Source organism: Canis lupus, chromosome 28 (genome assembly GCF_003254725.2).
Source record: "Canis lupus dingo isolate Sandy chromosome 28, ASM325472v2, whole genome shotgun sequence".
NCBI classification, from domain to species: Eukaryota; Metazoa; Chordata; class Mammalia; order Carnivora; family Canidae; genus Canis; species Canis lupus.
Window position 1 is genome coordinate 16779616 of NC_064270.1, and position 1153433 is coordinate 17933048.

At 41.2% G+C, this 1153433-nt stretch overlaps 2 protein-coding genes, 12 long non-coding RNA genes and 1 other non-coding gene across 34 annotated transcripts; 8 read left to right on the top strand and 7 right to left on the bottom strand.

Annotated features, from left to right (window-relative positions):
- The first annotated feature begins 1521 nt into the window (after positions 1-1521).
- Positions 1522-100698, top strand: CFAP58 (cilia and flagella associated protein 58). Its single transcript, XM_025467138.3, has 18 exons — positions 1522-1709; positions 6627-6908; positions 9037-9185; positions 12882-13038; positions 14072-14266; positions 16559-16696; positions 18650-18809; positions 22927-23009; positions 26264-26455; positions 37113-37274; positions 38062-38208; positions 44673-44813; positions 45586-45809; positions 48775-48886; positions 50928-51032; positions 93025-93144; positions 95948-96081; positions 99962-100698. Exons 1-18 carry the CDS (start codon positions 1701-1703, stop codon positions 100071-100073), a joined length of 2622 nt encoding a protein of 873 aa, XP_025322923.1. The 5' UTR covers positions 1522-1700; the 3' UTR covers positions 100074-100698.
- Positions 94450-128909, bottom strand: LOC112672294 (uncharacterized). The gene is made up of 4 exons (XR_003144151.3): positions 128788-128909; positions 128116-128449; positions 120924-121047; positions 94450-94957 (listed from the first exon to the last, which is right to left on the bottom strand). It is a non-coding gene; the product is annotated as an uncharacterized LOC112672294 (long non-coding RNA).
- LOC112672293 (uncharacterized) lies at positions 126659-138289 on the top strand. 2 transcript variants are annotated; one of them, XR_007406874.1, is made up of 5 exons: positions 126659-126679; positions 134277-134426; positions 135545-135615; positions 136392-136533; positions 138069-138289. It is a non-coding gene; the product is annotated as an uncharacterized LOC112672293 (long non-coding RNA). The 2 variants fall into 2 exon arrangements; XR_003144150.3 differs by lacking the exon at positions 126659-126679 and adding an exon at positions 133325-133470.
- Positions 138290-176840: 38551 nt separating this feature from the next.
- LOC125753926 (uncharacterized) lies at positions 176841-186550 on the top strand. The gene is made up of 4 exons (XR_007406854.1): positions 176841-176951; positions 182313-182390; positions 185996-186074; positions 186222-186550. It is a non-coding gene; the product is annotated as an uncharacterized LOC125753926 (long non-coding RNA).
- Positions 180728-205045, bottom strand: LOC112672295 (uncharacterized). Of its 3 annotated transcripts, none has more exons than XR_007406853.1 (7): positions 204902-205045; positions 202733-202832; positions 186878-187016; positions 185489-185641; positions 184654-184694; positions 184122-184225; positions 180728-182267 (listed from the first exon to the last, which is right to left on the bottom strand). It is a non-coding gene; the product is annotated as an uncharacterized LOC112672295 (long non-coding RNA). The 3 variants fall into 3 exon arrangements; XR_004810149.2 differs by having other exon boundaries at positions 180729-182267; positions 184122-184245; XR_003144152.3 differs by lacking the exon at positions 186878-187016 and having other exon boundaries at positions 184122-184245.
- A 10158-nt stretch (positions 205046-215203) lies between these two features.
- LOC112672297 (uncharacterized) lies at positions 215204-241649 on the bottom strand. Of its 11 annotated transcripts, none has more exons than XR_003144157.3 (7): positions 241514-241649; positions 240622-240720; positions 236715-237014; positions 235012-235088; positions 234683-234853; positions 234124-234151; positions 231049-231309 (listed from the first exon to the last, which is right to left on the bottom strand). It is a non-coding gene; the product is annotated as an uncharacterized LOC112672297 (long non-coding RNA). The 11 variants fall into 11 exon arrangements; XR_003144155.3 differs by having other exon boundaries at positions 234683-234866; XR_007406809.1 differs by having other exon boundaries at positions 231038-231309; positions 234683-235088; positions 236715-237481.
- Positions 241650-241687: 38 nt separating this feature from the next.
- Positions 241688-244962, top strand: LOC112672594 (uncharacterized). The gene is made up of 3 exons (XR_003144371.2): positions 241688-241784; positions 243866-243972; positions 244683-244962. It is a non-coding gene; the product is annotated as an uncharacterized LOC112672594 (long non-coding RNA).
- Positions 244963-263659: 18697 nt separating this feature from the next.
- SORCS3 (sortilin related VPS10 domain containing receptor 3) lies at positions 263660-845241 on the top strand. Of its 2 annotated transcripts, none has more exons than XM_025467140.3 (27): positions 263660-264340; positions 435448-435515; positions 515911-516010; positions 569623-569781; positions 641185-641258; positions 689205-689269; positions 707436-707554; positions 737948-738037; positions 746142-746321; positions 755973-756119; positions 757567-757669; positions 761923-761999; positions 765099-765190; positions 775039-775146; positions 797756-797873; positions 798880-799013; positions 808130-808243; positions 811240-811411; positions 813767-813953; positions 819190-819323; positions 828919-829042; positions 830444-830556; positions 834100-834231; positions 835953-836052; positions 837040-837145; positions 842376-842536; positions 843281-845241. In XM_025467140.3, exons 1-27 carry the CDS (start codon positions 263675-263677, stop codon positions 843343-843345), a joined length of 3708 nt encoding a protein of 1235 aa, XP_025322925.3. In that variant the 5' UTR covers positions 263660-263674; the 3' UTR covers positions 843346-845241. The 2 variants fall into 2 exon arrangements, with proteins under 2 accessions (XP_025322925.3, XP_025322927.3); XM_025467142.3 differs by lacking the exon at positions 263660-264340 and adding an exon at positions 401460-401541.
- On the bottom strand, positions 271574-288383 carry LOC112672300 (uncharacterized). Its single transcript, XR_003144167.3, has 3 exons — positions 286760-288383; positions 278285-278396; positions 271574-271776 (listed from the first exon to the last, which is right to left on the bottom strand). It is a non-coding gene; the product is annotated as an uncharacterized LOC112672300 (long non-coding RNA).
- Positions 284658-363759, top strand: LOC112672301 (uncharacterized). 2 transcript variants are annotated; one of them, XR_007406759.1, is made up of 4 exons: positions 284658-286130; positions 314280-314526; positions 361709-361792; positions 363344-363759. It is a non-coding gene; the product is annotated as an uncharacterized LOC112672301 (long non-coding RNA). The 2 variants fall into 2 exon arrangements; XR_004810090.2 differs by lacking the exons at positions 361709-361792; positions 363344-363759 and adding an exon at positions 319158-319389.
- Positions 725172-739112, bottom strand: LOC112672299 (uncharacterized). 4 transcript variants are annotated; one of them, XR_007406758.1, is made up of 4 exons: positions 738861-739112; positions 738604-738736; positions 728041-728156; positions 725172-726215 (listed from the first exon to the last, which is right to left on the bottom strand). It is a non-coding gene; the product is annotated as an uncharacterized LOC112672299 (long non-coding RNA). The 4 variants fall into 4 exon arrangements; XR_003144166.2 differs by having other exon boundaries at positions 728041-728159; XR_003144165.2 differs by having other exon boundaries at positions 728041-728269.
- An 8531-nt stretch (positions 845242-853772) lies between the features above and the next one.
- LOC112672302 (uncharacterized) lies at positions 853773-915605 on the bottom strand. 2 transcript variants are annotated; one of them, XR_003144172.3, is made up of 5 exons: positions 915508-915588; positions 911596-911632; positions 908240-908389; positions 900647-900815; positions 853773-856680 (listed from the first exon to the last, which is right to left on the bottom strand). It is a non-coding gene; the product is annotated as an uncharacterized LOC112672302 (long non-coding RNA). The 2 variants fall into 2 exon arrangements; XR_003144169.3 differs by lacking the exon at positions 911596-911632 and having other exon boundaries at positions 915508-915605.
- A 68-nt stretch (positions 915606-915673) lies between these two features.
- Positions 915674-919202, top strand: LOC112672595 (uncharacterized). Its single transcript, XR_003144372.3, has 3 exons — positions 915674-915749; positions 917064-917122; positions 918181-919202. It is a non-coding gene; the product is annotated as an uncharacterized LOC112672595 (long non-coding RNA).
- Positions 919203-923027: 3825 nt separating this feature from the next.
- On the bottom strand, positions 923028-923192 carry LOC112672680 (U1 spliceosomal RNA). Its single transcript, XR_003144418.1, has one exon. It is a non-coding gene; the product is annotated as a U1 spliceosomal RNA (small nuclear RNA).
- An 18844-nt stretch (positions 923193-942036) lies between these two features.
- Positions 942037-1001730, top strand: LOC112672596 (uncharacterized). The gene is made up of 3 exons (XR_003144373.2): positions 942037-942167; positions 984075-984188; positions 1001498-1001730. It is a non-coding gene; the product is annotated as an uncharacterized LOC112672596 (long non-coding RNA).
- The last annotated feature ends 151703 nt before the right edge of the window (positions 1001731-1153433 follow it).

Genomic DNA, 1153433 nt, shown 5'->3' on the forward strand with positions numbered 1-1153433 from the left:
AGGCACTTAGAATAGTATCTGGTACTTAGTAAACACTATGTGAGTGTTTATGAATAAACAAACTACCATGTGCTGGCAAGGATGGGAGTGGAGGACAGAAACCCTTATATTATGCAGTGGAGCAGAGTATGGTGCAGCAATTCTGGTGTGCAATCTAGCAGTACTTGGTGAAGGTGAGTACATTGGAAAATAGTGTCCACCACTGGTCAGATGAATTTGAAAAAGGCATATATATCCTCTGGGTGGTTATAGCCTTCTTCTAGTTTCACGTCTTGTCCAAAGAACAGAGCTTTTGTGGGAAGAAAAGGGCACATCTTCCTTCAGCAGGGCACATGGCACAGGATAGAGTAGGGGCTGAGTTCCAGCCCCCACAGGTCCCTTGGCTGGATGTCTTTGTACTGGACAAATTGCATAACCCAATGTGATGGCCCTGTGCATCCCCTGCAACTTCACCAATCTCATTCCTAGGCATATATTTCCTCGGAATTGCACGTTGGTCCATAAAAGACCATGCCTCAAGGATGATTATCACTGCATTGTTTGTGGTATTGGAGAGGTGGTGGTAGCCTTGGTATCCATTTGGGGAATGGAAGTCACTTGGGTGGATGTCCAATATGGAAGGCTATGCAGCAATCAGAAGTGATGAACTAGGATTGCAACACCAACCACAGAAGGACAGATGCAGAAAAAGAATATTGAGTGAAAAAAAGAAGAGAATGAGATGATTCCTAAAGTCCAATAGCTTTATGAAACATTTAAAAATACACCAATAAAAAGGTCTACACTTTTCAAAAATCCATATCCATGCACAGCAGCATGAATGACTATGGGCCTGAGGAAGGGTGAGAGTAAGAATGAGGATAGAGGGAAAAGATAAAACAAGAGCCGGGTCTTGCACGTTTCATGAACCAAGTTTTTTAATCCACCTTTCAGTACCTGAAGTCTATAGGGGGTGGTGGAGGAGGGGGAGAGGGAGAAGAAACGGCCTTGGGAGCGGAGGCCCAGATGAAAGGTAGCTTTTCACAATGTGGCTCCACATTCGTTTTCCTAGGGTGCATCGAGCGCTGTACCCTATTTTTGTCACCACTGGTGACTAAACCTTTGGAAAGCAGGGTCTGTGTTTTCTCTATTTTACTTTCCCCTCCGTGTCTTGCATACATCAGCTGCTTCATTAGGGTTGAATTGACTTGAACTGAGATGATTTCCTGTTCTCGCGACCGAATGTCACAGAGAGCAGAGGGTGGCTGCCGGTCCTTCCCGAAGCCTTTGATCCACGTTTCCATTGTCTGGCCCTAGCGGCCTCCGGGATCTGCCCCTGCCCGCTCCCCCGGCGCCTCTGGCCCTCACCTTGGGGTGCGCGCAGCCTCTCGGAGGCCCCGCCCCGTCGCATCCTTGGTCCCGCCCACTCCGGGCAATTTGCATATGCGTCTAAGGAACGCCCCAGGCGCCCGCCCCGGAGGCCCCGCCCCTTCTCCGGAGGCCCCGCCCCTCCCCGGCCCCACGTTTCCCTAGGGGGCGTGGCGGTTGCCAGGCGACGGGAGGACGCGCCGAGCGCCGGGTTTCTGTCCCCCTGCGCGGGATACAAATAACGTGGCGCCCTTATAGACGCTGGGGGGAGTGCACAGCCCCTTCCTCAGACTCGGGCCCAGTTTCCGCGGTCACCACAGCAGGCTTTGAGGCCACCCCCAGAGAGCGTCAGGATGGCCGAGGTTAGGAGTCGTGCCTCTCTCTCTGTTGTCTCTCGCTCGACTCCTCCCCGACTCCTCCCCGTCGTCCCTCTCCCCCTGTCGGCTTATCCCCGGTCACATCCACGGATTCCCGCATTCCCGCCGTCCCGCATTCTATCCCCACCCGCAGCCTCACCCCACCCCTCCGTCTCGTTGGTTCTGGCCCCTCTACCTCCTGTCTCACCTCCCACCTCCACTCTTAAAGCTGGCGCTGTGTGAAATGTAGTCTGAAATCCGTGAATTCCTAGACGCACACCTGACAGGCACCCGCCCCTTTGACCCGTAAGGTGATACCACAGGAGAGAGACGCAGAAATGTTGATGTCTCACTGGCTGGGGGACCTGGAAGAAGGCTTCATAGATACCCACTGTCACCCTTATTCACTGACCTCTGTCTGCCTGTCACCCCACGATTCCCTATCATCTGATCACCTGCTGTGAACACATCTCCATTAAGCTCTTCTCCCATCGCGGATGCCCTGTGTCGTCATTGACCACTGTGTTAAAATCTTGTAGCATCCTTCACTCCCTCACTTTGTAGTATACTCCATCTTTAGCCTCACTAATGAGGGGTCGTTTCTGCAGCCCCTTTATTGACCCTTTGCCCATTAGCATCCTCGTTTGTGATTTGTACAACATCAAGTCCCTGTCATTTGCTGGTCACAGTCCCCATTCGTCATACCCTACCCTATTCCTCCACTGTCCCATCAAAGTCCTCCCTCATCTCCCCTGTCACAGGGTCAGTCTCAACCAGGGTCAGCTACATAAGTGGTGGGGCTCAGTGAAAAATGAAAATGCAGAGCTGCTTGTTAACAAATTATTAAGAATTTCAAAAAGAGATAGCAGAGCATTAAACCAAGGGTGGGGCTTATTGAGCAAAGGGTTCCTGTGCACCCTGGCAGGTTGTGTGCTCATGAAATCAGCATGGTCCCTCCATCATCGGTCATCACCGTCATGCCCTGACCCCTATTCTAGTTCCTTCTATCTCCTCTGCACCATTCACATCCTCATCATTCTGTCTCCTCCACATCAAGCCTCTCCTTATAAGCTCCTTCCTTCTGTGGACAGAGCTTCCTCCTTCTCTTAGCATCCAATCCCTCTCCCACCCTCCTCTTCTTCACTCCTGGGCTCCTTGATCTCTGTCCCTCTCACATCTTCATGGTGGTGGCCACCATATTCACCCCGTCCCTCGCTTAGTCATGTTCCTTTCCTCTCCATCTCCTGTTCCTTCATTTGCTTTTGAGCACTCCCATCCTTTCCCCCTCACAAGTCATCTTGGTTCATTTCATTCTTCTTCATAAGCCCCAGATACCCTCACCATGAACAAATGATTTCCCAGTCTCCCTTCCCCTTCATGATCTCCTCTCATTTCTTCCCTTCTTCTATTTTTTCTTCTCTCACTCGATGTCAGCCAGGTTTTCCTCACCTCTGCTTCCAAAGTTTCCATTAACACTCTGGCCTCATTTATCATTGCAGCTCTCCTGTCCTTTTTCCTTGTCGTTCTCCCACTAATTGGTATTCCCAGCACCCAGGACAGTACCTGGCAGATAGTAAACACTCGAAAGATAGGTGTTGAATGAAGGAACATCACAGTTCCTTTCTGACTAGTTCATGTTGAAATTGTGCTCCCAAAATAGAAACCATTATATGCTCTGACCGTGTAGACATCAACTGGTTATTGGTCACAGCTCAGAGGCTATTTTTGCTGTGCTTTTAGCATGGTACCTTTTAAAAAATGTCAATATGAACAAATCTGTTCATAAAAGTTCTTTTTAAAAACTTTTCTTTGTTTGATGTTTTTCCATTCCTGTGGTAAGTGCCAGATGTACAGGGAAAACCTCGTCTGCAAACAAATCATTAGGCTAGTGATCAAAGCCTGACATTAATACCATTTACAGGGATGGAATTGAGAACATTGCCATGATAAATTTTTTGTGTGTGCTCATGTTTAGCATCAACAAGGGGAGAAAACACAGGGCAGCAGCAGCACCATATTTTCTTAATACGATTTTCCTCTCCTTTGTGGAATGGTTATAATGTGATGTTTGCAATAAGCTGCTTTTAGTCAGGAAGAAAACCTCTGTTGAGTTTAACATTAGTACTAATGTTGTTATGCAAAAATGTTATAGATATGCTTGTTACTCTACATCTATTTTAAGATGTGGGTTCTTTTGCTTGGGTGTCATCTTTGGAAATCAACAGAAGTGTTTTTGGAAACCAAAAATATGTAGACTTTCTCTATATCGGGCAAGACAGGCTTGTCAAAGCAGAAGGTAAATGAGATTGCTTACCCTAAATCTGCAGGGCGAATTTAAATTTTACTTTTTTTGGGGGATTAGAGAAATAATCTCAGTTGATTTCTTTGATTAGCAATAGAGTGTTGATGTTGAAGCTCTTTTTAGGATTGAACATCAAAGCATAATGATGCATCCATAAATAAGGCCTTTCATACCTTATCAGTTCCAAAGTCTTGCATGGCCTGCGATTAATCCATTCCATATCCCTTAGAATTCCATTCAAGTCCTCCAATCTGCCCTTATTTCCTTGTCTAGTCTTCTCTTTCTTTCTCCCTATCATACCCCTTACACTTCAGCCGCTCTGAGCTTCTTAACCAACCTCAAATCCTGAATACTTGCTGGGCTCTGAGCATTTGTTCAAGCTTTGCCCTGGGCCAGACATATCTTTTTCTCTCCATATTTACCTGTGAAAAATTCACTCTCCCTTCTGGGCCTGCTCAAATACCACCTCCTTTAGGAAACTGGCTTTCATTCTTGCTACTGGGAATAATTCCATCTTGTAGAATTTTGAAACCATTTTATGGCAGATATCAAATTCCTTACTTCCATTCTCTGAAAACATATCCCATCAACTATTAATGTAGAAATTCCCTGTGGGAGAGCTGTTTATTCCTTACCTTTGTGCCTCCTACAGGCTTTATAAACTTACACAGAGCAAATGTTCAATAAACATTTGCTAAATAACTAAACAAATATATTAACCATTTATATTATAATAAATATATTAACCATCCCTATCTTTTTTATTTTTATTTTATTTTTGTGCTGTGTCTAACAAGAAGAAGGTGTATTAGTTTTCCAGGGCAGCCATAACAGAATACTGCAAACAGGGCGACTTTAAACAGTAGAGATTTATTGTCTCACAGTTCTGGAGGCTAGAAGTCTGCAATCAGGGTGTTGGCAGGACCTTCCTTGCCTCTTCTGGCTTCTGACAGTAGCTAGCCATCTTTAGCTTTCCTTGGCTTCCAGCTGCCTCAGCCTAATTCCTGTGTCTGTCTTCATGTGGTATTTTCTGTATTTGTATTTCTGTCCAAATCCCACCCCTATACTTTTGTTTTATTGAGATATAATTGACATGTGACATTGTATTAGTTTTAAGTGTACAACATAATGATTTGATATATATATATATATATATTATTATTACAACAACAAGTTTAGACATCAGTCACTACACATAGTTACAATTTTCCCTCTTTTTATAAGGACACCAGTCCTGGGCACCTGGGTGGCTCAGTGATTGAGTGTCTGCCTTTGGCTCAGGTCATGATCCTGGGGTCCTGGAATTGAGTCCCGCATGGGGCTCTCTTCAGGGAGCCTGCTTCTCGCTCTGCCTGTGTCTCTCTGCTTCTTTCTCTGTCTCTCTCATAAATAAATAAACAAAATCTTTTTCTTTTTTTAAAGGAAGCCAGTCCTATTGGATTAGGGCACACTGTATTCCAGTATGATCTCAAGTTAACTAATTATATATGTAATGACTCTACTTCCAAATAAGGTCACATTACAGTTACTGGAGGTTAGAACTTCAACATATATTTCTGGGGGACAAATTCAACTCTTAATACTAGAGAAATAAGAATTCTTATATAACTGACTTCTAGGTTCTCATCTAAGTTTCATCTCATAGCCAGATCTGCTTGAATTACACCTGTACGTCTGGACTCTCTCTCTCTTTTATTTTATTTATTTATTTATTTATTTTTAATTTTTATTTATTTATAATAGTCACAGAGAGAGAGAGAGAGAGAGAGAGAGAGAGAGAGGCAGAGACATAGGCAGAGGGAGAAGCAGGCTCCATGCACCGGGAGCCCGATGTGGGATTCGATCCCGGGTCTCCAGGATCGCGCCCTGGGCCTAAAGGCAGGAGCTAAACAGCTGCGCCACCCAGGGATTCCCGCCCTCCCCACCCTTTTTAAAATTCTTTTTAAATTTGTTGTCCAGTAAGCACAAAAAGCAAATCTGGAGAAGCCCTGTGAGCATGGCATAGGGGGCATCTCATAAACCTGTGGAGATAACCGTGCCTAATTATTTTAAGAAATAAAAATGATGGAATATCTTTTAGGATACTATTCCATATTTCAGATGGGGTTCATTGTATGTGTGATTTCATGATCTCAAATCAACACCAAAATCTCCTGATAGCTGACCATAACATGCCTTGGCTTTCCTCTGCAGTCCTGGGGCCAGTAAGAAGTGGAATGAAGTAAAATCAGGGCTTGGAATAATCCTAACAGCTATCAAAGTTTATGAGTGCCTCCTGTTTGCCAGGCACTTGGCCAAGTATTTAACATAAATGATCCTATTTAATCTGCTTGTTGATACCATGTGGTAGGAAATATATTATTATTATTATATAATGTATATAATAATTAATTATAATAATATTATAATAATATTATTATTAAAAATCTTATCCTAACACACATGTGTACATATATGCATGCATCGGGGTATGAACAAAATGTTTTTCCATCATGTAGTTTTGTCAATGACTTTTATTTTGCTTCTGTGAAGGCTTTGTGTTCATAGCTATTAACAGCAATTCCCAAATAGTAGCGATGTATATGTTGCAATACTCATTTCCCCCCTGCTCTTTTGTACAGGGTAAAAGTGAAAAACTCGCACTGGAAGAAACTGCATTTGAAGAAATCGAAAGGGATTTTCAGGAGGTTCTCAATGAACTTTCAGGAGACAAAAGTCTGGAGAAATTTAGAATTGAATATGAGAAGCTTCATGCTGTCATGAAAAAGTCTTATGACAATGAAAAGCGTCTGATGGCCAAATGCAGAGAGCTCAACGCAGAGATTGTGGTTAATTCTGCAAAGGTTGCCACTGCCCTGAAGGTCTCCCAGGATGATCAGACCACCATCGCATCCCTGAAGAAGGTCAGTGATCTTGTAGAAACAGAACCCAGGCAGAGCTGCCATAAATGCATCCTGTATTTAAAACATCCTTCTTTCTTTACATTGGCAGCTCTTGGCTGGTAGTAAATGAGTTACTAGGTGAAAATTTACGTGATTTATGTATTTCACTATGCAGGAAATAACGTAGAACCTTACTGGCTTAGTTTCTAGGAAATTCTGGGTTAGCAAAAAAGAATTAGAGGTAACTAAGTATAATACTAGGGACCTTGGTATGTCTTGTTTGATATAAGATGAGTAATTAAATATCTCATGATGATAGCTTGCTAAACATTTTTTAAACTATATTTTCATATTTTTGCTATTCCCCTTGTTTTAGGAGAAATTAACTTGAGAATTCCTAGATAGTGATTTTCACGATCGTGCTTCCTCCTTGATCCTCCCAGTTCCTCATAATGGGAGAGCAGGGATTCAGTCTGGGAGATATTTAGTAAATATGGTTCTGTTTTACCCTTTATTTATTTATTTTCTAATTTTCAAGTGTGTTGTATTATTTTGAGGGTAAAATGTAAATGTTCTGGGCGGCCTGGGTGGCTTAGCCGTTTAGCACCTGCCTTTGGCCCAGGGTGTGATCCTGGGGCCGGGATCGAGTCTCACGTCGGGTTCCCTGCATGGAGCCTTCTTCTCCCTCTGCCTGTGTCTCTGCCTCTCTCTCTCTCTCAAGAATAAATAAGTAAAATCTTAAAAAAAAATGTAAATGTTCCTTGTGATTTCAAGGTGATGAGAGATTAAGAGATTTTAATTTATAATTAAGGCCCTAGTGATGAGAAATAACTCATGAAGTTTTTAAACTCCTTGATATCATACAATGAAACATCACCCAGTTTAAGTGAATTTCCAACACCAACGCATATTATGACATCTGTTTTCTTAGAAAGGACCTTTTTAAAAGTGCCATTTTCTCCCTACTGCCATTTTCTCCTTTTGTCCAAAAAAACAATAAAAGAAGGCTTTAACTCATTCTATGATGATAAAAAAAACATTTTTTATTGTAAATTAAAAAATTGGAAATGGAAATCATGAACTGGTTAAAATATAATTGGTGATTGATTGAGACATAACGTCATATAATTGCATTTTCACTTAAATATCCTTCATTTGTTCTGCTGAAAATAGTACATATGGTTGCTACAAAAAATACCCTATAATTGTTTTGAATCACTAAATTATGTAAAGTTACCCAAGACTCATTTCTCTCTCTAATGTGAGTATGAATTTATGTAAATATTCTCTTCCAATTTTATGCCTTGTCAACACGAAAGTGGGTATTGTCACCTTCAGCTTATAGGTTCTTACACGTATAAAGGACTCACATTCCACTTGACAAAATTTTGCAAGAAAATTGAGTGGCAGGGTAAAACTCATGGCTGTTGCAACATTTGCTTTGTTCACTTATTTGAATGGCTGAAATTCCCTTTTAAGTATTTATGTTGGTATTCCACATTGCATTTCAGAACAGTAAGAAAACCCAAACTGCATGAGTTGTTTCCATTTCCAGCTAGGGGCTTTGTTTTTTCCCCTGTGAGCATTTGATGAGAAGGCCTGAGCATGGGCTTCTGGAATGGGAACCACCAAAGCTGTTGTATACAATTAGATGACAGTGAAGACTACCTTGCTATGAATTGTTCTAAAGTTGACATTGCCATCCAGGACCACTTACTTGGGACCTGAGGACAAAACAGATTTTTCTATTTGGAACTGTCAGGAGCTTCAAATTAAATTTGAAGCTTAGATCTAAGGTCAGTCCTTAATTTTTTTTTCCCAAAAATATCTGGACTTGGAAAGCACAAACTTTCATTTTTAATTTTGTAAACCTATATTAATATCTTTATTAAAAATATCCCCCTAGTTATAGCAGCCCTTGCAGGATGTGAGCCAGAACCCCTCCTAAAACTGCTGTTTAGTATTGACTAGCTCGTGTTGAGAAATTCAGTAAGTCAATATAAATGGAATGCATAATGTATAATATGTAACCTTCTTTCCCCACAAGTGATTACTATATTGGAGTTGTTTTATTATTCTGTTTACTCAGTTTATCTTGCATCTGGATCCTAGTTTGTTCTTTCTCACTGATGTCCCATGGCCCATATAGGAAATTGAAAAGGCCTGGAAGATGGTGGACACGGCCTATGACAAAGAGCAGAAGGCAAAGGAAACGATCCTTGCCCTGAAAGAGGAAATAGTGAACCTAACCAAACTAGTGGAGCAGGGGTCTGGATTGTCCATGGACCAGGATAGCAAGTAGGTCATGACTCTTGATGGATGTTGAACTTGCTTTTGGGAATAGCCTTGGGGCTTGCAGTGTCACCTTGAATGTTTTTTGTTTTACAGAGAGTTTCCTTCTGTGGTGGTTTCCTGGAGATTGTTTTCCATCTATTGCTATTTTTTACAAAAGAATTTATTTATTTATTTGAGAGAGAGAGAGAGAGAGAGCAAGCAAGCATGAGCAGGGGGAGGGGCAGAAAGAGAGGGAGAAGTTGACTTCCCGCTGAGCAGGGAGCTTGATGTAGGGCTCCATCCCGGGACCCTGAGACCATGATCTGAGCCAAAGGCAGACCTTTAACTGACTGAGCCACTCAGGTGCCCCTATTTTTTGTTTTTAATGCTCCCTTTCTCCATACCCAAGAACTCCTAATTTGTGTGTGTGTGTGTGTGTGTGTGTGTGTGTGTTTTGTTTTAAGATTTTATTTTTTTATTCATGAGAGACACAGAGAGAAAGAGAGGCAGAGACACAGGCAGAGGGAGAAGCAGGCTCCATGCAAGGAGCCCGACGTGGGACCTGATCCTGGGTCTCCAGGATCACACCCTGAGCTGAAGGCAGGTGCTAAACCGCTGAGCCACCCAGGGATCCCCTACAATTTCAAAATGAGTAAATGTTTTAGGTTTATTTCTTTCAAACCTGTGTGGAATGGAACTGGCTGCCTTTCTGCTCCAATTTCCAGCTGCTTCCTCCTCCCCCCAAACCCCATGATTATACCCATCACCATTCTTCCTACTTCTCAAATTCTAGGCCAGGAAATAGGTTCTAGGCTATCCCTTAAAGCTTCATCTTGTTGATTCTGTCTTCTAAGTATCACTTCTATTTTTCCCTGCTCCCTATCAGCAGTGCTAATGCCTGCTTCGGGCCTCTCATTTTCTGCTGGATCTAGTGATGGACTGCTAATTAGTCTCCTTCCTTCAAGGATCTTCACTATCTTCACTATCTTCCATAAATCAGATTTAGGCTTCTGAAATGTGTGCCTGTGTGCTTCCATCTCTAGCACATGTTCCAAACACCTTTAATAGCTTCCCATTCCCAAAGGATGCAGCCTTGTTATTTAAAAAAATATTTTATTTATTTATTCATGAGAGATGCACAAAGAGAGGCAGAGACATAGGTAGAGGGAGAAGCAGGCTCCCTGTGGGGAGCCTGATGTGGGACTTGATCCCAAGGTCCTGGGATCACGACCTGAGCCGAAGGCAGACGCTCAACTACTGAGCCATCCAGGCAACCCTGCATCCTAATCTTGAACATGTCTTTCAGGGCCTTACATAGATCTGCCTTGCTAGATTCATGCCCAGAAACACCATGCTTGCTTATGCCCCCACACCTTAGACCGTGCTGTTTTCTATGCCAGGAATGCTTTCTCTTTCTTTCTCCACAGAGTAAACCACTATGCACCCTTCAAGACCCATCTCAAATACCATCTAATTTCATCACTATCAGCATCTCTGTTTCAACCTCTTCCCCACCCCTAGAACCAATGACTAAGCACAAGAGTACTGTTTTCTCTGTTTCCATAGAACCCAACATTTATCTCCAGTATGGCACTGATCACGTTGTATTGAAAATATTTGTTGAGGGATGCCTGGGTGGCTCAGCGATTGAGCATCTGCCTTTGGCTCAGGGCATGATCCTGGAGTTCTAGGATCGAGTCCCACGTTGGGCTTCCTGCGTGGAGCCTGCTTCTCCCTCTGCCTGTGTCTCTGCCTCTCTCTCTGTGTCTCTCATGAATAAATAAATAAAAAATCTTCTTTTAAAAAAAGAAAACAATTGTCGATATGCTTTGCTACCCATTAGGCTGTGAATTCCTTGAAGGAAGACACCTTTACCTTCCCTTTAGGAGTCTAGCACTGTGCCGGGCATGCAAAGCCTTGCATTAATTAATTAGTCAGGAAAGAGCACACACTTCCTTAGCCATTTTTAGCTATATCTAACTGCTGTCTAGTTTTCTCATGCTTTCTAGGTGCATTTATCCAATATTGAGAGTTAATTCTAAGTGCAGGTGTTAGGGGAGGGAATAGGAAAAATAGAAGATGCAGTGTCTGTAATATTGGACTCTATTTTCTCATCAAAGAAGTCAAGCATCATCAGAGAAACTACTGAAGAGCAATGTAAGGGAACTGATCAGTTAGGAGAAGTTTTTTTTTTTTAAAGATTTTTATTTATTTATTTGAGACAGACAACAGGCACAAGTGGGGAGAGGGGCAGAGGGAGAAGAGATGCCTTGCAGAGTGTAGAGTCAAATGTGGGGCTTGATCCCAGGACCCCAAGATCATGACCTGAGCTGACGTCAGATGCTTAACCAGCTGAGCCACCTAGGTGCCCCAGTTAGGGCGAGTATTAATGAGAATTAGAACATGGTGAGGAGAAGAACTGAAGAAACTATCCAGACTAGAATTATATCTTTAATAATGTGCTTAAGCTGTCTTCATAGTAGTCTTAGAATTCGAACTTTTGTTTTTGGAGAAGTTGAATGTGGTCTTGAAGTGTCCTTATTAAATAGTTATATTCTATCAAAGTTATTGGTAAGTAAACATTGTCAGATTACTGTGCTTCCAATAGTCATTTGATGACTGCCAGTGGCAAGTGCCTCTAGTGCAAGTTCTCTGCTTTCTTGACTCTCACATAGCTGCCTTGCTTTAGACCTTAATTCTGCTGCACAGATCAGACCAGACATAGTCTTTCTACTTTCAAAATGTTGATTCTGTGGAAAGTCATGTCAAATCATATGTAGTGGTTTTTGAAATGTAGAAGTAACTGTTTATGATTAAATCAACAAATATTATCACATACTCTCCAATAACTGGCATTGTGAATGATTTTCCAAATTTTGTTCTTAGGAATGTCTTATCTGGGTTACATCTCTTTGGGAGAAACTAATCTCTATGGGTGAATGGAGAGAAAATTGGCAATGCATATTATTTGCTTATGTTTATGCTTCATTTTAGACTTTATGGCTGTGATCACAGTCCTCCACCGAACATAGTAAACAAATAATTTCTTAAATTAATATCTCCTTAGGGTTAATTACAAGAGTTGACAATAGCAATATAATTGGGACGCCTGGGTGGTTCAGTGGTTCAGCGTCTGCCTTTGGCCCAGGGTGTGATCCTGGAGTCCTGGGATCAAGTCCCACATTGGGCTCCCTGCTTCTCTCTCTGCCTATGTCTCTGCCTCTTTCTCTCTCTGCGTCTCTCATGAATAAATAAATAAAATCTTGAAAACAAGACAAAACAATAGCATATAATCTTACTGTAACAAATTCAAGTAATACAAAGGCATGGAAACTAAGGAGGAAAAATTATCTCTCCAACTCTTCCAACCCTATATTACACTTTTCAGAGATAACCAGTCACCAGTTTCAAATTTTTTTTTAGACTGCTACAAAAATGCCTACAAAACACATATACATGCATATACACAGACAGTGTAATTCTTTAAAGATAAGAAAATAGATCATATTATATATATTATTATTGGAACTTCTTTTTCAGTTAATAACTCATGAGCAGCTACTGTGTCCATGACAGGGCATAAAAATCTTTCTCTTTCACACCTGGATAGTGTTAGTCCTGGTCCCGGAGTCTTGCCTATGAACATGAGCTCAGAGGATAATATGAAGGACTCCTGAGCAGATGGCCTTTTAGTCTGAGTCCTGTGTTGTTCTTTTTCAGCATCCGAGATTTACTGAAGTTCAAAGAAGAAGTGACGAAGGAGCGAGACCAGCTCTTGTTAGAAGTGGTGAAATTACGAGAGTCTTTAGCTCAGACCACTGAACAGCAGCAGGAAACGGAGCGAGGCAGAGAAGAGGTGGAGCAGGTCATCAGTCAGGTCTGCTCTGCCAAGGAGGGCAAGATGAAAGAACCTTCTGGAAGCCCTTCTTGTGTTGTTCCTCTGTTCAATTTACTGCCTGGTGCCCAAATGAAGCATCCACGGTTCTGGTTGTTTCTCTGGTTTTACTTCTGCAAGAACAGTTATACTTGTGTATTTCCTCTCAACATTGTGTGTCTGAGAAGTCACTAAGACAGGGCACTGCTTACAATTTTGGCCCAAGAGAATATGCTTGGTAACAGCCAGGATGCCTTGCTTTTGGGAAGGGTGGAAATAGGCTCTTCTCCTTTTTAAGGACTCCTTTATTAAAAAAAATAATTTATTTATTCATGAGAGACACACAGAGAAAGGCAGAGACATAGGCAGAGAGAGAAGCAGGCTCCCTACAGGGAGCCTGATGTGGGACCCGATCCCAGGACCCTGGGATCACAACTTAAGCCAAAGGCAGACACTCAACCACTGAGCCACCCAGGTGGTCCTGTAAGGACTCCTTTTGAACACTTTTATATAAATTCAGAAGTCAAGTAGATGATTCACATGTGCAATCTCCAGAAGAAAAACATGAGATTCTTTTGAGCATAAGATAACAAATATTTTTTGTAGATTTTGGCCATAATGATAAAACTATAATGCTGTTTTTAGTAACATCCAGGACATGTGAACATAATTTCATGTTAAGGGTAGCAGGAAACATTTCATTTAGATCCTATTAATAGAGAATTGTATGAATTCTTTCCATGTTTAACTTCTCTAGAATTCTGGGCTTCCATATTTAATTGGATTTTATACCTTTCTTTGTGGATTTGTTCCCACCATCCAGGTGGTATTTGGTGTGAAGTGTCTGAAAAGCAATATAGAATATTCTTGGAAAGTTTTAACATTGAGGTTCAAAGATAACTGTCCTGCAGGGGAAAGGCTAATACAAGGGGACTATCCTGAAAATGTAAGATTTGAGAAAGGGAGAAGCTTGGCTGGGTGAGACCTGTCCTGGTGTGGGCTTCATCTCTTTCCTCTGTCCTTTCTGTGTCCCTAGTTCCAACAAGAAATCCAGCAACGTCAGAATGAAGCTTCACGGGAGTCCCGGAAGAAGGAGAAACTAGAGAAGGAGCTTAGGCAGATTCAGACAGACATGGACACCAGGCAGACAGAAATTAAGGCGCTACAACAGTACGTGCAGAAGAGCAAAGAGGAGCTTCAGAAGCTGGAGCAGCAGCTGAAGGAACAGAAGGTGCACTGGGTGTGGGCTGTACGGCGGTCCTTGCAACAAGAAGGGTGCCTTTGGAGCACTTGGAGTTTTCTTTGGAAAGCAGCAAACTCCCTTCCTTAGAGATGTGAGCAATACAGCACTTAGCACTGCATTGCTCTTTGGACAGCTCGTATAGGTAGATATGACCTATCTACACTCCCTCCCCCAGCTCCAATGGGTTAATTTCTTTTGAATCTTCTATGGATCTATAATATACATATAGGAAAGTGTGTAAGTCACAAGTGTATAGCTTGATGAATTTTCTCCACTTAAACACATGTTGGTCACCTGTATCCAGCCCAATATACACCACCCTAGATGTCCCCTTGTGCCCCCTCCCAGTCACATGCTCCCCCAAAGTTCACCTCTATGCTGAATTCTAAGCAGAGTTTAATTTTGGCTGTTTTTATACTTTACAGAAATGCAATGTGTACTCTTTTGTGTTTAACTTCTTTTGCTCAGTATTCTGTTTGAGGGATTCATTTATGTTGCCATGTAGTTATAGGGCGGCATTGTCCAGTATGGTAGCCACTGGCTACGTGTGGCTATTTAAATTTATTTAAAATTAAGTAAAATTAAAATTTTAACTCCTCAGCTGCATGAGTACCACTTCAAGGGTTCACCATACTGGACAGCACAGATAGAGTGTGCTGTATCCATATCACTGTTAAAACTTCTATTGGACAGAACTCAATGGGCCATTCACACTCATAGTAATCATTGTGTGACCATTACATGATTCATTTTTAACAGGCTTATTTTTAAGTTTCAATTTTAGGAAACCATACTCAGTCTTTATGCATTTTAAAATGGTACTACTTTTAACATTTCCCCTAAAATAGCTGTTTAAGGTAACATTTGAGTTACAGTAATAATTCTGGTCTGTCTTTTCTCTTTCCTTTCCTTTTTTAAAAGATTTTTGTATTTATTTTAGAGAGAGACACAGAGAGAACATGTGCGTGGGAGCTGGGGGAGTGGCAAAGGGAGGAGAGAAGCAGACTCCCTGCTGAGCCCAAGGCAGGCGGGGATCCATCCTACAACCCTGAGATCATGACCTGAGCCGAAATTGGATGCCCAACCGACTAAGCCACACAGGCGTTCCTCTTTTCTCATTTCTTAAAGAAGCAATTCGTGTAATTGAAAAAAGTCATTTCTTGAAAATATTTTCTCTTAGGAAGGTTCCAAAGAATTGCCAAACCATACAGTGTTTTATCACTTACAAAATAGATATTAGAAAACATTTCTTTGCCAATTGCCTCATTAGTTTTGTATAAAGCCAGAAATCATATAGGTAATATACAATGTGCAAGTATCCACAAGAAAAACATGAGACGTCTTTGAGCGTGAAATTTGAGAGGTTTTTGAACATCATGATCAAACTACAGTTCTTTGTTTAGCAATATACAGGACTCACGTAAAACACAATTTCATTTTTAGCGTAGCCGGCTATGTTTTATTTAATCCCTATTGACGGGAAATTGGATGGATTCTTTCTGTGTTTAACTTTTGCTTACATCAAATTATATTTTGGAATAATTGTCTAAACTATCGTCTCTCTTCTCCTTTCAGCACATTTGATATGTCTCCATCCTCCCACTAGTCTGCCAATAGAAATGACTCCCGGCTCCCCCAAATATAATCCTCTTTTTTTTTCCTTTTTTTTAAATAAAACCTTGTCTGCTCAGGATAGTCAAGGTAGGGTAGAGGAAATGACACTGACACTAAAGTCAGGTAGATTGAAATCATTGCACTGCTGTTCCACGGTTTTGAGTTCAGTTGGATTTAAGAGGAATTGTCTCTGTGTTGGTGTCAGTGAATTGTTCTGCTCACAAAAATGTTGTAGGCATGTTAATGTGGGATCTGCTTCTGAAGATGTAGCATCCCAGCCCCACAACTGATAAAACCCGTTTGAATCTCTGGCTCATTTGCAATGATTATAGCAATTGTTGCATATGCGAAGCTTGCCAAATGGCAAACAGGCATTAAAATATTTATCCGCCACCTGTGAACAAGACTTCCCAAGGCTCTCAGAAAAAAAAAAATGATGCTCTCTGTGTTATTCATTAGAAGACATTGTTTTCCTCAGCCATTTAACATTTATCATATTTGAGTGCATTAGTGCTTTCACCAGGGATAAAGAACAATTTCTACAAAGACAAAAAAGAAGTGTGGTTGCTATGATCATCCCAGGAGATTTGCAGGGCCTCCTGCGTGGATATGCAGATATTGTGATCAGATTAAAAAGCATTAACCAGCTCGTCATGCATCTTTCAGATATTGAACGAAAGAGCTGCAAAGGAACTGGAGCAGTTTCAGATGAGAAATTCTAAACTTCAGCAAGAGAATGAACAACACAGTCTGGTTTGTGAGCAGCTATCCCAGGAAAATCAGCAGAAGGCATCGGAGCTCAAAGTAAACACCGTGTGACCTATCTGTTCCCTAGCACTCCCTCCTTTATTCCCTATTAATAGAGGTTTACCACTGCGGTTGGACCCCTTGGTTGCGTAACCTGTATTAGCCTTGATATATTAGAGGCAGGCGCCAGTCTTAAGTGATGGTTTTCTGCCTGGAAGTAGATAATTTGATGACTTCCATTCTTCTAAAACCACAAACCTGAATGTCGATTATATGATTATGCAAATGTTTTTTTGAAAGCAAGCCCAGATGCTCATCTCTGTAACTTAGCCTTGGAAATAACTAGTTGCCCTGAGCTAGACATCATTTATATGAATGAGTAGCAAAGAAGTCAGATTATATTTTACTACTTGTATGGAGAAGGTGGAATGGCAGGGCTGGGGATGGACTGGTGTTATTGGGTATCTACTTCCAGGATTGTACAACCATGATTTTTACTTTCATCTACTGCAAATTTCAAGACAAGCTTCCCATTTTTCTCCCTGTCTTCAATGAAAAGTGCTTGAATCTTATGTTTGGATAACAGTTTTATACTTGGGTACATATTGTATACCTACACACTTAACAGAAGGGTTTTATGTTTATCACTGATTCTGAAAAAAAATCCATAAACCCTTCTCCAGTTATGTTAGGATACTAGGCACAAAATGAGTGACTGATCAAGAATGATATATAGATTTGATCAGTGAATCATAACAGTTTTTGCATTGTAAGCCCTTTTGACAATCTGATGAGAGCATGTACACACACACACACACCACACACACTTATTTGCACATCTTGCATCTTGTTTGGAATACAGTTTAAGATTTACAGGGTTTTTCTGTAGTCTAACCACAGGGTCTGGATTAGTAACTATTGAGTTAGAACATCCTATCGTTCTAATTGGAAAGGGCCTTAGTTCAGCTAATTTAGACCATATAAATCTGAGGTGGAGGAGCATTTAAAGCAGTCCAGAATGGTTTGACTTGAAACCATTCTTTATGAGAAAGTTATAAATTGAAGCAGAAATGAAATGACTACTTAAGGCAAAATAATATATTAGCCCCTAGGTGAAATTAAAATAAAAATACTTATGCCATTAATTCTCTTCTTTGATAACATGAATGGGGCACCTTGAAAGATGGAATATTTTTGTTATCAGATTCTGAACCTATAGGATTCTACTTCTAGCAATAATCCGAGAATAGCATGCCCAGCTAAGTGCAGTTTCTTCCTTGTCAAAAGCTAGAGATAATTGCTAATGTTTATTTGCGGAAGAATCACTGATTGCTTTTCCAGCAATGTCTAAGAATGGCAAATTAAAAAAAATGAATTTAATTTAAATTGAAAAAAGTCATAAAACTTGAAGTCCTTTGACAAAAATCTGGTGCTTTCTTTTGCTAGAATTATTATTTTGGTACCTTTTGCCATTATGTAGACTTGCTTATTCATGTCACCTTGTCTACCTATCTGTATGTACACCCACTGACTAACATCCTCTGAGGAGGGAGGGCCCTTTCTCTAGTATATGCTATTCTACTACAGTGGCCACGTGGGTTCAAAAGACTTTGAATATTTTATAGCATGTTAATAATCTTCTGAGACAGATTACTCTGTGAGTACATAAAAATTGCCAATCAAATACAGCATTTGTACATAAAACTCATACATTTATGATACTCAGCATTCTTATCCTATTTGATTCAACAATTCAGTGGTACCTTGGGACATCAGGTCTAATCAGTCTTTTTCATTATTTTTTAGCTTACATAGCCACATATTTTATTCAGAGAATAGTTTTTCAATTTCTCTCAAAATCAAACAGTCTGTGTTTTTATTTAACCCATAGAACAACTTTACACTGATATAGGAACAATTTCCTTTTATTGGTTCTGAGTTTATCATCATCTAGTCACTGGTTCTTTATCTACTGAGTGTCTCTGGTTAATTCTGTCTCATTAATTACAGGCCAAAGAGGAAGAAGTCCATCAGATGCGGCTTGACATCGGGAAGCTCAACAAAATCAGAGAACAAATCCATAAGAAATTGCACCAGATTGAAGATCAAAAGTCAGAAGTTGAACAGAACAAGGAAACTCTAAAAAATCAGATCTTGGGATTAGAGAGAGGTACAGCAAGAACCATTTTGCACTTTGTTTTATTCCTTTGCAAACATTTCATAGATGACTGAAGTCATTTGGTAACCCAGGGCTCTATGCATACAAACACAAACCATGCCAAATGTAATCAATAAAATAACTTTCAAGCTGGTAAGCAGCCAATATGCAGGGGACATAATTTTGCATATCTTAACTTTCTTACCTTAAAAAAATTCTTCAACAGACTATATTGGCACAATGTAAATTCAGCCAAAAGTATTGCTCAGTACTTGTCACTGGAATAAATAACATCTATACCCTCAGGTCCTAGTTCTACATGACCTTCTGCTTTAGCCCCCTTTCTCATGGAAGATGGGGAATAAATTAAAATGAATGTCCCCCACTAGCAGTATTTGGGACAATATTATACAAAGAATCAGTGGAACAAAAATAAAAGGCTCCTAACTTCTTTGTTAGTATTTTCCATGTGGTAAACATTTGTTTTACCAGCTATCACATTGCCCTGTGGAGGAAAAGTTTAAGAGCCATGGAAGGCCAATAGCACAGAAAAGTCATTAAAGATACAAACTATGGAGTCACTGTCTACCTGGGATCAGATCCCACCTTTAATGTATGTATTGTTGGAGGATGAGATGAGCTAATACACATAAAGCACTTGTGGATGGTACCTAACACATAGTAAGTGCTTACCAAATGGCATCTATTATTATCCAGGATATTACAGTTTATATAAGAAGTAAGATAGAAGACCATCTTATTCTGAAAAAGAATATGATTGAAAATAGGATATGCTAGTCAAATTTGGTTTGGCAGAAATAGCTCTGAACTTGGAGACAGAGGACCCAGGTTTGAATTTAATTATGCCAGAGTATGTGAGGCAGAAACATGTCATTGAACTTAAGTGGGCTACTATGAGTTGTAGGTCACTGAAGGAGGTAACATACCTAAGAGCATAAAAACATACATTGTCTCACTAAAAGTTAGGCAAAAGCTAAATCTCTAGGTAAGGTTATCCAGTTGACTATTGAAAATCCAGTTGACTATTGAAAAACATTGAACAACATGTGTTTGGACTGTGTGGGCCCACCTGGATGTGGATTTTTTTTTTTTTATAAATACAATTCATATAAATGTATTTTCTCTTCTCTATTATTTTCTTTTTATATATATATTTTTAAATTTTTATTTATTTATGATAGTCACAGAGAGAGAGAGAGAGAGAGAAGCAGAGACATAGGCAGAGGGAGAAGAGGGCTCCATGCACCGGGAGCCCGACGTGGGATTCGATCCAGGGTCTCCAGGACCACACCCTGGGCCAAAGGCAGGCGCCAAACCGCTGCGCCACCCAGGGATCCCTCTTCTCTATTATTTTCTTAACAACATTTTCTTTTCTCTAGCTTACTTTATTGTAAGAATATAGTGTAGAATACATATACAGAATATGTGTTGGTCTACTGTTTATGTTATCAGTAAGGCTTCTGGTAGACAGTAGGCTATTAGTAGTTAAATTTTGGGGGAGTCAGAGTTATATGTGGATTTTCAACTTCGTGGGGGATTGGCATCCCTAACTCCCATGTTGTTCAACAGTCAACTGTATTTGTTATGTAAGCCTTTGAAAAATGCAGATATTTTTCCTTCTAAGACATCAGGAAATAATCTTTTATTGAGGTATAGTTGCAGCTTATCTTGATAATTTCTCCATCATTCATTCAATGACTTGAGTGCCTACTATGTGTAGTGCACTAATGTTGGTTGAGTGCATGGAGGTCACTGCCCTTAGGGTGCTTATGATCTTGCATGAGTTTACAATCTAATGTCTTCAGTGACAGGAAGAAAAATAGAATTACTAGGTCATATTTTGTAATTGGTTTAGTGACTTTTAAAACACTCGCATATTTAAACTTCTATACTTTTGCCTGCTAAGTTTTGAAAAATAATTATTCATTCAGTGTTCAACCCAATTCTTCATCCTTAAGTAATGTTTACAGAAGTTATCATGCTCTCTCCTATGGTTATTTTATAACCATATAACCATATTTTATTTTATCTCATTAACATCATTATTTCTTCTTAGGTACCTCTTCCTTTTGATGTGTCCAATCAAAGAGTTACATTGGACATAATAGTTAGGAGAACGAGTCCTCCATGTGTTATGATTTTCTACCATAAAGCCCAAGGAACTAACTGATAAACTGCCAGAACTAATGAGAGTTCACTGAGGTGGCAGATTATAAAATAAATATATACATATCAATACTTTCCTTTCATACAAAGAATCAGTTAGTTAGAATATATGATGGAAAAACCCCCTCTCACAATAGTAACTAAAGTAATAAAATATCTATAAATAAAGTTACTAGGACACTGCAAGACATGTATATAAAACATGCTACAGAATTCTATTGAGAGGTATAAAGGAAGACTTGAAAAATGGAGAGATATATGAAGTTCCTGAATGAAAAAGAGCAATATGATAAAGATATAAATCTGCCTAAATTGATCTATACACTTAATATTTCCAATAAAAATTTCAGTAAGTTATGTTGTTGGGACTTGAAAACTGAGTCTAGAGTTCCTCCAGAAGAATAAACAGGTGACAATAGCCATAAAATTCTGGAAAAGAGAAGTGATGAAGGAGCATTTGCCTTACTAGGTGTTCAATATTATGAAACTTCGGTAATCAAAGAGTGTAGTGAAAATGCCTCATAAACGGATCAATGGAAGAGATTGGAAAAAACACAATAAGACTCAAGGTTATCATTAAAATAATGGTGTTGTTTCATACCAGTGCAGTATGGATGGTTAAGAAAATGGTAGCATGACATAAGTTACTTTTTGGGATTAAAAGTTTACATCAGATGTGGAAACCAGAAGGCCAAGATTGAGAGATTTAATGAAATAAAAGCTAAGGGTTTTTAATGTATCAAAATTTCTCTCTATAAAGGCAAATTGACCAAAACATTGCCAAAGAGCTAATGTTTTTATTATATAAAGAGTTCTTAAAAATCCACGAAAAGGACGAACAATTCATGAGAAGAATGGGCAAAGAGCAAGTGTGGGCAATTTTAAAAACAGAAACACAAATAAATTATCATTAAACATGAAAAAGTAGTCAACTTCATTACTAATCACAGAGCTATAAATAAATACAGATATATGGTTTTAATAATCTATTGGATTGTCAAAGATCAGAGAGCATAATATCCACAGGTGTTTTGGGTGTGGATTTAAACTACTATTAGAAAAAAAAATAAACTACTATTAGTTTTCTGGAAAGAAATTTGGTAGTAGGAGGAAATGCCTTTTTTTTTTTTTTTTTTTAAATCACCTTCAATCCAGGACTTCCTCTTCTAGAGTAACAAATGAACAAGAACTTTTACAGAATTATGGCTTATAATTGCAAATAAATAAGTAAAATGGAAGCAATTTAAATGTTAAGGTGGGGGATTGACTAAATATATTATGCATTTTCATATAGTGAATTATCACAGAGGCATTAAAATCTGTTGTAGATGCATATTTATAATATATAGAAGCATTTATTTTATGTTAGTTAATTATAAAAGCAAGCTACAAAACAGTATGTGAAGTATAATTCACTTTGGGTATATATATATATATGAATGTGTGTATATCTATATTTTTATTATGAATGTGTGTATATCTATATTTTTATGCACACATATATTTGCAAAGGAAAAAGTCTGGAAAGAGACCTATTAAAATCCTAAGTAGATTCTGGTTGACTTGAAATTTTTTCCCTCTAGTTTATTTGGATGTGTCATTTGTTTCTGTATCCCGAATTACTTGTATAATTAAAAAGATTTAAAAGAGCAAGGACTTTTGGCTTCAGAGAAACCATGCTCCCAGCCTTAGCCCTGTCACCTAGTTGCAGACGGTTGGCATGTGGCTTAATCCCACTAGTCTCAGTTTCCATCTGTTCAGTGGGATGGGAGACCTCCTTCACTAAATTATAGTGAAGATCATCTAAGACTCAATAAATAGTAGTTTTATAGCTGCAGATAAACACGTAAAGCAGTTTCTGTGTCACATCGGCTTTGGCTTTGGCAGATTCTTTCTTTGGTCAGCTCCATATTTCTTCTTCTCTTTCTACTTCGTCATTTAGAGGTGGAAGCTTCAAAGAAACAAGCAGAACTTGATAAGAAAGCAATGGATGAGCTTCTGAGAGAAAGGGACATATTAAATAAGGTGAGCTTGTACCCATAGCATGGTAAATAAATATCTTTCTTTAATGCTATGATATCTGCCTATAACCAGTTGTGCAGGGGAAGGAAGACTCTGAAACGAACAAAAGTGGATTAGAAATAAATAATTGTGCTCCGTTTTCTTCCAAGCTGCCACACACAGGCCACCATTCACAGGCTGAGAACTGAAACTGCATTATCACCCTTGAGCACAAAGGGACTTGGGGGGAATTACCATATAAAAGAGCAGGGGATTTAAGAGCATTGTGTGGATTCTGATTTTATTGCTAGTGTGTTATTTGGCATCCTAAACAGTTGATCAAAATTTCTGAATTTAATATCTATGATCTACAACTTTTACTAATCCAGAAGATACAAGTGAGTGCTAATACCATTTTACCTTTGAGTTTGGTTTAAGAAGGGCTGGTTGATGCCATAAACCTTCCCTCCGTCTTCTTTTCCTAGACTGTTGTAGGTTTTGTTTTTGTTTCCAGCCCTTTCGTCTCTTAGTCTTTGAGCTCAGTCTGGTCCAAAGTTGAGGGAGGGCTTGTGGGAGCTTGAGGACTGCAAAGCCTCCACTCAAGGGATGACCCCTACCCTCACCCCTTTCCTCTTCAAATGGGTCCAGAGAATTCCTTCAATTGACAATCACTCTTAGCAGGCTAACTACTTTCAAGGATTTAGGGTAAACTTTCCTGCCCTGGGATTTCCTCCAGGGAGAAAAAAATCCAAGGGCCAGGTATAGAGTGAGGAGGCTGCTTCCAGAACAGTCTATGGCCTTTGGCCAAGACAGCTTCATCTCATCAAGTAGAAACAGCATATATTTTTTCAACTTCCATTATTTCTTTAGGTTTCCCAGTGTTGAACAAATATTGACAAAATAGACCACTTTGGAAGCTAAAAAGAGACAAAGTAGGGATCTCAGGAAATAGTAGGAGATTACATATCTTTACATGCTGAGCACTTCTTAGAAAATTGTTGTTTTTTGCATAATCCTGGAAACTTTATTCAATAAATTCGCACATGCAAACAATTCGTTTGATTTAGAATTTTAAATGTATTTTTAACACATACATTGAATGCATTTATATTTTATGTATACCGGTAGACGACCAATAGATTTTCTGCTACAATAGGACATGTAGTACAACATTAATTTTACATTTATTTGTTTGATTTGACTAATGTCAGTTCCTCCTCTAGGGCAGGGTATACTTTTTTTCTTTTCTGGCCAGTGCATCCTTAGTGCCTAGCGCAGTGCCTGACCCTCTGCAGGTATGCAATTAACCTTCACTGATAATACATTCCTTCCCCACTGACTTGAAATGCCATCTTCACTGAGTGAATGAGCTGCATGGTTTCGACAAGCGGCAATGTTAATATATTTTCGTTCTTTCAGTGTCATGTTAAAGTGGCTTTGTCTTCTAGAGAGTGAATGTTTAATTCAATACTTGAAAATCAAGTTGACCTTTTCTATTTTCTGCATCACCACCCAAGTGAGGTGTAATGTGTTTATGTTCCAGTGGTTTCAGACCTGCCTGCAGGTATGTATTGCTTAGAGATTTGGGAAGGGACAACCAGGTACCTCATCAAACCCAAGGACACAGCTGGGCCTCATGAACTAATGGAAGCCTGACCTGACATTCTTGGGGACACATGAAAGCCCTCTGTTGCCACCACTAGATTTGCTTTCATTCCTTTCTTTCAGGGAAGATTGCCTCCCTGCTTCTCAGTCCAATAGGCATCACCAACAGCTCCCAGGTTTACATCCTGTATTGAGTTGCAAAGAGCGAAAGGCCCTGTTTCAAAAGTCCCTGGTCCATTCATACCTATGGTCAGAAAAGTGAGTCCTCTTGCATGAGCGTGGCTGCCAGAGTGGCCCTACTATTGAATCCATATTTTCAGGGGACAATCTGGCTTCTTGGGCAGGCAATCCAAAGGAATTTCCATTTCAGCATCAGAAATCACTAGTGCAGCTTTTTAAAAAAAAACAGTGTTGGTGCCTGGGTCCTACCCTAGATCCACTGAGTTGGAATCTCTGGGAGTTGAGACAGAGACATCTGCATTTTTTTAGAAACTGGGTTCATTATGTTATTGTGGTAAAATACACGTAAGGCAGGATAGACCATGAGTGACAGTGAGTCCCATCACAGTGTCACACAACCATCACCACTATCTAGCTACAGTTATTCCCCCACCCTCCGCCTCTCCCACCCTGACCAACTCTGACTTCTTCTGCTTTCTTCTTCTGTGGATTGGACTATTTGAGATATTTATGTAACTGGAATCATATGTAACTTTTATATACGGCATCTCTCACTTGGAATGTTTTCAAGGCTTCAACCATGCTGTAGCTTGTATCAGGACTTTGTTCCTTTTTTATGGCTGATTGATATTCCACTGTGTGGATAGACCACACTTTGATGACCTGTTCATCAGCTGATGGACATTTGGGTTGTTTTTCCCTCTTGGCTTTTGTGACTAGTGCTGCTGTGTGCATTCATATACAAATTATTGTTCGAACACCTGTTTTTTGGCTCTACCGGGTGCATATACCCAGGAGTGAAATTGTTGGATCATACATTTACTCTAGACATTTGTGTCTTTAAAAAAATATTTTATTTATTAGAGAGAGAGATAGAGAAAGAACAAGCAGTAGAGAGGAGCAGAGGGAGAGGGAGAAGCAGGCTCCCCGCTGAGCAGCTGCCTGATGCGGCTCTACCCCAGCACCCTGGGATCATGACATGAGCCCAAGGAAGATGCTAAACCGACTGAGCTGCCCAGACACTGATATTTGCATTTTTAACACATTGGTTTTATTCTACTTTGTAGTCAAAGCCCTGGTACATGATTCAGTTGTTCTAAGCTCACAGGAACAAAGCTAGAGCTGGGGTGGAGTTTACCTTTGGGGGGTCAGCCGGTCCTGACTCAGATTAGCCCATCAGACTCAAATCCTGGCTCTGCCACTCCCCCATTGTATGAACTTGTAGGCAAGCAGCTTAACTTCTAAATGTCAGTTTCCTACCCTTAAAATGGGAGCAAGACAATACTCACTTCCTAGTGACATTGTGGTCACTTAGTATATTTACGGATGGGTTTGCCTTATGCAAAATTAACATAATAGCTGTAGAGAATATGATTATTTTTATTCAACCAAAAAACAATGTTATCTAATTATTTTAGGGATGAAACAGGATAAATGTATCCCCAAATCCCCACACATTTTGAGTAATGTGGCTGCTCTTTTGTCATTTTTAGAACATGCTTAAGGCGATCAATGCGACCCAGAAACAGATAGACCTGGTAAAGCTCCATGAGCAAGCCAAGAGGAATCTGGAAGAAGAAATCCAGAACTACAAGGATGAGGCTCAGAAGCAGAGAAAGATCATCTTTCAGCTGGAAAAGGAGAGAGATCAGTACATCGATAAAGCCAGTGACCTTACCCAAAAGGTAAAGTCACTCCTTGAAGGTGTGGGTGGAGCACAAAGCACGTCCTTTCTGATTGTCACACACTGTAGCAAAGAGAATTGCTTCAGATTTGAGCCTGTGGTTTGCATGAGAATTTAAGAGGAATGATGTTGACAGAAGGGAAGCTGTCCCAGAGCTGATCTGGGCCAAATTGTGAAGTGGACAAAGCTTAGGGGATCCCTGTTTCCCCCTTTGAGGCTCTTCCTGTGCACTTTCCCTGGGTTGGATGCATAGGTTGGGAGGAGGTGCTGTCAGCATCACCATCTCCATACCCTTTGTTCTCACCCTCCACATCTGTCCCTGAAATCTTTGTCCCCTCTGACCAACTACTTCCAACTAGTTGTTAGGAGAAAGGCATCTAATTAAATGGTCTCAAATTAAGATGTAAGTGACTCCTGGCATCAGGTAAATGTTCACACATTCAAAGAACATTTCTATTTTGCAACTATTGTGAACCTGAAAGCTCACCAGTGGTAGAAATTCACACATCAAGTAGCTAAGTCCCAGATCTCTACTTCCTGTGAACAGCAGCATCTTGAAGAATGACTTCAGGGATTTGGTTCTACTTGAACCAGTTGTCTTAGTACGTTGCCAGCATTAAGCATGAGTGGTTAGACTCTGCTGTCTTCAGTGCATTCACAGATGGCATAGAGCAGGAGGTTTTATGAGAGGGGGTTTATGATGTCAGGAGGGGGCATTGGAGGAAAGCTTTTAAAAAAGATTTTATCCAGCTATTTGCAAGAGTGAGAGTGAGAATTAATGGGGTGGGGAGTGCAGAGAGCCGTCTGCTAGGCTCGATCCCAGGACCCTGAGATCACGACCCAGGCAAAGGCAACTGCTTAACTGACTGAGTCACCGAGGTGCCCCTGGAGGAAAGTTTTAAGTATGAGGCTTAGAAGAGGTTTTGGGAGAAAAGACTAGTTTAATGAGATTTTTTTTACCCCCTGGTAAAATGTTATCTACTTTACACCATAAGCCCTCTCCTTTATCTCCTCAGTGAAATCTACAGTGTTTACCAATGCTCTTGTATGTTATTTATTTATTTATTTATTTATGAGTGGAATCTCAGTGAAGATGACAAGGACAGCCACCATTTTTTTTTTTTTTTTTTTTGACAGCCACCATTTGAGTGATAAACATTAACAAAGTGGGGGACCAGCTTTCCTGTTAGAAAATCAGCTTCTTCCCGCTTAGGCTAAATAAATGCTGAGCAGATGTTTGTTGAACATAAGTTTGGAAGAACACAAATACATATGCTCAGTCTAGCCCTGGCTGGACGTGTCTTCCTTGTCAAAGATCCCCCAGTGATTCTCATAGCCCTAATTGAGGGCCATTGGAATACAGTGTGTTTCTCTTCTGACTTAATCATCTTACAAGCACCATTGATTGATTTCCTGATGCTGAGAAAACCATCAGTTGTCAGTTCAGGAACTCATATTCTACAGTCTGAGTTAGCCTAGCCCATCAGGCTCTGCATCCATTAGCTTAAGCTGTAAGAATTGACCCTTAAATTTCAGTGGTTGATAACAACAAAGATTTATTTTTGGCTGAAATTAATGGCCTTTGAGGGTCAGCTGCCACCCTGCTTCATGTCCCCTTTTACTCTAAGCTGATTCTGTTGGGATATGCTGGCCTCTTTCAGAGGGAAAACACTGTAATAGTGGACTCTGTGATGCTCTCAGAGCTTCTGCTGGTAAGGGAAGGGCACAAGGCAGGCTTGTCCACTCATATTCCCTTGGCCAAAGCAAGTCTAATGGCCAAACCCAACATCCCTGGGTAGGAGTATAATCCTCCTAAGGGAGTGGCACTGTATGGTGAGACGGTAAACATATCTGAACATATCATCTGTCGCAGCTCCTCCTTCACCCTCCTGGTACTCAGTCTTTCTCTACCCCTGGCTGCCATCACACTTTCAAAGTTCATGGTTAAAAATTCCAATGTGATCTTAGTATCACTCCCGGCCTTATAAACCTTGGTCACATCTCAGCAACCTGGGCCTGTGCTTTCTAACATTTTTTTTGTATCCTTAGTAAATGTAGAAAATAATATGTCTATATCTTGTGGGACGAAGGGAGAAGTGGTTCCGGGCTGGAGAGGACTACCCCAGGGAGGCCAGTTGCCCTGGTCCCACCACCTGGTATTTTGGTACATACCTCTAATCCATGCAAGACAAAGCAATTGGTCTACTGTGATTTATGGGACAGAGTCCAACCTTGTTGTTCTCTCTGCGAAGTCCTTCCTTCCCTTCTCTGCCTGGAAAACTCCTCTTTATCCTTCAATAATCCTCATCTCTGGGGTCAGGCCTGCTCCAACTCTCTCCTTTATGGGTTTGTTGGTAGCTCTGGAATGGCACTTATCATCCTGCAATTATTTTCTTTGCATATTTGTTTTTCCTACTTTACAGTGAGCTCATGGAACTAGGACTTCATCTCATTCATTTCTTCATTTCCAGTACGCTGGCAATAGTAGGCACCAATAAAGTTAAGCAAATGGATAGATGATGAGTTATAAAAAGGATGCTGTCATTTTTTAACATAGGATTATCTATTTTTTTGTTTCCTTGTCAAAGTGTAGAGGTACCAAGTTTTGCTGGTAACTGTTTTTCATAATCTCTGATGTTTAACTGCACAAGATCATATAATGTATTACTAAATTATTTAAGCACAAGTTCTTAACAAATTCTTTATCAACTACATTTTTTCTATTTCTTTCTTAACCCCTGATGGCATATATCAGCTGCTACAGCAACTTGCATCATCTTTGGACTTTTTTTCTTTTTTAAGGATTTTATTTATTTATTTTAGAAAGAAAGTGTGAGTGAGGTGTGGAAGGGCAGAAGGCAAGGGAGAGAGAGAATCTGAAGCAGGCTTTGCAGAGCCTGTCATGGGATAAAATCTCAGACCCTGAGATCATGACCTGAGCCAAAATTAAGAGTCTGATGCTTAACCAAGTGAGCCACCCAGGTTCCCTGGGGCTACTTATTCAGGACCTGCATATGCCCCTCCCCATATTTTTTCTTTTTTCTCTCTCTCTCTCTCTCTCTCTCTCTCACACACACACACACACACCCCTTATTCCCATAAAGAGAACATTCCTTTTCATGTATTCTGTTTATCGGGAGTTGACGACTGATACCAGGGGTTGGGGATAATGTCACAAAATTGTTGTTTTCATCTATCTCTGGGGTGAGTATATGTTGTCCCAAGTTTTGACTCAGCAATTTCTTTTGTAAGAACTCAATTTATGGAAAAATAAGAAATGCAAAGAGTTTTATAAAAGAATATTCTTTAACATAAATTGTGCCATACTTACCTGATAAAATATTAAGTATCATTAAAAACGTGTTTGAAAAATATTTTTTTTAAATGGGGAATACGTTCACAATATGAATCTGATAAAAACAGAATGCAAAATCATGTACATGGTTTGACCTAGTTTTATCAGTGTGCATAGGAGAAGGATTGGTATTTGATTTTGAGCTCTTCATATTACTTATTTTCTAGATAGGTACCAAATATTTTTTGAAGGAGTGAATGGAAAGTGTAATTAGAGATCTAACTTAACTACTCAAAGACTTACTTTTAAGTATTTATATTAAATTCTTCTTCAATAATATATTTATTATTATGGGACTTCCTTCACTTTAGATTCACTGGATGCATGTTGCCAGAATGGACAATCTTATCTGAATTATCCTTAGGAATTTTAGCTGTGAGTGACTTGCGGCCTGGTCTCTTCTGCCTTCTGGGCTGCAAACACAGTGTCAACATTTGCCTTCTGGTTCTTTCTGTTTAAAGAAAGAAAGGTGAAATCTTAGATACTGAAAGCCCAACATTATATTTTATTAATTTAACTTGGCATTTGCAAATGAGGAAGAAGATCCTTTTCTGTGCCAGAATTGGATGGCTCAGAATCCCAAACCTTTTCTTATGTGCTTATCTCAGTCAACACTTGCCATAATAATGCAGCATAATACACAACCACCAAATCTCACTGGCATGCAAAAATAAGCACTGCTTTATTTTTTTAAAATGATTTTATTTATTTATGAGAGAGAGAGAGAGAGAGAGAGGGAGAGAAGCCCGACTCAGGACTCAATCCGAGGACTCTGAGATCACAACCTGAGCCAAAGGCAGTCACTTAACCAGCTGAGCCACCCAGGCACCCCAATGCTTATTTCTCACACTTCTGCAGTTGAGAAGGAGTCGGGTGGTCTAGGTTAGGCTTGCCTGCACTTGGCTTGAAGCTGTGAGTTGGGTCTGGTTTTGTTCTACATGTTTCTGGTCTACCAAGATGCATGGTGTTCTCATGGGGAAAGGAAAGCAAAGGACAAACCCAATCACACGGGCACATTTCAGGGCTCTCTCCTTGCCTAATGTCCTCTGACATCCCATTGGCTTTGACAAATCACATGTCCAGGTCCAACAGCAAAGGGAAGACTCTTCCTGTGGAGATGGCAGGAACAGGGAGAGGGAGTGAATATTTGCAGAACCCTAAGATAATCTAGTACAGTAATTCAACACTTTTTATCCTCATGCTTTCTCCTCTGCTGCACTCTAAATTTTACTATTTAGTTAAATTACGAGGCACCAGGAATGGCATTATAAGTTGTGGTCCACCACATTTACTGAACTTTTATAAATTCTGGGTAAAACCATTCCTGGTTAATCATTACATCCATAGCACATTTTGCACATTATGCACTTGGCTCATTTTAGGACCCCTCCTTTCTCATCCTAAATATTAAACTGGCTATTTCCTTTCCAGACATTTTATACGCCAAAAAGCATCCTTTCACAATGAATCCTTACCTCTAGGTTCCTTATTTGCCTGTTACAGTGTCATGCAAAACTCTCCCAGGCAAAGGTTCTAAGAAACTAATCATAATGTGCTTTCAGGGGCTTAGAAGTAAGTGAGAAAAGCGAAAGTTGATAAAAAAAAATATTGTTGATTAAATAGGTACTTCATGATGAAAGAAAGCTCCTGTTTGGTATTAATTTGAAATTTTATACAGAGGATCTTTCATAGACAAAATATTAGCTTTATGTGTCATTCTAAAATTAGTATACTAGGGCTTACTATTTTCCTGAATTTGTTCCATGGAAAAATCAAATTGATTTGTTAAGTACTAATATTACATAACATGACAGAATATGAACACATCATGATAATTTTTATTTATTAAATTGTGATCTGCTAGGTACTTATAGGATGGAGCAAATATATGATCTTCTGACTTAAATTCTCATAATAGCCCTCTGAGGTAGATATGATTATGTCTCTTATTTAATAATATGATGTAATATGTTATTAAGAACAGAAACAGAGGTGCCTGGTTGGCTCAGTCAGTAGGATGTGTGACTCTTGATACCGGGGTTGTGATTTTGAGCGTCACGTTGGGTGGAGAGCTTACTTAAAAAACTAAAACCTTAAAAAAAAACCCCAGAAACAAAGACGTGCCTCTCTAAGGTGGAGAATAAAATAAAATAAGAAAACAAGAAAAATAGAGAAGTCTTAAAAAAATCTCACCTTGCCTGACCACATAGGGGTTTTTTTCCCCCAGAGAGTGGGTTTTTCAGTTTCATTATGAAGGTAAAGGCATCGTCAGCATTCAAACCATTGACATTGAGTCAGAAAAACTTATTGGAGGAGTTTATTATACTGATATTTCATCAAATGTAAGTTAAAGGGCTCCAAATTCAGTGACCTACTTTCTTATCCTGCCTTAGACTATGTGATGTTTTGACTATGCTGCAGATTTCCAGCATGCATTATTGATTTTTATCTCACTCTTCCTTCTATTGGCAGGTTGTTCTAACAGAAAAAGAAAAGGTAGTAGGTTATAAACTGGGACGGTACCGTCAGAGTGCACTGTAAGCATTTTCTGGGCTAGTCTGAAGTGGGCTTACAAAGGCTGGGATCTCCAAGTCTCCACCTGTAACAAAAGCTTTTTATTTTTAGGTGTGATTTCTCTCATGAGTTGTTTGGGGTACCTGAAGTGTAATCAATTAATTAAGCTCCAGTCCTATAGCTGGCATCCCATATTCTCTGATATGCCATTTGCAACAGGGGACATTCTGCTGACTAAAGGTTTTGCTCCTATTTAACAATCCACACATTTTATGAATTTTCAGGATTTGACATTGGTTTGAATCATTTCCATCGAAACAAATTGAGTTTCAACACTTAGAACTAAATTGCTTTGTAAATTGTCTTTTCCCTTAGTTTCAATATTTTTTCCCATTGTCATTTAACTAAAATACCTTTGATTTTCCTTGTATCATGATGAGTTCTTATTATTCCCAGCTTCAAGAAGCCAGAAGCAAGTGCCCTGTGATTTCCTGCACTGTTATGTGCAAAAAGATGAACCCTGCTACTGGATGCCCCCAAAAGAAATGCCCTTGGCCATATCCTTTCTCTGGAGCATTATTCTGTCTCTGAAAGGGATGATTCTTGTTATAACATCTCTTACAGTGATTGAAGGAGCAATTTTTTTCTTTTCTCTGATGTGTGCTGCTTGATATTCTGAATGCTGATGATACCGTTCAAAGTATTTTCAATCCAATCATTTCACTGGCCCCAAAGAGGATGATCATGTCCATAGAAAGGCTAAATTTAATTTTTAATTTTTATTTTTAAGATTTTATTTATTTATTTGAGACAGAGAGTGTGTGCATAAGCAGGGGGAGGGGCAGAGGCAGAAGGAGAAGCAGACTCCCCACTGAGCAGGGAGCCTGACCACTGGGAACTCTGGGAACTCCATACCAGGACCCTGGGATCATGACTTGAGCAGAAGGCAAATGCTTAACCAACTGAGCCACCCAGGCATCCTAGAAAGGCTAAATTTTAGTCCAAAATAGTGCCTTTCCCCCCCCTTTTTTTTTTTTAATCAAACGACAGATCCCCAGTAATGGATATCTTATTTAGGTTTTACAGTTATTTCTAAAACTTACACATTTTAGTTACCAGTGGTGGTACCTTAAAGACCACCTGCTACTCATTTTGAAGGAATCTACAGATAGGGATCAAAGAAATGATGGGAAAAGTAAAGAGGTTTCTTTTCATTTCAGATCAATCCACATACCTTTTCTCCAAATCTCCTTGTGTCGGATTTTTAAATTTTGTTCCTTCTAGGCCCTCAACCATTCTTACTCTTTGCTACTTTATTTACATACAAAGTGGACGATCACCTTTAATAACAATAAAACAGTGAAAGCATATAAAAATACTTGGTACGAATCTAGTGGCATACATTTAAAAAATGGGTTGAAATAGGTACTTCTCTCAAAAATACGTACATACATCAAGGTTTGACTTGAAGAGAAGTAGTAAATGTGAGAAGATCATTAACTATGGAAGCCACTAAAAAAGTTGAAGAATTTTCTCCAATACTCGCAGAGGGCCCAAAAACTTTAGAACTGAGGTTTTCAAACTTTGAAGAATCAAATAATTCTCTGGCTACATAACTTTAGAAAAGGTGCTGCTCAGGCACTTTGCATTCTTTTGGGAGTGATACCGATTGACCTTGCTTGCATTGATAGAGAACCCATGCCTTCCGTGGGGATAATGAGTAAAGACTCCAGGTCTGGGAGAGAGCTTGGGGTCTGATGTGAGTCCTTGGTTGGGATGGCTGAAGAATAAAAAGGAAGAGGTAGTTCCCACAAATTATGTAAATCCGAAATATTAACTGCTCAGATTATATGTGTACAACCATTCTCAGAAGAAACTATCCATTAACCTTCCAGTGTTTTTTTTTTTTAAAGATTTTATTTGTTTATTTGGATTTTATTCATTTATTCATGAGAGACATAGAGAGTTAGAGGTAGAGACATAGGCAGAGGGAGAAGCAGGCTCCATGCAGGGAGCCTGATAGGGGACTTGATCCTAGGACTCCAAGATCATGCCCTGAGCCCAAGGCAGATGCTCAACCACTGAGCCACCCAGGTGTCCCAACCTTCCAGTGTTTGATTCTCTCATAACACCTAATGCATGTCTTAGTTTCCTGGTTCTATTTATTCCTTGACTACACATTCTGTGGTGGAGTCATTCACTAGAGGTGAACTTGAGGATAGGGAATGTGTCTTATTGTTCTTTACGTCACTAGTGCTCTTACAGTGCCTGCCATTGAGAGATAAATCCTCTCAATACATGTTTATTGAGTAAATGAATAAATGGGTGAGTGAATGAATGGCTGAACAGAAAGATACTCTGTTCACTTTACCAAACTAGTAGAAACCTTGATATTAAAATAAAATGGAAAAGAAAGTTATAGACTTAGATCACTTGTGAATATGTACGCAGAATTCTAAATGAAACTCTAGCAAACCAAATTCAACAGTACATTAAAAGAATCATCCAGTATGACCAAAGAGGGTTTATCCTGAAACCGCAAGGATAGTTTTCTATTAAGAAAACTATTGCTGGCACTATGGAAATGTAAAGTGTTACAGCCATTTTGGAAAGCAATCTAGCAATATCTATTACAGTTAAAAATATATATGTCTTTTGAGCCAGATATTCCACTCCTGGGAATCCATCCCAACAGAATTGAAAACACAGTGCATAAGGACACATGTACAAAGATGTTTATTGCAGCAGGGTTCAGAGTGGCAAAAAAGTGGAAGCCAAGCTAATGCCCATTACAGAGGAAGAGCTAAGGAGATGATAGCTCAGCCACACTGTGGAGTGTTAAACCACCTTTAAAGAGAATGAATTAGACCTACTCTACAGGATTCTCCCAAGTATTATTGAGGGATTAAAAAGCATACAAATATATATTAGAAGATCACATTTTGCTAAAAAATAAAAACAAAACCTGAAAAGCAAGACAAAGGAAGATAAACAAATCCCTGTGTCTGAATATTTACTAGTTGAGTAGCTATGGATGATAATACTTTTTTTTAACTTTTTTTTGACTTAAATTTCCTTTGTAAAATGAGGGTGATAATAATGCACATCTCATAGGATTTTGTGAAGATTAAATGAGTTAATACATATAGAATGCCTGGTACGTAGAATGTGTCTGAGAACTATTAGCTATTACTGTGCTAGAAGGCCTGAGTAGAAGAATATGTAGAGTTCAAAGAAAAATGTGGATGAATACATACTAAATTGTTAATCATTGCTTTATATGTTGGTAAGGGGTTGATATGGGTAGAAGAGAGAAGGAAGGTCCAGATAAATAAGTAAAAGGAAAAAAATATTTCACACTGCTGAATTTATTTAAAATTATGGCACATGGGGCTCTGTACAAAGAAATAAAATTAAAATACTTGTAAAGGGAAGCATTTATTAGTAAGTGTATCAAATTAATAGACCCAATAAGAAAAAAATGGTACAAAATAATATATGCCAAAATGCATTTACTAAAATTTAATCCCATCCCTCCTTAAATATATCTAAGAAAACTTTGAAAGGTGTTTATTTAAAGATATAAAGGATAAATATATTAAACACTAGGCATCATTACCTCTGATGGGAAAACTTTAGAGTTTCTTGGAACGTATTTTCTGGCATACTAATTCCACAGATGGAACGAAAGGCTTATGTATAGCAGTGATTCGGGAGCATGTTGCTTGGAGGTAGCCCACACTTGAGTCCCACTGACTATGAACATGGCAAAAATCTAAGTACTTTTTGATCATTAGGTTCTAGATAAAATGCCTCCTCTTCAGAGGAAACTTCCCTGGCCATGTGACTGCAAGGACATGCCCTGCCCTCTATTATCTGTCACATTGCTGTTTATCTCCTTTAGCTGTAATCATTAATTAAGGGAATGCCACTGTGAGGCAGTAAAACTCTGGAGAATTTTCTCTTTGTATGTTCTAGCTTTTGTCCAGACCATAATTCCATTGATTCAATCAGTCCTCCTTGCTAAAGTTTTTCTTCTTAAGGAATTTTCGAAAAAGTTTGTCTTTAAAAAATCAATTTCTGTGGACACTGCAGCTGAGAGTCATGATTATGTAATTTCAACGGTATGGATTGCTTGTTGAGAAGTTATTGGCTCACGGTGGAATTCGGTGCCTGTGTTTTTCATACTTGCAAAAAACAGGCAGTTATTCTCACATCTCATCTTGCCTAGAAATGTTTTGAGCACAACAGAATGCATTTTTATGAAGTCCTTTGAGTTTCCCTGATGGAGCGAGTTTGACATTGGCAAGACAGCGTTTTGATTACTATCGATGTCCAAAGGCCACTTTTCTTTCTGGTGGTTAAATTTATAAAGCTGTGAGTGTGGCCAAACAGCTAAGTTATCTCTTATCTTTCTTAGTGCTCCATGGGAAGATCTGTTTAAACCCGTGCCTTTTCTTTTTCTTTTGTTTTTTGGTGGGTGGGTGTTCCCGAGAGGTTTTCAGAATTCAAAGAATTCCTTTATTTATTTTTTTTTCTTCTTGTGATCACAAAATAACTGTGCTAAGCCTTCATGCTTGAGCAGAACTCTAGTGTGATAAAATGTATGTTTGCCCCTAATCAGCTGGGCTGAATTTCTGTGTTGTACCGCAGTGATTATAGCCTCAGTCAGATTTTCTACCAGCTGTGAACATTTCTACCAGCTACCCTTAGATCAAAATCTGTTTGTCCCAAATTGATAACCACAGATTGGGTCTTTAACCCTTTCATATACTTCTTTCTTCTCCAGCTCCTCATGAACATGGAAGACATAAAAATCCGTGAAATGCAGATTTTTGACTACAAGAAAAAAATCGCTGAATCAGAGACTAAGTTAAAACAGCAACAGAACCTTTATGAAGCTGTGAGATCAGACAGGAATCTGTATAGCAAAAATCTGATTGAGGCTCAGGTAAAGAATATATTTATGTCTTTACATTTGACTCCTCCCCCCCTTCTGGGTTTAAAGCAGTTTCTGTTTTCCTGATGGCAGAATTTAGAACAGGGCAAGCAAGAAATCTCAGGGAATTCACCTGAAAGAGAAGATCAGTTTGTGCAGAATTATCAGGTTGTTTGAAGTGGAAATGATACAACTCGATGGGATGTGAAGATCATGGTCCTGCTTTTAATTATTATGTAGAATTGCCATTCTCCTGTTTCTAATTTTTAGAGCTGCTAATAGCTATCATGACTCAGAGGGGAGCAGCATGCTCTTGTCATTTAATTGCAGATCTTTGCTTTGTAATCTTTTAGTTATAATGTTTGTTGTGGGGCCAATTTCTTCCTTATAAAATGAGGAATAGATGTGCATATTGTGTGTGTGTGTTTGTCATGTGTTGTGTTTTTGTGTGTGCTGTATGTGTTGCGTGTTTGTTGTATGTGTTGCATGCAGTATGTAGTGTGTGTTGTGTGTGTGTTGTGTTTTGTGTGTTGTACGTATGTGTTTGTTGTATGTGTGTTGTGTATGGCATAGTCATTACGCATACTTTGTATATATCTCATGAGAATATTTTGAGAGTTAATGCTATGAAGTACTTGGTTGATGGGCACAAGATACAAAGGAACAGCCCAGTGGTAATTGTTCAGACCATTGTTTTGAGAGAACCTCCTTTAAAAGCTATTGAATATGTATTGAATTCTATACAGATGGTGATGTCTATTTAATTCACTTTCAAAGATTCCTTCTTTCATTTTGTTAGGATGAAATAACAGAGATGAAGAGAAAATTAAAGATTATGACCCATCAGGTAGATCAGCTGAAAGAAGAAATCTCAGCCAAAGAGTCAGCACTTGTGAAGCTACATCTGGAACAGCAGCGGATAGAGAAGGAGAAGGAAACTTTGAAGGTACAGAACTTAGAAGAAAAGTGATGGACCAGAAGAAGTCTGTCTGTTTGCCCCACTCGCGGCAGGCTTCATGCTCACTGAAGGAAAGGGGACAGGGACAGCAACCAGGGACCCAGGAGGATGAGCTCTACTACCTCTAGGTCAGGCTTCCTTATGGGGAGTGCTCCCAGGTGGAAGGGGGAGGAGGCCAGTGGAGATGCATAAGTACCTACTTCACCTGTGCTGCTACCATCACATCAGCAGAAGAGAACATAGCAGGTGGGCAGTGCCCAAGAAGTCCTGGAGGTTACAGACTTGCTATAGTCCCTTTGCATTTACAGCCTGAGTCCAACACCCACATCCCACTCTTCCAAACTCCTCCTAAGATGGTGCTGGCAAGACCTTTTGTCCCTCTGCTCCTAATAGTTGTTTGCTTTATGTGCACCTGACTTTTCTGCCCACACTATCCTTAGCCACTCTTCCAGGGAACCACCTCTGTCTTCAAATTTATTACTAAGACAAATCCTTTTAAATCTATGAACTTAGCATGTTGTATGTCTACTAAGATAATACAAAAACTTTTTCCAAGTATACATACCAAATAATTATACCATTATTTCAAATGGTATAATTTCAATCCTTGAACCAAAGTTGTTTTACTATACACATTCACTAAACCTAATGTATTTTTCTTTTCCTATCTAATCCAATAGATTTCCCTTCTAATCCATTTGACCAAGAATTAAAAAGGAACTTCTTAGAGTATGAAAGTATTACTTTCATCTTGAAAATGTATATACAGAATATTCATGCATGTTTATGAGCCACTTGGAGGAACTATCTATAGCAAATGAGAGACCTGGTGTCTTGGTTTCTGCACATAATAGTTTTCAAAAATAATTCTTTTTTTTGTGTGAAGATTTTATTTATTTATCCATGAGAGACACAGAGGGAGGCAGAGACATAGGCAGAGGGAGAAGCAGGCTTCTCTCAGGGAGCCCGATATGAGACTTGATCCCGGAACCCCAGGATCACGCCCTGAGCTGAATGCCGACGCTCAACTGCTGAGCCACCCAGGCATCCCTGAAAGATAGTTCTTATCTTGAAAATGTGCAGCTGGTGTTGGACACTTTAATACCAAATTTCCTTGATTCCAAAATGCCATAGATTGAAATGTGCACTCTCAATTTCCTAATAGGTTTTGTCAACTTAATGATAGGTCTTCATGGAAATAAAACTACTACAGGAAATCAAGGCACATTTGGTATAAGAAAGATCAAAATACAACAGAAAAGATGTGATAATTGATATTTATCTGAGACTTTCATCTCCCCACTCTAGCTTATGATAAAAAAGGAATAAAAAAATTCTGCATTAAAATTAATTTCCATATGAAGAAACATAAATATATATTTTTTTAAATTGGAAAATAGCCTGCATCTTTGCCCCTGTTCTCTTTGTTTGTAAAAATAATTTTGCAGATGGTAACTTGTTCCATCCCAAAGCCCGTAGTGGGATGTATTTATTTACCATTGAATGAATCAGAGGAATCTTATAAATATTGCTTCACCCATGGGCCTCATGGACCCTTTGTTAGCAAGGCTTCCATTTAACTCTATTTGGTACATCATATTTTTCTTTTTATAGGATGACATCAATCCTCATCTCTTACATCCCCAGCTAATGTTCTTTTCAAAAGATTATTACCCCATAATGGGGTCCAAGGTGGAACTAACTGCCTTCTACCAAATTCTGCTTTAGAAAAAACAATATCCTAGGTAACAGATCAATTATTCCTAATTCTCTAGAGTTTGACTTTGGTTAATATTTGTTTCAGTGATGTCCTCCATCATCATGCATGTGTAGCTCCAAATAAGCAACATAATAAAAGAAAATAAAGGGCAAGAGGGCTCTGTTTTTTGGTCCAGGACTAGCAGAGCTGGGAGTGGGTGAACATGGTAGATGAGTATAAAAGATTTCTGCCCTGGAGAGTCTGCTCTAAATGGGGAATCCAGGGTCTGGAGAGCTTGGAGCCGTCGATTATAGAAAGGTGATTGCTTTGGACTTATTGTGAAGCCACAATGACTTTTCTCCCTAGCATTTCCCATTGAGGTAAGAATGAGGAATAGAAAAAGGATGTCCGCTTACTTTATTCTTTGAGGTTATCCAAGGGTGACTTGCAATGGTGCTTCGACTGGATAATTTTGGCCTATCATGAAGCCTGTTTGACATTCTTTAGAAAAATATGACAGCTCAAATGTTGAGTTTCAGCCTCTTGACTTTTTTAGCCTCATATTTGAATCACGTTTCACACAGGTCTCTGGATTTCATGCATCTGAAGTTTGCAAACCAAAACCCCGGAGGGAAGGGCAGATTTTCAAGTAACCTTGCTCCAAGAGACATTTAGCTTATTATTATTGGGTTCTACAAAGCTTTGTGGGCACACAATCCCTCATGGAAGGGCAAGACCCCTATTCCCCCACCCTGTGTGGTAGACCATGAGACACCTTTTGATAGGACAACCTAATTTACTTCTCCAAGATGACAAACAGTTGTCCATAATAGATCATCTTTGTCCTCACTCATCCCCCTCAAAAGAAACATCTTGCTCCTTTCATGTTTCTTTTTCTTTCTCAGTTGCTACCCGGCCCTACTGACTCCTCAGTATTCTAGACATTGTCAGCACATTATGGTTATGACAGAATGTCAATAGTCCTCATAGACATCGCTGCATGTGTGTTCATCTGCCCATTCCGTCCCAGCCTTGTTTCATCAGTGCTGACGGAGCCATCTCATTTGGAGTGTCCTAACAAGCCCCTGATCTGCCTCATCACCTCCAAATCATCCCACATCATTCTGACAGCACTTTGATTCCTGGTGAATAATTCAGCAGCAGATTCTTTATGTCCAGAGCCCAGCATCACATTAGTGACTGGCTTCGGGACACCTTATCCTTTTACTGGGATGACCTGGATGGGAGAGAGAGGGAAAGCCTAATTATTCCCATGGCTGGAAAACTTTAGGTCTTAGATGTAAAGGGATGGTTTCTGTGAAATGCAGTGAATATTGGGATCATGTGCAAATGGGTGAAACACCTGTGAGTCTGATTCTTAAGATATGATTTATACCTGCAGCCAAAAAGGATGATATATGTTCTGTAAACACCTGCCACAAAACTAATTGTGGAGTCAGTGACTAACAAGTGTGTCCTGTGAGTGTATTACAACTTCATACCACTGGTAACACCTTGAGAATTGTGGATACCCAATGGTCCACCCAGAACATTGCTTGATGTGCTTTTGGGCACATAGCAGTTACCATCTTTCCTGGGTAAGACAGCTCAGATTTATAGCTGCTAAATGCATTAGATTCAAGGTATTTTGTTGATGTTAACATTTGCTGCCATAGTCTAATGCCACATCTTGTTTACAGCCCATAAATTTATGACATAAGGAGACCACTCAGAATTTTGATATATTATGAAAAAAAAAACACAGCAATGCCAAACGCGTGAATGGTTTTACATTTCAGACAGATACTTTTACACACCGTTGATTGCATTTTAATATAACAGGGGTTTCATTTTGTTCTGCTGATGGATTCTGATCAGCTTTTGGCACTTAGGAACAGGGAAGGGAATGTTGCACATCTGGGAAAATAAAAATTTTATTAAAGAAAACATGAGCCAAACAGGTATTTATGGCTGTCTTCATTGTCACCGTAACTGATGATAGAAAGAGAAATGCTGGTTCTTTGCTCTCTTTCCCAACAGGCAATCCCCCAAAGTGGTAAATACTAAGAAGATCTTTTCTCAATACTTATTTCCTTTTGCTTATCCCTGGACCAAAACATATTTTGTGAGTGAACAAACCAAATGTCACAAAAGAACCCTTTGGTTTCCCATTAGCCAGATACATTTCGTTTGTGACATTACATGTCTGATCCTAGGTGTGCTGTATCTTCTATTGTTGGAACAAAAGCTTGAGGTATGGAATTAATGGTTCTTGGTCTTCATGAGTCCAACTCAACTAGAGTTGGGTTGGGTCACAGGCACTTGCAAATATGAGGTTTTCTATCTCTTGGTGAACTTTCTGGGTGGGTGGGGGAGGGAGGTCCCAATGCTTCCTTGAAGGAAAAATGTATTACCTTTTTACTGTCATTTGCCAACCTGTTAGCCATTAAGAGTTGGGGACTTAATATCATTTTGTCATCTCCCTTATGTTTCCAGGCATGGGTGAAATCAGAGCTTTCTTCTCATTTGTTTCTTATTGTGCTGACCTGGTCTGTCCTTCCTATGTGGGCCTAGGACCTCTCAAGACATACTCTTCTTTCCTTTAGTGTGAATACCTCAGTGGCTCCCCACTGCATACTCTGTACAGTGTGTGGCACACAAAACCCTTCCCAGTCTGGCTCAGTTTTACCTCCTGCTATTCCCTACCTAACACTCTAATCCAGCCACACTGGATGCTTGGCTGTGTGGTGAACACACCAGGTACTTTACAGTTGCATGCATGGTGCATGTTTAACACCTTCCCCCAACACAAGCCTCTCCACTTAGGAAATATCTGTCAGTTGCCAAAGCTCTCACTAGTTCCTCCCTCTAATCCCTAGGCAGGCAGTAATTAGAAGCTAATTCCTGGGTACTCCCATGTCCTTTTTCACCCAGTAGATAGCATTTCCACTGTGATGTAGTTGGTTATATTTGTCATTTCTAATGGATGATGAGTCCTTCGGGTCTTACTTTTTTGTATTTCGCTTGGAATAATTGGGTAGTGATAGCTTCGGGAGCACAGGATTTGGAATCAAAAGATCTGGGTTGGAATAAACTCTGCTGTGTACTAGCTGTGTGACCTTGGGCAAGCTAATTTGTTTTTCTTTGTCAATTACACATTGCATTTATAAAATAAGATAAGAGTAGGGATAAGAGTAGCTTGCAAAATGCCTGGTATTATGCCTGAGGTATTTAGGTCACAAGCACTTGAGAATTGGAACGAATGTGTCCTTTAATGAGATGCATTTTCCTTCTGAAACTGACCAGTTCATGGTACCCTGTCCCCATGACTCTTACTATTTCCATATAACCTCAAGAGAGTCAAGATCTGAGCTCTCCAGAAAGCTTCCCTAACAACCATAGTACTTTGACCTCCTGTAGCATCAATTCACTGCGTGATACTGAAAAATCACTGCCTGGACTTGTTAATATTCACATAATACTTGTATATCTTATTTTCTCATCTAGATTGGAAACATCTTAGGAATAGGATCTATATATCTCTTTATACTGTGACATCTCTGCTGTTCCATCAAGACCTTTTATAAGGTAGATAGTTGGCTCCATCTTTGTTAATTTAATTTTTGCTTGCAACAGGCTTTATCTTTGTAGTTGATGTGCTGGTGGTGTTAGGACCATTACGGGAGCTGGTGCGTACAAAGGTCCTCCCCCATCTTCATCCCTACATCCTCCTTGGCACTATTCTTTGTGAATCCTCACCTTGTTTAGCTGGTAAGGGAAGAGCTGCTGAATACCAATGAAACCTCTGCTACACGTATATAGAAAAGTGATGGAAATCCCTCAAGGGCACAACTCATAGAATAAACATGATCATGGTAATGTGCACTGCTTTTTCTTTTCTTTTTATGAATTTATTTTTTATTGGTGTTCAATTTGCCAACATATAGAATAACACCCAGTGCTCATCCCATCAAGTGCCCCCCTCAGTGCCCGTCACCCAGTCACCGCCACCCCCCGCCCACCTCCCCTTCCCCCACCCCTAGTTCGTTTCCCAGAGTTAGGAGTCTCTCATGTTCTGTCTCCCTTTCTGATATTTCCCACTCATTTTTTATCCTTTCCCCTTTATTCCCTTTCACCATTTTTTATATTCCCCAAATGAATGAGACCATATAATGTTTGTCCTTCTCTGACTGACTTATTTCACTCAGCATAATACCCTCCAGTTCCATCCACGTCGAAGCAAATGGTGAGTATTTGTCGTTTCTAATGGCTGAGGAATATTCCATTGTATACATAGACCCACAGCTTCTTTATCCATTCATCTTTTGATGGACACTGAGGCTCCCTCCACAGTTTGGCTATTGTGGACATTGTTGCTATAAACATCGGGGTGCAGGTGTCCCGGCGTTTCACTGCATCTGTATCTTTGGGGTAAATCCCCAGCAGCGCAACTGCTGGGTCGTAGGGCAGATCTATTTTTAACTCTTTGAGGAACCTCCACACAGTTTTCCAGAGTGGCTGCACCAGTTCACATTCCCACCAACATGCACTGCTGTTTCTTTACAGGCTTGTGTGTGTGCATGTATGTGTGTGTGTGTGTGGAGCTTGTTTTGCTTGTGAGAGTGATCAAGCCAGGTTAAATGAAACATCAAAGGAGAATATAAGAACAACTGTGCCTCTAAATCTGGGCCATGAAGACCCAGGTCCTACTGCCCTAGAGCAAAAATTGTCTGTATCTTTCACTCTTTGTCAGGCCAAGCTGCAGAAACTAAGACAACAAGCTCTGGAGACCAAACACTTCATTGAAAAGCAGGAAGCGGAAGAGAGAAAACTCCTGCGAATCATTGCTGAGGCTGATGGGGAGAGGCTGAGACAGAAGAAGGAATTAGACCAGGTAGGAATATCTCCTCATTGGACCTGCAAACCTCATCAGCAGACATAACTGTTTGATTCAACTTTTCATGAATCCTCATTCTCCTCTAAGCTCTTGCATTCAATCTATTGGAAGAACAGTAATAGAAAGCCATCTTCTGTTGATTAATTATGAAACATTCACTCACTATTCAAGTCATATTGAGCACTTACTATCCCCGAGGCACCGGGGGATGCACTGGCCAACAGGAAAGTAAGGTCCCTGTCCTCAGGGAGCTTACATTCTAATACAAGACTAACTGCTCACATGTAATTGCAACTAATAATTACATAATTCTGGAGTTAGAAACTCAAAGGTATAATTAGGGGATTAGAAACTTAAATGCTTTCAGAGATTTGGCAGGTTGAAAAAAAGACAAATTGGCCAGTGTAAGACAGTAAGGAGTGGTGGAAACTGGCAAGAGCTAGCCCACCATAGAGTCATTCAAATTTAAACAATAAAATAATGGATTGGGAAAAAATCAAACACCCCAAACACCCATGGGCCAAGAAATAGTGGATGATGATGATGATGATGATGATGATGATGGATAATTTGTCGTACTCTTTCTCTTTCCAACGGGACAGCAAATATATGGGAGGAGCTCAGTGTTGACCGTGTAGCAGGATATTGCCCACTGGATGCCTGGCACACATAGGCCTTTGAGAAATCTTTGACAGAATGAAAGAGGCTGCCATAATGAAAAGTGAGACTTTTTGTTCCCTGATGACCATGCCTTTCCCTATTTTTCTAGGTCATCAACGAGAGAGATATCCTTGGGTCTCAGCTTGTTCGGCGCAATGACGAATTGGCTTTGCTCTATGAGAAGATCAAGATCCAACAATCTGTGTTGAATAAAGGCGAGAGCCAGTACAACCAGAGGGTGGAGGACATGAGAATTCTCAAACTCGAGATTAAGAAACTTCGCCGAGAAAAGGGAATTCTTGCCAGGAGTGTGGCTAATGTTGATGAACTCAGGTAATAGGAAGCCCTTCAGAGGTGAGGGCACTATGGTCTATGGGGAGCTTCTGAAATGACCTTATGTTCATTACTTGTTGGTCATGGAAAGTCTTTATCAAGTTGTATAAATTAACGTTTTATATGATGGAATTATTAGCAAATAATGAGAACAACTTTTCCGTAATTTAGAATCTACCTTGTACCCATTCTATGTCACACACACAAAATGGACTAGTTTCCTCTCAAGGGAATATAAGTGAGTGCAAAAAGATTTTTTATAAATGTCTTATGGATTTTATTTTACTTATTATTTTTAAAAAAGATTGTATTTATTTATTCATTCACGAGACACACACACATAGAGAGAGAGAAAGAGAGAGAGAGAGAGGCAGAGACATAGGCAGAGGCAGAAGCAGGATCCATGCAGGAAGCCCGATGTGGGCCGAAGTCAGGTGCTAAACTGCTGAGCCACCCAAGGATCCCTGTATTCTGGATTTTATTTTATTTGGTTTTTTAAAAAATATTTTATCTATTTATTCATGACACACACACACACACACACACACACACACACACACACAGGCAGAAACATAGGCAGAGGGAGAAGCAAACTCCATGCAGGGAGCCCAATGTGGGACTCAATCCTGGGACTCCAGGATCAGGCTCTGAGTGGAAGGCAAGTGCTCAATCACTGAGCCACCCAGGCGTCCTTGTATTCTGGATTTTAAAAAAGAAATTTCAAGACAAATCACAGACCCAACCTAGTTACAATTCAGAAAATCATTTCCCCCATGAGCTCTTTAGAATTTAAGAAGGCAGCATGTAAGCGATGGAGCAGCAATATTTAAATTTAATCCTGGTAACATTTGCACATCTTTTTCTTGGAATTATACACAGAATGAAAAGAAGGGAAAAATTTAATCACTATTTGAAAACTCTGTTTCCTTAGAAGGTGGCCAAATTTTATATCTCACTCTTGATTTATCTTCTGCAGCTTTCACTTTAGCTTAGTGCGCCTTCTCTTGCTTTAAATCTTGCATTATACAAGATCTACTTCCCCTTTGGGAAAACATCACCATGTTTTATATAGGCAATTGCAGGAAACCAAATAAGAGGCCTGGTGTTGTCTCTGTATCTAACCTTATTCCCCATGGATTTGTAGATGAACAGTATCCTTGACCACCTTGGGACAAGGACACGGTTTGCATCAGCTTTTTAAATAAATTGAATTAGAAGATAGTTTTGATATTTAGGTGCAGTGAATATATTCAGGAATAGCAAGGGAAGTTGTCATTATCAAAGATGGATCAATACTTTTTATTTTTTTAGAGTCACTCGTTTTTCAGATGATGAAAGTAGTACAAACTCATTGTAGAAAACATGGCAAATGGAGAAAAAATGTAAAGAGGAGCTTAAAAAATCACGCATAAGTTTACTATCCAGAGATGCCACCATTGACATTTTGAAGACAAACAGATTCATTCTAATGATCTCGAAGATCATCACTAAACTTGCCAGCCATGAGTTATTTTTATTATATACACAAAGGACCAAGTTCTACCCATTCCTAGTCAGTATCGCTGGCTTGTAGATAATAGATTTTATTTTTTCTTTTCAATGGAAAGATAACTTACTAAAGATATTGGAGGCAGGCAGGTATGAATTCCAATCTCAGCCTTGCCACCCACAAGCTGTGTGACCTTGGGCAAATCCCTTAACTTCTCTTAAACTTGTAGTTAAAATTAAACATGAAAACAAACACAATGTGCCGAGCAGAGTCTTGAACAAAATAAGCTGTCAGTAGCAGTAGCTAATACTCTGACCCTCCTCTTCTGACGATACTCTAGAAGATTGAAGTGTTAAAAATATGCTTTTAATTCTAAGCAGCTTGTGCTGAGCTCCCTGTTGAGTGAACATCATGCAGTTAATTCTAATGGTTTGTCTTGCTAATGAGGGGAAGTTGTATTATTGGTTTAAATGAAGCAATTAAGTAAAAGAGATGGCTTGGTATTAGTAATCTGCACACCCACAGCAGACGAGGACAGATAATAATATCCTTATTGCCCATGTCAATGTGAGTGTTTGCCTCTTCTCCACCCCTCAACAAAGCAGCTTGTTCCATAGGGTGGCAGCCAGCTCACAGAGCACTGCGAATGGCTCTAGCACGGTGCCTATTTGCTAGAAATTCCTGCAGATTGGAGAAGTAGTTTTGAGCCAGAGCTAGTTCTTCAGGACTTTTGCAGCCATCTGTGTAGTGGTGGAACAGCAAATATCACTTCTAACTTGATTTTTCTCAATCCTGGCTGCACATTAGAATTACCAGGAGGACTTTACAACCTATAAAGCCCAAGTGACATGCTTGACCAATTAAAGTGGAATCTCTGTGGGGATTGGGTCCAGGCAAAGGTAGGTCACACAGCTCCCCCCCAGGTGATTCCAATGTGAAGTCAGGGTGCAATGCACTGCCCTAATTGTTGTCAAGTTACCACAAGAGCTTCAATGTCCTGCAGTCAGGTGCCATATTTTGTGGTAAAACATAAAAGATAGATTGTTCTTTATATAGAGATATTTAGAGTATATTGAAATTCTTATAATTCACTTCCTCCCTGTTCTTTCCATTGACTTGTAAATTCCTCGGGCTTTTGGAATCATGGTTCTGAAGTTCTGGTACTTTCATTCAAGCTAATGCTGAAGTTTGTGCACTTTAAGGATTGATAATATCTATGTCTGGCCCAGGTTGGAAGCTGGTTTGTGTTCACAGAAGTCTCCCTGATGCCAACTTTTTATATAAGATGCTGTATGTCTATAGCCACATAAAGACATGCTTTTCAAATGGGTGGAGAATTTCTCCCATCCAAGTACTAACCAGGCCCAACCCTGCTTAGCTTCCAAGATCAGACAAGATCGGGTGCATTCAGGGTGGTATGGCTATAGACAATGGGTGGAGAATTTCTTAGCAAAAGACAGTTTGTCTTATATTCAGGCAGGAGCTTTTCCACATGCAAAGAGAATTCTTGAAGGAGAGGACACGATGTCGAGCCCTGGAGGAGGAACTGGAGAACCCCATGAATGTGCACAGGTGGAGGAAGCTTGAGGTAATGCCTGGCGGAGCCTTCCTCTCCTCCTCAGATCCATTCTCCTACCCTACACTGTCCCCTCTCTAATGCACAGGAAGGAGCTTGGTTTTATTTAATACTATGCAAATTGTCTATATCAAAGGTAAATTGGGTTGTTCCCAAACCAGATGGTTTACTTGGGTTTTGTTTAAAAAGTCTTGGACAAGATCCGTTCTGTTTAAAGAAGACCCAGGGGAAGTTGTGAACTGACTTCACCAATAGACATTTTTCCTGTTGAGAAGTTTTTGGTCAACCAATTATCCTCAGGCTGCCTGTCTCTGTTGCTGATCGTCTTCAGCCACATTGGCCACCAGCATCTATACCTTCTTTCAGTTTGTCTTTGCATTCTTTATGTTGCAGCAGGAAACAAGGCTCTTGTCAACTAGCTCTTTTTTTTTTTTTTTTTGGACTAGCATTGCGTTAGCCAAACCCTTTCTCTTAGGATCTGGGGACACTGCCAAAGTCTCACTGGTAGGTGATGGATAACAAACCTCATATTTTATTTTATGACTTCCTGATAGATATTACCATCAGCCCTGCAGATAACAGGTAAAGACAAGCCCTGCTTATTCAAGAAAAAAACAGATGGCCATCTCTCAGAGCTGTAGCCAGCCATGTGGGTGCCAGGAGGGGCTTTGACCACACTAACAATTAGGGTTTGGGAGGATAGACGTATATGACATAAGAAAGTACAACCAGCCAGGTCAGTTTTGGTTTTCATTCCTATTTTTTCCTTTTAATGAAGAAAACATTAAGGGTAATGCATTATAAATTGTTATGTAAACATGAGGCTTGAATTTTAACAACATCCAGTCTTGCCAGATGAATGTGCGCCAGATATACTCCCAGTATATGGATATCAGTTGGCACTGCTTAGTATTTTTAAGCAAAGTCACAGTCAGTGGAATGTTTTCTTCCCTTGATGTTGACCCTCATTTATTCCTCTTTAAATGCCAAGAGTGGTGTCAACTAACAATAATATGGATGTGTCTGGGGAAGTAGAGCTGAAGACTTAAAATTCATTTACTGTCTCATTCATTTATTCCATGTGTTTTCAAGCAAATCTTTACAGTTTCCAATTCCATGTCAATTTCTATTTAAAAATTAGAAAATTTCAGGGAAGCAGATGAAAATATTTAGCTGCTAGATTAATTCAAAATGTCAGTACAGTTGAAAGCAGAACTTTGGCTCAAAGTCGAGAGGACAGATTATCAATTTATAACTGTAGCGTTTGTTTGAATTGTACATAGATAGTTATTGAAAGTGCCTCAAAGCTTTCCGGATTGATAACCCCGTTTGAGAGCTAAATGCCATGGTCGTGTTTTGTTGCCCATTATTAGCAGAAGTCCACATCCTAGAAACCTTCTTCATCATAGGCTATAATGAATCTTCTTGTTGGCAATTACCAAAGGAGAATCCTGAGTTTGAATAAATTAGGGAAGCCTGTCTCATTCATTCGGAAACAGAGGGCATAGGAGGAAAAGCCTCAGAGCATAGTAATGAAGAACTGCAGGCTTTCGAGCCAGGCACATCTGGGCTTGAATCCAGCTCTGACCCTTACCAGTGTGGGTGGACAACTTAATCCTCTGACCCACGGTTGTCTTCTCTGTAAAAGGGGAAGACTAATACTGTCTTAAAGGAACTCGTGTGCCTAAAATTTGATGTTGTACGAAAAGCACTTAGCATTGTGTCTGGATGGTGGCAAAGAATTAGGTATAATGCATAGTAGCTCTCATTATTGTTATTATTAGTATAATCATTGTTTTCCCTGATGGAACAAACATATTCATTTTCCACTTATTGGCTAACTAGAGCCAGTAGGTAAGCTATTAGCCAAACTTCATTTCTTTTTTGATGGCCATTGCAATCTATTATGCTTTTTTTTTTGGTCCTAATTCTCTCTGTATGGGGTCTGCAGGTTTGCAATACACTTTAATAAGACAATAATTATTTTACATAGAAACTTCAGTGTTTTGAACTGGTGATATCTCAGCTGCTTTACTTTGTTGCCTCTGAACAGGCCAGTGACCCCAGTACCTTTGAGCTGATACAGAAGATTCACACCCTGCAGAAGCGTCTCATCAGCAAGACAGAAGAAGTGGTTGAGAAAGAGCTGCTTCTGCAGGTAGCATTTTCCTTTTCTGGACTCAGTGAGGAAGCATGTTTTCTGAGCATCACCTTCTCTAGGACTGCTTTTAGAATTAGCTATTTGGCAGCATTGCACGCCCCATCTTTAACTGTAGATGGCAACAGTGACTCACACACAGAGAACAAACAACATGATTAATTGGTCTTTTATGCTGCCATCACTGATATTTCAAGAATTCTGGAAAATTAAGTTGAAGGCTAGACTTAGTGCGTTGGGTGCTGTAAGCCTTTATCCCCCACTTCTCTACAGTTTTATTTGTCAGATTCTTTTAAATACTTTTCTTTAAATCTTTATAAAATGGGAAATGCTATGATTTTGATTTTGAAAATAAGCTTTCACATAGAGCACAGATGATCTGTCCTCTTGAAGATTTGTGAGATGAACTGGAAGGAAAGACTTCTTTTTGTGGGTTTTATGCATTCAGTTATTCTGGAGTAATCAGGACTGCTAACATCCTTTTAGGCCTGTGTCTTTGCAAGTATAGGCTGTTATCACCAGCCTATACTGTCCTGGTGGCTTTCCCTACGTGTCTCAGTTCTTTTTCACGGTTCTGGGTGGGGGTATTGTCACCTCCAATCAGTGGATGAGGAAGCTGGGCTCTAGGTGTGCAGTATGGATAAAAACGTAAGCTCCCATGTTAGGTGGGCTGGGTTGGAATCAATTTAGAGCTGCGTGAAGTTAACTTCTCTGCCCCTGAGTTTCTTAATCTGTACTATAGGTTAATAACAGAACTTGTGGAAAGGGATGTTGTGAAGATGGAAGGAGCTCAGTATTATGCTTGGCACACAGTGTTTAATAAATATTGCAGCTATCCTTATTATTTCTAATTCCAAAGCCCATGCTCTTAACTGCTGAGTTACCATTAATAAGAGCAGGAATTTCTATACATGAGCAAAAGGCATTTGCCTCTTCTCTTTCACTTTTTACTTTAAAAAGACATTGTCCGTGAGGTTGGAGATATATATATATATATATATATATATATATATATATATATATATATATATAGTAAGTTTCTTTCCAGAGCATGGCTATGCTGAATGGCCCATGGATGTATTCCTCTTCTCTTATAGATGAACATAGTGGTTAGGAGGGCAAACTGGAGTCAGAAAGATCTGGTCTTGAATCGGCTCCAATGCCTTATGTTACATGACTTGAGGGAGACTTACATAAATTCTCCAAACCTCAGTTTTTCCATCCGTTAAATGGGGGCATTAATACCCAGTTTCTTTATGGGAGAAAGATACTCCCACTGGAGTATACAACTTGGAAGTCCTGTGGTAAGGATAACCAATTAGTGCGTGGGCACCGGGGTGTGGTGGGTAGTTCAGGCTTCAGGCTATAACTCCATCAACCCAGCCACAAGTCACGTCCCACAGCCATGCAACTGGGAAGTGGCAGAGTGGCAGCTCAAACCAGACCGTCCCCTCCAGAGCCCACGCACTGTACCAGCGCATTACTTTGCCTCCCCAGTTGTTATTGCGTTGTTGGCTTTACAAAGGACATTTTGTGTTTGCCAAACCTCTCTGTGGTAAGTTTGTTTGGTATTTCATTGACTGCTTTAATTTTATTACTTCATTCCTTCCATAAGCTTTGGATTTATTCTGCTCTTTTTCTACCTTCTCAAGACTAGTGCTCAACTCATTAATGTTAAATCTGCTTTTCTATTAGAAGCATTTGTACCTATAAAACATACTTTAAATGATTTCTGGAGTTCCTCCCGACAGGGTTTGCAATATGGTATTTTCATTTTCATTTAGTTCTAAATATTTTCTGTTTTCAGAATTATTTATCCTTTGAGAGTAAGTAATACCTGCTATTCCTCTTATGGTAATCAAAAGTATAAGTTTAAATTCCCAAATATATATGCATTTAGGGAATCACTTAGTTACTGATCTCTCATTTTTTTCTTTTTTTTTGCATTGTGGTCTGTATTCTACTGATTCTTTGGAATTTGTTGAAACTTGCTTTGGGACCAACTGAAGTGGTCAGTTTTTCTAACAGATGCTTATGTGTTTGAAAGTGTTATGTTCTCTACATGTTCAAGCTTCATGAGTCTCTATGACGTTCATCAGATCAACCTTGTTAATTGTGTTGTTTAGATCTGTATCTTTCCTAATTTTGTCTACATAATCACTGAAAAAAAGTTTGGAGATTTATCTATTTCTCCTTGTAGATATGTCACTTTCTTTGCTTTAAGTACATTTTGGATTATGTTCGTAAGGTGAGTAAAATGTTGCAGTTGTTATTTGTTCCTGATGAATTGTGCCCTTAGTATTATATGAGAACCTTCCTTAATCCTTAATGCTTTTACTTACAAAATTGTTTGATATTAATATAACTCTACCTGGGGCTTTTGTGCATAAGTACTATATAATTTTAAACTTTTAGAGTCTTTAAATTTTAGGTGGGTATCTTGTAATTAAAAAATATCCAATCTAAAAAAAAAAATCCAATCTGACATATTTGTCTTTTGATTGGTATGTCTAGCCTACTTGTATTTATTGATAATTTTAGGTTTATTTCTACCTACTTATTTTCTATTATTTGCCCTGATTTTTTTAATACTTGAAAAAGGTCTGTTCCTATATTCTATTGGATTAAGTCTTCTTTATTCCCTCTTTTTGCACTCCACTGGTTACTTCTCTCTCCTCATTATTCCCTATTCTCCTTTTCCTGGTTTATCCATTTATTTTCTGAATAGCTACCACTGCTCAATGTAGTTCTCACTCTCTGCCTTATGGATTTCCTCAAAAATTGAACACACATAGTGGACATCAAGTCTAAACCAATCCATAGTTGATGTTGATCCATATGCTTATTCTTAATAACATGAGGACCTAGATGCTTTAACTCCAAATACCCACTGTAGTCCTGCCAGCATTAGTCAGCATCATGATTTTATGGAGTCAATGAATATTTATTCAGATTTATCAAGATGTTGACCAGTTCTTTTGTTTTCTTTTGTTCAACGTGGGGCTTGAATTCACAAGCCTGAGATCAAGAGTCACATGCTCCACCGACTGAGGCAGCCAGGTGCCCCACAGTTCTTCTGTTTTCTCTTTCTTCATATCCCCAATTCCTTACTTCTAGGTTCCATCTCCTTTTGAAAGTGCATCCTTTCATAGTTATTTCAGTGATAAAATTTTCAGAGGCTAATACTCTCTTTTGTATCTACAAATATTTTTATTTTGGCCATACTCATAAATAAGCTGAAATTGTATTTTCTGTTTATACTTTCAAGCTAAAAGGCCTTTGGGTTAGCTTCTAGTGATGCCATTGAGACTCATGATTTGTGTTCCTCCTCAGGCATCCTGCCTTTGCTTCTGTTTGGTTGCTAGAGCTGCCCATTGTCTTTGGTGTCCTGGAAAAGCACAATGCATTTGATAAGAACTTAGTTTTGCTGACTGTGCTTAGGATTTGCTGTTTCCTGAATCTGAATTTGAATAATCTTTGAATAGTATCTGCTTTATTGGAGTGCCTTAGTGGTACAGTCCAGTTAAGCATCTGACTCTTGTTTTTGGCTCAGGTCGTGATCTCATGATCATGAGATCAAGTCCCATATAGCTTGGAGTCTGCTTGAGTTTCTCTCTCCTTCTCTCTCTGCCCCTCCCTGGCTTCATGTACAAATTCTCTCTCTCTTTCTCTCAAATAAATAAATCTTAAAAAAAAATAGTGTTTCCTTTATCTCCTTTATTCACTCCTAGAACTCTTACCAGATATATGTTGGAATTTCTCATTTATTCTTCTTTATCTACTGGCCTCTTTGATATTTTTCTTCTCTTTATCTCTTATTTTACATTTTCACAGCTTTGTCCTCTTACTCACTAAGTCTCCCTTAAGGTGTGCTTATCTGCTAGTAGCCAATTGGACAGATTTTGTTTTCAATGATTTTATTTTTATTTTCTAGAGGGTTTTTTGTTTTCCTCCATATGACTGGTCTTTGTTGATAGTGTCTTGATTTTTTATTATGTTTTTATTCTTTCTCTATGTCTTCAATCAATTTAAACATTCTATAGTCTTCATCTGCTTGTTCTATTAGTTGAAGGTGTTGGTGGTCTTTCCTATTGTATACATGACTACTGAGTTTGATTTGTAGTGGATCTTTTTACTTTTGTATTGTAATTTTGGATTGTGGACTAATTTTCAGAAAAGCTTTGTTTACAGGACTTGGGAATGGTTCAGGTTAAGGCTATATCCTTTCATTTGTTTCTCCCAGGTGCCCTAGAAGATATCAATTGCTTAGGATAATTTTTAATGTTAAATTCTCACCTTGGGGCTTCTTGGACAACTTGGTTCATGTATATTAGAACCCCAAAGACTTGTGATGGAAGAGCCATGAATATAAATTCTCCACACAGCCAAAGTTTTTTCCTCACTCAAAGCCTAGGAGACATTGTTAGACTTCTTTGTGGTCTTCCTATCCCAGTGGGTAGATTTCCATCTATTGTCTCTTTCACCAAAGGTGTAACCCTGTTAAGTCTGTAACTTTATGTGGAGGAGTCTCAGTACCAGTTACCCACTTCACACAGGCCTAGCACCAACTTATCTTTTATCATTTTATGGCCATTAGAGCCCAAGCCCCTTGTTCAGTGAGTCCAGTCACTCTATTTTTTTTTTTTTTAATCAAAAGAATGTGTCGTTTTACTCAGCAGCTCTCATGCTTTGTGGACTTTCATTGTCAGGTTTTTGTTCTGCCATATGACCATTAATAGCCATTTTTCTGGTCTTCTCTAATCTCTAGTTTTCTCATTCATAAAATGGGGACAGTAGCAGTACTTACCTACAGAGTTGAATTTCTTTTTTTTTTTTTTTTTTTTTTTTAATTTTTATTTATTTATGATAGTCACAGAGAGAGGGAGAGGCAGAGACACAGGCAGAGGGAGAAGCAGGCTCCATGCACCGGGAGCCTGACGTGGGACTCGATCCTGGGTCTCCAGGATCACGCCCTGGGCCAAAGGCAGGCGCCAAACCGCTGCGCCACCCAGGGATCCCCCCAGAGTTGAATTTCTTAAGTACACATAAGATTTGCCAGTATGCTTGGTTATCTTTAACAATGTTCTCATTAACATAACTATTATTGTTAACATTATTAACCACAAAACAATTTTTTTTACAGTTCAAGGTTTAACACCCAGCCTCACTCTCCTTTATTCAGTCCCTCATGTAACCTTTCTTTTGGATGATTGGGTTGCTCTGTCCCTGCTGCATATTTCCTTCTGGGGCTTGCATATATCCCCAGACAACACACCTTGTAATTCTGGGGAAGCCCCAGGTGCTCCACAGGATTGGACAGTTTCTCAGTGTCATCTGCTTTTTAAAATTATTTGAGAAATTCTCTGCACTTAGAACATTTTGCAATTAGGAAGATTTTGGTTGAATTCCTCTGAGTATCAGAACATTTTTTAAATGACTAATTTGTTACATGGTAATGAAGAGACCCCATCATTTTCTAGCAGCAGATTAGATAGAAGCCTATTTACCCCAATAGACTTGAGTTATTTGAGGAAAGGCACTTGATAATTCATTTCTCTAACCCCAATGCCTGATATGGTAGCAGGGCACATGAGAAGCGCTCAATAATGAAGGACAGACTCTTTGCCTGGGCAACTCCTACACTCAACCTTTATGCCTTAGCTTGAGTGTTATTTTCTTCAGAGAGGTCCTTATTCCTAGGTTAGGTATCCTGGTACCTGTTCCTATGTCTTGACTTCTCTTTCATGCCATCCTTACACTTGTACTTAACAAAATAATTGTAACTCTGTGCTTAATGACTCTTGCTAGACCATAAGCTTCACAAAAGTGGTACCTGTGTCTGTCCTGATGATCATTTCATTCCTAGTTTCTTGCCCACAGATAGTTATTTGTTTAGTGACTGATTAAATGTTGGAAGAATGGTGGTCGTTCAGTAAGTGGTATGTCTCATAGCCATTTAAGTTCTGTCTTTGAGCTCTGAGACATTATGGTAATTATTCTTCTTGTTGCCTTTTCGTTTTTGTTACTAACTTCTAACTTTGTGGGAGTCTGGTATTTACTGTGACTTTATGGATCTATAAACTTGATGCAAACTGTCAGTGTCCTTTTAGTGTGCCTAAGCATGCTAATTCATGTGGTGCACTCAAAGTTCTCCCCTTGCTCAGAGTTAAGATGAAAATGGTTCTTGAGCTTGACTTTATAGCGTCAGTGGTAAGATGAAGAAGTCTGCATTCTTGTGAGAATTGGAATCTAAGGTGTGGATGGGAAAGATTTCTTTCTTTTGCCTACCAGTCCACTCTGCTATTCCCTTCAAAAGAGCAAGGGCAATGCAAGCATATCTGAGACATGCCTCCTGGTAGCCTCTTCTTTCTGTTTTTAATGCATTTAGTCTTCATGTCTTCTGAATCATTCTGTGTTAATGACTTCTTTAAAAAACAAAATAGCATCTGTAGGATTAGGCAGGCATATGTGCCATGAGTGACTGCTATCCATTACCTAAGTATCATTATATCATCATCATCATCATCATCATCATCATCATCATCATCATCATCAAGATGGGATTCCAAATAATGGCATAATAGCATGAGAGTAGGAAGCTCTAACCTTTTGCCAGAGGCACTTAAACATATAAGAAACATAAATAGCAGTTGGGACGTGTTTTTTCTAAGTGTTTAAATATGGAACAGCAAACTCAAATATACCCCCCCTTAGGACCAGGCAGGTAACAAGAAAGACCACATTAAACTTTGTGTATCATGATTAGAAATGGCAAACTAAAATGGACAGGGGCCTCAGAATCAGAGGCAAATGGCAATGCTGGGGACTACAGTACATAGGGGCTGCAGATCCCTTGTCTAGGAAGCAGCTAACCCTACCCTCCACTATGCTCTCATGTCATCAGATCTTTAACTTTTCAAGAATAGCTTGAAATGTGAATTTTTTTCTGTTCCCTATAATGAGTTTTAAATATTGGCAACTTTAGAACAGTGTATAGACTCCCCAGAAACATATCTTCCAACCACCCTTGACCCACAGGAGGCTTATTTGCTACCTCTGGCTTCAAGGCCTGATGGGAGAAAGAGATTTAAGAGAAAGCAGCAGCAAATCAGCTTTTACTTGTTATAATTTCTTTGATCTAGTCCTTTGTTGTGATTCCTTGATGGAAGTACAGAGCATAAAAATCATAAGAGAAAGAGGAGATAAGGAGGGAGGAGAAGGAAAGGCTGTAGGTGTCTTATGGGGATAGACGGTCAGAGGTGAATGAAGGTGGGTTATTTCTGAGGAGGCAAGCAAAAAGGTGGGCAAACCTGGGGTATGTTTTGTGGGACCAGGCATTGGTGGACATAATAGAAGATGAATCTTCTTAAAATATCTTTCCCCCTGCTGCTAATGTCTCTGTCTTAGTTTCATTTTTTAAGCTTTTCTAAAACAGAAAAGAATTCCCTGAATTCTTTTTTTTTTTTTTTTTTTTTTAATTCCCTGAATTCTTACAAAGACAAAGGTTTGCCTCCTGGCCCTCCAGGGCACAGGCAGCAGATGTATTGCTGGTATCCACTCAACTGATAGTTACTGAGTGCCATCTATGTGCCAGGGCACCTGGGATTACAGGATTCCACTTGATCTTGGCCTTGGAAGACCATGGAGCTCTACAGCCACAGTGCAGTGTAACAAAGGCTTTGATTCTGTACAGGATCCTATGGGACTCTGAGAAAACTTTGGTGTGGTCGGGGTCTCAGTGTGGATTCTCCAAATCAGAGAATGAGACTTGGCTTGGGTTCCAGTAGTTTGGGAGGTGGTCTTGGGAAGTTGGAATGAGAGAGTAGGAAAGTGAGACTGGGAAGGAGAAAAGCCAGTAGAAGGAGGGAGACAGCTGGTCACTCTGTGGATATCTGAGTTTCAGTTCTACTGGAATTTCTCTGAGGAGCCACACTGAAATGACTGAAGAGTTGTCTTGTCAAAGGAAGGTAGACTGGGATATTGTTCACTGATCCCCATTCCCCCCTGGTTAAAAATTGCCCCTGGGGGCATTGGGCTGCTTGTGAAAGCAGACTGAGATATTTTAGTTGTATCCATGCCTACATCTGAGGGAGCCCTGGCCTGAGGCAGAAAAGCCGACTCCACCTGCACTTGAGGCAGAAGCTGCCAGAGTGTTCTGGAAATGATGGCCATGCCAGTGTGCCAGGCATTTCATCCATAGCTGAAATTTTGAGGTGGGCTGAGAGGATGAGACTCAGGGCTGCAGTAGGAAATATGTCTTCTTGACAGGTCCTGAAGACTAGCAACCAGTAGACCCTGTTCCTCCCAGTTCCTTACTCACTTAGCTTCTCACCTGAATGGTAAATTGGCAATCCAACTTCAGAAAAGGCAGTGGCATTTTCCCAGCCACATTCCCATCTGGCCTTCCCCCATCCCATCAACAACCTGGCATTCCAGGTGATATCCAATAACCAGATGACATGGTAATACTGTGGTTTGTTTAAAAGATGGCACCCCAAGTTTGCTCTAATCACAGTCATCCATTATTGCATGGTTCCTCTGTGTTAGGCTCTGTGCTTTCCCCACACACAGACCTCAGGGATGTTGGTGAGCACACAGTGAACAACAGCTGGCCAGATGGGAGGGTGAAATAAAGTGTGATGCACCTGAGGAGGAGGTACAATTTGGGGGAAGGAAATAAGCTTGACCCCCACAACATGAATACTAGATTATCTTACTCAGAACATTCATCATATAGATGAAAACACTGAGGCATTTCCCTTAATATGTAGAATAGCGGCATATCACTGGAAGAGTTAATTACTTTAGGGGGTTATGATGCATGGGAGCCCACTACCTACCAAAGTGACACATTGAAATGACCCAAGCAAGAAAAGTACTTTGATAAAGTTCAGGTTTGTGTGGCTTAGGAAATTATCATATACATTCTCCATTATTTCTTTGTGCTACCAGTCTAGAGAATGGGCATGCCCCTCAGATAAATAAATAATGAACTGAACTGGAAACCACTGCTTCTTTGTTGGCATCTGGGTCCTGCCCTTTCAAGGTGAACTTTTCCCGTAAGTTAATTTTATGACTGACTGGCTGCAAGTCTAGTTTATTTAACTGTAAAAAAGCCTGAAAGATAGGAGAGTTTGAATGGATCAGCTCAAGTCATTAGCTGTACAGGGGAACAAACCTCTCATAGTACATTTTTGGATAATTCTTTCATAAGGCTTCTTAGGATCCTAAGGATCTTCTGATTATCCTACATTTATTGGACACTTAGAATGTGTTAGACATTCCTCTAAATGCTTTATATATGGATTATTTCATTTAATCATCCTTACACCCCAAGAGATGAGAGCTGTCACCTTTCCCCCTTACAGGTGGGAAACATTAGGCACAGAAAGGTTGAAAGACTTGCCCCCAATGCTACACATCTGGCACCTGGTGGAGGTATGAGTCTGACTTCAGAAGTCTGGCTCCAAAGGCTCTTCACCATGGAAAATCATGGCCACTGATTCATCTTGTATAGACTACTTTGGTCATTAACGGGCAAAATTCACATTTCTCACTGCATCTAGAGCCTGACTACTCTAAGCCTGGTTCTAGAACCAGTAGCACTGCGTCATCTGAGAACTTGTTAGAATGCAGAATCTCAGGACCTTGCCAGACCTAATGAATCAGAATCTGCATTTCAACAAGATTCCCAGGGCTATAGGATATTGGTTCAGATAGTCACCCTTTCTTTGCAAGAGCTATGGTTCAGGAAGGAGCCCCACAACACCTGGTTACTAGGCATGTGGTCTTACTTTCTGCATAACCTTCCAACACTTCAGATCTCCTCTGAAACCTGAAACACTTCTGTGAAACTTGGAGCTCATCACTTTATCGGCATCCTTCAGTTACTGTGAAGATGATAGGAAGGAACTGCATGAAGCCCTTCTTAGAGGAATGCCTGTGGTCATAAGAATTGGCCAGTGCTCAAAAAATATCATGATTTCTGGTTTAGGGCAAGATAACCTCACCCTCTGGTTCACAGCTCCTGAACTCCAGGGACCAAGACCTAGGAGGGAAACTGAAAAATGAATGCATCCAGGGTTTGAGGCATGTTTTAGGGCTCCATAAACTCTCAATGGCTAGTGTTGTTATTATGAAAAGTCTAGAATGTTTCTTTGTTGATAGAGACATGAAAAACCTTGATCTTGTTTTATGGCAGCCTGGATGAATTTGGCAGAAGCTGCAGAGAGTTTTGAAGAGTGGAGGGGAATGGCAGTCACAGCTCACATTTATAGCACACTGAGTACGTGCCCAGCCGCCTTGCGCTAAAGCATTTTGCTTTCACTGTATCCACAGGAAGCCCAGATGAGCCGGTGCTGTTATTGTTTCTGTTTTATAGGGGAGGGGACTGGGGCTTCACAACAAAACTTGCCTAAGAGTTTACAGCTAAGAAATGCCAGAGCTGCATTTAAACCAGGGTTTGGTAAACGATGACCCAACATGGCCCATACAAAGAATAATATTTATGCATGTAAATGGTTAGAAAAAAATCAAATGATCACATCTCATGACATGTAAAAATGAAATGAAATACACCTCAAAATTCTTTTTTTAAAAAGATTTAATTTATTTATTCATGAGATACACACACACACACACACACACACACAGAGGCAGAGACATAGGCAGAGAAAGAAGCAGGCTCCTCACAGGAAGCCCAGTGTGGGACTTGATCCCAGAACAGGGATCATGCCCCGAGCTAAAGGCAGACACTCAACCACTGAGCCACCCAGGCATCCCTACACCTCAAATTTCTGTGTCGGCAGATCAAGTTGTATTGGTGTATAGCCACACTCATCCATTTATGTATTGTCTATGGCTCCTTTTGTGCTAGGGCAGCAGAGCTGAGTAATTGTGGCAGAGACCATATGGCCCACGAAGTCCACAAAAGTTACCTTTGGCCTTTTGCAGAAAAGACTCACTGACCCCACTTCTAAACCTTAGTTATTGGAAGCCAGACCAGAACCATTCACCACTATTCTATGGTTAGTCCTAGTAAAGCCACTGAACATTTCATTTCTATGACTACTTCCCCCTTCTCCAATTCCAAATGAATGGGTCAATTATTAAAGAACTGCTTTGAGATATGGAAGGCAGCATTTTAATACTGCGTCCCATTGCTGGTGGTATAGTCTGTACCAGACATAATTCTTGTCCGCTCTGTTGTCAGATAACGTGTTCATCCTCCGCAAAGCTGAGCTGAAATTGTAGGAGATGCTCCCTCACCAGACAGACCGGGGGACAGAAAGGCAGAGCAAAAGCTGCTGGCTAGAAGGCCATCTGCAGATTTTTGTTCTGTTTCAAAATCAAAGGGAAGGAGAATGAGATGAGAGGGGGAGACACCATCAGCAAAGTCTTGCTGTCCCAAAGAGTATTGGAAGTGTCAGAAATCTTTGAGGAGGCCTCTTCCCCAGCATGCTCCTTGTGGGCTGCTTCTCCGCTGTTACCTCGTCCTCAGACTTCCTGGGGGATGTCTACTTTCCTGCACCTGCTCCTCATGTGTGAGGGAGGATGAGGAGCAACTGGAGACGGGTCGTTCAGAAAGCAGAGCGCTAATGCTGGCCATTAACAGAGATGTGCATACATCCATGTGGCCTGCCGGTGGGGCGCTGTATGCTGGTCCATATCTGGTTTGTGCAAGGGCCTTGATGTGAATTCTAAGAGGGTGGGCTCCAGGGCAGCTTGTTTGTGATCTTACAGCGCCTTGGCAACCGTTAATGTCTGATGGGCACGTTGTGAAGTGCTTTTTCTGCATCATATCTCAGTAGCTCCCGAGTGCTAATCTGGGGGCTGGGAGAATGTGTATGTTCCCAAACACGAGTGTTTCATTGATTTGAAATGTCATGAGCACAATGACTGGGTAGCATAAGGCCGATTTTACTTTTTAATTTTGGAGACTGCATTTATCCGCCCCCGCATTCTTCTTTCTTACCTTTGGAGATGTAAAATGTTATGTAGTTTTTTGAAATGGCCTTCTCTTTTATTTTTCGTGCATTCCTTTCCTTTATGAAAGGAAAGGATTGGTAAACACTCCTGACAATTTCCTATTTGTTGATAGTATGGATGTTATTGCTAGATTACTATAGTTGGAATGCGTGGCTCTGCCACGAGCTCTGAACCCCTGGGTGGGTTACTTAACCTGTCTGTGGTGACTTGATTTCTTCACTTGTCAAGTAGGGATAATCATGGTTGTCTCACGGGTTTGCTGGAGAGATTATATTAATATATGTAAAGCATTTAGAGCGGTCCCTGGACCAGAGCAAACCTACATCAGTATATCTGTTAGTCTTTTTCTATTTCATGTTAAAACTTAGCAGCAGAAGAAATTAGTAAGACCATGCTGGTGCTTTCAAGAGCTTGGCAGGGTGGGTGGGTGGGAGTTATTCACATCTAAGAAATCTAAAATGAAGGAGCTCTGGCTTAACCTCTTCATCTTTGCAACAGCCCCATTTAACAGATGAAGGAACTAAAGGCTGGAGAGGTTTGTGGGCCCTCAGAAAATGTATGGCAGCCTAAGAAAAAGGGTGACCCGCTTGTCTCCTTGGCGGGAGCAGGCTTTTAATATGCAGATGTTTGGTGGCATTAAGAAATCATGTTCAGCTTCATTTAAGATCAATACGCTTCTCAACCTGTGTCCCTTCACACTTGCTCAGTTATCACCCACCTTCTATTCCCTCTCACTGGTTCTCTATCAGTGTGCCAGGACTAACTTCCTGGGGTGTTAGAGTCCCACAAACATTAGGAGTTTCTTAAAAAAAGAGATAGTCTCTGGTAGGCTCCCTTAGGCAGACAGAGGTTAAAAACCAGTTTATACTTTCAGCCGTGAGTACCTTAAGCACTTGTAATTCCAGCCAACCCAAGGAGATGCTCAGCCACCTGGTGCACTGGATTTCTGATTTGCTTTAGGAAGGGTTTTGGTCATGTTCCTTCCTTTGAAACAAGTGGTTTCCAAGCGGGGTTATCTTGAAGGACTCACTTCTCCTCTGTCTTGTTTTCATCTCAGCAGTAAGAGAATTGAGGCTGTTTAAATTGTCAGGAATCCAAGAAACAGCAGGCCTGCTTCCAGAGGTTTCATTAACAAAGGACAGACAGATATTAAATGCACAGCAGACATCAAACCTCGTTCCTCTCCTCAAAGGAACTCTTTCTCTAACCGCAAGAAACAAGGACCTTCTTCCCAACTGTCCACTGATTTTTCTAGCTCTTTCATGACTCCTTTCTGCTCCACCCCCTTCCACATCCCCGCAAGACTGGAAAGGGAGGCGTTGCTACTTGGTTGGTACATATTCATGAGGCCTGGGCCACATACTGCTGGTGGGCCAGACCATTCTGTGTGGCATAGCCCGTGCCCATGTGCTGAAGCTCCCCAGTCTCTGTGTTGGAGGGCAGCGGGCCAGGGCAAAACCCAGCATGTCCACTGTCTGTTCCAACTCCTCTCTGATTTTGACTAGGTGGGTCAGCCTCATTGGGTCTATTCTATCTGGCTGTCTGGGATCCAGGAAGAAGAGAATAGGTCTCTTGGTGTAGACAATTTCTCAGCCCAGTGGACTGGAGAAGCCTTCTGTGGGGGATGGGGTGGGGAATTAGGTAGAAAACCTGGTGATTAAGAGCTTGGACTCTGGAGCAAATCAGGTTTGTGAGTTCAAGCTCACTCATAATACTGTGTGGCCCTGAGCAAGTTACTTAAGTTCCCTGAGCTGCAGAGTCTGATTTGTAAAATACAGATGATAATAATCCCTTTTGCATGAGGTTTTGTATGGATTAAATGAGATTATCTTTACCAAGCCCATAGCCCAGTGCTTGCGCTTAAGAGATGTGAGCTGCCAGTGTCATGGTATTGTACTTTGGATGTAGATTTTATTTATTTATTTCAAATATTTGTTTATTCATTTATGCCTCTCTTAGAGAGAGGCAGAGACACAGGCAGAGGGAGAAGCAGGCTCCTTGAGGGGAGCCCGATGTGGGACTCGATGTGGGACTTGATGTGGGACTCTATCCTGGGTCTCCGGGACCATGCCCTGAGCTGAAGGCAGACACTCAACCACAGAGCCACCCAGGCGTCCCTGGATGTAGCTTTTAGAAGGATCTCCACAACCATAGCTTATAAGTGGCTTAGTAGAACAATTGAGCATTTCATATGCAAACTCACTTTCAGGAATAACTGCTTGACCCATCTCTCCTTAGGGCAGCCTTTCACTTTACCTAGAGAGTAGGCCATAAATAGTTTCTGTGATGACCTCGGTAACAGTTAGCTTTTACCATATGACAAATCAGTCTAAAACTTAGCAGCTTAGGGCAGCCCTGGTGGTGCAGTTGTTTAGTGATGCCTGCAGCCTGGGGTGTGATCCTGGAGACCTTGGATGGAGTCCCATGTCGGGCTCCCTGCAAGGAGCCTGCTTCTCCCTCTGCCTGTGTCTCTGCCTCTCTCTCTCTCTGTGTCTCTCATGAATAAATAAATAAAATCTTAAAAAAAAAAAAAAAGAAAGAAAGCAATTCTTAAAAAAAAAAAAAACTTAGCAGCTTAAAACAGCAATCGTTTATTAGGCTGTGATTCTATGAGTTGACAATTTGGACTGGATGCACCTAGCCAGTTCTCTCGGGCTTGCCTGGACCCACTCATGTTTCTGCCGGCAGCAGGTTTTTGGGAGCTGGTTGATCTAAATGGCATCATTCACATGTACAGTGTCACACTTGCCCTGTTGGCCAAAGCAAATCACGTGGCCAAGATAAATGGAGGAGATGACTGTTTAAGATCATGGACAGGGCAGCCTAGGTGGTTTGGCGGTTTTGTGCCACCTTCATCCCAGGACATGATCCTGGAGACCTGGGATTGAGTCCCACGTCGGGCTCCCTGCATGGAGCCTGCTTCTCCCTCTGCTTGTGTCTCTGCCTCTCTCTCTCTTTCTCTCTCTCTGTCTCTCATGAATAAATAAAAAATTAAAAAAAAATATCATGGACACATCCAGCCATTACTGCAACAACATATCCCAATTTCTTATCTTTGGTGAGTTTGACTGGAAACACTTTGCATTTAAGCATTCAAGTGGTATAAGATTTCTTTTTTCAATCCTTTGTCAGATATGGTATTTTAATGTGCCTGGCATCTGGTTGCTATCCTTGGATTTTATTGCTGACATGCTTTTCTTTTCTTTAATCTTTTATTCCCTTTATTTGGGAAATTATAGTTTGCTGTAGGACATAGTTCTTTTTATAGGAGAAACAGCTGTGATGTCATAACTGAGCATTTTTCCTTAGGGAAATGCATTTATCCCCATGCATTTGGAAAAATGATCCACAATCCATTTGTTCATTTCTATTTTGGTGTCTGACTTCACATTGAATTGGAGCAAGTATGTGAGCCAAAAATGTATTAGTTGATAAATTAATATGTAAAAAATGTTATTTACTATTTTCTTTTGATTTCTAGTTATTGAGCTCTCAGATGAGGGGATGTTAAAAAAAAGAATTAATTTTCTTTCTTTTATAAGGGTCAGTTGGAAGTTTCACAAAACCAACTGAGAGGGCGAATCATAGGAGTTTCTGATAGAAACTATTCAATTCTTTTCATTAGAGAGGTGTTTAAGCAGGATTTTTTTTTTAGTAAAAACAAATGCAATAATATGACTAGTAACCTAAAATGGAAATAAATAGATTACTTAGAGTCCAAACAAAACATTTTCAATAAAGAATTTCTCAGTGGAACATTTAGATTCTTATTGAATCTGTATACAATTATATTTTACTCCTCAAACAAAACAGAGTTTCAGTGATAAATGTTTTTGGACAGCAGCAAGATTCAATTCAGTTTGTTTCAAGATGCAGATTTATTTGTGAAATTAGAGGAAAACAAACACCCACCTGGGGAGTCCTGTCTATCTTTAGCTACTCTGTTGGTTTCTCACCCAGAAATACCTCAGAGATAGAGGTGCTTCTTACAAGGATGAGAAAAATTGCAGCTGGAGCAGAAATTAATTTGTATTTATAGTCCAAACACCTACATGAATCCTTAATATGCTTTTTTATGATTTTAGGGGAATTTATAGAATCGTTTAGATTGGAAGAAATCTCCAGTGGGTTATCAAGTTTCCTCTCCTTATAATGGCAGCACTGATTTTATTATCCTTAAAGCAGCTCTGATAGATGGGTGTCAAGTCTGGCTCATGTTTCATGCATTAAAAAATGTATATTCCCTAGCCTGAATGTATTTAATCTGTAGGAGACAGAGTGAGAGCTGCCTATATGCCCAGGAGACCTTTGCTGAGTTCCTGAGACACAGTCTTCTCTGGAATAGATGCCAAATATGTAGCATATTAAGCATTATATTGATGCCTTCAAACTGAGTTTACTTTTGGCTTCTGACCATTAGAAATATTTTTCCCAGTGTGTATAGAGTCCGAGGGTGCTATCTGTTTTGAGATAATAATAGAAAATCATTCCCTCTTAAATCCTTTTTGTCCTGCATACATTCAGGGGTCTATCATCCCCACAATTAAGAGAGCCTGGTTGGAAGACAGGTTATGAACCAAAGGTATTTTGGGGGTGTTTCTAATGTCTGCAAGAATTTGTGAGACACAAAGGAATAGAAGACATGGTCCTTACGTGCAAGAAATTTATATTCTGTTTCAGAAGATTTCTGAGGTATATCTAGGAAAAAAATGAGATTGGTCTCTATGAGCAGTGTCTAAAAAATCCAGACTATCACTTTATGGTTCCACTTAGTGAACAATACCCAATTATGCATCATTACATTATACTGGATACTGACAATAGTGAGTGTCCAATTATGCAGAAGAGACACTGTCTAGGAGAGAATATAATATGGTGTTTGTTGTTTAAAACAGCTGTAAGTGCCAAAGGGGTAAGAGTAGGGGAGATGAATAAGAACTGGCTTCTTCACAGACAAAGAAGATGTGATTGGGCCAGATTTTGTCGCATTAAAATTACTTATCCAACCATTGCCTGAAAATACGTGTTGAAGAAGAATGGGGTAGCAAGGGGGCTCAGACCTAGTCTTGAGTCCTGGTTTTACCAATGCCCAACTTTGTGATATCCAGCAAGCAACTTACTCTCTCAGAGCCCAGCTGTAGAATGGTCAGAGTAATAATATCTGGTTCACAGTGTTGTTGTGAGGACTGAACAAGAAAACTCATTTGAACTGTCTAGGACAGGGGATCCCTGGGTGGCTCAGCGGTTTAGTGCCTGCCTTTGGCCCAGGGCACGATCCTGGAGTCCCGGGATCGAGTCCCACGTCGGGTTCCTGGCATGGAGCCTTCTTCTCTCTCTGCCTGTGTCTCTGTCTCTCTCTCTCTCTCCCTATGTCCATTATGAATAAATAAATAAAATCTTAAAAAAAAAAAAAGAACTGTCTAGGACAGCGCTAGTCACGTAGGGTAGTAAGAGCTAACTACACATGACATCGATGGCATTGATGTAGAAAGGGCTTGTAATGTAAAGTGTTCTTTTTTCTTCAAGATTTTATTTTTATTTATTCATGAGAGACACACAGAGAGAGAGGCAGAGACATAGGCAGAGAAAGAAGCAGGTTTCCTGCAGGGAGCCCGATATGGGACTCGATCCCAGAACCCCGGGTTCATTCCCTGAGCCAAAGGCAAATGCTCAACCACTGAGCCACCCAGGAAAAAGCCACCCTGGAAAGTATTCTTGAGGGAGGCATATTTGGAAACAAGGGAAAGGGACATTTTAGGTTGAGGGAAAATAAAGAGTCAAAGTTCTGAGATGGGTGATAATGCCTGCAGCTACCATGGCAGAAATTATAGATTTTGGATGCCTATTGTATAATTATGTGTCCAATCCTGTGACTGATCCTTTATGTTATTATGTATTATTTTTAATTCTCACAATGATTTTTACTGTTTATGTGGTAGGCCAGTTTTACAAATAAGGAAACTGAGGCTCAGAAAGATTAAGTAATATGGTGAAAGTCACAGAGTGACCCAGTGGTAGAACTAGGTTTCAAACCCATGCAGTCTCTGGTGAGAGGTGAATCCGTATTCTATCCCAGCTTGGTTAGCCTTCCAGGCCTATGTTCTGCAGGATATTAACTAGTCAGAGGAGTGACCAGGAGGAAAGACCGAAAGGGCAAGGGGTCAAGGATTGAGCTGAAGGAGCACCAAAGGACAGTTGTAATTTGGGCCCAAGTTACTGAGGATATTGGTAAGGGACAGGCACTGAAAATGAGGAGAAAGGAGTAAATCAATGAGATCTTTAAAAAGATGAACTTAAAGGACTTGACCATTGAATGTCTGTGAAGGTCAAGAGAGAAGAGTCAAAAATGGTTGTCAGTTTTTATCCTGATAACTCCCAGGATACTTCCGGTGACTCACTGCCTTGGGGCCCAGTAGCTACATCACATTGGTCCTCTTGTGCCTGTTCCTTACCCACCCACCCCACCAAGGTTGCCCAGGCTGAAACTTGGACCAGGAGATTCTTTGAATCTTGAACAGAAGATGAAAATAAAACAAAACAGGGAAGAACACCCATGTTACATGAAGGCTGCAAACAGTTACCATCTCAGAAAAACTATACAGACTTAAGGTAATCCCTTAATCCTGTGTCACTCATCTGGATTCTACTTCTGGTACAGATTGGCAGTTAAGGCAAAAAAAGTCTTTCTCCCATTACATGTTTCAGTTGCACAGTTCATGGCAGTTCATATTACTGCTGCCATATCAGAAAGCTATTGATTTTTCATACTTATTTGTATCTAGCTCATCCTGCTATGTAGTTTCTCAGTTGATTTTCTGGGGTTTCTAGTTATATAATCATGTCTTTTCTAAAAAGTGATAGTTTTCCTCCTCCTTTCCAATAAATATTCAATTTGTTTTTATTTCTTGGCTCATCACTTTGTTTATAATATTAGTTATTTTAAGAAATTAATTGGACTAATTTGGGTTGTTGCATACCCAAAGGAGGGATGGATTGGAAATCAGAGAGCTAATATAGAGAGAAAGGCCCAGAAACTACTGCAGTATAACCATAATGTTATGATGCCCAAGGAGATTGAAATGAAAAAAAAAATGGAAATAGTCACAAGAGAAAGAGCGTTGGCCTTCTTTCGGTGGGCAGGGCACAAAAGATGACTTTCAGGCCTCGACTCCAAAGTCCGTGGTCTAGCTAACAATCACCAGGAACTTTGACTCTGTTGTTAATAGAGTTTGAGGTTTATTGTAATCAGTTCATCTGAAAAGAGGTGAGAAAATGGAAATTAATTAGAATTCGCAGTTTATAAACAGCTTCAGGAAGGTGGATTTAAAAGAAATTAGCAGGTATTTTAATTTTCTTCAATATTGCCATGGTCAGACTCTTAATCTAGCCTGAGGCAAAGCATCACATAATAATTACAGTTTAAAAATTTTAAACTGCTTTTTCCAGTTGACAAAGCAATCTTACATACATTGTCTTATTTGGTCTTCAACAACTTCGAGATGGATGATGATGGAAGCATCTAACGTTTGTCTAGCAAGTTACGTTTTGCAAAGCACTCTCACCTATTCCACCTCATGCTTACACTCATTGATTTCTAACATATACTCAAAAGGTTTCTCTAATTGTCTCTACACACAGTTATTCTTTTCTGTTCCTGAAAATAAAATTCCCAGAGAATATCTGTCCTTGCTTTGTCCATGCAGCAAACCCCTCTTTGTTTTTTAAAAATCCTGTTCAGGGGGTCCCCGGTGTCTCCGTTGGTTAAACATCAGACTCTCGATTTCAGGGCTGTGGGATCAAGACCCGAGTCTGGCTCTGTGCTCAGTAGGGAGTCTGCTGGAGATTCTCTCCCTTTCCCTCTGCCCCGACCCTCATTCTCTCTCTCTCTCTCTCAAATAAGTAAATAAATCTTAAAAAAATAAAATATTGTTCAGGTAGGACGTGGTCTTTGCCCTCTCCTCAAAGAGTGGAGAAAAGCTGAGTGAATCAGCCTGGGAAAGGGGGACCCAGCTCCGTAGCCTGTGCAGTGGGGATGTATATAGAAGATGCCTGAAAGGAAGTCCCCTTGGCTGATTCTGAGGGTTATGAGAACTTTAGAGTGACTTTCTCATCTTTGGCTTTTCCCCAAAGTGAGGACAGTGGGGAAGGTGGCTGTGTGAGGGTATGTAGTATTTAGAGGATGATGTTTCTTAAGCAAACACACACACATTTAGAGCCTCCCCATTCCATAGTGCCTGTCATTTCCCTCAACTTTAGAAGAAAAAGAAGCTTGTTTGGCTGTTTGCAGAGCCTTTCAGGGAAATGTGTCCAATTTTGCAGCAGAACTCAGAGGGCAGTCTCACAGAAGCCAAGGAAGGAGAGAATTTCAAGAAGGGAGTAGGTTATCACTGTTGGCATCTCCTGAGAGAGGTGGAACTCAGGGAAGGATGTGGCACTCACTGGTGCCCTTTGAGTGTCCAGTTCTGAGAGGTTGTTGGATATGGAAGCCTGACTGCCAAGGGCTCAGAAGGAAGAGGTGGTGAGAGAGTGGAGGGAGTAGATTTAGGTTATTGATGTAAGACATGTGGCTCTGAAAGACTAGAGGTAAAACACTAAACACACACATTATATAAATACTTTTTTGTTATAAAAGATTCAAAATATAGAGAAATATAGAATAAACCAGGCAAGGCTTCTGTTCCTTTTTGTGGCAGCCCCACTCCCCGAGTGTAATGGAGTGACATGTGCTCTTCTAATCCTTGGTAAACATTTTAGAGATAGGGTGAAGTTCATGTTTATGTCAGGCATGAGTGTGAAGAGGAAGCACAGAAGGAGAGGAGGAGATTCAAGGTAGGCATGTGTGTTTGTGCGTGTGCAGGGTTATAGAATATGTGGATTTATGTGCATGGGTAGAGTCTACCTATGTTATTCACATGCACATACCAGGAAAGAAGATGGAGGCCACCAGCTCTTCATTTGATGTGGACAGGAAGGGAGTGAGAACTTACATAGCACTGGTGCCTTGTGATGAAGAATGAGGTCTCTCTCTTTTTTAAGTTTTATTTATTTATTCATGAGAGACACACAGAGAGGCAGAGACATAGGCAGAGGGAGAAGCAGGCTTTTCGCAGGGGGCCTGATGTGGGACTCCATCCCAGGATCCCAGGATCAAGCCCTGAGCCTAAGGCAGACGCTCAACCACTGAGCCACCCAGGTGCCCCAAGATTGAGGTCTCTTAAGATGCCTTCTGTCTGTTCAGATCAGGTCACCTGCTGAGAGTGAGTGTCCATGGTGAAATTGGGAGCCAGAGGAGAGAGGTCTGAAGAAGCTGCTGAGCAGATGGTATCTGGATGTTCACAAGAAATGAATATGAGAATTTCTGAGAGGAAGGAAGGAAGAAGTCAAAGTACCTAACTTGAACCTGTAATGGCCCTGCTCTGTACCCTGCACTGCCCTTTAGCAGCACTGGATGGCCTGGGAGCTGAGCAATGGTCAGCAAGAGAGAGGACCATACTCTCTGGGAACATACCTGCCAGGTGTAATAGAAGGTCAGGGAGGAGCGCTGAAAGTGTTGTGGAAGGCACTCAGGAGTATTTAACTCTAGGGCAGCGGTGGGGGGAAGCAGAACCATAAAGCCAGGAGGAGGCTAATGGGCTGAGCCAAGTGGGAGGGTTGAGTGATTTGCAGGTCCCAGTGATGGCAGTGAAGGAGGGAGAGCAATGGCGGGCAGGAGTCTGCATTCAGAGATGGGGAGCATGGATTTAGGGTGCGTTTTCAAGCCAGCTCTGGAATTAGTGGCATTCATATTAAACTGGTCATGGAATTTCAGGTAGACTATTTCAATCAGATAAAAGCCAAACCCAAACCAAAACCAAACAAAAAAACTCCCAGTGCTTGTTGCAATATATCTGACTCTATTTCCAAAATTTATAAAAAATTTCCTTCTTATTTACAGTCCCTTTGTAAGAGTCATTTCTGAAAATCAGTAAGTCTCCAAATGGCACCTATTTGAAGAAGAGACTTAATTCCTCTTTTATATAGGCTGTTAGTAATGCTCTCTGACTTGTGAAATCCTTCTATTCTGCGAGACCTGATCCCACTTGAATTACTCCTCAGTAAAACATGACTCAAGGTACATTTTTATACTTCCCCTCCCTTTCCCCCCTCCCTTTTCTTTTCTTTTCTTTTCTTTCTTTTCTTTTTTTAAAGATTTTATTTATCTAAGACACACACACACACACACACACACACACACACACACAGAGAGAGAGAGAGAGAGAGAGAGGCAGAGACTCAGGCAGAGGGAGAAGCAGGCTCCATGCAGGGAGCCCGATGTGGGACTCGATCCCGTATCTCCAGGATCACTCCGATGGCTGAAGGTGGCACTAAACCACTGACCCACCAGGGCTGCCCTCACTTTTCTTTTCTAAAATCTGATATTTTAATCAGTTGAGCTCCCCATGATGAACCTTCAATTAATGCATATATTTAGAACTTCTGGCTTTGCAAGTGATGCAGAGCATTTTCTCATGTGCATGTTGGCCATGTCTGTGTCTTCCTCTGTGAAATTCCTGTTCATGTCTTTTGCCCATTTCATGATTGGATTGTTTGTTTCTTTGAGTTTAATAATTTCTTTATAGATCTTGGATACTAACCCTTTCTCTGATATGTCATTTGCAAATATCTTCTCCCATTCTGTAGGTTGTCTTTTAGTTTTGTTGACTTTTTCTTTTGCTGTGCAGAAGCTTTTTATCTTAAGTCCCAATAATTCATTTTTGCTTTTGTTTCCCTTGCCTTCATGGATGTATCTTGCAAGAAGTTGCCGTGACCAAGTTCAAAAAGGGTGTTGCCTGTGTTGTCCTCTAGGGTTTTGATGGAATCTTGTCTCACATTTAGATCTTTCATCCATTTTGAGTTTATCTTTGTATATGGTGAAAGAGAGTGGTCTAGTTTCATTCTTTTGCATGTGGCTCTCCAATTTTCCCAGCACCATTTATTGAAGAGACTGTCCTTTTTCCAGTGGATAGTCTTTCCTGCTTTGTTGAATATTAGTTGACCATAGAGTTGAGGGCCCACTTCTGGGTTCTCTATTCTGTTCCATTGATCTATGTGTCTGTTTTCTGTGCCAATACCACACTGTCTTGATGATTAAAAAAAAAATAGAACTCCTAGCTTTGGCTGGTGTGGATAGGACACCAAATGTAAAAGTCAAAATTTTTTCACAGTTTTTCCCTCTTCTCTCACTAGACATAGCTCTGGCTTTCTGCTCTTTTCCTGGCAATCCTTCTTTCCCACTCAGGGGAGAGATCTATCCTTGTCAGAACAGTTCCCCTGGCTTTTGAGATATATAGTCATGATAACAATGAAGGAAGGAATATGTGGGCAGCACATGAAAGAAGTTTTCCTAGGAATTTTGGAGTTGAGGATGTGAGAACAGCTGCAGCTTATGGGAGAAGAGGGGTTTAAGTTTTGATGTGGATAATATACCCCCTTCATAGACATTGGTGCCAACACAGTCATTGGTGCCCCCTTCACAGTCATTGGCGCCCCCTTCACAGTCATTGGCGCATCTACAGAAGTTAGTCTGAAATTACTTTTTGGTTGCTTTCCTTGACCATGATTCTTCTCTGTGGCTGGTCCACATCCGGATCTTAGTGTCAATAAGGCTACATTTGATGTCACTGTCCAGACAAAAGGAGACCACGTTAAAAAGAAAGGGACCCCAGGATCACTGAGTAACATGGGCTGATTCAGCAGTTGTCCACGGGGCAGCAGAAACATTAGGAGACTGACAACAGAATGTCATTTCTTTCTGGTATTTCACATCACCTTCTCGCCTTATGGTCTACTTTTGGAAATGAGCCTATTTTGTATTACAGAACTTAATACAAAATTTTCCACTTCCCTAAAATTTTATTAAGTGCTTTATGGAACAATTTGTGTAAGGTCTAATTTTCCAAGTTGTCAGCTGTGCAGTGTAATGACCTCATACTTTTTCATCTAGTTTCATACCATTATTTATATAAAGAGGGGGCTGGTTTGCATTCAGATTAGGCAAATGTGAAACCTGGGCATGTTTTTTTCTTCTACAATTTTAGATCTAAAGCAATATTGTTGCTCTATTTTAGTGCTATCCAACAAGAAATAAATAAAAAGCCTTATCTGTAATTGTAAATGTCCTAGTTGTCACAACAAGGTAAAGAGAATCAGGTGAAATTAACTTTGATGATATAGATTGTTTAACCAAATATATCCAAGATAATTATCATTTTCACATGAAATGAATTTTAAGTTATTAATGTGATATTTTAGATTCTTTTTTTTTGTACTGAGTCTGTAATATCTGGTATGTATTTAACATGAGAGCATGTATCAATTCAGACTCTGCATGTCAAGTGCTTGGTAACCACATATGGCAAGTGGCTACCATACTGACTGGCATATATCTACTTTTTGGCCATAATTATTGAGTTTCAGTTTGGCTACTAAATTCTCTCTGATTTGCAGAGTATGTTTATATAATCTGAATGATGGTGCTCATAGAAGTGACAGAGAATTATTTAGTCGTTAAGAATCATTCATTTGCTTATTCACTCACTCATTTTCAGTTACTCATTAGAATTCTACTTCATACCTCATACTAAATTTTACATATATTGAGAAAGTTATAGAATAAAATAAAAGTGAATTTCTATATACTCTTGGAAGGTAGAGGAAATCCCCTATTTTTTCATTTGGGGGAAGATTATAATGCAGAAAAGTAAAGTATGAAAGAACAAATATACCTGCCACCCATCCAGAATGGTGAATATTAATGTTTTGCCACATTTGTTTTAGATTAAAAAAATAAATAGAGTAGCTTTTTCAGTTTGGGTGGACCCCCTTGAAGTCCTATTTCTTTCCTGACTTTTCTAGGGGCAACAACTATCAGGAATTTGATGTATATTCCTTCAGTGTATTTCTATGATTTTACTACAAATTGATGCATCTGCAAAATAGTTATTTGGTGTACTTTATATTTATGCACGTGGCATTACAGTATATGTATTATTATTCATTTTGTTCTTTTTTTCCACACTCAACATTATGTTTTTGAGAAATATCTATGGTGATATACATAGGTGCTATGGATGATTCTATTGTATATTTCTTTCTTTTTTTAATCAATACCGAGAAATCAGTAGCATTTCTATACACTAACAATGAGACTGAAGAAAGAGAAATTAAGGAGTCAATCCCATTTACAATTGCACCCAAAAGCATAAGATACCTAGGAATAAACCTCACCAAAGAGGTAAAGGATCTATACCCTAAAAACTATAGAACACTTCTGAAAGAAATTGAGGAAGACACAAAGAGATGGAAAAATATTCCATGCTCATGGATTGGCAGAATTAATATTGTAAAAATGTCAATGTTACCCAGGGCAATTTACACGCTTAATGCAATCTCTATCAAAATACCATGGACTTTCTTCAGAGAGTTAGAACAAATTATTTTAAGATTTGTGTGGAATCAGAAAAGACCCCGAATAGCCAGGGGGAATTTAAAAAAAGAAAACCTATCTGGGGGCATCACAATGCCAGATTTCAGGTTGTACTACAAAGCTGTGGTCGTCAAGACAGTGTGGTACTGGCACAAAAACAGACACATAAATCAATGGAACAGAATAGAGAACCCAGAAGTGGACCCTGAACTTTATGGTCAACTAATATTCGATAAAGGAGGAAAGACTATCCACTGGAAGAAAGACAGTCTCTTCAATAAATGGTGCTGGGAAAATTGGACATCCACATGCAGAAGAATGAAACTAGACCACTCTCTTGCACCATACACAAAGATAAACTCAAAATGGATGAAAGATCTAAATGTGAGACAAGATTCCATCAAAATCCTAGAGGAGAACACAGGCAACACCCTTTTTGAACTCGGCCACAGTAACTTCTAGCAAGATACATCCACGAAGGCAAAAGAAACAAAAGCAAAAATGAACTATTGGGACTTCATCAAGATAAGAAGCTTTTGCACAGCAAAGGATACAGTCAACAAAACTAAAAGACAACCTACAGAATGGGAGAAGATATTTGCAAATGACGTATCAGATAAAGGGCTAGTTTCCAAGATCTATAAAGAACTTTTTAAACTCAACACCAAAGAAACAAACAATCCAATCATGAAATGGGCAAAAGACATGAACAGAAATCTCACAGAGGAAGACATAGGCATGGCCAACATGCACATGAGAAAATGCTCTGTATCACTGGCCATCAGGGAAATACACATCAAAACCACAATAAGATAATTTTTTTTAATTTGTTTGAGAGAGAGTGAGTGAGAGAGAGCATGAATGGGCAGAAAGAAAGGAGAGGGAGAAGCAGGCTCCTCACTGAGTAGGGAGCCCGACTCAGGGCTTAATCCCTGGATTCCGGGATCATGACCTGAGCTGAAGGTAGACACTCAACTGACTGAGGCACCCAGCCACCCTTCTATTGTATATTTCTACTATATCTACCTATATTTTAAGTGATGGACATTTAGATATTTTCCTTCAACATTCACTACCATAAAAGTATTCCAGTGGGCACTCCTGTGCAAGTTTTTTTTGTACACGTGTATAAGCATGTCTCTAGGGTGTGTACCTAGGGGAAGGGCAAAGACTTTCTAAGTATTATACCAAAGGCAAAAATCACAAAGGAAAAGAAGAATAGCTTTACCTACATAAAAATTTGAGAACATCATCAGTCCAGAAGAAAATACTTTAAAAATGGAAAGGCAAAAAATTTGCAATGAATATGACAGAGAAAGGATTAATATCCTTAATATATAAAGAATTTTTGCAAGTCAATTTGCTTTTTGCTTTTTTAAGAAAAGATTTTATTTATTTATTCATGAGAGACGCAGAGCGAGAGCGAGAGCGAGAGACACAGGCAGAGGGAAAAGCAGGCTCCATGCAGGGAGCCCAACGTGGGACTCGATTCCAGGTCTCCAGGATCAGGCCTTGGACTGAAGGTGGCACTAAACCACTGAGCCACCAGGGCTGCCCTTGCAAACTGATTTGTAAAAGATAATCACTTCTGTGAATAAACTGCTGGAGGTCATAAGTAAATAATTCACAAAAGAAGAAACACAAATGGCTAATAAACATAAAAATATGATTGGCATTACTAGTAATCAAAAGAATGAAAATTAAAAGAATAATTATCTCTTGTTTTTTGCCTATCAAATTGGCAAAGATGAAAAATAGAGTGATGATACCTAGTACTGGTGAGAACATGCAGGCAATAAGCATTTTTATATACCACGGGTAGAGTTTGCATTGATGTTAGCTTTTTAAAAAAGATTTTTAAATTAATTAATTAATTAATTAATTAATTATTTATTTATGAGAGACAGAGAGCAGGCACAAGTTGGAGGAGGGACAGAGCGAGACGGGGAAGCACACTCCCTGCTGAGCAGGGAGCCCTACATGGGGCTTAATATCAGGACCCTGGGATCATGACCTAAGCAGATGGCAGATGCTTAACCAACTGAGCCACGCAGGCTCCCCTCAACTTTTCTTTTTAAAAATATTTTATTTACTTATTTAGTTGAGAGAGAGAGTGTGGAGGAGGGTATAGAGGGAGAGGGATAAACAGACTCCATGCTGAGTGTGTAGCCCAACATGGGGCTTGATCTCACAACCCTGAGATCATGACCTGAGCCAAAATCAAGAGTTGGACACTCAACTGACTGAGCCATCCAGGTGCCCCTGTGTTGATGCCAACTTTCTAGAACAGAATTTGGTACGATGTATTACAGGCCTTCTAATGTGGCTCAGAAATTCAACATTAGGAATTGATAAAAAAAAAAAACCCTCAGTTGTGCATAACTCAGCCACACTGAAATGCTTACTGTAGTATTATTTGTGCTATATATACAGTTAAAGAGGAACCAATGATGATAAGGCACCATAAACCGAAGAATACAATAGTTTCCCCTTATCTGCAATTATACTTTGCATGATTTCAGTTACTTGTGGTCAACCATTGTCTAGAAGCTGGTGTAGTTACCTAAGGTTAGGTCACAATGCCTACATCATTCATCTCACTTCATCTTATCACATAGGCATCGTCTCATCTCACATCATCACCAGAAGAGTGAGGACAGCACAATAAGATGTTTTGAGAGAGACCACATGCACCTACCTTTTATTACAGTATATTGCTGTAATTGTTCTTTTTTGTTGTTAATGTCTTACTCTACCTGATTTACAAACCAAGCTTTATCAGGGCTAGCCATGTATAGGAAAAAAAATAGGCTGTATAGAGTTTGGTATTTGCAATTTCAGGCATCCACTGGGGGGTCTTGGAACATATCCTCTACATGAAAGTGGGGACTACTCTATGACTAAATCCACCCAAGGTTAAAATACCTGACAACAGGTGGTAACATCAAAGATGCTGTTAATTTGAGGAAATTGGAAAAGCTCCCCAGTGGAAATTACTTTGAGCAGCATTTTGAAAGCTGAGATGTGTTGGACAAGGGCTAGAGCTGGAAGTGGGGGGAGGGCGGTAGAGAGGAGTGGGTGGCCAGTATAAAGGCCAGAAGGCTTGAGAGAACCTGGTGAATCAGGAAGGGAGAATGACTTAGTGTGATGGGGCACAGGGAACATGAAGGAGCAGAGCAAGGACAGAGCCCTCTCTGCTCTGAGCCCAATCTGTCAATGTCATGGTCCTCTGATTATTTGGAAGCTTTTTAGGATTTAATCACAAAATCCAAATTACTTGGAGTTATTTCAACTTGAGTATATAATTCCATCAGAGTATTTGTTTTAAAATTGAATTTGGCTTATTTAAAACTATGTACTACTCCCAGGAATTTTCCAAGTTAGCAAGATTTCCCTTAGGTGCCTTTCATTGGCCCCATTGCATGTTTTAATAACTTGACTATGTAAGGTCCTTTCTTTATGCACCTGTCATTGTCGATGTATAGTTATACAGCTGCTCTATTCTCTCCTGATTCCTCTCTACCTTGGCCATCCCTCTGTTTTGACTGGTGACTGAGAATAGTGGAGGCAAGGTGTTGATGGGTTGGAAGAAGCCAAGAGTGTGCTCGTCCAGGCTTGCAGTCATACTGGCATGGGTTAGAATCCTGGCTCTTTAATTTGTAGGTGTGTGATCTTGGACAAATTACTTAGCCTTGCTGAACCTCAGTTTCCTTAATACATGTTTGTCAAAAGGATGTCCTGTTGACTCCTTAAAATGGGGCTCACCATCTTTTTCCTGAAGCCAGCTCCTTCCCTGGCTTGGATATGCACATTCATGGTGTGGCAGCTTGTTCAGGCATCTAGAGGCTTGAAATGACAGAGCCATTTCTGACTCCCCCATCCACCTCCCACCAGGTCAGTTGCTGAGTCAAGTTAATTCCATCTTCCCATGCTCTTGCATCTATTTCTAACCTTATATGTTTGTTCCCTCAGCCACTCTTCTGATGTAAGTCTTCACTTCTGTTATCTCAGACCAGTGTTCTGCAATGTAGACGGCCTAAGACAATCTACTGAGTGTTGGAAGAAAATATCACAACATCTAAATATATGTGCTTTTTAATCTCAGTCTTTAATTCTATTTTACATATGTCTTATAAATTATTACAGTAATACATGTATATAATAACAAATAATATATTAATGTTATTAACATAATATATTATTCACCAAGAATCCCTCGGTGGTTTCCTACTGCCTATTATGTTGGAAACATACTCATCGATCTGTCATTCAAGACACATATAGTCTTCTTTGCTAGTTGAGTAATATATGGTTGCTTGCAACTTTTCTTGCATACACTGCAGGATTACTGGATGCTTTTATGTTCTCACCTCCTAACCTTTATACTTTTGTTTATATTTTTCCCTTCTTTTACTTCCCACTTCTTTTACTCCCCACTATAGGAAGCAGTGTGAGTAATGCTTAAGAACAAGAATGGAAGGCAGCCCCAGTGGCCCAGTGGTTTAGTGCTACCTTCAGCCTGGGGTGTGATCCTGGAGACCCAGGATCAAGTCCCATGTTGGGCTCCCTGCATGGAGCCTGCTTCTCCCTCTGCCTATGTATCTGCCTCTCTCTTTCTCTCTGTGTGTCTGTCATGAATAAATAAATACAATCTTAAAAAAATAACAAGGATGGAGATATATACATACATGCACACATATATACGTATACACACATATTTATATATATCTATATTTTTAAAAAGATTTTATTTATTTGACAGAGAGCACAAGCAGGGCGAACAGCAGAGGGAGAGGGAGAAGCATGATCTCTACTGAACAGGGAGCTCGATGTGGGGCTTGATGCCAGTACCCTGGGATCATGACCTGAGCTGAAGGCCTTTGCTCAACCTACTGAGCCACCCAGGTGCCCCTGTACACATCTATCTGTATCTATATCTGTATCTATGTATCTATACACACATCTAGTTATAAAATATGGTTTTCTCAATCTGTGACATGCTCTATTTTCTATAGGTTCAAATAGTGGTTCTGCCAGTTTCTAGTTGTTTTATTTAGATAAGTCACTGACACTTCTGAGCCTCAACTTTCTCATGTGGAAAATAGAGATAATAACAATCACTTCTTGGGTTTCCTGTGATGAGTTATTGAAATGCCACATTTGAGGGGCACCTGGGAGGCTCAGTAGGACTCCTCGATCAGCAGGGAGTCTGCTTATCTCTCTCCCTCTGCCCCTCCCTTCCGCTCATGCTCTCTCTCTCATGCTCTCTTTCTCAAATAAATAAATAAAATTTTAAAGAAGAAAAGAAATGCCACATTTGAACTGAGCACCATGCTTGGCATACCCATAGTACCTGTTCTGTAGATGAGAGCTGCTGTGACTGCTTCTATTACTCTTTTCTAGAATATTTTTGTCCAGTTCTACCAAATTCTGAGATTGCACAGAAAAGTTAATATTTTCATATCAATATATTCACTAATGAGCTTGCCATTTATATGACTGTTACCTACTCAGACATCCCTTCCAGCATCATGTGAGTGATTCCTGCACATCTTGGTATCATTGATCTCTCTTTTTTGGTAGAATTGTCCAGTGTTATTATCAGCCAACAAGAAATGCAAATATAATGCAAAGCAATTGTAAGCTTTGCAAAAGATTCCAGATCACTTGAAGTCAATGCAAGTGATACTAGATAAATTCTAGAATCATATCAAAGGCAATGGCAAGTCAGCATCTGGTAAAAGAGAAAATCAAGCAATTTTAAGTGTAGGTACCTCAAAACAATGTTTTAAATATCAAAGGATTAAGAGGGGATTTGGGAGAAATTAATGAAGGCTTTGAATATTTTTGCTAAGGGAAGTCTTTTAAAAATAATTGGTCTGAGTACTTAACTAAAATACAAAAAGCATTAACCATAAAAGAAATTATGGATAAATCTTACTACCTTATCAGTAAGAATGTCTGCTCTTCAAAAGAAGTCATAAAGAAAACAAGGCAAAAACTTTATATATCTTCATCCAGAATATATAGAGAATTACAAACCAGTAAGAAAAAGACAATGGTAGAAAACAGGAAAACAATGTGTGTGAAATAGACATTTCTCAGAAGAGGAAACACAAATTATGAATAAACTAAAAAAAATGCTCAACCTTATTTTTATAAGCAAGGAAATGAAATATATGACCACTTTGAGATATTTTTTTACTACTTCTAGAGGAACAAAAGTTAAGATGTCTGTATTAGTTATCTATTGCCTTGTTATAAATTACCACCAATTTGGCCACTTAATATACATTATTTCATAATTTCAGGGGATAGGACTCTAGGTATAGAGATTTAGTTAGGTCTTTTGTTTAGGGATGCCTGGTGACACTCAGCAATGGCAAAGATGCAGATCGTTGGGGGTTTTTATATAGCACTTTGGAAAATCATTTTACATTCTTTTATTTTTTGTATATTTTTATTGGAATTCAACTTGCCAACATATAACACCCAGTGCTCATCCCATCAAGTGCCCCCCTCAGTGCCCATCACCCAGTGACCTCAACCCCCAGCCCACCTCCCTTTCCACCACCCCTTGTCCATTTCCCAGAGTTAGGAGTCTCTCATGTTCTGTCTCCCTCACTGATATTTCTCACTCATTTTCTCTCCTTTCCCCTTTACTCCCTTTCACTATTTTTTATATTCCCCAAATGAATGAGACCATATAATGTTTGTCCTCTCCAACTGACTTACTTCACTCAGCATAATACCCTCTAGTTCCATCCATGTCGAAGCAAATGGTGGGTATTTGTCATTTCTAATGGCTGAGTAATATTCCATTGTATACATAGACCACATCTTCTTTAAAAAGTCATCTTTCGATGGACACTGAGGTGCCTTCCACAGTTTGGCTATTGTGGACATGGCTCCTATAAGCATTAGGGTGCAGGTGTCCCAGCGTTTCACTGCATCTATATCTTTGGGGTAAATCCCCAGCAGTGCAATTGCTGGGTCATAGGGTAGTTCTATTTTTAACTCTTTGAGGAACCTCCACACAGTTTTCCAGAGCGGCTGTACCAGTTCACATTCCACCAACAGTGCAAGAGGGTTCCTCTTTCTCCACATCCTCTCCAACATTTGTTGTTTCCTGTCTTGTTAATTTTCACCATTCTCACTGGTGTGAGGTGGTATCTCATTGTGGTTTTGATTTGTATTTCCCTGATGGCCAATGATGTGGAACATTTTCTCATATGCTTGTTGGCCATGTCTATGTCTTCCTCTGAAATTTCTGTTCATGTCTTTTGCCTATTTCAAGATTGGATTGTTTCTTTGCTGTTAAGTTTAAGAAGTTCTTTATAGATCTTGGACACTAGCCCTTTATCTGATTTATCATTTGCAAATATCTTCTCCCATTCTGTAGGTTGTCTTTTAGTTTTTTTGACTGTTTCTTTTGCTGTGTAGAAGCTTTTTATCTTGATGAAGTCCCGATAGTTCATTTTTGCTTTTGTTTCTCTTGCCTTCATGGATGTATCTTGCAGGAAGTTACTGTGGCTGAGTTCAAAAAGGGTGTTGCCTGTGTTCTCCTCTAGGATTTTGATGGATTCTTGTCTCACATTTAGATCTTTCATCCATTTGGAGTTTATCTTTGTGTATAGTGTAAGAGAATGGTCTAGTTTCATTCTTCTGCATGTGGATGTCCAATTTTCCCAGCACCATTTATTGAAGAGACTGTCTTCTTTCCAGTAGATGGTCTTTCCTGCTTTGTTGAATATTAGTTGACCATAGAGTTGGGGGCCCATTTCTGGATTATCTATTCTGTTCCATTGATCTATGTGTCTTTTTTTTTTTTTTGCCAGTACCACACTGTCTTGATGATCACAGCTTTGTAATACAACCTGAGATCTGCCATTGTGATGCCCTTGGCTCTGGTTTTCTTTTTCAATATTCTCCTGGCTATTCGGAGTCTTTTCTGATTCCACACAAATCTTAAAATGATTTGTTCCAACTCTCTGAAGAAAGTCCATGGTATTTTGATAGGGATTGCATTGAATGTGTAAATTGCCCTGGGTAGCATTGACATTTTCACAATATTAATTCTTCCAATCCATGAGCATGGAATATTTTTCCATCTCTTTGTGTCTTACTCAATTTCTTTCAGAAGTGTTCTGTAGCTTTTAGGGTATAGATCCATTACCTCTTCATTTTACATTCTTTTACAAAGTTGAACATTTATATATCTTTAAGATGCAGTAATCCCACTTATAGGTCTACATGGGGAAGCCTTGTAATTGAGGACATGCACAAGAATGTTCATGGCACCATTATTGATATAAACAAAACTCTGGAGACAACCCAAATGCTCACTTACAGGAGAATGGGTAAATTGTGGAATTTTCACCCAACAGAATATCAGACAAAATGCATGTATGGAAGACACACAACAACATCAATAAATATTTTACCAATTATTTTGAGTAAAACAAGCAAGTCAAAGGAACTAGGCATGCCAGGATGTATTTTTATGAAGCTCAAAGCAAAGCAAAATTAAAAAAATAGATGTATGATAAAACCAAATGGAAAAAACCAGGGAATGACAGTAACAAGATTCAGATGGTGCTTACCTTGGCTGATGGTGGCAGTTGTGTAGGCACAGGGATGGGATGGAGAAGGGTTTACACAAATGTTGGGTATTGATGATATTCTATTTCATAAGTTGTGTGATGGATTCATCAAGGATTTCATTTTATTATTATGCTTTATAGTCATATATACTGTATATTCTTTCGTATGGTTGTTACATAATAAAAAAATTAAAGAGTTGTACTGCAGAAGTAAGACATATGAAGGAAGTAAAATTGTACTATAATATTGTTAGCTATGTAAAAAAAAAAAATACCCAGGGGTACCTGGATGGCATAGTCGGTTAAGCATTCAACTTTTGGTTTTGGCTCAGGTGGAGATCTCAGGGTTGTGAGATTGAGCCCTGTGTCAGCTCAGCATGCATTCTGCTTGGGATCCTCTTCCTATCTCCTTCTGCCCCTCCCCTTTCCTCACCTCAAATAAATAAATCTTAAAAAAAACAATAATTTTAAAAAAGTTTATTTAAGTAATCTCTATACTCCATGTAGGGCTCAAACTCAGGACTCTGAGATCAAGAATTGTGTGTTCTTCTGACTGAGCCAGCCAGGTGCCCCCAAACCCAATAGTTTTAATTGATCCAGTACTTGTACATTATTACAATTAAAATGCAAATTTTAAAATTATAAGACAAAATACTCAAATAAAAAATTAAAGATATTCTTAAAATGACTTTTAGATCAATTTTTTGGGGGGAAAAAGTCTCAAACCTTTTTCTGTACTATTTATAATGAAAATTGATCACATTTTAGGTGGATCACCTTTAAGTGGCTTTATCAATTAAGTCTGTCCTTTGGTAATGAGTCCTTTCTCTAATTCATGAATGCAAATATTATTGCTATGACTACTACTCCCACTAAGATCCATCTGAAATATTTCCCTTTCTACAGTCCATCAAATGAATTTTGTCTCTATTTTTGGACATACCCACACACTGCACACTACTCCTAGCACCTCTTTGGAGACCTGGCAATACTCTGTCTTATTTTATAACTTAGTTATTTGTTTTTCTCCTGCTGAAAAGTGAGCTTCTTGAAGTTTGGACCTTATTTATCTTTGTATGAAACTAGCACAATCATATGTGTAGTGCTGTCACTAAATAAAAACTTAGTGGACTTGAATTTTTCTAGACCTGTTTCATTATAGGTTTTAAGAAAAGTCAACGCCATCATTACTTAATATGTGCAAATTCTTCACATATGTTAAGTTGTGAGGTAAGGTGCAAGGGTAAAACAAGCCAGCAGTCTTGGTAATGAAGTTCAGGCTGGTCTAGGCAATTCTATACCATCCAGGACTTCACAAACATATATTTGCATTTGGGACAAAACCCATTGAAAAAGATCTCTCAAGAAAGTTTGTGTTGTTTACATTAGAAAGCACCAGAAGCATTTTCCCTATTATTACAAAAACGGTGAAGGTTAGCATGTGCAGATTTCTCCTATGCCTCATAAAACACTTAATCATCTACATCCAGAGCCAAGAACCACTGTGTAACTAAATAGTTTCCTTCTCATGAGGAACTCAGCTGTGTAATTCTGTTTCATCCCCAAATCCAGCATCTCCCAGCCTCTCCAGGGGGCCTTACCACTTCATGACACCATAAACAAGATAGGTCCAGAGTTCAGGTTAGCTGACATTTTCGTTATAAAGCTAATAAACAAGAAAGCCCCAAGGTATCAGCCATTATTTTCCCTTTCCTAAAGCTAGATAGAAATGCAATATGTTTACAGAGTTTCTAATTTATTTTCCTACTAACGAAAAGAGACATTTCTAGATAAATTAGATGGTGTTCTGGAGTTGCCTTCATATAAAGGGGGAAGCAATTTTGCTTAAAATTTTAAATTTGGCTTTAGTCTTTTCTTAAGGATTATGGGTGGGGGGTAGGAAGGTGGAAAACAAACTAAAACCAAACAGGAAAAAGTGTAACACATTTTTTTTTTAATTGTAGAAGAAAGTTATGTGTGCAGTTAGGATTCTTGTGATTAAGGAGGCTGTTTAAAAAGTCCACACATTATTTGGTTTACATGCATTATTTAGTTTGCTTGCATTTTCATGTGTCTCTATGTACATACATATACAAGCAGAGCTTCAGAACCAGTTAATGTAAATACCTTTGCCAGTCTTATGAATTAGAAGAAACATTTGAAACCAGTTGCACTATCAGAAACCACTATAAACATTTTACTAAGAGATCAAGGCTGTATATCAATTGTTTTCATGAGTTATACACAGCATGCATGATGATAAGGTTTCACTCAAAGGTATATGATTTATAGGACCAACTAGCTCGTTAGGGTGAATTATATAAGCTCTGCTGACTGGGAGTTGTTACCCAATGTTCTAATTTAAGTAAAAGTTCTCAACATAAATATATCTCACCTCTGTTGATGTGTATTACTAAAATATGATAGGCATAGTTTGCTGACAATATAATTTCAAGCAACAAAATTATCAAACACCTAGAATGAGTAGAACACAATAGCAGGTATGAGGGACACACAGAAAAAGCCACCATTGTTCTGACCTTTAAGGCTCATAATGCAACGAGGAAGAATGGATTCATAAGTATTAAATACTGAAGTGATATAAATGGTATTTTGACATTTTGTAAAAAAGACTTTTTCTTATTTTTTAATATCAATGAATTATTTGTTTTATTAATTAACTAATTAATTAATATATTTCTTTATTGGAGTTCGATTTGCCAACATATAACACCCAGTGCTCCTCCCGTCAAGTGCCCCCCTCAGTGTGGAAAAAAGATTTTCTATATATTCTGTGGAGTTGGCTCTCCCACAAGTAGTGATTGAGGGATTTTTTTTTTTTAAACCAACTTCATCTTGAACCCATGGGTGAGCTAGAGTGAAGATAAGGTGATGTCTCTTTCTTTGGAGCACATGGTATCCAAGCATCTCAGTGAGTGGCTTTCACCCTGGTGGGTATAGATAAGCATGTGACTTGAGAGCAGGAGCAAGGTTGCCTGATTCACATGAATTAGCTAGTTCTCAGGGTGAAACAATTATTTGCAACGCTCACCCAAGCAAATTGATGAATCCAGGGTGAACAGAATCAATGCACTGGCATTTGCCAAGCACAGATTTAGATTAAAACAGAATAAATTAGTTCCTCTTAATCAGTTATTGCCTCAAGTAGGTGAGCTGAAGAAGAGACGTTAAGGTACACATTGAGTGCGAACTATCTTCTATTTTCAGATGAAGATGCCGAGCAAAAGACAGGGAATATAAACAGACAGTGGATATAAAATTGTAGCTCAGTGGGGAAAGAAGGTCTGTGAGAAACTCCATTTCTTCCTCTGAATTGTACCCAGAATAGCACTGACTCCTATTTGCATAGACTGTTCAGAATGTAGGCTTTTAATTTATTGTCAGATAAAATACAAACACCTGAAGTCTGAGTGACTTCGTGTTTGGAGTTTCCAATCTGGGGTTACAGACTGTCACCATGTAATGACAGCATTATTTGAGGCTAATACTGCAATTAATTTCTTACCACTATGCTCAGCCAATGTTAATAATGATCCATGCTGTTATCCAGCATAACTTGGCAGAGACTCTTGCAGCAAAAGAATCCATAACCATGTCTGACAGTCTGTCCAACTGAGAGGATGGGATGCCTAGCAAGGGAGCATCATTTCGAGGATGGACATAATATGTTTTATGCTTGCAAGTCGTGCTCAGCCAAAGTGAGAGCTAGTCTCCTGATGTTGAGAGTCTAGCTTTTTTCCAGTATAGCTGTTCACAAAATAATTTAGAGAGTAAGGCATGCTACGAAGTAATATTGATGTGCGTTGTGAACACACTCTGAATAAATAAAGAAATGCCAACCTGAAGATGCATTTTTTTTGTTGGTGGGGAAATAATAAACTATTTATGATTTTCTTATGATGTTTCATTGACATATGGTGCTTCTAACCCAGTGACAAATTAATTGACTTGGTTTAAAAAGAAATGAGTGCAGCTTAACGAAGAAGGACAGGATATGTATTACAAGGCAGCTGGTTCTGCCACTGCTGGCTTATGGAGACAATATACATCGGACAGCCTAATGAGTCTCTCTGTTGCATAAGATAGATTCTCTTTATAATAGAACTGCACGCTTTGTCTCTAAATGGGGTTATTATACACACCATTGCACAATGTTTGAAGAGCTTGGTTGGCCCTTGTAGAGGGTTAGGAGAGAAATAAATTGGAAAACAATCGTACTTAAGACCTTCAATCCATCAAACACTCCATATTTATCTAAATTACCAGAACGCTCTCCCAAAATACAAATCTGTATGATACACACAGCTAGAATGTTAATGCTGACCTGTCTTCACTTTGGTTTTATCAGTTAGGTTTTCTGTTGTAAACACAGACCAAAATTCGTGCACACTGAAGCCTGGTAATGCATTTCAGCCGCTGTCCCCCACTCCTTTCCCCTCTGCTCTCCTCGTTTCCACTGTCTTGGTATTCATTTGGTATTCTCTCCACCCACCGCCAACACACATGCATCACTTGGCCTGGATGATGTAACTTAGAACTTTTTGACTTTGAGTGCTGCAACAGTTTTAATGGTAATTCACTAAGCTTCTTCACTTTTCTCCACACTTATGAGTCCTCACTGTTCAGTCGCTCAGTTATTTTTTAGAATAAATCCATTTCAATTCCTTTTATGGCCTTGGGAAAAAACTGGGAAGCAGAGATAGGGGAAGACACGCTACATGGTGGCCTCATTCACCCTGTACATGAAGATTGCACGTCCTGTTAGAGGGCGTGGTGGAGCCCACTCAACTGGTCTAGGCCCTGGGTGCCAGGAGCTGAGTCATGCTCTTATCTCTATGTGCTCTCCTCTGGCTGCCCAAACAATTTCATCTTCTGTCTCCATCCTTCTGATAGTATCGTGTAGCCTTTAGGAATTAGGTAGCACGATTTCCTCCAGATTCTTTCAGGGTTATAATATTTCAAGCCCCAGAGGAGGCATTGCATGGGAAAAGTGATTCCCGAGTATATCATGACTGGGTTTTTGACTTGTCACACTTTGGGCTTTTGGATACACCATTCATTCCTATTGACCTTGGGATTCTCACTTATGAGACGAGGTAGCAATATTTGCTTCTTCTAGCCTCTCTCCTCTGTGTCTCTTTCCTTCCTGCCAAGAGTGGTTGAAAAGTGTTACGCCTGGGAAACATTCGAAGGTTCTTGGAGTAAGACGATCTTTTCAGTTTAAGACATTATTATATCCCAAACCAGATTGCTTCCTCCTCGTCTTCGTGGGGTTCTTTACTTTTCAAGCCCACCTGTGTTCTGGTATAGAGGAAGGGGAGCTGAAAGAAACGGACAAAACAGTTTCATGGGCTTCTCCACGTATTTATTACCTTCTCCAAATTGAATCTTGAAGCCTTGTCAGAAATGTTATTTCTCCAACAGAGCAGGCATTAAGTGGCTATAGAAAATAAACTCACCTCCTGACATCTTTCCCATTGCTTGCTACATCCATTTACTGGGAAGATTATATTATAAGGTGTGACGGGAGGTGTTGTACAACAAAGGAAAATCACCACTTTGTAATTCTATTTGTTCAAGTTTTCTTTTGCACGGGCTTTTGGATTTCCTTGTCATTTCTGGAATTATTTCTTAAATGGTGAGTATTATTTTTGGATACATGTTTCTCCAGAATCTTGTTCTATCCAACTAATTCTTAAGTTGCATGCATTCTTCTGAAAGTAGAGTCATGCTATTTGTGATAAAATTTCTATAATTCAGCCAGGGGGAAGGAAAATCTAAAACAAATGGTAACAATGAGTAGTTAATGAATTTTCTTCTACCGATTTTTTATTTTATTTTATTTTTTTACTGACTCTCATGTCCTCTGTCAAAAACAGATTATTTGATGACAGTGCTAAGAATACATAGCTCCAGGTAAAAATTAGTTTCCATTTGCTTGGATGTGTCACTTATTGAGAGAGGGCTTTTACTTATATTTTTTTCTCTAACATAATTACCTTAAGGAAATAAATATGTACAGAGACAAATGAGTAGACAGACTAGTCTTTATCAATGTTTGCTCAAATTATTGCAGTTTAGAGAAATGGGAATGCAGAACTGAGATGCCTAAGAAATAAATCTTCCTTTGTATGTAGTTTTTTTAGTTCAAGAATCTGAAAACACCTTACAAGCAATTAAACTTTAGGGTACAAATGGGAATTCTATATTGTTTGTTGGTTAAATTCAACTACAAAATTATGATTTGCTCTGGGTTCCTAGAAAGCCCTTTCTTGTAGTTCTACAAATGTGCACATCTTAGTTTTTTTTACCTATTCTCTCACACTACTTCTAGATCTCTGTTCTTCCTGTGTCATATTTCTTAAAAGACTAACTTTCTTTACTTCCTACTCCTGATTTGTTCTCCAGCTGTGTGACTTTTGCTTCCTTAGTGTTATTGCAAACTCTCTAAGGTCATGGTGTCATCCTAATAGGCCTCCCCAAGGCCATTTTCAACCCCTCTCCAGTTTTTTCTCATTGCCCATCTGGTATCACTGACCACTCATATCATGCCTCCCTTTTTGGTTCTTTTTTTATTTTTAAAGATTTTCTTTATTTACTTGACAGAAAGAGAGAGAGCACAGGCAGGGTGGGAAGGAGCAGAGGGAGAGGGAGAAGCAGATTCCTTGCTGAGCAGGGAACCCAATGCAGGGTTGAATCCCAGGATCCTGGGATCATGACCTGAGCCGAGCGCAGATGCTTAATGAACTGAGCCACCCAGGCGCCCTATGCCTCTTTTTTTAAACATTGCCATTTCCTGGCTGGGGGACATTCAGTTACTCTCTCTTGCCCCTTTTCTTTGGGTCATTCTTCTTTGCCTCCCCCTGATATGCTGACTCTCCCAAAGATCTTGTTGTCCTGGGAGATAGCCTCTTTGGGGGTTGATAGAGCCACTCTTGTGGTTCTAGCCATGACCAATCTCCAGTTCTAACTTCAGTTCAACTCCTCGATAGCCCACAACACCTCAAGCTCAGCATATCCAGACCCCACTGATAATCAGAAGAGAATGTGGGAAGAGTTTCTTCCCCCCTCTCCACACTCCTTCTTTCCTACATCCTGCATCCATTACCACCACCTTCCAGCCCCCAAGGTGTCCATATTAGAAGCCTTGGAGTCTTCTTGGCTCTGCTCCTTCTTTTCTCACTTGTCTGATCTTTCACCAAATCCCACTGATTCTACCTCAGGAATGTCATTATATCTACCTCCTTTCAATCCTAGTTGCCTTAGGTCTACCTGTTTTCATCTTCTGTTTATCCTGGTGCCCTGAGCAGTCCCCTTACTCTGTTGTCTGCCTTACTGCTGGAGCTATTTCCCAGGCATGCCTCATCCTTTCCTCCCAAACCCCTAGCCTGAAACCTACCTAGGAGCCCAACCTCTTCTCTCCACTGCTCCCTCCTTCAGCCCAGTGCACGTGCTGGACTAGACTCACTTCTCCCCTGTCCTGGCTCTGAACCTTTGCCTAAAAAGTTTTTCTTTCTTCTCTCTGCTTGGGGAAAACTCCTACTCATTCTTCAAGCAACAATTCAAATGACATCGTTGTGAAAATTCCCCTACTCCCTACCTTTACTGGCCACGACACTTGTGCAAACCTTCCATCGCTGCCCTGTCTCTCAGTCACATGATTGTAAGTTGAGGTAGAGAGAGACTTTCCCTTTCTCATTTGTCTTATTATTTGTATTCAAATGTCAGGCACATCCTAAGCCTTTAGCCAGAGTTGTTTTGAGGCACTTTTATAGAATCTATGGTGACTGTAATCAGCGTGGCACTCCAGAGTACCTTAGGATGGTCCCAAGTTCTCTTGACCATATGCTGGTACAGGCACTTTCCATGTTGTGATGGGGCTGTTTATCTCCCTTGTGGTTATGCTCTTCACCAGGAAAAGGAGAAACTCTATGTGGAACTAAAGCACATCCTGGCCCGGCAGCCTGGTCCCGAGGCTGCAGAGCAGCTGCAGATCTATCGCCACACGCTGCGGGAGAAGACCAAGCAGCTGAAAGTAAGTGGAAACCTCTGCCTTTTCCTGGCAGGTGGACAGCCTCACACCAGGGAGCTGGATGAGTCCACTGCCTCAGTTCAAGGAGCCAGTCTCCCAAATGCCGCATGCCACAGAGGTTGGCTTTAATTTTTTTTTTTTTTTTAAGAATTCCAGTCCCAGGAGAAACAACCACATCTCAGCCTTATTCCCCTGTGTCTAGACTAATAGACCCCACGGTTCTCTGTTTCTGAAAGAGGGAAGTCAGCAAATAGAGAAAAAGTTCGAGAGAGGATGATGGCAACAGAATGGAAGTTTGGGAGATGGGGTGTGTAGGGATGATCTCAAGATGAGTGAGAGATCTTGGACAGTGGGAAAGAACAGAGGAAATGTTTCAACACCATCATCCACTGAGGCGGACACTGTGCCGAAGGAGGTTTTTGCTCTTCCATTCCACCTGCAATAAATGTTCAGAAAGCACAGGCTAGTCCCTAGCCCCCAGGGCCTTCCTTCATGACCATCTCTCAAGTAAGTCGCTATGAAAGGAAGGTAAAATCATTTTAGAATTATGTTAGCATAAATTCCCTTCTAAGTGACTTCGGAACCTCAGCTGGGGAGATGGAATGTTTTATTATTACATGTGCCTTTTAAAAGTTTTCTCAAAAACTGTGTGTTCCCATCATATCTGGAGCTGTACCTCCTAAGCAAGTGGTTAAATATTCTTGGCATGTCAGGGAAGTCTTATACACACACACACACGCACACACACATACACACACATGCATGCACAGAATGTAGCACACACCAGCTGAGTTCTGGCACTTATCTGCTGCAAGGAGGGTAATAATGTTGCCTTTCTGCCTGAGGTAATGTAGATGCCCCCTATAGTACTAATCCTTTCACAAATAGGACATTGTAAAATCACCTCCTCCTACTTTAAAAAGGCAGATGAAACAAATGTGTAATTAGAACATTAATTTTCAACTTATCACTCACAGTGTTTATTGCATATGAGTATCCTGAGATGTAATTTGAGTTTTGCACGAGGCATAATCTTTTGATTATTTTTATCCTTTTAAACAATTGTATATTCTAAACAAAATAAAAGTTTATTTTCTCAGGAGTGGGTATAGATTAGAAAAGCACACGTCTGTCTTCACAGTGCTGTCAGAGAGCTACACTCAGCGCTAGATTGCATTATATGGCTCACAGGAGCCCTCTGGTATTTTAACCCCTTAACTCAAGAAATTCAGAATTTCACTCTGATGAAATGTGACTCCTGGTGGAAGAGGTTCAGAGGTGGTGGACCTGAGCCTGTCTGCTAGTTTGTCCTCATTTTCTGGGCTTTTTTAGGAAACACTATATTCATTGTTTGGAAACAGAGTCTTTGTTCCTAATTTTTTAATGATCAAGGCAGGTTTTCTCCCAACATGAAAGTCCTATTCTTCAGCTCATGATAGCATGGTCAGAATCGTTTTCACAGCCATTAAGGGAGAGAGTGCAGAAGCAGATGAACACTCAAAAGACAAAGACCCCCCTTTTGTGCAGATTTTTAAAATAGTGAGCAAGAGGAAAAACAAATTCGTCTATTGTGTGCCTCTTAGAATGGTAACTTTTCTTCTTTCTCTTTGGTTTCTGTGGGGTGCACCCCTAGCTTGGGCATGCTTTACACATCCTGTTCAGATGAGTAAATTCCCAGTCTTCTTGCTCAACTGAGACCAGTAGCATTTATTGGACAGTACAGTGGAAGAGGCAGAAAATCAGGGTTCCTATTACACGTGCTTTAGCTCCCTGCTTCTCTGAGGTGAATGTTGCCATGCTGGGAGAAAGAAGGAACCTGTGAAGAGTCCCAAAGAGCACAATAAAGAGGTGATAGACATTTAGCAGAACAGCAACCTAGGAAAGCATGTAAGCTGAATGCCTACTTAGCGGTGGTGGCAGCAGGATGATTCTGGAATAATTTTTACTATAATCTTCAAATGAATCACTCTCCCTGGTGAGGACTTCCCTGAATGCTCTTTAAAAAGGCTTTATTTGTTTGTTTGTTTATTTATTTACTTAAGATTTTATTTATTCATGAAAGACAGAGAGAGAGAAGAGAGAGAGAGAGAGAGAGAGAGAGAGAGAGAGAGAGAGGCAGAGACACAGGCAGAGGGAGAAGCAGGCTCCATGCAGGGAGCCCGAAGTGGGACTCCATCCAGGGACTCCAGGATCACTCCCTGGGCCAAAGGCAGGCGCTAAACTGAGCCACCCAGGGATCCCTAAAAAGGCTTTAAAAGCAATTTTATACTGCATGCTTGGGAGTTTTTCTGTCTCTGCTCACAATATACCTGAAACACATTATATCATTCGTGTGTGAGCCTGTTGAATGTAGCCCTAATAGTTCTTTTAAGCAGAGTTCTTTTCACCACGTTTGCCACTGGATTATGAGTCTTCAGACCTCAGTCAGATTTTTACCTCCATGCAGATCTTGGGAACTGACAACTGGCAGAAGGGATTGGATTAGCTCTTACACTTGGGCACGGGTTTGCATCTCTAGCTTCACTGAGGTAAATGGCAGCAGGATCTTGTCTCACTGCATATCTTCTGCTTTTTTTGGTTTTTAAAGATTTTATATATTTATTTGACACAACGAGAGAGCATACAAACAGGGGGAGCAGCAGAGGGAGAGGGAGAAGCAGGCTCTCTGCTGAGCAGGGAGCCCGATGTGGGGCTCGACCCAGGATCCTGGGATCATGACCTGAGCCAAAGGCAGACACTTAACCAGCTGAACCACCCAGGTGCCCCTGTGTATCTTCTGCTAATGCTGCTTTCTTTGTCACTTTAGGTTTTGTCTTCAGAGTTGAATATGTATGAATCACAGAGCCAAGAATACAAATACGAGATCGAGAAGCTTACCAATGAACTGATGAACTTAAAGAAGAAATACCTAGCTCAGAAACGTAAAGAATACATCCAGAGGTAAGAATTAACTAAATGTTCTTTTAATTTAGTTGTGCCTATTTCCTGCAGATAAGAAAAAAACCGGCAGACAGGCACAGAGTCAAAGAATCTGCTGGGGTAAACGAAGTCACAGGGTGAACAAATGACATTCTACAGGTCCCCACTGGTTTGCGTCAGAGCAAGATGCATGTCTCATCTGATACTAAGGCCTCTCCTTAGGACTCTAACCAGTATCTGTTATTCTCTACTCATCAGTGGACCTCACATGGAGCAGAAGATAGTGTGATTTTTTTCCCCCCACATTGTTCTCATGGTTTGGAGATGAACATGCCATAACAATGTTTGTAAATGAGGTTCTCAATCAGGCTTGTATGAATGAAAGCACATCTATGTTTAAAATCACAGGTACTTTTGCTAAGGGGTATAGGTTTGGTAAAGCTGTTCTTTCCAAGAATGCAGTGCAGCTGTGTCACTGTAATGATGAGTTGCTCACAGATAATTTTTACCTATGTTTTAGATGATCTGTCTCTGAACTGTCTTTATGTCTAGTAACTGATTTCAGTATCTGCTGAGGCATGACGTGAGCTCTGATTCTTCTAGGAGATGATAATTTGACTTGAGGTTATCATTTTGCATTTCAGGATGCCTACAGGTGGAAGGGTAGATGTCTCTTCATTTGGTTGTCATCATTTGCCTAATGCTAGGGTGAGAGAGTAGGCCTGAATGAATCATTGGGTTTGAACCTTGGCTTGCTGTATGGCATTACCCAACTCACCTAGTTAATTCTGTAGTGGCTCACATCGTGTGCTTAAGTCAAGTTGGGTATTTCATCCATGTGGGTATTGTGAGGACATGGTGAAAGGGATGCCTCTGCCTGTGATTTGTTCGTGGCAAACAACTATTTACAGTAACTAGATGCAAAGTGATTTGCTGGGAAAAAGTTGCCCTGCTTGTAAATCAGAATATCCCCCTATTCCACATTTAGATGCCAGCTTCTTGGTAGAATAAAATCCTGCTAATTTCACTGGGTCTGTCTTAACATGTGGGTCTGGCAACTATCTGATTCAGAATAGCTGGTGGGATTTGTTAAACATTCAGGCTCCCAGGCCCCATTTCCAGATGTTTGCATTCCATGGGCTCTGGATGAATTTACAGTTCAGTCACTCCTCAGGTGATCCCCACACATGCTACAGCTGGAGAACTAGTGTATTAATGGTGTGAATCAGTGCATGTTGGGTGGAGACACTGTGGTTTCTGTTAGGACACCAGGATCATGCTGAAGGCTAGTTCCTACGTAGGCCACATGCACAGCTCAGTGGTCTTTGAGAGTTTTGATCATACACTCTTATCAGTACAACACTTTTGAACTTGTAGTCTCCCATGTATGGGCATGTACATTAAATATATATATTTGTTTTCAATTTTAAATTGAAAATTTTATTTTAGGAGAGTTTTATATCTCCAATATATTTTAATTTGTAGAAATTGCAAGCAAAATACTATTGCCATTTTTTCAGTGATTTTTAGTAAACAATTTTTTTTAAATTTTTGAAAGACAAAATAGGAATAGAATCTTAAATATCTTTTTTGCACTTCCTGACAGGTCATCTTACTCATCTTTTAGAGTACATGCATCCATTTTGGAGACCAGCAATCTAGTTCATATAGTAATAAAAAGTCAGTTTAGGGGATCCCTGGGTGGCTCAGCAGTTTAGCGTCTGCCTTGCCCAGGGTGTGATCCTGGAGTCCCCGGATCGAGTGTCGCGTCAGGCTCCCTGCATGGAGCCTGCTTCTCCCTCTGCTGGTGTCTCTGCCTCTCTGTGTGTGTCTCTCATGAATAAATAAATAAAATCTTAAAAAAAGAGTAAGTTTAGCTAAGTAGTTATCTTTCCAGAGCTGACTAACTTCCCCACCTTGGCCCTAGAGTTTGGTCTGTTGACTGTATTGACTCCTCCCATACACTCGCCACACAGTTTTCTGGACACAGAAACACTGTTGAGCCAACAGAAATGCCCTTCTGTTGGTTTAGTCCCTCCCAGTGATGTATCCACTAGAACTGCAATGCCACCTGGCCTAGGCCACTCCTGGATATTTGAATTAAAATGAATTACGGTTAAATCAAATAAAAAATTCAGTGCTTGAGGTGCACTAGTCACATTTCAACTACTTAATAGTCACATGGAGGTAGTGGATGCAGCATTGGGCTCTAGATAGAGAGCTTTGCCATCATTACAGAAAGTTCTATTGGATAGCACAGTTATAGAATCCTTGCTTTTACCTAAAATGCTCATTACTTATAGCCATTCTGACCTGGTTAGGGCATCATTGGTGGTTCCATTTTGGTGGGGATCCATATACTGGAGGTAGACAGAGAGAGGAGTTCACAGGAGAAGGGCAAAAGGATTCCGGGGCTGAAGGAAAGTATGCTGAGGCAAGAACAGGGGTGCCCAGAGGGTGTGGACTGGAAGGCAGGAGGCTGAAGGGGGCCAATGTGATGGTCTAAAGATACATTACAAAGGCAGTGGGCCTCATCCCATCAGTCAACTTAGAGCAAGCCAGCAGCGGTTAGCAGAAGTTCCTTCAGAGAGGGAAAATTACTGAATTGAAGGCAAGAGAGGGCCAGACAAGGGGGCTGCCTGCATCCTCCAGCCATCAGGGATGCAAGTTGCCAAGTACTTGAAAGAATCCTCTTTACTGGATCCACTTAAGGCTAAAGCTTTTGTCCTACTTATGGAGGATGATTTTTTTTTATAATAATGAAATCAATCCTGCTAAGAGACTACTGGATTGATTAACTAATCATCTACAGGTTCTTTCCAAATGGAATAATTTAGAATAATCTCTGTGGATGTTCTCCCTACACTTGCTCTTTATAAAAGAGTAACTCATGCCATTTTTACCTCTAAGCCTTCTTTCATTTTTCTCAAACACCCTTTCATCATGTTTCCATCCTGACCTGCACCCTCACCCACCTGCCTCTGGTTCCCTTTGCCCAGGCTGGTCTAGAGTTTGCAGAACTAGATAGATTCTTTCCCCAAAGGTGGAATTCTCTCTCCTAAGGTAAATCATTTCTAGTTGTCAAGTCTAATTGGTTTTGGTCTTAGTCATTAGCTTAATTTTTATTTTTAAAGAGAGCCCAGAGATGTTTTCCATAAGACCCCTAAATACACAATAGGGAATTTGTGTAAATTTAAGCTACCTCTGCAGGAGACCTGAACGTGTGAGTGTGTGAATGTGTGTATATGTACGTGTGAATACCTGTGTATATGTGTGTGTATTTAAAGGAGATCTATGTAGGAGATACATTGTAGATTTTAGGATAGAACTTCCTTTATCTATTGCCAAATGTACTACCTTATTTGTCCTTCTTGTAACTTAAACTATTACTAATAATAACTGCTGCTTGTCTAAAGTTACAGGAAAATTTGTATTTTATGAATATCCAAGTTTGATGAAGATACCTTGTGTGTGTGTGGTAAATATTTATAAGTTTCCACTGAAACTTTGGAGTATAAAAGTTGGTAAATGATGAATTAGTCATTATAACTGAGCCAAGAGAAAGATTCTTCTGACTGATCTTTGGAACTAAACAAATGTTTTATAAAACAGGAAGATGATTACAAGTCGGAAGTCTCAAGTCCATAGTGATTGAGTTATAATGAGGTCTTATGTCCACATTTAGATCAACATTAGGAGGGCACATTTAATTGTGTCTTTCCCTAATTCTATGTGTTATCAATGAACAACTAATTAGGTTTAAACAACCACCTTGTCTAAAACTGGAAGCTTTAATCAAAGCAGTTTTTAGTGGCTAACTCACCCTAGGAATTTAGAGAACAACAAACTTATAAGCGGAAAAGGATGTTAAGGAAGTTAACTTTCCCCTCCTGTCTTTCAGAAATAAGGACAGAATATCCATGGATAACACCTTCTCAATGGCCAAGCCAACTGGCCCTCGTTTTACTGGGGGTGGATTTCCCCTCAGCAAGCCATCCAAAGTGAAGTCCTAACCTGATGAAGCTCCTGGCTTGGTGCATTGGAACAGCTCATGAAATTCGCTTCGAAACATTTTGGAGGAATCTCTTTCAAATCCCTTGGATCCCAAATATTTAGAGAAATCAGTGTTCAAATTCCAGGATGAAAAGAAATGTAAAAACTATCATCATCATGTACATTTAAGAGTGATGACATTCTACTCAGTCCTCATGGATATTAACAGACTATAATTATATCATTCAATTAGGCTGATGCATTGCATAAAGCAGATCTTTTGTTACTACCACATTGATTGATTTGAAATGCACCACATATCTAGACACTCTGTTATAGATGAAATTTTGGATCTGGATTTCTCTATTATAAACATTGGTGTGTAGGTTTTACATTTTAAAAATATTTTTGAAATGCAGTGTGTTCTTATTAATAAGAATCTATTTTAATTATTCCTCATTAACAAGTCATTGCATGAGGTAAGGGAAAAAAAGACAAACTCTCAAGTATTTACAAAGTATTTTGAGAATGATTTCTATATGGAATTTCTTTTCAGGCCTGGGGTATGAAAATCTTTTCCAAAGAGACATACTAATAAATACTTCATCATAAAAAATAAAAAAGAACCTTTGTAGAGATTTTGATCTTTGCTTTGGTAGAGTATGTAATTAAAGTTTAAAACTACTTTGAGAAATGTTTAACATAAAGATCTGATTCCGAGGAACCAAGACTTTAAAATGAGGGGCTTGGGCTGACATCCTCTGAAGGCCTGGTGTTTCTAAGACCTCCCACTTGGAGAACGGAGTTATGTAGGACAAAGATTTTTCAGGCTTCAGGCCAACATTAGAGTCATTGAATCCATTGTATTGTCTTTCTGTTGAAGCCACAATTATGTGGACCTCAGTTCAAAGTTCCCTCATTAAGAGGGTCCATTCAGGAATATTATGCGAGGAAAATCTGGTCATCTCTCTCACAAGAACTTGACCTCTGCAATTTTTTAAATTATAGAGGAGTAAGCAGCTCAGAGATAAGGACAATATAAGTGGATCATTCCATTTTGCTATGGGACCAAGTTTCCCACTGCAAGGAGCAGGAGACTTAATGACCCCAGAATGCTTGTTCAGATTATAGAGAGGTGAGATTTTAGAGGGATCATCTGCATATTTTGCCGTCTTTCTCAGTTCACCCCCAGAAACAGATCCATGGTAGTGATGGCTGTGAGGTCATTTATTATGAAGTGATCTCATGACTAACAATGGAGGAATAGATCAGAGAAGGGGAAGAAATCATCAAGGGTGCAATCTCAAGTCAAGTTCCATGGTGGAAGACTTCAGCTACATTTCTCAAGGGGGCTCTGGAGACAATGGAATCTCAGCTCAGAGTTGTCCCGGTGGGGGAAGAAAGTTATAAGGCAGCTGGGATATTTATAACCTCTATGCCATGCTGGCAATCATTGGTCAAGGACTGCTCTGAAGGAGTCCTTCTGTCTGCAGGCGAAGCAGGGTCTGGCTGCCTGGGGGCGGGCGTGAGACAGAAATGGCTTTACTGTCAGCAGTGAAAATGCTAAGGGCTGGGGGAAGGGGGTTAGGCAGTGCCATGCTCTGTTGCTTTTCCTGCATGGTTCCGGGAGAAGAAGGACAGATGGGAATCACCCTCCACTGTAGCTTATGACCCTGTGGTGAGGTGTGGTCGTCAAATTTTGTGTGTCATATAGGAGTGTGGAGGACAGGTGTGGACCCTGGAGAATTTGCCAAGGGAAGCTTAAACCTAAGAATCACAGTGGGACCATTTTCAGTTTTGAAAATCACTGGTGATATCTTACAACAGGGCCATCTTTTGTTTAGACAAAAGACTTGCAGGTAAGGTAAAGCAAGGTAGTTATTACACATGTACACCACTGGATGTTTTCCAGTCAATTCAAGGACATTTTGCAGTGTATCTATAGCCAACTTCCTTCTGAGTCCTTGGGTGGCTTTATAAGAAGTTCACTTCTTTACGGAAAAGAGGTCTATGAATCTTGATCTATCCTAGCATGGTGAAAACTTTGGAGGCAGATGCTGGGTTTGAGTTCTGGCATATCATAACAATGAGTTGTTTTGAGGATTAAATGAATTAATGCAGAGGTAAGATTAGAACAATATCAGGCACATAGTAACTTCAATGAATATCTGCCATTATTATTGCTATTACATAGAGATAACTTATGTTTTGAAATTAGAGAACAATGTTTGTGACAATATAATGTGGGGATGAAGTTGGATCTGGTAGTGTGATTTATAGTTGAATATCTTGCAGAAATGCCACATTGGGTACCTCATGAAAAATTCTGTATATATTTTTTGTAACTGTGATCTGGGGACAGACTCTTTACTTCAGAAATCAGAGCTTCCAGCCAGAGGGAAAGAGCTGGTGGCCTCTAGCTGCCATCTCTGTTTTTCTCCATGGGATAGAGAAGGGTGGTCAGCCTCTGTGGATGACAGAGGTCCCATGAGCCAAGATGGCACAATCCCCAGGAGATGACAGGGCAGCTCAATATGGCTCAGTCTCCTTATGTTCATGTAGAAGGAGTAAATTAAGGCTTGAAAAGGTGGAAGGTAATGCCACTGCTTCTCATTTACTGCACACCCTGATAGCCGAGGGTATTATAAGCAATAACTATTTAGGTGTAGGTGTTAACCACCATAGCCACCGTACAAAAATGAGTTGTTAAAAACACTGAGATTTGCAAATCATTAAAGATAACTGTGAACTCACATTGCGCTGAGGTGCTTTTAAAATCACAAATTTGAACTGCATTGTAAAGCAACATTAAGAGATCATATAGTAGCATCATTTTACCCTGGGATTTTCAGTTTCAGAGAGAAGTCATGTTGCTAAACTAGCCATTGACTCTCCACTGGGCTGATGGGGAAGCTGGTAGGGTTTCTCTGTGGATGGAGAGAGACATGATAAAGGGAACTTGCTGGTCATTATTTGCTGATCATAGCTTCTCAGCAACTGCTCTTATAGACAGGTTTTTATCGTGCTTACCTCTAAAGAAATTGCCTAGAGCAAAGGTTTGTTGCTGTGATAAGCCATAGAGACGGAGGTGGTTATACTGAGAGGAGGCAGTAGCAAATCTCTGGTCATGGGCTGTAATTTTGCTATAAAAATTTATCCGGGGTTGATAATTATCATTTGATCTCCTGGCTTGCTCAGTCAGATTCTGAAGTTTGACTTAGGCCAAGATACCCATCAGGTAATACTATATAATGAATTTTGAGCAATGTGGCATTTCAGGGCCTGGACTACTTGAGGAAAGATACTAGGTCTCTTAGTAAACATAATCAATTATATGGAGATCTAGTTGGAATAGGAGCAAAGGGGGGGCATTTTAAAATATTAAAATGGTAAAATAGTTTAAAAATATATCTCACTATTTTCTTTGTAGTGGATGGGAAATATTTTTATGGCATTATCCATTTTTAACTCCTAATTCAATGCTGTTTTAGTACACCATTTCTCATATCTATTATTTAAAAGTTCCATTAAGATTTTGAAACCCGTTAGAATTTTATAACAGTACGAAATGTGGTATCAACAGGGTGCCATTTTTCTTTTTTATAATTAAAGATTTTTCCCCTTTATTTTAAAGTGCCTGATTGAAAATATGGGTAGAAAGTTAGAAGATACAAATGAGCAAAAGGAAGAAAAGGGCATCATCAATCTCACCATCTATTGATAACTGGTGTTTTCTGGGGCCAATGCTCCTCTCATTCATATGGATTGGCAATTCCAATTGTTCATGCCCATCATTTGTTCTGACTGATTGATGGTTAAAATTCCCAACTGTTAAATGTTTTGAATGTTACATTTGAAATTCTACAGTTTCATAATCTTGAGTATATATTTCTGGACTTTTAAAATAAGCATATGTAAATATATTTTGTTTTTTTTAAATAAAAGATATAATTGAGATATAATTTACGTATAACAAAAGCACATATTTTAAGTATAAAGGCTACTAGGTTTTACCAAATGCATATACCCAATAATTACTGCCACAATCACCACCTTCCAGGAGTGTCCTTATGTCCTTTGGCATTAATATTCACAGTCCCCATCCAACCAAAGCAACAATGGATCAGTTTTTCATCATTATGTATTAGCTATATCTTTCTTAGAATTTCATGTAAGTGGAATCATACAGTATTTACTCTGTGCCTGTTTTTTTTTTTTTTCATGTAGTGTGCTTTTAAGATTCACCTATGTTGTTATGTGTATCAGGGGTTTACTCATTTTTATTGTTGAGTAATATCCCATTACATTGACATAATACAATTTGTCTATGGATTTACCTGTTGATGGGAATTCAGATGATTTCTAGTGTTTAGTTATTGTGAATCAAGTTGCTCTGAACATTTATGTACCAGTCTTTATGTGAGCAAATATTATCATTTCTCTTGGGTGAATGCTGAGGAATGAAATGGCTGGATCAAAAGGTAAGTGGACATTTATCATGGTAAGAAACTGCTGGACTATTTTCTTAACTGATTGGACCATTTTACCTTCTTACCAACAATGTGCGTCAACTGTGACTACTCCAGTCCTTGTGAATATTCAGTATTGTCAGTATTTTTAAGCCATTCTTTTAGATACATAGTGGTATCTGATATTTAAATTTGTGTTTCCTGATAATATCAAGCACTTTTCATGTGCTTTTGGTCGTTTGCATGTGAAGTGTCTTCAAATCTTTTGCCTATTTTTTTTATATTAGTTTGTAGAAGTTTTTTGTATACTCTGGTTACAAAGCCTTTGTCAGACAGATGGATTGCAAATATTTTTCACTCAGCTTGTGGATTACTTTTCCATTTTCTTACCAGTGTATTTTGAAGAGCAGACATTTAAAATTTTAATAAGGTCCAATTTGTTTTTTTTTTTAATGTGGTTTATACTTTTCTTGTCCTGAGTAATTTGTGCCTATTCCAAGACAGCAATAATTTTTTAATCTATGTTTTTCTCTAGAAGTTTTAGCTTTTATATTTTAATTTATGATCCATTTAGTTAATTTTATGTATGGTATGAAGTTAGAGTAGAGGTTCATTTTTGTTCCATATAGATATCTAGTTGTTCACCACCATTTGCTGACAAGACTGTCATTTTCTCATTGAATTGCCTTGGCACACTTGTAGAAAATCAGTTGACTATTTGACTAGTTCTGTTTATGAACTCTCTGTTCTGTTCTGTAGTCCCATATACCTATCTCTCTTGATAACAATAGCTTTATGGTAACTCTTAAAATTAGATGGTGTAAGATTTCAACTTTTTCTTTTTTAAAAAAATTATTTATTTATTTGAGACAGAGAGAGAGAGAGAGAGCATGGGCACAAGCAGGGGGAGTGACAGAGGGAGAGAGAGAAGCAGACTCCCTTGCTGAGCAGAGAATGTAATATGGGGCTCTATTCCAGGACTCCAAGATCATGACCTGAGCTGAAGCCAGATGCTTAGCCAACTGAGCCACTTAGGTGCCCCAACTTTTTTCTTCTTTAGAATTATTTTTTTATTCTAGATCCCTTACATATGTATGTACAGCTTAAAATCAGCTTGTCGATTTCTACAACAAAGTCTGCTGGGAATTTGGTTGGGATTGCACTGAATCTATAGATGAAGTTGGGGAGAATTGTCATTTTAACAATAGTGACACTTTCAATCAATGGTACATGTTCTCATTTATTTAGTTTTAAATTTCTTTCAGCAACTTCTTGTAGTTTTCAGTGTACAGACATTGCACATATTTTATTAAATTTATATCTAAGTATTTTGCATTTTCTGATATTACTATAAGTGGTATTTAAATTTTTACTTTCAGGGCAGCCCTGGTGGTGCAGCAGTTTAGCGCTGCCTGCAGCTCGGGGTGTGATCCTGGAGGCCTGAGATCGAGTCCCTTGTCAGGCTCCCTGCATGGAGCCTGCTTCTCCCTCTGCCTGTGTCTCTGCCTCTCTCTCTCCCTCTGAATAAATAGATAAACAAATAAATAAATAAATAAATAAATAAATAAATAAATAAATAAATCTTATTATTTTTTTACTTTCCATTTGTTATTAGTATGTAACAATGCAACTGTTTTATTTTTGTATGTTAGTTTGTATTCTAGGACATTGATTAATTTGTTTCATAGCTTTTTGGGATTATGTAAAATATTCTGTGAGCATAATCATGTTTTCTAAAAATAAAGACAGTTTCTCTTTGTTTTCAATCAGTATTCTTTCTTGTTCATAATTACTATACTTGTACTGGCTGGGAATTTTAGTACAATGTTAAATTGAAGTGTGAGACCAACATCTCTTCCTTGTTCTTGATGTTGGGGAGAGCACTTCATCATGAAGTACAATGTTAGCTGTAAGGATTTTCATAGATGCCTTTTATTGGGTTTGTTTGGAGAAATTCCCTTCTATTTCTTGTTTGCTAAGAGATTTTAATTGTACATGTATATTGAATTTCCTCAATGCTTCTTTTGCATGTGTTGAGATAATTATATGTTTTTTTTCATATTTTGTTAACATGGTGAATCACTTTGATTTTCAAATGTTAAACCAATTTTGCCTTTTCTTGGGTAAACCCTACTTTGTCATATTGTCATTTTAATGCATTTATAGGTTGTTGAATTAGACTTACTGATATTTTGTTAAGGATTTTTACAACTATATTTATGAGGTTTATTAGTCTATAGTTTTCTTATAGTATCTTTCTCTGGTTTTGTTATTAAGATTTTGCTAGCTTCATAAGCTGAATTGGGAGATGCTCCTTCTATTTCCTGAAATACTTTGTGTAGAATTGATATTATTTCTTCCTTAAATATGTAATATAATTTGCCAGTAAAGCCATTGTGAAATTATAATTTTTCTTGTTTGAAGGTTTTAAATAGATATAAAGCTATTCAGTTTTTCTGTTTTATCTTGTGTCACTTTTTATAATTTGTCTTTCAAGGAATTTGTGTATTTCATATAAGTTGTTGAATTTATTGACCTAAAATTGTTCAAAATGTTATTTTACATGGCTAAGATCTAAACAAAGGTTTCCTATTCCATCCTGGGCATGGGAATTTAAAAAAAAAGATTTTATTTATTTATTTATTCATGAGAGACACAGAGAGAAAGAGAGAGAGGCAGAGACACAGGCAGAGGGAGAAGCAGGCTCCATGCAGGGAGCCTGATGTGGACTCGAACACCAGACTCCAGGATCATGCCCTGGGCCAAAGGCAGGTGCTAAACCGCTGAGCCACCCAGGGATCCCCTAGAATCATGTTTTTATATTTGAAAACATTTAGGTGCTTTTCCAGATAGCTTTTTGTTACTGATTTTTAATTTAATTCTGTTGTCATCAAAGAACATGTCCTGTATACTTTATTTAATTGAATTATTTTATTTTAATTCCTATATAGTTAACATACAGTGTTATATTAATTTCAGGTGTACAATACAGTAATTCAACAATTTCATACATCACCCAGTGCTCATCATGACAAGTGCACTCCTTAATCCTATGACCTATTTTGACCAATCCCCTACCATCCTGTATACTTTGAATTATTTCATATTAATGGTCCAGAATATGGATTATCTTGGTTCTTGTTCTTTTTTTTTTTTTTTTTTTATAATTTTTTATTTATTTATTTATTTATTTATTTATGATAGTCACAGAGAGAGAGAGAGGCAGAGACACAGGCAGAGGGAGAAGCAGGCTCCATGCACCGGGAGCCCGACGTGGGAATCGATCTCAGGTCTCCAGGATCGCGCCCTGGGCCAAAGGCAGGCGCCAAACCGCTGCGCCACCCAGGGATCCCTTGGTTCTTGTTCTATGTGCACTAGAAAAGAATGTGTTTTGCTTCTGTTGGATGGAATGCTGTATAAATGTCAATTAGGTCAAGTTGTTGCTAGCCTAAATTTTTATTGATTTTCTTATTTGTTTTATTGATTACTCAGAGTGGAGTGTCAAATCTCCAAATGTGATTGTGGCTTTGTCTATCCTCTCACTGTTAGTTTTTGCTGACTGGATTCTGAAGCTTTAAACACTGCATAAATATTTAGGATTATGTCTTTTTTTTTTTAAAGGTTTTATTTGTTTGTGTGTGTGAGAGAGAGAGAGAAAGAGAGAGCACAAGAAAGAGGGAGAGGGAGAAGTAGCTCCCCACTGAGCAGGGAGCCTGACGTGGGACCCTATCCCAGGACCCCGAGATCATGCCCTGAGCCAAAGGCAGATGCTTAACCAACTGAGCCACCCAAGTGCCCCTAAGATTATGTCTTCTTGAAAAATTGACCTTTTTATTATGAAATATCTCTATTTATGGTAATATTGCTTGTCTAGAAGTCTACCTTGTCTAGTATTAATATAGTCACTCCAGCTTTATTATTCATAGTGTTTTCATATTATAGCTTTTCTATCATTTTCCTTTTTTAAAAAAGGAAAAAAAGGATTTAAAAATGATTTATTTATTTTAGAGAGAGAGAGAGAGAGAGCACAAGCAGGAGGGAGAGAGAGAAAGGGAGAGAGAATCTCAAGCAGATCCTGTGCTGAGTGCAGAGTGTGATGTGGGACTTGATCTCGCAACAATGAGATCACAACCTGAGCTGAAACCAAGTCAGATGCTCAAGTGACTGCACTACTCGGGCACCCCCATATCCTTTACTTTTAAGGTATTGCTATCCTTTTGGGAAATGGTCATTTTATTTTTTTTTTTTTTTTTTTTTTTTTTTTTTTTTTTTTTTTTTTTGTTTTTTTTTTTGGAAATGGTCATTTTAGATAAAATATAGTGGGATATTGTTTTTTTCAAGTTCAGTGTGGCAATCTTGCCCTTTTAATTGGAGGAATTAGACCTGTTAAATTTAATGCATTTATCAATATTGTTTAGGTCTATCATCTTACTATTCACTCTGTATTTGTCTCATCTGTTCATTGTTTCTCTTTTCCTGTTTGCTTTGTACTGAGGTTTTTTTTCAGCTTTATTGAGGTATAATTGACAAATAAAATTGTAAGATATTTAAAGTATGTAACATGGTGATTTGACATGTATACATTGTGAAGGGATTCCCCCCATTAAGTTAATTGACATATCTATCACCTAATATATTTGCCTTTTATTTTTTGGAGGGAATAAGAACATATAAGTTCTACTCTCAGTAAATTTCAATTATATAATACTTTGTTATCAATTACACTCACCATGTTATACATTAGATTCTTAGAACTTACTCACTTTATAAGTGAAAGTTTGTATCCTTTTGCCAACTTCCCCCTTTGCTTGTTGCTAAATTGTTTTCTGGTTTGTATTATTTTTTATTAGACTGCAAATATTTTTATCTTTGCTTCCCTGAATGTACTATGTCTTTTGATTTACAAAATTTGTCTTTATAATTGATTTTTAGGATTTGATTATGATGTGTTTTGCTGTGGTTTTCTTTATGTTTATCCTGCTTGGAGGCTATTGAGATTCTTGGATCTATAGGCTATAGTTTTCATAAAATTTGAAAAAAATTGGTCATTATTTCTCAGATATTTTTGGAAACACTCTATCTGGGATTATTATTATTTTTATATTAGTTTGATAGTATTGAGTAGGCATTAAATTCTCTATTTTCCCTCCTTTTTATTTTGTTATTCACTTTGGATAGTTTCCTTTGCAATGTCTTAAGTTTTACTAATATTTCCTTGTGCAGTTCTTATTCTGTGGTTAAACAATGTTTAATAAATTTATTGTTTTAGATATTGTATTTTTCAGCTTTAAAAGTTTCATTTGGTTATTTTTATATCTTCCCTCTCTCTCCTTTTTATGTTCATGCTTCCTTTACATCCGTGAGCATATTTATCATAACCATTTTGAAATTCTTGTCTATAATATATCATTGCTGTAATTTGTGACTTTTTCTATTGACTAAATTCTCTCCTGGTTTGGGTCACATTTTCCTGCATCTTTGCATATCAGATAATATTTTGAAGATTTTATTATTTATTTGTTTATTTGAGAGAGAGAAAGAGAGAGAGAGAGAGAGAGAGAGAGAATGAGCAGGATGGGGAGAAGCAGAGGGAGAGGGAGAAGCAGGCTCTCTGTGGAGGGGAGCCCAATGCAGGGCTTTATCTCAGGACCCTGGGATCATGACCTGAGCCAAAGGCAGACGCTTAACTGACTGAGCCACCCAGGTGCCCCTGCATATCTGGTAATTTTTTATTAGTTGCTACATAATGTGTTCCCCTATTGAGTGTCTAGAGTTTAGTGTCTTGCTTTTAAAAGTGGGCAAGATTGTTTTGGTAGGTAAATTGCATGTGGATTACTAGAGGGCTATTCAAACAATTTTTTATTTTATTTTATTTTATTTTATTTTAATTTTTATTTTTTTTCAATTTTTTATTTTAATACTTAGAGAAAAGTTGCGAGAATAGTGCAAAAAATTCATTGATATCATTCACCCAGATTATCCAATTTTTATTATACTCACTTTATTTATCTATTTATGTTTTTTTCTGAACCATTGAAGAGTAAACTGTAGAGATTATGTCTCTTTATTCCCAAATATGTCAGTGTATTTTCTAAAAATGAGGAACTCTATTACATAACTCCAATAAAAATCAAACTCAAAAATTAAACTGATATAACACTATTTTTTAATCCATAGACTTTATTGAGAGATTTTTGTAAGTTGCCTCATTTATATTCTTTATAGCAAATGAAAATTCAATATCATATCTCTTTAAACTCCTTTTAATGTAGAAGAGATCTTTAGTCTTTGTATTTCATGGCACTAACGATTATTTTTCAAACTCAATTTGATTTTGTTTAATGTTTTCTTTTTTTTTTAAGATTTATTTATTTAGTTGAGAGGAGAAGGGAGGAACAGAGGAAGAGGGAGAGAGAAACTCAAGCACTCTGTACTCTACCTGAGTGCAGAACCTGATGAGGGGCTTGATCTCATAACCCTGAGGTCATGACCTGACTCTCTTCTCAAGAGTCAGATGCCCAACTGACTGTGCCACTCAGATGCCCCATGTTTAATGTTTTCTTATGGCTACATTTAGGTCATATACTTTTGTCCAGAATGTCACAGAAGTTATGCTGAATTCTTCTCAATGTGACAGATCGGAAGGCAGATGATTGATCTCATTTCCGACCATATTAAGTTTGAGTTTGCTTTAAGATGGCATCACCATGTTTCTCCACTGTAAATTTACTCTTCAACTCTTATAACTAATAAATATCTAGTAGTAAATAATTTGAGACTATGTTAATATTCTATTCCTCTTTAAACTGTACCTACTAGTTTTAGCACCATTGATGATTCTTTCTTAATCAACAGCAATTATTAATATTGGCAAAATATTAATATTGCCAAATAGTGATATTCTTATTCTATTATTCCTTCTCCACTTATTAGCTGGCTTTTTATTGGTCAGAAGAATGATCCTTCCCTTCCTCATTCCCTGACTTCCTTCTTTCCTTCTAGTACTCATGTTTTCTAAGCTATTTGTACAAACAATATGATTGCAATAAATATGAAAATTTTTGAGATGGACAGAAGCTTTCACAATGTGGGCCCTTTGGCAAATCAACTATTTCCATTAAAATTTCTCATTTAGTGAAAAAATGACAATTTAAAGTATGTTGAGTCAACAGTATGTTTTAAGTTTCTATTGTATATAACTTATTGTGCCAAGTACTTTAGGAAATATAAAAGTGTCTGTGTAAACTTTAGAATTTTTGTGTTTTCTTTTTACTTCTCAATTCCTTTACATCCTTTCCCCCAGATACCTGTTCTCTCTTTTATTCTATCAAACAAGAGAACATGTCTACTTTTCTATAAGGTTGATTCCTCCATTTTTGGCCCATAACCTTGTTCCCTTTTATGTCTTATGGAATCTTGTAAGTAGACAAGATGGCATAGTGGTTAAAAGGGCACAGATTTTGGGACCAGACAGATTTTTAATTTGAATTCATATTCTTCCAAGTATAGGTTTTTGATCTTAGGCAGGTTAAGTAACCTCTGCAGCCTTTGAACTCTCATTTGCAAAATGGGGATAATAATCCATTTCAGAATTATTATGAGGATTACAGGAGACCACATGTGATATTTGCAAGGTGCCTGGCACATAGTAAGTGCTCAATAAATACCAGCTTTAATTTTTATTATCTGAAAATCATGTCCTTGCCCTAATAACAACTTGGAGAGTTTTAAAATATTGTTCTATGTGGTCAGGTGAATGGATAATAAACATTGTGAAAACTGCTTAACTACTGCCTGAATGGATATGGTCAAGAATCCTCCCTGGATTGTGAAGTCTTCTATTATGCTCTTTAAATAGGTATTAGAAGATTGAATGGCTATTAAAGTGTATTGTGCCAATTCTGTCTCTTTTACATAAGTGATTAGCCTTTCTTACACTTAATCTGAGACAGAATGCCAGGAGCTCTTTCCTCTAGTTCCATAATAACACTGTTCTATTTAAACAAAGACAATTTCTTTTCCTCCTTCCCATTGTGATGATGCATGGGAACTTATTAAGTGTAACAATAATTGTAATAGCTGCCATCACAAAGGCTTTTAAGAACCCAGGCCACACCCCAGTGTCTTTGGGAGAGGAACCCATATCCTCTCTCTCTCTGCTGCAATGGCCTGGCAAGGATCCTATCTATGTGTGCACCCATTGCCTTCTTTTTACTCCCTTCCCTTATTCCTTACCTTCTTACTTTAAACTCATGGATTGCCTACTTAACTGAGACTATAGAAGCCATAATCTTTCCACCAACAAACCTAGACATCTGCTTGGAATTTTACCTGCCATTAGTTCTCTCCTGTTAAGAGATAAGAAATATCTCCACTTCAACCAAGGCCAGCCTCTCTTCTTGTGCTCTGGATCCACCTCCTTACTTCCTCAAGGACTTGCTGTTTCAGGAAGTTTTATTACGTCTCTACTACATCATTGATCTGTTCTACTCTATAGGACATCTCAACAACTTATAGTTACCAGCATGGCCCATCAAAAACCAACAAACAGTTCTACTTGATTTTGCATCTTCCTTTAGCTTGTATCACAATTTCTCTTCTTTATTTTCCAGAAAATCTATCTGAACCTATTATCTATCCTTGGTTCCACTTACTCTTCAACCCTTCAATGCTTAAATCCAATCAAATTTCAGTCTCCAGCCACACCTCTGGAAACAGTCAAATCAGCAAACTTTTCCTGTCCTAATCTCAAATAGTCTCTCAACAACATTTGCTCTGACTACTTCCTCCTCTTTAATCACGATTCCATAGATGTCCTCCAATATGAAGTTATCTAATATTTTTCTTATGATTAGATGGGAATTATGGTTTTTGAAGAAGAGTACCATAGAGGTGCAGTGCCCTTCTAATCTCCTCATATCATGTGATACATGATAGCCACATGGCATCACTGGCAATGTTCACCTTTATCATTTGGTTAAGGTAGTGTTTGCCAGGTTTCTCTACCATGAAATTACCATTTTTCTCTTTCCACACTGTTCTTTGGAAGAGAGTCACTAATTCTAATGCAACCTCAACCTGTGAAGGGATGGTAATAATTAAATTCTACCAAGAAAAATACATTTGTCCCAGTTTTCAGATGAGGAAATTGAGGCACAGGGAGGTTAAATGAACATCCTAAGGCCACACATGAATGGATGATGAGTGATGTTGGCTAATTATCTAAATAACTTAAAGCCATCGAACTTGTATTTATGCAGACAGGCTTGCTTGAGGGATTAGTTTGTTTGAAATAGTTAAAAACAAACAAACAAACAAGCAAACAAACAACAAACCTCCAGGTAGCCGCAAATAAATGTGCTCAGCAAGACACTTAATCATTTCTGGAGGCCAGTGTGTACAACAAAAATAAAAAGGGATACCAGACGACATTTGCCATTGTCGTTCAAACCTCCATATGCTTAATTCGGAGAAGAGAACATTTTAGAGAAGTGATTGCAACTTGTGTTCTGTAGTTTGGATCTGGCTCTCATATGTGTTTCATTTGGCCTGCATGGTATTTGAAATAATTTCTTCTTTTGGTTGTCAACTTTTAAAAATTGGGAAAACTGGGAAATCTCACATAAAAATACAGATTTCATACTTCTCTTGGAAATTTGAAAGATTTGGTACCAGTAAATTTCATTTACTTATGCCAAAGGTCATGTGGTGCCAAGTCACTGCAGATCCCCTTGGATGATTTTCTTTCTGGTTCCCCAAGGTCCCACATAGCTACCTAGTGTGATTTTTGGCTTTTTCAGCTGTCTGAGCCAAACACCCTGCTATGAGAGACCAAGTTGCTGTCTCTAGTTGATTGAGGGGTTACCAGGATAGAAGAGGAGTTGACATAATCTATGGAGCTCCTGAGAATGGAACCAGAGTCAACCACCCAAGCTGTAGGAGACAGACTCCAGTGAATGTAAGGCAGCATAGGATGCAGGTGTTTGCAGTGTGGCAATGTAGCAGGTGGCCCCAAATGCACTGACTTTCTTTTCACCTGAAGTGTTTTAGCAAGGGGGAGAAGATCATGACTCAGGGCTATCAAAGAGAGGATTTGTGCACTGGAGAACATTTGGAGCAGGGACACTGGAAGAAGCACAACTCAAATATTATGCAACCCTGTTTTCCTGAAGAATTAATAAAGTTGATGGAATGGAAATTTTACTCATAAATAAGTATTCTACCTTATAACTGGTAATACAGGGAAGACCACGTTAAAACTCCTAATCATTAAAAAAAATATGGGCACCTGGCTTGGTCAGTTAGTAGAGCATGTGACTTGATCTCAGGATATAGAGCTTGCTTAAAAAATATGGGAAGCAAAAGCTACATGTATGAGCTACAGGGGATGGTGAGCAGGACAGAGACCTAGGGAGAAAATAGGGTAGTGGCACAAGGTAAAGGAACCAGCAGCAGATTGTGCTTTGTTGTAGATGGACAAAGAGGGTTGAGGACGTGATGAAATGATCCAGTTAAAGGAGCAGCATGCTTATCACTAGGCAAGCTGCATGCTGGATTTTATTTTCCGATTGAACAGCGTTGGCTTTCTTGAAATAAAAGGAAAGCCAGATGTAGTATAAATAATTTGCATAACCTCATCTAAACACAGCATGCCAAAGATAGTGTTTTAATCTTTTTTGTTGTTGTTGTACCGTCTTATGCAGTGTGACGGCAAGAGTGGCTTTGGTTTAGGTGGTTAAAGAGGGGGGTACTCACTAGTTTGTTATCATTAGAGATTGTTTTGGCTTTGCCCTGAATTGCAGTTACCCACGTTTATGTGGTTTGTTATAAGGCTGTTTATGTTTACAGATGTGAAGATTTGCCTGAGGAAGCGTTTTGCCTCTGTGACTCTTTTCATCTATGAAGAAATCACTCAGAAATTAATTTGGGACGTGGTGTTACTAAATCAAGAGAAGCAGAGCACACCTATCCATCAGGTGGGCTTATTACCCTAACGGTGATATAGACATTAATCTCCTTGGCATCGGTGGTATCTGAGACGAGAAAGAAATGCTTGTGGCAGCTAATTATACCTCCCTGTATTAATTACCATGTTAAGTGACAGTTTTGTTCACACCTTGTTGTTTTGCTAAGGAAAAAGGAAAAGAACAATTCTGTGTCATTCTCTGAAGATTTAGAACAGGAGTCTTGGCCCTTGTTCTTAACAGAATTCAGTTGAAAGAAGGAAAGGAGAGAACTATTCCACTTGTGCTTGGTGGCTTAATAGAAAAAAAATTAATGACTTTCATCTTATTTTGACTCAGACGCCTACCTGAGATATGATTTGAAATGAGTTTCCTATTCCTGACTCCCCTTGTTGAAGACCCAGGGATTTATCAATACCTCACGACAACAAAGAACATTGCTCAGTACGATTTGACACAGATGCTGCTTCCTGCTCCACGGAGCCACCACACATCTTCTTAACTTCTATAGATTTAAGCAGGATTTATACTTCATGAACCCAAGTGTGTATCCAAATCCTCTTGTTATTATAAAGAACGACAACAACAAAAAAAAGCCATCCTCGGAATAAGCCAGTCTTGTTTTCTATAAACCTCTAAAGAAAGATTTGTACTTTCCCCAGTCTTAGCTTTAGAAGAAATAAACCCAGTTTGGCTAGCACCCCTTCTGGAAGACAGTATCTGAGATCAGACCCTGGGGCCCTGTAACTTTGCAGGCACTAATAGCAAGGACCCCGCAAAGCAGCTAAAGTGAATTTGTCACTAGCACTTCTTTTTTAAAGTAGGCAGCAACTTATGTTTATGTTTGTCTTTCTGGAACATTGGCATGTCATGCTGTTATCTAGTCAGAGACATTTTTATTATTTCTTTATGGGATTTATGACCAGTAGGGTTATTTCCCTGCTGACATTTAGCATTACATTTTAGAATTATGCCCACCTGACACTTCAGGAAATTTCCTCTGAAGAGGTCGTATTTAAGCCAGAAATGGCCAAGCTTGTCCAGAACCCATTGCTCAGCTGCCACTTTCTATGCAATGGAAGAAGGACTCTTTAAGTTAAATTGATTTTACTCATTTAGAGTTAACTCTACCATCTATTTCCCTTTTTCATTTGAGTTATTCTCAGCTGGCATCCTTGCCTGCATATTAATATATAGTCAATGCAGGAATTACACGAGCATATCATGCACACAGTGCCCACAGATGTGCACGCTATGTGCAGGTATAGCTGGGGGTGGGGGGGTGCTGGAAAGGTCACATTGGTGTCACGGAAAGAAGAAGAGCACAGGACAGACTTGAGATAGGCTTGGATAAACTATGGTTCTTCCAATCACTAGTATTATTCACTGATTTCCCACCTTTAAAACCTTGTAGGGTGGTTGTAAGGTACTTCTTGAAAAATATGTATAAATCACGAGGGTGAATAGTAAATACTTATTTCTTTTTAAAAAATTTTATTTATTTATTCATGAGAGAGACAGAGACATAGGTAGAGGGAGAAGTAGGCTCCATGCAGGAAGCCCTATGTGGGACTCGATCCCAGGACTCTGGGATCATGCCCTGAGCCAAAGGCAGATGCTCAACCGCTGAGCCACCCAGGCATCCCTAAATATTTATTTCTGACAGTTGTTTTCCTTAGGAATTATGTCAGATTCAGAGCCCATGTGAATATTACATATGTAGCTTGGTGTTCAATCATTTAATGGTTTCACATCTGAGAAACACCAACATACTTTAAAAATTGTATTTCTTATTTGATCAGCAACCCTACTTCTTCTAAGATGGATCTGGGTATAAAAGTTTAAAATACTTTTGGCTGGCATATATGTGTATTTCCATACCTGTGTGACAAAGCACTCCATGAAAAGTACTGCACTGTACCAAGGCACTTTGATCCTATTCAAAATATTAAGATCTAAGCTTAAGCTATTTCAAAGGTCTGATAATTTCCACTTTTATTCCCAACACAGAGATGACTCTTAATGGAGCCCCCGACCCCAGTTAGAACATTTCTGCTGCTGTTCACAGGAAGGGCACATTCCTTTAATGCTCAGTGTGGACAATTGCTGATTGCATCAAAAGATTACCCCCTCATGAAGATGATAGGAAGTGCACTGTCTTTTACTTAGCTACTAATGAGTAATGGCTCTGTGGCCAGCAGCAAATGTGGCTGGCCACCACGGGGCTATTGTGAGAAGATAAACACTTTTATCCTCCAGGGTTTTGGATGCTGCCTTCAGATTTTGCCAAGAAGAGGCTGGATGTTGGGCCAGCATCTTGTGAACAGTCTGAGACTCAAGAAAGACTTGATAAATTAGCATGATGGAGTCCTATTATTATGGAAAGACATAGCTATTGAGCGCTCTGGATGGTTAGACTATTTTCTCTTCTGTAGCAAAGTTGACTTGGGAAACTCGTCTAAGCCTCAAAGGATTGCTTGGTGCACATAGAATCAGAGGAATGAGATTGAGAGGCTTTTAGCATTACCTTTTCCTTTTAAAAATTATATAAGCAATACATTTTCATTACGGAAAGCTTGGAAAACATGATAAACAAACTAAAAAAGGAGCCACACGCACACCACTTAGAGATAACCAATGTTAACATTTGGTTGTATAGTCTTCCATACTTTTTTGTGTATCCTTATTGAGTTTTGGACACTCTAAAGCTTGAGGATAATTCATCCTTTTGGAGACTTAGGCCCTCCCTGGAAATAGCAATTTTTAAAAAATTTTATTCTGAGCAGGGGCAAGAAGGAAAAGATCTTGTTCCTATGAAACTAACTCTTTTGCCAGATAAATGGATGGATGGGTGAGAGAAAGGAGAGATGAATAGAGTAATAGAGTAGTTGGAATGAAGATACCTTAAATTAACTGGTTGAGTACATTTCAAAGTTGGATAGTTTTCTTTGGGTGGGCAGGATTTTGTCTGCCAACATCTTGCCATCAGGGGAACCCCCCTTTTTTCTCTACTTGATGTGATCTGGTTAGTTGTCAAATATGTTGTTATGCCCTCTCTCTAGACCTCCTAGCCACAGGGGTGAGCATGTGACCCAACCTGAGAAATCATATTATTGCAACCTCATGGATTCAATGATTGGTTCAGGGGTGGGCATGTGATCCAAACAGGGCTAACCAGAGTTTTGTTTTGTTTTGTTTTCCTGGAATTGATATGTGAACGTTAGGAGGAAAAAAATCTCTTTATAGTGAAGTAGCTCACTGGGGAAAATGGACAACAAGGATACCTTCCTGCCTGCCATGTGGCAGAGAGCTTTTCTGAGAGTAGGAATTAGTAGTGCAGAGATAGGGAGAGATCATAGGTGATAGATAGATAGGCAGATGATAGATAGATAGATAGATAGATAGATAGATAGATAGATAGATGACTGATTAGTAGATGAGAGAGATAGAATAATGAGAACTTTCTGTCATCAATGAGTTGGCATTCTTTGAGCCCTTGGATGTAGCCATCCTTAAAATTCCGTTATGTAAGCTAACTAAATTTTCACTTTTACTGAAGCTAGTTTTAGTTGGTTTTGGTTAAATATAACTTAGAATCATGACTAACGTATTTCTTCAGCTCTTTGGGGACAGGGCCTTATCTCTAAGCACACTGCCTGGCACATACCTGCCTGACTCACTGAGTTACCTCTTCTTTTTTGTGTTCAGGGTATCATTTTTCCTCCCTTAAAAACTTCAGCTTCCAGCTCTGCTCTCAAAGTGGTGATGGGCCAATCTCATCTGGGGAGAAGAGGAGCCCAAAGCATCCTTTTGGCAATGAGCATAAGGTGGAACCTGTGACTTCTCTGACAGCTGATAGGGTCAGATGGGTAGGGCAGGCCCAGTTTTGATTAATATGCCTATAAAATGGAATTCTGGGACTGACCTCCATTCAACTCAAGCAACACAAAGATAATTGACCTTTGGAAACTGCCTTTGTCAGTCTTTTTATTATTTTTATAGGAAAGTCCTGCAAACCAATTACATCTCACAATGGGCCTTTTATGGTGCTATTAGTTTAATGCAGCTTTCAGAGAAATTAGTCCTCAGGGAGCCTGAAATTCTAGGGAAAAAAAAGTCCTCCATGGACTTATTTGACTTTTGGATTAGCAGGAAAGATGGATTGGTAGCATGATATCCCCTATAGTAACTTTTGACATTTGAGCCATCTGACCAAGGTACCAAATTCCCATTTTGGGCCCCTGGTGACTGCCCCAAGCAAAAGGAAAAAATAAATTTAAAATAGGATAAGCTGGCTATTTAAAGAATTCAGTCTACAAATCAAAAAGGGTTTATTCCCCCCTCAGTCTGAGGTTAAGGAGGAACAAAGTGAGAAAATTGAAGTAGAGCTTCTGCTTAAAGGTTTGCGTTTTTCCAAATGTGCAATTACAGATGTCTGTCTCAGATCCTTATGTTGGCTTTTGCCTCTCTTGCCCTGGCCACAGTTATTTGCAGAGTGACAGTTCTGGGGCCACTGTCACAGAGTCAGGTCATAGGTCTGGGCTGACAGAGAGGAGGTGTCACCTCAGCAAACTCACCTTGCCCTGGCCCAGGGATCAATACATGGGGGATGGAGGCTCTGAAAAGCTGAGCCGGGGTACAGAGAGAGCTAGAAGGTGGCAAGAGGACCAAGGACTTGTAAGGGATACTTTCATTTCTCAGGGTCTGATCTGGATGTTGGTTGCCCATTTCATCCCTTGTATAGGGAAGGGGCTGGTTGAGGGGTGGGGGGCAGGTCCACAGGGCCTGCTCAGCCCTTACCCATCAGCTCAGCCCTTACCCTTGTATCCGCAGCCTTGCCTGTCCCTGTGTCATCTGGTCATTAGCCAGGCTGCCCTCAGGAGCTCATAGGCCTTCTGTTCCCTATAGCATGAGGACTTTCACTGTGTTCTTATTCTCTTCCCCTCCCAGTTCCTATTTGTTCTGGCTCTAATCTTGTCATATGCTCCTGGCATACACAACCAGGGACAGGCTGAAAGGCTGGGACTCCTGTCACATGGAAGCAGCCCTCAACTCTTTCTCTGAATGTGTTGGTGGACTAATACCCCAGCTCTCTCGCCTCTTTGGTGGGATAGTTCTGAGGTATGTTCCACATCTTCTCCTGGAGTTCTCCAGTTCAACTGAGCCCCAATTGCCCCAAATGATAAACTTCTTATTAATGCCCTGTATTTGCTTCCCTCCTCTCCTTGTCTCAGTTCTCATTCCCCTACTACTGCTTCTCAGTCATTTCTCAAATTATGTTTAAATTCAGTCTTGTCTCAGCGCCTGGCACTGGGGCTCACACCCTAAGCCAGACCTCACACCTTGTTTCATGTCTGCACTGACTCTCTCCCTTTGGGGCCAAGATCTGAGGTGGCTTGTCCCATACTGTTTGGGGCTCTTCCTTATCCCTCCTTACCTTGAATTCATGTGACTTCTCAGATCATATCTGTCTTTGGTTCCTCTGATCCATGACCTGGCTTGACTGCCAGGATGCTCCCCTGGTCCCTGTAGCTGGTATTCCTGCTGGGTTTGACTCTGTCCTTGAGTGGAAAGAATGGAATCTCATTTTTAAGGGAGAAAGGAATAGAAACAAAGAAAGAAACCCTGAAGGACCACACCTTGGATATGAAATATAGGGATGTGTCTCTAGAGAAGAACTGGGTGGATGGAGAACTGTGTTCACCACCCACTGGTCATGTCAGTCTCTGGTCCTAACACTTGAAATGGGCAGATAGTTTGGCTTTGTTAGAAATGGGGCTGTGCGGGGTGCCTGAGTGGCTCAGTGGTTGAGTGTCTGCCTTTGGCTCAGGTCGTGATCCCAAGGGTCCTGGGATAGAGTCCTGCCATCGGGCTCCCCGTGGGGAGCAAGCCTGCTTCTCCCTCTGCCTATGTCTCTGCCTCTCTCTATCTCTCATGAATAAATAAATAAAATCTTAAAAAAAAAAAAAGAAATGGGGCTGTGCCCTCTCTCCTTTCTCATAACGCTACCTTTGGAAGCAGCAGCATCTTTCTTGTTCGCAAAGCAGCAAGCTTCAGCTGCAACCACTGCTTGTGTGACGTTGGGCAAGTTGTTTAATCTCACCACAGCTCAATGTCTTCATCTGAAAAATGAGGCTCATCATGCACACCTCATAGGATAGTTGCAAGGAGTAAATAAGAAAATGTGATGAAGTGTTTAGCAGAATGCCTGGCACGCAGTAAGAGCTCAGTAAGTGCTAGCTGTTCTTATTAACCTGGCATGTACTGCCTGGTTTTGTTCATTATCTTTTGATATTTTATCTCCCTGCAGGCAGGAGGCACGCAGTAGCATCTTTCTTCCTCTTGGCATCTATAGTATGTGTATATAGTAAATATGTAAAAAGATACACGTGTAGGGACCAGGTAGGGTAACATCCTGTCTGATCCTTGCTTTTTCCTCCTGATGTCTCAGGCACACCTCAGCTTTATCCACTGCAGACACTTCCAGTTGCATAGAAGACACTCTGGTGCTAGAGGATTAGGATACTGGCCTTGGCTGTAAGGCCAGCTGGGGATTAGGGAGCTCGGAGAAGCAATTTGAGCTGTGACAGGGGTTCAGTACCATCACTGCGCTCCTGAGGATGCAGCCCCATTATGATGAAACTCTTCCGTCAGCAGCCTCTCTTTATCATGCTTAAAACCCACTGACAGTGCAGGGGCTCATCCCTGGGGCAAGGCCAGTGCAGCAGTGGGGTATTTCACACTCTGAGGTGCAAAAGTATTTAAGCTGAACAAGTCACTTAAATGATGGTGTTATCTGCTGCTTCCCTTCAGTGTTCCGGACAGATAAAGATAAAATAGCCGAGGTAATTGTGGAGATGGAGTGTCGCTGGCAAATGATCTAAGCACAAAGACCATTTCCAGAGACAGATGGAGTGGAGGCTCCGGTAATTTTTCTTGAATCATGTTTAAAGTGGCACAGTCTGAAAACCAATTCAGCAGGAGGGCCGCTCAGGGGGTCCGAGGCCACCTGAACTTTGAAAATATGAAAGTCCAGTGAAGTTTTCCAGTAACAAAGAAAGCACACTTTTCCCCACGTAGCCTGGTATAGGGGTGGGTTGCTGAGGGCGGGTGGGGGGGGGGGCTTGACGGTCACTCCCTGGAGAAGTCCACCCACTCAGCCCTGGGAGCCAAGTGCCGATGTGTAATCACTGGTGAATCTGGCAACGTTGCCATCTGGGCTTGGCTTGGCTCCAGGGCCAGGAGATACGATTGCACAGAAACAGGTGGGATCAGCTGAGTGCCCTGGGAGGCTTCCTCCTTCGGTCTGTTCGGGGGCACTGAGGCAGTGGGTTCTAGGAGCCCGGCTCCGTGAATTCGAATGTGCTGGCACATCCTGCGGTGGAGGGGAAGCAGTAGAGGACTTCCCTCCACTCACTCTCAACCTGCTGATGAAGGAAGTAATGGGCTCTGAAGGTAAAACGACAACTTCCTATGGAACACTTTGCAGCCATGGAAAACCATGTTGTAGCAAACTAATGACTCGGGGGAATGTTCATGACATATTGCTAGGGAAAAAAAGTAGACGACAAAACAGCATGCAGGTGTGCTCTAGGTATTTGTTTTTAAAGTCACAGATATGCACACCTATGCAAAGAAAAGTGACTGCAGAGACAGCTAAGATGTGTTATTTACAATTTTCTTTTTGCCTTTGAATCTTTCTAGATTTCCCGATTTTTCTGTAATGGGTGTACATTTCTCCTGGAATGAGCCAAAAAGATACTAAAATATCTTACATTCATATGATATTTATAGTTTTCAAAGTTTTCTACATGCGTACTTTCACTTGACCCTCATAACAGTTCTGTGAATTAGGTAGAATTATCATTCCTGTTTTACAGATCAGGGAACTGAGGCTCAGAGGGCTTGAATAATGCATTGCCCAGTGTGTACGCCCCTGAGCCATGGCTAGATCTCAAATTTTTACAGCCACTGGCTGTAGTGTTCTTTCCACCACATACTAGGGGTTTTGAGACAGGACCATCAACACTATCTGTCACCTTGTAACTGAGGTCCTAAGTCATGTCACATCCCCAGGAATGCTCACCCTCCTCCCTACTTGAGACTAGCTCTTTTGTTATGAGCTCTCAGATCTGAGTTCATTTTTCTCTGTACCGTCCAATCCAGTAGCTGCTAGCTACCTATGGTTGTTTAAATTTGAATTTAAGATAATAAAAATTAAATAAAATGGGGGCACCTGGGAGGCTCAGTAGTTGAACATCTGCCTTTGGCTCAGAGCAGGATCCTGGGGCCCTGGGATCGAGTCTGTCATCGGGCTTCCTGCATGGAGCCTGCTTCTCCCTCTGCCTGTGTCTCTGCCTCTCTCTCTCTGTGTCTCTCATGAATAAATAAAATCCTTTAAAAAATTAAATAAAATGAAACATTTGGTTGCTCAATCACATTAGTGGCATCGTAAGTGCACACTAGCATATGTGGCCATGCTGTATTTATAGATATTCATAGTCGCAGGAAGATCTGGCAGGCTATTCTGGATTGTTTATTTCCCTTCATGATTACACGTTGGTTTATTCAGTTATTTTTGGATTCATATCTGTCCCTGCACTACACTGAAGTCCAAGAGGGCAAGGATCACCACTGATTTGCTTCCCTCCGAATCCCCAATGCCAACACCAGACTTGAAACATACACGTTGCTTAATAAATGTCTCTTGAAAGCTCTCCACTGCTTTAGGATGAAGTCTACATGCCATAGTGTGGCTTCTCAGTCCCTGTGTAAAGTGATCTGTTCCTCCTCACCTCCAAATATTCACCTCCTTGTCTCCGACCATCTGGTTGATCCAGGTCTCTTTCTGTTCCTTGGATATCTCATTCAGTCTTGTTACCGAGCCTCCAGAACACTCTTTCCTCTCCATGCAGCTGCCACTGCCCCCCGCCCCCCGCCCCCGGCACTTCTCCTGGATGACTCTTATCCTTCGTGTCTAAGGGTGAAAAATGGAATGCCCCCACATCCAGGAACCCTTCCCTACCTCCCTCAATCTGGGTTACATGCTCCTCCTATGCACATTCATAGCACTCGGAACTTCCCCCACTCCCCCAAACTTACCATGCTGTAGTGTAATGGTCTTTGAAGGTCTTTATCTATCCAGCCAGATTGTAAACCCCATGGGACAGAGGCTAAGCCTCTTTTACTCGCCATCATGTCCCCTTGTGCCTAGATCAGTGTGTGGCACAAAAATAATTAATTGGTTAACAAATGCTTACCAGCAACCCACTATGTGCCAGGACCATTTTGGGCACTGGACAGACATTAGTGGACAAAAGAGACATAGTTCTGACCTTGAGGGGCTTCCAGTCTTTAGAGCCCTCCAAATGTGCATTGAATGAATACAAGACTGAGGCTATGTCTGATGAGACTGGCCTAAGGCTCCAGCTGGGTTCCAGGCCAGGGCTGTTTGATGGGTTTTGTTGACAGGGGAGGTTCTGGTTGTGGGCATTCCTTTTTCTAGAGCCTGTCCTAGAGTTCAGGTGAGATATGGGGGTTTGAGAAGGATGCTCCAAAACCCACTTCTCTGTGCTGCTGTCTCTCTGTCTCTCTGTCATTCTCTCTCTCTGTATATCTATATCTATATCTATATCTATATCTATATCTATATCTATATCTATATCTATATCTATATCTATCTCTCTATATATATATCTGGAGCTTCTACTTTAAGTCCATGTTAAAGTACTCCTATTACCCTACGCTAGCCTATTAAAACTGCTTGGGCTTGGTTGCTTTTTCAAAGCATCTCAGGTCTTTTCTCTTGCTTGGTGAAATGAAAACAAAATTATTCTAGTGGAACATTTTGCGTTAGATGCAATCTAAGAAAACAGCTTACAGAACTGAGGGCTCATTTGGAAGCAGCCAGGGCTTGGAGGGGTGGGAGGGGAGAGGGAGCAGATAGCACAGGGCAGGGCAGGGAGGGCACAGCCAAGGATGCAAAAGTCTCCAGGAGCTAGGGTGGCACCAGAATAAGTCATGACACAAATTGATGACTCTTTTTAGTATTTTTATCCCCTTGGGATTTAATTTTTATTTTAGTACAGAATTATACAGCCCTTTACCCAGAGCCTCTCTCCCTCCTTTTATCTTCCCATCCACTTGCTTTTAATGTTTTTTTTTTTTTCTCTCTACTTCAAATTTTTACTGCTCGCCTAGCCCCAGCCAGGGCCTCCACTTCCTCTGACACCCACCCACCACGCGTCTTTGGTGGTAAATGAGCCGCCCCAGCAGGAGACAAAGATTTCTAGCTCTTCTCCTTCTTCCTGCGGAGGCTCTGTAGCTGGGAGTTTTCAGCTCAGCCTGTTCCTTTCTTTCTTTTTTTAAGTTTTTATTTAAATTCTGGTTAGTTAAGCTACAGTGTAGTATTGGTCTCAGGGGAACTACAATTTAGTTCAGCACTTCCGTACAACACCCAGTGCTTATCACAATAAGAGCACTCTTTAATCACCCTCCCATTTCACCCACCCTTCTCCCTCTGGTCACCATCATTTTGTTCTCTGTAGTTGAGAGTCTGTTTCTTGGTTTGCCTCTCTCTCTCTCTCTTTTTCCTCTTTTGCTTGTTTGTGTTGTTTCCTAAATTCCACAAATGAGTGAAATCATACGGTATTTGTCTTTCTCTGACTGACCCATTTCAGTTAGCAAAAATGTCATTGCAAGTGGCAAGATTTCGTGCTTTTTGATGGCTATGTAATATTCCACAGTGTGTGTGTGTGTGTGTGTGTGTACCAGTTCTTTACAGTTGATGGACACTTGGGCTGCTTCCATAGTTTAGCTATTGCAGATGATGCTGCTATAAACATTGGGGTGCACGTATCCCTTTGAGTTAGTATTTTTGTATTCTTTGGGTAGACGCCTAGTAGCGCAATTGCTAGATCATCGGGTAGTTCTATTTTTAACTTTTTGAGGAACCTCCATACTGCTTTCCAGAGTGGCTGCCCGAGTTTGCCCTCCCGCCATCAGCTCAGCCTCTTTCTGATAGGACTAACTCTGAATTTTGAGCCAGGTGCCAGGGTCATCATGCAGCTCTCTCCCAGATGAACCAGATGGTTGGTGACTCTGCATTATGATGAGGCAGTGCCAGAGCCAATCTCTGAGTCCCACTCCTCCAAGTGTCTTAAGTCACTGGAGGAGAAACTGAAGTCCAGAGAGGTGAGGGGGAGGATGAATTCACACACCCCAGGTGCCATAATCCCCACCCAGTGCTATTTTCTTATTGGGAAAGTCTGGTGGGCAAAACACTGTCCTTTTTCTTATGGCATCATGCTAGGGACTTCTTGGAATCCCATGCTGTTTGTCTTCTTACAGAATGTAAGGCTGAAGGAGGGTTAATTATGAGCTCTGGACCAGATGTTGCAGATGGCATGGGGCCAGGCAAGCAACGTAAAGCAACAGGGAATGGTGACGACTATGGTCGACTGGCGACTACTTGCCTCGACTAGCATAGGCAGCTGCCTCGGAATGCCAGCTGGCCTATTGTTGAGATGGAGGAAGGAGAACCCAGTGTGGCCTGATGTCTGACTTCTCAAGAGGCACCAGAATTCTGGACTTTTTAAAAAAAAATAGTCAATCTATTTGGCTGTATTAACATAGAAAACCTGGAGCTGGTTGGACAAAAATTCTTGTATGACCAGAGTTCAGGCTACTCTTATGTGGACCGAGTGCAGCCTTCATTCTAGACACATCAGCTGACCTGGGGGACCTGACAGTGGATGGGGCTGGGGAGGGAAGAGGCAAGGGAGGCAAAGTGTTGAGATGAATGTCTATGAACGTCATCCCGTTCCCTAGTGCTTCCTTTCCTGATGCTTTCCATGAACAACTTCCTTATTCAGGGAAAGAAATTGTAGCAGAAGTAGGCTGTGGAGTTTCTGTTTAAAGAGTGGAGAGCTAAGGTTAATGTGGGTGGAACTTTCTATCCTATGCAGACAGCAGGGAGTTGGCGGGGGTAGCGGGGTTGTGGTTGGAATTGAAGAATTCCCAAGTCCAGTTGAATTAAAAAATAGAAAAAGCTGCCAGTGAGTGCTTACTATGTGCCAGGCATTATACTTTGGTCAATTATTTAACCCTCATGATGACCATATGGGGTGATTTATCTCTCTCTTTTTTTAATGGATAAAGATTTTTTTAAAGAGGAAATTCCTTTTTTTAAAAGATTTTATTTATTCATGGGACACACACACACACACAGAGACAGAGAGAGAGGCAGAGACACAGGCAGAGGGAGAAGCAGGCTCCATGCAGGGAGACCGATGTGGGACTCGATCCCAGGACTCCAGGATCACGACCTGAGCTGAAGACAGGCACTTAACTGCTGAGCCACCCAGGCGTCCCAAATGGATAAAGATATTGAAGCTCAAAAGTTTAAGCAAATTCTCGAGGACACAGTAAGTGGCTTTCTCTAGCACTATGCTTTTCTTTCCAAAGAGTTACCCCCACCCAAAGCCCATGCACATGTGCACATAAGCACCCCGCACTCTAGATACAGATACATAAAATTTCGAAAGCCATCCTAAGGCTCCTATTTAAAAAGTGACTTTCATATCTTGCACAGTTCTTCATTAGTGAAAACTGTCTTTGGGTGAGCTTACCTTTCCCACGAACTGCGGTTTATTGGCTTGGCAAAGGTGTCAGCGAGAGTTTGGTTGTGGTTTATTTCCCAGCTCCCAGAGAAGTGCTCAGCCCAGAAAACGACCAGCTTGTCTTTGTGGCAGCCAGCAAGCTGGCAGCAGATGAGGAGCAAGCACTGAACAAAAGTTGGATCCCCTTTTTCCTTTCTTCCCATTCCTTTTGGGGCTAAGTTCTCACTTCCGTTCCCTCCTCCATGATGGAATAGGACCAGTCTGCTGCTCCCCAGCTCTCTGTCCCTTCTTCAGCCGTGGCCACAGAGCTTGGCCACATCCTGGGAACTCCATATCCACCTGCCTGTGAGTTTGATTATAGTCAGTGTATTATTTGAAGCTCAGAAGAGAATATCTGTTGTATTTTCATGAATTTGAGCATTTTATTTTTTTAAGCAAAATCAATTTATCTTAGACATCATATATTTGCTAAGAATAGAGTCCCTGGAGTAGGGACTCCTTAAGTCCCTTAAGTAGGGTAAGAATACACTAAGGCTATGCACCTGCTGGAATCCAAGTAAAATCTGGGGCCACAGGAGGGGTGGGAACCAGGCTATTCCCAGGCCAACGGTGGCAGCAGAATGCCCTGACCTTGCATTAATGCTTCACCATTAGTGTGATTCAGCTAAGCCCACTTCTGACCTGCTCTCATCTATGGCTCAGTCTCAAAGTTTCCATTTCAAATTCCCAGAAGTGACAAACCAAAGGTCATCACATGGGCGAGATGGCCACCGCTGATTGAATCAGCTGTGGACAGGGTGCCCCCAAAATGTTTTGTACCCCCTATCATTTTACTCCAATATTATTATTACAGCTAAGATGAGATCAGAATACCCAGAAGGGGTGAAGTCATCCTGCTCAATACTTATCCTCAAATGCCTCTGCTGTAAATTTTTAAAATTAAAGAACATTTAATTAAAAATATTACAATATGTACTTCCTGGTGCTAAAGCCAAATGATCCTTCCTCCATGGGGCAAGAAAAATAAAAAAGAACACAAGAGGGAATCAAAGGGCAGGAAGTCAGGTTTCTAACCTGTCAAGAATAGGTATTATCAGGGTGTAGATATCAAGTCAGACTCTGGACTGCCCTAATTTCTTCTGGAAAAAAATAATGAAAACAGTGTAGAATGATGGATATTTTTGCAGCCAATCACCGAAGCTGGAATAGTAACACCTCTGTACTGAAGTAGTCAAGAATGTCCAGGACAGTGACTAGTGCATAATAATAGATGTTCAATAAATGGTAACTGTGATCATCAACTCCTGAAGGCAGAGCTCAGCAATTACATAGGACTAAGTACAAAATAAAGTTGTTAACGGAATAACTGATAACCCACCATGGCCCATGGAGAGCAGAAGGTGGCTTGCTGGAATGGACTCAGTGAAGAACAGACAGTCTGGATTAGCAGAAAGAAAGCTGGACAGGAATGACCATGGTAGCTTTTCATAAACACTAGTGAGTGCACCTGATATACTAAGAAGAGAAAACGGAATCATATTAAATGCTCAGTTAAAATCACAAGAGTAAAAAAAAAAAAAAAGAATGGAAAACAAAAACAGGAACAAAGAATAGGGCAACAAATAGGAAACACTAACAAATGTGATGGATAGTAATCCACCTGTGTCAATAATCACTTTGGACATCGATGGCCTAAAAGAACCAACGAAAAGACAGAGATTGTAACAGTGGATAAAAAAACAATACCTGACTCTATGTCATCTACAAGCAACCCACTGTAAAAAAAAAAATAAAAAAGATGTGTAATGTGTATTGATTAAAAGTGGATAGAGGAAAACATAGCATGCCAACACTAACCAAAGGAAAGTGGGAGTAGCTACATTAATCTCAGAGCAGATCTCAAACTAAGGAAGGTTATCAATGGTGGGTAATGATGTTTGTGTGTTTGAAAACCCTCAATGTGTCTCCAAATTCAGAGCTTCTGAAGAGCCTTCTCAAAAAGTCCAAAGGAGCCATTTTACAAAAATCTGAAATCACAGACAGCATCCCCGAGAGGCAGGTGGGCCAACTTTATTGTCTCGTGGGGGGATAGGATAGGTGGGTTTGGGGACTGAGCAGGCTGGACAAGTTTCCATGGAAGACTCAGGGGTGTTTCAGGCCAGGAGGATCAGGTCCCTCCAGGCACCTGCCCACTCTCCTAGGAGCTTGGAGAAGACAGATGTCAGCAGGAAGACATGCTGCTGGGAACCCCAGCTCCCTGGTGGAGAAGGGCTGCACGGCAGGAGTCAGGGGCTGAGGCCAGGGTTCTGCTATACTCCCAGGAGAAGCCAAGGGGAGCCAAAGGTGGGCTTGACGGGGCAAGGGTCAAGTCTAGCTCTTCTGGCTCAGAGGTTTCTGTAGCACAGAACAGGGGTCCCGGGAGAGGTTCTCCCATTCTTGATGGGCCCCTGTACCTGAATGACTGTTGCCTTTGGAGACAGAGCTAGACTCCAGCCTCAGCTCTACCTTGAATTATCTGTATGACTTTGTGCATGTTCACCTCTGAGTCTGTTTCCCTCATCTGTAAAATGGAAATAGTAATATCAGGTTGGGGTGCTGGTAAGTGTGCACCAAACATGAGTCATTATTATTAATCAGTAAACCTTGCCAGAGCAGAATCGCATCTCTTTCCTCAGCAGATCTCTCTAGGGCAGCTTGGCTCCACATGGGCTCTCTGGCCTGATGGGCTGAATGACATCCATATGTTTGTCTTCAGACCTCTAATACATTCATCTATCTCTGCTTGCTGGTGAGCTCACCCGTCAAGTTTCTAGTGTCATGGTGAAGAACCCAGATTCTAGAGTTGGAATACTTGGGTCTTTTTTTTTTTAAAAAAGATTTTATTTATTTATTCGAGAGAGAAAGAGAGAGAGAGCAAGTAAGCACGAGAAAGCAGCAGAGGGAGAGGGAGAAGTGGAGTCCCCGCTGAGCAGGGAGCCCAATGTGTGGCTTGATCCCAGGATCCTGGGATCACGACCTGAGTTTAACTGACTGAGCCACCCAGGGGCCCCCAGAGTGCCTGGGTCTTTTTTTTTTTTAATTTTTATTTATTTATGATAGTCATACAGAGAGAGAGAGAGAGAGAGAGAGAGAGGCAGAGACATAGGCAGAGGGAGAAGCAGGCTCCATGCACCGGGAGCCCGATGTGGGATTTGACCCCCGATCTCCAGGATTGCGCCCTGGGCCAAAGGCAGGCGCCAAACTGCTGCACCACCCAGGGATCCCAGAATGCCTGGGTCTTAATCCCAGTTCTGCTACTTGGTAGCTGTATGACCTGAGGCATATTAATCTCTTTGTGCTTTTGTTCCTTCATCAGTTAAAAAAAAGCAATTTTAGCATTCTTGCCAGGAGGTAATGAATTCATACGTGTAAGATACTGATGCACCCAGTATTGTGAGATCCTGCTCTTCCCCTCCAAAGGAACAAGGACGGTGCAGTTTGGGTGCTGAGGGGTCAGCTAGAAGTAAGGGCCTTTCTTAAGAGCCTGCTTCCCTTTCAGACCTGCCCCTGCAATCAGTCCAGGGTCCCTTTATAGCCCAGAGACCTAGGAAAGGCAGCTGGCTCTTGGGGCCCTGAGGGAGTCTGGAGGACGGAGAGGGTGTGGACTGCCCTTCACCGGTGGCCCAGTGGGTGTTTGCTCAGCCTTCCAGTTTCCCATGCAGAAGCCCATCCAGATTCCCATCCAGGTGTGAGGGGAGCACAGTTGGCTAATTAAGCTGAAAGCAGCTTGAAGGTGCCAGGGAGAAAGTGGAGACATCTGTTCCCTTCTGATCATCAACTGGCTCCTTCGTGTTGCTTCTTTGTAAGAATGAGCCCCCTCCACCCAGCTGAAGACCAGTGGGAAGGACAGGAGGGCAGTCAGGGGGAGCTGTGATGAGAGATTTTCTCGTCCCCCTATGTGTGCTTTCCAGGCCTGGACTTTTACTTAACATCTACCTGGTGGATTTGGTCCATTACCATTTGAAGATAGCATGCAGAGCTGATTTTCTTTGAACTCAGTTGACACAATTTTACTGTCTCCCTCCTCCTCCCCTGGCTTCATTTATTTATTTGTATCATGTAAGGAGAGCTCCATCCACTGCCCCATCCAATGGGGAACTCAAGGTCATAGTCTGGATTATTAAGGGTGACAAGTGATACAAAATTTAAACGAAAGCTCTCATGTGCCTGGGTAACTGAGGCCAGCATAGTTCATTCAAGATGCAAGCACCACTCAGCTCTTCTCAGGGACAACGGATCCAAAAACCAAAGGTTGCTGGAAATCATCTGTTTCTTTGGTCTGTAGTGAAGCCAGAGATGGGACTCACAGCTTTATCAATGTTCAGTGTGCCCCCCACCCCGCTTCGATCACTCCTCCAGAAAGAGGAGGCAAGAGGAAAGGCAACTGAAGTTCATATATTGACTGTTTATGAAGTACCATTCAGTGAACAGTCAATTCTAGATCTTCCCGTGTGTCTTATTGTTCATAATAAGAGCTAATATCGATGGAGAGGTTATATGTGCCAGACGTTGTTCTAAGTACCTTTCTCTGCAATTCACAGGATAACTGACTTCAGAGTCACATCCTGAACCCAGGCCTCTGATCCAAGCCCATGTCATTATCACATGCTATTCTGTGTTTTTTATCGTATTGATTGATTGATTGTATTACTGATTTTAAGCTCCTTAGTTGTCCTAGCCCTATACTTAAGGCTGTTACTACCATCTTTACGGGCTGGGATACTTGGTAAGGCCCGAGAAGGTGAACTACATCAGTAGCAGGTGAAGAATACAGTTACTGGGTTCCTGTTGCTGTTACTAAGGTAATATTGATACTGGAGAGTGTGAATTTGCCTCAGTTTCTGTTACTCATTGAAAGCACCACTGTGACTGCTAGGTTTGAGTGCCAAGAGCAGTTGCTTGGCCCCATAAGTATCTGTTGAGAGCGTGAATTCCACAGCCGCCTACGTTCTGCTCCTCCTCATGGCACTAACCTGTGGGCAGGGCTGTTCGGGCAGGAAGGCTCTGGGCCCTCCAGGGATGCCCGCCCCAGCACGCCCGCAAGGTTCTCCTCACGGGGCAGCCTGCAGACCTGCCTTTCACTGCCCATGGCATATCATTCAGTTTAGAAGACATGCAAGGGAATAAGTAAAATAAAGATATGACAATAAAATAAAAACTGGCTCAAGCTTTATGAATTTTAACCTTCAGAAATGCTTGGCAACTACTATAATTTAATGTTTTTACCGAGGTCCAGAAAGTGTGTGACTATATCCAATGGAAATCAGTGTTTCACCTCTGGGGGGCTTCTGTGATGTCTTCAGTCCCAACCCTCTTAAAAGAAAGGTGTGTATTACCCAAAATGAAAGGGACACATTTTGTTCTCAGAATCAGCCAGTGTCCATCACACCCTACCTGTAAGGGAAGGGGCAACGGTTGCTTGTTTCAGGGTTTGCTGATGCTCTGTTTGTGGGGCTGTTTGGATTTGGGGGGGATGTGCTCCCTCTGGGCCTGTCCAGTTGTTTCTCCAGATAATCATCTCTCTCTCTCCCTGCCAGGGTATTCTCTGTGCTCTTGGTAAATCTGGGAAAGAATTCAAGAGCCTCAGTGCTCTCCTTGTGGTCTGAATAGGGTTTTAGATTCTCCCAACTGTCTTCTCGAATCAGGTGGTAAAATTAGACACACTGAGTTTGCACAGCTCAGTCATGAGCTGGGTGAGCTTGGGCAAGTCATTAATTTGAGAAGAAGATCCTGAAACATAACCCTAAGAATTGCTAAAGACAAGGAGTAAAAATATATTCTGCTTTTCCACTGTTGGATCCCAACTCTAGACCACATTGAGCATGTGCCCCGGGGCTGGGGGTGATGTCTGGGAGTGTAGCTCTAATCCTATAGCCTTCTGCTCTATTTTAAACATTCCTGGGGCACCTGGATGGCTTTGTTGGTTAAGCATCTGACTCTTGATCTCAGCTCAGGTCTTGATCTCAGGGTCATGAGTTCAAGCCCCACATTGGGCTCCATGCTGGGCATGAAGCCTACTTTAAAAAAAAAAAATTAAAACATTCCTGCAGAGCTTGCATTGTATTTTATAATATGCCCATGCTTGTTTTGATATAAAATAGTGCTCTCTCTGCTCCTCCATCATTGGATAGGAAATCAACATTCCAGGATGATATTGTATTGTGTGCATCCTGCAATGCTCTAGAACCTTTGGCATCATCTGCCTGTCACCAGTCACCACTCCTCCTCCGTTTCAAAGGCATAGGTGCCTGAGAAAGCATGACCACAGTGCCTGGTGCTTGGTAAGACCTCTTTATTTTTCAATTTGTTTTTAAATCATATAATTCAAGTTTTTAAGTTGCGTGTTTTTTTTTTTAAATTGAAGTATAGTTGATCCACAATGTTGCATTAGTTTCAGGTGTACAACATAATGACTGGACAATTCTGTATGTTATAGAATCCTATGCTCCCCACAGTGTGGCTACCATCTGTCCCCATCCAGCACTATTACAATATCATTGACTATATTCCTCATGCTGTACATTTCATCTCCCTGACTTATTCATTCTGTAACTGAAGGCCTGCAACTCCTACCTCCCTTCACTCCTTTTTGCCCATCCCTCCATTCCCTGCCTGCTGGCAACCACCAGTGTGTTCTCTGTAATTATGGGTCTGTTTCCAGGTAAGACCTCTTTAATGTTGCTTGAAAATAATGTCTGGAGTAAAGGCTGAAGAGGTCAGTAGGTAAAGGGATCCTTGGAGAACACCTGTTTGCCCTTCCTCCGCCCCCAGACCTGCTGCCCCTCTGTTTTGATGTGGTTCCACCCCCACCCCTGGGGGCCAGGCACTTGCTGCTTATTGAGTTTGTCAGCATTTCCCCCATGGATCTCAGACTGACTAATTAGCCTACCCTGCCTGATTGCTGAAGCCACAGGGCACTGCCAGACCAGCACTTTTCCACATGGCATCTGCTGAGACAAAGCAGGGCTGAGCCTTTAACCCTGTCTTGTCTACATTGTATGAGTAGGAATGAGCTCGCATGGAGGTGGATGTGGGTTCTGCTCCTAGAGACAGTAGATATTTCTCTGGATGGTCAGAGATGGTCAGAATGCTTGTAAAGACTTAAGCCAAAGATTCTCATCAATAGAGCAGATAATTTAGGGGGAGGGTGGCATCTGGTAATTGAAATTCTTATTCTCAGTTCAGTGCAAATTTTATCAATAATTTCTTACCATCTAGCTTGGTAAGTTTGAAGGAAATCAGTCAGTCAAAAAAAGTCCAAGCTGAGGATCAGAGCTCTCTCTTCCTCTCTCTTGGATTTTCTGTTTCCTCAGGCCGTCACAGCCTGGGGTTAACAGTGGGTCATGTCACCAGTAATCTCCTATGTTTTCTTAGCTCATGTCTCCTCTTCCTAATGCAGGACCCCAATCCTTGCCAGAGCCCCTCAAGTATTCTCGGGTGTACCCAGGAAGTTTCCCACGAAGCTCATCGGTGAGTCTGGTCAGCTGTTGTAGGTTTCCAGGGGACGCTGCTGCCCCTGGGCCAACTGTGTATGTCTACCTCTGCCGGACACTGCCATGGCCGCAGGGCACTCCGCCTCCCCACCGCCACCACCTTATGCCACAGAGCACCACAGTCTCCCTCCGTGAACACCTGCTTTCCCACGGAAGCATCAGTAAATGCTCCAGAACTTTTAAGGTGCTAAAGCATGGCAGTCCGTGGCACAGTTGGAGGGAAAAGCTATCTCTACTTGGTGCTTCCCAAGCAGCCCTGCCTGCAGCTGCTGCCTTAAAGAGCAGTCAGGCATAGGGCTCTTTTTTTTTTTTTTTTGGCTCTTTCATTTTTTATTGAGGGTCCTCTCTTCCCTGGGGATCAGGATAGTGTGAGGTTAGAATCTGGGGAATGGGTTCAAACTGATTAGGGTTAGAAGCCTCATTCTCCCATGCAGTAATTGTGCTGGAGAAAGTTCTTTACTTCTTTGAGCTTTAACACCTTTATTTGTGAAATAGGATTAAAGTAGTAGTACCTGATTCAGGATTGTTTAGAGGCTAAATGAACTAATGCACACAAAACTACGTGCATACCATAATGCTTTGTGATGTCAGCTGATGTTAATTAGCTAATTGGGCCCAAGGGATACAGCTCAGGGACCGGGCAAGGACAGGGCCAAGTGACAGATTCTGCACTATCAGCAAAATCACACTTCCTCTCTTACCTTGAGGACTTGACATTGGGTCAAGCTTTTCCTTATCTCCCTTTTCCCTCAGGAAGTTCACTGCCAAAAGCTCCTTAGATCTCATGATCTCCTAGAGGCATCACCAATTTGTCAGATATTCCAAAACATGAACGAATCCCACAGGTGATACAGCTTAAGCTCAACATGGGACCATGCTCCCCATTCATCTGATTGTATCCTTTTGTCTATGCATCTAAGCAAATGGGTATATATGTTGCCATTTGCTGTATTTATGTGTGTGTGTGTGTAGCTACTTGCTAATTGAAATTCTTATTCTCAGTTCAATGCAAATTTTATTAATAATTTCTTACCATCTAACTTGGCCTTTGGGTTTGAAAGAAATCAGTCAAAAAAAGTCCAAGCTGAGGATCTTGGACTTGCTACACACACACACACACACACACACACACACACACACACATTTAATTATAGTCACTCAGTTCTTTGATGTTGTGGTTTAAAAATCTCCCTGGTGAAAATTAACAAGGCAGGAAACCACAAATGTTGGAGAGGATGTGGAGAAAGGGGAACCCTCTTGCACTGTTGGTGGGAATGTGAACTGGTGCAGCCACTCTGGAAAACTGTGTGGAGGTTCCTCAAAGAGTTAAAAATATACCTGCCCTACGACCCAGCAATTGCACTGCTGGGGATTTACCCCAAAGATACAGATGCAATGAAACGCCGGGACACCTGCACCCCGATGTTTCTAGCAGCAATGTCCACAATAGCCAAACTGTGGAAGGAGACTTGGTGTCCATCAAAAGATGAATGGATAAAGAAGATGTGGTCTATGTATACAATGGAATATTCCTCAGCCATTAGAAACGACAAATACCCACCATTTGCTTCGACGTGGATGGAACTGAAAGGAATTATGCTGAATGAAGTAAGTCAATCGGAGAAGGACAAACATTATATGTTCTCATTCATTTGGGGAATATAAAAAATAGTGAAAGGGAATAAAGGGGAAAGGAGAAAAAAATGAGTGGGAAATATCAGAAAGGGAGACAGAACATGAGAGACTCCTAACTCTGGGAAACGAACTAGGGGTGGGGGAAGGGGAGGTGGGTGGGGGGTGGGGGTGACTGGGTGACGGGCACTGAGGGGAGCACTTGATGGGATGAGCACTGGGTGTTATTCTATATGTTGGCAAATTGAACACCAATAAAAAATAAATTAAAAAAAAATCTCCCCGGTGAGCAGAGTTGTGTAGTAGGCTCTGTGAGAAGATGCCAGTGAAGGAGTTGGTCCTTTATGCTCAAGAAGACTTATCTGAATGGGGCATCAGAGAACGTGGATTTGCCTCCTGGAAGGCCTAGTCTGGTAACAAAGGCATGATATTGCATCTTGGAAGAGAGAGGTTTTCCAGAACAATCTATGAGAGCCACTGTGGATACACTGATATTCTTTGAAATCAGGAATCTCCAGCAGACCTACTTGGCTCCAACTTTCCTGGCAATGAGTACGTATTCTATTTCCTTGCATCCCTCACCTCCTCTGCCATATGACAAGACTTTCTACCATCTTAGTACCCTGTGATGCTATTGAAGGAAGTCTGCTCAGGTTAATAATCCAGATGGGATAGAACTTGGTTTGGGGTATGGGATTTGGGTATCTGCTGGGGTTACTTGTGTTTCAAAGTCTTCAGCACTACTCTGGTATGGGAAGTAAATGCTCCCTTGAATCCCTTCCTATACCTTATGCTCAGTCCTTGCCTGAAGTTCAGATGCTATTTTACCTGCAGAAGCTGACGGTTCTCAGTGAGCTCTGATCTGAGTCACGACTGGTCCAGAGAAGCAATCGTGTCTTCTGAAGCACATTTCTAGCCCCCTTTCCACACCTGGTTTGTGATGTATGGGTGCTTGATACTCCCCTGTAGGCATTTTAGATTTGGTGGGCTATGGTGAATACTCAATTCCTTTGACAGTACATGTACTTCTATTTCTTCTTTCCTACTCAAGGAACTCATGGGTAGGTGTTATGAAGAATCTTTGGGAAAATCCTGTAAGGACTAGAAATTCCTGGCAATGACTGATGGATTTTTTCCTTTCTTTTCTTTTCTTTTTTTTTTTTTTAAGATGTTATTTATTTATTTATTTATGAGAGACACACAGAGAGAGGTAGAGACATAGGCAGAGGGAGAAGCAGGCTCCCTGCAGGGAGCCCAATGAAGGACTTGATCCTAGGACCCCAGGATCATGATCTGAGCCAAAGGCAGGTGCTCAACCACTGAGCCACCCAGGTGCCCCAGATTTTTTCCTTTCTAAAGGGTACAGAATATACTAATATATTATGGCCACTGTTCTTTTTTTTTCTTTCTTAATTTTTAATTTTTTTAAAATTTATTTATGATAGTCACAGAGAGAGAGAGAGAGAGAGAGAGGCAGAGACATACATAGGCAGAGGGAGAAGCAGGCTCCATGCACCGGGAGCCTGATGTGGGATTCGATCCTGGGTCTCCAGGATCGCACCCTGGGCCAAAGGCAGGCGCTAAACCGCTGCGCCACCCAGGGATCCCTATGGCCTCTGTTCTTAAGCAAGATATCCCAAGACCACTTTGTTCTCTAAGTTATATGCATATCTGCTTTGAGGGAAAATGGGGAACTTCTCCACATCCTCTGCTTGGGGCCTCATGTTAAGGCAGATTTTTACACAAGCACACACATGAGCATACACACACATCTTCAAATAGATTGAGGGAAAGGAATCCCTTTGAAGTTTTAAAATAAAGAAGAATGTTGTAATGTAAATTCACCATGGGGTTGAATTTTATCTGGGGGCCCATATCTTTTCTCAGCAACCTCAAAATGACGAGTAGAGCAAATCACTATTGTATAAATCAGACTGTGATCAGACACTAGGGATGGTACACATTCCACATGGAAAGGCAGTCAGAATCAAACCTTAAAAAACTGCCAGCCAAATGTGCAGGAGTTCTTCTGAGCCAGAAAGAGCCATGCTCCTGGACTCCCCACCCCCACCCCTACCCCCCACCGGCCTCATAGCAGGGAACCACTGGCTTCCCCGGCCTGTGCCCTCTCCCTCCTTTGCTCTATTCTTGCTGCTGTCTACATCTTCTGGTTCTTTCGCCCTATCACTCTGCACCCTTACCTCGTGGTTCAGTTAGGTTTTAAGACCTTCAAATGTTGGAGCGGGCAGCTGTGGCCTTAGATTTCAGCTCCACCGATTCCTATATGCTATATAGCCTAGCTGTTTAAATTCTCTGAACTTCAGTTTCCTGATTTGTAAAACTGGAATAATCATGTCTTCTTCATGGGATAAGGACAAAATGATAATATATGGCACTTAGCCCATAGCCTCGCTTATGACATGGGTTTAGTATATGCTAGTTATTACTAGTTTTATTATGAATATTTATTCACTCATTCATCTGACATTGCCTTCTCTGTACATCCCTGTTAGCTGACACAGAGTAGGAGCACAGCATGTGTTAGCTGAATGAATCAAGTCAAGAGGAATGAATTCCTCCTTAGGTCGTGGGACATAGCAGGAGTCAGTGCTATCCCTACTTAAGTCAAAGGTAGGACACAGGAAAACTTGGAGAGCCAAAGAAGGAGCCGGGATTTGGGGAGCAGACATCAGCTAGGGATTACTGCCTGGGGTCTGGGCTCATCTGGGTCCTTGGCTCCACTCTGAGTCTCGCCTTGACTACTGCTCAGATCACAGAGGACCCCTCATGTTCATGAATGGCGTGGAGAGGGTCAGGGTCACCTCTACAGACCTCTGTGCCCGCAGGCAGTGCTGCCACACAACCCTGAGCATACGTATGGAAGACAGAGACCATGGCCATTTAAATGCCTTGAACATTCCCACCTCTTGTGTTATTTTTGCGGAAAACCACAGATGCATGTGGGAGATGACCAGCTCTCTGCTCCTCCCTTGTGACCTGACCCACAGAACCTGCTCCAGCTGTGATCCCAGCCTCGTCCAGAATAGCCTTCCCTTGGCAGCTCAACACCTCTACTTTCAGCCCTCCCCTTCCTTCCTTCCTTTCTTCCTTCCTTCCTTCCTTCCTTCCTTCCTTCCTTCCTTCCTTCCTTCCTTCTTCCTTCTTCCTTCTTCCTTCTTCCTTCTTCCTTCTTCCTTCTTTCTTTCTTTCTTTCTTTCTTTCTTTCTTTCTTTCTTTCTTTCTTTCTTCTTTCTTTCTTTCTTTTCTCTCTTTCTTTCAATGATTTTTGCGGTTAATGAGGTCTCCCTTCCACCCTGCCCCTTGCCATTCTCTAGTTACGTGACTCTGGCTATCAATTTTAGTAACCATCCAGCTATCTATTTATACACCACTGGGCTTCTCAGCTCTTCCTGCCCAAATTCTTCCATGATCCCTTTCATTTTTCACAACCACAGCAAACAAGGTATGTCTCAGAGAAGATGGTTATTTCTCTAATAAAGAGTCTCAGAAAATGAAGAGACACTGCTGTCGAATAATTAACAAAAACTTTGTTGGGACCCGTGGCCTTAGACTGAGTGTTTGGCAGCTCAGTTAGTGCCCCTCTGGAGGCATCTTAATATACTATGGAGTTTTCTCACAATTAAAATAGAACCTAATCATAATGATGCCTGCAAGGAATAGTCCCTCCCTGTCAATCATATTGATCACAGAGCTCTGTATCTCCATCGATTGATTAAGTCCTTCTTGAACATTTGTTGAACTCTGTGTTGTGCTGTTTGCTCCAGGGAAGTGGCTGGGGAGCTTTTGAAGAATAGATCCTCGAGCCTCACTCTGGGATCTCTGGGCATCCAAAGCTCTCCACCAGACTCTCCTGTGCAGCCAAGCTTGAGAACTGGATGCCGGGGGAGCAGAAGAGAACAGGTGGTCCTCACTTTCTGGAAGCTCAGCAGTGTGTTCAGCGGGTAGCTGCCGTGTGCCTGAATAGGGCCGGGCACTCTTGCGTCCATAGTAACTCATCTTCTCAGTTCTTTACCTTAATTGCTTAGGTTTCTTAAATTCTAAGCATATAGATGCTGATTCCAAGACTCAGAATCAAAGCTATATGGCCTGCAGGTGCAGGGCTTATCTCCAACCTGAAGCTCTCTGGCTACAAAACCCTCAAATTTTGTACCCTACCAAGTAATTTATGCTAGGAAAAGACACAAGGCCATGTATAATTGAGGGCTGACTCCTTAATCTGGTTGGTCCAGTAGGCGTTTAGAAGGGAAAGGGTGAGATGCGTGGTGTTTGGAGAATGCAACCATTATTCTTCTGAGGAGGTTAAATTAAAGTGGGACCAGATTCCCTCAACAAGCTTGGAAAGCATAAACAGACAATGCTTCCTCCATTCCTGGGCAAAATGAGAGCTTTTCCTGTGTTTGACTTATACGTTCATTATAAACAGGTGTGTGTTGGGGGAAGGAGGTGGATGGACTTGATAATTTACTTGCCAGACTGGGCCTCCTGGAATCTGTGATCCTCTGGGGGATCATTTGCATCTTCCACTTTGTAGGTTTAGAACTTCAGTTTTTCAGTTGGCTTGGCATTGAAATTCTGGGGAACAGGTCTGCTGTGGCCAAATAGGACTTTGCTCCCAGGGGAATGGGGTGTGTAGGGGAGTGTGGAGTGCTGGTGTGGAAATTTACAACAGAAGCTCTCCCAGCCGCATGCACCTGTGGGAATATTGCATCCTGGGGGCTGGGGGTGAATGAGGGTGCTTGAGAAAGCCCCCACTGTAGATCAGATTATTGTCTGGGAGCCCAGAAAAGAAGCAAAGGGTGTTAGGTATTCACCAGGAATATTGCTTCCTATTTATGCTGAAGATATTTTTGCCTTATTCAGAATCAAACCACCCATAAATAAGGCAGGGATACCTCAAAACATTCTCTCATTTGTCTTGCTGCACTCCCTCCAACACATTATAACAACTTTATCAAGGTAATTTGTAATTAATCAGATACAACTTAGCTCATTGATTGCATGTTTGTCTCCTTGATGGGTCTTTATTTTTTTTTAATTGTGGTAAAGTATACATAATAGAAAATTTACAATTTTAACCATTTTCAAGGGTATAGTTCTGTGGCATGAAGTACATTAGTACTGTTCTGCATTCATCACCCCCATCCATCTCCAGAACTTTTTCATCTTCCCAAACAGAAATTCTGTCTACATTAAATACCAACTGTCCATTTGCCCTTTCCCTGGCCCTTGCGAATTAAGGACACTTGGGTCACCCTAAGAAGGAATTCCTTAAGTGTGTAGCAGTCTGACCTGGGGTTGTATGTAACCAGAGTCCTAGAGCTCCCCTTCACAGATCCCAATTCCATGGTCTGGAGGGAGGTCTGGGGGCCTGAGCTACTGTGGTTGTGATATAGGAAGTCCACAGATTATAGAACTGGAGGTTCTTTCAAACCTGGTGCACTAACTGTCCCCGGCTCCCAAAGCCCACCTCTGCCTTAAACTCCTCCCTGGCTAACAGATTCAGAAGATGTGTGATTCCTCTTCCTTTTCTCCAGACACTCCCTAGCTTCTTTCTGGACATATGAGGAACACCAATTTCTGGGCTTTTGAAATATTTATCCTCTACTCTCTGCTTCCTTTACAATCACTCTGCTGCAAGGCTGCTTTTCTGACAGCCCCTTGAGGGCTGTAAGAGGGATAGTGTAAAATGATTTATATATTTCTATTGACTAAAAATTGGGACAATTCCAGGGAAATCTGAGCTCTTTGTGTGTGTGTGTGTGTGTGTGTGTATAGATGTTCATGTTTATGTTTCTCCTATGTTAAATGAATGTTTCTCAAGGTGTGGTCCCTAAGCCAGCAGCATCAGTATCATCTGGAAACTTGTTAGAAATGGAAATTTGGGGGCCTCATTCCTGACTTACTGAAACTCTGGGATGAGCCCCAGAAACCTGTGACTTAGCAAGTCTTCCAAATGATTCTGATGTGCAGCAAGATGTGAGAATCGCTACTTTAAATACATTGCCTAATTCAACTTTCACAAAAGTGCTGAGAGGATCCCCATAAAGAGAAGACAAGGGAACTTAGAGATATTCAAAATTCAAGATAAGGGGGTGGCCCCCCCCAAATCCCATTGTCATCTGATTTAGGGGCTCTGAAGATCCTGACAGATGGCACTCTTGTTCACTCCCTTGCTTTTCTAGCAGCTAGTTGCTGCCTGTAGAGAAAATTTCCTCAGGCCCTCGCAAATGTAGACAGGGAGGGAAGGACAAAGAGACCAGAAGTGCATGCAGATGGGAATAAGGGGCTTGGTGTCAGGAGGCCATTTATGAAAAAAGCAGCCAGGAGGTGTCTTTCCACACTGTTTCCCTTTGTCCCATGTGCAGCCAGCTTGCCCACCCTGGAGGGGAACCCTGACTTCCTCTGGAATCAGCAGCTGGCTGTCCTCTGAGGGAGGTGGCAGTTGAGGGTCTGTTGGGGAAGTGTCATTACTCAGGGTGGGCGAGCTCTGAGCATGGTGAGCTAAAAGGGAGCACAGAAGGCCAGCTGTTGGCTCTGGAACTGTGCAGAGATTGGCGCCGGGGACATTTGGTCTCGGCTGCTGCATCCTGTGACCCCAGGAGCTGCAGCGCTTGCTGTTCACAAGCCAGCTGTTTCTGGCAACTCTGAACAAGCATAAAATTCCTCACTGTTTTTTTCTAGCCCTTAAAGTTTGTTCTGATTAGTGTGAAGTTTGTTAATGGAAAATCTACTTGTCTTTCTGATTCTCAGTCTGGTGCAGTCAGAGGCTCCTGGGCATTGGATTATTAGCTTACATTTCTCCCCTGGTCCAGCCTGAGATTCAGATGAGCGGTGGTGAATTCACTCAACCCATATTGGGGAGCTCTTGCTCTGGGCCAGGCAAGGTTCAGGTGGTGGGATACAGCATTGAGCAAACAGCACTTTCCCTCAGGGAGCTTGCCTTCTAGGGGAAGCAGTCAGAGACTTTTTGTTTCTTTGTAATAATGGTATGAAGAAGGTGAAACAAAGTGATATGGTGTCAGGTATCAATGGGTGCATAATTGATGCACCATCCTAAAATTCAGTGGTTTAAAACACCACACTTGGCACTATCGTGGCTCAGTTGGTTAAGCATCTGCCTTTCAGCTCAGGTCATGATCCCGGGGTCCACATCAGGCTCCCTGCTCAGGAACCTGTCTTTCCTTCTGCTCCTTCCCCTGCTTGTGTTTTCTCTCTCTCTCTCAAATAGGTAAATAAAACCTTTAAAAAGATAAAACACTACATTTATTAAATTCGCTTACAATTCTACAATTGGGGCTGGACTCAGCAGGATGGGTTCTTTGCAACTTTTGCTGATGGTCACCTGTGTGGCTGCATTGGGCTGGTGAGTTTACAGGGTCCCGGATCAGCCAGGTCAGCTGGGCCTCCCTCTCTCTCTTTTCTCATAGTCTTGGGGCCTCTCACTCTCCATGTGGCTCCTGCACTTACTCTCTCCAGGAGGGAAGCTGCACTTTCTAACTCAAGGCCCTAGGCTTGTGGAAGCCTAGGGTCCTGGAAGTGGAAACTTCCAGGACTTCCTAAGGCACAGGATCCCCTCTGCATATTCTGTGGTTAAAACAGGTCTCGGGAGCAGCCTAGAACCAAGGGGGTAAGACTCTGGGGAAGCATGAAGACCTAGAGGTGACAGATCGGGGTCACCACTTAAGGACCATCCCAAATATGCTGGACGAGGCTAGACTGACGAGGTGTGAGGTGGGCTAGTCAGGGGAGGCCTCTCAGAAGAAGTAACATCTGAGCTGAGGCCTGCCCGACAGTGCGGACCAACCAGGTGAAGACTGGGGGTGGACATTCTCTTTGGGACAGTCTGGGCCTTCTCTACCCAATGTCCTCCTCCCCTCTGCTTCCCAGGCAGGAGTTGGATGCAGACCCTCTATTGGATAGGGGTGAGAGAAACAGGGAACTGGAGGGAGGAACACTAGGTGCTCCAGGGAGCCAGTCAGCAGGGAGGGACCAGGTGAGTGGCTTAGGGACATTTTCCCAGATTGCCTCAGAGGCATCTCTGGAGGACAGATGCTGAGTCTCTGGCCCTTTGCACAGAACGAATGGACCATGGGGCTTCAACTCTAAAGAGGCTCTTTGTATGTTCTTGGTGGCACCACTATTGTGTCAGTAGCAATTAGTTTGCTTTTTGGGAGGGGAGACCTATATGGAAGTTTCAGGAGTTGTCAAATGTCAAGTGTTGTGCTGAGTATCTGGAAATAGCTCCTAGGACTTTTTTTTTTTTTTTTTTTTTTTTGTAGCAATACAGATAGAATCAAGACGGATTGAACCAGTCCTTTCTCAGAATGTGGTGCAAGGACCAACTGCCCCAGACTCACTGGTGAGCTTGCTAAAATGCAGATGCTCAGTCCCAGTCCCAGATGGGCTGATAGAAATCTATGAAAGACAGGCCCCAGGAATGGACATTTCATAGCTGTTCCCCAATGATTCATACATTTATACAAGCTCAAGAAGCACTGCCTTAAATTTTCTGTGAGTTAAAATTGAATTGCTTGGAAATGAAGTGTAGAATCATTCTCTGAGGTCCAGCTCAAATGTCACCTTCTCCAAGAAGCCTTCCAGATTCCTTTGGAATGAACCTATTCACATGTGACCTGGAGTACTTAGAATACATCACTAAGGTGACCTGGGTGGGGTGCCTGGGTGGTTGGGTGTCTGCCTTCGGCTCAGGTCATAATCCCAGGGTCCTAGGATAGAGCCCCATATTGGGCTCCCTGCTCAGCGGTGCATCTGCATCTCTCTCTCCCTCTGTCCCTCCCCCTGCTCGTGCTCTCTCGGTCTCTGTCTCTCTGTCATATAAATAAATAAATAAATAAATAAATAAATAAATAAAATCTTAAAAAAAAAAAAGATGATCTGCTTACACATCCTCTGCTCTAGGCAAACTGAGAGCTCCTGATGATAGGAACAAGTTTTATTTGGGTTTCTGTCCTTAGTACTTGGCACAGTGCCTGGCACACTGTAGGTAGAGTAAATGTTTGTGGTGAATGAATAAATGAAAGGAGGGAACCCTAAGTAATACCTGATTCAATCCTCTCCTTTTACCAAGTACCTACAGGGTGAAGCAACTGGCTCTAAGCCACGAGGCTGATAGTGCAGAGGTAGGACTAGTGCCTAAGCTTCCAGAATTCTCATCCAGTTCTCACCACACCCTTCCCCCACTGCCACCTGCTCCCTGAGGCCAACTTCTTCCTTCAGGTGACAGGCATATCAGTTCCACTCAGAAATGAATCCTGACAGCTTCCCCGCCTCTCTCCCAATCCTGCTGTACATATGATCCAGACTCTTCTTTGCTACTCCCACTCAGGCCCAACCTGGGGCAGGGGCAGAACTTTTGCTAGAAGAGCTCTGAGAGCATCCTTGGGCCCCACCTCCCAAACTTCCCCAGGACACAGATTTACTTTGTAGCCCCCCAAGTTCCTTCAGTTCACAGCCTGCACACTCCTTTAGTGTGTGGCCATCTGGGCCTCCTCCAGATGAATGCAAACCACTGCTTTCACTTCATCCCTACTTCCTTATGGGCAGCAAAGGGCTCAGGGTGGGATTTGCATATTGCTAATTACTGTTGATTCCACCGCTAGAGAAAATCATTGATCCATTTATAACTTACAGTAATTTGGAAAGCAATTACCTTCTGGCATCTCCTTTCTTGCTAAAAATGTGTCATTATTTTTTTTTTCTATGCTTTTTGAAAGAAAAATGATCTGGGCATTATCCATGAAGGACCAGCCTCTCTGTGTGCCTGAAAGAGGTACATCCATAAAATCGTGGAGGGCTAGAACTGCAACCAAAGAATCTAAATCTTATCCAGCGCCCGTGCACAGTAGGTGTGCAATCAGGCTTTGGCTGAATTGGAAACATCTTTGTGTGGCGTGTGTAATTAATACAGATGTCAGGCGTCTGCTGAATCTAGGACTTTTCTCCTCTTATGTGTGTTGTGGTGATGGTGGGTACAGCCTCTGGAAGCAAACTCTCCAAGTTGGAATCCGGAATCTCCCCTTTACTATCTTTGAGACTTTAGACAGACATGCCTTTTTGTACCTGGTGTTTCTCATGTGTGAACTGGAAAGGCTAGCAGTGCTTCCTTCCCCAGATTTGATACAAAGATCAAATGACACGATGATTGGTAGAGTGTGCCTCGAAATGGTAAATATTGAATTAATGTTAACGATTACCTTTCTTTGGTTCTAGGAGTTGTTGGTTATGATTCATCAACTTCTTCCAAACTCCTGTTAATGGTGATATTTTGACCTTCTCCTATAAATCATGGCATCTAGACTGGTAAATCCTTTCCAGAAGGTTTTCAATTGATTTTGCCAAAATCTATCAGGGGAATGACTATAAATGGCAGCTATAGTCTTACAAGATATTTCTTAAATAATAAAACTTGAAAGTCCAAATGACTCCTTGATCCACGGGCTGCAGAATGGATGCTGGGTTAGCAGGCATGAAAACAACATTAATTTTGTTGTATATCTCAGTCAGAGCTCTTGGGTGATCAGGTGCATTGTCAGTAAGCAGTAACACTTTGAAATAAATCTTTTCTGAGCAGTAGTTCTCAACAGTAGACTTAAAATATTTAGTAAACCATGTTGTAAGCAGATGTTCTGTAATCCAGGCTTTGTTGTTCCATTTATAGCATATAATATATAGTATAATATATAATATATAGTATAATCCTTAAGGACCGTAGGATTTTCAGAATGGTCAAAGACCATTGGCTTCAAATTATTTTAAAGTTGCATCTTTAGGGGGAGGAGCAAGATGGCGGAAGAGCAGGGTCTCCAAATCACCTGTCTCCACCAAACTACCTAGAAAACCTTCAAATTATCCTGAAAATCTATGAATTCGGCCTGAGATTTAAAGAGAGACCAGCTGGAATGCAACAGTGAGGAGAGTTCGCGCTTCTATCAAGGTAGGAAGACGGGGAAAAAGAAATAAAGGAACAAAGGCCTCCGAGGGGGAGGGGCCCCGCGAGGAGCCGGGCTGAGGCCGGGGCGAGCGTCCCCAGGACAGGAGAGCCCCGTCCCGGAGGAGCAGGAGCTGCACCGACCTTCCCGGGGGAAAGGGGCTCGCAGGGAGCTGGAGCAGGTCCCAGGAGGGCGGGGATGCCCTCGGGTTCCCTGGGACAGTAACAGACACCTGCGCGCCCAGGAGAGTGCGCCGAGCTCCCTAAGGGCTGCAGCGCGCACGGCGGGACCCGGCGGGACCCGGAGCAGCTGAAGGGGCTCGGGCGGCGGCTCCGCGGAGGGGGCTGCGCGGCCCCGGGAGCAGCTCGGGGGGCTCGGGCAGAGGAAGAGGCTCCGTGCGGAAGGGGCTGCGCGGTTCCAGGAGCAGCTCGGAGGGGCTTGGGCGGCGGCTCCGCGGAGGGGGCTGCGCGGCCCGGGAGCGCGAATCCACCAGCGCAGGCTCCGGAGCACAGGGCGCCGGGACACAGCCCAGGATCCCGCCTCCCCCGGGACAGGCAGAGGCCGGGAGGGCCCAGGACAGCAAGGACGCTCCTGCCCCAGCTGAGCAGATCAGCGGCCCCGCCCCGGAGCCTCCAGGCCCTGCAGACGGAGAGCTCAGGAGTTCCTGCCGGAGCTGAATCCAGGTTTCCAGAGCTGCCCCGCCACTGGGGCTGTTCCTCCTGCGGCCTCACGGGGTAAACAACCCCCACCGAGCCCTGCACCAGGCAGGGGCACAGCAGCTCCCCCAACTGCTAACACCTGAAAATCACAACAGGCCCCTCCCCCAGAACACCAGCTAGACTGACAACTTCCAGGAGAAGCCAAGGGACTTAAAGTACACAGAATCAGAAGATACTCCCCGGTGGTTCTTTTGTTTGTTTGTTTTTGTTTTTGTTTTGTTTTGCTTTTTGATTTGTTTCCTTCCCCCACCCCCTTTTTTTCTCCTTTCTTTTTCTTTCTCTTTTTCTTCTTTTTTTTTTTTTTTTCGTTTTTTTTTTCCTTTTTCTTCCCTTTTTTTTTCTCTTTCTCTTTTCTTTCCTTCTTTCTCTCCTCTCTTTTTCTCTTTTTCCCAATACAACTTGCTTTTGGCCACTCTGCACTGAGCAAAATGACTAGAAGGAAAACCTCACCTCAAAAGAAAGAATCAGAAACAGTCCTCTCTCCCACAGAGTTACAAAATCTGGATTACAATTCAATGTCAGAAAGCCAATTCAGAAGCACTATTATACAGCTACTGGTGGCTCTAGAAAAAAGTATAAAGGACTCAAGAGACTTCATGACTGCAGAATTTAGAGCTAATCAGGCAGAAATTAAAAACCAATTGAATGAGATGCAATCCAAACTAGAAGTCCTAACGACGAGGGTTAACGAGGTGGAAGAACGAGTGAGTGACCTAGAAGACAAGTTGACAGCAAAGAGGGAAACTGAGGAAAAAAGAGACAAACAATTAAAAGACCATGAAGATAGATTAAGGGAAATAAACGACAGCCTGAGGAAGAAAAACCTACGTTTAATTGGGGTTCCCGAGGGCGCCGAAAGGGACAGAGGGCCAGAATATGTATTTGAACAAATTCTAGCTGAAAACTTTCCTAATCTGGGAAGGGAAACAGGCATTCAGATCCAGGAAATAGAGAGATCCCCCCCTAAAATCAATAAAAACCGTTCAACACCTCGACATTTAATTGTGAAGCTTGCAAATTCCAAAGATAAAGAGAAGATCCTTAAAGCAGCAAGAGACAAGAAATCCCTGACTTTTATGGGGAGGAGTATTAGGGTAACAGCAGACCTCTCCACAGAGACCTGGCAGGCCAGAAAGGGCTGGCAGGATATATTCAGGGTCCTAAATGAAAAGAACATGCAACCAAGAATACTTTATCCAGCAAGGCTCTCATTCAAAATGGAAGGAGAGATAAAGAGCTTCCAAGACAGGCAGCAACTAAAAGAATATGTGACCTCCAAACCAGCTCTGCAAGAAATTTTAAGGGGGCCTCTTAAAATTCCCCTTTAAGAAGAAGTTCAGTGGAACAGTCCACAAAAACAAAGACTGAATAGATATCATGATGACACTAAACTCATATCTCTCAATAGTAACTCTGAATGTGAACGGGCTTAATGACCCCATCAAAAGGCGCAGGGTTTCAGACTGGATAAAAAAGCAGGACCCATCTATTTGCTGTCTACAAGAGACTCATTTTAGACAGAAGGACACCTACAGCCTGAAAATAAAAGGTTGGAGAACCATTTACCATTCGAATGGTCCTCAAAAGAAAGCAGGGGTAGCCATCCTTATATCAGATAAACTAAAATTTACCCCAAAGACTGTAGTGAGAGATGAAGAGGGACACTATATCATACTCAAAGGATCTATTCAACAAGAGGACTTAACAATCCTCAATATATATGCTCCAAATGTGGGAGCTGCCAAATATATAAATCAATTATTAACCAAAGTGAAGAAATACTTAGATAATAATACACTTATACTTGGTGACTTCAATCTAGCTCTTTCTATACTCGATAGGTCTTCTAAGCAAAACATCTCCAAAGAAACGAGAGCTTTAAATGATACACTGGACCAGATGGATTTCACAGATATCTACAGAACTTTACATCCAAACTCAACTGAATACACATTCTTCTCAAGCGCACATGGAACTTTCTCCAGAATAGACCACATATTGGGTCACAAATCGGGTCTGAACCGATACCAAAAGATTGGGATTGTCCCCTGCATATTCTCGGACCATAATGCCTTGAAATTAGAACTAAATCACAACAAGAAGTTTGGAAGGACCTCAAACACATGGAGGTTAAGGACCATCCTGCTAAAAGATAAAAGGGTCAACCAGGAAATTAAGGAAGAATTAAAAAGATTCATGGAAACTAATGAGAATGAAGATACAACCGTTCAAAATCTTTGGGATGCAGCAAAAGCAGTCCTAAGGGGGAAATACATCGCAATACAAGCATCCATTCAAAAACTGGAAAGAACTCAAATACAAAAGCTAACCTTACACATAAAGGAGCTAGAGAAAAAACAGCAAATAGATCCTACACCCAAGAGAAGAAGGGAGCTAATAAAGATTCGAGCAGAACTCAACGAAATCGAGACCAGAAGAACTGTGGAACAGATCAACAGAACCAGGAGTTGGTTCTTTGAAAGAATTAATAAGATAGATAAACCATTAGCCAGCCTTATTAAAAAGAAGAGAGAGAAGACTCAAATTAATAAAATCATGAATGAGAAAGGAGAGATCACTACCAACACCAAGGAAATACAAACGATTTTAAAAACCTATTATGAACAGCTATACGCCAATAAATTAGGCAATCTAGAAGAAATGGACGCATTCCTGGAAAGCCACAAACTACCAAAACTGGAACAGGAAGAAATAGAAAACCTGAACAGGCCAATAACCAGGGAGGAAATTGAAGCAGTCATCAAAAACCTCCCAAGACACAAGAGTCCAGGGCCAGATGGCTTCCCAGGAGAATTTTATCAAACATTTAAAGAAGAAATCATACCTATTCTCCTAAAGCTGTTTGGAAAGATAGAAAGAGATGGAGTACTTCCAAATTCGTTCTATGAAGCCAGCATCACCTTAATTCCAAAGCCAGACAAAGACCCCGCCAAAAAGGAGAATTACAGACCAATATCCCTGATGAACATGGATGCAAAAATTCTCAACAAGATACTGGCCAATAGGATCCAACAGTACATTAAGAAAATTATTCACCATGACCAAGTAGGATTTATCCCTGGGACACAAGGCTGGTTCAACACCCGTAAAACAATCAATGTGATTCATCATATCAGCAAGAGAAAAACCAAGAACCATATGATCCTCTCATTGGATGCAGAGAAAGCATTCGACAAAATACAGCATCCATTCCTGATCAAAACTCTTCAGAGTGTAGGGATAGAGGGAACATTCCTCGACATCTTAAAAGCCATCTATGAAAAGCCCACAGCAAATATCATTCTCAATGGGGAAGCACTGGGAGCCTTTCCCCTAAGATCAGGAACAAGACAGGGATGTCCACTCTCACCACTGCTATTCAACATAGTACTGGAAGTCCTAGCCTCAGCAATCAGACAACAAAAAGACATTAAAGGCATTCAAATTGGCAAAGAAGAAGTCAAACTCTCCCTCTTCGCCGATGACATGATACTCTACATAGAAAACCCAAAAGTCTCCACCCCAAGATTGCTAGAACTCATACAGCAATTCGGTAGCGTGGCAGGATACAAAATCAATGCCCAGAAGTCAGTGGCATTTCTATACACTAACAATGAGACTGAAGAAAGAGAAATTAAGGAGTCAATCCCATTTACAATTGCACCCAAAAGCATAAGATACCTAGGAATAAACCTCACCAAAGATGTAAAGGATCTATACCCTCAAAACTATAGAACACTTCTGAAAGAAATTGAGGAAGACACAAAGAGATGGAAAAATATTCCATGCTCATGGATTGGCAGAATTAATATTGTGAAAATGTCAATGTTACCCAGGGCAATATACACGTTTAATGCAATCCCTATCAAAATACCATGGACTTTCTTCAGAGAGTTAGAACAAATTATTTTAAGATTTGTGTGGAATCAGAAAAGACCCCGAATAGCCAGGGGAATTTTAAAAAAGAAAACCATAGCTGGGGGCATCACAATGCCAGATTTCAGGTTGTACTACAAAGCTGTGGTCATCAAGACAGTGTGGTACTGGCACAAAAACAGACACATAGATCAGTGGAACAGAACAGAGAATCCAGAAGTGGACCCTGAACTTTATGGGCAACTAATATTCGATAAAGGAGGAAAGACTATCCATTGGAAGAAAGACAGTCTCTTCAATAAATGGTGCTGGGAAAATTGGACATCCACATGCAGAAGAATGAAACTAGACCACTCTCTTTCACCATACACAAAGATAAACTCAAAATGGATGAAAGATCTAAATGTGAGACAAGATTCCATCAAAATCCTAGAGAAGAACACAGGCAACACCCTTTTTGAACTCGGCCATAGTAACTTCTTGCAAGATACATCCACGAAGGCAAAAGAAACAAAAGCAAAAATGAACTATTGGGACTTCATCAAGATAAGAAGCTTTTGCACAGCAAAGGATACAGTCAACAAAACTCAAAGACAACCTACAGAATGGGAGAAGATATTTGCAAATGACATATCAGATAAAGGGCTAGTTTCCAAGATCTATAAAGAACTTCTTAAACTCAACACCAAAGAAACAAACAATCCAATCATGAAATGGGCAAAAGAGATGAACAGAAATCTCACAGAAGAAGACATAGACATGGCCAACATGCACATGAGAAAATGCTCTGCATCACTTGCCATCAGGGAAATACAAATCAAAACCACAATGAGATACCACCTCACACCAGTGAGAATGGGAAAAATTAACAAGGCAGGAAACAACAAATGTTGGAGAGGATGTGGAGAAAAGGGAACCCTCTTACACTGTTGGTGGGAATGTGAACTGGTGCAGCCACTCTGGAAAACTGTGTGGAGGTTCCTCAAACAGTTAAAAATATACCTGCCCTACGACCCAGCAATTGCACTGTTGGGGATTTACCCCAAAGATACAAATGCAATGAAACGCCGGGACACCTGCACCCCGATGTTTCTAACAGCAATGGCCACGATAGCCAAACTGTGGAAGGAGCCTCGGTGTCCAACGAAAGATGAATGGATAAAGAAGATGTGGTTTATGTATACAATGGAATATTACTCAGCTATTAGAAATGACAAATACCCACCATTTGCTTCAACGTGGATGGAACTGGAGGGTATTATGCTGAGTGAAGTAAGTCAGTCGGAGAAGGACAAACATTATATGTTCTCATTCATTTGGGGAATATAAATAATAGTGAAAGGGAAAATAAGGGAAGGGAGAAGAAATGTGTGGGAAATATCAGAAAGGGAGACAGAACATAAAGACTGCTAACTCTGGGAAACGAACTAGGGGTGGTAGAAGGGGAGGAGGGCGGGGGGTGGGAGTGAATGGGTGACGGGCACTGGGTGTTATTCTGTATGTTAGTAAATTGAACACCAATAAAAAAATAAAAAAAAAAAAATAAAGTTGCATCTTTAAAATAGTTGCATCAGTCCTTAACAAGAGAGTCAGCCTGTCCTTTGGAGCTTTGAAACCAGGCACTGACTTCTCCTCTCTAGCTATGAAAGTCCTAGGTGGCATCTTCTCTAGTAGAAGGCTGTTTCGTCTATATTGAAAATCTGTTGATGAGTGTAGCCACCTTCGGGAATGATCTTAGCTAGATCTGGATGACTTGCTGCAGCTCCTACAGCAGCACTTTCTGCTTCACTTCACATGTTTATGTTGTGGCCACAGCTTCTTTCCTCAGCCCTCATGAATCACCCTCTGCTAGCTCCAAGCTTTTCTACTACAGCTTTCTCACCTCTCAGCCTTCATAGAACTAAAGAGAGTCAGGGCCTTATGCTGGCCAAGGCTTTGGTTTAAGGGAATATTGTGGTTGTTTTGATCATCTATCCAGACCACTCAAACTTCCTCCATATCAGTAATAAGACTGTTTCACTTTCTTATCGTTCGTGTGTTCACTGGAGTAGCACTTTTAATTTCCTTCAAGACTTCTTCCTTTGTGTTCACAACTCTGCCAACTGTTTGGTCCAAAAACACTCGCTGACAGCCTGTGTCAGGAAAAAGGGAGGTCTGAGGAGAGGGAGAGATATGGGAATGGCTGGAGTCTGAGTGCATGCTTCATCAATTAAATTCTTTATATCATATGGACGTGGTTCATGGTGCCTCAAACAATTACAACCATAACATCAAAGATCACTGATCACAGATCACCCTAAACAATATAATAATAATGAAAAGTTTGAAATATTTCAAAATGTGACACAGAGACATGAAGTGAGCAAATGGTTTTGGAAAACTGGTGCTGAAAGAAGCTCGATGCATGGTTGCCATGAACCTTCAACCTGTAAAAAATGCATCACTTGCAAAGTTCAGAAAAGTGAAATGTGATAAAATGAGTCACGCGTGTAGTATATACAGAGTCCTGTACTATCTGTGGTCTCAGCCACTGGGGATCTTGGGAGGTATCCTCTGTGGATAAGAGGGGGACTGCTGTAGGTTCTGAATGAACTGGAAATAGAGCTGTTTCTTGCTAGCTAGGAGCTGCAGCAAGAGAAGGTACAACGCAAAGAAACCAGGCTTAGCGCCGTGCTCAATTGTCTTTAATTTTCTTGTCAGGGCAGACAGTTTGAATATCCTGTCTCATTCGCCCACGGCCAGCGTCTCCTGGCCTGCTACACTTGTGCTGTAGTTAAATACGTTTTAGCTGGCTTGCTTTTGTTTCTTTTCTTAAGAGAACCAAGTAAAGAGTAAACATGCTGTTTCTTCTTTTTCCCATTTAAGTAAATATCTGTCTTTCATTTCTAAAAAGCTCCTCGCTTCTGGTAGGTTTACATCCTGACATTAATCCTATCAGCTCTCAATTCATATATCTTCAGAAGAGGCATTAGAAAATCATCTCTGTCTCTTCCACTCTGCCTGAACCCTCAGCTGATACAACTAAAAGCCATTTCTGCATAAAAATACAATCATCCTTTGGTCACACACATAGCTAGGAGAATGTTTGGTTGTTAAAATGCAATTGGTTAATTTGTATTATGCAGTCTCATTTCTTTCTCTGTTGACAAAGGCAGTTTTATCTACCAACAGTGCTGCCCCAAATGCAGAAATGCTCTGTGTCTGCGCTGTCTAGGACGGCCGCTGCTAGCCACAGGTGAGCACTTGAAATATAGCTTGTGCAACCGAACGGCTGAATTTTAAACTTTATTTAATTTTAATTAAGTTAAGATCAACAGGAGCTATGTATGGCTACTGGTCACCATTGTGGACAATGCCATTGTTTGATCATCACTCCTGATTGGAAGGGAATGAGCCCCAAATGCTGCTCTGCAAAACTCCTGGACACCTGATAAGGGTTTATGTGTCCTCACTGGGGGTGGGATGAGAATGGGAGGTCATTGGCATTTCTCAGGGCCTCTCTGAAATGCTTCAGACCCCCTCTTCCACTAAAGGTACCCACTATTTTCTGCTCAGTGGTCTCTGAGCACATCTGGCCATTGATTGCCCAAACACCTTGGAGGTGAGTGGTAGGCTCAAATGGGAAGTTCTAGAACTGGTCAAATCCCTGGGATCACAGGATGTTTGAGCACGTTCCTTAGTCGCTCAGAGTTCTTCCTCTGGAGCACAGGCCATGATGATTTTCATGGAAAGTAATAGTCCACAGGGGCCTTGCCTTTGCCTTCTAGGCTTGACAGTCTTAAAACTTTTTTTTAAAAGATTTTATTTATTAACTTGACAGAGAGAGAGAGAGAGAGAGAGAGAGAGAGAGAGAGAGCTAGAGCAAACAAGCAGGAGGAACAGTAGGCAAAGGCAGAGGGAAAAGCAGGCTCCTCAGTGAGCAGGATGCCCAGTACAGGACTCCATCCCAGGATCCTGGGTTTATGACCTGAGCTGAAGGCAGATGCTTAACCAACTGAGCTACCCAGGCTTGATAGTCTCACCAGTCTTGAGCTGGTGTCATGAGATGGAGTCCAACCAGGAAAGTAGACATCACTGTGAATTTTCACAATGCTGGACATTTAATACAGTGTGATGGGGAAACATCAAGCCCAAAAGGATAATGAGGCAACTCAGAGCTTAGCAACAGCGGGAAGTAGACGTCCTCCTCTAGGCTAGAGAGTCAAAGGGAAGAGGTGCTGTGGGAACCGAGGAGTGGGGACAGGACTGTCATCTGGTGGAAGCTGGAACCACGGGGCAAGTGTTTCTGATGGGAGAAGGAGCCAGTTAGGAGAAGCATCTGTTGCCATAGACACTTTGTGGGAGACAGAAGGACGGGAGGAGAGACTTTGACTTCTTTCTTTTTCCCACCTGCCAGGCTCCTGCGAAGGTTCCCGTTGGGTCAACCCAGTCAGAAGCCAGCTGATAGAGGAACCTGGGAGTGGCTCCTCCAGGGCTCTGTTATAGAGAAGAGAGCAGGGGAGGGGTGAGGACTGGCCTGGATTGTCTGTGTGTATGTTTAAAATATGAGCCTGTTTCCAGAGCACAGTTACAGAGGGTAAGAACCACACATGTCTGTGTTTCCCCTGCTCCCTGCCCAGTCTTCTCTTCCCTACTGCCACCCACTCCAGTGCCTGGGTCAGAGCACACCTGGAGCGAGTGTCAGTGGTGTTGACGGGGTTGACCTCTTAGAAAGGATGCTGTGAAGTGGAGTGAACTATTCATTGTGGTGATGGTTTGAACTAAATTCTTTTCTCCGTATGAATTATAATTTTTAAAATTTTAATTAAAACAAATTTTTTTTGCCACAGTTTAAAAAGCACAACATGAATTTTAACCATTTTAAAGTTCGGGGGCATTAAGTACATTTGCATTGTTGTGCAACCGATCTCCAGAACTCTTTTCGTCTTGCAAAACCTATGCTCGCTGTTCCCAGCTCCTGGTCACCACCATGCTGCTCTGTGTCCATGAGTCTGACTGTTCTAGACGGCTCTGAATGGAATTATTTTTGAAGTGACTGCCATCCTGGAGATTATGTGATTCAACCTTAAAAATCTATGTAGTTGATTATTCTCATGATTTAAAAAAAAGAAGAGCATCTGGGTAGGATTGCTGTCTGGTCTATTTCCCTTCTGACATGGAAGGACAGATATTCAGGAAGGCCTGTGCTAGGGGCCTGGGTCATTGCCAAGATCCCAGCGCTGGAGAAGAGAGGATGGGATGGGGCTTTGAGAAACTTAGCTGGGAGCATTTGGAATGAAAAGTCAAAGGCAAGGCTGTCTCCCCAGACACTGGTTTCTCTGGTCCATGCCAGACCATGGCCTGGTCTCTGACTCAGGCAGGCCTGCCCCTCGGGGGCCCCATCATGTTTGAAGAGCCTAAGACCGAGATGGAAAGGGTGTCAGAGGTCTGCTTGTCCAGCCTTATCATTGCACAGGCAGGAAACTGAAGCTGACCTCGGTGGACTCAGCCACCTGACGGCAGAGCCAGGACCAAAACAAGCACAGAGCAGCAGAACGAAGACAGGCCATCTGCTGTGGAAGACAAGCTGCTATTATGGAAGCTCTGGGCAACCTCTCTCTGTTGGTCTGGGCAGACACTTTTAGATATCCTTGTTTATTTTGACCTATTTATTGAAATTTGCAATCATATGGACATGGAACCCATAGACCTTGTTGAGAAACATGCTGAAATAAATAACACAGGTTGGTAGGTAGTTGGTGCGAAAGTGGATGCTGTGGTACTGGCTTAAAGTAGATGCTCTGCCTAGGGTAAAATCTAACTCCATTGGTCACTAGCCCTATGACCTTGAGTAAGTCCCATAATCTCACTGAGCTCTACTTTCCTCATCTGTAAAATGGGGATTATAACAATCCTAATTACCTGCTGCTTAGGGTCATTCTGAGGATTAAATGAGATTTGCCCATTAAGAGTGCTTAATGCATTAAGTATTAAGTAGTATGATCATGCATTAAGAGTTATGAGTGACTTATTATTTGCACTGGGCAGCTAATTGTGAAGTTGCAATAATTTGCCTCATTTAATGTTTCACTGTAGGCTGGGTTCCTTGTGGAAAATATTTATTATGTTAAAATGCAAAATTGGGCCACTTACCCGCTCTTCCCACCTCCATAGCTTTCTGAGGTCCTGAGGTGTTTTAAACAATCATCAGGCATTTATTAAGCACCTACATGCATGGCTCTGTGTTGAGAATCTATCCATGAAGTAAGAGACAGAGAAGACTTGGTTCTTGCCTTAGAGGAGCTTGGACTTCTGGGGCACCAAATGGCAGTGAAACAGTGTCTGAACGTGTTTTGCCCTGGGAGAGGGGTAGGTGTTTGTGTTAGCACATCAGGGTGGGGTGGGGTTGAGGGCCCCACTTTAACTTTTAAAAAAATAATCTGATTTTAGAACAGTTTCAGATTTATAAAAAAATTGCAAAGATAGTAAGAGAGAGCTCCCATAGACCCCACACAGTTTTTCTATTGGTACATCTTACATTAGTATGGCATGTTTATCCTAAGCAATGAATCAGTATTTATACATTATTAATAACTAAAGCCCAGACTTTGTTCAGATCTCCTTATGTTTTTGCCTGATGTCCTTTTTCTGATCCAGGATCCCATTCAGGATACCTCATCACATTTAGTCATGGTGTCTCCTTAGCTCCTCTTGGTTGTGACAGTTTGTCAGACTTTTGTTGGTTTTGGGAACTTTTGACAGTTTCAAGGAGTACCATTCAAGTGTTTTCCGGAATACCCTTTGGGGAGAAACTAATGAAAGATGCCCTCTTTGATGGGCTGAGGTTGAAATATGAGTGGAAGAAAGAGACAGGTTTGCCTTCCCCACAGAGTAGTCAGAAGGTTGCCAAGGCCAGAGGAGGGAACTGATGAGGGGTGGGGGTGGGCTGAGGAATCCAGGAAATCTTACTGGGGGGTGGACTGTGGGTTGGGCTGAGTTAAGGCAGTGGAAGGAAGCTCTAAAGGGATCATGCCAGCATTTCCTCAAAGACAGAGCCTGTTTTCCTACGTGATCTTGATAACCACGTTCTTAGGCATGTGATGGCATTGGGCTGCCTCACACTAAACTTAGCAGAAGTGTTTGTGTTTCCAGGATGGGCAGGAGAGGAGGTCGCTGGCTGGGGCTTGATGCAGGCTGCACCAGGCCTGGCATGACCTGTGGGGGGCTCAGAGGGAGCTCAGGGGGACAAGATGTCCTGTGCCTGCCAAGCAGTCATATTAATTAGGCTGATAGCACTGGTAGAAATGTTTGGGACATGACACTGGTTTATTTTTGTATTATTTATTTATACAACACAAGCAAGTGAGAAAGCTAACCAACCTTTCTGTTGAGACTTAGAGTGGAGCTTGGCAGGAATAATTGAGCCTGTGGAGGAGGAAAGGAGGTAAAGATTCAAGGGTAAACTTGAAGGGACCAAGAGGCCAGGGAAATCTTCCCAGAATAAGGTCATTCTGTCCATGCAACCATATGTCCATGCATGCTTCCAGTCACCCAACCAGCCAGCCATCATTCCAGCCATCCACCCATCCTCCAGCCATTCCTTATCCATCCATCCAGCCAGCTATATCATTCCATCTATCCATCCATCCATCCATCCATCCATCCATCCATCCATCCATCCATCATCCCCTGTATGTGTAGGCAATGGCAGGCCACATCCTCAGTGCACATTGAGCCAATCCTCACCTGGTCAATGCAGTAGACTGACTTTTCTGACCCACAAGCACCTTCCACCTCCATGGTCAGCTGGCTAAACACCTACTGTTTGAGTTCCCACCCTGTGCTGGTCCTGTACCAGATCCCAGAGGAGGTCAACAATACGCATAAAGGCAGCTCTGCCCTCCAGACACTGTCCTTATTATTAAGGAGACAGCGCATCTGCTCTGAAAACAATATGAAAATATTTGATGGCATAATAAAGGTTTGTACACAGTAAGCAGTACTAGCAGATCATAGAGGTAGAGGGGCAGACAGCTCAGGTTTCAATGCAGAAGTGAGCTTTAAAAGACTCACCAGGGGGGATCCCTGGGTGGTGCAGCAGTTTGGCGCCTGCCTTTGGCCCAGGGCATGATCCTGGAGACCCGGGATCGAATCCCACATCGGGCTCCCAGTGCATGGAGCCTGCTTCTCCCTCTGCCCGTGTCTCTGCCTCTCTCTCCTTCTCTCCCTGTGACTATCATAAATTAAAAAATAAAAAATAAAAAAAAAATAAAAGACTCACCAGGTGGAAAAAGTGAGATAAAAGAAAGAAGAGATGTTAATTGAGTATCTGCTGTGGCCATTTAATATCCCCATTTTACAAATGATGAAATGGAGGCACACCTGAGAGGTGAGACAATTTGCCTTGTGACACAGGGGGCTGGTTCTAAGCCCAGATACTCAGATGGCAGGGCTCCTGTTTTGTCCACTCTGGCCCTGGGTGGTGGGAGGGCCTTGCCATTCCCCCTGGCGATTCCTCTGCTTTCCGTGCAAACTGAAGGGCCCTATAGCCATGTACCAGGCGTGGGCTAAGTTACCATTTCCGAATTGTTTTTGATCCAATCCATCTCTAATATCCATTTCCTGATACTCACCCTTTACACTTGATCTTAGCCAAAAGGCTGAGAAACGATGATACCCACCCTTTAGCAGCAAAGAGGAAACGGGGTGGGGTGGGAATATTGGGGATATCATTATTTCTATTGTTATCTGAGAAAAAGCGAGGTTATTTAAGTACAAGGTTGTCATCCTGACCACAGCTGAGTCCACTGTGATGTCCCTGAAAGCTCTTCTAGGATGTCTGCCATGACACAGGTGCCCTGGTTTCATAGGTAGGTAAACTGAGTCTTCCAAAGATTGTTTTACTGGCTGTTGGCCTGGACCCAGATTTTTTCTGCTTCTGGGCCCTCCTGGCCAATTGCCTGCCCACTGAGGTGTAAGTGGCCCTGCCAAGTAACACTTCCCTGGGCCAGGGAACTCCTCTGAGCTTTCTCTGGCCTCTATGGTAAGCCCAATCTGACCCCAGTAGGGAGAGAGTGTCTCTGCTACATATGTGACTTAAAATAATGGCAGTTGTCTTAGTGAGAAGCAACAAATAAATCACTAGGAAGGTTTTTTCACAGGTCAGCAGGTTTGGGACTCAGATACATTAATATGGAAAATTACTTTTCCTTCTGACTGGAGGGTGGGGGGTGGGTGAGGCATGAGGGCTCAGGCTTCCTGGTCTGAGGGGCAGGACAGGTAGGGGGCCAAGGCTCCGTGCCCGCAGCCACTCTTGGAGCCCTGAAGTCCGTATACGCTCAGCATGGAGACCCCGCTACTCCTTACGGCTCCCTGGAGGGGGACTCCTCTCACTGGCATCTCAGGGTGCCTGACTTCCCCTCCTCCCTCTGCCTTTGCTTGGGCCGACCCCTGTGCTGTGGCCAGTCTGTCCTGCCTGCTCGCCCCGGCCCAGGCATGCAGCCAGGACCACTTAGGGGGTCTCTTTCTGTGACCATCTACACCTCCTGCTCCATCCCTCACTGATGGACAGTCACAGGGTGCTGCTTAGCGGGTTACGTAGTGGCCCTGCCCTTCCACTGGTTTGCACTTCCTTGAGGAGAGGGAAGGTATCCTGGGGGCTGAGGGCATGGGCTCTGGGGATAGCACCCCTGCCTTGTGCTTCGATGAGAGTTCTTCCGGCCTGGAGGAGGGATGCTGTGGGCACCAAGTACAGGGATTCTGGATTGGGCAGCTCTGAGTTTAAATCTTTTTTTTTTTTTTTTTAAGATTTTATTTATTTATTCATGAGAGACACAGAGAGAGAGGCAGAGACACAGGCAGAGGGAGAAGCAGGCTCCATGCAGGGAGCCTGATGTGGGACTTGATCCTGGGACCCCAGGATCACACCCTGAGCCAAAAGCAGGTGCTTAACCACTGAGCCACCCCAGGATCTGCCTGAGTTTAATCTTGATTCTGCCACTTTCCCCTTTGGGAACTTGGAGGGAGCACTTAACCTCTCTTGGACTCCCTTTTCTTCTGCATAATGGGAATAACTTTAGTGATTATGGAATGAGGTGGTTGTGAGGAGCACTTGGTACTGCGCCCAGCCCTGGTATGAGGCTCAGGACGAAAGGCAGCCGGTCTCTGAGCCGCTGGGCTCCTGCTGTCTGCCCTGGTGGCACGTGCCGCTCGGACTGATTAGTACCACCGACTAATGCACCCCCCCCTCCCCCGCCCCAGCCAGGGAAGAGAATCCCACCTCGTGAACTGAACTGTGCTTGCTCCAGGGCTGTCTCGGGGGGAAGGGTCTCCGTGTGAGCTGGGGCTGCTGGGCCTCATGCTCACACAGCGGCTTTTTGCCCTCCAAATTCTCCTTTCTGGTTTCTGCACAGTGGAAGGCTTGGATTTTTCACTTTATACTTTACAAAGTTCACAGGCATGTCATCAAGACCACAGGGAACGGAGTAGGTGATAAGAAATTGCAAAAGGTTTGGGGTCCAAGACCCATGGCATTTTCTACCCCGGCCATAGAACTTTTCTTAGTGGGCTCGTGTTTGGAAACTGTGGAGAGGTTGAAGGTCAGGCCCCAACTATCCCAGTGTCAAAGCCGGGGTTGGCCACACGGAGCTGAATGAGATGGGGCGGGGTGTCACGTGTGAGAGCGTGTGCCCCAAGGATGGCCGTGGGACTGTGACAGGATTGGGCCTAGCAAGCACTCCCTGGGCAGGCAGTAAGGAACGCATCCCTTGTTGTTAACAAATGCAATCTGGTGGCTCCCCACGCTGGGACCCCCTCGGTTACCTCCCACTGAGCCCTCCTCTGACCCCCACAGATCTCCTCGAGATGAGCCTCCCATCCGTGACCCATCCGGTCATTCAGAGGGAAGGGCTGGGGTGTGGAAGAGGTGAAGGAAGACAGGTGCGAAATCGTTCTGTTAGAATGCCACCAGCTTCGTCGGCCCTCTGGTAGCCCAAGTAACACCACTGGTTGAAGAAATGTATTAGCTTTTGGGCTTTCTGAAAGGAAGGAGACTCAACAGGTTGCGGTCATAGGATGACAGTGCCCAATCGCTGAGCATTGCACGGGCATCCCGCTTCCGAGTGACTCCATGCCTGTCCCCACAGCTCCATGTGGTCAGCGCTGTTGTCAGTCCTCAGGACCTGAAGCACAGAGAGACAAATTAATCACCTTTCCAAGTGAGCCAGCCGTAGAGTCAGGATTTGAACCCAGGCAGCCTGAGCCTTTATAAGGGCATTCCACTGCTTTGCTTTCAGGATGCTTACTGGTCCCTCATTTTTAAGGAAGGGAAATCATAGTTCAGAGAGGCAAAGACACCTTCCCAAGGACACAGAACTGCATCAGGACCCTGGTTGCCTGTGTCTAGCGTGGCCTGGTTCTGCTTCAGAATCAGAATAATCCCTGGAGCACACATGAGTCCCTGGGGAGATGGAGCAGGGTCGAAGGGGCCCTCACTGGCCTGTGCTCAGTAGGGCCTGCAGGGAGGTGCCAACCCCGGCAGCCAAGGCTGCTGTGGCTGGTGGAGCCGGAGGGGCAGAAATGTGGGCTCAGCCTGGGCGTCCTGCCAGAGCCACCGACACCCAGTTGCATTTTGTCATCTGCTCCTCTCACCTGATTTAATACCACCTTAAATAATAATGGGGCAGGGGGAAGGGGGGCATGAGGAGGAAGCAGCCCAGCCAAGAGCCTATGTAACAATCTCATCAAGCCTGGCGGTTTCCCTTTGCTGTTTGAGAAGCAATTTCTCCTCTGATGTAAACATTTTTTTTTTTTTTTTTTTTTTTATGATGATTCTGGGCTGAGCGGCACCAGGGGCTGCTGCTCTATGCTTCCCTCCAGCTCCCTCTGGTCCTCAAATGCAGGCAGAATGGGGCCTGTAACCATGGCAATTCTCTAATGTTCTCTTTCCATAAACCATAAACATAGGGGGAGTCTCCATTACAGCTTCTTCAAGGAGAAAACAAAGCTTTCCCTGACTGGGGCAGGGCAGGGTGGCAGGGCGAGGGGTGGAGAGGAGATGACGAGAGGCTTTACATTTTTTTTCTTGTCATAGAGATGAATTGACTTAAAATTAGCTCAGTCCAAACCATGGTTTCAGTAATTAAACAAGACACAGCCCGGACCAGCCACAAAACTTGTGCTCCTTAAATATTCGTTAAGGGCATGAAGGGAAGAAGGGAAGCGGGGGGCAAGGATTTGGGGAATAATGAGCAATGATGTTGGGCATATGTCTCACATTATGAAAGGGTAGAAAGTGCTGCCAACCTGTCTAACAGACTTGTTGAAAGAGCTAGATGATGATGTATGGATTGTCCTACCCGAAGGCTGGGGTGATGTGTCATCTTCCCCGAATCCCTGGTGCTCAGCACATGGCCTCTGGGTGGTCAGCATTAGTAAGTGTTTGTTGAAGAAATGAAGGAAGGAATGAATCAATCAAGTTTTTACTTCTTGGAGGTAGTCCTCATTGTACTGAGGATGTAAATATAATGAAAGCTACGAATTCTTACTCCAAAATTATATTTATGAAAACATACATCTCATATGTCCTTTCAGATTACTTGCAGACTCACTCATGGCCATCCCTAGACTCCACCTGGAGAATTTCTGGTCACCTAACCTCCAGGTGCCCTTGAGCATTTATTAGGTTCGATCATCAGTGAGCGAAGGATCTACCAGGTTGGCTTGATTTCCCCAATGTAAGTGAGAACAGGTGGATCTGAAGAGGCAACTTTACTCTTAATATCTTTTTAAAAAAATATTTTATTTATTATTTATTCATGAGAGACACACAGAGAGAGGCAGATACACAGGCAGAAGGAGAAGCAGGCTCCATGCAGGGAGCCTGACGGGGAACTTGATCCCAGGACCCCACGATCACGCCCTGAGCCAAAGGCAGACACTCAACCACTGAGCCACCCAGGCAGTCCTTAATGTCTTTTTTTAAAAAATATTTTATTTATTTATTTGAGAGAGAGTGCACATGAGCAGGGGGAGGGGCAGAGAGAGAAGCAGACGCTGTTGAGCAGGGAGCCCAACGCAGGGTTTGATCCCAGGACCCCAAGATCATGACCTGAGCTGAAGGCAGATGCTTAACTGACTGAGCCACCCAGGTACCCGTACTCTTAATTTCTAAGTTCTGGGAAGATCTAAGGTTCACCTAGATGCTGTGGAGCCCAGGGGCCTCAAAGGAAATTCCACTCTAGACACCCGCATACAGGGAGAGAATTCCTTTTCCAGGAAAAGTCTCAGAGTGTGGACCTTGACAAGAAGTCTGTTGGCATTTCTCTTAACCTTGAGGCTGCCACATTCATCCTCATCTTGCTTAGCATGGTTGAGTGTCACCAACTGGTCCCATTGATTTCTATGTTTTTTCCTTTTTTAAAAAATTTAAATTCAATTTTCCAACATAGAGTATAACACCCAGTGCTGATCCCATCAAGTGCCCTCCTTAGTGCCTGTCACCAGTCACCTCTTCCCCGCACCCTCCTCCCCTACTGCAACCATTTGTTTGTTTCCCAGAGTTAGGAGTCTCTCATGGTTTGTTTTCTTCTCTAATTTTTTCTTTCTTTCTTTCTTTCTTTCTTTCTTTCTTTCTTTCTTTCTTTCTTTCTTTCTTTCTTTCTTTCTTTCTTTCTTTCTTCTTTCTTTCTTTCTTTCTTTTTCTTTCTTTCTTTCTTTCTTTCTTTCTTTCTTTCTTTCTTTCTTTCTTTCTTTCTTGATTCTTTTTTAATTTAAATTCAGTTGGTCCCATTGATTTCTCACCATTCTCACAAGCTACGCACCTAACTCTGTGCTGAGGTGAGAACTGCCCAATCTGAAGCCCGAGAACTGGGCCTTCTTCATCTTGGGGTCCTCAGGGCTTCACAGCTTGGGTCCTGGGGACCCAAGGATTGGACTGGGTGACCTCTCGAATCCTCTACAGCACTATCATGCTGGCAATCTAGCACCCTCTGTGTCTTTAGTACCCAGCATTATGAAAGCAGCTTACAATACAAAAGAATACATTAGACATCATCACTGATCTTGCATTTCTTGCCCTTGGCTTGAGAGCTAAGTGTTCTTTCCTTTTTTACCCATCAAAAGCATTCTTGTACCTAAAAAACGTTCCCTCCCCTGCGAAGTATTCCTTGACTTTCACAGGCAGAATGTGTTACTTCCTCCCCTGTTCCCCAGCTCTTTGCTTCACATTCAAATGTCACCTTTTTATGGACTCACTTGTTTCCTTTATTGTAAATTCCTGGAGGGTGGAGACTGGATCCGATTCAACTTGATATCTCATAGTGCTTTCATGTAGCAGAAACTCAGCAAATGGGAGACTTGGTGAATAGCAGGAAAGCAGATAGTTCCGTATTACCAGGGATGGGCTTAGCTCTCTCTAGATCCATGCCCTATGCCGTGTCACTTCGTTGTTCCTTTCACAAAGGTGGATTGCATGTCCCTGCCTTTTGACATTAGGTTTGGCTATTGGACGCACTTTGCCAGTGGGATGTGAGCAGACATGATGCAAGCAGAGGCTTGAGATGTGCTGGTGCAGTTGAGTTGTCCTCTTGTCCTTTGAGCATCACCTGTCTGGTGCCAGGCCCCACATTGAGAATGGGAAACTCATGGAGCAGAGCTGCCCAGCCAACCTGCAGACCTGTGAGTGAAAAATACATGTTGTTGTTGCCACTGGGATTTGGAGGATGTTTGTTATGCAGCAGCAGCTTTTTAATACAATTGCTAACCTAAAATATGGGCTGAGAAACATAGATGGCCTTGAGGTGTTGTTTTTAAGGGATGGTGTGGACTTTTTAGAAAAGAAATGGAACATCGAGGAGCAACTAGAAGAATCAGTTGATAATTCCTCCAGTGGAATACTGAAGGGAGGTGGAGGAGGGATAAGAGTTCCCCCAAACATCCTCCCATCTAAGCCCAGCCTGTGGCTGTTAAAACCTGAATGATGATAGCTTTTGTGGGTGGAAAAAAGAAATTGAGTTTCTTTGAAAAGTGGCAGCTTTTGCCCAAAGGTACAAAACATGTTGTTTACCAGTGATGACTTCTGTGCGTAACTCTGCAGCCTGAAGTAATGTCCACGAGTGCGCATGAGGGTGTGTGGATTTCAGACAATGTCCGACTTCGATGCCTTTTAGAAAATTGGACTTCTCCATCATTCTGTCACAGGGTTCCCTGGCCGGCTCATTGCACTACCAGCAGCATGCGGGATGGGACACCAGAGGTGAGGGAGCCTAATCTGGTTTCCACCCATGCCTGTGGCTTGAGAGTTTTCACACAATGAGCTATCTTCAAAATCTGGAGGTGCCGGGTCATAGCTTCGGCCAAACTTCTAATCCACAGCAGGTCTCTGAGGAACTGGAGTCCAGTGCTGGAGAAAGGGATTGGAGCACAAAAGTCACCGCAGAGCTTTGTGGTGACCCCCAGGAAGGACAGTGGTTTTCACTTACTAAGGCTTGACTATCTACTATGAGCCAAGCACTGCTAGGCACCAAAGCCGCCCCTTGCTCCCTGCTTCCTTGGAGATTATGATCCAGAGGGAAGACAGACATTGATAAATATTCATACAAATAGATGTAAATTTGTAAACGTGACAGGTGCTACACATGGAGCTACTCGGGCTACGAGAGCTAATAACAGAAGTATTTGACTTTGGAACATCAGAGATGGGAGATGATTTCTTTAAGCAGCTTAAAAAGCTTTGTCTTATCAGGGTCCTAGCTACTCCATATGAAACCTTTGTGCAAATTAGGAAAAGACTTCCAAGCTCCCAGAAGCCCTCGCATTGTGAACGACCTGCCGGAGTGTGCACAGCGGTCCTGCTGCTCAGCCCCACATCCTCCGATCCTCCTCAATCCACAGCCATGCTCCCAGAGCTTTGAGATGCGAGGCCGGACCTGCCTCCCTCCCTCGTGTGGCCAGGGCATACTGAGTGCCAGGTGTTAGGCACCTGTGGTGGAGCTCTATTCCAAGAGCAGGAGATTAAAGATGACACTGTAAGAGCATCCCCTTCTCTGGTATAGAACTTGAAGCTTTTCCATTCTGATTATAATAGATTGGCATTTTGATAAGTGGAAAACATACTTTATGTCGTCTGATCTGGGCTCTTGCTTATTTCTCTTATTCCTGCCCTGTGCAAATTGATGCTGGGAAGTATGGGGGAAGTTCTCTCAAAGGATCGGGGTACAGGAGTTTGCAGACCTTCATGGTTTCCACAGTGATGTCACTAGCCCACCTGATCATAGCTCATCCTGCTGGCCCTTAAGGAGGGCAGAGGCTGGTCAGAGTTCCCAGGTTCTGGAGTCCGTAGAGATCCTGGCTTGGCCTCCCCTTAGCTCTTCCTACCAGGGCATCCTGTGTCCCTGCCATGTCCTCCATCTGCCCCAGCCCAGCTGGTCTATTTCTAGCCTTTGCAGCTTTTCACTGCTGCCTCAGTGGGCCCCACAGAAAGCAGAATAATTCTTAATTTGGAGGCTATGGCACATGCAAACTGAGAGGCTTGGGAGGGCAGCTCCCAGGGGGGTTCCCTCCGCCCCGAGGGAATGAACCTGCATTCTGCGGGGTCCCCTGCACAGCGCTCTCTTACCAGTGTCCCCAACACAAACCCCGTCTGTCCGCAGCATTGCTCTAAAGTCCTAGCAAGGTGCGTGTCCAACTTGCACTGGCCTCCAGACCTGGCTTCCTGCTCCTCATCTCTTCCCTCCTAACCCAGCCTTCCATACGGCCTGCACTTTCCTGATCATAAAACAAAGCTCTGGTTATAACCTCTCCTGCTCAAAAACTTTCAGCAGCTCTTCACTGCCTCCTAATTAAGCCCAAACTCTTCACCACAGCAGCTAACGAGGTCTTCACTCCTGGCCCCGACTCACCTCAGTGACTTTGCCTCTCATTTCTCTGCCCCTGCATTCTGGGTGCTGGGCCTCCGAGCTCCTGCGGTTCCCCGGAACACACCGGCAGCTTTCAGACCGCATGCCGTCGCCCTCCCTGTGTCTCTCACCTGGGTTGTCGTTCTCCCTGCTGGCTGGAGACATCCCTCTTTTCTTTCACAACCTGATTCAAGTACTGTCTTTACCAGGAAGCCTTCCTTAAATACCCCGATGGGAATTAGCACGTTGCTTCTCTGTGACAGCCGATGTCACTGTGTTTCTTTTCTGGCTGTTTTTCTTTCTAGGTTGGAAACCTTGATTCCTTGAAATCTAGGAAAGACTCTGGGTCATCTTTATTAATGTGATTGGTGATTGGAAGTGTATCTCTATGGTGGGTTCTCCATAAATAGTTACTGCTGCCAAATCCATGGGCCAGACAAAGTGTTGTCCTTGCCTTGGAGGTACTGATTGTCTGGATGAGGAAGTAGCACGGGAACATAAAATGTCACGAACACAACCCTGAAAACTGAATCAGCAATGGTGGGAATGTAAAACGGTGTAGCTATTATGGAAAACGGTCTGGCAATCCCTCAAAAAATGAGACATAGAATTATCATATGGCCCAGCAATCCCACTTCTGGGCATGTATCCAGAAGAGTTGAAGGCAGAGACTTGAACTATGTTCTATACCCATGTTCAGAGCACCATCATTCAAAATAGCTAAAAGATGGAAGCAACCCAGGTGTCCAACTATGGATGAATGCAAAGATGAATGTGGTTTATGTATATAGTAGAATATAGTCAGTCTGCAAAGAAAAAAGAAATTCTGATATAAATTATAAGCTATATGCATCTTGAAGACTTTATGCTTTGTGAAATAAGCCAGTCACAAAAGGATAAATATTCTATGATTTCGCTTATGTAAGGTACCTGGAGTTGTCAAACTAAGAGAAAGAGCAGGGTGGTGGTTGTCAGGGTCTAGAGGGAGAAGTGGGGGAAGGTCTGGAGGGAGGAGAAGTGGGGGAGGGTCTGGAGGGAGGAAAAGTAGGGGAGGGGCTAGAGGAGGGTCTGGAGGTAGGAGAAGTGGAGGAGGGGCTGGAGGCAGTGTTAGTGTTTAATGGGGGCAGATTTTTAGTTTGAGATGATGAAAAAGTACTGGAGATGGTTACACAATAATGTAAATATACCTAATGCCCCTGAACTGTACACTTAAAAATGGTTTAATTAGTAAATTTTATGTCCTACATATTTCACCACAATAAAAAAAGGAAACAATAACAACAAAAAGAATTAGCAAGCACAAATAATAGTCTGTATACAAATTGCAGGTTTTGCACTGCAGGTTCAATTGTCTTTGGTTGTGAGGGCTGAGGTGGGTTTCAAAGGCAAAGGGTAAGGGTTCTAGCAGAAATGTTTCGAGCTATTGGGATCCTGCCTAAAGGGGGAAGTGGGTGAGGGGTCTTCTGGAGTCATGCTTGCCTTGGTGGGAGGTTCCCTATCTGAGTCCCAGAGGCTGACTACCAAGCATCACTCAGCTCAAGTCTATCTTCCAGGTGGGTCTGGCCAATGGGAGTGATGAGCAGGTGGTAGGCAGGCAAGAGAAGAATGAGGTCAGGGACCCTCTTCCTGCCTGTTTGGCAGTGGCTCTGGTCTTGTACTGCCAGCATATTTGAATACTAGATAGCAAATGAGAAGAGAACGAAAAGGAAGACTTACTGGAAGTTTCCCACCACTCTTCTGCTACATTTCATGTGGTTAGAACCTAGCTGTGTAAGGGGTCTTTACTCCTGGAGATGGTGTGTGGGACTAAATCTCAGGGTTCTGTTTCTAAGGAAGAAGAGGGAATGGGTACAAGTTGTCTGCTGACTGGCTTTGCCATGTTAAAGACCCTTCAGGACTGGGGTGGACAGAGTCGACTGTGCCTTCTTTCTCCTGGTATCAGGTGTCTAGGCTTTGGTCTTCTTTGGCTGACTTGGCCCCTTCCCTGTGCTGAATGTAGAGCAGGGGACCGTGTGCCCAGTCTCACAGGGAGATGGTAAAGAACCAGAGCAGAGACAAGCACAGACATCTTGGGTCAGAAAGCTAAAAGTGCTATTTCGGGGCACCCGGGTGGCTCAGTTGGTTAAGCGGCTGCCTTCAGCTCAGGTCATGATTCTGGGGCCCTGGGATCGAGCCCTTGCTGAACAGGGAGCCTGCTTCTCCTTCTCCCTCTGCAGCTCCCCTTGCTTGTGCTCTCTTGTGCTCTCTCTGTCAAATAAATAAATAAAATCTTAAAAAAATAAAAGTGCTATTTCAAACTTACTCTTCCTACCTGTCCTCTTAGTTATGATGGGATATAGGTTGCTATAGTGATGGGAAGATGAGGGAGGGGATGCGGGATGCTGAGGCTGCTTTCACTTACACGTAAAAGTTTGTAAAAATTTCCTCCAAGGAGCTGGACTTGGCATAAGGTAAAGCCTGCGTCTGGATGCCAGAGGATTTGAAAAGATTTCCCAGGTTTCTGTCCACCAAACAGATCTTACAAGAAGCCAGTGCTGTAAACTGGGGAGTCCGGCAACATTCCAGGAGGGGGGATGATTCTGTGTAAATCCTAAAGCACTGGGATGAGCCAAGAAAGCTCCCTGCTTTGGACTTGGGAGTGGGGGCAAGAAGAGGGGTGGTCAGGAATGCAACCAGGAAATGGCCATGTCCCCTTAGTACGAATGGACAGTGGTGGTGCAGAGCTCAGGCCCTGGCATCTCCTGGGGTTGGATCCTTACTCTATCACTTTTTTGTCATATGACGTTGGAATAATTTCTTTCATTTTCTGAGCCTCTGCATTCTCACCTGTACATGTGGATAATACCAGCTCCTGAGAAATGCAAGAGGCAATGCACAAAGTGTGCTTATTTAGCCCGGTGCCAGGCACATGGTGTGGGTTCTACTGGTGGTTATGTTACCTGGCATTTCCAGGTGACGAGAGTCTTGGTACTCCAGTGTGTAGAGAGTTACAGTCTTTTTTTTTTTTTTTGGAAATTAAGAAGCACCCCAGGAGCAAGGAAAGGGTGAGAGTGGATGCAGGGTGTTGTGGCAAGCAGGTAAGGAACCAGCTCCCTTGCTCCTGAATTATTCATAGAAACAGGCTTTGAATAATTGGAGGCCATTTTTCATTATCATTATTACCCAGAGAAATGACTCTGTAGCTAAATTTTGAGACTGGGAAATACACTTGATTCCGTTTAGATTGCTTTCTTAAAAACTGCTTAGGGATAGCCCCAAATCAGCACCTCATTTTGGGACCTGTGAATGCAAGGGCAAATAATCCCACCTTGTCAATTATTTCCCAAAATGAAAGGGGAGAGGAGAGAGGGAGGGGGGAATCCAGAGGAATGGGGGAGACAGAAGGGCTGTGGGGCTCTAGAAGGACCTTGGACCTGATAGGTGTGGGGCCAGCCTGGACAGAGGAGTAGTTCTGTGTGTCTGTGCCTATAGGGGCTCTGAGGAGCATGTCTGGCCATCTGTTCCCATCCCCATTCTAATATTTTATCCCATCGAGGGATAGGGTACTGAAAAATACCTCTGCTCCACCACTGGGTCACCTTGGGCAAGCCCTGTTCCTGGCTACATGCCTCAGTTTCTCTTTCTGAGAAATGAGGCTGAGAATGTGTCTTTTGCAGAATTGGTGTGAGGGCTAAATAAGATGATGGACATAATTTGCCTGGCACCGTGCATGACCTAAAGGAGATTAACTTTTTTTTACCCAATCGTAAAAACGGTTAGAAAATCTGCCCCTCCAGGTGCTAACTCCCTTTAGAAATCTAGTCCATGGGGTTAAGTATTGCCCCTTCTCAAATGTAGAGAAAGATGCTCCTGTAAGGTAAGAGCTAATGCCTTTAGTCATAATAACCAGTTATCTCTGAGGCTGGAAAGGGGTCTCTGGTTCTTAAGTGTATTGTGGGCAGGCAATAGAGAGGTGAGGGTAGGGAGGCCAGGGGTGTTGAGGAAAGATGGAGAAGGCCACTTAAAATGGAAGCAGAGATGAGCCTGCAGCTTGACACTTTTGGCAAAGGCCAGTCTGAAGATGCTCATGCATACGCACGCATGTACACCCATGTGCCCATGCACATGCTCAGGCACATGCATGCACACACACCCATGTGCATGCTTATTTGCCCAGTCTGGGTGTTTTATGAAGCCTTCTTGCACTACCCGTCTCCACCCACCTGCTCCAGCCCAGCTGACCCAGTTCACGGTGGATGCATTCATATCTGGCAGATGAGATGTAAGCAGAGGTGTCATATGTTGGTTTCTGGGAAACTGCCTTAAGACAGCTGGCACATGCCCTTGGATGTAATTGAATCGTTGTCTGGGAGGTTCATTAGGATTACTTCTGTTTGTCTAATGAGTTACTAGCTCTCAGGGAAAGGAATACCTCTCTATGTCATGCCCCCTGTCTCCCACCCAGGGTCAAGCCCAGGGCTCTGGATGTCATCAGCCTGCAGTACTCCACTTGACTAATGAATGAGAGCAGATGCCACTCACTGACCTGTTTTGAACCTGGCTAAGCACTAAACCTGGGGACCCTCTGAGTGAAGAGAGAACCCAGAGCATGGGTCAAATCTGAAAAAGAAAGAAAGCAGGGGCTCTCCCTTGCCCCACTCCCAGAGAGAGCCCTACCCTGCGGATCTTTTCTATGCCAATTCTCTCCATTCCACTCCATGGGATAACTTCATGCTAGGTTCTCCAGCCCTCCCCTCCCCACTCCCTTCCCTATCAAGGAAGAAGGAGAAGAAGCTGCCATGGTCTGAGTAGTACAGGTGTTGGCCACTTGATGTCATTCCCAGAGACCTGCAGAAGGCAAAGCCTTAACCGAGCAGGATAGATGCTGGGGGGTCACTCAGCCCCTAGAGGTCCTTTCCAGAGCCCCTGCTCTAGAAAACCACACAGCAGCTACATCTTCACACTAAAGGAAGGCCTTTGGGGGCTATGGGTTGTACGTGTCTGGGTGGCTCTTTGCTCTAGGCAAAAGTTGTCATACTTCCCTTCCCTCTGTCAGGCAACCAAGATATCAGATGTCATATCCAGACAGCCCGGAGTTTGAATCCCAGTTCTGCTGCTTCTGAGATGTCACACAGCCTCTATCGGGGTGCATTTTGTCCATTTGTGAAACCAGGGTCCCAGGAAAGACTTTTCCCTGGATGATCCTTCTTGCCAAATGAATCCTTTCCTCTGCCACTCTAGGACTAGACTAGCCACTTTGTGGCCACCCATGCATAGCCAGAGAGGATGCTTAATTAAACTAAAGTACTAATTAAACTTCTTGTATCTCATGGCAGAGGTAACAGGTTGTCCTCTAAGATGTATTTTTCTGTCTTCTATAGAACATCTGATTTTCCTCTGGGCATGTGGCCAACCAAATAAAGATCATATTTCCCAGCCTTCTTTGTGGATAGGTGTGACCATGTGACAAAGTTCTAGTCAAAGTGATAGAAGTGGAAGTGCCATTTGTCAGTGTAGGAGCACCATCATTAAGGAAGTGGGCACACACTCATTGCTCCTTCTTTTTTCTTTCTTTCTTGCTGCCTGGGAGACATAGAGGTGATGGCTGGAGCTCTAGCTGCCACATTGAGCCATTAGGATGTGACCACACTCTAGAGATGGTATAGCAGTGAGATGGCAGGAGCTTTAGTGTGTGAGGGTTTTATGGAGCAGAACCACCATACCAACCCTAGAATACTTATCTCTAAACTTTTATGTGAGGGAGAAATAAACTCTTATTTAAGTTATCTTATCTCACCTTAACTTCTTGGCTTATAGCTGAACCTAGTAAAAACCAATTAAGAAACTGAATACATTCTTACCCCTAGCTACATATTTTAATCACCTGGAGGACAGTTTGGAAAAAAAAAAAAAACGCACCCCAGACAAAAGACCTAGACTTTCTGGAGGTAGAGTTGGGGCAGAAGTATGTTTTTTAAAGCTCCTCAGGCAATTCTGATATGTAGCCAAGGATGAAAATCACTGCTTTCCCTCAACCAATGCATTTGTTTCAAATCTCTGCTCCCAGCTCCCCAGAGGGAGAGTAGGGGCCCTTTTGAGGAGTTACTTAACTCTGTGCTGGTATTGGAAAGGGCTTGGGATGGCAATACAGAAGTTACTTCTGTGTACCACTGAGAAGCTCTGTGAAAAGGGTTCTGTGGTCAAATAGGCCCAGGTAACACATTAACATATGAAAGGCTCTGAGAAGTACTGAACAAAGAAAACAGAATTAACTTTGTTAAATCCACTGTTTTCCAAACCTATTTCCCAAAGTTCTCCCTCCTTTTTCTTTTTTTTCTTGCACAGTCCCTATTAAAATCCTACAGAAAAATTTTCATGTTGGTTTGGGCAAAGGCCAGAGATGTAGCAAAGATTTGCTTTGGGGATACTTCTGGGATTTTCACAGTTGGTATTTTCCTAAGACTCATCCATTGGAATCTCTGTTTGTAGACTTGAAAACATAGGTCTGGGTTCTAGGAAGTGAGAAGAGAGAAGAAAAGAACCTTCTGTCTCAGGAATAGGGTGGGAGAAGCTGTCTTAGAGGGTTTCCAGGTGTCCAAAGCCTGCTCTGGCATTGCAAGTGGAGGCTTAGGGCAGGGTGTCATCCGAAGCTACTCAGGAGGAGGGAATCCACGGATGGGTTGAGGGATCCCATAAACCTTGTGAAATGATCTGACACATTTACTTCTGGGTTCTCCTAAAGGAAAGTAGAACCCTCTGGAGGAGCTAACACTCAAAAATTTGAGAACCACTGGCTCAGAGAAAGCCCAGCTTTCAAGAAATTCAGAAGGCTAAGCTGATCAGATTCAACACAAATTACCAACATGCTGCTCTGAGGCTGTGCTACGGGGGGTGAATCAGTACATGGAGGAAACACGCCCCTGTCCTTGGTTTTGGCTGGGCTGCTTCAGGAGTATTATTGCTGATTCTGGGAGTCCCTGATGGAGTGGTGGGGGCGAAACTCTGGGCTTCCCAGGGGTGGTGGAGCCAGGATGGTAGAAGGTTGAAGAGCAGCTCAGGAATCTGGGGAGCTTTGTCCAGAAGACAGGTTCAGTCGTTCCCATCTTTATTTGGAACAATGCTCTCTCTCACTCTGGATTTGCTTTAATTCCCAGAAAAGAATTCCTCCAACAAATGTCATCTGTGTTTGCTGAATGACACAACTCAGGGAGTTTCCAGAAGTGGAGTTGGAGCTAGGGGGACCCGTGTACCCCTAATGACCAGGTGTGCTTATTAGGTGGGGGCAGATCTTGAGGCTTGGTTCTGGCTCAAGGAAGGGGCTTTATAGGTCAGGAGACAGAAGGGAAATGGAAGGTCAGGCCCATCCCAACTGGGTCAGTGTTATGAATGGGTGCCCCTAATGGGAAAGTTCTTGGGAAGCTGGGCTTTGAGATGAAAGACCCTGTCCACCTTCCCTCCACTTGCAGGGTAAGACTCAGATCCTCTGCATGACTAGCAAAACCCCACATTGTATGGTACCTGTGTCCCCTTCAGTCTCATTGCCCTAGTCCTGTCTCTGGCGTTCTATGATTCAGCAATGGCAGTCTTCCTTCTGGTCATATAAGGCACCTTGCTTCTTCCTGCCTCAGGGCCATGACACATGCTGGAATATTCTCTTCTGCTCCTTCTGGTTGACTCCTACTCATTCTGTTGGGCTCAGCCCAGGATGCCTTCTGCCAGAAGTCTTTCTCAGGCTTCTGCATTGCACAATTTCGGTGGGAGGCATCATTTGAATGGTCTTTCATATGAGTGGCAAGCCCTGGGGTACAATCACACAGGAAGTGCTATAAATAAGAAATAAGGGCTCCTGGGCTGTGTACTGCTGTTTGCTTGCCCTTCCCAGATAGGCCAGCTGATCCTATTAAATGACACTCTCATGGCCTATGTCATAGTTATAATTTTGCAGCTCTTTGAGTTCATCATAAGGTCTGTCTTCTCTGCTAGATTCAAGCACCGTGAGGGCCAGATGATGCCTATCTTGCCCTGGAACCTAGCCCAGGGTCTGGTGCAGAGTAAGTGCTAAGCAAATGTTTGTTGACTAAATGAGTGAAATAACGGAATGATGAGAAGAACGAGTTGCAGTGTTCTGTGCAGCATGGATCCAGAAAAGTAGCCTTGCTGTTCTCCCCAAAGGCTTATTTCTGCCCTCCTTCGATGACTAAGGCATCTGATATGCCTACACTGTCTATATATGAGGGGATATGGGGGGAGGAGTATGTGAATGTGTGTAAAGAAGGGTCAATAGGAAAAGGAGTTAAAATATTAATTAATCCAAGCAGAAAAGCCAGTCCTATGCAATTTCTTCTTCTTCTTCTTCTTCTTCTTCTTCTTCTTCTTCTTCTTCTTCTTCTTCTTCTTCTTCTTCTTCTTCTTCTTTTTTTTTGGTATTCACTCATTTATCAACTAATCAGTGCATACCACATGCCAGAAAATATACTGGGCAATGGAGAGGGATTCCAGTAGGAATAAGACATTGTCTTGTCCTGAAGGAACACACAGCACAGTAAGAGAAATAGGATATTTATAGTAACAACCACCCTACCAGTGATAAGACACCTGCTGGTTTTTAAACAGTCACTGTACACCAGATACATGCTTTAAGATACTGGCCCCTTCATTTTTTTTCAACAACCCTCTGAGGTAGGAATACTATTCCCATGGATTAGGAAATTAAGATAGAGCCATCTTCTAGGGCCGCACAGCAAACTTTACTTTCTAAACTCCATGCCGTGCTGTTGCAATACAAAGGAGAACAGAGGTGTCCACAGAAACACAAACATTGTCATGGGAGTTTAGAGGAAGGGCTCCCAGGTGAGCTCAGGAACCTGGGAAGGCTTTGCAGAAGAGTAACATTTGAGGTCGCAAGTTAGGGAGGAACTGGAGAGCTGGCACTTCTCAGCAGGGGATGGTGGCAGGATGGGTGGCCTGATGGAGGTTGTCATGGGGAGCAAAGGCAGAGGGATGAGGAGGGCAGGGGGTACCTGGGGCCACAGAAGGCATCTCCATGTGCCTGGAAGTGAGGGTATATGAAGAACAGGACCTCAGAGAAGGGGAGGGTCCAGTCTGAGTAGGATCTCAGGTGCCACTGAAGGCCTCGTGGTGGGCTAAGAGCAGGGGACAGTGAGAGCAATGAGGTCGCAGTCTGCCCTGTGCTTGTGGTGCCTCTGATGTGAGGGGGACAGGGAGGCACCTCTAACTCAGCCAGGTGAGTGCTGGCTCTGTGAGTCCCAGGTAAAGCTGCTCACTGGGGGCGGGGGCAACACTGACTCCGGGGATGCTCCCCTGTTACCCCCAGGAAGCTCTTGACAAGGCTCTGAGCTGCTCAGGCCCCCCCCCGCACCCCCCCCCCCCCCCGGGGCCAGCAAAGGCCAATGTCATCGAACCGAGCAAGTTCTCCGAGCCTACTGGACCAATCACTGGCAGGGTGGGCACCCCCACAAGGATCCTTGAGTATCCATGCCTTCCCCGGCACAGACTTTACCCCCGTCAAGTGATGTCCTTGCTGGCTTCGACCAAGACTTTCTGGTACGCCTCAGTTAGAGGACCATGGGCGGGGGGGCTGGGAGGGAAAGCGGGGGCTGTGAACGCCTCCCCTGTGCCAGGGACTGCGGCAGAGGTCTGGGGAAGGAGGTGGGGGGGTGCTGAGAGCAGCTCAGGGAACATATGAATTTTGTCATTATAAGTGAAGATTAAACAGTGGAGAGAATGGGGCTTTGCTGGCAGCCACTGGATTAACAGCTTGTGGGTTTCAATAGTCAGTTAGAGCTGCGTGTATGACGCACGGCGCCAAGCCTGGCTCTCTGAGCTCTGCCGTGGTCCCTGGAAGTGGTTGAAAGTCAGAGGGAGGGCGATTTGCAGCCTGAGGAGGCTGCCCCTGGAGAGGAATCGGGGCTCCTGGCAACTGTAGCAGCAGCCGGGGAGATGAGATCCTGCCGAGTTCCTAAAACCAAGAATTTGGGTTGCTAAGCCCCAAGAAAAGGCAGATTCTATTTTCAGGCTGGTGACTGAGAGGAACTGGCTCAAGAAGCAGCAGCAGTGCGCCGCAGCGAACGGAATAAAGCTCTGAGTCCTCGGCCGGGAGCCCTAGCCTTCCCCCACCTCCCCTGGGGCCTCCCGAGCCCATTTAGAGTTCCGCCTCCTGGGGCCCCTCATGGGCCTGTCCTCGCAGGACCCACCCACCCCACCCCCTCCCCATGGTGCAGCGTTTCTGCCCCAAGTGCCTGTCCTTGCTTTCACCTGTCCAAACTCTTTGTGCTCACCAACCCCAAATGGAACATATACTCCTCGCACCAAAGGTTTCTGATGCCCTGTTCCTCTCCAGGTGGGAAGACACCCTCTGCCCCTACAGGAGCATCTGCCTTGTGCCATAACGTGTGGATGGCTGCTACATGACTCTTATGAGGCTGTAAGCTCCAGAAGGCAGATGGCGCATCTGGGCTTCTCCACGTGTCCTGTAGCATGTAGAGCAATTGGTCAAGTACCTTACCTGTGGCCACCATATCCCATACTATCTGTTCATTCTTGGCTTTCCCATCACATTTTTTGACCCACAGTAGCTAAGTCACTGATTCCCAGTGTACCATGAACTTTCACATCTCTGGGCCCTTCATTCATTCGTGCATTCGACATACGTTTTCAGAATGCCTGCTATATGCGAGACTATTCCAAGACTCAGGGGTGAGCATGTGACCCAGACCTGGCTAATTAGAGCATTCCATTCTCCTAGCCACAGAGATTGGTTACATACAGACGGGCAGGTGACACAGTCATACCATTAAAACTCAAATCCAATACTACTGTGGGCACTCTTGTGAACCAGCATGTGCTTTCCTCTGGAGTTGCTTAACAACAGGTATGGAGCTTCTGGGGGCACCCATGAGTAGTGAGAATCAAGTCCCACCAAGGAAAGCAGATCTGAAAGGCAGAGACCTGGAGACTCCTTGTGACATCCATTGAGTACCTAGATCCAGCTATGCCAGAAATACCTTTAGACTTTTCAGTTCTACGAGCCAATCAGTCCTGCTTCAGCCAGTTTAATCGGAACTTCTACAACACGCAACCAGTGCATGTTGTTACCATTTTATTTTCATTCAAATAAAGGTAATACATTGGCCTTCATGGATGTAAAACCAGTCTTTTATTTTCCTGGTGGTTCTAAACCCGAGTCAGGAACATCCTTTGCTTTCTTGCTGCCGGGAGTGTGGTGGGTGCTGGTGGAGGGGTTGTTTGCTTGTCTGTCGTCATCTGTGCCTGGCCTTCAGGCCTCACCTGGTTGGAGCCTCCTGCATTGTCTGGAAGCAGTCCTGACATGGGCCCCCTTTCGCATCTCCTGGAGAGCATGGGGTTAGTAGCACACACAGGGTGAATGATGGGCTCGGGCAGTGGAAGGAAGCTGATCCCGAGGCCATAGCTCATTCTGGTTCAACTTGATTAATAATTAGGTGTTAGTATCCCATAGGATTTGATCATGAACAGTTTTGGATTTCTTTTCGTATTGGGTGTATATTTTTGTCATGACTGCTATTGTTTTTATACTGGGTTTTACTTTAGTTGCCATCCCTCTTCTGCCTCTTGAGATCCGGAGGTCCCATCATTGCCCCAGGGACTGAGAATGTTCCTGCACATTTAACGAAGTCTGCTACGGGTGTATTTTTAGTTGGCTTGTTTGCATCTGTTCTCTCCCTGTTCTCTGCCTGATTGACACCCGCTGGGTGAGAGGCACAGGAGCAGAACTTTGCTCTGGGAGTGATTTGGCTACAGTGGCTGGCTTCACAGCACCCCTGTTTCTAGCCTGTGCGGATGCATGGAGATTTCCATCTCTGTTAGCTCGCCTAGATTCTTACGTTCAAATGGACTGCTGGGAGGTGAGTTGGGCTTATTTACCAACTCTTCATGGCTAGTGGATCAGAGAAACGAGAGACATCATGGTTTGAAGCCCCTGCCCCCCTAGGTTCAGGGCAATCTGCTGGAGAGAGGTATTTTGTACTTGTCTCTGGCATGGAGAAGCTTCTCATGGCAGGGACAGGGTTTGCAGACAGCCCTGGTTCTGTGTTGGAGCCCCCTGCAGCCCTTTGCTAGAAGCAGAGAGCCCTGAAGAGGCTCAGGGTCTGAGCAGGAAGAAGATGGCACACCCTTAAGAGGAGGATTGAAGAGAGTACAGTGAAGGGACAGGTCACAAGGGTGAGGGTTTGAAGGAACCAGCAAGAGATGGAAAGCACCTTGGGACTAAGACCAGCAAGAATCTCTTCCCATACTTGTCCCCCACCCGACATGAGGCAGAAACCACACCCCAAGCAAGTGACAGTTGCAGAAGGGCTGCCAACAGGAGTTGTGATTTTCAGTAGAGCAATGCAGCTGTTGTTAATTTGGGGCTGGGCTGCGATGGAGCTGGAGGTGAAGGCCCAGCCTGCTCTGGCCTCTTGTCCTCAGGTTTCCTGCTGGCTGAACCCAACCCAGTGGGTGAGGAAGTCTCATTGATGCAATCCATAGATGCCAGCCTCTGGGGGGCACTGAGCAAGGTGGAGGGGGTGGAGAGTGCATCTGGAAAGAAAAACAGCTCCCAAGCTTATCTCCTGTTTCCTACAGGGCTCTTGGAATGCAAGAAACAGGTCCACTCATGGTCACCCCCCGGGGAGAAGCACGTGATGGGATGGAATCTCAAAGGTAGGAATGCAGGGGGCTGTGGAGTTCTTAAGAAGATCTCTTAAAGAGTTCCCTAGGGAGACTGTGTGTGGATGCTGCATGAGGTGGCAGGAGGAACACATAACCTGCTATGTCCTTCTGTACCCCGGGCTTGACCTTCAGCCTCATGGAAAAGAGGCAGTGCTGAGTGGGTTAGTGCAAAGTCTCACATAGCTGGACTTTGCACAATGTATAAAGCCCAATGTGTAGCGTTTACTGACTCCCCCTCAATTAGAAAGTAATGAATGCTCATTTCAACACACCTAACAGCACAGAGCCCTGCAAAGGAAACGGCGGACTCCTCCCTCCATCCCCTAAACTGAGAAAACAAACATTAACGGTTTGGTGTCTATACTCTTCTCCACTCTCAAACACATTTAAATGTTTACAAAATACCCCAACAGGTATTTTTCTTCAAATGTAGGATCACACGACGTGTATCAATTTCCCCCACTAAAACTGACATGGGTATCTTTCCAGATCAATGAATATATATAGCTCCAACTCATCTTTTTAAAATTGCTTCCTAATATTTCATAATATCCATATGTAAAGATTTTGCTAGAAAATTGCACTTCTTTTTCAGTTAGCCAACCTACAGTTCTCGGTGACCTATGGGTCAAATCTCCATAAGTACGACCCGTTTTTGGTCTTCAAGTACTTCTTGTCTAGTTAGTGCTGTAAGAGTGGGCATGGGGCAGAACTCATCGTTCAAGGGAGCCTGCACATGGCACATGGGTGGCGCAGGATCTAGTTGCTTTCGGGGAAGTTTTGTGGGCTGCGAAGGCCCCATACAGAGAGAGAGGATGGTGGTTTGGACTGGTCATTGGAAGGAAGAAGAGTCGCTGTTGCTATTTTAAGCACATGCCACAGCATCTATTAGCGACCGACAACATGTTATGAGGAGGAGGGTCCACTGCGTCTGTGCTGAGGTGAGACAGCAAGCGTTGCTAGTGACATTGTTTGGATGCAGAGAGAGAGGAGCTAAAGTCATGCCAAGTTCTTGAAATCGGTGGGACGTTTTCAAAGGAGGTTAATTATCCCTCTTGCCCATCACCCTTTCACATCGCAGTTCATGTAACAAACTCTGTTTTCATTGAAAGCTCACATGTCAACTTGAGTCTCATCTGTGTCCAAATGATCGCAAATTTGAAGTCAGGCATGTTGCTGTTAATGAGGTTTGACGTGATGCCCATTAGCCAGTGAATAGCTCCAACTCATCTTTGGATGAGTCTGCTGCGCATCCCACAGGCATCTCAGCACGAGCTGAGGATCAGTTCCCTGCGTAGCAAAGAGAGCCCTTGCTCTCTGGGTAGCATGGGAGAGCGGAGACCACGAGCAGCCTTCCCTCCTGGCCATACACTGGGTTCACCTGCCTTTGGCCTGGCCTCCCTCCAGCAGACCCCTTACCCCGCCCCTCTGCTGCCCCTCACCAGCATCTCTGAGGGCATTCTCTCTGCTTCCAGGCAGCCAGTCATTCTCTCGGGCTACCCATTTGTACTCTCTTCCCAGGCACTTTCCTCTCTACACTTTCTCTCAGGTTTCTGACCAGCTCGTGGATACCACACCTCTTAGAGTCCTTACTGGAGGGCAGCAACCCTTTGATCCAGCCCCAACTTATTTCTCAAGGTCATGGAACACACACTTTCTCTTCACGCCCCTGGCCCCCAGCATCGAACTCCTGGAACACTCCAGAATTCTTCACCTCCTTACCTCTCTGTTGCTGCAATTCTTGACTCTTCCAAGGTTTGTGGGCATAAAAATTCACCACCCATCTCCAGTGCAAAGTTACACTTTATGACTCTTCATTCAGAAGCCTGAGGAATCATTACAAGCTCTGATGAGGAATGAAAGAGATATGGAACTTGATGCAATCCCCTTTAAATGGGAAAAACTCCCAGTTATGAACCATGTGGGGGAGGCAGATTCTCGCTTAAAGAGGTGGTGCCAGGAATTGCTTTTCCTCTCACGGCAGTCTCTGAGCTGCAGAAATCTCTCCCCTCATTATTGGGAACCTATATAAAAGCCGGTAAACTTTTATTGCAGCCATATTATAGCTTTACTTCAAAACACTGCCTCCCACCCAACACTTGGCAACACTGAAAAATGGATTTCATAGGCAATTTGCAGCTGCCATCCAGGCTCCCTTTGAGCAAGGAGGGCGGTGGGGATTCACTCTGGGAGCCCCTCAGACACACTCTTCTGCTCTAGGCTCACTCCCCCCAGAGCTCCCCTATGGCCAAACCTTGCCTTCTCCAGGGCTCTGCATGAAGGTCATGGTGCTGCCTGCATGGAAGGAAGAGAGAGCATCCTTAGAGTGAGGGAGTGGTTCCAAGTGGTTCCCAATTTGGGTAGCTATAAGCAGAAGATACTAGAAGGGAGTTGGAGACTGGCCACAGCAGTCCCAGTTGAAATGGAGATTTTTCAGGAGGAGAGGGGCTGCTCTTTGCACTAGACTTTCACAGGAACAAGCCCCTAGCACCCCTAAGTGACTCAGGCCTTAGAATATGATGGTGGTCGGGGAGTTGGGTGGGCAGCCCTGGCTCTGACATTCAATTCTTCTCTATTTTCATCTTGATTTCCTCACTCAGTAGCTTCATGGCCTCAGGCAGGGATTTCATTTCTCTGCCTCTTGGATATCTCATGTTTTAGGATGAATAATATTCCATTAGAGGGAGAGGTGAGGATAAGCACAGTAACACGGTGGATCTCCCAGTGATGGTCTGAGCATGAAGTGGATGCCCGATTGATGTTGGGCCTGGTCTTCTCTCTTTTTTTTTTTTTTTTAAGATTTTATTTATTTATTCACTAGAGACAGAGAGAGAGAGAGAGAGGCACAGAGACACAGGCAGAGGGAGAAGCAGGCTCCATGCATCGGGAGCCCGACGTGGGATTTGATCCCGGGTCTCCAGGATCGCGCCCTGGGCCAAAGGCAGGCGCCAAACCGCTGCACCACCCAGGGATCCCGGGCCTGGTCTTCTCATTCTGGACTCAAAATGTTTCTGGGGCAGTCAGAGTTCCCCTTCTCATTCAGTTCTCAGTGGTCTACTTTTGTTCATTATTATTAGAAATATCTCTACCTGTTGAGGCACAATGTCTCTTGCAAGGCCAACTCTATGATGCTGTCCATGGTTCTCTTTTCCATAAATGTTTTGAGTCCAGTATCTTCTCTTGATATTTTCTACATTCTCCACTAGTTGGCTTGGACTATATGAGCTCTTCCAAATGGATATCTGAAATAAAGGCTAAAGTCAATGTTCAAGATGATGAAAGGATGGTTCATACTTTTTAAACATCCCTTGTATACAACCAAATGGGGTCATGTATTGGGTATGCAATAGTGAAGCACTGCCAGTCCTGCCTCAAATGATTTACAACTGACTCTTTAGATCAAGAGTTGGTAAACAACAACCTATGGGACAAATCCATTCCACCATCTGTTTATGTAAATAAAATTTTATTGGCATACACCCATACTCATTGGTTTACAGATTGACTACGGATGCTTTTGCACTACAATGACAGCACTGAGCCTGCAAAGCCTAAAATATCTACTTAGGGACAAATTTTGCTGATCCTTACTCTAGATCATCTGCTGGTATGGTTCAAGGCTCCTGCCTCAGCTCCAAGGGGACACTGAGGAATTAACTCCATGTAATCCACTAGGTAAGATCCCCACCTGAGCCAATCATTTACTGGGAAAACATTGTTACATGCAATACATATATGTGGCATGTGTGCCACATGACATTTACGTTTAGCGTTTATTTTAAGCAATTTGGACCTATCCTGACGAGTTCTTTAAATCTCAAGATTTGTTTCAGGGGTAAGGCCTATCCTGGAAGACCCTCCCAGCTGAAGGAAGACCCAGAAAGCAGCTCAGCTGCCAGCTGTCCTTGATGCTGATCTCAAGCACTGATTGAGTCCAATACCTTAATAAGTAGCATCTTATGTTTGTTAGACACTTCATTGTCTCCAGAGGACTCTAAAATGTGTTTTCACTTGCTTCTGCTATTGTTTCTGGGAGATACACAAAACAGAGTTTTGAATATGCTAATGGTAGGACCGGGAAGAATTCTGGCACTTTCTACACCATGCCTTAGCTATATTTTAACAATTACAGCTTGATTTTCAGCCTCTCATTAAGCCTGTTTCTGTTGACAGATAGGCTTTGCTGGAATGGCAAGATCTTTGACTTTTATTTTATTCATCTTGTCCAGACCTAAACTTGACTTCTTGACTCCTTAAGTCCTGGGCCAGGCCCCTCCATTACCCCTTCCCCTGTCTGCCCGCTCCTCAAGACTTTGCCTTCTCGTGCTTCCTGCTTAAGTTCCTACCATTCTCTCTATATCAGACAACTTGCCCCTATTAATACATTCTCTGGATACAAATTTAAGCCTTTAGTTAGTTGTTAAGTGTTCCCTCTTCTTTCATAATAGGTAGTCCTCAGGTTATGGATGTTTATTCACTTTCAGAGAGAAATTATGTGGTCTTTAAAATCCCAAGAACCCCCAGCTCCTGACTTCCCTTTGGAGGATACTTCAGGGTCTTTGGATTAAAGTAGATAATGTCACTTTTGACCAAAACCACAGCTTCATTCCCAGGACCCTGTGGAATGATTGATTTTTAGCATGTGACATTCTGCTGCATGCAAGTGCCCCAGTACAGACCAAGGCAGTACAAGACAATATTGCTTCATTTAATAGAATTAATTGCACCCTAGTGGTGGGGTTATAGCTACCCCATAGAGTACCAATAAATAGTTATTCAGCATGATTGACTGGGATACGCATGGGGAAAAGACAGGAAAGCCAATAATCAGATCCAGTAACCAGAGTCTTCCTTGAGTTAAAGAAATTAGAGTGTCATTACTGGTCACACCCCCAAACTCCTCATTTTAACAGGGAGAGAGCTGAGACTCAGTGTAGAAGAGCTTCTCTGGAGTCTTCCTGGGAGTTAGTGGTATGCCAGATATTAGAACTCAGGTCTTCAGATTTGTCCTGCCCCAACAGCTCCTTATGGGTTCAGAGGCAGTCAAGTGATCCTTCAGGAGAGAAGGGGATGATGGGACTAATTTTATCTGTTTGATTTATTTCGAGGAAAATATTTTGCTCCCTAAAATGATTTGAAAGTCACTGCAGCAAAACATGCTGACTCTTGGTTTGGGAGATTAAAAACCCTTAAAGGAAAACTAAAAAGTCATTATACAATTGGCTTCCATTTACTGAATGTCTCTTGTGTTCCAGGTACTTGACACTCAGTGGCTCATTGAAGCTTAATAACATTCCCATGAGGCAAATATTATGATCCTATTTTAAGTGGGGAGACTGAGTACTGTACAGTTTAAGACCCTAGTCTAAAATACACAGCAAGTGAGGGGAGGAATTAGATTTCAGACTGAGTTCTTTCTGATTTTTCAGCCACATTCATCCTCATCACCCCCAGCTTTCACATCAGCCAGCCTCTTCCAGAGCCATCTCCCTGGGGAGATTGCAGCCTTCCTGCTCGATTGCCAATCGCATCTTATGTCCTTCTAGTCTGAAGGAGATCCTTCGTTTTGTTTCTTTGGGAGCATTTAAAAACAGGACTACAGCAGTTCCTTCCGGTTCTCTCTCAGCCCTACTTTCTCCATCCTCATCTCCCTCCCGAGTTCAAGACTCTCTCCTGTTCTGCAGAAAAGAAAATGAACAGCACGTAGAAGTGATGCATTCATCAAGAATGTAGCTGGTGCTAATAGAGGATATGAATGAGACCCTATTTTCAGATAAGAATCCATTGTTTTTCTTCCACAATTACTGATTCTCTCCCCTGAACAGTCTTCCATTTTTGCAGAGTGCATAGAGGGAATGAGTGTGTGAGCATGGGGAGACAGAGAGGCTGCTGGCTGCTATTTGTGGACAGGTGGGGTGTCCCCTCCCCTATATGCCATCCCTTCTCTGAAGGTAGATCTGACTGTAGCGAGGTTCTTCCCTAAGGAATACTAGCTCTGTTAAGGCCAGAGGTTTCCGATGGTATTGATATCAGAATAGAGGCTCTTCAACTGGGAACATCTCCAGATGGCAAATAAGTCTTTGCTTCTGAGGAGAAGATGCAGCCATGAGAACCTGCCGATTGTCAGAGGATGGGGCAAAGGCTGCATTATAGCAGGAACCATGTTAGTAGCAGTATCTAGACAGATGGGGAATATGCACATAACCAAGGCTACGTTGCTCCAGAGGCTCAGCATAAAGTCAAGATGAGGGAAGAAGAACCCTCAAATGTAGGCTCACCTATCCTTCTAGTACCTATTATTAGCACCACCAGAAATTACCGTGTGAGGTCACCCAGTAGAAGAGTTCTAAGCAGGAGATAGTAAAAAAGAATTGGGATCTGGTCCTAACTCAGCTTCAGGCTCACTGTGATCTACAGCAAGAGAGGTCCCGTTACTGAGACTCAGTGGCTTTTTACTTTGTAAAAAGAGAGAGTTGGGTCAGCTAGTCCTTTGTTGCTCACACCTTTTCACCACAAAGGTGACATCCATACCACTCAGAGTATGGAGCTTCTTCTGCTGCTCTCTGGTGTATTTGTTGTGTCTAATATGGTTGTATTGGTTGTGTGTGGCACATGTGTGTGCAGTTATATGACATGATGAGAACAGGGAGATATCAGAACTCTAAGTAGCCGAGTAAGGAGAGATAGGAAATAAAATTTCACCTCTTCTTTCTAGACTTCTGAACCACCCTTGAGTGGGGCCTGGGATGCTGCTTAGAGGTAACCTTCCATTGTCCTAGCTATCCTTGTATCACACAAGGGTAGTCTCTCCCAAGGCTTTCCCCTACACACGTGGTCTGCTCTAGAGAAAGCAGGGCTAACACAGTTAAGCCTTCCTGCTTGTTAGTACCATGTTTCCCTGCATATAGAAGGAACATGTTTTCCTTGGTTAGTGGTGAGAAATTGGTAGAGATTTTGGCTAGCTTATGCTTGAAGATTTCTCAGGGAGGGTCAGCCCATGGAGTTCACTATGCCAATGGGGATTTTACCCTTAGCCGCAGAGGTGGTACCTGCGGTCTGTAACTGTAGGAGGACCACCTATTGGTAGTTCACTAAGGTTCAGGAATAAGAAACCAACCAAATCATACATCTGCCTTGAAATTCCTCCTAGAGACTCCTTGTCCCCTGGTCTTTTTTTTAAATATTTTATTTTATTTATTCATGATAGATAGGGGGGAGAGAGAGAGAGAAAGAGAGAGAGAGAAGCAGGCTCCATGCCAGGAGCCCGATGCGAGACTCGATCTCGGGACTCCAGGACCATGCCCTGGGCCAAAGGCAGGCACTAAACCGCTGAGCCACCTAGGGATCCCCCTTGTTCCCTGGTCTTATAGGAGGAGGGTTGTCCCCATGTTGGGCATTCAGGTTTCTCCCCTCATTTATTTTGAAAACATCTGGGACTATACCAAAAATTCCGTGCTAATGTTTAGTCCCTTTTTGTTGAGGCATTTCTATCGTTAGGTTCCTTTTTAAAGAGCAGATATTTGGTGTCTTTAAAAGAATATAGACATCTATGAGTCTGTAATACCTCCATATAACTTAGATTATCAAACCCTCTCCTTCCATTTTACTGAGAATATACCCAAAGAGAATGGTGGATGTAAAGAGCAAAATGTTAGAGGGCACTGCTTTCTTTAAAGCACGAGTTATTGCCTTATGCCAGGTCTGGCTGATGTACATGGGACGGCCTGGGGAACCAGGGGCAGCATCCATAGAGTGGGCATAGAATGAAATATGTATAGCTGAGTGGGCTTGAAAGTAAGATGGGCAGGAGCCAAAAGCAGATACTAATTGCCAACATTTATTGAATATGTAGTATGTTCTAGGAAACTCATATATGCATTAACTCATTTATCCCTGGAACTCTCTTATGAAATAAGTGTCATTATTATGAGTTTCCTCTTATTGATGAGGATCCCAAGGCACAGAGAAGTTAAATAATCTGTTCAAGGTCACACAACTAAAACATGCCAGAGCCAGGATCTGAAAACAGTATCACCCCAGAGCTCATACTGTCTCTCTCTCTCTTTTTTCAGAATTCACAAATGCAAGGCTGTGAAAGAATAAATGTACAGAAAATATCTCTCAAGATTCTATTTGAGGTTTTCTCATCATACTGATATGATCATTCTTTACACTGTACATCTTTTTACTCTCTACAAAGTACTTCCACATCTGTTAATTCTGAGGGATGGGCTGGAGGTAAGGACGGTCTGCAGACTGGCTGGTCAGGGCCTTTGAATGCTGTTGTATAGGACGGAACATCTTGACTAGGGGAGGACCACATCTCTAGAGTTATTGTTACCCGTGTCCCATAAAATTTTAGGCAGGGCTTCCACACTCTCTCTTCAAGCCTTATTCTCTGCTACTTTTCCTGGGATTCATCTGTGAGTGTTGGGGATGGTTAGCAGCCGATGAGACTTGGATGAATTTTAGGGCACTAGATTGAGTTTTCTTTTTTCAAAGTTATGGCCTGGTAATTGAGGGCACAAGCCTAAATTTCGTTGGGTCAGTTTGGGGTGGTGGTGATGGAGAGGGGCAGGATGGAGCTGAGCTCTGTGTTTTTCAGGTGTGGCTTCAGTCCTTCCTTGCTCATTCAATCACTCATTTATTCATTCAAAATGTTTTGAATGACATTGGCCTGGTCACTGTGTGGATCTGTACGGCAGAGGGAAGGGAGAAGAGACCATCCCTGACCTCAAGTTCTCAAGCCCACTGGGGAGAGAAGACTCCCACCAGAATTGGTCTCCATCCAGAGCTAAGGCAGCAGAGAAGGTGACAGAGGGCTCCCAAAGGCGAGAAGAGGAGAGCCGCTGGACAGTGTCAGGGGCTCCTTTTGCCTATTTAAACTCCATCCATCCTTTAACACCTGTCAGGGGCTCCTTTTGCCTATTTGAACTCCATCCATCCTTTAGCACCCAGCCCAAAGGCTTCCTTCTCTCAGAAGTTTCTGGCTCTTGCATTTACAAGGATATCCCTCTTTTCTGGAACCAGACAGCATTTCTGCTCTCTTATACAACTTGGCATTTTCTTTTCTTGAGTGTTCTTTATATTCCTTTCCAGACCTGGCAGACCCTGCTGTGATTCCCATCGTCTGTTCCATCTTCTCTCCAACAGAACTTTTTGAAATTCATTGTCAAATAGAATCACCTGGGGAACTTGTTAAACTATATATTTGGATCCAGTTAGTCTTGTGTGGAGCCTGAGAGCCTATGTTTCTAACAAGTTCCCAGCTGATGCTCATCCTGATGCTCTATGGACCTCACTTTGAGTAGCAAGGTTCTGCAGTATTTGACACAGACCAAACTTTTCAAGCTAACTTGTTGATTTACTGAACTGGCTAATGGCCATGTTGCTTCTTTTCTGTGGCTCTCATTTTCCTATAAGCCAGATGAGGAAATTTTTGAGACTTGGCAAATACTCAGTTTCTGTACCACCATTTCTCTCTCCTGCTTTCTTGGCTGACATTGATCACTGAAGATGGTATTTTTTTCCCAACATGTCCGATTGAGAAGGATTTTCTCAATATAGTGCCCTAGGGAGTGATTTCTGGTCCAAGGAAGTTGGCCTGAGGATAAGTCATATTCACAGCCCTGTGTAAGATGTGCCTTAAAGTCTTTTATAATGGAATGATTTGGGGTGTGGAGCAAACTGTTCTGGGTGCCATACAGAGATGCTTCAGGACCTGGTGCCGACCTGGCGAGATGAAAGCATTGCTACCTCTGGAGTCTCTATCTAACAAAAACCCCTTAGTGCCGGTTTGGGAAATGAGAGGAGGGACAGGAAAGACAGAGAACAGGTGCCGGAAGGGGAATGATTAAATCAGTGGTTCTCAACCATGACTGTCCATTAGAATCACTAGAAGCCTTAACCAGTAGTGATGCCTGGAGCCACTCCTAGATATTATATTTAATTGGTCTGGGACATGACCTGGGCAGCAACACAGAAAAGTCTCCCAGGTGAATCTAATGTGCAATCAGGGCTGAGAACCACTGATTAAGGCCATATGGTGGTGCTCAGCAAGTGGCAAGAGATTGAGGAGCTGGGCTCATCAACCTTCAATCGTGGGCTCCAGAGAAGGAGAGCCCTGACCTCCTTCCCCCCACTGATCATGTCCATGGCTATGCTAAGACAAGCTCTTGGAAGTACCTCTGGTTTAGGGGCTTTCTGGTTAGAATGGATCCCATCTCAGAGGCCATTCAAAGGTAAAGGATTTGAGGGGGAAAGGAGCAACTAGAAACTCCTAGATTTTTTTTTCTTAAAACAGATCCATCCTCAAGAAAGCAAGGTAAAGTGATCCCTTCTGAGATGATTCTTCCATGGTGGGATATTGTTATTATTGGCCCTGTTCATCTAGATTGGCTTTTCTTATTGTGTAAGTGTTGTGAGGAGACCACTTCTTCCTGGCTGGGGCTTGGTGCTGATGCTGGGAGGCAGTTTTATTCCCATTGCAAGGCTGGCCTTCTCTCATTTTACTGCCTGATATGCATGTCTGTCTCCTCCAGCTCCCAGTCCTGCAGAGCTAAGCTATTTGTTCAAGTACAAGGACAGGATCAGAGTGATTCCCACAAAGATGTAGGACACTGAGCCCTGCCCATACCTCAGCCCCCTTGTATTTGAAAAGAGGCTGCTTGCTGTCCTAGAATACCTTTAATTTCTAGAATTCTAGGCAATGGATGAAGAAAATCGAAGCACTTTCCCCATCACCATTGGGGGAGATTGGCCGGGCTTCTTAGAGGGAAAAGGGATGGTGTTCCATGCTCTCCCGTGTCTCCTCTAATGGTGAGAACAAAGGCATCATTTGGAAAAAGCCAGATACCTGAAGAAGAGTAGTGCCTCTTCCATCTTAAAAAAAAAAAAAAAAAAAAAAAAAGGACAAAAGGGGGTTGGCTTTAGGCAGTTTCAGCATCATTCTAATTATAGTGCCCATTTGTAACCAAGACTTTGGCCTTCCAAGAAGGCTTGATTACGACATTCATAATTCATTGGCAGTCAGTCTATTACCGATTCGATGATTTCTCCAGCCATGGAGAGAGAATTTTGATCCTTTAAAAACTGATTTTTCACATTAGAATAGCAAAAGCAATTAGTTTTATTTTTAGCTTGGTTAAGCAAGAGCTCTAATGAAGCTGAAAGGAGGTTTATTCCCTTCTTTCTTTCTTCTGTTATTTCCCCTGAGCTACTTTGGGAGAATTCAACCCAGAAGCTTATCCCCTGCTGCTGCAGGGTCTTTGTAGGATGCCTCTGGCTGCTTTAGAAAACCTATAGCTGACAAGTTTGTGAAGGTGGAGGGTGCTTTCCAGAACTTGGTATGTAGCCCTGTACTTCCTGAGGCCTATACGTGGAAATGTGTGTCCAGATGAGCCTGGCAGCCTTAGTTCCTAACCCCCGTATCATATCTGGAATTTGTGGCATGAACAGCTGAGAATAACAGTACTTGGCATTCAAAGCCCTTGTTGCAATAGGATGAGCTCACCTTACCACCCCCTGCTTGACTCCCCCAGGTCCCCTGCGCTGGACTGAAAGTAGGGCCACATCCATTTCTAACTCCTTTCCTTGATCCCTCCCTCTGCCCTTCTCCACACCCTGAAGCTCCCCTTCCTCAGAATTTGTGGGGGCTAGCTTCTTCCTGTCAGTGTAAATTCCTAGCTGGTGGTGGGCACATGCTGCCCTGGACCACTAAGTAATCTGGTCACTTTGTACACACTCACACATCTACAGGGTCCAGAGAGGTGGCTTAGAAGAGGAAGATGATGGTAGTGAGAAGTGTGGTGACCCACAAAGGCCAGACTCAGTCGAAAGTATGCAAAACCACTCTTCTTACAGAAGACTATTTTCAGGTTGAGCTTCTGGTCTGATGTCAGTCAGATTTTTCTATTTTTTAAGAGCAGCTGAAAATCCAGATTTTCAAATGTAAGAACTCCTTGTTTTAAAATGTTCAATGAATTCAATTTTCTTTAAAACCCTGTGTGGGCCCCAAACCCACATCTGGGGGCCACCATTTTGTTTCTTTAGCTTCAGGTTTTGAGAGCATAACCCAGGCACCCCAAGTGAGAACCTCTGTTTTAAAGCATCTTTGAGCTCCTGCTGGTATCCTGATTGAGCGGAAGAGCCAGCCCTACACGATGCAGCAGGCTCAGATCTGTAGGGGCTTTACTGTCACACAGGGACTTGAGGGCAGAACCAGCATTAACTGGTGGTGGTGAGGCTAGAATCCCTTCTGCTGGTACCTCACATACTGGTGATCATGTCATCTGACAGGTAGTGTCAATTTTTGTAACATCTTTACTATTCTCCAATTCTAATGGAAAATGAGGAAAATACTCCCCTGGAATGGATTAGATCAAAGAAAACAAGACTTCGCTCCTGTTGGTTTCTGCATCATTTTTTGTGGGAAAGGCCTCATTGAAATTTAGCACGAAGAGGCACTTACTTGTGGGGCAGAGACTAGGGAAGCCACAGGCTTACAGAGTGAGCCACTCAGACCTGGTTCCTGCGTTTGGTGGGCAGGCTTCTAGTCACAGAACTTGGTCATGCTCCTCACCCTAGGTCTTCCAGCCCTTAGCACTTAATAGGGACTTAACGAATTGAATTAAAGACAAAGCAATTCAAGTGAGACACAAATGGAGGAGCCGCAAAACAAAGCTTCAAACTAAAATAGTCAAACTGCTTCATCTTGATTTGGGGATTTTATTCCTCAAGAATCTGATCTTGCATGTCATGGCATTATTTCCTCTTGGTAAGCCACAGTCTGTTATGACAGACTAGTATCTTAAATTGATACGAAATAACATGCCATTATTCTAAGTGATACTGTCCAGAAAACCTGAGATGGGGCTTGGAGAGGGAGGCAGCAATGGCAGAAAACAGGCAAAATCCATGGTTGATGCATTCCTTCTGAATCCTCCCCTCCTTTTCCCTCTTCTTAATTTATCCTGACTCTAGCCCCTAAGCTATTCCCAGGAAAAATGGAACATTGCTGTGTGTCTCCCCATCTCTAGGCCCTGAAAAATTGCCTGCCCTTCTCAGAGAGAGAGTATACAAATTGGACTCCAGTGGAGGCCAGCTCAGGGTGTTGGATGAGCCTCTGACAGAGGATATGAATCTTGGCCCCAGGTCCCTGTGAAGGATGGCCGGGCTGACAAGCCTACATCAAACACGCCTCCGTTCTGGGGGAGCCATCATTCACCCCTCTGAACTCCAGCAGTACATGCTAATGAGGGCCCAGCTCATGTACCATTCCTGCTTGGCCTCTTGGCAGATCTGGAAAGGGCAGCCCTTGGTGGAATTGTGAAGGAGACAGTATCTTGCTCTACCCTCCTACTTTCCAGGAGGTCACCACTTGTAGGGGCCTTTTTCATCTCTGCTTCACCTTCTCTTTGTCCTTCCTCGGGTATGGATTCCCTCTTAAATAACTAACTGAATGCTATTAAGGACTGTATGTGTTACTCATTCCTCTCGGTGGCTTTCATGTTCACACGGAGACCCCGGGCACAGAACAGATACTTAACCTCAGTAACAAATGGCTGATTGTCACGTTTCAGGGAGCTGCTAGGATCATCTTGAGAGCGCTTGTGAAAACAGAGGTTCCCTTTTTACCAACAGGTGGCCTTGTCAGCTGAGAGACAACTAAACACAGTGACCATGGTGATGATGAGGAAGATGATACAGTGATGGCAGATTAACATCTATTAATTGCTTTCCACGTGCCAGGTGCTATTAAGAGCTTCACATCCATAAACTCACTGATTCCTTCTGTCAGCTCCATGGTGGGCACTATAATTATTCAGGAACAAAGAAACCAGGACTCAGAGAGTTTAAAAAAACTCACCCATGTAGCTAAGAAGCATTGCTGGGAGATGCTCCAGAAATCCTGTCTTTCCATAATAAAAATGTGGAGGCTTAGGCTCTTCAAATGCCACTTCCTTTGTAAGGCACTCCTCAAATCCCATCCAAACCCCTGGTGACATGGAGTTTAAGAGCAAGGGACTTGAGACTTGAGTTTGCATCCTGTCTTTGACACATAGAAGCCATGTGATCCCAGGCAAATTATTTAACTTCTCTGCTTCCCACTTTATACAATGGGATCAAGCTGACCAGATGGTTGTGAGGGTTAACGAGAGGATGCAGGGAGAGCCCTTACTCAGTTCCAGCACCTGCCTCTGTTACAGGGCATGTCCCAGGCAGCCCACCTCCCCCACTCCCAAATGTCTTCTGTCTGTCTTATAAGACTGAGTAGCCGGGGGTAAATTCCATGTGTTCTTCATCTTTTAAAGTATTTCCTGTGGAACTTTGGATCGAATCAGGTGACTAGAATTGGGATAATAACAGCAGCTAACACTTATTAATGTATACCTCACGCTGTGCTCGACTTTGAGTTCTTCCAGCCACCTGGCTGCGTAGGTATCACCATGCTTATTTTGCAGATGAGGGAATTGTTGTGTGGATCAGATAAATCATTTACTTGGGATCCCACTATTGGCAAGTAAAGGAGTCAGAGGTGGACTTAAGTGGTCAGGATCCTGAGTCTGTGCTTTTAATCACTATCCCAGAGGGTGAGATACTTCCTCCACATCATGTGGCTAATTTGGCAGTGGAGCCGGAGCTGGGGCTGGGGCTGAGCTCTGGGGACTGCCAGCCCAGTGCTCCTCATTGGAGGTGTGCCCTGTCATATGACGCTGTGATTAATTGGGAGAGAAGCTGTGGGAGGTTGACATTTCACAGCCTCATCTGTGTTTCCTGCCCACGCACCAGGCCCAGAATGTCAAAGCCCCCTACGCTGCTATGCTGGAGGGGAGGAGGGAAGCCCACTCACTATTATTAAGCAATTAAAAATATGGGCTAAGCAGATGTGGGACAGCCACACTTCCCTGGTATGTTGGGCAACAAGGTAGCTGGCTGTATCTCACTCATGCTGAGAGACATTTAAGGGACTGAATGAAAAATGGCTCCTTCAGCATCCAGGGGAGGTGGCTCTGAGCATCGCACTCATCACCTTTCCAATTCAGTGACCCAAATGGCCTGGACACTATAAGGAGCAGAGACTAAAGGGTGTACTCAATGGCCTCTGAAATCCATGGTTATATCATTATATGCACAAAAGTGGGGCGGAGTCTAAAAATCTTTCTTCAGATCCTTGGGTTTGTTCCCCAAAATGAATGTGTTTCTCATTCCACTGCCCTATTAATGTCCAAAACCTCAAAATTCAAGTCATTGTCATGTTGGACCCAAATTATTCCTATTTTTCATTTCCACCGATAAGGATGAGTCCATGATTTAATCTATTACAGGAAGAAATAGGGACAGAAGCTGTTGGTGCTAGGGTCTGAATGCTTCAAAATTCATATATTGAAATCCTAACTCCCAGGTGATAGTATTAGAAGGAGGGGTCATTGTGAGGTCATCATTAAGTCATGAGGGCACAGCCTTATGAATGGGATTAATGCCCTTGTAAGAAATGCCTAGGAAAGCTCCCACAAGGAACAACCACTTTTAAAAATCTTCTATTTTGAATTAATTTTACACTTGCAGAAAAAATTGCAAAATAGTTTTCCTGTACCCTTCCCTGAGTGTCCCTAATACTAACAACTTCCATAACCATAGAACAATTATCAAGATGAGGAAATTAACATTGGTCCAATCTATTAACTAAACTACAGGCTTTGAATGTTTTTCTACTACCGTTCCTTATCTATCCCAGGACCCTATCCAGCATCCTACATTGCATTTAGTTGCTATTTCTCTTTCATCTTCTGCAGACTCTAACATTTCCTCAGTCTGTCCTTGCCTTTTATGACCTTGACCCTTTCAAAGAGTATAGCACTGAGGGCACAGCTTTACCTCCATGGAAAAATACCACTTCTATGGTATTTTTGCCCAAAATATATAACCTCAGTCCAATCAAGAGAAAACATCAGACAAACCCAAGTTGAGGGGCATTCAACAAAGTAGCTGGTCAACTGATACTTTTCTGAAAAAAAACTTGAGCTTCTGCTTTTGTACTCTGTTGATCTCAAAATAGGTTTGGGGACATTGCTCACTGGGGAAGAAAAATAGGACACTCAGTTGGAGTTTTAACATGCAGCCTTGTGAGGGAGCAGTGGGTCTTCTCCTGGTGATGGAGATATTCTTGGACAAATGGTTGGAGCCATGGATTCTGATATCAGCTCTTTCCTGACAGTCAAATGCCTCCCTGATATCTTTCTGTGATATGATGATACCTCTTCTCTGCCTCTCCCAAAGTACAACCTCAGAACCCAATGAGATCACATGGAGGAGCTTTTTGACTGATGTGCATAGAGGGCCTTATCTCTAAACTTCACTGGGGACCCACAAGGTGAGAAGCTGGAAGCTTGAGCTTTGTCAGCTAATTAACTCACTCACCCCCCTGGTTAGTTGTAATGTTTGAGGGAAACCAGGAAGGAGAGAAGAGGAAATGTTCCGGATATATACCCCCCTAACTTTTTCTAGAGGGATGTAACCTTTATAAGAGGCCCAAAAGAGGAGATGTAGAATTTCTTTGAATGAATACTTCTGATCATCTACTGTGTGCCAGGCAGGTATGCTAGTGCTGGGGGCATTTGGCGCCAAACAAAACAGACTAAAATCTCTGCTCTGTGGAGGTAACTGCTAGTGGGGGAGGCAGACAATAAGCAAAATAAAAAAGTAAATACTAGAAGGTGATGAAAATCCATCTTTGAATTGATAAAAGTCGAAATACTTTTGGATAAAATCCATGCTGGGAGGCTGACAAATGGGAATGGTTATAAAATAATAAATAGCTTATATTAGGGGTGGGAGAATGGGTGTTGCCAAATGTCCCACCCACTTAAGCTTTCTCACTTCAAGTTTCAAATCAAACTCCTACTTTGGTATAATTAAACAATCCATGAGCAGTGGAAGTGTCATTCCTTTGACCTGGGAAAATGCCTCCTGATCATTCCCTCTTGGCCCCCAGCATCTCAGGAGAGAAGATGAAGGAATAAAAGCACCAGAAGGAATTCATCCTTGGAATACTAATACCAGGATAATAACTGAGAGATGGATTGCACACATCATTTGGGGAATATTTGAATGAGCATGAGGAAAACAGTGGAAAGGTCCATACCAGATTGTTAATCTGTTAATATCAGAAACCTGGTGTTTTTGAAGAGTGCAGGGTGGCAGTGTTAGGGAGTAAGGTGGGCAGGTGGTAGGAGTACTCAGTATACTTGTCTCTTTTGGCTTGTAGTGACAAACACATACTGCTTTTATAGTTGAAAAAAAGAAAATCTAAGACATTTAAGCAGCAAATAAAAAGAGTAAATGAAAGGTAAGAAAGATCTTATGAGACTTTGGAGTCCCCCAAGTTTATAACTTTTCTCCAAATTGTTCCTTCATCCAAGCAGACACTGTTCATTGTCTTTATGTACTAGCCTATGCTAAAGATCACCAGGACGAAGGCACATAAAGATGAATGGACTGGATTTCTACTTTCCATAGCTTTGTTTTATAATAAACTTTTTAATTGGTTTATCTGGCTTATTCCTTGTTTAATTGAGGTGAAATTCACATCCCATAAAATTAACCATTTTAAAGGGAATCATTCAGTGGCATTTAGGACATTTACAATGTTGTGCAACCACCACCTCTAAAACATTTTCATCATCCCCAAAAGTAGGCAGTTACCTCCTATTTTCTTCTCCCCTCTAACCCGTGGCAGCCACCAATCTACTTTCTATTTCTGTGGATTTACCACCTCTTCTATTACATATAAATGAAATATAATGAAATAAAATATATATGAAATATAAATGATATATATATATATATATCATAATTTTTTAAATCCATTCATCCATGGAAGAACATTTGGGGTTCCACCTTTTGGATATTGTGCTGCTATGAACATGTGTGTACATATATTTGTTTCAGTATCTGTTTTCAATTATTTTGAGTATGTGCCTAGGATGGAATTGCTGGTAAATATTGTAGCATATTTAGTGGTTTGATGAACCACCGCAGCAGCTGGATATTTTACATTCCCAATAGTAATACATGAAGGTTCCAGTTTCTCATCTTCACCAACACTTGCGATTTTTTTTTAATAGTCATCTAAAGTGGATATGAAGTAGTACATCACTGGTTTTCATTTATATTTCTCTAAAGACTAATAATGTTGCTCATCCTTTCCTTTTTTTTAAGATTTATTTTTTTATTAGAGAGAGAGAGAGAGAGAGAGAGAGAGAGAGGCAGAGACACAGGGACACAGGCAGAGGGAGAAGCAGGCCCCTTGCAGGAGCCCAATGTAGGATTTGATCTCAGATCTCGGGATCATAACTTGAGCCGAGGGCAGCCACCCAACTGCTGAGCCATCCAGGCATCCCAATGTTGCTCATCCTTTCATGTGCTTGTTGGCCATTTGTACAACTTCTTTAGAGGAATGTCTGTTCATGTCCTTTGCCCATTTTTAAATCCGATTGTTCATCTTTCTGTTTTTGAGCTCGATAGTTCTCTATTCTGGCCCTAGACTGCTATCAGATACATGATTCACAAATACTTTTTCCCACCATGTAGCTTGTCTTTATACTATTTATTTTTTTCTTTTTTTAAAATAAATTTATTTTTTATTGGTGTTCAATTTACCAACATACAGAATAACACCCAGTGCTCATCCCGTCAAGTGCCCCCCTCAGTGCCGTTATAATCGACAAATACCCACCATTTGCTTCAACGTAGATGGAACTGGAGGGTATTATGCAGAGTGAAGTAAGTCAATCGGAGAAGGACAAACATTGTAGGTTCTCATTCATTTGGGGAATATAAATAATAGTGTCTTTATACTATTTAGATAATGTTCTTTGAGGTACAAAGGTTTTTAGTTTTGATGAAGTCCAATCTGTTTTTTCTTTGTTTGATTGTGCTCTTGTCATAGCTAAGAATCTATTTCTAAATCCAAGTCATGAAGATTTGCTCCTTAGTTTTCTTCTAAGATTGTCATGGTTCTGGCTAAGTTCATTTTTCTTCATTCTTGTTTCCCCTGTTCCCTTAGACTGGATAATTTCAATGAATTTATCTTCAAGTTTACTGATAATTCCTTTTTCCTGCTAAAATATGCTATCAAAAACCTCTAGTAAGTTTTTCATTTCTAAGATTTTCAGCTCCACAATTTGCTTGGGTCTTTTTTATATCTCCTATGTCTTTATGGATATTCTCTATTTATTCATAGTTATTCTCCTGCTTTCTCTTAGCTCTTTGAACATATTTAAAACAGTATATTTAAAGTCTTTGTCTAGTAAGTCCAATGTTTATGCTTCCTCAGGGACAGTGTCTGTTAATGTTGTGTGTGTATGTGTGTGAATGGACCATACTTCTTTCTTTGCATGCCTCCTAAATTTTTGTTGAAAAATGGTCATTTAACATTATAATGTAATAACTCCATAAATCATATTTATCTTCTTCAGTGTTTACTTTTATTGCTTGCTGTAGACTTTATCTATTTGCTTAGAAATTTCTCTAAACTACTTTTACATTCTTTTTATGTGTGGTCTCTGAAGTTTCTATTTCTTTTGAGCTCAGCTAGTGTCTTGACAAAGATTTTCCTGAATTCTAGAAGCCAAAAGGAGAGGGGCGGGGGGCAGCAAGGGGAGAGAGAGAGAAAAAAAAAAGGAAAAAAACCCTCAAAGAGTCAAATATTAAAAATGTGTCCCAGTCTATGAAGATTGGCTCTGTATAGAAGTGCTCCTTCAATGCTCTATTAGACCATTTAAAATTTTTCCATTTTTCCTTAGCCTTCAATTCCTACCTTCACTGAGGTTAGAGATCAGCCACAGGTGAAAGTATAGGTCTTCTCAGGTTTTTTCTAGGCATACATTCTACCCTGAGCATATACATGCATGGCTTTCTTAAATCCCCAGTATACAAGGGGACTTTTGAGTGCCCTAGTTTCCCAAGGAAACTTCCTCCTCAGCTTTGATTCCCTGTCTTTAGTACATTGTTATATGCCTCAACAATAACTTTTTGCCTTAGGTGGCTTCAGGTTTTTTCATTTGCTTCATAATATTTCTAAGGAATGCGCACTGCCTTTTCCACCCTGAGTGCTTTCTGTGTTAGGCTAACCAAGGACACGCAGCTTGCAGCAGCCCTGCAGATCTCCCTGTAGGTTGCAACAGACAAACACAGTTCCATGTGAACAAGCCCTGCTGCCCTCCCTCAGAACCAGGGACCCCACAGGTAACATGGGATAATGTTTTCAAGACCACTGTCAAGTTGGACAGGCTAGGTCAAAAGGTAACTAAAAAGTCACAAAGCTTTCTTACCATTTTAAAGTTGCATTTTTGTGGTTTCAGAATTAACTTGACACTGTAAACTTTGGTCTGTTTTCCAGAGTTCTGACAAAGTTGATTCTGATAGCCTTTCCTTGATTAAAAAAAAAAATTCTGTGGAAGGATAGTCTCTTAGGGCTACCTATTCCACCATTTTGCTTCTTAATATATGAATTCATAAGTATACAGCTGGATGAAGTTTTGAATTTTCACAAGGCATACACATCTCTATATTCACCCTCCAGATCTTTTTGTGCCTTAAAACACACTTGTATCTCATCTCATTTCAAAAATTGCTTATGTTAACTTATAAAGATGCATATAATGTCAATGAGAGAAAAAATAAGTGAGGAAAGTGGAGGCAGGAAAAGTAATGAAAAAAGAAGGAAAACAAAACCAGGAGTAAATAATTACCCAGGAGTAAATAATTAAATAATTAATGTGGAATAATGTCTCACACACTTAATAGAGGCAGGATAGAAATTTGTTCAAGTTCCTAGTTGGGGATGCAGAAAGTGAAATGCCATCACTTGTAGATTTTGCAATGTCTGAAGGTAAAAAACAAACTAGTGGTTCAATAGACCTGTAGCTGTAACAAGTACCAAGGCTGGAAGAAATTTCTCCTGGAGTTACTATTAAGAAGACCTAGATGGAATTAGTCATATGTGTGACCTTTACTACCTCCTATAAATAAATCCCACAGCATTGATCCCAGGCCTTCCTATATATGCACGCAAGGGATGCCCCACCTCAGTGACCCAAATGAAGAGTAATGACAGTAAGCCTACGAGGAGCCCAAATATTGCTGATTGGATGGGTGGGGGAGAGAGCTATGAAAATAAGGGGAGGGGCAGTGAATCAACTGCCTTAAACCTCAGTTTCCTCAGCTATAAAATAATAATAGTATCCAAGTATATACCATAAAAGGAGAAATTGTGTTTGTGTCTGATGTGTAGCAAGTGGTTGCTAGATCTAATGATGATTATTGTGATTCTAAAGACGTATTTTGAGACTACTGGTGACCTTTAGTCCCTTGATCGAGTCACCCCATTTCTTTTTACCTGCTCCTCTATTTCTAAGCCCTGGACCATGCCACCAAGGCTTTCAAATGGTTAAACTCAGAGCATTTTGATCCTAGGGACCTAAGGTGTGATGAGGGTGTACAAGTCAGGATGTTCCTAGTTCTGGAACTCCCAGTCCTCTAATGGATTAATCCCAGGGCTCAGTGGAGGTGATTGTAACTCTTAATAAGAAAGAGGAGGAGGTAACTATGCCTGCCCCACTTCACGCTATATCCCAAGACCAGCTTCTTGAGGTACGCATCCCACCTTGTATATAAATCAGGTTTAGAAAGGAACAGAATGACCATATCTCCTTGCCATGGATAGTAAGAATGCAATTCTTTATGTCAGCAGCACAGCCCATGGTCGTTCTCAGGTTGTGATAAATGCACATGGCATTTGTACTTTTCCTTGGATGATGACCACAGCCCAAATGGGTGTGACTTCCATGGCTCTGGTGTAGTACTGCCTGAAGGGCAGCAAGGTGCCCTCAGACCTCTGGTAGGATGAGCATCCATCCATAATTACAGCCAAGTCTCTGCTAGTGTCTCAGGAAGAAGCACCTCTTTATAGCTGGTCATGAGCCTTTAATATATTACCCTTAAATCATTTAAAACTGGACTAGCCTGAGCAGCAGTGAATATGCCAATGCAGCTGGGAGCAATCTCGGGCGGGCCCAGTGAAATGGCCGAGATGATCTAATAGATCTTGCTTCATCTCCGAAAGTCTATCACCCTGCCTCTCTCCTCCTTATTAAACCAAAGCTCCCCACTTACAGGAAATAAAACTGCTACCTGATATTTATATATCTTCAGAGAGTAGTGTAATTCAGAAACCAGGGAGAACGATTTAAAACTATTTATTGAAAAGGAGACTGTTTCTTGCATGAAATAATCTTATTGGAAAAGTTACCTTATTTCTTCTACCGCACTTGGAAAATCTAGATCATTTGTAAAGCAAAGGGCAAAACAGAGATTGATTTTTGTTGGCATGAGGTTGGCTTTTGTACTTTGATTAGTGGCTTGAAGCTGATGAGTCACGTGATGGTTCTGGTATTTTGGGGGAGGGTATTCAGACTGAGATCATAATAGCTATTTCTAACCTTGATTTTGAGCAGAATATCGCAGGAAGTCTTATGTCACTCCAGGTCTCCAGCTATTTGCAACCTTATGATATCTCTTTGGTCTTTTGCATCAAGCAGGCCCTTCCTTTCCCTCACTGTGACATTCCTAGATGTTAAAGTTCTGAATGGATTTACATCTACTGGTAAATTCTATACTCATTGTTCTAGCATTCGTGTTCCTTTGAGATCTGGTCCAATCTGGTTTTACTTCTAGGCTCGTCTCCCACCTGCATCCATGGTGTGAACCCTCTGCCACCTTCAATTCCTCTAGCCACTCAGCACACATCTGCACACATCCTAGCCACTCCAGCATTCATGCTGCTTTTGCCCTGTTCCCTCTGTTAGATTGTTTACTCCTTTCCCGAGTATCTGTCAAAAGGTACTCTCAGAAGTCACAACCCCCATCTTGCCCACCGGTGGACCTTCTTGGCTCTCCATGAGCTCACTATATCCTCTGAGCTTGATAGATTTACTTTACTTGCCATCTACTCAAAGTGGATCTTGAACCAAGAAACCTCTCATGCTGCTGGCATGTGCATTGACCTTATGAAAATTCAGCTTTACCTGTGGGAGAGGGAGAAGGAATGGGAATGGGGAGAGAGAGATTTCATCCATTTCCCCCAAAATTCATAGTTGGATTCTCCAGTACTTCAGAATGTGACTATATTTCTAGTGTTAAAAAGAAAACCACAGGTGTCAATTGGGTCAAGGCCCCCAAGTCAGCAAACCAAGACTTGATACTTAACTGCAGTTTCAAACCCCATGAATGTAAGCTTCAGGCAGTCAATAAAGGACTTCCTGATCAACACTAGGAAATTTATTAATAGGTCCCTTCTGTTCCCCTTGGAAGGGCAACCTTGCCTCGATAATGTCTTGTGAATGAGTTTGTTTTCTTCTTTCTTTCTTTCTTTCTTTCTTTCTTTCTTTCTTTCTTTCTTTCTTTCTTTCTTCTTCTTTCTTTCTTCCTCTCTCTGCCTTTAAAAACTTTTTTGTTTAGCTCAGCAGAGCTCCCCTCTACTTGCTAGATTGGATGCTACCAGATTCATGAATTGTTTAATAAAGTCAACTAGATCTTCAAATTTACTTGGTTGAATTTTGCTTTTTACAGGAGAGAGAGTCCTTAAAGAGACAATAAGTTAAAGTGAGGCTGTCAAAGTGGACTGTAATCCAGTCTCATTGGTGTCTTTATAGGAAGAGGACACTGAGTTACATAAAGGGACACTAGGGGCATGCACATGCAGAGGAAAGATGATGTGAGGATACAGCAAGAAGGCAGGCGTCTGTAAGTCAAGTAGAGAGGCCTCAGGCTTCTCTGCCAACATCATAATGTTGGACTTCCAGCTTCCAGAATTTTGAGAAAAGCAATTTCTGTGGCATTTTGTGATAGCAGCCTGAGCAGACTGATACACTCATTGTGAGTGTCTCCTGGAGGGAATGTGAGGTCAGACGAGTGAACCTGCTGTTCCCTATCCATGCTCAGCTCCTCAGGCTTCCAGGAGTGGGAGCATCTCCTCATGTAGGATATGCATTGATGCTGGAAGAATATCTATTTCCTACCATCTCTTCCTCTTTAGCCGTCCCTTATCTAATCTGTTTCTCATAACATGCCCATAATCACAGGTAGCTACATAATCTGAGGCTCCACCAAAGGATTCATGATCTATTCCAAAATGGGGTTGGACTTACTATCTCTTCCAGCTCCCTGGAAGCATTGCCTCATTAAGGTGGGGTGCACTGGCCAGAGTGGGCTTCAGTGGCAACCTACACATGCAAAAGAACAGGAGGGTGGTTTCGGCTACATCCTGACCTGCCTCCCTGTGGGTGGTGCCATGCAGGGGGCACTGAGGCAGGAGCTTGAAGATGAATTCTTGGCACATTCCATGCAACACAGTTTCATTATTCACTGAACGTTTATTGAAAGTTTTCTGTGTGTAAGTCTCTGTAATTCTCTGCCTTTCTACCTCTTTTTTTTTAAAAGATTTTATTTATTTATTCATGAGAGACACACAGAGAGAGGCAGAGACATAGGGAGAGGTAGGTTCCCTGTGGGAAGCCTGGTGTGGGACTCGATCCTGGAATCCAGGATCAAGACCTGAGCCAAAGGCAGACACTTAACCACTGAGCCACCCATGTGTCCCTCTAGTCCCTCTTCCACCAAAGAACAACTGGGTTCATTTAAGAAATCTCTGAGACCATAATGAGTGGGAAAAATCAGAACATGAGAGACTCCTAACTCTGGGAAACGAACAAGGGATAGTGGAAGGGGAGGTGGGGGGGGGATGGGGTGACTGGGTGACGGGCACTGAGGTGGGCACTTGACGGGATGAGCACTGGGTGATATTCTTTTTTTTTTTTTTTACATTTTTTAAAAAATTTATTTATGATAGTCACAGAGAGAGAGAGAGAGAGAGAGAGAGAGGCAGAGACACAGGCGGAGGGAGAAGCAGGCTCCATGTACCGGGAGCCTGACGTGGGATTCGATCCCGGGTCTCCAGGATCACGCCCTGGGCCAAAGGCAGGCGCCAAACCGCTGCGCCACCCAGGGATCTCCTGGGTGTTATTCTATATGTTGGCAAATCGAACCCCAATAAAAACATATACAAAAAAAGAAAGAAAGAAATCTCTGAGACTCCTAACAACACCTTCCAGGGAGCAGGAAAAGCCCCATCAAGACAATGATATTTCAGGTCATGAGCTTGTAATGAATGAGAGTTCAGCACAAAAATTCTATAGAAGAGGAGAATCTATCCTAGGTTTCTTTTTCTCTTTTCTCATAGGTTTGCTTTTTAATGGAGGATGGCTTACTTGGTGTTTGGGAATTTTATTATAAATATTTACTGAAGGTTCTTCATGTAGCAAGCACATTTTGAGGACAGGGTAGGGAGGCAAGGGGAAGTCAAGGCTTTTTAAAAAACATAGACTAGTTTCCTGTAGATCCTAGGGGATGAGCCCTCTGAAAACTAAAATTAGTAGTTCTAACTCATTTTCCATGTAAGAGCCAAGGGCAGGCCACCCCAAAGTGTGCCACTTTGGTGTTTTGAGTATTTTAAATAAAAGTTACTTTTGATTATGTTAATGGAAGTTACAGTCTGTGCAAGAGGGGTTTGCACCCAAACCCTCTTCTGTCCCCATGAAATCAGGAAATAAGTCTCCCTTGTAAAAGGTCCCCTCCTTGTAGCAGGAAATAAAGACCTCCTTGTCACCCGTGTTAGGAAAGCCAGGGCCCAGAATGCTGTATAAGCAATACTTGCTACTTTTTACTAATTTACTGCCACAGCCCAAATTCTGTTTAAAATTCCTTACTAATTGAAGCTCCCAAAGTTAGGCTTCTTTGTCATCAGTTTCCCAAGGATTTATTGCCTCTTTGTCTAGAAAGTATAAAAACCACCTGCCTCGGTCATCTGTTTAGGTGTCAATGTCATTACTGGGCCTTCCTGTGCACGTAATAAAACTTTGGGTTTTCTTCTCCTGTTCGTCTGAGCATGTCATTTAATTCTTAGTCCAGCTGGGAGGTCTTCAAGAGTAGAGGAAGAGTTCTTCCTTCCCTGCATCATTATGGACAAAAGTGCCTCTTGAAGGCCTCTGCCCTGGGCAGGACGTCCCAGGATGACAAGCTCAGAGCACCTGCTTGCATCCGGCCAAGGCTGTCAACATGAATGCCGATCGGCCTTGTGCTCTTTCAGCCAGCACCTCTATTCTCTGGCCTGCCAGTCAGGAGCTGCCTGAAGACAGCCCTGAAACAGGGCCCTCTCCTCCGTGTTTCCATTCAGACACAAAGGGCCCTTCTGGTGATGCTCCCATCCATTAGTGACAAGCGATCGGTACCCTGTGTCTGGGGTGGGACTTCTGATCCCAGCTTGGAGCTTGTTGATGAGCTGATGACTGCTGTTCTCACTGAGAGCCAGCAGGACATGGTCAGATCACTGTCTGAACATGGCAAAGTGATGAATTGTGCTCATATTTATTCCGTGCTTTCAAAGGCAGCCATGTAATGTTTAAGACCATGGAGACATTACATGCACAAACAGTGGTGGAGAGTAGAAGAAATGATTTGCTCCTTAATACACAAACTTTATTTTATATGGCTCAGATGCATAACTTAAAAAGACTCCTAACCTATAGGTAAGATTTGGAAAGTCTCAATTATGGTGCAAATTTGGGAAGCAGTGCCTTATGTTAATGAAAATTTTTGTAAGAAGATGGTCTCCTTTTTGTCACCAGCTTGTCCCTTTAATTAGTTGAAGCCTAAGGCCATAAATAAAAAGCAAGAAAATACAATGCAGCAGATTGAATTTAGGTTCATGTGCTGCGTTTGAAATATATGAGAGGCTGTTGGAGACCTAATTTAAAATGAACTGTGGGTTCCTTATGCAGAATCTCCTTGGATGTCTGGTTATTTGTGTTGTAAACCAGGTTTCCACCCAGTGCCATAAAAGGGAGCCGTTCCTTGCCACCACCTTTACCATGACCATGGCTTGCTTTGCAGGCTTGCTTAAGTGGGCAGGACCACCCTAGAGTCTGTTGGAGCCATTACACTGGTGGGAACCTCCTTCTGAATTGCTGTCCCTGCCCCATCTGGAGAAGGCAGATCTTGCTTGGGGTCCCCTTTTCACTCTGCCATCAACAAGAGAGGTGCCCAAGGAGGAGTGAGGGCTGGAATTCTTTACCAGCCCTGGGCTCAAGATCCTTTCTTCCTGGCCTGGGTCTCAGGGTACGTGGAAGGCAACATTATAGCCTGCTTTTGCTTCGTGCATAATTGGTGAGTCTCTGCTCTCTGGGCAAAGGCCAACTCCTTCACAGTGGTTCTTAACTCTGGATGTGTGTTAGAAAATGCTGAGAGCTTTGGAAAAACACTGATGCCCAGGCCCTGACCCCTAGAGATTTTAATTTAATTGGTCTGGGATAAGGCCTGGGTGTTGGGGGTGGGGTGTGGGTACATGCTTCTTAAGCTTAATCTAATGTTCAGCCAGAGCCAAGAACTACTGGTTTGGAAGAAAAAGTTATCCATTTTCACTGTTAGAATTAGGCAGATTTTTTTAGGCGGATTTTTTTTTTTAATCAGACAGACAATGTGATAGGCAGACAATGCAAAATTAGCTGTGCAGAGAGAGGGAATTAGAGACTCTAGGCATTCATGACAAAATTAGCCAAGTACCCTTTTCACTATACTCAAAATAGGAGATATGAGAAAGCTCTGAAAAGGCTCCTCAGGGATTGGATAGGACTAGAAAGTAAGCAGCTTCAAAGCTAGAGGCTTTGTAGATGTTGCGAATATTTCCTCAATCAAGTTATTTCATTCATGCATTCATTCATGCATGCATGCATGCGCTGTCTACTTAGCAGGTACTGTTTGGAGTCAAACACTATTAGGCTCCAGGCTGCAAAGATAAATATCTCTAAGATAGGAATTCTAAAAGTGTTGGAATTATAAGAGTTTAACGTTAGCTTCCTTAATCATAGATACTTGGCTTTTCACTTGGGCTCCGTTCCTTTGCAAATGCTGGAACCCAACAACCACCCTTGGGTTTCTCTGGGGGAGATAACACCACCACCCTCCCCTCTTTCTGCTTCACTACTTGTGAAGTCTTCCTACTGGCAGACTTTTCTCCAGGACATTTTTGTATGACGATGAGTGGCATATGGGTACTTCTTTGTCAGACACACATTATCTTAAGTACATCCTCATTCCCATCCTGCCCGATTCATTTGGTGATTACAGAAAGTTTATATGGATAAGCAAGTGTGCAGGCGCAGGAGGAGAGGTTTAGAGTTATCAAGATTGAGTACTAGAATATATAGATACATATAATTTCTTAGCTATTTGTGCCTTTTTAAGTAAGATGATCTCATGGTAGCTCCACAACACAGTAGAATGTTGGTCAGGAATTATGTTTATTTTACCAAACAGGAATCTGAGATGCAGAGAAATTGCCTGGCAGGCATCTTATCCTGGATTCCTCTCCCAATGGGCGGCGGATGCATATGTCTAGGATTGGCATCTGGAAGTACTTCCCTGTTCAGCTACAGACTCCCCTTTGCAGAGTGCCCAGTGTACCCTTCACTTCCGCCTCCAAAACTGCCAGAGAAGCCAGCATTTCTATGGGCATCCCCAGCCGGCTGACTAGACATGACCACAAGGGGGCACCAAAGAGTTTCCATTACTCTCCATTCCTTCCTTTTCTGCTGTGCAGGGAATAGGTAACAGTGTGAAGGATGATGTTGGAAGGTAAATCTTCAGCCCCAGGTGGAACACTGTGGCTAGACAACTGAGGCGATGCCTCTAGTTTTTACTGTGATTGGAGAGGTTGCGGGGGAAGCTACTGGTGGGGTGAGGTTCTAGCGCTGTCAGAACCAGGGAGATTACCTTATGGGTATTTTAATTTCTCCCTCAGAAGCAAAGGAAGATAATGTCCATGAAGCAGGCATTTGTTCTGTTGGTCATTCGCTGAATGTGGGTGGGACATGAAGTCTGAAAGGCATGCTGTGGGTTAGTAGGACCATGTGGATCATGGAAGGGAGTCTGGATTTTATTCCAAGCGTCATGGGGGTCTTTGGAGGCTGTTTCATGCCAGGGTGGCATTGGTGAAGATGAAGAAAAGCAAATAGATATCTGTTGGAGTTAAGACTGGTAGGATTCTTTGGCAGATTGCCACCAGAGGTGTGAGAGAGAAAGGTCTGGGCCCTGGGTGGGTGGTAGTGAGATTTATTGAGGAGACGGGCTTTAGGAGGGTCAAGATGGGAAGGATCAGTGTCCTCTTTGGTCATGGGGGGTATGTGATGCTACAACATTCCTACATGGGGATGCCCAGTGGGCAGCTGGATTTATAAGTCAGAGCTCTGGTGAGAGGCACTTGATTAATGAGGTCATTCGCACACTCGCAATCAAGGGTAGGAACTAAGTGCCTGGTGGGGATCTTCACCAGTTAGGAAAAAGCAGGAGGTATATGGCTGGCCTCTGGGATTCCAGAGATGGTTGCCATGTTTCTGGTTGGAGGGTTCAGGGTGGTGAAGGTACAGGGGTTGGGGCTGGGATGCCAATACAGGTAAGACAGGCCTGGTCAGAGGGACTCATTTGGTGCTAAATCTCATTAAGGGCTGACTCAAGAGAATGAGTGAAGGGTTTTATTGAGGAAAGATCTGGTTGGAGGAAGTGTAGACTTACAGAGAAGTCATCCAGGGAAGGAATGTATAGGTAGATGCAATCTAGGGGAAGCTTCCTGGGCTTTTTCTGTTCGCAGTGTTGCAAACTCACTTCTCTGTCTTCTTCAGAAACTGGCCCTTCTGGGGCAGAATAATGTAACATGTGAGCGCTTGTTGGAGAATGAGGAAGGCAAGACCTGGACAGCCGCCCAGACAGCTTCTGAAGGATGAGGGATCCTCTTTGCTGGCAGGAAAGCCCAGGGAAATGCTAAGAGCATGATCCTGCATGTGCTCCAGAAGAACAGGACATGAGAACATCTGAGGCCTGAAACGGGAAACCAGAGTTATTTTGGGACCTTGAGATCTGCAGGGTGGCTTTGGCAAACTCTGGCACGGGGCTATTCTGTACAGAGAAAAATTGTGAAAGGAACATAGGGTGGGGATTTCTGGATATGGGCAGGTCAGGGCATCTTTAAACCAAGTTCTGCTAGGACCTATCCAATCAGCAGGTAGGACATGTCTATGGGCTGCCTTGGACTCATCCTCTGGTCCATGGCCCTGTCCTCGGCGGATTCCTGGTTGCTCCCCACTTCTGTGTAAGCCTGCTGCCCTGTGAGCACTTGGCTGGCTCGGTCAGCCATGTCGGTGGTGCTTGGCCCAAGGCAGGCCTGACTGCAGCCAGGGCAGTTACAGTCGGCCCAGCTTAGCTGCTCTCTGGGGGTGGCCGTGGGGATTCTCACTTGGGTTTTTCGTTTGCCTTATGTTATTGCTGAGAGGCTGTTGGAAAAACCACAGTCAGGAACTGTTCTCCTGTTTATCAGGGGAATACTCATTAGGATGCAAGCAAAGAACAGAACCCTTGGGAAATGGAAAGTGGAAACCAAGGGGAAAGGAACTGGGGCAGGCAGTCCGGATTAGAAAGCAGAGCCCCCGGCAGCTTCAAAAGAGAATGGAAAAGTTGGTGTGCCCTCTGCAGGCACCTGGGAGGGCTGTCCCCTCCTTCCTTTCATGGTCACACTGAGGCAGGCTGGACTGTGCCCACCTCAGTGGGACAGAGATGGAGAATGAAAGGAAGCACCTGAAAGATGCCCTGGGGACTCTAAATAGCCATCTTGCAGCCCCATCCAGACGTCTGCCTCTCCCCAAATAACAGAGTGCACACAGCACAGCAAAAGGCATTTTTCAGGAGAATGCCATCTCCATTACAGCCAGCCAGGGCCCCTTGTGTACCCAGAGGGGAAGCAAGATAGATAAATATTTGGGGGAATAAGTGTGTGGGAGAGATGCGCTGTCAGGGCAAGTGAATGTTAGGTAGAATGGATTGCGTTGTCTTGGTAGCTTTCCCTTAGCTCAGTAATGAGATGGCTCCTGGGTCTGGGCTTCTCTGTGAGCGGGTCCCCCCCCCCCTCCCTGCACCATTCATATTCATTGAGTTCCTTCTCATCAATGTCACCTGGGAAGGAAAGGGAAGCACCAAGGGGGGAGCCGGGCACAGATTTCCCCTCTGGAGAGGAGCTGGCACCCCTGTCTTCAGGGCTCACAATCAGCTGTCCCCACCTTGGGATGCAGAGCCAAAGGGTGAAGAATGTCAGGTTGCCTTCTCTATTTAAGGACAGGAAGGGAGGAGTCAAGAGTGTTGGCCACCAGACCCTAAATCTCAGACATTCGGGAGATTCCAGCCCATTTGTCAATCTTTGGCAACCAACCTTTCAGAACCTTGGTAACTTTCCCGTCTTGGTTGTTGATTTGTGTTGAAGTATTAATTCACGTACCATAAAATTCCCTCACTGTGCATGTCCAATAGGTTTTCGGAAGTGTGTAGTTTGTTCAACTATCTGTGTGATCCCATTTTAGAACAGTGTTCATTTTTATCATCCTGTTTCTCTGAATGATTAGCCTGGATGGTTATGAGAGGAGGACATGTAAGAAATGGAGATGCTGGAGTGACCTGGTTGGCAAGATTCCTTGTGGAGGGAATGATGACAAGATCCGGTAGCTCTCATCATGTATGTACAGTGAGCCAGGGGCCATGCTGACCCCATCACATGCATTATCATGTTTGCTTTTAACAGGAGCGCAGGGAGATGGGCAACCCCTCTTATTCCCATTTTACAGATGAAAAAACGAAAGTCAACAGAGATCGAGTGGCTTGGACAAGGTCTTTCACTGCTAGAAGGTGGCTGAGCTGGGATTCGAACACATACGTCTTTGCCTGCACAGTCTGCATGTTCAAACCATTATATTGTGGGGCATCTGAAAGCTTTGGTCTAGAGTGAGGACCTCTGCATCTATAGTAGAATGACTAAATGTGACAGACCTTGGCGGCATGCTACAGACCTCTAATTTTGTGACTCTTAACCGATTTGAGTTTATATGAATCCCTACCCCTGATTGATTGTGATTCTCACTTAGCCCTGGGTTCACTGTCCTTTTGGCTTTGACTCCACCTGGAAAAATAAACACTAATGGCTGGGTTTGTTTGCTCTCCAAGGTTCCCACTCTGACCTTCAGACATCAAACGCCTGGTGCCTTCCCCTGTGCCGGGAAATAAAGGACCCGAAAACACACTGCCATTTCACAAACAGCCTGCCTGCCACCAAAGTAATGGTGTTTGATGAAGCCACTGTATTTCTCCCTTTCAAAATCCATCTTCAGATTGTAGGCCTGAAAACCAGGTGCCACTGTCTCCTAACGGCATGCCAGGGGTTAGAAACGGATGCTGCACACCACTTAACATGTGAAATACGATTCCTCCGTCCGGGCATATATGAAAAGAGAGAGAAAGAAACACCCAACAACAACCCTCTTTTGAATTTTGAAATGTAAATGTTTGCTAATGCTTTGCCGAAGACAGCTTCACTTGGGCTGAGAGCTATGTGTAAAGAAGCATTAAAATGCATCATTTGCTCAGGGCTAAAAGTCATCAGCTTGTGATATTAATGCCCTTTAAAAAATAATTTGTCGGCATGAAATCAGAGCATGCCTTGCGCAAAGGATTGGCTCTCGTCAATTTTCTCATGGATCTCGTGAGTTAGAATTGCATTTAGATTTTGCCAAAAATGAAAGAGTTTCCCTCCTCCTCCCAATCTCTCTCTCTCTGTCTCTCTCTCTCTTTTTTTTTCTAGAGTAAGGGGGTTAACTTTGATTTCATGGAGTGTGAAGAGCCCCTGCCCTGCAGGCTGGAAACGTGCTGGTCACCTAGAAGGTCATGGGGTGTTATGCTGACCGCTTCTCCATCCTAGGCCCACAGGCTCTAATCAGGGCTTCTCTGGGCAAATGCTGGGGAAAACAAAGGCTTAGGGGCACCTGGGAGAGCACCCACAACAGATCACCTAAATTGATTAAGGTCACTCAAGCCTCAATTGACAAACACCTTCCTCAAACTGGCTTATGCAACAGAGAAAGAAATCTTGCTGGATGCAGGGGTGGGGTTCACAGAGCCTGGGGCTGGGAGCAGGGTGGGGCTTTGTCCCTCTGGAAGCAGGGCTCCGTGTTCCCAACACCCCTCTCTCCTGGGAGCGCAGAGCGGACCCCCTGTCTCCTGGGTGTGCAGGGTGGGGCTGTGGCCACTGGTCCCTCCTGGAATGGGGGGCCTCCGCCAGGAAGGAGATGCGGTGTGGCTGGAGGAGAGCTGAAGGGGTTGATTCCAGGAGCTCTGGTCTTCCCTTCCTGCCTCATAGGGGAGCAGCTTCACTTTTCTCTTGCAGTGAGTGGTGGAAGATTCCATTTGGAATAACGATTCTGTTGTGAAGAAAGAAATTGAAAATGACTGGACTACCTAATTCCTTGGCTTCCTCACATAGTCTGCTGCCAGGAGATTCCTGTATGTGATTTATCACCTAAGGCGTCTAGGCTTTCCTTTTTAATTTCTTTCTTCCCCTGAAAAAATTTCAAAAAATTTAAACAGATTGTTTAAAATATATGTGTGCATACATATGGGTTTTATTCATCCATCCATTCATTCAACACACGTTTACTGAGTGCCCGCTAGGGGTTCTAGGTTCTGGGGACAGAGCCTTGGACAAAGAAGAACCACCCCCTGCCCTCCTGGAACTTCTGGCTGGGGAGGTGGTGACAAGTGTGTTGCTCTCACTGCAGTGGCTTCGTAGCTTCCAGTCTTGCTCTTCCCACCACTGCTAGGGGACTATGGTCCTGGGTTTGTGTTCCCAGCTCCTGTGTGAGATCTGAGGAGATGTGTCTCACAGCCTAGCTCACCGGTCAGAGGCCCAGGGCAGCCTCAGAGCCCAGGGAGTGCCTAGGAGGGTTTGGGCTCCTATAGAGGAGGTGGTGCTCTCTCACACCCAGGAGTCCAGAGCGGGAAGTGGTGGGCACCCGAACTCCTGACCAATTCCCTGCAGCCACAGAGAGTTCCAGAGAAATTCCTTGGGCCCGAGGTGCCCTCTCTAAACCTCCCTTGAGAAATCCCAGGAGTGCAGACAAGGGGCAGTCATGTATTAGCACGTCTGGCTCCATCTCCTGGGCACTTTGGTTTCTAAGCCTTGGAGGCTTGGGATCTGTTGTGGTTGTGGGGCAAGGAGCATGGAATACAGAAAGGGGCGAGGAGAGCCTGTGACCCTTCTGGGTCGGCCTGCTTTCCTCGGTTCAGGGCAGGGGAGGAACTTAATAGCATATGGCAGCAATGAAGAGCTCAATTTCTGGAAACAGACCAGGGCCTCAACTGGGATCTGTGCTCTGCTTCCCTGGGTATGGCCATTTCTGGAAAGGGGCCAGGTGGCCACGCCAGGTAGACAGTAGAGAGACAGAAGATGAACAGGCAGGCAGAGAGAGCAGGGCTAGTTGGGCCAGGGCTCCTCCACCTAACAAAGCTGGCGTGTTCTACACAGCAGCTGTATCTGTGGTCTTCTCTCTTGTCTCGTACCCCTCAGCTCAGAGTAATGGGCAGGCCCAGGGGAGGCGTTGGACAGGGCTGGAGATGAAATAAGATGGAAAACTCTCTCGTTTTGCTGCCACCTGCCTGAATTCCCAGGCCTGTGTCCAACAACTCGTGGTCAGTGAGCCTGGGACGGCCTGCTGGTGAGAGCTGATGACCACACTGGCTGGAGGTCCTTGGGAATGTGCCAGCCCAAGTGTCAGGCAATGAGATACCAGAGAAGAAAATCATTGAGAGGGTGGGCAAGGGGGGCCCTGGGACAGCAGCTCTTGATGAGAGTGAGGCTGTGAGCTACTGGAGGGGGGCACCATAGGTGGCTTGTTTCCCTGGCGCTGGGCAGAGTGCCTTACAGGACATCTGACAATTGGATGGAGGGACAATGGCCAAAGCTTCCAGGGATTGTGGTGAGGCTCCTGGTGCCTCCTTCCCTGCTCAGCACCTTCTGCACATGCTCTGTGCTCCTGCTGAGGCCTGGCTCTCCGATCTGCAGAGCTGTCTGCCAGCCCAACACCCAGGAAGCTGTCTGGCCGAATGTACTGCCTTTCTCAAGAGGGTCTGAGTTTTAATTTTTTTTTTATTTATTTATGATAGAGAGAGAGAGAGAGAGAGAGGCAGAGACACAGGCAGGGGGAGAAGCAGGCTCCATGCACTGGGAGCCCGATGTGGGATTTGATCTGGGGTCTCCAGGATCACGCCCTGGGCCAAAGGCAGGCGCCAAACCGCTGCGCCACCCAGGGATCCCAAGAGGGTCTGAGTTTTAAGAGGAAACAATGAGAGGGCAATTCTTTATCTAGATGGGCAATTCTCGAATGCAATCTCCTCTTACCTGTTTCCTCAAGATTTTAATTGGCATTCTGTAAAACTTATATCTTAAAGATTTTTATTCATTTATTAGAGCATGTGAGAGAAAGAGAGATTGAGAGAGAGAGAGAATGAGTATGAGCAGGGGCAGAGGGAGAGGGAGAGGGAGAAGCAGACTCCCCACTGAGCAAGGAGCCCAATCAATGTGGGGCTCAATCCCAGGACCCTGGGATCGTGACCTGACCTGAAGATAGATGCTTAACCGCCTAAGCCACCCAGGCTCCCCTCTGTAAAACTTATTAAATTCTATGTCAAGTGAATTTGCTAAACCTTGGACATCTTAGCTTCATCTTGAAGATTTAAAATGCACAGCAATATATCTAAGGCTCTGAAAAGTCCTGTGGTTTAAAAACGACCTATTTGATTTTTCTAAACTATAATTCGTCTTATTGAGGTATGGCTTGCACACAATAAAATTCACTCATGGAAGAGTGCAGTTCAATGAGTTTTGACAAATAGATACACTCAGGTAACTAACTCCACAATCAAGATATAGGATGTTTCCATCAGCCCGGAGAGTTCACTCATGACCCTTTGTGACCATCCTTCTCCCCCAACTCCCGAGCCTTGGCAACACCAATCTGTTCTCTACAGGTATAGTTTTGCCTTTTCTAAAGGTTCACGTACATGGAATCATACAGCAAGTAGTCTTTTGTGTCTCTGGTTTCTTCCCCTTCACATAATGTTCCTTGAGCTTCAGTCGTGCTGTGTGTATTGGCAGTTGGTTCCTTTCTACTGCCAGGTAGGAGTCCCTCGTATGGAGCACCCCCATTTGCTGACCCACCCACCGGCTGAGGGATGTTAGATGATTCAGAGTAAAAGAGCTCTGGATATTTGTAAGTGCTTGGTAAACACAGATTTTCATTTCTTTGGGGGAAACACCTGGGAGTGGGCTTGTGTCACTGTATTTGATGAAGGGACATTTAAATTGAACATCTGTGAATAAACATCCTGAAGAATAGTTTCAGAAACATGGTTCATGCTCTCTTGAATGTTGGGGCTGTCAAGCCATTGAGGCTTCCCTCCTTACGTCCACAGGCAGAGCCGAGGTTCCTAGGCCAGGGCCTCTGCTCAGCAGATATTCAGGAAGGTGAACGGGTGACCCTGGGTTTGCCAAGTGGAGCTCAGCAGGCAAAGGCCCCTTGAGCTGGGCGTGGGTAAATCAGCCTTAGAACTGTGGCAGCGACTCTCACGTGGTAGTAAACTCAGCCCCTGACTGTGTTCTCTGCTGTCTCTGCTCTCTTCCTGGGTGGGGAGACCGTGACTCTTGTCTTCGGGCCAGGCTCTGTGTCACTTTTCAGTGATTCTAAGAGGGACAGGTGGGAGCCACAGTAGTTGCTACTATGAATGCCATCACCCTTACCAGCAGATGGTGGGGGAGAGGCTAACTGAGAACTCCTGGTGCATATAAAACAAAAGCCAGCCGGAGGAACCTGCAAGGTAAACGCTATCATTATCGGGAATGTAAAGGAAACAGCATCTGTCCCCTGCCGTGGCACGAACCGGAGCTGGGGTGCAGGGGAGCTCCCCGAGGCCATGCAAGCAGGCAGTGCTCACCGAGGAGCGAGGGAGCTGACAGCTGAGTACTTGCTTCTACTGATGTCACCTGGAGAGAAGATCAGGCTTGGGTAGGTCTAGATTTTAAATGTTTCATGAGCAACCTGACTTCCTTTTGTTTATTGTCCGATGGTTGTCTGACAGTGATTTTCCAATTTAGTTGACCAATTAAAGTTGGAAATTGCATGTTGCTTATCCCACTTCATGACTTTGGTTGGGGTGTCATATGTCACATGGGATAGACCCGGCTGGGTGGCCAGCTTCTCCGACGCAGGGGCCCAGGCTACAGGAAGCACAGGGCACTTGCAGTCAGAATCAAGAATTTAAAAACTCCTTTTCTTCCCTTTAGCTCCATTCAGCTCACAGGCCCTGTTGCTATCTGGAAATATTCCCTAAGTATTCTGTTGTTTTGTAGAAAGAGCACAAGACTCTGGAATCAGACAGACCCAGTTTTCCATCCTGGCTCTGTTATAGACCAGCTAAGCAGCTGAAGCCAGGCCCTTCTCTGGTGACCTAGTCTCCTTGTCTGTAAAATGAAAAAATGTCCCTCTCCAGGGCAGGTAAGAGGAGTATATGAGAAACCGCATCTTCTGCAGATAGACCGACCAGGCTTGCTGCGTACCAGGTGTATAATCAATAGGATTAACCTCAGAGTCCTAACCTCAGAGTCCTGGAGCCACCCTACATGTCCCCCAGCCATAGAGTGACCGTGCTGGGGAGGAGGGGGGTGAGGAGTGTGTGTGTGGGGGAAAGACACTGGTGAGACAGTCATCTACCAGAACTGCCCACTCAGCATCCTAGAAACCTGAAACCCCAGGCCCAGAGATTTCCTGAAAGGTCTTTAATCCAACTGCCCTCCCCATGCTGGAGACAGCTTCTTTGTGCTGAATGGTCAGAAGACTTTCCTGAGAACATCGGTGGGTGAGGACATAGTCTCTGTCACTTATGCTCCGCAACCTCTGACTGGTTCCTTACTCTCTCCCTGCCTCAATTTACTCATCTGTAAAGTGGCACAGGATAGAACCGACCTTGTGACATTGCTGCCAGGAGGAGGTGATAGATATAAAGTGCTTAAAGCAGTTCTTGGCAAGACAATCCCCTTGATAAATGCCAATTTTAGAAGCTTTCCATGGGGCACCTGGCTGGTTTAGTCAGAAGAGCCTGTGACTCTTGATCTCAGGGTGATGAGTTCAAGCCCCAGGTGGAATGTAGAGATTACTTAAAAAGCTAAAAGCTTTTCTTCCTGTGCATAACCTTCTCTGTGATGAGGAACTTGCCAAGGCCAATTATATGCCATATCCTTCCTGGCACTTTGGGCAGCTTTGTGTCCAGCAAAGGGAGTTTCCCTGTCTTCTTCAAATTTCCACTTGGGAGTCGATTTGTTATCCTTCTCAGGCTTTCTTTCTTTCTTTCTTTCTTTCTTTCTTTCTTTCTTTCTTTCTTTCTTTCTTTCTTTCTCTTTCTTTCTTCTCTTCCTTCCTTCCTTCCTTCCTTCCTTCCTTCCTTCCTTCCTTCCTTCCTTCCTTCCTTTCTTTCTTCTTTCTTTCTTTGTTTCTTTCTTTCTTTTCTTTCTTTTTTTCTTCAGAGAGCTATCATTTCTTCTCTGCATCTTTTCCCATTAACCTTGACACCTCTCACTCAAGAAAATATCACTAAGTTGAACCATATGAAATTTCCAGTTTGTGTATCAAAAGCTGCTGAATGCCGTGATTTCATACAGTTCAACCTAACAGTGGGCTATGCAAGTGGCACCACCTTTGGGCCCCTAGAGCCACAATTACCACTGTCATGTTGAACACCTCCTGCTGGGTCCTGTCTCACATCTGGTGGTGTGTGTGTGTGTGTGCAGGAGTCTGTATTTCTAATAAGGTCTCCACTGATGCAGTGGAAAGAAAACTGGCCTCAGAAACAGGACACAGATGGGGGAGCATCCTATGTCTAGCTGGCCACCCAACCTTGGGCAAGTCTCTAGGCCTCTGCTCTCTAACCTCCATGATGGAAGTTTCCAGAAGGTGGTCTCTCTGATTCAGGAGCCCTGAACTCCTATGGTTCATGAAATATTTATTAGGTACCCACGAGGAGCTGAAGGTTACAAAAAATGTATAAAAAATATAGCCCACACTGGCAAGGAGATTACTGTAGTTGGGGAGATCCAGTTCAGGGCAGTTGGGGTGAGCAATAGCATAATGCAAAGTAGCAGCAGAAGTGATTTCACTGAGGAACGAAGAGCTAACTGCAACTATAAGTAAATGATGGCCAAAAGCTCAGAGGAGAGTGAAGGCATGGTAGATGGGGTAGGCTTCCTACTGGAAAAGGAGACTTTGAAGAGGGTCTTGGGTTGAGAGAAGGAAGATGTGTCTTAGCTTTATTTCTCTTTGGTGTTCCCAGCACACTGGCTCCTAAAATTTCAACAGCCTTAAGGTACTTCATTTATTCACTTGCTCATTCATTCACCCCTCTATCCCTTCATTATATTCATAAACAGATATTGGGTGCTTACATGTAGTAAACAAGATATATTTAGACTCTGCCCTTATGGAGCTTCACAATGTACCAGAAGGATCAGATATGAGAGGAACACACAAATATACCAAAAATGAAATGCAGTGTTTTGCAGAGAATTAAAACAGGATGAAACATTAGTGACTATATGATGTCTTGGACCGGAACAGGAGTGAAGAAAGGCCTCCCTGTGACATGACACGTAAGTCAACATCTGAATGTTAAGAAGGAGCCAACCAGGACGAGATCCGGACCAAGGACTCTAGGTGGGGGGAGCTGCTGGTGCAAAGGATGTGGGGTGGGAATTAGCAGGAACAAAAGAAAAGCATGGCAGGAAGAGTGAGGTGAGAGATGAAAGGGCAGTATATGATATATATGGTGAAGTAGGCAGGGGTCAGAATGTAAAGGGTTTTGTAAACCAGGATAAGGATTTCATGCTTTATTGTAAGTGCAACAGGGACCATTGAATGGCTTTAAGCAGAGGAGCATAATTTGACTTATGTTTTTGAGAAATCTCTCTGCCTTCAGAATGAAGAATGATTCTAAAGAGGCAGAGTGGAATTAGGATGCCTGGTGAAGTTATTGTAGAGGTCCAGTTGAGCAACAGCCATGGTGTATACTAGAGGAGTGGTTGACAAACAGTGCACAGATATTTAAATGCCCAGGGCGGAGAGGGTGGGATAGACACACAAGGAGGTAGGGCACGGTCTTAATATTTAAAGCAGTTTCTCAAACATCTTTTTGCTGCCCTTGTGGGGAATGTTGTACACTTGCATCAGAATAAGTGTGCAAGGGGTGTTGGTTGGCTCAGTCAGTAGAGCGTACAACTATTGATCTCAGGGTCATGAGTTCAAGCCCCACACTGGCACAGAGCCTACTAAAAAGAACAAAAACAAAAACAAAAAAACAGGGTGTAGATTCAGCAGTGATTCTCAGCTGGGATTCCCTGGAACAGTAGCAGCACCTTGTTGGGAGAGGACGTGGGAATACTCTGGTATCCCACCCATTGCCGCACGCTCTTATGTCCTGACTACTACACAGATCCTACCTATGCGTGAATGCCTAGGGTAGCTGCCCCGGTGATGGGCAACATTTATAAATATAACCCAGTGTGACCTCCTGAAAGCTTGTTCCTTGCTGTTTTGACCACTTGAGGATATTTTGATTCTTTGTGTACAAAGAAGGTCATTTTAACATTAGTTTTTGTTGAAAAATGATTTTAGAAAACAAACTCTAGTAAGTACATTTATTTTCTTGATCATCTTCTGCTATGTGATGAATCTAAACATTTCTAACCATTTTGGTTTTCATTTCCATTTTCATTAGGAGAAATTCTATTCCATATATACTGTACAATGAATATTTGGTTTGTCGCTCAGGGTTTTTATTTTTCATTATTTGACCATTATAGCTTTTGCCATGATGGCTGATTTCACTTTTTTCAGGTCCAGTTTTCTCGGGCTCAATTTTGCAAATCTAAATTGTGTCAAGGAGATAAGGTTCTTTAGTTATATTTCACTATAATGAAATTTATTATGTACAGTTTTAGCCAGTCAGTTCTATTTTCCATTCTATATTTATTACCAGAAGTATTCATTATGAACCGAGAAAAGCCGGGGCACCTGGGTGGCTTGCTCAGTTGAGCATCTGACTCTTGACTGTGGCTCAGGTCATGACCTCAGAGTCCTGAGATCGAGCCTCCGTGTTGAGCTGTGGGCTCAGAGGGGAGTCTGCTTGGGATTCTCTCTCCTTTTCCTGCTCCCCCGCCCTCTGCCCTGCTCATATGCTCTCTTAAAAAAATAAAAAAATAATAAACTGAGAAAAGCTGATGGTTGTATTTTTATGTTGTGAGCTATTATCTCAGGAATATCAGTATTGTCCTCAAACATGGGCAGCCCAGGCTGGTGGTGAGTGCTCAGGCTCTAGAGTCAGGCTTTCTGGTTTCAGGCCCCGGTTTTACCACCTTCAAGTTGTGCGGTGTTGGCCTCAGTTTCTTAACCTAAAAATGAGTGTCCCCCTTCCAGGTGGCTGCTGCTGTGAGGCAATGAATGCACATCAAGCACATGTCACTGTATCAATAACAGACCTGATTCATTATTCTAATGAAGGCAGTAGCCCCACCGCTCTATTAAGAAAGCTGGAGTGGGTGGAGTTTGTCAGTTGTCCCATGTCCCCACTGCACTGTCTTCTTCCATCTTATTATCTGCTTCTCTCTCCTCAGAAGCCTCTTGGAGTTTCATCCCCACTTACTGGAGGTTTCTCAAAATGCGATCCATAACCTACCACAGAGTCAGTTTGGAAAGCTGTTAAAATGCAGATTTCTGCTGAACTAGAATCTTACAGCAGACCCTTGAATCCTTTTTAACATACTCCCAGGGATGCACACTGAGGCATGAGAGACTTAGGTCCTTGGCCCCAGAGGTCCTTCACAGGTAGATAGAGACCTGCTCTTCCTGCCAGCCCAGGCGTCCAAGAGGCAGGCCTACCCCGAGCTGCCCCCTGCCTAAGATTTGTAGCAATAGCTGCTAATTAATGAGCACCCCAGAAGGGCCAGGAGAGCTCACCACCTTTCCGGGACTCCTAAGGTCTGAAGGCCACCATCTGTGTCAGACCAATAGGCTTGCCCCGACCCATACCTTTAAAAGCAGCTGAGGAGAAGCATTTCTGTCATTTTCAGCTGTCCAAGGCTCATGCCAGTAAAGCGACATCATGACCAATGAGTGCTGGGGATTTCACGGCCGCAGGTCACTGACAGTGCAGAACCCCTCAGTGTAGCCACAGCCAGGTGCACCCTCTCGACTGTCTCCTCGTCTCCACTCAGAATCGACAGTGGCCGCAACAGATGACCCCCCGCCCCCCTCCGAGGAAAATGCAGATGCCTTAGGTCAAGTGAGAGAAAATGCTTGACGGGATGCTGTACTCTTCCTCCTTCGTCTCCGCGTAAGGCTGACCATGAACCTGGGGGGCACACGGAGCTGACAGGCGACCTGTCGTCAGGTGGTTTAAACGCCTGCCTGCAGCCACTGCTGGATCCTCGGCCTGGAGGGCTCCCCTTCACTGAGCCGGCAGCTGAAGAGCGAAGCCCCAAGCCCGCGGGGCACCTGGAAGGGCCCAGAAGCCTTGGGATTGGGGTTAGGTCGGTGGGCTGCTGCAGCTTGCCCGGCTCTGCGGCCCGTGTCTGTGCTGATTGGTGGGTTGTTAAATCTTTTGACTGTCACCCTGGGGAACAGCTTAATATTTTTTCTCAGTACAATGCTCCAGGCGGTCATTACCAATTGATCAACTGTTAGTAGTTTACATGAAATTTATTTACCATCTGTGGATTTAAGTCCTGCCTCTCGCAAGGGTATTTGGTTTTTCTTTTTATTTATTTATTTATTTATTTATTTATTTATTTATTTATTTATTTAAGACTTTATTTGTTTATTCATGAAAGATACACAGAGAGAGGCAGAGACACAGGCAGAGGGAGCAGCAGGCTCCCCACTGGGAGTCTGATGCAGGACTTGATCCTAGGGTCCCAGGATCACGCCTTAAGCCAAAAGCGGATGCTCAACCACTGATCCACCCAGGCATCCCGGGTACTTGTTTTTTTTTTTTTTAATTTTTTAAATTTATTTTTAATTTATTAAAAAAAATCTTTTATTGGAGTTCAATTTGCCAACATATAGCATAACACCCAGTGCTCATCCCACCAAGTGCCCCCCTCAGTGCCCATCATGCAGTCACCCCAACCCCCTGCCCACCTCCCCTTCCACTACCCCTTGTTCACTTCCCAGAGTTAGGAGTCTCTCATGTTTTGTCACCCTCACTGATATTTTCACTCATTTTCTCTCCTTTCCCTTTATTCCCTTTCACTAATTTTTATATTCCCCAAATGAATAAAACCATATAATGTTTGTCCTTTTCCGACTGACTTACTTCACTCAGCATAATACCCTCCAATTCCATCCACGTTGAAGCAAATGGTGGGTATTTGTCATTTCTAATGGCTGAGGAATATTCTATTGTATACATAGACCACATCTTCCTTATCCATTCATCTTTTGATGAACACCGAGGCTCCTTCCACAGTTTGGGTTTTAAGTAGTGTGCTCTGGAAGTTAAAGAGCAACACTCCCAGGATAGGATCTCTAAGGCTGTCCCTTCTGGTACTGAACTTGGAAGGAAGTGGGGGTTTTCAAATCTTATGTTCCGACTGGCTCTGACCCTTGAACACAGGACAGGACAAACGAGACAGACAACAGAAAATCCCACAAAGCCTCAGCACTGGGCAGGCTTCCAGCAGAGCAGAGGTAGCTCATCTGGGGCCACAGTCAGGATCAGCATCCTTTGTGTAGAAGTTGGATGGTTTCTCTGTCACACATCTTCTTTTTTGCTGCCTATGGATAGCAAAAGTCACTTAGCATCCAAACAGAATGACTCATGCTTTGAGTAGAAATAATTTTGCCATATTAATATGTTTTTTTTTTCATAAGCAGCAAAGTGCCTTGATTTTAAAAACAGTTCTGGTCATGCTATCACCAGTAACAACCTGGGAAAACGTGGAATTGTGAAATAGGGCTTCTGGGGAAATGGAGTAGAGGGGGCACAGCAAGAAAGCCCCTTTGGAATCACTGTCTAGATATTGAGGATGGTCCTGGGGGAGATTCCAAAGTCTCCAGACTTTGCTTTTAGACTTGCAGAGTTGCCATGACTCTTGTTTCTGGACTGAGGTCCAGAAGAGTTAAGTGACTTTTCTGAGATCACACAGCTAGCCCAAGACCGAAGCAAAGTCAATAGAATCCCGACTGCATCTTCTATTGACTTTAGACAACATGTCAATGTAATCTATCTATTTCTGGGTAACCCAGGGGTGTCATTAGGAGCTAATTACCATATAACATTGCAGGGAAGGGCTGGCTGAGGTGTGTGGGTCTGTTTGCTCCTATACTCAATGGGCTCATTTAACGTAGTTTGGTTGTTTGCTCCTGGTACTTCTTCAGTCTGTCTTTGTCATCGTCAATCTCTTATTGTGACTGCTTCAAACAAATCTTCTAAAATCTATTTCCCCAGGCCCTATTGACTGTGAAAGTACACTAGTAATTTAATTTTGCATAATGATTCTCCCAGCATGGCTGGGGGAAATCTCAGCAATGCAGTTGTGTCTCCTCCCTCTTCCTCCTCTCCATTCTCTGGGCCCTCTATACCCTGAGCCCTCTGCACACTCTCGGGCAATGCACCATTCCAAGACTGGCAAGGAACAGGGTCCAAGTTCTACAACAAATGGTGTGACTGTAGGCAAGCTTCTTAGCCTCTCTGAGCCTAGGTTACTCCTCGTGTCTCTCAGGTAGGATGTGAGGCTGAAATGCCTGCATGCAGGTTTTTTTTTTTTTTTTAAACAAACTCTAGTTTTATCCCTGCACTTAGGCACATTCCACTCTCACCTTAGATTATGGCTGGTTAAAGGCATGTCTGTACTCTTTGGTAGGATTCAGAGTCCTTGAGGTTGGTGACTGTGTTTCCCGATTCTGGGTCCCCCTGTGCGGGGTATAGACTTGCTGCAGTCTCTCCATTCATGCTTGCAGAATAGAGAATATCGTAAGTCAGTAAATTCTGTTGAGGCAGGTTGGAATGGCTGTGTTGTCACCTGCAGGCTCAGAGACACAGGTCTTTTCTTCCTCTCCATATCCAAGGAAATGCAGTTACCAAAGCCTGGACATCCAAAAAAGGTGGAGTATCTATCTCTCCGAGTTATGACCCCTTTTTGCAAAGTGGCCCCACTGCAGAGAGTCTTTCTCCCAAGACAGGGTCAGATTCAGGGAGCTAGCTTTAAAGCCCTTGTGAAATGTGCTGACCCACTCCTTCTCCATAGGTGTGGAGTCTTCAAGGTGGCACCCGTTCCCCTAGGAAGCCATGACTTTGAGTGGCTCTGAGTGTTTCTCTGGAGCAGTCTCCTGATTCCCTCACAGCTGGGCATGGTTGTAAGATCAAGCACTCTCCACATGGCTAGCCATGTGGAGGCAGAGCGGCTGATGGAGAAAGATGAGGTGAGAGGAGCCTTGAGAATGGAGGTGAAAGAACGAACCAATGGGCCCCAAGGAGGAGAAAGGGAGTGGAGCTGGCTGTAATCCCTGCTCCTGCTTCTTCATGAAGCTGCTCTTTCTGTCAACAAATCTCCCTTTTCAACTTGAGTCATTTCCTTCCGTCACTTAGGCTTTGATCGCCCTCAACAAATAACCCCCGACCAATTTCTTCTTTAAGCCATGAGGGTCACATGGTAGGTTTCTTAAAGGAATTTCTTCTTCTTTCTTTCTTTCTTTCTTTCTTTCTTTCTTTCTTTCTTTCTTTCTTTCTTTCTTTTTTTTATTTGTTGTTGAGAGAAAGTGGGAAGAGGGCAGAAAGGGAGAGAGAGAGAGAGAGAGAGAGAGAATCAAGCAGGCTCCATCTCCACACCCAGCACAGAGCTGATTCCAGGACCCTGAGATGATCTGAGCCCAAATCATGAGTCAGATGCCTAACCTTAACCTGCAGAGCCAGCCAGGTGCCTGGGGGCGTTTCTAGTCTTGCCTTTCCTTGAATGCACAATTTGGGGCAGGGTAAGTAAGAGATGCTAGTGGCACAGTAGTTGTTGGTTTTTTTTTTAGTATTTAAAAAAATTTTGTTTAAATTCAATTAATTTACATATAATGTATTATTGGTTTCAGAAGTAGAGGTCATTGATTCATCAGTCTTATATAATGTCCAGTGCTCATGACATCACATGCCCTCCTTAATGTCCATCTCCCAGTTATCCCGTCCCCCCATGCCCCTTCCTTCCAGCAACTCTCAGTTTGTTTCCTATGATTAAGAGTCTCTTGTGGTTTGTCTCCCTCTCTGATTTTGATGATTTATTTTTTCCTCTCTTTATATACATACCACATCTTCTTTATCTATTTATCTGCCAATAGACATCTTGGCTCTTTCCATAGTTTGGTTATTGTGGACATTGCTGCTATAAATATTGGGGTGCAGTTGCCCATTTGGATAATTATGTTTGTTTCTTTTGGGTAAATACCTAGTAGTGCAATTGCTGGGTCATAGGGGAAGCTCTATTTTTAACTTTTTGAGGAACCTCCATATTGTTTTCCAGAGTGGCTGCCAGCTTGCATTCCCACCAACAGTGTAAGAGCGTTCCCCTTTGTCCTCATCCTCGACAACATCTGTTGTTCTCTGACTTGTTAATCCTAGCCATTCTGACTGGTCTTAGGTGGTTCCCTCATTGTGGTTTTGATTTGTATTTCCCTGATGCCAAGTGATGTTGAACATTTTTTCATGTGCTTGTTGGCCATTTGTAGGTCTTCTTTGGAGAAATGTCTGCTCATGTCTTCTGCCCATTTCTTGATTGGATCATTTGTTCTTCAGGTGTTGAGTTTAGTAAGTTCTTTATAGATTTTGGATACGAGCCATTTATCTGATGTGTCATTTGGAAATATCTTCTCCCATTCTGTAGGTTGTCTTTTGGTTTTGTTGACTGTTTCCTTTGCTGTGCAAAAGCTTTTTATCTTGGTGAAGTCCCAATAGTTCATTTTTGCCTTTGTTTCCCTTGCCTTTGGAGATGTGTCTAGGGAGAAGTTGCTGTGGCCAAGGTCACAGAAGGTGCTGCCTATGTTCTCCTCTAGGCTTTTGATGGATTCCTGTCTCACATTTAGTCTTTCATCAATTTTGAGTCTATTTTTGTGTATGGTGTGAGGAAGTGGTCCCGTTTCTTTTTTTTGCATGTGGCTGTCCAATTTTCCCAACACCAATTGTTGAAGACAGTCTTTTTTTCGATTGGATATTCCTTCCTGATTTGTCAAAGAGAAGTTGACCATAGAGTTGAGGGTCCATTTCTGGGTTCTCTGTCCTGTACCATTGCTCTTTGTGTCTGTTTTGGTGCCAGTGCCATATTGTCTTGATGATTACAGCTTTGTAATACAGCTTGAATAGTAGTTGTTGGTTTCATTAATGATGAGCCTGGGTAGCACTAAGCTGGGCACAAAGAGTGTGTCTGCTCTGGAAATGTCAACAATTGTCCAAATGTTTCAGGCAGAAAGGTAATCACCTCTGTTCCGCGATAGTGTGTGTGCCTGTGTGTGTGCGTGTGTCCATGAGTCTGGTCCTTTAAACATGTCATGAGCTCCTTTTATGGAGTTCTTCAGTGGTTTTGAACATTTGAATGCAATATTCTTAGATTGCCTGGTTCATTTAGTAATTAGAGTACATTACTCTTGCAGATTGCTTGAACCTTATACTTTCTTGGTGTTCGGTTCTCTCTGAGCCTCCTCCAGACTACTGCTGGTGAGACATTTGGGTAAAGTTGTAAACGCATTTGCTGTATCTTTCTACCTAAGTATTTGCAGCAGGTTTTATGAAGCTTGTAAATATGAGCTGATTTTCTTTTACATATGTGAGTCAGCCTTATTTTGGTCTTAAGTGACTTTATGAACCTGCACGGATTAGAATAAACACTGAAGCCAGCAATCAGTTCTATATTTAGTTCTTAAACAGCTAGGATTTGTGTGTGTGTGTGTGTGTGTGTGTGTGTGTGTATGTGTGTGTGATGAATATTAAGAAAAAAATAGGGACGCCTGGGTGGCTCAGCGGTTGAGCACCTGCCTCTGGCCCAGGGTGTGATCCGTGGTCTCAAGATGGAGTCCCACATCAGGCTGCCTGCCTGGAGCCTTCTTCTCCCTCTGCCTACGTCTCTGCCTTTCTCTCTCTGTGTCTTTTAAGAATAAATAAATAAAATCTTTAAAAAGAAAAAGAAAATATATGTGTGAGCACTGACTGCTGCTATGTGTGAAGCTGGTTGACCTGAAGATGGGCCTGGTAGGATTTCTGATCAGGTGGGGCCAGAATCGATAGCTGAGAAACCTCTTTCTCTCCCGAAACCCACTGTTTGCTTGCCTTCAAAATGGGAGAGAATAATAGTCTCCCATTATTGGGATACATCTCGAGATGGGACATTCCCCGTATTGGGACGGTTGTGCAGGTCAAAGGAAACAGGTGATCACAAGGACCTAGCACAGTGCTAGTGTCTAGCTGGTACTCAGTAAAGGCTTACTACTTCCAGAATCTCAGCCTTGAACGGACTTTAAGGTTCTAAAGAGCAAAGGTATGTGTGTTTTCTGCTGTGTCCCTGACAGTTTCTAGGAAGCTCTGAGCCAAATAAATAAGAATATAATACAGATTTTGACATTGGATTAAATTGTCTGCCTGGGCCTTTATTTTATCAGAGTCCTGCCAGAGAAAAGTTTCCACTCAATGTTGTCTTGGGTCATTGTGAATAATAGGGCAACAAGGTAAGGTGGAGAACAAAGGGGTGGTCAGGGTCTTTCAACCTTGACTGCTTGGGTTTATGTCTCAGCTCAGGCAATTTAAGGGCTGTGTGACTTTGGATGTGTCATTTAGCCTCTCTGTGCTCCAATCTCTTCACCTGTTAGAAGGGCACAAATATACTAATGTTTTAGTAATTTTATATATATATATTATATTATATTATATTATATTATATTATATTATATTATATTATATTATAGTTATATTAGTTATATAGTTATATTAGTTATATTATATGTAGTTATAATAATCACTATATATAGTGATTATATATATAGTGATTATATATACATATATATGTATATATGTGTGTGTGTATGTATATATACATAATTAATACATGTAAAATGCTGAGTGTGCCAGGCACACAGTGCTTGTAACCATTATCATTACCTTTATTATTACTGTCAGTGGTTAAAAGAGTGGATTTTGGTGGCAGAGAGATTTCGGTTTGAATCTTGGCTCTGCCATTTACCAGTTCTGTGACCTTGGATGATTGTTCAACCTTTCTAAGTCTCTGTGTCCTCCTCTCTTATATGGGGGTGTCTTTTATCCCCTGGGGTTGAGCATCAAATAAGACAAGATATGTAAGGACTTAGCATTGCACCTGTTACAGAGAAAGCACAATCAATGTTTCCTATTATCTTGAGAACTCTCTTAATTTAACACCATTCATTCAACAAATATTAGTAAAGTCTGTGCTAAGTGTGGGCTTGGTAATGAATAAAGTTTCTTCCTTAATGAGGAAGCACGCACATCTTTTCTGTTTTGGAAGAATATTTACTTCCTCTACCCTAATCAGAACACTGTAACATCGTACAAGAAACTCTGTTGGAGAACATAAGATGGCGCCACTGGAATCCCCAAGCGGGGGTGCTTGGCTCTGTGAGTTGGGGTTCTCATGAGGAGAACCCATCTACAAAACAGTTGCATCCCTGGGACCTGGGATGGGAACTAATGGCATAAGTAGACATGGGCATTAAAGGGGTGACTGCTCATCCTGGTCTCTCTCTGCCTGCCTTCCTGATGTTATTATTAACTGTGCCCTCTTCCACCTGCAAACTGTCTTGCTAGATAGAACATGAGTGGTTTTCCATTCTTGACCTAATTAAGAAAAACACCTCCACCCAGGTCAAAGGGATGTGGTTGGAAGTACCACTTGGCCAGCTCTAACATTCAGGAAGGGATGCAAAAGGTGAGGGAGCCTCTCTAGTGTTGCCAGGGAGGCCACAGGAGCAAAGAAGGATGGACAAGACATCTCCTTCCCTCTCCTGGAAAAATTATGGATGTTTATTTTCTTCCTCTCTTTTTCCAGGTCAATACACACCATAAGAACTTTGCCATTTTCCTAGATTCTGCAGGGGAGTGGCTACTTGCCAGAGGGAGATGATGCAGAGAGGCCAAATTAAAATGACAACTGAACAACAACACTCAGGTGAAAGGAACAAGCAACCAGCCTGGAGGAAGACACTTCTGGCCTTAATTTAAATCCTTTTCTTTCTTGGTTGTTTGTTGTTGTCAGTGGGGAAGGGGAAAAGTGGTTGGTGGACAGTGTGCAGCTGGATCTGTGTTCTCCTCTCAGTGTCCTCACTCAGTTATTATGACAGCCCAGGGGGAGGAGATGGTACCATGAGTGGGGGGGGGGGGGAGGCATTGGCTGAATATTTTGTAGCAGTGTTCACTAAGACTCTTAATAAAAAATAATTAAGTATAAATAGCAAGACAGAGATGTCCCAGGATTTCTACAATGCTGATGTGTCACTTTTAGGAGCAGGACAAAAATATATTTTATAAAGAATAATAAGACTGATAGTAAAGCTCACACAGTGATTACTGCATGTCAGGCTTTTTTTTTTTTTCCTCTGAGTGTTTCACATGTACTTTGATGTGGAAACAAAGGCAGAAGAAAACTTATTAAATTTCCTTACTACCTACAGCCCATGGACAAGTCCTTGAAAAAGGCAGAGTGACGTTCCTCTAGGGACTCAGCTGCCTTGATGTTGACACTTTTGCAATCTTAGTCCAACCCTCAGGACCCTGTGAGTCTACTTTAATATATAAAAATTTCTTTGGAAACCTCCTTTATCGCTGCCCTCCCCTAGATATATGTTGGCAATCATTGACTCACCAATATACATCTGAAGTGTTTCATGACTGAGGGTTTACTAAACAATAATAAGTGATCTTTCCCAACAATAGCTAGTGCCCTCAGGATCCTGGGAACCTTGTTTCCAAAATACCTGGGAGGTTTACACTCTCCCTAACCCCCTCCCCACTTGAAAGTATATAAAAGGCTCCAGTACAGCTCTTTCTGCCCATGGGTCCTGACCCCATGCTTTAGTAACACCACTTTGTGCATCAAAGATGTCTCAAGAATTCTTTCTTGGCCATTAGCTTTGAACCCTAACATCTTCTCGTATATTATACTTATTTGCTTAATCCTAACCTCTGAGATGGACTGGTTCTCATTATCCCTAGTTTCCAGATGTGGCAACTGAGGCCCAGAAATATTAAGTAACTTGTCCAAGGTCAAATGGCCAACCAGATTCTACCAAGGCAGTCGGGCTCCCTAGTCTAAGCTCTTAACCAAACCCGGTAGCACCTCCTAGGTCGAAAGTCAGCCTGGGATTAGGAAATTGAGGCACAGAAAGGTTAGGTAACTGGCTGAAGTCCCACAGCTAAAAAGTGAGAACAGGACTCAGGCTCAGTCAGCTTTGTCTAGCTCCAGAGACCATACTCTCAGCAGTCACTCATGCTTTTCCTCTTTCTGAGTTGGGTTCCTTAAAAAGATTATCATGAAGATCAAGTGAGACAAGGTAGGTGGGTGTGTTTAGACAACTGTAAAGCACCACACGAGCCATCATTCATTAACTAGGTCTGAGGGCTGGAGGGCAAACAGGGAGAAACTCACCTTGTGTTTAAGGAGCCTTGGGCAGAGGCTGCAGAAAAGAGACCCACACATTTGCAGTGAGGAAGTTGAACGGTACAGGTGTGAGGTGTGAGGGGGTCTTAAGACCAGATGGGGTTGGAAGAGTGGAGCATTTCTCTTCTGGTGTTAAGTGGGAAAGTCAACAGTCTGACCCTGGTAACCTGGGACCCTGGCTCAGAGAACCCAAACCTTTCTTAGCATCGTCATTAATGACAACAACAAAAATGTTCTTTTAGCCAAAGACATTCCGCCTCCTTCCTCCCACCACTTTTCCTTTATCCAAGCTGCTTCCAAGCATTTCCCCAGGTTATTGGCTCTTTTTAGACACCTCTGCAGAGAGGTCCTAATTTGCATCACCATCTGGAAATCTTTACTTGGAGCCCCGCCCCGCCCCCCTAGCTATAAGATACCTACCGAACTGCACTCACCCACAACAGAGATTGCAGCTCCTTTCCTCCCAATCCTGTCCACCCCTCAACACCCACCCCCAAATCCTGATATCTGCTGAAAGCCCAGTTGTCTTCCTCCGGGGGCCACGCACCTGTCTTTCTCTTCAAGTCCACTTATGGCACATTTCCTTTCATCTGCTCAGAATCTGTCTTAAATGTGAATCCACGGAACAAAAACCCCAACACTCAGAAGCACTGTAACTTTGTTGAATTTTGCTCGGTCACAACAGTTGTCTTCTTTGCTGCTTGCCGATGCCGATGTCCTGTCAACAGAGACTAAATGGCAATGTTTGGAAAGATAGCAACATTAATCATATGGAAGTGATTTATTTTTAATCCACCACACTGCAGGCTGGCCCCTAGTTATTTGTGAATTTTGTATCAAGCCCAAACTTTGAAATTTTGATAATTGGTTTCTTACAGTTCCATTATTTCTCCTTTTCCTCTGAGTCTGATGTGTGTGGAAAGTTTCCCAAGTATGCATCCAGTAAATGAAACCTATATATAAAGATAGGCACAGTGACATAAAGTAAAATAAAGCTGTAGTTACTCATTTATGTGGTGAATATTTATGGCATGTCTTCCTTATGTCAGGTGCCGTATAAGGAGCTGGGCACAGTAATGACCAAGGTTGGTGTCTGTCCTCACGAACTTGTTAGTAGAACACAAGTCGATGAAACAGCAAATAGACATTTTACACATTGAGATAAATTCTCATAGTGAAACAAGTATGGGTATTGTGAAAGAAAAACATAGAAGGAAAAACTCAGGAAGGGGTGGTTTCTGATCACCCAACCCCAAAGACCTCATTTTGCAGATGAGAAGAGTCAAGGATAAGTTCCCTCCATCCTATACAGATGACTCCTGGCAGACCCATAGCTAAAGAAGCTGGTGCCTCTTGGAAGAGAGACCATTAGATCTGTGATGAAATGCACCATCTTCTTGTGATGGGTTTTCTAGGAGGATTTCTCTCAAGGATATGGGATATATAGTTAATGCATTTCTGGGGAAATGCATTCTGGTATTCTTCTTTTTTGCACTGTTAAGGGCAGGATGCTGTGGAAGAATGATTTCTTCCCTCACTTTCCAGACTAACTCAGAATTCTTGGGGTTGGGGGGGGAAGGAGGCCCCTAAACTCTGGATCCAAGGTCTATTGGATCCAAAATCCAGGTGATTTATGCCAAGGAGTCGGAGGCAAAAGCAGAGCCTATGAGAAAAGGAGTAGAGAGGTGGAGAAATAGAAATGAGAAGAAGCCAGAAACCAGGACAGCAAGCTCCTGGCAAAGTAGGGACAAGTGCCCCATTACTTGGCTCAGCATGTGCACCAGCTCAAGGGATGATAATCCCAGTTCACTAATAAACACCACCCCCATTTGCTTCTGTCTATGGTCCCCTTTCCATATGAAAATTCTTTTTTTTTTTAAGATGTATTTGAGAGTGAGAAAAGAACAAGTATGAGCAGGAGGAGGGGCAGAGGGAGAAGAAGAATCTCAAGTAGACTTTCTGCTAAGCAGGGAGCCCTATGTGGGGCTCTATCACACAGTCCTGGGATCATGACCTGAGCTGAAATCAAGAGTCAGACACTTAACCAACTGAGCTGCCCAGGTGCCCCCCAGATGGGAATTCTTTTTTTTTTTTTTAAAGATTTTATTTATTTATTCACGAGAGACACAGAAAGAAAGAGAGGCATAGACACAGGCTCCATGCAGGGAGCCTGACATGGGACTCAATCCTGGGTCTCCAGGATCATGCCCTGGGCTGAAGGCGGCATTAAACCACTGAACCACCAGGGCTGCCCCAGATGGGAATTCTTGATGATGGAACCAACTTTGGTTATCTTTGTGGTCAGATCTTCCTCACAAGTAGAAGTTATCTAGCAGCTTACTACAGAGCTGGAGTGTCACTCCTGAACTGTCTCAGGGGCCACACACCCCTCCATCCTACCCTGTATTGGCAGAGCACTTACCATGAAGAGCAAGGTAACTTCTCTTGCTCAAAAATCTTTAATCATTCCTCGTGGGATGTTATACTAAGATCAAGCTAGACTTAACAAGCATTCTGATTTTCTATTGCTTTGTAATGAACTATCCCCAAACACAGTAACTTAAAATAACTATTATTACCTCTCATGATTCTGGGATTAGTGGGCTCAACAGTGATTCTTGCTTGGCATCCTTTGTATGCTTGCAGCCAGAAGTTGTCCAAAGGCTTCTTCACTCACATATCTGGTGCCTGAGCTGGGATAGCTGGATCAGCTGGGGTCTGTTCAGACATCCTTACCTTTACATGGCCTCTCCGCATGGCTAGCGTGGGCTTCTCCATGTCTGGTGGTCATAGCGTAGGCATACTTCTCACAAGGCAATGTGTTTTGCCAGAAGGCAGGATGAGGAAGCTGCCAGTCTCTTAAGGTCTGGGCCTGCAAACTGGCATAGTGTCACTCTGACATTTTCCGTTGATCAAACCAGTCATAGAGACCATCTATATTTAAAGGGGAGGGACAAAGATTCCCATCTCTCAATGGCCCAAGTATTGAAGAATTCGTGGCCATCTTTAATCTGTCACAAATCTGCTGCTCCTTCCAGATGAGAACACTTCATATTTGTAAAAAAGCAAACATATCTCCATGAGCTTTTTTCTTTACAGGCCATGCTTGCAACCTTTAGATCCCTTATGCCCTTCCCAAATCCCATATGAGTCCAAATTGTCAAAGTGCTCCTTTAAGACCTGACATCCAGGACTTGATTCATTATTCCAGATATGGCTGCCCCAGTACAGAGCGCAGTGAACTGATCAATATCTCTCTTCTGGGAAATACAATTCTATGTATGCAGCTTAAGACTGCATTCCTTTTTGTTTTATCAGCCATGTTACATTGTTGATCCATATTGAGCTAAAATGACATTATAAAAAGTAATTGCAGCAAATGTATAAAATATGAAACAACACAAAATAAGATCACCTATATTTTTCACTATTCAGAGTTAATTGCTGCCTTTTGAGTCTTTTTTCTATTAATATTCTGTATATGTATTTATGTGTATGTGTTTTCAGTAAACTGCTTTTATCCACTGAAGAAATTGTTATGAGGATTTTTCTTAAATCAGGGAATTCCTTCTATATTATCATTCATAGTGATGGTGACATACTGTACTTTGTGAATTACCTACATCTTTTTTGAAGGAAATGCAGTTAAGCCAGGTCTTCTCCATTCTCTACTTGTGTAATTCTGTTGTTTTTTTTTAAACTTAAATGCAGGACTATCTTTATATTAAAAGTTATCTTGTTGCTTTTAGGATAAATTATAGTAGCTTGTTATGGTCTTTTAAATCTTGATTTCATCAACCAATCTCTCCCAGGTTTATATGATTTTAAAATCAATAATACGAAAATCACTGATATATCATTTTAAATAGGATAAATCTTCACAGCATTCCCTTGGAGGCCACTCTCTACATTTCATTACTCCATTGATCAAACACTCTTTGGCTTTGATAATTAATCATTTTATCTGTACTATCATATGGCTCGTTTCCTTATGTGAAAACAAGAATTTTCAAAAACAGAGAAAAAAGATTGCCAACTACTTCACCATTTGGATTAATTATGTCTGTTATGGTCCTGTTTATGCCCATATTATCATTTTATTAAAGAAAGGAGATTGGAGTGGTTTGGTGTAATTATTCTTTTGGAATCCATGCTATTGTTCTGGAGGAAAAGAAATTCATCAACTACTAAAACCCAATTCAAATCTCTTACAATTCATGAATGTACAGGTTGGACCTAAAGGTCTCATCTTAAGACATCTCTCAATTGGGAGATTAAAAATAATTTCTTTTTAAGATTAAGCTTTTTGTTACTGTTGTTTCTCTCTGTCATATCCAGTTGCTGGTGGGAAAAACATGAGACTAATTAGTTCCTTCAAAAAATATTTAATTGAAAAATGAACACATTTTTCTATGTTCAAAAACCAACTACTTAATTTTCCAAGGATTAAATACAACTCATTAGACTGTAAATAATAAAATCCATTTTTAAAAATCCAGATTACTTCCCAGTTCCCCCACAGCCCTCCAGAGAGTACCCCCAGTGGCTCAGCATTCTCATCTTTAAGTCCTGGAAGCACACTTCACTGTGTCTCAGTTGGGAAAAGCGATTTGGACTCATCAAAGCAGTGATGAGCTTTCTTCTTTCTCTTCGTTTATCTCAGACTTCTGAACCCTGAAAAAAACATTTGTTCTACCTTCTCCGTATGAAGATTAGTTTTCCTGAAATAATGGAGGCAAAAGAGAAGTGGAGTAGTTGTGCTTTCTATCTGCTCTTCCCATTACATTGTCTGCTTCAAGTAATGGATCCATTTCTTTCCTTTGTAAACTGCCTGAGAGCTTGCTCATCTTAAGACCCTCCACAATGCCTAATGCAATCCTTTACTTGTTATAGGTATATTAAGCAGAACTTTTGGTTGCCAGGGACCAAAAAACATAAAATGTATATAGACGATCCGACGGCAGACAAACTTCAGATACAGCTGGGTTAAAAGATCCAAATTACACCATCAGGACCTGGATTCTTTCTCTCCATCTCTCCTCAGTGCATTTCTCTCCGATTTCACTCTGAGGCAGTTGTCACCCATGTGGGACCTCAAGGACTGCATCTTCACAGCTCTGAACTGTGAGGAAAAAGGAAACTCCTTTCTTGGTTGCTCAAGCAAAAGTCTCAAGGTTAGCTCTTTGACCTGATTGACTTGGATTAGGTCATGTGTCTATTCCTGAGCCAATCAATCACCACAGCCCTGAGCTTGTGGTGCCCCAATTGACCTTACCTGAGTCACATGACTACCCATGGTGTTTGGGGTATAATCAGCTCTACCTAAGGGACAGTGGGAGAGTGCGGCACTGGTACTCCCTCTGGAAGAAACTCTGAGTTTCAGTATCAGGAGAATTAAGGAAGGATGCTGCATCAGCAGAAAAACACATTATTATGACACATTTTTAATCGAATATTTTTTGAAGAAATTCATTCGTTCCATTTTTTCCATCAGCAATTGACAAAGAGAAACAATAACAAAAAACAGTCTGAAAGAATTTATTTTTAATCTCCAAACTCAGAGATACCTCAGGACAAAGACCTTTCGGTCCAACCTGTACCTTCATGAATGGTAAGGGATTGGAATTGGGTTTTCGTATTTGACCAATTTCTTTTTTTCCTCCAGAATGTGTGAGTTATTTTTCATTGTGTGAATTTCCAGAACGCAAATATGATACTTCCTACCATCTACCCTTTAAACAAAAGGAGACTTCTCACTTTCAACTAAAATAACATTTGTTGCAACAGGACTAGGGTACACATTAGAAACGATGGGCTTCTAGGTTGTGGTGGCCTTGGCAGAGCTGAGATCTTAAAATGACATCCTGCTAATGCATTGGAGTCCATCTCTTGGTGGCTTGATTCCGCCCTCCTAAAGTGCAACCAAGAATAGGAGTCCAGAAGCTGGTGCCCTGATGATGAGATGGCCTGTTTCAAACAGTCAGTATATAGTCAGAAAAACAGAGCACATGCTAGATAGTCCAATAGAAGGAGTTTGAAATGAGGAATTGATTACAAAGGCACTGGGAGAACTTGAGAGCCAAACAGGACCATGAGGCAGCCCAGATATTAACAAAGCAGGAAGCCTCTACAAGCTCTGAGGTGCAGGGAATAAAGGGAGGAGATGGTGTGATCAGATGCTGACCTGGGATGCTGGGACCATCCAGCAGGACTTAGAGCACCAGGGGCTTCCCAGCAGGACCTGGATCTATGAAAAAGACTGCCTCCTGTGAGCTGGAACCAGAGAAGGGATGCCAATCCAAGCAGAAAGAAGGGGAGAAATACCTTAATTTCTCCTTCTCTTTTGCCTTCCAGTCTCCCAAAATGATCTCTCACTGGCTAAACCAGAAGGCAGCTAAGCAAGGCAGTCAGGGAAGTGTAGCTTTCAGGGCAAAGGAAAGGAATGTATCTGAAGCCAAAACAGCAAATGAGTAGCACACTACTTACAGCAAGATGTGAAGACTGGGGCTGTTTTCACATGACCAATTAGCAGCTCTTATTAGTCCTTTTCTTTGTTGCAGTAGAAGGATTTGAAGCCTTTCTGCTCTGAGGAAAAGGAAACTCAGATTTGCTGATTCCGACCATAAATCTACTAGACTACCAGAGACCAAAGAATGGTGGGGGAGGGGGTGAAGCAGGGGTTTGGCAGAGTAGGGAACTAAAAGAAAATGGAGGTGATTCAGGGGTGTGACATATCTTGGGGAGTGTGGAGAGTCCCCTCCAAACTGGAAAGGCAGGGAGACAGAGAGTATTGTCAATGGTTCCTTAATGAGAGGAGTCCCGCTTGACCACAGAGTACCTTACAAAAGGCCCCCAGCCCCCAAGCATGAGATCAACAGATGACAACCAAGAGGGGACTATTTGGAGGGGTTGGAGTCATTCTCTGTAAACTCAAGGGCAGATCATAGTAGCTGCACCTTCTATTATTCTGTTGAGGATTCCACTGGATTGGCCTCTTGCCTAGGGCTACCCTCTGGGGGAGCTGCTCAACAGTATCTCCAGACCTTGCTCTCCTTTCCTCTCACCCTGTGTGGGCATTGCCACCTGATGGGTAAGCCCAAGAAAATAAAGCTCAAAGCTGCAGTTCTGAGTACTTAGTTGGGTACAGAGTTTGAACAGTGCACATTTAAGTGATAAGTTCAGAGAGAATTGAATTGTCTGAATGTCTCTGGCTTCAGAGCTTTAAATAGTGAGGGTTTGGACAATGAACAAATCCTATATTTTAATATTTTAACAGCTGGCACAATCAAACTAGTGTTCTAATTGAATATCAGCCCTAGCCATACCCTCCCTCCTCCAGGAAGCCTTGGGATGTTACGACCACCCACAGGCACTTTACCAGATCTACGGCTGCTCTGTAAAGGCTTGGTGTTGGGAATCCATATTGAGATTTCAATTTGTGCTTTATGTTGTAGTTATAAGCTACAACATAGGTTTCAAAAGCTTGTCCAAGAATATAGAACATAGACAAACCTCTGAACTCCTTTGCCTCAGGAACTTCTGTGTTGCCAGGCTACAGCAGACTTTTCCTTTGCTTTTGAAAGCCCAGGCTTTGTGAAAGGGGAATGCCAGACTAGTTGTGCCTTGCATTAGCACAGCCCAGGGCCAAAGTCAGTAAAGTGATGTGTCTGGTATAGTCTTAACAGTATTAGTCAGTACAGAGTTTTAAGTCTGATTATTGTCAAAATCTTTAAATGGAGAGATTCTACAAAAAAAAAAAAAAAAAAAAACAAACAAACAGATTTCAGGCCTTTTCCAGAAAATGGGTGCTAAGTCAGATATTAGCTCCATATTTGCAGTGCCAGCAATGGGTCTGTCCCCTTTGGAAGGCATTTGTGTCTGATTAGCCACAGTCCCTACCACTCCTTATTGTCTTCCTGACCAGGTCTTGAGTCCTTGGCCTTTTTGTCATCTTACTTTTGATAGGTACCATTCATTTGCACTACCTGTTGGGCTTGTTAGGTAGTTGAGTTTCTGACTCCTGGGCTTGATCAGGGCTTGGGAGGGGGGAGGCAGAGGCAGCTGGCAGGCAAGCAGAGTTGAGATTCTCTGAGCCATAGAGAAGACTGGCTTCTTCACTGACTTCTGTGGGTTTTGTAAGGGGAAGACGTGAACTGCCCACATAGGACTGCTGTGAGGTAGCTTGGGGATGCCTGGGAGACCCAAGACTGTGGCCTTGGTCATTGCATCAGAACAGCTCTGGGCTCAGGCTCAGATCTGTCTCCTTGGATGACCAGAATCACCCAGTTGTAATTGTGAGACCTGAAGACAAAGGGATTTTCCTCTGAAAATTTAAGATGTACAAGATCCCTGGAACTTCTGAACAGCACTTAAAGGAAGGCCCCCAGGATTACAGAACTGAATATCCCCTGGTGATATGGGAGAGAGTTCAGAACAGAGTATTGATTAAGAGACGAGACATCAGCTGTTATATATTAGCCTTGGGGATGTCTGGCTGTATCTTCGTGTCTCCCTGTATTGAGAGCTGGGATGAATCTCATTCTTCTACCTGCGGGGCTGGATTTATGTGGTTTGCTTATGTGCTGTCACCAAGGAGCACTTTCTCTTTGTTTTGTCATTGTGTGAAGTTGCATGCCTGAAATGATCTGGTGATGATTTTTCAAAAAGCCCCAAGCACAGAGCTCAGTATCTTTTTTTTTCTTAACAGCAGATGTTCTAATAGTCTGTCTCCTTTGCACGGAGAAATATAAAGAAAATTATGGAGCCACCACATCTATCTAAGCGTCAGCTAATGTTCCTGTGGGATATTGTGGTAACTTCCTAAGTCACTTCCCATATTTTACTTTTCCAGTGCATTCCATACACTAGTGTCCGAGTTCTTTTCCCAGATCCTGAGACTAATCTGTTCATACTCACTCTTTTACAGTCCATCTCTGGATCCCTACACCTTCATATAAAGCCCAGTGTCTTTGATAGAGCTTTCTAGACCACTCCTGAATTGCCAGCTTCATCCCTCCAGCATCATGTACTCCAGCCAACTTTTCAAATACTCCATTTCCTGCTTCTCTCTGGGCTTCAGCTCGATCTGCTCCTCAGCCTGTAGTGTTCTTTTTTCACCTCTGCTGGTTGAACTCCTGTTAAACTCCTACTCTATATTCAAAATTCACCTTGAATGCTGCCTCTCTCTAAAGTTATTTCCCTTATTTCCAGTAGGCATCATACTATTTTGGTTCTCTATCCTAGCACCTTCCCTAAATCACTGTGTGTATGTCCTCCTCTCCTTGCCCCCCTTCCCATCCCATATCCAGAACTCCTTAAGAACAGCAGAGTAACACCTTTAAGGGAACTTGGACAAAAGGCAAATGAGAAGAATATTCTGATAGTTAAATAACAAAATCAACCTAATGGGCCAGCAAAGTCATATATAAATACAACTTAAGTGGTCAGAATGATTCCTGGTTCAGAGCATAACTTGATTGAAAGTGTTTTTAAAATAGCATTAATCAATTGTAATCTGGGACTGGTGGGGATGTATGTGTGAAGGGAAAATGCACTGTCTTATTATTTTCCTCTGGATGGTTTGTATCATGAATTAGCATATTCATTATATGGACTTCTTTCTGAGAAGTCCTATACTAATGAACCCTTTTTTCACTTTGTTGGATATAGTATTTCTTGAATTCATATGACTTATATTTTTCATACAACATTATTAAACATTTCTTCGTAGAATACTATGACTATCTGCTGGACTAAAGAAATGTTGTACCACTCAGAAGGGGAATTGGTCTATATTGAAGCTGGAAAAAAGAAAAACAGAAGGACCAATGTTGTCAGGTAAAGGGCATTTGAAGGAAATGGTGTCTCAGCCCCAGGTCTGGGTTGTTGCATCCTACAACTGGTGGGACCCAGCTGGTGGGTTCTTTTCAGGGAGATAACACCATGTGTTTGCTTGACCTGATACCATAGGATCATTTGAGTTGAACAACTAATTTCCCGTATTCTCACTTTATGCTCACCAGATAATCTGATTATAGTTTAGCTTCCAAAGTAAATTTCTTACATGAAAAAAATTGCCTGGCCTGAGGACAGAACATTTAACCCCCTTGCAGTTCTGTTATGGTAGTAAATTGGCTTTCTGGGCTGTACATCCATCCCTTGTGACCTTGATTAGTGACAGTCCATCCCTGAGAGGGTGAGTCACTCTCTCCGGAATAAAACAAAATCACATTTCAGAACCTACAAGGCTGCGGATCATAGCCACGTGCTATGGTGAAGGACAATGTCAATACCTAGCATTTATGAGGTCCTACTTCAGCTATCTGTGCTGTGTAACAAATAACCACTTAGTGGCTTAAATCAGAAACAATCATTTCACTCCCTCCCCCCTACTGTTTCTGTGGATCAGGAATTTGGGAAGACTTAGCTGAACAGTTTTGGCTTGGATTGTGGTCAGTGACTACCACAGCTGAGGGTAGACTGGTGTCACTATCTTCATATAGACTCAGAACTTCTCCATTTTTTCTCTCCATGTGAGCTGCTTCCAGCTTCCTCACAATATGGCATTCTCAGGGTTCCAAAAGCAAGATTCCTAGTGAACCAGGTGGAAGTGCTATCAACTTTTCTGATCCTGCCTCAGAAATCACATCAGTTCCAATTGCCTGCTGTTTGTTATAGGAGAGTGACAGTCCCATCGAAATTCAGAGAGAAGGGAGATAGACTCTACCTCTTGATGGGAAAATGGCATGGTTTTAAAGAGCACATGAGATGGGAGATAATATTGTGCTTTTCCCTGAAAAATACAACCTGATGCAAGGACTTACTATATTCAATGGCTTTGCTACATCTCTCTCTCTCACACACACACATCTGTCATTTATTCTTCACAATAAATCCATGAGATAATTCTTTTTTTTTAAAGATTTTATTTATTTATTCATGAGAGACACAAAGAGAGCCAGAGACATAGGCAGAAGAAGAAGCAGGCTTCTTGCAGGGAGTCCGATGTGGGACTCCATCCCAGGACCCTGGGATTACAACCTGAGCCAAAGGCAGATGCTCAACCTCTGAGCCACCCAGGTGCCCCATGAGATAATTCTTAGGACTCCCCAGTTTTTACACAGGTTAAGTAATTTGTCCAGGGACTTATAGCTGGTTAGTCATAGGGCTGGGTTTTGAAACCAGTGTGCATTCTTACATAATATGATCCACTACCTCCTGGTAAACCAAAGTAAATGCCACCCCAGGAAGTTCCTGGCAGCCTGCCAGCCAGCCTTCCCAGTGGCTCCCACCTCACTTTGCATGCTAAGTGTGGTGGGAGGATATTTCAAGGTCTTGATCAGAATGCACTCCTTCTCAAGCCACCACATCCCTTTACTTGGGCCCAGAGGAGTTTCCCCTCATGGAAACCCTGCCTGTTCCCCACCACCTCTGGTCCAAATAACTACATACAAGTCCTCCCTTTATGGAACCAGAAAACAAAAGGCCACATCATTAAGTTTTTGAGTTTTGGTTGATGGAATAAATGTGTCCTGGTACTACTGACAATGTCAGTGCTTGGCCCAGGTCCCCTCCTTAGTGTTCCTGAATTTCTGACAGTCAGCACCTGCAGCTACTCTTCAGAGGCCTGTGCTTGTGCACCTGGAGCTTGCTCTGCCCAATCATAGGAGGAAAGAGAAGGGAACTTATGTCCCTCAAGTTGGTCATTGACCAATGCCTAATGAGTTGGGATCGTGAGGGTCAAACCCTCTGTTCTCTGGTTGGGACGACACTGAGGGGTAACATACTCTAGAGCACCCCTGAGGGACCAGGGTGAAGCTGTCCTCCACGGGACATCCATGAAATTGAACCTTGGCTTCTTCTTCCTTTTCTTTTGTTTCCCCACTTCCCTGGAAGCACCACCTTGCGTCTGGGGAACCTGACACCTCAAATGGGAAAGGAGATGGGGAAGAAGCTAGAAAAACTTCCGGGCAAGCTCAGTCCTTTGCCAGATCAGAGAGCTGCAAGGAAGTTGGGCCAGCCTGGCCCATCTCCTTGTCCTTCAGAGAGCAGACCCTCCCCCTTAGCTGAATGATAGGAGCTGTACTGTCCGACAGACACAAGTGATATGGGAGAGCTAGGTTCTTGTCTCACAGAGTCGAAGAATGAATTTTGGAGAGTGAGTAAAGTGATAGAAGTGTATTAAAGATACAGAGAAAGCTCTCAGAAGTGAGAGGTCCTGACAGGCTTGCCACTGAGGGCTTTTAGTGGCAGTCTTTTATTGAGAACTGACCAGGAAGCTTATGGCCTTGAGATTCTTGTGCTGTCTTGGTTTGAGCAAGGACTATTGATAACACCCTTAATGACTTATTTCTTTGTGGTCTAGTGAGTTTCTGTGATTACTTGGTAGCCATCAAAGGAAGATACTCCCTAACATTTTGGAGCTAGGGAGGTTTATTTTTTATTTTGTTTTTGCTGCTTTATCTCTGTTTCTTTGGGATGGGTAGGAGCCTGACTCTGGGGCCTATGTTCTTGGGATTTATGGGAGCCCAGAGATTTATGGGAGCCTGACTTTGGGCCTTTCCCTTATTTTTCCCTGCCTAGCCCCATCCACCCCTAATGTATTCCTACTTCACAAGCATGATGTTCAGGACCAGGAGCCTCTCTTCCCTCCCTGTCTCTACCCTCTAACATGCCTTCTTGCACCCCATTTAAGTCCCCTAGAATGGAGCTTAAAGGAGTGGTGATAGTCTAAGGAAAGGTTCCCTCCTTACCCTTCCTGTCACACCTGACCAGGGTGATAAGTAGGTGTAACTTATGTGCCATGGAGCCAAGAAGGGGTTGGAACCCCACATGGAACTAAGAGTTAGACTTCTCGAACCTAGTCCAGGTCCCAAATAGCTATGTTTTCTCATCTGCAGTGTATTCTCTGAGATCCCTTCAGCTCCAAATGTCTGTACTTTTTTTTTTTAAGATTTTATTTATTTATTCATGAGAGACAGGGAGAAAGAGAGAGAGAGAGAGAGGCAGAGACACAGGCAGAGGGAGAAGCAGGCTCCATGCAGGGAGCCTGACATGGGATTCAATCCCAGGTCTCCAGGTCACCCCTGGGCTGAAGGCGGCACTAAATCACTGAGCCACCCGGGCTGCCCAATGTCTGTACTTTCATATGACATGTTCAGAGCCTCCTGAGAGCTTATAATCTTGTTAGGGAAACATGACACAATTAGAGGACTATATATGACAGACTATAGTACAAAGTTGAAATCAGTCCAATTAGGAGGAAAAAGGCATGGTACAGAAAACAAGTCACAGGGCTGATTAGGATGAGTGGATCTCTGTGGGACAGTCTTCAGGAAATGGTTCAAGAAAGAGTTTGAGAGGGGCCTTGGAGGTTGACTATTGCTTGGATGAAGGAAGGGAAAAGCCACCACAGTCTTATTGCCTGTGTGTGCAATGAGGGAGAGGCAAGGGAGTGGAATCCTGGTTATCATCTAATTGCTGTTCCAGCTCTAAGTGAATAGAACACACACACTACTCCAGTTATAATATGCTAGTTATTTACAGGGCTGTATTTCTATTCTCCCTGGCTTAACACACATCACTGGAAATCTGACATTCAGAATTGGCTTTTCCAACCCCCTAAATTTTAATTAAAGTAATTATGTTACTAACAGAAGCTGTAATTTATCTTCTCCCTGTGTTTACAAAGAAGAAAAAAGGCAACTTTGGCCAAGCACATTTTCCCTGCATTCTATTGCTGGTTTGGTGGTGGGAAGGGAGGATGTCTTTGTTTGGAGAGGGGGGTCCAGAAACCATACTGTTCACTGATCTCTTCTCTCTCTGATGCAGAGGGCCCTGTTACAACTACTTGGAATAACTATGCTAGTGAGAGCCTCAAAATGAGCTGAACTTTGTCATTTAGAAACAGCATCTGAGCTAATGGGCAAGTCCATATTCTAGCAAAGTCCTTTTGGCACAAGGCACTCTGTGTGTGTGTGTGTGCGCGCGCACATGCATGCACCCACATGTATTTCTGGCAATGATGGGAATAAGGAGCTCAGTGATTTAGATGAGAACTTTCCATGCGATTAACTTCTTCCATCCTAAAGCAGGTGCTGAAGGGAACCACTGGGCCAAGCTGCTTAGTAAATACCCATCCCCAGATGTAGAGCAATTCAATGGAAATAATTAAACTGGGTCAATTAAGCAGAACTCAGACCTCCTCCTGTTAGCCTATTTGATTTTTTTATTTCCATGAGTCAGGTTTGCTCAGGATTTAAACTGCTTTACCTCTGGGAAAGGGAGCCTCTAGGGAAACATCATTGATTTGTGTTGTGGTGGTGGTTGCTAGAGAAGATGGCCCTGCTTCCCAGTCAAGAGAACTTGGGCTGGACTTCAGGCAGGCCTGGGCTGGAGTTCTGGCTCCAGCCCTTAGCAGCCCCTGAACTTAGGCAAGTTACTTAACTCTCTAAACCTCAGTTTTCTCATTTTAGAAGTGGGAATGGGAAGATAGCTGATAGCCCCATTCTCTCATGAGAATGAATTGAGAAAATGATGGTAAAGCTCTGAAAAAAGGTCCTGGAATATGATCAATGCTCCATAAGCAGCAACTGTTGTTATTACTATTATCAAGAGAAAAACTGGGTATTATTATAACTGGGCCACCTAAGATGACCCAGTGGAAAATCTTTATAAAGGCTGGGGAAGAGCTAATTATGCTCAACTCCAAACATGCAGAATTTAGAGACACCAATATATGAGGTTATAAAATGGAACAATTAGGGGGTGATGTAAAGGCTGGACAAAAGAAGGAACAGCAGAATTCAATAAATTCTAAAGACCCTTGGCTATAGAGACAGTCCATTTGTAGATCACTGATGGCATGTCACAAAGATTTGGAGGGAAGCTGAGAAACTAAGCATTGGGGACCATTGTCAGTTGAAAATGAATCAGAAATGAAATGACATCACCTCTAAAACGGTAAGGCAAATCAGTAAAAAAAAATGCAATCTAACTGACAAAAATTCAGTTTTTCACACAATAATAGTATTTATTGAGACCTTGCAATTTGACAGAGGCATTTATGTGGATTCCTTATTTAACTCTTACCATAACCTATAAGTTTGGTTCTATGATTATCTCAGTTTTACAGACACATAACCCTTCAGAGACGCACTTGGTACAGAAAATGAAAGGTCACTTACTTCTTAAAGAGGTTCTTTCACAGCTTAGGAGAGTGTAGACCCACCAGAACTTTACATATAGGAGGAGGTTCCTTAAACTCTGTAGAATGTGGATTTAGTTGTATTCATACAATCATCAAACAACTATTTATATGGGCTCTACTAGAAGGTGCTAGGAACTGAGTTTGGTGTTGAAGATACAATAATGAACAAAAAGTGGGTGTGATCAGTTTTGGAGAAAATGAAGAAGATGTACTTTTCCTTATATGTCCTCCTGCTGTGTACAAAAAATCCCTAAGCATATGTAAAGCAAACATAAGAAGACTCTGAAAGGTGGGAAGAAGATGGCAGATCAGTTAGAGTCCTTGAGACCCATGGAATGACATGTGAGTTCTCTGTTTTTGCTTCTGGTTCTTGGTTTTGTTTTGTTTACTTTTTTGTTTTGTTTTTTGTTTGTTTTGCCTCAAGTATCCCAAACTTGAAGATGAAGAAGCCATTGAAATGGAAATGCCCATGCACACAAACAAGGCAAATCCTGATCTTCCTAGTCAAAGGAGTAGAAAAGGGGCAGCATGGCAAGGCTGAGAACTTTCAGACAATAAAAGTTTACCAACCTAATAACCACAGAAAAAAACTGTGGCCTTATTTCCACCCATATCTGCAAAGGCTGAATGGGAACCCTAGGCTCCTACTCTCTTGAGGCTGTAACAAGGTGCTCCAACCCTTGCAGGAGTAGTATCAGAAAAGGCCATGGAAGAAATCAAGACTTTCCTCTGCTCTAGGGTAAGGAGGCTCTCCACCTCCCTATCTGTGATGTCAGCAGAAGCTCTTCCACCCCCACATAGCAGTTATGAGGCATTCCTGCTGCTTGCTCCCTGCTCCCCACTGGAGTGGTATCAGAAGAGGCCTACTGGAGAGTCAGGATTTTTACCTCTGCCCTATGGTAATGAAGCCAACCTCCTCCCCCATGCTTTTGTATCAGTGGAGGCCACATGGGAAGCAGTAATGAGACAAACTCCTAACCCTTCCAGTATTAGTAGAAATTTGGGGGAAGCAGGAAGCTCCCAACTTTGCCTAGCCCCACCACCCCCAGGTACCCACAGAGGCCTAGTAGGGAATTTGAACTTATATCTTCACTTGACAGCACCAAGGTACCATCTCACCCTCTTCCCTGAGCAGGGATCTATCAGAAGCCACCTAAAATGGAGGTTCAGATAAGACCCAGAGTCGCAAAACATAATACTCACAATATCCACGTTTCAGTAAAAAACCACTTGTTATACCAAGAACCAGGAAATCTCATACTGAATGTAAGAAGACAATAGATGCCAGCATAGAAATGATAGATAAATTAGAATTATTTGATAAAGATTTTATTTTTATTTATTTATTTTTAAATTTTTTATTTATTTTTTATTTTATTTTTTTAAAATAAATTAATTTTTCATTGGTGTTCAATTTACCAACATACAGAATAACACCCAGTGCTCATCCCTGGATAAAAATTTTAAAGCAGCTATTGAAAAATACTTCAATAACCAATTAAAACAAGCTGGAAACAGATGGAAATATAGAAAATTTCAGCAAGGAAATAAAAGATATAAAGAAGAACCGAATGGAAATTTTAGGACTGAAAAACATAGTAAGTAAAAATAAAAATTTCAAAGGACTGATTCAACAGCAGAATAGAGGAAGCAAAAAAAAAATTAACTTGAAGATAGAAAAGTAGAAATGATCTAATCTGAACAACAGAAAATAGATTGAAAAAATAAAAAAGAACAGTCTCCAGGGTTTGTGTGACTGTAACAAAAGACCTAACATTTGTGTCTTGGGACTCACAGGAGAGGAGAAAAAAGACAGGGGAAGAAAAGTGCTAAAAGAGATAATGGCTGAAAACTTCTCAAATTTGTCAAAAGACATACCTAAATATTCAAGAAGCTGAGTGACCCTCAAACAAATGAAAAAAAACTACAAAGAAATCTGCAGCAAGACATATTACAATCAAACTTCTGAAAACTAGAGCCAAAAATCTTGAAAGCAGCCAAGAGAGAAATGACACATTACCTATAGGGGAAAATAATTCAAATGACAATGTATTTCTCATCAGAAACCATAGAGGTCGGAAAGAAGTGACACAACATTTTTCAAGTGCTGAAAATAAAGAAATACCAACACAGAATCCCATAGCTTATGAAAATATCCTTCCAGAATGAAGGGGAAATGAAGACAGTCTCAGGTGAAGAAAAACTAGCAGGATCTGTCACCAGCAGACCTAGTCTAAATGAATGACTATAGGAAGTATCCTAAAAAAGAAAGGAAGGAAATGATAAAAGAATGAACTTTAAAACTTCGGGAAGGAAGAAAGAATGTGGTAAGCCAAAATACTGGTAAAATAAAATAGGCTTTCCTTTTCCTCTTGAGTTTTCTAAAATTTTTTGATTGTTGAAGCAAAAACTAGAACACTGTCTCACATGGTTCTAAATGTATGTATAGGAAATTTAAGGCAATTATAAGTAAAAAACTATAAGAAAAATAAGATATTTATACTTCACTCAAACTGGTAAAAAGAAAAACCAGCAGGCTATGATAAATTGTGTATGTTTAATGCAATACCTAGAGTGAGCACTAAAAAAGTTCTACAGAGATATATGCAAAAATGTTAGAGATGAACTCAAACTAGAATTTAAACAATGTTCAAGTAACTCACAGGAAGGCAGGGTAAATCAAACAAGATAAATTAAAAAACAGAATGAAACGGAAAACAAACAACAACAAAAAAAAGGCAGAGTTATGCACTAATGTATCACTAATCACATTAACTGTAAATGGTCTAAATATACAAAATGAAAGACAGGCAGAGTGGACTAGCAAATGTGACCTACATATATGCTGTCTACAAGAAGCATACTTAAAAAAAAAAAAGAAGCATACTTCAAATATAACTATGAAAGGATGGAAAAGATATATCATAAAGACATTAAAAGAAAGCAAGACTAGCTATATTAATGACAGATAAAGTAGATCTCAGGACAAAGAAAATTACCAGAGAAAGAGACATTCTATAATGACAAAAGGATCAGTCTAACAAGAAGATATAGTGATCTTAAATGTGTAAGTATCAAACAATAAAGCTGCAAAATGTGTGAAGCACAAACTGACAGAATTGAAGGGAGAATTAGACTAATGCGCAATTGTAACTAGAGAATATAGCACCCCTTTCAATTGTCCAATTGATAAAACTAGATAGAAAATCTGCAAGGATGTAGAAAAATTCAACAACACTGTCAACCAGCAGGATCTAGCCAACATTTATAAAACGCTCCACAGTAGAATATACTTTGTTTTCAAGTACATACTCAACATAGACAAGATAGACCATATCCTGGAGTATAAAACAAACCTAAATGTTTTCACATCTTAAAATTTTAATAAAATTATTTAATATTTTAATATTAAAACATTGAAATAATATAGAATGTGTTCTCCTACCACAATGTAATCACATTGGAATTGATAATAGAAAGATAATAGGAAAATCTCCAAAAACCATGAAAATAAAAGAACATCCTCCTAAATAATCCATGGATCAAAGAAGTCTCAAGAGAAATTAAAAAAAAATAATGAATTTAATGAAAATAAAAACACAACACATCAAGATTTGTAGGATACAGCTGAAATAATGCTGGGAGGGCAATTAATAGCACTAAATGCATATATTAGAGAAGTGGAAAAGTCTCAAGTCAATAACCTCCCACTTCAAGAATCTTGGAGAGGATTGACAAAGGAAAAAGGAAGAAGTTAGTAATCAGGAGTGGAGAATATCACCACCTATTCGGCAGATATCAAAAGATAATAAAGGAATACTACTAATAATACTACTAAAGGAATACTACACCCACATTTGACAACATTAACAAAATAGAGCAAATTTTTGAGAAACACCAACTATCACAACTTATTCAGTATGAAATGGATCATTTGAATAGCTCTTTAACTATTAAGGAAATTGAATTCATAGTTTTTAAAACTCCACCAAATAAATTTCTAAGCTCAGATATTTTCACTGGAGAATTCCATCAAGTTTAAAGAAGAATTAAAAGCAATTTTACATACTCTTTTCCAAATAATAGAAGAAGGAGGAACACTTTCTAATTCATTTTATGAAGTTAATATTACCCTGATACCAAAACCAGACAGACAGTACAAAAAAAGCCACAGCTCAATATTATTCATAAATATAGACACGAAAATCAGTAACAAAATATTAGCAAATAAAATCCAGCAACACATAAAATGAATTTTATACCATGACCAAATGGGGTTTATTGCAGGGATGCAAGATTGGTTTAATGTAAGAACATCAATCCATTTTAATAAGCTAAAGACGAAAAATCAACTGATCATACAAACTGATGCAGAAAAAGCATTTGAAATTTGACACCTATTTATGATAAAAACAATAATAGGAATGGGGGAAACTTTCTGGATAAAATGTGCTACAAAATACCAGGAGGGAACATTGTACTTAATGGCAAAATAATGAATGCTCTTTCCCCAAGATAAGTAACAAGGTAAGGCTTATCATTTTTATTCAACGTAGTTGAATTCAACTGGAAGTTCAAGCTAATGCAGTAAGACAAGAAAAGGAAACAAAAGGCATATATATGTACTAAAAAAGAAGAAATAAAACTGCCAGTTTGCATGACATAGTTGTTTATATGTTTATATGTCAAATACGACATAATTGTTTACATAGAAAATACCAAGAAATTTACAAAAATCATTCTAGAATAAGTGAGTTCACCAAGATCACAGAATACAAGATAAACATACAAACATCAGTTGCATTTCTATGTCCTAGTAATTAATTCATGGTACCAAAATTTAAAATATAATACCATTTATAATAACTCAAAAAAATGAAATACGTATGTGGGAATCTAACAAAATGTGTGGGAATTATGTGCTAAAAACTATAAAAAACTGATAAAGGAAATCAAAGAAGATATAAATAATCAAAGAGACATACTGTGTTCATGGGTTGGAAGACTCAACGTTTTAAAAAAGTTAGTTCTCCCTAAATTAATGTGCGGGTTAATATAATTTCTATTAAAATCCCAGCACAATTTTTTTTTTTAAGAGAGAGAATGGTGGGAGGGTGGGCAGAGGGAGAGGAAGAGAAAGAATATTAAGCAGGCTTCATGTCCAGCATGGAGCCCAAGATGGGGCTCGATCTCACAACCCTGAGTGATGGACATGTCCTGTAGCTTGACTGTTTCAGGGACAATATACTATTGATATTGTATTGTAATTTTGTTATATCTTACCATTGGAGGGAACTGGGTAGAGGGTACATCGGGTGTCTTTGTGTTATGTCTTATAACTCCATGCGAATCTACAATTACCTCGAAATGAAAAGTTTCATTAAAAAATAGGTGTGACCCCTTTGCTGATGGGTCTTGTAGTATTCTGGAAGAGAGAGTCATTAATTAAATCTCCATGTAAACACATAACAATTCAACTGTAGTAATGCTTTAAAGTAGAGATGTTTAGTCCCAGGAGAACATGTAATAGGTAGGACGGGTGAATTTATTATTCAAACTGGGACACTTTTGATAGTGCAAGGAGGTATATTATTAATTAGGCTGGGGGAGTAGACCTAGATTGGCGCTCATGGTCACCCTAATAATGAGGGGGGGGTCCTGAGGTCAGGGGCGGCTCCCTGTGGGAGGTGAAGCTGGACCTAAGATTTGAAGGAATCACTGAGAATCAATTAGGCAGGTATGGAGGGGGAAAGGCAATGTAGGCAATGACCCCACAGCAGCGGGGAGCCTGCACCTCCCAAGGAGCACTGGCAAATCCCTGCATAGTTTCCAGAGAAGCCTCATCTGGGCTCTGGTTCTATGACCTGAGCAGCACTCTCCCTTCCTTCTGCCTTCCTGATGCTGAACTTGGGTGTAAATCACATGTTTGTTTTCAGGCTATATTTAGTTCTCTGCTTTGCTCTCTCTGCTGCGCTTGAACAATTTTCCAAGAACTGCCAGCTCTCTTACAGCCCCTGTGATGCTCCTGATTCTGAGTGTGGATGGGTGAAAGAGTGATGGCCCAAGTGTGGGGGTGGGGGTGGGCGGTGGGATGGCCACAGGGCATCCATGATACATCTCCTCTGGCTGCTGCTAAATGGCCTTAGGCCATTCTTGAGGGTATCCATCCTCCTCCCCAGTGGGATGCTGCTTCTGAGCTTCAGCACAGTCTTTACTTGGCTGTTCTTGTTTCCCTGGAAGCTAATCCCTGCCCCCTCTTTGTCCACCCAGGCTCCTCATTCTTGCTTCTCTTATATCCAAACTTGCACTCAGGAGGTACCACTATCTATGGGCTCCCCTCCTACTGCTCAAGCTGTCCCTTCCCAGGCCAATCTGTATGTCCTCCTGGCTCACCCTTTTAAACATCTTAGTTGGATGCTTTCATTTCCCATGCTGTCTTGAAGAGACCACCATTTTCTAGAAAGGCAGCATTACTTTTAAAGTCATCAAGGAGAAGAGTAAAACAAGAACCTATTTCCTCCAACCTTTTTTCTCATTGCACACACCTCATTAGATTGATGCCCTTCTTTTGTTTTGGAGACATGAGTAGGAGGCAAGGGTTGACAGAGTTGTTAATGACTTTCAGCAGCTTAATGCTGTCTTCTTTCCTTGAGGTTATTATGTTGCCGTTGTTGACTTCCCTTCTTCCGCCTGAACTTGCTACTTGAACACAGGCCTGGAATTCACCTACCACAACTTTCTCTTCCTTACTAGGGGTATCATTCAAAGATAAGGATGTCAACAACTAAATCACCACCCTCTTCTCAATTGCTAGGCATGTGGAGGGAACCATGTGTGCCATCAGTACCAGCTGCCAGCATTAGTCCTCATGGTGTGTCCTTGTGCAGGGAGACAGGTGGCATAGCAGAAAGAACACTGGCTTTAGAACCAAAGAGACCTGAATGTAAATATTGCCTTAGGTTAGGCTGTATGATCTAGAGCGGGGAGATAGTGTAAACCACTGTGTAAGAACTTAGCTCTCACATCAGACAGATCTGGATTCAAACCCCTAGTTCTATCACTCATAAGCAGTGCGACCCAGCCTCTCTGCATCAAGGTTTACTCATCTGTAGAATGGGGCCAAAGTGCTGACCTCCACAGGACTGTCAAGAAGGGTAAGAACAGTTATAGCCAAACTTACCTGGCACTTTATCTGTGCCACATGTTGTTTGACTCTTTTATGTGCATTAATTTGTTTAATCTTTATGATGACTCTGTATGGTATGTATTTCACCAGTCCCATTTACAGATGAGGAATGGAAGTACAGAGAGGTTTAGTAATTTGTCCAAGGTCACAGAGCTAGGGTTGGAATGGTTGGCATTTGAACACAGGTAATTTAGCTCCAAAGTTTGGACTCTTAATCACTCTGCTAGAATCCTAATAGGTCGTTACTACACATCTGGTGTAGAGTTAGTGCTCGGGGTATGGTCATACTCATCATTAACATCAGCGTGATGATCTTTAACATCATAGCTTCACCTGCACACAATTCTGTTTCTCAGTTTACGGACTGGAACCAAGCAGACATCCTTCGGCAGAATTAAGTAAAGCAGTCACATAGAAGCCACAGAGTAGGACTTAAAGTCCTTATTAAATGTCAGGGTTGACTCTGTTCTTTCCTGCTCCTCCCTCTTTCCTCTTTCTCTTCTGCTTTTCCTCATCAGAAAGTCTTTGATGCTTTTAAGGTCAAGCTTCTTTTTAAAGAGCTTTAATTAAAAATTTTTGGGGAAAAATTTTGGGGGGATTCCTGGATGGCTTGGAGATTTAATGCCTGCCTTCAGCCCAGGGCGTGATCCTGGAGACCTGGGATGGAGTCCAACATTGGGCTCCCTGCATGGAGCCTGCTCCTCCCTCTGCCTTTGTCTCTGCCTTGCTCTCTCTCTCTGTGTCTCTCATGAATAAATAAATAAAATCTTAAAAAAATTTTTTTTGACAATGGCCATTCTTCTTCTTCTTCTTTCTAAGATTTTATTTATTTATTCACGAGAGAAACAGACACAGGCAGAGGGAAAAACAGGCTCCCCCTGGGGAGCCCAATGTGGAACTCAATTCTAGGACCTTGGGATCATGCCCTGAGCCAAAGGCAGACGCTCAACCACTGAGCCACCCAGGTGCCCAAGCAGCCAAGCTTCTTAATGTTACTACTTACACTGAGGTGCCTGGGTGGCTCGGTTGGCTAAGTGTAGGACTTTGGCTCAGGTCATTATCTCAGGGTCCTGGGATCCAGCCCCTTGCCGAGCCCCTTGTTGAGCTTCACACTCAGCAGGGAGTCTGCTTCTCCCTCTCCCTGCTTATGTGCTCTCTCTTAAACAAATACATAAATAAAATCTTTAAAAAAATGTTACTACCTATACCTATGACTGCTGGGCATATGGTCACCTGTGGTAGAAAAGAGCATCAATCAGATCATAGAGCTTTGCTTCTTAAGAAAGTGTACACGTGTTAAAAAGAACAGATGATTAGAAGCTGCAAGCAGAAGTGTTATTATTTACACCATCTGTTTCACCTGTGATTGCACATTTATGGAGGGTCAGTGCTATGCCTGGATTGGGAGGGGTGTAAGTTGTAGTATGGAGCAAAACAGATACTTGCCGCCTTCATGGACACACACTGGTAAGAAATCTCGATTCCAGTGGTCTTCTGACTACTGTCATCTGCATTTTAGGGTTTGTTTTATAATCATTTACCTCTGTAGAAATTCACAAAGTTACAATGTGAACTACTGTTTTGATGTTAATCAATTAATTAATTTCCTATTTAGTTCCAAAATGGATGTGAAGTGGCTTATCAACACTGCACAGATATGGTAAGACTGAAGAGTATCAAACAATAAAAACAAATGGTATTTAGTAAAAGGGGAACAGAGGATAAAGATCTTGTTCTAAAGACAGTTAGAGCAAATGAACCTGGTACTCAGCTTGACTGTTGAGACAGGAGGATGACAAAGTGAGAAGACAAAGCCACTTGCAGAAAGCCTTTAAAAAAGGATGTCAGTTTTCACAGGAGAAATCCACTTTTTTCTTGGCTTTAGGTTTTATGAGGAATTTGTCTTTAGATCTTCATAGGAGTGCTGAACATGTTATAAAATATGAGAAACAGGTATAATCAGAATACTTCTCTATATGTGCTGGTCCTGGGTGCTGATGGCAAGATCTATTAAAATATTAAAGAGTTGTGGTGGGGGAGAAAAGAAAAGAGAAAGAGAGAGAGAGAGAGAGAGAGAGAGAGAGAGTGCATGAATATGAATAAGAATGTATTTGTAATGTCAGGGAGGAAAAATAGTTCCCCAGAGTGTTATTTCATTGTGATGGCCAGCCCCACCCCCCAAACACCTGAAAGAAGTCATTTTAGGGTGGCAGTAGTGTAATCTCAAGGGTAACTTGGAGCATAGGTTTTGCTTTCTCCAGTTGTTTATAACAGGGACAGGAGCCTGGAGGGAAAATGCATTCTCAGTAGGGCTGCTTTTGCTCTCCCCATTGGACCTGGTTGAGGGCTAATCCTGGCTCCCACCTGCCTTTCTCAGCTGAAATAGGCATTATGCCAGCAAGGGAAATGAGAGTCCATTCTAACCCTAGCCTCTCTTTTAAATTCTAGATGGATATTGAACAGCTTCCATCTTACAGCAGTAAAATTTGGTGATGATGATGAAGATGGTGGTGGTGACAATAATGGATTCAGCTTTGGGTCCCATGGGATAGTCAGTGCAGACATCATGGAAGAGGTGACATTTAGAGCAGACCATGATGGAAATTGTGGCAGAGGGCAGATTATAGACACAAGGAATATGGTAAGAAAGTTCATAGAAGTAAGGCCGTGCATGGAGCCTTCATGCCATTCTGAGAAGCTTGGACTTTATGGACAATGGTTGGTCATGAAGATTTTTGAGGAAGGCAATCCATGGCATAATCTTCCTTAAGTTTTAGAAGGTATCTATGGAACTATTCTGTCTAAAACAGTAGCTGGCAACTAGTCATGTGTGGTTATTGAGCTCTTGAAATGTAGCTAGTAGTTGAAAATATAAGTACCTATAAAATATACACCAGATTTTGAAGACCCAGTACAAAAAAGATGTAGAAATACTTTGGTAATTTTTATGTTGATTATCAGTTGAAATGAAAATATTTTGGATGTAATCAACTCAAGAAAGTATATTATTAAAATTAATTTCATTAGTTTGTTTTTAATTTTTAATGAAGCTACTAGAAAATTAAAAATGATCCATGTGGCTCACTTTATACTTTATTGGACAGCGCTGGTGTGGAGGCTGGCTTGGAGAAAGAAAGAATTGAAAAGTAGGAGAAGACAGAAAGTTACAGTAAAACCTGAAGACAAGAGAGCATGAGAGTCAGATCTAAGGCAGTGACTTTGGGAATAAACAGCAGACAAAAGGTAAAAAGGCTTTTAAAATAGGACTTAATAATTTTTCTGGATATGGGGATTAGAAAGAGAGAGGAGACAAAGTTGCATGTTAAATTTCTAGTCGTGGTGACTGAGAAGGTGAAAAATCATTTTTAGAACTTGATGCTTTGACAGATGAATGGATAAAGAAGATGTGTGAGATATACACACACACAATGGAATATTACTCAGCCATCAGAAAGGATGAATACCTACCATTTAAATCAATGTGGATAGAACTGGAGGGCATTATGCTAAGTGAAATAAGTCAATCAGAGAAAGACAATTATCATATGGTTTCACTCATGCAGAATATAAGAAATAGTGCAGAGCGAGGGAAAACCTGAATGGGAAAAGATTGGAGAGGGAGACAAACCATGAATGGCTCCTATCTCTGGGAAACAAACTGAGGGGTGCTGAAGGGGAGGTAGGTGGGGGGATGGGGTAACTGGGTGATGGGCATTAAGGAGGTCACGTGATGTGATGGGCACTGGGTGCTACACACAATTGATTACTTATTGAAAACAACATCTGAAACTAATGATGTTGGCTAATTTAATTTAATAATAAAAAAAAGAACTTGATGCATGTGGATTTCTGTGTGGACTTGCATGTATAGGAAGCAATGGGGAATCCAGATGAGAAGCTCCAGAGAGGGAATAGAGTAGATTCAGGAGTCAACAAGCAGGAGGTGACAGCTGAAGCAGGGAGATGGGTGAGTAGATGAGCTCCGTCCACAGAGGGAGAGGTGGAGTGAGAAGGAAGCACAGAGAACTGGGGTCATGATGGTGGAGAGGTGAGCTGAGCTTGATTGAGGCTGGTCAGGGAGGACCCCAGAGACCCTGGTACCACATAGACCAAGGGAGATCTTTCCAGATGGAACACATTTACAAATGCAGGAAGTGGAGGCTGTTGGCCAGGCTGTCTCAGGGAAGCCACTAGGTGGTATTTGTTGGGAGTAAGGCTTTGATGAGTCACCTGAAGGCAAATGTCAGCTTGCAGAAAGTCCAGCAGAGAGTGGCAGGCACGGAAGGGGGAGACTACAGGTAGAGGGGAGAACTCTTCTGAAGATGTTTGGCCACTAGAGAAGGTTGGTGGGGACTGGGAGCCTGCCTGAGGAGGGGGAGGCAGCACAGGGCACAAGGACTATTAGGCAAAGGGTTTAGGAGGGAGCGCCTGTAGGTAGAAGGAGGGGCGATAATCCATAGAGCAAGGCCAAGAGGCTGAAGTGGGGCGGGAGATGCGTGAAAATATGACACGTTGGAATCTTTCATCCACTTTTTTCAAACAAATTACTTAATAGTCACATCTCAAGTCCACCTCGAGGATGGGACCTTTCCGCAGGCGCGGTCCAGGTCAGATGGGAGAGAGAGCAGGGAGTTGGCAGCACTGCTCTTGCAGAGGACTGTCTCCGTGGGCTGCCGCTCCCCTCCCCTGTGGGCCTGCGGCTGGGGGGGGGGGGTCCCGCTCCCGGGCTCTGGGAGCGCCCACTCCGGGCGGCCTGCCTCCCGGAGGCCAGTCCACTTCTACCCTGGCAGCTAGCCCCTCCGCGCACAGCCCACGCGGGAGAGAGGCCTCGCGTCCCTCCCCAGGCCCCAGCCGGGCTCGGCTGCAGCGCCGGGCCTTCCCCGGCAGGGGCGCTGGGAACCCGCGGATGGCCGGCTCGGGTCCAGCGCCCACCTCAGCCCTCCGCGCCGCAACTTTTCTTGGGGCGTTCTGCTGCCCTCGGGCTTTGGCATCCCCGACCCCGAGGCCCGCCTCATTCTGGGCTGGTTCGGGCTTGGTTCTCCCGCCCAGCCTCCTGGGTTCCCAATTCCCGACGTCAGCTCGGGTTGGAAAGGCACGTGCGCGAGGGTGGGGCTCCCGGGAACCACTGGTTGCCGCCCTGCGTGGCCAGCTCCGGTCCCCAGGCCGCCTGGGCCTCCTCCATCCCTCTTGGTCCTCCCCTGGCGCTCTTTCGCCTCCTCTCTTCTCCCGCTTTTCCTTCCGCACCATTATTTCGCCTCCCCCCGCCCCGCCCCGTTTCTCCTCCCTTCTCCCTTTCCCTTCTCTTACCTTCGCCCCGTGTCCCGCGTTTCCCCCCCTCTGGCTAGGCTGTAACCATCGCCCACAAAGGAACTCTCCGTCTCATCCCGAGGCGGAGGGGAAGGGCCTCCAGGCGGTCACGCTCTCCGAGCCCCTCTCTCCATCCTACTCCTTTCCTAAACAACCCCTCCTCCAGCTCAGCGCTTCTGGCCTTTCCATCCCCTAGAAATCACGGGAGCTTCTCGGAGGCGGCGGGCGGCCCTTCGTGCTGGGGCCTGTAAGCCACATCTCCTCCTCGAGTTTAGATTCCTTCTCTCCGAAGTCGCCCTTTTCCTACAGGGCTCCGGGGGCCCGGCCCAGACTGCGTCCCAGGCGCCCAGGCTGCGCTTCTGCAGCGGGGTCCGGGGGGCCTGGTGAGCCCGCGCCGCGCCGGGGGCCCTCTCGCTGGCGGCCGGCGCTCCGAAGGAACAACGGAGCCCGCTCAGAAGCCAATCTAGGAAGAGTGAGGAAGGCTGGAAGGTGGGGGCTGGATGCCCCCCGTGGGAGCGAACGCTCTCCACTGTCTTTCCTAAGCTCCGACCCGGGTCCCGGGAAGGAGAGCCGCGGTTCCGGGGAGCGGTGAGAAACCCCCGCCCCTGCCGGGGGCGCCTCCCTGTTCTCTCCCCTCGCCCTCCAGGAGGCTTAAGGAATGACCACGGTCCATCCACGGGCGGTGGGGGCCAAGGGGGTGCGCAGGGCGCCAGGAGGAGGGGGCTACCCGGGGCGGCCTGCCTTGCTCTCGGTATTGCCTTTCCGAGGACTCGCAGGCTCCGGGAATGCAAACACAGCCCGTGCGTGATCGGCGCGCGCCCACGGCCGAGCGGACCCCTCCCCGGCCCCCCAGCCCGTGGCTCACACTAACACGCACACAGACGCGTGCAAGCGCGCACGCACGGAGCCGCGCGCCCCCGCACACCCCAGCGGCCCGGGGCTCCGCCAGGTGCCCCCGCCCCGCGGCGCCCGCCAGCCCCCGGCGCACCCCTGGCTTCCCCCTCTCCCGCCTGCGCGCACGCACGCGCACGCACGCAGTCCCCGCGCCCCCGCAGCGGGCGGGGGCGCAGGCCGGGAGGGGAGGGGCGGGCCGGGAGGGGCGGGCCCCGGAGCCGCGAGCGGAGTCCCGGGTCCATCCCGCGCTGGGCTTCCGCGCGCTGCCTCCCCGCGCGGAGGCTCTGGTCTCCCCCTCGGCTTCCGAACCCGAACAGTTGGCGCTGAAAGCACTTTACTCCTCCTCCTCCTCCCTCGAGACCCCCCCACCCTTCCGCTCGCCACCTCCCGTTCCCCACAACAGCCCCGAAGAGTAACCCCCCGCCCCCCCCACCCCCCGAAACGCGGCCAGAAGCGGCTCCCAACTCTTCGGCGGGAGCAGGTTGGAGGCTGGATTTCGCAGAGACTCTGGATTCGGGTCCGTCGCCAGCCCCTCCTCCTGGATCCGGCTTGATTTCCATCTTTTAAAAGAGGATTTTTTTTTTCTTCTCATTACCTTTGAACGCTCCTTTTAACAAAATTTCTGGAGGAGCTCCGTGAGGAAGATTTTGGGGGGAATCTTGTCTTACGGGGGGAAAAGCATCGAGGGGGCATTTGTTAATTTTCCTTGGGTTTTGGAATCCCCCTTTGGACGAGAGAGCGGGCGACCGAGAGCGAGGAGGGAAGAGGGAGAGGACCCGCGAGCGCGCCAGCCCGGGCCCCCTCCTTCCCGGCCGCCCCCTCCCCACTCCCCCCGACACGGACTCGCTCGCTGGCTCGCCGGCGCGCGCACACCCCCCGCGCCGGACCCGCACCTCGGCGGGCGCCACACTCCCGGCAGCCCGAGCCGCGGCAGCCGCAGCGGGATGGAGGCAGCGCGCACCGAGCGCCCCGCAGGCTGGCCCGGGGCGCCCCTCGCCCGGACGGGGCTCCTGCTCCTGTCGACGTGGGTCCTGGCCGGCGCCGAGATCACTTGGGGAGCGACGGGCGGTCCTGGGCGCCCGGCAGCCCCGGCTTCGCGGCCGCCGGCACCGCTTCCTCTCCTCCCGCGGGCGGCGGTAAGCCAGTGGCCGGAGGAGCTGGCGACCGCGCGCGGAGGCTCCGCGCTGGGGCGCCGGCCCGGGCCAGAGCTGCTGCCCCAGCCGGGCGGCGGCGGCGGCGGCGGCGGCGGCGGCGGCGGCGGCGGCGGCAGCAGCGTTGGAAGGAGGCAGGGAGGAGCCGGGGCGCCGTCGCCCGCAGGCGCGCCGTGGGGACCCGGCATCCCGGCTCCGGGCAAGGCTGGCGGCGCGAGGAGGAGTCGCCGGGCGCAGCCCCCCAGCGCCCTGGAACGCGGGGACGCCCGGGCCCCCGCCCTAGCCGGTGGTGCCCAAGGAAGCCGCCCTCTGGCCAGGGGTCTCCGGGAGGAGGCGAAGGCGCCGCGGGCCGGGGGGGCGGCGGCCGAAGAGCTCCGGCTGCCCAGCACCTCGTTCGCGCTGACCGGGGACTCGGCCCACAATCAGGCCATGGTGCACTGGTCGGGACACAACAGCAGCGTGAGTACCGCCCGGCGGATCTGTCCTCGGACGGAGGGCGGGAACCGGGGACGCACAGTTGCTCGAGGGTCGGGGCAGAGGCGGGGGCGCCCCGACTTGTAGAGAGAACAGGTTTCTCGGGCTTTCCCCACGCCCCCAACAGGTTAGCGGAGTTTGTTGGAAGATGGTGCGTACGTGTGTTTGCTGGAGACCCTAGGTTTGGGGCCACTCGGAGGGGCGGGCGTGGGGGGCGGGGAAGAGTCTCAGAGACGCGCGGGAGAGGGATCTGTGGTCCCTCGCCCGGTCCTCGGCCCGGAGAGCCCGTTCTCCCGTCGGGCGCTTGAACTCGTGGGCGAGGACGCGCGGCCTGAATCGGCGAAGGACCTGCTGGGCAGACGGACGGACGCTCCGACCGCCGAGCCCCCACCTCGTCTCCGCTCCAGCCACACTAAAGGGGCCCCGGCAGCTGGAGGCCACTCGGGCTCCCAGAGCCCTGCCGGCCTGAGGGCCGCTGTTCTCTGCCCAGGCGCGCTGTCTCCCGGCCCCGGGGGTGGCTGCGCCTAGTGTGCCCAAGCCCCGGCCGGCGTGTGACCGAGCCCCCTCTCCAAGCCCCGGCAGCTGCCTGGAAAGCTACAGGAGGGGCAGCAGAAACAAAAGTTTAAAGCGTGAAACGAGACTCCGCACCCATTCCGCACCGCTCACCCTTGCGCATGCACGAGCACACCTAAGTCTCGGAGCAGAAAAACTCGCCTCGGCCGCTGCGTCCCGCCTCACACACGGCCGGCGGAGCGGACTTGGGTCCCTGCGCTCCCCGCGCTCCTCTCCAGCCCTTTCTCTCCGCTGCCGGGTTCCCCCGAGAGCCGCTGTGCCGACAGGTGGCGCCCCGAGTCCCCTCCCGCGGCCCCGGCGCTGGCTGCCGGGCGTCGGGCGTCGGGCGTCGGGCTCGCAGCAGCAGCGGAGGGCGGCCGGGGCGGCTGCTGCGGCCCGGGGAGCTCGCTCCGACAGGCGCCCCCACCCCCGCCGCCCTCGGGGGCCCAGCGCGGCGCGGCCACGCCGAGAAACCGCGGGAAGGCGGTCACCCGCGGAGGTGGTGGGGGCGCGGCCTCCCGCGGGCTACCCACTCCCCTCGCGTCCGCGGCCCCCACTTTCAGCCAGGCGTGCAGAAATCCTCTCCGCTTCTCTGGCTCTCCGGATCACATCAGAGCCCGGCGCTGGGGCAGAGTCTGCGGGATGATGGGTGTCTGTGTGCGCAGCTTTGGGGAACTCATTTGATGGGAAAGCACTGCCCCTCCCCCTGTGTCTCTCTTTATGACTGGCAGTAGAGATTTCCCTGGGAAATTCTGGCCTTATTTTAAAATAAGGGTGCCCCCCGGGGGTGTCACAGGGGCGAGGAGTGAATGACAGGAAAGCCAGGAGTCCGTAGAGTGCAGCACCTGGCGCTGCCGAGTACAGATTTCCTGGTTCTCCACGTCCCCCAGCACAGAGCACGCAGCCCAGCCCCGGCACAGATGGGTGCAGATGCGGAGCTGGGAGGATTTGTGCGGTCTGGCTCCCCAGCGGCGCGGTGGCTGGCTTCATCTGCCTCCAGTGAAGACCTCCAACGCTTTGGAGGGAACAACTCCTGGGCAATGGGGGATGTGGAGGGTGGGCATCGCGTGCCTTAGTAGGGGTGGGTGTCCGAAGACTCTAAAGTCCCCGGAGGAGAGAGGGAGAGGGGGAGAGGCAATTCTCTGACAGCAGCTGGTGTGACTCTCAACTTCATTTTAGTTTGATAATGAGGAGTTGTGTGTGCGCATGTATGTGTTTGTTCATGTTCATACTGGGCGAGGAGGATGAAGAGGATATGTGGAAGTAAATGTGTCCCTAGGGGGAGGAGGTGCTGTCCTCACATATGTAGGACTTTATTACGGTCACATTTGGACAATATAAATTCACTCTGCCTAAAGAGTTTTCTTATGTCTGTGCCTTTATTTTAAGGATCATTTTTTGTTGTTGTTGTTGTTGACTTACGGATGGGACTTGGAGAGAATGCTTTTTGCAAATAATAGTTCTAGGTGCATGGCCTTCTCTGCCCATCTTCAATGTGGATGTGCAGTAGAGGAAGTGAGGGGGCAAATCTAGCCCTAGGTCCCCTGGGGAAATGGCTGGAAGTTGAAAGAGGGGGAGAAGTGCCTGGGGGAGTGGACCAGTGGGTCTTGAAGCCCTTAGTGACAGCAGTGAGATCTGGACAATCCACGAACAGCCGTCAGGATGCTTATTGATTGTGTTCTTGGCCAGTCTTAATTGTCCAAGCAGAGGACAAGGCAACACAGGTGGGTGCAGGGACCCCATCCTGTCCTTTCTGGTGGAGAGGGACTGCCTGTTCAGCACCTGGGCTGGACCTGCCTCTTCCCACCCTACTGTGTAGGCAGTATCAGCAGGAAAGGTTTCATTGAGGATCAGGTCTGTGCTGCTCTAAGAGATGAGGGGGATACATGGTCATGTGGCTCTGTGTCTGAGAGACTTTAAGGAACCCCCCATGAGCGAAACAGGGGAAACCAGGTCCTGCAACATTTCCAGGTTAGCTTTGTTCTCCCCTCCCCCTCTCCTAAAGATAGCAAAAGAAGATGCTGTAAATAAAAGCCAGGGGATGCAAACTTTCCGGAAGCTTCCCTCATCATTGGTTTCAAAATGAAGGGGGATGTCCTAGCACCAGGCTCTTCCAGCATGAAAAGAGAGTTCCACCTTCTGACTTCCAAACGTGTCCTTTTCTGGGAAGGCCACCTACTTTAATTGTGAACACATTGGGGTTGCCTGGTCTCTTTCCAAGTGCCTTTGGTGGACCTCATTACTTGACATGAATTCCCCTTGGGGAGGTTTTCAGTCACCCCGTATAACTGAAATCAAACTCCACTCCTACAGTTTGCAGCCAGGCATGCAGAGCTGGGCATGCCCCGCTCCATTTGTCCAGGTGTGCCCAGGGTCTCTCTCTGGCCTTTACTATCCTGCCAGGTGTTCTGGGTGAGGGGTGAGTGGACTTGGGCTTGGAGCCTCTATGCTGGAAGGGCACTTGCCACCCTCTCTCTGGCAATCTCTAGCTGGATTCCTGGTGATTAATGGGCAAGAGACTGTTTCACAAACACCCGGTGGGAGCTCCATTCCCAGGGCTTGCGGGAGGGGAGGGGGGACAGAAAAACACATCATTCTGCCCTTCCTCTTTAAATGAAGGAAGATGCCTTCTGCTTGCTCAGTGAATTGGCAGATGGCTCTGGAGACTGAAAAGTTTTGAAGGCTATGGTCTACTTCTCCATGCCCCCTCCTCCTTGGAGTAACCCTTGTGGGGGGGGGATCCCCCTTCCTGGTGCTGATTTGAGAATGCTGCATTCTCCCTTGGATGACCCCCGTCCCTTTCCAGCAGCTCACTGGCAGTGGAGAGCGATTTGCAGGCTGCTACCCCTGCAGTGTGTGTCTGGTTGGAATGACTTGCCAGATAGTTTTCAATTAATGTGCCCAACAATGCACCTTGGTGAAGAGAAGCAGGGAATGCTGATAATTCCAGGTCCCCTCCAGATCACCCTTCCCTAGCATGCTAGGAGGTGGAACACACAGAAGCTCCCAGGAGGAATTTCATACCTTTAACTAATTCAGCTGGACTGTGTTCTAAAATATTTACTCCTAATGTGCAAAATAGTGACAGCTTTGATCAGATTAATTGTATTTCACTCACTGGAGCAGCTAATTGTAGCTCTCAGACAGATTTTTCAAATAGCTTTTGGCTGGATTGTCTTGCCTTCATCGTCCCTGCTCACAATCCTCGTGTCACAATATCTTAATGCGTTTTGCCTTCTCAGAAGCTTAATAAAGAAGCCTGCCACATAAGCCGTTCTTCAGGGGTTTGCCAAAAAGAATCTGTTTTTTAATTAATATTACAAGGGGAGCCTATCCTTTGAGATGGAGCTGGGAAATGCAGCGGGACATAACAGCACTAATTGCTCCTGGTCACTGTCATCTGGGGTTGGGGGTGGGCTGGGGAGAGGAGGGGGCTGGACATAAGGCTATTTGTCTCTATTTGTCTGCTCTGCGTTTCCTCTGATGGCAGGGTTACAGGGTGTGATTTGCTTCTCAGACCCTGCAGTGATTTCCAAGGTGAGCAGAATTTGCAAACTCCTTAATTGGGAGGCCTGATTTAATGATTGCAGAAATGCAGTGGTTGGAACTTGCTTCATAGTTGGCAAAGGAGTACTGGGGAGTGGCTTCCCCAGTTGTCTTGGATTTAAAGAGAGGAGAGTTTGTGGCTCCAGAGCCAAGAAGGCTCAGGGGGCTGAGGGGAGCACTGCTTTTCCCTTGGGCTATGTAAATCTGTTATTGTCACTGGGGAACTTTGGAACTGGATGGTAGATTGGCCCTGGATCATCCTGTAAGGAGCAGAGAGGTGTGAGAACGCCAGACCTGCTAAGATAGGAAGGTGCACCAGGGGTTCATCCAAGGCTGGATACACCTGAGGCCTGGTGGTTTGGCTCATTTGTTCATTTTCTGCTTGCTTTGGCCTCTTGACAGGCTTGAGATACTTTTCCTTACAGAGGGAGGGAAAATGTCCAAGGATAATTTTTCAAGTTTGGGAGAAAAGAGGTCTTAATGGAGTTGAAGGTGGAAAATAGGGAATGTGAGCATCAGTGGGCTTCAGCGGAACCGTCATGGTGGGGAGGGGGTAGATGGAAGCTGGCTGGCCATACTCACCCCCTTGTGTCAGGGGGGTGACTGAGAGAAGAGTCTGGATGGTGCTCTGGTTTTGCTGGCAGTGAGTGAAGATGAGAGAGCTCTGCCTCACAAGCAGGAGGGACTCAGCCACGTTCCACCAAGTAGGTGAAGAGTGAGTCTCAAGTCTTCTAGAGCAGAAGCTTCAAAAGAATTAGAAGTCCTTGTCCCTTGAGGTGTCAGTGATTTATTTCTTGGGTTCTTCCTAACTTGAGAGTTATCATAATCAGGCATATTTCAGTGAGTATGTCTATCTTCTAGCTCGAGTGCCTTCACCTTGGATTCAAATCCAGAGTCATTTAGCTTGGCATTCAGGCCCCTTCACTTTATGTGTCCTGGGTCTTCTCCACCTCTCTGTTCAACTATTCCCTGGTACATTCCTTCCCTCTAGCCAAGGGAGCCCCCTCATTGTCCCAAGTCCCTTCTCGACTCTGAGCCTTTGCCCTTGAGGTCTTCTCTGCTTAGAATATACTTCTTCCTCTACTGAGATGCACCTGTTATTCATAGCTCTGCTCAAGATCCAAATGCATTTCTCTATAGAGCTTTCCTTAAAAGCATTTATTTCCCTTTTTCCTAATTGCCTGTAGAATTTAAAGACTGTACCACACATTTGATCATGATTTAGTTCAGTACCTGTTTATTTTAATCTTATATCATATTGTGTTTTCAAGGTGAGGGATGAGGTATGAAATAATTACCACGGCACCTCCCCCACCCCTCAATGTGAGATTGGCCCTTCTCCTAGGGGCACATGGCACAGCGCTTGTCACATAGGTCAGTATTCCCTCACTGAACTGACTCTGGGGAACTAGACAGTGCCTTAGCTGTGTGGGGAGGACAGGCTAACACTGTGTCTTAGTAGCATTGCATTTATATACTTGGTTGATTATTTCATATATGAATTTTAGTTCAAGATTTGGAGGCATCCCTATGCCACTTAGTAAGAAAAGAGAAATAGGGACTTGGCAATAATCCTGGCTTCTTCCTCTCAGACTTCAGAGATCATATAGATTTACAGAAGGTATTCAACCATTTGCTGAGTGTTTCTTATGTGTTTGGCCATGTTCTGGGCACTGCGGGGTCAGTCGGGGTGTGATGGAGGGAGAGAGAAACAAGGATAAGACAGCATTTGCCTCAAGGGCCTTCCAGTATGTTTCGGATGTGAGACTGCTAACAGTAAAGGTAAATAACACATGATACCAAGATAGAAGCCATGGGGTGATATGTGGTTAATTGTCAAGCAGTCATTTCTGGCCATGAGTTCAGAGGAGAGAGGCCCACTGGGGAAGACACTGTGGCATTGAGACTCAGAATGTCAAGGTTGGAAGTGCACGTGATTAATTGTCTTCAGCAAATCACTCAGCATAGAGATGAGGGGTGTGGGACTCAGACAGAATCATGGCATCCTATGCTCCAGACTCGCTCTTCCTTTTCTCTGTATAGCCATCCCTTACTCACTTCCGAGTGTCTCCTTTCCCCTGGGGTTGACAGACCAGTTTTCTTCCAAGAGGATTTATGTGTTTTCCCTTGGGGGGAGGAAGTAGGATGCTGCCTATTTTATAGGTAGGATAGACTGAGTCCGAAGTTGACTATACACACAAAGCTAACCAGAGAGGCTTAGGATTGGGTTCCTCCCTCGGGTCCCCTGGCTGTGTTCTATATCCACATGCCCACCCACTGAGGTGGCTGCACGCCATAAATATCAAGCTCCTCAATGTTGGACAATCTGTATCTTACTAACTGTTGTTAATGGGGGCCTCTTGTGAGTCACCTCGTTATTTGAATTCGTGAGTGAATCAAGCCTGTTTGCATCACCAGGCACATTTTGCTCATTTATTTTGATCAGTGTAGTTGGGGTTTAATCATTTATGGAAATGCTTTTCTTTATAGTACGCTAATAAATGTGCTGCAGTAAATTTGAAAAAAGTAATGGAGTCTAAGAACTTTAGGATTGTACAAATAGCTTTCTGTTATTAACTCCTTGATGGGGAGCAAAGGACGCCATCCCCACTGGGTTGGGATGAGAGGGACCCGCAGTACTGTGGGACTAGTCATACAGGACTACTGGCCAGTAAATCTGCCTGCTGCTATGTAGGGGCCTGGTACTTCGCACACCCTGGATGAGAACCTAGTTTAGGGGGAAAACTGGAAATAGAGCTAGATAGGGCAATCAAGGATCCTTTTAGGTTGTAGATTGTGGGATTATTTGGTCTGGGTCTGAATTGATACTTATGGATTGTATTAATCACCAATGCAATCTTTCTCAGAATTTATTGAGAACAGCTCTATAAAATAAATTGGAGCATGGGTTCTGGAACCAGGTGCCTGGATTCAAATCCTGCCTTTGTCTCTTAATAGCTGTGTGACATTGGGTAAGTTGTTATTCTTTCTTCACTGTTTGTTCATCTACAAAAAGAGCAGTAATAATAGTACCTTTCACACAGACTATTGGCAGGATTAAATGAGATCATGTACATGGCAAAGTGCTTAAAAGAAGTACTGGGCCTGTGGTATCCCTCCAGGTATCTTACTTTAGTCATTATTTTTATTTTGGAAAGGGCTTTCCTTTCATTTTCAGATGGAAACATTGAAGCAGAGGAAGGAGGTACTTGCTCTAGGTTTTCCAGTGAGCCGATCGCAAAGCCTTGGCCAGAACTCTCTGGGAGATGCTCACTTCAGGCACCTCTTGATCATGGCCAGGTAGTCTCTGTGATGTCTCTCATCTGTGTTGTGATAGTGGAAGCAATAGAGAAGCAAATGACTGGAGCCTTTGAGATTCATATTCAGAATTTGTAATAGAAATGGTTAGAATCAAATAGAACAAAGTGAAAGATTATATTCATTAACAGCTTATATGTTGGATATTTTGGGGGGACTTCATTGAAGGGTTAAGGAAGGTACCCAGAAAGTTGAAGAGTAGCTTCACTTGGCTTGGACATCCATAATTATACTTTACAGCTAACTTCGGAAGACTTCCTGAAGCAAGTGAGCGAGATAGGTAGCTTCAGGAAACTAGGAAAACAGTGGGCTGCTGGGGCTGGTTGGCAAATAGAGCCTGTAGGGCCAAAGACTCTTGTACACGGAAACCATAGGATGAACTTTGACATTCCAGCTTTGCTCCTCCTTTTGATCTCCTAGCTCTCTCTGGTTCATGCCTGGTGTCAAATGGAAATATCCATGACTAGAACTCTCTGCAGAATATCTGCAGCCTCTTTCCTGGAAATATCACACTGACCAAACCCATTAGTTATTTTGTAGTGATTTGTACTCATCAAGATACTGGCTTGTATTCCCTTGTTGCCTGCATCCTGTGTACCAAGAATGGAACCTGAGATCCCTACACAGACACTAGAGGGAGTGTTGCCCTGGGAAAGAAGTGAAAATAAATAGAATGAAATAATAAAAAAAAATGCTGTGCAAGGAATTGTTCCAAAGGAAAGAAAAAGAGAAGCAGCACCCTGCAGGTGCATTGTGTGAGGGGTTGTTTGGTGACCCAAAGATACATATTAATTGGCAATAGGGCTGTTCAGTCCTGGGGGGTTGCTCATTCAGCCACTTCCTACAGAGAAAAAGAAATGGGTGTTTTGTCCAAATATGTCCATTCTGCAGTCCATGCCACCCATTAATGACCCAATTAATACTCTAGAAGTAAATTCAGCAGGAAGCGATGCTCAGGCTTGGTTCCCCTGTCTCCTTTGCATTTCCTCCCTCTGTACCCTTTCACTTCCTGTGCATGGTGGTCAGTCAATAGAAGCCTATTGAGTTGAATGGAATAAATACTTTCTTAAATACCTAAAGCTGCCTGGGTAAAGAATGAGTGCCTTGAAGGTGTAGGAAGGTCTCTTCTTGTTGCCTCCCCAGACCTGGGCCCTACCCTGGACATCTCTGCTCTCTCTCACCAGTGCTCCGATCCCACATGCCCAATTCAGTGCTTTAGTCTTTCTGGTGTCTATGGTAAGGTAGGCAGTTTCTCTTCCAGATGGTTAGAGTCAGGTTAAACATTACACTGCGGCATCAGAAATGAACTTTTTCTTTTTAAAATCTGTTCTCAGTGGGAGATGGAGAACAATTACTGAGTCGAACATTTTTTTCAGGGATAGAAAAGTAGCTCAAGCTGCCATATCTGAATGTGATTACATGTAGTGGAGGAACTTGTTACAATCAGACTTTCAAGACCATAAAACTGGAGATGCGGAGACATTTGTTTTCCAGGATGGTGGTAGGTAGAGGAAGCTATTTTTAGAGGCAAAAGAGTTGCTTGTGTCACTGTGTTGCTGTCACTGTTACTCATACTTGAAAGCAAACTTTTGACTGGAAGATTTCTCCAAAATTTTAAATGTCTTCTGGGTTATGAGAAAGTACCCAAGCAACGGTGACTTTGAACAGATCTCTGAGCCTCAGTTCCACTGGCTGAAAATTGGGATACTAGTGAACTTGGGTTGTTGATAATCTTAGAGACAATGCCTATAAAGGGTTGAGCATGCTAGGTTATTATGTTGGTTAAGAATGTTCTCATTATTTGTCTAGATAGAAAATGGTGTAGGTTGAGTGGCTACCCATTTGTAGCAGATCTGTTGGTTCCCTTGCACATATCCCCTTGGCACTCTGCTTGCTGGCCTGACCTCTAACCATCAGCGCTAGGAGTTGTTTGCCCACTGGAACTCGACTTTAATCACCCAAGGCCCAGGCTAGGAAGTGTCAGAGAATTAATTCCCATCAAGGAATAGGGAGCAGCTACTTATCAATGATCAGTGGAAGTTGGTGGATAAATACCCCAGCTCCCTTACCCTTTGGGGTAGGGTAAATCTGAGACTTGTTTTCCACACTGTCTCCCAGAGTCATTGGGATTAAGCCCCACTTGCCTACTGTGGTAACTTGCTTGCTTTATCAGCTGCCTTCCCATCCCTCTCTCATGTCCCCCTTCCCATAACAATATTTCTTGGGATCACCTCTCAAATAAACGACTTGAATTCAAGTCTTTGTTTCAGGGTGTGTTTCTGGAGGAATGCAAATTGAGATACCTTGGTTATTTCCAAGTGTGTTATTGTGGGCTCTCTAGAGAAAGAGAAGCAATAGGAGATCTATATCTATATCTATATTTATATCTGTATCAATCTCCATAAAATAAGTTACTATAAGGAATTGGCAGACACTGTAATGGAGGCTAAGAAGTCCTAAATCTGTAGTCAGGAAGCTGGAGACCTAGGAGAGTTGATGTTGTACTTCCAGTCTGAGTCTGAGTCTGAGGACAGGAGAAGACCAGTGTCCCAGCTTGAAGATAGTCAAGCAGAGAGAAAGAATTATTTCTCACTCAGCCTTTTTGTTCTAATTAGTGCTTCATGGCTTGGATGAGGGCACTCACATTGGGAGGGCAATGGGCTTTACTCAGTCTACTGATTCAAGTATTAATCTCATCCACAAACACCCTCACAGATACACCCAGAGTAGTGTTTGGCCAAATATCTGGGTACCCCACTGCTCAATCAAATTGACACATAAAATTAACCATCACACCAAGCCAGGAATTTCCCTCAGCCTCTTTTAAAAGTCGGCGCAGGGCTCTCCAATGGTACATACTAGGTGTAAGGAGGGAGATGAAGTCACTGATCCTACTTCTGAGAGGGTCCTCCTTTTGACTTGGCCCCTCCAGAAGAAAGGAGCCCACTCTGGGGTTATATTGAGTGCAGGAACAAGGTGCTGGGCTTTGAGGAGGGGACAACACCTCCAAATTAGTGTTCCTTGTCATTTCTCAAGACTAAGGAGCCTCACCTCACTCCAGGGCCTGTGCGTGGTGGTTTTCATAATACACAGAGGCTCCCTAAAATTCTGACCTCTAACTGTTGGCAGATGACTTCCTGCCTGGGAATGGGTGCAATTTCTCTTTTTCTTGAACTTCGTAAGGAGTTGGGCAGAGAGCAGCTGAGCTTGCCATCGGTATGCTCCTTTATAAGATCTCATTAGTGAGGGGCATCGTAATACTTTGGAAAAAATATTGGTCTGGGAGCTGAGACTCCTAAATTTGAGTTCCTGATGTACACTAACTGCCTTCAGCAGGTCACCATTTCTTAGGTGTAAGGGAATGAAGACGCTTTAGTATATGTCTATGAGAGTTTGTTTATTTTTTTAAAGATTTTATTTATTTATTCATGAGACACACACACACACACACACACACACACACACACAGAGGCAGAGATATAGGCAGAGGGAGAAGCAGGCTCCATGCTGGGAGCCTGATGTAGGACTTGATCCTGGGACTCCAGGACCATGCCCTGGGCCAAAGGCAGGCGCTCAATTGCTGAACCACCCAGGCATCCTCAAAAGGTTTTTAAATGGGTGCATTAGTAAGGAGAGAGTCTAGAATGATAAAAGTACTGGAAAATGCTTCTTTCAAGCATGCATAAATTCGGTCTTACCCAAGTGGATATGCATGCATTCATTCATTCACTCATTCATTTATTCATTTCTTTGTGTAGTGTGATGCTAATTAAGTTACTGAATTTTCCAGGATTCAGTTTCTTTATCTATAAAATGGAACAGTTGCATAAATTGATGCAGGCCCATCTCAGCCTGAACTAGATGTGATATTAGGTCAATCATTTCTTTACATGTGAAATGGGGACAATCTTCTTTGTTCCCTTTATGTCACTGTTAAAATAATGACATAATGCACCTGGAAGCATTTTAAAAAGAATGCTTCTCAAAGCAATGTGAACAGGGGCGATATGGATTCAAGATGTTTGTTCACCTTACCTCTCCTTTATTAAGCAGCTAGAGGTCCTTCCACAACAGATTTGAGACCATGTCCAGCAACCACCTTGTTTTGCCTTCTCCCAGTGCAAGTGAAATGCTTCCATTAGCACACATACCATGATGTTAAAAACCTCAGACTTCCTATTCCAGGCACGATGTACAATTTATTTCAAGTCACATCTGATATAATAAAATTCTCAGATGGGAGTGTAATTTGGATGTTTAAAAAAACATTTGTTCCAGGACTTGACCTGTATTGATTGCTCAGCCTTATTCCTTTCAGATAATATGAAGTATTTGGGAAGCATCTGCTATAATGTCTAGTGATGTAGACTAGACACCCAAAAAGCATATAGTCTTGTATGTGAGAAACACATACTGGGAAAATATTAGAGAACAGAGAACAATGTGGGATACTTAAGAAATGCCTGAGATGTGATCTAGACCACAGTGAAAGAAAACCACCAATAAAATACTGAGACTGTTATGCTTGTTTTTAGTATCTACGACAAAATCCCATAGCATGGTTGACAATCCTCATGACTAAACCTGTGGGATGTCCTGAGCTTTAAGATCAGATGGGTTATTTTTTTTAAAGATTTTATTTATTAATTGATGAGAGACACACACAGAGAGAGGAGAGAGAGAGAGAGAGAGAGAGACACAGGCAGAGGGAGAAGCAGGCTCCATGCAGGGAGCCCGACGCAGGACTCGATACCAGGTCTCCAGGATCAAGTCCTGGGCTGAAGGCCCCGCTAAACTGCTGAGCCACCTGGGCTGCCCCAGGTGGGTTATTTTATGCTCTGACAGTTGCTGAAGATCCCGCCACATTAGTTTGGGTTGTGACTTTCTTGTGCAGGTTTTTTTTTTTTTTCTCAAGTTTCTAATTGTTTTATCTTCCTCCTAGACAGAAGAAACATCTGTTTCTTCACCATTGTACTAAGATATTATAGCTTCTTAGTTGTATTATTGGATGTTCTAATTTGTACCGATTTCTTTCTAGGTCTGCCTTCCTGTCCGTCACTTTACTATTTATTCTACTCCTGGGTTAGTGCTTCTATTTTTTTGGCCTCTTTTTTTTGGGTGGGGGGGCTGATATTCATTTTCCTGAGGTTTATCCTCAGTATTCTTTTGTAGGGAGGTCACAGGAATGTCTTGGCTTATTCATATGTCCTGACATAAATATTGATAGATTGCTTTTAATTCTCAAAAGATCCTGGCTTGGATGATAAATTATATGGTCACCCAGCACTTCAGCAATAGTTTTTTTTTTTTCTTCTCATTCTTGACATGTCAAAAATTTATCTGGCTCTCACAGTGGCTTGAAGGTTTATCTAGACATAGAAATCTAGGGTCAAAAAAATTTCTGTTGGATCTTTGAAAGATTTAAGATTACCTTCTGGTTTTGTATCATCTGCTAATTCTGGATTATATGTGTCCCCCTCTCACTCATGATGGATGAGGGTAGGGAAAGGAGAAGTCTAGCATGGGCTACCTGTGGCTTCGTTCAGGTTAGTCATGCACAACCCTTTAAAGAGACCTGATGCATTACAATCTGATTTATGGAAAATCGGCAACATGTTGTGGGGGATGAATCACTACAGAGCAATTGCCATAGACATTTACTATTGAATACCTTTAATATAAAACTTAGCCCCAAAAATGTAGTTTTAGCTACTTTTTATTTTAAAAATGTAACATAGCTTTTAAAAACATCATTCATCAATATTCAACAAGTATTTGTAGAGTACCTGCTATATGCAGGTGCTGCTGGACTCTAAGTATATAATGGTGATCAGTGCTCTGAAGGAGAGGTTCATGATATTATCAGATATTATACCAGGCACATTTAACTTGAGAAGAGCAGAGAGGCAGAAGCAGATGAGCTGAGGTCTCAAAAATATGCTGGGTTAATTAGGTGAAGAGGAGAGGGTGGAATGTTCTGGGCACAGAGCGTCTGGGACGTGAGGGAAGAAGGTATATGGAAGAGACAGAGGGAAGGATATTGTGGCTGGGATGTATGGGTTGGAGGCTGGTGAGCAGAGGATGTATGGGTTGGAGGCTGGTGAGAGATGAAGCTAGACATACAGGCATGGGTAGGGTTTTATGGGTCCAGGGGAAGGAATTTATTCTGTATCCTAAGACATTGGGAGGGTTTAACGTAGGAGAGTCCTATAATTAAATTTGCATTAAAGATAACCACTCTGATCACTCTGTAGGATAGATGGGGAAAAGGAGACCAGACTGTCGCTGTAGCTAGAGAGGGTGATAGCTTGGGTGGTGGCCATGGAGGTGGGTGAGGAGAAGGCAACTGAAGAAGTATTTAGCAAGTGTAGTTGATGGTATTGTTGGCTTCTCTATATAATTCTTCACGCCTCGATATAACCCCCTTTGTATTGTGCCCTGGGAGTGCCCTTTCTTTACAGGTGGGGCCTTCATTCTCTACCTTCTAACTTTGGGTTTGGCTTTGAGACTTACTTTGGTCAACAGAAGAAGTGCCAGTTGTTAGCAAGAGGCATCAGGTGTTTCCGTGCTATCTCGTGCTCTGCAGTAGCCATGAGGAAGCATGTCCTTATGCTTATTTGCTGGTCTGGGGAGGAGAATGAGACAGGTCATATACAGCCACTCCTTGCCAAGCCTGGCCTACATTAGCCCAACTTAGCCAAGAGCAGCAGAAGAGCCCAGCCGAGCCTAGCTATGTCAGCCAACCTCCAGCTGCCCTATGTAGTTATGAGCATAAGTGATTCTTGTGAGAGTAAGCAGTTGAGATTTGAGTGGTTTACTCCATAGCATTTGTGCAGCAACAGTTAACTGATACAGCAGGTGAAATCAACAGAACTTGATGGATTGGATGTAGCAAATTTGTGGGAGCGTAACTAGAGTATAACAAAGTAAGGCTCACCTATGTTTCAAGGTCATTAGCCTCATACCTGTTCTGGGCTATACTTAGGTGTGCCTTTGGTGGTTTCCTGCCCCTCACCTCTCTTTATAATTCATGGATTTTCCTAGAGCTGAATGAGGTAGGTCAGATTTCATGGTCCAAAAGAATTAGTCTTTCCCTCTTTCCCCCTTCTCTTTCCAGTAGCCTACATGGATTCCAGCAGAGTGCTGGAGCCAAGTGGTCCTCAGGTCCCTCAATGGGTGCCTTCAAGCCCAAACACTCAGTGTATTCTTGTGAGTTGTAGTCAGTTTCTGCGCTAGCTGTGAAGATGGGATTTCACTTTCAAGTGGGGAGACATGAGGGGCCAGGGATTTTTCTTAGTCTTGACTGATTATTTAAAATATATTAGTTTTGATAAAATATTTAGCTTTTAAACAACAAATTTAATATAGGGAATTGTGTTTTATTTATTAATTGCAGTTGCAGGGAGATTGGTAGGAGTTGTGCTAAAGTGCACTGTTGTGATTTTGCAAAGTATAGTAATTACTGTAATATTTTGTTGAATTATTAATATCTACTATGCCTGCAGGAACGTAAGCTTCTGCAGTCAAATTCATTTCACGATTGCCTTTTCCCCTTCTGGTTCTATTTTGTGTTTTCTTCTCTTTCTTGTACACTTATGAATTTTTTAAGAAATGGAGTTGGAGGGGCAGGGTTGATTATATGGTGTAGAACACCATTGTCACACCCCGTAACAATGTAGGCAGGCAGGGGAGAAAGCCTGTGATTTCTTGATGGTCTCTTGCCCCAGCCAAGTCTGTCAGTAGTACCAGACTAAGGGATGCTGAAAGGATCATGACTGGGAAGAAAGGACTCATCAGTGTACGTTTTCAGGAGCTGAGATGAGGAGAGAAGATAATGGGAGGCCATGTGTGGGCACACATGCTATGTGTACATGTCTCTGAGCAGAGCCAAACTTTCTTGTAGGTGGGGTTGGCAGGTGTTTGGGTTTAAGTGTTGAAACAGCACTAGGCTTCCTTATTAATTGTTTCAGCAACTATTACTTTGGATCTGTTATGTTCTCCAGTAAGATCATTGTGGATGATGATGGTAATGATGGTGATGGGGATAGCTTAGGTGTGTGGATGGGCTCATGCTGCAATAGAACTCCAGATCCAAGCCTAAGGCACATGTAGGAGTATCCCTCTGGTTGTTGGAAGACCAGCCTTCACATCACCACCTGCCAGTTTTACGAAATGGCCCACATCAGTCAATAACCCAGACTTACGTTTCCTTAACTTTTTCATCATTTCAGAAATCAAAATGCAATCACATATTTGAAAGGATATTATAAACTATACATTTCCAGACATATTTAAGGGCATGCCTTTGTTATTAAATCATAGCAGAAGTTGCTTGTACTTGTGGTGTGATTTCTTAGGGGCAGCAGGAAGTATTATCTGTGTGATTTTGTCTTTGTTTTTGCTAGAAACTTCACAATGCAAGAGTCATTCTTTTGGGTTAAACATTATTGTCACCAAGATCCTTTTAAAATACCAGTTGTTGAGAGACAATATTTGAGAGCTAGAAAGAACAAATTATGATCTAACCACATCCTTTTCTAAATATGGAAAGCATGACCAAGTGAGACTGTGGAGTGACCAAGATGGTGGAAGCACCCACACCCATGTCTAGCTACCTGACTCGTCGTTCAGTGCTCTTTCTGCCACACCCTGATGCTCTTTCATTTTCCATGAAGTTCTCAATACAATCTAGGACTTTTCTCCCAGAAGGGAGCCTTGGGTAGAACGAACACATTTGGTGACTTTGGGGAGACACTGGGGGAGGGATACTCTAGGTGGCATAGTCATGCTTGGGTCCAGTGGACCTCACTCCGCCTGTCACTGTCAGTTTGGGCAGGTTACTTTTCTGCAACCTGCTTCTCTCCTTTATACAACTGGGATTAGAATCACTATTTTACACAGCTGTTGTGATGTTTTAGTGAATCTGAAAGACTTGGCAAGTTTCCTGACCTGAGGTGGAGGATACTGGAAGGTGAGTTTTAGATGGTAAGAGGTTCTGCAGATTAGCATGGTCTGCCTCATAGTCGGTATTCTCCTTAGAGCCCTTTTGCCCATGGTGAGGGTGTGTGTGAAGAGGAGAGGGAAGTTGCATTCTCAACACTGCCATTGCCCTGCCCTGGGGTGGGGAAGGAGGGGGCTGTGATGTATCCTGGGAGGAGAGCCCTGTAATGGCCTGATGGATGGGCTAATAGCAATGGCTCTCCTTTTCTCTTTTCATCTCAGAACAGGGCAGACCCAGTCCCATTTAGAGGCGCCTAGAAGAAGTGCGGATGGCAAGAGGTAAGAATGAGCATCTTCAGATATAAGCAGGTGACTTGGAAGAAGAGATAGGCTTATATCCACATTCTGCATGCTTCTATGTCATATAGGCTGCTGCTTCTTCTTCTTCTTCTTCTTCTTCTTCTTCTTCTTCTTCTTCTTCTTCTTCTTCTTAAAGATTTTATTTGAGAAGGAGGGAGGGGGAGAGAGAGCAAGAGAGCAAGCCCATGTGCACATGAGCAGTGGGGGAGGGGCAGAAGGAGAAGCAGGCTCCCCTTGATCCCAGGTCTCTGGGGTTGTGACCCTAGCTAAAGACAGATGCTTAACCAACTGAGCTACCCAGGCTTTGGGCTCCTCTTCTTGGTTTAAGCTACTAATGTGGTTTCTTGAAAATGGGTTTCAGGTTTGTTTGTTTGTTTTTAACTGAGAGTTTAATCTTGCTTCTAACAAGTCCATCCTAAATTCCTTGTTTGCTGGCTAGCATCCATTATTTCTTGTGAATTTATGGCAAGTAAAGCAGGGCTGTGCCTGGGTTAGGTCTTGGGCAGAAGATGGGATTTCCAGAGACAGAAGGACATCTGAAACACCCCAGAACCCTATGTCTACTCTTAGGGCTGGGGGCTGAGCCAGCGTTTGCCTCAAGTGAAATAAGAACTGGACCAGGGAAGGGTATTTGGTTCCCCTTCCTGGCTCTTTCCTTCCCCTCTGCCCATCACCCTCCACTGTCTTCTTGCTCCCTGCACTGGAAACATGTTTTAACATCAGTCCTCCCCTGCTTCAGTTCTCTTTCCTGAGGCCTTTGCATTTTATTAGACATTTTTCCAGCTTCCCTGAGGTTTAATCAAAGAACAAAAATTGCATGTATTTAAAATGTACAATGTGATATTTTGACATATGCATACATTGTGAAATGATTACCACAATCAAGCTAATGTATCATCACCTCATATAGTTACCTTTTTTTTTGATGGTGAGAACATTTAAGATCTGTCTCTTAGCAAATTTCAAGTATGTAATATAGTATTAACTACAGTCACCCCTGCTGTACTTTAGGTATCCAGAACTTTTTTCATCCTGCATAACTGAAACTTCATACTTTTTGACCAACCTCTCCCAATTTCTCCTGCCTCCTAACCCCTGGCAACAGCCACCTTTCTATTCTCTGCTTCTAGGAGTTTGACTTTTTGAGATTCTGCATGTAAGTGAGATCATACAGTACTTGTCTTTCTGTGCCTGTCTTATTTTACTTAGCATCATGTCCTCCAGGTTTACCCACATTGTCACCAATGACAGGATTTCCTGCCTTTTTAAGGCTGAACAATATTTCATTGTGTGTGTGTGTGTGTGTGTGTGTGTGTGTGTACCATCTTTCCTGTATCCAGTCATCCTTTGATGGATACTTGGGTTGACTCTGTATCACAGATATTGGGGATAATACTGATGCCATTTCTGGCCAGAGATGCTCATTTCCTTTCTGACCCCTCCCTGAGGCTCAGAACACTCCTCAGAGCTGAGAGCAATAGCTCTGACCAAAGACTGGCTTTGGTCATAGGTTGCTTCTTCCTTTTCCCCTCCTCCTCCTCCTCTTCCTCCTCCTCCCCCTTCTCCCCTCCACCTCCTCCTCCTCCTTTTAAGATTTTACTTATTTATTTGAGAGGGAAAGAGAGAGAGAGACTACACATGAGTGCAGGGCAGAGAAGGGCAGAGGGAGAGGGAGAAGCAGACTCCCTGCTGAGCAGAGAGCCAGATGCAGGGCTCTGGGATCATGTTATGAGCCAAAGAAAGGTGCTCAACTGAATGAGCCACCCAGGTACCCCTTGGTCACATGCTTCTAATACTGGATTTTCTTTGGTTAAGGAGGCAAGGAATTGGGGAGAGCTGTACTGTCTCCCTTCCCTTCCATAAATCTATTTATTTAAAAACATATATGTAATATAGGGCAGCCCCGGTGGCGCAGCAGTTTAGCGCTGCCTGCAGCCTGGGGTGTGATCCTGGAGACCTGGGATCGAGTCCCACGTCAGGCTCCCTGCATGGAGCCTGCTTCTCCCTCTGCCTGTGTCTCTGCCTCTCTCTCTCTCTCTCTCTCTGAATAAATAAATAAAAAGTCTTTATATATATATATATATATATATATATATATATATATATATATATCATAACATAACATAACATAACATAACAATTGCCATTTGAACTGGCATTGATTATGTTCCCATTGTGGAGCACCCAAAACCACTATCTACTTCCCAAGCTTTTTCACTGCCCAGACAGAAAGTCTGTGAATACGGTTCAGTGACTTCCCATTGCTCTGAATTCTCTTTGTCAGCACAGGGCGGGGTGGGGGTTGGGGGGGTTGTTGGTTCCTCCATTCTTCCTTTTCCTGCCCTATCCCTCATCTCTCCCCCTCTTCTCCTTTCCTCTACCACAGGGGCCCATGTCTTTGGGGATGCGGAGAAGGCTTGTAATATTCAGGGCTGAGAAGTAGCCAACATTTCCAACCCTCTGCCCCCTTCATGTTCCATATTCTTCAGCTGTGAAAATAAAAACACTTCTTGCACTCCAAGATCCGTGCCTTCTTCCACCCTCAACGTGTTCTTTTGGCTTGGGTGCATTATGCCAGAGCCCTGACAGGCTGGCCATGCATGTCCAATGCAGTCTTATACTTGGGACTTGGTCTCAGTGAAGCCTTTTTTTGTGGGAGACTTATTTCTATGTAACTGCGATCAGAAACAGGCACACTCCATATTTGAGTTGTTATCTCCTGTATTCATTATTATCTTTGTCATTATAAGTAGTGAATGATGATGAGCAATGCATTGTGGTTCGGGCACTTTTATGTATTTACAAATAATATATATCATCCTGCAATAGTTCAGAACACATTGTGAGTAAATTCCGAACTGTGCTTCCATGCTGTGGCAGATGCTGAACAGAGACAATTCAGATTTGCTGTGGTCTTCTGGGAACTTGAAATCTAAGATAAGTACATGTAAATAGAGGAAGATGGAAATGCTAATTCTACACTGGCACCCGGAGTGAAACCTTCGGGAAGATGATCTAATGTTTACCAAGGACCTACTATGTGTCCGATGTCTGTCTTGGGTGCTTTGCATGTGTCATCTCATTTCCCCATGTCAGTGAACAAGTTGGGGCTACTGTTGTACCGGTCCCTTATGGATGAAAAAACCATGATGGAGAGAGGTTGCATCAATTGCCAGGGTCACAGAGCTAGTAAGCTACGGAACAGGTAGTGAAATAGAAGAACATACCTTTTGAGAATAGCAGGTCATGGAGTCTGCTATATTATTGACATAGAAATGAGGAGCTTATAGAGTTTGGGTGTAGGGACAGGCTGAGAGAACCAGAGCGAATGGTTGTGTAGAGATGAGGAGATGAACTTTTATTTCATTCTACAAAGATATAATTTTATAAAAATCACAGACGTTTACTGTATTCTCATCGTGTACCAGATGTTGAGTTGTAAGCTCTGCATTCAGCATCTCATTTAATCCTTAATGTTTCTGCGTGCCTACTATTATGTTTACATCGTCCTTGTAAGGATGAGGAAATAAAGGCACAGAGGGGTTACATTCCTGGTCCTGGTCACACAGCTGCTGAGTGACCGAGCCACAGCTCCCGCGTGGGCCCGCCTGACTGGAGAGCTCCTTGCAGGCAGGGCCAGAGAGCCTCTCTGTAGCCCCCTTCTCCACCTGGTCCCAACAATGAGGGCCAGGCCCCAGGACTGTGAGGTTCAAGTACCCCACTAGGGCTAAGATGCATTTCCAACTCCTCAACTTTTCCCCAATTAGACCATCCTGTTCATCTCTAAGCTGAGCATGTGTTCTTAAGTTCTGGTGTTTCTAGGTCAGGAGCAAGAGGAATAAAGAGTCAGAGATAAGAGTAACAGGGTGTGTGTGGGAACCAGGAGAGAGGGGGACAAAGTGAGGCCAGATTATGGAAGCATTGCACGTCCTGCTGGCTTTTTTGGCTTTATTTTTATTGGCGATAGGCAACCCTTAGTAGTTTTGAGCAAGGATGAGATGCAATTAGTAGTGGCATCAATCCTTCTCAATCCATCACAAAACCCATCCTCTCTCCTTGGTGGGAAGGAAAACAAAGGCTCAGAGAGGCATGGCAGCTTGCCTGGAGGCTCCCAGTAAATTGTTTCAGGCAGTGAAACCAGAAGCCGGCCCTGCTGTCTCTCCTTCCCAGCTTTGGGGCTCTGGTAGCTGCTGGTTGCCTTTCTTTCCCTGGCCCCCCCAGCCTGCTCCCTCCTTCACTCAGGAGCTCTGCACCACCTCGCGGTGGCCCTCTCCATCATTAGAGCAACCAGTGGGGTTCTGCTGTAATTAAAGGAAGCCAACAGGAGGAAGCAAAGCAGAGCAAGGGAAAAAAAAACAATCACCAACAAAACATCTTATTTCCCACGCAAACTCCCTACAACTAGCGTCTATTGGCTTTCATGGGAACCTGCTTGCTTTAAATACAGCAAAGGGAAACCCCACAGGATGATGTGGGAAAGCAGGTTGTTAAGATACCTTCAGGCTGCCAGAGTGGGGATTTACTCCTTTTTTTCCCCCTCCCTACCCTGCAGGGCAAAACTGATAAAATGTTAGTGTTGAAAGCGACCTCGAAGGTCATTTAGTGCAGGGCAGCCTTCCCTCCATCCCCTGCCCCTCCCAGGACAGCGTCTCTGACACATTGTTATCTGGCTCCCACTCTCCCTGGCTCACTCAATTTGCTGGACCAAAGCTCAGGTAGGGGTAGGAAGACACTTTAGCGAAAACTGGCCACCCACGCCTGTTGTCATTTACGGCCCGACTCCGGAAATGTCTAATTAATTCATTTATCCAATTAGCCCCTTGCTCTCTGAAATGCTTTTTCTTGGTTGCTGAGCAACCAGGATAGACTTTCAACACATGCATGCTGCTGGTGAATGAACCAGTAGTTTCTTCACCCTGGCACCCCCTGCCCCCGCTCCTCTTTCTCCTTTTATTTTTCTGATGCACAGTAATGAAGACCATCTCCACCAATCTCCAGCCTTCTCACCTTCCCCAAACCTCTGGATGTGCTTGCTGCCCGACTTAACACATTTCTGAAGGTAATTTTTATATCAGGCATTTGTCATGGACAGGGAGAATGACAGGATATACAGGTACACAGAGATGCCTTTGCAAAATAATGGAATTTGCCAGGCTCAGGCAGGACCCAGGAAAAGCTTTGCTGGTGCCTGGGGGGTAGGAGGGAGGGGACCTTGGCCAAGGTTAGGCTCAGAGGTACTTGGGAAGAGGAGGGGCAGTTCCATTTGTTTTACAGTCTGCCCTTCATGGGGTCTTGTCATCCATTCCCAGCCATGAGTGCATGGTGAGCAGTAAACAGGAGGGGGGATTTTAAGGGAGGCTGAAAGGGACGATCTCAACCTAGGAGGGCAGTAAAGTGCCTTAAGGAATCATCCTTGAAGTAGAACATTCTCCAATTTCAGGATGTGAAAATGCCACATACTGTTTCAGTGAGCTAGAATGTCAGAACTGGACTTTGAGCCCAAATGTCCACCTTTCCCTGTCTCTATAGATGAGAAAATTGGAGCTTCAGAAGAATGAACCATTTGCTCAGAGCCAGCCTTTGGGTCTCCAGAGTCCCAGGCCTTCTCAGTTGACCACACTGCTCCTCTTCCATCTTATTAAGGGACCCTTGTCGATAACATTAGTTACTTGAGTCTCTGAAACTTACTTTTAAAAGTCAGTTTTTACTTTGGAAGAGCTTAAGCTGGCAGTGAAGGTTTGCAGGGCACAAGGATCTTGGCTTCTGTCCCACTGTTCACCTTGGCATATGTCTACTGCAGATGCCAGGGCATGTGATCCAGCCCATTATTCAATAAGAATAGGACCAGTCCTTGCCCTCAGGGAGCCCTCACTGTAGTGGAGGGGATAAACAGGAGAGGGAGGAGGGACTCCTTCTTAGAAGGAATCATTTAGAGAGGAGGATCTGGGCCATTTGATCTGGACCCAGATCTTCTGGTTGTAGGGACTGTGAAGGGAGGATGGAGGTGGGGCTCTTTTCCACCAAGAGGCAGCATGGGCCAAGGTCAGGAGGTATGAGAGATGGTGACATGTTTGGGGACTAGAGAGTGGCTTAGAAATGGAACCTCTGGGCCGTTTGGCTTTTCTGGGAGACACGGTAGGTAGCTTGGTGCTGCCCATAACAGCATCCGGAAAACATTGTCTCCTGCTCACCGGAATAGTGAGAAAGCAGAGTTACTTATCTCTATGCATGGGTGGGGAAGGAAAAGCCTATGTCAGGTTTTCTGGATGGAAATGACTTCCCTTTGAAGTTAGTTCATAAATAATGACAAAGGCCATAAAAGTATGCACTCCCTGCACACGTATTTAGCTACCGCTGTGGGCCAAACTCGCCAGCAGCAGAGTGGAGTGTTCAGGAAAAGCAGTTGCCTAGAGGAAGAAAGAACTATGCATTGTCTAAAGCACTGGCTCACAGAGCCTCCTGTGGGACCAAGGGAAACTTTATTGGGAAAGACCTGTTCCTTGGCACTCACGATTGTGGCAATCACTCAATCTGCAATTTTAAGAGATAGAAAAGGAACTGGCTGTGGACGATGGTCACCTCGATCAGATTCTTCAGTTCAAGTGCTTCTGTCCTTCCAAGCATTGCTCTTCAGGGTAAAGTTCTCCTTACTTCATCCATCCAACCATATTTCCCTATATCAGGCACTCCTTTACCCCCCCCCGCCAAAAAAAAAGGCTGGCCTTGCTTTTAGAGAACCTAGAGATGACAGACAGCATTATGGGATGTTCTTTCGTGTACAGTCTCCTCTGGGAATTTTCTTAACAAGGTGGTTTGAATTCCTCTAGGAATTAAACTGGGGTGACTGCTATTGTTCTTGGTTAAGACTTGTTATGATAAAAAACATGTTGGGCTGAAAATCACATTGGTTTGTCTCTGGAGCAATCAGACGTACGTGGCGATCTAAGGCTTTGGTAGGAAACAGTCTGTGGCTTTTTACTCAATAAATATGTGATTCATTGGGGCTTTGCTGGATGAAGCCACTCTCTGCTTGAATCTTGCTAGACCAGAAGGTGGAGTCTCCGGTAGTCGCTGCCTCTTGCTTGTTCCTTTGATTTTCTCTGGTGAAAAATGACTCTTGTCTTGGTGAGGTCTGTTAAATCCGTTCTTTTCCAAATGGGGCTGCTCGTGTGTGGAAGGGATTGGAACTTTCTCTCTCTCTGATCACCCCTTGCCATCCCTTTGGTGATTCGGTTTCCCATTTTCTGGGACGTGTCCACAGGGTTTGTCTCCCGCCCCACCCCCCCCTTATATAAGGAGGCAGGGTGCATCAAGTGCCAGATTTCATTCAGCCCTGTAACAATTACCCCTTTATGACATCACTGCTTGTCACCATGGAAACATCCCCGAGTCACAGAGACTGGATTGTGGCATCATAGCATCAGGCAGGAGGAGGGGGAGAGGAGAGAAGAGGATTGAGACTGCCCAGGGGGATGAAATTCCAATAAAATACCGAGTGATCGCAGGAATGTAGGATTTTTCTGTTTGGATTCTTGAATGAAGAGTCTGACCATGGCTTGCCAGAGTAAACCTCATCTAAGAGGAGGAGGAGGAGGAGGAGGAGGAGGAGGAGGAGGAGGAGGAAGAGGAGGAGTTAGTGAATACGGCCCCTGGACTCTATGTTCTTGCTCTGTATTAGGGAAAATTAAATAATTTTAATGAGGGCTACCCTAGATTTTATAATTATTTCTCATTTGCCCCTCATAAAATATTCATGAACTATTGGACCAGAGAGGTTAAATAACCTGTCTAAGGTCACACTGCTGGAACAGGCAGAGCCAAGAGTTGGAGGTAGAAGCTCTAGTCTGTCCTCTCACATGGCTTGTAGTTTTGTGTGTGTGTGTACACAGAGACAATTATTAAGTAAGTAAAACACAGTTAAAACTGCGCAGTAGAGATGAAAATAAATGTGGTGCTTCGGTGAGGAAGTTTTGGAGAGTGAGCGGGAGTTGACTCTTGTATGGTATTAAATTTGGAACATGGCTCTTCATCTAGTAGGTATGGGCTCAAACACTGTGCTCATAGAGGCTCTGACCTGCCTGAGCTTGTTTGCTGGGCACTACGGGTATTACCCTCTTCCCTGGCTGCTCTCCTCTGCCCGCACCCTGCTTCTCTGTTTGTCTGAAATATTCCTGCCGGCCCTCCTCCCTTGATGCCATATTCCTCTGCCATTTCCCCCACCTTCTCTTTCTCTAGACTGCAAACTGCTCAAGAGAGAGAAGATATTCTTATCTGATATAAAAGATCCTTGGTTTGCCCAAGGATTGGGCTAGAAGATCTGTTGCGAAAATGAATGAGCAGTGGTTCTTTTTATAGGAAAAAAAATATGGCTAGGTTTTACACCCTTAAAAAATATTCTTAGAGACTTATCAAATTTTGGCTACTAAATGAATGGATAAGTGATGAATGAGAATTAAAAGGGAACTCCCTCCCCCCAGTTAGCCAATCACGTTTAGTTCAAGATTTATTTATTTATTTGGAAGAGAGAGAGCACATGAGAGGGAGGGAGGGAGAGAGAGAGGCAGAGAGAGAGAGAATGAGAGAATCTTAAGCAGGCTCCATGCCCAGCATGGAGTCCAACATGGGGCTCTATCCCAGGACCCTGAGATCATGACCTGAGCCAAAACCAAGAGCTGGCCACCCAACTGACTGAGCTACTCAGGTGCCCCCAGTCATGTTTAGTTCAATAGCTTGTTTGCATGGTTCATGTTGATTGTGATTTCATATTGTATTCATGTGGTCCAGCAACATTTTCTGTTAGTAAAATTGGTCCTAGTCTGTAAGACGGTGGCAGGTAACTTAATGCTTTCTAGGTTTCCATGAGCTATAGGTGCTTTGCCATAGGCCACCTCTGGGTACTCCTATGCTTGTGCCCCACTGGGGCAATAAATGGATCTAAGGAAGCCTACTGCCCTCCATTTGTGCCACCATGCTGAGCTTTTAGGAGTATTTGCTATTGGAGTTCAAGTCCTCATCATCTCTTTCCTAACATGGTAGACTGGTCTCTTTTTGGTTTCCAAAGTCTAGGCTACTCATCTCAGCTGAGCATCTTATTGATTGGAGCTCTGCTGTTATACCTTACTGTGACAGGTGTGTGTGTGTGTGTGTGTGTGTGTGTGTGTGCGCGTGCACACGTGCACGCGCACACATGTACAGTTTTTAATTAGTAAACTAGATTAAATGCATTTACAATCTAAGCTTATACTTTCTAAGACCTAGAGTATCTCAGTCTAACTGATAAGGGGGCTCTTTATCGATTCTATCAACCATTTATGACTGGAACATAACAGAATTAGTAAGTGGCTTATTTTTTAGGTGATTCATGAACATTCATATAATGAATTAATTAAAACCCCAGGCTTGGGAGTGAGATAGACATGGTTTTGGATCCTGGTCGGACCTCTTACTTACTAAGTGATCTTGAGCAATTTACTTAGATTCTCTAGGTGTAAATGTCTTCATTTACAAAATGAGCATGAACCTTAGTATTTCTCTTATGGAGCTAATGTTCAGATTCCATGAGATACACCTATAAAGTCTTACTGTGTGCCGGTATTGTCAAAGTCCACCGTAACTAAGAGGGTTAAATGTACTACTTGTATTTTCTCCGATAGTTTGTTAACCCTTTTGCAATCAGTGCAAAACTTTGACGATAACCTAGATCACATCTAGATTTTTCAAATTTTGAATTAGAAGGATCAGAATAGTTGGCATTTTTTTTTTCATAATTTACAGGCTCCATAGATGAAAGGGGCCCAGAATGTGTAACTCCTGGTATAGAACGGATTTCTGAGAACTATGTCATGTACTGGAGATGGTTTTCCAAGTGTGACCCTGATCTTAGGGCTGTAAGAGCAAATTAAACAGGTGTAGTCCTCTGCCTCCAAGAGCAAATGGTTCTCTTCACATGGTACTGCCACAGGGGAAATTCAACCGCATATGTATGTGGATTGACATGCACACACTGACCAGGTGAGCGGGGTTACTCTGACCTTCAGGAATTCAGTTCATCTTTCTGTATCCTCACATATAACAGTGAAGAAGGCAGGGACTACTAGATCCTCACCCTACCATGTGTTTATTGATGTGCAATATACATGCACTGAGTACACAGATTTTAATCATACATCTCAATTTTTTACATATGATTACACTGATGTTACCTCACCAGGTAAATGAAATAAAACTATAGAACTTTACATTTATAGCACCTCAGAAAGCTCCTTCATTACCCCTTCACATCAATAGCCTTTCTCTCTAGAAGTAATCAATATTTTGATTTCTATCAAATTTTGCCTGTTCTTAAAAAATTTACATAAATGGAATAATAGAGTGTTGTATGTAGCTTCTGAGATGACTCCCAGCAATCTCTGCCTCCTGATATTCATGCCTTTGTGTAATATCCTCCCCATGGGTGTGGACTGGCCCCTGCAACCCATATCAAATGAATAAGGTATGGCAAATGTGATAGAATATGACTTCTAGGATTAGGTTACAAAAGACTGACTTGAATTTTGCTTGCATTCTCCCTGGTCCTTCTCTGGGTCTTGCTCTGATGAAGCTGGCTGCCATGCTGGGAGCTGCCTTCTGGGTAATAGCTGGTGAACTGAAGCCCTTGGCCCAACAACTCTAAGGGTGATCTGGGATGCAAATCTTTCCCTAAGCCTTGAGATCACCAAAGTCTGGCTAACACCTTGATCAGAGCTTAGGGAGCAGCCCTGAGCTGGAGGACTCAGCTGAGGTGCACTGGGATTCCTGACCCACAGAAGTGGTAGAGACAGTAAATGTCTCTTGTTTTAAGCCAGTAAGTATTGGTGAAATTCATTAGTAATAGATAACTAATATGTGTAATATGTTCTGTTTTGTGTCTGGCCTTTTTCACTGAACTTCATGTCTTTGAAGTCTAGCCTTATTGCTATATAGAACTTTAATTTGTTCTCTTTTATTTCTGTAAAGTATTATAGTGTAGGGATATACACAATTTTTTAGTCCATTCTATAATTGATGGACAACTGGATTGTTTCAATTTTTTGGCTATATGCACACATTTTTACATTTGCATGTGCACGCATGTATGTGTATATGCTCTACTTTACCTTGATATATATCCAAGGGTAGAATAACTGTATCATAAAATAGACTTTAGTAAATACTATCAATTTTCAAAATGGTTATACCAATTATACTCCCTGTAGCGATGTATGATATTTTCAGCTTTGCCACTTCCTTGCCAAGGCCTGATATCTGTAATATTTTATTTAAAAATTTTATTTTAGGGCAGCCCCGGTGGCCCAGCAGTTTAGCGCCACCTTCAGCCTGGGGTGTGATCCTGGAGACCCTGGATCGAGTCCCATGTCAGGCTCCCTGCATGGAGCCTGCTTCTCCCTCTGCCTGTGTCTCTGCATCTCTCTCTCTCTCTCTCTCTCTTTGTGTGTGTGTCTCATGAATAAATAAATAAAATCTTTAAAAAAATAAAAATAAAAATTTTATTTTAGCCATTCTGGTGGATGTGTAGTGGTATATCCTAGGTAGTTTTTAATTTGATGACTATGGATGTTGACCGTTTTTCATATGCTTAATGGTCATGTGGATATCCTATTTTTTTCATAAACATTTTATTTATTTATTCATGAGAGAGACACAGCGAGGCAGAGACATAGGCAGAGGGAGGACCAGGCTCCCCATGGAGAACCTGATACGGGACTCGATCCCAGGACCCTGGGATCATGACCTGAGCCAAAGGCAGATGCTCAACCACTGAGCCACCCAGAGCCCCCTGGATATCCTTTTTATTGAAACACCTGTTCAAATATTTTGCCCATTTTATAATAAATTGTCTATTCCTTAAAATTGATTTATAGGAGTTCTTTATATTCTGATATATTTTGTCTGATGTATTTATTACAGATACCTTCTTCTGGTCTCTGGCTTGCTTTGTTATCCTATTAATGGTATATTTTTATAAAGGGATGCTCTTAATTTTAATGGGGTTAAATTTATCAGTTTTTTCTTTTAAGGTTATAAAATTTTTGTTTGTTCCTGTGTCAGGCAGATATCTTCTTTGTTTTTTTTTTTTTCCCAAACATGCTTTGTTTTAATTTTTACATTTAGGACAGTAATCCACTTGGAGTTTCTTTTTTATGTGCTAAGTATGTGAAAGAAGTAAAAGCTAATCTATAAGAAGGAGTAATAATGATGATAACATGAGCAAGAATCAGAGAGGCACTAAAGACAACAGGAGGAGATGACATATGCTAAAAATAATAGTAAAAGAAGAATTTCCTAGGTGCCTCCTATGTTTCAGGCACCGTGAGAACCGAGGTAAGTTGTAATCAATAGGTCACATGACCAATGAGGGCTGGAGGTTTCCTGAGGACTCAGGTCTTCTGAGAACCAGGGCTTACTCTTTCTGCTGCACCCAGAGGGAGAGTAAACCAAAGGAAGATCTATAAGCAAGAGAGCAGATGTTGCAGAAGCAAAGTCCTCCTGCATATCTCTGTTTCTTCCTATCTCTTCTCTTTCTGTGTCTCTATCTCAGTCATGATCTTCATCATAGACTTCAGCTCAATCTCATGCTCTCTATAGTGAGGAATGGTGGTAATGTGTCTTCTTTCCCCTTCCATCCAGATCATATGAGCCTCCTCTTCTCCAGGCTACCTCTTATTTTAATTCAGTTTTTACCTAGTGCCAGTGGACCCCGTCTCTCAGATCATAATGGCTGGGGCATGAGATTAATAGGCATGGTGGGTGCCTCCTTGGTGTCTCAGTGTCCACGCTCTTCAAATATGGCCATCCAACATTCGCTGGTACACGTGGAATAAGAGCGATGAGCAAGCTCAGCCTGGAGTGAAAGCTGCACCCATCATTCCACACCCCAGACAAGCCCAACCTTTTTTGGCAACAAGCCAAGCTTATCTCGGGTGGCTGAGGCCTGTGTCCTGGACCCAACCTAGCTGTGTTTGGAAGCCAGGCTGCTGCTGTGCTGCCTGAGCTTTCCCTAGCTGGCCCAGTTCTCCTGTCGGTTTTGCTTTCTCTTTTGCAAAATCTATCCTGAGGCTATTGTTTGGCTTTCTAGTCCTGACTGAATTAGGATGGTTCCATTTAAGGTGAAAACAATATAAAACAACCACAAAAAAGCACCAAAGAAGAAACAGAATAAAGAAGTGTTTTTTACTCTTTGAAAGATGAATGCAAATGTGTTTGTGCAGTGTTTTAATATATTCGAGATGCTCCCCTAACATTAGCCAATCTATCATAGCCTGCCTGGGAACCTAGGGCATTTATTACGTTGCAGAAAAGTTTGTTAAACAAGAGGCTGAGTGTGTTGGGCTGAGAAGGTGCCTGTCTGAAGGCTCCTAAATCATCATTTTTCATTACTGAACTATTAAATGCCCATTGGTCTCCAGGACTGGCCATGGGAGGGGAGGTTCAGGGGGCAAAATATGGTAGGAATGAGGCCATTATCCCCCCCCCCCCCCCCCCGCCCCAGGCCATAGCAAGTATCCTCTGAGTATGACCTTCTGGAGAAAGCATGGATGAGTCAGCACTATCCATTCCCCATTCCTGGAGACAAAGCTTTCAACATACGAATGTGTGTGCATGTGTGCATACTTAGCCAAGAGGCCCATTGAAATTGCTTCCAACTCTGAGATTTTTCTAACTTTTTCTCTTAAGTATAAGATTTTAAAGTAGGAGGGATGGTGCATGACCACATGTTTGTTTAAAGCAGTAGGCACTCTTACTTCCAAGGACCATTCTAGCAGCAATGATATAATTGATGTTGGTTGTAGACACATGTACATGGTCTTAGAACAGAAAAATGTGAGGATGTCAAAATTAGATTTCTTACCCGGGCATTGATAAACCTTTGAGTATACTTTAAGGACAAGAGTGAGCCTCAACATTTCATGCCTTCCTAAATCCTGCCCTCAGGCTTTTGAGTTCAGGATGGTGACACGTGACAGTAGCATGAAGGTTTTAGTAGTAGTGAATCCTAGGAAAGTAAAGTGACTCTGTCATGTGACATTGACTGGTTGGGTGGACTAGACCTGGTCAATACTAGGGACTTCCAGGAGCAGAGTCCAGACCTACAGAGACTGCCGTGGTTAAATGAGTTTATACCTGTAAAGCTCTTGGCTCTATTTGGCACACAGTAAGCACTCCATCAATATTAGTGAACACAATTGTCATTGCTAAAAACGAGGTGATGCCTCACAGCCATCTGGACCTGGTCAAAGACAGGTGGAGTCAGGGCTTGAGGGCAAGAGGGCCATTTAGGATGAAAGAGTATTCAGTGCTGGAGAGTGGGGGAGACTTAGTCTTTTACCTGCCTCTCACCCCTCTGCTGGGTATAACCTGTGTGGTTGAGTGCGCTCTAGAGTTGTGCCACCCACGCTTAGCCTCCTGAGGGCAGGGGCCATGTCCACCTCAGCAGTCTGCTGCCTGGAGCATGTGCTCAAAATATGTTGTTGCAGAAATGGACGATGTGCTCAAAATGATTTGATGGTGAGCTGTGGTAGCCCTCGAAGTTTACACACTCTGAAATAATAGCATCGTGCCCACAGGGAGGTTCCTGCTCTGATCTCCCTACCTGGGGTGCGTCTGCAGTGTTACCCTCAGGTCTGGAGGCTCAAGACAGATCACAGCATCATGCCCTGAGAGACCAGGACAGGTGAGGACACTGGATCCCTACTGTAAAACAAACTATTAAAAAGTTAGGTTCATTTAGCCTGGAGAAGACAAGACCTGGGGGCCTGGAGCTCTTAATATTTGAAGGGCTCCTGGGCAGGAGGATAAGAATTGTTCTTGATAGCCTTATGAACAAAAGTTAGACAGGAGATGAGACGTGGCAAAGAAGCTGTTTTTGTTGCACCATAAGGAGGAGCTTTGCCCTGGGGAGCAGTGGTTAGAGGAGTCTCAGGGGAGTTTTTTAGGTAGCTGTCCTGGGGTGTGTGGAGGACTTTGGAATCTACCTTCAAATTTCCTTCCAAAGTAGACATTTAATGGGATGAAAACTGGCTTCTCTTACTTGTGGAGAAGTGAAAACTACTGAGGTGGCTCATTTGAGCCAGTCAGGGTTGGTGAGAAATCTCAAAAGAGAAATGAGGGGAACCTATGATTTACTGAGCACTTCCTCTATATCAGGAGCATTGCCAGGTTCTTTTTTTTTTTTTACATGACTTCTTGTCTTGGCGCACAGGTGAGCAGAGAGAAGGAAGCACTCAGGTAGAGTAAGTTGGCTAAGGCTCACATTTTCCTTTCCTAATTGTTTCCTGGAATCCTGTGCTGTTAACTCAATCTTTTTTTTTTTTTTTTATGCTAAGCCCACTTTTTCCTCCTCTAAATAAATGATTTGCAGGTAGAACAAGCCTGCTTCTAAACCTTCTGGAACTTCCTTCAGGAGCTTGGATGGCCCTCTAAGAATGAATTTTTGCCTTGTCAGCCCAAGACTTGCTTTTTCCTGCAGAGTCCTTGCCAAAGGCTCTCGATTGCAGTGTCCCATTTCTACCCCTTCCCCTTGGTGGAGAGTTCCAGAAAGCCTTTTGTTGACCTTCTTTTAATTGCTAATAATTATTCAATTTTATATAGCCTGGAGTGATAAATATTCATGAATATCACAGTGCATCAGGATCCAACACTTTAAGCTATTGTGTTTTTTTAATTAAACTGAAACATGGAATTAAATGCAATAAAAGGAAAAAAAGAGAGAGCATATGTACATATCTATTTCAGTTCTGCTGTGGGACTGTGTGGGAGGCAGATAGGAGGCTTTGACCTGGATGTTGTGATATTCTGTCTTGAAGTTTCCAAAGGAGATGCCTAAAATATCTGGACCTGGCCAGGTCCATTCATTCATTCACACATTTTTTCATTAGTTCACTCAGCACATATTTACTACCATGAGCCCTCACAGAGCTTCTCAGTGGGATGCAAACAGACTAGAACAGGGACCTCAAGAAGCTCATGGTCTAATCCTGGAAGAGGGAGGAACACAAACCAGCCATGCTAGAGCTGCATGGTAAATGAAAAGATAAAGCAGGAAATAGAGCCTTCCCAGAGGAGCAGAGGGTAACTGTCTGGGAAGCCGGTGAAGTAGCAGACAGGTGTTGATCCCCATCAGGACTTATTAGTTGGTCCTGCGTTCAGTGCTTCTTTCCTCTGCCTACTAAGTCTCATCTCTGGCTGCGTCCCAGAAGAGGGTGGGCCACCTACCTTTCTCTAGAGAGCTATGTAGGGTATGGGCTTGGAAGTTGGACTATTTGGGTTCACATTGCAGCTCTGGAACTTACAATGGGTGAATATGACCCTGGGTGGGTCATTTAACCTTCCTGAGCCTCAGTTTCATTATCTGTAAAATGGAGGTTATCAGAGAACCTACTTCACGGGCTGTTGTAAGGGCTACACTAATTGGTACATGTGAGGTGCCCAGAATGGTGCTGGCACACAGAATGCTGAACTATCCACATTCCATTTGCCATTGCTAGTTGCTCTGAGGCCTCGGTCCATGAATTCTTCAGGCTTCTCTCCTGCTGTAGGGCTTTGAGGTTCTCTGGAGGCCTCTTGTAAGGTCTGGCTCCTTGAGGAGGCAGGCAAACCACAGGTGAGCTGTTGTTGAGAGTTCCAGAATGCTCTTGTGAGCCCACCTAGGGAGCTAGCATGAGGAAGGCAAAGGCCTGGCCTTGACAAACACCTTCCAGAATGTCCCCTCAGATGTATGGCAGGAGCCTGAGTGGGCACCTTGGCAATCAGAGAGCAGGGGGACAGTGCAAGGGGAAAGTAGCACACCCTGTGAAACCTCTCTTTGGGGAGGAAAAAGCGCTCACGTGTAGGTGTAACACATGCTGCACTCTGTGGGTCGTGTTTTCCTGCTTTAAAATGGGAAATGTGAGTTATTTATTTGTAGCACATGCATGGGGAGATGCTCATGAACCAGCCTGGGGATTTTCTCCAAGTAAACAAACCCACTTTCTAGAGAGGCGGTTTCTTTTTACAGCCGGAGAGATAATGGAGCCCCAGAAAGCTCACCATTGCCAGAGTTTCCGGCACCTTGGTGTCCCTTCCTTGGCATCGGGAGGCCCATCTCTACCATCCTCCCCCACCCCTGACTGCCTTGTCAGCCCTCCTACTTAATAGCACCCAGCTCGCCTTTTTGTGTCAATGCATACTGTGGCTTTTTAAAGTTAGAGGTGGATGGGATGCCAGGTCGGAGAGGTTGTGGGCATCAGGAAGAGGCTCTGGGGTCTCTGTCTGATGGGATGACCTATTGGGGTTGGTTTTGTTTCAGAGCCTTGGTTCAAACACTAGCTCTGTGTGGTTTTAACGAATCAAGTGCCTTCTCTTAGCCTAATTTCTTCATCCATCACAATGGGTTTGATCAGAGTCACAGCCTGCATCCTTACTACAACCTTCCAGGCTATATGACTGACCCTTGTCAGTCCTTCACCTTACCTTTTGCTTGTTCCCCTGGTTTGCTCTGTCTGCTTGCACTGGTCTCTCTCTTCTTCAACAGACCCTCAGTGCTCCTGCCTCAGGACCTTTGCACTGACCCTTCTCTCTCTTTGGAATGCTCTCTGTCCCTAGGTAGCTGCATGGTTCATTCTCTCACCCACTTCTGGTTTTTACCTAAAATTATCTTCTCAGTGAGGTCTGCCCTCGTCCCTCAGTTTAAAATTGTGCATCCCTCCTCAGGTTCACCTTCTTTCCCTTCTGTGCTTAGTTTTCCTCAGTAACTGTCTTGCATATGACACATTTAACTAATATATTTATTGTCTATTCCTCCTGTGAAAATGGAAACTTCATGAAGACAGAGAATTTGTCTCTTGTTTCCAGCTCCCATGTGGTAGAGCGGGCAGGGCAGGTAGTTACAGAGATGGGAAACTCAGCAAAGCAAGGTAGTGGAAACCCTTTGTGATTGCAAGCTTTCGGTCTCTTCTTCATATCTTGAGCTGTGAAAAGAAATGGCCTCTTATATCCAGAAAGAAGCTTGTTTACTTGGAAAACAAAACTTTCACACTGATTCTACTCCTGGTTCTCTTTGGTGCCGGTAGGTATTTGCTGAATGAGTGAATATGAGGCCCAGTCTGGGGCCATGTGGCCTGGACTCCTCCACTTACCAGCTCTGGGAACTTGGGCCAGTTCCTTAGCCTCCCTGACTGTGGTTTCCTTTCTTGTAAAGAATGGGGATTAATGGGGTAACTGTCTTGTGGGGTTGTTGGGGGCAGTCCATGCAAGTCTGAAGAATGCCTGCATCTTGTCCGTGCTTAGCAGGTTAGCTCTTATTTTCTTTTCTTTTTTTTTTTTTTTAATTTTTATTTATTTACTTATGATAGTCACAGAGAGAGAGAGAGGCAGAGACACAGGCAGAGGGAGAAGCAGGCTCCATGCATCGGGAGCCTGATATGGGACTCGATCCCGGGTCTCCAGGATCGCGCCCTGGGCCAAAGGCAGGCACCAAACCGCTGCGCCACCCAGGGATCCCAGCTCTTATTTTCAAATGTACTTTCAGCTCTCCTGTTCCAATTCCAGGAGAGGGATGCCTTCTCTTGGGTTAAGGATCTTGGTGTAGCCCTCAAGAACTGACTCCTGTAGCACTTATGTGGTTGGTGCATCTTGCCTCTTATGGTGTTGTCTGAGAGGAGGGTGGGTGCTGCTGGACAGATTGCAGGTTGGATGAAATGTCATCCAATGCTTTTATGTTGCTGATGTCTTTGGAAAATGGACATCCAGGCAGAAGAGAAGAATTCTAAAGTGATCCCTGGTTAGGAAACTCAGATGCCCTGAGTTCAGTATCTAGAAGGAGGCTGGGATGGAGGGGCCTTGTTCTGGGCCCTGGAGCAAGCCAGAAGCTGCTCTGGAGGGCAGACACAGGCATTTCAGGTCTTCTGCTTTCTGCTCCAGGCTATTGCCCAGTCTTCCCGCAGGATCTTACCTATTCAGATCTTCCCTGACATCACTGCCAGTCTGGGGGTCACTGGCTATTGACCAGTGTTCTAGGCACTCTGCTTACCCATGACATCTAAGCTTGCTTTGGCTCAGGGCCTTACAGAACTCAGAGGAAGACCCTGAATGTCCAGGTGGTAGGGATAGCTACTCCCACCCTCCCTCCTGCATTCCTCACATGGACCATTCAAATCAAGGTGATGTTGGAGCTGGGTCTCCACGGGTCCAGGAAGCTGAGGAAGACTTGGAAAGAGAAAGTCTTCTTTTATTTGGGCATGGTGATCAAATAGGAGGCTAGATACAGGCTTGGGTTTGCCCCTTGGCCTTAGCAATACTTCTCAGGGCCAGAACACCTGAGAGTCTCAGCACCTTTGACTCAGAAATAGCAGATGTTGCACGGGAGCCCCAACTGTCTGACCCTTGCTGGGCCATCTCTCTTGCTTGTTCATGGAGAAGTGGAAGAGGAGGAGCCAACCAAGACCTACCTGGTATGTCAGGGAAACTTCCAGGATGATTTTTCTGTCAGCATGAGGCCCTGAGGGAGGGATGATTGATTGATTTTGCCTTGGTGCTCTTGTGATGGCTCATTGCATTTATACAATGGGTGACTTTTGGGGCCATCTGGTGTTTATCACCTGACTCTTATCCCAACCAAACAGGAACTCAGAGAGGGATGGGGAAGCCTGGTAATTCTGGGGTGGAGCAGCACCAGAAAAATCTGGCTTGGTATCACCAGTGGCCAGCAAGACCTGGGATAGGCCTGCCTTTGTTGAGCTGCCCTAACAAATGCCATAGACTGGCCCTCACACACCGGCGTGGGCTGCCGTGTGGCAGTGTGGCACAGTGCTCCCTCATTAGACTTCTGTGAGCCCTCACGCTCAACACTGACCACTTGTGGGACCTCTGGGCAGTTTTGACTCACTCTGCAACTCTGGCAGCTCCTCTGTAAAGTGGGGATGATGGTAATACCTATCTTAGGAGGTTTCTCTGGGGACTAAATGAGCCATTACATGGACATGCACGGCGCTAGGCATTTATTTAGAAAGTACTCAGGAAATGTTGGTTCTGGTTATTAGAGAGATGGACAAGATCCGTGGTGGCCGTTTGGTGAGGGCGGCTCTGAAGGAAGACTAAACTGGGCATTGCCAGAACTGCGTCTGTGAGGCAGAGACAAAGGGCACCACAACTCATGTCCAAGCATGAGGTCACTGGTCATCCCTGGTGTCACCTCTTACACCGAGTCTACTACTTCCTGGCTCCAGCGGAATCCTTTCGGTGGGCAGAGGCTGCAAAAGCCAAGGCCAGCCTCCATTGCCTTTCTGGAGTGAGATCACAGGGCCATGGGCCTGCACTCAGCCCTCCTTGCCCAGCCAAGAGTGGGAGGCAGTGGCTACGAGGGTCATCTGCACACTGCACCCCACACATCCGGAATCATGTTACCTGTCTGATCCTCAGGTCCAAGGCCCCTCCACCCAGCACTGCTTCCCTCAGTTTACTAGAATTTCTTATCCTGCTGACTCCAGCCCTCCACCTTCCACACCGCTGAGCCCTCACAAATCTTATAAATGCCTGGGAATAAGGCATAACTCCATGCAGTGTTTTTTTAGTAGGGGGCAGAGAAAACATTCTTTCTTGTTCTGACTGTTTTCTGGATGGAAGGACTTAGCACCCCTGCTCTCCCCCAGTGGTCACTGGGGGTCTCCCCTCCCTTTCCCTCCACATGTCCTGGGAGGCTGGCACCTAGCCCAGTGAGACCCCCTAGAGCTGAGGTGGGGTAGGTTTTTGCTTCTTTTCTGGTGTTTTTTTTTTTTTTTTTTTCTGACTTTCTTTCCTCTTTGGCATTGGCTGATGCTCCTGCTGACCTTTTGTCTGCTCCTTATTGCCCGGTGGCAGTGAGGTCCTGGGGTGGGAGGGAGGCAGAGCCAGGGAGAAGCACAGCTGTGGCAGTGGAGTGAATGCAGATGGGATGAAAGTGGGCAAGTGCAGGTGGCAGCAGCTCGGGGCCTCCCTGGAGGGGCAGACCCCCATGTTGCCTTCTCTCTGATGAGAGGAGGCGCGGGGGAAGCCACTGTGTCTCTGGAAGTGAAGCTCTGACAGGGGCCTGGCTTTCCCAGAGGCGACAGGGGCTCTGGAGGAGTGCTCTCCAGGTCTCAGTTTTTTTGTGGGGGTGGCATAGGTGAGGGGGCTGATAGCAGTGGTGACCAACTTGGGGCTGGGGGTGACAGGGGTCCAGGTACTGCCAAGTGCTGCAGACTCAGGCTGCAGAGGCGTCTGCCTTACTCACCCCTGCAGCCAGCCTCCTGGGCAAATAAAGTGACAAAATGCTGATCATTGTGAGCTTTAGAACACCCACACCCAGTAAATTGCAGAGATGAAAAGCTGGGGTCCCCATGGGGCTGGTTCTACCCTGGTGTAACAAGCCTGGAAGGTTCAGGAACCTTAAGAGGGAACTAGATGAATTCAGAATGACACATTTTTTTTTTCTTCTGCTCTGTTTTCCTGCTTTGCTTTCCCCCTCCTTACTTTTCCTGGCTATTCTGTTCCCATCTCTTCCTTTCTACTTGTGTTTAGAACCTCTCACTCTATGTGATGGAAAAGACCTAGGCTCCTGGGAGGAGCTCCATGCAGTCAGTGGTCTCTCAGAACCATAGAGCCATTTCTCTCAGGCTCCGCATCCATCCATCCATCCATCCATCCATCCATCCATCCATCCATCCATTCCAGTCCTGCTTAAAATTCTCCCTCCACCAAGGTGGCCTCTCTCTCCCAGCTGTAAGCTCCATCAATCAGAGCACATGACTCACACTTTTAAAGATCCCCCAACCTGTCTGGCCTGGGGAGTGAAGTGCTCTTTGAGACACTTGGGAGCTCGCTGGGTTTCTTCCCTCTTCCTGCTGCCTTTAGGTAAGGAGTGGCTGAGTGAGTGCAAACGCCCTTTCTTGACCAAATGTCACCAGTGACTGAACCTTTTTTTTTTTTTATTTTCTAATATGAGACAGCCCCAAGTTCAAATGTCTAGAAGAGGTCATGGCAAACACAAATACACATTAAGGTGTAAATGACTGATGGAAAGTTCTCCTTGGAGTGTGTTCATGTGCTGGGAGCAGGAGCCGAGGGAGAGCCTGGAGCACCAGTGGGAGGCAGGGGAAGAGACGCCCTTCAGGATTCTCCTGGGGCAGTGGCTTCAAGTCGAAAGGTAATAATTTCAGCATATCAATGCTTTGGCTCACCCATAGCTCCAGATCCACTGTGTATCTGGAGAGAGGGGGGAAGGGAGCTCAGAGCTGGAGGTCATAGGCTCTGGAGCCTGACTCTCCTGGTTCCAATATTAGTTCTCTGGCTGCGGTCAACAGGTCCTAACCCCGAGGTTCTTCATTTGTACCGTGGGAATAGTAATAATACTGATCTCACAGGGTCGTCCTGAGGATTTGATGAAATAAGGCGTGTACTTCACTTTGCAAAGTGCCTGGCACATAGCATCTCAAAACATTAGTCCTCCTTCTCTCCACCCCCCGCCCTCATCCTCACCATCATGTGTAGCTTTGGGTTAGGAATTTGGAGCAAAAGTAAAAGGAACTCACATACCTGAATCGTCAGTCATAGCATTGCCAGGTTTAGCAAATAAAAGTGCCAGTACATTTATTTATTGCATATCTGAAGTTCAAATTCCACCAAACGCCCTGTATCTGGGAACCCTGCTCAATCAAGCCTCTCCCCGACCGGGCTGTGTGGGGGGACTAGGGTGGGTGGCGCAGGGGGTACGGAGGGTGCTGTGGATCAGGGTGCGCAGAGGCACAGGCCCTGGGCACAGGGAGCAGCCACACCGAGGGGCCCGCGCCCATCCCAGCGGGGGTAGTGGGCAGTGGGGAGCGCTCCTGTTTTCTTCCTGGAAGCTCCTGAGTGTGCCCCCCCTGTGGGCGTGTTGGGCCGCGCACTCCACTCTCCTGTCCCTGCTCTAGTTCTTCTCCTCTGCCCCCCTTTCCTCCCTGCTCCCCATCGCCTCCCCACTCCCCTCCTCATTCCTGCCCCCCCCAGCAGTCTTTCTGAGAGAGCTGGTGTGGGTGGGCTTCTGATGCATCCTTGGTTACCTGCTGTTCCACACCCACAGGCTTCTGCCCCTCCACGTGCTGACTCCAGAACCTCCCCGGCAGCGTCCTGAGCACCCCCTCGCCGCAGCAAGGGAACACCAGGGGTTAGGTTCTGTGTGACCCCGAGGAGATGAGCCTAGTCCCCACCCCTCCAGGTGGGCAAGCATGCCCCCAAAGTGAGGGTGTGACATGTAGAAAAGCCATCATCTTTAGTGCAGTTGGGGATGCCCTTTTATGGGGTTAATATTCTGTTGTTTCATATGTTCAGGGGGCTCAAAACTCTGGCCCCCATTCTTTTTACCTTAGCACAAAAGACCCTTCAGGACTTGCCCATTTTCTCTCTTTCTTGCTGTTTCTCCATCACTCCTCTCTTACCCCCTGAAGTTCCTGGTAAATGGAAATGCTTTTAGTTCTAAGAAAGCTCTTTACCCCTCATACTTTCAGGCCTTTGTCACTCTGTGTTTCTCCTCTCTTGGCAAGATCTCATCCTTCAAAATTCAGCTCAGATACCTCTGCCTCTGAGAAGCCCTCCTGACCAGCCCCTGGGAGACTTGACCTTCAGGGCTATTTCTCCTATGGTCTGCTTTGTGTGTAGTGACAGTGAAGCCCTTGTTACCTTATGAAATTGTGATTGCATATTTGTCTCTTCATCCACACTGAAAGTTCTTTGAATCATATATTTTTATTATTCCTACCTCAGGGCCTTGGCATGTGCTATTGGATCATCATGGGATACCCTCATCTTGTCACTGTTCAATGCAACAGCTGCCATATCAACCCTCAGATCTCAGCTTAAATGTCACCCTGTCAGAGAGGCCTGCCCTGACTCACCTTACCCCTAGCTAATTATTTTGTCAGTCTTTACTGCTAGAGGATAGCACCTAGGAGGGCAAGGCTCTGTTAGCTGGGTCACCATTGTGTCCTCACACCTAAACTCAGGGTTATTTGCTGATGGGTTGGAGAGGGAGAGGCATGTGGAGCAGGAACACTGAAGGCCAGGAGAAAAGGAATTCCAAGTCAGGATTCCCTAGATGTGATTAATGGAGAAGGGACATGGGGGCCAATTTCTATGTAACTGTACATTCCGTCTTGTATGTGGCTACCTTAGTTAAGTTTAGAGCAGATAATTCCAGTGTGTGCCATTATCGTTTCTTTCCTTTTGCACATTTTAATTTTAATATATATGTGTCTTTGAAATTTTCTGTTTGGTTACTTACAATCTAGTCAACAGAAGGGTTCTTTTTCTGAAAATATGTAGGATGTTTGATGAAGAGTACCTACAGTGCCTGAGTCAGCTCTGGGTTTTGGCACACTGAGGGCTGGAGTGTCCTTTGTCCCTTGCCTGCAGCTGGGAGATTCCCTTATAAATACATCTGGCCCTCGGTGGCACAACTCACAAATGCCTGTTCTTGGTGGTGAAGCCCTTCTCTGGACCCTGGAACTCCTCCAGGCAAGGAGATAGGGAGCAAATTTGAGGATCTAAATGTTTAGTCCCTGGAACTCCTGCTAAGAGTGAAGCCTGGCCTCCTGGGAAGGGACCTGAGAGATTCTCCACCCAGAGCTTTTCTGCAGGAGGAAACCAAGGCTCATGGAGAAGAAATGCTTTGCCCAGAGTCACACATCTGAGGCAGGACTAGAACCCAGATTTTATGTCTTCATCTGGGGTGCCTCGCCCTTATCTAGCTAGCTGGACCCTCATGTAGCGCAGGATGTTAATTCAGAAGTGTACACTTCTGTGCAGCAGGAAGCTTTATATTTATTTTCATTGCACAAACATATTTCTCTTCTTTCATATTCCTCCTCTTCCTCCTGTTCAGTAGCATGAGAACATTGAGCAGATGAAGGTATAGTGTTGGGCTCGAAGGTAGTGGGTAGGCAACAGGTGTTTCCCAGTTATCCATGATCCAAACAGGCCCTGCTGAACCCTGCCTGTGCCTCATGGGACCAGACAGACTGTGCCGAGGGCTTTCCTCTGCTAGCAATGATCCGTTGGTTTCTTTATGGAAGAGAGCACCTACATGTGTTCAGAGCATTTTGTTTTTCAGATAAAGATTTTAAAAGCCTGTTTCTATGTAGCTAACCTTCTGAGGGGTCTGCTGGAAAACGCTTCTGCAGGCTGCTTTGGTTCGGGTGGGTGGTTGCAGCTGGCTCAGACCACTGAATTCTTCTAGGACACCGTCCGGAGGACGGGCTTGGCCAGCAGCCTTGGGCAGCTTGCTAGCAGTGCTGTTGCCCTCCTGACATGCGGTAAGGGATGGGGAAGGGAGGACTCCATGGTAACGAGGCTGGAGAGCCCAGCGCCATGGTGTCATGGCAACCAAACAGAGGAATTCCATCCACATAGTGACAGAGGGACCCCTGGACCTCTCGCACTCGGCTGGCCCACTGCATTAGCAACCAGGCTATGGTCTTCTGTGATGGGAGCTGGGTAGGAGGAGGGTGAGAACCACTAGGGAGGGAAGGTTGGAAGAAGTGGTTTTGTGTGTGGGTTTAGAAAACTAAAAAAAAAAATAAAATAAAATTATTAAGAGAAACAGAAATAAAGAAGGCTCTGTTGGATAAGTACCAATAAAAGAGAAAGAAATCAGATCTGAGTTTACATGACATACTCTGGGAAGCGTGTCCTGATTCATCCCTCTCCTCACTGGGGCCATTTTGTTTTTCTGCTTCGTGTCTGGTCTGGAACATTTGACCTTGGCCTTGGAGACAACACTCATTTCAGTTTTCCGCCTCTTTCTCGGAGCACTATTTTTCTCTGTTCCTTTTACTTCCTCAGGATGTGGAATAGATGCTATAGTAACACTCACTGGCTGTTCTGTCCCTCACCACGTGGCTTGTGATGTTGCCATGTGTGTCTCTTTTGGTTAGTTGCATGGACTGAGTGTCTGGTTTCTTACTGGGCAGTGTGGATACAGGCAGATATTTGTGAGTGGATCAGGATCTGATTTGGGGTCAGGTCAGGTGATTGATTGGGGGTGGCCTCTGGTGCTGGGGTCTTTTTAGTAGCCTGGCAGTCTTTCTGAGATGGGACTGTCTCAGTATGGATCTGAGAAAGGATTTGAGCCTTCATTCTCCTTCCTCATCAGCTACAGAAGAGTAGGGAGAATGGAGAATATGGGAAGACTTGGGGAGAAAAAAATAGAGGGAAGCATGGACTACAGCAGGGAGGTCTGTGTCTGTAGCAGCAGAGAAAGAGCATGTGGTCTGTGACTTCCAGCCATACGTCTGGATTACAGGTGCTTCAGTGGTCAAGATGCAAATGTATTTGAGGCCTTTGGGTAGAATGGGTCGAGTTTTCTGTGTATACACAGTGAGATCCTGTAAGGTTAGGCAAGGGCTTAGACTTTTCTAACCCCCATGCTGCCTGCACAGGGATGGGTCCCCGTATTTGGATGCCTTGTGTTTGTTGAATGAACTATTGTTCTTGTCCTTGTGAAGCTTACACTCTACCTGAGAAAATGGAACATCTCTCCATGGATAATGGAAACATGAATAGACTACATGTTTTCAAGTGTCAAATAAAAATTTGCTGGCCAGTGAGTGAATGTTTGGGACATATGGGGGCAGGGGTTAGATATTCAGAGATTGAGGAGGTTCAAAAAAAAAGATCATGATCACCAAGGCTGGTGATCTAGGCTGTGAAGGAAAACATGCCTATATCCTTTTTTAAAAAATATTTTATTTATTTATTCATGAGAGACACAGAGAGAGGCAGAGACACAGGCAGAGGGAGAAGCAGGCTCCATGCAGGGAGCCCGATGCGGGACTCGATCCTGGGTCTCCAGGATCACACCCTGGGCTGCAGGCGGCACTAAACTGCTGCGCTACCGAGGCTGCCCCAAATATGCCTATATCCTAGGAGCCCTCAAACTTGAGTTGAATCAGGATCATCTGGAAATCTGTTTATGCAACTTTTGGGGCCCTGCTCCAAAGATTCTGGTTGAGGAGTCCTGGGAGTCTGCATTTTTAATGAGGTACTTAGGTGATTTTGTTGGAGGTCAGCTGGGGATCACACACTTAGAAACACTGGTCTAGCTCAAGGGCACTCCTCATACTGCAAAGCCTCTTTGAGCCCATGAGCTTTGAGGCTTCCTCTTCTTAGGGGATTTGTAAACAGGTTTAACAACAGTAAGGTAGCGTCTGTGGGACTGGCAGATCTGGGAACCTTGCCTTCTCCAGTAGAGGAGAAAGCATCAATTCAGGCTTTATCTTTAACTGGTGAAGCCAGGAGGCAAAGGCAAGTGGGCTGAGCTCCAGTGTGTGTACTGGGAAGAGAGGAAGCTCTCGCTGGGTGTGTGAGCTTCACACACAGCCAGTGATGGTGAGCTCCTGTCGTTCCATGGGCCACACCGTGGGAGCTGTGAAGTGCCGGAGAGGATAGAGAATTTCGGGGGAGGACTTGCTGTTTTAAGGGGTATCTCTAAATAGGAAAGCAAAGCCATTTATAAGTCAACCTACTTCACGGAAGGTTCAGAAAAACCCAATCCATCTACCACATTTTCATTCATTCTGACTTCGTGCTGCCATTGGATATTGGGAGGGCACCGATGATTACATTCACAACCCTGACAGTAATAACCAAGAGCTAACATTTGCTAAGTGCTGTCTGCACATGCACCGTGCTAAGCACTTAATGTTCATCATCCCATTTAATCTTCACATTGACCCTATGAGGTCTGTGCATCATCGCTTTCCACTTAACAGTGGAGAAAACAGGCATCCAAGATAACCTGCCTCACAAGGTACAGCTGGCGATGGATGGATCTGAGGTTTGATGTGGATCCCTCTGTTGGAAGCATATGCAAGGAGAGTCTTTGATTCAGCTTTCTTCTCTCCTGTCTTATTAACTTCTTTTCCCATGAGACAAGACGTGCATTTTCCTGTCATCCAGTTTGTCCCATGGAGATCCTAGCCTTGTAGTTTATTATGGAACATGGAGAGTGGAAATGGGATCGAATAAATGGATTTTTCAAGCCTGCGTTTGGAATGAAACCTTTCAGTGAGTCACGTGGTGCGAGCAAGAGGAGCATGCATTTCTGGGTGAGGTGCTGCTGAGCTGAAGTGATTGGGGAATAGCAGAGCCTTGATTATCCGTGTGGTTGTTAGCAGAGTCCCTCTTCTCTGTTGGTGACAACTAGCTTTGGCTTGATAGATTAAAAACTTTCCCCCTCTGTCCTTTTGGTGGGCACACGGATATTCTTATCAGCACAGAAATCCAAATTGTCAGATAACAGAACCTGAAACTACCCTTCTCTGAGGCAGAGGCCCCAGGTGGGCACTTGGTTTGGGGAGGCAGCAGGGGATCAGGGAAGGAATTTTAGAAGTAGATGAGTCAAATCCTGCCTCTCTGTTTGCTTTGGGCTAGTTAATTTCTCACGTTTTCTATGAACGTGGTTATTATAAGTGAAACAGTGGATGTTGTGTTGTATCACCAAGATCCCTCCCTTCCAGATGTGCCTCTTTTTCCCTCTGTTCCCCCACTCCTGCCATGAATGCTGGCAGCTGAGTCCTCCCCAGGGATTGCCCTCAGTCTATGAGAGCTGCCTAGCTCAAGGTCACACCTGTTCCCTGAGGGCAGCCTGTGTCCACCTTGAGGGTCAAGTGACCTGGCATCTAGACCTAAGGCTGGATGACTCCTGACTCCTGTGGATGGGCAGAGGCCTCTGTTGTGGCTGCATCTTCCCTTTGTCTTCCCAAGAAGGAGACTTCATGGCCTTCTGCCCAAGTCTCCAGACTTGGCTTCTCCCTGGACAGTTGTCTTGAGCCTCTCCCCTGAAAAAACCCTCCTGTATGCAAATCTCTCTTTGAGTTCCTGATACCCAACCCAAGACACTTCTGTTTTGTGATAATTAAATGAAATCATTGATCTTAGTGCCCAGGGTAGTGCTTGAAAAGCATTAGGTCCTCTGTAAATGTATCTTTCATGTTATTAGCTTTAACATTTCATAAAATATATAGCTATAAAATTTCAAGCCACTTTTCTGTATTTTGGAAAAATATTGAATATGCAGTTGTGATCAGGGCTTAATAAATTTCAGTGAAAGTAGGAATTCTTTGGAGCTGTGAAGGAAGCCTTCCTATTGATTCATGTCAAACTTCATTATAAGAAGTGGTTTGGGACATTTGGATCAGCTCTGTGTAAGGGAATTTATCATGATGATTTTTAAATTTTATTTTACTAGAAGTGATATGCTCTCTTAAGGATCTTCCCAAAGATATTTTTGCTTTTAGGAAGAGCTTAACCAAACTCAGTCTTTTAGGGGGGAATTAATGAGGAAAGGAAGTGCTGTAAATCCAGCAGGGGAAGAGGGAACGTGTTATCATCTGCACCTGCTCTTTCAGTCTTCCCAGTGTGTGTGCCTGTGTGTGTCCCTACAGTGTGTTTGTGGTTTCTTATTTGCTGGAGCATTACGGAATTTAGCTGATGGTCATCAGTGGGAGTGGTTAGGATAATGGAGGCTCCACTGATGGAAAAGGGCCTAGTATATTGTTTTGAAATAACCTTTTGCAGGTGATTATAACAGAAGTAGAAAAGGAATGGGAAGAAATTCATTCATTACTGAAATGTGTAGCATAACAGTGAAAGGTGCTTTTCCATCCCTGCTTCTCAACACAATTCCATTTTCTCGAAGTAACCACTATCATAAATTTAGCACATGCCTCCCTTGGATTTTCTCTATATGTGTATGATCCTATCCCTATAGATTTACAATGATGCATTTCATTGCATGCATATATGTGCATATATATGTGTATATTTTTTAATGAGGTCCCATCATAGATTCTCTTGTGTCACTTACTTTTGCACTTCTTCTAATTGGGCATCTTTCCAGACCTGTATATATAAATACCCTCCATTCTTTCTGATGTTTGTGCACAATACTCCATTGAATGGCTGCTCTAACATTTATTTAAAACTACCATCGGTAGGTATTGAAGTTGTTTCCAGATTTTCAATATAGTGAAACAAGCTGCTGTGAATATCCTTGTTCACACATCCATTATACCACTTAGATAAATGACCCTCAGCTCACACAGGGTTGGATGCACAATAGTAGCTGAATCAATAATCATTGAATTGATTTCAAGGCTCAGTGTAGCTTGAGGAGAGATTAAAAGGCGGAGCCTTCCTTAGTACACAATCAGAGGTGCCTGATTTTATAGACGTCATTGACCATCAGAAAAATATTTGGACAAGAAAGGGTGTGGTGCACCAAAGTCTTCCTTGGTGAAAGTTTGTTTTGGCCTGATGGCCTACGCCCTGGTCCTGCCTGCCATTTGTATTTATGTCACAGAGAACCTCTCCTGTACAGTGGGCTTTGCCTGTATGCTGATGTTAGGATAACTGGTGTGCTCTTCCTTTGCAGTTTTAGGGTATGGGCTTTGATCCGAGCACATATGCTGATGATCACAGGGCTGTCACCCAAGCCAGTTAAAATGCTCACAGGTGTTTTAGGCTTTACACAATGAGAGAGCTGTTCAAAGAGAACAGGTGCACTGTGGGGGTGCTGAGCCTCCAACATGTAAATACACTTAGAAAATGATCCCCTATGAATAGTTAATTTTAAAATGCATCCAGAACACACTCTCTGACATAATAGTTGATCTATAGCCCTATTAATGCATCTAAGTGAAAGGTCTAAATTTAATGATGCCATTCAGCATATTCATGGTCCTGTCTGTGGTTTAATTCTATTATCCGGGAGCCCATGTGGGCCCAATGCACCTGATGCTGCCTGCCCCATCGTGCTTTAGCAAAGGGCGACTTTTTCATGTATTTTGTACTGTATTACCTCAAGTTCAGGACAGGAGGTTTCCATGAGGGCCCCTATTGGAGCATCTCTCCAGGAAATCACGGACCGTGCAAATCCACAGTCCATGCATGCAGCACCATCACTTTGTCGAAGCACTCCCTCCTTTCCTTCACACAGCACTCTTGTGAAGCAGGGCAGACACTTAGTAGCCCTATTTTACAAGTGTGAAACCTGAGGGTCAGAGTTTACTGGCTCATGCAAGTTCCTACTGGATCAGTGATAAGGCGGGGACCTAAGACCAGGTTTCCTGTTTTGAAGTCCTTAGATTCCTTCAGCAAATAACAGCCCATCGAACATATCTAAGTTGTGTACACAGAGTGTGTACACTGATACATAACATTTGGAGCACCCAATGAATTCAGTGTGTTCAGATTCCTTGGGGAGAATTTTTAGGGTTTTTGTTTACTTTCGACATTCAACTGCCCTTTTAGTGTCACTCTCACAGTTCACTGTATGGCTGACCTTAAGCACAGGTACATATACACACATGTATATCAGCGCTCACAAATTACATATAAAGCCATTTAGGAAGAAAGAGGAGTGATGTCATTATAAGGAAATTTAATTAGACCCCTCATTGAACAAATGGCTATTGAACGCCCACCCTGTCTAACTCTGGCTTTGACTCAGGAAAGGTAACCAAGCTGTGCAAAGAATTGTCCCTACCCCCAGGAGCTTGCAATCCAGTTGAGAAGAGAAGACCATTAAATAACACAGGGAAGCGTGTAACCAGTTGTCCATCACAAACCATGGAATTCTTCCCTTCCGTAGGATTTTGGAAGAAGTGGGTTTCCTGTGGGATGGAGGAGTCAGGGAAGCAGCATGGGTCCCTATAGTCTCACAACAGAAGGATCTTAGAGGCTGAGTAGCACTCAGATGAACGGAATGGGAAAAGGAAGGGCATTCTAGGGCCCTACGAGCTCCAAGTAGGTTTGAAGGTTAGTGAGGAAATGTCAGGTATTCGTAAGCAGAGATGATGCATCATGTTACTTTGGATCATGTTTGTTAGCTTCCAGGGCATCCTACAGAGGTGCCTGAATCACTGATTCCCAGGGCTTATTTGCACTGACAATACCCAAGGGTATATGCATATAAGAATAAAAGCCTGGACTACCAACATATCTTGCAGATTGAATACTTTGGGCTTTAGTTTTAGTGTCTCTGATTACTGAGTCATCATCTCTGTATCCTCACCTTATCATTATCATCCATGGATGTGGGGGCAGAGCTCTTGAAGGGGGGCCGTGCTATGTAGGGAAGACTCATCCTCAGGGTGCCTTCTCAAGAATATAAAACCAATCCTACATATGGATCACTGTCCTACAAAGTATATGCCAGGTAGCAAACAGGTCCAAACTCTGAAAAAGAGTTAACTTTAGGCTAGGATGTCTAGTCTTGTTTCATAGAGGAGGGTGGGAATTGGTCCTTGAGGAAGGCTGGGATGGGGCTGGCTGGATGAGTGAGTGCAATATGGGTGGGCCAGATCATTCTGGGCCAGAAGAGCCACCTGCACAAATGCAGGGCAGCATGGTGATGGTCTGTTTGGGAAAGAGGGGATCAGTTTTTCTGGGCCAACTAGAGTATTTGTGGGACATTAGGAGGAGAAAGTCACTCTGATGTGAGAGTCTTTGATATCAGTTTAAGAGATTTAAGAATTTGGGTACAGAGTATTAAAAGTTATAATCAGGAAGAATAGATGAGAAGATAACAGGAAATTGTTGATTGTTACAACATAATAGGAGCTAATAGATTTTTAAAAATATGCAAGATTTTAAAAGATGGATGATTTGAGTTACTCATTAGGATAATTGCATCTGGGTGCAATGTGAGCTTTCGTCTAGAAATAATATATTCCAAGATTCTTAGAAATTATTTTCTCACCCAGTTCTAAATAAAAATGTAATAAATAACCATTCAAGAGACTGTTGACATGTTGCAAACATAACATGCCATGGAACAGAATGAAGTCAAAGCACTGCCTAAGGCTGTGCTTCAGATGCTTGAGTGTGTGGGTAGGCATTGAGCTGTGGTTTTAGGGGTGGGATGGTATGCCCTGAGCCATCCACATTCTGTCCCTTGATCATTTTGTGAAGGTAAATGAGATGTGCCTTCACTGTTCCAGTCAGGAAGCTTTAGGTGGCAAGTGACAGAAACTCAACTCAGAGTGTTTAGCCAAACTAAATAATTAACCTAAATTCAACTAAGAAGTCTGGAGTGGATGTAGCTTCAGTTGTGGTAGGTTCTATAGGCTCAGTTGGAGGAGTCTGTCTTTTTCTGTCTCTCCTTCTAACTCTGCTTTCCTCATTGTCAGCCTTCATTTCCCAACAGGTATTCTTCATGTGGTGGGGAAGATGGCAATTCAGAGCTTGCAGTGATGAAAAGAGTGTCCATTTCCTCGTTCCCCTCTTCATCCTCCCCTCTCTTTCTTTACTATTATTTCTGAAGAAGTTGTTCTTGCTTGATTCATGGGTCCACCATACCACTGGACCAATTACTGGGCGGCTCGAGGAGACAGCACTTTCTGGTTGGCAGCCTCATCAGAATAAAGTGGAGTGGGAGAAGCAGTTTCCCAAAGGTAGGTATATGGACCAGACCAGAGAGAGAGAGAAAGAGATTGAGAGAGAATGAGAGAGAGTGAGAGAGTGAGCAAGCGAGAGAAAGAGAAGCTCAGCTCAAGGTGGTACCAGCTGATGCTTGCTATCATAGGGTGGGGTCCTTTGGTCCTATGGTTTTAGGTGCTCTCTGCTTCACACCATCAGCCCCCTCCAGGACCAAAGGACTTTGCCTTAGGTTCAACCTGTATGCAGCAAACAAAGTGGCTATCAGAGGCAGGGACCTACTGGATCTCACAGCCAACTACAACCCAAGCTCTTTGGCTGGATAAAGTGACTTAAGTCTTCAAATTTCTGCCCCAAATTCCAGAAAAAATATTCATACTGATAGAGAGCAATGCTTGCTTAAAGGTTGAAGATGTTGAAGTTCTCTTAGAAGTTACCAGAATGTAATCCATAGTGAGTTTTCCATCGTGCGTTGCTTTACTTGCAATAAGGCTCATGTAGGAGATGAGTTAATAGGTCATTTGCTTTTGGCTACCAGGCTTTTGTTCTACTGTGTCAAGTTCATATTTCCTGAGTGCCAGCCTCCCTGGAGAACAATCTGAGCTTAGGGAGTGTACACATAAACAGCCTTTCCCTGTGAGAGGCTCTTAAAAAGCTCACAGCAAACACTGTTTTGTGCATCCCTTCCACATCACTGGTTTGGAGGAGGGAGATGGATAAGATTTTCTCCATTTGATGGGTTAGGAATGTAAGACATGGGGAGGGTAAGAGATTTGTGAGGGAATATCAGTGGCAAAGCCTAAAGATGGAAAATGGCACTCCTCATTTGCAATCCGTATTCCTAACAATTGGTTGTCATCTTTTCTGATTTCAATATGTTATTTCCTTTCAAAAGAGTAGCACCTTGAGCATTCACTTTAACTGGAGAGTCCATTCAGATCCATTGGTGAGCCCAAAGGATAATAGCCAAGAAATCATTTAATGAGATCTACACCATTTTACAAGGCATGCTGAGTTTCCATTTACTTGTAGCACTGCATACAATGTGCCTTTCTCTGATTTTTCTTTTAAAATAAAGTAAAAAGTTTGTTTTTTGTAGCTTTTCCAGTGAGTGCTAATACTCAGTGCAATGGTAATGAAGGGAGTGGATGTCTAGTTTAAAAGTTCAGGCAAGAGTAGATACTATTGACAAGAGGCTCCTAAGCAGGTATCAAGTACTGAAGTAATTGGTTTGTGATTTTTTTTTTTTTGGTATTGGGTGGAAAATGATCCTTCCCAGCTCATTGAACATTGTAGTGCATTTGTAGTACTTTGTTTCATTTCTGTAGCTGCTGCTGCTGCTGTAAGGTATTGTTGTTAAGTGAGTCTAGTACCCAAGGAGTTGGCAAACTGTTTCTGTAGAGGGGCAGAGGGGCCGACAGTCAATATTTTTGGTTTTGTGGGTCACAGGGTGAACTACTGGACTCTGTTGTTGTTGTGTAAAGCTGCCATGCACATTATGTACATGAATGGGTAAGCCTGTGTTCTAATAAAACTTTATTCACAAGAACAGATGGAGGACCAGATTTAGCCCATGGACAGTAGTTTGCAGATCACTGGTGTACACAGCCCGCTGGGGTCCATGTGGACTCCTCTGCATGAGCACACTGTGTATTCACAGTGTTTCTGCAGCCTCCATCCACTCCCTTCCTGTTTCTTATGCAGATGTGTTGTTACAGGATTCCAATTTTTAGCGGTGTTTCCAAAAGCCCCTTTTCCAGGCTTTGCACTTCCATCTTGAGAGCTATGGACCTTGGACTAAACTCGGGGGCTTGATGCTAGCTCTGTAGAAGCCAAGAAAAATCTTCTGGTTCTAATGTTGGAGTTCAGGTACATGGTCTAGTAAAATGGCACTAGACAGACATTGGTGAGTCTTAGGCTGAGTGACCCTGAGCAAACTACCTAATCTTCATGTCTGTCATCAACTATAAGAATATCCACCTTGCTCACCCTATGGGGCTGTTGTAAGGATTACCCATTCATTCTTTTTCTCTTTACTGAGCACCTGCTTACTGTCATTGCTTTTGCTAGGCATTGGGGATATACTGGTGAACAAAACACCTGTGGTACCCTCAGGTGATCATATTCATTAATGGTAGACAAAACTTCAAATCGATTGATTATACAAGAGTTTAAATTTTCCTGACCCTTTTAAACAAAAATATTCCCAAAGACGAAGGGAGATTTTGGGTTCCTTGTTTAGAAGCTGAACACTATAAAGAAAGCCAATGGGAGGGTAGTTTAGATAAAATGATAAGGGTTGGGTGTGAGGGCAGGGAGAAAAATGAAAGCAAAACGTGTTAGAGTGGCCTGATGGAGCTACTTCCTACCAAAGTTCCCTTCTGAGAGAAATCAAAGAGATTTTCAACTCCATCTGGGCTCTCAACCTAAGGAGATTACCATTAAAGTCAGCTAGTCGAGGGTAAAAATAAGAGTGTAGGAGGATTCATTTTGAAACGTTGTCAGGAACCAGCTGGAAAAGATAGCAGTTGCTGTGATTACTAGGAAATTTCTTGGAGGGTGTAGAGGTGTTTATCAGGTAATCTAATCTGTCACCCATTTCAGTGGCATTTGGGTGGTTGGGTAAGCATTTCAGTTTCAAAGGAAATAGCATCAAACAGGAGAGAAAATGATGCAGTTATTTTCAACTCTGGGTCATCTTGAGCAGTGTGGATTTCTTGTCAATCAGAATGGATAGCCTGTTCCAGTTCACTTCTATGATATTTTCTGAGAAATACCTTTGGGCCCTGCATGGGGTTGGAAATCTAGGGTGGGGTGGAGGTGGTGGTAGATAGCTAAACACAGGCAGACTCCGGTTCCAGCCTTCTGAGGGTCAACTTTCTGGAAAGTGTATGTGAAGAGGCTTTGTAAAATATGATGGATCACCTTCTCCTTGGAGCAGCAAGGAAATAGGGCTCGTGAGTGCACATCCCAGGACAGCACCTGGCAGAACCAAGAGTGTGTAAATCATTGTGGAAAGAATGCCACCATATGTTTGATGTTTCAGTCATACCACCTCATTTGGAGATTCACAGAATACCATGTGCCTTTCGAGATGTGGTTCTGTGTGAAGGGGATACCCTTCACCCCGACTTTGCCATACTAGCTCTTCTTCTTAAAGACGCTACACATATTCTCCTCCCTGAAGGTTTCTTCTCTTCCCTTTTCCTGCCTTATCCACAACAAGCCTGGTTCAGATGTTCCATCTCACCCCTTCTGCCTCTACTTTCCCATTCACGTGGCTCCATTATAGCCCATGACTCACAAGATTGTAGTTGTTTGTATTCTACGATGGAGACCAGTTGCTGGTAATTGAAAAATGTGTGTGAAATTTCGGGAAGTCATAGAAAAAATACACACATAGCCTGAACATATTATTTCGATGTAAAGCTGAGAGCTGTATGTTTATTTACCCATTTTTTAAAAAAGACAAGCAAGCTCAAGGTCTTTTCTTTGCATTTTGGTCTGCTGGTTAGTGATCTAGGTCTCTGTTCTTGTTTAAATCACACCTGTAATACATCATCTTTAATTTTCAGTTCCTGATTTTGTTTTAAAGATTTATTTATTTATTTATTTATTTATGTATTTATTTATTTATTTATTTATTTATTTATTTATTTATTTATGAGAGACACACACAGAGAGGCAGAGAGAGGGAGAAGCAGGCTCTCTGCAGGGAGTCTAATGTGGGACTCAATCCCTGGACTGGGATCACGCCCTGAGCCAAAGGCAGATGCCCAATGGCTGAGCCACCTTGATGTCCCCTGATTTTTTTTTAATTTTTTAATTTTTAATTTAATTTTTTTAAAGATTTTATTTATTTATTCATGAGAGACACACACACACACAGAGAGAGAGAGAGAGAGAGGCAGAGACACAAGGCAGAGAGGGAGAAGCAGGCTCCATGCAGGGAGCCCGACGTGGGACTTGATTCCGGGTCCCCTGGATCCACCCTTGGCTGAAGGTGGGGCTAAACTGCTGAGCTACCTGGGCTGCCCAAGGTTTTTTTTTTTTTTTTAATGGAGTGAGAAGACATTGGGAAAACGAAAACAATTCAAAGATTCTGGAGTCTTCCTAACACCCAATATTTTATACTTTTCCTGTTCACAGTTGATTCAACCACATTTTCAAATGTCTCACCTTTATCAAGCCTTTGCAAAACATCCAAATAAGCTTTTATAGAAACATGGATTTTTTTGTGCTCATTTTCTGTTGATTTACACACTATTTAATTTTATAATATAATAACAAGTATGACACCTATACATAGTTTTGAGAACAAACACAATTAGCTCTTGTGAACATATAATGCACCAGGTGGGAGAAGGAATACTTGGGTATACGAGAGTAGAGTAATATGTGACTCATGTGGAAGGATGTGATTGAGGTGGGCATCAGAAACAACAAGAGCATCAGTTAATCTAGCAGGTCGGTTAAGCAAAGTTCAGTTTAGAGTGCATGTTCTTGATTGAGCTACTATGGTGCCTATTCAAGTGGGTGTTCAATAATATGCTAAATGAATGCATGAATGATCCAGTAAGTGAAGGAGAGAACTTTTGGGAATAGGCCACTGGTATTTGAACTCATAATTGCCCATCTCTGTCTATAGGAGTGCTGAACCCATTTCAAAAGGCTAGACTTTCCCCACTGTCTTTGAAATGAAGAGATGAGCAGAAATGTATCTCCAATGAACAGGGCACAGATTTCTGGGTGAGCCTGCCAGCTGGCTCCCTAAACCCCTGCCCCACCTTCCAACACAACTGCTGTCTTCCTGATGAATGAAGTGTCTCCTTTGCTCCCTGGATACTCTTTCTGCTATTACTTCTTATTTCAGCCCCCTCTACTTTGGCTCTGAAACCTGTAAAATGTTCAGGGACCAGAGTTTCTAGAGAGATATACCACTGGAGGAAGTCATTTGTATTAATATTCTGTGTGTTTTAAACCCTTTTAATGAATCTGATTTCACTGCAGCATATGGAACATCAGCTGGTGAGGGAGGTTGCATGTACATCAGATTTCTGATATATTTCTGATATAGCCCCACTTCCATGTGGATAATTTTACTTTACCTGTGAGAAGACACTGACGAGAAGCTAATGTATGTGTGTGACACATATGCAGCTCCCCCCATATATATATACACACACACACATATACACACATGACACATATGCAGCTCCCCCATGTATATATACATTATATACATACACATATACACATGTATCTATATAAAATTATTTTTCCCTTAAACATGAAACAGGTAAGTATGAGTACATGGAAGATTACTTTGGAGATAGGGGTCACCTCTTGCAAACCAGGGATCATGGAAAGACATAGACTGAAGCTTTTAGAGTGTGTGTGTGTGTGTGTGTGTAGTGGTTAAATTAGTAGAAAGAAGCAACATCTGCTTGAGCCATGGCATAGAGATAGGACACTCCAGGGCTTATTCACAAAATGGAGTGGTTCAAAGTTAAATCCAAGAAGCAGAATAATGTGGTGAGGTGGTAGCCAAGAGCGTATCTGCTTGTTTCAGATAGTTCTGGGTTCAAGTTCTAGGTCTGCTGCCTGCTAGCTTTGTGGCTGGGTCACTTATTGCTTTGTGTTTTAGTCAATAAAAAAAAAATTCATTGGACCATCTTCACAGAGCTGGTGGGATGATGAGATTTTTATATGGAAAGTAATTCACACAATGTCTGCTCCACATAAAACACTTAAAAATGTGATACTCTTATAAATATTAGTATATCTGGAGACAGCACAATTATGGCCCGCTATCAGGGCATCTTTTGGGCTGCTTGGGATCAGGAGGCCTTCAGTGAACCAGACTCTGATTAACTCCAGGTGGTACAAAGTGTAGTGCTAGGTATTGTGGAGGTGGGGGAATCAAAGAAGTAGATTTCAAGATTGCACGATATAGATTTGCAGTATAATAGGAGAGGGGTCTAATATCCATAGAGGACAGAATTGCATTCAAAGAAAATGTATAAATGAGTATCACCGATGAGCTTCCATCTCATGCAGGGGTCAAGATACCTTGGGCATTTTGTTTCCTCTGCTTTTAATCTCGGATATTCTTAACATTTCAGGGACTGAGAGCTGGCAAGGTTGTATCTGCTTCATGTCTATTTCAGAAACCAGAATAGAATGCCTGTTGCTTCTCCTCCCTCTTCCCAGTCCAATCCAAGCCGGTTCTTTATCTCTTATATTGGGAAAGATTCGCCTATGACAGTCTTGAGACCTAATGTCAGATACACTCGGGATGCAGTTCTTTTATTACTGAGAAGGTTGGGACTTTACACGTGAGAGAGGTTGAGATGAATGAGTTTCCACTGTATTTATAGAAACTCAGTGCAATATCTCCCAAGGTATAAATAGAACAATGGAGTGTTGACAAAGGAGCTGGTTTTCTGTAACTGTGGAAAACCTGCAATTATTCCTGGAACTATACTCATTGTTTATCTGCATCTGAATTTTAATAAACAGGGCTCTTGCTGCTTATTCATGAATTTTCAAATGGAAATATATCTCCCATTATTATCCCCTTCTTGTGAGTCAGGCCCCATCTTGCAAATTTGCAGCTGAGTAAATATACGGAACATTAGCAGCAATTAGATAATTGGTGCCCTGGATAAACCCACCCGCAGCTGTGAATGAATATGGACTGCACCAGTGTCACCTGGTGCAGCTTCCTGATGGCACTGTATGCCACCACAGGCTTGCAATTAAGTATAGAAGTTTACCAGCCCATGTCCTGGGCCATCCTTCCTCCTAAGAGGCCCAAGGTAGCAAAGTAAGGAAAGTTCCTTATTGTCCATGAGAATCATTGTACAAAGAAAGAGTAGATGCTAGAAACTTTAGTTAAAAAAAAAAAAAGGAGATGGGGATCCGTGGGTGGCCCAGCGGTTTAGCACCTGCCTTCGGCCCAGGGCATGATCCTGAAGTCCTGGGATCGAGTCCCACGTCAGGCTCCCTGCTTCTCCCTCTGCCTATGTCTCTGCCTCTCTCTCTCTCCCTCTGTGTCTCTCATGAATAAATAAATAAAATCTTAAAAAAAAGGAGAGTAGATCCATTTATCTTTGCTTGACTGGTAAGTTGTTTGTGGTAATTTGTTTGGTGCATACAGACAGCAAAAATTCATGCGTGCATTCTGGGTTGGGGAGAAAGGAGATTGGGTTATAACTGTTGTTTTTCTGGAAATCTCCAGCTGGCTTGGGCTGGTCATTTTTTTTTTTAACCCCGTCATTGTTTGGACTCTGACATTGATTTGAGTTCCCTTTCCACTGTCATATTTTCATCTTTCTTCCTTTGAGATTCTATTGCTCCCAGGTTGAATAGGATGCTTTTCCAGCTCATTCTGTACTCCTGTCCCTTAGGCAATCACATAACTCTTTTGAGATATTGAAGCTGCTTTTTTTTTTTTTAATTGCTAGTGACTCCAGGGAAACAGAGTCATATTACAAAGGGGAGAATGGCAAGAGGGCTTCTCCATCCCATCATATCACTATGATGGAGGCTCATTATGGCATGTTGGAGCTCATCCCCTCATCCTCTGTCCCCCCTTGTCTTGCCTGTCCCTTTTGCTTTTGGTTTGAGAGCACTTCCCTATAGACCCTATAGAGCACTTCCCTATAGACTTTTGCTTTTGTTTTGAGAGCACTTCCCTATAGACCTCCAGTCTCTCTTGTTCTGGTCCTGCAGCTAGCAGCCCTCCCCACCTCCATGCTTTCCCAAGTCACTGCTTTCCTTTTGTATTGCATATACCTTCTGTGTGTTTGGAAGGAGGTGGCTGCAGTGGGTTTTGGATGTAGCAGGGTAGTGGGGAGATTCCAGCTGGGTGTTTGGATCTATAAATGAATCACATGGAATTCATTCATCTCCTGGGGATCATTCCAGGCCATCTCACTCTGTCCTTGCTTAGAACAGGAATGCCATGTGGATCTGGGACAGAAGGGCTGTGAGGAAAGCTCCAGGAGAAGCCGCAGTCTTGATGGGATTTCTTGCCAGACCTACTCTGTCTTTTGATATGTACCATCCCCCTTTATAAACTTGGAGTAAATTATCTTTTATGTTTATTATTGCTATTATTTTCTTAACATTGCTAATATTTAATGTCATTAATGTAATGATTAAAGTATATTTCCCATACGGAGCACCTACTCTCCCATACGGAGCACCTACTCTGCCTTATAATCATACATTATTTCAACAATCCAGGAGATGAATTTTGTTATCCTTATTTTACAGATGAGAAACTCAAAGTTCAGAGAGGTTAGTAAATATCTCAAGGTCACCCAGCTAGTAAGTGTCAAGGATGGAGTCCAAACCTCGGCTTGTCTAATTTCAAAGCCTATATTCTCAAGCACTGTGCTAGATGTCAGGACTCAAGTAATTTAGGGCTAGAGTTGATGTCTGCATTCGCCTCTGCTTAAGAGTGTGATGTTAACTGTATAACCTACATTTTCCTACATTTTAGTTCCTTAAATCATTTGTCCATTTTGGAGAAGACATTAAAACACAGACTCAGGCAGCCTTGCTTGGCTCTGTGTGTGTGTGTGTGTGTGTGTGTGTGTGTGTGTGTGTTTTCATACCTTTGCTGAATTTTCCCTTCCAGCTAGAAACTAGTTTTCCCAGTACTCTGCTCTTGGTTCTCACTACTGCCAACACATCAGATGTATCAACCACCTGAAACTGGGCTGGAGGGGTAGAATTTATTTGCAGACATTTTAATTTCCCTGGTGATAAGCAAATTAATTTTGTTGCAACTCTTTAACATTCTAATTGAATGATGGAATGTCTCTGAGTGTGTTTTCCAAGATAAAAGGCAGTCAAAGTCTTACCATCCACCAGAAAGAATAGGATTGGGACTCGGATTTGCAGTTTCCTTTTGCCCTACAGCCCAGGCCAGCCCAGCCCATCCTCCCAGGCTTGAGAAAAGTCATTTGGCAGAAGGGTGTCAACTCTGTAATCTAGCCAGCTGGCTGCAGGGGAAAACCTTTACTTTGTTCATTCATTTATCAACCATATCTTGAGTGTCTACTAATATATGTAAGAGGCACTGTTCTAGGTTCAGTAGTGAACGGAACAGGCAAGTATTGCTGGTTTTTGGAAGCAAATGATAAACTAATGAATAAGCATTACATAAAATCCTATGAAGAAAAAACAAAGCAGGATAACAGACACATAATGTTGAGGGAGGACACCTCCCAGGAGGTGATAATTGAGAAAAGCTGGAATGAAGGGAGGAAGAGCATTGCAGCCAGAGGGACACAGCAAATCCATGAGGTGTATGCTCATTGTTAGGCCAAGTTACCCCACCACCACTCTATTCAGAGCAATGAGTTGATCTGAACTGGATCTTCTATGGTAGCCCTTTCTTCTGGCTCCTTGTGGCTTCCTCCAGGCAGTAGATGAAGCATCTGGCCGAGGTGACACACATGAGTTCACACTTTCTGCCTCTCTTGGCTAAGAAACACAATTTATGTGTAGATAGAATATAGCAGTGATGAGAGATTAGGTGGAAGTCACCAGGGTCCTTCCCTGAACATGTTTGTCTATTTTCTATTATGGGCAAGAGGCTGTAGGATGGGGTGGGATGCTTTGGTTTTTGAGCTCCTTCTGCAATAATCTCCTATTATGATGATGATGATGATGATGATGATGATGATGATGATGTTTTTCTTTTAAACAAATATTAGCTCATTATTGGGCACTTACAATCTGGTAGACACTTTTCTAAACTCTTTCCAGGGATTAGTTGATTTAATACCCACAATAAGCCTAAGAAATAAGTTCTTTTATTGGCCACATTTTATGATTGAGAAAACAGGAGCACAGAGAAGTTGGCAATTCATCCAGGGTCGCACATTGAGTATCTTATCCAGGTTTCAAACCTAGGAACCTGGGTGGTCCGAGTGGACATCTCTAGGTAACTGTGGGCCAGACACTATGGTCAGAGTTGTAAGCCAAGTGCTGCTCCTCCTTATATAAGGAAACCAAGGCTCTGAGAGGTCAAGCATCCTATTCAAGGTTACATAGTTGGGTAGTTGTGCAAAGGCCAGAGTCTAATGTGGGTCTTTCTGACCCCATGACCCCAAACTGCGCCTCTCATGGCAACTCAGCTCAGGCCACACTCACTTTCTGTGCTTTAGGGAGGACCAGAACTGGCCCCAGGCTGGGACACTTTGCCAGAACCAAGCTGAACCAAGCCGAGCATCTCTGCAGGAATTAGGATCCAGTTGCAGGCCAGCCTCTGGGTATGATGGTGGAGTTGCACAGGAAGGATTTTTGGAAGCATCACGGGCTACTGAGTTCAGGAAATCTCTTTTCAGGCTGGGCCTCTAGGTTTGGCTCTGGGATTCCTTGAGGAAAGTTGAGAGATGGGGTGCTTGAGCTAAAGTGGTACCCTGTGCGTTCCGTGACAAGTGGAGATGGGAAGGGAGGCAGGAGGTTGCTATCTGCCACCAGCTTTCCTGCTTGCCCATGCTTCTTGTGAGGAGCCTGTGGTGTGGTTAAGACAGCCAAGTTCCCATCCACTGTTAGATTTTCATTCTCTCCGAAACACATCTCCAGCACCTGGAAGATCCCCTGCTTTCCTCCTTTTGCAATTCTTCCAATAGTCACAATAATAGAATGAGAGCAACATAGATTTCAGTGGTTCTTCCCCACTTAACAGAGAGAAGAGGCAGACGTTCAGAGAGGTTCTCATTCTGCCAGAAGCCACACAGCGAGTACCTGTGCCAGAACCCGATCCTCATTGCTTGGCTCTTCCCCACCCTGCCACACCGCCTCTCCAGATCATTTCCTGATTAGACTATTTAATGGTTCTCTGTCAAGCTGGCTTCAGTTGCCCTTGCAAAGACAAGCTTGAATGAAATCAAACGATTTTGCCGTTGAATGAAAACGTTTGCACGATGCTGTTTTCTAGGCCATCCTCACATATGGTTCTCTTGGCTCAGGGAGCCATGCCAGGTTTGGGGAGGGCTGCAGAGGCTGAGGAAGGATGGTCTGGCCTCCTTGTTCCAGGTGAGCCAGTTAGCTACTGCAGAGCCTGGCAGCTGTCTCCCTGCAGGGTAGGTGGGTCCAGGGGAGGAGGAGGCGGAGATGCTTCCACCGTGTGGTGCCCCCTCTCTAAGAAGATGCCCACAGGAGGAGGATGGCTGTTGCCCTTTCCATCCCAACCCTGTGACCCTCTTTTTCAGTGTCCTTGGCCCCTGAATCACCTGAAAGATCACAAAGGCCTGCACTGGTTCATTCACTCAACAAAAATAAGCACACACCGATGGTTTGGTGGTAATATGGCAGTTACTCAAACAGCAAAACTCCTGCCCCCTGGAGTTTACATTCTAGTGGGTGATAGTTAAGAAAATAGATTACACAGCACAGTAGCAGGTGCTAAGTGCTATGGAGAGCCAACAGAGTGTAGGGTGCGCTGTGGGTGGGCATCAGAGGCATTGCTCTGTCACCTTGTCTCATCTCAGCCTTTTCCCCACACAATGCGGTCATCATCCCAATTGAAAATGGGGCGATAGGAACAAGGAAGGAGCCCCAGCCCTCCTCAGCCTGCCCTAAAACTCAGGAAAAGCATCCACTTTCACTGTTTGTCCTTTCGTGGGATTCTTTCCTGTTTTCTCCTTTGCTCATGACATCATATTAGCAATTGGTTTTTGAGTAGATATGCTTCCTCAAAGTGAGGAAATTCTCCTCTCTTTTTAGTTTGCTGAAAGTTTTTTTTTTTAAATCATGAATAGGTGCTGGTTTTTCTGCACCAGAATATTAATTCTGATTAATATTCTCATGAGGGTTGTCTTCCTAAGTCTATTATTTTTTTTTTCTCTTCTAAGTAGGTTCCTTGCTGGCGGGGCTTGAACTCAGTGTCCTGAGATTAAGACCTGAGCTGAGCTCAAGAGTTGGGTGCTTAACCAATTGAGCCACCCAGGTGTCCTTCTTAAGTCTATTAATGTGATGACTTTAAGTTGATTGATTTTCTAATGTTGAACCAGCCTTGCATAGCTGAGATAATCTCATTTAGTTGTGTTGTAGAATTCTTTTTATACATTATTGGGCTTGAGTTGCTAATATTGATTAAGGGTTTTTATATCTATGTTCATGAGGGGTATTTATAGTTTTCTTATATATTTTTTTTCCTTCTGGTTTTGGCATGAGGGTAATTTTCGCCTCATAGAATGAGTTGGCCTCTCTGCTTCTGTTTTCTGGAAGAGGTTGACAAGAATTTGTATACTTTCTATCTTAAGTAATTGGTGGGATTCACAGGTAAAGCCATATAAACCTGGTGATTTCTTTTTTTTTTTTTGTAAGATTATTAGTTATTGATTCTATTTCTCTAACAGATATAGAGCTCTGCAGGTTATCTCTATCCTTGGGTGAGTTTTGGTAGTTTGTGCCTTTCAAGGAATGGGTCCATTTAACCTAAAGTATCACATTTATGGACATGTATTTATTATCTTTTTAAAAAGATTTTATGTATTTATTTATTTATTTTAGAGAAAGAGAGAAGAGCAAGAAGGGGGAGGAGCAGAGGGAGAGGGACAAGCAGACTCTGCCCTGAGTGTGGAGTCCCACTCAGGGCTGGATCTTACGACCCTGAGATCATGACCTGAGCCGAAATCAAGAGTCAGATGCATAACCAACTGAGCCACCCTAGGCACCCCAATTGTTTATTATCTTTTTAATATCAGTGGGATCACTAGTGATGATTACTCTTTTATTTCTGATATTGGTATTTTGTGTCTCTTCTTTTTTTCTTGGCTAGTCTCACTAGAAGTTTGTCAATTTTATAGATCTTTTCAAAGAACCAGCATTAGGTTTAGTTAATTTTTCCCTATTATTTTCCTGGCTTCAAGTTCTTTGAGCACTGTTCTTATTTTTCATATTTCTTTGCTTCTGGCTGGAGTTGCTCTTCTTCCCTCTAGTTTCCTAAGGTGGAAGCTTAGATCATTGATTTCAGATCTTTCTTGTTTTTTAACACATGCATTTAATATGCTGTAAATCTTATAAACTTACCTCTGAGCACTGCTTTTGCTGCATCTGATGAGTTTTGATAAGCTGTATTTTCATTTAGTTAAAAATATTTAAAAATTTCTCCTGAAACTTCATTTTTATCCATTGTTATTTGGAAGAGAAATGTGTTGTTTAATTTCTAAATATTGGGGTATTTCACAACTATATTTTTGTTATTGATGTCTAGCCTAATTCCAGTTTGGTCTAAGAACATTGTGTGATTTCTGTTCTTTCAAACTTGATAAGGTGCGCTCATTTGCTCAGAATGTGGTCCCTCTTGGTGAAATTTTCATGCTACCTTGGGAAGGATGGGCATTCTACTGTCAGATAGAGTGTGATGTCAGTTGTAGACTTAGGCTAAGACTCCGGGATTCCCCACCTTTTCCTCCCAGCCCAGAAGATGGTGCCTTTCCAGGAGGGAAGCTTTTGCATTAGCCAAGAGTTACACTAGGCAAGCAGCCAGGTCATAGACAGCATCAGGAGGGCCTGAGGCAAGAAGATAGTAGGGAAAGGAGTCATAGGGATAAGTTATATAGGGGTCAGGGCAGGATCAACCAGTATGGTTAAATTTGTCCTGTGTTCTTATACCTGTGCTTGGTATTTGACACACATTATTTTGTTTCATCTACACCGGTGCTCTCTAAAATGGGGTATATCCAGGGAGTGGACAAGGTAGTTCACTGAGTGGTTGGAGCAAAATAGTAGATCTTCTATATTTATTTTTGAACATTTTCCTTTTACTATTTCTATTTTGAGGTGTATTTTTAAATGTATGTCACACATTAGTGCAGAGCCACAAAGTTGATAAAGTCTGCTTCTCACTACCACCACAGCTAAAAACCCTGGTCTGAGCCATCGTGATCTCTCATTAGGATCATGGCAGTAGCCTCAGATCTCAGATCCAATCTTCTTGTTTCTGCCCTTCTCACCATGTGTTCAGACCAGGTGATCCTGTTACACATGGATCAGCAACCCCCCACCTCGCAGCACCCCCAGCTCTGGCTTCCTGTCTCATTTCAAGCAACTCCCAAGTCCTTACCACTTACCTTGTCTCCTGCCTCTTATCTCACTTGCAGCCCCCCCAGTACAAGGCTCCTTGCTGCTCCCTCCTCACATCTTTTGCCACGCTGTGCACTCTGCCCGGGTGTTCTTCCCTGAGCCTGCTTGACCTGCTTCCTCTGTTTCAAGTCCTTAAAATTTGCACCCACCGCATCTTCTATTCCTCCTCCCTGCTTCATTTTTCCTCTACAAAATTTATAACTGTCAGACTTTTAATTTCTTTGTTCATTTGTTTACTGATCCACTTCCTCCAGCTAGAATTTAAAATGCACAAGGTCAAGGTTTTGGTCAGTTTGAGTAATGCTCTATCTTCCATATTCAACACCTACATGGAAGGTTCTCAGTAAACACCTGTTGAATGCATGCACGAATGACTATTTCAGGGGATGTTAAATTTTGTTGACTGTTGAGCTACAGAGTGAAAACATATTTATCCTCAGGGAAGGGATGCTGAGGCAGGCCACCAGAACGAAGTAGAGCTGAGTGTCAAAATCAGAGCTTTCTCTGCCAAAGCCTACACTCCCCCGAGTTGCTTTTCAGGAAGAAAGGGCACGGGTGGAGAGGAGAGAGAGAGAGAGAGAGAGAGAGAGAGAGAGAGAGGAATGGAGGAAGGGAAAGAGGTAAGGAGAGAGGGAGAGAAAATGAAGATTGAACATAAATAAGAGAAATGATCAGAACCAAGGCGAGCAAACATTAGCCATGTCCAGATAGTTTTTTTGGGACAAGAAATCATCTTCATTCTCCAGGCCCTTGATATCTGACCTCTGGAATATTTTTGGATTGGAAATGTGGTTCTTTTATCTTACCCAAGTCTTCTGAAGTTGTGTCTCAGGTCAGAGGAGCCAGATTTCCTCTGGGTCCTCTACACCCCACCCCCCACCCCCAGGGGCCGACCATTGTCATCTTTATTGGGAGGGCTGTCCTTAGTGAGTTAGATGCCAGTTGACACTGCAGTTCTGCCTAAGGAAAGGAGAAGGCACTCATAGTGCTTCTCTGCCATTGGAAGAGGAGCCATCATCCTGATCCCCTTCCCCACCAAAGAAGAAGTATGTTCTGGCCTTAAAATTGGCTGCACACGGTATAATGAAAGGAAATAAAGGCCTGTGTTTCCATGTGTTTTCCAGTTCTTTCTCTTACCCAGAGCATCATTTCTTCCCTTCCAGCCCATCTCTGACACTGCTTTGTTGCCTGCTGTCTGTGATCAGGTCCTTTCTTTCTTTCTTTTTTTTTAAATATTTTATTTATTTATTCATGAGAAACACACAGAGAGGGGCAGAGACACAGGCAGAGGGAGAAGCAGGCTCCATGCAGGGAGCCCGATGTGAGACTCGATCCCAGGATTCCAGGATCACGCCGCAGGCCGAAGGCGGCGCTCTGAGCCCCCCGGGATGCCCATGATAGGTCCTTTCCACTGAGTGAAAAGGACCAGGTGTCTTTCTTTCTCTTCCTCCCTTTTGGTTGCTGCCTTTGCTTATGAGCATCTTCTCTTTGATGCTCACATATAAAACCCAAGGACAGTGACAGTTAGGAGGTCATTGTGGGCATCGCCTGCCTATTTTGCTTGTGAAATGGTCACATCATCAACTGGAAGCAATTTGAGTGGGAAAGCAGGAGGACAGGGCTGGGCAGGGTGATGAGATGTAAGGTATACAGAGCCTCGGGATGGTGAACCTTGTTACCAGAGAAGAAAAGTTTGGGAGGTGACTCTGAAGTACATTTAGAGTTTCCCAAATCTGATTGTGCCCTGACTCTCTTCTGGTGACTTCTGCTCTGAGAAAGAAATATGGAGGCCAGCAAGGGAGGGGCACTCCAGCAGCAGACTCCTGCTCTGAGGAATTGGGTGTATTGAATGTAGCAGTTCCATCAAAGACTATAACACAGAAAACTCTGATTGTTCTGAGAAGTGAGTCAACATGATGGACAAACTAGGCCAGCGGGGCTGGGAGAGGTCCAGGAAAGTGGGGCAAACATCAGGAATATGCCATTATGGAAACATCTGTTTACTTGCTATTAAGAATGTTTGAAAAACAGGACATTCTGGTTCTACTCCATAAAAATAAAAAAGAAAACTTTCTAGAACAGTACTGCCCCATAGAAATATAATGTGAACCACACATATAATTTAAGACTTTTTTCTTTTTCTTTTTTTTTAAAGTAGGTTCCATACCTACCATGGGGCTTGAGCTCATGACCCTGAGATCAAGAGTTGCATGCTCTATTGTCTGAGCCAGCCAGATGCCCCATATAATTAAAATTTTTCTATTCGCCAGGGAAAAATAGGTAAAAAGAGGTGAAGTTGATTTTAGTAATATGCTTTATTTTACCCAATATCTCCAAAAAGTATAATTTCAACAGGTGATCAATGTAAAATATTAATAATGTTTTATTTTTTTCATATGAAGTCTTTGAAATCAGGTATGTATTATATATCTACAGCTCATCCCCATTCAGATAAGCCACATTTCTAGTGCTCAGCTGTTACATGTGGCTGGTGGCTACTGTATTAGGTCATGTAAATCTAGAAAATTGAACATCAATAAAAAATAAATTTATTATTAAAAAAAGAAAAAGAAAATCCTTTTTGTTTTTCTAAAATCTCTGTGTTTTTTTGTTTTTTTTTTTTAATTTTTTCATCATCATGGACATTCCCTGGTTTTGTTTGCCCTTAGGTACAAGACTGTCTCTAGTACATATGTGTTCATGGTGGGTTGGGTTAATTCAGGTCTTTAGGTCTTTAGTGTAATTGAATGTAAGGCTGGAATTTAAGGAGGATGGAATATCTCCCTTCACTTCTGTGTTTTTTGACTCAGGCCCTAAGGAAACGAAGAGTTTGTGGAGAATGGATGGTGGATGCAGTACAGAGAGAGACATGATTGTGTGTCACTGTCTAATCTTAGGCGAAATCATGTCACCTCTCCATTTCTCTGTTTCCTTCCCCATTAGATGAGGACTGTGGGGTCATTTATACCTGCCTCTGAAATTGTGATGAGGATAAAGGAACACTGGACTAGAGGGCACTGGAAAAGGTACAAATATCACATGCCCACAAGACAGGGCTTTTTAAAAAAATTATTTTAAGATGATTGAAATGAGCTGGGTCCTCTTGTGGTGGGTCTGTCTTTGCAAGAAGGTAACCTTGTTGGCGGTAAGAAACTATGGGAATTATACTCATGTTGATAGTGGAGCAGTTTCCTTGTGAATGTGTTGGGGTGAAGGAAATAAATGGAACTGGGTTTTAGGATTGAGGAACCCACATCTGAAAAAAAACTTGCTCTCTCTTCTTCTGCTTGTATGTAAGACCATGTCAGCTGGCTGAGCTTTCTGCTCAGGGAGGTCTCTTAAGTAAACAAGTTGGGCAATTGAAGGCACCAGAGGCAGATTTACCTTAATATTCAGTGGCTCTAAATTTCAAGGACCCCCTTCATTGGGTTACCATCCTGTACTTAAGAGAACACCTCCCCTGTAGGAGACACGGCACACATCTGGTTGTGTCCTCTCAGAAGCGCTGAAGCCCAGTGTTTCTTCATCACTGTCAAGGCACTTGCTTGCAACAGGTGTTTTAGTTTGCTAAACAGTGTGCTTTTGCTTGGAGCGAACCCTGTGCTTATTCGTTTGGGCTCTTCCTTTAGTCAAACAAAATGACAGCTGAGGTGATGGGTGGAACCCAGAGCCAGGATATAAACCTGAAGAGCCTCTCCCCACTCATCTGTTTTTCACGTTTGCAGGTAAATGTCATTAGTGTCATCCTGCCACACTGCTTCCCCAGAGAGAGTCTCTTGGGTCTGGGATCTCACCTTCAGTCCTTGTCTCCTCCTAGTTTGCCAGGTAGACTGGTGCCAGGTTATTGTTACAAAGTTGCTCCTCTCTAAAATCGTCAATAGCTCTCTGTTGCCACAGGGTTAAATCCATTCCCTGTGGCTACACTTCAGAGCCATTTGTAATTTGGTTTATAGCAATGTTTTCTCAAGGTAGACTGCTTTCCTTCCAGGGAACAAGCCTTGCCTGATCTGTCTTAATTCTTTCACCTTTTCTCAGCCAGAGTGCACCTCCCAAAGAGAGTGGCCGATATTTTCAGTTTACCCAGGACAGGGGATTCCTGGAATACAGGACTTTCAGGGCTCAAGCTGGTAAAGTCCTGGGTAAACCAGGATAAGTGGGTCACCCCCTTCCCACGCCATCTCCACCTATTGAAATTACACCCACTTCCAGGGTGGTGATTTATTTTTTGTTGGGCCTCTGAGCTTGTGCACTGATTGCACATTCATATGGCACAGCCTGTTCCTGTTGTCCTTTGTCATAGGTGTTTGTGCTCCCTTATTGTCTCCCCTTCTAAGTGTACGTAATTTGAGGGCAATACCATGTCTCATGCTTTTGACCGTTTGGAGCACTTGGCACAGGGCCTTTCACATGGTAGGTGTTTAGACCTTATTTAATGCATGAATGAATGGAGAATGGAGTCTATCTTTGAAGTGAAAGGCTGTATTGTAACTACATTGATTTTTAGTTTTATCAATTACCAAATAATATTCATTGTATTTTTACAGAAAATGTGGAAAAAATAGAAAAGCACACATATATTGCTTGAAAACGCAGTATCCAGAAATAGCTACTATTAATATCTTTTTGTCTATCTCTCTAATATCTCTCCTCCCTCCTTTTCATCTGTTTATCGAATCGTCACCTGTTTATGTATCTTTTTAAAAATACTTGGATCTTATGGTACATATTGTTTTATAACCTGTTATTTCCTTTAACAATATATCATGAACATTTTCCTCATGCAATTAAATATCCTGTTATAATTCTTAAAGGATATATATCTTCATATGTCATGTATATCATATATTTATCAATATGTATGTCATCTATTTATTTGAGCTATCTATCAGTCTACCTATCTATCATTCCATTTGTGGCTGAGGCATCAGTTTTTTCTTTTTAAACCAACCCCCCATTCTTGGACGTTTAGAATTGTTTGCGAAATTTTGCTCTTGTGGCTCCTTTCTTTTTTTTTTTTTTTTTAAATCATTCTTGATTGTTTCCATAAGGGAAAATTCTTAGAGGTAAAATTTCTAGGTCAGATCCTTCCGAGTGATTTTAAAAATTTAGTCAGGGTGCAGCTGTAGTTTGCAGGTTACCCCTGCTAGAGGAAATGAGCTCTAGAGGTTAAACCTTGCTTGGATCTCAACTTTGGTTGAGCCCTTGCCCTTCTGTGCTGTTCAAAGACCTGAGCAGTGGAAATTTGAGGAGAGTGAGTTGTGTTGCAGGGCTGAGAGATCCCAGGCAAGGCTGAGAATGAACTGTGCGTGTGGTGGGTCTGGATTCTGGGAGTCCGGGTGTGCCTGAGGTAGTCATAGGAGAATGGTGGAAACTGGGAAAGGGCTTGGGAATTAGGTTAGGACAGTGCACAGGTCAGGTTAGGTCAAATCAGAGACCTTGAGGTTGGGGATCCTCTAAACCAGAGGATCTTGACTGCAGTAAGTCCTGCCTCAGGCAGGAAGCCTTTTACACCTGTCCTACTGGAAATCAAGGACTAATTTGTGTGATGGGGCTCTCCCGGGGCTTGCAGGCTCAAGTAGTATCTCAGTACAAGCCCTGGAAAATACTATCTGGCTGATCTTTCCTACCCCCAGCTTGTCCGAGCTTCGCAAGGGATGGTGGAAGTGCAGGCTCACTAGGAGGCTAGTCCTGCAGGTCACAAGCCTGGGGTAGATCAGCACTAATAAGTGTGGATGACCAGCTCTGGTGATCCAATTATTGGAGAACTCCGTCTGCCTTAAATGGGCTCAGGCCTCTTGAGCTCAACAATTATATCCCGGGTTAGATGTCAAGCTTTGGTGTAATATAATGTTGCTGGTGATATTTGAGGAAAATGTTGCAGAGTGGGAATGTTCTAGCAGGTTGGAGACAGGCAGTTATTCCTGTTTTTAAAGTGGTCTGTATGAGCTAGTTTATAGATTCATGAGCTGGTTTAAAATCCTGGGCAAGATTCTAAAATACAGTATTCAAAAGATGGTTTGTATAACCTTGCAAAAGTAAATAGTAATCTCTAGGAGTCATCATGTGCTAAGCAAGGAACAAGTCTTGTTCAGCTAAGCTCATTCCCTTCCTTGCAGTAGGCAAGGTATTGTATCCTAATTTTAGCAAGGTATTGGAAAGACTTCTCAAATAACCTTGGGCTCAAGGCAGAAGGCTTTGGGCTGGATCAGTTATTCATGGAACATACTCAGTGTACTTTTTAACAAAGCATTCTTAAGCCAGAGACAGGTTTCTAGAGCTACAAGGTTCTATTCTTGATCTTGCATTGTTAACATTCCCTTTAGTCAATGACAGAGAAAGAAATATGTAGGTGACATGAAGATGGGAGAGATAATGGATATGTTGGATGAAAAGATTCAGATCCAAAATTATTAGTTCAGGCTTGAAAACATGAACTTAATTTATCAAAATGATGGTTAATAGGGTCATATGTTAGGTTTTATCCTTGCATTAAAGAAGTAAAACAACTTCTCAAGTGCAGGATGGAGAGGCTTGGCAGACTCATATTTCAGAAGGTATGAAGTGTCAAGTTCGGTACGTGTGAGCTTACACGAGTGGAAGTTCAGAGCCCATGGTGAGGCTGGACAAAGTCCTTCTCCCTCGACACTGGTGCTGCCACACCTGGAATGATGTGACTTGTTCCAGTCACAGCACTTCCAGGGGGACATAACAAAAGTGAGAAGAGAGTGGGAGGTGGAAAAAGCATGGCAACCTCCAAATCTGCCAGTGACAGGCTGTGTGTACCTCGACGTAAGTGCTAAACCTCTCTGAGCCTCAGTTTCCTTGTCAGTCAAATGGAGCAATAATTACCTTATTAAGTTTTGTGAAGATCATATAATTTGTGAACATCCCTTAGAAAAGCTTTTGTTCACACTTGGTACTCAGCAATTCTTGGATTTATTCTTGTTGTTCCTGCTAACAGAGTGAACACGGTTCTAAGAGGAGTTGAAAATCATGTCAAGTGAAGATACATAGTCTAGAGAAGAGTCGACTTGGAGGCGTGCGAGATGGATGTGTATTATCTGCCAGACATTGTTCTGAGTGCTTCGCTTGGATTATTTCATTTGCCTTTCTGTGTAGGCCTGTGAAGTAGGTACTGTTTCGTTGGCATTTTATAGATTAGGAAAGTGAAGATCTGGCAAGATGCATTTAGACCAAGACTCTGTAGCTAGGCATGAACCGAGTTGGTCCATTCTGCCTCTGTCTAAACTACCATGTCTCATCTCTTGCATTCTAGAATGCTGAAAATTGGCAAAGTATCAAGGGAAGGTATTTCGGGGTAAATGGAGAGATCCATCTAGATTGGACACCAAGAAAGTTGGTTCCTCCTGTCTTCCCCACCTGCCTCCCACTTTTCTACCATGTATTCCTCAGTTGGACCCTTTGGGCATTTTTTTGGGTGAAAAAGTGGGGAGTCCAGGCTTGCCTTTCTACCTTGTAGATGACCCAGGGCCATGGAGTGTGTGTATACGGTTGGGAGGGCAGGGGGTTGGTGGGGTTTGACTATCGGTGAGTAGGTTCCCAAGACAGTCAGAGGCTGTCTGCTTATCTGGTCTCACCCACTGCCCTGGCTCCTGCTAAGCCAACTGCCTGGTGAGGAGGCCTGGGAGGCCTTTGAGAAATACTGTCACCCTCCATACATTCACATCTGTGACAGATAGCTACTGCTCTGGGATAGAGCATAACAAATGATCCATGGGAATAGCATGGTGACCTTTTCAGAGGGTTTTCTTGGGTCCCAGCCAGAGGCAGAGATGCAAATTGATGTGTCTTCTTAGTCTGCATCTTCATTGACTGAGTCATCTTCCTCCTGTGATAAAGAGTTGGGCTTGGGGGCTAACTGTAAATCATCTCCTCTCCCAGGAGTCACTGCTCAGGATTCTTCCAGAAAGGGCTGCCTGATTCCTGACTCTTCCTCCCCTCTGATTCTGAGAGCCTCAGTTTCCCTGTCACCTTAACTCAAAATTCCAGGCTCTAGGACTTGGCTCCCACTCTTTCTTCCACTGTGATGAGTCCCTTATGCTGCACGTATTTTTCCAAGTTTGATTCTACAGCTTGCCCTTCCGTGGACTGGCCCAGGGTATTAAGCCCACATAGATTGACTGGACTGAGTAACTGAAGGGCAGGAATGCTGATCCCTGTACTTAGAATGTGGCAGGCCCTCTAAAGACACTCAGTAGATCCATTGAGAGAACAAAAACAAAGGAAGGGAGGAATATAGGCAGGTGCCATTAGGCCCTTCAGGATTCTGGTTGTTTCTTGTGGGTGATAGACACTATCTTCAAGCTACAGTCTCAGAAGTCAGAGGCCTGCATCCACATCTCAGCCTTTCTGCTAACTTGGGCACATAAGTTCACTTCTCTAAACTTCACTTTCTTCAACACAGGGAGATACCAGTTGTTGGGAGGTTGAAATGCGATTATGGGCATACTATTATTTATTTTTTTTTAAAAGATTTTTATTTATTTGAGAGAAAGAGAAAGCAAGCATGAGTGGGGAAGGGGCAGAGGGAAATGCAGACTCCCTGCTGAACAGGGAACCTGACACAGGGCTTAATCCCAGGACCCCGGGATCATGACCTGAGCCAAAGGCAGACACTTAAGCAACTGAACCATCCAGACACCCCTGGACATAATATCCTTGTTAGTCACAGCGAGTGTTCAAGAAATCCTTGCTGGCTCTAGTGCACATATCAGGAAGGCAGGACATCACCACCTTATATGACTACTGTTGATTTGGTGTTTAATTGACCCTCAATAAATCCGCCTTGAGCGCTTATTGGATAAGGACCCCAACATACAAAGAAAGCAAGAAAGGACTCAGCAAAGGGGTTTGACATATTTATAATAAAACATGATATTGTTTTATTTTCACAGAATTGTGCTAGCTCAGAGGCTTAACAGCAGACATTATGGAAGCAGAAAGAGAAATAGAGAACCATGAGGTCAGGGCCATTGTTACGTCAGTGTTCTCTGTTGTCTCGGGACATGATGTTCCTAAACTGTGGTGCTTGTACTTGAGAGGCGAGTCACTCCAGCACAACGCTGCTTTTAGAGATTATGATAAATCCTGGTGAGAGAGGAACACTCAGAACCAGGCTCTGCTGCAGGAAGTTAAAAATGCCAAACGCCAAAATGCCAAATGGCTTTGCCATTCTGTACCCCCAGGGGGTGGGAGGGGGTGCTGATATCAAATTAATAGAAGGATAAACTCCAATCTCAGCCTCCTTAGCTTGGAGCAGCCTCTGCTTCTGCCTGCAGGCTGCTGCCACTGTTCAGATGCTTTGTCTTGAACTGTTCTGCATATTGTGGAGCAGAGATGTCTCATCACTTCCCTGAAAAGAAATAGCCATGCTAACGAGCAGGATTGGCATGGGCGAGGGAGGGAGGGTGCGTGGGGTCATAGCAGTGCTTTGTCATCTAGAGGCACTGTTAGGCTGGAGAGCTTTGTGTAGGTGTTCTGGGTGCAGCTGGGAATGCTCAGAGTGGTATGGAGTGTAGGGGTAGAGGTGACTAGACCCCATGCAGGTGGAGGTTGCTAGGGAAAAGGAGGGCGTCCTCCAGGCCCCATTCTGGCCCTGCTATCTGAAAGTTGAGGGTCTGAGCAGCAAACAGTGGAGGAGAGAGCCCTAGAGCCAGAATGGGGGCAAGTCAGGCTACAATCAGCCAGCAGTAAACAGGCTGATTAATCAAGGATGGATTCAATTTCCCTACAGGAACTGCTGTGGATTGTCATGGGTGTCTACAAAAGAATAATAACAACCCTTGAACTTGCAGAATGCTTTATGCTTCTGAAAATGCTCTGGAGTTCATGAGTTTTTCTGATGCTCCCCAGAACCCTGAGAGGTGGGGAAGGGAGGGCTGGCACCCCTCTCCCCTGGGCAGAGTTACAGAGGGCTGAAGGGCCTATATCAGGCCTCCAGCTAGATGCAAAAGCGCTGGACCTGATGCCTACCCTAGGTTATGAACTTGTTCGTTCATTCATTCACTTATTCACCAACTCTTTGAGCACATTTGTGTGTGTGTGTGTGTGTGTGTGTGTTTGTGTGTGTCAGGCATTGAGTTCGGTTTAAGATATAAAGAGATCTGGAGGTTTGCCTTCAAATAATCCCAGGAGCTTATGTGTTTAAATAAAGCTGTTTTGCAGTGTTTCCCCTACAGTTTATCTTGGGAAGCACCAGGTTTGGTACTTGGGTGTAGTGTCCAAAGGTTGCCCTTTTAAAAAAAATTTCCTCAATCCCTATTTTGTGGTAGGGGAGGAAGATGGGAGCCCCAGGGTGAGGAGCGTTGCAAACCTAACCTCATTGATATGGGGCTGCTCTTTGTTCAGCGTCCCCCTGAAACCAAACAACTGAGGCTGTGATATTTCCCAGCGATGTCTTTAGATGCATGTCTGACCCCAGAAAAATTATAAGCTTCTTAAGCGTCCCGGTGTCCTGCTTGTCTTGCCAGTCTGCCCTCACTCTCTCACTACAATAGGAAGCACTCAGCATATAATAATTGGATTGAATTGATGGAGATATTACTATTTTTAAGTTGTCTGTGTGCCTACCTGCATGTATATGTGTTGTGTTTTCTTTTCAGGGATGCACGAAACATCTCTTACCTAGAAGTAAGTCTCATTTCCTACTGAAGTGTGCAATGGCAAATTTTGTAATGAGAAATGTACTTCTTTATTATAAGGATGAACATCTGTAGTCCTGTACACTTTAGTATGAATTAGTCAGTAGTCTTTTCTTCTAGCTGCAGGAGAAATGGTAGTAGTGAGAGGCAGTCTGGAGCTTCTGGAGATGAAGAGGAGATAAATGAGGACCAAGGCAGAGAAGGTCGCGAGCGAGAGCCCAGGCACCAAATACCAACTGCTGCTTTTATAATCTAGCTGAGAGCTCACCTTGGCCCAGTCATCCCAAGTAGATTGAAAGAGCTTTGGGGTCAGGGCTTGTGTTTCTCCCTCAGAAGTATTTACTAAGCAGTCAGATCACAGACAAAGCTGTGCCGTGCCCAGGACCTCAGGAAAGGCGGGTTTGCAGCATAATGGATCACACAGGCTTGATGGCCTCAGCGACCATCTCTGAGAATGAATCACGAGGGGTCTGCTTGAGGGCAGAGAGGCTCACCTCTGATATCCTCATCCATAGCCTGCAGCGGTAATGCTCAGGACCACTTGACAGGAGAGACTTTCTTTGCGAGTTTTTGGCGGAGCTGGCCAGACCCGGGTTCGACCCCACCTCAGGCACATCTTACCTTTGTGACCTTGACTGAGTGATTTAACCTCTCTGGTCACCAGAGATGAAAACAACAGTGACCTTGTGTATGTGATGGGAGTATAAATGATGTGACGTGTATGCAGGGCTGCTTACTAACTTAGTATTAATAGGCTTGGCAAGTGAGGTTTCTTTTCCTTAAAAAAATATATTTTTTTATAGTTTCTAAAAGAATGTATACTTTTGGGTGTTCGGTTTAGAAATTCTTTCTCTGGAAGGGGTGGAGTATACATTCAAGAGTCAGTGAAGAACATGAGGATAGAGAAGGGCCCCCGGAGGGGGCTGTCTCCCTGCCGCTCCGCTTTCAAGTGGTTCTCCTGCCTGGTGAATGTCTGCGGGCAGGGGGCCGGGCTGCTCCTCCTTGGAAGCTGTGCCACTGCATTGTTCTTGGCACTTATGTCAGCCATTCAGGGCTCTCAAAAATTGGCTCAGGAAATAGTTTGAAAGTTATTACTTGGGATTCAGGAAACTCCAGGTGGCTTTTGAGAGCTACCCCCAAATGCAGCCAGAGATGCATCCTCAGCTGTTCACTTTCAGGACTTTCATTATTTTTCATGTTTGTTTCTGGCTGGAGCCAGAGCTGGGGTATTCATGAGCTCTCACCGTCTGGTTTTTTACCAATCCCTTTGTTTCTTTGGGAGAGAAAGAAGCTTGCTCCCCAATCCCCTCTGCCCCATGGTAGGGTTCAAGGAAACCGGCCCTTGTAATTGTAAATTACCTATGAAAAAGACAAAGCCCTTGGCTCCCTTCCTGGCTAAAGCTTCAAGATCAGCAGTGATAGCAGAAATTAATGAAAGCTGCTGCTGAGCCGCTGGCCCGACGGAGGCTTCAGAGATGAAAAGGCAGCCGTGGAAGCCGGCTTGGGGGATGAGCATTCCGATAAGGATTTCTGTTTGGGATACGGTTATTACATATGCCACGGGCTCCAGCCAGGCTTCAGCTTTCTTGGAACAGGTTCCGATTTGCTCTCTAATAACCAGTTTTCTTTTCTTTCAAAATGTGACCTTTCTCCCGGGCAGCTGACCACCACCTCCCCCAGAAAAAATTGCAGCCCTCCAAACACAATACGGGAGTAGCTCACGGTGAAGTCCGCCGTCTGCATCTCTCTTTTCTTCTTCTTTCTCTTCCTTTTGATACCAGAATGAGGCTTGGTTGAACTCACTGTCCTTTCATCTTGGCACATCCCCTCGGGCCGGTGTTAAACAGCTGTCATCCTGGGGCTGCCCAGGATCCCACTTATGAAATAAACCATCCAGCCTTCTTAATTGTCCTCCTGCGACGGGACTAAATTTGTCATCCTAATTTTTGAATGCTTGAGTTCCTGGGCCTCAGGCCTCTGGGTGTCATCACTGAACACAGCCCATCATTTGTTCTCAGCCAGACCCTCTTGTGAACTGACTGGATGGAGTGCAGAAGCCTAGTGGTTGGGGTCTGACTTCAAACAAGGGAGAAGAAGGCCATGGAAGGGGTGTTAGCTCATTAAAAAAAGTGATTCTTTTGGTCTTGTGTGAGGGATGCTTTCTTCTTACCATTCCATTATCTTCCCAAGAGAAATAAACACTTGAGTGGAAAGGACCCCCTGGGGGAACATGTGTGCACATGTTATATTCTCAGGGTATGTGACATGGCACACGTACATGTGTGTTTTGTTGCATGGGAGGGCTGTGTTTTAGAGTGCACAGTCACACTTCATTATTCTGCCAATTTAGAAATATATTTTAGGGGTGTCTGACTGTATCTGTTGGTTAAGCATCTAACACTTAATTTTGGCTCAGGTCGTGATCTCAGAGTTGAGAACAAGCCTTGCATTGGGCTCTGCATTGGGCATGGAGCCTGCTTAAAACTTTCTCTCTCCCTCTCCCTCTGTGCCCCCACCCCACACACACCTTGTTAAAATATATATATATATTTTATACATTATATATATATATATATATATTTAAAGTGACATTGATGAATTTAACAGTCATGGTTTTGGATATTATTGTTGGCATCCCCAAAGAACTATGTGTAGTGTGAGCCCTGACAGTTTTTGCTTCTTTTTTTTTTGCAATATGAATGCCTCACTTAACTTTTGATCACGGGGCACCCATTTAAAGAGGCATCTGCTTCAAAGACAGGTATGTCAAATAACCACGTTGCCAGCCACAGGTCACCTTCCCCCACTGAGGCTGCTTGGTTTTAGAGATTGTGGTTGATTTCTGTAACTGACTATTTGGGCCACTTGCTTTTTTCTTCATGCTCTTGCTGTTTTGAATTCACCAATAAAGGGTGAGCCCCCAAAACCCCAGGCCCCCACCTTCAACCCCAATGAAAGCAGCACCCCTGGCCAGTGTGCACTTTCTCTCTCTCTCTACCTGCGACCTTACCCCATGGCCCCAGATGAGTTGTGTAATTTACAGGTCTTTTAAGTAATAAATTTTTATTTTTTTCTAAGTTTTCTGATGGTTGTGGCTGAAGAACATCTTGCAATCTATAAGAACCAGAAGGGTCGGTCCCACCACAGCATTCCTAATTGGATGCAGGTCTCAGCCCTGTTCAAAACACTGTGGCATTATATCCATTTTTAATGACTTCAATAATTGTGCATATTATTCAACTAAATAGTTGTTATATTCTCTGGAGAATGAGCCCTTCCAAAGTCTATTTCCCTTGCACCCTTTGCAAGTGAACCTCTTCTTTTCTTTTCAAAATGTTTCCGTGTCTGAGTCCTCCTTTGGCTTTTTCAATTGGAAATTTGATTCAATTATTTGTCATCTATCTTACTTGGTGTTCAGACTTTTAATGTGATGACTTTTTCTTTGTTCACAACTCACCCACTCATCATGACATTTTACACCGATCCAACTCAGGCACTTGCCTGAAACAGGTTCTCGATTCCTTTTGAAGCAGCAATTCACAGACATAGCCTTTTATAAACACTGGGTAATATCAGAAGGGCTTGGGAATATTTGAACTGGGTGTTTTTTCCCTCTTGCTCTTTCTTTCTGGACAGAAACATATCTTCTTGAGGGGCCTCTGGCCAAATTGCAATATTTGCTTCCCCACGACAGATTTTCATGGGTTTCATCTTTCTCTCTTGGGATTTCGAAGCAGAAGAGGAGCTATAAAGACCCTGAGGCAGACACGTTTGTGAGTGCCTGTAAAGGGACACTATCAGAGGCATTGAAAAATGAAATGGCTTTTAGGTTCAGGAAAATGCTCACTCTGTGTGAGTTTTGATTCACATGGACAACAGGGCACAGTTCAGATCTGACAGCAACTTCGGATCTTCCCGTGAGACTCATAAGCCACAGTCTGAAGATCCAGAGGGAGTTCCATGATGGGTATGCAGATGCCCTACAAGCACCCACAGCCTGTTCAGCCGACTCTCTGGCTTCTACCTTTAAGAAGTGGCTGCTGAAAGTGAAGAAGCAAGTGGAACCCAAGGCTCCTGCTATCGAACCATGCTGGGTGTCTCGGGGTTCTCTGGTGGAGGTGGACTCTGCTGGGCATTCACACATCTGACCCTCTGAAAGTTATTAGGAGAAAAGAAGAAGCTACTGGTTATGCCTGGATCCAGGCTTCTATTCCTAGAGGATGTGAGCAGCCAGCCGCGCATACTCAGTACAGGCTTAGTTGTAGTTACTGGCTGCCGCAGGGTCAGGTTGACCTGGATCCTCTGTATCTGAGCGATGTCAGAGCATGAGGGACAACCCAAAAGACCATGTGGGTTCTCTCTCCGAATGCCTGAGACAGGTAAAGCAGAGGCTGTGTTTGCAGAACAGCCAGCAGGGGTTTTCAGAATAGTTCAGGCAAATGGATTCAATCTCTTTTGCATTATGCAGCCACGGTCGCATGGGAGTTCACCACCCCCAGGGTGAATTCTCAGAGCTCTGATGAGGCTGACCAAATTGCCCAGCTCAAGGTTTGCCTGAAATTTTTTTTCTTCTATGAGGACTGAAAGCACTCTGGGCAGATGAAAAGGCTTTTTATCAGTGTCCATTACCAAAAAGGCAAGGCACCTTAGACATACCCAGGGTCTGTACTTCATAGAGAAGAGCTCTCAGAGTTGTTCCTGAAACAGGGACTGGGCAGCGCTGTCTGGAGTCACAGCCATAGGTGCTTTTCAACCATGTCTCTCCTCAGGCATTGATGCCGAAGGCACCCAGTGCATCTAGAGGGATCTGGAGTCACTGATGTCCTTTTATTGGGACAGGTGCGATCACACCTTCCTCCTCAATCCTGCCACACCTATTTCTCTCCTTTGATTGTATTTCTACTAAAATCCAATCAGAATAAAACATGGAGTTCACATACCTCTGTAGGATTCCAGGATTCCTGGATGGTAATTTATAGGTTCTGTGTTTATTCAACTATCAAACAACATTCCACCTGAAACCTTTGTATAGGATGTAAGGAGATGCAGTGTGTATAATGGTGAAGAGGAAAAACTGTGGAGCACAAAATGGTAGCTAGTATTAATTTTGACAAGATGGAAAGTATTCCCTTTGTTTATAGAATTTTCCTTCCTTCCTTCCTTCCTTCCTTCCTTCCTTCCTTCCTTCCTTCCTTCCTTCCTTCCTTCCTTCCTCCTTTATGGGCAGCAAAGCAAAGTTTATTGAGGGATAGTACAAAGCTCCAGAAGAGGGAGGGGACCTAAGAGGGTTGCCCTAGCATTTCTTTGTTAGCATGATTAGAAAAGATAAAAAGGCACATATTTAAAATTTTGCAAGATATTCTAATGAAGACACACTATTTTCATTATCTAAAACTGAAATAATCAACATTAATTATAGCAAAATATCTGCCTGTACCAAATAGTCCTAAAAATCTGTGGGACCTTCTTTCCTCACTCATATATCACTGAATAAAGTACTTAATTCTTAAGTTTGTGTCTCTTGATACAATGAAGGTTTAGTAAGTCCAGGTAATTCCCTAGATCAGACAGTGATCAAAATATATCAAGTACCAACCCTTTGCTTTGTCTCACCTCCTCACTCTTCTTCGATGCCACCTGCTCCAGGAAGTCTTCTCTGATCTTCTGATCTCTCAGGTTAAGCGGCCTCTTGTTTATGTTCATGTAGCCTCGACCTGGTTTTTTACAGCATTTTCCTCTTGTTACTGCTTCGTCTGTCTTCTAGGTAACTTTCATAATGGTATGGACCCCTGTTTCCTTGTCAGGAGTGGATGCCTGTGTCAGGGTCACACAGGTGCATTGCCTCCTGGAAGATCAGTGGATTAATATGCATCACATAGAGCGTTTATAAAGGAAGGATACCTACTGTTTTTTATTTCATTGTTTCTATATATCGCAAGGCAAGGAAAGTGGTTTGTATGGAGAAATGACATAAAAGGGGCGAGGTTCCGTGATTTGAACTTTCTTCTAGGATCTTGCCAACAGCTTGGCTTCATTAAGGCAGGGCAAAGTTTATATTTCCATCCACACAATAATATTAACTTCCCATCTTGACAGTCTTGGTTTCAAAGAGTAAGTTAAAGCCTTTCCTTTTTTTTTTTTTTTTAACTATTAGAAGGCAGTACCAATATTCACTATCCAGCCGTCAGAGTAGTACACTTGCCCCCCGGAGTCCTGGTGGCCATACCCATCTTGTTATGTATCCAGACTTTTGTTTTTTATTTATTTTTTAACTAAGCATCCACCATGTGCTAATAACATGTTGGAGATGCAAAAATCTATGTTCAAATGGTCTTCCTACTCAAGGGTCTCATGGTCCCCTGTTAGGCTTAACAGAAGCTCCAGAGAGGCTCTATTAAGCTCCAGGGAGGTTAAGCCTACCGCTGGAATGGTGTAGTAGAAGGCAAGGTGGGAGGGGTGCTGTGTTAGGCATTCACCCTGTGCTAGACGTCTTCCGCCAGGTGGATCATTGTGGGGTTGAGAGATGTTAGGAGCTGCGTGCCCCAGATCTGTGCCCAATTATAGAAATTTTCTCTATAAGTCGGTGTTCCTGAGAGTGGGCTCTCAGGGCAGCCTGTGGACTAAGATCTTTCTCCTGGGGAGCAGATGAGTTTGTTTTGAGCCATCCACATGCTCTCCTAAGCCGGTCTGGGTGCATGAGTATGATTCTGTGAGATAAAGGGCTGGGGCCAGAAAATACAGGACATCTGCCTGGCCTGTACAGATGTGGACATGGAAACTTGAAAGAGAGGCTCAGAATGGGAAAATGAAAAGTGCCCTTTCTTCAGGCATATGCATAAAGGGCTAGGACTCCAAGAAAAGGATTTCAAAGTGAGCTTCCTTAAACCTTCATTCACCAATAATGATGTTGATGAATAACGTTACTGCTGCTGCTAATTATGCTAATAATAGACACTGTTAGTTCCCATAATGGTGCTTTCGATTTCACCCAGTTCATCACCTCAACTGCCCCTCACAATGCCATGATGTGGATCTTCTCATTTCCGTATTGCCAAGTGGAGAAACCAACTCTTCAAAGCTTGATGGGCCTGTGCACCGTGTCTGGATGTCACTCCAGAGCTCTCCCTGGCCCTATCATCACTTTGCTCTTTATACACAATCTTCTGAAACAGTTACTTAAAACACATACACACACACACACACACACAAAATCCCCCCAAAATTGAAAAATGAATAGACCATCAGAGGTATCTTTCTCCTTCCCCCTCCTCCTCCACCCTGGACACACTGGGCCTGCTTGAGTGATATTTATGCAGTGCTTACTTTTGAGAATCCCAGCTTGTAATAGTAATTTTTCTATGGCAATAATGATGATTATGAAGTATAGTGATACTATTTTTTATAAAAACACAAAACATGTGCCGAGAATAGTGCAGTGTTTGCTTTTTCTTATACAGTTCTCTCAAAAGTCCCGTGAAGAACATGTTATTATCTCAGCTGTTCCAGGTGTAGGAGCTGAAGTTTAGAGAATTGGAGGGGCTTGCCTAAAACAGCATCATTAGTAAGGAGCAGAGCCATCGTTTGAAACCAGATCTGTCTGATTCCAAAGCCCATGCTTTGGCTTCCAAACCTTATTTTCTCCCTCATGAATGTTTCCTAATGCTGGGTTTGCAGAATCTGGACTCCGCCTGCAGCCCCAGAATGCATCATGAATGCTGTGAAGTGAAGGACAAGCAGAATCTTCTCCCTGCAATTTCTCTCCTGCCTTTTGCCTCTCTGCAGGCTGCTGGTTTGGTGTTGTGTGCCTGGGACCCATTTTAAGGCTGTGCTGCCCAAGACGTGAGTGGCATATTAAAACTGGAGACTCATTGTTCGCTTCACGGGCGTTAATCAATGGCAAATTAGAATGGAATTGATATATGCATATGACATGCACATTAATTCCAAATGTGTTTATCGTAATTAATGCTATTAGAATGAATACCAAAGGAATCAGGGAATGATTAGCTACACTTAGTATTTGTTATGGTTTGTTTAAAAAAGTTAAACATAAAATTAGTTGAGGTTTGAGGAGTGATGTTTCATTTTCATGGTGAACATGGCTGTGAGCCTTGGGTTTTGCGAGATGGGAGGTTTCAGGGAGGCTCCCCATGCAAGATTTTACCAAAAACTGAGTAAATGAGGCTATCATCCTCAATTAATGCTGTGGTTTTCCTTTTGAATCATTTGTATCTCACAGCTACTTCCTGTTGTCATACCTATATTAAAAAACCTACCATCTCAGAAAGTTGTAGATGGAGGAGATAGAAAAGTAGCCTATAAAACATCACAAAGGATCAGTGTATGGTTTTAAAAGACATATGCTATGTTGGCTGGGTGGGCTATTCATATTTGTTGACATCTACGATGTTCTCACCCCTTCATTTGTGTGATCCCCATCTCATCTTCAGAATGACTCCGAGGCAGATATTTAAAGGAGAAGACTAAGGCTCAGAGAAGTTGACTTGATCTAGGTTACGTGACTTCTGGATGGAGAAACAGGGATTCAAGGTCTGTGTGAGTTCAAGTCCATGCTTGCTCCACTAAGAATGGCGTACTTCCTCTCAGGTGGCAGCCTTTCTCTGTCTGTACCCCTTGTCTGGTGGGCCACCTCCCAGATGCACAGGGCTGGTCATAAAGAAGACAGTAGGAAAGAGAATGGTTGGTTTAGGACAAACCCAACTCTGTCAGTGGAGCAGCTGCTCAAAGTGTTTATCCTACTGTGACTTTTATTTTCAAAGGATGGGCTTTTGAAGAAGAAATAGGTCATATGGAGGAATCTGTTTAACAAACATTTGTTGAGCACCTACATATGCTGGGAATTCGTCCCAGACCGAGTGAGACAGATGAACAGCATGGTCACACACGCAAATAGCTTATATTATAGGGGAGTAAATAGAGACATAGATCCTTGCAAAGTGCTGTGGCAGGTCTGTGATAGATACATGAGGTTCCAGGAGAATCCATGAGGAGTGCTAACCTAACCTGTAGATTGTAGGGAGGCAAGAAATACTTCCCATATGTGGTGTGTAGGTTGAGCCTTGAAGATGATCACATACCTTCTTGGTATAAAATACTGTGCTACAACTCTGAATGTATCCTGTAAGCCTGTGGATTCATGGTCTACAAGAGGAGCAATGCTAGGACTGTTCTCAGCACCTAACATAGTGCCTGACAGTAGGAGGCTTCAGTAAGGGTCTGTTGAATGAATAAGTGAACACAGAAATTGCAAAACAGTTCCCCCAGGACAGTTTTCTCTCTTCACTTTTCCATTACTGCACTGAATATACCAGCATCTGGAGGAACACAGCTTACTATACATTAAGACCTATTTTTTAAAAAGATTTTATTTATTTATTCATGAGACACACACACACACAGGGAGAGAGAGAGAGAGAGAGAGAGAGAGAGAGAGAGAGAGGCAAAGACACAGGCAGAGGGAGAAGCAGGCTCCATGCAGGGAGCCCGATGTGGGACTCGATCCTGGGACTCCAGGATCACACCCTGGGCTGAAGGTGGTGCTAAACCACTGAACCACCCAGGTATCCCAAGAACCATGGGTTTGAATCTGCTGCCTGCAAGCCATTAGACCTTGGGAAAATAGCTCACCTCTTAGTCCCTGAGTTTCCTCATCTTTAAATGGTTGATAGTAGCTCCATACCACATGGTTATTGTGAAGATTAAATGAGCTAGTGTGTGAAAAAGCCCATTAGAGCAGTAGCTAGCACATAGAGAGCCAACATTGGCTCTTCAGTTTGCCATGATATCGTGATTCATCTCAGACAAATCTCTCTTTTGGCAAGTTCTGGCTTTTCTCTGGTATCATGTGGTCTGATTCCAAATTCTGTAATCTCATGGAGTTTGATGACACTTTTGATGACATGATTCCATAATTTATTTTCTAAATAACTTTACCGAGCCCGTTGAATCTGGTTTTACAAATAGTAAACGATGAGATCTTGTTTTGGTTGTTTGTATCAGCCAGAGCATATGTAGCCATGGGGAGGGCTGGGCTGTCGAAACCAGTGAACCAGTGTTCTTTTCTTCATTTTTCTCAGTGTATTAGTTCAGGTTTTTTTTTTTTTAATATTTACTTATTTATTTAAGAGAGAGAGAGAGAGCATGAGTGCAGTGGAGGGAGGGAGGGGCAGAGGGCGAGAGAGAGAGAAAGTCTTAAGCAGATTCCCACAGAGTGCCGAGCCTGATGTGGGGCTTGATCTCAAGACCCTGAGATCATGACCTGAGCTGAAACCAAGAGTCGGATACTTAATGGACTGCACCACCCAGGTGTGCCCCCCCTTCCTTTTCTTTCTTTCTTTCTCCTTTCTTTCTTTCTTTCTTTCTTTCTTTCTTTCTTTCTTTCTTTCTTTCTTTCTTTCTTTCTTCTTTCTTTCTTTTTTTTTTTTTTTTTTTTTGTTAAAGGCCAACAGAAAACCAGCTGGATTCACTTAAGCAAGAAAAGGAAATTTGTTGGAAAGATACTGTATTACCATATACTTTCAGGGAATAATCAGACCCCACCAAAGGGTGGCGACCAGGGAAATTCCACAGCCTCAGGGGCAGGAGTTTGTAGACTTTTCTTACGGGTCTCTACCAGTAATGTAACTAGATTTTTAACAGATCCCCAGGGGAAAGAATCCATTTTTTCCCCCTCAGCTTTGGCCAGGTGTCTACCATTAAACCATCTGCTGTGGCCAGGAGGGCCCAGAGTCATGAAGCAAAAAAAGGAGTGGAGCCCACCACTTTACGTGGGCCAGGCAGAAGCCAGAGGAAGGGCGACAGTGTATTTATTGCAGTTAATTTCCATGTAGACTGGAGAATTGTGAATTTACTTCTTGTTTTCCAGTTCTGGGGAGATCACTACTCAATCAGGTGTGGTTACTGAGCACCTACCACGTACCTCACTCTGCAAGGAATGGTGCTTGTTTGAGTGTGTGCACATGCATGCATGAGCAAGCACATGGTGGTCACAAAATAGCCTACATTGGGGACCTTGTCCTTATGGCTTTATCATAAAACCAGGCCCAAGCCCAGATGGCTTTATCAATTTGAACATCATTGTGACCAGTTGTTTTTCTGGTTGTTTTTCCCTAAGCTATTTATATCTACCCCATACTTCATGCTCCTTACAAATTGGGACATTTTTGGTTCAAGTGCTTAATATTAAGGCTAGATTTCAAATAAGAGTGTAAAAAATACAGTAGAGCTCAATGAGTGCCTGTTGTATGTCAATAACTGTACAATTTAATTCTTTCTCTTCTCATAGGATTCTCTCAGCCCCTAAGTAGCAGGAACTAGGATTATGCATGTCTCACAAATGAGGAGGACGAGGCCTCAGAGTAGGTCACCATCTCAAGATAATGTACCTAGTGTGAGCTGCATGAAAGCATTTGAACAAATGTCAAATTTGCAAAACACAAAGCCAGCACTCCTCACTACTGTACTCTTCTTGCTTTTACTTTTTGTAGGATTTAGTCAATTATCTTGCTTTTCACGTTTGATATTTTCCATTTTTTTCTTGCATTTCCACATGGAAAGATTTTCATATTTTTAAAACCATAATCTCATTGGTGTTTCTAGAGCCTGCACTAATTATAGGTCCCTTGCAAAATAATGGAATTAAATATCGTTCTTTGAAAATCAACACATGAAAAAAATTATTAAATTTATTTTGCCTTAGTCAGCATCAGATATAATTTTATTTTGTCTTAATCTACATCAGACATGATTTTTAAGCAGTGTATTTGAAAATATGTTAAAAGGCAAGGTGTGTGTAATATAAACTAGTAGGTGGCATTGACCTAAAAGAATAGTTTGGAAGGGAAAAATTTAGAATATTTTGTGTTTTTCAAAAAGAAAGAAAGAAAGAAAGAAAGAAAGAAAGAAAGAAAGAAAGAAAGAAAGAAAGAAAGAAAGAAAGAAGAAAGAAACCCAAGGACAAAAATGAGATTTCTGTAACTTTTTGAAACAAGGATATTGGAGAAGGCCCTTTATTTGTTTATTTAGTTTTTAAAAGATTTTATTTATTTATTTATTTATTTATTTATTTGAGAGACAGAGACAGACAGACAGACAGCACTAGCTTGGGGAAGGGGCAGAGGGAGAGGGAGAAGCGGACTCCCTATTGATCAGGGAACCTGACACGGGTGGATCCCAGGACCCTGAGATCATGACCTGAGCCAAAGGCAAACGTTTAACCAACTGAGCCACTCAGGTGCCCAGGGGGAAGGTCCTTTAGAATGATGGATTACAGAGAGGAAGCAGAACACTTCAGTTCTCCCTTCAGTTTTGTCTTCTGTGTCAAGGAAGATGATCTCTGGGCTGAACAGCATAGAATGAACATGTGTAGATGATCATAGATACATAAGAAAAGCCACAGAGTGTGTGAAGAGACTTACAGAAGGGGTGTTTGGGTGGCTTAGTCAGTTGAACATCTGACTCTTGATTTTGGCTCAGGTCATGATCTCAGGGTTGTTGGATAAAGCCTTGCATTGGTTCTGTACTGGTCATGGACCCTGCTTGGGATTCTCTCTCTCTCTCCTCCCTCTGCACCCCAAAGCCATCCCCCTTCACACTCTCTCTCTCTCTCAAAAAAAGAGAGAGACTTACAGAATACCATACTGATCTAAATAAATTCAAGTTCTCTGTCATGGAAGAGATTTGTGCCAAGGCTCTGAAAGACATGACATCGGAGATCACTGTTAAAGACTCTAAGGAATCTCAAGAATGAGATAGATGTCAGATGATGGGTGTTGTGACCCTGAAGCAGTGGCCTTAATGAGGAGGTGGTGATGATCACTGGGATGTTGTGAGGATTTTATGCAAGGAATTCATGCTAGCATAAATCTTGCCTTTTTTGTAATGGTCATTGCTGTATTAGGTGAGAAAAAAATAACACAAGCAAAACAATCTCAGCAACATATCTAAGCAATGTCCTTGTGAAATTGTGATCAATATGGACATGTACTTATATGTAAGGGAAACTAGATGGATGAGTAACTGGTCACAAATCATTCTCAAAGGATACTGACCCACGTTTGAAAGTTAATCTGGAGATAATCTCCTAGTAGCCTGCTGTAAGGTGCTGTCCTTGGCTCCATCCTCCTGTCTACTTAAGAGATGCCAGCATTGTTTCTCTTGGTTTAGGGGAGATATTTTCCAATTCATCCAGTGTGCAAATAATACAAAGACAGGAGGGACAGTGAATACTAAGACAGAAACAGGATATAAAATGATATTTATAGACCAGAGATCTGGGCCAAGTCTAACAGAACAAAATGTAGCAGGGATAAATGTAAAGTTCTACAAATCCCAAAATTAAACTGCACAAAATCGGATGAGCTCCCTCCTGTTTCAGAGAATTAGTATCATGAGTGAAATATTATTAAATGGCTGGGGAAACAGTAAGCACAAGGATACCAATGAGTCAACTCTGATATAATAAGCCAAAAAAGATCACTAAACATAACCTATGTTGATACATGCATGGTGTAGAATGAGAGCGGGGATGACTTCTTTGTACTCTGCATTTTTTAGTTTGGAATATTGTGTTTGTAATATTTTAGCCTGGACTAATTTTTCTGTTTCGGTAAATACTTGGTAGGTTATGGACCCATTGGAAGACATGTAGGAGAAAGAGTCTGATGATGAGAAGACTTCAAGCCATGTCCTATAGGGGATGTTTGAGGAAATGGGGACTTACTAATATGAAAAGAAAAAGAGAAGGCAGAGAAGAGACATGATAGCAGGCTGTAGATCAGGAAAAGTATATAAGAAACATTAGGACTGCTTAATATAGTCTCAAATTGCAGAACTGGTGTTCATCCATGGCAGCTATAGGGAGACAGATTGGGGTTCAAAATAAGGCATCAATTCCTTTTTTTTTTTTTTTTTAAAGATTTTATTTATTTATTCATGATAGTCACAGAGAGAGAGAGAGAGGCAGAGACACAGGCAGAGGGAGAAGCAGGCTCCATGCACCGGGAGCCCGACGTGGGATTCGATCCCGGGTCTCCAGGATCGCGCCCTGGGCCAAAGGCAGGCGCCAAACTGCTGCGCCACCCAGGGATCCCAAGGCATCAATTCCTAATAGGAATGCCTGATCATGAGTTTTTTAAAGAAGAGATATTGATGATTCTATTATGGGAAGTTAATCCTCAGCTGGAACACCAAGTAGGGTGAATTTCAACAGACATTTCTGTAGATTGCCGGTATATCTTGCAATGGGAGCTTTTGAGTGATATGGGTTCTCACTGTTCTGCAAGAGGTAAGCTAGCCTGCAATCAGGGAGACTAGTTAGGAGGCTCTTGCTATTGTTGAGGTGAAATGAAGCTTAGCAACCGCTTGGACATAAAGGTTAAGTAGATGCAGAAGAGTCTAGGATATATCCATTGTTCCACAGCCCTTGTAAAGCACAGTGAGTGAATACAATGTGGCTGTAGCTTGCTGTGTGATCTGGGCCAAGTCATTAAATGGCCAAGGTCTTTAGCTCCTTCATCTGTGAAATGAGAGGCTAGAGTCAGGATTCCTTTCATTCATGACATTCTGGGATGAAAACAAGCTGTAAGAATCACATTTTTGGAAAAGTGCATTAATGGCTGTGTGGCTGCCTAGTTATTTAATATGACATGAAGAAGGAAATGGAGGTGACTCCTACCCAAATATATTTTCTCCTATTTTCCTTCGTTGACTTTATATAGCAACTGGAATTTCACCATTTAGGTTTTATTCAATTGAGTTGAGAAGACCACATCTCTCTTAAAAGCTGAAGAAATGCTAATGGAAGGACCACATATTAAACCATGGTCAGTAGTTTAATTCTAGCAGGAATTAGGTTTTGGTTCATTTTCTCTAAAAGCTTCAGTTAAACATGGATTTTAAAGAAATTTTTGGTGTTAAGGAATTATGGAGGACAGGGTTTGGGTTTCAGAGTTGAGTGTGGTTCTACAATCGACAGATATAGGGTAGTGGGGAGTCACCTTTGCAGGTAAAAGTAGGAGTTCAAGGGCACACTTAAATCAGTTTTAGTTTTGCTGTGGGTTGGTCAGCTCTCTGGCTGGTCACAGATTCATTTAGCTCCTTCCATCCTGTTGAGAACAAGCTCTTGAGGATGTTAGGTGTTTTCCATTGTGATTATTGTTCTGTCTTCCCAGTGATTGAAATATCACCTCCTCTCACCAGCACTTGAGTCTGTGACATGGAAATAATTACTCTCATCTGACTATTTCCTGTTAAAAATCAAAGATCAGGGGCACCTGGGTGGCTCAGCCAATTAAACGTCCAACTTGGGCTGAGGTCATGATCTCAGGGTCCTGGAATCGAGCCCCATGTTGGGCTCACTGCTCAGTGGGGAGTCTGCTTCCCTTTCTGCCCTTCCATCTGCTCATGCTCGCTCAGTCTAAGTCTCAAATAAATAAAAAAAATCTTTAAAAAAATTCAAAGATCAAAGAGTGGATGAGGCAGTATATAAAATGAAGTTACTTTTGGATTTCAGATGGTTACTGTGGACTTAAAACAGAAAGTTGAAATATTTTTCCATTATCCTGAATGCCTATAGACAGTTGTTTGTTTTTGTCTCTTTAACAACCTTGGAAAGAGTTAGCTGGTGGAATTCAGTGAGAGATTTAAGAAAAAAACAAAAAAAAAAAAAACCTTAATGGAAGCTAGGACTTTGGCTTCAAAAATAGTTTATTAAACTCTTTCTAACAATTAACTACTCAAATAGGAGTATGTCTACTCTACTGAATGACCTTCTTTTAATTAAATGCTGTACCTGGCTAGGTATCTTTTAAGAATCTGGCATTGACTTTAGACAACCATGGGGAATCTATCCAAATAAGGTTTGCATGGGTCTCCCCCACAGAAAAAGGTTTAGGGCACCTTCTAATATTTTAAATTAAGAGTGAGGAATCCATTTGATGGATGGAACCAGGGCCACCTTCACTGTTTGAGAAAGGTTAAATGATATTTACTAGCAAATTTCCTTGCCAAGAAATATAGGAGGAAAAAGTGATCTACAGTCATGTAGAGTGATGAGCCAGGTCATGTCAGGAAGAGAACTTGTGCACTGCAGGTCCTGCATCAGCTTCCATTAAGCTAGCTTCTGAAGGATGCACTGACTATAAAATATGTGTAAAAACAAGAACAGAAAGAATGCAACTATTTTCTGAAAGCAACACTTAACTTTAATCCAAAGCCCATTTCCTATTACTATATGAATGATTAACTTTGGTAATAGAAATATAAGAAGGATCCTAATGTGTGACTTTGTTGATGGTTTTTCCCTCTGTTTCCTACAAATGTGGTTTAAAAAGTACTTTCATTATTCTAGGGTCGAGTTTTTGAAGGGCTTCCTTGTCAATGATCTTATTTTCTAGCATGACATTGTCCTTGGGCTTTATGTTGTGGTACCATGTTATGACTGAGGCAGCATCATCATGATATTCTTCAGATCAGTGATCTAAAAGTTCAGGGCTGACCTAGAACTAGGGAATTTTGTGCTACCATTATGGTGACCATATTTTCAGAAACCCCAAGTATCCTTTTTCCTAATTATTTATGTATGTGGAATGACTACATCATATTTACATCCTGAAATAGAACTTTAATTTGATAGACCTAATATGATTTAGTGAAATGTGGACTGGGCCAGACCGTCTGGGAAGGAGGAGTTCAAAAGTTGGATTTGTGGGCAGTTTGTTTACTAAAATTGCACCAAGGGCTTGGCTTTGCACTAGTAATTTTGTGTTCTATGCTTTAATTCCTACAACAGCTCTTTGAGGAAGTTATTCTTACCCATAAGTGAGGTAACCTGCCCCAGTTTGCAGTAAATAATGGAGCTGAGGTTTCCACCAAGGCCCTGCCTCACTTAAGACCACATGCAGTTTATATGACACAGTGCTTCCATGTTGTTTACCTGTCTGTCACATGGGCTGGCTACATCAGAATCATCTGGGGCCCATGTTAAAAATCAGACTGTCAGACCTCTCCCAAGACCTACTAATTCATAATCTCTCCAGATGTTTTTGGCCAGCTCTGCAGGTGGAATTTGGATATGTGGCCAGATTTGGGTCATGGGCTCTTCTGCCTTAATGCTTGCCTTAGATTGCAACCTTGTCAAGGGTAAGACTTTTGCTATGCACTTACACCTACTGGCAGATGTTAGAGACAAAGTCCAAAACAGTGGGGGAAAAACTCTTTCCACAGGCATTTCTGGTTTTAGGTGCTGTAATGGGAGACGTCAAAAGAGACACTGAAATCTAAGCTTCCCTGAGCTTGGTAGTTGAACTCAATGTTTGGGCTCATGGCTTTGCTTGCTATGCTATGACGTAGTAATTTACCCAGGAAATGGTTCTTATCCAGCCTGCTCTATTATAGCCTGGGATATTCATAGAGGAATGAAAACCGATTACAGAAGTCAGTCCCTGCTGGGGCCCCACCAGGCTGGGCCCTGACCTCTATGCCCATGTATTGGCATCTCGTTTATTAGCATCAATAAAGAGTTATTCCACTCATTAGTGAATGGCAATTTGAACCGCAGAATTACACCCTATTCCTGCCAGCTCGTTTACTCATTTTCTCCTTTTCCCCAAGCACTAAAAAAGTCCAGATGGAGTCAGGGCGGGTTGGAGGGGGAATGCCAGAGAAAAAATTAAATTAGAAGAGGTGCTATTGAAGTAACCTAGCTAATCTTAGCAGAGATCTGTGGCTAATCATTCCAGGTAACTCATTCTGTTTGAAAATAGTATCATGTGTCTGTGTGTGTTAGTGTATAATAGGGAGAAGAAGAGACACCCAAAGGATAGATTTATCTGGAATTGTTGAACAACAGCTGAAACCTGACTACTGATAGGGCACATCCATTCATTCACTCGTTCATGCAGTCATTCTGCAAGGAGATATATTGACCACCTGCTGTGTACCTGAGACTCAAACATGTGTTAGTTTTCTAGATAAAAGAACTTGGGGCCCACCATTAAAGAATTTAAAAATTTGGGCCAATAACAAGAGTGCATGAAAGTTAAGTAAGGGTGTAAAATTGGACAAGAAATATCATAAGAGACCAAGTAAATGTTGTTGCAGAAAGGGAGTGGTAAAGTAGTTAAGGAGAGCCTGGATGAAAGGAATAGCCCTACATGATTTAGAATTGAATTTGGAACTTGAGTTGCAAAGAGGACTGAGATTACATGGAAATGAGGATAGTTTGGGCAGGGAGAATGTGTGTGGAGGCATGTTGGGGGCTTTGGCAAATAGTCCAGCTAGTCATGTTGTGTTCATGGGGAACATGTTGATGAGTCGAGAGAGATACAGAGTTCCCTTTAATGATCTAGCATGATACTACTTTGCCTTTTCTCTGTCATCAGACTTGTCACATGGACTCATCATGTTCTGTGATCCTATCTGTCCCATTAGATCGAAACTCCTCAAGAGCTAGGACTGCCTTTTTTGACTTTCAGGTGCCATCCCTTAGGCAAAGCTTTGTCTAAACGATGTGCACCCAGTTAGTGCGTGGGTACTGAATTGTGATATATCTGGATAAGGGTGAAGGACCAATGCCTTCTCCCTTCCTTGTTGCCTGGTACATGCAGGACACCAGCCAGGGTGGTTTGTTCTAGGTTGTTATGTGGCTCTTCGTCAGTGTGGTTAGAGGAAGTCAAAGTTATTCTGAGTTCCACAGTACTATTATTGGAGTTAGGTCATTAATAAACCACACAGAAAAGTGTCCAATGATGGACAGATATTTATTAAGGATCTACTTCTGTCTGGTCCTATGTGAACTCCTATGGGGGTATATAAAAGATTAACATATGGAATAATATAGGAACTCTGTCTTTCAGAAACATACAGCATATTGGACAGATGAAAGTCCAGTACGTGAAACAGAAATTAGCAAAAGAATGATTGGATGGGCCAAATAACCTGCCTGGGTCTTGGTTTATTTTTATCCATAACATTGGACTGGATGATCTCTAAGTACCCTTTGAACTTGAAATTGATCAAGGGCTCCAAGAGTGCAGCAGGGGTAGATCACTGTGCAGGGCAGGTAATGCTCACTTAGCACTGTCTTCGTAAGTGGCCTTTCTTGGCAGGGTAAGGGTGGAGTCAGGTCGAGCTTGGCAGGTACCAGGCATGGTTGGAGTGGGAGAGGAGGAATCGTCCAGAGAGGGGAGGAAGACAGGGAAGGGTCAGAGACTAGAGTGAGCATGCAGGGTAGAGGCTGCCTATGGAATCAGAGTGGACCTCACAGGGCATCGACCCTCTGGCACTGGTCAGGGTGACATTACAAATCCCTTAGGACGTTAAGTACTTCCCTTCACAATCATCTGGCAGCACATGGGTTGAGATCCTGAGTGTTCATGCTCTGTGCTGGTGCATGGGGAAATCTTCCCGACTTTCAGATTAGTGATTTTTCAGAGTGAGTGCTAAGGACTTGACCTCTTAACAGTTCTACCTACTTTTAGGATCCCCCTGAGATAGTCACTTGGCTTTTCCCAAAACTGAAAGGTCTATGTCCACATTGAAGATCAACCACTACCTTCAGACCCCTAACCCACTCCAGCACTGAACAGCTGCTGTTGTCCAAGCTAAGGTCTTTTTTTTTTTTTTTTTGGCAGGGGAGGAGGGGTCCCAATTTCAACTCATAAAAGTTTGTGCTTGCTTTGTCCAGGTGGATCTGCCAGAGGCCCCCTGACCCAAATGGTTTGTCCCCACGTGTTGTAGCAGCACAGCCCAATTACAAGTGACCAGGACAGCAGCCCACTTAATTTTATGCAGTTAACACCTAACCCTTGGTTTCGTTGGGAAAGCAAAGGCATTGGCCTTTTGGCCTCTCCTGGTCTGGTCAGCAATTACCCAGTTATTAAAACTAAATAATTGCCATTAGCGCCTGTTCTCACTGCATCCCAAGTCTCGTTGCAAGCTCATTTCCATCTCATTTGCCAAGCTTTCAGAGGCAGGGTTAGGAATGCTAGTCCTTCATACACCAGGCTGGGGCAGTAGCAGAGCTGGCTCCTGTGGGCAGGGGGGGGTTGCGGGGGGGCTTCCTCAGGCTGCCATTCTGCTCTTAGAGATGGCGCCCCAAGTTCTGTGCTCTCCTTCACTCTCCTGCTCCAGGTCCCCCGCCTGCGTGTCTGTGCTCCTCCCTGTTTGGTGGGCTGGGGGTTTGTCAGAATAGGGTTTCCTCTTGCTTTTTCTCAGCTGGTTATTGCTCTGTGGTGGGGGTTTGTAATTCAGTTTGGGGGTGTGAACTTTCCCTCCCCATTTCTTTCTCTTCCCTTTTCTTTCTTTTGAGTTCTCTTTTCTAAAGAGATTGCTCTTCTTAAACTCTGCCATTAAAGAGGCATTTTTATTTTCTCTAGGAGAAGTCTCACCGTGCAGGTGTGCTGGATTCTTCCACTGGCAGCCCCCTTCCCCTCCCGCCATCCCCCACCCCCTCCCCGGCCTTGATGCTGATCATGGTTGTCTGAAGTACAAAAGGAAAGTCAAGATTACAGGTTTTCCTTCTCTTGATTGTATTCTTGGCTGTAGCTTCTCAGCCCTTGGCGGGAAGAACTCACATCAGGCTGGGACGGGGAAACAGGAGAATTCTCAGCCCCAGAGATACATGCTTCTCCAAGCAGATTGCTGAGGCACCCTCATGCCTGAGAATGGATTTAGACTGGACCCCAGCAACTGCTAGGTTCTGGTTGGAGAGAAGAGGTCTGAGATCTGTGTTGTAGGCAGAGAAAATTCTGATGGGGCCTGTGTGCATATGTATTTGGGAGTCTAATTAGGCCCTCAGTGTGTTTGCACTACTCTGTTGCAGTGGCTACAGTATTATTCGACTTTAACTACTTCCACAGGGCAATGATCTTTAACCTAGATTCATGCCTGGTCTTTTTTTTATTATTTCTTTTTTTTTTTCTTTTTTTGGATATTAACTAGAATGAGGGTTACTACATTTTATCCTTATGGCTATGGGCTCATTCATTTATTACTTCCTTCCTTCAGCTATTTGATGGTGGCTCCCAGGTGTGACCTGTGCCACAGCTAGGAACTGGCAGTGTAGATAATGATGACAGGAAAGGTCTGTAGGTGCCATTGTCCTGCCTCTCATTTTGCAGGCAAGAAATTTAATCTCCATTTCCCCATCATCTGTCCATTCTTTCTTCCAGGCCCAGGCTCTGGGATATCCTGTTTTCCAAATGCAGTGTGCCTCGTCACTTTAAAATGACAGTTAGGACTTTGTGGGACCTGTGAGCTGATCCTGTGATCTAGCTGGTACTCTTGGTCATGTGACCCTCCCTGAGTATAAGTCGATCTCCCAGCCCTCTTATGATTCTTCTCCCAGGCTGCTTCATAAACCTGGGCAGGGGGGCCTCTTCTTTTTGTATAACCCACTTAGTGGCCTGAGAAGGCCAGTCTTCCTCCACGAGTTTCCCAGGTTGATCCCTGACATGCCTTTGCCTTGCTGAGGCAGCTCCTGCTAGGGAAACTGATTTTATTTTTATCTTTTTTAAAAGTTTATTTTTAAGTAATCTCTGCACCTCATATGGGACTTGAACTCATGACCCCAAGATCAAGAGTCACATGCTCCTCTGACTGAGCCAGCCAGGTGCCCCAGGGGAAACTGATTTTAAATCTGAAGCTCTGTTATGAATTGAGGTGTGTCCTCTTAATATTCATATGTTGAAGTCCTAATGCCCAGGACCTCAGAATGTGGCCTTATTTGGAAATCTGATTATTGCAGATATGATTAGTTGAGTTCATATTGGAGTTGGATGGGCCCCTAAAACAATATGACTAGGATCTCCATTAAAGGGAAATGGATATAGATGGAGATCAAGGTGATGCATCCACCAGCCAAGAAACACCGAAGATTGCCAGCAAACCAGCAGACACTATGGGAGAGGCATGGAGCAGATTCTCTCTCAAAGCCCTTAGAGGGGGCCAACCTGTCCATATCTTGATCTTAGATTCCAACCCCTAGAACTCTGATACAAAAATTTTTTGTTGTCTAAGGTACCCTGTTTACAGTAGCCCTAGAAATTAACGCAGGCTCCAAACAGAGTGAGAGCACTCTCTCAGATTTGTAGGGTCGGAAATCATTGCCTGAGGAGGGCAGGGATGGTGGAGGGGCTTCTCTTATGTGGGGATTCTTGGACAATAAATCATTAGGCTGAGATTTTGTGTTGAGGTTTTTTTCATATATATTTTTGGTCTGTTGTATGTGACCTTTTATTTGGAATACCATTGGACTTTCCTTGCTCATGTGCTAGAGGCACTTGGTGAGATCCAGCTCAGAGCTCACCTTCTTGAGATATTTCCTACTCCCAGGCTTGGGTGTTTTCTCTCTTCCCTCCTGGTAACTTGCTTTGTGTTCTAACCATTAGTTCTGCTTTCCCAGTTCAGCAGGTGCTCCACAGAGGACCTGGCGCTATCCTGGGGAGTCTGGGCTGGTGGCTGACACAGAGAAGGCCCTTGTGCTCAGGTAGCTAATCAGCAGTGGGGCAAGTAGATGATAAGTATGTGAGTGGATCAGAATAGTGTTAGATTGCAGAGGGTGGTATAAAGAAAATAAACCAAAGTAATGCAGTAGAAGGGGGTGGGGAGCCTTGGACATAGGGAAGTTTAAGGAGGCTTCTCAAAGGGGGAATAGCTGAGCTGAAACCTGAAAGAGCAGAAGGAGCCATCCATGCAGAGATCTGCAGGGTAAGTCCTGGGTTGGGGGGAATGCCAAGGCCAACCCCAGAGTGGTCCCAGCACACTCTTGCCAGAGTGATTGGAGAATGGCAGCTCAGCAGGAGAGGGGGTTGAAGACATGAGCAGGACTGGGGTTGTGTGAGCTTTACTTCCCTGCCAGACTGAACTGACTATATAAAGGATTTCATAAACTTTGTCCCCGGAGCAACCCAGCACACAGTCAGTGATAAATTAAATAAATAAATAAATAAATAAATAAATAAATAAATAAATAAATAAATAAATAAAATATGTATTCAACAGCAGCCATAAATATCTATATGTACACATTCTAATTAAAAAAATCACTAAATGCTAGAAGTCACTAGTACATTTATTCAAGGTTGCTTCTCACGCAAACTCTGCTGTCCAGGATGCATCAAGAGATAATAAATAAATAAATATGGCTCAGAGATGCGAAGGCAAGATATTGAGAGTTTTAATGTGCTCAAGGTCATGCAGTTTCCTTAGCAGACACTGCCTGTGGCCCTTGTTCAGAGCCTATTAATTCTCTTTCTACATACTTTTATAATGATGTTGGTTGTTAAAATTTCCCAAGTCCCAGCAAATTTAGAGCAACAAATTATAATTGGGAAGCAAGTGGGGTGGGGAATGGACACCAGAGACAAACAGCGGGATGTGGGCATGACGTGACGGTGGGAGACTGGCTGCAAGAAAGTGGACAGGTGTGAAGAAAAAAAAAAGAAGCGGAACTACGAATCCAGAATGCTCATCCGTGTGAGGCTATTAATTCAGGGCAAGCAGCCCCACGCATCACAATAAGCTGAGACACTGTGTATTCCAGCATGGTAAAAATGCAGGCTGTTCACAATGAGCATTCTGAAGTACTACAAAAAAGATTACATTTTGCTCCATGTATTTTGTCTAAGAAAATAGGGGAGTGAGTACCATTCGAGAATAATTTCCATTTGAAATGGTTCAAATTCAAAAACAAATCCGGCACTGAAGGGTAAGCTTCATTTATCTGGAAAATGTACGTCTATGGAAGTCTACCTCCTTGAATGATGCCAAATAAATGAAAATGTGATTGTTTAGCCTTTTGATCTTCAAAAACCTTCGTACAAGTGGTAGGTGATTTTCTGTGACCTCCCAATCAGAGCAAGGAATGATTATTTCTGGGTTTTTTTTCCTCCCGAAGAGCCAGGTAGGAAATGACGAGCAAACAATGACATTATTATAGTGGCACTTTAATGGGTGTTCAGGGAACTAAAAAGTCAGCAGAGGCACTGCATGAAATATTCATGGCTATCTTTCTTTTTCTCGCCTCTTCCCTCCCCAGACACAGGAGTGGAAAGTTTCCAGGGCAAAAGTTCCGAGAGTCCAGGAAGCATGCCAGAGGTGGCTCCTGCATGCCTCTCTTTGACCTCTAGGGGGAGGGAGGGAGAGTTGAAGCTCTTCCACTCCAATGCCAACTTTCTTTTTTTCTCATTCTGACATCTTGGTTTTCCAATAAACTGAGATGCATCTGCGTCTTACAGAAGCTCCGGGATCCTGAATGGATAGTGATGGTTCCATCTCCCCTTGAGAATGAGCTCAAGATTTTGAAGCTACAGATTTTCCCCCTAAAGGCTTCTGCGAGGAGGTGCATGGGATCAAATAGATTGGTATCATCAACAGGAGAATGTGGAGAGCGCTTCTCAGGCACCATGCAAGCTGTTGACTGGTACGAAGTCAGGAGGTCTCCAGGAAGCACTGGTAGTGCTGGGTAATTACTCTGTAGCCTGCTTCTGTCTTAATGATCCTTGCAGAAAGTGTGGCCAATCTATGATTCTAGACTGCAGGTATGCACTTTTCTATGGAAACCCATCCTATGAAATTCTAAATTTCTAAAGTCAGATTTTCAGAGAAATACTTTTCTGCAACAAGAATCTGCCCAGAAGCACCTTGCCCTGTCCCACCTCTAAACATAAACCCCTATTTTCCTCCTCAGGCGGATGGCCTTCTTTCCACACAGATCCTATCAGGTCCTTTGTGGCCCACTCCTGGCCTCACCACGTCCATGAAGTTTTCCATGACCACTCCAGCCCAATGGCATTTCTTCATCTTCTCATCTTTCTATTATTTGTTACCTGACTGTTCATTTGGTACCTATCACATCTACCTTCTTATCAGTGGTGTGCTGGTATATGTTTAAGAACTGGCTCTCTAGGGAGGCGGGAGGGGGTACGGAGACCCTGATTTACAGCACTTGCCAATTTCTATAGTGTAAATACCCCTGCAGAGGTTAGTTTCCAGCCAATGATGTGATGTGACTCAATCCAAAGTTGGGAAGAGGTGTGCACAATTGGCTTTCTCCAGCTAGTGGTGTCGGCTGCTTCTGGCACCTGATGTCCTGGGACCTCTCTTGCATCTCTCTCTTACCTTCCCACTTACACTCTAAGGATCAGTGGTGCACAGCTCTGACTTCACATTAGAAACACCCAGGGAACCAATGAAAAATTCCATTGCCCAGCTCCACTTCCAGAGATTCTGATTCACCTGGTCGTTGGGAGGAACCAGACATCAGTACTTTTAAAAGCTTCCCAGGTAATTCAGATGTACAGCTGAGCAAGAACCATGGTCCTAGATTCAGGGAGGATATTTTTAAGCCAGTTATTCACAAAGTCTGATCCTTGGACACATTATCCTGGGATTTGTTAGAAATGCTAAATTTTGGTCCCTACCCCAGACCTACCAGATGAGAGACTTGGAGAAAGAGGGTTAGATCTGCAATCTGTGGTTTCATAAACCCCCAGGTGATTCTGGTGTATGCTAAATATGAAAGCTACTGTCTTATGTCTCCTGAATCCTTATTAGAACTAAAGACAGTTATAGTCACACAGCTGTGCCCAATCAACATTTGTTGATTAAAATCTATCAAGGAGAGTGTATTTTCATGAAGCGCTTCCCCCCTCTCTTTGTGAAGGGATTTAATGCAGAGTACCTTAAAATAGAGATTTCTTCTTGCACACTGAATCATGTGGTTCACAAATATTCAGGGATCTAAAATTTAATGTTCATTCAGCTCTGCAGAAACAAACCTCTTATATAAAATGAAGTATAATGACATTCATTCGTTCATTCACTGGTATGTGTTGATGGTGGGAACCTCAGCAAAGTACAGTGAAATTCATCCATCCATCCATCCATCCATCCATCCATCCATCCATCCATCAGATATGTGTTGGCTGGGAGCCTCCTGCTAGGCATGGACAATTTTCTCAGCTCATCTTTACCTATGGTGGCCGGTCAGCATTAGGGCAGCACAAGCCTGGACTTCTGTACTTGATCTGTTACTTACAAGCTGGGTGATATTGTGGCAGATGCTAACTTCTCTAGACCTTTACTTTTTTCATAGTCATTAGCATTCACGTAGAATTTTCTGCTTTACCTGACATAGGAGATCCATCAAAAACTTGTAATAAGCATCATAAATAATGTTGAAGAAAGAGACACATTCTCATTATAATCAGCACAAAAATCAAGATACTTTTTCATATTCTTATTTCTCAACAGGTAGTAGAGCAGTGTTTCTCAAACTTTATTGTATCTGTACATCACCTGGGGCTTCTGTTACAATGCAGATTCCGAGGGGTCTTGAGGTGGCAGCCTAAGATTCTGCATTTTCAGCCAGCTTCCAGTGATACCAGTGCTGCTGCTTCACAGACCGCACACTGAACAGCAAGACTCTGAGGTTCTGGCTGATGCAACAATAGGAAGAAAAAAATGAGGGGGATGAGAATTGCAAAGGAAATTATTTGCAAAGGTGATTGTCTACCTAAAAAGCTGACAAACCACTAAAACTAATAAGGGTTTTATACTTTGGATATTATACGGTGCCTGCCTCCCTGGTGAGGTGGTTGTGAGAGTCAAGTGATGGTAATTTATAAATCAAAATATTCTAGAAGTTTAAGCTAAGAAAGCAATGAATTATTAGTGTCTGAATAGTTAGTTGTACTGCATTGCCTAATCCATTGATTTTTTTTTTCAGAATTCTTAACTAAGATTCACACAGCGAACTCTAAGAATATATATTATCACTTGTTTCCTGTGTCCCAATCATTCCTTAAGTAGATTCCACATCCTCTGAAGACTGGGAGCTTCTTAATCTCCTTTTGACAGCATGGTGAAGAGAACGGATGGAAAATAGATTTTATCTAGCAGTCAACTCTGGTTGATTGGCAGGGCTTCCTGGAGTCTGAAGGCTGGGACTGCTTCCAGACCTGAAGGCATGAGTGCTGTGATCGATTATTGATGTCTGCTTTTGACAGAAGATAGGAGAAGTGGTGGGATGGTCATTAGAACCATATTGACTTAGGTTTGAATCTCTACCAAGAATCAGAGCCTGCCAGAAACTACTCTCATTAGGGTCTAGAACCTTTTTCTAGGTCCATGTTAGCCCCCTAACTTTACCTTTCTTCTGGTGCCATGAAACCCTGTTTTTTCCACTCTACCTCAGATACACACACACGCACGTGTGCACATGCACACACACACACACACACAAAATCAACCTCTGAGATGTGATTCATCTCTCCACAGATCTGAACAGAGAGGAGGGATGTCTCCCCAGCTCCAATCTTCCTTGTAAACCCCATTTCCTTTAGAGCTCAATTCCTAATCTTTCTGTGGAAACAGACAAATACCAACATGAAGAATTTAAGAGGTTTATGGACATTTCTAGATCTTTATTGTCATGGAGCTGGTCTCTGCTTCCTAACCAGGTCTGAGAAATTTCTGAACCTCTGCTTCCCTACCTGTAAAATTAGAGCTAAGGATTTTGACATCCCAGAGTTTCTGAGAGATTAAGTGATGTATAATGTATATGAAAATAGTCACACCAGTGGCTGGTATAAGTAGGCAGGAAGTCAGTGTTGCTTCCCTCTTACAGCTGGTCCTCTGCACAGTGTGTGTAGTGTTTCAACAGTGTTGGCATAGGCTGGGAGTTGTGACCTAATTTGGCATAGAATCTAGATGACTTTCATATATGGTGTTTGGTAGGAAAAAATAATAATTATTCTATTTAACACGAATTTCCAAGGCTCTTGCTCTCTTTCAGGTATAATTTGAAGTACATTATAAATATTAACTCATTTAATTTTCATAGTAACATTTTGAGTCAGGTACTGTTTCACAGATGAGGAGACCAAGCCCCTGAGAAGTTACAGACATTGTTGACCTAGCTAGTCAGTATCAGAGCTGGGGTTCTCACCCAGGGTGTCTGGCTACAGAGTCTGTGCTTTCAACCATTGCATGTACTACCTCATCTAGGCCTGAGGTGGAGGACATCCTGGTATCCATAGCCACCAACCTGCCTTTTGGAGCCAGAGATGGTAAAGATTTGCTCTGTTTCCTGTAGAATTCCTTATCTTCTATAGTATCTGGAAGCAGCTCTTCTCTTTGACCCTGATATTATCCTGCTGCTTTCAGGAGAAATGACCCGGGGGAAAGTCAGAATGGGAGGGAGACCGAGTCTGGGGTGGACCCATTGAAGCTATAAAATCAGTCTAGAGAAAACCAAGATGGTGAAGCTGTGGTCTGATTGCTGTGGTATACATGAGAGGAATTGAGAAGGTGGGTCATGAGAACTGATGGAGTGGAAGCCTTCACCAGATGTGGTTGATATTTGCCTCCTTCTCCTGGTGCTGCAGCTCCACCTCAACTCCCCTGTGTCGAATGAGGGGAGCATTGTGGGAAGTGAGTCAAGTGGCATCCTTGCATACCTTTCTCCTGGTACATTGCATTCACAGGGTTTATTTACTTTCTGTGTCCTGTGTGGGCTCTGTGGGAGGTGTAGGGGCTGTGTCTTGCATCTTAAGCACAGACACAGTGCTGGACATACAGTTGGTAGATGAACTGTGGACAGATGACTTATTAAAGGAAGGGGCCTTCATACTGCTGATGGTTGGAGGAGGCTGACTTCCAACCTGGTGGCAAGTTGGGCCTTCACCTTGGCTTTCTCTTGCTGCTGGCATAAGGCCCATGACAAAGAGGATTTGGGTAAGTCATAAGTGAAAAGAGGAGCAAATGCTACCCCTTGGGCTCAAGGAGATGCGGGGCCATAATACATAATACATAAAGAGCATAACTCTTCCTTATAGCTTGAGTGATACCTCCTTCCTGTCTCCACCCCATATGTGCATATTGGTCTTCGGTGATGTGTTCTTCCATCATTTTGTCTACCATGACTGCCTCTGGGGTTTAATTTAATGTAAATATTGCCAGTACTACATTATGGTGGGTAAGACTCATTATTGCTTAAGTAATAGATGTCAGATTTCTAGTTTTTCTGGGTTTAGAGGAAAGATAGAAAAGTGGCCATTCTTTAGGTTTATATTCCTCCAGTTTTTTTGGTGGATAGCTTCATGTCCAGTCTTCCTCACTCCCCATTGAATGTGGTTCTGATTTTCTTTTTTTTTTTTAAGATTATATTTATTTATTCATTAGAGATACAGAGAGAGAGAGAGAGAGAGAGAGAGAGAGAGACAGAGACAGGCAGAGGGAGAAGCAGGCTCCATGCAGGATCATGGAGTTCTGAGCCGAAGGCAGGCACTGAACCGCTGAGCCACCCAGCGATCCCTGGTTCCGATTTTCAATGTCTTACTTTCCCAGCTCAAGTACAAGCCCTCCAAGACCTGGTTCTATGACTTGTTCTGAATCAGCCCATCTTTCCATAGAGAAGATGGTCAGTAAATACTTGTTCAGTTTGTGGTCAGGGTTGGTACAACTAATCTGTGCTGGAGCAGCTGAGAATATGACCTTCCCAAGAAAGTGGCAAGGTTTGTTTTCTGAATCACTGAGTAAATGAAAAGCTCTAAGTAGCCCTGGGATCTCTAGCCTCTATGCTAAATGAAATTTCACCTTAGGACACGGGTGCAACCCTGGTTTCCAGGCCTGTAGAAATAATAACTTTTTGTAATGCTGACTGTAGAGGACTTGATTGTGGCAAGCCCTTGGGTTCTACTCTGAAAGCAAATTGTCTCCACATTCTTTAGAACTGTGGCCCTCCCCTCTTCCCTTTGATTCTTTAGGATTTACAAGTCCTTTAGAGCTTGGCTATAATATAAAAGATGGCCGGTAGGTGCCACTCACCAAATAGTTTTTACTACAGGTGAAGTGTCATCAAAGCCCATGGCTTTCTAGGACAGGATAGATGGAGGGAAGGAGAACCCAGGGGTTTAAATGGATAGAGCAGAATTAGCACTTGAGTCAAGTATTTTCTTCCTTTTTTAAAAAAGTATTTATTTATTTATTTATTTATTTATTTATTTATTTATTTGGGGGTTAGAGAGAGAGAAGACGAAGGGAGCAGGGGAGAGGGAGAGGGAGAAGCAGACCCCGCACTAAGCAGGAAGTCTGAAGTGGGGCTGGATCCCAGGACCCCGGGATCATGAACTGAGCTGAAGGCAGACACTTAACTGACTGAGCCACCCGGGAGCCCTTTGAATCAAATATTTTCTAAAAAGAAACTTCTACATACATTCTTGTGACTTGGGTCATTTAAAACTGTTAAAGCAGAGCTTCTCCAGGTGTGCCTGACTTGTTCTAAGGACGGTTTCCTGAGCTCCAAAGTAGATGTGCAGAATCAGAATTTGTACGGAAGGAGCCTAGGAAGCTGCTGTTTTGTGAACTCTCGGGCGATTCTTCTGTGCACAAAAGTTTGAGAATCATTTGGTGTAGGCATGCTTCCTCCTTCAGGAGGAGATAAGTAGGCACATCGATTGGCGTTCAGGAGTGAGGAGGTGGTGAACAGGCATCTTTTTGAGAAATCTGAGAATTCGTTATATTAAAAAACCCCACCAGGCCTCTACTTTTTCTCTGTGTAAATTGCGTTCTATCGTGCAAGGAATATTTGACAAGAGGTTGTGCTTGAGATGGGGCCAGGAGAAGTGGGTGGAGGAGCGGGAACTCTTGATCCATAGAAAAGAAAAAAGCCCTGTCATTTTGCTAATCTGAGTTTTTGTTTTCCTCGACAGTGTGGTATCCATGGCCACCACGCAGAGCACCTATAATAAGCCACCGAGGCGCTCGAAGGCGATGGTGAAGTTTCCTTCTCCCTGGTGCTTATTAGTCATTCGATGCTTCTCCTGATGGAGAATTTGCTATTCAGGAGCTTCACGAGTCACCCCTCGCTCCCCTCCAGCCCAATTTTCTATGTAAGAATCATCTGCTTCTCTGCCTAATTAGGGCCTTCCTCCTCCCGAGTGACCCTGGAGTGACCTGACGTTGGAGGCACGCTGAGAGCGCAGAGCGTGCGGACAAGTGTGCAAGGGCCTGGACATGGGAGGCAGTGTGGGGGCCAGGGCCACTCACAGAGTCCTCCTCCCTCTGTGATGGAATCCAAGTGGCCAGAGACAGTAGCTCCACCCTTGAGCACCCTCCCTGCGTAGATTGGTGTCAGGCTTCACTCTGCTCTTTCTCTGCTGCTGTTTCCTCACCCGAAACCTCTGTCTCCCAAATCTCCTGCCTCCCTAGTTTTCATGAGAGTCAGGAAAGAGGGTCAAAGAACCACCAGTTTACTTATACCTAAGAAAGGGATGTATGTGTGAGGGAATCACAGACAGTGGGTCTGTTCCTCATAACTCCCCAGGGAGAAGGCAGGGCGGGGGGAAGTGAGGCACCCCCAGGGGGCTTCCAGACTGCTGCCTCTTGCGTTTCTTTTTTTTTTTTTTTTTTAAGATTTTGTTTATTTATTCATGAGAGACACACACACACAGAGAGAGAGAGAGAGAGTGAGAGAGAGGGAGGCAGAGACACAGGCAGAGGGAGAAGCAGGCTCCATGCAGGAAGCCTGACGAGGGACTCAATCCTGGGTCTCCAGGATCAGGCCCTGGGCTGAAGGCTGCGCTAAACCGCTGAGCCACCCGGGCTGCCCACTTCTTGGGCTTCTATTAGCTTACAGCCAGAGGAAAAGCCAGGGTGAAGCCGTGTTCACAGAGGTTGGGTCTAGAGGCTGCCCCAGGCACTGTGCCCATAGGGGTGCTGCTGGCTGTTTCCATTTCTGGGAACTCTTTTTTTTTGGGGGGGGGAACTCTTTTAGAACATAAGTATCTGGTGAGGTATTTGGCATGTCACAGTGGACATTCCCACTCTTTGGAGTGAGGTCAGCCACTGTCCTAGCTCTGGGGACTGTGCCCAGGTGAGTGAGATGCCTGCTAGGAACTGGGGCCCTGGTGCAAAATTCAGTGTTAGATGGAAGAGGCTAGCAGGAATTACCAGGGTCTCATTCTGGTACTTAGAGGGGATGGGAAGAGTCTTCAGGATGTCTTGTTAGAGCAATGGATGCCCACCAGGAATTGATACCTGGCCTCTGGGTGGTTCAGGATGTCTAGTCAGAGCCAGAGAGGCATTTTGCTGCCAAGGTCTAAGGCAGGGCTGTTGGGAGTAAGCACTAATTTGGAGACTGATGTCTACTTCTATCTGCATGTATGACCTTGAGTATGACTTGCTGTTTCGTGTGTTTACAGCTCCTTAGCTGTAAAACGAAGGATTTGGCTTGGCAAGCCCTAAGTCCCAACTTGATCTTACAAGTTATGACCTTTGGTCATGTAACTCTTCTTTTGGGGCCATTTAGGGTAATGATGATGGTGATATAATATTACCAGTGGGTAACAGCTGTAACAACAGTGTTAGCTGCCCAGGAGTGAAACAGGCTGCCTTATGAAGTGATGAGCTCTTTACTATGAGGGGTATTCAAGCAGCAGTTAAAGAATACTTTGAGTGGTTCTAAGAAAACTTCATCAGAATCATCTGATCATTAACAAAATGAGATTCCAGGACCTCACCCCCAGAAACTCCCAATTTAGCAAGCTTGGATTGGGATGTAGGGATTTGCCTAAAAAAGCGAGTCTAGGGCAGTTTGCTGCTTAGAGTGGTCAGAGGAGTTTGGGAAACCCCAAAGTATACTATAGCTTTTGTTGGAAGTTCACAGGGGGCAGGAGCCAGATAAAAGTTCTGAGAAATCTGATAGAGAAGGAATGTATTTGATTTTGATGAACTCAGCGTTTCTGGAGTTGAGTGTGGGTCCTCACTGTGTGTAAGAGGAGCGAGGACTCCTATGATGAGGCTGCGGTACAGGTCCATGGGACTCTGTGGGAATGCTGCTTTTGTGGGGTTTACTGTGTTTCACAGTAAGATCTAGGACAGCGCTGTCCTGTAGTAACTGTCTAGTAGAAATACAGCATAAGCACCATAGGAAATTTAAAATTTTCTAGTAACTGTGTTTTAAAAAGTAAAAAAAAAAAATCCCATGAAATTATTTTTCATGATTTATTTTACTTAACCTAGTATACTCAAAATATTGTTATTTCAGTACGTAAAATTATTAATGCAGTATTTTGTGTCCATTTTTCTACAAAGCCTTTGAAATCTGGTGCAGAGTTTGTACTTGCTGCCCGTCTGACTCGGGACTGGCCAGGAGCCAGGTGCTGTGCAGCCACAGTACTTGCATGGGTATCATACTGGACGGTGCAGATCTGTGAGAGCTTTGCTGCTCACTGTGTGGCCCAAAGATCAGCAGCATTAGCGTCACCGGGGAGCTTGATATAAGGCAGAGTCTAAGGACTTCTGATATCCTGAACTGCAATTTGCATTTAGCACTGTCCTGGGATTCTGTGCACCTTTAGATTTGAGGAGGTGTATTAGATGACCTGCCTTCCAATTCCAAGATTTCCTGTTCCTCAGATGCTGTGTGGATGCGGTTAACTAATAAATATAGCTCACCTGAGGAATGGGAGCCCCTCTGTGTGTGAAAGCAGGTGGGTCTGACTCATGGAATGGGTGCTTGGCCCCCGACCCTGTAAATGTCCCTGGGATTCCTGGACAGAGGATGGACACATCAGCATAATAATGAATTGCTGTAATTTCAGCCTTGTCGTTGGAGTTTCTTACAGAGAGCCCTAACCTCAGCAAAGACTTCCCTAGAGAAGCAACGTTTAGGGTGAGAAATGAAGGAATAGGTATCCAAGCAGTGGAAAAGCATAGGTGTGAGCCCTGAGGCTTGCAGAGGAGGTCAGGAGACTGGAGAGGTGGCTGGCAGGGGGTCAGATCCCTCAGGGCGGCTGAGGCCTGGCCCTTCATGCCGTCGTGCCATTGTCCTGCGGTACATCAGGCTGCTGCCCTGAGAAGCCTCCGAGTCCTCCCCGGCAGCGGCGTGCTGACGCCTAGTGACTTTGAGAACTGACTGATAGATTTTCAGGAATGTTTTTGAACTGGGTAATGCACATGAGTTGCTTGAAATTGGCCATGATGACAATATTTACACTATGGAAATTGGTGAATGCTATAAATCAGGGCTCTTTTATTTTTTTCTTTCAGCGAGCTGGTGTTTAAACATTTACCAGCACATCCCTGCCAGCTGATCCAGGGCTGGGTCTACTGAGCGGGAAGCAGAGGCGGGAAGGAAAAGCTCAGATTTGGGAGCCAGGCACAAGCTGCGTGTTGCCCATCAAGGTCTTTAGCCTCTCGGGGCTTCAGCTTCCTCACTTTTCACATGGGGATATCGAGATGGATTTGAGAAATAAGTGAGAAGAGCCGCTCAAACTGCAGGCCTTGCTGGTTCAAGTCACACAAACCAGATTCTGATAATTTCCTCCATCTCTCGATTATCTGAGTGTCGTCAAGAACTGGAAATACTTGTTCTCTGCTCCTTTTGAAAAATTTTTTAAAAAGATTTTATTTACTTATTCATGAGAGACACAGAGAGAGGCAGAGGGAGAAGCAGGCTCTCTGTGAGAAGCCTGATGTGGGACTCGATCCCAGGACCCCAGGATCACGACCTGAGCTGAAGGCAGACACTCAACTACTGAGTCACCCATGTGTCCCTTGAAGTGTTTTTTGTTTAGAATTTTGAGTTTTGCTTTATAAAGGATAATATTCTATGTTGTGTTTCATTTCGCAAGCCAGTTCCCATCCTTTTGGAAGAAGGTGGGATCTATGCCTCCTGGGAAAGCATAAACTCTGTGAATAATTGTTTGGTGCCCTTACAGTCACCCTCAGTCCTCTGCTACCCCTCTTGCTACCCCCGCACTCACAGCTCTCAGTGGGAGAGCCACCTTTGCTTTGGACTGAAAGGACTGTCCCAGCCCTTTCCATGACAGCAGGGAGGAGGCTGTCCTCGTCCTCAGAGGCTCCCTGGAGTTTATGGTGCGATTTTGTGAGGTCACACTGTTAACCCCCATGCCTCAGAGGCTGAGCAGCCTCGCCGTCTCATTCTGCGGCCTGTACTGATTTCACTGTTTCCCCAGGAAAGGGGAAGACAGTGTTGTCCCTCGTGGGGTGTCTGCTGTGTATTGATTATTTAAGAATAATATTTCTGGCAGTGGAGCAAACGAGGCAGGAAATGGCTTTTGCGGGTGATTAAATGCTGAGATGATGTGGCAGTTTCCATCTGTGGCCATGAGTCCCAATTACCTGACAAGAAAGAGAAGTTTGGCCCACGGTCCTTCTGTGAGCCTTGGTTCGGGGCTGCGGGCAGTGAGAAATAACAGGCAGGACATTCAGAACCAGAATCCCAGAACACAGAGGGAGCAAGAAGGGACCATCGTGGATTCTGGTCCTGTCATGGCTGCGATTTGATGTGTGACCTTGAACGAGTCATTGTCCATCTGTGCCTGAGGTGACCTCTCTGTGAAGTGTGGACATGAACTCCATGATCTCCAGCATCCCTCTCAGCACAGAGATTGTATGATTTTATGAACTTTACCAACCAGCAGAGACATTCCTATTTAGGCTTGTTTTATGTTCTAATTCCCAAGGACATATTTCTAGTGGACTATACTCCAGAGACTCTAATTATTTCTTGTTAGCCAAGAATAATTTTAACAAGCAGCAGTAAGCTATGAGGAGCCTGGTATGTGAGTGCATTCAGTTTCAGAGCATTCTGGGTCTGCAGCTTAACTCAACCAGCATTGATTGAGTGTCCACTGTGGAGACAAAGTATAGTGCCCTGGAAGCAACATAGAATTTGAAGCCGAAAGCCTAGGTTTTGATCTGTAATTTGCTCTTTGTTAGCTGTGGCCTTGAGCATACACTTAAACTTTCTGAGTCTCAGTTTCCCCATCTGTAAAATAGAGGGTAGCAAGAGCCCCTTCCTCACTGAGGCTAAATGAGAGAATTTGTCTAAGGGACCAAGCACAGTAATTGAAGCATGAAATATTTCTCCTTTCCCCATATGGAGCAAGGCCTTAATTAGGTGTTAGGAATACAAAGATATATAAGTCGGGATTCTGCAAGTTTCCCACTGAGGTTTAGGCAGACACAACACACCCAGTCTGTGATGAGGCATCTATTAGCACTTGATGTAGGACCATAATGGTCAGGGACATAGAGATGTTCAGCTTGTAGAGTCATGACCTAGCAAGCCACTGGTCGGCGTGCTCCTGGTAACAATGAGGAGATGCAGCCCCAGTGCTGCCTTGGCCTTGGGCGACGGGTTTACACTGCCTCCCTCTTGGCGACACTGTCTTCCAGACAGAAGGGCATGGGCAATGATGTTTCCAGTGCTGGACTAGTACTATGGGAACAGGATGGGATTCTACAGATTAAAAGACACGGACCCGAAGCCAAGCACTCTTACGTAGCTTGGAGACAAGGTGTGCTCACTTGAATAGCAAGAAGCTGAAGGCAGAGCTGAGCTGTTGCTTCTGACCCTGGCAAGTGCATGATAATGTATCACTTCCCCTCCTGTCCTTCTCTCCTTTTCTTTCATTAAATAAGCAGATATTGAACACTTGGTGTCAAGTGCTAAGGGACCTGGCATGAGCGAACCTTGTACTTGCCTCTGGAAGATTCTAGTCTGACTGGGAGACAGATATATAAGCAAGTATGCTCAGCAAAGTATTTTAGGTGCCAAGGACACTGGGATAGAGTTGGGGGCCAGGGAGGGGGGTATAGGGCAAAGTCTACCTGGATGTGAGGGGTGTGTGGTGTACCAAGTCACTTAAAGAGGGGGTTCATGGGAGTCCACAGTGGCCAGGGGAGGTTTATTTGGAGCAAGTGAGCTCTGTACTGTTTCCTCAGGTCTTCTGTAGGCCACGGAGTCCTCACTCTGTGGAATTCTCTGGCACTCCCCTAGGATGGGGAATTCTTAGGTCTGTTTTGAGCTCTTTCTGCTAGGCCAGCTTGATTGTTGCCAGACATTACAAGGGTAGTTAGAGTTGGCATGGAGCCCTCATCTGAAAGTCAATTGCATTTGCCTTTTGAAAATGGGACAAGACAGTTATGCCTAATATTTGAGTATTTTTGTTGTTGGCTTTCTAAAACATTTTCTTTTCAGGTCACACTCTGCTAGTGAAATAAGATTAATTCGAAATGGAATTAAGTGCCTGTTCTTGCCAAATAATTACATCAAATATAGTTTGCATGGAAGGTTGTCTTTATCTTTTCATAAAGGGCAGTCTGGAATCCAAATATGCACTGTGCCTGCCTCTGAGAACCAGCGTGTTCTTGGGTCTTTACCTAAGATCACTGTATCAGCTCATCCTTCTCCGAGAACCTGGGTCAGGCAAAATTGTAATAATCTTATACCTCAGGACTCACAGAACTTTTCTGTTCTGTCTTCACTGAAGGTATCAGCTTTAATCAAAATAAAAGTACCTGGGCTTATTCAGCAGTGGGGGGGGGCGGGTGAGAAAAAAAGCCTCATAAAGCTTTGCATAGTTCCTCCGTGTTATAGGGCACCAAAGAGACAGAGAGAAAGAAACCTACAGCGAGAAAGAGATAGAGGTGCTTAGAGAACGAGGGGAAAAAATGGGGGTGTTGGGAGGCAGAGACTTTTGGCTCATTGCACACACCCAGGACACAGTGGGGCTGTGGCCTTGCAGAGGTCTGTGGTCATGCCTTCCTCCTGCATCCTCCCCCTCACCGCCCCTCCCCCCCAAGGGCATCCCTCTGGCCCTGCCTACTCATGGTTGGGAGAACTGGCTGGGAATGGGATCCCCTTTGGGGAACTCAGAACTCAAGGTGACCCTAGAGATACTGTTGCTCAACTTGTTCATTTTGCAAATGGGGAAACTGAGACCCACACTGGGAAATTCAGCAGCTCCTCACTTCTGCCAAGTTCATGGGATGCGCAAGAGTCTGGCGGCTCTGGAGGACTGGCTCCTCGGTTACATTGCTGGCCAGGCAATGGGATCACAGCCCTATCCTCTGGATTCTCAGGCTGTGCCCTTCCTGCTGCCCGTTCCCATTTGCTTCAGCTTAGTGACTGGTATAAATTGCCCAGAGACTGGACATCTCTCAGGCAATGATGTGGCTTTTAGGACTTAACTCTTTCTGATACCCCCATTTCAGTGGTTTTCAGCCAGGGGCGGGTTTACCTCCCAGGGGACACTCAGCAGTGTCTGGAGACATTTGTCACAGCTAGGGGTGGAGAGGGCGCAACTGGCAGCCAGTGGGTGGAGGCCAAAGAGGCCATTACATATCCTGGGATGCACAGGAGAACCCCTTGCAGTGAAGAGTCATCTGACCACAAATGTCATGTTGATAGTGGTGCTGTTGAGAAACTGCCTGTCTGATTGTGTGTGGGTGTGTGTGTTTGGAGGAGATGAGAGTTGAGTGTGACTGCAGAGAGGATACTGTTATTATTTTGGGGGTGGATTAGGCTCCTGTTTTACAAACTTGTGCAACCATCCGAATGAACATGTTTAGCTTGTTAAAAAAAACACACCCAGTTGGCAGTTAAACAGCATTGGTTGAACTGCGCGGGTCCACCTATAATGCAGATTTTTTTTCAATAAGTAAAGTGCTGTAATCATATTTCCTTTTCCTTACGATTTCCTTAATAACTATTTATTTTCTCTAGTTTACTTTATTGTAAGAATATAGTATGTAATACATGTAGCGTACAGGGTATGTGTTAATCAGCTATGTTGTCATTAAGGCTTCCAGTTGACAATAGGCTGTTAGTATTTATGGAGGGAGTCAAAAGTTAGATGCAGAGTTTTGCCTGCATGGGGCATTGGCATCCCCCTGTTGTTCAAGGATCAGCTGTCTTCCCAGGCCCCACTCCCTATATACAGAATCAGAATTGCTAGTGGGTGCCCAGGAGTCTGTTTTGCTACTCTGCCACAGAGCTTCTTTTGGTGAAATCATGGGTTGGGTAACACTGCTGGTTAAACTTATTTGCCCACTCAGATAAATCTGGATCTCAACCTCAGCTTTGCCCTTCGTCAATTTGTGTGACCTCAGACAAGTCACATACTCTTGGAGCCTGTTTTCTCATCCTTGAAGGAGGGACAACCACATCCATCTCATGGTTGGCAGTGAGCATACAGTGAGATAATCTGCATCACAGCTCCTGATCAATAGTAGCTGTGTTCATACCTGTCACATGAGCTCACTGTGTTTGGTAATAGTGATACCTACCACTCATCAACCACTTATATGCCAGCTTCCCTAGTAAGTGCTTTTACAATATCTTTTCCCTTAGCTTCACAGTTACCTTGTTTTGTAGCTGAGGCACATTTTAGGTACTCTGGTTGTGGTGGGCTGGATCATGGCACCCCAGGTGTCAATATCCTTGTCCCTGGAACACGTATGTTTATCCTGTGTGGCAGAAGGGACTTTGCAGAGGTGATTTAGTTAAGGATATTGTGGTGGGGGAGATCATCCTGGATTACCTGGGTGGGCTGGTCATCATCATAGGAATCTTCATAACAGGGGAGAAGTAGGAGAAAGGATGGTGGAGGCCAGAGGTTGGAGTGATTTGAGGAAAGGCTCACTGCCGACCACCAGAAGGTTAAACAGGCAAGGACTTGGATTCTCACCATGATCCTCCAGAAGGAGTGAGACCTGCTGACACCTTGACTTTTGCTCAGTTAGACCCACTTTGGACCTCTGACTTTCAGAACTGTAAGAAAATATATTTGGGGAGGAGTGGTGCATCTGGGTGGCTCAGTTAGTGAAGTATCTGACCCTTGGTTTTGGCTCAGGTCATAATCAGAGTTGTGAGATTGAACCCTGTGTTGGGCTCTGCACTGGGCATGGAGATTCTGTTTGAGACTCTGGCCACCCCCCCCCTCCTCAAAAAGAAAAGAAATTTGTGTTGTTTTTAAGCCACCAAGTTGTGGCCATTTGTGAGAGCAGCCTCCGGACACTAATACACTTACCATGGTCTCATATCCACAAATTCTCAGTGATAGAAGGAGGGTCAGATGTCTGTTGTCTAACCATTTAGAGGAGATGCACACAGCTGAAAAAACTGGGAGAATTTGCATCAAGGAGCAAATGAAAACATCTGAGAGAGGATATTGACAGTAAGGAGTCTCCTAAGCGGTACTGTTAATCTAGGGGGGCGCCCCCCCCCTCCGAGAGTGTGGGGAGTGTGGCCCCTGCAGTGTCCAGCTGATGTCTCTTAAAGGCATTTTGGGATCTTGGAGATGATTTCTCTCTTGCCTAGTGATCAGCCGACCCCTGAGATTTTGATCCTTCGGTCTGGTCTCCTGCCTTCTGCTTTCCCGTGTGGCACAGTGACCCCTGCTGCTGGGTGACGTGTTCCGAGCAGCTTCTGCCTCCCGGGTGTCTCTGCTTAGACAGGATGGCAGGGGAGGCCCCTTTGCATCCCCCATCCTTCCCACGCACACAAGCACACAAGCCTCACCCTGCACCACCCTGTGCCAGTTGACGAGGGCGGCGTAAATGCTGACTAACACGCTTATTAGAAGTAGGAATTATTTAAGGAGATGTGCACATCATTAACCTGTCATTCACCAGAGGGAGGCTCGGCGGGCGTATCGACCTTAAGCACGTTGCTATTTTGCTTGTGGGGAGGCGGAGGGGGGCGGGTGGTGGGATGGCGGTGAGGGGGGCACAAGGAACTGGCTGTGTTGTGGAGGATGGGGAAGAGTTGCCCGGAGTAAAGAGGCAGAGGGAAAAAAAAAAGCTGAGCGTAATTTGATAACGGGAGTATTTTCGGCTTAAGACACTGAATTGCAAACGCAAGAGAATGGGCACCTCACACACTCAGAGACATCTGTGAGCGCACATACCAATATGATGATAATAATAATAATGATGGTGATGATGTTCTCTCATGCTGTGACTTGTGGAGGTTGCCCGAGGTGACAAGGTGACAAGAAAGAGGTGGAGAGGGAAGCTATTCGTAACCTTGGGCATGACCTTCAGCTCTCTCACCCCTTACCCCGAACTTGTCTTTGCTCGGCTTTGCCCAAACTTGAATGACATACAAGCCAATGCCATCTAGGGTCGGGAGCCCTGGGTAGCTGCTCTTATTTCCAAATGGACCAGGTAGTTCAATGAGATGGCCGGTTCTGGTTCTTTTCCCTGTTTGGATCTGGAGGGACTTCTGATCTGAAAGCAGGTTTTCCTTTTTTGGGGGTTATGGGGTTTGGAACTGGCTCTCTGGGTGGATTAAGAACTCTCTGCAGGAATATGCTTAACGGAGGCTCCCAAACCAGTTCCCTTCCAGGGGCCAGGCCAGTGGCCCACCAGGCATCATCCACTGGAGGTTTTCTGTGTCTTTTGTCAATCACACATTTGCTCAGTGCCTATTGGATGACCCTCATCTTACAGGGGATACAGAAGTGTCAGATGAGGTCTCTCCTCAGGAGGTCACTGTCTTCTTAGGGAGAAAATAGCAACATACGGGCACTAGCTATAGAATATTATTTTTAGTACTGTTGCCACCAGCACTGCTCGACAAAATATCATCCTCTAGTATCAGAGAGAAATAGGATTGTTATGAGATATGGTATGTAGCTTTATTAGCTGTGCATACTACTAGTGGTGGTAATAAATGGAGAGTACTGTTGTACCAATATAGATGTGTTTTGCACAGAAAGTATCACTGAATATTATACGCAGTAGGAAACTGTAGGCAGGTGTAGCAGCACTGATATCTAACATCTGTGGAGGGCCTCATAGCTTGTATGCACTTTTACATGTCATGGGATCTTCACGAGTGTCAACTATAAGTCAACTGAAGCCCAGAGATGTTAAGTAGCTTGTATCACACAGCTGCTAAGTGGCAGAGCTGTGATTTGAACCCTTTGTGATGCCAGGGCTGAGACTTGTCCCCTGCACCATAGCTGCTCACCCCACAGAATGTTACATAGTTCTATGTGGTACAGGTGTCCCAATGCATACATTTCAGAGGCCTTTCCCAGGAGCCCTCTCTGAGGCTCACAGAAAGGGAGTGCATGGGGTAGGGTCGGCTGTACTCTGGTTCTTTCAGAGGCCCAGAGGTCTGTTGGAGGACAGGGTTCTGAGTTGCCTACTAACTTATCTTAGGAGAAAACACACACCCAAGAAAAAAAAGAAGACAAACACACAGAACAGAGTGAATGAGAAAAAAAAGAAGACAAACACCAAGAAAAAAAAGAAGACAAACACACAGAACAGAGTGAATGAGAAACAGTAATAAAAAGCAGTAACCACAAAGAACATTTGGCCGTGTCACTGTTTCTTGCTAGTTGCCAAATATTAGGATTCCTTTCCTATGTTCCAGAAAGGCAACAGCAAATGATGGGTAGGGGTCGTCAGGTGCCCCCATTTCCTTCTTCTGACCATCGGGCTCGATTTGGGCATTTGTAGTTGTGTTGGTCTTTGGTATCAAGGCAAATCTTCCTGCTCCTTTCCCTAGATCTTCCGGGTCTGCCTCCTTCCTCTGCCCTCTTGCACAGTAGGGCCTAGGGCCTCCTTCACATAAAGGAGACACGCTGCTGGTGGTGTTTGTGCAGGTAGCCAGAGGTGCTTGTGTGTCTTGGGCTGCATGTGTGCCCATACACACACTCACAAGCAGGCCTGGGCTGCACCGCCCTCCCACAGCTCAGTAATCTGGAGCAGGGGCTGCCATCTTGTCTGTGGATCATTTGTATTGAGTTCCGAGGCAGCTTTATTATTGTAAACCTCTCTGATGATATTTACTGTGACTGACAGTCACTGTCGTATTTCTGCCTGATACACACTGAGCCTGGAGTTGTCGACTTGGCTTAGGGGTGTGTCGCCTGGTGGTGTACCATCGCTCACTCACGCTGCACCCGCTGTTCATTTCCGCTGGTGTGTCTCCATCAGGAGGAGACAGGGGCTTGGGGACCCGAGAGAATGGGCAGGAGCCACCCTTTGTCTGGGGCTGTGTTGCTTCTCAAGAGTGGGCTTCCCCAAGTGTCCTGTGGCTACAGTGAGGCAGGATGGGGCAATGTTGGGAGCCTTTGAGAAGAGACCACACAGATGTCTAGCTCATCACAGCAGTGTGGTACAAGACGTTACACATGGTCACCAGCCCTTTCTGGAGTACCTGCAGAAAGGAGATCACTCCATTCCAAGGTAGCTCATTCTGTTGTAGGGTTAATACTCTCTTTCTTGTGTTGAGTCAGCATGTGGTGAGATGAGGAAAACACTGGGCTAAGAGGCATGGCCCTGGGTTCTCCTGACTCTTACTGAGAAGCTTGGGGTCCCAGGCAAGTCACATAACGTCTGGGCCTCACTTTCCCCAGCCTCTGAAATGTGGGGACTGTGTTTCCAATGTTTGCTCTGAGAAGCTTGGGCTTTCTAGAAGGTTCTTCAAGGGAGGTTGGTGGGGGTTTAGGGTTGGGTGAGACTCTAGCCAATACTAAATGAGAATATTTACAATTTTATGTTTTATGTATTGGGCTTCGAGTAAATGACTTTTGTAGACTCTCGGTCTTAGCTCTGGTCTTGATCACAGAGTTGCGAGTTCAGGCTCCACATTGGGCTCCACGCTGAGGGTGGACCCTACTTAAAAAAAAAAAAAAAAAGGAGGGATCCCTGGGTGGCGCAGCAGTTTGGCGCCTGCCTTTGGCCCAGGGCGCGATCCTGGAGACCCGGGATCAAATCCCACGTCGGGCTCCCGGTGCCTGGAGCCTGCCTCTCCCTCTGCCTATGTCTCTGCCTCTCTCTCTCTCTCTCTGTGACTATCATAAATAAATAAAAAATTAAAAAAAAGGATAAGGCTAGATAATTCAAGGTCCTTCTCAGTTCTAATGTTTTATAATCTTTGAAATACATGGAAATTACAAGGAAGTCTGTTTAGTAGAATGATAGTATTTTAAATCTATTTTACAAAGCACAAATCTTATAAGATCTTATAAGGCCTCTTATAAGACAGCCTCTATGAAGTCCATACACACAGGCTGTGAACGTGAATATTACCTCAGCGACAGCCCCAGACAGAATGATAAGGTAGGAGAGGTTTGTTTCAGTGTCCTTTTCCTCTGTTAGTCTCTCTCCAGCCCAAGTGCCTCTGTGGTTTCCCATTCACCACAGACCATTGGACCCAGTCAGCTGTCACCATGGGGAAGTTCTCCCACAGCCTTACCCTGGTTACCATGTGTTACCTGGTGGTGATTTAAAGTTTTAATCTCTTCCAAAATGTTTGAGGACGCTTAAAGACTGAAAGTCTCAATCTGTTCTCAAAATATGAATCTCTGTTGATGAAGTCTAGGGTCATAAGAGAAATTGTGTTGTGGGAAATTGTGTGTCTGTAGGCTGTTCCTGGCACCTGTCAGCTTCTCCTCCTCCATCCCCTCCTCCGCGTGTGTTGGCCTCAGAGGTACCTTTCCAGTTTGGCCTTATGGAAGTGTTTTCAAAAGTCAGTCCCTTGGAATACTAATCCTAAATGCTCGGAGATAAAAAAGACTGTGTAGCCAAGTGCCTTTGGGGAAATGCTGGCTATTATGTTTTCCTCTCAGAGATTCATAGTGTACCCTGGTCTGTTTCAGACTCTGAGAAATCCATTAGGGAGGAGTCCTGTTTCTCTTTGTTCAGTACAGTGTTTCCCAGACTGTTGACAGTATCTTATTTTCCCTTAAGTAACAACTTCTAACATCCCTCAGTACTGGTGTTCCCTGAGACACTGTTGGTAGATTCTAGAACAACCATTCTCAGGGCAGTTTGGGTCTCCAGGGGACAGTTGACAGAGTCTGGAGACATTTTTGGTTGTCACAGCTTGAGGTGGGACAAGGAGTGGTCCTGGCATCTGGTGAAAAAAGGCTGCTTTATTGATAAAGGATGCTGTTACATATGCTAGATACACAGGACAGCCATCTGCAACAAAGAATTACCTGGCCCCATGCCTGGGTGGCTCAGTCAGTTAAGCAGCTGCTTTGGGCTCAGGTCATGATCCCAGGGTCCTGGGATCTAGCCCTGCATCAGGCTTCCTGCTCAGTGGGGAGTTTGCTTCATCCTCTCCCTCTGCCCCTTCCTTGCTCCTGCTCTCCCTCTTGCTCTCTTTCTCTTTCTCAAATAAATAAATAAAATCTTAAAAAAAAAAAAAGAATGATCTGGCCCCAAATGTCAATAATGCTGAGGTAGAGAAATCCTGTTCTGGAAGTAGGCAGGGACAGGGTGGGGGTCAGATTAAATGTGGGGCAAAGCTCTGCAAAATCAAGTACTCAAGCCAAGCCTTTTATGATGAGGAATATTTTCTGGACAGTGCTGAAGGAGATACATGCGGGTAATATTTCCTGAACAGAAACCCAGAGTTCAGTGCTCCTTCAGAGTCAGAGGCATCTCCCAGCTTCCCTGAATCCCCCAATGTGGGTTGGGATGAAAGGCCACTTCTCACAGCAGAGCATCTGGAATCAGGGCTGACAGGTGCACCACCTTGTTCTTTTCCTCCCTTCCCAGAATCAGGCAGTTTAGCACCATTATAGGACGAGCCTGTTTTCCTGGCTTGAAGATTGTGCTTTATTTATTTCTTTAATCTTGCTCCAAGCCTCTTTTCTTTTTCTTCGACAGGGCTTGGCTGCTCCTTCTGGAGATGTTGACTTGGTGGGAAAAAAAATGTGCTTGCTGTCAAGCACAAGAGCGTTCCGGGGACTGGGATTCTTTAAATCCTGGTGATTTATCTGTTCCCATAAAGCAGAGCAATGATGCTTGTTAGTCAGCAAAACTCACACCTGCAGTGGCCCTGCCCGCCCCACTCAGGCTGGCTCGGCATCAGGGAGGGCAGGGGAGACCGTTCCAGGTCTAAGGCTTTCTCATTCTTTAAGTCTGTCACTGTAGAGCTTTTTGGGTACCATGGATCCCTTTCAGAATCTGATGGAATTAAAGGATCTTCTAGCAGAAAAATGCATATAGATGCATGCATAAAATTTTGAGTGTGATTTGAGGTGGTGCATGGACTTCTGTGTCCGTGAGCTCAGAATTTGACCTGCCTGATTTACAGGATACTTCTCAGAGACTGTGGCTGCTCTGTGGCTCTGTGTTGAGCATTATCATTGGGGAGGACAAGGAGAGGAGCTGCCTCAGTTCTGGACTCCAAGAAGTCCCCAAATCAGAATTACCACAATGAGTTAGTAACTCCTTGTATTTTAGCTCATTCACTAATTCATTCAGCACATATTTTTTAATGCCTATTTGTCAAAAATAGTGTTAACCACTGGTGAGTCACAGATGAAAAGACAATCTTCTTTCTCTCGATAAAAAAGGATATAAGAATTAAAAAGACAATATAAAGAAAACTGAAACTGGAAGACAAGCTGAGGAGTGGCTTGAGGTTCAGAAGGAGAGTGTGAGCTGGGTGAGAGCAAGCCATATGAGATCAGGGCTTCCATTCAATGGGCCCTGGCTTCCCTGGTCTAAGGTCCGCCTGCTGGGATTAAAGAATTGTGCAGCATCAGGCAGAGTCTGCATTGGTGCTTCATGGTTGGTCCTGGACTCAAGGTTGGTGAAAAGCACTAAGGAGTCAACCAGAACTTTACGGTGTTCCAAGAAAGCCCTGAACTTCCCCTTTACAGTACCCTCTGCAGAACTGGGGCCACTTCTATAACTTTCCATAGTTCTTATAGGCATGTAGAAAGGACACAGGGTCTCCACCTTGGGGTTTTAGGACTTGTCTTACCATTTATGGTCCACAGCACCCACAGCCCCTACCAATCATAGCAATGAGCATGATAGGGGATTAGGCTGACTTTTTTGATAACAGTATCCCTATCAGTGGGGCTTACTGATGTGGAGTCTCCATAGAGAAAGAACTTTACAGAATGATGAACAACTTTGCAGTGAATCATGTTAATGCCATGGTTACCTCTGTTTGCTCTGCATTGTTTGGGCTCCATAATGAATTGTAATGAATCCAATAAAACAACTAGATTCCTCATTTCTGGCTAGCACATATACTTTGAGCAGCCTAGGAAGAGGACAAGCTGGTCTGTGTTTGTTTGAGTTGGTGAGTACTTTGAATTCAACTGTGACCCAGCCTAACCAGCTGATGCTCATGGGCAGGATGGGCAGGTGGGATTTCTTTTTTCCCAGAACAATTTCTGCTTGCACCGGGTTGTGATGTTCTCACCTGAAGAGGGACAATGAAGTTCATAGCAGTTGGATTCAAAAGAAAAAAATCACTTTTCCATAATTGGTACCTTTCCATTCTCCTTTTAGAAATGCCAGCACCACTCTCCAGCTCTGAATCCTCAGAAAACTGCAGTGTAGGAAAGGAAAAAGACCACACAGAAATTACAGTTGTAAGCAGGTAATAAGAACCAACTACAAGCAGGCAGCTCTCTGTTGTGAGAATGGGGTTGCAATTACAGATTTATATGGCTTCGTTCTCTGCTTTCAATATAGCCTGTCGACATCTCAAACTGAGAAGCCCATTGCTGTGGCTTGGGCAGCCTCCTCCCAGCTCCTTGTCAAGAGAGATTTATTATTCTTACAGACTCTGCTCATAGCAGCACCCTCCAGAAGGGCCTATGGAGGGAGGATTTTATTTTATTTCATTTTGATGAGAACCACCGCTCTGCAGAGATATCTGTTCTATCTCAGGATAGACTCCTGAATCTAGGTGAAGAAGGTGGGGAAATTGAATCAGACAGTGGCTGAATGGAAAGAAAATGAAAATGGAGCCAGAGGACCACTTATTGCCGCATTGTGGGAACAGAAGCCTGGAACAATCACCGTAATATCCATCAGCTGGGAACTGGTTAAGTTAATTATGGTCCATCCACAAAATAGAATACTATGCAGCTGTTAAAAGGAGTGGGGAAGATTTGTTTCCACTGATGAAGACCGATCTTCATGGTATAATGTGAAATGAGAAAAACAAAGTGTAGTGCAATATATGTAGTGTGCTTCTAGTTGTTTAAAAGTATGAGTGATCTATGACTATGTACTTAGTGTCTAGAAGGGTGATCTCTGGGAAGACTCACAAGAAATCTGTAATATTTGCTACTAGGGAAGGATTTGATTGAGGGACAGGGGAGGCGGGAAAGGTTTTTTTTATATAAGACCTTTTGTGCTTCTGATTTTTTTTTTCTATGTGCTTGTCTTACTTTCTCAAAAATCACTTAAGGCAAAAAAATGAATTTGAAATCTAATAATGCCTAGCAAGGTTTGCTTTTGGAAGGATGAGCAAATTGTGGTTTGAATGTGACTAACCGAAGCTACCCAGAAATGAAAAGTTGTCTCCAGGAACTCCCATTATTGTGTGGGATTTATCACTGCTAATGATAAGTAAGAACTAGAACCTGTCAGGTGAGGTACGATTTTACCTTCATTTATGAGGATGAATTGAGTACATTATGGTCCACATAAATTGCATTTATACCACACCGATTTGTTATGTGCCATCTATTAGAAACTCAAACTTCCCTCCTAATGACATCATTGTTTCCACCACCCAGGCTCCCTGCCTTTTCTGCCAATGTCCTGTTAATCTTCAGCAGGGTTGGCACGGACAGTCTGTTTCTCAGGGCTCTCAGAATTTCCTGTGAATCTCAGGTGTCAAAAAGGTAACATAAGTGTTTGAAATGGCCAAGCGAGGGAGGCAGTAAAGGTGGTGAGGCCTTTGGCAACCAGACTGGCATGCCCCACTTAGAAAAAAATTAAATTGAGCTTGAAAATAATCTGTAGGTCACACCTTGTCCAAGATCTGGGGAGTTCTACAATTCCTTTCCTGAACGTTTCTGTCATTTCCCATCTTCCTCCTTTAGTAATGCCCAGGCCTGCATGTTTGGTAGTCAGAAAGTATCCTCCCTGGGCATTGACATTGAGAGTCTGTGGGGGAAAGTTGGCTAGGTAGCTAGGAGGTAGCCCAGCTCTTTACATCTTCATGCATTCTGCCTCAAGTTATTGAAAAATGCATCTCCTCTTTTTTTTTTTCCTCTTGGATATCAGATTCCTGGAGGGTGAGGACTTCTTCATTTCACTCAGAGTAGAAGCTAACACTTCTTGCCTTGGGCTTTTCTTAGAAAACCTGGGTTATACAGGGTGTTATTGGGATGTAGTGTTGCATCTGGGAGGCTCTCTTCCCAGGGCATATCTCTCTGCCAGGAAATGTAGAAACTACAACAGATTTGCTGAGAAAATTAAATAAATGAATGGAATCATTCTTAGCACAGTGTGAATTCAGAACAAGAACTTGATAAGCATAAAGAAGAAAATGGTTGCTCTTTGAAAGTGTAGCTGTATGTGGAGGTGAACACTTAGTCAGTCTTGCTCTGAGCCCTCTGCTGCCATCCCCATAAAAAGAATATATGGTTGTGTGACTTTTGGAGCGATGTTTCCTCTCTCTGGCTTTCTCTGGCTAGTAGGGGTCTTGGCGATCCCAATGCCTAACTTTCTCGGATAATTCAGGACTTTCTCCCTCATCCTGTCTCTTCTTAATGGGTTGGCATGACTCAGGGGATTCTGTGCCAATGCTGCCATAACTCTCCTCAGTAACTCACCCATACACGAATTTCATCCCCAGAACGGGAGAGCGAGAGCCCATCCAGGTTCCATATAACACTGCTTCTGTCCTCCACAGAAGCACCACTGTGCAGACTATATTCGAAAACCATCCACAGTCTTAAATAACACAATGCAGCAGACAGCAGTTCCTATAAATTACTGAAAATGGTGCTGAAAAGACAATGTAGGGTGCATAAATTCAAGTATTTAGCCAGAAGCCCATTAACTTAGGGCTGACAAAAAGAAAGGAAGAACATTAACAAACCACTTCCCGGTAGGAGTTTGCAGTGGCTGGGGAAGTAGGTGAAGGGGGAACAAAAAATAAGTTGTATTGGAAAGAAGTCCAGAGAAAAGGAAAAAAAAAGGAGAGAGATTCTTTTTAAGACAGTGGGAGAGAAAAATCTCGGGTCTTGAGTTGAGATCCCCAGGTGGACTGATTGACACTGAAAGATCCCCTTGATTTTACTGTTGGGAAGCTTTTTTCCTTTTTTCCTGAGTCTAATAGTTTACCCAGTTAGGGGCCCATGTGCCACCTCCTCCCTGAAGCTTTCCCTGATATGCCCAGTGAAAACAATATTCCCTCTTAGGACTTAACTCTGTTTCATTGCTCATCTGTCTCTTAGTACTCACTATCTACCCTCTGTGATGGTTATTTGGGTCCCTTTTTTTTCCTACAGATATATTAAGTACTCTGAAGGCAGAGATTACAACTGGGTGGTTGACAGTTTAGCAGCTCTTTTACTGATTGCTTACTATATACTACTCCCAGTGCTAGAAAGGAATACTTAGACGAGCAAAATGTGGCCTTAGCACTAATGGCATTTACCTTTAGCAGAATCAATATGGTTCTTTGCATAATGCATGTGTGAGCTCTGAATGAACCCAATTCAACCTTCTCTTCCCTGTTTTAAGGAGGAAATTGAAGTCCGCAGCTACTTGATCTTCGTAAGATGGCACTTCTGGTTTGCCTAAAGATGGAGACTCAGGCAATTCTGTTCTTGATCTGTTTTGTAGTCTACAGAAAGCGTTGTTCCCCTGGCCAGTTGTGTGATAGATGAAAGGTAGGATGGGGAGCCCCAGCCCCCCCCCCCACCACAGCTGGGAATAAAACTCCCAGGGCACACTGAGATCTAAAGAAAGAATACACATGAGCTATTCACAGCAAGGCCAGTGGAAGAGTGGGTATGTCTGAGAAAGGTGCAGACAGGACTCCCTGAAATTAGGAGGTGCTGTAATGGACTGTAGGGCTGTAGGCAGACCCTGGGCTCAATGAAACTGATACCTTCCTCTTTAACTGGACATTTTGCAGGTGTTTGTTGAGTCCTAGAGGCAATATGGACTTAGAGCCCTACAAACAAACATCTATCTATCCAAACTTGGCAAAAAACCAGTCCCTTGTTGAAGTTGGAAAACAGCCTTCTCTTTTCCTGGTTGCTATGCAGGCAAATCGGAGCTGGACAGTAACTCCAGAAGTCATCTGATCTAGTCCCCTGCCTGTATGCCAGCTAAGATGTTGTCTCCATTTACGATGACTTAAAAGAGGCTCAGTGGAATTTAAGGGTCTAAAACCACCCAGGAGAGATACCTAGCCCAGTGGTAGCCCAGTGGTGATCAATGGTATGTGAAGTGGCCATTTTTGAACATTTTTAAAATTTGGATTTGACTAGAATAAGGCACTTCTGAAATCCAGGCTCCTCAAGGATGGACTCTAAAGCCAGCCCTTTGGCTCTCAACTTGGAACAACCTGGAGTCTAAGATTTTGCATTTTGGTCACTGTACTTTGGTGACATAGGAAGATTTGGAAGGGTGTTCATGCTGCTCTGGTATGGTTGGGAGCTGGGGAAGCTACAGACACCCAGGATCCCATGCTAGGGTATCCCTGAGCCCTTCTCATCATTCATAAGCAGAGACGCTCTTATGATGATGCATAATGGATCATCTAGTGTTCTCTGCAACTCTGGGAAAATTGGAGCTCTCCAAATTGATAATCTTTAGGTGGCTGTGGTCAGAGCAGATATTCATATTTTCTATACCTCTTTCCATAACAAAACCAGAGGTTGTAATCTTCTGCAGAGTTGTCATGTTTCTGCTTTGGAATGAAATTAGAAAGAAGGGAGGGGAAGGAGTAGAGGCATAAGCACAGAGAGAAGCCTGGACCAGTGTCTACATTACCTGCAAAGAGAAACTCATGTTTTGGGGCTAGTTCTGGTCTGAATTAAGAAAAACAGGGTCCAAGAAAGTCAGAGTTATCCTAAAACATCAGAGGCCTATCCTGTTGGAGGTATGTGGGCAAGAAGATGGAGGACGCATACTGGCACTTCCACACTCACCCTGCAGCTGCTACCTGCCTGTTTATCAGGGGTGCCCTTGATGCCACTTAGAGTCTCATCCTCCTGTGGCATGTGGTTGGTTTCTCTTTTCCACTGCAGCCCATTCTGCTTTGCTTCACTAGTTAAACATGTTAACAGCTTTATAAGATCATTTTGGTTCTCGAAGGCAGTGAGTGTTTTATTCCCTTTGGGTTGTTCACAGCCGTGAGAAGAAATGCAGTGAATGTTTGTCCTTGTGATCTTTGTAACATTTCCTGCTTTAGCGGGTGAACTTCTAAGAGTTCTTGGTATCAGGGTGGCTACAGTTCTTTGCAGTTATTATTTCCTTCAAAAGAAGTTTAGAAGCAGCCTCCTTCATGAAACTTCTAATGTCTGGGACTGACATGGCCTGCCTTTCAAAATTCCCAAATTTTTGTAGCTTGTGTGTTGTCCTTTGGGTTTTTTAAAAGGATTTTATTTATTTATTCATAAGAGAGAGAGAGAGAAGCAGAGACATAGGCAGAGGGAGAAGCAGGCTCCACGCAGGGAGCCTGATGTGGGACTTGATCCCAGGACTCTAGGGTCATGCCCTGGGCTGAAGGCAGGCGCTAAACTGCTAAGCCACCCAGGCATCCCTATCCTTTGGATTTTTGTTCTACCCTCAGATGGACTGTGGGTTCCTTGGTCTTTAACAACAACTGTCTATTTTGAGATTTTTGGGTGATTTTGGGGTCATTGATTTCCTAAATTTACCTCTTAATAAGGAGTTGTACCACATCAAAGTATCATGGTTAGGCAAAGGAAGAAAGGAGCCTTGGAATTTGTGCTGGAATATATATACATATACATATACGTATATACGTACACACAACAAAATGTATATATATATGTATACATATAAACATATACATAAATGTGTATATGTGTATGTATCTAGCAATGCATATGTATATGCATATGTGTATATACACAGTTTGTATATGTAATTATAAATAAATGTGTATACATATGTAATATGTACATATAATTATATGTAGACATGTATGTGTGTATGCAGTGTGTATATAATTATATATGTATATATATGCAAATGTATGTATAATTATACATAAATGTATATATATATCTAATATGTATATATTTTTTCTCCTTTAAATCTTCACAACAAACCTGGGATAAGCATCATTATTATCCCCATTAATGATAAAAGAAGAGATTTTTATCATTTTAGAAGTGAGTTATTTTGAACGTCGGATACATCTCCTATGGATGTATTTTTTTTTTTTTTTTTACCTAAAGTGGCTGAATAGAAAGTTTAACTTTATATATAACAAACAGACTCTACAATTAGGACAATTAAAATAATGAGTTGGCACTCTTGTTCTTATCCAAGGTCATGCAGCCAGAAGTCTGTGAACCTATAATTCAACCTCAGGTCTGACTGATTCAAATGCTTCTAGTCCTTCCTTATTGAAAGGAAACAGTCATGGAGGGCTGTGTTGAGGAACTTGGATTCTGCACCACGGGTGACTGTTGAAAGCTTGGTGGGAGCTAAGTGTGAGATTTGACTAGACACTTTAATAGGATCATGATGCTAGGAGATTGGGGGATGGGTGGGAGGCTCTGAGGAGGAAGAGCCATCAGTGCAAGCCCATGGTATTACATATTCCAGGTGAAAAGTGATAAAAATCTGGACTGATGTCATGGGAACGGAGGATAGAGTAACATGTTACCATTGCAAAGACTGAGTTCTTAGGACTTAGCCCTGAGTTTGAGGGACAGTTAACTCAGTAATATGGCTGTCAGGTTTCTGTTATGGGTGCTGGGAAGACAGTGATGACTGTTAGTTGAGACAGGAATATAGATAGGAACAAAGATTTTATTTACTGGGAGGGGGTGGCAAGGAGGATGTGTACAATTTTGACATATTGTGGTTGAAGTACTGGTAGTTAAAAAGGTTGGATTTTTCCAGAAGGTGGTTGTATGAAGAGAACTAAAGAGCAGGAAGGAGGTCTGAATGGGAGAGGGAAGGTTTGGCTGCATTGGCACTTATATGGTAAGGCAACTGTCAGAATGAATTAAATTTTCCAGGAGTGGAATCTGGAGAGAGAGAGGGGAACTGTCAGTGGAACTCTTGCAGTGGCCAGAATTTAAGGGATAGAGTGAGGCAGGGCAGGAATAGCAAAGCTAGAGAAGATGCTGGCAGTGGTAGGAGGGTCAGGACTGAATCTTTTGCCTCAGTTTCTACACCAGGGAAAAGTAATATGCAACTGCTGCTGTTCTTAGCAGCTACCTCTGAAGAGTTCTAAGATCTCTCCATCTGGATCATTCATCCCTGATTTTCTGGAACAGTCATGATTCCCAATACTTTGTTCTGCTGTCAGACTTTATGCCCATATTTTTGTCAAATATTGTGTTTGGGATATTGGTTTGGAGAATGTCATACATGTATTGCTCATCCGCTCTCTGGAGTACGGGGTATTCCCCTGTTTTCCCTCTGGTTGGGACATTTTCTATCATGTGGCCAAAGTGGTGAAGAGCCAAATGGTTGCTAGTGATGGGAAAGACAAACAGTGATAAAGGGGGCTTTGAGGCTCAGAATGGATACCATGGTATGGGGTGGAGAGGCTTGGGAGCTCTGAGGTGAATTAGCTATAGAAATCTAGGGAAAGTGGACCAAAAGAGCCTTTATCACAAGGATTTAAACAAAAGATCAAGGAGCTTTATCAAGGTAGATCCTGTGTGTGTGTGTGTGTGTACGTGAGAGAGAGAGAGACAGACAGACAGACAGACACACAGAGAGGGAGAGGGAGAGAGAGAGAGAGAGAATGATTGAGATTGAGATTATTATGTAGCATATAGTTGAAAGTTACTTCAATAGACAACACCAACCTACATACCTTCTTATAGAATTTGCTACCAGGACAAGGATTTGCTGTGGGATTCAGAAGAGATCCCACTGGAATTGATCTCCTTGGTTAAGTACCATATCCCTCTGGATGTCATGGCCTAACACCCACATAGGGCTTGGAGAGGATGAGGAGCCTGTTTCTCTCTGCCCTAAGGAGGGTCCTCCATGGACATGGTGGGGGTTATAGAGACAAAGAAGACAAACCACAATGGTGCTGATCACTGAGAACAGTATTCTCAGGCATATCAGATCCCTTTTCCCCTTTTTATAACAAATATTTTGAAACACTCCCTTTATAGTACTGAAATGAAATTCAGAGATAATGTAACGTGCCTACAAACATAATTAAAATCAACATAATGCTCTGACTTTAATATAAAGGAGAAGTAAACGAAGAGTAATTTATAACAAAATAGCATGTATTTCGATAAATGCTCGGGTATGACTACACTGGAGATACAATGAAGTCATCAGATGCTTGCTCCTATACCTAGAATCACAGAGAGGCAACTACAAAAGCAGACTGTTACAGGTGTGTGGTATTGGCAACACACACAAGTATCACCATTTGCTACATGATTTTTAAAAAAATGGTGAATACTTTTTTTGGTAAAATCCTTTATAAAACAAAACACAGTCTTCTTATAACCTACATAATAGTTATGTGCTTAGAAAATTAAGCCTATTAATACTGTGCAAAATACTTTTGGCTTATATGTAAAATGAATTTAGGCTTTAGGCTTGGTTAATGACAAATAGTTTCTTCCCTATAAGAATGTCTGGTGGCTGTTTCAAGCTGTGTAAGGTGTGAGATGATTTTCCATGGTGCAACCTAGTGTAAAATGATCAGCATTCCTGCCTCTGCCCACTAAATCCAGTGCTGGTTGCATCATTGCCCCCCCCCCCCCCGCACCTGCCCCAGTTTTAAAAACGCTCTCTAAGGGCCAGTAGTTGCCCTCTTGATACCAATATAAAGTGTCCAATGTATTCAATAAAACATATACATATACATATGTATGTATATAAAAAGACTTGGTGGTAGCCAGAAAACACCAGTTCTACTTCTCTTTTGTAAGCAATGCTTGGGGCTGCAGGAGCTGTCCCTGGTGCTGCTTACACTTTGGCGCAAGCTAATTTCATTCCCGCAGTTGAGACCAATTCCAAGTCTTACCTGACACCATAACACTTCTTTGATCCTGGTTCCCTGATTCAAGGCTCTAGTTACCAGCTTTAGCTTTCTCCATAATGTGAGTTATATGCCTAATGGCCAGGTCACCAGTCAGGCTTCCTTGCCCTACTTCGGACTGAGAACCATCCTGAGTGATGGTGTGGCTTTGGGTAAACCTTTTCGGTTGGATCCAAAGGAAGAAAAGATCACAAACTAAGATATTTCCTAGGAATGTTCTTGGGGAGGGATTCTATGAGTTGCCTACCTTTTAGCTGGGTGGAACATTGTTGTTTTCTCACATTTGTATTTAGCAGGGCCTGAGATTTCCATAGTTTGTTCTGTATTTGTGAAAAACCTATCAGTGCCATACCTTCTGTAGCCAGAGCTCTTAGTAGTATTTTCTAAAGTGGAAATCCATCTAGTTCATGGGTATGGCTGTGAGTAGCATTGGCCCATTCAGTGAGATACTTAATTCTCAAGTTTGCTTTTGATCCCTTTCAGACATCAAGGAAAGAATATCAGTTTGAAGATAGTATGTCTTTAACAGCTTTCTAACACTTGATAATCTCCTATTTTAACAGTAAAAGGTGGCTTCAGTCTCAGAACCCACAGCAGGGGACAGTATTGACTAGGCTTTAATGGCCTTGTTTTCTTTGCTTTGCAATTATTTTCACGATTCTTCTGCATTTATGGCAGGTGATATAGATTTTTCATTTTGATAGTAATACCAAGTTTTCTTTTGAAATAAATTAATTTTAGTAAGAAGAGCCAATTTAAAGAAGCACATTGCATTTAGTACAGTTGTTACACAGATGTAGCTGCAAAGAAGGTAGGGCAGGAAAGATTGGTGTTTAGGAAACATTGACATTTTGTATCATTCAAGGTGCTGGGTGTAAAACAAGTTCTAGGGCAGAGGCAGGCCACACTTTGAGGGTATTTGCTGGTTGTCAGGTCATTAAATTATTGGTTTCTTGCACAGACCCACTCCAGACTATTTACTATTCTTGTTGCTGTCTTTGTCTCTGGATAGAAAAGCAGCATGTTAATGCCTCATATAATTGGTGATGGATGGCCCCAGTCTGTCAGTCTCTGACACTTTGAGTGTTCAGTAATTTCATTATCTGCCCATTTCCCCACTCTTTGCAGCCTACCACTTATGACAAGGTGGCATTCATCCCTAATGACATGGGCTGGGCTGGGATTCCCAAGAATCATTTGTCTTCAGGAGGGGTGAAATTCTTTGAAAGAGGCATTTCCCTTTTTATTTTTTATTCCTTAGTTTAGAACAAAGCAAGAAGCTGGGCCAAGAATATTTGCTGCTGTAAAAATAGAAAGAAAAATAAATGGCATAGGTAAGAAGGCTGGAAAATGAAACTTTTAGTGACTAATGACAGTGCTGGAGTTAAATGTTTTCTAACTAAAAATGGAGTCAAAGGCTTTTTTTTCCTTCTAAATGAATATTTTAAAGCAAACACTGATGTGAGTTGGATGCCCACCAAATAAATAAGATAAAAGGAGCCACATTTGACATTGGCTTGATGGAGTCATACTGTTGCTAAGCCAACCTTGGCCAATTTTGCTGTTCTGATAAAGGTAGTAAAACCTTGAGTCTAAATCAAGGCTAATTTTATTTTTTTTTAAGTTGAGAGACAGTCCACAAGTGTGCTGGGTACTTATGGTATTGGCTGTAATTGTTTATGTAACTCCTATGTGCCACATACATTTATCTTACCTAATCTTGTAGCTTCAGAGAAGTAAGGCTTCATATGGGTTAAATCAATTGCCCAAAGTCACATAGCAGGTGAGGTAGGACTAGGATTTGAATTTTATATCTCTCATTAATGTCTCTATAATCAGAATCTGTGCTTTTGGGACTTAGAAGAATTTTTCTAGCTTGAGTGAAAATATTTCTTCCCACTCTCTCTTTTTTTTTTAATTGCAAAACTCTCCCAAAGATAAGAATCACCCTGGGAGATTGAAAAATCAAAACAAAAACCTAACACCTTGGATATTTAAATAAAAGAAAAAGGAAAAAACACACAAAGGGGATTCTGGGCCCCAACCCAGATCTACTGAATCAATGATTCTGAGAATGGCACCTGATGAACAAGTCTAGCAGGTGTTTACAGGGTTCAGGAAGCTTTGGGAAACAGTCTGTAATCTTATAGGGTAATCCCAGGGGTGATATTTGAAATATTTAATAACCTTGAAGAGACTGGGCTCGATCAGTCAGGAAGGACCCTGGCAATAGCTAGAGCAGAGTTCTAGAGGTTTTCTCAGGGCCAAGCCTTAGCTCCTTGGGTACAGGATGTGAGTAACACTGGAAGGTCTAAGCAGTGGGTTTGGGGCTACTTGGGTGGTGGAGTGACATAGGGAGGGCTTGGAACAATAGCTTTTTACTAGAATTATGTCCATATTTTAACTGGGAGGGCTATACCAGTGAGTACCACCTGAGTATCCACCCTGGTAACCCTCACATGAGAAACTGTAAGCTGGTGGGCAAAGGCCGCTTTTTCTTTAAGGTCCCTATTTCTCAACCTCGAGCCATCTGTATGAGAATAACAGGAAAGCTCTTTTTAAAAACACAATTTTGTTACTATGACACACACCTATCAGAATGGTGAAAACCCAAAGCATTGACAACACCAAATGCTGGTGAAGGTGTAGAGCAACAGGAACTCTTATTTACTGCTGGTGGGAATTCAAAATGGTACTGCCACTTTGAAAGACAGTTTGGCAGATTTTTAGGAAACTAAACATACTCTCACCATCTGATTTAGCAAAATTTGGTATTTAACCAAATGAGTTGAAAACATATGTCCACACAAAAACCTGCATATGGGTGTTTATAGCAGCTTTGTTCATAATTGCCACAACTTAGAAGCAACCAAAATGTCCTTCAGTAGGTGAATGGACGAATAAACGGTGGTACATCCATACAATGGAATAGTATGTGGTGTTAAAAAGAAATGAGCTACCAAACTGTGAAAATACATGGAGGAACCCAAAAGGCATATTATTAAGTAAAAGACCTAATCTGAAAAAACTATGTACTGTATGATTTCAACTCTGACATTTCTGGAAAAGACAAAACCATGGAGACAGTAAAAAGATCAGTGTTTGCCAGGGGTTAACAGGAAGAGCAGGAGGATGTTTAGAGCAGTTGAAAGATGCTGTATGATGCTGTCATGGTGCATACATATAATTATGTACATTTCAAAACCCACTGACTGTATGACACCAACAGTGAATATAAACCATGGGCTTTCGGGTTAGACTGAGTCAGTCGATGCAAGAACCTGTGCATATAAATTTCCTTCCTCACTCCTGGTTATTTTGATGGTGAGGCTACGCCCCCATCTTAAGATACTAATTTCAAAAAGCACCTGGGATATGAAGCATTCCCTGATTCAGCTGGCCAGGACTGACTCCTCCTTCTCCTGAATTTATAGAGATTGGTGACTATTTCATTGCTCATTTTTGATTTGTCTATTTTCACTTCTTTTAGTAGAAGGAGGCAGCTTTAATGTAGAGGTAAGGGGCAGAGCCAGATGGCCTTGGGTTCAAACCCTGTTTTTGCTACTTACTGCTGGTGTCATCTGGGGAAGGCACTTCATTTATCCATATTCACACTTCCTCATCTGTAAACACAGGGAAATTAATAAGGTCTTTCTCATTTGGAGCTTAGGGCTACTAGGTTAAGGCACCACAGCTTTTATTATTCATTTTCCACTTTCCCTCCTCCTCTGGAGGGAGATAGAGTAGGGGAATAGATAGGCTCTTCAACCAGAAAGATATTTGATTCTGACCTCAGAAAAACTCTTTAACCATTTCAAAGCATAATTTCCTTATTTGTAAAATGGAAATAAAAACACCTACCTCTGGATATCTATATCTATATCTATATCTATATCTATCTATCTATCTATCTATATATATATATTTATATAGTTATATAGTTATAAGACAGAGAGAGAGAGAATGAGAGAGAGAGAGAGAGAGAGAGAGAGAGAGAGAACATGAGCAGGAAGGGCAGAGGGAGAGGGAGAGAGAGAGAGAATCCTAAGTAGACTCCTCATTGAGCGCAGAGCCTGCCATGGGGCTCGATCTCACGAGCCTGAGATCATAACCTGAGCCAAAACCAGGAGTCGGATGCTTAACCAACCATGCCCCTCAGGTACCCCTCTGGAAATATTTTTGAGTGTGAAAAATACACTTGTAAAAGGCCAGCTCTTGATTGGTCAGTCTTTGCTAATATTGCTTTTGTGCCTGTCACTTGTGCTGCCATAAAAACAGTGAGTGTATGAATGGATGAATTATGTGTTGTGGTGCAGTGCAAATGGAATCTTTGAGGGTGAGATATGAATCTGCTGCGAAGATAATTTTTACATCTGAGGACTTTCATCTGGGCATGTATGTTTTGAAGCAGAGCCTGAAAGAAACTAACACACTGAGGCATACATTTAGTTCTAACACTTGAATTGTACATGAATTTACAGATATGTAAAAGCTTACAGTGTCATTGTAGTATATGGCAAGGGCAAGCTTCAGATCCTGTTGAAAAATTTGAAAGTTTCACTTCTGAAGGTCTTAAGTTTAAACATGGATAAGAATAGAACGTACAACGATTTTGAAAGATCCTGGCTTCTTTGATGCTAAAATGGGATTTGTATTCTCTGAGATCTCCTTTCCATTGCCAGCTCACTAAGCAATTGCTCACATTCTCTCTTTTCACTTTATTATATTTTAAGACATTTTAAATATTTTGGTGAGTCATTCTTCTTGGTAATTAGATGTAGTGATTAGAATAGATTTTATATTCCAAGGCATTAAGTTTCTTTTATACACCTCAACATCATCATTTTCAGTAATGATCTAGTATTTAACGGTGATTTCATGAAGATTCTGGATCTCTGAAGCCAAGAGAGGGTGAGCCTGTCAGGTGATGGGAACGGAGGACCAAAAATCTCCTGATTCTGGCTATATTTAACAACTGAATCATCTAAGATGAGAGAATAGAAGAGAATAGAAACTGAGTAGCACTTGCAACAGAGTTAGGACTTAAGGGGTTTATACAACGGTTGCTTTTCAACATCTTGTAAAAGTTCTTGAGTTTGAGATACCACTTGCAGCCTGAGCTAATGGATCTCTTTGGGATTTAAAGAATGAGCTACTAGGCTGAGATTTTCCCCCAGAAAGTGGTGGGCTCATTCTGGGAGTGTTCTGGAGGCAGCAGTGTTGGGAAGTGGAGAATGTACAGGACTGCCACATCCCAGCTCCACATCGGAAGCCCAGACGTAGCAAAAGTGAGGAGAGGGAAGGAACTCTGTGCTGCCATAATCTAGTCCTAAGATCTGGTTGGGACCTACAGAGCATCTACTGAATGGCTTTTCCTAAAAAATGAAGCATAAGCAGAATCTGTTACCATTCAAAGCAATGAAGAATTTCTTTTCATTTGAAGAGGTCATCATTCTGATGTTGGGGCCAAGTCATGGGCTCAGAGATCTTGGAGGTGGGGTAGGAAGCACCAAATTGAAGGTTTTATTGCTCACTTTTTCTCCTCCTCTCATATATACTTATTTAGGTTGGTCATGGGGGATCTGTAACTGTGACACTCAGAGTGCTGAGGCTTGAATAGGATGGAGATTTCTTTTTCTCCCATGTCCAGGTGTAGGTGGGTGGTCCAGGAAAGGGATGGGGCTCTTCTCCACCAGCTCATCCAGAGGCTCGGGCTCCTTTCATTTTTGTTGCTCTACTAGCTCCTGTGTGCTTCCCACATGCTAGCCGTTGTCATGCCCATGCCAGGAATGAGCCAGAAAGGGAGCAGTCAACTTCTTTCTAAGGAAGTGAGTCAGAAACTGCATGCACCACTTCCACTCACATTCCACTGGCAAAAGGGGAATCTCACAATCATTTCTAGCTGCAAGGGAGGCTGGAACTGAAATCTCTAGCTGGATGGAGACCGAGAGGTGGCAGGAGGGGTTTCAGTGCTAAAAGGGAGAGAGAGAGAGAGAGACAGACAGACAGATGGAAGCTGGAAGTCTTTGTCACAGACTTCATCCCTTATTAAATCAATAGCCTTCTGATTCTACTGTCAGATCCCAAGGACTTCCTCATGTTCCTCAGTGAGGCTGCCTTTAGGGGATGGAGGCACCATGGGGCTGAGCATTCAGGCTCTAAACCTTTCCTCAACTGGCTCACCTTGATTTTACTTTGTTTTATGCATTGGATTTCCCCCATCGATTTCCTTTAAAGAAAGAATGGGCTAAAATATTCTTAGAAAGCACTGCTGTAAGCACTTTCTGTAATCCTCCATATTACCCATCACTGGCACTTTTTCCTTCTACCTTATCACCTTTCTCCCTTTCTGGGTATCTCTAGGTTGCTGTTTATAAGGAATGCATTTAATGTTCCCGCGTGAGTTCCCCAGGCTCATTTACTCACTCAGGCTCTTACTGCAGGTGAGTGACCTCATTATTGTTTCTGAATTCTCATGAAAGGCAGTATTTTGTTCCTGATCGTTTTCTCCTCTAGCTCTTCCTTTGAGGGCCCTCCTCCAGGGCTCAAGGTCTCCCTCCTTGACTAAATTTACTGCTGTCACAGAGATCTTCAACTATCTCTTAAAGCTGGTTTCAAACCCCAGGGAAAGAGCCATTCTGTCCTTGCTTACTACATAATGCTGGGCCTCAGCTCAAACCTGAGCAATTGTTTTTGGATGGCAGTCCCCCAGTTAGTGGGTGTACATCTCCCATTTGCCTCCAGCAATGTAATTGCCTTGTTGGAATAAAGTGTTCTTTTTTAAAAAAATATTTTATTTATTTATTCATGAGAGAGAGAGAGAGAGAGAGAGAGAGAGACAAAGACAGAGACATAGGCAGAGGGAGGAACAGGCTTCCCACAGGGGGCCTGATTTGAGACTCAATCCTAGGACCTTGGGATCACAACCTGACCCAAAGGCAGAAGCTCAACCACTGAGCTGCCCAGATATCTCAGGATAAAGTGTTCTGTTATCTTAGTTAATAATACCTTGAAATGGTTTAGTGCTTTATGGTTTTCATAGCTTTTTCACAGGGAGTATTTCATTTGATTCTAACAAGCACTTGTGAGCAGGAATTTTCCTCATTCCTATTTTAAAATTGAGGAAACAGTTGATAATAAAAGGTTAAGGGACTTGGCCCAAGGCAACACAGCTACAGACAGAATCTGGATTTGAACTCAGTCCTTCTAGGCTGTCCCTTCATGTCCATAAAATTTTGTTTATATGGACTGTAGAGAGGATGAAATAGATTGTTGAAAGTTTCTTTCATGGCCCTTGCTTTGTAGGAGGGGCACAAAGTGAACATAAGTTTCTTTCCTCTTTATCATACCTGGTACTTTTATAAAGGTGCCCTCATTTACAGTATCCCACATACTCTTAAACCCCAGAAGTAGGCAAGGTGTGCCTGGTTATGTCCATCATACAGATACACAGGCTAAAGTAGATGAAAGGGCTCTATGACTGTCACATAACTAGTAAAATCCACCAACTTAAGCTTAGTATAGTCCCTTTCCATGAGTTTAGCTGCATTATGGAAGTGGGATCCTAATATACTTATTTTTTTAAAGATTTATTTATTTGAGAGAGCGAGAGAGCGAGAGCAAGCAATCTGGTAGAGGGACAGAGAGAAAAAGAGAGAGAGAGAGAGAGAGAGAGAGAGAGAGAGAGAATCCTTAAGCAGACCCCCTGCTGAGCGTGTAGTCCTACATGGAGCTCCATCTCAGGACCCTGAGATTATGACCTGAGCTGAAACCAAGAGGTGGATGCTCAACCTACTGAGCCACCCAGGTGCCCCTGATACACTTATTTTAAAAGTTGACATTCAGTATTCAGAAGTTAACAAAGCTCCTGTTAGAGATAGGATAAGATTTGGAGAATTGATACCGATCAGGAAACCAGAAGAGATGCCACATCCTATGATTTGGGAAAACTTATTTGATTTCTACCAGAAATACTAGAGGTGGACTGGCTGGTGTATGTGAGCTTTCTGTGTGCCTTATGAAAAGATAAACTCTAGACACTCAGATTAATTCATTCAAACAAGTAGGGTTTAGATAAGTAGACAAAATAGGGGAAGACAAATCATGAGCTATCACCCCTAGCTGATTTTTAGGTGCTTCATGGGAGTAATTTGGTTTTCCAGTACCACTCAAATCTAACGAGCACCTGTTCTGTTGGGGTTATCAGGGGGCTACAAACCATGGTCCCAGTGCTTCACTTTGGTGCCCTTGACTAGAGGATTTGAGCTAGGATTCTAAACAGTATACTAATGATCAAGTCTAGGTGTTTCTGCTTTTAGCTTGACTCCTCTGAGTTGATTTTCTGTGAGCCCAGAGGTTAAGTCTAGGCATAGAGAGAATGGGAACTTAATTACAGGTGACACAGAAGGAGTTTTGGGTTTCTTGATCCATGAAGAGGCTTTAGGGGGATCCACGAAGCCTCTGATGTTGAGTGGAAAATTGTATGTTGAGTGTATATTTCTGTGGAGGGAGGATCCATCATTTCATCAATTTCTGTGAACTCTTTGAGCCTCTAAATGAAGGAGAGCCAAACTGAAGGCTCAGAGCAAGGAAAAGTAAAGGGAGAACTAGACCAGATGGAGGCCACAGGAGTGGTCTTCTAAAAGTTCAAGAATCACCTGTTGGGAGTGTCTCTCATTGGTGCTGGTGGGCAAGCAGCATCTTTCTGCCAAGCGCCTTCTCCATCTCCCTTCTTATTTTTTACACTTCAGCTTGATTTTTATAGATGAACTTTGTGAATGTGAGGGTGACATCCCAGAAGTTAAAATCATTCTGTGGCTTGCAACACTTGCTGCTATCCTAGCTTGTAACAGATGGATTTATCGCTATTATTCCATAGAAGATGATGCATGATGAGGTTGTCCTCACACCAGAAAAAAGAAGCCTTCATAATTTACCTTCAAATCTGGGTTTGAGTGAGTGCTGAGAGGCCTGACTCTGCCGTGGTGTGAAATGGATTCCCGGGAAGGGGTATGGCTCAGTTGTCTGACCTTTACAGCATATTTAAATACATATTATGGTGTTCACGGTAGTAAATAATATAGCTAAGGTTATGCACAGAGGAGAGCTGAGGGAAACATTTGCAGTAAAGCTGTGGGCTGCCCTGGCGGGGAGACAGGCACTTGGCTTTGAACTAGAATTTGGAATCTGGGTGGGGGAGTGACAGCAAATATTTTCCACATGGGTGCCAGTTACTTTGGCACTGAAAGAACTAAGACTCTTAAAGCTCCTAGACGAAGTTGGTTCCATTGATTCAGGGTACGTTCTGCTTCTTTGAGGTGGCGGAGGACATAAGTATGGATCTTTATTTCACCACTCACCAGTCATTTATTTAGCACATACTGTGTACTGGGCACTATTTTACCTGCCAAGGTATAAGGACATAGCTTCTACCTTCAACTAGCTAACAATAAATAGAGATGGATATAAAGAACTAAATTATGATAATGTGCAAATGGGAACACATATGGAGCATGGAGATAGTGTGAACAAGGGACTGATTAGAGGACTGCTAAGCTTTGGATGGAGGGCTCAGGGAGAGGTGAAAGTGTGGAGGTAAAAATAGGACTCGAGTTTTGAAGGATGGATAGGAGTCCATCTGTAATGGATGGCTGAGAAAGACATTCCAAATGGAGGAAAAAGCATGTGTAAAGGTCTGGAGGCCTTTAAATTGAATTCCAAGCCATTGAATTGGCTTGGAGCTGTATGTGAGAGAATGGGGCATTGGGTGAAGGCGGTTTGCACTGCTGTCAGGTTAAGCAAGACGGTAGCAACTGTTGGTATATTAGAAGACTGGGGCCCATCATAATGGGTCCTGTGTACTTATATGAATAAGGAAAACAAACTAACATTACTGAAGGCTTATTTTCTATCAGATCTCCTATTCAGCACTTCGGATACATTATGTCATTAACGTACACAACTCTCTGAGGCAGGTCCTGGTATTATCCCTATTTTACAGTCCAGGAAACAGAAGCTCAGAGTAGTAAAGTAAGTAGACAGAGTCACACAGCAGAAATGGATTGATGGTAATTTAGGGAAATGTTCATGATAAAGACTGAGAAGTAAATGGATTGGAGAATCCTGAGGTGGAAAAATCAACAGAACTTGATGCATTGGATATAGAAACATGTGGGTGAAGACAAGGGGGATTTGAAGATGATTTCTAGATTTTTGTCACACACAGTGGGAAGGATAATCATGACATTCCCAGAATACTAGAGATTCTGGGAGGGAGCACAAGAGTTCTGTTTTACGTGCACTGGGTTTTAGGTACCTTTAAGATATATAAATAGAGATTTAAAAGCTGAAATAAAGGTCTATTTGTCACACATCTCTCATGACTCAGTGGCTATAAAAAACATTGAATTGGCTTGGAGCTGTATGAGTCAGCAATTCGGGCTGGGCCCAGCTGGTCAGTTGTTCTGGTCTTGGCTGGGATTCCTCATGCATCCGCTCTCCTCCACACACCAGCCAGTGGCTGGGCTCCCGTGTGGTGGCCAGCTGAGTGTCTCCCTTCCAGCAGGCTAACCCACGAGTGTGCTCCTGGTGGGTAGGCAGGGGTCTCAAAGAGCAAGTAGAAACACAGTGTCTCTTCGGGCCTAGGCTCAGGCCCAGCACCTCTTTAGAGAGGGGAGAGAACAAGTCAAAACCAACCCAGATTCAAAGGATGGGGTAACAGTTTCTGGCTCTTGACGACAGAAGCTGCAAGTCACAACTTGAAATGAACATGGGGTGCCGAGAGGTGTGACAGTTGGGGCCATCACTACAGGCAGCTGGCCACGTGTGTCTTCCAGGAAAGCAAGACCCTCTGTACTTTCAGAGTATATCTTCCCTCTCCTATTTCCCAGCTCTTACTCATGTCTCACCCATCCTCATTTAACAGGCGCTTTGTGCTTGTCTGTTGTGTGGGTTGGCCACTCTGTGAGTTGCTGGGGATGCAGAAGGGAAAGAGGCGTGGTCTCGAGCTAAGAGAAGTCAGGCACCTGCTGGTGGTGAGGGTGAAGCCATTCTACACGTCCCAGACTCTGCCCAGCATCCTTTATCTGACGTTCCCCTGATGTCACCACCGTGGAAGCCTCAGCCCCTTGGCACAGGGTCTGCTTCCTGTAGGTGTGCAGGAAATGTGTCACCCACCAGTGGGACGGGTTATTTCTGAACATGCTTCAGACAGAAAAGCACCCTCTCATTTCAGCAGAGCCATATGCCACATATTGAATGTTAAAATTTAGCCACCACTGAATCATCTAGAGATGAAATAAAGGTTATGAGATTTTTAAAGCAGAAATAAAGGCCTTTAAAGACTATTTTTAGAACATTTCTGATTATAAAAGAAATTAGAGTATCTATTGTAAGAAATTAGAAAATATAAAAATATGTAATGAAAATAAATATCCACTATCATGCATTGATGATTATGTCTGCATATATGAGCATTTATTCTGTGAAATTAGGTTAATACTTTATATAAATTTTTTTTGTTTCACATTGTCTTTATACAGAATGTACAAATATGCATATGTATTTAAAACATTTATATTATATAGTGTTTTATAGATTGCGTTTTACACTTGATGTTGCACAATTGTACATTATATTCAATACTGTAAAATATGTATATGAGCATATGATTTTATCTTATCATATGGAAGTACCATAATTAACCTTTTCTTGATTGTTGGTGTTCATGTTGTTTCTGGTAATTTGCTGTTATAAACAATGCTAATCTGTTCTTCCTGGAACCTAAACCACTGTGGGCATCTGAGTGTTTTGTCTGTACATTGTCTTAGAAACATACATACTGGGCTAGAGGGTACAAGTGTTTTTTTAAAGATTTCAGATAGATATTAAGTAATTGCTTTGTAGAAAGTTGGTGGAGCAGTTAGAATTTGAGCCCATGGATTTGCTGTGATTCAAGAACTCTCCAGGTGGATATTGTGCAAACTTTCCCAGCAAGTATTTGTATGCTTATTATTTCCTTTTTTAAAAAAAGATTTTATTTATTTATTCATGAGAGACACACAGAGAGAGGCAGAGACATAGGAAGAGGGAGAAGGGGCTCCCTGCGGGGAGCCTGATGTGGAACCCCATCCCAAGACCCCAGAATCATGACCTGAGCCAAAGGCAGATGCTCAACCACTGAGCCACACAGGTGCCCCATTTATTATTTCGTTTGTTCAGTTTTTGTTCACTTACTCGGTAAACACTTATAGAGAGATAAAGTATGCAGAGAGAACTAAAAATGTCTAAGATGGGTAGTTATACAACGGGATGCATTTGTCAAAACTCAAAGAACTATACTCCAAAATAAGTAAGTTTTACTCTATGTAAACTTTAAAAATAAATGAAAAAAAAAATGACTAAAACATGTCCTTGGCTTCAAGGAACTTAAAATGCAGTGAAAGCCATAAGGCATGCACACAACAATTCCAACACAAGACAACATATTAAAATACCATATAAGAAAGGAAAATATTTAGTGGCACATTTTGTGTGGTAGGGGCTGGGCCAGGTGTTTGATACCTTCCTTTATTTGCTCATTTCCTGGGAATACAGAGGTGGAAAGCCAGAGTGTCTGCTTTCAGAGGCCCCAGCTTCTTGGTGTCAGACCTGCAAATAGTCACCACCAGGACAGGATGGTTATTGCAGTAAGTGCACATGTATGAGGAAAAAGCGTGGGGCAGCAGAGGCTGGGTTCTGAGAAGAGAGGGAACTTGATATGAGGCACAAAGGAGGAATAGTGCTTTGCCTCCTTTCTTCCCCACAGTTGCCTGAAATGCAGGGGCCTCCTACTTGGTTTCCAGAGGAGGGAACTGAGGCTTATTGCAGAAGTTAAATACTTGCCAAAAGTCACCCAGCTACAAGTGGCAGAGTCACAGATTCCACCTACATCTGTACTTTCTGTCCTACTCACTGGGTTTCTAGAGAGGGACTGGGGTTGAGGATGAGCCTTATGGAATGGGGAAGGAAGAGTTAGAGCTGGATGGGGATCAGAAGCGGGGAGTTAATGGAGAGCAGAGGTTCCTTTAGGAGAGTAGATTGGGGAGGTGGTGAGAGAGCCAGACAGCAGAGGGCCTTGCATTCTAGACCGAGGGCTGCAGGCTTTAGCTGGTAGCAGTGAAGCGATTGATATTTGGAGACCAAGGAACTTGCCTGCCCCAGAGATATGCATCAGAAAAGATGAACCTGGTAGTAGCAGCCTCAAGAGTTAGATGTGTGGGGTAGTGGAGACTTCCATCTGTCTCAGAGAGCTGCCCCGCAGATCCATGTTAGGCTGGGGAAGGGGGCGCATCCTGGCCCAAGCTCAGTCCCCACCTTATGCCAGGCTTTTGTTTGCTATAGAAACTCTTCTTATTAATTTAGTCAAAACAGTAAGAAAAAAACTCTGACCTAGATTTTGTTGTATTATCTCAGTTAAAATAGCAAATAAAACCTCTTCCACTCAAAAATATGACTTCCTTTCTATTTTCCACCTCCACTCTTGGCTCATGATTCCAAAAATAAAAAGCTTTGTTTTCTTAAATAATAACAACACATGGTGTTGAAATACTCCAGTGAGTAATAACGCTGTGCCCTGAGTGCGTAAGGATGGGAGAGACTAGAGCCTGAGCGGCCCAGCCCCCTACAGAAGCCATTCAGCCAAAAATCAGATTCTTCTTGTCAGATGGTCTGGATGAAGCTTGGGGCTGGTGGGTGCCCTGTGGCAGGGCTGGGGGAGCAGATAGTAGGGAAACACTCTGTGGCTCCCTGGGAATCTCAGCTGGGAAAGAGGAACCCGCAGAGCCTCCCAAAGGATAGCCAGAGTAGTTGACTTGGGAGGAAATGTGGGCCAGTTTCACCTCCAGTTTCCTATCGATGAGGGTGTTACAGGTGGGTGGTGGGAATCTGAATTTTAAGGCTTCTTTTTTCTTTTTTCTTTTTTTTTTAAGCAACAGAAGGAAGAACTTACCTCTTTTTTTTCTCTAGAGCCATCTTTGCCTCAACCTCTACCTCGAAGACACCTGCATCTTGGTCTTTAGCTCCCAAATTATCCTTAGGATAGTTTTCTTTTTTCCATGTTCTACAAGGCCCCTGCCTGCTTCACCCCCTTTGCAGTTTTATCTCACTTTGATCTGCCACTCACCAGCTTCACTGACTTCTTTTGGTTTCTTTAGGGTGCCAGGGCCTTCTCAGCCTCAGGGCCTCCACCGCCGTCATTCATTGCGAGGGCTGTGATTTTCTTTTTTCTTTTTTTTTTTTTTTTTTGTGATTTTCTTTCTGCTGTTCTTTGAGTGACCAACTGCTTCTCATGATCCATTTAAAGGGCACGTCTGATCTCTGGATGTGACAGCCCTTTTACTATTTTTTTTAATTCAGAAACTTCATTGTAATTATACATTTATTTCTTTGTCTAGTTTACAAGTCTCATCTTTACTCTTTACATCTTTACATTTAATACTCCCTGAGAAAGGGGACAGGTTATTTTATGTGCATACACACACACACACACACACAGCTTGGTGGCTAGAACATAGAGGAGGCTTCATTAATATTTGTCAAATGATTGAACCCCAGATGTTGCATTTCTGTGGCTACCTCAGTTAATATCCAGTGTGACTAGGTGTGAGCATATCACACATCCTCAGCACAGAGAGACTTTCTTTTCTTCAAGGCTGGACAATTGGATTGGTCCTTCCTGTACCTCTGGGTCTCTCTTCCTGGGTGGGTGGTGCTGATGGCCCCAAATGAGAATATTCCACTGAAGACCCTGTGGGCTGGCCAAAAGTTATGTTAAAGGAAAATAATCCGTCTCTGCAATGAAACAAAATTTGTAACCAGGACAACAGTATTTTCATAGGTTTGTTGAGGAGGAAAGAAAGAGGATATTTTCCTTTGATCATTATTGTCAACACGTTAGATATTTTAAAATCTGCTTCTTTGAGCAGGAAAAAAAGCCTCTTTCATTGATAAAGTGTATCTGGGGGAGTCAGATTTTTTTGGAGGGGTTTCTCTGAGTTGTTTAGGAAAACGTGTGATTTTTTTTCCCACACTCTTCCAGAGTAACTTTACAATTTACCATGGAGAAATTGGTCTGTGTTCTCTCTCAATCACGTAACATCCTGCTGGAATATCTCTTGTCTGAGTAGCTTCCAAGTTGCTAGGCCCTTGCTGTAGTGGGAGTGGTGGTGTTTTGAGTCTCAAGGCATGTTGAGGAAATGAAACCAGCTTTCCTTTCATGTCGGAGACGGTGTTCAGATGCTTTCTGCCATCTCTCCCTTCAGTGATGTGTCACTGGCCTTTTCTATGTGTCTTCCCTCCCATCTTCCTGCCCTCTTTTCCCATTCCAAGGACACATACCGCCCAAAGTAATTGAGTGAGACCCTCCTCAGAAGGTAGGCTCTTATGGTGAGCAGCCTCAGCTGGCCCTAACTCAAATCCTGTGTTTGAGATCTTCTCGCTGTTCCTGATCATCATGCCTCTGCCTTTGCAGATGTTGGTCCCTTTGTCCAGAAGGCTGCTCCCTTACTGTCCCACCACCAACCACTGTCTCTTGATGACTCCCCTGTATTCATCCTCTTAATACTCAGCTTAGCATCAGTCCTCCTCCCAGAAGCCTGCCAAGAGAGCCTTCTCTTTACTGACGGAACTTCATGCTGGCACCCATCAAAGGCACGCTCTTTATATTGCTATTGTACGTTCCTGTATCAGACTCACTAAATGTGAAATACTCGGGGGGAAGTGCAGGCAGGACCAGGTTTAATTTATCTTCGTATCACTAGCACATTCTGAATATGACTTATCGATGAATGAATATGGAGAATATTTTATTTGCTTCTAGGCCTTTGCGAAAATAAAACACAGCAAGTTAGTTATTTGTACGTAGCTCCTATTTTTAGTCTTCCAGCATTATTACATCTTGTAAATATAGTTGATAATTGTTCTTCCTTTTCTCTTCCTTTGTCTTCATCATGAAATCCTAATTGAGCCCCCGTCTGTGAATGATAAGTTCAGAGATGCTCTCAGTGGATACACTTGGAAGAAAAGGGAAGACACAGTCCCTATTTTCAAAAAGCTTGCAATCTGAAAGAAGAGCCAGGACAGAGAAACAGTATTAACAGAAGATGATTGTTGATACATTGACTAAAGCACAGCGGTTAATAATGGCAAACCACAGTAGTGGAAGTTGGCCACTGGGGATCCTGTAACATAGCATTCTTGGATACATTTAAATATAAATAAATAAGGATTTGAAATTGATATCCAAAGTAGATTCATCATGACCATTCATTTAAAAATATTATTCTGTCTTGATTGTCATTTATGATCATCTATAAAGGGATACGTATTTGCATTGCCACAATTACATATTAAACAGACATACTTTTAAGAAGGTAGGCCTTGGGCTAAGTCAATACCTAAAAGAAAACCAGTTTTTCATTATGTATATAACTTTATAGAATATAATCTCATTAATACCAAACAGGTTTCTCAGTAGATATACATATTTATATGTAGCTATAATAAGCATCAGCACACTCTTTGCTCTAATTTGTGGCTTAGTATGTTTCTGCATTTTCCCCCCTGTATTAATCTAAGCATGTAGCTTCAATGTTCAATTTGCAGAAACAATGTGGAATCCATCATAGAGTATGCTATTAATTGCTCGAATATGTCTGTGCTGTTGGGTGTTTAGGTTGTTTAATTGTTTTTTTTTTTTTCTCTCCCCCTGTGAGGGATGGCAGTGTTAGGAATATTTCCATACAAATAGCTTTTTTCTTTTCTACTTTTGAATGATTTCTTTGGAATATAAAATATATTACCCAAAGTGGAATTAGCAGAGTAATGGGCATAAATAGCTTTGTCATTCTGCAAGAATGTTCCCTGGCAGGCTTGGGCCAGCATACAGTAGAGAGAATACTTGTTTCTTTAGAATATGTGTATACTTCATAGCTTCAAAATTAATTTTTGCTAATTCAAATAGATAGTATTCTGGCATTTCAGAAAGGAGTTAATTTGCTTTTCTGTATTCTGTTGAAGTTGGGCCACCGGGTAGTTGTCCTGCCTTGGTTCACTCTTCATTTCTTTGTGGTTAAACTATCTGTTTTTTGCTTTCAGATACTCTCACTCTTAAGTGAGACCCAAGCACAGCTTTGGGTCTTAGACCCAGATGGTTCTTTCCAGTATAAGGAAAAATAGAACTGACTGCATCACTCCGCTCGTTGTTTTTCTTATATTTGTCCTTTCCCTCTCAGCTAATTTCCACATTACACTGATGACACCTGTCCCAGGTCCTGTGTGCAGGAAGTTTGTGAGCTTTAGTGGATTCTTAATTGTGCCCATGGGACCAGGAGGGGATGGGCTTCTGCTCAGTCACCTTCCAGACACACCAGAGGCTTTGACATATCACCTTGTGTTAAGGAAAGACAAAGACTTTGAGGTCCAACTGGACTTGAACCCCAGCTCTGCACTGAGTGACTCGTGGAGGTTTCTTGGCTTCTTTGAGCCTGAGCTTCCATAGCTGGATTCTGGGGAAAACAGAACCTGGTCTGGGGGGCTGTTTGGACTCTCAGATTGGTACTACCTAGAATGGCCTTCCTCTACCTTCCATCTCCTGCCACTTCTTATCCCTCTCTCCTCTAGCTTTTAAGAGAAATGGAACCTTCCAGAGCTAATTCTAATACCACCTAATGCTGCCCAATTTTTTCTGTGTGCCAATAACTGAGTTTGAACTGATGGTTTTATTCTTTGTTCCTTACTGCGGGCGTGTATACAGGCACACTGACCTGATGTCGATGTGCAGGCATACAGAGGTAGAGAGAGAGGCTCTTGGGGTGGGGGAGGCACACAGGAAGTGGTGGTGCTGGAATATGAATTCAGGGCTGTTTGTGTTCAGGATTTGGGCTTTAACTACTAGACATTCAGTTTCTAGGGTATTTCTTCTCTGTTAAATAATTTATACACTAGGATATACCCCAGGAGCTCAGGGGTGCTTTGCTCCTTTTTTTTTTTTTAAAGGGTTGCTCTGAGGATACCTGGGTGGCTCAGTCAGTTAAGCATCTGCCTTTGGCTCAGGTCATGATTTCAGAGTCCCCGCATCTGGCTCCCTGCTCAGCAGGGGGTCTGCTTCTCCCTCTTCCTCTGCCCCTTCTTCTGTTTGTATTCTCTCTCTCTCTTAAATAAATAAATAAAATCTTAAAAAATATATAGAGTTGCTTTGCTCTTGCGTGCATCCGATCAACAAAGATTTGTTGAGAACCTCCCATGTGCCCAGAGCCCCACCATCCTCAGCACACAGTGGGGGCTCTCCTATGCAGGTGTTGCTGTCTGGTGAAGATGAGCTCCATGAGGTGGGACAAGTATGTCCTGTCATTGGTGGCTTGTCAGCTCCAGTGCCTGCATCCTGCCATACTGAGGCAGGGGTGGGATTTGTTTGTGCTGTATCTCATGCTGTTCAGGCCTGAGATAATCAGAGACTCCTGGAGCATTTGAGTGATGCTCATAAGTAAAAAGGAAGCTGGACTCCTACTGACCCATAGGTCTCATTGCAAAAGGTCCTTAAAGTGGAGGTTCATTCTTGTTCTGGGTCAGCTGGGAATAAACATTTGGGAGTCATTAGCAGATATTCTCTGGCTCCTATTTCCTTAGCCCTACTCCTGTATGTCCTGTGCCTCCCGTCACCTTCCTGCAGACAGTAACTCCTGGAGGACCTTCTCATGTAGTTCTTGATTATCTTGAGTCACTGGAGTTCTGGAAATAAATCTAGCTTTCCAAGAGGCACTTGTGCCATCTGGTCTCCTCTGGAGGTTCCTACAGATGATCCCAGTCTGCTTAGAAACAGAGCCCTTGAACAGCTGGCAACCCCAGTGCGGTTTCAGAGGGAAGATCACCTCTGGGCACAGATCTCAGTGCACCAAGGGTGGGAAACAGAATCTGCATTTTTTAGTAAGTTCCTTAAATGTGTCTGATTCCTTGGTCTGCTAATTACACTTGGAGAGGTTCTTACCTGTTGCACATGTATGTTGTATATGTGTATACAAACACACATGCACATACAACCATATCTCCATCTCACTTTCTGTCTCTGACTCTCCCTCCCACCATACCTCCCTCTCAGCTTCCCATTCACTTACCTGTCTCAGTAGGTGCCTCATCTTTCCCTCATACATCCACAACACCTGAGAAGCCCTTGGCGCATTTTAGGTATTGGGTACATGCTGGTTGGTTGAATGATCTCTTTCCTGTAATTCTGGGCTTAACTTTTCCTTGGAGAAGAACCATACCTTGAACTGTTTGTCCATCTGGACCCTTCAGTGTCCTGGACGGTGGGAGACGTGTGTGTGTGTGTGTGTGTGTGTGTTCCTTCCTTTCCACTAGATCACCTGTAACTCACACTGAGCCTGCTCTTTTGAGTCAAAATCCCAATTTTAGAAGAAAAACTAGAGCCTGCCATCCAAGACCTGCCAGGTATGTGGTCTGGAGGCAGAAACTGAAAGTGAGTGTGACTCAAAATGTACAGGTGGAGCCTGGGCATCAGGAGAGCCAAGAGGTGGGAGGAGACTGCAGAAGAAGTATCATGGTCCTTGCTTCCAGAGAGCTGACGTCTTTCATGCTGCCATCATGCTTGACCTGAGGTTTCCCGTGTCTTCCTTAACCACTGAGCTCTGAAGAAACAGTTGGCTTGAGGTTGAGTCTATGGTTCCATCTTGAATAATTTTGTTCAGTTGACTTTGAACTCAGCCTTGAGGGAGGGTTAGCCAGCAGAGATTCTAGTGTATACAAGCTGCCTTGATTCCGAAATTGTTGAATTGTTGACACCCTTAATCAAGAGGAATGTGGGATATGAAACACTGGGAGGAAGGGAAGAGCCATGTTTTTTAGTTAGAATATACCAAGTGCTGTCACTTATGTGTTGTGGGACTTTGCTTAATTACATAATATTCCCAAGTCTCTGGTTGATCCCTATAAAAGGAATGATAGTGGTGGCACTTCACAGGATTGCTCTGAGGGTGAAACGAAGTAGTGGATGTAGTCCTGCTACTATACTGCTATTAACTGAAATTTATCAGTTGGCTCCCATTTATCATAGAAATACTTACTAACAGATGCTTAGCACCATCTAATGTGTATCAGGTAGGCCTATGTTTGTTTATTTACTTCTTTGTAAGAATGATCGAGAGGCTCAAAACTTGCTTTCAAATATTTCACAATGTCGTAAGAAGATAAAAAATATTAACATCATGGGACACCTGGATGGCTCAGTGGTTAGGCGTCTGCCTTTGGCTCAGGGCCTGATCCTGGAGTTCCGGGATCGAGTCCCACATCGGGCTCCCTGCATGGAGCCTGTTTCTCCCTCTGCCTATGTCTCTGCCTCTCTCTCATGAATAAATAAAATCTTTAAAAAAATTAACATCACAATCTAATAAGGAGTTGCTGTGATGCTGGGATGCACTGAGGGTCATATAAAAGAAGGAGTAACAGTCTGTCCTGAGAAGTCTGAGCAGGCCTTGTGGGAGAGCTGACTTTGCCCTGAGGCCTACAGAGTGGCTGGGGTAGTTCAAGTGTAATAGTTAAGGACATGGATGAACTGAGACAGAAAGGATTTGCTGGCTTTTTGGACATAAAAGACTAGAGGTTAGTAGCTTCAGGTCAGGGTTGATACAGCAGCTCAAATGCAAGGACATGCATTCCTGTATTTCTCCTCTGGTTTATGCAGTGTTGGCTGCATCCTCAGCTCTCACACAGTGTTCCCTCAGCAACTTCAGGCACTCCTTTCAAGATAGCAAAATGGTCATAGTATCATAGAACTCACACCTTCAGTCCATATTATTCAGAAGACATGGGTCTTTTCTGATCTTACCTGAGGAAGGAAGGGGATGCTTCTATTTCCCAGAAGCCCCAGCAAGACTCATCTTGGATGTCATTGGTTCCAGTTTGGTAACCCATTTTTCCCTGAACCAATCACTATACCATGGGACTGGGGTGAATGATTGGCTTAGGATAAATAGAGCTCCTCAAGCTGAGGATAGGGTCAGTGCCTTGGTCTGTGCTGCCTGAACCATATGGCTCATCAGGGGAAGAGACTGGTTCCCCTAAGACGTATTGTTCCCAGAAGAAAAGGGCATAGATTCTGGAAAACATGGAGAAGCTAGCTCTCCATTACACGAGTAATGGGGATTTAAAGTCTGCATTTTAGGTGAGAAAATAGGGAACTACATTTTAAGAACAACTCTTAGTCAAGGATCTCAGGATCAACACTATTCAACAGAACTTTGTGCAATGATAGAGATGATGTGTGATCTGCTGTGTCCAGTATAATAGGAGTCACTAGCCATGCAACTGCTGAGTGCTTAGGATGTGACTAGTGTGACTGAGGAACTGAATTATTAATTTTTATTTACTCAATTTTGTTTATTTACTTAATTTTCATTATTTAGATTTAAATAAGCATGTATAGCTAATGGCTGTGGTATTGGAGAGCACAGCCCTAGGCTCTAGAGAGGGCTCTGTAAGATAATTCAGCTGGGAGTAAGATGGAGACAGAGAGACGGAGACCAGAGAATATGAGAGTGCATAAATTAAGCCCGAATGCTGTGGTTATGTGCCATCGTGAAGAAAATTGGAAAAAGTCACTCAAATCATGTTCTGTTGTTTGGCTCAGATGAGTAACCCAGAAAATAGAGCCCAAGGTGAAGGGTTGGTTACAGGGAATAGAGATAGAGACATAGAGACCTGGGTCAGGGCAGGTGGACAAGGTCCTCATGCCTCGCCAGTCCCAGTTGATTCTACCACACAGGCAGTAGGGAGTCAGGGAAGAGTTTGAGAATGGCCAGATCATATCTGAATGTTAGGAAGGCAGCCTGGCACTTTGCAGAACAGAGGCTTGTGCAACTAGAGGCGGGAAGACCAGAAGGAGGTAATTGCAATAGTGCTCATGAGAGAGGATGAGGGTTTGAACTTGGGGAAGAGGTGGGACTGCATAGAAGGGTGGGAGATGAACCCCAGGAGTGGAAGAGTGGGGTGGGGTTGCATGTGGTTTGGGGAGGAATATAGCAGGATGTTTGGCTTGAACGCTGAGGGGAATGATCGTGCTCTTTGAGATCTGGCATTCCTCAAGGAGGGGATAGGTCTGAGGGGTCCTTGATGACTATTCTGCAGGGCATCTGGTATTTAGTATGCCTGTGGAAGATGCCCGTGAGGTTCTAATGTGTTCTCTCAAGAAGTATATAATCCACCTATGGAAGTTAGGGCTTTGTGAATCAAATCATTTGAAAAATAATTCCATATGTCTAATGACTTTCTGCCTTAAATGCTGCATGTGTTTTTTGAATGTTATGCTAGGTACCTTTTCTGTATAACAAACCACCCTGAAACTTAGTGATACAAAAGAACAACATTTAATTATGTTCCTGGATTCTGTGGGTCAAGGAGTTTGATCAAGCATGAGGTATGCAATGTCTGGAGCCTCACTGAATGAGTCAAAGCCAAGACTGACTTGTTGGCGAGGGCTGTAGTCATCGGAGGCTGTCTTCTCTTATGTCTGGTGATTGATGCTTCCTCTCCACTGGGTCCTGGGCTGGGCTGTGGGCTGAAACATTGGGGCTCCTGCATGTGGTCTCTCCTGCTGCGGGCTGGTTGATACTTCCTCACGTGTGGCATTGGGACCCTGAGAATGACCATCCTAAGGGCACACAGTGTAGCCTTGGAAGTCACTTAGTACGACTTCCCCTATACACTGTTGGTTGGGGCAGTAATGAAGATCTGGGACATGAACTCCACCACTGAGTGGGAGAAGTGTTGAGGTCAAGTTGTAAGATAAACGCATGAGATGGGAGATGGTGAGAAATAACTTGACCACAGATGGAGAGATGTGTATGGCTGTGGTAATGGAAGATTCTGCCAACGGTGGCAAACTGGAGTTGACGCCTGAAGAGTGGCTGGGGGGATCCTGGAAGGCAGAGAGAGACAGGGAGCGGGGAACACATGAGGGAGGGTTTATGTGCCCTCTGGGGTCTTCTAGACCAGTCTCCTCAATGCCAGGGGCAACTAAATAGGCTAAAGGTGAGGATCCTGTTGCTGCCACGTCTCTATGGGACACCAAGGGATACAGCAGTTTCAAAGCAAATGGCTCCTTTCTGCGTGATCACTCAGCACGTTCAACATCAGGTTTAAAGTTCCTTGTGCCCATCCATGTTGATCATCCTGGTCAAAATGCCAAGCCATTTCTTTTTCTCCACTGTTTCCTGTTGCATTCTGGACTGGGAGGAGCCCCTGTACTGTAGGATTAAAAGTGTCACCAGAGTCCTTGAGTTAGTGCAGTTAAGCACACTCACTAGTGCAGAAATCACAGTAAATATTTGTTTACTTGCTCCCCACCCCCATTGGATTGAGAATCTCTGGAGAGAAGAAACTATGTCTAACTTATTCTAGCTTCTGGAGCAGAACCACGTACATAGTAGATGCTCAGTACAAGAAGGTTATGCATTCAAGGTTAAATGGAAACAGTGCTGAACACCTGGGCATTTTCATGCCACCTCAGTCTGTCACAAGGTCCAAACTTGTTTCTGCTCCTGACCAGCCTAGCCTCTCTGTACTCCTTATTCCTCTAAAACAGGAATCTGATCTGTACCCAAATTCTTTTTTTATATCTAATGGTCCCTGTTGGAAAAACTAAGGCTTTAGTTACCACGCATACTTTTCTGTTTCATATCGTGGAGGGAGATTGTTTAGACCAGAGTCAGTACACAAGAAGGCCTGTCGGCTCCCTTTCGCCTTTTCCTTGGCAAGCCTTCCTGGCTGGACTCCTTTGCTATAGCTAAGATATGTGAGGAACTTATTTTTTACAGAGATATTTTGCAAAAGATAAATTTCTCAGGATCGTGGCCATGGATTCTTAGCAAAAGGAAGGACAAGGAGATATGATCAAATGTGTGCTGGTGAATCAATACAAATAAATTATATGTTCTTTGTTATTATGTCCTAGGCTACATGAGAGAGGACCCTTAAATCATCCACCATCAGCTGCTGGAAGTTCTGCTCCTTTTCAAGGAGTTATATGGAGACAGAGTCTAGGCTTGTGTTATTTTAGGTGATCCAGATAACTTTCTAGTGGGGACGTTGGTTTGGCTGCTAGGGGAATGCTGGCAACGATAAAAGACCAGAGGGGAGCAATTCTTCTCTAGGTATAGTATGGCCCTGATTACACACTAAATATTCTTTACCTCTAATGTCTGGGATTTACAAGCACTCTCTTGCTTGAATAGATGGTCCTTTTACTAGTATATACGATATAGACCTGTGCACATTGACTAAGTGCTTGTTCAAGAACTTGAACAGATTAAGATCTATTCCCCCTCTCTACTCCCTGCTATAAGAATGGAGCAGCCCCTCATCTGTTATGCCCTAAAATGTGGTTGTCATGGCCCAATTCTCAGCCATCCTGGGTCAAGATATAGAACAAAACCAACTCAGGATGAACATGGTGATCTGGGCAACCTACAAGTGAGATCTAGGCAAATGGTTTGTGAATGTGCTGAAGAGGTGACCAGATATGTGCTGAGGCCAAGAAATGTTAATCTAAGGGGTGGATGTTCTTAGAAGTTTAGGCAGTTGGTTAGACAATAACAAAATGCCTGTCCATCTCTTAGGTAGATGGGCAAGAGCAACAGTGGGCAGAGGGAGAACTTGGCCATAAGCATGTTTCCAAAGAAAGGGAGAATGTATAGATTCAGAAAATTGAGTTGGAAACTCATCCCACCAACCTGGGGCATGAAATGAGTGTTAAGTTATGAAAGCAGGCAAGATGGTCCTCCTGCAGTAACACTTGTTGGAGCTGGATTCAAGCACACACCTTCAAATTACAATGAAGCACATTAACTTCTGGGAAACCTCTGATGCATCCTGGATTCCATTCTTTTCAATTATGCCCCATTTGCAATTTTTAGCAAAAATTTTCATAGCGTTTTTTTCCTCCTTATTTTCTTTCCCTTTGTCATTGCCTCAGTTCAGATAGTTTATCTCTTAGGTTTGGACTATTGCAGTAACCTTTTCACTGGCCTCCCTGTTTTTCCTCTTCACTGATCCACCCTTCATACTCTGACAGTTTTGTTTCCAGAACATGGGTACCAACAAATCATTCACCTGCTCAAGCACTTAGATATCTGGACCTGTTTGCTGAGTGGAGTAGAAACTCTTTAACCTGGCGTGGTAGGCGGAATAGTGACCTCCCAAAGATGTCCACATACGAATGCCTGGAATCTGTGATTATATTAGGTTACATGATGCAGGGGAATTAAGGTAGTAAATGGAAATAAGGTTGTAATCAGCTGAGCTGAAGATAAAGAGATTATCTTGGCGTTCTCTGGCTGATCCTTTAAGAAGGATCCTTAAAGAGGGAAGAGGAAGAGAAAGAGAGAAACAGTGAGAGACTGACATAATGTGAGAAAAAGTGAGCCATTTCTAGCTTTGAAGATGGAAAGGAGCCACAGGCCAGGAATGGGTATAACTTCTGGAATCTGGGAAAGGCAGGAAAATGGTTTCTTCCCTACAATTTCAAGAAGGGATAAAGAAACATGCCCTAACTGGCACCTTGATTTTAGCCACTGAAACCCATTTTGGATTTTGATCTCCAAAACTGTAACATAATACAGTAGTATTGTTTTAAGCTCCTACATTTGTGACGATCTGTTACAGAAACATTAGGAAGTTTACACACCTGGCATTTGAAACCATCATTATCAGACTCCAGTCTGGGTCTTCATCTCTTTCTCTGTGCACCTGAAGTAGACCACCTTCTGGTCCTGAAATATGACTCACAATTCTAGCCTCCTTGTGTTTTCTTGTGATGCATCCTTAGCCAAAAACAAAAACACATTTGCTTTCTTCACCTTCTAAAATAAGCTAGCTCAAATATTACCCCTTGTAAACATTTTCATGGAGGTCATCCTCTAGTCCGTCCCAGTTTGGAAATAATTATTACTATTAATTAATATTACTATTATATGTCATCCTTGCAGGGTTATTGTGAGACTCACATGAACCATTAGGTAGAATGTGTCTAGCCTGGTATAAGTCAGACCATTTCCAATTTTCACCAAAGGTGAAAGTTGTGTAAATACTAATCTCTCTTCTTGCACTGAAAGTGCAAGGAACTTTGTGTCTTCTGTCTCTCCATCTCTCACAATGTTTAGCACAGTGCATAGCCCATGAGAGAGTAATTTGTAGGGTTGGATAAAAGATGAGTTGTGATAGATCATATGTTCTGCCCTTGTAAACATGGGATAGATGTGTGAGAGTGTGTGTATGTGTGTGTGTGTGTGTGTGTGTGCACGCACGTGTTCCAGACACTGTCCCAGGTGTTGAAGATAAAGGAACAAATAAGACAGCTGCTGTATTTGCCATGAGGTATCTTACAATCTAGTTCAGTCCCTGCTCTTGGACTTATTTGAAGCACCTCAGGCTGATCACTACTTCCAATCTGGGGAATGGCTGATCCCCAGAAAATCCACTGGGGTCAGCAGCTATAATGATTTGGCTGAGAGCTCTTTCAGCTTCTGAGATCCAAGAAGGAAAGATGCCCCTGACAGGAGTGGCAGAAGGAAGGAGAGTGCATGCTCCTGCTGGCGGGATTGGCAGAGACAGACCCTGAAATGAAAAGAGACAAGTGGGTAAGATCATACACCAGGCAAAATGGACTTGATGGACCTGTGATCTTTCCATTGCTGAGGCTGTCAATGCATGTCCACATAAAGTAAGCACCAGCACTCAGGGAATGCTCTGGGCTTTCATCTCTACATCAGTGAGAGGCCTGGCGAGGTTGCTCTTTATTTGTAAGCTTCAAGTTGTCATCACTAAAGAAGTGACATGCTCCCTCTTGGGACATGGCATTTTTCTACTCTAATGGCAAATGACCTGGTTTTCTCAGAGACAAACCAGGATGGGAGGGACCTGATACATGCTGAGGCTTACCGTGCACCTGGCAGGAGATATCTTTCGTTTAATCCTCAAAATAGTCCAATGGAAGAAATGATATTGGCTTCATTTTCCAGTTGAGGACATCGAGGCTCCTTGGGGTCAGCCTTTTGTCTAAGGTCATACAGAGAGTAGTTGGCAGAATGTGGATTACACACCAAGACTGGTTTGGAACTTTTGTTCCTTTCCCAGGGAAACAGATTGCTTATATTTTCCTTTACGTTGGAAGATTATCTCTGGAAGCTTCACTCCAGTGGCTTTGGGGCCAGCACTTCATCTTTCCTCTGCTCACATCTATTCCTGCCCTTGGTCCCCTCCTCAGGGGGTGTTGGTGGTGGTCAGCTGGAGGTGGTGATAGGCACATAGGAAAGTATGAACTCAGACTCCTAGTTAATGGCACACCTTGAGCTAATGAACTCTAGTTCTGGTGAACTATCATCATGGAATACAGACATTGGCAGGGAATTCTGGGGTCATTTGGCCCCATCCCCGTTACTGGGCTTCATGCTACCTAAATCATTTCCAGGAGATGATTGTCTCTCTCATTTTCAAAGTCCCTTAGGGAATGAGAGTGAATGGATTTTTAATTAATTTTTAATGGCTAGTTATACAAAACCAGAACAACCTGCTACTATTCAACAACCATTTTCCACAAGCTTCTTGTTTCAACAACACTGTATTTCCATTTCCTTGATCTGTCACTTACCTTATTCAGCAACTAAATTCTGCAAAGTACTTTCTTAACAATAGCCCTGTTTTAAATAGGGATGACTAATGCTTACTAATTTTTGAATCTCTTATCTCTTACTTGGATCAGGCAAGAATAGACACATCTGTGCTGGGCACCAACTGGACGATTTCCTCATTGGGATTATGTGGATAAGGGCATCACCTTTTCACTGTGCTTATTTCAATTATCTGTGTAATGCCCATAGAGCATCAAGCACAGTGTTAGGCACTTAGTAGGTGCTCAGGATATTATCAGTGGCCCACCTCTGCTTCTTCTGATTTATTCTGTTCTTCTCTAAGCCACCCTACTTGGTCAAGTCATGCTTTTGTCATTAGATCTAGTATTTTCATTTAACCTACATCCCATCGGGTATAGGTATATATCTTTATCTTTTCTAGAAGTCCTTACAGAAAAACAGCTGTTTAAAACTGAACACAGTCATACTTAGAAGATTGTTTTCACTATCTTCCCTTCTTGCCCTTGTGTCTTCTTTCTCTTAACCTCTTGTAGATCTTCATAAAGTTCTCTCCCAAACTACCTTGAATTTTCCTTCTGGAGAGACTTGGCTGCATAAGTTATCTAAGGAAAAGACACCCTTGAAGGCATTTACCAAATATTCCAAAAGAAGAGGGCGAGAACTTCCCATTTTCCTCCCATCTCTGAAGATCTTCACTTATACCTCTCTTCCTCTCTGAGGACCTTGATTACCCCAGACCAGACTCATCTCCTCCTCCGAACACTTATGGCAATAGTTCCAATTCAGTGACTGTGTTGTGTCTTCATTGGCTGTGGGAAGTGCATAATAATACTCTTACAACACAATAACGAGAAAATCAGGGTCCCTGTCCTGAAGTAGCGCATGGCCTGATGGTAGACATACATAAGGAAATAGAAAATTCTCATCTAATCTGGCAAGTAGCATAATTGGAAGTATGTGCAACAAGTTAGAGGAACATGGATGAAGAGGGAATCCATTCTATCCTAGAGGACAGGTGGGGTATGAGAGTGTTTATGACATTTGAGCTGGGCCTTGAGGAACGAGAAGGGGATTGGCAGGTGAAGAGTGGATGAAGGACTTTCAAGAAGGGGAGAGAGCCTGTGCCAAAGCCCGGGAGCAGGGAACAGGGAGAAAAATGGGTATTCCAGTGTGGCTGGAATTTAGATGTCATTTGGGAAAGTGGCTCTAGAAGGAGGTGTTTATTTGTTTGTTTGTTTGTTTTATGAGAGACACAGAGACATGGGCAGAGGGAGAAGCAGGCTCCCTGTGGGGAGCCTAATGTGGGACTCTATCCTGGGACCTTGGATCACGACCTGAGCCAAAGGCAGATACTCAACCACTAAGCCATCCAGGGGTCCCTAGAAGAAGGTTAACATGTCAAGAGGTGTCAGGTTCAGAAAACCTTCTGAGTCATGCTGAAGAATTTGGATTTGATTTTAAAGGCAGTGTGAAGCCAATGGAGACTATTTGGCAGTAGGTAACAGGATTGAGCCTCTGCTTTAGAAGGTTCATTCTGGTGTGAGGATGGAAGAGGGGTGAAGGAATTAAGAAACTAAGAAATTAAGTAAACTAGTGATTTTGGAGGCTGCTGCAGTGCCCCCTCACCTAAATCCAATGATCCAGTCTTCATCTATGAACTATCAGCAGCACTTCACACAGCTGATCCCTCCTTCCCCCTTGGAACACTTTATTTACTTGGCTCCCAGTGCACACACTTTCCTGGGTTTCTTTCGCCTCGTAGTCCATTCTGCATCAGTGAGGGTCTCTGACTCCAGTATTACTAAGGGAAGACATTTAATGCAGAATTATGTACAAGGCTGGAGGAGTGAGGAAGAGAAAGACAGAGTTGCTCAAAGGTTAATGACTGCAGAAACCTTTACAGGCCCCTGCAAAGGAGGAAAAGAAACTGTATGGGAGGTTGGGAGGTCACAGGTCTCTCCTTTCCCCACCACCGAGCCCCTGTCCTGTGTGCTGAGTTGCCCCTGCAGGGGACCCAGGGGTCTGAGCTTTCCCTCACCGAGGCCCAGCCCCCCTGCTGGAGCTTTTGCAGCTCCTTTGCTGTTGTGACTGCAAAACAGAAATGGGAAGAGAGTAGCTTTCCCCTTTCCTACTGGTCCCTACTGGTACACAGCTTCCCCCCTTGGGTCAAACCAGAAGCTGCATGACAGGAGAGTCTTAGAAATGCAATTCTGAGTGTCCTGGTTACCCACAATACATAGGCAGGAAAGAGAACTGAGAGGACACAGCACAGTCCTCCCCTTTGGCTACTGTGAGCATCCATTTCCATCACCTATTCTTCTTCTTCTTTTTTTAAAATGATCTTATTTATTTATTTGAGAGACAAAGAGAGAGAGAGGGAACACAAATGGGGGGAGGGGCAGGGGGAGAAGCAGACTCTCCACTGAGCAGGGAGCCTGACCTGGGGCTGTCTCCATCCTGACACTTAACCCACTGAACCACCCAGGCACCTCTCCATCCCCTATTCTTAATTAACCCCTTCTTTTCCTTCTTTTCAGTGGTAGCAGGAGAAGCTCAGAATAGGTGGGTATTAGTTTCTGCTTCTAGTTCAGTGGATCAGGTGTCCCCTTTTTGACAATTCTCTCCTTAGGAATCAAGAGTTCTCTCTCAACAGAATCAAAAGTTGTGAGGACATGAAGAAGATACTGTGGGATGGCTTATTGGGAACCATAATGAGAGGACCACTACCATGTTTGCCTCTTGATTCACAGACCATTGCATTTTGGCCATATATTTGGTCAAATGTACATCATGGAAAATAATGTCACAACTTCACAGCATTTGCTCCCAGGTAGGGTTGTCATTGAATCTTTGAAAGTCCATTCAACCATTGTATCAGGGCAGCTGCTTCTGGGTGATGAAGTTTGTGGTAAGACCAGTGAATTCTGTGGACGTGCCCATTACTGCACTTCATTTGCTGTGAAATGAGTTCCTTTGTTGGAAGTAATGTTGTGTGGGATACCATGACAGTGAATAAGGAATTCTGAAATGGAAAGATTTGGACCTTAGCATAAGCAATGTGAGTAGGGAAAGCAATTGCAGACAAGAAATTGTTCCCTATATGTGATGAGAGGGGTGCAGTGTAATCAACCACCAGGTGCCACAGTGAGGCTCAGCCTTGGTTTCTGAAGATGACAGGTGGGCAACATAGCAATGGTCATATCGATGTCACCTTGGTGAGAGGAAGTCCATGTCACACCAGGCCAAGGCCCCAACTCTGCCACAGCAGTGGCCACAGAGGAGCCCACAGAGCAAACACTGGAATATCTGGGGAAAGGGGCTTACTGGTCTCAATTGAAGGCCATCTTGTTTGATTACTGAGGGTCCCTCCTGTAGTAAATACCATTTGGTGAGCATTCATGCAAGACCCAGATACCCACTGTGCCTATTTTGAGAGGTCTGTACACATGCTGGTTTCCCCTTTCTCACTCCTCTGACCTCTGGGTGCTGGAACACCCCAGCTTTCAATCCTCATATCTTTACTCCGTTCACACTCCCTCTCCTGGCGATCTAATCTAGTCTTGTGCCTTTAAATACCATCTAATTACAGACAATTCCCAAATGGATATTTCTGTCCTAGATTCTCTTCCCTCAACTCCAGACTCATTTATTCAGCTGACTATTGGACTTCTCCATTTGAATTCTCTTAGGCATCTCAAACTTCATATTCAAAGCTAAACTTCTCATCTTTCGTCCAAACCTCCTGCTATAGTCTTCATCTCATAAAATGGCAACTCTGTGCTTCCAGTTGCTTATTCTTGAACTCTGAGGGTCATCCTCTTGTCTTTCATTCATACCCCATATCCAATTTGTCAGCTCTCCTGCCTGACACTACCTTCAAAATATATAAACATCATGTCCCTTACCCTGTGCACTGCTGTTGCTCTGTTCTAACACACGCTGTATTTCACCTGGGTGATTACAACAGGGTCCTAATTCACCTGTGTCCCCTTCTTGCCTTTCTCCACAGAGCAACCAGAGTGATCCTGTTAAAAATAAAGTCCTCTATTAAAATCCTTCAGCAGCTCCACATCTCACTCAGTAAGAACTGGATCCTTAAGTTGGTTCACAAGTTCCAGCAAGATTTAAGTCTCCGGATAGCTGACCTCATCTCCTGCTACTCTCCTCTCCAGCCTCATTGGTCTCCTTGCTTTTTCTTGAATATGCTGGGAACAGCTCTGTCTCTGTGTCTTTGCATTTGCTGCTCCTCTGCCTGTAATGTTGATTACCCTGATAGCCACATGACTTAACCTCTTGGCTCATTCAAGGTTTTGCAGGAGTGCAGGTTTTTCCTAGAGGATGTTCCTGGGCTCCTTCATCTTCTTTTCTTTGATTCTCCTTGCTTCCCCTTCCCACTGCACCCTCATAGCACTCACCATCGTCTGACTATGTCATACTGACTTATTTATCTCCCCTGCCAGAATGTCAACTTTATGAGTGCAAAGAAACTGGCTTATTTTTTCAGTGCTGAATCCATACTACCTGGCAAACAGGAAGCCACAGTTAGTGAAATGACTTTATAAAAAGCAGGGAAGGGAATAACAGCTTTGTGAAATTCTGTGCCTTATGTATGATAAAGTTTCTATATTTTGTACTATTTCCTTGTCCTCTTAACTAGATCATAAACTCATTGCAGATAGGAAGCACTCTATGTCACTCTGGATTTGGCACACATCTAGCCCAGTTCAGGCTGTCCAGTTGGTGCCAGACATCCTTGTACTGGAGATCTTGGACTGCCAATATTCAATTTCTGTTCCCTGGTTGGGGGTGGGGGTATTGCTCCTCAAGGTGGGAGGAGGACCCTGGGATGTTGCTAGAGCTGAAAAGTACACTCTTAATAGTTAGTCCCAGCGGGGTACATTTTAGCATCCTTGTTACATTACCATCGTCAACTATTTCTGGTAAAGAGTGTCCTTTTTTTTTTTTAATTTATTTTTTTATTGGTGTTCAATTTACTAACATACAGAATAACACCCAGTGCCCGTCACCCATTCACTCCCACCCCCCGCCCTCCTCCCCTTCTACCACCCCTAGTTCGTTTCCCAGAGTTAGCAGTCTTTACGTTCTGTCTCCCTTTCTGATATTTCCCACACATTTCTTCTCCCTTCCCTTATTTTCCCTTTCACTTCTCATTCATTTGGGGAATATAAATAATGTCCTTATTCCAGTTGGCTGGAAACAAAGAACTCTCCGGCTATCAGGTAGGGGCAGGAATGAAGTGGTAGGTTGTGAGGGGGATGTGCAGAGAGCACCGTGGATTTAAAGGCACCAAAATTTCAGGAAGGTTTAATGAACTAAAGTAATTTTCCTTCAGAGTAAAATTTTACAGGCATTAAAGGTCCTCCCTTCACTGAATGTGCTCACGGGCGAGAGCGTCCTAGTGATTTATGAATTTGCAGATTATGCATTATCCTTTCAGAGGACAGGAATCCCCCCAGGCTGCCTGTCTTCTTTCTGAAGCTGGGTTGGGGGAGGGCAGGCGAATGCACGGGCTCTGCTCTGTGGCCTCCTGTATTTGCAGTTGGGGTCTAGAATGGATGAGTCTTTTTTTTTTTTTTAAGATTTTATTTATTTATTCATGAGAGACACACAGAGAGAGGCAGAGACATGGGCAGAGGGAGAAGCAGGTTCCCTTCAGGGAGCCTGATGTGGGACTCAATCCCAGGACCCCGGGATCATGCCCCGAGCCAAAGGCAGAGGCTCAACCACTGAGCCACCAATTCCCCTGGATGAGTCATTTTTAGAGTCTAGCAACTCTAGAATCTGAGCTTCCCTTTTCCTCCCCCAAATAAAAATCACTTGGATCTCCTATCCCCTAAAGAATAATTATCATACTAACAACTCATATTGCCATGGTACAGCTTATAAAGCAGGTCAGGTGTCCTTACTTGATTTGAATCAACAACCCTGGGAGGTTGGCAGGGGTGTGTATCATTGTCCCCATTTAAGGAAATTGGAGCAGATTTCAAAAACGTAAATAAGTTGCTCAGTCTCGTATGGTAGCATATGTTGAGACTGGGTTTTGATGCAGCCCTCAGGTTGCAAGTGCTCTGTGATTTCCAAGCTGCCATCTAGGCCCCATCCAGGAGGCTGACAGCTGGACTCAGTGGGTAAGTGAATCTAGACACAGGGATTTGTTAGGGTTCTGAGGTGGAATAGGGATTGAGACTTCTTTGCAGTTCTGGGTGTGGGTACCTCCTTGCTCATAGGCAGTGGGTGGGAAGAGTATAGAAATTCTGCCAGACTTGGACTTCTGAGTTGAAATAGATCATTCTGGAAGCAGCAGGTTGAGGATGACTCTACCTTTCTTGAGGACAGCAACCATTTCTCTTTTGATCACCTTATCACCAAGAATCTTATGCTGTGCTTGGCATAAGTCAGGCATAGGTGAATGGAAGAAAAAGGGGGAATGTGAAATAAAGACATTAGTTACCACTCTGTGTGTGTCTAAAGAGCAGGAAGTTAGCCGAGGGCTGACCTGAGCATCTGGGGGCAGCAGAAGACACTAGATGCCTAGGGACAAGAAAAGTGGAGGTCGATGTTCAACAAAGACAGCACCAGCTGATTTTGTAAAAGGCTAGCCATGTCCTTTATTGTCACCTTATTATATAAGTTGCTTATTAAAACATAGTCCCTTAATATATATATATATATAATGTATTATGTAATGTATATATATATAGTAAGTCTCCTATAATTAGCCCCTCTATTATTTGTTAGATGTATATATTTTTAATATTTTATTTATTTATTCATGAGAGATACAGAGAGAGAGAGGCAGAGACATAGGCAGAGGGAGAAGCAGGCTCCATGCAGGGAGCCTGATCTGGGATTCGAACCTGGGACTCTAGGATCACGTCCTGAGCCAAAGGCAGATGCTTAACCGCTGAGCCACCCAGGTGTCCCTATTTATTAGATATAATACACAAACACACACACACACACACACACACACAGAGTAAGTCTCTTGGTATAACATAGGCCCCCCCCCCCCTTGTTACTGTCCTCTTCATTCTTTTTTTTTTTTAAGATTTAATTTATTTATTTATGAGAGACAGAGAGAGAGACAGAGACACAGGCAGAGGGAGAAGCAGGCTCCATGCAGGGAGCCCGATGTGGTACTCGATCCTGGGTCTCCAGGATCACACCCCGGGCCTAAGGCAGTGCTAAACTGCTGAGCCACCCAGGCTGCCCCTGTCCTCTTCATTCTTATAAAACTTTTTATCAACCCATAGTTGACCACAGTTTGGGCTTCCTCTGTCCTTCCAGCATGATCCCATTGTCTTTTGTGTCTTCTTTCCCAACTTGGCATGATCTGTGTCTCCATGTGGCTCATGTACACATGACATTGCATGCAACACATGAGTGCTCTGGCTCCTAGTGGCCCATGCTGTTCTATCTCCACACTGCCTCTTGTAACTGGAATGGCAGCCTCCCCCACCCTCCTTTTTCCCTATCTATCTCTGTCCAATTAAAAACTGAAAGAAAGAAAGTGAACATCGTCCAATTTAGTATATCCAAATTCTTACCATACTTTGAGTTCCAGCTCATGTAATCTTTCCTTCATGGAGACTTTTCTGATCACATTCAATGGACTTAATTGCTTCTTCTTTTCAACTCTTATAGCACATTATCTGTACCTCTCAAATACATTTATCATCTCATCTCTGCTTTTATTGTCCTGCATCCATAATTCATTCAGTGGACCCTGTGTAGTGCCTGCCAAGTGTCAGGTGATGTGCTGTGCATTGAGGATGCAGAGTTGAATGAGACCTGATTTCTAACCTCAGAGAGGCCACAATCTAGCAGATTAGTCAGACTTACGGAAAAGTCACATTGATCCTATGTGCTGGAAGCTATGAGAGATGAATAACCAGAGCGTAATTCTAGAGAAGATGTCAGATGCCAATTTAAGGTTGTGTGTGTGTGTATGTGTGTGTGTACTCTATGTATGTATATATGCATGTATGTATCTAGACCTTTCTAACTATATTTGTATATACACACACACGTCTAGGGACTTCTACCACAGTCTATAATATAAGCTCTAGGTATATAGCTTATATTATGCTATTTACTCATGAATTATTCCAATTTATTTTCATTTTTCTTGCTGTCTGAAAGCCCCCAGGATTGTAGCCACTCCTGTGAAAAACGAGCTTATTTGACAAACCTGAGTCTCCCAGCAGTTTGTCTAACTCTTTTCTTATTCCCTATCTCTGTTTCCTATTTCCTTCTCCAAGAACCAAGAAAACAAAAGTTACCGTCACCCTTGGGCCTTGAGCTCTGGATCTCTCCCTGAGTTGCGGTTTAGCAGATGTCTTTCCAATTCACCTAAGAGGAACCTAGAAAATATTTATGAAATTCATGAGCAAATGCTAAACTCCTTGAAGGCAAGGATGTACTTTTCTCCTCTCTGTATGACTGCTCATTGCGTCATAACCAGCTTACATAAACATTTGCAGAATGGAGGAGCATTGCATTAGAGCAGGGCAAGCATGGTGTGTCGAATAGCCATGAGTGGGAATGCCGGCGGTCTCCTGCTAGTTGTGTGCATGGCAGAGGGGGCAACTTGCTTAGCTCTTGGGATTCTGTTTTCTCAACTATAAATGGGGATATTCTATTACCCTTGCTTAGTTTCAAAAGTTTGTTGTGAGGATTAAGAAGCACCCACTATAGTGTTTACTACGTGGTAGGGGTTCAATTAATGTTTTCTCACTGCTTTTCCTTTGTTGATTTTGACGCCAACCCTCCTGTGGGGGCATCTGCTGAAAAGGAGTCAAGTCAGGCTTTGCTCTGGAACCTGGGCTAGTCCTGCTACCCTGCCTGTGTGCCACATCTCATCCACTGGTGATTCCCGAGGCACACTGGCACCTTCTCTTCTCTTTCTCATCTGGGTACTTGCTCAGCAGTCTGGGGTTTAGTGAGTTTACTACATCTACTTTCAGTTTTCTTCCCCACTAATTCCCTCCTTCCTGGAGGCCTTTGGAAGGCCCTGAGTGGTGAGAGAAGCCAGGAATGGGCAGGCTTTGTTTCACTCTTGGTTTTGTTTGCTTGGCACAGAATATCTTAAGGCTAAAGGCTCATCTCTTCATAGCTTTATTATTGTCCTTCTGTGCTGGCTCCTGGGGGAAAGGAAGTTTCCAGCCCCTAATTCTTAGTGTTTAGACCTTTCCTACAGGGAATGTAGGGGTGATTTTGCTGAGACATCTTCCTCATACATCTCTTACTGTGTGCTTTCTTTGTAAGGTTCAACTCCATATAAAGGAAGGGGTGGGGGATCCCTGGGTGGCGCAGTGGTTTGGCATGTGCCTTTGGCCCAGGGCGTGATCCTGGAGACCCAGGATCGAGTCCCACATCGGGCTCCTGGTGCATGGAGCCTGCTTCTCCCTCTGCCTGTGTCTCTGCCTCTTTCTCTCTCTCTCTGTGACTATCATAAATAAATTAAAAAAAAATTAAAAAAAAGGAAGGGGTGTTTTTTCCTAAATGAGGATCTCAGCATGGTGGAGGAGTGGGATCACCATGGCGGAGTTGGGAGAAAAATCACAGTGGGATGGAGTCTTTCTCAAGTGTGGTTCTCCAGTTACCGCAGGGAGATTACGGGACCCTACCCAGAACTCACCAAGTCAAAGCTGCTGGAAGTTGTGCCAGAGCATCTGCATTTACAAGGCTTTTCAGTGACTGTTAAGCCCCAGCTCTACTCATAGAGTGGAAGAGCAGTGCTCCGGGCTCTTGGTCAAGGTCACATGTTATTGAGACTTTAACTTGAGTCCCTTCCTTTCTCTGAGTATCAGGTCCCTTATCTGTAAACGAGGGAAATAGACTATATTAATATCATCCCCATCTGAAGACTATGACTTACCACTAAAACACCATTATCCTTCATTGACCCCAAAATGATTATTTTTAGGAATCTTTGACATGTTGAGCTTACCTGCTAGGGAGACAGAAATACAAAACACAGCCCCTACCTCAATCTAGTTGAGAAGGCAAATCCTGTGACATCCAGAAGGTATCAGGATGGTGTTTGACTAAGTGCCAAGTTGTGTAATTCCATTTTAAGTGCAATAGGACTTCAGAAGAGAGAGGACTTTGATGGCTGGGTAGGTCCTGGGAGAGTGCCTGGAGAAGGTGGGCTTCAAGTTATTTCTTTAAAAATAGGCAGGCACATTGTGCAGGTGGTAATAAAAGGCTGAAGAATAGGTGACATTATACAGTATGAAAGAGTGCAATCAGAGATGGGAGATCAGGTTTGGTTTATTTGCAGCATCCTGAGAAACTTGGATTGTTAAAGCAGAAACAGCATCTTGAGAACTGTGGAGAAGTGGTTGGAGGAGCATGTGTCTAAGTGTGTGCATGTGCATGTGTTATGTGTAGTGCCTGGTATACCAGGCTAAGGAGTCTGGAGTCCTTAGGCAGGGGGAACCAGCAAAGATTTCTAACCAAGAAGTGCATGCTCAAGAGGCAGAATTGGAAAGTATCTACCATGAAGGCAGAAATAATAGTCATAGAGGTATGGAAGGATTTGTCTGTCTGAATTCTCCAAGAAGCAGACACCAACATGAGACTAGGTATACAAGAAACATATGAAGGACAGAGAACATGGAGGGAGGAAAGAAGAGGATCTAAACTCTGTGTAAGGAGACTGTAGAATGAAAATAGTTCTTTCCAGGACTTTCCAGACCCAGTTTGTTTGTTAGAAACTCTCTTGGTTACCCCCTACACCTCTTTCTTCTATGTGGACTTTGTACTTTTTGGAGACTATTTGATGTCCCTGAAGGCTTGATATTGGGAGAAATGAGATGGCCTGATTTGCTCCTGCAGAGCTCTTCTGGATGGGTGTCCTGACCTATTTCTAGAAGAGCACAGTTTTTAGTTTGTCCAGAGTTTGAGTTGGCCAACATATAGCCAACCCAGGTTTTTACATAGTGACTGTGAGAATGCCTTTGTATATGAAAGAAGGTAAAATGAAGGGGATACGAGTTCTGCTGTGTGTGTGTACGTGTGTGTATTAATCCAGCAAACAAGAATTATTGTTGCGTTCCTAGGCATTTGGTTGGGGAGAGTGGGGAGAAGTCCTTTGCTTTCATGAGTCCCTGAATTGTACAAATGAGGAAATTCTCTGTGGATGGGAGATGCAAGGACCACTGAGTAACTAGGGGAAGCATTCTCTGCACGGATACACGCTCCTTGCTGTTGTGTAATGTCAAAAGGACAGGTAACTCTCCATCAAAGAATGCACTCTTAGAAGAGCCCTCCAGTCATGGCCCTGCAGAGAAGTTGAACATCCCAAACCAACTTTGCCATCGACTCTCTCTGATCTATAACGGGTCACATCCTTGCCTCTAATTTTTTCTTAGCTTACATAAAAGGAATGGAAATGGTACTGACTGACCCCATGGGGCGCTGGTTGAGAATAAATCCCAAAGTGAGTGTTCTGTTGTCAGTTAAACGCCATAAAAATGTTCAATATAATGGCTGATTATTTTTCTTTAATCTTAAATAGATACCTAGAATGGGAAAGTCCCATCTTGGTAGCAGAAATTCATTATCTTGGAAAGAGTTTAATGGCTGCTGTGTAAATGAACTGGAGGAAGTTAAATTGTGGAATGGGAAGGAGCCGAGAAAAGTGAAATGAGTTGTGCATTAAATTTAGATAAACACAATTATGTGTAACTGGATTATCACGTGTGCAGGCAGGCGCTGTATATTAGGCACCTGCGTTTTGATTAAAATCGATTCAGGTGCATACGCTTGACATCCTTGTAGATTTGGAATTGTGCCTAAGCCACTGCCCACACACATGAGGGGCAGGCAGGGAGACATCTGGTATCCAGGTCCCCAGCTGGAGAAGTTTAAAGGCATAGGACCAGACTGACCAGCCCAAGACCATTTCGGGAAACTGCTAACCCTATTACAGAAAGTCCAGCTCTCTTTCCTGTATAGCTTCTTCCAGGTTTCTTAATTTTACCTGAGTCAGGAAAGTGGTCCTGGAGTCCAGTGGAGTCCAAAGACCTGTTTACTCCATGACGAGGACAGATGCCAAATGGTAGATGGCAGATGGTGTTAGAGGATGTTGGGGACTGGGCCTGCCTGCCATTCCAGTATATGGGGCTGCTGAGACCTTAGTGATAGAAACACAAAATCTCTTTGAACCTCTCTGTAAATGGATAGAATTAGACCCAGTTCCTTCTTACCCATTTAGGTCTAAGGCTGTAAAGTCAGAGTCATCCTTAGATCAAAAGCAAGCGCATCCTCTGATCCCTGGGTGGCTGTACGAGTGATCAGAGCCAGCCGGCCAGTATGTCGCCTTGAAGAGGGACAGATGTAGAGAAACAACTGTCGATACCCAGTTAATTCCTGTTGGCATGTTTTATTTCAAATGCAAAGCATCATCGGGATTAAAATAAATGCTACCAGTTACGGGGATGCATTAAATTAATAATTGTTTTTTTTTCTTGCTTGATCCTATAATACCCCTCCACTCAACAGATAAATACTAAGCCCTCCTCTGGGTGATTTGACATGCACTGTATATTGTTACCCAAACTAAAGTAAGCTTCCTTTTTTCTCCCCTTTTGTTCCTCTCTTCTGCCCTCCTCCCCATCCCCATGGCAGGTTATACTTATCCTGACGAAGCTGTATGACTTCAATCTGGGGAGCGTGACGGAGAGCTCGCTGTGGAGGTAAGTGGATTAGAGGTTCTTGACAAGCTACTCTGGCCCGGCTCACGCGAAGAATGCCAGCCTCGCGGTTGGGAAGCACGTTCTGGAAGAGACAGAACACAGTCCTCCTCGTGGAAGGCCTCTTTAATGCCCGGGGTGGAATGGATGGCCCCACCTGTGAATTCCCCTAGCACTCGGCTTCCTCGTTTGCGGCCTGCGACACCTTCTGCTTGGCACCATTGTTGCTTTTGCGTTCCTGCCGTGTCTCCTTCTGCTTGACAAACAAACGTCTGGTTAGAGAGATCAGCTGAGCCTGCCCAGAGCAAGTAGAGCCTGCTGGGGAGGGGAGGGGGGAGTCTGGCCTTGGGTGTGAGTCTTGGCCCAAGGACCGTTTCTGTTCCTTTGTGTCTATGAGATGCTGTGGTTCTTAGCTGTATTTGAGGGAATAGACACATGTGGGGATCAGGTCCACATAGTGACCTTCGTGGGCTCCTTAATATATATGTATTTTAATAAATTTGATGTATGCATTTAATAAATATTTACTATATATTTAATGTGTTTATATAATAAATGTTTACTATATAATATATATTAACATGAATATTGGAAATACATTTATTTTAATATAGAGAGAAATGTATATTTTACGCCAGCATTGGTATAAAGATAAATGCATTGGTATAGTATATGAAAACATTTTTCGGCCTAAAAGTTCATCGAAATCTTGCCATTTGCAATGACGTGGGTGGAACTAGAGGGTATTATGCTAAGTGAAATAAGTGAGTCAGAGAAAGGCCAATACCATATGATTTCACTCATATGTGGGATTTAGGAAACAAAACAGATGAACGTAGGGGAAGGGAAGGAAAAATAAGATAAAGACAGAGAGACTCTTAAATCTAGGAAAAAAACTGAGGATGGCTGGTGGGGAGGGAGGGGGTAGGGAAATGGGGTAACCGGGTGATGGGCATTAAGGAGGGCACTTGTTCTAATGAACACTGGGCGTTATATGCAACTGACGAATCACTAAATTCTACCCCTGAAGCTAATCATACACTGTATGTTAACAAAATTGAATTTAAATTAAAAAAAAGAAAATGTTTTTGTGGATTCTTCAAAGTACTGTAAGCCCTAAGCCCTGTGTCCATTGTGTCTTCTGGATAAGTCCGCTCTGATGGCATGCTTGTCATAGGGGACAGGGAGAAGGATGTGGGTGGGTTCGGTCAGAGAGAGCTTGAATGAACCATGACCTGAGGAATTTCTCTGGACAGGAAGCACTGGTGCCTTCGCCTTTTTGTACACTGCACAGGCACATATACATGAACACACACACACACACACACACGCAGTGCCAGCAGTCTCACAAGGCAACAGCAAATTGCATCTGTCACTGTGAGTCGGCACTTCACACTCTGGGAAGGCTGTGCGTCCCTCCCGTTTGCTTCATCATTTGTAAACCCTGGGGAGGACACTGTTCCCAAAGGCCATTCACTTGGTTGCATCATCATCCCCAGAGCCCTGTCCTGAGGGTTTCCTGGGGTCTTGGAACCAGACAGGGCTGGGGTGTGACTATCTGTGTGTCTTGCTCCTTCTTCATTTAACCTGTTTGTTTGCAGAGGACTAGCCAGGGTCTGTTTCCTAGGAAGGGGAAGCTGTCAGAGCATCTATTAAATATTTAGGGTTAATTGCTCATATCGACTCAGACCTGCCTCCATTTGCACAGGATATCTAAAACCTAATTTTGCTGCTCAGTGAAAATTGGCAGAGATATAAGTAACCAGGGTTTGTCTAATAGATGAGACCATGCCTATTTCCACTCACACGGGACTCCCGGGGAATTAGAGCCTTAGAAACCTTCCCCTTATGTCCAGGCACTGTGATACTATGCTGATACCTTAAGCCTGACTGCCATGCTATGTTCTGGGGACAAATAATGGGACAATCCAGAAAATCCTGTCTTTACAATGGGAAAGAGCTCTACCTGGCAGCCCACATTTCAAGAAAGGTTGGCTAGTTCTAGGGATGGGCCAGGCGAAGGCACGGAGCCAAAGCCAGGTGCTTGCTCCTCGAGGCCTTAAGTGATGAAATGTGGGTCCTTGCTCATGAAAGCCAGTATATTCACTGGAGTGTCGCAGAGGCTGTAGACTGCTGAGTGGTCCTGAGGGCCCCCTGATGTCTACGTGCCAGGATTCAGGACCCACCTCACCCACCCAAAGAGCTCTGTAACTTCAGGATCGTTACATAACCTCTCTGTATCAGTTTCCTGGGGCTGCTGTAGCAAGGTACCAAGGACTAGGTGGCTGAAAGCAGCAGAAATGTGTTCTCTCTCAGGTCTGGAAACCAGAAGTTTGAAATCAAGGTGTCTTTAGGGCCACACTCCCTCTGGAGGCCCTAGGGAGAACCCTTGCCTCTTCCAGCCTCAGGGGCTACTGACATTCCCTTTCCACCTCCGTCAGTCAGCTCCCATGGCCCTCTCCTCTATGCTGGTGTCTTCTCTCCTGTCTGTTAGAAGGACACTTGCCATTGGAGTTAGACCCCTAGGATCATCCAGGTTGATCTCATCTTGAGACCCTTAATTACATCTGTAAGATCTTTTTTTTTTTCTTTTTAAAGATTTTATTTATTTATTTGAGAATGAGAGAGGGAGAGGGAGTGAGTGAGGGAGAGGGAGTGAGTGAGCGAGAGAGATCACACAAGCAAGGGGAGGGGCAGAGAAAGAGCAGAGCAGTCTCCCTGTCAAGCAGGGAAGCCCTATGTGGAGCTCAGTCTCAGGACCCTGAGATCATGACTTGAGCCAAAGGCAGCCGCTTAACTAACTGAGCCACTCAGGCCCCTGGCAAAGATCCTGTTTTGAAATAAGATCCATTATAGGTCCTGGGGATGAGGATGTTGAATGTATTTTTTTCGGGTGGTTACCATTCAACCCATTTGTGTTTCCCCAAATGTAAGTTGGAGATAGTACAGAACCTTCCTTTGCTCCACCACATTGTCCTTGCTGTTTCTGAGACACATCTCCTTCTCCCCGCAACAGCCCTTCCTCTCTGTGGGGTGGGCAGTGCCTCACTTCCTTACCCTCTCTGTTCGCCTAATCAGGGAGGCCTTTCCCTAGGACTTCACATTCCATTACTCAACTTGCATTTTCCTCCTTGGTAACTTACCACCATCTGGCCTGCTAAATATTTTACTTATTAATTGATGTATCGTCTGCCTACACCCTCTAACATCTAAGCATGTGAAGAGAGTTTTTTTGGTTTTGGGTTTTAATTTAATTCAGGGCTGTACTCTCAGCACTTAGAACAGTATCTGGGACACAGGAGATACTTAATACTTGCTCGGTGAATGAATTAATGGGTGGATTGCAAGGACTAAATGAAATAATAAATGGACAAACCCTTAAGACAGTGACTCATATGTAGAAAGTGTTCACTTAGTTATAATGACTAATGACTACTATAACCTTCCGTATTTGTATAGTGTTCATTCCATTATTGGCTTTGCTTATAAGGATCCACTGATGCTAGGATCCATGTGGTGGAAATTATAGGGCACCAAGGGAATGTATTCTGTATTATGGATGAATGAGCAGAGATCTTCTGGGGATTAGGGAGGGGAGAAGAGTGATTTAGATGGTTGTTCCTTGTGTTGATTGGAGGGAATTGAAATATCAGTTTCTAGCAACACAAGGATGTTCTTTTGTAGATAAGATTCTCTGAGCTGGGTTTGTACTGGTGAGTGGGATATGATTTGGCAAATGTGAACTGAAGAAATGTCTCTAGCAGAGGGGGATGGCCAGGTAAGGCTGAGCTGCAGGAGAGAAGGGAGCCAAACAGGAGGCAGAGAGAGCAGCTGGTCTTAGACCAGGGATGGAGGGTTTGGGGTCTCATCATGTTCACAGAAGGGGCCAAACCAAAGAGGGTAATGCAGAGTGTAGTTTACAGATGATAGATTCATATGGTATGACCTTACCGGGATTTGAAATGCTGGTGAATAATGTAGGCTTTCCCTCTGGGTAGATGTTATATATAAATATATTTTTGTTCTGTGTTTCTAGGGGTCCACAGGTCTGATAAAACCCTGCTGAGCAAACCCTTGGTAGAGCTGGACTGAGAAAAAAGGGCTGCTTCTAAACTCCAGGGCAATTTTCCAGGGTGCTGGGGCCTCACGGAGTTTCTTCTAACCTTTCATTGTCTTCCCTACTCCTCCCCTAAAGATCTGTATTTCCCATCCTCTTTTCTGTCCTGATAATGAGGATGTATTTTGCAGTGAGAGCCTAGAGCACTGTGATCTTCCTTACTAATACAGTGTGCAGAGGAAAGAAACTAAATTAAACACACACCCTTTCAGTTTCATGATTTGGGCCAACATGCTTAACCAAGTTGAAATTGAATTTGGGGATTCTTCTTCAATTTTCTGCACAACAGAGGAGCCTGGAGCAGCAGCTGTCATGACAAGATGACACTCCCTGCCAGGTTACAGTGTGATATAATTATTCACCTCACTGGATTAATAATTCAGAGGCTATCTACTTCTAAATAGACAAAAGACTGTTTAAAAGCATTCAATACGGTGGCAGTATCTTGTGCTCCTGTGACATTCTTTCTAAAACTCCTAAGTGCTGTTATACTGACAGGGGGTCATTTTTTTTTTTTCTCTTCCACCACAGGGATGGCCATGTAAGCTGGTTATTAGCACAGCAACTGTCTGTTGGTATCCCTTAGTCAGTGGACATTTTCCGTCCATTAGTCAAGCTCCTAGACTAATGAGGTTGGGGACTGACATTTTTTAAAGGACCCAGGACTTCACTTTCAGGGCATTTCCAGTCCATAATATGTCAAATCTGGAGGCTTCCCATCAGTGAGGAGTAATGCTGGCACCTAGCACTGCTAGATTTTATAGACTGACCCAAGGAGGAGAGATGCATTAAAAGCAGGAGGCTGCTTGTCAATCAGTTTCCTCCTCATCGAAGTAACTAAGAATGGAAGCTCTGGGACTGATGGTCGATGTTCAAGTCCATGCTCCTCCTCTTAGCCACTGAGCGACTGTGGATAAGTTTCTTCACCTCTCTCTCCCTCCGTTTCTTACTGTACAATGAGGACTATCCTGGTTCCCACCTCTTGGCGTGGGTATGATGTTTTGCATGAAATGAAATGTGTAAGTTGCCTGGGAAAGTGCCTGGCACATAGTACCTTCCCATGGAAAACACTGAGGGAGCATTGGTCATCATCGCGTAACCTGGCTGTTGAGCTGCTTCTCTATGCTAGCTCCTCTACCTGACATGCTGTGCTCTTAGAAAAGCAATCAGCCTGGGGTGCCCACGTGGCTCAGTCCATTGAGTGTGTGACTGTATTTTGGCTCAGGTCATGATCTCAGGGTCGTGAGATCGAGCCCTGCCTCAGGCTCTGCACGTAGTGCTGAGTCTGCTTGTCCCTCTGCTCTCCCTGCCCCCTGCTTTCTCTCTCTCTCAAATAAATAAAATCTTTAAATAAAAAAAAAAAAGAAAAGAAAATCAACTAAGCTGCTCAGCCATTTCTTCTGGGGCCCCCAGAGCTGATGAACAGTTTCTTGGTTAAGGTGTTTTTGAAGCTTACCACTTCCCATGCACAGCCTCCTGGGCAGCCTCCCTGCCTCTCCTCAAGTGTGGTGCCCCTCCTCTGCTCATGACTGGCATCACTTACACTGTGTGGTGATTTATCTCCAGCCTGTGAGACTCTCCAGAGCCTGGCCCCGGTCCCCTGTGCCTTTCTTGTTTCTGGATCTACAACACCTAGCCCTTAGGCTGCACTAAAGTAGGCCTGGAGATCGAAACCAAAGCACCAGTGGCCCCAGATCAATCACACCATCAGCCTGCCCCAGCCTGTCACTTTCCTTGTATTGAGTCATCTCATTCACCCGCCACTGGGGAATCCCGTGACTTTTCATCTGGTCTGCAAGCTGTTGACTGGACCATTTATTTCCTCCTCTAATTGTTCTGTCAGTGACCTTTCTGGGGGATGCTGTTTTGTTTTTTTTTTTTAAATAGAAAATAGAGACCTTTGGATTTATTAATTTTTTGTTTGCTAAGAAAGCCCTGATAATAATTGCTAAGACTTCCCACAAGTTATTAGTTTACAAACTTTAATGACACTCATGATTTATTTATGTGTTTCCCTCCCTCTACAGCTGCTCACCCCAATTCCTTAGTGGAATTCCTGCTGAATCTGAGTGAATTAATGGAAACAAAACTGTAGATTGGAATGACATTTTTTTTGTTAGGCAGTTAATTAAAAACTTTCCATCCTATTCGCTAGGTTCTTCATATGTGAAGTCCCGAAGGCTGGGCTGATGATACAGGCTGTGAAATCCTCTCTTTAGAACTGGGTCCTCCTTCTATTTGCTTTCGGGAGTAATAAATCTGGTGAAAGCTCCTGAATGGGTCACAGAGCATTCAACTGAACAGATATTAATTGAGCATCAATTATATAAGCAGCCCTGTGCTCATTGCTGGGGATTGCAAGATAATTATGTCATGCTTGTTATCCTCAAGGAATGTTTTGTTTGGTTGAGAGGTAAGATTAATGTACTAGGAAACAACATTAGGCATAGGCAAGAATAATATGTATATACAAAATACAGCGCACTCTGCAATGAGTGGCCCTGCTATAGAAATACTTACATATTTTATGATTGTCACCCACTTCATTCTATAAAGGATGAAAACATTTCTAGGAAGGACTTAGAGAAGTGATCAATATGGCACCTAATTTTTGTTTTGCTGGTTAAAATAAAATGTCTTATTTCTCTGTTATGGTGTGAAACTCCTAAGAGAAAAGACTATTTCATATATGAGGGCAGCCCGGGTAGCTCAGTGGTTTAGCACCGCCTTCGGCCCAGGGTGGGATCCTGGAGACCCGGGATCGAGTCCCGCGTCAGGGTCCCTGCATGGAGCCTGCTTCTCCCTCTGCTTGTGTCTCTGCCCCTCTCTCTATGTCTCTCATGCATAAATAAATAAAATCTTAAAAAAAATCATATGCGAGTGTTTCCCATGGTTCTCAGAACAGCTGGTAATAGGTGGGATTGAACATGGGAGTGGTTACAGGAGCGGGTTCAAATTCATATTGCCTAAATGTGCATCCCAGCTCTAATGCTTATTAGCTGCACCACTTTGAGCAATGTTTTAATTTCTCTAAGCCTCATTTACTCACCAATGTAACGGGATGACAGTAAGGGAGCTTTGTGGGAAGTCGGTGAGATGGCACATGGAATGCAGAATGCCTGCAATCTAGTCATTAGTTTATATGGTCTTTTCATTTGTTCATAGGTCCACATCCTCCTAGCACAGCAGCTTCTACCAGACTCTACATGAGTGTGGTGCTGATGTCTTTAGGAGGCCAGGGTGCAGAACACATTTAGAATCATAAGTGCATAATACCTGGACAGGATACACTTCTTCTTTTTTTTTTTAAGATTTTATTTATTTGAGAGAGAGTGCACCCACGAATGCATGCATGCATGAGTTGGGGGAGGGGCAGAAGGAGAAGCAGGGAGTCCTCCCTTCTGGCTGAGCAGGGAGTCAACATGGGGCTCCATCCCAGGATCCTGGGATCATGACCTGAGCTGAGGGCAGACACTTAACTGACTGAGCCGCCCAGGCACCCCTGGACACAATGTGCTTCTATTGAGGGAATACTCTGGAGTCTTTTCCTTTGGATACTCATCTGTGCTTGGCAAAAGGAGAAGGTTAATATAGTTCTTGTTTTTTTTTTTTTTGTTTTTTTTTTTTTTTTACATCAGATGCTGATAATGATTTTGGGCTACAGGATGGAAAGCACAATTTGTTTTAAGTTCCCATAACATACTGTCGAGTTAACTCATCTGTTGCTGGTTATTTTCTTTCTAATGTAACCATAGGGGAATCTGAACCCGTTGAAGAGTTTTTTTATCTCCTAAGTAATCAACAAAGGTAGGATCGTGTGTATGCCTCAAACTTCGCACATCCTCAGAATTACTTGTGGAAGGTTTTAAGAGTCTGGATTCCTGAGCCCTACCCAAGAGATTCTAAGTTAGTAAGGCTGGGGATTACATGGGATCTATAATTTTCAGAGAGCCTTAGTGGTTTCTTATCGTCAGATAGGACCAGGGACCAGGGAACTCAGAGGAAGCCTGGGCTCTGGGTGCATCTCAGTTACTGGTAAATTGGATAACTCTTGCCATCCTTCTGTTTCCTTATAAATAGAACTATGAGATACAATGACTTCTCAAGTCTCTTTTAACTCCCAAGTCCATTGATTCTTCCAATCTGGGAAATCAAACAAGAAACACACCACATTGGGATTTATGATGCACAGCAGATAACAGCCCCACTCCTGAGCACAGCCACCTTCCTTCAAAAATCAGGTAGTGTCAACAACACAGACGTAACTTTCTAACGTGCTATTCACTGATGGACAGTGGCCAGTTGGCAGGGATTAGCTAGAGCACCTCTCCAAACTACTTAATTTGAATTCATTAAACAAAGGGAGCGTCATTAAAGCTATGAAAGTTTGTTTCAAAAAACAGAATGAGAAAGGGGTTTGGCTTAAATATTGATCCCTCAAACATCTTCCTTTGTTAGAGAATGGAGAAATGAGAACGCTGGAAAAGGGTCTGGATTACAGATTTATTGTTTTCCTATTTATTACGAGAAGGAGGAGTTCTTTTTATGGCCTACTCTTTTTTTCTTCCACAAGGCAGGACCCAGACATGTATAAATCTTGATTTTTGTCCAGTGGCTGGGAGAATGTAACACGTTTGTATGGATCGCGTCTGTTGATTGTTATTTTATGTTGTTTTCGCTTTCATCCAAATGGAGTGCCATTTTATCGCAATCATAAATAACCTCACCATTTGGAGAAGGGGTGTGAAATCCTGCCCATCCCTTTCCCCAGCCTGAGCTCCCTCTCATTTTCTCAGCAGTAGATTCATTAGCCTTCTAATGAAGTTAATAAGTAAACAGGATCAGACAGTCCCTTCTAAAATAACATTTATAAATGGATGCATTTCCCTACTCTCTAAGGTAAGCCTTAATTTATTTCCCTGCCAGATGTCCACGTGTGTAAAACTATGATAGGTGGGCCCTTGGAATTTGGTTTGAAGCCAAAAAAAAAAAAGGAGGGGAGGGAATTTTCAATTCATACAGAGCCTATGTTTTCCAAGTTTATAAGAGAGTAGATTTTTACATACCCCATTCCTGCATATATATATTGCCTATAAAGATAAGCTAGTCAAGCTTCGTAGTTACTTTCTTATCATTTGGCAGTCAATTGCTTTATTGGACATACACCGTAAATGTCTTTAGGAGGCTTTTGGCAGCTTCCACGCAAAGACCACAGCCCTAGATATTATTTCGGAAGCAATAAACTGGTGAAAAGACCTCTTCTTTTCTCTTGCATGTCTGTGAGGTTTCTTTTCAGGAATTGCTGAACTTACAAAGGAAGCATTTCACATTTTGCCGTTGCTTCCAAATGCTTTGTGCCCAAGTTAAAGCTAAAGTCAAGTCTTAAAATGCGATGCATAGAATTTATCTTTTAAAGGCTCTCCTTTTCAGTGGTGCTTATCTCTTAAACTGGTATAATATTTGTAGTCATTGCCCACATGCAGGCCTGGTACACCTCATATCTCTGGGAGGAATATGAGGCCTGTGCATCGAATATTCCATTTTATGAATGGATGAACTAAGATACTGAACGGGTTGGTGCTCGGTGATTTCAAACCTGGGACCCAAATCCAGGTCTCTCCAATCTCAGTGGCTCCCTGCTCTTGCTGTTACATTACTAAGCACCTTTTCCTGGTCTTTATAGCTCAGCTACCATTCATATTTCATAAAAGGTCTACAGCCAAGGGACTAGGAATGGGTTTCTTGGATATTTGTCTAAGTGATTTTCAGTTTTGGTGGATCATGAGAACCACCTGGGAAATATAAGCTAAGCCAGATTCCTGGGCCTTACTCCAAACCTATTGAGCCAGTTTCTGGGGTCAAGATCTAGTTGCTTATCGTTTGAAGGTGTTCCCCAATTGATTCTGATATAACTGCCAACCTAAGAGATGTCATGGCCATCTTTGCTTCTGGAAGGTGCGTGACAAATTCTTTTGGGGAATTTTCCCTCCGCATAGCACCTTTCCCTGCTATCTGTTGTCCTTATGGCTGGTTCAGAATGAGAAGCACAGTCATTCATGCAAAAAATCCATGGTTGCACCCTCATCTTTATAAATGACAACTATAAAGGTTAATAATTGGAATGAGCTCTGGCACTTACTAATTAGCTCACATTATGTCAGCATCAAGCTTGTTTAATTGGTAATTCCATTGATTTTAGGGAGTGGCGCCACAAGACAATGGTTACAAGGTGTTGCTATCCATGGAGTTATGCTTGAGACGAACCCTACGAGGGTGCATTGACAGCTGGGAATCCAGGTTCCCGAGGGGACTGGAAGGCACAACAAATGGGAAATGGTTTCTGGGTGACTTTGGAAGGCTATCCATTTGTAAATTTGTTGCAAGCCACAGAAGTAATCACTAACTTAGTCAAGATGTACGATTTGTTGGAAGGATATTGGGATCACTCAGCATTTGAAGGGAGAGATTAACAATAAGACTCCAGGAAGCACAAAGTCCTAAACATCTCTAGGGGCCATGGTAAGTCATGGCTTGATTCTCTACATCTCCAAAGATCACAGCAGTTGGATGTCACGGCTTCTACTCTCTAGTGAGCCGCCATCATGTGACAACAACCTTCCCTGTGATTTAAAGTCCTGAGACAGAATTGAAAGGACCACTTGTGTCAAGTAGTCCAAACTTTCTACGTTTGGAAGATGAGAATTTCCTGGACTAGGCTATCTTTCTTGTTTATTCCTATGCATAGGGAGACTGGGACCACCAGAAAAAAGCTAGGGAAGGGTTTTGGGAATACTAGACCAACAGCCTTCAGGGGTATCACATGTTTTTTTTTGATGTATTTAATGTAAAGAAGACTGAAAATGCACTAAATTTTAAAAAGCATACCTTCATTTTTACTATTGATTTAAAGGATTCATTTATAATGTGTCAGGGAATGTGCTAGGAGCTTTATGGATAAAGATATCACTTATAGCAACCTTGCAAGGATTTGATCCCATATTGGTAGAGACGAATATGAGGTTTTTATAATCAGCAGGTAGCAGAGATGAAGTTTGACCTCACGTCTATAAAACTAAAGTCCACACTAGCCTCAGTTGGCCATACTGCCTCCTCAAATAGTTTTAAATTCAGGGTGTAGTTAGTGATTACTTTCTCAGTCTTGGATACTGTATTTCCATATCTGTTTTCCGGAACTTTAGACAACGTACCACAGTACCAATAGTCTTCATAAATAATGGCATTATGATTGATCAGATATGTTGTCTAAAATTCTTAATTTTTGAAATTCCCCCTCCCACCACCTCACCAAGAGATGCAGATAAAAGGCTTCTAATCATCTGTAAATTCTCACTTGTTCCTTTTATGAAAGATGGTTATTGATTATAGAATATTACTTGGGATGACTGCACCATTTGCAGTCACACACATTTTTAATTGAAATTTTTACTGAGATAATTGAAGATTCACATGCAGCTTGAAGAAATAATATGCGGAGATCTTGTGTATTCTGTGCCCAGTCTCCCTAATGGTAATATTTTGTCAAACTAATGTAATATCACAAGTTTATTGACAATGGCACAATCCCCCAATCTTCTACAGATCCCTTCAGTTTTAGTTGTTCTCATTTTAGTGTGTGTGTGTGTAGGTTTGTCTATCCAGCACTGCAGTGAAGATACTGAACACTTCCATCACAAGAATCTCTCAGGTTCCCCCCATTTAAAAAAATTTATTGTTCAAGAGAGAGAAAGAGAGAACAAGCAGGGGTGTGGAGCAGAGGCAAGGGGAGAAGCAGACTTCCCACTGAGCAGGGAGCCCAACATGGGGCTTGATCCCAGGACCCCAGGATCATGACCTGAGCCAAAGGCAGATGCTTAACCTAACCAGCTGAGCCACCCAGGCACCCCTCATGCTTCCCCTTTATAATCAGAGTCACCTCCCTATCCCCAGACCCTTAGTCACTAAACCTCAACAACCACTAATCTGTTCTCCATTTATAAAATGTTCCATTTCAAAAATGCTAAAGAAATGAAACCACACAGTATGTAACCTTCCAGAGTTACTGTTTTCACTTAGTGCAATGCCCTGGGGACTGCCCCAGATTGCTGTGTGTTGATAGTTTGTTTCTATTGATTTCGGAGTAGTATTCCACAGATGTATATACCCAAGGTGGTTTAGCCTTTTATCTGTTGAAGGACATTTGAGTTGTTCCCCATTTTTGTTTATTGCAAGTAGTGCTGTTATAAACATACGAGTACAGGTCTTTGTGCAAACATGTTTTCATCCCTCTGGGATAAATGCATAAGAGTGTGATTTCTGGGTCACTTTGTAGTTGTGTGTTTAGTTTTAGAAGATCTGACAACTTCTTCAGAGTGGCTGTACCATTTTATATTCCTACCAGCAATGTATGAGGGATCCAATTTTTTTATAGCCTTGTCAGCAAGGATGTTTTCACTAATTTTAATTTTAGCCATGATAGGAGGGAGACAGCAATATCTCATTGTGGTTTGAATTTGCATCCTTGATAGCTAATGATGTTGAGCATCTTTTAATGGGCTTACTTGGCATCTGTATATTGACTTTGGTGAAATGTCTGTTCATGTCTTTTGCCCATTTTAGAAACAACCCTTTAAAGATGTTATTGAAATACAAGAAGCTGTACATATTTAATATAAACAACTTGGTGAGTTTGGAAATAAGTGAAACTGTCACCACAGTCTATTTCATAAATTTATCCATACCTCTAAGTTTCCTGCTATCCTCTTTATTCATTATTATCATTATTTTTTGTGATAAGAACTCTTAACACAAGTTCTGCATCTTAGCACATTTTTAAGTCCGCAATACAGTATTGTTAACTATAGCTTTGTGCTATACAGCAGAACTCCAGGACACAATTATCTTGTATAACTTAGAATTTCGTACCATTTGATTAATACCTCTCTGTTTCCTTTCCCCACCCCCACGCCCCAGCCCCTGGCAACCACCGTTCCATTCTCTGCTTCTATAAGTTTGCCTATTTTAGATTCCTTATTTAAGTGGTATCATATATTTTTCCTCTGTATTTGGCTTATTTCACTTAGTATAATGTCCTACAGTGTCATTTATGTTGTTGAAAATGGCAGGATTTCCTTCCTTTTTAAGACAGTAATATTCCATTGTATGTATACACCACATTTTCTTTATTCATTTTTCCATCATGAACATCTTTGTTGCTTCCATGTCTTGGCTGTTATGAATAATAATGCAGGGGACATGGGGGTGCAGATTTCTCTTTCAGATTCTTTTTTTTTTTAAGACACTATTCATTTATCAGAGAAAGAGAGGGAGAACCAGCATGGGGAGGGCAGAGGGAGAAGCAGTCTCCTCGTTGGGCAGAGAGCCCATCTCCAGGCTTGATCCCAGAACTCTGGGATCATGACCTGAGCTAAAGGCAGACAGTTAATCAACTGAGCCACCCAGGCACCCCTCTCTTTCAGTTTCTAATTTAAATTGCTATGGATGTGTAACCAGAAGTGGTATCACGGGATCATATGGTAGTAAGACTACCGTACTGTTTTCTATAGTGGCTGTACCAGCTTACATTCCCACCAGCAGTACACAGAGTTCTCTTTGCACTTGGTACTCACCGGCATTTACTATCTCTTCTTTTTTTGTTTATCTACATCCTAATAGATATGAAGTGTTATCTCCTTATGGCTATGATTTGCATTTCCCTGATAATTAGTGATGTTGAGTACCTTTTCATTTACCTGTTGGCCATTTTATAGGTTTTCTTGTATGTTTTATCTATATGTCTACTCAGTTTTTTCACCCATATTTTAGTTGGGCTATTCTTCTCCTCTTCCTCCTCCTCCTCCTCCTCCTCCTCCTCCTCCTCCTCCTCCTCCTTCTTCTTCTTCTTCTTCTTCTTTGCTGTTGGATTGTAGGGGTTCTTAAAATATTTCGAATATTATCCCTTTATCATGTTGCATGATTTACAAGTATTTTCTCTCATTCCATAGGATGCCTTTTCATTTTGTTGATGGTTACCTTTGCTGTGCATAAACTTTTTAGTTTGATGTGATCCCTATTTCCTATTTGTGCTCTTGTAGCCTGTGCTTTTGGTGCCATATGTAATAGATCACTGCCAAAGCCAACGTCAAGAAACTTGTTGCTTTTTTTTTTTTTTCTAGCTGTTTTATGATGTTAGGTCTTACATTTAAGTCTTCAATTCATTTTGAGTTGATTTTTGTGTATGGTGTAAGATAAGGTCTAGTTTCATTCTTTTGCATGTAGATACCACATTTCCTCTGCATTGTTATTTAAAGAATATCCTTTGTTCACACTGTATTTTGGCACCTTTGTTGAAGATTAATTGACCATTTATGACTGGATCTATTTCTGGTCTCTACATGTCTGCTTTTATGCCAGTACCATATTGTTTTGAATACTGTAGCTTTGTAATGTATTTTGAAATTAGGAAGTGTTATGCCCCTAACTTTTTTCTTTTTTCTTAAAGTTGATTTGGCTACTTTGGGTTTTTTTTTGGTTTCACATGACTTTTAGGATTATTTTTTCTGTTTCTGTGTAATATTCCATTGGGACTTTGATAGGGATTACACTGAATCAACAGATCACTTTGAGTAGTATGACATTTTGACAATGTTAATTTTTCCAATCTCAACATGGCTGTTTTTCCATTTATTGGTATTTGCTTTCGTTCCTTCATCAGTGTTTTGTAATTTTCAGTGTATAGGTCTTTTACCTCTTTGGTCAAGTTTGTTCCTAAATATTTTATTCTTTTTGGTGTTATTGTAAATGAGATTGTTCTATTAATTTCCTTTGTGGATAGTTCATTGCTAGTGGACCTTGAGGGAATTATTGCTAAGTGAAATAAAACAGAGAAAGAGAAATACTGTAGGAACCTTCTTATATATAAAATTTAAAAACAATCAAACAAACCAAACTCACAGACACAGAGAACAGAATGGTGGTTGCCAGAGGTAGAGGGTGGGAAGGGATGGGCACAATGGGGGAAGGTGTTCGAAAGGTACAGTCTTGCAGTTATAAAATTAATAAGAACTGGAAATATAATATACAGCATGATGACTGTAGTTAATAGTACTGTATTGTATATTTGAAAGTTGCTAAGACTGTAGATCTTAAAAGTTGTCATCACAAGAAAACCAGTTGGTAACTGTGTGGAGTGATGATGAATGTTCATTAGACTTATTGTGGTGATCATTTCACAATATATACAATATCAAATCATTATGTTGCATACCAGGAAAATGTTACATGTCCATTAGATCTCAATAAAGAGAGAGAGATGCAACTGATTTTTGTATATTGACTTTGTATCCTCAAATTTACTGAATTTATTAGTTAAAATGGTTTTTATTTCTCTTAAGTCTTTAGGGTTTTTTAAATATATAACATTATAATGGCATGTCATTTGCAAACAGATAATTTTGCTTTTTCCTTTGAAATTTTTTTTAAATAATAAATTTATTTTTTATTGGTGTTCAATTTGCTAACATACAGAATAACACCCAGTGCTCATCCCCAAGTGCCCCCCTAAGTGCCCGCCACCCAGTCACCCCCACCCCCCACCCTCCTCCCCTTCCACCACCCCTAGTTCGTTTCCCAGAGTTAGGAGTCTCTCATGTTCTGTCTCCCTTTCTGATATTTCCTACCCATTTCTTCTCCCTTCCCCTCTATTCCCTTTCACTATTATTTATATTCCCCAATTTAAAAAAAAATTTTTTTATTGGAGTTCAATTTGTCAACATTTAGCATAACACCCAGTGCTCATCCCACCAAGTGCCCCCCTCAGTACCCATCACCCAGTCACCCCAACCCCCCCCACCTCCCTTTCCACTACCCCTTGTTCGTTTCCCACAGTTAGGTGTCTCTCATGTTTTGTCATCCTTACTGATATTTTCACTCATTTTCTCTCCTTTCCCTTTATTCCCTTTCACTAATTTTTATATTCCCCAAATGAATGAGACCATATAATGTTTGTCCTTTTCTGATTGACTTATTTCACTCAGTATAATGCCCTCCAGTTCCATCCACATCGAAGCAAATGGTGGGTATTTGTCGTTTCTAATGGCTGAGTAATATTCCATTGTATACATAAACCACATCTTCTTTATCCATTCATTTTTTTATGAACACCAAGGCTCCTTGCACAGTTTGGCTATTGTGGACATTGCTGCTATAAACATCAGGGTGCAGGTGTCCTGAATGCCTTTTTATTCCCAGCCTCCCTCCCTCCCCTGATTGTTATGCTAGGACTTTTAGTGCCATGCTGAATGGTAGTGATGAGAGTGCTTTTTCACCATTGAGTGCAAGCTAGCTATGGACTTTTCATATATGGCCTTCCTTGTGTTGAGCTCAGTTCTTTCTATTCCTAATTTGTTGAGTTGTGTGCGTTTGTGTGTATGTGTGTGTGTGAGTGTGTGAGAAAGGATACTGAGTTGTAACAAATGCTTTTTATGTCAATAAATGCATTTATTGAGATGATCATGTGATTTTTATCTTTTATTCTGTTAATGTGGTCTGTAACATTGATTGATTTGCGTATGTTGAACTATCCCTGAATCCCAGGAATAAGTCCCTTTTGGTTATGGTATGTGATCCTTTTAATGTGTTGTGAATTAGGTTTTGGTTCATATCTTGTTGGACATTTTTGCATTTATATTCAGCAGAGATATTAGCCTGTAGTTTTTTGTTTTGTTTTGTTTTCTGTTGTGGTGTCTCTGCCTGGGTTTGGTGTCAAAGTGATGCTGGCCTCATAAAATAGTTTGCAAGTGTTTCTTCCTCTTCTATTTTTTGGAAAAGTTCAAGAAGAATTGGTATTGGTTCTTCTTTAAATATTTGGTAGAGTTCATCTATGAAGTCATCTGATTCTGGGCTTTTGTTGGGAGTTTTTTTTATTATTGATTCAATCTAATTATTATTGGTCTGTTCAAGTTTTCTATTTTTAGGGAGTTCAGTCTTGGTAAGGCATATATTTTAGGAATCTATTCTTTCTAGTTTTCCAGTTTGTTGGCATGTACCTTCATAATTTTCTCATCTCTGTGGTATCAGCTGTAATGTTTCCTCTTCCATTTTAGATTCTATTTATTTGAGCCTTCCCTATTTCTTAATCTTTTTAGTCTAACTGAAGATTTTTTTTATGTCTTCAAAAAAACCAACTCTTAGTTTTTTCACTTATTCAATTATTCTATATTTCATTGATTTATACTCTAAACTTTATTATTTTATTTATTCTGCCATTTTGGGCTTAGTTTGTTCTTTTTCTAGTTCCTTGAGGTGTAATGTCAGCTTGTTTCAGATATTCTTTTTAATGTAGGCACTTATTGCTGTAAACTTCTCTCTCAGCGCTTCTTTTGCTTCATTTCATAAGTTTTGGTATGTTCTGTGTTTTCATGTCTCAAGTTATTTTCTTTTTTTTTAGAGAGAGAGAGAGAGAGAGAGAGAGAGAGAGCACATGTGAATAGAGGTGGGGGTGGTAAGAGGGAGAGAGAATCCCAAGCAGGTGCCACACCCAGTATAGAGCCTGATGCCAGGCTCGATCCCACAAACCTGAGATCATGACTTGAACCAAAATCAAGAATCAGATGCTTAACTGACTGAGCCACCCAGGTGCCCCATCTCAAATTATTTTCTAATTTCCTTTTCCTTCCCATTGATTAAAAGTGTGTATTTAATTTCCATATATTGGTGAATTTTTAGTTTTCCTTTTGTTATTGATTGCTAATTTTATTCTATTGTGGTCAGAAAAGATAGTTGAGATGATTTAAATCTTTTTAAACTTGTTAAGACTTGTTTTTCGATCTAGCCCGTGATTTGTTCTAGAGAATGTTGTGTGTGCAGCTGTTGGTTGAAATGTTCTCTGTATGTCCGTTAGGCTTATTTGGTCTATAGTATTGTTCAGGTGTTTCCTTATTGATTTTCTGTCTAGATGATCTATCAACTATTGAAAGTAGGAGATCGAAGATTATTAATATCATTGTGTTATTGTCTATTCCTACAGATCTGTTTGCTTTATATATTTAGGCTCTCTAATGTTGAGTTCTCTAAGATAATTTCTGTATATTCCTATTGAATGAACCCATTTAAAATTATGCAGTGACATTCCTTTTTCCTTGTGACAGTTTGGACTGGTATAAATATAGATACCCCAGTGCTCTATTTTGGCTACCGTTTGCATGCAATATCATTTTTTATCCTCCACATTCAGCCTGGGTGTGTTCTTAAATATAAAGTCAGTCTCTCCCAGACAGCATATAGTTAGATCTTTTTTAAAAAAGTACATCAGCTACTCTTTATCTCTTGATCAGTGAGTTTAAAACATTAAATTTAGAGTAGTCATTGATACTTACTATTGTCATTTTGTTAATGTTTTCTGTTTTGTAGTTCTTTTTGTTCTCTTCCTTTCTAATTTGATGATTGTTTGTAGTGAAGAATCAAAGAATACTGTGATTCTTTTATTTTATGTTTGTATTTACTACAGGTTTTCTTTCCTTGTGGTGACTATGAAGCTTGCATAATACTTTTTATAGTTTTAATAGCCTATTTTAAGCTGAAAACAATTTAACTTCAATTGCATAAAATCTCAATGCTTCATTCTCTCTCCCAACACTTTATGTCAGTGATGTCAGAATTTACTTTTTAAAACATTTTAATATTTATTTTTTTATTTATGAAAGAGAGAGGGAGAGTGCACAAACAGGGAGGGAGGGGCAGCGAGGGAGGGAGAGAGAGGATTTTAAGCAGGTTCTTTGCTGAGCACCGAGCCTGACTTAGGGCTCCATCTCACCAAACTGAGATCTTGACCAGAGCAGAAATCAAGAGTTGGACGTTTAATTGACTGAGCCACTCAGGCACCCCAGAATTTACTATTTTTTACATATTATATATCCATTAACAAAATGCTGTGGTTATAGTTACTCTTAATACTTTTGTCTTTAAACTCTTATACTGGGGTTAAAAGTGATTCATACACCACCATTATAGTATTGAATTATTATGTATATATTTACTTTGCCAGTGAGATTTATATTTTCATATTTATGGCATCTTTGTATATTGAGTCTTTTAATACATGGACATGGTACACCTCTTCATTTATTTAATTCTGTGATTGTTTTCATTGGCATTTTAAAATTTTTACCTGCATATGCTTTAATTGTGTACTTAAATATTTCATTTCCTTTGGAGTGATTATAAAAGGTTGTTATGTTTTTTTAAAGATTATTTATTTATTTATTTATTTATTTATTCATGAGAGACACAGGCAGAGAGAGAAGCAGGCCCCATGCAGGGAGCCTGATGTGGGACTGGATCCCGGGACTTCAGGATCATTCCCTGAGCCAAAGGCAGACGCTCAACTGCTGAGCCACTCAGGCATCCCAGGTTGTTGTATTTTTAATTTCAGTTTCCACATGTGTATTATTAATGAATAGAAATAGAAATATATTTGTGTTTTGTCTGTTGATCTTCTATCCTTTGACCTTGACCAACTCATTTAATATTTGCTTTTGAATGCTTTTTGGGGACTTAGTGCTCTGCTAGGTTCCTTTTATACATCATGGAATAAATACATCATGGGACAGTGTGAAGTTCTCCCAGGGAGGGCTCTGAGTCCAGGCGATTTGGCACTTCCATGACCATGTGTTAGGTTAGTTCATTCAATGGGATTTACTATGTGCGATTTCTGTGTTAAGTGCTGTGGACCATGCAAAGATGTAGAAGAGATGCTCCCCTTTTAAGGAATCTCTAGTCAAGGGACAGAGCAAGATACATATAGAGAATACAAGCCTTTCATATTACTTATTGTTAGAAATAAATATAATAGAAGTTTAACAGAGGCCTGAGAATTAATATCTTCCTTTGGGAGATCAGAAGAAGCTTAACATAGAGAGCAGTATATGAGCTGGGTCTTGGAGGGAGAGAAAGACTTTGATGGGGGAGGGAATAGGCATGCTAGATAAAGAAATAGATGAAAATCCAGAGAGAAAATGACCAGGGCAGGATTGGAGAATGTTCAGGAGACTGGAGAGTTGAAGTGCTGATGCAGAGCAGGCAAAGTTGCTGAGGAGGAGGCTGGACATGAAGTGAATGTCACATTGGGGAAGACTTTGGTGCCTGATTGACCAGTTTAGAACCTTTTCTGTGAGGTAAAGAGGAAAGAGCACAGGTTGATGAACAGCAACTGTAAATAATAGCTGTGCTTTAGAAAGGGCGAATGAATGTGGAAAAAGTTGTAGCCCCAGAGGATCAGTTTTGATATGATTAGGACACTTGTATCATGTTTTTCCTCTTTGTTTGCTCATTTATGAATCCATATACGTGTTTGCTAGTGTGTTTATTTACCTTCTTACCCTGGTAGACTCTCCAGTGGTCTGATTGATCTGTTTAATGGGTCAGGAATGAGGAACGCAGGAGGTGTAAGCTCAAAGCCCTGTTGTTTGAGGGAAACCAGAAATTTCCTCCCTACACCCCGTGTCTCTGACTGGCTTTCAAATGTATAAATGTGGATTCTATTCCATTGAGGTAAAGGTGTGGTGACTGGCTTATAATTGGACCTGGTGAAGAGGCCATGGTCCCTGCTTCCTTGGCTTCCTGCACTCAGACTAAAATCAGACTTCAGTATTCTGTGAGTGTAGGGCAGAGAATAAAGAAGGTAGCCTGTCTTTATAAGATGATTCCATTTCTTTCCTCAACATGTGTTCACCTGGGGGATAGGGGAGGTGGGGGATTAACAAGGCAGCCTGTGAAGAATTTTGAATTGCATCTAATTCTGATTTACTTTGATATTTTGATACCTCATATTGGCATCCTCTTTAAACTCCTCTGCCTGAATTCCCTAAGATTTGAGAATTGACATGTTATATAAGATTGCCTCTGGCCAACAGGGAAGAAACATTGAGTTTCCTAAGCTTCTACTTTTCTCCTTTTTGCATCTTTAAATTTTAATGCAGTAATTTCACTAATAAGGATAATTTTCCAAAACTTGAAAAATGAAGAGTACTATAAAGCAATAGTCCCTATCTACAGTCCTGTTCAAAAACATCGTTGTTTCAGGATCTGTATTTCTATCCATGTTTTACCAGATAATTGAGATCCTCTTGTATCAACAATTTTGTGTTTTAGTTTCATATAACATCTGAGTAAGCATCTTTCCGTGTTACTCAAAATGTTTTGCAAACATAATTTTAATGTTTGCATAATAGTATATTGTATTGCTGTTCTGTAATTTACTTAACTATATTCATTCATCTATTTTTGGAGATTCAGATTGTTTTACAGTTTTCCACTATTTTAAAAATGTTGTAATGAATATCTAGATACATAAATTTTGTTTTCATCTGCATTTTATATTATTTCCTTAGGACAGACTTCTGGAGGAGAAATTTTGAGACTGGTATACATTGTCAAATTGGTGATGAGAAAGTTGCTTTTCCGAAAGTCTTAGGCTGGAAAAACAACAACTCTGAAATTAAAAGAGATAAGTTAACACACTGTAGTGTGCATGTGTGTGTGTGGTATGTGCATAGTGCACACGTGTTTACATGCTTTAAGGTAATAAGTAGGCCTAAAATTATTGTGAAATTATTGGAATAAGACTTGCATAATGAGATCCTTGAAAATGATGTATCCCTGGATTCCAGGAAGAACATGCATGTCTCCTGCTGAGTGAACATATCCAGGCCATTCTGAACTGATAAAATGGAAACAGTAATAACCACATCAATACTAACAGCTGTTCACACTTACTGAACACTAATTATGTACCAGGCACTGGTTGGAGTGCTTTTCGTATGTTTAACTTAGCCCTCTAATAAGCCAGTTAGGTAAATACTGCTGTCATCCGCATTTTACAGCTGAGGAACCTGAGAGCCAGGGGGTTTAGATAACTTTGCCCCAGGCGGTGCTGTTGGTAGGTCATAGAGCAGGGGTTTAGACCCAGGCCCTCAGATTCTAGAGCCTGTGCACTTAATCCTACTGTGGATAGTCATTAGATCTGACCTACGTTGGAAGTTGTTTTGAGGGTTCCCAACAGTCTAGATTTACAGCCCACTTAGGGCAAGTCTCATGTGAAGGAAGGAGACTACAAGAAAATACCTCCTGGATTAGACCCAAGGCACTGTCTGTTATGGAATTGCTTGGGGAGGAGCATGAGGAGGTCTAGTCTCTTCTTTCTATAAGGGTTTGGGATAGCGCTAAATTTCTTCTCTCTCTCTCTCTCTCTCTCTTAAGATTTTATTTATTTGGGATAGATAGATGGCTTGAGAGAGAGAACATCACCAGAGAACAAATGGCCGGGAGGAGCAGAAGGAGAAGCAGGCTCCCCACTCAACAGGGAGCCTGATGTGGGGCTGGATCCCATGACCCTGAGATCATGACCTGAGCCAAAGGCAGACGCTTAAATGATTGAGCCACCCAGGTGCCCCTCCACTTCTTCTCTTAATAACCCCTAAAGGACTTGTTGAAAAGAGCTTACCTGTTCATGCCGGTCTTACCTGTTACCTGTACCTGCTTACCCATACACTCCCGAGAGTCTCTATGCAGACAGGTTCAAAGCACAGATGTTGGCATGTACTGCCTGCGTTCAGATCCCAGCACTGCCACTTCCCAGCTGTGAGCTTCAGTCACTTCTCTGGGCCCCACTTTGTAATCTCTAAAAGTTCCCCCAAACTGGGCACCTGAGAGGATCCCTGAGGTAATAATGGTAAACTAAAGTGTTTGGAACAGTTGGTAGCTCCTAGTAAGCATGTGCTCCGTATTATCTTCCATTCCTGTTGGGACTGCTCTGCCTTTTGTCCTTATCCCTCAGGGCTCTGGTGATGTCTCTTGCCTGCCAGGGCATATTCCCATGTCCTCAGAGATAATCAATACGTGCTTATGGAGCGCTCCCACCTGCTAGATGCCACAGGTATTGGGGGGAAGCAAACAGACACGCTGCCTGCCTCTTCATTGCTTCCTTCCACAGTGGAGGCAGATATCAATGGTCTTTACGGTGGTTGAAGGAAAGCACAGTCTCCACAAGACAGTGAGGCAGCAGGAACTTAGCCAGTGGAAGGATCTGGGAGGACTTTCCTGGGTGTATGAGTTTCTTAGGGCTGCTGTAACAAAGTACTGCGGACTGAGTGGCTTGAACCACAAATGTTTTTGACTCACGGTCTGAGATCAAGGTGTCAGCAGGATTGGTCCTTTTTGCTGGGAGGAAGGATCTGTTCCATGCCTCTCTCCTAGCTGCTGATGGTTTGCTGGCAATCCTGGGCATCCTTGGCTTGTAGAAGCATCACCCCACCTCTGACTTTATGTTCACATAGTGTTCTCCTTGTGTGCATGTCTGTGTCCAAATTTCCCCTTTGTATAAGGCCATTATTCACATTGGATTGGGGGCCCACTCTACTCCTCATCTTAACCAATTATATTCACAAAACCTTGTTTCTAAAATGGGGTGTTTCACTGGGGGTGAAAATTAATCAAGAGTCAAGGGTTTAGGGATGACAGAGGGGGAAGACATTCCAGGCAGGTCTGTACAAAGATCCTGTGGTGGAGGGGGGACGAGTTTGCCTTTTCAAGGAGCCAGACTAAGCCAGCGGGTGAGGGGTGAGCAGAGCCTCTCAGATGTGTGGTGGTGGCAGGGGACGTGCCCTGTGGTGTCTTGTTAACCATTTTAAATAGTTTGAGTTTTACTTGGGGCACAATGGGAGACGATTAAAAAGCTTTAAGCAGGGGTGTTTCATCATGTAATGAATGTTTTAAAGATTTATTGTTATTGAACCTTAATTAAATTTTTACTACTGATTCTGTATTAGTGTGAATGGAACTTTTTTTCTTATTTATTATCTGCTTGTAACTCCTCAGTGCATTTTCTTTTTTTTTTTAATTTATTTTTTATTGGTGTTCAATTTACTAACATACAGAATAACCCCCAGTGCCCGTCACCCATTCACTCCCACCCCCCGCCCTCCTCCCCTTCTACCACCCCTAGTTCGTTTCCCAGAGTTAGCAGTCTTTACGTTCTGTCTCCCTTTCTGATATTTCCCACACATTTCTTCCCCCTTCCCTTATATTCCCTTTCACTATTATTTATATTCCCCAAATGAATGAGAACATATAATGTTTGTCCTTCTCCGACTGGCTTACTTCACTCAGCATAATACCCTCCAGTTCCATCCACGTTGAAGCAAATGGTGGGTATTTGTCATTTCTAATAGCTGAGTAATATTCCATTGTATACATAAACCACATCTTCTTTATCCATTCATCTTTCGTTGGACACCGAGGCTCCTTCCACAGTTTGGCTATCGTGGCCATTGCTGCTAGAAACATCGGGGTGCAGGTGTCCCGGCGTTTCATTGCATTTGTATCTTTGGGGTAAATCCCCAACAGTGCAATTGCTGGGTCGTAGGGCAGGTATATTTTTAACTGTTTGAGGAACCTCCACACAGTTTTCCAGAGTGGCTGCACCAGTTCACATTCCCACCAACAGTGTATGAGGGTTCCCTTTTCTCCGCATCCTCTCCAACATTTGTTGTTTCCTGCCTTGTTAATTTTCCCCATTCTCACTGGTGTGAGGTGGTATCTCATTGTGGTTTTGATTTGTATTTCCCTGATGGCAAGTGATGCAGAGCATTTTCTCATGTGCATGTTGGCCATGTCTATGTCTTCCTCTGTGAGATTTCTGTTCATGTCTTTTGCCCATTTCATGATTGGATTGTTTGTTTCTTTGGTGTTGAGTTTAATAAGTTCTTTATAGATCTTGGAAACTAGCCCTTTATCTGATATGTCATTTGCAAATATCTTCTCCCATTCTGTAGGTTGTCTTTGAGTTTTGTTGACTGTATCCTTTGCTGTGCAAAAGCTTCTTTCCAAGCATTTTGTATGGTTATCTACTGGTGATTTGTTTTCTTTATCATTCTGTACATATTCTCTTAAATATAATATATAAACTGAAAACATGGAATCTGATGTCAATATTCCCCCATTGTGTTTCTTCCCCGTTATCATAGCTTTATTTTTCATAAAGCAGGGAGTTTCACATTTTGTAAATAATCAAATCTGCTAATCTCTACTTAAAATCACATTCCTTCTTACCTTTATTTGTTAAGATTGAAGAGCTCTCACCTTTTTCATGGATTCTTACATGACAGCAAATCCATCCCTTAGGTGGGAAATGTGTGCTAAAAATTGTTGAATAAGCTGTAACATTCATTTGAGGAAACATCTGCTTGTTTTGTGCTCAATTATCTCATCAAATCCTCCTCCTAACCTTATGAAGTAGGTACTATTATACTTTTCCTTTGTGCAGATGGGGAAACTGAGTTTTTAATGAAATGAGTAATCTGCCTCAGGTTACATGGGTAGATTTGGGTTGTTAACCTCAGATGATCAGACTCATGACTTCTTCATAACCGAGGAACGTCTCAGCTGGAAGCCTTGGGCTGTCTCTTGTGGGGGTCTCCACCCTATTACTCTGGACCTTAGTACCTACTTTGCAGATGGAAAGGAGAAAGTTCCCAGCAGAGCAGATGCTAAGTTCCCAGCTAGACTGTGCCTCACTTTTAACACCCCTGTTATGGATGTTTCCTTATGACACTTCCTGTTCTGGAATTCCCTCCTTTCCCATCCTCTTCACTTTTGGGATTTATGTTCTACTTTCTCCCGGAGATTTTCTTGAGTGCCCTCTCTCTTCTTTCTTTTGAGTCCCTTAGAATCTGTATTCTCTACCAGATTCTTACTAAGCTTCTTAAGATCACCCACAGCACCTGGCTGTGTGCTTTGGGTGTTACATGCGCTCCATAAATGTCTTTTGGGTAGAGGAAGGACAGGATCCACCTGAGTGGCTTTATTCTTCATATTGGGAGTATGTGGAAAGCTTGCCTGGGTCTAGCAGCCTTCGGTCCTGCGGGGGCCCCCCAATGCCAGGCAGCCTCCTATGGATACTTGGTCCTTGGTGTCCCCTTTGCTCCTATCACCAGCCTTGTGGTGGCAGTGTTTTCTGCTGTAGCTTGTCCTCTGTCAGAGTTAGATGGTGTAGGATGGGATAAATGGATATGTTGGAGTGACAGCATGTGTTGGAAGGCAGCCAGCTGATAACTGAGAATGGCACACACAGAATGCCACAGTTATCGAAATTCACGGGCTGTTTTGAGACATTTGCCAGATTGCTTATCAGGGTTGACAAAAGGAACATTGCCAAGAGATTGGGGGATAAGTGGGGGCAATATGTATTCGGGGGCAGTTATAATTGTTAGTGCATCCTGAATGGCTACTGTGTGCCAGGAATAGGTAGTTTCTGATATGATCTCTAATCTAAACACCCTGATGGCAAGATGTTTAGGGAAGTGCTGGATATAGAATGAGCAGAGCAAGATGGCATGTGTGGAGGGCTATTGCATGGCCTTCTGGCTTTGCTATCTTGCCCGGAGATGTCAGGAATCGTTGCATGTTTATAAAAGTCTTAAGGTTAAAGTGAAAAAAATATCTTTAAGATTTTCCTCTGCTAGGAACCATAGGAGTAGGAGAGAGCTTAGTGTCATCGCAGCCACAGCCTCAGAGCCTAGAGTTTGGCCTCCTTGGGAATCACTGGATGAATTCAGTCAAAGAGGGATCTGTCCAGCTTTGGACATCTTAGGATACCTTACTGACGTCATCATATATACTGATGACGTCAGTCATCACACTCAGTCCTTTCAGGGTTCTGCTCACTCCTGTCACCAGTGCACCCCTAGAGTGGTATCCAGTATTAAGCTTTAGGAGGTTTGTCCATAAGCATCTTCCTGGGTTATACTATCTTCCTTTCATGGCTATTTGGCATGCTGTGTTGGGTGATGTCTGCCCATGAGTGCTGGACCAGCATGTGTCCCACATCTTTGCATCAGAGACATCATTAGACCAGCCATCCTGCTCCCTCTTGTCCACTATGAAAGCATCAGTGACAAGACCAATGTACCAAGTTTATACCAGCCCATAGGAGCAAATCCTGGGGTGATAATGCATGCCGCCCCAAGTCACCAAAGGCAAGCTGGTGTTCTTTCAGTATTTTTAGAACAAACTACACTCTTTCCTGCCTGGGGACCTCACATCTGTCTGCAATATTCTCATTCTCTCCCTCCCTCCCCCTTTCCACCTGCCCCCGATCTTATTTTTCACACGCCTCATTCTTTTTAATTGTATTCTCTTATTTAAAAAAATTCTTCAGTCTGAGCCTCTCTTCCCCAGAGAGGTGTTGTCTGGCCTTTCTAGCTGACCGAGGTTTCCATGCTGGTCTGTCTCTCAGTCTCTAACAGCACAAGATATTGTACCACTTGCAATCGTTTCATTTTTATGGCTTATGTAGGGGTGTTTATTATTTCACTACTATTCCGCCTTCACCACTACACAGATTCACTGAGCTCAGGGGTCGTTTTTTTGTCTCGGACAACCAATTCTCATTGGCTCCTACGACCTTTCTCACCACCAGGAACTGCAATGGATAGGAGCCATGCAATGGAAAGAAAAAAGGGGGTGGGGAGCAGGGAGACAGGGAAGTAGGCAGGCAGGCAGGAAGCCGCAGGCAGAAGCCAGGGCAGACAAATAGGCAGGTAGATGTGTGATTTCCAGTTCCCTGGGTGGCAGTTCTTGCATTAACCCCTTGGGCATCCCTTTCTTTATACATTCTCTCACTTAGATTGCTGATATTTCATGCTAAAAGAGACATATTTCATCAGACCTTCCCTCCAGATTGTAGGGATGAGGACAGTGAGACTCACAGAAGCGAGAAGACTTGCTCCATATCACTTAGTTAAGGTTGGACCAGAAATAAAACCAGCACACCTCAGACTGGAAGGCAGGTATCCCTGAAAGATCTTGGGAGCCCAGTCTTTCAGGATTTGTGACTAAACCTTTTGCCTTTTAGAGGAACAATAGAAATAGTGGAAACCTGAAGACAGGAAGACAATCAAATACTGGCTTTTACCCGGGAGTGATCTCTGAGTCTGAAAAGCCTTTCTCTGAGAGGGACCTTGAAAGAGCAGAGCTTTCTCTGTTCCCTAAAGTGAACCCACAAGCTGAGGACAATGCACCCGACAATGAGTCAGGCTCTGCCTCAGAACAGTCCCCGGGGGTGGAAGGCTCGTGCACCTTTTGCCTCCTTTGCAGGGCAGTGTTTCACACAAGGAGACTGACTGCAGTGCTTCTGTCTTTGGCCATGGGTCTCCCTGGGAGGGAGATGTGTAAGGGATCAGACAAGTAGTCCTCTGTTCACTTCTCACGCTCATCCACTTGTGGTTGACACCTTCCTTCTATGTATTATCCCTGCAGTTTGAAAAGGGGGGGAGCAAGGAAATACACTTAAAACCTAGCTTCAGCAGTAAATAGCGAGCTAGGGAAAAGCTCTAACAGGGAAAGGAGACCTACTGGTGGTGGTTCCTTTTGAGGGAGTGTGAGGAGCATGGCTTACTCTTCACCGTCAGGGACTCGAGACATCAAGGTTTGAACAAGAAGAAATAGATTCAGGTAAGGGAAATGGGGCTTCATGTAACAGCACTTAAGGACTCTGTGTTGCAAAGGAGCAGGGTGGTTATATAAAATATGCAAAAGGGCATGTACTTCTGGAAAGCAAATTGTCCGATTATGTTGCCTACTCAAGGGAAGATTTGTTGGGGTTGTTGATCTAGGAATTCTTGAGAATAGTGATGGTCAGTCATTGTATTGGTTATAGCCTGAGTCTTTGAAGTGAAATCAGTCTAGGGGCTTTGTTAGGTCATGTGAGAGGGTAATTTTGGTGCTGGCAGAAACCGCAGTTTGAAGGCCCAAATAAAATCACAGACAGATTAGAGAGCCTCTTCAGTCTTCACATTGATGTCTTCATCTGAGTTCATGTGAGTATTAACTGGAATAATCTTGAAGTGCCTATGGAAAGAGGGCTGCATTCATTATTTCCATTTTTTCTCGCCATGATTTGGAGGTGATCCTAATGCTTATAGAGTTCATAGTTTTTGAACTGCTCTTTGCCAAATCAGGTGCTTTTTCTTGTCCCATATTTCTTATGTAGTGTCTCCCTCTTGAACACCTACCCTGTTCTTGGATACTGGTTCTCTCCACATACTTTAAGTAGGAAGAATGAAGGCTTGGGAGTATCCTCTGGGGTTGTCCGGGGTCACAGGACAGCTTTGCCATGGAGGTTTCAACACACTTGTTTTGTTTCCATTCAGCACCTGATCTCTGGGGGGCTGGCTGTGGGCTGCACACTGAGGGAGGTCGAGGGGACTGTGGCCATGGGGGCCAGGGGGACACAGATCGCGTTCCTGCTCTCATGCAGCTGACGGAATAGAATAGGCAGTCGATGATTAAACAGCTAAGCAGGTGATAACCGATATGGCGGGTGCTGCAGGGTGCTGTGATAGATACTAGGTGGGCATGGGAGTGGAGTGGGGAGGGGTGCATTTATTCACCTGGTCTGGGGAGACCACACCTGGGGGCAGGGACTGGCCGAGGCCAGTGGGGTGCCCGGGGTGCAGTATGTAAGGAGCCGCTCACTCCAAGGATTCCACAAGGGCCTCCTTAAGATTTGGGCTGGAGACAGCCTTCTTGTCTGCCTCCTGCTAGTCCCAGCTCTGCCCAGGAGGCGATTTCTGAGCTGGGACCCAGAGGATAATGAGGGGCCAGGACTTCAAAGAGCTGTCTGGTCATCAGCTAAACAAGAGAGGGAAGATTGCCTTTGCTGTGGCTCATTTCAACGTGGTGCAAAGATAGCCACGTAAATCCTAATTGCCAAAATTGACCCATCAATGTTAAAGACCCTTTTTAAGTGGATCATTTTCTCCCTTTTACACAGCCATCAAATGCAGCACTAATGAGGGGTGGTATTCATCTTGCTTTACAACCCTGAGCTCCTCTGTATTCATTAGCACGCACGAATGTGGCTGCGCGTGGTTCTTAGAACCACGCGCCCCCATCCTTCCTCGTATTTTCATGTACGGTTGTTTTTAATTGCTGAGGAGCCTTGTGGCTCAGCCCAGGTGGCTCCATCCACTTCCTCCTCTTTGCGGCGCTTTAGGGGTTTGTTCTCTGGCTGAGGGAGGGTGTGTTGGCTGCCTTCTTGGGGAAATGTCTCTTTATAATTAGCATGCACAACTAAAGATCATTAATTAAAAGCACATCCGTGATATTAACCCATCATTGAGAAATGCCACCTCGCAAAGTTCCAAAACTGCGAGCAGAGTTCTAACTTCTGAGCCATGTCTGATGCATGGTGTTTCCTGACAGAACGTCGCAGTATTGCAAAGCTGTGCTCGGGACTGCCTGCCTGTCCAGAAAACTTTCCCCTGGCTCTGCTTTCCAGATGGCCTCTTTCTGATGGAACCTTCCAGGCACTACCGCCAGCCATGTCTTCTCAAACCCAAAGCACACACTACATGGAGTTGTGTGGAGAAAAGGATCGTTGCACAGAGAGTTTTTGAAACAGTGGCAGCATATTGCAAGAGCTCTAGAAATGCTATTATTATTATTAATTATTATTATTATTATTTTATCCAAAGTGGATGTGTATTCTGAGTGTCAATGGCTCTTAAAGGATGGTACATTTTAGCCTATTTTTATCTTGCAGATGAAACATATAAACAAAAAGGACACAAAGTAATATTTATTTTTTTCTATCATGGATCTTATGTTCTGGAACTGTCCTTGGCCAATCTGAATCCTTGGGAAGGAGAAACACTGAGACCCCTTTAGTAAGTGGCAGTGAGTGGGGATCATGTGTTCTTTCATTCATTCATGCATGCATTCATTTAATAGGTATTTCCCGAGCCCCACCGTGTGCCAGGCTCTAGGCCAACCCCTCAATGAAAGTGACACATCACTATTATACATAATCTAATCAAATGCTTTTGTTCTTGTTAAACACTATTATAACACTTAAAAGAAAAGTAACATCTAGACCTGCCATCAGTCAGTGCCTGGCACATCAGTTTGAGAAAGCTGTCCACCAGTCTCCTGAACATGTTGTATGGTGGGAGGCCAAAGGCTTTAAGGCTGCTGGCTCTCAAGGAGCATAGAAACCAACACAAAGCATAGGAGTGAGCAGAAACCACAGTGGGCGAAACAGCTCTGCATGCTCATGACCGCGTGTGTTTGGATGTGAAGATATGGCAAGTCTGAGAAGAAACAAGCCCATAACAGTCCTATGTATTGAGAGATTACAACATGCCATGCGCTGTTTAAAAATTACACATAGATTAACTTTTTACATTCTCATAGCAATTGGAGGAGATGGATACTGTAATGATCCCCATTTTGCAGATGAAGAAATAGAGGCACAGGGAAAGCTTCACTGAGAACTCTATTGTGGATTATGCCCTGAAGGAGGGCTAGGGTTTAATTTTGCAAAGAGAAAGGAGGGAGCTTTCCCAGGAGGGGAGGAAGAAAGGCATGCAGTCTTATCTACAGGGTCCCTGTAACTAATTGGTGCAAAACAATTTTTTAAGAATCAGAATTCATTAGGGGTCCTGTGTCATGTTTAGAGTTCTGCTTTAGAAATGTGAAGCCTCTGCCCTCTGCCCCATCGTGAGCACTAGCTCTGGGCCTGTGGCAATCCAGGTGGACCTTCAAATGCAAATTTCCGGAAAGATAAATGAGAATTGGCAGCTGTATTTAATTATGCAGCCTTCTGCAATGTGTCTACAACAGACATTTTTCTTACAGGGAGTAATTATTCTTAGCATGCGCATCTGAGTGAGATTATGCTTTGGTAATTGGTTTGGAATCCTTGATCCATTTTTACTTGAGCTGCCTTGCTGGAATCCTTTCTCTCAGTGTTTGTGAGGTGAGGCCAAAGAGCTTCTGCCTCTGAGACATAGCTTAATGGTGATCTTGTTTCTGCCCTTCCTGGAAGCCTGCTGAGGGAGGGCAGGAGTCCCCGGGGTGATGGGCAGAACTCGCTCTGTGGGATATTCTAGTTTAGTGCTCAAACCCTGCTGAGAGGTCTTCATTTTGCCTCTTTACCTTGTAGTACTGATTGTAGTTTTAACTGATTGGAAGAGTTGTGCTTTAGGTAGGGAGGTGACTTCAGCTCTGTCCCACATTCTCAGGCTGCTCCACTCACTCTGGTTGATTCACAGATTTCCCCTGACACTTATCTACTTGGCTTGAATAAAGCAAATGAACTTTACACCTGGTCAACCAAATCCTACTCCAATCCTCTATACCCATGTCCGTAATATAAATTTGATGATAACTGCCGTGTGAAACTCATAAGATGCCGTGAGGAATGCATGTGATAATAGTTGGCAAAGTGCTTTTAAATTATACGTTAAATTATAAATGACAGCTATTGTTTCCAGACTGGACTGAGTTCTAGCCCTGACTCCTGCCTGACCTTTAGCAAGTTGGTTTTCCTTCCTGGACTTTCATTTTATTGTCAGGAAAATGAGGGGGTGGTGACTGATAATACTCCTGATTAAGTATTTTTGACAATCTATTTGCATGCAAGGCCTTTGCCCTGGGGAGAGAAAATAGAGATTCCATGCTCAGACTGAGCTTGCATCAACATTATCTGGCCACAGCACAACACAGCCCTGCTCAAACACCAGTTTTGGGGTGCCACCGTCCTGAGACTCTGGCCCAGTAATGAGGGATAGGGGTATGGGATCCTGTTCTTTTTCTTTTCTTTCTTTTCTTTTCTTTTCTTTTCTTTTCTTTTCTTTTCTTTTCTTTTCTTTTCTTTTTTCTTTCTTTTCTTCTTTTCTTTTCTTTCTTTTCTTTTCTTTCTTTTCTTTTCTTTTCTTTTGTTTTCCTTTTTGCCTTTCTTTTCTTCTTTTTCTCTTTCTTTCTTTCTTTCTTTCTCTTCCTTTCTCTTTCTTCTTTCTTTCTTTCTTTCTCTTCCTTTCTCTTTCTTCTTTCTTTCTCCTTCCTTTCTTCTTTCTTTCTTTCTTTCTTTCTTTCTTTCTCTTTCTTTCTTTTTTCTTTCTTTTCTTTTCTTTTCTTTTCTTTTCTTTTCTTTTCTTTTCTTTTCTTTTCTTCTTTTCTTTTCTTTTCTTCTTTTCTTTTCTTTTCTTTTCTTTTCTTTTCTTTTCTTTTCTTTTTTCTTTTCTTTTCTTTTTTTCTTTTCTTTCTTTTCAGACATCCCAAGGGATTCGGATGCACTTATCACATAAGACATCCCTGGGGAAGTCCTCCAGTGCAGGAAGAAAAGGGAGGGTGAAGCAGCTAGTTACTTGTGCTGACCCTCCTTTTAGGGTGTCTGGGTTTTTGATGAGCTCCGTTTCTTGAACTCCAGATCCTCATGTGTGTGTCTCCTGTGCTTGCCCAAATGTGCACAGGCACGCCCACTCCACACACCATTACAAACAATATGGGTTGCAAAGTTTGTTTTCTGAAAAGCACAATATGCTGGAGTCTTGGCAGAAGGAAGATTGTGTTATGTGCTGAAAGCATTATCATTTGCCATGCGTGAAAGCTTATGGCTAGAGGGACAGATACTCCATTTGCAAAATGTGATTTATAATCATGTGCATGCGTGCACACACACACACCCATATACTTGAATATGCTCCCACACAACAAATGTGTTAAGAAAAGAGAAAAGAAAGATCCAAAGAATCCTCACCCTCTGTGCAGCAGTAGGCAGGGGATGCCAGTGTGTCAGTCATTCTCACGAGGAGAGCTTTTACTTCTTGTTTTCAAAACTAGCAGAAAATAGAAAGAGAGTGAGGGCTTCTGAGACAGAAATGCAGCCAGGGGTGTGGAATGCTGAACTGCATGTCCTGGACCCACTTGCCCTCAGTGGATGAGACCTCTGGTTCTTTGCTTTTCCTTCATTGCTGGCCAGATTCCTCCTTACTGGGAATCTGTTCTTTCCTAAATGGAGTGGAGAGCCTGTACTCCCTTCAAGAGTGCTCCCCACTGCAGCGAGCAGGCTCTTGAGCAGTGGGGCCTAGCTCTGAGTATAGAGCAGAGTCTGTCATCAGCCCCATTTGGCTTTCACCTGACCATCTTCAGGAGCACTGCTCTGCCTATCCAGAAGGAAAGTGTGCATGCAAGGCATCTCCTCCTCTTTTGTAGCAGAAACAATTGCCTTTGGTGGGTACAGCCCTGGCATTCTCTTCTGGATGCAGAAGTCATACAATCACCGTTTGCAGATGTACGATCTCTCATTTTTATTATAATTGTGGCGTATCTTTAATTTGCGTGGCCTAATGCGCTTAATCCATAATTATAAAATATGCAGCTAGCCCTTGGCCTCGTTCTGCTCTCCCACCAGAGAGGCGGCTTGGTGTTTTTATTAATTTAACTTTATACGAGCTAACAGATTGTCATAAAAGAAAACAGAATTTCTCAACCAGTTCAGTTAATAGCTGTGCTTCAGTGAAGGGCTCTGTGGTATGTGTTGAACTATAACTACCTCTCTCCAGCTCTACTTGCAGTTTTTAATTGAATTTCTATCCCATGGATATCGTGTTGAAACTATTCGTCTGTTCCACTAAGTCTTTTGATATTAGACAAGTTCTTCCAGGTTATTATTATAATACAAATACTGTTAGATAGTTGATTAGCATTAAAAATTCACTGGTGTGGTGAGGCTAACACAGTAAAGGGAGTTTACCCTGCACATGGCCAAGCAGAGAAATCACATTAATAGGGGTGAGAATGTAGCCTGCTTATCTCCTTTGCTTCCTTCATCCCCCCATTCTTTGTTTGAGTGAGAGGCTTTGGTCATGCTGACAAATTGTGATAAATGACAACATAGGAGGCATTTTCAGATAGTGCTTGGCTTGAGTTTATGTATCTGCCATTCAGATCTGCCACTAAGAGGCACATGCATTCAGCTGGGTTTCTCTTTTACTTCCTTTTGCCTTTGCTGTCTTGTCTCTGGCTCATGTTGCTGTTCTAGTTGATGTTAGGAATATCTGCCACCAAGAGCTATTCTGTTAGGAGAAACATTTTAAAAGGCCTTATTCTCCTCTGAATTGTGTGCGCTGTTCCCTTTCCAGCATTTTGCCACTTCTCCTTCTTCTTCTTCCTGATTGTTGTGGACTGATAAGCTCCCCGAAGTTTCAGGACATGTAAACCACGGGGGCCTTCTGAAAACTCCCAAGACTACTTCTCCTAATAAATGGAAGTCAACCTTATATGTAATCAGGATGAGTGAAATTGGGAATGGCTTTACTGTGTCTTCCAGCTCTGTGAAGGTGCCATTATGGAGAGTGACAACCAGCCTGCCTGTTTTTGCAGTTGTAGTGCCTAACCCCAAGTAAGCCTCACCACGCTCCTTACCATGTCCCTCGCTGTCCTTACCCCCTCCTTACCCCTGTCTTCATCATTATGTTCTTTAACACCCTCTGTGATGACTTCTCCACCCCTATTAGAAGACGCCTCCAGTGCTCTGGCCTCATTGTCTTCAGCTCTCTTAGTCAACCACCTGCTGGCATCATCAAATTTTGGTCCTCCCATCATTTCCACTGCTTGACCTGTGATAACTTGAACCTTGAAATTTCCCTATTGGATCACATTATCTTATTTCTTCCATCTGCTCACACACTCTTATGCCTGCTGCATGTCTGTTTTTGAGTCTATGATGTCTTCCATTTTCTCAACTGCTCCTTACCTTCAAGTTCTGAAGTCATGTATCTTCTCTACCTTAAAAGACTGTCTTCTTCAAAGGTGAGGATCAAGCCTTCTGTAGAGAAAGTGCTCTGCTTGGAATAGAGAGATGCTCAGTGAATGTTTGCCAGTTGGTAGATCCTTTCTAGTCAAGAGTGTCTGACCAATCAATAAGAAAATTACACTCTGACTTCTATTTTGGGATATGCATTGGCTCAAGGATGCCATCTTGACACAATACCATCATTTGTACTTTTGTTTCACAAAAGTGATACACACAAACCGCCAGTCCCGAGTTCAAGTTCTTGCTCTCAATAAATAGTTGTGTGACCTTGAGCAAATTACACCTCTTAACTTTAATTTTTTCTTCTGCAAAATGGGGCATAATGCTGGGGTCCACCTTATAAAGTTACTGTGATAATTACATTAATGAATGCTTATAAAATGGTTAGCATAATTCCTGGAATTTAGTGAACTCTTAAAAAATGATACTTATTATTACTAGGAATCCTTGACCTATCAAAGTTTCAAGCCTGTGTTTGCTTAAGATGAACCTCTGAAATTTCAGGTTCAGCTCTGAAGTGTTGAAGAAATTTGAGTCTATAAATTGTGGCTGAGACGAAGTTGCTCTAATGAAATTCCTAGTTAGTTATTGCCTCTGGCCTGCCCATGTCCATGAGAAAATAGATGGTCTCACGGGCTCAATGGTGCATATTAGAAATGTTTCTAAATTGTAAAACCTGCACGCCTGTCTGAGTGAATAAGTACTAGGCTGATGGTCAATGCAAAGCTTTACAATGGATGTAATTATTAGTGTTTTTGAATCTCTCGACCCTCTAACACTGATGGGAAAGCCTTAGAATGGCTAAATAGACTTACACAGCCAAAGAAAGTTGCCTCTTTTTCACATAACACTGCAAACATAAGTTCATAGGCTCCTAAAGTTTATTTGGGAGTTTTGAACCGTGTCTTTTTCTCTCTAGTTAGTGTTACTCTAGATGTCAAGGTTAGTAGCAAATCGTATTTCTCACCTTGGCCTGGTTGTTAGACCTGATATTTCTTGAGAAAAACAGCAAAGCCTGCTGACAAAGGGGGACTGTGACTTCAGCTGTAAGTCACTAGGAGCAATAAACATTCCTGAAAGGGAATGTGTTCTAAGGATTGTAATCATCTCCTTTTGTAGCCAGTTTGTCTTGGATAACTGTGTCATCAGATGTTAATTACTTGTTTTGATTTTTCTGGCTGTTGGAGGGTGATGCTTATTTTAATATCATTGCCCTTTATCTTTGGGTTTCTGTCCTTTCTTTTAGCTGTTAACAAATGTTTAAGGTTCCAAAATATTTTAGACTTATGCAATCTCCAAATTAATCTATGGAAGCATAGAAATTGCATATCAATTAAAGGCCTGTTTCCATGGGCGTGATACTACAGACTTAAAAAGAACTTCTGGTCCTTTTAGGAAATGATCACACCTCAGGTGTGATATAAAAGAGAGCCTGAGTTGGGGATTCAGAGTCTTGGCTCCTACACTTGCTGACTATGGAGTGGAAGGGATGTCTCACGCACAGGCAGCATGGTGGCTCCATGCTGGCATACCACATGGCCCACGCCTGGGCCGGGTCTACCTGCTTTAATCATCACACCTACTGTTTCTCAGGAACTTCCCTCACTGCTCCAACTGGTTTGCCCCCCGCCATCCAGCATGACTTGGAGCTCCCCATATTGTTGTTTTCCCTGAGATGTCTCTCTCCCTTTCCTCTCTTTGTCTTTTCTGCTTTCCATCTTTCAAAGCCCAGCCCCAGCAGTTTCAACCCACAGTGATCTGTGTGTCTGTGGGTGATTTTACTTACCCCTCAGAACCTGTTTCCTCATCCGTAGGATGGATAGTGCTATAGCTTATGTCTGATGAGGATTTAAATAAGTCAGTAGTCAGTGCACAGGTATGTGACCCATAAAAGACATTCAAGAAATATAATTTCCCACTGAGATTAATTTAGTGTATCATCACTTATCCCTTCAAGCCTGTGTGTGGGGACCTGAACCAGGCACGGGGGATCAATAGGGTAGAGATTGGTCATACTCTCAAGGGGCTTGGAATCTAAAAAAGAAAGATGTCCATTAATCATTTCCAAGGCACGGCCTTGTAAAGGAATGCCACATGGGAGATAGAAAATAGGGTAGTTTTTAGGGTACTAAGAGGGAGGGTCCCAGAGAAGGAATCAGATACCACGGAGGATGCCCTTGCTGTGTCATCATGTGAAATTTTCCGAAGTTCTGAAAGGTACAAATTGTATTTCTAATACTTTGACTCTGAAAAATCCTCTTTAATCTCTGTGTTATAAAATTTGTTTTCTTAACAGGTCTTTTTGATAATGATGTTTTTATTTTGAACAATTTTTATTTATGTATCCATGCCTTACTGTTTTCTAGAAAGGACTTCGAGTGGCCTGGTAGATTTCGACTGTCATCCCGGTGCCTACGTTAACTCCAGCATTTAGGAAATACACAGATTTTTTTTCAACTGCATTTGTTTATGATATTATTTTGTCTTTCTTGAGCATTAGGTCGGGTACAAGGGTATAGTCATGGAGATCTTTATGGAGAACTATATTTGTTTACCTAATCTATAGAGACGTTGTACCTGGACTGTATCTCGGAACTGCTGTGCCCTTGGGGGTCCACATGTGGACAAGACAAGCATAGTCTCTGCCCTTGGCAAGCTGACATGCTGGTGGGAGAAGCAGCTAACAACCCGATTAGTTAATAAACAGTATAATTATAGTTGCTAATAAATCCTGCGAAGGAGATAAATGGTGTGGTATTAGGGAAAGGAGAGTGGGAGGGCTGGGCTATCGGGAACTTCATTAGATGAGCATTTTGGGCAAAGGACTTTGTCACGGAAAGTGCGTGATGTTCCAGAAGATTCAATCAAAACCTGCAAAGAGTTCAAACTCTTGCCTCCCCCTTATTTCTTGTCTTTAACTAAAAATGTGTGTGTTTGTGCATGTGCACATGTATGTACGTGTCTATACCAGGAAAAGATGTTCTCGAGAGAAAAAAGTGAACTCTTCCCTTCAAAGAATGTTAAGTAATTTGGTTTATAGGATGAAATACTATGTTACCATTCAAGTGACTTCACAAATGTTTTCAAATAACGTGATGAATTACACGTGAGGAAATTAGTTAAATCGTGTAGGTTGGAATGTAAGTACGTAGAATTATACCATCATCAATCATGCTTCAGTCTCTGGGGAATACACTCTGTGTGCTCCAGATATGGAGGGTTTTCATAAAGGGGTTAGAGAGAATGGCATCATTTGCTGGAAGGGCTAGGAACATAGGTGGGGGATGCCACCCCTGACGCAGCCTACGTTGTCCTAATGGATATCTTTTAAGGGCTCACCCTGAAGCTATGACAAATCTCCAGGATGCTCTAGGAAGCCAACCTATTCCATCAGTTTCCATTGGTAGAATCAGTGGTTTCCAAGGACGGCTTCATGATACAAGAGACTGTACAGAACAGGTTTTTTTTTTTTTTTTTTTTTTTGGTGAGACTTGTGCCGCATGCAAGGACTCAATTTTGGAAAGTTTTAGGATAGACAGACTCCGGCGGGTAGTCATCCTATCCATCATGTCAGTTTCCTGTTGCTGCCGTAATAAGTTACCAGAGATTTAATGGCTTAGCACAAGTTTATTATTTTACAGTTTTATGTGAGAGAAGTTAGACGCAGGTCTCATGGGTCTAAAACCAAGGTGACAGCAGGCTGTGCTCTTTTCCGGAGGGTCTGGGGGAATGTGTTGCCTTGCCTTTTCCAGCTGCTAAGGCTGCTTGTATTCTTTGGCTCATGGTTCCCTTCCTTCAGTTTTAAAGGCAGCAGTGGCAACCAAGTCTTTCCCATGTTGTATCTCTGAATCTACCATGGCTGGGAAAAGTCCTCCACTTTCAAGGACTCATTTGATTAGTTTAGGCCCACCTGGTAATCCAGGAGACTCTTCCTATCTCAAGATCTGTAGTGAACTGCATCTACAAAGTCCCTTTTGCAAGTGATATATTCCCAGATCCCAGGGATTAGGGCCTGGACATCTTTGGGGACCATTATTCTGCATAGCAATGTACATGAAAATGATGGTGGATCCAGGCCACCACCGGCCCATTGTCTAACACATGCATTTGCCTAACTTTCACAAAGGTACCTCCTGTAGTTGGACGTGGACCCTTGACGAGAAGATGGAGCCTGCATGCGAATTTGAGAATTTACTCCTTCCACTGAACAGATATGGCTCTGACCTGAGGCTCCTAGACCACCTAACAGAACAGAGATTGGGTTTCAGACCATTTTTACCCTCAGCAGGATGTTCTTCACCTGTACAACACTATACAAAGTCCTCGGCAAGGTTAAGGAATAGAAACATCTAGGAGAAGGGTGTTGAAGGTTATTGGATTTCACTGCCACTTCATTCTCAGGATGGTGGAGGTGGTGATGGTCAACCTGGCTGATACCCTGGGGCAGATGAGGATCCCACAGCTCAAACTCTTCTCCCCAGGGCCCAACCCACCCTGGATTCACTTCCTCATACTTCGATCTGTACTTTAAAAAAATTATAAATCACCTCTTCAGCCAGGCTATAAGTTCCTGGGGGACAGCAAGCCTACCTAGTCTTCTCCTTACATTCCCTATAGCCTAACCTGATTATTAGATGCTTAATGACACGTGTGGCCTAAATGAGCCAGTGACTGAAATAAAACATGATGTGGGTTGTAAAAGATCTTCGAGGCTTACCAACACATGCTGCCATGCTCCTCTTCTTATGGTCATACAGAGAAAAGTATCAGACATCAGTTCATCTTCCTTCCCTGAGCACTTCTTTCTTCTGTGGGACCTCCCTCCCTCTCCAGGGGCTGCTCCTGGCTCTCTGCCTTGCCCTTGCTCTGTCCAAATCTGCTGGCTGGTCTTGATGCTCAAGTATGACTGAGTTTATGACTGTAATCTGCCTTTCAGTGACACATGCCTTCAATGCCTAATTACAGAACAAAGTCTTTACTTTGTGTTAGGATTATTGTCAGAACAGGAGGGAGAAGCATCTTGAGGTCAGGGGCTTCCTTGGTCCCTCGAACATCCCATCACATAAGTTGTCGCCTCCTTCACTATTTCCTCTAACAGCCACCCTCCAGCCCCACCCATGGGGAGGAGGCATTCTTGCAGAACATTTGAGCACATTTTCCAACCTCAGATTAGAAATCCTGCATTCCCTCTGTGGGGCCTCCCTGCCTTGCTCTACAGCATTATAAATGCAGATAAGCAAGGAGGTGGCCAATGTCTGTGGGGTCATTAGTGAAAAGATCACCATCACACACAGTTCACTCTATAGTGGGAATGTCATGATGTGAGCCACAATTGGATTTCAAAACCATGTTTGTCACTCTACATGCAGCGGAGAAAGAGATTAATATTTCAAAATTCCCAAGATGGTCCTCTGAATCTGACTCACTAAAATATACCATCTCTGTAGTCCGAAAGAAATGCCTTGAAGTTGAAACCATGATTATTTGCTCCAACTTCTGCGTCACTTATGCAGCAAAGTATGAAAAAAGAGTTACACTCTTTGGTTACATCACTAAACCCACGTTTAATGCAGGTTTAAAAGGACAGCTGCTAGTTTAGTGGTCCCCCCAATCATTACAAATGCACGGAGGGTTAGCAGCTGTGCAATAGCTATGTGCAGCATACAAAAGAGATAGGAATAAGGGTAAGCGCATAGAGATTGTAGTTTAATCTCCCGGAATATTTCTACTGATCAATTACTGCAGCATAGTAGTGTGCAGTTGTCCCCTTTAAACCAAAATGGCCCTCCAGCTCTGTGCATTGCTGGGAGAAAGAAACGGGAAAGAAATGTGTTAGAAATGCATAGAGCAATACTTTGTAATCAGAATATTAACATTTTGATTGAATTGATGGAGCATTTAAATGGAAATATTCAATTGCAAAGACCAAACTTAGGAGGGAACCTACAACACGCAGACAGAATTTGAGCCTTTTTTCTTGATTAAAGTGAATTCTTTTAATAGAGAAAAGAGTAACAATCTAAAGAACTTCATATTAAGAATACAAGGGTGGGCAGTGTTCATTTTTCAATTGCTTATATTTAAATATAGATAAGTACACACATTGGCAGCTCTAAAGGCAAAGTCTTTGATTTACTGATGATTGAAGAACTATATAGTAGTTTTATCAAGAACCTAGCAGAGTGACTGAGCAGAAAGACCCTGGAATGTGGTGTGCTATCAGATTTGGATGCTAGCACTTGCCTCCATTCCAAAGGAGCTACTATAGTGTTGGCCAAGGCACCTCGCTGTCTGAGCTCAGTTTTTCTCACTGGTAAAATGGGAGGAACAATACTTACCCTAAGGAATTCACATGGTTTTCATGTGGACTGAATGGGATAAAAGCTGTTTGTATTGTTAGCAGCCAGCTGGCAGGCATCTCTGTTCCCAGATGGGAAAAAGTCAGTCCCCAAATGGGATCTGAAGCCAGAGGTGCGTAGCTGCTCAGTGGATGCATACTGTGATTTAGAAGGAAGATTCTCCTTTGAAATAGTAGATTCTCCTCTAAAGGGTTTTAGCAGATCACATTCTCTGATCAGTACACCAGTTTTTTAGAGTAGAGGAAAAAAATCTTAATTTTCCTTTGTGACAAATTGTGGGTAGAGATCCACCTGATTCATTTTCTACCTCTGCTTTGTTCTCAACCTGACTATGAAATGCTCAGATTTATTATACAGGTGGTTCCCAAGTTACTTTTTTGTTTGTTTGTTTGGCTTCGATGCATGATCAAAAAAGTAGGACTAATTCCTTGGTCAAAAAGAATTCCTTGGCACTAGACGCTTTTAGAACAGAACCATTCCATTATTTGGAATGAGAAAGAAAAAATGGCTATTAGAGCATCAGGTCATGAAGCAAGTATCCTCAGAATACTTAAGGTTTTGAAAGGAAATCCTGGTAAATATGGCCTCCTTGTTTGTGATGAGGAAGGAACATGATCGTCTACATCTGCAGAATTCTATGGAATCATTTTACAAATAAAGAAACTGAGGTCCAAAGAAAGAAAGCACATTTTGTTTAGGGAAGAAGCATCCAAATGGCCACTCCCTTGCTCATAACATACACTGAGATTTGTATATTTCCTTGGATAACTTTCCAATTTGGTGCTGCCCTGTTCATATTATCATAGCCTGTTCCAATTTCCCCATCCATGGCCCTCTCCAAGCCACAGCTTGGGATGAGAGAATCACAGGAACTAGTGAACATTTGGACTAGAAAAGAGTACTAATTCATTATTTCATTGTTACCCAGTGTTTCTCCTCTTGACCCCTCTCTTCTGCTTCAAAGAAAATGCTTCTGATTTCCAGTGAAGTATACAAGAAGGTGTCGTGGTCCTTGGGAGACCAACATCATGGAATTACATGGAGAAAGGGCACACATTTTAAGGTTACAAGAGGCCATACCATCTGCTTGGTTAGTTCTCAGTAAGGGGCTCCATTTTTCTATTCCAGAGTGAACCAATGGGTGTGGGGAACTTTCCTGGACCTCGTTCGGTCTGGCTGCCACAAGATCTGGGGAGCTCAGGAGTTTCCACACTGGGGTGAGGAGGTTTGACAGCAGAGGCGGGGAGGGCATCTACAGGAAAGAGCCACCTAATTAATCATAGGCTATCAGAGCCCATCAGCAGAAAGAGTCTCTGAGGTCTTAACGACCCCCTTCAGTAATGTAAAAAATCAACTTGGTATGACTTCATTTTCTTAGAGACACATGATTGATCTGGCTATTGGTGAATGGAGACACTGCAGCTTCTTTCCGTAGATGGTGTCATTAGATGAAAAGATTAAGTGCCTTTGCGCGGAGACTGTGAGTGATTCACTGGCAATGAAGGGAAGATAAAGAAAATCCTGAAATATGTATTTTTAAAGGCAGAACCTTCAACTTTACCTCATTTATTAGCATCGTGAAAAGCTTGGTGGAGAGGCTGAGCTAAGAAAAATGGCTTTTTGGGTCAAGTCTTTCAGGGATGGTCTATGAAACAGCCAGCTGGGGCTAGTCTAGGTGGGGAACGTCTAATTCCTTGTTGGTGATCCTATGGAGCATTTCAGGACTCTGAAAAGAGGTGGGGGTCTTTTTACTTGAAGCATCTTCGGTTTCGTGGAGCCAGATTGGGGTAACTCAAATTTTTTTTTTTTTTTAATTCCAAGGAGGCTGGGAGGTGAATTTGTTAGAGTGGCCCCTGAAACTGATACTTTGCCTTTCCCAAGAGTTCCTAGACTTCCTGTAGAAGGCATGACACCTTTTCTCTAGGTAGCCAATAACTACACCTTTAGTTCCTTCTGTGTGTGAACTGTGGGGACCACCCTCTCTCTTTTTTCATAGATTCTACTTTTGGGTTGGGGATAGTGGCTGACAGTACAGAACTATGAAATGTGTAGCTCCAGGCCCTTGCTGTTGACTGCTGGATTGTGTAAAATGCAGTAACATGTGAAAAGTACCTACAACATTTTCTGACTCAAGTAAATAATAAGTGTAGTTATTATTATGATTAAAATGTGTATGGATTAAAAGTCAAGGATTACAGAGTCAAGTCAAGGATTACAGAGTCAAATATACAGAGAGGAATAAATGGGTAAAGTAGGACAGGTACTAGAGAGTGGTTGGACCTGTGGTCAACAAAAGCATTTGTATCCCCTCAGAAATCATTCAAGTTCAGATTTTTAAGTACTTGCTCAGGAAGACTTAGCTCAGAAGCTTCCAACTTGCAACCCTACAGATGATACAGATCTTTGCAGAAGAGATAGTTGAGTGCACATTATGCTTTGATCACTTCATTCACACATGTAGGGATTACCACCTACTAGGTTATGCTGGAGTAGATAAAATGATAAATAAGACCTGACAAATTATAAAGCAACCCAACATCTAGGATCTGTGACGTTAAGTATCAATATGTTCTATGAGAGACTTGGAAACACACTACTTTGAAGTCCAGAGAGATGATAGGACAGTGGACTTTGGATACTGGGTTAAGGATGCAGTCAGCAGAATTCAGGGAGCCGTTGAAGGGTTTGCAGTGTCTGTATGAGGATTAGATATGAAAGCTAGGATAAAGAATCTGGTGATACTGTATGAGGTGTATGTGATGGGTTGGTCTTAGAAAAGAAGGACGAGTTTCCATTGGGTATAGACAGAAAGTGACCTTTTCAACATGTAAAATGGATACAAAATCCATCACACTTGGGCAGCCCCGGTGGCGCAGCGGTTTAGCGCCGCCTGCAGCCCAGGGCGTGATCCTGGAGACCCTGGATCGAGTCTCACATCAGGCTCTCTGTATGATGCCTGCTTATATCTCTGCCTCTCTCTCTTTCTGTGTCTCTATGAATAAATAAATAAAATCATAAAAAAAAATCTGTCACACTTCATAGAATGTCCTGGTGTAAGGAAAAGTAAATATTTTCAAAATAGAGTATCGAACTCCCATAAGTAGTAATTTGGTTGAAAGAAACATGGTGCCCATCAGCAAAGCTCTCCAGAATCTGGTCCTATATATATATATGTTTCTAGCCTTTTTTTCTTCCATGTTCCTCCAGGCATGCTTGCTCCCAACCATAGTAGACGGAGATGGGTTTCTTTTCCCAGAGTATCCCTTGCATCTTTTGCTTATAGATTATTTTCTTACACCATTTCTTCTACTTCATTGAAGTTTGTAGGAGGTTGTGAAATTGTGGGTAGACTGGTAATAAATTTCTAAGTCAGTATTTTTGACAAAGAGTTACTGAGAATCCACTAGGTGCCTGCCATCATGCCAGAGGCTGGAATGCTATGACCAGGCTGCTCCAAACCAGGCTGAGGCAAGGGAGACCTATGTGCTGCTCACCCACACAGGAAGCATTGTTTTCATGTCCCCTAACCAACGCCCGTAGTTACAGCCAAGTGGGCTGCGGTCTCCCATGTCAAGGGTGTTTCTTCACTGTGCATTCTGGAATTAGGCATTTTGGCCTTTATCAGGGTCATGTTCAGAAAGATCTCAAGGACAGCAGATTTCAGTTTATTCTGCCAAGGAGATCGAGTCGCTTTCTGGGGCATACACACTTGAGTTTCAAGAGCACAGGAAGCACTTTAGAGATGTTCAAAACATTCCTTTCTATTCCACAGGCTCTGCTGTGTAGATAGTCCTTGTGGCAATATAGTCTTAAGTACTCAGGAGGACTTTTAAAGTATATTTTTATGTATTTTAATTTTGTTAGGATTAGAAAAATGTTAATGGACATCATTTTGTAAAAATACTTGCAGGGTATTAAGACTCAGAAGAAAACGGTTCTCCTTCAAATATAAAATTCATAACCAAGAAATGACTTTTTCTGTTTCTTTTTACTTCTCTCCCAACCCCATGCTACCCTACTTGCATGAGATATATTGTGTAAAGCAGGTAAGATCCCTTTATCCTGGGAAAGTTTTGGGTACACCTTAGTGTTTTCTAAACTTTTTTTCCTTTCGTTCCTAATAGTTCCAAGAATTTCTCTTGGCTCATATGATTTGAAGCCGAACATCAATGACAGCAATGTCAACAGAATGGTTAGAAAAGAACAAAGGAGCCTGGGTGACTTAGTCAGTTAAGTGTCCATCTCTGGATTTCAGTGCAGGTCATGAGATCCAGCCCCACATTGGGCTCTGAGCTCCCTCTCCCTCTGCCTCACTCCCTCATGCCCCATCCCTTTAAAATAAATAAATAAATAAATCTAAAATTAAGAGAGCATATTCATATCTATTCTCTGTGATAGGTTGTTTGAGTTTTTTTTTTTTTTTTTTGGTAATGTTCAAAGTAAAGCAGGAACCTCATAGCCAGAGAAGACCTCCTAGGTGTTCCTCCCATTTAGCAGATTGAAAAACTGAGGGTCTGGAAAGATCAGGCGATAGTGTCATAGATACCCCAGTTAGGTAGCAGTTGTGTGAGGACTAGAGTTTATGTTTCTTGGCTCCCTATTCCATAGTCTTTAAATGCATATTTAATATTTTTTTTGAGTAAAAGTAACTTGATTACTTGATTCATAGTTTTTTTATAATAAATTTATTTTTTATTGGTGTTCAATTTGCCAACATACAGAATAACACCCAATGCTCATTCCGTCAAGTGCCCCCCTCAGTGCCCGTCACCCAGTCCCACCACCCCTAGTTCGTTTCCCAGAGTTAGGAGTCTTTGCGTTCTGTTTCCCTTTCTGATATTTCCTACCCATTTCTTCTCCCTTCCCTTATATTCCCTTTCACTATTTTTTATATTCCCCAAATGAATGAGACCATATAATGTTTGTCCTTCTCCAATTGACTTACTTCACTCAGCATAATACCCTCCAGTTCCATCCACGTTGAAGCAAATGGTGGGTCTTTGTCATTTCTAATGGCTGAGGAATATTCCATTGTACACATAGACCACATCTTCTTTATCCATTCATCTTTCGATGGACACTGAGGCTCCTTCCACAGTTCGGCTATTGTGGACATTGCTGCTAGAAACATCGGGGTGCAGGTGTCCCAGCGTTTCATTGCATCTGTATCTTTGGGGTAAATCCCCAACAGTGCAATTGCTGGGTCATAGGGCAGGTCTATTTTTAACTCTTTGAGGAACCTCCACACAGTTTTCCAGAGTGGCTGCACCAGTTCACATTCCCACCAACAGTGCAAGAGGGTTCCCTTTTCTCCGCATCTTCTCCAACATTTGCGGTTTCCTGCCTTGTTAACTTTCCCCATTCTCACTGGTATGAGGTGGTATCTCATTGTGGTTTTGACTTGTATTTCCCTGATAGCAAGTGATGCAGAGCATTTTCTCATGTGCATGTTGGCCATGTCTATGTCTTCTTCTGTGCGATTTCTCTTCATATCATAGTTTTATACAATGGAGTTGGAATGGAGGCTTTGATTTGGGGGCGTTCCTGTATGGAGGCAGCAAAATCTATTTTGATCCCTTTCTCATCAGTGGCTCTAAAATGCTTATTCAAGTGCTGCTTCTCTCTTTTCAGTTTTCCTGGAAATTGAATTTGCATACCTTTGTTAAAATGATAATTGATGAATTCATTCCATTTACTTTATGGACTTAATTTTATACTTCCATTTGTTTAGAATAGGCACATACATAGAATATGCCCCGAGGCCATGTAAGCAGTAAATTATATATATTTATATAATTTGCATTACATGTACAATACACATCTAATATGTATATACATTGTATATACAATATACATACTGTTTATAACCTAATTATATATAATAGTATATATAATATACAAAAATATTACATGTATATGTACATGTGTGTATGCATGTATTTTTTCCCTAAACATAGATTAAAATCCTTTAGTTAAGTCAAGATAATTGCTAGGTGTCTACTGAAAGCGGCATGCAATTTAGAACCTATTTGCCATTGTGTGATTTGTTTAAATTAATATGTAAAATTTGTAACATAGTGGAAAAAAATTTTTCCCTAGATTTCCTGAATAAAATGTTTACTTTTATCTATGGTGACAGTTTCAGGCGCTTAGAGAGTTTTTCTTTTCTTTCTCTTGTCTTCTCTCTTTTTTTTTTTTTTTTCACAGTTTACCCACCACTACTTCATTCAATTTTTTGAGTAATCTGAGTGGAACACATGCAGGTTACCCACCTGTCTGTGAGCTCAGTTGTGGTACAGGTTGACAGAATTTTCCAAAAAGAATATTTGGGTAGGAGGATCTGGGTAAGCTTAGCGATTCAAATTTCTTTGTTTAGCAAGTAATTTAATGAATACCTCACTAAGCATAGTAGGGAAAATATTTATTCTGGAGTGTCTCTTTTATAGGAATTTATTATTTAGTTGGGGAGATAAAGGATGCACATAATCAGTAATTATATGAGAATTTAAAGTCCTCTTTGAGCAAGTGGCATAGACACTTCACTGTTTATAATAATGCCAAAGAACTTCAGAATAAAAAACATTCGTTGTGGGCTGGTTGGGAGCTGCTTGGGTGAGGGCTGAAAGGATGGTTAGGAAAGAGCTGGGCAGAGAGGAGTCATGGGAAACATTCTACAAAGAGGTACAGCAGAAGCGAGGGCTTGAGTCGGAAATGAACATGGCTTTGTGGGAGTCTTGGATTCATTCAGTTCTGCTGGCATGGAGTGGGACTGCAGGGGAATTACCAAACAGACACAGACATGGAGAGTGGGAAAGTGGAGATGACAGAGGCTTTCAAATTTCCAGTGACAAGAGTTGGTATGCTCCTGTGGGCTTGTTACATAGAATGCCACTCCTAGACAGGAGTCCAGTTATAGGAAGGGATAGAGCTGCTGCTCTGGGTCAGGTTGCTGAGTGCTTACCTGAGGATTTTCCCTCAAGGTCTCCAGGTGGTAATATTGATGGTGTGTGGCTCCTATCCAGAATTTTATTGGATCCCATATGAACTGGATTGTTTTCAAACGGTACCACTTTTGAGAATCATGCTTACCTCTTCTGCATCTTTGTTACTTTATTGTCTTACTCATGTGTCTGTGGATGTTGTAAATTCTGCATCTGTCGTGATTTACAGTGGCCAGATGCACATGGACTGTCCAAGTACAGATGCTTGCACATTTAGTGCAAGGCAGGCCACCTCTCTTATCTCCAGAAGCTCCCAGCAGCATGGGGAGTAGCGAGCCCACGGACACAGCATGAGGCCAATGAGAGTGCTTCTAAGAGTTTGAGTTTATGGTCTGCTTTTTGGCAGGTGGCTGGGAAGCTGTGCTTTCCCCCAGGACCTCTTTTCCTCTTGCTTGCAGCATTGAGACATCATAGATTTCTTTTAGTGAGCATTGTAAAAATGTTCCCCTTCCTTTCACTTTTTAGAGTCTCATACAATTGTAACAGTTAACCTCTTTTAAACGATTTTACTCTGACTTTTATTCCCCTGCTACTGAGAATAAAACTGAAAATTAAACGTTGAAATCAAATCCATAAATCCCTAGCTACCACCAGTGCAAAGTGACTGGTCGAGTGGTTGGACCAAGAGCCTCATGTGCCAGTTGAGCCCAAGGATTGCTCTCACTTGTATTTTCCTGCAGAGAACATCAGACCCTGTGGTGTTCAGGGAGAAATGCAAAAAGGCCCAACCCTTGTTTTCTATGTTTTGCAAACATGTGCTCTATACATACTACCTGTGACAAGAGAGGATGTTGTCTATTCTTCTTTGATCTTTTTTTTTTTAAACATTTTTTAAAATTTTTATTTATTTATGATAGTCACACACAGAGAGAGAGAGAGAGGCAGAGACACAGGCAGAGGGAGAAGCAGGCTCCGTGCACCGGGAGCCTGACGTGGGATTTGATCCCAGTTCTCCAGGATCACGCCCTGGGCCAAAGGCAGGCGCTAAACCACTGCGCCACCCAGGGATCCCCTTCTTTGATCTTAAATACCCCTCTACCACTCAACATTTTCTTTGTGTTGAGTCGGCTTGAATAAATGCAATCAGAAAACCTCATAAATGACAAGAAATTTGGAGATTACCTTTATCCAAGCCCAGAGTTTATATTTAAAATACTAAGGAGTTAATAGCAATTAGTCAGAGTAGATAGAGGTTGCAGGGTAAGGAGACACCATGGTGTACAGATGTTACCCTTTTAGCTTCCAAGTTGAAGACGATTCTGGGGGAAATGGGAAGGATGGCTGGGAGATGTTTGGGGGCCTAGAGCATCAACAATTTATCAAATTCCATTATTTTAACATTATTATGGTTGAATATTGTCCCTGTCTGTGTCTCATTATACCGCATATATTTTGCAATTCTATTAGCAGATGTAAACATTAGGAATATTCTGTCTGCTGGAAAGATTGAGTACTTTATAATTATGAAATGGTCTTCATAACCCATGGTAATATACTTTGTTCAGAAACTACAGTTTCTTATGTTAGTGTAGCAATTCCAGATTTCTCTTGATTGTTACATCTTTTCCTACCATTTTGCTTTTAATCTATTTGTATCTTTATATTTAATGCATTTCTTATAGACATCATAGTTGGGTCTTGATTTTTATCCAATATGACTCTGTGTCTGCCTTTTGGAATGGTTAGACCATTTACTTTTAACGTGATGATCGATATATTTGGATTTAAGTCTGTTACCTTATTTTTTGTTTTCTACCTGTCCCGTTTTTCCCTTGTTCCATTTTTTGCTTTTCTTCCTCATTTGGATTGAGGTTTTGTTGTTGTTGTTGTTGTTATTTCATTGTACCTTCTTTTTTTTTTTTGGCTTATTGGACATAACTCTTCAAATTGTGTTATTTTGGTCCTTGCTTTTGGGTTTATGGCACATGCCTTAAAATGTTCACAGTCTAGACTCAAGTGACATTTTACCATCTCACATATGGTGTAAGAACCTTATGACAGCATATTTCTATTTTTCCCATTCTAGCCCTTGGGCCATCGTGGGCACACATTTTATCTCTACATATGTTTTAACCCTACAATGTGTTGCTATTATTTTTGCTTTAACAAAGAGATTTTTTTAAAAAAATCATTTATTTATTTGAGAGAGACAGAGAGAGCATGAGTGAGGAGAGGGGCAGAGGGAGAGAGAGAGGGAAAAGCAGACTCTCTGTTGAGCTCAGAGCCTGCCCTGGGATCCTGACCTGGGCCAAAGTCAGACACTTAATGGACTGAGCCACTCAGGAGCCCTTTAACAAAGGAGTTTTTAAAAAGAGTTTTATTTATTTATTTTTATTTTTTTATAAATTTATTTTTTATTGGTGTTCAAATTGCCAACATATAGAATAACATCCAGTGCTCATCCCATCAAGTGCCCCCCTCAGTGCCCTTCACCCAGTCACCCCCACCCCCCGCCCACCTCCCCTTCCACCACCTTTAGTTCGTTTCCCAGAGTTAGGAGTCTCTCATGTTCTGTCTCCCTTTCTGATATTTCCCACTTATTTTTTCTCCTTTTCCCTTTATTCCTATTCACTATTTTTTATATTCCCCAAATGAATGAATCAGAGGGAAGACGGACAGTTATCCATATAGTTGCCATTTCTTTGATTTTCATTCCTTTGTGTAGATCCAGATTTCTATCTGGCATCATTTTTTGTTTGTTTCTTTTTCATTCAGTACTTTGAAAATATTGCTTCACTTTATTATCTGCTGTCATATATATATATATATCTTTGCTGTACTATTTGTGATATATCTTTTTTTCTCTGTATTTTTATATCTTTATTACTGGTATTAAGCAATTTGATTATGATGTGCTTTGATGTTGTTTTATTCATGTTCTTGTGCTTGGGAATTTTTGTGTTTTTTGGATGTTGGTTTATAGTTTTCATTACATTTTGAAAATTTTCAGCCATTATTATTTCAACTATATTTGCCTCCCCCTTACTCCCTGTCCCAACCCCCCCATTTCCTTTGGGGACTGTAATTACATTTGATGTACTATAGCACACTGATGTTCTATTTATGTTTCTCCAGTTTTTATTCTGTATTTCATTTGTACAGTTGCTGTTATTTTGGTTTCCATTTCACTTGCCTTCAGTGTCGAATTTGCCATAAATCTCATTTAGCTCAGATATTGTAGTTTTCATCTCTGGAAGTTTGATTTGTGTCTGATTTTTATGTCTTTCAAAAATATAATTAACATGTACACTTTTTCCTGGCTTCTTGAACATATGGAATATAGTTGTAATAACTGTTTTAATGTCCTTTTTACTAATTCTATCATTTGTGTTATTTCTGAGATGGTTTTGAATAAGATTTCTCAACAGTTTTAATATTGGCATCTTGGGTTGGCATATTTTTAGTTATTGCGGAATTTTTTTTGTGTTGTAGAATATTTAGTGAAATCCTTATTCTCCACCCACTAGATGCCAGTAGCATCTTCAGTCATGACAATAGAAATTTTTCCAGACGTTGACTAATGTTCCCTGGTTGGAGGGGGTGAGAAATCACCTTAGCTGAGAACTAGCAGTTTAGATTGATTGTTTTTTTTTTCTCCGCATTTTGGGTTATATTTTTATGCTTTTGTCATGCCAAATAATTTTTCATTTGATGCCAGCTATTACAATTTTTATCTTACTGGGTGCTAGATGTTTTTGAATTCCTAGAAATATTGGTGGGCTCTGTTCTGGGACACACTTAAGTAATTAGGAAATAGTTGAATTCTTTCAGGTGCTGTAAGGCTTTATAAGGTGGCATCAGATAGCATGTTGCTTAGGGCTAATTTTGCCCCACTACCGAGGCAGAACTTTTATGAGGTATTTTCTTTGGTACTCCATGAAGGTCACCACTCTGGCCAGTGGGAACACTAAGCAGGATTGACCCTGTGTGATCTTCTCGGATTGTTCTGTAATCCTTTCAGGTGGTTCTTTCTCCAACCATGGGTGGTTTCTTCATATGCATGAGCTCATTAATCAGGCAATGAAGACAATGAAGGAGACCTGAGGGGGATCCTCTGCATTTCTCTTGAGTTCTCTCTACTGATTTACTGGCTCTCCTCCAATGCTCTTTCTTGCAACCTCGAGCCACCTTTGCCTGCCCACACTCTCCATGGTATCAGCTTCACTCAGGTAGATTACTGGGCTTCACTGAAGTTTCTTTCCCTGCATGTGGCCTGGAAATCTCTGCCGTGGTCTGGGACAACTGAAAGGCTAGCTTCATTTGCTTCTTGCTTGTCAGGCCTCATTGGTCTTCATTGCCTGATGTCCAATGACTTGAAGACAATTATTTTTATAGATTTTATTTATTTTTTAGTTGTTTCATATGGAAAAGTAGATTCAGTCTGGGTTACTCCATTATGTCCAAAATCAGAAGCATCTATACTGGGACTTCTGGGTGCTCAGAGGTTGAGCATCTGCCTTTGGCTTGGGTTGTGATCCCGGGGTCCTGGAATCGAGTCCTGCATTGGGTTCCCTGCAGGGAACCTGCTTCTCCCCCTGCCTATGTCTCTGCCTCTCTCTGTGTGTCTCTGATGAATAAATAAATAAAATCTTAAAAAAAAAAAAGAAAAAAAGCATCTGTACCTTACTTTATACCTGATAGAACCGAGGTCAGAAGACGTGAGTGTGTACTGAGGTTTACTCAGCCAGTTTAGAGGCAGACTAGGTCCTGGTTCCCAGACTTCTTTCTTCCTTGTTTGTGCCCTTTTAGCCAATTTCACACACTGCAAGTACTGACTCCAAAGGCAATGATTTGACTTCTGGATCTTTGGTGACAAGATTTAAATCCCAAACAGAGAGAAGTTCCTAGAATCTCACTGCCTCTTCTGTGCTCCTTATTTGTTAAGTGCATTTTTCTGTAGACAGGGTTGTGACCCCTGGGAAGAAGATGTAGACTGTGTGTCGGCATGAATATTTTGTGAAGATTCTGGTTTTAAGTTTTAGAACTTTATACTATTTGATGTTGTAAGAATATATACTGGATTGTTGATGTGTCCCTTTAAAAAATTATAGTTTGATGATTACGATGTCCATTCAGGGTTCTATCAATCTCTAGTGCTAGGAAACCTAGATTTTAAGTGTAGAAAAACTTAGTAATAATGGACTAGCTCAGCACCCTGTTGAGGGAGATGAATCAGGCTGGTTGGGATTAGGTGCTATTTTGGCTGAGGGATTTTGCAAAATGACAAGTCTTACATGTGAACTCTTAGCAAATCAAGATCAATAAAAATATCTCCAACATGACTGACCATTCTTTTTCTTTTTTAAGATTTTATTTTTAAGTAATCTCTACACATGGGGCTTGAACTGACAACCCTAAGATCAAAAGTCACATGCTCTACCAATTGAGCCAGCTAGGTGCCACATGACTGACATTCTGTTCTGGGTATGTTAGTTCTCCCTGTAAGCTTCTACAGAGACCTCTCCCTGCTTGAGACATAGGACAGCGTCTGTGTTCATTCCTCCCTCCACTTTGTGTCCTTGATGTGAAATGTGAGGCTGGGCCACAGAGTGTGCTCTTACCACTTGTCTTTCTCTCCTTTGTTCACTGACTTTCTTAAATTGGTCAGCCTCATTCCTGCCTCTGGGCTCTGACATGTGCCTTTCCTGCTGTAGTGCTTGGGTACCCCACATGCCTTTTGCTCTAGGTCCAGTGTCCATGGCATCTTCTCTTAGAAAACATTTGTTCCCACCTGTCTCTACCATAGTTGCTCTTCATTTCCTTCAGCGTGCTCCTTAATTTCCATTTTTGAATATACTTATTATTAGCATGCTAGTCCACTGTGTTTTTTTCCTTCCCACTTTAGGTTGTGAGCTTCACGCGAGCTGCAATTTTGTTTGCTTTATCACTTGTGGAGTGGCTGATTTGCACCAAGAACAGTGGGAAGGCAGAGGGCTCACACTTTGTGTTTGTGAAATAGGATCATGATGGAAAGCTGATGTAGATACGCAGTTGGCACTTGGGGAGTTGAATCTCCGAGAGCGGTGAGTCACTCTCTCAGGCATCGCCCAGTACCAAGCATAACCTCGCTGATGACAGTGGCCTCTCGCATCCAGTCCCCACACTGTCTGCCTTGTCGGTTCTGGCCTTCAGAACAAGGGAGTCACCCAAGCTGGATGTCATTCCAGGTGTGATTTCCTGGCTTTCAAACTCCATCAGTGGTAGGTACTGGTTGTTTTTAATGCCTTTTGTTCCTCCTGCCCCCTTTTGTGCCTCGTCTGACTTTTGGTCACCCAGTCCCCTGGGGTGGGACCTTTAACTGGTGCTTCTGTGGGATCAATTTCAAGGAATGAGGGCTCGTTTCCTTCCAGGTGCCAAGACTCCTTGCCATACCTGCTCTGCATGTTGAAAGGCAGCCAGCGGTCTCAATGGCAGGATGAACCGCGGCTCCTTGCTTTTCCAATTATTTCCTTCTCAGGCAAGCCCTGTCACACTTAGTAGTCTGGTCAGCCTTCTGCTCTTCTGAGACTCTCCTTCACCCATTCTGATAAGGACCTCGGGTTTTCTCCTGTGGCAAATTTATGCCTCTCTCCAGCACCTGTTCCCTGCTACCTTTCTGCAACACTCCTAACCGACAAATTCATTCCATTGTTTAGCTACGTCTCTACTCCTCGTCAATAAATTACTCTTCCCTGGCTCACCTGGGTCCTTCTGCTTTACTCACAGCCCTTTAGGGGTCATCCTCTTAATTATTTTGACTGCTCACCGACTGGGCTTCCTCCCTGTTGTTTGTCATGAACTCCGGTGTAATCTCCTTTCTTCTCTCCACCCTCTGCGTTCTTATCATTGTTTTACACACTTGTAACTGTCAAATCAATTCAGTTTTATAAGCCTACAGGCTCTCTCAATGGCACGTTCCTCCCAAATAGCCATAGAAGGAAAGGGAAAAAAAAGCATAAGGCTCTTCGTATTCTTTGGCCACCCACCACTTCAGCATCAAGCAATAACTGAGATTGGACGGTGTGCACCCTCCTGGGTTGAGGGTGAGCTGTGGCAGAGGTAAATGCAGACAGGGTATAGACTACACCAGAGTAAAGTGACTTTGTGCTCACAGCTAGGCTAGGCTTTAGGAGGGTGGTTTAGACGCCACTTTGGTCCCTGGACTGAGCAGGAGGATGTCCGGGGGGGTGGACAGGCAGCCCGTGATGTGGAACTAGGGTTGTTCAGAAGGAAAGAAGGAAGGATCAATGCAACAGGTTTTTCTGAGGCACAGTTGATGGGACCTGGCCACGATTAGAGGTGAGGGAGAGAACATTCATGATGATTGTAATGCTTTGGGCCTGGGCTACTCAGGGGTTTTGGTCCTGTTGCAGAAGTAGGGAGTGGTAGGGGACAGGGATTGCAGGGGGGGGAGAAATGGGTACAGGAGTGCCATGGTGGGGGGGAGTGCTCAGCCCGGTTTTAGCGTCCTGGGGTTGCAGTGGCAGTCGTTCATTGCACAGCATTTGGAATGCGGGATGGGAGCTCAGGGTGCAGAATACGTTTTGAGAGTCATCCAAACAGAAGTGGGAGGTGAACCAGAGGAGCAGCAGTATGCATACGAAGAGGGAGCTCACAGCGCAAGCAGCAGGTGTGGAACCCCAGCATGGTAGGGACAGGTCCTGTGGGCTGTGGACACTCAGGTGGATGGAGTCCCATGGTCAGGAGCTGTCAGCAAGGACTTTCTTAAAGAGCTGGGCTTTCCTCTGTCCTCCCCTATCATGTCATTTGTATTTTTTTTCTCCCTTGTCCGTGCCTTTCCAAATCTGGATGCTATTTTTATTTGTATTAATAGTCTTCAGCCTCAGGGTTTTCCTTTCTTTCTGTTTGTCATCAAGTCTGAAAGTGGAAGGTAGACTATAAAGGAAAAACATCAGGTACAAACTTGTATCTTTTCCTTAAAGGTAGTGAGTGATTGCCTTTCTTTGAAAGCATGCTGGGCAGCAGAAATGGAATCAGAAATTTCTCCTTATTTCCCACTAGTACCAAGAAGGAAAAGAATCAAACAAATATGCCTGGGTGCACTTTGCCTTCATAAGAGCTCTCAGGCACTGCGCGGCCTCTTCCCTTGTCTAGGGAACTATTTGCTCCGGAGTCTCTCCGCCCTCACCCTCCGTTCCTGTCTGATTCTCTCGGTCCGTGTCTCTGCGCTAGAATTGAGAAATGTCCCCTTCCTCAGCTGAACTCATCAGCTGTTCTCATTCCCACTGCACCAAGTTGTGACTTTGCTCGCAAACCAAGGGCTCCCTCTGCTCTCTGCATGCATGCCTCCACGGCCCTACATGCTTACACATGTGTTGGAGGTAGACTTTGGGACGCTCTCTCTGCCTGCGAGCTTTGCCAAGGCCATTGAATTAAGCAGGCAATTTCCTCTCACGTTGTCTCTCTGTAAATTTCCCAACCATATGGTATGAAGAGAGTTCTTGGATTATAAATAAACAACACTGCTCATAAATCTCAGGGTTTTTGTTTTTCCCTCCAATGGGAATAAATAGAAACCATAGATTTGTAACTTCAGAAAAATGTGTTGGAGAAGAAGATAATGTCTTTTCTCTCTATGTATATAAATATCCCCCCACCCCATCCCATTTCTTACGCAGAGTCTCTTTACTGAGAGTCATCTTTTTGGCTAGATTCCATTTGTTTTTTATTGCTGCCATTCTCCAACCTGGAGGTAAACTGTTGCTTTAGGCAACATGAATATAGCCACATGGGCTTGGCCAGATTGCACTGACCAGATGGGTTTGGTGCATCTTTTTCCCTGCTGGAAATGTCAGTTTCCTTCTTTACAGGACACATACTTCCTTACTGGTCTTGTGGAAAAAAAAAAAAAAAGAAGAAGTGGTGGATGCTTCCCATCCTCTTCTGGAAGAAGCCCAGCTTGGGCATCTTGCATGTCTGTCCATTGGGTAAGCTGCAACTTGGCCACTCTGAAACTGCAGATCTTTTTAAGGCCTAAAAAAACCAAACATTTGGCAGCCCTGTTGTTTGCTTTCCTACTTCTAAAGCTACATTGAATCAGATGGACGTGCCAACCACCAAAGACAAATGCCAGGATAGCATCCTGGGACTAGGGTGGTTCAAGCAAGGGACAGCTTAAAGAAGGCATGACTCAAAGTAAGAGTGCAGATTTTGGTCTAGGAGGAAATCTGAGTGTCGATTCTTTGAGGTCAGCAAAAGGTCAGGGGAGCTTCTAGTTGGGAGGGGGCAGGTAGGCAGCAGCCATAGGTGGGGGTCAGCAGACTGTGACCTCTAGACCAGATCTACACTGCCTCCTGTTTTTATAGAGCCTGTGTGCTAAAAACAGCTTTCACATTTTTAAATGGTTGAAAAACAATACTACATTGTGACATGTGAAAAATAAGAGGAATTCAAATTTTAATGTCTCTACACAAAATGTTATTGGGACTTAACCATGCCCATTTGTTTGTGTACTGCCCCAGACTGCTTTGGTGCTACAATGACAGAGTTGAATAGCTCCCTACAAGTCTACAATACTTGCTCTGTAGTCCCGAATAGAAAAAGTCTACTGTCACCTGGCCTCAGGCACTAGGAATTATAATTGGAATGATGGAGAACATGTTTAGGGGAGGCAGTGGGTTTAAAACTAGGCTTTGAACTCTAGCCTGCTGGTTGTCCCATTGGGTGCTGCCCATACAACATGTTGATTAGGGGCAGGTCAGCTTATTTTCCATGCAAACCCGAGACAAAGACACATCCTCTGAGAATGTGAAAGCAATGCCACTTCCAGCTTTGTTGGGCTTTGGGAGACTAGGGTTAATCTTTCAGACAGGGTTTGTCTAAGAGGTAAAAATCTATGAGTCCACCATATTTCACTTCAAATCTGGTCCTTGTTCTTATACCAAACAATTTCAAATAATATAATTCACATAAAGCCATGGACTATCTGATACCTTGCTCAGGACTTTGTCTTTTCCAACAATGATCTCAATGAATTCATTTTACTTAACCCAAATAAATGAATATCTAATCATGGAATTGGAGGCACTGGAGAGACTGTTGGAGGACATTTTTGAAATGGACTAAAAAAAAAAAAAAAAAAAAAAAAGAAATGGACTGACTTAATACATCACAACATATCCAGCCACTAAAATCAGTTCTAAAATCTGTAGGATTCTTCAAAAGGCAATTCATAGATAGTTGAAGTTATTAATTTACTTTTCTTTAAGGGAAATATATATTTTTCTGGAAAGCTGGATTGAATTCCAAGATTTTAATTTCTTTGGTCCTCTTTCCCTATAACTGACCTAATGGCTCTCACTCATTATTTTATAGTCTGGTAAACTATGAGATGATAGGGATCAGTGATGGAAGCTAGGGAGAAAACTATTTCATCTTTCCCTTGTGAGTGAAGGACATGGTCTTCCTTGCAGTCTTCCTTGCTTCCTTGCAAGCAATTGTTGGGTGGTCCTGGGAATGGAATGCTTTGAGTAAATCCTGCTTGCTTGGAATGGGTTGCCTGGGGTAGTCCCACGCATGCCTGCCAGCCAGCCTTTAACACACACCCAGATATCTTCAGCTCATACTGACTTCTCATATTCAATCTAGCTGGTTCATTCTAGTGGAAGTGGAAAATAGAGGACTACATCTCCTTGATTGCACATCTCAGCACTATTGAGAAGGTAATTTAGAATTGGGTTGCTCTGGCCTTTGAAGTTGTCTATCTGTCTCTTTGGCTCAGAGAAGTGTTCTTTGAGGGCTAGTATGGCATATGGAGAACTTGAGTTCTGAAGTAAAGTAGACCTGGTTTCAAATACCCACTTTGCCAGATGTGTGAGCTTGAGCAAGTCACTTGGTCTCCCTAAGTGTAGTTTCTTCCTTTCTTTTCTTTTTCCTTCCTTTTTCTTTTCTTTTTTTCTTTTTTCTTTTCTTTCTTCTTTCTAATGAACATTTTTTACTGTGGTAAAATATACATAATACAAAATATCATTTTAACCATTTAAGGGTATAAATCATTGGCATTAAGTACATTCAGAGTAGTGCAGTATTCACCACTGTCCATTTCCAAAACACATATGGATTTTAGGGTAGAGGTTTTCAACCTCTACTTGAGTGATTAAATTTGTTCAACACTTTTATTGTTTTTAATATTTTTATTTTATGGTGATAATTCATAAGTTGTACTCTTTTAACAAATTTCAGTTATATAGCACACTATTATCAACTATAGTCACCATAATATACATTAAATGATCTTCAAACTTTATTCATCTTCAGACTGAATGTTTGTATTCTATTACCAGCTTCTCCCTGTTTTTCCCACCCTACAGCCTCTGGTAACCACTCTTCTAGTCTGTTTCCATGAGTTTGACATTTAATTTCCTTCCTTCCTTCCTTCCTTCCTTCCTTCCTTCCTTCCTTCCTTCCTTCCTTCCTTCCTTCCTTCCTTCCTTCCTTCCTTCCTCCGTCTCTCCCTCCCTCCCTCCTTCCCTCCCTCCCTCCCTTCTTTCTTGCCTTTCTTCCTCTCTCTCTCTCTCTCTCTCCCTCTCTCCCTCCCTCCTTCCTTCTCTCCTCTCTCTTTCTTGTTTCCACATGTCAGTGATGCCACAGTGTTTGTCTTTCTCTAACTGACTATATAACTTAGCATAATACCCCCCAGGTTCATTCTTGTTGTCACAAATGGCAGGATTTCCTTCTTTTTAAAAACTGAATAACATTCCATTGTATATAAAGACCGTATTTTCTTTATCTGTTCATTGGGCATTTGGATTGTTTCCATATATCTTGGCTATGTGAATAATGCTACAATGAATATGGGAGTGCAGATACCTCTTTGGGATCCTGATTTCAATTCTTTTGAGTATATACCCAAAAGTGGAATTGGTGATCCAATGGTAGTTCTATTTTTGATTTTTTTAAGGAACCTCCTTAAAAACGGAGGTTCCACCAGTTTGTATGGTCACCAGTGGAATAGAAGGGCTTCTGTTTCTCCACATCCCCACCATATTTTTTTTAATCACTTGTAATAGATGTATTGCAGGTATTGAGCTGATGTCTCATTGTGGTTCTGATTTGCATTCAGTGACTAATGATTTTCAGCACCTTTTCATTACCTGTTGGCCATTCGTATGTCTTCTTTGGAAAAATGTTTATTCAAGTCTTTTGTTTAATTTTTATTGTGTTATTTATTTATTTAATTTATTTATTTGCTATCGAGTTGTATAAGTTCCTGTATGTATTTGGATATTAACCCCTTATCATGTGCATGTATTTATCCAATTTCCCACAAATTTCCTTTTCATTTTGTTGCTAGTTTCTTTTCCCGTGCAGACACTTTTTGGCTTGATATAGTCCTACTTTTTTATTTTTGCTTTTGTTGACATCACTTTTGGTGTCAAATTAAAAACATTATTGCTAAGATATATGTCAAGACACTTTCTCCCTGTTTTTTCTTTTAGGAATTTAATGATTTCAGGTCTTACATTCAAGTCTTTAATCCATTTGCATTTGATTTTCATGTATGTTGTAAAAGAGGGATCCAGTCTCATTCTCTTACATGTGGATATCCAATTTCCCCAGCACCATTTAGTGAACACTGTTCTTTCCCTCATTGTATATTCTTGGTTCATTTGTTAAAAATTAATTGATGATATATGCATAGACTTACTTCTGTTCCATCGATCAGTGTGTCTGATTTTATGCCAATATCTCACTGTTTTGATTACTCTAGCTTTGTAATATAGTTTGAAATCAGGAACTGTGACACTTCCATCTTTGTTTTTCTTAAGATTGCTTTGGCTATCTCGAGTTATTTGTGGTTCTGTACAAACGTTAGTTTTTTTATTATTATTTCTGTTGTAAAGTGCTATTAGAATTTTGATAGGGATTGAATTGAATCTTGACTGTTTTTTTTTTTTCCTTTAAAGGGATGTTTTGGATACTTAGAACAGTGTCAGGCAAGTCATAGGCCCCGCATAAACATTTGGTAAATGAATAGGTAATCCACAAGTTACATTCCTGTTCCTTTGGTGAATAGGATGTATTTCTGGCAGTTTTGAGCTCAGAATATCCTTATGAGCAAGAAGTCATTAACTGGTCAATTTTTTTAAGTTCATTGTATTTTTTTGATATATTTTTTATTGGAGTTTGATTTGCCAACATGTAGCAAGATTTATTGATTTATTTTAGAGAAAGAGGGAGAGAAAGTGAGTGCACAAACACAGAAGACAGAGGGAGAAGGAGAGAGAATCTCAAGCAGACTCTGTGGTGAGCATGGTTCCCCTACATGGGGCTTGATCTTGTACCCTGAGATCACGACCTGAGCCAAAACCAAGAGTGAAATGCTTAACCAAGTGTACCACGCAGGTGCCCCAACTGATCAGTCTTTTATTTAAACAGACAAAATACCAATTTCAAAAATCTGAAACTTTATCATCATGTTCCCATGGCAGAGGGCGAAGAGATAGATATTCACTACACCTATTTTATTTTCATCCAGGACAAACAACTAGACTAGACCACATTCTTACATTTAAATGTACCCATAGGACTGAATTCTGGCTCAGAGAAAAACAGGCTAGAAGTGATTGATGCCACTTCCAAACCTGGTAAAAACACTTCTTTCTTACATCATTCTCCGTGCTCACTCATTTCTCCTTCCACCAGTTCAGTTGAGAATTCCTAAGATCTGTGAGAGAGCAGAACCTTGAAATGAAAGGAGCCTGAGTCTCTGAATCTTTGCCCCAAGTCACAGCCCCCTCTGGTCTCCTACCTCCCTGCCGGTCCATATTGCACTATAACATGAGTGAGAAATACACCAACATAGTGTTCAGTCACTGAAATGTGACTAAATGTTGATGGTGTTTGCTACTGCAAATAGCTGCCTGGATGCATACAGTCTCTGAAATGCATACCCAGTCTTTTTCCTCCTCCATTACCTTTGTTCTCTAGCCAGAATATCTATTTACTATTCCCAAGATATGCTGTTTTTCCAGCATCTAGCATAGTGCCCTTCACACCATAAGCACTCAATAATAAACATCTGTTGATTGATTTCTAGGTCAAAGGATGAAACAGCAGCTTCCTATAAATGGAAAGCATGGTTTATGGTAGACAGATCTGATATTGTGGAGGAAATATGCATTTGGATGTGATTCTGTACTGTAGGATTTAGTATGCAGCTCTTAAACAGGGTTCAGCTTACTTGGAACATTAAAACTAATGTTAAAGTTACACAACCTGATTCCTGCCATATATAAGGAAAATGTAGCCATAGAGAATCCAGGAAGTGTTAGAGTAGTCTTGGGGATAGGATCCAACCAAGAGAGAGGCTCCCACACTAGAATGTCAGTGAATGTTAGGGACCCAAAGAAATAGAACATCCAGGCCAGATTTTTACATCCATATTTAAATGTTTAAAATAGAAACATCCTATCTCTTCCACCTTTTTAGAAAGCCTCACCTAACTTTGCTTTTGTAACTCAGATACATTGCATGGCCAGTGTTGAAAACCCAGAAAATGACAACTACTGAGCTTTCTGCTGCTTACACAAAGCAGATCAAGAAATGGGGGTGATGTGAATTACATTCCTATACAGAGGTTGTTCAGGGGCAGAGAACTGGAGTTGCTTAAAGTTGTTCTTTTTCATCCATGAGCTATGGTGGACATATTGCCATCTTCTTCATGCTAAAACTTATTATAATTAGAGAAGAAATTTGTTGAGTGTTATGTGTCAAGCCTTAGGATGGTATCTCCTTTATCCATCCATCAGCTGCTACAAGAGAAGTGGTGATCATCTGCAGGGGGAATGCTTTACCTGGATCAAGCTTTACCTGCAACCACATCCTTGCTTGTCTGGCACTCCTTGACTATCTTGACTTCTTCTCTTCTGACTGGTTTTGTCTAAGAGCACTCCTTCAGTAATTTTCAAGCTTCAAAATCCTAGATGCAGGCTCTGATTTTAAGGAACTCAGCCTGGAATGCTTTTCTTCTTTATCAAAGTTCATTTATAATCTGCGCCAGAGGTGTTAGCTCCACTCTTATTTCTGCCAATGGCAACACTATTCTCTTAGGCTCTCAGGTGGCTTGGAATCTTTAAGTTACCACCACCAGCCCCTTCTCCTTCATCTCTATCCCTTGTCCAAGAAACAGATTATGCTTCTTCTCTGTGTCCCTATTTCATTTCTTATAACCTACTGCCATCAGGCTAGTGAGACAGATTGCTAATAAGTATTCCTGCCTCCAGGAGGACATGCTTCACTGATCCATCATATACATCACTAAAAGATTAGTCTTCCCAAACATGTTTCTTTTGTGTCCCTGCCTTATTCAAAAGCCTTTGGGGCCCCCATTGCTTGTAACGTTTGGGCTCTTCAGGAAAAGGGTCTTATTCTACTAATCTAAACTTATGCCCCCTTATGCCTATGTAAGAATATTTCTTTCAGGACTGGCCCATCTCCTAATTATCTTCTGAAAATATTTGCATGTTTTGGGTTTTAAGCCTTTGGACATGCTCTTTGGCTTGCTTTGGCTGGCTGACTCTTTCTTTCTTTTCTTTTCTTTTCTTTCTTTCTTTCTTTCTTTCTTTCTTTCTTTCTTTCTTTCTTTCTTTCTTTTTTTCTTCTTCTTCTTCTTCTTCTTCTTCTTCTTCTTCTTCCTTCCTTCCTTCCTTCCTTCCTTCCTTCCTTCCTTCCTTCTTTCTTTCGTCTTTCGTCTTTCGTCTTTCTTTCTCTCTTTTCTTTCTTTTTCCTTTCTCATTTTATTTATTTATTCATGAGAGACCAGATAGAGAGGCAGAGACATAGGCAGAGGGAGAAGCAGGATCCCTATGGGGAGACCGATGCGAAACTTGATCCCAAGACCCTGGGATCACATCCTGAGCTGAAGGCAGATGCTCAGTCACTGAGCCACCCATGTGCCCCTTGTTTTGGTTTTTCATACTTTACCTTTTCCTCAAGGCTCACCTTTTCTATGAAGTCTTTCTTCCTTTCCTCTGAGATCTTCTAGTCCTAATAAATGTCTGTCTTCAACATTGTAGTCATTATCATTGTATTAATAATGACCACCTTTCAGTAAGAACCTGTAGGGTTGACATTGCATTAAGTGCTTTATGTGTATTTTCTCATTAAACTCTCAAGAAATTCTGTGTGGCAGTAGGCTTAGATAGTTTTGCCTATTTTATGGATGAGAAAACTGAAGTGCACAGGGCTTAAGTTACCTACTCAAGATCACATAGTCAGTAAGGGGTGTGGAGCTAGGCCTTGAAACCACCATGTCTCTGAGCCTAAAACTTGTGCACTTATTGCATTTACTCTAACAACTTCCTACCTATTAATCTCTTATTATTTATTAAAATAGAAGGGTGTCTGAATGGCTCAGTTGGTTGAGCATCTGACTCTTGGTTTTGGCTCAGGTTATGAAATCAAGTCCTGCATCAGGCTCTGCACTCAGCGCAGAATCTGCCTCATGTTTTCCCTCCTGCTCATGTGTTTTTTATTCTCTCTCTATAATAAATAAATAAATAAATAAATAAATAAATAAATAAATAAATAAAATCTTTAAAAATAAACTAGTGATCAAGTAGCAGGAGGAGAATACTAGGGACTTAGTAAGGACTTGACCTCACAGAGTTTTATCTAATTGCATTCTTGAGCTGTTTTCCTAATCACCATCTCCCTCCCCAAGCTCCTCCTTCTCCTCTGATCTTTCCAGGAGAGGGATTTATCAGAATTTCACCTATCTGCTCTGTCATTTTGCCTATAATTTTCTGGTGGTTCAGGTGTTGGGTTTTATCCCTTGGCCTTCAAGACTCACTCATGCCCTAATTTCTAGTTATTAAATGAGAGATGATCTTGCCAATCCAAGACTATATGATTCTTTCAGACTGCTGTCCTGTCTGTAGGTGCCTAGAATACGGGATCCATAGACTGGTAGACCTTTGGCAGGCAGAACACTTATTTCCGGCACATGTTTTAAGTCAGGCAGTTTTTGCAGGACCTCAGTGGCACATTTGCATCCTTAGAGCATAGATCTGCATTTTGGAAGCAACCAGAATCCATTTGGAGCTTTAGCAGATGCACAGAAGGTTGGAGATGGCAGGGACTTCTGAGATCATTGATTCCAGCCCTCTCATTTTACAAAAGAGAAGAGTAATCAAACTGTGAAGGGTTGTTTTGGGTTGCAAACAAGGAGTATGTGTAACTATAAGATTCTGGAAACCCAATAGACCAGAACTTATGGTGCTGGCTGAATGCTTAGGTTTGAGCCACTGGAGACACTCAATAGCATCATGTTGCTGCCAGTCCCGGTGTTTGTTAATGTGCTGAGAGACACTCTGTTCCTAATCAGGGTGCTGGCTCCTCTCAGCACCTTGACTTGCCCAGTTGAGTACTATCTCTTCCCCTATGGGAGCAACCCATCTCAGGAAAGGGGCTGACTTCCAGTGCCTCAGAGTGGACATTGGGCCTGACAAATGTCTACATGGTGAGAGGAGTGTGCCATGGCAACTGGCTTTCAGAGCCAAGACCCCTGCAGACCCTCACGTGACTTGGCAGTGAGTGAATGTCTCTTGGTAAAAACCACTGTCCTCTTTCCAGTGACACTTTTGGCCTGGGCTCCTACAGCTTCTGTGCTCCAAAGACCCCAGATCTAGGTGTTTAGGATAAAATATTTTTTTCCATTCAATAAATTATTCAGACTATAGGAAGTACCTACTTTCATTTCATGAAGTCATTCTTGTTTCTGAGAAGGGAAGTAGGGAATGGTGGAAAGATGGCCTTAGGAAGGAATGGAAGAGTTTCAGGGAACTAAGCTGGCTCCTGCACTGCACTTTATGCAGTTTTCTCACTTTATATTGTGTGTCCCCAACAACTCTGCCTGGTGGCAGTTGTTATGCTAATGTTAGAGATGGGGAAACTGAGATCCAGAAAGATAAGGCAATGTGCAGTGTCATATTTCTAGTAAGTGGGAGAACAAGGACTCTAGCCTAATTTTAACTCCCCTCTCCTCCTCAATACCCGTAATGTCTCCTAGTCAGCAGTGCCTTTGGAGAGGCCTTGAAAACCTGAGTCAGTGAACCCCCTACCACATGACACTTGGTGAAGCATGTGCTACATGACTACTGCTTAAGGAACTAGCCAGGAGCTGGTGTAGAGCTTAGGGGACTTGGAATCAATTGACCTTGATTTCGAGTTACAACACTTGTTTACTCAGTCCCTTCACCTCTCTAAGTCTCTGTTTCCTCCTTTTATGACAAAGATAAAAAACCTATGTCAGAGGAACTTCCTGAGAAGTGAATGAAATATTCCAAGATAAAGTGTTTTGCATAAGGCACTGTGTACATGGTACTTAAACAGCGTGGTGATCTAGGGTGGCACTCTTCCGAGAAATCAATTACTGGGCACAACTGTGTGCCAGAGGCTTGATTGGCGACCTCAAGAAGCTTCTAGTTTGGATGGGGACAAGTTACTGTGCAAATCTGAGGGTATAGGCCATTCAGTGCTGTAGTGATCTAAAAGCAATAGAGACTCAGAGCAGGGAAAGATCACAGGGCAGGGTAGAAGAGAGCTATATGCAGGAGGCTGGAGCTCAACTTTAAAGGGTCAAGAGAAGAATGTTTGAGAGGAGATTTTCAAGAAATACATAGCTTTAGTTTTTTTTTTTTTTTAAATCTTTTTGTGTACAGTCCTCTTGGGACCCTGTAGCCATTTGGCATAGGACAGTGGCTCTCCAAGGGAGGCCCTGAAACCCCTGGGGGATGTCTGTGACCCTATCAGGAGATTAATGACATCAAACTCTTTGTAATAATAAAATGTGATTTGCCACTAATTTATCCTCATTTTCTCACTAGTGTGATGTGGGGTTTCCTAGAAGCTACATGATATATGTGATGCCCTAACAGATTAAATGCAGACATAAATAGGAAAATCCAGTTGTCTTCCATTAAGCCAGATGTTAAAGAATTTTGCAAAAAAGTATAAGATGCCACTCTTTCTTATTAAATTGTTTTTGTTCTGGAAACTAGTTGTTTTTCATAGAAGTGTGGTATTTTTGATGTATTGTTTTTATTTTTAAATGAATTAAGTATAAAGTTTTATCAGATGTAATTTCTAATATGTACATATTAGTATAATGTGTGAATTAAATTTCTTAGAGTCTAGTCCTCAATAATTTTTAAAAGTATGAAGGAATCCTGAGTCCTAAATGTGTGAGAGCCACTGTTAAAGACATGATATTCTGGCCTGAAAACACAGTTAAGGCCTCATATTTTCATAATGCTTTGTTGTCAACATGAATGACTTTGGTATCTTAGAACATGCACGACTGGAAAATTTAAAATGGTAATGCCCAATGTTGGCAAGTGTGCAGTGAAGCTCTTACTCCCATATTTTACTGGTGCAAGTGCAGATTGACCAGAATATTTCTGTAGGGCAGTTTATAACAAGAACCTTAATGATAATTTGTACCCTTTGAACTAATAATTACAGTTACATGAATCTATTCTAAGGAAACAAATAAAGATGCACACAAGGATTTATGTACGAGGATACACACTAAAGTTATATCATGTAAAAAATTGACTAAACACTGACCAAATGGCCAAGAAGAGAGTTAATATAAATTATGATACATTTATGTGTTGGAATGCTATAAAGCTTTTAAAAGAATTTTTGAGGAATATTTAACAACAAGGGGAAATGATTAAAATATGTTAAGTGAAAAAGGAGGACATCAAACACAAAGAATGACCCCTGATTTTTAAAAATGTACACATCCACATAATTTAGGGAAAATCCACACCAGATGTTAACTGAGATTTTCTCTGTATGGTGTAGCTTTAATTGATGTCTGTGTTGTGCATTATCCTTTTCTATATTTTATATTTTACCATAAATTTTCAGTACATTTATCTTTTAAGAAGAGCAGAGAATGTGACTTTCTTTTATGTGTGGCTATGGGAACCAATCTACTGAGTCAGTCCATGCCACCTGGGGTGTAGGGGAGTGCTAGCTCAGATCTTGGAGGGGGAATTTTGCAAGGGGCCACAGTGATGGTTTAAGGAATACTCTGTGACTTGAGGATAAACCCAACTTCTAGCTGGGTTGCCTTTTTACTGAGACTTTCAAAGGGAAGCTTGAAAAAACCCTGGATCTTCTTTTCATACCCTATGGTGCTCTAGTCTCTCCTTCTGAGCATTTGGCATGTAGAATATAGGTCCCAACAGGGCGAATGTTTAAATAACGTTGTGCAGCTGGCACAATGGAGGGAGCATGACAATCAAGTATAATTCTTGAGTAGGAAGAGGTTTCTGGGCCCACGAGATGAGGTGATTAAGATACAATAGCCTTAACTAGAAGAGCTGGTATTCACTCCTTGGTATCTGAGAATTTCCTCCTGTTTCCTGTGGTGGAGATGTCTGGTGTTGGAGGACTTTAGTTTTCTTTCTCCCCTGAATGACCAATAGAATAACTGATAGCACCTGCCCCGTGCGAGGGAACAATCTGCTTTGTTGATAGTCTCTGACAGCAGAACACTTTCACAGTCAAAATGGCATTTGTTGGGACGCCTGGGTGGCTCATCAGTTAAGCGTCTGCCTTTGGCCCAGGGCATGATCCTGGAGTCCGGAGATCGAGTCCCACGTCGGGCTCCCTGCATGGGACTGTGTCTCTGCCTGTGTCTCTGCCTCTCTCTCTCTCTCATGAATGAATAAATAAATAAAATCTTTGAAGAAAATGGAATCTGTCTGTATGCGACTATTTCAGTTCCTGGAACATATTTGCTCACTTTGAGTATCTACCCAGCATGGCATTATTCACCATGCTGTAGGGGTTAAAGGAGACATCCAAGGTAGTTCCTTGACCTCAGAGAACCTATTCTGTCTGGAGAAAGAAACCTCCTGCAGACAAAGTTGAATAATGCCATAAAACAACAGCAGAAGAGATGTCTGTCCCTGGAGAGCAGGTGCCATGCTCCCCGGGAGTGACACAGATGCGAAGTGCTAGGAAACCAGAGGCAGGAGAGATGAGAGGCTTCCTGGAGGAGGATACAGCAAAGGGACGTGCTCTCTGCTTCACGGGGCTGGCTGCTCCTGGGAGGAGCACACTCTGTTAATGGACAGCAACTAATTACTGCGCCGAGTGCCCACCACATACAAGGCATTGCACTTATCCCTGAGCAGAAAAAGATTTACAAATGAATGGGACCCAGAATTGAACTTCTCTAGGGGTGGTCCAGAGGCTCTCCATCGGTTCACATTTCTCCATTAGCAGCTACACATTCTATCCTGGGGGTTTCTGGATGTGCACAAACAGACATAATTGCTCGCATGTCATAGAGACCCAACCGGCTGCATATAATTTTAAAGGGAAATGGTAAATATCTACTCCCCAGACAGAGATGCCTTGCTCAAACTGTCCAGCACCTTCTAGTTCGTGCCTCATTATTTTTTTCCCCAGGAAAACTTAGTAAAAAAAAAAAAAGTTGATTCTGTTTTCCCTAGACTTTAATTTGCAAGTGTTGGCCACCTGCTGGAGGCTATATCTCTGATTATGTGTAGCAACCCCTCTGTCTTCCCTTGTGCCTTTTGGTAGCTTACTGCTGATTTGGTGGGAAGGGGATAGCGTTCGCCTGTCTGCTGGTGGTTATGGAACTATAACTCAGCTGCTGTTTGCCCAGAAATGGATGGGACAGTTTCTCCTCCAGTGATTATTGTTCTACCATGGGATCTCCCAACAACTGACAGTGAAGTGAGCTCTGTGATATTAGGGCTATTTAAGCTTCACAGTAATCCTATGAAGGCAATATTTATATTCTTATTGAGTGGATAGGAAACACGAGACTTATGTAATTAGCCTGAGGTTCCACAGGCTGGATTTGAAACCAAATCTGCTTGACTCTGAAATGAATCCTCTTACGATTGTGTTGGCTGGTCTTTTTGAATGCAAATGATTATCTATAATAGGGTTCCTCTACAGATGTGTCAATTTACTATCTATATTGTGACTGCTCGGTAACAAATCCCTTTATTGCAGTTATTTTTACCTATATGAGTGATCCATGGATGCATTTTTATTTTAAAACATTGCAGCATTACAAAAAGACTCAAGTCCTGGTAGCCAGTGCCTCCACCCCAATCTTATACCCAGTGTTAACTTCTATTACCAGTTATTTGTGTTTTGCTCTGAAATTTTTATTTATTTTAATTTTTAAAAAATATTTTAAAAGGTTTTATTTATTTATTCATGAGAGACACACAGAGAGAGGCAGAGACACAGGCAGAGGGAGAAGCAGGCTCCCTGTGGGGGAGCTTGATACAGGACTTGATCCCAGGACCCCGGGATTATAACATGAGCCAAAGGCAGAAGCTCAACCACTGAGCCACCCAGGTGCCCCTGCTGTAAAAATTTTTAAATGCGCTGTGTACATACTCATAAATTTAATGGAGATATTTTATTTCATCTGGGTGTCCTCTTTGTGTATTTAATATGTTATTATTCAGTAGCCCTTTGCATATAGTGATATATGTTAGAGACTTTTCTAGATCAATAACTTTCAGATATACCTTATTCTTTAATGTTGTATAGTATACGTATGTGTGTGCATGTCTGTGTGTGTGTAAAACACACTATCTTATTGAGGCTTTCTGCTTTCTTTATGGTCACATGAACAAAGAGTCATTGAATTATGGGGTGTCACACTTTTGTGGGGGGTCCGCTCATGCTTTTTCTTTTCTCTGGAGGGCTTCTTTCCTCTCCTTGCTGTATGACACAAACAGATGTGTTGGCTGATAGGATTGAGACTGTCCCTTAGAATCCTCAGAATAACAACCCAGCAACCTTATTGTCTGAAGCAAGGCTCTTCAGGAAGAATCAAAGTGCTCACACAGTGAGAAAGAACAAGGATCTGAATGTTTGACCAACTCTATGCTGCCCACCTTTCCTCCTTGACCTGTGCTGGAATGGTGCTGCTGTTGGACCTCCATGTTATCTGATATAAACCATGAATCCTCCATGATCTGGTCTTCAGGGTCAGCTAACCCCCAATTTTCTGTATTTGAAGCCCAGTGGTGGCTCTCATTCAAATAGCTGGGGCAGGAGGACATAAAGATGAATTAATTATTCTGTGTCATTGTGCCTCTCTCTGTGAGACTAGATAATGCAGCTGAGGAGTCAGATGACACAAAGAGGTCACTGAGACAGACCTTTGTGAACTTCTGCCTTGGCATCGGCCTTACTGTGGCTTTTTAAAACAGAGGATGGTACCAATACTCACTTGGAGAATGAAGCTATTTAAATGACTTGCTTTTGGCTTGAGGTCTGAAATTAGTTATATGGCTAGTTATTTGTGATCAGGCTGGGCTCCTGCCATTGCAAAGGTACAAATCAATGTGGCTTGGAGCACTGGCCCTAAGATGAGAAGTGGAACAGGCCAGAGGGGAGCATCACTATTTTCCCATTTCAGTTATAAAGACTCTCTGGGCAGCCACTGGCCTGGAGCTGTTTTGTGGAAACTCCTGACCCTGGCCCTAGAATGGTCTGTGGTTTACTACACACCAGAGCCCCTAATTGCCTGTGGGTTTTGATTGTTGACTATCCTCAGTGTAGTTCAATGGAACATACTCAGGGGGAATGGCTGGTGGGTGCTTCCCCAAGGCATGCCACTTTGAAGCTTGGTTCTGTCTTCTGATTTTCCAGGCAGCTGGGCCATATTGTACTTTCATGGTACCAAATTGAAACAGTGGCCAAAGATTCTTTAATGATTTATTGGGTGTTCATATGCCTTACCCCCTGTTAGTGTAAAGAGTATAAATCAAGGAAGAGAAAACAAGGTGATTGCCCTTGAGGAAAATACAGTCTGGTCCATTCATAAAAATGACAATCATAAGCATTTATGGAACAAAGGCTTTTATCAGATCCTAGAGTAGGTATCTCATACCTCTTCATAGAAACAACCACCACCGTTTGGTCTGAGCTGAGGCTTAGAGAGCAGACCGCTCGCACAGCTAGTTCTTCCAGCAATGTGCCTCCTCGTCGTTGCCCAGATCCCATCTTCTTTGTTTTCTCTACTTAGAACTGGGCTCTGCACTTTCAGAGATTCTAAAGACATTTCATTTGTTATTTCTCTTTTAAGGATCTTTTAATGGTTGCTGAAAAGAAAATTTGTCCATTCAGAGAATAAATAGGGAACTCCAAGGTGCCATTGATACAAATGCAGAGGAGGGCGTGGGCTGAAGTTGTAAGAAGTCCCCACGATGTAATCAGTAGGAGGAGAGCTGAGAGTCAGCAAAAAGGGGGAGTCTGGACAGTTGCCAGCCATCAGCTCATTGGGAGAGTGGGAAATGGGAGGTTAGATGGGGCTGGGGCTGACTGTGAATGTGGGGCTCGGGCAGCCATTTTGACACCATGTGGCAGCCACACCTGAAGGGTGAGTTGAGGCATAAGCCACCCTGGCAGGAATCTTGGGAAGTTGTCTCAGAGACAGAAGGAGGGGAAAAGTCAGGTGGTGGAGATAGTATGGGCTGATCGTCTGGTGCAGGGGCTGCCAATTTACATACCACCTGCTTTTGTAAAATCAGTTGTATTAGGACACATCCACATCCACGCATGGACACACACTGTGTTTGGCTGTTCTAGAGCCGAAGGGCAGAGCTGAGTGGTTGTGACCAAGATCAGGGAAACAATATTTGCTCTCGCCCTTTTATAGAAAAAAAAGTTTGCTAACCTGAGCTGGAGTGACTCATAAGAGTCTGAAAGGGGAGGCAAAGCCTAGTGACTGGCACACAGTAGGTGCCACAATAGGTAACAGATATGTGTTCATGAAGAAATGAACAAAAGAAAATAAACTTGCTTACAGGAAATGGAACAATCAAGCCTGTGATGGCTGAATTTAGATGACCTCACAGAGAAAGGAGTCCTGGAGGAGAGGAGAGGCTGATAAGCGAATCCAGGAGTGAAGGACTTGTGGTCCCCTTGCAGCTTTGCTCTGTGGAATCCGGGGCAGGGGTTGTGGAGGGCAGGAGGAGAGGGCCAAGGAGCGGGCTGGTAAACCAGAGGAAGGCGGCTGCTGCATAAGGGAAGCGGCGTGCCCGCCGGATCCCGAACATCTGGTGGGCCGATGGGAACTGGCAGCGTGCCTTCCAGAGTCCTCTCACCTCTGGCAGGAACGTGGCACTGGGACGGGGGTGTTGAGTTGCAGCTCGGCTCTACTGGGAAGCTGACTTGGCTGCGTTGGCTGAAAGTTTTTCTTTTCTGTTCTTTTACTTTTAAAATAGCAGCCCATATGCTTGTTGCCACCAGCCTCTCCCCCAGAAGCTCACTAGAGGAGCAGGAGCTTGCTGTGTGGATAAAAGGATTTCGTATTCTCAACTCAGCTCTGGAAGTTGTCATGGAGAAGGTGGCCCTGGTGAACAACCAAGGTTATGGCAGATGAGATTGGAATGTTCTCCTAGAACGTGCTGGCCCACACAGAGCTCTTGTGAAGGACCATCAGGATAGGCCAAGAGCCCCCAGTGGTCACGGGACTCACTAGGAGTCAGGTCCGGGCCTAGACCCAACTACATCTCTGAAGTTGAAGGTGGAAGGCATCCAGCCTGCCAGTGAGCACTGGGTACCTGGGGAGTAGCATGAGTGCTTGGCAGCTGGGAGGCCCAGCTAGACAACAAGCAGGTCCCTGGTCAGGTGAGGGAGCCATGGAGCAGGTGACCCATAGTGGTGCAAATGGGAAAACCAGGGTAGCATTAGTGGGGCGAGGATTCAAGGCCCTAGATACTAACTGATGCTCTGGAATCGGAGATAGTTGGGATGAGACTAGTCAAAAGGAATGGACTTAGGCTCTGGGAATAAAGAAAGGCTTGTTGCTGGAGCTGGAGAGTCAGGGGGTATCTACAGGGAGTATCTACAGCCTTCTTGGAGAAAAAAAAAAGTAGAAGATATGCATGGAGTTTGAAGCGCTAATTGCATATCAGGATGTCTCCCCTGGAAAAGCTTCTTTTCATAAATATGTAAGAAGGCACATTTAAGAATGTTCATTGAAACATTGCTTACTGTTGCAAATTTTAAAGAAAAAAAAACAAAATTTTATTAGTGGTTGAATGGATAGACAATGGCTTATTCATAAGCTATAATGCTGTACAGTATTTAAAACTGGGTGAATTTGGGGCTCCTCGGTGGCTCAGTTGGTTAAGCATCTGACTCTTGATTTTGGCTCAGGTCCTAATCTCAGGGTCCTGGAATGGAGCTTTTTCTTCCTTTCTCTCTGCCCCTTCTCTCACTCACATGTGCATGCTCATTCTCTCAAATAAATAAATAAACCTTTTTTTTTAAAGGATGAATTATGGCTAGGTGTGTCAACATGGATAAATCAGCAAACTTGAATATTGAGCAAAATAAGCAAGCTGTAGGATAATGTCCTATATAAGGCTTATGTAAACGTGAAAACTCCAAATGGCTATATGTTGTTTATGGACACAGATACTTGTTAAATCTAGTAGTGGTCACATGATTGGCATCTCATTGTATTTTCTGTGTGTTGGAAATGATTCATTAAAAAGACAAGAATAAAGAGCAGGAGGACGGAGTAGAATAGCCTGATGGACTTGGGTAAGCTGATCCAGGGCACAGAAGCCCAAAGCCCTTGCACCTCTCATGTGTTGCCTTCCAGGTTCATTGTATATTTGGAATGATTCAGAATGGTTACTGGCATAGTGCCAGGCTCACGGCAGGTGCTCGATGCACATGTGTGATGTTTCTGGCTTTCTGGATGTTTCAGTGTTGGGACCCTAGTGTCAAGATTTGAGAGGTTAGCTTTGAAATAGGAAAAAGAACAGGGCCTAGGTGACTTAGTTGGTTAAGCACTGCCTTCAGGTCAGGTCATGATTTCAGGGTCCTGGGAATCGAGCCCTTGCATCGGACTCCCTGCTCAGCAGTCAGACTCTCTGCTCAGCAGTGACTCTACTTCTCCCTCTGCCCCTCCCCCTGCTCATTCTTGTGCTCTCTCTCTGAAATTAATTAATTAATTATAATAAATAAATAAATAAATAATTTTTAAAAAAAGAAATAGGATAAAGGAGCCCATTTCTTCCAAGTGACCCCACTTACAGATGTCTGGAGCGACAAGGTGGAGGATGATCCACTTTCCTATAAAAATGAATTCTGCAAGTGCGGCTATCTTTGGCACTGGGGCTGAGGCCTCTTTGCAAGCTGCCTCTCACCTCAGGCAAAGGGGTTCCCAGAGCTCCGTGGTCAGTGTGGTGTGAAGCATCTATGCTGGAAAGGACAGAGACCTGGTTCCCTGAGGTGTCTTCAACAAGTGAGGCCTTTTCAGTGAGGCTGAATAAGCAGAGGAAGCTAACAGGTGGGGGATCTTCTGTTGGGAAGTCCCTACTCTGGGAGAAGCAGCCCCTCTAAGAGAAGCGCAGAGTCACTCTGAAACTGTGGTGCAGCCTGCAGAGAGAGAGAGACTATGTGTGATGCTAAGCATACTAGCTTTGATGACGTTTATTTGGATTCTGGAAGGAAGTTTGTTGAGACATCAGCCACACGGGGAGCCCTGAGAATTCAGTTCTTTATAAAAGTAAGATGTTTGCTATGTATAGAGTGGAGAAAATGCACTGGTTAGAACACAGCTTAGCTCCGTGTTGGTGGCATAAAGATATTTAAGGTTCAGATGGGGCCTTATGATTTTGGGAGTTCAACCTCTTTTGTTGATGGTGGAATAGGGCTTGACAGACTCTCTTCTTGGCCAGACTCTAGTCAGGACCCTCTGAGCTCTTTGTCAAGTAGGCTCTGCCTTTGGGTGCGTCCTCAAAAGCCTACTTTTACCAAGAATCCTGCTAAGTCAGTTTAGCCAGAAGCCCCCACCCTCAATATATGACTGATCTCCTTCCTCATCTCCTACAGTGCCCTAGGTCATGATCCCCTGGCCTGCCTTCAGTAGGAATCCTGTCAGGTCAGTTTATAAAAGAGTTACTCTACCCTCTGGTAATGCTCCATCCACTGACCCCCACCCTTCTCTTTGGCTATAAAGTTCTTGATTTTTGTTGTATTCAGAGTTGAGCCCAGTCTCTCTCCTATTGCAAAGCCCCATTGCAGTGCCCTCTAGACGTATTACCATTGTCCTGAATGAAGTCTCCCTTACCATTTTAACACGTGTCAGAGAATTTTTTTTCTTTAAACAGGTGTAGGAATTGGCTTGTCCACGGTAGCACTTTGCATATGTTTGAGAGTCACTTGTAGAACCTCGATTTCCAGACTCAAGGATCAGTGTCCTTCCTCCACACCATGCTGTCTTTATGCCTTCAAGAGTGAAGAACCAAGAAGTGATTCATCCTATACAGTGTTTCATTTGTACTAATAGAAGTATGCAACTGACTGCCTCTAGAGATTGGGGTGTCTCCTTCCCTGCCCTGGAGAGGATAGGATCTTGGGGTGATTGGTCACTTAATCTTGATGCTTCTGCTAGTGATCCACAGATCTTTGCCTGGCACCAGATTAAACCTTTCCAGTTGTACCAGCATCCAACTGTATGCAGTGTGTTTTCTAGGTGTGGCTATGTGTTGAATGGCCACTAGACATTAGGAGTTGGTCAAAAACTTGACCAACCAAGATCATGAATGGCCACTCTTTCATTCTTGCAAATGAAGACAAAGCAAAGTGAAGAATACACAAACCAATGCATTCAGCACTTGCTTTGCACCAGACATTGGGGCTATTATTAGAAACAGCTCTTGCCCTTACAGCGTTACAGTACAAGGAAGAGATCTCTGGAAAAAAAAATAGTTTGACTAAAACAATAGGATACATGCTAACAGAGAAACATATCTGAGGTGGTATGGGAACGGAAAGGAAATCATGATTAATTTCCCAGTGGGGTAAGCTGGATGGAGGGTGATATTGGTGGTGCTGAAGATTGGAGAGAAATATCCCAAGCAAAAGAACTAAGATAGGGATAGTTTAGGCATAGGGAATGATATGTATAGAAATGAAAGGCAGTGAAAATGCAAGACATTCCAGAAAGTTTGGTGAGGCTGGAGAGAAAGGGGCAGGGAGCAGGTGGCTGGAAAGGAGTCTAGTAAGGAAGACTGAAGCCAGGTTTGCCAAGACTAAGCTTGGAAACTACGTCCTCATTGTGCATGGGCCGCGGGTGATTACTCTGCAGGATGAGGTGGACAGACCTGGAAGTTGAAATATAGCCTGATGACAGCATGGAGGATGGCGGGAGGGGGGAGAAAACTGGAAGAAGAGTATCCAGTTGGGAGACTATTGCAAAAATAATGATGCATGAACCACAGCGTTGGAGTGAAGATGGAAAGACCACAGGTCCAAGTTATTTAGAAGATAGAATCATTAAGACTTGGAGACTGAGCTGGGTTTGAGAGATAAAGGCAACAAGAAATATTGGGAGTGATTCTCCTGTGCTTAAAGGTAGACAGGAGACAGAAGATAAGAAGTCAATTTTAGGGGGGTGGCTGATTTTAACAGTTCTTACAGTCACTGACCATGTGGGAGCCAGTAGCCCAGGGAGGGGCTTGAAATGCTGATGTTTGTTTATTCAGTAAACATGCTGAGTGTGTATGATGTGTAAAGCCTGGTTCTGTACATTTGGGGGAGAGGAGAAGTGAATACCCTTTTATTTTTATTTATTTTAAACATTTCATTATACCTACATCTTGTCACGGGGTTTTCTATGTGACATATTTTTGCATCCTTACAAATGCCTGGTGAGATGAAATCTCCCTAATTTTTTTCAGCTGAGAAACCTGAGGATGTAGCAGGTTAAATAATCTGCATGTGGTCATGCAACCAGAGAGCTGAGGATCTATCAGTGAAATAGAGATTTTGCTATGCTCAAAGGTCACATTCTTCTGTCTCACCGTAGTGTTCTCTGAGGTTCCTTGTCCTTTGAGAGCTGAGGTTGTGCTGGAGAAACAGAACTCAGGACAATATCATAGAGCTAGAGAAGGAGGCATGCACAGTGTGCCTTGGGGGTGCAGTGGGTGGGAAGCTTGTTCTAGGGCAGAGAAGGGATGATGGGGACTGGGAAGAGGGCTAGTGAAGCCTTAACAGGGGTGAGGAGGGGCAGCTCAGCTGAGTGTGGGGACATTGAATTTTCTCGATGAGATGGAGTGCGGATAATTCTTAAAGGTCATCACACATTACCAGCCCTGGCGACTATGCTCATCAAACTAAGCTGTGCACCAGGGAAGGAGCAGATTCTGGAGAGAAGGAGGGTAAAAGGAAGGAGCAGGCAGTTACTAGGAGAGGCACCCAGCCAGAGTCTGGAACTGAGATTTGAGGCAAAATGCAGGCACACGTGAGGTCAGGTGACCACAGAGAAACAAAACTGAGTTGGGATTCTCTAAAGCCTGGGTGAGAGAAGTTTTGTGATCTAGCCAAAGAAGGCAGTGAGGGAAAGATGGGGTACAGAGCTGATGATACCGGTGGTTTTAAGAGGGAGTGAGGTACATATGGAGTGGAGTTGGGGAGTGAGGGACAAAGCATGGCAGCGAGGCTGGCTCCTGAGATCTCCTTGTTTGCCACCCGCTCTCCTTCCTCTGCCATGGGGAGGCAGGTTGAAGAGGAAGGAGCCTATGGCTTGGCCTGCCTTTGTTCTCTGAGTCGTGATTTGTGGTTTTGGTATAAGGTCAGAGCCCTGGAAATTAGGCCCAAAGGACAAGGAAGTAGCCAGCAGGGTAATTGGAATGATGCACTATTGGCGTCACTATGTGGCTATTCCACAGCACTGGCTTTTGACCCTGACACACCATTGCCTCTCTGGAAAGCATGATACCCTCTACCCACTGCAGCCCAGTGAGGCCGCTGGACCCTCTAAGCTTCTGCAGGTGGGGCATCCTTCCACCTCGAGGTCCCTGAACCTGGGGCTCAGTGAAGGGGGCATAAGGTTGACTGGACTCTGGTGACCTCAGGAGACAGTCTGGCCAGTCTGGCCTCTCACCCAGCTCCGGGCCAGAACTCACGTCCCTTCACAGCAGCACGCCGAGGACCCTTGGACTGAACTCGGAGCAGGCAGTCCGCAGCAGCAATGTCCACAGACAGCCTCACAGAGGGTGGGAAAGTAGGTCTCTGAGAAAGGTTGGAAGCAAAGGGGAGTGAGTTTAGATAGTAAGCAGATGCACTAGTCTAATTGCTCTTCCAGAATTAATGGAGCCTTTTATCTCTGAATCACTCCTGTGATTTGGGAACAAAAGTGCAAGTTGAAGGAGAGCTTGGCTGCCCTTTGAACACAATCCCCCATTTGGTAAAACAACCTCTCCCTTTCTTTCTCTCTCACCTGCAGATCAACGGATTATGGCACCACCTATGAAAAGCTAAATGACAAAGTAGGTTTGAAGACTGTCCTCAGTTACCTCTACGTCAATCCCACCAACAAGAGGAAGGTAAGTCTAGGGGTCAGGGGTCCCAAACACTCCCCGCGGGGTAGCAGGGCTGCCGGGGCTTGGCATGAAGAAGAAAACCAATAGGCGTGGAGTCAGAGAGGGCCTGCTTTCTATGCCATGAACATCACAGCTACTGCCATGACACCAGTCGAGCAATAATCATAATAATTTCAGCAGCAGCAGTAGAATTATGTAACTAGGAAGGTGTTCTTCTTTGCCTTATCTCGTTTATCCTCACGGTCAGTCTTTGGGCTAGAGGTTATTGTTGTTCCCATTTTACAGATGAAGAAACTGACGGTCAGAGAGAGGACATCATTTTCTAGTCCGCAGTCAGACAGCGGTCAGTAGCAGATCTGTGATTTGAGAGTGGGTCTGCTTGTCTCTGGGGCTGAGTTCTCCCACAGCCTCCCTCTTGCTGGTCTGTTTGCAGGGAACTCCTTGTCAAAAGGGAGTCTGCGTCTGCCAAGGGAAGGATAGGTGGTTCCTGGATTCACCAAGTTGATCCAGAGCTGCTGCTGAGGCACAGGAGGGCAGACTTGGCTCCACTGGCTCCTCTGTTCTCTGACTTCCCAACTGACTTACTAGCCAGGATGTGGAGGAAATCATGTAAGGCCAGAGCTCAGTCATGGAGACACGCTGGGAGGAGGGGACCTGGAATCAATGGAACGATGGATGGTTTTAGAAAATAAATACTGTGTCATATGTTAACTCTGAGACAGGGTGATCTTTCTGTAGCCAGGAAGGCACTGCTGTTTAGAAATTTAGGCAGGCCCAGTAGCCCCTATAAACACACCAGGGATCTAAGAGGACATTTTAGTGTTTATTTTATTTATTTGACAGAGAGGAAGAGACAGCACAAGCAGGGGGAGCGGCAGGCAGAGGGAGAAGGAGAAGCAGACTCCCTGATGATTTGGGAGCCGGATGTGGGGCTCCATCCCAGGACCCTGAGATCGTGACCTGAGCCGAAGGCAGTTGCTTAACCAACTGAGCCACCCAGGTGCCCCAATCTTAGTGTTTCTAAAACAGCACTCCCAAACTTTCCTTTTGCAATATGGTTTGCATTCCCCCATGGATTCCCAGCCTTTTCTTTTGTGAGAATCAGTGCAAGGCTGACGTTCAATCCATTGTTCAGATGTCTCTGACCTTTGAGTCCACCCTGGTGGAGGCCAAGGTGGGATGATGACTTTTTTTTTTAAAGATGTTATTTATTTATTCGTGAGAGACACACAGAGAAGGCAGAGGCACAGGCAGAGGGAGAAGCAGGCTCCATGCAGGGAACCCAATGTGGGACTCTATCCCAGGACTCCAGGATCACACCCTGAGTCAAAGGTGGACATTTAACTGCTGAGGCACCCAGCTGTCCCTGGGATGATGACTTCTGATGCTGCTCAGAGCGGAGCAGCTTTGACTCAGACCCATGACATGAGCACTCACAGCCTCCTCTCTTCTCACTCCCACCTCTGCCGCCCCTAATCCCCAGCAAAGGGAGGAAGCAGAATGGATGACTCCTGGTTCCGTATTGATGATGGATGCCCAATGATCTAGCGAGGGGGTCCCAGACCTGAGTCTGTGCCCACCATTCTGATGGCTGATCATCTGTTACTGGCTTTGGTGGAGTAGTTTTTCTTTGCTTTGTCCCAAAGTTGCTGCCATTTCCATAGTTTTCAGTATTGTCTTGTGACTTGTTGAACATCAGAGCTGGAAGGGATCATAGATTTTATCTATCTGCACAGTTATTATTAGTTCTTGAACTTCAGTGCTTTTGCAGAAGTGAGTAAAGCTCTAGATCTCGTCTCTGGAAATATGCACCTGCCCACAAGACTGGAAACAGTTTTTAGCAGTTTGTGAATAGTTGGAATCCCACCCAAGGACGCAGGATGTCCAGGACATCTCAGTTAGGAATCCTTTTTCTGTACTAATAACCTCATTTTACAGATGAGGAAACAGAAGCCAAAAAAGAAAGAAAAAAAGAAAGAAAGAAAGAAAAAAAAATCCCACAGAGCCAGGTAGAGGTCAGGACTCTTGATTCTCAGTCTAGATTTCTTTGTTCCAGACCACACTTTGCACCTTTTCCTCCTATACAGTTATAGCCTAGTAGCTTAAAATTTACACTCTACTCCTATCTTGGAAGCTTGAAGCAGTGCTTCTTGACCTACATGAAAGTAGGTGCCACATCCATGGATCCAATAGTAATGATCTGTCTCAATTTTTCCTTTGCCCTGCCCCCTTCATTAAGAAGGAAGTTGAGGCCCGCAGAATATAAATGTCCACCCGTGTCACTCAGCTGGTTTGTGGCAGCATTGCCAGTTGTTCTCATGACTCAGTATAAAACTTTTTCCATTCTGCACAAATGACTTGGGGTCGGATGGAATCACATCTTGGGGTGTATGCGCTGTGGGGGAAGCAGGTAGTTGACACATGGCAGATGCTCTTTAGCACTGCTCTGTGACCTATGACCACAACAGAATTAATCATATTTTCTTATAGATGATAGGTCAGCCATTTTTCTCTCAAGTGGGATGTAAAGGATCATACCTGGTTGCATCCAGTTTGGTGATCATCTGTTATGTCTGTTTTCTGGGCTTCTACTCATAATGATGTCTCCTTTGGTCTTTTGCTATTTTTCTCTACTCCTGACTTCCTTATCTCTCCTTGGTCCAATCTAGAGGTGATTAGAAGCATGGGGTAGTCATCTGGATGGCTCCATTGGTTAAGTGTCTGACTCTTGGTTTCAGATCATGATCCCCGGGTCATGAGATACAGCCCTGTGTCAGGCTCTGTGCTCAGTGAAGACTTTGCTTGTGTCTCTCTTTCTCCTTCTATCCCTCCCCACCTAAAATAAATAAATGAAATCTTTAAAAAAAAAGAAGTGCAGGAAACAGAGGGTTGGTTAAAGCAGATGCTGAGGGTCAGAAAGAACAGAACACTGAGATTTAGAGACCACTGGTGCAGAAATGCTGTCTCCATTTCTCCTTCCTAGAGGTGATATCTATACCATGGGCTCTCTGGAACAGTTTCTCATGGGAATTAATTCCCACTTAACAAAAAGTTGAACCTGTTTTGCCTGTCTTCTCTGAGAAATGCCATCAGAGCACAGTTAACTCCCACTTAAGAGTCACTGCTGCCCATAAAGTTAAAAGCATAGACATTTTCCTCACTCAGATTGGGGAAAGATAAATGACAGGCTATTGCCATGGTTTTATTTATTTTCTTTAATAGCAGTAGAAATTAATTCATAAGGAGGCTGTGTGATCCTGAAGTACTTTCTGAATCATCCAAGGAAAGATGAAATTAGATTCTGTTTCATTTTATGGTAAGTGTTTTTGATTGTCTTCTGAGCCTCTGGATGCTGACAATTCACAAATACTTTACATGGTGACTTTTATTTTAACCAGAATATTTGGTTTAGTAAAAATAACCCTTATCCAGCCACTTAGGCAAAATGACAGATATTAAATGAAAATCCTCTGGTTTGTTTCCTTATTGCTTAGTATTCTGGGTCATAATGACCTTGTAATTTGACATTTTTGTTTTCTTAACTGTGTCTTAAAGTTTAAAACCTGTGGTCTCTGGATTCTCATCTCAGCTTGCCTTATTCAACATCTTCTGATACTCTAGCACCCACATTTTCTGTAGCTGCCCATGTTCATTGACAGCCAGTGAAAAATCCAGCAGATTTTCAGCTAATCTTATGGAAATACTTGCTTTTTACTTAATGAGTTATTTGTTTAACAGATGGCTACTGCTTTCCTTGGAGGCTGCAAGAACATCAGAGATCTGTGGCCCCTGGCAAAACAGTAAATTGTGCTTGCATTTATATTGTTGTTGTCTTTCTAATGGTTTTTTGACAACATAAAATCTCCAAATGCAGATAGCCAATAAGCCATTAGGTTGAAAGTAGAAGTGTGTCTTACGTGTGTATAGTCTGCTTCTACTGTAATTAATACTGTAATTAACAGTAATTAGCATTAGTTGAGCACCTACTATGCTAAGCTGCCCTTTAGGAGCTTAACCTATATAACCTCCAATCTTCCCAGCCACTTTAGAAGGCAGATATGATAAGGAAATGGCTCCATGTCGATCACCCCATGGCTGTATTACTTGTAAATGGTGGGTTTGCAACAGCTTTCCCCTTGATGAGGAAAGTGAGTGACAGATTTGTCAGGATACATCATCTAGCGATGCTGGACTCCCTAAAGGAAGTTGAGATTTGTACTAGCCATCTTTACTAGTCTTTCCTAAATGAGAGTACTGATGTGAAATGCTGGGAGCTACTCCAGTTGAAGTTGTTCTAGACTGTCCTAAGACACGGTGGCACCAGCATTATTTTAATGACCTTGAGCTGTCCTGACTGTATGTGATGTGAATTCTTCATCTGTCGCTGTTTGCCTTTCTCCAGCCATTGGCCAAGGAGCTCCTTGTCCATGATGTCTGATCCTGACACTTTGAACATGATGAAGAGCAGTGTGTTAGTTCTAGAAGCAGGTGTGTGTGAGGTTTGCCACCCTGAGGAGGGGCTCTGCTATGGCGGGCAGGGAGGGTCCTGAGTTCCTTCTCACAGCTTCCTCTCCTCACAGGAGATGAAAGTCCCTGGGGTCCTAGAACTCATTACTCTCAGCTGATTCTTCTCTAGTCCATGCAGAATGTCATGTGCCAAGGTCAAGCCTGCGCTTAACAGATCTGTGCTGTGTACAACACAAATATGCTGAAGACTCTGTGCCCCCAACAAGAGAAGGATTTGGCTCCTATGGGTGCCTATTTGAGAACAAATCTTTAGGTGGATGGGGAAATGTGGGCCTGCTATCGCCTAATTGCTCTGGAAAGAGGCCGCCACCTGCCGATTTGGAAAGAGTGCTTTGGAAAAGGCAGAGAGTATAGGAAGGTCTGACTGCCAGGGAATGTGGCTAAATCACTGCAGAGTAGAGGTGGGTGTGCCTATGGCAGGGGAGTGGGGGAGTGAGTGGCCGGAGGCTATATGGCACCAGAATAGGGCAATTACTTCTTATTGAGCTTCTCACAAACTCCAAGCTCTAGGCTGAGTTCACCTCTATACCCTATTCTAAGTTCTTCTTCTAATCCCCTGAGCCTGGCACTTTTATTCCCATGTGACAGATGAGGACACTGAGGCTAGGGCAGGCGAGCCACTTGCTTTTTGTCAAGTAGCTAGCAGGAGTGGCCCCGGATCCCCATTCAGCTCTACTTCTCTACTTGATGCCATAGGCCATGTTGTTTGCTCTGATCCATAGGTTGGCAGCTCTTGCACAGATACAAAGACCAGGTGAGTGCAGTCAGTACCCCAACAGTAGCTGTTACTTGGGGTTTTCTGTCCATTAGTGTTAGAGAATTAGCAGTGTCTTGAAAGAGAAGGAGAGTGTGAGATCTTGCCTTTCTAATTGATTTACCATTGAAGAGGATAATTACTTCCAGGCTGCCCTGCAGAAATGGAGTGGGAACTACCAGTCAGATTTCTCTGACAAGCAAGCCACCTCTGTCAGGCTGCTAAAGAGGCATTGGGAATGTGGTCGGATGTTGGTTATTCCCATATCATTCTCTTAAAAGAACAGCATAACCCTGAGCTCTGTGACACACAGGAAAACCACAAAACAGAGAATTTTGAACTACTGGCCTCCTGTTTTCCCTGGCTGTGTCTCCTGGGATGGTTGGAGGATCCAGGAAAGTCCACTGTAGGGTGGCACACTTTCAATTCACAGGTATTAAAATCTCTTACACAAAAGCAAAGCAGCAACAATAATAATGAGAATGTGGAGAGAGAATTTCAGGCTGTTAAGCAATCTGTTAAATATCTAGCTCTGAGCAAAGTCTTTTGGAGGGGATTTTCCTGCTTTTCGAAATGTGCAATCTGCTTGGGCAGAAAATGTGTACATGAACAACAACTGCAGGTGGAGACCTGGGGTCTCAAACTCAAAGGCATAGAGGGGCCAGGCAGGGGCTGTCAGTGAGTGATGTGGGCTGGGCGGGGAGTACGGTGGCTGCTCGGTAAAGGGGCTTCCACTCATGTGCTCCAGGTGACAGTAAGCGTGTGAGAATGAGGGCCTGGTGTGGCTATGACATCATTGTCACCATCTCCTGATTTTCTCTGCATATTCCCATATGAAATTTTTGTATTTGAAAATGTTTCAGATATGCTTGGATGTGGAGTTTGGAGTGTGGGGCCTGGCAGGCTGTCCCAAATCCATTTCAGTTCCTCATGGGCCATATTCTGAGTACTAAGTCATTCTCCAACTGAAAAGTTGGCATTTGCCAAGTGGCCTTTGGGGCCCCAGCATAAGGATAACGGTTAGCGGGTACTCTTACTGAGGGCCCACAGTGATGCCTTTGTGATTTGTATGAGGTACCAACTAAGTTGAGTGCAACTCACAAAAACTTCCCTTTGACTCAAAGGAATCACACAGTGGGTCCTGCATTGCAGAGACCTTTTGTGTCATCGAAGGGAAAGGTAGAAGTAGAAGGCAGACCTCTCCTTTCTGGTCCTGGTTCTACTCCTGGGTAACCATGTTCTTGAATAAGCCTGACCCCACTCAGAATCTCCATTTCCCTATAATGGCAAGGTTGACTCCTACACTTTTTGAGGTTCCTTCCATCTCAGGTTGTCCAGATGGCCACCATTTGGACAGGGCCTCTCAGAGGTCTGTGTAGTTATATGTGATGATACATGGACTTTGGGCTCAATGCACAGCCCATTGGGTAGTCCTTGGAAGGTGTGATCCCCATAGCTCTTGGTTTTATGGACACGTATTGGCCAGCTAAGTGCCTCCATCCAGGCTAGAAACTTCTTTTCTGGAGTTACAGTTCCTAGGTTAGAAGGTGGTTGCTTTCCTGTAACCCACTGGCTCTACCCATTTAACTCAGAGCAGCAGAGTCCTCAATGGCACAATCGCAGGCTTCCATCAGCATGAGGTGATACAGCTTCACATGAGCATTGCTGTCCCTGTCCAGACATGCACAGTCCTCCTCTTGCAGGAGAGGGAACTAGAGATGCTGTCCGAATCTGCTCTGGCAGCCCAGGTGTGAGGACACTGTCATGATAGCAGGCAGCAGACCAGCTTGGCTGTATCACACTTCCTCCGTCGTGGTTACCTGCTTGCTGCATCCTCAACCAGGCATCTCATCTCATCAGCCCGGCTTTCTCCCTTCACAAACTGTGTATAATAAGCCACGTTTTGAAGAGCAAGTAAGACAAATCCCTCCTAGTGCTAATATTCATTTCTGTTTCCAAAGTTAACAAGTATCTCTGATATTAATGGCAGTGGTGTTGATAATACAATAACAATGATAAGTAGCTAGCATTTTTTGAGAGTTCCATACATGTCCCAAATTATTCTAAGTGTTTTAAGTGAATTAATTCATTGAATACTTCACCAACAATCCTGGAATGTTAGTACTATCATTATTCCATTTACAAATGGTGAAAGTCTGGCACCAAGCTGGCACCAAGAGGTCAGGGACCTGCTCAAATTTAGTTGTTGATGGTTACTTACCTTGGTCTAGCATGCTCACCTAATTCGCTTGTGCTCATATTTAGTTTTAGACTCACTGCATGTTGGAGCTAAAAGGGCCCCCAGAGACTGTGCAGGCTCTCATTTAGCAGAAGAGGCCACTTGGGGACTTGCCACAGGTCACTAAGTCATTTGCAGCAGGGCCAGGGCTGGAACTGGGTCTACTGACTCTTAATCCAGTGCTGTCTACAGGTCCACAGGCTGTTTGGCTGCTGGAGCACTTAGATCTGATAGAGAACCCCAGCTGTGAGTGAATGCAAGTAGGGAACTGTTGGGAGCATGTACTCCCCGCCTGTCTCACTGAATGTGTGTTGTAGCTGTAGGTCATATGAACATCCGTAGCTTCTCAGTTCTCTGGTCTCAAAGGATATTACCGCAGGAATTCTATTTAAGATGAACCTGGGTGAGAAACCAAGGGCCTGAAATCCAAACTGCCTTTTGTATGTTGGAGGGCAGAATGGGGTTAAGCAGTGTGCTCAACCCTAAATGGCTATCCAAGAAGCAAGAGGCTGGCATCCCTGGGGAAGAGATGTTGGGGGAGGAAGTAGGATTTTTGGTCTAGGCTTTCTCCTAATTAGCTGCAGAGATTGGGAAAATCATTTAAATTGTCTAAGCCCCTGTTATTCCATCTGTAAAGTGGGCATAAAGGCTCATTTACCTATCTTCTCCTTTGGGAAAAAATTTAGGGTAAAATGAGAAACATAATACTGCATTGGAGGAAATAAGCTACAGAAAGGTAGGAGAGGATTGTATCTGCTCAGATGGAGCTGGCATCATGATCACAGAGTGGAATCAGCCTCCCTGTGCACTGGCTCCCTGGCTGTACCCCTGTTCTGACCAGAGGTGGGCTACCTGCTTCTTGGCTTCCTTGAGGAGAGCCTGCAGCTCCCAGAACCCTGTGTTTTCAAGGGCCTCACATCCCGCCCTGTCCCAGAGGCACACTGCTACCTTTTTTCCTCCATCAGTCTTCTTCCCTGTGTCTTAAAACCAAGCTTGCTAACAGCCTGAGGGAGATGGATTATTCTGCTGATGGAGAGAAATGGTCCCATTCTTGTTAATTCACAACCACTTCATTTTTCTTGCCTCATAAATTAACAGTTACCAAGAGGCTAGAGCAGTGTTTATGGCAAGATCTGTGAAAAGAAAGAGTGAAAAAAGGAAAAAGATAACAGATCTTGGACCAAACCTCCTTCATTTACTAATTCCACGTCCAAACCTTTCTCCTCTTAGTATATCCAGAAAGTGACCCAGAGAAATAACCCCCCGAGAATAAAAGCATCAAACATTGTTGGGGTCTGAGGAATGCAAATAAAGGACAACTAAGAAATCAGCAGAAGGTGGACCCACGAGGGGAGAGACCCCGGTTTACAGGTGTCCACCCGCCTTTGCAAGTGTGACCAGTGATGGAGTAGATGTGAAATCAACTCGAACTAATCACTTAAAGGAAAGAGAATCTAAAGTAATTCTTGGAAATTCACTCTTTAGTCACAAAGTCCCTTTCTCAGCAAATATATGTATGTGGTTCTCCGTATAAATTACTGCAGTGTGCTCTAGCCAATAATTTATTTAAAGGCTCATTAAAATGATTACTAGTTTTTTTCTTTTGCATTTTATTTGAAAATGGGAAGAATATAAACCTATAGCCTGGCTTCTCTCCAAAGTGCCCTTTGGGGTTTGCATTGAGTATATCATATTTTTTTAAATAAAGATATGATTTGCAGTAAGATTGTTCAGGCATTTAAGAGGAATAATAAAAATTAGCCACTTACTGCACTTTTTAGTGGCTTGTGTTTGCCTAACCTATTTTTTTAAATTTGATTTTTATTGGATTTGGGTTTTATGTGTATATGTGTGTGTACGTGTGCATCTGTGCGTTCAAAAGAGGTCAACAAAGAGCATTATGGCAACTTCAGAGTTAAGAAATAAGAAAAAACAAAAACAAAAACCCTCTTCCTTTTCTGGGCAAACTCTGGTTAGGAATGACCTAAGGATCAAAAGGAAGCCTGTGTTTCTGGGTGGTCATGAGATGCTGGTTCTGTTTTGCTGCCTAGCTTATCCCAGGGACCCTGGCTGACTGCCACAGTGACTCAGTGAAGCCTCAGAGGAGGGATTCCATGCAGAGGGAGATGACAGGCAAGGGTGCAGGTGAAGACAGAACCAGTGATATGAGTGGAAAGCCTAAGGGCTCATCCCAAAAGAAAGGACATTGAACTGGCCATGAAGGAGTCAGGTTGGGTACGAGAAAACACTATGGGCACTGACAAGAGGCTTCCACACCAGGCCTGGATGATCTCTGGAGATTGTGGGAATTTTATACTTTAAAGGATGTTAAAAAACACAAGGTATCTTGGTCTGAGGGACTTAATAAAGCACCACGCTTCAAGGCAGATGTCATCCTGTGGCATAATCAGAACTGGTGAAGAGTAGAGGCAAAAATCGGGCCGACTTTGGAAGAAATCTTGCAATTTGGAGAAGAGAAGAACAAGGACAATCTGTGAGGGGAGGCAGGCTGTGGAGGTTTTAACAGACATACTGGGTTTAGCAGTTGCAAGTCAAGAGAGAGACAGAGGGGGATTTAATATTGTAGACCCTCACCCCAAAATCTCAGGGATGGAGGTAGGACTCAGGGCAGGGGTATGGGAAGCCCCAGCAGGTTTTTGAGCAGGAGGCCAACAGCATGAGAGCTATGTATAGGAAGGCTGATGAGAGTCGATGGGCTGACAAGGTGCCCGTGTCAAGCGTCGCACGCCAGCTCTCTCCATCCTTACCCTGCCCTCCCCAGACCTCTGGGTGTATTTTCTGAGCATCGCAGGCAAGAGCAATTTTAGCAAAAAGCTTGGGATGGCAGGGTGATGTGTTCTTCCTAATGTTCCGACGCACAGTTATATAGCAAATGGATCTCGCTGCCCCTGAGGTAGAGATATCTGTAACAAAAACCACCACCACCACCACCAGTGAAAGAAATGACTCTGTTTTTTTTCTTCCTTGGTGAGCTCAACCAAGCAGAGAGATTGCTACTGACATGCATGGCTCGCCCCCGGCCCGGCCCCCCATTCCCGGCCCAAGGTCAGAACGACAGACGTCAGTACTCAGCGCACACTCTGTTGGTGAGCGTGGCCGGGTAATGAAGAGCAAGCATCCTGGGATCCCTGGCTCTGCCAAATGGCCCGGGGGCAGATTTGCAGCAAGTGTCCCTGCACACTGGGGGTCTGAGTCGGCAGTGCAGAGCGAGATGCTGACCTCAGTGACAAATGGAGGCCTGGCTTGGCGCTGGCAGCTCCACGTGGAGGGCCTCCCGGGAGCAGATGCAGACAGTCAGCCCTGCCATTCCACAGCGTGAGTCTAACTCTGAGCAATGGCTCAGGACTGTCTTATGATGACCAAATAGAGGAAAGAAATGAACCAGAGAGGAAGCAGCTACGAGAAATGCGCACAAGGATCTCCTAGCTTCCAGAGAGAGGAGGATGTGTTCAGTTTAGAAGCTTGCCACTATCCCTGCTTCCTCCCCAGTGCCCAGCAAGGTGGTGTGATAGTGGAGGGAAGAGCTTCACAGCGCGGCCTGTGCCCAACTAGCTGTGTGACCTTGAACATGTCATTTCGCTTGCCTGCACCTTCGTTTTCTCATCTGTAAATGGGGCTCCCAATAGGATTAAAAAAAAAAAACAATTTTAAGAATTAGATGACATCTGCATGCAGTGCACAGAATAGATGCTCAACAATGTACCTTTCTTTTCCTGGGTGAAATGAACCTCTGGCTTTTCCCCTGCTCCATGATGCTGTCCTCTTCCCAAGGAACCCATGTGCAAGTAGCTAACTTTGCTGTCCTGTGAAAAGGCATCTGTTTCCCTCAGACTAGCATTAGACAATATCCTTTCAACCTCTAAAATGAAAAACAGCCCCCTTTGCATACCCGCCCCCGTTTTTCTCTCTCTAGCCACATGCTTAGTGTGTCTTCTTACTGATGCATTGATTTCTCCTACCTCACTTAATGAAGTATAAATTAAAAGTGATGGTTGTAAGTCCTGGGCGGTGTGTGCAAAGCAGGTTTCTACCTGTTATCACACAAGCCCCATTAGGCAGATGGAGCTGGCGGGTGGGAGGTCAGATCCAGGTCTGTCTGACTTCTGAGCCCCAACAGCCCCTCCAGTGTTGTACCCCCATGAAACACCACCTTCGTCTCTGCAGACGTACATCCAGATGCATCAGTTCCTCTTGGTGGTGTACAGATTATCTGTCTTGATGGTTGCAGATCTCCTTGCCGTGTGGTGCCAGACCTGGGAAACATGCCGGCACTTCAGGCTTGGATCCCATACTGGCAGACATTGTATTTAATTGGGACTCTCCTTTGGGACTGAGCTGGGGCCAACACCTCTGAGAGCAGTTACGGCAGCAGTGCCAGGTGCCCGTGGCCGCCCCATAGATGCTCAACCTGCTGCTAGACATCTGGAGCAGGGTCTTGCTCTGACTTGGGCATTAGAAAGTCAAAAAATGCTAACATTTATTGAGCACTTACTGTGTGCCAGGCCAGTGGTTTTACATGAATATTTTTCTCACACGTATAAATATATGAGGTAATACAGTTACTATCTCCCTTTTGGGAGGAGGGCGTGAGGAGAGGCTGAGAATGACTGCTTTACAAGTGAGCAAGAGGGAGAAGGATAGAGAAAGAGAGAGGGTGAGCACACTCAGGCAAGTTCTCCTAGGTGAACAGTGGTCAAGCCAGGTTTCAAACCTGCATTGCCCAATTTTAAAACATAAGGTCTTAGGACAGTGTTTTATTGACCTTTTTGGGCTTAGATGGACACCATGACCTTCCAGAACCTCTCTTCAGAGGAGTATAGACATGCAGAGGGATGTGTTTTCCTCTAGTTCAACAATGCTGTGATCCTATGCTAAGAAGTTCTAAAGAATGTTCTCTGCTGAGGCAAGAAGTCAGAGGAGTGTAGGGTTGCCAAGTTTTTCTTAAACATAAGACAAATGATAGACTGGGGTGCATGGGGGCAGTAAATAGCCTGTGAAAATGCCTTAGCATCCAGTAATTCACAGGAGCAAGCATCAGGGCCAAGCTCTGCCATTCCCATTTGGAAGCTCCCACAGGGTAAGGGCTGATCAGGTTCCTGAGGGTCTCCTTCCACTTGGGCAAGGAGCTATTTCGTTCAGATCCTGACTCTACTTCTTAGCAGCTGGTGGCTTGCATACATTATTAAATTCTCCAAGCTTTTGTTTCCTGGTTGTTGTAATCAGGGTAATATTAGTACTCACCTTATAGTATTAAATGAGAAATGTTTGCGAATGCTTTGCCAGCGACTGACCCCTGGTCCCCAGTTGGAAAACTACTTAACTTCAGGACCCCTGGCTTCTATGGGCTAGTTTCATGTTGTTTCTGTCCATTTATGAATGAACACTCAGCCTAGCTGGGCACTCTTGGCCTCTCTCTCTCAGACATTGGATGTTCTGTTTGGAGATGAAGCTGGTCAGCAACTCAAAGGTTGTCTGGTTCAAACCTCTCATTAAACTGATAAAGAAACTGTCCCAGTGAGGGGAGCCACTTATTCAAGGTTATACAAGCACTTAGTGGCAGAACTGTGGTTTTTGAAATCAGATTTCTGGCTTCAAGCCCAGCGCTCTTCCTATGAAGTTACATAGAAAGACACTGCACCACGCAGGCAGACCTGGAAAGACACGTAGTTACAGAGGACGCTGGTAACTAGGAGCTTTGAGATGCTTTTCGTCCTTGTCTGGGAAACCTAGAGTTCTAGGGCACTGGAATTAGAAGAGGCCAAGTCCGTCTTTCAGACCAGTGAGGAGCCATGTGGTCATGGATAAGGCCCCCGAGGGTAAGTTGGACCAGGGGCTGCCTTTGGCTGAGTCAAGATTGAACAAGGAGAAAAGAGGTTGAAATCTGAGGTCTGTTAAAGCCCAAACGGTGAGAAGAAGCCCCAGATGGAAGGATCAAGCAGAAGGGATGAGAGCAGGGAGACCGGCCATGGAGTACGAGGTGGGCTCTGGCATAGGAATCTAGACCGAGATGGTGGGTTATTGGCAGCCCATTTTTATAGGGCACCTTTCTCTCATTAGGGGGATGTTAAAAGGGGAGGCACTTGACTGATTAAAGCAGTCTGCTGGGGCCAGACAAGAAGGACAGTCACATAAGAAGAGTAGCAGAGAGATAGGATGCAATTATCCAAAGTGGTCTTTGGCCTGAACCTCCAGACTTCAATCATCCCCGGGGAGGCAGTGACAGCATATATATGCATGGAAGATTTCCTGACTCTGCTCCGGACCTTCACAGAGGAGTGAGTTGATGTCAGAGCAGAATCTTAGCACGCAGGTTAGCTCTGCAGAGGCGACTTGGAATAATAAACTGCTGGTTTCCTGGTGTCAGCTGCCCCACCTTGATCCCAAATCAGAGAGCATCAGCATTTGATAGCTCAGAGCAGACCAGCCTCACAGATGCAAGGTTGTAAAAAGTTATTTCTCTGAGATTTCCTCAGCGTTAATGACCGTGTGACATGGCAGTCCAGAGGAGTTGTCTTGCCTCCACTGGACCCTAAGCCAAATGTAAATGACTTTAAGTACTCCATGTCACCCTCTCCTCTTGAGCGGCGATAAAAATCATTCCTCTTTGGTCTTAAAGATGCTTGCTTATGAACTTCTGCATGCCGAGTCCCCCCCCACCCTGAAGTCTTAGGGCAGGTACTTGGGGCCCAACCATCAACCCCTGGAAGTAAGGGAGAAGGAGGTGGGGAAGAACAGATCATTACCATGATCATCCTCTCAAAAAGTGATATGCTCAGAACTTTTCATGTATTGTCAGGCATCATCACCATTTTGATCAGGCCAGTCCTTCCTCAGAAACTTTCCAGAGCCCCTGGTGTCCATGGGAGAAAATCTTGTGTTGCAGCAAGTGGTTCTGAGCTTGACTGTCCACTCTTCTCTGTATCCCTCTCAACTAGTGTCCAGTTCTGTGACCTTGGACAAGTTTTAAATGCTTCAGACCTCTGGCCATTTTCCCTAAAATGGAAATCATCATACCTGCCCATGCCAATTAGGATGTTTTGGCTCTATGAGTCACAGAAGCCCTGCTTGCCCCACTAGAGCATGGGGGATTTATTGCTTTATGTGATGACATCTAAAGGTAGGGTATTTCCAGGTTGTTAATTCATCAGTTCCAAGACATTGTCAAAGGCCAGTTTCTTTTCTTTCTTTTTCTTTTCTTTCTTTTCTTTTTCTTTTCTTTTCTTTTCTTTTTCTTTTCTTTCTTTTCTTTTCTTTCCTTTTCTTTTCTTTCCTTTTCTTTTCTTTTCTTTTCTTTTCTTTTCTTTTCTTTTCTTTCTTTCTTTCTTTCTTTCTTTCTTTTCTTCTTCTTCTTCTTCTTCTTCTTCTTCTTCTTCTTCTTTCTTTCTTCTTCTTCTTCTTCTTCTTCTTCTTCTTCTTCTTCTTCTTCTTCTTCTTCCTCTTTTTTTTTTTTACTTTGCCATCTAAAGTGTTAGTTTTTGTCCTCAGGCTGATTTCCTCCTGCTGGGAAAAAGATAGTTGCAGTTCTAACATCACATCTGGACATGAAAAGGTCCAGAAGAAGGATAGGAGACAACATATTTTCTGAATGAGGGAACTGTTGCCAGATGCCGCCAGCTCTTAGCACTGCATCCCTCTTACATGCACATGCCAGGACTGGGCAGACCAGGGCAGCCAGCGTGGGGCTGGCCTCCACCAAGCACATGCCCACACAGATGGGGTACCTCAATAGAATTTGTTAGGAGGGAAGAAGGAGAGGCATGGATGGATGTTGTGTAGGCAAGCAACAATACCTGTCACAGTGCCTCATGGGGGCCTTTTGAGGATTAAATGGGGTAAGTCACATAAATCATAAAGATGGTAGCACTCTTCCTATTCACCATCCTTCCCATCTTTATGTCCTGGCTCTCAACGATACTGTTTGCTCCACCTACCAAAATCTTACTTCTCTTGTAAAGTTCAGCTTGTACCTCGCTTCCTCTGTGAGGTTTTCCCTGACACCCCAATATCTCACTTCCTTTTTCCACCCATATAGAACTTTTGCCTCCAATTCCTGAAAATCTGTAGGCAGTCTGTGGATGGTCTGCATTAGATAATGTGAGGCACCTTGAGAAACATTGAAACCCAGACCTCAAAGACTCCTGGAAATTCTGATTCTATGGATCTGGGGGGTATTAGGGATATGTACTAAACAAAAAGTCACACACAAAAAAGAGTCTTCTAGACATTCTTGATGTAAAGCCAGATTTGGAAATAATTTCTGGAACTTAACATCAGAGCTTTGTTACCCACTGTGAAGATGGTGGATAAGTTTTCAAGTACTGTCCCCGGCTGAAGAGCAGGAACCCTGTCTTATATGTTTTTGTCTGTTGCTTAATGCACAGCCTGGGAACAGGTGTGCTATTAGTAGTTTTTAAAGTGTGTTTCCACTGAGTCTTTTGAGTGAGAGGAGTTTTTAAAAATTTCAAGAGTTCTTCTAGATGTGTAAGTATATTCATTTCATCTCTACCTCTAGTGTTCTCAGACTCACAACCAGAAGAGGTTTGCTGGTATATGCCTCAGCCGTCCTGCCGGAGGGATAGAAGGATGTGCCAGCTCATGCCCAGTTCGGCTTGCCACTCAGGGTTCCTATCCTCCTTTCGGAATTATAACCAATTTAGAAGGTCTGACTATGGTTTCCTTTACAACAGCAGAGGCAGAAGAAGTCAAAATTGACTTAACATTATCTCTGAAAACCACCAATGCTGGGAAGGGGCACTTTTGCACTGCTTCTTTTTTACCAGTAATGATCTCTGCAGCAAGTGACAGCATTTCCAGTTGGAGTTCCAGGGAGCTGATGGATACGGAGTAGTAGAGCAATCATGTGGTCCATGAGCATCCTTCAAATGACTGTTGTGCATGATGGCTTGCTGTGGACACTGGGGAGGGACTATGAATGAAGAGCAAATCCCAGCCCAGAGCATGCTCACTGTGTGCTGGGGTCGGGTCTGCCTTTATATGCATGATATGATTGATTAATCCTTGGGAGTTAGGCACTTTATTACCCCCACGTGGCAGCTGTGGGAACAGAGCCTGAGAGAGGTTGAGAAATCTGCCCCACTAAGTAGTGGACTTCTAAACTCTGGCTGCCCTTCAGACTTCCTGGGGAGCTATGAAGGTATCACCTCAGGGACTGTTAATAGATCTAGGATAGGATGAGGCCCTGGATTATATATATATATATATATATATATATATATATATATATATATATATATATATAGTTTTCTAGATAATTCCAGTGTGCTTGTAGCATTAAGAACTGCTGGTTTAGTTGGAGTGAAGGAAAATTAGTCCACTATTTTGTAGTGTATCTTAGGGTCTTATGCTCTGGGCTTTTGCTTTCATGGAGCCATGCCCTGGAGGGTGATAAGTGCTGTGGGGCACAGAAGAAGGAGACACTGATTCTGCCTAACAGGCCCAGGAAGGCTCTGAGTGAAGCTAGTGTTTAAGCTGAGAGAACACATAAGTAGGGGTTTACTGAGGATGGATGGTGGAAGTGGGTGGGATGAGCTTTCTGAGCAGAGGAAGTAGCATGTAGAGTGGAATAGTTGTGTGCGGGAGGGAAATGTATTCAGGAAGGTCCAGGATCATTGGTGAGGTAGGGTGGGGAGCACATGTGAGGAGGTGTCAGAAGGGAAAGAGAGGTGGTAAGGGGTCACGTGATTGAAGGTCTCCTGTATCAGGCTAGGGAGATTTTGTTTTTGTTTTTGTTTTTTTCCTGACAGAATAGGGAGTTGTTAGATCTGATTGATGTTTTAGAAAGATCACTGGGGGCACAGTGGTTTAAGAGGATGGCGAGTCTGACAGCAGAGGGTCTAGTATGACATTGCCTTACAAAAGCTGAAAAGATCAGAAGCCACCTGGATGCCCAACCACAAGAGATTTATTAGTAAATTAAAAACAGTATGATGGAATACTATGTAGGGGATTAAAGATTATTTTTGTTGATATGGAAAGCTATTTGTTATATATAATTTTTAAAATGTTATAGACTTATATGTTAGAAGTAAAGCAGATAAGAAGAAGAAGAAGATGACAACGATGACTGCCATGTTGGTCTAGGCAAGGGCTGATATAGGCATGGATTTTTGCAGTGGTGGAAGGATGCCATGGGAGTTAGCCATGAAAAGTGCTAGAGAGGTAAAGACAGCCCAATCTAGTGCTTGCTTGGAAAAGTGCCAGAGAAGATTCTATACCAGGTCTCAGGAGTTCATTTGAGCTGCTGGGTAAATGCATGGGGTCTGGGATATTCGTAAGCCATGCCTGGACTACAGAGCAAGAGGCTTTGGACCATAGATAATCAGTTTGGTTGGGGGCATGTTGAGTTTGATACTCTAGGACATCCAGGTAAGAAGGCTTTTAGGCAGTTGTTTTGATGGATCCAGATCCTAGGAGACAGGCTTATGCTTAAGAGCACACATAAGTCTTGGCAAACAAAGATAAATTCAACAATACAGTCTGTTTGCAATTCTTGTTGTTGAACCTAGGATCGAGTGCACATAAGCCTAGCTAGCCATCAATTCAGCAAACATTTATTGAAAACTTACTCCATGCTCAGCACGATGCCAGGCACTAGGATCGCCAAGATGAATGGGACTTGGGCTCTGTCCAAGAAACATATTATAATAGAGAAATGTATCAAGTGCGTTGGTAACACAGAAGAGCAGGCGATTAATTCTACCACGAGTGGTTAGAGGAAGAGACAGAGCAGAAGTCACATTTGACTAGGCCTGAAAAGATGAGTTTGACTTTGCCAAGTGGATCAGTGTTTTATGCTTTACCGCTGCAGTTGGATTTCACTTTAGAAATTAAGCATATTTGAGAAAAAGTGAGTATTAATTTGAATGCCAGGAAACAGAATATTAAATCCATTAGAGGAGTCCACTATAAAATTGAAGAAGTTCCTTTCTTTTTTTAAAGATTTTATTTATTTACTCATGAGAGACAGAGAGAGAGGCAGAGACACAGGCAGAGGAAGAAGCAGGCTCCATGCAGGGAGCCCGACGTGAGACCCGATCCTGGGACTCCAGGATCACACCCTGGACTGAAGGCAGCGCTAAACCGCTGAGCCACCCAGGGGTCCCCAAAGAAGTTCTTCTCTAAGAGAGTAGCAAACACTGACTGTGTTCTGCAACCCATTTTAAGTTCTCTTTGGGGCTGGCTGAGAGCTCCCATCACTTGCACTCAACCACGAGGCAAAGTGACATTGAATAGCTGATAGATTTTCCTCTAGTCTACTAGCCAAGTCAAGCTTGGGTCTTGGAAGGACATCTCTTCCCAAAGCTCCAGGCAGATGCCCATTCCCCATAGCTGCTTAAATAGGAGCTGGTGAACCAGATCTTGCTCATCTCGAGGGGCTTGAGTGAAGGTCACGCAGCAAAGTGGTGGCAGAAGCGCACTGCCGTACACACCTTGCCACGCCATTGGGCACTTCCAAATGATGCTTCCCCACATGTTGGCTCTCCTCCTTGGCAGTGCTTGTGTGTACTCTTACCTTTAATTACAAGGCCCCGCAGCGAGTAGTGGTTTGCAGTCAGGTGCCAGTGGGGATGGAAGCCGGCCAAGTAGTAGACGCTTGACCCGGTGAAGGATGACTGATTGGCAGAGCTTGGACTCCAGTCTTTCCCTTTCATTTTGCTGCAGTTTAATGTGTTTTCTGTACTTTCAGAGCTCTCTGTGCATCAGGAGCCCATTCAGCCTCAGCCTGTCTCTTTCTCTATTGTTAGTGCTTTCAGGTTTTGACTGGGAAATAAATACAGTGCAGAGACCCAAACCTTCTCAAGCTGGTGTGGCTTTCAGAAAGTTGGCCGATAAATTTATAACCTGAGACTAGACTGCACTTTGACATTCTAATTGAATGGCCTTCATGGGTCAGGGAGGAGTGTTTTGGGGGGAGAAGTGTTATGTGAGATAATTTGCTTTTATACACTCCCTACCCTGCATAAAATCTGCCAGCGATTGCCCATTGTCCTCAGGATTCAGGCCAGACTCCATAGCAGGAGACTAAAGCTCCCCTGTAACCTGCACCAGATATTTTCTCCTGCCTCATCTCCCTTGTACTCTTGTATTTTTATAGGATTTAGGGACACCGTGCTCTTTTTCAGCTCCCCTGGAAGCTCCAGTGCTTATTCTCATGGTGTCTTCTTGGAATGATCCTTCCCATTCTCTCTACTATCCAAATTCTAACCATCTTCAGGGCCCCATGCAGAGGTCATCTCCTCTAAGAGGCTTTTATTGACTAACTCGATCAGTGTTTCCTCCCACCTTGTATATTATCTTTTAACATTTCTGTCTATAGGAATGTGGTTAGCTCTCTTGGGACAGGCACTAAGATTTTCCCATTCTTGTACCCATTGTAGTGCCTGGTGCAATGTCTTGCAGGCTTTCAGGGCTCAATTGCCTTGTTGCTTTTTTGGAGGGAAACCATGGTGCAGGTGTTCAAGGCAATTCCAGGGTAGCTGGATCTCTGCCACCTGTCAATGGTTCTCAGTCTTTCCCTGGGCAAGGCCTGTGGAGGGCTCACTAACGAAGAGGGCTTTTGCTTCGGGTTTTATCCCAGCTTCCCAGATCTGCTTTCCTGGTCCAGATGGCACCTGACTTTGGCTGTTCCATCCTGGACTCACCTTCTGTGTTCAGCATTCTGCTGGCCTCTCCTGTCATTGCAACAGGACTAATGGCTTCCAGCTGTAATAGCTTATAGTCTTCCTCCAGCATCCTCTGCCAGAATCCAGAGCCTAGCACCTTATGCTGGGGGGAGAGAGCTCAGTCAGGGGGACATTTCTAGTGGAATTGATGGCTCCCTCCTTGGTACTTTTACAGCATTCTGTTTATCTTCTGTCTACTTTGTATCTTCCTACAGCTCAGCCATTTATGTTTCTGTCTCCCCTGCTAAACATTGGATGCCCTGGGGCTAGAACCACACATCTTTTCAGGCTTCCTGGTACCTAACACAGTGCTTGGCACTGGGTTGCCATTTGTTTCAACTAAGCTGAAATCAATAAGCAATTATTAACTGGCAATGGCCCAGAAAGTGCCCAATCAAAGCAGTGAACCATCAGAACCCCATACTGTGTTCCTGCCACTACTCTTCCTAAAATCCTTGAGTATCCTCTTGAACTTGATATTCCTGCACACTGGAGTTTTATGGGGCTATTTTCTGTCCTCTGGGTGGAAGCATCACTGGGGAAGATGGACATCAAAACAGGCCAAACTGTCTTTGAGGTTCTGTAAAGTTCCTGCCTTCACCTACTCAAAACACTAATTTCCTCATGGGTTTTCATCCTGACCTGACTCTAGAATATCCAAAGAGATGTGGACATGGGTGTCTCTTGCTCTACAACACCCAGAGGGTAGGAGATGAGCCAAGAAAAAAATTTTATTTTATTTTATTTTTTATTTTATCTTTATTTTTTTGCCAAGAAAAAATTTTAAATGTTATTTTTTCCTGTTGAAAAATGAAAAAAAAAAGATACTGGGGAGATCAGGCCCTTTTCATCACTGGACTTCTTGATGCAATACACAGCAATTATTCTTTCTGGCTTTCTCTCTTGGGTCATGTAAAAATGCTGAATTTAACATAATCCAGGAAGAATGGAAACATCTCTGACTTCATATGGTGATATTCTTCACTACGCTTGGCTCTGGACAAGTATCTGTCTGGTCCACGCAGAAGTGGCTGACTTTGAAGCCATCTTTACTCCGTCTGTGGTGAATTGGGCTATACCCCCCTCCTTCCAGGTTCGTACAGTCACCAACTTTGTTTACAGCCTACGTGGACACTCATGGCCACCCACATTTGAATTTCTGTCACCCAGATGGTGCTTATCAGACTCAGAGAACCTCAACTCTCTTACTGCAGTTGAATAAGACTCTAAGGACTTGGACTTCTGCTCTTTTCAGTGGAGCACCAAAACTTAGACAATCTGGCTAACTTCCCTGGACTGGTCTAGACTTTGGAGAAGAAAGCAAAGATGATTTTAGGGTTGGCTTCCAAACACAAGCTTCTTTTTCTTTTTGCTCTGGCTCTGAAAACAAAGTAGCAAAAAAGTTGTGACATTCCCACTGGGAGAAAAGAGAGTCTGGTCCTTGCAAACAAAGACTTAGCAGCCTGTCTTGAAGGGTTATGTGGGGAATTGGGACCTTACTTTTGTTTCAGGATGATTAGTCTGAAGCATTGAGAAAGAAGACACAATTTTATGTTTTAATAGTGTATTCTGCTTTGTTAGATTCTTGATAAATCACCCTACATAGAACAGGGGTTGTTTTTCTTTTTTAATGATAAAAGCATCCTTTATTCAGAGGCTGCAGTGCAGATAAAGAAATAAGGATGTAGGAGAGCTATCAAAAAGATTAGAAAAGTAAAAAATAAAAAAATAAAAGATTAGAACAGTGGAAGAAGAATCGTGAGTGGAACCTGCCTAGTGGAACCTGTTGCAGCATTTCCCAAGGACTGCTAGGAGGCTAACCATAGCTTTTAGAAAACCTGTTGAAATGTTTTTGGAATACTGAAAATTTGAAGAGTCAAGTCAATTAGAGAAACTGAATCTGTATTTAAAAATCTTCCTACTAAGAAATCACCAGGCCCAGATGGCCTTACCAGTGAATTCTTCCAAATGTTAGGGGAAAAAAATAACACATATCTTAGAGAATTCTTCAGAGAACAAAAAAAAAAAGGGGAAAGGCTTTCCAACTCATTATGAGGGCAGTGTAACCTTGATACCAAAGCCTGAAAATGGCATTAAAAGAAATAAAAATTACCAGTTAATTCCTCTCTTGAACATAGATACAGAAATCCTTAACAGAACATTAGCTAATTCAAGCCAGCAAAATATAAAAAGGATAGTGCAACACAACTAAATTGGGTTTGTTTCAGGAAAGTTATTGCAAGATTATTTTTTATTTATTTATTTTTCTTTTATTTTTTTTAATTGGTGTTCAATTTGCAAACATATAGTATAACACCCAGTGCTCATCCCATCAAGTGACCCCCTCAGTGCCCATCAGTCAGTCAACTCAACCCCCCGCCCACCTCCCCTTCCACTACCCCTTGTTTATTTCCCAGAGTTAGGAGTCTCTCGTGTTCTGTCTCCCTCTCTGACATTTCCCACTCTTTTTCTCTCCTTTCCCTTTTATTCCCTTTCACTATTTTTTATATTTCCCGAATGAATGAGACCATACTATGTTTGTCCTTCTCCAATTGACTTACTTCACTCAGCATAATACCCTCCAGGTCCATTCACATTGAAGCAAATGGTGGGTATTTGTCATTTCTAATGTCTGAGTAATATTCCATTGTATACATAGACCACATCTTCATTATCCATTCATCTTTCGATGGACACCGAGGCTCCTTCCACAGTTTGGCTATTGTGGACATTGCTGCTATAAACATCGGTGTGCAGGTGTCTCGGTCTTTCACTCCATCTGTATCTTTGGGGTAAAATCCCAGCAGTGCAATTGCTGGGTCGTAGGGTAGTTCCTTTTTTAACTGCTTGAGGAACCTTCACACAGTTTTCCAGAGTGGCTGTACCCATTCACATTCCCACCAACAGTGCAAGAGGGTTACCCTTTCTCCACATCCTCTCCAACTTTTGTTGTTTCCTATCTTGTTAATTTGCCCCATTCTCACTGGTGTGAGGTGGTATCTCATTGTGATTTTGATTTGTATTTCCCTGATGGCCAACGATGTGGAGCATTTTCTCATGTGCTTGTTGGCCATGTCTATCTATGTCTTCCTCTGTGAAAAATTTCTGTTCATGTCTTGTGCCCATTTCATGATTGGATTGTTTGTTTCGTTGCTGTTGAGTTGAATAAGTTCTTTATAGATCTTGGATACTAGCCCTTTATCTGACACGTCATTTGCAAATATCTTCTCCCATTCTGTAGGTTGTCTTTTAGTTTTGTTGACTGTTTCTTTTGCTGTGTAGAAGCTTTTTATCTTGAGTAAGTCCCAGTAGTTCATTTTTGCTTTTGTTTCCCTTGCCTTCATGGATGCATCTTGCAAGAAGTTGCTGTGGCCAAGTTCAAAAAGGGTGTTGCCTGTGTTCTCCTCTAGAATTTTGATGGATTCTTGTCTCACATTTAGATGTTTCATCCATTTTGAGTTTATCTTTGCGTATGGTGTAAGAGAATGGTCTAGTTTCATTCTTCTGCATGTGGTTGTCCAATTTTCCCAGCACTATTTATTTATTTTTATTTTTTTCAAGATTTTATTTATTTATTCATGAGAAACACACACACACAGAGGCAGAGACACAGGCAGAGGGAGAAGCAGGCTCCATGCAGGGAGCCTGACACGGAATTGGATCCCGGGTCTCCAGGATCACACCCTGGGCTGAAAGCAGGCGCTTAACCACTGAGCCACCCAGGGATCCCCTCCCAGTACCATTTATTGAAGAGACTGTCCTTTTTCCAGGGGATAGTCTTTCCTGTTTTGTCGAATATTAGTTAACTATAGAGTTGAGGGCCCATTTCTAGATTCTCTATTCTGTTCCATTGATCTATGTGTCTGTTTTGTGCCAGTACCACACTGTCTTGATGACCACAGCTTTGTAGTACAACCTGAAATCTGGCATTGTGATGCCCCTGGCTCTGGTTTTCTTTTTCAATATTCCCCTGGCTATTCGGGGTCTTTTATGATTCCCTACAAATCTTAAGATGATTTGTTCCAACTCTCTGAAGAAAATCCATGGTATTTTGATAGGGATTGCATTGAATGTGTACATTGCCCTGGGTAACATTGACATTTTCACAATATTAATTCTTCCAATCCATGAGCATGGAATATTTTTCCATCTCTTTGTGTCTTCCTCAATTTCTTTCAGAAGTGTTCTTTCGTTTTTAGGGTATACATCCTTTACCTCTTTGGTTAGGTTTATTCCTAGGTATCTTATGCTTTTGGTGCAATTGTAAATGGGATTGACTCCTTAATTTCTCTTTCTTCAGTCTCATTGTTATTGTATAGAAATGCCACTGATTTCTGTGCATTGATTTTGTATCCTGCCACACTGCCGAATTGCTGTATGAGTTCTAGCAATCTTGGGGTGGAGTCTTTTGGGTTTTCTATGTACAGTAGCAAGATTACTTTAATATTGAAAAAAAAAACCAAATGTACTTTAACACAATTACATAATAAAGGAGAGGATTGTAAAATAATCTCAGCTAATATAGAACAAGTGTTTTATTTTTTTTAAGATTTTATTTATTTATTTATTCATTTATTTATTTATTTATTTATTTATGAGAGACACACAGAGAGAGAGAGAGAGAGAGAGAGAGAGAGAGGCAGAGACACAGGCAGGGGGAGAAGCCTGCTCCATGCAGGGAGCCTGATGTGGGAGTAGATCCCGTGTCTCTGGGATCTGGCCCTGGCTGAAGGCAGCGCTAAATTGCTGAGCCACCGGGGCTGCCCAGAACAAGTCTTTGATCACAACCAACGTCCATTTTGGTTATAATTCTTAGCCCAATGAGAAAAGAAGAGAACTTCCTTACTATAAAATATATTTTTGAAAAAAACCCTACAGCAGATGCTACACTTAATGGTGAAATTTTGAATGTTTTTCTCTAAGACTGGGAATTGGATAAAGATGTCTACTATCATCTCTTTTATTCTGCATTATAATGAAGGTTCTAGGCAGTGCAAAATGCATGAAAGAAATAAAATGTATAAGGCTTGGAGAGAAAGAAATGATAACATAATTATGTGGAAAATTCAAGAGAATCTGCAAACAAGCCGTTAGAATTAGTAAGTGATTATAACAAGGTCACTGGATGCAGTGTCAATATATAAAAAATTATGTCTCTGTGATTGTAATGAGCAAATATAAAATTTTAAAAATATGAAATTGTTCTGCCTATAATAGTATCAAATAATGTGATATAATAACATAATAAAGTAATAAAAAATGAGCAAGTCTTCAGTACAGAAGACTACAAAACACTGCTGAGAAAAATTAGAGAAGGCCTAAATAATTGGAGAGAAAACAATGCTATGGATAGAAACAATATTTTAAACATATTAATTCTCTCCCACACTAAGTCAAAACAATTCCAATAAAAATTTCAGCGGATATTTTCTGTTGAATTTAACAAGCTGATTCTAAAATTTATAGAAAATTGTGACGGGCTAAGAATATATGACAATCTTAAAAAAAGAATTATACTACCAGATATCCAGACTTATTTTAAGTTGCAGAAATTAAGTCAGCATGGTATTAGTACAAAGATAGAAAAATTGAGTAGTGGAATAAAGCCCAGTGTAGGTACAAACACACAGACACACACACACACACACACACACACAGACACACAGACACACACACACACACTTGCTTGATTTATAACAAAAGTAACATTGAAATGCAGCAATAAAAAGGTAATCTTTTTAAAAATGTAACTTGATCTACTGAATATTCTTATATATTTTTAAAAAAGAGTCTTAACTCTTGTTTCGCTCCCTACATGAAACCATTCCCAATGTATTATAGACAGAAAAATGAGAGTGAAAACCATAAAGCTTCCTGAAAAAGAACATCAGAGATGGTCTTCATGGCTTCTGGATTGGCAAAGATTTCTCACATAGGCCACAAAAAGTTTTGGTCATAATGGGAATATTGCTAAATTGAACTTTAATGAATTAAATGAATAACTTCTGTTCAACAAAAGCATTATAAAGAAGTAAAAAGGCAAGCTACTTGGTAAGATGATATTTGTCATATATATATATATGACAAAAGACTTTTATCTAGAATATATAACAAACTCCTAAAGTCATTAAAAAGGGACTGGCAACTTAATAGGAAAATGAACAAAAGATTTTAACTGACTTTTCACCAAAGAAGGTATCTAAACGTTCAGTAAATACATGAAAACATGCTGATCAGTCATTGGGAAATGCAAAATAAAACCACTCTGAGATGCCTTTATATAACCAACATATTAGCTAAAAAGAAAAAGACAATATTGAGTGTTGGCAAGGATATAAAGCAACTAGAACTTCCATACACTCTGAAAGGGATGTAAACTATTATATAATCATTTTGAAAAACTGGCAACAGCTACTAAAGCTGAATGTGTATATGGCCTATGACCCACCAATTCTACTCTGAGGTATATGTATCATCCAGAAATGCATGCATGTGTGCACCACATAGCATGCAGAAGAATGTTCATAGCAATAAAAGCCACAATCTGGAATCAACCCAAATGTCTATCTGTAGTAAAATGGATAAATAAGTTGTCAAATATTCATACAATGGAATACTGTACATTGAAGAGAAAGAGTGAATCTATGCTCTAAGCAATGACAAGATGGATTAATCTCATAGAATGTGGAGCTATACGGGCAAGACAAAAAAAAGAATAAGACACACTATGGCTCTGTTGACATCACATTTTAGAATGGTAAGAACTAGTCAATGTTGATAGAAGAAAGGATAATGGTTCCTTTTGGGAGAAGAGAGACACACAGTGAGTTTCTGAGCTGCTGCTAATGTCCTTTTTATGTCAAAAGTGAATGCACACATACACTCACCTGTAAAAATTCATGAGGCTGTACCTTTGTGATTTGTGAATTTTATGTATGTTGACTTTAATACATTGTTTACATTAAATAATTTTGTAAAGATAAGCAAGTGCCTTGATTCAAAAGAGGGCCATGACTGCCATGTTTAGCAGCACATGCATTTTTCACAAAAATAACCACACACACCAAAGAAAAAACAAGTGTTTGCTCTGTGCTATGCTCTGACTTCAGTCTATAGGAATGGGTTTTGACTTTAGTGGTTGCCATCTTTTGGCCATTGTTGTGGTTTTTGTTTTAAGATTTTATTTATTTATTTATTTAGAGAGCTTGATTTGGGGGGAGGGGCAGAGAGAAAGTATCTCAAGCAGACTGTGTGCTGAATCTGGAGCCCAACGCCGAGCTCGATCTCAGGACCCCTAGATCATAACCTGAGCCTAAATCAAGAGTCAGACACTCAACCTACTGAGGTACCCAGGTACCCTCGTTTCTGTGTTTTTTGAGTCCCCACATTGGCTTTAGACAGACCGGAGTTCCAGGCTGTATGACTTATTGACAGGGTTATTTAGAGTGAGTGGATTGAGTTCTGCAAACTTCAGTATTGGGGAAGGGGAGAATAATTTCTCCCTGCCTTCTGAGATTCTTTCAGCTGGATTAAGAATGACACTGACATGACACAGATTAATAAAATAAAATAAAATGAAATTTAATTTTGTATATCGGGGGATTCCACATAGACATGAGATTCCAAAGATAGGTTTAATGAAGTATATATGTCATTTTGACTAAGGAGAAGGAGGTTGGGGTCTGGGACTTCAGAGAGAAGGAATACAATTTACAGGAAGATGAAAAAGAGTGAATGTTTGGTAAAGGAATGTTTGCTGTGCCACTCAGAAACAATGGGGCGTAGAGAGGACTTAGATCAAGCAGGCCTTCCAAGGTTCATCCCTACCACACCCAGTTCATGTGGTGATAGCTCTCTTCTTAGAGAAGGTCCTCTGTCTAAATTATTTCAGGTATTTGGGGGTAAGTCAGAGTTTCTTCCTAAATCTTTTGGGCCTTGATTGTTTTCAGCTCAACAGAATCTGCCTGCCAAAGTGGCCCATCTTGGGGTGCCTGCCTTTGGCCTCTACAGTTTTCTTATCTGTAAAATGGGAATGATATTAATGCTTATTCTCCAGGGTGTTGCTGAGTATCAAACAAGATAATCTATGAAAGTGCTTTGTGCCGTGACAGGCACATAGTATATCTCATAAATGAAAGGTTTGGTGGTCGTGGTGGTAGCACAATTATGGGTACTGGCTAAGGAGAGGCTGTTGGGCTGGTGATGATACCTGTAGGGGACTGAGAAAAGAGTCACAAAGAGTCGCAAATACAGAACTTCCTTCTTGTGGTGCTCAGTTGTCTGTCTCTTCCTTTGGGGCCCCATTTTTACAGTCTTTCAGTGGCTCCAGCCACATTGCTCCCTGCCTGGCTCACACCACCTGTCTTTCTCCCAGTACTGTGTGAGGTTATTGTGGAAGTAGTTGTATACATTTTATCAGAAGAAACTAAAATTGTTTGATAAATGCTTTGTCATCATCAGACCGTTGCAGGGGCTTTGATGTGGAAACAGGCCACTCAAAACTCTGTAAATACTAGGACCCATTTTTTGCTTTGACATAAAGTTGCTTACAGGTTGGTAACCTTGCTGACTCACTGACTCCATGGCTTCAAAAGAAACCAGAAACTTCATTTCCACTGGTAGAAAGTGTTTGCACATTCAGGGACTGCTCACCCCTGTGCTTCTCCCCTCCTCCATACCTTCCCTTGCAGGCACGAAGTTAACTGAGATATTCTTCTTCCTCTTCTTCTTCTGTGTGAGAACCAATTTATAAATCCATCCAAAAAAAAAAAAAAAAACTCCAAAACTAAAAAACAACAAAAAAATAGCAGCCCTCACTTCCTCTGAGCTACCAGCCTGTTCCTTGGGGTGGGCTTATGGGAAGGCAGAGGTACCAGTAGGGGGAACAACTTTAGCAATCTGTGCTAAAACTAAACTTACTTCTTTCTGGGAGTTGCAAGTTGGGGTTGTTTGCGATCCCAGGCATGGCAGTTTCCGTCTCAGAAAAATCAGTTGTGTGACCTATAAAAATTACCATTGCCACCTGTTCTAATCTGCTATCCCCATCATCGTTGCCCCATCACTTTTCCTGTTCCTCCTTTCAGGAGAGAAAATGTGGTTGGCCAAGGAAGGACTCTGTTGGAAAGAGATGCACTTTGATAAAAGAAGATTCTATGACAGAGATTAGCAATAAGACCCATGCCTGCTATGGTTTATGCAGATTGGTGAATAATTTTCTCTTTTTCATGGATACTAGAAAGAAGGGCTGATACCATTAGGAATCCCATACTCCATTTGGGACAGAAAGAAGCTTAGAAAATGCTGAGATTTAGAGAGAAGAGGCTCATTCTCTTTCCTCCTGAAATACACTCACTGTGTTCAAAAGCACAAAGGCTCTGCCAACACCCAGGTGCTGTCTCTTCCTGGATGGTGAGGCTGACCTCGGTGTCAGTTATACACCATCCCCAGAGAAAGGCAGTGCTTCCCAGGGCTCACTTCCTGACCCAACACTGGCTTGTATGGTTTTTTACCAACCTTGGACATAAGCATTCAAGAAGAAAATCACCTTTGTCAGGACACCAGAGCTATTTTTGTCAACTGTAAAAATGAATGAGAATGTTTAAGGGACTCTTTATAGAGGACTCTCAGCAGGGCAAAGGATGGGCTTGGCATTGAGGAATGAACAACACATATACAACCTCCATGCTTTTCCCAACTACGTTGTCCACCTCTCCGGCTGATTCAGGATATTTATCCCTGCCTGGTTCTATCTTGCGTGCCCCTGGGCTTTGCTTTCCTCCAAAGGGTTGGTAGCTGTGTGCGCCACCTCAGCCACAGGATTCTGTTGTGCCTGATAGAAGTTGCAAAGAATGGCATTCAAAGGGACACCTGCGTGACTCAGCGGTTGAACATCTGCCTTCGACTCAGGGCATGATCCCAGTCCAGGGATCGAGTCTCACATTGGGCTCCCTGCAGGGAGCCTGCTTCTCCCTCTGCCTGTGTCTCTGCCTCTCTCTCTGTGTCTCTCATCATTAAATAAATAAAATCTTTAAAAAAAAAAAAGAGTGGCATAAAAAGCCCAGAAATGAGTGCTTTACTAAATTAGTGAGTTATTACCAGTAAATTCGGATGTGGGTGCTTCATGCAAGAATGAAAAAACCAGCCTCATGTATCACATAGGCATCCAGTTGGGCACGAAAACCTGACAGATCGAGTGGATTGTCGGGGTGATTACAGAGAAGTGGGCGATGGGGAGGCAGGTGGAATGGGAGAAGGAACTTCTGACGAGAGAAGTGGTCCAGCTGGAAACTGGGCTTGCACGTGGAGCAGTTCATTTCACAGCACCGTCGGGGTGCCAGGCCCTGGGGACACAGTAGCTAAACCCAAACAGAGCCCTGCCCTCATGTTGTTGACTTTACGGTTTGAAGTCTCTCAGCAGCTCCTTTTTCTTTGTGACATGCTTTATCTGCTCAAAGGAAGAGCCTTAAATGAAAGGAACCTCCTCAAGAGGAGGAACACACAGGAAGTGAATGAGTGAAGATGGGATGGGATGTTCCTCTTCTTAGAGGCTATCCTGCTGGACAGCTGCAACCCAGCCCGCCCTCCGTTATTCCAGCATTGATTGTTCACAGTGGTGTTCCTGGGGCAGGTGTTTAGTTATTGGCTACTGTTCTCCACAAGGGGTACCACCCTCATCCCTCCCAGCCACCCATTAAATATTGCTTACTTTGTCAAGAAATGTGAAATCGTGCTAATAGTAGCCCATGCTAAATCGAGCTAATTTGTTGCAGAAAAGACCACCATCCAGGACATAAAGGAAAAAATTACTTTGATAAGCCACTGTTTGGGATTCCACGGCCCTCTAGGTCTTCTCTGTGGTATGAATAACCAAGCTTTGACAGTAAAAGCCCAGTTTGTTTTTTTCTCCCATGTTTACAAAAGTCAGTAGATCCCTTTAGCACACATAATCTTCGCCTCACTCCAGAGGCAGAAAATTGAGAGTTGGCTTTATTTAAAATTGCTATGTTCACTTTGTCTTTAAATTGCTATGTTCCCCACAGATACTATGTTTGTGTTTGGGCATCAGTGGGGAGACCCGAGTGATGGAAGGAGCTTTTTTGCTTATATGCCATAGGGGAAGCAAAATAGTTTTGAATGTAGCTGACGTCTCGCTAGTTAGGCTTTTAGTTTGAATTGGCAGTTCGGGAGAATGATAGACACCCTGAATTATTTCTCTCAGTAAGAGAGTGAAATGCTTTAATACAGAAGGCTTTTTCTTCTGGGTTCAGTGTGTGAAGTATTAAGAAGTTAAATGTGACTTCCATCTTTCCTTCTTTGGAAATTCGATGCTGTCCCTTGGAATCTCTTTGCAGCATTTCACAAATATATTCCATTTTCCTTCACATAGGTAGGTAATAGGGATCTTAGGGCAACGATCTGGCTTGATCTAGGTTTTGAGTCTTTGTTCACTGTGGCTTGTTGAATAGAGATAAGTGCATGTTTAAATTTGTGTTCCCTTTAAGAAAACCCACTACATAAACGTTTGAATCATAAAGTACGCAGGCTTTGAGTTTCTGCATGTTCTGAGGAGGGAAGGATGGAGAGAATAGTGAATTTATTGGTCAGTTCCTTGGTGTATTTCACTGTTCATTTGCAGATCATTAGCTACTTGGCGGAGAACTGAGAGGAGAGAAACTTTAAATTGCACATTGAATATCAATTTGAAGTGAAACGGTAATGAGTCAGTGGAGGAATGAGATTCGATTTACATGAGTTCCATTTCTTCAGTTTTTGTTTAAGCTGCACGAGTCCACTGGTACAGGTGTCAGGTGAGTCACAGGAAGCATCCGTCTAAGATACAGTGATAGAATCTAGGGTCTGGTGAAGGGTGAGCAAAAATAAAGGGTAGCCAGGACTCCTCTGAGCGCACCGCACCTACTTTTCTGTACTTGTGTTCACCTCTTTGCCACACTCTTCTGATCATTTCCTGTGAACCTTCTACCGCATTCGAGGTCCTTTTCAAAATGTCACCCTCTGGATTGAAGCCATGTGTGATCACTACCCACAACCAATGATACTGCCAATTGCCGGTTTTGACCAAAAAAAAAAAAAAAAAGCTAATTTTAGGACAGTACACAATAGTGAGTTTGGGAGTTAGGAATATTGGATTTTAGTTCCTATTATATTACCTGCTAGATCTTGGGTTATAGTTCTTTACCTCACTGGATCTTTGAATCACTGGTTAAAATAAAGAGTCCTAACATGTGGGGTCCTTGTGAGGGTTAAATGAAGCGCTGCATGTAAACAATTCTTAGCATACAGCTTGGCTCATAGCAAGAGCTAGGAGTATTAGCTATTATGATTGTAATTATGATTTTAAAGCTATTTTTATAGACCTGGTTTAGTTACAAATATGTTTCATAAATTGGTTTTGGAGAAAACCTGCTAGAAATTTCCATTTGAATAGAAAGGCTAGTCCAAGTGGCTTGGGGAAAAGCAACATCTTCCTTTGGCTCAGACTGGGAAAACGCTGTCTTAGAAGAAAAGGGGAGTTGTGGGGAGATATATATCTGCATCACAGCTCTCCAGAATCAGCATCTCCAGAGCAAGGAGCATAGATTTTGAATGGTCTCTTAAGCTTTTCAGGTGATCTTATGCACACTAATGCAGAATCTCACACCTCTCACCATACCTGTAGAATCAGAATCTGTATTTTAGGAAGATTTTTGGTGATTGATGAGCTTATTGGAGTTTGAAACACACTTCTCTAAACTGTATTTTCTTTTCTCCCCTAAATCTTAAATGACCCCTTCCTGGTCTAGATATGGAGAATCCTTGGGGTTTGCATTCACTCACGGTACAGGGCCAGGTGCTGAGGGGCCTTCCATTTTCCACCATGGGACTCAGTTGAGAAGTGTACGCGTTCTTTTCTGATTAGATTCAGGTTTCCTTCTGTGCGTGCATGCCTCCCTCACCTAAATGCACACTGACTGACACCAGATACTTTTATTTGCTTCCCTTTGATATCACCTTAAGCTAGGCACAACAGCCAGGGAGTAGCTAGAGTGATGTTAACATGTTGTAAACTAGCAGGAATGGCAACACTTGCCTATTAATGAGGAAAGAGAATGGCTAATTCCTGCTCATTTCTATTCTGGAAAGTAAATGTAGAATCTGAAAGTAGCAGCTCATTGCTCCATGGTTGAGGCTAATTCCTTTCCAACCATGGTATGAGTAAATAGGTGATGTTTAGAAAGCCTAAAATGTAGGCTCTTTAGGGAAAAGACACACACTTTCTGGGGGCTTAGTGTGTAGCTATGGAAGTTACACAAGGAATATTTGGGGACCCTGCTTCTGACAGTAGTGGGGATTAAAGGTTATTCAAAGCAGGATATTAACAAATGGTGCCCTGATTCCCTTGTTGTAATTAGTTCTTTCCCTGTGGCACTCAGGGCCCATCATTCTCTGATGCAGTCCTTGATTCCTTTTGAGTCCAAGGAAACTGACCCATAATGGTGAAGGCTGCAACTACATTTCACAGTCCATTTTACTTGTATGAGTCCTTCAAACTCTCCATGGCCACATCCTTGATGGAGGACTATCAGGCACTAGCAGTTTATTTCCATTCTGCAAGGAACTGGAGAAGGATTGTTGCTGCAAACATTTTATAGTCGTGATGCTTACACTTGTGTATTTGTTAGAATAATCTCAGTGCTTGTTAGAGGCAGCAGTTCCTCCTCCCTAAGTCAGAAACTCCAAGCCAAGATGTCTGAGATAGGACCTGGGAACATACAGGGGTTAGCAAGCTTTTCAGGTGATTCTGATGGTCTTTTCTGAAGTGCTACTACTGGCTAATGTTGGTAACAATGGCTAACATTGGCTACCAGTGATATCAGTGATAACTTTGGGATTTCAAGAAGACGGCTCAATTTCTCCTGTCCCATCAAATGTGTATTGAAATACTTAGGATGGATGAGCTTGCTCTGTAATAGTTTTCTCAGAATTAGTTAACTGATATTTCACTCAGGCATATCTGTTAACATCTGCAATGTATGAGATATTGTGCTAAAAGCTGGGGATAAGAATGATAAATCAGGGATAGTCAGTGTTCTCAGAGATGTCACAGTCTGCTAAGGACACAAACATACAGAGCAGTGAATGGCACTAAACATCCTAGCTGGATAGTAGCAATAGGACATTGGACCCAGGAAGATCCAGAGTTGGGAAAGTGACAGACAGAGACTAAAATTCTACTGTGTTCTAGTAGCTTTCTATATTGGGTTCTCTGGGAGTATCTATCATAACAGGAGACTGGGAATGTTGGGGAACTAACTCTTTGATCATATGGGATGGGCAATGTTGCCCTTAAAAATGTCCACTCTGATAGAAAAAAAGGCAGATCCAATATTTAAGTAACTGATAAGGGATTTGGTCACTAAGAAGCAAAAACAAACAAAAAACTGTTAAGAAAACTCATGTTGCCAAGAGGGAATCTCAAAGGGGACTCTGGGGATTTGTGTCACTCCCAAAAAATATGGTGGTCTTATTATTAAAAGCTTAGAGGAGATGTGGTTCACTTCATTGCCTGGAGTTTTGAAGGCTATGTGTCCCATTTTTCATTATCCAATAATAAATATCATAGTGAAAGTCACCTTTAACACTTAAATATTGCTTGGATTTTATGAGATTGAATTGAATGGACTGCCATGGTATTAAAAAGCCGTATGGGTGAGGTACTTTTATCACACATGCTTCATAAAGCTGTATAAAGCAAGAGCCTGTATACCATCCTTTAAAATGAGAGCATTCAAGCATGGCATTTAGGCATGAGGGGCCTCTGCTTGTGGATTAAACCTGTTGGTAATGTTAATTTTTAAGAAATAAGAAGAGGAGGCTTGAGACAATTAGAATAGGATTTGTTGCTGGGAAGGGTAATCCACCTGGAACTATCACTTTCATCAGGACATGTGGACTCTTTACGGGCTGCAGCTGAGCTGGGATTTGGGCATCGCATGAGGCAAGCAGATCTGCAAAGTCACTAGCCGGTAGCTGGCTGTGGGGTTCGTACAGCTGTTCGGGCTATCCTGATGGTGGTCGTCCATGGCTCCTGTTTAGACCAATTGTATTATTATCATTTGCCATTCAGCAGAAGGGTTTACTCAGTCACTGTACAAGCGAGTTGGCAATTAGTTTGGTGCTTACTAGTATCTTTAGCTTGCTATTGTCATTCTAGTTTTTCTTGGCAAGCAAGGGAGAGGCAGAAGCTGACCAGTTCTGGCTACAACTTTCTTACTTTATTTTTTATTGTATAATTCACATAATTTAAAAATAGTCATTTTAAGGGAATAGTTCAGTGGCATTTAGTCCATTAACAGCCTTGTACAACCACCACCTCTGTCTAGTTCCAGAACATTTTCATCACCCTAAAGAGGAAGCCCAGAACCATTAAGCGGTCACCTCTCCCAGCCCCTGGCAACCACCAATCTGATTTCTGTCTCTATGGATTTACCTGTTCTGGGCATTTCAGAGAGATGAAGTTGTAGATTATGTGACCTCCGTGCCTGGCTTCTTTCTCTTAGCATGTTTTCCATGCCCATCCATATTGTAGGACGTATCTGTATGGCGTTCTTTTTTATGGCTGAATAATGTTCCATGTGTATGTTCCATAATCTGTTTATCCATTCATCTCTTGATGAATATTTGGGCTGTTTCCACATGTTTTGGCCCCACCTTATGAATAGTGCTACAAGAATGTACCTGTATCTGTTTGAGTATCTGTTTCCGATTCATTTGCATGTATATGTAGGGGTGGAATTTGAGTACATAAGTTGTACGGTATATTCCTTGCCTCCACCCTGCCACCTACTGGGGTTCTTCTGTGGGAAGATTGTACACCTCCCCTCAATGGGAGGGGGCTTGTCCGTATGACTTGCTTTGGCCAATGAGTGTGATGAGAGCAGAGGTGATGAGAGCCCTTTGTGAAGTGCAATCTTACGAGCCATTTCGAGGCTCTGCTAGACTCGTTTCCCTATTTGAAAGTTCTGTAGGTGTGGTAAGGGCTGCTCCTTCAGGCATGTTCATGAATGCAGACCTCACGGGGCAGACCAGTAGGTCTTTTGAGCTTCCTCTATAAGATACTAAATTGGGCTGTGTAGGGGCATAAGTAGATGAGGGGAAATCTCTCTGCTATGAAAAAGCGTACAGTTTTACTCTAATTTAAGCAGCTAGTTGTAAGTTCTGCAAAGCACTATGAAGAGGCAGGAACCCACAGAGCTTTCCTAGAAGACTTTTGGTGTGGCCTTAAATGACAGATCGGGTTTAGGTGTACTGAATGTAAAACAGAACATTCCAGGAAGAGGAATGGCCTCAGCAATGGCTTCAAGGTGGGGCAGTAGCATGCTTGAGGAGCAGTGAATTGCTCTTGAATCTTTTCAAGAGTATAGGCATTCTGGGGGCATGGGGTTGGAAAGTTCTGTTAGAACCAGTGAGTGAAGCACAATGACCTCCAGGCTAAAGAACTGATTATCTGTAATCTGCCACCAAATATGCCAAACATGGCACAGGACGGATGGCTGTCCCCCTGCTCCTTCCTTATGCTTTGAGGGTTGTATACCTCCTTCTACAACAGTGGCTATCGATCTTTACAGTTTTTTTTTTTTTTGCTTCACACATCTCAGCTGTGCAACCTGAGTGACCCCCCTCTCCTTCCACAAATAGATTGTGTGCTTTTGCCCCCCATCTAGGTTGAGAACATCTGTTCTCAAATGTCTTGGGGAGCAGGTGGGAAAGAAAGGCCCTGACATTTGCCAAATGCCAATATATGTCAGGAGGTTTCCAGACATTACTTCTCTCTCTCATCTTCCCCTCTAAGCCCACCATGGTGTTGAGGATGGGCATGATTCCATTACTTTTTTCCTCAGAGAAAAACTAAAGGTTTGCCTAATAAATGAGCTAATAAATGGAAATGGGGTGTGACTCTCACTCACTCTTGTGCCCCCCATGCCTATCCTAGAATCTGGCGCACAGAGTCTCTGTAAGTGAAAGTGGTGAACTGATTGGCTCCATGGCTAACTGACAAAACAAAAAAACATACAAAAAACAAAAACAAAAACAAAAACAAAACCCAACAGAAAAACCCCCAAACCAGGGTCTGTTTGATTCCAAATCTCAAGAGGATGAGATTTTGTAGGATGTTGTTTCCAGGACTCTTTTTACCTCACACACACCGACGTAAATACTCCAGAGCTATGGTGGGTGCGGTCAGGGGCTAAGATGACACAGGTCTGGCTGAAGTAAGGAGGGAGGGACCCTGTGGGTTCCTGGAGAGAGTTGGCTTAGGCAAGGGTATGTTCCCTTTTATCTCGAGTTCTGTTTCTCTGGACAGACTGCTGGGTGCAGGGAAATCCATTGGCTGATCCTTTTCAAGTACATTGTCAAGGACATTTTCTGGCCCTTTGCTGTGGGATTAGAGCTTTTTGAAAACCCTAGCTAGAAAAGGAGGGAAAAGTTGAAGAAAGCAAGGTGAAATGTAATTTCCTCTTTAATATAGACTGTCATTTAATCTAATATTATAGAAAATGATTAGATCTTAAAAACCTATAAATTACATTTGACAACTCTCTGGTGTGCCTCTGCTTTCCCTCTCGGCAATTATACCCTGCAACAGTGGGCTGAGGAGGAGACGAGCTCCTGAATGCAGTTTGTTTATTGGCTCTTAATGAGAAGCAATTAATCTAAATCACCATAGGGGTGGATCCTTTGCCGAGCTTTGGAATCAGAAGTGGCAGTTGGACCTTTTGACAAATGTGCTGCTCTATCCTTAACCACAACAGAAAGTTGGTGAGAGGAGGTGTGGTGTTTTGTTTTCCTCCTCTGAGCAGTGAAGAAAGAAAACACACACACACACACAAACACACACACACACACACACACACACACAGGCTCCAGGCAGTCACAGGGGGAAGTAGAAGACTGCCACCATTGGGCACCTCCAGCTTTTAGCCACCACCTCTCATCTCCTGCCTCTGCCCACCCTCCCTGACTGAGGCAGCTGAGGCTCCTCATTATGTTGTTCCCTGCAAGGCCTTCTGCTCCGTTTATTACTGTTATTGTAGCTTTCTCTTTCCTGCCTGCCTGGGGACCACCTGGCACAGGATGAGGGGTCATTATAGAGGGTACCTGCCTGGCCAAATTGCTACCTCTCTGCTCCCTCCCCTCCTGCTTCACATCAGGAAAGAGAGGAAGCATCACCAAACAACCAAGAGAAACTCTTAAAAACCCCACAGGAAAAAAAAATGCACACATAGACTGCTACAGTCTCTTTTGTTTGGGGATAGAAGGGTCAGATTTGCAGCCAGAGGGAAAACAAAAGGGAGAAGACCATGGACTAGGGACCTTTACAGTAAATGCTTCTGTTTGATTGTTTTCTGCTTTTGTTCCTGCGCACTCTTTGTCATTCCCTTGCTGTGCGCTCTTGCTCACGTTTGCTGTGTGTTCTGCAAAGGACAGTCCTGCAAGGAAAGCGTTCAACTCAGGAGATAACATTCTGAGTTTGAGCCCCATTTTCCACTTGGTAACTAGCTGTGACCTCCAGCAGGTCGCCTGGTGCTGACTGTGGTGGTTCCTTGCCTGTAGAATGGGGTGGGACAGGCCGGATCCCCGCCTCCCAAAGATATCCTAACCCCCAGGATCTGAGAGTATGTTAGGTCACATGGCAAAGGGGGAATTAAAGTGTATATGGAATTATGGTGATGAACTACATCTTAAATCAGATCTTAGAAACCTATAAATGGCTGATGTTAAGTCAGCTGACATTAAAATAAGGAGAGTACTCTGGATTCTCCAGTAGGATGGCTGTAATCACAGTCATCTTTCCAACTGGGGAAGAAGGAGGAAGCAGTCAGAGGGAAGTGATGGGAGAAAGACTGGTCTGGCCATGGCTGGCTTTGCTGATAAAAATCGGCCATGAGCCAAGGAATGTGAACAGTCAGGCTCTAGGGGCTAGAACAGGCCAGAAAACAGATCCTCTCCCACAGCCTTCAGAAAAGAGCTGAGCCTTGCTGACATCTTGGTTTCAGCCCAGCAAGACCCATTTTGGGGCTTCTGACATCTAAATTGTAAGATACAAAATTATATTGTTTCAGGCCACTAAGTTTGTGCTTATCTGTTCTCAGCACTAGGAATTGAATATTGTAGGCGATAGTCCCTGGCCTGGCTTCTCCAGGGAGGAGAGAAAGAGGATCAAGGAGAGACTGTCTGTGGAAGAACTTGGCAAATGATAAAATGCAATATAACCCAGCGCCTGTGATAGGGATGCAGAGCAGGTGTCTTGAGCTGGGGACAGAAAGCACAGACCAAGGGCTTCAGGGGTATCCCAACTCCTTGCACGGTCTGGCTCCATTCTGTTTTCCTGGTAGCTGAGGGTCTACCCCTGGGAGGGTGGGATTGGTGCCCTCTTTCGCTTTCCTCAGGCAGGCTCCAGGGCTGGGTCCTTGGGAAGTTGCATTGTTCGTTGTTGATCCATCTAGCATTGAGCTGTATGTGAGCTCCTTCCTGCGCCACCGCCCCAAGTGTGGGCAGTGACTGGGACGTGAGGAGTTGAGTTGGAACGTGTGTTCATGCAATCAGCATTCTTCCTGGGTGGGGTGGTGCCCCCTGAGTGCAGTGAGCTTCCTGCTAGTACCAGTGATGCTCTTGACTGAGCAGCCTCTCCCAACAGGATGTGGGTTATTTCCAAGCTTATTCACACACCCGATTGTTTCCCTTGTGATAACTGAAAGGTCCTCTTATCTTACCTTTCTTAACTAAAATAATCTTTCCCAAATATCTAGGTTAGGTTCCTGAAAATTGCCTAAGTCAGGGGCTTCTTATATGAAGAATAAGATCCGTAGGGAAAAATAAAAACACAGAATGAGCAGGTAAACTTAGGAAAGCCCTTGTCCCTTTTTTTCCTCAATGTTCACTGAATTAAACACTAAAGATAGCACACTAAATAAATACTATATCAGTGACAATCTGTAATTCTTAAATTAGTCATAATGGGTACTGTGCAATTAATTTCCATTTACCATCCCTTGTACCCTGGAATCTTTTCAGGATCTCCTTCCCACGCAGATTTAACAAGATGCTTATAAATTAGGGTTTGTTTTGTGGCAGATAGTATGCGTACTGGTGAGCATTTTTTTTCCCTCTTCATATAGCCCCTGCCTTTCTGATTTTAGGATTTGAAGCAGTGACTTTTAACTCTGGGGTTCCACCTTGTTCCCAGACATGCGCAGTAGTGGCGTGGATGCTTGAAACAGCAAACACCTTGGAGGATCTTGATGCAACTGGTTTGATATTTATCAAAACCTCTCCCAAAGCACCTGGTCATTATCTGTGCCTGTGACAGCAGTGTGCCAAATCCCATGCCTTGTCCCCACCTAAGCCATGTCTCTACACACTCCGTCTGATGGCGGGAGTCCACGGCTGGGCTTGCATCTTTCTTTAGTGGTCCTAACGTGGCCAAAGACAAAACAAATCAAAGCCCCTCCACCAAACCAAAACAAAACATTAAAAGTAATTCAACCCAAGTAATGAAAATTACTTCTAGCCCAAATCCTATAGACTTCAGTTTTATTATTATTCGTTTTAAATTGTGAAACTTTTCTTTCCTTCTCTCCCTGGGGTGGACTTACTTTCTTGAAATATTAGAAATAAACACCTTGCTGAAAAATTATATGGCTGTTGTTTTGTTAAATTATATTTCCAAAAAAGAGGTACTGGAGTTAGCAGAGGGACTGCTGCTAACTGAGTGACTGAGTGACGATACTGTAGGTGGGGCTGGTAATGCTCGGGCCACCAGCAGTGCTTCTGGTAAAGGTTTGCTAACTATTTTTATTCAGGTGGAGCAAGCTTCTCTGTCCAGGGCACTGGTAAGCCATAAATACAATGCACTGAATAGTTGGCCAAGCAAACTCAGAAACCCTGAGTAATGTTCACTCAGTCACACATCAGATGTTTACTGAGCATGTGCTTTACTGAGCACAGCAGAGAAAACTGGAGTGTGGTATGAATGGAGCTCTCTGCCTTTGAGAAACTTAACACCAACGTGGTCAAGTGAGATGAATACAAGTGAAACAAAATATAACTAACATTTTTAAATATATAAAAATAGTTAGAGATTTTTAGATACTTTATTTTAAAGATTTATTTCTTTTTGAGAAAGAGAGAAAAGAGAAAGAGCAAGCACACAAGCAGGAGGGGAAGAGGAAGAGTGATTCTCAAGCAGACTCCATGCTGAGCTCAGAGCCTGACTTAGGGCTCAATCTCACGACACTGAGAACAGGACCTGAGCTGAAACCAAGTGTCGGACACTTAACCGACTGTGCCACCCAAGTGCCCTGATATTTCCAATATTTTAAAAATAAAACCATAGTTCATGCATTTGCCAGTGGAGCTCATGGAAAGCAGAGCTTGTTCTGCTGGTGTATTCAGGAGGCTTCATGAAAGGCAAGGAATGAAAATGGGCCTTGAAGAAAATGATGAGCAGGGAGGATGCTGGGCCTTCCAGGCTTGACAGTAGCATTAGCAAAGGTAGGGAATGTGAGGGTAAGGCAGAGTGATTTGAACAAAAGTTTTTGGGGAACGCTTGCTACTAGAGCACATGGTTGCGTTGTAGTGGTCAAGCCTGAGAGCAACGGGAACCCAATTGTAAAGTGTCTGAGGTGCCAGGCTTGCTTTTCATGACATGTATGGGATACGGGAGTCTCTTCTAGAGAGGAAACCCTGTTTTCAGAGCTGGACTGAGGGAGACCCATCCTGCAGTGCAAGGTGGGCTGGGTAGTTTAAAGCGTGGAGAGCAGATGGGCACAGAGATTCCTGCTCCAGAGGGCAGGGCAGAATACCAGTCCTGAGTTGGCAGGTGCTCTTACTGCTCTCTCCATTGACATCCCCTCCGTATCCTGCCCTCACCCCACACTTCTCCTGTGCTCAGAGCAGTGCTCCCTATGTGCACAGGCACTTGCCCAGCTTCCTGGTTTCTCCAAGGGCAGGTAGTGGGTAGCATAATCCTGTTGAGATTCTTGACAGGGCTAATGGGGAAGTGTGTGTGTGTGTGTGTGTGTGTGTGCACATGCATGAAGAGCGAGGGGAAAACCATTATTATGAAGGTAATATAGCTCATTGCAGAATACTTGAGGAAAATAGAGAAGTATAAAGAAAAAATGAAAATTACTTATGATCTTACCACACAGTAGAAACTACCAACATGTAGTGAATTTTTCCTTCAAGTTGTTTATCTATGCATAAATATAGGCATGAGATATAAAGAACTTTGAACAAAATTAAGATTATGCCATGTTTTCAGACTGCTTTTATACACACTGCTTAAGCATCTGTTTATTTTTCACATGTCATAAAACTATTTGAATTCATACTGAATGGGTGCATAGTATTCCATGGAATGGGTTTGTCCTATTTTATTTAATCATTCTATCAGATATTTGTGTCGTTTCCAGTTTTTTATTATTATAAATAACCCTGACATGATCATATAGGTGCATTAGCCTTTTATTGGGTCCCTGATGGTTTCCTTGGACAGATTCCTAGAAGAGAAATGACAGGATCAAAGGTATGAATATTTATAAGAGTCTGGTTCCATGTTGCTACTTTGCTTTCCAGAACAATCATGCCAACTTCTGCTCGCATCCACACCGATTGTCTGCCTCCTTCACTCCACTGCCTGTGCCATGGTCACCGGTATCCTCTAGGTTGCTGGATTCACTGGTCAGTTCTCAGCACTCATCCTACTTAACTGTCAGCTGCATTTGCCACAGTTGAATACTCTCTTCGCTGATAGGCTTTCATTCCTTGGGTTCCAGGTTTCAAGGACACTGTACTCTGGGCTTTCCTTCCCTTCTCACACTCCTTTTCTAGTGCCTCCTTATGTCTTTGTTCCTTCAACAGAGCACAAGAGCTCTGTTTTCTGTCTGCTGTCTTGTTGGTCTCTAGATTCACATCTCTAACTGCTATTCAAACACTGATGCCGCCTAAATTCTTATCTGCAGGCCAGCCCACTCGGAAAATAAACCTTGTTCTACCCATTGTCCGTTTAAGGGCCTTTTTGCATGTCTATGAGGCATCTTAAACCTAGCCTTTCCACAGCCCTGTTTCTTCTTTCCAAAGCCCCCAGCCTGCCCTTTCACAGGCTTCCCTATCTCCTAAATGCTCACTTTGTCTTTTTTTTTTTTCCCCAGTTGTTAAGGCCCAAACCCTATCAGATAATAGGAGTTATTTCCAACTTTTGATGATGATAAGCAACATGGAGATGAACGTACAAGGTAGAAAACTTTGTAGTGGGTCTCTTCACTTTCTCTTACAGCCTACATCTCATCTGTGAGCAGAATCTTTTGACTTTTCCTTTAAAAATATAACCAGAGGAACACCCGGTTGGCTCAGTCAGTTAAGCCTCCACGTTCAGCTCAGGTTATGATCCCAGAGTCCTGAGATCAAGCCCCATGTCAGGCTCCCTGCTCAAGGAGGAGCCTGCTTCTCCCTTTCCCTCTGCTCCTCCCCACTCTGTGCGTGTGCTCTCTTTCTTGCTCTGCTCTGTCTCTCTCAAATAAATGAATCTCTAAAAATTAACCAGAGATGGAGACAGAGCATCTCAGTACATCAGCCTTAGCCCAGGCCAACAGCCTCTCCCTCTGGGTCATTACAGTGGCTTCCACCTAGACTCCAACGCTGTCCTTGCTACCCCTGCCTCCTGCAATGCTCTATGCAGTCAGAGTGGCAGCCTGAGTGAAAGGATCAAGAGACAAACCATGGCCTGTCAGTGCTTTACTCAGAGCCCACCAGTGCTTTCCACATCACTTAGGATAAAGCCAGGGTGCTTCTGTCACCTATAGACCCTGTTTCCAACACCCTACCTCCTTCCCTCTGTTCTAGTTCGCTGGACTCCTCCATTGGTTTTCAAATGCCCTCTCCTTTCAATAAGCCTTTCCTCCCTGGCAAAACTGCAGACCTTCTTCAGTACTTCCTGTCTCTAATCCTGCTTTATTTTGCTCTGAAGGATTTAATTACTTTCTGATAAGTTTCATATTTTACTTATTTGTTAGCTTACTATCTATTCTTCCCCCACTGGTGTGTATGCTCTCTGAGGGCAGGGATTCTCATTTGGTTTAATTATTGCTCTTATTCCTTATAATAGAGCTTGGCATAAAGACTCAGTTAATAATGGTTGGATAAAACACCACAAATGGTGTTTGTTTGATTAGTTTTAAATTTTCCTCAGCACACTGTTTTATGTCCTTTCATGTCTAATTGTATATTTTTGTTTTTGTGGGTTTTTAAAAAGATTTTATTCATTTATTTGAGAGAGAGAGCAGGAGAGCGAGAGAGAGCAAGCACCAGTGTGAGCGGGGAGGGGCAGAGGGGGAGGGAGAAAGAATCTGAAGCAGACTCCACCCTAGCTCGGAGCCCTTTGTGGGGCTCAATCCCAGGACTGTGAGATCATGACCTGAGCTGAAACCAAGAGTTGGATGTCAACACCATCACCCAGGCGTCCCTACTTTTGCATTTTTAAAAAAATAGTGACAAAATGCACATAACAATAAATTGACCATCTTTTTTTTTTAATTGACCATCTTAAATCATTTTTAAGAATATATTCAGTGACATACTTTTACACTGTTATACAACCAGTCTCCAGACACCTCTCATCCGGCAAAGCTAAGTCTCTATCCATTAAGTGACTCTTCATTCTTCATTCCCCTAGCCACCAATCTTTCCACTCTCAGGCTCTATGAACTTGACTACTTTAGGTACCACATGGAAGTGGAATCATATACTATTTGTCTATTTGTGACAGGCTTGCTTCACTTAGCATAATGTCCTTGCATTTCATGTATGTTGTAGTGCATGTCAGCATCACCTTTCTTCTTAAGGCTGAATGGTAGTTCATTGTGTATGTGCCACGTTTTGTTTATCCATTCCTCCATCAGTGGACACTTGGGTTGCTTCTACCTTTTGGCTATTATGGAATAATACTTTTATGAACATGGGTGTATAAACATCTCTTTGAGACCCTGCCTTCAGTTCTTTGGGGTATATATCCAGAAGTAAAAATGCTGGTCCATATGAAATTCCACTTTTAATTTTTTGAGGAACCACCATACTGTTTTCTGTGGTAGCTGCACCATGTTATATTCCCACCAAAAATGCACAAGGGTTCCAATTTCTCTACATCCTCACCAATGCTTTTTTTTTTCTGGTTTTAGTTTTTGTCTTTTTTTGATCATAGCCATCACAGTGGATGTGAGGTATGGTGTCTTATTTGTGGTTTTTATTTGCATTTCCGTAAAAATTACTGATGATGAGCATGTTTTCATGTGCTTTTTGGCCAATTTTTATACATTTTTTTTTGGAAAATATTTATTCAAATTCTTTGCCCATTTTTTAATCCAGTTTGTTTTATGTGGTTAGTTGTTTTTCTTTGTTTTTTCTCCCCAACTGGCTTCAGTGATTGTTGCTTTCTTGGTGAAACTTATGTTAAATTATGAAGGACAAGTAGAAGCATGCTTAATGCAGTTGGTTGAGGTAGAAAGACAAGGAGTCTAATCTTGGCAAAGTGAGTGGCATGTATAAATGGTAGGTGAAAGAGACATGAATAAGCATAAATATGCATTGATGTGTATCTGTAAAATGTATATGTAGTTTACATATTTTTCTCAAAAGAGGACTTGTATGTATATGTATGTACGTACATATCATGTATGTATTACACAAGATTTCTCAACAATAATACTATTGACACTTTGTATTGGATAATTAGTTGTTGCGGGGTTCTGTCCTGTATATTGTAATGTATTTAGCAACATCTCTGGTTTAAATCACAAGATTCCAGTAACTCCTTCCACTGCCCCCCTGTTGTGGCAATTAAAACGTGTCTATACATTGCTACATGTCCCCTGGGGGCAGTGTGTCCTCCACCCTTGCCCTAGTTGAGAACCACTGATATAAGAGGAGGTGTTAGATGGATAGATGGATAGACAGATGGGTAGATGGATGGGGTGGTAGTGAATGCTGGTTTGTTGTTATATTGTGATTAAAAGCTTTATCTATAACAGGATCTATTTATGTATAAGTCAATACTCAACAGCATATCAATTATGTCAATTGGTTTGGGGGTCAACTTAAAGAACATCTTTCTTATATTCTTTGTGAGCTTGTATTGATATTATTGTTATTTCTTATTGAACACTAACTGTGCTAAGTGTCCCCCATTAAAACTCAATTATACAGTAAATTATAGTATTTCTCCTTTTCTATTCAGAGGGAGTCTAGTTGTATTCTGAGACTATTTTCAAAGCATTGAACTCCAATTTTTTCCTTTGCATTTCTAAGCAGAGTGAGAGACTGAGAAACCTTTAGCTTTCACCCATTTTGTAGATGGCACACAGAACAGAGAGATTAGAATTGAATAAAATAGCATATTCATCAATGGTATTGTAAGACATGCCAAGCAACAGGAAACGGTGCATTGTGGAAAGATTTGTGGGGAGGATTCTGACCTCTTCAATATTAATTTTGACTGGTATAGATACAAGTAAACTTAAGTTTTTGAAAGCATAAGTTGGCTAAGCATGGCCCTGCCTAATTGCTGACTTCCTTGTGTGTCCTTTGCAATTTGCAAAACCCTATTATAATTAGGGCTGTTGTTATTCAACTTTCCGAGGAATTTCCTGCAAAAACATTACACACTTAAAAAAAAAGATATTCCAAATGTTGGTAAACTCTAAGGCTTGTCCATTTCTAATCCAAAATACAGACAATTCACATACAGTAAACAAGGGAAATTGGTAAAGACTGATTGTATGAAGTTGTTACCCCTAGGGCAGTGATGTGTTTAATTCCTTCAAGAGCTGGGACCTTCCTTTGAAGAGAGGAAAGTGGTTATTCAAAGCCACAAACAAACTTCGAAAATTCACAATTGCCTATTGATGGGTGTTCATTGTGGCAGTGTTGATATATGCTAATAGAGTGTGTTTTTCTTAAAATATTATCAGCAATGTAAAATGCATGTAAAATATAGATTTTTTTCTCTTTTACTCTTTCATGGTTTTTCTAATTGTGGTGAAAAAAGAAAACAACATCTAATAGGAGATGTCCTCTCATCAAACTCTTCGAATTATACAATACAGTATCATTAACTATGAACAGCTCTCTAAGAACTTTACCATTTGCATGTCTGAAACTCTGTTCCCTGAACAGGACCTCCCCTTTCCCACCCCACCCCTCACCTATCTCTTTCTTTTTTTTTTTTTTTAATACTTTTTTAAATATAAATTTATTTTTTATTGGTGTCCAATTTGCCAACATATAGAATAACACCCAGTGCTCATCCCATCAAGTGCCCCCCTCAGTGCCTGTCACCCAGTCACCCCCATCCCCCGCCCACCTCCCCTTCCACCACCCCTAGTTCGTTTCCCAGAGTTAGGAGTCTCACATGTTCTGTCTCCCTTTCTGATATTTCCCATTCATTTTTCTCCTTTCCCCTTTATTTTATTTATTTTAATTTTAGATGAGGTAACAGATTTGGAAAAATTGAGTAATACCCTCACGTTTACACAGAAAGTAGTTGACTGAGGATTTGAACTCAAGCCACCCACCCCCAGAGCCTATAGTATTAGTAACTCTCCTAAACCATATTTGAAATACCCTGTTCTCCTTCCAGTACACATATACATTCACTGCAGGTCTTATGTCAGGAAAAGCTGGATAAAGAAAGCGAAAAGAAAGCAAAAACAAAATAATGCAAAACCAAAATCTCCAGTGTAAACTCTTTCCCATTCATATTGTCAAAGTCACACAAATACAGAACCCACAGACATGTAAAGGAATTAATCACCATAGGCTTTATACTTATATACCTGTAACTAAAAATTAAGGGACAAGGGTTGTACATTTCTTTGTGTCAGTAGAAACCAACTGAAGCAGGAGAGCGAGGTTCTTGTCTCACCAAGTTAAAGAATAAATCTCGGGCAGCCCTGGGTGGCTCAGCGGTTTAGCACCACCTTCAGCCCAGGACGTGATCTTGGAGACCCGGGATCAAGTCCCACTTTGGGCTCCCTGCATGGAGCTTGCTTCTCCCTCTGCCTGTGTCTCTGTTTCTCTCTGTGTGTCTCTCATGAATAAATAAATAAATGAATCTTAAAAAAAAAAAAAGAATGAATCTCACAGACAAAGGAGAGTAAAGCAATAGAGTTTTATTAAGCAAGGATACAGAAAAAGCTCTCAGGAGTGAGAGTCCAGACAGAGTTGCCAACGGGGACCTCCATCACAGTCTTTTATTTAGAACTGACCAGGGAGCTTGTAGTCTTATCATTCTTGGGATGTCTTGGTTTGAGAAAGGACTTGTGATCTCATATTTAGTGGCTTCCTTTTAGGGACTGGTTATCCTTTGTTGGTCACACGTGACTGTCATAAAAAAAAAGACCCGCCTTCCTCCCTACACACACACACCTAGGGCAGGGTGGTCTGGTTTCTTCTCTTACCTCTGTTTTGAGATTTCTGTGAGCCTGATACTGTAGCCCCCTACTTCTCTCTCCCTAACTAGCACCCCCCACCCCGTCCCTTACTCAAAACTATCACAGCTTCATAAGAATCACGTGCCTAGCTCATAAATTCAGTCCACAGGCATATTTAATTTGGGTACAGCTTTTTAAAATACTTTTATTTATTTATTCATAAGAGACACACAGAGAGAAGCAGAGACATAGGCAGAGGGAGAAGCAGGCTCCTGCAAGAAGCCCAGTGTGGGACTCAATCCCGGATTCTTGGATCAGGACCTGAGCCAAAGGCAGATTGCTCAACCGCTGAGCCACCCAGGCATCCCTTGAGTATAGTTTTTTTTTTTTTTTAAAACTAATTTCAAATATTTTCAGAGAAGGTGTGCACCCTTCATGTTGGCAAATTGCACACCACTCCTTGTCTTTTCTTTTTGGCTTCATTCGCTTGTTTACCTGCTTTGCCCCCTTAAGCATTTGCGTTTGAAATCCCTGTGTCATAGTAAAATGTTGGGTGGATATAGGATGATTTTCTTCACATATGTTGTATATTAATATACAAATACCTATATTTTACCTTGAGACAACTTCTGGTGAGACATTTGCTCTTGTATTATATTTATGTTAATATTATGCTCCCCTCTTTTTCTTTCTTTGTTTTTGCACTAACATTTTATTTCCTCTTTGGATTCCTATTTATTTAATTCTTCATGGTCTCTAGGCAGGAGATAGATATGAATCAGACAAGGAAAGGGGCTTTCTTGAAGTTACTTTTTTTTTGGTGGATCTCTTAGAGATGCTTAAGAAAAGGACAAAGACTTGCTTCTCCAACTCCTACTTGTCCTTTGGTAAAAATAGTAAAGTACTGTGATTTCAAGGTCCAGGAAAGTGGTGGCATTTCAGCTGCTCAGAGGAGGAAGTAGGCAAGTTGCTCTTCTCCTCTGAGTCTTGGTTTTCTTATCTATAAAACACTAACGATCCTAATGATATTCGGTTCACCTGTGTGAGATTTCGATAAAGTATCTGGTGATGTGCCCAGCACAGATTCGAAATCCAGGACATACAGATTTCTGTTTCCCTTCATTTCATTCTTCTCAGAAACTGGGATTGAATACAGACACTGCCAGTGATACCAAAGTATATAAAGGATTTTTGATGAGCATGTCAGAGAAAGGTTGCAATAAAAATGTGCTCTTGCCAACAAAAGCTCTCTAAAACCACCAAGCAGTGTCAATATGCCTTATATATGAATTCATTAATGTATGTGTGCGTGCCCATTTATGCAGCATCAGCATATGTGTGAATGAGTATGTGCACACATACATGCAGCATTTGTGTGTGGATTAATGTGTGTGTGTGTGTGTGTGTGTGTGTGCGCGCGCAGGTATGTGCATGTATGCATACACCCAGAAGGAAGCTGCGGTGGGAAGAGACTACACTGCACTAGATATTTGATGGTAACCCTTATTCAGGATATAGTAACTCATGGTATATAAAATAAAGTTCATTTATGATGTTGGTCTTATCTTCTAATTAAAATCATAGGCATGAAGCTTCTTTATACCTGCATAAAATAAGCAGTTTAATTTCTCTGCACCAAGGGAAAAATGATTTCATTGCCTGTTATGTAGCCCATCAGCACATGGTGGGAAGCAAGTCAGGGTGGTGATGAAAGCCTCATTCTTCCTCAGCATATTTTTCCTCTCAGACTTTGTGAGGAGCATAGATGCATCGTCTGAGGTATTCTCAAGGGCAGCAGGGGTGCTTTTATCTGCTGCCCCTACCCCTTTACAGTGCTAAGGGAGGTGAAGCTATTCTGTCTATAAAAAATCCATCTCAGAGCGTTTCCCCAAGATTATTCACCTATGAATGAAAAAAATATACTGCATCCTTTCCTTAAAAATTTGCTGATAACTAGTAATAACTTATTTCAATGAAGCCAAAGCAAATATTTGAGAAAAAGAAAGTAAGCTTGTCTTGGAAGCTGAAACGAATAAAAGAGGGAAAGGACTGTGAATCTTTGCAGTTAAAGGGATTGAATCTGTTTTAAAACTTACTTTATAATAGTAATATACACTATGGGTAACATTTTAAAAATCCTGCTACTTAATAATTTTTATTTTATAAGGTATCAGAATGGTTTTCAGATTTATTTCGTACTTTGGGTCTTGGGATTCAGACCATGTGTAGAAGTAGCCCTAACAATGAGTGGCAGTATAGCCAAAGGCAGGGAAAACTCTGAGAGGAAATAAATTTATTTGCTCATTCAGTCACTCAGCAAACAACAGGAGGAACTCAAAGAAGCTAGGTCTAGGTGGATAATAAAGGTCAAAAGGGCTGTGGTTCTGATGAAGCCAGAGACAAAAGCAGGGGCCGAGTTTGCTAGGCTGTTTTAAGGATTTTAGAATATAGGAAGATCAATGATAAGCCATTGAATGGTTTTAAGTAGGGGGATGTCAGAATCAGATTTGTATTATAAGACAATTGTTCTGGCCACCTTGTGACAAAATGGATTGGGGGACAGGGCAAGAGGTGACAGCACTGAGATTGGCTAGGAGTATTTTATAGTAATCCAGTATAGAGATTATGATGTTTTGGACTATGGTAGTTACAATGGGCAGGGAGAGCATGGATCTGATTTTAGAGCTAATTAGTAGATAAAACTATATGGATCTCAAAGACTAATTTTCAGAGGTGATTGGAAAACAGAGTCAAGGGTGAATCTCAGGTTTTGGGCTTTATATTGAATCATTAATAGGAACAAGAACTGAGCCAGGCAGGACATTGTGGGAGGGGGATAGGCTTGGGATGAAGTACATTGTGGTGCATGGTGATTTTGAGGTGTTTGTGGACATGTGGACATCCAAATAGAAGAATCTGTCAGGAAGCTGAGTCTGAGATTGAGAGGAGACCTCAGGTCTACATTGAAGTTTTGAGTTATTCCCAGAATGATGGTAATTGTAAAACCAATCAATCAGTCAATCAATCAATCTTGGAAGAAGTCGCTGAGGAACAGTACATTGAATAAAAAGAAAGGAGGATCTATCTTGAAGGTTTAGCAATGGTCACGTTATATGGAGATCAGAGAAAGTTGAGTATTCAAAACAGATGAAAAGGGTAACAAGATGAGCATGATATTATGGAAGCCCCTGGTAGAGAATGCTGCAGGAAGGATGGAATTGCCAGTGGTATCGGAGACGGTTAGGAGTTCAACTGTGAGAAAAGTCCGAGTGTTTAAGTGTCTATTGGATTAAATACTGTCTCAGTTATTGTTGTGGAATCTGAGGCCTCTAGAGTTAAGTAGGCTCCAAGGTGACCCATTATGAACAGAGACATTGAGTTTGAATCTGCTCCCTAGAATGCCAGAGCCTTTTTCCTACACCATTCTATTTGGCTTGGGGATGAGGCACTTTCATGAGCCCATGGACCCTTTTCCCCAGGGCCCTTGGGGATGTGGGCTTTGGAAAGTATCTAGAACATGTCATCGGCGAAGAGGGAGAGTTTGACTTCTTCTTTGCCAATGTGAATGCCTTTAATGTCTTTTTGTTGTCTGATTGCTGAGGCTAGGACTTCCAGTACTATGTTGAATAGCAGTGGTGAGAGTGGACATCCCTGTCTTGTTCCTGATCTTAGGGGAAAGGCTCCCAGTGCTTCCCCATTGAGAATGATATTTGCTGTGGGCTTTTCATAGATGGCTTTTAAGATGTCGAGGAATGTTCCCTCTATCCCTGACACTCTGAAGAGTTTTGATCAGGAATGGATGCTGTATTTTGTCAAATGCTTTCTCAGGAGTTAAAAATAGACCTGCCCTACGACCCAGCAATTGCACTGTTGGGGATTTACCCCAAAGATACAAATGCAATGAAACGCCGGGACACCTGCACCCCGATGTTTATAGCAGCAATGGCCACGATAGCCAGACTGTGGAAGGAGCCTCGGTGTCCAACGAAAGATGAATGGATAAAGAAGATGTGGTTTATGTATACAATGGAATATTACTCAGCTATTAGAAATGACAAATACCCACCATTTGCTTCAACGTGGATGGAACTGGAGGGTATTATGCTGAGTGAAGTAAGTCAGTCGGAGAAGGACAAACATTATATGTTCTCATTCATTTGGGGAATATAAATAATAGTGAAAGGGAATATAAGGGAAGGGAGAAGAAATGTGTGGGAAATATCAGAAAGGGAGACAGAACGTAAAGACTGCTAACTCTGGGAAACGAACTAGGGGTGGTAGAAGGGGAGGAGGGCGGGGGGTGGGAGTGAATGGGTGACGGGCACTGGGGGTTATTCTGTATGTTAGTAAATTGAACACCAATAAAAATAAATTAAAAAAAAAGGAAAGTATCTAGAACAAAGGGATCATTGAAAACACTTAAGTCATTAAATCACTCAAACAATTCATTCAGAAAGAAGAAAATACACAGTGGGATAAGAGGGGCATCCTTTTCATGATTAAAGGGCAACAAGAACAATGGTGTGATGAAAAGTGACCTGGAGAATTGAGAGAGGGGGCAGACAGAGGCCTGTGTAATGGTCTTAAGGTCAGGGGACAGAAGATCATAGGAATATACTCCCCCTACTTAAAAGATGGACATCAACAATGTAAGTACCTGTAAGATGGACATCGCAAAATGAAAGCCTCATTTGTATGCAGACCTAACCATGCGTAATATTCCAGCTCTATACAGCAATGAAGGACTAAATCAGGGAGGAAATGCCAATATTTTATATAGAGAACCACACGCCCCTTTCTGTGCTGTGATATACAAGTACAGATGACTTTATATTTATGCTTTAATTTCTTCTATTTATTTTCTCATGCTAACTCCATCTCTATTTTCTCCCCCCTCTTTTCTCTAGATCATGCTTCTTAGTGATCCTGAAATGGAGAGCAGCATTTTAATCAGCTCTGACGAGGGCGCCACCTATCAGAAATACCGGCTCACTTTCTACATCCAGAGCTTGCTCTTCCATCCCAGGCAGGAGGACTGGGTGCTGGCCTATAGTCTGGATCAGAAGGTGAACAAATACTGTTTTTTATTCACATCTTGTCACCCAGGTACCACCTGGTGGAAAGCACTTGTTTACTTAGTCTGAATTTTGGAGGGGATTCAACAATGTTTCATCATTCCAACCGGTTTCGTTTTGTTTGCAGCAACGAACTTTCCTTTCTGCTCTTTAGTTCAAAATATGCAGGCAGGTGTATTTCACTTTTGGCAGTACTGTTTATCATTTCATAGGCTTAAGATGGTTTCCTCTGTAAGTTTACTCATTTGACCTTTAAAACCACCCTGTGAAGTAAGTAGGAAATGTGTATTCATAGTAGTTTTGTAGTGGTGGTAGTAAACAAAGGTGAGAAGGGCTAAGGTGTTTGTTCAATCCTGCCCAGCTAGTTGTTGGAAGAGCCAGACCTCAAATGCATGTTGTCAGATTCTAAGTCTAGGGCACGTTCCAGCATAACATGCCACACTGATTTGGTAAAATGTGAATATACCATTGTTTGTAGTTTAGCAAAGGAAGGGAAGTCCCAAACATATCCATTTTGTGGTTTTCTGAAAGTCCATTCAGGATATAATGACCCAATAAGTCCTCCTCTTTGAGCTCAAGATCCATTGATCCAGTTGTGTACTTGACCTTATCTCTTCTATGTCTCAGAAGTCTCTTGATCCAGTGTATTCCAAAAAGTGAACTTCTGCTCTCCCTTCAACATAGCTAGTTCTAGTCCAGTGTTCCCTAATCGTATCCATTAGGTTGCTTACAAAAGTCAGAACTTAGGAGGTATCCTTGTTCTTCACCTAGCATCTGTAACATATCATTCTGTCTCCATCTCTTAATTCCATGGACTTCTATTATCACCACCACTCAAGCATAGGATATATCTTTCATTTGAGCAATGACTGGAGCCTCTTCCAGTGTGTTTATACGATAACCTGAACAATCTATTTCCCAAATGTAGATCTTAGGATTTCTGCATCTTCTCCTTGCTCACCAAACACAGACCGGAGTCCTCTGTAGGATCTGCTAGGACCTCCTTTGCTGGTCTCTCCTCTGTCTTGACTCACCATTACTACTTTCCCTTGAATGGCCCTCTTTCAGTTCATCCCCCTAGATGTCTCCCTGGCTCCATTTCCTGAGCCTGGACTCTTCTTCCCTGAAGTCAACTTTGTCACTGTCAGATCTCATATCTAGCATTTACTTCCTCAGGATGTCTTTCCTAAACTCCCTGACAAAGTTAAGTGCTTTTCAGTGGTCTTTCCTGTAGTGCTGTCTACTTCCCTTTCAGAGGATAGGCCACAGTTGAGAATTTATGTTGACTAATGTTATCTTTCAGTTATCTGTGTTCCTCATTGAACTGCAAGCTCCAGGAGGGCAGCACCAGGTCTTCTTTTACTCCTTGACGTAGCACCTGTGCTAGCACGGTATCTGGTACCTAATAGGTTCTCACTAAATATTTGTGAGATAAACAGATTAGTAGATGAATGTATGAATGCTATGGTAATGAGCCTTTTGGAGGTGATCAACTTATACTTAGAAAAGGGACTTTAGAATTATTCTTTGTATTTCCTTAGTATGATGTGCAGTCCTAAGGACAGTACTTGATGCCAAACTCTTGTGTAATAATGTGGAATTAATCAATGAAAGAAAATAGATAGTTATAAGCATGTCTTGCATAGAGATATCCACAGTTTAACCTTAATGGAAATAGCTTCTTTTCTTCTGTTCTCTCTTAAATCCTGAGATAGTTACTCCTCAGTATATATTTGAATATGTGATTTTCAGTATGTGGTGTGTGTGTGTGTGTGTGTGTGTGTGTGTGTGTGTGAGAGAGAGAGAGAGAGAGAGGGAGGGAGAGAGAGAGGGAGGGAGAGACATGTCAGCACCTTTAAACAATAATTTCAGCATAACCTTTATATCTCTCATTAATGGAGCCTCATGGTGGGTGCCAGGTGCTTAATGCAATCCCCTAAGGACAGCCACATGACATTTGCAGAGCAAAAGCCATTGCATATACATTTCTTTCATGGCATCAAGTGGATATTGTATGAAAGACTTAGCCAAATGTCATATAATCTGTGAGTTTAGATGCTTAGTATTGCTGGGAATTTTGAGGCTATTTGAAAAAAATAAATTTTTTGGCTGTCATTAAAGGCTGGATGGTAATTTATTTAGATGACACTCAGAAATGCTAAACTATGTTTTTACTTATATAGAGACAAGCTAGATTAGACATCTCATGCCAAGAGGTTAATAAACCAAACATAGTATGCTTTGAGTATATCTAGAAGGAGTATCTTTTCCTCCATCTCCATAGCACTAAGAACATTTGGGGCATTGTGATCATATGAAGTAGTCTTGTGGATATAACATATTTAAAATACTTTCAGGCTTGGTGGATGCTTTTGTAAAAAGATTTTATTTATTTATTTGAGAGAGTGAGCAAGTAAGAGAGAGAGAAAACGCAGGGGGAAGAGCAGAGGGAGAGGGAGAAGCAGACGCCCCACTAAGCAGGGAGCCCAACACAGGGCTCCATTCCGGAACTCTGGGATATGACTTGAGCTGAAGGCAGATGCTTAACAACTGAGCCACTCAGGCGTCCCTTGGTGGCTGCTTTTTTACATAGTAAAAATATTTAAAAATGTGGCAGTGGGTGTTGATGGATTTTCCTAATCACACTGCACATTTCTGGATGTGTTATTCCTTCGGTACTCTTTCTTGTTGACATCTTTTGCATAAAGTGGCTGAATGTTCTTCAGGCCCATAAAGTTTCTAACTGGTACCCTGCCATTCTTTTAAATAAATGGTGTGAGGAGGCAGACGATGCCCCTGGCAACATTTGCAGAGCTGGCATAAAACACCTAGCCCTCATCATCCAGGATGTAGAAGACTTTTTCTTTATTTTGGAATAATTTATTGGTTTAGAGTCAAGAAGAGAAATGCTATGCAGCACCGGATGGAGATATAGGGGAGTTGAGATTGATATACAAATGTCTTATTTCCGACTGGAACCTTCTCTAATGTGCATGCATTGAGGCAGCTGGTTTCTTCTGGAGAAAATGAAAAGTGTTAGTAGGAAGGTAACTGCAGCATCAAAGGGAGATGTTTGTGGTGAAGAGTGAATCAATGTTTCTATTATTGTGCCTTTGATGAAATGCACTAGCAATTTCTTTAGAATTGGTAAGGCTATCTCGTTATGTTGTATGTATTACAAAAGACCTAATTGAATGATATTTTAAAGGGACAATATCCAATTGCTTTACCTTCCAAATTGTTACCTCAAAGCTGCAGGAGACTTGCCCGGAGATCTCACTCAGTAAAAGCACTGCTGCAGAATTAAGGAAATATCTTCTGGATAGAACAAAATGGTAGCTAGAAAATGAGACATGCACATAGTATTGTGTTACTCGAGATGCTGGATAGCAGGTTGTGAGTCAACTAGGAAATGTGGCTACCCGGAACTGGTCAAGGACAGATTGTGGGTGATCACCCAAGTGTCCCAACTTCCAAAGATGCAAAAGGGTGGGGAGGTAGGGAAAGATGCACCCTGCACTTGACCCTTTGGAGGGCTGTGGCTCTACAATTTTGATGTGTCACAATAGCACATAGCAAAGTCATTTCTGTTTCCTGTTCAGAATTGACCTGGGCTTTTGACCAAGTCCTCCATTCTAGCCATCCTAGGAGCTTCCCAATTCCTGCTAATTCCTTTGCCAGCGTCTCTTCTGTCCTATAGATTCTCCTGGCACTTTGCATTTTATTATAAAAGAACTCAGTACTTACTAAAGACAAGAGATTCTTTCTTGGCTATATGAATCTGTGGAAATGCTTTATAAGAATCTTTGCAAAACAACCAGCAAAAGTAATAGGTTACAGTTGACCAAATTGGAATAATAAAAGAAAAGCTACTCCTTTCCTCTCCTTTTTGAATCAAAGCCCTAGAACGTCTTTGGAGGGCTATGTATTTACCAGTTATTTAAGAGGCAGGATTCTCTTGTTTCCAGCAGGCTATGCCCTCACTGATGACTGAAAGTACGTTGTGATATTTTGGATTAGCTGGAGGGCTCAATAATATTATTCAAATGGAGATTTAAAAAAAAAAGACTTTGAGATAGGTTTTGAGGACATTGCAGTCCTCTAAATAGGTAGGTGTTTTTCTCATTGCTTTAGAAAGCTGGATTTTTAAACATCCCTCATTTTGACAAGAGACTTGGTGGTGTGTTTGTTTGTTTGTTTGTTTGTTTTTTTAACTGGGCACATGCTCATGTATTCACAGATGCATATGTCCTGGCACAGGGGTCTTCCACAGGCGATAGAGCTGAAAACAGCTATTTTTCTGTGGGAGAGGTGGAGTTGCAAAATTCTATTATCATTTATCTTCTTGGCAAAATGAAACTTTAACAAATACAGCTGGCTTTGGAGATCAGAGATGAGGAACTCCATGGGATTTTAGACTCTGTTGTTTTTCAGACACTTTTGGGCTAGGCTGGCCTAGAATTAATAATTTCAACGTAAACACCACTTTCGGAAACACTAGCACACATAATGAAGGGCTGCTGTTGTAGTAGTTGGGGGTTGTGGAAGCTAGGTGTTTTTTTGTTTTCGTTGTTGTTTTTCATCACTGGCTACCAGCTATGTTCAATAGTAGCTGACAGATTGACAAGCTGGTTAAGGAGCTGATGCAGTTCTGGGCATGGTCACTGGCAAAACAGAGTCCACAGCTGAAGAGGCGACGTTGGTTCCATGCAGACTTTGCCGGTTGGACCCTAACTGGGGCTGCTGCATCCTGCATGAGCGGGACACTGGCAAATTAGAGTATCTGGAGTGTGGAGGACCTGAAAATTCAAAGGAAGTTTAAACTCGTACTTGGGGAATGCTGGATACAAAACACGCTGTTCCTTTCATTTGTATTCTCCTGTAAACCCTCAGATTAGAAATGTAATTGTATTCAGAGCTCCGGGATTAGCAGGTGATGACAACGTTCCACAGTAGCCATTGGCAGAAACCGGCTTTCTATCTCTCCACCTGGTGGGGATAAAGCTGCAGGGGATTAACGAGGGATGACCGTGGTTTTGAAGCACATCCTCCATGGAATGAGAGTCCTACCGAAGGGCACCTTCTATTTCGAGAAAAACATTGCAGTTTCACAAGGTCCCTTCCATAACTATAAAACCATTTCTGTGTCATTTCAGAGAAAGAAAATCCAGAGCCCCACTCACCTACATCACGCTGACTCCTCTTCAGGATATCTTGGCAGTACAGTGGGGATGTGGGGATGTGCGATCTCCATCACCATAGAAACACTGGTTTCCATGAGGCCACTTGCATGTAGGTGAAAACAAAGAGTGGACCAAGAATGGCCCTGTGTTTTATTAAGGAGGTGGAGCAACCTCTCTGTTATTCAGATATCACCATTAATCTCTCCGAGCTGAGTTCTGAATGACGAAACTAGTTGACCATACAGTATTAACTTGCATTTAGTGAGGGTCATGCAGGAAAAGTCTCCACCGATGGTACCTTTGCTCATGAGAACATTAGCTCAAAGGAACAACCTGCAACAAAATTATGGATCTGGTGGGTTTTGTCTTCCCAAACCTGCTTTTCTGTATCATGTCTCGGCGTGTGTGCTCTGCCTTTACCTTCTAAGTGTCCCTTTTGGTAAGCTGACACATTTCTGCCAGGGAAACGAACATTTGCTAAAATAATTAATGGGAGATGTAGCGTATTTATGTATTATCTTGGGTAGTCAGGGACATTTTCCCAACACTGTTTCCAAAGCAGTTATGCTCTCAGGGTAGAAACTCAGCCACAGTATTTCGGTGAAGAAGTGATTATAGCTGCAGGTGGGAAGGAGGTGGAGAGCTTCACAGCCTTCTTGACCTTCTCCCACCCATTTCCTGTACACAGTGACTGTGTCTTCACACATGCCCGGATCTTTTGTGTTCCCATTGCTGCCCTAACTCTGACTCTGCCTGATTCTGACCCTCCCTTTCCAGTTTTCCTGTGGGACTCAGGAACTCTTCTGCTTATCCCTTCCTTGACAAGCATCTCTAGACTTAGGACCCTGTCTACCAGACCTGACCGTATCTTCTATGTCGCCTTCATTCTCTGCCTCCATTTTGACCCCTCACCCTGGTATGGCAGCACATGGCCTTTTAAAGTCTAAACCTTTTAAGGCAAGGTATTGCATACCTAGAGGAAAGTGCACATCTCATGAGCTCAGTGAATGTTCATAAACTGAATAAACCTATGAGACTAGCACCCTGATTAAGGAGCACGTGACTGGCTTTCCAGAATCCCCTTGCGCAATGTGCAGTCATTATCTTTCACTCCTAGAGGGGGCTGCTATCAGTCAGGGTCATTTTTTAAAAAATATTTATTTATTTTAGAAAGTGGGGGAGGGAGAACATGGGGGGGAAGGGGCAGAGGAAGAGGGAGAGAGAGAAAATCCTCAAGCAGACACCCCACTGGGCACAAAGCTTGATGTGGGTCTCAATCCCACAACTCTGTGACCATGACCTGAGCCAAAATCAAGAGCCTGGCCGTTTAACCGACTGAGCCTCCCAGGCTCCCCTTTGTAGGTCTCCTGATGCACATTGCCAAGATGTCTTTCAGGAAGGCAAACTCCTTTGCCTGACCATCAATATTATGTCAGACCATGGGTGTTGCCTCAACTTTGCGCCAGTCAGGGTCATTTGTAATGACATGCAGCTGATTTCTGGCTAACCTGGTGATGGAATAGACAAAGATGAAGTCCTTAGAAGACAGCAGGTGAGGAATATGACAGAGAATGAGAATTTAAAAATATTAACTTTAGAGAATTGGATTAGGCCATGGGTCTAATTAATTCTGCCTCAAAAGCAATAATTCATTGATATTGAATAAGCCCAATTCATACAGAACATTCGTAAGAAAATTTTTTAAAAATTACCCTCTAAAATTAATTTCACAGGTGTCATTTCCTTTTTTTTTTTTAAAAAAAGATTTTATTTCTTTATTCATGAGAGACACAGAGAGAGAGAGAGTGAGGCAGAGACACAGGCAGAGGGAGAAGTAGGCTCCATACAGGGAGACCGACATGGGACCCGATCCCGGGTCTCCAGGATTCCGCCCTGGGCTGAAGGCGGTGCTAAACTGCTGAGCCACAGTGGCTGCCCTACAGGTTTCATTTTCAAAAATGTTTTCCTTTCTGTATCATAAAGAGGATACTTAGTGTCGGCAAAGTTGAGGGGCACCTGGGGAGCTCAGTTGGTTAAGTGTCCAATTCTTGATTTCAGCTCAGGTCATGATCTCAGAGTTTGGGGATCCAGCCCTGCATTGGGTTCCTTGCTCAGCTGGGAGTCTGCTGGAGATTCTCTCTTCCTGTGCACCCCCACCCAAAGACTTTCTCTCTCTCCAAATAAATAAATAAATCTGTTTTTTTATAATAAAAAGGTATATTGTATCCTCATAACTTTGATTCAGTGATTCAGTTACTCCAGTTCTGAGACTGTACCAAGAGAATAATACCAAATACCACAAAGCTTTAGGTATGATTATGTTAATCATAGTCATTCATAAAGGGAAAAACTGCATGGAAACTTACTGAATGTCTAACATTAAGAGACTTTAAATCAGGGGCAGCCCAGGTGGCTCAGTGGTTTGGCTCCTCCTTCATCCCAGGGCCTGATCCTGGAGACCTGGAATCGAGTCCCATGTCAGGCTCTCTGCATGGAGCCTGCTTCTCTCTCTGCCTCTCTCTCTCTCTCTCTCTTTGTGTCTGTCATGAATAAATAAAATCTTAAAAAAAAGAGACTTTAAATCATGGTCCATACATTTGCCAGAATATTATGCACCCATCAAAATTGTGGTTATGATGACCGTGTAGCAACATAGATACACCTTAGCTCCTGTTTAATATATATATATATGTCCTATTACATGCATGATATATATGAATCATATATATTATGATATATATATATACACATATATAAGATCATATATATCAAATGTATATACACATTCATGCATGAGACGTGTTAAGTAAAGTTGTGCTATCTGAATACAGATATGCAAAAAATAAAATAAGGTAAAGAGAGGAAGAAAGGGAGCAAATAAGGAGGGAAGTAGAAAAATTTTAAAAGGATTGGGATTTGGAATATTCCCAAATATTTCCTGGATTCTCTTCGGATGATGGAATTATGTTTGTGCATTTTTTCCATACCATTTGTTTTCTAAGTTTTCTGTTATTTCATTAGATTACTTTTATAATTGAAAAAATTCTGAAAAGTAATCTACTTTAAATAGCTTATGTTCAGTCCTAGTAATTAGAAGGTGCTCTTAAAAAACTTTGTAGGTGTGAATAGGGTCATGTTGGGTAAAATTGTCTCAAATCATAATTTAAATACCTTTTCAAGAGATAGTGTGGTGCAGAGGGAAATTTCCCTGAACTAATAGTACATTGAGTCTAAGATTTCTCTTTCCTTAAGCTTTGCTTTTCACTCTGGTCCCTTTTAAACTGTGAAAGTCTAGAAATTATGTTTGTTTCTCGTAACAAAAAGTGTACTCTTGTTGGATATAACCTCAATCTATATTATTTACAACTCAGCAATATATATAGGTCTTATTATTTAGAAACATCCACTATAGATAGATGTTAAGGAAGTGATTTATTCTGGTAGTTTTTCAAATGAATTTTGCGACTATACCCAAAAATTGAATTAGTATTTGGTTATTTGATTTGACAGCTGTAATGGAAACAAATACTTTGGAGCTAAGGGGTGTAGACATATGCAGTGAATTAAGGTCTGTGCTGAGTAACTCTTACACACCCGTGTTATGTTATTCAGTATTGGACATGTAGGTGCTTCTCAGAAATGGAGATTTATGACTTCAAATATCTCCTATGTATGGGCAGTGACAGGGGCTTTTATGTACATTATTATATTGAATTCTCATGGGAGCCTGGAAGGTGGATAGTAGTATTTCCGAATTACAGGTGAGCATATGACTTTTAAGAGCAATGTTAACTTGCTCAGGGTCATTACCCATTGAGGGGCCTGGCCTGCTCTCTATCTTCCGCCTTTCTGAGATCCCCCACTATGACTCACCACACCTCACTCTCCCTCATGAGTAGATAGATTTACCACCTCCTCTGGGCAGAAATGCATATGGGCCAGCTCACACTGAATCCTAGCCCCAGAAAACACTGTAATGATGCGATAACAAAATCAGCCATACCAAGACTAGGCCTTCAGATGGATCCAGTTCTTTTGTCACATCCCTTAGCTGATAGCACTTTCCAGGCGGGACCTTGAGGCCGGAAGCCATCAAACTGCTTACTGATGTTAGGCCATAGGACTAATTAATTCTGCCTCAAGCAGAAAAAGAAACAACAAGGCAGTTGTGTTGGTTTTTTTTTTTTTCCCCAGGTTTTGTCCATTTTTGCTCTCTGCCCGTTAATTTGTTCGAACATGTGGGTTAATATGTAGATTAAACCAAAGAGTTTGCCATTTAAATAGGTAATACTATGATTTGAAGTTTTTTAAGGAAGTTTATGGAGACAACATCTTTAATATGGTAATGAAGATAGAAGTTGAAATCATTTAACTTCATTTACAAATCATGAATATGTATTATGCTTTAAGTGAAAAGAAGGGCTAAAACAGATATAGTGTTTGTTCAATTTACTAAAGAGAAGACAATTTGTCAAGATTTTTTTCCCCCAAAACTCAAGCAATATGCAAATGTAGGAAAATCAGACCCCCATGTTAATTCCATGGCATGATGAATATTTTTATAATCCTAATTAGTACCAGTCATTTAGTCTAGCAATTTCCCCCAATCTAGCCAATTTGAAATTAAAATAGATGCCTTGATTACAAAACTCATTAGCACAGAAGCACCCTTCTCACTAACCAGTTCATTTAAAATGCACAAACTGAATGAAGTGTGGAACACTTGTGTTGTCAATTGGCATAAGTGAAGTGAGTCTTAATTGGAAGCATTGTGAAGTATTTGTATTGCTGCATGTTTCATTGCAGTATAATATATCATTCATTAAATGTAACAAAAGCAACTTTTAAATGGTTTAATTAAGCAGAGTTGGTGCACTTGGTAATTTTTATAAAGTCGAATGTCACAATTGTTTGCATTTGAAGTCCTGATGGGTATTAATGTCATGAAGACGAAGTCTGACTCTGCATTTATCACTCTGATTATGTGAAGATGGCAGGTTTAATGTGAGAAGAGAAAATTAAATTCTAGAGCATTGACTTCTTACTTAAAAGTATCCACATGCATGCATATTGTCTCATGTATGTGGACGTGGAAGCTCCAGAAATGCCTGATTTCTGGCTGGGGGTGGAGAAGGACTGAAGACTAGGAGTGAAATGGAAGGAGCAAATAACAGTTGGAGGTTTTTCTTTTTGTCATTTCTTTTTTAATTTTCTTTTTTAATCAAGGGAGGAAGTAGTAGGTGGGGAGAAACTCTATCCAATATATTTTCATCTACTCAAAAGAGCAATAGAGATGTGTGGCAGTGCAGATTGATGTTCTGTCTAAGCCAAATGTTGTGGGAGTGGGAGAGGAGGGGAATACTGGCTTCATACCAGGAAAATTCTGAAAATGGGGACTCCACAGAAGTCCTGAGCTGGAGCCAGATAGCAAGGATTTCGAGGCTGCTTTTTGTGTCGAAGTTTACAGAAGAGTTGTAATGATGGTAGTTCTGTATGCATAAGGTACAAGACAAGCACAGAAGCCACTGCTTTGCTGATATTTATTCTCTGTCTATTCCAGATGTCAGCTGTTACCTCATGTTTATGGACTATTTCAACCCCACATCAATGAGGATGTAAAACTCAGCCATGTCATTGGTTTCCATGAGAAATCTAATTTTAACAGACACTGTTGATGTCCTGTCCATATGCATTTGGTATTTCCACTCCAGAGTGGTCCCACTGACATCTGATTGCTAAGATTTGCATTTCTTTGCTGAAAGCCTATTTTCAGACCCTCTAGAGGCTACCCCACTCCTCTGCACATTATGCAGTAGAAGTGCCAGGAAGCCAACATGTGGGAAGAGTCTTGAGCCAATGACCAACAGAATTTGGTGTATAGATCCTCTTGTTTCCTCACTTCTCTCTGAGCCAAGTGTTATAGACCTTTTTCCAGAATTTCCCATTGCAGGTAAGCTTTAGTTGCCCACAGAGTTAGGTGGCTTTATAATATACCATGTATCAACTGCCTTCCATTGTCTGGGTAATTTCTCTACTCCCAGACCACCTCCCAATTAGACCACTTAATTCTTATGTCACTGACTGCTCTTGGGGGAAACTGTAACCAACTATACCAAACATTTTGTGATTAGATAGTGTCACTAAAGAATCATGGTGTTAAGGATCATAGCACATAGGTTTCCACTCAGCAAATTCCCTTCAACATTTCCATGTTCCTGGTTTCTCCTTCGTCATGCCACCCTCTGGTGAGGAAAACCAGAAGCTGCATGATGCCCTCTCCCACAATGATGTCCACCTGTGAATCCCCAGAACCTGTGAATTTCCCTACAGAGCAGGAGGGACTGGGCAGATGTGTTTAAGTTAAAAATCTTGAGATGGAGAGATTATCCTGGATTACCCAGGTGAGCCCAGTGTAATTACAAGGGTTCTTATAGAGTAGGGCAAAAAAGGAAGAGTCAAAGAAATAGGACAATGGAAACAGAAGTTGGAGTGATAGTCTTTGGAGTTGGTGCCATGAGGGCAGGGAATGCAGGTGGCCTCTAGACGTTGGAAAAGATGAGGATTCTCTCCTGGAGCCTCCAAACGGAATTGCTGCCATGTGGATACCTTGATTTTAATCTGAGACTGATTTCAGATTTCTGACTTCCAGAAAATATTTTATAGTCTATAAATTGTATTTATATTTATAAATTAAACTTATCTTCTCTAAATTATTTTTAAAAATTAATAAATGTGGGTTATCTTCAGCCACTAGGTTTGTGGTAATTTGTTATAGCAGTGATAGGAAACTGATACCCTTCCTGACCCTTCCCGAAGTCTCAGTAGGTCTTCTGTCCCACAGCAGGCAAAATCCTCAGCTTGACTGTGCCTGCTTCTTGGATGCCCAGGCTTCCACAGACCCAGATTCAGGCCATCCAGGCTATACTTTTGACTCGTCTTTACATTGATCCATGAAGTCCTGGAGTAAGAAGAGGTCCTCCTGAGAGGAATTCTGGTAGAAAAAAAAAAAAAAAACTTCTCTGTCTTGTCACACATTGTATTATTTAGCTAGGCCTGCCCTAATGAGTATCACAGACTAGGTGGATTAAGCAATAGAAATATAAGGTCTCACGGTTTTGGAAGTTAGAAGTCTCAGATCAAGGATTAGTTTCTTCTGAGGTCTCTCCCCTTGGTTTATGGATGGACATATTCTCCCTGCATCTTCACATGGTCTTTCCTCTGTGTATCTATGTCCTAATCTCCTTTTTTTTCTAATCTCCTCTTCTAATAAGGAGACCAGTCATAGTGCATTAGGGCCAACCCTAATAACCTAATTTTAATTTAACTCACTCTTTAAATGGCCTGTCTCCAAATACAGTTACATTCTAAGGTAACGGGGGTGAAGACTTCAACATATGCATTTAGAGGGGACACAGTCCACCCATAACATATTCACATGTCAAGGTTGGTGAGTGATGGAAGTCTTATTGAGCTTTGGGTCTCCACCATCCTGTGTGAGGGCAGAGTAAGAGTCCCTTCCTGTTTTGTAGCCTCAGATGTTCCTGAGGCATATGGAGTGGAACCAACCACCAGAAAGGATTTGAAATGGAGGGGAGGTAATGAACTGAGGGTGGGACTTATCCCTAAGATGGAAATCAGAGCCACATGAGAGGTCCTGAGACTGGTCAGGAAGGTTTCAAACTGATCTTTGGCCTTGACTCTGGCTAAAGTTAGGAAATCATAGAGGGCACAACAGAAAAGATGGCACCCAGGCCAAGAAAACCACTGGGAAGAACTTTGAGGGAACAGAGTGAAAGAAGTCTGAGATGGAAACTTATCCTTTAGAGTCATGGCTATGTGCTTGTATAATCTAGATTTGTTTAGTTTGGTTTTATTTTGGTATTTTATTTTTATTCTTTCTTTGCACTTGAAAATGTCAGTAGATCTGAGATGTGCCAGAAGTTACAGAAAGAGATTTCTTTGACCTGAATGTGTTACAGATCTTCCTCTTCCTCCTCCTCTCCCTGTCCTCTTTCTTCTTTCTCTCCTCCACCTCCTTCTCCTCCTCCTCCTCCTTTTTCTTCTTCTCTTTTGAGTACAATTGACACACAATGATACATTAGTTTCAGGTGTACAACTTAGTGATTTGACAAGTTTATACATTATGCCATGTTCACCACGATTGTAGCTACCATCTGTTCTATTATATCACTATCACAATACCATTGACTGTAATCATTCGGCTGTGCATTTATTTCCAGGACTTACTCATTTTATAACTGGAGACCTGGATCTCTCCCCTTCACCCATTTTACCAATACCTTTCCTCCCCTTTGGCAGCCATCAGTTTGTTCTTAAAATTAATTGTTAGCTTCCCTGTCATTTGGAGGATGAATTTAGCTTAGTACGTTGATCATCATAGTTTGGATCCTGTCTGACTTCCTATACCTCTTTCTAGGCACTCCCCTAACTCATGCAACAGGTAATGCACCCTCTTGTTTCACACCAGAATACTTTGGAACATGCGCCTCCCTCTGGGAGACCTTTTCCCCTTCTTCATCTGGCTAGTCCGAAAACAAAGACTTTCTAGAGAAAGCTTTCCCTGGTTAAGATTGCCTGTGGAAATGTAACTGAACTTACCTAGATTTTTGAGAAAAATCTGGAGAGAAGCTATTCATTTCAGCACATGGAAAGCTTTTTATTTTATGGTTTTACATTTTATAAGTACCTAAGGGATGGTGGGACCAATGTTTTTCTCAGTGTTTACAACATGTAATGATCTTAAATTGTCCCTGGACAAGAGATAAATAGGACTTGCATTAAGGTAATAATTATGGGGTTGAAAAGAAAGGGGACAAATTATGGTATGATTTGAAAATAGAAGCAGACTTTATGACTGCATAAAGTCACAGGGAGGAAGAGTGCCTGATGACTCTGACCATGACAAGAGCCAAAAGGACACCATCGATCTGATAGGCTGATTGCCTGAAAGAATATCTAAGGCTGAGGGCTGTGCCCGCAGCATGTTTCATTCCTGACAAAGGAGATGCCTGTTTCTCAAAAGCACACAGTGGTGGAGGGGAGACCCTGGTGTGCATTGCTGCTGAAGTGTACCATGGAGGGGATAATGACCTTCCTTTGTGGTCACTTTTCCCGTTAGCTGCTTTTCTGACATTTTGCCCCGTTGCCTCCCTCAGCTGCTCTGAGTGCCGGAGGCAGCAGCCAGCAGTAGCTGTCTAAGTTATTGAAACAAGGCTCTTTAAAATGGAGACTTTTTAATTTAAAGTGCTTGGTAGAGATACCAGAGGTTGTAATCTAGAAGCTTTGTAATAGGCAGCTGGGGAAAGAGTGAGGGAAAAAAGATATATTAACTTTCCTTTCTTCAAATATTGTTGTACTAATATTGAACTTGAGTGTTTTCATAATTAAGATGTAGGAAGGTGGGCTGAGGAATCCACTCTCCCGGGTCTATCAGGCCTGGAGGGGCTCTGAAACCTTCTAGCCCAGAGGCTTCAACCCCCAAAGGGAGCTTTCCAGTTTCACTAGTAGATCATTACTTGTGATGCATTCTGTCTTCCCTTAGGTTTATACAACCTCTTTCCCTTTTTGGATGCTGACATTGCCAGTTTAATTGTCAAGTCGTAAGCTGATATTATTTGTGTGATCTCCACTAATGGTATCACACCATCAGTCATTAAAAATCACTGAAATTATGCTACGGTGTTTGTCTTTTTTTCTCCCAGGGAACCTACTAACAGAGACCAGAGTCTAACAAATCCCAACAGATTCATGTTTTAAAATACTGAAAAAAAAAAAAAACCCACAACTTTTTCTCAAGTGAAAAAATGATAAGGTAAATGGGAAAATGAAAAGTACAGAGAGCAAAAACCATTTCTTTGCTTTAAGTGTATGTCTTTGAAAGTATCAACAGCCTGCTCTTTATGAGACAGATACCAGGTCAAGTATTACATTCAACAAATATTTACTGAGAATTTACTAGGTGCCAGGACTTAGGGATTCGGTAATTCAGGGTACTGATACAAGCTCTGTGGGCATGGAAAGAGACACACTGATCAAATAGGCAATTGATGGCAGTTCTGACAAGTGCCACAAAATGAAAGTATTGATTGTTAAAATAGCATATATTGGGGAGAAACTCTGACCTAGCCTCAGAAATGTTTGATATTATTACTGTACTCAAAGAGTTAAGATATTCTTTTGAAGTTAAACATTTTTAAGTGCTCATAAATATTATTAAAGTATGGGCAGCCCAGGTGGCTCAGCGGTTTAGTGCTGCCTTTGGCCCAGGGCATGATCTTGGAGACCCCAGATCGAGTCCTGCGTTGGGCTCCCTGCATGGAGCCTGCTTTTCCCTCTGCCTGTGTCTCTGCCTCTCTCTCTCTCTCTCTCTTTCTCTGTGTGTGTGTGTGTGTGTGTCTCATGAATAAATAAATAAAATCTTTAAAAATATATATATTATTAAAGTAAAGCTAAGGCCACTGTATGAGTTGCCTTCAGATTTCTTTTTCTTTCTTTTTCTTTCTTTCTTTCTTTCTTTCTTTCTTTCTTTCTTTCTTTCTTTCTTTCTTTTTTTTCTTTTTCTTTTTGGGAAAGAGAGAGAGCAGTCATGGGGAGGGGCAGAGGGAGAGAGAGAGTCTTAAGCAGGCTCCATGCCCATCACAGAGGCTGACACAGGACTCGATCTCACAACCTGAGATCATGACCTGAGCCAAAAGCAGGAGTCAGATGCTCAACTGACTGACCCATCCAGGCACCCCTTGTCGCTCTCAGATTTCCATAAAAACTTTATCAAGGTATAATTGACATTCAATAAGTGCAGAAGTTAAAGTATACACAGTGGATAAGTGTTGATGTGAAGATACCCACACAGTCTCAACTACAGTCAAGAAAATGAGCATAGCCATCACCCACCCCTGGTCTGCAGTTTCCTTGTGCTCCTTCATAGTTCCTTCCTCCCACCCTTCCTCATTACTCCACTGCCACCAGAGTCACAGTTGGGGACTTGCTCACTGTCATATCCTATACCTATCCCATAGTTTGCCTGATTATAGGATCGCTTGCATTCTGTAGAGTTTTTGTAAAAGGAATCATACAGTATATGCTCAATTGTTTGCATGGCTTTTTTCTCTTACAATTATTTTGAGACTCATCTGTGTTGCTGTGTGTATGAGTATTTATTTGTTGATTTATTTGCTGGGTAGCATTCCATTTTATGGATAAACCAAAATTGGGTTGTTTATTCACCCATGAATGGAGATTTGGTTTGAATGCAGGTTTTGGTTATTACACATAAAGCTGCTGTTACCATTCCTGTACAAGTGTTTATATGGCTATATACTCTTATTTCTGTTGGACAAATACTGAGTGGTAAAATGACTGAGTCATGTGATAGATGTAGCTTCCAATGTTTATGAAATGGCGAACTATATTCCAAAGTGTTTGTACCATTTTACACTTCCACGAATAGTACATGAGACATGCAGGTGCTCCATATCCTTATTATCCCTGATTATGGTCTGTCTTTTCCATTTTAGCCTAGATTCTAAAAAGCATGCAGTTGTATCTCACTGTGATTTTAACTTTCATTCTCTTAGTAACTTAGCTGTGGTGAGCATCTTTTCATGTGCTTGCTTATGATCTACATAATTTCCTTTGGTGAAGTCTCTGGGCAAATATTTTGCCTGCTGAAAAATTGTTTTGGCATTGTTATTGAATGTTGAAAGCCATTCTATATTCTAGATAAAAGTCCTTTTTTATATATGTAGTTTGCAAATATTTTTTCCTATTCCATGGCTTGCCATTTAATTCTCTTAAGTGTCTTTCAGTAAGGAGGGTTGTAATTTTGATGGAGTGTATTTTGTTAATTATTTATTTTGGGATTATGCTTTTGGGGTCATATCTAAGAAATCTTTGCCTAAGTCAAGGTCACAAGGATTTTTTTCTTCTGTTCATGGCTATGGCTAGATGTTTTATAGCTTAATGTATTATATTTAGACTATGATGTATTTTGAGTTAAATTTGTGTATGGTGTTTGAGAGGTATGAGACAAAGTTTATTATTATCAATATCTCCATTGAATTGGCTTTGCTTTTTTGTCAGAAATCGATTGTCCATGTACATGCAAGTGTTTTCCTGGACTCTGTTCTATTCCATTTGTCTAGTTTTCTATCTTGAAACCAACATTACATTATCTTAATTATCATAGTTTTATAAAAGTCTTGAAGTCCAGAAGTGTAAGTCTTCCAGGTTGTTCTTTATGAAAATTCTCTTCATCATTCTAAATATTTTGCATTTTCATATGAATTTGAGAATCAACTTGTCAATTTCTATCTTCCAGAAAACTCTTCTAGAATTTTGATTGAGATTATATCAAGTCAATAGATCAATTGCAGTACAGATCAATTGGACATTTGACAAATATTTTCTGATTCATAGCCACATCATTATATCTCTCCACTTACTTAGGTTTCCTTTAATTTATTAATTCAGTGATACTTTACAGTTTTTAGTTTATAGTTCTTGCACTCTTTTGCTAGATTTATCCCTAAACATTGTAATAGATGTGCTTTTTTTAAAAAAAGATTTTATTTATTTATTCATGAGAGACACAGAGAGAGAGATAGAGGCAGAGACACAGGCAGAGGGAGAAGCAGGCTCCATGCAGAGAGCCTGACGTGCGACTCAATCCCAGGTCTCCAGGATCAGGCCCTGGGCTGAAGGTGGCACTAAACTGCTGAGCCACCAGGGCTGCCCTGTGACTTTTTTTAAATGGCACTTAAAAATTCAATACTTTAATCTTTTTTTGGTACTTTATAGAACAAGTAGAAAGAAAAATCAGTAAGGATGTAGAAAAATTGAATGACACAATCAACTAACTTGACCTAATCGATTTTGATAGAACACTTCACCCCAAAAAAGCAGAATACACATTGTTCTTAAGTGCATATTGAACAATTACCAAAATCGGCCATATTCTGATCCTTTGTGACTGACTACACTTTTTGTAACTCTTCACTTGTAAAATGGAACTATTTTGACTAGTTTCAGAGAAGTGTGAAAATTACCTAATGTGTAAAAAAGTATTTTGAAGCCATTAAGAGACTGTGAGAATCAAGAATTAATAGTAGCAAAAAAAAAAAAATCCATACTATTAAAATGTGACTTTGAAATGTCAAGTAAGTACAAACTTCCCCCCTCTCATCATACTGTGTACTTTAGTTCAGTGGAGAGACATGGAGACAGCGCAGTGGAAGATGAAAAAAAAGTGGCTTTTGGGAGATTGGTTCCTGGAAAGTATAACTAAATTTAGCAAGTCCTTTAGTTTGGCTGGGGCACAGACTGCAGGATGGGGAGCAAAGGAAGTATAGTCAGAAAGTGAGTATGTGGTCAGCTTGGATGGGAGGTGGATTTGGCATTAACCTAAGGAATTTGTGTTTTATTGTGTAGAGATGGGAAATTATTTCTTTTCTTTTTAACACAGTCCATGTGGAGGTTGGTAACTGTCTATTTAAAATAACAAAGGCTATTTGAATAAGTCACTTCTTGACCATGAACTAACCATTAAAAATCTAAAGGGAATTTCAATTTTGTCTTTCATCAATTTCATATGAACATCCAATTTGTTTCAGAATTTCAGATGCGATAGTTTTTCTCTGGCTCTGTGTCTCTGGTATGAAACTTGACCTTTCCATTAATGGTCTTACCCCAATGAAGAAGTCCATTCTAGGCCAGGCGATAATCTGAGTCTAACACCCCTTTATTATGGTAATCAGAAACAGCTCTTTGTGGATGCTTCCAGCCCTTGAGGGAAGGAGAAGGTGCATCAGGCATTGAGGATAAGGGGGATATAGATGTGTGCTTTTTGTTTTCTGGGGACTGTCCCTTGGAGATTAGCTCTACAGCAGCTAAAATCCAGGACACAGTTTAGCATTTAATCGTTTCCTGTTCTTCAACGTTTGTTTTGTGTGTACATCTTGGCTCTGTAACAAGATCCCACTTTCCTTATGCTAGACCCTACCTTTGCATTCTGCAAACCTCTGCTGAAGACTTGAAGGGTTTAAATAATTGTATACAGTGCTTATATAACTATAATGATGAGTCAGACTCAGACCTTCCCTGAAGTGGCTTAGTCTGGTGTGAGACAAAAAGGCACAAACTGTTAATCACCTATGCTGCCATTGGAACCTTAGGAACCAGTGACTTTCTGAAGCCACAAGCAGGGAAGGGTTTTTGAAGACTGCAAAATATTGGGGGAGGAAGGGAGTTGAGTTTTAGGGGAGGAAGGGGATTTCACTAAAGAAAGGAACCTGCTAAGTGTACTTATTAGGTGCCCAGTGCATACTTGGTGACAAGTCAGTTATGAACAAAGAGGCTCAGTTAAGAAGAATCAGTACTTTAGAGGACACCTCGTAGTTAATATGCAGCTGAAAATGGGCATCCTTGGGGAATATAGTACTAAGCTCTGGAAAGAGAACTGGACTTGAACTCAAAATTCCTAGATTTTTATCCTATGCTTTTCTTTTTTCCAGATGTGTGTTACCTTGAGTGAATGGCTTAGCTTCTCTGAGCCTGCTTCATTTTCTGTAGAATGAGAATAATGATGGAGAGCTCACAGGCATGTTGTGAGAATCCTATGGAAAATGGTGTTATGGATAAGCTAAGTCCCTCCTCATTGTGATATCTCTGCTTGGCAGAAACCAGTTCTGCCTGACACTGGGCCCCACAGCAAGTAGATGACACCACTTTTCATATGATTTGGTGTCTGAACTGGCTGGGCTAACTTTGATTTTCCTCTCCTCAGGGCAGTTATTTGCTTCTTTGTAAATCTCCTCTTCTTTTGCTACTTTGAATTTTAACTTCTCTAAGACTTCAGGGGGGTATGTTCTCTTGGGTGAAGTTATCTGCCAAAATTCTTTGGAACTTCAGTCTCCTTAATGTCTAGGACTCAACTCAAAGGGCCAGAGGTCTCAGGCAAAGGAGGCCAACCGGGTAATAGTTGGCTAATAAGACCATATGTCACTGAGGACAATTTTCCAGCAGAAATCATCTACCATTGATTAATATGGAATGTAGACGTCTGACTGGGCTGTCTTTGCTCATTAAGTCACAAGCTGGGCTTCTGACTCCATTTGCAATTCATCAGGGTCCATGTTCTCTAATTACAGAGTTGAAGACAGCAGTGCTCAGATTATCCAGCTCTTTCTCTTTATCATGGAAACATACACAGAGGAGAAAATTTATGACAACGTGCGAACTATGACATTTTTAGCATTTCAATTGTGCCAGCATCTCTTGGTTGTGTTCCCTGAATGGCTTGTGTCTATGTGTGTGTGTGTGTGTGTGTGTGTGTGTGCACACGCACTCACAGTCTGCTACAGAATGAAATGGGGAGGGGGGGTCGGGGCAAGATTACAGAGAAGTAGGGTCCCCAAGTCACCTGTCCCCATCAACTTACCTAGATAACTTTCAAACCATCCTGAAAACCTACAAATTTGACCTGAGATTTAAAGAGAGAACAGCCGGAACGCTATAGAGAGAAGGGGTTTTGCTTCTAACAAGGTAGGAAGGCAGAAAAAAAAAATTAAAAAGGCAGAAAAAAAATAAAAAAGAATTCAGTGGGGGAGGGGCCCCGCAAGGAGCCAGGCTAAGGTGGGGGGATGGGCAGGGGGGATGCTCCGGGACAGGAAGGCCCAGCCCGGGAGAAGCGGGAACTTTAACAAATCCGCACGGGATTCTTCCCGGAGGGAAAGGCGCTCAGCAGGGAACCGGGCAGGAGCAGGAGGGGCAGCGGGGCCTCCAGGCTCCTGGGGTCACTAACAGGAGGGGCGCCCGGGGAGAGCGCCCCACACACCCGGGCCCATCTCGGTAACGTGCTGGAGCGCCCGGTGGGGCCTCGGGGAGAAGCCGGGGGAGTGAGACTCGGGGAGAAGCCGGGGGCAGGCGGGGGCTCTGGAGGAGGGGGCTGCGCCTGCTGCCTGCGGGAGCCACGGCCCGGGAGCGCGATGCCAGCAGCACAGGCCCTGGAGCCCAGGGTGCGGAGGACACAGCCCAGGACCCTGCGCTCCCCCGGGACAGGCGGAGGCGGGGAGGGCCCAGGACAGCGAGGACGCTCCTGCCCGGGCACTCCGGAGCTGTGCAGGTCAGCGCCCCCCGCCCCAGAGCATCCAGGCCCCTGCGGACCGGGAGCTGCAGTAGTTACTGCGGGAGCTGACTCCAGGGCTGGGGAGCTGGCCGCCGCCAGTGGGGTTGTTCCTCCTGGTGTCACCCTGTGCCTGGGACAGAGCGGGGCCACCAGGGAACAGGGGCCTCACCGGGTAAACAGCTCCCACTGAGTCGTGCACCTGGTGGGGGGCGGGGCAGCTCCCCCAGGTGCACACACCTGAGACTCAGCACAGCAGCCCCTCCCCCAGAAGACCAGCTAGAAGGACAGGGGAAGAGCGAGTGCTTGACCGAGCAACGCTGGAAAGCTCCAGGGGAGGTCGAGGGGTTTACAGTATATAGAACCAGAGGGTATCCCTACTATTTTTTTCTTCCTTTTTCCAGTACAACTCGTTTTTATACCAGACTGTAAATTTCCAATTTTTTTTCTCTTTTCCCACCTTAACTACAATATTTTACCACTTCTTCTTTTTTAAGTTTCTTCATTTTTGGCTTTTATATTTCTACAATTACAGGTCCTAGATATATTTTCCACTTCTAGATTCCCTTCAACATACTCAATTTTGGGAGATATACAAGGTATTCTTTTTTTGTTTTGTGTTTTTTGTTTTCTCTGCCTCATTTTGTTCTACAATTGTGGAAGTTAATACCTTCTAAAATATGACCAGCATGCACACAGAATGAAGTGGTATACCGTGCTAGTTCATTCTGTGAGATTCCTCATTCCCATTCTCCCCCCCTCTTTTATCTCATTTATGTTTCGGTGGTCATTGTTGGGGCCCTCTACAAGTATTTCTGGTTTATATAAATTTGGGACTAAGCATCTTCTAACATATAGAACTTAATATACTCAGAACCAAGAGGTTCACCCTCTAGGACCCCTCAGGTAGACTGCATTCTCCCTCCAAATACTACAACTTTGTCACCACCACCATCTCTCAGTGCCCCCCTTTTTCTTCTTTTCTTTTTTTTTTTCATCTTTACTTTTGCCTCTTTCTCTCCTTTTTTTTCACTCTTTGTTTTTTTCTTCTTTGGGATTCTTGGCCTTTTATTTTTTACTACTTTGTTTTAAATTCTGTTTTTCACTTTAGTGGTCCTTTTGTTTAATTTTATTCTGATCTTTTTTTTTTTTTCAATTTCTGGTCTCTGACCTTGGCAGAATCATCTAGGGTGAAATTTACCTAGGTTGTGGTTGATATTCTTGACTCAGCCTGCTCATACAGCCACAGTGCACTGAGCAAAATGACTAGAAGGAAGAACTCACCACAAAAGAAAAAATCAGAAACAGTACTCTCTGCCACAGAGTTACAGAATTTGGATTACAGTTTGATGTCAGAAAGCCAATTCAGAAGCACAATTATAAAGCTACTGGTGACTCTGGAAAAAAAAAATAAAGGATTCAAAAGACTTCATGACTGCAGAATTTAGATCTAATCAGGCCGAAATTAAAAATCAATTAAATGAGATGCAATCCAAACTGGAGGTCCTAACGAGGGTTAATGAGGTAGAAGAAAGAGTGAGTGACATAGAAGACAAGTTGATGGCAAGGAAGGAAGCAGAGGAAAAAAAGAGAAAAACAAAAGACCATGAGGAAAGGTTAAGGGAAATAAATGCCTCAGAAGGAAAAATCTACATTTAATTGGGGTTCCAGAGGGCGCTGAAAGGGCCAGAGGGCCAGAAAGCATATTTGAACAAATTATAGATGAGAACTTCCCTAATTTGGGGAGGGAAACAGGCTTGCAGATCCAGGAGATAGGCCCCCCTAAAGTCAATAAAAACCATTCAACACTTCGACATTTAATAGTGAAACTTGCAAATTCCAAAGATAAAGAGAAAATCCTTAAAGCAGCGAGAGACAAAAGATCCCTAACTTATATGGGGAGAAATATTAGATTAACAGCAGACCTCTCCACAGATACCTGGCTGGCAGGATATATTCAGGGTCCTAAATGAGAAGAACATGCAGCCAAGAATACTTTATCCATCAAGGCTCTCATTCAGAATAGACAGAGAGATAAAGAGCTTCCAAGATAGGCAGAAACTGAAACAATAAGTGGCCACCAAACCAGCTCTGCAAGAAATATTAAGGGGGACCCTGTAAAAAGAAAGGAAGCCCAAAGAAACAAGAGACAAAAACAGGGACTGAACAGGTATTACAATGACACTAAATTCATATCTTTCAATGGTAACTGAACATGAATGGGCTAAATGATCCCATCAAAAGATGCAGAGTTTCAGACTGGATAAAAAAGCAAGACCTATCTATTTGATGTCTACAAGAGACTAATTTTAGACCTAATGACACCTCCAGCATGAAAATGAAAGGTTGGAGAACCATTTACCATTCAAATGGTCCTCAAAAGAAAGCTGGGGTAGCAATCCTCATATCAGATAAATTAAAGTTTATCCCAAAGACTGTAGTAAGAGATGAAGAGGGACACTATATCATACTTAAAAGGTCTATCCAACAAGAAGACTTAACAATCATGAATATTTATGCCCCTAAAGTGGGAGCTGCCAAGTATATCAATCAATTAATAACCAAAGTAAAGACATACTTAGTTAATAATACACTAATAGTAGGAGACTTCAACATGGCACTTTCTGCAAATGACACATATTCTAAGCACAACATCACCAAAGAAATAAAAGCTTTAAATGATACACTGGACCAGATGGATTTAAAAGATATATACAGGACTTTGCATCCGAATGCAACTGAATACACATTCTTCTCAAGTGCACATGGAACTTTCTCCAGAATAGACCATATATTGATTCACAAATCAGGTATCTATTGATACCAAAAGATTGGGATTGTCCCCTGAATATTTTCAGACCACAATGCTTTGAAACTAGAACTCAATCACAAGAAGAAATTTGGAAGAAACTCGAACACGTAGAGGTTAAAGAGCATCCTGCTAAAAGATGAATGTGTCAACCAGGCAATTAGAGAAGAATTAAAAAGATTCATGGAAACTAATGAAAATTAAGATACAACCATTCAAAATCTTTGGGATACAGCAAAACCAGTCATAAGAGGGAAATACGTCGCAATATGAGCATCCCTCAAAAAAATGGAAAAAACTCAAATACACAAGATAACCTCACACCTAAAGGAACTGGAGAAAGAACAGCAAATAAAATCTACACCAACCAGAAGAGAGTTAATAAAGATTTGAGCAGAACTCAGATAAATAGAGACCAGAAGAACTGTAGAACAGATCAACAAAACCAGGAGTTGGTTCTTTGAAAGAATTCATAAGATAGAAAAACCATTAGCCAGCCTTATTAAAAGGAAAAGAGAAAAGACTCAAATTAATACCATTACTAATGAAAAATGATAGATCACAACCAATACCAAAGAAATACAAATGATTTTAAAATCATATTATGAGCAGCTATACACCCATAAATTAGGCAATCTAGAAGAAATGGGCACATTTCTGGAAAACCACAAACTACCAAACCTGGAACAGGAAGAAATAGAAAACCTGAACAGGCCAATAACCAGGGATGAAATTGAAGCAGTCATCAAAAACCTCCCAAGACACAAAAGTCCAGGGCCAGATGGCTTCCCAGAGGAATTCTATCAAACGTTTAAAGAAGAAACAGTACCTATTCTACTAAAGCTGTTCTGAAAGATAGAAAGGGACGGAATACTCCCAAACTTTCCAAACTCATTTTATGAGGCCAGCATCACCTTAATTCCAAAACCAGACAAAGACCCCACCAAAAAGGAGAATTATAGACCAATATCCCTGCTGAACACAGATGCAAAAATTCTCAACAAGATACTAGCCAATAGGATCCAACAATACATTAAGAAGATTATTCACCATGACCAAGTGGGAATTACCCCTGGGATGCAAGGTTGGTTCAACATTCGTAAAACAATCAACATCATAGGTCATACCAACAAGAGAAAAAACAAGAAGCATATGATCCTCTCAATAGATGCAGAGAAAGCATTTGACAAAATACAGCATCCATTTCTGATCAAAACTCTTCAGAGTGTAGGGATAGAGGGAACATTTCTCAGCATCTTAAAAGCCATCTACGAAAAGCCCACAGCAAATATCATTCTCAATGAGGAAACACTGAGAGCCTTTCCCCTAAGATGAGGAACACAACAGGGATGTCCATTCTCACCACTGCTATGCAACATAGTATGAGAGGTCCTAGCCTCAATAATCAGAAAACAAAAAGAAATAAAAGGCTTTCAAATTGGAAAAGAAGGAGTCAAACTCTCCCTCTTCGCAGATGACATGATACTGTACATAGAAATCACTCATACAGTGATTCAGCAGTGTGGCAGGATACAAAATCAATGCCCAGAAATCAGTGGCATTTGTATACCCTAACAATGAGACTGAAGAAAGAGAAATTAAGGAGTCAACCCCATTTACAATTGCACCCCAAAGCATGAGATACCTAGGAATAAACCTAACCAAAGAGGTATGGGATCTATACCCTAAAAACTACAGAACACTTCTGAAAGAAATTGAGGGCACAAAAACATGGAAAAATATTCCATGCTCTTGGATTAGAACAATTAATATTGTGAAAATGTCAGTGCTACCCAGGGCAATTTACACATTCAATGCAATCTCTATCAAAATACCATGGACTTTCTTCACAGAGTTGGAACAAATCATCTTAAGATTTGTGTGGAATCAGAAAAGACCCCGAATAGCCAAGGGAGTATTGAAAAAGAAAACCAGAGTCGGGGGCATCACAATGCCAGATTTCAAGTTGTACAACAAAACTGTGATCATCAAGACAGTGTCGTATTGGCCCCCAAACAGACCATAGATCAATGGAACAGAATAGAGAATCCAGAAGTGGGCCCTCAGCTCTATGGTCAACTAATATTCGACAAAGCAGGAAAGACTATCCCCTGGAAAAAGGACAGTCTCTTCAATAAATGGTGCTGGGAAAATTGAACAGCCACATGCAGAAGAATGAAACTAGACCATTCTCTTACACCATACACAAAGATAAACTCAAAATGGATGAAAGATGTAAATGTGAGACAAGAATCCATCAAAATCCTAGAGGAGAACACAGGCAACAGCCTTTTTGAACTTGGCCACAGCAATTTCTTGCAAGATACATCTATGAAGGCAAGGGAAACAAAAGCAAAAATGAATTAATTATTGGGACTTACTCAAGATCAAAAGCTTCTGCACAGCAAAGGAAACAGTCAACAAAACTAATAGACAACCTACAGAATGGGAGAAGATATTTGCAAATGACCTATCAGATAAAGGGCTAGTATCCAAGATCTATAAAGAACTTATTAAACTCAACAGCAATGAAACAAACAATCCAATCCTGAAATGGGCAAAAGACATGAACAGAAATTTCAAAGAGGAAGACATAGACATGGCCAACAAGCACATGAGAAAATGCTCTGCATCACTGGCCATCAGGGAAATACAAATCAAAACCACAATGAGATACCACCTCACACCAGTGAGAATGGGGAAAATTAACAAGACAGGAAACAACAAACGTTGGGGAGGTTGTGGAGAAAGGGGAACCATCTTGCATTGTTGGTGGGAATGTGAACTGGTGCAGCCGCTCTGGCAAATTGTGTGGAGGTTCCTCAAAGAGTTAAAAATAGAGCTACCCTAAGACCCAGCAATTGCACTACTGGGGATTTACCCCCAAAATACAGATGCAGTGAAACGGCAGGACACCTGCACCCCGATGTTTCTAGCAGCAATGTCCGCAATAGCCAAACTACAGAAGGAGCTTTGGTGTCCATCGAAGGATGAATGGATAAAGAAGATGTGGTCTATGTATACAATGAAATATTACTCAGCTATCAGAAAGGACGAATACCCACCATTTGCTTCGACATGAATGGAACTGGAGGTTATTATGCTGAATGAAATAAGTCAATAGAAGAAGGGCAAACATTATATGTTTCATTCATTTGGAGAATATAAAAAATAGTGAAAGGGAATAAAGGGAAAAGGAGAGAAGATGAGTGGGGAATATCAGAGAGTGTGATGGAACATGAGAGACTCCCAATTCTGGGAAATGAACCAGGGATAGTGGAAGGGGAGGTGGGCGGGGGGTTGTGGTGACTGGGTGACGGGCACTGAGGGGGGCATTTGATGGGATGAGCACTGGGTGTTATACTATATATTGGCAAATCAAACTCCAATTTAAAAATATACAAAAAAAAAAAGAAATGGGGAGAGAGTAAAAGCCTGTTTATCATTTATTTTATTAAACTATTTTGTTTTTTTTTTTTAATACTTCTAGGTATGGAGTTCATTGTATATAATCTCAGTGGCAAATATTTTTATAATTGTTTTTACTTCTTTTAACCTCTTTGCTTTTTGTTGTCTTAATTAATTCCTATAGAATTTTGAGCTGGACCAGTCTTTAGTCCAGCTCCCCAATCATCGCTATTTTAGCCCAACCACCAGCCACTCAGCTTCTGTTTATATGCTTCTAGTTTCAGGGAGATCAGTTCCTCAAAGCAGCCAGCTCTGGTGTTGGAGAGTTCTGATGACTAGCTCAGACCTTACATGTAAAATTAAAATTTTCTCAGCGTGACCAGGTGGCACAGTTGATTGAGAGTCTGACTCTTAGTTTCAGCTCAGGTCATAATCTTGGGGTCGTAGGATCAAACCCCATGTCCGGCTCCATGCTCAGTGCAGTCTTTGCTTGGGTTTCTCTCTCCTTATTCCTCTGCCACTCTCCCATTGCATTCTCTCGCTCTAAAATAAATAAATCTTTAAAAAATGAAATTTTTTTCTTTTTTAGTTTTCCACTAGAAATAGTTTCTTTTTATGTTCTGTTCAAACACTCTTTTTTTGAAACCCACAAGTCCCCCCATCTCCTTAAGAAAGCCCTTCAAGTAGGTGACATAGCCTACTTGTTGTCTTACTCCTGTCCTTTTTAGAGCTGTTGTTTCTTGTCCCACTTGGTAATGTCTGAAAATGCTGAACTGTGGCCCTGTTTGTGTAAGGTTGGATGATTCATGCCCCAGTGGTCCAGCTGTTGATCTTTAAAGCACACACAGAAAGTTTGGAAGAATGCCTTTAGCGCCTAAACTTTGGCTTTAGGTCACGGATACAGCCCACTAAAGTCCACTGGTGGAGCTGGGTATTCCTAAGTGGTTCCCAACTCCTTCCCACTCTTCTCCTTCTCTCATCCTTTTTTAAAAATTTTTAACCACATGGCCACACTCCTGTGGTGGGCAGAAGAGTTTCCTTTCCCTTGGACCAACTACCCATCTCTTGGACCAACTACCTGTCTCTTATTGCTTCTGATTATTTTAATTGTTTTTTTTTTTACAATAGTGAATGTATAAATATGGTGGTAGCATAAAGTGCAGTCTTCCTAAAATTCAGTTCTGGTCATGCGCTCCCCTGTTGAGTGAATAAATGAATGAATGAATGAATCAATGAAATATAACAAAACCAAAAATAAATGTCTAAAACCAATGAAGAGACAAGGAAAGGATCTTAGAATCAGTGTTTATGGTATAGAAGAAAAGAGAACGGGAAATAGGAACTATTGAACACCTAATATATATTAAGCATTATGCTAAGGTGCTAAGTGTTTTTACTTAGGCTAGTTTTACTATGCTAGCCTCCTTCTGATTCATTCATTAATTCTATTAACTTCAAACCTTATATTGGTTTATGTGTGTGTGTGTGTGGCTATGTGTGTCTTTTAAGAGTCAGTTCATCTTGCCTAGTCTGCTTTGTTACAAGATGCCCTGGATTATAAAATATCCTCCATAGGTGGTTTTCTTTTGTTTCTGCTTGAGCTCTAGAAGTATCAGTGAACATAGACAAATTTAAATATATATTTGTTTGTGGTAGATTTCTGCATCATGCAGGTCATGCACATTCAAACTTCATATTCAGAGCTGTAGCTAGCCTTGGGTTTTGTTTTCTCTCAAGTGACTCTTCCCACATCCCCCACCCTAAAAGGCTCTGATCAGAAGGCAGTTTGTTTCTGCTTCCCTGGAGAGTGGCCAACATATTTCAAGGCTCCATGTCATGTAGCTGATAACACTTCAAACTTTATATAGGCACTGTTTCCAGCTCTTTGCCTTGTAGGGCATAAAGACAAGAATCTTTTCCTTGTGTAGATATTAGAACCCTTCCCTTGGTTCTCAGAGCCTATATTTGTTTCACAAAATACCATGGATCATGACTGAATAAAGTCCTGTTTATCACTTTGGTTTTGAGTTCTTAGTTTGATTTTGACATGCAGGAATTTACTTTCAAACTGAGAAATTATTTGAGATTTTGAATTTTTCTTTATTTACTGTGTCAAAATGTTTGTTAAGAGGTGGGGTCCAATTCATTGTGGCTTCTCTCTCTCGTGTATAATCTTCAAGCTAACCCTAAGAGTAGGTATCACCACTTTGATTTCATCGATGGTACTTGAGATTTAGGATGGTTAGGTAAGTTCTCAGAGGTTATATAGCCAATAAGTATTAAAATAGAGATGTATAGCAGCCAGCAAAGGAGACAAAGGAAGAATGTTGGTAGAAGCAGGAAGAAAACTAGGAAAGAGCAGTGCCGTGGACTTTAGAAAAGGAAAATGGTTCAAGGTTTGGAGAAGAATCAAATGTTATTAGAGGGGTAAGGACTAAAAAAATCATTGGGGTTAACAATTTTCTGTAGAGAACAGATTGTGTTTAAGGGACTCTTTGAAGTGGACCTGCAGGGCAGAACTGTAGTTCTGTCCTCTACCTTCAGCACCACTTGCAAATAGGCATTTAAGTGCTTTTTGATGATGATGGTGATTATCCAAAATTTTCCTTGAAATTGCTCTTCCCATTTGAAAAATGTATGCAAAAATGTGGGATCAGGTCCAGCTTTCTGCTCACCCTTTGAATACATGTTTTTTTTGGGAAGTTGCCTATAGAACCCCCTCAGGGGAGAATCACTGAGAGGAAGGATTAGTTAGGACAGGCCAATTAGAAAAGGTGGATGCAGTCATTGTAGCCTTGTAGGGAGAGGCGGAACATTCTTTCAGGAACACAGACAACACACTGGGCACTGCACGAAGCTCTTCATACTCAGTGTCTCAACCCTTTGGAAAAGGACACTCACTATTAGTCCCATTTTAAAGATGAGGCAGCTTAGGTTTTAGAACATTGATGTGGTCCAAGGTAAAAAGCCAGAAATGAAAGAGTTGGGATTCAAACAGTAGCTGGTCAGATTCCATGGTGAGGCATCTTAATGCTTTAGGTACCAGAGCAGGAACTGTTTCAAGTGGTTCTTGAAATTTCCATGGACACATGGGGGCCTGTGGCTGCCAGAATCAAATTTAGAGATCAGCGAGTTCCAAGTTGTCTTCTAGACACTACGATGTGTGCCCAGGTAGGACTTAGGTCACAAGTGATTCAGGACCTTTATGGCCTCCGACTTTGGCTCACTGGTCTATTCTTAAGAGAAGCCAGAAGCCAGAAGGCTATAGGCTGTGGAGGGGAGTCTACATCATGATAGAGGAGGAGACATCAGGAGATCCAGCTACTTCATATGGAGCCATTTCTCAACTGAGCTGAGATGAGAGTTTCATTCATCTATTTATCCATTCATCTTACAGGCATTTATGAATTCATCTGAGGTGAATAACCCTTTATTGAGGACAGACTTGTGAAGGCAATAAAATCATAAAGATGGGAATGAGGGTTTCTATACTGCAGAGTGAGACAAGAGTGTCTACCATATGTCAGGCACTGAGCTAGAATATAAGGACAGCAAACTGAATAAGGTAGTGAAGGGGCAAGCTGTCTGATAACAGTAATTGCTAGCCACATGTGGCTATATTTAAATAAGATAAAATTGGTTACAAATAAAGAAAATAATGCCATTTTTTAAAGATTTATTTATCTATTTTAAAGCAAGAGTGCATCCATGAGTGGAGGGAGAGGCAGAGGGAGAGAATCTCAAGAAGACTCCCTGCTGAGCATGGAGCTCGATCTCATTACCCTGAGATCATGGCCTGAGCTGAAATCAAGAGTCAGATGCTCAACTGACTGAGCTACCCAGGCACCCAGAACAATTCCATTCTTTGTTACACTAGCCACATTTCAGGTGCTTGGTAGCCACATGTGGTTGATATTTACTCTATTGGTTAGAATAGTTATAGATCATTTCTATCATTATAGAAAGTTCTATTGGATAGCATCAGTGAGAACAGGCCTTGGTTCTGGAATTAGAAAGCCTGGGTTGGAACCTGGCTCTGTCCTTTCGCAGCTGTGTATTTGTGTGAGTTCCTGAACAGGCTTAAAAATTATATGCCTGCCTTTCTTCCCTCATCTGCAAAATAGGGAACATAGTACAACAACAAACTAGGGAATATCTTATAGAGCACTCACTATGTTCTAGGCATCATTATAAATGCATTATGTATATTAATTAATGTAATCTTTACAACCACCCCCATGAGATAAATGCTATTGTTATCTTCATTTCATAGCTGTGGAGACAGCAGAAAACTCATGCAGCTCATTAATAGTGGAGCTGGATAGGAACCCAGACAGTCAGGATCCAGAATCAATGCCCTCAATCTTTATCACAATTCCTTAATAATGGCATCAATCTCACAGTGATGTTGGGAGAATTAAATCATTTATTCCATTAAGATCTTAGTATCTTCCTGGCATAGAGAGAAAGCTCAGGAAATGTTAGCCGTTATTATTCTGGCCTCCAAGGAAGTTAGAGAAATTGTTATTTTCTTCAAGAATCCAGGACAAGTGGATCCCTTGTTCTCCTTGTTAGTAGATAATAGCAAAATGTGGCAGAAAAAGGACTGTCGTGTGAGACAGGCCCAGACCCTTTGCTCTTTCCTGCCCCCTCCCTTTTCTGCTTTAGTTTTCTCATCTACAAAATGGGAGGGTTGAGCCAGAATGTCCCTGGACTCTGCTTCCTTTTTCAAATTCTTCGATTGCATGATAAATGGGGCCTAATTTGCATGGCACAATTGCAGGTCGTGTATAAATATTAGCTTATGCAACTGGTTAATCACTTAATGTCAGATAAATGTGCAGAGCAAGGTGTTTAGTGTGTTTACATACACTGTACAAACCACTTTGTCATTAATTATGCTTATCCAGCATCCTAGTGTGAGTGCGTGGAGGCAGGAAGCTTGGCCTGGGTGCCTGGCCCCCTACCTTGCCATTCTGACCATGTTCTGATTCATGTCCCGGGCTCCCTTCTGCGTACGGGAGCTGGGGTTTTGAAAATGTTTTTGCAAACTGTGCAGCCCTCAGAATGGGAAGCACAGGCGGTGTTATGTCTGTGTTCAGACAGGCTGAGCTCTTCGTGGGCACTTCATTTCTCATTTATCAGGGAAAAGATGGGAATTACCACCAGTTCACACGTGGCTGTCAGACCTACCCCTTGCCATCCCCCCAGCACCTTCCTTAAGTTTTACCACTGGAGATCCAGGACAATTTCAGGGCAGTTATGGGAAATTTCTCAGGTGTGATAAAGATTCTCTGGGTTTTTGTTCCATTGATTTTTATGGCACTGTGGATGGCTGTAAAATCTAAGCAGGCACAATGCTGCGGGCTGCCTAATGGCCTGGACTGTGCAGGACCCTGGGAGAGGTCAGGGCCACAGCAGGATGGAATCAAAAAGGGATGCACTTTGACCTTGTATCCAGAGAAGAAGGTTGGCCTTCTTGTGAGAATTTTGGTGAGAACTGAGTGAGGGGACTCTTTTTCAGAGGAATGGGCAGGATTAAGGGAACCAATGCAGCATGGGCAGGCACCTGGACTAGCAGTGCTAGAGGGCAGCAGTAGGCAGCTGTGAGGACCTGGTGCCTGAAGGACTCAGTGCAGATTTCCCAGAGTGAGCCCAGTGGCTGAGTGGAGGGCGGGGGGCATGCAACAGCTGAAACTGTAGCCAGGGGGAGCCCATGGCAGAAATATGGGGCACCTGCAGGCAGGAAGGGAGTGGAGAGGTGGAAAGGCAGGTGGTGACCTCTCTTCTCACCTGGTGAGCTCCTGCCTGTGCCTGAACCCACCTGGGAGGCCTGAACCTACCTGGGAGGCAAGGAAGCCAGGTGGACTGATGCAATGCATGTGGATGACCCCTGCAGGAGGTGGAGGACAGGCCAGAGAAGGGCTGAAGGGCTGAGAGTGTCTGTGAAGGGAGGAAACATGGAGAATAATTGACATAAACAGATGTGGACAGCTGTGTGGTGTGAGTGAAGTAATGGAGTCAGTGGGGAGAGAATGGGGAAAGGTAGAGGGTTGTCTGGGAATGTGAGGCTCCAGCTTATCAAGTCTCCTCCTTCGTGCACTGTATGTAATCAGCTGCCCTTAAGCAGTCCAGCACCCACTATTTACTGAGCTATTAACAGCGAGGATAGAAAGGGTATCTCTTTAACTTAGACCTGGCTTTTCTTTTGACCGCTCACTCAACTTTCTCAGCTTCATTTTTCATATGTGTAAAGTGGGACGAATTGTACAGACATTGCAGTATGGCTCTTCAGTTGCAATTAGGGAATGAACACAGGTCATGCAGCCCAGGGCCAGATGCACCCTGGGTGGATGGAAATACATGAGACCCTTGCATGCAGGTAGCAACTGCTTGTTATAGGCAGGTATTCAGTGCCTGTGTGTGTGTGAACAAACGTGCAGTGATACGAATTGCCATGTGTCACATAGTATGTGCATAGATTCATACCCAAAGTGTTAAGGATGCAAAGACCTATGTGATGTGACAAGGTGGGTGGGTAGTTTCTTCTGGAGATTGGGGAAGTCCTCTCTGAAAAATTGGTACAAAGGCTGAGATTTGGAAGATGAATAGAAGCCATCCAGCAGCGCCAATGAAATGTGTTCAGGAGGAGGAAGAGAAGGGGAAAGAGGAAGAAAGGGAGGAGAGGGAGAAGGAGAAGATGGGGCGGAGGGAGAAGAGGAGGGGAATTCTGTGAAAGACAGAATACTGTTCTCCTTTGTAGCTCCCACTCACTGGGTGCTCCTTCTCAGGATACCCGGCCTGAGAAGCCCCATCTTTCTGATGTCTCCGACTATTGAAGAGCCCATGGGCACTGTTCTTGGACCCTTTCCATCTCTGTCCTTGCTCATTCATTCCTGTTATTATCATTATCTCATCCAGGCTTGTGGTTTTAAATGCCATTTAGTTGCCCTAATGATTATCCCACATCTCTCCTCTGTACCCCCACTTGTTCATCTCCAAATGCCTACTTGACCTCTCAATGTGGATTTCTCCTAAATAGGCCAAATATTCCATTCAAAAATCAAGTACCTGATTTCTGTTCATTCTCCTTTTCAAATTTACTCCTCTCACAGATTCATTCTTCTGGTTTTTCAGGAAAAATACTTTGGAGTCTTGGCTCATCTCTCTGTTTCACACTCTACTGCCAGTCCCTAAGCAAATCATTTTGACTCTATTTTTAAAACACATCTGGAATCTCACCATTCCTCATTCCCTCCCCCACTGCTCTGTTGGGTCCTGCCACCATCACCCTGCCCTCTCATAGGTTGGGGTTACAACCTCTTCCTCCCCTGTCCACCTACTGTCAATTCTCCATAAAGCAACCCAAATGATTCACTAAAATGTGAGGATTATGTCATCATTTTCAAAACTTCTAGTAGATCCCATCTTATTCAGAGTAAAACCTTCAGTCTTTTTCATGGCTCATGAGATCATCTGTCATTTCCCTGGTGTGCTTGCCACGGTGCTTGGACCCCATCTCCCACTGCCATCCTGTGTACTCACTGTGCACCCAGCTGCTCTGGCTGCAGTCACTAAACACTATCCTGTCCCAGTCCTCTTCTCTAGCATGCTCATTGGGATGCACGTTACTCAATTGCCTTGGGCTCTCACTACCTTCAAGTTTCTGCTCAAGCACCATCTTCTTAGCAATGCCTTACCAAACCACTCTCTGTAAAGTTCAAGTTCTTTCTGATCCATTACTGGTACCATTTATCCTGCTTTGTTTTTCTTCATAATGAGTTGTTACCATTCAGCATGTTAATTCTTGGGTGGCATGTCTGTCTCTCCCACTAAAATTAAAGTTCTGGAAAGGCAAGGACTTGGGCTCTTCAGTTCATTCTGTGTGTGCGTATATATGTGGGATGGGCCTCCAGTACTTCAAACAAGGTTTGGCACTGGACAGGTGTCTTAGACTCCCCTGTTGACCAACTGCATGAGTGAACCTGAGAAAGTTCTATATAAGATCTTCACTCTAGTAAGAAGCCATCCTTGGCAGCTTCTTCCCAAGAAAGGAAGGGAAGTAGGGTGCCTGGGTGGCTCAGTCAGTTAAGCCTCTGCCTTAGGGTAAGGTCATGATCTCAAGCTCCTGGGATTGGGTCCCACTTTGGGCTCCCTGCTCAGTGGTGAGTCTGCTTCTTCCTCCCCTTCTGCCCCTTCCCCTCACTTGTATTCTCTCTCTCTCTCTCTCTCTGTCGCTTGCTCTCTCTCTCTGTCAAGTAAATAAATAAAATCTTAAACAAAAAAAAAAAAAAAAAGAAAGGGCAGTCACTTCAACCTGGAAGAGACGGCTCCAATTTATCCTGAAGTACTAACTAGGGGTTGGGTTTTTAAACCAGTTGGTCAGTTAATAATTATTAGTATTCAACTTTCTGTGCAGCCCTTTGTTGGGTGCTAAGAGAGATACCAAAAAATATGTAACATAATTTCTGTTCTCGAGGATCTTTGTTTTCTAATTGAGGTGAAATACACATACACATATATACGCACACACAAATAGCAATAATGAAAAATACCAAGTGATGCCAGTAAATATTAATAGCTATGTTCCAGGCACTGTATCAAAATCTTACTTTTGGAATATCATTTAATTTTTATGATGCTATGAGAAAAGTACCAGTATTATTCCTACCCCTGCCACTGCAGCTCCCCAGGAAAGAAACAAACAAATGGTGAGGGCATGGATGTCTAGAAGGCATGAATATCTTTTCCAAGGTGAATGTTGGAGTAGAATTTATGAGGAAGGGGCAGTGAGTGATGCAGCAGAAACTGGATTCAAGACCACCTGCCTGTCTGTGGCATAGTGGGAAAAAAAATGTTTTCTGGACCCCAAAAAAAAATTATAGCATAAGATCAGTTCCTAACAAGAGCAATTGTTGGGATGATTTTTCATTGGTTGCCTATTTATAGGAGTGGCACCAGACAGGTGCTTTGTGCAGGCCATAAAATGATGAGCAACCCCAGGCAATGACCTGTCTAAAGAGCTCAGAAGGTAGAAGGACATAAATTTGAAATCAGGATAGCAGCTAGAAATCTAGAAGTATAGAGATCTCCTTCCAGGAAAGAAGCCCCTTTGGGCTGAGATGATTGGCTGTGTCACAGAGAAGAAAGGATTTTAGGCTGGCCTACAAAATAGAAAAAAGTAAGTGTGTAGCTATCAAGGGATGGGAAAGAAAGAACAGAGAAGTCATTGGCCATGCATGATTCTGGTTGCATAGTATGATTTCTGTTTAGCAAATTCTCTCTAAGCTCAAGTATCTGGAAAGCCTTTGTGATCTCTACCAGGCTGTCCTCAGTCCTTCCAAATGCTGCACAGACACATGTCCATCTTAGCATCTACCACTTCATATTATAACCACTACTTTTTGCTCTGTGAGCAACAATGGAGAAGACACCTTGTTTTTTCTTGTTCCCTAGTGCCAAGCACATAGTAAATACTCAATAACCAGCTCTTGAATAAAGGCCCCCGTTTCACTAATGTCTGGTAGAAATTCTCCATGAAGGAATCTTCTTCCTGTCAACAGCCTCGATCAAGAAAATATATTCAAACCTGGCTGAATATGAAGGCTGTCACACCATCCTGGATGTATCCAGCTCTCTGATGTGGCTTTAAGATATGATTTATGCTTGACCCATGGTTTTTGTTGCATCTGTGTTATCAGAAGAGGTGATGACAAGATACTTCCCAGGGTATTTTTAGAGGATGCTGCCCATCCTACTGAATGTTCCTGAAAGAACAATTTTGAATGGTTTTGAGAAGGTAGCATTGAATCAAGTTTTGATTGCACGTTTTTTCTTCTTCCCCCTTTTCCCTTTAACTCTAAGGAGGACTATGAACAAAGACATGCATTATTCATATTCTCATATCTAGCATGTATTTATTGAGCACCTTCTATAGTCCAGCTACTGTGTTAAGTTCTTCCATGTTCTTTGTGTCTCATGATAATCTGGTAGGCTTGGTTCTTTTTTTTCTCATTGGGATACTGAAAAATTAAATACATGACATGGAGAAGTAAGTAATTGGCCACTATATCAAGAGCTAGGCCAGAGCCTAAATGAGAAAGTAATTCTATGAGGCAAATCTAAAAAAGGCAGCAGAGTTTTAATTGTGGAAGGACAAATTCAAGAAGGGGAGAAACATACTATAAATGTGTGTTTAGTATTTCTGTGCTTCTAGCAGTAAACTGTAAATGCCAAGGCCCATCCAAAGAGGTAACATTGAAGGTCTGTGTCCTCAGGTGGTTTACAATTCAGGTGGAGAGACAAAGTTTGCAGGACATGACATTTTAACCAGAAAGAAGAACAAAAGGATGTATCTTATTCCTTCTGAAACAGCAGTGAGATGACATATCCACTTGGAAATGTATAGACGAAAGTTGGCAAGACCTGACAGAGATCATGGAGAAATGAAAACAGTGATCTATTGGAGTGACTGATTATTGAGTGATTTTTTAACTCTGATATTTTTATGATGACATTTTTTTCTCCATATTTTTGAGAGAAAAACCATAAATGATATCAAAGGAAAGGTGAGCTTTTCTTCATGATATAACAGGGCCCTGGCTGGGGAGAAAATTAACCAGCCTTCCTGGTGATCAGGAAATGAAACCCCTTTCCTCTGGTTTTCCTTTCATTAGTTTATGGAAGCATATATAAAAGACTCTTAGAATTTAAAAATTGAAGGGATGTTGAAATATTAGCTCTGTTCACACAGGGACATGGAAATCCAGAGATTGGTCTCTGAATCGGTCATAACTCATGGCAGAAGCAGAACAGACTTGTGTGTCAGCTCTGTGTTGCTGGAAAGAGCACCAGACTCAGAGTCAAAGGCATGGATCTAGCACATCTCTGTGGTTTTCTGTGCAACTGGGTACCTCATTTATCCTTTGGGTCTCAGGCTCTCAGTTTCTAAGACGCTATGGAAGGTTATGTCACTGACTTCCCAAGCTCCTTAAGAAGAGCCCAAGAAGAAGCATAAAGATGTTTTGTAAACCATAAAGTATCATATGAATGGTCAAGATTGTTAATTCCACTTCACTACACCAGTATTTGAAAATTGTAGAAACTGTCTAGCGCCCATGGTTCCTCTGTCTGGATTTAAGTGTTTCTGGAGATGAAGGATGTAATCTGGGATAGACAACAAGATAGAACCAAGCAAGATATTTGGAAAAAGAAATTGGTTTTTCAGACCAGACCTATTCAAATTGATAGAGGGCATCTCATCATACTTGGCCATTAACCAAAATCATCTTGAAGATTATCTACTTCTTAGAAGCTCAAAAGATCAGGTAACTACCACTTTAAGTTCCACTCCAGCTAATATGTGAGTTTCCACTGCATTGCCCCAGCTACTCTTGCATTCAATAAACATGAGGGATTGCACTGTAATAGCAACCAATGCACCCAGACACACACTTTAATTAAAGGAATACATCACACAATAAAGTGCATTTAAATGAAAAATCTTTCTGTTGGAAGTACACTTTCTATTTTTTTTCTTTCTGTGGTACTTTTCTGATGTTTAAACACTTCTGAGAGAACTGGAAGGGCAGGCTAGGGTCAAAGTGAGATTCTCCACGGAGATGTTGGGGGTTTAGGCTGCCATAGACCAAATAGTGTTAGGTCAACCTTATGTAGTGACAAATGGTGCAAGCAATGTCCATTATGGCCACACAGTTAATGAGATGGATGAATGAGTGGAACTACTGCATGCATGGGATCCTGTTAGAGGATTTCTTAGTTTCAGGAGGATGAGTCATGGCTGGAGAAAGAGGGAGGGTGAGCAGGAAAAAAAACTACAGAGTTGAGATTGCATGTTGTAGATGTCTGGCCTGATAACTGTACAAAGTGTGAATGCTTTTGTTCCTTGGGTGGGAGACTGAGTGAAAGAGCTATCTGCTTCTGCCTGTGCCCATTATGGCCTTTTTTTCCTTATCAACTTTATTTTAAAATAATTTATATATAATAAACCACATTTATTTAAATTATATGGTTCAATGAGTTTTGACAGTTGTAAGGTCTTACAAAACCACCAAAGATAGACAACATATCCATTGCTTCCCCCAAAGATTTCTCATGCCCCTTTGTAGATCATCCTTCCATCTACGTCTGGCCCCAGGCCAACACTATTCTGCTTTTGGCCACTATTGATTAGCACTTTATACAAATGGAGTCATACAGTATGTACTTTGTGTGTGTGTCTGGCTTCTTTCACTAAGCACAAGGATTCTCACATTACTCTTTGTGGTTGTGCATATCTGTAGTTCATTCCTTTCTATTGATTATGGTGTTTTAAGGTTAACACAATTCTTACCTTTATTATTTGGCTGTAATTGATAGCTCTGTACCTGGGAAATTCTCTATGCATATCTGAGCTGAGGTCCTTTGCCACCACACTTTAGAAGTAGGGGGACTGCGCTAGTGACCAACGATAGTGAACATCATTTTCTAGTCTGGGTTGCACAGTGAAAGACTGAGGCCATCATCCCTTTCTTCTCTCCTTCCCTTCCATTTTCCCTTTTCTATCAATATTTATTGCATACTGACTATGTCCTAAGCATTGCTCAAGGCACCTGAATATACCAGGAAACAAATCAAACAAAAACACAGACAGCTAGAATCTTACCCATTATGAAGCTTGCCATATTTATGAAATTAAAAATAAAATCATAACATTTATCATTATAATTGCCTTTATATAGGTGGCCAACTTTTGATATAGCTGGTATAACAATATTATATACTGTTGGTCATAAGTGCTATAAGGAAAATAACACAAGGAAGCGAATAGGGAGAGCCATGATGGGAGAGTAGCAGCTTAGGGTGGCCAGGGAAGAACTCATCTAGACTGCCATCTGAGGAAACCAAAGATCCAGAGCAGGGGTTCCACCCACTGCTGTGGGTCTGCAGCATAATATGAATTTTCAGAGCATGATTTCTTGAAGGTGGACAGGCTTTTTAAAAGCACATAAGGGATGAAACCTTTTGCATCCCTATAGTTATGTGTTCTTCTTATTTCATTTAAGTTCTTTGCGGTGTTTGGTTCTGGTGGCTAAAGTTAGAAAACTGTATGGAGAGAGGCATCTGGGTGGCTCAGTAGGTTAAGTATCTAAGCTCTTGATTTCAGCTGAAGTCATGATCCTCAGGGTCATGAGAATGAGCCCTGCATTGGGCTTCATGCTCAGTGGGGAGTCTGCTTGTCCCTCTCCCTCTGCTCCTCTCTTTGCTTGTGCTCTCTCCCATTCTTTCTCTTTTTCTCTTTAATTAATTAATTAATTAATAACTTAAAAAAAAGGATATGGAGAAACTGGAGCAAGCTGAGAAAACATACATGTTCAAAATGAGAGCCATCCTTGGGAGGCAGTCAGAATAGACTTTTGAACATTGGATGGTTTAGTGAGAGCTTGCTTGTATTTTCTGATGAATGTCCTTGCAACCTAAAGTTAAGTATTCAATGACTGACAGTAGTGAAGGCTGTAATAAGGAAGTGTTGAAATTAAGTAGAGGTGAGGCTGGGTAAACAGACATGATAAATTCCTAAGTCTAGCTGGAAAAGAGGTAAGGAGGCCCATTATCATTAATATAGTAACCTGAAAACTTCTAGCCATCCCCCCTAATAGCCCTAAAAGACATTTCAGTTTTCATTTACACCTGTCCCTTCTGGTCTTAGAGCATTTTAGTACCAGCAGTTCCATCCTTCTTTTCCTTCCTTCACACACACAGATCTACAAGATTGACTTTCAAGGTCCACCAGTCAAGTGTAATTAAATTAACTGGTGGGGATTTTATTCTTCTAATAGTAAGAGACTGGATTAGATACCTAGTAGACATTACAGAAGTGTTGTGTGTTGAGATGTTATCATGAGTTGTCAGATTCAAAGCACCCAGGGAGTTAGAACAAATAATTAAAATCTTGGAGTTTGGAGTCAGACTGCCCTGAGGTGAGGCTATGCCTTTACCTGTGGTCATACCACTAGTAAATGACACTCTGTAAAGAGATTATAAAGCACCTACTGCATAATGTGAAGATTCAAAGAGATAAATTGAACCCAGCCATGTATGCAAAAGAGCCTATATTGATTTTATTTCTAGAATGCATATCACTTAATGTTAGAAAATCTAAAAATGTAATTCACTGTATTAAAAGCTTATAGATAAAAACTACATTAACATCTCAATTGACTCAAAAAATTCTTGAATAGAATTCAACACTCACTAGTTATTTACAAAACAAAACTAAGTAAAGAAATAAACAAAAACATCCTTAACAAACAAGTGAAAGAGGAGTGCTTCTTTAACCTGATAAATATTATTAATAAAAATACAATAAACATTATTTTTAATTATAAAATATTAGAAACATTTTTTTTTAATCAGGAGTGAGACAAGGATACCTACTGTAGCTTCAAGTCAGCATTGTGTTTGGAGTCTTAACCATGATAATAAGATAAGAAAAAGAAAATCATTCTCTGTGGGGACAGAGAATGTTCTTTGTTCTCTATACATAGAATACTATGATTCTCTGTGTATAAGATTCAAATGAAACTACAAATTATTAAACTTAATAAGCCTGGCAAAATCAAATGGATTTTTATTCTCCAGCAAGAATGAGTTAGAAAACAATTTAAAATGTAACTTTTTCTACTACCCAAAAGGAATAAAGTTGTACACGACCTTTATGGAGAAAGCTTTAAAACTTTTTGAGAAGACATAAAAAGAAACCAGACTAAGTGGAGAAATATAACATGCATATATTTCCTGGAAGCCTCAATAGCATAAAAATGTCAATTGCTCTGTTTCAATACAATTCAATCGAATAGCAATAGGTGTTTGTAGGAACTTAACCAAGGTGATTTTCTAATGCATAAAAGATAGCAAAGGTTCAACAATAAGGCAGATTGGTCTTAATGGGAGAAAGTATGTGTTGTTGGGCTGGGATGGAGAACTTTACAGATGTCAAAAATTGTAGTTAAATTTATGCACACACATACACACACACACAGAGGCACAGGCAGATTGGCAATTGGTACAGAATAGAGAGCTCAGAACAGATCTAGATAAAACATAATAAACTGATAATAATGAAGTTGGCTTAGCAGAACAGTAGACATAGGATGGACTCTAATTATTATGTTGAGATAATTATTTATGTGTAGGGACAAAAGACATTTATGATACATAAAAGTAAAATTTAATATATATTTTAGGACTTAAATATGAAAGAAAAATATTAACCTTTAAGAAGAAAGTTTTGGAAACTAACTTCTATACCCTATGATAGGAAAGGATTTCTCAAATAAGACATAAAAAATGCTAACCATAAATTGAGTAAATTCAAGTTATATTAATTGAAGTTCATAATTAATAAAGAATGATTGTTCAATAAAAGATACCATCAGGGTGCCAGGGTGGCTCAGTCAATTGGGTGTCTAACTCTTTTGATTTTGGTTCAGGTCATGATCTAGGGTTGTGAGATTGAGCCCTGTGTTGGGCTCTGTGCTCAGCTCAGAGTCTGCTCAAAATTTTCTCTCTCCTTCTTTCTCTACCCCTTCTCTCTCTGTGTCTCTCAGAACAAATGAATAAAATCTTAAAAAAGCATCAGAAATGATATGTGCAAATATAAGCCATAGACTTGTAGAACATATTTGCAATACACGTCCCTATCAAAGGATAAGGATCTCTTTTGTATAAAGAGATACTATAAACTCATAAAGAAAATATAGTCAAATTAGCAAAATAATTGCCAAAATAAATGAAGAGGAATAAGATTTAAGAGAAAACATGAAATAATTGCAATCCAACATGAGAAAAATGCTTAGGCTCATTAGAAATCAGTGCAATGCAAATTAGAATGACTATAAGGTACCATTTAATACCCATCAGATTGACAAAATTAAGATACCATGTAATTTCAAGTATGAGGGAGATTGAGGTTTAATGGGAATCTTAGTACATCCTGGGCAGCAGTTTAAATTTGAACAGTCACTTTGGAAAACAATCTGGCAATACATTTGACACCAACTAAATGCAAATCCTACAAGTGAAAAAGTCTACTCCTGGCTATAAATCCGGGGGAAATGTTTTCCAGCAGACCTATGCATGAATGTTCATACATAAGTTCTTGTTATATCAAAAAAAGCTGGAGGTAAACAGGTAAACAGGAGATAAACAATTGTGTTCTAGTGACACGGTGGAATATTATTCAGCCATGAAAATTAACAAACTAAAATTGCATTGAACATGGGTGGATCTTGGAAAAATAATTCTGGGTGGAAAAAAAATCCATCTAAATAGGGCTTTATTCTAATATGGCATTTTTATAAATTTCAGAAACAAGCAAGGCCTAGGGATCCCTGGGTGGCGCAGCGGTTTGGCGCCTGCCTTTGGCCCAGGGCGCGATCCTGGAGACCCGGGATCGAATCCCACGTCGGGCTTCCGGTGCATGGAGCCTGCTTCTCCCTCTGCCTGTGTCTCTGTCTCTCTCTCTCTCTTTCTCTCTGTGTGACTATCATAAATAAATAAATTTAAAAAAAAAAAAAACAAGCAAGGCCTAATAATATTGTGTGTAGAGTTACAAACCTATGGAGCAGAATTAATTTAAATGCAAGGGGTCAACAGAAGGCCAGTTATGGTGAGTGCTTGCCCTGGGGGCTCAGGAGGTACACAGAGAGCTTTGGTGGCATAGGTAAGTTTCTACTTCTTAACTTTTGGTGCTAGGTTTACAGGTATGTGTTTTGTTGTATTTCATCAACTGATGTTACAGATTACATATTACAAATATCACATATATAGTATAAGAATGCAACTTATTAGAGGATTTTTAAAAAGCTAAAACACAACACTGGAAAAATTGCAGAGCTAAAAACATTCAGCACCATGTCTACAGTCTAATCACTGAATAAGAAAAAAAATAGCCATTGCTACTAGAGCTGTAACTTTTTTTCAAGTGGGGATCATGGTTTTTGTGATCCCCCTTGTATAAATTATCACAAAGGATGAAGGCTGCTGAGTTGGCTAGAAGACACACCCTGAAGGAAATCCGTATTACTCCCGTCTACCATGCCGATTGCTCAAGGTCCTGGCCAAAGTTGCCATGTCTCTCTACTCAGCATGTGTGTGGGGAAAGGATGGCTGGCATAGCTCATGAAATAAATGTTATTGGGAGTTGCAGGGAGAAGAAAGTTTCCTAAAACAACATATACAATATTATTAATCTTGAAAACTGCCTTGGGGGAAAGATGTGTTTAAGCTGATTTGACTCTTGGAATCAGGAGAGCAGTGTTTTCATTTTGAGGACAGCATTCTTTAACAGTGACTTTGATGCAGTGTGAAAGACTCCATTACGTCTCATTTAAAGATTAAGTTTTGCTTGTTCTCCCATGCTAGTAATATTTTTTTCTGCCACTTCTGGGTAATTATCAAGGTTATTTGTTGTTGTAATGAGGGGAATTTGTTTGAGGGAGCCATCTGGTTCTTCTGCAGGTCTCTGCATGAAATGGTTGTACTGTCAGGGGATGTGTAGTGGGCGGTGGATCGGGGGAGTCCGACACAAAGGTGGCCCTGGTGACTGTAGTAGAAAGGCCTTATCTTAGATGAACAGTCCTGTTCAACTGATTTGTAGCAGTCCAAGATGCAATCAAAGAATAGGAAGGTAGTTTGCTACTTCCAACTGGTGTCAAATAAAGAACCTTCTCTGCAGATTCAGGGATGAGTACAAAGATCAGTTAACTGAAAAGTCCATTTGGATCAGCCAGGCAGCAAGAGGTTGCTAGGTTGTGGAGTATAATGGTTAAGGTATGGACTTTGAGATTATATAGTCTTGTCTAAAAAAAAAAAATGGGGGAAGCGGTCATGGGCTTTATGGCTTTTATTATTATCATTACAAGTGCTTTTGAAAACAGAACTACAGAGATAGTAAATGAGAGAAGTTTTAGCCCATAGAATGTTGCTCAATACGTGCACATTTGAAGAAAAGAAAACAGTCTTTCCTAATTTCATTTGTTTCAGAAGATGGATCCTTCCCTGTTAGACTCTGCTCTTCATCACCTTCAACTTGATTCGCTCTTTTGTTGAGTTTGGCATGCAGCTATTTCCTACAAGAAATCATGAGGTCCCTGACTAGCAGGAGCTGCACTGAGATCATTTTTTATATTCCCTGCAGTGCCCATTGAAACTTCATTAGTTAAAGCACAATGAACTAACCTCCCAGAACTGGCCTCTTGCATGGAGTGTTCATTGGCTACTGCAGCCTGTACTGTTGTATATGCTTCTCTCTGGACTTAGATCCTATATGATGCAGTGTTCCATGTGGTTATGTGCTGTGTATGATGGGAATATTTTGGATGGAAGTGATAAAAATCCTATCTCAAAGGAACATTGAGGGAAGGGGAGTTTTTGGGTTAAGAGAGCTGTGGCAGGGGAGGGGCACCTGAGTGGCTCAGGTTGGGTAAGTATCAGGTCATGATCTCAAGGTCCTGGGATCAAGCCCCACATCGGGCTCCCAGCTTGGAGGTGGTCTGCTTCTTCCCCTCCCATTGCCCCTCCCCCTGATCTCTCTCTCTTTCAAATAAATAAAAATCCCTTAAAAAAAAGGATAGCTGTGGCATTTAAGGGAAGACTTGGCTCCAAGCATGATTGGGCCTGAGAGATCAGACCATGCTAGCAGTTGTTTCTTTTTTGTTATCTTTAAGCTCTATTTTTGTTCAGACATTGTCTTTGTTCTCAGGAAACTTTCCCCTCAGAAAGAGGCAAGTGTGGCCGCTGGTGACTCCAGGCTTCAGTCCTAGTATCTTAGTTATCTTGGCGGAAAGAGGCAAAAAGTCATGGGATTGGTTCTGAATGCCTTTGTGCCACCTACCCACTCAACTAATTGCCAAGGCCACTGCAGTTGGCATAGACCTGAATCACATGCTGACCCTGATGTGAAGGTAGAAGTGGAGGAGGTTCCACACAAATCTCAGAAACTGGTTCAAGGAGGAATGGTTCCAGGGAAGTTTGAATTTACTGGGAAATATCAAAATGTAGGGAGTAGGAAACCAATGGAAGTTTAATAAAGATGTCTTATGTAGAAACATGGATGTGACATTTTTTTCAGCTGCATTTAAAAGTTATTGCATTTGAGGCTATATTTTCATTTGTCTCTCTCCTGACTTTTAAAACAGAATATACAGGGTCACCTGGGTGGCTCAGTGGTTGAGCATCTGCCTTTGGCTCAGGTTGTGATCCTGGGGTCCTGGGATCGAGTCTTGCATCAGGCTCCCAGGGAGCCTGCTTCTCCCTCTGCCTTTCTCTCCGTGTCTCTCATGACCAAATAAAGTCTTAAAAAAACAGAATATACAGTAATGATTCAAGACAGACTCAACATGATCTAATTGAATTGTTTTCCTCAGGAGAGTCTAGAAGAAACCATAGCTGCTCTTTCAAATTCTCCCTTGATTAATTATAGTAACTTACTCTAAAGTCAGTTTTTCTCTCTCTCTGTCTCAAACTTATGTTCATGGGGGCACAGAAGAAATATTAAAACTCATCCACCTCATCTGTCAAACTCCAGCCTAATGTCTTTATTCTCATCTTCCCTAGTTCTACCCATGATCCATCCATTCTTCCTGCCACTGAAGCTTTACCTTCTTCTAGCCCCTGTCACCCATGTTAAAATCATTGTACCTTGGTGTACTGTCACTGACTTCCCCTTCTTTCCATCCCCACTGTTACCATGTCAGTTTTTGTGTTTATTGTACAACACTTATATTGACTTACTACATATGATTCGGATATCCCGCCAAGTTTCTTCCTTTTCTAAGCATCCTATGCCAAGTTAACATTCTGAAGACTGACACGTTTGATCATTCTCCAGATGTCATCCCTTTCCTTATTTTACAGATGATATGACTGAAGAAAGATTGAGATAACTGCTTACTGTCATTCAGTTAGTCTGTGGTCTTCTACATGATGTAGTATGTCATCCCCACGTGGAACAATAACCAGTTGTTCACCATTGCTCATACTTAGATTTAGCATTTGGGTCTTCCATTCCAGAACCCTCTACCATTTCTACTTCTCTTCATTATAGGCTTCATGTTCCAGACATGTTTGGGTTGTTTTCATTTCTATAAGTGCTTATTTTTCTGCCTCCTTCCCCTGCTTTTCTTACCTTGCCAACCCAAACGCTCATGTACTTCCATGATCATGCCACTTGTCCTTGAAGCTTTCTGTAGTCATCCAACAGAAAATGATCACACTTCCTCTGAAGCTTGACATTTCTTCCTTCCTTTCATCTAATGCTAAGAGTAGCTACTTATCAAGTGTGTACTGTGTGTCCCATCCTGTGTTCAGCACTTATTCCGCCTTGACCAATGATGTGCACTCTTTTTGCATCTAAGAGCCATGAATGGTTGGACTGAATCCATCTAATCATTTTTGCTATTCTTTGAGCATCCAGAACAATACCCTACACACAGAAGACCATCAACAGGCATTTGTTGAATGAGTGAAAATTGAATAAATGAAGGAATGTACTTATTTCTGAATTAAAGATCAACTTGATACAGGGCCCCACTTTTCCTGACTAAAGTGGAAGCTGATTTTTTTTGTTCTATGTCAGAAAGATACTGTTTACCATAGAATTGCATTCCTTTCCCTTTCTTTCTCTTCCCTGAATTTTACAGAAGCACCAACGACTAAGCATTTGAATTTTGAGACCTTAGAGCTCTAACACTTTATGACTCTGCTTAATAACTCAGTTGACTAAACCAGAGCCCAAGTTTGCTCTCTGAGAATTCTTGTGTCTAATTTCCAAGACCATGTAGTATGCATTTGTTGCTGCATCAGGAACCTTTCTGCCTCTTTGATTGGCATCCATGGGGCTGCCTATACTTACCTATTCCTGGATATTTTTATGGAAAGGTAATCTTTTAAGGCAAGGGCCTCATAAATACTGACCATAAAAGATAGTTTCTTCCAAAGTTGTCAAATATTCAGTGGCTTTCCCTTGTCAGGGTGAACTACAAGCTATGAGCTCCCATATCACTCAGTCAGAATTTCCTTGTCTAAACCCCGTGGCACCCATGATCTGTACCTCCCCCAGCTCCAGCACTCCATGTCTAACATTGTAGTAATTGCTGCAAGCATCACACTTCTCCAGATCATATGCTGCTAATGTGCAGGGTGCATATCCAAGATAGTTTCATGCCCAAAGTGCATTGTACAAAGCCTTGTCATTAGTATATTATCAGATAGCATCCACTGGCTGGTACTTGATCCATCAGCATGTACATACACTAAAATGGAATTAACCAATTAGTTGAATGAATATCTTTTCTGTGCTGTTTTACAGAGTTCAAACCCTCTTTTTTTTCTATCTGAACTCTGGCACATTCTCATTTTAATAATGAATAATTCTAATAACTAGTAATTATAATAATGTTCCCTGAGATGGGATAGTTTTGGTTGGCTCACTTGACATATTTATAAATATCCACTGGAAAGTATAAAATGAATCTTTATGGTTTTACCCTTACAAATATTAGGAAGTACCTAGCTTTTGTTTGACTGTGTTTTTTCATGATGTCCCCAATCTGCTTCAGGGATTACAGTTAAGACAGGAAAAACTTGGGAGATATTTTACAAGTGACTAGTTTGAGGCCTGGGTTTGAATGTTACTAGTTCTAGCAAACAAACCAACAATCAATCAAAATAAAAAACCAATTCTTCAAAAAAAAAAAAAAAACAAAACAAAACAAAGAAACAAAAAAAACAATTCTTCCACCAAAGACCTGGAAGAAACTTCAAATGAATGTTGTAAGTGAAAGAGGCCAATTTGTAAAAGCTACATTATATATGTTTCCAACTATATGACATTCTGGAAAAGGCAAAACTATGGTGATAGCACAAAGATAAGTGGTTCCCAGGGGTTGAGGGAAAGGGAGGGATGGGTAGATGAGGCACAGAGGATGTTTTCAGGGTAGTGAAACTATTAAGTATCATAGTATCATGATGGATACATGTCATTATATATCATATAATGTCATACATTTGTCATTTGTCCAAACCCATAATATGTACACATAGAGTGAACCCTAATGTAAAGTATGGATTTTAGTTAACAATGCTGTATCAATTTTGGCTCATGAATTTTAACAACTGTACCACACTAATGCAAGATGTTAATAATAGGGAGAGGTGACAGGATATATGGCAACTCTCGGTCTGTACTTTCCATTCTGTAGACTACAAACTGCTCCCCCCAAAATAAAGTGTGTCAATTAAACGTTTTTTTTTTTTTCATTTTAAAAATTAACACAATAAAATACATCCCAGTTGTCAAGAGATGACTCCTTAGATGTTTTACCCAGAAAACCATCTTGGACATTTTGGGAGGTTGGTGAAAGGCCATGGCCAGGAGGATATGGTTCAGCGTATTGAAGCACTCTGGGCAAGCTAGAAATGACCGTTTATTCCTCATAGCACTTTTACCAAACAAGGAGCTTTTAAAACAATAATTTCTAAGGTGCTGTGAGGATCATTAAGTCTATAATAAGGAGACTTTAGAAGAGACAGATTAAGAAAAAGATCAAATGTCTGTGGAAGATCGTCCAAGAGTGACCTGATTTTTTACCTGCTTCCACTTCTACCCACAAATGACACGTATGAGGTGACCCCAGGCTCATACCTTTTTTTTTAAGGTTTTATTTATTTATTCGTGGGAAACACAGAAACACACAGAGAGAGGCAGAGACACAGGCAGAGGGAGAAGCAGGCTTCATGCAGGGAGCCCGGCACGGGACTCAATTCTGGGTTCCCAGGATCACGCCCTGGGCTGAAGATGGCACTAAACCGCTGGGCCACCGGGGTTGCCACTCCTGATCAGAGCACTGCGATCAGTAATTCCCACAAACTCCTTCACTTAGTGGAACACTAGTTTGGGGTTCCCCCCAGTCTCAAACCAACAGAATAAAAGTAAAACCAAGGCCAGTAGATAAGGGGTGTATTTGTTTTCATTTCAGTTACTGGTTTCATGTTTTTACTATGAATAAACGAGGCTTGGAAATGGAACACATATGCAGGTTTAATTTTTAATCTCCCAATATTGCTGGCTGCTGGCTGCTGCTACAATTGCTTGGCCCTTAGTGGTGGCTGCCTCTCAGCCCCCAGCCTTAGAAGAAAGGGAACGGAGAGTTCTGTGTTGGTTAGAGAGGAAAGTTGCAGTGGGGAGGCCACTTATCGGAGTTAGGAAAACAGCTCCCAGTCTTGCCTTCTTTGGCACTGATGGATTAAGTCATTGTTTTTGGCACAGCAGCTTTTCTTGTGCCTGAGGCTGATGGCAGAAAGCTGTTTGAGTCGGAGGCTGTGTACCGTGCCATCTTGGCAATTCTGTATTTTCAGCATTTTGTCAATGCAAGGAGTAAGAGAAATTGTAATTGAGGCTGCCTTTCTATAAATCACGCCACAGAGAGTGAGCACATCCAAGTGATGAGTCCAATAGGAACTTTTGTCCCTTGCCTGGGGACGGTGGTGGGGGTGATGGAAAAATCAGTCGGAGGCACCTCTGTAGTTGCTGAGCAATGCGGTGAGGAAGAAATGGAAAATAAATTCTATGTTTCCTGGCAAATTATGAGCTGTGCACAAGGATAGACTGGGGGAGACAAATAGCAAGAGATTATCAACTCCTAGAATTTAGTTGAAAATGGGAGAGCCATTTTCATGAGGAGCAGTTCCAAGGCACCTACCCGAGCAGGCAGGGAGCCAGGAGGCTCCATTTCGGGGTGAAGCCAGCCTCTCCTTTCCCAGCCTAATTACTTTTATCTTTGTAATTTTGACTCTGGATGGCAACACTATCAGAACATAGTGTTCTCTGTACAATAATGTGACAGTACAAATGGAAAGCAAAATGGTAGAAGAGGCATGTATACCTGTAGGTGATATGCCATAGCCCTGACTAAACTTGGGCTGGGAGCTCATTGGTAGACCCTGTATGGTTCTGTGGGTCATCTTCCTGGTCTTTCTCAAAGGGCTATGCACACTTTTCTGTTCTTGGAACCATTAATGAAATTAATGTCCAGGAGTGCATTGGTCTGTTGTCCTTCATTGTTCTGGGAGTATGAAATGCCAACATAAGAGGGTCGTAGAGCTGCTCTATGATCAGACAAAGATACAAACCCATCTATTAGGGTTATTGGCTTCAAAGGGGAGGCCAGCTTTGATCTCATGGACCCGCCCAGTTCTGGATTGCAAAATTTTCATGAAACAGGGATGCAATAGGGACAGGGCTAAAGAAGAGACCAGATCTTGGCCCAACCCATATCTTTGTTTTTCTATGCCTGAAAGAGTATGAGTTTTGTATTGTTTGCTCAGGTGGGAATTAAGTAACCCCAATACCCATACTGTTTTTCCCCCAAACTGCCCCTGGTTAAAGTTTCCACTCCAGACATCTGTCTAGAAAAGAAGCAGCCCAGGAGTGTGTCTAAATGTCTGTGTGTGCACAAGCTGCCTCCTTAAGGTTTTAACAGGTGTCTTCTGGACCTGAAGCATCCAGACAGAATGTGCAACCAAGCAGGGCCCGTGTGTCTGGTAAGTAACATTTCTAGCTATTGTAAGGTCAAGAACCTCTGTTTGGTGACTGTAGTGCTTTTACGGTTTTCATATTTTCATTCTTTATTTCCCTTTTGGATTTCTAGAGTAAGGTCTTTTTGAAAATACTGGTCTTGAACAGCTATCCTGAGGGGACTAAGGGAAAGGATTATTGTCTTTTTTGTTTTTGTTTTTGTTTTTGTTTTTGTCTCTGTCAGTGCTGGGGCCAGAGAGAAAGGTAGAGGCAAACTCGGAGGGAAAGGTATCCTGCCTGCAACAGGGATTTTCCTCAAGAGTGCCATTTCTCCCTTGCTCAGACCTTGGAGGAATTTGTGTTTTGTTTGTGTGTGGAGGCAGTTCCCTTGCTTAAAGGCTTTTAGTTTTGTTGGCCGCTCTACCCAAGATTTCCTCTTGGTTACATGTAGAAAGCAACAAGCACCTCTGGACACACACCCAGCAGGTTGAATGAAGGACTGTGCAGATTGCTGGTCCCCGTGGCTGGTGGCTGTCATCCGAGCGAGGAAACATTTCTGTGCATTTACTGTCCCAGTGGCTCTTGGCCTGCCAGGCTGACTTTATCAGAAACTTTTCCCAGAGAGATCCCCGCAGCACTGGCATCTCCAGCTGAGCCACCTGGGCTCAAAGCTTCTTCTAGTGGTGCGTTTCTGAGACCAACAAAGTTATCTCTTCTTAGGTCTTCCTTCAGAGAAACTAGAGTTTCTGCCCATTAGGATTTTGGGATCTCTGTCCAGTGTTCTTTCTGTGCAGTGTTGGGCATTGCCTGACATTCTCTGGCTTCAAAACCTGTACTGAGATTTTTTTTTTATGAGAATCACCTGTTGACCTGTCTGTTTCTCCCATTAAACTTCAAGGCTCCTCCAGGGCAGCCGTGTTTTGTTTCTGTCTAATCCTGAGCTGTTTGCAGAACATGTACAATAGATAATTTATAAATATTGGGTGAGCACCTATTACTTCTTTATCATTTTCTCTCTTTGTCTCTCTCTCACACACACATGCACACACACACACAAAACCTGAAGAATACGTTGGTGTGTGCAACTCTTGACAGCCCCACAGACTCCTTTCTCTTTCAGATTTGAATTGCAGTCAGTGACACCACTTCCCATGCACTCCAGTTCTTGAAGTTGTCTCTTTCTCTCACACCCACCTTCACTATGGTGGCAAATCTACCTTCATAATGTACCCAGTATGATCTGTTGCCTCATTTTCCATCCAACTCAGTGGACAGAGCCTCAAATCTCCATTATCTGTGACTCCTCTTGTATTCTCAGACTTCACAACCAACCCATGACCAGACCTGCCTGGCGTCGCCCCTAGCTTCCCAGCTCCACCGCCAACATACTGTTCCGAGCCACCCCTCTTTCCTGGACCCCCGCAGCCATCCCTCTAGTCTCCCTGCTCTCCCGTTGCCTCCCCACTTCCTGCCCTCCAGTGGGCAGCCAGTGAGCTTGAAAACTTAGATTGTTGGCAACCTTCCCCTCAAACACCTCTGTACGTTTCCGTCGTGCACAGAAGGATGCTCGGGGGCCTACCTGTGGCAGACATGCCTTTCAACATGCTGCTGTCTCTCATTTTCTCTCTCCCTTCATCCCCCATGTTCTCCCTCACCTACACGCTCCAGCTGCGCTGGCCCAACAGCCCCTCAGATACCCATGCTGCTACTTCAGGGCCTTCACCTTTGCTCTTCTGCTGTCTTGGGTCACCCTTAGCCAGATGGTCACCTCACGTGCTCTGTCACTTCATTGAGGTTTCTGCTGAAATGTTGGCTCTTTGGAGAAGACTTCTTGGACTACCTTAGAAATGGCACTGCTTGTCCTGCTGTATCCCCTATCCTGCTTTAATTCCCTCCTTAGCTTTATCTCTGCATGACATTGTACAGTGAATCCTCATAATTTGCAGATTCTGTATTTGTGAATTTCCTTACTTGTTAAAATTTATTGTAATTCCAAATCAACACTAAGATTATTTTCATGGTCATTTGTAGATAGGAGCAGAGTGGCAAAAAAAAGTGGAGTCGCCCAATGCATGTGTTCTCAGCTGAGGTTGAGGAGGCGCTCTGCCTCCTTGTAGTTTTTATGCTGTAAGAATTGTCCTCTCTGTAGTCTTTCTTGTGCCATGTTTTTTGTAGTATTTGTGCTTTCCTGTGGTGGTTCTGCTATTTAAAATGGCCCACGAGGGTAGTGCTGAGGGTCTATCTGGCTGCTGTTTCTAAACAGAAGGTGGCTATGATGTGCCTTCCTGTGGTATGCTGGCCATGAGTTCAATGTTAGTGTATGAACAATATACAGTAAATAATGTGTCTTTAAGTAGAGACACACCTAAAATAAGGTTACATATTGATTGCTTGGTGAAAATGTGACCAGAGATTCACAAGCACTTAACCTTGCATTTCCCCTGGGAGCAGTGATTTAGTATTTGCTACATCAGTGTTTATGGTGACCTTTGTTTTTGTTTTGCAGCTAGGAAAGTTGATTTTTATTGAGTATTTACTATGTGCCAGATATTTTATTAAGCAGTTAAAAACATTCTCTTATTTAATCCCCAAAACAATTCCATGAGTTAAATATTATTGTTATTTTAATTTTTTATTTAAATTCAATTTAGAACATAACTGTTATGGATAATGAGAAGTATATATGTATATATATTTAATTTATATATTTAAATAGTTAATTTATATATTTAAACATATATAAATATATATTTACTTATTTATGTACATGTAATTATTTGTTTGGTTATTGCCCATTTCCCCTACTTCTATGTAAACTCCATGAATTCAGAGGTCAGCAAACTGTTTTCCAGCATCTTGTTCTCTACTATATGTGTAGCACCTAGAACCATGCACAGTTTATGGAAGGTACTCACTAAATTACTCAGTTCATTAAATGGATGCAAAAAATGAGTAAAGCACAATCAGGAATGTCTCAAGAAAAACATCTGATAGAATAATAGTTTCAATGTGCATTCTTATTTTATTAGACATGATGCCTAATATCTTACCATATCCCCATATGGTAGGCATTTTAGGACCTCCTACCTTCATCCATTGAAGTGTCCTGCCCAAGCTCACACTACACTGTGGCTCAGAAGCTCTGTTTCTATGTTGTGACTCTTGGCTTGTCTAGTTACTGAGCACGTCGGCCAGAGAATCAGGCATCTTGGTCTGAATATAACTTCCAAATTTTGTATTCTGAGGCAAGTGACTCAGTTTCATCCAAATCTTTGTTTTCTGTTTTTTAAATGAAGACAACCAGAATTTTTCTACTGGGTAGGTGTAGGGATTAGGTAGGATGATGCAAGCCACTTAACCTAGAGCCTGATACATACTAAGCACCTATTAAAATTACTATAGATTTTGAGCTCCTGATGTTGGAAAAATAGGTCAGAGGGATGTAAAGCCAAGCCAGGAGGCACTCAAGATAAAATTCCTGTCAGAACCCCTTAACTGGTATTAAAGATTGGCACCTAAGAGCAAAATTGGTAATCTTTCTGTAAAGGATGGAATAGGAAATATTTTAGGTTCTGCTGGATATATGATCTCTGTTGCAACAACTCAACTCTAAATAAATGAGTGTTCTAATCAACCTTTCTTTATAAAAACGGGTGGATCATAGTTTGCCAACCTCTGCTTTAGACCAGTAGTACTTAACTCCATCTGCACATTAGAATCACCCAAAGGGCTTTAAAAATACTGTGCCCAGGTGGTATATTCCCAGAGATCCTGGTTGTATTTTTCTCAGATGGGGCACAGGCTTCAGTATTGCTTAAAACTCCTGGGTGACTCTCTTGCAGAAATTAGAACCATTTATTTGGATCATTAAAGCCATGAACAGTCACTGTCTTCCTGCCCCTATCCCATCACCCTCCTTACCCTGTTTTAGAACCCAGGGATCAGCACTGTTTGAGAGCTTTGGCAAGGGTTGGCCAGGCTGTGTGGTAAGTCCTTTTTGCTTAGTGCACAGACCATATCACTTTTGCATCTAGAGGGAAGTCTAATTATCTATGTAATAAATGCATTGTACTTTCAGGGAATACAGTCCAGCTGTTACTGTGCATTTTAGCTGAAGCTATGCTTTTTGCTATTTAATTGTATTCAGTATTGGCTGTTGGACAGAATGGTTTTGAGTGGAAACACTCTGCCATTTCCTTTGTCAAGGCCATGGCTTCTGTAATGGAGCTAGGAGTGAGTTCCCAGGAGCCAAAAGATATCTGCCTTGAGGTCAAGTCATTCTTCTTTAATAGGCCCCAGAGCAAGCTTGTGGTACTTCCATCTATAAGGAGCTCAGAATTTTCAGCTGGACATTGTCTACCTGTGATGGGATAGAGTCTGGCTGAAGATAGGGCTGAGCTTAGTTATAAATGTCTAAGCTTCCTTAGAAGTATCTGGAGCAGAGTTTCTCAATATGTGGCTCCTTAGCATGTATATTAGAGTCATCCATTACATGTCAAAATGCAGATTTCTGGGCTCCACTCTTGACCTCCTGATTCCAGAATTTCTGGAGGGATGCTTGGATAATGCATTTTAAAAAAGATAGCTGGATAACTTAGACATTTGCGATCCACTATTCTGGAGAAAGCCCTTCATCATACTTATTTTTTTTAAGATTTTATTTATTTATTCATGAGAGGCACAGAGAGAGAGAGAGACAGAGACAAAGGCAGAGGGAGAAGCAGGCTCCCTGCAGGGGCCCAATATGGGACTCGATCCAGGATCCCAGGATCACACCCTGAATCAAAGGCAGACACGCAACCACTGAGCCACCCAGGTGACCCCCTTCATCATACTTATAAAAGAAGACTGAGATTAGGAAATTTAAAGTCTTCCTCAAAACAGCCCAGTGAAGTCATTGATAGAGCTAAGACTTAAATCTTGCTCTGTGTATCAGGTACCTACTGCTGTGTAACCAACTTTCCCTAAATTTACAGGCTTAAAAACAGTAAATATTCTTTATTGATCACATATCTGTGGGTTAGTGGGTGGTTTTTACTATCTCAGCTAGATTCATTGAAGTGTCTGTGGTCACCTATAGTTGAGTAGGTAACCGTACTGATGTTGGCTGGGCTCTTACCTGTAGAGATCAGATGGCTGGATGGTGATTTGAGATGGCCTCCGCTGAGGTACCTAGATTATCTTCTGTGTGATCTTTCAATCCCCGTTAAGGTAGTGTCACTGAGAGAGATGTGACAGTATGCTGAAAGATTGGGATTATAAATGGCTTCTTAGAGACCACCTTCAAAACTGGGACACTGTTGCTTCCACTGCATTCTGATGCCAAGACAAGGAACAAGGACAGCCTTGATTCAAAGAGTGAGGAAATAAACTCTAGCTCTTGAGGGGAAGGGCTGAGAATTGCTTTATGAAAGCAGTAGATATAGGGAAGCTGAATCAGTCTACCAAACTTGCCCCACAGTCCTGGGCCTTTCCCACAACATTTGAGTGCCTTTAGAAGAAAATTTATCTGCCAGCTTTTACAAATGTTTAGGGAACATCAATAATAATATTCTCTTGGGTTCTATTCCTTGGATTACTCTTCTCAGATAAAGACTCAAAAATCCTGTATCTTAAGGAACCTAAGAAGTCATTGGGTTAACCCCATCTGACACTTTAACTTCCTGATAGTATCACCTTAATCGAAGTGCTCATTCATCATCCATTTAAACACATCCCATAAGTCCCTAGAGAACTTGTTGCCCTGTGAGGCAGCTTTTCCATGTTCAGAGAGTTCTTTCCATTAGAATATTATTTCTTACATCTAGCCAGTATTTACTTCCATTTAGATTTGGCCTTTTGGTCTTACTTCTATCCTCTATTGCAGCACAAAAGAAAGTTCCATTGTCCTTCCATGGAAGAATGTTTTCCTACATTTGCAAACAGTTACAAAACTCTTTGCTTTTTGGTCATTTTTCTGTGCTAGTAATCTCAGTTTCTACAACTTCTCCTAGGACATAGTTTGAACTCCATCACACTTCAGGAAGTTTCCTTGCAAACACTCATTTCTCAATGACACCCAAGTATTTTAGAATAAATAGTGGTTTGGGGCGCCTGGATGGCTCACTTGGTTAAGTGTTTGGTTCTTGGTTTTGGCTCAGATCATGATCTCAGGGTTCTGATATTAAGCTCCACCTCATCAGGGAATCTGCCTGAGATCTCTCTCCTTCTCCCTCTTCCCCTCCCTCCATTCTCTCTGTAAATAAGTAAATAACATAAAAAAAAAACAACAGTGAATAGTGGTTTTGGAATTAGATGTTCTGGAATGTGCTTTGAGGTCTTGATCAAATTTATAAAATCCCGGATGCCTGGGTGGCTCAGCGGTTGAGCATCTGCCTTTGGTTCACGGCATGATCCCGGGGTGCCAGGATCGAGTCCCACATTGGGCTTCCTGCATGGAGCCTCCTTCTCCCTATGCTTAGGTCTCTGCCTCTCACTCTGTGTCTCTTATGAATAAATAAATAAAATCTTTTAAAAAATTATAAAACCCATGAAGCCTCTGTTCTCCTCCCAGATGTGTGGACAGAAATAACCATCAAACTATTTATTTTGTGTCATTTACATTAGAAAGCATATACAAAAATGCCTGTTGGGGCAAATTCTCTATAAATGTTAGTTTCTTTTTTCCCCTTATACTTCTGAAAGAATAGCCTTTGAAATACACATTGTTTTTCCTTGAATATCTTGAATTTGAATGAACTTTAAAAATTTTGGCTATATATTAATAGTAAAGCCATGTACATGTTGAAATGTCTACCTAGAGGTATGTTTTAAATGGTATTTCATATGTTAGGGATAGTGAAGCCTTTATTTCTTCCAAACTGAGGGCAGGTATTATTGTTTTGATACTTTTGAGGAGGTAATTTAAATTAAATAAATGACCTAATGCCAAGAGATTTAAGTTCTTCATGTCTCTTTTAGACTCAGGCTTTTAGGAAGGAAAAACAAATCTGAATCTGGAAAGGAATTAAGGACAAATTGGATATAGTGAAAAGGCCAGGAAAATAGGTAATCAAGTGGATTTAATAACAGGATATGGTATGAAACCAAAATCATTAAGGAGAGAGAAAACACAGATAAGGGTGGAGGGATGTGAGTCAGAACAATAAAGTCAACTCACAGAGGAATACCAACCTTTGCGTTCAAAGGGCGCTGCTTATTATGAGATGTTTCTGAATCGTAATATATAAAAGTGAATAGAACCTGATTGCAAAGCAAAATGGTCAAGAGAATAGGATTGTGGAGACAAAAGAATGGATTTGAGTAATACTATGTAAATTGTTTATAAGATTGTTTTATATGACTGTTGGCTCAGAAAAATGCTCTTCAGTATAAAAGAGGATAAAGTGAATTGTGAGAATGACTTGTAAATAAAAATGCTGGATAGATTCAAGGTACAGTGTCATTCATGCATGGCATACCCAAATGAGCCACTGTTCCTGTGAGGTTATATTAACTTGTTTTTCTTTTAAAGTCATGCAGGTAATTTAAAAAAGACAGCACATGCAGTACAAAGAGCAGTGAGATGGGAGTCAAGACCTTGGGTTTGAATTCCAGCTCCACTGCTCACTAGGTGTGGGACTGCAGGCAAGTCACCGAGGTTCTCTGAGCTGTAGGTTCCCTGTGCATAAAGACAACAGTCCAGATCGTTCAGTCTCAGCTACAAAAGTTTGCTATTCTCTGATTCTATGTTGTCTAGCATCCGAGGGGCAGTTTCTTTGAAGGGGGCGGAATCAAGATTTCAGAGGGGATTCCTGTTATCCAGGAACCTCTAATCAATTTGAAGAGACTACTTGAAGTTTTGCTGTATAAACAAATGTGTGAATGGATCACTGTTAGATTGAATTAAATAAAAGCAATTCAAAAACTTATAAGAGAAAGCTGTTGTTAGAATCTGGTTAGACACTGGGTGTTAAATATGAGAATAGAGATACTGTTTATAGGGTATTTTTCCCTTCTTAGTGGCACCTTACAGTGATGAGTTGTATGAATTTGGTTTTAAAAGTAGTTCTTCAGTTCTCCTGTTGTCATCTTGCCTCTTTTGGCCAAGCATGCCCATAGATGGCATCATGTAAGGGAGACCGTTTGAATTAATATGGAAAGAAGGGTAGATTTTAGACAAATTTAAGAAGGGAAGCAGGGGGCTTTTGGGTGGAAAGAATAGCATTTTAAAAGACTTGGAAAGGAATATTTATGTATTCATTCAGTGAATATTTATTTTCCTGTATTTGGCATGCTATTAAACATTGGGGATTTTTAAGGTAGCAAACCCTGCTATCTACAAAGAGAGACAGGAATCAGTCATATAATACATGAATATGTAATTTCATATATTTTTAGTATTTTTAAACATATTTTATTTATTATTTATTTGAGGAGAGGGAGGGTAGAGGGGGATGGAGAGCAACAAGCAGATTCTGTGCTGAGCCTGGAGCCTGACGCGGGGCTTGATTTCATGACCTGAGCTGAAACCAAGAGTCGGATGCTCGGCTGACTGAGCCAGCTGGGAGTTCCTGTAATTTCATACTTTGATGAGTATTATAAAATAAGAGACTAGAGAGCCATGAGGAAAGGAGGAGGTACCTGGGCAGGAGGTAACTAAAAAGGGCTTCCTTTAGGAAGTGTTATTTCTGGTGATACCTGACGTTTGAATAGCAGTTTAGTACATGAATGGAAAGAGGGAGAAATGCAGGGTAGGAGGAGAGCATTTTAGGTAGAGGGGACAGCACATGCAAAAGCCCTGAGACTGGAAGGTCCATGACATGTTTGAGAAGCTAAATGAAAACCAGTATGACTGGAACTTAGAAAATAAGCAGAGAGAAGAGAATCCTAGAGAGAAAGGCAGGTGGGGTATGAGCATGGTGTCACCTCTTCGACAGAGTATAGACATTAGTCCCATTACGAGCTAGTTTCTGCATGTCCAGTTGGCATTGGAGTCATAGTTAGGAGGATAAATCTAAGGAGTCATACAAAAGCCATTCATTCCCAAAGTGAGACTTGCTATGTTAACTGACAGGGTCAGATGGAATTGCTTTCTTGCAAGTATGGCATCACCCACACTGCATATTTTCCTCTCCCTTGTTCATTATAATTAAGGATATGGAAATCCTGCCCATAGGGTTTCTTCTCATTTCAAGTCCAAGAGTCTTGTGGCAGTTTTTGATGAGGCAGTTTTTGATGTGGCAGTTTTTGATGTGTCATAGGTACCAAGAAATGACCAAACCCCTTTTGTGGTCACCTTGTATGAGACACACTTGAGATAGGTGAGTCACTCCCATCAATAGCACCCGGGCCCTAATGATGGACCAGACATTCTTCTTTTTTTCTTTTTTTAAAGATTTTATTTATTTATTCATGAGAGATACACAGAGAGAGAGGCAGGGACACAAGCAGAGGGAGAAGCAGGCTCCATGCAGGGAGCCCGATGTGGGACTCGATCCCACCCTGGGCTGAACGCGGCGCTAAACCACTGAGCCACCCAGGCTGCCCTGCCCCAGACATTCTTGGTGTTACTTCTCCCTCTTCTTTAAATTTGGCTCAAAAATGCACCCCTTAGGGGCAGTGGCACAAGGGAGTAAGTATGATAGGTTATAGAGTGTTTTTCTAGAGGGTCCACCTCACCTGAAAATTTGTAAAAAAAAAGAAAAATTGTCTTGTATTCTAAGCACAGATATATGGTAGCATAGACTATAAAATATCCATGGGAGTTTAAGTTAAGAGTTTAGAGATTTGAGGAAATTTATCCTTCTTTCAGACTATTTATAACCAAAGCCTCAGATTCCTGGTGGGATGCTGTATTCCCTTTGGCCATCAGAATTTTTTTGATGAACAACTCTGAGAAGCATGGAGTCTTAATTTGTGACTGATCCTGTTTATAGGATGTCCTGTGACTTTCTTACCAACTTCCTACTAATGAATTTTATGCTTTTAGAAGTAGTTCAGTGTTTTAATCTTGCCTCTTTTAGGTTTTTTTTGGGGGGGTGTTTCAGAATTCGAGGACTGAGGGTGTATCTACCTCTACTTCCCTGCTTTTACAGTCTTCACTCTTGCTACTCATCTCGAAGCCTTCATTTTACATGCACACCCATAGTCTCATGCAGTTGTTTCCTCCTCTTCCTCTTAGATCCTTTAAATGACCTTTCTTGGCTCCTTTTCCTTCTCTATTCTTTCTTTTTTGATGTGGCAGTTAGACCAATGTGCACTGATCCAGGGCCAAGCAAATGATACTTTTGGAGGAGGATGAGATAATGTTTCTGTTTTATTTCCAACATCTTTCCTAATGACCAGAATTTTTCACCTTTGTTAGCTTAAGTGTTTTGGGGGAACTTATCCTTCAGGCAAGCTCCTACTCACTCATTATGACTCAGCTCATGGCACAGTGCCCGACCCAGCAGCACGGACCACTCCTTCCATGAGTTCCCTCAGCTGTCGTCCACCTCTGTGGGCATGGGCCTCCTTGTGTTGTGTGGTACTTACCTGTTGACATGTTTGTCTTCTCATCAAAGTTTTGCATTTCTGGAGATCGGGGAACTTGGTGTTACTCATCTTTGTATCATCACACCTGGCACTGAGCCTAGCACATGCTAGGTGCTTAAGGAATACTAAATAAGTTGAGTAAAGTGATGTGAGTTAATAGGCTACAGGGAGTATTTACAATACTTTTGAGTTTCTTTTGTCCAATGTCAAATAACTGAGATGCATAGTGTAAGGGGATGTATCTTATGATTCAGATGCTTAGAAATAGAATGGGAGAGACTTTAAGGGAGTGTTGCCAGGTAAAATAAAGGACACATAGATAAAACACAGCTAAATTTGAATTTCAGATAAACAATAATGTTTTAAAAAACATAAGCAGATCCCTACTGTTACATGAGACATACTTACACAAAAAATTATTCATTTTTCGTCTGAAATCAAATTACCTGGGCTTTATGTATTTTATTTGCTAAATCTGATAACCCTACATCAAGGTCAAATAGTCCCATTCTCTCCTTCAGGCATTCATACAACAATGATGCTAAGATTCGGTGACAAATTTGTGGCTCTCAGGCAGCATCTGGCCAGCTGGATCAAGACATCTTATTTGCCCAGCAATATATTTTAATTTTTTTAAATGTTTGCTCAAACTGAAAAATACAGAGATTTCTCATAAAAATCTGAAATATCAGTCCTCTTGAAAAATTATAATAGCCTGACCACACTAGATTCGCTTTCTTTGTCCAGTTAAGGAATAGCTAAGCCCTCTTAAATGGAACCTGAGCTTTCTGGATTCTTTTCTCCCTGGTATTGTGGGAAAATGTCATCTACCAAACATTTTATCACACTTGACCTGTCTTCCTTAATTTGAGAGGAAAACACAATATTTTTGAGCTTGTGTCTTTATCAAAAGCAGGAAAACAACAGAATAGCCCTCAAAGTGGCAAATGTTTCTATACAAATGGGGAAAATCATGTTCTTGAGTAAGTGAAGAAAGTTTCTTAGTGTGTGAAAGGGTAGCAAAATGATCATGTGTCTAAAGAATACAGACAATGGTACCATTTTTCTTACACTTCCCTCACATATTCACACTACAGACTTGAGGGCATTTGAATTCCTGATCTCTACTGGAAAGTAAGATCCCTGAGGACGAGGCTTTTGTCTAGTTCATTGATGTATCCTAAACCCATTGAAAAGTGCTTGGTTGTTAATAGACTTTTGATCAATATTTGTTAGACAAAGGAATGACTGATCTAAACCATTTGAGAGAAAGAAAACATCTATGGTTAGAAATCTTCAAGAAGAGAAGAAAAAATGTTGCCTTCTACAAAAAAATGGCACAACTAGGTGAAGGCTTATTTTATAAATAAATGTATTTATGGTATAGAAACCTTATATCTGTCAAGGGCAAAGGGAAAAAGCTACTGAGGACAGAAGCTCTTACTTAAATACCCAGAGCTTAGAACCACATTGGGTGGGACTTTCCCCACCAGTTATGAAGGGAGGGTTTTTTTTTGGGGGGGGGAGGGCATATCTGAGGAAGGAACCAAAGGCACACATGTTGGAAAGGACTCTGCTTATGTGACTTGGGTTTCTCTCCTGCCTATCATAAAGACTACCAAACCCAGTGGATTCTCCCTGTAGTCCTACACAGCCCAGCCACGCCCTACCACTCCCTCCATGGCTACCAAGGAAACAAGTGCAAAAAGCTAATTTTTATCAGAAACCAGCCTCATTTTTAAAGACAAAAACCATCATGACCACAATTCAGTAGAATGCTACCTAAATTCCACTGGTTTTGAGAAAAAAAATCAGGACAGATGTACATTAGGTTTGAATTTGCTACAGGGGAGAGCTTTTATATAAATGTGTTCCAAACTATTCTTCCCTCTTGATGATATGCTGGCTCTAGGGAATCTGGCTGGATCACCAAAAGCTTCCATAAAATGCATAGTTTGTTGCCTCTTCTGAGTATGTCTGGTTACCACCATATGGTCATTATTAATTCATATTTATTCTTAGGAAATACTATCCTTAGGGGTGTGGTGAAAATGTCTAGAAGAGAAATATATAGGCAAATGAGATTCAGGCTTTTATTCACAGATTCAACAATCTGGTCATACAACTAAGTGTATAGGAGTAGAGACATAAAAACAGAGAAATGTAGCAAGATCTGTCATCACTACTCTTGGTGGTAGGTGTAAGATGCTTGTACAGCTGACCCTTAAACAACACAAGGGTTAGGGGCACTGATCCCCTGTGCAGTTTAAAATCCATATATAATTTTGACTCCTTAAAAGCTTAACTACTAATAGCCCATTGAAGGCAGGAAACCTCTGATGATGTTAACAGTCAATGACCACATATTTTGTGTGTGACATATATTATACACTGTATTCTTACAATAAAGCAATCAAAAGAAAAATATTAAAATCATGAGGAAAAAAATAAAAAAATCATAAGGAAGAAAAAATAATTTACAGCAGTGGACTGCATTTATTGAAATAAAAAAATCTTTGTAAGTGTATAAGTGAATGCATGCAGTTCAAACCCATGTTGTTCAAGGATCAATTATGTTAGTTTCACATGGGCTGCTATAACAGAGTACCTCGAATTAGGTGACTTAGGACAACAGAAATTTTTTGTCCTACAGTTCTGGAGGCCAGAAGTCCAAAATCCAGGTTCATGGCAGAGCCATGTTCCTCTGAAATTTATAAAGGGGAGCCCTTCTTTGCCTCTTCCTTGCTTCTGATGATTTGTTAGTCCTTGCCATCCCATGGCTTGTGCCATCCCATGGCACTTCAATCCTCTGTCATCACGTGGCCTTCTCTCCCTGTATTCACATTGTCTTCCATCTGTTCCTGTCTATGTGTCCAAGTTTATCCTTATGAGTGTATCAAGCATATTGAATTAGGGCCCACCCTGACCTCATTTGAACTTGGTTACATCTGCAAAGACCTTATTTTCAAATAAGTCCACATTCTGAGGTGCTAGAGACTAGGACTTCAACATATCTTTTTTGGGGGGAAACAGTTGAAGTAATAACCTCCTCATGTAGTCGTATCATTCTTTGGACTTAAGCTTTCCAGATACAACTTGTTGTTCCTTTTGTGGAATATTACATTGATTAAATTGCCTCTAGTTCTTTTGCGTTCAGATGCTTTTCCCTGGCAGGCTGATGTAATTAGGGAACTAATAACTGGATCAATAAGGAAAAGAACATGTTCTTTCATATTTTCCATCTGTTCCAATGATTCATTTAGGGCTTTCAGTGTGTGTGTTGCCACTGAATACGTGCTTGTTAAGAGATATGAGATCAGGACACATAGGGGAAGAAGGGAAGGGAGAAGATCTAGATTGTTCTCTGGTAAAGGTCCAGGAATGTCATCCTTGAAGGGAGGAGGGGGCGCCATGAGGCAGAATGTGGAGAACAGTCTCATATATGTAACTTTGTATAAACAAGAAAATTTTAAAATATTTTATTTATTTTTGAGAGAGAGAGAGAGAGAGAGAGAATGCAAGGGGAGAAGGGCAAGCAGATTCCCTGCTGAGCACAGAGGCTGATGCAGGGCTGCATCCCAGGAACCTGAGATCATGACCTGAGCTGAAATCAAGAGTTGGGGGATTAACCAACTGAGCCACCCAGGCACCCCTAAATAAGAAATGTTTCTAAGGATGTTTATTATTTTGAAAACCTGCTTCATTTTAGTGTTGCATGAAACATGTTGGGTTGAAACCATGCAGGACTATTTAAACAGTGTAAGAACTAATACATTGCTTGTCCTAAGAAGAATTCACCTCTACTCATGATGATCCCTATGTAATACCATTCTGTGGAAAATCCCATATTGCTTTGTCTGATTCCAGGTCCCTCATGGAAAGAAATTGGAATTTTATTTTTTGGCCTTTTAAAAGGTAGTTTTGAAGGTACATATAATGTATACATTAGGATTAGAAATTAGGGCAGCCCTGGTGGAGCAGCAGTTTAGTGCTGCCTGCAGCCCAGGGTGTGATCCTGGAGACCCAGGATCCAGTCCCATGTCGGACATCCTGAATGGAACCTGCTTCTCCCTCTACCTGTGTCGCTGCCTCTCTCTCTGTGTGTCTCTCATGAATAAATAAATAAAATCTTTAAAAAAATATTACAATTTATAATTCTAAAAATATAAATAGGATAAAACATTGGCTTATATTACTACTGAAATATTATATCCATTGTAAAGGAATCTGAAAATGATAAAAAGATTTAAAAAGTATGTGTTATCCGGAGTGCCATAATTCAGAAATAACCACTGCTAATATTTTGGCATATTGCTTCTAATATGTTTCAAGTTTTTAGAATGCTTTAAATAAAGTTAGTGTCAACGTATGCATGTTTTATAATAGATTTTAAAATAATTAATATAAGCATTTTCATATCATTAAATGACATTGTAACACTATTGAATGGTTGCCTAAATTCTTTTTTTTTTTTTTTTTTAAGATTTTATTTATTTATTCATGAGAGACACAGAGAGGCACAGACACCAGCAGAGGGAGAAGCAGGCCCCATGCAGGGAGCCTGACGTGGGACTGGATCCTGGGTTTCCAGGATCACACCCTGGGCTGAAGGTGGCGCTAAACTACTGAGCTACCCGAGCTGCCCCTAAATTCTTTATTTCTCATTGAGTGTTAGAGCTTTTTTAATTACTAAAGTAACACATGTGCCTAATAATTTTAAAGACCCAGATATGCAAAAGAAAAAATACCAATGGCCTCCAATCTTACTCTTGCAGAGATAACTAGCAATACCATCGTGACATACATTGCATGACAGTGTAATTGTCTGAATTTCTGTCTTCCATGGTTCATGATGTTTTTGACCTTTGTAATTCAAGCACTTAGTTCAGAGCTTAAAGCAGAGTGGTTGCTTGATACACTTTTAGTGACTGAAGGGAGGAAGGAAGAAATGGATGAACACGTATACGAATGGAGAGGCTGCAAGGATCCAGCGTGTGGGAGAATAAAATTCATTTCAGACTCAGAAACTTACTGGAGATGGAGAGACAAGGTAGCTAACCAAAGGCTCTTAATGAATAGAAGCCTGCTCTTTCTCTTCATCTGAATCAGCCTCTAGGCAGAGAATTCAATTTAATTTTTTTCTCATCAGTCAAACAGAAGAGCTGAAAAAGCAAAACCAGAGACAAGGAAGGCAGGAAGTGGAACAGGCTTGGATGTGGAGATCAGGAGCTGATCTCTTCTTTCTCCGTTAGGAAGAGCAGGAGACGAGAGGAGCCATACTTCTCCCAAGGGTGAGTCCTAGCAGGAGCTGTAGTGGAGGCATTCTGCTACTACTGAATCCTCTGTGACAGAAGACCTGATCATTTCTCTGGAGGATTGAGGCTCCAGCAGTGTCAGGGTGACCCTCATGATTCTTCCTTGGCTTGTCTCTAGAGTTTGCCTCAGAGAAAGACATAATCATGCTGGGTTTTATTGGAAGGAATGTGGGGCTTTGCTTCTATGATTGGAATCTGGCCTGACAAAGAGTCTGGTATCTTTGGATTATAGAAGGCTCCAACCAAAGTCTCTTCTGTATTTAATTGGGAAACATGTGTCTTATGTCTGAGCATCTGTCTCTCAGACACCTGCCATGGGAAGGAGTGACCCATTTCTTAAAACTCTGCATGGAAATCTCAGGGTTTGCAATAAAATATAAGGATACATCCTTTCCAATGCAGTAGTCTGGTCCTCACCAACTCTCTCCTTCATCCCAACACCATCTCCAGTATAAATATACATACAGATAAATATAGGATGAGTCACAAATAGTTGGATGTATAGAAAGAGAGATAGACAAGAAAATGGACAACCTCCACCTCCTTTTAGCCAGTGACAGTCATCACATCTCTCCTTCGTCTTAAAAGCTTCTACATAAACGAAGTTCAAGACCTTGACCATACTGACATCTTTGTTCTTTTTTTTTCCTCATCCTGTAAAATCTCTACCAACCCCTCTGCTGTCCATATCACCTATCTCCAAAGGCCTAGGTTAAGCTATATTGCTCCAGGAAGGCTCATTGTTCCATTTCCATTCTTGTTAATCTTGCCCATTTCTCTACTTCTAGAGCTTGTCTTTTGCCCACTTTCCCCTTTGGTGTTGTATATGTATATTTGAAAGTCATTTGTGTATAAGTTGAGAGATGGATAATATTAACAGGGGTGGAAATGGAATGATGAGGCTTCCTGGAGCAATATAGCTAGACCTGTAGAGTTAGGTGGTGTGGACAGGGCAAAACCAAATAGAGACTTTGTATGTATATTTGAGGTTCAGGAAAAGGTTGTCATTTTTGTTTTTTGAAGAGCTGAATGTAATTCTGTATGTTCTACAATTTAATAGCATAAGCTATGTATGTTTTCTTCATTAAGTTGGTGAATAAAGAAGGGGACAAAGGATGACAAGGGGTAGTTTTGCCTGTTTTTCCTATATGCAGAGTTGAATACACATAGTAGTTAGCACTTACTGATGGAATGGGAACCCAATTTGGGTAAATACTATGAGAGTAGAGCTGGCAAGTACAGTATAAACTGTGATAAGCTAAATCAGGATTGACATCTTGGTTTTCATATAGTTCTTACAGTCACTTTGTAGAACCAAGCATCAGTATCTTCATCTATAAAATCAGAATGCTAATATATCTCCTTAACTACCTTGTAGGACATTTATCAAATATATATATATATATATCATATATATTTACATATTACATATGATATATATGTAATAATATATCACACATGCATACATCTCTCTACTATTTATTGGACAAAAAGATATTTTTATGTAGTTCATGGTGCCAATGTCCAATAAATATTTGAATTAAATTGAAATGGGCTAAAACTTCTTCAAGTCCCCCCAGATCATATTTGAGATGACCAGAATTTCCTACAAAAATTATTTCTGTATGGGTTGCAAGATTATGGACTTTATGAAGTTTAGAGGTGGCAATGTTACCTGGGTGTGGTGTGCCAGACAGCGCATCCCTGTAGGTGAACACTACTGGGAATGTGATAATGGCAAGATACTTCATCCGACGCCATTTCTATAAACTTGAATCCCATCTATTTCTACCTTTCCCAGTTTCCCCACCTGTGCAAGTGTGAAGAACAGAAACATAATAGAATTCTCATTATAAACTAGGCACCATGATTCCATGGAAGAAGATGGGAGCTAGATATCAGAAAACATAAATACTAGTTCTTTTCTTTTGACCAAAACTTAACATCCATAAAACTGAATTTAATTGTGAAATAGGAGGTTTGTGTGCTCACCTGTATAGCATTGTATAACCACTATTAGACAAAGGTGAATTGGACATGATTCCTGCCCCTTTTATGACTCATAGCCTGATGAGGGGAGGGGCATACCAACCAGTATTGATTGCCTTGGTGTGAACAGCTTCTTAGAGGCAGATAGTAAAAATAGTAATGGTGCCTGGAGGGAGTGGTTGATTCCTGGTGGATTAGAAAATGCTTGAGAACAAGGATTCAAGTTCGTTATAACTGCCTTGCCTTCTTTACAGTGTCCTTATAAGGCTCAAATGTATGTGAATGAGCAATGTGGTCCACCTATTATTATTATTATTATTATTATTATTATTATTTACATTATCACTCAGAACTATTATACTTCCAAGTATACAATTAAAAATAAGCCCCATTCTCTTGGCTAGTCTGTTATAGGAATGCTGGCCTTTCCCTTATATGTTAAAAAGGGGTCAGACTCTACATCCATAAAGTAAGTGAGTGTGGAATCTGACTTTATTAGCCATGCTGGGAGTTCTTTATTTTTCCAAAGTCTTGAGGTTCTTCTAGAATTTTTTCTCATACCATGAGTTGGTATCCATCCTTACGTGCCTATGTTAATTATTGATTTATTCAACAGATATTTAGTGAGCACTTTATATGTATTGAAGGCCTATAAACACAACTAAATAATACATACCAATCTAAAAGACATAACCACGTATTACCTCATGATAAGTGCTCAGTGGAAACCAAAGATGAGTGCAGTGAATTGAGAAGGGAGAAAGATGAGTGGATTGAAGTGGTTGGAAAAGGTTTTGTGGAGGAAGCCACACTTGTGTAATGTTTACTTAGTGTAAGCATGACCTTATCTCTGTGAAGAAATGGCAGTATAAATAAGTGTGGTACCATTATTGGCAGTGAAGAGTCCATTTCGTTTTGATTATATATAGGAGCAGGGAGAGATAAAACTCGAATAGCACAATATTTTGCACATAATATTGGCTGATGAGTATTTTTACATGTATTTAATTTCCCTGAGAATACAGAATCTACCTCTTCTTTATCTTCATAGCCATCAGAGTGCCTCACATGTAGGAGACATTCAATAAATAATTTTAAATAAATTTTGCTGAATTGTTTTAAAATTTAATTGTTTTAAATGTAGCTAAAGACTTGATAGAATTTGAAGAAAAATAAGAATTTTATGAATGGCTTTCCTCCTGAACGATGGGTGGCATCAGAAAGGATTTACACTCAGCTCAAAAAACAGCAGTTGTTTGGATATATATTGAGCACCTACTTGGTGCTCGAGAAGGCACCATGATAAACATAGCAGATTTCTATCTAGATAAAATGAGTGCCTAGTTGGGTGTGTTAGGCAGTCTAATGTGCTGGAATGTCCTTATCCAGGGGGATACCACATGTATTTATGTTGACAGTGCCCTTGATACTTACGCTTTCCTCACTTCATTGTTTTGCAGCTCTACAGCTCCATGGACTTTGGAAGACGGTGGCAACTTATGCACGAACGTATCACACCCAACAGGTTTTACTGGTAAGCTCCACCCACATATCCACTACCCTCTTGGATAAAGAATTGTCAGAGAGCATAACACTCAGGATAATACTGGACACCTTCAGCACTTGGAGACACGTGTGTTCTAGCCCTTTGCTACTCAGTGGGGTTCATGGACTGGCAACATCAGCATCACGTGGGAACTTGTTAGAAATCTCAAGAAAGACTTCCTGAGTGGGAGTCTGCATGTAACAGGGTCCCTAGTGATTCAGTGTGTACATTAAAGTTTGAGAAGCACTGGGCTAGGCTGCTCCATGAGAAGGTCATGACCAGGTACTCTTAGCTGTGTGCTAATCTCCCTTTGTTTGAGAAGAATATACATTTTATGTACCCATTCTAAAAATAGTATTTCGTAAAATGTACTCTAAAGAACACTAGTTCCACAAAATGCTTCTCCTTCCTTAAGCATTTTATGGTCAAGTAATTTTAAGTCCTGACTATTTAACTCGGACTTATGGAAGACACAGGGTTCATGTTAGGATATTTAAGACTCTGGAGAAGCCCTGACTGAAGAGGCTTCCCAAACTTATTTCACTACAGAATCTCTTCTCATGTCACACATGATGAATCCTTTAGAACAACTTCTGTGGAGCGCATTTTGAAAAGCCTTTTTAAAGAGTGAATATATGTTCCAAATGGAAAATTAGCCCTCCCCCTATCAGAAAGTGTTTTTATTAATTGGTGTTCCTATAGATGAGTGTGCTATTTTTACCTTAGCTGTAGCAAGCTAAATCTGATTTGGTATAATTTTATATTTTATTCTTCCATGCAGCAATGTGAAAGCGCTTCTTACTTATATCTGGCTTTCATTTTAGCAGAGGTCTGGCCAAAGGAATAGAGATTAGGAAGCACACATCCATGTGTTTAATATGCTTAATTATATGCTTAATTAAAACAGAACCAGAATTAATCTTTTAAAGTAGTCTCAATTTCATATCTCTTTTTAAGCACCTTAATTCAATGCCCTTAAAGATTCATGAGATAGCCATTTTTGTGGGGATGGTGTGTATGTGTGTGTGTAGTGGGGGATGTTGATGAGTACTTTATTCACACCAACATCTTTGAAAACAATGGCTCCATCTAGTCCCTTCTGTCCCACAAAACTATGACTAGCATTCAGAAAGCTAATTGCAGAAGTTTCCTGTGAAAATGCACTGTGTACCAATGTACCGATTACACACAGTAAGTGGGTGTGTGTGGGATTTTAGTGCTCTTGACTCAACACCTGGACTATCCTCACTTATTTTGCCCATTTCAGAACAATTGTTATTTGGTCTACAGTATTATTATAATTATTTGGTCTGTATTTTGAACTACTAAGATTTTTTAATAGAGTAAGGCAGAAAAAGAAAATACTTGTTTCTCTGATATTCCAGCTATGTGACTAGAGGGACCAGGTTCTTGGTCCCTCGAAAAGAAAAAAAAAATCACTCTGCTATTTCTGGAACAGATTCTTGAGATGGTGAGGCTATAAGCTGACTAGGAAGTCAAGTTGATGGAAAAGGAAAGTACAATAGACTGGATGAGCCTTGTCATCATTTCTGAGGGAAATTAAATTAAGTGGATGAGGGGCAGCATTTTCCTATGTTTTGCAAAGAACAATAAGAGAAGGTTCCAGCTGCGGTCTGCCCTCCCCCTTCCTTTGTGTAGCAGAAAGAATAAATCCCCAGGTCCTGATAATTGTATTTCATCTCTCCTGCACTCTGTGATTCTTTCATATATGCCCCCATGGGGAAATATAAAAGTTAGTGCCCGTACTGGCTAGCCAAGTGGTAACTGGAAATTCCATCTTCATAATTATCACTTCTTAGTTTCTGATGTTTAATTGCCATGATTATCCTTCTAGGTGTCATAGGAGTTGCAGTGGAAGAGCTCATTTTACACAGACATTTTTCTACCAGTGACAAAATACACATCTATCTAAAGCTCTAAGCCATTTGTATAGAAGAGACATAGCCTATATGGGTTAGGAGTAGAAACATTCATTTGGAACCTCCTTGAGAAAAGACAAAGCCTGCATCTGTCTGGTGTAGAGCCCTGCTCTGGCTAATATAAGGACTCTTCAAGCTGTGGTTCCCTCATCTCTGTAATGGAACATGATTCTTCTTTCAATTTCATAAGGTTATTTAAAGGACCAGATATGATCATTTGGACATTTGGCAATTTCATCTTTTCAGTTTTCATATCAGATTTATAATTTGTACATTATAAGTCATTAAAAATTGTGCTTATTAGCATTTCCAAAGACCATGGAACCTAAGTGATGTTATTTTTCTGAGACATAAATTTGTTTCCCATGCATGGTGAGATTTTTATAACTGTGGACATCTGATAACAATTGATTGGATCTAATTTACTATGAAAGATCCACTTCTCAGCCTAATCTCTACTGCCCTCTACTCTTTATTGAATCATTATTCTTGTGAAGTGGTACAACCAAAACAAGTCAACAACAACAAAAAGACCTAAAAATACTTCTCTGGGAGGGATGGTGTAGTGATGTGGTATTGGGAACAGTGGGGCACACTGGAGGGAGTGCAGTCATGCTAAATTAAAAACAAGACATTGAAATGAAGGATGATGTTAATACTTTTATTTTGTATGTGGACAAATAGAGTGAACGTGCAATTCACAAGTAATATCACCCAAATATTGTTGTCTATAATTTGAAATTGTGTAGGGATAGATCCTTTGTGAATGTAAGGGTTTTTTCCCCATGGTGCCTTCAGTTAATGGAATGTAGCACCTGGAAGAGATTTGTGGAAAAAACACTGTGATCCAGAAGTGATTTTTGTGAAGGATGCGGGAGGAAGAACTGACCACACATGCCTCATATTTGCTGTAATGGCTGTGAATGTATGTTGGAAATAGTAAGGGGCTGCCATTATTATCCATTTTCTCCTTAGTGCCCCACAGTGCCTTTGAATTAGGCAGGGCATGGGGCATAATATTCATTAGCAGCAATAATAAAAGCTTTATCTGGAGATAAAATTTTCTTTGTGATTTCCAGACATTCTAACCCCATCAAGGGAGGTCACCTAGGAATCCTACATTATAGAGTGATTCACCTATGCGATGCATACCCAAAGAATAGTACTGACTGACATGAAAACTTTTTCTTTGTATGTGAACTTTTCATTTGATACCTAGTTAACAGGCAGATCACCGGGCCTGTCTTATGTTCCCATTTATCACCCCCAACTACTTCAGCAATTATAATTTGCAAGCAGAGCACAAAAGTGGAATGTGTGTCTTAATATAATCCCTTTCTCATCTGCTTGGACAAAGCTATCATGGGGAAAAAGTATGTGTTTTCCTTTGTTTTTATTTTTTTAAATATCCTACTGAGCTGCAAATGAATAGTATTTCCACTCTTCCATTGGGAGATATTTAACAGTCAGGTGCATTATGCAGATTGTTTTCTTTGCACATCCAATGTGAATTCTTGTTGTGGTTCACAGCTTTGCCTTTATGGCCCCTCACGCTTCCTAGGTGTTTACCTTCTTCTCGTGTAACTGGGCTGGCCTCTGAGTGCCTCTGGTCTGATGGCATTTGCTTGTATAGTATTGTGAAAGAGAGAAGGAATGTCTCCAATATCTCTTATTAACTTGCCATTCATTATTCTGTCTCCTGAAAGATCAGAGTCTTTTTGTTCCAATTTCTTGCCATCACTGCAGGAGGGTATTCTGATAAGGTAATACATCCTAAAGCATCAGGGACTTTAAACTCTTAATCCTTTTCTGGAATGTTTGGGTTGCAACAATTACTGCTCTTGAGAGTAAGAAACCCTATAAGGAGTCAATAGATGTAGAACTGGGTTTAGATCAGCACACTTTAGGGGGTACAGCAAGAAAGTTCCTTGAGGACTTGTCTTTTGAGCTGTTATGATGCCTGGTTGCAGGCTGATTAGTGGCTGGTGTGTAGGGACAGTTAGGATAGGCTCCACATCTCTATTGTACTTTGATTAAGGCCAGTATACTCACTGTAGATTTCTGGTGATGGCTGTGCCACCAGCTTCTCTTCTGGTTTTCAGAAAGGCCATGAAGGAGGGTAGGAAAAATGGAAAAACAGATAGAAGGTCCAAGGAAAATGCCTTTTAAAGGAGAAAGGGATGATATGGAAAGACAACAGACTAAAAGTTTTATTATAATCTTATCTTTCCAAGCTTCTATTGTTCTTATTTTTCCCAGTTTCTTTTTGTCTGCATATGCTCATTTATATGTAGCCTACACACATTACATGTGAATTTCTACAATCTACTTTTTCTCCTCTTAATGTTCTATTATAGAAAATTTTGTTATAAAATCTTTATAACCATCATTTTTAATTGTCTATACAATACTTCGTTATATAAAGATACATACTTTATTACTGTGTTTTATTTTTATTGGCCATTGGAAATTTTCACATATTTGATTACCATAAATAACAGTTTCATTACTATTTTGTACATATTTTTGAAGATTTATTTATTTATTCATTCATTCATTCATTCATTCATTCATGATAGAGAGAGGCAGAGTCATAGGCAGAGGGAGTAGCAAACTCTCTGTGGGGAGCTTGATGTGGGACTTGATCTCAGGAACCCACGATCATGACCTGAGCCAAAGGCAGATGCTCAACCACTGAGCCACCCAGGTGTCCCTATGCATGTCTTTAACATCTAGGATTGTTTTCTTGCACTAGTGTCTAGGTAGCCCAAGTGAAAACTTTGTGTTTTTCCCAGTCTCAGCAGAGTGTCACATTTAAATATTTATGACCCAAATTCAGTACTGAAAGCATTTCAGTGCAGTGCTACTTTTTACTGAACATTTTCTTAAATGGGTTGCAAAGAAGCATTGTATCACACAGCACAGAGTGAGTCTTTTTTCTAAAACTCCATTGTCTGTATTTGTATCCCAAAGTCCTGATCATCCTGGGTTACTTTCTCATCTTTTCCATCTCTTTCTATGGGCTTATTGTCAGAAAGATGCCCTTCCAGAGCTCTCCTCCCCCACACATCTACACCTCCGTACCCAAATTCACAGGCTTCTCTTTTATCTGGTGGCCTACCCTCTGTTCTTTGCTTCTCCACCCATCACTCTCACCTCACCCCTCTAGCAGTGTAATATTTGTTAGGCACACATCCCTTAGAACATGGAGGAGAAGGAATTGGTAATTTTTAGAGCTTAATATTTTTGGCTTGATCACCACCAGAAAGGAAGTAATTACATCAAAATACATACACTCTGAGTATCTTTAATACCTGTCATTAAAAATATTATCAGAGCTGGGACAGGTGGGTGACTCGGTTATGTGTCTGACTCTTGATTTTGTCTCAGGTCATGATCTCAGGGTCATAAATATTGAGTCCTTCTTTGGGCTCCATGCTGGGTGTGGAGCCTGCTTAAGATTCTCTCTCAACCTCTCCCTCTGCCCTACCCTTTGCTCACATGTGCTTTCTTTCTCTCTCTCAAAAAAAAAAATTATCAAAGTTGTGTGCTAACATATATTCCCACCGAGAGCATATGCAAATATAAGTCTATTTGTGGTTAATATTTCTTCCTTGTGGCAAGCATTTTCCAAAATGGCCCCTGGTGGTCTCTGTCTTCTGGGGACCACCCCATTGTATAGTTCCCTCTCTTTGAGTTTGACTGAATTTAGTGACTTGAGTCTAGTGAACAGACTCTATTCACTATTCTCAACACCTCAAGTGAGGTGTTGAGATGTCACTTCAGAGATTTGGATTCAGAGTGGTCTTCATCTTCGGTGTGCTCTCTTGCTTGATTGACCAAAGCAAGCTGCCATGTCATGAGCTGTACTGTGAAGAGGCCCATGTGGCAAATATCTGGGGGAGGTCTCCAGCCACTAGTCAATGGGGAACAGAGAGCCTCAGCCCAATAGCTCCCTTCCAACAGAGAACAACTGAACCCTGCCAACAATCACATGAGCATGCTTGGATGTTCTTTCTCTGCTCATCCCTTCAGTTAAGACTGCAGCCATGGCCAACACATTGATTGAAGCCTTGTGAGGGACCTTGAGACAGAGGAACCCACTTGAGTCACATCCTGATTCCTGACCCATAGAATCAGGAAGATAATAAATATTTGCTGCTTCTAGCTGCTAAGTTTCATGGTAGTCTATCACATAAAAAGTGTGCCTGTGCCATTTTAGAGAAGTGTTAATTTCCCCTAAGGCAAAACCTCCCTCGTGTCTGGGTCCTAGGCCTCCCCATCTCTGCATAGTAGCAGCTGTGATGTAGAAGACATTGGGCAGAGAAGCAGGAGGTAAAAATAGGGAGTGATTACCTTGAGATAACATGGTTGGTGTGAACCCTCTTGCAACTTTACCTCAATTTGAACTCTGTAGATCTTACATGTTCTGAAATTGTATCCTGTTTTGCTTCAAAAATGGCCTCCTTTTACTCATCCAGGAACTCATTTAGACCCTAAACTATAATTCCTGAAGAACTACATGGCGAGTCATCTTTAGGCTATTAATACATTGTCCACGACAGAGACAGAGTTAAGGAACAGGCGGGATCACGTAAGATTGCTTCCTGGAAAAGCAAGGACTTTTCAAACAAAGTTAACATCATGGCCTGAATTTTTGAAGCTGCCTCTAAATGTGCATCTACAATTTTGCAAACACAGTCATTTGCAATCTCAAGTAATGGGATTTAAGCATCGACCTGATATAAGAGATCAGATTTAGAGGCCCTTTGCAAACCAGGGTATGCCACAAATAATATTTAATTCAGCTCTCCCTTACATTTTTAAAACGGTGCGGCAATTTAAAAATGCATTACATTCAAAATAATACATGCAAGGTCAGGAGGGGAGATGTGAAAACTCAGCTTGCAAGCAGAAATCAGTTTCTACTTGGCTGATGGGGGCTGCCCATTCTGTATGTCTGGTTGCATCTTGGCCTCAGAAGACCTATGTTAATGCTAAGAGCAAGCACAATACTCAAAAGCTATACATGGTAGTCAGCCAGTGCCCTGAGGAAGATAGAGTGCTCACCATTTTGAATGAAGTCAAGATATGTTGGACTCATGTGACAATGATGCTGGGCACATATGTGTTCTATGACAGACAGGAAATAAGGAGACATATGGAGCTATGTACTAATGACTTCTCTATTATGAGGAGAAGACATCATACTTGACTAGACCTTGGCATATCTGAAAATATTTGTGTGTGTTAAACAGAATTCAAAGATAGCCACAGTACTCACCTAATCCAGTATAAGAAAAATTCTAGAACACAATGGAAATACCATTTCTCCTTCTTTCCCTAGCTTTGGCTGGTGTCTTTGGAATTAGACACATGACTTACAAATGCTTATTCCACCCAGATGATTATGTGTAGGGCATGAGAATATTCATTCAGCTCAGAGACAGTGGAATCTCACTGTTAAATAAACTTTCAGAGGAGAGTAAGTTTGATTGTCCTCACAGTTGGGGAGATTTGAGATGGTAATTGTCCTGTGAGGGCCAGGTCAGGAGAGCTCCTGTGTAAAGTAGAGCACCTTGACTACTCTGAAGCCCAGATTGCTCATGCAGGGCTTGCTCCTTACATGAAGAAGTGGGGAGAGTGTACATATGGATAGTAATGAATTGTTCTGCAGCCTCACTAATAGGGAGTAGGAGAATTGGTGAGTCAGGAAGAGGCCTAGGGAGAAAAGGAAGAATGGTGAGCCAAGCAGCCCAAGGAGAAAACACCAAATTGAAGGCTTGGAGGCTGTTTAAAATGCAGGTTGGATGCAGGGTTGCTGACAGGAGTCACTCTTTCTCATTGAGGAACTGTAGGAATGTTCTGTTACAGCTTGGGCTAGGGGTGTATATTAGTCTGCTGGGGCTGTCATAATGAAATACCATAGACTGGGCAGTATGAACAACAGAAATTTATTTTTTCATATTCCTGGAGGTCAGAAGTCTGAGAGCAAGGTGCCAGTATACTCAGTTTCTTGTGAGAGCTCTCTTCCTGGCTTGTAGATGGTCATCTTCGTGCTGTGCCCTCACATGGTAGAGAGGGAGAGCAAGCTCTGGTGGCTCTTCTTATAAGGACGCCAATCCTTAGGGATTAGAGCATCAACATCTGAATTTGGGTGGGGGAGATACAGACCAGTCCATATAGGGTATAAAGCCTGGAAGAGCTTGGAAAGGATGCAAACCTTCAAGAGAATCTCTTACCAACAAGGGTTCTGGAGCAGAAAGGGCTAGGTGTGTGGGGAAAGATGGAGAGGCAATGACAAAACTACACATATAATTTTAAAAAGAAACAAATGCATTTACCTTATTTTTTCCCCTAATTGTAGACACAATGAAAGCTTGTGTAGACATTTAAAAGGAAAGGCAGGAAAATAAAAAGAAAATAATTACCTATAATTTCACTGTTCAGAGAACACCACTTAAAAAAAAATCAAGTACATCTTCAGAGATTTCCCCTATTACAATATAATTTTGAACGTAAAAATTTAAGTTTTCTTTTTTAAAAAATGATTTATTTATTTATTTATTTATTTATTCATTCATTCATTCATTCATTCATTCATTCATTCATGAAAGACACAGAGAAAAAGAGGCAGAGACATAGGCAGAGGGAGAGTCAGGCTCCATGCTGGGAGCCCGATGTGGGACTCGATCCCGGGTCTCCAGGATCATGCCCTAAGCGAAAGGCAGACACTCAACCGCTGAGCCACCCAGGCGTCCCAAAGTTTTCATAATAATTAAGATCATGCTGTTTATAGAATTTTGTATCTTTTAAAAATGTACTTTAACAGGGACGCCTGGGTGGCTCAGCCGTTGAGCGTCTGCCTTTCGCTAAGGATGTGATCCTGGAGTCCCGGGATCAAGTCCCACATCGGGCTCCCTGCAGGGAGCCTGCTTCTCCCTCTGCCTATGTCTCTGCCTCTCTCTCTCTCTCTCTGTGTCTCTCATGAATAAATAAATAAAATCTTTTTAAAAATATTTAAAAATGTACTTTAACATTTTCCTGTACCATCCTCTACACTTTCCAAATACAATTTAAAACTTATATTATCTGCATTATATTCTAATTGGCAGATATGTTACATAATCATTCATCATTTAACATTGATCTTACTTCTAAACTTTTACTATAATAAAAGGCATTGGAATGTTATTTTGAAAACCTTTAAGTAATTATTTGTCCAAACTCTGATTATTATACTTTTTAAGGTTAGAGTACCAAAGCAATATATATATAATGTGGTCATGCCGAATTGTTTTCCAGAAAGTTTATGCCAGTTTCCACCCCAACTAGTAAAGCATCACTTCACTACACCTCATAAAAATTTAATTTAAAAAAGTAATCTAATTCAATATGCAAAAATGGATTTTCCTTGTATTAATTTGCATTTCTTATCAGACCGGTGAGTTTAGACATGTTTTCAAGTATTTATTAGCCATTGTATTTCTTTTATGTGGCCATCTGTTTTTTTCTTCTTCTTTATTATGAGTTCTTTATATGGATTCTCATTTTGTTTCAATATTGTACCCAGTTTGTTCTTTGGGTTTTAATTGCCTTATGATTGTTAACATACTTCTTAGTTAAAAAAAAAAAGATCAAATCTTTTTATTTTTCCCATTAAAATGTCTTCTTTTATTTCATGGTCAGATCGTGTCCTTGAACTGTGATTATGTGTTTTCTGATTTGTAATGCAACTTTATTAAGTGATATATGTAATATATTTTTATATATTAGATATACATTGTATGTAATATATACTATTATAAAGTACATATACTATATACTATGTATATGTTATATACATTAGGTAATGTACAAGCATAAAAATGCTGAGGGTTCTCTGGCACTATGCTTCAGAAATCTCATAATAGTTGTCCATATCATCTTGTGACCATTTTATAATCAGTTTAATAAATTAATAATCTTATTCATATTGATGGATTTTTTTAGAATTGATAGAATTTCTATTTTTTTAAAGTAAAATAAAATGCAGTGAACATGTTCCCACTTAGTTCTGTGCCCATGAACCATTTCCTCTGATGATTTACTGCAAGAAAAGCTCTAGTCTTGTTAGGTACCTTGATGTTCGTGGCATTAGTTAGCTTTTTTTTTTTTTTTTTTTTAAAGGAAAGTTTTTTTTTTTTTTTAAGATTTTATTTATTTACTCATGAGAGACACACACAGAGAGAGAGACAGAGACACAGGCAGAGGGAGAAGCAGGCTCCATGCAAGGAGCCCGATGTGGGACTCGATCCTGGATCTCCAGGATCATACCCCAGGCTGCAGGCGGCGCTAAACCGCTGCGCCACCAGGGCTGCCCAGTTAGCTTTTATTCTACTGGATTGGTTGGTCCTCTGTGCCCTGAGCTGGACCTTAACTGTGTTTAATTATTGTTTATAACACAGCATAGAGCCTAACTGCACAAGTCTCCTCTCCTGCAAGACCTAGCAAAATAAAACAAAAGTAGAAGCCTGACTTCTTTTTTCAAAAAGTTGTTCTTGGCTTGTCTTACTCATTTGTCTATCCCAAAGAATTTGGAATTACTTTATGTTCCCAAATCTACCCCCACCCCACCAAAGCAGCTAATTAGACTATTGATTAGAATTGCAGCAAAGCTATGAATTCATTTGGAGAGAACTGAATCTTTTTCAATATCCGGTTTTCATTTTTAGCCACATGGTTTGTCTCTTCTTTTACTCCATTGCTGTGTGTTCTTCAGAAGAGCTTTATAGCTGTCTTCATATGGGTCCTATACATTTCTAGTTAACATTTTCCCTAGGTTGCCATAGTAATACTGTTTTGCACACAGAATCTCTCTTCAGATTGGCATGATTGAACTGGGTAACCATGATGTGTAGCTGTAATTTGCCTGCATGCATACAAAGTTGGTGCCATTATATTCTTTACAGTACAAAAAATATGTCTTTTAAACTTTAAACTAACTTTAAGTGATTAGGAGAGTGTGATAGGATGGGACTAGGGATTGATTTTTTTGCAGAGGTTTGAGGATCTACATAGGAGGAGAGCACTGCTCTTAATAGTTGTGTGACAATTATACCAAACTGACCAATGCCCCATCTCCGACCAAAGCCCCATCAGTCAGAAGAGGCACCAGCTCGGGGATCCCTGGGTGGCTCAGCGGTTTGGCGCCTGCCTTTGGCCCAGGGCGCGATCCTGGAGTCCCGGGATCGAATCCCACATTGGGCTCCCGGTGCATGGAGCCTGCTTCTCCCTCTGCCTATGTCTCTGCCTCTCTCTCTCTCTCTCTCTCTCTCTCTCTCTATGTCTATCATAAATAAATAAATAAATCTTTAAAAAAAAAAAAAAAAAAAAAAAAAAAAAGAAGAGGCACCAGCTGATATACCTTACCACTGCCTCCTGACTAAATGCCAGTCCTCTCATCCTGGCACATAATAAGTACTTAATAAATATTAGCTATAAAATTAATAATAAAACAACTTAAAAGCAGAGAATTGGAAGAAGTGACCATCCTCATTAATTAGGTGGCAAATAGAACTTGGCATCTCTTTAAACTAAACAAGGCTGGGTATGTCTAAATATCTTTTTTTATTTTTCACATTCAAATCCCATTGCCTAATCATTGGTGTTTGCATTTCTGATCTGTTTTTCCAGCTCTCAGTATATGTCTATTATTATACTTGTTAAAACTATTTTTAGAGAAAATTATTTCTGGCTTGATGTTAATAAAATTAAATAAAATTTAGAAAGCCATAAATTAAAGATGGTGCTGTATCAGATCATGTGTGTTTTAACAGATGTGATGCAGATGTTAAGAACAAGTCCAGGGATCCCTGGTGGTGCAGCAGTTTAGCACCTGCCTTTGGCCCGGGGCGCGATCCTGGAGACCCGGGATCGAATACCACATTAGGCTCCCGGTGCATGGAGCCTGCTTCTCCCTCTGCCTGTGTCTCTGCCTCTCTCTCTCTCTCTCTCTCTCTCTCTCTCTCTCTCTCTGTGACTATCATAAAAATAAAAATAAAAATAAAAATAAATAAAAAAAAGAACAAGTCCATATGGATTGCCCACGGACTATGGCCAGAAATGTTAAACACCAAAAGAATATTAGAGCAAGTGTTATCCCTGCTCAGAATCTGCAGGACTCTGATTAGTCTGGTATGCTCAGCCAAGGCTTCTTGGAGGAGTTGGGATTGGAGAATCCTGAGGAGTGGGTTGAACTGTGAGGAAGGGAGGCAGGTTTTCCTGGGAAGAGAGAATGATTGGATCAAAGCAGAGGTCATGATATGCTTGGAGAGCAGTTAATGGTTCTGCTAGAGTAGGGTTGCTCAACCTCAGCAATTTGGCATTTTTGTCTGGATGATTGTCCTGTGCATTTGTAAAAAGTTTAGCTGGATCTGATCTCTATTCCATAAATGCTCACATCACCCCTCCCCAAGTTGTGACAACCAGAATTGTCTCTGGCTATGCTAACATTGCCTAATATTCTCTGAGAAGCGTAACAGCCTTCTCGAGCTAGCCCCTGCTAGGCAGAACCACTGTGCCAGAACAATAGGATCTGCATTCAGAGGCAGTGAAAAATAAAACTGGAAGTAGACTTAATTTAGATTGTGTAGGGCCTCACATACTGGGGAAGTGATTTAGACTTGTCACTCCAGCTAATGGAGGGCATTCATCTTTTGTGTAGGTGAATGGCATGATATACATGTTTTATGAAGATTTATTAACATATGGCACTTTTTTTTGAGATGCTTAAGTGCATTTCTGTGCAACTCACTGTCAGTAGATAAGCTATTGGTTTTTCTCAGGACAGATGCAAATCTTCTCTAGTATCCTGATCCTAAGTTCCATTCTCCACTGAGAAATTATGAAATTGTAAACTTTTGAAAAAACATATATCTAGTATATGTTTTTAAACCACATTTTTTGTGTACATCTTAATTGATAAAATAGTTTTAAAATTTTTATTAAATTAGGGGTTTAATAATTTTAACATGACTTTTTTTATTCTTGTCATCTTAGAATTTTTGTACACATGAAAGCAATTTATCACAAAGTTTTCATTATATTATGTGCCCATTTTAGAGCTTTATTTTTTATGTATGCCTCACCAAAACAGTTTTCTGTATGTGTGTATAATTTCATAAAGATCATTTAATGATGGCAAAATATTGCACTGACTTGATATACTCTCATTTAGACTAAAGAATTATGGAAAAGTTGGAGTGGAAAGGACCCTATAATGTTATGTGGTTTGGTGATTTCTCTGACAGTGTCCTTGAAAGCTCTACGGGGGTTCAGATTACTTGCCCCTGGGACCATGTGATTCACAGAAAAGCCTGTAAAGTGTTTAGTGATCCAGTCCTTGGGTCTCCTTTACCTACTTCAGCCAGAATTACTCAGCTTCTGTGTAAATTTTATACATTAGGCTTCTGCATATAATCTCCTTTGAAGATAGAAGACCATTTATTGTTTTATTTTTATTTATTTATTTATTTTTTAGATTTTATTTATTTATTCATGAGAGACATAGAGAGAGAAGCAGAGACACAGGCAGAAGGATAAGCAGGCCTCACGCAGGGAGCCCGATGTGGCACTCAATCCTGGGGCCCCAGAATCATGCCCTGGGGCGAAGGCAGGCACTAAACCCCTGAGCCACCCAGGGATCCCCCAGAAAACCATTTATTAAAGAAACAAAATGTTTACAAGATCACTGATCGAGACTGGTCTTTACATTTTACACAAGTTGCATAGGGATGGAAGTCTTCCGGATAGCTTTCCTCCATGCTTCTAACACCCTGAAAAGTCCAGCTTCATAGTTTAAATGGTGGCCAAAACTACATGAACCATTGTATTGATGGAGGACATTACCTGGTGACGTTCTTCTCTGTCAATGGGCTCACTGTGTTTTGATGAAGAGATAATTGTCCACACTCAGATAAGCATGGCTTTGGCAACTGGGGTGCTCATTCATAGAGCTCCGTGGACAGAGTACGGCCACTTGTAGGGACTGGATCATAGGAGATGGGCCCTTCCATCTCTGGTGGCAAATGGCACCGAGGATTATTAATTCAGTCACACCCTAACTGGTGGTGTTCTCAAAGGGATGTCGAAAAAGGCACTCCTTTTAGGCAGGTAGACTGTTTCAACTGTCAGCGTCCTGCCTCTCAGACCCCAGTTTTCTGCTTGCGTACGTGTTTGTGTATTCCTGAATCCAGCAACATCATATTCTACTGCCTGGATCCCCTTTGCTTACAATGAGGGACCAAAATATTGATTCAAGAATCTGTTGTTTCTCCTCCAAACCAACAGGCAGGATGGGTTATCCTGCTTCAGGCATCTCACTCACGCCTGCTCTTTAGGAAGACAGCTTGGATGATGGACTAGGGGCAGGCCCCACCCCTTCACATGTCCCCACTGGCCAGTGCATCCTATTCAGATCCTCTCCAACCTTTTTCTCCAGCAGCGTTGAAGGGAAGCTGTCAGGTAATTTGGGAAGAAGTGTACACAGTGGAGGCAGAGAGGGTGCCCCTAGGGGAATCCCTGCTCTGCCCACTCAGCATTTTGGATGGATGCACAGAGACTGAAGTGTTGAAAAGGTCAGTCCCTGGGACCAGGCTGATCTATAAAAGGTAACAAAGTTGCAAGAATTGTCAGAGAGCCAGGCCGAAAGAGTTGTGGGGTTAAATTGGGGTGGCCATGCACTTGTCCACGTGACACCGGGAACAAGAGGTCCAAGATCTTGCTTCATACATTTTTTAGCATTATTGCCCCTGTTTAACAAGTGTCATTAAAGTAAGCAACAGTGAAATAGAACAAGTAGAGTCGGGTTTTATGACTGTTTTTTACTTCCATGGAAGAAGAGACTTGGAACATGGATCATATAACTGGGGGACGCTTCCCTGTCTGTCTGTCTCCCTCCCTCCATCCCTCCTTTCCTTCCTTCCTTTCTTCCTTCCCTCCTTCCTTCCTTCCTTCCTTCCTTCCTTCCTTCCCTCCCTCCCTCCCTCCCTCCCTCCCTCCCTCCCTCCCTCCCTCCTTCCTTCCTTCCTTCCTTCCTTCCTTCCTTCCTTCCTTCCTTCCTTCCTTCCTTTTCTGTGATATTTGCTAAGATTTTTCCAGAACAGAGAGAAACTCAATAAATTGGGTAGAGAAAATTCTGTGACTTGTGATATATAGTGGGAAGAGAATTTGACTAGAGGATAGGGTGTCTGGTACAAATTCTACATCTTCCCTAGAATGGCACCAGGCCTTGGGGTACTCAGAGATTTCTCTGGCTCTCTGTGTTTTCATCTTTAGAATTCAGAAGGCTGACCAGAACATCTTGGAGGCTTGGCCCAGTCTTTTCCTTCTGGGAGTCTGTGATCCTCTTGCAGACTGGGTGTTGGTCTCCAGCAGTAGGTAGTGGTGTAAGAGGAAATGTTGTCCACTCCTTTGACTGAGGGGGAGAATTTTGTTTCTCAGTTGATGGTCAAGGAAGAATTTGCAGTGGATTGACATGAAATGCTTGTTAAGAATACAAATTCTTGGGTCTCACCTCAGAACTCTTGATCTGAGTCTCCAGACCTGGACCTCAGGAATCTCCACATTAGTACTTTCTCCTGGCAAATCTTTTGCATCGCAGGTTTTAGAAACCAGAGAAAGTCTTTACAAAGTGATTTTGAAAACCAGGGAGGCAAATTAGTGGACTACCAGATGTTGTACTTTGAGTTGAACAGCCTGGGTCTCCTTAGCAAAAACCTTCCCCTTTCTCTGCAGCATCTGACATCCACAATTATACACAAGGCCACCTCCAGGCATCTTTTGAAATGCACACAGTCCATGCTAAATAAGATAATACATTTAGGTGTGCTTTGAAAACTGTAAAACATTATTAAAATGCTTTGTAACTGCAAAATGCTGTCTAGATGTTAGTCATTATAAAAAGAATGCCTTTAGTTTTTATAAACACTATGGCATGAATGAGATTATTGATTTTTCTCTATGTCCATTTAGATGTATTTACTGAGCTATTCCATTCAAGAGATTGTTTTAAGTACCAACTCTGTGAATTGTGCATCCACATAAAGAGATATAAAGAACAGTTGTGAGTTGTTCCAATTCTGAGCCCTCTTAAGTAATAGAATTATACATCCAAACCTGCTGCCATGTAAATTTGTGGTGTCTTTCTACTATACCTGGCAGATACTTCCTGATGCCATTGATTGTGGGCTCCATGTGACTTACTTTCTTCAAGTTTAGTAGATGTGACACAAGAGGAAGCTTTTAAAGTGCCTGCCCTTTTATGTGGGCCATGGCATGGTATCTTGCGCCCGGGGCTCCACATGATGGAGGAACATATGATGCATGCCTAAGCCCACCCCTCTGAGAGGAGCCAAGCTCTGCTGGATTCCTAGCACGGAGCAGAGCCTCCCATGGAGCCCAGCCTAGATAAAACAATCCTCAGCTGGCCCCTAGATGTGTAAGCAAAATAGATAACTATTGTTGTGAGCTACTGATTTTTGAAATAGCTTATTTTGCAGCAAAAGCTAACTGATATAGTAGGACAAAGGAAAATTGAGATAAATGAACAAATAATTGATACAAAGGACAATGGTGAAGTGGCAGAGGAAGGTACAGCCAGAGGGACCCTGTGAAGTGATATCAGTGAAGCCTTCACAGAGGAGGTAGCATTTGGGAGGAACATGGAAAGATAGGTTCAGTTACATCTAATGTTTGTGCTCCTGGAGCTTCTAGTGTGATGTGAGGGCAGAAATTTCAGGCAAGGGAAGGAGCAGGGGGATTGCTTCCAAAGTGGGGACACATGGGATGTGGTTAGTTAATAGGGATGCCTGAGTGGCTCAGCAGTTGAGCATCTGCTTTCAGCTCAGGGTGTGATCCTGGAGTCCTGGAATGGAGTCCCACATCGGGCTCCCCTTGAGGAGCCTGCCTCTCCCTCTGCCTATGTCTGTCTGTCTGTCTGTCTCTCTCTCTCTCTCTTTCTCTGTCTCTCATGAATAAATAAATAAAATTTAAAAAAAAATAAAGAAAGCTGTTAATAGTTGAGATTGTCAGGAAGTTCATGTTCTGTGCTTGTGGGAGAAGAGATGGTGATGAGGCTGGAAGAGAATATTCAAGTGATCACTGAGAGGTCCTAAGTGCTGGGTGGAAGATTTTGCAGTTCATACTGCACACACATCTTGAAGGGTTCTGCTCAGAGCCAGGGCATGCTCAGGCCTGGCCTTTAGGAAGGTCATTCTTGCAGTGTGATGAAGGGCAAGTCACTGGAGACCACGTGGCCTGTTAAAAGGCTATTTACTTGGAGCAGTGAGCCCTGGAAAGAAAAGACAGGACTCTAGGAAATTCCAGAAAATATGCTTTGTAATTAAAGAGGAAATGAAAGGAAAAATAAAAAAATGAGGAAAAGAACCTCCTGAAGCATAGAAAATACATTCAAATCCTTCTTCAGTATTGTTTTATGTTTTCATGATATTTAAAAACTCAAATTGTACTTGGAAGTATATGGACAAGTCATAATGACCACAGATTGATAGATGTTAGAAATAAATCTTTTAATGGATGTTCAAATTCAGCATGATGTTTACAGACTTGGTGGAAAGCCATGCTCTGGACTTAGGCATGATTTCCTCCAGTGTAAAAAGGCACTGAAACAATGTTCTCTGGGTGGTTTTGTTTGTTTCTATGTTCTTGTTGTTATTTAAGTTTGTTTTTGTTTTTTTTTTTGTTTTTTTGGCATGGGTTGATGTTGTAGGTGGTATTACCTAGGTAAATAAGATTTTACAAAAGAGGTTTGTTGTTTATAGGAGGCTAGCTGGGAGCTCTGAGGTACAACATTCCCTTTGAGGAATGAGGGAACATGGCAAGCAGGGAAGAGGTAGGGCTGCCCTGCAGCTGGGATGGCCCTTCAGACACATCCAGTCTTGTGCCAAGGGATTGGGCCTTCATACCTCCGCATTGACTGGCCATACTATGAGCGCTGCCACTCGGGGAAGAGTGTGACCTTGGCCAGGTGGCTGCCATCAGCTGTGGAAAATTCGCAGAGAGCAGCTGAGCTGGCAGTCATCAGCCACACACAGATTTCCAACATGGGAAGGGAATGCCTAGGACAGAAAGGGCTGCGGACCACTCGCCACTGTGTCCACTTCAGCAGGGGGAGCAAGCTGTACTCCTCATCCTTCCCTTTGTTCCTAAGGAGGGAAATGAGTTTTGATAATAACAACAATTAATAATGGTGCAATAATAAAAACAATGTAAAGTAATAATAATAAATATGTATGTAAACAATAACTGTGACAACTTGCCATTGAACGATGTGCTAAGTCCATGGCACCTGTATGGCAGCTCTTGTTCACAAGCACGCAGGTAGGATATGGTAGCGGCCCAATGTGTTGGGCTGGCCACCGACCACTTGGGTTTGACTTATAGATGTACTGCTTCTTAGCTGTGTGATCTTTGGCCCAGGGCCTCAGTTTCTTTGTTCATAAAACAATGGGATTAACACCAATGGGATTAACACCAGTAGTGTGGTCCATAGAGTTGTAATAAGTGTTAAAATGAACCAGAAAATAGTGGGGCTGGTCTTTCCTAGTTCAGAGCTGGTACAGTCAAGTCTGGCTTTTGGTATTTGTGGGGTGGTAGGCCAGAGAAGCATGTGGTGTTGGGGACCCTGCTCAGTGAGGGGGTGTCACGTACTTTGGAGATGGGAGAGTCAGGGCTAAAAGCGCTGTGAAGAGCAGAAGTGTGCTAGGCAGGAGGGTGCAGGAGACTGTCAAGCTCACAGTGTTGACATGCTTTTCCCTGGCAAGGGTGACCCTGTCATAAGAACAGAAAAACCTAGGGAGTCAAGACCTGCTACTGAACACCCATCCTTGGCAGTTTGTCCAGGGAGTCTCCATGCTTTCTGGCTGTGCTCCATGCCATAGATTGTGTCTATCTTGATGGTTCCATTCAGCCTTACAGTGCCAGGCTCTGTTGGACACTTTTTGATGGAGGTGATGGTCTTTTAGGCTCAGAAATCTACCCCAGTTATGAAAAGATGTTCATCACTCCAGTTATGATCGCTGCCCTGGTGAGTGGGTAAGACCAGAGAGAAACAGCTATGGGGGAGGTGACCACAGAGAAACTTACTGGTGTATGTCATTAATCACTAATTGCTGAATGATTTTATTATATGGCAGCCATAAAATATCACTTGAGATTTTACAGCCAGTTCTAGCTTTAAGAAAACAATTCCTTATGTCAAAATGACTATTAAATTAAGTGATTCCATATTAAACATCCTATGGACTCCAGATGATTTATGGGGCTGTATAATGAAAAGGAGCCTTTTCCTTCCGGCAGCTCAGAGGAAATCAGCAGGCATTTCTGGAACGGCCATTGACCTTGGGAGCCTGGGAGAGGCAGGCTGGTTTCTAAAAGACACCTGGATGATTAGAGGGGAGGAATTCTAGAGAAAGAAGCCCTGGGATTCTCATTTCACAGATAAGAAAACCGAGGCCAGGAGGTAGAATAACTCACTCAGAATCATGATGGCCCTATGAATGGATGAATCTATTGCGCTGCTGTTCCTAGTAATTATGTAGTTTTCTTATTATTCCCAGCTGTCCTTACTGTTCCTGTTCTATTTATTTATCTATTTATCTATCTATTTTTTTACTGTCCCTATTTTATAAATGGCAAACCAATGGAAACCTCTTTTGTGTGTTACTTTGGCATAACCACCTGGGAGGTAAGGCATGATGCCTTTCAGTGACACTATTTGTATTTGTTGCCCTGGATTTGCTTTCACATGTTCTGGGTGCCATAGACCAGGAAAATGCCCTAAGATTACATCATTTTGGCCTAGCAGCCTGGTTCACTGAAGCGTTCACAGTTTGGCACTTGAAACACTGTGGGGACACTGAATATTTCCCAGCCACGGTCCCTTCCTTCAAAGAGCTTATAATCCAGCTGGGAGCCCTGACCATTGGTGTCAAAGGCCCTAGTATTCACCTGTGTGATCCAGGTCATCCATGCCATAGGAGATTGACCAAAGGGTAGCGTATGTCTCATGAGTGGTGGCACTTGAGCTGAGTGAGAGTGAGGTGAGACCTAGCAAAGCCAGAAGGAGAGAGGAACGTTTCAGGCAGAGCAGCAGCAGGAGCCCGAGGTTCGAAGACAGAAGTCATTGTGATGTTGGGAAGTGCTGAGAAGTTCAAGGTCTCTGAAGCACACCGGGGAAGCCTTGACCAGATTGGACACGATCTGATTATAAAGGACTCATGGTCCCAGTGGAGGAGTTGCAACTCCTGTAGCTCATGTTGTCTCCATGTTTATTTTTGCTGACTTCTCTCATCATCTACCCACAGTACTTAGCTCCCTCTGCTACTAGTTTATAAAACTTTCCTAGGCAGCGGTCCTGCTAGGTTGTCTCTGTATACATTGCCTCTCATAGTGTTAGAGACGGGGAATAGTTCCAGAGGGGAAAGAAGGACCACAGGAAGGAAGTAGGAGGAGACAGGACCACCGGCAGGAAGGGGGGAGGGAAGGAAGCACTGTCCTACCTGATGTATTGATGAAGGGCCACAGACGTTTCTGGCCTTGAGGAGCCACACTGGAGAAAACTAACAAGTCAGCCAGTCCCCTAAAGAGCCAAGCTCAGCTCTAGGACTTTGCTGGTGTCTTCCTCACAGTGGCAGCTCTGGGCAGGCTGCTAGTTTCCACAGTGCCTGCAGATGGCCCCAGAGTGCTAGCCCACATGACTTCTCCACTCAGTAGTTCTTTCAACAAACACCTGTTGAACATCTACTAGTAGCCAGGCACTGTACTAGGCACCCAGATATAATAAGAGGCCAGGCCCACATGGTCTCTGCTCCCTGAGTAGGGAAAACATGACGGTCACCAAATAATCAGAGAATTAAAGATGTGATTGCTAACTGTGCTAGAAGCAATAAAGAACGATTAAAAGTTGCCATCTGAATGTAAAACAGACAGACTCTGCATAATCTGGGAGTCTGAAAGGCCTGCCTTCACAGCATGTGTGTGTGTGTATGGTTCCAGAACCTAACCTGGTCAGATAAATAAACTTAACAAAATCAAAATATGTAGAGTGCAGGTAGGAAGTCTTCCTGCTGGGTCCATCTGTCTTAATCTATACATGAATGAATACGAGGAGGTTCAGTAGCTGTGGCTGGCATCAGTGGTCCTGGTACTAACCTAATTCTCAAGCGAAGAAACTGTGTGTTTGTGGTTAATCGCCTCCTCCTCATGCACATCAGCTTCCATACCTGAAGAATGAGAAGGTGGTCCCAGCCTCATTGCACTGGTTCAGGGACCAGTGCTGATCCACAAATTGCCACTGGCCTGTGATGGGATAAGTACATCCATTGAGAGTTTTTTAGAAACTTGTAGAGCAATTTGACATTCTGTGATGTTTTTATTGCATTTACAAAAATATCAGTTGGCAGTAGTTTGAGAAATATATATTCATCCCAAATGGTTTGAAAACCAACCACACAGGATGACCTCTGAGAGCTCTTCCAGCACGAAGAGCCTTTGCTTCTAATTGGGTGAGATGGAAACTTTTGGGCCAGCATTATAAAATACCCAGGGTGAGATCTAGAGGCTGGAGTTGAGTGATTATGAATGACAAGATGTTATTCTGGAAAGAACTCTTTTTTTAGTCTGGGTCTCTGAGACATTAGGCAGATCAACTCTGGTGCACGGATAGAACACAGAAGTCATGATATCATCACAAATGTTGGTCATTCTAAGAAGACAGCCACATGTCCTTTTCTGCCAAAACACCTGATCTCTGGGCCAAAGGTGAACACATCAGACCTAGCTCAGAGTATCTCTATAAAAGAGGTACAAGACAAAAGAAAGAAATATCTGATAAACTCAAATGACTACATATATATATATATATATATATATATATATATATATATATATATTTGTTGTTTGTTCTTCTTAATCCATTTCACTCCCACCAAATTGCTCAAAAGCTACTTTGATTTATAAATGGAATTTCGGAAGTGAGTGGCGTGCAATATAAGCAATTTAAACTTTGAAAAGTAGCTCCCACGAAGCAGAGTAAAGGTACTTAAAGGATTTCCATTTCCCAGGACCCTAGAATACAATGAATTAGAGTGTCTCTGTTTAACTGCTGTAATGGATGGTCCCTTGGGTAAATATTGTGCTTTATAAAAAGCTAGTACTCAAAATGTTTTTTTTTTTTTTCGATTAATATTCATTCATGGGCTTATCCGGGGGAACAGTCCACAGCTGACATTTTGTGACCGTGTTGCAATAATACTAAGCAGCAGCTCTTTCCCCCCATCCTGTCCCGGCTGAGGTCTTTCCCTGTGAACAGTTCCTTGGCTTCCCCTTCTTCAATGCTCCAGGCAGGAGGACCTATTCTAGACTTCATCTTGCTAGGAAACAGTGGACTTCAGGAGGTGAAAAGGGAGGAGAAGGCTCTGGGTTTACAGGTTAGAAGAGCTGGAGATAAATTAGGAACAGATTAGGGCTGCCACCTCACTGGCCACAAAAGGCTGCTGCTTTTTCCTTGCCAGGAGCAGAGCCGGTATGGGATTGGGGATTTGCCACATTGAATTTGGATCATTACACCCAAAGACCTAATTGAATTTGTCATCATTCTCTGCCATTTATTTTATGGGCACCTACCACATGTCACTCCAGGCTTGAAGAAAGAGAATCATATTGCCCAATACCAGCCACAACCTGCTTCCTTCCACGTCCCTTATTTGATGAGCCAAATAGCCCTTGTTCTTGCCACAGTGTTTTTCTCTAATTGGCTCACCTCCTGTCCTTACGTGGGTTTGTCCCAATCTTTACTGGACCCTCACCACTCTCCTTTGCCCCCCTCTTCCCTGTCCCTTCCTTTCAGCGATCACTGAGCCTTCTGTCTCACCAAAACAAGAGGCTACCGCATTTTAACACACCCTACTTTCTTTGTACCCTCCTTCCCCACAGTTCTTTCTACTTGGCCCTATTTCTCTGCTGTATTGGAAGACTAGCTGTCCTTTCCTAGTCAACTTAAATTCCCGGTAACATTTTTGTCCTGTCTCTTCCCCCCTTTTGGGGGTTTTGTTTCATCAGTTACCCTTTCTGTCCAATAAATGCAAACTCTTTATTCCTTTCCACCCAAATACATTGTTAGTTCTCTTCCATCCTGAAAACAAAAGGAAGAAAGAAAAGGAAACCGTCTGGTTTTCCACCCAAGTGACTTCCCTGCTTGTCTCCTTTTTTCCTTTGCCAAATTTAATGAAATCATTATGATGAATATGCTTTCTTCCCTTCAAACCACCTTTAAACCCCCTCCATCTAGTCTCTGCACCACTGCTCTTTGGACTGTGATCATCAGGGACCTCTTCATGCCAAATCCTGTACTTTCTTTTTCATTCCTCATTCTGCCTGACTTCAGATGTTCTCACTGTTGTCTGATTCCTTCTAGAGTCCTCATCCTTCTTTGACCACTGTGATTTTCTTGTTTTCCTTTCTGTCTTCCTGACCATTCCTTTAACTCTATCTTTCATTGGCTCCTCCAGATTTGGGGACCCTGTACAAATCAGTGTTTCTTGGGTGCTCACATCATTGTCTTGTTGGTTTTGAAAAGATCCATTATTTTCCCAGAGAAGCATACCCACTAGTAGTCATTGCTGCTGTTAGTTCCTGTAGAGACCACCAAACCCTTCCCCTACTCTTCTCTCTCTTAGAATTTCAGACACACACTTCCCATGCCCTTCTAGACATCTCTACCCTGATATTGCTCACCCACTGCTGCACAGCTCTACTGGGATATTTTTCAAATGCCTCAAAGTCCAAACTAGTCATAACAGAACATACTGCATTCCCCAAAGGCAGAAAAATCTCCTCCTTCCCCCCACTTTGTTAAATTATTTCTCCTGATTTCACAGATTATCTCAATGAGAATATCACCCTCCATGTACTTGTCTAACTTAGAAATCTCAAATCACCATGGATCTCCTTCATTCATTCTTTCAACCATTACACACACTTGATCCCCATGCCATTTTATGACATCTGCAAGTTTTCCCCCTTTTTTTGTCCCTTCTAGCATTTTCTTACACCAGGTGCTCATCATCTTTGCTTGGACCAGCTTCTTCTCTGCTGTCAGCTTTGCTACCACTTGAGTCAGTCCTTTGTATTGCCCTGTAAGTTTTCTAAAATGCAGACTAAATGATGTTGTTATCTTTTGGTGAAAGCTTGATGTTGAAGTCCAGAGAGAACTATTAAAGAATTTTAAATAGAAAGCGTAATGACACACTGGTGAGTCATGGTTACTTGTGAAGTGTGTCACAAAAATTTTGTGACAAAAATAATAAATAACTGATGTTGATGAACGCTCTCTCCTCTGATTTTCTCTCTCTCTCTCTCTCTCTTTTTTTTTTTTTTTGGTAAATCTGAGACAATTCAAGGTTATCAATAAAATTATGTCATTCTTACATCCTTGCATTCCTAAATGAATAGAAATCAATTGAGAGACAGCTAATGTGTCCCTGGCCTCCTCTGTCTCTCTTGCTGACTGTAGTGAGCCGCCTTTCTAGACAGGCCACAAAGACATGCAGTGAATGTCCATCTTTGCTGCTCAGGGTTTCACTAAAGATGACTTGAGATTTTTTCAAAATCATGATATGCTCATCTGATTGTGTCTTATGTGAGTGGCATCCACCAGAGCTTTTTCGGGGGATCGAATTGAGAACTACCCTAGACATTAAATTCCAAGCCCTTTAGCATGCCATTGAGTGCCTTCTCACACCAGACATTTTCCAGACATGTTTCCAAATTCACAGTTGTTACTGCTTCTCAGATCCCACCTACTCTCTGCACTCATCACTGTTCTGCATACATGTTCTGATGTTGTTTTCCTTGTGGGTCTTCGGGCATGACTCCCTCTTTGCCAGGACCATGGAGACAGGGCATGGAGCTCCAGGCAAACTAGTCAATATCTCCTCAAGTTCTGCTCTGAAGTTACCTTACTTTTGAAACTGAGTTGTTACGTGCATGTTTCCTGAAACAGACATCTTGGCCTCCTACATTAGAAACTCTATTATTTTGGGCCAGTTTTCTAAGCATCAGTTTCTTCATCAGGCTAATGCTGATAATAATGCTGTCTACCTCAGAAAGTCAATGTGGAGGTTCTATCAGGAAATGAACCATGCCTGGGGGCTTCTTCTTTGGTCCTTCTGTGCATTTGGGTTGGTTAATATCTGCAGCTCATTCAGACAAGACATGGTAATGTCACGCTCAGCTGGGGTCAACCTCACTTTGCATCTCTCCAAAGCATCTAAACTGTGGAGTAAATTAATTTTCAGCAAGTTAGATGTTGTCCCAAGGTAGTTCTCTGTAATACTTTCCAGCAGGGAGGCTTTGAAATGCCATCCCTCGTATAATTAATACCTCGTACTGTGCTGCACCCATCGGCAGATGGATTTCTCCTTGCGCATTCAGACTTGACAGAGGTCAGCCATCATCTCTCTCCATGAGTCCTCTTGTGCGCTCGGCAAGCCAGCCTCTTCCTTTCCTTCCCTTCGTAGCCCTCCCCATCGCAGCCCGCCTCCTGGTCTAGCCAGATCCTTAGCTCACTGGCTGAACATAATTATGATATCAGGCTGGAGTTTTGAGGCTTGGAAAGACTCCACTGTCTGTTTAGATTTCATTTCTGACTAGAGTCATTGAGCCATCACATTGTCAAACATTCTACATTTATTCCTTCCAAACAGTGGAGGACACAGGAGCCTGGCTCTTCCCAACCTTTTCTCTGCCCGGCAACTCATTCCTGGGTTCTGTTTCATTTAAAAAATTCTCAGAAAAAGTGATTAGGGGATCCCTGGGTGGCGCAGCGGTTTAGCGCCTGCCTTTGGCCCAGGGCGCGATCCTGGAGACCTGGGATCGAATCCCACGTCGGGCTCCCGGTGCATGGAGCCTGCTTCTCCCTCTGCCTGTGTCTCTGCCTCTCTCTCTCTCTCTCTTTCTCTCTGTGTGTGTGTGACTATCATAAATTAAAAAAATAAAAAATTAAAAAATTAAAAAGAAAAAGTGATTAGGATTAAGAGTGTGAACATTTATCAGTGTCATCAGCATCTTTGGTTTTCATGTCATCATTAGACCTATTCTGCAGATGAGGAAACTACATGGACAGAGGTTAAAATAGCAGTCCAAGTTCACATGGTTAGTAAGTGACAGAGCTGGGCTCCAAGCTAGGCTTACTCCAAAGCTGAGATCTACGCACAATGCTCCATCATCTCCATATGTCAGATGATATCTCCTTCAAGGCTGTTTTCAGATTCATCACCGAGGAGATTGCTGGATTAAACAGACTGAATCAGAAATATCCACATTGTTAGAGAAAGGGAGAGACCCCAGGTCCTTTGTCAGAGAGCCACTTCCCAGCCAATGATCAAGGAGCTTCACATCATCTCTTTCAGTGGCACCACCATCCCCAGCCCTGTTGTGAACCTTCCATGGCTGCTCATATTTTATCCAAAAGCCACGAGACCCTCCCTTGATAGTTAAGCAGGATGATCTCGGCAAAGCTGACAAGATGTTTCCATGTTTGTTAAACAAGAACCATTTGTTTAGCTCAGGAGCATCTGTTGAATAAACAAGATATCTGATGTGCCATTTGCTCATTGGAAATTAACAAACCCTTTAAAAATGGCAATTTGTCAGGAGTTATATGAGGCAGAATTCATTCTCAGCAAGTGAACAAATTGAAACTTCCTTCCCAGGCTTTCTAGAATCCCTCAGAGCCAGTTGTGCAGAAAAAAAAGTTCAGTTTAATTCTGCCGTCATTAAGGAAAATATGCAGACAATGATGGGGGAAGAGAAGCAAGTGTCCTGTTAGGAAAATTGAAGGGTCCTGGAGGATGGATTCTCCAGAACAATTGGTACAAGCTTTTCCCCTTCTGGGTTGTTTCCTTTCGGAGATTGTAGGTCTCCTGAATGGGAGGCAGCTATTGCTTCTTCCCTTGCTGTTTCCAAGCATCGTTTGGCAACACTGTCATCAGCCAGCATTGTTCCCGAATGTGGCTTCCTGTGGGGAGGGATTGAAGGAGGGAGGGTTTAACTTACTACAGGAATAAAGGGGATAGGGAAAATAATAAAAGGAATAAAAAGGCTGTCACTTCTCTCTGGGGATGCAGCAGCTACTAGGGAGCTAACTAAAATGAAGTCTGGTTACAGTCCACCTTCCTTGTGAAACCCTGGAGCTTCCTAGTGCTGATCCATTTTTACTTGCTTTTCAAATGAGCATGGTAGACTGGTGGCCCCAGCATAATGGACAGTGAATGGTCGCTAGCATTTATTAAGTGCAGGTGCCTTGCTAAGCACCTAACTGGCACTGTTTAGTTGTGTGCCCACAAAGCTCTGTTGGGACTCCCATCTAGAGATGAGGAAACCAAGGCTTAGAAAGAGTAGAAATGGAATTAAAATCTGTGCACTTTGAGAGCTCAGTGATTAGATCACGATGTCGCATTGCATCACAGAGTCTCTGAAGGTGCAAGGTCCCTGGGATCTTTGGTGTGAAGACTGAGAGGAGCAGGCTCTGGACTCCTGAGCCCTATCCTAGGTAGAAGCCTAAGTGTACGAGGTAGGAGCTTCCTGAGTTTTCTTCCTCAGCCTAGAAAAGTGCAGGCTGGCTTGGGGTTGATCTGCTATTCTTGCTGGGTTGCAATTCAAATTCTTTATATAGAGGAGGATTTGGGATGGGAGGGTGATTGAGTGAGGCGAGTTCTCGGGCTTTATATAAGTGGGTCCCTGGGGACTCTAGTTAGAAACTAAGGAATTAGCTGATGCTGGGCCCAGAGCAACTTGCTGCCTCATCTCCTCACATTAGCCTGCTTAGCAATTGATCTTGTAAACTTTCTGAATCAGAGAAATTAAAGATGAAAAAGGGCCTGTTAAGTGATCTTGCCCCCGCCCTAGGCTTGGCAGAATGAGTCCCAAGAGAGGATTCCAGAGTGTCTGGTTCAGTTTAATTTTAATTGTCCCAGAGGGTCTGACTTCTTACTCTTCCTCTGGGCAGCTCTTCTCCAGGTGGCAGGATGCAGGTGTGAGCAGTATCTTAGAGGATGATGCTGTCATCTCGGACTCTGTTTTCCAGGGCCTGAGAGTTTTCACATGTTGCCTCTGAAATGTGCTGGGGCCCCAGGGAGGATTATTTTGGGGGACAATTAAATAGCTCTACCCATAGATAATTTCTGCTGATTTCACTTGCTTTTCTTGTTAGCCAAGAAAATGTACCTACAGGAGATTTACCTACAGCAGCATCTATGCAGGTATAATATGGTGATAGGGGGTCATGATGGTCATGGGGGTCAAAGCTGATCCATTAGAAAGACCAGAAACACTAATGACTGGCATTTGTAGAGTATTCCTAAGCCTGCATTAGAAGTTTCATTCTGTTATCTAATTTAAGTCTTAAGACAGCACTTTGAGGTAAGTATTTTTATTATTCCTTGTTCAGAGTTGAGGATTCTGAGGTTCAGAGAAGTCAAGTGCAGGTCAAGGTCACTTAGCTGTTGGGTCTTGGGTCTGGGTTTGTACCCAGGTCTGTCTGAGCAAGAAGGGCATGCTTTATGCCACCACCCTCTGTCACTGCCTCATAGTAAAATGCACTGAACAAGGTTGGAGTGAGGAAGAGACACAGGTAGGAAGGGACCAGTGCTGACTTTGAATTGAAGATGGCTGATTCTCAGATTAGCCAGGCTTAGTTCTCAAAACCTGTGGCATGAGCTCTCTGTACAGGTCCCAAGTGTGGAGGTCTTGGGGTGTTTGCATATGTCTGCACCAGGTGCAGACAGAGGGGACATTTCACTCATCTATCCCCTGCTTAAAGAGTGATGCTGGGCAATAGGTGTTCAGTGCCTGCCACCAGCCTAGTAACTATAACTGGTTATTGTTGGTTTGTTGTGTAGCCCCTTCCAATAAGTCCTTGCGTGTTACTGAAGGAGATCCTCTCATTCATTCAATTGCTTTCCTTCAGCTGCTGTTTGCTGAGGGCCTGGGCATATCCATGGGCTACTGGTAGCTGATCTGAGAGCCCAGAATATTACTCAGTAAGGGTAGGCTTAAATGGGGGACTGTCTTGGATCCTGGATCCTGGGGCAGGAGTGGGATGCATGAGAGTGAGAAGCTACTGGCTGTAAAAATCAAAGAACTGAAAGAGGGGTTCAGTCAGGGATGGAGGGGTCATCAGAGAATGATCTGCATCACAATTTGTCCCTAATTTGTTCTAAAGGATTTGTTTGAAGGAACCAGAAGCCATACAATTTTATTTTTTCCCCTCAATGCCTTGTGTTTTGGGGATGTAATTTCACCTGTGTGGTGTCACTCTCTGGGAAGCCATGAAGTAAAGGGAAACTCTGTGGAGGTTAAGTTATGGAGCCCTTTGAGTCCTCCCTCTTCTCCCTTGCTACCTGAGTCATCTTGAAGAAATCGCTAAAATAGCCTCTATTTCTGCCCTCACAATCTGTGGGCAGTGTATGTTTCATAGGTTCCTTCTCAGGATTAAATGATATAAAGAAATAAGTTCCCTAGAGCAGAGTAGCTAATTAATACATGTTGGTCATATTCTCACCTTCCTCCCTTTCTCCAGTCAAGAAAGGTGGCCTCCATGGTGCATCACATGATGTGCTCCAGAGCTGGGCCAATCTGAGTTGGACTTGAACCCAGCAACTGCCATTTATTAGCTGTGTGACTTACACAAGCCTGTAGTCCTGTTAGTAAAATGCAGCTAAAAATTGTACCTCCTTTGTAGGAGTTTGTTTGTTTCCTGGCTATTTTTTTAAGATTTTTTTTTTTTTTTTTGACAGAGAAAGAGAGAGAGAGAGCATGCACAAGCAAGGGGGAGGGACAGAAGGGAAGGGAGCAGGTTCCCTGCTGAGCAGGGAGCGGGACGTAGGACTTGATTGCAGGACCATGACCTGAGCCCAACACAGACGCTTACCTGACTGCGTCACCCAGGTGCCCCTGCTTTGTAGGAGTTTTGTTTTAAGGTTTTATTTATTTATTCATGAGAGACACACAGAGAGAGGCAGAGACACAGGCAGAGGGAGAAGCAGGCTCCATGCAGGGAGCCCGATGTGGGACTCGATCCTTTTTTTTTATAAATTTTTTTTTTTTAAATTTTTATTTATTTATGATAGTCACAGAGAGAGAGAGAGGCAGAGACACAGGCAGAGGGAGAAGCAGGCTCCATGCACCGGGAGCCCGACGTGGGATTCGATCCCGGGTCTCCAGGATCGCGCCCTGGGCCAAAGGCAGGCGCCAAACCGCTGCGCCACCCAGGGATCCCCAAGAGTTTTGATCATTTGTTCAACTAACATGATTGAGCACCTGCTTTGTGGTAGGAAGTAAAATTACAATTGTGGGCAGGCAAGGCCCGCATCCTTCCAGAAGCTTACAAAGCAGAAGGGAGGCAGACATTATTCAAATGATCACATAGATTACTGTAAGTATTAAATAAGATCATAGACACAAAGCAAATATTAAAGGGACCAGCCCACCGTAACACAGCATAGTGCATACATACTAGCTATTGTCACATCATCAGTGGGGTGCTGTGTGCTTACATCCTCTCATGGGGTCTGCAAGAAGACAGATAAGATGATGTCCTGTCCCCTCCTGCATTTGCCTGTTGCCTTCCAGCCCATTTGTACTCAGGAACTCATAAAGCAGATGCCCTTTCCCTAACTACCTTCGCCCCCTATTAGGCCTGGGACAGCTGTGAGTAAGGCCTTCCCATGCAGACTCCGGGCATGCCTGTCTACATTGGTATAATGTACCAGGATGTGTGCCCCTAACAGTCCCGAGGCAAAGACTAGGAAATTCTGTTTTTATTCTCTTCAGAGCTAAGATACAATTAAAAATGTTACCACAATAATTGGCAACATCCATTAACTTGATGAGAATTGCCAGAGGCAGCACATATTTCCCTTCTTCTGCACATTATTAGTCTATAAATACACCTGGTTCCTTTCTGTTTCTTCTCTAGAACTTCCACAGAACATCCTCCCAAGTCATCTCCTTTAATGCCCTTTGCCTTTTTTAATTAACTCTCGGAGCACTTGCAGTCAGCACCACATAATCTGCATCTAATTCTGTGTGGTCTCGTGGCTTACCTGAGAGGCAGCGGGAAAGCCCGCAGTGCAGCAGAGCTGGGCTCAGGGGCAGCAGAGCCGGCTGGGAGCCCCAGCTCTGGCTGGTGATTTTCAGTGACCTCAGCATTCTGAGTTTGCTCATCTGTGGAATGGGAACAATGACATCTACCTCTCAAGACAAAGGCATTAAAATTAGGTGACAATGTGAAAGTGCTCTGCAAACTGTCAAGGGTGGAGAACCTCCTGCTCACCAATCCCCAGAGGCTCTTTAACTTGCCATGCCCTGCTCATTCCCCATGGAGGTGCAGGGCAGGCTGTCCCTGGCAGCACGGGGATGTTCCGAGAAGCCCCCACTGGGGGCCCTGCCAGTGAGAAATGGCACCTCAGGGACATCTTCAGTAGGACTTCCCTCTGCCTTGCACTGAACTCCCCTGATTAGAGAGGTTCTCCCTTGGGGGCTTCTGGGTGGCTGTCAGTTAAACATCCAACTCGGATTTCCACTCAGGTCCCAACCCCAGGGTTGTGAGATCAAGTCCCACGTCAGGCTGCACACTCAGTGGGAGTCTCCTTGAGATTCTCTCTCCCTCTGTGCTTCCCCCACCCACTCACTCTCTCCTTCTCCCTCTCTCTCTCTCTAAAAAGAAAAATAAAAGTCCTCCCTCAGAGAAGGGATCAGGGCAGGGTGAACAAGGAGGAACCTGACAGTCGGGTAAAATTGCTGAGCTGTCAGTGCAAAGAAGAAACTCATATGCCTGAGTCCTCCTCAGCTACAGAGCTAACCCAAAATGAGAGTCCAGAGACCAAGAGGATCCATGGGTGCCCCACAGCCCTGGCAGCCCTTTCCATTTGCAGAGCAAGAAACTGCCCAGGGTGTCAAGGGATGTATCAGGTCAGTGAATAGGCTAGGACCAGAATCCAGGTCTTTGTCCTCGATTCAGTCCAGTGGTCTTTCTGATATATTGCAATGCAAATTTTTATTAGATACTCGCTACATAGTTCATGTCGAAATGAGTGTACTTGTGCATCTGTGTTGTGCACGTATGTGTACATGTGTGTGTCCATCCCTGGATGCTTGGTAAGATGCCTAGAAACTAGTGTGCACATTCACAAACTGTGTGTATCTGTCATTTTATTTTACCTTCACCAAGACCAAATGAGGAAGTTCTGGTGGTTTGGGAGGATAGGAGGTTTAGGGAAGTTAACCAACTTGGCCAAGGCCACGTGGGTAATAGGTGTGGAGCCAGAATTAAGATCTAAAACCTATGACTCCAGAGCTCCTGTCTTAACCCTGGACTATTGAGGAGACAAGTTCTTGTCCCCCAAACACATTATGAGTGATCAGTTTGATCAGTGGAATCCCAATAACCGTAACTGTGGCATCCCAGACTACAGCTTGGGAAATGCAGGGCATTGAGGGTTTTATCCATTTTTAATTGCTTTTGTTTCACTGATCTCTAAACCTTCAAAGGTCTATTTCTCTGAAGTTTTGTCCTGCCCCACTCTATCCATCCCTCCACTGCCTCCGGCCTCCTGGCCCTCATCTTATCTTCAGTGTCTGTGCTCGACACACAGGGAGCTCTTGGGAGCCACAGGGCCACACTGGTGGACCAGTAAGATCTATTTGTACTTCATCTATTTGTACTTCATCTATTTGTACCTCTCTCTTCTACTCACTTTTAAAAACCTACCCCTTTGTGGACTCCCATGCCGCTCCGTGAACATTTTCATACAAATTCTATTAACCTACCTCTTTTCGCATATCATCCTGGGCTTCCAGAGAGCTGGAACCTCATCTTAGTCATCTTGACGTCTTCCTCCCATTGTCTTTTTAGTACTGGACTTGTAGTTGGAGCTCAGTATTTGCATATGAATAGTAGAATGAATAACTTAGTGTGCTGCTCTGCCCAGAAGAGACCCTGTCATGTGACACTGGGAATGATAGAGAAATATTCCTTCTTAATGCAAGTTTTTATGAAATTCCTGCCAACCAAAATGCCTCCTCCCACTCTTCTCACATGGCACACTTTGAGTAGTTTGGGATAGTTTGGTGTACACTACTTTCGTCCTGAGTTTGCATTTCATGTGCTTTGGCTTGCAACCCTCTAGTGGCCATGAGTGTTGACTCAGGCCCCTGGTGAAGGATGGAGTGAGAGCATCTCAATAATCACCACCATTTGGGGCTTGTTCCAAGTTGTAATATTTTAAGCACATCCCAAAAACTGAAAACCAGAGCAAAATTTTAAAAAGCCCCGTCTTTTCTAAATAAACCAGTTTACAAAGGTTGTATCTGTATGAATTTATTTCTAAAGAAATAGAGTGAATATACCTCAGAAACAGACTTTGTTCGATGATGCACTCAAAATAAAGGGAATGTTACACTTTGGTTTGTAGGAACCGATTCACAGTTCCTGGGATGGTGGTTTTTTATGGCCTTCAAGCTCTTTCTTATTCTGTCTCCAGAGTGATCTCTCATGACCTCTGCCCAGAATTCCACTCCTATAGCTTGTCCATTTGCCTCACTGTGCCTGGCATTATGTCATCCCTTTTTTCTCTCTGACTTTCCAATCCCATGCATTTTTCAAGTCTAGCCCTTGTCTCTCCATCTCTATGAAACCCTTCATGATCCACCATGCCTTTTCAAAGGTTCCTTTATATATCACCCCATTAATACCTAGTAGAGGGATAGTATACTCTCAGGAGATAAGTAGGGGTCTGAAGATGGGAGTTCCAAAATCAAATGTCTAGAATAAAGGACTTGACCCATTCTAGCTGACCACTCTGAAAATGTTGCGGTGTACTTGGACTGTTTTATAGGATTAACTGATCTTCTATAAGCAACATTTGTCTTTTTTGAGCTGTGTCATTTAACACCATCTTGTTTGGAAGTATATGGCTGTTCACTAGAGCTATGCCAGGCTGTAGTCACACATATGCAGCAAACACATGGGCCAAGTGGTGGGCTTTCTGGCAACTCCCTCAGTGCTCACACATAGTAGGTATTTGGTAAGTACTTGCCAAGGGATTACTGGTCGTATTCCTAGTTGTTTCAGTTACATTTAGATAAAGCCTCATGAATTATCACTGCATTAGCAGAATCAAGAAACCTCAGTGACCACAGCTGAGCTTCTAATTACTACCACCAGCATGTAGCATGGTGTTGGCTATGTTCCACTGAGATTTACTAGTTAAGTTAACCTCCTTGTCTGCTTGGAGTGACCTCTTGGTGTGTGTATGCTTTGTCCTGACACTGTTTCATGAACCTGCTAGATTTGGTTCCACACATCTAGAGCTTATAAAAATATATTGAATTAGACCATATTGGCTTTTTATTCTTTTTTAGAACATTTCTCTAGTAGGCAGTGTTATGCTTGTGATCCATTATTAACCCATGCCTTTCTATGTGTCTTAAATTTGCATGGAAAATATTTAGTTTACCACATGAGATGTTCTCTGTTATTTTCTATCCCATTTCACTCTATTTGATAAAAAAATTGAGATTGTGATCCACCAAATACATTTTATGAACCACTAATGGGTCATAGCCCATAGGTTGAAAGACACTGATATAGTAGTCAAGGGCCCTTCCTGCTGGGAGGACCAGCATGCTGAAGGGACAGTAGTGAATCCAAATGTGAGAAGGCCCAGTGTATGCTGAGCAACTTTTATCAGGTGTATTGGTAATGACCCTGTGGCTGTAAGAAATAGTAACTAACTTGGGTTAGCTTAATGAAAGAGAGAGAGCAAGAGAGAGAGAGAGAGAGAGAGAGAGAGAGAATGAATGACAGACAATAAATGAATTATTAGGATTTAGGAAAATAAATGCATTCAGATCCTACAAGGGACTCTATTCCAGATCTCACAGAGTGGTCTTTTTCTGGCTCTTATTTCTGTTCCTGTCTTCTTTCTGGCAGAACAGCTAAAAGTGTCCAAGACAAATTGCTCCAAGTCTTTATGTGTAGTCTCTCGAACCAATCCCAAAATCTGAGAGAGAAATATGTTTGACCCAGCTTGGGTTGGGGGTCAACCCCTAGTCTAATCAGCTGTAGAAGAGAGATGGGGCCATATAGTACAGGCATGGTCATGGGAGTCTGCACCTAGAAATATGTGAATATGAGAGGAGGTGGGGATTATTGGTGATGTGAGAGGAAAGCTCCCACAGTGCCCCCTAGGGGGGACCATGTTCGTTTGAGCTGGATGAGATCCATCTTTTTGCTGCCCTAGCATTTTCACAGGAAGATCACATTTGTCAAGCAAATCAGATGACTGTGTTTGACAGATACAATATTGCTTTGAGGATAAATGGTAAAAAAAAATAGCAGCATAATAATATATAACGAAGACTTTATTCACTTAATTGCCTAGAAATTAATTAAATGAATGAAATCTGCTTTACCATGTTATGGAGTTATTTTCAACATTTACCTTATATACGCTGCTGGTATTATTGTTCTGATTTGTGTATTTATTCATCTACTCAGCTGATATTTTAAAAGGAAAGAGCAAGGCACAGTGTTAGGCACTAATGGAAAATATGATTTAATCAGCTCTAGAGCCTGTATTTGAGAATGGCACAATCAAGAAAGAGAAAAGATTCAGGCCCACGAATAACTGAAGAAGGAACAAGACAGACAATGTTTGAATCCAGGCTCCATCTCCTACTCACTCTGCACCAATGGTTAGGTAATCTGACATCTCAAAATCTCCATTTTCTAATCCAGGGGAAAAAAAATATATATATATTTTAATTAAATATATTATATATATGTATGCGTGTGTGTATATATATATATATATATATATATATATATATATACCCAGTCTCTAAAGCTTGCTTAAAGATTGAGATAACATTAAATTGGTAATTCAATTCTTGGTCCATTAGGCACTCAATAAATATTAATTGTACTTAAAATAATGGGAACACTATAATAGTAAGTACTATATATAGTGTTAAGTGTTAACACCTGCCTCTCTCTTCAAAATGTTTTATGTGCATTTAATTCATTTGGTTCTCATAAAAATAATGAGAAGAGTGCTATTATTATCTCCCCGTTGTGCAGATGAGACAATTGAGGCACAGAAAGGTTAAGTAAATGGCCTATGATTCCACAGTTAGTACATGGTAGAGCCAAGACTTCACCTCAGAGTCTGATTCCAAATTTCTATTCTGACACATCAAAGGAAGCAGTGTTTCAGGATGAGTTCATGGAGGCCGTGTTTTGAGCTCTAATGAGTGATTCTCAGCTCTGACTGCACATTTTTATCACCTGGGAACATCTAAAAGCTATTGATTCCCGAACTATACTCTAGGCTAGTGGTTCTCAGAGTGTGATCCCTGACCATATTACGATATCATCTCTGTATTTCCTAAGAATCCAGATTCTTGGGCCTCACTCCACACCTCTCCAATCAAATCTCTGAGGGTGGAGCTCCAACATCTGTTTTAACAAGAAGATCCTGATGTAACTAAACTGTATAAAATCCATTGCTCCAGACCAATTAAACAGGACTCCGGGGGTAAGGCTTGTGTACCAGTATTTAGTATTTTTAGAAAGTTTCTCAAAGAATTATACTATTCATCCAGGGTCAGGAGCTTTCGTGGAAAGTAGGTAGTGAGTTGGGCCATACACAGGGAATATGCAGAGTAGAATGGAAGGAGAAGTCCAGTGGACAGTCAGCTTGAGCAAAGACATAAAGGGGGAAAATGTGTGAATTGGAGAAGTCTGTTGAGATTGTTTTGTAAATTTAAATGTCTAGTTGAACATTTCATAAAGCATTTATACTTTGACCTTACCAACTGTTTTACCCTTGATCTCTCTCTCATGCATCCCCAATGTCCAATTTTCTTATTTCTAATAACAGGTTTGCTCTGCGATTCACATCCACAGGGAGAGGAAAATGCACAAAAGTCTAGCCTGCCACTTCCCCATGGCAGTTAAGTGTGTAGGGAGAGGCTGGGCTGAATGAAGTTCCAAATTGGAATCTAGCCACACCATACAAACCAGCTGTGTCTTTGGATGGTTGGTGAGGCTCAGTGTTCTGTGAAGGGGTTGGACGAGACCAGAGTGTTAAAGTGGCTGCATCGTGCTCTCAGGCACAGTTGCGTCTGGGTGAGCCATTAACAGTTCCTGAGAAGTCCCTGTTTGACCTACTTCTATATTAGGACATGGAGACTGCCTTTGAACAGACACTTTAGTTGCCAAAAATATGTTTGAAGGTTACTTGACCTTTTCAAGTGTTCCCATCAGTAACACCTGTAAGTATATGGTTCTAGGTGCAGACGTGGGTTCTTCTCTGGACGTGTGGCTCTGGTGTTGCTCCTTATTTCCTGTGTATCATGTGTCCTGGATCCTTGCTCAGAGCTCAAAAGGACTGTCAGTTTTGGTGAATAACATGACCCTTCCTCTCAGAGTTTTGCATGATCCTTGTGTGCTGATGTTGGGCTTATTAATTATTATAAAATTAAATATCCTTGAGAGGAAACTACCTCACACATTTTTCATGCATGTATAGATTTTTTTCTCCCTTTTTAACACCTGTTGAGCAATCCACATGCTAAACACGATCTGGGGCCCAGGCAGGAAAGTGAGATCTCTTTGGGCCTGAAGAAAGGTTTGTCTTTGAGACTCAAACATGAGCTCCAGGCTCACAGAGGGCCTTACAAAGTTTGTCTGACTGAATGAAATTGTAATCATTCATTCATCAAATACATATTGATGAGCTACCATGTGCCAAGCACTGTGATGGAAAATGTCAAGAGAGGATCCAGCAGAAGCCTGTGAGGTCAAGGATTGTGTCCCACGGGCAGAATGAGGCAATTGCAATTCAGTATGATGGTTTCTATTCTGGACAGGAGGGCAGGCTGTTACAGGGATCCTGAGCAAGGCTTGGTCCCTTGGTTTGTGGTGTATGATCCATCTGAAGAGGGGGAAAGGTGCTTACACTGAACTTCCATAGCAGGGACTTTTCAGGTCCAGTGCCTGGAACAATGCTATTATTCAGCTCTCCACAAATGTGGAACTGAGGTCTGAGGGCAGGAAGGAAGGCAGATTAGTTTATCCTGCCCTTCAAATAAAAAATAATAATAGCTAAGTTGTGAAGAATGCTTTCTATGTTAGGCAGTGTTCTAAGTGTTTACTACCTAGCTCATTTAATCCCATAATTCTGTCACATCAGTGTCATGATCTTCCCATTTCACAGACGAGGAAGCTAAAAGTCATTGTTGGCACACGTATGTAGTATGTGATGGGGAGTTTGCAGAAGGGGGCCTGATCTTACTTCTTCTCCCGAGGAAGAATGGGAAGGTTCACTGGAATAGATTGGTTTGTCCCCAGTCATGGGTGTTAAGTTTCAGGAGTACCTTGTGATAAGAGAATTAACTGTTGAGGAATTTTTACGTATCTATAAGGGTTTGCATAGATCCATACCTGTTCTTGATACGGTTTTGTTCTTTTTTTTTTTTTTTTGGTTTTGTTCTTTTAAATTCCGTTTCATGGTTACTTCATTAAAACCAGGAATACTTGTCACTAAATAAAGGCACTACCGATGACTTGTTTTTACTTTGCATTAGTAGCAATACACATATGGTTATTTCTCTTTTAGCATCTGATACATTTTAGAAACTTTCTGGTAGTTTCCCTCCATGTAACTTCAATGGGATGCTTGCAAATTCATTTTTACTTTGTTGCAGGCATTAAGGGCAGGGAGCTTGATGTTTCTCATCTCTGGTTCTGCACTGGGTACAGCACCTGGCCTTCCAGTCCACCCTGGCCTCATGTTGGTCCTGGGAATGTGAAGGAGCTTGTGTGGTTGTGATGGAAGAGGTGTCGGGGGCCAGGATTAACCTTCTTGGCGTGCCTGAGCAGGCATGCCTCTCATCCCCTCCCCTATACTCATGGCAATGCCATCGTACCTCTTATGTAGTTTTGGCTTATTCCATCCTCATAGACCTGAAGGAGACTCAAACCCAAACACACATTTTCTTTTCCTCAACTGTATTTCTCTTTCTCAGGCTTCTGCAAAGATCTCCATTTATTACTTCTCTATTATTGGCCCAGCCTCTTTGTTCTGTTCCCAACATTTTCTTCTTAATGACTATCACCAATAGGAGGGACTCCTGGTTCATGAAGTCTTGAATCAAAATTTTCTTAGACACTGTATTGAAAATGTCCACAGAGTGAGTGCATGTATATTTCCTACATTGCTACCATAAAGGGCTTCATAAGGGAAGAGGGAGGCAATGGGGCAAGATGGTTCTGGTCCTTGATTCTGGGAGAGATAGTTGTATGAAGACCTCTCACCAGCCAGGAGAGGCAGCTTACCAGGAAGGTTAAACTCCTAGCTCAAAGCCACCTGCCTGGTTGAATCATGGTTTTGCTGCTTACTCAACTGTGTGCCTTTTGGTAAATTGCTTCATCTCTCGATGCCTAATTGTACCCTTTTATTTTTTTATTTTATTTTTTTTTAATTTTTATTTATTTATGATAGTCTCACAGAGAGAGAGAGAGAGAGAGAGAGAGAGAGGCAGAGACACAGGCAGAGGGAGAAGCAGGCTCCATGCACCGGGAGCCCGACGTGCGATTCGATCCCGGGTCTCCAGGATCACGCCCTGGGCCAAAGGCAGGCGCCAAACCGCTGCGCCACCCAGGGATCCCTAATTGTACCCTTTTAATATGGAAAATATGGAGAAAAAATGATTCAAGGCTCATAGAATTGATATAAAGATTTAAGATTAGCATTTACATATAAAACAAGGCCTGACACACAGTACTCTCACTCTCAGTTGTTATTATGTGACTTTAGGTACATTACTTAATCTCTCTTATTATCCCCATTTTACCATGGATGAATATTCAATGAATGGTATTTTTCTTTTTTCTTTTTTCTTTTTCTTTTTCTTTTCTTTTAGAAATGAATGGTACCTTTCTTAAAGAATCGTTTTGAGGGTTAATTACATAATGCATTTAAAACACCAAACACAATGCCTGACATACGAATGTCCTTATTACTATATACACTTTCCCCAAATTTCCACAAGTTTATTCCTTGCAACTTCTGCCTACCCTCAGAAAAATCACAAAATATCTACAATCTAGGATTTCTTTGCTTGCTGTGTTTGTGTGTACTTTTCTTACATTGGGCTTTTAAAAGTGGGGGCTTTTGAGGCTTTAAGATTAGGGATCTGATTGCTTCTACCTGATGATTATCAGAGAGTTTCCTGATAAAGTGATTGTGGCCCAGGATAGCAGTAGTTCATGGGCATCTCAGCAGTGGTAGGCCTAAGTGAGAAAGGGAAATCTTTGTGTGCTGATTGTTGCTGCCTTGTTAGAAGGAGAAACATAGAGTCCAGACATTAATTAAGTGCACCCAATATGGCACTGGTTCTCAACTGGGGCCAGTTTTGACCCTAGGGAATGGTAGGTATTCTCTAGAGATCTGGTTGTCAGGCCTGCAGGGAAGCTGCCGAGTCAAGTAGAGGCCAGGGATTCTGCTAAATACTCTACAATGTGTAGGATTGTCCCCCACAGCAAAGAATTATCCAGCCCAAAATGTCACCAGGGTCAGTATTGAGAACCCTCTGGCTGATGCCAGCAGTACTGCAGAAAGTAGGCAGTGGCATTCCTGTGTGTGTTGGAAAAGGGCAGGAGTACTCTCCTTACCTACAGCACTCACGTTTTTCTGCTCCACCTCTGACCAGCTGAGCAGCTGAATATCTTCTCCTGTGGACCCAGAGACAGAGCAGCTTTGAAGTGCAGTTTGGAAACCCTCACATTTAATCTGAAGGTATGCCTTATCTTGAGCTGTGTGTGGTAGTAAATATTGGAGAAAGATAATTAGGGTCTTGTCCTTAGGAAACTCACTGTCCAGTTGGTTTTATATTAATAAGAATCATTGTCTCTGTAATTCATGGCTTAATCAAATACAGAAACACACTCACAGAGGTATGCTGTGGGTTTACGTGGATAAACAGGCTGCGATGTTGGGGTGGAACTAATAGACAAATTGTATTAGGGCTCTCTGAAGAAACAGACCAATAGGATATGGAAGAAACAATAATATATGCAAACAGTCCAATAGGAGCTTGGGGGACAGGGAGAGAGAGAGATTTATTAGAAGGAATTGGCTCATGTGATTATGGAGGCTGAGAAGTCCCAGAGTTTGCATTCTACAAGTGGAGATTCATAGTTATTGGTGTAGTTCCAGTATGAGTCTGAAGCCTAAGAATCAGGAGAATCAGTGCTCTGAATTTCTATCTGAGTGCAGGAGGAGGCCAATTTCCCAATTAGAAAATATTCAGGTCGAGTAAGTACATTCTCCTTTTACTCCTTCTTTTTGTCCTGTTCAGGCCTCTAACAGATTGGAGGAGGCCCATCCACATTGGGAGGGCAATCTGTTTTATTCAGTCTACTGATTCAGATGTTAATTTTTCCAGAAACATACTAGAAGACACATCCATAATAACATTTAACCAAATATCTAGACACCTCCTGGCCCAATCGAGTTGACACACAAAATTAACCATCACACAAATGGATTCAGATTGAAATACTTTCCAATGGCATCTAGTTGCCACCTTCTATCTCTCAGTGCATTTCTCTGTTTGTGTAAATCCTCTACCTCCACATTTTGCATTTTGATGTCACAATTTGCATCTGTTTCCACATATATCCATTAACAAATGAATGCAATTATAGTTAATTTAATATTTTTGTCTTTTAACCTTCATGCTGGACTTATCAGTGATATATCTACCACCATTACTTTAGTGTATTCTGAATTTAACTGTATACTTACCTTTACCAGTGAGTTTTATATTATTTTTTATGTTTTCCTGTTACAAATTAGCATCCTTTTGTTTCAGCTTGAAGAACTCCCTTTAACATTTCTTGTAAGACTGATCTGTGTAAGGAGCTACCTCAGCTTTTGTTTGTCTAGAAAGGTATATATCTCCGTCAATTTTGAAGCACAGTTTTGCTGGGTAGAGTATTCTTGGTTGATTAGCAGGGGTTTTGTTTGTTTAGTACTTTGCATATATCATCCCACACCCTTCTGGCCTGCTAAGTTGCTGCTGAAAAATATCTAATGATAGTCCTAATGGGGATTCCCTGGGATATAACAAGTGATTATTCTATTGCTGTTTTTTAGATTCTCTACTTGTTTTTAACTTTTGATGATTCAATTATTTTTTTTAAATATTTATTTATTTATTTATGATAGACATAGAGAGAGAGAGAGGCAGAGACAGGAGGAGGGAGAAGCAGGCTCCATGCCGGGAGCCCAACGGGACTCTATCCCGGGTCTCCAGGATCGCGCCTGGGGCCAAAGGCAGGCGCCAAACTGCTGAGCCACCCAGGGATCCCCATGATGATTCAATTATAATGTATGTTATGTGGTTCTCTTTGGACTCATCTGTTTTGGTACTCCCTGGGCTTGCTGGTTCTGGGTGTCTATTACCTTTCCTAACTTAGGGAAGTTTTCAGCCATTATTTCTTCAAGTAGGTTTTCTGTCCCTTACTCTCTTCTTCTGGGACCCCTACAATGAGAACTTTAGTCCACTTGATGTTTTCCCATAAGTCCCTTAAACTATATGCACTCTTTTTCATTCATTTTTTTTTCTCTCTCTCTCTCTCTCTTTCTCTCTTTTGCTCCTCAGGAGGAATTCCACTTCCATCTTAGAGTTCACTGATTCTTTCTTCCACTCGATCTAGTCTGTGGTTGAACTCTTCTATTGATTTTTCTTTTTCCATTTCAATTATTATACTCAAGATCCATGATTTCTGTTTGGTACTTTTTAATATTTCTATCTGTTGAAATTCTCATTATTCTCATGCATCATTCTTCTGACCTCAGTTAAGCATCTTTATGACCGTTATTTTGAATTCTCTATCAGGTAGATTATTACCTCCATTTCTTTAAGATCAGTTCCTAGAGATCTATCTTGTTCTTCTGTTTGGAACATAATTTTTTTCTGTGTCCCCCCCCCCCATTTTCCTTGACCCTTTGTGTTGGTTTCTGAGCAGTATATAAAAGAACCACCTTTTCCAGTCTTGACAGATCTCATGTAGGAGAAGAACCTCATAGACCAGCATGACTGAGCTCTTAGCTGTCTCTCAGCTCTGTGATTATTGAGGCCTTCTTTATTTCTTAGTGGCTTTTAGCAGTTGACTGTCCCGTGACCTGGCAGTGCTGATTGCCATCACTATCTGGATACAGACTGATGAGAAGCTGCATCCTAGGTACAAGTTGGGAAGGTACATAGTTAGGTTTTCAGGGAGAAACTGGGAAATGGACTTTTTTGCCAGCTCCCTCAATGCTGGGCCCAGGTGGGGAGCCACCAAGGGTGGGGGTGCCCATTAATAACTGTTTCTTTGCTGGATGCAGTCTTGCTAGTGCCTCATTAATGCAAGGCCTGTTGACTACTAGTGCCAGGTGATCTTGAGGACCATCCCTTGTGTGATAGCTGCAAGAGCTGGGGTGCCAGATATGTGTATAATTTCCTTTTAGGGAGATACTGGTGACTTGATTTTATTATTGGAGCAGGCTGGTGGGGAAGTGTCTGTCAGCTTCCCCAGTCCATGAGGAGGATTGTGGATAGCCCCCAGATATCTGCTAAATTAGAAGCTGGGCCCTCAGGCAGTAGCTTTTAATGTATGCAGATAAACACTTTTTGGGGAGAGACTGGGAGATAGGTGTTTTTAGCTTGTTGCCTCTGCACTGAACCTTGGGGAAGTAGATGGTGAAGAACTCTTCTTTGATTGCTATAGTCCTCTGGGACTCCTAAATGAAGCCCTCTTGGGCAATGTTGGGAACCATCCCCTGGGCAGCAGCCCTTAAAGCTGGAGTGGGGTCATGTGCACAGCTCCTTCCAAAGAGCTACTGGCCACTTGGAGTGGGCTACAGAGACAAGATTGGAAAGGTGATCCTCTCGGGGGAGGATCATAATCAGCTCCTTGAAGCCTGCTAAATTAGAAGCCTAGCCCTTAGGCAGCAGTTTATAAAGTCTGCAGATAAAGCCCTCTAAGGGAAAGATGGGGAGAATGTGTATTGAGCCCTGGGGCAGTCCCTGCAGGGATCACTCGAGCACCATGAAGAATTGCCTCTTCATTTGCTACAGCCTGGTGGGGCACAGGCCCCATTGGCTTTCAGAGCTAGGCGTTTTAGGGACCCATTCCTCTGGTGTAGGCCTTAAAAGTTGTGAAGCTAGATGTGGAGACCAAACCCTTTGCTCCTAAGTAAGAAGCTGGCAGTTGGAGGTTCCCTCCTGGATGTGTGGCACTGTATGGGTGAGGGGGGAGGTGTTCATGGTAAGAGTGTGTCTCAGTCTTTTCTACCTATTTTGATGTAGGTGTTTTCTCATTCATCCAATGCATAGGAGTCACTCAGCTAGTTTCTGGTTATCTTTCAGAGAGAATTGCTCTGTATATAGCTATGCATTCAGTGTGTGCATGGGAGGAAGGGAGCTTAGGAGTCTCCAGTCCTTCCATTTTGGTCTATTATCTCTGTTTCTTTCTAAATCTCTGTCTTTCTGTCTGTCTATCTTTGTCTCAGCCACTATCCTCATATCACTGTTTCTCCTCCCTGTCTCTGTGAGACTCCTTGTCACAATGCCAGTTCTTTCTGTATTATATCCACATCATTCCTTTAGACCTATTCTTCCTAACAGGCTGGAAACAATTCTCTCAACAATTTTGACCTGGTGAATAGAGAGGAAAGGCAGTTCTTTCCTACCAGCTCCAGTTAGATAAATCCCAAGGAAGTCCTCTGTATTGTCCTGGGATGTCTCAATCACCATAGCAAAGATATGTCATGATCATGCCGGATCATATACCATCCTAGGGGTTCAGATGGATTGGCTACTGTGATTGACCTCCCTGGACAAAGCACATGACTTGTTGGGTAGAAGAGGTCTTTAAAAGATGGAAGGGTTAGAGGGGTATTAAGATAGCCAATTAAGGTAGTGAACCATTGTCCACTCTAGGGAAACAAACAATAAAAATAAAAATGCTAGCAGATATATGATCTGGATTCTGAATTCTGTAGAAGTCCAAAGGAGGGAAATCAGCATGAGCTAGAATGACCAGGGAAGGCTTCCAGGAGGACTTGATTCATAATTTCAACCTTAAAATCTATATAAGATTTTATATAGATAGAAGGGAATGAGGAATCCTGGATGAGGGAATAGTTTCTGGTTTGGTTTTTTTGTTTGTTTGTTTGTTTGTTTGTTTGTTTGTTTTGGTGGTGTTTGCATTTCTTTCAGCTCTATATGTTCTAGAGCATAGCACTTGATAATCAGAGTTAGGCTTAGTTGTTTATGGTTGCAATTCTGCACATTCTACCCTGCCATTGATCTTGGAGGAGGATAGAAGAGTAATACCTGAGAATCCTCTTATCCTGACAATACCAACTTACTTACAAAGAAAAAGGAGACTGAAACACAGCAGAAGTCCATAAAGTCCATTCTGGTGCCCTCAGCCCTCTGTGGGTCTGACCTCAAGTGAGTTTCACATTGAAATTTTGGCATTATCATAGGAGCCTGGGTGTTTATTAATTCAATAATATATTAATAAACACATTGGTAGCCCCCGATACACACACACACACACACACACACACACAAGGCACATAAGTGCCAGGGATTCCAAGATAAATAGACAGGATCCTACTTTGTTAAAGTTTATATCCAAGTACAGAAGACAAGTTAAATGGCGTGAGTGATGTGATTGAGCCATGCAAAGCAGTGGTTCAAACATTTGGCTATACATGGAGATCACTTGGGAGCTTTAAAAAAATACTGATGCTTTCATCTTATCCCCAAAGGTTTTGACTTCATGGGTCTGGGGAGGGGCTCAAGCATCTAGATATATCAGAGCTCCTCCAGTGGCTCTCCTGAGTAGCCAAGTTTGAAAACCACTAAGGTAAAGATGCTATGGAATCAGATACAGGACTCTTCAGCAAGATGAAGGGTGAAAGGGCTGTTGGAAGCGTTAGCAGGGTGAGCTTTGAAGAAAGGGTTAGAGTTAGCTGGAGAAGAAAGGGGGACAGGGAGACCAGTGATATGAAGGACATGGCAAACAAAAGGGAGATGAGCCAAATGGAGAGGAATTGTTCTTCACTTGATCTTAGCCAAAAGGCCGAGAAGTGATGAGAGGAATTGTTCTTGGCTGAGGAGTCGGTAAATCTCCCTAGTTCTTGTCTTGTCCCTGTGTGACCTTAGACAAACAGCAACATTCCTGTGTCTTGGTTTTCCATGCAGTCAAACCTAACTAGTGATACCTGCTCTCATTCTGCTCTCAAGCCTTAGGGGTTTGCCCTGAAGATCAACTCAGGGGAGCAAAAACTAAAATGTAGTATTTCAATGATCATAAATGAGCTTTTTAAGTAACAGGTTTTAGCCATTCAAAATATCATTTTATTTGGACAAATAAAAATCACTTTGGGGATCCCTGGGTGGCGCAGCGGTTTAGCGCCTGCCTTTGGCCCAGGGCGCGATCCTGGAGACCCGGGATCAAGTCCCACATCGGGCTCCCGGTACATGGAGCCTGCTTTTCCCTCTGCCTGTGTCTCTGCCTCTCTCTCTCTCTCTCTCTCTCTCTCTCTCTGTGACTATCATAAATAAATAAAAAATTTTTAAAAATCACTTTGTTTTTCCTAACATCTATCATTTGCAACCCAGTTTCATAAAGAGAGGGCATTGATGCCATGTGCCCCCTGCTGCCTGTTTTCTACGCCTTCCTTCCCTCAGCAGAGGTGTCAGATACTGAACTCTGCTCTAATGTAGTAATGGCCTCGGGGCCAGGGAGAAGTATAGAGATTTATGGTGTGGAAGATTGGGTTTTGAGTTCTTAGGTCTGTTTTTCATAGATTTTTCTATTTTCTTGCTGTCTGGGTATCAGCTGTTGATTCTCACTGTTTTAAATTCTACTTTTTCTTTCTAACTTGCCACTTCTTACCTCTTGAAGACTGGAAAACCAGAAAGCCCCTCTTAGAAGGATATTTAAAACAAGAGTAAATAGACTGTAAGAGCTTGCCAAGAGAGTGGATTATGTGATCTCTTCAGTATGAATGTTTTAATGTCTGTGTTGCCTCTTTTAGCTGACTTTTTGGGTCATCTTCTGACCTGGATATCTCACATAAGAGATGGCTGCCTGGGCTTTAGGTGTGTGAGGTCGGAGGCCCACAACAATTAGTTTGTCAGGATTCTCAGCCATCCTTCTTTTGGCTCTTGGCCATAGACCCTTAAGGTTTCCCACCCTGATCACTGGGAGAATTTTGTTCTTGTCAGACGAGATTTCAAATGTTTGTCACCAGACATTCTTTGTTTTCCGGGCATGTGGGAGGAAGGGCAGACAGCCTCAAACTCAGGAGGACAACAGTGCCCTGACGCAAACAGCCAGAGTGGAGGCTAAACCACTCTCCCCAGAGGACAGAACAGGGTAAGGAATAGAGCAGTCCCAGCAGGAGGGCGGAGTGGGACAAAGTGCCAGAAGGAATCAGGTGTGGCAAGATGGGAGGGTCAGTGGTGGGAGAAGAAGGAAGATGGTGAGGAAGAGGGAACTTAAGTGCCATGTGGTGGAAAAAGGTGAGGACAGAGGTTTAGACCTATATCACTGTGGACTCTAGACTCCTTTATGGTTTTTTGTGAGAGTCCCTGACTCCCTGACACCATACCAGGACTCATGAGTTGTGAGCATTACAGGTGACTGCTGAATTGCCAGGCTCAGTGGCCAGACTCCGTGGGTCCTCTCTTGAGAAAGTGGCTTTCTGAGTAACAATCATCCCTGAATGCTTTCCCACTTTGTCACCTGCTGTCCATGTGGTCACTGAGCTTCTGTGTCTCCTTCCTTCCCCAGGTCGGTGGCTGGACTGGATAAGGAGGCAGACCTGGTGCACATGGAGGTGCGGACTGCAGACGGATGTGAGTGCTGACACGCCAGCCTAGGCCAGAGGAGATCTGCCTGCAGGTCTCTCTCCGCCCCCAATTTGCATTTTAATGGCTTGAGAAGATGAAAAGCCCTGAGCTCCATTACTGCCATATCCATCCTATTTCCCAGAGTAGGGGGAGAGGCCTCTGGTCCCAAGGGAGATGTTTCATGGAAATAAACCCTCAGTAATGAATTTTCTGGGGATGTGAGTTAATGTGATGAATTTTGAGGCTCCTGTTAGTAATTTCCTGGCATCTTCAGTGTAATTCGAATAGGGATGGCTATAGCTCATCACGGTATTTTGCATTCACAGGGTGAGTTGCAGGGGCTGCCAGCTTTAAAAATGAACCCTTCTTATAGTCAAGCTTACCAAAAAAGCAATTTTTTTCAAACCTGTTTATTCATTCATTCGATAAATATGTAGGGGTGGACCCTGTGTGCCAGGCATTGTTTTAGGCCCTGCAGATATAGTGGTGAGCAAACCTATATTGTTCTACAAACAAGCAGTAGAATCCCAGGATCTTGAACACGTGATCCCTTTGTACATTGTGCACCTGCATACATCTTGCATGGAATTTGACTGATGATGTATCATTTTGCACCATTTTAAGCATTTTTTTCCCAGAGTTGATCATATTACTATAAGGCTGTTCTCTACTCAAAAAAATCAGCTTAAAATCAACTTAAAATATATGAAATATGTGAAAATATGTGATCAATGTGAAATAGATAAAAATGTAATCAGCATCAATCAACAATAGAGCCAAATAATCTATGGAAACAGTAGTGATGGGGGAATGCAGAAGAACAGGTGCCTGATTATGAGTTGGGGTCTTGGATTCTGCTACCCACCAACCATAGGGTCTGGGGAAATGTCCTCTGATCTCTGTGCTAAATCCCTGCATTGTCTGAGAATACTTATTCATCCTTGCCCTGTCCACCTCATAGAGTTATAGGCTGACCAAGTAGAGAGGGATGTTATAGAAATTCTACAACATACAAATGTAAAGAGGTTCAGTTTTAACCTGGCTGTGAGTGTTGGAGTATCTTTCCAGATACATTAACTAAAACTGCATGTGCTTTGTCCAAGAGAAACCTACTGTTTTTGATACCAAACACAGGTACATGCCAGAAACATGCATTTTGGGGAATATTTCATTTGCTTTTTTTTATTTTGTGAAAGGGTTAGAAGATAGCCAGCAACTGTTGTTATATGCCTGGCTGCTGAATACTCAATTTTTGTCTCTCTTTCTTTTTCTGTGTTATAATTTCTGTTATTTGATCCTTAAATGTAGACGTCTCTAAAGCAGGCAAGGAGGTGGGATGGTCCACACTCTTAAAAAAAAAAAAAGTTTTTTAACAAGAAGAGCTATTTAAGATTTAGAAAAATAGGGGCACCTGGGTGGCTCAGTTGGTTGCATGTCTCACTCTTGGTCTTGGCTCAGGTTGTGATCTCAGGGTCATGAGATCAAGTCTCTTCACTCAGTGGGAGTGTGCTTGAGATTCTCTCTCTCCCTCTCCCTCTGCCCCTCCCACTCACTCATGTTCTTTCTCTCTCTTTAAAATAAATACATAAATCTTAGAAAAAAGATTTAGGAAAATAATACCACATATTCAAATTCACTGATCATGGGTAGTGAAGCTTGGGTTCAAAATTATATTATCTGACTCTTACTGCTGAGAAAGAAACTGGGGGAAGAGTGAGATATAGGGATGTGAAGGAGCAAGCAGAGCAGCAGCAGGAGAGAAGATAGAAGCTCTAAGATGACCACAGACCAGTTTTTGGTACAATTCTTGCCTTGGCATTATTTCCCATGTAAACCTTTTTATGCCTTAGATGTGATCTATGCTGTTTGTAGTATTTTAGAGTTGGTAAAACCTTGTAGGACTGCCTGACTTCCTACTTAGTGTAGGAATCCCTTCCTGAAAATTTCTGACAGTGTCTCCTCAGGTCCCCTGACTTCAGGCTTAATTAGACACATCCTTTTCTACTGCTGGGCAACTCCTATGTTTTGTTTTATTAAGGTAATTTCTTACATTAAGCTTAAACCTATTTTCTGAAAGCTTAAAAATTCTGATCCAAATTTGGATAAGGCCTGTGGTGCAGGACTGCTGCAAAATTTTATGAGATTAAAAATGTAAAACACATAGCATAGTTTCTGGCCCATTATCAAGAATCAAAGAAAGACAGAACTATAATAGGGATAAATGTCATGTGCCACACTGAGGTTAAAGTATAGTGTATGTGTGTGTATACATATATATATATATATATATATATATATATATATATATTGATTATGTTCCCTTTCCTCAATTTTTTTAAAATAAATTTTTCAATAGCTAATCTTCTTTAAACTTAGTGAGTTGGGTCTAACCCATGTTTATTTAGAAGATGCATATAACATGGCTGCATTAACCTGGAAATGTTGTATTTTACAGATCCTAATGCAATGCATGATACTTTTGTGCTATGTAGTGAGAACTTTCTTACTTATAAATCACACATACACACCCATCTTCATCCTCTAATCATCACAAAAAGACACAGCATGTATTTTATTTCCTTTTTTCTGATGTGGTAGTCTGAACTAAAATTTGCCCAAATTCGTGCAGCTAGCTAGTAACAGAATAAAGACTATAGCACAAAACTCTTAATACTCTAGAAGTAGAAGGGAACATCCAACAAAAGATGTCTACAAAAGACCTACAGTTAACATCATATTTAATGATGAGATACTGAATGCTTTCCCTATAAGAGTTCTAAAGAAACAAAAGAAGTTTATTGACTCTTACCAACATATTCAACATCATGCCCAAAGTCCTAGCCTATGCAATAAAGGAAGAAAAATGAAATGCAAATATACTTCATGCAGATTGCAAAGGAAAAAATAAAACTATTATTATCCTCATTGACACAATTGTCAATGTAGAATATCCCAAGAAATATACAAAAATAAAAAGCTCCTAGAACTAATAAGTAGGCACAAATTCAGTGGAGAAAAGATGCTATTTTTAACAAAAGGTGTTGGAAAAAATTGGGCAGCCATATGGGGGAAAAGTGAAATTCAATCTATGATTTGCAACTATACAAATTTAATTCAAAAATGGATCATATTCCTACATGTAAAATATAAAATTATAAGACATATAGAGAAATGTAGAAGAAAATCTCCATGACCATAAGTTGGCGCCAAGAGAAAAATTGACAAAATAAAGAATTGATAAATAGACTTCACCAAAATTAAAGGCATTTGCTCTGCTGAAGGCACAATGAAGACACAAGGAGAGCATATTTGCAAATTGTATATATATATATATTTAATAATAAATTTATTTTTTATTAGTGTTCAATTTGCCAACATACAGAATAACACCCAGTGCTCATCCCGTCAAGTGCCCCCCTCAGTGCCTGTCACCCATTCACCCCCACCCCCCGCCCTCCTCCCCTTCCACCACCCCTAGTTCATTTCCCAGAGTTAGGAGTCCTTATGTTCTGTCTCCCTTTCTGATATTTCCTACCCATTTGTTCTCCCTTCCCTTCTATTCCCTTTCACTATTATTTGTATTCCCCAAATGAATAAGAACATATAATGTTTGTCCTTCTCCGATTGACTCATTTCACTCAGCATAATACCCTCCAGTTCCATCCACGTTGAAGCAAATGGTGGGTATTTGTCATTTCTAATGGCTGAGTAATATTCCATTGTATACATAAACCACATCTTCTTTATCCATTCATCTTTCACAAATTGTATATTTAACAAAGGACTTATGGCCATAGCATATAAGGGACTTTCAAAACAGCAATAAGAAACATCCCAATTAAAAAAAAATAGGCAAAAATTTAAATAGGCCACTTTCCAAAGTAGACGTAAGAATGACAAATAAATAAGCACATATAATGATGCTCACATCATTAGATATTAGGAAAATGCAAATTAAAACCATAATAAGATACCAATGCATACCTATCAGAATTGCTAAAATATATAATACTGGTAATACCAAGTATTGGCAAGGATGCAAAGCTATTGGGACTCTCATATATTCCTGGTGGGGATACAAAATAGTACAATAATTCCGGAAAAACATTTTGGCAATTTCTCATAAAGTTACATAGGCCTTATGATTCAGCTATCTCTCTCCTTCATATTTACCCTAGAGAAATGTTATATTCACACAAAAACCTGTACACAAATGTCTGTAGCAGATTTATTAATAATCATCCAAAACTGGAAATAACCTAAATATCCTTGAATGGATGGATAGATAAACAAGCTATGCTACATCTGTAAGACAACATAGATGAATTTCAGAGGCATTATAATTAGTGAAATATGTTAGTCTCAAAAGGTTACATACTATATGATTCCATTTATATGATCACATGGAAAAGACAAAACTATAACAATAGAGAAATAGATCAGTGGTTTCCAGGGTGGGGAAAATATTTCACAGGAAAGCAGCATGATGGAATTTTTCAGAGTAATGTAAATATTTGACTACCTGACTATGGTGGTGGTCGCATAAATCCATATATCTATTAACACTTTAGAACTATAAGCCAAAAAATTGCTGTGTATTAATTGAAAGAAGTTCATATTGAAAAATAATACTAATACTAATAATACTAATATTATATTAGTATTATATATATATATATATTTTTTTTTTTTTAATGGTGCCTAGCTGGCTTAGTTGGAAGAGCATGCAACTCTTGATCTTAGGGTCACGAGTTCAAACCCCACATTGGATATAGAGATTACTTAAATAAATAAATATTTTTAAACTTATATTAATATAACTTATAGTGAGGGAAAACTAGAATACACAGTTCTTGGCTTCTAGTTCTTATCTTTCATGATTAATTACTTAACTTCTTGATCCACTTATTTCTTCTTTTATTCAACCAGCATTTATTTAAAATCTGCATATTCTGGTCACTGAGGGGACATAGAGGTGAATGTGGTATTATCATTACCTCAGGGAAGTTGTAGACTAGCTGGGGAAACAGATAAGGATTTGAGTAATTCTAGCACAATCTGACAGGAACATTCATAGACTTGAAAATATGTTGAGTTACAAATGGGAGTATGGCTAATAGTCTCAGAAAGTTGGGGGAAACTTCTCAGAAAGACAAAACTGTTAAATCTGGCACTTCAAAGATTAGAAAGAATTTATCAGAACATTCTGATAGAGAGGAGAACCTCACATGTGCCTAGTGTTCACCCATGAAGAGTGGTTTGATTATGGTCCATGGCTGTCAAAGATAGAGGGACAAAAGGCTAGTAAAGGTATGCTGGGGAGGTCCTGTGAAGGAATGGTTAGGTAGCTCCCTGAGCCGTGATCCACATTGGACACCACGCATCAAAGGCCATTTTTACCTTTATAATGGAAAGTTACAATTGTGATTTCCCCAGCTGTGACCTTAGGTACGGATTGTACTAGACAATATCACTTGGTTGTTTCAAGTTCCTTTCTCTCTGCCTCTTCTGTTTATGTTTCATGTTTAAGCTATAAGCAGCTGCTAGAGGAAAAGCTAGCACCCATTCCAGCTTATTTAGACCACAACACTGAGCATTTCTCCTGATACTGCTATGTCTCCATCTCTGGAGCACAAGGCAGCTTTGCTATGTTTCCCTAAGTCCCTCATCCTGCCCCACTTGGCTCCTGACTCACGAGATAGAGAAGGGGGCTGGTTTGTGTTTGACCTCCTTAATTGGGACAGGGAAGAGGAACAGAGGGTGGCATCTGTGATGAGACCAGTGACATCCTGCACCCTGTATTCCCTAAGGAATAGTGCATTGGTCAGAGACGCTTATTAGTCACTTGCAGCTCTGTGTCCTGATCTTTTCTTGCCTGGTCACTCTGTGCTCGCTGAGGTATCTTGTACTTTCTAACTGCCAAGGCAGGGAGATGGGCCTCAGCAGAGTGCTGGAAGGAGCACACTCTCCAAGCCCTGGCAGAGGGTTAGACAGTCCTGGAGTGGGGGTAGGCACCAGAATCACTACCATCCCTCCAGCTCTGTCTCTTTGGGGGCCATATTTGCAACTTATGTTTACCCTTTTGAGGAGCAGGGAGAAATGGTCTTTCTTATTTTATTTTCTTAAGGTTTTATTTATTTATTTGAGAGAGAGAGAAAGTGAGAGAGCATGAGTGGAGAAGGAGGGAGGAGGGAGAAGGAGAAGCAGATTCCCTACTGAACAGGGAGCCTGATACAGGCTCAATCCTAGGACCCCAGGATCATGACCTGAGCCAAAGGCAGACACTTAACTGACTGAGCCACCCAGGCACCCAAGAAATGGTCTTTCAGATATTTATAGGCAAACAAACTGGGAGAATAGAAACCTAGATCTTAATTCCAGTTTTTTTTTTTCACTGAGAGGCTGTGTTTCCAGGAATCAACTAAAATTCCTGAGGTTGCTGTCCCCTCATTGTAAAATGAAACAGAATTAATAATTTACTCATTTTTCTTACTAATTCTTTTAGAGGATATTTTCTGAGCATCTACTGGATGCTAATCATGACATGGATTTCTAGAGATATAAAGAGGGAATAAAACATGGTCTCTGCCCCCAAAGTCTGTATTCTAAAAGGGAATAAGCAGATGAATGACCCGCAGTTCCTGAATAGCCTTGTCGTAGTTATACACAAGACATGTTAGGAACTCACAGGAGAGATTACTTCTTTATATTTGATATATTTGAAGCCAGTTGAAACTTAGATTTTCTAGCCCTTTTGTTTTGTGATTCATATGTTTAAAAGGAAAATAATTCTCTGAGAATCTTACAAGAACTAGTAGAGCTTAGATAATTGTTACTTTTCCCTCCTCTGACTTTCCTTTGTTATTCTACCTTTTTTTTTTTTTTTCCCATGTTGGAGAGCCTGTTCCTTCATCAGCCTATTTCAGGCCATTTACCCCAGTTTCTGGATCTGCCAATTACTGTTTTGCAAATTACCCTCAAAGGTGCTTTGAGCAGTAAAATTCCATTCTCTGTTTCTTTCCACAGCAGCATAGTTCCTATGGCCATTTCTCTCAACTTCTAGCATTCATGATCCTCTGGCAACCTGTTCCCTGATTCCTGGGATCCACCCCAGAGGTTTTGGGTTAGATGGTCTGCTCTAAGGAGTCTATGTATTGCTAAGCACGCTCCCAACATGATTCTCATCCAGGTAGCCCACTCACAAACACTGCTTTAGGGATCCCTGACCTCAGATAGTGCTGGGATTACAGCACAACATAGTTATATCCTCATAAGTGTGAAGAAAGAGCCTTAGTGTTGGAGTCTGGAATTACCCTGCTGTGAAAAATGCAGAAACTGGGCTATCACAGGGCTGGAACAGTGAGAACATATAAGGAGGGCAAGCACGTCTTTGTTTGCCACCTTTCTTTCCCTTTGCCTCTCAAGACAAAAATCACAATAAATCATAGCTCATTATAAGTGTTTTCCAAGTCAAGATAACTTCCATGTGTCTAAAACCATGTTATATGTTGAGATGAGAGGGAGAGGTTCATAAGTAGTAGAAAAAAATGGTTTGAAACCCATAAGGATGTTCTGAGAATAGAAACAAGATATGGTTATGAAACAACAATTAAATGTTACTCTGTGTAGTCCCCAGAGCAAGACAGGGATGTGGGCATTCATACAAATAACAATGTAGAAATGTGTGTTTCCTATTTATTCACTCTCTTACATTCAATCCACTGAAATGGAGCACTTCCCACATATAGAAGACAGTGGTTCTCAAAACCTAGCATTAGTTATAATCACTGGGAGAATACACACACACACACACACACAACACGGGGAGGGTGGTCCTGGACATTGGTCCTTTATAAAATTGTCCTAGTGGTTCTAAAATGCAAGCAGGGCTGAAAACCACTTCACCAGATCTGAGCTTCCCCAAATGTAGCATGCATATGAACCATCTGGAGAGTTTGTTAAAACACACATTCCATATACTGATAAGCTCCCAGGTGATGGCTGGTCTGTGGACCCCACTCTGATCAGAACTGCACTATGCGAAGTTGTGAGGGATATACAGTTAAATAGGACACAGCTAGGACTGAGAAGCACACAGGAGAGGGGAGCGCAGATAGATACACAGATTGTTACTGTGATATAATGTGCTGAAAGCCACTGATTTCTGATCTCATGAAGAAAGTGCTACAGGAACCCAAAGGTAGGATATCCCAACAGCCAAGGAGACTGAGGGCCACACAAAAGAGGCTGTGGTTAAGTTTCATCTTGGGAGATGAGTTGGATTTTCATTTTTTAATAAAAATTTTTATTTAAATTCAATTAGCCAACATATAGTGCATCACAAGTTTCAGACGTAGTGTTCAATAATTCATCAGTTGTGTATAACACTCAGTGCTCATCACATCTTGTGCAAGATGAGTTGGATTTCCCCAGGAGGATGGTAGAAAGAGGGATGGGGACTTGTGCTGGCCAGTGTGGCAGCCACCTTATCACAAGGGGTTCCTGAGTACTTGAAATGTGCTGTCCAGATTGAGGTGTGGCATGTGTGCAAAACACATACCAGGTTTCAAAGACATGCTATGAATTAAAGGATGGAAAATAGCTTATTAATAATTTTTATATTGATTCTATGTGAAATCATTATATTTTGGATATTTGGGGTTATTAAACTATGTAACAATTAATTTCACTTTTCTATTGACTTTTTAGTAAAGGTTATTTGCAGCTCACATTGTATGTCCGTTGGACAGCACTACTCTAAACTAGAGGGACTGCAGGTGAGCAGCACAGAGGGTGGCTTTTCTGTACCGTATGTGACATCAGCCATCCTTTCTCTCAATCTGGATCCCACACACCAGATATAACCCAGTAAAACTAGTCTCTGTTCTTGTTTTGATGTAGGAGTCTTCACTCTAGCCCAGTCTTATTCCTTCTTTTTGGAAGTCAGACTTCCAGATTAAGCTGAAGCCACTGAATTAGCTGTTGGCCTGGCAGGGCTTCATCAAGGCAAAGCCAGCTAGTTTGGTTAACAATGTGTGAAACCAATTTCTGCCACGCAGTTCTGGATTCAAATGACTTTTTCTCCCATTGTCTTCTGGAAATCATTTTTCTTAGAATGTCCCCTGTGAATTCTCCCTACCATTACCCCCTCTCTGACATACTCTTAACCAACTGAGCTACCTAGGTGCTCCTTGGGGTACTCCTTTTTTAAAAAGATTTTATTTATTTATTCATGAGAAACACAGAAAGAGAGAGGCAGAGACATAGGCAAAGGGAGAAGCAGGCTCCATGCAGGGAGCCCAATGTGGGACTCGACCCCAGGACTCCAGGATCATGCCCTAAGCCAAAGACTGACACACTCAACCGCTGAGCCACCCAGGCTCTCCCTGGGTACTCTTAATTGTTCACTGAACTGAGACCTGACTCACTGCAAATTTTACTCCACAGTAACACCTTTGTTAGCATCCTCCATCCAAAAGAATTGGGTGTCAATAGAAAGAGCATCATCTTGGTGCCATAAGGGTTGAGTTGAAGAATTAACTCAGTCACCTAGAAGCTATTAGACCTTGGAGAACTTTCTCTTTTTTTAAGATTTTGTTTATTTATTCATGAGAGACACAGAGAGAGAGAGGCAGAAACATAAGCAGAGAGAGAAGCAGGCTCCCTACAGGAAGCCCCATGTGAGATTTGATCTCCCAATCCTGGGATCACACCCTGAGCCAAAGGCAGACACTCAACTGCTGAGCCACCCAGGTGTCCCCCTTGGAGAATTTTCTTAACCTTTCTGTGATTGTTTATCTTTCAGTGCTTTATATACTTGAAAAAAACTAACAAATATAAGAAACATTTTTATTAGTTATTAGTTTTTTCATCAATGGGCTAACAGGTGTTATTGTAGAGTAAGATTCACAGTGAGTTAGATCTCAGTTCAGTGAACAATTAAGAGTACCTCAAGGGGCACTTGAGTAGCTCAGTTAGTTAATTGTCTGATTCTTCATTTGCTCTCAGGGTTGTGAGATCAAGCCCTACATTGGACTCAGCACTCAGTGTGGAGTCTGCTAGAGATTCTCTTTGTCCCTCTGTTCCTCCCTTTTCTTGTGCTCTATAAATAAATAAGTAAGCAAGTAAGTAAATAAAATCTTTAAAAAAAAGAGTATCCCAGAATGGCAAGGGCTACTGTATGAAATAATAAGTTTCTCTTCATTAGAAATTTTCAAGCATAAACTATCTGGACATATCATAGTGACGTTGTAATAAGTGAACCTGGATATAGGCAGAAAGTTTTTGACATCTAGGCACTCTTGATATTTCTAGAATCAAAACCTGTAGCACATATGCCACAATTTCTTGTCCTGGTGCCACCTTTACCTGTCATTAATCAATCACTGCACTTTCTCACTGAGCCAAGATAAAGTCCAGCATTTCTTAATAGACTCCAGGGAGTCATAAGTAATCAAATGGGCTTGGCACACAAGGCAAAACTATTAATACTACTGCCTAAACTTTGGGTTCTAGACACACAGAATATTGACTCTTAAAGAGCCTTGGATTATTGACTAGTTCAGTAATCTTAAACTGTCTAACTCCAAGCTCTAGCAGTGTTCTAAGAATTCAGAGGCCAAGATGGGGATGGAGTGTGGGGTTAAGTCAGCAGGATTGCAGAACTCTTGACATCCATTCAACTAGAGCAGATACACTAAAATACACTTTCTGTATTGAGAATATAGAATTATCTTTAATAAGAGGTTTCAGGATTTTCTTTTTTTTTAAGTTGAAATAGAAAAATTGAATCAGTTTCAAAAAAAGCACTAAAATGTGTAACAATTTTCCCACTGTCACATAGATAACCAGGGACAATGACTGAACAAGAACATGGGTTCCGATCTAATTCTCAGACTGACTTTTCTTCCATGGTTCAAATACATAATGGTTGGGTTAGTTGGTTCTGGTGTCAATATGCCTGCATATCAATCCCAGCTCTGTCATTTCCTGGAAGCTGTGAAACTCAGGCAAATCATTTGTTGTGCCTCAGTTTCCTCATCTATGAAATGTGGATGATAATAATTTTAACTTCTTATTGGATTGTTGCCAGAATTAAATCAGTTAATACATGTAGCTCCTGCAATACTGGAAGCCAGAGTGCACATTCAAAAAATGTTACTTCTTATTGTTTTCATCATCATCATCATACTCATCATCATTGTAATCATTGTCATTGTCATCATCATTATTGTCTCACTGTCATCATTCTAGCATCATTGTCACTGTCATCATTGTCATGTCATTATTGTCATCATTGTCATATCTGTGATCATCATTGTCATTATTGTCATCACTGCTATTATCATCATCATTGTCAGTTATCACCATTATCATTGTCATTATCATCATTGTCCTCATCACTCTCATCATCATCCTCATCATCATCTAGTCATCATTATCATCATTGTCATCATCACTGTCATCATCACTATTATCATCTATTCATCATTGTCATTATCACTATCATCATCACCTAGTCATCATATTCAGTCAGGGTCAGTTTATTTGGCAATTGGAGTGAAAGGAGTCCTGAATGCAGTATCAAGAATCCTAAGATACTCAAGATCACTGTGACTTGTAAATATCTATAACTACCAGAATCCCCCTGTGCCTTAAGAAAGCAGGAGACACTAGAATTCTCCTTTGGGCAATTAGAAGTTTCACAAAAACTCTACATCCATAAGCATAATTAGGCAGGAATGGAAGCTAACTTTTTAAATTATTTGATTTGGTTTTGGTACCTACTAGGTCTCGAGAGCTGTATAGGCATTTGCAGCAGTGTGATGTCCTGCACACAGGTTAGCCCCACTCCTAAATCAAGGAAAAGGAGGCTTATGGAAGCCAAATAACTTTTTAAAGTTTCCTGGAATCTGCTGGTTTTTACTTATTTGTATCACAGAGTTAATATTATTATTCAAAATAAATAACTCCTGAGTATTTCTCTAAGAGAAGACCTAAGAAGATGATTTGCTTTTTGTTCACAATTTTAATGTACTTTTTCAAATTTTGACAACATATGTATTACCTAAAGGGATAGGAGTTGAGTGAATTATGGAAAGTTTCTTTCTCTGAGGTGGCAAGAGGCCAGATGGCTAGGATAGTTTGAATATTTAGTACTCTCAAAGGCAAACCTTTACAAGTCAGAGTATCATTCAACATAACAAAAAAATGTATGTTTTTAATGTAACTCAATTAACTAGCATTTATTGGGGCTTTGTAAAGTTAGCTTGGGAGACAAACAAAAATGACTAAGACTTTATTCCTGTTTCTAAGGAGGTAACACTTGGAAAAGTTTGACAGAGAAAGAAATACTGAATGTAGATGAAAGAGAAGCTTGCCTTGCTGGATGGGTGCAGTTAGAGGCTGCCTCCCTAGGCCCTACAGAACTCCTGGCAAAAATATAGTTCCTTAGGAAGAAAAGAAGGCTAAGGATGCCACATTATCTCCTTCATTCTCTCTGTGCATATTCCCCAGTTCTCAGATCTTCCTTTGTCCAGTGCAGAACCCAAGGCAATGTTCACTTGTGAATATCCCATGTCCCTCACTGGTCTTGGATTCTTCTGAGAATGTTCTCTACTTGCTGAACTTCAGGGAGTGCCTGATACCCACAGTATCACTGTACACCTTGACCCAATACAAAAATGAATGAATCAGTTAAAGACCACCCCTTCTCTCTGTGTGAGACCTTTGGCCCAACATCTGCTATGTGGGAAGGCATCAAGGCTGGGTGCCCTAGGGAGATGCCCTTCGCTAAGGGGTCTGCTAGTGCTAGAGCTAATTCAAACAGGGCTAGGTATTTTGAAAGTTACTGAGTAGATCCTTCTATTCACACTGCGGGGCACAAAGCCTTTGACTTTTGGCTTTTCTAAGTGGAGCAGTGACTACACCAGCTCTTCGAAATGCATTAGGAAGACGTTTGACATTTAGAAATACATTCATCATCAGGGTAATGATTGACTCTCAACCACAGGGGAAATCACTCTCTAATTTTCTTACAGAGATATCCAAATGAGTTCTTCATTCAATCTGGTCTTTCTAGTTTTTCATTTGAGAACGTTTCAAAGAAAAAGATAGAAAAAAAAGTTTGAGAATATGGGTTAATCAAACTTAATCCATTAACATGTGATTATACCGTGCCTTACATGAGCTTTGCCTATATAAAAGATCATTGTAGTTTTCACTCCCTTTCTAGGAATTCCTTTCTCATGGACTACTCCATCTTGGTTAAATACAGAAGTTGCCACCTCCACTAGGTCCTCCTTGGTTATTCCAGCTGAAACATATTTTGTTTTCTGTTTTTTTGTCTGCACACCCAAAGCACTTCAATAAATTAAACAGTGATATAAATTTGGAATATGACTTTACTAGTAGGACCTGTAGTATGGTGCTTTAATTCTCCATAGTCAAATCGAACATTAGTTTTATTATTTGAAGGTATGAGAGATACTGAGTGGTAAATTTCCTTCTCTTTTCATAACAACAAAGAGGTAACATATACTAATCTTTTAAAATGTATCTAACAATGTGTTAAAGCATTTTTCATACATAATCTTATTTAATCCTGATCACAGTCCTTGGAGGAAAATGCTAACTCATGAACATTTCACAGATGAAGAGCTGTGCTACTTAGTTAAGGGTGATCAGCAAGTAGTGGGTTCAGGACTTGAATTCAGTCCATTCTAGCTTCAGAGGCCTTGCTCTTAAACACTATGCTATACTCAAGAGCCAGACCTCTGCCATTTTATCAGACATCTGGTATTATTAAAGGAAAATAAAAGGACCACAGGTGTTAGAAGCCTCGTTTGGGATTCAAGTTAAATGACAAATGTCTTTCAGTTTCATCTTCGAATCTCCATGACTGTATTTGGCCTCATTTCAGGATAATGTCCAAAGCCCAAATTTGAGAGCTTTCAGAAATGTGAGTTCCTTGGTGTCCTCTGCTCACCTTTGACACCTAGAGTCCTTTGTCACCCTCAGTCACTTCCATCTGGTGGCCAGGTCTGCCTGGTAATTTACTCCCCCCATCTCTCCCATTCTGGGTTGTCACCAGGCAGTGGGTGTCATAGTACTTACTATCATGTCACTATGTTTTAAACAATTTAAAAGAATGGAGACTTCCAATGTCTGAGTCCAGCTAAAGACTACAAGGCCCCTGAATTTTAAGTGGATTTGAAAAATTCATTTTAGAGCTGCTTTCCTGTTAAATTGGACCTTTCATTCCATGCTGGGCAGTTGCAAGCAGGGGGAGAGCCAAAAAGTAGGATGAGTTTGGCAGAATAGCTTACCTGCTGTGGGCCAAAGTTTAGGTAGGTTTTGATTTTGTTTGGGGTGGCCTTAAATACACTTGATTCTTTTTTTTCCAAAGTGTCCAAATGTGAGAGTGAATAGTAAATAGACAGGGGAAAATGAGCCTGTGTGGGGGGACAAACAGATGTCCTCCTGTGTGTACCTTTGATTAGCTGTATAAGGAGTTTTCTGAGACACTGGCTGGCAATAAGGAAGCAGGTTGTCCTGTCAACACTTGTGGTTTCTTTATATGTATTTACTACAGCTTTTCCCTGGGTTTTAGTGCCTTATTCTAGGAGAAAATTACTAAGGCTTTGTGGATCCAAGAGTATTCCTAGTGGGCAGGCCACATGCTGCACGGCACAGCCTGGGCTCCTTGCCTTCCCTTGCCCTCTCAGCCAGCAGTGGAAAGCCAGCCCACTCTTGGCTTTCTCTGCAAACAGAGACAAAGGGAGGAAGGCACAGGCGGGCCCTACTTACAGAATGGTGAACAAGCTGGTCTTGCTTATGGGTCAGGAAAGAGTGGGAAGAGGGTTTATGTCTTCTCTGGAGAGGTAGGTGGGAACCAAGTTACAGAATAGAGATGGGAAATGAGTGGCTCCTGGGGCTTGTTTGGTTGTAGACTTGTTTGGCTTTACAATGTTTGGCCTGCACCCTGTTTTAAATTTAAAATAGCCATCATTTTAAAAAAGATTGTATTTATTTGAGAGAGAGGGCGAGCACACACACACACAGGCGAGGGAGGAGCAGAGGGAGAGGGACAAGTAGACTCCCTGCTGGGCATGACTGCAGATGTAGGGCTCCATCCCATGACTCTGAGATCAGAACCTGAGCTGAAATCAAGAGTTGGATGCTTAACCGACTGAGCCACCCATGGGCCCCTAGCCATCAATTTTTTAAAAAATCAGACAATTTCACACCTAAAAAAGTAGGGACAGTTAGATTGATTACAAAACACCAAATCTCTTATTCCTACACATCAAGCTGGACAGTGAGCAGTTTCTCCTTGAAGAGCCCTGTGTCAACCATTTTGCTGTAGTCCCCACCACTCCACAGTGATCCCCGACCCCGAGGCCATGTGCCAGCTGCCATTTGCCATACTCACTCAGTTCATTTTACCCCTACACATTATTTGTCTTGCTCCTTAGGCATTTGATTTTATTAAGCTTCTTGTAAAAAGCCTTCTGTTCTACAGGAGGATGTCTGGGCTTTGTCCCAGGGCACTCAGAACTGTTTGGAAGCCAGGAGAGAGAAGCTCAGATTGCAGTTTTAAAGATGACTCTGGCTCCTTGCCTTAGGCCTGTCCAGTTTTGGGTCCATCCCACACATTCAGGCCAGTGGTGAGGTAGATGCAACAAGCCACACAGATGGGCAGCACTCGTCCCAGGCTGGTGGCAGGGCTTGTGGAGAGAAGGGGAGAGACTCTGGAAGCACTTCAGGAGCAGCATTGTCAGGGCTAGGAACTGGCTGGGTTATTTGGCACCTGGAGGCAAGAAAACCGGAAGGGGCCACATGAGTGGCTCAGTGGTTGAGCATCTGCCTTCGGCTCAGGTCGTGATCCCAGGGTCCTGGGATCAAGTCCCGCATCAGGTTCCCCATGGGGACCCTGCTTCTCCCTCTGCCTGTGTCTCTGCTTCTCTCTGTGTGTCTCTCATGAATAAACAAATAAAATCTTAAAAAAGTAAAAAGAGTGAAGAGGCTTGTGCTTGTGGGCAGATGATACGAATGCTGACGGAGAGAAGGATGTTGGTGTTTGACAAGCTCCAAGTAAGAATGCCAACAAAAATAGACTTTGTTCAGCTATGGATGTTCAGGAAGCAGGAATATAGCACATAATGAATTCATTTCTTACCCAACTATGTTTCTTTATTAAATGAGCATAATGTTTATAAATAAATGTGTGAAATAGCTAGCCACAGATAATGTGAGTCACCTCCTAGGCAGCAGGTCCTCTTTTTTTTTAAATTTTTTTTTTTATTTATTTATGATAGTCACAGAGAGAGAGAGAGAGGCAGAGACACAGGCAGAGGGAGAAGCAGGCCCCTTGCACCGGGAGCCCGACGTGGGATGCGATCCCGGGTCTCCAGGATCGCGCCCTGGGCCAAAGGCAGGCGCCAAACCGCTGCGCCACCCAGGGATCCCAAGCAGGTCCTCTTGAATCGAAGATCTGTCTCACTCACTGCTGTTTCCCTAGTACCTGAGCAATTCCCAGTATGTTTTGTGTGCACGAGACTCATTGAAACCATTGGTAAATTAATTAATTAAGGAAAAACGGGAATAATTTTAAGTACTTGTGTTTTAAACTCAATTGTTATAAATTTTTGCTTAGTTAAGACTTTTGCCTTTATCTCCACTGCCTGTGAGCTCCTCTGCTGGAGCCCATGACATCTATGCACACCTGGGTGCACATTCCAGGGAACAGTCCCATTAGATACATGTCATAATGTATGTGGTTTTGGGTGATAACAAAGACTCCTCTGCTTTTAATATCAAAATAATTCCTAACTTTTCATTTTGGCAGCTTACACTTTTTAAATACTGTTCAGTTAAAACCATTTTGAAAGCCAATGTGCACACAGATTTCTTTACAGAGACTTACCTGTACTTTTTGCTTAAGGAGCAAATAACTGAGTGGATTGTCTTTCTTGGATGACCCTCAGGTCAGAATCAAAGTGCATTTTATAGTCAAAGATTTTCCCATTCAGCTACAGCTCCTGCCATCATGTTCCTGGGTAGCTTGAGGGGCTGTTCACCTACTGAGATCTTCAGAAGATTTGACAAGTAATGATACAAGTTTTATAGATTTTATACAAGTAATAGGTGAATACATTCTTATGGCAAAAATAATAAAGATGTATATTATATAAAAAGCAAAGATCCCACTTTAACACTTTCTCCTCCAGTCCATTCTTTTCCCCTGCAAGTAATCATAGCTAATTTGTATGGGTTCCTTTATGCACAAGGGTGCCTGGGTGGCTCAGTTGGTTAAGCATCCAACTCTTGATTTCAGTTAAGGTTATGATCTCGGGGCTGTGAGATCAAGCCCTGCATCGGGCTCCCTACTCAGCATGGAATCTGTTTGAGATTCTCTCTCTTTCTGCCCCTCCCCCTGTTCATGCTCTCTTTCTCCAAAATACATACATACATACATACATACATACATACATACATAAATAAATAAATAAATATTTTTAAAAACTTTTTTTTTCTGTGTACAGTGGCACAAACCTATACATTTATAAAGACAAGGCTTTTTGGGACATGAAAAAAAATGCTACTATTATACTGGCAAATACTTTGTCAAAGGTTATTTGAAAAGGAACAGAAATCTTAGAGAAATCATGTAATGTGTCTGTATCTACTTAGTTCTTTTAATTGCAACTAGCACTCTGTAATATGGGCACCTTGGTTTATTGAAATATTCAGGGACATTTAGCCTTTTTCTGATTTTTCACTACTATGAACAATGCCACAATGAGCATCTTTGCCCTTGACTCTTTGGGAGAATATTTGAGTATTTCTCTAGAAGACATTGCTTGCATTAGAATAGCTGATGTAAGATATGCGCATTTAAAATTCTGGTAGATATTTCCGATTTGTTCTTCCAGAAAGCTACACCAGTTTACCCCCTTTGACACAGGATGTAAGATTAACTCTTTCCTCACTCCCTTGCCTCATCTAGATATTGCCTTTAAAAAAAAATATATTACAAGTTTTGTGAACACGAATGAAATCTCATTGTTTTAAACTGCATCATTGGTTTCCTATGAGGCAGAGCCTTGGGTGCTGATGAGAGCTTTGTGAACATTTCCCCATGTGTTTAAGTGTTGCTCTCCCATTTCAGATGCTCACTACCTCACCTGCAGGATCCAAGAATGCGCCGAGACCACTCGGAGTGGGCCTTTTGCCCGCTCCATTGACATCAGTTCCCTGGTTGTTCAGGATGAATATATCTTCATTCAGGTGAGTCCGGAAAATGCAGTCAGTGGTTGAGAGGGGAGGCTTAGGTGAAGTTGGGAAAATGAAGGCGGCCTTCCCACAGTTGTGAAGAGCTGGGGTGTGGGCTCTCCTTTGCTTTGACGATCTGTTCTCTGTGGGGGGATGAGACGTCTGGTGAAAGGTGAAGGTGTTATGGGTCACTGTCATGTACAGGGATCTTCAGTGGCCCCCTGAACCCTCAGTTGGGTTGCTGTCTTATTATACCAAAGGGGTATTAAAATGACCAGCATTGGGCTAGTGTTTGGAGGTTACTTAGAACCACATCTCCAGTGGGATCTGACTTTAAGTAATTTATCTTATATAATTAAGATATAATTAGATTAAACTTATAATTTAAGTTCCTTTCCATTTCTGTCCAAAGTGGCCTGTCTAACATGGGAATGAGAATCCCCAAGAAATGAGGCAGGTCTAGGATTTTCTTTCTAAAAAAAAATCTAGAACTCACTAAATTTTGGCCTCCCTTTTCAGTGCTGACTACTCCCTGATATATCCCAAGTCCAAAATCCTATGCTCCCAAGAACTCTGAGTCACAGAGAAAACTAGGTGTGACTTATTTATAGATAGGCAAGGGAAGCCTTGTATTAGGTGTTGAGTTTCACTGGAAGGAGATGCTAAGAAGAGTAAAAATGAGGAAAAACAAAGGGTGATATTCCATCAAGTGACTTAGAGTGTGTGTGTGTGTGTGTGTGTGTGTGTGTGTGTGTGTGTGTGAGAGAGAGAGAGAGAGAGAGAGAGAGAGAAATCGAACTTGACCTTTGGCAGCAGCCTTCATTTCCCCCACTCTGCCTTCTACTCTTCTGTTGTCAGTTCCTTTGCACACTGTTTCCTAGAGGACCCTTGATATTTGGAATCTCCTAGAGTTTGCTCAGACCTAAGCTCCAGAATGACTTTCTCTGCTCCACTCCCAGTGTTTCAGTCCAGATCAGCCTCACTTCCCCTGTGTTGGGTGTGCCTCACTTCCTCTGAAGGAAGGGCAAGGGCAGCTGCAAGGGCATCTGTTTTTGTCTGCCTCTCCTCTAGTGCATGGACTATTAGGAATCATTACTTAAATCTTAGTGGATTTGTTTTCTTTCTAACTTGCACTTTATACCCTCTTAGGATAGGGACAATATTTTATACACACATTTTACTTCTCATTCTTGGCCCTGACAAGAAGCCTTTGCAAATCCAGGGTGCTCAGTGACTACTTATTGTATTGATAGATTGTAGATGGAGGAGTTACTTCTTTTTAAAAATTAGTTGCGTAGACTTTTGAAGTCTTGAGCTAGCCACTTAAAAACCAGCTTGAAGAAGGAAGGGAAAGAAAAGTCTTTGCGGCTTGAGAAAAATCCATGTTTCTTAGTTTAAGTAAAAGCCAGAATCTCAGAATTTTTTTTCCCCTAAATCTTGGGAGGTCAAAACTGTGGAAGGAGCCTCAGTGTCCATCAAAAGATGAATGGATAAAGAAGTTGTGGTTTATGTATACAATGGAATATTACTCAGCCATTAGAAATGACAAATACCCACCATTTTCTTCAACGTGGATGGAACTCGAGGGTATTATGCTGAGTGAAATGAGTCAATTGGAGAAGGACAAACATTATATGGTCTCATTCATTTGGGGAATATAAATAATAGTGAAAGGGAATGGAAGGGAAGGGAGAAGAAATGGGTAGGAAATATCAGAAAGGGAGACAGAACATAAAGACTCCTAACTCTGGGAAATGAACTAGGGGTGATGGAAAGGGAGGAGGGCGGGGGGTGGGGGTGAATGGGTGACGGGCACTGAGGGGGGCACTTGACGGGATGAGCACTGGGTGTTATTCTGTATGTTGGCAAATTGAACACCAATAAAAAATAAATTTATCATTAAAAAAATCTTGGGAGGTCATTGGCACTATTATTTCCTTATTCATGAGTAATTATTGAACATGTACATGCAAAATAAACAGTTTTAGGTACAATTCTTGGGTTTTCTCTAGCTTCGGCCCTTGGCCTGCTTCTCTCTGTCCCTAGCACTCACTGTCTGGGAGATCCTATGGTCTTAAGTACCATCTCCATGTTCTTTTTTATTTATTTGAGAGGAGGAGAGTAGAGAGGCAGATGGAGAAGAAGAGACAGACTTCCCACTGAGCAGGGAGCCCAATGGGGCTCGATCCAGGACCCAAGATCATAACCTGAGCCAAAGGCAGACCCTTAACTGACTGAGCCACCCAGACACCCCCCTCGCCATGTTCTAATGACTCTCAAGTCAGGGAGTTGTGACCTCTGCCCTATACTACAGTTCTTTATGTCTAATAGTCATCTTGATATCTCTACTTGGATGTTCCACAGCTAAAATAAAATCAGCATGTCCTCCTTGAACCTGACACACTGGTGGCACTACCCTCTACCAGATTTAGTGAATCCAAGCCCCTGCAATTATCACCCTTAGTCATTTCTCAAATGTTTCCTTTCATTCCATTCCCATTGCCATGGTCCCAGGCTAAGGCTTTATTATTTCTTTAACTGTATTTAATTTTTTCATGGTAGAAGCACAAAGATGATTTATGAATTTACCAATCCGATTGCCCTTTACTTAATGCTAATACTGCATATAATGATGAACATGGCAGAATCGTTTCTGGGAAACATGACTTAGAATTTAAAATGTTCAGATTTCTTAAAATTCATTTTTCCTTTTATTGCATAAAGTTTTCTGTAATTCTGCCGGCAGACATCCAGATTTTTTTTCTATTACGAAATATCTTTTATTATTATTAGACTGACAGCCATTAGAAGTTTTTTCTTTAATAAGCATCAATTTTTATTTTGTTTGAAAGAGATAGGAGTTCCCATTAGTCAATAAAGTTTTATTGATTGCCTGCTACATTTCAGGCCCCTGTTCTAAGAGATGAGGTTAAGACAGTGAACATAATAAAGTTCCTGCCCAAGTGGTGTTTATATTTACAGGGAAAATGTATATGTAAGATACATTTCCATATAGACAGAGATATGAAAGACTGTAAAGAGTAGTGGTTGAGACCCTGTAGTTTGGAATCCAATAGCCCATATTTATTCTGACCTCAGTTGGCCACACTTCAGGTGGGTGACCTTGAGCTATACTACATTTATTTGACTCATCTATAAAAAGGGAATAATTACGGTACTCACTTCATGGGTTGCTGGGCAGATTCTATTTGTTAATTACGTCTGTAAAGTGCCAAAACAATGGTATGTAAATGTTGCTCTCTATCTTTCTATCTATCTTGTACTGTCATCTGTCTATCTACAAAATATATCAGATGATGATAATGCTCTGGCTGAAAATTCATGAAGAATGTGAATGTTAGGTGTCTGTTGGTATTGCTGTTTCATTTAGGATGACCTGAAAAGAACTCATTTGGTGTGTAGTGATCTAGGAGAGGGTGGCAGAAGTCAGCAGTCAGAAGGGGACATAGAGCCAGGTGTGTTGGGCCCTATAATTTCTTGATCCCCACGGCATGGGGTGAATAAGTAAAGATTTGAAGCTGGCTTTAGGAGCAGAGGTAATGGGGAGGCCAGGGCTGAGGATATTAAGTTGGAAGGATGTCAGCATATAGTCATTATTTTTGAATTGCAAAATTGAAGTGACCCAGGGAGTAAGTACAGACAGAAATGAGGAACAATGCAAACACTAGGGCACAGAGTACCCTAATATTAGGGAGATGAGAAGGAAGGAGTAAGTGAGACCTAGATGCAGAGTTTAGAGATAACCACATGAACACCTAGGGCACTAGATCCCACAGGGCCTCGAAGGGCCTCGAAGGCTGTTTTAAGATTTTTTTTTTGTAAACCATGAGAGCAATGGGAAGCATGGAATAACAATGCCCCAAATAATGCGAAAGGCCAATAGTCTTGAGAAAAACATGCAATTTCATCAACCACCAAATAAATGGAGATGAAATGCTATTATTTGCAACTATCAATTGGCTAAGTTTAAAATAAAGGAAAAGCATGTCAGTGGATTATGCATGAACAACTGCACATACAGCAGGTACAGATGTGTGTTGTTCAGCCAGCAGTAGCTAACGAGTCCTTTCCTTCTCGCAGGTGATACTGGCCTTTTGCATTGATCAATCTGATATGTCTTAATTCTGACAGTGTATGCTTAGTTTTTAGTTAATATTGCTTCTTTTTAAAGATGTTTTCCTTGCTTTTTTTTTTTTTTTTTTTTTTTTTACAGATTTATTTATTTATTCAGAGAGAGAGAGAGAGGCAGAGACACAGGCAGAGGGAGAAGCAGGCTCCATGCAGGGAGCCCAACATGGGACTCGGTCCCGGGTCCCCAGAATCACACCCTGGGCTGCAGACGGCGCTAAACCGCTGTGCCACCGGGGCTGCCCTGTTTTCCTTGATTTTCTGCTTCTGTGTTTCTTTGATAATTTTGAATATTTGTTCTAGCTACTTTATGAATATAATAGCGAATCTTCTATTTTGGGGTAATATCTATTGATTTCCTCTTGTGAGCAAGGATACAATTATTGGATTTCCATGCATTTCTCTTTCTTTAGTTCTCTCTTAAATTCCTTCCCCTGATTTTGGTTGGCCATATTATAACTCTTAGTTTGCATTTCTATCTGAAAATATAATTCTTTTAGACTTAAGTATTTTATGAAGCAGGGCTGAACAAAGGTAGAAAAATAGTCTATGTTTATGATCTATATCCAACTCCAGTTTTGTTAATTAAATCATTCAAAGCATTTGCATTCTGCTGTGAACCATCATTTCTGCATTTATTTTTATTTTAGTTTATAGGTAAATATACACCCTTTACTATAGTTTTCCTATTTATTTCTTGGTTGTCTGCAGTTTGTTCTTTAGTAATGTTTTCAAGAAAGGTAAATTCTTGAATGTTGAAAATATGTTTATCTCTCCTTTTAGGCTATAAAATGCATGTGTCATTTACTTTCTGTGAGAACCTTGCTTCATTAACTTACTAGAAGTTACCATGTCAGGCCAGTCTGATATTTTCCCTTTTAGATGTCTTAATTTATTTTGCCCTTGATGCCTTAAAGTCTTTTTAAAAAATATATATTTAAATGTTGTTTACTTTGTTAGTGTATGCTTTGTGGTTGGTCATACTGTGTCAATTTCTTTTCCTGAAATATAAGTCTCATTCAGTTGGTTCAATTTCTCCTTCCTTTTTAATTTCTCAAAAGTTTCTGATATATATTTTGAAATATGTAGTTTATTTCAGTTTCATTATTTTGGCTCCTATCCTCTAGGACACTTAGGATATGTGCAGAAAAAGCAAAGGATGTCATCATTTTTTCTCTCTTAATCAGCTTTAACTCCCTGAGCAAAGTGATATTAAAAAAAAAAAAAAGTCTTACCTACATCATCCATGCACAAGTATTTAGCAGAGTGTACAGGCTCTTTTTTGCACTTTTTGCTGCTACTATACTTCTTTCCTGAACTTTGCCAGCTTATATTTTATTACTTTTTGTTACCTCAACATTATCTACCCTTAGCTCTTGTATTTTACTTTGAATTTTTCTCTTACAGAAGTGATCTCTTCATCATACAGATCATTTTTAATCATAGCAGTATGGTCACAATTTTCATTTGTTTCATGGAAGCAATTTTTGTTCTGTGTCTCCTATTTGTTTTTTCTGTCCCTTTCCCTCTCTTATTTGCTGTATTATTTTATGATTCCTATGCTATTTTCTTTTGTCTTTATGTTTTTAACCATTACTTATTTTTTTCATGACATGAGCTCTTCCTGGAAAGACTGTTTGAGGAGGTTCCTCTTGGTGATAGACCAGAGCTCTGTTTTAGCTTAATGAGTATCTTTCTTGTTTCTCAGTGAGGTTTCACATAACTCAAGATAGTTGGTCTATGAATGGATTCTTCGCATAAGGTAAAACTGCCTGGCTGCTTCTTCATCCAGCTGCACCTCTCCAGCATCTTGTCACCACTCAGTTCCCAGACTAAACTCACTGCCAACTCCTGGGCCATCATTACTTGGTTCCAAATAATAGATTGTTAGTTTTGCTCCTTATGAAGTATTTTCTTTAGAGAATGCTATTTCTCTAGCTTGATCCAAGATTAGTAGCTATAGGCATTTTTGCCCTGGTGCCTGTCTGTATCCTGTTTGTTCTTCCCCGAATTTGGCTTCCTTTCCATATATATTGTATTACAGGGTTAGATTTTCATTGAATATAGAATTTGTATCTTTATTTCTTGTTTTTCATGTTGCTCCAGGGTGATTTATGAGAGGAAAAAGGAAGCACCATTATTACTTGGCTATTTAAAATCATTTATAAACCTTTATCGTGTATTTTCTGAAATGTTGCAATAGCTTGCTAACTGATTTTTCTTGTTCCCAGATCTCCCACCCCCAATTCATTCACAGCACTACTTCCAAAGTAATTTATTTAAAACAAAAATCAATGTTCCTGCCTTCAACAGCTGCTCATCATCTATAGGTTACAATCCAATTTCCTTAACATTACCCACAAGGTCCTCCATGATCTGGATCCTGCATATTCCATCAGCTTCATGGGAATTCCTTAACCACTATGGCTCTCTGTATACCTTCCTTGTTATATTTTACCCTTCCAAAAACAATAAACCCATTCAGTATCCATGCATACACCATGTCATTTGTTGCCTAACATGCCTTTCTTGCATGAAAAATTTCCACCTGCTTGGAATGTGCCTTTATTAGACAAACTCATCCTTAGGTTCAACTTAGGCATTTCTGCCTGTAGAAAGTCTTCCCTGATATTCTTAATCAGGATTGCACCAAGCTTCTTTGCTGACTACTTATCCATGTGTATTATGTTTCCCTAGCCAGGCCTGTAAACTTCAAGAGGAACAAGACTATGTCTTATTCATCATTGTTTCTCCTACACTTAGCATAATGACTGGTACTTAATAAATGTTTGTTGAACTGAACTGAACTGAGAAGATAAGACACTGTCCTTATTCTCAGGGAATGCAGTTAGTTATCTTTTTAAAGCAATGGAATCTTGTTTCTCCAACTAACAATATAAGACAACTTAGGGTAATTGGCAATTGTTCACTGCACAAGAAATGACCATATGTGGAATGTCTCTGCATTTTTATAAAACTGCTGTCCAACAGTTATCCATTATGTTATTCAGTACCCTTTTTATATTCATTCATTTAAATATATTAAAATAAAATCAGCCCAGTGGGGAACACAACAGCTAAACAATTATAATGTAGCGTGATGAGAGCAATATTAGTGCGAAGTATGTGTTGCTCTTGCAGTAAGCAGGAAGAGCTTTGGGAGGAGGGTTAGTACAAGCTCCCTAGAAAGGAAGACTAGGAGGACCAGTTAGGTAGGTGAAGGAGAAAGAACTTTCTAGGCAGATGGGAAGCAGGCATACAGTTAAGAGTGAGAGGACATAATGCACCAGAACTTCTTTATCCAAGGACAGGTAGCATAGTTGTGGGAGGGAGTGAAATGGCAGAAAAATCAAGTAGAAATTCGTCCAGGTGAGGTGAACCTTTTTTATTTCCTTTCAGTTATTCAGGATAATTTCATGTTTCCTTCTTTACAGTGCTAAGAAGCTCAGAACTAATTATTGTGTCAATTGTAGCAACTTCCCTGCATTATGCTGGGTGATACTATTCTTCCTTTCTCCTACTGGCCATTCGTGATTACGTGGCTGCTTTCTTTTATCTATTAATTATTTGTTGTTGTTTGTTGTTGTTTTTTTAATTATTGGAAGCCATCACATAGAACTTCCTGAGATCAGTGTGGGTTTTTAATCTTTTTTGGAGGGTATGAGTTTTGAAAATTGAGATGGGGATCAGGAAGGGCTTTATGGAGAAGGTCAGATTTGTACTGCAATGATTAATGTCTATCTGAGAAGCAAGGAAAGGGAAGGATTCCTCATTCTGTTCATAGAAATAAAGCTGCCTCAGAAGGCTTTTGTGAAAGCCAAAAATCCTCAGACCAACAGTGCATTTTCTCCTCCGGGGTTTATACCTGAGCAAGGTCTCAGGGCATCAGGGTAGGTGGTATTCTCTCTCCCCTTCAGCAATCTACTAAAGAAAGATGTCAAGAGAAGAAACTGTAGTGTGTCAAGACTTAGGTCCAGCCTACTCTCATGAGCATCATCTTCAGGGAGCCTGGCTAAGACAGAGCTGGATACTGAGGGCTATATATTTTCTGAAAGATGCTTGCTGTCACTCCAAAGTTCGACATTTATCAATCTATCTATCTATCTATCTATCTATCTATCTATCTATCTATCTATATTTTATTTATTTATTCATGAGAGACACACGGAGAGAGAGAGAGAGAGAGAGAAAGAGAGAGAGAGGCAGAGACACAGGCAGAGGGAGAAGCAGGCTCCATGCAGGGAGCCCTACGTGGGACTCTATCCTGGGTCTCCAGGATCACACCCTGGGCTGAAGGCAGCGCTAAACCGCTGAGCCACCCAGGCTGCCCCAGAGTTTGACTTTTAAAGGGGAACCTTGTTAGAGCCACATTATTTTCTTCTTTGCCTAAAACCTGAGCAGCTAAATAAACAGGGTGGGGATAAAGGGCTCTGGTGGCTTTAGTTTTTCATAATTGTAAGGGATTTATCCACTTGAATTTTCTAGTTTTATAGAGTATTGATATCTCTTATTGTGTTTTAGTGCCCTCAGAGCCCTTGCAGAAAAGGATGTCTGTCTATGCTCTCGCACTTTCTGTACTTTTTTTTTTTCCAAATGTGTTTTTTTGCAGTTTTTAATTGAATGTTAGGGAAGTTGTCTCAGAAGCTACCAGGAAATGGAAGAAAGTATCTGGCCCTCTTAACCCCTCTTTAAATAGGGTAACTCAGCTTTTGTTTGTTTTGTATGTCAGGGTCTTTATACTTTTTTTCATTTGACAAAAGCAATCTACTGCTAAGACATGTTTGAAAACTATAGACTTTTTGTAGCACTGTTGGCTCCATGGGTCAAAGGTCAGGTGTTTTTTATGCGTGGACAACTGAACCACGAGGCATTTAGGTGACATGCAGTCACATTTCCTTTCTCTACAGATTAAGAAATATTATGTAGGTATACACAGCATAACTGTTTACCTGGGAGTGAGTCATATACAAACATATGCATCTGAGAGTAAAGTTTAAATAACCAAAAACCCAAGTAACCTCTTCATAATAATTTTCCCATGACATTAATTTTGCATAAAAAATTCACCCTCAAAAAATTTACCCTTCTAAGGAAAAGCTCCTCAGGCCCAGTTGTTTTTTTTTCTAAACATGATTATTTTTGATTCTGTATCTTGTGTGTGGTTGAAGGGTCCATATACTACTCACATGGCTCCTACAGTGCAGAAGAGACCCCAGGGGCTCTGCTTCACCTTTTATTGTTCTATTGACAAAGAGGTAAAGGTAGTCATCTTGATGGTTTTGCTTAAGGGGACCTAGTGTTTGATCTCATGCTTTCAGCTGAGCTGAAGATGTACAGAACACTGTGAAATTTGTTAATCTGTCAATGCCTTTTCTGTGCAGGGGGCCCCAGGGCCTGGGGTTTCATATGAAATCAAAAGGAGCTAATCCTTCCCAGAAGAGCCCTTGTTTTAATGGGAAAGCGTCTGCCTGAAATGTCTCCGTTCCACATGGATAAAAGAGAAATCGGCTTTCCTCTGTAGGGGCAGGGGGATAGAGATAAGTTGGTTTCTGTGTTCTGAGCCAAGAAGGTTGGCAATCCTGCCTCTTCTCCTTATGGAGTAGCTTTTCTAGTGATTATCCTGGAGAGTAGGTAGTTCAGCACTGGTAGCCGTAAAATCCTTCAATGATAGGATTCATACCCTGTCTATTAAGGAGTGTGATAAAGAAACAAGAACAGAGCCCTAATAAGCCATCATAAGAGATGCATGTGTCTTTACTGAGCTACACGGAGCCTGGCCTTATCCCCTCTTCATGACACAAGAGGTGGCCTTCAGTGTAAAAAAGACTCATTCACTCATTGAACAGAATTTCATAGTGAGTGCAATTGTATTTAAAAAATAGATCTGATATAGATATCTAAAACACAAGAGAATAAACAGATCCATAATTAAGATTAAAATACTCCAGAGGCATGGAGATAGCAGAAAATTCAAAGGGAGGGCCATCCCAACTCTGCCAAATCCTTCTTAACATCCACAACTAGACTGGTATCAGTGTGTAGATCCACATTTTCAACTCCTAGTAACGTTGTGTAGATGTAGTCCAAGAAGTCCCTGCTATAGCAAAGAATTCTGTGGGCGGTGGTGCAATGGCATGAAGATGAGGGGTCCTAGGATAATTCCAGTACTACAATGAAACCAGTCAGTAATTTGGATATAAGTTGCTCTTGTGCAGAGTTGAAAGGTGAATTCTAGAAGTATTAGCAATTAGTGTGTAATGGTAGCTAGTTAACATATTTCTTGAGGTCCTAGAAGTATTCAGGTGCAATGGAGCATGGCAGGGCTAGAAGACGTTGTCCCTGTTCTCAGGCAGTTTATGATTCAAGTAGCCGGTGGTGTGATGTGGGGCAAAGGACCCTGAACTTACATCCTGGATTGTAGTCAGGGTGCTGCCACCTACCAGGCAGGGAACACTGGGCAACTCACTTGGACTTTGAGAATGCTGATTTCCTCATCTCTGTAGAATGGAATGATGCCCCTTGCCCTTACTAAATTGGAAGGTTTTTGTGAGGATCAAGGGAGATAATAATGGCTTTGAAATGCTCTGAAAGCTACAGAGCCCTATCAAATGCAAGAATCAAGAGATTAATCCACATGCAAAAATCAGCCTCACTACTTTTGTGTATGCACATTCTCTTTTAAGAGTTTTTATAAGCCTGTCATAGAAAAGATTTCTAAATCTTTTCCCCAAATCATTTTGTAATTATTCATGGATTCAGCTCATGTATCGACATATATACATAATAAAATCTTCCCACATACCTTCCATAGTGCTAGTTATCAAAGAAACCAACTTCTAATGATAGATACGTAACTGTAGATATTCTGGGGTTTAATTATCTTTCAAGACTCTTGAGTACCTTCTAGTAGCATGTTGGCCCCCAGCTCCCCAGGGTTTTGATAGTTTAAGTTTCTGGTTTAGGGCCTAATGTGGAAGGTACAAAAGCCTCTCTGACATGGCTACTGTATCCCTAATAGTTCTCTTTCTGACAGAAAAAAAAAAACCCTGAGGCAGAAATTAATAGAGTGTAATTATTCAAAGAAAAACTATTTGGCAATATTTTAAATGATGTTAATTTGGCCTTAATGGGAGAGATTTGAATGTTAAATAAATAGCAATTTCATCATTAGGGACACATTTACAACACTGGAGTTTAAAGGAAAATGAAAGAGTTGCAGAGACAGTCTTCAAAAGAAATTCAATAAAGACATCTTCAGGTGAATATTCTTGAAGCACTTTCAGAATCTTAAGTGAGGTGTTTTCAACAGCCAGCACTAATGGAAGTTCTTTAAATAGCATGTTGCTGGGATGTGTTGCCTATACAGGCAATGATTTTAGTGGCTTGATGTAAAAGTTGCTGCTAATATTTGAAACACTTCCATGAATAAACAGAAATTAGTGAACTGATTGGGAAGTAATGATATTTAGTTGATCTCTGTGTTGAACATCTCATAGATCTCGCCTCACGTCCTCCTGGCTCATATTTGCTCAGCTGCTCACTGTGTACAGAGGTGACCTCGTATTACCTTGCCTCAGCTGCAGTGTGAACCTCTTGCTTTTTGCTCTGAGCTGATTTCTCCCCAAATGGGATGCTCTTGAGAGACCCCTTAGCCATCCTGGCGCAGATACAAACCTTGAAGTACGATGGTGTCAGGATCCTCTGGGCCAATTAGACTGATAGAAGTCAGGAGCCAGTGGACAAGTACTCCTCTCTTCCTGTGTCAGAAGGGCAATACCGAGCTTCATTCATTCTCTATGGGTCTTCATAGGGTCCCCAGTGGGATTGAGCCCCAATTACTCAGAGTAATAACCAGTTCAGTAACACTCCTTGGGATGGCTTTTTCTCCCTTCTTTACCCTACTTTCTGGTTCTGCCACTTCTGTTCCCTAGGATCATTTCTCAAACAGAAACAAACAAAAGACCTCCCCCACTCCAAAAAAAAGAAAACTACCTGCCTAACAGCCCTTGCATCAGGCTCTACATTTCCAGGCTGAGGGAACCCAACTCAAGGCAACAAAAAGACTCAAATTTACTGAGTCCCTACTATGTACAGTATTGTGAATAGATTAAACTACCCAAGAGAAGTAGAAAGAATCATCTTCATGCCCTTATAAAATTTCTCAATCCAAACACCCAGTCCCATCCCTTTTAACTTCTCAGGGACCTGGCTTTACCTATTATCCTTCTTCCCCTATCTCTTTTGCATATTCATTCCTATTTCAGGCTTCCCATCAGTCCTGAAATATTTAAAAATATCTACTAAAATTTTTTTAAAGATTTATTTATTTATTCATGATAGATATATATACATAGAGAGAGAGAGGCAGAGACACAGGCAGAGGGAGAAGCAGGCTCCATGCCAGGAAGCCGATGTGGGACTCGATCCCGGAACTCCAGGATCACACCCTGGGCCAAAGGCAGGCGCCAAACCACTGAGCTACCCAGGGATCCTTCTACTAAATTTTTTAAATTAAAAAAAAAAGAAGAAAACAAAACTTTCTCCAAACCCCACATTCCTCCCTGTAAATGTCCCATCTTTCATTGGCAACCAGATTTCTTAAGAGCTGTCTATATTCATGATCCTGTTTTCTCATTTTCTTCTCTTTAACCCACTTGAGGCTGACTTCTGCATTGTCCACTCCGTTGAAATTACTTTTGCCAAGTTCTTGAAATATCTTTGAATTATACCCAGACAACACCTCTCCATAAATAACAGTTGACCGTCCGCAGCACTGGGATCTCTTGATTGCTGATGTTTTCCTGAGTGCACTCAGCTCTGCTTCTTTTCCAGTGCGTGGTTCAGCTTCTCCTCCTACTTCTCTGGCATCTTCTGCTTCCCCTCCTACGCAGGTGCCTCTTCCTCTGCCCACCACTTAAATATGGTTTGTTCTCAGAACTTTTCCTAGGTTCCTTTTCTCTGTTCACTTCCTAAGCTCTCTTTGTCTCTGAGCAATCCCATCTCATTGATTCTTCCAGCAAGGCATCAATTACCATCCAGATGGTGATGATTCCCTGGTGTCCCCTGCTGAGACTGAGAAGCTCCAGAAGGGGCTCTTTATTTACAGAATGCTCATCAATCCTTTAGGCTTGGTGATCTCTTCACTGCATTCAGGGCTTTGCTGTGCATGTCCCTAATGAATGATGAAGGCTTGTTATTCCCCAGGAGATCTACTGAAATTCCATGCAAGTTATTTACTAGGCCAGCATAGCAAGGGATGTTTTCCCTTAGTCTCAGAGAATTGTTCTGTAATTTGCCCCATATTATAACACAAGTATTTGCTTTTCTAGTAGTCCATGAATGGGATATGTCTGACTCTGGGCTGTCACGTTGTTTTTATTTTGTGTACCACCTTTGGGTAATTAGTAATAGCTATATAGAAGGCTGTGTTGTTGTGATTCAGTAGGAAAAACTGCTGCTGTTAATTAGTAGTGTCTCCATGGGCATGAGAAGGAAGAGTAGTGGCTTGGATGCTGTGCAGTCTATTTTATAGGAAGGGTGGCACTCGTAGTGTTTAATTATCCAGGAGCCTCACATGATTAGATACAGCCTATGAATTCTGGTCTGAAAAGCAGAGATGTTGTCCAGGGGATCACAAGTGTTTCTGTAATTCAGCCCGAAGGAGTGAGATCACCCGCACTCAGTCTCTTCCACTATTTGAAAATGTGCAATTTCCTGTTTTCAAAGCAGCTGTGGTTCAGAATGTTCTTCCCACCTGACCTCACCATCAGTTTTTACCCACCAATCAACAAACTGAAAGAATTGTCACAACTTATTTGTTGAGTCTTGCATTTATTTCGTGCCAAATGTATGTCTCCTAAGGGTGCATTTTATTTTCTTTAATTCTACTTAAATTTTCATAGGATCTTTTATGATGGATATTAATCTCTTTAGTTTTTAACGGAGAAGCTGAATTTCAGAGAGATTTAGACAATCCCTCTGTCATAGAGCTCCATAGACGACAGTTCAGGATATGACATCAGAGCTGCCTGGGTTTATAAGGGATGACAAAAGAAGACAGTGATCTAGTTCTCATTACATTTTCCCAACCTGAAGATCTTCACATTAACACTAAATAGCTGGTTTTCCCAGAAACTTTTCCAGATGGCTGTAAAAGTGAAAAAGAGGCAGCTGTTTCTCCTGTCTTTGTAGACACTAAGGGGCAGGAAAGCCTTACTCCCTCCTTGCTCAGTGGACTGTTTGTCAGGATCTGTTTCAATTTTGTTTCAGATCAGAAACTTTCTGCACCATTAACCAAAGAAGGGCTTAATGGGATTCAGTACAATGTAATCATGCCCGCACCTCTGAGAGTTGTCCCTCAGATGCACTTAGAGGATTATTCAAACATTCAAACACTCATCACTAGGGTGGGGGGGGAAGGTAGTGGCAGCATGGAACATGGTTAATCATCTTACCATCCCCGGCTCTGCTTTCTCCAGCCCTCCCCACTTACCTTGTACCTCTTGCCATGAATTATCCAATTTCCATCATGTGCTTCTGGGCAGAGCTTCTTTTGTGTCCCATTCCCGGGTGTGGAGGAGCTACTGAATCACGACCCGGCTGGATCTCCCAATTATCCTTCCCTTCTAGGTCCCAGCAAGTTACCCACACCCGCTCTTCTAAGCATAGCTCCCAGGGGGATCTCTTTTCTGGGCCTTCTCCTATTAAAGATAATTGTATTGTAAAAACAACAGTGCTGATAATAAAGGCAGTTGGGCTATGGACTGAGAAGCAGACTATTAAGTCCAGCCTTCTCCCCATTACCATTCTAACTAGGATACAGATCTATTTATTTCAGAGTTTCAGCTTTTAAAAATTTTAATTGCCCTGCCTTTAACTCCATAGCTTGCTAAATGGGGTAAACAAATGCTTTGGATTTCTGCAAGCTACTTTTAAGAATTTGACTCTGAAAGCCCTCATGATCAGTCAGAAACAAAGTCTTTTCTGGAGTTTACTAGTGGCAGAGCCAGTGGCTGATCAATCAGTTTAATTTGTTTGAGCACCTACTATGTGCCCAGGCTACCGTTGGATCTGTCTGAGACAGAAGGACTGATCATTCATTCATTCATTCATCCATTCGACGAACATTTGCTAAGCACTCGACGTGTCCCTGTTATTCTAAATGAAAGGAATATAATGGTAAACAAGACCAACAATGTTGTTGTTTTCATTTTGTTTCAGACTAGGTGAGGATGTGGGACTCTATGGACTGACACTCTTCCTGAGCAATGTTCAAAAGCTCTTGAGAGAGTGCTAGGCTCTTTCTTAGGGTGAGGAAGCTCTGTGAGCCATGGTATGATCAGGGATGCTTTCCTGGAGAAGGGAAGGCTCAAGTTAGGTCTCCAGGTGGAGAATTGACTTGAGGAGTCTGACATTAGGACCAGCCAGTACTCTAAGGAAGAGACCCTACTTTGGCAGGAGACAGTGTGCCACAGGATGGGGTGGGCAGGTTGGTGCAGGGACCACCGGGGGTGGTCAGTACAGTATTCCTGGATTTAACTCTTGTCTACCATTAACTCACTCAGTGACCTCGAGCCATCACCTTTATAAAACAGATACAGCTAGAGTGGATCTAGTTTAAAGAGGGTGAGGGGCTGTATGAACTCTCCCACCCATCCATTTGCACCCATTATGGACACCTCCAAGGCATCACTGTAGGGTTCTAGAACTCCATGGAATCCAGTTTGGAAGGCAGTGGGGTATCTGACTCCGGAGTTCCCTTCTGACCCTATAGTTCCACAAGTCTGCTTACTCTCCAGGATGCTCCATTTCATTAAACATTGATGGGCAGGGGACTGTTATTTAGAAGTATTTCCCAACTTATTTCTCCAGTGGCAGAATCAAAGCCAAAGATATTTAAGATGTTGCTAATCCCTTAAGAGAATCACTGAACCATTCTTTCCTCCTTCCCTTTCACATACATCTACTGAGGGTACAAGGTGGAGATAGTGCAATAGATCAAAAATTAAAAAGCAAAAAAAAGTAAAAATTCCTGCCATAGGAGGGTTTGTAGTCTTGTGAGAGAGAATATTCATAATAATGAAGAAGAAAAGTAATTACATGCTGTGATACATTGAGGAAGAATACATTGATACATGAAGATACATCAATGAAGAAATAGACCTAATTGCAAGAGCCAATCATAGCAAAAAAGGGACTTCATTAATTCATTTATGCTGTCCGTTCCTTAACAAATATTTCTGGAGTTACTGCTGTCCAAAAAGCACAGGACCCCACTTTGGAGATTTGGTAGTGAACGTGGAAAATCCCAGCCCTCTTCTCATGGGAGTTTACAATCTACATGGATTCTCACCTCTGATAGTTATCAGGAGGCAACAATAAAATAAGAGCATAAATTAAGAGGAAACTATGTGCATGTGCGCCTGTGTGTTTGTGCACGCACACGCATGTGTGACTGACTGTGTGTGCGCAAAATACCTCCTGGTTTGTTTTGCTTTTGAGATTGGGACATATGAAGTGATTTCATGACAGGTGGATCCACGCACAATCTTCCCTCCCCCTTTCTAAACTGGGAGTCAGAAGGTCTGAACAGAAATCAATCCCAGCAATTTATTTTTAACTTCTTTCTCCTTAGCCAGGATTGATTTTTGCCTTTGTGATCAATGACACAGAGAATAGCTCCATGGCCCGAGCAGCTGTTCAAGCGCTTGCTCTGGTCGGCCTCACATCTATCGAACAGAACATTAGAAGCTGATTATGGAAGTAATAGAATGAAGATGTTTGAAGGATGGGCCTGATTACCCCTGCCTTCCTGGTGAGGAATGCCTGCAGGCAGGGGGCTGTGTGTGCTGGAGCCCAGGAGAGCTGCAGGGCTGGTGAGACAGCAGGACAAGGACACGCTGCACCTGTCCCCAGTGGGCGGAGAATAGCGGCAGGAAGCCGAGGGAGGCACTTCCCCTTTGCCAGCCTGACTCCCTGAATCCTTTCCTTTTTAGCTCTCTTTTTCTTCCTCCAACTATTTCATCTTTACTACACCAACTGCTATTAGATTTGGGTCTGCAAGTGAAACATCTGTTGCAAAATTGGAAAAAAAAAATGACTGGCTTTTCCCCTCTCTGTTTCTTAGGCTTTAAAGTTGTCTGATTCTTTCATCTCCATTCTCTTCTCTCTTGCTTTCTCTAATCCAGTTTGAATGTGATAGGACCATGAATTTACCCCCATCTCTTCTCTCTCTAGCCTTGTAACCTCTAGAGGCCAGGCAAAATGGCCTCCACCTTCTCCTCTGAGAAATGTTTCCAGAAGAGAAGCACACCTTGTTATAATGCGCAGTGGTGATTTCATGGAACGCAATTAGAATGGAGAGTCTGCTGTACCCAAGGCCTTCTGGCCAATTCTCTGGAATCAACGCCTGCAGTTTTACTGCCTGCCCCAGGTGGCGATTGCTTCCAGATTGCAGTATGGAGAAATAATCAAAGTGCTCTTAATATGATTGTGTTTATTATTTCGTTCTGCTATGTAATTGCTTCTTAGGTATTCTGTGTGTGCAGGGGAGGGAAGTCATGGAAGTGGTGGCTTCCTTAATTCCTCTGAAATCCTGATAGGAGTCCTTGTGAAGTTGATTGAACAGACCCTTCCGTATAAGAAACACTGTGATTCTCAGCATCTTATTTAAGATTTGTCCTCTGCATTCTTCTGTGAGTTTTACCTCCTGGCTAACTTTCTTATTGAGTAATCTGTAGTTCTTGCAGAGTCAATTACAGATAATAGTAATAGCTAACACTGAGTGGCTGGTGTGAGCTAGGCATGGTATTAATGCATTTTGTTGTCATGATGTTCTATGGGGTAAGTCCTCCTCTTACCTCCATTTCACAGAAAAGGCATAGAGAGATGAAGTCCTTTTCAAACTAAGATCACATAGCCAGTAAAGAATGGAGCAGAGATTTTGACCGAGGCCGTCTGATACCAGTACACTTGTTCTGCATTTTAAATGAGAGCCAGAAGCTAAATGTTCTTATGTTTTGAGCCAATTGGGTCAAGGCATGTGTGTAGGGGGCAGTAAGTAGGAGCAGAAACTTTTAGCACAAAATAGCATCCTAAACATGTTTGTGGAGTCATTGAATGACTACAGAAGAAACTGACAGTGCAGAATCTTAGGATTTGAGAGTTTAAAGAAGACCCTCGTACTGAGGAAATGAGGACCTGAGATGTGAAGGAACGAGGAACACAAAACTACTTTGTTTCTGGTGTGTGTTGGACTGATATGTTGTGAGTGTGCCCACCCATTTTAGGATGAATGTGAGGTCTAGAAGCAGTTAAGTGCTTTTCCCAAAGACTCATCATAGCCAGTAGTGGTGAGGGAGGTACGGAATCCATGTCTAGGCTTTCTGATGCAAGGCCCTTTGTTAATTTTCCAACAAAGAACTAAATAAGTAGCCAAAAAGACTCAAAAAGATAAATTTCTGATAACCCAGCTATAACTCTTGGGCATTTTCTTGAAGCAGATCTACATTCTTGATATGAACCGCCTCTGCAAAGAGAAACAAATAAATAAATAAAATCTTAATAAGATTATTGAGCAATGTGGTGTAAAGTTTTTATTGGAAATGTCAAGCAAAAATGAAGCACGGTGTTTATGTCAGATACCGCGCAGCAAAAACACTTAATAAAAACCTACAAGCACCCATTGTTTCTTGGCATTCCTCCGAAGCACCAACAACCAGTGTGACCCACCCTCTTAGATCCTGCTTCCTGCAACCTCGGCAGATTTGCTGTGATCTTTTTCTTCTTTCAAGATTCATCCCCACCTTATCCCCATCAGTTCTCTCCATCCCTCCCTTGGATATATAGAACACCACAGCCATATCCTGGTTACTCCATTGTTTCCATCTTCAAATCCATCATCCCATTCAGCAAACAGAAAGTCCTTTAGTGTCAAGAACCCATTCTTCTCCAAAGGCAGTGGCAGTGCCTGTCGCATTCCATGTATGTAAAATATATTGCACACACATGCCCATATATTACATACTCTATATTACAGGGTGTGTGTGTGTGTGTGTGTGTGTGTTTTGTGTGCACTGATTTTTTGCTGATTATAGGAGTAGCATGAAAATAAGTGGAGTAAAGTACTCTGGTTCTGAGGGGGTATTTCTTTGGCACCTAGCCTTAACCCAGCTCAGAAGACCATATAGCATTTATCACTGATATTGTCATTTGTACATCTTATATGTTAGGCTTGTTTTTACAAAGAAATGGTTAATTCCATGAGGTCATAGGCCTATGACTCCCATGGTACCTGATGCAGCCTGGGCACAAGAGTGCTGAGTATGTTTTTGCTCAATGACTGATAAATACAGCATAGAGTAGAATTGGGGCAAGTATCCATAATTAAATCTCTAAACATGAGCAGCATGCAAGGAATGATGTGAATTTGACCAAACCCTTAATTAACATGTAGATTCAGCAGTAGGTGGAGAAGAACATCTCATAATCTGCTTCTCTGTTTCCCACAGGAAAGCACATTCTCTTATCGTCCCTGGTTTTCCATGTTGTGGTGTTGCCAAACACTCAAGGGAGTATTTGATGTAAAATCACGACCCACTTGTGAAAACCCATGCAATTATCTCCACTTTGTCTTTTTTCTGATCTTGACTCAGCAGACACAGACTGAAGCAGCCTGGCAACATGAAAAGAGCCTGGGGTTTCAAGTCAGAAGTTCTGTGGTTGGCTTTGAACCTCACCTTTTAGTAACAAGATGACCTAAAGTCAGGCCTCTTAATTCTAAAATGTGGAGGTAATTAGACCTCCCTCACAGGGTTGTGCCCTGACCAAATGAGATTCAGTCCAATAATACAAACTAATGGCAGAGAATAGAGTACTCTACAAATATTAGTTGTTATAACATGGGTGCTAGGAACTAAGAGAGGGTAAAATGGGAATTTAGCACATTATCTACTGTAGAAAATAGTACAACAAGAGAATTAAAACGTACCCGGTTTCCAATAATTTTGAATGGCAGCTTATAAGGCAGCAAGAGGGCCACAAAGAGCCCTAAAAATCAGAAGAAAAGATGAATTCCCCCTGGGAAATTGGAGTGGGGAGGCTTCCTTAGGGAGATAGTTTGTGATACAGGTCACTGTGAATTCAGTGATGTTGGAGACTTCTCATGATCCGGGTCATGATAAATCCCTCAAGGCAATTGATCCTAAATTAGCCATTCTTTGGAAAGACTCTGCAGGTGACACTTTAGGCTTGTTCCAGTTGTACAGTGTAGTGGATGTGGTTCGAGAGCCAAGTTCAAATCTGCACTCTGCCACTTTGGAGCTGCATGATCCCATGCATGTCAATTAACTTACCAGTAAAGTGGGGCTGCAAAGTCCCATGTCCACAGGTCCTCCATGTGGCCATTGTGCAGGACAGCAGACGGTGCCTACAAAGTATGAGCACAGAGCTTGACTGTGCAGCGGTGCTTCTGCTGATGGAGGACAGGAAAAGAATGACACGGAGAGTACAGTGGGGAGGCTCCAAGTAGCAGTTGGCATCTCACAAATATTCATGGCTCTCTTGGGGAAGTGGCAGTGTTTCCTGAGAAACAGGTTGACAGATGGTTTAAATCTGTCCACTGCTGTCCCAAAATTCACTCATGAAGCATGCAAATCCCATGTTGGCGAAGTTTTGTCATATCTCGCAGCCCACACATATTTCCAAGGCCGTCTGGAAATCCCATGTCCCAAAGAAGCATCCTTTCTTCTCTAGAAAATTAATGACTTTGTTTGCCTTGCCCTTTTAGGATATGTAAAATATCTTGAACATATCAATAAAATTAATCATTCTCTAAGTGGCTATATACGCCTGCCATTCATCTTCTGTGGCTGAATACACTTCTGTTCTATATCTCTGCCAATCCACTTCCTGCTTCCCTTGTGACATCCCTTATTGCCCATCAGTCTACAGATAGCTATAGCCTCATTGGCAAATTTCAGTGTCCCCATGATCAATAGAATGAGTAGCTGGATCCACAGCTTGATTTCTGTCTTCGTCTGTTCATACTGCTATAGCAGATATACACCATATAACAGAATCTTATATACAGACAACAGAATCTTTCCCACAGTTCTGGATATTGGGAAGTCCAAGATCAAGGTACTGGCAGATTTGGTGGCTGAAGCTAACCCATTTCCTGGTTCACAGACATGTGGTAGAAGGAACACTGGAACTCCCTGGAGCGCCCATGCATGAAGGCTCCACCCTCATGAACTAATCACCTCCCAAAGGACCCACCTCCACATACCATCACATTGATGATTAGATTTCAACATAGAAATTTGTGGAGAACACAAACATCCAGTCTACAGTAATTTTCTAGTGAAAATAATTCTAACATCTTTGGGTTTTTAGGTACATACTACAGGTCAATTATAACATTCTAATCATTACAGTTGTAGGACACTTTACAGTTACATGAAAGCATTTTATTATCTCATTTACTTCTCTATAAGAGAAGGGTAATTATTTGCTCCCTTTTTATAGAACAATAGCCCTAAAACTCTAAGAGATTAGTTACCATGCAAAATTGCATATCTGTTAACTGGTTAAGCTGAAACTAGAAACACAGATATTACGTATTCCAGGACCTTACACCCTTCTTCCTTCCTTTCCTGTCCCACTATTTTGTATTCATTTTCTGAAATTCTGGAATACTAGAGCAAAGGCAGAGGCTGGTGTTTGGCTTGGGAAGATTTCAGTCAATTAATTGACCTCATAATATCCACCTATAGTAAGGAAAAAGGCTATGTGAGGTCTCAAGTCAAAGAGAAAAGTTATGTAAGACTGTTGAAGCTGGGCTCCTTATAATCTGCTCCTACCCCCTCAGTCTCATCTTTCCCAAAGCCATATGGAGTTCACAGTCCACTAGGAACAGGGACATTTCTGAGAGGACGGGGGGGATGTTTTGGAAACATGTCACTTTAGGGTTTCCATGGGTATTGCTTTCTTTCTTTCTTTTTTTTTTTTTTTAAGGAAACTCAGGTATCCTGATCTAGAACACTCAAAGAGGCTGTTTAGGTTTTAGCTTTTTAGCTGTTATTACATTAATTGGGAGTATCAAGCCGCTTCCAACTTTTGAGCTCCAAGATGACAATTCAAGTCCATTGTCTGCTCTTTTTTTTATTTCTACATTTAACTTTGCCTTTTTACCCTCCCCATCCCACCCTCATTCCCCCCAAAAGAACTTAAAGAGGAAAGGTAAAGGATTTTCATCCTGAAGAGGCAGATACATGTCCTAAGAACTTCTTGCTCTCCCTCTAAGTCATGAAAGCCATAACACGAAGATAAGGCTTGCAGCCACAAATGGCTCAAGTCTCTGGCACAAAACACATTGGCTTCATGGTCTTCTCCATGAAGTCATCCTTCCTGAAGACCACAAGAAGAATTTCAATCCTCTGTCCCTGGTCAATCCTGACCAGGTAGCCCGTGTGGCTACCCCAGCACTTCCTAAAGCCTCCTGTTTGCATATATAAACTGCCACCATAGTCAATCCCCAGTTGGCCCCAAGATGTTGCACTGGTGCAGGTAACTGTACTTCTAGCTCAGCAGGGGTGAGTAATATGCAATGACTGCTTAGTATGTGCCAGCATCAGGGTTAAAACTCTTTACATGCTGTACTGTGCTTACTCCTTATACTAATGCATTAATGGATAGTATTGATGTCTCCATTTTCCAGAAGAAATTAGGAAGGTTAAATCAATTACCTGTTCAAGGTCGCCAAACCAGCAAGTGGCCAAAGCAGGATTTAAACACAGGTCTGGGATCCAAACCAATGTACTATACTGCTAAAAAATCAGAGGAGGTGTATTTTTTTTTTTAAATATGTCCTTGGAAACTTACCAAGTCCAGACCCTTTACTGTATTCAAAGTAACAGTCTCAGAGTCAGGCTCTTCTTTCCAAGAGCTGTCGGTGGTCTAGACACAAATCTTCCCCCCATGCTTTTCTAACTCCCCACCTTTTCTCTCTCTTATTACCATTCCCAAGGGACAGTTAAAGTCCCAAGAAATTTCTTGGCAGGGTGGGTGAAGGTGGTATTTTGTCAGTATGTTTTTGCTTTGGCCAACCTCAGTATTCATCTTCCCTCCAGCACGTCCCCTACAAACACATACACACGCTCTCTCTCTGTCTCTCTCTCTCTCTCTGTCTCTCCAAATTGAGAGAACAATATTGGCTTCAGTGTCAACCATCTTATTCCAAATCTACTCTTCGTGAGTAGATTTGGGGGTTGTTATGTTAGGGCCCCAGTAAAAGATTTTATTGTGTTAGGGCCCCAATAAAAGATTTTATGTGCAAATCTGTTTCAAAGGAAGTTCAGCCTCAGCACAGTGTATGCATGGTAGGTAATAGACTCACTCTTTCTAGAAACAGGCAGATAAAACTGCATATTACATTAATATCACACAGCCTCCAGGACATAAAATGAGCAGACACCAGTGTGACAAACACTAAATTCAACATCAAACAGTCTAGCAGAGGATATGGCTTGCTGGTAAGATGTCATGTTGTTCCAAATGCCATCCCACAAGTTTTGTTTCCAACCTATAGTATGGTGCCATAGTAAAACACTTTTGGCAAATGACCTTAGGATGGCAGGGGCAATGTAACGTGCTGTGCAGTAACCCCCAGGGCCATCCCAACACTTAGAGCAACTTCCTGATGAGACTGATGGCTATTTATTGACTTCCTAGCCCAGCGGTTGAATCGTGCTCCTTTGTTCTTGAAAGAGAAATGTGATCTTTGAAGGAATTATGTAGGTGGAGAGGAAGAGAAAGGCCTAACAATGTCAAGATTTATTTTAAATAATCTGAATAGAATTAATGAGCAAAGAAATTGGAAAAGTTAATTGTGCATCCTAACAACTATGCTCTTCCCTTTTGTTTCTTTGAGGAGGAGGGAATGCTGCAGAGGCTTGTGTGGGAGTCACTAACGGAAGCCTGTACAGGTGGCCACTTCTCTTGTTTAGGCAGATTATTCACATCATATTGAGCCCAGCAAGGTCCTCTAGCTGTAAAATCTCCTAAATGCCATTTTCTGCATTTCTCGTGTCAGCCAGATTTCTTTCCACAATGGTCCCTCTTACTCACAAATTCTAGGAGCAGCACTGTTCACTCCTGTGCAACAATAGAGCATTGATTTCTCAAGACTAAGAAACTGATATGATCTCTTACGTAAAAGGATCTGCCTTGTTGGTAGGCATCTTACCTGGGAAATTGGAAATTGAATGACATGGGATCCATTCCTATCCACAAAGGTTTGGAAACCTAACATAGTCCAAGGGACCAGCATAAGCTTTGCAGTCAGATAAACCTGAGTTCTAGTTCCAGCTCCACCATTTAATTGGTGTGTTTGAGTATATTGTGTAAATTTCCTACTCCTCAATTTCTCACCTGAACATAAAATAGAAGACTGGTATGTACAGAGGAATGGTGCTTGGCATATGCTAAATACTCGGAGAATATCAGAGAATATTCTATTAGGGCACTACTAATATTACCAGCAATAATAATAGTAATCATAATTAGTGTGGATATTAAATAATATCATGAATTTAAGGCACTCAACACAGTAGATACTTGAAAGTATTCATTTTTGCTTCTCTTTTCAGATCACTTATGAGTTCTAGAGATACTATGAGTTTTCCTCTGTCTATGGCAGAAACAGGTTCAACATGACTCCAGGTGCTTTGGTTCCTTTTTTTTTGGCAAATCTCTCTCTCTCCCCTAGGACAAGCCATCATCCAGAAGCAAGGAGAAATGAAAAAATAAAAGATATGTCAGGTTAGACTTGGTTACGGCAAGAATGGGAACAAGTCAGAAGAGACAGATGTATTTAATGGTCAGTACATTTGTCCAAAGGAATCATTTTCACTGGCCAGGAGCCCAATTAAACCTGTAAAATGGAAATCCAGAAAATCAGATTAACGAGCCAGTCATTAGTGAGGAAAAGACCCAGCTAATTCAGTGTTTAGCATGACGGATGGGCCCAGAGCAAATAATTGGATGACATTCATCATATGTAAAATAAAAGGTGTCACTGAAAGGGAAAGTGGTAATAATCTTTGGGATTTACAATGCCAGCAGATTTGCTTGTGAGGAAGAGAAAAGTTCATCAAAATAGATTAATAGTCACTAAACTTTATTCTTTTCTTATGTGGTTGCCAGAGAGCCATGCAAATAATAGTGGAGAGGCAGCAAATGCATTGGTTTGATTATCATCCCAACATTGTGAGGATTCTGCTCTCAAAGGAGGGTGCTAGAGATAAATTCTGGTGACCATCTAGGGACTGGATGGAATGGAGAGTTCTTCAGTGCCACCGTGGTTTAGTTACTAAGCAATGGAGGAAGTCAAACTCAAAGTGTCTCTGGTTGAGTGGATTAATCCCCACAATTCATTATTCAGTTAGTCACTGCATATTGAGCCCCTGCTCTGTACATGACATTTTGGGGATGCACTTATTCCTAGTTAAGGGCTTGGACACAGGTAAGAGTCACAGATTGGCTGTAACAGCAAAAGGCTGTGTGGTGTCGAGCAGGTTAGTTGACCACTCTCAGCCTCAATTTCCTGACCTGTAGAGGTACTATATATTATTTAATATATAATTAAAATCAAGTGAAGTATGGTATATAAACTGCTTATTGTCCCATTTTCTGTGTAATAAGCTTTCTTTGCATGGTAGTCATTATTAATCTTGTTCTATTCCCTTGCCTCCTCTCTTCTACGAAGACATTATTTTTAAGATACACCATCAACGTCATGACAGATTTCCTGGGCTTATGAACAAAAATAAACATAGATATACATGCCAACTACAAGATTTTTACATGTTTTAAAATACATCTTGGAATCAAGACAATGTACTGTTGTTATAGTGAGATGAGTAAGATGAATGGAGACCCTTCTTAGTCACAAGAGGAGGAGAACAGGTCTAGAGCCAAACTTTGCTAGGTTCAAATTTATCTTCTGTTGAGCAAGTCACTCAGTACCTTATAGGCTCTGAAGGGTTGTCATGAAGATTAAACTAGATAATTTATATAATGGCTACATGCAGTTCTGGAGCATAATAGATGAACTCAATCAATGACCATTGTGTCATTACTTTTATTACTATGTATTCACCAATCACTTGCCATGAGTCCAGCACTGACTAGGAATCAGGGAGGTTGCAATCCTATAATAAGACATGGAGGGAAAATTGTAGGACTATGTGCACCACAAGAGTAAATGTTGAAAGGGCTGTAGGAATAGAGAGGACAAAGTTCAAGAATTGAGAGGAGAGAGAAATTGTAATGATTTGGTGGCATCCAAAGCCCTTCCATGAACCCATGGGTCTTACAGAGAGGTTAAACTATCAGCTGGATGGTTCAGAGAAGTACAGAGAAGGATACAACCAGGACAAAGCAGAACTGCAGGAGCCAGCTTGGTATCACTGGGAGATACTTTGATATCATAGATACTGGAAGAACCTCTGGGTCCCTGGGGCTTCATCAGCCCCTTAGTAGTTTGGATTGTCCAAGTGTGTGTCTGAAGTATAATCTCCTTCTTTGATTTCTCAAGCACGAAGTCTCCAGGTTGTGTGTGTGAGCTTGTGTGTGTGAGAGAGAGAGTCTGTACTCATGCAGGATTGTATCAGGCATGGCTCAGCTCAGTTCCCGAGTTGGTGAGGCCCATCACCCTATTGAGGGGACCACTCTGTTCTCCTTTGACTCTTCGTGATTTGGAAACCCCAGGAGACCCAGTGTTGTTCTATGGTGCTGATCTGATGCTTGATGGTACTCTCACCTTGTTCCATATGGAGCCAACTGAGTCTTCTCAGGAGAAACTTCTTTTAATTAATTGTGTTCTGACCAGCATTCGGTGATAGGACTAGACCTCTGTGATGCCAATTTCCTTTCCCAAGGCAAGTTTGGTAATATTCAGGGTGTCTTCTGTAGAAAGCTGCTTTTTAAGCATATGACAAGTGACCAGAGGGCACCTGGGTGGCTCAATGTTTGAGCATCTGCCTTTGGCTCAGGTTGTGATCCCAGGATCCTGGGATTGAGTCCTGCATCGGGCTTCTTGCAGGGAGCCTGCTTCTTCCTCTGCCTATGTCTCTGCCTCTCTCTGTGTCTCTCATGGATAAATAAATAAAATCTTTAAAAAAAAAAAAGAAAAGTGACCAGAGCATATATTTTGGGATTTAACAATTTTATCACTGGATATGAGATCTCCTTTGAGGGTGATGAATATCTTTTAGAATTAGATAGAAGTTGTGTAATGCAAATGGGCTAAATTTGTACTGAATTGTACATTTTAAGATGTTAATTTTATGTAGTAGGAATTTCACTTCAATTAAAAAAAAACTTTACGGTCATTGTCAACACAAAATCAGGAAAGTGGCTATATCTCAGAGAGAGGCCAGGGTCAGGATAGGTGCAGGGCATGGAACCACAGAAGTGTATGTCATTTGTCATTAAAATTCTAGTACTGAGCTGCTCAGAGTGTGGTCCCCAGACCAACAGCATCAGCATCATCTGGAAACTCATGGGAAAAGACAATTCTTGGACCTCACCTCAGATTGATCAATTTAACGGCTCTGTAAGTGAGACCCAGAAGTCTGAGTTTTAAGCAGCCCAGGTGATTCTGTTGCAGCTTAAGCTTAAGCACCACTGTTCCAATTCTTAGGTTGACAGGTGTACATGTGTTGGTTTTATAATTTATAATTAAAACACTAATTCACAAAGATGTTACGCACTCCTATGTTTATTGCAGCATTACTGACAATAGCTGAATTATGGAAGCAGCTCAAGTAGCCATCAATAGATGAGTAGATAAAGAAGATATGAGATATCTGTATCTATCTATATATAGATATATATCTACTCATATGAGTAGATAAAGAAGGTATGAGATATTTTATATACATATACATACATAATGGATATATATACACATAATGGAACATCACATCAGTCAGCCATAAAAAATAATGAGATCTAGCCATTTGCAACAACATGGATGAATCTAGGAGTATTATGCTTAGTGAAATAAGTCAGAGAAAAACAAATACCATATGATTTCATCCATATGTGGAATTTAAGACACAAACAAATGAACAAGGAAGGAAAGACAAATGCTAAAACAGACTCTTAACTATCAGGAACAAACAGATGGTTGCAGAGGGGACCGGGGGCAGGGAGGATGTGAAATAGGTGATGGGGATTGAGAGGATACTTATCTTGAAGAGCACCTAGGAATATCTAGAATTGTTGAATCACTATATTGTATACCTGAAACTAACATAACACAGTGTGTTAACTAGACTGAAAAAAGGAAGGAAGGAGGAAGGAAGGAAGGAAGGAAGGAAGGAAGGAAGGAAGGAAGGAAGGAAGGAAGGAAAGAAAGAAAGAAAGAAGGAAGGAAAGAAGGAAGGGAGGGAGGAAGGAAAGAAGGAAGGAAGGAAAGAAGGAAGGGAAGGAGGAAGGGAGGGAGGGAGGAAGGAAGGAAGGAAGGAAGGAAGGAAGGAAGGAAGGAAGGAAGGAAAGAGAAGGGAAAGGAAAGGAGAGGAAGGAAATTATAGGATGAAGCAAGGGTTAGGAGTGACTAGGTATTCAGTACCAAAGATTATATTTTAATCTGATTCTATGCAATTGAAATTTATTTTCAAAAGAGAAAGATTTGGGACACCTGGGTGGCTCAGTGGTTGAACATTTGCCTTTGGTTCAGGTTGTGATCCCAGGTCCTAGGATCTAGTCCCACATCAGCCTGCTTCTCCCTCTGCCTCTGTCTCTGCCTCTCTCTGTGTCTCTCATGAATAAATAAATAAATAATCTTTAAAAAATAAGAAAGAAAAAGACCTCTTAGCAACTCATTGATGATAATATGTGAATGCCCCACCTCTAAGTCAATCCAGAATGATATAGATTCAGAACAGAGGTCTTATCAAAAAAACAAAAACTAAAAAAACAGAAATCTTGGAATACAGGACATGAACGGCTCTAAGTAGGAAATAGAGATGCAGGGATAGTGCTGAACGCTAGGGACAAAACCAGTCTCTCCTTTTGATTCATAGCTTAAGTCTTTGACCAAGTTTTTTCCAAGGTTCTGCCTTCACACAGACTCTAATATTTGCTCTGCCTGAGAATTTGTGGGCTTCCAGTCTGTGAAGAGCAAGGGGAAGCCATGGGAGATGCCACCTCTTGGAGTGAGGAGCAATGGGTGGCTTTCAATAGAGATGTGACACCTCGCCTGCTCCTCGTAGCCGCTGTGGATGGGTGCCAGGTTTGGACTAGAGTGGGAGGACTGGCCCATCTCCAGCAAGTGCTTGGTGAGAACAGAGCGGGTGCCTCCAGTAATTGCCTCCTCGGCACAGCAGCCGTGTTGCTATTGTGGTCCTGCTATTTTCTCTGAACAGTCTATGGTATATTCTCTTGTGAATATTAATGTCCCCCTGAGTTAGGACGATTGGGCTGAGAGCAGCCATCTGCAGAGCTGTGCCATGTTGGCAGGACTTTTCAACAAGCCCCGACCAGAGGACCATTCCTTGGAGTGGTTTCCAGGTTCCTATAAGAATCCATCTATGCCAAGTGAGATTACAGAGTTTGACTCCCTCAGATGGCAGAGCTGGGACTCAAACCTAGAATTTCTCACTTTCTGGTCCAGAGTTCTTCCTTTGACCTTTGATTCCTTTAAATAACTTATACATGGAAAGGACCAAAAAATACCCTCTCAGTGCATGGATTTGTAAATATGAAGGGAAAAAGATTGTGCTCAGATGAGAAATGAAATTAATTTCAAAGTAGCAAGAGGTTTTAGCCAAGAGTAGTTATTTAGATTCAGAAAAAAAGTTGTTTCACAATCATGTCATGATTGCAAAAGATTAGATACTTATTTCTTAAGGCAGAATAAATCCATCATGGGTACATCCTGCATCAGTGGCTTCTGTTATCAGTTGAAAATATTTATTAGGTGTGTACATATATGGAGCATAGTGACCAGAGGCGGAGACCCTGCTCTCACAGAAAGTGTCAGCCACTGAGAAATACTGTTGTGATTGCTCATCTGTTGTCTAAGTGCCATGACATAAGAGCAGCTCAGTGCTGTGGGACCAGAGGCTAAATGCCAGCAAGGGATATTCTCTAAAAAGTTATCACAAACCGATTGTGGCTGTTGATGGAGAAGCTAATACTTTTCAACTTGGCCATGATCCCTGATGCCATCTGACTTCTTTGTGTTTCCAGGTAACAACTGGTGGAAGAGCCAGCTACTACGTGTCCTATCGAAGAGAAGCCTTCGCCCAGATAAAGCTACCCAAGTACTCCCTGCCCAAGGTACACACCACCTGCTGTCCCAGGTCCTGCCAGACAAAACAAAAGGGGAGATGCTGCCGTGTTGGGCTGTGAGGAGGCATGACTTCTACCTGGGAGATAGCTGGCATGGAGCCTGACTTCCCACCGTGGGGGGTTGGTCTCTGCTGATGTCCCTGAACCTGGGTTCTGTGTTCCCCTCTCAGCATGGCATGCAGGCAAGAGCTTGGATTCCCTAGGTCTCATACATCCTGGATAGTTTGGGGTCATTGCCCAGTGAAAAGGGAGCTAGTACTCAGTCTCTTCTGGGGGTCCTTCCCTCTTGCCAGAGCCTTCCTGCCAAATAGAGGTAGAGGCTCAGAATGGCCCAGGCAGGATCCCAGATACTGTGTGTACGTGTGTGTAGAGGTGCACAGGTGAGTCTTGTGTAGTTCATGCTTCTCTCTACATTTTAATGTCAAATGTAAATGCACTGCCTATGTTTCTACTCCCTTCTTCCACTATGAGCAATTAAAAAGGAATAATTTACTATAATGTTAACATCAAATGATGGTATTTTAACTCCTGTTTTGGAAAATCATAAAACTTACCCCATAGACTCCATCCCTTGTGAATGATGTCTTCTTGGAGGAAATGGATCTTAGAACCTCAATCTGAACATGGACAGGATACAGTCGCATCACTTAATGAGGCTATGAAAAAGCCAAGTCTCTGGTTGGCCACCTATCAAATGTAATGTTGCAAAGATTTGGGTCTGTAAGCTGGTGCTGGGAAACATCATGAAAGGCTAAATGAGGAGTACATAGGTGGGAGGGATTATGGGACAAGAAGGTGGGTAAGTGTCTACCTCTGGTTGTTTTATTCATTCATTCACATAGGCATGCATGGATTCATCCATTCATTTGATCCTTCTTTTATTCATCCATTGAACAGTTCTTTCTCCCATTTAAGCTTTTACTCTGTACCAGGCACTAATTTAAGCTCTATGGATAGAGTAGAAAATAAGCTACAAATGATCCCTGCCTCCATGGAGCTTATATTCTGATAGAGAAGAGAGTCCCTGAACAAGGGATTGTAGGTGTAGGGGGTGTTATAGGTGTAGAAGTTCAAGGACCATTGTGACATAATAGGTGGAACTTACCTATATGGACAGTGAGGATGAGTTTCCTAAAGAGAGTGGGGTTTAAGCTTACGTAAGAGGGTTAAGGAGTTAACCCTGCAACAAGAGTTGGGAAGCCAAAAGACATGCATAAGCCCTATTTTAAGAGAGAGAATATGGTTCATTCAACAGACTACAACACCATTCAAGAAACTGAGTTGTAGAGAAATGGAGAGGCCAATGAGATGAGCAAGGACTGTTTTAAGTAGCCTCAGGAGCCACGGGAATCAATTTCTCATTTTCTCTGCCCTCTCTGTGACTGACTAGTATGGGGCCATCATATAGCATTGTGGTTGCAAAATGTACCCATCAGATATTCTAAATCCAAGCAGGATCCCTGAAGTTTGTCATGCTCTTTCAGAAGGAGAAAGACCCCTTGCAGTAACTTGATGATTTCCATGTATTGGCCCTGGAGAAGTATTTCAAGCATGTTCTAAACCATATTCCCAGCATAAATCCTATTCTTTCTCTGCATCATGTGCATATTTTATGTATTTTTAACCTTCCGAGGAAAACAAACAGTTTGCTCCCCTGGGCAGTGTGGCTGCAGGTGGAGACAAATGAAGCCTGGAATTGATCACAACCCTGGAACACTCCATTAATGATCAGCAACCCCATGGCACTTTATTATGGTGGAGTACCATCCGTGTGGACCCTTTTATAGAACTTCATCCAGAGCAGCTTCATTAATATGAGGGCTGCTGTGAAAATAGCTGGATGGTTATTGATCCCCTTTATTAGCCAGCATTGGCTCAGATTTTCATAGCCTAGGCTGAGGAGGTAAGGACAGAGGGGGTGGAAGTGTTTAAAAATGAAAATGGCTTTTAAGCAAGTTGTTGCTGTTCTATGAGCTGCGATTGCTGTTAGGTGTCGTGCTTAAAAACAAAAACAAGGAGAAGCTCCCTGTCATCACTGCCCTCACACCTCTCCCTCCTCCCAGCCTGTCTGTTCAGAATACAGTCTCCTGGGGCACTCCGTGGCTTTGAGGGTTTTGCAGAGAATGAAATGAACACCATCAATAATGAATGGCATTATTAGGAGCCTTGTGTGGAGTCCTCCATAACCAGTCCCTGGGAGTCCAGTTGACATGGAAGGCACCCACACTACCAGAGGGCAAAGAGGCACAGGACAGGGACCCCGGCGGCCTGGCGTAAAGGCAATGGAGCTTCTGAGCAAGAAGTCCTGAGCTATCTTTCCAGCTCTTCCGCTTGCTTACCCATGAGCTCAGGTCTTCTTATCTGTGAAATGGATATCACAATACCATTGACCTATACTAAGCCCTGAGCTTCTGGAGAATGTAAGGTTTAAGAAACACTCCCTACTCTTGTGTTCCTGGATGTGGCTCACTGCAAAAACCACTCATTCCCATGCACCTACTAAGATGCAGACGCCTGCCTTCGACAAGATAAAATTCCCATTCTTTATCTCATAAATGGTTAACTGAACTCTTTGCCCTCACTGACCAACCTGGACAAAATGCTGGCTCGTTTGACTTGACCAGACTTAGTTTGGCTTTTCACCTTCCCCCAAGCCCTTAACTTTGATTCAGTCTTGAGCAGATGTGAGCACTGGGTACTCTTGCCAGCACTAGAACTCAGAACAACCCCTTGTTAACAGGCTTTCTGAAAATCACCTGACTATAAGGAGGACGGTTTTCTGTTCAATGGCCCCCTGTCCTGCCACCTGCTAACCCTGCTCACACACCAGGTTGTCTCTAGCCTTATTTTACTTTCTCTGTGAAAAGTAGTTCTTCTCTGACTTTACTCTGAGGGCTTGCAGATACGGCAGCCAGAGTGTTCTTCCTATTGCAATGACAGCTAGAGTGTTCTCCCTATCACAATAGTCTTTGCAAATAAAGGCTCTCCCTACCTAAGTCTAGGTTTGCTTTTAGTTGACAGTAGAATATGTTTAATCCCATTTTGAATAATAAAGGGGAGAAGAGGGAAATATGCTTGAGAAAATTTATTATAATGATAATGACAGTGATATTAACCTTTTCCTTAATTTCCTTAGGACAATTTTCCTTAATTTTTACATTGCCCCAAATACTGATTTAATCCTTTGCTGTGTCACAGCCGCACTTCTTAAATTGTTATCTGTAATTCTAATTTCTTTTGTCACTTCCTATCTACTCTTCAGCCTAGTTCCAGCTATCTTCTGCTTTCCCCTCTTTCCACTATTCCACCAAAAATCCTCTAGCCATTGTTACCAGGGACCATCTCCAGCCAAGTGCAATAGACATTTCTCCATTTGACACTTGGAAAAAAATCCATACCTGATACTCTTCTCTTTGGAATATTTTATTCTCATTTCTTTTTCTGGTTCCTCTTCCCCTGCCACCCTTAAATGTTAATGATCCTAAGTTCTGGCATTCTGCATGATTCCTAGGTGACTTCATCCCTTCTCTCCATATTGGTGACACCTGTGTCCATAGCCTCCTCCCATATTGATTGAACTCTGGACTGCTTATTTGAAGTAGCTCCCTTGAAAGATCCCATTTTAAAACTCTAGAACTGAGCTCGGTGTTTTTATATTATATCCCTAAAATTTCATCCTTCTCCTGTGTTTACTTACTCCCTCTCTTTATTCATATGAAAACTTTTATTGGATATCTACCAAGTGCTAAATACTTAGAAAGTGCTAGAAGTGAAGTGATAAATAAGAAAGATACAGTGTCTTCTCTCTGGGAACTTACCATCTAATGAGAGAGACTGACATAGAATAAATGATTATGCAAGTTTTTAGCTATGGGTGTTTAATTATGATTATATGTGTACACTAAAAAGAAGCAGAGAATTTTGAAAGTCAGAAATCAGGCATATTAAAGATACTCCCTTTTCCTTTATCCCCCTGTGGGTTCTGCCTCCATATCTCACCCATCCATTTCATAGAGTTCTCATAGAAAACCTGCTTCCTTTGTTCAGGCTCTTATGTTTCACTACTTAGATTATTGCAGTCACTTCATAAGCCTTCCTCCTTGTCCACTAAGTCTACCTTCACGCTGCCTCCACAACAAATGTGATCTTGCAATGAAGCTGGTCTTCCCCAGCCAGATTTCTGCATTGGTCATTGCTAATTTTTCCTTTTTTCCTGCTTAAAATCTTGTGCCAATTTTGTATCTCCTTCTGGGTAAAACTTAAGTGTGCCATGCGGAGCCCCTTATGGTGTGGCCACTGTCTGTCCTCACCTCCCTCAGGGAAAAACTGTTTTCAAGCCACTCAAGTTCCATATGTCTCCATGGATTCCCCTGCCCCCCATCTATAAGCCTTTGTATTCCTATCAGTACTGTACTGAAGACTTTAGTCAGGTTCACAGAAGGACAAGAGTGCATGATATCCCCACCACCATGAGGCACCTGCTTGAGGTCAGGTTGTATTTCTTGTTCCTCTCTGTACTTCTATTATAATGCTTGGCACATGGCAGGTGCTGAATAACCTATGTATTTTTATAATGAATGAAGTTACATTTAGCCCAGATTACACAAAAATGCTTCAATCATGGGGAAGTATTTTCACCATTGTTTACCTACGAAGTCTCACATTTAGGTTTGTGAAAGGCAAATATGATTCTTCCAAATTAAAGGGTTATTTATAATTGTTATCCAAATAAAGGCAAGAATGTGGTTATATCTGATGCTGTCCAAATTCCCATTTAGTAAAGTCCCGATCAGAACTGGCTTACCGCTTTTCCCCCTTGAAGCTCTCTCTCTTCATCACCACTTACATCTTGCCCTACTTGTTTTTAGGAGTAGCAAGAATGTCTTCAATTTTGTAGGAAGGAGGTGACACATGCTTAGAGGTTAGATTGAGATCACAGGATTTAAGAAATATACTTTATTATCATTCAGATCCCTGTTAGACCAATATTACTGATAATGCTTTTATTTGTTCTTGAAAACTTAATATTCTGGTTATTATTGGTAGATCCCTATTCAACTATAAGATCTATCTGGAGAGAGGACACATAGTTCAGAGCTTTTTCAAAGAGTGATTTTCCAGACTGCATGCACCTGACTTATCTGGAAGGCTGGTTCGGATGGTAGAGTTCAAGGCTTCACAACCAGACATACAGAATCAGAACCTCAGGCAGTGGGACATAGGAGTCCGCATGCTATGATCTCCAGGTCATTTTGGTGCATATTGAGTTATACACTCACTGATAACAGAGTTTAGCTTCCTGATTCTGATAGTCTTGGGTTTAAATCTTAGTGATATCATTTATTAGTTAAGTGATTTAGGGAAATTAAGAATCTCTGGAGCAAACTTCCCAGTCCTAGATGCTAAAGAGCACTCCATCCCTCAGAGCCTGCAATACCTGAGCACCAGGTGATATACCCCAGCACATCTCCCAACTAAGATACACTCACAGCAAACCTGGCTGCATTTAATCCTGACCATGCCCCAGTGTTTTAAATTGTTTTTTTTTCCCACTTTTTTACATTAGTTTAGTCTAAAATAACTTAGCTCATTCATTTTTATAACCAAAACATCTGGGAAAAGCCGGGCATTTCTATTGCATTTTTAACAGGGTAAGTGAATTTAATCTGTATTTCCTGCAGCTGCTATTTCCCCTCCTACTGGGTTCTTGGGCTTTCATTCCACACCAACACAACACAATTTCATCACAGGGTTTTTAAGAGGAAGCCTTATTTCCATTTTCAAGCAGCTCAGCAGGAACCTGTAATTCCATAAGGTATGTAAGCACAAATGAGCTAGCGAGGTCTTAGTCAAGGCGACCTAGGGAGTTCAAGGCCAGACACTGAAGGTTTGACAGATCCTCCAATAAAAAGATCCAGAACGCATCTCACTTTTCCCACCTCATCGTTGTCTAAATCGAATGAGCTTGCTCCTTTTTAAAAACATCTTGGAGAAACTCTCCATAGTTGTGACATTATAGACATTGCTACCTCCTTTTATTGCTGAAATCATTTCTGGGAAAGGTTGGTTAAACAAGGTAAGAGCCTGGTGCTTTACTTACTGTCAACTCTAATTCCCCATGCCCGTACTATGTATGGGTGCTTACCACCACAGTGACAGGGGTCCTCTCCTGCTTTCTCAGGATGCCATTACTCCTTGGCATATACACCTGTTTAGTTATACATTTTTTAACTGCTTCTATTGTGCCCAAGATTGTGAATCCGAGAAACCACCAAGGAGCCAACACTGATGCAAGTACATGAGGGTTTATTTACAAGCTCGAGCGTGGGTCCAAGTATATTCCATACAGCAGAGCAGGGACTTGGACCCCGAAGTGGGTTACAGCTGGGTTTTTTATGGGCTGGTCTAGGGGATCTTCAGAAGGGGTGGAGGAATTTTTTCAATTCCAATATGGGGGCAAAGGTGGGGGAGTTTCTTAAGATCTGATATGGGATTCTCTGCCGAGGGCATTCTGAGCTTTATTGTCTTTCCGATATGGGATTCCCTGCCTAGGACAATCACAGTTTTCCCTGTAAAGTTCAGTTCTTATTCCCAGGGACCTAACATGGCTGTACTTGTGCTAATGCTAAACTTGAGGTGGAATGGCCTTAATTTTTCTTGGCCTCCACACTTCCATTATGTCAAGTGTTTATATCTGTGTCATTTCCTCCTGACAGTGTGAATTCCTTGGGCAAGAACTAGATTTTGTGATAATCTTTGTATGGTGCCTTGCCATATATGAAAACTGGCTTTTGTAAACTTTTTTGAATTGTGAACTGGTTAGATTTGATTTTGGAAATGTTCTAGTCCAGGTATACAAGCTAAAGTGACTTCAGGGACTAGAAAGTTCATCACCTATCACATTGATATGTGAGAGGCAGATCATAAGAACTTTTGGGTGCTTGAGGCTGAAGTTTCATGAGTGCTGACTTCGTCTAAAAGACTACACCAAAAAAAAAAAAAAAAAAGACTACACCAGCAGGTATTCAGTAGAGGCTGTGATCAGACCAAGCATTTGTGATTCATATTCGTCTCATGGGTCATAGGATTGCAGCTTCTAATCTGGAGGCTGTGTATCCAAATGGTTAGAAGCTAACAATTAAGTTAGAGCTCTACTGCTTCTGTCACTTACTAGGTATGTAACATGAAGCAAGTTGGCAAACCTCTGCATACCTTAGTTTATGCTTCAGTAAAATGGAAATTATACTACCTCTGTGGGAGAATTATTTGGATTTTTAACTGAAATAGTACATTTAGATGACTTAGAGTGGTGCTCCGATGTCAGCTATTTTTATTGGTAGCCCAATCTTTTCAGTGTTTTGGTGAGAAAATTGAAACTCAGGGACACAAACACCTTCCACACCATATAGCTAACTTATAGCAGAGTTTCTGTTATGACCCAGAACACTAAATTCCAGGTTGAGTGTCCTTTCTGCAACTATGATTTTCAAATATTATCTTATTAGCAGCAGAACCTCCCTCACCTTTTATTCCCCAAATATTATGCAGAAGTCCAGGATAAAACAAATTAAAATGGTGCCGATCTGGTTGAAACAGTGTTGGAAGCCCAGAGCCCTACCCATTGGCTCTGCCTCCCTGCCACCCTTCTTGCAATCTCCATGACTCTGAAGATCCCAAAGAGAAGTTTCAAAACCACTACACTAAAAAGTTTGAAAATATGAATGAAGATCTAAAGCCAGGGATAAGCCCTGTCTTTGCATGTGCGAGTTTCCTCTTGCAAGGCTGTATGTCTCCGTTAGCACTAACACTAACTTTCAGGTATAAAAATAAAAAATGAAAGTGGATGAATCCCTTGAAGCCGTGGAAAATGATACCCACCAAAGCCCCTTACACCCATCTTACTGTCACTTAGCAAGGAACAGAAATCACGAAGCTCTTAATTTATAGCCTTGGTCCGACACAGAATTGTTTAACATTGCCTATAACTCAAGCTTTTTCCCAACCATTCATGAGTCATGGTAATTACTCTGGGTCCCAATGGGCAGAGAGATATGGAGATCTGCTGCCTTACAGGTTTTCCATCTTCTTATAGGACATGCACATCATCAGTACCGATGAGAACCAAGTGTTTGCAGCCGTTCAAGAATGGAACCAGAATGACACGTACAATCTGTACATCTCAGACACGCGTGGCATCTACTTCACCTTGGCCATGGAGAACATTAAGAGTAGCCGAGGTCTAATGGGAAACATTATTATTGAATTGTATGAGGTATGTAGCCAAGATGATCCTGCACCTGGAACTGCCTTTTTTTTTTTTTTTTCCCACGAGTTTTAATGGAATAAACACAAGCATTGCAGTCAGCCAGTCCTGGGTTCAGATGATGGCTATACCCTTTAGCGATTGTGTGACTTCAGGCAAGGAACTTAACCTTCCTGTGCCTTAATCTCCTCACCTGTAAAAATATTTACCTAATGAGATGCTTGTGAGAATGAGAGATAATGTATAAAAAGCATCTAGTGTGGTGGTTGACTCAGCAAACTTGAACAAATGGTAGCTGAAGCTGATGCTCTTTTGTGTATGAGCATGATTACAAGCCAGATGCACAGGTATTTGACCTACATGGGCTTGCTTAAGTCCCTTTATTCAACTCTATGGACCCTGTGTGGAGGTATGTATCTATTTGTATACCTTAAATTATTTGGGAAATTACATTTTATGAACAAATTTTACAGGGAAAGAAAAGTGACTATCATTGCTAAGGATGAGAGTTTCCCTAAGATGCCACGAGATGCCAACATATGTGCCTGGTGAAGAACTGACCTTGATCTATGTTGAGTTGTTTAATATGATCATCTTCCTGAGTTTTCAGTTCTGTTGAGGTTTTGTTTTTCAATGTGATCGCCAGTTCAAGAATAATTTATCTGGGAAACCAAGTGACTCCACATAGGGATTAGAGAAAAACTGGCCATGGTCCTTTTTTATATCTCTAGTGGCAGTGTATGACCTCTAATTGTCCTGGCCACTGCACTCACCTTGGTATGATGGATTGATTCAAGTAAAGGGGTGTATTTCATTATCCAGCATTCACTAGTGACTGGTGGTCAAACCTATACCTGCTACGCTGTTTGAGATCATTCATTCTTGGAGGGAAGAGTTGTCTGCCATGAGTGGTAGCTTCAGATGGTATGGGTGAGCTGCTCCATTACAAGTATCATCTTTGAGGAGTGAGAGTGGCTTTCAAAACTGAGGGATCCATGTAGGGGCTTCTGCTTTACAGTGGTCTCTTCTGAGCAGTGCCCATCAGAGTTCTAGCATCCCCACACTGGTATCTAAGTTACTGAGGGTGCTGGAAACATGTAAGATTCTAGTTATGTTATAAGGTAGGATTGCCACACAAAGGTCTGGGGTGAACAGAAGCACATTCAAAAAGATAGAGAGAAGTGAATGGCCCTGGATGTAAAACAAATCAAGAGAAATACTGTGATTTCCTAGGAAGTTGTTGACAAATGCGTATTCCTGTAACAACAAGGCCTCAGTTTGGGAAATAGCCCAGTTTTCTTTGCTTGTTTGTTTGTTTTGTTTTTTTAGAATTACAAAAACTGATGATTAAGATGTGTAAAGGGCTTTGGGAAGCTTACATTTCCATGTATCTGATCATACCTGGAGGCAGAAATACAGTTTGTTATTGGGGAGTAAGTCACCTCTGGTGGGAAGGTTTGGATGAAATGTTCCTAAGACTGAGGCCATTGCAACCAGGTTCCTATAAATGAGGCTGTAGAGATAAGAGGATTATTCATTCTCCTGTGGCCAGACCTTAGTAGGGCAGGATAGACATTGCTGCAGATGACCTTTCAACTGAGAAATCCCTTTGTCTCTGATCCTATTGATAAGGTGGGTGAGTTTGGCACTGTGCTGTTCCTTTTGTAATAAAGAGTACTTTGGTCATTGTGAACAGTGAGACACTCTGAAGTGGAGCATGCATGGATCGAAATGAAGAATGTGCCTAAGTGTATGTATTTCTTTTTGTCTTACTGAAGTCAGTCTTGCATTTTCATTCTTTTTGGGAGAAAAAATAATGCATGACGTTCATCTTATCTATAGAGAAGAGAGATACCAGGCAAAGCAACTTCTCTAAAGCCAGTTCTATTGAGGTTGTTCTCCGTTTAATTTTTATCAAGGTTCATGGTGCCCCTGCTTTATGTTAAAGCCCATGAGGAAGACAAGAGAGATACTGATTCTTACCCTCAGGAAGTTTTCAGTCTAGTTTGTCAGACTTGGAGGAAGTCAGTGAACAAAGGTTTTGTTTTTGTTTTTTTTTTTTTTACCTGCCCAGACTGGAGTCAGTTGAGACAAAGGGTGAGACAAATGGAAGTCAAATATCAGTTTGATTGCTTTTAAAAGTTATGTAGGAGCAAGTGAACTTGCTAATACTGCCTGCCAGAACTGGATGCACCACTGCCATGAGGTACAGAGAATGTGATCTTTGCAGGTAGATCCCTAAAATAGTGAACATTCAGATGTGCTGTATATGCCCAGTTCCTTTTTGCAATGTTACCAATCTGATCGTAAGTCTTTTTTCCCTAGGGAGGAAGAACTGGAAGATATTCCATATTTTATGACTGGCATGAGTCAAGAACTAGATGGATAGTATAGATTTGTAAGGCCATGAGCTAGCCAATCTAATTGCATAGAATAGATGCTCACAGGTACAAGAATGAGTGCCTGATAGGTGGTTGGAGTTCAGATTCTAGAAGGCATTTAATACCAAGAAAATAAATTGTATCCTGACACTATCTAGACCATGACCATATTGAAGGTTTTAACAGAGGGTGATGCTGTTTTGCACCTGGAGTTGCATTCTGTGATTTGGAGATAAAGCTGAATTTAATTGGTCTCTAGGGGTCATTAGTTTTTAACCTCCTTCACTAGAGACTCTCATAGAAACTGAGATTGTGTACCATATGGCCAGTTAACAAAGAGACTATAATTTTTCTGGACTCTGAATGCCCTTGAGTAATGCAGCTGGGAAAAGTAGTAAGCTTTCACATTTTCAATTCAACTAAATTAATACAGTCTCATAAACTATATTTTGTTTGATGAGATGAAGCTGGTGCCTGAGACTCATAATCTACTGGAAAGATATGTGACCCTATTAGGGTAGTTAGGGATCACAAACTAACTTGTATTAAAACTGTGATTTTCCATGTTGTAGAATCACTAGAGAGGAAGGTTAATTCTAACTTGAGGAATTTGGAGAGACTTGGAGATGACCTGGCTTAAAAGATAAATTATTGGAGTCTGGGAGAAAGGCATGTCTGGTGGAATCCCAGCATAAAATGAGAACCAGAGTCTGATGAGTAAATGCCCACTTTCATGGAATGTTGAATTATTTTGCAGAACAGTGGGGATTAATATTGCAAAGGTAGTAAAAAAGAGCTAGATTGAAGAGTTGGGCATTTATTTGGTGGGCTAACATTTCTATCTGTCCTTCCCCTACATCTAATACCTAGAAATGATACTTGGATGCATGATGCAATCTCCTATCCCAAGTTAATATATAACTTTATATTATGATGTGATAGGGTATTACACCTGTTTAGCCTTGTCTGAAATATCAGAGATACCTTTACATAACACAGATGTGAGGTGGCTTGGGATGAGCACAGCCACTTAAATCTACTTAGTACTGTATCACTCCATCTTGCATGTGGTCCCTCTCAAGCTTCTTCTTGACCATGAGAAAGGACAAAGAAAATAGAAAACTTACTTGAGAATTCACCATGAAGGTCTTGACACTAAAAGATCTTGGAAACCATGGGTAGGAATCCACCCTCTCTGAACTCCCTAAAACTGAATAAAGCAGAGACATTGTTTCCTGGCCTGTTGTTGAGAGTTTCTTCTCATTCTTCTTTAATCTCTGCTTCCAAGTACAATATTGTCAGGGCTGTAATTACATAATAAGGTGAGAAAATAATTCTTGCAGGCCGCCGAATAATAATCTCTCTATTAAGGTATCAGAGCCCTTTCCATCAAAACCAGTTTGGTGATGACAATGAATATAATCTGTTAATGTGTTTTCACCATTATTCTGTGATACTCTTTTCACGTAGAGCTGTGTTGTGGTTTCCTCACATCACTAACTCCAAACTACATTTCTTCTTCATTGCTTTCCACTGATAAATCAAGAAACTAATATATTTTCCAACACCCTCAGTTATATTATAGAAACATGCTCTGAGCTGTTGATTGGATGCATATTCTTCAATATTTTCCTGGATATTAAGCATCCAACTCACACCTCATTATAATAATAGCAGCATATCAGGTAATGCCTTAGATTGGTGTCATTGAATAAATATATAATGCAAGCTGTAGATGCACTGCTAAATATTCTATCACTCACAGTGTTGAAAGTAAAAGAAACAGGGGAAATTAATTATAATATTTTTTATTTAACCAAAATATCTAAAATATTATCATTTTAGTATATGCTCCATTTGAAAAATTACTAATGAGGTATTTTATATTTTTCCATACTAAATCTACAAAATTCTGGGTTTATTTTACACATCCCACATCTCTCGATTCATATGCTAAATTTTCATCAGAAATACTCCATCAGTATTTACATTTCATAAAATTTGTGGTAGAAAGGTAGATTCACATACCCAGGTTATTCCAAACATACTTAAAAGTTTGCCAATAAAGAATTGGGTATCAGTTTTTCAACTGAAGTTCAAATTGGTTCAAATAAAATATAGCTAAACTTCAGTTCCTTGGTTCCACTGGCCACATTTCAAGTGGTGAGTAGCCATGTGTGGCTAGTGGCCATAGTATTGGTTCGCATAACCTTAATGATTCATATACTTTTGCCATATCTCTTTGTGGTAGGTGTCACCCCCTCTCGTGCCTGTGAGAGTACAGATATGCAGAGAATTTAGTAACTTGGGTCAGATCACACAGATAGTAAAATGGTAGAGCTATGCTTTAACCAGCCAATGTATATTTGAATAAAAAGCCCAGGCTCATTAGGGAAATACAAATCAAAACCACAATGAGATACCACCTCACACTAGTGAGAATGATGAAAATGAGCAAGACAGGAAACAACAAATGTTGGAGAGGATGTGGAGAAAGGGGAACCCTCTTGCACTGTTGGTGGGAATGTGAACTGGTACAGCCACTCTGGAAAACTGGAGGTTCCTCAAAGAGTTAAAAATAGAGCTACCCTGTGACCCAGCAATTGCACTGCTGGGGATTTACCTCAAAGATACAGATGCAGTGAAATGGCAGGACACCTGCACTCCAAGGTTTATAGCAGCAAAGTCCACAATAGCCAAACTGTAGAAGGAGCCTCGGTGTCCATTGAAAGAAAAATGGATAAAGAAGCTGTGGTCTCTGTATACAATGGAATATTACTCAACCATTAGAAATGACAAATACCCACCATTTGTTTCAATGTGGATGGAACTGGAGGGTATTATGCTGAGTGTAGTAAGTCAATCGGAAAAGGACAAACATTATATGGTCTCATTCATTTGGGGAATATAAAAATTAGTGAAGTAGAATAAAGGGGAAAGGAGAGAAAATGAGTGGGAAATATCAGTGAGGGAAACAGAACATGAGAGACTCCTAACTCTGGGAAACAAACAAGGGGTAGTGGGCAGGGGGATGGGGAGACTGGGTGACCAGCACTGAGGGGGGCACTTGATGGGATGAGCAGTGGGTGTTATGCTATATGTTGGCAAATCGAACTCCAATAAATAAATAAATAAATATATAAATGTGTGTGTGTGTGTATATATATATATATATATATAGTTGTTGTTGTTCTTTAAAGCCCAGGCTCTTCCCACCATGCATTTTTTCCACATTTTTTTATTGAGGTATAATTTATGTATAGTAGAATTTTCCCTTTTTGATATGAAGTTCTATGAGTTTTGACAAGGGTATGCATTTGTGCTACTACCATAATTAAGATAGAGAACTGTCACCCCACAATATTTCTTCTGATGGCTTTTTTGTTTTTTAAAGATTTTATTTATTTATTCATGAGAGACAGAGAGAGAGAGAGAGAGAGAGAGAGGCAGAGACACAGGCAAAGGGAGAAGCAGGCTCCATGCAGGAAGCCCAATGTGGGATTCGATCCTGGGACTCTGGGACCATGCCCTGGGCCAAAGGCAGGCACTAAACCACTGAACCACCCAGGCGTCCCTGATGGCCTTTTTGTTTTCAACCATTCTTCCACCCCAAATCACTAGCAGACCAGTCTGATTTCTTTCTCTCTCCTGTTTTGCCTTTTCTAGATTTTATGTAATTGGGTTTATACAGTAGATCGTCTTTTGATTTTGGCTTCTTTTACTTACAATCATGCATTTGAGATTCACCCATGTTGTTGAGTATCTGTACGTATTCCTTTTTCTTAAATTGCTGAGTGGTATTCCATTTTGTGGATGTGCTCTGATTTTTTTATTTATTCACCAGTTGAAGGACATGTAAGTTGTTTCCAGTTCTGCGTGATAATGAATAAAACCTCTATAAACATCCACGTGAACATAGGTTTTTATTTCTCTTGGGTAAATACCTATGAGTAGGATTACTTGGTTGAATATAATAAAATATATTTATAAAAAGCCACCAGGCTGTTTCTAAAGAGGTATTCTCATTTTGCATCCCCACCAGAGATGTATGGGAGTTCTGGATGCTCACATCTTCACCAATACTTGGTATTATAGGGTATGTGAGTGCATTTAGCCACTGTGAGGGGGGCCTACTGATACCTTATTGTGGGTTTAATTTGAATTTCATAATGACTATGTGGACCTCACCAGGATGGATAAAATGAGACTGTCTGAGTCATCTTTAGTATTCTGGTTTCTTTGCCCGTCTTTTTGATGTTCTATTCCTTTCCCTTTCCTTGTGCCTGCTTCCCACCCTTTATCATGAACTTAAGTGACCCATCGTTGGCCAGATGGACAGCTGCTTATAGCCTCCACAGGGACATCTTTCCCAAACTCACCTTTGTCGGCCCCTCACCACAGGTCCCACTCTAGGGACAGCTCAAGGCAGACCACAGTAATTGCTTTTCTCAGCAGAGCCCTGGTTTCCTTGTCCTAAGGGCCCAGAGAGATGAGCAACAGATGACCGTGCCACCTGGATTCAGTGCTCTGCCAAGAGGTTGCTGTCAGGTTCTCTTCATACCTCAAATTGATTCCCAGAAGGAAAGTGGGCCATTCAGACCTATACTTGTATGACCCTCTTCTGTGGCCACCATCCCAAGCTTGTGCCCTTCTCTTTGAACTCTGGGCCAACAGCTACAAGCCATGCTTCTGATTTCAAACAACAATGGGAGATGGTTAGAGTTTATCAGATGTCAGGTAACTCCTTGGATGGAAGAGTTAAAATGAGTGTCTCATTCTTTTATTCCTTTATATTGTATACAGTGGGCTAAGTAGTGTTTCATGATACTTTTGCATCAGAGACATATAGTGTGCCTACATGTGTACACATGCATGCATATATGGATATGAGTACTATGCTGCAACATAAATACATCTCATACTTGGGTTGCGATAAAAAGTTTAAAAGTTGTTGGCCTACGGCACACAAAAGCAAAGTACCCTCCAAATTTATAGTCTATTCATACACGATATGGAGCCAAGAAGCAATTCAGTAATAATGTAAGAGTTTTGAGCAATCCAAATACAAATTGGAAGTGTTCTGGTTCTTTGGGTCTGGAGGGAGATTGCCCTGACTCATGTGCAACTGCAAGAGAAAGGCTTTTAGAGCTGCAGATAGCTTTCTGGGAAATCTTCAGTCCTGTGTCTTTTCAGACCCCATTTTCCATATTTTGTTCTCAAAAATATGGTGGTGTAGTGCTCAATGGGAAAATATGGTAGTGACCATTACATTTGCCCAAGATACTCATCCAGGAGGACACAAGAAGCAAAGCATCTGAATGGCTAGTAAATTCATGCTGTAATGCATCCAGCTAGGAGGCAGTAGATGAGGGTGACAGGAGCCCCACAGGAGCGGGCTTAGAAGTCTAAGTCAGACTTGTATATTTTTCTCCTGGAGGTAGACACCAAGGCCCTTGGTATGCATTGGAGGGGGCCAGCTGACTCAGGGGGGAGAGTTCTCTAGAATCATTATCTGGTTGTCCAACAGAAAAGGTACTAGCTCTGTGGCTAAAGAAAATACCAGAAGGCATCCATCAGACAGTTGGTTCTAAAGGAACACAGATTCCACTGTCTCTGAGAAATAATTGGTAGTCAGGTTTAAGAAAAACAGTTTTGCAGTAGATTTTATTTTTTTATTTTTATTTTTTAAGACTCAATTCCAGCACCCAGCATCACACCCTGAGCAGAAGGCAGAAGTTCAACCACTGAGCCACCTAGGCGCCCCTGCAGTTGGTTTTAAAGACTGAGGTGATGAGAGAGCCTCAGAGCCCCTAGATGAGCATAGAAGATGCCAGTCTTCCTGAAATGGCACTGATTTTAAGCAGTTAGGGCAGGGAGGCTTTGCCCGGGGAAGGACAGAACTCTGACACCGTGCACAGAACTCCCCCTACCTTGGCTTCTGTCCCTACCCACCCTCTGTTCAAGTTAGAAATCTAATCAATTCCTTTTTTGGCCATTTGTCAAATTCCCCTGGTGGTGTTCTTTCCAGATAAATTCTGTTCTCCTCTTGACATTCTTTGTCCATTTTTGTTGTTTGTTTTTATCTGGTTTGGCATTCTTTTACAAGGGCAATCAGGTTATTATTTTTTTTTTTAAAGAGCAAAAATTAAAACAAACTTCTTATTTCACCAACCAAATGTTGTCATTAAAAAATAAAAGAGTTCACTTCTGTGATATTCTTTCCCACTGGTATTATCTCCGCTAACCATGATCCTCAAAGAACGGGGAATAAATACACTTAAAATTCTGAGATATCTATTTCCAGAAAACCTGTCAGTCAACCTCATGTTTATATATTTTTAAGTGATTTGACTTGCCTTTTGGCTTTGGAACATGCTGGGGTTATTACAGGAAGTTAGGGACTCTTTCTTTGATGTAGAGTGTTGTCATTCAGAATATCTGTTCTTATTTCCCAAAATGTAAACATAGAAGAAATAAAAGTTTGAGTTGAATCTGTAGTTACTCTAGAACTTTTCTGAATTAAAAATTTATTTTCATTCTTTAGCTTCTTGTTTTGTGGTCATGCTCTTCTCCCTTCTAAATATCAAGGGGATGCAAATTCCAATAGATCGGGAACTCTGGCAAGAATGCTCTGCATTATTTCATGTGTTTATTGTTAGCCAACTGAGGAAAAAGAGGAAGGGCAGGATTGATTCTGTCTATTTCAAAGTGACGATTGGCTGAGACCCAAAGATGACATGGAAGTTGTGCGAGATCACATAGAAAGCCAATGGCACAGCCAAAGATGGATGCCAGGTCACCAAACTGGGTCATCTGCCTAAAAATATCTGCCTCACTACTAATCAGGATGCCTAAACTTCTAGCATTAAGGATAATACCTTTATGCTTTCAAAATCTGGCTCCAACCTCCTCCTGAGCAAAAGTATGTGTTCCCCGAAGGGGCAACTTCTTTAGTCGTTATCAACCACTGCCAACTCAGAGAGAATGTTAAGAGTTAATTAAGGATAAGATACTATGAACAAAATGCAGAAACATATAAAGTGGGAAAAAGCAGATGGGTAAAAGGACAGTGGGACATCTGAGTCAGGAGCAGGCGGTAGAGGGCACAGAGATAATCTTAAACTTCTCTCAAAGGCCACATGGTATATGGCATTTCTCACCACGTTCCTCCTCTTCCCTTCTTTGGTACCCCCAATGCCCTGTGGAAAACGCTGGGGCTTCTCCCAGGTTATCAGCATTTGGCCCAACATGGTTCTCCATCTCTTCCCCTTTTTCCTAGGTAGCAGGTATCAGAGGGATATTCTTGGCCAATAAGAAGGTGGATGACCAGGTGAAGACATATATCACTTATAACAAAGGCAGAGATTGGCGCCTACTTCAAGCTCCAGATGTGGATCTGCGTGGAAGTCCGGTACACTGCCTGCTGGTCAGTCACCCAGTCTCACATGAAGTCCACTAGGCAAGCTGGTTGCCTGGGGATGTTGCATCAGGGGCTTTCTTCCATTAAGGTGTTAGGAACATGGCTGGTTCTGGGCAGGGCTTTCCTGCAACTCCCAGGGTGGTGATCTATGGACTCAGACTGCCACACCATTTGGATGGAAAGTTCAGTTGAAGTTCACAGGCTTTTACTGAGAATATATTATGTGCTCCAACTCTCAGTAAGATAAATAAATGTTTAGGAGACAGTGCCTACATTCCAGGGTCTCAGGAAGAGCTCAGGAGTAGAAACACACCTGCTAACTGATACTATGATGCATTTTGGTAAGTGCTTGATAGATGTCAAAGTAAGCAGAAGTTGCCTTGCAAGCCCAGGAGAGGTCAGGCTGGTGTGTCCACATGGGATAGCAGTTAATCTGCCAGCATTCCCAGGGTGCCAGGTGTATGGAATGTTGGGTTAGGCACTCTGGAGGACATGATATATAAGAGGTTTTCTCTGCCCTTAAGTGTGGCAAGTTCTAGGTGGAGAGGGAAGGCAGATCATTAACAGTGAAATTCATGACCCTCTGTGCATTCTTAGAGGATCTACGTGAGAAAGTCTTCCAAGGTTGGCTTTTGCCATTGTTAAAAAGGTTTATTACCAACTTACCACACTCTGGACACTAGGTTAAAAACGGGGATATGGGGCAGACAGGGATTTTCCTTTTTTGTAGATTTCAATATAACCCCCTGTTTTCTGCTGGGGGTGCCAGGAAAATCAGAGACAAGTGTGTGCCTACCTCTAGCAACTGGTCATAGCACGGATTTTCTTTTTCCTTAGGCCTTACTCATGGCTTTGTCTTATTTTCTCTTATTTTCTTAACCTAATTTTCTTCTTTCCCCAATTTCACCATTCTCTTGTTCTTATTTATTATATAGGATATATCTTTATAAATCAATCATCCTTTTTAAGAACACCTAAATAAGGGTAAATTTTAGGTAAAATTCAAGAAACATTATAAACAGGAATCAAATAATAAAGGAGAAACAGACACAATCTGGTTGAAGAAGAGGGTAGAGGGCCTGGAGACTGCCTCACTTAGCTTCTGCTCTGCATCCCTCCCAGAGGCTGCCTACAACTCTGAAAAACTGGATGTGATGGTCAAGATCAGATACAGGGGAAGGTCAGGATCATTCTGTGGGAAGGAATGGTCAGGGAGGCTTCATAAGGCTGACCGTGAACAGGACCCTGATGGATGAGGCAGGAATGAGTAAGGGAGGGGAGGCCTACAGTTGTGATGGGGTCAGCTTCTGATGTGAGCATACCGGCTGCCTCAGACAGAAATGTCTCCTGCCCAATCTGAGTGAGCGGTTGCTTTTGGAAGCCTCATCTCTGGTGGGGCCGGTATGTGTGTCAGAAGTTTGCTGGAATGAAGATGTTTTCTTCTCCATTTTAGCCCTTCTGCTCCTTACACCTGCACTTGCAGATCTCTGAAAATCCGTATTCTTCAGGAAGAATCTCCAGCAAGGAGACAGCCCCGGGACTTGTGGTGGCTACAGGTAAGGAAGACATTCCTTGTGCTTCTTCCTCCCTGATGGTTTCTGGAATGTATTTATCACCTCTTTGGACTCATTTGAGCATTGGGTAAAAGCAAGGGACACTCTCCCCAGAAAATAGGCAGGGTCATGGAACCCCAGGGCCAATCTCATGACCCAGGAAAAGAGCTCCAGACACTTGTAACTTCAAGGTTACTGCATGTCCCACGTAGTCACAGAGCTATTCCTGTGCTTAGCAAGAGGCCAGAGTTCCTCTCAAAGTAAACTGACTGATCAGAAAGCTTGTTTGTCATAGGGAATTCTTACTTTAAGACACCTTGATATATGAACTTGCCAGCTCACCAAATATAAGTTGGGGTAGCTTTCTCTTTACACAGAGGATTCTTTGCAAAGGCTTTCACCCCAGAGCTGTTTTTAATCAGGAGGCCTCTGGTGCATGTAAAGGTTTGTTTACACATGATTAACCACCTGGCTGAGAGCCTGGTGGGAAAGGGCAGAAAGACCTAAGGTTGCATTGTTGGAGCCACTGTCCACTGAACATCAATCAAAAATGAGGATAAAACAGCTCTGAAATGAAAATGAAAGCCTCTGGGGAATGTGCTCTGATTAGCATGCATTCGATTTACATGCACCTTCTCAGGAATACATTGATGGCATAAAGCAAGGCGGGCTTCTAATCTCAGAAGTTAGGGCTCTGGTGGGTAGGCTTTTTTTCTAATGAAAGCAGATAAGTGCACAGTGACTTCCTGAGATGGTCCATTCTGTCTTGTCGCAGCAAGCCGAAGCTCTGGCTCCTGGAGTCACAGCTCTCCTGGACAGGACTTCCTTCTCCATGCCCCCCAGCTGCATGAACTTTGAAAAATGTCAGGGACTGACCACGCTGATCAGATCTGGAGCGAGTGTCATCCTCTAGCATTCCAGTCATTTCTCTCAACCTCGTAGGGATTGAATCCCCATATTGAGCACCACTGGCTTCAGGACAGGCTTTAGCCCAGGTTAGTGAGAGATGGGGGCAGGCTTTGTTGCTGTCCTGGCTTGAGGAGTGATCCCCATACTCCCTAATCTTTGTGGTTTGGACCTCCCAATTCAGAGACTGCAACACTCTCTGCTTCTCCTCAAGGCCTAGAGGACACCCTGAAGTGGAGTAGAAGCAACATGGAAAACAGTAATAAAAAAAAAAGGAAAAGAAAAGAAAGAAAAGAAAACAGTAATCAATAATAAAAGTTAATATTACTTAATATGCCAACTATATAGCCAGACATTGTCTTGTGTGACTTAACCACTCTGAACTTCAATATTTTCATTGGCAAAGTGGGGTTACCAGTACTGACATAACAGAATTGAAGGATTAAATGAAGAATTGGATTTAAAGTGCTTGGGCAGTACCTGGGACATATTGAGTGCTCAGTACTCGCCAGCTCTTACCATCATTGATATTACAGAAATTTAACCCTGATCTTCTTATATCAGAGACTGTGACTTGTGCATCTCCTTCAACAGAATCCATAAATCATATGCATACACTATGCAAATGCTGACTGAATGAATGTACTCAGGAGCCCTGGTGTCCTGCTTTCAGAGCTGCGCTCTGACACTGGCCTTATGAATTTTGCTTAGTTCTCCAACCACTGGGCTTTGTTTCCTCCATTTATAAAACAGGTTTCTCTTTTTCCAACCTTGTGGGAGTTTGTAAAAATTAGAGATAGTAGAGGATGTCAAGATCCAGCAAAGTGCTCGGACCATAGTGAGATAGGATTAGTTGTAGATATTACCTGAGATCATCTTGTGCCCTAAACTAGTTGAATGTTAAGTCTTTATAAATTGACAAACATAGACAAGTTAAAGATTTATTTTTGAAAGTTTTTTTTTTTTTTTTTTTTTTGTCCACAGACACTTGACCCTTGAACAGCATGGGGGTTAAGGGTGCCAATCCCTAAGTAGTTGAAAATCCATATAAAACATTTGAGTTTCTGAAACTTAACTACTAACAGCCTACTGTTGTCCAGAAGCCTTACCAATAACATAGTCTATTAACACATATTTTGCACATTATATGCACTGTATACTGTATTCTTACAATAAAATAGGCTAGAGGAAAGAAAATGTTATGAAGAAAATCATGAGGAAGAGAAAATACATTTATAGCTCTGTGCTGTATTTACTGAAAAAAAAATCACAGGTGGACTCACACAGTTCAAATTCATGTTGTTCAAGGATCAACTGTGTATCAGAATTTACTACTGCTTTTTATTCTCCCCTTTGTAACTCTTATAACTTTGTGTGGCCTCTTGCCATACAAATGTCCCTGGGATGTTGGGAGGGATATAACACAGCTGAAGAGATCCTGATGAAAAACCAGACCCAGATTGCTGGCAAATGTCTCCTCGTTCCCAGCTTCTCCTTACCCTATTTGCTAGTTCTCCCTGGGAGGTTGTTCACTATCAGGAAAATTATTATGAAGTCAGCCAAGGATGTCTTCAGTGGCCTGCGTGGAGCCTGTCTCTCCAGGGCCCTTTCCCACATCATGTCACCTGCCTCTGAGTGTCTGTGACCTGGGCTCCCTCCCCTCTGCTCCTGCTGCTTATGACCTCTCTGCCCCATCCCTCTTTTCTTTCTTCATCTTTGTCTTCCAAAAACTGTATCTGGTGAGTTGAATTCCAGATTCCAGACAAATCTCCACAGAGCTGCTCACCGTGCCTCTCCCTGCTCCTCTCACACCTACTGCCTGAGCTGTGAGCCCTGGGGTTATTTTTGGAAGCCTGAGTGTCAAAACAAGTTGGCTAGCTGTGTGCGCCCTGGTGCTGATGGGAGCTTGACAAGCTGTAGCCTGGCTTTAATTTCTCATTTTGAAGCATTAAATGTCAGGAGCTCAATTAACATTTTCATTATTGCATTTTTATTGTGCTCTTACTTAGGCTACAGATGTGTGGGAGCTAACATTCCCTTCCTGCTATTTTTAAAGAAAAAAAATATCAGCCGAAATGATAAATTCTTACATCTTTAGGGTACTTTCCTGGTTCTTGATACCTCCCCAAATGCACATCAGCATCGGAAACATGATTTAATCATTTGTTGACTCATTCATCCATTCCACAATTATTTATTGAGCAATAAACTGCTACATTTGGGGCACTGTTCTGGGCTCTGAGGTGGAGGCGTGCATAGTGGGGAACCTTGGGCAACGTAGGTAGACTAGAAAATCTTGATCACTGCCTTTTCTAATAAACATAATCGCAAGGTGATGATGTGCAAGGGGAAGAAAAAGAATGAGAAAGAAGGAATAAAAGTGTAAAGCAGTGGAGTCAATAAGATTGGAACAAACCAGATGCCTTCTCCTGCCATACTTGATAGTCATGATCTGCTGAGTGTAGTCATTTTATTCTGGGCACCCTGTAAACTTGGTTACACAGTTTACATTTTTAAGTTGGGTACACACTCACATGTATACATAGAGATACATAGACACACAGACATGCATTCCAGTTTTCCTTAGGCTACAATTATACGTGAGGAGTAAAGTGTCCTTAGGCCCACCTTCTCCACGCATGTCTGTTGTTCCACTCTTTGCCACCTTCAGGGACCACCTATCAAGATCAATTTTAAGAGACTATTGGTTACAGCATGAATAGTTCAAGGAAGCCAAGCTCATTAATATTGGGTCTTTGAGTCTTACCTTTTAAAGATGCATTCCTGTCATGTTATTTACTATAGTTCCCATATTGTTTTTTTCATTGTGGTGGGTTTTTTATATAACACCAAGAAAGCACTACACACATCAACTTTATTTGTATCTATCTATCTATCTATCTATCTATTTATTTATTTTTAAGATTTTATTTATTCATGAGAAACACAGAGAGGAGAGAGAGAGGGGCAGAGACACAGGCAGAGGGAGAAGCAGGCTCCATGCAGGGAGCCCGATGTGGGACTTGATCCCGGGTTTCCAGGATCATGCCCCAGGCCGAAGGCGGCGCTAAACTTCTGAGCCACCTGGGCTGCCCTGTATTTATTTTTTAAAGGAATTTTTAACAATTGATTATTATTATTATTATTATTATTGTTTTAGTCATCTCTATACCCAACATGAGGCTTGAACTCATGAACCCAAGATCAAGAATTGCATGCTTTCCTGACTGAGCCAGCCAGGCGCTCTACATCAACTTTTAACATAACTTGGAAAAACTTTACTCTCTGCTACCTCCCCCGCCCCACTCTCAAATCTGCAACCAATTATAAATGATGTGCTTATGTTTCAGGCAATATTGGCCCGGAGCTCTCATATACTGATATTGGTGTGTTCATCTCTTCTGATGGGGGCAACACATGGAGACAGGTAACTGGGAGAATCGGGGACAGGGAAGAGGCATTTAGGGCAAGTTCTGCCAACATCTCATTTCCCTATAGATTCCAGTAGATTTTCCTATAGAGTCCTATGGTTGCAAAAAAAAAAAAAAAAAAAAAACCAACATTGAAGCAGCTATTCAGTTTGGTCCATTTTTGCTGATAGATAGGCAATAGAGTAAAATGGAATAAAATGGAAGCATTGGAGAAGGAATAGGAAGAACTGGAGTTTTCTCTCTCTCTTTTTTTTTTTTTTTCTATTCTTTCATCCAGCAGTAAGTAAGGAACAGCCACTAGATGCTGAGTCATGGGCTGCTTTCTGGGGATACAACCAATGAAATGATTCCTATCATTAATGTGACATAGGACCTGGGAAGATAGGTTCCTTTGCCTTGCTGGATCTGTTTCTTTATCTATAAGATAAGGGGTCAGAATACTAAAAACACAAAGCTGTCAATTTGGTGGATTAAATATTATGTAGGCCCAGCCTTCAGTAAGTGTGAAGCAGTTTAATAGATACATGACTGTGTGAAAAATTAATTCAATTTTACAAATATTGGTAGCACACTGTCCAATAGAACTTTGTGCAGTGATGAAAATGTTCTGTGTCTATACCATCCCATGTGACTACTTAACAGTTGAGATGTGGCTAGTGTGACAGAGGAGCTGACTTTTTTATTTTATTTTAATTAATTTAAATTTAAATAGTCTCATGTGGCTACTGTATTGAACAACACAGATTTATACAATGTCAGCTAGGTGTCAAATACAAACCTGTAGAGACAGTTGAATATTTTGGAGTCTCTTTTCTCAATGAGTTCAAAATTAAGTAGAGAAAAAGCTTCATAAATAACTTACTGTAGTTTAGAGTGATTTTTTTTAAAAGAGAGTGAGCACCCACAGGCAGAGGGGAGGGGCAGAGGGAGAGGGAAAGTATCTTAACAATTGTAAGAGAATTTTTTGTGGGGCATGATCTCACCATCCTGAGATCATGACCTGAGATGAAATCAAGAGTCAGACGCTTAAATAACTGATCCACCAATCCAAATCCAATGCTGTATTTTAGCAGCATTTTTAGTTTGCAGGGAAAAGAGATAAATTGATTCTACTTGGAGAAACTGGGAAAGACTTTACCAGAGTTGACATTTTACTAAGTCTTAAATGTGAGAAGTTTTTCACCTGAGGAAGACGACAGAGGGACATTGAATGTCTTGATGTAGGTGCAGCCATATTCGCAACCTAGTTGGACAAGTTCCAGCTTTGGATCCCTTAGTGAAGACTGTCATCACCATCACCAGCATCATCATCACCACCCCCATTGCCACCACTGTCACCACTATGATTATCAAAAGAAAAATTTACCAAGGATCTACCAGCACAACCAGCTATCTTAAGTACTATAAGAATACAACATACAACATAGAATAAGTTAAGAATAAGAATAAGTCATACAACAAAGAATAAGTTAAGATTCCTACCCACAAGGTGTAATCAGGTAGATGAAGAACAGACACATAATTAAGAACTTATCTTCAGAATAGAAGATAATCTCTTTTAAGTATCAATTGAGGATGGAAACTGGAACATCAACTCTTCTAGTATAGAAGCTCCCAACAACAAACTATTGTCCCTCCAACTCAAGAAATAGCTAACCTGGCTGAGTGGCCCCTGCAGTATTCCTTCCTTCCACTACTTTGGTTTTTCTTTTTACAAATAGTTAAGGATTCCAGTTTCCACTCTAGCGATGGACAGGGCAATCGTTAGCAGTGGCCAGAGTGGTAGAGAGGAAAGTGTAAAGGTAATGGTGTCTCCCTCTTCCTCATGCTGAGAATCTCGTTGTACCCCTCATCCTCAGACTTCAATCCAGCATCTCCATTAAGTGGCTTATTACAGAGCCCCCTTTGAGCTCTGGAGAGAAAACGCTGGCATTGTAGGCTCAGAGTCCATGTTTATATCTAATATATAAATGAATCGCCCTGAGATCCTTTTTGCATAAGACTACCATTACTGTGGACATTTTTATTCCTTAAAAGGCAAATACGAGAAAGGAAACCAATTGAGAGGTTAGGCCTGAGAATTCATTTACTTTTTCTTTATGGTGTTTCCTGGTGCATATGTATAGAAGACCCTATTTCTCTTATTCCCTCCCTTTTAAATATGTTTATACCTCCTTTTCTACTATGTTTCACTTAATCTACCATCCCAACCTCTCCATCTAGGCTGTAGGAACCACCAGTAGTGATTAAGAGCTAGAGAAATTGTCCAATTCCACTTTCCTCTAAGAGATCTAAAGTAGGAGGTTGGTTTTCTTCTGGGGAATTTTTTTTCCTGTTTCAGGTTGGAGATATAATTTATAAAATAGAAGCATTGATACATGTGGGATTATATCTGAAGTTCTCAGAGCCTGGCATCAGAGTAGGTATTTAGGAAATCCTATGGGGTGATGGATGGATGGATCACTGAATGTGTAAATGAATGAGTGGATGGGTGAATAAATAATGTTCAAAGGGATGAATCAGTGCATATACAGAGTAAAGATCTGTAAGGGCCAAACTTAGGCCGTCATCCAGCTTGTATGGAAACCTAGGCGGTGGTGGCTCAGTGTAAGAACTCAGTCATCATGTATACCATAATGTCTAGAGAAATTGTCTTTACATTTATAGTTTATGAACAACACTGTAAGGCAGACACCATTTATTGATTAACAAAAAAATCTACATAGATGAGAAAGAAGAAAGAGATGAGTAGTAACTTACTTGCATGCAAAAATGAGGAAGCATTTGTGAAGTCCTATTTTCCTTTGGGTTATCTAGCTGAGCATTTTGTTGTTTCAATTTCTTGTAGGTTCATAGAACTAGTGAAAGGAGCCCTAGAAATGCCATTTGAGTGGCCTGGGGAGAGTTACTGGTTCTCTGCAAAGTCCATTCCTCATCTACTAAGTGGGGTTGATAGTACTTGCCAAATTACCTGATAGGATTGTTGGAAGGCTCAGAACCTGGATGAAACAATGTTTGTGAAAGACTTTGTAAACTATCAAGCACTGTGCAATTGTAAGGTGTTGCTATGATTGTTGTTGTTGTTGTTGTTCCAGATCTTTGATGAAGAGTACAATGTCTGGTTCCTAGACTGGGGTGGCGCCCTCGTGGCCATGAAACACACACCTCTGCCAGTCAGGCATTTGTGGTAAGGACAGCTCCCTACCCTATTAATGAGCAATTTTTCAGTGGAAAGTGTTGGGACACATTTTTCTGCATGATTTTGTACCCATTTACCCATTTCCTCTTCCATTTATTCATCCATCCGTCCATTTAATATACATCTCATCATCTAACTTAGGTAGCAGTGGTAGGCCAGATCATTTAGATAGGGAAGTGTGATGATTAGAGTGGGGTGGTAGGAATGGGTGCTCAGATAAGTCGAAAAGACCAGAAAGGTCCCATGAGTCCAAGCATCCAAGATTAAGAATCTAAAATACGGGAAATGGAAACTGCTGCAAGAAGAATATTAGGTTCATATAGCAGATAAAAAGTTCAGTTCTAGATAAGTTGAATTTTAGATGTCTGTGAGTATTAAAGCAGAGATGATGATTTGTCTGATATATTCATCTGAAGGTCAGGACAGAGTCTGGGCTGACACTGATGGCAAGTAAAGTCATGGAAGTGGGCTCAATGCCTCAGAAGAGTGGGTACAACAAGGAGAAACCAGGAATTCCTACAGAGCCCTGTTGAATACCAACACATAGAGCAGAAAATAAATGATGGAACAGACCGAGAAGTAGACTAAACAATAAAAACACAGGAGAAATGCTTGCATGGATGCTGAAGAAAGGGGTAATCAGACCAAATTAGTTATGCCATGAAAAACAATCTAGGATTAAGCAATATATAGAGGAGTAAAGGGTGTCATTGGTGATCTGTGTCAGAGTTGATTCAAAAGAGAAGTGGGATTGAGAGGTAGATTGCAGGAAGGGGAGATGGGTTGGGGGGATGGGGTAACTAGGTGATGGGCACTGAGGAGGGCACTTGATGGGATGAGCACCGGGTGTTATGCTATATGTTGGCAAATTGAATTTAAATTAAAAAAAGAAAGGTAGGTTGCAGTAGATTTATGAATGAATGAATGAATGAATGAATGAAAAGCAATGGAGTAAAGTGGAGGCAGTGGATAACTCTCAATAAAGTAGATTATGGAATGAGGTTGAGTGTGTATATGCAAAACCCTCCAATGAGGAGAAGGATCTGTGAGATATTTTGATGATGATGATGATTCTGTTGTTTGTTTTTGCTTTTGGGGATGAATAAGTATTATGTGTGTTTATATGCCAAAGGAGAAGAATTTCATGCTTCAGATACAGTAAAGTGAATACTTGAGAGTGAATATTTGGTAGTAGAGGATATGCTATCTAGAGTACAGTTGTTGGGATGAGCCAGAGCTGGAGAATGGACTCTAGCTTAGCTCCCAGATCCTTCATTTTGGGAGATTAACCCTTTTATTTTATGTTTATTATTTTTTAAAGATTTATTTATTTATTAATGAGAGACACAGAGAGAGAGAGCGCGGCAGAGACACAGGCAGAGACAGAAGCAGGCTCCATGCAGGGAGCCCAATGTGGGACTCGATCCCGGGTCTCCAGGATCACACCCCGGGCAGAAGGCAGTGCTAAACCGCTGAGCCACCCGGGCTGCCCTGACTAACCCTTTTAAAGTCAGAGTTTTACTGGGAAGCATCAGAGTATAATCAGGAAAAGATGTAGGATTTCCAGGTGCCAAATTCAAGCTTCAGTAACCTTGGCAATAATTTAAGGTTTCTCTCCATTTGGCCATTTATTAAGTAAAACCGCATAATCTTGCCATTTTTGTTAGTCAAAAGTGGTCAAATATCATAAATTTCTTAGAGCTCAAGCTAACATAAAGTGCAGTGGTTTTACCTACTGCTCTATCTTCCTACAGAGAGATTATGATATTAAATTTGGAAAAGATGCATGGAGCCATTTGTAAGGAAAAGTGCTCTACCAACTCAAGAATGAGCATATACAAGTTCCCATTGTAATTCTTTATCATCCTTTTACTACTGATTATATACTTTTTGGGTAGAATCAGAAGAGTGGAATTACTTAATACTAATGATAGTCAGGAGTTTCTGAGGAATTATTATATGCCGGGTATCATTCTAAGCCCTTTACATGAATTATCTAAGTTAGTTCTTTAACCACCATATGTATGTGGTTATTCTTTTTATCACATATTTATAATGGCATTGAAATGCAGACATATTAAATTCTTTGCTCAAGGCTACACAGCTAGTACCTGGCAGCACTAAGTTGGGTCTCTGTCGGAGAGACATGGATGACATGGAGACATGGATGCTCTTCTGTTTTAATTGAATTTTCCAGATACTTTAATGAGTACACAGAGGCCACATGGTCCCAGCCCTCTGGGAGATCAGAGTCAAGATAAGGAGCTTAGACAGTCCACACATCACAGAAATCCAATAAATGCCTGCTAAAGCATGCTGGCCATGTATATTGCTAGGATCTTAGCACAGGATGGAGTCCTGCTTAGTGTGAAAGGGGGTGTTCATGCAGCTGCTGACATGAGAGCTCATTTTAAGTGCAAGAAAAGTTTTCAGTTCATTGCTATCTTCTGTGTAGGCCTCAAACTGACATTATTTTATACATTCTTGAAAAAAGAATGCCATGAGTCAAAGGACTGATAAGGCAAACCTAGGGAAGAAAAACTGTGACCAAAGCCTGGGATTCAGGAAAAGGAGGGAGTGTTCAGGAAATATATTTGCCTGGAATAAAAAATGGGAGTAAGATAGAGTGGGTAGGACTCCAAAGAACTGAAATGCCTAGTTGAGCCTGTAGGTAATTCCTTCTACCTCAAAGACATGCCTCCTTGTGTAGGGAAGAGCTTCTCTATTGAGGACTGAATAGCACTTAAACTCTCAGAGAGGATTACTTGACTCTTAAATCAAGTTCAGTTGTTTATTTGTGTTTTAACCAAGAAAGGCAATAGTTTTTAGTCCCTATCATGATGTCCTAAGAACTTCAATGGATGCCTTGATAAGAAAAATGATAAATGCCCTGCAGACAGAGACAGCTGAGCAGATTTCTCCCCCTTAAGTCTTGAGAGAAGGGGGTGGCAACACCATCTCACACTTGACCATCACCCTCCTGCTCTTTCTCCTTCATTGTGATAGGAGCCTAGTACTTACTTAGTGGTTGATTTCTAGAGCCTTTTGCACAAAAATTTCCTTGTTATAAGAAGAGGAATTTGGTTGTAGTGTTTCCTGTGGGGGATAGGAGAAGAGAGAATATCTGGCATAGAGTGAAGGGATGAGAGAGTTTGAGTTTGGGTTAATCTTCCCACCCTTCCATCAGACCATTCAGTCTGTTCTGCAGTAGTTTCTCACCCAAGAACTGATCACTTCCCAAAGGAGCATTTGAGAATTTCTGGAGGGAACCCATCCAAGTTGGGAAAATTATTTAATATTCTCTCATGGTTGTGTAAATAGGATAAAATTGTGCTTCTCAAAGGCACTAGTACAAAGTTTGAGTTCTCTCTTGCTCCATGAAATACCTCTTTGTTGATAGAAAATGTTTGCAAAGCTCAAAAAATATAGCTGCATTCTCATTCATCTTCCTCTTATAATAATGAGAATACCACCTCCCTCCTGTGTTTGACTACTCCAGCTTACAAAGTATTAAACATGATTTTTCACATATGCTTTGGAGATAGCATTTTCTCCATGTAAAGGATGTCGGCACTGCCATTTTTCATAAATGCTACAAATGTTTCCATGAACTTGGACACTACTCATGACTTCTGCTTACTTGCCTACCAGAATGTCATTATTTGAAATAATCTCTTCAACGGTTAAATACCAGCTCTTGAAGACATGTATTAGAACACAACAAGAAAAAACCCATTCAAGAATTCTCCTTTGCACTTCTCTTTCAAAGGCTAAGTGCGTGTTTTTGAAGGCCTTAATCATACCATTATCATCAATGTTTCCTTATGAAATTCTTGACTGATTTTTGTCTACTGCATATGAATTGCAAGTTTGTGAAACTCAAGCAGTTCTTTATCACCAGTAGCTTCTGATTAAGTCAAAACCTTTGAGATAAACAGCTCATTTTAAGTGCAAGAAAAGTTTTCAGTTCATTGCTATCTTCTGTGTAGGCCTCAAACTGACATTATTTTGTACAAAGATGTATAAATATTTGCATTAAAAAACCCACACCAGCCTACCCACTCTTACACAAGGGTATAGTGGTTCTCAAATTTAAATAATAGCTACGTTGCCTTTCAGAGAAAAGAGGAGTCATAATTGAAAAGCTGAGGAAGCGTTAGCTAGACTAATAAGGCATGCTGTTTCCCATAAATTGAAATGATAGGTAGCTAGATATGCATGAAGACAAAACAGCATACAAATGAACCCATCTATTTGTGACCATGTACATTTGGATGCATAGAGATTAGAACCTAAGTGCTGTTTCAGGTAAGCCCTTCATCCGGTATTATCTTTAGACCATGGATACATTAGAGTGAAATGAATAATGGAACCTTATGAAATGTGGTGCTCTAATGAAAACTCACAATAGACAGAGCTACTAATCGGCAGGTAGACAGGGGTCCTACTGTTTCCTTAGCCCTGACAAGCTGTCAGTGACTCCTTTCACTAGAATGTTCTTGGAAACAGAAAATGAAACATTACATAGCTTTTTGTGTTCCTTTGTTTTTCTGTAGATGGTTGCGAGCACTTGTGTCTTGTCTAGAGGCACATGCATATGCAAGCAATAGTCCCAACCAATACTTGCCTCTGAAAAATGGAAGTGCATGTACTATTGTGAAGAACTTCTAGGTGGCTAAAATGCTACCACCTTATGCATTTGCAATCAAATAATATGGAGCAATGCATGTCACCAAAGGGGGGAACACTGATTCTCAATGACTATTATAACTATTTCTGTGCTAGAGAGTTCTGGGCAGGACTTGGTTGTTCTTGGAAGATTTTGTTCCTTTTAGTGGATCCCATCTCAATATCATAAAGTCATTGACACTGGAATAAGGAAGGGTCTTAGAGAATATGTAGTTTGGTTTCACACCTCGTGTAGCAGATACCTCTATGACACCCCAGAGGTTCACCCTACTTCATCACAATACCATAAGGCTCAACAACTCCCATATACCCAAGAAAGAGAGCTCCCATTTTGTACAAAGGCTTTAGCTGTTAAATGACTGTTTTTATACTGAGCAATAGTGAATCTACTTGTAGCTAATGCCCATTGGTACCTGTTCTGCTGTCCAGAGCTATGCTGAATAGGTCTGATCCAGAATTGTACATGATTTTTAGAATCATATAGCTGGAAATGACCTCAAGAGACCTCTTTGTCTAACATTTCTAAGTTCTGGAAAATGATCAGATATGCAACTCAAGTCAGATTGTATGAGTTTACGCATTCATTCCTCACACATTGATTGACCATATATTATTTATCTAGCATTAGTTTAAGGTCTGGGTTGTAAAAGTGAACAAGACAAAATACTTGAGAGCTTAAATTCTTGTGTAAAAATATTTGACTGTTGTCTTTAGAACAGTCATGAGAATGAAAATATTTTCTCCTTTATCTGTATTTTTAATTGATTTTTTTATGCATTCAACAACTGATTTTTTCACAGATATTGCCACTTTTCAGTAGTCAACAAATAGATTTATTTTTACTTGTTTAACTAAAGCTTTCTTACTAAAAAAATTAAAAGACAATGGTAATTAATTCAGCTCTATTCTTCTTTTCCCTAAGCTATCTTCAATTCATATAACCTGTTTCTGAAACAGCCTGTTTTTTTTTTTTACCTTTAATCACACTGATTGTCAGTTTCTCTACAATGATTGTAACTAAACATAGTATTGAGGATTTAGTAGAAGGATAGTTTCTTCTATTATGCATGTCACCTATCTGTGAACACATACTCAACTCACAGTGGCTTGATTACCTTTCACAATAGTGTCATTTCTAGAAAATATGTATCTTATGATTGACAGTGACCCCAGTTCTTTTCAGCTTGAGATTTTCATTAGTTACTCTTTTCCTTTCTCTGGCTGTGGGGCTTTTTTTCCCTTTCTAATTAAACATTCTGCTTTAATTTGGTCTTATAAGGGATTTCCAAATCTATATTTCCAACTTTGATTACCTCCCGGAAATTTGGATCCATCCATCCAAAGGTGTCCTTGACAGTATGTCACAACATGGAAGTCCAAAAAGTATCCAAACCTTGATGTAGACCAAATAGAAACAAACAGAAATCTTTGCTTTTCCTCTTCTTTCCATTTCCCCATCTCAAGTGCTTAACCATAAAAATCTATGTTGTCCATGATTTCTTTCTTTTGCTCAAGCAACCTGTACACATTTTATCACCAAATCCTATTGACTTCACCTCTAAAAATATCCTTTCCATCTTTCTTTCTCCACTACTATAACCTTTACCCAGGTCCTGTTCCTTATGTCTCTTAACAATTGTTACTCTTTGCTCCTGCTCACCTTCCTGTATCCACTTTGACTCTTGACAATCTATTAACCATAAAGAAGTGAAAATTATGTTTTAAAATTTAAACCAAACATATCTCTCTCATTGCAACTGGAAATAAGGTCCTTCTTAGTCTTCCCAGGCTTATTTTCTGACTCCATTTCCTTCTGCTAACCTACTTTCCCACTAATCTATAACTACTGACCATATTTTTGTCCTTTCCACATGACAACTTACTTTCACATTAGATCTTCACTCTGGAATGGCTCTCACCTGGGTCTTTGCATAGCTTGTTCCTTACTATTATTCAGATCTCACCTTAAATGTCACCATAAAAGAGGACTTAAATTTTCAATACCAAGTAGCTATGCAGTCACTCTCTATCACATCATTCTGTTTTAATTGTCTTCATGACACTTGCTTATAACTCATATTTTTTATAACTCATATTTTTTTATCTATTTGCCTGAATATTGTTTGTCTCCTCAAGTTAGAATGTAAGTTCCACTTAAGCTAGGGCATTCCCTTTCCTAGTCACCACTAGATCCTTTGAACAGAGGCTACTGCCAGACCAGGCACATAGTAGGCATCAATAAATATTTGACAAAGAAAGTTTCTTTTATTGTGATTTTGTAGTCCTGTTTTACTTCAGAGTATTAAAAAAATGATAAAACTCCCAGCAATCAAAAAGAAATAGTTCTCAGAAATGGCAGGCCCTCCAGACCCAAATTTCCATTACCTAAGATAGTTTTCTAATGTCATATTTTTTGGATCTTGTTTAGAGAGTTTTGTTTTGTTTGGCTTTTAATACTTACCTCAGCTCACAATGTTCAAGTTAGAAGTTACTGATCTCATAATGTCACCTGATGGCACAATCCTGAGCTTCCAAGTAGCATGTTGATCATAAATGAAAATCATAGGATCCATTCCTCACCCTGACTCTGTAGGGCTGCCCTCTTGCTTATGCTTATAAGCATAGATTATAACGGCTTCCTAGGACTTTGGTTATTGTACATTCTAGCTTTCTCACCTGAGTTTTGGCATTTCTTAGTTTTTCTTCTGATCTCATTCTTCCATCTAAACCCATGCTGCTTATCCTTCCATAGGAACTCAGTTCATACAACAGGGCTCTTATCTTCCAGTTTTTCTTTCCATCCTAGGCTTGGTTTTTCCTTGGCACCTCCATCTCACATCTAGAAGACTGTTGTTTACGCCATGTTTTTTTTTTTTTTTGTCTTTACTGTACAAAGTAACAATGACTGTCTTCTGCCTTGTTCTCAATGGCAGTGGCATGAAGGCTCTCCCTCCCTGGGATGCTGGTGGCATCCAATACTATTTACTCTGCTAGTATTAATTATGACCTTCAATTGTCAGGAAATTCCGAGAAGATAAGGACAGAGGCCTTCAACTCACTTTGGCTTCTTCCTATCAATACAATAACCAATTTATCCTAAGTTGCCAAACAAAATCTAAACAAATGCTTTCTTATCTCCTAGATTTGTCTCCCAGCTAACTAGTTAGTGGCCACAAAATACTTGAAACCAACTATGATTATTTAGGAACCAAGTAGGTCCAGGGCAAGAAAGGTGAGGTCCATTCCCAGTCATGCTTTGGTTTTTCCTTTTAAAGCAAGAAACTCATTTTCAAGAAATGCAGTTCAGTTCTGCCCAGCTTTTTCTGGGTCAGCTTGATGCTTATGTAACCTTTAGCCTCTTAAAAAAAAAGTCTGAAATTACCAAGTTCTTAAATTGGTATTATTAATCAAGACAGTATTGTTTACAGTCATCCTCATGTTGTACATTAGATCCCCAGAACTCATTCCTCTTGCATAACTGAAACTTTGAATCCTTCAACCAACATGTCCTCATTTCTCCTTCCTGCCTGCCACTCCTGTTGATCAAGACCAGCTTTATTGTGGTGATCTTTTCACAATGTATACATATTATCAAAATACCAAGGTGTACACTAAATATATACAATATTTACTTGTCAAAAATAACTCAAAAAAGTCGTTTTAAAAAAGTCAAGACAGACACTGATAACTTGTGAAATCATAAAAACTTAACATCAGACTGTCTGCTTTTCATCTTTTTTGTGAATATAGACTTAGGTATAGCAAAAATTAAAAAAAATGTTAAAAAGGATAAGACAGAAATGGAAAGAAACAGAGAGGGTGAGAGAGACAAAGAAGTAAATATATCGGGAACAGGCTGAGTAGGTTGACTGGTAATGGGCAGAGAGACTCTGCATCCAGTTCATGGATGCCAGCGTAAATCATGCTTGAAAAAAATCGATGGATTGGAAGAGTGTGGTAAATCATTCTTTATTTATTTCATTAATTTATTCATTTAATATTTATATAGTGCTAACCAGGTGACCATTTTTCTGCTAGATACTAGGAATGCAAAAATGAATTGTATGGTCCTTGACCTCAAAAAGCTCACAATTCCATGGAAAAATTAGACATAGATTTATTAAAATATATATAAAACATCAGGTAAGAAGTATTATAATAAAGATGTGTGGGTGGTGTTAAGGAATCATTGAATGAACCAGACCTATATGACCCGTGAACTCCCAAGATTATAGTTTTGAATTGGTGGATTTAAGGTCCATTAAGAAGTTATCACTCGGCACTCACTCTAAGTGGAGAAGCCTACAGAGTTACTACAGTTGAACTCAGAGAATCCTGAGTTATGGAGTCAAAGAAGAATTAAGAATGAATCTACCCAAGAAGGATCACAGGGAATGAAGCAAATACAGCTGCCTTGGGGAAGTTGGAAGACCAGGTACTTGATAATAACAAGAAAAGGAAAGAAGCAAGCACTCAAAATTACCCCAGTCTCCTCTACTAGTAACCTTCCCTTGAAAGAGTTTTAGGTTCTATAACTAAAAAGGGCTAGACCTTTCTCTTACCACTGGATGAAAGATGACACAGTATTGCCCAAAACATCTTAGACACTCAGCAGCCTCCTCTAAAAGCTCCTGAATGTAGCTCTGGGAAGGGAAAATGAGCCTAACATTCGTTCTGAACAAATGGGAAATGGCTTTTTTTTAAAGTTTGATATGAAAGACATACAATACACCTCCCCTCCCCTAGAGTACACCCCACACTACTCAATTTATCTGTGTCAGAAACTCCAAGGACCAAATTGATTGTGCTGTAAATTGAACCTTAGGGTACATTCTGAGTACTTGAAATGTGATACTCCACCAACTAAGCCCTCCTGCTTGGGTTGTTTTTTCTTCTTGTTGTTGTTTTTTGATCCTAATATGTTGAAATATTTCTGTATCTCTGGTACTGTCTCTGCCTGGGCCAGGAAATGCAATTTTGATCAAATCTCATAATAATATGGGGAGATATTGAAGATGAATACCTATTGATAATTCAAACTGCCAGAAAGTGAGATACAGAGGAGAATTTAATAACCTGAAAAATGGTTGTGAAGGAGTGTGGTATGATTTTCAACTATCTCTTCTGTGTACTTGTTCCCAACCCAGGGTGAGTTTTGACGAGGGCCACTCCTGGGACAAGTATGGCTTCACTTCGGTTCCTCTCTTTGTTGATGGCGCTCTGGTGGAGGCAGGAGTGGAGACCCAAATCATGACGTGAGTACTTCTTTGCTGTGGCCGATAGGAGCCTGAGACCTGGGTTCTAGCTCCACTGAGGCCACAGATTTTCCTGGGGAACCCTATACCAAAGCATTCTAGTCTGGTCCCTAGTTTCCTCATCTGTAAAATGGAAATATATGTTCTTGTACCACTGATTCAGAAGGCTACTGACAGCATCTGAGAAGCAAGGCTCCTAATTAACCAGTTAAGGTTTCTAACAGTATTTAAGATATTCTAACAAATTTCTACTTATCCAAGGAAACAGAAAGCTACAGTCTTTAGACATCTCTTTTTTCTTTCCAGGACAGTCCCGCAGAAGGCGAGGGACAGGGACGGCAAATAAAATAGCCAACATACTGAAATAAGAGAATATTTTAAGGGAAACTCCTGGAGTCTGTCACGCACACACACACACACACACACACACACACACACACCACATACCCAAAGTTGTCATTCTACTTCAGATTAATTTGCTGTGAACATTTTCCTACATTCCTTTACCCCGAGAATAGATGGTCTTAAAGTTGTAAAAAGATCCCAAGTACTTTCTGAATTTTAAAGAAAATATTAATAAATTGGTACTATTTTCAAAGTCTATCTAATTTTAATCCCTAAAAACTTGATGACCTCTGTGTTTGTGTGCATATGGATATGTAGGGGGATGTGGGAGGATAGTATGGTAACCCTCCACTAGCCAATACTGCCCTCGCCTCCCTCACTTTGAAATGACTAGAACATTGTACACCTTAATCTTCACTGAGTGGAATAAAAGGGGTCTAAAGGGCAAGATTAAGGGAATCTGCTGTGTCATGGAGTTGGCACAGAAGGGCTCACAGGATGCTTCTCTGCTGGTTTTGGGGAAAAGAGTGGTCTTCTTCCTCTAAGAAACACTGCTGTTCTTTGAAACTTTGTGTTCAAGAACGTCTTTATAGTTTGAATCATTCTTTTCCAGTATGAGACTTATATGGGCTTTAAGGAGGAGGCAGAAACAGGGCAAATGGCTAGTTCTGTGCTTTATCTCTTTCCCAGAGTATCAGCTTAAAAAAAATCTGTTATAACTGCATCTACACAATTTTGTTCAAATGTTGTAATCTGGCCCCCAACTTGACTACTTTGCCATGTCCCACCCCTCTACTTCCATTCTCACATCCAAAGTGTTGACTGGCTAGTCCTCTGGGATTTTAGAGTGACAGAAAAAACTCAACTGTGATGGAAAAATGGTACACTAATCAGAGAAAATAAAACAAATGGACAAATATCTGATCCCAGATTTAGGGTACCTGAGTTAAGATTCTGTACAATCCAGTAGCTATGGATTACCTATCTGGTAGTTAGCCATGTTGGATCTTCATTTCTTCATTTCTAAGATTGAATCATTCCTTATGCTTCTTTTCAAAATTTTGAAATGCTAAAAATCTTCACCTTTTTAGAAATTTAGTAGAAGCACTGCAAGGGTCTCATGTCTACACGACTTGTGTACAGAAAATGTCTTGGATTCCCAGTGTCCTCGTTATTTAAAAAAAGATTTATAATAGAAAATCTGAGTGGTTCCACAAGAATGCCTTTAAAACATTTAGGACAGTGCAACAAAGAGTGATTTTAAATTCTCTTCTTTAATTCTCTCTGAATTTTCTAAATTGCCAGGGAAATATTTTCTCTTAACTCCAAGGGTGGTGAACTTGTCTTTTAAAGACTGAACCGTCATTTTTGAGCATCTGCTATGTTTCAGGTGCTGGGTTAAATCCCAGAGCTCTGTAGTTGAAAGTAGAAACATATGATATCAAACCCTATGAAGAGCTGCTATGATCCTCCCAAGGTGTATATTGTGTTAATAACTGATGTCTGTAACTGTGAACCTATGTTATGGTAAGACTTCTCTGGGCAGTTCTCTGGGCAGTAAAATGTGAGCAAGGATTTCCTGTAGAATTTGTTGCTCAGGTAGGATATAAGTCTATAATTTGAGTTTTGTCCAGTAATTTCTTCCCATTTTCTTAAAGTACACCCTACACAGAATTGTCTCACCAACGAAATTTCTAATTAAAGTTCCTAAACAGATGGGCTCTTATTGTTAAGCTGAGAAGTCACTTTATTAAGAGTTAACAATATTGTATGCAAGTGTAGCTGTACAAGCATAGACAGTATTTAAGATACAGTATATTATTATTGATACCTAGACTCTAAAGCTTCATCATTTGGTGGATAGATAGCTATAATGTGTAATATAAGTTCTGGATACTTAAAGGAAGTGTAATATAAATATTATTTCTAAAATACAAACGATTTGGTAAATATATAGGTATACATGTATATGCAAGTGTATGTGTATACAGATTCACACACTTATATACATATATGTATATACACAGAGAGATAGGTAAGAGAGATACAGTGAGAGAGAAATCCCAAGGATTTAGGGTCCTGGAAAGACCTTTATAAAGTTCTACTATAAAATAATAACAATAATAAAAGTTTAAAAAATTGCTGGTACCTATGTGGTAGATGACACAGCAGTTCTAGATGACAAATCAGAAATTCCTATCTCCATATTTTGTGTGCTTGTATATTAAATTAATGTGATGTACAAATGACTGTGTCATTTTACCCAGAATATTCTGCCAAGAGATTAAAATGCTTTCTTATGAATTCTGGGAAGCATATGGAATCCTGGGAATACCACCATCTTTTTTTCATGAGGATCTCTGACATGAGCTAATTTTTCCAAATTATTTCCTATCCTTTACTAAGTTATTAGCTATAAAAAGAAAATCTTCCTCTTTTCTAGGACTTCCTCTGATATGGCCATCAAGGAGTTAAAATATTGAATTCTAAATTCCATAAGGCAAACGTACACACATTCAAGAAGGTTGTATAGTTTGCTTGAATTTATTAAACTAGATGTGGCTGCTCATCACAGTCAAACCTGACATGGTCCTAGAATCTTGGTCAGTGAAGATATATATGATCTTAAAGTCAGGTGTTTCCTGCTTTTGTATGAAAGACACATACTGATCCCTCTCTTTAGCTTTCTCATCATCCCATAATGTCATTTATCCTGCATTTTCTTGTATGGGGCCTCTTTGGACTCATCACATGCTTCTCTTGGGCATTACTTTGAACAATATCACATGTACACCAATCTCAGCATGATTGGGCATTCCCTAGCAAGTCTAAGCCTACAGTTTAAATTCTGTGTTCATCTAATCTTAAATGGTAATAATTTTTTTCTCAGCTTCATGGAGTTTAGCTGGTCACATGGATATGAGGAGATTGACCTCAGGGCCAAACCATTTACTGAAAAGACGAGATAGCATTCCTATTTTCCTTTCCTCCCCAGTAAGACTGCACAAGAACAGACAAAGCTTCTGCCCTCTTCTACCTTTTTTTCAAGATATTTTAAACGCTGGTAAGTAGAAAAGGAATGGGATTTGGGACAGACAGGTATTTGTCCTTTAATGAAATTAAGATGAGTTTGGAAGTGGTTGTCCAACCAAGTGTAAGCAATTAAGGCTGCCTGTTTTTAACTTTCTATTAAACTCAGAGTTTCTCTAGTATAAAAATGATCCAGATGTTGTCAGAGCTCTTCAGGCAGCCACTCTTGTGAGCCCAGGAAGGATTGCCAAGAGGCAATTTCTGTCTCTGCCTTAGATTTGTGTGTGTGTGTATGTGTATTTATTTATTTGTTTATTTATTTGTTTATTTATTTACTTATTTATTTATAATTTTTTCCTTAGATTTGAAAATGACTTTAAAACCAGGTGATCCAACAGGGCTAACCAGTGCTTTCCCTTGTGGAATGATAATGACATGGATTGAAGCAGGGGTTCAAAAACTTTACATATTCTATAAGCACTGGTTAGGGGTCTGGGAGCCATTTGAGAATAGACATGCTTATTCTTGCCATTTAACCAAATATTACTACTGATTTGGACTGTTTAAATTCTGTAATTTTCTTCTCATGGTTAACCCTAGCTCTGTATTTCAGCAGTGGTCAATAAGGAAGAAAGGCTAGCTCATTCTCACTAAGGTTTTATTGGTTTAGCTTGTTACCTTCATTTGGAGGTTTTAAATATTTATCAGTTTAGGGTAATTAATTTTATATATTAGCTTGACTGGGCCACAGGGTACCTATATATTTGGTCAAATATTATTCCGCATGTTTCTGTGAAGGTGTTTTTGGAAAAGACTAATATTTCAATCAGTGAACCTTACAAAGCAGATTGCCCTCCCTAATATTTTTGAGGCTTACTCAATCAGTTACAAATATTAATAGAACAAAAAGGTTGACCTTTCCTTGAACAAGGGAAAATTCCTCCTGCCTGGCTGCCTTTGAACTGGGACATGGTTTTTTTCTGGTGTTTAACTCCAACTAAAAAATCTACTCTTCTTGAGTTTCAAGACTAGAACTACTCTATCAGCATTCCTGGGTCTCCAGCTTGCTGACTCACCCTACAGATCCTGAGACTTGTCAGCCTCCATAATTGTGTAAGCCAATTGCTTATCGCAAATTCTTCTCTCTCTTTGTCTATTTCTGTATATTTCTGTATACACACACACACACACACACACACACATACAGTTGATCTTTGAATAACACAAGTTTGAACTTCACAAGTCCACTTATATGTGTATTTTTTTCAATAAATCCAGTACAGCACTATAAATGTATTTTCTCTTTCTTATGATTTCCTTTTCTCTAGCTGGCTTTATTGTAAGAATACAGTGTATAATGCATACACACAATATATGTTAATTGACTTTATGTTATCAATAGAGCTTCCAGGCAACAGTAGACTATTAATAGTTAAGTTTTGGGCGAGTCAAAGGCAATATACAGATTTTTAACTGTGCAGAAGCTTGTTGCTCCTTACCCCTGCATTATTCAAGGGTCAACATATTCATCTTATTGGTTCTGTTTCCCTGGAAAGCTCTGAATAATACACAGTTAATTATTGAAATTGTGTAATAAGCTTCAAATATGTTTCATATTCTCTTAGAGGGAATTAAAGAGGCAAATACAATTCTTTTTACTTTCAAGGAACACTCAGGCCAATGTGTTGGAGGAGAGAGATACACCAATCATCAAAGGACCCAAGGGGTATAACCAGGATATGAGTATAAGGGAGTAAAGGCTTCACACACACAAAAAGTGACAATTGAGTTGGTCTTGAAATTTCAATAGAAGGTCACCAGTGGAAAGCCAGGTAACAGGTAATAGAACGTCAAAGAAAGTACAAAATTTAATCATTTTGTTGAGTACTGTGACATCAGTACTCCTCCTGAAAGGGGAATTGCCACATTGTGAGAAGTCAGTAATTATTTGTTGAAAGAATGACTGATTCAAGACAAAGAACACAAAAAAAGAAAGAGCCACATAAGAGCATATGACTGGGTGTCAAGGGATTGGTACTGTGAGGGTTCTTAGGTTATGTGTAGGAATTTGACCTTATTCAAAGTGATGCTCTTGGAATTGAAAATATAGTAATGCCACTCCTCTTCTCAAAACTCATGGAAGGCTGTCCATTGCCTGTAGAATAAAATCCAAACTCATTGAATGGCCTATAAATATCTACACTGACCGCATGCCTGGGACCTCACTTCTGGCCCCCATATTTTGACCACCTTTCTCTGATCCACTAGTGCCTTACTGCCCTGAGGTTTTTGTCTGTGTATCTACCTAGAATTTACTTGTACTTCACACTTAAACAGCCAAACTTCTAGGTATCTTTCAGGTCTCAGCTTAAGAATCAGCTCTTCTAGCACACCTTCTTTGGCCCATCTGATCACTTTGGGGACTCCTTGCCATACGCTGTCTTAGCCCTATGTAGTTTTCCTTCAAATGCTTGAAACAATAAATATTAATGAAAATGGTATTTTTTTTTTTTTTGGTAATTTCCTCCTCCACCTTTATCTGCTCTTAAAACAGGCAGATAGACACATGCGTGTATCTGTGTAAACACATGAAGGGCTTTTAAATTCTACGAGGGAGGATCTGTGTGTATCCTGCTAATGGGTGTCATATGTTTATCAGTTTTGTGCTTGAACTAAGGATTTAATGGTATACATGTATTAAATGATTAAATTAGTAAGTGAATGAATTAACAAGTCCATTTTATGATCCTCAGTGATCTTTCCCAGTGGCAAGTGATTGCGATTGTAGTGACTTCCTTAGATTTTGAAGTGCTATGATCAGAATCCAGTAGTTGCAAGTTATGGGGACCTGGGGGTTAGGTAGGAGTTGGAGCCTTCTGCATGCAGAGGTGTCCTGTGGAAGATGATGATGCAAGGGGTGGAATGATGCATGGGCACAAAGGGGCAGCTGGAGAATGAGGCCCCTCCTGGGAGTGATCCCTGATTTCCTCCACCTTTCAGAAGACTCTGACAGCTTCTACCCCTCCTGGAGGCCAGTGCTTGGGCAGCATGGTACCTTCCAACACTAACTTGATAGGGGAATTTATGTGAGAAAGACAGTTCCCAGGTTGCAGGCATGAGATTTGCTTACTTTTATTGCTCTTTTTTCCACTGTCTTTTCAAATGTTATTATTTCAACATCTCCCTGGTAACCTTGACAGGAACCATCTAGTCTAGCCTAATTCATTGTGAAATGTGACCATTCTTATTACTTAAGGCTGAGAATAGGGCTGGATGATTGACAAGCCAGAGGGCCTATTGCCATCTCAGGCAGTGGCTTTCTAGCTGATGAGATGCCTGTGCTGCTGGAGCACTTGGGCCTCTTTGGTGTATTATTTGGCCCCAAATTACACTTTAAGGAAAGCTCTTTTTTTTTTTTTTTTTTTTGTATGGCTTAGATATGGAATCAGATGGAAAAATAAAAAAAAAAAAACTGCTTTCCTGCATCCTCAAAGCTACATTTGAAATTCTTTCTTGATGTGAACTATTTGAACCAATTGGCTGTGAATTAGCTGATCTTTTACAGGAGCCAGGGAGAACCTGGCAGCCTCTCAGGGAAAAAAAAAACAATGAAACCAAGAGGGAATACCTGCCTCCCTGGAAGAAAGTGGACATTTCTTGCCAGAAGAAGTATCTTCTTACCAACCCGTGTCTGTTTAACACCTTCTTTTGTGCCAGGTATCTGAGGATTTCTCAAATTTGATTTCATGGATTCTTCCCAAGGACCATGCCAGATACTTCAGATTGTCACCACTGGGCAGATGTGGACATTGAGGCTCAGACAAATTCAGTGCTCACCTCGCACATTCAGTAAGAGGCAAATTGAGTGCAAAGAATGTGAATTTCAAGCATCAGGCTCAGAGCTGAAATTGGAGGAAAGATACTAGAGTTCTCCAAGGTTTGTTCAGTAAAGGACCATGGTGTGTGGGGAAAAAGTGGCAGCATGCTAGTTATTCACTAAGTATTGATGGGCGGCCACTGTGCTCTAGACATCAGGTCAGGTCACAGTAGACCCACTTAAACACAACCTGTTTGAAAAGATGCCGAACATGTGCTAGAACTGGACCACAATGAAATCGGAAGGTACAGGGCAAATTATAGTTGCCATTGGATATTAAAGAAAGGATTAAAGATAGAATAGTTAAAAACAGCTTTGTGGCTCTGCAGAGAAGGAGAGGGAGCATTATGAGCAAACATGGAATAGTAGACTGTGCCTGGCCTGCAGAGAGGAGAATGAGTGGTAGGAAAGCTAGAGATGCTTATAGCAAATTGTCTAGGGCCAATTGCCTCACTGACTCCCTGTATAAATCCAATTCTAATTGGCATAAATCTCTGATCCATTGTTCCACCACCAGAACTAATAGCCACAGTGAAGGGGGAGAGATAACATTTTGCCTAGAAAATTATGCAAAACCTGAAGATGCAGAGGTTAAAAAAAAAATGAAGATCTTCTTTCCACTTAAGAGACTGTGACCACATGCTTAGCAGGGAACATGCCCTTAAATATAGCCTTTGCGCAACGCAGAGGCCCAACCCTGAGCATAAATGCATTGTTTAGCCTTCGGTAACTGCATTCGATAAAGTCGCTGGAAATGAACCAGCGCTACTTCCATTGATCTGTTTTTCAATTCTCTGTTGTTTGCTGGAGGAGCCTGATTTTACTTTGCCCAAAGTAAGTCATTCGAGTAATCGGTAAATCCAGTGGAACTCTGAAGACATTGCATCTCAGGCTGGCTGCTGGGTTCATATCCTCCACATTGTCAGCCGACTTCCATCATCACAGAAGCACACTGCTGTTTGTGCCAGGGAATACAGAGGCAGAATGTGTGCTTGTATAGGAGCTTTTGGATGTCACTAGGATGTATGGGAGGCTGGCAACAGCCTGGAAGGAAAAGATTTCTTTTGACCAACAAACTGCTGTGTGGGAAGGAATGATGGTCAAGAGCCATGGATTTTGGGGCTCTACGTTCCATAGCTAGCACTAAGGGTACCACTTATGACCCATGTGACCTTAGAAACCTTACCTGCTCTCTCTCTGAGTTTGGCTTTCTTGTCATGGATGTTGAGAATTAAGTGAAATAATCTCCACAGAGGGACATTAGCGATGTTTGTAGTCTCTGTAGTATAATGAATGAGAAATGGGTCACCTGCAGGGAAGAATTTGGCCACCTAGATAGGGATCAACAAAGATTTTCCCTAAAGATTTTAGACTTTGCTGGCCACAAAGTCTTTGATGCAACTACTTGATTCCCAATCTAGGGTCTAAAGAGCCATAGCCGTTCACAATATGCAAATGAATGGTCATCAGTGTGTTCCAATAAAACTTTAGCAATGGAAACTGAAATTTGAATTGCATGAAATCTTTGCATGTCATAAAATACCATTCTTCATTTCCCTTTCCTCCACAACCACTTATAACGTAAAAACCATTGTTAGCTGTAGGCCTTCTAGAATGGATAGCAGGCCAGATTTGTCCCACAGGTTGTGATTTGTTGTCTCTGAGTGAGAGGGCACATGGAGCTTAACGTATGTGGCTTGTTACAAATATAATTTGAATTTTTGACCCAGTTTCTATAAACTTCTCCCACTCACAAACTACATCTCCCAGGACACCCCTTTCTGAAATATTGAACAGGCCAATCATTTGATATCATTTGGAAGTATCCTCATTTCTTATCCTAACCTCATAGGCAGGTCACCTCTTTCCTGAAGCCCTCCTCAGTTCCTTCAGCTCTTACTCATTCTCTTTCACTGAATTTCTTTCTTCAGCTGCAGAGTTTGACTCACCAGGTGTATTTAGTTTGGTCTGTGCTTTTCTCAATGGAGCCAAAATTTGCAAAGTTGGAAACATCTGGCAGCATTGAACCCAAATGCCCACAGTCTAACAATTTTCTAGAGTTGCATGGCAGCTGCCTGCTTTGGACTGGGCATGCTGTGTGGTGCCCCACCTCTCACCTGATATGCATGTATCTGCTGCGGTGCTTCAGCTCACTCATGGTCCATTTAAGCTGCCCTTCTGGCTTCTGTAAGATTTTCAATTTGTGGTTTGCAGGATAGATTCTCTATTCACGATTTCATACCTATATTGTTTCTTGCAGTTCTTTTCAAAAGTTTCAAAAATGGAATAAATATAAGTACAAAGAATAATCTTATCAGCACCAGTGTACCAATCAGGAATTAATAAATACTAACACATTATGGCTGTGGCTTCAGACTTTTTTTTTTTAATTATGATACGGGGACTCCCAGAATAGGTGGTCTTTTCATGAGTGTCCCCTTTTCAGATCTTTTTCCCTTACTCCCTCCACAGATCAGTGAATGCCCATGAATTAGATGCATATCCTTCTAGTGAGTGTGTTGACACATTGGTATGTACTTAATTATCCACAGAAATATATGTAGTATTGTTTTATGTGTTTTTAAAGTATGTAATTTATCTAACTGTTACCATTCTCCTACATGGGTCTGTCACTCAGCATTACCTATCTTGGGGCATATCCATCTGGTCCAGACACTTTTAATGCTCTATGGCATTCTCTCATGATAGGAATATGCAGTTTATTTCTCCATTCTCCTATCAATGGACATTGCGATTGTTTCTAGTGTTGTACTATTTTAAACAGTACTATTCTCTCTCTGCAGATGCCTCCCAGTATGTCCGTAGAATTCTCAGAGCTACATACCTACAAATGGGATTGCTGGGTCATGGAGAATTACCATTGTCTTGATTTTTGCACTGTTTGCTGAGTGTTGTATATATTGGTTATCTCCAGAATGGGAGTGTGAGGTCTTTTTCAGTCTGGGATATTCATAGGGTCTTATTGGTCCTCTCTCAGAGCCTGATCATGGAAGCTTATGCATGATTAGTGCTCAGCAGGTGCATGGGGAGTGAATCATACCATTGAATTGAACTGAAGACATTTAAGGGCAAGGGATGAATTTTACGCTTTTTAAGATTCTTTTTATCTCTTGCTTCAGGATTTTAGAGAATTTTTAAAAAGATTTTATTTATTTATTCATGAGAGACACACACACACACAGAAAGAGAGGCAGAGACACAGGCAGAGGGAGAAGCAGGCTCCATGCAGAGAGCCCGATGTGGGACTCGATCCCAGGTCTCCAGGATCATGCCCTGGGCTGAAGGCAGAGGCTAAACTACTGAGCCACCCAGGCTGCCCTTGTTTCAGGATTTGACACAGAGTCAGAGACTGAGAAATAGAATGCCATGGGGAAACCAGGTGGTATACCTTTTCCTTTCTTCCAGCTCTTTTGATTCCCATGTATTTCCTCCTGTCTTCAACATCCACCTTCTCCCTCTTGTTTTCATCTCTGAGGTTCCCCTTTCAACCCCCAACTGCTGACTAATCATTCACAGGTTAGCAGACCACAGTATCTAACCCACTGTTAGGGACTTTAAACTTTCAAACCCATTGAAGGAATCTATTAAGTTTTTAGAACATAATTGCAGTTGTTTGGACATAGAATGATTCTTTAAATTCATCCTAAAAACTCAGATTTCTTCCATGCCTTGTCAGTTCTGATGCCTTTTGGTTTCTTTCTTACTCTCCCCTCTGCTCTCTGCCTCTTCTAAGACTTATTTTCAAACCTTCTAATCCCTGCCTCTGTCCACCATTTCATGGATCGGAGCATCCTGCCATTGACACAGGTTCTGCTTGCAGGATCCCTAGCTGCTGACCCCTGCCTATTTCTATGAATGTCTTGTTCCTGTCTCACTTTCACTCCATGCAATTCCATAGCATCTGCTGACCTCCTTTAGTGCTAAGCCGATCTATACCCTAATGTGAAAACAAACAGGTGGCATGGACACACACCAGTAGCCAGGGATGTGGCCTGAATTTCTGGATAGTGACAACTGTGGGCTGCTGATGGCTGGCCTTCCCACAATACCACTGTTTCTGCTTTGATTTGAAATTGGTTCTCAGGAGCATCTTCCATGGAAGCAGAGAAGAAGCCTAATGGAGCAGGAGGCAAGAGGAGATGTGGGGGACTTTGGCCTTCCAGAGAGAACTAGATTTTTAGAAAAGGACTCAGGGATCTACATGTATCAAGCCCCTATTACAAAAACATGTATTAGTTCTTTATTCAAAGGATGCCTTGCATACACACTACAAGATAGACACTGTTCTAAGAGTTCCAGGAGTTAGACTGAGGCATACATAGGATAGTTAAGGGCTCTGCTGATGGGAAGTTTATGTTCTAAAGCCTCTTGCACATCCTATGGAAGAAAGAACAGTTTTATGTGAGTTTTATTTCAGGTCTAGAGTTCATGGAATCTCTTCTATCATCCAATTATGAGCTTTTAATGTGGTGGTGGTGGTGGGTACACATGATAGTGGGGAGAGAGGGAAGGAGGGAGGGAGAGACAGAGAGACAGAGACAGAGAGAGAGATTGCCATAAACCTCTAACTTCCTGCAATTCCAATCCTGACTATGGTTTCTGATGATCACTTATATCCTAGTCTAAGAAATAACAACACTGGGAATGAATAGAAGGGAACCTCACAGAATATTAAGAGTGATTACCTCCAATGGGGCTTTTATTTTCTCATCTATACATTTTTATAGTTTTCTAATTTTTTTAAAGATTTATTTATTTATTCATGATAGACAGAGAGAGAGAGAGAGAGAGAGAGAGAGGCAGAGACACAGGCAGAGGGAGAAGCAGGCTCCATGCCGGGAGCCTGACGTGGGACTCGATCCCGGGACTCCAGGATCGTGCCTTGGGCCAAAGGCAGGTGCTAAACCGCTGAGCCACCCAGGGATCCCCAGTTTTCTAATTTTTTAATGAGAAAAGGAAAATCATTTATCAAAATGTACACATTATCTCCCAGATAATGAAAGAGCTGCTACATTTAAGTATATTTGGGTGATTGTGTGGGTCACAGTTACTCAACCTTCGAGGCTATGACCTAAAGGAAGGGAGAGTTTTAACTATCCACCATCACTTTCCAGTGCTAACTAGTGCTCTGAGTGAATTAATACAAAATCATTTGAAATAAACAGGCTACTGGAACCCAATCAAAGACAATAGTGTAAAATAGACAAATCCCAGTCATAAAATAAAAATTCAGGAAATTGCTAGATAGTGGCTTCTGAAGAAGCAGTGCTCTAAATAATTTCTTCAAGGTCATCTGGTTAATTTATGATGCATTTGTAAGTTATTGTGTATTTTAAAAATTAATGAAAGATTTAATTATAGCAGGGTTGCCTGTGACCTTTTGTGAAATGACTTCATCATAAATCTGCAGGCATTTCAGAACTGTTTTCCAGGTTTCTAATAATTTGCTCTCAAATTAATGACATCCAGCCAGTGAAAGGAGTTGAGGCTGGGTAAAAGGATTGAGTTGGGATTTGTGGTTTCCTAGCAATGGCTAATTCTGAGTCCTGGACGGAGGTGGCAGAGAAGATGGTATGTGACTCACTGGAATCCACAACAGGTTTAACTGTTTACTTAGAGGAATGAGAAATAAATCCAGTGTGTCAATAGGGGAAATTGCAGGCAGCCAGACGAGGTCATTGCAGAAGATTTGATTTGGGGCACATTTATCTACATGTCAATGTGGAAGTAGTACCTGGACCAGTGAAAGAATTCTTCTTCCCTGATACCCACAGGGTTTCTCCCTCATTTATAAATTAAAGGTCTATGCCTGCCCTCTAGCTTGCCAGCCACTTGTGAAGCGAAACTTAGACTCCATTACTCTACTACCTCTGACCTTCACCTTTCTCAGTGAGAACAGCTAAGCTGTCTTTGGAGAGAAGCAGGCTCAGTTCCCCAGAAACCAAGGACATCATTGTCTATGTCATTCTGATGATTCATTTGATTCAATAGAGTGTACAGAGAAACATGCTACATCTTAACAAATCAAAGAAAATCCTCTCTCTTAGAAGAAGCTGGAGTATACATCTGTAGTTCCACATTGACAGGCTAGAGTTTGGAAAATCCAAAGCATCCCTTAGACATGATAGCCTGAAGGAAAAGCCAGCCAAATTTTGAAAGCAAGTCTGGATTGAAGACTTCCTTTTTTTGCCATAGCCCCAGATACAATCTCTAGTCTACTCTGCATTCCGCCAAGCAGTGACTCCTAGCACTACTATTATATATGGTGCACCATGACTCTGCCTGCATGCTTCAAGTGTTTCCCATGAAAGCAGTCGGTGTAGGAGGAAGAGTTGGGTTTTAGGAGACTTGGGTCCTACTTCTTTGTGTTCTTAAGCAGTCTACTACTTTGTTTTCCCCATCCAACCTGTGAAAGGATTAGGTCAAAGGTTCATCCCTATGGCCCCTTGGATTACTAAGACTTTATGATTCTTTCTTTTTCATGCCCCATGGACTCCCAACTAGAGGTAGAACCAATAAAAGTGGTCATACTTCAAGTTCAAATACATAATTGCTCAAATAGTAGATGCTTTAGACCTTGAGAAAGATTGGGTCATAATTGAAGCTCTCTGGATATATCTTCTCTTCAGATTTCTCTTTTATTCCTCCAACTGTGCTTTCAGCTTTATATATTTCATGGAATTTCTGCTTTTTTGTGCAAACAGCCTATAATGACCTGGTGCTAAGCGGACCCCCATGCTCATACCTCAGTGCCAAACTGTGCAGTCAAATGATTGCTAATGAATCACAAAACACTTAAAAAGGGGTATGGGCCTTGCTAAAAGTACAGTGCTGAAACTGTGTTACATTAGTAGCAACTGCCTAAGTTGGACTGGCTCCAACACCTACTTGCTGTATAATTCTTTTTGGATGCATTATCTAACTTCTTTGAGCCTTAGTTTCCTTTTCTCTTAAATGTGGATAATAAATGAAATGAGGTAATCCATACAAAGTAGTTAATAAATTGTAAGCATTCAGTAAATTATCACTATTATTGATATTTCTAAGTATTATTGTTGTTATTTGATTGACTTTTACTTGGGTACCTACTCTTTACAGTCTTGTAGTGGAGATCACTGGGATATAAAAGTATATGGCACACTATCTGCCCACAAAGTTATCAGGCATTCAACAAAGGACATAAAGCAAATTATCATAATTAGGTACTATTATATAAAAATATTAATAGTTTAAAACTATTTACTTCTTAATTTATACAAAACACTATAAATATGCAACACACTTAAATCTCAGAATTCTGTTAGTTAATATTATTATCCTCATTTTGTACATGAGGTCTAATTAATATATGTAAGGAACTTTCTTTAGGCCTGGGATTGGCTCTCACATCTTGCCCTGTGTGATGCCAACACCTCTATGTTTGACTACTTGATTCAACTGGCTCTCAAACAATAAATATATGACAAACACCTATGATGTTGAAGGCACGTGTTTGTAAATTGTAAACTTTCATGAGTTTAAAATCTATCAAGGAGGATAAGACACTCATCACATATAGTTTATGAATTTTGATCCCTATTGGAAGTATTAAGGGTAATATGCAAAATAGAGAAAAAATGCTACCAAAATTCAGAGGAAAGAGGCATTTATTGTTTCTTTCTAAGGAAAGGAATGGAGGATGAAGGAAGATCATGGAGGACATAATAGAAGAGTTAGCATTTGAGTTAAAACTAAAAAGAATAATCCATCAAGAAGATAGAATAATTTCAAAACCTGTATAGTGTTATGATTACATAATGCAAAAACATACAAAAACTCAAGGAGAAATGAAGGATTTGCAATACCATAGGGGAATATTTTAATAAATTTCATATGGAAACCAATAGGCGAGTCAGAAAGTTGGTATAATTTTGATGTGAATTGTACTATTAGCAAGCTTTATTTAAAAGACCTGTATAGGGCAGCTTGGGTGGTTCAGCGGTTTAGCGCCATCTTCAGCCCAGGGCCTGATCCTGGGGACTTGGGATTGAGTCCCACATCGGGCTCCCTGCATGGAGCCTGCTTCCTTCCTCTGCCTGTGTCTCTGCCTCTCTCTCTCTCTCTGTCTGTCTCTCATGAATAAATAAATAAAATCTTAAAAAAAATAAAAGACCTGTATATGACTCGCTACTCAATAAATAGAGAATATCTATTTTTTAAGCAAACATTTAATTTTTTAATTGACCATATATTAGGCCAGTAGAAATACTGGACCAATTCCAAAAGCTGATATAATTGAGATCATGTTCTCTCTAAATATTATAATTAGATCAAAATTTTAAAATAGAATGATGATAAAGAAAATAAAGGAAAAACCTCATATGTTTGGAAACAAAACCCTGGGTTATTTAGGAGTAGTTTTGTTTTTTAAAGAGGAAATCAAAGTGGCCACTATGAAATGGCCACTAGGAAATCAAAATGGCCACTATTTAGATTTGAAAAGCTGTGCTTCCCCTCCTTTCATCGTAACCCATTATTTCTCATCACCCTGCCTATTATTTTACCTTAGATTTACAGAATGAGTAGGAATTGGACAAGATGCGGGAACAGCATCCCAAGCACAGGAAAATCAGGCATAGGAAATCATGTTGCTTTTGGTGGAGCAAATGGAATTGTTTGAGCACAAGTAACATTGGAGAGTAGCAGGAGATAATACTACAAAGATAGATGGAGGCTACTGTGGCTTTTGAATCAAATTCAAAGGTCTTATCCTGATATTCATGACTAGATCTTATGAGAGTTCAAGGACAAGACTTCTTACATTGGGAGTCTTCTACATAGAGGTTGAAGTTGCAGAAATGAATAGGATTCCCAAGGTCAAGTGTAGGAACCAAGAAGAAGAAGGCTTAAGTTACAACTTAAGAGATGGGAGGAAGAAGAAGTGGGTGAGAAGTTCACTTAGAGAAGTAAGACAAAGGCAAAGAGAATATGGTGTCACTGAAGCAGAAGGCTAGAGAAACTGAGGAAAATCATCTGCCTCTGTGGGAGAAGGTCACCATCTGCTCACACAGGAAGTCAAAAGTTTAGAGGGAGAGATTCTTAGACTTGCAATATCTAAGGAATGCTTCTAAGAGGAGGTGGCATTTGGAATGAGATTGGAACAGGCAGCAAATGAAGGAGTGAAGAATATGGCAAAAACAAGTGTTGAATTAAGTTTCTAGCCTGATGACTGAGAACTCAGTTAAGTCAGCCACAGGGAAAGGAAAGTCAGGAGGGAACTGACATAGTCAACTTTGGCCTTGTTCTCTTTCTTAAGATTTTCTTCAGGCAGATAGAAATGGGGGAGTTGGTGAATAGAGGAGCCCAAGATGCAGGTGTAGGAGTCCCTGAGGAAACTAAAGGAAAAGGGGGTTCAGAGCCAGGTCGATGGCAGCACAGTATCATTCCTAGTTGAGTTCCATCAAATGTTCTCTCAAAAATTAGTCCACGGTAAAGTCCTAATCTTACTCTGAACAGTAAAGTCCTAATCTTACTCCCCAATCACAATTTGTTCTTTCTTGTGCACATTTCTAGTGGCTTTCTAGTAATGAGTCCTTGTCTTCTTCCTCTCTGAAAGACTAATCAACCACTCTTTCCTAGAAACTTCTCTTGGCTTTTACAACTATGTATGAAGGTTGGTATAATTGGAGGTGGGAAAGAGAACTGTGCAGGAGAGAATCAGGTGACCCAGAGTAGTTTTCCTGTAAAGAGAAAAACATCTTTACAGTGGCTGCTCCTCTAATTACATTTAATGTGGCATTGTTTTCACCTAAATTATAGCAATTATATACCAAGATCCCCTTTGAAATCATTTAATTAATGATTAGCTAACCCGTGATGTGTATGGAATTCTAACGAAGCTTTTTATTTTTTGTGAACCACTTTCCTCCCTCAGATTAATCAGTCCTCTCCCCAAAATACGCACTCAAGTCTGGATGGTAGATTAGGCAGGATATGTTAGGGTCCCAGAAAATCATAGTTGTTTGTGGAAATCCTATCACAGTCCAGGATAACAAAGACAAGAGAAGCAGCTGCTATTTTTCTCTTGAGATTGCTTTTGTCTTTCTAAACCCCAGAGAACATGCAGCTCAACCATGTTCTTTGGCCCAGAAATAAGGGCAGATAAAGCTATTACCCCAATTTTGGAAGAAGTGAATGACTTTGATAGATTAATTCTATCCATTAATCAGCCCAGAATTGTTTAATGAGCATCTGTTATATGGAAGAAGTGCCAATGGAGACAAAGATGAATGTCTCTAATAGATAAATCCTTTGTGTATGGGGTCACCAGAGATAGATGGCTTGTACACCTGGAGTTAGACATAGAGAGTAAAAGAAAATAAACTCTTAGAAATTATCTTGAAATGGTCAGATTCTACCTAGACTGTTTCTGCATGAAGAAAGTCATCCTTTGAGTATGTGTCACTGATTAAAGTTATCTTCCCTAAGGAGGCTGAAGCCTTGAGAGATGAAGTGATTTGCTCAAGGTCACCTAACTAATTTAGTGGCAGACAGAACTAGGGAAAGATCTCTTCTATTTCTTTGCCTCCTACCCTTGCCACCATGCCCAGACCATCTGTATGTTAGAAGTAATAATACAAGAGCATAAAAGGATACTATCTGACTAGAGTCACATTTGTAGTGTAGGAAGTTGGCACCAAAGGAGTTTAAAGAAAGAGATGGTCTCAGGTTTATATAGCCCAAGAGGATGAATCTTAAGTGAAGCCAAAAACTCTTATGAAAAAATCCAAGTGGCAAGGTAAAAAGAAAAAGAAAAACAGAACTAATACATTTTAATTGATTTTACCTGAAAATCCATATAGTGAGAAATGGCTTAGAAAATTCATTAATTTTGTTCTGTGGTTGGGAGTAACTTCTTCAAGAGAACTAAAGGGAAGGCTACCTGTTTCCAGGCAGTGATTTGTATTTATGTAGGTGGTATCTACTTTCTTCAAGGCTCTGTATCAAATATCATACACACACACACACACACACATACACACACACACAGAGCCCTGCACTTGAGGTTAGTTTGTACCTTGAAAAAGGAATATATGTGAAAATCTTGAAAATTCCAATGGACAACAAATGTTCATTATCACCATCATTCTTTTCTTTTTTTTTAAGATTTTATTTCTTTATTCATAGAGACAGGGGGAGAGAGAGGCAGAGACACAGGCAGAGGGAGAAGCAGGCATCATACAGAGCCTGACATGGGACTCGATCCAGGGTCTCCAGGATCACGCCCTGGGCTGCAGGTGGCACTAAACCGCTGTGCCACCAGGGCTGCCCATCACCATCATTCTTATTGCTGGAACCCCCACAGACATAATCCTGACATTCAGTGTTTAAAATCTTGCGTCTGGCATATAAAAGTGATCACATGGAAGAGCAGACTATCTCACTCCCAAGTAAAAATATTAGCGTATCAATTTACAATTTGGGGAAAGACCTGGGAATCACAGTGTAAGGACATCTGGGATAGAAGCCAAAGAAATCTAGACAAAAGAACGTGCCTGGCAAGATTGAGTAAAGAAGAGGCTGGGTTAGTCCACAAGTCATGACTGGACATCTATTTTTATGTGCAGTTCTGAAATGAGCTCTCTGAGCCTAGAAACAGATAACCCAGACAGATGAGAAGACCAACATCATGGAACATCCTTAGAGAGTCTGGGTCAGCTTGGCTGGGCCCTTGGAGGATGCACGCATCCTCCTCAGCAGCAGCCCTGAGAAATGTGTAAGCCTGAGCTTGAGACTCTGTGTTTACTAAGTCTTGAGCATTCCTTTTCTCTGTGGGGAGGTTTCTTCATTTGAAAGTTTTCTCACTTTTTGTAAATTTTCACGCTTTTCTATTTTGTTAGTTTTCTTATACTCAGGAGATCTCCCCAGAGTGCCCACTTATTGGTCCCCCCTCCCTTGCACCTTCCTAAATCATCTCCCAGTTATCCAGCCAGTGTTCTTAAACCATTTCTTGGATAGATAGGTGAAAAGTGCTTTTGAATCATATCATCATCTGTATTAACTTCCTATGGCTGCTGTAACAAATCACCACAAATTAGGTGGTTAACAACTAGAAATTAATTTTCTAACAGTTCTGAAGGCCAGAGTCTAAGATCAAAGTGGCAGTATGGCAGCACTGCTTCTAGTGCACCAGGGAAAAGTTCCTTCTGGGAGCTCCAGATGTTTCTTGGCTTGTTGCCACGTAACTCCAGTCTGTGCTTCTTCACATAACCTCCTCCTCTCTGTGTGTCTCACTTCTTTGTAGCTCTTACAAGGATGTTTGTCCTTAGGGCCCACCTTGATAATCCAGGATTATTTCATCTCAAGATCCGTAACTTATTTATGCCTGCAAAGGTCCAGATAAAATCACATTGACAGGTAATTGGGAACAGAACGTGCTCATGACCCTTGGAGGAGCCACTATTCAATCCAGGACATCATCTTATTACTCTCTTTTTCAGTGGTCCTTTGGCTTTGGGAACTGTTAACCCCTTTTGAAAATCTGATAAAATATATATAATTTCCTCATAATAAATTTACATGGGCCAATCCATATTTTTACTTAAAATTTCAGGAGATTCAAATGCTTACCAAAACCCATATGTGTACCCTAGGTTGATAGTCTGTATCCTTGAATGGTGACATCCAAAGCTAACTGCAGTTTTTCTTTGTGACCTAGTTAATGTAAAATTGACCTGGATATTGCCTCTTTCATTCTAGGTAGTCTGCAAAATGCATTGATTAATGCATAAGATCATCTTAAATATTTTCAGTTTCTCTGAAATATTTACTTATATTAATTACATTGTGTATTAAAAGTCTTAAGCTACCACATTATTATTATTATTATTATTATTATTATTATTATTATTACTATTATTTAACCTGAGTTGCATTATTTCCTTTATTCAATACTTCCGTAGTGGCCAGGGGGAGGACTTGACATCTTTCTGTTACTCCACATGTTATTAGATTCTATCTTTCCCCTCGGTCTATCAAGACCATTTGGGTCCTAATTCTGCCATCAAGCATATTGACTATTTCTTCCAGCTTTGTGTCATCAGAAAATGTGATTTCCAATGATGACCATTATTTTCATGTCTTCAAGTCATTAATAAAAATGATGAACAGGAAAGAGCAGACAGCAGAACCTTGTAGCTGACTACTCGTGGCCTCCCTCCTGGCTGATTTTAATGCTTTAATTAGGTGCTGTTCAGTCACATAATTTTACTGGCACCTGGCTCATATTTTTTCATCTTTTCTTCAAGACTAATATGGCAAACACTGTCAGATGCCTTGCTGATATGCAAGTAAATCATATGCCTCCTATTTCCTCCTTCTGTCTGCCTGGTAACCCTTTCATAGAAAAGAATGGGATTAATCAGACATGATGTATTTTGTGATCCATGAAATTTAACTGTAAACTATTTGGAATAGGTAGAAGTGTTTGGTTTGGCATCACTAATATTCTTCTACTCAGAGTATTCCAATCAGGGAAGACTTACTAGAGGAGATGGCATTTGAACATGAGAGGATTTAGATGGGATGGATAAAGACAGAAGACATTCATCAAAGTCTCCTCCCACTGTTTGTTTGTAGGTTTGTTTGTTTCTTCCTGTGATCTTTCAATATAACTTTCTCCTCAAAGAAGTAGAAGTTTTTAAGATATAACTGCTTTGTTAGAGATTTGAAAGGGACTGCTTTCTAACCCCTCCATGAAATGAATTAAGACAAAAAGGTGGAAGTACCTCAGTGACCTGGCATGGATGTATTGGATTTGGAGACCACTGAATAGAGAAAGAATAATGGAGAACAGAGAGAACCCAGGGGTGAGGTGCTTACATTCACTCTCCTCCATACAGTATTGGCCACACAACCCAAGATATCTAGCCCCATGGCTTCTGCTACTCAGTGCTGAGCTAAGAATTTTATAAAGACAATACGTTTTTGGTTTTGTTCTTTTAATATAGTTGGCAAACAGTTTGCATTAGTTTCCGGTGTACAGCATAGTGATCTGCATCTTCATACATTATGCTAGGTTCACTACAAGTGCAGTTACCATCTGTCACCATACAACACGATTGTGGTATTATCGGCTGTATTCCCTATGCTGTGCCTTTTATCCTCATGACTTATTCACCTCAAAGTCTGTTTAATCTTCTTTTAGACAAGACTCTAAAGAGTTGTATTTAACTTTTAAACCAATAGGACATTTCCCAAGGTGTAATATAAGTTGTACAATCTACAATATGATCCCATTTCTTTGTCCACTTCATAATTTGAGTCTGCTCTCACCCCTCCCAAAGTGTCCTCATCCTTCAGAGGGCAGAAGGGACTGTCCCTTGAGGAGAGTTGGTCTCTTAGGTTTCACCATAGGAACATCTGACTGTGAGGAGAGGAGAATCCAAGGCTGGGAGCTTGATTAAGTCTTGCCCACATGGAAGCCATCCAATGCCTTGAAAGACTTCAGTTGGTGTAGGTTCCCAGAGTGACTGGTCTCCGATTTACAGCACTATGATAGATGCCTTGCGTTGTAATTTTAAGACATGCCACCCAAGTGGAGTATGGATGATTAGTCCTTTTTTCTATTTTTCTAGAAATGACTGATCATTCATATTTATAGGGCCATCAACTTCTGGGCTTTGGAAAGGTCAGTATTGATTATCTAAGTCACACAGATGGTGTGCTTCTTTACTTTACATAAATATGAGTTCCTTTTATGAGGCTACTGTGATTTTTTTCAAGGAAAAGGGAAGGAGAGTGGTAATCCTGTGAATTAAGCAATGAGATTTCAACTAAAACACACTTAGATTTAGTCAGAATTTTGGAACTGGCAGCCATACTCTAGATGAGCTAATCCACCCCCTTCCAATATACACACATACAAGTTACTTTATAGGTGAAAAAACTGAGTCCCTGTCAATAGACATCAGTAGATAAGATAGTTGTGCTTGCATTAAGGAGAAACAAGAAGGCTACATGTCAAAATACACACAATAAGTTTTACCTGGGTGGAATATTTTGAACTATTGGGTGATATATCTTTCTATGTTTTCAGTGCTTCCTATAAAGCACCTATATTACTTTTGCAATTAAAAAATAGTTCATTTTAAACTCACTGTGAATACTGAATGTCAGTTGGCTAGAGTTATATAAATGGCGGCCTTTGTCCTAGCTGACCATCAGAGACCTCATTTTGCAAGAACCTATTGAGTCCAGGTGGCAATTCAGTCCTCTCTCTCTCCAGTACTTGCACATGAGTGATTGACTAGGGGGCTCTCTCTGCTTGTGTCTCCCATGCCTCCCCTGAACACTTAGAGTTTTTGGCCACTTCAGCCTCCGTTCCGAATGGCAGTTGGTGAAAGTGGACTACAAATCTATCTTCAGTCGGCGCTGCACCAAGGAGGACTATCAGACCTGGCACCTGCTCAATCAGGTACACCACAGAATAGGGGAATACTGGCTTTTTGGAAGAGGAACTATGACAAGATTTTTTGGTCATCTCTGGGCCTTCCTATTTGGAGGAAGAAGGTAGTGAGCCATCTGAATATGATAGTGGATTTGAGAAGAAAGGTTGGAGTCTACACATCCAGGCCCAGCATGAACAGATGATATTTTAGGGCCCCTCTTGCACCCTGGGATCCCAATCTACCCATTGAGGTCACCAAGTAGCCTAGGGCTGAGGTGACAATGATAAGCTGGGGCTTAGTTCTTCCTGGGGAGAAGTAAGCTCAGACAGCCAGGAGACTTATGTATGGTCTATCATCTCACCTTCAAGTGGGGAGGGTGAGAACATTTGTTAGGCCATCCTGCAGTAAGAGCCCCAAGATCACTGGGAACAGGACTATAGGGAAAGGGTGAACAATGAGAGTGAGTGGCTCTAGAAATGGCAGATATTTGTTGCTATGCAACATAGCCAGACTTATGCATTCTCAGAAACACTGGATTAATGTAATTTGTACCAAGTTCTCCTCTTCTTTTTGTCTTTGATTGGGAATAAGGACTTTGATGTGGTTGTTTATCAGAGAAGGGAATTTTTGGGGCTAGCTTCAGTTATACTCTGAAGATGGTGTGAAAATTCTGCCAGAAATGAGTTCTTTTCCACTAGAGCTTATACTGAGATCATTTGGGCAATCTGGAGATCTCTGAGGATGACTTAGAATCTTTGGATTTTCTCTGAAAGTAGGAAAGAAACAAGATGAAGTAGACATCATTGGCCTGGTTAGGTGGAGGGTCAAGATGGGATAGCTCTGTGATGTTCCTTTTATGTGGGAGGAAAAAGACTGGCTCTTTTTCCCTTGAGACTTCCTGAATGGTTGCTGGGAAGGAGATTGCTACATAGAGTGACCAAAAGAGAATGAAAAGACTAATATTTCTTAGAGAGGTTTATTTCAGCTCCTTTGTGTTTTTCTGCCTCTCTCACTGTGGACTTTCTTTCTAAGGGGGAGCCCTGCGTCATGGGAGAAAGGAAAATATTCAAGAAACGCAAGCCAGGAGCTCAGTGTGCCCTGGGCCGAGACTCCTCAGGGACAGTGGTCTCAGAACCATGTGTCTGTGCCGACTGGGACTTTGAATGGTGAGTCCCTTGGCATCTCATTGTCAATTTCAGCCAGACATTTACCTGTTAGGGGATGGGAATGAAGATGGAGATAAGGAAGGAAGTCATGACCCACAGGTGGGAGGTGTGTTTACTGGCCTATGGGCCTGAGGGCTCTAATCCCTGGGCCAGATGGAAGTCTGTACCCCTGGAAGTAGAACAGGAGGAGACAGTTTCACAAAAAAACTCACTGTTCTATTAGGGAAGTGTGTCCAAGGAAACTTCTTCTCATTTTAAGTTAGCATCTCTGAGAAAGTATCAGAGAGGTTGGGTGGGGCACTGACGGAGCTTGGAGAGCTTCTGACTGGACAGCTACCTCCAGACATTTGTTCAAACGCTGATTTTCCATGTGAACTCTCTCTTTTCATCACCTTTTTCTCCCTCTAATAACAACCACAAAGAACAACTTTAAATCTCACCTCTTAACCGATGATTCACAAATTTCCAAATATTTACCTCCAGCTTGGACCTCACTGACTTCTAGGATGGAGACATGTGTGTCCATTTACAAACTCAGCTACCATCTCCCCTGGAATTGCAGATAGGGATTTTGGACTCAGGGTGGCCAAGGGGGAATTCTTGTGAACCTTATTAATGGGAGCAGTTTTTCAGCTATTTTTTGGACTGGTTTTTCCAAACTCAATAAAGTACACAGTTGCTTAAGTCAAAATCCCAGGAGAGCTTGATTTTTCCCTTTCCCTTACCCTAAGGTCCAGGCCATCCACAAGCCCTTTTAAGTCTTTACCTCCAGAACACATTATTTTACTTATTTATTTATTCTAAAGATTGATTGATTGATTGACTGATTGGAGAGAAAGAGGAAGAAAGAGAGTGTGACCAGGGTCAGGAGGAGTAGAGGGAGACAAAAAGGGGAGAGAATCTCCAGCAGACCTCTGCTGAGCATGGAGCCCAAAGCAGGTCTTGATTCCACAATCCTGAGATCATGACCTGAGCCAAAACCAAGAGTCAGACATTTAACTGATTGAGCCAGCCAGGTGCCCCTCCAGAATACATTCTAATCCAAAGCACCTCTGCCCATTTCTCCCACAACCCAGACACTCCTACAGTCTACTATGTCTCTCTACTTCCACCCTTGTTGCCTAAAACTTCTCCTCACAGCAATGAAAATTAGACTATACATACCCAAATCAGATATTATCATTCTACCCTCAAAACTCTCCAGTGGCTCCTTCTCTCCCTTAAAATATCCTGTCATCTTCCTCCCTTGGCTTGCTCCACTCTAGATGATTTGGCCTGCTACCATTGTGCCTTATTTATTACTATGCTCCCCTCATTCACCATTTTGCAGCCACACTACCATCTTCTTTCTATACCTTAATCAACCCAGGCCTATTCCTAGCAGAAACAACAGCAAGTTTAAGGCTTTCTTCCAAATCTCAGCCTGCCTGGCACCCCTAGATTACTCCTATGTCAGCAAAAATATTAGCTTCTCAGAAATGCTTTCTGAAACCACCTAATCTCACCTCCACCCTGACACTCTGACTCTCACCCTATTTCATGGTCTTCATATGGTGTCACCATATGGAGTGACCATGTTTTCTGATTGACGTATTACTGCCATCTTACCCCAACAGAATGCAAGTGCCATGAGGCCAGAAACGTCAGACTTGCTTTATTGCCTTGCCCATGGTAAATTAAATAGTTGCACCGTGTTCCTAAATGTTGTTCCTTTTAGAAGTGTCAAAAAATGTCCCAAGTCTGTGCATGGGTGATCCCGATGGTGATGATCCCACTCTGATCCCAGCTGAATGAATTCCTTCTCTGCATCACACTCAAAAGTTGAAGTTTAATTTAAATATTTTTATAACCCATTCCAGGTTAAAAGACAAAGCTGAGTGCTCAGGCATCAGCCTATAAATATGGCAGGGCAGTGATAGAGTTGCATTTGGGCTTTTCTGTTTTGAATAACAGAAGTAAATCCAAATGGGTGCAGAACAGCTGCCCCTGCGAAGTAACCTTGTCCAACCTGTTTCTGAAGCTTGCTTTGTGCTGGAAGTCATCTTTGGTTCCCCACTTTCTATCAGGACTATAACCCGTAACTGCAAGCCAGATAGATGACTGTGGCTGCTCCCTACCTACTCTTCATCCCTGAACTCCTGCTTCTTCTGGAAGCTTGACCTCAGTGAGAGTCATTCAAATGGGATATGCTAAATGGAATTTAATTTGAATGTCAGCGTCCTCTCTGTGGCACTTCTGACCCTGTGGAAACAGGATATTTTTACACTCAAGAAGACTAATTTTCAATTATTAACCACAATCCAGCAAAATTGTCATAGCAATATATGCAGTAGGCGCTTGAGAGTGATGATGCGTGACATATTGATGTCAGCTTAAATATTCAGAATATGAATTCCGGTGTTCCTTGTGTCCATCTGCAGACTGACTCCTTGGAGGCACACTGTGTGTGCATGCCGTGCTACATTTTCTGCTGTGTCTCTTTGAGCATAATAGACCCTCACCCACTGTTGGGAAACCTCATAATATGGAATGAAAAACTGTAACATAGATATTTTTCTTTTAGTAATTCCATTAACGTTTACTAGGCTGGAAAAATTTACAGCTCTGATATTCATAGTTTGTGACTTTGGCAAAGTTTCTTAATCTCTCTGATTTCACCTTCTCAGTGAAATCCTATTGTATTTGTAATATGAATTGTATTGTAATTGTAATACAATTACAATATTGTAATACAATTATATTTGTAAAATACAAATATATAACATTTATCTCATTGGTTGCTAGAGAGGAATAAGTGAATCAATCTAATCATTAATGTAGGTAAGGTGTTCATCAGATTGGTGTAGGCATCCATATGGTAGCTGTGGTTAATCTTGTGCCCCAGAGTTAAGTGGTCCCCATGGTGTTTTTAGCAAGTAAACCAGAGCTTATGCAGCCAAATGTGTCCTATCTAGAAAGCCGTACCTTTGGGTGTTATCCATTCTTTCATTGTTGGTGGCACTGCTTAAAATATGTCTGAGCCCTTCTTTGGGAACTGCTATCAGAATGCATCTGTGAGTAAAGCAGGGAAAAATAAGAAGCCTTTGCAAGGTATTCTTTGGTTCTCACACTTGCATTGGTAGAGGTACCACCTGGATACAACATTCTGTGATATCATTACTGGTACTATGGCATTTTGATGAGAAGAAAATGAACATCTGGAATGTGAGTTACTTGACCAAGATCACATAATGGAGAGAAATCTGGAGTTCAAGTGCAAGTCTGGCTAAATCCTGTGTTCTTTCCACTATATCATGCTATTTCTTAAGAAATCAAATAAGCCTTTGCTATTAGATTCACTTGATGTTTCAGAAGAAACAGTTCCCCAAGTTTAGTTATTCTAACATTAAAAGTCATTCCCAAAATGCACTACTTTTACATATGGAAGAGACCATTTCTTTTTTTTTAAGATTTTATTTATTCATGAGAGACACAGAGATAGAGAGAGTCAAGAGACATAGGCAGAGGGAGAAGCAGACTCCCTGCAGAGAACCTGATCTGGGACTTGACCCAGGGATTCCAGGATCACATCCTGAGCCAAAGGCAGATGCTCAACCACTGAGCCACCCAGGCATCCCTGGAAGAGACCTTTCATTTCTGATATTTCTGTTGTTTTCCTACAGTGGTTTTTATGGAAAATAGGCTTGAGTATTTGAAATTGTTTTGCTTTTAAGTGAACTTCAACAAGCATAAGTATTGGTTCAAAAATATTATTTTTCCATTAAATATAGTTTGTTTGTCTCCAATTTTCTTGCTAGAAATCAGTGCATCACAACAATTTCATAGCCCTGTGTCCTTCTCAATAGTCCTTCCTACCAGGAACTGTTATTAGCTAAAGAATCTGAAAAGCCCAGCTCAGTTAGTATAAGTAATTATGATGTACATACTACATAGTTGTTTGCCTAAGCCAAATCAGGTCATATTCATTTGATTGGTTCAGGCAACTTTTAAGTGTTGACAGCAGGGACAGCAGGGAGAGGGAGTAACCTACTTTAATCAGATTGGTGGAAGGGGGAGTTGGGGCTGGGGAGGATGAATTACCTGTCTTGATTTGGGTGGAAAAGTTAAGAAATATAGCCAGAATCCACAAAGGGAGGATATTTTCACTCTGTATCTTTTCTTTGTTTGAAGAGGAATGGTTTTAGACTCTCAGAAGCATTTATTTGTACAATAATATGCACCCTTCCATCCAGAGTGCATGTCAATAATAAGCATGAATTTTGCATAAATAATGATGTTTCTACTTAGTAGCCTCATGCTGATTCTAGAGAGCCACTTCCATTGTGGCACTGGTAAAGGGCCATAAATAAATCCTCCCTGAGAATTAAGTTTGTCAGGGACTTGTGGGTAGTCAGAAAAAGGAGCATAAGAGACCTGCTCTGAAGTCATATGAGGCTCCTAGAAAGGACTTGCCCTCTGAGAGATGCAGATACCTTTGTTCAATGAGAACCAGGTTGAACCAGGTTGAACCTAATCATTCCTTTGTCTCATTCATCCAACCACTCACTCAGCAGTAACTTTTGTTGAGTACCTACGATGCACCAAGTCCTTTAGATGGATTATCTTACTTAATCTTCTCAACCAGCTTCTGGAAGGAGAGTCTTTTATTGGAGGCATTTTATAGATGAAGAAATGGAGACACAAACAGGTTAAGTAACTCTTTCAAAATAATAATATTCTAACCCTAGAGTCCTGAGTCTTGGTGTGTTTTAGTTTTTCCTTGCAGGTGTGGTATAGTTCCAGATCCACACAGTGAGTTTATCATGTGGTAATGTGGAAGAGAGAGGGAAGAGATATAGAGGGATGCCGTCGTACATAAGTGCAGGTGTATCTGAAATCCATCTAACAATTAGTATTCTGCATATAGAGCACAATAACTAGGGGCTAAATTCTATAATCCCGATTTATGCTGTTTAATATAGTAGTCACTAGTCATGTGTGGTTATTTACATTAAAATTAAATAAAATTAACATTCAGTTCTTCAGTTGCACTAGCCACATTCCGGGTGTTTGGTAGTCACATGTGACTAGTGACTACCATAGTAGATAGAATAGATGTAAAACAGAAAGTTCTTTCAGACGGCACTTATCCTACCTGTAAGTGCCAGAGTGGTCAGAGCAAAGAGTGGAAGGCTTCCTGTAGGAGGTAATGATTGAGCTGTGTAAACTTGCTGCCAAGTACAAGGAAAAGGGGCAGCACTTCCAGAAAAGCAGAGACTGTTGATGAGTAGAGGGATGAGTTGTTGATTAGCAGAGGGATGAGGGAAGATAGGTAGCATGGGGTTTGATAAGGAGAAATATCTGAGGGATGATTGCTGGGTTATTCAATTTTTGAAACGTTTTGGGTGTAATCATTTTTCTCCATGCCTATATTTAGGCTTACACCTTAACAAAGTGCTGATGATGTTAATTATTATTCCATTGTTTGTGTTGATGTTTTTGTTGTGGTTGCTTTGGTTTGTTGAGTGTTCACTCTGCGCCTGCCAAAAAGGTCTGTCTTCCTGATCTCCTAAAATGTGACAGAAACACCTGTGGAGGACTGTTCCTGGAATTTCAGTTGCCAAATAGGAGAATGGAGGAACCGAGGGGATCAGTGAAGTAGTGATAGGGCTGTGCATGGTCTAAGAGTAGGAAGCCCCAGCAGCTGGGAGAGCAGAGACCATGACTCTGGGCTGGCTCCAAGAGTCTCAGAATGTCATTCCTGGGGACCAGAGGGGCCCTCCCTTATGATGAATAAGTCTGTGCTCCATGGGATTGTACTAATGCTGATTCAAGGGTCAGGAGTCTCAATTATCCCTCCATCTGCCGTTGTCAGCTGTGGATTGGACCCAAGGAATATAAGCGCCCCTTCCAGTTCAGGTATGCAGAAGCTTTATGATTTCTGAAGTTTGTCTGTTACTTCTTTAAGTGGTCTAAGGCTTCTCCCTGAATGGGATTTGGAGGGCATACATCTCTTGGAAATGGACGAATTTCCCCCTAAACTTTTAGAAGTTCCAAACCCTTTTATAATCAACCAAGATGCAGAGGTGACTTATTTCTGGAAAGAAACTGGTTGTGTGTTTGCAGAAGCTGTGGCAGCATACTTCCCTGAGGCAAATGAGACTTTCTGGTACATTCTCTCCAAATGTCACAATTCAACAGAAAAACACCTTTCCCCCAGGAAGTTGGAACAGCAGCTGGAACTGCTTGTTTGCTGAAATCATGCAAACTCCAGAGCTGAAGGGAGTATGAGATTTTAATATACATTTAGCAGAAGTTAATGAAGAAGTCCACAGCTTAGGGGCAGCCAGTGATGTTTCTGTTAATGTTATTAAATATTAATGAGGTGCTTTTTTATCTTTGGGGCAAAATGGCATGCCTGATGTACTTTTTTTAATTACTGCATCGCTAACAGGTAGCAGAGCTGAACAGAACTGCTAAAGATGGTTACATTTAGGAAAGAGCATTAAGACATTTCTCTCCTTCCCAAAGCTGTTTAGGAGGGCACTCTTCCTTCAAAGATTACTAATATTGCTCAGGGTTAGCAGGACATTCAGTAGATTTAGCTCATATAGCAACTGGGGAATTTTCTAGAAGCAGTGCAGACACATCGTAGCCCAAATGTTTCTACCAATAAGCAATACTTAGAAACAGATATTCAGTGCCGTGCTGGTAAATATTTAACTACTGGCTCTCTTGGAACAAATAAAGAAATAAGTTCTCATTAGTAGTATTTTCCGATTTTTAAAAATATTCCCCAAGTGTGGCTGATTTCTAGCTACCAACATGACATCAGTGAATACAAAATTGAGGAAAGATGTGCAGTAGCACAATATTATTATTATAGAGAAATAGTATTATACAGTATTTCTACCACACAGGTACACAAATGTAAAGAACCTCAAGAGCACAGATAAAAAAATAATATATAACATTTTATATATAACAATACATATTACTATTACAATAAAGTTAGCAAAATAACAAGGAATCTCTGTTACTTTTCAAATATATTTCATTAAAATTTTATATAACTTAATTTTTGATAATGGCTGTGTTTAACAACCATTAATTAGCTTGCAAAAATCCCGAAATTTTAAGTCCATTCTCATGAGGAGTTATAAGCTGTCACAGCACTGAGTCCGCAGTGAACTTGCAAGCGGAGAGATCTGCAATCATTGATTAGGAGGCACGGCAAAGCATTTGCTTGACAGACATGTCCCTTTCTCCTTTTCTTCCAGTTTTATTTAAACATGGCCATATCAAAGCTGGTCTTGAGTTCCACCTTTCTTGCTCAGGCATCTGTCGAGCCCTTGGGATGCTTTCTGGGGCCCACACTGGAGGTTCACCTGTGGGCTGACTTCTCCCTGCAGATAGACCCAATCGATGGGATAATCAATGTGATTACTTTTAAACATAATTGGAGTATTTATTCACCCGGTAAATATTCAACACCTCCAACATCCTAAGTACTGCTTGAACTCTTATATTGACAAACAAAACCATCAGAGGTCTCTGTAGCTTCAGTGTTTCCAGCATGCTGTGGTCACAAAGATGTTGTCTGGGGAATCCGCCTCTTCTGACCTACATGTTGAAGGATACTTAGCAAACTACCAAACATAGACAAGGTGGAGTGCTTCAAGCCCAGGAATAACACATGTGGAAACAAAGAGGGTCGAAAAGTTGGCCTGGACTGTTGAGGTATGAGTTCGGTGTAGAGGAAGATGGTGAGGAGGTAGGATGGGGTGACACTGGGAGGACAGTTCATGTAATCTCATCAATCAGTTGGTGCTTCCTAACTGCACCGCTTCATACTGTATTATCATGTCCTGCTTCCTGCTGTATTATTCTGTCTTTTGGTTGGATTTGAGGCATGTTGTATCCCTCTCTCCAAAGACTCAAAGCCCTTGAGGGCAAGGATTGTTGCACTTCTCTCCCAAGACAGTGCACATATTGAGTAATAAGTAAACGCGGAATTAAACTTGTATTCCTTTCTCCCTTTCCTTCCTGTCCTAGTCACACACATAGACAATTTGCCTCCATTTTCATTGTGCCTTAATTTAATCTTGGCTCAAAGAACGTAGGAGCAGAAAAAGAAAGGAGGGGTAGGTCTGGAGAGAGTGACTTCCCTGGCTGTTTTATGTTTCCTTAACACTCAGAGGATCAATATTCAAATGTCCAGATTGTTCTTCCTGGTCTGTGGGTTTCAGGAAATCCTTGGATGCTTAACTTAGAAACATGAATTCTCCTGCCAAGTGAAGCCACCCTCACTGACCTCTGGTTGGTTTCAAGAGCAATAATACTTTCTTTATTGCTCTTTTTCTACCCTGACATTTATGCATCTGGGAGCCTTATGAAACTCGGGAAGTAAGGAAACACCATTTGCATATCATATGGGGGCTCTCCTTTCTACATTGGTCTGTTACTTCTTAGTTTTGGAATGGGAGGAAAGGAGAAGGGAATTATACCTGAGTTCATTTTATTAGAGCTAGGCTTTAATGAAAACATGGAAAAGAACCACAGTTTTGTGTTGTTTGTAGGGAAACAGAGAACCTGTGTTATATGTATTTGGGATAATTTGGCTGTTTGTATTACGTGAATGCAAATGTATCTGTTTGAGAAAGACTTTGTAGGAAAAATTAAAATAAAAGCTATGAAATTAATTTTGGAATAACACCTGTGAAATCTTACCCAGAAATGAATCTTGACCTTTAAAATCATCTTCTCGTTGTCATTCACTTATGTCAGTAACTCCACTGTGATCCAGAGTATGCTTTTAAGCTTCTAGTATCCCTGACACCCACCTCCAGCCAGTGTACCTGCTACATGATGTACATCCATACCTTTGTTTAAACTGGAATCTTCATTTGATAATGCACTATTCCTTATGCACACTGGATTTCCAATGATTTGGGATTTTTTTCTAAATCTAAAACTCCATTCTCAGAGTATAAATACTTGCTCTCACTGGGATTATTTGAGAGAACTCATTGCAGCTTTTTGGAAGACTATAGGGATGTATTTGTGTTTGTGTGTGTCTGCGGGTGTGTTAACATTTGTGCATCTATACCAGTGAACAATATTCATTTTCTGGACAGTGATTATGGCTATGAGAGACATGGAGAGAGCCAGTGTGTCCCAGCTTTCTGGTACAACCCAGCATCCCCGTCAAAGGACTGCAGCCTTGGTCAAAGCTACCTTAACAGCACTGGGTAAGTAAAACACATGAAGACACTTTATTCACTATTCTCCTGTTTCCCTCATTTGGGATCAAAGATAGCATTTCTGTTGAAGCAAGATGGAGCATAGATACTTTGTTTGCAAGTGGCTTCTGAAGAAAGCTGAGGATTTCTTTAGCTGAGAGCAGCTTTTTTGGAATGTCTGAAGAGATTCCAGATTACCAGATTTTAATACCCTTTTCCATTTGCTTCTGACAGATCATAGCTATTGTTTTGGTCAGGCTTTCTCTTCTGGAAAGAGATGCCACCTCATTTTGGGGGTTCCTGAGGGAAATAAATTAATACAAGTGGTAGGCACATATGATAGTACTCTCCAGGGATGGATGGACTGAAGCTCTCCTAGACTGATGCTGGAAACTGAAACTGCAAATTCAAAAGTCCTGTTCGAGGACTTCCTGGAATAAGGTCAAGTCACACTTTCTGTAATTGTCAGGTTATGTGTGTGTTTCTTCCTCTGCTCACTTACAATTACTCAGGTGCTTGAGAAAATATTTCCTCAAAGACTTGCTGTCTTCCCCTCTCCTCTGCCACCTCCATGGCCCAGAACAGATTTGGAAAATGGATTGGTGGTCTGAGACAGCACTTTTCAAATTTCAGTGTGGTGTGAATCACCTAATGCTCTAGTTAAAATGCAGCTTCTGATTTCGTAGATCTGGGGTGGGACTGAGATCCTTCATCTCTAAGAAGCTGCCCAGCGATGTTGACATTGCTGGCCCTGGGACTATTCTTTGAGTAGCAGAGGACAAAGGTGTTCTGGACTTCATTCTCAACTCGTCCAATGGATCCTCTGCCATGCCGTACCAGTTACTCACTATCTCAGTACTTTTACCTTCTCTGGTTATAAAATACTGGTAGGTACTGTCTACCCAAGTGATGTTAACAGAGGGGGAAAAAAGTGTTGGAAGAGATGTGCTGAGGGGAATAAGCTGCTGAAACACAAGAATTTTTAGCTCAATATTGAGTTCTTAGGGGACTGTTGCTGGGGCTTGAGCTGGGGCTTAAGCACTTTTGATATTATTTTATTGTAGGTATCTGGTTCAGGGATTTAAGCCATTCAAACTGTAGATCCAGCAGAATGAACTTAAGAGAAATGGTATCAGAGAACATAGTGCTATGTTCTAGGCCGCCAAATTACAAGCCAGAGCACACCTTGGGCAAAATTGGAAGAGGATTGCGTAACAACATTCCCTATGATCATGTGACATGATAGGTATACCTAATTTTAAGCAACTTAGTTAGGTATAACAAAACCTCAAATAGCCAGCCAAATAAATCAGGGAGATGAAAGGGAAAGATAAGTTTTTTTCCCAAAGATTTACTACAAATGTCTACACTTATCTCTAGGTTGCTTAAATGTTTGCTTACATTACAAGTTGTCAACCAGCTGGGCAGTTGAGGTTGAAGAAGAGTAGAGGATATCAAGTTTGCATTAGGATATGGTACCCACCAAAATATCTGCCATAAGTAAAAATTAAATATCTTATAAATGACTAAAAGTCAGCAAGAAAGTATAAACTGATTACAAAAGCTTGATTCCGTAGACTCATGCTGACCAAAAGAACGAAAATATGAGCTACATATGTAGTTTAAAATTTTCTAGTAGCTACATTAAAAAAATTTAAGGCAAAATTGATTTTACTAATATATGTTATTTAACCTAATATGTCAAAAATAGTATCATTTCAATATGCAAGACTAACCACATTTTAAGTGCTCAGTAGTCACAGGTAGAAAGTGGTTAGCATATTGGATATAGTTCTAGACCCATTGTGAGCTCAGCTGGCAATTAAAAATAATGTGTATCTACAAGGGGATATACTGTAATTCTATCTGAGGAAGTAACTACACACAGCATTTGCTTAATATCCTCCTGAGATCTTTGGATGGAGATATAGGGCTAGTAGTTCAGCAGTGTTTGAGGGGTGGGAAAATATCAGGTATAGTGGAAGATACATATCATTCATAAAGAATTTTGTTTCATCTGCTTTCAACTGAGGGGCTATTAGAAGAAGGCAACATGGATGGTTGGGTTAATTACTCCTGACATACAGGGTAAAAGAAGACATGATACAATGATGGTCGTGATGGTGGTGCATTTATATTACGTGGTTTTACCAGAAGGCTGATGGTATGCAGCCTTATAGATAGTGGAAATAATGTCTGTCCTGCAGGTCAGGATTTTGGACAAGCTGTTGGCTTGGCTTCCCATGCTGGGATCAGTGGTCAAGCAAGATGGCATGGCATCACTGCACAGAGATGCTCTTGTTCTAAAAGGCCACCGTGCTTTGTGGGGAGGTTTCTTGGACTAGCTTCCTCTCTGAGCTAATTTATCAGTAAGACTGAATAGGAGCTTCAGACTTGGGCTTCTGATCTGGCATTTGCATTGAGTGGGAAGAGAAATATTAGTAAGGAGAGAAAATGTGTCGTAAAATAGCCTCTGGGCTCCAGAGTCAGGACAATTAGGTATTAAAGCATGGATGGATGGCCTGGGGGTAAAGGGGAACAGGAAAAAGCTTCCTGACAAATCAGTTAGAAGTCTGATCCTTTGGCTGCTTTTTGGGTACACAGAACTGGAGATAGCCTTAGGGAAATAAAAACAAGTCCCCCCATTACAGGGAGGAGCACTTCTCGCTTCTCTTGCTCCACTAGTCTGGTGGGTCTGCCTCCTTCTGTCTTACATGTGAGTCAGACATTGCTTTTTCTTGGCTGTTTTAGACACTGATCTGATCCGTGGCTCACCAGGTAGGATCAATAATAAAGTTTAAAGAGCTGCTCTTCCTCAGATGGAGGGATAGCAGTTCCTCAACATTTGTTTGGCTTCTTAAATGGCTTTCTTCCTTGAGACTCAGTTTTCAGGAGCAGCTGCGCCAAACACCTCTCCCTGTGGCTTTCCCACACCCTCTTTCTAACATGCACACATGTGCACACGTGCTCGCCCCACAACACCGGCACCTGTCAATACTCCTCAGGTACCGGCGGATCGTGTCCAACAACTGCACGGACGGGCTGAGGGAGAAGTACACAGCCAAGGCCCAGATGTGTCCAGGAAAAGCCCCTCGAGGCCTCCACGTGGTGACGACTGATGGCCGCCTGGTGGCAGAGCAGGGGCATAATGCAACCTTCATCATCCTCATGGAGGAGGTAGGTGTTGTCCTGGTCTCGAGGTCATGACTCACTTCCCAGAGAAGGAAGAAAAGAAAGATCAGGTATCCCCACAGATCCCAGCACCAGACACCCAGCTAAAGACACCTGGGGTAAAAGAAGGCTTAGATATTAGGGACCCTCTTCCCTTTCTCCCATACCGCAGACCCAGGTTCCCCGGCCCGCTTGTCTCTGGGCAGATGTATCCTTTGAGGTCCCCCTTTACTTTAGGGTCTACTTTGTGGAAGGAATGTTTCTCACCAGAAGACCATATAGTCTAAACTCTAACAGGAGAAGGGAATTCCTATTTTTCCTGTTGCTCCCAGGAACCTGTTTTGCTTTATCCTAACCCTTAACCTTCCTGATTAAAAAGGCCCAGAAGGCCTTTTCAGAGAGTCTTGAAAGTATGAGTGTGAGTGTGGGGTAAGATTATTACAATCCTTTGAACTTATTTGTATAAAGAATGTCACATTAGTTGCTTTTCCATCGGCAAGTTTCTCCATTATTTCATTTTTTAGTGTCTTTTGCAATCAGGACAGTAAAATCAGCCCACATTCATTCATTCCAGGATGGAAATAGCTGTGTCTTACGCTTCTTGCTCCCTATATAAGCTATTTCATCTCCTTCCCAAACCAGGGAGCTTTTCAGGCACTCCTTGCTGAGGTGGTGGGGCAAGAAAGCTTGCCTGATTTACAAAGCCCTCAAATTTGTATGCAAATTGGTCTGTACTCTTCAGATCTTGGAAAGAGACCAAAGCAGGCCAGGAGTTTTTTTTGTTGTTGTTGTTGTTTTTTGTTTTTTTTTTGTTTTTTTTTCCCCCTCTAAACATGAATACTTCAGAAACCTTTAAAGTCTGGCCTGTACTGTACAGGACGGTGAAGGTTCCTTATCCTGGGTTGACAGATTCTTCAGCCTTCACCCACACTGGGCACTTGAATTAAGGGACTTTAACATTCACAGGAGGTCATTATCACATTTCCACTAGGGAGTTTCCAGGACCAGAGCTATAAAAACCTTCTCTTGAATGGATATGAAGAGCCATGATCTTATCCATTTGAATTGCCTCCAGTTCATTTCCACTTCAATTTATATTCATAAACTCAAGGGTAGTCAACATTGTGTGGGGGGCAGGGGAGCACGTATCAGTATTTCACTCACATCTGGGTTGCCATGGGGGAAGACGCAGAACATGAAACTGTGATCAGTGCATATTCACTGGACAGAGGGATTGGCTCACAGTTCCAAAATGATCTATACCCCTTTTTAGTCCATCAACCATCTTTGTAAATAGAACTGATTCTTGTTTCTCATCTAGGATCCTTGTTTTGTGGTCAGGTTCAATTGCATTTATCCAAAGTGTTGACCCAGTCTAGTGGGAGGAAGGAAGAATAAGGGTGGGGTTCAACATCAGCTCTTAAGAAGCCGAGCATCAGCTTGGGATGGTAAGATGCACTCACCTGAACGGATGCCATCACACCACCAGGTGGCACCTGGGGGGGCTCTTGGCCTTCCAAGAGCAGAGAAATCTGTGAGCTGGGATGGTTGGAAGAGGCTTCAGGGTAGAAGGGCTAAGACAGGTTAGGGAAAATCCAAGGTCAACAGAGCACAGATAAAATTTTGACTGGTATGCAGTATTCATGTCTAGACTGGGAATAATCATCCTACCTCACAGAGTTATTTTGAAAGTGTAGTATATAGTATGTGTTAAGTGATTAGCATAATGCTTTGAACACAGTACTAAATCTTAAAACATAGGAACAATTATAATTATAGCAATGTAGTTGAAAGCATTAGTATTGAAACCAGACTGCCTGGGTTCCAAACTTATCTCTTCCACTACCAGCTGTGAGACTTTGGTCTACTTATTTTATGTATTTTTGCCCCCATTTGTAAAATGGGGAAAGTGATGCCTTCTGCATTATAAAGTTGTGAGATTAATTCCTTGGAACTGAAAAGAAACTTTATAAGTGTTCGCTGTTACTATTTTTGCTATTGTTATTTTTTGACACAGGAGAGGAATAATGAAACCATGTATTTGAGGGAACAGAGAATGCCTTGGCTGTCCCACTCCAGAGCTCCCTAGAGGCTTTACTTATCTCTTAGTGCCCTAGTGCCCATTCAACCAGCTCAGGCTGCCTCAAGCTTGGGCACCTGGGGTTAACAGGTCCATAGTACCTGCCCATAGTGCCCAGTGGGTATCACCTAAGAGACTGATGATTGTGTGTAGGGTGCTTCGCCCCCTGGGAAAGGCTCTGGGTCCTCAGGAGGGGGATGCTGAAGGCACAGGACCAAGCATCAAATAGGAGTCAGACTGGGCCATGGCAATGTGCCCCAACAGCTATACCCCCTTTTCAGGGAGATCTCCAAGGGACAAACATCCAGCTTGACTTTGGGGATGGAATTGCGGTGTCCTATGCTAACTTCAGCCCCATCGAGGATGGCATCAGGCACGTGTACAAGAGTGCGGGGATCTTCCAGGTGACGGCCTATGCAGAGAACAACCTGGGCTCAGACACAGCTGTCCTCTTCCTGCACGTGGTTTGTAAGTAGCATGAACCATTTTCTTTCTTACGTTCCTTCCAGTTGACAAATCCCACTGTCCAGACTTCTGGGACACAGAGCTGAGACTGCATTTGGTGTGACTACTGCCCCAAATAATGACCCACATTGAAAGACTGAGATGTGTGCTCATCTGTGTTTCAGTTTTCTGGAACTGAAGTAGATTATTCTGAACTGTGTTTCAGGTTTCTGATACTGAAGTAGATTATTCTGAAAGTTTGGTTAACATGACCAACTGGCCCCTTCTTTTCAGTTCCACTATATTCTGATGGAATTACGGACTTGCAGACACACATTTGGGTAACAGTCCCTTCCCTTTGCTATGGAGACTCCTAGGGATAGAGGAAGAAGAAACCAGTTCATGGCCACAGATTCACTTTCAAGCAGCTGTGAATGAAGGCAGCCCAAATCAAAGTAAATTTCTAATCTCTGCTGGAAGAGCTAAAGAAGGATTAAAGAAGCATGTTTAGCTTTTTTTAAATGTAGTACTGAACACACAAAAGAACTTAATTCTTACATACAAGGTTACTGGTTCTTCTTCTTCTTCTTCTTCTTCTTCTTCTTCTTCTCCTTCTCCTTCTCCTTCTCCTTCTCCTTCTCCTTCTCCTTCTCCTTCTCCTTCTCCTTCTCCTTCTCCTTCTTCTTCTTCTTCTTCTTCTTCTTCTTCTTCTTCTTCTTCTTCTTCTTCTTCTTCTTCTTCTTTTGTCCTAGAACATATTTCATTGCTACTGACTATTGCGTGGCACAAACCAAACAAAAGCTGAAGTCCCAAAGTACTTTGTACTGGATATGTTTTGTGTATCTTCTATCCTGGGACTTAGTTCATGTAAACTAAAACTTAAATATTATGATTTTAAAATATTGAATCCAGACATATTGTTATGGGGCTTGGTATTGATTTCCTGTGTCTTTATCAGTGATACTCACAAGCCTAAGGAATTCTGTAGTTCTGATTTACATACCTTATGATGTTTTGGGAGTAATATGCTACCTATGGTGAAATTTATATTTTAAAAAGTCTAAGTGAATATAAGGAGTGCCTCCAACTCAATGATAACAAACTCCACTATATAAACAACCCACATTTAAAAGGTTTCTAGGAAACAGTAGGCTACTTAGTCTCTTAGCATTTGATCCTAATAGTAGCACAAGGACCAACAGTGATTGGGGAAGTGCATGGGGGACACCCGGATTACAGATCAGTAATATCCCTAAAGATGTCAGGCTGCATGACCATGAGGTAAATTATTCCTACTGTGGGTCTTCTGAACTCCAACTTTAAAATGGCTTAATTCTAACTGATACCTTGACTCAAGGGGCTCTTATAAAAGCATATAGGAAATATAAATAAAACATCCAATTATTTACTAATTTACTCAGCAAAAGTTTGTTGATATATATATGGCATTCCTCAAGTCCCTGGGGGAGGGTAGGTGCTGCTAGAAATGGACCACACTACACCAACTATACTCATTCTGTGTCAGAAGCACCACGTCAAAGACCCAGGCAGGTGATGTGCAAGGTATTCATAACCCAGAGTTTAGAGCAGAAGGATGGACTCTGTTTGAAATCTGATCATATCTCTTTGTTAAATATCTAATACTGGTCAACTTTCTTGCTCTTTACAAACTTCTGAATCCTCATCTTTAATATTTAGGTTATAGGGAAGCTATGAGAATCAATTTGGATTATGTGTATGGCTCAGGGGTCCCCAGGACCACACCTCCTCATGTTTGTTGATTCACTAAAAGGACTGATAGTCTCCACATAGAAGCATACTCAAACTATGATTTATTTCAACGAAAGGAGAAAAAACAAGATCAGCAAAGGGAAAAGGGCAATGGGGCAAAGCCTGGAGCAAACCAGTTGTGACCTGCAAGGAGTCCTCTCCCTGTGGTGTCTTGTAAGACGTGAAATTCCTCCAACCAGGAGTTCTAGCAACATGTAAGAAGGGCTTTTTGCCAGGAAGCTCCTTAGAGACTTGTACCCATGGTTTTTACTGGGGACTGGTCAAGTAGGCATCCACTGCCAAGCATATGCCAAAATTCCAGACATCCTAAGGAAAATACATATTTAGAATATTTTGGCATAAACTGTCTAGGCGTGGTGAACCACTCTTATCAGTTAAGTCTCAAAGCCAAGTTTCCAGATGCTAGCAAGGGCTAATCTTGCACACAAGTCTTTCTAAGGATGGCAGTTTCAGGCCTATGTTAACATTTTCCTGCACAGTATACAAATACCACTTGCCACCCAGCTTGGCACATGATGAATGTTACTCGTTATAGCAATTACTAAGGACTACCTACTAACTTTCTGCCTGCTACACTTCTGCTGCATTTATAAATGAAGACAGAGAAAATTTACTTTCCTGTATCCCAACGACCTGCCCCACCCGTATTCCTAATTCTACCAATAGTGGACCTTGCCTGAAGGGTGCAAAGACCAGTGTATCTTAGGGGCAAAAAACACAATAGCAAGGAACTGATTTATACTGTGGGTTATGTGCATGAAGGAGGAAATGTTCCTTGAAACTTTTATCATGCTCATAATTCCCTCCAAATCAATCATGGCTGCATTTACCAGACAGTTATTACAGTGGAAACTGCTCTTGGCCTCACCTTGGGCCATTAGCTAACAAAAGTAGTTGTTAGCCGCCCATAATAACCAATCTCACACAGCTTATTAGATTTTTATCAAAAAGAGCCCTATTTGACAGTGAGGATTTTAGGATTTTGCTGTGTTCCCTCCTGAATCCCTTCAGCAATCTTCTCCCTGGTCCATGGTGTTCTGTTCCTAGGTTGAAGCCTAGAGCTTCTGGCTCAGGTTCTTTGCCCTAAAAAGCTGTTACATGTTCTTGTTCCTTGAGACTCTATTTAGCCAAACATGCTTATCTTAGAACTGGAATAAATGTGATTGTGTTTGATGGTATGTTAATTCATAGAAGCTGTATCCCTTCTCTTGGCATGGGTTTAGGAAGAAGGAGATCTCCTTTTATCTTTTTGGGCATGGGTACCCAATAATGTGTGGCTGGGCCAAGGCCCCTGAGTGACAGAAAGCACAGAAGAATTTCCAGGACCACAAGGCATTAGCAGTATCATCACTTAACTGTGGAAAGGCCCGAGGTTCTGATGAGTTGCCCAGGGGAATGAACTACATGTATTTTTAGGGTGATAAATAACAGGAGCATTGACATTAAGGGTAAGGGCCCCTTTCCCAGCAAGAGAGGAATTAGCTCTGCACCTGAGTGCCTAAGAAAGACTCTGAGGTGTTACCGTAAGACACAGAATTCTTACCTCCCTGCTAGGACATGGCTGGCCAGGGACTTCTTCCCACTGCCTCATTCTCTTCCCCATGGTTCAGTAAAACATGAACGACAAAGAAAGACAAAATCCTCAAAATGAGTCAATAAAGTCATAAAAGTACCCAGTGTTTTCTCATACCTTGTGGTTTCTTTTATTTTCACCAACAACCAAGCCATACAAAAATAATTGAGCAGATCTACTTATTGAAATAATTAAACCTTTAGCTAAATGTGTTTCTGAAGCAAAAAGGTTGAAATGATTTGCTAGAATAAGTTATTTGCTGGAAGAAACCTTGAGGGTTCTAGCTCTGTGGTCCAGTCAGAGTGCTGTAGGCAGGGAATACTCTCAGTCAGGATACACAGATCCTTCAATACTTGTTGCTTGTTTGAGAGGGTACAATATGGAGAGTGGCAAGCAGACCTGGCTGCTGTCCTCATTTAAACATCAGTTTTTGCGCCAACACCTTCTTCCCCAACATAAATTTACCTACAACACCATGAGACTCAGAAGAACTCCCATGTCTTAGAGGGACTTCTACCCAATGATACATAGAGACCGTGATGGGGGTGGTAGTGATAGTGGTGGTGGTGATGGTGGTGGTAGAAATAGTGCCATCCCCTAATTAATGATATGGTACTTTTAACATCCACATATCCCATCCATATTTTCTTATTCTGATAAGGAAGCCAAGGGATGGGGTAATACTCTGTGTAGGGTCAAGCCTCTTGGGGATAGAGAAAAGGATCCTGCAGCTAAATTTAAACCAGACCAGAAATGAGAAGAAGCCATCTGTTTTCTTCCCTTTAAAATGAACTGTCTCCCAAATGACCCACGATGTAAACAGTGAAGCCTGAGTGGTCAGGATAATGTTCCACCTGCAAGAAGAATTCAGGGCCCTCAGGCTAAGGAGATGTGTGGACTGCAGTCTTGACCTTGAGCCACTTTTGCACATTAGCGCTATCATAGCAGAAACCAGGAAATGATGCACTAGCAGAGTGTGAACAGCTAACTAGAATCTCTGGATTTGTTAAGTAGGAGGGATAAAAGGAAGGGAAAGGAGGAAGAAGGAAGGAAGGCAAAGAGAGAAAAAGGAAAAGAAGGGAAAGAGGTGTGGGAAGAGGAGAAAACCTCCCAGAGTTGAAAAATCACATCCCCACCTCCGAGTGTGACACTGACACAGTAATACTTCCCATCAGTATTTTTTTTCCTCTTCTCATTTTATTTTGGAAATGCATTAAATTACAGTCCTCATTTATTATGGGTAAGATATGTTCCTGTATGATGCTGCTTATATCAGTTTTCTGAGGGAAAAGAAGAGAAATTTGGTTACCTTTTTGCAGCAGATTTTTTATTATTTGGGAACCTGGCATTTGTTTCTCCTTTGATTTAGGGGGATGCCCTATTTTCCTCTTTGTAAAACAGCTTTGCCAGCTTCCGAACGACACCCAAAGAGTATTGCAGATGACAAGGCGCAATGGTGGACTGTTGAAGAGGATGGGACCAATTAACAATCAGGGATAATAGAAGAGCCCTCCATATGATGCACTGATCCCACCTCACAATACAGACTAATTGTCAGAAATGAAAGACTGCTGTTTATCTCCCTATTTATTGGCTAAGTGTCTAGGAAAGTAGCTTTGCCTTGGATTGGAGGTTCATAAGCATTCATGGTTGGGCACATCAGATGTAAATGCATCTTGGGTGTCACTCAAAAAGTCTGAATCCTGATTTGAGTTCCCCATTACACAAGGTGCTTTATTTCAAGCACCACACACACACATCTCAACATTTGTGAGTTGGCGATCCTTGTTTTATTATATTTTATAGTAATAGGGGTTAAGATTAAGAATCTGGGAGTATGATAAAGTTTGTTTATTCCAGGAACATAAACACTGACACTGTTTTTTGTTCTGTCAGGTCCGGTGGAGCATGTTCATCTCCGAGTGCCATTTGTCGCCATAAGAAATAAGGAGGTCAACATCAGTGCAGTTGTGTGGCCCAGTCAACTGGGGACCCTAACCTATTTCTGGTGGTTCGGCAATAGCACAAAGGTTAGGCCTTTTCTGATCCATGTCTGAGTAGATCTCTACTGAATTTCTCCTGTGCTCCAGCTGCCATGTTGATATTGGGGGCACTGGGGATGTGAGCAGTAGGAAGTACTTAATGAAGCTACGGATCCACATAATTGAATACCACATACGTCTCTCTACCATTTCATTATTATAATAGGGAAAATTCAAACAATCCTAAGGAAGCAAGAGTATCTTGAGAAACCTGCTTCCATAATCAATATTTTTACAACTTCATTTGCCTTATTTTGTTTTAATCCTGGGCTTTCCACTGACAAGATATATAATGTTAAGTGCATCTCTGACATCCAGTGATTCCTTCTGGAAATATGAATTAGTTCTCTAAATGCAGGACTTTGAAGATCAAATGGGGTAATGCATGTAAAGAACCCTTCTCCAAGACCTACTAGGTGACCCAGGGAGGTCAGTGTTCATCTTAGGGATGGTGCTGATGCTGCCAAGTCTCTAAGGAGGGAGCTAAGAGGGCCAGACTGTCAACATGGCATATCCTTCCTACTCCCAGTAGCTTGTGATGGTGACGCTTGTGTCAATAGTGACCACACTTGTAAAATAGGAGCTGGGAATATTTGGGCTGAGGGTCCCTAAATGTAAGAGGTTAATGTTTTTCTCTATTCCTGATTCTATCTTCACATTTTCCTTGGCCATTCTTGATGTGTTTGGCATTGCTCATCTTAGACTTTTCATGTTTTTTTTTTATGTTGTTGTTGAAATATTTATTTATTTATTTATTTATTTATTTATTTATTTATTTAGGAGAGAGGGAGAGAGTTAGCAGGGAGAAGAACAGAGGGAGAGGGGCAAGCAGACTCAGTGTTGAGTGTGGAGCCCAACATTGGGCTTGATCCCACGACCCTGAGATCATGACCTGAAATCAAGAGTTGGGCGCTTAACCAACTGAGCCACCCAAGTACCCTGAGACCTTTCATTTAAAAAAAAAATAATTTAAGAATGATATCATATCAAACTTGGAAATGCTAGACATCTCTAGAATGTAGAAATAAATATTCAGTTCAAGTGTAGTAATTCCTTTAAAAAAAAGAATAAGCAAGGATGCCTGGGTGGCTCAGTGATTGAGCATCTGCCTTTGGCTCAGGGCACGATCCCAGGGTCCTGGGATCAAGTCTCACATCAGGATCCCTGCAGGACTGCTTCTCCCTCTGTCTGTGTTTCTGCTTCTCTCTCATGAATAAATAAAATCTTTTTTTTTTTAAAGATTCATGAGAGATACAGAGAGAGAGAGAAAGAGGAACAGACCCAGGCAGAGGGAGAAGCAGGCTCCATGCAGGGAGCCTGACGCAGGACTCGATCCTGGGTCTCCAGGATTACACCCTGGGCTGAAGGCAGTGCTAAACCACTGAGCCACCCGGGCTGCCCTAAAATCTCTTTTTTAAAAAAGAATGAACAATGATAGTTTTGTTTGTTCAAGGTGACCAAAAAGAACTTTACACTGTACATAAGAGTGGGAGATAATTCACCCCTGCTCTTTCTTAGGGAGGCAGCATGATATGGTGGTGAAAATATGGACCTTGAAGTGACAGAGACAATACTGGCTGTGTGAGCTTAATGAAGTCATTTGACCTAAAATTTAATTCACTCAACACAAACTGGAGAGAATAATGCCTATATCATCTCGACTGTTGTGAAAACTAAGTGAGATGCTATATATCTCCCTGGCACACACTAGGTACTCAATAAATGGATGCTTTTAATGGAAACTGGGAGTTAGGATGGGTTAATAAAAGAACCAGACATATGGACCCAAGGGACCCTTTTCTGTTTACATTATTCATGCTATATACTTTCAAATCAGTTTTTTAGAATAGGTTGTGATGCTTTTGGATTTCTGGACTTATTATTCACCAGGACAAGAGATACAGAAGTTAGTTATTAAGATCCCTATTTGGTACATTAGAGAAATAAAAGTCCCCTGTGTGAGATGAGCATCCCAAGGACAAACATCTGATTAATTATAGAGTCAAGTCTCCTAACTTCCATCTACCATGCTCCACCCCCAGCCCCAGAATGCTTTGGGGACATCACTCTCTTAGTCTGCTAGAGGTTACAGACTCTAAAATCCTGCTTTGATCAACAGTGGGCATACATGGTGAACCGAAAGAAAAGAGAGAGAGAGAGAGAGAGAGAGAGAGAGAGAGAGAAGATCCTTTGGGAGGAGAAAATTAGAAACAGAGGATTTTTTTAAATATTTTATTTATTCATAGAGATAGAGAGGGAGAAAGAGAGAGGCAGAGACACAGGCAGAGGGAGAAGCAGGCACCATACAGAGAGCCTGACGTGGGACTCGATCCAGCATCTCCAGGATCACGCCCTGGGCTGCAGGCAGCGCTAAACCGCTGCGCCACCAGGGCTGCCCAGAAACAGAGGATTTTAAGCTCATTTTTCTCCTGAGAACTTCTGGCTGTCCAGCCAGGGAATTCTTTTCTGTTAGTGCTCATTTACCTGGTGACCTTTACTGAAGCTGCTATGCACAAGGAGGCAGTTCTTGGCCATTGTCAACACAGTGAGTTACTTAGAACTCCCAAGGAGCCAGAGACACAGCATTTCTCTACAGCATCATTTTTCCCCTTTCAGTGCTTTTTTCTTTGAGTATTATAAGACCTGAATTTCAAAGCCTTTATTAGATTAGTATCTAATAAATTTTGATAAATAAACACATAAGTGGATAAAGTGATGCAAAGCCAAGTTTCTATTTCTCTAATGATTATCTGTGTTCTCTTGGACAAATCTCCTGATCTAAATCTCAGTGTTTTTTCTTTATGTAGAGCAAGGATACGAATATCTAATTCACAAACATCACTGAGTTATTATTTGAAATATCTATCTAGTTGATCTATATTATGTCATATTAAGAGAGAGGAAATTTTTAAATTACAGAATCACATTATAGTTTGCTTTGTTTTGTTTTAGTTTTGTTTGATGATGACCTGAGATATTCCTTCACTTAGGAATTTCATATATGAGCTTGAGCATGAAATGCTGCACAAATTCCCAGAATAGAGTAATTTTGAAATAAGATAAAGTTGGGTTGCAGACCAGACTCATATTCTTTTTTGCTATATTTCCTTAGTCAAATCATGCAATTTCTCTAAGCTTTAGTTTGGGTCATTATAATGTCAGAATAGTAATAGTAATCACTATTAGTAACTAATAATAAACAAGTAGGAATTAGTAATAATAAATATTAGTAACTTAGATGTGCTAAGAATCTTGATGATGTAACTGACTCTGTTCCATAGATTTCTCTCCCACCTCTAAGAATGGTTATTTGGTCCAGTTGAGAGAGGGATATTTGCAGTGCTACTTGCCAACACCATACCAGAAACACATCAAGGTGACATCATTGCCCAATAATTGATCCAATGAGCCATATTTGACTGGCAAATTAATGAGTGTCTTTGAGTGTTCTGGTGAGCGCTCTTATTTTGGAGCTATTTTGGTTCCCTTTGAATAGCAAACTGATCTGTAAAAGGAGCTAATACTAATTTTGAGCATTTATTCCTACTTCTGCTTTGTAGGAGGCTCTTCCTACACATTATTTAATTTAATCATTAGGACATTACTGATGGAGAAATTATCCCATTTTTCAGAGAAAACACTTAGGCTAATAGCCTCAGAAAGTAATGTTTTATGGTTGCGTGTGCGTGTGTGTGGTAACTAAAAGAATTAGGCAGGTTCACCCAAATAACTAAATTAAATCAACCTCTCAAGAAGAATTCATTCACCCCTGCCTTTATATCTAGCCCTTCACTTGGTGTTCTCCAGAATAGAGGAGCACATACAACATTGTCTCTACCTTCAAAGAGATTATAGTCCATAAGAGAAGGCATGATGGACAGAAATGCAACGATGGTGAGCAAGTGTGATTTATAATCAAATAGAAGAGAAGAAGCATTCCTAAAATCCAACAATAGTCTTTTATACCAACAAACTTACCAGGGAGATGCAAAATTGTATCAGTAACTCTGTGGATCTTTTTCAAGAACCCATATTTTGTGCCAGATGTTGTGAGGAATGCAAATCAGTGTAAATTCCATTTGTTTCCATTTAGAAATAATCTGTTTGAGAATATAAAGATATAAATACTTTAAGGTATGGTGGTAGGGATGTAATATTACTGGCCCAGTCGAACAGCCTAGGTGGTGGTGGATATATGCCTTGCTGATCATGGAATGAGTCATGGATGAAGTTGGTCTTAACTTGGCACTGAAAAAATGGTGGAAATGAGGCAGAGAAAGGGAAAGAGATTTGTATGGAAAGGTAAGACATGGTCGTGTTCTGTGTAGAAGGATTCAGACAAAACACAGGATTCATTTGGGCAGAAATTTAGAGAAAGCCCTAAAAGGTAGGGAAGAGAGATAACAGGTGGCTTTGAATAGCAGAAATGATGATTTTTGTTTGTCTTAGAAATTCATATTTAGGATAGGATTACAGAAGATAGAACGAGATTCAGGGACAGAGATACTTTCCCAGTGATACAGTGAAATACTTTTGATGAGCTTTTGGATGTGTCTTGAGTGTGCACGTGTGTGTGTGTGCGTGTATGTATGTGTGTGTGTGAGAGAGAGAGACAGAGAGAGATAGAGACAGAGAGAGAGAGTTTGAGTGATTGAGGGGACTTTTTCCCCAAAATATGAATTTTCACGTTAATCCCATAGTCGTAACACATCTATAGATACCATTTTGCTTTATTTTATTCTGGTCTTTGTACATATTTTAGGTTGTTTTGCATAGTTCTAATCATAGTATATCCACAGTTATACATTCTGCCTTTTCCACTTCATATGATAAACACTTTTTTACATGTAACTGTATAAATCTGTTGCAGGTTTTAAGTAAGGCAAGCATAGTGATTGCTTAGTCTGTCCAATTTGGAAATGGCAGCTTTTCTCAAGATATACATTTAAACTGTGGAGGTTTATAATGTTCAATATTAACTTGACTTAACAGCGTCTGGGAAACTGGTATAGGCTGCATCCAAAGATTTCCCTGAAGCTCCTTGTTCCATTAGTCAAGTGGAAATCTCATAACTAAATAGTCACTCAGAGCTTTGTCGATATCTTTCTGGGCACAGTGGATAATCTGTGACCTGTCGCACATAAGGGTTCTCTGTGGGCAGGGAGGTAACTCACAAGCTGGGTAGGGAATGAGGTGTTATTCCAAGGAGTCTCACCATGGGCTGGCCCTGCAGCTTGGACAAAGCACAGAGACAGAGAAGTCAATCAGCCGCCTGTTGGATTTGTGGGGCTCTGAAAGGCCAATTTGCTTGGATTAACAGAGGTCTGGCTTAATAAATGTGTCTGCTTGCCTAATAGATTTAGTAAATGAACCTTACAATTCTTGATTTAATTTAGCATTATGCACTAGATATTAGTGGCCAACAAAGAATTCAGAAATCCTGTTGAGTGATCCAGCTTTGCAAGGAAGGTGAAATCAGCCATGATGCCATATCACTTGATGAAAACAAAGGCAATTCGGAAAACAAAATTAGCTCCTGCCTCTTCCCTAGCATGGAAGCCTTTGGTCTGCCACCTGGGGACCAAGTGTTCCCATTCAGCACTATTTGCTGTGACTCAGAGCCCTGAATGGCTGATAGGATGGCACACTCCCTCCTACCACAGATGGCATTCCTTTTGTCCTGCAGCCCTGCACCCTTGTTTGGCTCCTGGATCTCCTAGGATAGCAGCCAGATGGAGAGAAGAGCAGATCTGCAGGGACAAGAAGAATTCCACTCATCTCACAAGAGATGACCTGGGCGGCTCAGTTGGTTAAGCATCCAACTCTTGATCTCAGCTCAGGTCAGGATCTCAGGGTTGTGAGATCGAGCTCTGTGTCGAGCTCCACACTCAGTGGGGAGTCTGCTTGAGATTCTCTCTCTCCCTCCCCCTCTGCCCCTCCCTACCCCACTTGCTTGCATGCTCTCTCTCTCTCAAAAATAAATAAATGAATCTTTTTTTTTTTTTAAGTGATGCCTTTGCTTGGCAGAGTACCAACTAGACTAAGGCTATAAGAGTATGCAAAGAAAGGAGAGTGGGGAACATGGACCTCTAAATTCCATGACAGGGAAATAATGAAGGTTTCATGAAGAGACAACTGTTAAGAGAGAAAAGTACCTGGTAGTGAGAGGTGGGAAGATGACAGCTGAGAACAGGGATCCAATATGGAGGACAGTGGAAAACAGCCATGGTCAGAGAGAGTCATTCATGGAATTAGGGAAAATAAAATCACATTGACTATTTATTTCATGTTTTCTGTCCCAACACTTTATTATGGAAAACTTCAAACATACACTAAAGTTGAAGTAATTTTACAGTGAACATCTACATACCCACCTTCTGTAGTCTACCATTAACATTTACTATTTTTGTTTTATCATGTCTGATTATCTCTCTGTTCTTCAGTCCATCCATCAATTAATCTTATTTTTTTCACTCATTTTAAATTTTAGACACCAATACACTTTGTCCTAAATGTTTCAGTTTGCAAATCACTAACTAGAGTTCAGTATTTGCTTATACGTTTTCCCCCGTGGTGGTATCAGTGATCAAATGCACAAATCCAGAATGTACACTTTCTGAGTTTTGACAAAGACATTCACATGTGACCCAAACTCCTGTCAAAATATATGTACCAAATATATGTACCATCACTCTGGAAAGTTCTCACATTCTCTCTGTTGGTACCCACCTCCAATTCCCAAAATAATCACTCCTTTTTTTTCTATCAGAGATTAGATTTGCCTGTTCTAGAACCTCATATATATAATTATACCATATGAATTCTTTTATATAAGACTTCTTTCACTTCTAGTTTTGGGATTTATTCATACTGTTATATATATCATTTGTTTTTTGCTTTTGTGTTCATTGTATGGATATACCGTGGCTTGTGCATCCATTTTCCCATTGATGAATTTCTGGGCTGTTTCCAGTTTGGGGCTATTATGAATAGGCTTCTGTGAACATTTTTGTTTGTTTGTGGACATACGTTTTCTTTTCTCTTGACTAAATTCTCAAGACTACAATTGCTAAGTAATAAAATATAAAATATAAAATTGTACATCTACTTTGGAAAAATTATTGAGGTTTCTTGCAAAATTAAACTTTTTCCTAAGTAGTTATATCACTTTACATCCCCCCAAAAATGTATGAGAGTTCCAGTTACTCTGCATCCTTAATAATATTTTATATTATCATTTTTAAAGAAAATTTAGCCATTTTGTTGGGTATATTGTGGTATCTCATTTTTATTCCAAAGAATATGACTAGATAATGAAGATAATGAAGGTCTCCTAACAGATAAGATTGAATGGGGTAACCAGTAGGGACTAGAAAGTTTGCCTTAAGCCATTCATCAATCCTGTATATTCTGATTGCTGAATAATTGCTAAAGGTAATTTATTATAATAGCAATAGAATAAAGCCAGAGTTTCAAGACTTTGTTCTTATTACACTAGAACTGGCAACTGTGTGGCACACGTGTTGTTCCACTGCCTTGGCCAACGTTGGTATGCTGAAACCTACTTGACTTCAGCTTCCTTCTCAACACAGGACACTCAACAGCCACTGTCAGACTATAGGAGTTGATGTACATCACAGAACCTACTTACAACTCATTCATTGTTTAATTCAGAAGACCACACCCTTGTGTGTAATGTCACTGAGCCTTAAGAATACTTGAACTCTGGTGTCTGCTCTTAGTTAAAGGAAAGAGTGTATCTATTTCTTAAATTTTTATTTTATTTAAATTCTAGTCAGTTAGCATATATATATATTGTAATATTGACTTTAGGAGTAGAATTTACTGATTCATCCTTTACATAGAATATTCAGTGCTTAACACAAGTGCCCTCATTTCTATACTCACTTCTTTCTTTCATGTAGAAAACAGAGAAGAAAGTATGTCACATCTCTAATCTTGCCCAACTCCAGCTATCAGCCTGGTCATAAAATAATAGAGCTACAGAATTTTATTTTATTTTTTAAAGTTTTTTAATTTAAATTCCAGTTAGTTAATATACAGTGCAATATTAGTATCAGATGAACAATACAGTGATTCAACACTTTCATACATCATCCAATGCTCATCACAACAAGTTCACTCCTTAATCCCCATCATCTATTTAACCCATCCCTTCTATCCCCCCCCCCCACCTCCCTTCTAGTAACCATCAATTGGTTCTCTGAAGTTAAGAATCTGTGTCTTGGTTTCCCCCCACACACCCTACTTTCCTCTTTGCTCATTTGTTTTGTTTCTTAAATTCCACATATGAAGGAAATCATATGGTATTTGTCTTTCTCGGACTGATTTATTTCACTTAGCATAATACTTGTGGTGCAATAGTAGCCTCTCTGACTCCAGAATTTTAAAGCAGAAGAAATCAAATTATGTTTCAGAGGCCCAGTTGGAAATTACAAGCTAGAAAAAAATTCTAGTCTTGCAGCAGGGACACTGTCTTAAAGCTGCATCTTTGAGTCTCTGCAGGGCTCTGGCACACACAACTAGGCCATGTTCAGTTAGGAGTGCCTGAGTGTGCTGGCCCACCCCCATCCCCTTAAAGAGCTGCTCTATGCATCCCCAACTGGCTACATTCTTGGTCTCTAGCCCATTGCTGTCATGACACATAAAGAAGAGAAGGAGTCTGCTCATCTGTTTTTGTGGCATCTCTAAGAGGTGCCTTAGAGCAGCTTCCTACTGTTATGTTATACCTTGCAAATGACAGGAAGTTGGAAGGGCATAGGCCTTAAGATGACAACTGAATAATGACTCTTTGACCTCAGGATCTGCATTCTTCTCTCCATAGGCACCTGCTTTTATCAAGATCCAAATACTCAGGAAAGTAATATATTCTGTATTTCTCTATCTTTGGGAAGCCCCTGTATGTTGCTATCAGGAAAATAGAGCAGAAAAAGAAAAATAGAATTAAAACGGTCACAGATGTGTGTGTTTATATATTTTCCAACCTATTTAAAATGTTAGAATGCTTTGAAGTGGAAAATACAGATACAATAAAAGAAAATGCCAGTGATTGGACTATACATCCAACTTACATATATATGAAAGCAATGTGCCAAGGATGAGTGATGCAGAAGTAAATAAAATGTGACCATGTCTCGAAAGGTCTTACAGTCCAAGAGAATACAGGAGGAAATGCAAGTGACACACAATATTGGAGAAGAAGAGAAATAAATGATCTATTCCCAGAGCCAGCTGGAATAGGTTACAAATGTTGCTTCTACTTTGCTCCAGGAGAAGGAACAGAGTGACATGCAAAATCCACAGTGCCCATTCTTATCTGTATCTTTCAGGATTACATTTTACAGTATATATCAAGGGTATTAATACTCTTCCTGGATAGTGGATATAATCACAGTTTTTGGAAGCTATGAAAAGTCATTTTCTTTTTTCTTGTTTCAATTTCAGATCCCTTAGCGTTACACAAATACCATGCAGATTTGTGACAGTCTGAGATTTGTAAGAAAAGAAGAAAATCTGATATCCCAGAGAGGACTAAATGGGTATTTCTCCTTCTGTCTTTTAGCCTCTAATCACCTTGGACAGCAGCATTTCCTTCACATTCCTGGCTGAGGGTACCAACACCATCACTGTCCAGGTGGCTGCTGGGAATGCCCTTATCCAGGACACAAAAGACATTGCTGTGCATGGTAAGCATTGAAAATTGTTCTGTGATGCCCCCTCCTGCCCAAGGAATCCCCTCTGCCTACCCTCCTGGCATCCCTTGACTGCTTTGGAAGTTCCCCAGGCCAGGGGGAGATTATGTAGGTCAACAAGAGTTTTCCAAACGTACTCTACCTTGTTCCTGAATAGACACTAAGGCTGTGAGAGAAACTGGCACAATTGGGCATAGACAAGCACTTATTATCCCCTAAGATATTTCTGCATCACAGCCTGATGGGTATCTCATTAGACAAATACATATCATAATTGAAGGATTCTAAGCTAGAAAAATTGTCATAGAAGCATCTAGATCTGATGTCCTGCTAAGGTATCTATAACACCTGTGCAGCACCGACCCTTTGTGACCATGGGGACTGGTGATTTCAAAAGAGGAGTCATGGCTTCTGACCTTGCAGAACTGACAGCTGAGTTACTGAGATGAATTACACATAACCAATTGTTGGAAAATTCTAACATCCTTGGCTGCAAAGTCTCAAGAATAAGGCTAAGAATATGAGTGCAGAACTAGAAAGGAGAATGGATAATAAGGCCACCATCCTGTTATCAATCCTGGAAAACCATTCCTAATTATTAAATTTATTTCAAATCAAGCTTTACTTTTAGAACCTTCCCACACAACTTCCCCCAGGCCCCTAAAGACCGCCACTATAGATGGAGGTTTCTAAAAAGTTGTACTAAGGTATGCAGTCCTCTGACTGAGAACATACTTCTTCAGCCTTATGTCAGGTGAATGCCTTTTTCTACATCTCTGCAAATTTGATACTCTGGCTCTCTCAACAGGGACCTGTAAGACTTACTTTAATCACACACTTTTAGTGAGGTATAAATTTAATACAGAAGCACACACATGTCACAAGTATTTAGTTTCATGACTTACCACACGGTACACAGACTGTGTACCCACTAACTGGGTCAAGAAACTGAACATCACCCACACCCTACACACGGGATTTTGATTCAATTCCCTAAAACAGTTCCTAGGAGGAAGGTAAGAGGAACCAAGGGGATGACAAAGCAAGGTTCCAATCCCATCGAGCCAGCTTAATGCTTTGTTGTTGGCTCGGCATGATACTACCAACAATAGCAAAGACTCCTCTTTCTAGAGGTTTCATACTTTCATTTCAAGTAATATCTTTTACCAGAAGAAGGGTGTAAGATGCTAGGAACTCCTACATGGTGGGGGCATAAATCTACTTCCATTCACAAAGTCTCACCTTCTTTCAAAAGCCAAGAAACACACAGATAGGAAGGAATTTTAGGTGAGGCCACATGGAAGAGTGGACTTTTCCCTAAAGCACAATGATTTTGGCATCTGCTAGCCTGCCACCCCCCTCTCAGCCCTACTCACACATCTTCTGTCATTGCAGAGTATTTCCAGTCCCAACTTTTGTCATTCTCTCCAAACCTGGATTACCATAACCCTGACATTCCTGAGTGGAGGCAAGATATTGGCAATGTCATCAAGCGAGCTCTGGTTAAAGTAAGTTGGCTGTATCTCTGCTTATGTGTTAGTGTATAAAGAAAAGAACCAAATGGTCTGGTCCAGAATAAAATTTTATGGGTTAAAACCACCATTCTTCAGTTATATAAGGATTATCTCTCTGTCAAAAGAGAGACAAGAATAAGGAGAAGGAAAGGTGGAGGGAAGGGGCAGGGGAAGACAGAAAGACAGGATCCGGTGTTTGAGGATGGGAATTGGCCCTGTCTTTATACTTAATTTTTCTAATACAGGAGTTTGACCTCTTTAACGAATAATAGATGGAACACTCATTAAATCTATACAGATATCATTCACTGGGCTTGTTCTTTGCCCACCAAGGGGGTTTCTTAACCAGGTATTCAGACTCACAAGACCACCATTGGCTATGTATGACAATCAGAAGGCTACATACAGACCAGAAAACAGAACATACTATCAGAGTAATAGAATTCTAGAGTTAACCCAAGGTCAGACTGGCCTTAGAGAGCTTTCAAAGAGTTTTGTTATCCCTTTGCTCAGAACTAGGTACTAGAAGATAATGACAAATGCAACATGGGTTTTTCAAATGTAGAGGTCAGTCTAACATGTGACTAGTGGCAGAGGCATGGACAGTATTTCAAAAGAGTGTGGAGAAAAATATGATTCCCTCTATCCAGGGAAATGAAGGCTTAGCCTGTTATTCCTGATTCATTAGATACTTGTGAGCTCTTAGGGTGGTCTCTGCAGGGAATACTTGAACTCAGTTTTAAAGGTTACCTAATGGTTAACAGAGGACAGTGTCTTTCAGGTAGAATGAACAGTATGTGCAAAGCCATGGAGTACTGAAAGAGCATAGCATATTGGTGAGATGGCAGTCATTCTACAAGTTGTGAGGCCAGTGTTTCTAGACTTGAGCTAGAATGGTTAGGGCAGCTCTTGAATCATCAGAGAAGCTCAAAGGGGACTGACAGACACCTAATAGCCCCTGGGAACTAGAAAAATGTTTTCTTAGTTAAGCAAAAAATGCTGACTATAGATTTATATTCAGATACCCATTGTGGTCACAGTACAGAGGATGGGCTGCTGAGGTGGGAAGTGAATAGGGTGGGGGAGAAATTTCACCATAGATGACCAGTTAAAAGAGTACTGCAGGGCAGCCTGGGTGGCTCAGTAGTTTAGTGCCGCCTTCAGCCCAGGGCGTGATCCTGGAGACCCGGGATCGAGTACCACGTCAGGCTTCCTGCATGGAGCCTGCTTCTCCCTCTGCCTGTGTCTCTCTGCCTCTCTCTCTCCCTGTGTCTCTCATGAATAAATTAATAAAATCTTAAAACAAAACAAAACAAAAAAACAAACAAAAAAGAGTACTGCGGAGTACTGCGGTTCTCTAGACCAGACGTAACAGATCTCAAAGAGGAAAGATTCAAAAGGTACTTGGGAAGTTGAATAGTAGAATGGGTGACTAATAGGATGTAGTGGGAATGAGAAGGAGAGAAGCTTTTTGGTTCCAGAGCAGGGAGGAGATGGCCTTGCCCTTAGCAGGATCATGTCAGAGAAGCATGCTTGAGGGATACTAATGGTGTGATTTAAAAATATATATATTTATTTATTTGAGAGAGAGAGCAAGAGCAAGTGAGCAGGGGGAGGAACAGACTCCCTGCTGAGTGAGGGCCCTGCTGAAGCCCACTGATGCAGGGCAGTATCTCATGACCTTGGGATCATGACTTGAGCCAAAATCAAGAGTGGGACATTTAGCTGACTGAGTCACCCAGGTGCCCCAGTGACGTGATGTTTTTATGTGAGTTTGGAGCACATGAGGAACAGTTGGGTGAAGATAACCGGAGGGATTGAAAATATGGATCTGAAGGTCAATTGGATATTCCTACTGAGGGCAAAGATGTGGGAGCTGAGACTATGGAGGTGATTAGACCCAGGGGAGGTGAGGGGCAGGGCCAACATGAATGCTGATGCCTCCCAAGGCAGAGGAGGATGATCCAGGGAAGGACCTGGAGAAGGAACTGAGAGAAAAGAAGAAGGAGGAGGAAAAATAGAATAATGCGAGAGAACATTCCTGTGGGGAGTTGTCTACCAGATGATCTTCATCTTAAATCTTTTTCCAAAAAGATTATTTTTAGAAAAGGGTGGAAATGTGACTACTTTTGTACGCCTATGACTGAAACATCCAGAGTTGTGTATATTTTGTATGATTGTGTTTATTAAAAACATACTACTAGCTTTTTATAAATGACTTGGAAATTATAATAATACTAATCAATAATAATAATCAGCCATACTGGTTGATGCCTGGGCCTTAAATCTTACAAGAACCTATCCCTCAGGTGTCCCTTTGGATGGGATAAAGTGACTCTAGACACACACCTCCAGAATCCCTCCAAGGTTGCTAACTGACTGATACCCCCTGAGACCACTATCCCCTGGGACAAAGAAAAGGGTCAACCCAGCGAAGGGGCATGTAGGGAAGAATAACGATACTCTTTACGGGGGCGCGAGGGGGATGACTCAGAGTTTTGTTTGCCTTAGGAATTTGCCTCCAGACAGAAGCTTACTTTAGGTTTTTATCGAAAAACAATATCCTTTTACTAAACACTCAGGAACAGAAAAAAAATTCACTCAGATTTCAGCATCTTAACACAACTTTTAGTGTTTTATTTTGCTTTTTTACTCTTACACATTTTTGTTTTTATAGGGTCGTAACCAAAGAAATGTAAGGAAATAGATCAGAATGCAGCTTTCATAAGTGTTTTTCCATGTTGGCTGACTGTACTAATTGTCATCATAATGGTGAAATAACATTCTAACCGGTGATTATGCCATTATTTACTTAATTTTTTGAATATTTGAGTTTTACTCTGTTTATTTGCTATTATAAATAATGTTTTTCCTCCTGTATGTAGCTTTTGCTATATTTTGGATCATTTCCTTAGGAGAAACACTCCAAGTTACAGTTACTGAATGAAGGGTCTGAATATTTTTATGGTCTTTTGAAAAGCAAAGCGGCAGTGTGCATTGATTTTTAGTGCCGCCAGCGACAAATGAGGGAGCCTCTTAACGGAAGTCTCACCAATATTAGCAATTTTAATCTTAATACAAAAAATCCTGCTTTTGTAAGTAAAAATCATGTAGCTTGGCTTCTTCTTTTTTTAAAATTTGCATTTCCCCACGTTTGCTCGTAACCTCGTATTCCTTGTTTACGGTTGGTATGTTCATGTTTTTGCCAGAAGCTCTAGTCCTCTCAGTGCAGAAAAATGGAAAATATGGGAGGAGCTTTAGCCAATGTTTCCAGTAAGCAATATTTTGAAGATCACTATGGTATTTTAGTTTCAGTAAAAATGTATGTAAGAGCCAGAGGAGGTAGCAAGACTCGTCATAGCACTTCTAAGCTATGCTATTCAGGAAAGAAAGCCTGAATATATACTGGGGCCTGTGCCTAACATGTTGTATTTAAAAACCACACGTGAGCCTCATACCCAGGTGTGACTCCTTGTTGTGCACTCGGGGAGGCTGGCTTCTCCAGGGCTTCACTCTGTGATCTAAACGTCTCTGCAGGTAACCGGTGTCCCAGAAGACCAGATCCTGGTGGCCGTGTTCCCTGGCCTCCCCACTTCAGCAGAGCTCTTCATCCTGCCCCCCAAGAACTTGACAGAGAGGAGGAAAGGCAATGAAGAGGACCTGGAACAAGTAAGTGAGGGGACACCTGGCTAGGGTACTTGCCTACACCTCCCCGTCTGAGGACACACAGCCTTACCAACAGCAGAAGGGGAGGGGGGGCTTCCTCGCATCCGTCCAGCGGCCTGTCCATCTGTCCAGCACCCAGGGCTTCAAGGAACCATCAGCCCTGTCCAGAAGATGCACCGGGGCGCTCAGCCTGCAGCATTCCCTGCACGAGAAGGGAGAGCGTCCCTGGCAGTGCTCATTCCCGCACCTGCTTTCCTGCAGCTTCCTCAGGTCTCCTGTCCAGTGACCTACCCTGGGGTGAGACACAGGACAAAGAGAGGAGTTTGAGTTTCCCTGTCCATATCTGGGATAAACCTGCTTCTTGTCCTTAAAGACCCCTCCCAGTCAATCTAAGTTCTGCTTCAGGAGAGAAAATGAACTGCTTTTAAACATGAGAGATGGATTGCTTCATCTTGTTTTGACTAAGGAAAAAGTATGTCCAAAGGGACTGCTTTCCTGTCCTCCTCGGAGGGGCCTGTAGGTCCTGTGCTCGGTGCACCGTCCCTGAAGTAAAGGAGCTGATTCTCCCTCTGTCACCCCCTGCTCCTACTGGGGTTTCGTGGGCCTTGCTCTGCCTCACCCTTCCCTGCCTTGCAGTGGTGCTAAGTCAGGAGAGGGAGAAAAAAGTGAGTTGAGAGGCTTCTAGACAGCGGCACAAGGCACACATTTGCCCCCACACGAGGCAGTCGTGCAGGCATGTTCCGTGTCCCTCTGCTCCTTGTCTGGCTGTCACCTCATCCCATGGCCATCCACAGTCCTCCTCGGACAGCACAGACACCGGCAGGGTTAGTTTCCCTGGAAAATGAAGCAGATCCTTGCGTTGCAGGGCCGCGTATCAAAGTTGGCCAGAAATAAATTCAGCTTCTCAATGCATGCATCACTTTTACAAGACCTCTTTATTCTGAAATAGCAAGTGGCATGTGTGAACTATATTTGGAAGCTACAATATCCATCCGTTTAGATAAATAGGTAATTACGGTGATGAATAGCAGCTGTGATATTAAGGCGCGCGTACAGCCAGATAAGAGTTAGGGACCACAGCCCAAGCTGGCCTCGGCTTTCATGTGGGAATTACAGAGTGATTAAATCGATGTTATGTGTTCCGAGACTTGCCGGGGAAAAGTAAAGAGGAAAAATTATCCCATAAAAAGAAGGCCGCTTCTGCTTTGATGTCTGCTTCCCATTGTCTCCCAAAGAGAAAAAGCAGAGGAGTGGGCTGGGGACATACATGCCCACTTTAATCCTGGCAGGGGCCTCTCTACACTGTGTGTGTTACTTCATTAGATTAAAGAACTAATGATAGGTTGATGTCCTTTCATTGGAAACCACAATAGGTTGTGCTGTGGTGAGTTATAAAGGCATGGATGAAAAAGCACTGAAGCAGGGCTTACATGAAGCATCAATGTCTGTTATCAACTCTAATTCACTAAGTGACTTTGGACGTACCTTTCTCTGTCTCCCTCTGCTCTCCAGTATGAGCCAGGAACACCAACTACTTCCTTGGCCTCACAGGGCTCCAAGGGCTATGAGAACCACATTGATGAAAATGTGCCAATATCCTGTCGCCTGATTGAACTTGGTCATTGGTTGTCTAGTGACCTTGGCTTCTTGCTCCATGAGGGAGTGCTGTCTCATGCCATGTCTTTCTGTGCACCTCTCTCTCTCTCTTTTTTTTTTTTTTCCAGATTGTAGAGATGCTGTTTAATGCTCTAAACCAAAACTTGGTTCAGTTTGAGCTGAAGCCCGGGGTTCAAGTCATTGTGTATGTCACACAGCTGACACTAGGTGAGTGCCTGCTGGGATACAGGGAGAAATGGGCATGGTGATCTGTTATCCTGAGGAGAAAGGGGAGGAGATAATTAGCAGACACTTTTCCACAAATGCCTGAAAATAGCTCTGTGGGCAGGGCTCATGTGTGTAGTGATGGTGACGAAAGATTAATCACATCTTTCTTGGGGCTTCCTGTTGAGGTGGCAAGAAGACTTAATTAGAGGTAGCTTTGCTATTGAATCCCTGGATGACCTTTGGGAAAAACTACAATTTCTTTGGGCTTTGACTTAATTGTTTTTTCTTTCTTTGTTTGTTTTCATCTGCAACAGTCTGGATTATAGCAGGTCATCCTCAGGGTCTCTTAAATTCTGCGATTCTCTGATTCCATTAATCTTGTTTGGGAGGCCAAATGAGATAACTTTAAAATTCTTTTTGATTTACAATAGGTAAATCTAAATTGATGCAGGGATCAGCTCTAATGATTGATTTATAAAAAGAATGAAGTGTATGTCTCATTGGGCTCTCCAAGAGAGCCTATTTGCTAAATATCTCATATTAATATAAGACTTTTCAGATGTGGAGGTTCTAAATGTGCCCACCCAGCAGTGTTTTAGCAGAACAATGTAAAGGAACAAAATGAAACATTGCATCAATATTTAATCCAAAGGGGCCACCCATAATTATGTTGACAGGCACTCAGCCTGTCTAGGAGAAAGAGCATTCAAGTCCTTGTACTCCCTTCAGCTAGATACCCATTGCTCAATTTACACCAAGAATCATAAGTTTCCCCAGGCAGAGCTGAGAGGTTTACTTGTCCTCAGAAGCTGTGATTGAGAATACTATTTTCATATTAAAACCAAACTTCCTATGCCCAGATAGCATACAGTGCAGGGCAGTTGGAGACTAAATGTAAGAATGCAACCTCAGCTGGCCTCCTTTCTCCAGTGGGAAATCCTTCCATCTAGTAGCTTCCAAGTGAGCCATCTGCTTTTTCCTCCATAGCTCCGTTGGTGGACTCCAGTGCTGGGCACAGCAGCTCGGCCATGCTTATGCTCTTGTCAGTGGTATTTGTCGGCCTGGCTGTGTTTTTGATCTACAAGTTTAAAAGGTATGGCTACTCTAACTCAATTTTGATATTGGGGCTAGATTCTTGGATGCTGATTCTTCCTATAGCCAACATTCCTAAACTCATTCCAAATATGTGAAATTAATTATCTTCGAAGCTCTGTTTGGCATTGGGGGAAAGCAGGGATGGTTGAAGGTCAAGGAATAAATGGGTTTAAGAATCTGAACTCTATCCAATTTATACATATATTGAGTTAGGAAAATAAAAGATAACCTATGAAATCAATTTATTTTCTTCAAGAGAAGTGGAAAGAGTTTTCAAACCTCACCTAAATTTCTAAAGTAAGGTTTTGGATTTTCAGGAGCTTTTCTAAAAAATTTTTAGAAATTTAGCTGATTTTCTACAGCCTAACGCCCGTTCAGGGTGGTTACTTAACCATCTACTTAGATGAAATGCAGCGGAAATCTGGAGCCACATGGACACATACAAATACACATTTTCTTATCTTGTATTATAGCTGCCTGGTCTCTCTGTGTAAATTTGCATGCCAAAAATATTCAACCTTTATCTCTGTCCTTCCTTCGCCTGTTTCTAAAGGGCAATTGATCAGGAAAACCAAACTTCACATGTATTCAGAAATTATATTTGAAGGCCACAGGAGGAGTGACATCACAGGATACTTATTAAAACATGAAATTGAAATCAATAATTCTGTACCTTTATTTATATAATGTAAAACTTCTACCAAATGGTGTCCTGGTTCAGAGTAGAGCTCTGTAATCAGACAGACCCAATTTTAACTTCACATCTGTAGCTTTGGGCAACTGAATCTGCCTCCCTAAGCTTTAGTCTCTTTGTCTGCAAAATAGAAAAAACAATAGTTACTAGGCTTGCTATAGAAGGTAAATATAATACTATCTATACCTGGTATATACTAAATAATTGACAATGCCAAGCTACTACAGGTAACAGAGAACATGACTTCCAAAAGTATCTTCTGTGTCATAACACGGCATATGGTAGGCTCTCAAAAAATCATATCAGTGGCATGGAAATGTGCTTCATAAAAAGACTGCTCAAAGTAAAAATGTCATTAATAATTCTGAAAGCAAAACTTGGTCCTGGGAGTCATCCTAGACACTGGAGGTAATGCTTTTAGATTTTGATAACCATCAGATGTAAAGGTACCTTCCTCCACCCTCTCTCCCAGGCCTCCTTAGCTGCCCTGTGGTGCATAACTCAGGCTTCAATTTTTCCTCGATATACATCTCAGCATTACCAAACTAGCAGGAAGCCTTCAACACTCTCCATATCAGGACAGAGTGAACTTTACCTTCCTACTCAATCACTAGACCAGTGTGTGAGTCCCTATTATCTTGGATCAAGACATGTGAACCTACCCGCCTATGTTGCCTTTGAAGATGGAAACAAACCTTCATATCACAAGTAGAGAACAAAGATTCTATAATAGAAACAGTCTAGTCAAGGCAACACTCACTCATGGATATACTTCAGTTACATGCAGAGTACACTTTTATTCATCCAAGGATTTGATTGTGGGGAAGCCCAGTGGTTGCTGGAGCTTCAAGATCAACTAAACCAAATTTGTCACCTTCTGGCTTCTAGAATCTCATGGTTGCTGAGGACAATAGCCAGTAGAAGTCCTGCAAAAAGGTATCTGTGTCAGGCATCTCCAAACTAAGGCAAGACATCCTGTGACTTAGGAGGTTTTCTGTTGTCTTACCAATGCTGCTAAACATTCTAGACAGTCAATTTATTAATGTAGGCATCTCGAAATGTGTACATTGGAATTCTTGAATCTCTGCCATATAATAATGACATCTCTGAATTCTTCTACCTCTGTAATCTCCAGTATCAGCCAATTCTTTCACTGTCCCTGACAGTGAATAGTGTAGTTAAGGCCAGAAGGAACATATACCACTCAAACTGGATGCACAGTAGAGTCCACCAAGTATAACCAGTCATCAATTACCTTTTCTGGAGGTTTTCTTCCAGGGCTAGAGCCCTTTGGTTGAGGTTCTATTGGGTCTTCTTTTATTTCTTTGGTCTTCTTGTTCTCCACATCACCTGGACCTCTATAGTGATGGTGCTGTGTAGGGTGCCTGGCCTGCTGACCAGTAAAGGTCAGGTTCTTCTTATCTGTGCTTCCCAGACCCTCCTTTGTTTCTTCAATTGCTGTCCCATAGAACTTTCTGTGATGGTGACAGTGTACCGTAATCTGTCCTGCCCAATACAATAACCACTTGTATGTCTGAGGACCTGAATTTTAAATTTTATTTAACTTTAATTAATTTAAATATAAATCTCTGCACCTGGCTGGCAAACATTCAGTACATCCAGAGAAAGGGCAGTTCTGTTTCTGTTTCCAGATCACTGGCCAGGCTGTTTTCAGACCTAATACTTTTCTCTGTGTTATCATTAGCATTAAGTCATTACACCACTTATCTATTCAACAAACATTTACTGAGTGCCCCCTATGTGCCAGGCACTGAGAAAAACCTCAGTGCCTCCAGTGGCCATTTAGCAGGGGAAGGAGAAGAGAGTTACCATGAGCTCCAAGCTTCCTTTAAATAAATATCACCGTTTCTCACATTTGATATTATTCTTGGATAGCTAATTTCTGAGAAATCTGCCCAACAAGACTTTCTCTCTATACTGTAGATCTGGGATTTTTTTTCTGGTTATCCAAGAAAACTTTTGAGATTTTATATATTTTTCTGGCCTTTTTTTTTTTTTAAGCATGTCTTTCATCATGGTCTGAAACATACTTGCTTCAGAGAAATAGAGAGAGACCTAAATTGCCTCCTATAGGCTCCTAACACTTAGAGCTGGAGCAAACAAAAATGGAGGTTTTTATAGGTGACTTGGTTGATCCATCTTCCTTCTCTTAATCAAACTGATATGAATGTGTAGGCCAAGAGATCTCCCTAAATCTATTTTCCACCTTTCTTACCTGCAGAAATTGGGCTTAATCTAATATTCTCATTAGTTCTTCAAGTACATGTGTTAAATGAAAAGTAATTCAACAGGTTTTTAAAACGTAAACATTATGACATAAAATTGTTTCCCTCCCACCCAACTATGAAAAATGTTCAAAAAATCTGCCTGTTCTTTAGATATTAAAGATTATCTTTAAATAATAAAGAGAACAGTCTTTATAAGGGCAGATTTATCCAAATCCTCACAAGTATCACCAGGAAAGCAGGAAGAGGGAGGCAGTGAACTCTGACTACTTCTGAAGTACACAAACTCGTGTGATCAGGAATAGTTTGACTGCCTCCAGCACCTAATAAATATTACAGCTGATCCCAACGTTCATGAGTAATATGTACTTTTATGATTAGAAGAAATCTAAGTCGTTAGGCTGCATTTCTATTTAGATAAGAGGAAAGTAAGGGCCAGCATGAATTTTTAATTATACATATTTAGAGAGCCTGAGATTTGCTGCCTCACATAGAATCTATTCATTTAAGGTCCTTGTAAATTATATTAAGCTGGTTTAGACCAGTAGGAGTCACAAGGACACCTCTCTTAATGTATGAAAAGTGACCAGTAAAGGAACAAAAACTGAATGTAAAGGAGTGGTAGAAACCACTCATGTTTCATACCTATTTTTGGATCCTTCCAAATGAATTAGCTACAAGCTAATTAGCTACAAGCAAGCCTTATTAAATGGCCCCACACTCTCCTAATTGGGGTTGGAGTGGGGAAAAGGAAGGTTGAAGCTTGAAGACACCACTGCCTTGTACTAGGGCAACAGAGTGATTCTCCTTTGGAAAATTACAGTATGTTCTGGATTGGGATGGGTATCGGATGTTTTAAGTTTTAATAATATCATTGCCCTTGATGAGCTTCAGGAAATATTTGGACTTCAATCCAATTTCCCCACCATTTAATGGGTAAGAGAGGTTTCTTTTAGAGATAATATTCCAAGGTAAAAATGTGGTCTTTCTGTTTGAGGATCTAATATATGAAATAGAAAGAGCACAAGTTTTGAGGTCATCTGTTCATTCATTCAACAAATACTTACTGAATATCAACCACATGCCAAGCACTGGGCTAAGTTGCACCTATAGCAGAGAAGACAGAGAACATGAACCCAGCACATATAGGGCTTTTAGTGTAATGGGAAACAAAGTCAGCAGACTTACCTTTTATATAGCCCTAAACCCAGCACCCTATTCATTTTTTTCATAAACATTGTCCCATAATTCTATATTTATCACAGGAGAGGTAGGGTGGGCAGGAGAGGCCTCTCAGAGCTATGTTCTGAAGGAAAAAAAAAGGACACCATCCTGAGAAGAGTAGAAGGAGGAGGGGGGCTGAGTTTGATATCCTAGATTCTTGCAACTCAAAGTTTGGGGATCAGACCAGCAGCCTCAGCATCACCCAGGAGCTTGGCAGAAATGCACCATTTCACCCCATCCATCCAAGCCTTTTGAGTCACAAATGCATGTTAGCAAGAACCTGGGTGAGAAATAAGCACATTAAAGTCTGAGAAGCACTGGGTTAGAGGGATTCACAGGATGCTACAGGCCTGGGACCCAGTAGGTCAGGGGATACAGAAAGGCGTCAGAAGATGAATCCTCCAAGAAAATTTCAGTCTCAACCGCCCACTCCTCCAACCTCAAGTCTTTCTGCCTTGTTTCCAAAGCTACAACCTTTGTGTCTTTGAAGGAAATTATTTAGCTTCTCTTAAACCTTGCCTTTCTCCTCTCCACAATCCTACAAGGAAGCTATTGTTATTCCCATCAAGCAGATGAGGAAACTGAGTACCCAAGTATTTCAGATCTTTGGCCCATGGACAGTGTTCCGAAAATAGTAGCAATGGCTAGAGGCCTTTTCTTTCTTGGCTCTTCATAAGGGAAACCAATGTGAATTGATTAAATTGATGCAACCTTAGAAAAAGATATGAGTCTCAAAGTCCAGCTCCTTGAAAAACTTAATAATGGAGAAGTATTTTGAGGGTTCTAGTGCCTACCTGCTCAATGGCATCAGCCTTATGTTTACACCTGCTTGGTTTACCCCAGAAGAAGGTGTATTCCTCTGGGAATTCTGTGGTTTACATCTCCCCTCGGTGTCTGGTCTCTGGCCTTGTGTTGCTTGGCCTCATGGCTACAGTGTCTAGGTGACCAGCCCCTTTCCCTGACATTGGCATATCCTATAAATAGCTTCTTCCTCCCCTGAAGGCCCAGAATCTCCCAATGGCCCAAGGTTGGAGTATCCTGTGATCATAATCTGATTTTTGTAGGAAAATCCCTTGGATTAACATCTATGCCCAAGTCCAACACGACAAGGAGCAGGAGATGATTGGGTCAGTAAGCCAAAGTGAGAACGCCCCCAAAATCACACTCAGTGACTTCACCGAGCCCGAGGAACTGCTGGACAAAGAGCTGGACACCCGGGTCATAGGTATGTGTGCTGGTACCTCCAAGCCCCCGTGTCCTCTGTCCTCCACACATAAGGGCAGTCAGCCCACGGGGCCTGTCCTTCAGCAAGTGCCAGACTGGAGGTGATGGGGTGGGAAACAGCTGACTACAGAGGCACAATCATGTTTTAAAATTTGTCTGCTACCTCTGGCTACATGAAAGTGGAGGGCTTTTTTTTTGTTTGTTTGTTTTTGTTTTTTTTCCCTTAGAAGTAGACCAAGATTAAAAGTGCTGGAGTCAGAGTAGGGGAGGGATGAGGCCAAATATCCATTACTGTTGGGATTTTTTTTTTCTATGAAGCAAAAGCAGTAAATGTCCTAATGAATAACCAGATGCATACAGGCTCTGGCAAATTCCTCATCTGTCAAATGGGAATAATAGTACCTATCTTCTAAAATTGTGGTGATACCGAAATGATAGTACGGCATTAACATAGCACCTGTCACACCACAAGTGTTCACTGCACGTTGCCTCTTACTGTCGTTATCAGTAGTGTGGGAGATGGCAAGGCATTGCTCCTCCCTTGTGTGCTGGTGTGGGAGCTGGTGCACTATAAACACAGGTGACCTAAGTCAATGAGCTGCTAGGATAGACCATCCAGGTGTCCCGTTTATAATAAATGCATATTAAACACCTGTTCAAGGTAGCTTGATATTTAGCAGTAAATAAAACAGACGAAGATCCTTGCCCTTGTGAAACTGATCCTCTTTGCTTCTCTCCTCCGCAGGAGGCATTGCCACCATTGCAAACAGCGAAAGCACAAAGGAGATCCCCAACTGCACTAGCGTTTAATACCAACAAGCCACGTGGTCAACCATCTTTCTGACTTTATTTTTGATGATTACTATGACTATTATTATGGGAAAACGAAAATGTCTTTTTTACCTTTTGTTTACCAAGGGTCCCTCCATAAATAGCAGGCAGATGCTTAGCTTTGGGAGACAAAGGCATTCTTAGCTGATTAAAATGAGACAAAAGGAATAAATGGCTGTATTTGTGCTAAGGGCAAAGGATGCATCTTCCCATGGCTTTCTTGCTTTGTTCTGCCACTGACCGACCATGTGAAGACTCTCTTTTTCCTTGTGGTCTCTCCCCCCTTTTTTTTTTATTGTTTAAGTTTGGTTGGCTTTTCATTAACCTCCCACGTCCCCACCCACCCACCCATCATCACTAACACCCTCCCCCCAGCACACACACCTAAAACACAGACCATTCCCAGCTAGATCTGCAGGAGGTGGGTTGGTGGGGAGTGAAAGTTGCTGCAGAAAGCGTGCACACCTTTACGAAAGATGCCCTGCCTCGTGCATGTCAATAGCGAGGCTACAGGTGGCTTACTGTATATAATTACAATGTAAATAGCTTTTTATTTCCTAAGAAATAATTTAATGTTTAGTAAAAAAGAAAACAGAAAAAAGAAAGATGCGTGTGTTGGCTTATGCACTCACCCTCAGAGCTGACCAACCCCCAGGCCTGCGAGACGTGTTGGGTTCTGGATGCTCTCCAGTTGTCTGTCACACATAACTCTTGCATCTCTGTATCCATGCCATAGCTGGTTTCTACTTATGTATATAAAGGGGGGCGGGGGGAGGGCTTCTTTGGGACAATTAGTAAAGGAAGGATTAGAGTGACATCCTAGAACAAGGGGTCTTTTTGTGCCATCAGTGACATAGAAGAAGTTGCAAGAGGAAGCCCACCAGAGACTCCAAACTGAGACGCAGGTAGGGAAACAAGGCTTCCCCTCCAAAAGGAAAGCATTGAGGATATTTATCAGCCTGAGAAGATGCTTTTCTGTAAAGAAGGTTGGCCATAGGTCTAAAAGTGACAGCAATTTCTGCTTTCTGGTTGGGTGCTGTGGGAATGTATAATCCTTCTGGAGAATTCATGAGCTACTTTGAGCTCAGAAAAGTCCCCTGGGCACCTGGCGAGGCCTAGTGAGTGCATCTGGGCACAGGATGATCAGTGAGGTTGGGAGGGACGTGGTGTTGGTGGCATCGTGAGTCCATGTAAGCCCTGCAGGCCAAATAGGGGGCTAGCCTTTAATGATATTAGTCAAAGATGATTTTAGCAATGCTGTGCTATTTGCTTGTCAGATGTACACAACTTCCTTACAGTCAAATGTCTGCCTTCACTTCCCTTAAGCTAGTTCTTGCCCCTGAGGCGTGTGGCTTTCCAAGCCAGCTTTCTCGTTTCCAGCACCCCAGCCCCTCCACACATTCGCACACTCCACTTCTGTTCCGTAGGGTCACTTCAAGCCATGCCGTCAGCATTGTTTTCTTTTCAGGCTCAGCCTGAGTCCACTTGTTTTAAAAAATGATATACTGTATATATATATGGGAGGAAAGGCCGGATTTTGTACCTGTTAATTTTTGTGAGAGATCCTTTGCGTTCTTCTCTGTGAGATGCTGAGAGAATGCGACCTAGAGAAATCCGACCGTCTACAGCATAGATCGGGATGAGGAGTGTTTCTAAAGATCCTGCTTTTTTGTTCCAAGGGTTAAATGGGGCAGACAATTGCAATACTTGTACTAAATACTGGAATACAAATGCATGAGTCATGTCTATATATACAGTATATGTACATATACTGTTCTTGATTTTATTGTTCCATTTGAATATTTCTACTGTAAAAAAAAAAGACAGTGGTTTTGAAATTGTTGAAAATAAATGTATTTTTGTACATCAAAGCTACATACCTGGCTGAGATTTTTCTCTTTGGGCTGTTTTCTTCACCTAGTGCTATTAGTCAACTGTCACTGCAGTAATGCTACATGGCCAAGAACAAAACAAAACAAATATCTTATGACCCCGATACGTATGTTTTACTGGTGAATCTCCAGGTTGGTTGTTGTTTGGATGATTGCCATCGAAACTGACCAGGCTCTCCTGAATCAGTCAGGATTTTGGCTTCAGTTGGGGTCCAGGTTTCCTCCATGAGTTGTCATCGTCTGGGACCAGCAGCCACCCAGAGCATGGTTTTTCATGGCTGATTACAGAATTCCAAGTGAGACCAGCACAACACTCCATGCCTGTGAGGCCGTGGGTCGCTGTGCTTACCATCAACTACCTTCTGTTGACTAAAGGACACCACATGGCCACACCCAACATCTGTAGGCCAGGAAATAGACTCTGCCTCCTCTGGCATGAGGCACCACCAAGATACCTGACAACAGTGTGGATATAGAATTCCAGTTTGGGGGAGGGCATGACGAACTGAGAACAAGAGTAACGATAGTTCAGTCTACTCTACTTATTCATTTGCTGTGGTCCTGTGGGGAGCTTTCATCAGATGGCTCATTTTCAAATTTCCCAACCCAATATTTGTGGTCAAGATTTTTGATCAGAAGGCTTGGTCACCACAAGGCCTTCAAGTGGCATCAGATCCCAGAGTGGTAGATAGACCATGCAGGCCTTGAAGACTTTAGCAGAGGAAATGAAGAGGAAAGGGAACCGAGAAGACATATATTCTTTTTTTCACTATTATGATTTTAACCTTTTTAATGCTGTTTGATGCATCAAACCAGCAACAGATCTTCTCTTGCCCACTGCTGAATAAGGAATTTGGAAGAATGAGTGAGTGGCCCTTCTACACACTAGATAATAAGGGAACATGAACTAAGTACTTAGAATAAGGGCTGTAAGTTACATGTTTTAATCTTCTTAGTATTCAAACTATGTCATAAATTACCACGGATCCCAGAAACCCAAGAAACCAGAAAGCTTTGTTCGATAATTTGCTCCTATATTGTGGATGCTAGCTGAGCATTCCAGAATCATATTTTCTGAACTCAAATGATTACGATGTAGGATGAGACAAAAGTAATTTTCTTTTGATTTGTGAATGCATTTAAAAATTATGTATTATCCTTGGTGTAACGTTCCTAGGTTATACTCACCTTTTAAAAAAAATTATACTACATAAGTAACTTCTTCAAATAGTGAGGATATCATTTATGGTACCTCTAAAGGAAATAGTGAGGATTTTTTGGTCTAACTAGTGGTTCACCACATAAAGTGCCTACACATCTTGGAGGGGTTTATAATGAGCTTTCCCAATAATGTAACATGTCTAATATTCGTATCCCATGTCAGGAGTGATTTTTCTAAATGCCATAGATTTTGCTTTCTGATGGGATCTGAGTTCTTCCCATGTTTGTTTATGTCAGGGTTGATAAAAATCACTCCACTGGATGAAAAAGGACGAAAATGAAATACAGTGGTAAAAGAGCATCAGTCAGCTGGTTCATTTGGGCTAAGCCATTGGCTAGGAATAGAACCTGTATGTCCACCACCAGCCCAGGTCTGCCAGATTTCTCATAGCACACAGGCAAAGGCAGATGGCAGAGGGTGTGATTGGCTTTGTAGTCATTTCTCTGTGGGCTTTCTCACAGGAATTGTCTTCTCTCAGGAGATGCTAAACCAGATAAGCACACCTGTGGAAGTACTCAGGGTGGAGCCCAGCTATCAGCACCTTAAGCAGAGCTTCTGAGGATTCTCCTGTTGAACTTTGAGAATAATTGCTCTGTGTGCCACTAAAATAGCTCAGAGAGAGTTACTGGGGAAAAGTCACCTCCCCTGGCTCCTGTTACCATGATACGAGGCACCTTAATCTGCAGAAGTGAGAACCACTTCCAAATTGGCTCATTTCCTCCTGGGCAACAGCTGCAGCTCTGAGAGAGTCACCTGATTGAGTTCTCTGGAACAAAAGCACACTGTGAGTCAAGGTGGTGATGGATTGTGCCTCGGAAAGAATATATTAAGCCAGGAATTAGGAGATCTCTGACTTTCGGCAAGTCACTCTGGATCATGATTTCTATTTGCAAAAAGAAAACACTTTATGGCCTGCCTCACTGGCTACCTTTGATTTACAGGGGTGTGAAGAGAACATTCCAAAACTGGTAGATGACTAGTAGAAGCAAACTTAGGAGAACTCTATTCTTTTGTGGACGGGTAAACTAGAGGCAGAGAGCAAAGTGACTTCCTTAAGGTTATATGCAAATTAGAGGGGAGCCAAAGACAGAACCCATATCTTCTTTATATGGGAGCAGTGTCTTTCCACCACATACCCTCCTGACAGAGGCAAAACTGAACAGTACATCACTGAACGTCGGCACAAAGCCTGATGGTCATGCCAGGATGGCCCTTGTATTTCTCGTGTCCAGAACAGTTTAGAATGTAACTTCCCAAGTGTGTTCATCTTCCAGTGGCTCACAGCCCTGCACATGTCATTGCCCTGCTGACCCACTTGTTTAGCAGCCCATGGCCTGACGCCCTCGCTTTACTCGCTGTACTGAAATAAGGCTGCCCAACAGATTGCCAGGCCCCAGCTTCACATGCTATGCTGCTTGACTTTTAAAGCAGTTGGCCTTGTTCAGAGAGAAGAAAAGAAGGCCAGAGAGCAAACATAAGCAACGGGGATGCCTCATCCTGACACACATACTAGATCCTGCCAAATTCTCTCCTCAACTCCAACTATACTGCCAAAGGGGACCAGATGTAGCCCAACAATTACCTCCTGAGTATTACTGCATCTTGATGCCCCTTAAACTTGGTTTAATTATCATTAACTTTACAGTAGCAGAGTGCCCTTTAAAATGCTTTTTGCTTCCGGGTGCTCAGGCCATATATCATGGTGAGATATAGGTTCATTCAGAGTGGAATCAATGGGACATTGTATACAAAAACGGGAGGAGAACCTCAGATAGCGTTCAATTTATTCATAGACTAAAAGTCTCAATAAAACTGCATTACTTTTTCATTGTCTGAGGCCCAGAGAGGTATAATGACATAATCAGGGCCAATTTCCCCATCTATAAATGGACAATAATGAAATCTATCTATCTCACAGGGTTGGAACCCAGATCAAATGAGACAAAATAACTAGGGCTTGAAAATAATGAATTGAACCTGAGAGGTCGGAGTTCTTTTGTGCTGGATCTCTTTTCTCTGTTCTCCTTGGCCTCAAATTGTAAAAATTATCTGGCCAGTCTCTCACCTACTCTTACCTACAGCTGTACTTTTAGGGGAAGAATCAGAATTACCTGGGGATACATACCATCCTCCTCAACTCCCCCTCAGAAGGAAGAGTTTTAGTTAAACTCAGCTATTTACACCTTAATCCCAAAAGTCACAGCGCCTTTTATTGCTTTAAAATATATTTATATTTATAGCTTTAAAATATATATTTACATATTTATATATTAAAGTATTGGCAGACTTTATATATTTATATATATTTATATATATATATATAAATATATAACTGATCTAATTTCCTTGTAAGACAGGGACCATGGGAGTAAACCCCAAATGAAAAACATCATGCAAAAAAAGAAAAAAAAGAAAAACATCATGCACCTGGGGCACTTTCTGCTGACTGTTGTTGTCAAAAAGCTTCTCCTGCAGATCAGAACCAGAACAAGGCCCCAAACATAAGCTGGTTTAAAACAGAGGACCCAGACTTCAGAACCCATCAAGGAGCTGCCCTGCCCGAGTTCCCTGCCAATATCGACCAATCAGAACGAGGTCCTTCCAGCCAATCAGGACGAGGTCATTTTTTTCTTCCCCTTATTAACATATTGGACCAGAGTGGAAACGTGGGCAGGGACTTTCTCTATATTAGCCGGGCTGCCAGTGTTCTTGGGGAGGTTAGCCTAAGGACTTTCTGCTTTACCCCTGTGTCTTTTTAGAGGGGAACTGTCGCTCCAACTTTCTTGTAACTTTGACGTTGGAGTTTGGCCTTGTTGCTAACACGCCCAAGAACCTGACTCTGGTAACACTTAGACCATGGAGAAGGGGCAAGAAATAGGTACTTTTAATCAGAGCTGCCCAAAATGCCTCATAAAATTAAAGGCTAGAGGCTCGTTTATGGTTTCTTTGGCTACAAAATTTATAACCTGCTTCTTGTTTCTTGTCCTTTTTCTTAAAAAGCTTTTGTGAAGATGTGTGCAGTTCTAGGTTACAGAGTCCTCCCAAAGCTTCTCTGAGGGTCACTGACTTGAGTTCCTTCCGTGTCACCCATTGAAAAATAATCAGATGAAACAATTATTTGTAAAAATATGCATTTTATATATCTGAAGGTACCAAGGACATGTTTCTTGCCTTCAACTCTGGTCACAATTCAAGGAGAGCTCTTTCAGAGGGGGAGCACAAGATGCAGATTCTTTTCGAAATGTCAACCGAAGACAGAGGAAAATAGATCATGACAGGCATACATGCCATCTGTCATTACAGCTCAGTATCTGGGGAACAGCACTGTTTGCAGCTATTAGAAATGAACCAGATAAAGTGGGGCCTTCAGTGATTTGCTCCTCAGAAAGTATGTGGTCTGCTTCCTGAAAATCAGAGACTTCTTGAGCTGAAATATCTACGCCTAAAGTGTCCCATGAGCTGAAGGCTGTTAGGCTCCAAGGATTTCTCCCCACTAAGATCCTACTTCTCCCTAGAGCCTCTCCCAGAAGCCTCTTCTTATGTTGCAGTCTCTTGTTGCTTATTCTCCCTTGCAGAGGGCTATTGCTGTCAGTACTCCAGGAACTGGCTGCAATTAAGAGTATGTCCAAACATGGTAGATGGAAAGAGAAAGGAGGCCACACAGAAGCAACAGAGAACAGAATTGTCGTTCTTGTCACTAATCTATCTTCCTTCGTTTCTGGGTAGAATCACCTGGGAAGCACTTAATTGTCTCTATAAACACACACCTGGTCCTCGGAGCACCAGAATAGTTTTCATGTGCTGACCTTCCAAAATCTCATGGTTCAATTAGAGAATTGCTGGGCTTCTTCCATTGGCAGCTGGGATATTTTGTGGGAGGGGCATTGAGGGAGGAAGAGGAGAGAAATGAGTCCAGAGAAATAAAGTTAATCTTTGTCAATTACGAAGCTTTACTTTGACACATTCTCATTTCAACCTGTCAATTTCAGATTCTCTGTGAGGGGAAAATGCAGATGCTCCCCAGATTTCTAATCTATTTATAATGGTAACAAGACAACTCTAGGCAGTGTGTGCTCATCATGAGCTAATCATCCTCTGCTATGCCTTGTGCCTCCTAATTAGTGGCATGTTGGTTGCCTACTGATCAAGTTGGAGCCTCATCCAGGCAGTAGGGAGGGAAGGTAGGGGGAAAAAGAATTCTGAGCCCAGTGGAGCTCAGATCTTGGCAGACTTTCTAACAACAGGTGGGCTTCACACCTTGCCTTGCAATGCATCCCTTTTAAAGAGGCTGCCACCACTACCATGGGTGCTAACAGGAACATGGCAGGCTTCCAAACGTATCTCTAAGAGCTCCCTGTATCAAGATTCTGTCCTTCCAAAACCTCTTGGCTTAATGATATAGACCCAGCAAGTGATATCAAGTAGAGGAAAAATAAATAATTAAACGTGTATCTGTAGATGATAACGGGCAAGATCCCTTTTGTTCATTCATTTAAACAGCATTTATTGAGCTCTATAGTTAATATATTGTCTCTTAGGATTGCTGTAAGGGGTATGAGGGGCATAAGCTAAATGGGTATTAAAGAGGGCGCTTACTGTGATGAGCACTGGGTGTTATATGTCAGTGATGGAGCTCTGAATTCTACACCTAAAACCAATATTACACTATTTGTTAAAGTAACTAGAATTTTAATAAAAACTTTGAAAGGAAAAGTTTTTATTGAGAACTTGCTTTCCCACAGACTCTGCTCTGGATACTGAGAATAAAGATCGAAACACACTTAATATAAGGTGATCATATCATTTTTAATTCAAACTGGGACACGGTTGGGGGTGAAAGAAAGACTATTCGTAATTACTCTGGGAAACCAAGCATGGATTCAGGACTGTCTCACGCAAACCAGGATGTGTGGTCACCATAACTTAAAATTCAGCGGGGACATGAAGTCAGAGGTGTGCTAATGTTCTATTCACCCTAGTTGTTTTTTTTTTTCCACTTTCAATCCATGACCCAGGAATAGAAACCCAATTCTCTGTGCTCAAAAGCTGTTTATGGAGATCCCCTATCAGCTTTACAGTCTTGGGATGGTAAACCCCTCTATAGTCAGAAGTCAGTGAGCAAAGCTTTAGATGGTTTTTAAAAAGATATCTAAGGGGAACCTGGGTGGCTCAGTCAGGCAGCCTACTGTTTGTTTTGGCTCAGGTCGTGGTCTCAAGGTCCTGGAATCCAGCCCCATATTGGGTTCTATGCTCAAGTGGGAAGTCTGGTTGGGATTCTTTCTTCCTCTCCCTCTGCCCCTTCCCCCACTCATGCACAAACTCTTTCTCTCTAATATATACAATAAAAATATTTATTACATTATATCAGTTGTGTTGCATGGTTGCAGAAAATAGTCACTGCTCCTGGTTAATTCAAGCAAAAAGGAACTTATGGGAAGGTTATCAGAAGCCCAGGGAATCAACTCCAGTTTGAGGAACATAACTCAGAAAGAGCCAGGAGCTAGGACAGCTTTGGAGGCATGGGGGTCAGGAAGTGCAGGAGTGCTTTCTTGGCAGATAGTATCTTACCAGTAGTTTCCCATGGAATGAAAGAACTCCAGTTATCTCTTCTACCCTCATGTTACTGAAAATTCAAAGTTCCAGATAAATTTCCCAATTGGTAGTTTAGGTCACACGCTCCGTGCATGATGCGTGGGCTGAAGTGTGTCACCTCGAGATTCATACGTTGAAGCTCTAACTTCTAGGATCTCCGAATGTGACCATATCAGGAAATAGGGCCTTTAAGGAACGAAGTTAAAATGTGGCTGTTAGGGCAAATTCAAGTCCAATCTGATTGATAGATATCCTTAGAAGAAAAAGAAATTAGGAGACAGGTTACAGAGAGCTGAGCACGTGAAGACGGGGGAAGGCAGCCATCTGCAAGGCAAGGAGAGGAGCCTCAGAAGAACCAGCACAGCCGACCACTGACCTCTGACTTTTAGCCTCCCCAGTTGTGGTAAAATACATTTCTGTTGTGTAAGCCACCTCACCTGTGGGACTTGTTACACAACAGCCTTAGAAAACTAAAGGTGAGGGAAACTATCTGGGGAAATAAACCTGTAAGTATTGCTGTGGCTTTTGAAGTGAGATTTAGAGGCATTTGGATTTACTCTCCCATGGGGACTCCCTACACCAGGAGACAAGTCCTCCCTCCTCTGCCACCAGTGAAAATAAGAGGATAGTAATGAAGGCAGAATGGATGGGGGACAGAGGATAAGCATTCAAGTCATTTTAAAAATCACTCTTCTCTCAGCATTTATTGAGCATAAACCAAGGAATAAAGTGCATGCTGCTGCAGGTGCTGGGAATTCAGGTAAGAATTTGTGGCCCACGTCCTGCCCTGGTGGAACTTATAATTTTAGGACCAGTCTTGTAAATACGTATTCAATTTTCTGTCACACTTTGGGGGAGGGGGAGACAGAGCACTTGGGTCATTTAGAGTAAAGTAACAGAGAGGTAGAAAGGGATACCGTCCTCCCCACCCCCAGGAAAGGTGATGCTGAGGTGAAGAAAGAAGTCTTAAAGGCAATGGCATTAACAAATATTGGGGTTTACACTTTCTTTCCCCCTAGAATCTTCCTTTCCCTTCTCTCCTGGCACAGTGATAGAATTCTGAACGTGGAAGGAGTGGCGGAACTGGAGGATGAATAGGAAAGAGGGGATGGTGAGAAATGGACTCACAGGACAACTATAAAATTTAAAAATCATGGGGGTCCCTGGGTGGCGCAGCGGTTTGGCGCCTGCCTTTGGCCCAGGGCGCGATCCTGGAGACCCGGGATCGAATCCCATATCGGGCTCCCGGTGCATGGAGCCTGCTTCTCCCTCTGCCTGTGTCTCTGCCTCTCTCTCTCTCTCTGTGACTATCATAAATAAATAAAAATTAAAAAAAAATTAAAAATCAAAGATTTGGGGGGGAGGGGCACCTGGGTGGCTCAGTCAGTTAAGCATCTGACTCTTGATTGCAGCTCAGGTCATGATCTCAGGTTCCTGGGGTCCAGCCCTGTGTTGGACTCAGCAAGAAGTCTGCTTCATATTCTCTCTCCCTCTCCCTTTGCCCCTCTGCCCCGTGCACTCGCTCTCTCTCTTTCTAAAATAAATCTTATATTATTTTTTAAAAATCAGAGATTTGGACTTACAAAAATGTTGACCTTCTAATCTGCACAGTTTCTATTTTCTATATTATTCCAAAGTTTTATGATGAACATATGATCATTTCATAATTTAAAAAAGAAAGAAAGTAAAAGTCACATCAAATATCCATAATGGATTTCCAGATTTAGCAGGCTTCCAGGTATTTTATTCAAGTCCTTTTAAATAAAGTTTTAAAAAATGTGATAAGGCTGTTCTGCAATACTAATTATGAAACATAGTTAAAATAGGGACGTTCATAGGTCAAAGATGGACAATAACTTCTAAAGAGACTTATGGTCGCATAATATCTGCTGGAGAATGGTTTATTGGTCTTTATAAATGGAAAACGAAACTGTAATTACTTAGTTCCTTCGCAATGAGTATTAAAGATACAGGAAATCATTACTCAAGATTCTTGGCAAAGGAAATGGCTCTTATGTTGCCCTCTGCTACTCTTTTATTTCTTTCACAAAAGTAGAGAAACTTCTCTGCTTAGCAATTTTACTGGCGATGCCTCATCCATAAGTAATTTGCTGTTGTTAACAAATGTTGGAACAAAACGACACCAATTAAGGTTCTGAGTGGTTATCAAACATGGCAAGAAATTGTGCATGAACTGTGGGATGAAGAACTTAGCTTGAGGGAGGCGATGCCTGCTGCTGAAAAACATTTTAAACAGAAGCGAACCTAAAAACCCAGTGTCTTGCCTGATCTTTAGCACCCACCTGATGCTTTGATACAGGGTGGGTAGCTCAAGGTTCTAAACTGGAATTCTGGAAGCCATGGGCCTGGGTGAGAGCACCTGTGGAAGACATGGAATGCAAGGTGAGTAGGCTCAAACTGGCCCCGCCAGCTCTGGAAAAGAGGCTGTTCTCCAAACAGTTTTCCACGTACAGTATACGCTTTTTATGAGTGTTTATCGATGTATTGTGCAAACTTCCTTTCTTTGAATGGAGTCTCTCCCACTCAGCTCTCAGAATTAAGGGTTCACATCCCATCCCTGGCTGATCTAGGGCACCACCTCCACCTGTGGGGACAGGCTCATGGTGTTGTCACAAGGATCTTGCCTTTGATGAGCTATGGATCCAGGTTCAATGTCAGGATTCTGTATTTATTAGCTATGTGGTCTTAGTTCTCTAAACTCCCTAAGCCTCATTTCCTCTTTTGTTCTTATGAAGAAAGTGAAATAGAAAACATCCAGAGCATCACAGGTTCATCATAAGGGAGCATTTCAGCATTTCTTCTGCCCACCCTCCGCACTTCCTCTGCGCCTCCCTGGGATACCTGTGTAGCAGAGCACAGACTCCTTACCAGGAGGATGGAAGCAGGGGAAGGCTCCGACCCCCTAAAGCATGCTCCTTGCACCCCTCGGGCCACCTGTGCCCTACTTTAACCCATCTGACAAACCCAGTGCTGCCTCTCCTCCCTTCCGTAGGAAACAATGAAATAAATTTAGAAAAGGCAACCCCTAAACCATCCACACCATCCCATGAGTGATTACACCTGTTCTTTTGTCAAGTCGCAAAGAGGCTCCATACCAATAATTTTGCAGGAGAGACAGGGGGCTGGGATGATGCAGGAGACAAGGAGCCAGCCCCTGAGGTGGCTGCTGGCGGACGGATGCTGCATTGCTAAACTCAGCCACGCTTGCCAGCTGAACGGCTCTTTTTCTTTATAACAAATCTGAGACCAAGGAGGTCCTTCTGAGAGCCTATCATTAACTTTGTTATTATGGTTATTATCAACAATGTGCCAATTTTCCTACATCTTTTAGGATCTTTCAATTACTACATGCTGAGTTTTTCTTCTCCTTCTTTTTCCTGGTCCCTGCACCTTCCCCCCTACCCCAAGTGCCCCGATTTCTTGTCTTTCCTCTTCCCAAATTGTTTTCCCTATAAAAGAATGGCAGCGACAGGGATGGAAGCTCACTCAGCAGGATCTGGAATCTCTCTGATTGAGAGGAAAGAAATATTTGTGTATTATTCAACGTCCTCCAAGTCATTCATCAGATATTTCATTTTTCAGTAAAGTCTTTTCCTTATCTTAAAGCCACTGACATGAATATATATCATGAAGTTAAAAAGATCGAATTACACTTCACTGGCTACTGCTAAGATTCATGGAGGCTCAAAGCCCAGCTAGTCCCTGGGTGTACCAAGCTGCGGTATTTTACGTTTGTTTTGTTTTCTTTTTTTCTTTCACAGTGAACACACGCTAACAGGGTTTGTCTCTTCATTGTGATATGGGAATGATTGAAAATATACTCTGTATCACTTGATAAAAGACCTTTGCCAAAAAGGAGAACAGCTTTGTCATTTGAACATATTTCCCAGGAGCCCTGAGATGTGCTTAAGCCTGGTTTAATGGGATATTTTTGAGCAGCGATGCTAGCTGATGTGCCAAAGGCAGAAGCTTCTGTGTGGGGTCACTGGCCCTGGGAGACTATGGAAATCCCCCATGTTTCAATGCAGATTAGAATGCTGGCTGATAGGCTTGCTCCCTGGTAGCTGAGGTACCTGGGCTGCAGGCAGTCTGGCAGTTCATCCATCCACATGTTGTTCCTGAGAGTGTACACCTAACAGGCTGTGATCTCCTAGAGTTGCTAGAACACACTGCCACAAACCAGGTGGTTGAAAACAAGAATTTTTTCCATCACAGTCCTAGGGCTAGAAGTTCAAAATCAAGGTGTCAGTTCCTTCTGAAGGTTCCAATGAAGAATCCATTCCCCACCTGTCTCCTAGATTCTGGTGGTTGCTGGTGATCCTTGACATTCCTTGGCTTATAGCTACATCACTCTGATGTAGCTTCCATCTTCATAGGGTTCCTCTGTGTACTGTCCCCTTCTTTCTTATAAGGAGACATGTCATTGCATTTAGGGTACACCCAGTTAATCCAAGATGATTTCATCCAAAGACTTAATTTTATCTGCAAAGATCCCTTTTCCAAGTAAAAAATCTGTCATGTTCTCAGGTTCTGGGTGAATACATCTTTTCATGGGTCATCATTTCAGCTCATACCATAGACCTATTCCTGGAAAAAAAAAAACACAAAGATTTAAGCAAAAAAATAAAAGTTGGGATCACCGTCTAGTGGCCTTGGCTCTCAGCATCCAATGCCAAGCCCTGTGATCCACTTCTTCCTTCCCCAAAGCTTACCAGGTCAATGTCCCAGTCCTTTTGGCTCTCTAAAGTGAATACAACCTGTCTGCTATGACTATTTTTCTCGTCTGCCTTTTATAAGCTATTATTATTGTTAGACACCATAACTTGTATCAGCCCTTCAATCCCATAAGCTAAATGGTTTATTATTAACAAGACACTTCCCACTAATACCTGCATCCCCACTTCTCTTTGAGGGAGGAGAGAGAATGATCCCATTTCTCAGACTCTAGGACACAGATCAGGCCTCCCTTGCTAGTCGTTTGGGTCACTGTGTTGCTATGATGTGGCCAGCCCACAGCCACAAAAAAAAAAAAAAAAATTTCTCATGAATTCATGCAGCTTTCCATATTTTCATGGCATAGACTAACTCTATTCTGGGATGTCAATGGAGCTTGCAGACGGAGGGAGGGTGGATGGGGAGGCAACCTCAGTGTTTAGACTGGGCCACAGGGATCATTCAGATTTCTACAAGACCGTCTGCACTAGGGTGGCCCAGGTCTCAGGAACAAGAAGGTGGAAATTTGTTTTCCTTTGTCTTTTTCCTTGAGACTCTGGGGAAACTCTCAGGTAGAAGTGTTTGAGATAAGAATGAGACATTCAAATACTTAGACTTCATTGAAGCCATCCATATTAATTCTGTGACATCTTACCATGACTTCATAGAAACTGCATGTTAAGTTTAAAGGGTTTCATTTTTCTTCATCTGATCATGGGAAGCAATTTCATGCAACTCTCCACACTCTGGAGGCAACTATTCAGAAATTAACATTCAGAAACTACAACTGAATTTACAAGCTGGAGAAGGGTATGGGGCGGCACATGGAGAGACTCTGTGAGATGAATGAGAGCAAAGGCAGTCTTCAGAGACTGAGGACCCTTTTTCCAACATACATACATGGTCCAACACTGCCTAGGCAAATCCAGCCCCTCTCCAGAAGGATTCACATACTATACTCCAGATGCACCCTGGATGATTCTAGTCTCTGGACTACTTGAGCCTGGGAGGCTCTAGGCCCTTCATCATCTAAATCCTAACCACCATAGAAAAGGCTCAGCACAGATGTGACCTCTCAGCAAGGCTTCCTGGTGAAGCCAGCTCAATTCTGCTCATCTGTCCCTGCTCCCCATAGCATTTGCTTGTGCTACCTCTGGTATGCTTGCTGTCACCATTTGACTTTTCTCACCTTTACCCATGAGCAGTAAGAGGCAGAGAGAGATGTAGCAGAAAGGGCACAGAACTTGAAGGCAGATGTCTTAGACTCTAGTTCCAACTCATTTCATATTATCTGGCTTCTTTAGGCTAGTAATCAGCCTATCTGGGCACATTTCCTCCGCTATGAAATAGGAGTCAGAACTGAAGAGAAATTGTGTTTGCCCTGCCTATCTTATCAGGTCATTGTATGTATCAAATGAGATACCCCATCCTGTAATGAATTTAATATACTGGCTCAGAGCTGCCACCACAATGAGATGAGTTGGAAGGCAATTTCCTGGCTTCTCCCTACACCTGTATTTGCACTTCTTTGCCGGCAGCTGTGCACCTGGTACCAGTGTCTGTGAGTGTTGGCTGCTAATGTATCACAGCTGCTCCTGCCCCAGAGGGATCCTCATATCTCTTGGAAGCAACACCCCAACCCTATCCATTGATGGGGCAAGTCTGTGGTATTGTTTATGCTCCTCAGCCCCCTGGGATCAAGTCAAAACTAAATCTAATCTGAGACTAAGTCCTTGCTGGATTCTTTCTCTCTTTTCCATCTTCTTCCTTCCTTCTTTTAGATCAACCTCTTAACAAATTACCTGCCCCAAATCTCTGTCCCAAGCTCTCCTTCTTGGAAACCCAACCTAAGACACGATCCTATGGTGGTCAGGTCACAAAACAAGACATCTCCATTCTTGTGATTCAAAGTGCTTGCACAGATATAAGAGATATAGGACACCTACACTTTCTTCAATATAATATCTCAAGGAGCAGGAGAAACAAGTTCTCTGACCACCCACAAACCCAGCTAGCTGAGTGCTTCAGTCCCAGTGTCCAGCATAGAGGCCAGTGGGATACACAGCACAGTGGAGTCCTCTTGTCTCAAGACTAGTACTGTGGCCTGTCACAGCAGCGAGCCTCCCTCTACCAGGAATGCTCTTTTGTGTTTGCTGAGCCCCCAAACTCAAGAATGATTATCATCTATACAAGCTGAGCTTTCTTTAAAGTGATTGTTTAGTGGGAACATCTGGTGTATGAATGGATTATATGTTTTTTTCTCTTCTCTCCCTCCAGTCAACACTAAGTGAATACTTTGAAAGGATGCCCTGCTTCCCTCCCAAGGACTGGAGAACTGCTTCATTATTTAACTCTGTGCTTTCGTCACTACACAACTGTTTTCACATTGCGCTTGCCTGGCGGGAAGGGATACAAGCCACAACTTGTGAGATTTTCTTGCTAATTAAAAGTTTCCAACAACTCTGTTTGCCAGAGAGAATGCTGCCACATTACCTTGTTCAATTATTGCTAATTAAGACCAGCTCACCATTCCCAAAAATCGCTTTAAGTCCTGTGTATTTCTAGCTTTTTTTTTCTTTAGTCACTCTGAATAGTCACACATTCACACAACTGAATATCCACTCATATTGTCTCTTTTATTGAAGTATAGTTGACATACAATGTTATATTAGTTTCAGGTGTACAGAATAGTGATTTTCTTCCGTGCATTCTGTGCATTAGACTACGCATCATGGTAAGTGTAGTGGTCATCTGTCATTATTACAATAGTATTGACCATATTTCCTATGCTGTCCATACATTATCTTTTACTTAATTACATTCAGCCTTTTCTAGGTCATTCTTTACAATTGTCCTTCCCATAGGCCATAGCTATCCTGAAGGTCATTGGTGAATGTGAACTTAGACTGCATCTTGTTGTTGCCAATGGTGTGGGTTAGTCTGGGTAAAAAATCTGGATGACACCTTCTGTATAGTGTAGTAATGAAGACTGCAGGTGCAAAATGGGGTCTCCTTTGCCCAGTGATTTGGGCAAGTGACTTAACATCACTAAGCTTTAACTTTGTTTCATCTCAAAGTGCAAATAATAATACTATGCACTTCGTGGTACTATTTGAGGATTATAGGAGATAATTAATTATTGCATCCCACTTAGCTCCCATTTATCAAATACTAATTTCTGTGCCTCTGGCCTGAGCATTATTCATGTGTCTTGGATTGGGGCTCTCAAGAAAAATGTGTTTGCATTTTATAGGAATTAGCCAAGCCAAATCAACATACTCCTCCTGGTTGTGCTCAGACTATGGTGTACCAGAGAGAAACTAACCAATCTGTCAAGTGGACTAAATGGTCTATATTATCTGAAATGATGAGCCAGTGTTTATAAACACAGAGAAGCCGAAGTACCCTGTAGTTGGCTTTTGGAGTCTGAGCTATCCTCAATCTGCTGATAGAAAATCAGACTGTCCTTCACTTATTGCAATTTTGTTCTATCCCTACATGGTGGCTTTAGCCATGGTTTCAAATTTTCCTCTTCTACTTTTTCCAAAGAATTCTTAGCACAGAGGTTTTTCTTTTCTTTTTCCCATTCTAGAGAACTATCTGAGCACTGTGAGGTTAGGGCCTAATGCACTATATGTCTGGAATAGAGTAAGTTCTTTTTTTATTATTCAAGTATAATTAACATACAGTGTTATGTTAGTTTCAGGTATACAATATAGCGATTCAACAATTCGATTCATTAGTCAGTGCTCATGACTGTAAGTGTGCTCTTAATCCCCATCACCTGTTTCATCCATTCCCCCACCTACCTCCCCTCTTGTAATCATCAGTTTGTTCTGTGTATTTAAGAGTCTCTTTGTGTCTCTTTTTTCTTTGTTCATTTATTTTGTTTCTTAAATTCCACATAAGAGTGACACATGAAAAGATGCTCAACATCACTCATCATCAGGGAAATATAAATCAAAACCCCCATGAGATACTACCTCACACCTTTCAGAATGGCTAAAATCAAAAACGCAAGAAATAACAAGTGTTGATGAGGATGTGGAGCAAAAGAAACCCTTGCACATTTGGTAGGAACTCAAGCTGGTGTAGCCACTGTGGAAAACAGTATGGAGATTCCTCAAAAATTTTAAACATTGACTATAGAGGAAATTCTTAATAAATGTTTGTTGAGGGCATCAAGTGGCAATCATGAAAAGATACTGTCTTAGGATAAAATTCTCATGTCTATGTTAAGTAGGCTCTGGTCATGAACTGAGGCCTTGCATAAATGATCTCTAGATCAGACTTTGTTCTTGGTTTCTGGCTTTCCAGTTCTAAGCTCCAGCTTATGGCGCTCACCCTCTCTGTCTCTCAGAAAGTGCATGATCTCCCATCTCTGATTTCCTCTGCCTTCCTATTCCTTTTTGTGTTTACTCTCCCTTCCAGCATACCCTCCTGCAACTGGAAGGATTCAAGCTAAGATTCCTACAGGGAAGTTTCAGAGAGAGGGAATCTAATTAATTCTAGTTAATTCAGCTTGTCTTTTTGAGAGAAGTCATAGAAAGTCACTATCTCTGTCCAGACTGTGAAATGATCTTGTGTTGAGTAGTTGTCCACCCCTAGCCCCCTCAGCTGAGACCCAGAGATGGGATATCCTGACTCAGAGCTTGAGCATCCCTCTCAGTGCATCTGTAGAGAAGGCAGCTTCTCAGAGATGCGGATGGGGTGGTAGTTACTAAAAAGGCAATGGAAGTCTCCAGCTCTGTTCTTCTTCCTCTTCTCCCACAAGCCTTCTGAATCTTTTATGAGTTAAAAATGAGCAGAGAAAATACTCCCTCTTGGAGCATATGTTCATGGGTTTAAGAGAAAGGTACTCCCTAAGCATGAAATTTAGATTACCTTCTGAGCAGAAAGCTAGGAAAAATTCAACATGCGGGAAATGAGATTAGCCATCTGTAGAAAAACCTAGCCTAAATGATAAGCAGTTGAACTTCTAGGTTCAGTGATTTGGGCATCATCAGTCTCAGGAGGGTATGGTTGCTTTGCAGAGCTAAAGCCATTGCCTTCTTCATCCTCCGTGTGAAGAAAGTGCTAATAGAAGGAATTTTCTGCATCAGGCAAAGAAAGTGAGACCCAAGGGGTGAAACTTGGAAAAGAATAGCCTGCTCTCCTTTTTCCAGAAAGGAGGGCCTCCCTACCATCAGACATGTGCTCTCTGGTCCTCTCTTCTTGTTATCTCCACTTTGGTCCGCATCTACATTCATTTTATGCACCTGACTTCATTCCCCATTCCTCCTTGAAAATGTCCAAGTTTATCACCAATTCACCTACCTCAGTTATCAAAACTCTGGGACATTTGCTAAACTTCACACAAGAATTTTAAAAAGATTAACGAAGTAAAGTGGAATGCTTCCTTCTGGAAATGTCTTACTACACTTTCCCTTGTGAATCTCCTTCCTGATACTTCAAACCTAACAAATCTCTTTTAGGGCTATTTTTTTTTTTAATCCACCCCTACCATTGCTTGTTGTGTTTTAAGCTCTTTTCTCAATCTTCTGCTTTTATCACTCTGCCCTAGGCTATTGTATCTATCCCAAGAATTTTACTACCATATGTAGTATTATAATAATCCCTAAACTTAATTACAGGCTCTAGAATCCAAGGAAGTTCGAGTCTTTTTCCTGGTCTTCATACCCAGTCCTCTGCTTCCCTACTCAATGATGTACCAGGGAATCTTTAATATCCGGCTCTCATAGAGAAAGGAAAGAGGAGCTCTGATTTGAAGTTTGCCAGTTTCCATGGCACAAATACACTGACCATGGCATCAACCAGCTCACAAAATAACTGAAAATTTAGCAGTTGGCTCTCCAGAGCTGGCATGAGGCAACGCTAGCACACCATTGCCTCTGCTGGTAATGCCCTCTTGATTAACCCATAGACACTTCAAATTCTGCATAGTCGAAGCTGAACATCCCACGGCTTGCATGACTGCTTCCTGCTCAACTAGCAATTTAAATTATCAGGACTGGCAACGTAACCACTGTGAAAGCAGGGATCTTTCTCATATTTACTGTCTTATCCCAAGCATCCAGAACTCTGCTGGCACCTAGTGCACAATAAATATTTGTGGAACGGGTGAGATGCTGTGTCCAACATTCTAATCTGTCTTCTGGGTCTACTTATCCTTTTAAATAATGAATTAGAACTCTTATTTACCAATCAGATTCCTAGTAGCTAGTAAATTAGTTTCTGATGTTGGAAAAATTGAGTTCTGAACCTGAAGACTGAGAACCCAAAACGGGACCATAGGAATCCACCAAGGACCTGTGAAGCCAGATGCCATCTTACTATTCTAATGCCCTACAAATGTGCCAGAGATAATAGTGTGAACATGTTTGCTGAAGTTCTATAAATAAAGAAGCATCACCATATAAAAATCACTTAAAACAAGCTGAGTAATCTACTAAGGTGCCTGGTAGGGTAGAAAATGTATGGGTTTGAGAAATTCCTAAAATTGTGTTCAAATTACAGATTGGACAATTATTAGACTAGTCACTTGGGTGAATTCCTTAACCTTTGTTTTGTCAACTATAAAATGTTTATGATGATATCTAGCTTGCATTGTAAGGAAGGTTAAATGATTTGTCCTCAAGATGCATTAAAATGTTTTTCCTGGAGAATAAGGATTGTGAGGGGGTTCTCTTGAAGCTAATAGGAATGATGTCATGTGAAAACTCTTATCTGTGCTACTCACTGAGCTTGCTGCCCATGACAGAGAAGAGATTACATCTTTTCTGTTTTCCAACCTGGCACTGACTCTGCTAGTGGAGAAGGGGTCAAAGCCTCTGCAGCTGGCTGGTGTCTGTGCCAGGGCCGAAGCATATTGTGGGAAGGATGGAGGTCAGTCTGCTCCGCTATGCTGCGGGTGCTTGTACCAGGGGGAGCCACAATCCCTCCTGCACTAGCAATTCCTAGATTTCTGCTCAGCAATCAGCTATGCTTCCTGAGAACCCTGAGCTTGGAAACTAGCCCTACAATGCAGATAGATAGGCCTCCAAGTGGGCCCTGGAATACAAAATTCAAAAGATGTGATTAGGACAATTTTCTTTCTTTCACAGATGTGATAAAGTCATCTTGATGCTCTGAGGCTGGTTAGAAAATTTCTCAGGGGTTTTCTTTGTCTTTTAAACCAAAAGTCTCTGAGATTTATCTATAGATAATCCTATTGGCCACCACTAACAAACTCAAATGCAATGCTTGATAATAATGGGGGGCCAGATATCAAGCCTTCTAGCATCCTAGGAACTGAGTCCTTTTACCTGAGAAATCCCCCTGGCTTTGCAGTGCTGGCAAACTGATTATAACTCAGTGGCTTGTATCAAGGTGGGTTAAGGGAGTCAGCCACGACAATCTGGTTCTTCAGGAAGCTAATTTCCCTCAAATCAGCAATAGAGACAGAGAAAGGAAGGTTTCTTCTTTCCCCACCTGCCTCTCATAAGTACCCTGATTTGGATCATTCTGGGAGAGAATCCTAATTATCTGACTGTCCTTCTGACTTTTATGATAATCATGACATCTGAGAATTCAAACTGTTGGACCACAGCCAGGCCTCCCTGGCTGGAAGATGTACTTGGTGGGCCATATCATTGTTAAAACAGCTTTATAGAGACACAACTGAAGTGCAATAATTGCACATTTTAAAGTGTACAATTCGGTGAGTTTTGACATGTGTATATACTCCTGAAACTCATCACAGTTAAGATAATAAATTTTTCTGTCACCTTAAGAGTTTCTCATGCTGGTTTGTCATACATCTCTCCCCCCGCCCCCTTGCCCAGGTAACTTACTGACCTGCTTCTGTCACAATAGATTCATTTGCATCTTATATAATATAACCTTACATTATGTACTATGCTTTGTCTGGCTTTTTTCACTTAGCATCATGCCTTGGAGACTAAGCCATTTTGCTGTATGTGTCAGTAATCCATTCCTTTTATTTTATCTTAAATATTTTATTGAGAGAGAAAGTATGAGTGGTGGGAGGGGCAGATGGGTAGGCCGACTCTCTGCTAAGCAAGGAGCCCAATGTGGGGCTCAGTCCCATGACCTGAGCTAGAGTCAGATGCTTAACCAACTGAGCTGCCCATGTGTCCCAGTAGTCCATTCCTTTTAATTGCTTAATAGTATTCCACTGTATAAATACACCATAATTTCAAAATTAAAATCCATTCAACTCTCAATGGGTATTTAGGGTTTTCCCCCTAGTTTTGGGTTATCGTAAATAAATCTGCCATGAATATCTGCATACAAGTCTTTACATAGATAATTTCTTAAATTTTTATTTATTTATGATAGTCACAAAGTGAGAGAGAGAGAGAGAGAGGCAGAGACATAGGCAGAGGGAGAAGCAGGCTCCATGCACCGGGAGCCCGATGTGGGATTCGATCCCGAGTCTCCAGGATCGCACCCTGGGCCAAAGGCAGGCGCCAAACCGCTGGCCACCCAGGGATCCCTACATAGATAATTTTAATTATCTGAGGTAAACATCTAAAAAATAGAATAGCAGGATCACCTGGATCACGTGGTAGTTGTCTGTTCACATTTTTAAGAAACTGCCAAGCAATTTTCCAAAGTGTACTTCTCTGCTTTCCCATCAAAAATGCATAAGTATTCCACTTGCACCATGATCGCCAACTCCTGGTATGGTTAATCTTTAAAATCCTAGCCATTCTAATCAGTGTTCAAAGATAGCTCAATATGTGTATAACTTGAATCTTAATGACTCATGATGTTGAATATGTTTTCACAGTTTTATTGGGCATTTACATATCTTCTTTTGCGAATTATCTGTTCCAATCTTTTCTCTAAGTTTAAAATTGGTTTTTAGGTTTGTCTATGTAATTGTAGGAGTTCTTTATATGTTCTTGATACAAGTCCTTTGTTTAATATACGTGGTGCAAATATTTTCTCCCACTCTATGGCTTGCTTTTTCATTTTCTTAATGGTGTCTGTGTTAGTTTTCTATTGCTGTGTGGGAAATTACCATACACAGGGGGGTTGAAAACAACACCTTATTTATTATCTCACTGCTCTGTAGGGTGTAAGTCTGGTACCATGTGGCTGGATTCTCTGCGCAGAGTCTCATGAGGCCAAAACTGAGATATTAGTGGGGTCTGTTCCTTTTCAGAGGTGCCATCAGGGGAACGTGTTTTTGAGCTCATTAAGGTTGCTGTCAGAATTCAGTTCCTTGTAGTTGTAAGACAGGTCCCTGTTTCTTGATATGTGGTTTCCCCTAGCCAGAAACATTAAATTATTCTCATGCTTCATATCTCCTCAACTTTCCCTACTGACTTCCTCTTTAGCTTTTAAGGGCTCATGTGATTACATGGGGGTCTACCCAGAAATCTGGGATAATCTACTTATTTTAAGGTTAGCTGATTAGTATTCTAATTTAGCAACTGCAAAGTTCCTTTTGTCATATAAAGCAACATATTCACAATCGTCCTAGGGGTTTGGACATGGGATCTTTTTTGGTATATGTTTGTGGGGGGTCATAATTCGGTCTACCAGAGTCCTTCAAAGAGCAAAGGATGTTAATTTTGATGAAGTTTTGATCTATCAAAATGTTTTTTTTTATTTGTTCTTTTGTGTCCTTAGAAATCTTTGCCTACTTCAGGTTGCAATGATTTTCTCTTATATTTTCTTCTCAAAGCTTTATCGATTTAGGTTTTATGTCTATGACTCATTTCAAGTTAACTTTTGCATATGGTATGAGATGACAGTCAATTCCACTCCCCACTTATTATATCTTGGATGCGTAGTTGATCTAGCACCATTTGCTGAAAATCTTTTCCTTTACCCATTGAATTGAATTGGATTTTTTGCCTATTTATTGAATCGTGATCATTCTTCATATATATTGGATACATACATGTTTTTCAAATATTTTTCTCCCAGTCTGTAGCTTATCTTTTAATTTTCTTCACAGTATCTTTCAAAGAGATTCAATTTTAATTTTGATGAAGTATAATGTATATATTTTTTCTCCTATGGTTTATGCTCTTTGTATCTTTTCCAAGAAATAGTTGTCTAATGCAAGGTGACAAAGCTTGTCTCCTGTGTTATTGTGAAAAGTTTTATGGATTTAGGTTTTATATTAGGCCTATAATTTACTTTGAGTAAAATTTTAAATTAGTGTGAGCTACAGACTTGGTTTTTTCTTTTTTAAAGAATGGATGTCAAATTATTCCAGCATCATTTATTGAAAAGCTTACTATTTTTGATTGAATTGTCTTAGCTCTCTTGTCAAAAATCAATATGTGTGGTATCTGTTTCTGGTCTCTTATGTTCTTTTTATCTATGTCTTGATTACTGTATTTTTATAACAATCTTGAAAATAGATAATGTGGGACTTCCAACTTTGTTCTTTATTTAAAAAAATACTGCTTAGGCTATTTTAGTTCCTTTGTTTTTCCACATAAATTTTAGCATGTTTACATAATTGGAGTTACATTGAATCTATTTATGAATTATGGAAGAATTGATACATTAACACTACTAACTTTCGAATCCATTAATGTGCTATATCTCTATGTTTTTAAAGTATTCTCTGATTTGTCTCAACAGTGTTGTATAATTTTCAGAATAAAAATCTATGTATTTAGCATATTGAAATATCTAAGTTTATCATTATTTTTTGTGTACTTTTGTAAATAGTACTGATTTCAATTTCAATTCTCCATTGTTCTTTGCCAGTATAAATGTACCTTTCGTGTAGATTATGTGGGACCTTTTGTGAATACAGCTCCACTTTTATATGATACCATACTGCAAATTCCAGCCATCTCAGCTCCCCAAATTCTGATCATTGTCCCCTCAACTCAGAAGAACTGCCACATCTTTCGATGGACACTGAAAGATGAATGGATAAAGAAGATGTGGTTTATGTATACAATGGAATATTACTCAGCCATTAGAAATGACAAATACCCACCATTTGCTTCGACGTGGATGGAACTGGAGGGTATTATGCTGAGTGAAATAAGTCAATCGGAGAAGGACAAACATGATATGGTCTCATTCATTTGAGGAATATAAATAATATTCTATGAAAGGGAATAGAGGGGAAGGGAGAAGAAATGGGTAGGAAATATCAGAAAGGGAGACAGAACATGGAAGACTCCTAACTCTGGGAAACGAACTAGGGGTGGTGGAAGGGGAGGAGGGCAGGGGGTGGGGGTGACTGGATGGCGGGCACTGAGGGGGGCACTTGATGGGATGATCACTGGGTGTTATTCTGTATGTTGGCAAATTGAACACCAATAAAAAATAAATTTATTATTAAAAAAAAAAGAAGAAGAACTGCCACAGCCTGCATGCATGCCAGCTGTCTGGATGACGGTCAGGAAATCTTTCCCAAGTAGAAGCCTGGACTACTGTGGGCCTCACCAATTTATTCTTACTTCTCTCCAGGGTCAAAATCTTGTGCTGTTTGTTGTCCCAAAATGAAGAATATTGCCTCATATATTTTTTCTAGTCTTGTAAGTATGGCTGGGGAACAAGCTTATACTAGTTACACCATCATGGCTTCAAGTAGATCGTCCTCCCATAGTTTACTCAACCAGGCATCTATTAATAAATATGTGTTTTCCTATTTTTATATAAAATGCTACAATGAAGGTGTCATAAGAATGTCCTGTAGCACATATGTAGTTTATCTGTAAGGTAAATACAAAAGAGTGTAATTGCTGGGAACAAGCACTTAAAATTTTTCCCAGATCTCGACAAATTGCTGAACCCATTTGTAATTCCACAGTCATAGTATGTGGGCACCAATTTCATAGCTCAGCACAGCAGTTTGTGGATCTCTGCTCAATGGCAAGAACAGACAGTTCATGGAAAAGGAAATACAAATGCTCTCCAACATTTGAAAAGAAGATCTATCTCACAATTATTCATTCACATACTCCAAAGCTACCATTTATCACTTATATCAGGGATATCATATGAAGCTTTCTTACTGAAGTTAGAGTCTGCATGTGGATATAAAAAGCCAACAAAACAAAAACAAAAGCCCCCAAAGTCTGGACAGATTGGGGAATGGCAGTCCCATTTTCCCCTGCCACTTGCTGCTAACAGTTATCTGAGAGGAATACCAGCCACAGCTGAAAGGTCTCTAAAGCTTCTTCTATAGGTTGCTGTCAAACCCTGGCTACCCACTTGGTATCATACCATTGTCCCCTACTGCATTCCAAGAACTGACTTATGTCACCGGCATTGCCAAGCACAAATGATGAATTGCCTAAACTGCTTCCACCAACACAAAATGTTCAGAGTGAAAACAGAACCTATTCTCAGGCCAAATTCTCAGCACACTTTTTAATTACCCCATTAAATCTTGTGCAGGGCTGTGGTGAACTCACTCTGTTTCTGGCAGCCAGCTGCTAGGAGGAGGAAAACCTGTTGGGGATTTAGAAATTGAGTCTCATTTTGGATAAGGGAGTTTGGACTCTTTCCACCTACTGGTTTTCAAGTTCCCCTTTTGCCACTAGACATGTTAAACTCGGGAGAACACAGTTAAGTTTAAACTTGTGATTTACAATGTAGACAGTTCTTAAATTATATCCTAAATATAGATGTGCATGGCCAATCTCTATTTAGATTAGAGAATCCAAAAATATATTTTAAAAGCATACAGTTTTTCTTTCTTGTGCCCTTAGTAAAAAATCTTGTCTCATTTAAACTCAAGAACCAAGGCTAGAAAATCTAGATTTGAGAACTTGATGAGTAAGTATATACAGGCTCTAGAATCAGTATGCCTGCATTTGAATTTCAGATCCATCCCCAATAGATAGATAAGTGCAAGTAAATACCCTTATCTGTCCCCAGTTTCCTTGTGTATAAACCACATATAATAATATATATCTTATACGATTATGCTTTAATCATTTGATTTATGTCAGAATTCATAATACCTTGTTTATTGGAGGCTATTATCATTTTTATGATTATATGATTATAATTTGTGCTTTGATAACCATGAGTGGAGGCACCTTGGAGAATTACTCTGAGACTAGAGGTAGAATGGCTGCTTGTAGATTAATTAGTAAATTAACCAAAATTTTTGAATGGCATCTATATCCTCAGCACTTTGCTATAATCCTGAGCTTTATGGAGTCGGTGGCCCATTTAAAATTCAATGGATAATATATGTGAAGGACTAATGAAAGAAGGAAAGTATCTGAAAAAATGTCAGTTGCTGTTTTTATTATTAATAGTTAATAATGCAAGAAATGCACTTTTAAAACCATCAACAAACAAGCCAAGATTAGATATATAATAGTCAGAGTGCTATAATTTTACTTTACTTGAACTTTTGTAATAGACTCATAATTACTTTTGGAAGGAATTAAAAGGGCAAGGCTTAATTTATATCAATGACATGGCCTTACTCTAATCCATCCCGCTGCCCATGCTGGCAGATTAATCCTCTAAGAGTTCATTTCTGATCTTGACAACCTACATCAAACACCTTTAAAAACTTAGCAATGACCATATGACCATGTTCAAACTTCTTAGCATATTTTTCATGTGTTTGTTCTGCTATGTTCTTTCCCATCATGCTTACCCACCCCTTTCTCATGTTAAACCAAACTACTCACTACTGTCCTGATAAGGCTCAGGTCAAGTGCCATAAATCTTATTTCAGATGAAATTATTTTGCTTCCATCTAAAGTCTCATATACCTTGTCTGTGCCTCTTTTATGCTACATGTGACATTTGAAATATGTCACCATACATTTCCCAAAAAAACTATGTCTACACACATATACAGATACATAGAAGTGCATGTGTAGAATACAATTATCCAAAGACATAGCCTGATGGCCAAGAGCTTTGTGTCTGGAGTTAGACAGTTCTGGACTTAAGTCCTGTCTCTGCCACTTACTACTAATGTGACCTTGGATCACAGAGCTGCAGCTTCATCATTATGAAGCTCTTGGAGATTGTCATGAGGTGTCCATAAGATGATGTATATAATACCCTTATAGCATAATGCATAATGCACGGTATATCATGACTCTTCAGGACGCTCCCCTGCAATGCTGTTCACTATTTAAAGCAAGATCCACATGTGATTGGTTTAATATTAGCAGAGCAGCTAAGCTAGAAATATATACAGAGAATATGCTTAGCGTATTTTGATGAGTGAAAGAATGCATGTAACTGATTTGTGATAATGCATACGTCAGACTGAGTTCAGGGGAAAGAGTGAAATGTGGACCCAAATAGCGGGAAAGGTCTTTCTAGAGTTGAATCTTTCAGACTGAGAAGGATCTGAGGAATTAGAGAAAAGTGCAATAAGGCAGATGATGCATTTTCCTTGAGGAAGAGAAAATCCAGATGACTGGAATGATCTTACATTTTTGGTTACATTGTGGCCAAGTGGGAAAAACCGTACATCATTCAACCATGGAAGACCCTCCTACTCCATGTCCAGAGAAAGAAACTTGGCATAATAGCAGTAGGTCCAACTTAGAATATGTGGATTTAACATGAGAACTGCTTTATCCTCTTGCATACACATCTCCATTACAGTGAAATCAGGAATCTTGAACCTCATCAAGGATTTTTAGGTTGTGAGTCAAATAACTGGGAGAGAAAATGTGGATAGAAGTCATAAAAGAGGAAAATGGGAGAGAAACTGGACTGAGTGGTTCTAACTATTACCTGGAGACTTGTCACCAAAGCAACTACTTCTCTTTATTTCAAGTTCCTCAGCAACAAAGTAGAAGGAATCATATTTGAGCTATCTACATTGCAAGTCTTTTTGAGAATTCTACTTGCAAATGTACTTGGTATAATTGAAACTATTTGCAATTTTATTTGAAATGATAATTCAGGTGTGGGACAGTATTATATCCTTTAGAGAGCAGATACAGGAATTATTGCAGTTAGCACCTTTTATTAGGTGCCAATGCTGAGACAGTATCTGCTTTTGTTATGCTTCCAAAGGTATATTAGGCCAATGTTACAGCTAAGAGGTTGGTACCCAGTCCATCCTTACATCTGGTTGTTGAATTGTAGAGATGTCCCTCATGGAAAATTCAGATCTCTGTGTTGAAACTGCCATGGATAAGAACCCTGTCAGGATGGTCTGTATGGTAGACTCAAGATGCTCATAATTCTTTGACATTCTTCTCATTAAGAGGTAAAACTATTTCCCCCTCTCTTGAATTTGGGCTGAACTGTGACTTCTTTGATAAAAGAAGAAGAAGAAGAAGAAGAAGAAGAAGAAGAAGAAGAAGAAGAAGAAGAAGAAGAAGAAGAAGAAGAAGAAGAAGAAGGAAAAGAAGAAGAAAGAGAAGGAGAAGAAGGAGAAGAAGAAAAAGAATTAAAGTGATGCTGTACCCTTCCTGGGTCCACTATTTGAGAGGATTGTCAGCCTTTGTCTCAGCCTCTTGAAGTCCTTTGCTTCCATGAAATAGCTTGACTACCCTGCTGGAGGGACCAATGAAGGCCCAGAAACTAAATGGAGAGTCACTCAGTGGAGCCCAGCCTTTCATCTGACTCTGACAAGGCACTGGGAAGGTAAATAAATCAATTTTGGACCTCCAGAACAGTCCAGCTACCAGCTGAATACGAACAAGTGAGCCTTGTCAATATCATATGGTACAGAATTTCCCAATTGAGCAGTTCCAAACTGCTAACCAAGAAAATCATGAGATATAATAAAATGATTTTTTTTAAACCATAAGTTTTGGGATACTTTGTTAAATACAGCATATTTTTATGAAAAAGGTATATGCATAGAAAGCCATGTGTCAAAACTGGGGGATGTATGGAGCACAAAAAAGTTCAATATCTTTGTAGCATCTGTATTTAGTAATGTGGAACCTCAATGGAAAGTTTATTAATGCATTTCTTTTTTTTTTATTTTTATTTATTTATGATAGTCACAGAGAGAGAGAGAGAGAGGCAGGGACATAGGCAGAGGGAGAAACAGGCTCCATGCACCGGGAGCCCGACGTGGGATTCGATCCCGGGTCTCCAGGATCGCGCCCTGGGCCAAAGGCAGGCGCCAAACCGCTGCGCCACCCAGGGATCCCTATTAATGCATTTCTAAGTGAAATGTTTGCTTCTTTAGACCTGAAGATCATTTAAAATGATAAAAAGAAGAAATTTGTTGTATAATTCTAAATTCAGCCAATGCCAGTTTCTGATAGATTTTCTTTTTAAATTTAAGCAGGAGGTATTGTAGTGCAAGCAACATATCATCCTCAGATTCTCCTTTGAGATGAAGGCAGGTGTACAACTCTTTAAAAATGCTTAATAATGAATGCCTGCCATCTTTACCATCATTTGCACCTCGGAAGCTGTGCACATCTTAATTAATTAAGCCTCAGAATGCCTCTGTGATGTGAAAAGAAATAACAAGGAATCATTTTACCCATGACTGAAACGTAGTCACCTCTTGGGTTGAACACAACAGCTGTTTAGCAGCTGTAAGGGAATCCTGAACTATCATTCTGGGCAGCCACGCTAAGGAGGATAACATATCTGATTGAAATTGCAGGGGAAATTTGAGCAGACAGGATGCAATTACCTGAATGGGATCCCAGCCAGCTCACCAGAGCTGAGTGGCGAGCGACTGGAGCTGGAGAGCGTGCCTGCTGCCTAGTTCACAGATTACTGGGGACATTCAGCACTCTTTGTGGACAATAATCAGAGGCTGTGTAAGTCTATGGTCCTGAACCTATGTTACATTTCCCCTAAACATGTGTCTTTCTAGGATGAAGTGGCCATTCTGTTGAATCTATCTTGGAAGGAGGGCTCATACAAACCCCAAACATGAACATGGCCAGGAAAGATGAAGCAACTAGATGTTCAATCTTCAAGATACTCATCCAAACACAGTTCAAGACACACATTTTCTAGCCTCTGAAAAATAGTAAAGAATAGGTCATGAGTAGGAAAATAAAACTCATGTATTCCATACTGATACACTTATAAACAGAACTATTTTAATAAGCCAGAAGTATACAAGATCAGTAATATTTGAGTTTAAATTCAAGAGCCACTTTGGCTCACATTGAAGACTGAAGGTATGGGAACTAAACCTGGCTCTACCAGAAATGTCCTGGGTGGTACTGGGCCCACAATGGAAGCAGCGTCTCTGTCTCCTCATCTGAAAGGCAACAGTTTTAGATGACATACACTCTAATAACCTTCTCACCTTAAAATTCTCTAAGTCTGTGAGTCCAAAGAGCAATTGCTGGCTTTACCCTTAAATGAAGCAAAGTCATTTTCTAAACGCATGTTTAGGTGAGGTCACTGATTAACCAACATTAATGAAATAAAATTAGCTTACCTAAAAAAAATACACTATTTTAAAAACTCACATCAAGCCAACTACAGGACCCCCATGCCAACATCAGAGTATTTGGTTAGAGAATTCTGTATTTGATTTTCCTGTGTAACTTGCTTAATTCCCCATAATGAAAGTACCACCACCACCACCACCACCACCCCACCTGCTAAGTGCTTAGGAAAAGTGTAGATGGCAAAACAGGGAAGGGGCTGAAATTAACAGATCCCCTTACTTAGAAAAGGTAAACCATGTGTACAAAAATTTGCAATTAAAAAAATCTTCAAATTTCTCTAGAATCTGTCTTCCCACAAAAAATATGCCATGTCAAAAATGCTACACTATAGCTATTCAATTTTCTCAAATAAAGAATAGATGCACTATAGCACTTTTCTTCTCAAAGTATGGTGCATGACCCTGAGGCACTGGCATCATATGGAGAATTCAGAATCCCAGGTCCCTCCTTAAACCAAAAGAATCAGAATTTGGATCTTAGCATGATCCCCCAGGTTATTTTTAATCACATTCAAGCTTGAGATGCTCTGTGCTATCATATTAAATTTTTGAAGAGTCCTGCACCCATATAAATTATTTGATCTTGTTTAACTTAGGATCTGTCTTCAAATATCATCAAGGACCCAGACCTTAATATACAATGGCATTTGATTATCGCCAGCTAGATTCACTTGAGATTTACAATAATTTTGTACAGTTTACTTTTTCCAAGTAAATATTGAAATAATTTCTTTATCTTTGATTCTTCAGAGTCTTATATATAAGGGAGAATTCAAACTACGAGTACTAGCTTTGAAAACCAAGGACTCAATAAATCAAAGACTCCTTTTGCTCTGCCTTCAATTTCTCAACCACAGCAATGATTTCCCTTACGCTAAAGGATTTACATGCTTGTGATACATCACCACTTTATGCAGGCCTGTTGTGAGTTGTAATTTTACATAAACTTATTCCATTTAGCTTAATAATATCCATTTATAGCTCAGTTTATAACACATTCTCTACTTGAGAGTAATAAAATTGCATTTTGTTAACAAAACGACTGTAATTTAGTTTTGTTAGTGAGTCATATTAGTCTCATTATTCAAAATTAGTGAGGCTTTGCCATATATGTCGTGGCTGCAGACGTCAGCCAGAGCAGTGTGAATTACACCAATGCTGAATCTGATATTTGCAATTCGTTTGGAGTTCGCACTGTTCAGGAGTGGGTTGAACATGTGGCATCAAGCCCAGGGGACCTGAGCTCTCCTGGAGTGTCGGGTTCAGAGTGTGGGGTGACTCTGACTTCAACTCTCTGTATTGGGCCTTTATGTCAACTTTCCCTTAAAGGGTTCTATAGCTGAAAGTTTGAAACACACGCATTCTCATTCAGTGTCATGTGCCCCGTGAGTGTGTTTTGGTGAGGAGAGACAGTGACTAAGGCCACAAGTGCTGTCATAGCCCAGAGATCTTCAGAGTTAAAACAACACTCAGCATCAGCTTCCATAGTCCAGCCTGTTCTATATGCCATATCACAGCCACCAATAGCAACCCCCCCGCCACCCCGAAGGGCCCTGGGCTCAATTTTTGCTTGCTATGCCCCTTGAGCATCAGAAAATATTAGATGTCCTGCTTGACCTGGTTACTTACTACCTCTTCCTAGACACTTCTGGGGTTAATCCAATCATGCCTCATATCCCTTTTCTCTTTGTCCTAAAAGCACCTAAACTCTTCATTGCCAGGATCCCCATACTCAGACTATTCTCTGTAGTTACTAATTACTTCTTATTTCCACCAGAGAATAACTTTCTATTGTTGACTTTTAATTTATGATCTATTAGCTGTGAATTACCCTATATCATCCCCTTGTCCCTAAGCTTTCTCTTCACCTTCTTGCCCTAATAGAAATCTGGATGTCCCCTTGTAAATAGCAATAATAGTCTCTTCTAGAGAAAGCTGAATGGGAAACAATGTGTTGACCCAACAGCATGAAGACATCTACTTATAAACCACTTCTTTAGTCTTCCTTCAAAACCACTGCTTCTGTGGATATTCATGCCATCAGACCTTGTCCTAGGTCCTGCTCCAATGACCTATTCCTTCATAAACTTCCTTGTGGCTGGGTCATTGTCTTCTTTTCCATCTTGATTCTTGAGACCATTCTTCATGACTTCAGAGGATTTCCTCTTGATTCCCTGAGTAGCTTAGTTAGCTCTTTCCATTCTCACCCTCCAGAGAACCTCTTAAAATAAACCACATCACGTCACGGCCATGGTTCAAATTCTCCAATGACATTTCATCGCATTTAGAATAAAAGAAAATTTTACAGCTTGACAATGAAAAGGTTTGTAGACTGACAAAACCTTACCCAGTCTGGCTTCTGCTTCACTCTCATTCTGATTTTTCTCTTTTTTTTTAATCATTTTTTTTTTAACTCTCATTCTTACTTTCCATTCTATCTGGAAATCATGCCACTTTGGCCTTCTTTTTGCTTCTCTGATATGTCCAGCTTATTTCTGCCTTTAAGACCTGAAAAATGATGTCCTCAGGTCCTCAAGACCTGGTCCCTCTTGTCAATATTGCAGTTGAGATATCACCTCCTTAGTGACTCCCTGCTCCATGCCTAATCTACAAGGGCAATGCAATCACTCTCTGTCACATCATCTTATTTTAAATTTCTGCAGAGTTAATATTACTTGTTATTTGTGGGGTTATTTATCTGTCTTTTCTCGTCAGATCATCAGCTTCATGTTATGTCTTTTTCTTGTACACCACTAATCCTCATTGCCCACAGTAGGCGCCAGCACATAATAGTTGCTCAACTACTACAAAATGATTTTGGGGGAAAAAAACTAATAAAGTAAATTCTTCTATGGCAATATTACAACAAAACCAAGGTGTGTCCATCCTTGACCTGTTTTCTCTCAGATCCATTCAATCTATTGAACATTTTCTCTTGGTGGTTATAGAGTTACTTTCTGCTTTGGATCATAAACTTTTAAGTATCGAACTTATTTCAGCCCCTGGGGTAGAACGGCACTGCATCCCTCCTCCTTCCCCTGAGCCTAGGAATGGCAATGGCTTTTTGATGCGGCTAAAATCTGGATTTCCCTACTGATTTATATGTATTTTCCAGTTTTTCCATAATCTTTGTCACCATCTACTTCTATTAAATTAAAATATAGCTCTAGGGATCCCTGGGTGGTGCAGCGGTTTAGCGCCTGCCTTTGGCCCAGGGCGCGATCCTGGAGACCCGGGATCGAATCCCACGTCGGGCTCCCGGTGCATGGAGCCTGCTTCTCCCTCTGCCTGTGTCTCTGCCTCTCTCTCTCTGTGTGACTATCATAAATAAATAAAAATTAAAAAATAAAATAAAATATAGTTCTAAATACATATAGTGATTTATGTTTTCTTTGAAGTACCCTATCTGATACACAAAGATAATAAAAATGTATAAACTTTATCTTTCCAAACATGTCTTTCATTTTAGGTTACTGACAGAAATGTCCTATTATTGAATCACTGTAGGTAAAACTTGATTTTAGAGCAGATGTAAATGTAATGAATAATTGAGATCTTTCAGGTCATTACAGATACAGAGATGATTTAACCCTGATCTATATTTTCAGTAAGCCCTATAATAGTCAAATTGTGGAGGAAGGACAGAACATCAAGGTAAGGCAAAATTATATTACATGAAAAGATAAATAGATGAGATAAAGTGAGAGGGAGAGGGAGAGGGAGAGGGGGAAAGAGAAGCAGGGAAAGGGAAAAGATCTCCTCAGAGAACAAATTAGTATAGCAATTTTCAAGGGGTGGCCTGAAGACCCCTGAGGTCCACAAGGACAAACTATTTTCACAACTTTACTAAGACATTATTTGCTTTTTTTTCACTCTGTTGATATTTGCAGTCATGGTGCAAAAAGCAACAGTGGGTAAAACCTAACGGTTTTGTTGTTTTTTTTTATCGATCAAATAACGTAAAATTAGCTTAATATGTTCAAAAAATAAAAGAATGAGTTGAAAACATGGTAAACAAAAGCCATAAAAGAGAAATAAATGAGAAAACACAGAACTAACAGAATTGAAAATGATAATTATTGAAATTAAAACCTGAATCCGTTTAACAGCACATCTGATATAACTGATAAGAAAATGAGTGAACTGGAAACTAGATCAGAAGAACTCGTCCAGAATGAGGGAAAGACCGCGAAGGAGTGGAAAGTACAGCAGGGCTGGTGGGAGAGATGACGGATACCTTCACACAAATAAAGACAGTAGCACCAGACTACACTTGGAATAACTATGTGTTTCTCTACTATACTATCATAGTGGGAAAAGGGGGAGAGGGGTGGTCACTTCAAAATGTCCTGATAAAGCAGAAAAAAGTAATAAATGTATTAAATCTCAGACCTTTAAATATTAGGTATGCATAAATATTAGGTATGCATAAAGAATGCCTGCCACCATGGGAAGGACTGTGTTTGCTTTCAGGAAAAACTCTTGTACGATTGTTTGAGTTGCAAACTGAATTAATCACTTTTTTCATAGAACACTGTTCTTACTTGAAGGAATGACAGACAGGAAAAAACCAGGATTATTCAACTTAATTATCTGGCAGACACCTTTTCAAAAATAAATGTAAGAATGTCACTTCATGGAAAACAACCGATAATGTTTGTTACCAATGAAAAATTTATGAATATTGAAATTTGGAAAACTTGTTTTAGCTACTATGACCCTGACAGATTAACAAAATTTGAAGACTTTCCTAATGAGACTAGTGGTGATATTAATATATATGACTTGTTTGATATTTCATAATGAAATGTATCAATATCTGGAATATCTGCGTAAGCCAGTGAACCAATATTTTTATTTAAAGGTATAAAATGCAAGATAGACTAATAAATTATAATATAATAGAGTAGTAAATTTTCATTGATACAATCTCAAACTCAACATTGTAACTAATCTATAATAAACTACCACTTTTCTGGTTTGGGTGTAATATCAAACAAGAATATCCACAATTATTCAAAAGGCTAAAATAGGGTGCCTAGGTGGCTCAGTCAGTTAAGTGTCCAACTCTGGATTTTTGGCTCAGGTCATGATCTCAGGGTCATGAGATCGAGCCCCATGTCCAGCTCCACTGGGCATGGAGCCTGCTTAAGATTCTCTCTTTCCCTCTCCCTCTGCCCTTCCCTGTCCACTCATGTGTGCTTGCTCTCTCTCTCTCTCTCTCTCTCTCTCACTCTCTCTCTCTCTCTCAAAAAACAAAACAAAACAAAACTTCTCCATTTCCTAAATGGCTATCTATATGAGGCCATGTTTTCTTCTTTATATTTCCACTAAACAACATATTCCAACAGAAAGAATACAGAAGCAAGTATTAGAATCTAGCTGTCTTCTGTTTAACCAAAACTTGAAGTGATTTGTAGACTCTAAAGCAATATCATTCTTCTTACTACATTCTGTTTTGTTTTAGGAAAATATAGTAATTTTCATTAAAAAGCATTATTTGTGTTAATGTGTAATGGGATTATCATTATTTTATAGGAATTCATTAATATTTAACATCTAAAAATCCTCAATTGTAATTTGTAGTATGTTAACCAATGGTAGATATAACCAACATTAAAACAAAAGGCTTTCTGGGTCCTCAATAATTTTTAAGAGTGTAAAAGTCTTTAAATTTTTAAAAAATGAACATTTTATTTTTTTATTCATGAGAGACAGGGAGAGAGAGGCAGAGACACAGGCAGAAGGATAATCAGGCTTCCTGCAGAGAGCCCAATGTGGGACTCCATCCCAGGACCCCAGGATCATGACCTGAGCCAAAGGCAGATGCTCAACCACTGTGCCACCCAGGTGCCTCATGGGTCTTTAGATTTAAAACTTTGTGAACCACTCTTCTATATTAAGTGTGACTAAAGATAGGAGACAACCACATGCAATGTGTGAAACTTAATTGGATCTTAAAGCTACAAAATTTGTTTTTTGTGGAAATTAAGAATACTTAAATATGTGTGCAGTATTAGATGATATTAGGGAATTTTCTTTACTTTTCCTAGGTATAATCATTGTACTATATAGAAGAGTGTCTTTCTTTATCTAATATTTATGCCTGATAAAGTCCATAAGGGCTAACCAGCCCGATGAATGTAACTTATTTTAAGATAAGTGAGTAAAATATATAATGGGTGGAGGTATATGAATATTTACTATACTGTTATATTCTTCAACTTACCTGTATTTTTTAAACAGTTCTTAGTCATCTTTTTAAATTATGAAGAACAAATGTGATATGTTTATCATATAGCTTTCAAGTCTATGTAAAGCTATAATATGAGGCTATGAAATACACATTTAATTTAATAAAATGATACAGGCATATCTTGCCCCTTTCATGAAATATAACAGGATACAGAAAAAATAAAATAAAAAATAAAAAAGAAATATAACAGGAAACACAAGAAGGGTAAAATAACCTACTGTCATTAGGTATTCTGGAAATGTCAGCTGCCACCCAGTCTGTGTTGCCACCTTTGGCTTAGATCCTAAAGGACTGTTGGTGGTGCAGACTCTCAGAGATGGCTCCTGTATTTTCAAACAGCCAGAGGTCCCACAAGGTAGAAAAAGCTTTCCTGAGAGGGCAGGTGTTTTCTATCATTGAAGGGGTCCGCAAGTAGGAGTGATACCTCAGACCAACGTTTCTCACATATTAGTGACCCTAAGACTCACCTAAGGGTCACCTTAAAGATGCAGATTCTGATTCAGGAGGTCTGAAGTGGGGCTTGAGATTCTGAATTTCTAAAAAGTCCCCAGATAATGTTGATTTTGTTGGTCCATGTAACACACCTAAGGGCTCAAGTAACAAAATAGACTGAACTAAATAAAGCAGAGTTTCCCAACTTTGGTTATAAGAACTTACCTGGTATCCTTATTAATCTAACTCTCTAGTATCTTCTTCTGGACATTCTGATGTAGGTGGAATTCTAGGATGTGAATTTTAATGAGGAAATGTTTATGATCAGGCATTTTTGGGAAACACTAATGATGATCTTAGAAAGTTTTCCGATGCTATTTCTCTGTATTTCCCACAGAACTTAGCTATTGATTTTTCCTGAAAATTGGTTTGGTATTTGTTTTATTCTTTTGCCCTTTTTTCATCTCAGACACAATAAGATTCCTACCAGAAGGTGTCACATCCTTTAATTATGAATAACCAAGAATCAGCACTCAACATGTGAGCCTGCTGTGATTATTTATTTAGTGGTTTTGTAAACAGATACAACTTTAGTTGCATAACAACTCTGTGACATTGATGTTATTGTCCTCATCATGTGGATCAGAAACCAGAAGCCAACAGAAGTCAATGACTTGCTTAAGTTCGCACAGATGGAAGAAGCTGTGGGGTCGGTACTGGATTCTCATCTAAGTCTGAAGCCCGGTCACTCAGAGACTAGACTTCCAATCCCACTGGTATAATAGATGTGTACACCTATAAATCACCCTGGTCAATATCAGGGTTGATGCTCAGTGCTAGAAGACTTGGAGAGAGCAGAAGCAAAAGTAAAGTCCTGGTCAGAAGACGTGAAACTGAGACAAATGAAGATGTTGAGTTAGGGGGAGAAGAGCAGATGATGTGACCAGTGTCACATCAGACTTACTCACTTAGTCTCTCCACTGCATGCAATCTCAGGTCAGGCATGTCTTCGCTCCTTATTTTTTGTACCTTTAACCTCAGAGTTAACTGGCTCTAGTCTCTCCCTGTGGTTTATGAACATTCACATCCATCTCGGTCTGGAGGAAAAGCAAATCATGATGCAGTGAGGATCCTGATGACAGGCTCTTCAGATCAGCAGTAAAATATATTCCCTGAACTATTCTGCGGTCAGAACCAGCCATTCTGTGCAGAGCTGTGTGGTGGGGTGGGTGGGGATGTTAGGACGGGAAAATTAGGACTAGCGGATGATTAATAATAACATTTGCTGATTTTTTTGTTCCTCGGTGATCATTAAATTCCACGGAGCTCATGTATTTATTTAATAGGTATATGTTGAGTACCTCCCATGTGCCAGGCACTGTGCTGGTAGCAGGAATTATGAAACCAAGCAAAAGCAACTGCAGATGAGGTGCCAACAAGGTGATGAGCACATTTTTAAGCAAGTAATCATAGTCATGAAGGTGTAATTACAAGGCATTATCAGAGTCACAAAAGAAAGGAATCCAGTTCTCTGAGAGTTCTGACTGTGGAAAATGACTTAATCTAAAGGATGAAAATTATAATAGATAAAATATATGTACTTGGTGCTTGGCTCTGTGTCCCACATTATACTAAATGCCAAGCATGAGTCATCTCATGGTATCCTCAAAACAGGCATACAAGAAAGTTACCTCCAGTCATAGGTGCAAAACTAGAGGCTCAAGAAGTTAATACCTAATCCCAGAATGTGCTCCGAAGGCCAAAGCTTCCTTATGGTAATTCCTTCATTTTGTCATGGGATTAATAAATCCTGCTATTAGGGATTTAGTGAAAAAGAGAGCTCTCTCCTGATTCTAGCTGGAGTTCTCTGCCAGGATTCTGGAGGGCCGTTTAACTCTGAGGCTAAAGGTACAAAAAATAAGGAGCCAAGACATGCCTGACCTGAGATTGCATGCAGTGGTTGCTCCAGTTAAATGTATTCAGGGCCCAGTAAAAAAGGACTAGGGTATATAGAGGTGCTGACAAAGGCCATGGGAAATGGCCTCTAAATCATTATAGAATAAGCCTCAAGGAAATTTAAATGCAAATTAAAAATGTTTGTCAAATCCAACATAGAAGCACTACCTTCATGATCAAATCCAAAATAGAAGCACTACCATTGAACCAAATTGCCCTGCTATAGTTTGTAGGGCCTGCTTTATCTTTGTTCTTTCTGCACCATCATGAGAAGACTAAAAGTAGAGTCTGTTTGATATATGTACGCTTGTATTTTCTTGATTCTTTAGCAAGTCCCCATTCATGCAGTGCATATAATAGTAACTTTTCATTTATGTAGGGCTTTGAGATTTTTCTCAATGGGTTTATTTGGGTCAAGTCTCATCCCCCAAATCTGTGAGTAGACTGGATATACTGTAACTCTCAGTTGCTAAGGCCCACAGCAGTGAATGAACGTTCTCAAATTCACACAGTGAATCAGTGGCCCAGCAGGGATTGCCACACACACTTTCTGTTTTTGTATTCTTTGTACTTTCTACTAAACAAAATTGCCATAATTTACTTTAAATTAATGAGACTGTTTTATTCTCCAGACTAGTTTATACTGTAGACTTGCTTGAAAATGCAATAATTGCATATAAAATTTTAGGTGCTAGAATGTGAACAGAATATATAACAGAATAGTATGCTGTTACATAGATGTAAATATGTGTCAGAGCGTGTTGTAATCACTGATGTAACAACTATGCTATGCATTGATATTGACATGCCAGAATAGCTTATTTTCCTGCTATATTCCTTTTTTTTTAAGGGGTGAGTAGGGACAGAGAGAGAGAGAGAGAGAATCTTAAGTAGACTCCATGTCCAGTGTAGAGCTGGACACAGGGCTCATCTCACAACCCTAAGAGTATACCTGAGCCCAAATACAGAGTCTGGTGCACTGACTAAGCCACCCAAGGCAGCCCCCTGCCATACTCTGTCAGTAGTATAAATTAGTATCACATATTATTTTAAACTTATAGATCATGACCTGTGTGTCTCTATCCCATAATGATGCCATGTTTAAAAGAGCATAGTTCATGCAACAAAATTAATCATAAATTAATTCCATTTTCTAATTTATATTTCTAGAATATTGTAAAGATGAATCATAGTTTCTTTCATGACTCTGAAAACTCCTCCATTTCACTCTCCCTTCTACTGAAACACTCTCAAAAAAAAAAAAAAATCAACCCTCCTGGTTTTTTATCTAACCACAAAAATCCTATTAATTGCTCTGGCATGACAGAGTTCTCCTTCAAATGGTACAACTCAAAAAAATAAAGGCAGGCTGAGAAGTAATACTACCTAATTCAGGAAGAAGAAAAGTCTTGGATCTGCATAGACTATGTTTGATTTTCACCCCCATTATAAGTTTAACTGGAGCTATACTAAGCTTATGTTGCACATACAATGCTCATGGTGCACGGCTCTGCCTAACGCATCCTAATGACACAGATGTGGGACAAGGATCTGGATGGGAACTGATAAGAGCAGCTGTCCAAGGAAACCTACTTAAATTTTAGTTCAGAAACACCTAGAAATAATGACCCTGAAGACCCCTTCCAAGATGTCATATCATTGGAGGCACTTTTCCCCTTCCTTTATTCTTTATTCATTAATTCAACAGGAATTAATATATTGTATACTATAGTAGCCTAACTTCCTTACAAGATACCACAAAGGAAAGGACATCTTGAGCAATTATGTCCAGTTCTTGATGTCACTAGCCCCAGTCAGTAGTGGGTCTGAGATCCTCTGTATTTCCCACCCAGTTTTCTGGTGGCCACTACACTAGTCTTGCTCACTTTGAGCAGTCTCTTAAAGGAATTCAGTGCTTTATGAATTAAAAGTAGTAATAGCATCCACTCCCTGTTTTGTTTTTTAGTTGTCTATTAATTTTCCTGTCCTTGTGACTACTTTTTGATTTAGTAGCATATGTTTATCAGAATTCCCAGAGGTAAATGTAGATTATTGCTTAGAACTGCAACCATTTAAATTCCAAAATGATACAATTAAGCACCAGGCAAGAACCAAGATACAAGGGGCTTGTCTGATCTGAGCTCTGTAAATCATCTAGGGTGACCAAGTGTCCTGGTTTTCCCTGGACTTGTTAGGATGGAGTGGGATGCATGAGTGAAGCTTGTTGCAGGATGAGGGACTTTCTGTAATGAAACAAGATAATCTCAAGCAAACAGCAATGGTTTGTCATCAAATAATTGGCTGCAGTTATCATGAAGGACCTTGGCTAAAGCTGCCCCCTGTACAGCATTCATGTTCTCGGAAAAGAGAGGTTGCTTTTAAAAATGTCCTTACTCTGCTTTCTGCTCTGAGAGGGCCACTGTGAACCAGAAGAGATCTGTTGTTTAAACTGATGGGTCTGAAATAGGGAGTCCCTGCACTTTGCTTTTTGGTTCTTTAAGATTTACCATGTAGATTCTTATTTACACAGAGAATCCCATGAGAGAGAAAAATTCAAGTCAGCTAGTTCAACAACTATTTCAAGAAATCACAGTCCACTCTGTAGAGTGCACACCATTACAGGGAACGTACTGGAAGTCCCAGGGAGATACAAGCTGTGCAGATTTTATAGAGCCCATTTTGTTTACCTTTTTGGACTTGAGATTGAGTCTGTGCCCTCCATTAAGGTAGACAAGTGACAAATATAGGTCTCTAGCAACTAGATGAGGACAAGCGTTAGTCTTTCTGTATAACTTGGGGCAAGCCACTTCCCTCTGTGCCTCTGTGTGCTCATTGGTCAAATGAAGATGTTGGAGTGGATCATTCTCAGTTCACTTCAATTCTGGATTTACACATGAGCTGATCACATGACTGGTACCAATCTCAGTACTTTACATGCTTTAATTCAAGTAATCCTGGTGACAACTCTCAGAGTAAGTTCTGTATTAACCCCATTTGATGGCTGTGTGCTTGTTTTTGCATCAACTTTCCATCATTCCCCATCCTGCTAGAATACTTGGGAAGACAACCAATGTGAATGGTATTCCTTTTTTTTCCTGGCTTCTGCTTCAGTTCCACCAACATAGAATAGGAGATTACTATAGAAAGGGATGAGAGTGAAGTTGGGGTACTTCCTGTCCAGCTCCCTCATGCCTTTGGGTGGATGCATGTCTCAACTGAAGGCAGCATCTTCTGCTGGACAGCCCTCTCCATGCAGCTCTCCCTTGTCTTCTGGGTTCCAACATTCCCCTCCATCAGCCTTTGCAGCCATGGGAAGGTAGCAGCTCTTGGTACTGTTACTTGCTGCAGATACCAAGTCTTTCCCAGGAACCTGTCCACACCTTTGTAAAAAATTGCTTTACTAAAGTCCCATTAAGTCCCTCGGTCTTTTTCTAAGCAGGACTCATATAATGGGGATTCTGTGACTCGGAGTGGTGAAAGGCGTACTTGCCACACACAACTGCCAAGGGATTGAAGCAGGCTCCAAATCACAAGGATGGATTTCAGAGCCCAGGCTGGTAACCACTACGTTATGCTGCCCTATAAAATCAGTAACTGTGTACTTGATTCAGAACTCAATTTAACTTGTCTCTTATAAACTAAAGCCTGCTTTGACAGACTTTATAAAAAGTAATTTTGACATTCTGGGAATGCAATATATATATATATATTGGCACCAATGAGCAATTCGTGCAGAATAAAGGAAAGTGCTGGGCATTTGAATCAGATAAACATGGATTCCAACCCCAGACTGACCTTCTAGAGGTGAGACCATAGGAAAGTTACTTCATGTGATTAAACTTTCCTGCGTCAGAGAGTATACAGAGTTTAAATTCCTTTCATAATGAAAATAGTGCAATGTTAATAGAGCATCCAAATCAAAACCTTGGTCAAAGTAGGAGCTCAGCACATGTTCATTTCTCTTATCTTCTCCTGAACTTTTATTCTTCAATTTCTTAGAAGCTACTGTGCTGTACGTTTTCATGACCACTCTCAAATTTGGGTCTCTGCATTTCTTATTTGAATGTAAAGACTGAGACATACATAAACCATGCCTGTAGTACTCACTCAAAAGCTGCTTGATGAATAAAGAAAGAAAAAAAGTGAATTTTTTTTGGTAAAGTCTCTGGCCAGGATCTAGATTTCAAAAGTTTCCTCATCTAAATTCCAGAAGGGACTATTTTTTAAATAAAAGCCACTGACATATATACCTCAAGTCATTGCTGAGCCTCCTTTGCTCTCTACTATTATCAGAGCCAGAGGGAGAAGCAAAGAATTATATTCTTTGTTTATAAAATGCCCTTTGAAATACAAACTTATTCACTTGCTAATAGACATTTCTATGAACCACTCTTTCATAGCCAAACTGAGACAAGGCATTGATACTAACAAGAAAGACATATGAGGGATTTTGACTCATGTCATTTGGGGAGGCTCCTTCTCTTTCTTGATCCCCTTATCGGGGAAAGGCAAGGTTACCATGTGGAAGGTTACAATTTCATGGTGTGACTTTCTCATCTCATGTTTGCTGGCACCGCTGACACTAAGCCCTTCAAAAAAGCCTTGGTCTTTCCCCAACTATTGTCATAAAATGGGGATTACACATCTTATTTTCCTCTTAAGTTAAATTAATCCAAGTACCAGAGTCTGCTCACTCCTGCTTTATTTTACTCATAAGTCTCCTAAATTTGGGTTGTTATAAAGCCAAACTGAATTAATGAATACATTTAATTCAAAAAAAGGGAGGGGGGGAGAAAGAAAGGAAAAAAGAACCTTTGGATGAGTCAAAGCATTGCTCTTCTTTCTGTGATGAATGTGGGATTTATGAGCAATAAAGTATAAAAAAAATATCTCCCAGTTTACTTGCAGGGTGACAGCATGTGAGCTGAATTACTCTCTCTGAGTATCAGTTTCCCTCTTTATAAAACACAGGAATTGCATCTGATGGTCTGGAACATTGTCCTCAACCCTCATTTGGAGAGTGGGATTCCTTGAGATGCGCCCTGTACGCATTGTTAGGATACCATAAAATAAGCTCCATACAGGCCTCCTGCCAACTGGCTCTGAAGATTAAAAGAGCCTCAGCAGTAAGTTTCTTTGAAAATGTTACACATTTAAAATAACTACTCTGTGAGGAGAGCCATGTGGCTCTGTGATCAGAGGCTGGAGGAGAGAAACCCCACCCCCTGCAGACAGAAACTGCTCTCTGCAAGAGAAAACCAACACTCATTACTACTGGCGCTGTGAGCCCCCCTCTCGCAGCACTCCCCGAGTGTTGAGACCAGGCCAGGATATTTAAAGAACCCTCTCCTTGTTCTCTTTGGGCTCCTTCTCTTCTCCCACCTCCAAGCATCTCACACCCGAGCTTCTAATGACAGAGTTAATGTTGTTGCAAGCTGGTGGCATCTGACATCCAAAGGCTCCTCTGAGGATGTATTTCCAAATCCTTTACGACCTTAGGGAGTGGTGTGTAATTGTTGCTATAAAGTAAGGCGCAGCAGTAACCTTGGGAATTTGAAATCACTACAGGAAATTGAAGAGTAAATTCCTCTTAATAAAGCAGTGCACAGCAAGATGCCAGGGAGCAAGAAGTGAACTCATGCGGCACTTGGCGCTTTGGGGAGAAAAGGGGCCTCTGTGGCCAGAACCCAACGGGGTAGGCTTGGGGAAATTGTTCCACCAATAGGCCCCTGCCCTGTTTCAGAAGTGGCCTTATTACATTCGGGATGAAGAACTTAGAAAACAAAATGATTCCTCTAGCTTAAGTAGCAGAGGCAGCGAGCTGGAGGTTGGGGGATAGAATATAAGATTTGAGGAGTAGAATCTGTTCCAGGGTTTGGTCTTTGATGTTGAAGACTCAGATCATATCCTATCAGCCTCAGTTTCTCTAGAACTAAGCCCGAGATTAGAATGCATGGTGGTTTTTCTTTCCCTGTCACCTAGGAAGAAAGATAATGTCTATTGTGCTAAATGTGTGAAGTCTACAAGGGAGAAACTGTGTAAAGCTTGGGCAGAGAGACACTACCTCAATACAAATTACAATATTGGTATGATAGCCCTGCTGTCAGAAGCACTTTGTATGCGTTCTGTTCGTCCTTAATGATTCTTTTTTCATTAAAAACTGAGTGCAGACAACCTGTCTAGGCAAAAGAAGGTGAAAACACCACTCAAGCAGACTGATACTGCCCTGAAAGGATATGGATATGAGGTTGTCCGGGAGGCATTTGTCTAACAATATTGATAGGCTGTGGCTAAAGATCCCACCCCAGGGAAGTGTATTATTAGCTGGAGTTGGTTACAACCATTGCTTTCCAGAAATTGCCACATTCCTGATTATTCTAGTGACATGGGATCCTCATGTTATCACTCTCCATCTAAACCACTTGTGTCTCCAGCCCAGTCCTTACTAGACTCTGCCAGTTTCTCCCCTTGAGCAAATACTTCTCTTTTCTTGGCCTCGGTGTCTCTTGTCTTTCTGCCCTAACCTCCAATATAATCCTGTTCTATGTTATTAGAAGCAACAAGGGATTGGCTATTAACATGGGCTCTGGAGTCTAACCCACATATGGCTGGGTCTCAGCCATGTACACACAAGTTATGAGTTTCCCCTAGCCTCAGTATTCTCATCTTTAAGATGGAGAAAGGATTGCAAGAAATATGAAATGAGACTAGGTATGGAAAGCATGTAACAGAGTAAAATAACAGTAATACATTTTTATCTATAATTATTTTTGTCAACGAATCCCATTTTTTGTTTTTGTTGTTTAGAGACAGCACACGAGTGGGGGTCAGGGGCAGAGGTGGAGAGAGGATCTTAAGCAGACTCCTGACACACTGTGGAGCCAGATGTGGGGCTTGATCTTACAACCCCGAGATCATGTCCTAAACTGAAATCAAGAGTTGGACACTTAAGCAGGAATCACCCAGGTGCCCCAAGTCAAAGAACACCTATTTGTACTGACTTCTGATTTGCTTTTTGAAGCTTTCCCTAAAATCTTTCACCTACTCACTCTTCCTCTTGATTTATTTGGCAAGCCCTTAACTCAGTCTAACATTACTGGCTCTCTAAACCTCTGTTTTCTCATCTGTAAAATGGAGATCAATTATTCTCTCATAGTTTCCTCTTCTTGTGCCCAGTGGTCTCATCAACACTCCCACCACAATCCCCAATATGATGTTGTGCCACCTCTGCTGAACAGTCCAAGTGCTAAGGACAATTTGACAACTATCCTGAATCTTATCTGCCCTACAGTCAACACCTTGTTTTATTTATTCATTTAAGTTCTGACTTCCCTTCATAGTAAATTATTTCCAAGCATTTACCATCCTGCTTCTTTCCTCCAGAAAACTTGATTGTTCTCTATATAACCTCACTAGAAGGTGCCAAACCATGTGGAATACTGGAATACCTCTTTCCATAAATGGTCAGCTCAGATAAAGCAATGCTGTCTCCTCCTTCCTTTGTTTTATTTGATTTTTTAAAAAATTTTACACATCTCAGAGTGAAGCACAGGTCTCATGAAAGATTTTACCTGTCCCCTTATGCTGTTGCTAGATCTAGAGTATCCAACCCATAAAAATTCCTCTGTCAAAATGTGAAGTGTCATCTCCCCAGTTCTACGTTTATACCGTTGATGACCTGAACTCAAAAGGCAAGACTTCATTTTCATTTGCATTACATTTCACATTAAGAGATGCAGACCTGGTGGGGATTTTTGTGAGTACTGATTTTGTCAATCAGCATATTTGCTCCTCCTCTCGGCATTTTTTGTCTGTACAGGGGATAAGCCCTTCCCCTTCATACATATTTCTAGGTCCACTAGACAAACTATTTCAGATGGGGCCAAGGAGAAAGCCCCAGGCAGATGCTATTACAAACCCTTCCTCCTTTTTGCCATCCATCAAAAAAAAAATCTTCTTTGGGTCTATGTGTTTCACCAATTAGCAGTCTACCTAATTGTTCTCATATTATTCTTGCCACTGTCTCTCCATTCTGGCTCTCAGTACACCATGTCTACTATATTTTCCTGTGGCAACAAACAATCAACAATTGTTAAAACTTGAACATTCGAATCAGTTAGACTTGTGTTCAATTCTGCACCCACTGCTCCCTGGCTGTATGATGCTTATGGTTCCATAACCACTCTGTCCAACACTTGCAAATGAAGAAACTCAAGTGGATTGAGAGTAGCTATTTTATAGGGTTAATATAGTTTCTGTGCAGATATAATATAACAAAGCATATCAAGTACTTAGAAGAAACCAATTGTACTAATAAGGGCTCGATAAATGTTAACTCTTTTTACAACTATAAACATCACAACTCCACTAAAAAAAAAAAAAAATACAAGGAAAAATGAGATTAACCTGATCAGATCTTTGCTGATTTCTACCACACATTTGAAACTTTAATCCAAAATTTATGTTCCTTCTCCTCATAGCCCTGATCTCTACTTGTAGTCAAACATGGATTGTTTTGACTATTTAATTAAAAGTATCTTCTTTGGGGCATCTGGATGGCTCAGGCCATTGAGCATCTGACTCTTGATTTCAGCCCCTCATGCTTCCTGCTCAGTGGGGAATCTGCTTCTCTCCTTCTCCCTTTCCCTCTGCCCCTCCCCTCACTTGTGCTCTCTTTCTTCTCTTTCTCTCTCAAATAAATAAATACATAAATCTTTAAAAAGAGATAAAAGTATCTTCCTCACGTCATTTAATCAGAAGCTCCATGAGGACATAATTCCTGGGCATTTGGACTCAGCCCTACATCTCCAAGTATTCTGAGCAGTTCTAGCCTGGTGCTCGAAGCATATCATTTAGGCAAAGACTTTCATGCAGTTTGTAGTAATGATCACTGAGGAATAGAAAAGAATCAGCAAGTTTCTGTTAACCACTATGAGTGTGTATTTCCCCACCCCACCAATCCTACCTCAAGGCTCTCCACAGAGCAGCTCGTTCTGAGTGAAGAATAATCCAGGGACTATATTTGACTGCTGTTCTAAAGAGCCTACCATCAGGAGCTTCATTACATCTCAGTTTGGTTTTTCCTCCAGACCGAGATGAATGTGGATGTTCAAGAAGACCAAGGGAAGATACTGGAGAGAGTGAGTCTGAATCTGACACTGGTTAGAATCAGGGCTTGAAGTCCAGTGCTAGACGACCTGAGATGCAAAAGTCAGAGTGTTGAAGTCCTAGCAGGAGGAAGAAAGCTGAGGTGAATGGAGACATCAAGGTGAGAGAGCAGAATATGCAAACAGCCTGTAGGCTCTGTACCTCACAAGTACATGAAGGAGGAGGCGGCACAGATGATAGGGCCTCTGGTGTCTCAGGGATGAGGTTCAAGACTGAGATGAGAGTCAAATCCAGACCCTACAACTTTGTCCTTCTGGTTGACGTTGAGCAAGTCAGTTAACCTCTATTGCTATCTGTCTTCTAGTCCACACAATGAGGGAAATAATGAAAACCTAACAGAGTTGTTATAAAAATGAATGTCTATCTCTTAGTGAATTCATCTAACTAGATGATGACAGCAGGTTCATGGATAGAGAGCTTATTCTTGGTTATTAAGCAATAAAAGGGGGAGGGATGTTTCCATTTAATAGGGATTCTAATGTCCCTGGGATGAAACAGCACACCAAGCCAGCAGTGGAGAGAGGTATCCATTGAAAATGTAGTCTACAGCTTGCCCTTAGGAGAAATATGGAGAAACAGAATTGTGGGAAGTCAGTACCGAAAACTATTTTAGATATCATTTAATATTTCCCTAAATTAGCTAATCATAAAAATCATGAGGCTGAAATCACAAATACCAGACTGCCACTGAAGAGCAACTAAGGCATCAACCCTAGTGTAGGGGCCTAGACATTGGTATTAATAAAGTAGCAGGTGATCTTTATGACCACATGAAATTAGTAAATACTGCATAGTTAGTTCAACCTTTGCTAATTATTTGAATGTCTTTAAGTTCTCATGACTCAAAATAGCAGCATCAAGATCACCTGGGAGAGTGTTAGAATTGCAGAAACTCAGATCCCATTCCAGAAGTCCTGCATAGGAATCTGCAACTTAACAAGACTCCAGGTGATTCTTATACGTGTGAAATTTCAAGAAACACTGGTTTAAAATATTGTCACCTATTCTTGGACAGTCAGTGGCTGGGAAAATCTCTCTCTCAGGAAATTTTTTCTACCTCTTTGTGCTTCTGACTATTTAAAATGTAGGAGCCACAACCCTCCCTACTGAGTCACATCATTGAGAGTATTTTAGGACCTGAACTATTGATTGCAACCCAGACTGGTATGAGCTAACAATGCCAGAGCATCTAATAAAGGTAGGCAGTAATTGACTTCTACAATATTAATCCTCAAAATCAAAAGATATTTTATGTTTTCCTCCTTTTGGGGCTTAAAAATATGCTAAAATATAGATGACGTAAGTTTAACATCTTAATTATTTTGAAGTGTCCAGTTCAGTAGTGTTAACTGTATTCACATTTTTTAAAAAGATTTATTTATTTATTTATTCATGGGAGACACACAGAGGGAGTCAGAGACACATGCAGAGGGAGAAGCAGGCTCCCTGCTCACATCTCAGAACCTGATGCGAGATTTGATCCCTGGATCTGGGATCACGCCCTGAGCCAAAGGCAGATGCTCAACCACTGAGCGACCCAGGTGTCCTTGTATTCACATTTTTGTACAACGGATCTTTAGAACATTTCCATCTTGCAAAACTGAAACTATACACATTGACAGAAGCCTCCCCATCCTTCTCTCCCCTCAGTCCTCTGCTGTCTTTGAAGAAATAAGCTGCCTTGTTGTGAGAGGTCTTTGAGAAGGTCATCTGGCAATGAACTACAGGTGGCTTCCAGAAAAACACAGCCCAGCTGTCACTTTGGCTGTAGCCTTGTCAGAACTGATGTTGCATACTGGGTGTCATTTAAAACCACTAAGTTTGTGGTAATTTGTTGTACAGCCACAGAAATCAAATATATGTCTGGAGTGATACTTAGAAACTGTACAAATATTCCATTCCCCATCAGCTTTTTATTTAAGCAATTTTATTATCTTGTTCCCTTTAAATGATTGTTGAAAGAATTATTCCACATTCTTAATTGCCAATTTTCAGAGTGTGGAATTGGTATAATAGTCACCTCCAATGATAGTAAATGATCTTTTCCCTTTATTATTATTATGGACTCATGGTTTTTTTTAAGATTTTATTTATTTATTCATGAGAGACAGAGAGAGAGAGAGAGAGGCAGAGACACAAGCAGAGGGAGAAGCAGGCTCCATGCAGGAAGCCCGACGCGGGACTCGATCCCGGGACTCCAGGACCACTCCCTGGGCTGAAGGCAGGCGCCAAACAGCTGAGCCATGCAGGGATCCCCTACTCATGAGTTTTTATTTACTAAATATATTGCATATGATTATAGTCATTCTTTTCATTCCACATAGTTTTTGAAACATATCATTTACTTAGGTAGTATATTCATTTTAAGAAACAGAAATTGTCCACTTAACTTGTAAATGAAGTCAAAGATCTCATGCTAACTTTTCCATCTCAGAAAAGGTAATATATGCTTTCTGTTATTTAGAAACCCCAACATCTTGGGCTCCATTTGACCTTGCAAACTTCCTTCAAATGCAGACAGACATTTGACAGATTCAGATATCAATCTAGCTATTTTGCATTCATTAAAGCAATACCTAGTGTTAGGTTTTGAGAAATTTGTGAGTAATTGCATTCAGATTATCTAGTCCAAATCTACAGGTCAGGATTTCTTTAAACAAGTGTTTCTTAGAGCAAAAACACTTTTACCTAGCTTCATAAAGCATTACTTCACTTTAAAACACACAAATAAGAGGTTGGGGATTGGTTCCTGTAACAATAAACTTTCTAATGTTTCTTCTCTTAAGGGAACCTCATTCTGAGCCTTAGTTCTGTGCTGTGAGTGTGGGTACATATTTTCTGGAGGGTCTTCCTTGGGCTCTTTGAAATATTGCTCTCCTAAAATGTACTCTCCTCTGCTCTTTTATGAAATTCATGAATCACTGGCTCTTGTGGGTTCTGCTCAAGTAACTTTTCCAGGTTGGAAAAAGGGAGAAAGTCTGGATTTCCCTGGGAAGTATAAAACTCAACATTTGCAAGTAGAATCGAAAGCATCATGAATCATTAATGGTCAAAATGCAGTAGGCAATTTTGCACCGAACAAAATCACTTCATGTCTTGGGAAGCAAGCCTATCCTATTATTAAACCAAGAAAATGTTCACTTCTAGTTCCAGTGACAGTAAAAACTAAACACTCTAAGAGCTCAGAAGAGAGAGAAGGCTGTTCCAAAGGAAACTGAGAAGGGATATAGAAGAGAGAAAAATTATACACCATCATTGCAAACTGTAAAATCATTGAGAAAATGAAAGGGAAGATTCTTGTGAAGTTCGGGAATTTGTACACTTTTTTTTTTTTTTTTCTTAAGCGAAAGGAGGCTTGGAGACCCAAACCACTCAGTAATGCCTCCATCATGGATTAATATATCTGGAAAAGAGCAGAAATGGTAGAAATCATAGCAGAAATAGTCCTAGGCTGCAACCTAGGGTATCTGAGTTCTAGCCTTTGCTTACTTTCTGTAGTTTTATGTCCTTCTCAGTATAGAGTACAGTTATCTCTTCTCCCACTCTTCATTTCCATAAGTCCACATGGGAATTATTTTGCTACTTCTGTTAAAATGGTAAATCACACTTAGAATTTACTGTAGAATAAATAGAGTATTTGAACTTAGAAGACGTCAAAAAAATGAACTAAAAAATGTCTAATAAATCCACAAGTCAAACACCTGGTCCTTACTGCTATTAAATAATACATGGATGAAGTAGGCTGAGTTTATTTTATAATGATGACTCAAATTATATTATGTTTTTGCCTACCTATACATATGGAAGAGTGTTCTATATTTCCACAAAGACATATGCTGTCTCCAACTTTTCTTGAAACATATGGACACTAAGTCATTTTTTTTTTTTTGCTTTGTTTCTTTGAATAGAATCCTGGAAAAAGCCCAAATACCTTCCTCTATATTAAATGACCACTGGCATGCAAATCTCAGTGCCCACGAGACTATGATAAACTATAGAAAATAGGAGAGTGGGCAGCCTTGGTGGCTCAGCGGTTTAACACCAGCTTCAGCCCAGGGCCTGATCCAGGAGACCCGCGATCAAGTCCCACATCGGGCTCCCTGCATGGAGCCTGCTTCTCCCTCTGCCTGTGTCTCTGTCTCTCTATCTCTCTGTCTCTGTCTGTCTCTCATGAATAAATAAATAAAATCTTAAGAAAAAAGAACATAGGAGAGCTAAAGGAAATAGCCTCTTCTCAACTCAGCAAATTGTTGCACAGAATTAGAGATATCTTGAATTTTTAAAATAAAACTAAAAATCCAAAGACTTCTATAACAATGCCAGATTTTAAAAAGTTGACCATTAACTCCAATTTTTTTAAAGACATTGAACAGGCCAATACTGTACAAACTGGATCCTATCCAAAGACAACTAACTAGCAATCTGATTTAGTTTGTCATTTTCCCAGTTTGGAGATTTAAATATCCTAAAGCCAGTTAACTATAAAACCTAGAGCAGCATTTTCTGCTCTGAACTGTGCAGGGAAGCATACTGTTACAAATACCCCCCTCGAAAGAAACGGTGTCAAATGTCCCCCACAGACTCTCAATCTTGCTGTGTGATTTGTTCATCCATTTCTTCATTCTGAGAAAGAATCTGGTCAATCACAGAGCAAAGCTTTTATTCAGTTTTTAAACTTTATTGTTGTTTAAAAAATAATAATGTGGCATGTATTATAATGGTATCATAAATCCACCATGACAGAGTCACAAAATCAATGGAAGTGGATAGCAAAACCAAAATGTGCACACTTTCCACCTGGAAGGGTGAACTAAGGAAGGACAATCCTCTTTCCCAAGTCCTTCTTCTTCTTTTGCCTTAGTTCAGGATTCCTCATTTTTCCAGATAGAAGCAATCTTACATTCTCCCTGGTATGTAGATTTTTCATGATCAAACATGTTAGGTAAGGGCTCTCAGATATGGTCATGGGAATGATGGACCATAATCAGCTGAGTTTCCCTTCTCATCTGGCCCCCAAAACACTCATTTCAGCCTTCTGCCTCTTCCCAACATAGTGAATTGTAGGTAAGTCATGGTTTACTTCCATTTAGTTCTTGACTTAAATTAAAAGTTTAAAAATATATAAAAACACATGTAGGGATGCCTGGGTGGCTCAGTGATTGAGCATCCATCTTTGGCTCAGGGCATGATCCCAGGTCCTGGGATCAAGTCCCACATCAGGCTCCCTGCATGGAGCCTACTTCTCCCTCTGCCTGTGTCTCAGTCTCTCTCTCTCTCTCTTTCTCTCTCTCTGTCTCTGTCTCTCATGAATAAATAAAATCTTTTTTTTAAAAAAACAACACATGTAATATATATTTATATATGTTATATATTTTTCATATGTATGGAAATATTCAATATATATTTATATTTGTCTGGCTTTCCTTTATATAGATTATGTCAGTGTATCTTTTCAGCATGCTCAGGTTTTATTAAGCAGTCAAATATTTGTCAAGTATGAGCATTGCATTATGGTGATTGCAGAATGTATGTAAGAAAAGGATATTCCTTCTTGGCTTATTGAATCTTTATACATGGTGCTTTACAGACTTAGAATCTTGCTGGAAGGTAACATAATTAAGAAATGTAACAGAAGAGAATGTAATTGTACAAGGCAACTTTTGAGGTAACTAATGCAGTTCCTGATACTATCTATTGACCTGTTGTGTTTTTTAAAAATTTTCTATTTAATTTATTTCTCCTCTAATCTTTATTACTACCTTCCTTCTACTGATGTCTGGTTTTCTTTGTTCTTCTTTTTCTAGATCCTTTATGTATAAGATTAGATTTTTTTATTTGAGATTTTTCTTGCTTCTTGAGGCAGGCCTGTATTGCTCTAAACTTCCTTCTTAGAGCAGCTTTTGCTTCATCTCAAAGATTTTGGACCATTGTGTTTTCATTTTTACTTCTCTCCATGTATTTTTTTATATCATCTTTGATTTATTAGCTGACCCACTCATTGTTTAGTAACATGTTGTTTGACCTGCATGCATTTGTGCTCTTCTCAGAGTTTCTCTTGTGGTTGATTTTAAGTTTCATAGAATTGTGGTCAGAAAAGATACACAGAATGAGTTTAATCTTTTATAATATGTTGGGATGTGTTTTGTGGCCTAATACGTGATCTATTCTGGAGAATATTCCCTATACACTTAAAAACAGTGTGTGTTGTGCTGTTTTAGGATGGAATGTTCTGAATACATCCATTAGATGTATCTGATCCAATATATCATTCAATACTACTGTTTCCTTGTTGATTCTCTGTTGGCTTGATCTGTCCATTGATGTACGTGAAGTGTTAAAATCCCCTACTATTATTGTATTACTATTGATTATTTACTTTATATTTGTTATTAACTGCTTTAAGTATTTGGGTGCTCATGTTGGGTGCATAAATACTTATGATGGTTACATCTTCTCGTTGGCTTGTCACCTGAATGATTATATAGTATGCTTTTTTGTCTGTTGCTACAGTCTTCATTTTAAAGTCTATCCTGTCTGGTATAAGTATTGCTACCCTTTCTCTTCACATCTACTTGCATGATAAATGCTTCTTCATTTCTTCACTTTCAATCTGCATGTGTCTTTATGTCTGAAGTGAGTCTCTTGTAGGCAGCATATAAATAGGTCTTTTTTTTTTAATTCATTCTGTCACTCTATGCCTTTTGATTGGATCATTTAGTCCATCTATATTTGAAGTAGTTTTTGACAGGTATGTATTTATTACTATTTTGTTACTTGTTTTATGGTTGTTTTTGTAGTTCTCTGTTCCTTTCTTCCCCTGCTGTCTTCTCTCATGATAAGTTGTCTTCCTTTAGAGATAGACCTGGATTCCCTTCTCTTTATTTTTTTGCATATCTATTATTGGTTTTTTATTTGTGGTTACCATTCAGTTTGAATATAACATCCTCTGTATATAGCAATCTATCTTTAGTTGATGGTCATTTAAGTTTGAAGCTATTCTTTATTCCTCCCTTCCCTACATTTTAGGTATATGCTGTCCTAATTTACATCCTTTTATTCTCTGAGTCCCTTGACTGATTTTGATGTGGCTTCTTCTCTACATTTAGCTCTGGAGTTTATTCTGTCAATCTTTGGGTAATTTCCTGGGTTATTTACACTGATGTGAGGTAATCTAGTTGTATCTGTGGGATGAGGTAAGCCTAGGATCCTCCTACTCTGCCATCTTCCCTAAAAGTCTTTACATTTTATTTTTTAGACCACAAAGACTATAGACTGTTATTGTGGGGTTGATAACTGGATTGGATAAATCTTTAGGATCTCAGTCTTTAAAAGAAAAGAAAATATATGAGTTTGATTAAAAAAATAGGTGAAAATAATGTGGGGAAGAAAATGACAATCATCCAACATTTATATAGTGATCTGTAGCTCACCAGAAAATTCTCCCTCAATCCTCAATCTAACCTTGAGGTTTACAAACAATTATTCTAATAAATATAGAGCAAAACATTACTGCTCAAGAATGTCAAGCCATTCGTACTTTATCTGATCTGTCTTTGTATGGCAGTGGGGTTGGATAGAGAAAAGAACAACATACACTGTAGCAGAACTATAGTTCTCTGTGTAATTATGTACTTTTTTGCTTCTTCTGGTGTGTAGGGTAAGATGAACATATTCAAGGGTCTTGTTGGCTGCCAGTCAGGTAGATGCAAGCAATATAGAAAGTGGTAAGACAGAATTTTTTTTTTTTTTTTTTTTTTTTTAGAGTGAGTGAGAGAGTGAGCATAAGTGGCAGGGATGCGGCAGAGGAGAGGGACAGGGAGAAAAGAATCCCAAGCTGGGCATGGAGCCTCACATGGGGTGCAATTTCAGGACCTGAGATTATGATCTGACCTGAAATCAAGAATCACTCAGGCACCCCATGAAAGATATTTTTTATTCTGTAATGTGTATATGTTTATAAAGCAATAAGTAATCAAATAAACTTGTGTTTTCAATTATTTGGTACATGGTTTTGTGTGCAGAAAGCAAGTTTTATAGTCATAAGAAGATAAGAAACATGGGAGGCAGCATAGGTTGAGTTTTTTTTTTAATTTAAATTCAATTTGCCCAACATACAGTATAACACCCAGTGCTTATCCCATCAAGTGCTCTCCTCAGTGCCTGTCACCCAGCCACTCCATTCCCCACTCTCTTCCCCTTCTGCAAACCTTATTTGTTTCCCAGGGCCAGGAGTCTCTCATGGTTTGTCCTACTGTCTAATTTTTCCCCGCTCAGTTTCCCTCCTTTCCCTTATAGTCCCTTTCACTATTTCTTATATTCTGCATATGAGTGAAACCATATGATGATTGTCCTCCGATTGACTTACTTCACTCAGCATAACACCCTCCAGTTCCAACCATGTTGAAGCAAATGGTGGGTATTTGTCCTTTCTAATGGCTGAAGCACAGGTTAAGTTTTAAAAAGAAATGAAGTTATCCTATTTCAGACACAGATGCATTCTTTGGTGCACAGAATTTGCAGTGTTGATCAGGTCTGCCCAACAAAACTTTTCAACATGAGATAAACCTGTCTAGTACATATACTTGGATCTCTCTTCATATAGGGTTGACCAGTGAATGTTTGCATTTGTTGGGAACCCAAATATTCACTTACTCACTTACCTTGTTTTCTTGTAAGGAACAAGTAAACACTGTTGTGCATGACAGAATGAAGGTGGATCTTTTCTGGCAATGTAGTTTTGGTTCTGAGAATCCATGTGAAATTTGTAGAAGCCTCTTCTTGGATGTATATGGACTTCCATGTGCTTCAACCAGCCATCTATTCACTTCTCTGAAACACAACAGAATATGGAAAGTGTCTGGTTATTTCTGAACAGTTCAGAGCACATAGTGAGTATTTAAGTATTTAGTAAGAGTGCGTTTATTCCAAAAGTAACAGGAAAAACAGAAAAGAAAAAAATCAAGCAATAACAACAACAACAACAAAAAACCCCAAACATAAGCAACAATGAGTGAGGAAATAAGGTGTGATCTATGTTTTCTTCAAAACAGTAAACAGAAACCAAAAGCCCAGGAATTTGAGTGAATGGTCACTGCTCCCAAAATGAAACAAACCCACCCCATAAGACTCTGTGTGTGTGTGTGAGAGAGAGACAGAGACAGAGACAGAGACAGAGACAGAGACAGAGAGAGAGACGAGAGAGAGATTTTCTTTGAAACATGGCAAGCCCATAAAGTTGCATAGGTTTTTTTTTTTTTTTTTTTTTTTTTTTTTTTTTTTTTTTTTTTTTTTTTTTTTTTTTTTTTTTTGTTGCATAGGTTTTGATCGGGGATGATGCATGGTAAAGCTTAGGAATAGTGTCCATGGACCCCGATAGGCTGGCTGCCTGGCTGAGAGGGAATGGTATAGAAAGCCAAGAGAGAAAAAAATCCCTCTCATGGGCAAACATAAGATTCTCTGACATGGTGGAGAGTCTCAATTAGAAACTTTTGTCTTTGAAGGCATTTTTCTAAGAGAAGAAGGCATTTGTCTTTGAAGGCATTATATATATGGGTCTCATTGGACATAATGATACAATCTGACAAACATCTCTTTAAATTAATTTCCTCCCATAGGTTTGTGATACTTTTCACTTATGCTATGAAACTTATCACAATGTACACTATATTATAAACAAAAAGGAAATTTCTCTTTGTTGAGAGACCATGATATGCCATGCACTTTCTTACATTGTCTGTCTCATTTTCTCTCTCTCTTATTGTTTTAGTGTATTTGACCCATAATGTTACATTAGTTTCAGGTTACAACATGATTCTTGTGTCTTTTAAGTTATTCAAAAAACAAAATATCTGGGGTATTCAATTAATTATTTTTATTTTACAGAAAAAATAGTTGAGGCATGAGAGGTTAAATAATTTCTTAATTAGTAAGTTTTGGTGCCAAGATTTGGCTCAGGTTTGTCCATTCCTGTTTCTCTACATGGTTCTGCACATGCAACATCTAGAGAGGGGCAGCCTGTGTCTTTCTTGGCTTAAGTGACCTACTGTGCCTAGATGCTCACAAAAATCTTATTAAATTGACTCTAATGGACACATAACAATTAGGTGTGTCATTTTGCAAACTGAAGACCCAAATAATAGACTTGAGAAGCTTAATTCTGATTGCACTGTGGCAAATAATCTTTAAACTAGAATCAGCTCATCTTATGGACAATTCCTGAAGATTCACTAGAGAAATCATTACTCAGAATTTCTCAGTCTGTACATCGAGAATGGAATAGCTTTATATATAGGTAGAATAGGAGTTATCTGATTCTTAATCATTTTGACGAGTTCTGGAAAGTGTTTCTGTCTCAAATTCCCTTCACATATGTCCCTAACACCAATGGCATGTCTAAGGCTTCTACCTATTGGAGTTAATGCCTTGTGTAAAATTATAGTCAGCTGAAGACCTCAATCAAATTGCTCATCTGCACTAGAGATAGATAAAACGTAAACCTCATTTTATAGTAACACATGCACATACACACAAATAAAAGATTGTTTTACCCTGAAGAAGATCCAGGGATCAAGGGAATTCAACATGTAGGGGGAAAAGGAGTGAAAAGATTAGATTCCAAAGAGGTTCTCGCCAACCTCATCATGCACCTCAAGGCTAGTTCTGAATGAGAAGCACATTTCTCATGTCTGAATGATGTAACTCAGAAGAATCCTAATCAACGTGACTTTGATAGAAATGGTGTTCTTTGCCTTCTATTTAATACTGTCAGAGTGCTAGATGTAGCAGCTCTCCAGGGCTGGAAGACCTGTTGGGATCTTGAGTCATCTTTGGGCTGAGAGTCCATTGGGGAATAAAGCTTTGGTGGTTAGTAAATAGCAAAATAGTAAAAGCTATTGGAGAGAAAAAAAGGAAGAGACAAGGTGGCACCTGAGTGTGATAACTTTATGTCTAATTATAGGGAGGCTGTGTATGAAAGAGGGAGAGGGAATAAATGAATGAGAGGATTGAAGCACTGAGGCAGTGCCTTAAAGTTACATAGTTCTTCACTGGACCTTCGTAAGAAGTTCAAGAGAAAAATACTGTTATGGCAGAAAACTAGACTCTCAGAATTTAAGTAGCCCCAAGACAAAGAGCTAGAAAGTGACAGCCTAAGATAAGTTTCCCCTCCTGATTTCACGTCTCATATTTTCAGGTGGGGTATGCTTTTTGCAGCATAGAAATACAGGCTATAGAACCTTTCATAATTTCATTACTACATTGTGTCACATGGAATATAGAAAGGACTGAAACAGTCAAGGCTGGGCTTTTGGGAAAAGTAAGGTTTGAGGTGATCTCGACAGGAATTGGTGGGGAGGGTTAAGAGTGGGCTTTTGAAGGCTGCCTGAGTTTGAGCTTTCACTTTTCAGCCATGTGAACTTGGCAAGTTAATTAACTTCTTCGTATCTCAGGTTTTTCATCTGTAAAATGTGGATGAGTGTTGTGAGAATAAATGGGTTAAGATTTGTAAAGTGTCTTGAATAGTCCCTGGCAACTGCACATGCAGTCTGTAAATGACAGCATCATTGTTAATATCTAAGGGGAGAGTGGGCTCCAGGCAGGAGGGAAGTGTTTATTTATCCACCCTGGTCATTTAGTATTTATTGAGTTTCCATGAAGGCTAGACAGTCACTGCCCATGATACTTGAAATAAATGACCTAATCTAGGCTCTGCTGCCAAATCACAGAACAATGCAGAGATATGGCTGTCACCACCTGAACCCACCGATCAATCTTTGCATCACCAAAAGTGAGACAAACGTTACATGTTTCCTGGTGTATTGTAGCCTGCACTACACAGCGCCACCTGTGAGGCATTCCTGCCAAGTCTTAACCCGGATCCAATGAAGCCTTTAGGAGGAATTAAGTCTGCAGGCCATGGCGGAAACACAGGGGATAGAGGGACAATTGAATGACACTATGAGGAAATAATTAGGCAAATTCAGAATGTGCAATGACCATCCAGTTCATTCAAAATATAAGAAATGTTTTTAAAAGAGGAAAGGAAAAGAGGTTGTTTTTTTTTTTTTTTTTTACTTTAGAAGTGGCTGAAAGAGACTTAAGAGATAGCTACCAAATCTGACAATGAACCTTTGCTTTACACATTGATTGAAGAAACCACTCATAAAAAGACATTTTGTGGATGATCATGGATAATCATAGATATTAGATGCTATTTAAAAAATACAGCTATGGCTCTAAGGTTTGAAAATGGCCTTGTTGTTATGTAATAAAATCATTCCTTTGGGGGGGAAAAAAGGATCCTTGAATAAACCCTTATTTTATTTCTTACTCAAGAGAATAAATTGATAAAGTAAAATTGACAGATACGAGATTTGAGAAGCAGGTACAACTATTTAAAATTAAGCTTTACTTCTCCTTTCCTCAAGATCTCAGAGGAGCCCTAAGGAGTATCCTGGGCCTTTATGGGAGCATCTTATCTGTGACCTCATTTTATTTGAGAATCATAAGTGCTTCACCTGCAGAGAGGAGCTTATCTCCTTGTAGGAGCAGAGAAAGATAAAGAAAACGAGCAAAAGACCAGAAGGTGTTAGGATAAATTAAAAGAATGAGTGGTGAAATGGGGAGGCAAAAGAATAAAATCAAGAAAAATAACACTAATGGGAGGAACTAGGGACATATGTAAGGGGGTGAAGGGATGAGAAACAGGGATCAAAATAAAAGTGAAGGCAAAGAATCTGAGAGGTCCAGAATATAAATTCCCAACACTTAGTATTTGCCAAGCAAAGAGAAGCAGAATTTACCAAAGAGGGAGATAAATATGAACAATGCCAAAGGAGAATATCATGGGCAAGGAGAAGGCTCTGTTCTAGCTGCTTTGTTTAATACAACAATGCCATGACATGTATATTATTCTTACAGTCTGGAAACTAAGGCACAGGGCATTAAACAACTTTCCTAAGGTCATATAGCTAATAAGTAGAAGTCCAGGATTTAAACCCAGATGGTCTTGCTCCAGAAACTTCACTCCAAATTAATAAACTGTCTCTTCCAAAAGATCTTGTGTATAGTACTAGCCCATAACCAGACAACAAAATGCAGTATGATTTAAGTAATGCACATTTAAATTTACTTTTCTAACTAGACCACTCACTGTTGTGCCCTCAGAAGTAGTCACTGTCAGGGGATCCCTGGGTGGCTCAATGGTTTAGCGCCTGCCTTTGGCCCAGAGCATGATCCTGTAGTCCCTGGATCGAGTCCCACATTGGGATCCTTGCATGGAGCCTACTTCTCCCTCTGCCTCTCTCTCTCTCTCTCTCTCTGTCTCTCTCTCTGTCTCTCATGAATAAATAAATAAATAAAATCTTTTTAAAAAATGAAGTAGTCACTGTCTGCCATTCCTCCCTATCTAGGACAAGGCAAGGTCATTGGTGTGTAGTGGGGTCAGAATGGATAAACTGAGTTCATTGTCTTCATCAGTCTGACTGGAGCCACAGCCTGCATAAATGTAGAACTGTGGAATAGTAGAGCTAAAATGGGCTCAGATAATATTTAATCCAACTTCCTTTTTTAACAGATGTGGAAACTAAGGTGCAAAATGTTAAAGTGACTTATTCAAGGTTACATGTCAAATGAATGATACAAATTTGATGAGAGCCCATGTTTTCTCACTTGGAATTCAAAGATCCTCGCAAGACAAAAATCAGCCTAGCTACACTCTAATCTTCACTGTTAAAGCAAAGACCCATAAGATCCACCAATTCCACTTCTGTATATATATATTCAAAAAATTGAAAGTATGGTCTCAAAGACATATTTGTACACCCATGTTTATAGCTGCATTATTTACAATACCAAGAGGTAAAAGCAATGTATCCACTGATGGATGAATGGATAAACAAAATATGGTATATACTTTACAATGAAATATTATTCTGCCTTAATAAGGAAGGATATTCCGACATGTGCTACAACATAGATGAACCTTGAGGACACTATGCTAAATGAAAGAAGTCAGTCACAAAAGGACAACTAGTATATTATCCACTTATGTAAGGTAATTAGAGTAGTCAAATAGTCAAATTCATAGAGACAAGAGGTTAGAATGGTGATTGCCAGGGACTTGGCGGTTATTGTTCAGTGAATAGAGTTTAAGCTTTGCAAAGTCGAAAAAGTTTAGTGGATGGGTGGTTGGGACGGTAGCAAAATACCATGAAAGTATTTACTGCCACTGAATTGTGCATTTAAAAAAGGCAAGATGGTAAATTTTGTGTTATACGTATTTTACCACAGTGCAAAAAAAAAAAAAAAAAAAAGCCAGCCTATAAGCAACAACAAAAGATTAAGGAAGGCACTTCTAAAAAATGACACATTTCAAGAGTCAGACTAGAGTCAACCACAAGGATCCCAGCTTTATCCTGATATCTTCCCTTGGTTGCATTCGATCACTTACAGAAACAAAGGTTCTGTATTGAAACAGCTGTGGACAATATTCAGCATCTGCATACCATATTTGCTTTTGGTCGGCCCTAGCAGGTAGGGTGTAATGTTAACTTTTTAAAAAAAAGTGTCTACAGGCTTTTGTAGGCATTGTTCCCTCTAACTGGAGCTCACCCCCTTTTCTTCCAAAGTGTGCACTAAAGGGACACACACAAACACACAATATCACACTGCCTCCTTTCCCAACTCTTACCTGTCCCCCCAAACCCTGTTCATAACCTGCCAAATCTTTTTCTAGGAAGCCAGAAACTTTCACAGTTACTTGGCCCAGATCGAGATAATCTTTGCCTGTCTGTGCCTCCATTAATATTGCTCTCATTTTTAACCTATTTATTGATGTTTGCACCCATAATTATACTGTGAGTTCTTTCAGAGTAGGTACTGTCTTTCATTTCTACATTGCTGACATTTAGAATATGATACCTCGTGGAATTTGTCTTAGCAAATTAACTGAGTGAATAAACAAAAGAAGAAAAATACTGAGGCCAGGCATTGCATGTCTCTTCCGTGTCTGGTACTCACACCCCTTAAAAGGCTCTTGTCCCTTGAATCAACCCATCAGTGTCAGTTGAAATTGTCTGTGACATCTAATAAACCCAACATCCTGCCCTGTGATCACACAGTGCTGCCTTCAAATATGTAAAAATGTCATGAAAGACAGCTTGCCCTTCTGGAAGAGGATGATTAAGTGCATAATTAAAAATTGATGCAATTTTCTTTGATGCAACAGTATTTTGCTGTTTCTCTTCCTGCAGCATATAAATGGAGAAGAACATAGAATAAAGATTGGTTCCCAGTTGTTGGCACCCTCTGCCCTCCTTTCCCACTCTGGAGGGAGCAGAAACCTTGATTTCCTTCTCTCCACTTTTGAAAAGAACCATGTAGTTATTGAATTGCAGGATCTCTACTCAAATACAACCTTTATTCTGTACACCTGTCTTGGGATAGAAGGTTTCTAGACATGACTTGTGCTATCTACAAGCCACATGGATGGTCAAGCCTCATAATGGGCAAGGTATAAAAAAAAAAAAAAAAAAAAAACAGGTTTCTATTCATGTCATCCCAATATACTGCCACATATGTGTTTTAATAATTTGAAATTGGTAAATCAAATAATCAAATATTGGGAATCCTGATCATACAAACAGGTAGTAAAGGAAGAATTATCATAATAGACTTTGTTATTGTTAAGCCACACTCCTGTTGTTCCCTGTGTTTTCAATTCTAGGTTCTAACCTACCAAATTCTTCAAAAGAAAAAGAGGATATTTAGTTTTCACTCTTGGAATGCTAGGTCATAGACATGCAGAGGTGTGGGGAACAAGGAGTGAGGCAAAATAAGTTATAATAAAGAAAAAGTAATATTGGAATCAATTAGAGAGGTTTGTCCTCATCCATAGGATCCTGCCAATGACTGGTTCATTTATTGTCATAGTGACCCTCCTTTCCTCTTTTCTTCCCTCCTCCCCTCCCTCCCTACTTCCCTTCTTTCCTTCCTTCCTTTTTTCTTTTACTATGTGTGTGTGTGTGTTTTAGGTATAGCTAGGTATTGTCTATAGACTAGTTCATTGCCTGCTGTTTGTATAAGAAACTAAAAGAAGTATGTAACACAGTAGAAAAATATAGTAGAATGTAGATATAAGAATGAACTTCTAACTCCAAATCTTGTGACATTTTGTACTACCCCAGGAAATGCAAATCATCCTCTTGAGCCTCACTTTTCTCCTCTATCAACTGTTTAACATCTACTTTGCTCACCTTATGAGTTTGGGTGAAAGTTCTGGACTGAGGGAACACAGATATCAATGGAGCCATGATGGGGTGGCCAGGGCAGAGGCAGGGGCATCACTTGTAAGGTGGGCCTCAGGACATGCTTCCCAGGAGGTCCAGCAGCAGAATTGTGCTTCCCTAGGTGGATCAGGTATAACAGAAAAAGAAGAGATAAAAGGTAAAGGAGTTTATTTCAGGGATTGGGAGAATCACTTAGAATACCATCCTTAGAATGCCATGGAAAATAGGCAATCTATGAGTATATTTGAGAAAGAGTTAGTTTGAAGAAATTAATAAAATGATACTGCATCTATTTGCATGTCAGCTTTTCTTCTGCTAAAAAGAAGCCACCGTAGCTAAAATGAAAGGGTATCAGGCAGCCCTGTTATTAGTTCAACATATAAGAGGAAAGAATAAATGCAATTAAATTGTCAATAGAACTCTCTTTACATTTGGCCTTTCAATACATCCCTCCCTGTGCTGCCTCTCTCTGCAGCATTGATTGGGTATTGTTAACCTTTATCTATCTCTTGTTTACGTTTCTCTATTAGGGCCAAACATCAATATGAAGCTTTTAGAAAGGACAGAGGCAGCCAGCAAGGAGACGTTGAGAAAAGGTCAGAAATCTCTGAGATGAGGTGTGCTATTCTCAGCCAGGCCTAGAGAAACACTCGGAGAGAGCCAGGTCAAGGCTCGGTGACTGGCATCCCTGGTGCCTGCTGTGGGGGAAGAAGTAACAGGGCTAGCAATTCTCAGTACCTCCCCTGGCAGGGCAGCTATCAGCAGCAAAGGAGAGGGGGAGCAGGGCGGCTTCAAGGGGCATGGATGGGTGTGAAGGCAGCCAGAGGGCTGGGTGGGGAGTAAGGGCACAGAGGAGGGCCTCCTCGCTCCCCCTGCTGTGTTCCATAAGGCTGGAGGACCAGCTTTCATTTCAGTTGGAAGGAGACTGAGGCCGTGGGAGTTGAAGGGACTTGTGCAGGTCTCACATGCCAAAGCTACACGTGGATTTCCCAGTTTTGAAACCCTACGTCTGCATCGGAGAAACATAGGAATCTCCTTCCCTTTTGGAAAATCTGGCATGTGCAAGCATCCCCAGAAACCATAACAATTTGGCAGAGTTTCTCCTTTGTGTATTACAAAGACAAAATGTACATTTGCAAATACTAAATTATAATATAACCTAGTAACATTTATAATAGTGAATATGCTCCCTCCCTTCCCTCCTCCTGTCCCTGCTACATTAGGGCTCACTGTCCTATAGTTGTGTTAGACTAAGTTGAGCCCTGGCCAGCAGCGAGGAGCAGTTAATCCCCCCAGGTCCTGGTTTCTGAACACTAATACTAATATGCTCTAGAACTACTATTTATAGGCTGCTACTGAGATTTTAGTGAACCTTGACTCAGTCCCAGGTCTGTCACTCGAGACCCCATATCCTAAATTCTTTATTTTTTTAAATTTATTTATGATAGTCACACACACACAGAGAGAGAGAGAGAGAGAGAGAGAGAGAGGCAGAGGGAGAAGCACGCTCCATGCACCGGGAGCCCGACGTGGGACTCGGTCCCGGGTCTCCAGGACCGCGCCCTGAGCCAAAGGCAGGCGCTAAACCACTGCGCCACCCAGGGATCCCCCCATATCCTAAATTCTTGTGCCAAAGAACCTACAAGTCTGGGCCATGAAACTTCTGCTGCTTTCTTGACAGGGTGCTTGTGAGCACCTTATGCAAAAATAAACATAAATAACAGTAGGAAACTAGAAAAGTGGAAATGGGCCTAAGGGCAACTAGAAGATTATGGACAGACCATGTATGAATTTGTTGCTTGGGTATTGCCTGGCAAGAAATATAAACAAAGGTCATGACAGTTTTTTAAAGGCAGCTGGGAAGTTTCTTAGAAACCACATGGTGCATCCCCTCCTCATACTTAAGATGGAGAATTGAAGCCCAGAGCCATCACCTGGAATGCCCAAGATCACCTGCTAAATGCTGGCAGAGAAGGGTACTTTCTGAGAGCAGGACTTACGCTGCTCTCCCACTGCAAAAAGAGAATAGAGGGCATTTTGTGCGAAATCATACCCCCAAACAAACAACAAACAAATAGCCGGCCCCCCCCCCAAAAAAAAACCAGGAAAACAAAACAAAACAAAAAACAAAAAACATAAAAAACCCACCAGAGTATGAGTTGGTATAACTGAACTCTTGTACTACATCCTCTAGAAAATTCTATGTGACTAAACCACTATAATCCTCATTATCTATATAATGGAAGTGTTGGCTCTACCCTGCTTACCACATTGATCTGTTGTAATCAAATGTAACTTTAAAAAAGTATTTTAGAAATGGTGTATACAATTTTTTAAGGCATAAACATGGGTCTGCTCTGTCTTATTAACAGATAGGTGATTTGGGGCAAATCATTTCAGTGGCCACAAAAGTAAAACTCACTTTCCCTTACTCAACATCATTGGAAGCAAGACTATCCCTTTGTTACATGGCTTTTGCTGAGATGTTTGCTGAACAGGACAGTGCCTTTGTGTCCTAAGCTTCATATAGAGCTGGCTGCACATGACCAGACTTGTCAAGGGGCTAATCCTGGAGGGCAAAGGCAGCCTCTTTAGCTATCCACAGGTACAGGAGAGTCCCATGTCCCACCCTTTCCAGGAGAGTCTAGATTTCAATGTTCCCACCTCTCTCTCATAAGTCGGCTTCTAATTGTCAGTCCATGTGGTTTGATTCTGGGTGTGGCTACCTTCATTTTGTAGTGACGGTGCTGCCTGAGGGCTGGCCCTGTTCAGAGGAGGACCAGCTATTCAGTTGTAGGAAAAAACACCCAGGAAGAACTCCTCTTCCATCCCTTACCTTATATGGAAAAAAACCTCAAATACATGTCGTAAGTATATATTTCGGGTTGTTGGGAATATACTATAACTTGGTGACAGGCTTCTTTTTGGCCAAGGAGGGAACAAAGCAGATGCATGGGTGTTCTGGTTCATAAGTAATTTTATACTTAAATGTCTTAGGATAGATGGGTGGGTGGGTGGTGGTTGTTATGGTGGATACTATAGAAAGATCCAGCTTGAAAATGCTGAGTCCTGAAAAGCCACTTTATATACCCATCCTTTGGTTAAGGTACTGTCACTGATTAAAATGCAAATTATCTCTAAATGGAAAAATATATTAAACTGTGCTGGTCATTAGCAATTTAGTGCCAGTGTGGCTGTGAGATTGCTTTATTTTTTCTTACCTAGACAGCCAGTTGCCATTAGCTTTCTATTAGGAATAAGACACATATTGGGTCTGATGACTTTAGGAAAGAAGAAAAAAGAGACTAGAAATTGAGCCTTACCTGAGAAGCACTGTCAGGAGCATACTAATAGAATATCCTGGGGGTGATATTAAGAGGAAGGACATTACTGTTTTTATTCAGATTATATTAAGAGCCAAAAACCTTACTGTTCCTTCCATCTGTCCATCTGTCCATCCATCCCCCCCATCCACACAATACGTATTTTTGAATACTTGTTAATTACTATGGTCCAATCTAGACAGAGCCAATTTCCCTGGTGCTATAGACTGAATGGTTGTGTCCCCCTGAATTCATATGTTAAATCATTAATCTCCAATATGATGGTATTTGGAAGTGGGGCTTTGGGAGGCAATTACAGTTAGATTAGGTCATGAGGATAGGGCCTTCATAATGGGATTAGTGCTTTTTATAGGGAGATGAAGGGACCAGATCCTTCCCTCTCTGCCATGCAAGGAAATGACAAAATGGACATCACAAACCAGGAAGTGGGCTCCCACCAGACACCATAGCTACTGGTGCCATGATCTTGGATTTTTCAGCCCCCAGAACTGTGAGAGATACATATTGTTCAAGCCATCCAGTCTATGGTATTTTTGTTATAGAAGCCCAAAATGACTAATACTCCTGCCTTCAAGAGCTTAGTGTCATGTTGTGATCACAAGTATATGGATAATTATGATCAAAATCAGAAAGAGCTATCATAGGGGCAGAGGGACCCATGAAGGTACAGAGGGTGAGTACCTTGCTATGTAGCTATGGGGATGTCAGAGAGAGTCATAATGTATTATTTTATTTAATCTTCACACTAGTTCTCCTTGGTAAAATTTTAACCTGCTTTAGAGATGAAGAAACCAAGGCCCAGAGAATGTAGCATCCATAATTATAATAGCAAAAACAGAGCCACCACTCATTAATCACCAGGCCCAACACATATGTCAATGAAATGCCTAAAGTAACAAAGTCAATAAGGTAGAAAGTGTAGCTTTCCAATAACTGTGGTCCCAATTTTAAATGAATACATATTTGATCCTCTCGTTCTCCACTCTGACAAGGAGAGTGAAAGGGAACAGATATATTTGTGGCTGGTGGGGGTGCTAAGGGTGGTGAGGCTAAAGCAGAGAGTGTGTGGGGGGTTGGTCTTCACCATTCTTCAGCTCTAAAGAGAGTCATAATGAAAACTATGTATAAGATGACGTATCATCAGGCACTTTCTGTGTAGTGTGTTTTAGACAAAGAGCACAGCAAGATACATTTTCAAAATGTCACAGATTCCCCAACCACCCTTTCTCTGGCAAGAGCTTTGCTATTTTCCTTCATTCGCAAAGCCAACAGCCTGATTGGGGCCGGTTCCCCTGCTCCATCTTGTCAGCTAACGAGGCCATGGGAACTGCCCTTTTAAAGTCCTTGAGACAAGGATCGAAAGGAGATACAATGTGTATCTTTACACAGAAGATAAAGGGTTCATGTGTTCACCTGCCCCATGCACCACCCTGGGCTAGGCACAGGAGGCTCTATATTAAAGTGGATTTACCGAGATTTTCCCAGAGTTCTTAGGAATGGACTTTCTCTCCAGGCTGTCAGGAATCAAGTCTCAGGAGGACAAAGAACATGGAACTTCTCTAAGAGGATTTGTGAGTCTTTAAAGAAGAAACCCTGACCTCCTTCCTCTGGGGGCTCAGAGGAGGCCCCATCTTTGTAAATAGCCCTGCCCTGATTGCTATGAAGCAAGTGGCATCATTGAGTCAGTTCCTGCTGACAAAAGCTGTTGATTGCTATACTGGTCTTTACGGGACTTACAGGCTGGTTCCAATTGTGTGCTTGCTCCCCAAAACCAGCAGTTTGCCAAAGGTACAATTTCATAAATCACAAATAAATAAACACAAGAGTTTCCTCTGGGAGGCTAAACAGGTAGAGTTCAAGCTTTAGTGCAGGTCATGGGAAGTGATACAAGTGGCTGCAGGTTTGTAGTACCCTGGCCCAACCTCATCATTATGGGTATAAATAATGCTCTAGGCAGGAATATTGGAGAAGTTGAGGTCTCACTCCAAACCCTGCCTGCCCCTGCACACACACACACACACACACACACACACACACACACACACACCTGACTTCTCCATTGTCCTGTATTGCTCAGCACAGAAAAGATTGCCAAGAGTAAAGAAATGAAAATGTGAGATTACTCCTCAAGCCTGACAAAGCTACCTTGAACGTGGACCCATCTTATCATGGTTTTAAATCGCAGGAGACAGGGCTGAGGGCTATGAAAGCAATTAAAGGTCAGGGTTGAGGCGTCTTCATGGAATTACTCAAAGCAGCCTCTCGCTACTCCCAACTGCCTGACACACTTAGGCGAAATGTCACTCTCAGCCTGCCACTTCCATCAAATGTAACATAACAGGAAACATCAAACATAATACAGAAGCCTTCAATAAGGGATCAGTGTACAAGATCATGAGGCAAATAGCAGAAAATATATCACTCTTAGATTTTCCTGTAGTGTTCTTCCTTCTTAATTCCCAAAACCAGCATATGATTAACAGAGAAGCAAAGATGTGTGTTGGGTGTGGAGATCATGGAAGGGTAACAAGCAGTAACTAGGAGGTACACAATCATTTTGTGAAGTCACTTAGAGGTAGGGCTGTGTCTGCATGAGATGAGAGAAGGGATTCAGAGAGTGATCATTTGGTAAAAGAGAAAGGAATTGACCGTGAGAAGATAAACCATGAATGAAGGCCACCTTCCTCCTGTTTTTCCTGATCTAACAAAAATATCTTACTTGGGGGTCGAATGCTGAATTCCTCTCTTGATGCAAAATTAGAAAACAAGAAGCTCAGGGGCTAAGTCAATGTTTGCAAAAATCATGAATGCAAACACCATCAGATTCATAATGTATTGAATATATATAGCCCTTTTATTCTGAGGAGCTATATAAAGTCACACAAGCTATCTCCTTAATCCTTACTTCTCTCCCTGTGAGATGAGGTGATCTGTAGAAATGGGGCAAAAAATTGAAGATCAAGCCAGGGGACATGTCTGAGGAAATCAATACTATTCCTACCTCCATGGCAACAACTGGATATGTTCCAGAGAAGTGACCATTCTGAGCTTCCTACCTTGCCTAACAGAGGAAAAAAATCCTATATTCATGCCTCAAAAGAAGTGCATTTGCAGACAACTTTATTCTGTCCTATCATATTTTCATCAAATTATAGCAAACAGAATAGAAATATTGCTTTATAAACTATAAACTTCTAGCATTTCATGACTAGGTTATTAAACATATGCAGTGTTTCTACAGAAACCAAGGAAAATATGAGTGTCCGTTGCATGATAGGAAAATGACGAATTCATGTTCACCTTTCAAAGCTTGGGACTCATTCCACCACCCCCCAAAGTATTTTTTTTAAACAACAGTTTAAAGAATTTGAATTTATGTACCCTGAGAGTTAAGATAAAAATAAATGTGATTGTGTGACCAAAGGAAAAGAAAGAACACGAGAAATGTTATAATGCAGATCTTATGTGGAGAAAGGTCTTACTTAGGTCTTACCACTAGATCTGCACCCTTTTCTTTCTTCAATTTATTCTCTAAACAGAAGCTGGAGTTGTCTTTTGAGAGTCAAATCTGATCATTTCATTTCTCTCTTATAAAACACTTCAAGCATTCTTTCGGTTTCGTGTTTGAACCAAGATGTTGAGTTTTAAATGGTCTGTGAAGTCTGACCTATGCCAACCTCTTCTTCATCCCAACCAGGCACTCTGCTTCACCCCTGTTCTCAGTGCTATAGTCACACTGGGGTTCTTTCAGTTCCTCAGGTATATCACCTACTTTCCTTTTCCAAATTCTTTTTTTGTGTATTATTTCCTCTTAGTATCTACATCGCAGCTAATCCATTATTAGTCATCCTTCATTTCCCAGATAGATATGACATTCTGTCCTTATCTCACCTAAGAGTTATCATGCTTGTAATTATTTGCTCAATTAGATGGAAGCTCTTTGAGGACATATTTGCCTTATTTGCCCATGTTGTTTTAGAATCTGGTTGGTGCCCCGTGTCATAATAAGATTCCAGTAATCATTTATTGAATCAACAGATGATTCTAGTAGATGTTCAATAAATATTTGTGGAATAAGTGAATAGAATAGAGAGTGGGGAGAGAAGCAGAGAATCACACTACACATAAATCAGGTCAGTCGGATATCCTCTCACTATGTGAACTTGAGGTTGTTTCAGTCTGATTCTCAGTCATTTATTTCTATCCCAAATTCTGTGGGTGGGATTAAAATTAGACCAGTTAATGTATACAATTAATAATCAGCAAATAAATATATAGTAAAGCTAGATTAACTTCATATTGACTGGTTCGAGTTTTATGATGATCTCAACCTTTTTACTATTTGTAAAAAGAGGGTTTCCCGGAAGGTTTCATTAATTGGGCACTTTACTGCTGGCAGGAGTAGAGATTGGGGCCGCCTTCTTGGAAAGTAGGTTGGGGTATTGGTAACCTTAAAGAAATGGACCTGGGAACCCTATTTTGAGGAAGCTTTCCTAAATAAATAGTATAATTAGAAATGCAGATGAAGACAAAGATTTACACATTATCATATTCAATGCAACCATTTTTACAATGAGTGTAAATTTGAAGCTACTGAAATGTCAAATAATAGTAGGTTGCTTGAGTAAATTATGACACATCTACCCTGTGACTGTCAATAAAATGATGTGTTTAAATGATTTCTAAAGATGCGGAAAGCTTATGATACAAATAATGGGTGTAAAAAGAAGAAAGCAGCATTGTACATCAGAAAGACTTTGACAGTGCAAAGATTATACAATCAAAGAAAATAATCAGAAGGAAACAGGCTGATGTGTTTTTATCTGTGTGTGGTGAGTTTATGGGCGATTTTGACGTCTTCCTTCTACATTTTCTAGTCTCACTTGTCAACACCACACCAGCCATGGCAACCTAAAAGCAAAAAAAAAAAAAAAAAAAAAAAAAAACAAAAGGAAAACCACGAACACCTAAAGTGTATATTCTTTTGAATAAATAAAAAAACTTTTATAAAAATGATAATTTCAGGAAGTAAGGGAGGGGGAGAGTGGGACATTTAATTTCTTGCTTTAAAAACTTTCAGCATGTTTATTCACTGAGCAACACCTGCCAGAGAATGTTTATGCTTACTCTTGCTGTGCACGCTGTCTACACTGATATTCCTCTAAAACGTTAGTTAACTACATCAGGCAAAGTCTAGGTCTGATCCTTCCTGCAATCCATGCCTGGCTATTGGCTCGTTTCAATGAGGAGGAGCTCCTTTGTAAAATATATGCAGTATTTACATTTTAACCTGAAATAATACCTTAACCCCAAATAATAAATTCTCCATACTGGATTCCCAAGGGAATAGAGCAAGTTTTGCATGGCAAGGAGGCACAGGTTTACAAGAGAGGGGAGCCCTTTCTAGTGCTTCTTAAAGTCAACACTTGTTCACATGCCACATTTAGGCACCATCAAGATCAAGATGGGCATGTTCATATCAGCTGTCTCTTCACAGTGGTGCATGGTAAGTGCTACTAACCCATTTTACAACTGAGTTAAAAAGAGCTATGTGACCTTATAGTCACAAGATAGAAAGGGGTAGAATAAAGTTCCAACTCAGGTCTTTGAATTGCCAATCTTAAACTTCAAGAATTAAAAATATAGGGGCACTGCTTTAAGCCCATAGGCAGCTGTGGTCTCTAATCCACAATGCCAAAGATTAGTGTATTGATAATGAATACTCACTGCATGTCTGGCACTGTCAGAGAACCATGATACATGTTCATTCATCTCATCCTGACCACATTCAGCCTAATACATAAGTAAATGCTCAAAATGTGGGATTGAACAAGATTTTAAAGTATATACTATTATTATCCTTCCTTTACAAGGTGAAGAAATTGAGGTATAGTTTAGATCCTGTAACTTCATCGATGATGTATGGTCAATAAGTGATGAATTTGTGCTCCATAGTCAAGCAGTCTGGCTCAAGAGCCCCCTACTCATAAAATATGGCCAAAAGCCATTAAACCAAAGTTACCAGATGGGCATATGTGAGTATCATTTGGAGAGCTTGTTGCTACTGTAGATTTTGGGGTCCTGCCACAGAGGTCCTGACCGAATGAATCTAGAGAGGAGTGTGGGAATCTGTGTGTTAACAAGTGTGCTCAAGTGCTTGGGAAACAGCCAGTGTGTAGAACTAACATTTAAACCCAAGAGTGCTGGCTTGGGACTTAGACAAGTGTTGGAGCCTGGGCCATTCATTGTGTGATGGGATAAACTGCATAAACTTTCTAATTTCAGATTTCTCATCTCGTAGAAGAGTATGAGGATTTGATGAAAAAAATATTGCTTAGTACAATGCCTTGCAAGTAGTAGTTACTCCATAAGTGAATTATCATAAAAAGAACTATCATCATTGTTTATTAAAATTATTATATTGGTATTTGATCTAAATAATAAGTTATTAGGCAATGAGAATTAACATTATTAGCTATAAAATATTGTTAATTTATTATATAAACTTATCACTATTGTCATGACTATTGCTATATATATTTTTTTTTTTTTTTCTTACAAAAGCCAGCTATTATCTCCGGGTTATCCACGGAGCAGGATTCCTATAAAATGACCTAAGCCGCTTAGCTCCCAGAAAACTCGGGTTGCAGCAGAGGTGACAGAGGAGGCTACTGCTTGTTTACTTACAGCCCATGGAGCCGCCAGCCACCACAGCTTCAGCATTATCAATATGGATTTTGAAATCACCCACAGCTAATAGCCCAAATTAATAGCCTCGGGGTGACTCCAGAGCAATCGAGAAAGAAAATCCATGACTTCACTAAAGACGCCAACGGCTATTCAGGAAGAGAGGTCTACATTAATTAACAGCTGTGAACACTGTAAAAGCTGGTGCATTCGGGAGAGAGAGGCAGCTAAAATGAACCAAACACAAGAATCCCACCAGGCTGTCCAGGTTAGGAAGCAGAGAGCACCACCCTTGGAGAGGCTGGGCTGGAGGTTGCCCAGCTGCCCAGGGGTCTTGCCCCCAGGGAGTCAGACGCGTTCTCCTACCAGCCCTGCGTCCCATTGCTCACAGCAGCCCCTAGGGCAAAGCCTGGCCTTTCGGCATCAGCTCCAAGCTATAGGAACATTTAGGTTTGGGTTGTGCATAGAACTCTGTGGTCCTTTTCCTCTGCCACAAAATCATTCAGTTCCAATGGCCTCCTTTCTTGAGGTCCCTGCTGGCTACTTGGCAAGGCGGGATTCCGCCTGTAAGGAGGGCTAAGGATGCTAAAACAGTGATCATTATCCTTCAGCAGCCTCTCTCGGATGCTCTGCACTTAGGGAACTGGTGCCTAAGAATACTTTCAATCTCAGGTGAGAAAAGAACATACACTTAGGATAAACTGTGGTGTCCAGAGCCTATAGTAATCAAGGCAGTTGTACTAAAGGAGTGTAGTGACCTGGATTTGAGTCCCATTTTGTCATTTGCTACCTGAATTAATTTAGGTAAGCCACTTAACCTTCCTGCATTTCCCATTTGTGAAATGAGATGAATGCCACCTACTTTGCAGAGATATTACAAGATTCCTTAAACTAATGCATATATTGGGGATCCCTGGGTGGCGCAGCGGTTTAGCGCCTGCCTTTGGCCCGGGGCGCCATCCTGGCAGACCCGGGATCAAATCCCACATCGGGCTCTCGGTGCATGGAGCCTGCTTCTCCCTCTGCCTATGTCTCTGCCTCTCTCTCTCTCTCTGTGATTATCCTAAATAAAAAAAAACAAAAACAAAAACAAACTAATGCATATATTATATACATTATACATGTAATCTGTATCCTAATGTATATAATATATATAGCATGGTATTCACATTTTAATTATGTTTTATTTTTCTGAGTATATTTCTCCCTATGTGATTTTATTCAGTGGTATAGCTTTAAATACCATCAATATGGTAAAAACTACAAATTTTCGTTTCTAGCCAGGATGTCCGTCCCAAACCACAGACTATATATAAACTTGTCTACTCAACATCTCCTTTTTGATATCTAGTAGGCACTTGAAGCTTAACAGTTCCACACCTGAGCTCTCACATTCCATTCCCCATCAGCGCTGATGGCTCAGGTCAAAAATTGTGTAATCATCTTTTTCCTCCTACTCGTCACAGCCAATCCTCAGAGCAATTCCTTTTAGCTCGGTGTTCAAATAGACCCCAAACATATCTCCTTTTCAATTCTTCCATCACCACCCTTGTGGACCATCATTTCTCACAGGGGTCATCACCATGACTTCTAAACTGGATACTCTGCTTCTGCCTTCATCCCTTCCAACCTGGTTCAATCTCCCGCCAGCACATTGGCTGGGTCCAGGCTTTCAGATCATGTGACCATTGTATTCAAAACCTTCTGGTGGGTTTCCCATCTCTGAGTTAAGGGCGAAGTCCTTGCTTTGGCCTACAAAGCTTTATGTGATGCCCCTGCCCACCCCCTACCACCTGTCTGGCCTCTTTCTTCCCCCTGTACTTGTTTACTCTGCTCTAGGAACACTGGCCTCCTAACATTTCCTTGCACATGATAAGCGAACTTTTGCCTCAGGGCTTTTGCACTTTGGTGGAATACTTTCTGGAATTTTCTTCCCTCGGGTAAGTATGTAGTTTAACCCTTTACTGCTTTCAGGTTTCTGCCCAAATAAAACAGACAAGCTTTCCCTGATCCCCTATGAAAATAGCACTTTGCTTGCTCCCCTGCATTCCTTTTTGTGTTTAGCTGCTTATTTTTCTTCCTGGCATTGATCACCATTAGATGTATTCTATGTCTAAGTACCATGTCATTATCCCAAGTAGAATATCAGATCCAGGAGAGCATTGCATTTTCTGTTGTGTTCCCTGATGTAATCCTCAATATCCAGAACAGGGTGTGGTACCTAATAGAAAGGCAATAAATACATTTTTTAAAATCAATGAATGCATGAATGAATGATTATTACTAGTTGAGTTTTTTGGAACTGATTCCAGGTCCATAAACACAGGTATATATATCCTTTGTATTTTTTGTGTGTGTTTCCTTTGTGTTTATTCTTGCTTGTTTACATGAAGGGGGGTGGTTCAATAGGAGGGCAGAGAAGTAGAAGGTTCCTCATCAGTGTACTCACCTCAACATGGCACTGAAAAGGAAAGCAACATCATACTCATCCAGCGATTTCTGGGCCAAGGCAGTGTCCGGAGAGTATTGGAGAGCTCAGCTGTCCACTCATCAGGGAACTTGCTCTGGACCCAGAGGACTCTGGGAAGTACCACTCACTGGCCAGTTTACAGATGCCTTCATTCCTCCCAAGGTGAACTAGTGAAGAGCAGCTCCACCTCACACTCCTGAGCGCTGTGGACACAGACAAAGTGAGTCCTTAACTCCTGTTAGCAGAAATGCTCTCAGGTAAAGCTGAGGTCAATGGCTATGGAGGGCTTGGAAATGTTATCATTTATAAAGCAGAGTTTTGCATTAAGAAGCAGACCGGGTTCCAGTATTGATTGTCCAATTATTACCCTATAAGACCTTTAGGAAAATTTCTAGGCTCTCTGGCTTTGCTCTTCCCAACTGGTTAAAAGGGCAGGCTGGACTGATTGGTACTGATGTCCAGGCTGGTAATGAGATGTGGCCTGTAATTTACCTATATTTGTGTTAAATCTTACTTCTGCAAATGAAGCCATTTTGTCTCAGGCAAGTTACTTAACTATCTAGGACTTGATCCTTTATCTGCCAAATGGAGATAACAGATTTTAAGGTTAATTATAAGGATAAATAGAGGTAATGCATGTGATGAGCTTAGATTTAGGTCAACCATGTAGTAAGTGTTCAATATGTTTATTATTAATGTGATCATCCCCATTAAAAAAATCCCCAAAGTTCTTTTTTTTTTTTTTAAAGATTTTATTTATTTATTCATGAGAGACACAGAAAGAGAGAGAGGCAGAGACACAGGCAGAGGGAGAAGCAGGCTCCATGCAGGGAGCCTGATATGGGACTCAACCCCCAGACTCCAGGATTACACCCTGGGCCGGAGGCAGGCACTAAACCGCTAAGCCACCCAGTCCCCAAGGTTCTTGACATGTGAATTGGCTCCCAGAATTTTCTTGTGAGACATAATTTAGATTTAGAATTCTATCTATCTATAATCTACCTATCTGTCTATAGGTCAGAATTTCATAAATAGGCATTAGATGGAGTTCTAAATCAAAACCATGTTTGGGTACCTGAATTAGGGTGAGAAAATTGTCCTTGACAGGTCAGCCATCAAACACATGTGGTGCTTCCAGCCCTAGGCAGTGAGCAGGGACAACTGCCACTATGTGCCTGAGCCCCATTCTACACTTTTAAGGAGGGATAGCCCCTGCTGGGGACAAAGGATGATGGTGGGATGCAGGTCTTTCCAGATCAGTACCACTTAGTCACTGCCCAGAATGGAGAGAGTGTCATGGGGCTGGGATAGAGTTGGGGAGGTCTGGTGTGGCCCAGGGTGCTGGGAGCAGACAGCTGAGGCAGAGAGGCTGGGGGAAGGGGTGGGTCAGGACCATATGTGAGCTGAGGCTTCCAGCCCCTGGGCATGCTCCACTACATTGAACTCTGCTTACAAAATATCATCAATAACCAAGTTGCTAGGAATTTCAAGACTGATACCACAGAGCCCTGAGCCCCTCATGCAGAGCCTTTTGAGTATCAGGCGCTTCTTGACTGAGCTGAGTGTGGGGCCTTTGCTCATGAAACCAGCCCTGAATCCCAGCCTGGCAGAGCAGAGGCAAAGGCTATACAGACTGCACTGCCTGTCATGTAGCAGGCTCTCCCTGCCAACTAGGTTATATTCAAATTGTCCGAAACCTCTTCTACCAGTGCCCCATTCTCGAAAGAAGGCACGTCTTTAAATTGCAAATCTAATCATATTATTCATCTGCTTAAAATATTTCAGTTGCTTCTCTTTGTTCTGAAAATAGAGTTTAAACGTCATGTGGTCGGTGGGTCCCTGTCACAGTCTTCCTAAAACCCTCCTGATCCCTCACCCCACACCCCTTTCCTCCTCCATCACTGTCCTCCAAGATCATTGCTCTTCACTTTCCTTAGGCTTCCTCCCATCTTAGGTCCTCGGCCATGTGTAGGGAAAGAAGGAGTTCCAGGCAGAGAGAAAAGTCTGTGTGTCTGTGTGAAGCCTTACTCATTTGTTGGCTTGAAAATTAACTTCCAGCGGGGGGGGGGGGGGGGGGGCGGCGGGGGGTGTTCGGATTTTTGGCCAGCCAAAACAACCTCCATCCTGTGTTTGTTTGTTTTCAGTTTTTCAAAACATGTTTATTTCCTTAAAAAATGACCCAAGGGCTCAGGCTTAAAAGAAAACCTACACCAAAACAGAAAATGAGACGTTTTTCTCCTTGGCCAGAACAAAACAGGGGAAAGTATGAACACAGTCCTCCCACCTCACCACAAATTCTGCAGTCGAGTTTTCCCCCATTTGAAAAATCACAGGTCAGCATATTGGCAGTACAGAGGGTAAGACTTACTCTGGAAAAACCACCCTGGTGATAATTATATCTCCCCTGACAGGTATATATATCCTGTGTTGTTGTTGTTGTTGTTTTTAATAGAACTTCTAAAAATTCTAAATATAATCAGCTATTTAAAGATTATTGATTTAACGTGTCCCTTTCTAATTAAACTGTAAGCATCACACAGGCAGGCTCCATCTCTCTCTTGTTCACAGTTATATTCTGTGCCTAGTTGAGGGCCAGACGCATGGTAGAGTCTCAATGACTATTTATTTAATTATTTATAGCCGGTGCCTAACCAGGATGGATAAGCTGATGCCCAATCACTTGAGATTATTATCTGGTAAAGAATGCCCTTTAATTTAGGCAAATCCTGGTTAGGTGTTAGAACAAGACTAGTTTTAAGTTTCTTTTATTCTTGCTCTCCTGGACCTCCTGATTTTACCTCTTTGGGTTTGAAAATCTTCTCTTCACCATTTCCCAGTTTTGTCACTCCTCAGCAGAAGGTATGTATACATACTTCTTTTTTTTTTTAATTTTTTTTTAAATTTTTATTTTATTTATGATAGTCACAGAGAGAGAGAGAGGCAGAGACATAGGCAGAGGGAGAAGCAGGCTCCATGCACCGGGAGCCCGACGTGGGATTCGATCCCGGGTCTCCAGGATCGCGCCCTGGGCCAAAGCAGGCGCTAAACCGCTGCGCCACCCAGGGATCCCTGTATACATACTTCTTCCCATGATTTGTCCAGTCATTGAACCTTCTCATTTATTCAGGTGGTAGTATCTTTACATAACCATTTTCTAGAATTTTCCTATAAATTGTCGCTATTATGTAAAGGTAGACATTGCAGTGCCTGGTTGGCTCAGTCAGTTAAGCATCTGATTCTTGATTTCAGCTCAGGTCGTGATCTCAGGGTTGTGAGACTGAGCCCTGAGTCAGGCTCTAAGCTCAGCAGGGTTTGCTTGGGATTCTCTCTCTCCCTCTGCCTCCACCCCTTCCTCCTGCTTGATCTCTCTCTCTCTTTCTAAAAAAAATAAATAAAATAAAATAAGGTAGAAGGAGTCCAGTGATGCAGTTTTTCAAAATAAGCTTTGCAGAAGAAAATGGTCTTTTAAATAAAAATATACATATACTGGTGTATTTAAATAGCCTTGCCACTTAAGCAGGGATGAGTTTCAGCTCCCTGTACTATACAGTTTGGTAATCACAAAATGGGTATGGAAAACACAGCCCAGTGTACATAGCCACTGAGTTTCAGAAGATTTTGAGATGGTCTCTAATATATTTGTCATTGTCTACAGCCTAGTAAGATTGTGCTTCCTTTCCACCTTTCATTTTATCATTGTCCATAATAAAGGGATGCATTAATTTAATCCATAAATACAGATATGATGGTTTTATCCTGTGGCTATGAATGGCTCTTTAAAATAAAGAATCAAAATGATAAACTAGTGTAGTAATTTACCATAATTACAGCAATGAAATATTACTTTGAGTCAGTCGTGGCAGTAATACACAGCTCAGGAACTTCTGGTGAAATCCGCTAAATAGAAGAGAATAAAGGGTGGAGGAAATGAGATGTGAGGTCGTGCAAGGTTTCTAGATCCAAATCCAGACAGTTGGGAAAATAAATGCAAGCTGGAGAGCTCAGAGAAAGATCTGCCCTGGGAGGAGATGCCCTTGTTTTCTCTGGAAAGCCCGCCAAGTTTAGGAGACTTGCCACAGTTTAATTAAAGTCTGCAGCTGGTGTGAAAGCAAAGGAGAAAAAGAAATTAGGGCAGCAGAAAAACTAATGAAAGTCTAGAATCTCATTTTAAACTTTTCTCTCTATTATGAAAGAAATACAACTTGTCACATGTACTCCCATTCACAGTGACAAAGCCCTCGGGGAAGGAACATTCTGGACTATGAAGAGAACAGACCTATAGTCAGGTCTCTTTGGACTTGACTGCCACTAACTTGTTCAGTGAAAACTCATCAAAATCTTCGTTTGTTTTTTCGAAAACCAGATTGGTTACAGAGGGCAGCACAAACTGAATAGCTTCAAGTTTAACTACAGGAAAGCCCATTGAAACTTTGAACCAACTTTTGCAATCTGAGTGGGATTTACATTCAGGTTGTATAGCGATATTCATCAGGGTCCCCAAAGAAACCAAACCAAGAGGATAGTCTCTATTGTGGGGACTGGCAAGTCCAAAATCTATGGAGTAAGCCAAGCAGGTTGGAAACTCAAGCAGGGTTTCTATGTTGCAATGTTGAACCTGAATTCCTTTAGCCTTCAGGAAAACTCCGTCTTTCCTCTTGAGGCCTTGAACTGATTGGATGAGGCCCACCCACATTATGGAGAATAATCTGCTTTACTGAAAGTCTAGTGATTTAGATGTTAATTATGTCTAAAAAATACCTAGACAGCAACACCTAGTCCAGTGTTTGATGAAACAAATGGGCACCATTGCCTTGCCAAGGTGATACATGAAATTAACTATCAAACCAACTAATATTAACAATAATATATTAGTTAATATTTATATAACCCTTACTTTTTGTCAGGTACAATGAACTCATTTAATTCTCACAACAGCTATAGGACAGAGATAATGTTATTATTCGCAATTTATGGGTGAGAAAATTGAGATATAGGAAGGGTAAGTAATATTCCAGGTTCACAGAGTGTAGAGATGGAGCTAGGATTTGAATCCATTTTGTCTAACTTCAGAATTTGGGTTATCAGGCACCAAAATATGATGAATCTGGGCAAGTTAATTTTCCTGAGCTTTTATTCTCTTATGGGAAAACATATATAATAGCAAATAATATGTGGTTTGAGGAAACAATTAAATCAGAATATACATATAAGGATCCTTGCATTCTACCTAATAAATAGGAGGTGCTCAATAAAATTTAGCTTTCTTCCTCTGACCTTAAAATTGCTTATTTTTTTAAATATATGTTTTTAAATATTTATTTGTTTATTTGAGAGAGAGAATGGAGTGGAGAGAGGGGCAGAGGGAGAGAGTCTCTTAAGCAGACTCCATGCTGAGCATGGAATGACACCAAGCTTGATCTCTTGACCCTGAGATCACAACCCAAGCAGAAACCAAGAATCAGGGGATCCCTGGGTGGCTCAGCAGTTAGGCGCCTGCCTTTGGCCCAGGGCGTGATCCTGGAGACCTCGGATCGGATCCCGCATCGGGCTCCCTGCATGGAGCCTGCTTCTCCCTCCTCCTGTGTCTCTGCCTCTCTCTCTCTCTCTCTCTCTCTCTCTCTCTCTCTCTCTCTCTCTGTCTATCATGAATAAATAAATAAACAAATCTTAAAAAAAAAAAGAAACCAAGAATCAGGTGTTTATCTGACTGCACCACCCAGGTACCCCAAAATTGCTTTATTTTTTTAATCATCATGTCTTATGTTTAGAGATCCCTTCACTCTAGAAAAGCTCACTAAACCATTGAGGTCTTAGGGTTATTAAATAGGATTATTTTAATAATTTTTTTGCTTGATTATATTTTCACCTAATAATCCCTAAGCTTCATCTAGGCTACAATTTGTGTTATTCCATGCTCCTCTTTAGCACTAAACTTAATCCTTGGTATATAGTAAGGTCTTCAGTGCATGAAATAAATCAGTAAATAGATTTAGGAATTATTGCTTTTTATTGTGCTTTGACAGGTAAGAAACTGAAATCGAATGATTAAATGGCTTGCTCAGGTGTATAACAATTTATAGATGATGTATCCAGGTCTCCAGAATTACATTGTTTCATTTATTTGTTTCCTCTCAGAAAAGCAATGTTAGATGTAAGCAGAGGCATATACAGTCTTAAGTTTTGTCATCTTGTTGCCCATCTGGAGTTGGAGAAAGTTTAAATAAAATTCAAATTTTGAGTGATATTGACCTCCATGCTTGGGTGTCATAAATGGGTCCTGACCAGAATCTGAGAGTTGTTGACCCCAAGAGCCTTCATTTGGAGTGGACTTCTTCTGACCAGGGAGATGAATAGCTTTGGAGCTCAATAATTAAAGGGTCAGTGATTCATGCAAAGCAATTCCACATTTAGATATGCATTACTTGCACTTCAAAAAGAAAAGGAAAAAACCCCACACCTTTATTCAACTTTCACTTCTGCTGTCTTCCTTTTCTGGAAACTGATGAGAAGTACCTCTATAATTTAAATCTAATGACAAAGTGCAAAGCCATTACCTACTTTTATTGAATTGTCTTCTCTTTTATGGACTAATTGAAGGAATGACACATTGCTACAGAAATGTGTGTGCTCATTCCATCCAGCCCTGCCTGCTCTTGCCTAAGATTTGCTATCTTAGCTGTAGGAGACTGATCTGAGACTTGGAGACACAACACATGGGACCAGTTCTGGCTTGGCCACTCATGGGCTGAGTAAGCTCAAGTGAATATCTCAACCTCTCTCTGCCTTACTTTCCTCACAGATAAAATGTGGGTAATAAGTTCTACCCTGATTCTATGGAGAAGTAATATGTCAATGGGGTGATTTATGTAAGAGTTATTTGAACATTACAATAAATAAAATATATAAATAAAAAACAAGAAAATATACAAACCATTATTATTATTACTATGGATTTTTTTAAAGAAAAATGCATTCTACTTGGTACTATTTCCTTTACATTATAAATTCAAAGTCTAGATTTAAAATATAAGTAAATAGGTAAACAGCTCACAGTCTTCTAGGTGTTACCATCTTCTGGTCATTCTGACTTCTCTCTGAAAACCAAAGTTCCAATCAGAATCCCTTTATCATAAGGGAAGGGAGAAGAAATGTGTGGGAAATATCAGAAAGGGAGACAGAACATAAAGACTCCTAACTCTGGGAAATGAACTAGGGGTGGTGGAAGGGGAGGAGGGCAGGGGCGTGGGGGTGAATGGGTGACGGGCACTGAGGGGGGGCACTTGACGGGATGAGCACTGGGTGTTATTCTGTATGTTGGTAAATTGAACACCAATAAAAAATTAATTTATTAAAAAAAAGAATTCCTTTACCTTCTGATCTATAGACACTTGGTTCCCATTATTTGTACTTTCCTTCCCATTTCTACAGCCAACACTTCAATTTAAAACTTCATTGTTTTCAAAAAGGTCTTTTTGTTTCAAAGATGGACTTTCATAATGACTTTCCACTGCCTAGAGAAGATTCCAAATCCCTTAGATCTCCACAACTTGGAACTATGAAGACAATACTGCTTTATATTTCCATTTCCATAAAGAAACCCTCTACTCTGAAAATGTGATTGTCTTATTATTCCATCAGAGCTTCAATGTGGTTTAATAGAGTACTTCACAAATTCCTTCCTTTTGCACCCTATAAACCATCACATTGGGGTTTTATGCATTTTATGGAAACTCCAAGGTCATTTCTCTCCCTTTCCTGAAAACTTCTGAGACCACATTGTTCTTAGACCAATATCCTTGAGATTGATTTTTAAGGTCTTTCAAAAAAGAACTTAGCTTATGCACTCCACTCCCATATTTCTTCCCCAAACAGGCTATTCATATCAAACTTGAATACCCTCTTGCGTCCTGATACTGCTCCCCAATCATTCTTTTCCTGGCTCAATTTCTCTTCCTGCCCCTTCTCTGTTTATTTAAATCCCAGCAGTCTTTATGAAAACAGCTCATATAAAATCTCTCCACAAAGTTTTCTTTGTTGCTGCATATTTTCCTTCACTGACCTCCAAGAATATGGAGGAGGTAGTATGGTATAGAAGAGGCAATAAGGCATTCTAGAAATAGAATTTCATTTGGAGTCGCACAGACCTAGGTTTGCAATCCCAATTTGGCATTTAATATCGGTAAGTCCTTGGGAAAATCACATAACTCCTTGAGCTTCCTTTATCTTATCTGTAAAATAGAAATATTAATTATAACTTTACATAGATTGTAGTGATTGAATGAGGCAATTTATGTAAAACATCTGCCACATAATAGTCCTTCAATAAGTGGTATCACTATCATTATGAGTACTGCCTCTATTGCTCATTTGGCATCTACCATATGCCACCTTGTGTTATTCTTGAACTACTTTATGGGCTTATATCTGTTTCCTATAAAAGTGGCTTTCATGGACATGCTGTGTACTACACTTATTTTGAATGTCCCAGAGTGGTAAGCACAATGATGGTGCCTTGCCATTTATTAAAAATATAAGAAGCTCATCCCTTGAAAAATTAATTTCAATAGTATGCTTTGTTACTTTAAGTACATACAGTTAACTATATATTACCAATACTGATAAAGCATTACTAAGTAGAAATCCTTCTGGATTTGTTTGGCATGTTCTGTGAGAATCACTTTACATCCTGTTGCCTTGGTGCCGTTACTTGAAACTAAGGAAGAGACTCAGACCACTTCCTGGGGTAATAATAGATTATTGGCTCTCCTCACCTCAACCACACTGAAACAGAATATTTCATAACTGATATATATAATGAACACATTGGGTGACTCATAATCCCTCTGAGCAATGAGAGTCTTCAACATAGAGTAATCTGAGCAGCTTGGAGCCATATTTTTTACCTCTCTGAACCTCATTTCTTTCTTATTATTATTTCAAACTTATTTTTTAAATACAGATTATCTTATTATTATTTCAAACTTATTTTTTAAGTACAAATTATCATAGTTTCTATATACAGCTTGTAAAAAAAATCCTGCATTGTAGCTCATCATTTGGTATGTAGCAGTTACTTAAAAGCCATGGCCATAATTATCCTTATCAGAGCAATAGCTGTAGGCATAAGTGCTCTTGCTAGATGATTAGAAATGCAGAGTCTCAGGTTCTATGACTTAACAACTGAATCCAAATCTGTCTTCTGACAAAGATGCCTAGATTATTGGAAGGCACATTGAAGTTTGGGAAGTGCCGGTCCAGATCATATTCTGTATCAGTAGATCTAGGAAGGGACCGAGAACTGTATTTCTGATAAGCTTCCAGATAGTATCTGTGCTGTTAACCCACAATCAGCACCATGACTAGCTAGTTTGGAATCAACCTAGCAAGGAGTTTCAGAAAATATGGATGATTAGTTTCCACTCTCAGATATTTCATTGGAATGATGCAACCTCAGCATCAGAACTTCTAAAATTAAAGTTTATTCTAATATGCAGAAAAGTTTGAGAACCACTGCTGTGGATTAATTTGGTTGGGATTTTTTTTCATACATATCTCAACAGTAGCATTTCAATCAGGACATTATGTCAATCATGATTTTTAAAAAATCCATCATTGAGATTTTACTAGAGTTATTTTGACAGATGGAAATGTAAACACATACACACGCACACATATATACACAAACAGACAGACATATATATCAATTTAAATCCTTTTAACTCCGAACTTGGTCTTGCATAACAATAACAAAACAAAGTTGAAAGCCTGTGAAATACAGTGTTCCAAGATAGAGTTAAGGCAAAGGCTGAAGCTGAAATAGTTTGGAAGGAAGCTCCATTGAGCTTTTGAAGCATTAAGGAATCTGCACACCATGCTTCTATGTTGCCAGATTTTCACTTGTCAATACATCAGAATTAAGGTTGAGCCAGATAAACTGTTAGCAATGTCAAATGTGATTGTTGCAATATGCTCTAAATCATGGGTGCCAGGGGTGGATCTTGCTGACTTTTGCATCTTCCTTCCCAAATTTCAAAAGAGTGATAGATGGATGCATTCTTTTCAAAGGGTAAACAAGAAATATATTTAGAAACAAGTGATACTTTAGTGGGTGGGCTTGTGTGAAAATATTCCACCTACTGGTCAGACCTGTAAAAAATCTCATCGGGAGTTTCATCATTAAAAATGATTGTAGGATGTCATCAGGGTGGGAGTTTTTTCCAGTTTTAGGCAAAAGTAGTATTAGTTTGTATTGCAAAAATTAAGTGATACATCATTGTAGGATGTCATCAGGGTGGGAGTTTTTTCCAGTTTTAGGCAAAAGTAGTATTAGTTTGTATTGAAAAAATTAAGTGATACATCATTGCTCTAAAAAATTCAGTGGTTGACCATACTCCAGATATGCCCTTCATGTGAAAGAAATTCTAAACTTAAAATCAATCTCAAGATTGTGTTTATTCACACTAACTAAAAATATACCAGAAGGAAACTTTGAATAAGCCTAGTATGCTTTCACTTTGTAAAAATGGAATTGATACTCAGCTCTGCAGGGGAAAAAATACAAACTAAGTTGTAGCCAATTCATTCAAAAACATGTTTGAATGCCTACTATGTGCTAGACATTTTTAAAAGATCTTAAAATAATCCTCTCTTCCACAACTGAATCTTAAATTCCTTCATGCAAAATAATTTCACTGGGGGAAATGGCAATATTGGTAATGAGCAGTTGTTGAGAACTGGAATGGGTTGGGCACTATGTTTGGCCCATTACATATAACCTTGTTTCTCCAGTATTCATGGCAACCCAGTGTGGGTAGAACTGTAATTATTCAAGATTTAGGAGGTGGCATCTGAGACCCAGAGAAATGATATAACTAGAGAAACAGTAAGCAGTGGGGCCAGCATTTGAAATCTGATCATCTGAATTCAAACCCCATTTTTTAGTCATGAAGGAAGAAGCAAATGTACCTGAACTGTGTTGGGCATATTGTGTGAGTTGAAGATTTCATCCAAGGCACACTAAGCCTAGTTTAAGGGAAAAGTGATTCTTGTTCACAAGAAGAATAATTGTCTCTACTTGGGCCAGGAAGCTTCCATGGACAAAAGAACTCCATCGTATCAATGCCCTGCAGCCAAAGCTCATCCTGAACACACGGTATGGAATGAGTCTTGTGTTTGACTCATTGCAACAAGGGAGAGAGTGCACTATTAGAAATGGAAAGTCTCAGTAAGACAGTGCTACAAAGGATCTATTAAAGGACCTGGGGCTTGGGATGCCTGAGTGGCTCAGGGGTTGAGAGTCTGCCTTCAGCTCAGGGTGTGATCCAGGGATCCGGGATTGAGTCCCACATCAGGCTCCTTGTAGGGAGCTTGCTTCTTCCTCTGCCTGTGTCTCTGCCTCTGTGTCTCTTATGAATAAATAAATAAAATCTTTTAAAAAACTGATAAAAGATCTGGGCTTTGGTTGAGTGATGTTTTTTAAAGTTAAAGGAAGCAAAGATTTACCCTGAATGGGAGGCTTTTAGGAAGTGGGGACAATCCCATGACGCGGTATCTCAACTTAATTTTTGAGGGAAGCAACCTAGAGCTAGGATAAAGGTGTAGTTGATACACAGTAGCTGTCATTCACACAGGCTGGGAGAAGTTTGGCTTTTGGTGGGTTGCACATTGACCTTTTCTTGTCTGTGCTTATGGGAGGTTACGAAGCGGCCCTATTTTTGTCTCACTTTAGCTTGGTGTCACAGTGGCTTTGCCTAGTGTTGGTGTTTTGGAAGACTGCTTTTGTCCAGGACAATAACAGCCTTGCTATGAGCAATAGGCCAGCTTTAAAAACACTGAGGCCTAGCTGTGACAGACCAGTTCCTTGATGTCAGGGGCAGGTGGTGTTTGTTTGTTTGTTTGTTTGTTAATAGTCTATTGAGAAAGATAAAATCCCTATTCCTAGTCCCTGGAATCTTTGGAGAAGAAATCTGAAATAGAACTCTTTGTGTGTCTAATTGTGTGGAGGGAGAATGTAAAAGCCTGAGAGAGAGAGAGAGAGAGTGAGTGTGTGAGACGCACTTGGGTGTGTAACTGACACAGAGAGCAAAGGAGAGCCAGATAGATCTATAGTGTTCATCACCAAAGATGGGGACAGAGGACCCATTGTTTCAAGAAAGATCGAGAGTTCTGAGCTACAGTGGCTCACGAATGATTCTTAAGTCAGATGGACAAGAAAAAACCTTAAAGTGGGAAGGAATTTTGGGATAAAATAACAGATTTACCACTTGAATTCTTTTTTCCTGAGTTTGATTCTTCAAACAGCACTGCTTTCATCCTCACAGCAAGGGACTGATTTATTCCTTTCTCTCACCAACCATTCATCAAGCAGTCAACAAGTTCTGTAGAATTGACCTCCATTATAACTCTTAAGGATTTAATTACAAAACAATTTAAACACACAAAAATGCACAGGAATACTGTGACCAACACAAATGTCTTTTTTCTCTGTCTCCCATGTAAATGTCTTAACCTTCAAGACCTGAAGATGTCTACTGTTTTCTTCCCTTTTAAAAATAATGGTTTTTTTTCCCAGAAATTATTTATGAAAGTGGAACACGCAAAGTAAAAATCAATCAGTACTATAAAGCTTCCACAAAACACTTCTCTTTGCCTCCCCCCATTCCATTTTATACCTGAATTCCTTGATCATCTGAGTCAGTTACTATCAATAATATAGGTACATATATCTCTATCAATTTGGTTTGACTTCCAAATTTCTAAGTAATATACTATCAGCAATTGTTGATTTGTACTGTTGAGCATCACTTTTTCACTTTATTGTGTGAGAGATGAGGATTTAGCCCTTAACTCTGTCTTACATTACATGACTACATAGGTATCATTCAATAGTAGGGTACTATGACTACTTTTTCTTTCCGGAACCACATTTTATATTGGAGTTCATCATTGCCTTTATATAAAAATGTGCATAATTTTTAATATATAATCATTTTCCCCAAACTCTACAAAAGAAGTAGAGAATCCTTTAGAGTACCTTCCTCCACAGCAACTGAGCTTATATATATATATATATTTTTTTTTTTTTTTCTTCCCTTTGAAACCATCCTCCACCCTGGGCCCTCTATCTTCCACTTCTACTATAGACTGGTTGCCTTCTAAACTGAGTATCTAGCCTCCTAGCCTCTTAATACTTTTTTTACACTTCTCTTGTGGTTGTTCTGATATTTCCTGGATGAGTGGTCTATTTTGTCTTTCTTGGTCTATACCCTCATTATGGAGAGACACCACTTCAAGTAGTTTTCTGAGAATGATACGCGAGGGGGAGTCTTGAGGCCTTGCATCTCTGAAAATAGAATTTGCTATTCTCAGACTTGATTGATGATTTGACCATTTATGGTGCCATACATCAGAAACGAATTTTCCTTTAGAGTTTTGAAAGCATTGTTTCATTTTCATTTGGCTTCAAGTAATGCTACTGAAAAATCCTGTATCATTTTAATACATATTCTTTTGTGTGTAACCTTGTTTATTTATTTTCTAGGATATTTTAGAAACTTATTTCTAGCCTTGGTGTTCTATGATTCATATGGCAGATCAGGCACTAACTAGCTGATTAGAAGGTCTGTTATATGAATAGAAATTTTTCAGTGATTTGGTTAGTCCTGATAATTGCACTGGTGGTGGGATTCCAATGGCTGTATCTTTGACTTCTTCTTTTACCTATTCTTTTTTAAAAAGATAGAAGAACAAGCTTTGTCTGCAGCCAAGTCCAGGTCCAGATTTTGGGGTGGGTGGTCATTGTCGGGGGAGTTCAGTACCAGTATTCTTGGGGGGAAAAGTTTTTAAAAAGTTATGGGCAGTGGCTAGGATAACTTCAACCCAATCATATTGTTTCTATCACATCATTGTTCTCCCATGATGTCCTGTGTCTAGGGTCCCCCAGAACAGAACAATGCTGGCTTACATGTTTTATAAAATAAATAATTTTATAAACCTCATGTTAGGGTGGAGAAAGCATAGCTGCATGGCTGGGTGGAATTGATAATAGGCCAGGGTACTATCAATGTCTCCCCCTTTATTATTCCTCTAGTGCTTTGCTGTTTTCTTCAGGGGTATTGGTACCCAAAGTTCTGGGCATCTAATTGGCTAGCATTCTGCTGGCTTCCCACTGAGCAAGCATTCAGGTTTCTTAGCAAAATCTCATCCTTTCATCTTCCTATATTCCAAAATCATCTTGAAGTCTCCTCTCTTAGTCTATTCCTTTTATATATTTACAGCTCATTTTTATTTATTTTCTTATATTTTAATGTGGTATCATATGGGTACAAAGATTAATTCATATATGACATTCACAATGTACAATTGGAAGTCTTTAAACTTTTCTTACTTCTAAATTGTCAGATGTTACAAAATTAGCCAGCCACATGTACATTATTCTTATAGGAGATATTAATTATATCCTATGGACCAGGATACATTATAAGCTAGTAGAAAGAATGCTCTAGCCACTACCAATAAAATTAACCTGATCACAGTACATACAATTTTACTATTAATAAACCTTCACCTTCTAAGGTTTTCTAATAATAGTCTAGTAACTGCCTCAAATCCTTTGTGGAATATGTAGAAGGGTATATAAATGAATGAATAAATGAACAGTAAATGAATGCTTATTGTTTATTAACATAGGGCAGTAACAAGAAAAAAATTTGTATCTAAAACAGTGTTTTCTTTGGACATATATTTGAGCAATAAAATGTCTTGACTTGAAGAGCTTTGTGGAGGCTCTATCATCAGAATGTCAGGTTAGCTTCAAAAGCTGACTGGTGTGAATGATCCACTAATATTTTGCACGCTTACTACAATGAAATTACACAATTATTTACAAGCATGGGGTAGGATTTCAGACTTCTGGGTATTGCCGCATTTTGACAGTGGTGTGTAGGAAAAGGAAGAACAGCATGAAAAACCCCCATCCCCTCAGCAAGCATTCATCATGCTCTAATCTGCTGCAGTACCTCTGGTCTTCTCCAGTATTGATGGCCCTCTTTGTACAAGGGAATTCTGAAAGCTGTCTCATTAATGCACTGAATGGGTAGTGGTGTTTAGCCAATGCCATTTCCAGGTCTCCCTTATCAATGTGGAATGATCCATTAGGGAAGTCCATTTCCCTCTGAGGAATTTCTCCGTGCAGAATGTTTCTCCTAGAAACCAAAGCTGCCCTTCCAGGTCACTTTACCATCACTCTTCCTCTCTCTCACAGAGGAGGTGTGCCTTCCTCCTCCCTCCCTTTCCCTGAATGAACACCCTCTGGGCTCATCTTGAGAGTGTGTGTGATGTTTTTGACAATCATCGATGCCTCGCCAGGCATCACTCCTGGGGTAAGCAATGTAAGGCATGAGCTTTCCTGACAGATTAGAAGGTGCTTTGTAACCAGGGGAAAATCAAATCAAATGCTTGTCATAGGGAATTCCAAGCTATGTAGGAAGGCAGAAAGGGCATGGGAGGAAGGGAAGAGCTGGGAGAAGGTGAAAATGCAGTCTAATAAATTCAGTGCAAACACCTGAAAAAAGCATCAAAGCATCAGTTGATGAAATAGTAGAAACTTTGCTTAAAGACTCCTGAAGGATGAGCTTTTCTTCTTAGAAAAGAATGCATTTTTAACAAGAAGCCTAACAAAACTTAGAAAATACAAAATAAGAAAATACTTAACAAAGCTGTGATATCACCAATCAAAGGAAGCTTATGTAGCCATTAAAAATGTTGGCCATGAAAAAATTGAAATAGTAGGAACAATGCTTATTAGGTCATGATGTCAAATTATAGTGACAGCGAGGTAAGACTTATGCCTAGAGAGAAGGATGAAACTCCACCAATAAATTAAATCTAGTGTAACGAAGCAGTAGAACTTCATATATATTTCCTTTTCGTGATTTTTAATATTTTCCATTTTCTTTAAAGTCCAAGCCATCACCTAGAAGGACCTCTCCAAAATGAACAAAAAATCAAAAAACCAAAAACCATGTCTATTTTTCAGAATGAAGAAGTCTAAGCAAGCTCCAAGCCCTAGAGGAAAAGAGTCAAACTACAGAAGCATGAGGGAGTACAATGGAGTGTGTTAACCATTCTGGGCCTTTGTTCTAAAGGAAATGAAACCAAAGAAAAAGATAAGATTAAAGAGAAAGGTTAAGAAACAGTAGAGGTTTATAGGAATAAAGTTAGAAAAGCTAAAGGGGGTGCAACTGGGTGGCTCAGTTGGTTAAGCCTCTGACTCTTGGTTTTGGCTCAGGTCGTGATCTCAAGGTCATGAGATTGAGCCCATTATCAGGCTTCAAGCTCAGTGTGGACTCTGCTTCAGATTCCATCTCCCTCTCCCTCTGCCCTTCCCACTTGTGCTCTCTCTCTCTCTCTCTCTCAAATAAATAAAACTTAAAAAAATTAAAGGGGTATGACACACTTTGTAAAAAAAATATTTTAAAAATCAAGGAGAAAAAACTTTTTGAATGTTCATGAATATATAATCATTTTAAAAGATCATTTTTAATTTTTAATTTTGTTTTTTAAAAGTCCTAAGTGCTCTAGAAACATGCACGAACCATGAAACATACTGAGAAGGGTTTAGGAACCAATTTGGACTAGGAAGATGTATGGGTAATATATTTATTTCTTAAGTAAGAATTAATTAAACTATGATACATGAACTTGTTAGTAGTATGCACCCATAAAAATGATAAATATCAAAATTATAGAAGCATGAAAAATGCCTACAAAAGATGTAAATAAAAAAATGCCACACAACTTTATGTAAACACTGATTACAACTATGTGAAATTTTATGTGTGTATAGAGAGATGTAAATAGTTATGCTAAGGGGGATGAATCCTTATAAATATTTTTCTGTGCAACTGTTAAATATTTAACACAGTTTTGGTTTGTATGAAAGATTACTGATATAGGCCAGATGCATGCAAACACTGTGGCTCAAATTAATTGTAAACTAGACTAGCAAGGAATCCAAAGATAGCATTCTGGGATGTTTGGGATAAATTTGAAGGTGGGGGGTAGGGAGCACAGGCCTCACATGGGAGCTTTCAGCACATGATGGAGAGATTTGCTTGGTTAGGAGGAGCGGGGAAGGGAAGAGGACCTTGAATAGGCAAGCAGCTTTGAAGCCTTGGGCTATGTCTACACATGTGGCATATATCATCTGGTTGATTTCATTGGCCATAACTAGCTTCCCCACACCCGAGTCAAACACTTCCGAAGGTTCTTTCAATGCCTCTGGGTGCTGTCCTCTCAATGTGAGAAACACTAATCTCATATTCACTTAAAACGTCAATAGCTTCCTATGGCCCTAGGCACGAAGATCATGCTTCATACCGCGAGTCTGACATCCCCACATCACATGGCCTTGTTGACCCTTCTGACTTATCTGATGCCCCTGCTCCCCCTCAGCCATGCTCCTTCAAGGTTTTTCTCCTGCTTCAGGCCCTGGATGTTGCTTTTGCAGATTTTATTTCACCTGGCAATTCGTGGTTAGCTCTTCATCCCTCAAGTGTCTCTATTCAAGTGTCATCTATTCAGAGAGGTTTTGTCACTACCCTTTCTAAAATTTGCCTTCACCCACATCCATTCACCTCAGTGTGATATCCTCAGGGCACCACTGTGCTTACTTCCTTTACGAACTTAGAAAGAGTATTTATTTATGTGTTTGTTCATTTATTTATTTAAATTTAGCTTCTATTTCATGAGACTAAATTCTATAAGGAAAGGATGTTATCTGCTGGGAACCATTTTATCTGCAGTTCCTAGCATAGTCTTTAGCAGATAGTAGGTGTTCAATAAATGTTTTGGGATTAATGACTTCCTGACTGATATATTAAGTGAATGAACCATCTTATCCCTTCTCATCCATCCTATCAAGTATTTATCTGTTAAAGGCTATTATGCCTGGTGATACCACAAACTTTCTGAAACTACAGAAATCATACTTCTTTTATTTGTAAGTTATTTTAACCCGCTTTGGGTAGCTGAAGGTCAGTTTAAGATAAGATGACAGGTCTGGGTCAGACAGATATGTATTTATTTATTTATTTATTTATTTATTTATTTTAAATGTTTTATTTATTTATTTAATTTTTATTTATTTGTGATAGTCACACAGAGAGAGAGAGATATGTATTTAAAGCCTATGCTAGTTATGTGATTTTGAGTTAGTTGCTAAAACATCATCTGGTCTCATTCACCAGAACATAATGGTTTAACATAAATACAAGACATTATAATAAATATTATGTGATCACTATTATTCTTGGTATTACAGCTTCCATTTAAAAACGATCTCAGGTGGTGGATGACATAATTAGCCTATGCTGGGTTACCCTTATTCCTATAACCACTGGGTGTGGATTACAGTCAAATTTTACTATAACAACAGTATCAAGTCCACTATAAAACTATCTAACTTTAAGCTCTATTTAAGAGGGTTTCGTTATATGAATACCCAGAGAGCCTCTTAATAAATTCCCTCTTATCGCAGTACCCAGCAATAATATTGTAAAATGGTAGAAAATGGGAATGACAGAAAAATAAATCAGACCACCCAATCTGGAATAAACCTGAATGCATCTCAGTAGACAAGAAATCCCACAAACGTCATGATTGTACAACATCAGATTTAACTGGCAAGTACGTTCTAATTCCCAGAGAGAAAAGGTCAAATATTTGTGGGCGACCACGAACTAGCTGGAGTAACTCAACCAAACCAGGCCCGGACTTGTGTCCCTCATTCACTCAAAAGGCTCGAGAGCCTAAAGGGTGAATAGTTGGTAGACGCTTGAGAAAGGGCTTGAGCAATGGTTCTCAGGGCTCGCTTGTACGTGATCGCCCACATAACACAATAGATAAAACTTATTCTGACCTGGGCATAAATGTAAATAAGGGTCTGTCTGTCCTTGCTGGTCTGTTTACCATACCTAATGTTCCTTTGAAGTATGCATATCTGGAGCAACAAGCTTATCTATTTACCAAGGTCTTCTGGCACCCGTGAGTCTGTCTTGCATGCTGAGAAAAGGGAACTTTGGAGGGTTTCACAAACCTGCTAAAAATAAACACCTTCTTGGCTTTGTTTTGCTCATGCTATAAAATGTTGTAAAACCTTGAATAAAGCTGGCACTGCTTGGACATCATCCACTGTGTCCCTCCTGTCCCCATCTCTTTACTTTTATTTTCCTCATCCCCTTATCCTCAGGACCCTGATCATGTTGCCGCAGGGCGCACAACAAATATTCTCTTATTATGGAGTGAGGGAGAGGGAACATGGAAATCAAACTGAAGCCTGAGCATTTCAAATCATTGCAAGAACACAATATCACACCTTATATGAATTTTGGGGATACCACTTATTAAAGTATAGCAGGATATTATTGTATTAACAAGAAAGAATCACCTTTACTTCTCTCAAAGTTATGTCACAGGTGAAGCAAAAACCAAGCTCCTACCTTAAACTATGGCTTTCGACAAGAACCTTCTAAAGCACTGGTGAGCACCATTTCTGGTGTGGATGTTTGTAGCTATTTAGTCTGTTCTTTTTTTAAAGATTTTATTTATTTATTCATTTGAGACACAGAGAGACAGAGAGGCAGAGACATAGGCAGAGGGAGAAGCAGGCTCCCCGTGGGGAGCCCGATGAGGGACTCGATCCCAGAACCTCAGGATCACGACCTGAGCCAAAGGCAGATGCTCAACCACTGAGCCACCCAAAAGCCCCTAGTCTGATCTTCTTAAGAAGTGCTAACTTATATATCTTTGCCATGGGCATTTGAAGTTGGTTGCAACTGGTTTCTGTACGTAGTATGGCAACCAGGACAGGCTAGATGATGCTGTAATAACAAACGATCTCCAAAAGGTAGCAGTTTTACCTGAGAAGGTTGATTTCCAGTCACGTGACATCCAGAAAGCGTCAGCTGGGTCTGCAGCTACAGCTTTGTCACTGCCATCACCCTGAAGTGCAGGCTGACAGGGCAGCTATCATGGAAAAGAGAAAAGAGAGAACGTGGTGAATTGTGTGCTGGCTCTTACCTTTCTCACATCAGTTTCCTTATGTTTCACTGGCTAAGGCAAGAAGTGACACAGTCAAGCCAGACTGCAGGGTGGCAGGAAAATAAAATATTTCCACAGAACAAGAAACTGGGTGATGGTACATACATAGGAATACAGTCCACTGGGGAGTTGAGCGGAAGTTTATATTCCTGAGTGTTGGGCCTGATTTGTGAAACCACATACATACGTACATACACACATACATATACACATACATACATGCATACATGCCTACATCGTATGGTGTATGTATGGTGTGTACTTGTGTGTATGAATCCAAGTCTGGATATAATTCACTCACATTCCCATGGCCCACAAGACCATTTTGGTGCTGTATATTTTCTTCTTTTTGTATATTTATATACAAAATATATATTATTTTTAAATTTTCACAATGAAACAAAATGTTATTTTGGGGTTTTAAAAGATTTATTTTTATTTTAGTGAGAGAGCAGTGGGGAGGGGCAGAGAGTCTCAAGCAAACCTGAGTGCAGAGCCTAACAGGGGGCTTGATTTCATGACCCTAAGATCATGACCTGAGCCAAAACTAAGAATGGGTCGCTTAACCGACTGAGCCACCCAGGTGCTCCTTATTTTGTTGTTTTAAAACAACTGGTTGAATATTTGAATTATAAACCCGATCTTTAGTTCTGTTATCCTGGAAAGTGAAACAGATGGGCCAGGGACTATAACAGAAAGGAGGGAAACTGAATGGGGAAAAATTAGAGAGGAAGGCAAACCATGAGAGACTCCTAACTCTGAGAAACAAACAAAGGGTTGCAGAAGGGGACGTGTGTGGGGGGATGGGGTAACCAGGTAACAACAGGCACTAAGGAGGGCACATGATGAGATGAGCATGGGGTGTTATACTATATGTTGCCAAATTGAATTTAAATATTTAACAAGAAAAAGAAGAAGAAACAGATGGGCCATGTGGTGGTCATTGGCGCTACTACTACCCAGGTGAATAAAGTCAACACCTTGCGTGGTCAACCATCTTTGAAATGGAGTCCTTCCTCACACAGGGCAATCAACACTTATGCGAGCTTGGTTTGGACCAGATCTCTTAACATAGTTTAAGCAACTGCTCTGGGAAACTGCCACTAATGTTTGCTCAGGCTTCAATGTTCTCATAACACACCAGAGCAACCAAACAAGTGTATCGAGGAGGAGTAAATAGGACAACAGCAAAGTGCTCTCTGGAGAAAGATGCTCACATAAACGGAGAGTGGCCGGCATGTTACTCACTCTTATTGCAATCTTTAGATTGCATCCTCAAGGTCCTTCCTGAACCGTAAGTGGAATGAATTTTAGAAATGCAATTTACATTAACTACCTTTTACTTATCTATGGATGACAAACTGGGCTCTTGATAAATTTTCTCCTGTGTGATGCACTGTATGCTAATTGACTGGCTGGGTTAGAGCTCCCTAGTAAAGAACGTATGTTTATGAGTGAAACTCAATCGTGGCTTATTTTCATAATGATATTTTATGATGATGCAGCTGGAGAGAAAAGGTCTGTGGCACTTAGAAGATGTATAGGAGGTACTAGAGACGCAATATGTTTCTGTCTTGTCACCCTGTATTTGTATAGCATATGCGCAGTGTAACAATAAAAAAAAATGAATTAAAGCTGATGAGAAACAAAATGAGGTAAAATGAGGCAAGGGGAAAATAAGAGTAAAAACATCATATGGTGCCGATACAAGGTTAGTCCACTGCACACATGCCTTGAAGTTCTGTAGGTCTGGGGTTGTAGGTATTTGGGCACCAGTGGGAAAAAGGAAACCCGCCTTTTTCGTGACATACAGTGAACAAAATATTTAAAAAACACAATAACAAGCGTGTAGGAATCAGTATATTTCTGGTAGAGAAAACACTAAGAACAGTCCCTCGTGGGCTTCCTTAGGCATCGCGTTTGTAACAAGGTTACAGTGTGAGCTGAGCGGCCAAGCTGCTTGGGTTCGAATCCAAGCTCTGAAGTTTACCCTCTGCGCTATCCTGGGCAAGGCTGCAGGAGCTCCTTTGGGCTCTTCTCCTCCTCACGGATTGGGAATAACAATGCTCACTTTATAGGATCCTTCTGAGGCTTATCTTAGGGAGTCTGTGAAAGAATTCAGCATTCCTAATAGCAGCTCAAATTTAGTGACTTTCTATCCTGATGTAAGTAAAACAATTTTCACAATAATGTCCCCATTGATCAAAATAACATGTTTCTAAGTGCATACATATAAAGCGATAGCATCAGGGATTTCAGCTCCGTAACTGCAGTGCTACGGAGGAGCTGGAGGATGGAACACACCCAGGGGCTGGGGAAGAAGGTTTGGGGTGTAAATGGGGAGTACATTTAGGACTAGCTGGCACTTCTCCTGAGTGCGTTACACTGGCTTTTGCACAAAACAAACAAACGAACAAAAACCAGGTTCTTTACCAGATAGGTTTGGAAAATTCTAGTATAGTAAATGGAAGGATTTTTCTTGACTTCTTGAATTCTCAGAGCTCTTTGTACTCTGTGGTGTATTCTGAATTTCCAGAGGGGGACGAAATATGCAGCATTTGCCAAACCTGATTGACTAAAGAATTCTCTCTTCACTGAACAGGACATCTTGTGCAATTTATGTCCCAAGAGACACACTTAGGAAACGCTGATTGAGGGAAGCAACAGAATTGCACTTCCTCTAGGCAATCGGTCATAAATATTGTTTCTATCAACTGAGTTTTTGAGTTTGAATTTAGAGTTTGAGGGCAGCTATGGTCTGACTTGAGTGAAATGTGTCATTTCTCAGCCTATTCGGAAGATGAGCTAGACATTCTCTGGTAAATATTGAAGGGACTGAAGGGGATATGCATTGACTAATTTATATCATTTCATTTAAAATTTTTTTAAGATTTTATTTATTTATTCATGAGAGACACACAGACAGAGAGAGGTGGAGATATGGACAGAGGGAGCCTGATACGGGACTCGATTCCAGGACACAGGATCATGCCCTGAACAGAAGGCACACTCTCAACCACTGAGCCACCCAGACGTCCCAATTTATATTATTTTAGACCAACAAACTGGTTTTGTTCAGATATGTAAGTCGCTTTGTTCCCCTGGGTGTTGGTTCTCTGGTATTTTGGTGGAGTCTACAAATCCTGGAGGTCACCCCATTCCTGCTTGAGTACTCATACTACTGACGTATAGCATGTAAGTTTATACCATCCATACATGCATATCCATGCTCATCTTAAAAAGTCCCAAATTCTAAAGTTTTCAAAGGAGAAAGGTAGAAAGGAAAATTTCCTTCTCATTGGGCCTGTAATTTCTCAGCCCATTTCTTTAACTGAATATATAAATATATAGTTTAAAAAAAAACAGCATCATATGGTATGCATATTTTTTATACCTGATTTCTGTATCTTAAAAAAAATCCTATGGATCTTTTCTTTGCCTCTTTCTTTCTTTGGATCATAGATAAAAAGAGGACCAGTATAACTATAACATGTAATTCATAAGGAAAAATTTTCATAGAGATATGAATCTGAGAGAATTCTGGGTTGAGGATTTGGGGGCTCTTAGAGGAAATGGGGACCACCATAGTTCTTATGCTGGCAAAAAGCATGAAACGGCAGATTTTTAGGTGAGTTTGGTCAGTGAGGGGCACAATGAATATCTGTTATGAAAGTTCTTTTTTTTAGGCATTGAGGGTCATGATTTAAAACAAACAAACACAGTTTATATAAATTATAAAATGATGTCCATCAAAGCCACACTGAAGTTGCTGTTCCCTGTTTGTGAGAATGCTCACAGTTTTTTAAGACACTGGAACATTACAAACTTCCATGTTCTCTGGAAGTTAGTTAACATGTCAGACTTTACACAGGAGAGTGGAGGTCAGGAGTCTTGTGGGAAGCATCTTACCTCTTACTGGTCCAACGAGTCCCCTGAGATGCACAGGATGTTTACAGACACTTTCTGAGTTCATGCTTTGGGGCAGTAATAAACTTAAATTTTGCCTGGTTATTTCACCTGGTCCAAACATCAGGAGGTTTTGTCCTCCCTGATGCTGTGTGTGGCCAATCACATTTTCTGCTTTTCCAGCATCTCTCTGAAACTCACTGCCTGTCAGCCCTGATGAGCATTAACGAAGGCAATGACTTGTCATGTTTGAAGAGGTGCATGATATTCTACGGTTACTGCTAACTGGGGAAATGGATGACTTTTGTGCATGCCAGCTAATTGGTGTCGAATCACATCACCTACATTGCAGAGACAGGCACAAATCAGACAGGCAGAGGGTCAGCCCAGTCTCTGCCCCATCAGGACCCAGCTGGCATTTCAAAGCTGCTACTATTTTGCATTTAGGAACACCCCATCGTCATCCCCTGCTGCCTGTCCCACTCTAGAACCAAAACAAACTTTGCTTTAAATTGCCTTAATCTTCAGGTCAAATAAATTTCAGGGACCCAAATAACTGAACCCATATAATTAGTGCAGATGACAAGATGCCTTCCCCTCCCCAGTAGTCAACTCTATAGGAAGGACTGTGCTGAATGGAGAGCTTATGACAAAGGTTAATTATGACAAGGCAACAGCTTTGCTCACAGGGAGCCCTTTCCCCGTGGTGTTTTGTTGTTGTTGTTTGGTGCCTTGATCCACATGCACTCACGCTACTCATGTCTTAACCTTACAAGGAAAGAGGGTAAGCAATTCACTTTGAAAGCAACCTTTCCCTTACAGAGAGCCCTGTGAAATTTCCATTTAGAACTCTTGGAAAAAATGTGACTTCTTATTGAAAAGAAAGAGAGAGAGAAAGAGAGTGTGGCCTCCAAGAAACAAACAAGTTGGAGACCTGGAATCGAGTCCTGCATCGGGCTCCCTGTAACCCCCACTCAAATTTTCAGAGCACCGTCCCAGGAGCCTTTGCCACTGCCCCTTTCTACCAGGAACACACTTTCTGTACCATCTGGGCTCTCTCCCCTGCTGCATGGCAACATTCGAAAATACTCCTTGCCATCTCCACCTTGTTGAAAGTCCCCTCTGCTATCCTCTCCTACAGCATTCTGTTCTGGTACTTTATAGCATGTGTCCTAATCTTTATTTATTTGTATTCATTAATTTTCTAACTGTATATGATATGTTTTCCCCACTAGAATTCAAGCCCCCTAAAGGGACAGGGATTTTGCTTCTATTGTCACTACTGATTTATCATGCCACCCACAGAGTGGGGGCTTGATTAAGTGAAGAGGAAGAAAGGAGGAAAGGAAGGAAGGACAATAGTAAAGAAAGGAGGAAGGGAGAGAAAGGAAAGCTGAAAGACAATGAGAAGGGAGGAAGTAGGAAGGAAGAGAAATGATCATGAAACACTTTTGGATATATATAGAAATCTAGGGATCCCTGGGTGGCGCAGCGGTTTGGCGCCTGCCTTTGGCCCAGGGCGCGATCCTGGAGACCTGGGATCGAATCCCACGTCGGGCTCCCGGTGCATGGAGCCTGCTTCTCCCTCTGCCTGTGTCTCTGCCTCTCTCTCTCTCTGTGACTACCATAAATTAAAAAAAAAATAAAAATAAAAAAAATTAAAAAAAATTATTGAAAAAAATCTATTGTATATATATATACCACCTTTTCTTTTTTAAGAATTTATTTATTTATTCATGAGACACACACACATACACACAGAGGCAGCGGCACAGGGAGAAGAAGGCTCCCTGCAAGGAGCCCATTGTGGGACTCAATCTCAGACCCCGGGATCACGCCCTGAGCCAAGGCAGGCGCTCAACCACTATACCACATTTTCTTTATCCATTCTTCAGTTGATGGACATTTGGACTATTTCCATAATCTGGTTATTGTAGGTAATGCTGCTATAAACATTGAGTGCATGTATCCTTTTGAATTTGTATTTTTATATTAAGTAAATATCTAGTAATACAATTGCTGGGTCGTAGGGTAGCTCTATTTTTAACTTTTTGAGGAGACTCCATACTGTTTTCCAGAGTGTCTGCACCAGTTTGCATTCCCACCAACAATGTAAGAGAGTTCCCCTTTCTCCATATCCTCGCCAACACCTATTGTTTCTCACGTTGTGGCTTTTAGCCATTCTGACAGGTGTGAGGTGATATCTCATTGTTGTTTTGAATTGTATTTCCAGGATGATGAGTGATGTTGAGCATCTTTTCGTTTGTCTGTTAGCCATCCATATATCTTCTTTGGAAAAATGTTCCTTCTACCCATTTCTTAATTGGATTATTTGTTTTGGGGGTATTGAGTTTTATAAGTTGGATACTAACTCTTTATCAGATGTCATTTACTTAGGTATAAAAAAGAAAATTTGGGGGGGTATTGCCTGGGTGGCTCAGTTCATTAAATGTCTGCTTTTGCAGGATCCCTGGGTGGCGCAGCGGTTTGGTGCCTGCCTTTGGCCCAGGGCACGATCCTGGAGACCCCGGATCGAGTCCCACGTTGGGCTCCCGGTGCATGGAGCCTGCTTCTCCCTCTGCCTGTGTCTCTGCCTCTTTCTCTCTCTCTCTCTCTCTGTGTGACTATCATAAATAAATAAATTTTTTTAAAAAATAAATAAAAAAATAAATGTCTGCTTTTGTCTCAGATCATGATCTTGGAGTCCCAGGATCCTGCCCCGCATCAGGCTCCATGCTCAGCAGAGACTGTTTCTCCCTCTCCCTATGCTCCTCCCCCACTCATGTGCACACAGTCTCTCTCACTCTCTCTCCTTCCCTCTCTCATTATAAATAAATAAAATCTTTTCAAAAAGAGATAGAAAATTTGGCTGATAAAAAAAAAAGAATGAAATACTGTCATTTGCAATGACATGGCTAAAGCTAGAGAGTAACATGTTAAGCACAATAGTCACAGAAAAATACCATATGACTTCACTCATATGTGGAATTTAAGAAACAAAACAAGTGAGCATGGGGAAAAAAGAAAGAGAGAGACAAACCAAGAAACAAGTTCTTAACTACGGAGAACACAGTGATGATTACCAGAGAAGAGGTGGGTGGGCATGAGTTAAATAGATGATGGGGATTAAGGAGTGCACTTGTCACGATGAGCACGCGGTGTTGTATGGAAGTGTTGAATCACTAAACTGTATACCTGAAACTAATACTGCATTGTATGATAACTAATTGGAACTGAAAAGAAAACTTTTAAAAAAAGATATAGAGAGATCTACAAGAGGAAATTTAGTATAAGAATTGGCTTGCATGATTATATGTTAGAGACTAGGAAGTTCCACAATTTGCCCTGCATGACCTGGAGAACCAGAAAAGCTGGTAGCATAATTTAGTCCACATCCAAAGGCCTGAAAACCAGGGGAGTTGATGGTATGTATAGTCCCAATCTCAGTCTGAAGGTCCAAGAATCAGGAGCACCAATGTCCAAGGGCAGGAGAAGATAGATGTCTCCTCTCAAGCAAAAAGAGCAAACTTGCTTTCCTTTACCTTTTTATCCTATTCAATCCTTCAACAGATTAGATGATGACTACCCTGCTTTGATGAGAGCAATCTTCTTTACTCAGTAATCTTTACTCAGTCTACTGATTCAAATGCTAATCTCTTCCAGAAACACCCTCACATACACACACAGAAATAATGTTTACCATCTCTCTGGGCATACTTCATCCCGGTCAGGTTGACGCATCAAGTTAGCCATCGTATCCGGTGTGAATAAAATCTCAGGACCACCTATACGTCTGCTAGGGGCTGACTTGTCTGCTGTCATCTGGCTGAATATTCTGTCTTAATCTGGTTTTGGATTATGGGATTAATGGCAACTGTTCGCACTGTTAAGCTTGAGAGTGGAAAATTTCTGAGCTTCCTTTTATTGTTCATGCATTTGTCATCCCTTATATATATAACAGAGGAAAAAGTCAGCTGTGGGATTTAGAGTGGGAGCATTCAGCATGGGAGGTCTTGGCAGGCAGTCATGTGTGTACTGAAAGTGTGGAGAGGGGTGACAGAAAATCAGGCATCTCTTTCCAAGCAGCAGATTCTAACTTTTATTCTAAATTCACCCCTCTTGCTTCATGGCCCCCTGTGTCAGGTTGGCTGCCGGTTTTAAACACCAGTTTAATTAATTTAGTCAGAGATTTACAAGAAGAAAAATGAAAGAGAACTAAGCCAAGTGCTTAACTTTAATTCAAAATGAATTACTTGATTTCTTTTAAGGAAAAGCTCCTTAAGCTTCACAGAAGCAGTGGCAACTCTTTTCAAAGATACATCTTAATAGGTGGTTATTTCCATGTGACTTTTAGAAGTTGCTGTTCCTCCAGTATCAGCCTAAAAAGTTTGCATGAGCACTTTTTGTTTTGTATTGTTTTGTAACTGCTGTGGGAGGGGAATTAAGTGCTTCAGGGAAATACTAAAACCCCTGCTCTAACAAAATATTACCTTAAAGGATGATGCAGTGTAGTATGATTTCTGCATTTGAGATGCTAAAAGGTGTTGAGATTAGAGCCCATTGTGGTCACCTAAAGGGCTGGTCTGAAAGGTCCTGACAAATTTACTCTTTTGAGATGCTCTGGAGATGTTATGCTGTGTGTGGCATGTGAGACTTGCTTAAGGAACTTATTAAAATGTAGATACTGGATCCCAACCTGGGGGATTTAATCTAGTATGTAAGGAATAAAGCCCAGGAATTTTTATTTTTCAATATTACAGGATACTGTGATATGATTAGTGGTTTAGAAACACTGCTTTGGGGGATTGGAAAATAACAACAACAACAACAACAACAACAAAGAAAATTTAAAAACCAGTATGACATAATCTCCGTTGTGTATAAATCTAATAAGTGAATCACTGCAATCGCCATTGAAACAGCCACAGTACCCTGGTGGCTCAGCAGTTTAGCACCTTCCTTCAGCCCAGGGCGCAATTCTGAAGACCTTGGATCGAGTCCCACATCAGGCTCCCTACATGGAGCCTGCTTCTCCCTCTGCCTGTGTCTCTGCCTCTTACTCTCTCTCTCTCTCTCTCTCTCTCATAAATAAATACAATCTTTAAAAAGAAAAAAAAAAAACAGCCCCCGATTAGGCAAATGCTCAATTAATTGGATGTGATGTACTACTTAAGACCCTACAAGGCTCCCTGAATCTTTCAAGATCCCCTTCAAATGTCTTTTCTCAACATTCAAGACTTGTCATGCCTTAGAACAATACTAGGGGAAAAGAGCTTGTTAAAGATGTAGATTACTGGGCCCAGGGAATCAGATTTCTTGCTCCCCCCACCCCCCAGGATTCCGTCCCTTAGTAAGTTTCCAGGTTGATTTAGTTGTGTAGCAATATTTGAGACCTTCTATTTAAGATTTTCTCCAGCCTGTTTCCCACCCCTGGTTGCATTCCCTGTGGCATTAACTTGGACCTACTTAAAATTCCCTCAATACATTTTTTTTTCCAAGTGTTCTGGGATTTCCCACCATATCTTCCACCCAGGTAACACTTGGTATCTCTATGAAACTTAACTGAGGCCTCTTAACCTTCCAGCAAGCCTCTTGTTCTCCTAGCCTGAAAGCCCCGCATCTGTTCTGTGCTCTTAGAGCATTCTCTTCATATCTCCAGCTAAAATCTAACTTACTGAATAGCCATTGTCAATTTCCTTAAAATTCTATGAGACCTGAGAGCATGTCTCATTCAACATATTCTATATCATCAGTGATCAACACAGGGCTTGAATACATGTATGAACACTTGATCTAATGCTGCTGAATGAAAGAGCTAGAAGAATAATACAGAATGGTTAACAAACAGGTGGGCATAGAAAGTTGTAGTTTTATCTATACAACTTCAAAATATCCTTGATTGGAAAAGTTTTTATAGGGTTGAGTTACTCTGGGGTTGTTGCCTGGAAGAGGTGCATATGGAGCTTTGCCTTGACCAGGGGATATGGTTAGAATAAAGGGACCAGTTGATATAATCTGTGGGAGAAAGTTTGAACTCAGTATGAATAGAATAAAGAAAAGAATGAGGACTACAGACTCAAAGGTCTGGAAGGAGATTTTATTTAGATGTGGGGGCTAAGAATGCTGATTTGCCTTATGGTTCTTAGTTTTAGCTCTGAGAATGTCACCTGAAGATTAGCTTTATCTGTGTAGCCTTTGCTCACTTGGTATTTCATGTGGACCCTATGATTCTTTGCCCCCATGGACAGATATCAGTGACAATGATCTATCATCCTATAAATTTTTCTTTTTACTCTTACTCGCCTTGAGGTAATTCAGCTCCCTGATTTACAGCTTGTTTTTTTCTATCGAATGTCAGTAAGATGTCAGACGATGAAGATTTCAGTTTGTTTATTTTGTAAAGAAAGCAAATGTCTTGATATAGAAAAACAAGAGGGAGATTGAGAGAGAGAAGAATGGGAGAGGTAGAGATAAAAACAATGAGAAAAAGAAAAGTTTGACAGACTCTTGGCATATTTATTTCAAGCATGTTTATTTCCTAAAGAAAATTGAGCTAGAGGTGGATGTATCATATTCACTTTCCCTTCAGAAGCCATAAGCTTTGAGAAGTTTTGAGATGAATAGAAGTTTTCAAAGAAAGAAAACAGGAATGTATGTTGAAGAGGGTAAAGTGGATTAACAGGCAGACCCACAATTTATAGGTAGATGGCTTTGCATTTTCTAATTGCTTGTATAAAAGTCAAAAGATTTATATGAGCTGAAGAGAAACCATATTTTTCTAATTGTTTTTGTAGCCAACAATCTTTGGTTATAAGCTCACTTACATTGTCAGGGCTCTTCTATCAGCCCCTGGAACTCCTGCATATCATCACTTTTTTCTTGTGTACAGGAACCCTTGCCAGGCTCTCTCTATCCAAGACCTTCTTCATACCCAGGATTCAATCCACTTACAGGTCATACCATTTCAGGTGGCATTTGGGGGCCTCCCCATGGCCTTCAGATTAAATTAAGTCTAGAGAAATTGAGATTTTTGTGGGCCAAAAACATTGAACTTCATCATTTCAGAAGACAAAGAAAAAAAACATGAGATAACTCATCTCAAGCAGATGATCCTTGAACTTCTGTAATATTGGAAGACCAGCTGGCTTGTAGAATAGAAGTATAGTAAATAATTATTAATATTCTTCCTTTTTCAGCCTTCCAGATCTTGTTTCTAGTCTGTCATCCCTCTGTTCATCTAGATCTGAAACCTAGAAATCAACTTGAACATTCATCCCATCTATCCAATTTGTCACTCAGTTTTGTCCCTCTGAGCTCCTCCATAGCTCTCCAGTTCAGGTCCCTTTCCTATTGCTGTTCTTCTTCCCTATGCAATTTCACTGAGCTCGGTGCAGCCACCCTCCCGCAGTTCTCTCTGCCCTCCTTTCCCCTACCTCTGAGTTCATTCTTCCTAGTGTTCTTAGATTTATGTCTACTAATATAGGCATAGGATTATGTTATAGCTTTTAATAGTTTCCATCTCTTTCCTCCCATTCCTTCCTCTTCACCCCCAGGACTTCTAACAGATCCTAGTCAATGTCAGGCAGTCTTACCTGAAAAATTTTCCTCATGCTGTTAATGGTTATTTGTACCATACATATCATCTGTTTTTACTTGCCCAACCCCTAAGCATTCTGCAAGATTTAGCTCCTCCAGGAATCCTTGGAGATAACACCTCCTCTGATTTGCCTACATTTGTGCTCCAAGAACACCCTGAGCATAAGGAGATTCAGTAATTACCACACCAAATTAGAACTGCATTTTGTGGTGTTGTGTTGTGTTTTGTTTGGTCTGTTTCCTTCACTAACTACAAGTTCCTTACAGACATGTCTTTCACCTCTGCATCCCCAGTGACTAATATAATAACAGGTCATTTGCAGAGCATTGCCTACTATCCTTTCAGAAATCATATAGGCTTCATTGTATGCGATTCTGGTATGTCTGATCTTGGACCATTTAAATCTAGTGATAGGCATAAAACCAGATCATGTTAATGAGAAGCCTCCCCCAAACTGTTTTGAGAAGGTTTGGGAAAATACATTCTCTTCTTCTAGAGTCCAAAGCTCTAAGAACACCTGAGCTGAACATCCCATGTTTATTTTCCTTTTCTGAATGGAGAAAATTATCTTTAATAAGACTGAGGCCAATGCTCCAAATCAAGCAGAGCCTGCAGCCACAAAGAGGGATGGAATTGAGACAGATAGAGAAAAGGTTATTTTGACCCTCTCTCCAACATCCTGGTTGCAGCTATATATGAGATTTTTCCATAGCCCGAATTTCAGCTATGTGAACAAATAAATAACTAGAAGTACTGTCACTTGATAACAAAAGAAATGAAGTGATCAATTAATGCTTATTGAATGGAGAAGTAAAACAAAATCTTCCACAAGATAAAGGAAGGGGAACAAGTTAAGGATGAGGGAATCAGAAGATATACAGCAGTGAATTAAGAGAATACTTATCCTAGAATAGATTGTTTTTTAAAAACTTTATTTATTTATGTATTTATTTATGCATTATTTGAGAGAGAGAGAGAGAGAGCACATGTATGAGAGAGAGTGAAAGAGTGAGCATGAACAGGGGGTGGCAGGAAGAGAGAGAAGCAGACACCCCACTGAACAGGGAGCCCCTCACAGGGCTTGGTCCCAGGACCCTAGGGTCTTGACCTGAGCTGAAGGCAGATGCTTAACCTGACTGAGCTACTCAGAGACCCCAACTTGCCTGATAATAGCTTATAATATAGGCAGGAAGATGGTGAATACACTGAAGGAAAAAACACGTATAAATTAGTAGATTATGGACTGAGGACTCTTGTTGAAGAGACCGAGAGCAATCTGAGTGGCATGAGGATTTAGGCATAGATATACTGCTTATAGACTGACAGGTCAATGATTTCTCTGAAAGGAGGAAAATCAGAATTTAACATCATAAAATGCATTTTGTTAATTTATCTTATGGTTCCACTTTTAACTGAGGGTTAAATTTTCAGTATCTCTGTAGAATTGTATCCTGACAGATATATATTCAGAGTTGTACTTGCGGTCAAAGAACAAAATGATGAAACCCACCAGGAATGGGTTCAGAATACAGTGAGCCTGACCGGGTCCCGTTTGTCATGGTGAGTGAAATGTTGTAAACAGACATTACACTCAGAAGCTAACTTCAGCTTCTGACCCTCTGTGACTGCAAACAGCCAAAGGAAGTTCACAGCTAGAATGAAAGGGGACAGCAGCAGACATGGCAACTGCGTCCCCTGTCTGCCCTTCACATGGCAATTCTGGGAACTCATATCCATTTCCTGACTCTGTCGGCTTACATTTGCACACACAAAGGATAGAAAAACCCCTTCCCCCTCTAAATAGGGATGGTAATAAATAATAAAAATGAGTTGGTTCTAGGCAGGTGCCTATTCTGTATGTGGAAGTCAGTCAGAAGTCTTAAGACAGGGATATGAAACATGCTTACGTATCACACGGGGTGCACACACTTACCATGAATCATTTGGTTAAAAAGCTAGTTATAAGAATGGCAGAAATAAATATCTTTTCTACTAAGAACCAAGCAAGCAAGAAGGGAGAAACTGGGGAGCAAAACAAGTAGGTAGTTCCAGAGGTAAATAGCCAATTATTTCACTTTTTTGTTAAATATTTTTATTTACTTACTTCAGAGAGAGAGTGTGTGCATGCACACAAGCTGGCAGAGGGGCAGAGCGAGGAGAAACAGACGCCCTACTGAGCAGGGAACTCAATGCAGGACTCCATCCCTGGATCCTGGGATCATGACCTGAGCCAAAGGCAGACTCAACTGACTGAGCAATCCAGGTGCCCTTATTTCACTTTTTGAGATCATAAAATGTTAACCACTTCATCATCAGTTTCAAACTATACAGTAAAGAATGTAAACATTTATTTAAAAAGAAAGTGAAATATTTTTTTCTAATGTGTGACCAACTAAGGAAGACGTTAGAAAACAGGGTTGAGTTGAGAAAGAAGATCAAGCAAAGAAACAATCTTGAAGTTTTTCAAAATTTTAAGTGACAGAGGTCAGATAGTACTCAATATCTAATACTAGTATAATGTTGCCTGTTTATTGTAGAGGGAAAGCAAACAAAGAACAAAAACTACTACTTTAACTAACAAAGTAAAAATAAATGAAATTTTAGCATACGAAAAGAACAGATGTTGTCAAAACTTATTTTAAACATATTTTAACTTTTCTCTGAATTTAAAATATCCAAAAATGTTTAATTAATTTTTTCAGACTTCCAAAGAGGGACAAAGTATTTTCCCATTCTGTGAAGTTTTCTAAAGTATGCACAGCTGTGGAAAAAAAAGTTCTATTTCCATAGGGCAGCCATCTCATGTTTTAGAATTTTTAAGATCTTAGTGCTAAAGACTTGTTTCATTATTATAAGCATCTGTGGGCATCAATGGTTTCACGCAGTTGACCATTGTCCAAATGATAGAATTACAATGTTGATAATTGTTCTGTAAAGCAAGGGCAGTTGTGGTGGTGTGGTGTGATATTGGAAATCCCCTACTGTTATCCAAGCAGCGTCAAGTCAGATCTTAACAAATTCTTTCTATAATGAGGTACAATCCTTATTGGTTTGCAGACAATTCTTCATAAAGAATCCTTTTATTTTGCATAACTTTGGAGAACTCTATGTCACCCTTCTTTAGGGAAATCAGGTTTGGAAATTTACTCCTAAATTGAGAGGGAAAACTCCTGGATATTTTACTTTAAGAGATCTCAGTGCCTGGGAAGTCCCTCTGTCTCAGCAGTGGCTTACTTTTAGTAAAGCTTCACTCCTCCTAGGAAGTTGCTGTGTCTCTTCATGAGACAGTAGACAAAGTCTTTTTAAAAAATGTCACAGTGTGCATATCATTCCTCTTACATTGGTGCCTCCTATCTGCCAGCAAGTTAAACTGAAGTCTAAACCCCACCCATCTGACCTTATTATTGGTTACGTCCCCCTGTGAAGATTTGTTTCTATTCACTGCCTCATTAACATGTCCAAGTCCCCTCCAACCTTGCTATCATTTCCTGCCCTGGAACATCCTTTCATCTCTCTGCCTATCTAATTCCTATACCTATAATTTAATTCTCCATTAATGACTTTCCAAACTGCCTAAGTCAATGGTGACTGTTAACTCACATCATGGAAATGCTTAGCATATAATTATTTTTTTTTATAATAATGTGTTTAAGTGTCTCTGAATTTATCATTTAGAAACTCAAGAGCAGGGGCCAAGCCATAGAGATCTTCCCCAGCTTTCAAAGAATTATGTGTTAGGCAAATACTAAAACGATCAGGAAATATTTAAAAGCTTTGTGTGTATAGTATATTTATGTAGGATGTATGTGGGGGTGGAGAGCATAAACTCTCTCTGCAACCTTAAATATTTTAAGTCATTGACAGTTCTGAGTGACAGCTAGAAGTATCACAGAGAACACTTGCCAGATGTAAAAGCTGAATTACATTACTTTGTTGGTATAGTTACAAGGCACAGGATAATCATTAGAAATCACTGCAATGTGTAATTTCTGTATGTGCATACACATAAGTACACATTGTCTAGCATTGTGGGTAGTTTGCATCCTGCTTTTGTTCCATTGGTGTGTGTACTTTGCTTTCTAGGAAGCCTGGAGGACAAAATGTTACCACTAATTTGCTAACATTATTGTGATTTATGTTGCAATACAGAGAGTGAGAACAACCTTCAGAGTGTTACAAAATTTCATCATTTATACAATAGGTATTCTAATAACCAGAGATGCTCAAGTTTAAATGACCAGAGCCATAACCTGAAGGCAGCACCTTTCCAATGGCATATCTCTGATATGGATGGAGCCTCTCCTTCACCACATAAATGGACACTTACCATGCCCCAAACTTCTCAATTTACTATCAGTTCAACCCAATGGGGGCTGAGTAACTGGGTTACCCTTCAAAAGTCCCTGTCATTTTAAAATGTTGTTGCCTGTATGAATAATCACAATAAATGTGCCTTAATAATTAATTTGCATCCATTTAACATAAAATGATGCCATTAAACCTAAATTAAATGTCTAGCTCAGGATCTTAAGGGAGCTTATTACCACCCCCTCCCCATGCAAAATCCCCTTTCAATTAGAAGTCTTTGCTGCAGTAATTGTAATAATAATTGCACCAACCGGCTTACATTTCTCTCTTATCATCCTGAACATGTCTCTCATCTTGGCACTGTAGGAAATCTTTGTTTTGGCAGGATATTAGTGAAGCGTGTTGTAGTTAACACTAATTAATTCATGTTGGTCTCTTCACAATCTAATGAAACAAAATTAAACCTGTAGTTTGTTCATTTGGTTCATATTTTCCAAATGAGACACCTAATGGAGATTTTGTAAAGGGCATGTCAACTGTACATAGCTAGCCTCTTTGTGATTTCTTTTAGCTTTCCAAAGGGAAAACCTTGGATATGCCAATAATAATGATAATGATTATATCAGAAAAAAGGAATGAGTTGCCATGGAGTGGATGAAGATTTTTCAAAACCAATTTTTAGCTATGAATTTTTATAACCAGGCAGCAGCTTCTCCTTATAATTGATGTTCAAGAATGAAATTAAAGAGCTAAAACTGTCCAAGGCTTCCTTGCTTCTATAACATAGGAAGGCTTAGATCTGCACTTCCAAAATAGTTTTGAAAATTCAATAATTATTTAAGTAATTAATTTTTTTGGCTTTTGTTATGAGAATCTACAAAATTAATACCCTTTTGGACATCATGGGGGTGAGTTTTTCCATATTCACTTTTTCATTTGCTTGATTTTTCATTTTTCTTTGGTTAATGAAGAACTTCCTTAGAAATACCAATAGTAAAGTTGGTTATAATTTCAGATATTTACACATTAGATCCTGCAAAATATAGCCAAAAGGCAATTTAAAGAAGATTCACTTATTTTTTTACTAATATATTCTCAGCAAGCCTAATCATATATATACTCTGGAAACTACTCTGATATTGGTCAAGTTACTTTCTGGCTATGTTTCTATTTCTCTCTCTTAAAAACTGAGCATGGTCTATATAACCTTTCCAGACTAAAAATGTGAAAGTACGTGATTCAAAATGCAGCCAAACAGTAAGCAGCCAAAAATTTATTCAGAGGAAAATTCATAGTCCTATAATTTTAGCACTTGATTCTTAAAAAAGTAATAATAGTTAATACTTACGTTACTTACTATATGCTATGCACTATATAAATGTTTTACAGATAGGATCTCCTTTAGAAAAGGAGACTATAGCTGCCTCCTTGGCTAAACCAGAAGCCCAAGCACTATGCTAATATAGTGAATCCAGAAGAAAGAAAGATGGAAAGGGACTAACATCTAAGATGATAAGAAAATACCCAAACCCAACCAAATCTTGTACATTTTGAGGCCTTGCACCAAAGAAAGTACAAAAATACATATAAGACTATCTCTACCATCAAAAGGCTTTCCAAAGTAGCAGAGATAGTATGTAATTATTGATGGGTTTCTAGAAATAATAAAGACACATAAGTTGTGTAGAGAGCTCAGAATGTTACCTGGGTATAACCTATCACCTGCAGTCCAGCACAGTTCTCTGAATTCTCTATAGTGAGCACTCTATTTTGTTTAATGTCATGACACGGGCAGCCTGGCGGCCCAGCAGTTTAGTGCCACCTTCAGCCCAGGGCCTGATCCTGGGGACCTGGGATCGAGTCCTACATCGGACTCCCTGCATGGAGCCTGCTTCTCCCTCTGCCAGTGTCTCTGCCTCTCTCTCTCTCTCTCTCTCTCTCTGTGTGTGTGTGTCTCATGAATAAATAAATAAAATCTTAAAAAAAAATGTCATGACATTGTTCTCCTCCCACAATTAAAGTAGAAAAACACAAAGTTCTTTTCAGGTCTTCTCTTTCCCTAGACTCCCATGTCCCATCAGTCATCAAGGGCTTTGTTTGTACAGAACCTTTAACTTTTCAAATCATAATTCTTGACTTCTACTCTGTTTTGATCTCAAGACTTTCTCGCAAACAGAGAGCCATTATTGCTATTGTCATTTAACTGCTGCTTAAAAAAGAAAGGCTCCAAAATGTGGACTGGTTTGTGTCATATCATATGTGATAGTATTAGATCAAAAAATTGGGATCCAGGGCAGCCCAGATGGCTCAGCCGTTTAGCGTTGCCTTCAGCCCAGGACAAGATCCTGGAGACCCGGGATCAAGTCCCACGTCGGGCTTCCTGCATGGAGCCTGCCTCTCTCTGCCTGTGTCTCTACCTCTCTCTCTCTCTCTTTCTCTGTCTCTCATAAATAAATAAAATCTTAAAAAAAAGAAACTTAAAAAAAATTGGGATCCAGTATAAAAACTCATTATGCATGGCCTGAGCAAGTATCTATACCTCTTACTTCTCCCATCTGCTAACCTGTAATTCCTCACCTTCCCAGGACTCTGTTTAGATCTTCAGGTCCCCCAAGTATAGAGAAGAGTATGCAACCATCTGTAGTTCAAAACAAAAATAAAACCAAACCATAAAATAAACTGAAACAAGGACAATGTAGACCTAAGCTTCCCCAGGACAATTTTGACATTTGAAAGTATTAATGATCATATTGTTTCCATTTTTTCTTCATTTAATTGGTATTCCTGCATTATTGGTGTTGTAAGTACATGCTAACTTCTTATCAATGAAACTATTAATTATACCACTACCTTTACATAGGATGCCTTTGTACTAGGAAAAAAAGTTATACATATAGTATATGCATGTATCATATATAAATATATAATTATATTTATATTGTAAATGTAAGTATAATTTACACATGTGTAATATAGTTTCTATACATGTTATATAGTTTATATAGTTAATAGTTTCCACTCCTATTACTTTCTTTCTGTCTCTTCTACTGTCTTTATCTTCCCTCCCTCTCTCTCTCCTTTTCTCTTTCTCTAGCACACACACACACACACACACACACACACACACACCATTCACACAAACACAAAAGTAGCTTGCAATTTTTCTGGCGTGTTTTACCAAATTCTCGGATGGCATTTTCAAAGCCACAGAATTCCTTTTTCATTACCCATGTTATATATGCCATGTATGTTAAGAAAGAGCCCTAAATTTCCAGACAAAGAAGCCTGAGGTAGCTGGGCTTTCCTAAGCAGAAAAGCTCCACTTGAGGTTGGTCTAATTTAATATTTACATTGCCTACTCTAGAAGGCCTTTCTTTTCATGTAAAGACTGAAAAGATTTGGAGATTCCAGTCTCAGTTGCTTTATCAACTAGTTGCTATTAATTTCCAGAAAGAAGATAGTAAGTAGCTAGTTCCCAAGATTCAGCAGTTCTTCACTGAATGCCTTGGGTGCCCAGCACTATGCTGAGCATTTTGATAGATGAGTAAGACAGGCAAGGGCTCTCTTACTCATTCAAAGGAATTACAGTCTAGTCATGGAAACCAGATTTCAACAAAATGAAAGCAACAATAGGAAGAAGCAATTAAAATGTAATCAAATGCTACATTTTAATTATTTAGACAATTTTTTGTAGTATGAGTTCAGAGAAAGAAGATGCTAAGGATGATAGCCATCAAGGAAACCTTCCAGAAGGACTTCAGCAAAGGCAGCTATACTCACTTCAATTCCTGTATGGTACATCACCATTGCAACCAATCAGATATTTTTAAGTACAATTAATGCAAGTATCTATTTATATAAGGTACTGTGTACAACTTATTTGACCACCATCATTGCAGAATCAGTATTTCTTAGTCCTATTAAGCAAATAGCAATATAACTATGCAGTTATACCAGGCCATCAAAGAGGAGCCTGTACAAACAGGGACTCCAGGCCAGGTTTATATGAGACCCATAACGGACCTCATATATGGCCAGCAGGGGTCTCACTTCCCTGGTGAACTAGCTTCTTAGCCACTGCTCAGGTCTCCATATATTTGCTGGGCCAGAAAAAAATGAGAAACACCAGGCTGGCTGCACCTCATAGAGTGAACTCAGTCTTCCTCAAGGTCTCTGGTAGCCCATTGCCTAAGTAATTGCTGGAACAGGAGTCTGGGAAACCCACTGCAGAGAGAAACTGATTTAAGATTCTATTCTGCTAGTGATACTAATTTTACCTATCCATGGAACCCAATTCAGCTTGACCAGTTTGTTAGTGCACCCCTTAGTGACCCAGATATCTTCTCATTGGCGACTTCTCTTTGATCCTCTCTGCTTGCCCTACACTTGTAAACAGGATGGCTCTTCTCTGGATCCATCTCTCTCTTCTGTCTCCTCACAGATGCTTGCTTCCCTCATTAGGACAATGATTTAAATCTCTTAACCATGTTCAGACTCTATCGATAAGCTTTCAGTTTTATTACTGCTGTATTTTGGCCATTGAATAAAATAACACTTTAAACTTAAATGTTGATCCAACTAGGTAGGTCTCTAAACAATGATCCATGATATGTATGTGCCATCCTCTCAGATTAACATGTTTTCCTTCTGAAATCTGCCTCTTTTTTGGAGTAATCATAGCTTGTTAAAAAGGAATAAACACATTCTATATTAGCAATCCCTGAAAGAGCCTGGAAGTGAGGAAGCTGCAAAAAGCTGTTTGTAGGGTCAAAGTATGGGTCAAGCTAGCTCAGAGCGCCTCCCTTTGCACTCTGGCCTTCCCTTTGACAAGCCTGGCTTGCCTCAGTCTCTTCTGGTTACAGCAGTTGAACTTGATCTTGCCTTAGAAATGAGTGATTTCTGTAGGCATGTGAGAACTGCCCTTGAGATAATTCAGCCAATATGGGAGAACCTCATGTCTCTCAGTTTACCTTATCATTCTAGGTCAGAGGAACTCTAACACATTCTCCCCCCAGTCCCTGTATTTCTCTTTCAACATGATAAATTAGATGTCAGGTTCTTTAGAACTCAGGAATATATGCTATGCCAGGCACCTAATAAATGCTGGAATTATATTCACCTTTCTATAGTCCAAAACCATAAGAGTCAACCCTTTGTTATTGGTGGCAGCCTCTAAAAGAACAGACTGTCTTCAACTTATTTCCCTTTGGATCTGGACCTTAATGTATTAATATATTTCACTGTCATTATGGTTGTTAGTTCAGATTCTGAATAAAATTTATCTACTCAGAACATATACCTGTATCTAGACTGCAGATCCTAATAGGGGTGGGGCAACTAACCTGGTAATAAAAAAAATAGCAAATCAGTTCATATCAGTAGGGAACTAATAAATATTTATAAGACAATTGATTATCAAATTATAAACACACATATTAGGGAGACCTCTAACAACATATTCCAGATTTTTTGAAAGTTGAAAATAAACATAAACCCACAAAAGAACCAAAAGAAAATATGGATCAATGTTTATCTGATTTCTGGGTAAGGAAAGTCTTTGTAGTAATATATAAGGTGTGGTGCTAGAAGGTAGAGTCCAAGAATCAGGGCTCTGGCCTCAGACATACCTTGCTCTGAAAGCCAGATCTGTCTCTTACTCACTCTATATTTGGATTGTTTAATCCTTCTAAACCTTAGTTTCTGGGGATTCCTGGGCGACTCAGCAGTTTAGCACCCGCCTTTGGCCCAGGGAGTGATCTTGGAGTCCTGGGATTGAGTCCCACATTAGGCTCCCTGTAAGGAGCCTGCTTCTCCCTCTGCTTATGTCTCTACTCCTCTCTCTCTTTCTCTCTCTCTGTGTCTCTCATGAATAAATAAATAAAAATCTTTAAAAAAAATCCAATATCTCTTTCAAACATGCAAGAGAAATATTCTCTGATGAAAAACAAGCATAGATCATCACAGACAATTCATAAATCACAAACCAAAATCTGCATACAATAGCCAATACTTAAATCTAGTCAGCCTTACAAGTAATTAGACAAATACAAATTCTAAAATAACATTTTTTACCCATAAATTTGAAAAAAAAAATCCTATTTGGGATATGAGGAAGGAAGCAATCCTAAAAAGGATGAGAAAGACTACAAGACTATTCTTCTCTGGAACAATTTGCCAAGATATGGCAAAATCCTTAGAAGTGTTCACACCCTTTAGCCCTGCAATACTCTATCTATAAATTAATCATAAAATCCTCAGAGAGATGTCCAAATGCTTTAAGACGTTCATATAAGGATCATTCTCAATTATGAGAATGATGAGACAACCTAAATGTTCAATAGTGGATTAACCAGTCAATAAGTCGTATTATATCTTGTACTGAGTCAGTAAGTTATATCTACATGATGTAATTTTGTAAATAATCATAATAAAGTAGAAAAATATTTATAATATCTAGTTATGCTCCTAAAAAGTTGTGAAACAATACATAAAACCTATTACACCTATGTATAGATGACATACATTGCAACATTACTATTTTATTTTTGATTAAAATACACAAACATATTTGTGATGTAGTAAAATTACACATCATCTTTTGATATATATGTTATGTATATTTTTTCTTTTTATGGCTTACATTCTTTATGCATTCCAAATTTTACACAATACTTATTTTATTCAAAATATAAGACTTAAAATAGGGGCACCTGGGTGGCTCAGTGGTTGAGCATCTGCCTTTGGCCAAGGCAGGATCCCAGGATCCAGTTAGCATCAGGCTCCCCACAGGGAGCTTGCTTCTCCCTCTGACTATGTCTCTGCCTCTCTGTGTCTCCCATGAATAAATAAATAAAATCTTAAAAAAAAGAAAAGACCGAAAATGATAGCCCTAACATTTTGTTCCAGAGAAGCTTCATGCAGATAAGAAAGAACTGATTGTGAATACTTATAGTAAGATAACCTTTATCTCGAATGAAACTTAGTGATGTTGACCATGTCTTACATTGATATTTGTTTGAGGCATTGTTCTGGTATAGGTCATAAGTTATTGAGGGAGGATACATTGGGAAATTTCCAGTTCTTAGAGATCTACAGTGTTTTCTCCATTTAATGGGGACTTCTTATTTAAGAAAGGATTTGAAAAAAAAAAAGAAAGGATTTGAGAGATGCCTGGGTGACTCCGCGGTTTAGCACCTGCCTTTGGCCCAGAGCATGATCCTGGAGTCCCAGGATACAGTTCCACAAGGGGCTCCCTGTATGGAGCCTGCTTCTCCCTCTGCCTTTGTGTCTGCCTCTGTCTCTTCTGTATCTCTCATGAATGAATAAATAAAATCTTAAAAAAAAAAGAAAGAATTTGAAAGTTACATAATCTTAAGTTGAAAGGTGTCTGATAAATCATTTTTCTCATGATGAGTTTTTTGTCAAAAATTCATTTTTAGGACTGCTCATTCTTCAGAAATCGTCCCTATGCCTAGTACAATGCCACATGAAAGTCTGTCAGTAAATACTTCTGAATAATTCCATAGAATCTTTTCCTTTAATGATATCTGTCTATAGAGTAGTATTAAACTGTTCCCTGAATCTGCTTTTCAAATGTTGAACACAGATCTTTCCTCTTCTTTTCTTTCTTTCTTCATCTTCTGTGGTACTTCTTCAAAATATTATACCTACTTCTAAATCATCATTAGGTTTTTTTTTCTTTCTGGTCAAAATAACGAAGGAAATGACAGTTGATGGATTTATAATTCATTCGCCAAATGCCCCCATTGGGTGCTAGCACTTTGTAAATGGATCAAAATGAGGCTTGTATTAAACCTGAAATATAGGTAAAAATACATGTTTATTAAATAGTAGAATGTTAGAGGATAATTGAATCTGAGTTTTGTACAGTTAGAGCAGACAGATGTCCAAGGAAACACAACCTTAGAAAAAATTAAAAGCTCAGAAATAGGCATTTTCTTTTGAATTTGTTCATTCTTTTTTTTTTTAAGGTATTTGGACTTTCTTTTTTTTTTAATTTTTTATTTATTTATGATAGTCACAGAGAGAGAGGGAGAGAGAGAGAGAGAGAGAGAGGCAGAGACATAGGCAGAGGGAGAAGCAGGTTCCATGCAGGGAGCCCAACATGGGACTCAATCCCGGGTCTCCAGGATGGCGCCCCGGGCCAAAGGCAGGCGCCAAACCGCTGCACCACCCAGGGATCCCTGAATTTGTTCGTTCTTAATCATAGAGGTAAGAATGGGAAGCAATATATCACCTTTTCAAGTTTGTACTTTGAATATTCCACGAAGCCTTGTGACTTTGAGTTTTTATATTGTTTTGTTTTCTTAACTTTTAAAATATTTGTGTTTTTTTCCCTCTACTTTATTGCAGGTCCCTCTAGGACAGAGTCTCATGATTCATTGTAATTTCTACAATTTTCAATACAGTAGCATACCTAGAATATTAATCCAGCAAACAGCTGTTGGCTGATTAAGTAGGTTTATTCCATATCATATGTCAATATTTCTAGAAAATCTGGAACACTATTTCTAACCAAATTTGTATCTAATTATATTTTATGCCTTTTGGGGCATTGTGGATCAACAGATCTTTCCTTGTATTTTTTAAACCAGGTTTTATCTATCTAAACGTTTGCCAATGCCTCTGCCTCAAAAAATCAGTGATACTGTGGGAGTAACTAAACATTATTATTGGAGCTAAATGGATGTATTGGAAGGAATTTATGTGATTGAAGAAGCTAAATAGGTTATAACTTTCATCCATAATAGTGGGTTGGAAATCCAAAAATGAGAATATCATTATTGTAATACTCCAAACATTCAATTAACAAGAGACAGAAAAGATAGACTCAACGATTTCAGGTGAAGCAGTGAATTGAAAAAAATAAATGGATATTTAACAAGTAAGTGAAGAAGCTAGGAAATATGTCTTATCTTTGACTAACACCCTTTTATACATTTACCAAAAAAAGAAGCCTTCAGTTGTATTTTGAAGTACCATACCCTAAATCATTTTGTTTTACTTGTAGTCAAGTCAGTAGGACTGATTAGTGTCCTTGATTTCCCCAAATGTAGTAAAATTGCTTTAATATTTTTATTTTTATATAAAGAAAGTAGCATTTAATACCACTAAGTGCTCTGAAAATAAGGGGTAAATATATTTTTAGATGAAGTGGGTTTGAACTAACCTGCTCAAGGGAGCTGTGCTATTTAGAAATGTTTCATCTCTTTTTTCAATTTTATTATTAATATTTTCTGCTTAAATCCCTTTTTAAAACTTCAAATATTTTCAAAATACTAAATCTCTAGCTCTCAGTGTCCCTAGGGAATTACTATTATATTTGTTTAGTATCAGCAAACCTGAAGCTATTGGCTATATAGAGAGAATAAACCTCACAACACTTCAGAATGGAAACAAGAACTAGAGCCTGAAGTCTTCACCCACGCTGCAAGGCTGGACGCCACATTATTTAGACTCATTCAAAGCTAACAAGGAAACTCCAGACAAAGGTTTAAGCTTAAACTAGGTATGAAAGAATGTTTGGGTAGAGAGATTCATCTCAAATCAACCCTTTAATCTTCCATTTCAACCAATATTTACTGAATACTATGCTTATTTCTACCATGCTATCTTCTTATTTGGTGTAGCAACAGAAGATAGATGAAAAGTACAGCTCATCCCTAATCCATGCATGTCAACAAGTAATAAAAAAACATACTAATATACTAAACTTTCCTAAAAGGTGTTGAAAACTGGGATAACTCCATGCATAAATATCAATTTGGGGTTCCCTATGTCACAATACTCACAGAAACTAACTCAAAATGTATTAAAGTCTTAGACATAAGACCTGATACCATAAAATTCCTAGAGGAAAACATAGAGAAGCAGCTCCCTGACATTGGTCCTGGCAGTGATTTTTCAGATATGATGCCAAAAGCACAAACAGTAAAAGTAAAGATCAACAAGTGGGACTTCTTCAAACTAAAATAGACAGAAAAAGAAACAATAAAATAAAAAAGGCAACCTACAGAGTGGAAGAAAACATTGGCAAACCATATATCCAATAAGGGATTAATATCCCAAATGTATAAAGAACTCATACAATTCATAACAAAAAATCATTTAAAAATGAGCAGAGAAAGTTATGCAAATGACAAATAGACACATGGAAAGATGCTTAACATTACTAATCATCAGTAAAATGCAGATCAAAACCACGAGGAGATATCACTTCACACCTGTTAGAATGGCTGCCTTCAAGAAGACAAGAGTTAAGTGTTGGTGGGAATGTGGAGAAAAGGGAATCCTTATGCACTGTTGGTGGGGATGTAGATTGGTTCAGCCACTATGGTAAATAGTATGGATGTTCTGCATCAAATTAAAAATTCAACTACAGTAAGATCCGGCAATCCTGCATTTGGGTATATACCCACAGGAAATGAAAACAGGATATCAAAAAGATACTTGCACTCCCAAGCTATTGCGGCATTATTTACAATAGCCAAGATATATGGAGACAATCTGAGTGTCTATTAACAAGTAAATAGATAAAAAATATGATGTGTGTGTGCATGTGTGTTTGTACACACACATACATAATGAAATTTTACTCAGCCACTATTAAAAAGGAAATCTTGCCACTTGTGACAAATTGAATGGAACTTGAGGGCATTATGCTAAGTGATATAAGGCAGACGGAGAGACAAATATTGTGTAATATCACTTATGTGAAATTTAAAAAAGCTGAACTCCTTGAAACAAAGAATAAAATGGTGAGTACCAGAGCCTGGAAGATGGAGGAATTCAGGAAATGGTTAAGGGTGCAAATTTATAAGTGGTAGCTAAATAACTTTTGCAGATCTAATACACAGCAAAGTAATTATATGTCAATAATACTGTATTATAAAATTCAAAGTTATTAAAAGACTAGATGTTAATTCTTTTCACCATAAAAAAGCAATGATAATTATGTGACATAATAGAGGTATTAGCTAACACCATGGTGGTAATCCTATTTCAATATATAAATGTATCAGATCAGTGTGTTGTACACCCTAAACTTACAAAATATTATGTCAATTATATCTTAATGAAAAAATGCAAAAATAATTTTAAAAAAATTAAAGTATCACACACACAAATGTACCAACCCGTTGGAACAGATAAAATGTTTCACATATATTTTAAAATCTGGCCAAATTCATTTAACTCTAAATAATCAAAAGATAGACTTGCCCCATTCTGAGAAAAGATGTTATAAAGGATACTATGGAACCTGTGCCCTAAAAAGTCTTGTTGTCCAATAAATGATGTTGTGTGTTCACTGGAACCTTTAGTAAGAAAACCACTAGATGGTTAAGATAAAGGGGGCAAGATGGAGGCACAATTTTTCTCCCCAGTAATAAATAGCAATATAAAGAGGAAGTGCTTCTATGTTAACCAAATTTTACAATTAAATCTTTTTCTCTCTGTGACTTCTTTCCCTCTGTTTCCACAGTTTATTTAATTCGTGTCTGAACTCAGTAAAGACTCACCGCCTACTGTGGGTTAGATTAGGACCTGTCAGGTGTGCTCTTAGGATTCTGGGGTCCCTCAAATCTTTTGGAAGATCTATAAAGTCTTCTCTACTTATCTGTGTAAAGCTATAATTTCTTCATATACTTCAGCCAAAACAACATAAATCACAATACATTGAATACAGAAACTGATATTATGAGAATCCAGCTGCCTTCTATTAAGCAGGGCACAAAAGAAATTGGCAAAAATGTAAAGCAATGCTGCTCTTCTCATCTATTTTGTTGGAAAATAGTTATTTTTCAATAAAACTAGGTTAAGACGAATTTTTTTTCCAAAAAATGATGAGACCAAGATTGCATTGCAGAATCAGCTACACATTTATAAAGAATTTTATGGCACCATCTTCTCTTCAATAGATACCTCTAAGTGAGAATATCTTTTAGTCTGGAAATATTGAAGCCCCAAATTGGGCAATAAATACAATGAGTATAAAGGTGGCTTAAAGTCTATTCTAGAGAAAAGCTTTCCTGGAATATCATCAATACTAGCAAAACATAGAGCCCAGGGCAGTTGCATAGCCTGACTCTGAACCAATTTGGGAAAATAATTCCCGACATGATACTATAATTCTTATGCTTACAAGGAAAGTCTTCAGAGATAATGGAAGAGCTCTGAGGCAAGCAGAAGTCTTGGGTCACTGGATTATTTTATCTAAGAAGGCCAGGAATAGCTGCAAGCCTTTGAGAATAAAAATTTCATAGAGTTTTGATGTTGTCATCTGAAATCAGTAGGACTGGAAAATATCTCAGAATAATGCATCTTTTCCTGATACATATGTTGGAGACATACTTGAGGCACCAAGGAACGTTGCTGGCCAATAAATTTATGCGTGCCTCTACTAATACTATCTATAGGGTGTTCATTGGCTCAGACACTTTGAAGAATTAGAAAGCTCAATTATATATTTAAAAATAAATGCCACCTATCCCTGGGTTTGAATTTTATGTACCTTGACTTTTTTTGCCTGATAATTCTCCTCTGCATAAAAGAACCTGTGGACCTGCCCCCAATTTTTTTTGACTTCTCATTTGACAAATGGTACTCAATCATTTCACATGTTTTCACTTGTCTTCCTTGATAGAGTACTGCTGTCAGTGTTCATGCTTACAATTAACTTCTCTGACTTTTTGATAATCATAAATAATAGGAAGGTGAAATAGTCTCCAACCTGCTGTATCCATTTTTCCATTTGTTGAGTCAGGTCTTGAGGTGACCATAGCCTCTCCCTATGTTGCAAATAAGAGAAAGACTTATTCTTCAGTTTGAAATGACTGTCTTTATACCATCAACTGAATTTCTTCTATCTGAAACAATTTCTCACAAGTTACTTATCTTTTAGATCTTAGCTCAGATATCATTTTCTCTAGGGACCACTTTTTGATTATATCTAGAATAAGTGACATGTTCCTACTCTTCCATATGATGTACCTGGTATAGCACTTATCATATTTTACTATTACTAATAATTTAATTAATTTATTTCTCTTCTACCGTTAAGCCCCTGAAGGCAGATATATATAGAGATAAATACCAGATACTAGTAGATACTAAATACTGTCTAGTTCTTAATCTTTACCTTAATAAATATTCAGCAAATACTTATTCAGCAAATGGATTCATGGTCAAATGGAGAGACGAATACTAGTTGACCCAAGCTACTTTCACTCAGTAGACAGTATGGACAAAGATAGAAAGTAGTATCTTGATTTGTGACCCAAGCTTTACAATGTATATTAATGAGCTTACTTACCTCTATGATCTGGACACTGAAAACTTCTATTGCCACATATATCTTAATGGGATGATATATGCATTTTTCTTAAAATCTCAGAATTATTTTTCAAAATATAAGCTGTGTGTTTTTCTGCTTTCACATATCAAAACATCTGTGGCATTCACTTTTTCCTGTAGTGTTTGTTTAACATATACTTATCAGTCATCTATAATGTGCTAGTCAAAATGTTAAGAATATTTGGTCCTGACCCTAATGCGACATATGTAATATCCAAGATAAATGAAACATAGACAATATGATGCTTATTAGTTGTTTTCAGGGAGTTCTTATTTCTAAAGTTGCATGCAATGCCATTCTGAAACTACTTGATTTAACATGTACCGAGCTAAACAGAAAAGGCAAATCCTCTATTTCCATGCAGCTAAGAAATGAGTAATGATTTTAAAGCAATGCTTAGAAGTGTAGATTCTATATCATAAAATAACCTAAATGAAACAAGAGACTTGATTGATATTATTTAAATCATCCCAAGGATGATATTCTATTTTGAACTCTGATTTTTGTAACATCTGGGACATTTTTAACTTTTCTGTATAGATCTGGGTGAGGGATTTTTCTTTCCATGTAAAAGCTTTGACTCAATTGAGCCATTCATCTCTCTTCATCCCCTTTCTTCTGTCACTAACACATTCCACAAAAGTTTCCTGGGAACAAACATTTATTAGGCACTGAAATCATAATTGTGTTAATCAATAAATATTATGTTCCAGGCACTGTGTTAAGTGCTGGGAATATAGCAATGAACAACAACAACAACAACAACAACAACAACACAATCCATGTTTTTAGTGGAACTGATAGAAAAAAACCTAAGTAGTGATCCTAATGTTTGAGGCACTCAGTTTGCCTGGGAAAATAATCTGTAAGGAAATCAGTAGAATATGTACAGCAGTTGGTATTTGAACAAAGTGCAATGAGAGTGTGAAATCAAGCTTAGCTGTCTTTGCCTGGGAACATAGAAAAATGAGAAATGGTTAGGGATGAGGCTCTAAAACAAAACAAAAAAAATTGAAATCAGGGCTAGAAAACTTACTGACTGGTGAACTAACTGCCTAGGAGATAATGGTAAACTATTTGTTAGTGCAAATGGCAGCCCTTTGGGACTCTCCCAACTTCTATTCCTAGTGTCTTCCTTCATGTTTCACATCCTCGTTATAACTAACAAACCACACAAATTATTTCAAACTTTAGTAATTGATAATTCACTAAGAAAAAAATGTATTTAATCAGAATTTGCCATGGAAACCATGATAAGCTTTTGGTTTTTATTGACCATTTTCAAGAATTCCCATTTCACATATATAAAAATGGAATAGTAACGAGGTTATGTTACATGTACAAGATCATGTAATTAGAAAGTATTGAATCCAGGGTGTAAATATAGTAAATTTGCTTCTAAAGCTTGTGCCAGCATTCTTTTCCTTCATTAGAATAATCACTCTTACTGGTGGTGTTTTAAATCTTGGACTTTCATCTTCAACTGGAATATACATCACAAGTAATTTATGATCCAGAATAACTGTTGAAGTTTTACAATCATTTATTTTTATTAGAGTAGACTTAATAGCATTTGTTTACTAACACTTGCAGTCTGGCAAATTTTCCTAAATAACGTTTAGAAGTGGAGTTCCAACAAATGGTATGGAGACGTATGGTATATGTGAACAACTCTGGATCTAGATATCTCATTAAAATTATGATTAAGGGATCCCTGGGTGTCTCAGCGGTTTGGCGCCTGCCTTTACCCCAGGGCGTGATCCTGGAGACCCAGGATCGAATCCCACGTAGGGCTCCCGGCATGGAGCCTGCTTCTCCCTCTGCCTGTGTCTCTGCCTCTGTGTGTGTGTGTGTGTGTGTGTCTATCATAAATAAATAAATAATAAATAAATAAATAAATAAATAAATAAATAAATCTTTTAAAAAATTTTAAAAAATGATTAAGCTTGTACACACACATATATATGTAATTTCATTCCAGTATAATTAATTACATGTTATACATGTATAGATACACATAGATAATTTTAATTCCAGTACAATTAATTTAATTCCAGTATAATTAATATATAGTGTTATATTAGCTTCAAGTATATAATATGTTGATTATATATATTATATATATATATTATATAGAGAGATTATATATATATTATATATATATATATTGATTTTTCTATCCATTACACAGTACTCATCATAGTAAATGTACTTTTGGTCCCCTTCACCTATTTCATCCATCACCCCACCCACCTCTCCTCTGATAATTATCAGTTCTCTATATTTGTTTTGTTTTATTTTGTTTTGTTTGTTCTTTAATTGCTTCTTAAATTCTACATGTGAAAAATCAAATGGTATTTGTCTTTCTCTGACTTGTTTCACTTAGCATTATACCCTCTAGATCCATCCATCTTGTTGCAAATGGCAGGATTTTAGTCTTTTTATGGCTGAGTAATATTCCATTGTGTGCATACATGTATATATGTATATATATGTGTGCGTGTATATATATACATATACCACATCTTTCTCATTCATTTTATTATTTTTTTATCTTTTATATGTATACTTAATATATATATTATATATATATTTATATATATATATTTAAAGAGCACATGAGCTATGGGAAGGGCAGATAGAGAGGGGGAGAGAGTATCTTAAGCAGACTGCACTGAGCATGGAGCTGGATGTGGGACTTGATCTCACACCTCTGAGACCTGAGCCAGAACCAAGAGTCTGACATTTAACAAACTGAGACACCCAGGCATCCCTATCTATTCATTTATTTATGGACACTTTGCTTCCATACTGTGGCTATTGTTGATAACCCTGCAATAAATATATGGTGTATATATTTTTTTGAATCAGTGTTTTGTGATCTTTGGCTAAATACCCAGTAGTGGAATTATTAGGTCATATGATAATAACCTATGTATTCTATTTATAATTCTATTTATAATTTTCTGAGTAACCTCCATACTGTTTCCTACAGTGGCTGCTCCAGTTTGCATTCTCACCAACAGTGCCTGAGGGTTCCTTTTCCTCCATATCCTTTATTGTTTCCTGTAGTTTTGATTTTAGCCATTCTGACAGATGTGATGTGACCTCTCATTGTAATTTTGATTTGCATTTCGCTGACAATGAGTGATGTTGAGGATCTTTTCATGTTTCTCTTAGCCATCTGCATGTCTTCTTTGGAGAAATGTCTGCTCAAGTCTTCTACCAAGTTTTGGTTGGATTATTTTTGGGGTTTTGAGTTTTATAACCACTTTACGTATCTTGGATATTAACCCATTTTTGGATATATCATTTGCAAATATCTTCTCCCATTCTGTAGATTGCTTTTTAGTTTTGTTGTTTCCTTCACTGTGCAGAAGCTTTTTATTTTGATGTAGTTTCAATAGTTTATTTTTACTTTTGTTTCTCTTGCCTAAGGACATGAATCTAGAAAAATATTGCTACAGCTAATGTCCAAAAAATTAGTGGCTGTGCTCTCTTCTAGGATTTTTATGGTTTCAGGTCTTACATTTTGACCTTTAATCTGTTTTGAATTTATTTTTGTGTATGGTGTGGAAAAGTAGTCCAGTTCCATTCTTTTGAATGTAGCTATTTAGTTTTCCCAACACCATTTGTTGAAGATACTCTTTTTCCCATTAGATATTATTTTCTTTGTTGAAAATTAATTGATCTTATAATCATGGGTTCATTTCTCGGTTCTCTACTCTGTTTCCTAGATCTATATGTCTATTTTTGTGCCAGAACCATACTTTTTTTTATTACTATCACTTTGTACTATATCTTGAAATCTGGGATTGTGATGCCCCCAGTTTTGTTCTTATTGAAGGTTCCTTTGGCTATCTGGGATATTTTGTGGTTCCATACAAATGTTAGTATCTATTAAAATGATCATATGGTTTTTATCCTTTCTTTGATTGATGTGACATATCACATTGATTGATTTGTGGATATTGACTAACCCTTCATATGAGGAATGCATCCCTCTTGATCATGGCAAATAATTTTTTTAGTGTATTATTGGATTTTGTTTGCTAATATTTTGTTGAAGATTTTGCATCTATGTTCATTGGAGATATTGGCTTATAGTTCACTTTTTGTGGTGTTTTTATCTAGTTTTGTTTTGTTCTGTTTTTAAGATTTTATTTTTTATTATTATTTTTTTATTTATGAGAGACAGAGAGAGAGAGAAAGGCAGAGACACAGGCAGAGGGAGAAGCAGGCTCCCCGCCAGGAGCCCAAGGTGGGACTGGATCCCAGATCCCGGGATCACGCCTTGAGCAGAAGGCAGACGCTCAACTGCTGAGGCACCCAGACATCCCACTGATTCAATTTCATTGCTGGTAATCTATTCAAATCTTTTCCTCCTGATTTCGTTTTGGGAGGTTATATGTTTCTAAAAAATTTATCCATTTCTCCTAAGTTGTCCAATTTGTTGGCATATAATTTTTATACTTCCTTGCAATCATTTGTATTTCTGTATTTTTGACTGTTATTTCTCCTGTTCAATTTATGATTCTGTTTGAATCCTCTCTCTCTCTCTCTCTTTGATGAGTCTGGTTAAAGTTTATAAAATTTATGATCTTTTCAAAACACTGTCGTCTGGTTTTATTCATCTGTATTATTTTTTTTAGTTTCTATTTTATTTATTTCTGCTCTAATCTTTATTATTTCTTTCCTTCCATTTGTTTTGAGTTTTGTTTGTTCCTTTCTAGCCTTTTTAGATATGAGGTTAAGATATTTATTTGAGTCTTTTTTAATTTTTTATTTTTCTTTAAAAAATATTTACTTATTTATTCATGAGAGAAAGGGAAAGAGGCAGAGACATAGGCACAGGGAGAACAGGTTTCCTGGAGGGAGCCAGATGCAGAACTTCAACCCCTATCGTGGGATCATGCTCTGAGCCAAAGGCAGATGCTCAACCACTGAGCCACTCAGGAGTCCCTTATTTTTTCTTTTTTGAGTTAGGTTGGCATTGCTATAAACTTTTCCTTTAGAATAGCTTTTGCTGCATCCTAAAGATGTTGTACCATTGTGTTTTCATTTTCTTTTGTCTTCATGTATTTTTAAATTTACTTTCTAATTTCTTGTTTGACCTATTCATTGCTCAGTAGCACGTTATCTAACCTCCATGCATTTGTATTCTTTCCAGATTATTTCTTGTGCTTGATTTCTATTTTCATAATGCTGTGATTGGAAAAGATGTGTGGTATAACTTCAACTTTTTGAATTTGTTGAGACTTGTTTTTTGGCCTAATATGTAATCTATTCTGAAGAATGATCCTTATGTACTTGAAAAGAATGTGTATTCCATTATTTTAGGATGGAATGTTCTGAATATATCTGATACATCTGGTCCAATCTATAATTCAAAACCACTGTTTCCTTGTTGATTTTCTGTTTGAATGATTGATGGAAGTAGGGTCCCCTACTATCATTGTATTACTAGTGATCACTTTCTTTATATTTGTTATTAGATGATTTATATATTTGGTGCTCTCATGTTGGGCACATAAATATTTACAATTGTTATATCTTCTTGTTGGATTGTTCCCTTAATTATTATATAATGTCCTAAGTCTCTTGTTACAGTCTTTGTTTTAAAGTCTATTTTGTCCAACATAAATATTGCTACCTCAGCTTTCTTTTCACTTCCATATGGATGATAAATGCTTTTCCATCCCTTCACTTTTTTTTAATTTATTTATGATAGTCACAGAGAGAGAGAGAGAGGCAGAGACATAGGCAGAGGGAGAAGCAGGCTCCATGCACCGGGAGCCCGACGTGGGATTCAATCCTGGGTCTCCAGGATTGTGCCCTGGACCAAAGGCAGGCGCCAAACCGCTGCGCCACCCAGGGATCCCCATCCCTTCACTTTTAATCTGCATGTGTCTTCATGTCTGAAATGAGTCTCTTATATGCAGCAGATAGATGTTTCTAGCTTTTTAATCCATTTTTTCACCCTGTCTTTTGATTAGACATTGTAGTCCATTTATATTCAAAATAATTGTTGATAGGTGTGTATTTATTGCCCTTAATTACTTTTTTATGATTATTTTTATAGTTCTTCTCTATTCCTTTCTTCTCTTACTCTCTTCTCATAGTTTGCTAGCTTGCTTTAGTGATATACTTGTATTCCTTTCTCTATTTTTTGCATATTTATTACTGGTTTTTGACTTGAGGTTTTCATTAGGTTTATATATAATAGCTTATACATATAGTAGTCTATATTACAAAGTTGATAGCCACTTAAGTTTGAACTCAATGACACCATCCAGCTTAATATCATTCACATTATAGTGATCCCAGAATATGAAGAGAGAGAAAATGGGACAGAAAACATATTGCACTGCTGAGGATTTACCCCAAAGATACAGATGCAGTGAAATGCCGGGACACCTGCACCCCATGTTTCTAGTAGCAATGTCTACAATAGCTAAACTGTGGAAAGAGCCTCGGAGTCCATCGAAAGATGAATGGATAGAGAAGATGTGGTCTATGTATACAATGGAATATTCCTCAGCCATTAGAAATGACAAATACCCACCATTTGCTTCGATGTGGATGGAACTGGAGGGTATTTTGCTGAGTGAAATAAGTCAATCAGAGAAGGACAAACATTATATGTTCTCATTCATTTGGGGAATATAAATAATAGTGAAAGGGAATAGAATGGAAGGGACAAGAAGTGGGTGGGAAATATCAGAAAGGGAGACAGAACATGGAAGACTCCTAACTCTGGGAAACGAACTAGGGGTGGTGGAAGGGGAGGAGGGCGGGGGGTGGGGGTGAATGGGTGGCGGGCACTGAGGGGGGCACTTGACGGATGAGCACTGGGTGTTATCCTGTATGTTGGCAAATTGAACACCAATAAAAAATAAGTTTATTATTAAAAAAGAAAGAAAGAGGGATCCCTGGGTGGCGCAGCAGTTTAGCGCCTGCCTTTGGCCCAGGGCGCGATCCTGGAGACCTGGGATCAAATCCCACGTCGGGCTCCCGGTGCATGGAGCCTGCTTCTCACTCTGCCTGTGTCTCTGCCTCTCTCTCTCTCTCTGACTATCAAAGAAAGAAAGAAAGAAAGAAAGAAAGAAAGAAAGAAAGAAAGAAAGAAAAAGAGAGAGAGAAAGAGAGAGAGGAAGAAAGAGAGAAAGAAAGAAAGAAAGAAAATAAGAAAGAAAGAAAGAGAAGAAAGAGAGAGAAAGAGAGAAAGAGAAAGAAAGAAAGAGAAGAGAGAAAGAAAGAGAGAGAGAGAAAGAAAGAGAGAAAGAAAGAAAGAGAAAGAAAGAAAGAGAAAAAGAAAGAAAGAAAGAAAGAAAGAAAGAAAGAAAGAAAGAAAGAAAGAAAGAAAGAAAGAATTTATTTGAAGAAATAATAGCTGAACATCTCCTGATTCTGGGGAAGGAAACAGAAATCCAGATCCAGGAGGCAAAGATCCCCAACAAAATCAAGCCATGGAGGTCCACACTAAGACACATAGTAATTAAAATGGAAAAAGAAGTAGTGATAAAGAATTTTGAAAGCAACAAGAGAAAAGAAAACGTTTACAGTCAAATTTTCAGCTGTGATTTTGTTCTGTTATTTCCTTTAGGACATATTCCTTTGTGTCCTCATATTGTACAACAATCTGTGTTTGTTTCTATGTGTTAGGGAAGTCAGTTATGTGTCCTGCTCTTGAAAATAGTGGCCTTATGAAGAAGAGGTCCTGGTGTGTCCTGTAGTACAATGCCCTCTGTTCCCCAGAAGCTGGCACTTCAGGGGTGTCTCCTGCATGTGTTGGGTATACCCTACTGTTGCGGTTAACCCATGTGTACCTTCAGTCCGCTTGTCTACAATGGCTCTCTTTGCCTTTTGTGAGCACGGTTTGCTCCCTGTGTTGTTAGTGGGCCAGTCTGGGGACACTTTTTGCTTGAGGTGAGTCAGACCAGTGTTTGCCAGAGCTGTAGTAGCTCCAAACTGCAGGATGCTCTCCCTGTATTGTCCCCTGAGAAACTTTCAGACCAGGTATCTGCCCCCAGCCCACTGCTGGGGCTGCATTTAGATGTGTGTGTGGTTATCTTCCCCTCTTGCTGGGGCAACAGTCACTTTGAAGGGATTCTGACCTCTGTCAGGGCTACTTACATAGTGCCAGGCTTGTGGCACCGCTTTGGATGAACTCCTACTAAGGGTGTGTTGGGAGTGGGGAGATTCACAGGAGAATACAGGGTTGGGGCATGTGGTGCCAGCAAGTTCCACACCAGTGAGTTGCAGATCTGTAGCTGCCTGGGATGAAGAGGGTGAATTTGTAGAAGTGTGCAGGGATTTGCTGTTAGCAAGCTAGGTGAAAAGTGTTTGTACTGCATGCTAGTTCCAGCAGGTGTCTGTATATCTAGGCCAGGGCAGGTAGAAATGGTACCTTCCAGCTCCTTTGTTCTTAGAGAAGTCTCCCAAAGATATCTGCCCCTCTAGGACATGTTCTGAGATTAGTTAAAAAATCTCCATCCTGTATACCTCAGGAGTTTTTAAAACTGCTGCTTCTATGCTCTATCTCAGTGGGATTATTTTGTTGTACTGTCTCCTTAAGGACAGGGGCTCAGTTTTTTTTCCACCCTTCTGGGTTTCCCAGAGCCAAGCTTGCTGATTTTTAAAGTTCCACATATTAAGCTCCACTGATTATAAGAACACACAAAATTAGGTCCCTCTGGTTTTCAAAGCTAAGTATTATGGGATTTAGCTTCCTGTTGTGGCTCTTCTATGGCTGGAGTACCTGGTGTACCTGATGTGGGGTCTGCTCCTTTCTCTTCATGCCCCTGGCATCCCTCCCTCCTATAGACAGTCTCACAGGTCAGTTTGGTGCCCAGTCATGCCTCCACCCTTCCTACCTTCTTTAATGTGGCCTCTTCTTTACATGTAGTTGTGGAGAGTTGGTCCTGGCAGTTTTGGGGTCATTTTGGGGGTTATTTACACCAACGAGGGTGTTTTCTAGGTGTATCTATGGGACAAGGTGAGCCTAGGATTTTCCTACTTTGTCATCTTCTGTGCAAAAATATGACTAAGTTCTAATTGCACAAAGCTACTGGGAGCCCATAGAAATTGTTGGATTTAAAAGTGAAATTTTAGGGCATCTGGGTGGCTCAGTGGGCTGGGGGCAGATACCTGGTCTGAAAGTTTCTCAGGGGACAATGCATCTGCCTTTGGCTTAGGTGGGGATCCAGGATCCTGCTTGAAGTTTCACATTTGGCTCCCTATAGGGAGCCTGCTTCTCCCTCTGCCTATGTCTCTGCCTCTCTGTGTCTCTCATGAATAAATTAAAAAAAATATTTTTTAAAAGTAAAAGTTTGTAGGAATGTATATTGGAAGGTACTGAAGACATTTCTAATGAGGTTGAGTTTGCAAACTACATGACAAAGCAAATTAATAATTATATATTGTGTAAATAGATGATTATCTATAGATAGATAATCAACCATTTCTCTTCTAATGTACATCCTCTTTTTTAAAAAAAGATTTTATTTATTTATTCATGAGAGACACAGAGAGAGAGGCAGAGACATAGGCAGAGGGAGAAGCAGGCTCCATGCTGGGAGCCCAATGTGGAACTCAATCTCAGGATTCTAGGATCACAACCTGAGCCAAAAGGCTGTCACTCAACCACTGAGCCACCTAGGTATCCCTACATCCTCTTTTTTTTTTTTTACTAAAACTTTACTGTGCTGATCCAGTAACAAGGTACTATGAAGACAATCAAATACATGAAAATGGAAAACAGAAATGCACGTTGTATCATTTAAGATAAAGACCAGTGATGTATATATGTATACACCTTGGTGTAAAAGCATGCATTATACATAAGCTTTAGCACTGGATGGGTTTTTAAGAAGTCAAAGCCAAGACCTTCTCTTCATCTGTCTGGAAACCAATGTCATGAGAGGGCCACATACTTTGCTAGAGATCACACTACTATTGTCCTTTGTTGCTTTTACCTGCTAACCTAATACTAATCTAGTACTAATACTAATATATACCATATTTTGAGAATGTTTTAGATGCCAAGCACTGTGAAAAGTACTTTACATATGTTATCTCAATTTTTCTGTCACTCTATAATGTAATGGTTTTATAGAGGAGGAAGTAGAGGAAGAGAGAGGTTACATCATCAGTCTACATGGGGATTGGTACTTAGATGAAGGTGTCACAAAGGATTATGTCATGCTGTTACCTTTCTATCATTAGAGGAAGAAAGAAGTACAGGGTGCAACTACAAAGCATTTTACAATGTCAGTTCACTGGTACTGTTTATACTCCCCCTTTGACTTCAGATGTGAGAAATAAATTGTCATTCAATACTCATAAAACTCCAAAACATGTGATGGAAATAGCCACCTTGCCCAGTGCCAGATGTTTCCTGGGTCCTCAAAAATGTCAGCTCTTTCTTTATAGTCCTTATTACCGGTGTACAAATGAAAATATCTTTCTATTTCAATACGTGGTACTCAGTTCCAATCTTTATTGAATGCTTTCTTGAGCCAAAACTTGTACTTGTCAGTAAGAATAAATGAGATTGTAAACAAAAATGAATAAACTTGTTTATTGTTTCATCAATTCTGTCAATATATTAGGAGGCATAAAGCCTTATAAAAATGCCTGACAATCTAAGCAAAATATGCCAAAAATCCATACACACTGGATATAGAATTTCAGTTATGCAAGATCTAGAGATCTCTTGTACAACATAGTGCCTATAGGTAACATTATTGTGTTGTGTACTTAAAACTATTTTAAAGAGAAAATGTCATATTATATTCTTATTAAAAAAATCCAAAAACCCTTAAGGAAGCACAAGAAAACTTTTATTGACAGGTATGTCTATTACCTTGGTTATAGGGGTAGTTTCACATGTGTTTTCAGATGTCCAAACTCATCAAATCATATATGTTTAAGATGCTCAGGCTTTTTTTGTACATCAGCCATATGTCAATAAAGTTGCTTTTAAGAAAGAAATTTTCTTATTTCATCTGAGTTGTCAAACTTATTGGCATAATACTGTTCTTAATATTACTTTGTTTTCCTTTAAATGGCTGTCAAATGGATAATGATGTGTCTTTTATTCTTGATTTTGACTAACTCATGTTTTCTATTTTTTGTTGACCAGGTTAGCTATAGGATAGCAATTTTTATCCATCTTCTTACAAAAACAACTTGGTTTTTAATTTTACCTGATGTTTGTCTCTCATATCATTGATTTTTGCTCTAAAGTGTATTTCTTTTCATTTATTCATTTTAGGTTTAAATTGTTTTTCTTTGCCCCCCCCATCTTAAGGTAGAACTTTAGATCACTGAATGTAGCTCTTTCCTATTTTCTGATATAATCATCACAACTCTAATTTTCTTCTAAGAACTATTACAAATGCACCTCACAAATTTTGATATATTGTGTTGTCATCATTCAGTCCAAAACACTTTCTAATTTTCTTTTTTATTTCTTCTTTCATTCATGGACCATGAATGAGTGTGTTGCTTTGTTGTAGTTTTGGAGATACTCTAGAGATTTTTTTGTTCTTGGGTTTTAATTTAATTTCAGTGTAGTCAATGTTCAGTATTGTAGTTCAATCCTTTGAAAAATTTTAAGACTTGTTTTATGGCTCTTTATGTCATTATAGGTGAATATTTCATGTGCATGTAAAAAGAGTATTTATTTTTCAGGACTTAGATGTAGTAATCTATGAATGTCAATTAGCTCATTTTAGTTGAAGGGGTTGTTCAAAACTTCAATATTCTCACTGAGTTATTATTCTATCAATTACAGAGGAAAAGATATTACAGCTCTATTTATAACATAGATTTGCTTATTTCTCCCGTTGGTTTTGCCAATTTTTGCTTTTTAGATTTAAAGCTCTATTGGATGTATACTCACTTTGATTGGTTGTGTCTTCTTGATCAATTGACACTTTGGTCTTCCTGAAATGTCCCATTTTGTCTCTGGTAATACTCTTTATCTTGAAGTATATCCAAATTCTTATGCTTTGTACTGTCATGGTTTATGTTTTTCTTTTATTCACTTTCAGCTTCTGTCATATTTTATGTGTATCTGCTTTTTTATGCAGTCTAAGAATCTTTGCCTTTATAGTCGGTCTTTTCTTTTCCTTCCAGTCTTATAATCTCTGCCTTTCACATAAAATATTTAGTCTCTTTGCATTTAATGTAATTACTGATATGGTTATTTACCATTTTTCTATTCATTTTCTATTTGTCCTATTTGTGTTCTCTCTTCCTTGTTAATTTTTGGCTAATTGTGTGTGCTTTTTGCATATCACTTAATCTCAAGTGTTGAAAATTGTTTAATTATTATTTTTAATTTTATTTATTTATTCATGAGAGATACAGAGAGAGAGAGGCAGAGACACAAGCAGAGGGAGAAGCAGACTCCTCATGGGGAGTCCAGTAAGGGATTCAGTTCCAGGACCCCAGGATCATGACCTGAGCCAAACGCAGACGCTTAACCACTGAGTCCCCCAGGCGCCCCTTAAATTATTTTTTTAAGATTATTTACTTTAGAGAGAGAGAGGGGGAGAGAGCACACACATGTCCAGGAGGGGCAGAGGGAGAGGAAGAGAGAGAGAATCTCAAGTCAACTCCACGCTAAAGTGCAGAGCCTGTTGTGGGACTTGATCTCATGGCCCTGAGATCATGACCTGAGCTGAAACCAAGAGTCAGATGCTTAACCGACTGAGCCACCAAAGCACCCATCTTGTGTATTACTATATAGTTTGCATTGATTTTTAGTGGTTCCTCTGAAGTATATATATGTGTGTATATACTTTTCTTTTCTCATCCTATCTTTAGATAATACGCAAACAATATTACGATACTACAACAGTGCTCCTACGCTTCATGCTCTTGTTTTCATGTATTTAAATTCTATATCTTATCAGCTCCATAATACATTTTTATTGCTTTTAGCTGTTACATTCAACATTCAATAGTCTTTGCAAGATCTTAGAAGTTGAGTGTTGTGAGTCTAAAAAATATATCTTTTGTTTATCAGTCCAACTCCCAATTTCTTGCACTGTCATACACTGAGAACATTCATCTTATAAATCATTGAATTTGAGTGAGGTTTGGTTACAGTTTTGATTGGACAAATTTTATCCTTAGATTAAGTGCATTAAATGTATTTGACTTCTTCTAGAAGGGCCTTGGGACCAAAGATCATAAGTTTTCTAGATACTCAGACTGTGATATTTCAAGTTTTATAGACTTCAAAACTGTGAAACTGCTAGATTTTTAGATGTCTAGACCTTAGATATTTAGGACACTTTTTGGTTTTGAGACCATGAGTTTGCAAAGCTTGGGGATTGTGACACTGTAAGACTATGATTTCTGGAAACATTAATATTGCAATACTGTGGAATGTGTGACTGTAGAACCATGAGATTCTGAGGTTATGTGAGTGTAAATCCACAATACTACAAGATTTTGAGATTATGACAATTTGAAACTCTGTACTGGAAAATTAAAAGATCTGCTTTTCAGCTTGCCTCCATATCTGCTTACTCCTAAAAAGTTTCCTTGTAAGATAATTACTAGACAGAATAGTTTTGCATTTTATTCGAAATCTACAGGCTAATATACATACATGTTCATCAAAAGTTCAGTTGGTGGGGTGCTTGGGTAACTTACTTAAATATTTTACTCTTAATTTTGGCTCAGGGCATGATCTCAGAGTCATGGGATCAAGCCCGGCATTTGACTCCACACTCAGTGTGGAATCTGCTGGAGATTCTCTCTCTCCCTCTTCCTCTGCTCCCCCCTCTATTTGTGCTCTCTCTGTCTTTTAACACAATCTTTAAAAAAAAAAAAATGTTTAATTGGCTATAGACTTGCCTTTCCTTCAGTTCCCACATTAGCAACTGGCCCCAAGCATGAAAATCTCTTTTGTATTACTCATTTAGTATCACCAGGGACTAACCAAGAAGCTCCAAATAAGCCACAATAACCCAGTTTTCCATCCCTGCTTGCAGGTGCTGCTTACTATCAGAAAGTAAAGCCAGATGTCAGAATCCACGAGCTCCAACTAAGTCCTCCTGACCCAGTTTTTGGCCCACTTGATCCAGTTCAGATGAGGTAACCCCCAGGTGAGTTCAAGATTATTACCATCTAATTGTCAAAATGAAAAAAAAAACACACACACACACCTAGCAACCCATGACAGATCTGACTGTGCCCCTTTAAGAGAAGAAAAGAGGTGGCACTCTAATTTGAAGAAACCTCCTCCCCATTCCCTGAAAAACCCTGACACCATCTTGCTTATCAGCCCCTTAATTACTCTAAATCCATAAAACACTGACCATGAGACCTAATGGAGAGAAGGTGACTTTAGAGCATGAGTCCCCTTCTCCATGTTCTGGCCATCGAATAAATTATCTGCTTGCCATCAAATACTGTTTTGTTAGTTGGATATTTGGTGAATGGTACTGAATGGGGCAAGAACCTATTACTGAGGCAACACTAGGAAAGCTTTATCACTTTATAGAGTTCCATTTTCTAGATGGTTATTGCCCTCTGGTCTCAATGACATTAAAGAAAAATGTGATTTTTTTTCTGTTATTTCCTGACAGTTTGATCTTTTATATTCTTCTATTTGTTAACCATAAGTTGAACTTTCATTGAGTTCTTAATTTCAGTTATTAGGGTTTTTAGCTTCCATTTGATTTGGTTTTATAGTTGCCAGTTCTTTGCCAGAATTCTCTCCATCTTGTCATTTTACTTCTTGAGCATATTATTAATCGTAATTATTTGAAAATAATTGTTTGACAACCGCAAAATCTGGATCCCTTCTGATTCTATTGAATTGTCTACTTTTTCACTCACTCTTGGTCAATCATGCTGTTTTACATGCTTGCTGCAACAGTTGCTGAGCTATTACTTCTCAGCCTCAAAACCCACTGTTCTTTGCTCTTAGAGTGGGAATCTGCAAAAAACATTTTGGATTTGCCTGCTGACTTCCTATGTGGCTTTAACCATAAAGGTACTAGAGGGAGATTGGAAGGTTGGATGGAAAAGAAGGTACTTTATCTTTCAAGTTTGCTTCCTGTCTGCTTCCTGTTCCTATGGCTATCTTCCCAGTGATTCTTCACTCCACAGCAGGTGTTTAAGTAGCACCAATGGAATCCAGTTTCCAGTTCTTTAGGTAAAGAACCAGCCTTAATGTGACTGCTTACAGAGTCCAGCACCAACCAGACAGGATTACCACCGGAGAAGTCTGGGTCTCAGCACCCCAAGAATCCTTCTGTAAGATCAGAGAGACCACTGATCAATTCCTTCTTAATATCCTGATTTTTATCTCTGAGAAACTTCTCTTCCAAACTTCACTAAAATAGTTCCATCTTCTTTCTCATCTTTCAGTTGTAAATAAGATAGCTGCTTCCGCACTTACTACCTAGTGACACATTAGTGTCCTACCTTTTGCCTTTCAGTTTATAAATTTCCACTGAAAAATTCTTTATATGAAATCATTTCTATTTAAATACATTGCATGGTTTCTGCTTCCTGACTAGACTCTCACTGATACTCTTGGTTGTTTTCTTAATGGATGCTAGATATTTTGTGTTACACAATTTAGAGACAAAAGTTCAAAAGTCCTCCTTGGACTTTTGCTAGGGGAGATCTTTTAATCAAGATCTGAGCTGGTTCAAAGCTAATCTTCAGTCCTTGCAGGAGCCAGTTTGCATTTAGTTCACACTTAGATTTACAATGCAGGTTTTCAAGTACCCAGTTTGTCTCATTTGTGAGCAAACAGCCCCTCCTTTTTATGGCTTTTTACACCCAGACCTATAGACTGCCAATCATTTTAGCTCCTATTTTATGCTTAGATTTGTAGCCTCTCACTTCCTGTTTTCAGACCAGCAAATGCTCAAAGGGAGAAACAGTACCAAATGTTGGTTTCACCATTTAGGGCTTCCTTGCTTTCTGGAAGGTTAGCTCTAAAAATTCTCACTTTCTTGGTAGATCTCTGACTTCAAAAAGCTATACCACTTTGTTGTTCTTGTTGTTGTTGTTGTTCAAATAATTTAGCTTTTATCTCTGAGAAGTTCAAACTCAAATTAGCTGACATCCCTGTCCCCTTTGCATTGCCAAAGGGAAAGTGTACAAGTCCTTGTAGATTCTTTCAATTGCTCCCCTGCCCCTCTCTAATGACTTTTCCTGACAATGCTATAAGGTAAAATTTAAGGATTCCTCCCCAATACCTGACATAATACCCTGATCTTTTAAATTATATTTTCCCTAGAAGAAAACATTAAAAATTCCATCTCAATATCAAATATTTGAGCTGGATTGCTAAAATGTAGGTTAAGAATTCATGTTGTTTCTATCCTTGGATCAAGGGAGATATCAGGCTGTGATATGAAATGGTGTGAGTCTCCTTTATTTTTTGCTTTGAAATTTCTATGATAAATTTGTGTTTGCAAGGATTTATAATCATCACCATAACCTCAAATTATAAATTCAAAAGTGATTTTGAGATTAAGATCTGTGTGCATATATCTGTGATAATCAGAAAATAGTTTTAAGAGAGAGATACAAAGTGGAATGGGGGTTGCTAGGGATTCAGGTGGTGGAAATCAGGGAGTTACTGTTCACTGGGTTTAAAATTTTAGTTATGCAAGATAGGAAAGTTCTAGAGAGCTGCTTATAGTTAACCTTATTTGCTTATAATTAAGTAGTTTTTAAGTATGTGGTGTGGTATTGTGAAGAGGGTAGATCTCATGTTATATCTTTACTTACTATAATAATAAAAAATTTTTTAAAACCCACCACATGAAGATGCATACACACACACACACACATGCACACATACACAACCTGAAAAGAAATATAAAACAGAAGTTTTCCAGAGGGTTTTCTATTTGGTATTATTATAAAAAAATTTTTTTTCATGGCCATTTGACATATTTTCTTTTCTAACTGTTTAGCCATAAACTTACTTTTAATATAAAGAGAGAGAGAGAGAGAGAAAGAGAGAAAGGCAAAGGGGCTCTCTTTAAGCTATCAACTTACCATCTATTTAGCAAATTCAAGTTGCAACAGCTTCATTAATAATTACAATATTCCCTCTATATCCACTTACACACCTTGTAGCCACCTTCATCCCGGTTTCTTCTCTCTGATAGCATAGAATATGTGTTTAAGTAGATTCATTAAGTAGATTCAGTCTTCTGCATGTCCCCTTGACAGAGTCAAGGCAAGCCAGTTGTAAAGGTGATATTTGTTGGCAAAGGAGAGAGCCCATAATTCACTGGGGTGAGAGTGTAGAACAGTGTGGCCATTCTAGAGAGCATCATAGTAGTCCTTAGTCAAATTAAGTGTGCAGAACCCTATGACACAGCAATCCAAGTCTTACACAGGTTCGTAATGAGACATGGATCAGGATACTAAATGCTGGAGGCAACCCATTATTTAAAGACAGGACGACCATGATGTGGAATATTTTATTGCAAGTAGAAGCAAAAATCACATACACATAATCATACATACATAATAAAAATGAATTATCTTAAAAACAGTGCTAAGAATAAAAATTATAAATAGAATAGAATATTTCAAAAATAATTAAAATTAAAAGCTTAAAAATACCTTCCAAATGCATGTCCTGTACAAGAATATGTAGAGATTCACAGATATATTTAGAACCTATTAAAATAGTGGCCTGTGGCTGGGAGACGAACACCATTCACAATGGAGACACATGAGAAGAATAAATAAATAAACAAGTAAACAATAGAAGAACCAATAATGATGGTGTCCTGAATTAAGGGTTGTAAGTAACTTTTCATCTGTGTTGTTTTAAAAGAAAAAGAAATCTTGGGGTGGAGTCTTTTGGGTTTTCTATGTAGAGTATCATGTCATCTGCAAAGACGAAGAGTTTGACTTATTCTTTGCCAATTTGAGTGCCTTTTATTTCTTTTTGTTGCCTGTGCTGAGGCTAGGACTTCCAGTACTATGTTGAATAGCCGTGGTGAGAGTGGACATCCCTGTCTTGTTCCTGATCTCAGGGGAAAGGCTCCCAGTGCTTCCCCATTGAGAATGATATTTGCTATGGGCTTTCCGTAGATGGCTTTTAAGACGCTGAGGAATGTTCCCTCTATCCCTACACTCTGAAGAGTTTTGATCAGAAATGGATGCTGCATTTTGTCAAATGCTTTCTCTGCATCTATTGAGAGGATCATATGGTTCCTGTTTTTTCCCTTGCTGATATGACCTATCACATTGATTGCTTCACGAGTGTTGAACCAGCCTTGCAGCCCGGGGATAAATCCCACTTGGTCATGGTAAATAGTCTTCTTTTTTTTATAATAAATTTATTTTTTATTGGTGTTCAATTTACCAACATACAGAATAACACCCAGTGCTCATCCCGTCAAGTGCCCCCCTCAGTGCCTGTCACCCATTCACCCCCACCCCCCGCCCTCCTCTCCTTCCACCACCCCTAGTTCATTTCCCAGAGTTAGGAGTCTTCCCCAAGATTTCTAGAACTCATACAGCAATTCAGCACTGTGGCAGGATACAAAATCAATGCTCAGAAATCAGTGGCATTTCTATACACCAACAATGAGACTGAAGAAAGAGAAATTAAGGAGTCAATCCCATTTACACTTGCACCCAAAAGCATAAGATACCTAGGAATAAACCTACCAAAGAGGTAAAGGATCTATACCCTAAAAACTACAGAACACTTCTGAAAGAAATTGAGGAAGACACAAAGAGATGGATAAATATTCCATGCTCATGGATTGGAAGAATTAATATCGTGAAAATGTCAATGCTACCCAGGGCAATTTACACATTTAATGCAATCCCTATCAAAATACCATGGGCTTTCTTCAGAGAGTTGGAACAAATCATCTTAAGATTTGTGTGGAATCAGAAAGGACCCTGAATAGACAGAGGAATATTGAAAAAGAAAACCAGAGCCGGGGGCATCACAATGCTGAATTTCAAGTTGTACTACAAAGCTGTGGTCATCAAGACAGTGTGGTCCTGGCACAAAAACAGACACATACATCAATGCAACAGAATAGAGAATCCAGAAATGGGCCCTCAGCTCTATGGTCAACTAATATTGGACAAAGCAGGAAAGATTATCCACTGGAAAAAAGACAGTCTCTTCAATAAATGGTGCTGGGAAAATTGGACATCCACATGCAGAAGAATGAAACTGGACCATTCTCTTACACCATACACAAAGACAAACTCAAAATGATGAAAGATCTAAATGTGAGACAGGATTCCTTCAAAATCCTAGAGGAGAACATAGGTAACACCCTTTTTGAATTTGGCCGCAGCAACTTCTTGAAAGATACATCCATGAAGGCAAGCGAAACAAAGCAAAAATGAATTATTGGGGCTTCATCAAGATAAGAAGCTTCTGCATAGCCAAAGAAACAGTCAACCAAACTAAAAGACAACCTACAGAACGGAAGAAGCTATTTGCAAATGATCTATCAGATAAAGGGCTAGTATCCAAGATCTATAAAGAACTTATTAAACTCAACAGCAAAGGAACAAACAATCCAATCATGAAATGGGCAAAAGACATGCAGAGAAATCTCACAGAGGAAGACATAGACATGGCCAACAAGCACATGAGCAAATGCTCCACATCACTGGCCATCAGGGAAATACAAATCAAACCCACAATGAGATACCACCTCACCCCAGTGAGAATGGGGAAAATTAACAAGACAGGAAACCACAAATGTTGGAGAGGATGTGGAGAAAGGGGAACCCTCTTACACTGTTGGTGGGAATGTGAACTGGTGCAGCCACTCTGGAAAACTGTATGGAGGTTCCTCAAGGAGTTAAAAATAGATCTGCCCTATGACCCAGCAATTGCACTGCTGGGGATTTACTCCAAAGATATAGAAGCAGTGAATCGCCGGGACACCCACCCCGATGGTTCTAACAGCAATGTCCACAATAGCCAAACTGTGGAAGGAGCCTCAGTGTCCATCGAAAGATGAATGGATAAAGAAGATGTGGTCTATGTATACAATGGAATGTTACTCATCCATTAGAAACGACAAATACCCACCAATTGCTTTGACGTGGTGGGACCTGGAGAGTATTATGCTGAGTGAAATAAGTCAATCGGAAAAGGACAAACATTATATGGTCTCATTCATTTGGGGAATATAAAAATTAGTGAAAGAGAATAAAGGGAAAGGAGAGAAAATGAGTGAAAATATCAGTGAGGGAGACAGAACATGAGAAACACCTAACTCTGGGAAATGAACAAGGGGTAGCGGAAGGGGAGGTGGATGGGGGGTTAGGGTGACTGGGTCTGGGCACTGAGGGGGGGCATTTGGCAGGATGAGCCCTGGGTGTTATGCTATATGTAGGCCAATTGAAGTCCAATAAAAAATAATATTTAAAAAAATAAATAAATAAAAGAAAAAGAGAAAAAAAAACTCTTAAATGAACAAACAAACAATACTAAAGGAATTTGGGCCACATCTCCATTCTTATGAGGCATAAGACTACATTTTCTTTTCATGATTTTCTTAATGCATTTCATATTTGGATCCAGAGTTTGGTTCTTTTAACTGAAATATGTTTTTGCTATTATGAGTATGTTACATGAAGATAATGTGACTTAACCTTAAAGTATAGTTTAAAGTATAGTTTAGTTTTCTTAAGTGCCTAGTTCCTCTCAATCATTACAAGCAATTGCTTCTCTTTCAAATTGCCCTTGGATATGATTTTATAACAATTTTTCCAGCATCAGTACAAGTCACTGAACACAATGTCCAACAGAATTTAATTAAACATATTCAGAAGAAAGCTGGAAAAAAAAAAAAAAAAGAAGGAAGCTGGGTGGTAATTTTCTTTGACCTTTCATTTTCATGACATAGCTGACACAGAGCAAATGCCACTTGAGGCCAGACCCCCTTCTTCAGTATTTATTAAGCAGTAGTCAAACCAGACCTTCTATACCTGATTATCACTGCAAGCGTTGGGACCATGGCTCATAGTTGTTTTGTGTAGGTTGTTCATGCTTCTAATATACATAGCCAAGAGGGTAATAAGAACTGAAATCCAGCTTGCATCCTGCTAATCTCGCTGTGGGTACACAGGCTACATCCTCCCAGAGTGGAAATGCCTGGCTCTGATTAATGAGAAGGGGCCATATGGACTACCAGCATCTCTGTTAGTGTCTCACATCATCCCATCCCTTTTTTGTCCGTACCTGTCTCTGAACTAAGAAGAGGAGAGAGAATCTATAGCACTTTTCTTCCCTATAGAGGGTAGAGATATTTCTCTTCATCAAAGCCAAGTGAGAGGGACCCCAAAGTCTACAAAGAAGGAGAGCTTGGAGTATCTATGGTAAGGGCACACTGGCATATCACTTGCTTCCTGGTATTGTTCAGTTGCAGAATCTGCAGGCACTGCAAAGGAATAGAAATGTTTTTTAGGTTATGGCTAGGGGCTGACCCTTGTTCCCCAGAGTTGGGAGAAGTTCCCAAAGAAACAAAGATCTGCTTCTCATCTGGAGATATTGGAAGACAGAATTGTTCAGATCAACAGAGCAAGCAGGAATCATTTTATAGTATGCTTAGAAAGAAGGGGAGAGGAACTCACACCCAACCTAATTTTCAGGCAAAGAGTGAAATCATGGCCTTAGATCAATGAGATCTCAGTTCTGATGCAGAGGCACAGCAAAACCTAGCAAACTCAAATCAACCACACAGGTGCCACTGAGCAATGGAAGAGGAGTCATTCTCTGAAGGGAGACCTAAGTGACATTAGCAAATGGATATGGGTGAAAATGGATGCCAGATGTAGTTGTAGAGTGTGAAACAACATCTCAGCAGTCACTTGTGACTTCAAGTGAAGTGAAAAACTATTGAATTGATCATGGGCAAGAACCATATGGCTGCCCATGTGGCTTCTGAGAGAGAGGACTGGGTGTGTGGAAATCTCAGGATTGTAAGACACTACAGCTATTCCTCTTGGAGTCCCTAACAATGAAGGGGCCAGAGTGAAACAATTTCTACCTTGTGAAAACCATTCTTGTGTTTGCAGAAAATCACCATATTGGTGGATAGCATCAACAACAAATGGAATTAGCCTGACTCAGAGTAAGAACATAGATATTTCCAGCCACTGCCACTCTTCCTTTCCTACTCTCTTCTCTCTGCTGCTTTTATGGAGAGGGGCTTGACACAGAGGTGGGAGGAGAGATGAAGGGTGAAGAGAGGAGGTGTTCTAGAGCCAGAGAACCAAACCACACAATCCACATTCCTCGAAGGTGTTAGGATGTGAGGGTCTAAGATAAAATGACAGATTTTGTTCACAACCGATATCCCCTGCAGGGGGCTGTTGCGGGGAAGGAGGAGTTAGTATTTGAATTGCATTTGGGACTTATATCAGTTTGGGCTGAGTACATCTTCTAATAATCTAAAGTGATTGCTAAATCACAGAATCTACCTAATATACTGTTAAGGGACCAAAAGGAGTGGTCTGAGAGAATATGTTTGAACGCAGGAATTGAAAAAGGATAATTAAACCATTCCATTTTTATATTTAAAGTTCACAATGTTCAATTAAATGGGAAATATCTAGTTATCAGGTAAACCTAAAAATACTTCCCTTTGAGCCATAAGAAAAGAAACATACGAAAACGGAGGTGCTGTAAATTTAAAGACAATGTATTACATTGGAGGGTTTTTCTGGCCTTTAAAAGCTTTCCCATCAGTTGTTTCCCTTGAAAAGGCACTTCATAGGATTGATATGAGGGGAACATGGGCCACTTTTCAATTCTTCTGCCATTTGTTTATCCAGCAAGGATTTTTCATCACTCTTTGTGCAGGCTCTAGCGGTAGATAACATGTATGTTGAAGTGAGGAGGAAAAGATTCAGTATAGCAGATAAAGGGTCTTCTATAGAGAGACTGGAATGCAAAGATTAAAAACTAAACCAAAAGCCAACACTCAATCAATGACAGATGAACAAGTTCCAAATGGCATGAATGGATCATGCCGCTCTTGTATTAAAGCCCGTAAATAACATCCCAAAGCTTTTACAATAAATGCAAGTTACCCCTACTTCGCCATGGTGTAATGATCTTTCATGATCAGACCCTTCTATCTCATTATTTTAATAGGTTACCATCCTCTTCCACTGCTATGCTCCTTCTACAGTGGTCCTATGGCACTTCTTAGGAAACATTTGTGCTTTTTCTGCTTTTAAACTTTGTCTCTGCTGTTCACAAATACTCTTTCCTGGCCTTCCCAGATGGAAAATTTATCTCAACTTTTGAATAGAGTTATCAACTCACCTTGGTTTACCTAGGACTATTGTGACTTTAGCACTTTAAGTCTCATTCCCAAGAAACCCCTTGATCTGGGTAAACCTGGATGTCTTGTCACCCTACCTTCCAGTTTCTCAGACTTAATATATCCTCTGACATTCCCTCAGCACCTTATTTAAAGTATTCTCTGAATAAGTAACTATAAATTTGATTTCATCATAATGAAACAAAAATATCTCCAAAAAATACACTATAATCAAAGAGGAAGGACAAATGGCATGCCAAGCAGAAAAATGTGCACCTTTTGTCACAGACAAAAGTTAAAATTTAAAGAACTTCTAAAAAGAAGAAAAAGTTCAACTATACCATAGGATTACAAGTTACAGAGCTTAATAGAATTTCACTTACATGAGGGAAAATGCAAATTAAAACTTCAATGCAATGCAGTTTCTTATCTATTGACCAGAATTCCAAAGTGGTTTTTTTTTTTGTTTTTTTTGTTTGTTTGTTTTCTTTTGTTTTTGTTTTTGTTTTTTTGGTTTTTTTTGGAAACTGATTGTGAGGCTATGGGGAAACAGGTACTCTCAGACTTTGCTGCTGTGGATGCAAAGTAATGCAATATCTATGGTCAGAAAGTTTGCAACTTCTAGCAAAATAACATCTCTATTTTGTCTTTGACCTACTGATCCCACTTTAGGAATCTATTGCAAACATTACAAAGAGAGAAATACAAATCACATTTTTGAAGGATTATTAGTAACAACAAAAAACTAGATGCAAGGTTGGAGGTGATGAGTTATTGTTAATTCAGTAGTTTTTTTTTAAGTAAACATCCGGCATCATTCATGCAGCAGTTTCAGTTAAAACAGCAGGTATGGTTTAGGTTCAGCTACCAAATGCTACCATAAAAAACAAAGTCCTGGATAAGAAAGTAGGAGCCTATTTGTAAGTAATCTTCCTCCTATCAGCAAATGGGGATAGGAAGCCCCATTTGAAAGCAAGGATTTCTATTGGAAATCTATGTCTTCTATGTTTTCTATGTCTATTGGAAAGCACAAGGATTCTTTTGATTTCCCCCCAGCCAAGCAAATCAGTCTAATGTTTGATAAAATGGGGAATACAGGTATTCAGCTTTTCTCCTGAATATTTTTGGTTTGGTATAGAACCAAATATAATGTTCAAGGTAAGTGAACCCATCTCTAGAGCAGGAACATTATTGGATATTAAAACTGGAAGGTACCTTAGAGATGATGAAGTTTTTTTTTTTTTTAATAACCAACTTTAGAAAAATACTAATTTTATAAAAGAGTAAAATGAGGCCCAGAGAAGTCAAATCATTTTTATAAGATCACACAGCTGGGGCTGTAGCCAGATGGCTTTGGATAAGTTCAATAGACAGTGAGCTCTGCAACTACCAACACAATCTAATATTAGCAGAAAGCTTTGAGATTCAAAAAATGGAGCAAAATAAGGAGGAAGTGGATGTAGGTAAAACATGGACACTGATCATGTATCATTGGCCTCATAGATTTATTTGAAACTACTTTTTGCCTAAAATCCCATTCTCCATCCCATTTCAAATCTTGAGTTTATATGAGAACTAATGTACATTTATAGCCCTCTTAATCCTAGCTCTAACCAGCATCTTCCGTGGTCTAGATTCATGCATATTAGCCTCTAGGCTTGCTCATTTTTTGTCCAATGAGTGGTACATTTGCAGGTAAAGTAGACATTCATTTATTCCTTTTCCAGCTCATGTTTCTATCCACTTGCATTTTCTAATATAACTCAGTTTTCCTTTGGGGAATGCTCTCCCCACATCATTATGTAGCGTCTCTGTGGTTTGAATTTGGGTATGATTTACTCTACGCTGGCTCTGGAACTGGGCTTTGATTGTTCCTGTAATCAGCATTAATTCAACTCTTTGCCATTGGTAATAGGTAAAGAAATAGACAGAAACACTAGTTGAAGCCAATCAGTACATGCTTTTGCCTTAGTCATAGCACTTGGATATGGCAAGGGCATTTAAATTACATTGGCCCATCAGAATTAAGTCCACACTTATGTTTGTAATGGGTTCTCTTTCTGTCTCTCTGCCACTATCTATCTCTCTGGAGAAGCTGCTGAAAGTTATGCTGTGACAGCCTGAGCTGTTCTTGAGGCAAGAAAGGATAAAGGGCACTGCAGAAAATGAATGAAGAGAGGAAAAAAAATGAGATGACATTTCTGAACTATTAGATGAAATCAATTGTCATATCTACCTATCTACATTTGAAATTCCTATTTACATAAATCAGTAAATTCTGTTAATGTTGAAGTCAGTTTGAGCTCGATTTTCAGTTATGTGAAACCAAAGGCATTGAAACTGATGGTGGAGGTATTGTGATTCAGGGGCAAGATTTAGAGGAAATAAGCAGACCCAGATTCTACTCCAGCAATGACTGTATGACCTCAGGGTAATCATTATGCCTTTCTATACTACATTTTCCTTAGCTGTACATTTGCAATGGAATATTGTCCTTGACTGATATTACATGGTGTTGTGAGACCACATGAAATGATGGTTTGGAGTGAGAAAACTAAAAACCCTGTGCAATTGAACTGTAGGGGATATTATTACCATCAGAAGGTCTTGCAACTATCAACATGATTATTATAGTACATTGCTCCTTTTTCCTGCATTGCAGGAGACAGGAATAATTTATCAAGATTTGCACTTCTGCAAAGCACTTGATGAAAACAAGAGTGGAAGTTTCTAAAGCAAAGCGGATTTCATTAAGCTGTTTAATAAGAGTATTTATAGCCAAATTGTTTCCCAATTGACTTTGCAATCCTCATTTGTGATTCATAATTCTTGGTGAATAATTGCAATTATCATCTGCTTAATGAGACAATGATTTCCTCTCTCCCCCATCTTTATTTTCCTTTCGGTAAAACATTGCATTCAGTGCTGTGTCTGTCACAGAAAGTTGGTCCATTAGAAGCTCATTCCCAGCCAAATACCCAGAAAGCCAAGCCCAGGGGCAAAAGAAAAGTTGTAAGTGTGAGGAAGGACAATGCATATAAACTAATTGGTAAATCATCATCCTACTTAGATATATGCACAAATTTTTTATGATTGAAATAGGTGTAAGTGGTTTTGTATGTACATATGCAGTGAATTGAATGTTTGAGCCCCAGCCCAAATATGTTTAAACCCTAATCCCAATGTGATGGTATTTGGGGGTGGGGCCTTTAGGAGATAATTAGGTCTTGAGGATACAGCCCTTATGAATGGGATTAGTGCTGTCCTAAGAAGAGGCCAGAAAGCTAATAAGGTCTCCTTCTGCCATGTGAGGATTCAAGAAGAAGTCAGCAGTTTGCAACCTGGAAGAAGTTATATAAACAGTATGTCTGTGCATTTATTTAACTTTGATTTCTTGGCTCAATCATTTTGTTGCTGTGTTTTTACCATAAAAGCACATATTTTGCTAGAACTACATCCAAGTATTTTGGTTTTTTTTTTTTTTTTTTTTTTTTTAGTGATTGTAATTGGTAATAGGTTTTAATTTTGTCTTTACGTGTTCATTTTTAGTACATAGAAATAAACAATTTTTGTATATTAATATAACATTCTGTGACCTTATTATCTAGGAGTTTTATTTTTGTAGATTTCTAGGAAATCTACACCAGTTTTATATTACAATAGACTACTGCTTAGCCCACCTGACTATGACTTGGCTATTTGAAAGAATCTAATTCCTAGTGAGCAGCTCTGGCCATGTGTCATTTGATGGCTCATGCTCAAAAGCTCAGTGTCTGTGGGGACCTCATAGCATATCTCATACTTTTCCAACAATGTGTAGTTATCTGCTGCAGATGGACCTGTCTCCAAACCATAGAGGTCTATGTTGTGACTCTTCTTTTTGGACTTTCCATAAACTGCATGAGGCATCATTGTCCCTAACTCATGAAGATCTTGGTAATACAGGCCACATGGCAGGATTGCCTCTCATAAACTGAGCCAGTTTGTGTGTAGCCATTTATTTATTTATTTATTTATTTATTTATTTATTTATTTATTTATTTATCTATTTTTTATTTTTTTAAGCCTCATTCTTACTGGAGAGTTAAGATGTCATATAGTAAATGAATGAGACGGATGTTTCCAAGAAAGTGGAATATGCTACTTCAAAACCTAGGGAAGCCTATCAATTCTTTTCTATTTATTTATTTATTTATTTATTTATTTATTTATTTATTTTTTTACTAATGAGAGTTATAAAATACAGCTTGTCTGTTACTATGAAAGGGATTATCCTCACATGCCCTAGATCACTAGACTGGTAAAATCACACATGTCAACCTCTGGAGCATGCATGTTTGATCAGAGGCTCCGATTTGCTACTTCTTGTTCTTCTAGTCTTATCGGATTCATGTTCTTGATATGATGTACCAGTGTACTGTTCTGCAGAATTTGCAGATGATCCAAGTATCTTTGGCAATATTATGACAAAGGTTGGGAGTGTTAACATAATCCTGCTAACATCATAAGTATATGATGCTCACATAAGGTAAGTTGCTTCTGATTCTCCTTCCTGATAGGAATGTGAAATAGGCATTCACCAGCAGCATAGTCACATTCCATATGCAGGTGGATACGACCAAACTGCAGTTGGAGTTAATACCTGGTTAATTCTGTACTAGCAGTCTTTCCTATACTGTGATCCATATCATATATTAGGGGCCAGAGTGGTGAATTCAATGAAGACTGGACAGGAATTACTTCCCTCCATCCTTTGTGTCTTTGAAAGTGACACTCTATGTATCATTTCACTTAAGATGCATCATTGTTTTTTATCTACTCTATTTAGGGAGAAGGACTTTCGAAAGTATCTAATCTAACCCGATATAATCGATATAATCACTCTTTTCTGTGAGGAAGCAACATTAGGATTCTGACAACTACACGCATGTCCATTATGAACACACATTAAGAGACCAAGAAAATAAAATGTTCACCAAGTTTGTCTGCGGATGCAGTGGATCCATTCTGAACCAGATCTAGGCCAGAACTTCATTTATTACCTGCACCCCACATGTTGCATGCTCAACAGGGGATCATGAGTCAATGTAGACCATGTGTCTAATACTCATAATCCCAATTGCCTGCTTTTTACTGATCTTTCCCCAGCATTCAGTGGTTGCTTCCTGTACCTGCTCTGATATGTATTCACCTGAAGACTTGGAAGTCAGGCCTCTGCATATCCTCAGAGTGCTCTTTCTCTCTCCTCTCTGGTACCCTTCCTTATAAATTTAACTATAGAGTCTTCTTGAAAACCCAGTATCAAAAAAAAAAAAGAAAGAAAGAAAGAAAGAAAGAAAGAAAGAAAGAAAGAAAGAAAGAAAGAAAAGAAAGAAAGAAAGAGAAAGAAAGAAAGAAAGAAGAAAGAAAGAAAGAAAGAAAGAAAGCAAGCCCAGTATCCATACTGAACTGGAAGACACCAACAGTCACCTGGGTTCCCCTTCCCTGCACCTCAGCCTAGAAACCCTCTCAAGGTATAAGCTGAGGGACATTTGACTATTCTCCAATGCTTAAAAAAAATCTCTATTTTATGTATGTTTTTTGCATTTTTCTATTTGGTGAAGACAATTGGGTAAATTTAGTCCTACTTTATCTTGGCCAGAAACCAGGATTACATTTATTGTTTTATTTTAAATACCTTAAATATTTCTTTAAGTGGTTATTTTATAGCTGTCAATTACTTTATAGCTCTTGTTTATAAAGAACTCATAGAACTTTTTTTCCCATTAGGCTCCTTGATTTGTTATTACTAGCATATAGGAAGACTATTAATTTCCATGTGTTACCTTTATATTTGGATAACGTTTTCAAATGATTCTTTTAGATTTTCTAGGGTGATAGTTAATATCACTTGTAGAATACAAATATTGTTACTTAATTTCCAAAAAACTTATCTCACATTTCCTTTTGTTCTTATTTTACTGACAACACCATTATTTTTGAATGATAGTAGTTTGGAGCATTTAAAATATTGTATTTAATTTAAATTCCAATGATTCTAATATTTTACCATTAAACAAGAGACTTGCTCTGGATTTAAGGAAGAAACTCTAATTAAGTTAATGGAGTTTTTCTATTCATAGTTTACTAAAAATGTGTGAATTTCATCAAAATGCTTTAAAAATTATTTGGATTGTCTTAAGTTCCTTTTTTTAAATCATTAATATTGTAAATTGTATTAATAGATTTCCTAATAATAAGCTATATTTACCTTCTTGGTAAAAATCCTTATTGATCATAATATGCCATTCATCTTTTAAAGTGCAGTTGGATTCAATTTTTTATTAGTTACCTAGAATATTTGCATATTTATAGATTATTTTGGTTTCTAATCATATTTCTAACTGAGATACATGGACCCAAGTATTCTATAGATTTATTTTCATGGTAAAATACTTCCATATTGTGTCATATTTTGATGATATTCTATATTTAAGCATAATCTTGAAAATGAGGGTCACCACCCTACAACTGAGAACTTATATGAGTCCAAGGTCCTGCTTTGCCTTTGTGCTTAAGATGGATTTCTCACCAAGGATAGATTTAAAAAAAATAAATGACAAGATTTGGGAGTATGGCTCAGTGGTGGAGCATTTAACCACAGAAAATCACAAGGTACACAGACAACAATGGGTAAAAAAAAATGAGAGAATTGGGTCATCCTTAAAGAACATATTAAGATGGGCAGATGAAGCCCAGAAGAGTTTAATTGCGGCAGTTAATAATTTATTAAAGTTACTTGTGTGTGCGTGGTAGAGATCAGAAATCTTTGGCACTTGGTACACATTTTTGGACCTCACCCTAGATGAAATGAATTAGAATCTATGGAGTTGGGATATGGATATCAATATATATTTTTTAGTCTTTACAAATAATTCTGATATGCACCAAGAAATGAGAACAGATGTATATTTTCCCCTAATATATATTAATTTGTAAAAATAAATGAAATTATAAATAAGTGATGAAGGTTTTGTCTAATCCTATTCCAGCAATAAAAAGTAAAATAGCTATTTAATGCCTACTTTAATATTTTCACAATGCTAATTTATTTTCAAGTGAACTAGGCATATCTACAGATCTGTTATATGGCACCTGATTAAAATTAAAATTCATGTTTAAAGAGTACAAGATTGCTCATTAGCAGTTTTTGGAAAATTAGGAGTTCTGATGATTTGTAACTAGTAAATCAAACCCTGAAATTAGCAATTCTTTAAAAAGTATATTTATGTGAACAGGCATACTCATTATCAGTTTTATTCAACTTAAAAATAGAAAAAAATAGACCTTTCCTCTTTTAAATACTATCCCCTTTAATATAATGGTTGACATTGAGTGGCTAAGAAGTTTTACTCTATACTCTATCTTTTTTAAAGTACGCATTTAATTTCTGTGTATTTGTTTTGGAGGTTTAGGTAAAACAGGTGTAATTAATATAGGCTTTCAATTTAATTTTTGTACGTATATAGTTGTACATAAATACATAAATCAAAATGGGGTTCTATAAGACTTATTTTTCTTGAAAGGAATTCATGTTACTAAAATCTGAGAAACTTTCTACCATGTATTGCATGTGTATGTGTGAATGCACATGTTCCCTCTGTTCAATTTTATTTTCAGGCATATTTTGTTTTTGACTGAGATACTTTTGTATTTTGCTTAGTTCTTATAATTTAAATAATATAACAACTATGTTATCTTTGATGGTGTGTTGCAGGTCTCTGGTAACACAAAGTGGGTCTAGTTTCTTCTGGGGGAGAGCACTAAGTCTATAGCTATCTCTATTTATCTTTACACTTTCCCACTTAAATTTCTAACTTCTGTGAATAGATCCTCTAGATTTACTAGCTTAGCCTTATAAAATATCATTCAGTATATACTAATAATTGTTCAAGTAGCTTATGTATCAGTAGTCAGATTGTCTGTATATTCCTGTTTTTGTGTTGTGTTCCCTTTCCCTTCTCAACAATTGTTTTGGAGGGTTGATCAAATTTACTGGCTTTATTTTGAAATATTTAATCCATGTCACTAGTTTTTGTTTTTGTTTTAATTTTATTTATTTATTTTAGAGAGCGTGTGCACAAGAGGAAGAGGGAGAGAGGATCTTAAGCCAACTCTGCACTGAGTGGGGATCCCCATGTGGGGCTGCCTCCAGGACCCATGTCATGACTTGAGCCAAAATTGAGAGTCTAATGCTTAACCAACTATACCACCCAGGTATCCCTGATATCACTAATTTCTACTTCAATTTTTAAAATCTTTTTGCCTTTTAACAAACATTTTATGTATATTTTCTCTTTTTTGGTGCCTCTAATAAACTAAGATTAAATAGTATTTATTTTCTCTTAGTCTAAATATCTGTATTTTTTGAAGAGAGCAAGGATGGAGGGGACAAACAGATGGAGGCCTAACATTATTACTGATCAGGAAAAGGTGGTTGAGGGATGTGGAAGAAAGTCCATAGGAACACAAAGCAATATAAAAATGAAAATGTTAGAAAAAATAATGCACTGGTTTATTAATTTACTGGTTTGAGAGAGTCTGCCTAAATATCCACTAAACCATTCATGCGGGGTTATATCCAAATGCTTTTAGATCAAAGTCTCTGATAATAAGAAATTTATACAGTAGGAACTGTTGCTATTTATTTGCCAAAAGACATCACAATTAAAAGAGTAAAATGGGGATCCCTGGCAGCGGTTTAGTGCCTGCCTTTGGCCCAGGGCACGATCCTGGAGACCAGGGATCGAATCCCACGTGGGGCTCCCAGTGCATGGAGCCTGCTTCTCCCTCTGCCTGTGTCTCTGCCTCTCTCTCTCTCTCTGTGTGACTATCATAAATAAATAAAAATTTTTAAAAAAAAGAGTAAAATGGTAGTTTTGGAAGACAGAAATAGAAAGTCAGTTTGAAAAAAAAATCACTGTGATTTTCATAATTATAAAAACATTTTGGTTACATATATATTTATACATATTTAAAGGAAATTCCAGGGTGCAATATAATTTGAATACCAAAATATCCATCTGTGTTTTCTTCAACAAATTAATTATTGTAAAGTGATTTACAAATCCTATGCGCCACATGAATACTAAATGATTAAACTCAAACATGGAAGCAGGAATATCGGTATTTAAGGTAATTATTATTATTTTATTTAAGGTAATTATAACTTAGAATATTAGAATATATGGTCAGAAAAGAAAAAAAATAAAGTAATAAATGACAATTAGTGGAAATTTTCTAAGTATTCCTTTGATCTGAACACAATAAAAAGTTTGGATGTTGTAGTTTTAAAAGAAATCTCTTTTGTCTGTTGGTTTCAAATATCCTGGGAACATAGGTAACATTTTTGTGCCTCAAAAGGTCCCATAAAACGAACTTAAAAATACATATATATGATTATTACAGACTAGGCCAAAACGGAGCCAGCTGATAATTATCTTCACAATTACTTGCACCTGCAAGTAATTCTACTGTAACTGCTAAACTAGCCTTGTTAATTGGACTCTTAATCACAGAGGAAACAGAGTTCAGACTACCAGAAGGGTCATCTATGTTTCTAATTGTTTTCCTACAGAGAGTACCCTGCAACACTTTGTAGAAGTCTCTAACTTTAGTTTGAACAAGTTGATCAGATTGTGTCCCTCTGTTAGGTAAGCCAACTTCTAAAACTCTACCTTGCATAAAATAGGCACTTGATATCTAGTTACTAATGGACCAGGCTATTGATGCAGGTAGTAGGAGAAGTCCATCAGTTGGGCAGCCCCTGAAAGGGCAGTAGAGAACACAATGACAAAAGTTTTACTCTGTACGTGTACACTACAGTTGAAGTTGGCTTAGAAAACTGCTTGAGATTTGACTTCAGAATTGTTTTCCATAAGAGAAAGCCAAAGATTCTGATATCTTGTTTCAAGTTGTCCACTAAACCTTGTGTGCTTAAACTTAATATTGTTAAAAATCATAGCAGCTTGGAGTCTCATAGACCTTTTATATGGATGCTCTTCTTACAGATGAGGAATCGTAACCCAGAATTGATTAACTGTCCACGGTCACCTAGGTGCCAAACCTAGCTATGTTGTTTTGCTGTAATGAAAATGCACTTTTGGGGGTGCCTCAGTGACTCAGTTAGTTAATAACCAGCTCTTGATATCAGTTAAGGTCATAATCTCTGCATCCTGAGATCAAGCCCCATGTCAGGCTCTGAGCTGGGCATAATGCCTGCTTAAGGTTCTCTCTTTTCCTTTTCCTCTCCCTTCCCCACACTTAACACAATCTCTCTCTCTCTCTCTCTCTCTCCCCCTCAAACAAACAAACAAACAAACAAACAAACAAAATCTTAAAAAAATCCACACACTTCATGTAGAGGCAGAAGTGTAATGGCTTTATCCCAGCCTCAGTGTTAATGCTTTTACCACAGTAGGAGCATTAGACACTCAAAACATAAAATTATCCATTTAACCCTTTCTCTCCTTTTGTCCTTGATGAGGAAACTAAAGGCCAGCGAAGGGGAGTGGCTTCCCCAAGCATAAACAATAACTAATCATCATTGAAAAGCGAAATTATAGGGACATCTGGGTGGCTCAGGAGTTCAGCATCTCCCTTTGGCTCAGGTCATGATCCTGGAGTTCTGGGATCCAGTCCCATCTCAGACTCCCTGCTTGGAGCCTGCTTCTCCCTCTGCCTATGTCTCTGCCTCTCTCATGAATAAATAAATAAATAAGATCTCTAAAAAATAAGAAAACTGAAATTATGACCCATTTACACTCTTACCTTTGTTAGGGGCACGTTAATATACTTTCACTAATTCCCCATTGGTCATCGATATGTGATGGTTTTTATTTTTCTGGTAGGTAAAGATTTAATTATTCAGATCACTCTATCCTAAGAGAGATGCAATAAAAGACAGATTGCTGACCTATATGTTGCAGAAATAACTGAACACATAAAAATTGTTTATCACAAAGGCTCTGAAGCTCAAAGTTGCTGGTGATATAACACTAAACAGCTGAATTTCCCATTTTTTACCAAAAGCATTAAACACAGACACACGCCTTCCTTTCTAGATATCAATATGTTTTTTTCTGAAACCTTTCAAATAATAACAAAATTAACTCTTTGGGTAAGCCTGTCTGTTTTTGCCAGCTCTCCAGGAATCATTCTGACTCAGAGTCCTCAATATCCATATTTTCTTTCTCTACAGTATCTTCCTTTGTGACCTTAAATGTGTTGATCATGTTGATGACACAGCATTTCTGAACAGTGCACCATTATTCTCTTCCAGATTTGTTCTATGCTGCCAATGCCCTATCAGCAAACCCAGGTGGTAGTGCATTACCAGAAAGTGACAGTGGAAGGTTTTCAGACAATAACTAGTTGTTAGAAAGATAACAACCATGTATTCCTTCCTCAAATGATCCCTAAATGGTTTTTTGATCAAAGTGTCAAGGAGTCTAGTCAGGCCATCAGGATTTACGACCAAGTTTGTACATGCCCAAGCAATGACAACCACCACTTTGTGACCTTCCATTACTTACAGAAATGTAAGATCTCACACTGATTTCTGATGTGTTCGTATTTGAACTATGAACAGATGACCATTTCTGAATTGATGAAACACACTTCATTACCTCAGACATCAAGCCATCCACCTTCTATTCCTTAGTGAGGAGAAAAACAGACGTAACAAAAACAAAACACTCTCCTTTTCATTTTTCCCACCCATAAACCTGGTTGTCACTGTGTCTGGCACATTTCCCTGGCCTTATTTTCTGAATTCAGGGATAAGCTCTCTGTGTTATACTCAAGTGGTCCCATATTAGCCTTTTCATTTGAATCCAATTTTATGAACTACATCAAAGCTTTTACTCCAAATTTTCAGTCATCTCAGGGTCACTGCAGTTTCTAAGGAAGCCCCCTATAATGTTAACAGTGTAGTTTAAAATACTCTCATCTGCGGTTCACCAGAGTTGAGGTTGTAAGCAATTCTAGTGAAATTGGCATGATTTTTTAACTTGTATGCTCACCAGGCAATATCCTCCCCTATGCTCCCCCACAAAAAAGAAAATTGCAGAAAGCTTCTTCTAATATGAATTTTACTTTCTGCTATAATCCAAATGCACTGTCACTTTGCCCTTAAAATGGTCATTCTAGAACTCTTACTTCTTTGGGTTAGCTGTGGACTGGCCCACAGCAGATTCCCTGAGCTGGGGATGGAACAGGCTGAGGGATGAGACACAGAAGATATTGGCTGGCTGTAAGCACACTGTGTGCAAACCGCATGTATGCCGCACATGAGGCATAAGCATGCAAAAGATGCATGGCCTGTTCTAATCATACGTATCCCAAAAAGTATTTCTCCTCACTGACCTTCTGGATCTCCCATTTAAGAACTTTTCTGGCTTTCTGCAAATTCTGTTTTACTCGTTTCATTTATAAAACATGGGGGAAGAGAATAGATAACACCATCTTGTGTAAATAGTAGGTACTTCATAAGCATTTCTTCATTGAATATCGAATGACATATTGATGAACTATTACATCACTCCTTAATCAATGGAAACATGATTATTGAATCTCTCTGGTCAGTTAATTTTTTTTCCAGGAAATATGCTCCAGGCACAACACTCAACTTAGAATGAAAAATAAATGATCATGGGACGAGGAGCCTGGAACATGAAAAGACACACGCTTTGTGAGGATAAACTCCATTTAACCTCATGGATGTTTTCATTCTTCGTCCCACTGAACTGCTTACATCTTTGGCAAACTGGCCACATTTCCCTAGTGTAGGGCTCCCACACCATTTTGAAAGTCTCTACAACTGTTATTCCCAACTTGATTCCTCCATGAGACTTGATCTTTCTAAAAGTACTGCATACCTCTCTGACTACTGTTCATCCATAGCACCCCTACTTACACTCTAGAGATACCCATGTGTCTAAGTTCCCTATTTTGACTTTTACATTCTTGTACAGTATATGTATGTAGGTTCTTTTTTTTTTAAAGTAATCTTTTTTTTTAAATTTATTTTTTATTGGTGTTCAATTTACTAACATACTTTTTAAAAGTAATCTACACCCAATGTGGAGCTTGAACTCACAAACCCTGAGATCAAGAGCCACATGCTCTTCTGACTGAGCCAATCAAGCACTGCTCCTACTTTGACTCTTTAATCCTTTTCTTTCTTCACCATCTCCAATCCACTAGCAATAAGCAGCCTGCTGTAGAAGAGAAAAGGATTAGCAGACACCTACCTGCTCCCCAGTAACTTAAAATATAGTTGGATAAGTATAAAATACATCATGAAATGAAATAGAATAAGCAAATTTATGCCAGGTGACAATTACTGAATTATCACCACTGAGCTCTATATAATATCAAGAGATGTTCTATTTAAAAAGTTACACAATCAAATGCATTTAGAAAATATTACATTATTATATTTCACTTCTTCAGATTCCAAGTGTACATTAGTGTGCTAAAAGACCCCAAAAACTCTGTCCTATAATCACTAGTTTCACTTGGTGAGTGCCAGCATTGCCACAGGCTATCTGACTCTGGGGTCTTTTTCGATGTATTATACCTGATAATATTCTAGAAAGTGATGAGTCATCCAAGAGAATTTTTCGGAAGCACTGCATGGAATAAATCTCTTGTACTTTTTCCAGAGTTGTAAAACCTAGGGTGCTTCTTTCCCCAAATATGCAGGCTACCTCCCTTCAGTCCAATGCCTTCCCTGTTCTTGTTACAAGCTACCTTTCCAGGTTTATCTACGACTCTCCTCCTGTGCATCTGTGCTGCCATGCGTTGTTTGTCCTGGCATATCTGCATCTTGTGCGTCTTGTTCTGTGATCCAAGAGGCTGATTTTAACTGAGTTTCCAGCTGGGTTTGGCCAATGAGACAGAGCAGAAAAGTATCGGAGGGTAATAAGCCTGGATCCTGGCCTCATTTCCTGGGCACTCACCCCCTTTCACCCCCCTATGACCCATGTTGGCAATGGGTTCATTCTTCTGCAAAAATCCAACAATCCTATCAGTGGCCTTCTCCTACAGCTGTCAATTTCTTCAGATTTTGTAATGGCCTCTTCCCCTTGCCTCTTCATGTCTTAGCTGCTTCTTGCTCTTGATAGTCATGGCATGTTGCACAAGCCTTTGCTGAGTTTCACTGGCCCTCCTTAGTGCCTTGCAAAAGTTCTCATTAGACTTTCTGTAATCATCCATATGTGGATGGTTAGGACCATGGTTGTATCCTCTGGAACTATGAACTCATCTTTCCAGCAACAACACAAACTTCCTCTCCTTTCCTCATCCTGGTCTCCAAGGTTGCAATGCTGTTTTATCCATGTTCTAGCTATCGACATCTTCCTAATCATTCAAGGCCCACTCTAATTGCTGCTTTATTCTTTCACTTTTTCCTGCTTTTGAAAATCAGAACTCATTGTCCCAAGTTCCTCTTTATATTAGGCGGATTGTCCCCCATGCTTGTCCCACTGGCATGTGCCCTACATGGCATTTAGCACAATATCTTTTACTCAGCAAATTCTCTGTGTGGATTTGTTGAATTAAATTGAAAGGGCCACATTGCATATAGCTAATAGAAGAAAATAAAAGAGTAGATCTAACTCATATTTAACAACTTTCTCCACTCACAACTGTGTGTGTTTACCTTTTTAGTAAAGTGTTTGATGACCACAAAAGTAAAAATCCAAACTCTGTCATGCAGGCATTTTAGGAAAAAGCAAATGCATCACTCCCTTCAACATTATTATACAAAGATTATTGTATGTTGGACAGAGATGGGGGTCAAAAACCATCAGTGCCCCACATTATAGATAGAGCATGCCTTAGAGAACTAGTTCTCTGTTCTTCCATAAGAGTTCTATTCAGTCTAGGTGATGATGTCAGGTGTATTCTGCTCCTTTCTTCTCCATCTAGGGTGTGGATCATGATATAGGACCAGCCAACCAGATCACTCAATCACATGGTCAGAGTGATGCTTCAGGAATGGTCAACTCAAATGGGACTATGACAATCCTCACTAAGACATTGCCAGACATACTGAGAAAAACATTTTCTTGTTCTAGGATTTGTGAGCTGTAAGACTGATATTCATTATTTTAGCCAAGATAGGTAATGTTACAGTAACAAGATCCCCCAAATCACTAGAATAGCACATCAAAAATTTTATTCTATATTCATCTCACACAAGGTCTACTGTTGTTTCAAGCAATTCCCCATGTGGTGACTTTTGTATACAATCTGATTAAACATCTCATGAAAGTGCTGTGCCATCTAGGTACATGGTCTCTTCTGTCAGTGTTGCAGGTAAGACAATGCTGGGGAGGTATGAGCACGAGCTTCTCACTTTGTCAGCCTGGTAGTGACACATCACCTCTTCTTGCTGCATGCTGTCAAGAACTAGTGACACAAACTACCTAACTGTAAGAAAAATGTAGATGAGTATTACCACATCCGACTTTCTGTAGGCATCAAATATCCATGTGAAAACAGCATAACAGGGAAGCTAAGCATCAGCTGGTAAAATCAAGAGTCAAAGATCACATTTTCTGATAAAATCAGTTAAAGCCAGGACCCAGCTAGGCTGAAGCCTAAACATATTCTGGCTCCCGTAGGCACCCAGAAAGGCAGAAGCTTGTGTATTTGTGTGCATGAGGGAGTCCTATGCCAACTAATTATAAGAAATAGATATACACTCTCTGGCAGATGAGGCAGAAAAATGCAGAAAGAAAAAAATGACTGAGAAACTCGTTTTTAAAAATTGTTTTTATGGAATTCATGCTGCTTTTGTCTACACATGGTTTTCTGCTGCTATGTGGGTGCATAAGCAAGGTAGGCAGAAAGAAAAGTAGACCTTGATAATTAATTAGAAACTAGGAAAGCAAGGTCAGACTTACCCTTTATATAAACTTATGAATCTTCCAAAGAAACAACTTGTGGTGGCTTGTTGAGATTTATGGTAAGCCATCAAAAGGAATTATTTTGACAAGCTGCTCTCTAGCTTTGAAACCACTTTATAGAGTGGTTGACTCTATATAAGGTAAATTGTAAAAGCAGCCCCTAGTTTGTAAACTCTAATAATAACAACAGTTGGCCTTTACTGGGTACCTGCTATGTCCTAGGCACTACGCTAAGTGCTTTACTTAAATTTTATCAGTTAATATTCACGATAACTCAATGAATTTGATATTATTATTGTATTATACAAATCAGAGTATGGAGACATAATGAGGTTATGTAATTTGCAGAAGACTGATGAGAAATTATGCCTTTGTTGTTACAAATTAAGAATTTGTAGGTAATACTAAATTGTACTGAAATATATTTTAAAAGTCTAAATGTTTATCATATATTAAAATGCCATCTAGGATGACCTGGGTGTCTCAGTCAGTTAAGCATCTGACTTCATCTCAGGTCGTCATCTCAGGGTCCTGGGATCAAGCCCCACACAGGCTTAGTGCTCAGAAAGGAATCTACTTCTCCTTCTCCCTCTCCCTCTGCCCCTCCCCCACTCATGCTCAGTCTCTCTCTCTCTCTTTCTCTCTCAAATAAAGTTAAGTAAAAAAATACATCTGATAAAATAACTTGAAAAAATCATGTTTGGATTTTTAAGTGAGGAGTTCTGATATTTGAGATAAAAAATCAATCAGTGGAGACTGCTAATTTATTTCCTTATCATGAGCAAAATACTCAAATAGAAAGTGAGTAGTATGTCTGCTGAAGTGTGCAAACCTAAATAATAGATGATAAAGCCTCAGGAGTATTAATCTCACTTGGCATGAGGTTAAGCACAGGTTCTTTTGTGTTACAGAGCCTGAACTAGAATTCTGGCCCACTCACCCAATTAAAGGCAGGGCCTTTGGCAAATAAGTTAACATTTTTAAACCTTAGTCTTCTTACCCGTAAAATAGAAATGATAATGCTAATAGTATCTACCCTTTGGGCTTAGGATAGTGATTAAATAAGGTGATTCCCTGAAAAGGTATCTGAGCCTGCCACCCATTTTGCAGGAGCTTACAACATGGACAAACTCATCATCAGAATGGTCCCTATTTGTCATAATCTTTTTCAAATTAAACACACCAAAGCAACTAACTTTTGTCAGTGATCATCTTTGTGATGATGTGTTTTAATTTCTGGAGGATGGCTATATTCTAATTCAAATTGTTTTCAGCTTTCTGTTAGGTGGATTTTTTTTTCTCCCCAATTTTGTAATTAGGGAATGAAAAAACAGCGATTCAAAGTTAAGACACTTACGCTAATAGGATATAATTGCAATTTAACAGGTAGGAGTTAGTGTTTTTTGAGATATAAACACAGGATAATTGGAACATTTGGTTTAGAATTTGGACAGTGCTGCTGTGTTGAATAAAGCATCAAAGAATGCAAGTACTGTGAGGGGGAGGAAGGCTCATACTACTTTCTGTAAACAAAAGTGCATTCAATGCTGTTTACAGCGGTAAATGCATTTCAATGCTTGAAATTTCAACTTTTTTCAACTGCAAATCTACTTATTTGTTTGGAGTAAAGCAGCCAATAGGCAATTAAACACAAACAGGAAAAGAAAATCAAAACATGGCAGTGATAAAGTAACCCAAGAAACAGTGAATCTCCTGGTGTAAAACTCACTTAGATACCAGTAAATTACTTTGGAGATATTCTGTGCTGGCAGGGTGTTACAGCATCCTTCCCCTCTTCCTATTTGTGAGGTTGGTTACATTCCTTCTGTCCTTTTTTTTCTTTCCTCTTTTCTTCCTTTACTGAGGAGGAACCAGTCACAATGTGGGAGACATGGAGATGAATATGAATGCTACAGCTCCTCTTTGCCTGTTGGCCATGAATAATTACATACAGGGACACGGGAAGTATATTGGCAATTACAACATAGCTTATTTCAAGCTTGCTCTCATGAGGCAAGTCAATGAGCATTATAGGAGAGTTACCAGATCAAAACTTCAGTGTATGGGAAAGGCTTCCTAGAGGAAGCCACTTTTCCACTCAAGTTCAGAGGATCATACATAGATATGTTGTGTGTGAAGGTGAGGAAAAGGAGATTTTAAAAGAAGAGCAAATAGCATGTATGGAAAAGTCAACGCTAGCATTCTGAGACCTAGATGCAATCCATTATGGCTAGAGCATGGAGTTTGGAAGAGATAAATAAAATTAGAGAGGTAAGGGAAGTATTGACAGGTCCTATGTGGTACTCTGACATGATCACACATATTCTAGAAAGATCATCTTAGCTACAGTGCAGACAATGAATTTGAAGGATGTGGAACAAGTTTGGCATGTGGGGATTAAAAAGCTACTGCAGTAATTCAAGTAAGTGATATGGTGGCTTGAACTGTGGAAGTAGGGAAAATAAACATATATGGATTCAAGAAATGATAAGACCGAAAACTCAACAGAACTTAATGATTTCTTGTGGGGAGATTCATTTTTTATAAACAAGAGTAAGGATTCAGGGATGCTGCCCAGATTGCTGGCTTGAGAAAATGGGTGGACCTGTGAAACCCTGGAGAAGACATACATTCGTGAAGAAAAAAATAGAACTTTGAGGAAATCTCCCTAGGAAGGGAAAGAGGAGTTCACAAGAGAAACTGAGAAGGAACAGCCAAAGGGACAAGAGGTAAAGCAGAAGAACTTACTGTCACAGCCTATAAGGAAGAGGGTATTTAAGAAAAGAGGATTACGGGATGAGCACTGGGTGTTATTCTGTATGTTGGCAAATTGAACACCAATAAAAAATAAATTTATTATTTAAAAAAAATAAAAAAATAAAGATGGTATAACTGAAAAAAAAAAGAGGATTACATGGGGGCATACACTTTGGGAGCAGGAGTTATAAGACATTTGTTTGTTGAAGAATGAACAGGAGGGAGGAGAGAGAGTGAGTACAAACCTCTCTTTTCTCTGTAATTCTAAGTGACATGTAATAAACTAGAGGTACCTACTACAGGCTCATAGTCAGAGCAGGGTAGCTGTCCTCCCCAACAAAACTCAAGAGAGAGAGACACTGAAAGAAACTAAAACCTCTGGAGAAGAAAGATCAATGGAGGTTATTTAAACCTAAAATCAAAATTCTTAATATTAATGGGGCATCTGGGTAGCTCAGTGGTTGAGCCTTTGGCTCAGGCCATGCTCCCGGGGGCTGGGGATTGAATCCCACATTGGGCTCCCCATGGGGCGCCTGCTACTTCTCTGCCTATCTCTCTGCGTCTCTCTCTGTGTTTCTCATGAATAAATAAATAAAGCCTTTTTAAAAATTCTTAATATTAGTAATGAATACCCATGTATCCAGTGAGTAAAGAAGTGAGGAGGAAAAACGAGTCCCAGGACTGAGAAGCACAGTTGTGAATTTCCTTGAAAATATTCTTTGTAGCCAAATGGCTGGCCACTCTGCTGGCACACTGGCATCTCCTTCCCAGTGGTGAAATAATGCCACCTGGCTTGCTGCTTTAGGAGTTCAGCATCTGGATTGGCTGAAACCACTTGAATGGTTAAGGAGAGCCAAGGATAGATTGCTCCAGAGAAGCTTGTTCTTATTTCAAAAAGCATACAATTGACTGATAATAACAATAAATAATAATACTCATATTCCTATGATATTTTTAAATGATAATATTAATTAAGTGCATTACTAGAGCCAAATTCTATGCTAAGGATTTTATTTGCATTAGTACTTAATGCTTACAACTGTCCAATAAAGTGATTACTATTATTAGCTTAATTTCACAGACGGAAAGATAAGAAACAATTTTGTTGATATTGGCGAACTTGTCTAAGCCCACACATCTGATATGTGGTTAAATGAGGAATTAAATCCAGCCCATGCTACCTCTTCACTTTGACATGGCAATGGGAAGAACTTGATTATTATAATAAAAACACCATGCAACAGGTCAAATTTATCTAAATAGTATGCTAAGTGCTTTTATAGCCATCATTTCATTTAATCCTCACAGAAACTGCATGAGGTAGGCACTTTTGTATACCCATTTTATAAAACTGGATTCGGTGAGGTCAGAGCACTTGTCTAATGTTATAGAGCTAACACTGCAGAGCTAGGATTTTTTCCAAGTTATTTGACCTTAGATTCTGTGCACTAGACCATCTCCCTGTTGCTTATTAGCCTGTGATACATGAGCCAAGGATGCGTAAGTTGTGAATTGGACAGAGACAGAGTGTAGCACTAATACAAAGCTGATTTGGGCCTCCTTTTTACTCTCTCTGGAAGGTGACACACATTGGGTTCATGAGTTACCTGCTAAGGAGAAGTAAAATGTAGCTACAACTAATCTGAGAATCTACAATGGGCCATGCATAATGCTATAATTTTTAAGGAATAGAGAGAAGAGTCAGATAATTTCTGAGGAAAGTGGGAAAATTATACTTCCAGAAGCAAATTATCCAGAAGTATAATTCAAAATTATACTTCCAAAGCAAAACAACTTTTCCAGCTGAAGAATCTCATGGAATCACTTTAGCATCCAGCCAAGAGGCTGCTCTATAGTGTTTGGTTCAGGGCTTTATCCTACAAAGTGCCTATATATCTATATTGGCAATTTGGGCCAAAAAAAAAAAAAAGGCGTAAGACCTCCTTTCAAGGTGATTTTTCTTCACTGAAGATTTTTTTCTTTAAGATTTTATTTACTCATGAGAGACAAGCAGAAAGAGGCAGAGACATAGGCAGAGGGAGAAGCAGGCTCTCTGTAGGGAGCCTGTGTGGGATGTGATCCCAGGACCCCTCGGGATCATGACCTGAGCCAAAGGCAAATGCTCAACCACTGAACCACCCAGGCGTCCCTTCGTTGAGTGCTGAAAAGGGGCACCACTCCCTTGGTCCTGGACCAGGAAGTTTTTGACCATAAAAAGCCCATCTGCATAGTCCTCAGGGCTAGGGAAAGAGAAAGAGAGATAAAATTCCTCCAAAACCCCTACCACTTGCTGGGAGCTACTAGAGCCAGGGATATGAAATGCTTTTTATCTAAAAGCTGAAGCCAGAAGGGAGAAAGCTGAAAAAAAAATAAAAATCATTACCAAACAATTTACACTAAATAATAAATGTGGAGGTGATTCTGTTAGGAATGCATATTAGAAATTTCATTGGCTTTGTTCTCTGGGAGTTCTGTGGACATAGCCTATAGATATTTCAAGGTTTTTCTTTCTGCAAAATAATAACAGTGGCTTCCTATACCTATTTCTGCTATATTTCCCACCTCTACACCATTCACAAGAGGCAAAATAATAGGCATGCAATGTGAACTTAGGCTGATAAGTTTTCCTTGAACTTCACATAAACAAACACACACAGACATAGACACACATACACACCAGGTAAAAGTGGAAAAAAATATAAACAAAAATAATTTTAAGGACCTATTTAGCATATGTTCTTCTCACTTATTTTTTATAATTCGAATAAAATTTGCTAAGCACTTTATTTTCCTTAGGCACACACTGGGTGCTATGGTAATAAAAGGATGAATAAGAGGAAGTTATAAATAAACTTCAGAAATCTATAATTTATCAAGGCCAACTGTGGGGTACACACTTTACTAAAGTACAAAGCAGACTCTGTTAGTTGTTATAATAATAAGGACACAAACAAAATTCTTAAGAGGATATAGAGGAGGAAGAAATATATCTTTCTGGATTAGCTGGTTGTTAAGAATTTTAACCTTTAACCTAACCACTCACTAATTCTGTAACTTTGAACAACTCCCTAACTGCTCTAAACCTTGGTTTTCTCATTTATAAATCAAAGATAATAAGAAAAACAGTTTTATTAAAGATGGTGAGAAAAAGCGGCAGCCAATTATTTTTAGGTGTTACCCTTATAAAGGAGAATCAGAGAAGGCTTTTCAGGGGTGGTGATATTTTAGTTGACCTTTGAAAGAGAGTAGTGTTTTTGATAGGGAGACAGTTGTGAGAACACTTTCCAAGATGCTACAACGTGAACAGAGCACCAGTTGTATTCAGCAGCAGGTAAAGCTGAAGGAGGGTATATTTTCTCATTTCCTCCTGCCCTTCCAGGCATTTCTCACTATTAGGATCACTCCTTTGGATATGTGCAAAGGAATTACTTCTACTGACCAGAATCAAACCTGACATCCAGTGTCTAAAAACTGTGGAAGTCTTTTGCTTTTCAATTACTAGCCATTCACTCAATCATTTTATCAATTTAACCAACTCAATTTCCCATTCTTAGGAAACAGAATGGGAGGCCAAATGGAAGCTTCAGGACAGATAAGTTTGGTTGGAATTCAACAGGTGAAAAAGGACAGAAATATGGGACAGTGCTCAGAGGCCACTACAAACCTGGTAGACCAGGGTGCCTGCATGGCTCAGTTAGTTAAACATCTGCCTTTAACTCAGGTCATGATCTTGAAGTCCTGGGATCAAGCCCCAGATCAGGCTCCCTGCTCAGTGAGGAGTCTGTTTCTCCCTCTCTCTCTGCTGTTCTCTGTTTATTCTCTCCTCTCTCTCTCTCTCTCTCAAATAAGTAAATAAAATATTTTTGTGAAAAAACAAACTTGGTAAACATGGTAAATGGGCCAATGGCCAATGGCCTACTGGCAAATTCTCCAAAGGCAAGCTGTGGTCATGTACATCAGCCTTGTCTAGGTGGGGATAGAGAACAAAGAAGAAGGAGTCAGTGCTGAAGCCCACATCATTGGCTGCTTCATACCCAGGGCTCATCTGTTGCAGCCACAATCATAAATAACTCTCATTGACCTCCAGTTGAATTTCTTTCAATCTGATGTTGAAAATCATTCCCAAAGTGACTAATACACACCTCTCTATCTCATTGTCTACTATTTCATCATAAGAATTTATCGATCCAGTCATGCTTATCTCATGGTGCATCTTGGCTCACCTTACTCCTCAACCTGGTAGGCAGGCTCCCTCTCCTCATCTGTTGACAACCTAATCATACTTTCTTCCAATGTCTAGATTTGCTCAGACTCTTTCCCTTGTCACTCTATATCTCCTACATCTGAACTCAATGTCCATGTCACTTACCAGGTTTGAGAATACACTGTGTCATGGAGGAAATTATTATTATTATTTTTACCTTGGCAGTTCTGTTCTATTTCTCAAGCTAGATAGAATCTGAGTCCCTTGAGGAGAGAAAGGGACAGAAGTCTGTTTTCCCCTTATAACACCTAGCCTAAATCCTTAGATATGTTCCTTGAAGACTTGCCAATTAATTATAGATAGGTGCAAAAACAACACAATCAACAAAATCCCCAGTTCTCTTGAAGTCCTATACCCTCATTTTCTCTAACATTTAAAAGATGTTCATACCAAGTTATATGTGTCTCCTTTTGTTTATAAACCCCTTCCCTTCTTCTTCAGTACAATGCCATGGCATGACCAAAAATAGAGAATGAGGGAAAATTAATGAGAAAGTGCCAATACAAACGTATGCTTAGGTCCTGCCTGTCTTCTACATGTAGAAAGTTGTCCATGTATGAATGCCCCTATTCATTGTTGTACACAAGCTTTCTCAACGAGCATAGATCAAGTATGCTCCAATACACATTTTCTCCATTTGTGAAGGGAGAAAATGAAGCCCAGAGATGCTAATGAATTATCCAATCACACAGAACTGAGCCTGGAGCCCAGAACTCTTTCATGGTTCAACCCACTATGCCTTTAGTAAGAAATAACAAAGTTGGGGATGACAGCAATGCTAAAATTGGCAGAGTGATTCACCTGTTCTGTAAAAACATAGCTCTCCTTTCAGCAAGGTTACGAGGAAATGTAAAGCATGTTCTTAGACCAGATTCTCAGAACAGGTTCTCTATGATCCCAATGAATGAGCTTCCAGTGTCCACGTACAGCCCATTCATTCTTTCCTAAATGGCCTTACACACATTGATTGCCAATTAAGGCTTTTGTTGCCAACAGAGCAGTCAAGACCTAAAATTAGCCCCTCACTTCTTATGACTCCAGGGCACCCGGCCAAAGTGATATTTATGACTGTTACAGACCAGTGAACTAAAGACAGCCATAACACAGAAATGAGTCAAAACTGCTTTTTGTCCCAGAGACATCCAAATGAAATACATGTTCTTGAAATAGACAAGAAGGTTTTTACCCAATTCCTACCTGTACACATTCAGAGGTGATTAGGAAAGAGAAAAAATAAGGAATGATAATAATCATATTGAATATACACTATGTTGCAGAACTTCCATGTATAGTCTTGTAATTCTCAAACATAGTACCTGGAATATATTTGACATTTATCATTTATCAGGTACTTACCACAACAAAATATGTGTGTGTGTTATTTTCAGTTTTCTGATGAAAGCAACAGGAAGTTCAGTGGTTGAGTAATTGGTATAATTTATTTGTGGAGGGACTAAGCTCAAACCCATTTCTGTCTTCAAATGTCCTCCTTTCCCTGCCCCTATCTACTGCAGTTACTCACAGATTGTCACCTCTTCTATGAGCTCCCATAAAACTTTGTCAAATCCTATATTGGAAAACCCATTGCATTCTATTTAAATATTCTCTTTACATAACTGCCTGCTTCCCTTGAAAACTTTGGAGCTCTAAGTCCCAGCTACATCATTTATAAGCTTTAAAAGGTTGGTCAAATTATTGGACAATTCTGTCTAATAACTGGACAGTTCACTCTTCTCTCTATAGAGCAGAAATATAATAGTTTCCACATCCTGATTTTTTGTGAATAATTAAATGAGATTAATACAGAACTTTCTATTCAATAAGTGCTCAAATACTTATTTTCATCCAAGGGCCTAAGAGTACCAGCAAATAATGGCAAATCATGTATATCACTATAGGCAGAGACTGTGTCTATCTTGTGTACCACTAATGTAGTACCCAGAAAAGAATAAGTGTGTAAATATATATTAGTTCAATGAAGAACAAATTTTTTTGAAGGTCTTAGTGTAGTAGATATAGCCCTGTAGTTCCTGACTCATTTACCATGGGCCCTGAGGACTAGCAGATCTATTTTAAGAGATTTGTTAAAACAATGTCTGCTGACCAAGAAGGAAGTCTCACACATAGACATACTATTTTTTAACTGTATATAGATACTATTATGATTTCTGAAATATAAAACTGTTCAAATTTTTACTTAAATCTTAATAGTTCCTTGTCATTTTTTTTTCCATTCAATGGCTAATATGATTATGACTATGTCTTGGGGATTATCCATGATAAAGTTCCTGAGCATTAAAGGAAAAAGGGCACACACGTAAAAAGCTGAAAAATACTCTCTTAAGGCATTGAAAATTGATGACCAGGAATAGCTACAGGTCCTTCAGACTGATACCCTGCAGGGTGTGCCTATACAGAATTGAATTTTTTTCTCATAACACAGGGTTTTGTTCATTTAAACAGGGCCAGAGTAGAAAGAACCATCTCCGTTTCCTATTACACTTGTCTTTATTTGCTGCTTGCGTGTTTACATATCAATGGAAGAGTATAAATGTCAGTTGGAAAATACTTCAAAATCTAATAAATTCTACCCTACATTGATAGGCATGAACACCTTATAGCTCTGTTGTTGCCTTACATGGTCACTTTCCTTTGGCTACCGTTGATTGGCCACAAGAGATGGGTACACCTTATTCCAAGGTTGGCCAATTGAATTCTCTCTTCCAGAAAAATGAAGGTCTTCCAGAAATGTGAAAGTGTGAAAGTCTAGAGAATCTAATGGAGTTCTCATCTGGAACTGAGGCAATGAGAATCTAATGGTTACACATTGAATCAATGAAAGTGAGGCTGCAAGGATGGTAAGAAGAATTATACAAAACAAAGAAGATTCATTTAAAGGAATCTTTGAATTGATAAGTGAAGCTTTCAAAGTTTCTAACAGCTTTCTGGTCCTTTGTGAAACCTAGATTAACTTCTTTCATCAAGAGGACTTGATCACCAGTTGACCCAGGAGCTACACAGGGACAATTGGAGGCTACTCACCCCCTCCCTTGTTCTTGGAATACATTCCACCAACCATTCCCATAGACCCTTACCCTTATAATGCTTATATGAAAATGTGGGAAATATAAAATAAGCAAGATAAATAATTAAAATACATAGTGTAATAGATAGTCATAACTGCTAAGAGAAGAATAAAGTATGCTAAGAAGTGTCATGGCTGGAGGTTCAACTATGGTTAGCTGGCTAGTTAAAATCTCAGTGATGAGATGAAATTTCAGTAAAGTGAATGGAATAGACTTCAAGTAATGAGAAAGTGCTTTCCAGGCAGAGGGAACAGCTAGTACAAGTGCAGGAGTCTACCTGTAATCATTGAAGGGAGTGAGGAGGAAGGTTATTAGGTGGTGAGATCAGAGAGATGGTGGTCCCAATAAGCTCTCCTATTCTGTCTTAACTCTGAAAGTGTTAGGAAGCCACTGGACCATTTTGAGCAAAGGAATGACATGAGCTGTTTAAGTTTTAACAGGGCCACTTTTAGAAGCCATTATTTTCTGTTTCTTTGATTAGGAAAACATGAGCTGGTCTTTTTCCACTTATAATACATTAAAAATTTTTAACTAAGACATTCTTTGTCTATATGATTTTTGACCCAAAACTAAATCATTGCTAAAGAGAGGTTGCCTCCATGTTTTAAACACTGCTCTTCTTTCTTTCTTTTTTCTTTTTAATTGGTATGTTGCAGGGTTGTTTGTCTTGTGTCTCTGATTGTACTCAGCAGCATAAGCTTTTGGTCCTGGGATTTGAAAGAGATTGAGGAGCAAATGAGTTAACCTTTAATAACAGTGGGAAATATTTGCAATGGCCTCTAGACTCTGCTGGCTCATGGCTCTCTCCACTGAGGCTGCTCCAGTAACTTGGCAGAAAAATGATTTTGTAGGAAGGAAATACATTTAAACATCTGCAAACCTTTTGGCAGATGAAACCTCCAAACAGGTAGCTATGAGGTAGAATCATAGAACACTAGGTAAATCACAAGAAAAAGAATATATCTTGATAGAAGATCAGAATTTATCTATGGAAATTCATACCTTCAATGATCTATTAAAACCAAAATTCCAGAGTCAAATTTGACTACAGCTGAGAAGTATTAATTTATTTTAGGTTGAATAAGCTTTTAAACTAGATATATCTTAAATATTTTAAATTTGGGATATTGAGGAGAAATTACCTGCAAAAAATAAAACATTCTATCTTTTCTTCTTAACAAATTCCTTTGAAGCACTAATGCATGAACACAAATAATTTATCCACATAACTCTAGAGCAACTCATTGGCTCTGGGATTAGAAGGCTAAAATAATCTCCCTACAAAAAGATAGGATAGCTTACTTGTAATTACGACCAACAATTACTAAAGTGTGACATGCATGTTAAGTTGGAATGGTTTAGGAACCATCAGATGATTTTGCTTTATAGACAGAAAACTCAGTGAATATCACAGGAAGGCAGCTGGGGAGGAGAGAGGTTGTGACTCCAGTTGCTTTATTATTTTATCCAATTTGATGCCTGCTACTTTTCTTCTCACCTGGGGCCCTCCAATATGACGTGTGCAATTTTAAAGAAAACTAGAGGGTAAAATGAATCAAACGAGGCTTTTGCTCCCAGGACCCCAATCCTTGCCAGCTGAGAGTCACAAAGGGAATTTAGCCTCATTGAAGGGCAGTAGGTCAGACCACAGAAACCACAGAGCTGCTCTTAAGGCTCACTGTTCTTGCTGGGTATCATTACCATAGAAGCCAATGGTCAAATGACTGTGCAGCATATCTGTTGTCAGAAAAAGGCAGCAAATTGTGTTGTTGGGATGTAGAAATCTTGAAGCATCAAAATGGAGTCCATGCTATCGCCCAAAGGTCTCTTTGCCCTACTGTATTGTCCTCATTTTTTACTTTGTCTACTCTTTTCTTCCCATGAGTTTTACTTACCATAAACGGAGCCAGTATACGGGATGTTTAAAATTTATACCATTTGTTTTTTTTTTAATGTGTAAACATACGAATTTATTTGGCAGTTTGTAGAACATTCGTTTAAAACTTAATGGGATGAGCACTGGATGTTATTTTATATGTTGGCAAATTGAATTTAAATATACCATTTCTTTAAACCTGTGCTCAGGTAGTGACTTGACTCTAGAGAACAGTTTCTTGGCCTTGGCATTATTGATATTTGGGGCAACATAATTATTTGTTGCCAGGGCTGTTCTGCACATGAAGGATATTTAGCAGCATCCCAAACTTGTACCCACTAGATGCCAGTAGCATCCCCTAGCTGAAATAACCAAACATGTCTCCAGATATGGCTAGAAGTCCCCAGGTAGGGGCAAAACTATCCCAGGTAGAGTCATCGCTCTTCAGGTTGAAGCAATGGACTGACCAGTGCCCTCTACAAGACAGCTTATGATAGTTTGCTTGAAACCTTTTCTTCAGCAATGGAAGAGGAAACATTTAAAAATTTGCACAATCTCCCAGGCTGAGAGAAATTGCATTAATTAGGGTAGAAGGTTAAAACTGACCTCAGGGTTGTACCTGCTTGGGATGCATGTAGTTTAGAAGTTAGGAACTGCTGTGCAAAATTCTCAATCCTTAGAAGGGGAGTAGGAGGCATTGACCTAAACATGTAAAGTCTTGTCTATTTTGTTGACTCACTGCGTGACTTGTGACAGTACCTGAGATCTCTCTATGTCAGTTGCTAATGCCACATAGTGATGCCAGGCAATATCCATAAAAGGTTTAAGCGCTGGGAATGGGAGTCCTATATCAAAATAAGGTGTCACAGATGCATGTGTAACTAGCCACTTGCTCAAGCACTTCCACCTGCTGCGGTGGAATAAAATGGATTCTAAGAAGAATGATGTAGGGAAGAAATATCTATCCAATTTTACTACTAATAAAAATATTAGTAATGCCCCAGACCCACTCCTGTACACTTCGCATGTATTAACTCATTGTATCTTTATATCAGCCCCACTGACATTTAAAAATAGTATTTGAAATAGTATTAGAAAATTATTTTTTCCCATTTTACTGACAAGGAAATTGAGACACAGAGATTACATAACTGTACCAATGTCTCACCAGTATCAAACTGTAGAGTCAGGATACAAACTGGTCGGTTTGGCTGTAAATCACTGCAATATAATCACCAAATCAACAAACATGTATTATATACCTTCTATCTGCCAGGTGGTCTGCTAAGTACTGGCCAAAGATGAATAAGTCATGTTTTCTGCTACCAATTAGATCACAATCTAGTCGAATCAGTTATATAAATAAATCATTCATACAATAGATGAGTATGATGCTTCTCTCTCATTATCTTGTTACAAATTCCTAAAATTCCAACAAGAGCCCATTCTTAGGTTCAGGCTCCAACCTACATATTAGGAAAAACTCTGACATGAGGCCCAGGCATTGAAAGTTTTAAAAAGCTCCTGACATGATGTTAATGAGCAGTTTGGGCTGATAATTACTGTGTTAGGGCCCAAAAAGTGACAAAAATGTAAATATCTCAGGATGATGAACACCTTAGAAAGCCCAATTTTCCGTCATTATTAACATCTTTTGGGAAACTAGTTCTTTTGCTCTTTCTCAAGTAACCTTCAGCGAGGTGCAGCTAGTTCCCTATGGGAGCAAAATGCAGAAAAAGGAAATTTAAGTGGGAGATTCAAGGTGAGCAATCTGAAATGCCTAGAGCAACACTGTTTATCATGAGGACACCCTGAGGAACAGAAAGGAAATGTCCAGGCAAGGGGTATTTCAAAGGGGAAGTAAGGAAAGAGGGCAGAGATTGCTGAACCTGCTGGGCTGCGAGGTCCCTGGCTGACCTAGGCCCCCTCAGCTTCCTTCTCGGAGGAAAGTCAGTGAATGAGAGATGTGCTGAGAGCTGAAGATGTAGGAAGCAGGTCACGGGGAAATCTGGAAAAGATTTTCCAATCTGGAAAAGAGAATCCTCTGCACCCCAAGCTTTCCCAGCTTTGGGCCATAGACCTTCTTCCCTGATGATTTTCGGGTCTTCATAAATTGGGTGAATGTGAGCAAGCTGCTGATTTCACACTGGCTGAGAGGAGGTGGCGTTTAAGGAAGGGTATGAGCTCTTTTCAGAGTGAGGAAAGCATGTTTGAAGGAAGAGGCACTGCGGAGGTAATTATAGCTGGGGCTGGAACTACAAAACTGACTTGTTCTTAACTGCTATTTGTGGCTAATCACTTCCAAATAACAAATGAATAGCACAGTAAATGTTAGCAGGATAATTTTCTATTAATCAAGAATAATGAGTGAGTAGACTAATTCCCTCTCCAAACATCCCTAATTTTAATGCTGTTGCATGTTGCTGCTTCAGATTGATTACACGGTGATTTAGAGGGAGTGAGACGGTAGGGAGATTCAAAATAAAAGGCAGGATATTATTATTTCCTGCTACATTCATGTAGAATATCAAATTCCCTCATGTGAATTCTTGTAGAAGATGAACATTGCCTTTCCAAAATGATCTTAACCCAGAGAGAGAATACCCAAATTGTGTATGTGTTCTAGAGACAGAGATAGAGAGATATATAGAGAGAGATGTTCTGATTGCAAATTAAAGCCACAAGACCTAAATGTATAAAATTGGAATAAATCTAAGTGTTTTCTCAACTTCATTCCCTGTGAGAGACTTTGGTCAATTTGCTTAAATCCACTGACATTTCATTTATACACTCAAAGTAAAGTTTGTACAGGTTTTGGTTATCTCACATTACATTACATTGACCTCAACAGTCTGCACCTTGGTCCACCCCAACACTAGACTTTCCAAGATATTAGATGTAGTACTAGCCCTTCTAGGAGGGCATAATCTAATACAGTAATCAGCCACATATGAAACAAAAGCAATTAGGGAGTGATATAATACTTAACCAATATGAGGGGGAGAAACAATTGAGGGGGAGAAATGCTTTTGTTCCAGTAGTACAATAAGGGTGCCTGGGGTATGTGTGGGGCTACGGAGTATAATTTGAGTACATGGTGTGATGGGCATCTTGTTGGCCCCTACAGATTCACTCTCCACCCTCCTTCATCTATCACTCTACTCCAAGAAGCTGATTTGTTTGGATTAGATTAATGAGTTCTTAGCCTTCCAGCCTCTTGTCACTTTTGTCCAATGAGGAGCTCCAGGAGACCAGAGGGAAGGAATGTAAACTGGGGAGGCATCTCGCTTCTCCTGTTGAGACTATTGTTGGTAGCTTTCCTCTGGCAGAGAAGAAAACTGCTTTTAGGGACTCCCTTCCCACTCTCTCTCCTTTGGGCTCTCAGTATCACTTCCTCCCTTCTCTCCTTTTGCCTAGAAGTGACAGAGATGTGGCAGGGTGTTACTATCCCCTGTGATTTCCCTAAACTCTACCCACACTTTGTAAATAGTCTCGTTAGTAAATTCTCTTTGAATTATTCTAATGTTACCTTTGGGTTACTACTTAAGACACATAGACTGATGGTAGACAAGTCAGTAGGAAAAACTAAGAAGATACATTTAATTCATCATAAGTTTACTTAATATAGGGTCGTAGCTCATTCCCATATAGAAAGTTAATGATTAACTGGCAGACAAACAATTAAGATATAAAAATCATCCAGTATGAGGTCTTAAAGATGTTTCAGATACACAGTTTTGCTAGATTTGAACCAACCTCCACTCTTTTCTAAAGCAAGAAGAGCAGACATGAGATATCCCTTTCCAGACCTTTTGATTTGAAATGGGATGAAGGCGGCAAGAAGGTTGAAAGTGACGATGAAGACTCCCGTAAAAAAGCCAGATCCCTGTTTAAGTGTTGTCCTACTTAGTCCCAGCTGTGGTGCATTGACTCACCTCTCTCTGTAAACCTAGGGAGTATAGAAGTCAAGCAGAAGTTTCCATGCAGCATCCTATGCTTTCCTTCCAGCAATGTATGCTTTGGGATGAAAACAAAGAAAATGTTCTAAGGTTCTGATTATTTACTTATTTGTTCATTTACTTGTTCATGTATTCATGCAGTTGCTTATGTATTAAGAAACCAAATATAAATGAAATTGAATGCAGCAATGATGCCCATTCCCTCAGAGATCAGGAGGGTGATAAGGGTATGTATAGGGATAGACAAGTCCCTTGTTTTCCTTCAGTAGTTCTAACCAGTTTGTTTAGCTTGATGAACAGATGCAGGGTGTTAACTCCCTGTCATATTTTCCAATAGTAAAAGAGAAACCTGGACAGACTGACAAATGAAAAAGGAGAGCTCTTGTGGGTAGCTAAGCACTAGCAGAATATGTAAAACTAATCTCATGCCTGACAACCTGAACCAGGTTCAGCCCTTCTAAATTTTTGAGGCAGATCCTTCACATGGCAAGTGTTGATTTTTTTCCTACTGTAATTTTTTTTCCAAAGAACTTTGAGATCTTTCAGCCCAGAGTGTGAAACTTCATTCAAATCTGAGATCTAGATTAGAATCCCAGCTTTCTTTTTTTTAAATTTTTTTTTTAAATTTTTATTTATTTATGATAGTTACAGAGAGAGAGAGAGAGGCAGAGACACAGGCAGAGGGAGAAGCAGGCTCCATGCACCGGGAGCCCAATGTGGGACTCGATTCCGGGTCTCCAGGATCGCGCCCTGGGCCAAAGGCAGGCGCCAAACCGCTGCGCCACCCAGGGATCCCAGAATCCCAGCTTTCAAATGTCTTACCTGCATGTCCTCAAGCAAGCTTCTTTCCTTCTCTGAAATCAACTTTCCTTATCTGAAAAAATAGGACAAAGAAACAACCTTTGAGGTAAGTGCTAAGGACTGAAAATGGCCATGTTTATAAAGTACTTGGCAAGACACCAGTAACAGAGGGTAGAAACAACAACTATTATTGCTGTTTGAAAAAGGATGCAGATCTAACAGGCTGACTACAAGAATAATAGCAAGAAGAGAGACGAACACAAAAACAAAGATATTCAAAGATATTAAACCTAGTGGAAGTCCAATCTCCACCTATTGGGGGAGCTTTTCTTCAATGCTCTGCTCCAGGCTCTGTGCACCTATTTCTAGTGATTGAGAGTGCTTACCCATTCAGTCACTGATTGAATTTTTCAGCAGCTTGAGGTGTGAAAGTGTTCTCTGAGGTTATAGAGACAAAATGGTAGAATGAGAAGTGCTTTGAATCAATCATAAATGGAGATGAATGTCAGGTAGGCTCTTCACTAGCTGTGTGGCCACTAGAAGCCCCATAAACATCTCTGGTCTGTTCTTTTCCTCAAGTGTAAAATGGCAACTTGTAAAGACAAATAAATGAGATAAAATATGAAAATTCTAGGTGCAGCTGTTCATACATAATGGGTAGTTAATATTTTTAGTTTGTTCCCTTCTTTCCTTCCTTCTGTTGAGGCAAAATCAGCCTTCTTGTGTCTCAACCATTTATCTTCCATCCAGCTCTGGAATCAATATGGATTAAGTTGAGTTGCTCTTTCATGATCAGACAGCTATTCTCTTCTCTTTTATTTTCTCTTGTTAATGGTAAATAACTTCTGAGTTTTATTCCAGTTCTATAGGACATGATTGTGATGGTGCTAAGGGAAAGAGATGCAATGCTTCTGTATGATTAAGGAATATAAATCGACTTTATGTAATATTCAAATATCAAGGTTTGGGAGGCAAAGGACCTTCCACAGAGTGCACTTTTAGCAATACATCTTTGTGACCTGCATTTCCCGACCAGCAGACATCACATTAAGATGGAAGAGAATAAATTTCTCATTCTTCCAATAAATCTTTCTTATGTAACTAAAGCTCTTTGGAACACAGGCTGTAAAAGCAACACACTGTATTATTATTATCCACCTCACAAACAGTGCAGGCTAATTTTAGTGACACATTTTGTCTGTTTTCATCCTTCATTTGTATACTTGGCCTTGCAAATAGAGTAGTTTGAATAAACATTATAGCCATATTTATGGGTATTCTTGCTAAGTGCTTCTCTTGGAGATGCATTATCAGGCATTCAACATAAACCACAGAGATAGAGTCATTCATCCTTGTTAGGCAGGCAAATAGAGGGAAGTTGTTTTTACCAACCATCCTGGGCCTGCAAGAGTCTTTATCTAAATCTAAGGGAACACACAGAGAAGAATCCCCAACTGATTAAGTAGGAAGTTAAGGGGGAAAAAAAAGAAGAGAAAAAAAGATCGAAAAAACCTGCATGCTGGTTCTTAATAGCAAGATTAAGAAGAAAGGCTGGAGTTGCCAAGAAGCTAATATTTATTAGAGGCCTACAATATGCCACAATCTGGGACTAGGTAATTTGAGTGTATTATATTCTGTAATGTAGAGATCTGTAATGTGATATTCAGTTGAGGAATAGGTGTTATTGCCCTCATTTTATAGCTGAGTAAGTAGAGGTTCAGAGGTCAAGGGATTTGTTTGGAGGACAGGGAATTCATGGCAGAGTTGGGACTTAACCCTGGGTTTGAAAAAGGAGAGCTCTTGTGATTATCCATCCATTGGGTTTGTATCCATTAAAGCCCATCTCAGCACACTAGCTACCTTTGCAGGGCCAGGAAGTCAGGAAGAGCAACACTGGGCATAAGGGAAGACATTCTCTGTATCTTATGAAGACATAATCAAAAGACCATTGAAAGTCAAAAGAGACCTAGTCTGCGGGGAGGAGGCTTTGAGAAAACTTATCCAAAAAGGAGTTAAATTAAAAGGGAAAATAAATCCCCTGCTAACTCCCTGGGAATTTATGAGAAGAAATAGAAACTGCCAAGGTGTGTCACTGGAAGCATAAGGACAGAATGGGAGTAGAAAGGACATGTTAGGGGAGAGTGGAGAAGAGTAAGGAAGGATGCAGGATCAAAGTGGGAAGGGAGGATATGATACTGGGCATTAGAGGGAAGAAGTCTCTTAAGGTTTTTTTTTTCTTGTGCTTTTGTGTGTCATATGTTGTTTACTCTTGTTCTAGAATTATACCAACAATGATATTCATCTTTGCAAAACAAGAGGTGTTCACAATGTCTCTGATAACGTGAAGTATTTTTAAGATCAACTACAATATAAGCTCCATCTATTAAAAAGGAAAGGAGGGAGGGAGAGATGAAGGGAGAGGAAGATCCAATAAAACCCTTCAAGATTGTTCATGGTATCATTAATAATGGCTGAAATACCCTGTAAAGGTAAGCACAGAGCATACATATATGCACTAGTCCTTCTGCAATGACTAAATCATGCTTTGCCGAATACCTGTGAGAAGTACAATCATAGATCTGTTTCTCCTGTGACACTGGGATCATTCGTTACCAGTTGCCTATTGTTCATGTCTATAGTCAGCACCTAATCATGCCTGCATAGAAAGGAAAAGTCCAATTCTATCTGATCATAATACACTGGCAGTAAAATTGAGTGTAATGCCACCATTCAAAGAAAAGTAGTAAATCTATGCAAACTCATGGCAAAAAAAAAAAAAAAAAATCTTCTGGTTGTTCCTCTTCCCTACCCCTTAACAAGTACACTTTGATTTCTATAATGATGCTAACTCTAATGTCTTTCATTTCTTATTCCCTCTGTGATTAGTCGTCCTGGGAAATAATCACTGGCAAGTAGGTTGGCATTAGGTTTCTCATTAGGACACTAATGCACTATGTGAACTGTGATTGTCTAATGCTCCTGCCTCCAGGTAACCCAATATTTTGCCCATTCAGCTTTCTTTATGGACTGGCAAGTCTGTTGGTTGGGGTTGTGTTGTTGCTGCTTTCTTGCTCTGCAGCACTATTTCAGTTCTACTTGGCATTTGGATGGCTGGTTTGAGACCTGGGCCGCCTCATTAGTAATTTTTCTATTCAGACATATTCTATAGCAACTGCCATTTAACATTGAAATGACTCCCCCCCCCCTTTTTTCATGTTCACAATCCATTATACCTGCTGTAAATTGGCAAGGATAAGGGTCAACTAATGTTTTTCTGATTTTGGTGATTTTTCCCTCATTCTTAACTCATTTGAATTACTGTGATTCATCACATGATTGCAGAAAGAATTTCATACAAATTGTGGATGTGGATATGCATGTGTGCACACACTATTGACAGATTAAATGCATATTGCTGTCATGGCTCAGAAAGATCCCCTTTCTATGCATTTCCACAGTGACATAATATCTAAGTTTCTTCAATCTTCTGAGCTAAAACTAAACTAAGACTTGATTAAGCCACCACATGTTAGCTAATTTACTGTACAAACTTGAGAAATTATTTTTCTAGATTATTGGAAACCATATGAGTCAGGATAAGTAATACCAGCTGCTTCATTAACAAATAAACCCTGAAAATTCTTGGCTTAACCAAATAAAAGTCTTTTTTTTATTTTTTTTTATTTCTTGCTCCCATAAATTTCCTTATGAGTGTCTTCAAATGGGCAGTTTTTCTTGGCTCTGTAAAGCAATGTCTCTGGGATTTGGGCTCCTTTCATCTACTCTAGAAATTTTGGGCTCCCCAAAAGTCCTTTGAGTTACTCGTTGGATCCCTTCTATCTGTCTGGACAAAGTGGAAGAGGGAGAAGGAGAGGAGAAGAGAGAAATTTTGTAAGAGATCTGAAAGAGATTTTTGGAGGCCACTATTAGAAGTACCATCAGTACATTAGTTTACTGATATTTCATCCCCCATACCTGTGTTACATTGTCTTAGTACCTGTAAGGCAACGTACAAAGATAATAGAGCCCAAGAGGAGATCAAAAGGTATGGAGAGATTAGAACAGTGTCTCAGCTATGCTCTTCCCATGCACAGATCATTCTTAGTGCCACCTCAAAGATCCATGAAGGCACTGTATTCAGCAGCATTTCTGGGTAATGAGTGACTTTTTTCATATCATAGATATGGCTCTTCCTGATTTAATACCTATGACTTTAAAAGACAAGGCGTTTCCTTCCTCTTCACATACTTAATATATGATGGTAAGGAGGGACAAATTAATCACAGTGATATTGCCATTTGGAAAATTAAAAGAGGAAAGCATAGAGAATTCATAGGGAAACCATAGAACCAATTCACTTGGTTTGCTTTGCCCTCTTCTTTGTCTATAGATGGTCTTTCTTCTATATGAGTCTGTGTCCAAGTATTTTCTTCCTATAAAGATACTGGCCATATTAGATTAAGACCCATTCTAATAACCTTACTTTAACTTGATTACTTCTGTATACATCCAGTACAAATAAGGTCACATTCTGAGTTTACTGTCAAGACTTCAACTGATGAATTTTGGAGGACACAATTCAACCTATAACACTGTGTATGTTTTTTTTTGTTTGTTTGTTTTTACTGTTTATTATTCAGCCTACTTTTTTTTGATACTTTTATTTATCTCTTCATCCACTGATAGATACTTGGGTTTTTTTCCATTTTTATGAACATTTTTTGTAAGTCATTATATGGCCATAAGCCTTCTTTTTCTCTTAGATAAATACTTAGGGGCAGAATGGCTGGATTAGATGGTAGGCATACATTTAACTTTTCTAAGAAATTCCAAAGTGACTTACAAGGTAGTTATCCCATCTTACATCACCAACAGCAGTATATAAGAGATCCAGTCCCTGAACATTCTTGTCAGCATTTAGTATGGTCAGTCTGTTTAAACTTAACCATTCTAATAGGTGTTTATCTCATTATGGTTTTTAGATCATGTGCACATGATCTTTTGATTAGTTAGTTCCACATGCAAACATCCTACTCACATTCTTTTCTAAACTTACCTTCAGGTCACTTTTATTTTTTTCCTTTCCCTTATTTATTTTCCTTTATTTGACTTTTGCTTATTGTTGTCCCTTTCTCTCTCAATATAATGTTGGCTGCCAGACTTGAATGAGAAGCCACATTTCTTTCTTTTTTTTTTTAAGATTTTATTTATTTATTCATGAGAGACACAGAGAGAGAGAGAGAGAGAGAGAGAGGCAGAGTCACAGGCAGAGGGAGAAGCAGGCTCCACGCAGGGAGCCTGACATGGGACTTGATCCTGGGACTCCAGGATCAGGCCCTGGGCTGAAGTTGGCACTAAACCGCTGAGCCACCAGGGCTGCCCGAGAAGCCACATTTCTAATTTAATAGTTTTCTATAGACATTTTATTCATCTGAGTTTTAGTGGACCACTGACACTTAAACCTTTTAACGTTCCATCTCTTATTGTTTGTGTCAAAAGCAGATAGCTTTTCTAGAAACACGGCAATTGCTTTCTAACTCTCTTCCATCTCATTTCTACTCACACACCAGCCAGGTTTTTCCCATGTTCACCTCTTTTTTTATAAAACCTTATCAAAGCATCTAATAGCATCCAACACACACTAGCTGCTGGCTCAGTAGACATGTGGTTTACCTTCTACACTATGACTGAAGAGAGTTATACCAAGTATTTTGCCATTGAAGGACATGGGTTCCCATCCTTTGAGCCTCTCTTCCTTGTCTCCTTCTTGCCTATCTTCCAACCTACAAGCAAAAACTACATATTTCAGTTTTGTATTATAGCAGCAACTTTTTTGCAATTAAAAATTGCTATATTAGGTTAAATAATTTAGCTGCTGCAGAAACAGCAATGAAATCTTAGTAGCTTAGCATTATTTATTCCTTGTAAAGATTCATCAATTACTATACTCCCCACCAGCTTTCCTGAATGGTCTTCCTCCATAGAGTTCAGGAAGTCTTCATTTAGTGCTCTTACAGGCCTCAGAATCCTCCCCTGGATATTCTCCATCCAGAGGTTGCAATGGGAAAAGAAAGAGCATGCATACAAAGGAGCACATGACAGATATTAAGGGCAAACTCTGCTCATGGCATGCATTACTCCTACCCACATTTTATTGACCATAACAGTCCCATGGCTCCACCTAAATTGAAGGGGGCTGAAAAATATATTTCTCTTGAAAGAGGTGATTTGGTGAACACATCATTCTAAGACACAAGAGAATTAAATTAAAAGAAAAAAAAAAAACATGTGTAGAAAGAACCCTTGGCATAGTGTCTGATGCCCAGAGGAGGTATTCAGTAAATGCTGGTTACCAATACAGAAAGAATTTTACATACTGATTGGTTTCAATAAACTCCTGAAAAATGTCTATTATATATCCGCATGGCTTAATCAAATATATCATTAGAAATAAGATGACATTTTCACTTATTGAAATTCTGACAGCTCATAAATCCTAAAATTCAGGATCCACTGTGAAGAGCAAAAAAGTGAGATGCATTCATTTTTGCAAGCAGACAGACTTGCATGCATTTGCACACATATGCCCATATTCAAAGAAAACAGCAAAGGAATTACTATAATTTCCTTTCATTGTGCTCTAGTGAACCTTTCTAGACATATCTTTAGTTCACTGTATATTGCTGCTTTCCATTTGGGCTACAGAAAGGGTAGATGTGATGTCCATGAAATGGCCTTTTATTGTCCTCAGTGAGGAATATTTACTGCACAGAAGTGAAACATGTTCTCTTTCAGTCCTGTTCTGGAGCATTAGTGAGAAGTATAGGCTATAACTGTAAACATCTTCCTCTGCCTGGAGTTTGGGAGCGCACTCTCTTTGGCATCTGCTCCATCTACATAGCCTGTGTTCCTGGGGCTTCTTGTGTGGTATGCATGTGTACGACAATGAGAATTTTATCTTTTAAGAAAAAAATGTCTTCTGATTTTTACAGGATTAGGTGGAGGGAAGAGTGCCAACCAAAAGCAATAATAATGTTAATGAAACCAATGGCTGAGGAGGAATTTCTGGTGAATGTCAATCACTAGGAAAAATGTCAGAAAAAGACATTAATGTCCCCTTATAGAAGAAGCCTCAGATGCAATTGGCATTTGAAACAGCTGGAAAAGGGCAGATTTTTCTATAATAATGTTCCATTCAAATCAGATCCACTATGGGCACAGAGGGTCACCCAAAAGGTTCAATTGAGTTCTCTACTGACTTCCAAACTAAAAGATTCTAAGTTAAGTAAACTTCAACCATTCAGCAATTTGTTCTAAATCCCTGAGAAAGAGATGCCAATGTCAATTGTTTGTGTTGCTATATTTCTCCTCCTATAATTGTAAGAACATAGTTCTTCTGCTTTCTTAGAAGCAATGCTTTTGACTCTAGTTCTTTTGTTTCCTTCTGATTCATTTCATCTTCTTCAAGCTGAGTATTATTATTCTAAGGGCTGTTTTCATAATTTTAGCAGTTAAAACTATGTCATGAAGGTAATGTCTTAAGGAAGCACAGAGGGGCCATCAAATATTCAGAAACTTGGTTGTACACTGAAAATGCTAACATTAGAGGGTGCCCCCACCACCACCATTTAATTGACTCTCATGAATGTCACTTGCGAGTGATAAAACTCAGGATATCAGAAGAGGCTCAAACTGAAGGAAGAGAAAGAGTCATAATCAGGACCAGAAGGTCATTTCTCTATGAGTCAAAACACTGCTCTGTTCAAGGTCAAAGAAACTAAATTATAGCAAAGGGCAGAAAATAATCTAAATGGGAACATTTTAAATGACATTCAGGGATGGATTAGGGTTGAGCCAAGCTTCTCTTTAAGGCTTTACGGATCAGGTTGGTGGGAGTAGATGTGTCTAAGAATTATCATATAAGAGATTGAAAAAATTCTGTACAACTTCACGTAGGTCCTGGAAAGCAGAATAGGTCATGGAAAATTGCCTTAATAAAGGAAACATATTAATTATATTTAAAGCATTGATTCCAGACTGCAAAAGTGGCCCTATTTTTATTTAGAGTAGGGATTATCAACCGTGGCACTCCTGACATTTGGGGTTAGATAATTCATTGTTGTGGGGCCTTTCTTTGTGTTGTGTAACTGGCTTTTTTCCATTACTCATTGGTAGTACCTCTCCAGTTGGAGCAACCAAAACCACTTCAGGCGTTCCCAAATTCCCCTGGGGAGCAAAATTATCCCTAGTTGATTTAAAGGAATTTTATTCTCCAACATGGGAATGGCTGGATAATTTCCTTCCATTTTTTCTTTTTTTTCTCAATGCTTCCATGGATTCTCTTTTGGTCAAACAAGATTTCCTGATTCAGTTTCCTACATCCACTATGCACATATTCACTATCTTCTCTTCCATTTCCTAATGCCTTTTCATGCCTCTCCTGTTTTGTTTTATTTTTCAAAATTCTCTTACAATCTCTCTCACAATCTTTCTAGGTTGCAATTTTAGATCGTAATCTTCTTGTGGCCATATCCTTTCCTACAGCTTTTGTGTTGTTAAAACTTAACCAGCTTCCAGGTCTTCTCTTGGCCAAATCAATATTGTGTGAAATTAAAGTTTCCAGGTGTGTCTAGTCCAGTATAGAAACTCTTAGAAATACCATCTGAGACTGACCAGTTTCTGGTCACAGATTTCTCTGTGATTGAACTGAAAGTACATGAGCAGTCTGCTGAGGAGAAGAGTACCATGGTCTTTGCTCTGTCTTGAAATCTAATTTTACATTTTACCTGATCTGTGTGCGTTTTGTCTTTGAACCCATAAGTCTCAAGATTTCTTTACATAGGCTTACATGAAACTATATTCAGGTCCCCACTTGATAAAGCCTTCTAAGTACTATAGTACCTATTTACTTGGAATTTTGTTTTCTTTTAAACCATGCCAGGATTTCCATTAGCATTGTTATTTATTCTTATTGATCTCTGGTTACAAAGGTACACAGGTTATGACTGAAATGCCTGACCCCAGATTTTCCCATAAGTCCTGTAGTGTCTGATTGTGCAGAATGTGAGGAATTCTTTTTGGAAATGTATGTGTCACTTTGTAACAGAAACAACTGCACCTGGGAAACACCTAAAAAGTGATGTCATCCAACCCTCTTTTCCCACTCATTTGGTAAAGAGGAAAGGTGAGACCCATAGATGATGACAGGATTGTAATCTGTTTCCTGCTTTACTCCTTAACCATGGAGCTCATAGCAGCATTTGGTGCTCATTACACTGTATTCCCTTAGCTTAGATTTGCTGCTGTAAGTTTTTTTTTTTTTTAATCTCAGGTTATTACCTTGTAAAAGAGTTCTGATACATTAGTGGTTTTCATTGAAAGCCACCTCCAATCTGTTTGAAAATAGGCAAGATATAAATAGTAAATAAATAATGAAGGAGCAGAGAGGTTTTTACAGCTCTGTTGGCAGCAGAGCTGGGACTCGGTCCTAATTTCCAACTCCCAGCCCAACCCTCACTCTGTAACATCCTGTCTCCCCTCTGCATTTGTGGGTGCTCCACTTTATATCCTTGTAGCCTGGAAGGCTCCATAAATAATCACCATGGCATTGCCATGTGTACTTTCAACACTTCACTTACATGCATCGCTAGGTCACTTTAAAATCAGAGATACCTGTGTTGCCATCTTATGTTAGTACGGCATTAGCTAACCAATGGAAGAGTCAGTTTAGCTTAATTTTTTTCAGAAGTATAAGTTATACACAGTGATTCACAATTTTTTTCAGCTTTGGTTAGAGAAACCTATTGTTTATTCTTTGCAGGTTTGCATAAAAGTGAAACTGTTCACGTGGGTTTTGTAAGCACCAAAGTCTAACCTGCCCAAGAAAAGGAAGTTTACAGATTAATCCTCAATTTCTCCCACCAACTCTCAACCCATTCATTTTCATTCTTTTATGTTCTCTGGAACAATATTCCACAAACGAAATGAAGGAGGATTTGGAAATGACATTTTTCAAAGGCTGAAACAACAGGAAAGGTCCAAAAAACCAAATTCAGTGTGAGAAAAATATTAAAGCTGGTCCTGAACCCAGGTAAATATGGGGGAAAACATAGAAGGACAGAGATTTTTAAAAAATGAATGAACATAAACCAGAGTTTGCACACTTACCATCTTCAGGTAGAATGTGCTGTAGTTGGATTTGGTCTGGTAGGCATGCCCACAAGGACTTAATAAATTTGGACATGTTGCCAACATTATGTAAACAGAAGATTTCACATACTTATCTAAATTTCTGGTTCTTCCTAAAAAATCTGAAAAGCTGTACCCAAAAGCCTGGCTTTTAGCATGGTAATAACCAGTGGCTGGGAGTGAGCCAGCAAGCACTTTCTTGGAAAAGAAAACAAAAAACAAAAAAAACAAATATAGGAACAAAAACACAAAAAACCCACATGATCCAGCTTTTTCCAATGCCCAATGCTGATTGCCATTCCAGTAAAGGTACCTGCCTGATTCTCATAGGTATTCACACGCATGTGCCGTGTAATGGAGACCTCTTAGTTTTACTAGGGACATGGTTTCCTAAGTGCCTTCCTTTTATTTCCCCTGCACAATATGTCATCTGTTGACCTGTACTTATATCCAGAAGCCCAACTTTCAGAAAATAAGCCCAAGGTTTCAAGATTTACTCTAGTTTATAAAGGCTTTCAAAACTCTTACCTGCTACTTCCATACATCTTGTTACGTTCCCTTGACAAATTTTTTCCTGGCCCTGAACTGAAATGCACAGCACAGCACGGCACAAGCAGGGCTATAAATTTTTACTCAAGTGATGGGCTTCATTTGAACCCGTCCCAACATCATTGCTGCCAACTCCAATTCCACATCATGGCTTTCATTTCTTGGTACAGTGAGTAAAACCTGAGACTTGTCTAACAAAGTTACCACTGGAAGGGGGGCAAAGAGCTACAGACAATAATTTTAATAAGGCATGGAAGACAAACTGCCTTTGAGGGAAAAAAGGATTTAAAAAAATCCTTTTAACAATTTATGGTTAACTTCCAAACTGACTATGCACTGTTAATTATAAGACTATATGGCCATTTGCAATTTTATTTCTTCAAAGCACTTTCTCTGATTAAGTTTGATTCCCAAAACTCTCTACTCTGCTGCTGCCATTACCACCTTTGTTTTCGGTCACAAAGGTAGTTTATTAATTCAGTATGTGTATGTGTATGTGTATGTGTATGTGTATGTGTATGTGTATATATACACATTCTGGTCTCCATCCTGATTCTTCTTGGGACCTGCAAATTATACTTTGCTGACTGTTGGTGAATTCATTGATCTATTGCTGTATTAGCAATTTGTGCCTATTTTCTTTTTGGGAATTGTGTTTATTTTCTTTTAACATATTATTACACAAATTTCAAAAATAGAGATTAAAATGGGCAGCCCGGGTGGCTCAGCGGTTTAGCGCTGCCTTCAGCCCAGGGTGTGATCCTGGAGACCCGGGATTGAGTCCCACGTCGGGCTCCCTGAATGGAGCCTGCTTCTCCCTCTGCCTGTGTCTCTGCCTCTCTCTCTCTCTCTCTCTCTCTCTCTCTCTGTCTCTCATGAATAAATAAATAATTTAAAAAAAAAATAGAGATTAATCAACCCTAATGTGTTTATTATCCAGCTCTACTAATTAGTAATGTATAACTAATCTTATTTTATCTATCTTAGATTGTGTGTTATATTCATCATACAGACATGTAATTTTATGATACTTCTAAGATACAATGATTCCTAATAATCCAATACCATTATCTAATCACTAATATTAACTTATTACTATTTTCACTAGATTTCAACTAATATCTACACTGTATCCAAATTTCACCTGTTGGTTATAAATGCGTTTTTAAAATAAAAATGAATGTTTTAATTTTCTATTTGAATCAAGCAGCTTTTTGATCTTGAAATTGTGGTAGGAACACTTAACATGAGATCTACCCTCTTAAATATTCAAATGAATTGCTATATTATTAACTGTAAAAATTACATTGTGCAGAGGATACCTAAACCTAATTCATCTTGTATTCCTGAAACTTTATACCTCTTGAACAGCAATGCACTGCTTTCTCCTCTCCTTAATCTTTAGCAATCACCATTCTATTCTGTCTCAGAGTTTGACTATTTAGGTATCTCCTGAAAGTGCAATCATGCAGTATTTGTTCTTCTATTAACTGGCATATTTCACTTAGCATGAACCTCCAGGTTTATTCATAGCATCACATACAGCAGAATTTCTTTCTTTTTCTAAGGCTGAATAATATTCTATTATGGGTGTATGTGACATTTGCTTTATTCATTCATCCAATGATGGACATTTGGGCTGTTTCCATATCTTGGCTATTGTGAATAATGCTGCAGTAAACATAGAAGTGCACACAACTCTTTAAGATTCCCCCTTTTAGTTTTTTGGGTATATATCTTTTGGAATTATTGAATTCTCTGGTTTTCTATTTTCAGTATCCTTAGGAAGCTCCATAACATTTTCTATAGACACTGCCCATGTTATATCCCCATCAACAGTGTACAGGGATTTCCCTTTTTCCACATCCTCACCAATACTTATCTTTGTTTTTTTTTTTAAGTTTGTTTATGTATGTATGTATGTATGTATGTATGTATGTATTTATTTATTTATTTATTTATTTGAGACACAGAGAGAGAGAGAGACAGAGACAGAGACAGAGACACAGGCAGAAGGAGAAGCAGGCTCCATGCAGGGAGCTCGACATGGGACTCGATCCCCGGTCTCCAGGATCCAGGATCACACCCTGGGCCGCAGGCAGCACTAAACCGCTGCGCCACCGGGGCTGCCCATATCTTTGGGTTTTTGAAAATGTCTTTGTTTTATATTGGTTTACTCAAATAAGGATTTAAACATTGCATTTGTTTGCTTTGCTCTATAACAACCCCTCTCCAGTTTTCTTTTTTGCTTGCAAATTCTATGTAGAAAGACTTGAATTCTTTGGAATTTCCTCCTCCATTCAGGTGTAGCTGATTACCTTCCTGTAGTATTATAAAATGAAGAAACTCCTAAACTTTCTGTAATGCTTCCCACCTAGACAATTATCTGGATATGGAGATGATCAGTCCCAGAGAGCTCACGCTTCCTGGGCCTTTCTGGTGGATGAAGGGAATCAACATTTTAGCACATTTTCATAAAGACTAGAAAGAGGAGAGGAGACAGGAACCTGTGCTAGTTCTGTGAGTCTCAAATTGTGTCCAAGACAGGACTTCTGCAGTGATGCTCCACGGGTTTCCATGGTGAAGCTGGCCTCAGCCCACTCACTTCCATAAAACAGCTTCCCTATTATTTATTTTATATGTTGGGCATCAATATATAAATGCCAGATTTTCTTTAAAAAAAAGATTAAGAAATATTTGACGGGTGCCTGGGTGGCTCAGTCTGTTAAGTAGCAGCTTTCGGCTCAGGTCAAGATCTCAGAGTCCTAAGATCAGATCTAGCCCCACCTTGGGCTCCCTGCTCATCAGGCGTCTGCTTCTCCTTCTCCCTCTACCCAACACCCCACCTATACACACACTCTCCCTCCCCCAAATAAATAAAATCTTATAAGAGTAAATATATATATATATATATATATATATATATATATATATATATATATATATATTTGGAAGCCACAAGCCTTATAGAAAAACCTTAGGTATGGGATGGGGGAGATCTGACTGCCCTCTTAATTTGCCCTAAAGATCTGGGACTGTTCATTAAGTCACTCACTCCACGGGATTTCATTTCCTCCATCTCTCCCCCTGGGATATCCATATATACCCTGAATGTCTTACATGTTTTTTGTGAGAACTCAGAAATGGGACAGTTTGATAGTATTTTGTACAACACGAATGCAAGACTTTTTCCCCCCTTTTTTTCTCATAAACATGACTTACAACATGGAAACTTTAAGGAGACCAAAATCACTTAGATATCCCTGGAGAGAGAAGGCGCTATTAGTGGCAAAGCTGACATTAGATATTAAAAAAATAATAATGGAAAACAACTTACTTCGCAAGTTTGGTGCACTGTAGTGGCTAAATACACAGTGCTGAAGAATCTGTGTGTTATGCTGAAAATATATCTCCAAGGATCTAAGGACAAGGTAAGACTTTCTCAGTGGATAATGGGTAGGTTCTGCTTCTAGCTAGGATGAGAACATCAGTGAAGAGCTCTGGATTCCTGACTCTGACAGTATATAAGAGTTGATTCCTATAATTGTTCTTACAAGCCAAACATAGGAGAGACTTGGAGTTCCCCCTCCTGTAGACCATAGGAATCTGATAATTTCAGCACTTACTTAATAGTTTTGTAGGTTCCCTGAATTTTTCCACTGGATATCATCCTCTTTAGATTGAGCACAAAACCCTACCCCAAAGAGTGATGCCATATACTAAGTTCTTAAGGCATTCCAGAATTCATTAAAATGACCTAAACAACTTATCTTCCACAGTTTAGCCCATGAGTCATTTCTGTTGTTGTTGTTGTTTTATTTTTGTTTTTAGATTTATTTATTCATGATAGACCCACAGAGAGAAGCAAAGACACAGGCAGAGGGAGAAGCAGGCCCCCTATGGAGAGCCCTATGTGGGACTGGATCGTGGGACCCCAGGATCATGACCTGAGCCAAAGGCAGATATCAACCACTTAGCCACCCAGGTGCCCCTAGTGGTCTGATTTGAGTACAATGGAAAGACCAAGTTATTGAGGTATGTCATTACCTTGATAAAAATCCTCTCTTTATCGCTCAATGACTCTATGTTGAGTCTGGCTAGCTATTTTGCCTACCTCTAAGTGTATTCTCAGGTATAAAACAGTCAGAAATAATAATAATATTACATTCTCATAAAATAGGTAAAAATCATCACCATCATGGAGACTGAATGAGATCAGATAATTGCTTTCATTTGTAAGGGGCCATCCAATGTTATATGCTAGAGCTATTCCCAGGTCCTATTGCTCTGCCTTTCAAAGGTGCTGGAATACAATCAAGAGTGTGTGTTGTCCCTTTGTTTAGTGGTTCCTCATAAAATAGCTTTTCTTTTATAGGAGAGTATGTGATTATATCTTGACTATCTCATTCAGAGAAAGGAAATTTGCATGTTAGGATAAAAAAGGTACAGATGGAAGGTACAGAATATGGAATGACTGGAGATGCACTTTACAATTTATAGGAAAAGGAGCACTAGGGATGCCTTATGCTTTTCTTTTTTTTTTTTTTTAATCAAGGAACACCGTGAAATGGACCTTTGTTTTTCTCCTATGTAACACTCTAACTCTCTCTGGGGAATTTTCTTCTGCTCCATTCCAATCACATGACTCCCAATTCAGTTTTCAAAACTGCTGGTACTTGTGGGAACCAAGCTGGTCTGCCATAAACCACACCCAGGCCACCATGATGGCTGCAGGGTGGGCATATGCTTCAAGTTAGCAAGAGGTATTTTCCCCAGTAGATTTTGCTTGGGGCTTAAAGAAAGGCAACATGATTTTAGGATTATGTTTCTGGGAGTATATGAATAAAAGACTAGCAGAAATCATCTTTCCCACAAACAGTTGGAATTGAAATAAACACATAGGAAGAAGAGGGCTGAAGATCAGCCCTGAGTTTTCTATACCCATTGTGCCAGAAACCAGATCTTCCTTTATAAAACCTGGTTACAAAAATTAATAAGTCAACTCTTTTCTCCTTTCAATTTGAATCTCTCTCTTACAACTGAAAGAGTCTTGAGTAATCAATTTCTTAGAGAGATTATCTGTACTGAATGCCTGTACATATGTTTTTATAATTCTTACACACTGATACTTTAAAATATCTTGTATATACATATTTGTTTTAACTGCAAACATGCGATATGAATTAGGGAGAGTGGGGCAGAATGAGGGCACTTGACAAGAAGGCATACAACCGAAAATGACTGTTAGTAGGAATTATGAATTCTATTTCATGTATACCTAGTAAGATTTTTTATTCTAGCCTTTACCCAGAAAATAGACCTTCTGCTTAAAATGTCTGTACTGATCATATAATAGCTGCTCAATAATCTGATTTAGAGACTTTGTTTCCTAAGAGGATCTTATTATATTTTGAAATTAATAAACACAAGTGTGATATGATTCTTTCTTTCAAAAACACAGCTAATGTCTTTATCTTTCTCAAAATACTTTTCAGATATGGTCTCAGAGATCTTATCTGTAGTCCTTATAATTAATTTCCATAAGTTTAAATAGGAAGAGATGAGTCAAGTGACATTAAACAGTTTATAACAATTTCCAGGAGGATTAGGGGATTATTCTTGGATGATACACAGATAGGGAGAATAACTGGAAGAAATAGGTTCTTGGAAAGCTCCCCTGGGCTTCAGGCTACTTCTTGGAACTTGCAGTGCTCTAGATCAGATGACTGGAACCCTCACCACCATTGCCACAAGAAACAAACACTATTTCCCTCCTCATTGTACTGTCTTTTCCGCGTGCCTTCTGATGCCTGTTTCTTGCTTCTTCTTTCTAAATCTTATGCAAGTGGACCCATGTGGCAGAATGGAAACTGCATCTGAAGGCTTACCTGCAAGGGAGTCTCTGAAATAAAGCTTTGGGTTTTCTAGCTCTACAAAATAGGTAGCCTGCCGGAGAAGATTTAGAATAGTTCAGTTACCCTGCAGCATCCCCTACATATTATATCTGATTTTTGTCTCATATCAACTTTGTAAGACAGGTATTTTGATACCTATTTAGAGATGGGAAGACTAAGACTCCATCAGGTGGGACTGGAATAAGAAAATCTTTTAGTCCAAAACCCATATTTCTTTCACTTTACCCTGCTACTTGTTCTGATCATTTCTGGAGTTTAAGTGCATGTTCTATTAATATTTCTTCCCACTATCATTTCAATATGACCAGGATAGGTGTCAAAATTGTCACATTGAAAAAGGCATTTATCATCTACATTAGCCACTGTTCAGAGACTAACATTTTGAGAATGGACTCAACAAATGGGTCAGATGTGTCTCAGTTCTGTGAATTTGGGATTTTCTTAAATGATATGTTCTGGAACTATATGCCATGTACCAAAAAATCTTCATGGTTGTCCCTCGACTGAACCTAATTTGACAATTTCAAACAGGCCTATTGTCAAAAGAGCTAATACCAGCCACGGTCTTGTTCAAGACTGCAGTGATGGTATATATACAGTTAATATCCCTACAAAATGTCTTGTGAATGTGTACTGTGATTTTGTGCTGGAAAAAGAGCCATAGCTCTTTTTTTTAAATAAGTGGAAAGTAAACAAGATAAAAAAATCCTGATTTACTTTATTGACAACCAGTTTCTCATGCATTTACTGATTTAACTATCTCCCCTACAGATGAAGTTATTGATGCATTATCATAGAACTCTCCTAAACATGGGGAGAATTACTGGAGGAGCTGATATATGGGAATATTTTACCTGGGTTTAGCCTTTGTACCAATTCCCTTGGGTTTAGAAATGCCCCATGTGAAAAGCGTGAGGGAAATAGCAAAACAATCCTAGAATTTATAAGCTGGAGTCGATGTATCCAAAGTCAAAGTTTACCTAGTCTTATAAATAAATCTAGAAGTACTTGTGATTTTCATTTGAATTTTTCATTCTTAAAAATAAAAGATTACTAAAATGTAAATGAAAGAGGTGTGTGGAGAACTTAAATTTAGCCTAAAAGTATTAAAACACTATCTGTTGGTAGGAATCAGAAGGAAGAGGGCACCATTATTGTTTCAGAAATCTGTCGATTTCTATTCTAAATGTCAGGACACCAGCCATAACTTTGCTAAAAGATAACTTTTTATCAAGAAAAGAGCAAACTCAGGGCTCTGAATAGTATAAAGTGTTCACACCAGACATATAAACAAGATAGAATGGGGAGGTTGGAGAAAGAAAGGGATTGTACACAAGCTCTGCTGATTTAGTGATAGCTGTTTAATTGTCCTGCGTGTCAATAATTATAAACCATGATTTGTAGGGAGTAATAGAGTTTTATATTTTAAGGTTCATCTTCATGTCTTCTGCCTGTTGGCTATAAATTCAACTAGTAACCATTCTTCACATCAGAGAACTCATGTAAGCCAGTTTACTATTGAGCCAATATCAAGTCCTTTCAGTAATTACAGTTAAACTTCAATGTTGGGGTGTGAATGGGATAACTATAATGCCTCGTACGAGTTTGTATATTACAATGAAAGCAACCTATAGAGCAAATCTAGTGTACAAACGTGCATCACTTAACTGGCATAAAATATGACTTATACTATGGTTTGGGAAATTCCTACTCTCTATCTTAAGGCACTCAGACAAGAACCTTGCATAGAAAGCTTTTTCTTTCTTTTTTTTCTTTTTTAAGATTTTATCTACTCATGAGACACACACAGAAAGAGAGAGGCAGAGACACAGGCAGAGGGAGAAGCAGGCTCCATGCAGGGAGCCTGATGCGGGACTTCATCTCGGGACTCCAGGATCACACCCAGGGCAGGCACTAAACCGCTGAGCCATCCAGGGATCACTAGAAAGCTTTTTCTAACAATAAACTCTGTGGCAGGATCAGCTAGCATTGTAAGGAGTCAAGCGGCAGGGCCATAGAGGAGACACAGGAATGTGAAACCAAGAATGTTCCAGAACTCAAGTGTTATGCTCTGTCACTGAATAGCAAAGTTTACTGGCTTCCTAAACTTCTTAAAGCCCATACAATCTTTCTAACAAATCTAATTCCTAACATCAGTAGGCTAATTTAAAAAACCCTCTGGTGTGGATTTTGACAAAGATGTATGAAGTGCCAAATAACCGTGTCTGGATGTGTCAATTCCTGCTTGCAGTAGTTCATTTGCTAGTTAAACACCCTCGGGGTACCCTGGCACACACATCTCCGATGAGAGTGCAGTTTTCGTTTAACTGACCCTAGGGTACAGATTAGTGTTGAACAATGTGAAAACATATGTTTCACCATTTATATATTGTTTTTAAAGTAAATTACCATGCAGACAATATAACACAGACCCTAGTGACATTTTGGGTCCGGAATACTTTCATTGTTTCTTTGTAGAGGGAGTGGAACGGAAATTCACCATCACCATTAGGTATCATTTCCTTCGCCTTGGAAACCACAGAAAGGACTCCCTTGGACACCTACCACTGACTATCTTGTGTGGTCACTCAACTCTTTCATCTTAGATGCTTAGATCTAGTTTATCCTGGTAGCTCTTTATTCATGTGCAATGGATGAAGATAGCCCATCCTTGGATAGCTCAGAAGTAAGCTCAATAGATATTTGTTGAATAAATGAATAAACGATGACATGCAGAAACCACTACGAAAAGCTCCAATATGTCTTAGTACTGCTTCTATTTGGGGGAGATGTTGTAGTCCTTTTAACTTTGTTACACACTTCTAGCACAGAACACTTATATGCTATTTGATTCTGGAAGCAATATACTTTGAGACATCCACTTTGACTGCTACAGGCAGGTGTCTTAATGCTCCCCAGCTATAGCCAACAGCAAACACTACCATGAGTGGAGGCAGTGCTAAATAAGTACATAATGCAACTTGTACTCTAGGTTTCACCAACCCCCATCCCAACAAATACACACACGTACACACACGTCCCACGTACATCCCTACCATTTACTTTGAAGCCTGGCATTTACACAGTAGCAGATGTGCTGTAAATAGACACATAGTAACAGGGCTGGCATACCAATGGATCCAGAGGTGAGACATCTGGTAAAACAGATGCAACTTAGCAGGGGGACACATATTGCCCAGAAAGTGCTCATCTCCCAAGATCAGCGCCAAGGATCTGACCAGTGCCTGCCTCGGCAGCATGCCCTCCAAACAGATGGGGATACATTTGAGCCAATAAACGTAGATAGAGAAAGTGGTCAGATTGCTCCTGAGATGGAGGAGCCTGTGCCAGAAAAGTTGAAACAGCCCTTTTCTTTTAAAAGTCAGCTCTTCACTGTCACCTGGGCACCACACATCCATCAAGCACCATCAAGCGATTTTGCCCAAGTTTCATCATGGCAGAGCAAGCCTTTCAATAAATGCCTTACCTTGTTCATGGAGATGACAAGAGGATTAATTAATGTTAGCAAAGCTCCAGCAAGATCAATGGATGAAAGAAAACTCACAAAGTGCATTATTAATAATGGAATGAGGTCACACTCCGTAAAAGCCCTGTAAAAAGTCCCATTTCCAATGTAGGGCAGTCACTTTATATCAGAGTTCCACTTTTTATTGAAATATTTAACAATCATAATGCAATGTAATTTGTGTCTTTAACTAGGGGAAAAAGTGCATATAGGAGAAATGTTGGGGAAAAAGCGTTTCATCCACTCATTTTTTTACTTCTTTTGTGTGGTCTAGAAACAGGGTCATTTTTCCCATCAGAAGATAAGCTTACTTACCCATAGCTCTAATATTTTTCATTCTTTGCATTCACTCAATCAAGGACTATAATACAAAGAACAAACAACTAACTGTAGGGAACACTTGAATCTTAATATATGTAAAAATAAGGTATTAGATATGTTGGTGTCAAATAACGTCCTTGAATAAATACAATTCTCTTATTCTCAGGTACATTTTGGCACCAATGAGGCTATCAAAGTATTTCTGAAGTCAAAGTCCCTAGGGGGCCTGTATTCCACAGGAATAATCACAAGATAAACAACAATGAACCTAGACAATAGGAACTTGAAATCAGCATAATTTCTTCCACAGAAAAATCTCTTTATTTCCATTTCTAACTTTCTGAATCTCCACCTTCTATCAGTACTCCTTGAATTTCATCCTTCATTGTGAGGCAAACCAGATGAAGTTTTTAGCTGAAAAAACTTCTATTGTGCTGTACATCCATGACTACATCTTTTACCATATTTGCAGTTTTTAATCATGATATTTCATTTTGTCATTACATGGAAGGCACACTTTGTTTCACCAAAGTGATCATAAGCTCATATAAGGCAGAGTCACTGTTTCACTCCTACAGTCTGAGTTACATTATGTGAAGGCAATAACTCCTTTGATAGATACCTATGATTGACGTTTTTAAAAAGCAGTGCTAATGGGGTACCTGGGTGGCTCAATGGTTGAGCATCTGCCTTTGGCTCAGGTAGTGATCTTGGGGTCCTAGGGTCAAGTCCCACATCGGGCTCCCTGCAGGGAGTCTACTTCTCCTTCTGCCTATATCTCTGCCTCTTTCTGTGTGTCTCTCATGAATAAGTAAATAAATAAAATCTTTTTTAAAAAAAGCAGTGATAATGATAAATGACATATAAAGCATTGTCAGGCATTGTACTGACTGCTTTTTGTGCCTTGCTTTTACTAGTCATCACAGCACTCTGTGAGGTGGGTACCTCTGTCATCTCAATTTTCCAGATAAGGACAATGAATCTCAGACAAGTTCACTAAGTTGCCCACAAAATGTGCAGCCACGAAGGTGCAGGTCCTTCACTTGAATCCAATTCTCACTGATTCCAATGATCCTGTGTGTTATGTTGCCTCTAAATTTCTTGTATGCCCACCCTCTGGCAATGTATCATTTAATGCACATTTAGAAAACTTTTGTATCATGCAACATCCTACTGATAAATTTTAGTTCCTTAAGGAAGAAATTTAGGAATAAAATACACATAGATGAGGATACACTGTGATATTTGGCCAGTGACTAGAATAGGCTGTACGCTTGCTCTTTGAATCTGATTTCATCCATGCGTACAAACCACCCATGATGATGTCTGTCCCCAAGTCCTTTTAGTTGCTTCTGCTCTCAACCAGCAATGCTGTGGGGACTAATTAGATATTGCCCACAGAGTGTAGAGTAATAATGTAATTGATGATAGGCCATCTAGGAGCTCTTCTGCTATTATGAGATCATTTGAATACAACCATCTCTATGGTCCAAAAGCAGTAAATATCTTGCAGCCAAATGGCTTTGACATTCAGGTTCCAGGCATTGTAATGCATGGGATAATTCAATGCACTTTAATAGCTTGAACTGGAGACTCGCTTTCTTGATTGACTCTTTATTAATGGTGAATTGCTTAGTTAGTTAACAGGATAACTGCTGGAGAATGGGAAGTAAAATCATAATGGCATATGTTTGCAGAAAATGACTTCTCTGTAGTAAAGATTTATAACCTTCTGCATGCGTTCATTCATTCCATAAACATTTAGTCAGCACCATCCCTGTACTAGGCATCATTTTAGGTGCTGCAGATACTGAGATGAGCAATACAAATTTCCTGATCTCTGAGGTTTACATTACAGTAAGCAAGACACAAGATGTATGTATTAACTATGTTGCCATCTAACTTTGGATAGTGATAATTGCTATAATAAAGAGCACAATACAAGGATAGAGAGAGCAGGAAGGAAGTGATACATGGTTAGGTAAGGACTACATGGAAATAACATGAGCAGATACCTGAGTATTGCAAGGGCACAAACAACGAAAATCTGGGAGAGGACCATTCTGGGAAGAAGGAACACCACACATAACAAGATTGGTCTGTTTGAGGAATACTAAACAAACTGGCTACTGTAAAATGAGTGAGGAGAAAGCTCTAGAAAATGAAATTGGAAAGGTAAGCAAAGGCCAGACCATATAGAGCCTTGGAGGCCATCTTTGAATTTATGTGTGAAGCCGTTGGGAGATTTTGAGAAAAATGAATGGTCTTGTCATGTTTACATTTAGAAAGATCGCATTGATGGCTATGTAGATAATACCGTATGGGATGTGAGAGGGAAAAAAAGAGGAGACCAATTGAGAGCTATTTTAGGATATGACAAGTTTTTAGACAATGGTTTAGGGATGGAGAAGGTGAAAGTGTTCAGAATATATTCTTGAAGCTGCAGTTGTCAGGATTGGGAAGCAAATGGATTGTGGTATTTGAGAATAAGAGAGAAATACTATATTCAAGGGTTAAAAAGAGACTTAAAAATGCGAAAATACAAAAAAATAGGCTTTACAAACTGTTTTCTTCTCAGCCACATTTCCACAGTTTAATGGACTATTCCCAGTGGGAATTCCTCAGAATAGAATAAAAAGCCCTTACTCTTTTAAAGCTCAAAAACGAGTGTTGTGAAAAAGTCCTTGGGTTTAGCAATCTGGTTTAAACTCTGCTGTTAATTTTTCCTGGTGACCCAGAACAGGCTGCTTTACCTCCTCTGGACCTCAGTTTCCTTTTATTTGAAAAGTGAATGGGAAGCAAGAATTGGAAAATATTCAAGTTCCCTCCAGCTACATTCTTTAAGCAAATGATTAGTTTCCATAAGCTGTAAGGTTTATTTTCAACATACTTACATGGTTTTTGATCAGATGTATTTTCTCAGACTGAAAATGGTCATTGATGTAGTTTTCTTACTAAAATTAGTATATTTTCTGGATGTTGATAGGGTTTGGCAAGTACAATCTGAAGAATGACAAATGATACCTATCAGAACAGAGTCCATGGGCCTTTGAATCCTGCTGCATGTACCTTTTTAATTTGGAATCCCTGCAGTGAAAATATCTCCCTTGTTCCTTCAATCAGTATAAGTACTAACTCTATGGAACTACTATCCCTCCATTCTCCTCTTTCCTCCACAAAAAAAAAAAAAAAAAGTATCCTTTGGTTATAAAGGCATCTTGACGCTAAAAATAATAGCCAAACTATTTAGCTTCCAACTAGCATCATTATGGCCAAGGCCTTACTATATAGTTGAGAATGTTTTGCATTCTTTTTTTAAAAAAAGATATTATCTATTTATTTCAGAGAGAGAGAGAGAGACAGAGAGCAAAAGAGAGCACAAGCAGGGAGGAGAGGGAGAAGCAGGCTCCCTGCTGAGCAGGCAGCTGAAGGCAGGGCTCAATCCTAGGACCCTGGGATCATGACCTGAGCGAAGACACTTTACTGACGGACCACACAGGGGGCCTGAGAATGTTCTACTTTCTGAATGAAAAGTATGACAACAAAAATAAGAACAAATATTCTGCATGAAAGAATTGGAATCTTTTAAAAATTTGAATGCCTAAAGTGTAAAATAGAGTCAACCGAAGGGAGAGATATTAACATTCTGTTAATTGGTCTTAGCCTGGATGCCTGGATCCAGGATGCCTAGAAAATATAGCCAGAGCCCAAAGCTTACACATCACTATCTTACTAAGAAACAAAATCAGGGAAAGACAGAAGTGAACAAAAGGAGAGGGAACCAGGCAGAAAGGAAAGCTAATGCAAAGGGTAGTTCATTGAATGGGCACCAGTGCAAATGACTGATGTTGCAGAGATATCTTTTGAAAAGCTGCATGAATTGCTTCTCAAACAATTTGGGTGAGGATTTGCCCATCACACCCATATCTTCTTGGTCAAAATTTATTCCTTAAGATGACGACTTCCTCACACTCCTGACTTGCACAGACAGGGAAACCAATGGGAATCTTGCAGTACCCTTTTCTTCCACATCTGCAGGGAAGCCCTGGGGTAGGGGTACAGGTGGCACAGGAATGAGGGGAGACACTGACAGTTTGCCTCTGCATGGAGATGGACAGAACCTTACAGAGCTGGTCTCTACAGCAGTGCTTGGCAGCAGTGAATGTCTGATGTAGTACAGAAAGTGTCTAATTCAAAGTGTCCTCCCATCCCCACTAAACTTACAGATGCAAGGTAGAAGCGGGGCGGGGGGGGGGGGTGCCTCATTAGCAAAATACATAAGCATGACTTGGAGTCAGCCCACAGTGAAAGTGACGTAACTTTGTCACAAGTCTGCTAAACAAACACAAAATAAAATTCCAACAATGCTACCTTGGGTAGTATTAACAAGAGTAGAGTATCTAGAAATAGGAAGATGCTAATATTGTTCTACTCTGTACCCAAAAGCAGAATCTGATCACAGAAGAGTGGCCATGGTAGCTGGGCAAACTATAAATTATACTAGATAAAGAGTCACAGTTAAAGGAACTGGAAGATTTTTATTTGGGGAATAAAAAGGAAATAAATTAAGCTATTTGTTTTATATCCTAATACTTGAAGGAGTTCAAATGGAAGATAGCTAAGAGCCATTCTGTGAGGTACAACCCATAGAAATAAAAACAATTGGTGATAGTCACTGGAGAGACAAATTTTTAGCAATAAAAGCTGTTTAGTGAAAGCTGTTGCATGGGTGCGTTGGAGTGAGGTATTAGTGTGCCTTGGGAGGATGTTGAGAGAAAGCAAGGGATTTTTTGAGTCCGAGAATATGTGTTTGAAGGTAGAACCTAGAATTTCAAACTGGGTGATGGTTGATATGTCACCTAATGTCTCCAAGCTTCAGTATTCCTTATTAGAGTACTGGAAACACTCTCAGGGCTCATAGAAGAATTATAAGATATAGGGAGGGGAATGGAGAGAGGTTGTTCAAATGGTATAGTTCTAAGAGGAGTAAGTTTTGTGAGTCTCATGTACAACATGGTGACTATACTTAACACTTTGTAACTCTTGAAATTCACTAACTTGAAAATCGCTAAGAGGTTAAACAGCAAGTATCCTCATTAAAAAGTAAATAAAAGGTAGCTGTGTGAGATGGTGAATGTATTGACTGATTTAATTGTAGGAATTATTTTCCAATGTATATGTGCACCAAATAATCACATGAACACTTGAAATATATTTCATTTTATTTGTCAATTATACATCAATAAAACCCAAAAGAAAATCAGAAAGTTTCTTAACAAAGTTAAAAAAAAATACAAGATATAATGTGGCTACATAAGAACCACTAGAAAGTGGGGAAAGAATTTCTTAGGTTAGGAGGGCAAGCTTTAGCGTCACGCACAGTACTGAGATTCCCAGGTTTAGCAGCAGCATGTTTTCTGCAGAAAAGAGCCTGTGTTCTCCAGAGCCAACACTCACCCAGTGGCAAGAGATGCTATATTTTAAAATGGGGCTCATTTGAATGGAAAGAAAGAGGCTCAAATTGTAATGAGCCTCCAAGGCATTTTACAAAATTCTCATTAGAAAATAACACAGCCAACAGGCTGTATGGGTACCAAATCTAAGAACAAATAACATGAATGAGATGCTAAACATTCAAAGCCTGTACCATTTGCTTAAAAGCATAAATTCAACTGGTCAGATGCCAAATTAAATGTAAGAGACTAAGGAAATATTACCATAGCAGAAAACGTTATTAGAAATTAAGCAAATGAATAAACATTCCCCCCTCTGGTGAATATTTGTAGCAATTATTGAAAATTTTTGCAAGCATGTGGCATTTTAACAAACCTTACCATTATATGATGTGCAATTGTATGTGAGGAAACTCTGGGGTGTTTTGCTCTGAGAATTGAATGGTACTCTGGCCTTGCTCCTAATGATAGGCAAGTAAATAATGTAAAACATCAATTTGGCACTCAGATGGTGCTAATGAATGAACAGCACAGTTCGCCAGCTCTTCTCAGTTGGGACAGGTGACTCCATGTGTAGCAAGTTCCTAGATACAAATGAGAGATTAGGCTGTCCAAAATTTCCATGAGATGCAAATGCTGTGGTAGGAGACATTGTTTAAACTGGCCCTTTGGAGAAAAATCAGTATTTTTAAAAATTTCATTAAAATCAGCTTAGCATCAAAAAAAAAAAAAAACTGGCCCTTTAGAGAAAAATCAGTATTTTTTTAGATTTCATTAAAATTAGCTTAGAATAAAGAAACAATTTTCAAATGCATTTGAATCTCCTACTTTTAGTTGACACCATCTAATAACTAACTCATCCATTTATCCACCAATCACCACTTATCCATCTGACTGTCCATCCACCCATCCTTCCATCCATCCATCCATCCATCCATCCATCCATCCATCCAATTACTGGTCATTTAAAGCATCATCCCTGGAGCTATGCTGCCTGGTTTCTGAATCTTGAACTTCAACTTAGTAACAACAACCTTGGGCAAATGATTTAACCTTCCTAAGCTTTAGTTTCCTTCCATATAAAATGGGGGGGAATAATAGTACTTAGCCCCAGAGATTCCTCATATTGAATTAGGGAGTTAAAGAGTTTAAAACTCCTAGCACTGAGTCAGGAACAGAGTTAAGCACTTAGTGTTAAAAGTAATAGTTGTTATTTAATTCAAATTTGAATTACCAGCTAACTAGCTCCCTTCCTTAATTATTTTTCATGTAATAGGTATAAGAGGAAATCACCAACTTATTGAATAGTTCTCCTCTCCAAAAAGCAAGACAGTTCTATAAAAATCCTGTAGAAGCCCCAAACCAACCAACTCCTTAAGCTGAGCTGCTTCTTACAAAAAAGACATGGGGGCTTGTATTCTGAACTTTTCCCAGATTTCAAGATAGCTTGCCTGGGACAGAGCAATCAAGACCAACCAGGACATGGTATAGGATGTACATAAACTGCTTTGGCATTTTTCATTCCTAATGAATATCAGTTTGAAGGCTGCTACATGGCCCTTTGTGCACAGACTATCCTGAAAATAACCCTGCTATTTCCTAAGGGACCTGAATACGAGATAATGTCCCTGGGCCACCAGCCTTCACTCATGAGACATGTATACAAAACACAGCTCATAGTTTGAATTTAATTTTATTTTCTTCACTCTAAAAAGCCCTTATGCCACCTCCCTCACCTCCATTACTTAAACACACACACTACAGCTGTCTCTTCTCTGAAATATGCTATGTCAAGTTAACTGGACTTAGTATCATATTAATCTAATTAATAAAAATGAAACATTCATTTGAAGTAATAGGGAGATAATTAAGAATGTAGAAACTTGAATTTAAAAGTGAGTTTTGGGATCCCTGGGTGGCGCAGCGGTTTGGCGCCTGCCTTTGGCCCAGGGCGCGATCCTGGAGACCCGGGATCGAATCCCACGTTGGGCTCCCGGTGCATGGAGCCTGCTTCTCCCTCTGCCTGTGTCTCTGTGCCTCTCTCTCTCTCTGTGACTATCATAAATAAATAAAAATTAAAAAAAAATTTAAAAGTGAGTTTTAAGGGGAATCAAATTGTTTTTACCCTATACCATAAGCAAATGCAACGCTTTATTACAAAGGGAAGATTCTTGAGTGCAGCTTCCATAAAGAGATTAAGAGTGATTTGTTCTAAGCCCATTGAGTTCATGTAAATGAATGCTGCTAAAACACTTGAAAAATATATTTGCATAAAAACCTTCAATTTGTCCCCAAGATCTTATATAGACTTTCTTTATTTTAAAACACTTTTGAAGAATAGGGCACAGATAAAACTTCTGCTAGACTTTTTGGAAAAAACATAGTAAATGACTCTCTATAACTGAGACATTTCTTGCCATTCTCCTACCAAACTAAAAGATAAAGATACATAAGAAGATAAAATTTGGAAATAGGACCATAAATAAGGAATAAAGAAAGTCATTTACCAAATCCCAGTCTAATGTTTTATGTTAAGAAATATATTTTTGAATGCACAACTCACACAAACAAGAAAAAGAGAAGGTAAAGAGGGGAAAGGAGAGAGAGAGAGGGACAGAAGAGAGGGCTGGGGGAAAGATAAGGAATAGGAACCATCTCTGAATGATTCAACTTCATAACTTCTGCATCTTGGAGTAGGCATGAATGAGAAAGTGAGATAACGTATGTTCATTCATTTAACAGATATGTATTTAGTGTTTATTATAGCACTCTTATAAACATGAAGAATAAAACATTCATGAGAAAGGCAAAGTCCTTCTCACAGAATTACATTTTAGTTGGGGAGAACAAGTAATGCATAAACAAATTAACAATTTGTTTAAAAGAATGAAACTGGTGATGTGTTCACCAGTGTTGGCCTAAGAGATGCTGTAGAGGGCTAACATTTGAATAAGAGGTAATGGACACACAGCCCTATATCTGGAGGCAGCAGGAACAACAGGTCCAAGGGTCCAAGGCAGGAATAAACGGGGCCAGTGTGGCTGGAGCACCATGATTAAGGGGAAGGAAAGTGGCTAAGATGACTGTGGGGAAGTGAGCAGAGACTGGGTCACCCAGAGCTTTATGAGAAGTTGAACTGTATTTAACTGATATAGGAAGTAATTGGAGGTTGTTAAGTCTCTCATTTTCTCATTTACCTTATTTTCAATAGTACATGTGACATTTATTTTTTAATGATCATATATTAGGCCAAATGTGGGCCTCATTAATTTCCCAATGACATGAATTATATGGGTCACTTTCTTTTCTCACAATGAGGTAAAAATAGCATTTAATAAAAACAAAAGGAAAAAAAATCTATTACCTGGAGATTTTCAAAAAGAAAAAAAAACTTTTATGAAACCATAGTTCATAAGGGAGTTAAAACTAGAATTTCAGACTACTTAAAGAATGATGAAAATTAAAATACACTGTCGTTTCTAACTGTGATCCAGACTTAGTACCCTGAACTATTATACTATAAACAACAAAAATGCCTGCATACAATTTGTGATAGATGTTCACCACCCTGTTTCCTTTCTCCAAGTACATAGCTGAACCAAATTTCCCAAAACCTCTTGCATCTATCTAGATGAGATGATTTGTGTAGTCTTTGCCTGAGGAATGTGAATGGATGTCTCACATCCAGCCCAAGGCAGTTATGAGTAGGTGTACCTTTTCCAAATTCTCCACCACTGAACCCCTCCACATACAGACCTATTATCTAAAGTATATCAGGATGAATAAGAAGGCACATATGAGAATGTGTTGAGAATGGCAGAGCCATGGTGTAGAAGACATTCTTGACCAGTAGAATCTAAAAGTGATGGTCTTAGACCTCAGGATCTCTGAAAAATCATTCAGAGTGAAGCAGAGTCTACTTATCTATTGACTTGCATTAGACTGAAGTATAAGAGAGACCTAAAACGTCCTTGTATTTGCTTTGGAGTATTTGAGGTTGCCTATATTTGTACCTACTATTACTTATTCTGGGTTAACAGAAACTGAGATCTTTAGGTAGATCTCATTGGCTTAATGATTGTTCCATGAGCAGGGAGGAAACATATCAGAGGCTGCAAAGATTGGATCTATGTACTACAGTAGCAAAACATTTGGTACAATTGAAGCTTTGACACTTGGGAAACAGGTCATATGCTTATAGAATTGAAAGCTCCAGCATAAGAAGGGATTGGAATTAACCAAATTTTTAGTGTCTGTTAGCAACTTACTTTTTTTTTTTTCTTTGCAAAGTATTCTAAGACAGAAATTAACTCAGGAAATAAGTGGCTTATTTGCAGGAAAAATACAGGAGAATATAGAAAGTGCAGAAATTTGAGACTTTTACGTTTCGGAAACAGCAACAAACAAACCTACTGTTGATAGACAATAGATCAGCAAATAATATTGAGAGAAACTTGATACAACAAATACTTATTAAGACCTAGATTTGCAGTAAATATCAGATTAATGGTATGGCCTGAGAGTGTCATCTGCTCAGCTTCACTATGAGTAAGCACCTCTAACGTCACCAAACATGTGAGGAAGTAAGGAAAGACAGCTTATCTGGGGATTTAAGAAATAACTTGGAATGAAACAGACCAGAAGTCATCTAAGTGCTGGAAGGATTTAATTGTCAAAACAAAAACAAAAACAAAACAAACAAACAAAAACCCAAAACAAAAACAAAACAAAACAGGGCAGTCCGGGTTTAGCGTCACCTTCAGCCCAGGGTGCGATCCTGGAGACTCCGGATCAAGTCCCATGTCAGGCTCCCTGCATGGAGCCTGCTTCTCCCTCTGCCTGTGTCTCTGCCTCTCTCTCTCTCTCATTAATAAATAAATAAAATCTTAAAAAGAAAAAAAAACACCCCAACCATCTTAGACTAAAAACATATTGAATCAAGAGTTAAAATACTCTTTTTTAAAAGATTTTATTTAGGAGGAGAGGCAAGGTTGCGGAAGAGTAGGGTCCCCAAGTCACCTGTCCCCACCAAATTACCTAGATAACCTTCAAACCATCCTGAAAATCTACGAAAGCGGCCTGAGATTTAAAGAGAGACCAGCTGGAACGCTACAGTGAGAAGAGTTCGCGCTTCTATCCAGGTAGGAAGACGGGGAAAAAGAAATAAAGAAACAAAAGGCCTCCAAGGGGGAGGGGCCCGCGAGGAGCCGGGCTGAGGCCGGGGCGAGTGTCCCCAGGACAGGAGAGCCCCGTCCTGGAGACGCAGGAGCTGCACCGACCTTCCCGGGCGGAAAGGGGCTCGTGGGGAGGTGGAGCAGGACCCAGGAGGGCGGGGATGCCCTCGGGCTCCCGGGGACACTAACAGACACCTGCGCCCCGGGAGAGTGCGCCGAGCTCCCTAAGGGCTGCAGCGCGGGCGGCGGGACCCGGAGCAGCTCGGGGGGGCTCGGGGGCGGCTCCGTGGAGGGGGCTGCGGGGCGGGAGCGCGAATCCAACAGCGCAGGCCCCGGAGCACTGGGAGCCGGGACACAGCCCGGGATCCGGCCTCCCCCGGGACAGGCAGAGGCCGGGAGGGCCCAGGACAGCAAGGACGCTCCTGCCCCGAGCTGAGCAGATCAGCGGCCCCGCCCTGGAGCCTCCAGGCCCTGCAGACCGAGAGCTCCGGAGCTACTGCGGGGGCCGAAGCCAGGGCTGCAGAGCTGGCCCCGCCACTGGGGCTGTTCCTCCTGGGGCCTCACAGGGTAAACAACCCCCACTGAGCCCTGCACCAGGCAGGGGCAGAGCAGCTCCCCCAAGTGCTAACACCTGAAAATCAGCACAACAGGCCCCTCCCCCAGAAGACCAGCTAGACGGACAACTTCCAGGGGAAGTCAAGGGACTTAGAGTATACAGAAGCAGAAGATACTCCCCCGTGGTTTGTGTTTTGTTTTGTTCGTTTTGCTTTTTGATTTCTGTTTGCTTCCCCCACCCTTTTTTTCCCCTCTCTTTCTTTTTCTTTCTCTTTTTCCTTTTTTTTTTCTTTTTTCTTTTTCTCTATTCTTACCTTCTTTCTCTCCTCTCTTTTTCTCCTTTTCCCAATACAACTTGTTTTTGGCCACTCTGCACTAAGCAAAATGACTAGAAGGAAAACCTCACCTCAAAAGAAAATATCAGAAACAGTCCTCTCTACCACAGAGTTACAAAATCTGGATTACAATTCAATGTCAGAAAGCCAATTCAGAAGCACTATTATACAGCTACTGGTGGCTCTAGAAAAAAGTATAAAGGAGTCAAGAAACTTCATGACTGCAGAATTTAGATCCAATCAGGCAGAAATTAAAAATCAATTAAATGAGTTGCAATCCAAACTAGAGGTCCTAACGACGGGGGTTAACGAGGTGGAAGAACGAGTGAGTGACATAGAAGACAAGTTGATGGCAAAGAGGGAAACTGAGGAAAAAAGAGACAAACAATTAAAATACCATAAAGATAGATTAAGGGAAATAAACGACAGACTGAGGAAGAAAAACCTACATTTAATTGGGGTTCCAAGGGCGCCGAAAGGGCCAGAGGGCCAGAATATGTATTTGAACAAATCATAGCTGAAAACTTTCCTAATCTGGGAAGGGTAACAGGCATTCAGATCCAGGAAATAGAGAGATCCCCCCCTAAAATCAATAAAAACCGTTCAACACCTCGACATTTAATAGTGAAGCTTGCAAATTCCAAAGATAAAGAGAAGATCCTTAAAGCAGCAAGAGACAAGAAATCCCTGACTTTTATGGGGAGGAGTATTAGGGTAACAGCAGACCTCTCCACAGAGACCTGGCAGGCCAGAAAGGGCTGGCGGGATATATTCAGGGTCCTAAAGGAGAAAAGTATGCAACCAGGAATACTTCATCCAGCAAGGCTCTCATTCAGAATGAAAGGAGAGATAAAGAGCTTCCAAGACAGGGAGGAACTGAAAGAATATGTGACCTCCAAACCAGCTCTGCAAGAAATTTTAAGGGGGACTCTTAAAATTCCCCTTTAAGAAGAAGTTCAGTGCAACAATCCACAAAAACAAGGACTGAATAGATATCATGATGACACTAAACTCATATCTTTCAATAGTAACTCTGAACGTGAACGGGCTTAATGACCCCATCAAAAGGCGCAGGGTTTCAGACTGGATAAAAAAGCACCTATCATAAATAAATTAAAAAAAAAATTTAAAAAAAATTAGGGATCCCTGGGTGGCGCAGCGGTTTGGCGCCTGCCTTTGGCCCAGGGCGCGATCCTGGAGACCCGGGATCGAATCCCACGTCAGGCTCCCGGTGCATGGAGCCTGCTTCTCCCTCTGCCTGTGTCTCTGCCTCTCTCTCTCTCTCTCTCTCTCTCTGTGAGACTATCATAAATAAATAAATAAAAATTAAAAAAAAAGCAGGACCCATCTATTTGCTGTCTACAAGAGACTCATTTTAGGCAGAAGAACACCTACAGTCTGAAAATAAAAGGTTGGAGAACCATTTACCATTCGAATGGTCCTCAAAAGAAAGCAGGGGTAGCCATCCTTATATCAGATAAACTAAAATTTACCCCAAAGACTGCAGTGAGAGATGAAGAGGGACACTATATCATACTTAAAGGATCTATCCAACAAGAGGACTTAACAATCCTCAATATATATGCCCTGAATGTGGGAACTGCCAAATATATCAATCAATTAATAACCAAAGTGAAGAAATACTTAGATAATAATACACTTATACTTGGTGACTTCAATCTAGCTCTTTCTATACTCGATAGGTCTTCTAAGCACAACATCTCTAAAGAAACGAGAGCTTTAAATGATACACTGGACCAGATGGATTTCACAGATATCTACAGAACTTTACATCCAAACTCAACTGAATACACATTCTTCTCAAGTGCACATGGAACTTTCTCCAGAATAGACCACATACTGGGTCACAAATCGGGTCTGAACCGATACCAAAAGATTGGGATCGTCCCCTGCATATTCTCAGACCATAATGCCTTGAAATTAGAACTAAATCACAACAAGAAGTTTGGAAGGAATTCAAACACATGGAGGTTAAGGACCATCCTGCTAAAAGATAAAAGGGTCAACCAGGAAATTAAGGAAGAATTAAAAAGATTCATGGAAACTAATGAGAATGAAGATACAACCGTTCAAAATCTTTGGGATGCAGCAAAAGCAGTCCTAAGGGGGAAATACATCGCAATACAAGCATCCATTCAAAAACTGGAAAGGACTCAAATACAAAAGCTAACCTTACACATAAAGGAGCTAGGAAAAAACAGCAAATGGATCCTACACCCAGCAGAAGAAGAGAGTTAATAAAGATTCGAGCAGAACTCAACGAAATCGAGACAGAAGAACTGTGGAACAGATCAACAGAACCAGGAGTTGGTTCTTTGAAAGAATTAATAAGATAGATAAACCATTAGCCAGCCTTATTAAAAAGAAGAGAGAGAAGACTCAAATTAATAAAATCATGAATGAGAAAGGAGAGATCACTACCAACACCGAGGAAATACAAACGATTTTAAAAACATATTATGAACAGCTATACGCCAATAAATTAGGCAATCTAGAAGAAATGGACGCATTCCTGGAAAGCCACAAACTACCAAAACTGGAACAGGAAGAAATAGAAAACCTGAACAGGCCAATAACCAGGGAGGAAATTGAAGCAGTCATCAAAAAACATAGCTGGGGGCATCACAATGCCAGATTTCAGGTTGTACTACAAAGCTGTGGTCATCAAGACAGTGTGGTCCTGGCACAAAAGCAGACACATACATCAATGGAACAGAATAGAGAATCCAGAAGTGGACCCTCAACTTTATGGCCAACTAATATTCGATAAAGGAGGAAAGACTATCCACTGGAAGAAAGACAGTCTCTTCAATAAATGGTGCTGGGAAAATTGGACATCCACATGCAGAAGAATGCAACTAGACCACTCTCTTTCACCATACACAAAGATAAACTCAAAATGGATGAAAGATCTAAATGTGAGACAAGATTCCATCAAAATCCTAGAGAAGAACACAGGCAACACCCTTTTTGAACTCGGCCACAGTAACTTCTTGCAAGATACATCCAAGAAGGCAAAAGAAACAAAAGCAAAAATGAACTATTGGGACTTCATCAAGATAAGAAGCTTTTGCACAGCAAAGGATACAGTCAACAAAACTAAAAGACAACCTACAGAATGGGAGAAGATATTTGCAAATGACCTATCAGATAAAGGGCTAGTTTCCAAGATCTATAAAGAACTTCTTAAACTCAACACCAAAGAAACAAACAATCCAATCATGAAATGGGCAAAAGACATGAAGAGAAATCTCACAGAAGAAGACCTAGACATGGCCAACACATACGTGAGAAAATGCTTTGCATCACTCACCATCAAGGAAATACACATCAAAACCACAATGAGACTCTATAGACAAGTGACTCAAGAGACCTCAATAGAATCTGTAAGACTTCTTACAGCCTGTTCTCAGAGGTCTAGGAACATCACTTCTATGTTCTATTAATCAAGAATGTTGGGATCCCTGGATGATGCAGCGGTTTAGTGCCTACCTTTGGCCCAGGGTGCGATCCTGGAGACCTGGGATCGAATCCCACGTCGGGCTCCCGGTGCATGGAGCCTGCTTCTCCCTCTGCCTGTGTCTCTGCCTCTCTCTGTGACTATCATAAATAAATAAAAAAAAATCAAGAATGTCACTAATGTCAGCCTAAATTAGGAAGGAAGGGATTAAATTCTGCCTCTTGATACCAGGAGTAGCAAAGAACTTACAGCCATCCAAATTTCTATCATACCTACTAAGGCCCCATTTTGTCACTGCATCCAGCTCAAGTTTCAAGACCTCCCAGTGATTTATAGTCAATACCATCAAATCCAAACATGGCTTTTCATTTTCTTGTGACCAAGAAACTAAAGACAAGTCAGCTGTTTCCCTGCTCTGAATATGCAGTGTGGCCTGCAGTAAATATAACCACAGAAAATGCTTCTCTTTGGGAAAAGACAAGAATATGAGACACGAAACAATCATGTGTCTAGTAATTCTGAAATCCTGCTTGGAAGAGATTGTGAAGGCCTAGAAATGGAGATCTTCCTCATTTAGGCTCCAGTTCTCTGCTCTGGGAGGGGTGCCTTTACCGATTTTTTCTTCATGTCTTCATCTTCAGATCGATATTTCCTGATTTTTCTATTTTCATGATAACATTGACTTAAATTTGGAGAGCACATCTACTTTGGGGACTTTATAGCTTTATAGGGTGTCTGTTCTTGCTCATGAAAATATGGTGATCTACAGGTTATTTTAACTTTTTTTATAATAAATTTATTTTTTATTGGTGTTCAATTTACCAACATACAGAATAACACCCAGTGCTCATCCCATCAGGTGCACCCCTCAGTGCCCGTCACCCATTCACCCCCACCCCCCGCCCTCCTCCCCTTCCCCTTCGTTTCCCAGAGTTAGGAGTCTTTATGTTCTGTCTCCCTTTCTGATATTTCCCACACATTTCTTCTCCCTTCCCTTATATTCCCTTTCACTATTATTTATATTCCCCAAATGAATGAGAACATACAATGTTTGTCCTTCTCTGATTGACTTACTTCACTCAGGATAATACCCTCTAGTTCCATCCACGTTGAAGCAAATGGTGGGTATTTGTCGTTTCTAATGGCTGAGGAATATTCCATTGTATACATAAACCACATCTTCTTTATCCATTCATCTTTCGATGGACACCGAGGCCACCTTACAAATTCAACAACCCTGAGACCACATGGAAAGGCTCTGAGACTACATGAAAATGGAGAGAAACCAGGCTGAACCCAGACTCACAGACACATCAGGCACATGAATGAAGTTGCCTGACTTAGCCATCAGATGACTCCAGTGAACACAGGGAAAGCCATTAGGAACATAAAATTTCCTATGAGCTCTTTCTAATTTCTGACTCACAAAATTTTGGGATGTTAAAAAATAAATTGAAAAATGATTAAAAGTCAGTACGAAATAATAAGAATTCTCTACCTAAAAAAATATCATGAGATAAAACTAAAGCAGTTCTTATAGAGAAATTTATATCCTTAAACACTTCAATCTGTATTTTGGAAAAGAAGATAGGTTTAAATTAATAAGCTCAGCACTAAACTTATGAAGTTGGAATAAGAACAACATGAAAGAAAGTGAAAGAAAGTAAGTAATAACAAATTAATAACCTCAACAATACTCTCGTAATAGAGAATATCCTAAAAAGACAACTGTTTGTCAAATTTCTATTTGTCTCCCAAGGGACTAATCTCTTGGAAGTTTGAGCAATCAAAAAAATTGGACATAAAGACAATATTAGAAATGACAAAGCAGGCATATCTAAAGGTAACCAAATGGAATAAAATGTAAGGTAATTTTTTAAAACAATTTTATTCCAGTAAATTTGAAAATGTAGAATATCAGCAAATTACTAGAAAAATGTATCTTACTGACTTACCAAAGCTGCCTCAAGTTGCAATCAAGAGCAAAAGCAACTTGCAGAAGTGTAAATTGAAATACTTTAAAAAGCAATTTTTTTTAGAAAGACATTATCTAGAAGGGTTGGCATGACTACACCTCATGCTTTCTTTGGGATAGTTCCAATTTCTGACTATTGTTCAAGCCTAACTATGGTCATTGCTCTCTTTCGATGCCAGGTGATTCTAGTGTCCATGTTTGGATGCATATGCCACTGCACAGCAATTCTACTCTCAGGGATTTACCCTGGAAATAATTTTGGATGGGTAAAAAACAAATGTGTATTGGGATATTAATAACAACATCATATGTGGGAGAAAAACAGAAGCAAAAACACTGGAAGCAATCAAACTGTCCATCTGAAGTGTCTCCTGTGGAACATGATGGAATATCATACAGCAGAAAGGAGGGATGGTCTACATGTCCATGAATCAATACGAGTGGATTCAAGGAAATGGATAGGGCAGGGAGGTGGTCAGAGGAGACTGGTGACAGAGTATATCAATATGATTTTAGCCAAAGAATGCTATTTAGGGATACATCAGTATGTGGTTAAGAAAGACTGTTAAGGAGGGTAACAGATCCAAACCTCAGGCCAGTGGTTATCTCTCTGGCTTTGGGATAGAGTGCTAGAGTCCAGGAGACAAAGAAGGCTTCAAAGGTGCCAATTAATTTTTTATTTCTTTTTTTTTTTTTTTAATTTTTTTTTAATTTTTTATTTCTAAAATTGTATTGTTATCCTTTGTATCTTACAGCTGAAATTTATTTCTAGAAATTGGCTCTCATTACAATAAGAAAAAGAAGTAGTAATAACAGCTACTAACATTTATCGAGTACTTACTCTGAGCCAGGAATTATTCTCAGGGCTTTATAGCTTACAGCAAGGAGAGCTTTCATTCCCAGCACAGCTCTGGGGAGGGGCTGCTGCGATTTTCTCTTTTTAGAAATAAAAAAACTGATCCAGGCACAGAGGTGTAACTTAAAGTACAGGGCTAAACTGCTCAAAAATGGAGTGCCGGGGGATTTTAACCACTATGCCTTTCTTTCTGTCTTGCACAGCCGGGTGCTAATTTTACAGTTTTTCTATGGTAACTATATAAAATGTTTATATGTGAAACAAAACAAATAGTATGAAACAAAACAAATAGTATAAAACAATTGTCAGCCTAACTTGTGCTGAAATTCTTACAAAGCTTGAATTAATTGAGGGTGAATTAAAGATGTTTTAATGTACTGACTGAAAGAACTTTGGAGCACATTAACAACTCACAGCGCAATGCTATTTACATTGAGCTTTCAATTTTAGAAACATGTTGCCATAAGCCTTCATAAATGCCTAGTAAAGTAGGTTTATACCATCATTTGCATTTTATGGATAAAGAAAAAGGTCATGTGACTATCTGTAGTTCACACAGAAAGGAGTCATCATTATGAATACAGACATTTTATCTACCTCTTCGTCATACTTATTGATATAATATGTGTCACACTGGTCCGGAAGAGTTTTTTATCTTGATCTTGATTCTAAGGTATGATCTATGGAAAATGCTTACCCGGAAGATTTCACTCTTCTTCAGAGGACTGGATGTAAATCAGTGGTGCTCAGAGAAGCCTTTAAAGAAAATTAAAATATTAGACCATGCCTGGTGACTAGGAGGGGATATGGTTTCAGGGCAAATATATTTTTATTTAAAAAGATAATTCCATCTCCACTTATCCTTTCCCATAGGCTGAACTTGGTTTCAGTGATGATTTAGTGGGGCTACCTCTTGACAAAATGCGAAGTTGGTCAAGTCCATCTTCTGTGTTCTCCTCCCTTCCTTTTTATTTTATTGCTCTCGATTCCACATTAATCGGGCACCTGGATCCTTCCAGCCTCATTCTTTCTTTAATTAGCAAACAGATTTCCAGACTGAGAACTGATGAACCTGGTGTTTTGGAAAACAGGCTAGTTTGAAGGTCATAAAATTTGTTTTCATCCCAATTCACCCACTAACTTACCTACAGATCTGACCTTTCATCTGTCTCTCTGGGCCTCAGTTTTCCCTCTGTTTTAGAATGAATGAACTAGCTGTTCAGTAGAAGGGATGCCTTCTACACCAAACATTTATGTCTATCTAGCTCTAATGAGCAATGAGAAAATCGCCTAAATTCCTTTCAGTAGTATCTACAATTACAAAGAAATGACTTTAAAATCCCATTGGTTTTTTCATTATGACTAACATTCCAAAATTCCTATACTTTACCATCCTCTCCCTCAATCTATTCTACATGCTATTGCCTAAATGAGCTTCCTAACTAGTGATCTACCACCCTGCATCCTTCATGGATTTCTCTACCTTATTAACCTATTTAACATGTAATGGCATTACACAGGGGATAAGTGAGACCACATGGAAGTGTTGTAAAATAAACTTACCATGACAAAGTCAACCAAGGGCACAACTTGTCTGTAGTACCAAGAACTTCCAAATCATGTTTAATATATTCATTTTTATTTTTAAGTCACATCTAAAGGATATTTCTTATTCATTTTTAAGGTACCAACTCCTTCCAAACTCTTCCAGTCCTTCCCCTATAGCGGCTTGAATTGCTCTTCCTTTGGTTAGAACGTTTTGGCTTTGTCTTGTTCTTCCCATTGTAATAATAACACAAGTACAAAGCACCTTTGCTAAAACAGCAAGCATGTGAGCCTCAGATTGGGTAGGTCCTCTACACTACTTGCTCTATTTGCTAAAATTTTGAGTGCTGAGCTCATTTCATTGTTAAGGTCATAAGCCCTTTGCAGTTTTCCCTTCATTGTATTCTTTTCAACAAGGTATTTCTGATATAATATGTTCCTCTAAATTTATTTATAGTATCTAAACCTGACATATTTCTCTCCACCAATCTTGGATTTTTCTTCTTCACAATACAACCCAGTTTGAACATACAGAGGCACTCATCATCTTTTTATGACTCCTTAGTGACCTCAGAACCAAAACCCAGACCTCATAAGCTGGCATTTAAAGCCCTTTACAATCTGTTTCCAATTTAGCTTTCAGCCTCATCCTATCCACTATCCTTCCTGTGTTACCGCCTGTCATCCATGCCCTAAATTCTATTGAATAGTCAGAATGAGTCACTGTTTATTACTCTCTTAAGGGATAATCATATGAATAGTATTGATCTTTCAGAATTTCTTTAATGATGATTAAATAATTTAACTGTGTAAGGGCCTAAAATTATTAGAACACTTATTAATGATTTATCAATAAATATAGCTCTTATTTGCTCTTATCATGGTTCATATTTATGTTTCTGCTCATATAGTTTCTATAAGGTGGAATTTCTTTCCCTATTCTCTCTACTTGTTGAAATTTTACTTATTCTTCAAAGGTCAACTCAAATACTACAAATCTGTGAAGTCCTCTGTGATAATCACAATCAGAATTAATTACTCCCTTTTGTGCATTGTCAAAAAGCTTTAGTTATACTACAGTTCTGGCTCACATTAGAGTTATTTATTTCTGTCTCCACAATTAGATTGTAAGGTTAATGAGGGCAGGGACCAAGGACCATTTGTTACTCATCTTCATGATCCCCGGAGTGCCTATGACTGATTATTCAGCCAAGAAATCCTTATTAAAGTGAACTTGAAAATTGAAGATGAAAATTCTTAGGGCACTAAGAAGATAAATTATAATGATGAAACAACGGGCATTTACAGAATATTTTGGAGCAGTGGCTCCCATCTAGAGCTGCCTCAATCTGCATGATGACCTAACCAAGGTCAGCTATGTGATTCACTCTTTCAGAATAGCTACACCATGCTAAAGAGGGTGAGGACAAGAAAGGGATTTATTAAGTAATTATATCTATCTGTTTATATTTTAACAAATGAACATATTTTTAGCTGAGCATTGACTTTGAAATATAGTGCCATTGCTAGGTATTATGGAAATATTATAATGAGATGCATTTATAAGCAAGGAAATTACCATATCAAAGAGAGGACAGATAGGTACAAATCTATTACAATAAAAGGCAAAGGGTGAGTGTTTTAATAATGATAATAATGGTAATAATTATTGATGTCTACTGAGTGATTACTCTGTACAAGTAATTGTTCTTAGGCTTTACATAAATTTTTCCATAAACCTTCACCTCACCACTCTGAATTGATAGCTAGTGTTGTTATCCCTATTTACAGATGGAAATATGGAAGAGTTCTTGCATGGAAAGCAAGAAAAACTCCCCACTCAAGTATGGGCTGCTTTGCATAGTGACTTCCTTCCAAAGAGTACAGTATGGAACAGGGGAGAAAAGAGTGCCTTTTTGTTGCAGAAACCAAACAAACACTATTTCAATTAGGTTATCAAGGTTAACATCAGCAGTGATGTCATGTTGATAGTATGTATCCTTAATAAGACATGATGACAATGATATTGTATAGTCTCTTTCATCTCCCTGGGAAGATTCTGTGATTTCTTCCTAACACCCATAACCCAAGTCTGATTATGAGAAAAATCAGAAAAATTCCAACAAAGGACCATCTAATCATACACCTGATTAGTACACCTCAATACTGTCAAAGTCATCAAAGGAAGGTTACAAAGGAAATTGTCACAGTCAAAAGCATAAGGAGACTTGACAACTAAATGTAATGTGGTATCCTGTATGGAATCCTAGGATAAAAAAGGACATAATGAATATTAGAATATTAGGACATAGGAAATCTGAATAAATTATGGACCTTAGTTATAATAAAGTATCAATATCGGTTCATTAATTTAGTTTACAAGCACACTTTAAAAAAAACAAGCATACTTTTTGTGGGTTTGTCTCTCACAATAAGATAGGTTGAAATCCTAACCCAAGAAACTATGAATGTGACCTTATTTGGAAACAGTCTTTGTATATGTACTCAAGAAATCATACTGATTTAAGGTGGGCTCTAAATCCAATGTCTGGTATTCTTAGAAGAAGGCCATGAGAGACATAGGCACACACAGAGGGAATATGCCAGATAAAGACAGAGGCAGAAATTGGAATAATGTAGTTACAAGCCAAGGAAGGCTACAGATTTCCAGCAACTATTTCCAGCAACCAACAGAATTTGAGAAGAGGCAAGGAAATTTCTTCTCTCGAGAAGGAGGAAACATGAACCTGCTGATGCCTTAATTTCAGACTTCAACCCTCAAGAACTGTAGAGAATAAAATTCTGTTGTTTTAAGTCACCTGACTTATGGTTACTTGTTACAGCAGCCCCAGGAAACTAATACAGTACCATATAAGATGTTAATAATTAAAACTTTGTGTTGGGAGGAGGATAAAATGAGAACTCTCTAGAATAGCTTCTCAATTTTACTGTGTGTCTAAGACATAAAGTCTAGTAATTAAAAACCAAATAGACAAATACAAAACAATAATGAGGTATCACATCACACCAACAAGGCTGGCTATAATAAAAAAAAAAAAAACAAATAATAGCAAGCATTGTCAAGCATGTGGAGAAACCAGAATTCTCATATATTACAGATGAAAATTGATGTGATTGTTTTGGGAAACAGTCTGGCAGTTCCCCAGGAGACTAAACATAAGGTTACCATATGACCCAGCATTTCCACTCCTAGGTATAGACCAAAAAAAAAAAAAAAAAAACTGAAAACATATGTCCACACAAAAATTTGTGCATAAATATTCATAACAGAATTATTCATAACAGCCAAAAAGTGGAAACAACCCAAATGTCCAAACTGATGAATGGATAAACAAATGTAATATGCTCATGAAATGGAATATTATTTGGCAATAGAAAGGCATGGTGTACTGATAATAGGAGAGCATAAATGGTCCTTGAAAATAAATGAATGAAGCCAGTTGCAAAGGACTACAGATTGTATGATTTCATTTATATGAAATTTCCAGAGACAGTATATTGGTGGTTGTCAGGGGTAGAGGTAGGGATGGGAGGAAATAGGAAGTGGATGCTAACAATTACAGTTTTGTTGTTGTTGTTGGGGGTGGGAGTGACAAAAAATGTTCTAAAATTGAAATGAGTCAATTGGAGAAGGACAAACATTATATGGTCTCATTCATTTGGGGAATATAAATAATAGTGAAAGGGAATAGAAGGGAAGGGAGAAGAAATGTTTAGGAAATATCAGAAAGGGAGACAGAACATGAGAGACTCCTAACTCTGGGAAACGAAATAGGGGTGGTGGAAGGGAGGAGGGCAGGGGGTGCGGGTGAATGGGTGACGGGCACTGAGGGGGGCACTTGACGGGATGAGCACTGGGTGTTATTCTGTATGTTGGCAAATTGAACACCAATAAAAAATAAATCTATTATTAAAAAAATAAAAAATAAAATTGATTGTGGTAATGGTTGCATAGATCTATCAAGATATTAAAAGGCACTGAATTGTATACTTCAAATGCATAAATTTATATGCTCAGTGACTTGTGTCTTAATAAAGTTGTTATTAAAACATGCATCACATGGGATACCTAGCTGGCTCAGTCAGTAGAGCATGCAACTCTTAATATCAGGGTCATGAGTTTGAGCCCCATGTTGAGCATAGAGCCTACTTAAAAAAATGCATCACAGAAAGATCATTGAACTTATCTAAGGTTATACGGCCATTGGATGGCAGAGACAGGCTTAGAATCAGAGCAGCCTGACACCGAGTGTCTCCACTCTTAGCCACTCCACATATTGCACCTTTTGTTGAGATTTCAACAAGATAGTACCAAGAGGGAAGCGAGGCTAAAAGAAGAAGAGGAAAACCATCAAAACAGTGATTTTCCTAGTGTTCCCTGGCTCAGAGTTGCTCCTGGAAATAGACAAGGGCAGACTCAGGGGGAAATGTCATTAAAATCCTGATTACACTCACAACCTCCTGCAGGGAAGGAGGCTTTTTTCTCTCCCCCTTTGCAATTCTGAGAAGGGTTATATTTAGGGGAGCAAAATAAAACGTATTCTAAGCACTATGGTAAACATATTCCTGGTACCCACTTAAGTTATTTAGATGCATGACAAAGCGTCATTTAAAACTAACTTAAAATTAACTCTAATGAGGCAATATTGCCTTCCATTTCACAGCCTGTCACACATTTGCTTTTCTTTCATGATAGGTGCTGCATGTCTGCCAAGTAAAACCGAGATTTTTTTCCCCCAATAGATAAAGAGTTTATGCATAGATTAAGGTATTTTCAGGATGTGTTTTGTCAAACTGAACTTTTTTTTTTCAAATAATAGCGGTTAAACCCCACTGACCAAGATGTAGTCTCAAAGTAGTCTCCCTTAGGCCTGAATATGAGATGAGGGGTCAAAATTGTACATTCTTTTGATCCATAATGACAAACTAACTGTCCAGCTACTAAGCCTGGGGCAAACCCCAAAGGCAACTGAATCCAGAGGAAGACAGGATCTTCAGGGTACATTTGGTGGAATAAGTGGTTGCAGAGGAAGAGTCTTGAGGTGTTCAGACAGGCAATATCCATTCCAGCAATGGGCTCATATCTCATGCTAAGGAGTTTGAATGTTATTCAGGAGTCCATGGGAAGCCTCTAAAGAGGTTATCAGTGCAGGAAAATGTTTGGTATTTGAAAATTATTTCTGATTGTGTTATGGAATGCCAGTAAGAGGGGGCAAGGGAGGAGACAGTATATCCTAAGTAGGTCATCATACATAGGCATGTACCTATTATCACCTTATTTGTTCAACAGATGTGCAGGCTGTGGACTACAAAGACTTGAGTTCAAATCTTGACTCTGACAAGCTATGTGGGTTTGAATAACTTCTATTTTTCATCACCAAGGTTCAATTTCTTTACCTGTAAAGTAAGGACAAAATGATACCCCATTCCCAGGGCTTGAATGAAAGTAAAATAAGATAAAGTAGGGGTACCTGGGTGGCTCAGTTGGTTAAGCATCTGCCTTCAGCTCAGGTCATGAGCCTGGAGTCCTGGGATCGAGCCCTGTATGGAGCTCCTGCTCAGTGGAGGGCCTGTCTCCCCTTCCCCCTCTGCCCCTCTCCCAGCTCATGCTCTCTTGCTCTCACTCTTTCTCTCTCTCTCTCTCTCAGATGGATAAATAAAATATATTTTTAAAAAGATAAGGTATATAAAATGTATTCATTGCTTATTATTCTGTTTTAGCAAATGAGAGAATTATGCAGTATCAAATATTACTGTTGTTTCCTAAAGAGTTAGTGTTTAACAATGAGGATTCCAAAGGTTTGTGAATCTGGGAAATTTAATTCACCTTAGTGGGCTTCATGGTCTTACTGAAGAATTTGGCAGGTGCTAACAATATTGAGGAACTGTAATTCTTTATGTGGACATAATAATGAACCGGAAATTCTAGGAACACTCAAAAAATCTCAAAAATTCCTAGAATACCAAGAAGTTACACTTAGAGGTGTGAATCAATTCACTCATCAGCCAATTGTGCCTAAGCATCTTATTTGGTCTTCAAGTTGACAAACTTTTATGAGCTCCTACTTGGTAGTGGACCCTAGTGACAATTGGTGACTAAGCAGACACTGTCCAATGAAACATAACTCATAGCTATGGAGGCAAAGTGGGATGCTGCTCAGTGAGGATAGTCTGAGCAAAGAGATGGAAGCAATTATGAGACACAATCAAGAATAGTGAATAGGAGTCCCTGGCTAGTAGAGACACACAAGCCTGGAAAAATAAACTATGACCAAAAATGCTAACTTGAACTTCATTTTATGTATAATGCAGGACATTAAGAAGTATTGGAAAAATTGAATTTCTCATGTAAGAACTATTGTAATGTAGATTTCTCTGTCAGAAATATATAGAATTGGAAGGTACACAAGGTAAAACCAGGGAGCTGAGCAGCTCTTACAGTATTTCAGGAGTGACCCTAAGGGAACCTGAACTATTGCAACAGGAATATAAAGGGCAAGTATGTGAAACTGAATATAGAGAAAATACCAAATTTATTACAAGAAGAAAAAGAGATGGCAGGATGACAGGAACTTTATCCTGGTATTATTCGTGATAAAAATTGCTTTGTGCATAAAGACATGCAAGTGTATGAAACCATATACATACTTTCATTGTATTTTAAGAGAAAAAGACCTACACATACACAAAACAAAACACAATGACATAGACACGATTTGTCTTTGGAAATGAAGAAAGCCTGCAGAGGACACTTGATTTGTCCAAGGTCATACCAGAGAGTGGCAGAGTTGGAACTGGAACTTCCATCAGTTCCTCTTTAATCACAGCATAGGTCTCTGTATACAAATGCACTCATATCAGGTCTGTGTAAAATAACCCCACAGCTGGTGTCATTGTGTACCACTGAATTTACCTTAGCTGCCAGAAATTTCCCTCTGAGCATACTTTTTGCTTTTGTCTTCTTTTGCTGAACACATCATAATGGTCCACAATGTCACATTTGGCTGTTAAGTTTCCATTTGCAGAGCTCTTGATGATATGGATTTTACTATGTCATGGACACCCAGAAATTAGGAAACAGAACATGTTTGCTAATCCTATGTACTGAAAACTGGAATGCGTGTTAGGAGAAGGAGCTGCTGTATCCTCTTCCATAAGGCTCCTTGTGTCTTGGGATTTATGAGTATTTGACAAAATAAGCTTTTTGACAGTACATATATTTATCTATTCTATTCAGTGATACATCTCAGGTGCTAGGATAGCTACTGGCATGTAGTATGTGCTCAGTAAATATTTGCTTAGTGCGTGAATCGCTTTCTTTTGGATAACAAAAATGAAATGTTTGACTTAAAATATACAGGGAGTGAGGGGCTTAAAATTTGTTTGTTTTGTTCTGTTTTGTTTCTCCCAAGAGGTCAAGTGAGACGATTTCATTACTAGATCTCTCCAAATCTGTATAACCACAGAAGCACTGTAATGCTATCTCAAATGTGGTCCACTGGCAGTGGCCTTATTTGCTGTTTTATTCTCAGGGCATCTATAGGCAAAAGCAGTGAACTCAAAGTAAACATAAGCAGAGAGACTCTTGGGCTACTTGGACATGAAAGCAACTCCATCCTCCCTCTTTCCTGTCCATTATCATTATCAGCTTGAATGATTTTCAGGGAAGAGAAGCATGGTGGATGGAAAGAATGTGAGCCCGAGTCCAGGCAAAAATAATAAAACCCTCTGAATCCCAGCCAAGTACTTACTAGCTGTGTGACCGAGGATAAACTGTCATACATTTCTGAATCTACTTACAACACCCTCCTCTGAGGAACTGGGAATAGATTATATAAAATTGTTAAAAGTAAAGATACAGTGTAAATTTCTTGATGCAAAGCAGATATTTGGTGATATTTTATTGTTTTTATTTTTACATATGTTCATTCTTTATCTTTGTTTCTTTACCTCTGAAGATGAAAGTGAACAGTAATCTAGAAGAAAGATATGCCAACAGCTTGTGGCTATAGGTAATCAGGAGGGCCAATGTCTGGGGACAAAGAAACAACCTTCTTGTGTCTCTTTGGATCTGTGTAATGAATCCTGTGAATGGGACCTTGAGGCTGGTTCCCTTTGTTCATTAAAGCCCAATGGTGTATAACATCCAAGGCAGGGGTGAATAGTCAGAAATCCACCTTTAAAAATAAGATCTGCTATGATTCCCTCCAGGGACTGTGACCTGGGGAATAAGTTCCCTGTTCCTGGGGCTGCCTGCTGCGTGGAAGAGTGACTGTCACTGACTCTCAGCTTGTCAAATACATTTCTTAGCCATCAGTATTTACTCCTAAGGGAGCCACTGCTGGGATTATCAAAACGGAAAGAAGTTAAATAGACCGTGCTGGTTTTATAGCACCAGGGCTCCCATCAGCCCAGCGGGAAGCCCCCGTTTCCTAGCATTCCTAGTCAGTGCCCCATACTTCTAGCTGTGTCTTCAACTTCCTCCCTCACTCCCTCCATCTTCATACATACCCCTAATGCTTAATACCAACTTTGTGATGAATACTGGTGTACTCCCTCTTATTTGCCTTTACAACTATCCAGTGAAGGGGGGGATGAGTGATTTGAATTTAAAGATAAAACTGAGGTTCAGAGAAGTCAAATGTCTTGCCCACAGCCACCCAGACAGTTTTTGCAAAAAAAGGATCCAGATCTATGCTGATATCTGGGGCTTCAGATGAAAAATTATCTACCATGGAGTCAGATCTCAGTTTGGTGATTGAGACCTCTTAACCTTGACATGTTCACAGGCTCTTCTTGGTCTTAAGCACTTTCCTACTTTCCTCCTCCATGCTTCCACTAGTCTCTGTAAAAAGCCTCAAAAGATGAATGGATAAAGAAGATGTGGTTTATGTATACAATGGAATATTCCTCAGCCATTAGAAACGACAAATACCCACCATTTGCTTCAACGTGGATGGAACTGGAGGGTATTATGCTGAGTGAAGTAAGTCAATCGGAGAAGGACAAACATTATATGTTCTCATTCATTTGGGGAATATAAATAATAGTGAAAGGGAATATAAGGGAAGGGAGAAGAAATGTGTGAGAAATATCAGAAAGGGAGACAGAACATAAAGACTCCTAACTCTGGGAAACGAACTAGGGGTGGTGGAAGGGGAGGAGGGCGGGAGGGTGGGGGGAATGGGTGATGGGCACTGAGGGGGGCACTTGACGGGATGAGCACTGGGTGTTATTCTGTATGTTGGTAAACTGAACACCAATAAAAAATAAATTTATTATTAAAAAAAAGCCTCTCTGATCAAATCTCTTCTGCCCACTTCTTACTGATTTGATTTGTTTTATTTTAAGTACATTTTGAAAGATACAAACAGGGCCCAGGAATGTGAAGCAGATAAGCATAACTTGGTTCCCATTTGCCCATCTCTGGGATAATGAGAGCCAGAACTCAGCCAGATCGAAGACCTCCTCCAGACTGGGCTCAGTTCCAAAGTTCTTTGTCCTAACTCACTGGATTCTTACAATACCCCCAGGAGGGTGGTAATATTATCTTAGACTTACAGATCAAAGAAACAAAGAAACAGAGAGATGATGCAACCAGCCCAAGATTATATATAGGTAGCAAAGAGCAGAACCGGGGTTGGAATCCAGGAAGTTTGATTCCAGGAACGTGTCTAACTGAAACTGGACCCCATAAGGTTAATGAGGTTGAACTGTCAGCAAGACCCCCATTGAATCCTCCCTTCTTCACAGGAATGTTAACCTCTTCTTTCAGAAGCAAACAAGAGGAAGAGATTTGGCAGCCTAGATTAGTTTGAGCTTGACCATCAACTCATACCTACACAGGTGGACCACAGAGTCTTCGACAGCGACCTTTCTCTCATTATAATGTTGGAGGAGCACAAGCCTCATTAACATAACACAGGATACATGGAGAGCCTTGTTTTCTAAGCTGTCCTGTGCACCCGTATGCCCACCTGTATGTGGGATGACGCTTCCCAACCTGAATATTCATCCTAACCCTAAATAAAAGAAACCCACTTGCCCCCACTCAGGGAGTCGCAGCTTTGGAAGTTCTTCCCTGTCATCTCCTTGTTTGCTGCAAATCAGTTTTCCTTTGTGTGACAAGTGTACTCAGTGTAGTCTTTGTAACTCATCAAGGAGCTAACTCACCTTAGTTCAGTTACATGATGACTGTACCACATTGCCACTATTTTTGTACTTTGTTTACAGCAACACTAGAAGGAGAAAGGAACATAAACAATAGCGTTTGTCTGCTTTTCAAAAAGAAGACAGGTTGAGGGGCACTTGAGTGGCTCAGTCAGTTAAGCATTTGACTCAGGTCACGATCCCAGGATCTTGAGATTGGGCCCCACATTGGGCTCCCCGCTCAGTGTAGGGTCTGCTTGTTCCTCTACCTCTCCCCCTGCTAGTGCTTTCTCTCTATCAAATTAATAAATAAAATCTTAAAAGAAAAAAAAAGAAAGATTAAGCAAAGATGTAGCTGAGGAGGAAAGAACCTTCAAAGCCCATTTAGACCATGGAGTGCCTGCCCAGGAAAAGCTATTGAGGCAACATTGCAAGAAATAATTTTAAAATAGATGAGCAAAGTATATTAAAGGAGAGACATAAAGAGAGCCTGAAAGAGCTTCCAGAAGTCATGCTTGATTATGTCTAGAGGCTTCCACTTTAAAGGTTTAAGAAATATTGAATGATGCTTTCCGATCTTTGGTATTGACTGCATGCCAAGGTGGGGAAATAGAATGGCCAAAGTCAGAGTGCATGCTAGGGACACAAAACAAAAAATGTTCAGATGCCAACAAATCTCCTTAAAAGGCAAGTCTGGTTGTTTTGTTTTGTTTTGTTTTGTTGTTTTGTTTTTGTTGTTGTTGTTTTTGCCACATGGCCAGAGGTCACTCAATCATTACCCAAGTGCTAAGCATGTGTGAGTGAAAGCAGCTCCAGGGTAATCAGTGTTGCTCTTTTTTTCTTTTTTTTTTTTTTAATCTTATTTAATCAGTGTCGCTCTTACTGAATCACATGTACTCATATCTATATGTGGTACATATTTAGAAAATATATACTTGGGGTGCCTGAGTAGCTCATTTGGTTAAGCATCCAACTCTTTTTTTTTTTTTTTTTTTCTTTTTTTTTAAGCATCCAACTCTTGATCTCAGCTCAGGTCTTGATCTCAGGGTTTAGAGTACAAGCCCAATTTATAAGTAATAAAGTAAAAAAAGATAAATACCTTCTTAAATGCTTGAGATGAGCTTTTGTGCTTTCTAAAAGCAATGTGCATATAAAGAACCTGGAGGAAATTGTTAAAATGCAGATTCTCAGTCCTCCCTTGCCCAGAAATTATAATTCAGAGAGCCCAGGAGGGAGGTCTAGGAATCTCTAGTTAATAAGGCTGCTTAAAGTCATTCTGTGGCAAGGGGTCTTCAGATCTCATTTTGAGAGGGCCAGTTAGTTGTCCTTAACAAGAGATACATTAGAACTGCCTGCAGAACTCCATAAACTACACCTCCCTGCTCTGTGAGACCTGGTGTACTCAGACTTCTGCGAAAGGAGGCCACTTGTCTCAGGTGGAGCTCCCGAAGAGGCTGACCCTCAAATAGAGGTGACTTCTGGAAAGGGGAGAGATTGGGCAGAGAAAGATGAACTACACCTCAGTCTCTACAGAGGCCACAGCTAACCTAAGGGGTCCCTCAGACACTCCCAGAGATCTATTCACTTGAGGTAAAGGAGCTGGGACTTCATACCCCCATATTGGTCAGTCATTCGATGCTGGCTTGACTGCCCTGGGGAGAGAATGAGACCTGAGTCTTTAGCCTTGGCAATGAAGGACCATCTGCCAATAGCCCAAGGACAGTCTGGACAGGGCATCATAGCACTTTCCATTCAGAATAGGAATTTGGTTTTGTTTGGTTTTACTTAGGCCCCATGGGTGATTCTATGCACTTCCAGACTGAGAACCAGCAGTGGGGACATGTCCCTGGTTATAAAGAAAAAGAAAGGATACTCTGATGTTTTCCTGATAGGATCAGCTCTATCACAACTTCCCAGGGAATTCCTACTCATCCTACAGCAGTGAAATCAAGGATCATCCATTCTCTGAGGATATTTTTTACCCCTTTAGGCAGAATTAATCACTTCTTGGAACAATCACTTATCTTGTATAAATTTCCATTATTATGTGTCTTTACCTGCTACAGGCTGCTTATTTTATTGGGACCATGGAATATTCATTTCTGTATCCCATCATTTAACAGGGCCTACACATAGTGGATGCTATATGAATAAGCGAATGAATGAATGAGTGAATAATTAATAGTGACTAAAGGTCACTGATTAGCAGAGAGTTAGCAGAGGAGGCAGAGAAGATACTACTACTCTTAACAACCATTCCTTGGTATTCCAAAGACAGGCTTTGGGTAAGATAGATGATATTTTTACTCTGTTGTGACAATTCTGATATCATAGTGCCTTTTAGCCTACTTGGGAACCAGGCACTATTGGGGAAAAAAAATTGTCAGCCTCTAGAATAAATTTCACAGAAAAAAAATATTTTAAAGGTGGTTCAAACTCTAGGGCAATTTTGCACACCTTTTTCTGTCTAGGATTATCAGCCATGTCATCTTCTTACCTATTAAAAGAGCATGTGTCCAATGAACGGGGTAAGAAGATGGAGTAGGAAGCAAGTGGCAGATTTCACAGAGCCCCTTTTCAGTGATTTTGCTAAGACAAAAAACTTTCCTCCACATTCCCAGTAACCCAAATTCCTCAATAATATCCCGAGCCATTCAGTATATCCATGATGCATATTACCAAGGCCAGCCACACATGCGAGTGGAGCGAATTCCCAGCTAAGTGGCCCTGGGCTTGATTAGGTTGCAGCCTATACTCGAACTCCAATCACTTGCATGAGCAACCCTGAAGCAGAACGACCAGTGATCGGCCACAATAAGAGGTCACCCAGGGCTCAGAGGAGAGGGGGAACACAATGAGTTTCACAAGTAGTTCCTTATCCATCCTGAGAAATGCCTGGGGACACCAGTTGTCTGAGAACCTGGTGCCGTTACAGGCTCCTGACAGTTTATTTTGGATTTGTTCGGAGGGAAAGAGTATCACAATTTCCTACTGATAGCTTGAATAGGTGAGTGATGCTGTTACTTGTTCAAGCAGAAAAGAAGAGCTTAGAAATATAATAGGAACTTTGGCTTCCCCTCAGTACTTCTGAAGCCAGAAGTTTTCTAGTGTTTTCTATTAGGCAAAATCCACAGTGCTGGAAATTTTCAGGAGGTGGTGCAGGAGAATAGGAGAGCACTCACCCTGCAACCTCCACCCACCTGCCTTCATCTAAAAGGATCACTTCACTATAAGATAGCATTTTAGTGCAGATGGTTTTCTAAGAAGAAACGTTCACCCTTCCAGAAGTCTTGTTTCACACCTTGTAAGTAATCTATAAGAAACTCTATTATATATGAGCGCTGATGACTGTGAAGCCAATAAAAATGAATGTTACCAAACATGAGGAAAATAGTTTAGATAAATATGCTAAGGAGGACTTCAAGGGTAAAAGATAAACTGGTAACAAGAGAAAGGGAGCTCCTGAAACATGAAACCTAGATGCTAGATCCCACACACATCACCTCATCTTTTTCTGCGATAGAACTCTTGGCCCTGTGTTATAGAGATGAGCCCTCTGAGGCTCCCAGAATTAAGTCGGCTATGCAGTATCACATGTTAGTGGGGAAAGATTTCAGGTTCCTGCTCCATCTTCTCATGTTTGATGCTACCAGGTAGGGAGCTGCAAGAGGCAGAAGCTGGAGAACAAAGAGGAAGAAGAAGAGGGGAGAAGATGGTGGCATCTTATGGTGGCTGATATATTCTGGAACAGTATTGTTAGAATCACCCATTATTTTTTCATGAGTCAATGAGCTGACCAGGCAGTTCTGTCTCAAGTGGACTTGGCAGTAGTGCTGGAATGTCTAATAGGTTCAACATGACCCTCTCACTGTTATTCTCTGCAAGCTGAAAGCCCCAACTAGAGGTCTCAGTTCTCTCTCTGTGAACAATTCCATGTTGCTACCTGGGCTTCTTTATGATTGTGTTCCAAGAAGGAGCATTCCCAGATGGCAAGCCCCGGTGGTAAGCACGTCTCAAGGCTTTGCTTGTTTCACACTGATGCTTCAATAGTCGAAGCCAGTCAAATGGACGAGCCCAGAGTCAGTGTGAGAGAACTCTCGAGGGCAAGAGAACTCTCTAGGGCAAGGAGACTACTTGCCATGGAGGGTTCCCTTATCCGAGTGTAGACTTATTGCATGAAATTCTGAAGAGGTTGAATGTGGGTATCTGCATTTCTAACAAGAATCCTAAATTATCTCCACAGTGTATCTTTATCGGCCTTCTACCTTCTCCTTTTAAAACCTGCTTAATGCTGAATATCTTAGTTAATTCATTAATCAGCAAGGCAATAGGTGTATTGATCATGAAAAAAAAGGTTTTCATTGATTCAGAGAGAAAACAACAATATCTACAACCACAAAAATTCCACTAAAAAAGCTCTTTGGAGTCACAATGACCTCCATGTCACTATTAAATGAACATTCTTCAATCCTCATCTTTCTCGATTCCTTACCAGCATTCAATACTGTTGATCCCTCTCTCCTTAAAATACTTTCTTCCCCCGCCCTCTGTGATATGTCACACATATCTTACTTCTTTTCCACCTCTCTTGCCTGCTACTTTCAGTCTCTTTTTGGTCCATTTTCCTCTTCCTAACCTCTAAAAGTTGACCTTTTTCAAGGTTGGGTTCCAAGTGCTCCTCTTTCCTCATTCTGTAAGGCCTTCCTAGGCAATGACATACCCACCAAATGCTTTCATCAACAAGAATCACCTATATGCAAATAGCTCCCCAGTTAATGAGACCAGCCCAGATCTCTACTCTGAATTGTAGGCTTACATATTCAGCGTTGTTCTCTTTACATCTCCTAGGCTTACATATTCAACTATGTTCTCTTTACATCTCCTAGGATGTATCAAAGGAATTTAAACTGAAAGTGTCTAAAATAGAACTCAATCCTCCCCTCTATCCAATCTTCTTCCAGTGTTTATTATTTTTGTAAAGTAGACTATCATCTGGGTAATTCTGCAAGGAGAAATTGAGGAGTAATTCTATCACTTCTGTCTCCACCAACCACCACACAGCTCATTCAATCCATCACCACTCTTGTTGATCTCGCCTCTTGAAATATATCAGCCTCTCTACATCATCTGTTTGAAACACCCTAATCTAGACAGCTGATATTTTTCATCCAGAAGACAAATTAAAAAAAAAAAATCTTCCTAAGTGATTCCCAGCATCATTCATTCCTGTTCCTTCCACCTTCATGACCTACAATCCTCTCTACATGTCTCGGTCTGAATCATCTTTTAAAAATATACCCAATTATATTATTTCATTTATAACATTCAATATCTTCTCAAAGCTTTTAGAATAAAAACCAAAATCTTAACATGATTCACAAGATCTTAAGTGACTGGTTTTTGTTTCCTTTTCATCCCTATCAATACCCCTCTTGCTTTCTATAATTCACCTGCCCTGGCCTTCTTTTAATTCCTTGAATGTACAGTTATCTCCTACCCAAGAACTTTGAATGTTTCCTCATCCCCATTCTCTTGCTAATTCTTAGATCTTAGTTTACTTGTCTCCTCAGGGAAGTGAAGCTTCACTGTACCCACCAGACTATTTCAGGACTTTTATAGTTCCATGAACTTCTGATTCTTAGAATTAAACCACGGTTCATGATAATTCATCTATGTGTGTATTTATCTCATGAATGTCTCTCTCTCACTAAACAGTAAGATCTGTGAGGGCAAGGATATCTGTTTAACTCTTTATATCTCTGGTGCCTGTTACAGAATAGGCACTTGAACATTTTTTTTTTAAGATTTTATTTACTTATTCATGAAACACACACACAGAGAGAGAGACAGAGAGAGAGAGAGAGAGAGAGAGAGAGAGAGAGGCAAAGATACAGGCAGAGGAAGAAGCAGGCTCCACGCAGGGAGCCCGACGTGGGACTCCATCCCCGGACTCCAGGATTAGGCCCTGGGCTGAAGGCGGCGCTAAACCGGAGAGCCACCCAGGCTGCCCTCCAACATAGTTTTGAATGAATGAGTGAATGGAAGAAGGAAGGAAAATGCTTGTTAAGACTCCCATCTTTAATGTTAAGTGCCTGCTTCTTGAAATTCAAGAATATCTTTTTCTGTAAAATGATCCCTCTTTGCAGTACTACTCTATCTTCTATGGTAGATTCCTCCTAGCCAAGACTGCTTCATTTTGTGCTATGACGTTTGTGCTCTGTGGCTAGCCTGCCAGAGTGTCACCTTCCTCAACACCAGCATCTGGATTTGCCCTCCCTAGACTGAGATCCTCTCCTTCCAGGCATGTCTTATTCTCTTGTTAAGTACTAGTTCCCTGAGTCTATGCTAGAAGCAACCTGGCTGTGGTGAGCAGTCTCAGGATTTTTTATTGTCTCTCTAACAAGAGATATTGGCTCCATGAGATTTTAAAAGAAACATAAAACTTGGCTGCCAGTATGTTGTTTTTTTTTTTTTAACTTGGCTTCCAATGTTAAGATAAAACCCACCTAAATCTGGATCAAATGATAGCAGGAGAGTGTGGGGGGCTTGTTAAATGAGACCATTTTATGCAAGTAAACTGTCAGTATTGATATTGGGATAGATCCCATGCAATTGTTTGAAAACTGCAGGGTACCTGCTTCCTGTTTCCAAACAAAGCTTGTCCTTGAGAAGTATAAGTTTGTTTGGCTTCTTCACTTACGTGAATTGAATTTCTGACAAGACAACCCTTGGCACAACCAATCAGACCAAGCTGCTTTGACACTGTGGAATGTCTGAAGCATACTGAGGGCAATTGATCAGACCACATTACTGTCCATTCACCTTCAACTAATCCTTTCTGCCTTGACCTATTCTAGGAAGGATTACTCAGAAATTTGGTTGCTGCCATTTGTGAAAGCTGAGTTTATATAGGCTCCTAATCATTACTGCACTTTGCACTTTTAATGGATATTTTTGTCTTGGTATTCTCCTTTCCTCCCTTTTGCACACCCCCTGAATTGATTTGTGTATGGGCTAGCTTTACATTTGATGAATTGGGAAAACAGTGCTCAGCAGTTTTTCACTGGGGAAGTTATCTGTATTTTATTTAGAATGAAAGTGGTTATTATTTAAAGGTGAGAGTCCTTAGAATGTTTTTTTAGGACCCTAGCCAGTATGGTTAGTTCTTTTGATAACTTGAACCTCAACCTGTCCCCATAGAAGGCTCTTATTTTGTAAGTTTCACTAACCTCTGGATAGTTATACCATCTGCAAAGGAAGACAGATATTTTTTAGGTACTTTTTGCAATTCATGGACTAGGAATACAGGATTTTTTTTTTTCCTTCTTGAATTTGACAATAGAAAAAAGATAGCAAACATCTCAAATTGGACATGCACTGAACTAAAATAACTGGTTATCTTTTTAAAATCTTTTTTAATGTTTTATTTATTTACTTCAGAGAAAGTGCAAAAGAGAGAGAGAAAAAAGGAGGGAGGAGCAGACTCCTCACTGTTCAGAGAGCCCAGTGAGGGGCTTGATCCCAGGACCCTGAGATCATGGCCTGAGCCGAAGGCAGACGCTTAACTGACTGAACCACCCAGGCACCTCGATAATTGGTTATCTATAAAATAATTCCTACCCTTCTGTCCATTCATTCATCCATCCTATGTCCATCCACTTATTTAAGGAATGTTGTTGAAATTGTACTATGTCATAGGCACTGAGTTAGATACTGGAGATATAAATGGCAAAAAACATATATACAGTTCTTGCCTGTGGAGCTGTTACTTATGAAGAAATAGAAATCAAATAATAACACAACATATGTGAAGTTATATCTGTGATCATTTCCATGAATAAGGGGTATATTATTTCTACATATATATTAATATTTTTATACATATATTTATATATAAAATAGAGATATCTGGTCTACACATGTAACAGTACAGGAAGCTATTCACTTAACCTGTAACCTTTCACCATACTCTGTTAATTATTAAGGACTGAGATAGAAAGTTGAAATGCTCACAGTTACAGTATTCATAAGGTTTTGCTATATGAGCTGGATTTTGATAGTTGAAAACATTTCTTTTACTATTGTACTCCTGGGCTATGGCTCTTCTGTTTCTTTCAGAATGTTGAACTAACCTCTTACCTTGACACTCAAGACCCTCATGCTATCCCCTTATATCCAAGTTCTCCTTCCAAAAAAAAAAAAAAATACAGCTGCAATAATCTAATCATATTCCATGAATATCTTGTACATGTTCATATCTCCCCCTTGTTTCAATTGTTAAACTGATATAAAAGCCCATATTCATTGTGTTTTCTTAAGATGCCCCTTATCTGGTTTCTCCTTGTGGAGATGAGGAGAGAAATGTAGTGAGAATGCTGAACTCTGACATCATCTCTATGAAAACAAGATTGTTTACCTCAGAAGAGATACCAGGAGCATGCATGCACAAAGGAATAGCCATGTGAGGATACAATGAGAAGGCGGTCAATTGTAAACCAAGGAGAGAGGCCTCACCTGTGAAACTAACCCTTCTGATACCTTGATCTTGGACTTTCAGCCTCCAGAACTGTGAGAAAATATATTTCTGCTCTTTAAGTCACCCAGTATATGGCATTCTCATACAGCAGCCATAGCAGACTCAGACAGTGAAACAGCAACCACAGAAGACTGAAGTAGCTATACTAATGTCAGACAATATAGACTCAAAGATATTACTAGCGATAAAAGAGCAACATTTCATAGTGATAAAAGGGTCAACCAATCAAGAAGCCATTATAACGATAAATGTAAATGCATCTAATAAGAGAGCATCAAAATACATGAAGCAAAAAAAGGACCTATATAAGGAGAGATATAGACAGTACAGTAGTAATAGCTGGAGACTTCAATGCCCCATCTTCAATAATATGGGTAAACATATTATGACATATGTCATATTATGACAACTAAACAGATTGTCAACAAGAAGCTAGACTTGAACCGCACCATGACTAGACCTTCTAGACATCCATAGAGCAATTTATCTAACAACAGAATAGCCATTCTTCTCAAATGCACATGGAACATCAACCATAAACTGGGCCATAAGACAAACCTCAATAATACAGTACATTCTCAGACTACAGTGAAATAAAATTAAAAATCAATAGAAGAGAAAGAAAATTGAGAAGCTCAGAAATAAGTAGAAATTACACAACACACTCCTAACTAGCCAATGGGCAATAAAAGAAATCAAAAGAGAAATTATAAAATACTTTGAGATAAATGGAAATGAAGTGTCAACATACCAAAACTTATGGGATATAGCTAAGAACTAAGAACTAAGCAGTTCCTAGAGGGAAATTTAAAGTTGGAAATGCCCGTATTAAGGAAGAAGATTGATCTCAAATAAGTAACCTAACCTCTACATTAAGACAGTGGAGAAAAAGAAAGTAAAACTTGGCTGAAAACCAGCAAAAGAAAGGAAATAAAGACTAGAGTTAAAATTGATGAAATAGAAAAAACAATTGAAAAAAATCAATGAAATCAAAAGCTGATTCTTGGAAAAGATCAACAAAGTTGATAAACTTTTATGTAGATTGGCCAAGGGGAGAAAAAAATGACTCCCCCCAAAAGACTCAAATTAATAGAATCAGAAAGAAAAGAAATCTTGAAGAAAAATGTTGGTTAGGAAGTTTAAAGAGATTGAATTAATATTAAAAAAAAAAACTACCCACAAATAAACCCAGACACCTTGATTGCCAAATTCTACCAAACATTCAAAGAATTAACACCAATTCTTCATAAAATTTTCCAGAAAATAGGAGAATAAACACTTCCCAATTCATTTAATAAGGGCAGCATTTCCCTGGTGGTAAAATCAAGCAAAATGATGACAAGAAAATTACAGACCAATATCTCCTATGAATATGGATACAAAATCCCACAATAAAACCTTAGCAAGCTAAACTCCACAACATATAAAAACTATTATATACCATGATCAAGTAGGATTTATCCCAGGAACACAGTTACTTCAACATCTGAAAATCAATTAATATAATATCTATAGAGTAAGAAACTTTAAGTCACGTGATCATATCAATAGACGCATAAAAAGCAATTGGTGGAATCCAACACCTTTCATAATAAAAATCTAGGAATAGAAGGAAATTTCCTAACCTGATAATGGGCATCTATGAAAATCCACAGATAACATGATATTTAATGGTAAAAGACTGAATACCTTCTCCTAAAGATCAAGAATCAAGATAAGGATGTCTATTCATAACATTTTTCTTTAAGATTGTACTGACCGTTCTATATTGGCAATTAGGCAAGAAAAAGAAATAAGGGGCATCTAGGCTGGAAGAAGAAACAAAACTTTATTTGCAGATAACATGATCTTATATATAGAAAATCCTAATGAATCCACTAAAACAATTTTTCAAAAACTAATAAGTGAGTTAAGCAAGGCTTCAGGATACCAGATCAATATACAAAACTCAATTGTATTTTCATGCACTTACAATGAACAATTTGAAAAAAAAGAGAAAATACTTCCATTCATAATAGCATCAAATAGAATAAAATATTTAGCAATAAATTTAACAAAAAATGCAAAAAAAATTGCAGGAGTTTACTCTGAAAACTATTGTTGAAAAAAAATAAAAATCCTCTAAATAAATGGGAAAATATCTCGCTTGTGGATCAGAAAGCTTAGCATTGTTAAGATGGGAATAGTTCCCAAACTGATCTATAGATTTAATAATATCTCTATCTGAATACCAGCTAATTTGAAAATTTGTCCAGAATTATAAGGGATCCTTGATTATCAGATTTGTTCTACCTGCTAATTCCTGAAATACTTATGCCTTTAAAATTATTAGAACAGACTATATGTTAATTTCTGCTTTTATCTATCTTCTATCTATCTATATTTATCTAATTACCTTATCTCAATTAGGGTCATAAGCCCTTTGAAAGTGAGTTTTTTGTGAATTTACTATTTCTTGGCACTACTACTGAATCCTACAAATATTAAACTCTAAAAATTATATTGCTACTGCTTCCAAGTAAATTCAATGATAAGGGATAAAGATTTACAGCATCGCTGCTTTCATTATCTGCCCTTAATAATTTCAACATTAAGAAATTTCCTTTCCAAGGAATATATACTTGATGCCATTTTTTAGGTAATTTGGCCAAAAGTTCTATATTTCATAAATGATCAGATTCTACTTCTTGCAACCCACAGAAGATGTTCTCTTAAGTTCTTGATTCACAGCAGATGTTACATTTATTATATCATTGACTTAATACACCTTGATTTCCTTTAGTATCAGAGGCTAGAAACTCCTCAATGAGTGTTCAGACTTATGTCTTATGTGACCAGATGATAATGTGGAATATAATGCTTAGGGGATCCCTGGGTGGTTCAGCAGTTTAGCGCCTGCCTTCAGCTTAGGGCGTGATCCTGGACTCCCTGGATCGAGTCCCACATCGGGGTCCCTGCATGGAGCCTGCTTCTCCCTCTGCCTGTGTCTCTCATGAATAAATAAATTGAATCTTTAAAAAAAAAAAAAGGAATATAATGCCAATATTAAGAAGTGAGTCCACTAAGACTTTTAGCTCCATAGGTGGGAAGAAAGGGAGACACCTGTTTGACAAGACCATAAGAACAATATAAAAAATTTTTCCCAAAGAACGTAAATTTATTTTGGCATTTCTTTTCCTGAAGGAAAAATATTGTCTCCAATTCAAAATAGGTTTTTATAATTCAAGGTCCTCTAGAGTCTCCTTTGTTACCTTTTATAATTTGAGATTTGATTAAACCTGAATATTTCTACGATTATACATTCTAGTTTTCCAGGCACTGAACGATAAACTTGTACCTTTTTTTCTGTTATGGTAGAGAAAGCGCCTCTCCATCTACTCTCCGATATAGCAATCCTGCATGCAAACACATTTCTTATTTGACCTCTTTCACTGGTGTGTGAGTGTGTGTGCACAGGCACCTGTATGTGATATTATATAAATTATATGCAATATATACATAGTATTATGATTATATAAAGTTTAAAAAACCCTACTCCTTCCTGAATTTTTTTTATTGTTTTAATACTACATTTCCCAGGTCTTCCCTAACCCTTAGTCACTGTTTTTTATACCAGCATGCCAAAGGCTCTGATGCCAATGCAGATCCCTCCAGAAGTGCTGCTAAGGCTGCAGGGCCATTATTGTTAACACTGGGCTAAGATCAATGACCCGTGGACATCTAGAGAGACCTTCTCTTAGCATTTTCTCTTTTCTCTTTATTATTTCTTTACCCCTGGCACACCTCCCCAGTGGCTAGAAGACAGGACCACGTATTTAGCAAGTTTTATGCTGAACTCAGCATCATCTGCTATTTCTAATATCAGATAGTAGCTCCTAGGAGGAACTCCTTCTGGGAAGCTCCTTGGACCTCATGTAGAAGGACTTCTGCTAACTGACCCATACATGCCCAGCTATGCCTGAATCCCGGGACCACCCATGGTTAATCTCAAGGACTCTTGCTAATTACATTAAATTATTTACTTGAAAGGAACATAGAGAATGCTTAATAAACATTTACTTGGTGTTTTTTTTTTTAATTTTTTACAGAATTCAGAAAGCATTTTAATGACTTTAGTCACTTTAAAGTTCAAATCTCATTTGCCAGTGTGCCTGGGAGTCTGTGTCTGCTGGTGGGTCATGACCATATACACAAATTCAACTAATGAACTATACATGAGTCTCATTGGAATTGAGCAACATACTCTTAAAACAAACCTAGCTGTTCCAACCTCAGGTATGCGTCACTTTGCTTTTTTGGCAATGCTGCAAAATAGCAGTGAAAACTTCTCTGTGAGATTAACCTTTTTCCCCCTGCCTCTGTTAGAACTAAGCCTCTCCTCTGATAGCAGATCCAACTATACCCATGCAGCCAAGAGTTTCAAAAACTGTGCTTTCATTCACTAGTGCCACTCTCTGCATTTTTCCTCCCAGACTCTGGGCTTGCCTGCCTGGGCATCTGGCATTGCCTCATCCATTCTGTCCTTAACTAACCTACTAAACTGGATTAGCCAACTGCCTCTGTTTTGTTTCTGGATTAATTTTCAGTATTTTCTTTCTCATAGAATTCAATATCTCTGACCCTTGATAATGATAAAATCATCCAGCCGCTCTAGAACCACCCATCCCAAGCTTTCTGTAATTCTGTCCTGGTAGGACAGCTTTTCTCTTTGTGTAGGCTTGGCACCAAACAATTGACACAGAAATCTAATGAACTGTCTTGACTTGGTGTAGAGAGACCATCACAAAAGATAAAGATTCTGTTTTATGTAATTGCTTGTGAGTAAAATACAGTGCATTCCTTTCTCTCTTTAAAAAGGGAAGCTAAACTCAGATAAAGTTCTATTAAACCTAAATATATGAATATGAAGGCAATAGTTGGAAATTCCTGTATGATAGTATATAAAATAGATGGAACATTAAGTAAGGCATAATATATAGCAACTGTAATCAAATGTATTTACTGTTGATAATTTTAATTAAGGAAGTTGTTAATGGAGTTGTGTATATTCAGGAAGAATTTCATGGCTTTATTTTTAGAAGCACAGACTCTCAAATTTACAAGTCATATGAATTAAATGAATCCAATGATCTACATGTAATTGAAAGCCGTCCTTCCAGCACTGGAGAATAATTTTAATTGCAAATGTTATTAAACTGTCCTTGTGAATTTATTTATGTGAATAAAGTTCCCTTAACAGTGCTACTATTTAGTTGTTTCAATGTGTACCATGTAGTCATTAAGGCCTCCAAAAATTAAAGTACCTTCCCTTTCACTTATTTCTTGAAATATTTACTTGAAATTCATTCCCTGAAAGCTTACATGTGGGCTGCTTATGTTTTTGTTCCAATATCACCAGCATTTACTTACATAAGGGTCTAAGTTCTTCAGTAGATGGGGATCTGAGATTTGAGGAAAAATGAATCATCCAAGTCTAGTGCACACCTATAAAAAATACACAGTGGAAGGACTCTGATTTTTAGAGGCAGCCATGCCCATGTGCTCCATACTTGCTCTTGAACAGGATATAATCTCTAACCTGAATGATCCTGAACGTTTGGGCAAAGTTTGAGACAAATCTGTGCTCAGCTCTGTTTGCAATCATTTGCTGACTCTCAGAGGGATCATAGAAGGTGTGAACAAAGATTATAACCCTGAGATGCAGCAATCAGGAGGAGTTCTTTTATCGTTGCATTCACTGAATATATATTTATTGTATGGCTATTCTCATCTTGCTTTTTATTTTCTGTATTTTATTTTATTTTTTTAAAATTTTTTTTGTATTTATTTATGATAGTCACAGAGAGAGAGAGAGAGGCAGAGGCACAGGCAGAGGGAGAAGCAGGCTCCATGCACCGGGAGCCCGACGTGGGATTCGATCCCGGGTCTCCAGGATCGCGCCCTGGGCCAAAGGCAGGCGCTAAACCGCTGCGCCACCCAGGGATCCCTATTTTCTGTATTTTATGATGCTTTGACATCTTAGGGCCTTGAGGACTCAGGTGGGACTCGATGACTCAGATGGGATAGCTTTTCCCAGGGCTAGCTAATTCCTAGAGAAGGGAAACTATACCCCTTAGAACTAACCCTTCATTTGCAAACTGACTAATCCAAAGTTTATATTTCTCAATCTTCTCCTTTATCAAACTCTCACAAGCCAAGCCAATAACCCCCTGCCTTCATCAACCAGGAAAAGATACCCGACAACTCCAGACAGCGCCTATGCCCCAGAACCTGCTGACATTATTCAAACTAGTTGATCCCAAACCAGCTTACCTTGCCTCACCCATTTCTTGGTATGAAAACCATAATATAGCTTTTGCCCACTTTTTTCCTTCTTACTCCTTCTGCCTCCTGACCAGCCCTGTGGTCCTATATGGCATGCCTTGCCCACCCCTCCTGCTTCTGTAACAAACCATATTCTCAGTAACAGTTGTCTCCTGGTCTTGGTCTCACCATACCCAAATAATAATAAAACCAACATTTTAAAATAATGGCTGTATCTTATTATCCTAAATGCTGAAGATTCAGTATGGAATAAGCGAGATATGGCCCCAGGCCTGCTGGAGCTTATATGCTGAATCAAGGACTTTCTCTGCCCTAGAGATAGAAAGTCTTATCCAGGTTCTCAGGAGCCTCTCTGTATACCCTGCACAATTGTGCTCGTTCAAACTTCAGTTCAGAGAATGAGGAGATCATGAGATTTGGAGTTAGACCTCATTAGGAGTCTGATTTCCCTTTGAGATCTAGGACAGGGTGTCCAACCTTCTAGTTACACATGTATGGTTGTCCTAATCATGTTAGCAGAATATGAAAAGCTGGGTTTATTAGGAAGTTGTTATATTTTAAAACAGGCATGCTACAAGGAAATCAGGAAGACCATACACTCAAAAGACCATTTCACATGAAAAACTGAAGACTGCTTCCTGAGACATCTCTCTCTGAGCACTCATAGAACTCACCTGGTCTGATAAACACATTGAGTGTTGTACAAATCAAATTGCAAGCCTTTGAACAGCATTTTGTGTGCATATGCATACACATGTGGGCACACACACAGCCAGACATGCTAGTGACTTTGTTCTTCCGTGTTACAATTCAGAGTTTTCTTCTGCCTACATTGGGGAATTTAGAGTAGTTAAAACACACATACACATACACACATACACACACGCACACCTATATAAGCTCAGGTCTTCTTTGGAAAGTTTGTGATAACAGTTATATAATAAAAATGCATAATTTATAAAAGTCCCTTGTCTCAAAGAAAGCAGACCTTTGTGCCCCTATCAGTTTATGTAACATAAACTTCTCACCCCACCAAAAAAATTTTATAAGCAAATGTATGCCCCAGGGAAATCACTAAAAATCAATGATCCAGAGTTATAATGGTGTATATTTTTAAAGGCTTTGTTTATCTCCCCTCATTAAAAATACCTTTCCAAAAAGCAATAATCCTGATGGTGTGAATTAATAACTGAATTTTTAGCTTCAGCGCTGTTCTTGTTTTACTCATGGTTCACTGGTTCCCTGCGTCTGTATTGTGTGCGGCACTATTTACTTAGTCTCTGGATTATTATCTGCCTTCAAAAGTGACAGGCAAACCCTAGGGCTTCTGGGAGCAGTGGGAAGATCACTTGCATAGAGGGAATGCAATTTTTTTCTAGAAGAACAAATATCCAAACAATATGGTTAAGAAATAACAAGGACAAAAGGATAGAATAGTAGAAGATAGAGGGGATTAAACACATTTTTTTAAGTAGCACTATAAGAAACGAGCAAATATTCATTGATATCACTTTTTAAGTTCTCCAGGAAAAAAGAGGATATTCAATAACATAAACTCTCAGGAAGGCAACCTGATGCCCAGAGGAACAGGAAACCGGGACCCAGATGGGTAAAGGCTGGGGTCTCCATGCTAGCACTCCCTTAGTGTCACAGAACCATATGCAAGTTATTTCCTTTCATTTTCTCTTGTGTGAAATGGAGACGGTAACACCTACTGCAGTGGGTAGTCATTAGAATTGAATGAGAATAAGATGGATGTGAAAGAACTTGGTTATGTGGTCTAATATGTTTGAGACCAGTCACTGCATTTCAAAGGATTCCTGGTTTTATTAAACCAAGCTACTGTCTTTAAGTCAATAAAATGAATAGAGGCCTCATTGTGGCTTTTCAGGAGTGTCTCCATTTTAAAAAGATTTTCTTAGTCAGTTGTAAAGTTGAGTGTAAAAATAAATAATGCATAAAAAAGAAACTGCTGGACAGATCTTCCTGAAAGGCAAAAATCAAGTATTTAAGTTTGTGGTGCTTCAAGTATTGAAGTTTTGGGATAAGTAATGGGGAGAACATTCTGAGATAAAAATAAGAAAGGTGGGTGAAGCATTCTTAAGTTTCTACATTTCAGTGTTGTGTTCTGAAAAACATGAAGAGTATTTTTCCTTCTCTTGGCTCTGCTACAATTGTGAGTCTAATGGTCTTGTCATCAAGTCAGACCCTGCCATGCTTAGAAGCTCTTTCTCTCAGATGGAATGCTCTGGCATATGCATATAAGCTCTGGAAGATAATTTTGTAAGCCCATTTGATTTTGTCAAAGATGAGTCACTTGAAATTTTATCTAGTGCAGGATTTCTCTTAGCTGCTGGAAGTCATGGTGCTTCATTGCAATTCTGAAATACAACTTATTTGAAGGCAGTAAGACTCAATTTTCCAAGTGTGAGATCCCCCATCATACCCTGAGATGACAAATCAAACTCAATGGTTTCCCCCACTATTTGAAAGTAGAATGCTCCTGTGAAATTTTCCCAAGCCAAAGAAGCATAAATTGGGGAAACAAATTATCAGTAATATATATGGAAAATATATAGGAAAAATGTTTGAGTGTTCCCAGACCCAAAAATATAACCTCTCAGACTTTTCTTATACCTTAGGACACATCTTGTGAATGGAAGCACAAAATAAATGGAGATAAATCACAGACACTCACAGACACAGTTCAAAGCTCTGGCGGCTGGATGCTGAGAGGCTGTGTCTTTCTCTAGGAAAGAGCTTGGCAGGGCCACTCCTGCTGTTCTGGGGGGCCACCACTTCTTTAAGAGCTGACTGCAAAACAAATGCTGAATGCTATTTTTGATGTTCACTCTGATAAAAGCAAAAATACTCTTCATATTTCTTTTGGTTAGCAAAATCAGCCACTAATGTAGGTCTTTTGTAAAAGCAAAGTGTCACAAACTTTAGAAAAGTGGGAGATACCTTGTTTTTTTTTTTTTTTAAGTTACTTGCAAACGTATGTCCTGAAAACCTCACCAGTATGGTGTTATAACAATATGTAGTCTTTTGCAACACAAATTTTGAGTCAGAAATTTCTTCACTGAAATCTGTTATGATGAAGAGTCATGTGTTCAGTGGAGTAAAGACAACGACAGCTCAGGAATCAGTCAAGGCTTAGAAATATAACACGTTCAGTCCCTTACTTCCACATTCAAAATGTGATAAAGTAAAATCCCAAAATCCCTTGGGCTTTTTGAGTTTGTCTTAGAGTATGCTTTTTCTGATTGGGGAAAGATGTCAAACAGCAAATGCATTGTTAGTTAAAATATCATGTCACTAGTATGTTTCTAGGATCTGATTCAAAGCAATGTTCCTGACCTGATTCATATACAATTCTAGTTCTTGCATTAATGGTTACAAAATCTATACCCTGCCAACTTTCTAATTAAAAGGGTCTCTTTTTCGTTCCAGGAGAAAGATGAAGACAAGAGAACCAACAAAGCCTCTAGGTTCCCTGATTTTTAAAAGATGAACCTAACGTCTTACTGAATGCATTCTCAAGGATGTGTCTGATTTATAAAGCTTGATGTGCACTTAAGATATATCTAATTCACAAAACTCTTTTGATTAAAGGAGAGTCTTTCCTTGGTTCATTATGATAGGTTTGTAAAACTCAAATTACCCTCTAACTGCAGCCTTTATAGGGAAGAAGTATACTCCATGGTGTGTAAGAAAGCAGTGTCACCCCATTACTTGGCCCCATCCCTCACTAGCTGTGTGGCCTTGAATAGGTTCCTAAACCCACCAAGCCTCAGTTTGCTCATTTGTAGCATGGGGGTACCAATCATAATTACCTAAATGGAAGATTATAAGGTTGAAATGAAATATTGTTTCTGAAGGTCTTAGCATGGTTCCTAAATCAGATCATGGGCTCAAATAGTGCTGGCTGTATAATTTCTATGTATACAGACAACAACCATGCGCTAGGTTTAAGGAAGGACTTGAAGACAGTCTTCCAACCTCAATTTTCTATCCCCAGGTTATCCCAAACTCTTCATCCTCCCTCCTCCTCCCCCATCTATCCTTACCCCTTTCTCCCTCGCCTCTTCCCCCATATCTCCTTTCCCAGATCTTCCTCTCTCCCTCATTCTTGTCTCGCATCTCTCCTCTTATCACTTATTCTCTTTTTTCTCATTCCTAATTATTTTTCTTTACTTATAATAGCTACCATCTGCTTAGAGTCAAATGCTTTTCATGTGTAATTTCTACTTCTTAGAAATAATACAAAGGTAGGTATTATTACTATTACTTTTCAAATGAGGAAATTAAGTTAAAATTTTCTCAAAGCTAACCATTTCCATGCTACAGACAGGATTTGAACACCAGCTGATCTAACTCAAAAGCTAATTCAATCTTCATATGTTTTGACTAGATTTTTCTATATAGCAAAATACCCTAAAGCTCAATAGCTGAAAACAACCCACATTTAATTAGCTCCTGATTCTACATTTTAGTGCTTTAGCTTTGACTCAGTTAGCTGATTCTTCTGTTCTAGGCTGGCCTCACTCAGGCATCTGCTGTCAGCTATATATGTGCTGCTGGCAGCTCCACTGATCTTAGATGGGTTGTCCATATGTTTTCAGGTTGACTTCTTCTGGCTACTCTGAGATAGCTGTAGCTGGACTCTCTTCCACTGGGCTCTCCTCCACATCATCTCATACTCTAAGTAGGGTAGCCCTGACATGTTTATATAGTAGTTGCAGCATTTTAGTACAGCACAGAGCCTAAACCGCAAGATCTGTTGAGGCCTGGTTCTTAACTGCATCTCTATCTTGTCTGTTGCATTTTATGTACCAAAGTTCATCAGAAAACCCAGACTCAAGGTCTGGGGAAATAGTCTCTACCCCCTAATGAAAGGAGCTGGGAAGTTTGCATTTGCAAAGCAAATAAGTAATAGTAAGGGACAGAGAATTGAGCATGTTTTTATAATCCATTTCCATACCAGATACTCTGGTTTCTCCCCTGCATTTCCAGTGTCCAGTTTACATTAATTTACCTTAGATTCGGAAAGTGTGACAGAGTATCAAAGTGCTTACCCACCTCCTTGTTTAAAAATTAAAAAAATTTTTTTTAAATATTTTTATTTATTTATTCATGAGAGACAGAGAGAGAGAGAGAGGCAGAGACACAGGCAGAGGGAGAAGCAGGCTCGATGCACCGGGAGCCCGACGTGGGATTCGATCCCGGGTCTCCAGGATCAGGCCCGGGCTGCCCCCTTACCCACCTCCTAATAAAAAATCTTACCCTTGTTAGGGCAAGGAAAGGCAGCTGGTACTAGAAAGAGCAGAAAACTAATGGCAAAATCTCTAGTTAACAATGAGTGGAGTTGAGTGTCTATAATAGTTGCATTGCAATAAAAAGAGACAAAAACGACCAAAAAAAAAAAAAAAACAGCCACCTTCAGAATTATTTCCCTGCCATCTGTCTTTATTTTGCTAACCCACTCTATTGACATCCCCAGGAAAGCCATGCATGAAGTAGCAATGGAAAAAAAGCCCACGCAATAATTTGCAAACACACATTTCTATTTTTTATGGTCGAAAGAGGAATATAGTTTGGGCAGCATAGCCCTATGGCAACAGAGTGCAGAGCCATAGCAGGTACTCACTTCCAAATTTATCTTTGCCTAGAGCCCCATCTGATTTATTTTTAAGTATATTTCACCAGGATGCTCAAAGTCAAAATGTTATTTACAATGTGGGGTTAGCAGCAGAACATACAACATCAATTTCTCCAGAAAGAAAGAAGCCCAGAAATCCATTCTCACGAAAGCAGGAAAATACAGCACCCTTATTTATTTATTTACAGTCATCTTCCTTCTAGAAAAGGGTTTAAGGTAGCTTACACAATTGGTTGCAAGTTCAGCCACATGTGTTTGGAAATGGTAAATCAATTCTTTTGTAACAGAGCTGCCTTTGATCGAGCAGTGTCTGTATGTTTAGGGAGAAGAAAGGGAAAAATTCAGCAGGTATTGATCCCAAAGTCATTATCATCCATGTTAGGTGATAACAAACCAGCTCTCTGTTTCTACTCAACATTTGTTTGAATTAATTGGAGAGAACAAGGATGCAAACACAGTAGTTGCCTCTATCGGAAATCTTAGCCTGGACCACTGAATCTAGATCTTCCAAAAATCTATTTTTCTCTCTGAATTTCCCTGGGACACAAATACAGATACACCTAACCAAGGAAATTTTCTTTATCATTGACGAACAGTTTGAGATACACTGCCAGAGGAATTTCATTCTTGTCAGAGGTAAGTCTCTGAAGTTGCAAAAAGCTGACTCCAAACACCAGCCTCTTGAAATTCTTCACTTTCACTTGGTACTCAATAAATTTTTGTTGAATTCCAGCAGAAATCTGTTGGAAGGTATTCCACACAGGTGCATATGACAAATACTCTAAATTTTTTGCTGGGAAATTTGTGTATAGAGGAAGAAGTGAGAGTAATTTTCTTTATAGGCTTTTTTCTAACCTACAAAAAAGAACTGTTTATTATTGTGAGTCCAATGATAAGTGCTTGTTGACACACCACAGTGCACCAGGCACCATCTTAGCTGCTATTGGTCATATCAAGATGTAAAATTAAATGCTGTTCTTGAACTCAAAAAGTTTGCAGAGTGGCTTAGGAGATGTGGCAAGATGAAATACACCATAGTAAAGATCACAAGTGAGGCAGATCCAAATACAATTGTGTTCAAGAGGGAAGGTTTGCTTTTAAGTAGGAAGGATTAGGAAAGACTTCATGGAAGAGAAGGCATTTGAGCCAGTCTTCTTCTGGACATGTTTAATATCAGTATTGCCTAAATTTTGGTTAAGAAGCCTCTTTCCAGTTCCTATTGTGATGCATGTCTTTCAATCCAAAGCTAAACAACTGTATGATATGGATGCTATCACTTGTCTTCTTTACTTTGGAATCTCCCTCAACTATCCATTCTTACACTCTTCCTTCTCTAAATAATAAGAGAGACAGAGCAGAAACCTCCTTGAGTTTTACCTGTTTTAAAACCAAAGAGGGTGGCCATGGAGGGGATAAATTAAAACTTCTCTACATTTATTGTCCATTTGGCGGCATATGTGCACATCTCATTTCCTCTTTCCAAGTCTCCAGATAAAAGCTCTCCAGACCTATTGTCTCTACTGTGAGTTAAAAGTAAATAGATTTCTTTTATCATATAAAACTCTTTTGAGTGGTTTTTTTGATTGGTTGGTTACTGATTCATCCCTCCTCAGAGTAATATACTAATATTTGATTCTCAAATGAGATGAGAGATCCTATAAAGATAAAATATAACTACATACCCAAAATAACTCTGACCCTGGGAAGGAAATATAAATGGTTCAATACTCAAACACTTTGTGAACCCAGTTGTCCCACAGAAGCCTACAACACAGACTAGAAGTAAAACCCCTCTGTTTTGACCACAACCACCCAATCAAGCCACCTCATTTTAGACCAACAAAAAAAAATCCTCCTTGGCATTTGTGACAGAGGACTAAAAGTTGGGTGAATTGTCTATGTAATTCTTGCGTGTAGCCCAGTAAAGGAAATCCTTCCAAATTTTAGTAAAATTGTAGTAAATTATAGGCTCATTTCATAATTTTTCAACTTACCTTCACTGGCTGTTTGTTATGTGGCAGATGCTCTGCTGAAAAAATTGGGTCCGCAAAAACAAATAAGATATGAAATATGCCTTTGAAGAATGTATAACTTGATGGCTACATAAGCATGAAAAGTATTTGTGGTACATGTTAATAATGGAGATAAGTGAAAGTTACTGGTTAGATCATAAAAGAGAGTACACACAATTCTGCCCAAGGAAGAACAGGAAAGGTTTCAGAGAAGCAGTGATGATTGATTTCCTTGAGAGGAAAATTGGAGCTTGATAATAAAAAGCAGAGAAACCAGTACATGAGAAGAGAAGCATGTACTAATGTAGCATATCCACAGAAGGATAGGTAGTGCACTAGCGCTGATACACAGGGTGGAAGTAGAGCATGCTGTGAAAAAAAAGTGAAGTTGGAGAGAAGTTGGGGTCACATTTAAAAAAAAGATTTATTTATTTATTTATTTATTTATTTATTTATTTATTTAAGAGGGGACGGGAGGGGTAGATGGAGAGAGAAAATCTTGAACAGACTTTCCACTGAGCATGGAGCCTAATGTGGGGCTCGATTTCTCAACCCTGAGATCATGACCTGAGCCAAAACCAAGAGTTGTCATTGCTTAACCAACTGAACCAACCAGGTTCCCCCACAGTTTGAAGCTGGTTATTAAGTGTTAGTTTGAAAGATAGAAATGGAATGAAATACTGGGGAGAATGTGCTGAGTGCTAAGTAGGTGATGATAGAACTTTGCGAATAGCCACATTGAAAGAAGAGGAAGGCAGAAAACCTGTAGAGTGGCAAAATGAGAACTACAAAAACTAATGCAGGGAAATACAAGGATGGGGAAAACTTGATGAAGCAAGGTGTGGTCAGTGGGAACAAACGCAACAGAGAGCAGGAGTACGTGTATTTAAAAAAATACAATCTGGATTTAGTAGCTTAAAGTCACTAAGTACAGTGCAAGGACTGTGAACGCAGGTGCTGAAGTGAAGTGGGTTAGCTTACTGGGTTAGCTTATGGAGTAAGTACTCTGCTCCAGACATCCTGCAGGGACATAGGTCCCCTTGTGCCTCTGCCATTGTCTCTTAGCTCTAGCCAGATGATCCTCTGAATTCAGACATAGCCTACAGCAAGGAGAGCACCGAGGGCCAAGTGGGAGGATTTATAGGAGCAAGACCCTGAAACCATGCAGGTTACGTTGCTTACATCCCATTAGCAGAAATCCACTGGGAAAACGTGATCTAGCCATGAACACAGAGCCAAGAGGGCATGGGGAGAGTGAACATGATGGTGGTCATCATTTTGCAATATGTAAGTGGATCAAATCAACACATTGCACACCTTAAACTTACACAATGTTATATATGTCATTTATATCTCAATAAAGCTTGGTAAAAGAAAAATTTAAATACTAAAAAGAGGAAATAAGAGGAAGAGTACACATAAGTCTCTGTTATAGCCGTTTTTCCTTATTCTTTTGTAAGCATATAAAAATTGCAAAAGTAAGTTCTAAGCAAAGGAGACATTTAATGGAATTTTCAGGCTTTGCATGTTTTTCTTCCACATTGCAGCTTATCTCTTGGGAGAGACACAAAAATCTTTCTTCTTATGAAGATCAGAAACAGTCAGTTTTTTAAAATCTCATTTGCTTTCTAGTTTGAGGGAAAGTCTTTACATGTAGCTGTCAGGATTCTCAGGCCCCATACATAGTATGATATTTGGATGAGGTTGAAAGTAGAAACAAAAAAATGACACCACTGAGGATGATTACTAAGGGATCTTGTGGCCAGAAAAACAAAACGAATAAACCCTGAACATTTCCAGATACTGTGGTGCCAGCAGACATCATTTGTCCGGAGACCAACTGGAAGTCTCTTTGGAGGCAGAGCTGAGCACCTGACAATGTCAATGGTGGAAGCAGCAGTTGAGTGTCACAGCCCCTCTGGATAGAATTATAGCCAACAAAGGAGAATACACTGGTGCTCTGGAGGGCAAGAGGACCCTGGGGGAAAGTGACCACCATGTCAGGGAGGGTTTTATAATAGCAACGAGAGGAGAGAATATAGACCAGAGTTGAAACAATCCACAGAAAAGAGGATTTTTTTAAAGAGTGGCTCTAAAAGTATGTGGCTCAAAAGGGATAGATATTGAAAAACTGAAAATCTAAGCTTACAATCCATCACAAGTAGATGAACAAGGAAAAGGAAAGTCAGGTAAGAAAACCCATATCACATCTTAGGGTGCTCTCAGTGAACTCCATTTAAAAACATGGTGCGCACCTGAGTGGCTCAGTTGGTTAAGGGGCCAATTTCTGATTTCAACTCAGGACACGGTCTCAAGGGTCTTGAGATTAAACCCCTGCATCAGGTTCGGCACTTAGGGCACAGTCTGTTTGCAATTCTCTCTCCCTCTGCCAACTCCCCTCACTCATGGTCAGACTCTCTCTAAAATAAATTAATTAAATATTTTTAAAAATATAAAAAATTAAACAAACAAACAAACAAACATGGGAACTACATGAGATAGAAGAAAAGTCCAAACCTGAACAGAGGTATAGATCTGAGAGAGAGCTGGGATGGCTGAAGGACTAAATGAATTAAGGCCTTTGCAACAAGCCAGGCAACTGCATTTGCCATCAAGTAAAATGCAGGAAGAGAGAGCACGGCACTTCGGGATACATAGCAAAATATTTGTCATAACAGAGAACAGACAAACCTATAGTTCCTATTTTTTCAGCCTTCTCCAAATACTTTTCCCTTCTAGAAAAGGTAGAACAAGCATTGCATCTCATTCCCTAAATAAATAAATAAGTCCAAAGTAGAAGAGGAAATCACTGTTTTTCAGCCACAAATGACTTATGTCTCTAGACCCATACAAAGTTAATTCAAGGCTCAAGACTCTGGAGAAAAATTAATAGGAGTACTCATGTTAAAACCATGAATGATCTTTGAAAGGTTTTAGAGGCTGGGAGAGAAGCCTCCAAACTGATAGTAGAAAAAAAAAAAGATGTTCATTTTTAAAGAAGGAGAAATATAGACTATAGGGAAGAAATACTCATCACTCAGCGTGCTAACAGCCTACTGGCAGATTTTATAACTTAGAAACAGATGTTTATATGCCCTTGAAAAAGTAAGTCACTCTCATTTCAATACAGCATGAGTTTATTCTGGATAATATGGTGCCAAACTATCTTTATTTAAGTAGTATTGATAAGTATTATAGCTGTATTAACCATGCAGAAGTCTAATATGCAAATAGAACTTGACGGCATTTTCCCCACATGTAGAAAATGTGTGTTTTTACTTTTTAAATCAAATTTATCAATCAAACAAGGCATGAATATATTTTTCATGTAAAATATCAGTATTACAAAGGTGTCTGAGTGGCTCAGCAGGTTAAGTGTCTGCTGTTGGCTCAGGTCATGATCCCTGGGTTCAGGGATGAGCCCTGCATTGGGCTCCCTGCTGAGCTTCTCTCTCCTTCTCTGCCTGCTTCTCTTTCTACCCCTACTTGTGCTCTTTCTGTCAAAAAATGAAATCTTTAAAAAATCAATATTACAAATAAGACTACACACCACTTAAACCACCTCAAGCAATTCTGACCTTCTCTGCTCCTCCCTAAAGATGACCCCCACTGTAACTTGTGCATTCCTCAAGACCTTTTCCTATTTATTTACACATGCACATACACATGCATATAGACAAATGGAGAAAGAATTATTTTAGTAATTTTCACTTTTCCTATTTTTAATTTTTTTACATTTTTAAAATTTAAATTCAATTTGCCAACATATAGTATAACACTCAGTGCTCATCCCATCAAGTGCCTTCCTCAGTGCCCGTCACCCAGTTACCCCATCCCCCTACCCACCTCCGCTTCCACAACCCTTTGTTTGTTTCCCAAAGTTAGGAGTCTCTCATGGTTTGTCTCCCTCTCTAATTTTTTTTCCCACTCAGTTCCCCTCCTTTCCCTTATAATCCCTTTCACTATTTCTTATATTCCACCATTACACAAAAATGTTATATATTTTATTAACTATTCTGAATATCCTATTTAAAAATGCCAATGGATATTTCTGAAGAGATACATAAGAATCTAACATTCTTTTATTAAGATTTGCATAACACCCCAGTTCATAAAATAACACAATTTAGTCAGCATACTTTAAAGCCTATTTCCTACTTTCTTTTTGTGTGTGAATCAAGCACTAGATAATTTTCTTCAGACACACTGAGTTCCACTAGCCCACTGTTTGTGTTTGTACAGTGGCATTCCATGTTTCCTTTTGGGAGCTATTGAGTTGCTTTACAATACACTAAGTCCTAGTCTCTGGATTTTTCCCTGTAAATTAGATTGATGGTCCTCAATTATGAATAGAACTCTGTTTCCTTCTCTCTCTCTTATGGTCTGATATGAATATTATGAAGAGTACTGAGGCTAAATTGAGTAACATAGAGATTCTAGACTTCACAAAGTCTGGAATGGCCAGAAGCTTCCCAAGTGCAAAAGGTTATAAATGTATTGGTGTTTCCCTATGCCAGGGTCTTCCCCTGGCATAAGCACCCTTTATCCAGGGCTGCTCTAGAGGAGACTGCCTTTCATCCATTTGTGTATGCATTCTTTCACTCAGCTGTTGGTGTCTGGTGATGACTTTGTGCCAGATGCCATTCCAGGCAACAGAGATGCAGCCATGCAGAGACAAGAAGCATATTCTTATGGCATTTACCTGTCAGGCTGAAGGTTACTGAAATCCACTAAGTAAACAGTGACCAAGATAATACTTTGAAGATATGGAAATTGGTAAATGTGTTAGAATGACTGTAAGGAAAGGAAGCAAGTATTGAAACAATGACAATAACATTAATGATAATGATAGAGTTCCAACTGCAAAGATACTGTTCTGAGGGAATTACAGTTATTAAATCATTTAATGCACACAAAAGCTCAGTGAAGCAGGTGGTTCTCTTGCCCTTCTGTTACAGAGGGGGAAACCAAATCTCAGAGACATTGGGTAGCTTTCTAAGGTCCGATGACTTATAACAGACAGAGATGGGATAAAAGGAACGCTCTCTTGAGGAAGTGACATTTGAGTGGAGTTCAAAATGCAGAGAAGCTACCTATGTAAGTCAAAGGAAATATCAACTGCAGATTTCTTATAGTGAATGTCCTTGACTTACTTATGGGGCAGAAAGGCCAGTGTGGACACACTGCTGGGACTTTCTTCATCACAATGTATTCCACTGAAGCCATCTGGGAACATTGTATTTCTTCTTGCATGAAGTTCTGCTGGAAAATAGCCTGGGCTTCTCCATGGAGGCATGTGACTCTGCAGGACCCTGGGTAGAGGAGATGGATAGTCTGGAGAGTACTTGTGTTTTCTTTCAATGATGAAGATGTTGACTAGAGCAGTAGGAAAATTATGAGTATTCAGAATTCAGTAAAACACAGTATCCTCAAAAAAGAGCTGGACAATTTACGCCTGTTTCACATGGTTGCATTATTATACCTTGAAAGTGTCTGATTAATAATGCAATAACAGCAAGTAAGTTAGTCACTAATATTATATCTCCAGGCTCTATCCTTGCACTTGGCATAGTCATCTTTTAACTGTGCCTTTGGTAAAGACATAGAGATGGGCTTATTAAATTTATGGATGTCATTAACCTATTATTAGGTCCAAACAGAAGATGACACCATCAGAGATAATATGAATTCACTAGATTACAATTAAGGTCATACTTACAAGTTAGAATCGAACTGAAAATTGTGAAGTGCATGTGTGCCTTGCATTATGTATGTGCGCCTGTGTGAATGTGTGTGTAACTGTAAGCATATGCTTATAAATGCCCACTTGGAGGAGGGAGAAGTGCCAACTTCACAAGCATTCTTTCAAGACAGGTGTCAAGTCTAGTGCACTGTTGGGAAGTTTACAGAACAGTTCCCCTGCTAGGACTCAGTGTTCCCGTGTTCATTTTGAGAAACTTTGTTTGACAGAAAAGGGCCTGAAAAGGATCACGGTGAAAACGAGGGTTCTAGAAATTAGATTAGATAGAAATAATCTAAAGAAATAGAAATTTAGCTTGAAAAAAAATTAGAATCTAAGAGCTTTCGCTCCCAAAATGTGAAAGCCGTTGTGTGAAAAAAGTACAGAATTTAGGGCAAAGAGCATTGGTTCAAGCCAATAGGCCCAATTCATTTTATTTAGCTCATGGTGTTACCCTACATAATGCTGCAAATTTGGAGTCATTGTTATTATTTACAAACTAGGAGTTTTTACATAAGGATCTAATCTTTTGGTCTTTCTTAAAGATCAGAAAATCTGATGACACTAAACCATGCTTTTCCACAAAAATTACTGGTTCCGGTAGCTCTTTTCAAAGGTAAAAGAATATTTCAGTTCACCCAAGTGCCCACCATTCTTTATTTTAACTCCAATTTATTTCTTTATACCTAAACTAAGTCATTTATTTATCTTCCCAAATTCTGTTAAGAATCAGGGCAAAAGCTCAGCAGTTTTAATGAGCCATATTAGAGCTCAGCATAGCGGAAAAAAAAGTTAGGTTTGTCCACTAGTAGTGCCTGGTGCCCTGAGAAGTAATAAGCTCCCTGAGCCTGGAAATACACAGAGAGATCCTGGGAGACAATCTTTAGGGATTCCAACATGTGGCAAGAGAGAGTGAAGTGGGGCTGTCCCTACACCAACAAGCAGTTTTCCAGTACCAGCTGGGTGACCTCTAACTGAATTTAGTTTTGACACTATCTACCTGGAGATAATATCAAATCCCTCGGGTTTAGGGCTTAGTCCTAGGAAACTGCTAACCCACCCTACTTCAGATACCAGTTGCAAGTTCAAGTAGTTACCTGTACGTCTGACCAACTGGCTATATATTGGAGGTTCCAACAACCACTTCCATGGGTTTAATTGGCTATAGTGTCCCAGAGAAGTCAGAGAAGCATTTTACTTCCTAGATCACTAGTTTATCATGAAAGGATATAACTCAGGAGCCGCCAAATGGAAGAGATGCTAGGGTAAGAATATGGGGAGGGTCAGTTTCCATGCTCTCTTTGAAGTGTCCACTCTCCCTGATTCTGGATGTATTCAACTAATGAAGCTCTCCTAAATCATCCTCCTGGGGATTTTATGGAGGCTTCCTTACATAGGCACGATAGATTAAATTGTTGGCCATTGGGGATCCCTGGGTGGCTCAGCGGTTTAGCGCCTGCCTTCGGCCCGGGGCGTGATCCTGGAGTCCCGGGATCGAGTCCCACGTCGGGCTCCCTGCATGGAGCCTGCTTCTCCCTCTGCCTGTGTCTCTGCCTCTTTCTCTCTGTGTGTCTCTCATGGATAAATAAATAAAAAATAAAAAAAAAATAAAAATAAAAAAATAAATTGTTGGCCATTGGTGATTGGCCATGGAGTGCTTAATAAAGGCCCAGATTCCAAAGTCCCACCCCCACCTTTTTAGGTAATTTGCTATTTTTTGGTAAGATACCCAAAACCAGTACCAGCATTCCAATCTGCAAAGGACGCATGAGCCCCCTTTTCTTTATCATAAAGTTTAGGTTAGTTTGGTACTCAACCTCAGGGTCCCTCCCCTGCTCTAGAAATCAGAGGGTGGAACTGAGAGTTTCAACCCCCTAAATGCAGGGTTGGTTCCCCTGGCAACAGGCTTCCATCTTCAGGTGCATTTTGAAAGTCAAGTCACTAACATAACAAGACAACGTTAACACACTCAGCCCTTGGGAAATTGCAAGAGTTTTGGGAGTTCTGTGTAAGAAATGGAGACAAAGACCAAATATATATTTGTTATAAACCACAACATCACAGATAGTATGCAATGAATATCTGGACCAGGTCTGTAGCTTTACCAAATGATCAGGACAGAACCTTTCCCTTATCCTCTTGCTGTACAAAGTCAAAAGGTTTAGTGGTGGGGAAAGAAGAGAAAAAAAGATGTGAGAGAGAGTGAGAGAGAAAAGTGCCACTAGGGCATAAGGAGGAAAAGAAAATAAACAACAAAAATGCAAGTAAAAGTTACCAAGAGTGTCCAAGATATAGGAGCAAATAAGACTCTAAACGATGGTTCCACATTTCAGAGAGAATCATAAACTTATCCGCAACAATTGCAATTAAATGAGGTGTATCTTGGGCAGCTGTCTTGATGCATTAGGCAGCCAGGTGGAAAAGTGAAAAATGCAGATTTCCTTCCCATTTAAAGAACCACTAGCCTAAAGGGTTGGTGTCTTAAGGGTCTCAAATCAATTTAGCTGAAGTATTGTATAAAAAATGTTCCTCACATCATGGGTGGCCCAGGATGGATTAGTCTGATCTGTTTTTACACATTATAATTACCTAACAGTTTTGTGCATTGCATGTACTCCTTAATCATAAAAGCCACCAACCAAGCAGGCAAATAGATTTAATTTCTCTATGCCCCTTCTTTATTTCTTGGGTTAATTCCTTAGAGTACTCAGCTGTTCTAGTTCTTACCACCAAGCCTCACCAAACTGTTTTTATCTCTGAGGCTTAGAAGAAACAACTGCTTCTAGAGGCTAGAAGATTATGAAAATCTATGCAAATTCACAGAAGAATAGAAGGGAAAGGAGAAAAGACAATTCTCCCAAAAGGTCAGTCCATTTCATTTTCCTCTGTGTCTTCCTGCTGCATGTAGGTTGTCGAAAGCTCTTAGGTTTAAAAGCTGTGACCAATCAGCTTGCTCACTGCCTCTCTGTTTTATCTCTTTTAGATAATCATGTGATAGAGGGCAAAGTATATTGAAATGTTACTTTTCTGACATTTTCCCAAATTACAGTTAAGATTTTTTACATTCCCATCATATCCATCTATAAAAAAAGCATTATCAGGGGAACTTATTAAAAAATATGGATTCCTGGGTCTCCTTAGACTTACAATGGCAGAGTCTCAGAGGGCTGTATCCTAAGAATGTGCGTGTGTTTATTTTTTTTATTTATTTATGAGAGAGAGAGTAGAGGGAGGGGCAGAGGGAGAGAATCATCAAGGACACACCCTGCTGAGCACAGAGCCTGATCTTACGACACATGAGACCTCATGAACCCTGAAGCACCCAGGGATCACCCTATGAATGTATATATTTAAAGTTTAGTGGTAGATTCTGATACATAGACATGTGACAATTACTAATAGAGAGCTGCCCTTTGTTTAGAACATGTAGTAAGGGAAAATTGGACATCCACTTGCAGAAGAATGCAACTAGACCACTCTCTTGCACCATACACAAAGATAAACTCAAAATGGATGAAAGATCTAAATGTGAGACAAGATTCCATCAAAATCCTAGAGGAGAACACAGGCAACACCCTTTTTGAACTCAGCCACAGTAATTTCTTGCAAGATACATCCACGAAGGGAAAAGAAACAAAAGCAAAAATGAACTATTGGGACTTCATCAAGATAAGAAGCTTTTGCACAGCAAAGGATACAGTCAACAAAGCTAAAAGACAACCTACAGAATGGGAGAAGATATTTGCAAATGACGTGTCAGATAAAGGGCTAGTTTCCAAGATCTATAAAGAACTTCTTAAACTCAACACCAAAGAAACAAACAATCCAATCATGAAATGGGCAAAAGACATGAAGAGAAATCTCACAGAGGAAGACATAGACATGGCCAACACATATGTGAGAAAATGCTCTGCATCACTCGCCATCAGGGAAATACAAATCAAAACCACAATGAGATCCCACCTCACACCAGTGAGAAGGGAGATAATTAACAAGGCAGGAAACCACAAATGTTGGAGAGGATGCGGAGAAAAGGGAAACCTCTTGCACTGTTGGTGGGAATGTGAAATGGTGCAGCTGCTCTGGAAAACTGTGTGGAGGTTCCTCAAAGAGTTAAAAATAGACCTGCCCTACGACCCAGCAATTGCACTGTTGGGGATTTACCCCAAAGATACAGATGCAATTAAACGCCGGGACACCTGCACCCCGATGTTTCTAGCAGCAATGTCCACAATAGCCACACTGTGGAAGGAGCCTCGGGGTCCATCGAAAGATGGATAAAGAAGATGTGGTCTAAGTATACAATGGAATATTCCTCAGCCATTAGAAATGACAAATACCCACCATTTGCTTCAACGTGGATGGAGCTGGAGGGTATTGTGCTGAGTGAAATAAGTCAATCGGAGAAGGACAAACATTATATGGTCTCATTCATTTTGGGAATATAAATAATAGTGAAAGGGAATAGAAGGGAAGGGAGAATAAATGTGTGGGAAATATCAGAAAGGGAGACAGAACATAAAGACTCCTAACTCTGGGAAACGAACTGGGGGTGGTGGAAGGGGAAGAGGGCGGAGGGGGGTAACTGGGTGGCGGGCACTCAGGGAGGCACTTGATGGGATGAGCACTGGGTGTTATTCTGTATGTTGGTAAATTGAACACCAATAAAAAATAAATTTATTATTAAAAAAAAGAACATGTAGTGAGCTTCTACTAATGGGATTGGAGTAATCAGTAGCACTATGGAGCAGAGATAAAGGACTTCTGTGTTTTGTAGGTCATTGCTGCTGAGAGCTCTGGAGGGAAGTCTCTGTTTTAGGCATCCATGCTAAATAAAATGATTCCAATTCGATGTGGGGTAAAGAGAAGGGTAGAAAATTGTTTCAACTTTAATAGGGTACCTTAACAGTTTCATGCTTTGCTTGATTGCCAGTAGTACCTTCACTTGTTCGAAAGGTTGCACTAAAGCCACCTGAAGGGTGACCTGAGAAAAGCTTACAGCATCTTTTTTCATGCCATTCAGGGAAGAAGGAAATGGAGGTTTCTCTGGGCATGGAACTGAGTGATATTTAGCAGACCTGAATATAAGGAACAATTATGACAATGGTGGTAAATCATCATGGATGGTTTGAGGAAGGCCAGTGGCATTTTTGCTTACCTTTTCCCACAGCAGAACAACGAGAGGGCACTCATTCAATTGGGGAAATCAAAAAGTAGCACATGGAAAACAAATGAAAGGAAACTTCACAGCCTATAATGAACTCTAGACACTGTGGCTGCAGATTGCCAAGGAAGATTATTGAAGCAATTATACATTTGTGTGTGAACAATGATAGCATTTTTCCTAAATAGGTAGAAAAGTATATCCTGTACTTTGGGCTAAAGTTATTTTATCCTGGTATCCCTGGGTGGCGCAGCGGTTTAGCGCCTGCCTTTGGCCCAGGGCTGATCCTGGAGTTCCGGGATCGAGTCCCACATCAGGCTCCTTGCGTGGAGCCTTCTTCTCCCTCTGCCTGTGTCTCTGCCTCTCTCTCTCTCTCTCTCTCTCATGAATAAATAAAAATCTTTAAGAAAAATAAAGTTATTTTATCTTTCATTAGGAGGTATCCGTCTTTCCACTGGGGCAGGTGGGTGGGGAGGAGCCAATCTTCAACTGGATGCAAAAAGTGCTATTTCTTACTTAAACAAATATAGAATGCTCTTGCCCAGACTCATTAAATCATTGAGAAGAGTGGGGTTGTGTTGGGGTCTCTGAGAGCAGACACAATCACATTTGGAGATTGGTTGGAAAGGACACATGGATTTAGCATATTGTCATACTCATGCTAAGATATATAACAGTGTAGTAGTAAGGATATGCATCTATTTCATAAAGGGGAAAAAAAAAAAACAGGCAAAGTCTGGAAAACTTCATGTGCAGGCTTTCTTACGCTCTTTTCTTCCCAGCAAGGGTCACAAAAGCATACTCTTTCCCAGCAGTGAAAAAACAGCAACATGTGTATTATGGTTTTGCCTAGGAAATCCCATTAGAGAATAAGCACCTAAGTTTTTTTTTTTTTTTAAACTGGGGGCTGGTCACATAAGCACCATCTGCTTTGCATGTACTAAAATTCCAGACTCCCAGAAATAAAGCAAGTGTTCATCAAAAACCATATTGTTTCCACAAACAGCATGGCATATGATCCACTTTTATCAGTTAGCTCTTGACCAGGAAAACACCAAAAGGCAAGTTCTCAGGTCCAGCCAAGTGCCAAACTTACAAGCAGGACTTTCTAAGAATAGAAATCTGAGGGCAGCCTGGGTGGCTCAGTGGTTTAGCACCGCTTGCAGCCCAGGGTGTGATCCTGGAGACCCGGGATCAAGTCCCACGTTGAACTTCCTGCATGGAGCCTGCTTCTCCCTCTGCCTGTGTCTCTGCCTCTGTGTGTGTGTGTCTCATGAATAAATAAATAAAATCTTAAAAAAAATAAATCTCAGACACCTATGGCAGGAGACTCCTTTTGGAAGAGTCAGATGACAAAGGAAGTGGAGGTGAGATTGAATTATAAGGACTTTCAGATCTGAAATCAGTGTCAATTATTGTAGATTCCACAACACCAAAATGAACAACAGAACAATCAAGACAGCAAATTACTTGATTGTTTTAAGGAAGGCATGCTAAATACATGATCATCCATTTCCATAATACTTTGTTTTCTTATCTTGCCTTTTATCAGTTGGCCTGTTCACTTCCCCCTATCAAACATTTGTCATCTGGGTCCAACATTAATTACTCTAAAAAATCAGAGCAATTTAGGGACTCGGGACACCTGGAGCTAATATGTGTTCACTTATTTGGTGTTTCCTTATATTAAGACTGATATACCTCTTCAGAAAGGTGACCTTTGAAATTGCTTAATATACTACCATGAGCACAGATTGTAAATGATTCATGAACTTCCAGTTACTAAGTGGATCCCAAATCTCCAGGTCTGAGCACTGAATTAGACTATTGGCTTTACCTCAAAGTTGCAGAATGAATGAATGCAGGGGACTTAGGGATGGAGGTCATAAAGCATTTACCACTAAACATAATTTGAATTGTTGCTTTACACATCGAGGGATAAAAGCTCACTAAACACATTTTTTAAAAATAATTACCTCTCAATGTAAACAATTACATCTAGATAAAAACATATTTATCTGTGTGAAATCTGGAACACAGTTTATAGTGCCTTAGTAACTTGTATCACGTCTTAAACATAGTTATAGCCCATTGGAAATAGTTTATTTTAAATAAATGCAAATTTTTAATTTTTTTTTCTATTTTTCACACTTTCAATTCTAATTTAGGATCTGGATGCCTCAAGCCTGGACTATTTCAAAAGCTAACTTTATACTCTTCCTATCTCTAAGATCTACCCTTTCAATATATATCATTGCCAAGTGAATCTTCCCAAACATTCTGCTAATGTTATTCCTTGCCCCAAAATCTTTGTTAGATTTATTTCAGCTTGAGAATAAATTTCTGAAACCACCACCACCACTTTCTAATTTGGTCCAAATTTAGCTCTCTAACTTAAGAACTAATCAATTGTTCATGACATTGAATTGTGGAATTGTGACAACCATGTTGGAATTGTGGAGTTCGTTCTATTGGGCCTCCAAGCAAGAGGAAGACAACTAGACTACCTTCCTCTCATCTCTACCCATTAAAATCTTACACATTCTAGATGCTCAAACGGTTGAAATCTTTCATATTAGATACCCATGTTCCCCATCGTGATGGTTAATTTTTATATCATATTGATTTGGCTAAGGGATGCCCAAATAGTTGGCAACACATCATTTCTGTGTGTGTCTATGACGGAAAAGATTAGCATTTCTGTTTCTGGAAAAGATTAGCATTGATTCAATAGATTGATTAATGATCCACCCTTACCAATATGGGTGGGAACCCTCCTCTTTGATTTGAAAGCCCAAATGGATTGAAAAGGTCAAAGAAGGGCAAATTTTCTGTTCCTTCTTGATCTGGGACATCCACCTTTTCCTGTTCTTGGGCAGCAGAGCTTCTGGTTCTTGGACTCTGCACCTTACACTAGCAGCCTCCTAGTTCTCAGGTCTTTGAACTCAGACTGAATTTTACCACCAGCCTTCCTGGTTCTCCAGTTTGCTCATGCCAGTATGAGGCATTCTGGCCTCTCAAATCACATGAACCAATATCTATAATAAATTGCCTTTTATGTATAGGTATCCCCACTTCCTGAGAATTCACATTATACTACTTTCCTTTGATACGAAACCTACATTAGAATGGTAACAGCTTCTTTCCTAAAAGCAAAAATCCTCTTTGGATTTTTTTTTCAGTGAGTGAGAACAGGCACAAAGGTAGCCATTCTAGAAAATTTTGCCACGTGTTTCTTTCTCTGTTTTCAAGTAATCCATTCTAATCTCACCTCCCTATGCTTTTCAACCCCTTCCTTCTTCATATTCTGCAAAGGCTGTTTCAGAGTCTCCACATCATTTACTGTATAAGCCAACATTCCCACAGCACATTAGGATAGGCTCCAGGCGTCTTTGCTATGACAGTAAATCTGGATCATGGAAGAATCCTCTCATGTTACACTCTTCCCTCTTCGCCCACATGTGTCCCTCTGGCTCCTTCCTGTATATATAAGCCAGGTCCTGCAGTTCTTTTGGGGAGCATGCAATTTTTGCTCCAAGTAGGGACTATAATTTCCTGTTCAGATCATGTTGAAATCTGTCCACGATTATTGAGCTGAGGGCCTTAAGTAGTGTCACAGTAGAATAAACATCATCTTGAAAGCAGGATGCTTCAGGTGTGGTCTTTTGCAAGCCATCCAGATGAACTATGGCTGCTTTCTGCTGGCAAGAAGATGAAGGCTGCTTCGGCCAATTCCCTGTGTTCAGAACAATCTAGGATTCAAGATTCTCAGGTTTGTCACTCCAATGTCCTCAACTCAGACTTCAGCTACTGTGACCTACTGTGAGAACTCTAATTTTAACATAGAGGCCTGTTAAGATTATATGCTTAGTCTTTTTGGGACACTGCCACCTTTACCATGACATCCTGGGCATGAATTTCAGCCCCATCTGCCCTCTTTCTGTAGAAGGTAAGGATGTCTTTAAACACCACTGTGGACACCTTCTGCCATTCACAGCTTACTTTTTCTCTTAAGATTTCCAAAGCAATTGATTTGGAATAAAGTCAGTGCTCTTCGCAATCCTTTTAATTATTGGTGTTTTCACAGTGTTTACATACCCAGATTACTATATAAGCTAGTCCTTCACCTTCCAGTAGAAGAGCATCCCAATCCATCACAGGTAAGAGTCTTAGTAATCTGGCTTGCAGCACATCAGAAGCTGTTATACTTAAATACCAACACCAGTGATGTGTTTGTTGCTGTTTGAACAGTAAGTGATTTCTTTCCCAAATCCTATGGCTAAAAAGAATCTAACTTATGAGATTTAAAAGAATATAGGAGATATTTTGCATAATCCTGAATCATTTAATATTTTCTATAAATGTCATTATTCTGTCTTTTTTTTTTTTGGCATAGTAGATGCTTTATAAAAAAATTATATTAAATCAGTATGGTCTTAAGCTTCCTTGTTTGCTGCCTACTCTGAATGTTCTGGGAAAGGAAAACACAATGATCTAAGTGAAAAATAATGTGCAAAATAAATATAAATAAAATATTCACAAATCCCCATTTTAGAGGATATAAATATAACTCCTCTCTTCACTGTCAGTTCTAAAGTAGAATTGTTTTCCATAGATGTCTATTTTAGATATAGGTAAGATTTTCTGAAACAAATCTGAGATAGATATATTTGTAGGGCGGGGGCGCAGGGAATCCCTGGGTGGCTCAGCGGTTTGGCGCCTGCCTTTGGCTCAGGGCGTAATCCTAGAGTCCCGGGATTGAGTCCCACATAAGGCTCCCAGATGGAGCCTACTTCTCCCTCTGCCTGTGTCTCTGCCTCTCTGTGTGTGTGTGCCTGTCTTTCAAGAATAAATAAATAAAATCTTAAAAAAAAAAAGATATATTTGTAGAAAAACAATTTTCCCTGTTCTCCATTATTCCACTGGGGTCCATGAAAATGAAGCTCTTCTGTATAGGAGGTATTGTAAATCTTATTTCTTGCTCATCAATAACTCATTTCTGCCCAGGAGAGGAGGAATAACTTGGGTGGTAAGTAGGATAGGGAGAAGGAGTCAGAGAAATGGTGGCATATACCTCCTTGCCTCTCTCTTCTGGATCAGCCTGCTTATAACATGAAGCATACTCTCTTCCTCAAAGTTAGTAGTCACCTTTGAGGTGTTGGAATAGTGCTGATGGGTGAAGCCTGAGGTTGGGGAGTTAATGCAGTTACCCACCTATTGAGTTTGTGACTGAGTGGCTGAAGGCAGTCACCTCTATAAAACCAACTATATCTCCCTTTGAGTTGATTCTAATATTTAGACTAGTGTGTCTAAGCAAATCGAGAATCCACATTTGAGACTCTCTCTATATTATTTATTTATAAAGCATGTTTATAGAAGTGCTTTTAACTATGCTCCCATTTTTCAGAGTCTAAGCAGTCTTTCCTCTCTGAGCTCATCAGATCTGCATAATGATATTATGGAAATCTAATTATTTCCAAAGTTTTGGCTAGTAAAATCAACTTCTTATGACAAATATAGCTTACTAATTCAGGTGAATGTATAGTTTTTTTCATATATATTTTAAGAGACCTTTTATAACAATTTTAAATCTTAAGTTTATAAGTCACTTGATGTGGTTTCAGTTGTCCTTGTCTATTCAAACAAACTAACATTTTTGTGTTTCTCAGCTAGTGGTCAGAGAGAAATGTAATTTGTTTGCAAAATATAAAATAAATTTAAATTTATCTGAAATTCTCTGGAAATGGATTTGGAAATATATGCCAACCTTCTGTTCAACCTAACAAAATATGAAAACAACTCAGATAATCTTCTATTCTTTCATGTTTCATTAACAGTTTTCACGAATGATTTCAGTTAGATTTTTCTGTCCAGAGAGGAATTTTTAAAATATAGAGCTCATGAGGCACCTGGGTGGCTCAGTTGGTTGAATGTCTCACTCTTGATTCTGGCCCTGGTCATGATCTCAGGGTTGTGAGATCAAGCCCTGTGTGGGACTCCAGCTCTGCCGGAAGTCTGCTGGAGATGCTCTCCCTCTCCTCTCCCCCACTGATGGTTTTTCTCTCCTCTCCTCTTCTCTCCTCTCCTCCCCTCTCCTCTCCTCTCCTCTCCTCTCCTCTCCTCTCCTCTCCTCTCCTCTCCTCTCCTCTCCTCTCCTCTCCTCTCCTCCCTTCTCCTCTCCTCTCCTCTCCTCTCCTCTCCTCTCCTCTCCTCTCCTCTCCTCTCCTCTCCTTTCCTCTCCTCTCCTCTCTTCCCCTCTTCTCTTCTCTCTCTCTCTCAATAAAAAATCTTTAAAATATAGAGCTCAACAATTCCCATTTTTATAGGGGCAGTCTGATTTTACTTGCCTTTTTAAATGGCATTCTCCAATACAGCTTTTCTAGAAGTAAAGACAATTTCATAAATAGTAAAATCTCTTAAGGAATGGAGATATGATTGGCAACTTAGAGACACCTCTGTTAATATATTCTTCATAATAATGGCAAAGTAGAAAATTCTCTAATTAAAGTAATCTTGGCTATTGAGGTAAGATAGTTGCATAGGGCTTGAAGGATATTTTAGTCTTTTGTGGCATATTTGAAAATGTGAATGTTTCTCTGCCATGTTCTCTTTTTTGTTCTTTCCCAGGATATCCCTTCTAGAGAGATAACGAGGTCCTGATTCATAATGCTTTGTCCTAGTGATTATTTATTCCTTTCTTCCTGAAGATTAGAAAAGCTAGTAGAACAGACTGAAGGATTGCTGATAGGTGTCACTCTAGACACCATAGTTTAGAAGGCAAATATCTTACTGTTATAAATTTAAGCTTGTAAAATAAATATTAGATTTCCTGCCATTTATATGCCTGCAAAAATGTAAACTGAATTTTTTTCTTTTTAATAGCAGACTCCTATCTCAAAGATATCAATGCATTCGTTGGTGAATTCAAGGAGACTTAGAAGTGTTTAAGCTGGCTATCCCAAATGCATTTTTTCTTTATCGAAGAATACTGCATATGTAATAAAAGGCACAGATCTTAGGTATTTAGTTTAAGTTGTGACAAATGTATGCATCCTTGTTACCATCACCCAAATCAAAATACGGTAAAAATCCATCAAACCCAAAAGTTCCATGCAAGTTTTCAGTTAACGGCTACCCCTACCACTTCCGTGACAACCACGTTCTGATTTCTATCATAATTAAGTGCTCTGGCTCTTCTTAAACTTCCTTTAGATGGAAACTTAGCATGCCGACTCTCGTGCCTAGCTTCACTCCCTCAACAAATTGTCATAGTAGATTCATGCATGTTGTTGCAGGAATCATTAGTTCATTTTATTGCCGAGTTGTAACCAGTTACGTATCACCGTTGTTTATGCTCACTGATAGGCATTTGGGTTGTTTGCAGCTTTTGGTTATTTCAAAAGTGGTTTGTTTGTTTGTTTGTTTGATTATTTGAACATTCTTGTGAAAGTCTTGGTTTGGACATGCCTGGGAGTAGACTGGCTGGGCCAGAGGATAGACCTATTCAGGTATGTAGGCTGCCAGGTTTTTTTTAACAAAAATGTTTATATCCTTTTACAGTCTCACTGACAACATATGAAAATTCTAGTTGCTCCACACCCTTGTCAATGTTTGGCATTGATTATCATTTTGAATTTTAGTCATTCTAGGAAGAATAGAGTAGTATCTTGTTGTGATAGTGATTAGCATTTCCTGGTTGACTGGTCTTTTTAATGTGCTGATTGACCATTTGTATACCCGCTTTTGTTAAGTTTTTGTTCAAATGTTTTTTTTTTTCTCATTAGAAAAATTGGTTTGTTTGTATTCTTATTACTGAATTGTAATAGTCCATCTATTTTAGATACATGTGCTTTGTCATATATGTTTATTATGAATATTTTTGCTTGCCTTTGCTTTGCCCACAGGATGTGGCTTGCCTTTTTGTTTTTTTAATGGTGTCTTTTGATAAACATAAGTTTATAAGAAGAAGTCTGAGTGCAATTTATAATTTATCATACTTTTCCATTGTTGAAAGAAGCTGAATAGCGTGTTTTTTCAATATAGACCAACTTAAAATGTTTCGAAAACATGTTCAATGAGTTAATAGCCTTCTTAATGATCTTTTCAAATGTCATAAAAGAGTCATTAGAGCTATCATACTTATAGTCTTCAAGAATACATATGGAAGAGAGATAGAAAACACACATGTGCAGCCTTTTTAGGTTTCTGGATGTTTCTAAATGGAGGATCTGGGATGGTTGTATTAATAGCAATAAAATGGAACTTGAGGGGCAAGTTTGGATGGAGAGAGGCTGTTGCAGGTTTTAGAGCCTGTGGCCAAATTGTGATAAGGTAAACGCCTTTTCTAAAGCAGCAGCCAGGAATCACGTGCTCTATGCTTGAGAACATCAGGTGCTTGCTCTCAGTACTGTGGCTAAGAGACACAAGCAGAATTAAATTTCTCATGAAGCCAGTGGAGTTTAAACATCAGTCTTTGACTGCATGGATCATTTTCAAGACCCTGGGTGGGGTACTGGCCACATATTTACATAATCATATACTTATTTTATAAAATCTTCAAAGATAAGATATTTTAACCATAATAGGTTAAGACCACTGTCATTCTCCTCTCTGATTCCCCTCTTTTCTCTCACCAGTTGGTTCTGGAGTTTTCATGAGTCCTTTGGAGATCTAGTTAAGCAAGGAAAGTTAAGATGAAGACACAATTAGTTTTAGTTTAGTGGGATACATCTATGAGGGTTGTAGTCACCTATGCTTCATTATGTTGTTGATAATTATATTGTGCTAGATTACATTGTTGCCTTGATGTAAGAATGGCTTTCAGAAATACTCCTACCATCCATTATACCAGTTCCTGTGGTGTGACATAAGAGTGCACCAGAGGCCAGAGGTTATACAGTCACTGAGGATGTGGGTTTTTTGTTGTTGTTGTTTGTTTTTTTGTTTTTTTCAGATCAAGCCCTATAAGCATATACATAGTGGAAGAGAAACAAGATTTGAAATGTGTAGACCAGAAACTAGTCTGGGGAACATTCTTTTAATCTATAGACATAATAAAGTGTAAGTGATAGATTGACCTTTCATTGACAATCGAAACAAAAGTTCATACTCATGGGACATATGCAACAAGGTACACAACATGTAATTAGAAGCACAACTTGTTTTATTACTTTTTGTTGTAATCACATGAAATATAACCAACAGTTGTGTCTGTAAGGCATGAAACTACATAAATACTATATAAGTATGTTTGTATGTATTCACAAGTTTTGTGCATCCCAACGCCTGAGATCTTCACTAAGCATATGTGACATATCTTATCCTGAAGAGAATTCTGGTAGATTAGGCAAAAAAGTACACAACATCACTAGCAACCAAGAGAAAGATCTAGAAACATAAGTATGCCTTTACAAAAACATCCATATATGCATCAGTAAATTAATATATGTAGCATAAGAATTATTTAATTATGCAATTATATGTTTTGTTACTACATAATGACAATTGCATTGCTTTTGTATGTACCTTATTTTCAAATTGAAAAAAAAGTTATAATAACTAAATGAATGAATAGGCTCTCAAACTACTTGATAATCTAGTTAATGAAGAAGAGTGGATCATATAAATGCATTGGGACAAGGTTTACATTTCTTGCGAATTTAGAGCAAATTACAGAGAGATGAAGATGAAAGAAAATTTATAATGTATTATGACAGCAATGATGTCATTAACAAACTGGTTAATGAGTATGATTATTTTAAAGATTATTTAATTTTAGTCATTCATAAGAACATTTGAAGTGACCTGAAATGTTTTAGGTCATGTATGGAGTAGTTTAATAAGAATCTTAAAAATAGGCATGAGTTTTGAAACTAAAAACACCTTTTTCAACCTATAACAATAAAAAATGTTTTGATAAATCATGATAAAGGCTAAATTATCTTTCTATTCTTCCTAGAGAAATGGTATTGTACAATCCTGACCATATGAGAAGAGAAAATCAAAGACAATGCAATAAAAAGGTAGTGGGAAATTATCACATATGTATCAGACAATTAATGAAAATAAGTTGAACAGATTTTATTGTGTGTGGTATTTGTCAGCCTACATGTGTGCGTGTGTGTGTGTACATATGTATAATTTGGCCATTAAAAAGAAGGAAATCCTGCTATATGTAGCAAAGGATGGACATTGAGGACATTATGATAAGTGACATGAGTCAGAGGATGCAAATACCATATGATCTCACTGACATTGTAGAATCTAAAAATGCCAAGGAAATAAAGAGTAGAGTGGTGGTTTTCAGTGGCAGGGAGTTGGGGGAAATGGGGATACATTGGCTAAAGGGTACAAACTCCCAGTTATAATGCAAAAAATTTCTGGGCAACTAATGTACAGTATGGTAACTATAGCTGACAATTCTGTATCATATACTTGAGATTTGATAAGAGAGTAGAATTTTAATATTCTCCCCCCTCCACACACACACAAACATTCACACACATAATCACATGAGGTGATGAAAGTTTTAACTAAACTTATTGTGGTGATTATTTCATAATATATATGTGTATAAAAGCATCACATTATACTTACATTATACTTATATACACATTATACATTATATACACATTTTACATCACATTATACTTACACTTAAACTTTAATATAAGTATTGTTTAATATTTATATTAAATAATGTTATATGTCAATTATATCTCAATAAAGCCATAAAAATTATATAATGGCTATGTATTTAACTCATATATTTGTAAGTTTTAATTAATGTGTTTTATTAATGTAAACAACTTTACATAAAGTTGTACCATATATATAATTTTTAGAAGGCTGGGAGAGCTGCAGAGAGAGAGGAAGAGAGAGAATCATAAGCAGGCTCCACTCCCAGTGCTGAGCCTGATGTGGGGCTCAGTCTTATAACCCTGAGATCATGGCCTGAGCTGAAATCAAGAGTCAGTTGATTAACAGCTGAGTCACCCAAGTGCCCCTATATTTTTTTTTTAAGGGAAATTTTATTCTCATCCTTCTGGGACAATTAACTATATATAGCACCCTCCTACATAAGACTCCCATGTCCCTGATGCTATGTGGTATCAATTTAGCCAAAATCAATCAGTATTTTGTCACAAAGTTGAGTAAAGACTTTCTGTTCTTACATTGTCACAGTTGGATCCTGTAAAATGATTAATTTTAATATAGGAAATTAAACAAACCATGAGTGAAGTGGAGGTGAAAGAGAAAAAAAAATGAAATGATTGCTGAGAACATACAGCCTTTACTCACCTACTGGAATGAGTTTTTCTTCTACCTAGAGGAAAAGAAAGAGAGAAATCATCTACCTAACATGCTAGAAAGTAGACTGGAGTAGGTTCTCAGAGGAGTCTAGTAGTCCCAGCTATAATAGTAACTAGCTATGGGATTTTTTAGCAAGTTTCTTTGGCATCTGGCCTTCAATCTCTCCTTTGTAATATTTCTTTCTAGCTCTGATACTTTGTACAGGCCTAAAACCTACAAGTTATATTTGATTACTTGTTTTCTCCCACATGTCCCACCTTGAACCCAGAAGTTCCTACTGGCTTTAATTCCAACATACACCTTGAATATGCCTGCTTTTTACCATTTCTTCTATCACCTTAGTCCAAGTCATGGTTATCTGTCTTGGGCTTCAAAAATAGTGTCATAAATGATCTTCTTGTTTTAAATCTTTATGTCTCTATAATAATTTATTGTCCGCAGAGTGGCTAGTTCTAGCTAGTGGTTAGAAGGGAGATTTTCCAATGGGTTTCATCTATAATTTGAATGAAATCCACAACCCTTACTATGGAGTCAAGACCTCTCATGCCTTGGTTTCCACCTGCCTCTTATGTTTCTCTCATACCACTGCCTATTGTACCATAGCTTAGCCATGCTGGCCATTTTTTCTGACTTTCAAACATACTGAATTTATTCCCATCTCAGTTTGCTGTTTTGCTGTTCCTTTGCTGTTCCATGTGTCTAGAACACTCTTCCCCAAGGCTTCATCTTTTTTATTATATCATTCTTACCACCAAGATCACTTCCTCAGATATTCCCTAATCACATAATGTTATGTTGCCCCTCCCTCATTTTCAATTATTCTATAATAACCACACTTGATGTCCATCACCCTTACCAGTATCAAATATTTTTAATAATCTATTTGCATATGGGTTTGTTTTATTCTCCTCCACAAAACCAGAACTCATGGAAGGCAGGAAATTCTCTGTTCACTATTATGATTCCCAGTGTCCCGAATAATACTTGGCACATGGTGAGTGCTCAATAAAAATATTCTTCAATGAATGAATAATGAATGAAATTGTAAGGAAGACTGATAACAAAAATTTGCTTAGCAAGAGATAAAACTAGATTTTCTGCATCATGCTCACACTCAGATTTTTCTATTATCTAGCAAAGTATAACATTAATCATATGAGTCAAAATTCTTCCATTAGATGATTAATCCAACACTCATCACTGAAAATGTATCTTTTGAGCTGTTCCCCAACATTAAGGTTTAGATGTTCTTTGTCTCTGTTTCATTGTAGGGGTGAGAGAGATAATGAAGCTCTCTTTTAATAAGTATCTACTATTAGCCATCTAGCTTTATTTTGGGGATCACTCATTTTTCTCACACTTCTTGCCCTCTTCTGCAGCATTCAGTAAACTCTCCTTGCTGCTAATCTTTAGTTACTCACAATGCCCTCCCACCTTCAATTTGTTTTAAGGAGATGACTAATAAAGGAAGAGGACGGAATTTGTTAGCAAGGTTAGGATGCCTCAACACTTATCTACTTTCACTTGAAGACTGATTCCATGCAATGAAAAGAAGAATTAGATACAGATTATAGAATAAGAACAAGGTGACCTAGCACAGAGATATGGACTGTGACTCTAGATTTAACAACTGTTTAGGCAAGAGACTGGAATAAGTATTAAGACCCAGGACAAGAGAAATCTCTTTAGATTTCAATCTTTTTACTTACTCCAACTTGGGTCTCTGAATAATATGTACTGGTCTTCCCATAGTGAGGGCCAGACTGCGCTTGCCTGTAGTACTTATAACAAATTTACAAAGACTGAGAGGATCGTTTCTCTATGGAGCATCTACTGGCTTAAGATGAAAGAGTGTACATTTCATTGTGGCCTAATGTTCTTCTGATTCCATTTATTCCTAGAAAAAGAGTATAATTTTTTATTTGAAAGGGGTGCTCTAAATGGGTTCGTAATGTCTTAATCACAGAACTGCCAAAATCTAGCCTACCATGGCATAGAAGTCACTCTAAAATTAAAGCAAAAACAACCATCGCCTCCTCACTGCCTTAAATAGTTTTTTAAAAAGTGGCAGTATACTTAGGGTCACATTATTTCAGAAATGATCCTTTGCTAGAGAATTCCATTAAAACAAAGTCCATCAAAGACAAATTTCACTAAGATGTCATGCTATAAACATCCTTTCTCTTATAACAACTGAATCTAGAGCTTTTCCATAAAGCTGTTAAGGTTTATTGAATAAATAATGCCTGCTTTACCACAGTCCTAACTACATGATCACTTGACAAATAGGTGAGGCAGAGAGGGGCTGAATCACAGCATTCTGTTAAGGGTCTTCAAAGACCTCATCCTTCTAGGGAAAAATGCATTGAGATAAATAATCCCTTAATATTTTAAATGCTCGTTGTAAATATTTGAAGGCATCAGGATATTTTACAAACAGAAACTGTAAGTTAAACAGAGTTTTAAAAAATAATTTCTGTGCGTATAGAATGAGGGAGGATAAATGGTTTGCATGTGCTGCATGTTCTTGCCTATATCATTTTTCCTTACAGTTTTCTAAAACATATGTTCCCTATGCAGTTAAAGCTAGATTAGACAAAGAAAACATTTTTGACCTCGATTAAAATTAAGAAGGCTTTGGTGAACTAAAAGATTCAGAAGATGCTAAGTATTAATTTCACTCTGACATCCCTAAACATCTCCTATAGGAAATTTACTCTTGGAATTGTAGAGCTTACTGCTGTAATTGGTGTCATATTTGCGGCTATCTCTAATTTTCTGATATTGTTTGGCTGGAAAGTTTAGCTCTCAGCATCTGTTATAAACTGCACAGTTCTTAGGGTGATACAATTTCATCTGCCTCTTTAAATCCCAGTTTATACCTAAGTGGCTTTCCTGTGCACAATCTGAAAATACAAGCATATGAATTTGTGGGCACAGTTGAAAAATGTTGGGATAGGGTGGAGAGCATATGCACAAACACAAGAACAATTAGGGCCACCTTGCTCTGCCCAAGGGTAGCATACGTGAGCAGGAGCTGCACAAATTTATTAGCTGCAACATGTCTCCACAGACACTTTGCAAGTCAAATTTCTTGACTGTTTCCTAAACCATGATTGTGTTGCTAGTAATCTTTGGCAACTAGTCAACTATAACGATTGCATTAATTAATGTTCCATACATGCAATATTTCTATCTAACTCCAAAACTGATAGCAAGAAGTATGTCTGATCGCAAAATATTGGTTTTAGAATTTTAATGATGGTCATGGTTTATTAATGCACTTGTCTACATCTGTTAGAGGGAGCTTTCTGCATGCCTCAATGGGAATCTCTTTGATTTGTTGAATGTGAGTGGAGGAGAAAACAGGCATGTAAGTTACTGCTATTTGTACACCATGCTTATAATGCCTTTGGGGGGTTTTGGTTTTGTTGCCCCCAGATGAATTTGCCTTTCCATATAACTTAATTAGTAGACCAAAGCAAACATTTCTGATGTGATTTAGTTGGGGTAAAGCCAAGGCTTATAGTTTATATGTATGGCAGTCTTGACAAATTTATGTGAAGGCTTAGTTTTATAGTGCTATCACTGGTGTGGGGATACTAGCTTTATTTATACATCTCTAATTGCATGCACAGTGAGCCAGGGCTATGACCCAGGGCTGTGCCAAGACTAATTACATTCCCAGATTCACATGGCTTGCTCTTCTTCCCTTTTTCACTGTAATAGAAAATAAAGAAATAAAACACACACCATATGGATTACTTACGTGAGTAACTTCGTTAGGTGATGAGGTAATGAGGCTGTTGCACTTTGCAACACTGGAACACAGGAAGAAAAAAAATTGTACTCTGTAAATGTTCCTACAAATGTGGATACAAAATTCTAGAGCAATTTCTGTAATTTCTATGCTGGAAGATGTATAAAGTACCAGAAATCTCCTTGGAACTATTGGGAAGATATAAAACAAAATTTCATAAGAGACCTGGACAGTTTAATCCAGGAAGAACAGATGTTCTCCCACTGGAAACAATTGCATGAGTTCCCAAATTCCATTTACAAATAAGACCATTGAATTATCTTATGAACAACCCAAAAATGCTGAGTAACAGGAAAGATCAATCACAGCAGGAAGAATTTTATTGTGAAAGTAAGATTCAATTGGTAATGAGGCACCTGGATTCCATTAGATTTCTGAAGTGAATACTAGATACTTAATTGTCTTAGGAGCCTGTGGGTCTTGAAAACATTTCATCTTGTCACTTTAAAATTTCAAAACTTGGTGGTTCTGATTTCCAAGAAACATGAGGAATAGATAAAATATTTTTGTGGTTGATATTGCAATGTGCTACCCAGATCTCCCTTCAAGAATGAAGGATTTGTAGACTCAGCCCTTAAAGAGACTACCTCTGCTGAAGCTAGCTGCCTCCCTCAAGATAGTGCCTCATTACTGAGGTGGCCCACACTCAATGACTAAGTGACATGGACATATTAAGGTCTAGTCCCCTTGTCTCAGTCAGAAAAATTTTTAAAGATAAGGCTTAGAACTTCTTCCAAGATCTGTAGAAGCCTCCTTTAAGATGACATTACAGCAGTACATGTGTCAAGATAAAGCAAGAAGGGTGGGGATGTGTCATCATTATGTGATCATTATGAACATCTAGACCCTTGCTACTAAATTGGAAAGGAAGTGGGCCACGCAACAAGTTTGGTTCTTCCCCATGATTCTGCAGGGATTTTAGGAAGAAACCAGTGCAATATGTAACTGGGCCCTGTATGGAACAATCAGAGCAGATACCAAAGCTGAGGGGACCAGTCCTAGACTATTTAAACAGGGGTGATCTAGGGATATCTCTTTATATCAAATGTAAATTAGAGCAATCTAATTATATAGTGAAAACAAACAAACTCCACTCTATGACAGATTAGCTTATAACAGAGCAATGGTTCTGCCAATATCAACTATAAATTCTGGTTAGAATTCTAAAAATATGTGCGAAGGTATGAAGGCATCAGAGAACTACCAAGAAATCCAATGCTTAAAGGACCAAGATCTCCAACAGATCTTGAACCAAGAGACTAAGAAATCAAGATGGAGGCAACAAGCTGCTTAGAGAGAACATAAAAACACATGGAGATGAACCCAACATGGGGTGCTACTTTACCCTCAATGTCTTTTCTTAGGTGCAAAGAATACATACAGAAAGCATCAGCTGAGAGAAAACTTAGGCGCAATTTATGGCATGCTCAAACAAACAAATAAGCAAATAAGCATCAATACCTCAATGGTAATTCCTGTAGATATATCAATTATTCTTTCACAAGAACTAATGGCAGCATTGATTTCACATTCTTCCAGAATGAGAGATTCTGACTTTTCTCAGAAAGCTAATGCTGCACACTATAATTACATTTTGGAGCAATTCCATTGGAGGGTACCAGAGGATTCAGCACCTCTGTCTGTGATTAGATGAGAATACTCTGGAGAAAGGACTAGGACATGCCACATGTTAAATCTTCATTATCATATGTTCTCTTTTACAAGTTCCGAGCTACAACTCTATTTTTATATTTCCTTTAACAGTTCCATAGTTCTGAGCAATTGGCTGTGTGTGTGTGTATGTGTGTGTGTGTGTGTGAGCGCGTGCATGTGTGAAATCCATCTCATTACGAGACCAAAAGAAAATGTCTTTGTTTCTTGTGATCAGTCACTTCTGAGGAACCCTTTGTGAAACTAACACTCCTTCCCCTGCCACATGCTAATCTATTTCTTAAACGTATTAAAACGTCTCCAGACACTGATCTCCAGCAGCTGCGGCTACACTTCTGTATGTTTTTACAGAAACATAATATATGTTTTGTCCACTATTTTATAAAATGATATGCCCTTCATTATCCTCCAGAGAGCAACCCTTAGGATAAGCAGAATTATCTGGATTCAAATATAAATGGAAACAGACCTTAAGTATTTTTGGAAACAATCGAAGCCAATAGGAGCTGCTTTAGAAATGCAAATGAGAACCGCATTGCCAGAAGGCAGATGTTGTAAGAAAAAAAAAAGTATGGGTATGTAACATGTTACCCTGCCAGAGGTTACCTTTGTGATTTTTCTCCTTTCTGAAAGGGGGAGCAGAAAATTTCTTTAGGACTAGTAAAAGTTCCTTTTCATCACACACGCCAACTTCTTGAGTTTATAGAGAGGTTTGTAATAGTACACATAAAACTGTCAGGCATACACTATAGTCAAGAAGAGATTTCCATATTTTTTTCCAGATCAGAATACAATACGGATTAGCAAGTGGTATAAAAAGGGAGCAAACAGAGTAAGATAAAGCCACAGATGAGAAGATAAAATGGAATCAACACTTTAGGGGTACTGTAAGAGAAAAGCAAGAGATAGAGAAAGCAAGAGATTTCTTGATCCTCAAGAATTTTTTATCTTTAGCCAAGAAGAAAAGTAATCATGAAAAGAATGGATAGTGAATAAGGAAGCTTTATGAAACTGCTTAATATTTAATCCTACACAAAGGTACCTGAAGTAAATAAATGTCTTTGAAATTACTATAGCTTAATGGTTTATATTCCAATATAAGCTAATGATTAACACTGTTAAATACAAAATCATGTTTGTTTTAAATAATAGGAGTCCATAAAAGGCAGAAAGTTCCTTCTATTGTAGAGTACTGGAAACATTGAGAGGAGAAAGGTCGAGAGAAATCTGGCTTCAGGGGGTGACTTTTAATGGAATTCCCCACCTGTTTTCATCTATTTGGAGATATTTAAATATGCAGTGATATCTCTTCTTCCATTCTGAGGCAACCTCACTTTAAATTTCTGTTTTAAAGGAATAGGAAAAGGTGACATGGGAGCTTTGCAAAAAAAGATGAGATGTGAACATTTCTTTAAAAAAAGAAAGATTTTATTTATTTATTCATGAGAGACACAAGAGGTAGAGACATAGGCAGAGGGAGAAATAGGCTCCCTCCAGGGAGCCAGATGTGGGACCCAGGGACCACACCCTGAACCAAAGGCAGATGCTCAACCACTGAGCCACCCAGGCATCCCAGAGATGTGAACACTTCTAAAAAATGCATAAAGTTAAAAGCAATTTGGGGCAGTTGCCCAGTGAAAGTCATCTTTCTATTCCTCCATGGGGCAATTCTGGGTGCTACGATCTAGGGAGATAATGACAAGAAACTGACAAAGACAGAGTGAGACTCCTCTCACCCTGATTCAACTCTAGACAGATTTCTTTCTGATGGTAGCCCCCTGGTGTCCCTTTTCCTACAGCATTTACTTTAGAAAACCTGGAATTGTACAATCTTCCTTTGCCCCTTTGAGATGTAAATCTTCTACTAAATGTCTTTTTCAAAAGCCTAGGGGTCATTCTTTTGAAATATAATTATCTAGAAATATAGCACCCCTATTTTCCAGCCTCTGTGAAAGAGTTGAAGCCTAACTTCAATAAAGCTCAATTAGCAAATATAGCTGGGCTAATCACAGAGACCAACCTCCCTGCTAATGTCCTCCAGTGCTTTTCCAAATATCTTGTCTACAGGCAAGTAAACTTGAGAAGTCAATTCAATCTCTCTCCCTTATTGCAATAGTTTTGAATAAAGTTTTCCTTCTTTTTCAACTGGTTGGCTGCGATTTTGCTTTTCTTTAAAAAATGTGGTGTTAGGATGAGTGCATTTGAAGAAGGCAAAGATTCTACAAATTATACAGTTATGGTTTATGCTGATACTGTAAAGCCCCTTCCCTTTGGGTAATTTAGGACAGTGGCACCCTGCAAAATTTAGCAATTCCTATAGTTTCAAGAGGGGAACTCTCTAAAGTTTTGACCAGGGATCCAGCTAGAATTTATACTTCTCACTTCAAAACATAAACTGAAAGAAAGGAGAAATGTATATAATTGGGGCAAGTAGAAAGCAAATTCTGTGAAAGCCTTTTGAGTCTATAAATGGAACCTGTTTCAAAAGTCGATTCCTTCCAGAAATTCAAACTTCTTTCTTGCTATTGGCATCAGTACCAACAACCTGTCTTCTGATCACATCTTTCACGTACGTGGGAAAAAACTAGTCTCCAAACTTACCTTGGTTTCCCATATAATTCGGTCCAATCTTAATCTTGTTTTCCATTATATTAAAAACCCTCAAAAACATTTCTCCTGCCATCATATAGAAAGGCCAGTGAGCCCAAAGATGGTGTTGTCTTGTTCATAATACCTTGCAAAAGATACAGATTTATGAACATTTGTTGAATGAATGAATGAATTGAAAAGTTGAATTTATGTCTTTGTCATTGTGTAACACAAATGTCAATGCCCTAAATTTTCTACTGTTTAAAGTATTTCACTTTAGAAATGTACTTCTTGGGTTTTAAATGATCTGTTATTGCATATTCAAACACAAGGTTATCTGTTTGATTTACCTTTTCTGTAGAGGGTGAGAATCTGTTCCATGTGATCTATTTTCTCCTCCTCCCTGGTTCATTGTAGTTAAAGGCCAAGCTAAGAAAAAACAAAACAAAACAAACAAACAAATAAAAAAACAGTCTTTTAAGATCGATGATACAACTTTTATCTGTAGAAGAGGGAAAGTTAATGGACTCATACAGGGACTAAACTCATGGTGACCTATGAACCTCTAACAAAATAAAACATTTAAAATGTGGTATTTACTACTCTAGCTTTTTTCTTTTATCAGTAAGAATGCTATTATTATGTACCACACCAAGGTATGCTATATTACGTTGTTGGTACCAACGGAATTGTGTTGACTAGGAATATCAAAAACCTCAGTGATGGTGCTTAAACCATAGTTGGTATTCTTCACTCATAACCAAAGTCTAGAAGTAGATAATTTAATGTTATTGCAACAATTCAATGATGTCATCATAGATGAAAATTCTTTCCATCTGTCTTCTCTGCCTTTCTTGATGAGCGGGCTTCTGTCCTTTTACCTCCTTCTGGTGATCATGTAGCTGCTTCCCTTGGCAATATAGGCAGGAAGAAAGAAAAAGGGAAAAGAGAAAGGGCTAACCTAGTCATATCTATCCATTTTAATAAGTAAAACAACAACAAAACAAAACAAAAAAACTTGTTCTGGATTCCCCACCCAGAGTCTCTCACTTAACTTTCACTGGCCACTCCTATACCAGTTATAGATAAAGTGCTAGAACAGTAACATGGCTAGATTAGAGCATCATGGTTTAGTCCCTGGGGCTCTGATGGAGTCCCACCAACCTGAGATCAAGGGATCTCTATAGCCACCTGGATGAATCTGAATTTTGTTAAAAGAAAAAAAAAATGAGAGTGGGAAAGTTTAGATCCTATCAATGTAGAAGAGAGTGTCTATTACATCTTTTCTTTTAAAAAGCAACACAGACTGGGAACTTACTATGTGTAAGGTACTATAAACATCATGTGAATTAATTTATTTAATGCTCACAGCAACCCAAGGAAATAGGTAATCATATTATCTCCATTTTACGGGACAGGAAACAGAGCAGTAAAAGTTTTAGTAATTTTTCCAAGGTATGACCTCTAGAAAGGAGTGGTCTGGACTTGAACCCTTGCACTTTAGCTCCATGCCTGTGCTTTTCCATGTTGACTCATCATTCTAAACGCTATTTGTGGTTTAATAAAAACCACCTAGGTTGATTTTCTTTTACATGATTCTACAAAGAGTGAGATTTGTATTAAAGAATCCAATATCTTGCAGAATGGATTTTGATTTCTAAAGCATATAACAGGGATTTTTAGAAATAGTTACATGTGAAGTGATTGTTCTTATTAGTTTCTAGTGTTGAAAAATTCCAGGTCCAACTCACATCTCTTGATTTAAATTGAATTCTACAAATCTTTATAGACTTCCCACTACGGGACAGAAACCACAAAATTGGAGCTTGATAATAAAAATACTGTGGTCAGTGACAGGCTCATAAACAAATAATTACAATTATAACATGATAAATGTTATCATAAAGAAATGTACAATGACACTAAGGTGGACAGATTAGCCTAAGGCTAAATGTGGGAGTCTGGGAGCACTATAAGGGGAGGGGATAATTGAATTGTGCTTTGGAGGAACAAATGTATGAAACCCATTGGAATCAGTAAAAGTGATCAGGCTTTGTAGAAGCAGAACTTTGAGAAACTGGAAGCTGTATTATGTTTTAACACCTTATAAAGCATGGGTGTGTTGAATTCACAATCAAAGAAAATTGATGTAAATGGCAAGATCTACAGTGAATCTTTCGATTTGCAGGAGAATTATCCAAACATGATTCACTAGAATCAGAACTTCAGTGCCAAAAACTACTCCCCTAGAGGTTTAAAATTCTAAGCTTTGAATGCAAAATATGTGGCCTGATGATTAAACTTCACTTAGCTTGTGAAAGGAGTTTGAGAACAAATGCATTATAAGCTCATACAAATGTAATTGACTTTAGAAATATGTTGGATTTTGTAGGCTCCAGGACCTTAGGACATTTATATGATCATCAAAACCTAACACAATGGAAAGATGGCTAGCTATATGATAAAGCAAATATAACAAATTTTCAGTCACACAGTCTATATGATGTGTATATGGATGTTCATAATGTAATTTTTTCAATTATTTTATGTTTGAAAAATCTCATAATAAAATCTTAGGAAACAAAAGCAATGCAATTTGTCTCCTCAGGAAAGCTGTTGGTTACCAGGACATGTTATTTTCCTGTGTAGCTCTTGCATTTGGGCAAAGCTGAATTTTTTTCTGTTTCTAGGACTGTGGGTCAAGACACTAGACTCAGGTTAAAACAAATCAGATGATCCAATCCTTCAGCCATAATTGTTGGTTCCATCACAGGTGTGTATAAAGAGATGGACTATTAAGATCTGAGTGAAGTCTGTTCAAGTTTTCTGGGGAGGAAAGTTTCCTCATTCTTTGGGAAAGCTTCTATACCAATGTCTCTCTCTCTTGGGTTGTAGAAGAAGCTCATGTTTCCAGGTATTGTGGAAAGCCACTTTTTGATGACCGGGGGGAGGCAGGCAGAAGGAAAGCAGGTCCCTATTGCCACTACTATAGAGCTGATGAATCAAATCTCTATACCTTGTCCTTCCAGTTAAATGTGCAAATAAATCCTTCTTTAATTTATTCCAGTGAAGGTTCTATGGAAGGCATGTTAGTATAGATTTCACATGTAAAGTAAACACAAAATTCTCAGTAAGAAGACAAACTTGGGATGTTCACATTTTGCAATGCATTCAAAAAGGTAAGTCCCAATTGTAAGAGATATCCATACAGAAAGTGGGTAATTCCAAGTAGACAATTTCAGAAAACCAATGTTGTCGATTATTAAGAAGCACTTTTTAAGCTTAAAGCATTGCTTGTAGACCTAATTTTTTATAAAGATTTTATTTATTTATTCATGAGAGACACAGAGAGAGAGAGAGGCAGAGATACAGGCAGAGAGAGAAGCAGGCTCCATGCAGGGAGCCTGATGTGGGACTCGATCCCGGGTCTCCAGGATCACACCCCAAGCTGAAGGTGGTGCTAAACCGCTGAGCCACCGAGGCTGCCCCTATACCTAATTTTTTGAAATATTTCTGGAAGTTTTTCTGATGGCTACTACTAATGTTGAAAATGAAATAGGTAATATATGTTTATTTCATAGCAGTACTGAACTTTTCTTGGTCATACACAACCACATATTCATACATTTATTTGCACGCGAGTGTATAAAATTTTACATAGGTAGATAGATAGACAGACAGACAGATAGATAGATAGACTAGATAGATAGACTGTGTGGGCTGCCATAATAAAATACTACAGACTGGGTAGCTTAAACACAGATATTAACTTTCTTATAGTTCTAGAAGCTGAAAGTCCAAATCAGGTACTACCAGAGTTGGTTTCTGGTAAGACTTCTCTTCCTAGTTTGTACATGGCTGCCTTCTCATTGTATTTCCACATGGTCTTTCCTTTCTGTGTGTGCAGAGAGAGAGAGCTTTCTAGTGTCTCTTCCCCTAAGGACACCAGCCCTATGGGATTAGAGCCCTAAACCTTTTTTGTTTTTTAGAGCCCCAACCTCTTTATCTCATTTAACCTGAATTACTCCCTTAATGGCCCTGACGCCAAATACAGTCACACTGGGTTCTAAGGCTTCAACATAAGAATTTTGGCAGACACAGTTCAGTAAAATATACATATACAAACCATACATATAAATTCATAATATAAATACACATATTATACATATGCACATATTATAAATGTGTGTCTGTGTATATATATATATACATATATATACACACATGCTAACACAGACACATTTTTATGTTTCTATTCTCAACCTTCGTAAATGTGATACTTTTTTTTTTTGAGACTTTTTTTTATTTATGCATGAGAGAGAGAGGCAGAGACACAAGCAGAGAGAGAAGCAGGCTCCATGCAGGGAAGCCCGACATGGGACTCGATCCTGGGTCTCCAGGATCAGGCCCTGGGCTGAAGATGGTGCTAAACCACTGAGCTACCAGGGCTGCCCTAAATGTGAGACTTTTGAAGTGAAACATTGCAAATGAGTGAACCTAATGGATGCTTATTCATCTATATGCCCCTTAATGTGTCACCCATGCTCCCCCATGACACCAGGAAAATAGCTGGAAAAAACACTTTAATAGGCAATAACAGCATCATGGATAGGGTTGCCAGATTTAGCAAAGTCAAATGCAGGAAGCCAGTTAAATGTTAAGTTCAGGTAAAAAAAATATTGCATGAGATATACTTACATTGAAAGATGATTTGTTACTCACCTGAAGTCAGATTTCACTGAGGAGTCCTCTGTTCTGGATGGAAGATTTTTTTTTTAATTGTTTTTGGTGGAAAGGCTGCAGTATGACTTTTGTACTGAGACATAAGTGAAAGTTTTGATCCTGCTCAGTCCTTCTAGGTTTTATGTCCTGGCTGATTATCAATGATACTGCTGTGAGTATATTTTATTACATTCTTCCTTTATGTTTATTTCATCAATGTCAAATGATGTTTTGGGTATGGCAACAAATGAGTGGTTGTGGGATAGAATGTGAATATCACGTTAAATAAGATCCAGATTCTGCTTTTAATATGTATAACTTACTGGAAACATCTTGAGGACAACATATTTAGTGCAGAGACCACTATGGAAGCCATATCTCTGTGTTCCATGGCAGTTGATGCCTTTGCATGGTTGATTTCAATAAAGATTATGATAGAGTTGACATGCATCCCCCCAAGAAAGATTGGAGGTCCAATTCCCTGGTACCTCAGAATGTGGTCTTGTTTGGAGAAGGCATCTTTGCAGATGTGTTTAGTTGAAGTGACATCATAGGAGATGAGGGTGGGCCCCTACTCTAATGTGAGTGGTGTCCTTATTAAAAGATGGTCATGTGGAGACAGACACATGCTGGGAGAGTGTCATGGGAAAACCAAGGCAAAGTTATAAGTTCTGTATGGCTGCTAGCTGAGGAACATCAGAGACTGCTAGGAGACCACCAGAACATGAAAGCAGGCAAGGAAGGGTCTGTCTGTTCAGAGTTCAGAGAAAGCACACTGGTTCTATGTAGTTCTCCTTCAAGGATCTCTGCTACAAGCATTTTCTCCACAAGCATTTTCTGCTGCAAACATTTATTTTTTATTTTATTTTATCTTATTTCACTTTATTTTTTGCTACATCACAGATTGGCCAAAAGGCAATTTTGCTGTAAAAGAGAAAATAATGACAAATAAAAGAAGAACGTTCACTAAAAATGACATAATGAAACATGAAAAATGAATAACAAAATTAAAAAGGCTTTATTGAAAAATATAAAATATTTGAATATAGATTCAAGGCAATACTGTGCAAATAATTGACTTTATTTTTTATATTGCACCTAAGCACTTATGTGCAGTCTTTCTCTCATTTTTCAGTTCAGTATTATGCATTCTTTTTTACCTGTTCATTCATCTCCTTATTTGGCATCACTCTTTTTTTTTTTTTTTTTTTTGCTGAGATTTCTTCCTTAATTAAGATAGATATCCTTTTCCAAATACTAGGATGCGTATTTGTAACTTGTGTTACAATATGCTTGGTGTTACATTATGAAAGCCCTCCACAGTGGGCTTGGCCACACATCCACTGATAGACATTCCAAGGTTCTATGGGAAATGTGGGCTCAAAAGTAGGCCAGAGTATAGACCCTCACGAGGGCTTAGATTTATATAATAGAAAAATGGGAGCACTGTACCAGTGGAGAAATGAAACAAACTGTCACCAGTTGATAAAGTTAAACTGTCAAACCAACTCAACCAGTTATTTTTTTTATCTTTTGTGGCCAATTAGTTATGCAGTGAAAATGTTTGCTGCATAAATTCTTGAAGCAAAGATGTCTATAGCAAAGATGCTTATGGTGAAAATATAGGACACCAGCCATATTTGGTTGGCCAGGCTGACATCTTGATTTTGGACTTCTAGCTATGGAACTGAGAGACTGTACTTTGTTTTAAACCACTCTGTTTGTGCTACTTTGTTACAGCAGCCCTAGAAAAATACTACAGATTATTAGAATCACTTATTATGCTTGTCAGAAAAGCAATAGAATAGGAGGTATAAGGTTTATCTTGGGGCTTACTCACAAGTATTGGGAGAATTGCCACTTAGGAGGAAAAGTCTAATCCTATGGTAGAGAGGACATCTTCACTCCTGACATCTTTTCCTAGAAATAGGTTTCCAGAAGGAAAAAAAAAATCATTTTCTTGATAGAACTCCTTATTTCATTTTACTGCAACAATTCCAATGAGAAGTGCGAAAGGCTTTTTATTGTCATATCAGATTTACATGGTAAAATTTAATGTACTTCTTGTCAGCTTTAAACACTGGAAATATCAATAAAATGTCAAATTATATTTGACTTCAAACCCAAGTGGTTATAAAAACGCAATACAAATTTACAATCATTTAGTCTTCCCCTTTTCTCACAATAAAACCCCGTTTTATTCTTTATGGGAAGCTAAACTTATTTTGCTCAAAGCTGGTAATTTATTAGGGCTTATATCAGATCTGAAGTGTGTTTCTCTTAGAAATCAATGGTAGGCCTGGAACTAGAACCAAACTTTTAAATTATGGCTTTGAAGTAATATAATTGTGATTTTTAATGCCTCGTACATCTGCTTGAAGGGTTATATGAGTTTGTTCAAAGTTCTGGAAACAGTAAAATTAATTTTTTGGACAGTAAGCTAGCAAAGGGGTACCAGTGATACTAATTGGAGTGTACAGCATAATATCTCTTAATGCATTTTGTGATCTATCTTACACAAGGAACATCTTGCCTAAGGTGTCAGCAGGAACTGTATCAAAGGAACTTTTGTCAGCTTTCTGTTCAAATACTTTCTTTTCTCCCTTCTCTTTCCAGGTTCTTGGTACTGAAACAATTTATTTACTCTCCCTTAGATGAAAAATCCAGTAGCATGCAGCTTATATTATTCAGTGCTGTTTATTAGGATTTCAGGCCAAGCCTGTTTTACGTATTTGGGTTTTTAGGCAAATTTCAGGCAGTGATCGAGAATTGCAGTCACTGCTTTCAAGCCAGCATAGCCAGCTGGGCCTCGCCACTTCTGAAAGTGAAGGGTAGGACAGGAAAGTCAAATGGGGGAGAGGGAGAAAGCTGGAGAATAAATAAGAGAGACCCCAGAGAAGCTTCTATTTTGTCACTTTTCTTGGATTCCCAAAGAAAGCATTTTCATACTATTTCAGGATTACTCAGACCTCTGGATCTTGAATTGCTCAGAGTAAAAATTAAAAATGAAAATTCAATCTTCCCTTTTTCCAGGCTTCCTTCTCCTGCACACTTGTTTATTTATTTTTTGTTTGTTTGTTTATTTCAATTTTATAATTATGTGGCATCATTTATGTCCCTCTAGTGCCAGTTAACTTTCTCTAGAAAGGTAACTGTCATATCAGCAACTCACAAAGTTAGATGAACTTAGATTAGTTTATGCAAAAAGTATATGTCGAACTTAAAAGGGATCATGGAAAATTACCATTCTGGTTGTGATGTTTGACTGGAATCAGCTATTTGACATTCAGAACACTTCTGCTTCTGTAGCTGTCTCTCTCACTTCTCATGGCAGCCCCACATCTTCTCCGCTACCCTCAGATGCCTGAGCCCTCCCCTCAAACCTTCTCTCCTTCAATCGATGGCTTAACTTCACATTTCATGAAGAAAAGAGAAAGCCTCAAATGAGAACATTCCTGCCCACCATGCATTATGCTCAGAAATTTTATCCTTGTGGGTACAGGATTACTTTTTAAGATGAAGGGGACCACACTCTGTTATCACCTTCTTTCTCATATTTCTAATGTTCTCCTTTTAAGATCTCAGCAGCATTTATATCTGGCCCATAATTTTTTTGTAGTAGGCAGAATAATGTTCCCCCAAAATATTCACATCCTAATTCCTGAAAGGAATTATTCACATGTGAATATATTAGTTTACATGGCAAATGGAATTCAAGTGATTAATTAGCTCACCTTGAAATAAAAAGATTATCCTGGGATGATCCAGGTAGGCCTGGGATATTGCAAGGGTTCTTGAAAGTGGATAAGGTAGGCAGGAAAGGAGGCCAGGATGATGGATTGTGAGAAGGACTCCATTTGAATTTACTGGCTTTGAAGATGGAGAAAGGGAACCTGGAGCCAGGAAATATGGGTGACCTCTTCAGATCTTGCCTAGAGCTTCCAAAAAGTAGCAAAGCCTTGATCTTAGCTGGTCTGATGTCTGCTCTACAGAACTATAACATAATAAATTTGCATTGGTTAAGCTTGTGGTAGTTTGTTAGTTTAAGTTTATGGTAATTAAGTTAGTTTGTGGTAAATTTTCATGGCAACAAACAGAAAACCGATCAACCATCAAACTAATAAACCAAACTGAATGAAATAAACTGAACATAAATATAGCCAAACCATCACAGACACCATGGCCTGCTTACTCTCTTTCATTCCATCATCTCCCTCTATCTCAATTTCTCTCCTCTTCTCCTTTTATAACTAAACTACTCAACAGTTGAAGGAACATTCTCATCCTCTTGCGGTCTCCTCATACCCTTCTATCCACTCTAAGTCTGACTTCTATTCTAACCATTATACCAGTTCCATGAATACTAACATGGTGTCCAAATTATCAAATTCAGGAGACTTTCATCACAGAATTAATCACCACATGAGAATTAATATATTTGCATATTGCCTTATTGAAATAGCAATTTTTTCTTGCCTTCTATGACACCAAACACGTCAGGTTTTTTGTTCTCCTTTTGAATTTTCTCAGTGTCTTTTTTTTCCAGATTTACCCATTTTTTTGTAGGGACACCACTGTGCTAAAACTTGAACCCCAGTCCAGTCATGAAAACAGTTATCACTGTAAATACTTAGCTCAAAGAAAATAAAATATATTGATTGGTTATACAAGTGATGAAAAAGCTGGGAAGCCATACAGGGGATGGCATGGCAACCCCCAAATTAGTCTTAATAAGAAGCAACTGTCACTCCTCCAAAATCCCGATTCCTATAACCCCATTGCCTGCCTTCCATCTTCCTTGGCTATTATAAGGTACTTACAATGAAGCAAGTGAAAACAAAGCTTGTACCTTTCATTCCACTCCTCATCCAGGGTCCTCTTTTGGTAAGTGGAACCATCACTCACCTTATCACTCATCACTTTTGTGTAGACTAAAATCCTGAGTGTCCTCCTTAATACTTTTCTTGGCCTCATAGCCCTTCCCATATTCAATAAACTAGACTCTTTCCCCCACAGACAATTTTAAAATTTTTAAAAGATTTTATTTATTTATTCATGAGAGACACACACAGAGAGGCAGAGACACAGACAGAGGGAGAAGCAGGCTCCATGCAAAAAGCCCAATATGGAACTCAATCCCTGGAATCAGAGATCACACCCTGAGCCAAAGGCAGATGCTCAACAACTGAACCACCCAGGTATCCCCAAAATTTTTAAATATGACAAATGTTCTTGCTCTTCACAATCATCATTCTGATATAAACCACCATAATTTCTCACTGGGCCATAGGAAAAAGTCAAATTTTTTCTATTCTTTTTCCAAAGAACTACTTTCATTTTATTTTATTTTATATTTATTTAAAAAATGTTACTTTTATCTTTTTATAATAAATTTATTTTTTATTGGTGTTCAATTTACCAACATACAGAATAGCACCCAGTGCTCATCCTGTCAAGTGCCCTCCTCAGTGCCTGTCACCCAGTCACCCCCACCACCAGCCCTCCTCCCCTTCCACCACCCTCAGTTCGTTTCCCAGAGTTAGGAGTCTTTATGTTCTGTCTCCCTTTCTGATATTTCCTACCCATTTCTTCTTCCTTCCCTTCTATTCCCTTTCACTGTTATTTATATTCCCCAAATGAATGAGAACATATAATGTTTGTCCTTCTCCGATTGACTCCTCTCACTCAGCATAATACCCTCCAGTTCCATCCACGTTGAAGCAAATGGTGGGTATTTGTTGTTTCTAATGGCTGAGAAATATTCCATTGTATACAGAGACCACATCTTCTTTATCCATTCATCTTTCGATGGACACCGAGGCTCCTTCCACAATTTGGCTATTGTGGAAAATGCTGCTAGAAACATCGGGGTGCAGGTGTCCCGGCGTTTCATTGCATCTGTATCTTTGGGGCAAATCTCCAACAGTGCAATTGCTGGGTCGTAGGGCAGGTCTACTTTTAACTCTTTGAGGAACCTCCACGCAGTTTTCCAGAGTGGCTGCACCAGGTCACATTCCCACCAAAGTGTAAGAGGGTTCCCTTTTCTCCGCATCCTCTCCAACATTTGTGGTTTCTTGCCTTGTTAACTTTCCCCATTCTCACTGGTGTGAGGTGGTATCTCATTGTGGTTTTGATTTGTATTTCCCTGATGGCAAGTGATGCAGAGCATTTTCTCATGTGCATGTTGGCCATGTCTATGTCTTCCTCTGTGAGATTTCTCTTCATGTCTTTTGCCCATTTCATGATTGGATTGTTTCTTTGCTGTTGAGTTTAAGAAGTTCTTTATAGATCTTGGAAACTAGCCCTTTATCTGATACGTCATTTGCAAATATCGTCTCCCATTCTGTAGGTTCTCTTTTAGTTTTGTTGACGGTATCCTTTGCTGTGCAAAAGCTTCTTATCTTGATGAAGTCCCAATAGTTCATTTTTGCTTTTGTTTCTTTTGCCTTCGTGGATGTATCTTGCAAGAAGTTACTGTGGCTGAGTTCAAAAAGGGTGTTGCCTGTGTTCTTCTCTAGGATTTTGATGGAATCTTGTCTAACATTTAGATCTTTCATCCATTTTGAGTTTATCTTTGTGTATGGTGAAAGAGAGTGGTCTAGTTGCATTCTTCTGCATGTGGATGTTCAGTTTTTCCAGCACCATTTATTAAAGAAACTGTCTTTCTTCCAGTGGATAGTCTTTCCTCCTTTATTGAATATTAGTTGACCATAATGTTGAGGGTCCACTTCTGGATTCTCTATTCTTTTTTCTTTTTTAAGATTTTGTTTATTTATTTATAGAGACACAGAGAGAGAATGAGAGGCAGAGACACAGGCAGAGGGAGAAGCAGGCTCCATGCAGAGAGCCCGACGTGGGACTCGATCCAGAGTCTCCAGGATCATGCCCCAGGCTGCAAGAAGCGCCAAACCGCTGCTCCACCAGGGCTGCCCTGGATTCTCTATTCTGTTCCATTGATGTATGTGTCTGTTTTTGTATCAGTACCACACTGTCTTGATGACCACAGCTTTGTAGTACAACCTGAAATCAGGCATTGTGATGCCCCCGGCTATCGTTTTCTTTTTTAAAATTCCCCTGGCTATTCGGGGTCTTTTCTGATTCCACACAAATCTTAAAATAATTTGTTCCAACTCTCTGAAGAAAGTCCATGGTATTTTGATAGAGATTGCATTAAACGTGTAAATTGCCCTGGTTAACATTGACATTTTCACAATATTAATTCTTCCAATCCATGAGCATGGAATATTTTTCCATCTCTTTGTGTCTTCCTCAATTTCTTTCAGAAGTGTTCTCTAGTTTTTAGGGTATAGATCCTTTACCTCTTTGGTTAGGTTTATTCCTAGGTATCTTATGCTTTTGGGTGCCATTGTAAATGGGATTGACACTTTAATTTCTCTTTCTTCAGTCTCATTGTTAGTGTATAGAAACGCCATTGACTTCTGGGCATTGATTTTGTATCCTGCCATGCTACCAAATTGCTGTATGAGTTCTAGCAATCTTGGGGTGGAGGCTTTTGGGTTTTCTATGTAGAATATCATGTTATGAAGAGGTAGAGTTTGACTTCTTCTTTGCCAATTTGAACGCCTTTTATTTCTTTATGTTGTCTGATTGCTAAGGCTAGGACTTCCAGTACTATGTTGAATAGCAGTGGTGAGAGTGGACATCCCTATCTTGTTCCTGATCTTAGGGGAAAGGCTCCCAGTGTTTCCCCATTGAGAATGATATTTGCTGTGGGCTTTTCGTAGATGGCTTTTAAGATGTTGAGGAATGTTCCCTCTATCCCTACACTTGATCAGGAATGGATGCTGTATTTTGTCAAATGCTTTCTCTGCATCTAATGAGAGGATCATATGGTTCTTGGTTTTTCTCTTGCTGATATGATGAATCACAATGATTGTTTTACGAGTGTTGAACCAGCCTTGTGTCCCAGGAATAAATCCTACTTGGTCATGGTGAATAATTTTCTTAACGTATTGTTGGATCCTATTGGCTAGTATCTTGTTGAGAATTTTTGCATCCATGTTCATCAGGAATATTGGTCTGTAATTCTCCTTTTTGGTGGGGTCTTTGTCTGGTTTTGGAATTAAGGTGATGCTGGCCTCATAGAACGAATTTGGAAGTACTCCATCTCTTTCTATCTTTCCAACAGCTTTAGTAGAATAGGTATGGTTTCTTCTTTAAACGTTTGATAGAATTCCCCTGGGAAGCCATCTGGCCCTGGACTTTTGTGTCTCCGGAGGTTTTTGATGACTGCTTCAATTTCCTCCCTGGTTATTGGCCTGTTCAGGTTTTCTATTTCTTCCTGTTCCAGTTTTGGTAGTTTGTGACTTTCCAGGAATGCGTCCATTTCTTCTAGATTGCCTAATTTATTGGCGTATAGCTGCTCATAATATGTTTTTAAAATCGTTTGTATTTCCTTGGTGTTGGCAGTGATCTCTCCTTTCTCATTCATGATTTTATTAATTTGAGTCTTCTCTCTCTTCTTTTTAATAAGGCTGGCTAATGGTTTATCTATCTTATTAATTCTTTCAAAGAACCAACTCCTGGTTCTGTTGATCTGTTCCACAGTTCTTCTGGTCTCAATTTCATTGAGTTCTGCTCAAATCTTTATTAACTCTCTTCTTCTGCTGGGTGTAGGATCTATTTGCTGTTTTTTCTCTAGCTCCTTTAGGTGTAAGGTTAGCTTTTGTATTTGAGTTCTTTCCAGTTTTTGAATGGATGCTTGTATTGCGATGTATTTCCCCCTCAGGACTGCTTTTGCTGCATCCCAAAGATTTTGAACGGTTGTATCTTCATTCTCATTAGTTTCCATGAATCTTTTTAATTCTTCCTTAATTTCCTGGTTGACCCTTTCATCTTTTAGCAGGATGGTCCTTAACCTCCACGTGTTTGAGGTCCTTCCAAACTTCTTGTTGTGATTTAGTTCTAATTTCAAGGCATTATGGTCTGAGAATATGCAGGGGACGATCCCAATCTTTTGGTATCGGTTCAGACCCGATTTGTGACCCAGTATGTGGTCTATTCTGGAGAAGGTTCCATGTGCACTTGAGAAGAATGTGTATTCAGTTGAGTTTGGATGTAAAGTTCTGTAGATATCTGTGAAATCCATCTGGTCCAGTGTATCATTTAAAGCTCTTGTTTCTTTGGAGATGTTGTGTTTAGGAGACCTATCGAGTGTAGAAAGTGCTAGATTGAAGTCACCAAGTATAAGTGTATTATTATCTAAGTATGTCTTAACTTTGGTTATTAATTGATGGATATATTTGGCAGGTCCCACATTCGGGGCATATATATTGAGGATTGTTAAGTCCTCTTGTTGGATAGATCCTTTAAGTATGAGATAGTGTCCCTCTTCATCTCTCACTGCAGTCTTCGGGGTAAATTTTAGTTTATCTGCTAGAAGGATGGCTACCCCTGCTTTCTTTTGAGGACCATTTGAATGGTAAATGGTTCTCCAACCTTTTATTTTCAGCCTGTAGGAGTCCTTCTGTCTAAAATGAGTCTCTTGTACACAGCAAATAGATGGGTCCTGCTTTTTTATCCAGTCTGAAACCCTGCGTCTTTTGATGGGGTCATTAAGCCCGTTCACCTTCAGAGTTACTATTGAAAGATATGAGTTTAGTGTCATCATGATATCTATTCTGTCCTTGTTTTTGTGGATTGTTCCCCTGGACTTCTTCTTAAAGGGGAATTTTAAGAGTCCCCCTTAAAATTTCTTGCAGAGCTGGTTTGGAGGTCACATATTCTTTCAGTTCCTCCCTGTCTTGGAAGCTCTTTATCTCTCCTTTCATTCTGAATGAGAGCCTTGCTGGATGAAGTATTCTGGTTGCATACTTTTCTCCTTTAGGACCCTGAATATATCCCGCCAGCCCTTTCTGGCCTGCCAGGTCTCTGTGGAGAGGTCTGCTGTTACCCTAATACTCCTCCCCATAAAAGTCAGGGATTTCTTGTCTCTTGCTGCTTTAAGGATCTTCTCTTTATCTTTGGAATTTGCAAGCTTCACTATTAAATGTCGAGGTGTTGAACGGTTTTTATTGATTTTAGGGGGGGATCTCTCTATTTCCTGGATCTGAATGCCTGTTTCCCTTCCCAGATTAGGAAAGTTTTCAGCTATGATTTGTTCAAATACATATTCCGGCCCTCTGTCCCTTTTGGCGCCCTTGGGAACCCCAATTAAACGTAGGTTTTTCTTCCTCAGGCTGTCGTTTATTTCCCTTAATCTGTCTTCATGGTCTTTTAATTGTTTGTCTCTTTTTCCTCAGTTTCCCTCTTTGCCATCAACTAGTCTTCTATGTCACTCACTCATTCTTCCCCCTCGTTAACCCTCATCGTTAGGACTTCTAGTTTGGATTGCATCTCATTCAATTGAGTCTTAATTTCTGCCTGACTGGATCTAAATTCTGCAGTCATGAAGTCTCTTGAGTCCTTTATGCTTTTTTTCTAGAGCCACCAGTAGCTGTATAATAGTGCTTCTGAATTGGCTTTCTGACATTGAATTGTAATCCAGATTTTGTAACTCAGTGGGAGAGAGGACTGTTTCTGATTCTTTCTTTTGAGGTGAGGTTTTCCTTCTAGTCATTTTGCTCAGTGCAGAGTGGCCAAAAACAAGTTGTATTGGGAAAAGGAGAAAAAGAGAGGAGAGAGAGAAGGAAAGAAAAGAGAAAAAGAAAAAATGAAGAAAAAAAAGAGAATAAAAAGAGAAAGAAAAAGAAAGAGAGGGAAAAAAGGGTGGCGGAAGCAAAGAGGAAAAAAAACAAAACAAAAAAAAACAAAAAACAAACCTCGGGGGAGTATCTTCTGATTGTGTGTACTTTAAGTCCCTTGGCTTCTCCTGGAAGTTGTCCGTCCAGCTGGTCTTCTGGGGGAGGGGCCTGTTGTGCTGAGTCTCAGGTGTTAGCACTTGGGGGAGCTGCTCTGCCCCTGCCTGGTGCAGGGCTCAGTGGGGGTTGTTTACCCCGTGAGGCCTCAGGAGCAACAGCCCCAGTGGCGGGGCCAGCTCTGCAGCCCTGGAGTCAGCTCCCACAGTAACTCCGGAGCTCTCGGTCTGCAGGGCCTGGAGGCTCCGGGGCGGGGCCGCTGATCTGCTCAGCTCGGGGCAGGAGCGTCCTTGCTGTCCTGGGCCCTCCCGGCCTCTGCCTGTCCCGGGGGAGGCCGGATCCCCGGCTGTGTCCCGGCGCCCTGTGCCCCGGTCTGTGCTGTTGGATTCGCGCTCCCGCCCCGCAGCCCCCTCCGCGGAGCCGCCCCCGAGCCCCCCGAGCTGCTCCTGCCCCACAGTCCCCTCTGCGGAGCCTCCCCGAGCCCCCCCGAGCTGCTCCCGCCCCGCAGCCCCCTCCGTGGAGCCGCCCCCGAGCCCCCCGAGCTGCTCCCTGCCCCGCAGCCCCCTCCGCGGAGCCGCCCCCGAGCCCCCCGAGCTGCTCCGGGTCCCGCCGTGCGCGCTGCAGCCCTTAGGGAGCTCGGCGCACTCTCCCGGGCGCAGGTTCTGTTAGTGTCCCCGGGAGCCCGAGGGCATCCCCGCCCTCCTGGGTCCTGCTCCAACTCCCTGCGAGCCCCTTTCCGCCCGGGAAGGAAGGTGCAGCTCCTGCTCCTCCGGGACGGGGCTCTCCTGTCCTGGGGACACCCCCCCCCGGCCTCAGCCCGGCTCCTCGCGGGGCCCCTCCCTTTCGGAGGCCTTTTGTTTCTTTATCTCTTTTTATTATCTTCCTACCTTGATAGAAGCGTGAACTCTTCTCACTGTAGCGTTCCAGCTGGTCTCTCTTTAAATATCAGGCCGAATTCGTAGATTTTCAGGATAGTTTGAAGGTTATCTAGGTAATTTGGTGGGGACAGGTGACTTGGGGACCCTACTCTTCCCCCATCTTGCCCCTCCTCCCAAAGAACTACTTTTAAAATACAAATCAGATAGATGCATACCCTGTTCCCATATCATAAATTATAGTTACACTTAGGATATGAGGGGGAAACATTCTTTACATGACCTAAAAGCATTGCATGATGAGGTCTTACTCCCCATTTCCCTCTCAAACTACCATTCATCCTTCTCAGCACAATGTAACCGTACTTCCTCCCGTGGATCTTACCTTCTCTGCCCTCCCCTCACTCTCCACTTGCTGGAACGGTGTTATCATCTCTCTGTTGTCTCACTTATGCTTTCCTATGACAGAAGCATGTACTGATGTGATTGGTGAAGCAGAGATAAGAAACTGAGCATACCCGGATCAATCATTCTTTTTCTGTCTTTTCAGGGTTTACTTCTCCGCAGGAGTCATTGGTCTGTTCTCTCTCCACAGAAACACTGCAATGTAAACATCAGTTTAGACCTGCAGTTTTAGGATATATATTTTTTTATGAGTTTTAAAATGCTTTGCTTTTCTGACTCTTCTGTCTCTCAGTTGCATTTAATCTCAAGCTCAGAAAAGGAGGGCCCCTGCCCCCCTAGAGCACTTGTAAGGCTGATACTTGTATCATTATTTATGTATCACCTGTGATTGTCCCACGACTTCTCTTTTTGTCCTCCAAAAAGATGCATTCTGTAAAGGAGAAGCTGTATCTTTTTCACCATTATATTTCTGGTGCCTACCACTGGAGACTGCCACAGAATGGTCAGTCAGAAAAAGATTGTTCATAGAATACAAGGGAAAAGCTACTCCTTTTTACAGGAATGGGCAGAGAGGCATCAAGAGGGCAGCCACTTCAGGCAGGCAGTGTCCCAAGAGGAGCCCTTGATGCTCTGAAGCATGAGATAAAATTGATTTCCTGGCTTTTTACAGGAAAAAATAAAAAGGCATTATTTTCTGAAAAATTTTAAGTGGATTTTATTTATAACGTAGCAGCAAACTGCCTCAGTGTATGAGAAAGGGACAAGGAGGCCAATGGAATTGAAGCATGAGGAATTGCAGATGGAAAATGTGATCGGGGGACTTCAGTCTGTATTTTATCTCACTGTCTATTTGAATCTTTGATTTACCGATGCTGGCACTTAGGATGAGTGTATGCAATCAATGAATATTCTCCAGGACCTCCAATATGTAACCAGTGTTGTGAATACTATCAGGGTCATAAGTCATAGTCCACATTTCAGAGTCCTCGTGGAGTTTATGGTCTTTGCAAACAGCTAATAGAAGGAAGTATGCATTAAATGCTCTGAGCTTTGTTGTAAATGTTAATTTCTTTTATAAATTACTTGGGTTGGGCTTTTCTAGGATTTCCTAGCATCTATTCCTAAGTCTCAGCGTATGTCTTTTGTCACCTGAAACCCTACGGCCAGAATCCAAGAGAGGTGAGTTCATCCACTGGGGACTCTAGCTCTTCTGTTAGAACTGGTGCATCTTCCAGGGGGATTCTTTTTAGGAAAATAACTCAAATGTCAGCACTCATGTACAGTGAGACTGGACTCAGGTCCCAATTCTGCTTCTCAATTGCTATTTGACCATGGTAAACCTCAAACTTTTCAGAGTCTCTGTTTTCACAACTTCAAAGTGGAGGAAATAAAAATGACATCAAAGTATTTTACTGACTTCTTTTAATATTTTTTAAAATTTTAGAAAAATTCCAGATATATAGAAAAATTGCAAAGATATTACAGAGTTCCAATATACTTCCACAGACAGTGCCCCTATTACTAACATCTTGCATTAGTATGGTACATTTGTCACAATTAATGAACCAATATCAATACATTATCATACTATATTACACATTATATATTCTTTCTGCATTAAAACAAGTAAGAACACTAAATGCCAGTGTTGTTTCCACAAATATTTGTCTCTCTAGCCTGTGCTTATCAGTCTGTACTCTAAGCACTTAAATGTTTATCTTTTCTGCTTGACAGCTTGAAAGTTAGAGCTGTGTCATAACCATTCTTGAATTTCTTTGACACAGCACATAGTAAGTGTTCAAGATATATCTGTTCCCTCGACTGAGATTTGTCACTATAACTAGGATTCGAATAACTCATAGGCTTTTGCTATAAGTTTGTTGACTGTTGAATTATGAGTTCACAAACTATCAATTACATAGCATGAAATATAGCTGGTAAGAGGGAAAAAGATTACACCATGCATTGGCTTAGAGGTAAATCAAAGGTTTCAGGTTTTACCATAAATATTTGGGGGGGGGGGTAGAAACTTAGATATTTCAAGCAAGAAAATAATCAGATTCACAATTTCCAGGTGTTCTCATCTTCTTAATTTCACTGTTTCAGCCACATCCTCACTAGCAGAAAGGAGTGGTAGCCTCACTTCCTAAATAAATGTTGGGTGATGGCTTCTAATGAATTAGTTTCTTGTCAGTTCCAAGAAGCTGTGATTGAGAGTAAAGGTTCTCTGTACTGTAGCTCCCTCATCTCTAAGATGGGGATAATAATAATATCAACCTCCTAGGCTTGTTAAGAGGATTAAGTGAGGTAATATTTGTAGCATATTTTAGTATAAAATATTGGAATACAATAAGTGGTCTACTGTGAAGATTATAAGGATAAAGTGATAAATTATGTTCAGGTGCAGCATAGCAAAGAAGACATTACTGAATCAAATGTACAAATCAAGAATTATTCCAATGGATTACTTACCAATATACTCATGTCTTTTGGGGTGGTTAAGGGGCTTGTGTGTCTATTAGTTTCCTGTCACTGTGTAAGAAATTTGGTAGCTTAACAACCCAAATTTATTATTTCATAGTCTCGGCTGGTCAACAGATGAAGCACAGTACAGCCAAGTTCTTTGTTGAGGTCTCACAAAGGTGAAATCAAGGTATCATCCAGAACTATGATCTCTCCTGAGGCACAAGATCTTTGTCCAACTTCACTGGTTATTAGCAGAATTCAGGTTTTTATAGTAAGGCCCTCAACAACCAGAGGCCACTCACTGTTCCCTGTCACATGACTTTTTCCACAACAAAGCAGCTGACCTTTTCATAATGAGCAGGGGAACTTCTCTCATGCTTCAAATCTGTCACCTCAGGAAGAGGCCAATACCTTTTTAGGAGTCACTTGATTAGGTCAGGCCCACTCAGAATAATCATCTTTTTGATGAACTCAAAATCAACTAGTTTGAGACTTCAGTGTAATTCGTAACACCCCTTTACCTTTGTCATACAATATAATTTAATCACAGGAGTGAAATCCATCATATTCACTGTCTTGCCCACCATAGAAGGACAGGGATTCTACACGGCATATATTCTTGGGGACAAGAATCCTTGGGGCCATCTTAGAATTCTGCCTACTGCAGTATGAGTTTTGGCCCTTGTAGAGCATAACTGTAGTTGGCATAAAGACCCCATCTGCCTGCAATGTGAAGGATTTACTGGGAGGTGGGTGGGGAGATAAATAATGAAGGCAGGAACAACACTTGGAAGGATAATGTCTTAGTGAAGAACAATGGTGACTGACAACCAGAGTGGCAGTGGAGATGATGAAAAGTAGATGGTTCCTGGATATATTCTGAAGAATATATATTCAAGCCTTGGTGATGAAAAAGATGTATAAAAAAGATGAGAGAAAGAGGAGTGGACACGGCATTGTTACCTATTGCTGCAAAAGAAATTTCCCCCAAATTTATCAGCTTCAAACAACAAATATTTATAGTCTCTCAGTTTCTATACATTAGGAATTTTGATATATATCAGCTGTATTGCAATCAAGATGTCAGCTGAGGCTTCACACATCTCGGGGACTGAGTTGAATCTGTGTCCAGGAAGGTTCACTTCCATTGCTATGGGCAGAAAGCTTCATATTCCTCAACACACAGACCTCTCCACAGGGTTGTTTGAGTGTCCTTACAACATGGCAGATGTTTAAAGACAAGTTAGATAGGAGAGAGGGAAGACTAGAAGCTATGTCTTTTTTTTTAAACTAGTTTCAGAAGTCATATGTTGTTACTTTTGCCATATTTTACTCATTAGAAATGAATCCCTTGGTCCAGCCCAACTGAACTCAAGGAGATGAGAATTATATTCACCCTCTGAAAAGAGCAGTGTCAAAGAATTATGGATGTATTATTAAACTATCATAAGTAACTTTCAGGATTCAAGCTTGTACAGTGATATGACTTGCAATTATAGACCCACTATGTACACTCCAATAAAAGTCATCAATATTTCATGTGAGAATTTTGGTCAAAATAAATGAATATCAATAGACTTCCATAGAGTTTAAGGCAGAGATAGGTGGATGTGAGCTGATGTAACCCAAGGGGATTTAAATTTGAGCTAGGCCTTCAGTAGTGAGTAGGATTTTAAGAGAGATACAGAATGGTGACCCAAGTAAGGAAGTCAGAACAAACAAGAGCATGGAGATGTAATAGAAAGAGAACCCACTAAAGCCAGACATTTAATTTGAGAGTAATTGGAAAGGAGTCAGTACAAATTGGGAGCCACTTCTTACAGAGCCTTAAGGAATTTTAAGCTAGAGTTTGTATTGGATTCAGTAGTTGAAAATTTGTGATTTTTTTTTTCAGAGAGAAAGAGAATTGTTGACAACAGTTTAATACAACACAAACTTGGCCCAGCCAAGTGGTGTTTCTGCTGTTGTCCTGTGTTACAGATATAAGGCTTGCTCCTCAAACTTAGTGATACCCATGAACCTAAGTATTTTGTGCACCAAAGGGACTGATTGTGAATCAAATTATTCATCAGGTTTGGAAGGATTTATTGAGGAATCCTGAAGGAAAAATCTCTTGTCACCAAAGCAAGATTTAAACTGCTTAAGTGCACATAAGTCAAGCAGAAATTATGGTAATTGGACTTAAACCTGCTTCCCTCTCTGCATACTGTAAATAAAAGAAGACAGTTTAAACAAAGGAGCAAGATGTAAATACAAGAGTGAGATCAAAGCAAATCTGGAATTTAATTCTACAAAGAGAAAACAAAATCCAAGATATATGACTGGCACTTTGTAATGCATTTTACAGCACTAAAAACTGGCAGCCTAAAATATGATTTGCTCAGCATGTCTATACTGAATTTGCAAAACAATTTAGAATTTACCCTTTTTTGGTGTTTCCCAATTATCTTGTATTTAATGAAGTCATTTACTAATTCTTCTCTGAAATATGCACAATGACTATCACATTTGCATACAAATAAACTATCCCCATTCCTGAACTTTTCTTCATCACTTAAACCACCCATTGTCAGGATGTTTATATGGCATTTTCTTTAGGGATAATGTAATTCTTTTTGAAAGCCAATGAACTAAATGAAATGAATGGACATTTTTAGGTATAGAATTAGGCTGGTGATAGAAGATTGCTTATGGAATCGCTAATCCTCATGAATTTATTCTAATAAAGAATAATTTGAAATTAGGTCTTGGAATAAGTTGAGCTAAGAACAAAGATGGGTGGACTAAGGAAGTAAGGATGGTGGGAAGTTTCGAGGCGCTGTTGGAGCTGATAGACACATGCAGAATAGGGAAATGAATCAGGAAAACAAATTGGATAATGGCAGGGAGCTAGCACAAACATTACTAATTTATCATTTTTAATCAAGACAGTGATGGATATGCAGAGCTAGTACTTGCCAAGTCACCTCCTAGATAAGATCTGGCCTGCTATATGCAGAGAGATAAAGATTTAGAAATTTCTCTTTTAATCATAAGTCTATATATGAGTAGTACGTATTTTCAGTGCAAATGATATTGCCCCTAAGGGGTTCAAAATTGGTTCTTGAGTATGCAATGTCATACTTATTTTATGTTTAAAGCATAGGTATACATACAATACATAGACAGCATATACATGGTATTAAAATTTCATGGAGAGGACAATAGGTAAAAATGCTTAAAGCGCTGTGTGTGTGTGGGAGGGCATAATGAAAAAAAAAAGGTGAAAAATATTGTTTTATATCATACTCACCTAAATCTTGTGAAGGAATCCTCCAGAGTTTGAGCCTGAAGATGATTTCCGTTTTCTTTCACCACTATATCCTCAGTGCCTAGAACCTAGTACTAGAAACATAGTAGGTATTTATCAGATTTTTACTAAATTAATGAATCATCTCACTTTATAGCAGAGATACCAAGGGTGATGGTAACAATACCCTGATATCCATTGCACTTATGATTAAAGAACAAATCTAACATTCGGACAAGTCCTTCTTTGATCCAGTCCTTGACTACCTGTCCACTTTCATCTACAGCCAACACCTTCCTTAAGTGGCATCAGTGCCCCCGCTCTGGTATCTCTCATGGTCTTTATCCTCCCCCTTGCTGCAGAATCTTTAATATAATATTCTTTCTAGTCTAAATCTCCCCTCTTGCAGCCAATCAAGTCTAATTCATCCTTGATCCACATCCCTGATTTTCTTAAAGGTTTCCATAACTCCCTATGCTTATTTTTCATGGCATTTAACACAGGGAAAAGATCACACGTATGTATGCAGCAGATCAATAATGCCTGTTTTCCCACTAGACTGTATGCTCCATCATATCTGATGGAGCAGGCTCATGATTTTATCTTCTACACATAGCACTCTACTTAGTATTGTGCCCGATAAGTATTTCCACATAACTAAAAAATTTTTAATTCTGCAAATCCCAGAATTCAGTGGTTTCAAGTGTCTCAAGTGTGCAATCAGAATAAAACAAGAACCATACTAACTTTAGTTAATATAAGAAGCTGTTATTTTCTACCAATTAGTCTCTGATGAACCACTTGGAAATGAGAATGAACTAATCGATGGGTAGTAATTGAGAAATTACCTCGTGTCTAGCACTGGACTAGAACCTGTATTTAATCAGCTTTTTAGCGTCTCAACATTAGGTATGCATACTGTAAACTGACCATTTGGTATTTGCTGTAGTGTGGAGGTCAACTTCAGAGAAGACTGTCTTTTCCATTATCCAGCAAAGTCAGATGGGGAGGGTGAGAGCAAAACATGATCATCAGTGAGCACTTTGTAAATGAAACATTGATAAGCACTTCACATGCATTCTCATTTAACCCTCATAAGTTCTATGAGGTAGGTGTTATTTATCATCATCCCCATTTTGAAGATGAAGACCCTTTGGTTCATAGTGTTGCTGTGACCCACTTATGCTCTCATGAGGCAAGAATAAGTTATTTAGGTAGTGTCCACAACTGAAAAAGACAAAACAGTGTCATATTATTTTTTTATTGAGATCAACATAAGAGATAGCAAGGAAAGCTTCCAGGACAATGTTTCTTATAATAGGGTCAGGCAGTAAATATGGCCTCTTTGTAGGCCATATTGTATCCATTGGAAACACTTAACTCTGCCATTGTAGGAAATATCAGAAAGGGAGACAGAAAATGGAAGACTCCTAAATCTGGGAAACGAACTAGGGGTGGTGGAAGGGGAGGAGGGCGGGGGGTGGGGGTGACTGACTGGGTGGCGGGCACTGAGGTGGGCACTTGACGGGATGAGCACTGGGTGTTATTCTTTTTTTTTTTTAATTTATTTTTTATTGGTGTTCAATTTATTATTTTTTTATTTTTTTATTGGTGTTCATTTTTTTTAATTTATTTTTTATTGGTGTTCAATTTTTTTTTCTTTTTTTTCTTTTTTTAATTTTTTTTTTAATTTTTTTTTGGGTGTTATTCTTTATGTTGGCAAATTGAACACCAATAAAAAATAAATTTAGTATTAAAAAAAAAAAACTCCGCCATTGTAGTTCAGAAGCATCCATAGACAATTCCTAAAACAATGCACATGGCTATTTTGAAATAAAACTATTTGTGGACACTGACTTTGAATTTCATATAATCTTTGCATGTCACAAAATACTCT

Coding starts and splice junctions, on each gene's coding strand:
- CFAP58 (XM_025467138.3), top strand. Junction 23,010..26,263: donor AAAGGGACATATTAAATAAG/GTGAGCTTGTAC, acceptor TGTCATTTTTAG/AACATGCTTAAGGCGATCAA. Junction 44,814..45,585: donor AGAAGAAGGAATTAGACCAG/GTAGGAATATCT, acceptor CTATTTTTCTAG/GTCATCAACGAGAGAGATAT.
- SORCS3 (XM_025467140.3), top strand. CDS start 263,675: ATGGAGGCAGCGCGCACCGAGCGCCCCGCAGGCTGGCCCGGGGCGCCC. Junction 435,516..515,910: donor ACGGAGAGCTCGCTGTGGAG/GTAAGTGGATTA, acceptor TCTCACCTGCAG/ATCAACGGATTATGGCACCA. Junction 689,270..707,435: donor GGTGCGGACTGCAGACGGAT/GTGAGTGCTGAC, acceptor CTCCCATTTCAG/ATGCTCACTACCTCACCTGC.